Source organism: Aythya marila, assembly GCF_965140915.1.
Source record: "Aythya marila genome assembly, chromosome: 10".
NCBI classification, from domain to species: Eukaryota; Metazoa; Chordata; class Aves; order Anseriformes; family Anatidae; genus Aythya; species Aythya marila.
The window spans coordinates 15,871,139-17,024,571 of record NC_139051.1 but is presented as its reverse complement, the minus strand read 5'-3'; the positions used below and the strand labels follow the sequence as shown (position 1 = coordinate 17,024,571).

The 1,153,433-nt window shown below is 38.3% G+C and overlaps 12 protein-coding genes across 26 annotated transcripts; 2 read left to right on the top strand and 10 right to left on the bottom strand.

The window, feature by feature from the left end:
• Window positions 1-58,746: 58,746 nt before the first annotated feature.
• SLC6A1 (solute carrier family 6 member 1) lies at window positions 58,747-75,251 on the bottom strand (the record flags this gene model as incomplete). The annotated part of the gene is made up of 14 exons (XM_082768498.1): window positions 58,747-58,950; window positions 61,173-61,340; window positions 63,443-63,543; window positions 64,941-65,043; window positions 65,613-65,744; window positions 67,266-67,378; window positions 69,135-69,259; window positions 69,580-69,683; window positions 69,800-69,934; window positions 71,338-71,470; window positions 71,591-71,700; window positions 72,770-72,870; window positions 74,161-74,292; window positions 75,017-75,251. 14 exons carry the CDS (start codon window positions 75,249-75,251, stop codon window positions 58,846-58,848), a joined length of 1,797 nt encoding a protein of 598 aa, XP_082624624.1. The 3' UTR covers window positions 58,747-58,845.
• Window positions 75,252-214,076: 138,825 nt separating this feature from the next.
• SLC6A11 (solute carrier family 6 member 11) lies at window positions 214,077-308,584 on the bottom strand (the record flags this gene model as incomplete). The annotated part of the gene is made up of 15 exons (XM_082768504.1): window positions 308,492-308,584; window positions 307,788-308,018; window positions 304,301-304,435; window positions 304,006-304,146; window positions 302,401-302,491; window positions 286,492-286,624; window positions 266,638-266,772; window positions 236,051-236,154; window positions 230,147-230,271; window positions 227,816-227,928; window positions 226,296-226,433; window positions 218,548-218,650; window positions 217,610-217,710; window positions 216,115-216,285; window positions 214,077-214,229 (listed from the first exon to the last, which is right to left on the bottom strand). The coding sequence occupies exons 2-15, from the start codon at window positions 308,005-308,007 to the stop codon at window positions 214,077-214,079; spliced, it is 1,863 nt and encodes a 620-aa protein (XP_082624630.1). The 5' UTR covers window positions 308,008-308,018; window positions 308,492-308,584.
• Window positions 308,585-375,027: 66,443 nt separating this feature from the next.
• ATP2B2 (ATPase plasma membrane Ca2+ transporting 2) lies at window positions 375,028-790,548 on the bottom strand. 12 transcript variants are annotated; one of them, XM_082768049.1, is made up of 27 exons: window positions 790,418-790,548; window positions 687,767-687,818; window positions 650,834-650,938; window positions 553,894-554,376; window positions 499,639-499,836; window positions 476,333-476,590; window positions 475,122-475,247; window positions 467,430-467,555; window positions 465,623-465,655; window positions 464,026-464,121; window positions 457,546-457,587; window positions 455,612-455,776; window positions 453,138-453,352; window positions 451,195-451,437; window positions 426,605-426,846; window positions 425,786-426,020; window positions 420,317-420,496; window positions 419,335-419,422; window positions 412,108-412,214; window positions 411,303-411,494; window positions 403,131-403,344; window positions 400,287-400,498; window positions 398,790-398,897; window positions 394,414-394,596; window positions 387,573-387,744; window positions 382,936-382,991; window positions 378,365-378,389 (listed from the first exon to the last, which is right to left on the bottom strand). In XM_082768049.1, the coding sequence occupies exons 4-26, from the start codon at window positions 554,090-554,092 to the stop codon at window positions 382,984-382,986; spliced, it is 3,642 nt and encodes a 1,213-aa protein (XP_082624175.1). In that variant the 5' UTR covers window positions 554,093-554,376; window positions 650,834-650,938; window positions 687,767-687,818; window positions 790,418-790,548; the 3' UTR covers window positions 378,365-378,389; window positions 382,936-382,983. The 12 variants fall into 12 exon arrangements, with proteins under 12 accessions (XP_082624173.1, XP_082624178.1, XP_082624180.1 ...); XM_082768047.1 differs by lacking the exon at window positions 382,936-382,991 and having other exon boundaries at window positions 375,028-378,389; window positions 387,658-387,744; XM_082768052.1 differs by lacking the exon at window positions 382,936-382,991 and having other exon boundaries at window positions 375,028-378,389; window positions 387,658-387,744; window positions 464,026-464,118.
• Window positions 790,549-811,077: 20,529 nt separating this feature from the next.
• On the bottom strand, window positions 811,078-912,995 carry IARS1 (isoleucyl-tRNA synthetase 1). 2 transcript variants are annotated; one of them, XM_082768360.1, is made up of 35 exons: window positions 912,937-912,995; window positions 910,889-910,978; window positions 908,938-909,057; window positions 908,287-908,443; window positions 907,702-907,821; window positions 904,436-904,518; window positions 894,144-894,261; window positions 891,282-891,429; window positions 890,562-890,649; window positions 886,567-886,627; window positions 884,946-885,041; window positions 880,375-880,497; window positions 879,181-879,272; window positions 874,104-874,202; window positions 864,334-864,460; window positions 859,855-859,928; window positions 859,300-859,494; window positions 856,051-856,137; window positions 855,398-855,481; window positions 851,187-851,334; window positions 848,146-848,266; window positions 843,602-843,693; window positions 843,114-843,191; window positions 842,544-842,665; window positions 839,424-839,526; window positions 839,140-839,223; window positions 831,384-831,558; window positions 830,489-830,601; window positions 830,112-830,207; window positions 828,248-828,424; window positions 824,631-824,742; window positions 823,673-823,798; window positions 818,475-818,618; window positions 817,330-817,482; window positions 811,078-811,701 (listed from the first exon to the last, which is right to left on the bottom strand). In XM_082768360.1, the coding sequence occupies exons 3-35, from the start codon at window positions 909,054-909,056 to the stop codon at window positions 811,619-811,621; spliced, it is 3,798 nt and encodes a 1,265-aa protein (XP_082624486.1). In that variant the 5' UTR covers window position 909,057; window positions 910,889-910,978; window positions 912,937-912,995; the 3' UTR covers window positions 811,078-811,618. The 2 variants fall into 2 exon arrangements, with proteins under 2 accessions (XP_082624486.1, XP_082624487.1); XM_082768361.1 differs by lacking the exon at window positions 912,937-912,995 and adding an exon at window positions 911,333-911,701.
• LOC309881897 (PHD finger protein 7-like) lies at window positions 898,447-899,449 on the top strand (the record flags this gene model as incomplete). Its single annotated transcript, XM_082768449.1, has 3 exons — window positions 898,447-898,790; window positions 899,036-899,149; window positions 899,302-899,449. The coding sequence occupies 3 exons, from the start codon at window positions 898,447-898,449 to the stop codon at window positions 899,447-899,449; spliced, it is 606 nt and encodes a 201-aa protein (XP_082624575.1).
• A 49,522-nt stretch (window positions 912,996-962,517) lies between the features above and the next one.
• Window positions 962,518-978,253, bottom strand: NOL8 (nucleolar protein 8). Of its 2 annotated transcripts, XM_082768030.1 has the most exons (18): window positions 978,124-978,253; window positions 977,083-977,267; window positions 976,877-976,939; window positions 975,857-975,935; window positions 975,432-975,556; window positions 975,024-975,085; window positions 974,434-974,502; window positions 972,220-974,115; window positions 971,825-971,941; window positions 970,824-970,940; window positions 970,396-970,480; window positions 969,274-969,418; window positions 967,746-967,829; window positions 966,715-966,992; window positions 964,673-964,799; window positions 964,173-964,243; window positions 963,431-963,513; window positions 962,518-963,112 (listed from the first exon to the last, which is right to left on the bottom strand). In XM_082768030.1, the coding sequence occupies exons 2-18, from the start codon at window positions 977,219-977,221 to the stop codon at window positions 963,059-963,061; spliced, it is 3,594 nt and encodes a 1,197-aa protein (XP_082624156.1). In that variant the 5' UTR covers window positions 977,222-977,267; window positions 978,124-978,253; the 3' UTR covers window positions 962,518-963,058. The 2 variants fall into 2 exon arrangements, with proteins under 2 accessions (XP_082624156.1, XP_082624157.1); XM_082768031.1 differs by lacking the exon at window positions 975,024-975,085 and having other exon boundaries at window positions 975,409-975,556.
• Window positions 978,254-978,581: 328 nt separating this feature from the next.
• On the top strand, window positions 978,582-1,118,555 carry CENPP (centromere protein P). Of its 2 annotated transcripts, XM_082767941.1 has the most exons (9): window positions 978,582-978,703; window positions 980,457-980,611; window positions 981,408-981,562; window positions 981,907-981,995; window positions 985,149-985,237; window positions 992,880-992,976; window positions 1,116,149-1,116,228; window positions 1,117,980-1,118,071; window positions 1,118,378-1,118,555. In XM_082767941.1, exons 2-9 carry the CDS (start codon window positions 980,475-980,477, stop codon window positions 1,118,548-1,118,550), a joined length of 912 nt encoding a protein of 303 aa, XP_082624067.1. In that variant the 5' UTR covers window positions 978,582-978,703; window positions 980,457-980,474; the 3' UTR covers window positions 1,118,551-1,118,555. The 2 variants fall into 2 exon arrangements, with proteins under 2 accessions (XP_082624067.1, XP_082624068.1); XM_082767942.1 differs by lacking the exon at window positions 980,457-980,611 and having other exon boundaries at window positions 978,620-978,703.
• On the bottom strand, window positions 995,900-1,007,932 carry OGN (osteoglycin). The gene is made up of 7 exons (XM_082767943.1): window positions 1,007,751-1,007,932; window positions 1,006,842-1,007,094; window positions 1,002,478-1,002,562; window positions 1,000,388-1,000,546; window positions 999,631-999,833; window positions 998,990-999,085; window positions 995,900-998,402 (listed from the first exon to the last, which is right to left on the bottom strand). Exons 2-7 carry the CDS (start codon window positions 1,007,007-1,007,009, stop codon window positions 998,232-998,234), a joined length of 882 nt encoding a protein of 293 aa, XP_082624069.1. The 5' UTR covers window positions 1,007,010-1,007,094; window positions 1,007,751-1,007,932; the 3' UTR covers window positions 995,900-998,231.
• On the bottom strand, window positions 1,019,584-1,021,763 carry OMD (osteomodulin; the record flags this gene model as incomplete). The annotated part of the gene is made up of 2 exons (XM_082767939.1): window positions 1,019,584-1,019,961; window positions 1,020,830-1,021,763. 2 exons carry the CDS (start codon window positions 1,021,761-1,021,763, stop codon window positions 1,019,642-1,019,644), a joined length of 1,254 nt encoding a protein of 417 aa, XP_082624065.1. The 3' UTR covers window positions 1,019,584-1,019,641.
• Window positions 1,040,100-1,059,550, bottom strand: ASPN (asporin). The gene is made up of 8 exons (XM_082767940.1): window positions 1,059,325-1,059,550; window positions 1,052,661-1,052,931; window positions 1,050,896-1,051,008; window positions 1,048,477-1,048,690; window positions 1,047,982-1,048,092; window positions 1,045,574-1,045,667; window positions 1,042,340-1,042,478; window positions 1,040,100-1,041,242 (listed from the first exon to the last, which is right to left on the bottom strand). The coding sequence occupies exons 2-8, from the start codon at window positions 1,052,905-1,052,907 to the stop codon at window positions 1,041,045-1,041,047; spliced, it is 1,116 nt and encodes a 371-aa protein (XP_082624066.1). The 5' UTR covers window positions 1,052,908-1,052,931; window positions 1,059,325-1,059,550; the 3' UTR covers window positions 1,040,100-1,041,044.
• Window positions 1,072,355-1,092,222, bottom strand: ECM2 (extracellular matrix protein 2). The gene is made up of 11 exons (XM_082767937.1): window positions 1,092,204-1,092,222; window positions 1,091,404-1,091,483; window positions 1,087,668-1,087,987; window positions 1,083,326-1,083,514; window positions 1,081,478-1,082,047; window positions 1,081,049-1,081,164; window positions 1,080,533-1,080,668; window positions 1,079,140-1,079,297; window positions 1,077,569-1,077,708; window positions 1,075,692-1,076,018; window positions 1,072,355-1,074,937 (listed from the first exon to the last, which is right to left on the bottom strand). Exons 3-11 carry the CDS (start codon window positions 1,087,960-1,087,962, stop codon window positions 1,074,736-1,074,738), a joined length of 2,133 nt encoding a protein of 710 aa, XP_082624063.1. The 5' UTR covers window positions 1,087,963-1,087,987; window positions 1,091,404-1,091,483; window positions 1,092,204-1,092,222; the 3' UTR covers window positions 1,072,355-1,074,735.
• An 11-nt stretch (window positions 1,118,556-1,118,566) lies between the features above and the next one.
• IPPK (inositol-pentakisphosphate 2-kinase) lies at window positions 1,118,567-1,149,070 on the bottom strand. Its single transcript, XM_082767938.1, has 13 exons — window positions 1,148,907-1,149,070; window positions 1,137,682-1,137,729; window positions 1,133,152-1,133,247; window positions 1,132,293-1,132,359; window positions 1,130,312-1,130,433; window positions 1,129,783-1,129,872; window positions 1,128,025-1,128,083; window positions 1,127,512-1,127,584; window positions 1,126,257-1,126,536; window positions 1,125,001-1,125,151; window positions 1,123,576-1,123,678; window positions 1,122,987-1,123,066; window positions 1,118,567-1,121,944 (listed from the first exon to the last, which is right to left on the bottom strand). Exons 1-13 carry the CDS (start codon window positions 1,148,985-1,148,987, stop codon window positions 1,121,719-1,121,721), a joined length of 1,476 nt encoding a protein of 491 aa, XP_082624064.1. The 5' UTR covers window positions 1,148,988-1,149,070; the 3' UTR covers window positions 1,118,567-1,121,718.
• Between the last annotated feature and the right edge of the window lie 4,363 nt (window positions 1,149,071-1,153,433).

Genomic DNA, 1,153,433 nt, shown 5'->3' with positions numbered 1-1,153,433 from the left:
CTCTTCATATTTATGTAAGATAGTGAAGTTTAAATTTGTTTGACTGAAGGGCAAGGCTCTTGCATATCTTAAGGGGATTTTGCTTCCCTCTGCTTTTATTTTCACTTGCAGTGAAACCACTAAAATTCTACCTCGTGGGAGAGGAAACTTGGGGCTGCAAGTTGGTATGACTGGCAGAATGGTGTGGCTCTGGATTTCAAACAATGGCAGCATTGATGTCAAGAGCAGTAGTGAGCTCATTTCCTTCCTTCATCTCATATTGAATGGAGACTTTCCTGTCTTTCAGCTGGCAGCGTAGTCATATTTCTAGGCCCAGTCAAAAAGGCAATATCCTGGGAGTTGTGCAGCATTGATTAAAATCTCTGGTGGCTGACTGATACGACAAATAATGAGATGAAGAACGGTATATGCTAAAAGGTGCCTTTGTGTGATGACACGTTCTGTGCAACACAAACTGCCTATTGAATGAGCTTCAGGAGCATCCATTTTGGTGAAAAAGAGAGGTGTCAGTGTTTCTTAAGTAACCACGTTGTGTCTGATTGACCCAAACTATCGTTTTGTGCAATTCTGCGTGTGGCAGCAAAGCTTGCATCCGCGGGTTGTTGCTTTGACTGCTGTCCCTCCATGCTGGGCGCTGTGCTGTTGACATTAGTTTGTAAGGCTGTGTAACTGGGAGTACAATTGCCATTAAAAAACAAATGAGGCTGAGTTATCTAACTAGGTTTTTTATTATTATTTATTTTGGGGCATCTCTATTGCTATTATTATTGTTATTAATAATAATTTAACTTTTTTCTTTTTTTAGGAAGAGGATCTGGATCTGCTCATTATGATTATCTGGCTAATCATTTCTCCAGTTAAATGTATATTTGAAGTATTGAATCATATGTGGGTGGGTGTCTCAGGCTGGAGAGGTAAGTCTCATATCTTTCCTACTAGATTCCTGAGATTTTATTTGGTTGCAGAGAATGTGACAGGAAGATATGAAGATGAGAAAGAAATGGGAATTTCTTACACTGACATCAATGTGACATGTATTGTTGAGTCATATTACCTCCAATGTCTCTTCTGAAAGTTAATACTGGTAACTGAGAATAAAATGTGACCTTCTTTTATCCTGTCTTTATCCCAGAAGTTGAAAGCAAGTTTTAAGGGAAAGTTTCAGCAGCTAAATTTTACCCTTGTTATCCATAATGTGTGCATTAGTGTAAATGCACCTCAGCTGGGCCACCTTGTGGGAGGGAGAAGCCCTAATACCCTCCTGACCATACTCAGGTGTTTTCATAGTAACCCACCTCTCACCAACCCTTGTGTCTTTCCTGCAAAATATTATGTCATCCTCCTCCTTCACCAAGACATATGACTGCAAGGTCTTGCTAGCACAGTCCTCACCCACAAGAACTGGCATGTGACATTCAGGCTCCTTTCTAGTGACCCCAGTTTCACCCCCCCTCCCCTTCATACCAAGTTTAAAGCTCTGTCAATGAACCCTGCCAACTCCCATCCTAAAACCCTCTTCTGCCGGTGGAATAAGCTATTCCTGTCTGTTGTCAGCAGGCCTGGTTTCATGTAAATCGAGCCAAGGTCAAAAAAAACAAACCCCTCCTAGTGACACCAGGCTCGGAGCCAAATATGAATCCGCCTGCTCATCATAGAATCATAGAATCATAGAATCATAGAATATCCTGAGTTGGAAGGGACCCTTAAGGATCATCAAGTCCAACTCTTGACACCGCACAGGTCTACCCAAAAGTTCAGACCATGTGCCTAAGTTCACAGTCCAATCTTTTCTTAAATTCAGACAGGCTCGGTGCAGTGACCACTTCCCTGGGGAGCCTGTTCCAGTGTGCAACCACCCTCTCTGTGAAGAACCCCCTCCTGACGTCCAGCCTAAATTTCCCCTGCCTCAGCTTAACCCCGTTCCCGCGGGTCCTGTCACTGGCGTTAATGGAGAAAAGGTCTCCTGCCTCTCGACACCCCCTTACGAGGAAGTTGTAGACTGTGATGAGGTCCCCCCTCAGCCTCCTCTTCTCCAGGCTGAACAGGCCCAGTGACCTCAGCCGTTCCTCGTACGTCTTCCCCTCCAGGCCTTTCACCATCTTCGTAGCCCTCCTCTGGACACTCTCCAACAGTTTCATGTCCTTTTTATACTGTGGTGCCCAGAACTGCACACAGTACTCGAGGTGAGGCCGTACCAGCGCAGAGTAGAGCGGGACAATCACCTCCCTTGACCTACTAGCGATGCCGTTCTTGATGCACCCCAGGATACGATTGGCCCTCCTGGCTGCCAGGGCGCACTGCTGGCTCATATTCAACTTGCTGTCTATCACGACTCCCAGATCCCTCTCTTCTAGGCTGCTCTCCAGCGTCTCATCGCCCAGTCTGTACATGCAGCCAGGGTTTCCCCGTCCCAGGTGCAGGACCCGGCACTTGCTCTTATTGAACTTCATGCGGTTGGTGATCGCCCAGCTCTCCAACCTGTCCAGATCCCTCTGCAAGGCCTTTACACCCTCATTTGAGTCCACAACTCCTCCAAGTTTGGTGTCATCAGCAAACTTGCTCAAAATACCCTCTATTCATGTCCAGTCCCTCATTATTTCCTATAACTGGAGGGATAAAGGAGAACACAACTTGTGCTCCCAAACCCTTGACCAGTCGCCCCAAGGCTCTGAAGTCCTTCTTCGTAGTTCTTAGGAAAGTTCTTCCTATTTCATCACTGCCTACCTGAAACAACAGATGATAATAATGTGAGGGCTGTACTAGCAAACAAAGCTTCTTAATTACATCTTTAACCCAGGCCCCCAAGAGGCAGCAAACATTCCTGTTTAGTGGGTCTGCATAGCAGGTTCCACTCCCTTCAGCAGTGAATTACCAATGACAATGACCTGTCTTTTATTCTTTACTGAGAAGATTTTAATGCAGTGGGTAGTCTGATTAGACTTTGGTGACACCTCCAAGTACGAGGAACCCTCACCCTCACCACTGTCCAGTTGCCCTTGCAGAGCAGTGTACCTGTTCTGCAGGGGCAGCTGGGGGGGTAGGGGAATCACTGGGCAGGTGCACCTGCTGTGCTTGCAATGCCAAGCAGGGACCTTTTGCCATTGCCCTGTCCCCCAACTCATCACCATTGTTGTTAGGGGGAGCAGAGGAGAGGGGGTTCACTGTAGCAGGAATTGTCTGCATGCTGGTCCCCTCCTATTACCTGCTCGCAAGGCAGTAAGGGGTGATGTGCTGTTTGTGGAGCTTTTGCTGGCTGTCTAAACCTCAGGGCTGGCTCCACCAATCTACCTTCTTCTCACACTCCCTAATGCTTGTCAGCCTCTCCACCTCCTCCTTCAGGTCAGCCATTAGGCTGAGTAAATAATTCACCTGCTCACATCTGACACAGGTGTTACGTCTGTCACCCCGTGCTGCAAGGGACAGGCTCTGGCACTCACTGCAGCCAGAGACCTGTGCATTTGCATGTTAGTGTGGGGCCTCTGCCTGGGTCTCCACATGTTTCTTGACAACTGCCTCCCTTGTATGTTAGTGTGGGGCCTCTGTCTGGGTCTCCACACTCTTCTTGGCAATTGCCTTCCACCAGGGTGCAGCCAGGGTAGACGAGCAGGCTCTCTAGTACTCTATACCGTAGTTTTCTCGCTAAAATTATAATCTGTAAGAGGCAGACTTCCTAGAGAAGAGGGAAAGAGAGATGTAAGAAGGCAGAGAAGATCCTCCCTGACCCACACGAAATGCCTGCGCAAACTTCCAAGCCAGCCCTGCGTGCGCGCCCAGCTGGCTGCGCTCCGAGGGGCGGCTGCGGAGCCAGCGGCTGCGAAACGCCGGCGGCCATCCGCTACAACGGGCCGCGCTGCTGGCTCCGCCCGCACAGCCTCAGCCCGACTCGCGAGAGGTACCGGGTTCGGCTGCTCCTCCCCCGATCGCACAACGCGAATGGCATGGAGCCGACCAGATCGGTGGTATTGCGATACTCCCTCCAGAATGGGGCTTTGGCCTCTAAACAGACGTTTTGGGCCCTACACTTGATGTCTTACCTCACAACGTGAGGATTTGGAACCTAAAAAAGGAGGCGCTTTCCTCTTAAATAAGGCTTTGCATGCAAAAATGCAGCTCTGCACCTTACAGTGAAAGTGGGAGCCCCAAAAATAAGGCATTGTGCCCCGAAGACGACAGCCTGGGCCCCAAAACTGAGGGTGTAAGCAATGAAAAGGCAGCCTTGGCTCCAGAGAGCAGGCTCGGGGCGCTGAACAAAAGGGCTTGGTCCCTAAAATGGAGGCCTCGGGCCTGCAAACAGAGGTTTTAGGTGATCAGAAGAAGACTTGGGATGCCAAGAGGAGGTTCTAGAGACTTAAAAGAAGGTTTTGGAGCCTACAATGGAAATGCGGGGTCCTACTAATGAGGCTTTGAACCTTTAAAACGGGGAGGGATTTGAAAGGTTGTGCGGCTTGGTCCTCAAGGTGAGGCTGAGGCTGAAGCTTTTGGACACAGACCCTTGGCCATTGGAGACTCTGGCTCTCGGCCTGAACCTTAAAATGACGCTTTGTTCCCTCCAGATGGGGCTTTGGCCTGTAAAAGGAGGCTTTGGGCCCTACAGTTGAAGCCTTGCCTCCTAGCGCATGATTTGAACCTAAAAAATGCAGGTGCTTTCCTCTCAAATACGGCTTTGCACACAAAAATCAAAAACAAACAAACAAAAAAAAGCAGCTCTTCACCTTACAGTGAAAGTGGAAGCCCTAAAAACAAGGCATTGTCCCTTTAACATGACAGCCTGGGCCCCAAAACTGAGGGTGTAAGCAGTAAAAAGGCAGCCTTGGCTCCAGAGAGCAGACGCAGGGCCCTAACAAAAGAGCTTGGTCCCTAAAATGGAGGCCTTGGGCCTGCAAAATGAGCATTTAGGTGATCAGAAGAAGACTTGGGATGCCAAGAGGAGGTTCTAGATATTTAAAAGAAGTCTTTGGAGCCTATAAGGGACACACGGGGTCCTACTAATGAGGCTTTGAGCCTTTGAAATTGGGAGCAAGTGGGAGGGTTGTGGGGCCTGGTCCTCAAAGCGAGGCTGAGCATTTGGGCCTAGACCCTGGGCTATTGCAGACTCTGAGTCACGGCCTGAATCATAAAATGATGCTTTGTTCCCACAAATGGGGCTTTGGCCCCTGACAGGAGGCTTTGGGCCCTGCAATTGAGTCCTTGCCTACTAGCATAAGGATTTTGAACCTAAAAAAGTAGGTGCTTTGCTCTCAAATACGGCTTTGCTCGTAAAAAAGCAGCACTGCAACTCACAGTGAAAGTGGGAGCCCTAAAAATATGGCATAGTGCCGTGAAGCTGACAGACTGGGCCCCAAAACTGGGGTTGTAGCAATAAAATGGCAGCTTTGGCTCCAGAGAGCAGACTCAGGGCCCTGAACAAAAGGGCTTGGTCCCTAAAATGGAGGATCCGGGCCTGCAAACCGAGCGTTTAAGCGATCAGAAGAAGACTCTGGATGCCAAGACGAGGTTCTAGAGCCTTAAAAGAAGGCTTTGGGCCTACAAAGGAAACACAGGGGCCTGCTAATGAGGCTTTGAGCCTTTAAAATTGGGAGTGACTGGGAGGATTTTCGGGCCTTGTCCTCAAGATGAGGCTGATGCTTTGAGCTTGGACCCTGCCCTTGGAGACTGTGGCTCTCGGCCTGAACCCTAAAATAACGCTTTGGTCCCTCCAAATGGGGCTTTGGCTCCTAAAAGGAGGCTTTGGGCCCTACAGTTGAGGCCTTGCCACCTAACATGAGAATTTGGAACCTAAAAAAAGCAGGCACTTTCCTCTCAAATAAGGCTTTGCACACACACACACAAGAAAAAAAAAAAAAAAAAATGCAGATCTTCACCTAAACGTGAAAGTGGGAGCCCTAAAAATAAGGCATTGTGCCGTGAAGCTGACAGCCTGGGCCCCAAAACTGGGGATGTAGGAATAAAATGGCAGCTTTGGCTCCAGAGAGCAGACTCAGGGCCCTGAACAAAAGGGCTTGGTCCCTTAAATGGAGTCCCCAGGGCTACTAATCGTGAGGATTTGAAACCTAAAAATGCAAGCGTTTTCCTCTCAAATAGGGCTTTGCACGTAAAAAATTGCAGCTCTTCAGCTTACGGTGTAACTGGGAGCCCTATAAATAAGACTTCGTGCTGTGGAGATGACAGCCTGGGCCCCAAAACTGGGGATGTAAGCAATAAAATGGCAGCTTTGGCTCCAGAGAGCAGACTCGGGGCCCTGAACAAAAGGGCTTGGCCCTAAAATGGAGGCCTCAGGCCTGCAAACTGTGTATTTAGGCGATCAGAAGAAGACGTGGGATGCAGGGAGGAAGTTGTAGATCTTTAAAATAAGTCTTTGGAGCCTACAAAGGAAACATGGGGTCCTACTAATGAAGTTTTGAACCTTTAAAATGGGGAGGGATTTGAAAGGTTATGGGACCTGGTCCTCAATTGAAGGCTGAGGCTGAAGTTTTGGACCCGGACCCTTGGCCATTGGAGACTCTGGCTCTCGGCCTGAACCCTAAAATGATGCTTTGTTCCCTCCAAATTGGGCTTTGGCCCGTAAAAGAAGGCTTTGGGCCCTACAGTTGAAGCCTTGCCTCTTAGCACATGATTTGAACCTAAAAAATGCAGGTGCTTTCCTCTCAAATACGGCTTTGCAGGAAAAAAAAAAAAAAAAAAAAAAAAAAAAAGCAGCTCTTCACCTTACAGTGAAAGTGGGAGCCCTAAAAATAAGGCATTGTGCCGTGAAGATGACCAAAACTGAGGGTGTAAGCAGTAAAAAGGCAGCCTTGGCTCCAGAGAGCAGACGCAGGGCCCTGAACAAAAGAGCTTGGTCCCTAAAATGGAGGCCTTGGGCCTGCAAAATGAGCATTTAGGCGATCAGAAGAAGACTTGGGATGCCAAGAGGAGGTTCTAGATACTTAAAAGAAGTCTTTGGAGCCTATAAGGGACACACGGGGTCCTACTAATGAGGCTTTGAACCTTTACAATTGGGAGCAAGTGGGAGGGTTGTGGGGCCTGGTCCTCAAAGCGAGGCTGAGCATTTGGGCCTAGACCCTGGGCTATTGCAGACTCTGAGTCACGGCCTGAATCATAAAATGATGCTATGTTCCCACAAATGGGGCTTTGGCCCCTGACAGGAGTCTTTGGGCCCTACAATTGAGGCCTTGCTTTCTACTGTAAGGATTTTGAACCTTAAAAATCAGGCGCTTTCCTCTCAAATACAGCTTTGCATGCCAAAAAAAAAAAAAAAAAAAAAAAAGAAATGCAGCTCTGTACGTTACAGTGAAAGTGGGAGACCTAGAAACAAGGCATTGTGCCGTGAAGCTGACAGACTGGGCCCCAAAACTGGGGTTGTAGCAATAAAATGGCAGCTTTGGCTCCAGAGAGCAGACTCAGGGCCCTGAACAAAAGGGCTTGGTCCCTAAAATGGAGGATCCGGGCCTGCAAACCGAGCGTTTAAGCGATCAGAAGAAGACTCTGGATGCCAAGACGAGGTTCTAGAGCCTTAAAAGAAGGCTTTGGGCCTACAAAGGAAACACAGGGGCCTGCTAATGAGGCTTTGAGCCTTTAAAATTGGGAGTGACTGGGAGGATTTTCGGGCCTTGTCCTCAAGATGAGGCTGATGCTTTGAGCTTGGACCCTGCCCTTGGAGACTGTGGCTCTCGGCCTGAACCTTAAAATAACGCTTTGGTCTCTCCAAATGGGGCTTTGGCTCCTAAAAGGAGGCTTTGGGCCCTACAGTTGAGGCCTTGCCACCTAACATGAGAATTTGGAACCTAAAAAAAGCAGGCACTTTCCTCTCAAATAAGGCTTTGCACACACACACACACAAGAAAAAAAAAAAAAAAATGCAGATCTTCACCTAAACGTGAAAATGGGAGCCCTAAAAATAAGGCATTGTCCCTTTAACATGACAGCCTGGGCCCCAAAACTGAGGGTGTAAGCAGTAAAAAGGCAGCCTTGGCTCCAGAGAGCAGACGCAGGGCCCTAACAAAAGAGCTTGGTCCCTAAAATGGAGGCCTCAGGCCTGCAAAATGAGCATTTAGGTGATCAGAAGAAGACTTTGGATGCCAAGAGGAGGTTCTAGATACTTAAAAGAAGTCTTTGGAGCATACAAAGGAAACATGGGGGCCTACTGATGAAGCTTTGAACCTTTTAAAATTGGGAGCAAGTGGGAGGGTTGTGGGGCCTTGTCCTCAAGGACTGGTTGAAGCTTTGGACTTGGACCCTGAGCCTTTGGAGACTCTGGCTTTGGTCCCTCCAAGTGGGGGTTTGGCCCCTAAACAGACGTTTTGGGTCCTACAGTTGATGTCGTACCTCGTAGCGTGAGGATTTGGAACCTAAAAAAGGAGGCGCTTTCCTCTCAAATAAGGCTTTGCATGCTAAAAATGCAGCTCTGCACCTTACAGTGAAAGTGGAAGCCCTAAAAACAAGGCATTGTCCCTTTAACATGACAGCCTGGGCCCCAAAACTGAGGGTGTAAGCAGTAAAAAGGCAGCCTTGGCTCCAGAGAGCAGACTCAGGGCCCTGAACAAAAGGGCTTGGTCCCTAAAGTGGAGGCCCCGGGCCTGCAAACAGTGCATTGAGGCGATCAGAAGAAGACTTGGGATGCCAAGAGCAGGTTCTAGGTACTTAAAATAAGTCTTTGGAGCCTACAAAGGAAGCATGGGGTCCTACTAATGAGGCTTTGAGCCTTTGAAATTGGGAGCAAGTGGGAGGGTTGTGGGGCCTGGTCCTCAAAGCGAGGCTGAGCATTTGGGCCTGGACCCTGGGCCTTTGGAGGCTCTGGCTGTCCGCCTGAACCCTAAAATTATTCATTGGTCTCCACAAGTGGGGTTTTGTGCCCTAAAGGGAGGCTTTGTGCCCTAAAATTTAAACCTTTAAGTCTCTGGAATGACCTTGTTTTTACCTTTAAGTTCTTGAAGTGTCCTTTTAAAAAAGTTTGAGAGTAACTCTTTGCTCCATCAGATATTTTCAGGTAATGACATTTAAACTAATGGAGATGAAATTTATATTAGAGGTTATGGAGAAATTCTTTTCTCAGAGTGTTGTGAGGCACTGGAACAGGCTGTCTGGAGAGCCTGTGGATGCTCCATCCTTGGAGATGTTGTGGAGCTAGTAAGATAAGGGAGGCTTTGAGCAACCTGGTCTAGTGGGTGGCATCCCTGCCTATGGCAGGGGGGTTGGAACTAAGGGATCTTTGAGGTAACTTCCAACCCAAGCCATCACAGATTCTGTGATGCTCAAGAATCAATATGTGCCTATGACTAAAGAAACATACTCTTACTGAATAGAAAAGAATTTGTAATAGTTCTAAGAAAGTTAATACGGAGAAGAAATGGCCTAATCTAGAGACTTTGTATGTGATATATTCGAAAGATTAGCAATATAGTTTCAGGTGACAGGTGATAGGGTGTATGTAAACGGTCTCAAGTTGTGCCAGGGGTGGTTTTGGTTTAGTATCAGGAATACTGGATATTTTTCATGGAGGGGGTGGTCAAAGATTGGAACAGGCTGCCTGGGGCAGTGCTGGTGTTCCCATTCCCAGAGGTGCTTAACAGATATGAGGGCATGGCACTAAGGGATACGGTTTAATAATGGCACTTTGTAGGTCAGGTTGGTGGTTGAACTTGGTGATCTTAAAGGTCTTTTCCAACATAGATAATTTGATGATAATTATTATCCTATTATGACCTTATCATATGCATGTAGTCCCAATGGTCTGACTGTACTGTTTTGTACGGTACCATTCCCTTCCTTGTTTAAATGCTTTTATTTTAGTTAATTGCATTCTCAGTGGGGTCATCAGTTGCTATACCATGTGTGTATGTAAGACGTAACCAATAATCCAATGTGAGTATCTAAAAAAAAAGCTTGCTTCATTTCATGCATAAATATATCATAATTTACTATATTTGAATAAATATATTTTCCTTGGAAATTAACGTGTGTCTTCAAGGACTTGATACTAATCTGACTGCAGGTTATGCTTGTTTCCAGCTCTCTAATGTACCCCAATCAATTTAAAGGTAAAGAGTATTTTGGTCCTTTGCCTTAAAACACTCTCCAGCAATACAGGAATCTCTTGGTCTGCCTTCTCCTTAGGGTTAATACATTTGCTACTAGGCCATGCAGTACAATCTCTCTGAGGTGCTTAACAAGAGCTCTTTTATTCATTATAGGAATCACAGAATCACAGAATTTCTAGGTTGGAAGAGACCTCAAGATCATCGAGTCCAACCTCTGACCTAACGCTAGCAGTCCCCACTAAACCATATCCCTAAGCTCTGCATCTAAACGTCTTTTAAAGACTTCCAGGGATGGTGACTCCACCACTTCCCTGGGCAGCCTGTTCCAGTGTCTAACAACCCTTTCGGTAAAGAAGTTCTTCCTAACATCTAACCTAAAACTCCCGTGGTGCAACTTTATCCCATTCCCCCTCATCCTGTCACCAGGCACGTGGGAGAACAGGCCAACCCCCACCTCACTACAGCCTCCTTTGAGGTACCTGTAGGAAAGATGGAAAGACCTTGTTGTTCCTGGATTGTTTTGAAGCAGCAAGAGGCATTCTGTGGGCAGTACTGCAGAAAGTGCCAAGCATCCATCTTACTTTCCAATGAAGTGCCTTAACCAACATTATTCTCTTGTGCTAATGATATTCCACTTCGTCAGAACTACCTAACTATTAGTCACAAAGAGCCTTGTGGCTAAGAAGCTCTTTTGGGAGGCTACAGCTTCATTTGAGATCAGTTTTATTCACCTTGGTGCCTTTGCAGAGCTGCAGAGGGGCAGATAGTACCATTTCATTGTCCTCTTCCTTCCTCATGCCCAACTTCATGAATCCATGCCAGTAAGTGGAGTCCCGACTTCGGTCAGGCAAAGGTGAGTACTGAATTTGACTAGATTATTATAGAGCCCACCAGCAGTAAGTAACTTGATTGAATGCTATGAATGAGATGAATGCTTTTTGAATGAGGTGAATGCTTTATATAGCACATTTGATGATCTGTACTTGATAATCAAGTCCATTGGTGAACAGTAGTTGGCTGTGGAAGCTACATGCTGCCTGGTTGGGTAAGCATTGCATTTACAGTCTTGAGGGGATTAGAACTGAAAGTAGCAATTAAATAATAATTATGAAATGTTACCTTTTGGGATGATGTCTGCTTGGCTTACTTCCAGAAAAACTGTAAGTGTATTTCTCTGTGTACACTGTCATCCTTTCGGGGACAGTTGATGGAAATAAAACTGGGGCATGCAAACAAGAAACAGTCAAAAGTGTGAATGCTAATCCAATAATAATTTTGATACATGCTCCAAGTCCTTGTACGTGTAGGATCATGTGCAAGCATTTGGGGTCTGATTTGACAGTAGTACCTAAAATTTATGGGTATTTGATATCTCTCCTAAAGCATCAGCCAGCTGATGTATAGTGGCAGAACAAAAAGTCCCTGCTCCATAGCGGTTGAACAGCAAGTTAAAAGAGAATCTTATTTTCCAGAGGCATCAGCTCCCACTCAGATACCTGACTGAATGGTCAGTGCTTGGTACCTAGTAGTGTCTTGTTTTGGTACCCAGGATGCAGTCCTCTCTTGGGTTGACCTGCTCTGACCTTTTTTCTAGTCTCCACCATTGCCACCATCGTTATTGATCACCACTGTTTCCAGCTGCAGATCCAAAGTGCCTCATAGTAAGTGACGGCAGAATCTGGGCTTGATTAGTTAGCCTCCCCAATGCATCTGCACTTTCATTCTTGCTAGGATGAATCCTTCCTCAAAAACAAAAAAAACACCAAGCACCCCTGAACATCAGCACATTATCTGCACTGGAGAACGTTCTGGGAGAACTTCTCTGCATTTTTCACTTTGCACTTTTGTCTTTCCATTTGTGAAGACACATACTACATTACTGTACACCTTTTATCCATAAAAAAAAAAAAGGTTTCAAAGTGTAATGTTTTTCCAGTCCATTTGTTTCTCTTAAACTGCACCAAAGTGGGTTACATTACATGACAGGTGCCCGAGTATGTTATTTACAAGTCTGTGGTTCCATTCTGGTTTTCATATTGCTTGATCCCCAAAACTGTGAGGAGCAATAGTTGCAAGCTGTTAGTGATGAAGCTCAGTTTCTGAGCACTTTCCTAGACCAAGAGGACAAGGAAACCTGTAACACATGCCTAGCAATGATTGCAACAGCCTTGGGGATTGACTGTAGAGTATGTAGATTTTTTTTTACTAGAGCAGATGCACAAATGGTATTCAGTGGCTCTGCTGAGTGGCCAGTTCCCTACCTGTCAGGGTCACTTCCTTGAGCACAAAATGGTTCCTCCCCTAGACTCACTTCGTCTGACACACATCTGTTTAGCTTTCCACTGAGAAACTGCACATGCTCTTTCTGGAGACTTTTTAATGGGAGGTTTTTTAAATAGGTTGAAATCATCAGCTCTTTCACAAAGTCAGGCAAAGAATTGCTGCTTGGCCTTTTTCCAGGTAAGTACTTCAGCCCCTCAGGGCTGAGATAGAGACTGCTTTTGATCACAGGGCACTTAGGTCTACATTCGGAATAGTAGCATAAAAACAAACTCCTGTATCCAAATGGGAGTTACACTTTCAAGGGTGCATAGTGCCTTTTGATCTTCTGTAAGTCAAAAATAGCATTTTAATATTGAATATCCTCCCCAGAAATGGTGCTTCTGGGGAAGAGTTGCTGTAGAGGAGGGGAAAATATGAATCAGAAAATGACAGCATCTGGAAAAATTCTTTCCTGGAAAGGATTAATCTTGTAACTCACTTTGTCTTTCAGATGCATTTTTTTTTTTTTTCATCTCCAATTAATAGTTAGGAATAAAGGCATAGTTCTCATTCTTGCATTACCGTATTAAGGCTTCATCTAGATAATGTTTTGTTTTAGATCTAATGGAGATTCATGGGCCCGAAATGTCATACAGAAATCACTGTTGCATTCTCTGGTGGAGTATTACCGTTGTCAGACACTAGGAAAGTAGGCGTCAGCACATCCATGCCATATGTTGTAATTATTTGAATGTGCTGTGGTGTCTTGCATACTAATTTACGAGTTATCCAGAAGGGGATGTTGGTAGTAGTTGGGAATTTCATAAAACAGTCTAGGATTTGCCAGTTTTGAAACATGTTTGACTTCTCTGTATGATCTCAGTGCCTGACAAGCTACTGCAGTTTTTAGAGCTGATGGGCTCTGTTTAGACACTACTAACCTCAGTAATTAGCACAGATATTTACACATACGTATTTGCACAGATGCATTGCACAAATAAGGACATGAATTTTTGCCATGGGCCTTAGACTTAATGTGGAATGAGGGAGAAAACCACAAAGTAAATGATGAAGACTTCGGTCTTTTTAATTGCTGGAGCACTATGGATGCTACTCTAAAGGAAAAAGAAAGTTCCTCACTATTTTTGGTTTGCTTAGGGGCCAGAACTAATGTAAATATCATCCCCATACCAGTACTCCCAGAAGGAGAGATCCTAAAGATACAATTTTTAGACGTGTATATCAGACTTGTAGTTCTTGGAAGACTTTTTGCTTTAGGCAGAGCTTTTGGGGATGACTCATCAAATCAAGGCATTTTTGGGAAATGTAAATGCAGGTGCAGCTGAAGGGCAAAGTCACATTTGCCTGTGCTTAGGGACCTCCTATTACAAATATGCTCTGGGGTTGTGTGCATTCACCCTCACCTTTAAAAAAAAAAAAAAAAAAAAGCCCAGCCCCAACACTTGCCATCACAATTTGACAATTTGCACACATTAGAGTTTATAATAATTTAGAGAGCTGAAAATGTTGGTAGGATCAGTTTTGATTTAGTTATGGCACAAAAGCGCAGTGATGGGTGGCTTAAGGAGCCCCTAGAAAATGACTTGTCCATTGTTGTTAATGTGAGCCATCCTCTTGATGTACCCTCAATCTCTGACAGAATGGTGGATTTGAAACTCATCTATGTTGCCCCTGCAGCTGTGTCCTGATTCAATGCCTTTTTGGTACATCTCTCATCTGTGCAGATACTAAGTGTACAAAACCAGAGCTTTGCAACATGACATATTACATTAGTATGAGTTATGTATGCAAAGAGAAGAGCAGAGTTGGTGAAATGATGAAAATAAATTGGGAAGGTACAGGACAATGATGGCTGTACCACTCTAGGGAAATGTTTTAACTTGAATGTTGCAACAGATACACTGTAAAGAATTGATGGCTTTGGTACTACCTTGATCTGAAGAGATAGAAGTTAGGGAATTGCTGAAGTGTGGAAATACTGTGTTCAGGTCTGTGCCCCTCACTACAAGAAAGATACTGAGTTGCTAGAGTGTGTGCGGCAAAGAGCAACGGAGCTGGTGAAGGGATTAGGAAAACAATTGTTATGAGGAGCGGCTGAGGTGGAACTGGGGTTGCTTGGTCTGCAGAAGAGGAAGCTGTGGGGAGACCTCTACAACTACCTGAAAGGAGGTTGCAGTGAGGAGGGGGTTGCTCTCCTTTCCATGGTGACAAGTGTTAGAACATAAAGAAACAGTCTCAAGTTGCACTAGGGGAGGTTTAGATTATTAGGAAGAGTTTCTTCATAGAAGGGGTGGTTAGGCATTGGAACTGGCTGCGTGTGGGGGAAGTGGTGTAGCCCCCATCCCTTGAGGTATTTAAGAGTCATGCAGACGTGGCACTAAGGGATGTGGTTTGGTGGTGAAGTTCGTAGTGTTAGGTTGATGGTTGGACTAGATGATGCGAAGGGCCTTTTCCAACCCAAATGATTCAAGGATTTTAGTAGAACATGCAGGAACAAGCAAGAAAGGCACCAGCACAACAGTGATCACTGCAAAGCTGGTAATGTTCTAGGCATCCCCTTCAACCACTTGATTTTGCTTGTTGAGTGTGAAAATCCTAGGATGGCATGAGGGCTCCATATTCCACCAAGAATAAATAAGTTAAATAAGATTGTCTGAAATGGCAAATTCAGAAAATACTGGAAAAAAAAAACAACTGAGGTCTCTGCTTGACCTCCATTGACACAAGCAGTCTGTTTAGACGTTGTGGAAAAGCTTAAATCTGAGAACTTCCTGGGTTGCTACACAGAACAGAATCACCTTTAACTGTGATCTACCCAAATGGTTGCCTTTTTGGATGGAATGAAATAGTGTCTTGCTTTTGAACCAGTTTACTTCATAGGGTAGAGGCCATCTCAGTGATTTTACTCCGATCTGTGTATTCTACTCCATGTAACTCCTTTATTGTCAGGTAAGGCCATTTTTAAATGGGCTTGTGATTCCTGAGTAGGGCAGGAGGTACCTGATGATCTAAATATTGGCATGAGAATTCAATTCACAAGGTCTGAGCAGGAAGTTTTGGTTCTAAAGTCTACCATACTTACCCAATATTTTGAGCAGGAAAATGCAGGTGTACCAGCCTGATGCCAGAAGGCACAGCCAATAGCTCAGAAATACTTTCCTGTATTTGATAGTACAGGGAAAAATAAATCCAAACTTAAGAGCTGCGCTGAAGAGAACAAAGGGAACAAGACAGCTTATCAGTAACCGTCAAGAGTACTGATAAGAGAGAGGTTCATTTCCTCCACTGAATTCCTGATGAAGCTGAGGCTGCTGTTCCTGTTCAAGGTCAGACTGAGATGAAAATGTTCTACCTTCTGATTATGACAGACAGGAGACAAGTTAGCATGGAAAACATCACTGGCAGGAATCATCAGCGTGATGCCAAAAACCTGGTGTTAAAAAGCAGTATCTGTAGTATGCAGTTATTTGCAATGTAGAATGTGCAAAGCCTTTGGAATTCCTCACATTCCATCCTTTGCATCCAATCTCTTTGCTACAATGTCTGCCTCACATCTCCTTTCTTATGACAAACATGGAAGCTTTGGGGCAAATGGAAAGAGCACCTTGCAGAGAGGCTGTTTAAAGGTTTTCTTCTTTCTTAAAAAGCACCGGCAAAGTACTTGCTTTACAAAGCTGAGGAACTTCATTATATAAGGTAACATCTTCCTCAGTGTACCTGTAGGCTTAGTTGATGGTAGGTTAGTGTACTAGTGGCACGGGGTGTGCAAACTGATAATATTAGTTTAATTTGTGTGCGTGCTTGTGAGTTTTTCATTGCTAGCTCAGTTGCTCTATGTCCTGTTAACATAGATATGTCCGTGTGAGGACTCTGAAGAGCTGTAACAGCAGCACTCTGTGTTCTGAGTCCTAGGAAGCATTTTGCTCACAGAGCTATCCTCCCTTTAAACTGCTGGAGCTGTTTAAAAAGAGCTCAGAAAGCTGTGATGTCATTTTCAAAGCGCAGCACTTCCCACTGCAAAGTTGAGCTTTGCACTATTGCAGGCAAAAAAGGCATCTCACAGAGAACACTGGTGAGACGCTGGAACAGGTTGCCCAGAGAAGCAGTGGATGCCCCATCCCTTAAAATGTTCAGGTTGGATGGGGCTTTGAGCAACCTAATTGAGTGGAAACAGTTCTAGCAACCCTTTTCTAGTGGAAGATGTCCTTGCCCACAGCAGGGAGGTTGAAACTAGCTGATCCCTTCCAACCTAAACCACAAAAAGCATTCAGTAACTGTAAGAATACCTCTTTCCTGTCCTCTTTGCCCAGATTTCTGACTGCTACAGAAGAACAAGCCATGATTTTTGTAGTTTTAAATATCGGAAGCGTTCTTTTTATTTGTCCCCTAGGTGAAGGAAAGATGGGCAGCATTCCTTTCTTCTGGTAAATGTCATGAGAGCTACAACAGTGTAAAAAGCAGGAAGTCAAACATGCAATGTGGAAATAGTTAGAACTCTCAATTATTTAAACTATAAATTGAAATCAAGTGGCTGCAAGCTGCTAGTTGGTTATTTTTAGATCGCTTTGATGATTTGATGATTTTAAGTCCCATCACTGCCTCCAGTATTTATCACAGCAATCTATTTTAAATTTGATCAGAGGCTGTAGAATCCTCCAGAGTTTGTTCTCATGTTATTTAGAAATTGACTGGCAAGGCAGGAGGCTGTCCATATTTTCAGTCTTGCAGGAGCAATGTGTGTAATGCCAATAGTAATTTTGGAGAAATCCCTCAATAATACCTATTTCAGTATGTGAAGGGTATTTATGATAGCAGAGAAGCTTCCATTCTTAGTGATGTGATGGTAAAAACAGTACAGATGCATTGACTACATGCAGAATCCAAGGCTGCAACAAGTAGGTTGTAGGTACAGGAAGGAGGTTACAGAGATGAATTAATATGGCAGAGCTAACGAAGAGAAAGCAATAAAGAATCAGACATTAAGCAAGCAGCTCAGGTAGGCAGTAGAGTCAGAAAGGAGGACATGTCATCGGTTGGAAGCCAGGCCCAAGAATTATGCTGCCAGCAGACTTCATTTTCCTGAGGTTTATGAAGAGCCAAAACTGTATAAGGTAATTGTCTGAAGCTTTGGTAGAAAATCATAAGGTCTTTTTTTTTTGAAACATGCTTTTAAGGGCACATTCACATTTCCTTTCTGTAATGCCTCAAGCAGGACAACAATAATATATAGATCTTTATATGAATAGCAAGTAAATAATAGCTTAATGATTTTCAGCTCCAAGTGTCAGCGATGTGACTTGAGAATCAACCCTGAGTCTTATTAAAATGAATAGAATTTGTTTTTAAATTCATGCCTTGATGTCTTTAGTTTCTGTGTTTAAGAAATCAAATTTTCAAGCTTGCTTCCACATCACTGGGCTGAAACCAAAACTTGATGCAAGTTGGATTTATTTTATGTTAATATCCTGACTTTAGAAGCCTGAAGTTTACAAAAAGCACCAGATACTGCTAGCCTCCATAAAACTGTTGTTGGCAGCACTCTTTTTCCTTTTGTGTACAGTCTAGTCACCTGTTATAGGCTTCCATTACTTGAAAACATGATTCAGATTTTTTTGGTGGAAAATCCCCTGTGTTAGATCAAGATTTCAGAAAGTCATGCTCATGCATGAAGTTAGGATTTTGAAAAAAATGGGGTGGTTTACAAGGTCTTCCACTGAAACAGTCATTAATTTATCTAACCCTTTTTTTCCTAAAAGCTTCAGAATAAATTGGTCAACAGGAACATTTACAATAGATTAAAATAAAACATACCAATTAGAGACATATTATGCTAATAACATACATGTATGCCTCATAGAGCTTACATTCTAAATGTACATCTGCGAGAGAAGTTAGCCATACTGCTGAAGATGGTCATATGCTATCGTGATGACTTCAGTGGCATACTTGAAATCTCACTTCTGCACATGAAGCCACTGCGTAGCACTCAGATTGCAGGTTATTCAGGAATGGCATTCAGTTACTTCTGACAAGAAATGCAGCAGTAATGTGGTATTTTCTTCAGATGTGAAGCTGAAGTATTTTTTTCAGATGTGTGGTTCTTCTGAAGGATAAAAGGCATATGAGGTTCTTTAGTCCTGACTGGACACCCTGCTGCAAATCAAAGCACGCACTCATTGCAGCCTACTGCGTGTAGTTTCAGAATCACTGTGTCTGTTTTTCTCATGTTCTGTACTTTTTTCATGCAGTCTAAACTGAAATCATTGTTGTGAGTGACAGAGACCAGGGGGAGACTGAGATCTGATAAACATAATTTAAGATTGAAATAGCACGGCGTGAAAGAGAAGACAAACACATCTTGTACAGACACTTGGGTTCTTGTTTGAGCCCTCCAAAGAAAGAAGGGGCAGGCTGCAGTTAATGTTTTTTCCTGTTAATCAGTGCACAGAACTTGTTATGTGAAATTGTGTTTTCAACTGTACAGGATTTGTACAGAATTAAGTGCTCCTATACATGCATAAAAATAATGACTGGGATGTAGTAATTGTCCTGGTCATCAGCAGCTTTGCTTTTCTTTCTTTCTTTCTCTCTCCTTCTTTTTCCAAGTCTTCTATTGTGTTTATTGCTCATAACTCAATTATCATCAGATAGCTTATCTATTTTTTATTATTACTATTATTCTTTTGTAGAGACTTACTTTTACAAAATGCTTTGTTATAAATCAAGCACATTGCCTTCAGCATGCTCTTCACACTTGATGTAAACCAGTGTGTATCATCACTTTTTGTGCAGCCAGACTTTAACAGGTGGGCTTTTAGGATTCAAGAAATGCTTCTGCAGTTTGTCTTGGGAAGGTGCATCCTGGAGAAATGGATGAAGGGTTTGCTCTCCTTTCACATGTAGAGGAAGAGTAGGAATGGGTGAACCATTGGTATGGATTCTGTCTGTATGTCTGACCAGAGGACCATCATGTACGCAGATCAGCAACAACCTCTAGATTAGAGGATAGGGAAAGAGATGCTTTTATTTATTTTTTTCTTATATCAGTTTGATAGACACTTAGGAATGGATTTCCTCTCTAATACAGGGTGTAATTTGTCTCTGAGCCCACTTGAATATGTTTCCTCAAATCAGTTTCTTACCACTGCAGGGTCTTGGGCACTAATGGAGTTTTGGCCTGTGTCACCCTCTGCTGTGGCACATGATTGTTGATTTTCTTGAGGACTAACATGCTTTGATCTAACCAGAATTCTGGCATTTAACGTAAGTTATTTTGGTGTCAGTGGCATGTGACATTTTAAAGGATGTACTAGTGAACTTTGATGTGTCTTTATGGCAGTAGGCTCCATGAAAATCCAGTAAAACTATTATTAATTCTACTGGAAATAGCCAACAAGTTGCTATTTTTCCTGTCACGTATAGCTGCTTACTTCCTAAGCTGCCATCTAGAGGCTACCCTTTTACATGTGGCACACTCAGGCTAACGCTACCCAAAGCGACCATTTTGTCATTACCATCTGCTGAGATCTGTGTTCCAGCTAGGGAGCAGGTGCTCCAACTTTTCATTTTTGGACATTATGGCACCTAAATAGTTGACGTGTTTGGAGAAGAATTCTTATTTTGCTGCTTTCACATAAATAAATTTTGTGTAATGGAAGACATGCTGGGTCCATGTTAAGGTTTGGAAAATAAATATTTAAAGAAGCATTTACCAAATGACTTTACTGGATTCTGCATAGGCTTGAAAACTAGATAAATATCCAAGACCAAAAGGGATCATTTAGTTTCCACACCTACGGCCAGGTGTATGCTAATGTCTGAGTAAGCATTAGGACTTGTAAAAAGAAGGATGGAAGATCACGGCTTTGGCTGTACGTTTTAGGCTGCAGATGACTAGAATGAAGCTTAGGATTAGTTTGGGCCAATGGCTTTAGCTTAGTTTTTAAGTGTTCAGGAAACCAGGAACTTTTTTGTGTGTTGAAGTATGGGTAGGCTGGTAGGAAAAAGACACATTTTCAGATTTTTGGTATACATTTCTGAAGAATACAGAGAAGAAAGCTTTGGCTTAGAAAACCCAGGGGTTGAGACCAATTCATATTCCTGACTGTTGTTAACTGACTGTTGTGTTAAGACCTGTTCAGCCACATCCTGTAGCTGCCTTAGCTTAGGGACAAGAATGCTTGTTTAGTGGGTTCCTTCAGCAGAATTTTTTTACTTCTTTATTGAGTGTTTTCCACACTTTGAAGGTCTGGAATAAAGGATGAAATGTGATCCTCCCTTTTTTTTTTTCACACCAAATAGGAACTTGACATTAAATCAAATGTTATTTTCAGTTAAAATGAAAAAGGACAAAATGCAAGTGTGTTCTGATCTTAAAATAATCAATTTTTGCTGTTCAGTAGAAAGCTCTCAGTTTTAATTCTATCATATGAAAATTACAGAAATCTTCATTTAACTCAGGCTGTATTTCCATGGGAAATCTGTTTTCTTTTGTAATTTATAACATGGTACAGCAAAACCTTTTTAATTAATTGCAGATTAATTTTGAAAACAGCTGATAGTAATCTTAAAAACCTTCAGTCTTACACACGGATCAAGCTTTTTTAAATGGGACTTCTTTAAGGCTGCAATTCCTAAGTGGAGGAAATAGGCTGAGCACCACAGACGTTGAGATAAATTTCTGCATTAGTTATGCAGAATTTTCCCACTTGTTTTATATAATGCTGGAATGAATTCAAAATCAACAGTATAATGTTACCTGTTGGAATAGCTTCTCTTTGATTCTTAAATAGACCAACTCAATGAAGATGAAATGCATATTTTATATAATAGAAGAATAGTAGAATATAGGATATGATTTAAAAAATACATTTGTTTTTGGTCTTACTAAGAAACAAAACTGTTGTTTGAGTATTGGTTTTTAATGAAGGAAAATTTGCTATGAAATTCTTTTGAAAAAAAATAAAATTGCACCCTGTTAAGGGTAGAGTTAAAGGTTAAAATGCTAGAATATGAGAAACGAATGTTGTGTGAGAAATAGAAAACAGTGGACTCAATGCATAAGGAGGTAAACAGTTTGTAGTCTACCTTGCCCAAGTTAGCTTCTCAATAGAATTCTAATATCTGCCATGCAAATCTGATTGAGTCACGGCCTAATTATTACACTCCAGCTGCCGTTTCTTTCTTTGAGGTCAGAATTTATTAATTTAAGAAGATTATTCCTTTAATTACCATATGTATTCTTAGAGCTTATTAGGAAGCTCTTTGCCCATAAGTGGCATTACAGCATTTACTATGCATGTTCGAGCTCGCATAAAATGGTTATTTTTTTTTTGTTTGTTTTCTGCCATATCAGATGATCTGTTTGAAGATATCTGTGTGAGCGGTGTTGACTCTGCTGCTAAGGTCATGATGTGTGTGACATCAGTGCAGTGTTGCTAAGCAGCAGTTAGTGACTTACATCTCACATTTGGTTCCTTTGATTTTGCAGTTCATATGGAGCTGACACCCTCGTGTTTGCAGCCTGGGAGCGCTGCCTTGGCACTGCGTGCTTCTCACATGAGGTCAGTAGGAACAGCCCAGTCTGTCTGGTGCACTGAGTCCTCTGCAATGGGGTGGACATGAGCAAGGGTATTCGAGCTGCTGAGATGCATATACCAGTGCAGGCTGGGGGAAAAGAAAATAAGGTGGTAGAAGAGTAGAGAGGACCACTGTATTATCTTTTTGGTAATGCGCCAGTTAGTCTCATACACACCTATTTTTGAAACTCATTTACTTAAAGCTGCATGGTCTCTGTACCCTTCTACATAAATGGCAGACAAAAAATGTACTGTTAAAGTTTCTATGCATAAGCGGAAAATGAGATTCATGTCTATATGCCCTACATGTTACATTCAGCTTTGTTTTGAATTGTTGAATTCTCCTCAACATTAGCTCGTTCTCTGTTTAATTCCGTATGATTACAAGGCAGCAGTTTACAAATATTAATTAAATTTTACTGTTCATCAGTGGCTAAGAATGATTCTTCTGTGACAGACAGGGGGAAAAAAATACAAACAGATTAGTGTGGCCTGTGTAGGTGGTAGATCAGTGAACATAATGCAGTTGTCCTGACGTTTTCTGGTTTTGAACTGCCACTGGCAAGTCCAGGAGTATGTGGAGATGTGCTGCCCATAGTGGCTACAGTCTGTGTGATAGCATCAAGTAATGTTAACCCCTGCAGAACAACACCTTCTAACCTGCTCCAGTGAGATCAATCTCCCTTTCACAGCCAAAGCCAAAGATTATGAATGAATCTGCTCTCCACTGATATGTTAATTCCAAGCTCATACAGTGGTGGATGTCTATCACTGCTAAGCAAGACAGGCAACAATTTCTTCTCCACAGATATCCAATCTAATAAAGAAATAGTGTACTATTAGCTCTGTAGGGGTGGACTGTGGCAAGGTACATCAGAGCCAGCCAGTCTATTTGTTATGTCTGCAATACCTCAGGATCAGCATGAAGTCATCACTGACCAAATCTCATCCAGCTTCTTTAGCTAAGCCATACGAGCCTTGAGCCGCCTCTTGTTACGCACCACAGGAACAATGTCAGTTGAATTCTCAAATGTAAATACTGCAAAGTGCAGTTTGTGAGAGGTATCCATCCCGAAATCCTACTGCTTTGGCTGCTTCCTTTTCCAGTAACGCTGTAGACCTGCCAGGCAGTAGATGGTTCACCAATAAGGTAGGTGAACTTTCTCATTTTGCAAGGGGCACTCAGCATGCATTTTCAGTAGTGATAGAGTGCATGACAAGGGTTCCTTTTAGATGTGAATTTCCTTTTTGTTCCTATTTGGTGCCAAGCAGTATACATTTATGTGCACTACTAGTATGCTCAAAGGGGTTTCCTTCCCTGGTACCCAAGAGTGGGCACTGAATCAGTACTACTGCATCTCTCCATAGCTCATTGAGCTAGGGAAAAATAATAATGTGTCAATTGATAAATTTATTAATGTAATATCTATGTATTTGTCAAAACAGATGCTGTAGTGACACATACGTTCCATATCAAAACAAAACAATTTTTGGTTTTATTGAAATTATTTTTATTGAAATGCTTCAATAATATCTCTTCTTAAAATATATATAGATGATAGCATGCTTTTGCTTTAAGGTGAGAGTAGATTAGGTTTCTTATTGCTGTAGGTATATATAAGTGTACTTTTGCTATTGTAACTGTGATAAGGGTTTGTACAGACATGGATGTGTAGAAGCTGATGGAGCAGAGAGAGCTATCAGCTGTAGGTCTCATAGGAGGAAGTCTGTGGCAGAAATAAGAACAGACATCAGGTTTCGTGAACTCTGCTTTTTTAATCAAGAAACCAGATTGCTCTTCTACTTTCTTAGCCTGTTTTCATGAACTTTTTGGTCAGAGATGATGACCAGCAAAGACCTGCATAACTTCTGGAGCGAAAGCTTATGATGAGAAAAAAAAAAAAAAAAAAAAAAAAAAAAAGTCATTCCTGAGTTAAATTTCTCTTAATTTGGAAATAGTATATAAAAAATGGGCTATAAGCAAACCTACTTCTGGAATAAGTATTCGTATAGGAAAGTAAGTTGATGCATTCCCAGGTGAAAACAAATGATAAATGAATATGGTTTGGGGAAGGGGAATTAAATGCAGTGAGGTATGTGCCATAAAGTGATCATCATATGACGATCATTTAGTCTGACAAGTTGTTAACTGCTGTTTAATTCTTTGGGTAATTGAAAGTAGTATAATAAATTTCTTGCTTTTGTGTTCAACTGGATAGTTATGACTGGATTTTGTGGTCTCCTGCCTTTTTTTTTTTTTTTTGTCAAAAAAGAAATTCTGTATGCCATGAAAAATGGCAAAATGTGGTAGCAGATGATATAGAAGCCTTTGGTTGGGGGAGAGAGAAGGTAGGGGGGAGAAAACGGTCAATAAGGTGAAGCTAAGGGAAAAAACAGACTAGAGTTTAGTCCGGAATGTCTGTAGACCTTTTACTGTTTTTTTTTGTTTGTTTTTTTTTTTTTCCGTTTGAGAAGTATATTCAAAACATTTTTGAATGGCAAAGGGGTCTTGTTATGAACTTTGTAGACATTAAGAAGTTTTAACAAAAGCTGCTGTAATTAATTCTGGGATATTTTTGATATCTTTAGGAATGCTGACAAGGGTCAGCTTTCACAGATAAAGCACACATTCAGTCTGTATTTATGTTAACATAGACACTGGTGTGAAACACCAACTGCACTCTCTCACCTCTCCTGTCTTGTAATTGATGCTGACTTCATCAGATGAAGAGCATGGGTATATCCAATCCATGCTTTGCATGCTGCAGCTGAGGATTGCTAGGAGGCAGGTTTTTAGGACAAGCTAGCTCTTTCTGTCACAGCTTACAAAACACATGTGCAGTGAGCAACACTATTAGCACTTGAAAAATGACAAAAGGTATAATAACTTGCAGGGGGAAAAAACTCTTCAGAGCTCTCAATTCTCCATGGTAGCAGTACTTTACAAGGTAAAGCAACACTTGGGGATAGCCAATTGACGTATCTTGGCAGAAGCAGAAACTCAAAAGTAAAGTATACAATTGGCAAGACATTGCAGTGACCAAATAGGCCCTGGTTATTGAAAATCTACAATTGAAAGGCAAGCTCCACTTTGCTGTTTCCTGACAGTGGCTCACATGTATTTCTACCTTAAAAAGCTAAGAATTTACCAAAGATACAGGCAGACATCTGAAGACATTTGGAAGTAAATGCTTCAGGAAAATTTCCAGTATTACAGGAATTAATATATTATATTTGCCAAGACTTGTCAGAGTCCAAAGCTATACAGCAAAAAGATAAATAGAGTCAGAGACATGATGTGGAAATTGGAAGAGCACGTGAAAGTAGTAGATTGAAAGAATCCCTCCACTGAATAGCACAAGGAAAAGAAAAAGTTGTTGAACTTGTACAGCATGCCTAGGACTGAACAGCAAAAAGAGAGACATGTTGTAGAACACTTCAGCCCTTTAGGCTTTCTGCACTAGTTCTCAGAGAATTCATTTAAATGAGATATTTATTTTTTTTTCCCCCACTGGGTTTAGAAACATGGTAGAGGAAAGACTCTTTGTTGATTCATGGGAAGTTGATTGTCTTTTGTTCGGAGACCTAGCAGAGACCAGCAAATAAAACTAACCCTAATTTATTAGCATCTTACCTTCCTTCTTGCAGGAAAACAAGTTGTTTTATAATAACAGTAATAACTTTAATATGAAGAGAGTTAATTGTTTTGGCTGTTGGAAGGTTCAAGAAACATTCTCAATTTGCATTTAGCTTTGAAGACTGCTTCTTCAATTCTAGTCTTAAAGAAGGCTTACAGTGTACAAAATGAGCCTTTTACATAGAATCATAGAATGGTTTGGGCTGGAAGGGTTTGGATTGGGGCATCCACAGCTTCTCTGGGCAACCTATTCCAGTGCCTCATCCCCCCGCAGATAAATAATTACTTCCTTATATCTACTCTAAATCCACTCTCTTTTAGTTTAAAACCTTCTTTTCACTGCCTGCGTAAAAAGTTGCTCTCCATCTTTTTATAAGCCCCATTTAAGTACTGAAAGGCTGCAATGAGGTCTCCCCAGAGCCTTCTCTTCTCCAAGCTGACCAGCCCCAGCTCTTTCAGCCTTTCTTCGTAGCAGAGGTGCTCCGGCCCTCTGATTGTCTTCCTAGCCCTCCTCTGGATCTGCTCTAAGAGGTCTAACAGGTCTTTTTCTTTATCCCAACCTTATTGGACTATAATAATAATAATAATAATAATAATAATAATAATAATAATAATTAATGAAAATATCAATGTGTCTGCATTTCCTCTCTCTAAAATCCTTGCTTTGCTTAAATCCTTAAATCATCATGGTTTTAACAACTTTATCATATCATCATTACGGGCTCTCTGCAGCCCATAGTGTCACATATTATCAATCAGATTTTGAGTAAGCACTGTGTATAAAACAGTCCAAATCTTTATGTAGTTACAGGTGAACTTTGTACTTTGGTTTTCCAGCATCTAGAAAAACTTATGGGATGTGCATCTGAGAACGATTTTGTGTGTTTGTTTGTTTGTTTCAATTTATTTATTACTATTATTTTTACCTAAGCTGTGGCACCAGCTAATAATTCAAGGTTGCTCTAAATTACTTGCTTTGCACTCTATGGATTTGTATTTGTAAGCTAGCAGCCAGCTAAGTGGTTATTTCTCACAGTTGATTGCTGAGCAATTTTTTGTCTTTTTTGCTGTGTCAGTTCAATCCCCTAAAACTTCAGAGTGGATGTTGCAACCTGTGTCTACAGGAAAGCATTCCTCATTCCTCAGTTTTATGCATGTGCTTCTTTGTGTGGAGAGAAAGAGAAGGAGAGGGAGAATATGAGAGGGAGAGAAGCTAGTCCAAATACAGTTTGGCATATTTGTTTGCCTAGTAACCCAGAAAAAAATGAGCGCAATTTTTGTCCGATTATGGCCTGGTGTTTTCACAGCTTAATTAGAAGTTCTCTTCCCTGTGGTTTGACAGTGGCTTCCCCTCTTGCCAGTATTCATACCAAGTGCTGATAACATGGTGGCAAACAAGATGCTGTCTGCCTGTGCTAGAAAGAGGGGTCAATTGAGTAAGTAAAGCATGGTCTGCCAAAAATATAATTCAGGCATTAGGGGAAGATTAGGTTAATGAAACCATTAGTGTCTTCATTGTTCAGAGTAAATTTGCTGGAAGAACATCTAGGATGCTGCAGTTATCTTCTGCAGTTTGTAAAGTGTCCAGTGCTCCTGAGCATAACTGACGGCTAGCACAGCCAGCGGGCTGAAGGAGCCTGGTGTAAAAAGACAGAGGCCTGACAGAAAGCTGGTGTTATGCCAATGCACAGGGGGGTGGCACCAGAGATGGCTGCAATAGCCCCTCCGGAAGGACGAGGGAGGAGTGGCTGTGTGGTGGGTTGGCACTCTGTAAATCAGGAGTAACTCTTGAAAGGACAGCGCCTGTTTTCCCAGTTGTGCTACCAGGAAAAATCCTACTGCAAGTAGCTGCTTATACCAGCTCCCAAACATTTTGATATCACAGGAGCAAGACAAATCAAACAAAGCTGTTCAGAATAAGAGTTTGGCCTGTGAGGGCAAATATCCCTAAGACATTAGAGGAAAATACCATTTTGCACTCAGAAAACAAGTCTTTGAGCCAGGAGCCTGATCAGCATGGATAACACTGAGCAATGAGTTGTATTCATGATGAAATTGTTATATGCATGAAATGTGTTCCATTATTAAAGTGTCTCTCTTGAGATCAAGAAAATCCAGTCTTGCCACACTGGATTTATTACAGAGCCGCTGCTTGAACTTGAAGGTTTCCAGCTGAGAGAGATCCTGCTGGCTGTGAAGGGAACTGTTGTGGTGCTGTAAGGAGACTCAAAGTTCATTTCTGAGAAAATCTGCAAAGGGAGCTGAGGGAAGAGTCATTTGGAAAGCTGTACTTTCTGGAGATTCCTGTTCATGGAACTCTTTTGATGCTTCGTTTTTAGCCCATTTAAAATAGTTTTTTTCAGCATCTGACCTGAAAATCTCCCCTTGAAATCTTAGAGCTTGCTGAATTGCCAGCAGGGAACTACTTTGTATGCTTTGCATACCAGTGGCATGTTTCCTTCTCCCCCTCTGCCCGGTTTAGCAAAGTATAGAAGACAGTGGCTAACTTAGTGCTTCTTCAAATCAGACTGTGTTTCTGCTTTCAGTACATACTCATGGACTGCTGAATTGGAGAGGGAGTTGGCTGACAAAACTTGCATCAGGAGGACTTACCCCTGCTCTCCACAGCCTTAGGATCAGTGTATGAAAGAGTCAGTTGTCCTGTTTGAGTACTATCATGCATTCCTGCCAGGTTGAACTTGTCCCACTAGATTTGTGAAGCGACATCTCAGAGGAATAAAGTAAAGCCTAAACCATCAGGTCAATGCTGCCTGGCATACTACTTCTGTAATTTTTGGGAGCTAGCATTGGTAGAAATTTATGACCACTGTGACTTTTATTCAAGGTTCAGAAACAAATCCACTGGTAAAATCACTTGATCTCTTTTTGAGAGGAACTGCCCACCTAGCAGCATTCGACAGTACCCACTTTGAAGTGGCTGCTTCATGGCTCATCCCCAATGCACACAGAGCAGCGACATGTAGCTCTGGGTTGTTTTTTAGGGTCATGGAAGGAGAACATTTGAAAAAAAAAAGAATTTAACACTCACAGTTTCTCTGAAAGGATTAAAATATCCTTTAGAAGAGTCATGCTGGAATGTTAATGTTAAAGTATCAATAAATATAATGCTGTGAACATGTAAAGACTATTTTGCATAGAAGTTTCGGGAAGTGAAATGATTTATGAAGAATAAAGTTTGCATTAGCAGTTTGATGTTATAACTCAAGCAATCCATCAGAGTTTACTTTGGTCCATTTATTTTGTACTTCCCTTGCCCAAGGCCTTGTTTCTCATTGCAGTAAAAGGTCAGCTTCCAGCACTGAGCTAAGCAAGAGTGGTACAGAAGGGAGTTCAAACACAAGGTGACACACAAACCAGAAGAATCCTGATGAGGCTTGATATTTAAAATAAGTATATTTTAAATGTAAATGGATGTAAAACCAACATATGAACAAATTTCTCCTAGCTTTTAAAATCATCTCACTACAGCTTGCATCTGGCATGTCATTTTGGGGACATCAGCAGGTTTGAATGTAAGGTATATATCAGCGTCCAACTTTCTCAGGTGTCAGAGATTTTCCTAAAACCTGAGAAGTTGTTAAAATCCTTTGTAAGCCCTCACTTCACAAATCATTTCTTAAACATAAGCAGAGGACAGTGCTAGTGGCAGCCTTTCGCAGTGTACGACACACATAGGGCATGCAACAATCAAGTCTTTGCAGCTGAGCACTGCTTGAAATGGAATAATTGAGACTGTAAAGAGCATAGAGGTTGTGTTGTATGGGAAGATCACGCAGCAACTACGGATTTCGTAGTGAAGATACTGATCGGGATTATTTGTATTACTGGGTAAAGGCTGAGCCTGAATAGAAGAAAAATACGAGTAAGTCCTAAGGGGAAGCTAGTGTTGCGTAGCAATGGAAAATGTGTTTTTATTTTTTCACTGATACTGTATTAGAGTAGTGTGTGGCAAACAAACCAGCTGTGGCTGAATTTTCTGGACATGGCCAAACACAGGGGAAAATGCTTGTGTCACATTTGCTTGATTTGCAAGTGATTTTCTGCCAAATTGAATTAGAGCTTTAATGCAGCAAATAGAGCTCATTTTCACCTGTTACTGCAGCTGCCATCGTACCAACATGATGTCTTTTTGGAATGGAAAAGGCAGTTTGCTTGCGTTTTTTTCCCTTTTTGTGTGCCTGGATAAGTGTTGTTGACAGAGGAGGGCAGAACAAAAAGGTCAAAAGAAATGAAGTGCTGTCAAGCGTCCCCGTCCTGAAGCTGCCATGCTGCTGCTCAGTATTTGCTGAATTCCCAGCCCTCCTTCTCAGTCTCCCTTCAGAGTGGCACATGCCACTTTCTTCATGTCTAGTTGAGCTGGTGTAGAACTGCAGAGCCCTTCTCTTGCTGTCCTGAAAGGTTCAAACTGGGACATGGTCAAAAAAATTTCTGCCTATGATTTTCAGTTTCCTAGAGAACGCCTACGCTCAGCACACTGCTTGTACTTTGTAATGCCACTGTGTATAAAGAAGCAATCCTTTTATATGGTTTGCTTCTTCAACTCTAAACATTTTAGCTCCTTGATGAACTTGACAATGTATACAACAGTCCTAAATAGTTTGCTTAATGTTTGCTTGTTATCCCCTTGTTTTAGTTCCCTAATATGTAGTTATCCTCGTTGATTTCTGGAAGGGTTCAGCAGCGAGAAAAAAGGAAATCATTTGCTTTTGGCAGAGCTGAGTGAGGACTGCCCTGTTTCTCATGCGGGGTGGAGGGGATAATTTTCCTGGGTGTTGCTCTCAAGACCACTGTTAACAGTGGTGTCTTGACCCTGTACTTAACTCTGAAAAGTCGGAGATGGTGTAAGCCAGTCCCAGTCCATCACTGACCCTGAAGAAGGAAAGCTAACACTATTACATTCATTTCTGCTTCCTACCTGACGTGTTTAGGTATCTGCTCTGAGGACTAGGTCAAAAGAGGAAAGCAAAGGCTTTATTAATGCCCTGAGGAAATAGCTATGGCTAGCTGTGATAGCTGAACAGTTTTGCCATAAATTATGGTGAGTGTCAGCAGACCTGCAGTACCAATAAATTTACCAGCAGAAATGCATGAAGGGAAATGCAAATCAGTGCATACCTACACTCGAGCATTTTATTTTGCTTTAGCAAGCTCTTGGCTTTCTTGTTGCTCTCTAAGTATGCATATACATATGTATACATAAAACCTTACAGACTTTATTATTTCATGCATTGTAGGTACAAAATCATAATTTCTCAACAGAACCTCATCAGAGAGATTCAGAGCAAGAAACTGAAATCACTAGTTGATGAATGAGGATGAGCTGAGAAAAAAACTACTGTAGAGCTCAAAAAAGAATATGGAAGGCATCAGAAGAAGTATTTGTGGTATTTTTTGACAAATTAATCAATATAGAAACAAATCAATCAATTAAAATATAAAAACTTATAAAAATACGTGCATGTATGGCAAGGTTGAGTTCAATTTCTCTTCTACAGTTCTCTGATCTGTGTATTGAGACGTGCTTGGTACTCATGATTGGTTATGTTTGTTTAAACTTAGTATGAATAATAGTCCTAAAAAGGTACTTCTGAATATTTGCAGTTGCTGTTTGGAAAGCAGCATTCCACCGAGAGAACAAGACTAACACAGTGGTATTTTAAATGACAAGCTGAACAACTCATAGGAAAAGAGGCGACAAAATAAACACGCAGACCACAAACTTAAGGCTAGGAATTAGTCATCTGGATGATTTTCAGATCAGTCAAACAAACAGAAATCGACAATACTTTATGTAAGAAGAGACTGCTACAACAAGCAGTCTTAAGGAGCAGTTTCCGTGACCTTGATACATACATAGATCATCTGGACCTACTCTGGAAATAAGAGATACAAATGTTTATTTTCTAAAAAAGCGATTAAAGGAAGAAGAAAAGGCTGTAAAAATCATCTGCTTTGTGACTGCCTTGTGGCTGGGTGCTCCTGCTGCCTCCATTTAGCTGCAGGTTTCAGACCTGCAAGGCTGAGCACCTCAACCTGCCCCCAGCCAGCACCTGGCAGAGTGGGGCTGCACTCGGTGTGAGCTGTCTAGAAGTAGCAGGATTTTAGTGTTGCTTAAGGGTTCAGCCTGCCCTCGTATGTACAAGTTGCAGTGAAGGAGCTGACCTTTCTGTGACACCCTTGATAGAAAATGCCATCATCTATTAACAGATGTTATTACCCAAAGTGTCATCAGTGGATGAAAGGGCAGCCCTTGCCTGTTCAGTACAACACCACTGTTGCCGAGCCTTGGCTGGGCTGTGACATGTCTTGTTGGGACGTGAAAATCTCCACCTTAGAATGCCTTCTTCAGAGGGGAGCAGATTAGTGCTTGGAGCTGGTGTTGTTTTTTACCAAATTAGTTCCAAAGTTGTTGTTGTTGTTGTTTATTTATTGTCTTTGTGCCTGAGTCAGGATGCCGGGTTACAGGCCAAGGGAGATGTGCACGTGCTGAGAAGCTGCTTAGCAGCTCTCCATACTTTTTTCCTTTCCTTACAGTAAAATGAGAGTATGAGAAAGGAAAGAAGGGTGGGTGCTAATGCTGCCTGTGATGGAATCTCACAGTATGGTGGAACCATGATGATTCTTCATTGTCCTGCTCGTCCAGCAGCAGAGCCTGCTGTCTCAGACACACAGCCAGCCCAAATTACAACAGGGTCTTAGAAACTGCAGGCTCCTATCTCAGCAGCCTGTGAGCATTTTGGCTGCTAATTGCCTTGGCCAGCCTTACAAGCCTTAATTATTTTTAGAGCGTTTTCACCCGCCCTTTTATTCCTCAGATACCTGAGCATTCATTTGCTAGTGAAATTTATGGTGAAATTTTTGCTTTGTCTGCATTCATTACAAAACAGCTTGTCAGGCCATAGGAGACCACGTGTTTTGTGCACACACACACAGATGGGTATTCTGTTCCTGTGTAATGCAGTAGATCCATTAACGGGCGCATCATTATAATGGAATAAGATAAAGATTATGCGGAGCCTCCCCAAAGTTAATGTTCTCACAGTTTTGTTCAAGTCAATGGGATAAATCTACAGAATGCAGAGACTGACAGATGATTTTCCTGATTATGTGAAGTAAATAAGGTTATAGACATGCATTTAAGGACCGTTAGCCTTTAGTTTCTCAGCAATGTAAAGAGAATTCAAATATATCACTACTGCAGCTGCAGTAAAATGAGAATATAATTAACTTAGCTTATTAAAGGCTTAAACTTACAGATCCTGGCAGTCCTAGTCTTACCTATCAATGCACTTAGGGAACGAGCATGGCCCAGCTCTGCATCACAGGTGCCCTGGCTGTGTCTCTACACAGTCACTGGCAAGAAAGCTTTTTTTTTTTTTTTTAAGATACTTTTTACATTTTTTCCTCCACAGTCTTCTGGTATGGCTTGCAAGTGCCATTATCAACAGAAACATTTGTTCCTGAGAGGGACAGCTGCTGCTGCACACCTCCTCGTGTCCCTGCATGTGGGTTTTTCCTGCTCCATGCCGAAGACTTTCTGCTGTGTCCTCTGCTGCTGTTTGCAGAAGTGAAAATGCAGGCGTGGTGCTTCTCTTCTATTTGGCTTACAGGCTTGTACCCAGGTACTTTTGATTGTTAGGACAGGTGGCTCAGATCAAATATTGCAGATTTCCCAATCCCTAATATTCCGTGATTCTGTGAGTTTGAACACATTAGATGCTTTGCTAATCAAGATATGGTTAGAAAGGTCTTTACCATAGAAATAAGTAGAGAGAATGTGATTTCCTGCGAAAGTACAGGTGCCTTCCTTCAATGTTGTTATGGTGTGGAAAGTGAGATAGAAGACAGACACCTTCTGGGTTGACATCTTTGGTCCATGAAATTACTGTCTTAAGATGTCAGTAGACCTGCCTGTCTCCACTTGGATAATTTATTTCTGATGTGGTTTCTACAGAAGATGTACCTTTATAGAAAATCTTGCAGAGGCCAGCAGTAGGCAGTTTTCCCTTCTAAGTTGTTTTCATTGCTACCGAGATGTCTGTATGGGAAACAGTTTCTTGAATTTATATAGAGTAGTTCAGAAAGATATCTCTCTATATTTATTGTGCTCATACGGGGGATAACTGTAAGATACACTTTCACACTCTCAAAATCTTCTTCTTGAACTTCAGTTCTTTCAGACTAAACCTATTAATCCTCTAATCACCTTAAACTAGCTCTAAAGGTCTTGTTTCTACCCTGAGTTCTTTCAGCACTTTTAAAGAGCATCCTATCAGGAGTACACAATGGATTGCACTGTTATTTTGAAAGACTGGCTGTGAAAGTGCTTTTTTTTTCTTCTTCTTTTTTTTTTTTTTTTCCCTGCAAACACATCAATTTCAACCACTACGCTGTCAGAACTGAATGCTTATTTCTGTCCTCTCAGGCACGATTTGTGTTATGCTGTCATTGACTGTGCAGGTGAAGCAGAATAGTGCTGTGTTGAAGAACAATGACTGCTATACAGCCAAACGTTTCTCTGGCCTGCAAGCTGAGACTGCCATCCAGAACTGGAAATAACATATATTATTTCTATGTCTGTGGGCAAAGCATCCTAAATCTTTCTCTATTCCTGCTTTCCTCATTGTTTGTATTGTATAGGAAATCAAGTATCTGTTATGATTCAGTCACCCTTGTGCATTTTTTTAATCCTGTGAATCGATACAAGGTGTTAATTACTCTGTTTTGATATGAGGATGCCACCATGTGACAGGATATAGAGCTGTCCTGTCGTGGGGGAGTGATTGTGAATAAACTTACTGAAGTCACCTGGAGCAAGCTAATAGACATGCAAGCTAATAAAACTTGGAACTGTAAGTCTGTTTAAGATTTGCATGGCAGCTAGTGCACGTCCAGAGTGGGGTTAGATGCTTGGACTTGGGCCTGATTTTTGAGGAACTTGACACCAAAGAAGAACCTGTGAGGCAAAGTAAATAGGTGCAGGCACTCACATGTCTGCTGTTTTTTTTCCATTTTATGGAGAAGGTGTGTGTTGATGTCCACTGGACAGAGATCCTATCCCTTCTTCTTCTTCTTTTTATTTTTTTTTTTCTTGTCTTGCATTGCTTCCAGGAATGGAGAGATTTTCCAGTGAGTTGTAGGAATAGGCAAAGGTGATGGAAAATATAACATGGTCACCCCAGTGTAGGACACATCTGTTGTTTTGAATTCTGAAATAGTAATTGTGTCCAGTCGTTGGACCATCACACACAGCCAGACCATGATACCATGGGGTATTGGTGTATTGACTGTCACTGCTGTGCTGTGTCCTCTTCTAGTCTTTCAATCAATATCTCATTCGAACATGAATGACTCAGCCCTGAATCCTCAGAAGATTAGAAAATCTTTCAGTTCAATTAGAAAATTACAATTTCAATTAGCTAAATTTGTCTTTGCTTCATTTCAGAAGTATGTTCAGGTGGCTTCAGTCAGAGGTGAAATGCTTTGACTCTTGAATCTTGTATTTGATTTGGCAGAAACTTACACTAAGTTTGATTGTTTTATAGATAGTTCAGATGGCAAATATGTATAATTTGCTGAAAATGTAGCTGTTGCAATAGCAAAAGTCATTCTCTGCGCTGAATACTGTGTAGTTTAAATAGGGAAAGTAGTGAAGCAAAGTACCCTGTCTATTTTACTGATGGCCAGCTGAAGCTCAGGAACAGACTCGTGCCAATCTATTTCCAAACATGGATCCTTTTATCACTGTTGGGCTGAGAGGCCATGAAAAGTGGTCTGGATGCAGCACTCCTGTAAACCAAGGCAGGTACTGAAGTACAGTACTATCTCACACTTAATGGTATATTAATGAAAGCTTGACACCATGGTAGTTCGCAGGGAAATGCTGAGCACTGAAAATAAGCTACAGACCAAAAAGGCTGGGAATGAGTATTAATAAAGGAAAGCAGAGCATGCAGTTGATCTTATACAGGTATATGTTTTTTTTTTTACTCTATACAAATATATCTCCACATGTAAAGTAAGCTTATTTTTTTTCAAAATTCAGTTCTGTGAGATTCCGCTCAAAAAATTGGATTGCATAGGAATGGAGTAGCATGTAAAAATGTTAACTTTTCAAATGAGCTGAATAGCTTAAATGAATTTTATTTTTATTATTTCCTTAAAATGTTCATAGCCTGTTTGGGTGGATAACAGGAGAGAAAAAGGAGTTCAGGCAGCATTAAGACCTTCCATTAGAAGTAAATGACAGTGTGGAGGAGTAAAGCTTTATGCTCAAACTGTAAAGCCTTTAATAATAAGAAGAAAAGTACAGAAGAGGGACTTTACATTGGTGCAGAATACATAATATTCTGTGTCTGTAACCTGTCCTAGATTACTGTGGCACATGCAGAATTTCATCATTCATACCAGCAATTATCCTTTGGAAGTCATTATTTATGCAGAGGAAATCTCAATACTTTTCAGCATTAAATAGGGTTCATGACCTGACCTCCTTCCTTCTGCTCCCCCCCCATCCTCCTGATTTTATTTAAGTATGTGCTCTGGGTGGCCAAAGGTTGTGCTGCTTGCCTTAGTGCACAACGGTGAGATGAGATTTAATGCAGTGTGAAAGACATTGAGCACGGGAGAAAAAGGAGAGAGGAGAGGAAAAGTTTATGCTCCCTACTTGTCAGCATAATTTTGCCCCTGCAGTATTATTTTTTCCTTTTTTTTTTTTTTTTTCTTTTTTTGCTGTGGACTAGGATTTAGAGCAGTGAGACAGCATGTTGCTTAGCAACTGGAGGTGAGCAACCTGTGAAGAGAAAAAAGAGCAGGGGATGAGGAGGGAACAGGAATATATACGGCCTGTATTTCAGCTGCTCATTTTCAAAATGAGACAGGAAATCTTTTGCTGAGGTTCACTTCTTCTCCTATATTTCTTTCCCCAGCCAAGTAGCACCTTCTCTGCCTTCCTTACGGAGTGGGGTGCACCTGGCTGATGTACTGTTGTGGTAAAGGGGTTTGGTGGAAACCGTCACAAACTCTAGGATCCCCAGAGTGACTACAATGCAAAAATGCACTGGAGTAAATGTTGGTTACTTTGAAAAAAGCTGTGTTGTTTGAGCTGAACTCTGCAAAGTCTGGGATGAATTGGGGTAATAAGGGAAGGAGACTCCTCCCATGAAAATACGGAATGATGTAGCTTGGAACAAGCTCTTTTAATTGCTGCAGGTGTTAGACGAGACAGAACCTGTTGACAAAGTCCCTTATTACAATTCTGGTCTCAGGAAATTTTCTCCATCTATCTGCTCTGTCCTGTGTTAAGAGCCATGCAGAAGGGTGATGTGTCACTGCCAGGTTCCCTGGGCAGAGGGAAAACTTCAGCTCACCTCTTACAAATTAGTTAGGGAGAAGAGCCACGGAAGGTATCTATTCCAGGCTCTTCATCATCAGATAACTTCAACTGTAGAGTCACATCTGCGACCATCCAAAACAGACTTAAAACAACACGTGTTATCTACTTACTGCTTTTTCTGTAGGTGGAAGCTGAATAACTAAGTGCAAACTGGCCTCTGATTTCCTAGAAGGCCACTAGCTTTATAAAACCCCTGAAGAAATAGCTGTTTGGAATTCATGTCTGTGTTTAAATGCATATGCTGAAATATTGCTCTTCTACCTTGCTACATATAAATAGGAGATGGAAAAAGAGGCTGCAAATAGTATTTGTATGCAAAACACTTCGTGCAGTCAGGTCTTGCAACAGAGTGCTGAGCAGATTAACAATTAGCTCTGGAAGTGTGTATCAGGGAATGCAAGAAGACCTAATGCTGAGATCAAAATACTTAACCAGCTCACAGAATTACCCCCATTACTTTCTTGCCTTCTGGAAAATGTCTTGGTTTTTACTTCTGAAAAACACATTTTATTTTTTTTCCCAAGCAAGCCTGGAAAATGTAATGAGGTGTGGGCTGTTGAGGTACATGCTCCTGAGCTGAGTTACTCCAACATTCACTCCCCAGAGTTTCTGCTGAGCTCCTGTTTGGGTGGGAACTGAGGAGGGGATGGTTCCTAAGGTAGATTGTCTTGGTGCCTTTGTAGATCAAATCTGCTATGAACTCACACCAAACATTGTTTCTCACGCTGAGCAAAGCTGAGACTTACTAGTGCCATGTACTTTAAACACAGATCATTGCAAAGTAAGCAGCCAGATGAGTTTCGCTACCACTGGACTGCTAAGATTTAGATCCACTAAGGTAAGTAGGTTCCTAATTACTGTTGATTCCAGGAGAGGTTGAGCACCTGTGAAATTCTGGTGATCTGAGCCAAAGAACCTCCTGCTGGCAGCTCTGCAAAGGGCATGAGGAAACCTTACCTTTGTTACTGGAAACTTGGGAAATATTGTGGCTTGAATGACCCAATTTTCAACTGCTTTTTGTGCTGTTGTTCATAGAGAGGTGTTCTGGTGGGCTAGGCCTCCAGTTCTTTCTAATGGTCCAGAATGCTAAAGTTCCCATAGGTATACAAATCCTTCGAGGTGATTCTCCTTTCAAAACCTGTGTGAATAGCTGCAAAAGTGAATACTCCCTGGGCACATCAGGCCATGAACCATCAGTAGCTGTAGAGCCAACTACTGTCTGCTACCACACGTGTAACCCATGTCTCTCTGGAACGTGCACAAAGAGCTTTTACCTTCTGCCAGAATATGGTTCATTTATACAGTCTGTTTAAAAACTTTTCCCCACTACAAAGCATATTACCATTGCACTTAGTGGAAGCCAGACTGTAGCATGGATTTCATAGAAAATAACCTTACAAAACATCATCTAGCACCCACAAAGCAGATCCCAGGGCTTCAGTTTGAAAGGAGACTTCCCTTCCTGTCCTGTCCTGTCCCATCCAACAGAATCACAAAATGGTTGAAGTTGGAAGGGACCCATGAACATCATCTGGTCCTACCACCCTGCTCGAGCAGGGCCTTCTAGAGCAGGTTGCCCAGGACCATGTCCAGACAGACAACTTTTCAATATCTTCATGGACAGAGACTCACAGCCTCTCTGGGAACCTGTTCCAGTGGCCGGACACCCATGCAGCCTTACTTCCCTTCCCAGTCTTGCTTGAAACACAGTGAAATGTCTGTATGTCTGTGTCTGCGTCATATCATTGCTCTTCATGTGGACAGCTTGTCCAAGCAATGTGGAAAAAAAAAAAAAAAAAGAAAAAAAGAAAAAGAAAAAGAAAAAAAAAAAAGTGCTTTAAATTATATATACAAGGAGTTTCTCTGCAAATATGCATGCGGTGCCCTGAGTAGCCCTTCTCTTGTGATAGCCCTGGAACTACGGCAATTAAACAGTCTGTGTTTGCTTATGCTTGTATCCAGGACAGCAAAAGTGCGTGTTGTAAAAATTTCAGTCTCTGTTCAGTTTGCAGCTCTTGCCAGCTTTGCTAGATTCAGAGACAAGAACTCTTTCTCACTGTCATTTGCCATTTGTCGTGCTCATGAAGAGAGGTAACTCCACAAAGTTCATCACAAATTAAGGTTTTAAAATTATCAAAACTTGTCTGGGTGTTGCAAGGAAAATAATTTGGTCATTTGTTAGAAGCAAAGCAGAAACAATACCATGGAGTCAAGTATTAATAAGTACAGGCTTCATCTAAACTAAAATGTAATTTCCTAGAGAGCTTAAGGACAAGAAGGATACTGCCCATGTAACTGATTTGTAAAGGATGATAAATTCCACGTGATCAAAGACCTTCATTTGGATATTGTAAAATTTACTGACTTACGGCTTATTTTCATGCCTTTGATTTTAAAGCAAATTATTATAATTTTCCTGACAACCCTTTTGTTTTAGGTAGAAACCTTAATATGACAACGTGACATGTATTTAAATAAATGACAGATTTAATTAATCCAAGATAGGTTTATGAACAGAACAGATCACACGTTTTATTTCTAATTATTTGATCAGTCAACTTAATCTGAAATAAGAACACTGGCAATGTCTTACTGCATCCTTTTTTTATTATTTTTTAAATCACAAGTCTTTTGTGTTTTATAGCCTCTTCTGCTTAGCAAATTATAAATACATTGGAAAGTAATTTCAAAACCTTCCTTACCAATCTTTTCTCCCACTCTTCCCATTTTGCCACTGATATCTTTCTTCCTCTTTAAAAAAAGAATTCAACAAAATCTGAAACCCAGGAATGGCAATCTTTGTTTATCCCAAATAAACATTTTTCAGAAAGTCTTTCAGAGTAAAATAGAGTAAGTTTTCTTCACCTTATAAGCCTTCTGGCATGGAGCTGACAGCGTACGTACAGGAGGTTCTTTGCTGAGCCTAGCCTCTAAGCAATTCGACAACATTGTCTGGAAAGCTTGAGGACGTACCAAGGTCAAAAAAAGAATACTACCAACGAGGCTCTCCCTGTAAAAAGATGTAACTGCAGTGAAACACTTCTAAAACCTGCACAAAACCAGCATGCCTCTGAGAAAAAAATTCTATGCTTATCTTAAATGATAACAATTGTATTATTTCAAATGAGAAAGCCATTTTACATGAAGTACAGCATGACCTCATCCATCTAAATCTTTAAACAATATCAGCATCAATTTTAACAAAGCTGTCTTTCTAGATAGAGCATAGAGGATATTAGCTAATATACTGAAATTGTTTATGAAAGCACGCTGGTTGAATTTAAATCTATATTGGTTATATGTAAAACTGGAAAAATATCTTAACAACAAACATTAGCAACATTAATTGCTCGTGACATCTGATATCACATCACAGCTTTTTGAGAGCCCAGAGTTAACCACTGCGTGCCCTTACACACAGGCTGCTTGTTGATCATATGCTGAGAGAGGGACTTAAACAAAACAGCCTCACAACTGACAAAGCAACGTATTCAGACAAAGTTCTCTAGGAATGATACAAATGCAAATAGCAAATAACACATAGAAATACAAACAGGTACAAACAGCTTTCTTCCACTCAATACTTAAACTCCTCACAGCTTTTCAAAGCTCTAACCTAGCCTCAGCTCTGAGCCCCAAAGCAGACGAATCAAACATCCAAACAAATGGCTGGCAATCACATCTCCTGTTCCACCTCTTGCATTTCTGCCATTCCTCACGTGCAAATGTACAAATGCAATAGTCTCCCTTTGAAGTCCTTAAACTGTACCATAATGCCAGTGGAGAATTAAATACGACTATTTTTGTATTTCCTTTGTAGTGATTTGTAAATCCAGTGGTTCCAGCCAGGGTAAACTGGGTTCTCACCTGCTGTCAAATGGGTGTCACAAAGCAGTCTGTAGGAAAAAACCTGAGTGACAGAGAAGGAAAAACAGCTTGTTACTGACATCTGCCTGGCACACTGCACTGGTGCTCTGACACAGCTCTCACACAAAACACAGGAAAGTCTTGAAAGTGGAAGGAACTTGTCTCATCCCACCATTTCCCCATCCTGTCTGCCAGCACCAAGGCAGAGGTGGGGCTGCCTCAGTAAAAGCTAAATGTAGTGCTCAGAACAATGCCATCCTACCCGTCCTTTCCTGGTAGCTGCAGTGGCTTCCTCAATACATCCTTGCATCAGGTCATTATAAGCCAAGTGTCTAACATAAAAGTGAACTACAGCTGTGTGAAAAAGCATGAGTGAAATCAGGGATGTCACAGTTCGACTTGCTTGCTCCATGTTTTGTTAGGAGTTCAACATTTTCAGATGTTAATAGGGTTCATGAACTTTTCACATTAATCTATGCTTTCTTGCATGTGAATTTTAACTTCAAAGCTGACTTTTATTCCAAATAGAGTGAAATTAATGGAGTTTTATCGGTTCAGCATAACAAATAACATCAAGTAGATATTTTTAATTTTTCATTGTCAAACCCAGCATGTAAAAATCTCTAGAGAGGAATGAAAAGAATTTCTGAAGAGAAGCAGGATCCCAAGTCATTGTGACCCTGCTTTGATGGGAAGAGGGATGTGCTTTAAAGAAGCAGTAAAGTAAACACTTCTGAAAGCAGATTAAATTAGTATTGCTTAGCTGTCTTGAAGGCCTTATTTCATATTTGCTCCTAAAAATGCATGCAACCTGTTTGTGCAGGTAGAAGTCTTACTTATACATCTATATTAAAAGTTGATCCTTAAGTACCCCATTAGTCTTGACCTTTCTCAGACATGTTTCTGTTTCATATTTGTATAGCACATTCATCTGATATAAATATGAAATGTAATGAAACACAGCAAAGTACTGTTACTGATCTGAATAACTGCAGCTCCACTAGGAAAAAAAAACTAACCAATTTAGATGAAAACAAGTCACAGCTTTTGGGAGAGAGAAAGATAGAGCCAAGATAGTAAGTGGCTGCAGATTGATGTATTAGAGCTACCACAGCATCATTTGAGCACTGGGCCAGCTTCTGTTGTAGCAATCTGTAAAGCAGATATCATCGATTTACGTAAATCAGTTGCTAATACAAAACTTCTGTTGGATAGAAACAAAGAAAAAAATGCTTAATGTGTCTACAACAGCACTCCTGCTCTGCTCCCTAAATGGATTATGATTTTATCTTGTCCATCTGAGAAAGATGCAGCAAATTGTTTGTGTGGAGAATTCCTCCACATTTCTCAGATTCTGAAGCCCAGATGCACTACTGGCACTGATCATAGTGCCTTAGCAGGTATTTTAACTCCTGCCTCTTGTCTTTGATCCAAGGCAGAAAGGACTGAGGGAAAATATACAAGAATTCCAGAATATATTTGATTTTCAAAGCAGAATTCTCCATTCCCCTCAAGATTGTGGGATGAATGCAACTGCATATAGTAACCATCTGTAACAGGCTGGGAGAAATTATGAGAAATGGAAATTCTTCAGCCTTTGGACTTTTTTTTAAACACAAGACAAAACTGACGACATGTACTCCAAGGAACCTTTTATAGTGTTTGGTTTTCGACTCCAGCTGGTTCCCAAGACCTCAATTTTGTCCCAGCTGCAAAACTCATATGACATGATTATTAGCTTGATTGGTAGGCAAAACAAGATGACTCTAAGACAGATTAATGAAGAAAATTATGATGTTGCAGAGGCTAGTTTAACTTATTTTGTGCAAAATGGATTTGCTTGGCATCTGGAGAGGACTCTGAAGTGAAAAGATCTATCCTCTCCTTACATTCCTACCCCTCTATCCCCAGACTGCTCCTGAACTTTGGTCCTGTATGGACCCATGATGAATTTTGAAATAATGTAATCCAGGCACCCTCGCTTTTCATTAGGAAGAAGGAGCATGGAAAGGAATATCTTGGTCCTTTGCGTGCTCACTGCCGTTTGAATTTTTCATCTGTGTCCTTGGGGAGATGGCATGTCATGGTGACCACGCTTTAGTGTGACTTGAGAAGGGAGTTGCTGAGCACAGCCTGTGATCCTCAGGGAAGATGAAGCTTGTCACGTACTGGCCCTGGCTTGCAAGCTCGCAATGGGGAGAGGGAGCTGGTGTAACTGTTGCACTGTAAATCTTGTTTATGATGGGCAAATGGGAAACACGCCTTGTAAACAAAGTCAAGAATGTCGTCTTAGTGTAATTAAAATCTTAATGGTCCATTTCATGATTCATTAGTAGTCTAGATGGTATGGATCTTGACAATTTCTTCTTCAGTCTAGAATTCACTAGTGGTAGGTCTTTATATGTCTGCTGACATGCTTTTACCTTTCTGATCTCCATTTCTTCACGTGTCTGCCCATTACATCTGAATTACTATATGTAGCACTTTCTCTGTAAGTTAAATTGCATTTTGTTATTCTTTTTGTTTGACCGCCTCCAGGTCTGCATTTCTTGTGGGTCTCCTGTGCCCCACATCTTGCCATCTCATGTCCATATTCCTTCATGACGTGTCCTGGGTCTCCAGTTCTGAAGGGCCCTGCTGTTGTACCAGTCTTCTCTTGCTCTACATTTCACCATTGCATTAGTCCTTAAATATTCTGATCTGTGGAGAATTGCTGCTTTTTACTGCTGCCTCTGTAAAACTGTGGTTATAGAGCACCAAGATAACAAAAGGCAGATTATCCATAGATAAGCATTCACTTAGAGAAAGTGCTGCCACAGTGAAACCAAGTAAATCAAAGATGCGGGCACCTCAGGAGAAGTTCAGACAGAGCATCCCTGCCAGGCCTCACCTCCGAGGCCTCGCAAACCCTGTACAAAACCTAGGGCCTGTTACCAGCAGTGGCAATACCTTAGCACAGGGCTGCCCACTTACAGAACAAGTAATGTTGTCTTATTGCCAGTGCCACAGCAGCAGTAAAAAGACACAAGTGAAAGCAAAGCACAATTTTCTTATGTGCATCAGAAAGAGACAACTCACAAGAACACAGTCCGTGACCTGAAGGGTTTGTTTTGTAAGTATCAAATCAGATGAAGAAGAGATGAAGAAGCCTTTGGCACAGAAAGACAAAATTTTTTGCTCAAACATCCAGGCCAAAGTTTTCTTGAGGTCTCCAGGCAGTTTCCTTGTTGGACTCGGCATGTTCCTGCTCTGCTCATTGATGGTGAGACCACACACGGAGTGTTCAGCCTGGTGGCACATCCCTGGCTGAACTGAGTCCTGAAAGGACGTGGCTGGCAAGGATCCATCGGGTCAAGGATCTTCTGCTATTCAAAAAAGTGGAAAAGAGCACCAGTATGTACTGCCAGGAGGAGGGCAGGAGAGTGTAGCTTTTCTGTGGGGAAAGACTAAGATATTTCTTACGATTTTAAGTCCAGGTATCTTTAGGAGTATCATATTAGAGAAACTAAGGACTTTGATGCATTTTTTTTCAAGAGTGAATAACCCTAAAGGATTTGTACCATTGCAATGTGTATGTATGAGGAATGTGTGCACGCAAACTGCATCTGTAAAAAAGCCTCTTCAAGACCTGGCTTACAAGGAAATTGTGAAGATACATTGGTAGTTTTGCCAGTGCAAATTGTGGTCACCTTCACCATCAGGAAGAGGGCTGAAGATTTTTTTTTTTTTTTTTTCAGGTAGCTAGCTGGGCAGTTAGTTGCAGTGGCATTTGGAGTGTTGTGTGCATGTGCAGTGAGCTTAACACTGCTAACTGTGAGAGTATTTTTTATCTCTACTGGACTGTGGATGTGTGTTGGGGACAAAAATGGTCTGGTAGCCATCAGATGTGGGAGATGGGATTCGCCTCTTCATTTCTAAATGAGGAGCATTATGAAATTGTTAATTAAAAAGTGCATTCTCAATTTCTAGCACTGTCTAATAGAACACTGGGTTCCTGTGGGGATACAAAGTAGCTTAGTGGCGTTCAAAGAAATGAGGCTAAAGGAAAAATGCAGTGATTAGAAAGAGGCAGTGTTCAGTTTAGAAGTTTGCAGCAACTTTTCTTTTGACAAAGCTGAAACCTGAAAATTACCACCTGTACCAAACAGAGCTTCTGAGGGTAGAACAAGGAAAAGCAGTTCAAATGGGGCTTCAACCAAAAATTCAAGGTCAGAATTTTTCCTCTGCTAAATGAAAAAGATGTGCAAAGCAGCAGCAGTCCATTTTGTGGGCAGGTGATGACAGTTATATGCAAAAACAGTGGTGCATCATCTCTAAAAAAAAAACTACTTGGAAAACAAGAAAGCAGTGGACTAGGAGGAACATCTGTTCAAGGATCCTCCTGTCTAGCAGTAACACTGAGGAAATGTTTCTGATTCATATAAACAGTAGAGACCTGGAGACCATACAAAAACAATACTGTTTTGTGTTTCTTCACGTCAAATTGTTTCTAATTAAAGAAGACTGGTCTGATTCTTTTCCTTGATCCACCTTTCCTCTGAATTTTGGAAGAGTTTTTTGGAAGAATTTTTTGTCTCCTTGGGGTCTCAGTTGGCAGCGGAGTCGGGTTGACTGACTTGCCTGAAGTCCCTTCCTCCTCTGGATGTGTGACAGGACAGTGTGCAGTGCCATGCAGAGATACCTGTGGCAGCTCAGGCTTCCTCACTGCAGCCTTAGTGCACTGCTCCGTTGTCTTGCTTAATTTTTCTGAAATGGGGAGCTCTGCTGCTGATCCTCTTGCTGCCCTTTTGTGCTTGCACTGGTCATGGTGTGTATCTGTTGTCTTGCCATTGTCAATGATAATACACTAGTGAATGTATGTGCCAGTCCACATAGCTGACTATCTTATCTATGACACCCAAAAATAGGCCACCTCGTTGTGTTTGTAAGCATTTACAGAAGGCACTGAGACAAAAAAAGGGGGAAGATAGGAAGGAAAAAAGCAAGCAAAATTTAATTTAATTGTTTTTAGCTGTAAATCAAGCCCATTGTGTCAATGTGTTCATTCTTTTTAACTAGTACAAATTTGAATGGAAACTGGTGAATCTTTCAGAATTCATGTAGATTTTGATAGCACTGTGATTAAATATCAATGATAATGATTTATTTGATCAAAAGAATAATCATTCAATTAGAGCAAAGAAAATCCAACCAGCCATACTCTCTGTGCAATAATTCAACAGCAGAGAGAATGTTATTACTCTCCTCTTTTGTCTCACAAGTTTCTTTGTTTATGATCTGTGAGGCACACGAATATTGGTCTTGTATTTTGTGTTTTTTTTTTTTGTTTGTTTGTTTGTTTGTTTTTGTTTGTTTTTTTTTTTTGTTTTGTTTTGTTTTGTTTTTTTTTTTTTTTGTTTTGTTTTTGTTTTTTTTTTGTTTTTTTTTTGTTTTTTCCCAGCTAAACATGGGTATCTTCTATATTTCTTCTAAGTGTGAATATATTCTTTGGTTGTGAATTGGAGAAATTCCTTGCTTTTGTGCTTTGTTAATCGGCGCTTCGTGTGGCCTGTGCATGCCCAGAAAGCACAGCAGGAAGCTATTTCAGAGTGGTGATGACTAGCTGAGCTTGATGGTGGCAGAGGTGTTGGTGGGAGAATCGGAGAATGAGACAAAAGCAGGGGAAGTGGAGAGAGGCAACAGGTTGGCTGGGAGAGAAGGTTTCATAGCCCGTGTTTGATATTTCTGCAGAGCCAGCACAATGGCTGTGAGCTGTTCAGGTGCTATTAACGTCTTGTGACATCAACTCTGCACATCTGAAATACCAGAGCCACTATTTGGCAGCATAAATTAGTCTTTGTTTCTTGTGGCTTCACTCTCAGCTTCCTATGAAAGTTTATACCAGCTAATGTTGTTCCCCCACGCTTGTTGATTAAAAACATGGCCAAGCACTCCTATTAAAAAAAATAAAAAATGTGGTAATAGCTGTAACAGCAAGCCTGGCACAGACAGAGAAAAGCACGGGAGGATCTCCAACTCCCAAACCATGTATTTTGCTACAGAGAAGAATTGCAGCTCTCCAGAAAAGGCACTGCTGGTAAGAAGTAAGACAGTAAGAAATGTGCCAGTGCATTAAAGGGAAAACACCTCTGATAGCATGTAGACATGCTTTTAGTGTTCGTGACAGAGCTGAGCTTTAGCTTTATGCTTTTCATTTAGGGGCTGTCTCACAGCCCCGAAGCAGCTTAATCCTAAAACAGCCTCAAATGGAGTGGGTAACTCCTTGTGCACAGTGGTGTTTCTTGTGGCTACAGCCCCCGGGGTTTCCACTGTGAGCACTGCCAACCACCAGTGACGGCTCTGTGCTGGGAGGCACCCGGGAACTTACTGCCCTGAGAGTCTCATGCCCAAGAAAAAATACTCAGGTGCCTTCTAACTTGCAGTTATGTTGGTTTTGGTGTAAATCAGTGTGTTCTTGTCTCGTCAGCCTGGGGGCTATGGACAGAAGCAGCTGAAACAGGCTGTCTGCCCTGGGTGCGGGCAGAGCAGAGCTCAGGGCTGTGCTGGCTGCTGACTGGGGCTCCGGCTGTTGAAGTGTAAATACAGTATGTCCAGACTGAATTTCTTATTTTCTTTATATATATATATATATATATGTACGTATATATATATATTCATAGAACATTATTTTGTATCAACTTTGCTTATAAAAATACCAAGTATAATCTGAATGTGTTATTTCTAACACATTCTTATTATTAAGTAGAATTCTGCTTAAAAAAAAAAATGAAAATCATAGTCTCTAAAAACGGAGCCTGAGTTGATGTCTTTCAACGCAGAAAGGCTTTCTTTAGCCTGTTAACTTTTAAAATAACTTCATAGTATTTATTTGAACATAATCTCTCTCATGTCCCAAGGCAATTGTGCTTAACATTCAGCAGCAAATTAAATTTATCATGTTAAAATCATGGCCTAATCAGGTGTAGCTGGTGTGTGACAGATGGAAGATAGTGTAAAGAATACTAAAAGTCATAGTGATGTTTTTAGCATGTGTTAATATTAGTGAATATGGTTTCTTCTTTGATATGAGAACAGCATGCTTCTAGTTTATTTATTACAGTCTTTTTGACAATTTCTGGTATGGATGCTTTCTATGCTTCTGTTTCTCAGTTTCCCCATAAAGAACTCTTTATCTATCTCAAAATTTAGATATTGTCTAGTCTTACCAAATCTCCTCATGGTGTATTTTTCAGAGAGTGAATGATAGAGTGGTTACACTAGGTGTTGGTGTTGATAGAAGTATTTTAGCTGTTGTCAAATCAGTAAGTCCAGCTATAAATCATCTTTGCTGGAGGAGACTAACATTATTCAAACAGACATGATGCACTTGCTATCTTCTTTAGCAGAATTCCTATTGTTTTCCCAAAGCCTTTTTTCTCTTTTTTCCTCTCTCTTTTTTTTTTTTTTTTCTTTTTTCTCCACATTTTGTGTATAATAATCAAGCTGTTAATAACCACTGGTAATGTGAGCAGATTGCTGAAATTTCCGCTGTGCTGTGCAAGGGCCATAGGCAGAGCCATGGAGCAGCGGGGTCTCATCTTTCTGCAGTACAGCACCAGGCCCAGGTCCATTGAGTGACGCTGGTGTTGCAGGGAACGCTCCAGGCTCCTCCAGCCTGGAGCCTGGTGTGAGGTGCTGTAGGTTACTTCTGGGTAACTGGGTGTTACCCAGTATGGGTGACTAACTGAGCTCTGGTACAATCCCAAGTGTTGCAGTTTTTTCTCCTTTATAATTTGTGTGAATGCCAGCCAGGCCCATTAGGGCAGCGCCTTCCAGCTGGGCCTGCATGAAGGCAGCTTAACACCGGGGTCAGCTGGCCTGAGACGCGAGCCACAGGCTGTGGGCCACCCAGCTCTCCAGCACGTGCCTTTGGCAGGGATTTTAAGGGAACTGATTTTCCCTCCACTTTGGTCTTCCCTTACTCACATCAGTCACTAAAAAAATGTACACAGCTCGTTTGAAGGCTTAGCCAGTCTTGGCATTTGTACTCACGCTGACAAAACGCTGGTCCGTGCAGAGCATTGGAGGAACATTGTTCTGACAGCCCGTGGAGGTCTGTGTTCCCAAACGCTCCCGGTTAACGCAGCACGGGCTGTGCTCTGCCCCCAGCTCCCCGTGCTGCTGCCAGGCCTGTGGCGCTCCCCTTGGCCTGCATGCCCCCAGCGCCTCGCTGCCCCTGCGCCGCTTCGCCAGCAGGAGCCGCATGCAGGGGGAGAAGTGTAGAATCATAGAATGGCCTGGGTTGAAAAGGACCTTAGATACCATCTGGGTTCAAGTCCCCTGCTGTGGGCAGGGTTGCCAACCACCACAGCAGGCTGCCCAGAGCCGCATCCAGCCTGGCCTTGAAGGCCTTCAGGGATGGGGCATCCACAGTCTCTCTGGGCAACCTGTTCCAGTGCCTCACCACCCTCTGAGTGAAAACATTCCTCCTAATTTCTAACCTAAATCTCCCCGTCTCAGTTTAAAACCATTTCCTCTTGTCCTGTCACTATCAACACATATAAACAGGCGTTCCCCCTCCTGTTTATATGCTCCCTTCAAGTACTAGAAGGCCACAATGAGGTCTCCCCAGAGCCTTCTCTTTTCCAAGCTAAACAAGCCCAGTTCCCTCAACCTTTCTGCATAGGAGACGTGTTCCAGCCCTCTGATCATCTTAGTGGCCCTCCTCTGGACCCATTCCAAGAGCTCCACATCTGTCTTGTGCTGGGGGCCCCAGGCCTGCACGCAGTGTTTCAGGTGGGGTCTCACAAGAGCAGAGGGGGACAATCACCTCCCTCTCCCTGCTGCCCACCCCTTTTTTAATGCAGCCCAGAACACAGTTGGCTGCAAGCTTGCACTGCTGGCTCGTGTCCCAGCAGGACCCCCAAGTCCTTCTCTGCAGAACTATTTTCAAGTTCTTCTTCTCCCAGTCTGTATAAATACCTGGGATCGCACCAGCCCAAGTGCAGCACCTTGCACTTGGCCCTATTGAACCTCATTAGGTTCTCATGGGCCCACTTCTCCAGCCTGTCCAGGTCCCTCTGGATGGCATCCCTTCCCTCGTATCGACTGCACCACTCAGCTTGGTGTCATAAGAAGTGACTTTTGCAGGAATTATGCTAGCAACCGGTGCTAAAAGGGGGAAATAAAAATCCCTCTGAGGCAGGCCACGCGCACGTGCACTCTTGACACAAAAGGAGGGGTCTTCGTGAAGACACTTTGAGAGTGGCACAGTGCTGTGATAGCGCTCTTGATTTTTGTTACATTAATGTCAGCTGCTAATGAGGCTATTCCTATAGCAATCATTTATCTTGGGGAAAAAAAAAAAAAAAAAAAAAAAGAGATATTTCCTGAAAAGCCAGCAGTAAATAAAAACGAACCTCATCCACTAGTCCTAGTTTCATCGTCCTGGGGAATTTAGTTTCTTAAGATAAAGAAAATCAAAGCAGAATGTGGAAATACAAAATAAGCATGCCAGAAATCCCTGGAGAAGATAATGTGAGTTACAAAGGAAAATTATGAGCAGAAACTAAACCATCTCATAAAATATTGAGTGTTAAGTAATACGTAGTATGTAAAGAACTAAGAAAAACACTTTGAGCATATTTGTGGATGTTTTCTGTTTATAAAGAAAGTGAAAGACTTAAAAGCAGTACCCACAATGCCTCATGCTGACAGTTGAATAATTTTGAATGATTTTTATTAATTATATTTAATTTTCCAACAGCAAAAGGAGGTCGATTGATACCTTAGTATTCTCTAGACTTGCTTTGTTATACTACTTGCTTTTTTTTTTTTCTTTTTGTTATACTGTTTTGCTTATATTATACTAGTTAATTGCAGACCCTTGAATTTGTGCCTTTGTCTTTCACCAAAAAACCCCATACCGTATCATTAAAATAGTGATTTTGGGCCCATATCCCTGTCACAGTGCACTCTAGCTTTCTTTGTCTTATCTTGCTCAGTCCAAAAAAACAACCAAACAAACTACAATAGATTGATATAGATAGTACAGATTTGTAATGAATCTTTGTTAACTCACTTATTAGCTAACTGATAGCTTTCTCCCTTTACTTTTGCCTTTTAAAAGAAATGTTTTCTGTCATTTCTGTTGTTGCTTGAGACTGGCGGTACCATGTTCACTCTTTTCCTTGATGAGTTGCCGAGTTGAACTATCTTTTCTAACCCATCATTCTTATAACAGAGAACTTATATGGGGCTGAATATAGCCCATTTGATCAGACAAAGCATCAAATGAACACTGTTTTCTCCCATGCTTTTTACTGCAAGAAGAGTGGCTGCATGTTTCAGGTTGGTTGTGGGGTGCCAGTGTATTTACAGGTGCTGCAGAAACTCTGGTATTCATGCCACTGTCCTCAGGTCCACATGGCAAACGTGGGCTCGGCTAACTTGGGGCATGGAAGAAGTAAAACACAGTGCATGCCATTGTCAGATCCTAATTACTGGCAATCTTAGCCTCCTGTGCCCATTGTGCAATTAACACTCCCTGCTAAAACGTTACTCTGTAGGCCAGTAACAGCAATGAAACGACCTAGCATGGATGATGGAGCAGTTCTCTGGTGAGCACAAATCCAGGTGGCTCTCTGTGAGTACAGGTGGCCCTGCAGTGACCAGCTGCAGCCCTCGCCCACAAGTAAGTGTGACAGTGAAGAGTCAGCTAAACAAAAACCCGTCTTTTTTCTCATGCTAGTTCCCAGCCTGGACTTTCTTATTTCAGCTGGGATGTTGGGCCCTATCAACCACTGGGGTCAGCTGCAGGCAGAACAATGCAGAAAGTGGAAAAGGAGGAGCGATATATTTCATCTGCCTAGCGTGGGAGGGCTGAATAGAGTGTTTTTTTAGCCAAAGCCCAAGTCCAAGGGAGAAATCTTGGAGCAGCTCCTGGCAGGCAAGTGCTGTCCCAATACAGCCTGCTAACAGCAGGAGCACCCCAGCTGGGAAAGGTCACCCCTATCGCCCCCAGACCAGGAGTGAACCTGTGGAAAGATCAGCAGTAAAGGTCATGTGTTGCTGATGTATGACAACTGGTAAAGAGCAGGTTAAAAATGCTGAGCTCTATCACTTCTAGGGCACAGTGAGCTGCCTACGGTGTGAGTTGGTGTGGCTCTCTTGGGTTTTGATTAATTATTTTGGTCATTCATTCAGTGAAATATTTGCAGTGCAGTGCAGTGAACTGAAATGACCTAGAAATAATTCCCTAACAGAACCTGACACTCTGGCTTATATCCAGAGAGAGCTTTACTGTTCTAGTCTTAGCAAGTTATTGTTCACTGTATCTTTTATTGGTTTGCACTTATCCTTTTACTCATTACTTCATGCTCATGCTTCAATCCCAGGTTGCTTTATATACATGAGCAAATATGTAGTGACTCCTTCTTTGGATGTTGTGTGTGTTGCGACAGACATTGCACTTGCAGAGCTCTGGAGGACAGAGGCACAGCCACGGCAGCAGGAATCGCAGCTGCTCTTCAGCAGTCAGCGCTGGCAGCGGCAGGGCCTCAGGCACGAATGTGTGCTGCTGCATCCCCCTGATGCCAAACACCCAGGTACTGCTCCGAGGGGATTGCTGCCTGGGGTTGCTGACTGGTTAAAGAAGAAACAGACCCCTTCATGTAGCCAAAATGACCCTGCCTGGGAGCCCACTCTTCTGCCTTTCCTGGCATTTTGGCCCCAGGACACGTGGTGTCTGCCTGGTTTGCCCCCCGAGATCCTCAGACATTCACCAGGAACAAGTAGTCATGGACACGGCAAAATGTTTGTGGCGTAGTAATTTGTTTTTAAATTGTCAGTTTTGGCCATTTTCTGCTCAGTGGTCCTTTATAATGTTTATAAACACTTCTTAGTTATTTGTCTATGAAGTCAAGTAAGGCAGATATCCCAATATGACTAAAGCACCATTGCTGGCAAAACACATTAATTGTTGTCCTTGTGACATTGCCTCATGCACCGTGTCCTCCTCTTGGGCAGTGCTGGACACATTTAGCACCATCATGTACTTATGACTCACAAATAACTCACCAGATTACTTCAGCCTCTTTGACATTTAAGATAGTAACTGAATATTTGCCATAATCTTAATGTGAGACCATTTACACACCCAGGAAAAAACAAAACAAAACAAAACAAACAAATGTTAGATTGAAAAATAATGTAAGTAAGTTCTCCCCCATTAACTCATAAACTTTAAAATAGGGGGGCAATTTTTGAATGAATGCAGTTGCAATGTGTGCGCTCGCGTGGGGTTGGTAGTGAGCATTGCTGGTTCCCTCTGCTGTAACCTGGCTGATGGATGGTGGTGTTTTAAGGAGCGCTCGTGGGCTGTGGAGCTGCTAGAGCTAGTGACCTAAGTGTCTGATCAGGAAACAGAATGAAAATGCAGCAATCGAGATATGCGGCCCCCCAAAAATGAATTGGATTTCGTTCTGTGAAAATAGGAAAAAAATAATCTCGATGTCCATAAAATGTCAGCAAAAAAGACTGGCAGGATTACTGCCTGGCCTCAACTTGTTTGCATATAGAGGAAGTTGTAAGATGTGGCAATAGTTGCATCAGCATCAGAAGAAGAGTAATCTCTGTAGAGTGACTCAAGTTATTTTTCACTTTACCCTTTCTAATTTCTCTTTGTTTTCTGATCCTTCTGGTCTCTCTCTCTCATTCATTTTTATTTTTAATTCACAACAAGAGAAGAAGTAAGGCTGACATAGACTAGGAAAAAAAAAAGGAAAAGTTGCATGTGGGTAGAAATGTGACATTCTTATCTGCTTTATTTCAAACGGCTTTCTACTCAGTTGGTGCCACTTGTCATGAAAATAATCTTGTCTGCTGCTCTTTTCATCCTTGTCATCACTTTTTTATTGATTCCTGTACTGAAGGGCTGCTTTGTCTTCCTGGAGGAGATGTGAATTACACCTGCCCCACCACAGCCACTGTGCAGTCACTGTGGCTGGCTGGGAGAAGACCCGAAGGAGCAGCGAAGCGATGGGTGATGATCAGAAGGTGCTGCAGAAATTACTGCTGCCCATCTCTTCCACGGCAGCAGAGGGCTAAGTGGCCATGCGTAGTGTACGTACGTGCTTTTTTTTTTTTTTTTCCTTCCCATGATTTATGGCCCTGAGTAGTATGAGAAGTTGGGGAAAAAAAAATGAAAAAAGTAGAAAGAACTCAGACTATTACAAGCCTGGAGCCTTCCTTCTTGTTCTGATGAGTGACCAGTGAGACTGGTTGAGCTGTGGTATCTTGGGTGACTTACAAGCTCCTAGGTAGCAGCTACAGCTTCAGTTAATGCTTGGCTTTGAGCTGAGCAGCCCAGGTTCCTGGGCAATAAGCCTTTCATGCTGAGCTCCTCACCAAGTCCGTCTGTTTGTAGGTAGGCATCCACCGGGCTTCTTTACTGTGCCCCTTCCCTGGAGTGGCTGGGTCGAGCTGTGGCTGTCCGGCAGGCTGAGTGCCACCTGCTGCTGTGCCTGGCTGGCTTCAGTGGTGGCTGTCAAAGGCAGGTGAAGGTGCTTGGAGCTGCTGCTGCATGCTTGCGGCCAGCCTAAGGTGAGACTGTGCACACCTGGACACGGCCATGCCTCTGGGCTGTAGCTCCCATCCCAGCTCCTCCTCCCTGGAGAACCAGCCAACGGTGGGAGCTGCGTAATTGTAATAGTTAATTGTAATAATGCTATTGTGTCCAGGGCAGAACAGAGCAGAAATAAGCAGGCTTAAAACAAACAAAAAAAAAACCCCAAGAGCGACATAGTGTTATTTTAGAATAAAAGCACATGTAGCTGAACTAATACTCCTGACGAACAAGGACATGGCTTTCTCTCAGGGCATCCTGCAGTCCTGTAGGGAAGAAGTGACCTTATTTGCATTTTTCTTGTTGAATTGCTGTCGGGATTTTTGCAGCACGGCAAGAGAAAATTCCTCCAGGAGAACACGGAAATATCACAGCACTAACGCAATATCTTTCAACCAGGTTCCTTTTCCTCAGCCATTCTTTGCCCCTTGCATTGCCATCTGGACAACCACCCAGCTCTGAACAGTGCGTCTCCTTCTCTCCAATGCAACTCCTTTTTTCTTACAACATAGTCTGAAAGCCATCGATACAACACATAAATAAACCTTAAATCTTAATGCCCATGAAATAAACCTTAAGGATGATTTAAATTTTTATCTCTATTTCAAAACCGTTGAGGTTGCTCCTTCACCCTTTTCCAGAAATAATAAACTATAATAAACTGTGGTCTTCCCTACATGCTTCTGCCCTCCCCAGTCCTTTTTTTTTTTTTGAAAGCAGGGCAAGGAACTTCCCTCCCCTTCTACTTGCACATTTGAGTGCTCCTTTTTCAGGGCAGCATTTTGAATTTGAAGCTTATGATTTTGGACGCTTCTATCAGGAACATTTTCAGCTCTAATCATGTTCTCTAAATTGCTCTGACTCTTTCCCAGCATGATGTCCAATTTTCTAGTTAGATAATTAAATTCAGTGCATAGGAGCATTCAGCTCTTTAGCAAAGGTATTGCGTTAGACCCAGATGTAAGACAAACTGCTGTGGAACTCGCATGACATAGTCTCTGATGATGTCAACTGATAGAGATAAAAAATTACTTTTGTCGCAGTATCTCCATCTCTGTTTAGCATAATGCCACTGTTTCCCCAGCCCATTGGCTTCATCTTGGTGTCAGCAGAGGCTTAGAAATCAGTGAGTTCAGGTGCTGCAGTTCACACCCCCGTGTACCAGCAGAAAGGTCCAGCAGACATGGGCATGGCTGTAAATACCCAAAGGTCCCTCTCTCCATAGGGACAGCAGTGTTATGAGCAGAAGCAGGTGCCCAGCAAGCCCCCCATCCCTGCCTGCCACCAGTACAGGGTCAGAGTGCTGCAGAGGGATCCACTCACAGATCACATCACTCTAAAACGTTTGGCATTTAACCACTTTTATGCTTCTCTGTCTAACAGTGCCTCCAGTGTGGAGGTGTGTCTACGCCAGCTGCCCTGCTTCCTCTCCTGCCTGCCTGTTGGAGTAATATATGTGATATAGATGCCAGGTCTCAATTCATCAGGTGGTTAAACACCAGCTGGAATTCCTGCCAACCACAGGGAATTTAACAAAATTAAACCTATACTCAGACTTTTCAGACTACGAGGCAAAACTGATTAAGTTTCAGAAATTAAATTCTTTTTTTTAATGTGATTTCTTTTAGCTGCTGTTTGAGTTGGTAAAATAATATATATATATATTATTTTTTTTTTTAATTTTTTAAATTGTAGAGTAAGAACTTACTGACCATCTCTCTTCAGTTAGAACCAACAGTGAGTATGGGAGAGGCAGAGATGCAACTCTGAAATCAACATGATGTAGCTTGCTCTTCTGCTGGAGACCATGCATCAAGAACAGTCACCTTATACAGTAAGTTTATGATTTGTGCACATACCTACTAAGTTATAGTAATAGCATTATAGATTAATTGTACACATCACAAATATAATACAGCTCTTGATATTTAAAAATGATACCCAAAACATTTAGAACTTGCTTCACAGAAAGTAATTTAACACACGTGGGTTTTTTCCAATGAAAGACTGCATAATTCTGAATTTAATGTATAATATAACCTTTATTCTTTTTCCTCTAAACTCTTGGAAACTTACATAACAATCGTGCTTTAATTATGACACCATTTATAGACATTTAAAATGCATCTTAATTTATAAATATTTTACATTTGGTCCATAGAACAGGTTGCAATTTACTAAATAATACTGTACTCTTTTAAACAGGCTCTGTATATATTTTTGAATATGTATATATTACATATATATTTTTATATAGAGATAGATTTGCTTGGTGTTCAGATAATTCCTTATTGCAAAAAGCATATATGATCATACAATAATCTTTTCTTTCAGGGCAAGTACTACAAAAAAGATACAGCTATTCACAGTTTACACACAGTAGTTCTACAACACTATTTTGTGCTATATGATAAGTTTGTACAGCTTTTTGCTAAAGAGCAGGTCTGTCAAACATCTGTCATAATTGTTTACAATCAAACATTAAATACTGCATTTTTCTTAGAACAACATGGGACTTGATTACATTAAACGATAAAGTTGGAATTTTTATCCTTAGTCTAATGAAATTCACAATTATAATGTGCATGTATCATGTATAATGGGTGTGTAGGATGTACGTTTTTTCTCTAAATCCCAAAGACTTACAGGACTTCTGCATTTCATCTATAGACACTTAGGATGCAGCTTAGATCTCATAGTATTTTACAATTGATCTATGTATGAAACAGTTTAGAATCTACCAAACATACTCTGAGATTTTATGATGTAGTTTGAAATACAAGTGTATTATATATATTATTTCTACAATAATGTGCTTGACATTCTGAGAATAATACCTTATTGCAAGAACATGTTTGTCACCTTCAGACAAAAACAACGAAAAACCCAACATTCACAGTTAACATGTTTTTCACGTAGTAGTTCTACATAAATTGTGCTATCTAACATTGTACGTTGCACAAAAATTTGCTGAAAAGCATGTTTCATTGCACAGTTCTGTCACAGTCATTTACAATCAAACATCAAATACTGCATTTTCCGTAGTCCTTTGTGTCTGTCATATAGCTGCCAAACAAGAAATGCCATACGGGACTAACTGCATTTTCCACACAGGGCAAAACTTCCATTAGCTGAACGGGGTTTCTAGCTATGTGGCAAATGCAGATGGAGCCCAGAGTAGAAATTTTTATATTATTGAAATAGCTTTCCCTCCTGCCTTCATCACCACAAATAATATGTAAATAAAAATAAGACTGTTTTCAAAGTGCTAATGATCCATATTTTATAATTTGCTTATTTCAAACTGTTCAAGTCCTGTAATAGATTAAAAAGGACAGTTGTGAAATTAAACCCTAAATTAGAATTACAAGTATGAGCTTCAATCTTTAAGCCATTGTTTTGGCTTCTATTTTGGTGGCAATGCAATAATAGTGTAATAATAACAGCATAATAAAAGCTCAAGTACTCTGAGCTTGAATTGCAAATACTTTGCCTTTTTATTTATTTATTTTTTATTTTTTTCTGGGAATATTCAAAGAGCTCTTAAAAACTGGATATTACTTCTCATTTTGCTAAAAAAGTTAGAAGTCACATTTTTGGCCTCTAACATCTGCAATTCATATAGTATTGATTCACAGAGATAGGTTCTTTTTATAAGACACAGTATATATTTTCAAAAGAAATTCACAATCTTATGTGAAAGTTATCCTGAAAGGCTAAGCACAGGTAGTGTTTACAGCCATTCTATGCTGTATTACTACAAATTGCCATAAAACTTGATTTGTAGTAGGAATGTTTGTAAAGGCTGCATCTACTGTGGCTAAGTTAATTGAAAGAAGTCTCTTCCCCCTCACATGGCCTTGACCAGAACAAATTTTAAGGGCAGACTTTTTCATTGGAAATCACTTGGTTACAAAATACTTCGTTCTTTTGTACAAAACAATTCCAAACTTAATTTTACTCCTGCAAAGTCAGAAATAACAGTCTTGGGATTCAGCGGTAAGAAATATTGATAAACTACTAAAAATCAGTAGCACAAAACCTCAAATAGTCGTGCTAAAAGGTAGATTAAAAAGGTCTTGCACATCAATTTACAAATTCCAAGATATGCAACTATTATTGTGAAAGGATAAAAACATTAACAGTCTGTGGATTGCCAGAGAACACAAAATACTGTCAACATCTGAGCTTGCGCAATGGTTGGATCATACCCATGGCGATTCCCTTATAGTGGAGATGACCTTTTTTCTTTTTTTTCTTTTTTTTTTTTCTTCCTTTTTTTTTTTTTTTTTTTTTTTTGCCACTAGAGGTAGGTAATTATATTCTCAGACATAAATTTGTGGTCATATTCAACCTTTTTTTTTTTTTCTTTTTTTTTTTTTTCTTTTTCTCCCGGAGTAGTATGGTTACTTTTGCAATATAGACGTTTAGATGTAGGCTTCTTTGTTTGCAGAGTTGCTCTGTTGTGCCTGGTCCGGCCCATTTTCAGGATGACTGATGTCTTCACTTGGCTGAATCATAACTTGGATGCGCTGTTTAAAGAACAAAAGATGTGAAGCAGTCAAAAAAAAAATGTTCCTAAGCTTTGTTTTAATTTTAAGGCCACTCTAAACACTTCTCTCTAGGTATCACAGCTAAAATGAACAACTAAGTCCATCTCCCAATGGCCTAGAAAAGAAGTAAGTCTCATATACTAAAGATGTTATCAAAAAACACTACTGATATTGAGCAAAGTCACAGAACAGCCCACTCCACTCAAATAAGAAAATTTACTGATGATAGGAATGGCTGTTGATAAACAGCACGGCACATCCTGAGACTTGAACACACAAGCTAAGGCTCTCACTTAAAGCCCTTTGTTACATGGCGTTACTGGAATGGGAGCAAAAATGCACAGAAACAATTTGTCTCAGTCTCGTTCCTATGCAGAAAGCAGAGGCACAAGTATTGGATTATTTTGATTTTTTGCTAGTTTATGACAGTCAAGCAGGCATAAATGGATGACAGTGTTTAATGCAATGCCTAGTGGAAAAAAATTTGGAGAGACTACAGAATGGAGTAGGAGACTAGAGACTCTGTTGCAAGCCCACAAGTCAAATGCAGAGGCTAAAAGCTTGCAGTGGGCAGCACAGACCCAGCTGGGTCTCAGAAGTGGTGGTGACCCACCCTGCGGGTCAGAAAGGATGCAAGAGAACTAGCTGCAGCTTCTGGGAGCTACTACCTCCAGGAACACAACAGGTAAGGTAAACTTTATTTAGGATCTTTTTATTTGTGTTTGGTCTCTCCTCATCCTTTGGGGGTCTCCATTCATGAAGCTTATCTGCCTAGCTCACATTTGTACCAAGAAAGAGAGTCCAGTTTTGAATGTTAAAGCTTTTGAGTGCTGTAAGCTTCTCCTCTAATCTAATAATCATTTGCCGATACTGACAAAAATGGGACCTTAAACCACAGGAAGACTGAGACAAACTTTTGCTGTGTGGTTTTCCATAACCCTGGTCAGGGCAACAATTTTCCCTTTGCACAAAAATGTTTCCATAAGACCAAGGTAAAGATACTCAAGAAGTAGGAGCCAAGAACAAGAATGTATCGGTAAGCAGGCATGTTTTGCAGGCTTCTTTGAAGCATGGCTGAATCTTTTCAACTTTGCTGAAGACAAATATTTGGATACAGGTCTGAGCAATTCACGAGGCATTACTCGTCAATTCTGCTTAAGATCATCTGTCTCTTTCAAAGATGACTCTGTCAGCTGATTTTAGAACATTCCAGAAGTTCTCACAAAGTTATTTTGACACACAGTCATGGAGGAGAGAGATATGTGTTTCAACTGCTGAAGATGTGTCTCATGCACAGAATGAGATTATTGCCTGGGGAGGGAAAACTGAGGGTGCACACAGATTTTAAAAAATTATGGAGGGCAATTGGACATAACTGTCCAGTGTTCTGGTCAATAACTTCATTAGCATTTCACACTCTTTTAGCGGCATTTCCCTGAGGATCTTAAAATGAATTTAAAATGGATTTAAGCTGTAAGATGCCTCTCTCACATGGAAGAAAGGTGCCTCTCTCATACCTCCTTTTTAACAGATGGAAAAAGGAATCAGGGAGAGAGTAAGAGCAAAATTCAATGAGAAAATGGCTTCTTCTAATGTTCTTCACTGAGTAACTATTCATAGAAATCCCTTAATTGAAGACCAAAGGAAAGTGCAGTATAATCATAAGATACACACCCAAGATTTGATGTTCACTTTTTCTCAGCTGCAATACACGGCAGCCTCTGCAACTTTGAACAGGTAAAATGTAGAATGACAGCTCAGATATTTGGTCACATTGCAGGAAGATGCTGAGCAGGGTCACTGCATAGACTCATGGAACCCAAGAGCTACCTTAGTTCACTCCCAAGAGTTTGGCTCCAGTTCCTTAGAGCATCACCTGCCTTGATATATGACAGTATGTCTTGTGTTATTATAAACTGCTACCTTGTTTTCTAGGTGTAAGGAGCTGGGATGCAGTGTCTGGAACTGTCAAAACCTGGAAAAAAGACTACATTTACTGTGGGGATTGTGTTGAACTATAGACAAAGTCTTCTTGTTTCTCTGGTACGTGTTTTTGTGTTTTTCATCTTGATGCAAAATAACTGGCTAAGGTGGTGAGGCCACAGAACAGATATAACTAGAAATAACTGCCCAGCCATATTTTGTCAGTGTGCCCAGGTTGTACAAGATCCAATGATGTAGACAGGAAAAGAAATACTTACCTGTTTTAAGGAGCCTTTCAGGGTAAGAAACATATATGCCATATAGCCTGGTATCAGCACCATAGAAGACAAAGCCATGAACCAGCCAACCCCTTGGCCCCATTTGGGGAAAACATAGCTTCCCATTGTGAGAGGAGTCATTTGGACAGCGCTGAAGATAAACACTCCCTGCAAAATACAGTAGGGGGAAAAAAAGGTTTGGATGAGATTTCCAGAGTGTTCTATGTTCAAATATTTTTCTGGATTGACTTGAACCTCAGGCCTCCTTCGACATCCAAACACAGAGAAAAGGGTTCCTTTGCTCCCTGGGGATAAGCCACCAGGCACTAGCTTGGAGACTGGGGACTGCAGGTCAGTCTTCCAGATGGAGGTTGCAGAAAACAGGCAAATGTCAGCACACTGCACTGACTGATTCCCTGCTTCCTTATTCTCTAGTGTGCAAATCTGTAAATACCTGAATTGTAATTCTGCAGTTGTGAAGTTGCTTGCTGGTTTACACCAAGTTTCTGTTTCAGTACAGCTCTACCGAACTGGTTAGCAACAGACTCCTGTATGAAAACTTATTATTTATTTATTTTTAAAGCCTGGCTCTCCAGTATCTGACCTCTCTAGTATTTTGAGTGTTTGGCCCAAAGGCTTTAGGTTGTTTGGGCACTCCAAGCAAATGGAAATGAGGTCAGACAGAAGGGAACTTATGGTTCAGTGAGTGGCAACAGATTTGGTCTGAAAGAACTTGGCTTATGAAATTCCAAAACCACTGAGTTTTTCCAAAACAAGAGATTGGGAGATAGTTTACCTGGCAGCTTCTTACCAAAATTAATGTCTCAAGTAAACACTATTTTCATATATATACATCTGTATGTCAGATTATTCAGATATGCTGGTGTTGGGAATTCACTGGTATTAGCAGAGTCCTCAGAAAAGCTGCACAAAATTAGAGGGAAGAGGGATATTGGGAAAGACAGGGGTTCTGGGTACTACTTCCCCAATAATACCTGCATACACGTGTGTATTGTACCACTGAACTGCAGCACTTGTTGGATGCTTTTTTTGTGGTTTGCAAACAGATGACCTGCCAACATGGTATTCTTTAACTCTAAGTTCCCAAGGCAAACTTCTGTCTTTCATGTCCTGTGGTAATTTGGGAAAATATGCTAAATTGAATCAGTAAAGAAAGAAGCTTATTCTGATCCCAGTTTCAGGCCCTGTGCAGAATGTTTTCCCAGACAGAAGAGAGTAGAGTGGCAGATTTTATTAACACATCATCACCACCCGTGACCTTTTATTGGACAACAAATTCTGTTCAAGACTTTAAAAGAAAGGAGAAATTTGATAGGTTTTATGTAAAGTATTGCTATTCTCTTTATATCCCACTGAAATAAACAAGATGTATTTTTCATGCTTTCCTGAACATTTGTTTTCAGAAAAATGAAAGCCTTCATTTGAATAGAGATAAATCAAGGAACCTTCCCTTTAGTACCTCTCTTTAGTGTTTGTTTTTCTATGGCCTTTGTCTACCTGTATGGGAATATCAGAGAAATATCAGTAAGTGAAAGGTATTGTGTGATGTACAATTGTACCTACTTGAAAACATTTTTTATATTGCATTTGGGTTTACTACAGTCTGTGTATTAAATTTATATTTCTTTGCTTATAGTTTCCAAAATGTACTGATGGGCTTAAATGGATAAAGCCTAGAATCAGTAAAAGATGGTACTGTGGTTTCCAGGGCACAAAATTCTTGCAAGGTTTGCCAGAAAAAGCAGTAGCAATGTCATATAAACTGGATATTATATTCCGCAGAACTCCATGAAGGATCTTCAGTTTATAATCCCAATCTGTTACCAGAATAGCACATCTGAAGGAATTCAGTTTGTGAGATATGGCCATTTCTTGTGTATATGGAGAGTTTAGACTTTAGAAAGAATTGTAATTTTTATGTAAGAATACAGAAAGTGGTTAAAATTGTGTTTCTTACAGTTTTCTGTCTGTGCCAATGAACTGAGTTTTTGACTAGTTACCATTTCCAGAGGACTAATACAAACCTTGAAATTGTGCAAGACCTCTTTTCTTTGGGCACAGGCTTCCTCTAATGACACTGGGTTTTACCTATTGCCTTTAATGATGTTGCTCACATACTAACTAAATAAGGAACAAGGTCAGGTTTAGTATGAATTTGTGGGGATGGAAATGACAATACTGTAGTACATAGTGTACCTCATTTCGTCATTTATCTCTCTTAAATCATATTATAAAAGTTTGTTTCTTACTGCCACAATGATAGGAGTAAAAAATGACCAGCAGAGTTTCCACCAGATGCAGGGTCTGTATCCCACCATCTCTTGAATGTTGTCATAAAATCTATTAACACCTACATATAAAAATAAGAAACAGTAATAGAAACATATCAGACGATTGATTCAGTTGAAAGGCTAATACTTTTGAGAGAGACTATCATAAATGATGAGGCATATTTGGAAGCTCTGTACAGACAACATAACTTTTAACCTACTTGAACAGGAAATAAATGTGCAAACAAACTCCAAAAACAATTTGCTCTCATTTTTCTATATCATAATTAATTAAATCATCAACCAGCAAACTTATTCCCTTGCAAAGGCTGAGGAAGTCTACACATCTGAAGGTCAGATGCAATAAATCACCACTGGTATATTTCACTCTAAATCTTACTAAAATGAAAGATTTAGAATGACATTTTGCAAAGTAGACTAAAATAAATAAATAAACCCATACCAGCCTTAGCCAACAGCACAGGCTTCACTCTGTGTGGGCATATACACACACCATATACATGCAGTACTGCAAAGAGCAGTCCTTCTGCTACTGCTGCCTGCCAACATTCCATCATCTTCCAAAAGGTACAGCTACTGCATTACTTATAGCTTCAAATTAGATTTCTTCATTACTTAGCTGGTGCATTTTTCCTTTCACTTTTGCTGGATTCATATACAGTACCTCTCCCTTTTATTAAAGCTGTTTCTTTCTCTTGAGTCCATTTAAAGACAGCAGAAAGACTCCAGTTATCTATCTCTGAATCGGTTTTGCAATATAAATGAAAGTTCCTTAGTAATCACAGGTGAAGGTCAATGGAAGGGCTAGCACAGAATTAAGGTCAAATATACAAATACTATGGCAAGAATAGGATCTATATTCATTTATCTTTATACCCAGACCTTGTCAGCTTCTGGACATTTTAGGGCAATTATGCAAGACAATTGACCTCTTTCTGCAAGATCCTAGTGTGACAGAGTCGTTTTTGGAAATGAAGCATTGTGAAGTCCAAGAGACTTAAGTCATTATGTCAAGAACAGCAGTACTTCAATACCTCTGAAGATCCAGCCTTTGAAGGAGGGGGGGGGAATGGGGACTGGGAGGAAGAGGCTGATGTCACCTATTTAGTGTTCCCACAACAATTTGAATCTCCTCAGTTCCAGGCTAATAGAATCATAGAATCATAGAATATCCTGAGTTGGAAGGGACCCTTAAGGATCATCAAGTCCAACTCTTGACACCGCACAGGTCTACCCAAAAGTTCAGACCATGTGACTAAGTAATACATAGGGTGTTTTAAAGAGGCAGGAGTACCTTCCACACACCACCTCTGAGTTCTCAGTAGAGCTATATATATATAAACCAAGGCTGGTTTCAATTCCACCCTCAGATTTGCACACACAAAAGAAAAAAAAATAGCAGATGAAGTATCATTATGATAAGCAAAACTTATCAAGGAAAAAAAAAAAAGTTTACCATAGCACCAGGATATGGAGATGCACTCAAAGAACACAAGGAACAAAAGACTCATTCCACTGGCAGAATAGTAGTCAAAAAGCTTAAACACATAGATTCCACCCTAAAATATATAAGAAGGAAGTGTTAAAATAAGTAGTAAGGACTTCAATTTCAAGACAGTTAAAATGCAAGCAACAAAGTAACCATGGTGGATAGGTTAGGAAAATATTAATGTAAGTTAATTAAATGTTAACAGCTTAAAGTCTTATAACGCTTGAGGTCAATACTGACAAAAAATAATTACTGCTAGAATGAAATTAACTGTTTGGATTTCACTTTACTCCTTTTTGTTCAATAATTCAGTCATTTCCCTGAAATAGTTTCCAACATACCAGATCACAGGAAGCAATGCAGAACCGCTAGTTACTGCGTTGTGGACTGTAAAAGGGATTGTAGAGCTGTGTATTTTCTTGTCACCTGAACCATTTAGCTGCCCTCACTGCATCCACAGACTACAGAGATTATACACCTGGTAAGCTAATGTGTGCTGCCTGAAGTCTTTAGATAGTGTCAGTGACAGATTCCAGCCACTTCAGGGGTTTGCAACAATTCTGGCTGGTGTGGTGAGAGGGGGAAATAAAGCAGGTGTGGTACAACAGACGTAAGATCACATTCTTCTGCAGAACATACCTGAGTAATATTGGACAGCCCTATCAGATAAGAAACAATGCACACAACAGCAATGAAGATTTCCCTTCGATTGCGCAGTAACTTCGGAAATTCATCCACCAAAGCTGTTATGAATCCTTCTACAGTGCAGAACTGAAAGTAAAGTTACAAATAAAATACAATGCAATGCACTGCAACAACAGGATTACATTTAGGGGAGGAATTTTCAATAGCAATCATCATTGGCCTAAGGCTGCATCCATTAAATGATAAAGGAAAATTCACTTGACTTTAGTGGTAGCAGTGCTTCTGAATATCCTTATTTCTGTCTAAAAAGATCTGTGCAAAAAGATTTCCAGCTAGAAAAACATTCAGCATTCAGAAGTATGACCTATAGCATGTGCTTAATAAGATAAAGTGCTCTTTCTTGTGATGGAAGCCTGCAGATGAAGGCTTTGACCCCAAGATCTTCCAAAAATTTACACTTCTCCTGTGATTTATTTACATATATGAAAGCCAATAGACTCAGAAAGTCTGATCAGATTAATGCTTCAGAGTGAAGACTAAAGACACAAGATTGATTCTCAAATATTATATATCGAATACTTTTTGTAGCTCCAGAAAAGTCAGTGCAATAGTAAGATTTTTGCTGAGGATGTGGTTTTCCAAGAGGAAAGCAAGACAACACTTCCTCCCCTCCCCATATGTGTATGTTCAAATTAGATGTTTTCATTATGATGGGTTAAATAATGAATAAAATTCTGCATACATTCTGACTTTAATTTCCAACGGTGCAATTGGAATGTGACCAACAGTTACAGTTCTTATAAATTGTAGGGCACAAAATGCTTACTGATGGACAGAAAATGAAAAAGCCATGACAGCATGTAGATGTATATATTCTTGTTCATAATATTAAGCTACTCTCCTCAGCTTTTACTTGCCTAGAGACAAGTTCTTTTAAAAATATTTTTGACCCAATTAATTTCATAGTAGTTTCCCCCCAGATTAAGCAATAGGTTTTAATGTCAAGCTTGAAGGTTACTGAAAAACAAAGAAATAGAAAACAAATGTGCAGCTTCTTTTCATGTTTTAGGATAACTTTTTTTTTTTTTTTTTTTTTTTTTAATATTTTGGTTCACAGGATGAAGTCAGCTTTACAGAAAATGATGGATTTTCTCTGCTAAAAGAGACTGGTACAGTACTAAGCTAGGAATTCTCATATTCCTGTATGTGTTAGGAAGACTAGCACAGCCTGTGCTTACAGGCTGCATGTACAAAACCACAAAACTGTAAGGCACTGGTTTGACAACTATAACTGACGGCAAGAAGATTCACACATCTGTAAAACATATCCTGGTGTTTCTCATGTTCGTGAACACCTCAAAGGTAATTTTAATGTTGTGAATGAATGGTTAACATTCCAAACAAAGTTTCTTTTAACTGCAGAATAATTTTTCCTGCATATTTGGCATATGATTCCAACAATTCATGAAAAAATGAAAGTGTCTTAGCAAAGTTTCTGACTATCACAGGCTCCTCAAACTCTTTCCTTCCTTAGTATCTCCTATTCTTTATCTGATTATATCAAAAATCATGCAACACTAACACCTGACATTGCAGTTGCAGACAACTTGCCTTTATAATTGGTACTAATTTTTACACCAATGTTACCTGACTGTCAATTCCAAGCATAAGCAACATGGAGAAGAACAGTATTGCCCACAAGGGAGAAATTGGTAACTGTGTCACTGCTTCTGGATAAGCTAGAAATGCCAGTCCAGGACCTGGGAGGAGAAAAAGAAGAGAAAATATCAATGTGATTGATGGGATATTATTTACTCCAGTTGATTTTACATTTATCTGAATGACTCAGCCATGGATGCAGTATCTGACCAGGGATTTCAGCTTAATCAGTGTTCCCTGACCAAGAAGTCAGGGCACTTGTCTTGCTTTAAAACCCAACCAACCAAAACTAAAACTAAAACAAAACAAAAAACAAACCAACCAACCAAGGAGAATACTAGATACAGTTCAGAAGTTGCTCCTGAGAGACACCTCTGTATAGCAGAGTGTTATCCTTGGCTAAGAAAGTGTCTTCGGGCATGGTCAGCTTTCTCCCCTTCTAAAGTAGCTTTTGCTGGCTGTAATCTTCTGATTCTCACCAAGTAGTTCAGAAGAGAATTAAAGACAGCTCAGAAATGGAGAAGGCACTTTGCAGAATTTACGGTATTCCCATCTGCTACTTTATATCATGAATTTTCTTATAAAACATATTTTAAATTAGCTACGTAATTGTAAAAAGGAAAACATTTTAATTTGTGTTCCTACTAACTGCTGAGGGGGCAAAGTTGTGGAAGGAGAATATAAATTCTTATTATGAAAGAAGGAGCTTTTTTTTTTTTTTTTTTTTTTGACACAGCGTAACTGGAAAACAACTGATGTCAGATTAAGGATGAAATTTGTAGAAACTAAATAATTACAGAAATACAAATAAAACTAGCGTGCTTCACATAAGGTGGGTATCTGATTTTTCAGTTTTAATTAGAAGTTAGTCTGTCTGTGTTAACTGGTTGGACATATCTAGCTTTAAAACCAGAGAAGCAAGAATCAGCATTAGACACCTGAATTCTTTTTTCTGTATCTATATTTTGTTGAAGGTTATTTTTGGTGACTAAATTCTGTTTTTCTAACTAGAAGAATATTTCATCAATGGGATATGTTTGCTAGTATAATAAGACATATTTTGTCCACCAGTGTCTTCCAACCAAGCTTTCAGTTATCAGAATCCTCCCTGTGGCCAGAACTGCTAAATGAGTATCTGGTACACCAGCTGGGTTAAGGCAACCATCTGCTCTGCTCCTTTAAGCTTTTTCATCTGGAAGAAAGGCAAAGAACTGCAAAATACAGCAGAATCCATCTACGGACATCTTTCTGCTCTATATAAAATGACTTCCTTAATAAGGGGTCCCATAAAATTGGCTCAGAGCTATAAGTATGAACAGGTGAGAAATGGATCTGACTCAAAGGGTTTAACCTCAAGAAATAGCAAAGGGAATTTAAACACCTAACAGAATTTGCGAATATATGCTTCTGAAACATAATGACAATCAGTCCTCCTTTTCAGGTTGCTTTTAAGAATTTCAGTTGCAAGAGGCTCTTAATCTGATGTCACAGATAAGGACTCTAACAGCTCGCTATCCTGCCACCTCTTGTAAATGCAGTCCCTGTAAGCGGCATTCATTGCTATTCATTGCATCAACCCAGTACGTGTTTCTGGCTGACCACTCTCCACACTGAAGGTTTGTGAGCACTGGGCATGCAGACAGCCTGCTAAATCCGAAATGATGTTGCTGGTGATGCCTCAAGAGATTTGGAACAATGCTCTCTCTCTTGCAATCAGTAAGTGCATGGAAATCACAGGGGTCTAAAGAAAGTTTTGAGGGAGGGATTTTCAATGGTTACATGAGGCAGTTGGATACGACACACAAACAAAAGATAACTGATGTCACTGAGTAACTTAGAGAAAAACAGATTGTATACCTGATGCTGCAACATCTGCAATAGGCCTCTTTGTGACATTAGCCATGAATCCAACAATGGAGAAGATGACAAAGCCAGCAAACATGCTTGTGCATGAATTTATACAGCACACTATGATGGAGTCCCTGGAATAAAGATAAGGTGCTTTAAGAAGTAGGTAAGGTAGTGATACTGGCTCATCATTGTATTGGCATTTTTCTCCAGTGGAAGCATTTGTGGATGAATTTCATGATTTTGGATTTCATAGTGTGGGCTCTTTTTCACACTGGACAAGTCATGTTGTCCGTCCCACTAGCGTAAACCTTTCACTCCCACTTAGATATTACATTGAATATTCAGATCAGAGACTACATTTTATTTCAGCAATACAGGACCCAGAAAGACAGAATCCAGCTCCAGCTGAGAGAGGAAAGTGCCATTGTAATTTGTACAGTCATCTGCTTACCTGTAAACATTATTGTGGAAAGGGTTGTAACTTCCAAGGGCAATCAGTGAACCAAGACCCAAACCATAGGAGAAGAAAATCTGTGTGGCAGCATCCAGCCAAACCTGATTGCAGGAAATAATTTTTTAAAAATCTGTTTCTGCACTTGAGGAGATGGTCATAAGTCTGAAAGGTGAACAGTTAGTAGTGAAACTTTTGATAACGAAGACTGGATATTTACCTCTGAGTCTGAAAGCTTACTGAAGTTGGGAGTTATATAGAATAAAATGCCTTCCTTTGCTCCAGGCAGTGTTACACCACGGAAGAACAAGATAAGCAGCATAACATAGGGATAAGTAGCAGAGAAATATACCACCTGATGTGAAGAAACAAGACATTGTAAGTGTGGAAGAAAGAATGATCTGTGCTCGTTAACACTTCAGTAAACACTTGCTCCATAAAAAATACCATAACGGCAACTAAACCGACTTGTAAAACTGAAGCATTTATCAATGAAAAAGCTTAGTGTGGAAAGGGTAGTGCCTACTGCTGAATTTCCTAAACACCCTGACTACAATGCAGGTTGCTGTTGCTGACTTTCCTGAAGGTGGAATAAGGTGGATTAGGATGCTTCTGCACCAGGGGCTCATGCTTCTTTTTTGTATTCAACGAGGGGAGGTCCCAAATCACAAGGTTCATGGTTCCAGTATTCCTACTCTGCTTGTAGAACATCAGATTATTTCTCATACTCTCACACAGCTGCTCTTATATTTTTTACATCCTATCCTCGTCAACATGATGGTATAATTGCCATACAGGGTCCCACTCTTTTGTCTTCCCAAAGCCCTATGAGAAGTCACGACAAAGTCAGCCTCCAAAGATGCAGCCAGCTGCCTTCTTTTTGCCACCTTCTGTGCAGATAGGAGACATGAAATGTTTTGGGCTGAGCTCAGCTGAGCCAAGTTTAACACAAAGCTTGAAGTGGGTCACTGCTGCAGCTATCTTGTCAAAAGTTAACAAGTTGTTCTTTCTGCGTGAAAAATCCTCGTCTCCACACCAAGCCTGAGCCCTTGTAACCCCAGCCAGTAACAGCTCCAGCTGGCAGCAGGCTTTATGGCTGTGGTAATTCGCTACCCCAAGATTTCTTCCTGCCATTTAGGGGAGAGGTTTATGTGGGTGTCAAATGCTGTCACCCTTTCATTCCTGGAGAAGGGTCTCTCACAGCAGTATTACTTTTGTTAATTCACTTGTGCATTTTATTTTGCACTTGGAAACCAGCCAGACTCGAGGAAGTACAGCATGCAAGCATGCCTGTGGCAACAACCACATCTGGCTCTCAGTGCAAGGAAAGAAAGGAGAAGCTCCTGTATACCACAGGGCTTCACCACTTATCTAAGTCCAACAAGAGTTCTGTAATAAAGAAATACTTGCCACTGAAGCCAAAATGTTGCATCCTCACTCTATTGCTACCCAAGTGAGCTACAATATCCACCTCAGGAACAAGCAGACACATTTTTAGTTTTTTTTTTTTATATATGGCAAAGCCAGGAAGTGTATAAATAAACATACCATCCAAGACTGTGGCCAGAGCCAGCTATGGAGGAGCCAACCCTTTCAAAAACACAGTGCTGTGTCAATTCAAGTGGGACAGAGATGCAATAATTAACAGAAATCCCAGAAAAAAAATGTTCCCTGTGCATCTTACCTCATGAATTTTCAAAATATGAGTAAAATTGTCATTTTTAATCAAATTGTATTTACAGTATTTTTTAATCTTACCTTTCCAGTCCAGCCTACCCCCTTCCAGATACAAAAATACACCAGAATCCAGGCAATTGCCAGAGTAATTGCTAATGGCCATCGGATTTGCCCTGGTTTTTCCAATCCATCAGTCATTTGGTGCATGTTGCGTCTAGAATAAGTAAGCAGAATGGTGTATTCAACAACTGACTCAGAAAACAATATGAATGATAACAAGTTAATAATCCTTGCATATGCACAGTAATGATATACAGAAAAATTCTCAACTTACTCCCAGAATTCAACTACAGCGCTTGTCATGTTGGTTGTGTTTGCTAAGGTGTAATTGGAGAAGCAGCGGTCAGTATTCCATGGGTTCTCACAGTGCTTCCAAGGAAGAGTCTGTTTACAAAATAGAGAGAGAAAAACTTAAGCAGTCAAAATTACTATTATTATTATTATTTATTTATTTTTAAGTAAGCATTATCTCAGGTATCTCTCAAGTGGAGAAAGAACATACTTTGAGTTCTGCAGCCTACTGATCTCCCCGGGGTTCGTGTTTGCCACTTAAGTTATTTAACTTCATATCCATTACGTTAATACACGTGAAAACATTTTATCCTTTTTTTTTTTTTTTTTACCACATCAAGTCAAATGCTTTAGAGTCTGCTACATCTTTCAGCATGTGAGAGTACCTTGAGCATGCTTCAAGAAACAAGGGCAGCAGAAAGGACCTCCTGGAGGTCCTGTTACCTCTTGTTGCACTGGAGGTCATAAAAACATGATGGCTATTGGTCAGAGTTCAATTTTTTCCTTTAGTTAGGGATTTACTGTAATGCATAGCATTTGTATCTATTTTAGATACAACGGAGATATACTTTTGATGGCCAACCTTGGAAATGCTTCTCGTATGAAACAAAGAAAACCAAACAAACCAACCCAAAAATAACCCAGCCCTCCAAAAAAAACAAACAGGTACTAACTAGAATTTTTCTCAGGGAAATGACTGGCTGCCTGCTGACTCAAAGGCAAGGGGATACCGGTGCACTGCCGGGACTAGCAGTCCCAAGCATTGAGCACTGAGTCTTTGCAGCTGTCTGTCAGAGAAGCAAGCAGGCATGCTCATGATTGCAGACAGGTAATAAGTGAGACTAAATGGGCACAGATGAAAGATCTGTAGCTCTGAGGACTAAGATAGGAAAATTTAAATGAATCAGTAAGGAAGGGAAGCCTGTGGTTCCAAAACATGCTTTTATCACATTTCTCCACTGACATTCAGTTTTCTATTCTATATTTCTCATGAAGGAGAAAAATTATTATTATTTTATTTTTTATTAATTTGCTTTGGATAAAAAATGGCTTAACCTATTGACTTATATTCATTATGTGTTTATCGCTTGCCTTTACATTGAGATACATTTATAAGCTATTGATATCACAAACAATCCCTCTGTCCCAACCCCATACTTACAGTAGTAAAGGAATTATACAGGTAATAAATTGCCCATGAAATAATCACAATGTAGTAAATATTTAGCCAAAAGGAAAGGACTGCAGCAGCTAGTCCCACACCTGGAAATAAAAGAAAAAGGAACAAAATAAGGTAACTTTTAGTAACGTTTGTACAGGTGTCAGTATAAGTGCTGCAGCTCAGTAGGGCAAATGCTAAGTATTGTGCAGAAACAATTTACTAAATCCTCTAAAAGTGAAGTTCAAATTTTAGAGGTACAATTATAAAAAGATCACTAATTCGTGCAAGACTTCAGTCATCCATAGATTTAGTTGTAGTGACCAGTGCTTTGTGTGTTGTAGTGAGCAGTCACATCTGCTACTGCTGAGATTTTACAGGAGGTGTTTCTAAGGAAAAGAGCTAAATCAGTTAATTCTCTGAAACAAGAGTACCACAAACTTCTGGCAGATGCAGTCAAATTATGTAAGAGCTGTAAGACCAGCTAGCTCTTAGTGCACTAGTCAAAGTTCTTGATTTTTAGCATAATGTTATCATATCATGAAAGCATGGAGCTGCAAGCGGGGAGGGTCAGGCTGGTTGTCAGGCAAAGATTCTTTGCCAAGAGCATGCTCAGGCACTGACGCGGGCTCCCTAGGGCAGCGGTCATGGCCCTGACCCTGCTGGAGTTCAAGGAGCATTTGGACAACGCTCTCAGACACACGGTCTGATTTTTGGGTGGTCCTATGTGCAGCCAGGAGTCGGCCCCAATGATCCGTGTAGATCATTGTGGGATTACTGTCAGCTAAGAAGATTTGTAGTGCCACAGGATTTAGGAATAGAGGATGGAAAGCACAGTTTGTGTGTTTTTTGGGTCTGTGCAGAATCTAGACTAAAATCTTAAGGTTCTAGCAGTGAGAAATCCAAACTAGCTGGAAATCTAAGCATGGAGTGAGCTTATTTTAAGCAACTCTGCATGTGTCTGGCCTCTGCATTTCAATACAGAACAATAGGATACAAACCTCTGTGACCTGGAATAGAAACAGCATTTACCAAACACTATGAACTGAGGAACCAAGTTCCTTACCTGCTCAGACAAATATTGCTATATTTATAATGCTATTTTGAACAGTCTTTATATGTTCTTATAAATTTATGTTTATAAGTAATGTGAAAGATTTTAAGCTTTAAAAATAAGTTTGTTGAGATTTTGATGCCTAACTCTTGCTATTTTTAAAGGCAAATGAATAATATCCAAGATTGGTTCAATGTTGCTAGCTACCTCTCAAAGTCGGGAGTTTCTGTAGGATATTACAGTTTAAGTAAAATACATAAAAAATGAAGGTGTAAAGAAATGTCCTTGCCGTGTCACTTTGTGTAACTTCTGTAACTTGGAAAAAAATAGAAAGAAGTACCTTTGAACATTGGAGCAAGCTTCCACACTCCAAGGCCTCCTATAGATGTATACTGACCAAGGGAACACTCCAGAAGAAATAGCGGCACTCCAGCAAAAATCAGAGTTAGGAAATAGGGAATCAGGAATGCACCTAAAAAGAAGTAATGAAAAGGTCTATTACAGTGGGGAAACAAATAAACAAAACCCACTACTGTTTCCAGTATTTCCATTGCTATTATATCTGAAAAGATATACACATTTTCCTCCGAAGTGTAGCTTTCCATAAAAGCTAGAGAGAAGCACGCGTACATTTCTGAACCAGTTTCTCAAGATATGATGATAAGAGGAAAAATATGTCTCTTCATCATATAAATATTTTCTGTTTAAATAAAAAGCTAAAATACAAAGGACTGTGTATTTTGTTGCCTCCGTTTATCACAGAAGCATGCAGATATCATAAAGGCTTTAACCAGAACTGGCTGCTTTCCAGCTGAAGTCAGCCTTTGATGGTAAGCTCAGAGTCAGTGTTACAAGCCTTATGCAATCCTCTCAAAAACTCAATCCAAAAGAGGGCTCTGCAGGGTTAGAGGGGAACGTGCTTCAATTCTGCTCTAATGCCTTAAGGTCTTTTAGAAGCACCTGCCAACTGGATGTTGGAATAAACTCGAGGGCATAGCAGACTTCAAAGCAGCCGGGATGGTTCCAACCCTCCTGAACTAGATAAAAGCTATCAAATAAGAACATGTATACAGATGAAAAAAAAAAAAAAAAAAAAAAAAGCTATTAAAACCAAGTAGTGTTTTCCTAATAGTTTCTATGGTGAGTTCTAATATCCAGGTGTAGCAGATGGGGTAAGAATGAAACAGCAAGCATACCTCCACCATTCTTGCCACAAAGATATGGAAATCGCCACACATTCCCTAGGCCAATGGCATAACCTACACAGGACATAAGAAAGTCAAATTTTCCTTTCCAGGTGTCTCGGTCTGGAAGATCCGTCTTCTTCTTCTGCACTTTTACTACCAAAGTTTTAGGCTTGTCATTGGTGATTGAAGCATCGACTTCTGTGGAGATTTGTCCATCTGCAACTTTCGTTCCGTTTGTTGCCATGTCTCTGGGTTTGGCGGGGGAGGCTCTGGCAGCAGCCGGACGGGAGATTTCGGCAGTGGTCCACGTGGACAGCAGCTTTGCGGCTCACCCTCACCCGGCCGGGCGGCAGCCAAAGCCAGCAACGCCCACCCCAGGTGCCGGCGGGCTCCGAGTTGCTCGGTGCTCCCGTACAGTTTCCAGGTCAGTCTGCAAAACACGAGGCCACACAGCTCAGAGATGCTTCAACACTACCCTGGGCAACTGAAAAGCTTAAGTGGCCCTTGCTGCCGAAGGAGCTTTGCAATGAGGTGGCTGGCCTAAAAGCTTGGCTCTGCCCTCGGCATTTTTTCTTGCTGACTCTGTAGGAAGAGAAGCAGAACTGTCATAGCCCTCCAAAACAAATGCCAAGCCACAGTTACTCATTTTTTCTTTCCTTATAGATCTACCATGACTCTAGAGAAACTAATCCTAAAATGTAGGATTGTGTTGGACACGGCATACATTTACTACATGTTATGCTTAAAACACATAATGGACAAGCAGCAGTTATAATGAAAGCTGGAAAAACAAAGTTTTACATGTACGTAAATGAGGACCACTATGCTTAATCCTAATTCTTTGATGCCAAGAACCTTTGGAGCACTTCTGCTGTCAAGACTAGAGTAATTTAACTCATTTTTACAAAGATTCATCAACTACATGGGCTCAAGTACATATCCCTGATTCTTGAAAAAACAAGTCAGTAATAAGATTTCTCTTTAACAGTCTAGAACTTGGACCAATGCAACTATTCTGTGTAATCACTCTGCATTCAACAAACTAAAGGGTAATTCCCACAAGTGCAGAGTTTCTGTATTTACGGGAAGGTGACGCTATTATTATGGTTATCAAGAAATAGTACTTGCCACCAAAAATCTAAAACATCTTCATCTAAAATACTCCCAAAGGAATTCAAAAGAAAACAGATTAAGCAGCAGGACTTAATGCTGGGTAATGATGTTAGGTTTCCTATGTAGTTATAATTAGTTGTTAATACAGTACAGATGTTTCACTAAGCTTAGATTGTAAGTGCTTTAGGACAACAGACTGCAATAATCACTACTCAGTTTGTTTCCTGATTCTTGCACTATTTCAATACCATCACTGGTTTTATACAAACTTTCAAAGTCTAAACAAAGGAAATAACAAGGAAGAGAACATGCATTATGAAAAACAACCTAGGATATTTCAGTCAACTCGGAAGCACGTGTTACTCCTGCAGACTTCCACAGCTCTATTTCAAGGGGGGAAAAAACACCATGAACTAGTCTGTTGCATGTCAGCTGTATGCCCATTCATGATAGATTTATTGGCTACTCCTCCTTTATTAGCTTCTTTTACCATTTTCCAGTCACTAATCAAACCAAACACTGGAAAAATGGAAATATTTTCCAGTGTGAAGCTACGCATTATAGTAAGGTAGTCAAGATTGGCCATGAACTCATGCAAAGATCAACAATAATTCTAGTTATAGATTTATGTAAAGATAGATCAAAACTTTCAGTCCTTTACTTCCAATAGTAAATTATGCCAAAAAGAATCATAAATCACTTAAAGACTCTTTTACAGAAAGTGCTTTTCTTCAACATAGACTTCATTTAAGTGAATGAACATAGAAAATTAAATGGACATAGAGTTCACAGAAATGAACACAGATCTCATTTCAGGTTGCTACATGATGAAAATGCTTTCTTTGTCCTCCACAAGCTCAGGGTCATATCAAGCAACTAAAAAGAAAAAAAAAAAAAAAAAAAAAAAAAAGACTTCTGTTGGAAGCTGAGGAATAGAAGAATCAGCTGTAGGATTTGGGGAAAAAGTACAGAAACAAGGATCATGCTTTTAAAACTCCTTTCTGTTCCGCTTCAAGACTGGACCCACAGACTGAAATTCAGTCTGTGTACTTTCATGTCCTCAAGTCCTCCTGAATGCATACATCTTCCCTTCATAAAACCATGGACTTAGCTTTCCGCATTCCAGTGCAAGCCCGTCCCATTTTGTATACCAATAAATGCCATTTCTGCTTATAATTTAGGTTCTGCTTAATAACTACTCCTCAGGAAATATGTACCTGTTTAGGACAAATCATGAGAACTCCTAAAAGTGAATTGAGATTCCATGTGATTTGAGAACAGGTTTCATCTTGATTTTTCCCCATCCTGTACAACGCTCACCTTGATGCTTCTACTGGGGGGACAGTGTCCTCTGACCTTTCATCTCCAGCTTTCTACATCAGTTAGATGAAAATATCTACTACTGTTTTGGGGCTTGGGAAAACTTCCTTCTTATGAGACATGGCTGGCACTGTGCCCCTATCATAGATAATGAAGTAGAAGAATAGAAGAAGCTTAGCACTGTCATCTTGGAGGAGGGGTGGGGGGTGCAGACAACACACAACACTAGCCACCCCTCTGCCCCTCATACACCCCAGTTCCCTCAGCCTGCCCAATGCTTTTAAAGAGGACGACATCACAACTCCATTAAAAAGTGCTGAAACGTTCAGAGCAGTAATTACAATCACTGTTGCACCCCCCTCAAAAAGCACAGCACAATGTAGTTCTCCAGTGTGTCATTAGCCAAATCCAGAACCGCAGCCTGCAGAAAACCATGCGAACAGGATTTGTGTTTGATTCCTGCTACCCACCAAACAAGAATAAATCTTTTGCTCCTTAGAAGTTTGAGTGTTTCAGGTAGTCATTCAGAAGCACACTAATGCTTGCCCAAGGTAACAGGGATCATCGTGTGGGCAAAACTGGGCTCCTCTTCTGAGGCTGGATTGAGACCCCGTTGAAACTTCGACCTCCTCGCCTGCACGTCTAAGTCCGAGGTGTAGACAGCTGCAGGACAGCAGTAACACATGTGCAGTTTGCCAGCACCACCTACCGATGAAGATACAGAACTGAGAGCATTGCTTTTGGCCAAGGGGGGCTGTGCAAGGCAAAGATTATCAGGGCGTTCTAGCGCTTCCACCAGATCCCGTACTAGAGGAGATATTTTTATTATTATTTATTTTGGCATTTACATTTGGGTCGAGCATCTGCCAGAGATTTCAAGTAATGAAAAAGGCTGTGCATTGATGATGGGTAGAAAAAGCCATCCAAAACAAAAACCAACAAATAAACCAATATTATATGTATACAGGTGATAATAAGGGAGAAACTCATCCTCAGAACCAGCACTCCAGGAACAGCCTTGTGCTAAGTCTCTGAAATGGACAGCTGATCGCTCCTTCGTACCCACAAACTGGCTCTGCGGGTGAGCGCTGGGCTGCCCTTGCTCTTCCAGCCACATCAGGCTCCTGGGGGCTCTGGGTATGCATTAAAACCTCTGCTGAATAAAGGGAGTAACTTGGTCCAGGGTCAGAGTCCGTGACAAAGACAATTGAGAGGGTTAGTTAGAAAATCTTCAGGAGTAAAGCAAAGAAACTGTTGGTTTGAGAGTCCTCCTGGAAGAAGGTGCCCACGTCCATTTCAATGCTACTGTAATGCTGAATGTGGGGCTGAAACTTCACCAGACAGCCAAGAAAGCGTGCACGTATGTGTAGAGGGTGAGGGGGCTTTGGCAGACAGCCTGGTGTTTTAATATTAAAAGAGATTGCAGGCTTTGGTTAAAACAATCACTTCCTCATAGAGCACAGCTTTAGGCAAGCTCCACACTACAAGCATTCAGCAGCGGAGGCTCATTTTCCGGGGGTGGAGGTGGAGACTGGCCAATTCGCCTCTGTCCTGCCCTACCACTGCTGATGCCATTATCCCATTTGGAGATCACACTGGAAACTTTAATGCCTGTGGTATCAGGGCACAGACTTTTTTTTTTTTTTTTTTTTTTATATGGCGATACAACAAACCAGCATCAGACAATGGAAATCTGATTTCATTCCATAGGCTTGAAAGTATGATTTTCCCCATGTTATGAAAAACATTTTTTCCCCAAGCTTAATAAATTGTAATGACAAACAATGACAGTAGGAGTAGCCCCTAGCCTCCAACCAACCCCCTTTGTACACTGTATTACTTGACAAATCAGGACTTACATAAAACAACCCAGAACACGAGTAAGCACTATGGCAGTAAGGATACTTGGTACACACCCTCTCATCTGATTAGACAATATTTCACATCACTGGGATTTAAATTCAAAATTAGTTCAACACAGAATAGGACAGATATTTGCGTAAGCTCTGTGGGTTGGCTTGGGCAAAAGGAAGACAAATTATAGTTGGCAGCCAGCAGAGCAGGTAAGACATTTGCAATGCAATGTTTCGCCTGGCGGGAAGAAGATGGAGAGGTCCTTTAAATCAGTCTTTGCTCCCGCAGTTGCTTCATGCCAACGCTGAGTGCACTAGGAAGGGCAGGGTAGCTTCCCACTGCATTCCCCAGTGCACAATAGAGCTTCCTTGACTTCAGTTACTAGGGTTGCTCAGCCAAGAGGAGAAAGCCCTCTGAAACAGGGTGGGTTTTGGATACCATCTGGTTGTCCTGCATCACCACCACGTTAGAGAAGAATGACTTGAGAGAGCCAAGCACACATAGCAGCCAAGGTAATAAGCACAGCCAGGGAAACCGGGACAAAGAGAGTGCCACAATTAACAAAAGCATTTCTCTCTCTCCTGGCTTGCATAAAATTGGATTTGAAAAGTTTAGAACCGGTTGCATAAAATAAAAGTGCACAGCAATATTACTATCATCTTTCACCAGTGATATCAAAAGGCTACGAAGATCAGTGCAGAATCACACACTGCCAGCTGGAAACCCTGGCCCCCTGAACTGATGAACCTCTGTTGTGTTCAGAGCTCAGCGCCCCTCTGCTCCAATCCATCGTGTGCCTCCTTCCCTGGAGGGCAGCAGCTTTGTGGGCTCCACACAAGGCAAGCCTGGGGCAGCTCCAATCAATAAATTCTGAAGAAATGCTGTTACATAAAATGCCACATTGTCTTCATGAAACACCAAAGGTATTATTGCTCTAACCTCAGCAGGACTCCTACTGAGCCCAATGCAGCCAGGAGTTATTGGCACTCACATTTCTGCTTGTATTTAGCAATCAAGTCAACAGAACACCATATATATGCCAAGTCTCATCGCAAAACATATATCCCATGTCAGCAACGTCCTGGAGCACGTAAAATTAGAATGAAATATAGGAAGTATAAAGAAGAGTACTGAGCTCACTGGACATCTGTTCTGAGATGTCTACAAGGAGAGCTTTGTTCTACTATTTTTTCACAGGAGGGACACTGTTTGGAACCACACAGTGCACACCAGGCGATACACCACACGTGCTGTTATACCACATACAGCAAAAACTGTGATGAAAAACACTCCCACTAACTTCTACTGCTACTACTGATATCTCTTAAAAATCTGTCCATTTGAACTGGAACCTCTACAACATGTAGGAAGTGTGAGCTGTATGTAGATAAGAAAGAGTAGGGAGATGCATATGTTAACTATTTATATAGCATATATTTGCTTTGTTGAGGTATTTCAGAAAGCTATGCACATTTAAAAATGCGATGGAGATCCTTGAAAGCTGCCACATCTGCAGGTGGTGTAAACTGTTGTATCACCGTCCAGCTGAGAGAAGGCAAGCTGTGTCCTGGAGAATCTTCAGAAGGTATACAGAAGCATAAAAGATGCACAAAAAATGACTTACTGCACCAAAAACACTTTATGAACAATAAGGTTTAGTTGGGGAAAAAAGCGTATGAGGATTTGGTTAAATAGAAAATCATGAAATGAGCTGAGTAAGAAGTACTTATTGTACATTTAGGAGGCATACAAGCACATCCTGTGCATCAGACTCTCTCTTCCACCCCGCACCAGTCACCTCTGCTTCAAGAAAGTTACCCACAAGTGCTGCTTGGGCTGGAGGTTTGCCTGGCTTTTAAACCCAGTAACACAACTTAAACAAATATTGTCACATCACCTACCTGATGTACCAAGCATAGTCATCCCAGCAACAAGAGCCAAGGCTGGCTAAAAAAAAACTTTTGAAGACAGAAATGTACCTCTGAACAAATTGATAGTAATGAAGCTAAAGCAATGTGTTTGAAGAAAGTAGCTCTGAACTCTTTTAAACTGCTAAAGATTGGTCCAGCTTGCAACTTGCAGCGGGATTTAACATGGGGAGAGGAAAAATGGAAGCAGCAATAGATTCTTTCCCTTGCCCATTTGTCAACACAGGTACTTAGAGACAAAGATTTTGCCCCTACTGGAAAAATGCAGACATCTAATCCCTCCAGCTCTAAGACATGATGTGGAGACTCATCTACTTGCTCCCAGTTCTAGCTACCCTTAACAGAATAACTTTCCTGTCTTTCTGGATACCCGGCAAAGCCTACAAGTGAAGGAGACCAATGAAAGTTTCCTAGTTATGTTTTCTTGCCTGTTCTCCAGGTGTTCCGGCACTTATCTGTCTCTCACGGGACACACACGTCCACACAAGAATGCAAAGCAACGATAAGGGATGGGGCATATATCCGTGACTTGAAGACGGCCACACCACCACGAAGAAGTAAAACCAGCAAGTTTTCAATTTCCTGTTCTTCCCATGCAAGAATAGCTCAGACCTTCAAAAGGAAAGATGAAAAACAAAAGCTAAACAACATCACTAGCACTTCTCGTGTTTCTATGGAATACAGAGCACCCTGCTGAGATGATCTGTGTAATTTTGAGCCCAAACCATGAGCATTTATTCTCGTAGTCTAACTTCAGTTCAGCACTGAGCCTTACTTCATCTTCAGAGTGCACAGAGCTCTCCTGGTGTGAAATTCTCCCTTGATGTAACACATACTGAGCTCGCAGCCTGTCTGCCATTTTGCTACCAGGACATATCATGGTCAGATCCTTAAATAAGCACATGGCCCTTAACCCTCCACAAATGTGCTTCATATTTCTCGCTAGTTCCTCCCTTCAGAAAGAAATGCAGAATCATGAGAAGCAATGGCCTTGTAGCCCAAAGCAAGGGTCTTTTTGCTGGGGGACAAGTGGGGATTTTTGTTGTTATCATCAGAGTAAAGATAAAGGAAAACATTCTTACACTACAAGTGCAAAACTATCCTGACCCCCCTTGGGAGCCTGCTTAACAAATGGCAGAGTTTCCTTACAAGCCTGTAGCAATCCTGCAGGTATCTTCCCACCGAGACCCTGCGCAGATTTACTTTAAAACAGACAATTGATCCTGGAGGGAGGTGCAAGGAGACATAAGCTTTTCTCATCATTGTGGAATGATACCAAAACTAAGCAACTGCTGATCAGTCTTTTACATAGCTCTTGTGCTGACTAACACTACTTTCCCATCAAGCCCACTGTTTTAGCAAGGCTATGGGCAGTTAAATATTTGGGCATGCTATTGCTCAGCTCACAGTAGCGCTATCTGCCCCTGCTTCTCAGTAGTAACCCAAAGGCCAGGGTCTGAACAGATTTTTAGCATTTACAATCAGAACCAAGTGGCCCTCACAGTCTGGGGTAAGTACTTGGCTTAGATATTTTCTGTGATCCCTACCTTACTGAAGGTGGCATTTTCTCTGTTTCCTTTGTCGTGTTTCTTTGGAATAATGTCATTATCATGGTCTCTTACCTTCTTCAAACTGACTACCGTAACAAAGTACAACCACCATCTACCACAGCCACACCTCCACTTCCAGCTTCTCCACAGTTCCACCTTCAACAAGATCTGATCTTTTGTAGAGCAGGGTAATAATCTTACTGCTGTATAACAGTGGTTTTGTGCATTATCTTCACATCAGTATCATTTTTTGCCCTAATTAATATTTAGGAAGGTCCAGCAGTGCAGTAGGTTTACTATCCTGCTCTGAACCTCAGAGATCAAACACAAACACACAGCAACCACCCATCGCAGGACCAGCACCCTCTGCACCCCTCTTTTTTGTGCCCACCGTTTGGGCTGGGCAGAGCTGAGCCTGCCTGGGAGCCCCGAGCCTGGGGCTGTGCAGGGACCTGGGCACGCAGCAGCGCAGGCTGCCAAGACAGGGAACAGCAGCAGCAAGCACACCAGGAAGGTAAAGTCACTTGCCCGTGCAATAAGCTGGAGCAGAATTTAGAGCAGCCTTTCTCCGAGTGCCAGCACAACCCCCTAGCCTTTAATAACAGCATCGTTGCACTTTTCTAACAGCCTCTTCTTTTTTTCCAGCATACACAAAGGATTGTGTGTGAAAGGATTGTGTGACTGCCTGCCTTGGAAAGGCAAATAGAAACATACAAAGGCTCCAGAAAAGCATTGCAGCTTGCCGCTATGAAAATAAATAAATAAATAAATCTCCGTGTAATTAACTGGAGGTAGCATTTTTATTTCATTTTTACCAACCTGGTAAATCACAGCTTGTTCTTCCCAAAGAAGAGAATACCCTAATCTGCCATAGCCCCACCTGCTGGCGGGTAGCCTTCCACTTCCAAACCTCCTTCACCACTCGAGATGTAAACGAAGGGTTTCATTCACACAGCCGACCAGAGCTGCAAAGGCCACCACCATGTTACCTTCAGCTCAGAAGCAGTTGCTACAGGCGTGCAGAAGCTACACCCCACAGGCAGGAAGGCATCGCAGGCGGCAGCCAGGCCTTGGTGCCGTCTCCCCGTGCTGCCATGAAGGGAGCAGCAGCCTGGAGCCCCCCGAGCAGCCACCCCAGGGGAGCAGGATGAGGTCTGGGTGCTGCCAGGGAGGTGGATGGGGGGAATACGGGTGGATGCAGCAGTCGTGCAGGGCTGCTGGAAGGGCAGCACCACACAAGTTGGAGCAGAGCAGGGCAGCAGCCCCTTGGTGAGGCCAGCAGCTGTTCAGGGGGCTCCTTTGGAGGTGGCTGGGCACCTGCCGTTTGCCCAGGCTGGGGGACCTGGGTGAGAAGAGGTAACTGCATGAGGCTAGTCTGCTGTGACAGTGCCTAGGGGCTCAGGCCAAGCCTGCCCCAGGTGGTCCTTGGGTTACAAACATTGTTAGAAGGCTACAAAAACTAGCATGCTGCCTATTTCTCTGGCACCTGCTACATGCCCAAAGACATACATATCTCTTTTAATTAAAGCAATACTAAACATTTTGCCTTCCTTCTGTATGTGCTGAACAAGGCTCTTGGGATGGAGATTTGTTTGAGGTCTGCAAACACATCCCATCTGTCACTACGTTACTTTTTTTCTTCAAAGCATTATTATTTTGGGCAAGAATAGTCACAAACATGTTAATCTACATGCCAGAGCACATCATAAAGAGCATCATTCAAGCCTGAAGCTTCCCATACGTAATACGTGCACAGACTATTGATCACCGCCATGAAATTGATCACTCAAGCCCACTGCTGAAGGGGGAAGTTGCAGCAAAGGTGATGGGATTGCAAGTTGCATGCCCTGACTGAGCTTGCAAAACCAAAATGGACAAAATCTGGTACAAACATCCTGAATTTGACCAAGTGCACACTGTCCCTAAGCCTATAAAGTTTTCCATGTAATTTCCCTTGCCAAATCAGAACAAAATTAGAGAGATACCATCTTTAACTGGACATCTACTCCAAAGAGGCTATTGTTAATGAGTGGAAAGATTTCTTCACAAATAAACAGTGTTTGTTCTTATTTGTCTATGATTCTTTTTATTAGCCTAAAAAAAAATAAAAAAAAATAAATTGGTTCACTATGAAGCCAAAAGGACTAGAAAAAAACAAAGATAATCCACAAAATTTCAAAAGCTGTTGCTTTATAAAGTGTCAGACTTTGTGTAAGAAAAAAAAAATAAAATTGCATTTTTGTCCTAGATGCTTCCCTTGGTTTGTTTTCTTCTTCTGCCACCTCCAGTTTCTAAATGTTGGGACATTTGGGTTTGTTTTAAATCTGAAAATAGTGCCTAAAAGCTTCATGCCCAAGTTCTTCATAGGATGACACCTTGGCACATCTAAGATCAGATTTTCTCCGTGTGACTGGGCAAGTCACTTTGGATGCATCCAGAGCAGTACGTTGTCTAAAACTTAGAGAGAGTCACCCAGAAGACAGGACCCACAGAGCTCCATCCATCAGGTTCAGGGTAGAAATACATTTTGACAAACAAAGGTAACAGTCTGCATTTTTAAATCTGTAGATGCCATCCTTGTGCAAGCCAAGCTTCCTGTAATTTGCATCACTTCATTGCAATTCCTATTTTTTCTCCCCACAACACCCACAAAAACCCTTATCCAATTTTAGCAGCCACACTCAACATAGGACTGAACTTCCCCAAGCCTGGTGGAGAGGAGGCAGCTATGGCAGATGCTCTTATTTCCTAGTTTACGAGCCTATTGACTGACAAAAGCAGCTGCCAGCACTGCTAATTCAAAGTGATTCTAATTTTGGTGCAGCCTCTAGATTTTAGATCATGGCTTATTTTAAATAGCCCTATTTTCATCCTAAAAATTAAAAAAATAATAAATAAAATACATTTGATTATTACATGTAGTTGTACTGCAAACCATGCAAAAAAAAGGTTGCAGGAACATGCACATGTTAATGCAGTTTAGCCTCTTTTGGAAAAAAATGCAAAAAGCAAACAAAAAAAAAACCTAGAGGAAACATCCTTTTTGGAGGATAGGAGGTGGGAAGTGATAGAATGAAAAGAAAAGCCCTAAATCTGAGGCTAGTCTTTTCAAATGCAGCTCCAAGCTGAAGCCACACTTCCTTTCTGTTCTTTTTTTTCTTTGATCTCCAAACTTCAATTCAAACCTTTAATTTTAAATGGGATTTCTTTCTGAACTCAAAGCTATTTAAATGGAAACAAGAAATTCTCCACTCTCCCCTCCTGCCAAATCATGAATTTGAGGCTGCAATACTAAGGTGCCTGGTAAATCCATAAAACTTTCTGGCTTGAAGCGATAAGGACAATCAGGAAGCTCACTGAAGGTAGGAGATAAATGGAACAATTTGCTTTCATTTCACTTAAGCATTTTTTTTTTTTTTTTTTATGATAAACTTGAGAATCTGCAAGCAAAAACCTGTTGTTGCTGACTGATGACTCAATGGAGTTATAACAGCAACACGACAAGGTTTCACTCCCGCCCAAAGTGATTTTAAGCTTACTCTGTAAGCCAGTGAGTCGGACTCTAAAAAACTGGCTGAACAAAACACAAACACATTTTGTGTTTTTGTGTCTACACACCTAAGTCCTAGTTCCCCTAATAACAGTAGGACAGCAACTCAGGCTCAACTTTCTGTAGCTAAATATCCCGTAAGACAAAAAAAACTTCTCTTTTACTCTCCATACGCTCACGGTAGCGGGTCTTCTATGCAAGATACTGGAGGATCATATTTGGACTTGGCCAGGTACCACTGTTCTGACTACAGTGATAATCCTAGCCAGCTTTTAACACAGAATTATTTTGGAAAATGTTTCCAGTAGGGACTACATGTACACTATAACCCAGTCGCTGTAACTTAGCTTTTACCTGTTTCTAGGTTTCTAACTGTTAAGAAGCTTCGGAGCTTTGCTGTTTTGGTCAGCAGAAACAAATTTAGCAATCTTCTTGTGCATCCCCTGCACACTCATCTCTCTCCTTGTTTTCTAGCGAAGAGCTGGGACTAAGAACAACTAGTTGTCACACAGCCGGTCAGCCAAAGTAGGAGACCAAATACCCATTTTACTTACTGCAGAACATAGACTGTGTTCTACCACATGAAAGAATTGATTATTAAATAACAAATTAAAAAAAAAAAAAAGATTTATTTACAAAATTTTTAAACTTAGCAGGATATATGCACATAACACCACTGACATTACTTGGAACTGAGAAGGTCGGGAAGCCAGGTAACAACAGATGTTGCCTTCTTCCATGAAAGAAAGGCTGCTGTTATTTATTATCAGACAGGACACTATCTGGTGAACATCCACTTACCAAGGAGAACACAGGACAGGCTGGAACTAAACTGTTGTTCTTGATGACCCTTGTGGGTCCCTTCCAACTCGGGATTCTATGATTCTATAAAGACTAATGATGCAAGGCAAAAGCTACAGCCAGTATCTGGGACAGTTTTCCCCTCAGTTGTTGTGTCCCGGAACTAGTACCTGTCGGTTTGGCTTGAAAGAACTGTTTATGCCATGCTTGCCCAGTAATTAACTGGGGTAATTAGGATGATCAGGAGTCCAGACCCATGAGCAGGCCAAGTAGAAAGCCTGAATGTCCCATACAAAATAAGCCATCTGTGTAGGTTAAGTGACAGGTTCCTTCTTCACAAGGGCTAGGCAAATAGGCTTTTCTGAGACACTAGAGGTGCTTGAGAAGCCTTTATAGTAAAATGTCAGGCCTTGTCAAAAATAAAATGTTAAATTTTCAGTTTCAATCCACCGCCTGTTTATGTTCTAAGAGGAGAGCTGTTCATTCAAAGGCAGTAATTTAATTCTTGACTATCAGTCAGTGCAAAACAATTTTCCTTGATATCTAGGGGTACGAAGATATCTTTCAGTATGAATTCCAAGCTAGAGTCTTGGAAGGCAAAAACCTTTCTTGAGGAGGGAAAGGAGGGGGGGTTATTGGTTTTATTTTCTTTGAATAAGCCATCTGAGCAAATACAATACAGGTGGGAGAGATGATTTACTGTTTTTTCCTCCAAACTTGTTTTTGCTCTCCACAGGGACTTTGACATGCTTGAGAGGTGGACCCGTGCAAACCTCATGAAATTCAACAAGGCCAAGTGTAAGGTCTTGCAACTGGGGCTGGCAATCCCAAGCACAAATACAGGCTGGGCAGAGAATGAATAGAGAGAAACCCTGAGGAGAAGGCGTTGGGAGTGTTAGTTGATGAAGAGCTCACCATCAGCCAGCAATGTGCACTTGCAGCCCAGAAACCCACCCGTACCCTGTGCTGCACCAACAGCAGCATGGCCAGCAGGGCGAAGGAGGGGATTGTCCCCCTCTGCTCTGCTCTTGTGAGACTTCACCTGGAGACTGCTTTCAGCTCTGGGGCCCCAAGAAGGCACAAGGACACAGAAGTATTATGATGAGTCCAGAGGAAGCCATGAGGATGATCAAGGGGCTGGAGCACCTCTCCTGTGGTGACAGGCTGAGGGAGTTGGGGTTGTTCAGCCTGAAGAGAAAGCTCTGGGGAGACATTACAGTGGCCTGCCAGTGCCTAAAGGGGGCTGTAGGAAAGCTGGGGTGGGACTCTGTGTCAGGGGGTGTGGTGATAGGACAAAAGGTAATGGGTTTAAACAAAAAAAAAAAAAAAAAATTTCTTCCTTAGCTGTAAGGAAGAAATTCTTCCCTCAGAGGGCGGTGAGGCCCTGGCCCAGGCTGCCCAGAGGAGCTGTGGCTGCCCCATCCCTGGCAGTGCCCAAGGCCAGGCTGGATGGGGCTGGGGGCAGCCTGGGCTGGGGGCAGGGGGCCCTGCCTGTGGCAGGGGTTGGGACTGGGGCCTCTTCCAACCCAAACCATTCTGTAATTCTATGATTTTTGCCTGCAGATTAGGTGAAGCTAGATCTTTTCTGAAGTTACGCACTAAATCAGGTTAAAAAAGAAAAAAAAAAGTGTTTTCATATCAGGTAAGTGCACACGCGGCTTACCTTGTTCACAGAAAGGATGAGCCTGCACCAGTCAGCAAGATTGTCAGCTTTATTTCTGTCTACCTGACCTGAACAGCAGCACATGAAGAAATACTTTTTTCAACCCCACACTTTGGGATTTGAACATTCATACCAACTCCACTTTAATCCCATCTGACTGTCTAGAGGAAAAAAAGTTATATGCATTTAATTATACCAGTCAAAAGCTTATTTGCTGCAGCAAATAATTCAGTGCGTCTTTTTTTCCTTTAGGAAACTGCTTCCTGCTCACCCCCTCCCTCAGCCACTTACATCCTTACAGTTGCAAGTTTTGTAGCACTTGCCAAGGGTGAAGGAATCTAATTTGCTAATTCAATCATCATTTGCAAACTAATGACTGTAAGCATGTATAGAAACTACATTAAAATATCTGGAACACAAGCTACGTTGATGAATGCATTCTCAGAGTAAATAAAGTCACCTTTCCACTGAAGCAAATAAAACCTGTGCATATTATAGGTTCAAGAATTTAGTCCCTTTCTGAACAATAGGCCTATTATAAATAAAATTAACAGTAACAAACATGGCTCAAACCTCCTCCCTAGATGGACTGCTCCAAGAACTCTAGCTACAGCCAAAATTTTGGTTTGAGCCAATGATCAACCACCCCATCCCATGTGCTTACAAAAGGCCGACCTACTTTCTTCTCAATCAGTGGAGTCTACTTCAGATTCTCCCAAGAATCAATATTTTTCTCAGTTTCTCTAAAATTACTCAAGCCCCACAAATGCTAATACAGCTAAAAGAGCATATATGGATGGGATCCAGGCAGAGACAGGGGGAACCCCCAAAACAAACAAACAAGCAACTGACACCACAAACCAAATCCAAAAGACACCCCAATGTGAACCATCACCCACAATCCTGTACTACTCACTTCTAATGCCACCTTGAGTCAGGTCCATAACTGGTATTTAAGCACACAATGATCCTAAAAACAGCAGGAATTCATTTCAGGTGTGATCTTAAGAACATCCAGAAATTAATCCAGTCTTAACCCTACCTGTAAAATATGCTTGTCCCCAAGCTCTGCTCTGAGCTGGCAGAGAGGACTTTCACTGGAAGAAGTCATGCACAGATGTGCTACAAAGCACATTTCTGGTATTCATGCACTAACAAATGACCCCTAATTTCAGTGCGTCCAAATTGGATTATCATGCCAGGATTTCTCAAGTGAAGATTTGAGAAAGGTGTCCTCAGGCAATCACAGATGCAATAGCACTCTCTTAATTTGAGAAAACAGCCTGAAAATTGGGACACTTATTTTCTTGCCAATCTAGTATTCTCAGCTGCTTATGGATAAGAGATGAGGAATGCTATTGATCAGCACGTTTCCAGTCTCCTGAAGTTATTTAGGTTGGATTACAGAATCACAGAATGGCAGAGGTTGGAAGGGACCTCCAAAGATCATCTAGTCCAACCTCCTGCCAAACAGGGTCACCCCGAGCACGTTGCGCAGGATGGCAGCCAGGTGGGTTTTGAAGATCTCCAGAGAAGGAGACTCCACAGCCTCTCTGGGCACCTTGTTCTGGTGCTCTGTCACCCTCCCAGAAAAGAAATGACCTCCCATATTCAGCTGGAACCTCCTGTGCTTCAGTTTGTGCCTGTTGCATCTCGCCCTGTTGCTGGGCACAACTGAAAAGAGACTGGCTCCAGCCTCCTGACACTCTCCCCTCAGATATTGATACACACGGATGAGGTCTCCCCTCAGTCTCCTCTTTTCCAGGCTAAACAGTCCCAGCTCTCTCAGCCTGTCCTCGTACGACACCTGCTCCAGTCCTCTCATCATCTTCGTAGCCCTCCTCTGGCCTCGCTCCAGCAGCTCCATGCCCCTCTTGACTTGGGGAGCCCAGAACTGCACACCGTGTTCCAGGTGGGGCCTCACCAGGGCTGAGCAGAGGGGGAGAATCACTTTCCTTGACCTGCTGGCAACACTTCCTAAGGCACCCCAGGATCCCGTAGGCCTTCTTGGCCACAAGGGCACATTGCTGGCTCCTGGTCAGTCTGCTGCCCACCAGGACTCCCAGGCCTCTCCCTGCAGAGCTGCTCTCCTGTACTTGTGCTTGGGCTTATTCCTCCCTAGGTGCAGGACCCTGCACTTGCCCTTGTTGAACTTCACGAGGTTCCTCTTAGCCCAACCCTGCAGCCTGTCGAGGTCCCTCTGAATGGCACCACAACCCCCTGGGGTATCAGCCACTCCTCCCAGCTTTGTGTCATCAGCAAACTTGCTGAGGGCATGCTCAGGATTAGCACCTATCCCCCTGCTCCCATGTCCTAGTACACATTCTAGTCCACACTTTTCTTCAAATATTCCACTTACTCCTTCCATAGAGGCTCCTCAGAATCGCTGCATCCCACATCACTTCACGTCTTAGTTCTGTCCAGTAAACCTTTCAAAGCAGATGCAGATTTCTAGGTAAAATGTGGAACAGATCTTAGAAAAACACGTTTTCCCCACTGGATCAAATTATGGAAATAATGGTTTCTGTACAATGCCTATGAGTTCTCTTACCAGCAATAATCCCTTGTTTGAATATTATACACAACGGCTTTTAGTCATTCAAAAGCCATAAATGATTGTCTGTCTACTTTACAGCAATATAAACAGACTCAGGAAGATAAGATGACCACAACCATCTAAAAGAACCATGGAAGGGCTGATGTTGAAAGATATCTGGATGTCACCTGGTCTGACCCCCTGCTCAAGCAGGGACACCTGGAGCCATTTGCCCAGGACCAACAGGAACCACTCAACCTGGAACTGGAACCTTCACAGAGGCTGTCTCTTGCTCTACACCATAAAGACTTCCACACAAGTCAAAATACATTTTCTAGAACTTGATGATAGCTGGTTCAGTGGCTGTAAGCACAACAAAGTGCAACCACTTTGCACACAGAGGTCAATCAGTCTATGAGAGATAACATTCAAGTTTTCAAAGGTCAGTAATTTTGTTGACTGTGAACTTCAAAAGAATAAACTTATAAAACACATCTCTTTCCTCTCACAAAAAGCAAGTGCAATTTGTAGAATCCAAAAGACTTGACTCACCAAGTTCCATTTACTTGAATGACCACTTTAATAGCAATTGGGCATCCAGACTCTTGGGCAGCTTTTAGCGTCTGGCGTCTCTGTGGTGAGCTAACCTCCCCAGGTGGCTGGGTGCCCACCTCACAAACCCAAGGCACTCAGCCGCACAGGACTTCCCTCTTCACCTATGGAGCTTGATCACAGGAGGGGCAGGAGAGGAGTAATCCCAAAACTTAAACAAGTAGAAGCTTTACCCAGAATGGACCTGGAAGGATCCTGAATGACAAAACCAGCTAATCACAGCTCTGGGCACAGGCTTTAAACGCAAAGCAGAAAGACTCTGCTTTTGTTTTAACTATTGCAATCATCATTTCTGCTTTTCTAGCATAGAATTCTGCATTTATTTTATGTAGCTATTTAAAATTAGTTCAGAGCGGACTAAAGTCCAGATGGCACCATTGCAGATTCTTCACTCTGGCACGGATGAGGCCAACTCAGGGTGCTAGTGGTAATAGTCCTATGAATCCAACATACCACATAACTCAGCAGAAGCCACAGAAAGTGACTACACTAATATATGTGGTCCAGCATCAAGACAGTTAAAATAGCTCTGTAAAACAAAACCAAACCCTATCTCAGCCACCGGATGCAGCCCAGTTAAATAAGCTCATCAGCTAACGCACTGTAGCATGTCTAGTACCCAGGCTCATTTGCTGAGTTGGCTTGATTTGCTTGACTATGTTGGCACTGGCAATTTCCATGTTATTTGCATCACTGCAGTACACAGCTTGTGTTGCCCTCCGTTAGTATCTGGCAGTTTCTCATCACAGCGTTACAGTTTAGCATACTTTAGCAGCATAATTGAGTGGCACGCTGCTGAAGAATACTGCACACTGTGCAAATACATTGGGACAAAGGAAAAGAAAAGCTTCCTAACCTGTGGTCACCATGTAGGTATAGACGAACCACTGACGTTTCCTCGGTGCCGTTGATGCTGTTCCTTAGGACACTGTTGTGCCCACTCACCGCCTCGTTTTTGCATTTCCATTTTCACTAGCTCCTGCCCTACAGAGAAATGATTGCCACAGTAACAAGGTAGAAAGGTGAAAGGAAAGTTGAAAACTCCTCTAGCTGCTGATGTTATGATTAAAAAAAAAACAAAACGGTATAATCTAAGACACCTTATGTCCATCTTGTGTTCTTTCTCCTGCCTCAAGTATCTAAAGTTTCTCTGAATTATGTTTTCTTTGAGGTACTCAGCCTTTCCAAGCATACTTCAAGGGCATATGTGTATATTTTTCTTCTCCTTTTTGTCCCTTATGCCACATAACAATCACACATCATTCAATACCAGAGTATGTCATTACTGAACCAACTCCTATGGGACAAAAGACTTACAATAATTACCACAGAATATCTTGATATCAACTAGCAAGTCAAAAGTCTGTGGGATACAAGAAAAGAAAACAAAACAAAAACCAATCCCATCCTTAATCTGTAAGCAGACCTGCATGTTATTTGTTACAGAAATGAGTTCCTGGTTTGGTTTTGTCTGCAGCACATAAGCCTGAAAAAATACCCCACAGATTTTCTCCCACTTCAGCTAATAGCTCTTATGGTTCTTTAGGCCAGTATCTGCAAAATCTCTCCCATTAAGACCATCCTTTGTAGCGAGTTTGATCCATTTGATTGAAAAGACTTGCCAGAGCCTGTAAGCAGGAACCCTCTTGGTGTCTGATGAGATAGATAGCCATGGCTAAGAACCTTAGTTCCCCTATTGCGTTATAGAACTAAACAAGCAATGCTGAAAAGCGGAGTAAGACTTCTGCTAAGAACGGGCTTTGTGTTTAACCAATAATTATATTAACTCTATGTCATAAAGTCAGATGTACTACTGTAATTATACACATACAAAACACTACTTAGAAGTCTGTAATGAATGTATTCCCTTTTCTTCCTCACTGCCTCACCGCTTTAGATTATTTCCCTTTAAAAGCAACAACAAATATTATGTTCAGACCAAGGAAAACACTGAAGAAGGCAAAATCTCTCCAAGCTCCAAATATCCTGAATATCCCTCATAAAACAGCACTTTCAGGTCCTACCAAGCTGAGAGCAACCTAACTGCCTGCAATTGCAATTCCAGCCACTGCAAGCCATATACAGTTCTCCCATGGAAGCATTAAAAGCTAAGACTTAATTAGCATCCCTGATTAAATAGCAATTCATACATCCATTACATCTTCCAGCTAGGGTGTGCAGTTCTTTGAAGCAGCAACAAAGGGGAGGCAGGGAACAACAAGAATAACACCATCAACCCCCAGAAGACCCACAAGAATTATAAAAAACAAAACAAAACACAACAAAACACCACATTCACACACACACAGAAAACCCACCACACCCTCCCCAAAGCCATCACCACTCACTTTCTTCAAACCTTATCATGGCAAACATTCATGATTTATGCTGGAAAAGCTACGGCCAGGCGCACTCTAAGCATTCCTGTTTGTGGTTTCCATTTGCAGGCCTGACCCAAGAGGTCCCAGAGGCCAGGAGAAGCCACGGCAGTTGCAGTGACATGAAGCAGCTCAAAGCGGGCAGCACCAATACTAAGCATGAGCTGACTTCCACAAGCAGCTGTGGTTCAACAGCTGGCAGTACTGGGGGTGGGAGCGACGCAAAGAAATACATGTAGGTACATAGTTGATAAGAATTCAAACAACAAGTACTTTTGAAACTTGGCTCAGCTCAAACACATCACAGAAGATTGAATCCTCCTTGGGACAGCCGGGTTTGCAATTTTTCAACCCTGCTGTTCTTTGGGAATCCTGAACTGATAGAAAAAATGTGAGCAGGAGCAATACTAAGAGGCAGAGTATACATCCATACAGTCAGCCTCTGTGTGCTTGAATGGGACAACCATGGCAGCAGCCAGAGTTGTCTATATGCTGTAGTAAGAAAGAGATTGTTTTGTGGCATAGGAAGTCCCATAGCTTCTGAATTTCCAGCACCTCCACATCCTTATTCAGCTCCGGGTTCTGTTCAAAATGCTGCTAGCTTGTCCCTGCTTCTCGCTGGATTTGTGCAGATCCCAGATGAAGAGGAGCAATGTCTGAATGCAGTAGGTAACACTGAAGAAAAAACTACCTATGCCCAGACCACTCACAAACTGGCCGTCCTCTCCCCAGGTTGCAGGGATCACCTCAGCCCCCCGTGAAGTTCAAGAATATGCTCACTTTATGTTGCCATGCCAAGTGGGATGAGGCTACAAGAAGCAGTGAGGAGACACCACTACCAAGAGCAGATTATGGAAAGGGAACAACAATTATTTAGGAGTTCATATGCAGCGATCATGGAAGAAAGATGTTAGCAGTATCAGAAGCATACATATACCAGAGGTATCAAGATGCTTTCTCTATGGGAACCCAGGGTGCAAGTTCTCAAATCCTGCAGACAAGTTGATTTTGGCTTTTAAAGATAGGGCACAGTGTCAAGAGAGAATCTATTAATGGATCCCAGGCTACTACCCTAACTATGCTAGGGGACCACACTGACATTTTTGGAAGCATTTCAGATAGCTGAGAGCAACACTGCAGCATTATTCCTTCACTCATTCAAAATGGAAACCTTAGATAGGTGAAATAAGTCTGCAAAGAGGACAAACACCATCATATGGCAACACCCCCAAAGTTACTCAGCCAGCCAGAGAAAAGGCAGGCCGGATACAAGAGGAGAGTGAGCGAGTGTGTTTAGCATCTGAAAGGCCATTTGAATAGGTTTCACTACTAGCGTGTCCTCTAGGGTTTGACAAGTCCTTTTGCGTTGGCCTTCAGAAAGTCAGAGGTCAAAATAACATATGAAAATCTGAATGAGTATTCAGATCCAAGTATTCCTTACTCTGTAGTAAAAAGAACCTTCCAGAAAGTGCATTAAAGGGTAAGAGATTTGTCCTTTGAAGCACAGCCTAACAACTCATCCCTTTCGTACAATACTCAGTCCTGTATTTCTTCAAGCACTTCTAATTTCTGCCTCTTAGCCCATTTTAGCCTCTTTTCATTACAGAGGCCATGGAAAAGATTCCTCTAGAACTGAAAATAATAAATAATAAAACCAAGATTCAAAGTATTTCTTGTTTCATGATGCTCAAAAGCTTCACAAGTGGGATTTGTTTGTGTCACAATTTCTCTAGCTTAGGCAATGCCTCCTGTTTTATCTGAGAAGGTGAATAAACAAGACTTTTGGAAGAAACTCTTCACAGTCCCAAGGAACTCAAAGCTATCAGTGGGGTACCATTGGGCATGTGAGTTAACGTACAGATGAATCCAAAACAGTTTCAGCTATATGCATTGCGATACACAGATGCTCAGTTGAAGAAAGAAGCTTAGAACAACATACAGTACTAATTCCCTCTGTCATTCCATAACCAACACTGTTCCTGTTCAGACACAATTCATCCAAATTGCTTGGCAGCTCAGCTGTCTCTCTCCTCTTGAGGAATACCACCACAAGTGCACTACTTCATGCAAAACCAATCTATAAGCCAGGCAAATTATTTCTGTGACTGTATTCTTCTCAGTATGCTTACAGTTGCGTCCCATCCAGAAGGGGAGTGCTGTGATCTGTGACTGTTAAAGATGCAGTTTGAGAAATATAACCAGAGTCATGGCATAATTTCAATTTTGGTAATTGCATTCTGTACATTTGTAGTTGTTTTCTAACAGCTGATGAATTTTACCCCAGATGTGACTGGTGTCATATCCCAGGTTCCAGAAAGCTGTTAAATCAAAGGACTAGCTTAATAATAAGTACTTACAAGCTTTACTTCTCCTGTCTTTGCTCTGCAGGTTTTTTATGCTCTCTGCAAGCTCCTAAAATCCCATCCCAACAATAGCTGGACTCAGTAGAAATCACAGGAATAAGTCTCTGAGGACATTTTCCTCTTTGAAGTACTGGTCAGGAACCCAGAGAGAATACCTAGGGTACATTAAAGCTCATTTCCCTTAGTCTGCATCAGCTGCAGTGTTTAGTTATCTCCCATTTAAAAGTTTCTGAAAAGTAGTTTAAAAAAAAAAAAAAAAAAAAAAAAAAGTCCCCACAGCCACCGAGGTAATAGTGTCAAACTCTGTCTTCTGTCAAACAAATTTAAATGGAATCAGAAGTCTTATCTATTTTGGAATAATGAATTATGCATTGTTTCCTTTTGCAGGGTTTTCATAAGGTATAATTTCCTACTTTAGAGCAGAAGTTAAAAAAAAAAAAAAAAAAAAAAAAAAAAGGTTTGAAGATGCAAGTAACACAACAGCCCTGTCTAGGAAAAGCACAAGGGCACCAAATGGACTGACACACATGGACAGCGTTACAAAAAGCCCCCCAATGAAATAAATGGCTTTCTATCCTTGGGTTGTGATTCAGTGTCCATTAACTTCAAAAAACTTGGAACTGAGTACAAAATATTATGAAAAGCACTTCTTAAAAAGAAAGAGAAAACCTGCATCATTACGAGGTGCTGTCTTCATTGTATGCCAACGGAATGTCCTTGCTCTGCTTATGGATTTCCAAAAAAAACCCAAACGTGGCTTTTGTAGCGTTAATTCTGCAAGCTCGCCTGAGATCTGGAAGCAAATAGGTGTCCTGAACAGCTCAGGTCTTGCTCAAACCCCCAGGCTGAGCACTTGTCAGTGTCATGTATTGCCAGGCATTTGGAAATTTCCTGCAAAGTAGAGTGCTAGATGTTTAATAACCACCCTGAATTATTTTTTCTTAATTTCTGAAAACAGTTTCCTAGGCAAGGTAGTTGGGAAGGTGACCTTCCAAAAGTGAAGCAAGCAACGGCTGCCTCCTCAAGCTCCAGGAGAACACAGCTTCCTGCAGCAGAGCATCACTTCTCCTCCTATTGGGATGGCACTGGCAAGATACAGGACTTTTAAGTTACATTATAAAATGTATAAGGTTTGCTTTAAACCAGTGAGATTATTGTGATATGCATGTGATTGCATATCAAGGTAACACCTTAAGGTAACACCTAAGAAGTTTAGCATAACTGAATCAAACACGGCAAAGTCACTTTGGCCAGTAGGCTGGAGTTCAGGAGATGTGGACAGGATTAGCATCTCTGCTCCATCTGCTACCAGCGTTTATAGATGTCAGCAGCCCTCAGCCGCATTTCCTTTTTGTTGTTAGCCATCTGAACACAGCAAACACAAAGCCAGGAATTTGAGCAAGACCCACAGGAAAAAAATAAAAGCAAGCACTGTCCATCACCACCCCCACAGTTTTTCTTTTCCACAGCTGTACCACACAAGCACAATAACTGAAAATAATATCAACTGGGGGCTGCTCTGTATTGTCTGTTGGTGTTGCGATGGGAACAGTTAAAAGGCGGGGAAGGAGGGCTGGCAGTCAAAAATAGCTTCCTATTTCTGGGCACTCACTGAGTCCACATGATTGTCGTGCTTTATAGTAGAGGAAGAGGAAAAATTGTGGAACAAGTAGTTTTGAAATACCCACAGTGAGTCCATCATTACACATGAAACATTTGCAGTGAGGGTGGAAGAAAAGTTTTAGCCCCTTTAATTCTATAAGAGGGAAAAAAAATAAATGCAAAGAAAGATTTGGATGACTGGTTCAAGGCTTAACAGCAACTAGGGGAGAAAATCCTAACAAGAAGTGGTCTTTTTTTGTGACTAGGCAAACCCTAACAGAGATATTCAAGAGACTATCATACTTCAATGATTAAAACAAACAAAACACAAAAAAAAAAAAACAACCCCAAGATAACATTCAGTACCAGTATTTTTAGGAAAAAATAAAAGGAAAAGTGCGTACTCATACAGGCAAACGCTGAACCTAATGCAAGACCTCTGGCCAACAACACAGAGCTCATTGCAGAGCTCCTAGATGGTAACTGCAGCCATAGGGAGCACACCAGGGAAATCCCTTCCACTCTCTCCACTGTCCCTTGTAGGAAAATTTTGGAAGAACCCACAGCAGGCAGAATATCTCCTTACTCACCACAGAGAGCCCCAGTCTCCATTCACAAGAGGCTGTTATAAAACTTGGTGACCAAACCACCCCAATACCCTACGGGGAATGAGTTTGTAGAACTTGGTATTTTACAGTCATGGTTTTTTAAATTACTTTTCTGTTCACTAATTTATAGGTGGTGACTACACAGACAATTTTCCACTGATTCTTAATTCATCTACCGAGACAGAAGCAAACCCACCACAATACCAGTTGGCTTTAGAAAGGATCCACAGCCACTCTAATGCTGGATTTCAAGCTGGGAACACATTGCACTGTGCTCCTACAGAGTCTCAGTACTCCTGAAGGAGCTGAAGTTGTCCCTCAGGCTTCATTCCAGCAAGCACATCCATCCACCCACCCCAGGAGCCCAACCTCTCCCACCAAGAGCTTGACTGAAACTCTGAGATGTTTGCAGTAGCTTTCCTATTATACAGGCCTCAAAAGTCTCAGCTGAAGGAAGACAACATTGGTCCCACAATCCTCCCAGTCTCAGGGAGGGGACGCTGAAGAAATACAGAATCCTTTGGGGAACGCAGAGTTAACCTCAGAAGGGCAAGCATTCAAGAGAACGAGAGCTGTCCCAAAACAAATACTGACCTATATAATATAATAGGTTTTATTTACTGAGGCATGAGCAGATACCACTTCACTGATTTAAGTGAATAGGCTCCGTGCCAAAGCTATCAATGGAATTATATCTGCTTATGCTGCTGGGAAGTTCTGCTCTTTGCACAGCATTCACTGAGGTGTAAAATGAGGACTTAATGTTACTTGCTTGGACTCATTTCAAGAGCAATTGCTGCACCTGTTCATACCAACACACGCACACTCATTTCCTTTATTTTTCCCCAGAATCCAATACAATAAAACCTGGTTTTAAATAATAAAGCAGTGATTTACATTCCTATTTATTTTTTCGTTCCACTAACCACTTCCTTTCTAAAAGGCATCACTTGCCTAAAGACAAAAAGAGAAAAAAGAAAGATCTGTTTCTGCCTATTAGACAATAGCCAATTCCTTGCATCTTCCCTCCACAAGAAAAGAAATCTGTGCCGCATAGCAGTGAAGCCAAGCCACACTCCTAGACTCCTCTGGAGCAGCAGCTCCCAGTGTTAGTTAGGGAGTAGGGATCCCTAAGAATAATGTACAGCAGTTATTACCCTCAAGTGGTCCCCAACAGGTACAGAATTCAAACAGAAAGTGGCAGGACAAGAACGAACATTTATGAAGAAGCCTGGCTTACCTACACAGCACAGCTATAGTGGAGTGTTCTCTCCTCTAATTTAGCTCTAAGTTAACCCAAATCAGTGGTAATGGACTTGCTCCAAATACACTTTCAAACTGTAGAAGTTGTGCAAACTGAGGGCTTGGCCGTGTTACACGGTGAATATCCTCAGCACCCACTGGGAGCCCACATTACGTGCAAGGCACAGAGCACTTGGCTGTGTTGAGCAAGTTCTAGCAAGCTTAAAGTGCTGTGAGGTTGTTACGGCAAGGAGAGGAATGGTCATCTCTCTACAGCTACTTCCAATGCTTTGCTTGGAAAATTGGCTTTCAATGACCAAATCGGACAAAGCAGAGAAAGTGAGCAACCTATGTGACATGCACAGAATCTCCCAATTTGTTCAATTTTTTTTTTTTTTTTTTTTTTTTTTATAAGCCTTTCAAGGGTAGACAAATAAAACCAGCACTTTCGGTGCACTCGCACAGACGAGATTGCTTCCAGGGGTCCTTCCCAATCTAAGTTTTATTTGATTGTGTACCAAGAGATCCCATGTTCCCCGCCACATCTCTGGAGGTGGCATGATGCTCAGAGATCCTGGGGAATGAGGGAAATATTGCAAGGCCCAAGGACTGCAGCTTCTCTTGCTAACCCCTCAGGTGCCCTTGCCCAGTAGCACAGAGGTTACAAGAATACGTCCCCAGATCAAGGTTCCTTTCATTTCTATCCTCAAGCCTTATGGCCTCCTACACAACTACCTCTTAAAAGAGAGGCAACAGCATCCATACCGAACTGGGGTAACCACCCCGAGGGAGGACTGTGTTCTGGGTAAGGGTGGTACAATGCTTAACAAGGCAAACATCTGTACTTGCTTGCCACAATTTAGAAGGACCAATGCTACCTCATACATTTTTTTACAGTCCTGTGTGTGCATTTAGAAAAAAGAAAGTAGTAGGCAATGGCCAGCAGCAAGCCTTCATTTGCCTCAGTGAAACATAAGGAGAAACTCAAGAAAGCTGCTTTCTCATGCTTAGGAAGCAATTGCAGGTATTGACCAGTGCAATTAAAGAGAAAAAAGCATTTATTTCTTACAATTAATGTAATAGCGAAAAAAAAACAAAAACAAACAGAAACCATAAAACTATGGCAGCATTCTTTTTAAAACAATACATGACCTCTCCCATCCATTCATTATTTTTGTAAAGGGAATATCAAAGATGTATGTGTTATTAAGGGTATTTATAAAAGATCACCACTGGATTATGATAAACAATTGGACTGAATTTTTCAAAAGAGCCAAAAATAGAAACATGCACATTCCAGTGGGATTAAGGTGTCTATCTTTCTTACACTTCGAGGAAAAATAAAGTACCCTAAATGATTTATGTCTCCTTTGGTTCTGAAAGACTAGATTTAATTATGTTATGGTCTAATGGCTGGCACAGACTAGGAATGGAAAGATGTAGATGAGAGTGGGAAAGGGATTACTTCTGCCAATCACATCCACAAATAGCGCTACAATTTTTAAGATCCATTGGACCAAATCTTGAAGCCTTTTATTAGCAGCCAAATTCCCCTTTACTGAGAAAGCTGCACCCAAGACAGCACTCCATACCTCACCTCACTCAGCTGCTGAATGCAAACTATCATTTCTGACTCTTGCAGCGCTCAGTTTTTATTATGCATAACACACTCCAGTGCATACAACAGCTCTTTTTAGGGCTTATCACTGCAAGATGACAAAGTGTCAGCTGTAAGCTACCCTTGAAGATTCCCCCTCCCTCTAAAGATGCCAATCTCAGATTCTACAAGCAAAGGCATGTTCCTGTTCTATCACATGTCAGCAGCTATAAACAACAGCCTGAAGGGTGCTTCCCCCCCTCCTGTAAACAAAGGAAGTCTTTATTCCTCTAGTAGTAGATCTTTCACAAAAACTGTGAATCCCGACTGTTACATGGCAGTGATAACTCATGCTCCTGCTAAATAAAGCTCCCTAGAAATAAACCGTGATGTTGAAGACATTTGTTTGCAAGACAGTTTAGACATCCTCAAACACAAATCATTCAATGGAGTATTAGGAATTTCAGATTCCTCTGCACATTCAACCAGAGAGAGTGTTTCACCTCTGCTTTTATGGAAGCTGTCATCATCATTCAAATGAAATATAGAGCCTTGCTCTAAAGTGAATGCAGATTCTTTTGGTTTGCTGTTCCAGAAGGGGAAATAATTTGTGGCAGCAACACTGACACTAGGTAGCAGGGAATGAATCAGTCCTCCCCAACCCCCCCCCTAATTCCCTGCCCACCCCCCAAAAAAATAAAATGGGAGCAGCATCCTTTCATGATAGCCATATTCATCCAGACAGAACACTGATCGATTCAACATTCCTAGTGAAAATATGGACCCAGAGCAGCATGGCAGCACAGCTGTGTTCCAGCCAATATTTTATGCTCCCTGTAACCACATCTAAAGACATAGAACTGCACTGGCCACTGCTCTAAGTGTATTGAGGTCAGTGGAGTTAGAGCTTTCTGCAGAAATCCCTGGGCTTTCTCATTGACACTTCCAGCCTCCCAGCTGGAGCTTCTTGCTGGAAGAGCAGCACTTGTTTCTACCAGCCATGAATAAATCCTCCATCCCGAAGGCAGAAACATCATGAAGAAACACCAACAGACACCTAACATGTTGTTAAACACTTCAGGAAAAGCAGTGCTTCCCACAAACCTACCAACTGCCTTTCTGCTCCCGTCCCAAGCAGAAGAATGTTAATTATTCACTCCAGCCCCATAGAAAAGGCACGTGAGCATAATGAACCTCCGGAAAGACTCATGTGGTGTTTCACAGAAACCACCTCAGTGTAGTAACTGATAGCATGAGTACAGCAGAACATACGGCACCCATGTAAATGTTACAGCAGCCATTATCTTCTCTGTTGAAGTGCACGAATGCAGCATTGATGAAAAGCTATCTTGAGACAGCAATACATTTTGCTCTCACACAAGATAGCATCTGGCATGTGCCAGCCGAAGTGTAGCAATCACTTGTGCGCCACATTTTGACCCAATGTTAGCTCTCAAGTAACAACTTGGCTTTTTTTTTTTTTTTTTTTTTTTTTTTATTAAAGGCCACAGCATTTCTGAACCCATTTTTTCTTTTTGCTGCTCAGAATCCAAAAGCAAGCAAGAAATAGTGGCAAGCCCAATGTACTGCCATTTGGGTTGTTACTTGTTGCCTGCTGCTATTCAAAGCTCTTCTGCTGCCAGCTCTTCACTCAGAACTAACCTCTTCAAGACAAGCAGCAACAAATCCCTCACCTCCTGGGAAAGGCTAAATTACTTACAGCAGTCTGTCCTTTTACCATGAAGTCAAAAAGTAGGAGACCAAGTGGAATAAAACAGTGAACGAAATGTGAAGAATGCCTGCAGTTGTTTCTTGGCTATTCTTTCAACCCAACAGGTCCAAAGAGGAGCAATCGCTCTTGCAACGCCAAGCAGCGATCATTCCAGCACTGGTTTGCATCGCTTCTTCCAGCATTACCAAAAGCTTCCCATGGGCAGCAAGACAAGCAGGTGTCCTTTAAAACACTGGAGAAAGCTACCAAGGCCTGCTATAGAATAACAGTACACTTCTCATTGTGGCCGCTCCTGTGTAGTGTTAATTATTTACATGTCTTTTTACCCCCAAGGGACGCACAACTGATACATCTTTGTGAATTGCAAGTTCAAACGCTTGGAGAATAGAAAGCTATTTGTGAGCAGCCTAACTGTGCTTAACCTGCACACCTCTATCCCCCACGATGGAGATGGAGAAAAGTGCTCGTAAGTCCCCTGCACACTTCTGTTTGCTTTACTGCATGTTTTCCCATGTTACCCATCACCTGTGTGATTTGTAGCCTGTTTGCATGGAACGAACAAGCAGCTAATCTTGACTGGAATATACGAATGTGATTAATCCCCACAATATGTTGTAGCAAAAATAAGCTGCACTAGCTTCTGAAGGTGCCTGAATATAAGGCACTTCAGGGCAACACCTACATAACCTGTAAAGGAAGGTTATTCGCCCACCTCCCATCTCACCCCTGATATAGTGGGAGCATCAGTGCGGCTATAATGAAGAGAATAAATCTGTAGCCATGATACACATGGCTTTTAACTAGCAGGTACATGGGCATTCACATAGTTAGGTGTCACATCTTCAGCACCTCTGAGAACTTTTCTTTAACTGCTTGAAGCAAATCACCACATCCACAGCTCTGCTCTTGCGATGCATTTCTGTTGCAATTTTCTACAGCTTCCAAAATAGCTGCAAAAGGAAGACATAATGCTTTCATGCAATGAAACCAGTATCGCAGAGGATTTGCTCAGACAGCATGTATTCGTCAGTAATAAAAAAGCTTTTGTGTTACTCAGAAGACAAGGCAGCAAGTCCTTATATAAAGGACAAAAGAAAAACTGAATAGGGTTGCCTTTCTAATACTGCCAGTGCTAGCAAGACATGATCTGCAAATAATAGTGGTTTATAAAAAAGCAAACAGAAAACCACCCCACACACGGCAGTTTAATTATCTTTTTGAAGTTCCACCTAAGGCAGTACCTAAGGTACACCTAAGCTTTCCCCAAGCCCATTATTGTCCATTATAAACTTGGCTAAGATGTACACACTCGATTAAAAGAAAACCCATTCTTCGGTAATTTCCATTTAACATCCCTAACTCCTCCCATGAGTTTAGCTTCATAAACTACCCATTTATTTTTAAGCAATCTGCTTTACCATGAAGACACACTGAAATGGAACATAATGCTGAAGCTCATTTAATTATAAAAAAGGTATAAAGTTATAATAAATAAATTCCACCAGTCCCAGTTCAATTCCCTTTTGTGGGGAGACAAGCTGAAGTGTTCTACGGGCTAATTTGCTTTTTGGCATTGTCCTTGAACACCTCCAATTCTATATTATTTATAATCAAACCAGATTCCCACTGAAACTATACAGAGGTATGTCACCGGTCTGTAAATCTGTCAGGTCCCCTGGAGACCCTTAGCAACTGTTTGTATAAACCTAGCACCTTCTTGGAAACTCTTCTTGCATAAAATCAAGGTAATCCTTACACTCAGTGGAAATGGATATCCTTGGAGTAACTGAATGCAAACATGGCAAAATGATCTTCCTTAAGCAGTCCTCCGAGTGTCACTGCAAAGCAGGACTATCAATCTTATACAGCCAGCCATGAAGATAAGTTCTGCCAAGCATATATATGCCCTGTCAGTATTACTGCTTCCTCTTGAAGGCTTAATGGCATCAGCACTTGGAGATGGAGCTCTGGATGATACAAGCCAAAGTAGTCTCCGCTTGGTTGTACGGGTATAAACGGCAAAAACCCTTCCTCTGTTTCTAGATGCTATGGGTCAGATTCACAGCTAATGAAAACTACTGATGGTCCATTGTCCCTGACCTTTCCAAGGCAAGGGTTTGGCTCACTTCCCTGCTCTTCTCTTCAGAAAATTCATACTTATTCCCTTCTCAATTGCACATGCCTTTTATTGGGACATTAGCATATTCAATCCACCAGCCATCTCACACACCAGAGTTTTTGGTAATTTTTGGTGGTATAGGGGAGGGCAGATGCATTTCTTAGTGGATCTGCACCCCTAAAATCTGCTCACCTTCAGGGTGTTAGTCATTCCTTTAGCATCACTCAATTTGTACAGCTTTAGGAAACAAGGTAGAGTTACAGATGTTGTACACAAAGTGCTACACAGAACCAGCCACTGCCAGAATCAGCACACTTCCACCAAGTCACCTAACATCACACTGATGTTACAGTAATGGGAAACTTTATACATCGGGCAATCAAGGCGACAGCAGGAGGTTCCCTTTCTTTCATGTGTGTTTGTAATCCAGCCTCTCAAGTACTCCTTTACTCAGGGAAAAAAAGGAAAGCATCATACTACAAACTCAGTCCCTGCCTTTATCAAAAGCAGCAATGTTTTGGCACGGAGAATTCCTGGGACCAATACAATAGACTTACAGCCATCAGCACCATAAAGCACTGCAAAGAAGAGCAAATATATTCACCTGTGTTCCTCACAGGCACTTCCAGCCAGGCTGCTGTGTTCATTTCTAGACACATATACACTCATAGTTAAAATCTGAGTATTTCTTTAAAAAAAAGATGCATTTTGTTTCATCCAAGGACAAACAAGTGACAATCAATAATTTGCCACTGCTACACATTCACCCAGAGCCATATCACCACCTCATTACTGTGACACTCCGTTTCCAGCTGGGTGCACAGCAGAGGTCAAAACAGAAGCTACAAGTGACACTTAATTTCAGTCTGTTCACATCTGTCTCAACTGAAACACTGTTTAATCCACACAATCATCTTAAACATCAGCAAATGATGGCAGGAAAGTAACTAACAGGAGGAAAAGATCAGTATTGTAGAGTATATGCACGTAGAGCGTGCGTACATATGTACGTATACACAAGTGGCTAATTCCTGTTCACATGACAGGTCTGAAGCTGTGTTTCTGCAAGAGCTGCCTGCGAAGGGCTTGTGGGGCAGGAGAAGCCCCAGGTGTTGTGTGTGGCTGTAGTGCTTCCCAAACTGGTGGGTGACTGATGCTGCCAGAGGCAGGTTTCACTCAGGCAGGAGGCTTACAGGCATCTAAGGCAATGCCAAACGTCCAGGTTCACCTGTTAGGTCATTTGCTAAATTGAACATATATTTTGTTTTCAAAAAGACTGAAGACTTCAACTGTGAACTATTACATAATCCTAGAAAACGTTAAAGCATTACAGGAGAGATGACAAACTGGCCGTGAGGAATTCTGGAAGAGCTGATCCTGTACAAACAGGTCTGTGAACTGACGCAGCAGGGACATGGTGGCAGGACCCAAAACCAAGAATAGTGAGCAGCAAAGGAAAAAAAAAAAAAAAAAAAAAAAAAAACCTGAAAGGATGTTTGAAGCGCTACATTTGAGTTGACCTGTACTGATCAAACCCACACTACCCTGCAATCCATGCCCCCAGGGCACAGCAGCCTGGTGTTTCTAAATGTGCCCAAGTTTCTGACAAATATCATCTCACACATACTGTGAGTTACCTGCCTCTCCTTCAGGATAAATACCTTTAGCACAGACCCAGAAAACCTCACCAACTCAGTTCCTGAAGTTCTCATGCATTCAAGTTAGACACAGACAACAGCTGGAGATTCAAATAGCGTGAAGCAGGCATGAAGCAGCATACATCATCTCAAAAGACCCCATCGGATCAGTAATTACACAGCTGAGGAATGAATGCAGCACAGATCTCATATGAGAAAAGGAAGAAGGATCCCAAAGCAGAATATGAGCATTCATTGAGATCACATGCAAGAGTTTATCTGCAGTGATGCTGCACTTCACTAATGAGACCACTGACAGACCTTCGCTAATTTATGCCAGCAAGGGGCTGACCTATTTGGTTAATTATTACAGGTTTGGTGTTGTTATTCCAGGAGCCAGAAAACCTAGGCTGAAGAATGACATCAAATCCTGTCCTGATTCATTCATTTATATAGACCACTGCAGACAATTCTAGCAGCCCACCAGAATTATGCCAACCTTGTAGATAGTGCTACCTCAAGAAGTGTGATTTTCAGATATTTATAGAGGATGACGACCCTACTTCATCCAAAACCATAACCAAGGGTGATCATGCTCACTCAGAATTCCTCCAAATTAAAACACCTGGTTTATCTTTCCCCAATGGCTAATACTGCCTTCATCCTCCTGACAGTGACTGACCCAGATGTTTTGCACAGCTACACCACTACTGAGACTCCTCCTCAATAAGCCGAAACAGAGGACTTTTTCAGCTGCTTACCAACAAGAGCAATCGAGACATAACATACTGTGCAGGCGTCCCGGGGAAAAGCCACTCTGTGAAACACTGTACAGGGAAGAGCTCAGCTCCAGTGCTGTGAGATCATAGGACAGAGTGGCCTCCCAGAGCTGCTTCTTTGGGGATGCAGTCTTCAGGCTGCTGATAATGGCACTGCTGTCATCCCCAGGAAGCCTAGGCCAAAGCTGGATCTATCAGAGCTGGTAAACAGAATGGCACGGTGTCATCCTTATTTTCCACACAAACCACGTACCAATCTGCAGACTGGAAGCTCAGTCACAGGCAGGGACGTGGGTGACACACTGCACAAGGGGCACATGGGGTCTCAGGGCCTTCTGTTGGCACCCCTAACTCCTGGCACCCACCCACAGCACCTCAGCTCCACTGCTCCAGTAATCCCATTTAACACAACACTTAGGTCGCAGTCAGCTCCACAAGGACAGGCTGCAAACCGAGCAATCATCTCAAGCATTTGGGACCCTCTCCTCTCCCCTCACATAAAAAAAGCCAACCTTCTCCAAATCAGCAAAAACCACTCTGGATTTAGTCCAGCTGCTAAGCTCCTCTCACTTGCTGGGCGGAACAGAGAGTGCAAAGCCCCACATTTATAAGGAATTGAAGAAATCTTGCAATCAATATGCAGCACGGATCTCTGCACTACAGCAGTTACATTATCTTGTGTGGCACATGCACCGTTCCCATGGCAACCAGCATCCTTCATCCAGCTCCCTTATTATGGCTATTGGAGCCTTTCAGAATCTCTGGTGTCCAAGCCACGGCTCAGAGCTACTTTGTGTTAATAAGCCTCAAGAATAGATACAAGAAAAGCAGAAAATACAGCTAACTCTGCTTTGCTAATCTATAAGCAACATGGAAAGCAAGGAGTGGCATGGGAGATGCAATTCAATCAGCTAAGGGGAAGCAACGCTTACATAACTGTCTTCATTAGGGCAGATGAACGTAGCGCCAATGCGCTCGAGCCTTTTAATTCCTGACAAAATAACAGTCAGCTCATGAAGTTTGCTGCTGAGGAATGGTTCTGTAATGGGCAATCTTCTATCTGAGTAATGTTGCAATAGATGGATAGCAAGATCTGTCTTTATTGTTGGAAAGGATTGCATTTATCACTACCTGCAGAGTTCAAGAAAATAATTTCACTTCTAATTTGTGTCCAGTATTAAAGTTCTAAAGTACTACTATCAAAATTTATAGTCTTTATACTGCAGTCTCTATTTACTTCATATAAAATTCTCCCTAGATATTTTAAAGCTGCTTTCTCTATCAGTAACCCCACTCTTTTTTGGGGGTGGGGAAGGTGGGAGGTATCCAGTATTTAAGCATTTCTACAAAGCATTACAGCAGCATCGTTATGCTCTGCACAGCTCAGTGCAAAGTTTCTCTTAGTCACCAACTGGGGAATGTCAGGCAGAAAACAAATAACCCAGTTTGTTAAAGTGACCCCTGACAAATTATCCCTAAGTTGCTAGCTAGTGGTTTCATCACCCTGAAATACCCATGGGTCAGTACAAACAGAAAGGCTTCGAGGTTGGAGCATTTCAGGGCTCTTAAAAAGAAGCGTTAAAGACACTACACTAGGAAGTGCCCTTCTGACTGACAAAGGAGGCTGACAGGCTGTTGAACACAGTCCAGCTCAGCTATGCTTCAGCTTAATTGTGCTCAGCACCTTTTCAGAAAGGGCAGTAAGCTTTAAGCACCTTGGACACAGTCTTTTCCAGCTGCCTCGGCCCCAGTCAGTAGCAGGTGTCCCTCTTGCAGTTGAAGGCACACAAGGTCAGGCTTTTGAACAGACATGTCAGTGAGATTAATGAAACCAGCCAATACTGGGTGGAGGGTTGTAAGAGCATTTAGAAAGCATTCAAGCATCAAGATCAGCAAAGCCCAGTCTCACGTGGCCTCTGTGAACAGAGGGAAGAGCAGGTCTCGCACACGCTGGAGACTCCAACCACATCTCCACCACATCTCCACCTGGAGCCTGGAGGGCCCCAGCAGGGCCTGCTCTTTTGGGCTGGTGAGTAGTTCAGGGAGAGCAACCGATGTTACTCTTGAAGAAGGATTTTAAAGCAGAAGCGGTATACATTCTACAGAAAATAGAAGAAAAACTTCCACTGTTTGCCACCTGAAAGCCTCCTGACCTGCACCACAGCTCGTGCTCTCACCTCCCTGTTTCCCAGCTGGCAGGTGCATGCCACCATTTAATCAACTGCACGCCTGATACAGGCAAGCTCCTTTCTGAAAAGTGAAGGCAACACAATCACCATCCAAGGATGTAACGTAAGGTTTAACTGCCTTTATGTTTTAGGCTGAAGACACGCTGCTATTTAGCTCTGGACAGATTTTGAATTGTTTACTTATGTTTGACAGTTAGTGAAATCAATGGAACTTGTATCGTTTAAACCCACAAAGAAGCTGAATATTTTAACCATGTGGTTTGCTGTTATTATGTAGTTTGCAAGAGCAAAGGGGGGGGGGGGGGTGGAGTTTTCCTGCTATGTCTTCCCTTCAGAACACGCATAACAAGTTTACACAGCCCCGGTTCTCTTGCTCGTGAGATTGGGAAGCTTTTAGTCCTTAAAAGGAAAAGAAGAGGTGCTCCAAGAATGCTTAAAATGCTCCTCTTGTCTTGTGCTTCGGCCCAGAGATGGCTGCTTGCTCCCAGTTCAAATGCAGGCTCTGTGCCACACTCGCACACATGACCGGCAGTGGACTCTAAGCTGGGACTGCTGGGTGAAGCAAGCCAGGTGCAATTGAGGAAGAAGATGACGTTGTGTTACCTTGAGACACATCTGGTAAGCTAGACATGATCTATCACACTAAAGGCAAGATTCCTGCAGAACGATAATCTTTCTGAATGTAAAAGCACATTTCAGATTATCCCAGATAGTTTTATTTTCAGAGGTTAACTGGTCCTAAGAATTTTATCTAATTGCACATTCCTCAGAATAGACTCCTCTGGCTGTTCTGTAATCAAATCATAATTAAAGCATCTGTGTCACTTTATCTTTCCCTTCCTGCTATGTGTAGCATTTACAGAAGGCAAAGATGCAGCACGCAAAACCTCCAGCATCACGGCTCATCATCAGTGCAATAATAAGGATTTGTGCTCGTGTGGTTTTGTGAACATCTCCTTAGGCTTTCATTAGCCTTTAAAAACAAAAGAGGTAGAGAAAAGAATACTAAACAGTGCCCCCTTGTTGTAACCACAACTGGAGGCCATGTTTTATTCGTGTGACACTTGTTTTAAAACAGCTGCCTCATTTCATCTCAGCTTCACTGAGAAAATAGTCGTGCAGTGGGGAAACAGTTGGCAGAGCCTGAAATTAAGATGTGTTAAATAGCAATATCACCTAGACAGAGAAAAATATTTTCTTTAAGCAGCGTATCGGTTGTCAGGCTCAAAACAAACAAATAAATAACCCAAACCACCACGAGAAACAAGCCCCTTCCCCTAAACTCCACCACTGAACCCCAAACTAACCAATTCCAGGACTCAGGTTGATGAAGAGATGCTGGTGTGGGTCCTTCACTTTCAAGGGCAAATTGAATGAGAAAGGTGATATAAGGAGAAAAGCGACCGCACAAACTTTCTCCCTCCCCTCCAAAAACTACTCAGAAGTGATGAATATGCTGAGCGAACTTCCTTGAGAAAATAGCTTGTATCTTGAGCTTAGCTGTATCTATCCTACTTAGGGGGGAGTAATTCCTTGCACAAGCAGAATTCAAGGGAATTATCTGTCTATATTAAGAAATTGTAGTTCCTGTTGAAAGAAATACACTGATCAGTAACTGAAAAGGTATATTTTTACATGAAAATGTTGTGTATTTATTCACAGCTGCCATGATTTTTCCTTCCCATCTCCTGCCCTAGATTTTGGTCTCATTACACAGTTTTGCAAAGTTCCAGAATGAACCTCAGTTTGTGTAGGCATTGCTTGGAAGGCATATGAAAACACTTGGTATCAGAAGGGCTGATTTTTCACTGTGTGCTTTCCATTACAGAACCATGGAATGATTTGTGTTGGAAGGGATTTAAATACCATCTAATTCCAACGCCCTTGCCCTGGGCAGGGATAATTATAACATCGCTAATTAAACATTAAAATAATTAAGCATACTTTAAGTTTCTGTACAAAGTAAAGATTTAATTTATGCAAAGACAATTTTAAGATGGCACTTCAGACTAAAATCAGCATTAAGTTTGCTAACAACATCTCTCTTAAAATATAGAAATGTGAATAAAGATATAAATCAGGATTTTTCTAGCTTAAAAAAAAATAATAAATCTCTCTTGATCATCCTTAAGTAATACTTCTATTTCTAGACAATGAATTTTCAGAAGCGATTTCATGATGTGAAGTGATTTTTGGAACAATTGATGCCTCAGCAAGCCTAACTTAAACCTTGTCATATTTAATATGGAGGTTTAGCTACAGCATATAAGGCTGACATCTGGATTTGATTTTATTTCTTTTAGATTTCTGCAGATAACAGTGGCACATCAGAATTCCTACAGAGTAAGACAAACACAGGACTTCTGAGACACCGAAGTGATTACTCAAAGCAGATCAGCAATTACAGCTGAAGTCAAAGGACTCGCACCTGCTATGCCTCGTGGGTTCCCTGTAGCATCTTTTGTAGTGAAAAGCTGTAATTAACCCAGCACAAAGCAGAATTATTGTCGAGGAAGTGGTATTTTCTGCACATTTAAGTCTGATTAGAGTAGTACCATGGAAATACCAGAATTTAAATATGAATGGGATGGGTCTCTTTCTGGGGTAAAGCCAGAGCATGACCACTCACACCAATGTTGCTCCAGCTCCACCAGTGCAACTGAGGGCAGCCTTTAGCACTTGGCCTGCAGGGGACGTGGACATCATCTTCTGCATTCTCTACCTGGACTGTCGGACAGATTTTGAGCAGTTGAGACTACTTCAAAATACACTTGGGGGAAAGCCAAAGGGTTTCTTCTTGGAAGCAGTTTGTTCTTCATGCTACACCATTGGATTTTCTTTCTTCAAATTCCCTCATAACTGAAAGGAGAGTACAGGTACAAAGATAATTTTTTCTTGTTTGTTTGCTCTTATGTCAGGGACCAAATCCTGCCTGCGTTGTTGAAACAGCACTCTATACAGCTAGCAGAGATTTTTCAATGGTAAAGGAGTCCCAGGTGTGGATGGATTTGCTTTTCACAATCTCTTTCAATTTGACTGAGCAAATTGCATTTCAAATATGTAACTTCTGGCATTTCTTTTATAAAACACTCACAAGTGACCTGTGAAAGTCTCAGATATGTGCACGTTATTTTCCCCTTTAAAATACAAGTAAAAAAGGTCAATAATCCACTTGGTACTTCAGTCCATTCAGACACAAAGCATACTACAAAAGACGAAGCTGAGGCATGAGCTATCCTTACACCGACAGCCAAAGGACATACCTCTGGAAGCAAAGGAACAACACATCTCAGGCGCTAGAATTTCACTAATATCAAATGAACTGTTGTTTCCTAAAGCCAGATACCAGATAATTCACCTGCGATTTGAACACAGCTTAACCTTAGAGCTGATAGCACAAGTCTGAAGTCTGCATTTCTTATTGCTATTTGTACAACAAAAGACTTCGTCGCCTTGTCCATTGCTTTACCGAACCACTGCAACAATTGACCTTGTCTTTTAAGGCAAGATCTGTCATGGCAGTGGAAGTGCTCACCATCTCTCTGCTTGGCCACGTCTGTGCTGTCATCGCCTGTTCAAAGAGGTCAGGACTGCAGCATCAACCTTGCATTACAAACGTTCGCAAAGGCTTTGAGGTGAACCTCTTCCTGCATTTTATGTAACCAAATGTGTCACCGTATTAAAAGCACAACCATGCAAATGTCACAGATGACCATCTAACATGCAGTTGAAAGGCACAGATATGTCCCCAAGTCCAAATTCATTTTTCACTTCCAACATTCAATGCAAGCCTGAGTTAGAAGTAGTCATGGTAAGTAGAAAATCCTAAGATAACATGAAAAGAAATTGTCACCAAGGATTCTCTTCAGGGATAGTATTTTTTTCCAAATCACTTGTTCATACTTGAGTCATCTCAGAAAGCATCTAAAGCTTGTGGAAATTTGTCACTGCAGATAGGACGATGACTGCAGAATTCTTACAGATTATTTAGAAATTTCCTTTTGGCATCTGTAGCTCAGATTGCCCTTACACAATGAATAGATTCAAATATAGTCAAAAACCACTTCCCCCACCACCTCCCTACTTCACTTGTTCACAGTCCTCATGTTCAATTACTACTGTGCTATACTTAATAGTGCCATCAGCGCTGCGGTACTTTAGCAATAATAGAAGCATCACATCAGCAGCCAGAACCTTAAGCAAATACGTTAACCACTGATTTGCTTGCTATGAAATTGGTGCTTACTTTCGCAATGCATTTGTAGTGACCCACAATATTCAGGAATCAAACAAGATCAGAGCATGCAGCCCCCAAATGCCAGAGGCAGACTCAGCATTTAACTTCACCAAACAAAACTACTTATTGAACAAGGCAGACATGAGAATTGCTTTGTTTTTCCCCCATTTCCACGTTCCTGTGAAATAGGAAGATTTACACCCATAAAACCTGCACAGCCCTATCTGGAATATTGCAGACTCTTTGGGTATGAATAAGTCAATTATCACAACACAGCTATTTATCATGAACACAAGCGCCTAGTAATTATGCAGACCCCAGCTCATATGAACAAACACACAATAAAGATAAGCTGTAAAAACACCTGATCATCACCAAATGACATCGTTCATACCTTTAGCCTCTGAAGAAACACAGAACATCAGGTTGTTACGCATTCCACATACTCCAGAAATTTAGAACTCTACAAGGAGTTTCTTACGATGGCAATGATCATATCAAAATGCCCCAAGCTTACCAATGCTTAAACAATGTTAGCTTAAAAAAAAAAAAAAAAAAAAAAAAAAAAAAAAATCCTAACAGTATAGCAACATGGCAATTTCTGACTGATTTCACCTACTTACCCTTATGACTAAATTTATTTTAGCAACTGAAGATATCAGCTTATGTTTTCCCTGTCCCCCTGCCCCATCTAAAACATTCAGATTCACACACATTAAGTGACTTGGTCCTGAGAAGTGCTGAAGCTCCACATACCCAATTAAAGCCAATTGGAACAAGCTGAGCGTCTTTGAAATTCAAGTCCCCTTAGCACCTGCATGTCAATTTAAAAACTCCAAGTTTTATATTGCTGTCCTTCATTTCTAGATTTCCACACGGAAAATATTAGCTGCCAAGTTCCTCGGGTTTGGAGGCGACCAGGATCAGCCACTGTCCCTTTAATGTTCCACCCAGTCTCCAGAGCAATGTCTTTTTACTAGAGCTCACTGCGATTCATTGGAATTTGCCAGGCAGGTCAGGAAATCCCCTGAAGCAGAGGAAGAATATTAAGGAGATGGGACATGTATATCAAATCTCATTACTGTTCTCTTATGAGAATCAATCAAGTGAAAGGACGTGGTGATGTCATTATGACATCATTTACTTTGGGATTAGAAATTCATAGCTACTTAGCAACCAAAGCTGTCCAATACAGAAGTACAAGGTCCAATAGAAGATGTTATCATCTGACCCACTTACTGGGCGAGAAATATTTGTCAGTTCTTGGTTGCAGACTTCACAAGACAGACGATAACTTAAGAACTCCATTGTGTCCAGCCCAGAACACTGAAAATAAAACATACCCCTTAACCTTTTTCAATTTTCAATTAATATCCAAGCTCATCATTTCTCCCCAGCATGCTCCCTCACAGTCACAGTCTTTTCTACAAATCTAAACCCTAAAACTGTGAAGAGAAAAAGCTTGCGCTAAACAGAGTTTACTATTTTAAGACCAACCACAACCCCTACCAGAACCTCAAGCCCCTTGGAGTCAAGGACGACTAATACAATTGCGTAAGGACACAGGCTTAGAAACCATGTTTGTTGCAGAAAACTAAGCTGAAACCATCCGGCTGAGGGGCTGCAGGGGCTGTCAGAAACGCCAGCGAGACACGAAACGAGCCGTGCGCGGGGAGCAGGAACCGCGCTGCGCCCCAGCCCGTGTCTGGGACCCGAGGAGGGTTTGATGCCCGGGATCTTCGCCTGACCCCGTTTTCTTTTAAGTTCACCCTCCTCTGTTGAAAAAGCCTTTTAGACAAGTTCCAAAGGAGCTGTGCAAACGTAATACGTGAGCTGAAATTGTAACTCAACCTTTAAATACGCTCTCAACAAGCTGGAAACGCGGACCGGCGCTTGGCGTTTGCAAACCCAGGCTCCGTTCGGGGCTAGGAGCACACCGGCACAATTAGGGCTAAACGAAAGAAAAGAAAACACTCCCCGCCCTGGAAACAACTTTTATTGGGACGAGGCGAAGCCCTCCGCTGGAACGAGGGCGCGGAGCCGCGGGGAGCGCCCCGCAGCCCCCAGCCCCCGGCCCCGCCTTTCTCCTCCCGTCCGCGGGCAGGGGCGCACCCGCAGCTGGGGGAGCTCCGAGGGCTCAAAGCTGTCGGGCAGCGGCGAGAAACGAAGCTCCCCGACCGCCACCGGCAACAGGCGGCCGCCCGCCGCCGCCGCCACCCGGCTCCCTCCCCGCGCCCCCCGCCTCGCCTCGCCTCGGGGAGCCGCCGCGGCGGGGAAGGCTGCGAGGCTGGAAGGTGGCACGCCAGACGCGCACAGCCTACCTGCCGCCGTGGCGGAGGAAGGTGAGGGTGAGGACGAGGTGCCGCCGCTAACGCCGCCAACCGGGCCGAGCCGCCGGCGCTGCCCTCGCCGAGCGCCGGTAATGTTCATTTGAAGCTCGGCGCCCGCCGCTCCCTCCCCGCGCAGCAGCGGCCGCGCAGCAGCGGGGCCGGGCCCGCGCCGCCCCTGCCCGCCCTCACTCCGCCCCTGAGGAGAGGGGGCGCTGGGGGGGCAGCGGCCGCCGACGGCCCCCCTCAGCCCCCTCATCCCCTGGGTGGAGGTGGCCCCGCTCATCCATTCGCCCCTGCCCCTTCACCAGCCCCAGGTGAGGCGGGCGGGGCGCCTCAGGCAGAGCCGCCGCGGAGCTCCGCTCCCGCACGGCTCGGGGTTGCCGGATTGCCCCCGGCTGAGTTTCCGAAAGTTGGACAGAGAAGTCAAGAAGCGCGACTCTGGGGTCTGCTTGGCGCGCTGACCGCTCTCCGACCGAGTTTTTCAGTGTTTCTACGTGGAAAGTTGTATCAAACAGGAGAGCTTAGAACCGTCTTTTAGAAATGCTGAGACAGCCACGTTTCCAAACTTCTCCCCAAACCCCGAAGTGTAAGAAAAGAAATGGTTAGGCAGGATCACCCCCTTCCTAGGAGGAAGGGGAGAAAGAAAACCTCAGTTTCAGTGAAGCTGAAAGCATCCCTTTCAGCATGACACCTTGTCACTGGAGGATTTCCAGTCACAAGTCCCCAGCCAGCTCATCCCTGAGGGCATCTTCACCGGCGGGGACGCAAGCTGGCAAGGTCCCCGTGGTGGGTACGCGCTGGATCGATGCTGCCTTGTCCCACAGCTGGCAGAGCAGACGCTCTCCTGTGTCCCACCAAGGACAGCCACAGTCCAGATAGCCTCTAAGTGTTAACAGCTAGAAGAAAAGACATTGGACTTCCCCAGGTAGCTGTCTGAAGTGAGTGAGTAGTGGTGGTGACCAATGCTCAGAGGAGTGAACCCAAAAAAACATTCTCTAGAGAGTTTTTCAAGACAAACTGGTTTCTCTGGCTGCAGGATTAAAGTACTCATCTTTGTTTTAGAGGAGTCAATCCCATATCCTGCCCTGTACAGTTTCTGCACTAAAACACAGCTTCTGTGAGTACCTGCTAACATGTTTGTTACACAGAACTGCTGGCATCCAAAGATGGTAACAGAAACAGCAGTGTGCACTGTAGTGTTGTGCATTTAGCAAGTCAGGAAGACCTGGCCCTCTTTTCCTCCCAAGCAGGCCCTGGAGGGTCGTTATTTATTTTATTTATCGTTTACAATTTATGTGGATTATGAACCCACACGTTTTTTTTCTGTTTTCTTAATTTCTACATCGCTCTTGTGAAGTTAAGTATTATGCGTGAAATAACGTTTAACACGTGCTCATCACATAGCAATACACACAAACACTTATGTTTACTACTAGAAAGTGCAGGTAGAGAGGATACATCTCACAAAACAGCTAATTGCCATTTTGAAACCCAACTAGATATGGATAGGTTGCCAGATTGCTCAGGATTGTGAATGATTTTCTTGTGAATTTTAATGTAGAAAATATGTTAGCAGAGTTTAACACTCATTAATTACAGGGAATACTTATGCTATGGCTATACATTTCTTTTTTGCATGAAAGTTCCAACTTTGCAGAATAACTCAGCATTAGGGAAATAAATTCCGCAGCAAATTCCATTAACAGCCAATTCTGCACAGAGCGACCTTGCACAGTTGTTTCCAAATTGTTGTTCGTGAGCTGGTCACTGCATGTGATCTGCATTTCAGTGCAAGTTATTAGAATGGGAGATCTCAAGATCACCTTGATTCAGTTTGCTCAAGTTATGATCCCTGAGACTTTTGGAAAGTTACAAGTACCCTACTAAACAAATGTGCTTATGTACTGTAGTATCACAGAGCCAAAATGCTAGCCCATACTGCCTTCGCTTCTGACCCATCCTTCCAATCTACTGCTTTCCTGACTGAATTCCTTGAAAGGAATGTAATTTGTTTTGGAGGCAGTCATAATCTCTAACTATTTAAGATTTAGTTGCTAGGAAAGCTGTGACAGAGTCAGGTGGAAAGTTCTGCTCAATACTGTATGTCATGCTACACAGTTCATTGACTTGAAAAAGATCTGCTACTGCTCTGTCATCATAACCCAGAAATTTGGGGGGCTGCAGTTATACTGACTCACAAGGCACACAGACTTGTCCAATTTAACATTGAAGTATCAAGTCTAGCCTAACCAGCCAGTATACACCATGGATTTCAGTTCAGACTGCACAAGCTTGTGGTGCTATTGACACTTGGTAGCTATCCTGCCCTTGGTACCTACACATAAAAACGTCCATCTCTCCACTGAACTTACTATCTGATTTGTAATTCTGTTGTATCCTGCAGAATGCCTTATAAACATCTAAGAAAAGGGAGCTTCTGTTTAAAGATCTTGTGGGGGAGGAAAACTGTGAGGTTTTCCCTGAGTTTCCTACAGATTATTTATAAATGTGCTAGGCTTCACCTGCTTTGTTGGCAAGCTGGCGATTCAGAAGCAAATAGCTAGAGGAATCCATTGAATGCCTGGTTTCTGGATGCACAGACCTGTCCCCACAGGGGTGTGACTGACCACTGACACCCCTGAAGTATGCATTGGGTGGGCATGGGAAAACATGTTCTAACATAGGCATTTCTGGGAGGAGGAAGGGTTAAATTGATCAGCATCACCACAACTGTTAAAGTGACAGTAAAGCATACAGCAACCTGATGTAGTGAAGGAAAGGACTGAACTGCTTTTTAAATCTGGAGTGTCCTGGTGCCTACTCAATTCAGAAAACAGGCCAGAGTTTTACATGCGGGACAAGTATTCCAGTGGGACTGAACTGCCACTTCCTGGAATTTGGCATAACCTGGATGATCTGGAGGGTCTAAGTGTGCATTTGGCAAGAAATGTTATGAGGCAGTGTCTTAGCAATCTAATAAAGCCAGTATTAGGGGGACAGGGGGTTGAAGGCTGAAACCTCGAACATATGATAGTTCAATTGAGGAAAATGAGTTTAAACTGGAAGCTGCTATCTGCAGTCCTGAAGGAAGAAGACAGTTGCATTGGTAAGTACAAAGCAAGTCAGTACTTGTTTTGGCAGGTTTAAGAGCTATTGCTGTCACTGTGCTCGCACCAGTTTTAATACTGCTAAACCTTACAAGCTACAGTGTTATATTTTTAATGCTGTTCTAGAAGACACAAAGAACAGACCGTTGCTCTGATCATTCTATTTGTCAACTGCTTAAACAATTCCAGAGTGTAATCTTTCAAAAATGTAACATTTATACTTTTTTTTTTTCCCTCCCCAAAAAAATACATCCCTGTTGTCAGCATTTTCCTTTCCTTTCCTTGTTATTTTTTATATTAGAGCTTTTGACAGCTAGATATCAGATAGCAACTAACTTATAGCAAATAGAGAGAAGGCTTCCAGTCATTACATTTTTGGCTATAAGTCACCAGTTCTCAAAAGCTTGAAAAAGGTTATGTCTAGCCAGGACTAGGATAAAAAATGTAATTACACAGGTGTTGCGCAGTGTGACCTTACTTACTGAACAGAAAGGTGTGCGGAACGTTGGTACCAGATCAGCTGAATTCAGGTTCTGGCTAGATTTTTTAATGCAAGATCCCATAGCATCCTATCTGTACTAGCTAACCTAAGTCTAACTCGTATTTTCCTCACCCACTCATCTAAGTAGTAATTTTCAAGTACTCACCAGTGTTCCAGTTGACTTTTTCAGAGAATCTTCTTGCTGTTTCTCATTGCATGGAACAACGCGTTCTGATGAACAGGTGCTGTGCTCCCTCTTGAAAGTGGTCACATTGCAGAGGTTAAAGGAGGGCCACCCTCATTGAAATTCAATTGCTTGAGTGTAATTTTGCGCAGCACTCAGCCAATGTTTTATCGAGAGGTCTTGGAGTCTTTGGGATAAAACATGCTATTATGATCATAATTTGCTATTAATCATCTGTTGATTAAAACAAGCAGGAACGTGTGTGACTACTGAAACTACCCCTATCCACCTTTTCATGGGGTCAAAGTGCAGAGAAAACTTTATAGCATTTCAACAAAATTGGTTTTGATTTGGAAATACTTAGATGTTACAATTTAACTTGTGCTCCTTATGTCTTATTCAAGAATGAAGTGGAGAAGCTGTGAAAACAGGAAGGTCTTGCTGCCACTGTTCAGTAAGCTGCTGTCCAAGCTGCAGTGCATTTCTGGCCTGCAAATCAATAGTCTGAAAGATCCTCTCGTGCAAACCACAAAACTGATCAGCATCACCACAACTGTTAAGGTGACAGTAAGGCATACAGCAACCTGATGTAGTGAAGGAAAGGACTGAACTGCTTTCTAAATCTGGTTGGTCAAACTTCCCTAGGTAGTACTATGGAGATTGCTGCCTTGAAGTATCTCTACCACCAGCAACCTCAGCGCCGTGAGTGTTGGCTTTGAAGGAGCAGACGGCTTCTGCAGGCTTAGACAGTTTAGGGCCTCATCCAAAGTACCCTGAACTCAGTGGGAAAAAACTTTCTCATTGACTTTGATGATGGTCTTTGGAGCAGGTCCCTGATAATAATTACATTGGAGCCTAGCCATAGTGATTGCTATTAGAGCTAGGATTTGGCCTTGACAGATGATGATAAATAATCTAATGATTATTATAGCACTTATTTTTGTATTTCTATAGCATTAAAAGGCATTCATAACGTTTCATTATATTTTTACATCACAAAGAAAGAAAGTTGGCTTGAACTGTGTTTTAAAAAATAGCCTACATCTGTCTTGGCTCTCAAGACCAGTTGTTGGACTTTGATAACATCTGGAAGAGAAAGAAAACTATTGAATACAAGGACAGATACTAAGTATAGCAGGGACAAAAAGATTTGAGTCTCTCATCACAGCATTCAAATAAAGGAGAAAAGAGACTATAGAAGCCTTGTATGGCTGAGGAAGTACCAAAAGCCAGTTTCATCAGGGACAATAGAAGTGAAGATGGTGGCAGTGCCAACATCTCCTGTCATCCAAAAAAGTTTTAAAATCTCTTTCTTCAACACACTGTGCTTCAAACCATCAGGGATCCTACCATTAATACCAATCTTTAGAGTTCATTGATAACAGCTAAAGAGAGATCATTTTAAAATTGCAATTAACATCGTTTTCATACTGCAAACCATGTTAAATTCATCTGAGAGGAGCCACGATTTTTTTTTTTTCCCCCATTCCAGAGCAATGTACTGGATGCTTTTCTGGAAAGAACAGTACCTTGCTGTCTAAGAAAACCTCTCTTCACACAGAAACACATTATCTTACACAACATGGTGATATTTCATCTATGGTGATATTATCTAACACATGGTGATATTTCATAAGGCTCCTGTGCCACTTTGCTGCAACAGCACAAATCCCAGGACGAGATAGGAGTTCACAGACGGTATGGGTGCAGTACAGTGGGAACTCACTCCCCTACTCTATGGGAAGAAAAAAGCAGTTCCTTAGGGCTTTTTCACATCTAAACTGCTACTTAAGTTATCAGTGAAGAGCACAAAGGAACAAGTGAGACCTTACACCTTACTTCTCAGTAGAGGCATGCAAAACACATTGCTTGAAATATGTGGATTGCTGATTGCCGGACACTTGTGCAAGGACTTTGGCATGTGCATAATGTTCTAGTCTATTCCAAATATTGTTTGTCCTTTACCAAATATCTTTCAGAATTGATTGGATTTTGAGGATTTGAGATATCCAGAGGATTTTGTACTCAATTCATTGATCACTGCACTCTTGAGGGTTTCTGGATTTTTTTTTTTTTTTTTTTTGTGGGAAATGTGCTTAGAAATGCACTAGGTCAATTGAATGAGTTCTTTTATACTGCTTAATTGAATCTCATTAGCATGTTTCTCCTGTTTGTGCAACTGACATCTTGCTGTGTTGAAGCAGTGTGAGTTGTTGAGCAGAATCTTAAGCTCTGTGTGCATACTGCTTGGTTTGAAAGAGGTTTGTTTTCTTATTAATACAGAGGGGAATCAAGCTCTGTAAAGATGACTGTATAAGCATAAGGTCCATCCTTCACACACCCTTGAACAGGCTTAGAAAGGTCCAATAGCAAAGTAGCACCATTTTAGTTTTCCTCTGTCAATATTTTCTTCCCTGTGAGGAGAACTTCTTACATTTCATATACTTCTACATAGCCCAGCCTTCATTTATTCATAGTGTTCCTTAAAGACAAAGGTAGTCTTTGTCCAATACATCAGTATTACTTGACTGGTCTGCCTTCAGATTTTATACCTCAAGAAGTTAGACATCAATACAGAAAAGAAAAAGAAAGTCACCTGAAGAATCTGGATTCCCAACAGCCACTTGTTTCAGTGGTGCTGTGCTTTGCAGTTTGAAAGCATGTCCCTTTAAACTACCTAGAAGATTTTGCTGTCACTTCTAAATCAATTTGGCTCTTTCCTCAGTCTTTATACCTAATGTAATGAACATCAAAAGGCAACTAGTTCCTTCGGAGCAGCACCAGCCCATGGCTACTACAGTGCTGGAACTATGCCATGGGATGTGCTGTGGCTCAGATAAAGCAAAAATAGAGTCTGGCTGTTGTGGTACAAGTATCCTTGTTGTTCCTTTCACAAGAATAAGAAGGACCGTTAAGCCCCAGTGTTCTGGCCATATTCCAGCCTGCGTAATTACATTTTGCCTGCCCTATATTTCCCCTGCAGCTGTAATTGTTCTTCATTTCCTACCCAAATTGTTGTGTGGTATTGCTCTATGCTATTGAAAATTGCCTCATTTCACTCTCCAGGGTGGGCAGCCTTAGTGTAGAGGTTAAGATAATCCAACTCTACAGTGTCTCGGAGTTGTCGAACCATGCTGGGCTCTTGCAAGATGAGGAATGGTAGAGACATACGTATAGATGTAAGTAAATAACCAGGGCATGGGTGCTTTGCTCTGAGGAAAGCCTTATGAGTAAGGCATGAGAGGAAAGATTGGTAAGCTCCATTGATCCCAGTTTGTAGGGTGGAAATGCCACAGCAAAAGTCACAATTCTAAATAAGTGAGAACCACTTTCCACTGGCACTTACAAAGTTTCTGCTTGATTCATAGAAAATACTAGCTATGGGTTTGGTTTTTTTCCTCCCTTGTGTGATCTCTGTAAGGAAGTCCCATAAAGTAGGGCTATAGAAAGCACAACAAAGATAACAGCAGATACTTGCCACTTCACGTAGCTTAAGAGAACAGCTGTCCAGTTAACATGACTTTGAATTTGAGATTTGATTTATGTGAGACAGATCCACAAGGGAGGAAGAGACTTCAGCAGCTGGAAAAGTATTTTGATTGCATTCTGATTAATTTCCTGGGGAGAGGGTAATACACTATCATTTTGGAAAAATGTACTCCAGATTTTTTTGTCCTCTTCTGAAGTTTTCAAAGCTGTATCTTTGAAAATACATAAAAGTCCTCCATAATGAATTTTCAGTTGCAATTTATTTTATCACCTAACTCTAACTCCAAATTTGATATTTGTAGCCCACTAACAAAACATTTTTATAAATAGCTTAACTGTGATGATGTTCTTTTCAATTGGCCAAGGGTGCCTGACAAATAGGAGACCCCTTGCAAAAGCATTTCTAAGTCAGTCTTAGCTGGCAGAACTGTAGGGAGAAGGAAGAAATCAATTAAGCAGATAAAAAAAAAGTTTTTCTCTAGGAAAACAAGTAGACATTATTTATTCCTGTTTTGACTTGGGTTCTACTGATGATGATGATTGCATGCTCCTATTAGCACAGTGTTTCACTTATATCTATATAAATTTATCCAAAAGACATTTCATGTGTCAAAAGAAGAGAAACCAAACTAAAAACCGTATGTGTGCACACAGACACATACACTTCCCAGTAAATGTTAGTGTTGAAAGCACATTGGAAGACAGCACTGCTTTTCTTATGTGTGAGAAAATCAAATTTTAAAAGTCTGTTTATAATTTCCTCATGGTCACACACTCCTATCTTCTAGCAGTGGCTGGTAAAGCAGCAGTAAAGGACATCTCTCTTCCCCCTGCTGCTTTGTCAGCCCAACTTGGGAACAAGCTAGTGGTATAAGAAGAATGTCCAGTACAGAAATGTGACTAATTTTTCTAAAGTGGCACCAGTATCTTATTTGAGGGTAAGAGTATTTTAACCAAGTTTTGTAAAAAGAAATGTGTGGGTCTGTGCCTGCGTAGACTTTTGGAATACGGCCCATCTGTTTGACAGCTGTCTGACTGGCTTACACATGCACAGTAATTTTGCCTGGTGCTTCTGGAAAGCACTAGTTCTTGTGCATAGGTATGTGGCAGCAGTGCAGGGCATTCCGGACACACATTTCTAGTGCTAGGAAACAGCCAATGCCTGCATGGATATCTGTGTATCCTTCTAACGTGTGAGGAGTTCAGGATGAAGACAACTTGTATCTCCTTCCACCAATAACCCTTGAAATCCCATTCAAAAAGTGTCCTCAAATCCCAGGCAAGGCAGCTTGTCTGAGCAGAACCCATAAAATACCCTGGGAGCTGTAAGGTTGTTTTGGTACAATGCTCTTTGCTAAACTTGGTAGACTTTTCCAGTCTGTTAGGAAAATGACGCAGTAGATCTTAATGTGCTTTCTCTTACTCTTTCTTCAACGAGTAAAGTACCTTTCAGCACTCACCAGTCTTTGTCTCCTGTAGACAGCCTAGAGGAGAGGGGTAGTCTCACGATCCCAGAAAGCCCTGCTTTCTCACAACCAGACAGTGGCTTCTCTTAGTCCTTCACAGAGACATGAACACAAACTCTTTAATTTTCTTGCCCTTTGCAGGGTAGCCAGTACCATACAGCAGTGGCACAGCTGTAGCATCCTCTCAATCCACCACACTTCTATGAATGAATAAAGCTGTAAAGTCAACCTCGTTGAAGCAGTCTTAAAATCCTTCCAAGTTCATCCATAAACATTTTAAATATGTCCTCTGACCTCCCTCGTTTGCCCATGATACAACCACATCATCCTCACCCACAACAGCCAAGCCACTTGTGTTACAGATTTTCAACACTGTGCTACTAATACTACAGATTCCTAGAAATTATGGTGTGCATTTTTATCAAAGTGATGCTGGTTGACATTCCTCTCTCTTGTTATTAACAATCATATGTTCACTTGCCACTCTCTAAACTATGCTTTTACAATACCAATGAAAATGCCTGAATATTTATTAATTTCCACACTGCAGGCTGGCCAGATTTCTTGATCTTGTGAGCTATGACAGCACAGTTTTTACATGGCCATCAACCACATATAACTTCTTAGATATCTCAAGGTCCATGTGGAAGGAGACTTCAAGAGAAGGTCACAAGTGAGATGTGACATTGCTTTCCAGCAGTCTCAGCTATCCATGGCTGCAAATCAGAAAATAATTTCTTTCTAGGAAATACTGAGCAGCTGTGCTCTGAAAACCAATTTAGTCTTTTAAGTTGGAGACCCAAGATCACTATGTTCTTTTGAAAAACTTTCCTGTGTTGTTTTTAGAAAGAGCAACAAAGAGTTGTAGTCAGTGTGACAAGTGACAAGTGTAGAGTATCCATTTACCTCTCTCTTGCAGGACATATTTGATGACTTCCACAAATTCAGATTTAATGTAGCTGTTAGAAATTATTTGAAGAATTCAGAGTGCAACTTACTAAAATTCATTTATAGTAGGAAAATAGAAGTGTTGTCACCATACTAAAGAGACTGCCAATGTGAAGATCATTTCTGTTTTGCTCTGATAAGAACTGTTAAAATAAAGGTGAGTACGAGATAAGCTAAAACCTAAGTTGATAATATAAATTAGCTATTCATGTAAACAAAAATAATCATAACAAGAACATAGAAATATGCTTGAGATTCCAGACTGTTCTCAGGTGTTGATGGGATGGCTTAAAATTCTCATATGAGATCAATTTGTTTGAAGATTGATAACCGAGGTAGAACAATGAGGTTCTGTTTTTGAAAGTCAAATAATTTAAGATTGATCCTATCCTCAGATGTTTAACATGGTACATCTTAACTGTAATTGTGTGTACCCTTTATAGCGGGTAGGGAAATACAATAGTCTTGTGACTCCAAAAGATCTTGTAACTGCAATTACATCCTTAGAAGGATGAGTGAAGGGAGAGAAGATAGCAAAGGTGTTTATGCTAACACATGCTTGCTTCATGTGGCAGCACAGAACAGATTCAACTGAACGTAAATTATATTATATATAACATATCTGGCTTCCACTATCCAGTGATGGTTGGAGTTCAGAAGCATTTTAGCTTTTTTAAAATTGTTTTGGTTTGATGTGATCTTGATTTTCTAGTGACTTTCCTCCATTCTCCTGTTTGCTTTCCTCTTCATCAGTCATAAAAGCAAGACTTGGCAATTGCAAATGCTCTCTGATAAGATTAAGTAATGTTAAGCACCTGCTCCTCTTGGTTACTGTCTGGAGAAGTTTATTAACACTTTCTAAAAAGACTGTTCAGTGTGTTTCTGGTGGGTGATGTCAAATTCCAGCTGTCAAGATGTCTAATCCCATAACATAATAATGATGAATCCTATTCAGCCTCCTCCAAAATCAAACAAGTGAGTCAGTCTCCCCTTTTCCAGTGGCTAACCTGGCAACTTTACTTTTAGTTTCTGCTGAGATCAACAGGCTAAAGAAGTATTGTACTTTTCTTTTATGCTTTGGACAATGATATTTCACAGAGCACAAGTATTAACTAAGTTTCTACTGTAGTGTTCATAAGACTTTTGGCACTGACTTCAGAGTGGCAGCATTAGACAAAGAACATCACTGAGATTGCATTAGCAGCCACAGTACTCAGAGAGTCATAGAATCATTAAGGTTGGAAAAGACCTGCAAGATCATGTAGTCCAATCATCCCCCTACCACCAATATTACCCACTAAACCATGTCCCTAAGAACCACATCTAACCTTCTGCCCGGAGCCACAATTCACAGTCCTGACATAGGTTAATCATTCTGAACTGTTGCTAGCAGCTGTTTAATTTTACTTCCAGGCTCAGAAGAAGCCATCACATAAAACAGCACATGAGCTTTTTTTGCTCAGAAGGGCACACTTTTCTATGTGAGCATTATTGTGTGGCAAATAATGTCTGTCAAGACATAGATGATGGCAGTTTCTTAAAAAAAAAAAAAAAAAAACGTAGCAAGATTCATAATCTCATTTGTAAGAGGTGTCAGTGAAGGAGCTTTTATTCAATTCTTAGTGCTTCTTATATTTTTAACTTGAGCTCTGGACCTGGAGGTGAGAGATGTAAGTACCCTGGAAACATTTGCAAATATCAGCAATTAGTGACAGGCAGCTAATATTTCTACTTGTGATTTGAGCTCTCTCTTGTGTACTAGACTATTTGAAGTGTCAAATGGAATTCATGATAGGAAAAATCAAAGGAGAATTTTCATATCTATTTTTTTGCTGGAAAATATCCTCAGTTCACCTCAGATTAAAGAATCATTTGGGCATTGACGAAACCTTAACTATTTGATGAAAGAAACCAGAGGCTTTTAGATAGAGTTGCTGAATGCAGCTAGGTCCATCCAACAGCACCATCTGTGGTAAGGAATGGCAGTCTCCACTGAGTGAGTTAGTGAAATCACATTTTAAATAAGGTTTCCACAAATATCCTGCCGTTCCTATTGATGTTAAGCAGCAGTTGCAGTTTTAATACTCTGCTTTAGCTTCCTTTATTTTGCCATCATATGAATTAACTGGCTTTAGATAAGAAATTTGGAACTGGACCTACTTAATTCTATTTCCCCTTCTCTGACCTCAGTAGTTGCATGCATAAACGCACTCATACAGGAATTGTGATGGGAAAATAAATATAGTAAGGTGGTAGTTTCAAAAAAACATCATTGAGGTTGATAGTGTTTTTACTGGATGTCAGAAGCTTGTGAATTCCTCTCCAGGTGCTGACAGGTAAGAAATGTTTTAAGCAAAGTACGTGGCTGGAACAGTAGACTGCAAGAACAGTACCAGAGGGGGAAAAATGTAGCCTCAATGTGACCCATCTGAGGGTTGTAAGCAAAAGCTTAAAATACTTAGAATTACCAGAGTAAGAAAATATCATGTGGAGGAGGACATCTAGAATCACAAGACATAATAATAAAGAGCTATTATGTAGTACTGACAGTCACTGTCATTTGAAACAATAGCAATCATAAACTTATAACTAAAGATGTTTTACCAATGCAAAGGTCACATCTGTATTTGTTGTACATTCTGTATTATACCTCTAGAGATGCCTTGGAAGCTGTCCTGACAATTGCAGTCGGACAATATTCCTGAAGCAAAAGAGAAATGCCCAAGAGCATGGAAGTACTTACCCGTTCAGGATGATGATGTCCTGATTACACAGAGTATTAGAAATGATGCTCCTTATTCAGATGCTTCAGCATTACATGGCTTCTCTTGAGGGATCATTCCCTAGTTAGCATCTCCTGGAAGAAACGTAGAGCTATGCAATTAGATAATGCAAACAGGTTAGAGAATTACAGTTTCTAAGTGTCTCTTGCAGAACTGGTGAAGGCATTCTGATTCAGGTTTGGTGAGATATGCGAGACACTTTTCCACTAAGTAAGTTCCAAATGCTGAAATCAAAATTGGATTTTTTCAAAGGTGTCTAGGAAGACCAGTTGGCCACCTACTGTTCACATTAATGTTAATGGATTTTTTTATTATTATTATTCTTTTATTTTTAAAGCAGATTGCATAATTTTCTACCTTGAAAGTTTTGACTGGAGTACATCACATAAATAAGAAAGCTAGTGGTGCTTCACCTGTCTCTTTAAATGTAGGATCAAATGCCTAATAGTGATTTGTCATTTGAAATCCATTACAAAATCCAATTTTATATCTAAATACCAAGTTAGCGCTCAATTATATGGTCTGAAAATCTTTCAGAAAGGAGAGAGCTCTGGCTTTATTTCAAGCAAGGCAAGTTTGGGGATATTTTGTCTAAAAAAGGAAACATTCCTTAAGCTCAATATTTTTGAGCTGCCAGTCTAAATGACCTTGTTTCTCTCCATTACCAAGAGACCCATACAAGTAAAATGCAAATTGTGTACATGCCAGCAAGGTATCAATACCACATGGAGTCCTCAACACCCAGTGCATAGGGCCAGTCTCAGCAGCCCTTCGGACCCCAAAATGCTCATTATGGGCACTGAGAGTACTGAACGTGAATCTGTGTGGAACTTAGGCTCTAAGATAACCTCTAAGATAGGTGATGAGTAACAATGGGTAGTAAAATGCATAATTAGTGGAAATCTTACCTGTTCCAATGGGATGTTTACAGCAGTCAATGCTGCTTTAATGTTGTTCTTGTGAATTGCTTCTTTAGGAGTTGTTGCTCCCCTGACCTCACAAATTAGCTCTCCAGGAAAACGTACTGCCATGTTATTAGAAGTTTAGAGACATATATTCAGGTACTCAGATTCTTTAGCTGTTGGGACACAGAAGTATTGGAGAGACTTGAAGATATGAAAGCATGTTAATTGAAAATAAGCAGTGGGTTGTGCTTTGTGCTTTCTTCTTTTCCTAATTGTTTAGGAAAAAGGAGTAAATCTAGCAGCATGTGTAGCAGACTCAAGAATACTATCAAGGCAGAAGCAATCAAGGTATGCTTGGGGCATCTAGGAAGCTGTCAGCATGAGTGCCAGAAACCATGTCTTATCTTTCCTGCCACTGCCATCCATGCTTGCTAGATTAGGCTGAATGAGGTTCATGCCAACAAGGGCTTATGCCTTTGTTTGCTGTGCAAGCATACGATCAATACACTAAAGATGCAGGGCCTCACCATACCCAACAGAAGAAAGGGAAGGATGCTTGAGAAAATGAGAAAGATTATAAAATTATTAGTCATATCCATCTCTGAAATACCAAATGTTACACCAGGCACAAACCATATCAGATGAAGCTGCCTATTACATTAGAGATACCAGACATCACCACTGAAATAAAGATACCTGATTTTAATTGCACCATTCAAGTAGAGAGGCGCAATTTATGCACAGGAGGACCTTGAGACACTGATGAGACAGCTCATGAACTGCTCATTTGTTTGTTCTTCCTTGCTCCTTCTACACTGGGCAGTTCTGCAGGCCAATATGGAAAGTAGAAAGGGGTAATGTGGGTATTTACCTTGCTTGACTTTTTTTTTTTTTTAAATGTAATCTAATTTTTATTTTTAATACCTCTGCAATTTTGGGCTGGCTGAGAGTTCCTCAGCTAGCTGAAGAGACAGTGAAAGCTAGGATGGTGACTGGCATATTAAAAGATGTGTTATGATAGGTTTTCCCCCACTTTTTCATCACAAGCGGTATTTCAGGTCTTTTAAAGGGCTCCTAGAATCAGTAACATACATGTAAGCTCTGGGGGTTATAACCATGCTTAAAGCAAGTTAGAAAACAAAATTCTGCTGTATTTGCTGTTGAACATTCATCTAAATATCCCCTTGTATGTAGGAGACTAAGAAGAAGATTTTTTTCCTGCTTTAAATGGAAAGTAGAATATTTATAGAATAAAAACCTTAAAATCTAATCACAATGTCATTAATGTAAATTTTGATAACTGAAGAAATGTGTTTTAAAACACACCATGTATCGCGTAGAAGTTTGCTTTCATGATCATCTCTATAGAAGAAAAAGTTAGACTGTACCTTTCAATAACTGTACTCAAAGAAGTGCAAGTGTTATTTCTCCAATGACAAATATTTTATATTGGTTAATTGCATTTAAAAAATAGCTTGTGTGGCAGTGCTTTTATGGCAAGTGATGATCTTCAAAGATATGCCCTTGCTGGAGGGAAGGTGAAAGTGTGGTCTAATTAAATTTGTAGTCTTATTTTAAGAGATCTGCATTCAAATTTACCTAAGTTAGTTTTTAAAGTCTGCTTCCTTCATCAAATTGTTTACATTATAAGTACAGCATATAATAATGGTACAGTTGGAAAGCCCAGGTACTGGTCAGCTGTGGGGCATATTAGTTAAGATCAGGATGACCTAGGTAGGTAGTTCTGACATTGTAGCACGCTGAGTTATCAGCTAAAATTCATGAAATTTCACACTTTGTGTAAAGTCTAATTTGCTTTTACATACACTTGAGACAGGGAAAAAGAAGTTAAAAAAAAAAAAAAAAAAAAAAAGGATTGTTCTGGGAGTTATTGAAAACCTCGGAAAGAAAGGTGGTCATTGGTCTCAGACAACACAGGTTCATGAGAGGAAGGTACTGCTTAACTACCTAAATTTCCTTTTATGCCACCCATCTAGTTGACCAAGGGAAGCCAGTTGTAGCCTTTTGCATTTCAGCAAGTTTTCAATACTGTTTCTCACAGTATCATTCTGGATGAAATGTCCAGCGTACAGCTAGACAAATACACAATACGATGGGTGAACAATTAGCTGATGGGTCAGGTTCAAAGGGTTGTAGTAAATGGGGTTACATCAGGCTGGTGGACAGTCATTGGTGGGGCTCCCCAGGGCTCCCTTTGAGGGCCAGTTCTCTTCAGTGTTTTCATAGATTACTGGAATGAAGAACTTGAAGCTATACTAAGTAAATTTGCACACAACACTCAACTGGGATAAGTGGTTGATTCCAGCGGGGGCAGAGAGACCTTGCAGAGAGATCTGGACAAATCAGTGGGCTGGGGAATCACCAAGCATATGAAGTTCACCAAGAGCAAGTGTTGGATTCTGTACCTGGGAAGGGGCAACCCAAGCTATGCATACAGACAGGGGGATGACAGGCTGGACAGCAGCCCTGAAGAAAGGGATCCAAGACTTTTGGTCAATGGCAAGCTGAATATGAGTCAGCAGCAAAAGAGGCCGACTGTACCCTGGGGTGCATCAGGCACTGCACTGCTAGCCAGTCAAGGGAGAGGACAGTCCTGCTCTGCTCTGGTGTGGCCTCACCTCAAGCACTATGTGTAGTTTTGGGTGCCACAGTGTAAGAAAGACAGGAATTTCTTTAATCAGACAAGAAATATTTTTTTTCCCCCTGATATGCCAATATCAAAGCAGCCAAGCACAATTCTAGAAGGTACAATTTTACTATGAAATGCTTTGGGGTGCAGATGTGGTTTTAATATCTACGATTTGAAGAAAAACACCTAGTCCTAATTTTCTGCTGACTAGCATGAGAGAAAATGACCTAAATAGTACATTGTTTGGAAGTGTTTTTCAATAGAATCAATCAATAAGCTCTCTCCCAAATGTATTTTCTTTTCCAGGTCTAGCTTCATGCTGTCAGTATTGTCCTATTGTTCATCAGGAAGATGTAAACTTATGCTTTTATATGAAAAAAATCTTACAATTTCCATATACTATCTATATTGACAAATGATGAACAACTTATATAAGGTTAAAAATAAGGTTAGTTTTGGAATTAGACTGAACTAGAGTAACTGATCTGTCAATTTTGCCTCTGATAATGTTTCTGGTATACCTAAGGTACCATAACTGGGGCTGGTCACTATGGGGAAAAACTATAGGAAAAGGCCTATGAATACAAACTTCAGTGAAGAGCACAGGCTTGGCTACAAGGGCCATCCTATCAGCAGCCGAAACTTCATTGCATTTAATATTTCCACACAATCTCTGGCTTTCTGTTTGGGAAAGTAACAGAGTTGCTATCAGCTCTGGCTCTCTTTCCATCTCATGTTGAATGGAGAGTTGAGAATATAATAGCAAGAAGACATTTACATCATATTTTAACTGGGAGTCTCTTCTGCCTCTTCTGGGGAGGTGTACCTCTCACAACAGGCCCTAGCTACTAGGATGAGTAAGTGTAGCAGCTGTATGGAGTTTGGCCACAGGGACATGCATTTCCATTAAAATTTAACAGAATATTTAGCTTTGATCCAGTACTGCAACCTCTCACTCAGGAGACTCAACCTCACCGAAGAGGTTTGTCTCTTTGGCTCAGATGGAAAGCAGCAGTGTGGAAGGGTTTGATGTCTGAAGATGAGATGTGACTGCTGCTAGTGGGGGAACAAAAAAACAAAGCCAGGAAGAACAAGCAGACATTAACAGAGATTCCCTGCTAAATCTATGTAGAAGCCCAGGAAAAATGAATGTAGACCTTTCTAAATTTTATAGAGCTCCATCAGAAACTGGGAAATGCCATTAGATATTTATAAATACATGTATAAATGTTTAGTCACAAAATCTTAAATACTACGAGAACTGCCCAAAAGCATGCCCTTCACCTTTGTGAGCATGTGAATGACAGAAGAGGAAAGGAAATGCTTATGTACATATGCATTGCAGTTCATAGCAACATACCTCAGTAAAAAGGCCCCATGCTAAAAGTACTCATTCACTCATACTCGATATTGCTCAAGAGAGAGGAAAAGATTTCCCTGTGATATACCGCAGCACTAACATTCTCTGATCACAGCTGGTGATTTGATTGTTCTCAAAGATACAAAGCTCTTTAATTCAGCAGTAGGTGGTTCTATTGTTGACAAATTAAAAATTGCCACTCGACTCTTACAATATCATGTCTTAGCTATGTCCTGAGGCTGTGACTGCCATAGGATCTCAGACTACGCAATGCCTTTGCTGTATCTGTTTTTATTCTCCTTAGATCCATTTCTAGCTTGTTTAAGCTTCTTCCAAATGAAAGCTATCATCACATTTTACCAATGTTTATGCATTATTTTGGAACACTGATAATTTTTGCTAAATTGAATTGTTATACAGAATATGAAAGACTGTGCCTGCTGAAAAAGATAGTTTGACAAAATCAACCCACTTTTCTTGAATGATGTTTTGATGAAAGTACTAACTCTGTGGAAATGTCATTTTTGTACAGAAATATCCTTTTATTACTGTTTGTTGTAGCAGAAGAGGCCTAAACACATGAATAAGGCAAGGCATGCTGGGAGACAATATCTTTTATTAGACCAGATGATGCATCTGGAAAGGAGTCAAAGAATGTTGCTGTTTCAGACCTGAAGCAGAAGCTGCATGCCCCCAAACCTGACTTGTTTACCAATAATAGCAGCTGGTATAATAAAATTTACTGCTTTTTCTTCCAAACCTTGCTTAGATTTTTATTTTGCAATTTGCAATGACTTGCTGCTTTGAGTTCTTACTATTTTTTCCAGGGAAGGTAGAAGATAATGGGCATTTATAAAATGTCAGATTCAAAATGTGATTTTCAAAATGTAAGGATTTTGTTCTATTTAGAAATATAGCCAAAATTTGAAATCTCATTATCCTTCAGAACATAAATTGTAATTCCTTTTCCTTTCACATCATTACCTGATGTCTTAGTGAGATAATTTCTAAGACCATCTTTGATGCATAAATATGCATCACTAGAACTAGAACTGAACATACTGGAACTAGGTCCAGTAAAGGATGCTAAGAGTCTAGTCTGTAGATAGCAGTATTAGCTCTGTTAAAAGAGCTGAGTCCAACAGCAGGGAGATGGAGTGACCTTCACGCACCTAGAAGTAATGTTCTTACTTGGGGCAATCAGATTGGTCCTGGAGGAATGGTAGGAAAAGCAAAGCGGACAGTTAGGCCACACAGTCTGTTAATCCCAAGGTACCAGGTAAGACCTTTGAATGCAGTGACCCAAGTTGGTCCATAAAGTTATTCCCCTAACAGCAGTATTACACAAAATCAGCTTGACCCTTTGAAGCAGAACATGAAAATGGAAGAAAGTTGGAGGAGCTTTAAAGAGAAAGAATATGTAGTAGGCCTGTTTAGTTCAGCAACACTTTTTTAAATTTAGCACTTAATGAGAAAGTTATCTGATGTTCCCGTTGTGTAACGGAGTTGTAATGCAGTAGTGGGATGTTGCCTTTGAAATAATGAGATGCTGCATGGCGATGAAAGGATACTTTTGCCATAGTAGGGGACTGTTTATGCAATAGGAGGATGAGAGGGACCCTATTTGCTTAACGGTAGGGTGCTGCTTGTGTAGTGATATGACTGTTTTGATAGTGGAGGAGACTGAAAAGTGCTGGTAAGATTTAAGAAACCCCAGCTGCTAAGTGACTTTGTTTTTGTTCTCATTCTTTTTACTGAGACATGGAGTGAGAAGGTCTAACCTTTTGTTCCAGTTGCATTTTTTACATTTTATGTTGTTTTGTATTATGTTTAACAAACTGCTGGCATCTGGAGTCACAGCAGTCCTTGGCCCTGAAGCACTGTTTCCATTACTGCTTAGACCCCCTCTTTGCCTTTTTATTTGCACAATAACACAACACCCTAATTCTGTATCCCTCCGTGCAATAGCTTAATCTCATGAAATCAATATCAGTATGTCTTACGCAGTCTTCTGGTCCTTTAATTTTTTTTTGCCATAAGCATAATCGATTGACACGACATTTATGATGTCTTACTATTATCAGCAGGTTTCTCCCTCTTCAAGGACTTAATTCAGAAGTTACTTTGATATATATAGAATCACAGAATGGTTTGAGTTGGAAGGAACCTTTAAAGATCCTCTACTTCCAAACTCCCAGCCACAGGCAGGGATACCTTCCACTTGATCAGGCTGCCAGAGGGATAGATGAAACCCTCATAATAGATTTATATTTTGCCTATTTTGGTATGTCATCCTATTCAGATCCCATTCCTTAGGCTCAATCCAGCTAAATTTTATAACCCTGTGTTGTACAGACTGGGAAAAGGAGGCAACAAGGAATTAAAAAGACATGGCAAAATCTACAGCAGAGTCCCTGGCTTAATTCTTACTCAGATTCTTATGACCACGTCTCTTTCCCAGCTACGTGACGACATGCTTGAGTTCTGTCTGGATAGAAATGACAGAATCTCCACGTTCTTACATGAGTTCTCCAGCAAATGTAACATCAACCTTTTCTTGTTAATTATGGTTTAAAAAAAAACTTTCACTTACCCTTTTAAAATAACCTCTTCACCTTAGATCTGTCCTTGGATTTTTAAGTAGCATAAAAGTTCAGTTTAAGCAGCCAACAAGCTATGAATTTGCACAGGGTAAAGAAATTAAGTCATTGCAAACGTAAAGACCAGGATCCTGGAAAAGAACATGAGGAGGAGGAGTTGGAATTTAAGCATCTGTATGGGGGAGAAGCTGTGTTCTGGGCACAGCTGGGAAGGCAGGAGAATCATAGAATCATCCAGGGTGGAAAAGACCTTCAAGATCACTAAGTTCAACCAGCAACCTGCTCTACAGAATCCCATCACTAAACCATGACCCTTAGTGACACACTCACACGTCTCCAACACCTCAAGGAATGGGGACAAACACCACTTCTCTGGGCAGCCTGTTCCAATGCTTCACCATGTTCTCTGTGAAGAAATTCTTCCACTCTAAACCTCTTCTGGTGCAACTTGAGATCATTTCTTTGAGTTTTATCCCTAGTCACCTGAGAAAAGACACTGACAGCTTCCCTGCTGCAATCTCCTTTCAGGTAGTTGTAGAGAGTGATTGCAGTCTCCCTTTAGCTTCCTCTTCTCCAGACTAAACGACCCCAATTCCCTCAGCCAGTCCTCATAAGCCTTGTTTTCTACTCCCTTCACCAGCTTTGCTGCTCTTCTCTGCATGCATTCAATTAACTCAATGTCCTTGTAGTAAGGCCCCAAACTGAACACCGTATTCAAGGTGTGTTATCACCAGTGCCACATACGAGGGGGACAATCTCCACCATGTCCTGCTTGCCACACACTTGCTGACACAAGCCAGGATGCCAAATCATCTGTCCCTAATCATACAGCCCTGCTAGATGGCATATTATATACGGGGTCAGCTCTACATGAAGCTATGGTGTCTCTGCCAAATTGTGAGGGAAATTACAACAGCCAGGGGCTTCCAGGGTGCGGTTATAGTGCAGGGATCCCTGTGCCCATGCACCAGAGAGTTCCTCACACAGAGGGCAAGATCCCCTGGTTGTATGTGTGCTCAGTTCTAAGCCTTAGACACACGCATATCTGCAGATCTGAGATCCCAAGGTCCTGAAGGGACTGCTTTCCATGCATGGATCAGAACTCTTCCTCTATTTCCTCCTGAACCCTCAGAGCACCAGATTAGATGATTCAAAGAGGAAAATGAGTAAAACAATTCTGTTAGTTGGAATAACGTGTAATTCAGACTACTTGGGTTGTTTTCCTCTTCCCTGAAATGCTGTATACCCAGAAGGACGTGGTCATTAGCATGAAGTGACTGAATTACTTCTACCTATTAGTTCTTTTGGAAGCAGTAAGTTTCTGCACCCTTCACATTGCCATAAACTGATGCATGAAATCTTTATCCATTGGAGACAGAGCTAGAGTCAGATTTTAATAATAAAGCCATCATTTTGATTTCCTTCCATTCTACCAGCAAGAGCAATTTTCAGATTTTGTTTGTTGCATTGGTAAATCCATGCAGGTTTTACAGCTCAAGGTAAATCCTATCTGTTCTAAACACAGGTCAGAAATGCCGAAGTTAGACAATATAATTCTCCCAGATTGGAAACAGAGACATGGGCAGGCAAAGTAAGCTAGAGCAAATGAGAGCAAAGATCAAATAGATCTCAAAGTAATCCACTCAGCATTGCTAGCTAGTAACACTGAAGGTACAGGTCTCTTCAAAGGATAATCCATTGCTTGTGTTTCTCTAAAGCAACAACAACAACAACAAAAACTCTTGCTGTTTCTTTCATTTTATGCTTCCCCAGCTGCTTTTTGGAATAGTTCTGAATTCATTTTAGGCATTTGCAATACGTTTCCCCAGGTGCACCTGCAGTTCCAGAAACTCTCACAGCTTTCTAGAGACAACATTGTCTTACGATGAATTCATCATCTCCTCTACTACTATCATATGTTACTCCTGAGAGCTTTGATATTTACTTTCTGTGAACAAGCACACATCACTGAAAAAAAGAAATTATGCCGAAGCATTTTCACACATTGTGTCAGGAAGAACAAGTGATACCATGCAGCTGCAACACTGATGCTGGCAGTTTGACCATGACATATCTGAAAAGAGAATTTTTTTAATCTAGCAGACCATGAAATAATAAGAAGCAGCTCATGAAATCCAAAACTGGATGGGAGATTATCACAATACTCCCTCTGGTCCAATAAATGTAATAGAATTTACAGCGTAATAGAATCAATGACAAGAACATAACTCAATGCAGCGGGATTCTCACATTTGATTTGTGGAAAGAAAAATGTAAAAAAGTGTACTGACACCTAAATCTGAGAAATGGGGTTCTTCAATGTCTATTTCACTCATAAACAGGGAGACTAAAATGATGCTTATTTTGTTTAATTAGATTTTTGAAAGCAGCATTAATTTTTGAGGTTTACACATTTCATTTTTGTTAGTAGAGGAATGTCTGTAAATAAAAACTGAATTATTTTTCATGCTATTTCTTTTATATTGTTATTGGGCTTTTGCCATTTTTTTTTTTCTATAGGGAAAAGTCACCGTCTTTCGCCTCCAAAATGAAATTAATATGAGCAAAGATCAGCTCATTGTCTTTTGGTACATAAATCACTGCCCTTTTTCAGATCTGCTAGGGATTTATGTACAGAATTTTATTCTTAGAATGGTAGTGACAGAAATTAAACCATAAATTCAGCTGTAAAAGCTCTGCCATTAAAGACTGTAATCTGAGTCCATTTTTTTGTCTATTGGTTCTGATCCATTCCACCAAACAAATTTGTTAGACACATACCTTTTCTCACACCTGATCAGCTGTGTATGCAGAAACAAAAAACAACCCAACAAAAGAAAAGAAAACCAAAGCTGGAACAGCAGTCATGACTTTACAAACAAAAAACAACTGCCAAGCAAATTTTCCCCTAATCGTGTCATTATCATTTGCAAGTACTATGAAATTGCATCTTAGAGCAATCATGTTTGGTTTCAGGTAGTTTGTTTTTTTTTTTTTTTTGTGTGTGTGTGTGTGTGAGTGTGTGCTGGTGAATTACAAGCATTTTTGCTGCAATAATGACAGATGGCAAACAAATGAGGGATAAACTAACCTGCTAAATAATATGACATGAAATTTAGCATTTAAATTCCCATCTGGAAAGCTTCTACACTCAAATAGTCTTCTGGGGTTTGGGTGTGGATTTACTTGAAGTACTGCACATTTCTGGGTCTATAATGTAATTTTAAGTCCCTGGCAATAGGCTGAAGCACACATGACTGCTCAACTGATATCAAAACCTCAGGGACCACAGAAGGTAGCAATTACATACCCTCACAGGGTGCTCATTGCCTGGGGGTTTTAGACAGTGTTATTGCAGAAAGCTGCACAGCACACTGCTTAATAGCCATTTCCTGAAAGCTATCAGCACTGATACCATTATCATATTCTGATTTCAACTCTCCTTGAAATTTCATGACTTACTATTCCCTTTTCCTTTACTGTAAGCAATTTAGATATGCTTGAAAATAACACAAATCCTGGTTATTCTTCCCCTAAAACCATTATGTTCTGTGCTAATCTAATCAACATGTATATTGACATACGCACTCTACTCCTAATGGCTCCATGGAAATCATAAATAGTCAACATATCACCTGCTGAGTTATTCTGGGATATACCAACAATAATGTACAAAAACAATAGAGCTGACTTCTTTGAAGGAAATGCAAGTTATTTGTAAATATAGTGATACAATGTATTATCTCACAGCCTCCAATTATCATTGCTAATATCCACGGCTCTGTATCCGTAATTTTCAAACTTAAACTATTTTATATATCAAGATTATATTTCATGACATGAAAGTCATGTGCATGACTCCTTTTAATAATGGAATATGTTCAGACTTATTCCTCCTAAGTTTTTCTTAGCTATTTGGAAAATAAAAACACCAACCAATACGTTATTTAACACACACAAACATGCATGAACATACACATCGAGACCATTTCAGTAATGCTTTGCTTAACCACATTTTCTCTCCTGTCCCTCCCCCCCCCCCTTTTTTTATTGAAACTAACAAAGAAAAACAAAACAGTGAGCACAGTGGACCAAAATCCATTTACCATTATCCTCTAGCAAAAATCCCATATCCACTAGCACTCAACTTAGAAAAAATGTTTTAATACCTGATGTGTTTTAATTAGGTTAGACTTGGCATTGTATTTACATTTTGAATTTAATGTCAGACACTTGTACAGTGTTTGAGGGGTTGCTTTTTATGTTGTCATGTTTTGTACAAAAGAATAAAAATTATTTGCTATCATTTCTCTTTTAGGAACAATATATCTACATTAACTTACAAACCCACAAAGTTTGTCAAGGTCAATTTTTTCTTTAGTTTTTGAAATTACATATTTAATAGGATTAATATCAAAGATTTTACCGTGAATATCACATTATCACTCAGTATTACATAGATATACAAATGTAAAAACACATTCGATATGGCAGAACCTACATGGAGGTATTTTAATATGTATTTTCATCATAGTTGGAAATTCTTGAAGGTGTGTAACTGCCAGTCTCTCCTTAGTGTTTCTGCAACATTACCGATGAGAACATTTCCCCTGTAGTCAATGATATGCAAAGGAAAGATCTGAGAGCCTGAGTCCAGGCTTCTAGTCTCATACACAGTGAAGAGAGACAATCATTTACAATCATACACGATCACTTACTAGATCACCAGGATTAACAAAGGATGTCAGGCTCCCAGCTCCTGGTTCTGATGCCTGGTTTTTACCAGTTTAAGGTTGTCTCAAATTATTCTGTTTATATTTTTTTTCTTATTTTACCTTTCATTCTCCCCCAGCTCCCCTCCCTCAGATGCAATTTCCCACAGAGCAGCTGGAGAAGGACACAGCTGTATTGTCTTTATGACGACACAGAATTCCCTAGGGCCAAATCTTTCCCACATTGACTATTAAGACAAAGATTTGTCTTTAGGTTTCCTAGTATATGTCTAATTTGTAGATACCCAAACAAATAGAATATGCGTTTTCTCTCTGCAGAAGGATGTTTTGGTAAAATAAATAAAATTAGGATGGTAGAGATGGTATAGTTGGGGACTAATTGAAGATCACATTATAGAGCCCAAACCCCTGAGGACTATAACTATAAAGTATATACCCACAAAGTATTAATTCCTGTAAGCGGGGATTAGTATGATTATCACTTTCTAGAGTCAGCTCCACTAACACTAAAAGATTATTATGGTGCAAAACCACAGGCTAAAATGGCCTGCTCCACTTAGCTATGAGACAAACCTCTTCCATAAGTTTTTCCAGGGCTCCTGTGAAAAATGACTCTGAGTCAGTTCATTGCTAGGTTCAACACTGTATTTGAAACCACTCTAACACACTGCATAGTGCCTGCTGAGTTTTGAGAGCCCTGGTTTATTCTCATAAGGGACAATTGGGGTTTTTATATACATTTCCAGAACTTAGCCCTGTTTTGATACTCATAAATTAACTAATATGATTTAGATTCTCTCCTAGTTAAATCCATTGACATCAAGGAAATTATGTCAAGTTACAGCAGATGAGAGTTCTGCCCTGTTTAATCAGAAACTTTGATAAATTGCTCTTTAAAGGTCAACATCTCTGTATGCAGGGAGACAGTAAAAAGCCTATATACAACTTAGAATCTGGATGTCCAGGCACTGAATTCTCTTCTTCCTAGATCTGAATGACTTGTCTATCTCTCTCTCTTTGAAGAGAAAGACTTTTTTCCTCCTAAAAGTGATCCAAATGGTGTAAGCAGAACACTGACTTGTTAAATAACTCAGTGACAAGTACCCTCATCTACCTGCTTTGTTTCCCTTCCATTATTATAAGAGGAGATGAAATGAAACTCAATTACTTAATCCACAGAGAATTTCTAGAGACTTTTGACTAGACAGCTACTTAACACACATTCTGTACTGAAATCTAAATAACATTAACCATTTCTGTACTACACAGAGTAGATGCAACACTAACTGTTTATGTATCATCATGTTCAGCTCTTTCAGTGGATATTGGGACTTTTAAAAGTTAAATAAATCACATTTGCATTTTAAAAAAATCACAAATTCACCCAATAAGCCCACCATAGGAATAAAACTTATGAATTTAAAATCAGAGACTTGATAAATGCAACTGAAGCTTTCTTTACTGTGTAAGTGGTAAGACTGCAAGCATATGTGACCTCCAAAATATATAAATGAAAATGGGAAGTTAACACTCTTACAGAATAATAGTGTTTTCATCCAGTGATTCATGGTACAATGCTTTTTTAACCCCCAGACAGCACTGCCTGAAACGGGGTGGGAGACAAAGCGACCAGAAGAGGTTTGGCAGTTAGCTTGGTAGGACCAAGACGCTGCTACCTAGCCTGAGCTGCTAAGCCAGACGAGGGAAACAATGCTTCCTGTGGGACATGGTGGCTCCAGGTTGTGCATTCACAGCCTGGCTATAAGCACTCTCTAAGAATGTCCTCCTGTTTCAGAGCCACCTTTTTAATTATTACTACTAACTTGCACTAGCAAGGAATTTCAAAGTCTAATTATGCACTGTAACAAAGGTGCTTTTCACTAGCTTTTAAGTTTGCCTCCTGCTATTCTCCTTGGTTGCTCTCTGTTTACATTAAGGAACTGCATGTTTGTTCTCTCTGTTTATTTCCATACTGCTAAAGATTTTATTGGTTAATCATACTTCCTCTCCTCTGTCCCTTTCCCTCCCCTTCACTCCCCAAGAATTTCCAAGCCCTTGTCTGTATGGCGTGCTCCTGCATGGAAGCCAAACCACATTTTTCACCATCCTTGTCCCTCTTATTTTTGGTGGTTATGGTTGGCTCTGTTAAATGGCATGAGTTTAACCATGACTTTCATGGATAAAGTACCTTCATTTGAAGCCAATCCTTTGCTCAATCTAGAGATACATGTGGCAAGAACTAGATGAAACCAAAGTACTTGCTACCTTGTGCAGGGCAAGAGTGTAAGAATTTGCTAAGTGTCCCACATATTTCCATTAGAAGCCAGACAAAACTGATCTTCAGTTTTGAGTAAATTGAGCTTCACTGCCTGAAGAAGCAGTCTCATATGATGCATCATTGGTCCGTTTGTGCTGCTGCTAACAAAGAGCTCAGGGCAACTCCACCGTGCACTTCCACAGGCTGTTCCACAGTCATTACTGGACCAAAGTGGCTCTTTGTACCGTCTCAGTCTTGACTGCAAACATGACAACATATATTATGGCAAAAAGAACAACATCCTACACTAAAGACCTTTCATGTCCCCTTTTTTTTCTCAACATCATTTTGAATCAATCACTTCACAATAAGCCATATTGGTGTCTCAGCTCATTATCTGCTTATGGACTGAAATTAATTCAGCCTGGAAATTAAAAGTCTCAAGACAATAGGATTTATGATTTAACCACCTTGCAAGCAAGATAGGTTTTTATGCCTGGGTCAGCATGTCTCGCAGCCCCTATGCCATCCAAAGCCAAACCTTTCCTCTATCCCAACAGCTGCTAGTTGCTCAACTCCTGCTAATCCAGTCTTCAGCAAATCTCTTCTGGGCAGAAGTTCTTATGCCTCTCCCTTGCTCTCACTTACCAGAAATCTGGTTACACCCTAACAATCTTCCTTCCAGAAAACCTGCTTACTTGCAGCCCAAATTCTTGTGTGTGTACATGTACATCATTTCTTGCTGACGCAGCAGCCAGTGGACACAAGTTAGTTCCATTAATCTATATCCCTTTGTTACAGGAGAATTATTAGAAATGGATATTAACAAGCAGAGTAAGATCACAACCTACATGTAGACACTGATTTTTGGAAAGCATTGGACTAAGGTGTCAAGGCTGGATGCCTTGAGCAATATTAGTACTAATTTCTGCTTTCCTGCTTTCAGTACTGCAGCACAATAAGGCTTCTCTTCCTATCTTTTCCACATGGGGTGGAAATGATAGACCATGTAGCCTTCCCTAAAGCTCCACTACTGTGAGGTTTCAGTCCCGTTGAGACAGCATTTAATACATTGAAGAAAGATGTAGCCATTTCTTTAAAGAACAATGGTGTCTGAGGCATGTAAAGGATGTATGATGTTGAAGAGTTCGTGATCATAATTATTTTAGAAGTTGTTTGCAGATTTACTGCATAGCTAGCATGCATTTAGCCCATGGAGCATCAGTACTAACTGATGAAACCCAGGCTGCTTTGTGTCAATGACTACAAGAAGCATGCTGTGTCTGAAGTATGTATGGCACCCAAATTAGATGATATGGCACAAAATAAAAGTACTTTTTTTCCATCCCTTCATACATTTCTCACTGAAGCCTTGAGACTCACTGTTCCATTTTCCTTTATTTTTCTCATATACACAACTAAGACCAACAGCAGCACACTGAAAATCTTCCCTGCACACATTTTTAAAAGCACCGATTTAAGTAATAGTTTACGAAGAGATAATTGCCCAGGACTGTAAAAGCTAGTAAAACAGCTGTATCTGCTCCTCAGGCACTTCTGACTACCTGCCCAATAGAAAGCCCCAAAAGCCACATAAATGCTCGTACTGGCATGGGGGTAAATGTGTGTCACTGCCTGGCATGAGCTGCAAAAACAGCTAAGATGCAGATAAAAGGCAAAAAGCCTTCTGTGAACATTTGAGCACAGCAGAGAGCTATCTTAAAGCTGCTCCAGCGTGGCAAATGGCTTATTGCTGCCCTGCTCCATGACTGCACCACTGCTCGCTGCTCATAGGAGCCACACAGCTTTGAGCTCTGTGACTCTCCAAAGAGATGCAGCCTCCTTGATCCCTATAAGTTTATTTGGACTGTTTCAGTCCCTTTTTGTGCAGTGACATTCCCCCCCACGTGGCTCAACCAGGGGTCACAATTAACAAACCACCTTACATACTGAACCAGCCCAAGATAGGGGAATAAGCCAGCATAGCCACACTTCATACTAAGTCACTTTTAGTTGGGATCTGAGTTAAGGACTTTAGGAAGAAAGACTTCTGTAGTTTTCCACCCCCCCCCCCCCCCCCCCCCCAATAAAATGAGTTCTTCATCAGGGTTAAACATTTCTCTCTCTCTCTCTTTTTTTTTTTTTTTCTCTCCCTGCCCCCAGATTGGCTCATCCATCACTAGAATCAATATGAATGCAAAGATTTTGGTGGATTTGTTGTCATGGAAACCACTTCTGCTCTCTGATATCCCTTACAGGCTTTCCAGACCTTTTCTTGCCTTTTAAATTACTATTCTGTCCTACATTCTGAACACACTGTATCTTAATTCCACATTGTGAACTTGATTTGAAAGCAAACTGTGCACAATCACAGTAAAACCAACAGCCAAAAGATAAAACAGTCCCTGCTGAAGACAGAAGTAGCTGTCGGAGTGTTTACCAACTGCAGTCCCAAAATGGCTGCTTAGGAAAGCAAGGCTAAAAGCCCTCTCCCTCAGAGGGCTCAGTAAGCAAGCTATGACTTCTGTGAGATAGGCTTTATGTTTCTCTTTTCTCTCTTTATGTCTCTCTTTTCTCTCTGGAGCTGCTTTGTTACCCAGAGAAAGGCTTATTTTGTGATTAAGGCAGTAAGGCATGAAATTAGGATCCAGACCAGTTAGAGTTACTCACATAAATAAAGTCTGCAGGATTTCGCCTTTGGAGTCCCTTATCCTGTTTCCAGGTTTCACAAGCTGCTAGTCAAGTCGCTTAGTTTTGGCTAGCTTGGCTGTACAGAAAGTGGAGATGATAATCCTTATAGCATCCCATCAGATATGCTGAGGGGCTGAGGTGCTGCAGAAGGCACTAAGATCAGATACAACTCCTTAAAATGAATATTATAAATGAATATACCTGACATTACTTGCAGTGCATTTATAACCAACTGTTCATATTCAAGTTCCAAGCTAACCATACATTTCATTAAGAGATGATACAAAGCTCTTCCATTTCTGTGCCAGTTCAGAAGCTATGTGGTAGGAAATACCTTTCCTAGAATGCCCACGAAGTTCAGGGACCTGGTTCCTACTTAGTGCAAATTCAACCTGTGCTTTTACCTTCCTGTATGCTTACAAAAACATCTAAATGAGGAGCCATGCAAAAGCAAGAAGGAAACAGAACACAAACAGTCCAGGTTACAGTAGTGGGGAGAGTTGTTTGCAAGGAGACTGTGACAGGACTTGGGGAAGGAGTTTGATGTTCTATTTTTCCCTTGTTTTGGGGGGCTTTTTGTCCCTCTCCCCCACCATGCTAGACAGTTGCTTTCACTTAGTGGAAATTGCTGTTTGTTGCTATTCATTTTCATCAATGCTTTTAATAAACAGAAGTTAGTGTCTTCTAAAATGGTGCTATATAAAGCACTATGAATATGGAGAGATCTTCCCTGCTTACAGACTCTGTAATCACAAATCACTTCAGAGCCACATACCTACACTGTTCAGCAAAGGATGCTTGTTTGGGGTCAAACTAGTTTTATTTGACCTGGGCAGGTCATTTTCTTTCCCTTTTAAACACCCTTTAAGAATCCAATTAAAGCTTCTAATTGAAGCCTTTGAAAAGAAAAGGCCAAAAGTGAACATTATGACTTGTCCACAATTTACTTCCTCCAAGCCTAGGGTTGGACAAAATATCAGAGGTCTCTTCCAACCTAGATGATTCTGTGATTACCAAATTTTATGTCAAATCTGCAAGTAGCTTTAGAATGAGCAAAATGCCAACAAGCAGATCAGCTACTTAACATGTGCTCCCTCTCAACAGCTCTTTTACTCTGCCAGATGTGGTACGGCCACAGGTAGAGCAGAACCACTCCTAGGGATGACAAGGAACTCAGACAGAGGCTATCTATCTGTTCCAGACAACAGCAACTGCTGAGAAGCTGGATCTGTAATAGCTAGTCTTGTGGGAGAGCTCAGCAGTTCCCCACACTGTTCTGCTAGCAGCTACCTTGAGTACTGACCTGAACTTGGTCCCTTTTGCAACAGTCACATTATGATACTGTGCCAGATTTACTTTATACTTTAGCCTGTAAAGAGAGTTGTCTTCCTTATTCAAAAAAAAAATAAAAATAAAAATCATAATTACAAATTAAATGATGCTGTCTGCGCTCTGCAAAGAGTTGAGACCAAAGGAGCTTTGAGTTCTTGTTCATAGAACCCTGAAGTAGTCACAATTCCCCTGCAAATAATAATAATAAAATAATAAAAAAGCTACACTAGGGCCTGTGAAGGTTTACTAACAATGTGACTTTGGAGGATGCTCTGACACTAGATCATCATCTTATACAGTTGAAATCAGAAGTCTAACTATCCTCTTAATTCTCTGAATTAATACTTTGAGAAAAAGAAACAATCTGCAATTAGCAACTTGGCAAGCTGCATACATTCCTCTTTATAAAAAACATGGGTTTAAGTCATTTAAAGTCAATAATTCCTTTTTTTTTTTTTTTTTTAATTGATGAGATATTAATTTAAAATGCCTTTTCTGCTGGAAGCATTACATTTTTCATGGCCTTCTGTTCAGTACTTGTTGACCTGTGGTCAATGCTTCCAAACTTTGTTGTTGGGCTAGTTTATTTGGTACCAGAAAAAAAGCAGGTGTGGTTCTTCCACTCTATAATGAATATCAAGATGAAAAAATAGTCACTCTGCTTGCCCTTCTCAGAAAGAGAGCAGTTTTGTCTACATGTACCTATTGATTGATCTGTGACAGCATGGAACATTCTGAAGTACTGGTAAGAAAAATTTAAAAGTGAAAATCCTAGGAAGGGGGGAAAAAAAAAAAAAAAAAAGGATGGCAGCAAATGCGAAAGGATAATTCTCCAAATAGAAGACAAAGTCTGTTCCAGTTATTTTTGTAAAGGGTTGATTGCAATTTGCATCCTGCTCAACCAGCATCTGCCATCAGCAGTGCTCAGTAGTCCTTTTATTTACTTTGTATTTTGCTTGTGAATGTTTCTTGATGACATTTCCTTCCCAAATCCTTCCTCAGTGATCGTTCACCCTTCTCCTTAATCCTGAACACACCTTGCTAAAACCTACAGGTGATTTGCAGGTTTCATTCCAACCACCACACAGTTACAAGCTCAGGTCACTTTAGCAGAGTTGTCATATTGACCTCTCAGAGTGTGTTTGTAAAGAATCCTACTGGCAAATTGTACTCTACTGGGAATACGTTTGAGATATGGGGGTTCTGGGATGCAGTACGGCGTCCTGCATTGTCCTCTGTACCATAAGAACAGCAGATGGAAAGTAAGAGAGAAAACCCTTTGAATTGCACTATTTCCTTCTCCTCATTACATACGAAGTTTACAGAGACATGTCTGGAGTTATCAGAGAACAAAGCACTTTTGTAAGACAACCTGACAAAAATACCCTTAAATCCTACATGACGAAGGGGATGTTATTAAATGGAAACTGCAGTAAGTCACCTATAAAAACAAACAAAAATACAGATTCTGGTGGAAAACAGTGTTTGCATTTTCCATTCACTGTTGACAAGCAATAGCATTCCCACAGTGACTGAAATTACCAGGAAACTTTCTCCATGCTGGGCAAACAGGGACAGAAAAGCAGCATTCTGCCAATAGCTCTGCTGCTGTTCCTGTGCAGTGTTTTTTTAAACCCTTCTTGCTTCCATGCAGTAATTAGATACAGATGTTGTTTGTGTTCATCCTTTTACATTTTAGTCTTGCTCAAAGTATTTTGATAACTGACAAAGGGAAGTTCATATTTTATCAGCCTTTTACCATCAATTTCAAAGTGAGCCTGCGATTTATTTTCCCACAACCCCCAACATGAGGTGCGATGTACAGAGAGCTTCCTTGTCCACTCCTACTATCTCAAAGGCCAAGGAATTCTAGCTGGAGAACAGCATCTGAGAACCTCCACAGGTTTAGCTTGAGAATCACTTCCCTAGAAATTTATACTGCCTTGAAATTGCTGTCAAGAACAGAAAACCACAGGACAATGGTAGGTGCTAGATCAGTCCTTAATAGGTAAAATAGTAAGGTATCCTCTTGAGCCACTTCCAACACTGGCTGCAAATTAGAGAGCTGGGGTTGAATTTAGGTAAATAGTGCTCACAAGTGGCCATCCAAAGAGCCTCACTGTGGAAAGACTGCTGTGCTCCATTAGAAGGCAGCGAGGAAGGGTACTGATAGCCGAAACACAGTCCAGAACTAATTGCAATCATTTACAGTCAGGTAATAATTTAGCTGTTTATATTTATTTTAAAAGGTAGCTGAAAATGTGAACAATCCTGATATCTTACCCATATAAATGAGTTCTGCTGGTGGGCAAACATGGCTTTTTTCAAAAGGAAGGATATAGGACATAAAACCAAGAGGGGTGGGGAGGGAATAAGAAGGGGAGAATATGCAGTATTAGAAAGAATAACTGACATTATGACAGCAGGGATTTTGCTAATGTAAGCAGCATATTGTGTCAAAAGAAGATAGCAGAAATCTGTGTGCAAGCCTGCAGTTCAGCTGACTACAAGCATATGTAGTTGTAAACTCAATTTAACTATAGCTGAAAAGCCACTAAGCTTCAGGAAGCTGGGTTTAGGAATGCTAAGTGTTTATGGCCAGAAAGATTCAAAGGACAAATTGCACCTTGATGGGAGAAGACATCACGGTGTAAGTTTTCCATTAGCTTTAATGGGACTCACATGACTAATTCTGCACACACCGATACTGTACAGTTGAAGAAATATTACTTGTGACTGGGTTTTCCTAATAGCGATAAAAAATGTTGAAGCAAAATAAAAAGAAAAAGGGAAAAAAAAAAAAAAAAAAAAGGAATATTTTTAAGCTTCCCACATGACACGGAAACCATATTTATCAAAAGAGTCACAAGACAAAGGTAATGGACTCTGGGTTTAAATAAAGAGAATTAACTATCCTGAACAGTCACGTCTATGGAAAGTCAAGTATGGAAAATGAATATAGTTTGTATTCTGAGAGAGGTATTCTAAAAGAGCTTATTTTAAACTGCATTTCAGCTCAATTAAGTACCAGAAGTATATACCTCTTGTCAACTTAAACTCAGCTGCAAACAGGAATGGTAGAGAAATAGGTGCAGAAAAACTGGCATTCTGAATAAGTCTTCCAGGTTTCTAGATCAAACCCTAATTGAGATATGCTTGGCTTTTTTCTTTTTCCTCTTTCTTTTTTCTTGATCTCCTGGGAATTACATGCCCATCTAGAGTCAAACTGGTGTTACTATTCATAGAATACCTGATATTGCTCTGCTTTGCAGAAATGAAAGCCTGAACTTTTGTTTCAAGGCATTCCTGAGCAGCCTCTCCGAGCTAGCCTATGCACCCCTCCACGCTCCAGTAGATGGTTCAGGCACATGTATTTAAGGAATGAATAAGGGGTGAATGTACCAGTTGGTTGTTCCCTTTAGTGTCAGTCATTATTATATGTGACTTTAACTAGTGCTAGCAGCTTAATATGGTTTAGGTTAATGAGCCATTCAGTGAGTTCCAGCATTCCAGTTTGTTGGGTTGATGAATTAATCTCCACTACTTACAGCTCCTTGTTTGCACTGGAAAGCTGCCTGCTCCCAGGACAGGAGCAAGTGAGCTGTTCTGCAATGAGCATTGTGGCTTCAGACTGCATCCCCAGAATAGTGTGTACACTCAATAAACAGGTACTACTGAAACACGCCAGCTCTCATCTATTAAACACAACAAAGTTATTCTTGCTCAAAACATATTTCTTTCAAGAAAACTTCTGAAACAGCACAATTTCAAATTCAGTACAGTATTCTTTACAGTGGATCTCTAACTTCTTGTCCCCTGCTTCTCTCTCCTTTATTAATTCCATCCCTTTCTTGTTTTATTTCTTTTCTACTGGGGAAAACAAAACAAAACAACAACAACAAAAAAAACACACACAAGCAAACCAGGACACAACATCACCAGGAACAACAAAAAAACCCTCAAATACTTCAAACAGATCTGGTTTTGGTCTCCTTTTGTATAAGTTCAGAGAAATTGAATACTGAAAAACTGTTACAGATATCACAACACAAAAACACCATGGAGGTTCAAATGAGCCATGTATGCTAAAGGGAAGGAAAGTAGAAAACTATCATAGGTGATCAGCCTTTTGGCTTGTTCACAATAAGCTGAAAGATCTGAGAAGTTCTCAAGCTGTACAGAGAAATCTGAGGAGTTAGTAACAGACTTCCAATCAAAATCGTTCCCAGCAGGCTTCCTCTTCTTCAACCTTTCACTTTTGTTCTACTTGCCAAGAACATCCTTCATAATAGCTGATGACAAGTGTCCAGGAAGCAAAACAGACCTAGGTGGAACCATTCAGGTGGAACCATTCAGCATATATGCACTAAATAGACCCATTTTGAATGCATTGGTTAACAGTTTTGGTATACTAAGGATGCCAGCAAGCATCTTGCAAATCCCTGTACTGAAAAAAGGCCAAAGAGCTGCCTCAAGCAGAGCTGTTGCTCTCCTTCAAGCACAGGGAACTCATGCTCAAGAAGCACAGAGGCACGATAAGCTTTAACTGGATAAATACATCCACTACAGTCATCGTTTTCACTGAGAAACACTTTTTTTTTTTTTTTTTTTTTTTTTTTAAATTTTAAACCTCATAGTAAGTTCACGTGTTTATATGTGATCAAACCTATTCTGCTACTGAGATTCCCTTTTTAGGCCTAGCCTACAGCAGAGGCCATGTTCACCAGAAGCTTATACTCCAGAAGTTGGGAGCCAGCCTGGATACATTATAGGCATCTGCAAAGGCAACATTACCCAGAAGAATTGCTAGAGTTTCTGGTTTATTCTATTGCGGAACATAGAAAAATCTCTAAAAGACAGAACAAAAAAGAAGCAGTTTTTGTTGTTTTCGATTATATATACACTAAACTGAAACTATCTAACCTTCACATAGTTTCACTAGGAAAAAAGTTTTATTAAAACTTCTATTAGAAAGCTTTCCTTATAGCTCTTACCTGTCTCCTTCTGTTGTTACAAAGATAAAACAGACGACATCCAAAACAACAGGTCACAGCAAGGTTCAGCTGGTCAGATAGTCAGAAGCCCAGCCTCACAGTACCCAGGGAAGGCAGCCAGGCTCAACCAGGAGAACAGATCACCAGGTAAGTTTGTGGTGACAAGACAGGTCTGAGATCAAGCTGCAAAGTGAGCCTACAAGTAAAGATCAACATATCCATACCCTGGTATGAGCATAGGACTGAACTATTAGAGACTAGCACTCTAACAAGCTACAGGTGCTACCACTAAGTTGAGCTTAAATAGGGCTCCTGGGCCCGTGGGCAAAGGATACAGGTGGAGGTTCCAAGTAAGGCTGGCTAGGGCCATTAAGGCTTAAAGGGCCTCAGCACAGGGAGGAGTCTCTCTTCTTTCTCTGTGTGGCTTAGGAAGAATTTATTGTAAATACACTACTTAAATGAAAATCAAAATGTTACTTTAAATGAAAGCATAATATAATTCCAAAATGAAACTTTCTAATTTGGGGACATTGTACTTAGGAATAGTAAAAAATGATATTTTGTGTGTAAAATGAAGGAAAATACAGGAAAATGTGCAACAACAATTCAGAACATCAGCTAAACAAAAAAGAATATTTGAAAAATTTGTGTCTGAAACTGGTGTTCAAATAGTAGTGTCCCTTAAGGACTATAAACTGTGAAAGGATGGGAGCCTTTTTTCAATTTATTTTGTAATATATTGTTCAAGTTGCCACAAGATGAACTTTAATTGAACTGCTAGTGAGTCTGGAGTATTTTAAGAGATATTGTAATATAGGCTGAACTTTGGATGGGGTCAGAGATAATAGAATGAATGCTGCCTGGGGCAAGGCTCTTTCTCATGGCATGAAACAATCATTCTCATGGTTCCTCTTTTTGAGTACAATTTTCTGTTCTTCTATAAAAAGGTTCTCATGAGCACAGTCAGGCTCCGAGTAAAGTCGTGAAATGGAGTCACAGAGGGCAGGATTTTGGATTAAGTTAGTGACCTTTGTTCTGTGGGAGCAGGCTGTACATTTCCTGGAAGCTGTCATGGCAATTGCATAGGCAGGTTTCATCAGCCAAAATACTAAAGGCAGCAGGTTATTACTCATGCATCTGTAGATCAATTGTGCTTTAGTGCTGCCTGCTAGTTGTTTGTTTCTATCTTCATATCATCTGGGGATCATAGAAATCACAAAGAAATAATTGACTTTGGGAAAAACAATGTATCAGTCATGGCAGCTCAGTTTTGACTTCATCCACACCAAAGGTATTTCTCATTCATAAATGAAGCAAATGGAATATAAGATGCTACTTTATCTTTCATGACTATTGAGACAAATGATGGGATTGGTCTTTTTAACTGTTGGTATCTCCACATGAACGAATTACCCAGGATCCCTTTACAGTCAGTGGAAGCTTAGTCTAAGTAGTCAATAAAGTCCAGGAGGCAAATTATAACACATTGATTCATGTCTGAAATAGGTTCTGGGAAAACCTGTCCTGAAAAAGACCTTGCAAAGATAACTTGGTTCACTATCTCATGTAGAAACATCCATATCGTAAAATTGAGACACATATTACTTAAACAGTCTGGTTGAGAGAATCTATAAAAGAATTTATTCCAGTAAAATATTGCCATAACCAACTGCAAAAGGTGCTGCACCTAAACTCTCAAAACTTTTCTATATAGTGCTAAGATATAAGAGATTTTGGTTTGCTTAAGTATACTATTAAAAAAAAAAAAAAAAGAAAAAGAAAGAAAGAAAAGAAAAGCTCTAGGACTATTACACCATCTACACATCTATTTAATAAACATTTTAAAATACTGACACTGTGGGAGACAATGCATGTCTCCACTTACAGCATAGAGACAATTTTCTCCCCAGAATTCAGAAGGTATTCTGACTTTGGATAGTAAGTAGGGAAAACTGTTCAAAAAAAATTCTTCAGGACTAGAACAGCCTACTTGGGCATTTCATGTTTTCCAGCTGAATAACAACCTTGTGGAGTATAAAGTACATGTTTGTAGTGAATGAGAAAAAAAATATATAATATATATATATATCAAAGTTATAGCTTTCTTTGGAGAATACATTTTGAATGAGATTAACACATGGAAACAGTTGGAAGCATAAAAACATTCTAAACTGCAGCCTTCACATTCTATCATTATTTATTAGACTTTATTCTCCAATATGTCCTTCCTATCTTCAAATCAGCGTAAGAATTTGGTAAGCAGAGGAATTGTAACTAGAACTGACCATCATAAGATTATTTCATTGCAGTGAACATATTTGATTCTAGAAAAACTGTATTTTTACTGATCTTTACCAGGAAAAGACAGTTTGCTGTCTTTTTGTCTGCAATTCAAAGAGATGCTTGAAATTAATGTACAACATCAAGATGTCATTAGAGTGACCAGGTTTACACTGCAATAGCAGTATAATGCCCACCCCTACATGGCATTAACTGTGAACAAAATAAATGAAGATGGTTACACATAAAACTAAAGAACAGGACATTAAATCAAGCGAAATACATGTTCATAAAACCTTCTCTACACATGGCAATATTTTTCCTTTGGCATTGCTAAGTATCAGTACCCTGAGAAGTCAACGTATAAAAATGATCCCCTCTGGAAGACTCTCCAGCTGCCCACAGAAATCTTAACTCATTCTTAAAAGAATACTCCAAATACCACTTGAAGGATACCATTGCATGCCAAAATAATGAATCTAGAACATATACATGGGAAAATGTTCTAACTTGGATGAGTGCTGTCAAACTGGAATACACAGATGAATAAGCTGCCAAATGCAGCAAATGGTTCTGGCTGGAGTCCAATATTAAGCAGGTGAAGTGGCATCTGAGAGCTACTCAAATTGTTCTTTTCACACCAGAATAACAAAGATTCCTGCCTGCTCTGTTGCTGATATTTGCAAGCTCCACAAAATGTTTGTGAAATTAAAAATAAATAAATAAATACATGCATGCACACACCACCTCTGTTTTATGCAGGTGCGCAGATGCTGTTTCATACATACACACACGAGGTCCAGCCAGGAGCTGCTCGTTCTGCTACTATTGCTGTGGCTAGAAGGTCTGAATTAGCATTGAGCTGGAGTGGGGCCTAACTGCTTCTGGCAGCAAGAATGAGACAGATCTTGAAAGCTCAAGGCACAGCCACCACTCTTGTTTGATACAATGTATGTCAGTGCAAAAATCACTGCAATTTATTGGAGAAATAGATTCTTCCTGCTTATTATTTTCTCAGGATTCCTTGCATTTGACACACCAGTTTGCAGTGTGTAATGATAGGAAGATATGATTCTTGCTTGTTTTTCTCCCTCCTTTTCATTTGCTAAGCTAAGGTGTAACAGAGGCAGGACTCAGGACATCATCCTAAGGGTGCTCTCCGAATAAAGACTAGACCTTTGGCATGCCCTGCTGAAATGCATGTCCAGGTGAGGCGCTCTCTGTTACTCAGAGTTGCTTCTGGTCTCTGACCCACTTTGGACTGCGTGTGCACCCTTTTGTTTCCTTGAGGAACCACTGTCATATGAGGTACTCCACACTTCTGGGACCTGTGCTTACTCTTGTGAGATTTCAAATAGAGAAAAAAATGGTTATCCCATTTCCTTTAGTTCAAATATTTGAGTAAGTCAACATGATTCTGAAGTGGATATAGTCCAAAAATCCTCACCCTATCTAGGACCCACTTCTTTAGAGGGTTCTGTGTGAATAAATCCCTGTATCTTTACATAGGGATGGATGCAACCTGATTGTGAGTGTAAGGGTATAGTGTCCTTGGCTATTTAACTCAATCTGAGGAGGGATATCAGTCCATTTCTGCCCTTTACCCTCTATCTTCTACTTTCCTTTGCAGTGCTGAAACCACTTTAAATCCCACTGCAGCACCACAGCTTTTCTAACATGTCAAAGAGAAATGAAAACAGTACAATCTCCTCTTAGAGAAGGGAATGGGCTGCAGCAGAAACTTAAGCATCTTAAGTGTACCTCGTATGAGGTACAGATTACCTGAGCAACCTAACAGCCACAATATGGGGTAGCTCAAAGCTACTCACACAAAGAATGACATAGAAGTGACTTACTCTATTCACATCTCAAATTAAATCAGAGTTTATTTTAGTTATTTAGAACATAATTGGAATGTGGTTTTGTTAAGTTTTCTTTAAAGGACTGAGAGCTTTTAATATTTTCCCCATGGCTGAGAGACAAACTACTTAAAAAGCAAGATTATCCAGTCAGAAAACATGCGTGTATAGAAATGCAGCTACACACAAGCCTGCGCACATTTGTGTGTATTTATACATACATACGCATACACATTCATGGAAACATTTGTTAGAAGCATGAAAAACGGATTTGATTATGGAAAATTCTCAACATCTGCTGAAATTATTGAATGTCTGTAACTTCCGTTGCCTTCAAGAGGGAAATAAAGATATTCAGCAGCTGCATGTAGGATGCAGCCCACTGCCACTACTGCATAAAGCTCTAAGAAATGTGCCGATATACAGATCTCACAGCTCCTGCTCAAAGTGGTGAGAAAATCAATTCTAGACCAAAATGGCTAGAGGCAAGAGGATAAGATGAAATGTGACTGACAGAGAGACAGCATCCAGTAATGCTCAGTCAAGTGAAAAGGCAAAAGAACACAGGAATAGTAAAACCTATCCATTTTTGTTTTAATTGGGAGGGGACACAGCAGGCAGTTTTGGTGCTCTAGGCAGTCCCTGCTACACAAAGCCTATAAATGTTAACTCTGTTCTATTCTGAAGTGAAACATGCAAAACATAGATAGGGCTCTTTATAACTAACACTGTGCTGTAGACAAATTGGACTGTGATTTCCAGTGACATTAGGGTGAAATGAGGTTGCCAAATCACGTCAGAATGAAGCAGTAATGATATATTCTTCTTTCATGGTGCTGAAATCATTTTAGTCAGTGTCCAGTGCCTCTGCTTCTCATTGCATTTTGCCCCCCGTTTCCCCATTGTTTGTAGTCTTAAGTATTGCAAATATAAACTATGTCTAAAAGTGTGAAAGGCAAGGCTTTTTCCCTCTATCTACTTCATGCTCTGTGAAGGATTGAAAGTCACAGAAAGGAGCAGGAACCTAGGATACTGGCATTATAATCTCAGCTGTACAGCTTGCTTTCTTTTTCCCCTGCTTCAGTTTACCCATCCATGAAACACATTGTCTGTGGCATCCCCTAAGGGCCCATAAGAGATTGGAGGATTTAATGCAGACTAATGTGTTTGGCTGAAATAACTCCATAATTATAAACTATTGTTATTGCAAGAATCAAAGTTGAAGCATTTGAAAACCATGTGAGACAGAATTGGAGATTTTTATTTTTTTTGGTAGCTTTTTTCATTCTTCAGTACTTTCAGCAGTCAGAAGTGACCAAGGAAAAGGGACAACTGACAAGGACTTAATCAGTATATGAAAATGTCAAGCTGAAGAAGGAAATATTTGACCCATCCTTCATCGCAGAAAATCTTGTCTTCTTGGGGTGCAGTATGACAGAAGTCCCACACACCCTTATGTCTGACAGTTTACAGTCAAAATATGTTGTTGCTTCAGTTTTTTTCTGTTCTTTTGACTTTTTAATTGCACTTGCTTTTGGTGATGTCAGAAGTAATGAGGGGAAGGAAACCTCTGACTCCTGCCTGACAGCTATAAGGTTAGCTCCTTAGTAAAACCTGCTCTTTTAAGGGATTGCCTGCTCTTTATGATTCCTGAGCCTTTGGGGCAGCTTCCCTCCCATGCAGATGAGTACTGCCAGGAAGGCCAGAATATCAGAGGAAAGAATTAGGGAAGCTTAAGCATTAAAGATGCAAGATGGAGAGAGCTGGAAGCAAAACCAGAACAGCTTAGAAGGCAGGCAGCAGCAGTGAAAGCTTTGAAAGTAAGACACGTTAAATTTACAGTAGGAACAGTTTCCTTTACATAGGAGTTAGTAAAGGAAATATTTCCTAGGGGTTGATTCTACAGAAACCTTCCGGTGTGTAGGTTAATTAAGTGTTCTGAGAATTAGGGCTTCACAACCACACATCTTTTAAAAACTTAACACCTAATAGGCAGTGAGTGACTTAAGAATAGGAAACTCAAAAACAAAATAGAAAGATTTAAAATTTTTCCACGAGATCCAATTTCCATGTAACCTTTTGCTTATAGCTGACAACACCAGTCATTATCTGAGAATCGCAGAATAATTAAGGTTGGAAAAGCCCTCCAAGATCATCTGGTCCAACCATCCCCCTACTACCAATGTCACCCACTAAACCATGTCCCTAAGCACCAGGTCCCACCTTTCCTTATACGCCCCCAGGGACGGTGACTCTACCACTTCCCTGGGCAACCCATTCCAATGCCTGACTACTCTTTCTAAGAAATGTCTCCTAAATTCTAACCTAAACTTTCCCTGATGCAACCTGAGGCCATTCCCTCTAGTCCTATCACTAGTTACCTGTGAGAAGAGGCCGACCCCCAACTCCCCACCACTTCCTTTCAGGTCGTTGCAGAGAGTAGTAAGGTCTCCCCTGAACCTCCTCTTCTCCAGACTAAACACCCCCAGTGCCCTCAGCTGCTCCCCATAGGGCTTGTGTTCCAGGCCCCTCACCAGCTTTGTAGCCCTTCTCTGGACATGCTCCAGGGCCTCGATGTCCTTCTTGTAGTGAGGGGCCCAAAGCTGAACACAGCACTTGAGGTGTGGCCTCACCAGAGCAAAGTACAGGGGCATGATCACCTCCTTGCTCCTGCTGGCCACACTACTCATGATACAAGCCAGGATGCCATTGGCCTTCTTGGCCACCTGGGCACACTGCTGGCTCATGTTCAGGTGAGCATCAACCAGCACCCCAGATTCTTTTCCTCTGCACCTGCCACCCTGTCCTAGGCCTGTAGAGCTGGGGTTGTTGTGGACAAAGTGCAGGACCCAGCACTTAGCCGTGTTGAACCTCATCCCATTGGCCTCTGCCCATCGATCCATCCTGTCCAGGTCCCTCTGCGGGGTCTTCCTACCCTCTAGCAGATCAACACTTCCCCCTAGCTTGGTGTTGTCTGCAAAGTTACTGAGGGTGCACTCAATTCCCTCATTCAAATAATCAATAAAGATATTAAAGAGGATGGGCCCCAACACCAACCCCTGGGGAACACAACTAGTGACTGGTCACCAGAGGGATTTCGCTCTGTTCACCATCACTCTCAGGGCCCAGCCATGCAGCCAGTTCTTAACCCAGCACAGAGTGTACCTGTCCAAGCCACGGGCTGCCAGCTTCTCCAGAACAATACGGGAGGGGGGAGACTGTGCCAAAGGCCTTGCTGAAGTCTAGGCAGACTACACCAACAGCCTTTCCCTCATCCACCGAGTAGGTCATCTGGTCGCAGAAGGAGATGAGGTTGTTCAGGCAGGTCTTGCCTTTCATGAACCCATGCTGACAGGGCTTGATCCCCCAGTTGTCCCACATTTACTGTGTGATTGCATTCAGATGACCAGTTTCATCAACTTTCCTGGCACCGAGGCCAGGCTGACAAGCCTGTAGTTCCCTGGGTCCTCCTTACGACCCTTCTGATAGATGGGTGTCACATTAGCAAGTCTCCAGTCATCCAGGATCTCTCTAGATGAGCATGACTTATGATAGATGATGGAAAGTGGCCCAGTAATCACATCCGCCAGCTCCCTCAGCACCCTCAGGTGGATCCCATCCAGCCCCATAGACTTCTGACAGTCTGGGTGGAGCAGCAGGTCTCCCTGTTTCCACCTGATCTGTGGGGGGGGTGTCTGCTACCTATCCCAGACTTATAGCTTAGGAGGCTGAGTACCCAGATAATAAGTGGTCTGGCTAGTAAGGACAGAAGTATAGAAGGTGTTAAGAACCTCAGTTTTTTCCATATCCTCAGTAGTCACATTCCCCACTGTGTCCAGTAAAGAATGGAGATTCTCTTTGGCCCTCCTTTTGCTGTTAATATATTTATAAAAACATATTTTTTTTTTATCCTTAACTGTAGTGCCCAGGTTGAACTCATATTGTGCTTTGGCCTTTCAGTTTTTTTCTCTGCATATGCTGGCAGCTTCCTTGTACATGTACTCTGTCCAAGTTGCCTGCCCCTTCTTCCACTGATCATAAACTCTCTTCTTCTCCCAGATACTCAACAAAAGTTCCCTGTTCAGCCCGCTGGTCTTCCCCACTGGTTCATTTTACGGTACATGGGGGCAGCCTGCTCCTGCTCCTATAAGACTTCTTGAGAAGCATCCAGTCTTCCTGGACCCCTCTGCCCTTTAGGATTAGATCTGCCCTTTAGGATTAGGATTTACAGTTTAGTGATATGGTTTAGTGGAGGGCTTGTTAGTGTTAGGTTGGACTAGGTGATCTTGGAGGTCTCTTCCAACCTAGATGATTCTGTGATTCTGTGACTGACTCCCAAGGGACTTTCCCTACCAGTGTCCTGAACAATTCACTCTGCCCTCCAGAAGTCCAAGCCATCTACCAGGATGGCCTTGAACAGTTTTATAATTTGCTTTGCTTCTGCGGTTACTCTGCTAAGAACAGTTTGGTCTGCTGTAACGAGGGGGAAGAGCTAGAGGTAGCTAAGTAAGCACCCAAAGGTGTTTAGGTATTTGTCTTCTTATCCAGAAAGGAAGACAAATACTTCCTCAAACCCCAGTTAAACCCATGGCCCCTGCTGGGCACTGGAATCTGTGGTATTCCCAGACAGTAGCTATTGCCAGCTCAGAGCTCACCCAGCTACGGCACCTCTGTACATGGGCAGTGCAGGAGCAGCAAAGGCAGGTGTTTGTGAGAGAAGGGGAAGAAGCAGCAGTACCTCGGCTTCAGGTGGGCTGCTTGCTGACAAGCTAGAGGCATTTACTCCTCAGTATGTATTGTGCCTCCCAAAGATAGAGTTTCGTTTAGGAAAGCTGGAAAAATAATCCGAGAAGTTTCTATGCTGCCTTGAGCTCTGGGAAGCAGTTACTCCTGTCTCCAGATTAGACAGAAGAAAGCTCCTTCAATACCATCCTGTTTGGGCATCTCATACTAGGACATGTTCTGTCTTAATAAATAAATAAATAAATGCTATCACATAGTAATGGAAATACAGAAATACAGTAATTTATGGAAAACACCAAAGCCAGCATTGTGTGCACAGCTTGACATATGATTTTTTTTTTTCTGTCTGTAGCAAGACAGAATTGTAGAGCATGCTTGTCCTTACAGGGCTCCAGTGGTCCTCGCTTTTGTTGCCACAGGCTAGTACTGCTGTGTTCCCTGACTGACACTTTTCCCCAGACTTGTTTGCATAGCAGTAGTAGAAGCCTGTGAGAAGCTCGCAGGGCCAGAGTGAGCATTTGCTGTTTTTTAATGGTCTGAAACATTAGGGCATTTAGAGGAAATCCAGTAAACATTTTTAAAATCAATAGCTAAGGGTAAGTGAAGTTGAAATGGGGAAGGAAATGAATTAATATTGGTGTAGTACGGCCCTTAAAAACATAGTGGCATTATTTCCAGTAGAGTAATTACTGGCATCAGGCTCTGAGCCAGCCTTAGACCACCCCTGAGTCTTGAATCATGCCCACCAAATTTTCTCCTGCCACCTCAGCTGGATGAGGTAGATGCTACAGTTTGCTCTGAACAGTTTTTATCTAAGATGTCTGCATGAGTGGCACTATGCAAATATTAGTTATTGTTCTCCAAACGTTTGTACTTAGAGTGGTAAGGAGAAAGCCCCTGTTGGGGTGCAGCCTAATGAGATGTTAATAGAGCAGTGGGTGAAATGGAAGTATAAGTGCAGCGGGGGTTGTGCTAAGGAGCTCAGTTGACAAAAGAACTGTAAAAATGTGGAGTTCTCTGCACTGAACCAAAATCTGAAATAATTTATTTTTTTTTTTGTTCAGTGAGGGAGGGCTCATTAAATAGCCATGTTTTCAAATATGTGCTTGCTGTTGAGAATAGGGTCCTGCTCTCTGTTCTGCAGTTACAGGATTTCATAGTCACAGAGAAAAAGGATGAGGTGAACAAATCCATGGTGTGACTATGAAGGACAGACTGGGGAAGGAGAATAAATTAGAATATTATGTGACTTTTTAAAGCAGCAGCCTGTCACTTCATTTAATGCAGAATGAACTGAAATGCACAGTAATGTGAAAGAAAGAAGAGTTACCCTAATAAAAGAACGTTAAAAAAAAAAAAAAAAAAAAAAAAAAAAGACAGGACCTGACTGACAAGCTTGCTTCTATACAACTGCTGTGCTGTTTGGACATCAAACTTTACAAGCTCCATCAAAACATGAGTAAATTGGGTGACTGTGTATACACACCATCATTTGGACACAGATCCCCTACCACTTTCATACCCCTACCTCCGTGCTGGAAGTTGCAACAGGGAGCACAGACTAGGTGCATAAGGGAGAGCATAGCTTTATCTTTGACAGCTGTTAGGCTCATATGGGGGACTTATAATAAAAAGGGAACTGCTCTAACCATTTCTCCAGGGTGACAGTATCAGCTTTTATCAAGTTGTATAACTATCTCAGAGACAGCTTACAATTTGGACCAAATAACACCTGTATTCTTCAACACTTTTCCTGTAAAGGGGTATCAAATGCTACAGTATTACAGTCACAATGTCTGCCTCACCATCTGATTCCATGAGCCACCAAATAAATTTCCAGAGTGGACTCACCTAATGGGAGTGCAATGGAGATGTTAGCATTTAATTGTGCTTCCTGCAGAGCAAAGCTTACTGAGCTCTCGGTGAAGGTGACAGACAGCAAGAGGCAGGGAAGGGCACAGGTCAGCTACCTTCCTGGGTAGCTGACTTCTTTTTCTCCTGAGGAAACATCTGCAGTGGTGGGTCTGCATGGGGCATGCACAGCTGTAGTCTCAGCAAGGACAAATGTCTGGAAGAGAAAACAAACAGAGAATAAAACTGGATAAAAATGCAACTGACACCACATGAAGATAATCAACCTCTGCAGCTGTTGTAGCTTGGAAGGCAACCAAATATAAAGCTTTTCGGATATTTTGCTTTTGGCTTGTTCCTCCTCTAACACCAACCTGCTTCTGAAAGGAAGTCCCTACTTTTTGCCAATCACAAGGAAAAAAATAGGTCCATGTGTGTATGTGCAAAGAAGGTATCTAATTTACACGCAAATTTGATGTAATTGCAAATGCAAATTGAATTCTTGCTTCTGAAGGTAGCTGAATTTAATCATATATATACACATATAAATATGTGTCATTTTGGAAAAATCTATGCAGTGCCAGTGCCTACTCTGACCTTTTGAATATATCAAGAGCCCTCTTGTCCTGACTATCCCTTTCCCATGTCAATGGCAACTCATGGCACACCTACATACGTACGAATACCTACACTAAATATCCTTATGTGCTTTGCTACCCAGAATTGGACCAAAGATTCCTTTTAAGCCTTTGTATATTTAGGACAGACACCTAAAATCAGTTTGGTGGATACTGAACTGAAGGGTGCCTGAAAGCAGTTCATTCCACAGGCACTCAGCAACTTTTCCCTATGAATTTGTCAAGTCCGTTTGTGAACTCAAAAGGAGACGTGCCCAACTGCTCAGAACTCCACAGCAGCAAACGCCACTGCAGAGCTCTGTGTTGTAGGGAACGGGTCTTTGGATTTTCTAAGGAGAGCACCTATCTTACATCTCAGTTGACATTTCCCAGTCTTCTGTGTTACTCGGCAACATCATGCAATCTGTAAAGCCATTTTAGCAATTCCAGCCTAATCTAATTTACCACTGACTCTTCTATGAACACTTCAGTTTAAGATTACTCCCTAGACAAGGAATTTTCCTACAAACCTTGCAAAGGAAGACTTTAGTCTGGGAACCTCTGAAAGCACCTCTGTAGTGAACAACAGTGAACAGGGGCCTTTAGTTTTTTGGTAATATTCCATTCCTTTATAATTAACCATTAGCCATAGTATGAATTACTTGCTACTGACAACCAAATAAATACAAGAAGACTCATGCTCCATCAGACAGATAAATCAATTCCCATAATTTCCATCAGTCAGTGGGATGAGTTTGGGAAAAAGCTGCTTACTCCCAAGGATCCACGTAGACTTCTTTTTCAACTTCCATACTAGGCAATGCTTATTCTGTTTCTGAAATAGCTCCTGAAACACATTGTGCAAAGTGTAAGTATAGAGAACCTTAAAACTTCACAGTGACCTTCAGGTTCTGCATGATAAATCTCCTGAGAGAGTAGGGTTCCTGTCAAGAGATCCAACCACAAAATAGCAATGCACAGTGAAGGTGCCTTTAGACAGGGTCACAACAAAGAGTGTAAATTTATGTTTTTAACTCTTCTGTTTTTTGTCTTTTCTCTTTAAAGTGGATGTACAGAAAAATTATTAGGCAATGCAAGAAAGACCAGGGTTTTTCCTCCATCACAGTACAGCACATTATCTTCACCACCAAGGTCCTTTGCAGTGCCATTCTTCCTCCCCTCACTCCTCCAAGGCCTCTTGATATACAGCCCAAGGATTGAGGATTGCCTGTGGTGGCAAAGTGACAGCCTGGCGTGTGCTGGACTCTGCAAGGGACCAACGTGTACACTCCTGTGGTTTGTGAAGCATTCCTGACTCAGTCCCTGCTGATGCCCATTCCAGGTGTGGCACACCTCTCCATCTGGCACTGATCCACCTGGAGCAACCAGGCAAAGATGGTCCTTGAACACATGATGGCAAAGAGGAAAAGAAAAGGTAGCCAGTACATTCTTCACTAAGGAATGCACCAATTCCCAAGCAGCACTGTAGCACTCATCTGAACCTTCCTAGATATTTTCCTAGTCGTCCAAAGGAGATGCTTCCCCTTTCTGCCTCCTCCCTCCCCAAATTTTAGGAAAAAAAATGATGTAATTAAGAGCAACTATTTGTGAAATGATAGTTGTAAAACTACAGATCCCTTATGAAACACAAGGAAAAACACCCATTACCTTATGGACTTGGGTCTGGAGTTGTTTTGTTCCTGGAGGCTGAGGATGGAGTAGAATTCAGAACAGAATCTGTACAAAATAGCTGATTTTGCCTCGTGTTTGCACCTATCTAATTTGAAGAGTTCCTTAGGAACTAGAAATCATACACCAAGGACATGTTAGAAAATCATCTTGTCATGCTCATCCCAGTATTCTAGCTAGAATTATTGCTGCTCTGCAAAAATATTTACTCCAGTAAAAAAAATTTATATAAAATCTTCATGTGCTGGGCTCTCACATTGCTCAGTAGATTTTACTGAGCAGATGAGACCAGCTCATGTAGGCTGTAACACTGCAGCTCATCATCAGAGGCAGTGTAAATGAATGTGTATGAATGAAGGTGCATGAACACTTCTGAAAAATAAGAACAGGTCCCTGCAGAAACATCTTCATGTAACTTAAAATAGGAGAATACAATCAGTTAGCCTCTTGTGTTTTATGAACACTAGTTCTTAAATTGTAGAGCTGTTTGTTCTAACTCTAGGCTTTGCTAATGAGCCCATCTGTGATGGCATGACACATGCAGTTTTGCCCTAGTGTTTCCATTTTACTGTGGAGTTTCATAAGCATGTAGCAGAAAGCCATAGAGAGGCCATGCAAAAACTTTCTTCTGTTTGCAGACACATCACTGTGGAACACAATTCTGTGTGTGGCTCAGTGTAAGACTAGACACATGGGTGAACTACTTAATTTTCAGAGTTGAGGCTGTGAGTTTTGGCTGAGACAGTTGCACAGTGGGAGATTAACAGGAGTAAGACTGCAAGAGTTAGTAAGTGAACGTGCAGTCAGCTCTGGCCAGCAATGCCCTGCAAACCCCCCTGGGGCTGTGGAAGATGCAGCCAGCAGGCTGCACTGGCTGGTTAGCAGGATACTACTGAGCAGTATCCATTAGTACTCCTCACCATCTATTCATAGCCTCCATGGAGGAGAGATGGGACTTCAGGTTCTTGGATTTCCAGCTGAGCACTCCAGTCACTTTTTAACATACAAAAATGAGGAAAAGAGTCTATTTACTACAAAGACAAGAAAGAGAGTCTATTTGCTACCAATAGTGTTTATTGATTGACAACTATATAAAATGCAAATCAAAATTTAATTCACAAAGTGCACACTTTTAATGCAAGAATAATACTAATATAAATCAAACTTAAATTTGAACCATGCTATTACTTAAAATAACTGTCCAACATCTATTTGATCTACAGTCAAGAAGCAGAAAAAAAAAAAAAAAAGCACGCCTCTGAGAAATAAGGTCATTTCTAATTATTTTCTTGTAAAAGTATATTTCATCACTGTGCAAGCAGCTTGTTTGATAAAGCAAAGAAATGCAACAACTCAGAGCTCATTTATTTTGGACTCCAGTAATATTTTGCTAAAATTATGGTAGCTCTCATTTTTCAGGCTACCTGCATAGTCTCTTGAGTTAAACACTTATTAGTGTGAAAAACTGTCCAGAAAACATTAAACAATGCTTCTGAATACAAAGTATTTCATGAATATGTAAATCATGCCTGAATGTGACATTTGGGTTGTCTGTGAAACACTGATAGACACAAAACATTAAACTCAATCAAAGATGAGGACAATTTAATTTAGTATTTTCCTAGTGTTGAAGATGAAGCTCTGGGTGTTAATGGCTGCGTATTATGCTTCAATTCATAGTTAAAACAAAATATCCGTAACTCACCATAAGCATGAATATAGGCAAAGTGTTGAAAAAAATAATTTGAGATCAAGGCAAAGAGCAGATCTGCAGGAGCTTGGCACGTTCATCTCCAACAGTAACCAAATAAATCAGCTTTGCCTTTTGTGTCTTAGGCTACTCTGCCATCATCGTTGGTGCTGAAATCTGCCCAGCAGCTGCCAAGGCCTCCAGAACATGCAGCGATTCTGCATGAGACTGACCAAGTCAAAGCCCTTTTCTCCCAAACTGCTTCTCCTTGCCTAGTCAGAAACTCCTCTCCTGGTGCACCTATCCTGCCTTCTGTGAGGAGGGAGTCCAACGCGCCACTTCTGCGTAGAGCCACAGGATGCCAGAAATAACTTACACCTAAAAGCGGTGCAATTGCATTAGCACAGTACACGGCTGGAGCTAATAAGCCTGGCACTTGGCAAGTCTAATGAGCTTGGCTTGATGCCATGCTAACAGCAGCAGCTCAGACTCCAGTTACATCAGAGTGTTTGCGTCTGCCTCCAAGCGTGCCTAGATGTGCCTGTGTTGGCAAGCTCTGCCTTAGGTGGTTCAGGAAAGACAGACTCTTGTAGCTGCTTTGGGCTCCAAAATACACTCAATGCCAGAGCTTGTAGGAGTTTGTAATCAGCACTGTATCCACTGCTGCTGTCTTCCCATCATTCCCACCATTGCCATTCTGGCAATTATAATAAAGCAATTTGCAAAGTACAGGGTAGCAGTAAGGTGGTCATCACACAGTACTATAATGCTGCAATCTGAAAGAGGAAAACTATCACCTCTGGCAGGGGGCAACCAGCCCTCCAGATTAGGACTATCAGTTTGCTCTGTTGGTTTGGAGATGAGGAAAAGGGTTTGTTTTCCTGAAGCTGGACATCAGCTGCTTCAGAGAGCTGGACAAATGTATTCTCCCAGGATGAACTCTTAGGAACGCAGATGTAGTCAGTGGTTAGACTGATGGATTATGGCCTGACTGTGAGGCAAACTGACCTCAGAAAAAAAGCCACGCGTTTGAACTGCATTTTTGTTTTTCAAAAATGAATGGACCAGAACTAAGTGTAGCGTCCAGATCTCCCTCAAGCTCAGCATCTCAGCATCTCTTATATGTGCTTTATTGTCCAATATAGTCCTGGAGGAACTAATTTTCAGGGCTTTCACATGCACAGAATCACTTTGAAAGTATCAAAAACGACATTTTCCTAGTCAAGTCTCATTAAACTCTAAGACAGACTCTTAACTTAGTTTATTTCTGTGCCCAAAGGCATTTTTATTTCAATTTGCCACTAGCAATGTAATTCTCTGATTCTCCTCATCTTGGGAATCACTACCAAGACAGAGCAAGTTACAGATACATTTGCTGGAATTGACAGGAAGGAAGGAAGGCCAGATGAGCAAACAAATGTCCACCCAAGCTGAAACTTGCTCTGTGTAGAACATTCACTCAGAAGGTATATATTTAAACCAGATTATACTCCTTCCTAAAACAAATTAAAGCAAATTCAGAAAACTGTTACCCTCAAGTGTGTCCACAGATGACCCTAGCCTTGTGTCATCACGATGGAGCTAAAATGCAGCAGCAGATACACTGAACTACATTAAGAAACCAGGTTTGTTTTTCTCATCTGTGGCTACTGTGAAGTTAAAGACCATGATCGCCACACTTAGCTTCACATTCTGTCACTGGGGTTTGGTACAGATGCATTTGTAAGTGAGAACTGATGACTAAATGACTTTGTTTTTTATTTCTTGGCATTTTCTGCAGCTATTTGTCTCTGAAAAAAACACTGGCATCACATTATCATCATAACTTGTGCATGCAGAAGGCATAGCACAACAATGAAGCAGTCCCAATAAGGTACATACAGCTGCTGTTGGGCTGATATACAAGTTACAAGCAAACATTCTTTCCAAAGACCTGAAGCATGATAGTGGCTGCTAATGGGAAAGTGTGGTAGACAGTTTTTCCCATCATTAGTTTTCCACATTGGCAGATAGAAAATGAAAAGTTAATATACCAATCAAATCTTTCTGCTGAACATGTCAATTTAAGCTAGAGTAACACTTTCTGGGAATGAAATCAGAGCCCAGTGCCTTTTTACACTCAATATTTTGAGCTTGAATTTCAGACCAAGTCAGCACTCTTATCCCTCATGCTATGAGGGTGCTTTGGTGTTAAACTGGAGGCACATGCATGTTCAGATTTCTGTCACATCTTTGGTTTGGTTGTTATTACAAATTCTTTTATGTTTCTAGTACATTATCTGTTTTACAAAGGACAAACTTCAGATACTCTAAGCAAAAGACATGAAAGGTAACAGTGCTGGTTCCCTTCTCTAAAACACACCACTTGTACTTCAGAGAGAACTAGAACTTCAGCAGCAAACAGCCAGAACTTGAAAGTTAGATTAACAGTAAGGTATTCTTATTCAAACATGATCAAATAACTCCCTGTGCAATCAGAACATATAAATTGCACACCATATTTATTTAGATAGAAGTGAATCCCAATATTTAGGGGGTGAAATAAAGTCAGTGTAATATTTGGGCCAAAGGATTTCTAAAAACAAATGCGCACAGTCTTCTGACACCTTCCACAAGGGACTGCTTTCTTACCTCTTGCTCTACTACCTAATGGAACTTGAGAGGTAATGAAGCCCAGTGCAGTATGGTAATTTCCTGGATATAACAGGTCAAAGCTAGGACAAGTAAGTATAAGCCAATGTGTAATACACAACAAGATGTCTGATAAGAAGTTACTATGTATACATGATATGAGAGCACGGGAATATATTTCCTCTTTAGCCTCAGTACCTGAATACTTTCTTCACAAAAACTCCACAATGTCCTTTAACACTGTCACATCCCATTATGCATCTCATTAATTCTTTGAGATAACAGTGGCATTTTTCTTTTCTTTTTTTCTTATATTTTCCTTTGTTTTGTTTAAAAGCTCAGCAGAGACAGGACATTGGAAATTAATACAGAAGAAAATGCTTTTCTCAGCAGGTCTCAGCTGTGTGGCAGTTCTATAAAAAATATAATACAAGAGCCTTAAAAGCAAAATGAAAATGGATATTTTTCTAGTTGCTAGGTTAGAGTTTTCTTTTTGCATTCATTTAAATGTAAGTAGGAAAAGACTTCATATGCATTGTTCAGTCTAGATGACTGGAAAACTTACACAGAAAAAAAGCTTATTGCTTTAAAATTGCATTGCAGGTATAGCTGATTAGTGTGTTTTATTCAGTACACTTTCTGTTGATTTAGTCAAGCTGTTCTGCATCCTGTTTTTGATCCTGGAAGTGTTGCAGAATAGCTCAAGCTGTCTTCCAAATAAAAAACACTTCGATTATGTTTGTGAACAAACCCTTCCCTCAAGCAGCAGTATAGAGATGAACCAAGAGCAGAACAAAAATCTAGAAGGAGAGTTGCTGAAGCATAATGATAGCCAAAAGAAAGCTCCCTATCTGTGCTGAACCTCATGCATTGTAGAAATAGTCAACTCAAGAGATTTTGTTCTGTTATCTACAACAGACTGTCAACAAGCAAAATACATGCTAAATCTGCTATCTGGCAGAAGAAGAGTAACCCTGATTTTTTTGGAAAAGACTGAGACACCAAGTGTAAAAATCTCTTAAGATTTTGAAGCAGCCAAGATGTTCATGCAGCCATACAATTTTCTTTTGATCTAGTACCAAAGACCAAATATATTTAAGTACTAAATTCCAGAGAAGTAGCTTTGCCCATTGCTAGATCATTCACACTTCAAATAGTATCACACTGATGGCCAAGGGATTTGAGCACTAGCTGAGTGTGGGTATCAAGAAGGTAGTACATGAATGAACCTGGGGACATTTTGGTGCTCAAATTCACACCAGATTTGACAGAAGCACTTTGCCCTGCGTATCTCTTAAGACTACACTTGCAGATTTTGTCTGCTTTTTCCTCACTAAAATAATCTTTGGAATGGTGGTTCAGCTGGATAAGGCTCTGATCTCATAATGGCAATGTAAGCCTAATGCTTTTCATCGAAGCATAACGCCATAGAATCATTTAGGTTGGAAAAGAACTCCCAGATCATCAAGCCCAACCGTTAAACAGTTTCCATTCACTTTGTAACAGATCTTTTGCTTTACACTAGCACAACATTAAAGCAACGCTACAGCATGAGGTATCCAATGTTGTACTATTCTACAAGAGAGCATTACAGGTACTTGTGTAGTTCAAAACCTATTCAAGATGTTGGTATGACATTCTGAAGTAAACTGGTAGGTAATTTAAAGAAAGAAGTCTGGCAGCTGAAATCATGCACCAGGACTAAATTTTCTAAAAAAAATAACAGAATTTAATCAAAAGCTATGTGAGAAGTTTGTCTGAACTGGGATACATGCTTCTCATTTTTCCATGCCTAAGGCAGTGCACTAAGGTAAAAAGGAAAAGCCTGTTACTTAGAGTATCTACTGGTGTGTTTTTATAATAGACTATTCTGCTCCAACACATGTTCCAGAAATTTCTCACATGTAGTTCCCCTATAACTGTATAGAAACTATTGAAACATGGGAGAGAGTGATAGCTCTGAGGGTTCTTTGTGTGTGTGTATTTTCTTGTTAATCACACTGTCATTTGTTGAAGGATGAATTCCAAATAATAAAGAATGATTTCAAATCAATACAGGTGATGGAGGAAAAAAAAGAATGGAATGCAGAAACCACTTTGCAAACACAACCTGAGCAAATAGTCCAAAACCCCTGTAATGGTAGTTTTTGTGGTACCCTTTCCACTCTGTTGGAAATATGTGGTTTGGTTATACTTGAGGGAAGATAAGAGAAGGACAGGGTACATACAGTTTTTCATTTTAAAACCTTCAAAAAATTACAAATGGGTTATCTGTATCATCTGAATAATGCTTAGGAAAAAAAATGACTTTTTCAAATCTTAAGTTTAATAGTTAAATAAAATAGTTCATAAAGGTAACCAAAGATGATAGCTTAATAATTTCCTAGGATATTTCTACAATGTAATAGTGAGACATTTTACAGAAACAAACTCTCAAGAAGAGTTTAATTTCATTTGCAATCATGTTGAGTTGCTATCTCAGGAGAGACAATGCCTTGTATGTTTAGGTTAGGTCATCTCCTAATAAAAGTGAAAATTAGAACCAGAAGCCCACCACAGCAGAAAGGTTTTAATATCATTATTAGATACAAATGCAAGTGAATTAATTTCTTTTTATAGGGTTGTTTCAGAATTATATAAAAAGAAGATGGCCTTATAAAAATTTTCAATTAAGTCAAAGCATGACAAAGAATGGAAAGATGGAAAGCAGATTTTGCTGAGTTCTGCGAAAAGAAGGGGCAGGAGGTACATACCCTCAACAAAGCTATAAAAGCAAAGAGGAATTGCTATTATGCTGCAGTCTAGGTTGAAGTTACAAGGCATAAAGCCACGAAAGAGTATGGGTCACACACAGACATGAGAAATAGTGTTTTAAGTGATTACCCTAGACAGCTGCTATACAACTACAACCCTTTAAAGTCTCTGGAAGATTGGAATACACCACTCACTGTCATGATAAGAAACAGCTAAATGCTAAATTATCTCCAGAAGATAACATATCAAAAAACAGCAAATGAATATAAAATAGGCTATGCTGGGTCTGAATATGATACCGCAAAGCCCAGTGTCCACAACTTTTCTGATTATACCATGGAAAATTTGTCCTGAAAATGCCTCTGGCTGCAGAAAATTCATCAGAGTTTCTCCTTCAAAAACAGAGGTTCAGTCCCTACATACATACAAAGGGAAGAAGCGAGAGAAAATAACTTACATTAATGTTTAAAGACTTAGAAAAATAAGCAAAAAAAAAGTTTAAGTACTCAGTGAATGGGCTTAGAATCATAGAGTCATCTAGGTTGGAAAAGACCTTCAAGCTCACCAAGTTCCATCACTAAACCACGTTCCTTAGTGACATGCTCACAGATCTCTTAAACATCACAGAGGATGGGGACTACACCACTTCCCCCATAGGCAGCCTGTTCCAATACATAACTACCCTTTCCACGAATAAACTCTTCCTAACATTTAATCCAAACCTCCCCTGGTGCAACTTGAGACTGTTTCCTCACATTCTATTCTCCAGAAGAGAGAGCAAACCCCTCCTCACTGCAGCCTCCTTTCAGGTAGTCAGGTAGTTATAGAGTGATGAGGTCTCTCCACAGCTTCCTCTTCTGCAGACCAAGCAACGCCAGTTCCAATTATTTTTCTAGTCCCTTCACCAGCTACATTTCTCTTTTCCACACACACTCAGGCAACTCAGTATCTTTCTTGTAGTGAAGGGCACAAACCTGTTGAGTACAGAGGGATAATCACTTCCCTAGCCCTGCTGGCCACGCTATTGCTGATGCAGGCTGGGATGCCATTGGCTTTCTTGGCCACCTAGGCAGGCTGATGGCTCACATTCAGCCGGCTGTCAACCCGCACTCCCAGGTCCTGTTCTGCTGGGCAGATTTCCAGCCACCCTTCCCCATGCCTATACCACTTAAGGGGGTTGTTATGACTCAAGTGCAGCACCCAGCATTTACCCTTGCTGAATGCCTTACAATTGGACATGGCCCATCAATCCAGCCTTTCCAGATTCTTCTACAAAGTGTCCTACCCTCAACCAGATCAACAGTCCTGCCTAACTTGGTATTGTCTGCTCCTTACTGAGGGTGCACTCAACCCCCTCATCAAGATCATTGATAAAAATGTTAAGGCAAATGGGCCCCAGTAGTGACCCCTAGGGAATGCCACTGGTAAACAGCCCCAACTGGACTGAACTCTGTTCGTTATATCTTCATCCAGTGAACTGCACACCTGTCTAAGCCTTGAGAAGCCATTTTCTCCAGGAGAATTCCATGGGAGATGATGTCAAATGCTTTACTGAAATCCAGGCAAACACCACCCACAGCCTCTCTCGCTAAGAAGGTCACCTTGTCATAAAAGGAAATAAGGTTAATCAGGAAAGACTGGTCTTTAATAAACCTGTACTGACTGCATCTGATCACTGGATTTTCCTGTATGTGCCATGTGATGACATTCAAAATGATCTGCTCCATGACCTTCTCTGGTACCAAGGTCAAGCTGACAGTCCTCTCATTCCCTGGATTCTCCTTTCTGCCCTTCTTGTAGATTGGAGTCATGTTCACCAACCTCCTATCAACTGGGACCTCCCTGGTTAGCCAGAACCACTGCTAAATTATTGAAAGTGGTTTAGTGAGCACTTTCACCAGCTCCTTCAGTGCCTTTGGATGAATACCATCTGGCCACATAGACTTCTGAATGCTTAAATGATGTAGTAGGTCACTTCCAGTTTCCCACTGCACTGGAACTTAATCTTTCTCCCTATCAGTCTTCCAACTCAGGGGGCTGGGTACCCTGAGAACAGCTGACCTTCCTAATAAAGATTGAGGCAAAGGCATTAAGTACCTCAACCTTATCCTCATCTTTTGCCACTGTTTCCTCCCACATCCAATGAAGGATGGAGAATCTCCTTAATCTTCCTTCTGATTTTACTGGTGCTTCTCTTGCATTCAAGGAAACAAATCAGGAACTATTTTTCTTTCAATTACCCATTAGCTGCTCCATACTGCTCTGGAGTGGCTCCTCCACTCTGAAATACATTCCTTTTCTAATAAGCCTGAGAGTATACCCACATCTCTCTGCCAATCCATTAATGTCCACTTCAGATGTTGAATTGCCAGTGGTACTGTATCTAGTCTTACTAGCATCATGTAGATAATTAACATCCAGGCTTGGAAAGGACCTACATTTTTCCCCAACACAGGCTCTTCTGAGCACAATTTAAGAGAACGTGCATTTAAACCTGCTGTATATTAACTCCTAAGCATCCCACAATCCATTTCATGAATTCAGTGCATCTTCTAGGGGAGGATATATCCATTTTGAATACAAAGTAATATCTTTCAGTTACCAAGGATGAAAAGATTTTGAAATGATGATTAATTAGCACATTGAACATACGTCTGGGAATGATCAAGTAAGCTACAGAACTTGCATAAAGAATTTTCTCAGTGCAAGCTTTACAATAATCTCCCACCAATGGATTCCATAGGAATTCAATTAGGGCCTTCCATTCTACTGATCGATAACTCTTGATAATGGTATATCCCTTTTAAGCTTGTTGATATAAACAAAGAACAGACCACATTAGCACTCTGCTAGCATTTTCTGTCAGAGAAGCATCTCTTTTGATGATACCTTGCCTAGAATAATTCAAACTCAAAAAATTACTTGACTTCTACTGAAATGTCAATGTAAAAATTGTTAGAAAATCAATTAAATTAAAAAGTTACTTGCATCTAGTAACTGGTCATAAGTTCAGGAAGCTCATTCAGAGACCTCTTTCAGACAAAAGGTTATGGCAGGATGGAGAAAAGTTCCTCTTTTAGACTCAACAGAAGAGAAGCACATACACAAGCAGACTGAGAAGCACAACACAATCCTCTATCCTTCAGACAGGCACGGTCAAAGAAAACTTAGGCTCTAGAAACAGCAGTTAAAAGTTAAGAGCATCACTTAGCAACCTTTTTGTTGTGCAGGAGGGTTTTTCATTTTATTTCAGTCACAATAGTCTCTTTCTTATGCATATATATATATATATATATATATTTTTTTTTTTTTTGCATGTTTGCATTTATTTGCTCCATGTACTGTAATTCTTAATTTCAAGTCAGCTTGCTGAAAACAATACAAATGATACATGTATAAGTTAGGTGTTTGAAGGTTGAAGGTAAATTTTTCTTTTGACCCCTGGTCTTTCCCATAGTTTCCATCCTAAAATCCTAGTTTTAGTTCTGTGGAATCAGAAAATAGTTTCATAAACTTAAAATAAGGATAAAACTTGATTCAGAAAATGTTTACATTTTGTATTTAATATTTTAGCAAGCTTAGACTGTCTATACAATGGAGCGAGGATGCTTTAAATTAATTTTTGTATTTTCCTATTTGTGAGTTATATTGCATGATATTTTTAACTATAGCAGTATTCAAAACAAGAAATACGCCTACTTTCAGAGTTTACTTAATATTCCTCTGACACGTGGAGAAATTACATACCAGACGTGACCAAGAGCACAACTTCCCTGTATTGATTCAATTCCAGAGATTACTCTGTTGATGACTAGGTGACACCATGGAGGACAAGAGCAACATGTAGACCTATAAAAGTCTGTCCCTTTGCTCCAATGCATAAACTGTACTATAAAGCACAGCCACTTGTAATTAACCGAAACAATATCAAGTAGAGTTTCTGTGGTTACTTTCATCTGTGATATTTTGGAAAGCCTTACGGAATATTACCTTCTCAAATAAAATGTGTATCACAGACATTGATGTTTAGTATGTATGTAGTACATACAATATATTCTTTTTACTGCTCTAGCAATCTGAGTTAGAAAATATTCAAATAAGCACTGTAAGTAGATGAAAAGTCAAATCAGTGGAATTCACAGAGCAGATATTCAAAAACACTTGAATTCACTAGCACAGTAGTTACCCACAGCAGTTATTCATCTCAATTTAATCTCTGTGTAGGAATAACAGCAAAGAAGACAATAATTCTAGCTTTGAGTATGGACATGTAAAATTGTTACATTACTAGAGAATGGTATGTTAATACATAAGGCATTTGGGGATAGTTTATGTGGTGAAATGAACATAAGGTCCATTGTCCTTTCTTTCTGCCTTTCGCATATTCTTTTGAATTATTTCTGATATTTTGCTGCATGCTTCAAAATCCTTTGAAAGGAAGAACATTGTTAGTATATGCCAGATAATAATAGAATCACAAGCAACAGTTAGTGAAGGGGATGCGGGTGGGCAGGAATAAAAAAATCCCATTGTCTAGTTATTAAATCTGTTCGCTAGACTTGGGAAGATGTCAGAATACTTAAACAACCTTCATCCTAACAGCAGTGCTATAATTAGGAAGCTGCTATAAGTATTGGAGAAAGACGATAAAATGAGAATCACAGATGTTAGTGGTAGAGAGGCCCATTTATGCTACCAAAATCCTTTTTCCTACTGCTCCCCAGCAGGGCTTCACAACTGCCTAGACAGGAGCAGTTGCATAATGGACAGAAAGAATTCAGATACAGACCTCAAAAGGACATATTGCAGTGAACTTAGATGGAGCTCAACCTCATTCAAAGAGAAAGTCAGGAGGGAGCCGAGCATTTCATTAGGTTTCACATAAGTAGAAATAATTCTTCAGGCAGCAATGAAGTTTCTTCTGCCCTGCCACTGAGGTGAGCTTCTCCCAGCAAAGAGATAAACAAAGATAAGATTAAGCACTAGAAACGGATTTATCAGTGATCTCGATCTATCAGCGATCTGACTAATTCCCAAGCCTTACTAGACTTCATGGTATATCATGAATTTTGCATTTATGGTATAATTCCTAAAGCTCTGCTACTGAAGCTAAGTGATTACATGGGAATATCAGCTTTCATTAAATACTTGAAATGAATTTCTAACCACAGTAATTGCAATTAAAGAAGTCTGAAAGCGTGGTCTTTAGAAGTTGAACCCCTAACAAGTCAAATAATATTTTGAAAATTATTAGAATCTAACTTCCAAGATGTGCATGTTGGAGTTCAGGATTTTGAAATTCAAGTACTGGTGTTCTTTCATATTATAACCCAGAGACCTATTTTTGCTTTATGGTTAAATTCCAATTTAATTTACAGAATTACAATTACTTAATTTATTCTCATTTTGAAAACAAATTTGTGCTTATAAGCCTATTCATGGTATTCCAAAAAAAAAAAAACAAAACAAAACAAAAACAAAAAACTAAGCATAAATCAAAGAAACTTTTCAAAGTTATAGATTATTGTGATGTTCCATGCAGTGTTTCAGAGTAGCTGAACATCATGAATTAGAATATTTTTTCACTTACACAATGTGCCTGCTACAAAAAAGAAAAGTATCCTAATGCAAACACATGACCATTGGAGGACATAAGACTAAATTTTGGCTCCCACATCTGCCAGATTACTAGTGTAGCAATGGACAAGCTGCTTCTCTTTCCTCAGTTTGAAAGTGGAGATCACCATCTCTTTCTTACTGTTTACCTTCAATGATGAAAGTTTTACACTTTTCAAGGAAAAGGATTTTCTTCTGTTCACGTACAACAGCTAACAGCATTTAGTCCTCTGAGCTGCCACACAAAAATAAGAGACATACTTACAGAGATTTGTACACTTATGTTTTTCAATACAGAAACAGAATTAGAATTCAGATTCACACATAATTTTGGTAAAAAGAAAAAGAATCCAGGGGGAGAGTTAATAGTGCCTCGAGAGGACATTCCTTGAATATTAACCATGATTTTGAATAATGTTCTTACAGTCTTCCAGAACTTTGTTTGCTATTCCTTAGAGCAAATATTTACAGAAATAATAGTAAAATCTGTTGGGAACAGAACAAAATACTCTCAGCACGATATTGCAAGAGCAGTAGGAACTTCCTCAAAGCATCTTTGTATGTACCTCCAGCTATACAGATTGTTTACTCTGGAAACAGCCTCATTTAGGATTTCAAAGAAAATTCATCATCACAAGGCAATGTACAAACTTGAGCGTCCAACACACAAGCAAATGTCTATCTGTGTGTTTACCAGAGAATCGTATGCTGCATCATTCAGAAAGACAGCAGTCAGTTCATAACTGAAGCATTTTTATGGCACACTGGGCTCCAAGCTAGCAATATATATATATATAGCAATGTATGTTAAAAAAAAAATAGAATTTCCACTTTCTTGATACCAACAGAACCAGTATCCATACAACTAGAGCTTCCAGGGATGATAACAAAGGTCAGAAAGAGAAATAGCAAGAGTTCTCTGCAGTTCTAAACAGTGGTCTGACGGCCCTGGGAAAACTTTCAGTGCAGCTTTGCTGGTGAAATATTTTATTCTGAGACTACAATGTTTGGGATTCTTGCTGAGGTTCCAGTGCCTCTTCCAGAGTTTGGGAGAAATCATTACCATTTCTGAACTGCAATTTGGTCACATTTCACATGACCTCTGTGGTTCTCGTGAGGTGCAGGAAAGCTGACTGGTAACATGTGGGGACAGCTCTTAAAGTATACCAAAGTTAAAAAATGGTCCAAGATCTAAGCTCCAAATAGGACTCTCACAGTTTTGGGGACACTTTTGCTTTAATACTATCAACTTCAATACATTGATACTATCAACCCTTTGATACTATCAACATCATACTACTTTAAAAGCCATAATGCAAATACATACAGCTTTCCAAGTTTTATAATATTTTTCAGTCTACCTGTTTTCATTCCCACCTCACCTGTTAGTTATTCCAGTTAAAGAAACTGTTCCTTTGTCTCCTTTCATGTGTGCCCTAAATTAGTTAGATCCTCATGGTGTTTGAAGTAATTAGGCTGAAAGTATTGCATTATTTCCTGGAAGTCTCTAAGGGTGAGAGTTGTTGAAACTATCTAGCACAGTGCATGTGGCAGAACACGTGGTCCAGTTCTTTATGCATGGTATTTTAGCGCAGAGGCTTCAGACAGCAAACACAATTGTACAGTTGTTAAATATAAGCCCTTTGACACAACAACCAGAGGATAAGTGAATTCCTATGCATCTCCCCAAAAGTGGCAAAGAAGGTAGGGCCCATTGTGCACTGAATATAATTTATCAGCCTGATTTTTTAAAGACAATGATTACCATCAGGTTGACAGTTTCTAACTTCATTAGAAGTCACAGCTGCTGCTATCATTATTCTGATTAGTTACCTTGAATTGCTTTGCAAAAGACAATTATCATTACTGCTTCTCTATCACAAGGAGGAAGCGGTTCCTCGTTGCAGAGCTGAATTAGAAAACAAAGTAGAGCATGAAATAAGCGGAAGAGCCTGAGTGTGTCAGACAGCAGAGAAGAACTGATCACACCTTCCTGAACTCAAGTATTATCACCCTGAAAGGAAGAAAACAGTAGAACAGTTGATGCAAGTAACCACTAATAGATGCTAATGCTAGTCAAGTCAAATGATGTTGTAGCTGATAAGAATGTCTTATTTCTGATAAGTTACCCTGGTTTTGATCTTCCACATGAACTGGTAGGTGCTTGTAGAGCTGCAGTACCACATGCTTGTGGTACATGGGACCCCTGCATATTCTGCTCCGATAGGAGTTTGGTTATTGACAACCCTTAGTTGATGCTTTTTCAGTTGGGCCTTCATGAATGAAACAGGAGGTTCATGGCAAGAGGACATGCAACGGGCAGTCATCCTAGATCGTGATTTTACTGAACACTTAAAACATTCTTCTAATTTCAGACATCAGCAGTGGTTTAAATCAAGGTTGGAGGAGAGTAGATTTTAGGAACTGGGGAGGTAAACACGTAGGAGCTATGACACTGGAAAACACCCAGGGCACTTTAAAGGAAATAATTGGCTGGTATATAGAGAAGGTATGGAAGATGGAGAAAACTCATACAAGCCACGAATATATGAAGAGAGGCAAAGAGGCAATGACAACAATAACCTTCCTTTCCAGTGAAGTTTAGTAGACTGACAGAATTGGGAAATGTAAGTTGGGACAGGAATAACAGGAGTTTAGGAAGTTTCTTCTATAGGCTAGAAACTTATGACATATTCAGTAGTGATGCATTTGTTTTAACAATTACTTATGTTATGGTTAATATAAAGTATGTATTCAAAATAAGTTTTACACATGGATCGTGCTGCCACACTGGTCATTACACACACCCATCAAAAAAATTCCACAGCACATCATTAAACGCTGTGAACTGCCAACATCACAGGCTATCCCTTCACATCCAAGAGAAATCAGGGGGAGAAGCAGAGCTCCACTCTCTATTTTGGTCAGTGTACTTTGTCTGATCTTCCATCCTTAGAATGAGAGAGATGAAAACATAAACAATGACTTGTCTTTTCCAGTTGTAAGCTCCTGTTCCAGAAGCATTCAGCAAACACTAGAAAAAACTGTTGGTGAAAAAACATCCTAGTAACTGCCAGGATGGTGTTAACAACCAATGATATATATCCAAAAGCCAAGTCCCTTCAACTTCTCTTTTCTCTTATTTTTCTTACTATTTCTGCAACTTGAAATTTCTTTCTGAAAAGGCCCAGTTGCCACACAGTTACCATTCTGATCTTAAACATGATTTTGTTACGATGTTCCAAGGCACCAAACACACTTCATGAAACAGTCCTTGTCCTCAGTGGCTCACAATTAAAATTGAATGAAGAGCAACCGTGAAAAGTAACACAGAAGACCAGATCATGAATTAGAATACAACTGACCTAGGTAGCCTTTTGACTGATGCTATTTTCTCTCTGCCTTTTCCTGTCTCTCTACCCAGACTCTGGCCTCCTCAGACCCCACTTTCCTCTAACTGTAGACTCTCGACACCTCCTGATGCTGCCTCCTCCTCTCCTTCAGGCCCCTCTGTTGGCTCTTCAGAGTTCTTGTCCTGACAAAAAGCTCATGCTAATAGAGAAAACTCAGTAGCTTTTGCTTCCCCTCCGTTACTTCCCTCTGCTATTGTAATAGTGTATGTGCCTTATTAATGAAGAATACATCAACTGTGACCGCTGACTATTCTTTATCTCTGTTTTCTGTGGATATTATGAATTTTTTAAAAATGACATTATAACAAATGGTATTCAGGTTGCAAAGTCAAGCACTAAACAAAGAGGAAGTACTGGAATTAAACTTGTCTGCAAAACCTTAATTTGGTCCTTTTATGCATAAGTATTAGGATATAGACTTTAATTACATGAACAGACTATTTTTTCCACATCTAAATGCATAGATGTGCAAATTCTCAAGCAGTTGACTTGATTACAAGTATGCATAATATAAAAGTTCAATAGCCTATTGATATTTAGTCAGATTGCAGAAATTCCACATATTCATTGCAGCAGCTGACTATATTAGGATAGTATGCCAAAAGCTGAACAAATGAACTCAGATTACTGCAAATGACATGGAACAAATAGCCAGAAAAAAAAAATAGTATGGTCACAAAAAAAAAAATAAAATACAAACAGGATGGTGAATACTAGACAACTGCATTTGGTTCAGCTGAAACAGAGCAAGAATTCTACCACAAATAATGTTTAATCTTTCCTATAGTTCCAGTAATACAGTCTAATCAGCACAGTGGCCACTTTATATTGGATAAATCCAAAGACTAAACCACAAAATGGGGTCAAAGTATATGTTTGAAATACACACAAAAAATTAGAGGTGACATCTTGGCCTGTAGGTGGTCTTCTGGCTAAAGAAAAAAATAGAAAAAGGTTAATTTCAAGGTTAGAACTAACCTTGGTCTATTTTTTTTTTTCCAGACCCTAAAGCAGAGCTTATGGCCAACATGTCACTTCTAATATTCTTTGCTCTCTCAACTCTGAGCTTTATATTAACCTTTTCTCTTAAATTTTGCAGTCAGAATGCTAATGCGCTGCGGATTTTATTGCAGTGTGAAGAAGCTTGGCCTGATCATCTTTTAGTCTCTGGTCAACCAAGCATAGAGGCTTGCAAATGTAGATGGCAATGTTACCAATCTTCTGCACTCCACAGGGAAGGGAAGGGAAGGGAAGGGAAGGGAAGGGAAGGGAAGGGAAGGGAAGGGAAGGGAAGGGAAGGGAAGGGAAGGGAAGGGAAGGGAAGGGAAGGGAAGGGAAGGGAAGGGAAGGGAAGGGAAGGGAAGGGAAGGGAAGGGAAGGGAAGGGAAGGGAAGGGAAGGGAAGGGAAGGGAAGGGAAGGGAAGGGAAGGGAAGGGAAGGGAAGGGAAGGGAAAAAAGAAATCAGGGCAGAGCTGCCACAAGCCACCCCTAAACACTAACGAAAACAAGGAAAGAATTGACTATTCATTTACATCTGTGTTTTATTTTTACCTACCAGGAAATATTTCTTTGGGGGAAACTCTGACGTGATTGGTCACAGTGTTGCATATACTTTGTTGTGGAGGACATATGGGTCTCAGATACTTGCAGAGAAGGGGAAGGGGCTCTGTTCTGTAGTTCTACAGTTGAAATATTTTGCAGTAAGTTCTACCTGGATATTAGTGTAGGACATGGGTGAAGGTGCTGAACAAAGTTTACATGATTTAGATAGCAAAAAATTAAAAATACTGTAGAGGAATGAGAAGAGCATTGACAGTTAAAACCATCCATGTGGTGCATTAATACAGCTTAAAAATGAACTCTAGCCCGTTAAACTCATCTGCCCCTGGTCACACATTGAGACAAATTCTTTTTCTTTGATTTTCACTCTGGTTATATCATAAAACTTGCCCTGAAAATGAGATGCAGTGTCAGTTATTCTGCTGCTGCCCCAGAATAGTTTCAAACACCAGGGAAAGAAGAACGCATGTATTTTATCTGTGTGTTTTTTTTTTTTTTTTTTTTTTTTTTTAAGTTTAGGTGCTATATGTATGGTCTCAACAAAAACCTTCCCCTAACCAATCTTCATGTAACCTGGGGATGACAGTACTTCTCTGTATATGCCATTATCCCATATTTGGCTGTGCTGGAGGTAAGGGATGTCTCTGTACAGCCCAGAAGAGTTGATTTCAGCAGCTCCAGCTGTCTCACATTATCCTAATGCTGGAGATGCCTGAGTACAGGGCCATTCCTGGTCCCATCAGCTTCATTAAGCTGGGATGCTCAAAGAACTGCTTCCAACTTAAAAGTTACAAGTTGCTCTGACCAACAGGCTTACTTGTATGAAAATCTATCAGGGGGTTTGAGAATAGATCTGGTGTGTCTTGCTTAAGGTTTCTTCCACACTGGTATCTTCATGAAGAGAAGAAGCAGAAGTCTGTTTTCATTTTATACACAAATTCCCCATATTCCACCTCATTTGTAGAGCATAGTGTCACAAAACCTTCTCTTTGACAAGACTGTTGCTATCACTTACAATGCCATCTTACAGCACATCATGCTGGCCTGCAGGATAGCTTGAGCCTATACCATTTATAGGTCACAGTAGTAAGCTGTGCTGTGTATAAAAATACAACATACAGTGCAGCATGCATACCTGAACCAGACAGTTTGTTACTTAAGTCTCTTCCTGCCTGACTTTTTTTTTTTTTTATTTTTTACAATATGGCATGCGATATGCAGTATTCATTTCAAATTACTGAAATGAGTCTTTTGCTAATTTCTCCTGTTACATGAGAAAGTCAAGGAGAATTTCATGTTGGAAATACTTCTCATGGCTCACAGACTAGAGTGTACAAATATAGTCCGCAGAAAAGATCCTACAGGGCAAAGCTGTCAAAAGCAGTGTCGTTCCCCTGTTAACAGCAGAGACATGTATGGGGAATGCCAAGAGCATAGCTGGGTCTTCATGTGCTACTGGGAGGATTTTATCTGGTGCAATTAAAGCCAGGAAGAAAAGTGATGAAAGTCAGGAATAGAACATTAAATCTTGCTACCTAACAATGTTCCTATTTGGTAAAGAAATATTTCATGGCTGTCCTTACAAAGCCTTACAGCTATGCTCTATTTTGAAATGTGATGTGTCAGGAAGAGTAGCATAAATCTGCTAACACTAATCTACCGACAAATTGATTTTTATATTTTTATATTGATCTTTAAAGGTGGCAAAGCACGGGCAGTTCTGGGGAAAAATCACAGAAATTTAGGTGTGTAAGAGAACAATCGAGTCCATGACATTTGTACAGAGCTACATCAAAACAATTAGCTAACATTTTTTTTTTAATGGTTTGAACTACAATTTATGACCCTTGGAAGGATTATATATTTAAAAAAAAAAAAAAAAAATGCAATGAAAGCTTTCCTAAGATCACAGAGGATGGGGTGACTGCAGGATTTTGTGACAAGCTTAAAAATTCAAATGAAATGTTTACAACAAAAAGATCTTCAGCATTCAACAGACAGGTCGGCTTCAGTCAGGAGCAAAACTTTGTTCACATGTAAGGATCATTGCCACTATGCCATTTGCTGCAGTCTCATTAAAGACCCCCCCAGGAGCAAGGGGGTGCAGGCCCATATCACAAACTCTTGTCAGTGCAGTTCTAAAGACTTACCAGCCCTAATTCCAAAGCACGATCCATAATGCAAAAATATAGATACTCCTTAAATTATACTTTTCTTAAAAAGTAAAAAAAAAAAAAAAAACAAAGGTCAGAAATAGCTTCCCCTTGGGTCTTAGGTTGTGACGTTTATTGTCCTGTTCTATTTGAGAGGGAGTATCTGATACTACACCTGCCTCCTGTGGACATTTTTGATTCATGAATCTCCAGATGGGGAACAAGTTCATTGTTCCAGCAACAGAAGAAGCCAATGCAGAAGGCACTGTATCGTCTAGAGGAAGGCAGTGTGCAAGTAGCTTTGGACTGCTCACCAAAGCAATGATTTTCAGCTTCACATACAAAATCCCATCTGTTTTCTGATAAAAGGGCATCTGTCTGTATGGCAAATAATGTCAAATATAAAGACTTAGGGCTAAAAGGGTGAATAAGAGAATAATAAAAGCCAGTGTTTAAGTATTCCCATATAATGTTACTTGTCACTTAAGACTGGAACCTTATATTATCTATAGATCCAAGATTTCATCAAACACATCCAAAGGCTGACATATTACTTTTTCTATACTTTGCTGCAGAAAACCTATTATACTAAAGTTTCAAGACAACATATCACATATTTTTTAACCAGCTGAGAATTACTTTTTTTTTATTTTTTTATTAACGGGAATAGCAGTTGCAATAAATTACACCCCCAGCTCTAAAACTCAGTTAAAAGCACACCATAAATGAGATGTGACAAGAGAAAATATACTGTAATAAAAATATAAAGAAAAAGAACTATTAATTGACTTAGCTTCAACTTCACCCTTCCAGTTTCATTAAATGTTGAAAGCAGCATGTCACTCTTGTGTAAATGGAAAGTAGGCTGCAGTCATTACATTGCCTACAGTATAGGCTTCATGGGACTCAAACAGGCTGCTACGTTCCAAAGCTAAATCACAGTTTTGCTGTCACCTAGCAATGACTGTTTGGAATAACCTCCTCCAAGAAGAATGCATCTATCTACAAGCACACAGTATCTACTGTTTCTATTTGTGCATCAGTCTGTATTGGGAAGGATGAATGCCGTGGCTAATAGTTTTTCTCCATGGAAATACCTTTTGAAGCATTTATTTTTGAAAGGAAAGTGGTCGTGTTTTCAATACCATTCAGACAAGGACATGTCAAGGGCTACACACCAGTCAGCTCCTCTGTAAAATGATGCCTAGCTGAACACTCACAAAGTTTGCAAGCCTTGTATTTAGCTGCAGTACATATCAGATCAGTCTCCTTACCACACTTCCACAAAAACCAACAAACATGCTCAATATTATTTTTTCTAAAGAAAGCAGCAACTCTGATTTCTACCCTGATCCTATCACAGTGCAAGTGCCTTAAAGCTAACATGCCGGGTTGCCTAGCAACAGCACTAAGCCTGCTCTCATCATCCTGCTCCTGATTTTTGTGGTGATATTTTAACTCCTAAGGATGCTTTGTAATAAGAAAAGAGTGGTAATATGGTTTCTTTCCTTATCTCAGAACTTAATGCTTTTACTGGTGTGAAAGTTAATTCTTTCCAAAATGTCTAACTATTTTGTCAGCTCTTAGGACATTTGGAACAAAGCATCGCAACGGTCTTGTCAAAAGAACCACAAGTTTTTAAACAAACAGCACCTGGAGATATTATTGATCTTAAATAAGCATTATGTCCGAGGTTGGACTCGATGATCTTGAGGTCTCTTCCAACCTAGAAATTCTGTGATTCTGTGTGATTAAATCTCCACAAATGACACTGCGTGCAAAGAAACTATTGCTGAGTGTGGATTCTGAGTTCACACAACAAGAATAATTACATTCAGTCACTGATGGTGATTTTCAGAACAACCATCAGAAAAGTATTCCTGTTCTTCATTTACTAGGAAAATAAAAAAGCATTAAAGAAAGAATCATCACAACTTACAGTGTCCAGAATCAAACAAACAAGAAGATCAACTAATTGAACAAAAAAAATAATTAGAGGAGGAGGGACTACACACTGGTGAGCACTTCAGGTTTAGCCATTTGCTTCCAAGGAGTGTTAAACTCAATCATAATTTTTAAAAAATATTTATTGATACTGCTACAGTTACAACAGCCTTATGATGATAAGGCCCAGAAACTGCACATTGACATAGACAAGGATTTATCTTAAATCTAGTCTGAAAGCAAAGACAACTGATTTTTTTCTTTGAGAAAGTGGAATAGCATTCTTGGGGTAAGAAACTGCAAATTCATGTCCCATCCTGTCCCAGCCAGAATGCAGTGCCATCTAAAACTTACCAGGATCCTACTGAAAAACCATCATTGAAATGAGAAGTGACCAGCACAATGAGAATCAATGGGACTGAGGCAAAGACAGATAAATTACAGATCTGTAAACAAGCAGCAAGTAGACTTTAGAAGTGTCTTTCTGCTTGAGCAAAAGTTTAGGACATCCATACTCTTGCATCCTTTAGTGACTGGTCATGTAAAATGCAGCCTCATTTCAGAAGTCATGAAGTTCCCTCCCACACACACCCAAAAGTTAAAAGCTGCCAATGTGCATCTTTTTCATCAACTGGGAATTTTAAGCCCTGACAGCAGGTGTTTGAATATGTGCATCAACAGGGCCTGAGAGCTAGACAGGGTGTCTTAGAAACGATGTACTTACAAGCCTCTCTATAGTGCAATGGGCCAAAAGTAAAGTTTGGTCCACATTACTTTATGCTACCCTGTCCAGTCCTGGGTGGCTGCCGTGTTCCTGACCCAAGATTACGGGTAGGGATAAAAAGCTGACAACATGCCCCTTTACAAGCCGGTGTCAGACTGTATCATTTAAAAGGCATTCCAAACCAAAAAGCCCCAAGGATCCAGCCCAGTCTGACTTCACAGTGGAAATAACAAAAGTACTCTTTGATGGGAAGTAGAATGGGACTACCCACTAGTCCGACATGAGAACCAACTAGTTCCTATGGAAATGGCTGTCATCCGTGCCCCTAAACCTGAGCTACAGACAGTGAAGTCATAGACTTCACAGCTCTCAATACACCTCTCAGGCTTCCTCTCCTGAATTCTTGAGAACTGTGGCAAGTTTTCCTTTGATATCCACACGTGGCTGGTAGGCACACTGCTATGGATCATCACATCTAGCTGTAAGGCAGGCAGGCATCACCCAGGTTGCAACCTGCAGTCCAAAGGAATTAATTGGCACTGTTCCCTCTATTTTCATAACACAAGCAGCTCTCTCTAACAAGTCAGTTCTAAACAGAACAAGCTGTTTGACAATTATCATTTTGAACAAATATTTCCAGCCACGCGCAAAACACCGTGGCAAAAAAAGGCGAAAACTTTCAATAAACAGAAAATAGATGATTGTTCCAAAATGACAGCTTTCATGCTGTTTATCCCAAAGGATCCTTACAGCTTATGTAGTATGAAATAAATTTGCCACTGGTTAAAAATGTAAATTCTTTAAATACACAAAACCCTAATGAAAAGGCTTCTAACATTTCCCTTTTCCTGATTCCCACTCTTCTCTTTTTATCTTCCTAGAAGAAGACGTTGATTATAATTATAGTGGAGACCAAAATGTATGCTTGGTTTTGTGTTAAAAAATTATTCAGAAAGTAAAATGGGCTTTTAGTGTATGTGTGTGTGGTTGGGCATGTATGTGTACTTCTACACTCACGTATGTGATATTTGCTTGCTGGCTTTTAAAGAATTTCCTTTTAATACACCAAGTACATTTGATATTCATATGCACATAATTTGTAGAAAGCACACAAAAAAGAGGCTGACTACGGAGATGAGAGAGAAATGCTGCTTTGAGATTCCATCACTTCTTTAATGCTTTCAAGATGTGCAGTAATGCAAAACACAGGACCTGACTCTGCCCTCCTGATAAAGCAATGAGGACCGCAGGATCAGTGCCACAGCCTGCCACTTTCTGCTCCTGGTTAGCAGGAACTTGTGATTGCCACTGCAGGGTCAGCTGCTGTCAGGTCAGAGTATGCTACAACTAATGCTCAGTCTGCACTGCCCTTGAGGCACAGTATGCAAGCTCTGCTCTGAAGGAATGCATTGTACCGCAAAGATGGGACTTGCAGTGGCAGCGAGTGTTTGCTAGCTAAGCAGGCTGATTTCAGATGCTTTTTTTTTTTTTTTTTTTTAGTAGAATTTCCAATTTTGTGAATTGCTCATGGAAGTATGGAACTAATAGTGCTGATGTAGACAGCAGTTTACCTGGGTGGGAGCTAGGTGATAGGTTGCAGTTTGGGCCCCTTACAAATCCAGACACAAACAACTCCCCACTTTAATTCACAGAGCATCTCCTCCTGCACAAAGTGAACACACAGCTTACTGGTACCAGATTACATTTAAGCTTACACACTGGCTGCCTGACTCCCTTGATACAAAGACAAGTGTGCAACACAAGCAGCAAGCCCAACAGGGCTCTCTCAGAAGCAGTAGCACGCACAAGGTACTGGACTTACCACACACACCCCACTAAGTCATTATTCATAGATAAGTCCAGCAGAGCCAAAATGCAGCCAACTACACTGTGTTTAGGAAGAAGTCCAGCACAATCAGCCTCACTTACATATCAGATCTGTGATCCTGCCTGCCGTGGTAAAACCTATGTTCTAGTTACACGATGGACTTGATAGGTATCATAACATCATATCTGCATCTACTTCAACACAAAGATCTTTACACGTTCAGCTACAAGATTTCCATTGCATAGACTTTTGGATTGGAAAGGAAGAGAGATGATCTGGGCCCTGGTCCCATCACTCCCATTCACTTGCTATACTGCTGTACAAATACTGTTTCACATCTCATGTTTTCTTGGGAAAACAAAAACATCCTTCTTGCATTCCAAGCTTTCCTTCTCACGATTGCTCAGGTCACATTCTCTTGGAATGAATCTCAAAGTAACTAAAATGCCTAGTAGTCTTTTGATTTCCCTTTTCAGTTCACAGTGACTGAAATAATGGTGACTTCTGTACTTCTGCCTAGTGGAATGCTGTTTGTCAGACTAGTACTTTGGGTATGCTTCCTGACATAGGTGCCACACTGTGGTCTGAAGACTTTGTGGCATTGGACTCAGATGAAGCACTCCAAGCAGCGTGAACTGTGTGCAAACTACTGGAGTAGTTTCTGTGGAAAAAAAAAAAAAAAAAAAAACAACAAATTCTCCAATGGCATTTCTCTGTAAGAAAATAGATTAAATTCTGTAAATACATTTTTTTTTTTTTTTTTAATAGCTTGGCTCTTCCCTACTTGGCTACATATTTTCAGGAGCCTTATAGTAAATTTAAGGTCTTTAGTCCTTTATTCCTCTATCAAATCTGTTTGAACTTTACTGAGTACAAAGACTACTGCAAGCGTGAAGAGAACAAGTACCAAATGCTAAGAGTTCTTGTCTTGAGGAACCTGAAATGAAAGTAAGTTTTCCAGCGTTTTTAGATAATTGCCTGGCTAGGGAGCTTTGTAGGATACAACTTTGCAGGCTTGGCTCCCACCTCAGCTAGGAGCCATTGGTGCACTGTTTGTCACGCTTTCTCCTCTTCCCAGGTCTTATTGTTTCTGTGCCAGAATAAAAGAACCAGAAATCTATTTTTATAGTAGGTTGTTCTAGGTAATCTCTTCAGATGAGAGATATAATGTGGGTGAACCTTCTCTTTTCATTCTAAAGCAGGCTGTATTATGCAAATTGTTTATAATTCAGTTGGGCAGAGACCAGCAAACTTTCTACTCTGCATTCATCAGCATGCTACTGCCAAATGCACACAAGATATTTAAGAGGTTTTAAGTTGCCTTACTTATCTCTGTTTTCTAGTATGGACTCACAGAAATGATAGAGGGAATTTTTCAGCCTGCTGCTGCTTAGAAGTCACTGTATAATAGATTTGTCCAAGTTATTTTTGTTAAAAACATCTCTAAATAGCTTGCATAACAACTTGAGTGTGTTAAGGAGTTATTGGGAATATTGCCTCATTAGAAAAAATAAGCAGCAGCTCTGAAAAAGGAGCTCAGGATTTTACACAGTAACAAAGAACAGTACTTGAAGGGCTCTGGACCTGTTCATGTGCTTAAAATTAGGAATATATTCAAGTGTTTTGCTCAGCTGGAAACACTCTGAAATAATGTCAGTCCTCATTTCCCCAGTAAAAGAATGGCTACAAAATATTTCATCTCAGCATGTTAGATCAGAACTCTGTTTCTATCAAATAATTTACGTACTGCTTTCTCACAACAGGCTTGTTTATTCAGTTGTGTTTGGTTTTCCTTCCTTTCCATACACAAGATCTGGAAACAATTTCTCAGTGGTTGTACAGAGATAAAAAGACAAGACAGTTGTATACTACAGAATGAACTACAACAGCCTTGAAGCAAGAAATGCATCAAATTCTAGCTTACTGGTTTTGTGCACTTCCATGCCTAACATTTAGTGGTGGATACAGGGTGGCATATAGCTCTGTAGGGATGGCTGCTCCTGCTTAGCCATCAGATAAAAGATGCAACTAAACCCCACTTGGTACAGGTTTCTGAAGGACCAGGAGATAACAGGGGGGAGTATCCCTCTTGTAAAAGTTATGTATAGATTCTCTGCAACTGATGCAAGCCTGAGTGAATGGCAGCTGCATTGGAACTTGTTTTCATGTTCTGGTCAAGCTTTCAGGAATGCTGGAGTGCTCTGTTTCATCTGGAACACGATGGCTGGGGACAACACACCAGAGCTGTGCACATCCAGAGCATACCCTGCAGAAAAATCATTTCCCTCCCATGCCAGAAAATGAAACAAAGTGGTTGCTTAGTTTCAACCTCAACAACACAATATTTTATATCTTAAATGACATTTGTATGTGTTGCTTTTGTATATACAAAACATTGCTTTCAAAGCAGCAGGCTTTTGTTTTCCTCAAAAACAGTTTTTTGTTAAACTCTGTATAAGTGCTGCCCAAGGATGCCGTAGAGAAGTCAGCAGTTTCCTTCAGCTAGACAATCAGGCTGCTTCCAGCCACTTGAAAAGTGAACATCTGTTACTTAGCAACTCGGGTGGCAATTTGGGAGCATGTACCACACTTGCCACTCTTCTAGCAAGACTGTCACAGACCCAGCTACTCCATGCAAATAATCCTTTCCACAAAGGCAGAAAGCTAATGTGAGAAGATTATACATTTCCAGAAATAAACTTTACTTCAGCTGTTCTTCAAACTGTAGTTAGAAGATGTTTAGCATATTATTTCCTCCACAACCATTGGACACTTAATTCAACAACCCACCAGTCAAGCTCTGTTTCTAGGTCAGAGACATGGCTTGTGCAAAACATTTAACTACAAGTAAATTTATTTCTTAGTTAAGAGTAAACCTGCTTGCTCTTACAGCAAGCCCACTGAAGTTTTTGTTCTGTTTGAGAAACTGCCAATAATCTCAGAAGCTTTAAGTAACTCAAACACAGAATATGCAAGATCTCCGTGTTAGAGACTAGTTTAGTTTAAGGATTGACTAACTGCATCATTCCCACCAGATAAAAGAAGTTGTGATTATCTTGTGTTACTTGCTGTTTACTTTTGGTGCTCAGTCGCTAGTTTCCATAAGCCTTGTTGTTATGTATTTCAAATTGTATCTCACTCCTCAACTCATCATTCCTAGCAGTGACTTGAGTAGCAATTGAAGATCCTATCAGCAAAATCATGACCTTGAGTAATTGATTTGGTTGCCTCGCAAAAAGAGCATGTCATATTTACTTTGCTTTCTGCAATTTTGGCTATTTTTCCATGGAAAGAGACACTAAGTCATTCAGATGGTCTTTTGATTATTACATCAGCTATAACTTTTTCCTTATGCTCTCTTTTATTCTGGTTTTCATGACAATCATTGTGCAAAAGCAAAATCTTAGCACATTTTTAGAAGACATTTTTGAAGCTTTCTGAGAATACGGGTAAAGAGAATATTTATATACAGAGGGAAGAGATTTAAAGTAGTTGAATGTGTTACAAAATTATATTTTAAAATAACTTTGTCTGGTAACAAAATGTTTTGTCATCAGTAAATACCCAGAAGCTCTAGGATTCCTTGTACTAACAGCTGCCTCCTGCATGCACGTTCAGACTTTTACTTTTGATTTGATATGCAGGACAATTCACAAATTTTATTTTCCAAGTAGGACAGCCAGGTTTATATACTCTCTCTCCTTTCCCCCTCTACCATCTACTTGTACAGAAAGGTATATCAGCTCACTTTCTACGGAGAGAAACGTATAATGAAATAAGCAATGAAAGCAGGAAAAATAAAAACACAGAGCATCTGTTCAACTATTTAATGAGCAGACATTTAGTAATACATCTTAATTCCACACAAGACTAATATGGGCAGACAAGTCTACTAAATATTTATGTACAGCCTTGAGATATGTGTGCATTATAACAGTATATCAAAACAGGAGAGCAACCAATTACACAGAAGAAACAATGGCTACATAGGTTATTGTCTTGTAAAAAGAACTGGAGAAATGTGGAGCCAATCCCAGTGGCTAATATGTTCTTACTATTCTATTTTTATTGCTATGAAACTATTCTAAAACATGAGTTAAGTGACCCTTGTGCTCTTTTGTTTGAAATGAGCAAGTAATAATCAATGCAAAATGATTTGCTGTTTAAATGATGCGTGTAGGTGACCATATTTACCACTGGCACCTGAAGATTAATGCTGCTACACACCTTCCCATCAGTTTTCCAGTATTTGTGGTCACTCTGTCTGGTATAAATACCTGTCTTCAGATGTGTTTCCTGTCATAGGCTCCCAGCTCCAGCCAGGAACTATATTCCTAGTTTGTACTTAATCTAAATAGATGTTGGGCCCAGAAGCTTAAGTATTTGAGACTTCCTCAGCAGTCTGTTGTAGAAGACTGTCACTGAGAACAGTCTGTTTGCAATTCTACTTTCACATGTGAATTCAATATTTGTACTTGACATATTGGGGCAGGAAAGATGGATAAAAGAGGTGTCTGTGGTCTACCCTAAGCATACAGATTCATCTACCCCACTGCAGGGGAGTGCTTTTATGCTCCACATGTGCAGTCCAGGCTCAGTTATCCAACTCCATACTCCAGATGATTGCGTGTCCCTTCAGCTCTCTCTCAAAGACCTCTGCAGTTGAGAAAGGAGCATGATTTAACCGACATTTTACAGACTGAGATGAATTAGGAGGACTATATCAATATTTTTCTACTTTCTGCATAGCCTAAAGAGGTAATTTTCTTTTTAAAAGGCTTGCTTTGTTACTTCAGTCTTTGGAAAGGAATTGCTGGAATTTTAGAAAAGCAATCTTTCCAGCTACACAGCTAGTGGTAACAACTAAGGTGAAATGAGAGGAAGTAAAGGATTAGGAAATTATTTCCTTATTTTTTTCTGCTGTCACCTTGAATCTTCTTGCATAAATCCTTAAAGCTTGTCTAGCATGTAAATGAATTGGGTAGATGATAGCTCACCATCAGCAATGCTTTAAGTCTTCTAAACATATTATTAACAGTTAATGATTTCTAATTATGTTTTCTGTAGCAATTAAATTATTGGCTCCTTCTCAAGTATTAAATCAGGACTTTTGCTTCTCCCTGCAACTGACACATGTTGGCATATTGGTAGGTAGCAGCAGTGTCATTTATACATAGAGAATGGCACCTGTAACTGCTTTGATGTACTGATCATAGAATGGCTTGGGTTGGAAGGCACCTCAAAGATCACCTCGTTTCAACCCCCTGCAATAGACAGGGACAGCACCCACTAGCTCAGGTTGCCCAGGGCCTCATGTAACCTGGTCTTGAACACCTCCAGGGATGGGGCATCCACAGCTTCTGGGCAAGCAGTTCCAGTGTCTCACCACCCTCTGAGTGAAGAATTTTCTCCTAACCTCTAATCTAAATCTCCCCTCTTCTAGTTTAAAACCATTTCCCCTTGTCCTGTCAATGTCTGACTGAAAAAACAGTTGCTCTCCATCTTTTTTATACTTCCCCTTCAAGTACTGAAAGGCTGTAACAAGGTCCCCCCAGAGCCTTCTCTTCTCCAGGCTGAACAGCCCCAGCTCTCTCAGCCTTTGTACCTAGGAGAGGTGCTCCAGCCTCTTGGCCGTCTTTGTGGTCCTCCTCTGGACCTGCTCTAATAGCCCCACATCCTTCTTGTGCTGAGGACCCCATACCTGGATGAAGTACTCCAATTGGGGCCTCACAAAGGTAGAGCAGAGGGGGACAATCACCTCCCTCCACCTGCTGGCCACTCCTCTTTTAATACAGCCCAGGGTACAGTTGGCCTGCTGGGTTGCAATCACAAACTGCTGGCTCATGTCAAGCTTGTTGTCTACCAGAACCCCCTGTCCTTCTTTGCAGGGCTGCTCTCACTGAGTTCTTCTTCCAGTCTGTCCTCATGTCCAGGGTTGCCCTGGCCCAGGTTCAGCACCTTGCACTTGGCATTTTTGAACCTCATTAGGTTCACCTGGGCCCACTTCTGATGAAATGAAAATCACAGAATCACAGAATGGAAGGAACCTCAAAAGATCATCGGGTCCAATGCCCCTGCCAAAGCTGGTTCCTTAGATCAGGCTGCCCAGGTAGGCATCCAGATGGGAAAATATTTATTGCTTGAAAGTTATCAGCATTGTATTTCTGTAAATCCTGCCACAAATCAATTTATTTAATCTAAAGTCCACTGCAATTTGAAATCTGAATGATTTGAGATAAAAAAGATCAATACTTCAAACAGCAAAGAAATCTTATTTGAAAATAACTTTAAAGAGCTATGAATGCTCTTTTCTATAATTAAATTGTGATATGTTGCCACAACGACACTTTACATTCTAAAATTATAACAGACTAATTAACTGTTAGAATAGCTCAGCAAGGGAAGTAATAAACATTATCATTTGGGACCTTTAAATCCGCCTCACCATCTTTCAAAGTCATACATTGCCAGTTAATAGACTTACTTCAGCAACCACTGTGTGAAATGTCTAGTTTGTGGTAGGTAAAGGCCAAACAATGACTGTAACAGTCTTTTTATGGGAAGCTGTTGGAAGACTTTCTATAAGAATGAAAGAAACCCCCCGTGTTTCCATTGAAGACTGCATAGGTAATGGTTTGCATGGCAAAGCAGTCCTGACACAACCCCAGTCTGTTTTCTGCTGTAAGTTAAGCACCAGTGTGAACAAGGTCTTAGGGAACTGATGGCACTACCTACCTGTTGTGTAGACAACATCCTGTCAGAGACCAAATGAAACTCTAAACTACTTGGGTCATTATACAAGTGACCTTTCATTAAACAAGTATCCTTTTACCTAAGCAAAGTTTCTGTCTTGTATATCATACATAGGAGACTGGCCAAGTATCTTTTGAAATCACTTCATTTTCAACAGCTGCCTCTTGTGTCAAGATAGAGACATCAGAACAGGTCAACATGATGAGCTTAGATGTTCAATTCTCATCTCAGGAAGACTGAGTACCCTGAAGGAATCACTGCCTTCAGCAATAGAATTAAGGCTCACATATTGATATAAATCCTGGGTTTCAGACATTAAACAGAAGCAACCTAAGGATCTAGATTTGCCTACTATGCACAGTAAATAAAGTTTCTTCTAGGTTTTTCTAAAATTGTTTTAGGAGAAATGACAACAATCTGCTCCCTTTTATTGGGAGTAGCGCTAGTATGAAGTGCTACAATACAATACAAGCAGTACAACACAAATTGCTTTACCAAAAACAATATTTGTGCTCTGGAAAGAGCACAGTGTGTTATTGTGGATTGCCAGCCTCTCAGCGATAAGAGCAGCATGAGCTCTTTATCCAAACCACAAATAACTAGAAACATAATAATAAAAAGGCTAGATGCTTATCTCTGAACAGATATTACCCATTCAGACCTACGTTTGCATACGTTTTAGTTTAGACTTCATGCTGCATAACCTCGTATTTAGCATGCCATAGCTCAGCACATTTCCCATTTCATCATATCAGACTGACATCTAAAGATAAAAAGAAACCAGCTGAAACCTTCCCCTTATGTTAAAGCTTCTAGTAATATTCAGAAAGATTGTAAAAGGACAGTGTATTATTCTAGATTCCTGGTGCCAAGTAGTATAATCCTGCAAACCTAGCTCTCCACAGAAAATTTTTGTATTTTGTTTTAGTCTATGGCTGTGACTGGACTCCACACCACAGTCCACATGAACCTGCACTAAAGCACACAGAATAAATTACTAACCTTTTAACTTCACCACACTGAAGCCAGAGTTTACAGCTTCACCTCTATTCAGGTGAGCCCTCACTTGCGAACATTTCACAGTGCACTGCGGGCACAAAATTAAGCTTAGCCCAGAAGCATGATCTCACCACTTGGCTTTAGAAATACTGCTAGATTATTAAGCAGGATGATTTTTATGAAATCTCTTAAGAAGATTTTCATGAAACCATAGGAATATATTCCAGAAACTTCTCACAGGAGGCATTCAATTTTTTTTTTTTTTCTTAAGGAAATTCATTCATTAGGATTTATGAGAATTATGAAAATATATATATATGCATGAGGACAGGCATTGCTAGCATAGCGTGAATATACTTTGCTTAAAGCAGAAAGTAGCCTCAGCTTGATAGGAACCTTGGCTTCTACCAGGCTGCATTTGGAATTGCAGCTCAGGATGTTTATACATACTAAGAACCAGTTTAGATGGAGATGAGGTGGCCCAGGGTTATCACAGGCCCAAGACTCAGGTATGACTGTAAAGATGAAAAAATAAGAGCAGCTAGATAAAAATCTTGTCTAGTACCAGGCACACCCCAGAATTCACAACTCCGCCACCTTTCTTAAAAGACCAGTGATGATCCCTGCCCAGTTGCATCAGGCTCTTTGAATAGAGCCATCTGGAGTGAACATGACCTGGAGACATTGTACTGGGTCTGGCTGGGATGTTAACTTTCCCTGCAGCAGCCCATACAGTGCTGTGGTCTGCACTTGTAGCTAGAACAGCAGTGGTATCACACCAGCATTGTCTGCTGCTGAGCAGTGCTGGCACAATATCAGGACTCTCTCTAACCTTCCTGAGGTGTGGGTAAAAAAGTGAGAAAAGAAACATCACCAGGGCAGCTGACATAAACCAACCAAAGGGATATTCCATACCATGTGGTGTCACACTCAGCAATAAAAGGTGGAAACAGGAAGAAGAGGAGAGGGGTGGGCTCTCATTGTAAAAATGTTGGTCCTCCTCCCAAACACCAGCTACGTGTATTGAGGTCCTGCTTCAAGGACATGGTCGAGCATCGCTCATTTGGGGGAAGCAGAGAGTAATTTCTTTCCTCTGCACTTCCACATAGCCTTTATTTGTTTTTCTCCCCTTTCCTTTTTTTTCCCCCTTTAGTTAAGTTGTTTAATTAATAATAATCTTTCCTTGATAATAATTATTTTTTCCCCTTCAATTAAATTATCCTTATCTCAACCTGTGAGTTGTTCTTTACCTCTTCCCCTCCTCATCTAAGGAGGGGGAGTGAGAGAGCGGTTGTGGTGCTTAGCTGCCTAGCACAGTAAAACCACCACAGACATCAATAATAAAATCTTGTGAACTAGCAAAAACTGGTTTAAGCAGTAAGTCAAGCTGGACATCAGCATAAACTTGCTTTATTCTTCTGTAAAACCAACATTTGAATTTATACTGGAGATGGGGCAGTTTTCTAGCCTAATGGAGGCAGCAGACTGTGTCACATGCAGACTAGACCCGAGGAAAGGGCAGTATGTTTCTCTTGGATCGTTAAAGACTTCCGCTGGAGCTGCATCCCACAAAGAACAACCTAGACCCTTAAAAATTTTGTAAGGCAAGAATGAATGACAGTGTAAATGGCTGTCCCTTTCTCCAAAGGAACTGTTAGTGAGGACTTCCATTGCTTCTTCAGCCAAGTAACTTGGTAATGGCATTTGTGACCATTAATTTGAGCCACCTGTTGTTTGTAGCACTTGAAGTTAAATTCAGGAAACAATTAGCTAATATAATCAAGCTTCTAATGAAAAAAGTAACTAATGTACATTGAAATAGACCACAACTACCTGTCAGAAATTAGTTTATTTCTGTTTTTCTTCATTCCACCGTAATTTAAATGAAGTGTAAAACATTTTTAAAGTGTTGTAGAGGAAGTCACCAAAGCAAGGCAAGATATTCCTAATTCATTTAGGACTAAATGAGACCAACATTTACTGAATAAAGCAGGACACTTCTATGATGTTGAGATGATTAAAGATCCACTGGAAAAAAAAAAAAAAGCATTAAGTCTGTATTTTGCATTTTTATTAATGAGGTTTTAGAAACTGGGAAATTAAGAGTATTTTTCTGCCCATTTAAATGAATGAACAAGAGCCATGGGAGGATGGGATGGGGGGGGGGGCATGTCTTTCTTTACACTTTTTAAAAGGGTTGAGCTATTTATGTGTCATCAGGGAAGCATTCATTGATTTCACATAGATGAGCTGTGTAATGGGATTCAGAGCTTTGCAATTGTAGCCACTAGGTTAACTGCGGGTCATTAAAGGCCAAAAAAATCATCCACTGGAACATCTTCAGCAGTATGTGAAGCTAGCTTGCATCAGCAGTGCAAACATCAGAATGACCTTTTTTTTTTTTTTTTTTTTTAAAATCACCTCTTCCGAAAGAGTCCCAAACTGCAGTTTCTAGGATGGTCCCTCTGAGCTTTCTACCAGGATCAAAAGTCACAGGGAACAACCACCCAAATAAAGCTATACCAGTTTGCTACATGCCAAAACCATCTATGGTAGCACTCAAGTTAAAGAATTTGTATGACTCAGAAAACTAATTATGTAATTAAAATTTTGCACAGTGCCTTGACATTCTGTTCTATTGTATGACACATGAAAATTACCCAGCTTGGTATAGCTCATATTTCATTAGTACTTGCTGGATTTTCTAGCTATCTCTATTTGCTATTGCACATGTTTTAGGATAAATTACTAAGTCTATTTAAATTTTAAGCAATGGCTGCAGCCCATTCAAGACCTCTTTCATACCAGGAATAAAGGGATGGTGGAAGATGCTACCTCACCCCTGCTAGGGTAAATGAAACAGGAAGAACTAGTCTAATCCATATGAACATGAGCATAGTCAGTGCTTTATGCAGGTTAAGAGAATGTAAAGGTTGGCAGACTAGTAACAAATAAAGTCAAAAGAGATGAAGAACACTCTGCCCCAAGGAGCAGCTGTTCCTGAATCATTTCAAGCAAATTGATCTAAGTAATTCTTGAATTCTTTCAGCAATAGATATTCTCTACTGGTATACTTTAATGCTTCCCTATCCTCTACAGCATCTTGGAAGGATACTTATCTGCCCATGGTATGAGGAACCAACCTCAGTTCGTAGCTTTTGATTTGTGACTCAGGTTCTCCATGCAGTACTTTAACCCCATTACTTCTTGTTCTGTCAAGAAACGAGTCCCTTCTCTACCAAGACATTTTAATTATGAAGCTCATCACTGCAGCATTCTTGCTCCCATAGCTATATTATCCTTTGGCAGATTACTGCCCTACAAATTATTGCTACTTTTTGAAAAATAGGAAGTTAAGGATAAAGTTAAATTCTGCAGACTTTTAATTGGACTTGAACATTCAGCTTCCATACTCTGCTGAAGTCCTGAAACATATGTAGACATGAGGCAAAAAATAAGCCTGAGTTATTGCTTTCCTTGTTTCTTTACCCAAAATAATCCATGCAATAAATATAGGTTCTAGAAAATAATCCTGAAGAGTTCTAGATGATGGATACAATGTTGATTTGTCACTCCCAATATTTTACTGAAAGAAAATGAACATAAATGTCTTTTGGTGGATATAATACTAGAGTTGTCAATAGCTTCTTGCTGGGACAGATAACAGTGCAACTTCTATATTATTTTGCTCTCCTTTTGCTAAGAAATCTCGAGTTTTACACGCTGTACGTGGTATTTTATATTGCCTGTGTAAAGATTTGTACTTCCAAAACACTTTGAACTTCGTGAGAGCGACACCCAGTGGTACAATGTTTTCCTGCTTGTAGCAACATATGCCAGATAAATCCGCTTGCGTGCTTCCAAATTTAAAGTCATATTCATTTCCATGATCCTGTAAGCAACATAAATATTAAAAAGAAATGCATTACCTGAAGTCTTCAGACTGGAATTCCTGGAGTAGAATATTTAAATTATTTTTAACTTAGCTGGATAAATGACCTGTCAGCACTGAGAAAAGCAAAACACTTCACTGAGAAGGAATTTGTGGATGCCAAAGACTCTGAAGAACACAGATTTAGCACCCAGTTATGGAAAGTCCCAGCTTTTTGGTTTCCAATAATATTTTAGGGCAAGCATCTCACACAATTCTTGAGTGAAAGTATTCATGAAATGACTAGATGCTCTGCTGGGAGTTGCATGGACTCAAAACAGAAATCTTCAGTGAGGCACATTATTTCAGGCCCCCTATTAAGTACTATTTACTTTGACACATGCCCTCTTCCTGCCTTTCCAAGACTCAATCTTGAGTGAATACCTGCTTCCCATTTTCTGACAAATCAGATCACAGGAGAAAGAAATGTCTTTTTTGTTTGTTTTTAAATGAGGACTGATGGATGGTGGTAGTATGGACTGCAGCTATAAACATACACACACTCATTCATGTTACTGTTGTATTACCCAGAACAAGTTTTTCCAATAATCGTAAATTAAATCAAGACACCAAATAACAGTCCCTACTGCTTTCCAGCAGTAGGATACTGCATCATCCCCTGGCACAACGCAGTTGACAGCTAAACCCAAAAAGCCAGCAGCTTGCACAAGTCATGCCACCCATTCAACAGCCCAAAGCCAAAAGGGTTACTCCTTGCGGGGTTCAGTTTCTTTAAGAAATACATTGTCAGGTAGCTCCAATATGCAGATTTACTGCTTTACTTTCCCTCATTACCATGTTTACCCAAGTTGTTGTGACAAACATTAAACAAACAAAAAAAATAGATCCCTGTCGAGATTTTTTTCCTCAGGTCCTGCAACACGGAACCTAACAGGACAAGTCGGGGGCAGGCTAGAAGGAGTGCTCAGCATCAATGAAAAGATGCTGGTGACTGCATGCCATGCTATGACTGATCTGAGGCTTTAATATTTTTAAAAACTTCATATATGAAAAGTGAGGCATTTGGACTAACATGGAAATATTTTGCCATTCCAATAAGTTATAACCTGTAAAACTGCCTGCCACTTATGTTTGCTTTATACTGAAGCTTTATTCATCATTTTATTTGTGTAAGTAGAATAAATGAATAGACATGCCCAATCTCTTGGCCAATTTCAACATTAGATCATAGTTTAAACATTCTTCTCTACAGAAGGATGGCAGAAATGTGTCCTGTCTAGCCCTTATTTTTTAATAAACATTTTACATTTGTATGGAGAGTATGATCCCATCTGAGTCTAGACTATGGAAACTGGGGGTCCACATAACAGCTTAAGATGACACCAAGTCAGGGTCTGGCTCAGCAGGCCAGACTGGCAGAAGTGATTCATATTTCGTGTTTCATTTTTTTCTGATCTTGGTAACTTATCCCATTGAGGACATATTCAATTACAGGGAAAACTACATCATCCCTGAACTTATGGGAGGACATTTTCCTCTGGCTTGGCCTCCAATTGTTTGGACATACAATTTTTTGCAAGACAACTAGAGAAACCAAAATGAGTCCTGAACTTAGAGCAAGAGTCCGGTTTTAAGGTCATGGTAGAAAGTGAGATGAAACAAACCCAATTGCACCTTGGCAGCAGCTGGAGACTCAGTCTACCATACTAGAGGACAGACATCTTCTGATCTGTGTGGTGCTGCTGAGGTCACTGAGGATCTAATTCTAAATCTAACTTCTTTTGTGAGGAGGAGAAAAGTGTTCATATGTGGTGAGCCCGAGGCAGAACAGGGCTGTGTCGGGCAGGAGGGGAGAAGCCGCATGCATTGAGCAGCAACCTAAGAAAGCACTGGAGTAGAGACAGAGCTTGTATCACAGGCATGGTCTTACCAGTTTTAAAAAGCAATAGCAAAACACACTAAGGTATTTCTCCCTCCCCCCTTGCACACACCTGAGGAAGGTGTTTAGTTGTTCCTGTATTTTGTTTTACATACACCAAACCTAGATATATTAGGGCCATCTCTCACATGACTACATGAAAATAAATTGCTCTTCCATTCTCCACATACACTTGTAAATAATTGGAGTGGTTGTGTGCATACAAGTGACAGCAGAGCTTATTTTCTGCTTCCATCAGTCTACATTAATGTTGTGCTGTATAAGCAGAAGTGAATAATGTCTGGTAAAACAGGTATGGGATAGTGTCACACAGATCATGCTTTACGCACTCTTGCCTCCTGCTTTTCTTCCCTAAGTCAGTATAATAGTGCTAGAGATCTGAATTTACAACATAAACATAGTTCAACATACGTGAAAAACATTTGCTTTAAAAGACAAAATTGCTGGAGCAATTTTAAATATTTTCAAAAAGCTAAAGCTGCTCAGACAGACAAATCTTGTTTTGACATGCGCCCCAAAAATAACCATGGCAGACTCAGAATTTACATCTACATAAAGAAGGTTAATGAACCAGGCAAATTGTGCTGCACAGGAAGCAAATGCCAAATATTGCTCTTAGCTCTTTCTTGTGAGTCAGTGGCTGCTGCAGGAGCAGGGGTACTAAAATAAATAGGGCTGCATACTCAGTGCAGTTGGAACACTCCAAAATGTCATGAAGCTGTCAGTCTGCATGTCAGAATTGATGTGCAAGACTGTCAGTAGAAAGGCAGGATGAATTTGGAGCTTTAAATAGTCACCATCTTTTACAGTTGTTTATTAGCAGTAAAGGAGGCCTACCTTCCCTCCACATCACTGCAAATGATGCTCTTTATTCAGAACTACATTGTAATTGCCTTTTCATGTGGAAGTTGTAAGTAATACATAGATACTTGTCTGAAAAAAAAATCTTAGAGGTGACAAAAGAGTACAGGTTATTTGAATATGCTCAGGTCTCCCACACAAGATTAAATTTAGAAGCAGTAACTTTTTTGGGGGAGGAGTAGGGACACAATGATAAAGGAATAGTTTTAACTGATACTGGATATTGACAGAAATTGAAGATATGCAATACAGCTACCTCCACCAATCCATAAGTTTTCTACAAGACTTCCTATAGATCTTCTATAGCTCCAACTTAAATTACTCCATTTAAGAATAAAACAAATTTAAGCTGACAAATTTAAGAGGGTACGTTTAGGTTAGATACAAGGAAAATTCTATACTCAGGAAATGGTGACCCCAGGCTGCCCAGAGGAGCTGTGGGTGCCCCATCTCCAGCAGTGCCCAAGGCCATGTTGGATGGGGCTGGGGACAGCCTGGGCTGGTGGGAGGGGGTCGGGGCTGAGTGTGCTTTAGGTCCCTTCCAACCCAAAGCATTCTACGATTTGGTGATCCTAACTTGAAGAAAATTCAAGTTAAATGAGTGGCCACATCAAAAAAAAAATATTTCTAGCTGACTTTGAACAGTGCTGGATGCAGGACAAAATAATTCCCTTCTACCTCAGTTGATACAGTCTAAAACTCTTTTCATCTACTAAGCAGAAAGTTATGGTGCTGCATCTGAACATTTCTGTAGGTACCAACATCCATGAACATCTACATAAATACAGGCAATCCTGATCCCAGAAATTGCTTTGGGGTAAAATTACATACAAAGAGTAAGTTCCCATACATGCAGGAGACAATATATTGAATGCAAAATAGATGGAATTCAAATATGAGAATTTTAGGACTACAAATATCAATGATAACTCTACACATACTGATTTTGACTATTCAAAGGTTTTGGGAATGTGGGGAAAGAAAACTTATTTAAAGTACCAAACAGCTCATCACTTTCACAGCGTAACTGCAATCTTCTTCCACAGACTACTGTGAAGTGTGCATTACCACAAATATTTACAAACACCTTCTTACTGGGGTTTCAGAAGATAAATTTATTCTGAGAATGACTCAAAAACTCAAATGCGAGTTGGCTGCATTGTGAGCTAGACCATCTCAGACAGACAGGGCAGAATCTCTGCAAAAGTGATCACGCTGGCAATGTTTCCTCATTGCTGCCTTTCCCTACCTATTTTCTGGTAAATTAGTCCCTTGTTTAAAATGTGTCTGTTCAATGGAGAGTATGACACCTTTGTTTTCTTTGTCTCCTCTATTTGGTCTTGAGATTACAATTTAATTATGCTCCAGAGAAAATGGCATGAAATAATTTTCTGGAGAGGACTACAACTATCTGTTAAGACAGAAATTTGGACATGAGACTTCTTTCAATCACTGAGAAATTCAATACTGTGCACATCCACCTCCTCTTTTCCACAGGAGATGTTATCAGTTGTTAGTTTGCCTTCTAACACACAATTGTCCTTTATTTATTTATTTAAAAAAAAAAAAAAAAAGGAACCATCCATCGTTGTCACATTGAAATAACCAATACAACAGCGGCAGCTTCAGCCTGAAACTTCGGGGGAGATTTAAGAACAAACATAGTCACATGCCTTCTCTGTAAAGAATATAGACATGACTTCGACATGCCATTTAGGTTGTAAGGACAGCTCTCTTTACCCCATGTCCCCGGTTTAGTTTCCAAGCTATGGGGACACAGATTTTGCTGGCATGTGCTGCCACCTAATGGTACGGAAACCATCTGTCTAGACGGAAAGGCAGAAATGTACCAAAACAGGGTGAAACTGCAGGCAGGCTTTGCAAACCAATCCTATGAAGTACGCAGTTTTTCTCGGGGACAGTAAGTGACATGTCAATTATAAGTAAAGAACTAGAAAAAGTCAGTGATAGGTTTCACCTCTAATTGCCTCCTGCAAACCGTGGGTAGAGAAATATTTTTTATGTTCATATACATCATCTCACATATCACCTGATGACACTATATAGATACACCCACATTTTATATGTACATATATCATACTTTCATCTCATAGGGTCATTACGTTCTAACCTGATTCTAACCAGACTGATTCTAGCCAAAAGGTGTCCCCACAACACCACAGAAATACCATTAGGAGGTATCCTTGCTGAGCACCTAACAGCTAGGAAGGCTGCTTATTACCCATATCTCAACTTTCTATCCCCTCACTGAGGAAATAAACCAAAAGATCTAAGTAGAAATAACTGAGATCAAATCCACATATTCTGTTTGTCAAAATCCTGCAACAGCTTTTCAGATGATTAGCACACAAAAGCCTCCAATATCATCCAGAAATACTAAAAGAAAACCTACAGCCCAAACCAAGAAGTTACAAAGCCCAAAAAGTAATTGAGAGGAAACCTTGTCACCCAACCCACGTTTCACAACCCCTACCTGTTGTGTCCTCAAGGAAGATAGAAGAAACCCCAATCTGTACACTCATGAAATCAGCTCCACAAAGAAGAAAAGTAATAAATAAATAAATATATACAATGACCAGCAGCTGCCCTTAATAACATTTCAGTAATATTTCTTTTTCTTACCAAAAGGGGATACTTTCCTGCCTCCTCTTATATCACATTCCTCTCCATCCCCATAATGACTATCATGTGCTGTCAATTACCTTCAATCAATTCAAGCTGGTGGTAGCCTCCAACACCATCACTTTCTTCTCCTTCTACTTCAGAAGCAGAGATTATGGATTGAATGAATTGATTGAATGATTGAATGATGAATCCTGAACTGAAGAAGTAGCACAAATGTGTAGAAGGGGAAGGAGAACAGCAATAGCCACACAAGCTTTAGGCACAAAAACTTGGAGAGGAGGAGAAGTCTGTACTAAAAGAACCCACAAAGCTTTTCATTAAGTCTAAGGCAAAAGCTTGTCAAACAAGCAGGGACTTTTAAACATATCATGGGCTGGTTTTCTGGAAAGAATAAAATAAACAAATTAAAACTGAATTAAATATAATTTGTAAAACAGTGTGCTTTTCTCACCAGAGACAACTGGAAGGGTTTGTTTGGGTCCAAAGCCTTTTGCTTGTTTTGATACCCTGTTCTTCTTTTGATTTCCACTTACTGACCTGATGATACATTGTGTGACTTTTGTCACACAATTCTGCAATTTTTGCCAGTGTTTCAACAGACAACAAAATCAGTTTCTTTGGAAAATGGAAGAAAACCAAACCAAACTCTACAACTTGATAAAGCCCGAAATAATCCCTGGGTATACTGGCTATATTTCTGTTGAAGTTCATGCATTTGTTCTTGTGAGTTTATTTGAGGGGCAAGCAAAGAGTGGGGCTTGCTTAGAAAGACCCACAGTGTTTTGGCAGGTCTAAAACAGAGCTTGACACAGTGTGGTGCTCTGCAGCAGCCTCTGATCCACTCATCTTCCCGCTGAGCTTGTTCCTGCCAACAGGCCCCACTGTGTTGGTTCAAAGATGGAAGGAATAAACCCATAAACAACCCTGATGTCTCCTGCCACATACAAAAAAAAAAAAAAAAAAAAAAAAAAAAAAAGACATAATGCCTTTTCCAAATTCATAAGGCTTGTGAAAGTACAAGTGGTACAATGTCTTGGCTGTGTCCCTTTAAATGGTTTGTGTTGTCTTAATCAACTCTACCTCTCGCTTGTGCGAGGGATGTCAGGGCTTCCTGACAGCAGCCCTGATCCGAGCACCACAAAGTTCCATGTCACTGGCTGCAGCCAAACTTAGGACCGGCCCTGGAGGTGTCTGCCTGTGTAGCTGCAATTTCCTCATTTGAGCATGGCATGGCTGAATTGCAGAGAGTATGGGGCCCTTTGGGAAGATGAGAGGAATGAGTCATCTGTGTATAGTATGATAACTACATGACTGTTCTCATTTAAATAAAAAGAAATCAGGCAGAGTTCTCAGAGTTTCTTATAAGGTGTTGTACAATAAGGTTTAGGGAAGGCTGCTGTTTCTCCTAGTGCTGTAGTAAGTACTGGGACCAGACAGGAGCTGGCTGACTGACTATATTCATTGCAAGCTGACAGAAAGAGAAAGCACAGCCCAATGTATTGTCACTAATCATTTATAGCAAGGAACTCTTGGCTGTCTTTATGCTTCTTTTATTGTTTAACTGGAATGCCACAGTAGCAAAGGCCCTCTTATTCTAAAAACTACAGGCCCCATCATGTTGCAGCATCCCCTCCATCAGCTGACAGGAACATCTCATGAGAAAAAAGCAGGGGCCTGCTTCTAGCATTAACCCTAGAAACAATTAGTGGTAACACATTTCTCAGAACATTCAAAAATTTTTGTTCTTTCCCCTTTCAATAATGTGCAACACTTGGGCTTCTGCATTGCCAGTAACAGAGCTCAAGGTGATGCTTTTTTAGGGTAGCCAGACACAGGTGATAGTCAAGGCCAATGAGGGTCACAGAGGCACAAAAAGAGCCTGAAAGCCCAAGAAGAGCATTGTCCAATCACTGTGAACACGGCTAGCCAACAGAAGCATAGATATGACTGGAATTTGGGATGATTTGAGGGAGTGAAGGATATGGCCGGCATTGGTTGCAGTTCTCAGAGTGCAAAATTTAAAAAAGGGACCCGATCCTTTAAAATTAAAATATGTAAGATAAGGGGTGTGCAACTATTCCCTCAAATTTTCAGCTTCGATCAGCACTCAGACCTTGGCTGTAATGCATATTAATGAATAGTTTATATTTTAAGGGTAGCTTTAGAAAGGACTGCAGGAAACTTCCCTACACCAGCTCCTACCTGTTGGTGGTCGCACAGGCCTGGGAAGCCTGAGTAGTTCAGCATTAGGATGCAATCTGTGCACCATGAATTCAAGTCTTCTCTAAAACTTTTTAAAGAGAATCCCTGACAATTTTCTCCCTTATTATGTCTTTCTGAGTGCAAACTGTCACATCTCCTTGCAGCCAAATGTGTAAGTATGTAATCCACCAGGACATTTTTGAGCTGTTCAGAAGCTGTCATTTTTTAGAAGTCTTCACTGGACTTGCTGCCACGCTGTGGATGACCACGTTTGGATGTGTCTGAATGGGGAAATCATCGACACTTGAAGCCAAATTTCCCAGTATGCTCAGATTTACTCAATATTTAGTGGTCAGGAAGGGCCAAGAACCTAACATTCTAGTCATGCAGACTGACTGGATCCTTGGTCTGCCGCTGCAGCTGCAAGGACATCACCCCTGGGAAAGGGCCACATGCTGCTCCTGTGGTGTATTCGCTGTTGGGTAGAGTAGTTGGTACAGTCAGAGAGGAGTTGTATTGTTTTGTCAAAATCCACAAATCTTTTTGCTTATTATAACCATGCTTCATTAGTCAAAACGATACACAGTCTTTAAGAAAAGGTCCTCATTTCCTGTATGGCAGGCTACTGCGTAACAGGGTGCCTCAGGGGAGAATATCAGCATTTTTCATCAGTATGTCATGTACTAAATCAAGCGTGTTTCCCTGTACGTGGGCCAGAGACATAAGAAAGAATATAAAGTCATAAAATTGTAGTACAAAAGATGATCAAATGGACAGAGCATTGGCCTGTGACTGAGGTCAACGTTACAAGGTTAAATTCATCCAGCATAACATGTACAGCAGCTGGAAAATGTAATTTATCTTGCTGCAGTACCTCACTTCAGCACTAGTATTAGTATGACCAGGTAATAAACTGAAGTGATGGAGAACTAACCGCATGTGTTTGCTGGGTGAGGTGTCAGCAAGATTGGCTCCTGAGCTGTCTCTTTCCATGGCTCTCCTGACACTGCTGGTGACACAAACAGGGCACAGCAAAATACAGGCAAAAGTGAGCAGGAGGCAGGGAAAAGTAGTGGCCAGTCTGCACTTTTCCATGGCAGCATGAATTTAAGATAAAAGACAGGGATATGAAGTTGTGCGATTGGGATACTTCATTTTAGTTTGTTTCAGACACAGACTGAGTGGATGATATCAAGTTACTTAATTTCCTCATTTCTAGATTCCTAATTTAAAATCAAGGGACATATATATGCTTGAACAGGGTAGTTGTGCTTATTTAATTTGTTAGGTGAGGGTCATATAAAACACATTAATATAAACTAAAATACACAGAATAAGTTTTGCCCATTTTCTTTAATTTTTAAAAACAAGTAAGCAGATGAAATCTTGTGCCCTTGAACACCAGAGTCTTTCTTTGTGCAAAACATTACATACATTGTTGTTTTTTATTGTATTATTTTAAATAATACTGCAGATACTTCAGAAAAGGGCAATACTGTTTCTACCACATAAAAAAATGATCATGATATAGTTGTTTTCTGCATTTTCCTCCTCCATATTGTTTAAAAAAAAAAAAAAAAAAAAAAAAAAAGAAAAGAAAGAAAGAAAGAAAAAAGAAAAAAAGGAAAGAAAAAAAAAAGAAATCACAAATACTATTAGGAATTTCACCCTCCCACATCCCTCCCCACAAAAAAAAAGAAATATATTTTAAAAAATCAGTAGTGTTAAACAAGTCAGATATTAAATGCACACATTTACAAGCACAGAACATTAACAATACTGTGTAATGCTTTAGACCATGCCAAACCATATGTATGTGTATAAAGCTACAGGTAAAATGGTTCATAGCAGCAGAATAGGAAGCATATTTCACACAAGTACATAGTTCCTGTGGAGATATTCAGATGTAGACAACAGTTCAAAGTACTTTGACAAGCTATAATGCACAAGTCAGTTTTTCGTTTTTTTTTTTTTTTTTCTTTTTTTCTGCTACAGCATCAAATGTTCTGATTTAAAGGGAAATCCTGACTTGTCTGGGATTTTCATTTTGTGTCTAATGGGTGGCCAGCTGAAGGCTGTGTGTTCCACCTATTGGCACATTTTGCTATTTTGCTGTAAACATTCCTGAGGTGTCCTGATTCCAAAAGTTAACTTCACTGAAATCAAGACTAAAACATAACCTTATAAGGCATCTACATATGCACATCCTTCACTGATAAAAAACAAAAAAAAAAGGTTGATATTTCCTTGCAGAGAGAACATAACCCATCGCAAGATTCAGCTGTAGTTTTGGGGCTTTAGATTCTGGTGGGTGCGGAGAAAAAGGGACATTGGGTTGGAAATATTTATCACTTACCACTTACTTGGACTTCCAAAGTTTTTTATTTCTAGGTTTTGAAATGGGCATGTTTTCAACGTCAATATACACCTTGCAGTTGCTTTTTTTTTTTTTTTTGTAGCTATGTAACAGCCTGGAGTTTCAATTCTGGGAGCATTTCTTTTCCCAAAGTGGCAATGGGGCTGTGATTTTCTTTAGTCAACTCCAGTTCTGGATGTCCACCTGAAGACTCCCTCTGAGGGGGCCCAACATTCACAGCATGGTGGCTTTGCACCTTTATAAAGGCAAGCTCCTTCAAAACATCCTCTCCTAAGCACCTAGCGATAGAGACATGCAAAGTCAAGCAGGACTTGGAATATTTGAAACGGAATTATGACAGAAGGTTTTAGACACCAAAATACAAACAAAGTGAAGTAAAATGAAATAGGTCAATTGATGATGTGATTTGAGACAAAGTTATTCTATGAAAGATGCTTTTTTATGAGGTCTGATAAAATAAGATCACAATGAAATGCTGACCACATGTACAGCTCGATGTAATATTAGGAGGTACTTAGTGATTTCTTGTGATCTGTTTTCCCCCTTGGAAGGCCAGCAGCCACTTCTTTTTCTAATAACTCCATTTGCCTGTATTTGGTGATTTGGTGATTTTGAATTACAGAGAGGACAGCAGATTTTATGACATCTCTTCTAAGCTCTCTTAGGCTGTTTGTCTCTCCCCATAAAATACTGTGCACTATAGTACAGCATTCCTCCACAGGTTTATCATACAACCATTAAATGAAAAACAGGACAGGAAAAAAAAATAATCTTCCAGAATAAACAATAGTTTGGGATATTGGCAGAAGAAAAAAGACCAAGAGACAGTCTAGAGATTTTGATATTTGGAACTAACATTTGCATACTTCATGGTAATAATTTCCATCAGTTGGATGTACATCACAAAATCTCTTCTCATTCAGAGGGAGTCGGTTCATACCCAATGGAATAGAAAGGCCTGATATCAAAAACCTATCCTGATCCTTTTGTGAAACAGAGAAGTCACAACATCCTTGTCTTAATTCCTTCATTTGCACAATACATAAATTACCTCTTGGAACTCTGCTAGAGGTTAAGGACCAATTACCCTAGTGTTCCACCAAAAAATTCCTATTCTGACTTCAGTGCAAACCTCAATACCATTCAGGGTAAAATCAGTGCCAAACCTGAGAATATTTAGAAAGTACTTTGAAGATAAGAAAAGCCATATAATGCTACACAATGACATTACAGGATCCTTAATTTCTCTTAAGAGGAATGAATATATGTAGAGACAGACAGATTGGCAAACAGTTAAAGAGACAAAGACCAAATGTATGCAGAGCTCTAAACTTGTACTTTTTTTCCTCACAATATCTCCATATATATAGAGTGACCTTGATCTCCTCCTGTTATACAAACATAGACAAACACATTTAACTCCAGGGGATGGGAAATGTCTACAAAAATGAAGCACTGGCTATCCAGACACTAATGAAAATGAAAAAAAGCTGTAGAGGTCTCCTGAAGCAGTACAAGTCATCTTAAGAGACTACTAACTTACAAGAAAAGCACAATGTATAGCTCTTAAAAATATATATTCTTAATTCAATCTCCAGAAAAACAGTGACTCAGAAATGGGGCTGTTCCACCACTTTTTCAGGCCCATTGCAAGCAGACGGAGGGTGAAGGAAGGGCAAGAAGAGTGGTGCTTCCTGTTGGCTTCACAAAACGTGCCCTGAAAGGAGAGCTCTGTTAGGTGCAAAATGCAGTTGTGCATCTGATCTGGCCCAGAGGAAAGGGCAAATCACAGACTGGTACAAAAGCCACTGTCCCCAGCTGGAAAGGCTCCCGCTGATTTTGGTGCACTTTGGATACAGCCCACATTTAGACACTAATAATGCAACAGCAGTTACACGTCCTCTGCCCACCCTCTCACAGTTTCTCCCAATATAAACAAAAGGACATTCTGGTCCCCTTTATATACATACATTAAAAGCTGAAATGGTCTGAAATGCTTAGAGATTAGAAGGCATATATCTATACAACATCACATCTGCTGGAAATCTAAGTAGAAAAGCTTTACACACATTTTACAGGTCCCTCTAAATTCTAAAAAACATTTACTGAAATTACCATATTAAAAGAAGTCATCACTAACATACCATATAATACTATTTCTTTTTCTTTTACATAGTCATTGCTTATATAGTAATTTTTTAAAAATCACTTTTAAACAAGTATACAATTTTCACTTTAAAATTAACTGGTTAATAAAATTTTGTGCAAAACAAGCCAGCCTCTATAATTAAGTGAATTTATTTATTTTTATACAAAAAAATAGTTCTTTCAGAAATGTGTCTCCTTTTCTGTAATGGCTGAAATGGTGCCATCTCCTTTCAGTTTGGCGTCGCAGTCATTTATTGCAGCAATGTAGGATCTTCCTCCAAGTTTCCCTCTCATTTTCAGATCCGAGCTAGGTGTAATCAACTTCCTGAATTTCTGCAAAATTCAAGAAAATGGAAATCATTATCTTTTTCTTGCAGACATGCATTTCCTAAATAGATTGACTACAAAACTCCTTTCTTCTGCATGTTGGCTTCTTCTCATTTCCCTGTTAGATCCATCCATAAAACTGTATGCCATACAGTTCTCTTCCCATCACACCAGACTAAAGAATAGAGAATGAAGGTGAAAACAAAGTCAAAGTAAATTTTCATGCTGATTTAGAGTAACAGTTCCTTCCATGAATAAACTCAGCAAAATGCTCCAGGTGAGGCCTGCTATATGTGTACATTTTGTTTCTCATGGTAGTCAAAGCATATACACTGAAAAAAAATAAGATAATGCCAAGGCAGTATTGTGTTAGGCTACAATAAAGAAAAAAAAATATATACATGCGTTCAACTGAGAACTTCCTATTTTCTAGAAATAACATCAGTAGCAATGTTGCTGTTTACAGCTTGGGGAGCAGAGATGTTGCAGGAAGCTGGCTTCCTGAGAAACTCCCATCTGTAATTGAAACAACAACACAACAACAGCTGCAACAAATACCTTGTAATATTCATGTACGGAAAAGAGCATGAAACGTCTGCAGTCCTGAAATGTCTTCAGATGATAAGGCTATGCAAAACAAAAATCTATAGACAAAGCCTATCTACTTGCAGAGATGGAGTGAGGCACTGAGGCATTAACATTAAGGAAGTATTTAATGTTAAGATTTATACAAGCTTCCTTTAAGAACACACTAAGAAAACTTTACTATGTGCAATGTATTTAATGTTTATATACTCACAGTAAAGATTTCTTAGGCCATATTTAATCAGCTCAGTGGATTCATTTCAATATGGACTGCAATCAGCCAGCACAATAAATAACATCTTTCACCTTCTCCACTCAAGAAAACAATGACTATTACGTGGAGATATAGTCAGATATATTCAGATGTCATACCCGTTGGTTCTGAATGGAGAATGATCTAGCAAGTGTGGGTATATGTTGTGAGAAAGATCGTTCAAAGGTGCCAGATAAACCCCAAACACTTAAAAAGAAATTCTTATCATCTTGTTCTGTATTTTGGGAGTATCCTATAGAATATTGAAAAGACTTAGGAAGCATGGAAGAGACTTCCATACTGAAACAGAAGGAGGTAGTGGTGGGATACCTACTTTCATTGCCCAGTATTCCAAGGAACTCCATGTAAGAGAACCATGTAAGAGATTGCTTTTCTGGAATATGAGAAATCCCAAACAGCCAAAAAAGAGTTATATTCTTGTTTCTTTGGTTATAGCCATCTTCTCTGTCTTTTGAGAAAGTATCTTATAATTAATAATCTTAATCTTAGCCTAGACCTGAAATAACCTGATACTAAATTTTAGTAAATTATACCGAATATTTCTTTTTGACTCCATTTCTCATGTAGAGAACTGTAATCAAGAAAACTGTCCAGAAAACATATGCAAGTGTTTGCTACCCAGCTCCTGGTGAAAAATTTTGTTGGCACAAACATCAGTTACCAAAACCACAGAAAGAAAGCTGACTCAACTGAAAGGCTGGTACAGATCTTCTTGAGGGATTTAGCTAATGTCAAAGACTTTTAAGCTACAAATGGAGCAGGAAAAGGAAAAAAGCACCTTAAAGTTAGAGTATTGGTTAGCTACCACAGGCCAATGAAGACAGAAAAAAAAATTAGGAAATTCAGAAGAAAACAGAAAGAATACAGATGCCTCTGTTCACAAGTGATGACACCAAGCTACCACTGGAACAGGTATGTGGATCTTACCTTAGATAAAGGCATTGACTTTGCGATTAAACTGTGCTTAGTCTCAAGCAAATGAGAATTCCCTCCCAACTTCTTTTTTCAGTATTGCTAATCTGAAAATCTCACCTCTATGAAAGTGCCTTCTGCCTTCCACAGCTTAATGCAGATCCACAAAGGGATGCAGATCATGGAAGAGAGAGCCATCATCCACCCTATGCCATAGCCCCAGTCAGGGTATGTATATACATTGTTATATTTCAGAGGCTTGTATTTCACCAGGAAGAAAATGAAGATTCCCTGAAATAAACAGAGAAACATATTAGTAGTATTTTAAACAACACTGTGAATTTAACAAGAAAATGACTGTTTTGTCAAGGACAGTCTACCTAAAGCTGGGAAGCAGAGGTAAGCTTTACAGAGAAAAAATACACAGTAATGTATTCTTTTATGTACAGCTGAGCTAACATGTCTCAGCTCATTCTGCTGAAATGAACAACCTTTCAAGTTTAAATCCTATTTACCTCTCAATGACAATAAAACCTGCACTTTGATGGCAAACAGTACATGGTCAGGAAAGATTAAGTTTTGCTACCATGAACCAGCTGTAATTAGCTGCGTTCTCTCCAACCAGTCATGATGAATGAGGAAAGCCAAAATCGTCAAAGTTGCTTTAATCCACTGTCTGTATCTGCAGTTCTGCACACCAAATCTTTCATCCTCTCAAAAGCTCTAATATATCTGTTTAAATTCAACAGGTATATAATTAAGAAGTTTGGACCGTTTAAGTTTATGTAATACAGAAAAGTTACCATATACTATTCTCCAAAGTCTTGACAAGAATGCACAGGAGCAAATGATATTAATTTATTTTCAGAGTTGGAGAAAATTAGTCAGCAATTTCCCCAGCTTTGCAAACAGAGTAAGTGACGGAGCTCAAGTGAACCTGGATCTCCAGCTGTCCCAATGCACCTTGCTATCCGTGGGACAACTGGAAGGTTTTACTATCTAATACTCAAGCATTTGTGGATCAAATTTATGGGCAATTTGGTTATGCTCCTTTTGCAATTTTGTCTTCGTTATGTAGCCACAGCAGAGCGCCACAATGGGCACCAGTACTCCTAGCTTCTTCCTTCACCTTCTTCACACATATGAGATATTCCTTGGCCTCTTCTACTACTTAAGCTTGAAGGAAAAATATGTCTTTGAAAAATGTCTAGTCATCCACAGAGGGAAGGAAACAGGAGGCTGGAGTGGCAAGTAAAATGTGTAAGTTTGGAGGATCTTGAGTTATACCTAGTAGACACAAGGTATATTACCAAAGCAGTGAGGAAAAACCTCTCTTGTATCGGCAAATGTTCACGTAGGCTTCTGAGGTTTTTATTTTTTTATTTTTTTTTCCCCTATTATCATATATGCAAATATTTCTCACAATTCACAGAACACATAAATTTAATGTTTTTATACACATCCTGCAGAGTATTTTTGAATTAAAACATATGTTGTAAATCAATAGGCATTTTACTCTACTGTTGTGAACTATTAGCAGCAACAAGTTTCTAAAATTATGCACAGAAAACCTTCGTTATGTCTAAAACAAGTTACTGAGATATTCTGTACTTACTGCACAAATACCTGGAGTTAAGACCATCCAGCACCATTTAATCAATGTTAGTGGTTTGTACCCAATCATATCCTCAATGTTGTCATAAAAGCGATTGCTGCCTGCCCCAAAAAGCAAATCAAAAGAAGATGTAAAATGTACATGCAAGAGATTATACAGGTCAGCATTTAAAACAGAACAGACAAAAATGTGGGTTCTGGCAGAGTTTCAGAGATCAAAGAAGCCATCTCTTTCTCTCACATACATCTCTCTGTCTTTTGCTCCATACTTCTGGCAGAGGTTGCTGCCTATATGTGTCTGAGTAGGAGTGGGCAGTCAGAAACTGCTTCTGGTCAGTAACAGTTTGAGCAGGCCCAGTTGAATATTATATATGCTACAAGCCCATATGTGAATCCTTAAATAGCCAGGGTCATGTGTGATCTGAAGTTCATACATTGCTTTACATAGTAAAATTGTTAGTCTTTTGTATGCAAATAAAGGTTTGATGATGCACCTTGAACATACCCAGAACTTTGGTGGCTTTCCCCTGACTTTGCTGACAGAAGCAGCAGATCTAGGAACGTTACTATGCCCCTTTTGTGTTAATGAGAAATGAACTCCAAGTCCCCTGGATTTATTTGTGCATGTCAGAAGTAGAAGGGAACATGTCCTGCAGAGACACTTCGTGAGAGAAGAAAGACTTATTGCCACCCCTAATTTCTAAGGCAGCTGAGGATTTCTGTGGTGGAGGAATGTGAAGGTCAGTCCTGGAAGGAGCAAGAAAAATGTCCATTGCACTCTCCTCATTAGAGTGGAAGAAAAACATATTCCTGGCTTGTAGCAGAACACAGGAGTGTGGAGGGCCCTACTGCATAAGAGTACAAGGCCTTCACATTGTTTTTGTGCAAACAGAAAGCTTTCATAAAAACTGAAAATGACAACAATTTTTAGCAACTCACCATAAACCCAGCCTATGCAGACACATTCAAATATGGCAACAAAAAGAAGGCACATGCCACTAGCTGCATACGAGTCAAATAACTGAAAGACGTACATCCCACCCTGAAAGACAGAAACAGAAAAAGGACAAAAAAATAAAACTGAAATGTCATGTTGGCAATGGTACAAATATTTCACAGCAAATGTGTCTTTAATTACACAGTCAATCTGTTGTTTCCTCTGGCAATGTTCCTACTACAGTTGGCTCCTTCTTGAACACAGAATATTCATTTTTCAGTGGATGAATGTGAAGGATCTTTCCTTCCATAACACTTAAGATGATTCCCTATGCCAGCTGAATATTTGCTTTAAAGTAGTAATTACTGGAATGCACAGGCCTACATTTCACTTGTTCCAAAACACTCTCTCACCTCCTTACATTTTTATTTTTAACTTCATTTGTTATCATATTAAACTGTAGATAATGGTGGGTGATTTTGATCTCCAGAAGACTGCACATAAAGATGCAGGGCTTTTGCTTATTTGTTTTAATATCTGTGCTACCAATGTGTAAATGCATTAGTAGGTGCAAAATGCACTAGTAAGTGCAAATGTAGGGAAAGAAGGCAAAATCTATATCTACTAGGATCAATCTCCATTGGCATAGGGACTGTAAAATGAGTAAGCTCGAATGTAAAGTTTGAATATAACTCATGGACTTTCATCTGCATTACTTAAGTGAGTCAATGTTTTTTGACAAAACATGAAATAATAAACATCCTAATTCCAGGCAAGCTTCAAGCAGCTTTTTCTTTTAAAGTTTTCCTAACAAGCTAAATATTGTTCACCAAGTGACTTTAAGTAGCAACATGTGCAGTTCCAAAAAGGAGATCAACCAAAACTAATCAGCATCCAAAGCAAGCATGGAATCCATACACAATGCATAATATGCTATCAATGGTCCTGTAGTTTTCTGCCCTCAGTGGTGCCCTAGTACAAACCAATATGAAAAAGGTATATATGCTTATCCAAGACATCCTCCACTTCCTTACTGTTTGACTATGACTCATTTATTTCAGTTGTCAAATCTATCAGAGACAATTCTTTTCTTCTCTTTTTTCTTCCTTTTTTTTTTTTTTCCCCAAGATTAATCTCTTATCACATATGCTTTCAATATTGAAATAATAATGAGGAGTTTCACAGATCATTTCAATAGAAAGGAAACTTAAGACTTCCCTCTTTGCAGAAAGCTATATGAAGGAAATAGAGACTTGAGATCGTCTCTCCAGTTGAAATATAATGCTATTTGAGTAGTACACATGATCTATTACATTTCAGACAATTTTCTGAAAATGGAAGGGAACTCTAAAAACAGAGAAAACTAAATCAAAAAACAATATCTAGGATTTACTTGTTTGTTTGTTTCTTTTTGTTGTTGTTGTTTTGTTTTGTCTCAGCATTAACTAAGTGAAGGTACATTAAGGTGGACTCTTTAAATTTGACATACTATCTAAATCTTCTTGCACATACGAATGTTCTAAAGTAATTGTATATAAAATTGCATTGATGTCCAAGCAAGCATCTGGCAAAACCTCTGCTGCATAGGTAGGAAACGACCATATGTCTGAATGAAAAAGTTTTTCTTTAAGGAAAAACATATTTTATGAATAATCCAAAGCCTGAAGAAAAATCCAGGATTGTTTATTTAGAAAAACAAAAGAGGACAAGGGATACATATCCCTTGGAAATCTCCCTCATGCATAACGCTTTGATGCCTTGTTGAAGTAGCACAGAACGGAGTGTTCTCCTCTAGTGTGTCATTTCAGTATGGGATCATAGATATCTAGATTGCCTCACTGATGATGTACATACATGTAAGTCACTTCTCTCAATAACATATTATATCTCTCTAGTACTACAGAGAAAAAAAAAAAAAAAGTATATCTGTCCTTTAAGGTTCCCCTTGAATTTGGTCACCATTCAAACAAAAAGTTGTAGTAAAAGCACTGTGGAATATCAGTCTTCTATGGTGGTTTTACTCAGGTGGACAGCCAAGCTCCACCACAGTTGCTCTCTCACTCTGCCTCCTCAAACAGGAAAGGGGAGAACACAAAGGGTTCAAGGTTTGAGGTAAGGATGATTTAATTAACAGGAAAAGGAAGAGGGGAGGAAAAAAAAAAAAAAAAAGCAAAGGCCATGCGGAAGCACAGAGAGAGAAAAGCCATTACTCTCTACTTCCTATCAGCGAGAGATATTTGGTCACGTTCTTGGATGCAGGGCCTCAACATGCGTAGCGGTTGTTTGGGAGGACAGATGCTTCAACTAAGAGAGCCCCCGCCCCCAACTCTCCTTCCCCTTTCCCACATTTTATTGCTTTTATTTCATTCCATATGGCATGGAATAGCCCTTTGGTCAGTTAAGGTCAGCTGCCCTGGTGACGTCCCCTCCCCAACACTTGCCCACCCCCAGCCTGTTGGCTCTAGGGGGCTGGAGGGAGTACTGATGTGGTGCCAGCACTGCTCAGCAGCAGACATAACACTGGAGTGATACCAGTGCTGTTCTAGCTACACGCGCAGAGCACAGCACTGTGCTGCTACAGTGAAAGTCAACTCCATCCCAGCCAGACACAGCACACCTTCTCAGGCCAGAATAAAAATATTGAAGTCAATTTTTTTTATTACATGTGATTTTTTTTTCCTTGCTCCTAACGTGGATGCTTTTTTGATTATTAGCTGCATTTGCTTTTAGTTTGTAGTGCTGCCTCTGCCAGCTGGCTACGTTCCAAAATCTAGCAAGTCGTAATCTTTACTGCAAAAAGCTCACTGTGAGGTTCAGCAAATATCTGAGCAGACTGGAAGCTTAGAGATTAACCAAAGCAATACATTGTAAGAAAAACACTTCTGCAAAATTCCTGGAACAATAGTCCTGCCATTTTGCATACCTTACTTTCTCTTAATTCTTCATGCTCATATTTCTGAACCTGTACATCTTGATAATGCATCTCTCACTGCTCTGCTTAACATGCAGACTGTGGGAGGAATTATTCCAAAATTTTCTTATTTTACATAGCAAAGATGATTTATCTTACTGAAAGCAAGAATAATTACAAGCAAATTGGTCTCTGTTCTGCTCCGATGCCCAGATTACAGGGACACACATCTGGAAGAAATTCTTAATCAACTTTTGTCAAGTCCTTTGTTCTCAACGGGAAAAATCACATAATACCTTTCACAAACTGACTGGCAATCTGAATTCCAGTACAAAGCCAGTTATAACTGTTGTTCTTGGAAAAACTCCCAGAACCTCACTGTTCTGGTGGATAGAAATCCTTTCCTAATTTTCAGCCTGTAATTATTCATGGCTGGCTCATACACCCTGGCTTGGGGATGAGAGAGAAGGAGCCATTCTATTTGCAGAATGATTCATGTTTATACTTGCTGCTACCTTTATGACATGCTTACAGAAAGCATATGTGTACCCTTCATTTCCAGCATTTCTCTAGTCACAGGTACAATCAGCGCTGCACTCCCAGGATTATGGCTCCCTGCTCTTGTTTTGCACGTTGTCCCAGTCTGAACCAGAATCATACAGAATATTTCAGTGGGACTATTACCTTGTTCACTCATGGGTGTATTCCCATCTCTCATCTGCAAATACCTCTCTGGAAACATCTAAGAAACATAGTTTGTACCAAGGACAACAGATTAACATGTCTACAATTGCCTAATGTCTTTTTCAGATGAAATTTGTTCTTTTTTTTTGGTACCAAAGCAAGGTCTAAGGACTGTCTATAGAGCAAGTGTAAGTGACCCCAGATGAGCTGATGAAACCCTGGGAATCTGCTTCACTGGGAAACCCTGCCAAGATTGCTGTACAACAGAGACACATTGTGGCCCTTCACAGTTAAGACAGTAAGGCTTCCTCAGACACACATTCCTCTGGCATTTAATTCCACAGCTCATCAGACATGCAGCTCTTTTCTTTGCCTCTCTCCCTGGTGCAGGGAGGTTCTAATGGCACAGCAAGCAGAGGAGAGTGTGGACTCTGCCTGTCTGATGGTTGTTTTAAGAGGATAAATTGAAGGAGCAGAAGACTGTTTATACAAGTCACTCTGTAAAGCAAGCACCGAGCAGCAAGACTAAACTCACACCAAGTAGTAAAGGATCCCACAGTCCGTCCCCTACCTGGGCTCCAAACACAGTAATTGCAGACACGTATCCTGTATTAATGGGATGGACTAACACCTTCAGACATTTTGGCTTACAACACCCCAAAGCAAACACCCTTGTTTGTTTGAAAAAAATATATATATAGAATCATAGAATATCCTGAGTTGGAAGGGACCCTTAAGGATCATCAAGTCCAACTCTTGACACTGCACAGGTCTACCCAAAAGTTCAGACCATGTGCCTAAGTTCACAGTCCAATCTCTTCTTAAATTCAGACAGGCTCGGTGCAGTGACCACTTCCCTGGGGAGCCTGTTCCAGTGTGCAACCACCCTCTCTGTGAAGAACCCCCTCCTGACGTCCAGCCTAAATTTCCCCTGCCTCAGCTTAACCCCGTTCCCGCGGGTCCTGTCACTGGCGTTAATGGAGAAAAGGTCTCCTGCCTCTTGACACCCCCTTACGAGGAAGTTGTAGACTGCGATGAGGTCCCCCCTCAGCCTCCTCTTCTCCAGGCTGAACAGGCCCAGTGACCTCAGCCGTTCCTCGTACGTCTTCCCCTCCAGGCCTTTCACCATCTTCGTAGCCCTCCTCTGGACACTTTCCAACAGTTTCATGTCCTTTTTATACTGTGGTGCCCAGAACTGCACACAGTACTCGAGGTGAGGCCGCACCAGCGCAGAGTAGAGCGGGACAATCACCTCCCTTGACCTACTAGCGATGCCGTGCTTGATGCACCCCAGGATACGATTGGCCCTCCTGGCTGCCAGGGCACACTGCTGGCTCATATTCAACTTGCTGTCTACCACGACCCCCAGATCCCTCTCTTCTAGGCTGCTCTCCAGCGTCTCATCGCCCAGTCTGTACGTGCAGCCAGGGTTTCCCCGTCCCAGGTGCAGGACCCGGCACTTGCTCTTATTGAACTTCATGCGGTTGGTGATCGCCCAGCTCTCCAACCTGTCCAGATCCCTCTGCAAGGCCTTTACGCCCTCATTTGAGTCCACAACTCCTCCAAGTTTGGTGTCATCAGCAAACTTGCTCAAAATACCCTCTATTCCTACATCCAGATCGTTTATAAAAATATTGAAAAGTACCGGCCCTAAAATGGAGCCTTGAGGGACCCCACTGGTGACCGCCCGCCAGCCTGATGCAGCCCAATTTACCATAACCCTTTGGGCCCTGCCCGTTAGCCAATTGCTCACCCATCGTATGATGTTTTTATTTAGCTGTATGGTGGACATTTTGTCCAGTAGGATCCTATGGGAAACCGTGTCAAAAGCCCTGCTGAAGTCCAAAAAAATCACATCAGCTGGTTTCCCTTGGTCCACCATACGGGTGATCTTATCATAAAAGGAAATCAGGTTAGTTAGGCAGGACCTACCCTTCACAAACCCATGCTGGCTGGGACCAATGACTGCTTTGTCCCCCAGGTGCGCCTCAATAAGTCCGAGAACCAACTTCTCCATGATTTTACCAGGCACTGACGTGAGACTGACAGGCCTGTAATTGCTAGGGTCTTCTTTCTGACCCTTCTTGAAAATTGGCACAACATTTGCCAGCTTCCAGTCTACCGGGACCTCTCCAAATTCCCAGGATCGTTGAAAAATAATTGATAGAGGTTCCGCGATGACATCCGCCAGCTCTTTCAGCACCCGGGGATGAATCCCATCCGGACCCATGGACTTGTAGGGATCCAGGTGGAGTAGCAAATCCCGCACACGTTCAGGGTCAGTTGGGAGTTTGTCATCCCCACCGTCCTGGTCCTCCAGCTCAGGGCACCCTGGGTCCCGAAGCCCATCATCGGCATTGAAGACAGAGGCAAAGGCGGCGTTAAGCGTCTCTGCTTTGCCTACGTCATCATCTGTGAGGAGACCTTCCCTATCAAGGAGCGGCCCTATGTATTCTTTAGTTCTCCTTTTTCCATTTACATATCTAAAAAAACCCTTTTTATTTTCTCTCACAGACACAGCCAGCTTCAACTCTAGCTGTGCTTTGGCCACTCGAACTTTCTCCCTACAAACACGAACAGCATCCCTGTATTCTTTCCATGACGCCTGGCCCTCCTTCCAGTAGCGAAACACTCTCTGTTTCCGCCTAATCTCCATTAGAACATTCCTGGTCAGCCACGCCGGCCTCCAGCCCCGCCTGCCTGACTTGCGATATTTTGGAATTGCCTTATCTTGTGCTTCTAGGAGGCATCGCTTAAAGAGTGACCAGCACTGGTGGACATCGAGGCCTTCAAGAGCAGTTTCCCAGGGGACCTTACTGACTAGTTCCCTGAGCAGCCTGAAGTCCGCTTTCCCCATATCTAGGGATGAGGTTTTGGTGGCACTTTTCCTTCTGTCACCATAAATTTTGAACTCAACCACTTCATGGTCGCTATGACCGAGGCGGCCACCAATCACCACATCTCCCACCAGACCCTCTCTGTTTTCTAGCAGCAGGTCTAGGAGGGCACCTTTCCTAGTTGGCTCCGTTAGCACCTGTACCAAGAAGTTATCATCTAGGTGCTTCATGAACCTCCTGGACTTGCTCGTGTCAGCCGTGTGGCACTCCCAGTTAACGTCCGGCAAGTTGAAGTCCCCCATAAGGACAAGGGGAGTTAATCTCGAGGCCTCTCTTAGTTCTGTAAAGAATAATTTATTGGCGCTATCATCCTGGCCAGGCGGTCTGTAATAGACTCCCACAACGACATCCCCTTTATTCGTTCGTCCCTTGATCCTTACCCAGAGGCTCTCAACTTTGCCATCGCCGACCTGAAGTTCCACACAGTCCAGCCCCTGCTTCACATACATCGCCACCCCACCACCTCGCCTACCCTGCCTGTCCCTCCTGAAGAGCCTGTAACCATCTATCGCAACACCCCAGTCACAGGACTCATCCCACCAGGTTTCGCTTATGCCGATGATGTCGTAGTTGCGGGACTGGGCCAGGACTTCTAGCTCATCTATTTTATTCCTCATACTGCGTGCGTTTGTGTAAAAGCACTTCAGGTGCGTCTCCTTACACTTAGCACCTTGTGGATCTGACCAAAGGACCCCACTGGCACACAGCCCCTCTGATTCTAGCGTACCATCCCTTAGGTCTTCACCGGCGCGCCTGGTTTTAGCCCCTTCCCCCTTCGACTCTAGTTTAAAGCCCATAATATATATATTTTTTTCCTGTTACCATCATACCAAAGCAATTTATGCTCAGAAATGGACTGTATTGATTTACCTGGAGATATTAAAATCAAAGATATTTTATCTTTCTTTTTTCACTTCATCACGTTCACCGATTTATTCATCTAAGACATTTTCAGACTGGTCTGCCCAGAATAAGTCAGCTGAAACCATGACCAAGATACCTGTTTGGCTGGTGTAAAGCAGATGGAATATCCTTTGCTATATAACTTCAAATAAGATACTTCCTAAGCTCAGCAGAAAAATTGAGGATACATTTCAAATATCATGAAGCAGGTGAGAACAGTTTCTCAAGAATTCTGTAGTCATATTCCTGACAGCACAATTTGTCTATGGCAAATATTCATGTGTTTTATTTGTCATGCTTATAAGCAGACACACATTTGTTTTTGTCTGCAGGAATTCAACAAAGCACATCTTACCTCAGTCAACATTATCAGACCAATGAAATACGACACAATGGAAAGTCCAAGAATCAACAGTTCTCTTCTGTAACCCCTTCGGAAAATCTTTGGGTACATATCTACAACAGCTGTCACGAGACTTTCAACACACACGAACTAGAACAAATGACAAAAAAGTACAAATAAAATATGTCTCATCTGCTCTTGGGATTCGGATTTGCTACAAAACACTTCAAATATCCTTTTATGTTCTCATCAGAGAGAAAGACTGAATGATCCCTGAGGATACTGTAAGCTCAAACTGAGAGGAACATCATTTCAGAATTAAAAAGCCCACAGCTACGGATTTCCAGTCCACAACCAAATTCAAATAGTTGAAGCCACTTCTATTATATCAGAATTGTTTTGCCCTGTAGCAGATGGATTACATAAAATTCATATCTTTCAAATATTGCTTGAATGGGACTTATATGATGTATGACTTTTGCATGACTGCAGCAGAATTTCATTCAAAGCATCCTGCACTTTCATTTCTCAGAGGAACGATGTGCAGTTCTATGCACTTTCAAGCAATGCTAAATGAGCTGTGGCAGGGTTTTTGTTATTGGTTGGTTGTTTGGAGAAGTTCTTTCCATTTTACAGAAGAGAGAAGTTCCATAAAGTTATTAGGTGCCTGAGCCAAATACATCTAATGAAGGAGGGGATGAACATTCTTGCTAACTTTAAAAATCACCAGAAAGCTGGAGACCTGAGCACCTGGCTCAGGGCTCTGTTGCAAAGTTTCTAAAATAGCCACCAAAATGAATGCCCCCAAGTAAACAATACAAAGACTGTCATTGAAACATTCAAGAGTAGGATTCAGAAATTGCTCATTTTCAGACTTTTGATAAAATTTGTTATGTTGGAAAAAAGAAAAGTTATTAAAACCTGTATTTTAATGATTGGAAATGTCATGCAAAATAAACACTGGTGATATTTATTTTACAGGATATAGTCATACAGTTTGTGAAACAAATCACACAGAGAGCTGAGCTGCGTACTAAAAATGTCAACCACTTCATATTTTTCATCAAATAATATTCACAAATTTTATGGTCACATAGGAAGGATTTCTATGCTGTCACTTTACTGCCACATTTCTTGCTGTGGCATCTTGAAGTATGAACACACCATGTGAAATTATGTTAACATTGTCTGATACTTGGTTTCAAAATTCTTTGCAAAGTGCTTTAAAAACTGGAAAGGATTACACACTGACATTCTACTGAATTGTGAACTTCAATCACCCATATTAAAGTTCAAACTGATTTCCATGTTAACAGTGGAAACTGTAGTCAGGCTGAATCAATGATCTCAATAAGATAAAGGAATCTCTACTATCATATAAATAAGATTTAAATAAGGAACTTGAGTCAATGGTTTTAAGCAACAAAGTAAGTTATGGTTCATTATTTCATCAGGTTAAATGCTATTTAAGGTTGGTGATACACACATGCTAGGGAATCTGACCAAATATTTGAATAGTGTTTGTTTCATACCTGACTATCTAATCCAAGGAATATGAGCATCATGAAGAACAGAGTTGCCCACAGGGGAGAAAGAGGCATCATCGTAACAGCTTTAGGGTAAGCAATGAATGCAAGTCCTGGTCCTGAAAAGGAAGAAAACAAAGTAAACAGTTTATACTTGTGTACTGGGTCTGGCTGGGACAGTGTCTTCCCAGCAGTCTATATAGTTCTGCATTTCAGATTGTGGCTAGAACAACTTTGCTAACACCAATGTTTTGGCTACTACTGAGCAGTGCATGTACAGCATCAAGTCTTTCTTGTTTTCCCACTCTGCCTGCCCCTAGCAAGTGTGCTTGGCAAGAGGCTGGGAGGAGACACAGCTGAACAGCCAACTCAAATTGGCTAAAGAAACATTCCATACCATGTAATGTCATGATCAGCAAGAAAACCTGGGGTAGAAGAAGAAGAATGTGGGAGCTGTCTTCCAAGGTGGCCTTTGCTCAGAGAATGGCTGAGCATCAGTCTGCTCATGGGAGGGGGTAATTGTTTTTGCATCAGTTGTTTTTTACTCATCTTTCCTTCAGTTATTAAGCTGTCTTTATCTTGACCTACAAACAATTTTTCTCACTTTTTCTCTTCCTATTTTCCCCCACATCACACTTGGGTGGGCAAAGAAGTGATTGTCAGTGTGGGTGCTTAGCTGCTGGCCACGATCAACTAGGGACAAATATTCATTTAAATATTTGGTGAAAAGGCTACTCAGAAATAAAGACTTGCTTGGCACATCAGCTCTGCCTACATCCTGTCCAAATGATGAAATGTCCGAATGATGTCCAAATGAAGGTCAAGACTTCTGCTAAGACATCACTGTGCCTTACGTTCTGTTTCTTTGTGTGGATGTACAAGACTCCTATGCCTGAATAAATAACAGTGTGTTGTCTAACTCATTAACACATTCTGAAATCTGTTTTTTTTTTTTTTTTTTCTTCCTAAGGCAGCACTGTGTCCAACATTTTGTTCAAGAACACAGTCAGTGGAAGCTGCATCTTGGAAGCCATACATGATACGAGCCAATTGCCTACTTGATTGTTCCTAATCTTCTCTCAATTTCTGAGTGCTGCTGTGGGTACATAACATTCATTTATAAGCTGTATATTTACATAAATCTTTAAAATTGGATATTTTTGCAGCATCATTTGTAACCTCTCAAATATACTAAACTGCCATCTCTCCTAGCTCATACTTTTCCCATTCATTTACCTTTGCTCACTTTTCAGATGCTGCAAATTCTTATGCTATAGAAGCTTTTCTTGAAGTTAGTCAGCTTTTGAAACAGGAATATAAAGGTAGATTCAGAAGGCTGATAGAAGTGCTCCTGCTTCAATAACTTCAGTGAAGACCTGTCAATATATTACTGCTTTTTCATTTAATTCGGTGTTTACAAGTTCCCATAATTTCCGGGGTTGATGTAGTCTTCTAACCTTTTTCTATACAGTTTCAGTAATAGTATAAAGCAAGCACTTTAGAGAAAGAGAAATATTTTCCATGACAGTATCATGAAAGCTTTAGTTGCTTTGTAGTTTTCCTGCTAACCTTGACTAAATTCCTGAGAACCATTTCTCCTTCTCAACAGTTAACCATTATGCTGCTTTTCTTTCTGGGCTTTTCTTTTTGTTCTCTTGGGTTTTAAGTGATGTTTAAAGGTGTCGTGCCCACAAAGATAATACAGATCAATTAACTTTCATTAGGTGCTTAACTTCAGGTGATGGTATGTGAAGTTGGATGGTTAATTTCATGTAGAGCTGGGAGAAAAACTTACTGACATTAGGAGATGGCATTAGCAGTCTAGAGATATGTAGCTGGATGTTATGTGTTAAGCAAGACTTGAGAGGACTTCCAAAGATTTATCCTAAAGATCTCGTTTGTCATTACTTTAAAAGCTTCGTCTTATTTGTTTCTCAGAATTACATACATTTTCATGGATTCAGGTCTGTCTCACTTAAAGGAAAATAAATACTTCTTTCATGAGGATATAACACTCAAGGGGCATAAATGAGTAATATAAACTGCTGGATGTTCAGCTGGACTAAGTTTGTGTTACAATAGCTCATTAACCTAATGAGTTCGGTGCTCTGCACAACAATATTAACGTTACTCACACATAAATGTATCACTAAAAATAGTTAATAACTCTTCACATAGAATTATTCTAATGAATTAAGTAACCGATATTTAAGAGGAATTTTGTCAAAATTTCTGCAAAACAGTTAACTTATCCATGAGATACTGCACAGACTAACTATTCTGACAGCAGCCTTTGGACATTTTTTGTTCATTCAGAAAACCGCTTTTGGAACTTACCTGATTCTGCCACTTCTGCAATGGGCACACCTTGTTCATAAGCCATAAATCCAAGAACTGAAAAGATAGCAAAACCAGCAACAAAGCTTGTGCCACTGTTCAAGCAGCAGAGCATGATGCAGTCTCTGAAAATATAAATAAGAAATACTGCAGTTGATCTCCAGAGCCTGGGTTTCTTTCATGTACTGAGCCATACAATTAATAGAACCCCAAGCTGCAGGAATGGACATTAAGCTCTGAAAAAGCTGCCAAATGATAGTATGCCTGAAAGAAATCAGGCAGGCATAAGCATCTGCAGGAAGATACCTTTATAATACTTCTGCTTGTATTTTAACTGGCTGAATTGCAAACCTGTTTCTACGCACTCACTGCTTTTCAACAGAATCTTTAAAAAAGCACAGTCAAATAGAATGTAAAAATTGGATTAATAACAATTTTTCTTCAGTAGTTGTAATAACATACTACAGAGGACATAAATAAATTTATAAGCTACATAAAATTATTAGTAATTTGTTCCCTGGAAAAAAATCCTATGATTAGATCTTAGCTAATACTACCCCAAGTACAGTACAATGGCAATATGTATCTATACAAAAATACAATCCTGGTTTGCTTTAAAAACTCTTTTTTTTTTTTTTTTAGAAGTCATAGTAATAAAAAACAGCATACAAATTCTAAGAACTTTGTATGTTCCTAAGTGTCTCGGAAGTAAGCAAAGAGAATGGGCAGAGACGCTGTCTCCCAGACATGTATCCTACACATGACAATTACAATCCTACAATGGTAATTACGAGGCCAAAGTGAAGAAATAATTCTTTATCTAGATTTGAAATTTCACAATAGTAAGTCATGTTAAAATAAGGGGAAAGTATTGTTGGAGAAAGGTATGATCATTACCCAGAGCTCTGTGAAATATCATTGTTTATCCTGCTTTCAAACAGCACTTCAGGCTTGTCAGATGAGGATATGGGGATGATTTATTATGACAGTTTAAGACAGTTTGCTACAAGAGACAGCTGTGTACTTGGGAAAGTAATGATCTAACCTAGATGTCTGAAAATGAATTTGGAATCTAAAACACTGAAACACAAGCCAAGCCTCTAGTTCTGTAAAGCCTACTCCTTAGCCTGGTTTATTCCCTTCCTACTACAGCTCTGAAGAAAGTTTTCATGCAAGCTGTCTATGAGAAGAAATAACCCTGAAAAATCTAACAGGTTCTGAATCCGTGTCTTAAATAACAATTATCATATTTCTCATAGAGTTGCAGTGACTTCTTGAGAATCAAAGACATAATTCATATCTTTCAAGTCCTGTTGTATACTCTGACCAAACCTATTTGGCAATCTTTCTGCATTATTGCTTGTTTAGTTTGGTATTTTTATACTGTAAATTTATCTCATCTGTTCCTTAAGTCAGAAGTGGGCAACCAGTTCCAGCATCTAATTCCTTCACTAACGGGCCCCAAATTGCCTCCCACATCTGTTCAAAGCTCCTCCTTTACTGACTTGGACTCACCTTAGCATCAGGCACATACACTCTAAATGGCAGGAAGCAGGTATACATTTCAGTACTGCAAAGTGAGTGCTGAACTAGGGCTCTTGGGCCGTGGGAGGCTTTGGCTCTCTCTCTTCACACCTTACCTACAATTAATTTTGATGATTATTTTAAGAATGTTTTTATGCTTTCATATCCATTTCATAGAAAACCTTTTCTGTATGGCATACCATCTACTAATTGCCCAAACCGGTACAGAAATGAGAAAGAGTTTGTAGATTAAGATGTGGATGCAGAGAAGTCCAGTGATCTTCACACTCCTTTCATGCATGGGCCCTCTCCTTCACTGTTCAGTTATTAACAGAGTTAAATAGGTCTTTTAAAATACCTTCTTAAAAATTCAGAAAGCAGAGTTCTAACTTTTAAAAGTTGATTTTCATATGAAATTTCTTCCTGTAGTTGTGGACAGACAGGCTAGTCATGCATTGTAAATGTTTTAAAGCAAAACTACAATCTAAAAGAAAAAATGGGGAGCACTGTGTCCTTTGCACTTTGCAGAGAAATCAAACAAGGAAAAGACTCACCTTCCTAACCATTCTTCTCCATGTATTTCAGCACTGAATAAATAAACCTAGAGAGATTATCACCCCAATCTATCTCACCTAAGAAATCAGTCAGTTCAATGCTGAGAAATTAAGACTAAACGTAATGAAATATTCTCAATAAAAGACATCAAAAAGATGTTATCTTTGTCAATTAAAAAAAAAAAAAAAAAAGATGCTATTTTAAAGGGGTCGATCTAACTGCTCAACATTTGTGCAATGCTTCCATTTGGAACAGCCAGTTTTCTGCAAATAAGATTTTACATAAATCCCAGGCTTTAAATGCAGTCCAACCACCACAATATTTTTTCTGGTGAGTGGTGTGGTACAGGACTTCTGAGAGCTGCTGGTTCCTGCCTATGAGAAAAAAGGCTGAGTTGGAGACATGTTGCTCCCTGCAAATCTTTAGAGCACCTGGTGGGTGCTGCTGCATCCTTGTGGGGGAAGCAAGGCCCAGGTGGTTTAAGCTGGACAGTCATGGGTAACTAGATCATCTCAGAAAGTAACAAGAGGACCACAGCCATTTCTGCACTCACAGGGAAGATACATGACCCACGTTTCCATGAGGTTGGTTTGGAACAAAATAGTTACAGGTAGGCACACGTTTCTCAAGGGAAATGGGCAAAAGTGAACCTAATGGGATTTTTACCATCTCCAGTTAGTGAGGTATCTATTAACAAAACACAGTCACAGCTCCACTATTTTGTTCCCCAGTTGGACAGTAATAGGCCAAAGACTTCAGTCTCTGGGAATGTAATAGTGTTTCCCATCCTAATAAAAATATAGCCTCCAGTTTGAATTGGATTCATTGATTCAGAAACCAATGAATTTTTGGAAGCAAGTGCTCAGGAAACATTGGAAGGAAAACACAAAGTATAACTGCTTTTCCATCAATTTTTTATAAGTATCCTTGATAGGAAGACATCAGAGCCTGACTGAAGCCCAAGTGCATTTCAAATGAATGGAAATCGTCAAATTTTTATGAAAACTTCACATTCTTCCAAATGAATGTCTTGACGATCACCTGAATAATTCAAGGCATAATTCAATTTATCCTCTCCCTGCCTGACAGCCTGGATAATGCTGGAAATTCATTCTGCCTTCCTTTGCATGCTTCCAGTCACTTCCTTGCCTTTATGGATTCCCTGATGGCCAATTCCCATTCCTCTTTTCCTCTTAGACTGGAAGCTTGATCAAGGCCATATATATATATATATATATAATTTTTTTCCCAAAATTTTGTCCATTCGTTGACAGTATGTGAAATTATTCATTTGTCTTCTGCAATGCAGCAGAAGTGAGGCAGATGCCCCATGAATTGTACAAGAGCTCGTATGTAAAAACTGTCTTCCTCAGGTGCAAGGAGTGGTGTTGTGAAATCAGTGTTTTCCCTGATGGGGAACTGACCACTGTCCGGCAGGGAGCTAGATTAGTTCTGCAAATACAGAAAACATGAAGCAGGAACAAGAATAGTTTCCTCTTCTGTCTGTTGAGGGAGTGGGAAGTTACAGAATCCTTCCCTTAAGGTTTAAATGGGTTAGGATTTCTTAGCTTGCTAAAAATTAGAGGAAACATAAGTACACCTCTTTTTTTTTTTTTTTTTTTTTTTTAATATATGGAGAACATTGCCAGTGGACTTTACTGACTGTTTTCATCTTTTCTTAAGAGGCACTATTGATATAAACTGTTGTAAACCCAGAGAGGATTTGGCCTCGTAATTTTCTCACTGTCTTAAAGCATTACAAAGAAAGATTAGTAAAAACAATAAAACTTAATTTCTTATTTAAAGATGTGCAGTGACTTGTTTGCAATTAACTTATAATATTAATGACCTAGATCGGGTTGCTAATGAAAACACCCCTTTTTCCCACTAAAATACATCATGTCATTATTTTCTTCTGAAACTTACCCTTAGGAAAAAAAAAAATCTCAGAGTGCAAAAAGAGTGGAAGCGCATGTTACAACCAGACAATTACACTGCAGGTATTTCTGAAGACAAATCCATGGCCTGGTTTTCCTTTTTTTTTTTTTTTTTTTTTTTTAAGTGTTAGTTAGAATATAAGTTTAATTCCACTTTCCACTGTAAAGAAAAGGCTGCATAGCTGTTTTGTACAGCTTGCTCTGTTAACACCCCTGTTTAAATCAGCTGCTTTCTGCAGTTAGCTTCTGTCTCACTTGTTTCTTCAGTTTTATGAAGAATCTTACTTTGTGACACCATAAAATCTGTTCTATTTTTTTGTGAAAACACTTTGTTAAAGGAATTGTGAAGACCGCATTCAGAAAAATAAATAAATATTTGGTTGCAGCATCTTGTCCATGAGCTTTAAAAGTGAGCTGCTGATCTATTTTACAGAGATGCCAAGCTATACTGTCAGGGTCAGAGGAGAAGAAGAAAAATTGTCTAAGTTCTCCCAGTCACACATCAAAACTCCTGCTTTTTGTAAAAAGTTTCAAAACCATTGCAAAAAGACTACTGCCATCCTTGAGGAAGTGACAGAGTAGTTTTTTAGACATGATACAACTGGAGAGAAATAAAAATAAGATAAAATAACAACAACAACAAAAAAAGAGTAGCCTTAAGTAGATCAGCATCGTTTACACTAATTAGGGAAAACTCCCATTGCCCACCGTTCCTTAGGGGCATTCACTACCCTCTGTTGGAGCTTTATCATTATTCTGAAAATAACGTCAATCAGTATTGTTGGAATACTCTATGCGATTTCCACTACTTAATGCAGCAAGACATTTGGAATTTTGGCACTCGTAGCCATGTAAAACAATAACTTGTGCCGCTGCTGAGTTACTTTGCATGATTAGATAGCAGAGTACCCTTAATTGTTCCTGGATAGTTTTGCAGCCATTCAGCTGGTGGATACATTTGTGCCTGTGGTTTCTAGTCTCCCAGCTCTCTCTTTCTCTGCAGGATCCTACTGTTTGCTGTTTCTCTGGCAGAAGAGCAAATTGTTGCTAAGATAGTGAACACATTTTCTAAAACTGGCTCCTAAACTCTCCAGGTAAAATTATAACTAAGAATTTAAATTCCAACCCCATTTATTTATTTTGCTTTGGCTTTGGGGCTATATTATTATTTCCTTTAGAGAAAAATGAAAATTTAATTCTCTGTCTATCATAATGGAGTCAGTACATTCAAACTATCATGTACTGTCTTGTACATGTATTAGAGGCTGTTAACAGTAAGAAAGCTAATTCAATAACTACAAATGCCAGAGGAAAAACATAGTGTTCATTTTCCTGCCTGTGCCAGTAAAATCAAATGGGAACTTTGTGTTAGAGTCATATCTTTTTGACTGATTCAGAAAAGATTAAAACCTGCTGAAGTCATTAGCAATTTCCTTACTGATTTCTATAAAGACTAGAAATGACATGCTATCATTTTCTACTGTGGCCTATCTAGGAGCTAGTAAACTATGGAAAAAATAACATTCAGAACACAGTCCAAACTAGGGTGAGTTTTGATAACAATTTTTCATATAACTTTTTTTTTTTTTTTTTTAAACTGATATACATTATACAATCAAATACAGCATACATACAATGTGTGGAATTCAGTATACTATACACATATGTGTGTGTACTGAGTGACATGGCTGCGCAAGGGTCAGATGTGATCAAAGGGGTAAAACCACCAAAATTTAGAAAAGAGTACTGAAAAAAATATAAAGAAAGTATTACAGGTCTCTGTTCAATGAAAATATGTGCCTGTGCTTATGATTCCTCATGCAAGTGGCTGAAGGAAAAGGGAAATACTTCAGAGTGAAGCTATAAAGTAATGTGTAGAAGATATTACCTGTAGCAGTTGTTATTATAGTTGTTGTAACTTCCCAGAGCTGTCAAGCACCCCAAGCAGATTGCATAAGAGAAAAATATCTGTGTACCAGCATCAACCCAAACCTGAGGAAAAGAAATGGAGTAGTTAAAAGAGCTCAATAAGGAATCATAGTTACTTGTATACTGACCACAAATTTGCAGAGGCCGCTATACAGGGCAATAGTACCTTGTAACCCTTTTGTAAATCGCAACCTGAAAAGCAATATATACTGTGAGTTAAATTCCCCTCTCCTTCCTAAAGGTATAAACAAGAAACATCTCAGATTGTCTTTACGTAGTCAAACTAACCTAAGGCAGAAAGAGACAGACTTTCAGAGAAGAACATCATCAAGTAAAAGTCTCCAATGGTTCTATTACCACTATAAGGTGTTCACTATAAGGTGTTAGTAATTGTCTGCTAAACAGAGTCAGCTGCATTTATCTCATTCTCACTCAATCGTTTTTTTTTTTTTTTTATTCAGATATAAAAATTTACCATGAAGGAACACTTTAAAATATGCCATTTATAGATAATATACAAATTAAGATGAGCTGGGGAAAGAGAAACCAATTTATCCAGGGAAAGGTGGTTGTTGTTGTTTGTTTGGGTGTTTTTGTTTTGTTTTGTTTTCAATAATTAATGGCCACAGTTAAGCAGCAGGACATAGTTGTTCCAGTCATTGTACAGTTAAAGAATATAAGTTCTGTAGAGCTCATCAAGTAAATAAATTTATAATTACCAGTATAGCAACATTTATATCCCAAACTGATGAAAACACTAAATCACAAATAAGAAAAAAGAGAAGGAAAAAAAAGCACAAACTGACACAACACAATTATTATCTTCACAGCAACCACAAAAAATTAATATAATTTTTTTTAGTTTCAAAAACACCTCAGTGAAACAGTTTATTTCATCAAGCGTTCCACTAAAATCTGGGTGTGTTACTACTGGAGGTGAATATCTTTTAACTCCTGATTTCATCATGAGAGTGATGTGAAGAAGCCACAGCTACACAGCTGCGCTATTTCCAATACAATAAATTCCACCTCCTGGTTTCCTGCGATGATTGAGCTCTGTAAGTTGCTTTTTAAAGCAGAGCAACCAAAGTGCTTTTCAGAGAACTAACAAAGCATTGTCTGACTGATAACCAGAGGCAATAGCTATGTAGCCAATTGCTACTCTGACTCTGAGACAGCAAGAAAATAAAATTCCACTCAGGTAATGATTTCATGACTGTACTAATGGTAATACAATACTCATAAACGTATGAAGGGGATGTGTTTGTTTTACATGTGATCAAGTGAGTCTTTGGTTTCTGGAACAATTGAGGGTGTTTCTGTTTAGGAATAACATTAACATCAGATTTGATTTGCATCAGTGTCTTAAATGGTTTCATTGCTGTCATACTGAATAAGATACAGCTGATTACATCTCAAAGTTTCACCACTTGGTAAGGGAAAAACTGCACAGAGAAAAAGCCTTTTGACAGACAGGCTTTTTAACAAGATTGGAAGCTCCCAAAAAGCTGTAAGTAGCATAGGTCAACTGAAAATGCACGGTCTTCTTAAGCACAAACAAAAGCTAGGAAACTGGATCAGCAGACGTAGAATCTGCTGTTTCCTTCCGTTTCAGTTTTTACACACCGTATTGTTGTGGTGCATTGTATGGCACTTAGATGAGCATTAGCCTTTCCTGTTGGCACAGGCCAGCTCCACAAAGTCTGATTATTCCTGGGACAGTAAGTACTAGTGGAAATGGGGGCAAAGTGGAATTGTATTCCGAAGTGAGAAACTCTAGAGCTGCTTGAGAAGAACAGCAGAGAGCACATCCTTCTGGAGGTCCTGCACACCTAATTAGAAAACAAAAAGACAAAAATCTGGCCTTAAGTGGTATCATTTCCTTCAGAGAAAACAATCTCCACTAAGAACAATGACATCTGACTGAGAATCAACATAAAAACAGCAGCAGATACTTTAAACAAAAACATGTTCTGTAAGCAAGGGTTCATATATATATAAAAGTTGAATCAGATTGAAAAGCCCTTTGGTTTTGTTGCACTGTGTGACAGTAAACTAGAATTTTCACCAGAACTTATGGCTAATGCTTAAAATACAAGAAGAAAGCAATTTTATTTACTGTATGGAACAACAGAATCTGTGTAGCTTTGTTTGGGTTATAGACTTGAAGTACCAGTGACAGAATTTGTGATGACCATTAATATTTCAATTTTGGGATTCCAAAGTGGCAAAAATATCTACAATTGATCAAAGAAGTGAATCAGGAAATTACTTTAGAAATCACAGGTAGGTTTTTGACAGTTGGAAAAGTATGAGATGGACCAACTCTTCTATTTTGTCACAAGCCTGAACATGTCAAAGTTTGGAAAGCAAGCAGCTGATAGTACAGATCACTTCTTTACTTTTTTTTGCCCTAACAGCTCATGACCATTTGACAAATTTTGTATTAGACTTCAGCTCTCATTAGGGGTTGGAGATTTTGTTGACTTACACAAATTGTTTGTTAGTAGTCTTAGTCACACCCAGTCTTAGTCATTCTTAAACTGTCCCTTGGGGAAATTTATTCTCATGAAAACTTTTACTGGGCCTTTGTAGATATGGCTTACAAATCCAGGCACCATCCACCTGGCTTATGGCAACAAAAACATTATAAAATATTTCTGAGAGTGGCCAATCGTTGTACTGCATTAGCTGGGTAATTTTGCAATATCTGGCTTAGACTAAAAGTTGCAACATTTTCCAAGTACATGGAATGAATGGAGCAGGATTCTGCAGAACAATGAAATTCTGAAGGACAGAGACAAAGAAAACACTGCCAGTAAACTGCAAAGCAAGGATTCTGGAGCCAGCAGCTGGTGAAAGGCTGGGACAAAAGGAGTACGTTTTTTCTGAAATGTGACTGGGCTTGATGTGTTTCTGGCATGGGTAAATTCCAGAGGAAAGAACCTGTACCAGGGAACATCCTGTTCATGCTTTATATACTCAGTACCTTGAAAATCCTTTGGTTAGTGATATTTAAGTCAATTCAATACTATGCATTCATAAATTTGGGGGCTGAAAACGCTTTATAGTCTTCCACTAACTCCTACTTTGAAGACTGATTTTTTTCCTTACTTTTCTTTACCTCATATATTAAAAAATTCCATTCCAAAACAGTACTAAAATTAAAGCACAAAACCTTCGTTTGTTATAACTTAATATTTTTTAAAAAATCTAAGGGCAGAACCTTTATACTTTCTGTGCTCACAATCTGCCTCAAGGGTACAGCTGATCCCCAAACATGCTAAGCACAGCACCACTTTAACATTAGTATCGGCAAAACAGAAGAACGCAAACACCAGTTCAGAATACAGCAGCACAGCTACTGCTGACTCTTGTGCAGAAATAATTCTTGCTGCCTGCTGGTTGGAAAGAAGAGGTCGTTCAATGAACCCATGTGACGAAACTTTTATCCCAGAGGGAGAAGGTGACATAAAGAAGCCTCAACTCTATGGCACGACCTGCATGATGGTGAGAAGAGGCAAGTCTCTTCACTTTCTATTTTCTAACCAGGAAGGGGAACAGCAGAGCTGTCTGTGCCCTGCTCCCCATTTTGAGGCTTTCTCCGACTTTATTCCACAGCTTTCCTGATTCACAGCACAAGCAGTGGTCTCAGATGTGTCCTGCTGATGACTAACTTACATAGGAACAAACACAATTCCACTAAACAGAGTAAATTTTTTAAACTAAAAATGGAAAATGCTATTTTGCAAAGTCCAGCTCTCAAAAGCCAGCAATACCCAGAAATTAATATGCCTATGTAACCTTAATTTGGCCTTCTTGTGTGTAAGTCTAGGACTCAATCTTCACATACACGACTGCAATACTACTCTGTATTCTGTCCAAGATGATGAATCAAGCTAGTCAAATAGAGGATCCTTTTGTCTAGACAATCTCTTGCCTCTTTTATTGCCATAATTATAGGACATGTAATGAATGAAGAAGGACAAAGAAGGAAAAAGATGTGCTGTGGTGAAGACAACAGAATACTGCTCCAGAGAATTAGATTCTCATGTTGCTTCTATAAAGTTTCCAGGTGATACTATGTCCATAAATCACTTAAATAAATCCTTTCACAAATGTTCTGATGTTGCCTATTCTGGGAAACTTCAGAGATCAGGATTCATGGGGATTCCTGCAGCAGCCACAAGATTGCTCTCAGGAGGGAGCCCTTGCAGCCTAGTCCATACCATGTCCATGTATCAAATCACTGGGAGAATACCATTCACCTCTTCAGACCACACTTCATTCCTGAAGTGCCTTCTTGCTCTGAGAGCAAAGCAAACAGCACTGCAAAGCTGTTACGGAATCCTCCTGTGACTGCACGAAACAAGCTCCCAGGATAAAATGGCTTTAACCAGCACTTCCACAAAGTGTTATGACAAACAGATGAATGTAATTGAAATGGTGGAAAATTGTTTCATGTCTGGGGAATACAGAAAAATCAAGTAATTATTTTCAGTATGGTCCTCCTAAAAGATAGCCTTTTTTTTTTTTTTTTTTTTTTTTTTTTTTTTTTTAAAAAGCATGTGTTCACCTGAAAAGTTTCATTTTACACCTCAGCTAGGTAGATACCCATGATTTTTCACTATTCTGTCTTTTTGTGCATGGCTAATATTTGCATATTAGTTTACAGCAAAAACGTAAGACACCTAAAAGGCATGCTGAGGATATATTAAGCAGTGGGAGGGGTTTGTTAAAAATGTGATACTTGGAAATTATGTTCATGGCAGGTTAAGCACACAAATCCACAGCTCAGCATCTCACTCCTCAGTGCCTGTGTCCTGGAGGAAGGCAGGACCCGGTCAGCCTTGTCTCTGCTTGCCTCTGTCTGCAGGCTGGGCTGACAAGCTCTTGGGATACACTACTTTATGGTTTAATTTTTCATTCTGTGGCTCAAATAATAGTAAAAATGGGAAAAGCAACCAAAAGAATATGATTGTTTAGAAACAGCCCAGCACAGCATTAAATCACCTGAAACATTCCCATTCTTATTCAGATGCATATCTCTGCTCTGTCCATTGTAGTCAGTTATGTATGTCTGTACACACAAGCAGCCTGCATATGGTAACAGCACCCTTTTAGTAGTTTACTCTCATATCTGCTGTGATTTTTTTCTCTACTTCTTTAAGTTAGCCAATAAGTATAGCACTGTGTAACGCTAGTGCAATTGTCACTGTGACATTAAATATGAAAGACTTTACATAGGCTTAAAAGATATGATGAAATTCACACACACAAAACCAGAGAAGCTCGAAAGATCAGGTAGTATCTAGATGATGGTGTATGCAAGTAATTACTCACAAAGCACTGCAGCAGGAATGAATGAAGGCATTAGACCGTAAGGCTCCCAGCTCTATATCAAACAGAAAAATATTGCCAATGTCATTACAAGTGGCTCTGACTGAAGAGCTGCATCTGTCCTGCCACAGGAGAGATGTCACGATGATTTCCTCCTGGCGTTACTATTCTGCACTCACAGAATCAACAAAGACACTCAGGGAGTAGCTATGGGTTCTTGGTGCTACTCTGGGCTTATGCATAGGCTGTAGGTGCCTGTGTATAACAGTTTCAGAGATTTATACCTAAGGAAAGACACGTCATGCTTCCTCTCTTTGCAACATTTTAAGCTAAGTTTCACAGATGTCCTAATGGTACCATATCACCATGATACTTCCAGTTTCAGAAGACAGCTTGGATAGATTTAAAAGTAATGGGGGTTCTGAAAGAACTGCAACATCCACGTGATCTATTTCTCCATACATAAAAGGAACAATGACCAAGCACTATAAGGATCCTTCCATTAAGCAAAATCTGTACCTTGTTTATCTGTCTTTCCACGATCTCTCCCATAGTCGACAGTTAACAGATCCGATAGAAATTATAAACGTGTAAGGGCTACTATTATTTGTCCACACACTTCAGTTTGCTTCCCAATTTCCATCAAAATCAAGGGAATTAATTTCACATTGGAATTTGAGTACTGGTTGAAACACGTATCCCAGTAGTGTAGTTTCATAAACATGTATTTAAAAAAAAAATAAATTCTTAACAGTAAGATTGATTACTCACTTCAGCTGCAAAACTCAAAGCATGTTTAGCTGCAGAGTGGTTACTGATGATTCCATAAGCAAGCACTCCATCTGAGAATATGGGAGATCCTACAGGCCAATTAAATGCTGCACTCACTCTCTTAAAACATGATGTTCCAAATGTTAATAGTCATTTATTTCCCATTTTGCTATCAGAGAATGAGCAATCACTTCATAGTTCTCTTTAAATTTCAATTATTCATCACTTTTGATGAATCTCAGCAGTATTTGTATTTTAAAGAGCTTTGGTTTCAAATAAGGATTTTACAAAAAAAAAAAACAAACCAAAACAAACCAAAACAAAACAAAACAAGCCTATGCTGTCAGGATATAATAAATAAAAGTTTAAGGTAAAAGCATTGAACAGTTGCAGATTTTTTTAACACTGAGAATGCCTGAATAAAACAACTTGTTGCAATACAAACTGAAACAGGAGCATTGCCAGAGTTTATGTCCCACACACCTTGAAAGGTTTAATGTTTGTGTGTCAGTGCCTCACACAATGTGTGGAGAGTATGTGGAAAATGTCAAAAATCACATCACCTACAGAACATCTCTACCTGTACCAAGCCTCAAGGCTTAGCATCTTCAGGTTGGCTTTTACTCCATGTGTTCCATGAGCCTGAGGTGAGTGGTTTACATCTGAGCTGCCCGAGTCAGTGAAACCAGCCTGGTGTTTGGTGTGCTATAGATGTAGAGATGACAGGCCTTAATCTCAAAGTAGCGCCTACATTTAAAGAGTAGGTCTCTCAGAGCTGAAGGCATTAATTACATGTCTAACACAAAAACATTTACAAGACTATTTTTTCCAGACTTATATACTATGTCCCTTTAAAAATGACATTATTATCACTTAGATGGATTTTTAAAACACGAGGAATCTAACAAGTATGCTACTACAGAAGTGTGTCTGCTCTGTGTATGCTAGCGTGCAACTATAACAATCATTCCCAGAGTGTTTCCAAAACAACTATTTATTACATTCCTCTGCTATATGCTACACACATACACACACACACGCATATATATATCTTCTCAGAAAAATAATAAAAGAGGCAGTAGTTGAGGACTGAGCATTTTTCCTTTGATCTTAGTCCAATTAAAGCAAGTTTTTGCATCTTTCTCATTAGGAAGAACATTCAACTACATCATAAACTGCTATGCTGGGCATGGTGTAGCATAGTTGGCAATAGCAGCAGAGAGCAGCAGGATGATAAGCAGACTGCTCTGTGAAGACTGGATAGGTATACACTGGAAGGAAAGTAACAGGTATATGGGTGGTTTTCCTTTTTGATTTTTTTTTTTCCAAAGACAATTCCTATGTTCCTCATATGCTAATCAATATGAAGAACATCATACATTCACGACACCTCACAAAAAATAAGGCCGATCTATTTTGCATGTTTTCAGTTTCAATGCAGAACACTTTGTCAAATGGACAGAGAACAAATGAGGCCAAAACACCTGTATCCGTCCTGATGGCCAGACTGAGCAAGAACATACAGTGGACTTAAAATTCCCTTGAAGAATGCAAAAGGTTATTCTTTGGATAATTTCATTGCCATCAGCTGAAATCTCTTTTAAAAGCATAAGAAAGAAAATTTACCAATTTGCATTTATTCTCCAAGTCATTCTTTCATAATCAGCTGGGATTTTTTTCTTCAATAGCAGCTAACACACAAAAATCATTTGAAAGTCTGTGCCATGCAAATGTGCAAAATGAATACATATTTCAGTTCAAAGTACTGTTATACTCAAAGAAACAACCCAAACACTTAGGAGACATTCAAAGTGAATAAATCCATTCCTTGTATGTATTCTGCTCTTTTCTCACTAACAGTATGCTGATAATGTACCTTATTCCTGTGAAACCTACAGAGAAAATCAAAGAACAAACTTTATCATTTTTACTTTACTGCAGAATCAAGACAGTTAATTGTAACTGCATAATTTATCCTGCCTGAATATAAAAAGGCTAATTTTCTGATCTTAGTATGTACTTAGTTAAAAAAACGTTTGTTTGTTTGTTTGTTTGTTTGTTTTTGTTTGTCGTTGTTGTTGTTGTTTTCCAACAGTTAATTTGAAAAAACACACTGAAATAGAAATTAAGCAAAAGGCTATTTCATAAAGTTAAACTTCTTAAACCCAAGGGTCACTAAGTAAAGAAAAAAACCCTGTGGGATCCAAGCATGCTGGCACTAGCTATTACCCAAGTAAGCTAGCTCTTTAGCCCCTGCCCCCTATCCCCAAATGCCTTCTTGAGGGAGAAAAAAAGAAAAAGGAAAAAAAAATTATCCTGTTACTCTTTCAACTAAATGGGAAATGTCATTAAATGGGAAACTAAACCAAAACAAAATATGAACAGTGTATTGTGGAGAAGCAGGAAAAAAATGTTGAGTTTTGGATACTGGACTTAGTTTGTTTCTGAAGTTTACTACCCAGAGCTTTTTAAACAAGGCAGTTTCTGAAAGCGCTGCCTTCATTAGTGCAGGAAAACACAACTTAAACGGCCAGGCAGAAAATGGCTGAATTAAGCTCTTTTTTTCCTCTTTTTAATGGTAGTGATTCTCAAAAGATTAAAAGTAGGTTAGGCGAATAATAGAACAGCTATGTTTCTAGTGTCTACCTGACAACAGCTTTTGTAGAAGTGAATAATTACATGAAAATCACTTCCTTTCTACCTCTTTTTGGGATTTCTGTGGGTTGCTAGGCAGTCTCTCTCCTACCTTCTGCTAATGTTACTTACAGAGGGGATGAATACAGCATATTCATTATGAGAATGGTGAGTTGAGGGGGAGAAGGACCTAAATACTTGAAGTTTTGTTTATTCACTGCTGCCTTTGGAGACCAACACTATAGCTCAGATTACTTTACACATTTAAATGCTAATTTACCCAGGCATGACTTAGCCAAGTACCACCCTGATAAAATGGAACAGGACCTTCCTCAATACAGGAGCCACACTAGTAGTATGTTTCTGTGTTGCCAGCCAATGTTGAAAGTCAGGTGCTAGATGGAGCAAGGCACAGTGAGGCTCCTTCTGAGACTTGCAGGAAGAACGCTTTCACTCTCTGACTGCTTTTCCTGACTGAAAGAAAATGTTTGTTATAAGACTGGTTTACTTTCCTGAACTCCTTAACCCCAAATTTAGGAGATATCTTAATTGCTTTGGCATGATTCCAAAACTAGCAACCACCTGTACTGGTGTACTGCCCTGCTTCTATAATTGTGAGTGCACTCATATAGATTAGGGTGTATGTCCCTTAAAATAGAAATTAACATTAGTCCAAATCTCCCTTCTCTGCGAAGTGCTACCTGAGATAATGACGGGTTTGAATGCTCCTTTGAGATAACAGCTATGTGTGCCTGGTTTAGGGAAAGGCAGTGAACCAAGTCCATATGCTGGCATCAGACACAGGCTTTGTGGGCTTTTAGAAAGTGTCTGATTTCCAAACCCTGATTTAAAGTCTTCTAAACCTGCAATTCACTTGGATTATGGACTTTCTTTTGACATCCTCACAATTACCTTGTACACCATGATGCAACAGGAGACGAGAAAGAGGACAGAAGCTTTGTACTCTCTTCCCAGACTCAACACATTCTGAGGATAAGATTCAAATACACAAACCAGCACCTCAATTAAGAGAAATCCCAACCTGGAAAGAACTGAACTGCTAAAAGGACTGCAAATGTTTTATATATTTTTTTACTTGTTTCTTACCAAATGTCTCCTTAACTTGGTTAATCACAGAGAACACACCCCATGTGCCCCATGCATCCATGCAACTTTGCCCCCAAATTTAACATCATTACAGAAAAACCACAAAGTAACAATATCCAGCTGCAAATCTCTTAATTCTTTCAATTGCAGTTGAGTGTACTGATTTCTTAAGAGCATTCTCCTCCTGCTCCTTCAATTTATTCTTTTAAATAAACACAAGAAATGCTGATAACATTTTTAAAATGAGAGTGCTGATTAGTGTTCCTCTTTACTGACTGCAGCACCATCACCAAATGATCTCAGAATGAAATATTTGACCGTTGCCACATACAATCCAGTGCCTATGGACAGTCCAAAGTATTTCAGTATATTTATACTCAGTTGAATTGAGTGATTGATGGCAGAAATCATCCTAATTTCTGTATTATGAATTCCAACCAAAATGTTTTTAAGGCCTTTTTTTTTTTTAAAATATATTCAATTTTTATAACTTTTGCCAGAAAGCAGAGTTCTGGGGATTGTTTATTATTTAGGTTGTGGGGGGGAAACGAAGCAGAGGAATTAGCAAATGTAGTAGGATTGCCTGTTTTTAGCAGTGACTGCTGCAAGATACCTAATTTCTATTACAGAGTTGCTGTAATATCTCAAAGCAGACCATTCTCTGATAGTATTTTTTTATTTACTCCTGATACTCTCTTAAGATTCTTATCTGGCATCCTTGAAGCTGGAGGAACACAGGAAATATTAAAAACAATATTGTTTTTGTTATATTTATTGTAACAGTAAATATACTGCACATGAATCATGATTCAAAGTATTCATCTAACTTGGAAAATTAGAGAAAACTATTTTAAATGGTTACTTAACCTAGCCTCTATAAAAAAAAAAAAGGATAATTCCCAAGTTTTTTTTAAGTTTTCTTAAGAATATTTATTTTAGAAACTGCACTTTTAACACCATAAAGAGCAGATTTTGAATCAAAAGTAAATACATTATAGAAATATAGGGATGATTTAAATTCTTACTCTTATTTGAAAACAGCCTAAACCTCATACTAAACTAAGTATTCCACAAAGAAATTCCCATCAATTTTTTTTCCAATATACACACTGTCCATTGTCCAATGATGGTACATAATGGTCTGAAGTAAAATCTGACCTGGGAGGAAAATGTTTTACATTGTATAGGTGATAGTACTTAAACACTTATTGCAGTTCAGTGCTGAACCAAAGATTTCAGATATATTAATCAATTAATATTCATGCCCTGCACCAACTAGAACACATATGAAATATAACTTAAAATATTTGAAATAATCACATTTAATTGCATAGGAACTATTCTTAAAATAGAGCATAAATACATTGAAAAAAGCATTTCCTTACAACAACTGTCAATCAACATGAACAATTGTCCTTAATACAACTGACAAAAAGACCTTTTGCTTTTTGTAGACCTGCAACTCAAACACAGACTTTAAAATTACACCTTAAAGATTATTTTCAAGTAAAAATATTTTCATTTAGACAGAAGTGGAACTCCCATGGTATGAGAACAAGGCTGTAGCACGCTTGGGACCTATTTTATTTTTAGTACTTATACACTAGACTGTTCCACAGCAAAGTTATGCAACATGGTTGCGTGATACAGCCATGTATATGTACAGCCATGTACAGCTCAGTGTGTAAGCGTGGGTTAGTTTGTTAAGCAGCCTCAGAATAGAGTAAAATTTTTGAATTGGTATGGCCATATGCAAGCTATAACTATTCTGTCCACCCAAGGGGGATGCTGTACTACAAGGTAGATTCCAGATGTGTTGTGGAGGCTGTGCCTCCACATACCTGAATTGGAGTGAAAAACAAATGCTGCCATTAGAATTAAGTAAAAAGCTGTCTAATATGATGCCAGAAAAATAACTGCCAGAGTGGACTCAGTTTACTTCAGAAAAAAGAGAGCTCCTGCCTGTAGACAAACTATTTGCACCATCAAAGAGAAATTGTCACATCAAAAAGAGAATTTTTCCAGGAAAGCTATCACCATATTGGAAGCTTTTGTAGGATTCTTGTGTCATTTGAGTCCTGCTCTTTCCAAATGGTGACTATAATACAGCCATTATGCCAAAGTCTGTCTGCCACCTAGGTTAGACACTATAAGGGTTGTTTAAACTAAGAATGAACCCTCCTGAGCTTTCCTATAGCCAATGGAGAGATTGGATCCTTTTGAAACGTTATGCAGCCCTTACATGGGTATCATACAGCACCCTCTAGGGGAACACACTTCTCTCTGCTGTTTACACAAGGAGTTGGAAGCACTTCATTAAGGTTCATCAGAAGGATACCTAACATCAAAGAGCATGAACTCCGCTTTTCAGCAGTCCCTGGTGATTTTCAGTGAGACCTGTGGGAACTGAAGATGCCTAGACACCTGAAGTCTTGGATGTTCTTACTCTAGTTGCATATTTCACTTCTAACACCTAATTTTCCCTTTCACTTCTAACTTCTAATGTCTGTAAGGTGATCTTTTCTATGGCTCCGGGTTTTATGCATACAATCTATTTTTCAGTGACTGCAGTCAGCAAGTAATTGTAAGAAAATGGTCCACCTCTACTGATTTTTCATGGAAAGCAGAGCGCAGCAGTCATAAGACCATAGCTTTCTAAACCACAGCATTGCCTTTCTCAAGCCACTGCCAAAAAACAAAAACCCGAAGGCAAATTAAGCAAAAAATCTGTAGTATTGACTTGCCCAGAGGTAAAGAACATATTTCCCCTTCTCAACTACACTGGCATAGTGCCATGGATGGGCACTTCACTACTGGATTCTGGCCCAGCTGCTGGAATTGTGCCACTGGCAGCTGCATTTCAAAAATTAAGAAACTAATCAAGTTTCTATAGCATTACCAGTTCAAAATTCTTCTGTCTCTGTTTCCACAGCCTGTTCTTTCTATTCCCTACGTTCCTTCTATATTTGGTGCTGGAAACATCAGAAGCTGCTGGTGAATCTTAGAAACTAAAAATAAAATAATAATAATAAAAAAATGAACCCCCACTTTTTTTTTGGAAGTGGTCAGCAAACATATGAACTAAGGTGGTGTAAGCCTATTTTGATTTTCAAAAGGATTTTAGAAATGTCTGTCACCAAAAGTTGTTTAGAAAACTAAGCATCTTTGGTTTAAGAAAGGAAAAAAAATGATAATAAAAGATAATAAAGATAATAAAAGATAATAAAGACAGGAAACACCTGGTAAAGTAGTGTTTTTTGTTTTTGTTTTTGTTTTTTTTTTTTCTTCAGTAAACTGGGGCTACCAGTGGAATACTACAATGACCTTTGCCTCTACTAATCAATTTCTTCACAACCGTGACATTAGGTTAGTCCGATCTGGCTGGCAAAGATGGTAGTTAAAAAAAGATGTGACACTAAGTTACCCTGACTAACAAGAATGATAGCTAATTGCAACAATGCATTTTATGAAAATTAAATGATGGACAACATTTAATTACATTCAAAGTAATATACATGAGAAAAAGCAATTCTGTTTTGACATAATGGTTCTTAACTGATAATTTTGATTTGGAAGCAATATGTTAAAAGTGTAATAATAATAAAAAATAATAAAGATGTTGTGTTAGACAGTTACAACATAGCAGTGGTCAACAAAGCAAATTAAGTGATAGGCACTGTTAAGGAAGTAATACAAGGAACACTAAGGTCAAGAATAGAATTATACAACTGAATAAATCCATCATTTGCCCACCTCTTGAATACTCCATCCAATTCTCACTATAGTCTACTCACAAAGTTCCAAAATAATTGGAAAGGGTTAAGAAGATGAAACACAATGAAAAATAGCATTTTATTTTGTGGTATGTATAACTCACACATTCAGACAGGCTAGCTGACAACAGTCTGGAAGGTCACGGCGCACAAGTTCACCACAATTCAGCTATGTGACCAACATAGTCCAACAGCACCCTGGGCTAAGTACTGGGAAGAGCCTTACCAATAGATTAAGGGAGATGGGTGATCTTTTTCTCTGCCAAGTACCATTGGGACATACAGATTGCTGTGTCCAGTGCTGGACTCCCAGTACAGAGACGCACAAACTTACTGAGTGAGTCCAGTGAAAGGTCACAAAGATGATTAAGGGTGGGTCTATGGCATAAAACATACAAGGAGAGGCCAAGACAGCTGGGACTGTTCAGCCTGGATATGAGAAGACCTGGGTGATTGTATCCGTGTGTATAAACACCTGATGAGGGAGGAAGTAAAGAAGAGGAAAGCAGGCTCTTCCCAGTGGTGCCCAAGGAAAGGTCAAAGAGGCAATGAGCAAAAACTGAAACATGAGGCATTCCTTTTAAACATAAGAAAAAACATTTTATTGCAAGGGTGGTCAAACACTGTAAGAAATCAGCCTGAGATTGTGGACTCTCCATCCTTGGAGATGTTCAAAACCCAACCTGACATGGCTCTGAACAACCTTTTGAAGTTGCTTTGGGCAGGGAGGCTGGACAAGATGATCTCTTGAAGTACTTTCCAGCCTCAACTATTCTGACATTCCAATTGAGTTGGGTAAGGCATTTTCTGGAAAAGAAGTGACTGAGTTGGGATGTCAGAACAGTTCAACAAGTCATGAATGATGAGGAAAGAATAAGTAGGGATCTTATGTTAACTGTTACTATCAACGCAAGAAATTTTGCATAATCAGAGGAAATCTGTAGGAATAGGAAGGATGGAAGGAAGAAGGAGAGGAGGTTGCTCTTACTGATAGAATGAGCAGACCTGTGGAACTGGTTGCCAAGAGAGGGTGCGGATGCTAAATTTTCATGGGCTGTAGGGAAGATTGGAAAACTACATGGAAGGGAAATCCATTGAGAATTTCTGAGCATAAAAAGCCACATGGAGCTCAGAAAATCACCTGAGTTGATAATATTTGCATGTCCAAAGAGTTCAAGGGACAAATATTGTATATTCCATTTGGAATCTTCTTATGTCTATTGCTAGGGACTGCGTACTGGGCTACAAGTTCTTTGCATATTATCTTAAATACTTTCAAGTAAATAATATATTGCCTTTCTCCCCTGCTGTCCACCAGGCTTAGAAGAAGCTCTCAGTAAAGATCTGCAAGGCAGCTTTGTATGCTTCCTTTAATACCCTCTGTACTGCAGAAGAAATTATTTGCTCTCCATTTTACTAACTAACATTATCTAGCTGTTTCCTCACATGAAGAGAACCTTTCTCTGGTTCTTTTCATCTCTCACCTGATACTGCAGGTACCCAAACAAGGACTGTTATGTTTCTATATCTGCACAACTTCCAGCACAATTTCTCCCACCAATCCATGAAAGGGATTGTGAAAATTACAAACAATTACTCTGAAAATATTAAAGATACAAATTAATCATGAATCTGTAGCAGTCAGCCACTGATATGTGTTTTTCTGTTCACATAAACATATTCTGACTAGCTGGCATAAACTTCCTGCATAGGCACAGGAAACTGCACCTGCAGGATGGACACCCCAGCACGGGGAACTTGCCAACATTGTTGGACAGAAATTATCCAGCAGAAACATGCTCAAACTGCAGGTTATATGTGGGCTCTTGTGTTCAGCAGTTCACAATTGACCTACCCAATGAATTGAATGAATTTATAATTTTGGCCTAAACATCCTCTGGTAGTGAGTTCCACCACTTAATTATCCATTCTGTGTTTTTCTAAACCCACTGCAACTCCATTTTGACAGCCTTTCACCAAGTCCAAGGCAGGGTTCCAGTATGACCTCCTGAGTTACTGGCTGACTGCCCCACAAAACGGGGAATGGTGCCCTGGTGCAGAACTAGGAAGGCTACATACTAATTTCAGGTCTATTAATGCGTAAAGCTTCCCCCTGCCCAAAAGAAAAAAATAAAAACGGGGGAGGAGAGGGGAGGAGAAGGGGGGTGGACGACAGCCACTGTTTCCTATATACTGCCCTGTAGAGTTATCACTGTTGTTTAATGAGCAGACCAGTGTTCTAAGGAGCATCATGCATGAGATAATTATCTGAAAAGCCACTGTAACCATTTAATTGTCTACAATACCCACCAAGACTGTGGTCCAGCTTGCAGCTGATATCTGAATACCTCTACTATAGTCAATTTGTTTGGAAAACTACTTATTGACTAAAGACCAAATGGAAAGGTGAATGGAAATGCTTTTAAAAAACTGAAACCAAACAGGAATGTTTCTAGAATGTCAACTAAAAAAATGTATTTAATAAACCAATTAAAGTTGCCAAGTGACAAATATCATTGTTACACAAATAAATGCTTAACTGGAAATAGCACTGATTTCACACTGCCCGCATAATAATCTAAACATTGCCCTTCACTAGCATAATAAAACTTGAATGTTGAGGCAGAAAAAATAAGAAAGAAACAATTTAAAATTGATTGCCTTTTTAAAATAGCAGATTTTTTTTAGAGTTTCTCAAAACACAGAGAACTGAAATCTCGTGCAACACGCTCCTTAAATATTGGCACTGATAATATAGGTCAACAACTCAAAATAACCAAGTGTATAATTCTATTACAACTTAATCATGTTTTAGTCACTCAGCCTTCAACAAAGCTACAAATGCAGAAAATTTCATTCTAGCTTGATAAATATTGCCCCAGAAAACTAAGAAAAGCCATACAGTTAATCTGAAATGTTTTAAATCCTGTTTTCATTGAGAACTGTCATTTTCTGTTTAATATGACTTAAGACAATAAAACTCAAAGGATTCAAATGACTATCAAGACAGCCCAACAAAAATATTCTTCGCTTAACTTCAGCTACTTATGCACTTATTATAAATATGGACATAAATACATGTTTGGATATACATATGTAAAAAATATATTCAATCAGTGCAAGCATAGCCCAGGGTCCTCTTCTAATTGCTGCCAAACCCAGGTAGTCAGGAAAGGATACAGCAAACATATACCAATTTTAGTCCAGTTAGTTAAGCTGTATCAAAACGTTTTATAACTTTGTGTGTGTTAATGACTTGAGTATAACACCATGGAAATGCTCTCCTAAGGTGACTTTCTTTTTCCAGGATCAGTGCAGGAAGCCCAGGAGTCCCATCACCTCTCTCACCCCTGCCATGTACCTTCTGGCCAGTGCTGCTGCCAGTGCTTGCTCAGCCTTTTGGCTGCATGTCACCAGTAACCCACAGGCTTTAAACTGCATTGCTCTGATGTTTGGTGGCCTGTTTTCTGTCACTTGTACAATCACATTCAAACAATTGGATAAAAATATTCGTAATGTAAATGTAGAAGACAAGTAACAGGAGCCAGCCAAGAATCCACAGAACTGTCTGCATGACAGCCCAACAAAGCACATAGAAACGAAAAGCCAATAAATGTCTTCAAGCAACAATTAAGGTTAAATGGATTCATGACCACTGTCTACAGCAAACTGAGTTAAAATGAAAGGCTATATATTACTTATCTCTCTCAGTCAAAATAGAAAAGCAAAAACATCTTCGATGTTGCACTTGTCCCTCAGAATAACCTGTATGCTTCTCTTCCTTCTGAAAAGTAACAGAAGTATCAAAACTTCTACAGTGCTCAATACATTGTGATGGAAAGAAGACAAAAAAAGGACCATGTTTTTGTTAATTTCTACCTCTTTCCCACTTGTTGCTAGTCTTTTGTTCCTTGACCCTATATTTTGACAATCCACACCACTTCTACTTGCACACGCATGGCTCTGAAGCTAAAGCCAAAATCTAAGACACTATATAATAATTAAAAAAAATAAAAAGGAAGGAAGGAAGGAAGGAAGGAAGGAAGGAAGGAAGGAAGGAAGGAAGGAAGGAAAATCCCTCAGACTAAAATAGAGAAATATTAATATTTACTATTTGGAGTTGTGCTTGGCAGCATCATTTCTTTAACAAGTTACTTATTTAATGTCTATTCCTTTTGCCTTAATCTTTTTGTGACAAAAACTACTGAAAATCTGCCATGCAGTTATATAAGTACAAAAGTACAGGTGTCAGTGACACACCAGTACTGAAAATCATTGCCTAGTCAGGCTGAAAACGAGTCTGATTCAGGCAGATGGTGACTGAGTTATACCTTCAAGACACCTTCCTCTCTCCAATGATGAAAGAGGCAACTATTTGCAAAGCAGGAACCTTACTTACACATTAGTTTTATACCTGCGGTTAAATATGGTGTCTCTGGACCACCTTAACTAGTTTGTTGTGGCTGCCACGATACAGAACAAATCATTTTAGTTTGCGATCCCTAATCATGCTTCACATTTCTTGCATTCCTCGATAGGATAGTAACTCACTGTAGGCTAGTGTCCCAGCTATACCTTTTTCAGGCAACGGCAGTGAGTTAACTGCTGCAATCGTTTACCACTGATGTTCTGCTCACCTTCACGGATGGATAAACTGCATCTAGACCTCCAGGCTGGGAAAGTGCCCGCTCTCACTACACCATTTCATGCACATCCCTCAGAGTCACCATGTTGTTTTATTATTTTACACAGATGGATTTAGAGTGTTTTAAAAGCATGAGTTGTGTGTAGAGTGACAGCAGGAACTGTATACCCAACTGCAGTATTTTAGTAAACAAGCCACTCAACATTCATCAAAATCTCTCTTTTTTTTTTTTTTTTTTTTTAAGAGAACTGGGCAATGAAAAATCTTTTGCTTACAACACAGAACTGGCAGAAATTTTTTTATTAAAACAAAGTTCAATAAAAAAAAAAAAAAAAAGTAAAGCACTAGAATAAAAAAATGCAGTTGAGAATTTGTATTCAGGATCCATGCTTCTTAAAGCTCACATTCAGGGAGCTGTTGAAGGTGTTGATCTTTTTTGATCAAATATTAAATTCTGCAGGAGAATGAAGATTTAATTCATATTATTTGTACATTATGTCAAATATTAAAAGAATCTGGTCAAAGTTTGAAAGTTTATTTTGAGAATTCAAATATTATTTCTCTATTTTAAATAAAGAATATGATTTTTAATTCCTAAACAAGATTTTATTTCAAAATGTAATGAGAGCAAAAAGACTTAATGAAAATACTTCTTTAAAGTAAAAACTCTCCTTAAAGTTCTGGTCTGTGTGAAATATTTTGTGATTTACTCTGCCAAGTTACCAATATGTGAACACAGGCTGAAGTACAAAATCACCAGGAACCAGATTCTGTCTCTCATTCCAGATAAACTCAGCTGTGCTTTTTTGATTCAAATGTTCTCTGAAAGGTTCACATGGGTTGAAAATAAACAAACAAATGAAAGATTGGTGAACTTTTATCCCAAACTGCATCAACATCTGATGATTTCCTGCCAAGTTTGTAACAAATTTACACAATGCATTTATTGCCTCTGTGATAAGCAAATGCTTTCTTTCCTGTCCTTATTTACAGTCCTAAACTGTAGTAGTAGTGTTTGGTTGGCACTCGAGTAATAAAACACATCATTGCCTCTGTTTTTCTGAAGGAATACAATATATTTGCAGCCAGCATTTTAGTGCAAATGGCCACAGAATTCACAGTTTATCTGAGCCTCCCTGTTTAAAGCAGATGACTAAAAACACCCATATGGGAAAATATGGTAACATACAGCAAGATACACACACACAGTTAACGAAGATCTGTTTAAAAATATTAGTGAGCTTTGCAGGACTTCCTATACTATAAAATGTTCTGTCATTTAACACGGGAATAAATGTATGTCTTAAGAGACTTACTTCATAGAAAATAATTTGAAGAGTGTCTCCAAGTTATGAAATGCGTCACAACAGTCTGAAGTCATACTAACTTCAAGAAGACATGCTGACCATCCCATCCTGTCATTTATCTTCATGGGAAATTTATATGATATATTTTATTTTATATTTTATTATATAAAAAACAGCATTTTATTTATATACATATATAAACACTTTAAAATGCATAGGGAAGAAGCAATTATGCAATACTTAGTCATATACTACTTTATAGTTGACAACAAACACTGCTTCAATGGCCTACATGAAAACAATACTAATACAAAGAGGAATTGCTTTATCTGTAAGGAAAGAATAATCAGAAATTTTGCATAGATATTTGGAGTAGAGACCATCAGAAAGCCACAGCTGCAAACGTACACATCTCCTCATTTTTCCAATTTGCTCTCCTAGATCTGGACCCTTGCTGTGAGCTGCCTGGCAGCTGGTGACAATCACAATTGGAGAAGCAGCTCATTTTCCCACATGCACTCAGGCAACGTGCCAGCAGCTGGCATCGGCTGTCTCTCACCTTCCCTCTCTTTGCCTTTTCTCTGCCACTTCTTTTCATCTTTCCTGCAATGCCCTTGCAAATAAACTGCACATGTAAGCACAAGTGTCATGCAAACTACGTGCTCATGGAAAAGCACGGTAGGAAGAGGGAAGAGCAGCAGCAAAACATATCTAGTTGTAGGATGCACATGTAGCCATGGCCATACAGAGCACCACAGCTCAGCGCGGTCCCCAACCATTAGGTACTAACCTGGGGAAAGGTATCTTTTCTGTTCTTTCCTTTCTGCCTTCCACCCCACTTTGTATTTCTATTAATTCAGAGAATACCTGCAGAGGTGAACCACAGTACCAATCTCAGCTAGGACACTGCTGAGGAAAAATGCATGTGAAACCCAGCTCCTTATAGTGTAAACCTTAGTTACAGACCTTTCCAGGGTCATGGTCAACCCTTAGAGCATGGTGCCTCTGCAGTGACAGTTTGTGGGTGCACGCAATACATGTCAGCCATTACTATTTCTCAGGCCTGCAGGACCTTGCCCAGCCTTTTCTTTGTTGGATTGTGCTGAGAGTTCAACTTTTTTTCCTGTTCTAGGATGGAGATAAAAAAGAATCTCAGAAATGTATAGGGGATGAGAAAGTACACATTGTACTTGTCTTGAAAGAATAATGTTTAAGGGCACTTTTTTTTTTTTTTTTTTTTTTTTTAAAATCAGTAAATGACATTTTTTCTGCAAGTTGAAAGTCATTCCACTGATACAGTGGTCTTTTTCTCCTTTTCCACTCATTCTTCTGGAATGTGTCTTCAAGGATTAACCAAAAATCCTGTTGCAATTTTTTGAATAGTTGAATATTTCTAGTGCCTCTCTTTATATGGCATCATATACCCAGAGATGGTGCAAAAATCTTTATTTGCTTCCCTTACAGATTATCATCACTGTGCACAAGGTCCCTTGTTACAATTCCCTTATTACCATCCATACCTCATTCCATATTTTTGTACCAATTTTTAAGTTCTCCTGTAACAAATTAAATTTTACCAATAGCTTTTCTCTTGCTGTGGGACTTGACTTCCAGAGCAGCTGCCAGGCTGCACTCATTGATAGCATTAGCAGTTCTTTCAGTGTTCCTGAGAATGTACATTAACTTAAGTGCAAAATAGCTCTTTGGGTTTATCTAGTTTTTTTTTTTTGGGTGCCATCATCATAAACTGAAAATTTCTGTTACGATAACACACTGAGCGAGCTAACGTGTGGATCCTGTCTCCCTCCAGTGGCGTATCCCACTAGCCATGAGGTCTAATATAAAAGTGCAGTTTGAGCTTCCCTGAAAGACGGATGATGTCTCCCCTGCCAAGGTTGGTAAGGGGCTGCAGGGATAGCTGGGAGAGGTTCCAGGTGGCCTAGAGGCCCTAGGGAAATTACAAAATGACCCCATTCTTTCAACAAGTCTCTCCAAACTGCCAAAACCTGCTGTTGCCTGCTCAGCTTGCTGTTGCTTCTGGAGCAACAGCAAGAAACACAAGGAAGAACTGTGGGGGGGAAGGAGACAAACTGGTTGCTCAGAGCTTGAAATAACTCTGCAAAGCCATAGCTGGACTTCTGAAACCCCATTTGTTACACACAAAATTATAGTCACAATATTACGCTGTTGAAAAAACAGAGCTGTATATTGAGGCATGAAGCTAGATCCCAGTCACTTATTTACACCAACAGTTAGCAATGATTTATCCAAGTTAGATTTTGCCTTTCCCACCACATACTTCGATATATCTACCATCTTTGCACAATGTAGTGACTTGTGTGTGAATAACAAGCTGTTCCATATGCCCTGCAGAGGGCAATTATTTTGTCAAAGGAGAAGACCCTGAGTGTATTCTCCCTGTGCATTTTGAAATGTATGTGCCCAATTGCTGCAGTGCAGATGGACTGCAAGACATGTCTTTCGTCAGGGGAAATGAAACGTGCTCCCAGGCTTGCCTTTAGCGCTTCTTTGGAGCAACTGGGAATAGACTCCCAGGAGTGATTTATGGCTTAGCTAAACATCTCTGTTCTTTCAGCAAGAATGCTGCATTATAGCGATTTGTTAGTCTTGCTATTCTTTAAAACCACATAAATGATTTGTAGGCAAAGGCCAAAGAACATAGTAAAATGAAATAGTTTTTCATTACACAGATTATAAACTGCATTGTAGGACAAAATGTTTCTGAACATCATACCAGCTTATGTCCTCTGCTTATGTTACATTTTAAAATCTATTTGTAATTAAATTTATAATGTGCAAACAGCAGACTTTGGTTGAGAAGAATCAATTCTTCTTAAAGTTTCAATTTAAAAACTTGGGGCAGGTGTTTATTACTTAACAGGAACATGAAAGCCTCACAACTGCAGCAATATCTTTTTATTTTTTCCTTTCATAAAAAGATAGGTTTGAAATTTAAATTTCATATCAAATAAACAAAGGTTGTTTGCTCAAAAACACACATCAGGGTTGGAGTTGTATACATAGTAAATTTATCTAAGGATTTTCATACCTATAGGCTTGCACAAACTTCCGGAATTTCATTCCTCTTTTTTACATTTACTACAGCTCACAGCTGTGCGTATCATAACTACCACGTTCAGAAAGTGAATGCCTAATGAAGCAAACCAGAGGATGGGAAGAAAGTGGCAGGAAAATAAAGTAAATCCCATAGTTGTTAAGAGAATGTCATGACTGTGATAGGAACTGGACATCCTCCTCTTCTCCTTACTACCATTTCTTCCCAGCTATCTCTCTGAGGAGAGAGGAAAAAAAAAAAAAAAATAAAGCTGCACAAGCCCCCTGTAACAATGAAAAACACAGCAAATGGCTGAAGCTATTACTAGACTTAGTGGTTTAAAAGGCTGGGAACATTTAGGACAGGTGATCTGTCTGTGAACCTTTTTTTCTAAGTACCATTCTTAAAACTAGGCTGACCACACTCTACTGAACGTATTGTGTCAAGCATATTTTTTACTAGATTGCAGGTTTCTCACTTTCACTTGTCACACTTCAAACAGATAAAAGCATCAAGAACTTACCCATTAGTTAGACATAATTTCAGTGCCAACAAATGGAAATTTTTTGTTTCAGTTCTAAATATTAGTATGCTTACACAGCTACAATGCAGTTCTGAAATCCACTGCTCAGCAATCCATACAGGTTCCTTGGTTTTCAGAGCATGAAAGTACACGAAAATGAAATCACTATTTCTTCTACAGTTTTGTTTAAAAACAAACATTAAAAAAAAAAAAAAAAAAAAAAAAAAAAAAAAAAAGCAGCCTTAGACCTCTGTTTAGGTGAAACAGTTGCCCCCGCTTTTAAGGCTGAGTTGTTTTAATTCTGCCTTTGAAAACATAGGCTTCATTTGGCCTCAAGATGGCGATGCGATTGTTAGAGTTGCAAGGCTGCACGAATTAGCGGGGAATTAATCGGGGTTATTTTTATTTCTGCTAAAGAGAGGTCGTGGTAAAGAATCAGACTGGCATTACTGCTGCAGCTCTAACTGCTTCAAATTCTGCATTTTTAAACAATGGAAATCAAAAGTTATGGAAAGGTAAGTTCTTAAGTATTTTTCCAGGCTGAATAGAACAGAAATTAATGAAATATTACCTATACACCTAGATAGTATTCTCAGAGCTCTCTCACTCGCATTTTGTGTGTAGTCTAATTAGATTAATTAAATATAGGAGTTGTTAACATTTTTGGTGATTTGCATATTTAAAAAAAAACTATGGTTGCAATTATACGCTCAAAAATTAATAGCTAGGAAAAGAAACCTATGCAAACTGCAATTTGGGGGGCAAAAATAATATTTTATTTATTCTAAGTGCATTCCTACTGAAAAAATGCATTTTCTCTACAACTTATATCGAATATACTAAAACATTATTTTTTCTCTATAAACACAGAGCATGAAAATGGCCACATAGGAAAATACAGGTTAACAAAGAAGTTTATGAGACAGAGGGCAATGTAAGAAAGAGTTGTCTTTGTGCTATGAGCCTTATCTAGTTTAAAGGTGTTTGTTTATTTATTTATTTTTTCTGGTTCATTGCTATAATAGAATCATAGAACAGCTTGGGTTGGAAGGAACCTTAAAGCACACCCAGTCCCAACCCACTGCCAAGGGCAGGGACCCCTGCCCCCAGCCCAGGCTGCCCCCAGCCCCATCCAGCCTGGCCTTGGGCGCTGCCAGGGATGGGGCAGCCACAGCTCCTCTGGGCAGCCTGGGCCAGGGCCTCACCGCCCTCTGAGGAAGAATTTCTTATATCTGATCTAAATCCAGCCTCTCTTAGTTTCAAACTGTTACCCCTTGTCCTGTCCCTACAGCCCCTGCCAAGGAGTCCCTCCCCAACTTTCCTGCAGCCCTCTTTCGGTACCAGAAGGCCGCTGTAAGGGCTTGCCAGAGTCTTCTCCATGCTGAACAACCCCAACTCCCTCAGCCTGGCTTCGCATGAGAGGTGCTCCAGCTTTGTGGTTTCATCTGGACTTGCTCCTACAGGTCCAAGAGGTCCTATGCATTCATGTTGTGGTACACTAGAATATTTTAGACCATTTTGCATGCTTATGAACATATAACATATGCATATAACAGCTGTAGCTATTTGCTCTAATATCAGCTAGAGATATTTGCCTAAAAAATAAAATACCAGCATGACTACGGTGTTTATTCTAGAGTGAGAAAGTGGACATACAAGGTCCATAGAACTCAACAAGATGCATCCGAAAGTACAAAGGGCATCATCGCAAGGATGCTTTCTCTTATCTTTGAAAGGTCATAACAATTGGAGGAAGTTCTTGATGCCTGGAAAAATACAAGCTTTTTACTCACTTTCAAGAGGGCAGGAAAGAAGATCCAGTGAAGTACAATCCAGTCAACCAAACCTCAGTGCCAAGGAAAGTTATGGAAAAAGTCCTCTTGGAAGTCTTTTTCAAATTGATTGGATAACTGGCTGGACTGCCAGATCAAAGAATCATGATGCAAAGTGCAACTGGTTGGCTGTTATTAGTGATGCCAGTGAGTGACCAGTGCAGGAGATAATGCTATTTAACATTTTGTCTTGTTAACAGTGTGGGTGACAGGATAGAGTGCTCTTTCAGCAGATTGGTGGATGATGTTAAACTGGGGAGAGTGATCTATGGCCTGGCAGGGAAGGCTGGATTCAGAGAGATATCAAAAATCTGGAAAAATAGGTGAGATCAGCCTTATGAAATACAAAAAAGCAAATGCAAAGTCCTTCACCTGGGACAAAATCACCCCATGCAGCCACATAGACTGGGCACAAACTGGCTCAAAAACTGGGCTCCTGAAGAAGAACAGGTCAGACATGAGTCAGCAGGGTGCCTTCATCCAACAAATTCAATTGCATCCTGTCCTGTATTAGCAAAAGTCTATACAACAGGCTGAGGGAAGTGATGCATCCCCTCTATTTGGCACTCGTGACAATGTGGAGTACTGTAACAACTTCCTAGTAGAAGAACAAGTTCAGTGGATGGCCAGCAACATAGTTAAGGGAATTGGAGAACATTACAGATGACAAAAACTGGATTTGCCCAGACTCAGAAAGATAAAACTAAGAAATCTGGTTGCTCTGTTCCCTTGCTGCATGGAAGAAAACCAGACAAGAGTCAAACTCTTGAGAAACCGAGTAAGAGCACAGACGCAGGACAACAGGCACTAGGCATTAAATTGAAACATGGAAAATTATGTTTAAAAGAAAATTCTGATTAAAAGAAAAAAAGTCACCAAGAAGGTGGTCAAACACTGGAATAAGTTGTGAAATTTCTGTCCACTGAGTTCAAAACTCACCCAGACCATACCCTGAGTAACCTTATCAGATTTTCCCTGCTTTGGGCACAGCACTGGCCTAGGCAGCCTCGGGAGGTCTCATCCAAGCCTTGTTATTCTGTCATTACACACTTGATAACAATTTATTTCTTGGGGTTTATGAGGTGGAAAGTAATGTGGAATTGTTCATTAGATGTATAAGACCATTGGGGGGGGGAGGGAAAACTTATTTTAGACTACTTAGATTTATTTAAAGATAAATAATTTCAAAAATTATTTCAAAAAAGAATATATCAATTAAAAATTTAAAGATAAAATCATGCTGAATGTTAGACTTTTTTTTTTTTTTTTTTTTTTTTAAGTCAGTGTTTTTATTGCAGGCAAACTTGTCAAACTATTTCTTTTATTCTAACATGTCACTGTCCTCTTCCTTTCTTTCTAATCCTAATTCCCCATACAATATCATTTTTCCCCATAACTTGGTCTCCTGTCATGACGAAATTAAGTGTAACTGGAACAAGGACACAACCAAAGTACTAGAGGTCCTCTCTGAAGACAACTTTTTTTTTAAAAAAATCACCTATTTTTATCTTTTGTCTCTGTCTTTCAGAGAAGACGCAGACATCAGAAAGTAGAGGGGCATGCAAGAATACAGTCACAGCTACCTAACAGCTGAACTCACACAGCTACTAGAGGCGCATTGTGGAAATACTTCTGCCATCAGAAATTTTACTGCAACATTCACACTTTTCTACTGCAAATAAAAGATCAGAGAAATTTAAAATCAATCCTAACCATGATGGCTCAGATCTTCCTGTGCCTTTTATGTAATTTGCTCTGTCATTCATTTATCATGCTTATCATGTGAGCTTATATCAGAGATAAAGTACAACTGGCATTCCTTCCACATGGAAATGCATTCTGGTGTGCAATCCAGTCCCAAAAGCCAGGGCAATTAGATTTGTTCAAGATTTTGGTAAGCACTGACTATTCAGAGAAGACCGCAACCCTAAATATGTTGGCATGCTCATACCTACAAAAGATATAAAGAATATTTCAATTAAAACAATATCTGCTGTTTTGTTTGTTTTAAATATAAAGCAGTAACTCAGCCAGTTATTAGCATACAAGCACAAAATAAACAAGAAGGCTTTATTTTTATTCCCTTCCTCATTTTAAGAATCCACTGCTGCAGGAGGGATTAAATTTACAATATAGTTATATCCTGATCCATCAAACTTATGTCTGCTACTCCCTAACAAAGAGTTTTAAATCTCTTCCGTGCATAAGTGTTAGGAAAATCCCATTATTGGGAATCAAATCTTTTCTCAAAAAAAAAAAAAAAAAAAAAAAGTAATCACTCAGCAGTAAATACCACACACATAAGCACTATTACATATTAAGTGACTTGAATCTGTTGAGAGAGACAACCAGAACGATATTCTGAGTCAGACTTGCACACAAAATGCATAACAATCCTGTTAACTTTGCAAAACACTTCTTTTGTGTGAGTTGTAGCTCAGGAAAGACCCCATATTTAAGCTATGAACAGCAACTATATCTTCCAGATCAGAGGTAGAGGGACATATTTCAAGCCAGTTTGAACATGGAGCTACAGAGACCTCACTGCTGGTGAAACAAAGCATTACTGAAGCTAGAATATAGTACTCCACAATTATAATGAAAAGTGTTTGGTATGAGCCCTACAGACACGTAGGACAAAAGATGGCATTTTCAGACCAAGAGGATCTAGTCTACTGAAAAGACAGAATATAAAAATGAAATAGAGCTTTCAAGTGCTGTGTTCTAAAAGGAACTGAAAAGACAGATGAATAGCTGCTTAGAAAGCTAAAATGAACCATGGAATGCAAATTACACAAAGACAAAAGATTCAAGAACTTCAAACTAAAGTGAGCCTTGAAGAGAAATTTAATTTATTTAATCCACAGTAAACATATTTGGCACCGTGGATCAAATACTGCTATCTTAATACAGACACACAGAGTCTTCTTGGAACGTTATTTAAACAGACCTCCAACTAAAGAGGAAAACAACTTCTGGTAGTACACATGCATTATTGCTTTGATATTGTGGAGCAAATCCAAACAAACAAGAGTGGAGATGAAAACTGGAAGCACAAATATCAAGGTTATTTCAGATGACTTCTACTTGCTCCTTTGCAAAAACCTTTAGAACAAATTCAGAAGAGGTTTGTGGAATGGTTTTGATACAAAAATTCATGGTTTTGAACTTTAGCACGTTCTACTTTTCCATAAAATGGAAATGTGTGTGTATAGTTACATTATCACTATTTTACTATTAAAGGTTGCAATAAAGCTGAAGCAATTCCATTTTGACTTTTTTTTTTTTTTTAATAAATTGATTTGTGCCTTTTTTTTTTTTTCGGTTTTATTTTAAAGATTGAGAAGTGAAACTTTCCCTATTTGTTGCAAAGTGACTATAGGTCCTACATATAGGTCAGAAATCTTTCTTCAAATATTCTGCCAGAATTGATTAGTCTCAACAAAACATTTCAACTTCAGTGAAAGTTTTTTTTTTTTTCAACATAAAAATAATGCTCTAAAAACATTTCACCACCCATACTACAAATAAGCAATCTCTATTATTATCTATTATTGTTCATAACCCCTATTGTGGCCCATTCTATTTCAGCTTCTTTTCCACAAAAATGAGCTGAATCTTTAAAATACTGAATGCTGTAAGTATGGAAATGCATTGGGCAAAGACACATTGAGATGGAGGAAAAGAGTTGGCTTGTTAAAGCAAAATATTAAGCCTTCCCAAAAGATGTTCTGGTATCAGCTGAGCTGTATGTGTGGGACCAACAGATATACCCACACGTGTCTTAAGAGCTTTGTACTTCACAGCCTCCTTTGAAATAATACTACATGCTTTGGAAATTGTCATGGCAACAATGTATTTCTTTACAAATGGAAATAGTATAGTAAATAGGCATATAAAAACCCCTTACAACCCGACAATAACGTAGCTTAAGCTTGCATGCCCTCCTTCATTGAAGAACAGAAGTAAGGGTGACAGTAGCATGTGAAAAATCCACATACATAGCAAAATCCTGTTTAAAGGCCTCACACACAACAGTGGACAAATGAAGGAAGTGACATTTAAGCAGCAGGACCACCTCCTGCTCTCATTAAGTTGACGGACTTCAGAGGTGGGCGAACCATCTTGGTGCAGTACAAGAAAAGAGTACTCAGCACTTCAGCACCTTGACACTGCAGAGTGAAGCCCTAGTTAAAATCGAACATAAAGTATGCCATCCATGCTCTCAGGTGCATGTATGACAGTCACATTTCTTGTCTCTGCTGAGTTAAAACATATTGGGTTCATCTGAAATTGCTTTGTTGAATCTGAAACCTGCCTTGCTGAATTTACTAGAGCCTGAGCCTATTTTATGTTGCAAAAAATAAATGGGAGCATGTCAGAGAATCCTACCGTGTTTTTTTCCTGTTACTGTGCTAATTTCACAGGTGCACTGTAGACACCTCTAAGCAAGATTAAGGCTATTAATCTGTTGCAAAGCCATGGCACATAACTGGGGATCTAACTCCATTTCCACAGCCCTTTTTACCTCTCATCTATGCTGGCATAAAATGGTGGAAACACCATGGAGCCCAAAAGTGCCAACACGATAAAATTTGCACCTGAAATTTTCTGTATTCTAAATACATCTTTTCTTTCTAATCCTTTTTTTCATTTGTTTTTAGAAATATTAATTGTTAAAGGTGACCTTTACATGAAACAATTGTTTTAGAAGCTTCAGAGAAATAACCTGAAGGGTCTCCTGTATCGTCATCTGCAAAAAAGCACTTCTGCTAACACATTTTCAGTAACCAAAATTGCGTACTTAAAAAAAAAATAATAATTTTGACAAATATTCCCACACTTTCTCTTTTACCTCCATCTCAGGATCCATTTAATATTATAACAGGGTTAGGAATAACACTGTCTAATGTCTTTTACATTGTCAAACTAGATAAACAAAATGCTATTTGCAACTTCACAAGCTCTTATAGAGAGCTCTTACAGAGTTTGTGTCATTTTCCCTCTTTAATATCAGATGAATGATATATAATAACTATTTTATTGTACTAATCTGTCACTGAAAAAAAATCAACCCAGTATTTCCATGTTCAACTCTACTCTGAAAGTAACTAAAAAAATGAAGACTTCCACTTCAAAGGCTATGATCACCTGAATGACTAATTTCTATACTACTCTTCATTAAAATTTTGATTTGTAATGAGGACAGAAAGGTACAACTCTAAAATGCATAAGGCTTCGTTAAAATTGTTCTCTTTGAAACCAGTAGCAATGCTCTTGCCCCAAAGTGGCAGAAGAAGCACTGCAACAGAGCACTTCTGAAAATTCTGATTTATCAGCCAGGGTATTTCTCTACTAAAAGAATAATATGTTCCAACAACTGTAACTAGTGATGGTTTTAAAGCCCTATCCACAATTCCAGATCTCTAACAATAAACAACTATCCAGCAATCATCGACGTTCAGAATTTAAAATCAAGAAACTCTTGCAGTTTTTCACAGTCAGGGAGGAAAATAAACACATGGACCATGATCCTACCTGTGGGTCAGAGAGTCGAGAAAGGTCAGGGTACAAGTAGAATTTTATCCCCTCAGAAGCACCCGGCAATGTTACTCCTCGAATCAGAAGAATCATCAGCATGATATAGGGAAACGTGGCTGTTACATATACAACCTAGCAAGAAGAAGTAATCATTAGAAAAATATTTTCTTACAAGTGCAATAAAGAGCATCCTTTATTTTGCTATAACATTAAAACAAACAAACAAAAAACAACAACAATAACAACAAAAAACAGCACAATTAAATCATTTTCTGGAGGGAAAGGGGCTTTTGACGCCCTTGTTTTCATACAGGTCAATTTTGTCCTCCAGCCATATTACCTTCTTGTAAGGAAAGGTCAACACTTTTTTATAGAGAGACTGCGAAGTTCTCTAAGTATATTATTTACTCTTGGTTTGTGACAGGCAACTAGCCACTATACTACATGTATATAGTGTACATATGTACTATACCATGTACTATTCCAAACACTGATACAAGAAAACTGATTATCATAACAGATAATTCATTGCATAATCTTATACGTATTGCATAGCAGTATCTGCAGTGCACTCTCAGTCACCTAGTAATTACTAAGCTGGCATCTCATAAAACTACTTTGTCTGCATGTGCATGCTTGAGTAAAAAGTATTTAATCAAGCCTAAAGGTTAAATACTATGTATATCCCCTGGCAATTTGCTATATTACCTTTATCATACAAAGCACCTTAAGGCAGGATTTCTTAAGTGCTCAAACCCAGCAATTTCTATTTTCACGAATGAGATTATTTCAAAAATTATTATACTTTGTACATGGAGAGCAACTGAATGTTTCTGGAAACCTGCAAGTTCTATTTTCTAAAGAAAAAAAAATAGCAGAATTTCTCCTATTGTCACATACCTGAGAGCCATATATAACTATTCAAAATTGAAAATGGTTTAGCTAATAGGTTCCATGTCACTACAAATATTCCCTTTTAATAGTATTGTACCTTAAACTTAATTTTCCATTAGCCTTTGTAACTACTTCTACCTGTGCAAACTAGATAGAAAACATCCTAAAATGAGTGATGCTCTTACATATCTCTGCCTTGCACAAGTCAAAATTATGTAAGAATGTGGGGGAAAACACGGTAAAAAAATATAACTTGCATAGCTCTCAAATACAGGCATTTTAAACTAAAGAAGTTCATTAACTGGCTCATGCCTATTTAAATGAAAAATATACATCAGAGAACATACCCATAATAAGAAAAACACATTTTCATTGACAAATTAACTGAAATTTGATTTTCAGACAGTGCTGTGCACATAATTCCAAATACAAAATAAAAAAGGGGAAGTTAAAATCACACAGCAGAGCTTCGAATGTGTCTAGCTGCCCAAGTTATAATTCAACACCTTATTCTTCCTGACCTGAATAGGAACTAAGTACCTACATACCTTTCAGGTACCTTAAGCATTTTGAAAATACAAATCATTATTTTCCCAGGAAATTGAGCCAACCAATATAATCCTATTGGTTGCAAAATCCTGAATTGATTAATTCATAGGTCAATACAGTGCAAAATAGACAGTTTTATCCCAGTGTTTCCATCTATTATCACTGACTGTTAGTGGAAAAGCAAACCTAACTGAGAACAAATAGAACTTGTCTCAAAGAGAGGTTGTATCTCTACAGTGAGGTTCCAAATAAAAACAGATCATGAGTTACTAAGAAGTAAAAAAGAAATACAGAATGGACATGATTCCGATCTGAGTCTTGTATTGGGTGGAGAGGACAGCATAGCTAGAAATGAATTTTCATGTTTTTATATTTAATTCTTTGACAGCTATTTTTCTTCCTCATTTAAATCAATAGTTGTTTATAATGGGAATAGTCAGTAGAGATATCCATTCAATGACACAGAAGGTATTGCACCTGAATGCCTATTAGTTTAAAAAGTAACATTTCATTGCATCATGCTTCATTAACTATACTAGTTTGCAGCCTACTATCTCTTGAGCATCCTGCCACTGCCTTGAAACATTTTACATTAGTAAACAGATTGCAGTTTTGTAAAAACAGATTTCTTCCCAAGTGCCTTTGGATGTATTTTCTCACTCACATCAATGAAGAAGAGCTAAAACTGCTTATCTCTATGAAACATCAGGTAAAGCTACCCTTGAACAGTCCACAATCCCACAGCAACCATCCAGGCTTGCAGAGCTACACTTCAGTTTCCTGCTTTCTTTTCAGAATGCCTTCCATACCTATTAACATTATTGCAAGTACTAGAAACACAACATCTAACACCTTTTATTATAAGAATAGGTGTCCGTCAGCTTCAGAAGAATGAAGACTCTCCTTCCTTTCTGGTTACCATCTAGGAAGATGATAGGGAGCAAGACTGCCTCAGTATTTCTGGCAATAAATGCTAATACAGATATCCGAAACAATGAAAGAGATAAAAAAAAAAAAAAAAAAAAAAAAAGAGATACCAAAAAAAAGCACAAAAAAATACACCGTTACTGAGCCAACAGACATTGTTGGTGTTAATGCTCATAGAGCTCACAAGGGTATTAGTTTCTCTGGGACTGCAGCGGGCATACATATTGTGCTCAGAAAGGGGAGAGAAGGCCATCACTTGTAGGTGGTGTTTGAGTCTCCCTGTGTGTTAAGCCATTTAATTCCATTGTGTCCAGCGTATCAGTTGTCACTGCACTAATTTTATCATGCTTCTCAAGAGCTCATAAGGTGAGGGAGGATGAGGCATTTTAGAAATCATATGCCATTATTATCATCATCACATCTGTAGGCATTAAAAGTTTCTGAAATTATTTTCTTTTCTTTCAGCACATCAAACCTCTCTGAATATAAAATGTGAACACAACTGTTTCTAATTACACTGCATCCTGTTTTAATTGACTTTAATTGCTTGGTATGTTAATTTGCATTCCAATGCTCAAAATGCTTTTTTTAAACTCATCAGAGCAATGCCAGCATTAAAGCAGTTGGAAACAAAATAAAAATTTCTGGGATGGTGGTTTTTCTACCAAGTTCTGTTAGAATATAATGGAAGGGCAAATCCACAAACATACTTAGATATATAGCTATGTAGAGAGGCACCTGCTAGGACATCTAACAGCTCATAAACAGACTTAGGTGCTTAGCTAAAAGTGCATTAGGACCAAGGAACCTGAAAGTAAACATTCAAAAGCATTGTGGTACTCCTGACTGCCATGAACTTGCACTACCAAAGTACCAGCACTTCAAGTAGTAAAACCTGAAGAGACTGACATGCAATTTAAGTTTAGTTATAACGATAGGTATGTATCTATGCAATGGTTTCATGAATAAGGCACCATGAGGGTATTGAGAAATGAACTAGCTATCAGTTTGCATCTTTTCATACCTAAACATCTTTAGAAGCATAAACCAGACGCGTGGATACAAATTTGGCTACTGGGACTGTTGAACTTCTTGTCCTCAATGAAAAGGTGCTTTTCTGAATGAATAAGGAAGATGCCCTGCATACAATTTACTGAGCCCCACAACTCTAGAAGCCTAAGAACAGGTTTCTCAGGCTACAGCTACTACAGAACATGTCTGCCAGGTATTCACACACTACATCACAGCAGCTTCTTAGCATAAGTGAAAAACATGAGGCGGTGGACTTTAATCCTTTGTTTGGCTCGTAGTAAAACCATAACTGAACTAGAATTCCAAGAACAAAATATAACTTTTGGACGTTAAGGAAGTTTCATCACTGTCCTGACAACATAAGAAAATAACAGCACATCTGTGAGATACCAATGAAACTCAACATTCAAATGGTTACAAGTCTTACACAGCCTTGGCCACAGCAATAGGCTAGCTGGAAAAATAAACAAAGCAATATCGGGTATTAATGTCAGCATTAAACAGTGATACATGGAGCTCATTCATTTCTGGTTTGGACATGAGCGCTTTTATCTGATTTTCACACAAACACGGGAATCTATTTGTTTTCATAGAATCATAGAAAATCTTGGGTTGGGAGGGACCTCAAAGCCCAACTAGTTCCAACCCCCTGTCATGGGCAAGGACCCCCACCACCACCAGCCCAGGCTGCCCCCAGCCCCATCTAGCCTGGCCTTTGGCGCTGCCAGGGATGGGACAGCCACAGCTCCTCTGGGCAGCCTGGGCCAGGGCCTCACCACCCTTCTAGTGAAGAATTTCTCCCTTTTATCTAATGTAAATCTACCTTTTTTTTTTTTTTTTTCTTCGGTTAAAACTCTTACCTCTTGTACTATCACTGCATTCCCTAATAAAGAATCTCTCAGTGACAGGATGTTAAATAAATATCCTGGTATTGATCAGACCTCATCATAAATTCATTTTATAAATGGAATAGAAGTGTTTAATTTTACTTGATGCTTCAGAAACTTACTGTCTTGCTAATCCTCTTCCTTTGAATTCCCCTATTTTTCCATTAGAAGATAAACACGACATAAGAATTGCTGGCAATTTGCCTAAACTCAGAATATATTGAAAATAAGACCTGACACCATGCCCTGCCCATCCTTTACTTTTGTCTAGAGTTTTTGACCTATTGGATAGTTGTTTAGCTTATTTATTGAACACTGAGAACTAGACTGACACCGCCAACTTTGTCAAGAGAAGACTGCTGAGCAGTCTTCAGATATCAGTGACATACAAAGATTGTCTAAAAAGGAAAAATAGAAGACAAAATTATACCCACACTACAGAGTATACCCATGTGAAGAGAAACAATTTGAGAACCAAAATTTCACTGCCTGAGTAATGACAGAAAGAAGAAAAATTTTAATCCTGCTTCACAATGATGATGCAGAATGACATATCAGTAAAAATATAGAAAAATAATTATCACTGTCTGGCAATTCTAGCACCTTTGTGAAAAGGCCCAAGTCTACCTACGTGGGCATGAATTTCATCAACATTAAAAAAAATGCCTATATGCCACAGTTAACCCAGCCATCCTGCTCCACTAGTAATTTTTCAGTTTTGCAAATATTAACTTCTTAGATATTAAAAGCAAATGATAACACCACAAGATTTTCTTTTTACAATCACCATAGTATACTCTGAATTTTCCCATACCACATTTGAAAAAAAGCCTTTTGCTGATATGACAGTATAGCATCTATGGATACACAAATCACAACTGAAAAGAGGTATTTTCAACATTAATTGGATTTACAAGAAAAGTGGTATAAAAGAATGACAGCTGATTCACAAGTTTTTGTAACAGTATGTCAAAAGGGAGAAAATATATTTTGTAGATCTGCCTACGTTTTTAAGCTAAAATTTCATATGCAGAAAAGAAACTAAACCAAAAACCCAACAAAATGTCATATGCGTGGATTTGTAAGGTGTATGATTGGCGATGGGGAAGGAGATAGAAGCAGCAAAACAGCTGATTTCTCTTTTCTCTATGTGTTTTGTAGATTTATTCAGCATCATCTGCTGTGTCTTGTTTGTTGATCCACAGAGGGAAATTTGCTCAAGAATAATCTTGTGAACCATCCTTGTTTGCTTTGCAAGATGTTTGCTTACAAAATGCAGAATTTCTTCTAAGCTACCAATGAATCATGTGTGAGTGGAGACAGTTTCACTAAGAGTAAAAAGAAGTTCAAAAAAACAACACATAAGAAAATTTAACTGGATTTGAGAACTGAGAAAAGTTTCAAAGAGGAAAAACTCAATAGGTACCCATGGTGCACTAGAAAACAGGGTGCAAGAAGGGATGCTTCATAAAGGTACCAAAGAACTTTGATAAATGCACAGTGATTACAGGAAGCATAAGATTCATCATGACACAGTAACACCAGCAAGGGATATATACTTCTGATGCCACATCACAGTAAGTTTAATGGCTGGGACACTAAAAAAATCCCTATCCAGCAAAGCTGTGCAAGTCCTTGTTTATAGACAGGTGGTGCTGAAGGCAATGAATATATAAATGTTTCAGAGTCAAGCTGAAACAGTTTTCTTTACAATTAAATGAGAACTCCAAATATTGAGACAAAAAAAAAAATAATAATCTATACCATTCTGCTTTGCATTTTGTTTTACTATCCTTTTTACTGAATAGGTAAAAGATCCCTCTTGATTGAAAAAAAAAAGCACTTAACAAGCCAAAGTTATTATTCTTAAGCATCATTTGAAAGTCAAAAAAAGGTGATTTTTTTTTCCTATTTCTTTTCAGCATAAATTACTCTTTAAATTGGGTCTGACTTTATGAACGTTCCAGCACTTCCCAAATTCCATTTCAACAATATATTCTGTGCCCCCCAAAAAATAAATAATCCTACTCAGAAATTCCAAAAGGGCAATAGGGTGCTGAAAGTTTTGACTAAGTGCGACCCTCGTGCTCTGTGAGCCTCTACCAGGCCAATCCAGGATTTCAGCGAACACTGGAAAACAATGAAAAAGTACCAAAGACAGAAAATAACAATGGACTGCAGCAGCTCACATTCCCACTGAAGTGAACAATTCACTTAGATGATGAGCTGTTTCTCTCCATAAATATTCCTTAAGCAGCACCAAGTTTTCTAAATATGTTACTTCAAATTATTTCCCAATTAATGAACACAGCTGTTTTTCTTTTTCTCTTTTTCTTCTTCTCCAGATTGCCAGGATCTATGAAATCAAGATAGGTCTTATTTCTTCTGAAATTGCTCTTTAAGCTTGTCAGTCACTTTGAGGGGGCATACAGACCTTATATTTATTTCTATTTTTAATATTGTCTAGTGCAAATATTTTTTTTTATTTATTTTTTACTTTGTTTTTTATTTTAACAGATATTGCTACCCCAAAGCATTCATTTGTTAGACTGGTTAGAAACCAAACAAATTGTCACAGATATGGTCTCATAGATGTCAGTGCAAGTATCCTGTCTTTTATCTTATTTTATTTAAGGAGTATTTTATCTCAGTCACAAATGGGAGATCATAAAACTTGAATAGCAAATGAAGTACCAGTTTACTGTGACTGTGAACATGTAGAAGAATATTTGTATATTAGTTTTGCTAACAATCTAGTGCACAAAATGGAAGACCTGCTTGACAGTGGTGTGCAGGGAGAGGAAGACTGCTATTGAGAAAGCAAACTTGAAGTATCTTCACTAAACTCATTACTGCAAGCAAAAGTGTTTATGTACAGCTCCCATCAAGTAGGGAATTTGCAGAGCCACAAATATCTCAAAATCAAAGACTGCTATTTAATCAAGTAAAAGTCAACTTTAAAAATCAATCAGGAAGAATTTTAAATATAAATTAGGACTAATTAATCAACTGAGGGTTGTTTTTATTTTTCATTTTGTAAAGGTCTTCAAAAAGTTCAAGCTTTTATAAATCAAAGCTGTTCCTTTTCAGAACCTTCCAGGATTTTCAGACTTCTGAATGTCATCCAGTCTGCCCTTATACACCAGCCCTATTAATTATTGTATATTAGTTACAAATACAGAAACCTGAATTTTGCTTAAATAGCTTTTAATATGAGCTTGGTTTCTGACAATACCTGATATAAGGCAATTCCATTCCTATTAAAAGAATTTACAGGGGGTCAGAGTTATCCCTTACTTGCATCTGAATTACCAGTTTTGTTACCAAGTTTAGACAGACAGAAATGAGGGACTCATAATGCACTAGGTGGATTTGATTTCTCAGCTATTTTAGACATGCCTGTCCAGTTCTCACTGAAGTCTCTAGTCAGTAAGTTCTGACACGTTCTGAAAATGTTTAACCTGTGAAGCAGATAAAGTTGCAAAGGTCAGAACAGGACAGGAGATGATTTTCTTGTCCCACAAAAATTTGTAACAGCTTGCACTGGGGAAAAATAAATAAAATACAAAGAACTACTAAGGAAAAAAGAAGACTGCATACAATCTGACAAGTGGATATAATGCCATCCAGGGCTACAAAAAGGATTAATAGGTGAGGTTTCCTCTCTAGAACTTGTCCTGCTTCAGCTTGACATAAAAAGTAGACGATGCCAGTAAAGACAAAATTTTAGTAAAGACAAATATTTTAATCTGAGCATACTACCTGCACAAAGGTCTCAACTTGGAAGTAGCTAAGAGAATCAGGCACTGTAGCCATCATCTGAGGAGCCATCAAATAAATGTATGACTACCTTAAAAATCTGTAAATAATTGCAAATATTAGAAATTTGAAATTATACTATTGGAATTTGAAAATTCTCTGAAACGTTGCACCAAAGCTAGTCACACGAGCCTTTTTTTTTTTTTTTTTATAATCTAGTCAATCCTTCAAACACTCAAGTAGTTTTGCTAGTGGCCATCTCTAAATGATTTATCAGTCAATTCTGCACAGTGCTTTCTGAAAGTACTACTGCATTATGCATTTACTGTGCAGTAAATACTGGTAAAAGTGAGAAGAAAAAAAAAAGCAGGCAAAAATACATAGCATTCATCTCTCTTATTTCTTTTCATAATTTTTGTAATTACAAAATAGTTTTGTATTGGGAAGTTCAGGATAATACTGTGTTCATCGTGTGTTTGTCTAGCCACAGGATAACAGACAATTTCATATCATCCACTGAGGAATACTGGTCCTTATCACCATGGTGACTGCTGAGAAACGTATTCACCCTAAAATATTTGCAATCCTATGTGTGTATTAAGTATAACTGTAACAGCTATATAATAAATAGCTTTGCCACTTAAACAAGTATTCTTATCCTCCAGAACTGCAATTCTCCACGTTTCCACTCCCTAGGACTACTACTTTTATTACAATGCTGTTAGTCACATTTATAATATTGTACCTCGAGGCTTACTACACCGTAACTTCCCTACTACTGCAGACTCTAAATCTAGCCCTTAAATCACCTCGAGGCCCACTTGTGGAGCACTGGTCTGACGCAGTATGCTGCATTTTAATTCTGCTGAGCTTCACATTCTAATAGCTGATCTGACACACAGGAAAATGAGAGGAGTCACACAATGAAGACATTGGCTTAGACTTAAGATTATGTTTCTGCTACCAATTTATTTTTCTATCTTAGGCAAATGGTTTGATCTCTCTGTTCTCCCTTTATGCCTTCAGTTCAGCAGAGACCTCTGACTGACCGTTAGGTGAGGTAAATGCAAGGTCTCCAGGGAACAGAGGCATTTCACAGTGCTCATCTGAAACGTGGCACAATGTGGTTCCAACCTCAATAAGGCACTCCAGGAACAAACAGCATACAGACCGAGTTGCAAAAAAAAATAAAAAAACTGAACTGCTATCAGCTATCAGATAGCACCAAACACATTTTCTAACTGCAGGAAATAAGTCAAAAAAATTTACTAGTTAATTCTTTATGTCAGACTGCTATAGCAGTGCCGTATGCTTTCGACATATGACACAATCAAGTAGAATGATATGTGGTTTTTTTTTTTTCCTCTTTTTTTTTTTTGTAAAAAAAAAAAAAAAAAGATTAAAATGAATAGCAGGTGCATTTCAGCCAACTCATTTCTCTGGGATGTGTTTCAGTAGCAACCAGCAGCTGCCTGAAGCTGCCTTTGTTGCTCGTGTAGCATTTTATTTCATCAAGCTTTCCCATTCTTAAGAAGGAGTTTGGATTCAATCCATGTTAGTTGAGACTGAGGTGGTATACAGAATTCAAGTTGTAAATCTCTCAAGAGCTGCCTTGTAAACAAGACTTCTACTACAAAGACATCTTTACATTGTAGATAAAGCTGAAAATCTGACCTGTACTAGCTACAGAAACTAGAGACTGCCTTCCTGCTGACAGGAATTTTATATAATACTAACCTTTACATGTAGTGCCATGGAGATGGGTATCTACAAACTGCTTTGTAATTTACTAGGAATAGGACAATCTTAAAGCTATACAGACCACTGCTAGCTGAGGACAAAACATCTGCATGAGAATAGGGCATCATATCTATTCTACTTCAGCTGAAGAAATACAAAACTGATGCATCACTAAGACAGACGGTGCTATAAGTGTACACCAGCTCTCATGCTTCCCTATTTTGTTGCAAGACCAAGGAGTTATTCTTGAATGTTCTTGTGAAGAAAAGATGCAAGTAATATTTCAAATATGGAAGTCAAGATTCAACAAAAGGGATTCCAGCATCGGGATTTCTGTATGCACATAAGGACGTTAGGGCAGAGTTGACCGTACAGCTACCTTTGTAAAACAGTTTCATAAAATGAACAGTTCAAAAGCACAGATATAAGCAGTGTCATGCATCTGAAAGAACTAAGTTTTAGCCCTTACGGTCATATCAACAGTGACTGAAGTACACAGAACAACTTATAGTTTAGCTCCTGTTTGACTTATGTATGTATTGTTTGCTGATTTCTTTTGGTAAGGGATAAGAGAACTTATGTGGGGCAGGTTTCCTCTGTAAATAGAGAAATACAAAGAAGTCATGTAAGGAACAGTCAAACAATGGACAAATGACCAAACTACAGTATTTCTAAAGTCTTTCTCTCTTTTTTTTTTTTTTTTTTAAATTGACTCAATCTATGTATTTTTGATTATGAGCTAAAAGTGCCTGGTAACTTCATGGAGAGAGCAGATCCATGTGTTACCTTTAGCCAATCAATTTCTCCTATAGAGATGCCTCAGCATTAATCTGTGCCTTTTGGTTTCACCTTAACTTTTTCATCAAATTTCACTGCATCACCACTGAAAATATCAAGGCTGTCCTCTCCCTCTCCCCACCACTTTTCTCCATATGTTAGCTTCACAAATCAGGTGATTTCTCTACCCCAAAGTTCTCACATGTGCATGTGCCCTGAGTTGTCCTTCAGTGCCCTGAAACACACTTTTGACTTGCTTGGGCTGTGGACCAGGGCTCAGGACCAGACAAATTAAAGATTCCTATAAAAATGGACCTCCACCATTGAGGTGCAACTGGGTAAGGGATGAAATGACAGATGCAATTCTTACTTAGGTTTACTATTTGATACTTTTCCCAGTTGCCAGACAGAAGTTTGCAAAAACCATTTTCAGAGAAGCACAAAAATCTTCTTTACTAACAAAACTGAGGTGTCCTTAAATGCTCAGTGCACAGGAGAGTGAAAAAAAAATCTCAGTAGCTGTTCTAAAACCTTACACAGAGGAGGCGGATAGCAGGAACTCTGCATGCATCTCATGAATGTTCTACTTTCCCTCTTTGAATACAGAGATCAGTCTTGGACAGAGTGTTAAAGCCTCGCCGTGAAGGGCTATTCTTTGCTATTACTTCAGGCTAAAACAAAAGACACTTCAGGAGATACAATCATTGCTGCCTAGTTCCTTTTCCTGGGCTCCTACAATGGGCCCCAGTTCTTTTTTTTTTTTTTTTTCTTTTCCTTCCATACATCTTTCTCCTTCTGTCCTTTTACTCTTTCTTTCTGCCTCATTGAATCTATTAAGGTCTTTATATAGCCTGCTATTGAGAAATAAATTTTCTTAGGGGACTACTGACTGAGTCTTAACTGCTGGCACGCAAGGCTTAACTCCTGATGGGAGGGCAGGAAAAAATGATGGGTAAAAGGTATGAAAAATCCATGTCTGAATTTTGGGTCTTAGAGCACACCAGATTCCTTAGAGTGTCTTGCTGGTAATCAGCTCACAGGAAAGGAACATCCTAATTCTAGAACAATTCATAGAACAATTCACAGAACAATTCATAGCAGCTTCACAGAATAGCTTGGGTTGGAAGAGACCTTAAAACCCATCCAGTTCCAACCCCCTGACATGGGCTGGGACATCTCCCACCATACCAGGTTGCCCAAAGCACCATCCAGGCTGGCCCCAGCCTTAGGCACTTCCAAGGATGCGGCACCCACAGTTTCTATAGGCAGCCTGTTTCAGTGCCTTACCTGGGTAAAGAATTTCTTCCTAATGTCTAACCTAAATCTACTCTCAGTTTAAACCCATTGCCCCTTGTCCTATTGCTTGCACTGCCTGATAAAGAGTCCCTCTCCAGCTTACTTGTAATCCCCCCTTCAGTTTCGTTTCTCTTTCATGCATTAGGCTTGACAGAGTTGTGTCTCTGCCCACGTCTCCTACAGAAAAATGTACACTTTTCAATTATTTTACTTAAGTTCCATACACCAGTTCTTTCTGCGTAACCATAACTTAGAAGGCACTCTGTCATCAACGAAGTTGCATTGCTATGAAACAGATGTAAGATTGGGTCCTCTCTTAACTGAGGATCACCCAGAGACAAAAATAAGAGCACTATTCCAGCTTGCCAATTCTGTGATAAACTATTTCAGACAACAAAGCTAGACACAAACTCAGTGCACTGCAGTTTACTACAGATCCAGAATAGACCTGCGTGCAAGCCAAAAAACTTCTCCCTCTGGGATGATAAACTAGCTTGCACAATATGAGATAAGCAAAGGAGCCAAGAAGAAGCCTGAAGCCTGTCTGAGCATGGAGAAAGATCAATCCAAGAACCCAAATCCAAGGCGCTTTCTAGCATAAAAGGAGAGGGAAAAAAAAAAAAAAAAAAAGTAAAAAAGTCTTTACTGCAAATGCAGGAGGAGGAGGGAGCAAAACTATAAAAAGGAAGTAAGGCAGAAAAGTTTGGCATTGAGCAGTGAGAGATGACACTATGCTCAGCCAGACAGCTTACGGTTTCTGCTTTGAACTGCTCACACAACTTTCCCCCCCCTTCAACAAGAAAAAAAAAAAAGTAACCAATGTTTAAGTACAGTTGAAGTTTTTTTTTTTCCACATTTTCTAGCAATGCATAATGAGGAGCTTGATTTTTTAGACTGAATTCTCAAAAGCCCAGGTGTCTACTTTGTATGGAACTATTCAGGCATATCTGAACTGCAGCCTGTGACAGGTGGTCTTCAAAAGCACTACAGAGTGAAAAGGCAGGTCTCTCCATCTTTAGTTAAACCTTACTGAAATGTAGATGTTAATTATATTTTAGCACAATTCATTAGCCATCTTATGCACTCATTATAAATGATCTTACAGTTTTCAGTGATTCCTTCCTGCCCATCACTTTTCACAGATTAACAATAACATCAAAACTACATACAAAAGCATTTTCCTGTTTTTGTTAATAGGTCTATGTCAAGACAGTCCAGGCAAACTGACCACACATTACTGTTTTCTCCTGTCTCTGGTCTTTTAACGTATAAAATAGACTTTCATATAATTCCTTGACAATTTACCATGAAACGGTCCTTCACTGTGTCCAACTCCGTAAATCAGACTAATCAGTTGAAATAATTAAGGAATAAGGAACAGCACAGCATTGTGAAGGACAAGTGCCATGCAGTTACAAAACGAATTTCACGAAGTCCAGCTTAAGACCCTCATACACTTTATATGTAAAGCTTAGGTAAAACACTCAACCCAGGAAATATCTGAGGGTTTATATGGAATCCAATCAAGTTTGCTTAACGTGTTGTTTAGAATAAGACAAGCTTCCACCAGAACTATTAGGCAGAAAAAAGAAAAAAAAAAAAAAACACAACTATGGAGAACTTCACAGGTTAATAGGCAATGCACTTACACAGGAAACAGAAAGAAAACAATAGCCTAAGAGTAAAAAAAAAAAAATATGCCATCGCTTACATGCATTCAACCCAATATACCTACCAAAGGTAAGCAGTAAAACAGTACTGCTATTCCCTTAGGAAAAGAATGTTTTTGGCTTTGCCAAGTGTTTATAACTTTTCCAAGGATATCATGGTAGATGATGAAATACTTGAATGAATAATGGAAATCACAATTAAGAAAATGCAGAATGCCTCCTACTTTTATGTTAATATGTGATAACTTCATCACCAAAAAAAAGCTTCCAAAGCAGTGTAATCATTTGTAATGATGAATTGCAGCTGATTTTATTAACCAAACAGTATCCTTTTTAGAGATGTAATGCATAATACGAGGCTATCCAATGATAAATTAAGACAAAAGACATAAATATTTCATGAGGAGATGCTGTGTAATCATTATTCTATTATTTCAGGTTTTGACTTGCAGTACTATTTAATCAAGCATCTTAGACAACTCATGTTTAGAGAGGGCATCTATATCAGTGCTTATTCTTACATAGCACTTAGATGTGTGAGCACAGCCATACTCTTCAGCCGTGCTGTCTGTGCTATGGTTAATGGAGTACCTGAAGAGTGAAAGATATAAACAGAACCATAAAAATATCTTCTAACATGTTTTCAAGTCAAAGCTTGATGAGATGGTGTACAAGACATTAAAAGTTGATTATGATAAAAACAAACAAACAAACAAAAAAAAAAAACAACAATGAGCAAATCTGTTTTAGAACAACCACAGCTTTTTCCAGGACACTCAGCCTTGTAGCTCCATGTCTACTCCTCTAGATTGTTTTGCAGACACTTGATACCTATGAAAGCTATGAAAGACTTGATCCTTTCTGCAGGTCCTTGTGCTAACTCAGGACAACATCCCTGGCCTTAACTTTCTGCATCAGCTTCTATTTCCATTAGCCTCCCCTTATGTTGTAATTTTAAAGTATAATAAGAGGAGAAACAGCATAAAGCCTACATATTCTAAAATCAGGATGATCTTGAACTTCAGGGAACTCAACACAAAGGATAGGAAGGGATTAAAAAATCCGGAAGTTAGAATCAGAGAAAAAGAGAAAATAATATTCAGTGATTATCCTCTGTGATACATGAATTAGTTTTGGGAAAACAAACAAACAAACAAAAAAAAACAAAACACAGTCTTTTATGAGATTTATCTTTCTTCCAGATGATCCTGGAGGTCTATGAGAAAGCTTTCTTAACACTTACAAACTAAGAATTGAAGTGAAGTACAAAATTATACAGAAGAATTTTCTTTTGCGGTTTGAGTCTAGCAAAAGAACAAAAGTAGGTTCCTTATAATAATCATAATAATGAGAATTCATTCAGGAAGACTAAAATACACAAGTCTTGATCTCAGTGGTCATACAAGTACTATGACTAATACTAAATAACTCCAAACTCATGAAGCTATGCAACAATATTTTCATTCTAACCCCTCCTATCAGAAAATGCTGACTGCAAGTTGACTGAGATAAAACAATAAAACCTGACCTAAAGTAGACTATTTTATTTTTTAAATAAAATGTTTTAGATGATGTATCCCAGACCATAAGCAATTTTCCTTCAGCTATCCACTTTTTTTTTTAGTCGGTATTGCCCACACAAATTACATTAGCCATATGCTATCGGAAGCAATCACACTTATTGGTGTGATTTATGGAGGATTTCAGTGCACAAACCGGAGTGAATTGTAAATCTGAATATAGCTTATTATTTCGTAAGTAACATAGGCTTTTCAGTTGTTTGCTTTTTGTAATCAAACCATAATTTGATTATAATAATAATAATGCATTTTATTGCTGTTTTCATTGTGTAGGCCCTATATAAAAATAACCAGTATCAAGTCAAAAGCAAAGAAAAAAATGGCAGGGTAAAAATTCTTATTACAATCTTACTTGTAACATTACATATATTTTGCAAAACAAAACTGTCTTTTTGGCAATGTTTATCTGTGATATTATCCTTTGGCAGACCCATCAAAGTATTCAGAAGATTTTTCACTGTTCGTTCATTAAATACAACTTTTTGCTGTAAGACTGAAAGAGTCTTGACATGATTTTCCCAGAAACATAAACATAGTTGAATATGAACAAGGGCAGCTTATCACCTTTATTACACACTGAATACTCACTGTCTAAGCCAGCCTTTGGATCAAAATCTATTACTCACTAGTTTGGCTGTTTCCTTTTTACTCTGAGTTTAGCTTTTCTTTTTGTGGTTTGCTTTCAAACATTAGATAACATACTTAAAAATGCGAAGTGGCAGGTGTAGTAAAATGTTCTAATACTTGAAAATGACAGTAAGACTGAAGGTTGCATTTTAACCCTTCTGATTTGACCTTTCATCATCAGTGGGCAGAAGTAGCACTCTTTTATATAGCACAGAGAACAGAAGCATATCATTCAACGATATAAAGACATGAGCAAGGTTGATCAGTTGTCCCATGGCTGTGTGACATACTGTATGCTGATTAGCTGCCACTCCCATTCATGAATAGGCTAGTAATGCTGACTAGGAAAGAAAGACTCATGAAAACAAGATAGGTTTTTGGATAGTGTAGAAATCTTTTCAAGTTATTCTCTATGCAAGAAAAACTGCTATCACTCAAGTCCATTAGTAACACAAATGATAAAAAATGTATTTTAAATCAGGAAGGGATGATAGAAATATAACAAGCTAAGCAAAGAAATATATAATTCAGTAACAAGGATTGGAATGAACACTGCATGTAGGAAAGCAGTACTTAATACATGATTCATATCATAAGGACAATTAAATATTGAAACAGGTTGCCCTGATATGTGAAATATCTGGCCTTGGAGATGTTTAAGATGCAGCTAGACAAAGCACTAAGGAAACTAGTCTGAATTCAGTTTTGACCCTGCTTTGACCAAGAGGTTGGACAAAAGGCTTTCCAAGGTCCTTTCCAATCTGTACAATATTGTAATACTATAAATCTGTGTATCCGAAGGGGTTCCAAAACAGTGTCAGCTCCAAACAGGGATAGGCTGATGCATTCAAAAAGTAAGCAAAATTCTTGAACAGAAAATGAATAGGCAAATAAGAGAGTACCTTTATATGACTTAGTCTACCAGCCTCCTGACTTCAAAAGAAATTGTGCAGAGCTTGCTACAAATTAGAAGTCACTATGAGCTCAAAGGAATGATCACCATCTGATAAAATTATTGTTCTTCCATTAAAAAAAAAATTAAAAAATTAAAAAATTAGGATTACTTCCCTCAGCGAGGATTACAGAAAGAATAGATTAGGAATTTCTGATGTCCCTTTCTCAAAGTTTAAAGCACAATAACATTTAGTTAAATTAACAAATGGATAGTCAAGATCCAAAAAAGAACTGGTTTCCTCTTCATTGCTACATGAAGATTTCCTGAAAGTTTTATGAAGATCAAAAATTAGGAAGACTTAGTTTTTATATACGTATATACATTATGCAAAAGGGATGAGTTTGAAGAACTGTAAAGGTAAAAGGCTGAAACACCTCATCAACAGTGTTACAAGCACTTCATTTGAAGTTAAGCTTTATGTTGGATTTAATACTTTTAGTATATAAATATAATATATAAAATACATTTTAGTATATCTTAAAATGTTAAATATTCATAATCTGAGGAGATGAATTCTATGTTAGTGCTAGTTGGACAATTATGGTTTTATTTAATGACAGCTTTTAATGCTTGGATTTTATGTCCCCACCATGCATTAGGATGCAGAGTAAAAAGGGGAAGGAGTAAACAAACCTCTTGAATATTTCACAGAACACAGTTAGATGAAGACAGTACATCTCTATCTTTCTCTCTCTCCTCTTCCATTTTCTGTTTCTTTTTCCCCTATCCTCTTTCTCTCTAGCTATTTTGTTTCTCTGAAAACATTTCCAAAAGTAATAAAACTAAGTCAAAAAATATATATTTTTTAAGTTTTATTTCATTCAAATTATTCAATCAAACTCAAGTCTATAGCAAATTTAGCAGCCTAGCCTAAAAAAAAAAAACCCAACTTTTAATATTATAACAAAAATCTAGAAGCAAACCTTAAATGTTTCCTAAAAATAAGCACATAATAAATTCAAACTAGTGTGAAAGACTATGTTTAGATGAGCTTAAATATGAATTTTTAAAACACCATTATATCAGAAATAGAAACTCTAGCCCAGAAGACTGCTTTGCCACCTCTCTTTCTGAGCATTTTAATCTTTTGTAGCATCCACATTTGACTGCTATCTCTGTGCTTAGATGGTCTCAAGAGGCAATGAGATGGCACAGTTTCCAGTGACATTGGCTGTAATAAGAGGCAAGAACATTAAAATTCTGAAACAAATCTGAAAAAGGAATCTAAGTCAGGAAAAAAAATAAAAATAATAAAAAGTATCACTGCAATTAGTTGCAATATCACACATTAATCTGGTAAAAGGCTCTCATAACTAATTACAGGAGCAGGAATGGAAAAAGAAAGGAATAACATGGGCTACAAAAGAACCTTACTACACGTTCCTCAGGAAGCAACAGATCCTCTGCATAGGCAGATTGCTGAAGAGCACAATGTGGTCTTCGTTAGTGTGAGGAACACAGGAATCTACCAATAAGTTGACTTACTTATGATTTTGGAGACAGAAATGCTGCTCATGGTAAACCAATCTAAGTAGTATAAATATGTGATAAGCCTACTTCTTACAGGACCCCCTGAGACCAATGCAGCTGAGCACTGAGCACTGATTTCATTTTCTTTGCATTTCTTTTGGAAGACTGCTAGTTATTTCTGTGTATCTGAACAGCTTATCATCCCATTCAAAGTGGGCAAGATACATGTACTTCTCTACCTCAGCATGCTTTGCCTAAACTCATCAGAAAGGCAATTATCAAAATGAAACTGGAATAAAATAAATATGTTCTAGTAAGCTGTGAATTTAGTTAAGCTATCAGGAAAACGTCAGATACACTTTAAGCACTTTCAAATGAGAGACCTGTTTCTGAGGAAGTGGTATAAACTGAAGAAATCTCATTAACATGCATACGGAGAATTATAAAAATCTGAATGTAAATCACAGAAACATAAAATATGTCCCCACTGAGATCAATAGAGACTCTTCCTTAGCAAATTATTTCTGCCAATGCTGTTTTTCTTAAGTATTCTATGCAGTTTTGCACAAACTTGCATTCATGCACATGTGCATTCGCAATACATGTTTTTCCTCCACCCTTGGAACAAGATTATTCGATGGTAGAATAGATCTCCAGCTTCAGACATTCGTTCCGATTGAAAAAAATAATTTGCTCAGCTTCATTTCTTTGCCATCAGTTGTAGCTCTACACCACTTTTGTACCTCCCTTGAGTGCATACTTCAAAGACATACAGACATTTATCTTGTCATTCCCTTATCTCACCTTTGCTTCTCTATATTTTTGTCTTCAGTTTTTTCATTTTTTTCCTCTTTGATCTAAACTATTTGTTCTTGTACGTATCTCTAGACAGACTCTCTCAGCATCTTTCAAGCAGTGACTTGATAAAAATAGGGCTGCATAAATCCATGTGTGTAAATACTTAGATGAAAAATGCACTACCAGATTGACTGACAGAGCTGGTAAATACAGACAGAAGTCCCATAAATTCCTTAGGCTGTGAAGTAGCATCATTCTGTTAGGTATCCAGTATTCATTCACTCAACAACTTACAAGAATACTGGATTTTTATTTATTATTTTTTCCTAATATGGCTATCTTCATATGTGTGTTTTGTTTTTGTTATTTTCTCTTATTTCTGCTTTTGGTGATTCATTTGAATTTGTTTACATCTGCATTATTGTAGCTTCCTTATGTTTCTGAATGCTCTCTGTGTAATTTGCTTGCATCACTGAGAGTTTCAGCTCCTTTGAGTTTAGGGCCAAATTCAAAATTTTATACTTTGTGCACAGAAATCAACACAACACATTCTTGATTCCATAATTCAAGGAATGACCTCTAGAGCAGTCTGCTAAGTTAATAACAATACAACTACTAAAACATCATCATCATCATCAACAACAAACAGACTCATGTAACAAACTTAGTGAAAATGAAAACCATTAAAACCAAGAGGAACAAAACAGTAAAAAGTAGGACTGATTCTTAGGTACTTAGTATTGCACTCTATATACTCCCAAGTACAGATACTTACAGCAATGCAATATGCATTTAAAAATCCTACAATTATGATTTAAAAACATGTAAATGACAACACAGGTTTAGAGCAGTAGTCATAATTCTGCTAATGTACAGAATTTTAACCCTACCTTTCCAGTTGACTTTGTTCCTTTCCAAATGCAAAAATAGCAGATAGTCCAGGCAGCGAGGAGGCACAGGGCAAGTTCCCAACGAAGATTCCCAATATGTTCAATCCCATCAGATATAGCTAGCACTCTGCGTCTACCAAAGGGGGAAAAAAAGAAAGGATAATAATGGAGCAAAATAGTACTACATATAAAACACTGAGCTAAAAGCAAGTCTTCAATGAAGGAGACTTCTGGTTACCGACTACTGAGTATGCATCATGCTAAGAGAAAAGACACAGAAGCATTGGAATATTTTCAGTGGGTTTTACATCAGGTTAAAAATAAACAACTGGTGGATTTTCCCAGGTCAGTGACAAAAATCAACAAGATTTAAAGATAGATTCAGCATGGAAAGCTTTTGTACAAAGCGAAAGTCAGAGACAAAAATAAAAAAATAAAACTAAGTGCTCTGAATCAACAACAGTTATACATAAACCCAAAACAAAACACTTCAAGAGTAAATGTTTTTTTCAGTTTTACTGGTTTTCCAGTAATAAATATTTGAGTAATAAATATTTTAAATATACCTTTACTTTTACCTTGCAACATTTATTTTTATGAATTAAACTAACACCATAATCCACAACCAGTTCTCGATGTAATCCATTCCAGCAGCTGGTCACTTGAACCATTATGCTGTTCTTCTCTAATGGCTTAATAACATTTATTTATTAAGTTGTTGTTAACATCTATCTATCTCATGGCTACAATGTTTCACACACTCACACACTAAAAAGCAAGTATGTATTACAAACACAATTCTCAGCAAAGACTTGAGAAATTTTAAAGCAACCGTTTTCTGGAAGCTGTCTACAGAAAGTAAATGCTGTTTTTTCTGAATTCTCTGTGAGAAGTCTCAAATAGCAGAGACACCTACCATACCCATCCAAAAACCTTGGCTGGATTCTTTTGAAAAGAGCGGCATAGAAAGTAAATGGCAAATTAATGACCTCTAAACAATTAGACCTGCTGCTCCCATTTAAGAAAGACACATGGTGCCAATCAACCTGAACTGTTAGCACTGTAATGAGTATTTAAATATACAAAAGTACTTTAAATCACTTTGTCTTTTCTCTGTTCATGCAGAACAAAGGTTTAATGTTTCTCTTAGAAAGAAAGCAGCAACAAGTCCAGAACATACAATTAAACTATAAGATATAATGCAGCCAAAGAATACAATCAATGAAGAGAAAAAGTCTTGCTCAGAGGGTAGCAGTGATTTCCTCAGCAGGCACAACACAGCTCTCCTTAGTGCCAGGGCCTTAGCTGTCCTGCTGACACTGGCAGAAACAGCAGCAGCAGCAGATTTTGAAAGCAGGAGGCATTCAGAACTTGAAATTCTTCTCACAAAACTGAGTTCAGCCTGACTATGGACACCCTTATAACTGCCCTTATTCTTTTATTACTCAACATAAATTAATCAAAAAACAAATTAATCAAAAAATCAAAAACAAAAAATTAAAAACACATGATTCTCCCCTGAATTCAAGAAGTGAGGCTGATATATTCAGTGGTCAAAGATGACAGAGTTGATCACAGCTTCTTGTTCCTCAGCAGCCCAGCTTCTATCTAAATACTGCTACAACCTTGAATAAATCACCCAAACAGGAGTAAACAAAATAGCACAGTTGTCTTCCTCATTTCTAAACATTACAAGAGCCCTGCACTACCTTATTCTCCTCAGATCTTAACGTAGATAAAGAACTGTAAAATGACATTAAAAGTGATACCCATGCAGTTTAGAAGTACAGGCATTAAAAGATAAGTAAATAAATAAGGAGTTCTATAATAAGATGTCCAGGAACAGCCACATCTGTGAAGGCCTGCACCAGCATTTCATCACTTGTGACAGTACGTGATAAAGCAGAGCAGAAAGAAGGGGTAATTTATGTGCACAGTAAAAATTAACCAGATTGTGATGGGAAGAGGTTGCAAGTACCTCACGGTCATTATAAGTGAAACTAGTTTTATTAGAGGGCCTCAGCATCATCCTAAGAAAACCCTTACATAAACTATGTGGTCTTGTAAAAGGAGATAGTGGGATCCCCAGACAAATGGCAAACTCCTAGGGATTTTATATTCTGAATTATCAAGTGATATTAAAAGTCAACATGAAAAATTACTAATTTTTATGAGCCAAAAGTGCCCCACTTGGGTAACTATATAAGCTTGACAGTTACAGGGAAGCCATGGGAGATAACTAAGCTGAATTACATAACTAAATTATTGAGAATCAGAAACCTGAATTAAGGGATGACTTCCAAACATTTCTTTATGATAAAACTTTTTAGTTGTCAAATTTGGCATATACTCCAGGAGATATTAGGATCTCATTGGCCATGTCATTTAGCAGAGGTGCATGCCAGACATACTATAAAAAAGCATATATACAAATGTATATATGTATAACATATATACAATACATTATAAAACTTACTATTAAAAAACAAAACATATCCAGTAAATGCCTATGTAATTTTGCTTTTCAAATTCTGCATGCTTTCCAGTAGAAAACATGCATGTCTGTCCTTAACATCACTTCAAAAAGTGCTGTTAAATTCAAAAACCTGAACTCTTCAGATAGAGTCTGAAGACTTATTTTCACTTGAAGAAAAAAAAAAAATAGCCCAAGAACCTAGAGAACCACTGTAGCTGCAAGGTACAAACAATGATGTAGCTGGGGGTAACCATTTGAATTACTACAGAATTTAAGATCACTGCATATTATACACCATTTTAACCATAGTAACTTTGAGCATACTGTGTGAGTTTACTGCCAACAACTTAAGACTGGGTGAAATTTTGCTATAAAAATTATTTGGCTTGCACAGAGATCTGAGATACAGATCATCAAGTATTGTTGTATGTCAAAAATACGTTAAAACAGAAAACAATTAGAGTTTGAAAAGACTTCTTGTGGGTCTTGAGTTTGTTTTTGTTTTTCTGTTTCTTATACACAGCAGTTCAATTTAACGAACTGCCAGTAGCCTGGGAAAGAAGCCAGGAGACTGTTGGCATTTCAGCATCTTGAACACAACGTTGAGGAAATAAACTTCATCTGCATTAGGGTTAACTTGGAACTTGAAGGTGAAATCAAACCAAAGTAAGAGTTTTAAATCAGTGGTAGCAAAACAAAATCTACACAGGATATAGTGTCTGTAAATGGAAAATTAAAAAAAAAAAAAAAAAAAAAAAAAGAGAGAGACCTTAATTTAAACCACGGTGGATTCATAATGTGTATCACACTCAAAGACACGTTACATGTTTGAAGGCTTCACTGTGTCTTTCTACACATAGATAACTTGAGTAACTGTTATTGAAGGAAGAGTTTTACTTTCCTTTCCACACATAACACAAAGAAAAAGAAATGACAGACATTGATAGACTTGAATAAATAAAAGATAAATGTAATTGCATGTAAATATATTTATTACTATGAATATTATAATTTATAAATTATTATTATTATAAATTATATTATATTAATATTATATAATTATTGAACATATATAATACAAATGTAAATAATATGACTTAACTGAAGTTCAGAATTCTTTGTATTTCTTGTTACATGCCAGAAAAGCTGATGCTTGGTCATAACAGCATTTAAAACTGACAATCAAATCTTGGCTACATGGCTAATTATGACTACAGAGTGGTTTCATTGTGGTTACAGCTTATAGTACCAAATACTATAATCCAAATGCATGCAGTTCATGTTGAATCAAAATAGAATTGTGGATAAAACAAGGACAGAGCGGGGAAGAAAGAACAAAGCCATAGAAAAATTTCAGCAGACATAAAATAACGTCCTCAGTAAGTAACAAGACAGTATTCTATGACCTTTTGCTACCTAAATTCCAGGAACCTACTATTGCTAATGGTAACCTCTCTTCTTTTCAGCTGACATCATTGTACATATATGTACTAGCAAAATTTGGAAAAATAAAGATCAGTAAGTATTACTTACTTATTGAAAGTGCTTTTGCTTGTGAATTTACTAAAACAGTTTTTGATTTAGCAGCTCAGTAATCCTAAAGAAAGAAGGAACCTTCTTTTGCTAGAATTGCTTCAGACAGGCATATTATGAGGTAACTGTTACTTCTGACTACTCATAGTAGAAAAATAACCTTTGCATCTACAATTGAGAAGTAAGAGTTTGAAAGCTTTAGCTTCTACAAGTGCACTCTTTCGGGACACGGCAACAACAGCACTACACTTCCCATGGGCTGGGAGAGCACTTTTCCTGGGAAAGGGCATCTTTAATAAAGTGTTCCAATGTGCAGGGCTGCAGCAAACTCTTGAAAATAAAAAGGATTAACTGCTACCATGCATAGTTGAAAGGAATGTACCAAGGTAATCATTGCATTATTTCATGATTTGGAAAGCTGAAGAACAGATTCAATGTATTTGAAGAAAGCTCCTTCATGTTCCCTCCTCAATTTGAAACAGTGTCCAAGACGTTTTTCTTTTACAAAATAAATAAATAAGTCAGAGAAAGCAGCCTCCCAAGGCCACTTCTCCTTCTGTATCTGTTCAGCCAGGAGCAGGCAATGCTATCTACATACTCTGCACCAGACTCTGTCCTCAGCACATTTTGTGGAAAATGAAAGAAAAAAGAAGCCACTAAGCAGCAGTGGTACTGCTGCTGAGCAGCCTTTCTGGCTGCTGGTATGCTCCATGTTTTGGTATGCTTCTTTCATACCTGCAGATTTTTCAGACCCGGTTTATATTTACCTTGTGAACCTTTTCACTCAGCTCTTTGTGAAGTGAAAAAAAAAGAAAAGAAAAAAGCTAGCAGCAGTAGCATACAGCTTTTTCCACCAGTTCAGAAGTATCATCATCTCTCAGACATTCTCTATTCTTATGCTAAAGTAAGTCTTCCATCCAAAGATGTTTTCTAAAATCTCATATTTCTTTGTCTTTCATTACACTGTCTACAGTTAATATTCTTTAACTTCTGTGAAAATTTATTGTTTTGAGTATTTCATACCCAAATGCATTTGAATATTGTGCGCAAATATACAGTTGCTGACATGCAGACTTGAGCAGATACTAACTTGATTCTGAAACTGGTGGCATTCAAATTCCATGTACCAGGATCCTTTGTGGATACCTGAACCACAAGGCCAGATAGCTATCAGCATCCAAGGCTCTGGCAAGCATTTGCTTGAAGACAATCCCTCAGTGGACTGTTGCACTGCCAGATGCTTATTCAGGTAGTTAACCACCACAAAGTCAGCCTCCTTTGGAAGAACCATAGTGACTGCAGTAATTCCAGACACACTGGAAGGCTGAGATGTTTTCCTTGGACACAGCAGCATTCTTTTTGTCACAGAGATCAGGGGAATCTGCTTATCTAACAAAGAGTACTTGTAACACATTGTTTATTGATAAGAGTGTGGCCAATGCTCATCAATAAATAGGAATAACTATACTACATAACTGTAGGAATAACTTTGAAACAACTATTTTGAGTTGTTTGCCCACCAGCAATATCCATTCTCCATTGTCTGAGTCACTTAACTTTTCCCACTATCTTACATAAAGAGTCTTAAAAAACTGCAGCTCACTTGACCCTGTGACCTTCCTAGGCAGCAGCGCTGTGTGTTCTTCTCAAGTCTGTGCTTCATCAGCCTCTTTCCTCATCTCTTACAATTGGAATGAGCTTTAAGGGATCTCTGAGTGACTGAAATTGCTCTTTCAGTTCTATTAAAACACTAAACTCTACTGAACAGCACAGAAGCTTTTCTGTCCAGCAATATCTTTCGGAGATTTGCAGCATTTTGTTATGGTTGTCTTATCTGTGCTAATATCTGTCTTATCTGTGCTTATCTGTCTAATTTGGAAGAGAGGCTGATCCATCAATCTGGATCGCATTACTCAAAGGTGGAAAAAGGAACAGTCTAGGAAGAACAAAAACTTTTGAAAGACGCTGGTATGTAAGTGAGCAGGAATTAAACAAAAAATGCTTATTTCTAATAACAACATATAAATGTACAACCAGCGGTATTTCAGAAAAGACTCCATGCTTTTTTGAGTAGTTCCTGTTTACCAACTGGACACAATAAAACTCTCGAGGTAAGGGATAATGGCTAATAGAATGCAAATTAACCAAAATTACACACTTCCACCTTTCTATGAACATAGAATGGTTTTCTCTCGTAATGAAAGCAAAACAGAATAAATGGGAAATATGAGATACTAAAGATTTAATACAGTATTCTCCACTGCCTTAGATACTACCATGATAGACTTTTTACAAAATATACTGAATGTTAAAAGATATAAAAACCCTATGAAAACCAAAAGGGTAGCAGTTTAGTTGGTAAAATTCATGCAACATTACTTAAAAATATGTATTATAAAACACCACAGAGAGACTCACACAGAAAACACATGGAAATATCACACACATTTAAGAACTTGACTAGGTTACTGTACACACTCTGCCCTATATATTGGCACAGCTTTTAGAAGATAATAAAAACCCACTATAAAATTCTGTTAAACTAAGAAATCTCTTATGAAAAAACATTTAACTTTATGTTTGGCTTTCTGAAAGCAGCAGACAGGTAATTCCCAGTGGTCACATCAGTGAGCATTCCACAGCTAGAGCATTATGCACAGCTCTAAAATATTTATCTCTTATAGTATATTTTCTGTGACCTACACATATCAGAATGAATTATTCCTAGTTGAGACACATTTGCTGCTACTCGGCCTAGTTCTTTCCTCTTGAAGTCCTAAGAGGGTTGTATATTGTATATTTGTTATCCACTTTTCACATTTCTTATCAGTTAAAAAGATTAAATTCTACTCAGCAGACCTCTCTAAAATTTCTAGTTTCTGATTGCAAATAAGTATTTCTTATGTTAACCAATGTCACATTGAAGTCAGTACTTATCTGAATACAATGTGACATCAATTAACAACTACTGTGTGTATCAATAAAAAAAAAAAATCTGCATGGTATGTATGTGTGTGTACTTATAGCTAGAGAAAGACTGAGATATACAAACCCTGAACACCCCACTTACCCTTTAGCTATTCCTGACCTATTTTCCTTCAACCTGTTTCATTGAAGTCACGGCAAGTGACTTCTTAGCCAAGTCTGAGAGTTTAATCCTATCAAATGGCTTCTTTTGTATCACTCCACTCACCTCTGCTCTACAGTTTCTTGGTACTCTCTCAAGATACCCAATAACTCTTTCAGTCTTTGTGCACTTTTTCCGCTACTCCACCTACTCCTCTCTGAAGAAGTCATGCAGTGATAAAAAAAAATAAAAAAAAATTCCTTTTTATTCACCTTCAGAGTGATGTAAATTAGTTCAGCATTCAGGCTGCAGCAGCTGTGAAACGAAAGTACCTAGAAGAAATGTAAGCCAGCCTGGTTGTTCTCAAAAAATTCTGTTGAGCCTCTTAGGCAGTCTGTAGACATGTACTCAGCTGTTCACTTTTAAGTATTCATATAATGAGAGCAACAGACCACAGAAAAAAATTTAGAAACATTCCATGGTTTTGTAAAATCGTCCTTCATAAGTTCTTGGCTACAAACTCATGCAATAAATGAGTGATAGTAAACTCTCGTATCTTCCCCCTGGAATATATAAGTATAAAACTATTCCCTGAAAGGCCAAAAGAAATCATTGTCTCAGCATGTTTCTCACATGCACTGGCCCTACACTAATTCCTAGTTGAAAAACAAACAAAAAAAAAAAAAAAAAACAAAAAAACAAGGGACACAAGGCAGCAAAAAACTGTACCTTGTACATCAAAAGAGAAAAATAATATTGTGAATGTTCAGGAGCAATTTGGGGAGGTCCTGAGTTCACATTTACAACTAATGACTCCTCATAAAGTACCACCATCCTCTTGCAACTTACAATTCTTAATTAAATTTAAATGAAAATTCTACTGGTTCAATTTTATTTATTAACTAAAAACAATAGATTTTTGTGATTTCAATTCTGCTGACTATCTGTGGAAGGGACTTCAGGAGAGTATCAGTTATCTCTATTTCTGAACTGCAGGACAACTTTGCCTACATGATTGTTTAAAGGCCTGCACTGACTGATATTCTGTAATCTATAGGCAATCCCAAGCAATGTCTAATGAGTCTTCCTCAGGCAATCCTCCTGACATGGAAACTCAATTTCCTTACTGCCACATTAGAATATAATGGGAAAGAGTGAAAGGCCTACCAACTTCTTTTCCTGCCTGTTAGCTACATTTTTGTTTTCCTCCCACATCAAGAGCATCCCTCCTTTAAGAATTCAAATTGACTGAAAAGCTAAGCAAGTATGACTTGTACATGAGAAAGGTAGGACTGGATGTAAACCTGGGGAAGGATACTAAACTGGACAGTTGTGGTACAGATTCCAGGAAGGCACTGGCTACAGAAAAAGGAAAAACAAATCAGCTGAGGAGTTAAGGTAAGCACTGAAATAGCTCACCAATGTCCCAGAAGCATGCTAACGTTTAGGTTCCATCTGAAATGATTTGTCAGCATCCACACTTAAGATTAGAAAACTGAGAGAGAAAGGATTTCCCTCTACTCAGTACTGGTGAGGCCACACCTGAACTACGGCATCCAGTTCTGGGCTCTTCAGTATAAGACATACAAGAAGGTACTGTAGAGAGTCCAACAAAAAGCATCACAGATAATTAAGTGACTGGAGCACCTCTACTATTAGGAAAGGCTGTAGAGAGCTGGTGCCGTTCAGCTTGGAGAAGAGAAGGCTCAGGGGGATCTTATCAATGTATATAGATACCTGAAGGAAGTGTGCAAAGAGGTCAAAAACACTCTTCAGTGGTGTTTCAGTCCATTGTCTCTTGTCACAGGAGGTTCCATCTGAACATCAAAAAACTCTTTTTGACCGTGAGGGTGACCAAACATTAGAACAGGCTGCCCAGGGAGGTTGTGGAGTTTCCCTCCTTAGGAACATTCAAAAAATACCTGGACATGGTCCTGAGCAGCCAGCTCTAGGTGGCCCTGCTTGAGCAGTGGTTGGACAAGATGACTTCCAGATGTCTCTTCTGACCTCATTTATTGCTATTTGCATACGCAGGTAGAACATGCTAGGACAGAAAACTAAAATCATTGAGTTCGTCTATCTTCCTGGAAACCCTGGAAGGCTTCAGAGTCCTACATTCATATTCATAGCCCTGTTCTACCCTAAAGCATAAGGTCTTCTACCAAGAAAACTCCCTATCAAGCTTCCCACTATCCAGCAGTACATGACTTCAGAACAGCTCCCACACTTTCCTGTTAATACTGTGCATAAATAATTAAATTCTTATTAGTATAAGGACTGGAACTGGATGGTCTAGCTATTAACTTGTAAAGTAACAGAACAGCCTCTGTAAATCCTTACTGTCTTCAAGTACCCTTTTCAATCTAAACCACCTAAATAAGAACTGAAGCAGCAGGAGAATGATCCTCTAAACTTATGGCTGAAGCACTCACCTTAGAAATTGTTAGGATTCGCATCTACGCCTCATGAATGTTTATATTTTATAACAATTAGAGCAGGTTCAATGTGAAATCCCCATCCCATACAGATCATGTTCAAAGAAGTGGAACACATGTATTTAATTTCTTGAAACAAAATACTGCAAAGAACATTCTAAATATTGAGTCAGAGTGGAGACAAAGGACTTTCTGCATTTTGAATAATTCCCCTAAAATTTCATGTAAGAGCAAAATAATGTTTTGATTAAAGCCAAAGAGCAATTACTTGTTTCAAAAGCTGTAGTAAGTTTATTCGTTTAAGTAATTTTTTAAAGCCTTTATCTTTGGAGAATGCAGAAACATGCATTTCTTTGTTTCTTAACTGAAATAAATCAGCACAACTTAACACTAAAGAATATGAAAAAAATAATCGGGCCTCTTACACTTAGCACTTTTACTCTCTGTAGCTCAGATCCCCTTCTGTAAAGTGGGAATAATTTGATGTTACATGGATTTTGTGAAGGTAAATGAACATGGAAGTAATCAAGATCTATGATTGCAAAGTCATTGACGCCATAAGCACTCTAGTGCTCGTCTTGATTAAATTAATATTTTTGTATGGAAAGGAGAAACATAATAATAATGAGAATACAAAACGTTGGAAAAGGAACATAGAGAAGAACAACAAAATGTTCAGTGCCAGCACGGTGTTTGCTCCCTATCCATCCTCTAGCCGGAACAAAGCAGTTCTACTGAAAAAAAAAAAAAAAAAAAAGGTGCCGTTCCTTCAACTACAGATGATCATATTCACTAAAGACATCAACTTAAACTCACACAACCTCACTTCTAACATTTCCTAATACTCGAGTGCATGACTTTGTAACTTTTGATGTCATTTTTTTCTGCATAGTAGAAAAGGTATGTAAAATATTCAAGATAAAAATCAAAACTGGGGGGAAATTTCATCTGCCTGATTTAGGCTAATGTTTACCCTTGGCTTCGCATTTTGAGACATATCCCATTTCCTTCTTTGAACTGAAACCAGGCAAAAATCTGTGGTTCTGAGGTAAAACCAGATGAAGAGCTCATGTAAATCCAAACAAAGCACTGTTTTCACACGGCCTCTTGTGAACTGAACTGAAACAAGCAAGTCTGGCACAGCTCAATGTTCTTCTACAAGACATGCACAAAGGGCCTAGTTCTGAGATGTGCTGAAGGTCTCTGGGTACTGAGCACTGCAGAATCAGGCCCAACTTGCTAATGACTTTTCATAGGATAGTGGGGATTAACCACAATGCGACTCTTGCAGTCATTTGCAGTCTGAATGAAACAGGAAAAACTCTTTGACTTTGCAAGGAAAGGGTTTGTGCCTTTTCCTTTTCGCTGAGAACAGCCCCTTTTCTTTTCCCTAAACAAAAAAAAAAAAAAAAAAAATAAATGTTTTTTCTCACTAGGCTTTACTTGGAAATGGTAAGGATATGTCACTGCCTTCAGAGGATGACAGGCCAACAACTAGACCTTCTTTAGCAGAGGACTAAGTTGTTGTTATACAGCCAATAACAAACTATTGAGGTGGAATCAACCACAAAACCATGGGTCCTCTGTCTATCCAGCTCCCTTCCCAGGCACAAGAAACCTCAAATTCCTGTCCATGGTGACAGACCAGAGTAACAGCCAGAAGAGCACACAGATAGAGTTGCTATCCCCTACATGTATACCTGCTAGTTTCCACACTTAGCAAAGCACACATCACAATGTAGATTTTCTCTTCTCTGTTTTCCGGGCTATAAAGATAGCCGCATCCATGGCTACAGCTCTCTTTCATGGGACTGCTTTAACATATCCAAAATGATCAACATCTCTATTATTACTGCAGCTACTTTAAAGTTTGAACAATAAAAAATGAATGTGACATACTGTGAAATGAGTTAAAAAAAAAAAAAAAAAAAGCTTTATCAGGCTAACCCTTTAGGATAAGAACAACAAAATGAGAAAATGAGCAGTAATTAACTGGACAGTCTGGACAGTCTCTGAATGCTGGGCACCACTATGAAATGAAAAGTGAAGTTTTCAGACTCTTGCCTATCTTTCTCTGTAACACAACATTAACTTGTAGCATAAAAAGTGAATTTTGATCGATTCAGCTGTTTACCTTTGAAAAACGTATATGCAGATGGAATGTGAAACTTATCAATACTATGACTTTTTAAGGAAGGTTAGAAATCCTCTTTAAGTTCCTGATTTTTTCCAGAGTTGTCAACATTGACATCTGTGGTCAGTGACAAGTCATATAACTCAAATGAAATCTTAAAACAATCATTAACAGGAAAAGACATTTTAACTAAGCAGGAAAACAAGTAAAATGGGACCAACCCCCTCAACTTTGCCTGCTGTTCCTTCAGCAGGCTCAGGCCATTTTGGATGTGTAGCTACATATAAGTAGTTATCAATTACAAGCTCACAAAAATATTTTAATTTTTGCAATCTTTGGATTCATAATTAGAGGCTTTTGAATGTACCAAGGGGAAAATAGCACCTAGAACCTACTTATCTCTAGAGTCTGTTTTTGTTTTAATAAACAAACAAAAAATCCATCCAAGACGATAAACAGGCTTTCATCTTCTGTGTGACCCAGCCACCAAAGCTGGTAGAAAATGTCGAATTCTAAGAGGAAGTGAGCCTATACCTATTAGACTAGCAAGGAAACAACGTAGTCTATACAGACCTGAGGAAGGCCAATTATTAGTCAGCATGCTATAAAAGCTTCATAGTACTGCAGAGTATTTTCTTAGTCTTCACTGCACTTGGGCAAACTACTGTTTGACTCCAGCAATAGTTTTAGGAATAGCCCAAGCCACAGAAGCAATAAAAGCAAGAAATATATCAGCAGAGAGGCTGAAGTATTTATCTGCAATCCACAAACCACCTAAGGATTTGGATTTGCTTCCAGTCACAAATAAAAAGGCCTGAGCCTTCTAGTCTAGATGAAAGATATATAATAATACCAGTTAAAGGAAGGAGAGGAAAAAAAAAAAAAAAAAAAAAAAGAAGAGAGAAAAAAGATGACTCCTTTTCTAAGCCAGAAGTAAAGACATTCATCTGGGGACTTGTGTATTCATTTATGCACACACAAATCCAACTTGTGCCACTGTTAGTAACCTCTGATGGCATTTACAGAATGCCAGTCTAGTCTGCTTTGTAATACATAGCAACCTGTATATCCTTCACCATTATTAACTCAGATTCAGAGCACTTGCATTTCTGTAAATAGTGAGTGCTCTCCAACTGTAAAGGGTTTTTATTGTTTGGGTTTGAGTTTTTTTGCCTTGTGTTTGTTTTTAAATTATAATTACATACATACATACATACATATATATATATATATATGAAGATATTATGAATACCCTAGAAGACTTTGGTAAGGTGATATGATCAAAGGAAAAAAATTAAGATCAGCCTGACAGGTAACAAATGAACTATTCAGCTCTACAAAAAATTGGATAACATACAGTAAACAAATTGTATCACTACTTACAGCAATCACCACTCTAGTTCATAGATAATCTCAAACGTAGATGCTAATAGACCACAAAACTTTTTAACCCAGCTGGCCCTTTCCACAAAGAATTAGATATACTGCGGCCATGACTTAGAAGAGTTTCAGTTGCCGACTTTATCATACAGACAGCAAAACATAAAGAAGGTTTTGAATGGTGGTGTTGTTCAGAAGAAAATTAGTACTTCTACCTTCTCTTCACAGGCATCAATTTAATTAATTGTAAGGAACCTGGTCATTATGCAAATTAATTCAGTGCTCTGATTGGTTATTCCAGCAGTGAAGATTCTCACACACTATCTACACAACTTCTGAAAATAGTAGCTAACAGCAGCTTTGTCCAGTTTAGCCCATCAACTTTCCTTTCACTATTTCTTTCAGAGTCTCTTAATAAAGTTATGATTCCTAACACTAGCATTTATGAAGTGGTAAAGCAACACCAAGCGAACAAGACTTCAGGCTAAGTGAAATAACATTTCTGGCAACATTTATCTACAGATCAAAAGACGACTTGCTGTAAAAATTAAGTAGTCTGGTAATATATTTACTATGTATTAACTACTTTCAGATCTGCACTGTACATTTGTACAGAGCTCTACCATGCATGTCTGATATGTATAAAATATATAACTATAATCTTCTGTTCATTCGGAGTAGTCATTTTAATTCAAAACTAGGACTAGTGTTCGACAAAGTTTGTTCTTCCACTTCTAAACTAGTTGGTTGTGTCTATTCTAAATTTCGAAGCCATGCAAAAGCGTACAAAAATGTTAGCAAGGCAAAAATCATTCTCAGCAACACAAGATGTTCATTTTTCAAGGCTGAAAATTCATGCAACAGTTTTGCTTGGACACAGAAAGTGGAGAAGTTTAATATCTCAAACAGGTTTGGCCAGTGAACTGTTAGTATTATAAAAACCTTGTCCACAGATTAAAAAAATAAATATAATAACAAAAGGTGGTGTTTTTTTTGTTGTTGTTTTGGGGCTTTTTGATGACTTTAAAGATTTTGGAGTGTGTATTTATATGTATACATAAGACCACAAAAGAAATCACAAAAAAAATATCTGATTACCATTTCTAGTTTCATAATTCATTCCTAACTCAGCTTAAATCAAATAGTCAAGGTAGTCAAGTACAACCACAATTTGAAGGATTCAAAACTCACTATAACTATAATCCAGTTTTAGCTATAGAATCTTTTTTAGTTTCATTTTTAGAGAATTTTGAGAGAGGACATGCTTAGAATTTGTATGTATGTGGGTCAAAATAACATTGTCATGGTAAATTAGACAATCCACCCCCCCCCCAAAGAACTAAAACCACACACACAAACACACAAAACAATGACAAAATAAACCTTCAACAAACCAGAAATATAAAACTTTACTTTTACTCTCCATATAAATTAACTGAGTATTGCCTGTTTCCCTAGACAGCTGGAGTTACATTCAGTTACTAAGTTCTGAATATTGTTGAATAAGTAAATAAACACAGTGAGTAAATAAGGCTAGTACTGGAGAAAATACTTTGTTCATTTACTCTAACTATATATTTAAAAAAAAATAATCGTAGTTTTAGTTATCCCAAAGACATAATATGTTTGTGTTAAAATGATGGATCTGTAGTAATAGGAGATGCAGCCTAAAATTCTTTGTTCTGAAACGTTATCTGGGAAGTGAGTAGAGTAGGTATGTTTTGATTTAACAAACTAGGTGTTCAGATTATTGGAATTTTATCAGAGAAAAAAATACAATTACCTAGAATTATTTCTTATTATTAATGTATAATCAAAACTGTATAAAGCATTATAACTGCCTTATATGTGTATTTATATAATATATATGTATGTATATATATAATAGCACTATTTACTGAACCAATAACTACTACCCACAAAGACTAAGAAAGCTGAGGTAGCAAGACTAAGAGACTTCAGAAGTAAAGACAGTAGCATATGCTAACATTCAAAAAATGACATCAATGTAGAGTTCTCTTTGTAGGATAGTCTTAATTTATAGCCCTTTCAAAGTGTAGCTATTGCAGTTCTGGAAAGAAAAATTAAAAAAACCTGAGCACATAGCCTCAGAATATGTTTCTACCTCGTTAATAGAATTGGTAAGTTACAATGGCCCTCAAGAATATTTAGTAACCTAGAATTTTGTAACAAGTTCCTTTGAATTGTGAGGTGACTTCATATTAAAAGTAGCATTCCATTTCTGTGACTGTCTTAACAAACACTGAGCCTTGCAAGGAACAAGTATGCAACTACACATGCACTAATTAAATATTTATAGTAAGAAAAAATGTGTCATCACAATAGCAGTCCATATTTTGTCAAGAGATAATTATCTTCTATTACTCTAACTAGAAACCATAATCAAAGAGACAAGAGAGTTAAGGTCTCCTGTTATTATTACAGCTAGATAACTAACACTTACACAGTTCATTCAAAAATAAAGACATAATATTTGTTAGCTCAAACAAGGATGAAGACGCAACCGTTAAAAGAGAGGAAACATCCCCAAGAAAAAAATAAATTAAAATCATCCTCTTTCTTTCACCTCTGCCTCATTAGTATGTGTTTGAGGCTCTTTCCTCCAGCAGCAGGAGCCAAGCTCCCAAGCAAGTGGCACACTTTGTTCTATGTTCTTTCAGAATATGGAATTCCTTTCCTTGTATCTTCTAAAAAGAGTTAAACCTCTCATCCTGACTCTCTTAGACTGTATGAGACAATTTCCAGCTGAACTCATACCACTAAGTGCTATAAGCTTATAAGGTATCTTAAGGTACCTGTAAACAACCAAAATATTGGAAGATAATGAACAGTCAGATCAAGCATAAAGTTTATGTGCACTTACTCCCAAAATTCCATCACCGGAGAAGTGGCATTTTGTAAAGAAACTTGACTGCAGTTGCTCATATTAAGTTTTTGAAATTCCACACAGTTTTCTGTAAAAGAACAACAAAAATGCGTTTGCTATATTGACGTGTAAATGTACATGTACATTTTTTCTTGTACATCTTGTAAAGCCACCATTCTATAACAGATTTGCACCATGTGGTTAAAAGGATTTCTAGGTGCTCTAAAATGTGTCAGCTACTACTTCTGCAACAGCATATTTTGATCACAAGATCATAGATCTGTGCTAGAAAAATATCCACACAGTATGTTACATTCTCCTGTAATGCTCTCCAAATGCATGGTTGCAATGGCAAAGACCAATAAAACAAAACATCTGAGGCAAGAGAAAGAAGCTTTGAGAAACTGAAGTAACTGATTGAGAAGCACACCACACTTCTACTCCAACCAATGGTTCAATAGCCAATGACAATGATTGGCTTATGAAACTGCCAGCAACAAGCTTCCACTTTGCCTTAACATGACAAGTGCAAAGTCACTCTTTGACTTATTATCTCTAATACAGAAAAAGAAGATCAGAACAGCTCAGCATTATTGAAATGACACTTGTTGTTTGATCAATGCTGGCTAAGCTCCTTTGCAGGGATGCCAAAAATTATACTGAAACCTTCCACACCTATTGGGTGATGAGCTAGTTCCTTAACATAACCTAAAATGCAACAGATTTCGGACACTTTTGGGTTTGCTCAAACACAATAATGTCCAATTAATAAAAACTATGAATGTATAATTGATATATGATTTGAAATCAGACTAATATAAAAGTAAAAGTAAAAACGTTAGGAGCCTATAAATAACAGCATTAGTATGCATTCTCACCCATAAACATTTGTTATGCACTAAAAAAGGTAGAGCATTATCAGTAACATGAAATTATCAGTGAAAGGACAGATGTAGACCCTATACTGAAAAGCCTTATGAATACACACCTCATCTTTGATGCAAGAGGTTACTTTGCATGCATTAAGGATTATTTGACTAAGTTATCAGAGGCAGCTTTAGGCACATTATTCCTTAACATTTGGTATTAAAAAGAGCAAATCCACAGCTCTTTGTTTAATACTTTCTTCTCCATTTAAACTCCTGATTTCACAGAGTTAAAGAGCAAGATTGTAACCTGTCATCAACTCTGCAGTTGAATTCACTCACTGTATTCAGGGAGAATAGATATGATTGCAAATGAGAATCCTGGGATCTAGCCAGAATATTTTACAGAATTAACAAAAAACAAAGCCTTCTTTTCCTATCTGACATTATATTACACAGGAAAAAATGCTTATACAATGCCGTATATTATACATATTATACTTATATATATACACACACACATATATAAACACACACACACTTAATATACAATGTTTATACAATAAATCACTAAGCTTTCACTCCAGGATTCATTTATCATGATGTAAGTAGTGTGATGTGACTGATCCATTTGCAGAGAGTTTTCTACCACAATAGTTCTGTTCCCAACATTTTAATTTATCAATTAGTTGGAAATAATTGATTTGTTCAGTAATGATCTCTACTGAGGTCTTACCTGTATTCCATTCATGCCCACACGTAGCCCAAGGAAGCTCTGTAGTAAAGCAGTTAAACAGATAGAATATAGCCCATGCTAAAATGATGATGTAGTATACATTTAGATGCGCCTCTATAACTTGGGTAGCATATCCAATTCCTGGAGGGGAGGGAGAGAGAATAGAAACCTTTTACTTTTTGGATAATTTAAAAGCAAACAGTTTAAGTATATCCTAAATTCAATACTGATTAAAAAACAAACAAACAAAAACTTAATGCGTTCTTTTGAAGTAGAACACAGAAAAGTTTGTTACCTTCAAACAAAGGGCAAACTTTCCTCCAGCAGGTAATGCCTCCTTCACTAGTAAACTGTCCCAAGGCTGTCTCCAAAAAAAAAACTGGTATTCCACAGCAAATAAAGAAAACCACATATGGGATGAGGAAAGCACCTACAAGCAAACATTGAGGTGGTATTGGTTATAATGAACATACTTTCTTGACAGTTTAGTAAGAAATTTGTTTACTTAATAAAGGAAGAATCATCTGTTAACCAATTGTCAGGTGTTGTGCTAGAAGTGCAGAAAGTGTTTATTCATAGCACCAGATACCAAAAGTTAGGCCACTATCATGGAGGAAAAAAAAAAAAAAAGGCAGACCATACACACAAAAACTCACCCCCATCCCCCCCCCCCCCCCTTTCTCTCCCCCTAAAAACCATAACAAAATTTCTCAGTATAGGCTATATTCTGCTAATCTTTCTCTCAAGCACAGGAAAGACCAAATTCTTGCTCAACCACACCATCCCACACTGATCATCATCAATCAGTCTACCCTATCTTCTCTTCTCTTTCTTGCTCTTCTCAGGAAAGCAGGGAAGAAGGAGCATTATGAAAGTGAAATCCAAGAAGTACTGTGCAGGTTATTTAGATAAACCTGATGGTGAAAATTTTAAGAAGGGAATTTTGAAATAAACCTCACACACAGGAAGAAAGCTGGACTTGGCTTTATCAGCTAGAAATTGACCATCAACTTTTTCATTACATGTTGACAGTAAAGTTCAGCAAGGATAATGAGCAGTACAATTCAGTGCTGAAGAGCTATATATAACAAAACACCATTCTCTTATTAACACATAGCAGGAGCATTAGAAGTACTGTATTGTTTCATGATTAATCATGTTATTAGGTATGGCAGTTAAAGAACATGACTGAAGTATGCAGAAGAAGTGACAGAAGATCCATGTTAGGCATAATGTCACTTTCTAATAATGTGGATTTTACATATTCCATTTAGAACTGAACCTAAATAATAAGAAATGAAATTTAGTCTTTCCAATGCGTAGAGAATCCATTAACATAAGGCCAAAATATTTTTTTTCCTCATTCCCCAGCTACTTAGATTTTTTCCTGAGTCAAAGGATGATGTGGAAAGCAAGCTACTATCTGCCTAAGACTGAAACAAGGAAAGGAGAAAACACATATTAAGAAGAAATCATAAAATAACTGTTTCTGATATTTTTACTTACACTGATAAACAAAGACTTACTGGTTTAACCAGTAAAGCAGCACAGTGAAGTACTGCACAGAAGTTTTTTCTAGCAAGATGTATTTTACATTGCTGCATACACTGACCAGTTCTTCAGAGTACTAGCAATAGCGAGTACTCTTCCAATGAGAGTCTGAAAGACTGTTTTGATCATTAGTGAATAACACCTTACTAGCTACTTCTGTGATACTAAACCTCTCAGAAACTGAACTATGAACAAAATGTTTCTGAATATACTTCAGGAAAATTTCTACAGCTGCAATACAAATAGGTATCCTGCTCATGAACATTAAAAAAAATGACAAAACAACAACAAAAGACACCCACAACCTGTAACAATAGTAGTACTTTAGTCACTTCAATGACAAAGTTAACACAACTAAATACACCAGCTTTGTCTTGCAGTTACTTTCTTCAGACCCAGCACATCAATAGAGATATCTTCATGAGTAATCTCTTAGCTCAGCCAGACAGTTTGTGTATACTTGAATCTCAGTTGTATCTCAAACAATACATGTAGACTACAAAGAATGTTATCTGTGCACCTAAAAACAGTTTCTCTATGTGATTCACTGTACAAGTGGTTTTAAAAAAAAATCCTTACAAGACATAATTTGAGAACTGCTGTCCAGTACAAAATCCGGCTTGGCCCACTCATGCTCAAACCTAGTGAACTTCACAGGGAAACTTGTTGAAATTTAACGCATTGACTTTCATTCTCTTTCTCCAACTCCTTTACAATAGATAAATAACATCAGGAAAAATCAAAGGGCATCAAGTTTCACTGCTTGCAAACAGATAAGATTTTAATATCTAATGCAAAACATTAAAATGAATTAGTTTTCCTAATTAGAATAATTTGTTATTATGGACACTTGATAAAGTTATAGAAGCTCACGCCTATACTGCCTGTTATGGTTTAGAGCACATGCCAGAGAAAGCTCAGACCTCAAAGTTGCCTATTACTGCTTCCGGATTTGTTCTGTACCTAGCAAGTTATTTCATAACTAGCTCACGTATCTGACCGTTGTTTTCATATATTATATACTAAGTAGTTTTCAGTATTGTTGAAACAATTGTGCATCAAACAAAACCAGTTCTGGTCTAATTCCAGTATGGCATTTTAAAGAGTTACAAAAAAAATACAGGTGATAGCCAAAGATCAAAGACCAAGGCAACACTAAAGAAAACTGAAGTCAATGGCAAATTTCCCATGGTGTCAGGACACGACCAATCAAACCACACATGCTAATTCTATTCTTGAAGAATGCAGTAGCAATGAAGTAAGATACTTAAGCAACAACTTTTTCACTAAGCCAAAACACAATTATAACGTGTTATGCCTAAGGGACGAGGAAAGGAAATTTGGCACAGCTCTGTTAGCAAACCTGTTAAAGATACCTTTGCATAAATCAGCCACTGAACATATTACCTTTCTTCCAGGATATATGCTTACGCTAGCACTGATTCAGACCTTAAGTGGGAGACTGTTGAATCCAGTTCACAGAACTCTAAGTTTAATTTTTGTTTTTCTTTCCTCATTTCTACTCAAGTCATTGATATGACTATTAATTGTTACAGTTAGGTATCAGCTACATAAGGTACATAACTAATACGCTCTACATATTATACCTTTCTTATTTGAAAAAGAAAAGAACAGACTTTACTGTCTTATTTTAAATTGTATAGAGCCTGCTCTCCTCATTGAGAGATAGCTTTATATCTTCCCTTAACCTACGGTACTGATTTGGGAAGTAATGGCTAGAAGAAATATGGTTGACTTAAAGGAGTTTTCTCACGACCAATATAAATAAATAAATAAATTCTTGTAGTAGAATCCTCTGAAATAATGTTCATCCTCTCCAAACTATGCCGCTTTGAAAAATAAACTGCTACTTTCTTTTCTACGTCATACTTAGGTAAGCATGCTTGAGTCTAAATCCACATGCAGAAGAAAACACAACGTTCTATTTTAACTGGTTACTTCTGCATTAAAAAAAAAAAAAAAAAATACAGGAAAACATGCAAGTTTTCTACTAAAAAAAAATAAAAATACAATATTTGGGGAGAAGGGAAACCACATTTTTTTCTTGGTACTCATATGCTTAATAGTTCCCTACCCACACATACACTAAATCCTCTTAGTCTCCTCCACATCTCTCTTACTAGTGCAAGGAATCACCCTAAAACATCCTTAAGAGTTTATTCCCTAGGTGTTTATGGTGAGCTGTAAATCAATATATGATGCCATCTTACCTCCTCCATTCTTGTAGCAAAGATATGGGAATCTCCATACATTTCCCAACCCAATAATCTCCCCTGCCACAGAAAGCACAAATTCAACCTTATTGTTCCAGTGGCCTCTTTCATGAACTTTCTTATCATTGCTGTGGACAAGGCTGGTACTTGAGGCTTCTGGGTCTAAAACATCTTCTGGCTTGCCATTAATTATAGGAATAGTCTTTTCAGCTGTCATGACTGTTCAGCCTATGGGAGAAGAAAGAAAAATATGCAGATATTTTAAGTCACTTGTTAACAACAACATTAAATGACTAAGAAGACCCTTAGCTTCACTAGCTTCAAAATACTTATTCCCTACATAGATTTACAGGTGAAGGTGAAAGAAGAAATTCTGTAAAGCTAGGAAAATTGTAAAAGTGGGAAAATGAAAAAGAAAGCAAGGGAGAGAGAGAAAGCTTATACATGAGGAAAAGGGAACAATGTTTCTGAGTTGACACAGACAGCTAGGAGTAGGACACTGTTTTAAGGGCTGGGCAGTGAAACCTTTTGAAAATCCCTCCCCAAGCAGGGATCCCTGCTTGAATAATCTCGCAGAGGACAAGAATCTACTGCACCTTCCAAGCACACGAATAAGAGCAGAGGAAGAAAGGGATGTGGAGAAGGGGGCCTGAACGGCTCTGGCCTGCCTGGAGAAGTAGGGGAACTCCCGGTTTACTCACCCAGGGCTCTGCTTATGCCTGCACGGCTGGGAGAGGGACAGGCTCTCTAGCCGAGTGCTCTGCTCCCAGCGGACCTCCGCGGGCTGCCGCTCTCCGCTCGGTCTCACGGGAGGCACGGGGCACGGCGGCCGCCAGCACCTAGCGGCAGAGGCGGGCAGGGGGAGGCGGGGATAACGCGGGCAGCGTTCGGCGAGCGAGGGACCGGGAAGCCTCGTCCTGCGCTGCGGCTGCCGCCCGGCCGGCGGCGAGAGGATGCTCCCCGGCTGCCCGCGCTCCGCAGCCGGAATTTGCAAATGCTCAGCCTTCCCCGGAGCTATGGTATAACACCCGCCTCCCCCCTCCGCCCACCTCAGGCTGTCCCACCAGCTCCCCCCTTCTCCTTCTCTTCTCCCTCCTCCTCCTCTCAGCATCACCGCCCGAGCATCCCCAGCCCCTCCCCGGGCGGCCCCGGCCCGCAGCGGCGGCTCCCTGCGCACCTGCTGCCCCCCGGGGGGGCTTCGCCTTCGCTTCTTTTTCTGGTTGGGGCTCAGTTGCGGCAAGTGAAAAGGGGACCCGCCGACCCCTAACCCCCAGCTGATCGCTGCAGCTGGGGAGGAGGGAGAGGTGGGACAAAAACGGGATAAAAAAAATGTGGGGGGAACGTTTGGAAAGTGTGGAAACAATGTGGGTGCTTTCGAGTTACACTGGGAAAACGCAGAAACAGCCTACGTGGGCATTTCTAACCAGTGCTTTGCTTAAAATTAGAGTTGAATAAATGTTAAATAGAAGCATCTATAAGAAAAAGCAAACTGCTTTGTGTCAGGTTGAATTAAATATTTCAAATAGATACCTTTTTTCCCCCATGTTATCCCCCCCCCACACACATACACTTTTTAAAAATACCTTTTCCATTACCCATCTCCACAGCTTCTCCTTAGCAAATGGCAAGACTCAACTCATGTTTTAGCTTCAAACCTGCCCCCCCGTCCATACTCTCTATTGCAGCTATGATCACCAGTATTTTGCTCTGCAGCACCAGGAGACACACTTGGGAGCAGTATCTCCCACATCCCAGGTTACACTGAAGCACTTTGGAGGATGCTATCCCAGAGACAGCATGCTCTGCCATGCAAATTCTCCTCCTGTTGCTTTTCAATTCCACAGGTTTCTCACCCTGTGAGGAGAGTGGTCATCCAATGCTTGCTGAAGACCCATGGATAGATTTTATATTAATGTCGTCTGACTTTGGAAGTTAGAGCTTGATCATACCCCATTTACATATCTCCACATTGAAACTCCTACCGTGGTTAAAATTTTTAGAGTTAGTCTTAAATTATACATGCCTGAAGATTGGTTGTTGGGGCCTCACTCTACATTCTGTCAACTGCACATCATAACATACTCTGTTCTTTTGTTGATATTCATTTGGAGAGTAGTAGTAAAACCTGTATCATGTAATGAAAAACTACTAATGGTAGAACTATGGTAAAACATGGGCTAAAAGTGCAGAATTATTATTTTTTTTTTGTTAGCAACTTGTTTGTTTGATTGATTTTGAATAAGAACTATCCTGCAGAGATATCATTACCTGAGCTGGATTTGTTTATTATTATTTTTCCGGGGGGGGGGGGGGGGGGGAGGGAGAGGGGGGAGGAGCCTGTGTGTGTTTTTTTGTTTGTTTGTTTGTTTATTATTATTTATTATTTTTATTTTTTTCTTAATGCAGCTGGTACCCATTAACTAAGGATGGAATAGGAATATATCCATTTTTTCCCCAACCTGGCTTTGTACAAATCAAACTCAATTCTTACCCTTCTTCCCTTCTTCATCTATTTTCCAGCAGGGACCAAAACAGGCATCGTTTTATTATTATTTTTTTTTCCTCCTGTATTCCAGCCAGGCTGAGCAGGCTCAACAGGACACACAAACATCAAAGGTGAAACTGAGTTCTCATCTCATTACTAAGAGTAATTCTAAAAATGGATAGAAGCTAAGGGACAGTAAACACTTGGCTAATGACATAATGCAAGTGAGGGCCCAGTCTTCTACTTGCACCTAGAATAAATTCTGCATCGTCAGGTCAATGGAGAAGTTTGTACTAGTGTATTACATGCCTAGCATAATGTCTATTCTAAATGTGTCAGAACAGTGTCACGCTGTTGATGCTGGAAAGAATTCCAGGTAGAATTAGTCACAATATGAATAGTTTTCTGATGCAAACAGACAAATAACACCAAATTGAAGGGGCCTGCTCCAAAGAATAGTCTATATGATGACTGGCAGATACAAAAGGTATTTGATCACTGCTGATTTGTTTAGTATTTGAAATGATAAATATGTGGTGACAAGTATTTTATTCACTACTGTATTCTTGCAGTGATTCCCATTCAGTCTCCTACCAATTGAAAGGCTTATGGAAATAATTGCTAGTCTTGTGAATGCTTTTCTGAAATGAAGCAGTGTTTGCAACATAAAACTTCCCAAATTTTAAAACAATTAATTTTAACAATTAATTTTAACAATTTTAACAATTAATTAACACCCCTCCCCCTTTTTTATGTTTTTAAATCTGGTAGAGCCTCCTCTATTCCAATGAAAACGAAATAATTCCCTGGATTACATCTCAGTTCACGCACTAACCTAGTATCATGAATTCACGCCTGCTTCTGTCAGTCTGTTGGGAAATCTGCACGACATGCAATCAGAGCTGAATGCAGTGATTGGGATGACAGCAAGACCTGCAACATGCTGTACTGTAAGACAAGAGACTGATAGTTACCAACCTCAGCAGGCTGTTCCTACTAAAACCAATATCCAATACTAAAACATTAACTGATTAACTAGTAGAAGGCCTAGCTGCACCACACATCTCAAGTAATCCAGTTATGTCCAACTAGATTTTTTCTGCATTGTCTGCTCCATTCCTGATCTACAGAAGCATTTTAAGTTGTTGTTACTTCCAACCCACTCACCAGAAGTAAATTTCCTGGCCATTCCTCTTGAGTCCCACATTAAAATGATGTGACCTAACAAAGTAATTCAAGTTCTGCTTTATTTGGATTTGATCTCCACACTTCCAAGGAAACCATTAAAGCTCTATACAGAAAGTAAACAGTGGAAGCAAAAGCCAGATGTTTCTGCTAGCCAAAGAAAGGTGCTGTGAAGTCCCAAACATTCTATGATTAATTATATTTAGATGTATAAACTAAAATTAATGAAGACAATAAATTAATATATTGAGACAAGGCAGAGAAAAGAAACAAAGAAAAAGCCATGTTGCCATAGGATTCTGTCAGGGTTCTGAAACACATGGCAGCATACAGATGCAACAAGGAGTACATACCAAGCATCTTTGTTTAAACCCAGAACTCATATTCAGTCTGTTTTTCCATTTATATTGTCTGGGACTTCTCCTTGGTCTATATTTTCAAGACACAAACCCACAGAGTTAAGACATACCAACACGTGGATGTTTATCTCCTGCTTTATTCCCACCTCTGTGCCCACCCCCTATAAAATTCAGAAGACACATTGAAGAAAACTGCATGAGACAATTACACGTTTTGCTTCCCTTATACTTTGGACTTTTCTGGGATATCAGGATGCCTTGTTCATCCCGCACTTTTTGGCTTTAGTTCCTGTAGCAACAGATTTGAACGAGAGTGAAGTCTCTGCTATGCTACAAAAATCTTTTGTAGCATAAGTGCCCTTACATTTTTGCATTTTTCAGAATAAAACAAGTACATGAGAAAATAACTAACTATAAAAAAATCTTATTAAAGCTACTATAAATGTAGTTGAGTTTTTAATAGCGAGATCAATGGAATTTTGATGCAAGTATTTAATGTGATCAAATGCCATGTTATATAGCTTTTCAAATGAAAAGGCTTGTCTCCATTTCTGCTTCTTACTAAACCACTGTAGTTCTGTTAGTTTCTGTGTTGTTCCAGTAACATAGAACCCTGTGCCAATGTAACTGAAACTGTGAAGAGTGGGGGTAAACAATTCTATCCAGGTTTAAGTTTCAGTTTAGATTTGATGTAAGCAAAAATCTGCACAAGCCTTATGTAGAGATTTCACAAGGTTAGGCTCTTCATGGGTAAACAGGTGCACAAAAGAGAAGAAATGGAATAAGAATTACATTAGTGATACAGATCTGGCAATATTTTGGATCAAAAGCTTAAGCTCATGAAACAATTTGTGAACTAAGACACTTTTAGCTAGGCTATTACAGTCTGGACTTAAGTCAAACAGCAATAGGCTGTCTGGTTTGTACCTAATCCGTTTTCTGCAAAGAGGAAAAAAAAAAAAAAAAAAAAAGATTTATTTGTTGTAGATTACAACTTCAAGTCAAGCAACAACTGACTGTTGGGCTTCTATTTATAAAGGCTTAACAGCCATCATTGTAGGCCTTTCTCTCATATTTATTTCCCATGCCTCACAACGGTTCCGATGCTGAACTTGTTCAACAGAACTGTGAAATCCACTATTCCATCTATTGACATTGCCCTTTAGGGCCTTCTCTTGTCCTTGCTGTCAGTCTGAGAGCCATCTTTTCTTTTTGTTACATGCATTTTATCTTTCAGGCCATCATATCTTCCACACAGGATTGGGTGATTATTTCCACAATAGGGTTTTTCCGTTACAGATGCACTAACTTGTGTCTTCATCTTTGGACCATCTCTGAGGCATTTTGCTGTGAGAGCTAGCTCCAGCTCCCCTGCAGCACCAGTGTAAACTGTCAGACTGCCAGACAACCTTTTATGAGGGTTAATCAGCTCCTGCTTTTATTTTAACTATACGACTAAAGCGATCTAATGTCTTACTAAAAAGGCGGCAGACACTGTGGGTGCCCCATGTTGCCTCACAGAGGTAAGCACTCTTCCTAGTGCATTTTATGTAAACCTCCTTTTGCTGACGTGGTTTGCATTATCTTGAGCTTCCTAAATATGAGCTTTACTGGCAGACAGCACTTGGAGGGAACCTTCAATAGTGAGGCTCATACACAACTTCCAAGAGTTAGCATTCATCTATTCAAACTGAGCAGAGACACTTTCTATGTTGTGTCAGCCATTTCTAATGACTTACCTAACAAAAGCATGTTTTTATTTCTGCTGCTACTTCAGACACAGTAAGAACAGTAAGCAAATAAGTTACTTTTGTGAAAAGAATATCCTCATGTCTCTGGCTATAAACCTTGAGGCACTGTGCTTCTGATTAAGTCAAAGTGAAGTATATTTCTACACATTGACAAAGTGACCACCCTCCAGTAGTTCAGCTGGTGTTTGCAGCCAAAGATATCCACAAGACAGAGATAAGAATAAAAGGTACTGGTTTGTGTGCAGAGAAGAAAATAACTATCCATATAAATGACAGCACTGAAAGAGAAGATCTCTATGGAATGTTATTTTAATGTGACCAAGTGATACCAAATAAAAGCAATGCCAAAAAGCAACCTTAGAAGAATTAGATATTTTAAAACATAACACCACTAGTGCCTTACCAAGGGCAGGAACTATCCACTCATTCTTCCAGATTAGAAACTGAACTTGTAGTCTTCGTACAGCTATGCCAAACTCATGCTTCCTGAGGGATGATACAACTTAGAAAAGGAATGAACTTTGAGGAAAGATGGTGCTCAGAATCTCTGAATATATCTTCAACTAAATTAAGCTTTCAGAATTTGTATTAGAACGGGTACTCAATGAGTATTAAAATAAAGGCAGAACTGAATCCAGATCATACATATTCTCTGTAATCATAAAAAATCCTTTATCCCAGACATTTTTAATTGCTGTAGAAAAAAAAAAAATAAATAGAGTAAGGAGTTGCTTTGTGCACAGTATGTTGCATATTTATGTGGACAGACTGTTACGATTTCCCACGGTCAGGGAACTTGACAATTCTACACTTTAGGTGTCCACTCTGAGTCCAATAGGAAACAGCATCTCCCAACACCTGGGTAGTGGTCCCATTGTATTACTTTTGCATGAACAGTCCATTTGGGCAGGCTTTGCGTTAATCCTTGAATTTCACAAAGTTTAACTTGGCTTTCAGGCCTTAGACTGGGTCTAAGGAAGAGTAATTCAAAAAATATTTTCCAGCTTACAGATGAAAATTATCAACAGTTAAAGTGAATAAAAAGAGAAGTATAAATATTTTGCAGTCATATATAACTGCATATTTATATTTAAATTTACATGTCTTGCAACAGAAATATTTCTTGATAAAAGTGAAATTCCCCTCTTTTAATTCAACAGCTTAATATGCTCATCAATATAACTTTCTTACCCAGAAGAAAAGGACCAACATTTAATCCCGAAACTGAACTTTTGATTGTTCAGTAAAGCACCTGAAGCATCCCTCACAAAAGCAGTAATCTATGCAATACTAATGCGGAGTGAAAGCTGGCAGCAGCACTTAGCACAACGTGCCAGCTGTAGTTTTAAAATAAATCAGAATGGACAACTGCAAGTTAACATAAGAAATGCAGTCATAAAATGTGAATGAGGGAATTGTTTGGTTCGGTTTCAGATCTGAAATAGGAAAAAGTCTCCAGAAGACAAGTCAACTTTTAATGAAGTTTGTTTACTGTTCTCCGTTATGCAAAATATTGAGAAATATGTATGACAAGTTACCTCAAAAATTCTATTCAACTCAATCACATTTTTTCTATCTTTAAAAAGTGTAACATCAATAAATGTCTTACAAATTTTAAAAAGAGGTCCCTTTTTTTCAAAATGTTCCCTTTATCAAATGAAACGTCTTTATGGTTAAAGTCGCATGTTAGAAAAACAAAGCAGTTGAGTGAAAAATTTTGATCAGGTCTTATGAAATATATCCAATAATACTCACTGTTTATTTACATATTAGCACTAAGTGTTCAAATATCTAGAGTTTTAGAGAAATTATTGTATGCTAAGTTCTTCTCGCAGGCCTAACATATTCATATAGATACAGTTGCTTTAACTGCTCTATCACAAATTACGTGCAACAACTCTGACTAACTCAGCAAACGATCCTTTCTTCAGCTGTCTGCTGGCACGTAACTAATTAACAATTAATTATCTTCAACGAGATTCCTGCAGAGCAGGTGATGTGATACTGCAGATGCTTCAACTAAATTTCATTTCTATGCACAACTACTGAAAAGTACCTAGACACCTTGCTGCTTTGCTTTTTATCATTTTATTTTTAATCAGAAAATAATTTTAAGTATTGTTACATTAAAAAAAAAAAAGGTAAAGTACTGATGAAACTCCTCTTACTAAAATACTTTCCTTACAGCTGTGAAGAATCAGCTGTTATTGACATCAGACCAACACCTGTAGATTTATATTCTGTGACTCAGTCAAAATGGAACTTGTCTCAAACACCAGAAAAAAACAAGTTGTTGTAAAATCTCACCCCATTACGCTCAAACCCAACAACATCTTGGTGTTTTAAAAGACCATAAATAATATTCAAGTTCTGTGATAGCTACTTACTAAAAAGCACAGTTATGTGACAGATGTGGTGTGTGGACGTTGTCTTCCACAGCTAAAAGAGGGAGACTGCCTGGAAAAGTAAATGAAGATACAAAGACATAATAAGACATTGCCACGAGTATCAGATTATACATGATTTTGTATCTGTCGGACAACAAAGAAAATCAATGATGAAAGAACTTCACAGCAAAAAAGCATATATCACATTTACCCAAACAAATCTATGAGTATCTGAAGGAATGAGTAACAGCAGGTACAGATTCCTAATTTGCTGGCACAGATTTCAGATGCCTGATAATGATGGGTATGGTGGGAGGACAAGAGATGTGTACAAATTTTTATTGCACCTTTTTAGAAATGGATAGCATCTATTTGGGCTTTATGATTCAGGCAAAGAAAGCCAAATGGGCATATTCTCACAAGTGGGAAAAAGCTTCCCAGAAAATTAAGAAAGTCATAAGTGTTATTTTAACATGAGATTTAAAGCAGAGACATGAAAAATATTATTCAGATGGTTCAGAATATTTCTAGAATAGTTCCTGCTCCATCTCATACTCTATTCCTATCCCATCCACAAGAAAGCTGAAACTGATCTTAGACTGCTTGACTACATTGAAAAGAGAATCTTAAAACACCTGTCACAAATTCTTTCCCAGATGTCTGACTGTGTAGCATCATACTACTGGAAGTATTGAGCCACGGAAAAATAAATATATGAGAGAAGAAGAAATTTTGCACAGTCATTTTGAGTGTAACTTGTACCAAAGGCTTATGTTGGAACTTCTTAACATCCTAGTGTTTACAGGGCAAGTTATAGGCAACACATCATGTCATCACATCATCAATGAGAAGGATCCATCTGATATTCTGAGACACAATTCTCTTGGTTTCAGGACAGGAGGAAGAATGAGAAATATTTGGCTCATTTCTCTTTATAACTGTAATAGTCATGGCCTTTTCTAGGTCAGGGTAGCAAGGTAAATGTTAGAATTAAATATGGAAAAATTTATATATATGATAATTTATTAAATGCAGGAAATCTTTGCAGATGAGGAAGTTGGGGAATGGTAGACCTTTGGTATAAGAAATATATATATATTAAAAAAAGGTTAAAAGTTTGAAATTTCTCCTGACACAAAGGACTAATGCCTTGCTAGTTTGCAACTCATCCTGGATTATAAATTTTCAGTGAAAATATGCCCTGAATTAATTAGTTACAATATCTGTAAAACAAGAAAAGGAAGAAAAATGATTTTTCATTTTATTCAGGAAGAATTCCTTAAGAGGAATGCTAGACATCAATTTAGAAAAGTTAAGTTCAACTTTTTCTGAATATTGTTTTAATCATCATTTTCTGATGACTAGAAGGGTCTAGTTAAACTGCTTTATCAGGGTTCTTCCTGGTTTTGATTAACATCTCCTTACTAGTCATATGCTGTACTTGTCCCACTGAGAAAAGGAAGTCTTTACTGATGGAATCAAGGCAGATAGAATAATGTGTACCAGAGGGTAAGAGCGTGCATTGTATTCATGAACAATAGGTCTTCATTAACCCTGGAATTTACAAGTATACTGTTTTTGAGAGAATCATTCTGCATTTTGTTATCAGCTTCTTCACCTGTTATTAAGAATAAGTTAAGAGGAGAAAATTGCATAATGAGGAGCACAACAATTTGATCTGCAGAGGTGTCCATGATCACAACCTTTGAACTGTTTACTAGATACAGAATATGCTTCAGATAAATACTTGGATTTTTTTTTTTTTTTTTTTTTTTTGACCACTGCATCACTCAAAAACCTGTCCATACCTTGAACTTGCCTGAAATGAATTTTCTAATGGTTAATTTTTAGGTAGGCCTGTGAGTTCTATGTAGAGCCAGGAGCTGGATTCTATGATCATTGTAGGTCCCTTCCAGTTCAGGATGTTCTAATATTCTTAATAAACTTAATTTGAATGAAATCTTAATCCAAATGGCTGTTGGGATAAAAAAAAAAATATATATATATATATATAATATTTATATATATTATATATTATATATATATTATATATATATATAATATTTAGTTATATATTATATATATATAAAAATATATATATAAAATATATATAAAAATCAGGAGCTAAATTTTAAAGGTAGTCTTTTCTCTTCTGATGATGAGTGTCAGAGTATGGAACTTGATTATCTGTTTGCAGTTTGAAATGGTTTTAGGCACCGTAAACAATGACTGATAGAAAGATGCATAATCTATAGTAATCCATAGTAAAATTCTATTTGACCTCCATATTAACTGTTCCTACTTGTGCCAAAAGCCTGATTGACTTCATTCAGGCCACAATTCCACCCAAATATCATAAAATAAATGTATATATTTTTTCAGAACTACAAGTGCTTTCACTCAACACAATGACAGAGCAGTAAAATCTACAGTTTGACATGTTTGTTATGCTCTGCTACATAGTCATACAAGACACCAGATGCTCAGCCAGGCACAGGATAAACATTTCCCTTCTTACTTGTAGTGAGATGTAGATGAGGCCCACATTGATACAATATACTCCTGAGCAGCTATCTGGAACTTTTCTTTTGCTCAGAAACAGTTATTTCCAAAGCTTTATTATTTGTAAGAAAACAATGGAGAACACTGATGCTTGCGAATTGCTAATTTATTACTAGATGTTAAGGGCTCTTTTTTGGCTGGAAGGGAAATTTACAGTTGCTTTTTAAGTCAGTTGAAGTTTTTGTCAAGCTTAACTCCAAGGTTAGACAGAAATAGCAGTTTTGGATGCAGCTATAATTATAGTTCATATTGCTAACTCAGGCTAACCTGGAAGCAATAAAAAACATTATATTACTTGGATGAGACTCAGCTGAGATTAATTTAATGCTTAGTCAAATGGGTAGAAGCAGGTCACAGAAAAATCTCAGAACACTCTAATATCAAAAAAAGTTAGCAAAATTGAAGACAAAAGAAACAATAATAATGACCACTGCAGTTATAGTAGCAGAGGCTAAGATGATATAGCTCTGTATCACAAGACTTTGAGGCTAGAGGTTTTGTGACTCTACTGCATTTGTCTTTCCCAAAAATGTAGTAACATTTGCCATTCTTTGCTAACACTACAGTGTTTCAGAATGAGGTTGCTCCAGGGATCTGTCTTCTTTGAAGAGAGAATTTTCTTATTTTTCAAATCCAGAAGGCAGTCATTGGAAATACTGCCCTAAGCCATACTGAAAATCTGCAGAAAGATCTCCTTTGAGGACTGCATGATGAAGAGGCCATGTGGTGACCTTGACAGATACAGGTGTTGCCACTATGCAGTAACTAGATCCTTTCATGGATCAAAATCCCAAAGTATTTGTCAAGAACTTGTCTCTTTCCTTCCCCACCAAAATAACTTCGCAGCATACTGTCAAAAAAAAAAAAAAAAAAAAAAAGCCAAACAGATCTAGTCATATCAACTTCAAGTCTATATTGAATGTAAGTGGTAGTGCAATGGAAAATTAGATAAGAGTCTGTTCGGATAATACTGGAGTGTGTCCCTAGCTTAGAAATGCATGCAGTTAGTGTTTTTTAATATAAGAAGCAGTTGGTAAAATCGATGCTATGAAAGTAAATTATTTGTCTCATGTTGCCTTTACCAAGAATTCAGGTACATTGGCAGTAGTGCAAAGTTAAATTGAAGAAAAAAGATATTTGAAAACCAGGGAAATCTAAAGTTTTTAGTTTAAAATCTAAGTTTTCAGTGGGAGTAGAACAAGCTATGTACACATTGCACATCTTGTGTTAATAATGTATGAGAGTAACATATGAGAGTTTCTTTCTTCATAAAGAAAGCAGGAATGAAAATGTTATGTATATGATTTATAGATATGTTAATTTCTATTACTGGGGAAAAAAAATACTTCGTTATAGTTAAGACTCCTTTTAGTAAAGTTAAGTATCTGAAAAGTACACAGGTTCTTTGACTGTATTAAGTGCTCAGTTCCTGCACTTCCATATTATATATACTCACAACTTAGTCATTTACAACAGATGTTGCATGTTTTGCTGCCTTTGCCTTCAGCTTGAAGATATCCCAGATGTTGCTTTTGTTCCAACAGAAAGTAAAAACTCTTAAATAGGATGTTTACAAAATATTCCATCTTGTCCAAAGCCGAAGACCTTTCATTATTACCCCTAATATGTATGGACATAATAGAAAGAAGGGTTTTAATTCAGCAAGACATTTCTTTTGAGGTTTGTCTTTAAAATAAGCACTAAGATAATTAGAGCATTTGGCTGTTAGTGCTAGTAATTTCAGGTCCTTGTTTAGCAGTGATAAGAATCTATTAAATTTCAGATGCCTGTGTTAAATGGATTTTCAAATTTAAAAGTTAAATCGTATGTTAAGCCTTTTTCAGCTTATTGAGTTTACCAGTTCAGTCCTGGATATGGCAAGAGCCTTGAACAAGGAACAGAGCATTGTTTCCCTTTCCTACAGCTGAGCTGGTCAACCCGTTGAGATTGAGTGATGATTCTACCTACTTTCAATAAAGAGAAAATTTCTGAGAATTCAGATTTTCATACAGGCAGAGATAGTTTGCAAAGCTGGCTCCCTTCTCCTGTGTGACTACATAGCTCAGAGTAATAATGTATGCTTATTTGCTGAATGGTCAATAAATACACATTACAGTCTGAAGCTAAAAAGCAGGGATTTTGTGAATTGTAACACAGATCACTGTATACCAAGAGCTTCTATAGGCCAAGAATCACACTGGGCTTTTTGCATTTACCTTGCAACACTGTGATTGTGTCACAGCATATTAACCAGTGAAAAGGCTGTGACATCCTCCAGCTAGACATTCTTATTTAATTTTGTGTTGATTGTTACATGAGAGTGTCTGTACTGCTCTGATGTATACGTTTGTTTTTTAATTTTTGTTTGTTTGTTTGTTTTTAAAGACAGTGGCTCCACCTGATTTCTCAAATTATTTGTTTCAGTGCTACTTTGCTAACAGCATCCTGGAGTTCTAAGTCCCCTTTTATGTTTGCAAATCAGAATCCTGGCCAGACAGAAAACAACCCATCTATGAGTCCGTTTGATTAAAACAAAATTTGGCGGCTGCCTAATGGCTTGCTCAGGAAGCATTTGGGTTGCATTAAAATGAAGAGGCCAAAGAAAGTTTCTGAGCTGCATTCAAAATCTGATGTGAAAGGTCAAAATGCCATAGTGAATGGCACCTAATCTGTATAATGCCAGAGCAAAAGCTTTCAGGAACTCTTTTTACCATCTTCAAAATTTACCATCTTACTTTATACCTGCTTCAGCTAGGAATAAATTAGTTTCGTATTAGCACAAATTAGCATTCAAGAAAAATTCTTTGAAGAAGTGTAGGTAGCTAAATGAAATCAAAACAAAAAATGTAACACACGCTTTAGTTCTGTGGTTCATATTATTTTTCTATAGATGTCTTCCTCAATCAAAATTATTGTTTTGTGAGACTTTAACATGTTATCATCAATTTTTATTGTGGAGGTTAAAATATCTGAATATCTAAATCTGCTATTTCCATTGGACAAAACATTTTTGTATTCTAATTCTTGACAGAAAGTTAATTCTCACTCTGATTTTACAACTACAAATGAATTAAAATAATTAATGGCAGTGCTAGACTTCTCAAATTTTGTGAAGAATGAAAAATATTTAAATCCCCTTGTGATTCAAGTTCTGACTAAATTTGGAAGTGTGGATTTTTAGAAGCAGATGTTTTTAATACATCTTACAAGTATGTTAATATTAAATCTTCCCCCATCCCACCCTCCCCCCCCCCCCAAAAAAAAATAAAGGGGGAGGGGGGGTCTCAGAGTGTATTCTACTTTTGCTTAGTTTCTCTGCATTGCCTCTTACATTTTCAGTCCCTGTAATATTGTCAAGATGCCCTTTTTCAAAGGATTCCTCAGGTCATCACATCCACCCCTCCCAAAAGCTATATGGTGAATGCAAAGGACCTCCATGCACCTGTAGTGCAGGGAGAATATAATGCAGGTTGTTTTACTTAAGGATTTGGGTAGTTTTGTTTCTTTTTGTATTAAGAAAATGACCAACCTATGGGAGAGAAAATGCTTATATGTCCAGAATCACACTACAGAAGTCAGATATTGATGCAATCTAAATTACTTTTTTCAGAATATCTCCAGAGCATCTCCTGATCAAATTTCCCTTCAAGAAAAATAGTAGTCCATCCTTTCGCACTGATGCACCCCATTGCTTTTTTTTATGGAAAAACTAGTACCTGCAAATTCCATCTCAGTTCTGAATTCACAATACTGAAAATTAAATAGCAATAAGACATAAAGGCCATCTAAAAATAAGCCCAGAACAACAGTGAACTGCAGACTCTACTGACATAAAAAGTCAACTAATAAGTTTCCCAAGTGATTGTTTTGTGGGGTTTTAATTATTATTAAACATCAATAATTTTTATTTTTAACAGCGATAAATTTTAAAAGTTACACAACTAGAACTCATGTGATAGTTTGCCTTTCATTCACTTTGAATACTTTATTCATTTTTCACCTAGTTAGTTTGCAGCATCAGAATTTTCTTTCAAGTAATATCTTTTATGATTACTCAATTCACTATTTTGAACAAAAACTTTAAATATTATGAAGTTACATATATTTTAACATCTTTTAAAGCTCATTTTAAGTGGGGACAAAGACTTCCAGAAGAATCATGGTATTTAGATCTTCTTTAAAATGACTGAATTCCAAAAGCTACATGAAATCACCTCTCAAAAATACAGTCCTTTAAAGAGGTATCAATCTGAGTACACAAGACTCATGTTTGGCCTAGTGATATGGCCAGTCAGTTATCAACCCAAACAAGACAGCCAATGCAGAGGAGATTTATTCATTCCATCTCCAGAAAAAGAGAAAATAAACAAAAAACACACCAGTAATTTTCCAAAATTAACATTTTTGATTAATTTTATATAAAAATGTTAATTTTATATAAAAAAATGTTAAGAGTGGGATCAGGTTAAATCAACTGTAAAAATATTATTTTAAAACGTGTCTAATGTAACATGAGTAACATGTAAATTACTATTATTATTAAGTTCATAGGTTCTGCTATAAAAACTGTCACTGTAAACAGTAGAAATGATAAGTAGCAATCACTAGGTCAGCTGTCTCATGCTGGACATCATCAGTATGGACCTCAGTATTTTGCCTTGATTTCAGCTCATGCCAAGTAGGAGCAGAATTTTCTTTTTATTTATTTTATGAAGTTATTCATGTTTTTCATGAGTTATTTACTCATTATTGACTCTATCATCATAATTATATTAACTGAATTCATTGCTGAAGTTAATTTCAAGATTAAGTGCAAGAACCTGTTTGTATACTACTTTTCATATTGGTGTCAAGGCAGTATCATTCCTGTTCAGTGATTTGTATGCATCAGGTTACTAAGGTTAGAAAATAGTTGAAGTCTGCTTTAATACTTTTAGCTTTCATTCTGCCAGATCAAGTTCCAACTGCAGATAGGCTAAAGCCAATTCCTGGAGAAATTAAATGAAAGGTTGGGTTTGAAATTCACAATTAGTTAATCCACTTGAGGTTAGCTCATAATTTATTCACAAATACGAAGAATTTCTACTTTTTATGGGACTAGGGAAGGATGTTGCATAAAAAGCCTGCGTCTAGACCTGATGAATTCTGTGGCTGGTGGCTTAAAACGCAACAGTTACTAAATGCTATATGTAAGTATTTGCTTATGAAGTATTTCTACAGTTTTCTATACTATTCTACACTATTTCTACAGGTGCTTTCTACAGAACAGGCTTCCTGCTATAGTATATTTACAAGCATCATCAACAAAAATTTACTATTTCCATTATGCCATAAGCTTGGGAGCACTATGCCTAATTGCTGTAAGGAATGATTCACAGAGCTGAGAAGTATTTTGGCAGTTAAAAAAGAAACCAAGCCAAACTTGCCTGTTTTCATTACTAACTATGAACTCTGTCCAGATGTGCTGTGATCTAATAAACCTTTCAAGGGAATCTGTACAGACAGTAAATTCTGTCTAAAACAGGCATGCCTCAGTGGCTGAACTTGAGTTTTTATATTGGTCTTTGAATGTTATCAGATACCAAAGTGAAATTCAGATTTAAAAATTAAAAAAAAAAAAAATAAATAAAACCTCACCTAGATAGAATTCTGAGTTCATCAAGGACAAACAGCATGTAACAGTAGATGGAGGAGAGAGGCAGCAGCAAGGATGCTCAGGAGAAAGAACTTCCCCACCCACAAACACTCTTTACTTGGGTGAACCAGAAAAAACTCAACACAACTCCCCCATTACCTTTTCCAGAGTCTGGTTAAACCTCCCACTAACTACAGGAGCTTAGAAAATTTATTCTCTGAGTGTTCTTTCAAAGAAGGGTTGAGATCTCTGAATTATAACGAAATTTTTATGTAGTTTGTTAAGTCCTTTTGTCAAATTGTGTGTTGGCAGAATGGAAAGGTAGACTTGCTTTTAATGTGTGGTTTGCAGCAGTTAAAAGGTATCAGCTATAAAAACAGGTCATACCACTCCTATTTCCTTGAAAACAGCTTGCTGCAATACTAACAGATATTGCAGAGTATCTGGTAATACAGCAGAAGTTACTTGCCACATGCTGCTATTTAACACTGCTCCAGCAATAGACCTTCCTAAGCAGTAGCCTTCCCCCATCTCCCTTCTACACTTGTGCGGTTGCTATTATCTAGAAAATGGGTTTCTCAGCAGGAGGGACATGACAACAAAACAGTCCCTTGGCTCAGCAACCCAATGTTGTCAGAGCTGAATATCTGTCTGGAACAGGACTTGATATTCCTTAAAACAAGTTCATTGACTGTTTGACCTTCTCTACTTCCTAGGAAGATAAAAGTACCAATGCAAACCAAACAATGTTGGACCACCTAGGATGTTGCTACATCCGTTTAGGAACAGAAGTGTGCGTAGAAGCAGAAACCCGCCTACCCTTGCACACTGACCAGGGAGTATATCCCATGCAATGAAACCAACTAAAAGTCATTAACATTCTCAAACACTTTTCTGGTAGGTACACTGCTTCTGAAATGCACTTTGTCTGCTGAGTTACAGTACAGACAGTCCCTTTGCCCAAACATCCCCACCTCCTGCTGAATTCCCAAGCTGACAAGTTGCTTCCATGTTTATCACTTTTACAAGAAAACAGTAATTATTCTGTTTGTGTTTCAGTACAACAAATGTTGTTGATGCTGTTAATAACAGTTTAAACTGAGCCACTACATATGCACAGTTTCCAGTAACTAGAAAGCAATAATACCAGATTTTCCACTGCTTTATGTTCATAACATCATACTTCAATGTATTTTCAGATTCAGTTATATAATTGATACATGATGAAAAATGTAAAAGAGAAGTTACTCTCACCCTGGCTGCTTTCTTTCATTATTTTTAAGGGCTTTTCATGAAGGACAATCCTGAATTTATCAAATGCTCCAAAAAAATAAATTAAGTAAGGGCCTTTTTCTGCATAAACCTCATGTTTTCTTGGTGTTTGCTAACTTCTTTCCCCAAGGTATCACTATGTGCAGCCTCAGTCCTCCAAGGCTAGAATACATAGCTTCAAACATTTAAGAAATCCAAAACCAAAAACTAAAAGCAACTAAGAAAATCTTATCTTATTACCATAGATAAGACCTATTCTGAATACCCAGACAGCTATTCCTGCTGTAGTCTCTGAAACTGCTGTGCTAGAAAAATAGAAAATGAGTTTTTACTGATAACTAATTCATCCTATTTTTCTCTCTTCTGTTCTCACTCAACAATGAAGAGAAAATACTATTTGCTTCATTCTGCACCAGATATGAATGATTGAATATTTATGCAACACCAAAAAAAACCCCACACAATTATTTAAAATACATCTTCTGGCATAACCAAAACAAAGTTTTTATACACATTAGTTCAAATGAGGGCACTTGGGTCAGTTTGCACACTTATATTAAAGTCATACCACACATTAACTCTTCAGACTTCTTCAGTCTATAGTCTTTGGTCTATGTATGACAAGTAGTTGTTGTGCAAATACTATTGAGAAAAAAAAAAAAAAAAAAGAAAATATTTTTCATTTTACAATAGTTTCACTATTAATAATTAATTAGTCAACAAGGGAGATATTGATCAAATGACAAGGCATGACTGACCAATGTTATCTACCCGGACTGCTGTAAGGCCTTTGACACAGTCCCACACAACATCCTGAACTCCAAATTGGAGAGATGCACATTTGAAGAGTGGACCATTCAGTGGATAGGGAATTGGCCGGATGGCTGCGCCCAGAGGGTGGTGGTCAATGGCTCTATGTCCAAGTGGAGGCTGGTGATGAGTGGTGTACCTCAGGATCCATCTTGGGACCACTGCTCTTTAATGTCTTTATTGACTAAGACAGTGTGATCAAGTGCACCCTCAGCAAGATTGCAGATGACACCAAGCCGATTGGTACAGCTGATTCAACAGAAGGAAGGGATGCCATCCAAAGGAACTTGGAAAAGCTTGGGAAGTGGGCCCATGCAAATCTAATGAGGTCCAACAAGACCAAATGCAAGGTGCTGCACCTGTGTCAGGGTGTCGTGGTTTAACCCGGCTGGCAGCTAAACACCACGCAGCCGTTCGCTCACCCTCCCCCCTCCCTCTCTGGGACGGGGGAGAGAAATGGAAAGTGAAGCTCGTGAGTTGAGATAAAGACAGTTTAATAAGACAGGAAAATAATAATAACAAAATAATAATAACAATAATAATAATAATGTTACAATGGTGATAATAGGAAAATAATAATAATATGTACAAACAAGTGATGCACAATGCAATTGCTCACCACCCGCTGACCGATGCCCAGCTTAACCCCGAGCAGTCCGGTCCCCTCCCCCCGGCTAACCACCCCTATATATTGTTTAGCATGACGTCAGATGGTATGGAATACCCCTTTGGCTAGTTTGGGTCACCTGTCCTGGGTCTGTCCCCTCCCAGCTCTTACTGCACCCCCAGCCTGCCTGTTGGCAGGACAGAGCAAAAAGCTGAGATGTCCTTGGCTTGGTATAAGCACTGCTCTGCAACAATTAAAACATCGGGGTGTTATCAGCACTCTTCTCATCCTAAGCCAAAACACAGCATTCCACCAGCTACTAGGAAGAAAATTAATTCTGTTCTAACTGAAACCAGGACACAGGGCAATCCCATATATGACAACAGAGCAGGAGAAAAACTCATCAAGAGCAGCCCTGTGGAAAAGTAGCTTGGGGGGTTCTGATGGACAAAAAGCTTGACATGAGTAAGCAGTGCACACTTGAATCCCAGAAAGCCAACTGCATCCTGGGCTGCATCAGCAGAGGAGCAGCCAATAGGACAAGGGAGGGGACTGTGCCCCTGTGCTCTGCCCATGTGAGGCCCCACCTGGAGTTCTGCATCCAGGTTTGGGGCCCCCAGCACAAAAAGGATTTGTATCTGTTAGAAAAGATCCAGATGAGGGCTGTGAAGATGATCAGAGGGCTGGAGCACCTCACAAGGGCAGAGTAGATGGGGACAATCATCTCCCTTGACCTGCTGGCCACTCCTCTTTTAATGCAGCCCAGGATGCAGCTGGCCTTCTAGGCTGCAAGTGTGCACTCCTGACTCATGTTAAGCTTTTCATCCACCAGAACCTCCCAATCCTTCTCTGCAGGGCTGCTCTCAATGAGTTCTTCTAGCTTGTACTCATGTCTGTGATTCCCCCAACCCAGGTACAGCATCCTGTACTCAGACTTGTTGAACCTCATTAGGTTCACATGGGCCCACTTCTCAAGTTTGTCCAGGTCCCTTTTTATGGCGTCCCTTCTTTCTGGTGTATCAACTGCACCACTCAGCTTTGTTTCATCTGTAAATCTGCTGAGAGTGCACTTGATCACAATGTCTATGTCGTTGATGAAGATATTAAACAGTACCAGTTCGAGGACAGACCACAAAGGTACACCACTCATCACTGGCCTCAACTTGGACATAGAGCCATTGATCACCACTCTCTGGGGGTGACCTTCAAGCCAACTCCTTATCCACTGAATGGTCTACCCATCAAATCCATCTCTCCAATTTTGAGACCAGGATCTCACGTGGGACCGTGTCAAAGGCCTTGCAGAAATCCAGGTAAATTATATTAATTCCTTCATTCTTCCTTCATCAACTGATGCAATCACTCCACCGTAGAAAGACACCAGCTTGGTCTTGCACAATTTACCCTTGGTGAAGCCATGCTGGCTGTCTTGAATCATCTTTGTCTTGCATGTTCCTCGACATTGCTTCCAGAAAGATCTTTTTAATGATCTTGTCACGTACAGAAGTGAGGCTCACTGGTCTGTAGTACCCTGGGTCCTCCATTCTATCCTTTTTAAAAATGGGAGTGATATTTCCCTTTTTCCAGTCACTGGGGACTTCATCTGACTGCCAGGACTTTTCAAATATGATGGAGAGAGGTTTGGCAAATCCCAAATGTTATCCTGCTAGATAATTTTGATAAATTTTGTTCTTTAATATTTTAATTAATCACAAAATATGTGTTTTTTATAAGCATGTTTAACCTCACTTAATGACATTCTGGTTTATGAGTAAAGACAATGCAGTTCTTTATACCAGAACAGAAAATAGCCAGAATAAACTTCTCAACCATAAAATTGCTAGATAAAAAATGTCAAACGACCAACAATCAAAATTTTTTATATATATACATGTATATATATATATATTCTGAGCATTGTTCATAAATATCTTCTTATTGCAGAATTAGGATTTATAGTGTACTAATCTTTCCTGCTTTACTTTCAGCTGAAGTGTCTTATTTTCATTTGGTTTTCCAAAGAAAGCAAGCTTGTAATTGTTAGACAGCAAATATGGTAACCCCCTTTAATACTGGCTAGGTCAAGTGACTACTTTTACTACTACTTTTGTGAAACCCCCACATCAAGCTTTCCAGCCTCTTTCTGACTGAAATGTTACCTAATCTATTGTGAAACAGAAAAACAGGAAGCCAAATGGCAAAAAGTGTACAGGCTATAAATTGAGAACAATAAATAGCACAGACTAAAAGATGTGCAAAAAAAAAAAAAAAAAAAAAAAAAAGGGATGGGAATGAGAGGTTGGCTGATGTCATTAAAAAGTAGAGCACTGATAAAGTCAGGATCTATGGTGACCGTGACATGTTGGCAGACATACAGGATGAAGATTTGGGAGAAGAAGATTCAGTCTGTCAGCATGAGACATTAATGCCAGAGGGGATTTCTAAAGGACTAAATAAACTGGCAAGACCAGTGTTAGAGTCTGCAGCAGAACAAGGATGTCAGCTAGCAGGCATAAGCCTCATGTCCTGTTCTACCAACTGACAGCAGTAGTCTCCAAGGTAATAAACAGCTATCCGCACTGTGCAAAGGCCTGATGGAAACAAGTAAGGTTCAGAGAAACCTCAGGGACAGCACACAACAGACTATGTGAGCAGTCAAATTTTTGAGACCAACAAGAAGAGCTCTGAAATGCATGGTCTGAAAAGGGACATTCCTGATTCAACTACAGTGGGTTTGCATATGCAGTGAAGATGCAAGACCAGCAGTAACTATTAAAGTAATCATCATTGAAGATGATTAGTATATGACCAAGTCATTTCATTTGATGCTTCAGAAACTGCTAGCTTCCTCCCGACAAAATACAAAACAGGAAAAAATTTTGTTTCCTGCACTCTTCTAGGACATTTACAATGCTAATTTTGCTGATGCTGAGCAAGATTTGATGTATATTTTCTTTCTAGATCAAAACATTGGTGGTGCTACTCTCAAGCTCACGTATATTTGAGTAGCTTGACAAGTTGTTACAATACTTAGTTATTGGCTAAATACTAACCAATAACTTTTGGGCTATTATTCTCTAGCCCAAAAGAGCGTCAAGCTAATTTCTCCACAGGAGAGTAAGTGACCATTTTTTGTACAATAAAAGTATTTAATCTGTAATTTAATTCCATGGCTACACTTATCTACAAAGTTTAGATGATTTGTGCTTACAGCTGAGTACTATTGTGATTTGTGTTTACTTCTGGTAATATTCTTCTGAGTTACCAAAACTCAATTTTACAGCACAACTTGAAGAACTGGTTGGTGACCTGCTACGGCACTTAGATGTACACAAGTTGATGGGGCCGGATGGGATCCACCCAAGGGTACTGAGAGAATTGGCAGAGGAGCTGGCCAAGCCACTGTCCATCATTTATCAGCAGTCCTGGCTATCGGGGGAGGTCCCAGTTGACTGGCGGCTAGCAAACGTGACGCCCATCTACAAGAAGGGCCGGAGGGCAGACCCGGGAAATTACAGGCCTGTCAGTTTGACCTCAGTGCCAGGGAAGCTCATGGAGCAGATCCTCCTGAGAGCCATCACGCAGCACTTGCAGGGCAAGCAGGCAATCAGGCCCAGTCAGCATGGGTTTATGAAAGGCAGATCCTGCTTGACGAACCTGATCTCCTTCTATGACAAAGTGACACGCTGGGTGGACGAGGGAAAGGCTGTGGATGTGGTCTACCTTGACTTCAGCAAGGCTTTTGACACCGTCTCCCACAGCATTCTCCTCAAGAAACTGGCTGCTCTTGGCTTGGACTGGCGCACGCTTCGTTGGGTTAGAAACTGGCTGGATAGCTGGGCCCAAAGAGTCGTGGTGAATGGAGCCAAGTCCAGTTGGAGGCCAGTCACTAGTGGCGTCCCCCAGGGCTCGGTGCTGGGGCCGGTCCTCTTTAATATCTTCATCGATGATCTGGACGAGGGCATCGAGTGCACCCTCAGTAAGTTCGCAGATGACACCAAGTTAGGTGCGTGTGTCGATCTGCTTGAGGGCAGGAAAGCTCTGCAGGAGGATCTGGATAGGCTGGACCAATGGGCTGAGGTCAACTGCATGAAGTTCAACAAGGCCAAGTGCCGGGTCCTGCACCTGGGGCGCAATAACCCCAAGCAGAGCTACAGGCTGGGAGAGGAATGGTTGGAGAGCTGCCAGGCAGAGAAGGACCTGGGAGTGATGGTGGATAGTCAGCTGAATATGAGCCAGCAGTGTACTCAGGTGGCCAAGAAGGCCAACGGCATCCTGGCTTGTATCAGAAACAGTGTGACCAGCAGGGCTAGGGAGGTGATCGTCCCCCTGTACTCGGCTCTGGTGAGGCCGCACCTCGAGTACTGTGTTCAGTTTTGGGCCCCTCGCTACAAGAAGGACATCGAGGTGCTTGAGCGGGTGCAGAGAAGGGCGACAAAGCTGGTGAGGGGCCTGGAGAACAAGTCCTACGAGGAGCGGCTGAGGGAGCTGGGCTTGTTCAGCCTGGAGAAGAGGAGGCTCAGGGGCGGCCTTATTGCTCTCTATAGGTACCTCAAGGGAGGCTGTAGCGAGGTGGGGGTTGGTCTGTTCTCCCACGTGCCTGGTGACAGGACGAGGGGGAATGGGCTTAAGTTGAGCCAGGGGAGTTTTAGGTTAGATGTTAGGAAGAACTTCTTCACTGAAAGGGTTGTGAGGCATTGGAACAGGCTGCCCAGGGAAGTGGTGGAGTCACCATCCCTGGAAGTCTTTAAAAGACGTTTAGATGTAGAGCTTAGGGATATGGTTTAGTGGGGACTGCTAGCGTTAGGTCAGAGGTTGGACTCGATGATCTTGAGGTCTCTTCCAACCTAGAAATTCTGTGATTCTGTGAACTTCAGATGCACACCAATTCTCATTAATACGCACAGATATTTAAATTATATAATACATTCATACATATATATTATTTACACTTATAGGCAGATATAGCATATCTATCTAGCATAGCTCATATTATTATTAAAGCATAGTAACATGTGGAGAAATTGTTCTTTGCTTGAAGAAATGAAATTTGTTCACGCCCTCCCCCCCAACATGGTTGAATGTAACATCTGCTCAGTGAGATTTCACTATGTATTGGGGCTATTAGTACACAGATTTTCAAAGTACCTAGTTGAGAAGATATATCAAAACAAATTGCTTGGACAAATTTAGCTGAGGTGTATTGAACTAGTTGAGCTGTATAGCTTGGATGATGGTTACTTCATGAAATATAGTGATCCTTGGCTGTCTATAATAGAATACAGTCTAGATCTGTGACATCTGTTAAACTGCAGGAGAGACTTTTAATAATTAATTTGTAATTTCACATCACCACAGAAATATGTCTAAATTTGGTTACTGGCAACAAAGAAAATTTAATAACCCTCATCATAATGTTCTTTTCAAGTTTTAATTTTCTCTGCAACCAATAACTAGTGGTTGCAATTAGTAGTAGGTCATTGGAAGACAAAAGTGTCCTGTTCTTTTTTCTTCTTCTTCTTTTAAGCAGTATTTAGACACTGATTTGAACAAGTTAAGAAAGTGTAACTTCCTACGGACATTACCCTATTAACATTTTGGGGACAAAGGAAAACATATATGAGATTTTGTTCAGCTTCAGACAAACAATATATCCACTGAATGCTATCATCAGTTTTAACAAAGGAAATCAGGCCACCAGTGATTGCTCTGGAAACCCATGATACTCCATTGTAGTAACATCAGACCATCTATAACAAGAAATAGCAGCCACCACAGAAGTATGGAGGAAAACCACTAGATATTATAAACCAAAACCTACTTAAAATGCTTGCTCAATAGAGGGAACTGGCGGTCTCATTTCATACATACTCTTTTGACCATGAATATATTGTTCTAAAATATTCAGCATGTTATTTTACCTGAAGCTTCTGCTGTGAATCCCAAATAATCCTGACCTCAACCTGGGCTTGACTGAGCAGCTTTCTTGTCTGGTATTTTAATTACCTTACAAAATAATAATAAAATGAAAATTAAAAATAATTTAAAACTTCGTATGTTTCCTGACTTTCATTTCTTTTTTTTTTTTTTTTTTTTTTTTTTTTTTTTCCTGAAACTCATAGGTCTCCTTTAAAAATTTTCACTGTCATAACAACTTTTCAAGGAGTTCAAATTAGGGCTGGTGATGCCCAGAGCAGCCTAATGAGTATTTTGTACACAGGGGACTGAGTAAAGAATACACAATCCCCTGAGTACTACCCAGACTTACACAGATCAATTTATTTACCTGCAACATTTTGCAAATTTCATTAATAGATTCTTTGTCTGAGTGTGAGCATTTTGCTTAATTATTTTGCAAGTCTACCCTCCTTTTCATGCAGATTTCCCCCAGTTCCTAAGGAAGAATTTTGTTGAAGGAAATACACCACAATTATAATAAGTATGCCCTTGAGAGATACATAAATGTTAAAATTTCTTTTCTAGTTTTCTTCTACATACATATTTGAAAAAAGCACATGACACTTTGTAGATGTCCAGATACTTCAAGGTATTTCCATCATATCTTTAATGATAAGCACTGGTATCCCAAACTACACAATGAATTTTTAGAGGCAAAAACAAGAGATGAAGAACATTGTGCAACTAGAAATTGGACTGCATTAAAATACAGACCAGGTACAGGAATGCTTTCTTTCACACAGTCCTCTGGAACACAAAGAAGTATGCAGCAGTCTTTGAGAAACAATTTCAAGTATAAATATTTAAAGTATACCACTGAGCAGAAGATTTGAAATTAATAAAAGAAGTTATCTATATTAAGAAAATAAATACACCTGGCAGCCTCACTGAGAAGATACACGCATTTGGCACAAAAGAAATTTCCTGCAGTATTCTTTGTAGAATAATCTGACCTTTGGAAGGCTTGGAAATCAAAAGTCACTTTTTTTTTTTTTTTTTTAAATGAATCTTAGAAACCTTAGGACTTTGAGCAACCTGTCCTAGTGGAAAGTGTCCATGCCCATCTATTGCAGAGAGAACTAGATGGTCTTTAAGGTCCTTTCCAACCCAGCCCATTCTGTGATTCTATGAAATCAGGATTCACTGAGACGGGAATTGACAACAGTTGGTGAGGGTGCAATCACTAAGACAGGAATTTCTTTGCCTTGGTTTGAATAACCAGACTCATAACCAACTGAATAACCAACCTCAGTGTTTTAAAACCAGCATTAAGCCTTGATACTTTTCCAGTAATTAGAGAATGTGACTGTGGAAGCTTCATGTTCAGTGGCAAGCTTCTGTTACCCCAGTTACTATAAATATCCAAAGATACTGTCTAGAACAAATAAAAAAATTAAATGACTAGATACAATTAAAAAAAAATCAATGCTCAAAATAGACAATGCTAATAAGCTTCATAACTTCCACACTTTTATTCCCAGACTGGTCAATTGTTTGTTTTACAGAAGTGACAGGTAGGAGGTAATCTATGCTTATATTAACTGTGCACTTTTCATTATAAATTGAGCCACACAGTTCACAGACACCTGTTATAAGGCTAAATCCCTTGAAGGAAAGGGTCTGAAGCTAAAGTGATAAACTTTCTTTTTCACAAAGTTACAGCTACATTAATCTTTATCCATTTTTCTTCCCTGCATCTCTTCTTCTGTAGAAAGAAGAAATGGTGTAGCTTTACAGAGACTCAGTACATCATTTTGCTACATTTTAGAGTTAGGTCTTGAAAAGGAAAATAAAAAAAGCTAGCTACCTGATGTGTAGTTATTTTTAGAAGCTGAACATATCACCAGAAAAGTCTGTTCTGCATTCCCTGAGCCAAGACGATATGTCACTCTCAGACTGGATGCATTTCTGAAGCCTGCGGGCAAGAATCCACTAGTGACGGTGCATATCAGCACTGAAACTGAACAGGAGGGCTGTAGCAGAAACTACAAAATGCCTACAGGGAGCCAGAAAACACACTGAAGAAAGAAAAATAAATGTTGAAATGGACTTCTTTATAATTGTTCCTCTCCTTGCCAAGAAAAGCAGGATAGGAATAAGCTACTATCCAGATCACTGGGATAAAAGCAGAGAAGATTAACTTGGCTTATTACAGAAACAGAAGCCTAAACACAGTTTGCCCTCTTAGCAGGAAGACAAGTAATCATCCAGAGGATAGGTGGTCAGTATCATTGAAAACATATTAAATAAAAAGAAAGTGAACTCTCAGCTGCTGGAGGACCTTGCATTCACATTATAAGTCAGGCACTCAGAAAGGTGTCCAGTGTGCAATTTAAATCTTGGTTCCACAAGGAGAAAAACTACTTCAAGGACAGCAACAATGCATTCGAATACTCCCAACAAGACACCAAGTAGAGTCTCTGCCTAAATTTGCACCTCATGCCCCACCACACCCCCACTGTGTTCAAACACAATGAATTGCTGATGTAGATGCACCCAGCTTTTTGAAGGTCCCAGAGGAGGTTTACGTCCCTCCCTCATCCTCACAACTTTGCTTTGGACCTCATTCCTGTAAGGAACAAAACTTTTCCTTCTGTTGAAACCTCCCAGACTCTTAGGATTTGCTGCACAGCCCCAGCACTCCAGATGGGGTACATAGTTTTGGAGAATCATCTTCCTCTCACAACTGAAGCTCAGCTTGATACAGAGTGTAGTGGATGAGGCTACGTGAATATTCATTCTATGCTGCTGCCTCTAAACAGCAAACTGGGAAAAAACACATTAAAGTTGTATCATTTGTTGTGAGATGAAAAGAATGAACCTTATTTAGCATAAAATATTGATACTGAGCAAAATTAACCACCACACAGATAGAGCTGAAGATAAATTGTTCAACTGGCTGTTCCACCCATAATATGGTTACTGGATGGAGTGGGTGTGCAGGTAGTGTTCTCCTCTATCCATTCAGTGGTGGGGAGGGATACTGAGCAGACCTGGAAGGCCCAGCTGATCAATAGATGGCTGAGAGGTTGGTGCCATAGCAGGAATTTTGTTTGTTTGTTTGTTTGTTTATCATGAGGAAGCTTACTCAGCACCTGGCCTGGTGGTTGCTGATGGATTCCACCTGTCTCAAAGGGTAAAAAGGGGGAAACGGCCCTTGTGTGCTCTAAGATGAACTGGTGAGGAAGAATGGTGTGGTTGAACAGGGAACTTTTACTGTTTGTCCAGGAGAAGAGAATTTATGACCAGTGGAAGAAGGGGCAGGTAAGTCAGGCAGAGTACAAGGAAGTTGCCAGCATATGCAGAGGAAAAAAATCAGGCAGGCCAAAGCTCAACCTGGCCACTAAAGTTAAGGATAAGAAAAAATGTTTTTATAAATATATTAACAGCAAGAGGAGGGCCAAAGAGAATCTTCATTCTTTGCTGGATGCAGGGGGGAATGTGACTACTAAGAATAAGGAAAAGGCTGAGGTTCTTAATGCCTTGTTTGCATCTGCCTTTACTAGCCAGACCGCTTATCCTCAGGGTACTCAGCCTCCTGAGCTGGAAGTCTGGGACAGGCAGCAGAAGAACTCCCCCACAGTTCAGGTGGAAACAGAGACCTGATGCTCCACCTGGGCTGTCACAAGTCCATAGGGCCAGATGGGATCCACCCAAGGGTGCTGAGGGAGCTGGTGAATGCGATTGCTGGGCCACTTTCCATCAGCTATCATCAGTCATGCTCATCTGGAGAGATCCTGGATGACTGGAGACTTGCTAATGTGACACCCATCTATCAGAAGGACAGTAAGGAGGATCCAGGGAACTACAGGCCTGTCAGCCTGGCCTCAGTGCCAGGAAAACTGTTGGAAAAGGTCATCTGAATGCAATCACACAGTATATGTGGGACAGCTGGGGGATCAGGCCCAGTCACCATATGTTCATGAAAGGCAAGACCTGCCTGACCAACCTCATCTCCTACTGTGACCAGATGACCTGCTTGGTGGATGAGGGAAAGGCTGTTGGTGTAGTCTGCCTAGACTTCAGCAAGGCCTTAGACATGGTCTCCCCCAACATTCTCCCGGAGAAGCTGGCAGCCCATGGCTTGGACAGGTACACTCGGTGCTGGGTTAAAAACTGGCTGCATAGCTGGGCCCTGAGAGTGATGGTGAACAGAGCGAAAGCCTACTGGCGACCAGTCACCAGTGGTGTTCCCCAGGGGTTGGTGTTGGGGCCCATCCTCTTTAATATCTTTATTGATGATTTGGATGAGGGAATTGAGTGCACCCTCAGTAACTTTGCAGACAACACCAAATTGGTGGGAAGTGTCTATCTGCCAGAGGGTGGGAAGGCCCCGCAGAGGGACCTGGGCAGGTTGGATCGATGGGCAGAGGCCAACGGGATGAGGTTCAACATAGCCAAGTGCTGGGTCCTGCACTTTAGCCACAACAACCCCATGCAGTGCTACAGGCTTGGGGCAGGGTGGCTGGAAAGCTGTGCAGAGGAAAAGGCTCTGGGGTGCTGGTTGATGCTCACTTGAACATGAGCCAGCAGTGTGCCCAGGTAGCCAAGAAGGCCAATGGCATCCTGGCTTGTATCACAAATAGCATGGTCAGCAGGAGCAAGGAGGTGATCGTCCCCTTGTACTCTACTCTGGTGAGGCTGCACCTTGAGTGCTGTGTTCAGCTTTGGGCCCCTCAATATAAGAAAGACATTGAGGCCCTGGAGCGTGTCTAGAGAAGAGCTATGAAGCTGGTGAGGGGTCTGGAACACAAGCCCTGTGAGGAGCAGCTGAGGGCACTGGGGGTGTTTAGTCTAGAGAAGAGGAGGCTCAGGGGAGACCTTACTGCTCTCTGCAACGACCTGAAAGGAAGTAGTGGGGAGCTGGAGGTCAGTCTCTTTCCACAGAGAACTAGTGATAGGACTAGAGGGAATGGCATCAAGATGTGCCAGAGGAGGTTCAGTTTAGAATTTAGGAGACATTTCTTCTCAGAAAGAGTAGTCAGGCATTGGAACAGATTGCCCAGGGGAGTGGTGGCATCCTGTGGTTGTCTTGTCCACCCCCACTCCACTAAGCTAAAAGAGAGCCACCTACAGCTGGCTTCCCAGGTCTGTGCCCAGACAGCTTTGAAATATCTCCAAGAAACATTACACTAAATTGCCATTGAGTGGCATTCCAACTCAAAAACAACCATTCCTTTTTTTCAGGCCTTGTATTTAAAGCATCTTCAGTATCAATGAAGCACAAGATGGGAGGCTAGCTACCACCTCCTCCATGCCATAAAACCACATGAAATAAAAATAAAATTGCCAAATACATGCAAGTAAGAACTGAAGTTTTGTTATCATATTGAAATTCAGCTTCAGCAATACATTTTGAATTGTTCATTCCACCTGTGCTAAATTACCCATTTTGTTTCTAAAGAGTACAATAGATTTTCTAAACACAGAAAGCATTAACATGGACTGAAGCTAAATTGTACTTATAATATATTGATGTATTATAAATCTGTTATTAGAAATACATACATAAACTGATAAATATAATGACATATGAGTATGTCACAGTATTAGTATTATTATCGAATGATAAAGAACCAACCTCACCAAAAAAACTAACTGCTGTCAGAGAGTATAAGTGATTGAGACTTGATATGATTTCTTATATAGAAACAGTTAAAAATCCCAAAGATTAACTTGCCTGATTCTTTTAAAAAGGGAAGTGTATGTGAATTAAATAGAATCAAACCAGCAAGGAAAGAAAACCTAATTAGAAAAATATGAGCAAATACAGGATTTGAATGCATTTCATCACACTTCCAGTGCAGTGGCAGGAAGGACACAACCAAAATAAATACATAAAATAAAGCCACCATGAAAAATTCTCTCCACATCAACTGAAATTTAGGATGCTGTCAACACAACTCCTTGATCAAGGAATTTTCAAGTCAGTGTGTCCAGTAAACTTAACCCAGGAGTCTTAAAGGAGCTAACAAACGCACTTTCCAAACTTTTCATGCAGATTTTCAGTAACTCCAAAGGACACTAAAGTTCTAGGTGGAGAAAAAAAATATATATATATTCATGTTTTTTTGAAGGAGAAATGGAGAGCAGCTCTAGAAACAGTAGCCAGGAATCATTCCCAGTCAAAATAAGCAAGCAGCTCCTACTAGAACCCAATGTAATAGAATTACAGAATGCAAAACCAAAGAAAATGGAAACCACAAAACAAACGTTATCTTTTTTATCTTACAAGTTTTGTTGACTTTAGAAATACCTTAATGCAGTGTATTAGTGAGGTAAAAACTCTGCAGACTTTATACTGGGTCACACTTAAAACTATAAACACAGATGGGGATCCTTATGTCCTATTACTTTACTCCCATAAATAGAAACAATACCCACATCACTCCTGACTGAAGCAGACCCATCAGATTTCTTTATTTCTGCCCCCAACCAAGCTTCTACTTCCTCATAAAATTCAGAGTCTGCATCAATGATTACAGCCCCTATAATTGGTTTCTCAGCTCTTGCCATTGCTATACAAATAACTTCAGCAGTTCTCATTTAATAAATACAGCCTAGATTTTATTTAAAATTTTGGTTTGATCACTGCAATCATCTATCTTATCTTGGCTGAGTCTGCCATGTTTCTAGTACTACATCTCTATATCCTCAATGCCTGAATTTGATTTCATTTTTCCATGTTTAAGTCTGAATTATTTAAGCTTTCCCAAATGTTGTCTTTATTTCTTTTCTTCAAGTTTATAGCACATGCTTAATTAATGAGTCTATTAATTAATATTAATTAATAGAATTAATAATAGAATTAATTAATAGAAATTAATTCTTAGAAATTTCTTTCTCTGATTGAGACTGTTTTAAGTGTAATTACTTCCTACAGTTTATACACTGATAGGTTTGTCTTGATACTGGCAGCCATTTACCTCACAGATTCAGATCTGTCTTTGAGTCATGTAAAGTTAGACACACACAGGTGTGTAGCTCTGTGTATTACATTCTATCCTTTGCTCTTTGATTTATTTTCACAAAACTTAGAAAAGCATAGCATTTTAGCTTTTTAGCTCAAGGTTAGATTTGCTTGAATTTAGTAAAGCTATTGACAAAATGGTTGACAGGCAGACACACACTTAACATGATGTTACAAACCTATTCTCCTTTGGAAACCAGACTGGAAAACAACCAAAATCATAATGTCTGTCAGCAGCAGTTGCTGAGTCACTGCTCTTCTGTCACTGCAACTATCTGTAGTATGCTGTCTGCAAGACAAGTATACCAAAGATCAGAAAAAAAAAATCTGACTGCCCTCCAAATTAGGATAGTTCACTTTGTGCACTGAGAAGAGTGCTTCACCTTGCTTAGCTCTCACTCCATGTTAGTTGCTTATGCACAGCACAGTTGCCAGCACACTGAAGAAACTGAAAATGAACAATCACACCACTATACTCCCAAACACCACTAGGTTTTGTCATGTGACTGAGATGTTTAGATTTCAATCAATGACTTACCATGCAGCCTTGCTGGAGAGGATCATCTCCCATTTTACACCTAACAAGAGAAGGCCAAACCACTTGTCAGAGACATTGCAATTTGTTAAGTGATCGGAGTCTCAATTTCTAAAAATATTATGAAGAACAGAAGATTTCTCTCACAAAGATTGAGGCAGTCCTTGCCACCACTTATGTCAGAAGTAGAATTCCAGTGAACATGCTTAGAAATCTACATATTGAATTTAGCAAGAAGTTCAAGTATTATTTAAAACTACTCTAAAAATGGAAGAATTTGTTAACCCTATTTATACATGCAGTGAAAACCTCAGTGGGTCTGACTAGAAGAGGCTGATTTTACATGAACTTCATAGTATGAAATGTCTAGAATTGCCCCTCAGTCCTTTCTTTGACATTCACAATGGGTTATCAGCCTAGGAGATTCAGCATTTTGAGTTTTAATGCTTGAGAAAGTGATGACCCATTATTTATCTAGTCAGCCTAGGATCTTTGTTTAGTTCTGATGAATTACATAATAACTATAATTAAATGTTGAGGATGTTTCATAGACAAGAAAACACAGGCAGAAGCTTTTGTGTAGCGATAAGTACTGATAATTCAGTATCATCCATTCTTCCCTTTATTTTGCAAAGCTGCACACAGAATACCAATCAAAATACCCAAATTAACCACCACAGGACCTAGTCCTCCTCTTTAGACCAGCTGCCCTAATTTGACTCCTCTCTTAGTGCAGCTTGACTAACAGAACCTAAATGAGGCCTTCAATTGCCTTTTTTAAGCTGATTTAAGTCAGAAGCTAATTTACCTAATTCATAAAAATTAGGTATGCTAATTAATACAAATGTACCTGAACAGCTGCTTGCCAAACATAGAAATGGGCAGAGTCTCAAAAGATCATACTTTCTCCACTCCCACTTGCATACTAACATGCGTTTCCCCCCCCAGCACTCGTCAAGTGAGCCAACCCGAGGTAAAATTCGAGCTTAGTCCTGCTATAAGGTGAGCTCAGCAGCTTGGCCACCACACACTGCCCAGATCAGCTACAGTGAACTAAATATTGAACAAACAAAAGCTCATATTTGCTATATTCTGAGGTGTAAAAGGCGCAGCTCCCCCAGCAGCAGCAGAGGCATTGCGCCACTCCATGGGCTGGGCAGCAGCTGCCCTCAGGTGGGGTCCGGAACCCGCTGCAAGAAGCCAAGGGCCACCACAGCAGGGCTCTGGGGGCTGCTGCTGGGAAACTGAGAAAGCTGGGGAAGAAGAGCAAATTTGGAGGAAAACACTGTTCAGGGATGGGTTGTGTAAAAAAAAAAAAAAAAAAAAAAAAAAAAAAAAAGACAAAAAGAAGTCAGGTTATACAAAAACCATATCGGGAAAAACAGTCGCCTGTGTTCTCTGGGTGCTGGAGGGAAGACTCCTCCTGTCACTGGCTGCAACACTTCACCTGGTAGCATCCTGAATGTAGGTTTGGGAAGCAGAACATTGCTCTGTGACTGGCATACGCTTTCCTTGTGGTATTGTTTCCCCTGTTAAATCCCTCTGTCCATTTTTTTTCCTTGGTGTCTTGTTATCTGTAAAGTCTCTCTCTTCCAGGATAGCTGGTGGGGTCTTTTTCCATGGTGGTCTGAGGCTAGGAAAAGAGAGATTGAAGGCAACAACTCTCCTTTTAACTTCTCATTGCTTTGGCTTTTAAGGACATGTGTTGTCAATTAAAGATAAGGAATTGGCCATGTGCTTCCACCAATGGTTCCCTCTGTGCACTATTATAAGGACTTTGATTATAATTATACCAGTTGACCTAAGGAGTGGTGGGGAAAGGGAGGAAGGGTTGGTGGTTTTTTGTTTAGTTTCTCCCAAAGCCCTGATGTGCAAAGTTCAGTAGTCTTTGACAGTTGAAGTTTTCTTCTATGTTCTTGAGATTTAACAAGTTTGCAGCATAGCAGTTGTGAACAGCCTTTGTGTATGAGAGGCAAACAGCGGGTTGTGGATGAAATATGTCCTTTAAAAAGGCTTCTGAGGTTAACGTGTTTCGCCATAGTTTTTATTATATATAGCCTATATTTACTTGTCCTTATAAGAAGGACAAATGACTGGATTCCTACCATTCTTCCCCCTTTCTCCAAGCAGGCTATTGCATATATAAGACAACCACATATTTTACTCCAGAAAAAAAAAAAAAAAAAGGCAGAAAAAAAAAGACTTCATAATTATGAATTCTATGCAGGTTTGGCCTGTTAGGAGTTCACATATTGAACTCCTGGGTCACATGTGGGTCATATAGTTAACCCATGCTAACAAGCACACTATGGACCATCCTTTGCTGAATTTGGTATATAGCTCCTGGTAGCTCCCCTGCTGGCACCCCTCTGTCAGCCTGCATGTGAAGGGGGCTAAAAGCCCCCTAAGGATTCCCACAGCCTGTGCCCTGGCTATATCAAGGCATTCTTTCCCTTTATCCAAAGGATGCTTAGAAAAAGTGTGTTATCAGGTTTCCCAAATCCTTTTGGCAGCGGTACTCCTTCCCAGCTGGTTTTCTATGCCACTTCCTAGCTGTTGGTTAGAGAGCAGACTGTGAGCAGACAAGCAGCAGTGTGGGAAAGGGTGGGCCTCCCGCACATGATGGCAGAGTGATGATCAGTGGAGGAACGCTGGCATATGGCTGATTCTTCTTGTTGGTATTTGGTTTACCAGCCTAGAAAGGTAAAATTCTAAATTAGGAATAGAAAAAGAAGAGCTATTGAATTATTTAGAAATAATAAAACTTAGATGCTGCTGAAGTTGTCACAGTTTGTAGCACAGCAATACACTTAGCAAGAGAAGCATACTTAACACATCTCAGTCTATCTGACGCCAAAGCAGTTTTTTGTTTTTTTGAGCCGAACACTTCTGAAACAGATCAGCAGTGCAGGCTCCCTCTGGTGGCTTCTTCCCGTAAATGATAGTTGTGGTGGTTTTTTTTTTGTTTGTTTATTTTTCCTTGAAAGATCAGTGTAGTCCAATGGATTGAAGTTAGCCTGATGAAGTACATCTTATGTTTAAGAGCACAATGAGGCACTGCAACTTTCCTGTAAAGCGTTGATCAACAAGTGCTTTTTCTATGAATAATTTAAAAGACTGAGGGAACTGGGGTTGTTTTGTCTGGAGAAGAGAAGGACTTATTGCTCTCTGCAACTACATGAAAAGAAGGTGGGGGAAGCTGGGGGTTGGCCTCTTCTCGCAGGTAATTAGTGATAGGACTAGAGGGAATGGAATCAAGTTGCACCAAGGGAGGTTTAGGTTGGAAATGAGGAGACATTTTTTCTCAGAAAGAGCAGTCAGGCATTGGAACGGGTTGCCCAAGGAGGTGGTAGAGTCACTGTCCCTGGGGGTATTTTAAGGAAGGGTTGGATGTTGGTGCTTGGGGACATTGTTTAGTGGGTAATGTTGGTGGTAGGGGGATGATTGGAACAGATGATCTTGGGGGTCTTTTCCAGCCTTAATGAATTTGATTCTGTGATTCTATGACTTGGTACAGGCCTTGTGTTATTATGTAAACTGGGGAAGAATGCACAGGAATGTTCTTTTTTAAAAAAAAAATATTTTTAAGTATATTAACTATAAAGTAATGTAATCTTGTTTCATAATGTTCAAAAGACATTATGCGGAATTTTAATTCTGGCCCTGATGTATTTAGAAAATTATCATCCTTGTAATTACTTCAAAATAAGCATGTACTTAAGGAGATGTAGGAATAAAATGAGGTCAGAATAGAACACTAATATAAGATTTAAAACAAATAAAAAGCATACATACCTGCAAAAGCTGTTCTTGGGCATGTATCCATGTTCATTATGTCTTATAGATCAACATCTTTGAATAATAAGAAAAAAAAAGGGGGGGGGGGGGGGAGGATAATCCAGATAATTGCATAACTAACATGATGACACAGCTTTCTGCTGTCAAGCTGTGCTATTCAGCTTCAATCCCACGTGGACATACCCCAAACCTACTAGATTGTGGTTAAGTAGTTAAAATTTCATAAGCAGCTAAATATAACCTCTTATTTAGGAAACTGTCAGTGTGAGAACCTTCTAGCAGGTCAGAGCAAGCATTTAGTTGAAACAGGTAATGTTACTACATCCGGTACAATTTACTTCAACCTGCAAGTAACACTGGTGAAGTCTAAATTGAACTGACAGCTCCTGGTGCCTATACAGACAGAAATGATGAAATGGTGTTTGTTAATGGCACCTAAATGTTGTGTTATTACTGGAACTCCCCAAGGAGTCAGCTCCAAAGCAACAAAGACTTTGATCAAACTCACTTTTGACTGCAAGTATTTTTTTTTTTAGAGCGGACCAAACTTTGTTTCTGCATGCATTTCAACTTTTTTTTTTTTTCTTCAAGCTTTCATCCCTACAAATACTATACTAAAGTGTTCAACCTAAGGTCTATGCAGGAAATGTTTCCTAGTTCTGAAGTAGCCTTTTGAGGAGCTTATGCCTTTATTCAACCAAATATTGCATAGCCTTACAAACTATTAAAAGATATTTCATTATTGTTTCTTGGCTTCTTTCTCCCTGTCTCTTAAGATGTGTTAGAATTGCCAGAATATTATTAAAGCAACTTGTGCCTTTAAGAAATGTTCTTCTGTCAGTTTGTTTTATATTTTAGGCCAGTCTCTCTAGAATCCTTACCTAACCTTTACAGTACTGGAGAAAGGGGGAAAATGGTTGCTAGGATACTTGCAAAAAGGCAAATTAGCTGCACTAGAAATAAAACAAAAGGATTAAAAATCTCTAACCTTTGAGTTAAACATCCGGTTTCAACAACTGCCAAAGTGTTGTGGTTCTTCTCTTTGAGAGAAAGAACTGCAAAATATTAATAGTACCCCCATTTCACAGATACACGGAATTTCAAAGCATTGCCATAGTGAGAGAAGTTTAAGATGTCAAACTATGGTAAGTTTCCCTTGCTGTTTTCAGAATATTTGATCATTATTTACGTGTCTTTTGATATTTTATATTTTTCCATCCGCATTTGGAAGCGTAGCTACAGGGTTCTATGCCTTACATAAAACTGAGTTCCCAACTGAACTAAGTGGAGACCTTAAAACCACGTGGAGTCTATGGCTTCAGTGAAAGAATTAATTCTAATTGTAATCTAATTAACTTACTTTTAGACAGTGATGCTTTATTCTCATTTTACATCAGTTTAATTCTTCTGAGTTTTTCTTTGTTAATAGCTTTGGCAGCAAAAATCAAAAAGAAGAAATAATGCTGATAATCTAGATGCTTTTTGTTTGCTAAAATATATGCCTTCTTGATTCAAATCCAGACAAGTCCTCAGATAATTCTGCATCTTTAATGTAGTAAAAATTCCCACTTACTTCTAGAAAATGTCCTTTTGAATATTCAAATTGATTGCAAAATAAAGAGTTCTGTAATTGTCACTGCTGTGCGTTAACTCTGGGGTAGAACAAGTACTCACAGAAAGCTATTAGGACTATTAAATGCATTATTTTTAGAGCTCCCTCTATTGTTTATCCATTCCAATGAGGCTTGCAGATTTTGATCAAATCAATGCAAGAAACAAAGCCATCTTGACTCTATACAGTGATATACCACCATCTGGTCCCTACAAATTTTCTTCATCATGCTTTGCAGAATAGCAAGTACATTTGCATTAATAGCCATTTCTTCTTTCCTTTCTACCCTGAGTAATGCCTAAGGTATAGCCCTTGCCTCTAGTATATACGTGGGACATCTTCTGGAACACAAGATGGCTTGGGTATTTTCTGTGTCTAGGACCAGAGAGGACTACACAGTACTGACTCTGAAGATGTTAATGGTCAGTTAGAGTAAACAGAAGACAGAGTACTATTAAGCCTCAGTAAGTTAATGTTCTTCATAAAAATGTAGTAGGAAATGCTCCCTGCTGTTAAGTCACAGATGGGAGGAATTGCTGACCTCAGTGCATGATTAAGGAGAGATGAATGCATGCCAGCTGTTTATACTGCAGATGTCATATAATAAAATGCATCTCTGAGTCTTCACCTTGCCAAAAATTGTCAGAGTTCATTTTTTTTTCTGAACAGCTAGGGATAACTTTACAGACTTAAAGGAAATAAGAATACTGCCGGTCTCATCATTCCTATGACTGTCCATTCTTGCATTCTGTTGTCTGATTCCTGTAAGAATCTGTTCTGCACCCCTTCTGATACCACCTAGATCATGGATAAAAGTATAGGAATTGCTTATTTACAGCAGGAATTGAAGATTATTTTGCTGCTCTGTCATGACTATTTTCTTTCTCCACCCAAGTCAATGCATGATATTTTACATAACAAAGATGTATACCAGGAGACTTCCCTGATGTAACTATTTTCTTGTTTGGCATTTTGACTCTTTTGCAACCACATCTTTTTCTTCCCCTTCTATTTTCTGCCATGAGTTGCAAGAATAAGTCCACAGTTCTGGTGTTGTTTTTTTTTTTTTTTTTTTTTTTTTTTTTTTTGTTGTTGTTGTTGTTGTTGTTTTGTTTTGTTTTAAATCACAAAAGGATAATCATTGCCTGCATAAATGAAACCGGGCTATTCACAATCTGAGATGGTAAATTGGTAAGAATCCAACTGCAGCTGCATAAAGATAGCAAAACGCAAATAGGAATGGAAACACATTTGGATAACTGCAAACATGCCAAATCAGGGAATGTAAAGCTATGTCAAAATAAATGTTACTGCGATGCATTTCTGCAGTATCTACTGAACTAAAAACACAGAGGATATCGTACTATGAGGCTCAAGATTTACAAATCTTGAAAGAGGGTAGCATGACTTAAGAAATTCTTCACTCAGAGGGTGGCGGGCACAGGCTGCCCAGAGAAGCTGTGGATGCCCCATCCCTGGAGATGTTCAAGACCAGGTTGGATGAAGTCCTGGGCAACCTGGTCTGGTGGGTGGTATTCCTGCCCATGGCAGGGAGTTGGAACAAGATGACCTCTGAGGTCCCTTCAAACCAGAGCCATTCTGTGATTCTGTGATCTAACAGGGAAGACATTTTACAAGCACTCCAGAAAACCATTGTCAGGACCCTGCAAAGGCAGGCTGCCTAAGGTATGGAGCAAAAACATGACCCACAGGGCAAGAGCCCTCACCACCAAGGGCCCTGTCCCTCAGTACCCAAACAAGGCAAGCAGGACAGACCCAGTGATGGTCATCAGGGTCAGCCAGAATCCCACATTATCAGACAAGGCCATGGTGAAGAAGTAGGCCCAGGGTTAAGCCAGGAGCACAGGTTCACAAGTCAGGGCCAGAACTTTATCTCATGATGGGAAACAGCACCAGACAAAAGCAGCAAATGCCAGGCAGAGTCAGAATGCAAATGCAGTGAGTCAGAAAGGTCACTGGGAAGTCAGAGCACAGGTTCAAATATGCAGTGTCCATGGCTATGCACCAGCTTGGACACATCTAGAGCAGAGCTGGAAACAAATCCACCTAGAGCTTAGCTCAGGGTAGGACTGAAGGTCAAGGACCAAGCTTAAATGCAGCTCCTGGGCGCACAGGCAGGGCAGTGAGCAAGGCCTCAGGTGAGGCTGGTCAGCGCACTTAAGGCCTACTGGAGCACTCAGACTGAACCTAAGAGTTCTGTGTCATTGAATGTTATTAAGTTGTTATATTGGAGGTATACATGAATGCTGAAGAAAAATAAGCATGCTTGAGAATGAGGCATACTACAGCCTCAATCATCCAAATGTTAGAGAAATATTAGGAATAAACTTTGGCTGACAGTAGAATTTCAGTACAGCAGATGTTGTGGACATGACCCTATTTTAACAACATGGAATTGCAGATAACAGAGGGTAGAAGAAGTCAAGTCTGTATGGGCTTACACACTCCCAGATGAGTGACGTTTTCATCAGAACTCAAATTCTACTAGCATATTTTTTAGCATTAGCAAATTCTCCTAGCAATATATATATATAATATATATATATATATGGAACACTGTTAAAATAAAAACTTAAGATATTTGATAAATCGTATGCTTAAAAAGTACATCAAGAACTCAACAATATCAGGAAAAATACCGAGGCTATTTAAAAAATATTATGATTAAAGCAAAATTTAGTTAATTTTTCTATTCTAAAACCCATGAAATGGATTTCTTACAAAGAATATATATAATAGTCTGTACAAGATGCTGATTCCACAAATATATATATATTTATTTTTCTGTAGTAATCCTCATTTCATTTTGTCTACAATTTAGAAAGCATTAAATAGAATACATATTCTTTACAGGCAAGTAGGTTTTTGATATGCCCTTTTTTTTTTTTTTTTTTTGTAATAATAATTCAAGTCATCATAGTAGTTGATTAAGCCTGTATGAATTTCAAATCATCTGTTAGGTAACAGTAGTGGTTCTTCAGAATATTTATTTCTGCATTATTATCATAAGATCCAAATGATTGGTGTCCTTCTTGTTTAGTTAAAAAGGCTGACACAAAGCAAAAAAATTAATTTAGCCTTTTCTTAAACACATGGGTCCTCTTCTGGGGAAAAGAGAAACCTTGAAAACCTATGTTATAGATCCTTTTGTTTCTTAAGATTTTTTTTTTCTTTTTCTGAAACTGGTGAACTATAGTATTCAAATGCATTCAGGCTATCACCTCAGTTACTGCTCTTGTCTGTCTTGTATATTCTGTTGGTTTTGACAAAGATGAAATCTGCACATTAAGAAGTCTGGCTCAGCCATTTTGTTGGTATACCTGTAAGTGCCAACTCCTGCCAAGACATGCTTCCCCTGTGCTCCTTGACCCTTTCCCAAAATTCCCTGTGAGGTACATGACAGGAAATATTTCTGTGCTCCTTGATGAAATATCATGCTTACGTTATGTTTCTTATCTCACTGCAACCACACAACTGCAGCCGGCTAAAAAGATTAATACCCTAACATTTCTCTTTTTAAGAGATGGAAGTACACCAGCAAAACAAACTATTTTTTCAGAGGTACAGGTAAGAGTCAGTGTGTGTAAGAATTGAAAGGATTCCCACAGAGCTCATTCTAGAGACTTTTGAAAAACATCCTTCTCTTAACAATGTATTTAACTTGTTCTTTCCCTTTGTGCTTGTTGAAGGTTTTGCATAAGGCAGCAACCACAAACTTTCTGTCTATCTGAATTAAGAAACACCAAAAACCCCACCAGTCAAGAATGGGGTTTCTGAATGAAACTGGAAGGACTAAGTGGCTGAATAATAAGTCCATTTAAAAAAAAAAAAAAAAAAAAAAAAAAAAAAGAAAGAAAAAGGATCTGGCCAGTTTCTTTGGAAAAACATCCATTCAGTTGCCAGAGAACCTGGGAGATGTTAAGACCACCCAGAAGGCAGGTAGCCTGCCAAACTGAAATCAAAAGTACATCATGAATTACGGACTGCAGTTTGGTTTGAGAACTCTTAGGGCTGTCCACAATCTTAGTTTTTATGGTTCAGTATTTACAGCTGAAATTTTATATTTATCATTGCTTAATCCTACCTGTATGAAAAGAGGAAACAGTAACAACAGAAGTGGTGTTGTATCAGTATCAGACTGGATGATTACAGCATCACTAGTGCCATTCAGTGAAAGTTTTCACCACTTCTAGACAAGGTCTACCCTGAATTGTGTTTGGGGATTTTTTGCACTTGTAATCCCTAAATTTCCAGCTACACCGTTAGTCAGTCTCTAATTCCCCTGCAATGGACATTTATTAAAAAAAAAAAAAAAAAAAAAAAAAGGTGTGTGTGTGGGGGGGGAGCAAATTCTCAATGTTTTCTGAAGTGTAGAAACATTTGCATCCAGGCTCTGAAAACTCCCAGGCTGGCTGTGCAGGTCAATAACCAGGGTCCTGGCATGAGCAGAAATGCAGTAAGTTAAAGGGCGGCAGCAGTAGTGATCATTCTCTTTCAGAATCATCTTCCATCAACTTCCTATTCTGCTCAAATTAACTTGTAAATCAATGTCTGTAAGAACATATCTCACGCTTGTACTTTAAGATGTGAGAAACTGGCACATTGTTCTGTTTTGTTTAATAAATGAATATTTGTTTTAAAAGTTTGATAGCTCGCAGGTAGCACTAAGGCAGTGGTTTCCATTGGTGTACTTGCCTCACTGAACCAGTTAGCAGAGGCTGGCTCTTCACAGGGCTGCTGACTGCCCTGCAGAACCCGCTTAGGTGCACAGTCCAGCCAAATGCCAGTGACCGTCTGTGCCACGAGCTTGAATCCTAATTTTTTCAATACCTATTGTAATAAGAGCAGTAAGTGACGAGGAGTATTCCTTGAGAAAATCAACTTTTATTTGTAGGGTGCTGGTAATAACTCAGACTTACAAAATATTTCATAATAATTAAAAATAGAAATGCATATTAACTTGAAACACAATAAGGTCATTTCAACAAAATACATTACTCTGATGAATGACTGTAGCCTTCACCATCTGCATGGTGCCTCAGTCAAGCATATTAGAAGCAAACCCAGAGAATCCCTAAGATAAAATTACAGTTCTTTCCAAAAATATATGTATTTTTTTCTAAGAATGAAAGCATTCCTCCCACAAGATTTTAGTTTTGTCTTTTTTCCACCTTTTTTATTTTTATTTTTTGGAGGGAAAGATTAAGTCTCTATGTGAAGTAGATGTGAGATAACTTAAAAAAAAATAATAATTAAAAAGCATGTTGGGGGAGAGGGACAATCTTTTTTTCAAGTACCTGTACAAATCTCATTCCATTCGTTTAGGATTTTTTCTTCACTAGTCCCGATTCCAAATCCTTACCTTTAGTCTAAGCACTCAGAAAAATAATTATCCAGTAAAATATAGAAGTGCTTTCAAATTCATCAGCTCTTTTTTGTAATGTATATAGAGGCATAGGCTTGAAGAGAAGATGAGGTAAAAAGAAATCCAGCTCAAGCAGAGCAGAGAAAACATTCATAAACAGAGGCAGAAGTATGCTTTTTCTAGAGGTGGTAATAAGTTTGATCACTGAATTTCATGCAGCATTGCTCTGCAGGATTTAAAGGTGAATGAGCAGCACAATAATTGAAAAAATGCTTATAGCAATCTGTTTATCATGGAGTGGGGAAGGAGTAGTGTTACAGAGAGGATCTCAGGTTACTACATCATAGAAGACCCTGAGCTTTTTGTTTGGGCATAATATTTTCAGAAAAGATAATTTGTTCATGAAAGAAATGTGCGCTATCTACTTCAGAGCATTAGGTTTTGAACTTGCTGATACAGACATTCTGGGGATATGTCTCTATGTTTGTCAGCCACTAATTTGATCTGTGTCATATTGACATTGATTCTGTCTCTTGTGCCTACTTTTTCATTCTCTTGACCAGAAAGGCTTGATATTTTCTAGTGACAGAAACACTCCTGCTCACATAAAATTACTTTCAGAATCATTCAAATTTAAAATTTCTGAATCATGTCCATACATCCTGAAATTAGTCAAATCCCAATGCATTTATGATCCCCACCCTTTTTGTTTTGCAAATGTTCCTTAGTAATAAGCAACAGAAACAAACATTTTAAATATGTACATTTGCTAGAGTTTTTCCCACAGTGGTGAGTCTGAGACAGAGATGGGTTCTACTCTTGGAAAATCATTTGGCTTTGGTGAAGCAGACTACTGTCCAAATACAGTGGCAGATCTGATGCTGGCAAAACTGAGTGCACTGAGACCTATAGTCAAGGAAAAGCAGTCATATTTGTCACCTTTTATTCATACCACCATGTTACCTCTACGGAACACCTTTTCTCTCCTCAGGATGATTTACAAAGAAAAGCATTGTTTTCATTCACTTTGAAAAGGCCATAATGCTGAGATACATATTGTGCTCAACTAGATGGATAAATAGCTCAGGAGGAAAAGCTAGCAAATCCAAATCCCTGAGAACCCCTAAAAACTCCAGGAGCAGATATTACTGGCTATCCTGTTTTACAGATACTAGCCAAACTAGAAAACCACATCAGAAATACAGGAAGGTTGTCTTCTTAGCACCAGTATGTTGGATCAGTTTAACAAAATAATAATAATAATAATACAAAAAATCTTGCAAAAACTAATAAAAGAATGGATTTGCAGAAAGCATGATTTTCATTTTAAAACAGCTTATATTTCCCATAGAAAAGCAAGCTAATTCCATTTTTATTTAGTGCAAACCTAAGTACTTTGAAGAAAACAAAAAAAAAAATTAGATTGTAAACCAGGTGCATGAAACCTTCATTTTAAAAGCCCAAAAGACTAATGTATTATTTGAAAACTGAACTTATTTGATTCTTCAATTGGATAAATTATCTTATGACAAGGCAAGACTGAAATTTGCTGCACGTTACCCAAAAGCTCATTGACAGAAGGCTATGACCATTCCATTAACCAAACTGCAGTGCTGTTTATTTTAGACAGACTGTTTAATTTTCCTTTGCTTTCATTTTGATGTATTGAAGATCACAACCCTCCAATATGTGCAATTTAAGTTTTTATTGCTGATGACAAGTTTACATAGAAAATAGTTTTGTAAAATTATGGGTGTCAGTACAGATAGAACAGAACAATGTAATTATCTAGAGCAAATCATTAAAACTACATATGAGATAAAAATCAGCTGCAAAAGCAGACATGCCTTTTGAGCTTTGCAGACACATGAATGGCTTACATATACAGCTTGAGCTGCTAGCATCACAAATTGTTAATTCATTATTAACACTGTTGTTATCAATCCTTTTGTATTTTGGGACTCTTGACTATAGCAATGGAGCTTTGCATAACTACTTGAGAAATGCAGAGCAGCAGTAAGACCATACTTAAAATCATAGCATCATTAAGGCTGGAAAAGACCTCCGAGGTCATCTGGTCCAACCATCCCCCTACTACCACAGTCAGCCACCAAACCTAAGAACCACATCCAACCTTTCCTTGAACACCCCCGGGGACGGTAATGCCACCACCTCCCTGGGCAACCCATTCCAATGCCTGACTGCTCTTTCTGAGAATAAATTTCTCCTAAATTCTAATTTGAGGACATTCCCTCTAGTCCTATCACTAGTTATCTGTGAGAAGAGGCCGACCCCCAGCTCCCCACACCTTTCTTTCAGGTACTTGTAGAGAGCAATGAGGTCTCCCCTGAGCCTCCTCTTCTCCAGACTAAAAAACCCCAGTGCCCTCAGCCGCTTCTCACAGGACTTGTGTTCCAGGCCCTTCACCAGCTTCGTAGCCCTCCTTTGGACATGCTCCAGGGCCTCGATATCCTTCTTGTAGTGAGGGGCCCAAAGCTGAACACAGCACTCAAGGCAGGGCCTCACCAGAGCAGATTACAAGGGGACGATCACCTCCTTGCTCCTGCTGGCCATGCAATTCCTGATTCGAGCCAAGATGCCCTTCTTTGTGATTAATTGATACAGGGTTGCATTAAGCTTCTCTACTCTATTTTTACTTTTAAGATATTTTTAGACACGGTTTAGATTGTGCAGGTCAGTATAGGGTATGCAGAGTGTCATGATGGCTCTTTTTTCTAGTATGCATTTAGCTGTTGTCAGGCTCTGTAGTATTACAGTTGTCTTTAGATTCCTGTATTTTCAAAATAATATCAAAAATGGCAGCACTGATTTTAATTTAGACATAGCTTATATCCCCCCCCTTCTATCTAATAACTGTCATGCCTGACTATAAAATGGAAAGAACTGCATGTGATGAAAGACAATATTTTTGATTAACTTTGTGTGGGTTGGTGAGTGCGACAAATCTAAAAACATTTTCTGACTTGCATTTTATTTGGATTTCTCTTATGCCTTGGCCCTGCAATGAGCAAGGCTGTCAGAGCAATATGGCTCATGAAACTGGGGACACAATGTCAGACAAAAGGAGGAGTTGTTACTTCTTTTAGCAGCTCATGGTACTCCCCTGTTTACAGTACAAACGCGATGTGCTCTAAAGAGTGGCAATGGCTATAGCTTGTACTACAAAATGGGGACCCCCATGAAGCAAGCACATAGCCATCTGATGAATTGCCACTACACTGCGCCTTGTAACCTTCTTCTAACTCCTCCCTTTGTGGTATTAGGCAATACTAAACTTCCCAGTTTTACTCCTTGTCAGCATTCAATAGCCTTTGAATATGAAAGCCCTCATGGTTAGGTTACTGGGGACAGGAAGAAAGGCACAAAGAGTTTTCCCTGATGTCTTTGTTTCTGCCATCTATCTATAAAACTGTGCACTTTGCATGCAGCTGGAAAGCACATGCTATTAAGCTCTAAAGAAGAGACAGACAACAAAAAGTTCCAGAGAGGGGGCAATTATTTTCCAAGTAAAACAAATCCTTTTCAGGACGTCCTTCTTAGTTTCTGTATTACGGTCCAAACATATGGGTATGGTGATGTTATTAAAAGAGCTAGGAAAGACTGTAATCTGATACCACCCCTTGTGAAGCTAGGACAACAGAAATTTAAATTCAATCCTTCAGTTATATACATATGCATATATTTATGTAAACATACATGTATATAGGGTCCTAATTTTGGCTATTTCTAAAGGGCCATCAGAAACATCTTCCTCAGTTTAACAAGGAAAAACAAGTGTGATTCAAGTGAACTCCAACAGAGGTCTTATTCTTTAGAGAAATCAGATTGGGTATGGACTTGAATAAATTCAGATTGAAACTCCATCCGCCTGTGGGAGTCTGTGAATGGCTCATCATGTATTCAAGACACACTCTTACATACAAATGCCAACCAACAGAGCTGCAGTACACAGATCAGAATCTTTTTTCCATCTTAAAGCAGCAATTTACTTGCTAAAAGCATATTAAAAGAAATCCTGCAAAGTCCGAGTACTTTATTTTGCATTTTTTTTTCCTCATGTAGTAGTATTCTTTTTTCCTTTCAGTTAAAGTCCTGTCAGAATACTAAGCCTATAAACAAGAAAAAAATAAATGGTTCACAAACAGAGTTGAAATGATGGAGAAAAATTCTGGCTAATCTGTTTTGACAGATAATAGCTTGCTGCTGTGATCTGTCATTTGGCTAATTTTCCCTTCTAAATGGGTGAAAATCACTTTGCTGAGATTTCTTTTGAAAGTCTACATGCAGGGAGGCTGAACTTTCCCACAGGAAAAGTGCATGTTGTTTTGTTCCATGTTAATCAAGATTTTAGCACTAGCGGTACACAACACTGCCAATCACCTGTATCGTGCTCTTACATATGAGGAAAATTAAGCAGCTCTCTCTGCTGTGGTTGACAGCAGGAAATCTGGGGTAGATTTCAGAACAAAAGAAGAAAAATTAGCCTGCTTTATTTATGCATTGAGCATGCTCCACTAGCACAGGACATCACGTGAGTCCTTGTTTCTAAGGAAACAGCTATGATACTGAGCACATACTTGTCTGTGATCAACCATGGGGTGGTTATTTTCCTTCAGAGAGTTTTCTAAGACATAAATCTGATATGATTTGCTGCACTTGATTGGCATTGGCTTCTATTTACTAACATATAATTGTTAATATACGATGCATATAGAAGGGCTTATTCATCTATGTTGAAATAAAATATATTAAAATATATTTAACAGTGACACAAACAATTTATTTATATTTGGAGTGGAATTGTCTCAGTTTATAAGGGAGCAAAGATGTTATACAACTACAGTCCCTAGATGATATTTTGATTTTCAATTCTTCATATTATTTATAGGATAATTTGCATTATATCGGAGTCATTATTTAAAAAAAAAAAAAAAAAAAAAAAGTATCTGAAAATGACTATTCAAATTCTTCCGCTTCTTGTCTGTTCAGCAAACATGTCTAGATCACCAAGATCTTGCAACTAGTGTAGCAATGTTGTAATACTGAAAAGGTACAAATAAACTGGATAGAAAGGTTGATGCCCATGAAGGAGATGTTAGTTTGATCTATCAGTTAGTGTGCATCACTACAATAAAGAGAAAAGCATTTACAGTATTTGGAGAAAACATCTCAGCATAATAGCAATTGAAGGGTATCCTTTTCCCATTTGCTAGTAAGCTAACAACTAAAGCAGCAGCTCTTGTGCCTGATTCCTTCAGCCCTGGAATCTAACTCAGGATGTGTTTTTTACAGTGTTAAAATTGTAGATTTTCAGTAATTAAGATGGGTAAATTGCCTGTTGAGTTAAATGAAAACTTTAGTACATCAGAAAAAAATAATGTAAGCTTTTTTTAAGCCTTGTATGAGCATCCCATCTGGTGTGCATTAAAAGGAGTATGGCCAGCAGGTCAAGGGAGGTGATCCTCCCCCTCTACTCTGCCCTGGCAGGCCTCACCCAGAGTACTGTGTCCGGTTCTGGGCTGCCTGGGACAAGAAAGACAGGGATTTCCCAGAAAGAGTCCAGCAGAGGGCCACAAAGATGATACAGGGCCTGGAGCATCTCACCTATGAGGAAAGGCTGAGAGACCTGGGTCTGTGCAGCCTGGAGAAAAGAAGACTGAGGGGGGATCATATCAATGTTTACAAACACCTGAAGTGTGGGAGACAGAGGGATTTGGCCAATCTCTTTTCAGTGGTTTCTGGGGACAGGACAAGGGACAATGGCCACAAGATGGAGCACAGGAAGTTCTGCACCAAGATGCCAAACAACTTCTTCACAGTGAGGGTGACGGAGCACTGGAACAGGCTGCCCAGGGAGGTTGTGGAGTCTCCTTTCCCGGAGATATTCAAGGCCCGTCTGGACGCCTACCTGGGCAGCCTGCTCTAGGGAACCTGCTTTGGCAGGGGGGTTGGACCCGATGATCTCGTAAGGTCCCTTCCAACCCCTACAATTCTGTGATTCTGTGATCCCTAGCACAATAAATGACATTGTTAAGTTCTCCACAGAGTATCAAAGTAAACAGTAATTAAAGTGAAGAAGCCCACACAAACAGAAATAAATTGAAACTGCAAATAAACTTTAATAAGCTTATATATCTGAAAAGAGGCAAATTTATAACTTCTGTTGTTAGGAGCATTTGTAGGAGGGCTCTGAGATATCCAGGCGCTCACCTGTTTTAACAAAGGGTGTGTTTACAGCCTAGAAACTGATATTCAGAAGATCACTGAAGCACCAATGTGAGAAGTAGAAGGTAACTTTCAGACTAAGAACTGGGATTTTTTTTTCTGTGCAGAGAAAGACAGAAACCAGAACACCTTCCTTCTCCATGTGAGTGTTGTCTTAAGGCAGTTTCCACCCAGACAGCTTTTGTGTTTTGCCCCCAAGGGAAAAGGAGGCTTGTGCCTGTATGTGTATTGTAGTATAAAGAAAGCTCACTTCTATGTTTAGCTGTAAAATCAGAAGTATGTCATAAGAAGATTCTCACCAGCATAAAATGATGATGATTAAAACATCTCCAATAGCCCATTACAATACTCTGACATGAATTGACTGGAACTCATGAGCCAGGTTAATGACATATTTACAGCTGTGAAGGTAATACTATATCTATTTAAAGATGGTTTAGCTTAAATAAGTTTTTACTTAAAAGGTTTTACTTAAGTCCTTGTTTAGTTTTCCTAGAAGACTTTTTTTTTTTTTTTTTTTAAATGACTCAGTTTTAGTTCCCCACACACACAGACCTTCTGCCTTTAGGAAAATGCTTCCTAATAATGTGTTTTTTTAGCAGCAGGGATTTCACCGGACTTAAGCTGTTTGGTTCTCACAATTAATGAGAAGGAACATCACTTCTTCATGTTAAAGTCAAGCAAAAACTGTGCAGCATTTAGGCAGCTTTCCTTTGTATTTTTCAATACTTGTAACATTTAGACTTAAATTTGGTGTGCTGTGTTTTGGTTTGTGTTTTTTTTTTTGTTTGTTTGTTTGTTTTGTTTTTTCCTCCTTACTCTGAGGAAGCTGAATACTGCACATGTGGCTATTAAAGAAGGTAATATCTGCCAAGTCTTAGACTGAATTTCCACTGTTACTGTATATCACATTACTGCAAATACTTCCTGGCTTATCTCCAATTTGAATGCTGATATTGTAGTCAATATTAAGTGGTCCTTATTAACTGGCAGTCAAGGAAGAAGAGAATTATATCTATGCTCTAGGACATTAAAGTCACAATACTTCAGCATGTAACCTACTTTAAACACACTTCATCTGTCATTCTCAGTAAAGATGTGTGCTTGAATCTGGATCCAAGTAGGCCATCTAATTAAGTATCCTTTTACTCTGAGAAAAGAGCTCCTCAACAAGTTCTTTGTCTAATTTAAAGCCTCTGTGATGAAGATTATAATGTATTTTATAGAGAAATTCCTGCTTTATTATGTTCTGTTCATAAGCAGAGAAAATGCATAAAAATTAGAACATTTTTTGTGAAGGTTTTAGACAGAAATATTAGTCTAACCTTTTTCATCTGGTTTTACTGGAAGTTGAATGTAAGAATAAAAATGGAAAATGGTTTTATGCAGTGCAATGGAAATCAGAAAACTCTTCAAAGCTTGAAATTTATGCAGCTTTTATTCTGCTTATAAACTCAAAATAGTTACTTGCGGGTTGATAATTCCACGGAGAACTAGAATGATGCTAACATCATTTTAACTGTATATTGTGCAAGATTAAAAAAAAATCCTTTAGAAAATCTTAAGCATGGATGTAATACAGTAAGGACTGAACTTGATTAAGTTTAAAAATCCCTTTCCTCTAAGGCATGTAATTTGCTTTGTCTTTCCCCTTCCTTCTGATATCCAATTAACTAGACAGTTCAAACTCAGAAAGTACAAAGTACCTTCCTAAGGATCTGTTATCACAGGTGAGACATACTAAGCATCAAACAAACAAAAAAACAAACAAACAAAAAAAGTTGCAGGAATAAACATTCCAAAACATGATTTTTGTACTTAGGAGCTTATCAATTTCATTAAATACTGAATATATCCTTTTCCAGTACTGACAACAATAGAATTAGTGAGCTTTACAATGACATTGCCAACAGTAAACTATCCCCATTTTTGTTTTGCAAAAACCCTCCATCAAAAAGATTATCCTTGAATGATCTCTAGACTACCCAATTCTGAAAGATATACTGAAAGTGGATTACTTCCAAACCACAGAAAGAGCATGGACAACATGGCAGGTAAACAGCACTACAAAGTAATCTTCCCTTTATAAGCATACAACGTTTGGACATATGTCTTGCCAGAAAACTGTTAATCCAGTTTTTGTTGTTTCCCCCTTTTTTCCCTTAAACTAAAAATACCATAACTCATCCTTGATCCTTCTTAAAGGAATTGTAACCACTACCACTCCCTCAACCATTTTTTAAGGTAGTTTCTGTTCTACTTGTACCTATCAAATAAACTGAATAAGTTATATCCTAATTATTCCGGATTTAATGCTTCCTTTCCTCTTGTACATTGGCTGTGATGGGATTCACAAGAGCTGCTTGTTAGTTGCCACCAGTAAACTGGGGACTTTGATAACTTTCCAGTCCCACTCAAACCAAATATACTGCAGACAGGAACTGCTGAGTTCTGCAAACACTAGTCCTGCTATGCTGTTTTGTAGATATGAACAGAAATGCTCAGATTGCCTTGTTTTCATTAAACATTAAAAGAAACACATACAGGATATCTTATTCTTCATTCTGTTTATGTCTGTAATGTTCATCCAGTATGTTTTAATCACAGTAGATAATTTCCAGGATTTCCTCCTATTACTCATGAACGTTGTTCAATCTCTTAGAAGGGTGCCTTATGTATAAATAAAAAAAGAGGGAAGGAGGATAACATTTTACTATTCATACAAAACGACAATTTGGGTAGGTCCAACTATTTAGGAAAAGTAATTTTAAGAGTCATTTTTAAAAAATGTACTCCAATAGTGATTTTTTTTTTGTTGTTGTTTGTTTGTTTTGTTTTTTTAATTATAATTATTATTTTTAACTAGATGAGCCTTTTTGCTGTGTATATTAATCACAGATCATGGCTGCTCAATCTGCTTGTCTGGGCAAGCTACAAAAGAACCAAAACAAATCAATCTACATACAAGAGGTTGAGTACTCCAGCAATTTAGGAAAGGACAACAGAAAATAAAATGGAATCAAAGGGAAAACTAACAAACTCCTTGCTTGTATTTTAGATACTGAAATGTAGGAAAACAAAAATAGATGTTTATTGTATATACTTAATTTGTCAGAATGAACAGTGACGGAAACTTAGACAGATTATTACTAAAGCTGGTTCATTTAATTTAACCTAAACACATCCTGAAATCTTTCTCTGTAAGCAATACAATCCTGCCAGATGTTGTGAGTGTGGGTCAAATTTATAGAAGATAACTGATTTCATGTTGTTTGAAGCTCAACTTCTGGTAATTGATTATATTTATTGCTTGCATATGACATTTCTATGACATCTCAGATCTTAATTTGTGTGGGATTTCTGAACTGCTTTCAGGACATGCATGCTTCTAGTTATTAGAAATCTACATGCTCAAGTTTCGCTCTTTCATGTTTTAAGAATGTTAATTAATTTTTAGGTGAAATCAATAGCTTGTTCTCTGCTGTACCTAAGCCATAAACTCTTAGACATGGAATCCACAATTATCCAATCCACAGTTATATTAATATATAATCCAGAATTATATAAAAATTATATTTTAATATAAAACATAAAACTTATGTAACTGCAGTTTATTTGCTTTGAGTATATAAGATTGGAAGAATGTAAGGATATACTGTGAAGGAAGGCTCTGCAGCCAGGAGGCAAAAATAAGGGTACAATTCCTGGGTACAAGCTAGTTCCTACAGAGATCCCTGAACCTCTCTCAGACTACCTTTTGGCTTTGCTCCCACTGTTCCCAGCAATTTCACTGTGGTTAGGATTTACTAAAAGACTTTGTCACTGTCATTTTCAGCAGCAGCCCAGCCCCTGAAAAAAAGGTTCTGGTGGGAAGGTCAGGGAGCAACCAAGAGCAGAGTAGAAGAGGAATGGAGGCAAGGAGAAGCTGTGAGTTCTGGGGTGAGCCATGGTACAAAGGATGGCTGCTTGGACAGGAGTGGAGAATAGAAGTGGAGGCAGATGACCAAAAAAATTGGGCGCATTGCCAGCAAGTAAAGGGAGATAAGAAACTCTTAATGATCATTTGCAGCTCTTCTGTTTTTCCACGCAAGTATGTTTTTCAAAGTTGAACTCCATGCACTCCAACAGAATTCAAGAATATCTTGTTTATGATTTAGTGCAGTTAACCACCATTCAATAGACTTTTGCCCTTGCCATCACAAACTCAGAACAAACGCTATTTTCTTTCACCATCAATGTCCCATCTGAGGGAACAGAGAATCCAATACCTCAAAACAAAGCAAAAAATGACAAATAAAAAACCAAGCCACATACCACACACTAAACAAAAAATACAACAAAACCAGCCTGCAAAATCCTCACATTCCTCTTCCAGCCACTTCCACAAGCTGCTCCCTAAGGAAGAAGATAAAGGACAAAGTAAATCTGAATTTTGCAGCAGGCTTTTGAACAATTAATTGAAGAACCTCTTGGACAGGCTAAAAATTATTGTTTCAGTTTTGTTTGCAGCACAGTTCAGCAGCTAAGTAGCTGTCTATTTTGCTGCCTTGTGGCATTGTCATCTTTTGCATTTTGTTAGGAGCAGTTATAAAAGAAATGGTAATATAAAAATGGTAGCACAATTACTTATTCATGACAACAGTAGTTCTATTGCTGAAAGAAGTCTAGCTATAATCTCTATTATTCTTTTTCAAAGGGAAACCAGCCAAAAAAAAAAAAAACAAAAACAAAACAAACAAAAAACACAGAATTTAGGTAACTTCATATTTCCATGACATCATTATTTCACTAACCTTTTCTAAAAAATAATAATAATAAAAATAAACAGCTTAACAGTTTTCATTAACTGTCCATCTGAATTGAGATGTTTTCACTCTTTCCTTTCGTATATGGACAATAATTAAGGAACATTAAGCAAGACCCTGAATTTTGAAGTGTACTTGGAAGTATTTTGATGTACAATATAATTGTACATCCATCATTACCCATACTCTGGAAGTCCTGAGTGAGATTTAACCTTAACTAATTTATTTTAATATAACATTGTATTTATTATTCGAACTTGTCCAAAATGCAAGCTGCAGCTTGGTGAAGTCTCTATTCACTTCTAAATTGTCACTTTGCTTTGTATTCTGATAGAGACTCACAGCGATGAAATGTTCACTGCAGTGTTAAATAGCAAGAGTTTAATAAATAGAATCGCTGTGTTAGACTTGAGGTATATGGGTCTGTGTGGGAAAAAGCTCCAGGCAAACCTCAGTTCTAGAATTCTAGAAAAAGAAAGAAAAACCTGACAGACTATAGTGATAGTTTAATCTTATTAATTTAGTAAACATAACATGTCACAGAGGAAATAGGGTCAAGAACACCACCTTAAATTACCTAGTGATTGCTGTTAACTGTGGCTATCAAGAATGCCTTAGGTGTTATTTATTATGGACTAGTTACCTTTAATATTAGTACTTATTGCTCATGGTAAATTTAGTTTTAAGTGGAATCTGTAATTATTTTTTTATTATATGTCTGCTGTGGAGATGGAGAATAGGCTTTGAATCTCAATTCATTCCACATCCAGATGTCCATAACCTTGTACTTGCAATTAGATTTTAAAGACCTTATGGTTTTAGAGGAAAGTTTCCTGATATTTTGCACTTACATCTTTTCTTTTGGATATCAAAGATACTTTATAATTTTGCTTTGTGTTTAAAAAAAAAAAAAAGAAAAAAAAAGTTTTGAAAATGATGATTCTTTCAATAATTTGTATTATCTAGATTTAAATATTTCATCTGAAATCAAAGCCATATGGGGCAAATGCAAACTCTGGAATACAAACCAATTTCTGTTCCATCCACCTTCAGAAAACAAAGATAAAAAGTGAAATAACAGATCTTGCTTTGCTTCATTTGAAGCATCCCTAGAGTTCCTGAGGGCAATAAATTTAAATACTTAGGCTTTTTCTGAAACATATGTTTGCTATCAAAATCAAAATTATATTTCAAAGACAAAAAAAAAAATGCTTTTTGTATGTCATTGCTAAAAATCTGAAACACTAGTGTTAGCATTTTCTCTCCAAATATGAAAATTACAGAGGACAAGATCTGAAGCAGAAAAGAACAACTAAAATACGTTTTGTTGGTGTTGATTGGCATAGAGTATGGAGACATCTCTCCCAGAATTTCAGAAACACCTGAAGACATCAAGATTCTGGCTAACGACATGTCACGCAGAATGAAATAGATCCCCCTGAGAAGCTTGTTAATTTATTAGGAAGTAGGAACATTTCTCTGGACTATTTCTAGTACAGCTTCTCAAAGCTAATGATTAGGCAGAATGCCTTTTATTAAACTTTTTGATGGTCTAGGGTGACACTATGTGGCTAATCTGAGCACTGAAAAATCAATTGCAAATTATCTCTTGGAATAACTTGGAATGAATTGATATCATCTCTGAATTCTCATGTGGAACAGGAGCACAGCACTTTTAAGACTGTGACGTATAAATCCATGAGCATGTCTGAGCTTTCTGTTTCTAACTGCAACCATCATAGCAAATCACTGGACATAAATACATGCAGCAATGAAAAATACGATCGCATTGCAAGTATCTATATTCTGCCCCATAAAGCAGAGGATAGTTGGCCTGGGGTCTAACACTCTTCTAAAAAGAGAGAAAGCATTTATAGAATTTGATACTGTCCTGTTTATCTGTCTTCAGCTGTGTTTTCCTGAGACTATTGGGGGTGGCGGGAGAGGATGGAAGGCAATATTCCTCATCCAACATCATGATCTCTTTCCTCTTAGCACTAAATTTGAAGCTCATGTTCTTTAATTAGTGCTCTGAGTTGTATGTGTTTTCCTCCTGAACCAAATGTGTCGTTTTTACCTTTGTTTCTCTTATTTTCACTGCTTCTGTCTCATCCACCCACAAGGAAACGTACACTCACTATCTAATTCTGCAAATAATACCAGACCCCTGTATTTGAATGCCACTTGCAAATCCACATGTTGCAGCAAGGCTTCACTGATTTTACCCCATAACAATTCAAAGCCATCAGTGAACTTATCCTGTGTCCAAGGAAAACTCCCTTTCTATGAGTTAATGCTGCAGTGGCAGCTAGAAGTATTTAATACTCTAAACATATCAGTTTATGTTTAAAGTTTTTCAGCGTGTGCCAGAACATCATCCGGGGAAAAAAGCTGAGTGCGATATATTGTGCACCACCCTCCAAGGGGCACAGCAACTTGACAGACAACCATGATATTACATTCCCCCAGGTATGGAAGGAGTCTTGCTATGGAAGCAGTTTCTTCTGTTGTCCTTTAGCTGCACCTCTGGTTGCTCCTATGCATTTGTAAAATTTACAGCAGAAAACCATTTGAGCATACTACAGCGTCCAGGTGTCATCAATTGCAGCCATGAGTAAGGGCCTTCATAATTAATTCAAGCAGTTTTGTATAATTGCTGCATAATTACATCCTGCTTTTATTTCCCTTCCTCTTCTTGATTTAACCTACAAGTAAGCGCTATTAAATTTGCCTCATACTTCTTTGATATGATTTCCCCAAAGGCTTGCCCAGGCCTCTTCCCAGTTTGCTGTAGTGTTTCTTCCAGAGCCAACTTCTGTCTGTTCTCAATTCACTGTCCTAAACCAGACGGTCTCCTCAGCTGCTGTCCTCGGCCCTTACTTAAACCAGCTTCCCAGTCCATTTTCTTTGGCATGCTTCTGACTGTACTTCTGTAACACATCCTGTGTATTTACTGGGGAAATATTGAATTCCCATCTCCAGAGTAGTATTTGTGATGTGCATTTTGCTTATCTATGCTACCAGAAGATACAGTGATCCTGCAAAATATTGTGGATCATTTGCAGGAATTGCTGGATATGGAAAAGGGTAATAGTTCAGTGGAAAAATAACTTGATGAACTTGGTTGTTTTTCTTATCCTCAAGTTAGATAACTTCATGAATTTTGTGGTAGAAAATATTCAAGTATTATTCCCAAAGACTTAAAACTAGATTACTCTGTCAAGTTTTTCTGCAACCACATCTAAGCCAAGAGAAAAATAACGAAAAAGCATTTTTTTTTAATTATTATTTAATCACCACATTTATTACCACCTGCACTGCTATTGGGCATGAAATTTTACAGGAGAAGAAGTTCTCCTGAATAAGTACTTAAGCTAATAGTCTAATTTATTTATTTATGATAATCCAGCTTCCATAAACAAAACACCAAAAACAAAATCCCACCCACAGCAGTTAAAAAAAAAAAAAGGGGGGGTTGGGAGGTGGGGGTGTAGAAGGAAAGGAAAAAAATAATCAGAAAAATCAAAGAAATTTACAATTCTTAGAAATAGTTCTTTCTTTTGATCAGAATAACTCAACATTCAAGGGATTACTTCAAAGCTCAACAGTTTTCTGGGAATTATTGAAGCCTAAAGACAGAATGTTTCATGTGAAACATGAAAACTGCTGTTTTTGCGGTGGTGGACTGCAAAAAATGATGTTAATGAGATTCATTTCTAATGCTGTAATGTCTTTTATAGTTGTATGTTAAGTTCTGTTGACGGCAGTCAGAATGGGAGAATGAAGACATTTTCTATTCTATACAAATCAATAAAATTAATTCTGAGGATGAGACTTAAAGAATTTGTAAATTACTTATTCTCCATATGAAAATGGTGGAAGTAAGTATTATGAGTAGGATGTGCATTAAACTCACAGAAGAATAGACAGAGAAATACTTGAACTTGGGTTCGGCACATGGTAGTGCCATGCAGCGTGGGCTGGAGAACCTGCAGAGAATTCATTTCCTATTGATTTTACACTCTTGCCTTCACTTGTTATTCAGAACACGTTCTTCAAATCTGAGTTGCTATCAGCTCTATTTTCAATTTAATTTGAAAGGGAGTATTTATTATAGCACGGACCATTAACACTGCGGAGAATGCCCTCTCCCCTCAATGGTGCCAATACCAGAGGATTGAATCTGCATCATAAAAGCTGAGTACGAGGAATCATTACAGTTATTATCATATATATCACTATAGTGCCTATATTCTGGAGCATTCCAGCTATGCTATACTGTACAATACTCAAAAGTAGTTCACAATTTTTAAAGTTACATCACCCAGGCGTTGCTCTTCCAATGCAGCACCATGGTTTTCTCCTGTGGCTCTCAGACATGAAGCTCAGCCTCTCTATAATGTTAAAAGCAAACACAATCCGATCTTGAGATAAAAAGTTTCTAAAAAATCCTGATCTAATTCTGATTCTCCCCAGTACCCTTTCTGTCACCCCCATGGCAGCTGCTTCTCTGCGGGGCTGAGTTACCGAGCTTAATGGAGACTGTCCAAAGCCGACAGGTTTACAAGACTGTACCAGGCTGCACACGCACAGCATCAATCAGGTTTTTCAGTCACAACCCTCTGGGGATCTGTCAGAGATTTTATGGACAGGAACAGGTCACCACAGTTCTTGGAAATGTAACACTTTTTTTTTTTTTTTTTTTTTTTTAATTCAGTTTTTCATGTCAAAGAGTGTATCTGTATATTCTGACTAGAAAGTAGCTTTTTTTTTTTTTTCAGTCCAAAAATCTGTTCCTAGTATTTTTTTGTGTCTGGAACAAAAACATATTAATCTCATGGCAACAACTCACTGCATTACCACAGTGTTACCTCAGCCTTTGTTGCCACAAGAAGCAACTCCCATAAAGCTAAAATAACACATTACTGTATTTTCTCTGCGTAAACAAATCTGCAAATGTTTAACACCGATACTAAATGCTAAATACAAGTACTGCTTGCACCTTCATTTGAGATGGGCAGCTTGCAATTAAGTACAAGAATGAGCAGTAAGAGAATCTGATGAAGCTCAGTTTTTAAATTTTAAAATGGATTAGAAGGATCCTTAAAAACCTAGTTGACTTCAAGAGTAGTTAACTCCCATTCTAAATTTTGCTTCTCTATTTAGACAGCAACCCATCTCAACGTTAATCTCTGCTTTACTTATAATAGAGCATTGTTATTAATCACACAAGAGGGCTTTTCGCATTGAGATACTCTGTGCTTCCAAGTCAGTGAAGACATCCTAAAAAACAAATAGCTACAAACTTAAAGCTTGAGTCCAGAAGTTTCCTGTACCCTTAGCTGCCCTTCTGTCTATGAAGCAACATACAAATAGCAAGAATAGCCCCTGAAGTCAAGGAGACTAAATATAGCACTAAAGGGAAAGCTTATGCTTGGTTAAACTCACAGTAGAGAAAAGATAGCTACTAAAATTAGTAAAAAAAGTATCTGCAGTCTATCAGCTGAAACATGAAATAAAGAGTAATAGTAATGGTGAGATACTTATAACTAGAGAATAATGGATTGAAGTGTGGGACATTGCCAGATAATTCTTCATTATTTATAGAAGTTACTTCAGTTACAGGTTTCTGGGTGTAATTCACAAAATACAGATTGGAACAGAAGTGAAAAGCAATAACAAATGAAATCCTAATCCAAAGAATTGAAATAGTTTTTGTGTATCTGGGCTAATAATTTTCAAATGCTGCTCACTGCCAAACATACTAAGTTTAAGATGAGAGAATAAAAGTACTATTTCCTCAGAGGAGTTCTGCTGCACTGTTCTGACCCATAGGAGCCCAGATCTCCCAGGAAGGTTCTGTAAGTCTGATGACAAGCAACAGAACAAGAGACAAACAAAAAGACCAAGCATATGGTAGACCGTAAATCAAAGCAGTAGGGGGTCTATCATTGCAGTAGAGAGGATTTACTGATTTCACCAGGAATGCTACATTAATGTCTTCCAAATTTGCTTAGTAACACACTGCAAGTCAAAATAATCTCAAAGGACATAATGGCTGAACAGAATTGAACTCCTCCAGTGAGGCTTTCTAAGAAATAAAATACTACACTCTCCTTTACCGTGTTCTACAAACATTAACATTACCTTCTCAATAAATCAGTGCATAGCTGCTCAGATCATATCTTCTCCCATTGTACCATCACACAGTAGATTATTTTTTTCCACCTTCTTGCTTCACAAAGAATTCTCTGGTAACATGCTTGTTTGCTGTTACATCAGTGCTTTATCTTAAGCAGCTCACACACCTGCAACTACTATTCAAGCCAACCTTCAGTTTTCGGTGGCTTTGATGGTTATTATGTCTGCAAACTAGATAACTATGATAGCTAATAGTGGACAGAAATACCAGAGCTCAAAGATTTGCTTTGGGTAATTGCTTAGAAATATATGACTGTTGCCAACATTATATTTTCTGGATAGCTAGTGCTTTTGCAGAATAAGACTTCAAAAGATTTCTTTCTTGCACCTGCTGCTTTTGTTGGTTTGCAATTGCCAACAGTTCTCATCACAAGATTGCAAACACTTGTACCTTTTGGCTTAGCCTGTAAATGAGCATCAACCACTTCAGTCTTGAAAAAGTTTCTAATAGATGTTAGCTTCTTTTTTTCTTTTCTTTTCTTTTCTTTTTTTTTTTTTTTTTTTTTTAAAGAAAAAAAAAGCTTTTTACCATTCTGAAATTCTTGGTCAGGGACTGAACCATGGTAGCTTTGATGTAACATAGGGCTTTTTAAACTAACCATTGTTTAAAACCTAGAAAAAATAATATTTTCAATTTTGCAAGCTTAATAAATGTATGTGTTACAAGCTATGACAAGTTCTACCAAGTAGTTTCATTTGTAGTTCGGTGGGAGTGCTTGCAAGCACTATTTTGAGGATTTTATAACCATTTACTAAAATTACCTTATTAGAAATTCTCTTAAAGTGTTCTTCATGTGTCATTTTCAAAGCTCATTTTCACAGGGCCATGGTAAGAGGCCCAAGTGGCCAAAGCTATACTGACTTTTCTGCTGTTCTGACACTATTGAGTTGCAGCCTCAGGAGCAACTGCAGTATTTTGTTAAAGCTGGCAAAAGCAGGACTTCTCCTCTCCTTTGTGATAATACCTGCAAAGTCTTAAAATCAGGTGTTTTCTGAGCCCAGGATGACTAGCTGCTATTTTCTAAAACTAGACCTTTTTTCTTTGATAAGATTTTTTTGAATGATGTTTTGTGAAACTAATTTAGAAGAGATCTCTCAGTACTACTTGTCTGAGTTCCCCACCAAGTCTCAGGTGATGAAAGAACCTAAAGAATGTCTCTTTTGATGTTTTTTTTTTTTTTTTTTTTTTTTTTTTAAATAAAGACATGATTTGTGCAATGTGGCATGTGCATTATGTAAGCTACTGTACAAAGGAATCTCAAATCATAACAGTTTAGTCCCATTTCAGGATACAATAATAGAACTGAACATTTAAGCATAGAGAGACTGCTGGGTGTCTCTTTTTTGAAAGAAAATGAATCTTAAGCAAAGATTTGACTGTAACTAGCCAACAAAGCAGTATTCTCTGACATTAGGCAATTCAAAGTGGTGTCAGGAGATTGCTATTATTTGTAGTGTCTGGTGTTTGGTAGAATGGCAGATTTCCATTCTGCTGTACTGGCCCACGATTAACACAAGAATGCTCTGCCAGTGGTACATCATAGATCAGCATGAACATTTTCAAGCACAAAATGTACTGGCACCATCAGATGGGCAGGAACACTGAGGAGACAAAATGCTCTGTCATTACTAGGTAGTGCTTTAGCCTTAAACATGAAAATGCAAAGAAAGGCAATTGAATAATCCTTAAAGCATACTTAAAAATGTAGTCTTTCTCTGTTTTCTCATATAGTGAAAGTACAATTCATATCCAAGAGTATTCATATCCATGGGGTATTGGAGGCTACTGGACACTAATGTAGGAAAACACAGGATATATGATGTAGGATGTAAAATGTAGGATATAGGAAAAAAGGCATAATTTAATAAAACCCTTTTTATCACTTCGGGCTTATAGAAAACAGCACAGAAAGTATAATAGAAAAATACTGAACATATCCAAATTCCTCACAGGAGGATAAAATAGGATAATAAAATCAACCATAAGTGATTTTAATTCTTGGCAATAGATTAAACTCTAGAAAAAATAAAGGTGTATATATAATCAGAAGTGGCCTCCCCAGATCCAGCCAATGTTGTACATCCTGCAGCTCTGTTAAGAGGTCAGTCCCCTCAGCCTCACTCAGATTTCTGGCAAGTATGTCAGTTCATGTGAAGTGTGATGGTATTTTATCAGATGCAAGCACCTGCCTGGCAGAAAATCAGCTTTATTTACACCAGCCACTGAGCAGAGGTTTGTGACTCTGCATTTTTGCTTCTGAAACCATAATTCACTATGATATGCTTGGTACCTAAGTGGTAAGACTGAAAGACAAATAAAAACTAGAGGCATCTGTTCAATTCAGCTTGGAAGAACGGTCATTTTAATCTGAAATAATTGTGTCTTTATTCTGTCCTCTCTCTATCACTCTGTTAATAGTGTTGCATCTCTGCCCTAGCTCTAGCCTTCACCAGCCCATATGGTGAGACCAGTCATGGAACTGCCTGAAAAGCAGCCGGAATTATCCAGCAGCCACAACAACTTATTTTCAGCAGGTAAACAGCCTGATCCATTTCACCATAAATTCAACTACATAAATACTAGTGCTAAAACTTTTTAGAGGTATGGCAAGTTTATCATGAGTTAAAGAAGATATGGAATATAGTTTTTAGCATGTTCCAGAGGAGGGCTACGAAGATGGTGAAAGGCCTTGAGGGGAAGACGTACGAGGAACGGCTGAGGTCACTGGGCCTGTTCAGCCTGGAGAAGAGGAGGCTGAGGGGAGACCTCATCACAGTCTACAACTTCCTCGTAAGGGGGTGTCGAGAGGCAGGAGACCTTTTCTCCATTAACACCAGTGACAGGACCCGCGGGAACGGGGTTAAGCTGAGGCAGGGGAAATTTAGGCTGGACGTCAGGAGGGGGTTCTTCACAGAGAGGGTGGTTGCACACTGGAACAGGCTCCCCAGGGAAGTGGTCACTGCACCGAGCCTGTCTGAATTTAAGAAGAGATTGGACTGTGCACTTAGTCACATGGTCTGAACTTTTGGGTAGACCTGTGCGGTGTCAAGAGTTGGACTTGATGATCCTTAAGGGTCCCTTCCAACTCAGGATATTCTATGATTCTATGATTCTATGTTTTTTTGTGACAGAAATAATGTGATATTTTTCAGTTACTTGCCAAAACTAATTCACCATTTATATATAAAATGACAAGTTCTATGACTCCTGTAATCTTTGTCTTTTATTCCAAACAGGTCAAATTAAGAATTATGATTAATTGTACCTATGCAAAGTAAGCATAAGAAAGCTTTCCTAGTTGACATGCTTTGATGAGAAAGTATTTGTAACTTATATAATTTGTCACCAAATAATGTTTATCTTCTTATCTTCTCTAATTTTTTAGAAAATTAATATAAATGCCTCTTACAAAAGTTGATTTTGAAATAACTCTCTGATGAAAGTACCAGAAGGCTTTAAAAATACTTCTTAAAGAGATGACATAAATATTCTATAGTTTGTTTGTTTGTTTGTTAAGAAAACTAAATAACTTGGTTTTTAATTTTTCATAATTATGGATGTTTTTATAAAGTAAATGTATTGGCTATGTATCTACTCTGCTTATACCAGCTCAACTTCTAATCATTCTTAAATCCACAGACACAAAGAGGAGAGGCAGGTGCTCTACGAGTTGCTTGAAAAGTGAACAGTTCCATCATAGCATAGACAAAATAAACAGAAAAACACATTCCCTTCCTTAGCACTTAATGCCTCACTTGGTACCAGGCAAAAATGCTCTTCCAGACTGGCAGCATAAAATCAATGTTTATTTGAACATATGGGAGAAAACGTTGTTGTAAATATTTCCTTTGATTTGTCTTTCAACAGTCTGTCTTGTTTAATAAATAAGTAGTTTGATGATAGTTTCAGTTTCCATCAATTTTACTATAGAACTAATATACCTGTTGAAATAGTATAGGTAGAAAGAAAAAAGAATCACTTTTCTCTGGCAGTTACTACCTCTTCTTGTGGAATGTGGATGAACAAATCTGAGCATTACCTATGCTGATAAAATTTGAAATATGGATCTCTAGTTTATAATCCAGAGCAATTTACTTGTTGGCCTAGTCCTGGTCTGAACCATGAATAACTCTTCTTTCATCCTTGCCAGTGTCTCACAGTGCTGCAGGAATACAAACATATATAGGAAATGTCTGTTGCTTACCTTTTTGTGGTTCCCCAAAAGCAACTACAGTAATACCATAATACCAAGAGAAAGCCTGAAGTGTTGAACCCTGATCCTCTCACAGCCTTTGTGAGAAAGGCTATTAATACTACTTTGAAGTTAACCAATACCACAAATTGTGACATTTATTCTGTGTCATAGAATAATAGAAAAACATAATTTGGAAGGCAATGCCAGATATCATCTTTCTTCCAGTCAATCTTCTCATGAGATGACAGGTTTGAGGTAACAGCTGAGCAACTTTTGTAAATCAGGATGCCTAACCTATACCTAAGCCTATTTATGAATTTTAACTTTAGTTGGAAAAGACAGAAGATACTACTTAAATATATGTGGTATTAGAACTCAGTGCCTAGATCAAATCATCAATAACCAATTAGAATTTTATTTCATTTTAGCATATAGTGAAGTATTAAATGCACCTACTTTTTTTTCCTCCTTCTCCTTACTGTTCTCCTTTCTCTTTTCCTTCACCCATTATTTCTGAACCATTTCCCCCATCCTGTGTCAGAACAGCATCTCATGACAAAGACATGCAGTGGCACTTGGTGTAGCATCAGCATGCACGATCAATACCTGATTTTTCTACCTGTGTGTGTGTAACTAACTTGCTGTCTTCTTAATGGTATATTTAGTATGGATAAAAGAAGAACAGCAAGAATAAAACCTGGCACCCTTATTTTGAATCAGGATGTGAATTACCCACAATAGACTAATAAGTATTACGTGCCTTTCTGAATCTTCGGTTTGATGCAAAGGATAGCAAGTTAGTATAGTGGGGAATTTCTTCCTTGGTAGTCTCCTAAATTTACATGCATGGCTCACTTCCATGCAGTGCTACAAAGATGTCAGAAACATCTTGAAGAGGTGCAATTGCTAAAATAGACCTCAGAAGCTGACAGAAGGTTAACATATATGTTACTTAAAACCCACTGAACAATCCCAGTCCTCTTTCTTCCAAACAGTTTATCATGTGCATACTTATTTCAGAGATGAAGAGCCCTGCCAAAAGCACCCAGACTGAGGCTGTAAATAGAGTTATGTGTGTAGAAAGGAGGGCAACTGGACCTGTAAATAAGTGACAGAATTAAAAGAAAAATAAGTCAGATTGTCACCTAGACTGAGCTCACAGTTTCAACTTCTCCAAGAAAGCCACTGTCCAACAGTATGCCCTAACAACAATTTTCTGCAGGGTTTTTGTTAATTTACTCTGTGGAATAAATTTTTATTTACTGGTAACTTTTCTCCCTTTTTAGTACTATTTTGTAGTAGTTCTGGCAGTGCTGCTATCAGATGCTTCTTGTCATACAGAATTTGTGTAAAAGCTTGAAATCTAAGAAGACAAGAAAGTCTGTGATTTGAACCATTTTACCTCTTAAAATGTGGTTATGACAGTTACCTCACACCTTATGTGAGAAGCTGGAATCTGTACACCTGTTTGGTTAATTTCTAAACCTTGCCATTGGTATAGCAGTAATTTTGCACGGTCACAGCCTGTATCTGTTCATGGAACAGGTGCATTAGTCCAGGCTGGGGGTGGGAAGGGCTAGGAACTTTTGGGGCTGAGTGTCTGAGCAGAAGAACGGGCAATCCCTCATTTGTCCCTTGCAGTGCATATGCAGAGATTTTAGGGTAGGTCTTAACTGGCAGGACATGCACCTCCTGGCCTTAACCCACAGTTCTAAAAGGTGTCAGACCTAATATTTCTAATAGTGGCAGAGAGTGAAAGAGATGCAAAAAGTAATCTTAATGGAGGGGTATGTAATATGGGCCCAAGTGATAGGGAAACAGACTTTGATGCTCAGCTTAGGACCAACATTAAACTATTTTTTGTCATACTCAAATTGACAGGGCCTTCATGCATCTTCCTTGTTCTTTACTTACTAATTTCAGCCAAGTTCTCTGCAGCATTCAGCTCAGCCATTCCCACCACCGTGCACCACCACAGCATGGACCAAGCTTTCTTTCTAGGGGTTCCGTTGTCGCGCAGCAGACAGGAATAGAAAGCACTCTGGGCTGACTCAGCACCTGGGCGTAAGGAAAGCCTGAGGTAGCCAGTGCTACCACTGGCTGGTCAGCAGGCTTCCTGCTGCCAATCCAGAGCATTGGCATACACGATTACATTAAAACATGCCAGTGGGAACCTAACGCTAGATTTAATGACTTCAAGTGAAAATAAAGAAAGCTGTTACGTTCAGACTGTTATTGTTCATGCTGCTTTGTGAATTTATTTCTTTAAATTTTCCACTTGTGCTCCTGCCAAGAGAGATCTATTAGACAGTAAGCAGCAAGAGTAAAACTTTATCATTTTGTTTCAAACTATAAAATAATTTACATCACATATTTTACTTACTTTTGTCTTTTTTTTTTTTTTTTTTTGAAACCACAAACATTCCAGCATCACACTGTAGGAATAAGAATAACAATAGAAAGCATAACCTTTTGCATAGTATTAAATGAACAGACAGAGTAAGTTCTTTATTTACAATTATTGTCTAGATAAAAAAATTCATAAAAACAGATGAATGAACATATATTAATAACCCCTAGTGGGATGGATTGCCAATGTACCACTGTATTGTTGTCCACAAATCTCATGCTGCTAAGTACAGTACGTCGAGAGCGAGCATTTATATATTGCAGGGAATTTTAACAAACTGATCATTTTGGTTTTTGATCCATTGTTCCCATCACAGAGAGGTCAAGCAATAAAAGAAAGGAATTGTGATGCACGACTTGTAGTTGAAAGGTCATAGCTATTCTGCTTTAAAAAAAAAAAAAAAATCTATCATTTATCATATACATAAAGCACAGTCTCTGCTCACAAAAGCCCAAGTTTTCTATGCATCTCAGTTTATATATGTTTTACTATATATACACAGAATGCAGTGTTCATTTTCTTAACAGTTTTCAAGTCTGCAAATGGTACCTTAAAGAGGGGTACTCCTACAGGAAAATTAAAAAAAAAAAAAAAAAAAAAAAGAAACCAAGAAAAAATATGAAGTGTTTGAAAATAAAAAGGCAGTCAGTGTTAAGATGCTGAAAATAAATTGTTCCAGTATTAATAGCTTTTGAAGATGTTCAAGTCCAAAGCTAGAGGCTTCCCTGTAAATAGATAACACTTTTTTTCTTCTGAATATGATATCCCAAATAGGCCATAGAAACCCAATACATGTTATACAAAGGTTAATCACCATATTTACAAAGCGAAGAACAATCCTGACTGAGTTTCAATCACTTTGTTGCTAAGAATTAGCTAAAATAATAATGCTTTCATGCTAGCTTTTTACTGTTAAGAAACGGGTACCACTATCTGTTGAAAACAGAGTTGTATACGCCTCCCAAGACCTGTTCTGTTGGTCAGTGAAAAGTTTGGATCAGCGAACTATGAGTTTGAGCCAAAAACATTCAAGCTTCTACACAAAAGTCCGGAAGCTGGCAATTCAAGCTGATTTGAGCTTTACCTGGCTGAATAGTCTTGATGCACCCTGAAAACACTTTAGTCAGTTCAGTCTGCAGTTTGGCCATGAGTCTAATCTTGTTTTGGAGAGTTCTGGCTTGGATTAGTTCTTGTGACTGCAGAGATGCACCATGGTATTAGCCAACTTTAAGACAACCAGTAATACCTTAACAAATCAATTTATCAAGCTAGTTTGAGAGTGTTTTTCAACACATCTGGCTTAATCAATGGTGTAATTCAAAATATCTTTTGCACTGTACAATTATGGAAAAGATCATATGCTGAAAAGTCTTCAAGCAAACTTTATATTAAATACAAAAATTATTTATGAAAAATCTGTGATCCACAAAGTGCTTAGCATTCAAGTGGTTGACATAGCAATTATATAAGCTCATAAATTTTAAGTTACCAGGGCTGTTACCATCTTGAAAAATATTTTTCACCCTCTTACTGCAGGTTTTCCAAATAGCCTTCTTTGTAGAAAGCTCTAAGTTAAACAATTGTTACAGTATACCTTGTGACTACAGGAAGACAAGCTTGGTTAAAAACAAAATCACACAAAGCATATCTCAATACACAATTAATATAGCTTCAGTCAGACCTAGTAGTGCAGAAATGATAGTTTTCTTTAAAAAAAAAAAAATCAAAGCAACAACCTACAGTAATTTTCATCCAAAATGCCAACAGCCCATACTTTGTAAGTAGTAAGGAAATAAATGCCTAAATTACTAAATGAAAAGGATTAACACAATATATCACAATATTTTAACATTAGTTTGATCTCCATATAGACAAACCAAATATAATGTATTTTTAATCTGTTATTTATAAACTCAACTCAGTTTCACATTCTTTCTTTCCAAAATTATTTTTGGAAGCCATTGCCATGTGTTTAAAGAATGAAATAGCCTCCATTATCATCTGTTGCACCAAAACAAATTCAAGCAGTTTATCAGAGGGAAAAAAAAATAACTTAAAAAAAAAAAAAAAAGAGAGAACCTGATCATTCCTATTTTTATTTGAAACAAAGGAAGCCTGGTTTACCTCCCTGTAAATAGGATCACAATGCTACATCCAATGTGTTATATTTTGGCTTCTTTTGTTATTTACTAGCAATATCTACATTACTTAACAAAAAAAAAAAAGAAAAAAAAAAAAGAAAAAATTCAGGCAGAAATCAAAACACAGTTGTAATAAAATATCTAGGGTGCAATATTACAGACGTTTTCAATGAGCTGAGCTGAGCCATTTTTATACTACTTCGGCAGGAAGTGCTTTCTTAACCCTACAAATAGTTAAGGATATTATCTACAGGCTTGTAAACAAATTACATTCTTTTTTTAGGACATAAATAAGTTAAAATAGTCAGAGCAATTTGAGCAGAAACAAGGCAACATGCCAACAAAGAAACTTTATATATATATAACTATATATATATAGATAGATATATACATATATATAATTAATTATGTATATACTTATATGTATATATCTCTATATATAGTCTCATAAATGTTTAAGTTCCTCTGTCCAACTGGTGCAAATCTACTGTGCAAGTTAAGCTTTGCAACTTCAAAAAAGTTATTTAAATTAATCTATACAATTGAGTCCATGCCACACAAGCATTTCAAAAAACTCACAGACCAGTGAATTGGATAAATAGCCTCAGAAAGAAGTCCTCTGCAGTTCCTGCTTAAGGAGGAAAAATAAAACAAAATGAAATAAAAATAAAGAGAAACAAAAAGAGAGAAAGAAGGGCCAGAAGTGTACAGTACATTCATGCAGGAGGGTATTTTTTTGTTTGTTTTGTTTTTCTGAAAGGGAACAAGAGGGGGTATGTAAATCAGCCATTCATTCTTTCCCCAAAACCATTGTGATCAACAATTCATTCACTTGTCTCAGAGTGAATAAGAGTTCAAACAGCTTTTCAGCCAGCAATGTTTTTAATATATATATTTATATATTTCGGTTGCTGTGGTTTTTATTTTATTTTACTATTTTTTTATTTTTTTATTTTTTTTGCAGTGACCTTTTCAGCTAAAGTGATGTCTCCAGGCTATGTATTGGGCTTCCTGGACTAGAAGAGGTAGCTGATTTACTTGTGTCAGTTGTAAGATTTATTCCACTGTCGATAGCACTGTTGTTCTTGTTCAGCGAAGACGGTGGACTCGAGTTTTTCTTGAGAGCAGAGTCTTCTTCTAGGTCTGTGTCATCAATGAGTGGGATGTGGGGCTGGGAATCTTCTATCCTAAATTCAGGATGAGTCATAAAGTTGTGAATAGAGGTTCTAGATTCTGGTTTTTCTAAACCTTCATAGAGAGAGCTACGGAATGCCTTCACGACGCGGATCTGGGGGGAGAAAAGGAAAGAGATGTCAGAGGCGCACCTTTAAAGGGCAACACTGTGTTAGAGAATACTTTGTGAAGAATGTAGCATATGGTTAGGGCAGTGCAGGCAGCTGAAGTCCATAGTCTCTGGATGTTATATGCATAAACGAGTGGCTCAGTTATGTGCATTTTGAATATCTGTATCAACTGCAATATTAAAATAAATCAAGTTTAAAGCCATCAAAGAACTGATGGGAAGTACTGGTTAAAGAAAGCGAACATCCACTCGTGTGGTACATCCCTAGTAAAAGACAAGCCATGTTAATTGTAATGCAAATGTAAAACCATGCATGTTGATAGTTTTGCAGTGAGTAAGTAGGAAGGCTTTTTTAATTAAAAAAGTCTCTTTTGTATTGTTAAATAAAAAAAACAAAAAACATTACACATAACATATCACACTTCACAAACAGAAAAGCATAGAACACAAACACAGTTTGATGGGTACATATGAGACACACAGGAGCCAAGGGTAAAAACTATCAGTAATATCAATGTTTTAAAGCAAAATCTAAATGAATGCAGCCAAGAGCACAAAAAGCCAAGCAGACAAAATACTAAGCATAATCATGCTACCACAGGGGGAAAAGAAAAAGAAAAAAAAAATCACAGTTACCACATGAACAGAGATAACTTGCACACAACAACTACACTTGGAAGCCTGGATAATGTGAACATCGTATTGTTGAACCAACTTTTATTTTTCCTTCATGCATATGTGAGGTAAACACTCGAGTATAGACCCACTGTTCTAGCCATTTAACTTTTTAATATATAGAAAACATAGTAAAATAATGTATTGATTGTTGGTTTGACTTGAATTACATTGTTAAACAGCAAGCTCTTTCATTTTCTGTGTCTCAGTTTTAATACTATTTGTAAGGTTAGACGCTGAAAGCGACAAAATTTATGCCATATATGCAGTCTTTAAACTAGGTCAGCAGACTTATGCCAGGATAAATTTAATGTTGTTAGCCACCTGACAATAAAAACACAGGTGAAAAGCTACAAGGCTCAGCCCATCAGACTGTCAGCCACAGTGCAAATTGCTTTCTCAGTAGGAAATGAAAGGAGCAGAGAGAGAGGAGCATGGCAGAGTGGGGACGCTAGTGCTCTGTGGGTGAGCAAAGGTAGGGATGCTGTCTGTATCCCAGTGACCTGCTGGTTCTGAAAAGACGTGAAGGAATGTGCTATGTGTTACTACTGAAAAAACATAACTTTTTGGAAGGGAGTGAGGGGCAAAGAGGAAAAAACAGAATGGCAAAAATGTGATCTGTTGGCAAATGCTTTATGACTAAATATGAGTTCTATCCTTCTACTTCCATGTAGTTCATGAGTGAATTTTCAGCATTTCTTAAAGGGGAGACCAAAACACAGGCAGAGGCAGAAAAAGGTGCAAGCAGGCATTGTGAAAGCTTTTCCACACGCATTTGAAATGGTCGGCGGTAGGTATGTGTATCTTTTTACATGTGAATATGCTGCACATTACTGATTGGTTTAATACAGCACTAATTTGTAAAGCTTTAATTCCTCCTTGAATCAGCAGACTGTATTTTATTAATGGCACGGGGTCACCGTGTTCCAGCTGTGGGATCTAGCTGATCCTGTGGCTGGAGCTGCCTAAGCTGTACAGAATTTCAGCAGATTTGAGAAAGAGGCTGTCTTGTATTTTGATCTCTCTGACCTTTGTCCTTGTTTGTGTTCTCTACATTTAAATATTTGTAATCTTTCAAAAATCCTGAAAGCAGAAGTCATGCCATCTTCAGATCCATGGCCCTCAGTCAGAGGCCAAATACCCTCCCTTCTCTTTAGAAATACATTTGGTAACACCAGGGCACAGTACAAAAAGCAGGTTCGTGTACTGCTTATGTTCCAAATAAGAGGACCAGAGTGGTGCAGAATGGTCTTGGCCAGATGTGGGGTACTGGAAGATATCAGGAGGTTGGCAGGCATGCAAGGCAAGAGGAGGATAAGAAGAGTAAAGATTACGTGCTACAATAGAGGTGCACCTCTATTTGACAGAGCACCTGGAATTATAAAGCAGGGCTTTATGCAGGCTGAATTGCTTTGAATTGTGTTTTGCTGTGTTATGGTTCTGTAGTGAACAGGCATATAAAAGATTCATTTGCATTACTAAAAATAGGATTTGAACTCATAGAGTAGAGCTGACATACTAATTCCCTCATTTTCTAGGCCTTTCTCTCTTGTATTTTAAAGTGCAAAGTAATTAGACTAAATAATTAAAAAAACAGCGTGTTAGCCAAAGCAATCTTTAAGACATGCTACCACATTGTGGTAAGTTAAATCAGGGAATTTCTCTGTAACATGCTTACTTTATAATATGGGCTGATACGGTGGTATTTTCTGCAAAGATCCCTATTATTTCTGCTAAATAAAAATAAATCATTTTACTCAATTGCAGCTGTTCACTATATCTTATCGACCAAGTAAATACTTTATTTTGAATACAGCTACTTTTTGTTGCATAGATTTAGGTTCTGTTTGCCAGCTAGACTTTTTTTTTTTTTTTTTTTAAATAAAGGTAAATTAGATTTTCGCTTAAATAGAAAAGACTTGCAATTTCATATTATGCTTGTATAGATTCTGTAGTACCCAGTGAAAGTAAAGCTTTTCTTCAGGCCACACAAACTGCATTTAAGCCTCTACAGGCTAGCAAGGGAGGAACTTAATTTCATTTTATGAGACTCCAAGTTCTGTAGTAGAAAAAAACACCACTAAAGTCACTGAAATTCTGCTTAAGCAAGATTTCAGAAGTAGTCTAAGAAAAGGATACTGTAGCGTAAGAACTGCTTCAAGTGTTTTAAAAACTGTGCGTTGATACTGCATTTAATACCAACATTTGGAGTAAAAGTTGCATTTAATGCCAAGCTTTTAGTCAACCATAGAGGTAGCTGATTTGCATGTTACACAGCTGGGGGAAACCAATAGAACTAGGTTGTATTTGAAAACAAGTTACGAAAACCTGCCTGCCATGACCTGAATTCAATACTCTGCTGGGACTGCTCAAACTGATGACCCACTGAAAGAAAACACTACACTAACATCTTTTGCTTGGACTAAATGTGTTTACAGAGCAATCTGAAGGTTTTTAATTGCAGAACATACAATCAGCCAGCAATCATTTCACTTTATGTAAAGATCTATGAAAAAGTTCTGGCATGGACCATTAAAGTCTTGCAGGAACATTTAAATGCTACTGGCATAGATTCTGTTTCTTCATAGTGACTTTTACTAAAAATAAAAAATAAAATACTAGCTTAAAAAGTAGTTTAGACCTGCTGATATGTAAAGTAGCTCATCTGCTGAATACAACAGTAAAATAAGGGCCAGATCTGGACAAATCCCTAAATCTGAGAGTACTTAGAGATAGCTTTCTAGTAAATTTCCTTCTCTAAGTATCTGTAGAAAACTATTTTTTTTAACATCTCCCTAAAGTTTCAGAGATTGATTTCCATCAATATCTCAATTAAAGAGAAACTCCCCATTTTAAATTGTATTGCTTGGTATGTAGAAGAAAACATTTACTTTTAGTGTCACACCTCATTCAGTGACAGAATTCCTTCATTACAATGTAATTCAAAATCTTATTAATCTTTCCCTTAATGTATCAAATTATTGCTTACAGGAACAAAATTTGGTTCTTTCAGTACTTTAATGGAAACATAGGTAGCTGAATACAAAGGTGGTATTTTAATTTATACATAATAACACTACCCTATTTAATCAAAGAAATTAAATATATTATTTACTGAGAGTTACATGGCCCAATAGCAACATTTTTTTTTTAATGCATGCTAAAGTAAGTTCAAGGTTATATGAAGTATATCTACTGTAAAAGTTTTAGGGGCTCTGCTGAAACAAAGTGTGATTACTTTTTGAAGATAAAGCCAATAAACTTCACAGAATGTACAGCATGTAAAAGCAGGGACATACCCATGATGGATAGAACCTAAAAGGTGTTGGTTTCTATGGACTATGTGGAGCTCATGTTGATGAGATTTCTTTATGATACTGACAATGCCAAGGGAAGACAAACAGTGTGATACAGCTCCCTTTTCTCACAGTAATGGAGACAACAGAAAAAAATGAACTGCTTTTAAACAAAAGACTGTGGGGACAACACTTCAGGACATTTTTGACATGGCTATAAGTTTCCACTTCTTTCTTCTCTGTAGCTGTAATAGAAAAAACTCTTGAGTTTCATCCCACCTTGAAAGTTAGATTTATTATACTGCATCAGGCAAGAAGAATAAAAGAATTAAAATTTTAGATACTACAAATTTGTCCATTCAGAATAAAAGATGAAGTTCAGAATCTCACTCCTAAATACAACAATCTAGGCAAATACACAAGGCCTGTTAATCATCAGCAGATGTCATATGGTTGGTAGTGTGTGGGCTTATACTCGAATGTTTACCTGGCTTCATATAAGCCAAGTATCTTGAGTTTGGTTCACATTCATTTCAGGCTCAAGGTTAAAGACTCACAACCTCTTTTTATTTCACTCTCTCCTGCTGAACCCTTTTGTCCAATGTTCTCTAGCCCTCTGGGAAAACAAACACATTTAATATTCAGACAGTAGAGAGTAGGGCACTGCAAAAGCAAATAAATTCAATACTGAAAGATCAGTAAGGTGATTAGTATAAAATTGTAAACAAGAGGTCAATTTTGCAAAGAGATGCCAACTCTTATGTGTAACTGACACTATTCTGTATCAAGACTATAGCTGCACAAATGTAAAAGTTTGGTCAAATACTATTGGATACGTAAAAGCTTTGAGATAGAAGGCATATCTTCAGTGTGTTTGGTTTTGTTTATTTTTGAATCCTCCCAGTTAATAAAATCAGATTAAGTATCCACAGGAGGAGATATTATATGCAAAGGAGTCACCTGTAAATATGACTACCATGTTCTGGATTGTATGATGAAGAAGGTGAGTAAATTCAAAAATAAATTAAAAAAAATAGAAAAATTATAATTTCTACGTTTCTGCATTAATGAGTGAAAGAGACGCATACTCTCCTTCTACATAAATATGCAATAAATCCAGGAAGTGCTACCAAAAACTCAAACCACATGTAGCAAGGGCAGAATAGAATAACTACGCAGTCTGGGATATCCTCAGGCCTGATTCTCATTTCACAAAAGTTTCACGTGACTATTATCCCACTGAATTTCAGGGCATGAGATCAGAACCATATGCAGGGCTTCCGCTTTCCATAGCATTTCTCCTTTATTATAGGACTCCTGCAAATTTATAGAACCTGACATTTTTGTATCAGATTTGACAAAGCTTAAATATATTAAACACCCTTTTAAAGAAATTATTTCTATGTAAGGACAATAAATCTTGCCACGACACATCTCCAGTTGAGGACATGACTAAGACTTTAAGTCTATTTATTTTCCCTAAAGGAAAGATATGCAGAAGTCAATTTTGATCTTGCATATCCCTGTAAGTTTGGTAAATCTTTGTAATAACAAGTGAGAACTTCTAAGCTTTACTATGGTATCTCTGTCTCTATCAGCTGATGTCCCTAAATGATGCAACTTTTATAAACATCATTCTAGATGCAGACTTCATTTCAAGTCACATTTTGCTTATTCCATTTCTGCATGTGACAGTTAAACTATGTTGCTACAGAAAGCAAGTGGCAATTTCAGTAAGGCTGGTTTGCCCACTTGACTTGATCGTCTGTGTTTTGAATTTATATAAGTATGAGACAGTAATTTTGCCTTACATTTAATAAATCAGATTGTTTTCTAAAAAAAATAAAAAAATAAAATCCTATTTTCAGCAAAAGCTGCTGAACAGTAAATATTTTTTCTCAATACAAGAGTATCTGATTTTCATGCAGGATAGATTACAAAAGCTAAGCCAAACTCTCTTAAATTGTTCATCAGTAAATGCATCACAATATGCACTAGAATCAAGATTGCTACTAGAATCAAGTTCTGTGCTACAGTTTCCGACATAATTTGCAGATGCTCATACCCTTGTGCCACTCTGAGGCAAGTGTTACAGATATAAGTATTGTACCTAAAATGATGGCTTCTTGGTGAGTCTGATAAATTTCAGCTATTTATGAGTTAAAGTGGCAATGAAAAAACTTCTTTTTACCTGAGAGTTAGCCCCACTTTTGAAGAAAATGTTAGACCCCAAAAAAAGTGAAACTGAACAAAAATACAGCCTTAATTAGGCTATGTTCTTCTTTTGCTGAAAAACACTTAAAAAAAATTAAAAAAAAAAAAACTTCAGAGATCTGTATGATGGAAATATACTGAGAATATTTTGTGATCATTTGGTATGACATTAATTTGCTGCTAGAAACGCTAGAGTCATCACCCTGCATTTTTTCCTGTGCCATCTTTAGAAGTGGCTTGTTTGAGGCCACTGCTGCTAGCATTAATAAAACAAAAATTTTGATTGAGTAAAATATTCACTTCCAAAAATCTCAGACCAAAATGACAGACCTCAAGAGAATAAAGAAGAAGGAACCTGCAAATTTAAAAACTGCAGCAGACTGACGATCTGGAAGATTATTTTTTGGTGGGGCTTCATAGAAATCACAGAATAGTTTGGGTTGGAAGGGACCCTAAAGCCCACCCAGTTCCAACCCCCTGCCAAGGGCAGGGACAGCTGCCCCAGCCCCATCCAGCCTGGCCTTGGGCAGCCACAGCTCCCCTGGGCAGCCTGGGCAAGGGCCTCACCAATTATTTTTCAATATTTTTTTTTAACTTTTAACTTTTTATGAAAGAAAGAATTTTTTTGTGGTGTTTTGTTTGTTTTTAAGAGACCTATGTTTTCTGACTGCTTCCACTTAAGAACGTTATTAACTATATACTCTGTGAGAATGGGGGAAGGAGGAACATCAAAGAATATTAAACGTGCATCTTTCTTGGAAAATTTTAAACTGCATTCTCTTGAAGGGGCTACCTACTGAAAATATAAACAACATTTGAGAACTAGATATAAACAGACTAGGATAAAGAACAACTTGTTTACTTTGTGTACAGTTAGATCCTCTACCTAACTATTATTACCAACTAATGCTGACTTCTAGAAATATGTAGTTTGTTGATGGCAAAACCACTATGACAGCTAAACAATTTCAGCATAACTAGGGAAACTTCAGTACTACAGTAAATATTTCCTTGTATAAATTACTTTTCATTAAGGTTTGCAACCCTCTTAATGATTTGAATGTGCCATTCTTATGAATACCTGAAAAATTCAGGTAACATTTTCCTAATCTGTTTCACCAACCATTGTAGATGAGACAGCATTTTACAGGCAGCTTTTCCATTAAGTAGTTACTGAACTTATGTGTGGCTGTTAATAATTAATAAAATTTAAAAATACTTTGATGTCTCTGAATCAAACATTAATCTGCTCCAAAATAATAGAAAAACTACAGGATTTTGTTTCCAAATAACGACGTGATAGCTACATATGCAATATTTTAAAAAATCCTGAAGAGAGGGAAAGGCTTAAAAACCAGAGATACAGTTATCCCATTATTTCTCCCACCCCACGGAAAAATGTAATAATTTAGGGTTTCATTCATTGTGAGCAGCCAAGAGAAAAGCAGTCAATCCTGTCCCACTACATATATTTTAAGCAAGGAGCCAAAAAGTAGAGCTAGGTGTTCATTTTGCAACTGAAATTTTCTCAGAAAATGCCAATTATTAAAACACACCCTATTTCTATGATATTTGGATTTGGAAAGGTTTTCCAGGTTCTAGAAGAGGAGTAATTTGGAGATAAACAACTTCTATTTTTTTTTTCCCCCGCTGTCATTCATTGGGTTTGTGTCATAATATTAATAAACCAAAACATAGTGGCTGCAGCTCAATGCCTTTCCTTCTCTTGATCATGATGCTGCCTTGAATTGTTGATGTTGTTGGAGTAAAAGTTAGCAAGCCAAATTTCCAATGAGACAAAGATAAAAATTTTCTCTGAGAGAAAACAGACAAAGTCAAAACCTTAATGGATCTTTGGCTTCTTAGCAAAAGTAAAGTTTCTCCTTTGACATTTAATTCCAACAAAAATTCTAATGTATGTCAGAAATTTCTTTATTCTTGATTTTCAAATACTGAACGGGTTGCACTTGAACTAAAGGGAAAGGTCAAGCTTCCTTTTTTCATCCAGCAGTTCTGGAATGTTATTTCCCTCTCTTGTCTGCCTTTTCCTTGTGTGCTTTCCTTCTCTAGCTGGCTTGTCTCACCAGCTTTTCACTAAAATTTGCATCAGGTAACTACTGCATGAGTCTGTAAAGTATGGGACAGACTTGTAAAAGTGACTTTATAAAGTTAAATATTCTTTTAATGCTAAGCAAGGTTAGAAATATGAGTTTTACTTGGCAAATGAAGACATTTTACTGTCAGTAAAACAGCCCTTTCAAAAATTTCATTCTCTTCATTAACTTCACTAGATGCTTCACTTATACCTATAATAAAGCTCTTTCAAGATTTCAGTGTTTAGAAACTTTTTCAAACATAAGTTTTTTGCCTTATTTATTTTGTTGCATCAACACTGTCCACTAACCAGTTTAGCTCCCTCCTTAATGTTTACCTCCAACTAGATTTAGAGATAACAGTTCTTTTCGTTCATCATTCATGTAAACAATACATAGCTTTGCATCATAAACTATATTCTCTATTTCTTTATTACTGCATCCGTCCCAATTAGAGTACATTTTCCTTGGCTGTGAGTGACCTGTATTATACAGTCTTCCAGAAAGAATGATCTTTTTCAAGCTGTTTTCTTTTCTTTTTTTTCTCTTACTACAAGATTTTCACAAAACTATTTAAAATACATATTTTGTAAGCAGAAGAAAAATATATACAATGACATCAGGAAAACATAACACAGAAACCTCAAATAGAGTCTCCATAACTGGATAAAAATGTCTACAAATTCCTGCTCTAACAATACCTAACATAACCTGCAATAAATGATGGAGAGCATCTACTGTACACAAAGTAATCCAGTTTTGTGTAGCTGGGTAATAAACTAATAAACATAACAGGACAAAGTGGGAAAGGGCAAAGTAGCTCAGTCTCAAATGACTGCTACATAAGTTGGCATCTCTGTAGGTCTGATGCATTAAGAATACACACTCACGCCCAGCCGCAGCAGCAGATGTGCTGGTAGGAGAGGAAAGAGCATTGGATAACGATACGTGACTAGGGCTAGAAATATTGGTTACATCCTGGGTCTGGCTTGTGACGGAGGACTGTCTCCTTAGGGCCCCCTGAAAGGAAGTGCCACTCTTGAAAGTATTGACTACTTCGATCTGCAATGGAGGAAAGAATGAGACAAGTTGCTTAAAGTATGGATACAGTTGCAAAACTGACAGGAATAATAATGAAAAACAATAAATCAACCGTGCACACAGTTTTACTTCAACTGAAATAAATACTTTTTTTTTTTTTAAGTGTTCTTTTTATAATATTTTTAGATATGAAATGGTCCAATTTTTCTGCCTGGATTAAATGAAACAGCTCCATAGCAGAGACAGTGGAGCTGCATCAGTTTAAACAACAAGAAGATTTGAAATAAAAATCTTAAAAATTTAAACCATTTTATTTATATGTAAATAAACTAAATACAACTGGAATACTTGAAATAGCTAACCTCCACTTTTTTCCTACTGAGAATAAAATTACTTTGCTATTACTCTTTACGTGTTCTTCCAGAGGGTGGAAAATTCATTTACTTAATAGGAACAACAACAAAAGCCTATAAAAATATTCAAAATAAGAATCCATTTTGTCTACAAAAAACAGGGTTGTCAGTATACTAGCTTGATAAAATAGAAAGTGTTCTGATATTTTATCTGACTTTTTCTTTAATGAAAGTTTTTTGTAAATTTTACAGTAATAATGAATGCTAGTCTATTACAATTATAGATTAAAATATTACTATTTTATCTTTATACAGTGCTTAAAATTACACAGAAAGTGATGTTGAACTGAATTGAATATTGCAGTTTTCTACTTTACTATTTTCTATTTCTTATTTCCATATGCATATTGCACTCAGTGTTACATGTATCTATGATGAATACCTTCCTGAGTACTTTTAGTCCTTAACTGAGAAGATGAGTTAAAAAAATGGGTTAAGTATTTCAAGACTGTCTGTGCCACCAGTATAACCTAATAAAAAGCAGACGCTATGTATCAAATGTATGTAAAATAAGAGACTGGCAGATAGGAGCAAAGAATAAATATATGCTAAAATCCATACACACCAAAACATCCTTTGTTCCATTAGTGCCACCACAACATAACAAAACAGTATGAGAACCCACTAGAAGAATTCACCCAACCACTTATTTGAAGAAGCCCACTGTTCCCAAATTTGTATCTTGCAACCCAGATTTCTGAAGAGACACAGCCTAGAAAGTAGTTGGGAAAAGGTTAAGTGGTATATTTATCAACTTCAACAGCACAAACCATGGTACAAGCCCTCATAAATTCTTCAAGTTGAAAGCATCATAATAACTTTGCTAACATTTTCTACTGCAATCAGTCCTAGGAATAAATAAATTAATATGGCTTCATCTCTAGTGGTATGGATGCATCCCCTCCCATTATCTTAGTCTTCAGAGTTCATTCTTTATTTTCCTGCAGGTTTTTTTTGAAAATTACCATATCAAGATCCCAGTAAAAGGGATTATAGGTTACTGCTGTATAATCATCTGACTGTAGGTTTACTAGACAAACATGAAACAGCTTTGTTCACTGACCCATTTTTTTCCAATGAGAGCCCGGAATACAACATGCATTTCATGTGCATACTGATAGCTACAGTATTAAGCAGTCATGACAACATTTTCCAACTTTGCTCTGTTCCTGCAGCAAACTTATTTTGACCTACATGTCCAACACAAATATCACAGTTAAAAAATACAATATGGGGTGGGTTAGCATCTGGTATGAGGGTACAAGTGAATCAGTGGCATCTAGATAACAACATATGGTTCAAACCATGGGTTATATATGAAGGCATGTTAAATACTCACCTGAAATGTTCACTGTACAAAAGTAGAATTAGATAAAGATCCTGGGTTTTCATGATCTGATTGAGGTGACAGAGCACTCTTCAAAAGAGAACATTCAAGAAAGATTTTAAAGACTCTCACTGAGAGCATGAAGTGCACTGTGGAAGACACAGATGATAAATCCTAAGCCAAAGGACATTTTTAGATGTATAAATGCCTTTCTAATTAACTGAAAGGAAAAGACCCTAGTACAAGCATGAATGAAAAGACAAGGGAAGATCTGTATTTAATAGTTTCTCCAGAGAACAAGAATTACAGGTGTGTAATTTACTCTTTCTCATGAAAAAAAATATAACTACAGATCTTCATTGAGTGAATCTACAGGGGAATGATGACAACGTTATCAGAATCTTAAAGGCTGAACATACAGGGCTGTGTTCTGCCTAAAGCCAAGGAAGAAGAAGAGGAGAACTTGTCCCAGGAGTTTATCTTCCAAAATCAGAAAACAAAGAAGAAAGAGTTCATCCAAATAAATAAGTAAACAATGCATTTTAAAATAGGATGCTTTTGTAATTACAGAAGACTGAATTTATTTAGAACAATTCAAGCTGCTAAAAATGAGAAGGTAAAGGCTAAGTCACACATCATAAAAAGTTAGAAAATTTTCTAACAAAACAAAGAATGTAATCATGTTTTGATTGCATGCCTTTAGGTAGAAGAAAAAAACGCTGTTCTATATTTTTCACCTCTCTTATCTTTCTTTATGTCCTATAATTTATAAGATCTATATTTTAAACAAATGTATATACATTTAATTGAAATATCAGTGATTAGCAGTTTAAAAAAAAGGGGGGTTGGGGCTGGATCTTAACAGAATAGTCCTGACAGGACAGATATGCCAAAACTTTTTTATGACTCTTGACATATAACAGAATTTCCACAAGCATTTCTGTTGTCATTAATGTCAACAGGATCCAGGTATCATTCACCTTATCTCCAACAAATATTTATTTTATTTTTTAAAGAACAAGAACAATTTTGCTTTGTTTAATCTCTGGCAGTTTGCTTTAGCAAACTCAACTTTAATCTGCATGAAATAACAGTTTCCATTCTACTTACTTTGCTCCCCTGAAATGTTTTCTGCATAATGCTAAACAGCAGAATGGGAGAAAAAAAACAAAAACAAACAAACAAACAAAAATAGAAAAGAGGTGCTATATTTTTTCTTTTTATCTAACTTTAAAAAAAAACAAAAACTTGCTGGGATTGACTTTCATTGCTATGGCATTTGCATTTGTTCAAGAACAAAGTTTTAATGCAGAAAGGAAGAGGAAGAAAATGCAATACAGCACCTCTGTATTTTTTGACTGTCTAAACAGGCATCTTCCTTTTTTCATTAGCAGTCCCTAGACATTTGAATTTCTGAAAATTTTAAATGCATTTCTGTAGCAATTAACATGGCACCTGTGTATTTTCATTTATGTATTGCTTTTATTCTAATACTTTTTCTAATATTTAGAGAATTTTTATTTATTTTTTCCTACCTCAAGCAGATAAAACAAACTTTGAATTACAGGATGATAGGGAGGGAGGAAAGAGCCAGACCCTGTGTTGTAAAAAGTAAGATATGTATCTTGAAAAGTTTTAGAACCTCCGCTCTTCGCAATTTTTCCATATTCAAATATAAGGTAACTACATAAACTTTTTGGTATTCAGTTTGAAAAGATGCAATGAATTTGTGGAACTTTTCAAAGATTATTAGATCTGCCCAGATGGTATGATCAGTCTTAACTCTCTCACTCCTTCAGAATAAGGAATTCTTGAGAACTGCAGCAAAGACTTGGAAAACAGTGCTGATAACTAGCAGAGATTGAAAAGCCCTGTCTTCTATGAAATTTAAGAGCTTTATATCCTTATGAAGCTTGCATAACTAGGATGAGTCAGTTGTGAAAGCTCTTCTGACAAAGTTGTCTATTAAGTAGCCACTCTTCCATCCAGAGAACAGTATGCATTCATGCAGAGACAGCACAAGGTATATTTATAAGACAACAAGACATGTAAATGATATCTAAATGAACAAAAGTAGACCAAAAAAAAAAAAAAAAAAAAGAAAGAAAATCAGAAATATATAGCCAATCTCTATAACTCAGTTATGTGTGTTTTTCATGCACCTTTCTTTAAAGTAAATTCTGCATGTAGAGTGTAAAATAGAAATGCCTGATGTTTCAGTATAAAGAGTCAACAATGGAAATTCTTTCTCTGGTTGCCTAGGTTTGAAACCTTTGTTTTGAGAGTAAAGAAACAAAGAAAGAAGAAAAAAGAAAAAGAAAAAAAGAGTCTTTACTACTGCAAAGTTTTTGCCAGTTTGGATGAGGTTTTACTGGAACAATACAAAGGAGATCTGTCAATTATCTGGACAGAGAGGAAAAAACAAAAAAGAAAAAAAAAAAAAACCTACTGTAGATTCTTTATAACTTTCCTAGGAGTTAAGGCTTTTGTTGAATGCTGTAGCTATCTGTCCAGTAATGACTGAATAGCAAATAACCAAAAATAAACATGATCTAATATACAGCACAAGTGTGTGATGGTAGAAACCAGTCTTGCTGAGATCAGAATGATCAATCAAGTCATCAGTCTATTGTTTATTCCTAATCTTAACTGACATCCTCTTACATATATAAAGTGAGGGGATGCTCTACCTTCTTCTTCCGCATCTCCAGGAGTGCATTAGGCATCAGAGGATTCTTGCAAATCCTCCAGCTCCCCAAGGATGCTACAGACATCCTCATCTTCTTCCATCAACTCTTCTTTAGATGGCTTCCTGAGAAATGTAGTACAAGTGTATGAATTCATTTGGATGGGCCACAACACATAGCACATCAAAATGCGCTCAAGGTCCATCCAACAATTGGTCTAATTTGACCTGCATATAAGTTCATCACTCTCCAGTGGATATCTTGTAGCTGCTTTTGGAACTCTTTTTGAGTGTGTTGGCCCATTTTCTTTTTTCCATTAGCATTCCACAGATGTGAAATGGATGTAAAAATCAACATCATTGAACAAAAAAAAAAAATGAGGAAAAAAAATCACAGAGCCTCTTGGCAGAAGGGGAAACAGTGCATCCTACCAAAGGTATTTCTACAACTAAGAGCAGAATGGAAACTGAGAAGATGGATGTTAGCAAAGAAATGTAATTAATTTCATTTTGTTTTAAATAGTGTAAAAGAATAATAATTTGTTTGTGAATTAAGTGGACAAAGATATGCAGAAGAGCTAAAAACTACCTCTCAGACTAGAAAAAGAATTGAAAGGATGTAATTTTTTTTTGTGTGTGTGCTTGTAGTTCTTTGCACTCACCACAACCAGAAAGACATCCTGACAGAAATGCCAACAGACAATACTCCTCCTACAGCCAATCAGGAAGAAAAGAATGCACATTTAGAGGTCATCTTTCCATAATGATTACCGTTACCTGGGCACCTGTTTGTCACCTTTTAAACTGAGAGGAACTGTGACAATTTGAAATTTCTCTACTGATGAGTGCTCCTGACTCAAGACAGGAGTCAAGACGTACAACCCTGAAGATCCATGTTTAATCACTTACCTCAGAAGCTTGGTAATTTACCCAAAGACTCTCTCTAACACCCTAATCTCTAATTTCACTCTCTTGCCTTTCTCACTTTCCTGTGATGCACCAAGTAGACCTAACTATCCTAGCTTCAGTTTACTGCTTTCCCCCATTTTTCTAAAATATATGACTGCAATTTTTTCTCCAGGGTGGGAAAAAAAAAAAAAAAAAAGAAAAAGTATCAATTTGTAGATGGAAAAAGAGAAAATACCATCTATCTCTAGTTAAGACAAAAATCTCAAACTCAAAATCTTCTGTAATAAAAGTTACTTAAAGGAAAGATTCTTTAAAGAAAAAATGTTTTCTTAATTATTCACCTCTTTTTCTTGTAAGCAAATGTAAAACATTGAGAATGTAAAACATTCACAGAACCACATTATATCATGGGGAGTATGTATCTTTCAAAGTTGGTCTCTTCTGCAAGCTAGCACAAATCTTAGAAAGACTAAAGCACTATCAAACAAGCTACTTGACTGCAATGAAAAAGCCATAACAGTTGAAATATTTTTTTTTTTTAGCACTGCAGGACAAATTTTACCAAATAGCCTAAACTGCACTAAATTTAGCACTGGGACTCTGTACAAGTATTTAGTATAATATTTATCTGAATCCCTTCATTTTGCTTTAAAAATGTCATGGATTTTTGTATTTAGGAAAAGTTATAAGGAAAAAAAAAAAATCTAAGAAATCATCCATAGTAGCCAACACATACATTTCAGCATCCAATAGACGCTTGAGCCCTTACTACTTAAAATAAATCGAGAATCAGATTTTTCATGACCTTGCAAGAAAGAAAATTAATTCCTTTTAACCATGATCTACATATACGATACTGTCAGAACAGAAAAGATTATTATTTTTTTTTCAAATCAACTGGTGCTTTACACTTTAGACCCAACAATAAGTTACTCTGTCATGGCATGAGCGAGAACAGCATATTTTTGACAAAATAAAACGGCATGTTATAGAAGGCCTTCATAACATTTTGCTAGTCATTGTGACAGCGATCATTTTCCAGGTAGCACTATTTTATCAGCTGTTATCACTGAAGTAGAAAAACTATGTCCGCAGTAGTCTCAAAAAAAAAAAAAGTATTCCTATTTTTGCATATTATCATTTTATAATCTCCTCACTTCCTCTATACACACACTTCTTAAAGTTTGCCTATTTTACTATTCCACAGGTTGCTCCTTTGAATTCAGTAAAGCAATTTCCAAGTACCATCATTCTGACACATAACCATCTCTGTAGTTTTCTATAACATTATATTGCCTTGATCACAGATTAAATATATTATTTCTAGACCATGGGGGCATTTACTTGTAACATACCTGGGTTTGGATTCTGTTGAGGCCTCTGAACCAGAGAATTTGTCCACGTCGAAGTTCTCTCTCTGCATGATCAATTTCTTCGACATCTTCATTGAGTTCTTCTTCAGGGACCTCCTCCTTCTCAGTAAGCCGCCCTGCCTCCTTTAAAAATTTTAGCCTACTTGTTGGGATGGTTGCAATGACCTAAAATTATAAAAAGATGCTGAAAACATAAACCTCATTCAATAACATTACAAGCTACTAATTACAAAAGAACATTGATACTTTAATGAGTTAATGAGTTCTCTAGTCTTTCAGAAAAGCTACTATAAGCATATTCATAATAGCACTTTGTATTTATCCAACTCCATTTTAGCCGCCCCAAACACCTTATTTACTGTTACAATCACCATTACTAGCATTGTTAAACCACATTGGCAATACATGGCTATGGAACAAGTTTAAAGCTAGAAAGAAGTGATGTCCTTCCTCAAAATAAATAAATAAATAAATAAAGGGGGATATAAGTATTTGAATGTTATTATATAAAAGAAATTTAACAAGACTGATACTTTTGCAATTAGTGTTTGGGGATTTCTAATGACTGAAAGTGGTCTAATGTCCATTAATGTGAGCTGAAAATGAGTTGCATTGCATGCTTATAAATCTCTGCACACTAAATTTGCTCATGTAATCAGCTTTCCTTTATTTATTTTGTCAAATCAAAATGGCTTTCTCAGCATTTAACAGGAACAAGTTTTCTAAAGGTATAGGTTTGAATATCTTCACACTGGACTTTTTGTAGAATTCTGTCTTATTCTATAGAATTCTGTCCTTATTCTGTTTAATTGTATATTTACATATATTAATTAAATATTCTGCTTAACTCAGCCCCTCTCCTTATTCAGTTTGGCCACTGAAGTGGTCGCTGGAATTAATAGAGGAGATGGCTAATAATCTTAAAAATTTGCAAATAGTGTAGTCAGACTGTGTTGAACACAATTATTTTGAATACATTTCTGTGTTGTTATCCTGAGCACTCTCTGTTCTGATTTCTTTTGTCAGCTTTAATAGGTATACAAGCAGATGGCTATTTAAACAAGATATTACCTGGAACATTCTGAATGTTTAAAAAATCTCGTACTAAAATAACTATTAGACCCATTTCCTAAAAAAGTGCAGCCATTTTATTTTTTTGTTTGTTTTTGTTTCAGCAAAGAGCAATCACATCTCTGAAGCCCAAATGCATGGGGAAAAAAAAAAAAAAAAAAAAAAAAAGAGTCAGATGGAACAGGAAAGAATTTTGCAGATGAGAAACTACAACTATGGGACATTTGATAGGTGAGTAAAAGCTGCTGTCTGGTGGATGAAAGTCTTATCCAGTTTGTGATACTGATTTTTGCAGCCCTCTGGCATGTGATATTGTCCAGAGCACATGAGGCATAGCACAGGCTAAGCTGTTATCCTGAAAATGAGAGCATCAAAGGCACTCCAGGAAGGCAGACAGACTGCCTGGACGATTTAAAATCGATTTAGAAAAAAAAGACAGAGAAATAATTTTGCCAATAGAGTGAAGACTTGGGTAAGAAAGAATGAGACAGTTGTAGAAAAGTTGGTGAAGATGCATCTTACAGTTTTGGAAGGCTGGAACATATATAGCAAACACATATGAAGAGGCACCGTATATTTTCAGGATGAAAATAAACTGTTGAATTTGCTAAGGTTCTCCTTGAATTTCACAAACCACAACTCCAATTTTATTATATTATTATTAAAGACAGAATTAAATGTCCAAAACTCAGTTTCTACACTACTGTGGAACATTTTTTTATATGTACTTTAGGGCTGAAAAACATGATGTGAGCTTGGAAAAGTAATGAATTAGTGTGACATGAGCAAAGACAGAACAGGAGGAAAAAAATAAAAGGTAAGTGCTAGTCATTGCAATACTTACTGAAACTGCTTCAGATTCCCAGCTTTCAAAAAAAAATTAACGCCAGTACTCTACAGAAGGAAGCTACTTGAGAATGTTTATATGAAATCTGATGAACCTCACGTGGATGAAGTGCTTACAAGACAGCATATATACAAACAACCATACTTGGTAGAGATTCTGTGTGATAGAACAGAGCTCTCCTTCAGGACCTCTCTCAGGCAGGCTGACAGATTCTGTGCTAATTCTTTTCTTAGCATGTTCATGTGTTTTTATGTTTGGTGATTTTTTTTCCATATTTGCAAACACCAACCCAATTCAAGTAATGCCAGACTCAGTAGACTGAATGTAGCTTAAGGAACTAAATATTATTCCCAGAAAAACTACTACAATTTTCAATAGCAATCAATCATTTTGAGAATGCAACTTGACATAATTTAAAAAGACCTTGTTTTCAGAAGTGGTGGGGGCCACCTTTTAGTAACCAGTGTTCCTCAAATCATTGCAGCTTTGCTGCCCAGAAATTCCTTACACCTTATATCACTTTTAAAGGTGCCAACTTTAACATCATTTGGTTATACTGAGTCACAAGAATGCCAGATTCAGGAGACTGTTCCAGAGCGAAGGCATATAAAAATTACGTGCTGCATAAACCTAGAATAGGAGCAAAAAGCCTGAAAAGAGGGGAAGCGCCTCTCCTGAAGGAAAAGAAGCATCTCTTACTGCAGAGCTCCTTATGGAAAGGACTCACCACAGACTGTGTATCATGTAAATAAAACATTTTTACCTTGTGTTTTCCTTTTATGGTCACTAAACGCTGACCACAAGGGAAACTTTTTGACTCTGTTTCCTCCACATAAAACTGTAGCCTTTTCAGTGATTAATTTGCTGAGGTGTTCCAATATGAGTTTTAATTAAATGTCCAGGTGTTCATAACAAGGCTTGCAATTATGTCCACCAATTTTTGAGTTGAAAACAGCTGCTGAAACTATTCGTAATTTTCAATGGTAATGCAATCACTACACAGAACAAAATTCAGAAGCTAGCTAGTACTCTGATCAAAGGCTGTGGGAAGTTCTTCACAGCTGAACAATCTAATAAAACTCATAGGCTTTCTCTGCTTTCCTTTCCCCCCTCCCAAAGATGGCATTTTCCAGTCTGTAGAAAACAAAACTTTACTTTCCAAGAATGATCAAACTGATTTTATGTTTTTCCCTTGTAACTTCATAACTCAAATCCAATCTTCAGGTAATAACTACATTAGTACAATGTAATAATGGTGATTTTTAGGACCATTAAAAGCTATTATGGCTGTGTAAATTCTTTCAAAAAAAAAAAAAAATCTGATGTCCAACTGTCCAAAAAGCTTGTGTAGTGATTTTTTTTTAAGAAAATATATAATCATTTTTGACAGCTAGCATCTACTCATTATAATTCCACTAAATCATTGCAGCATTCAATTGCAGCAGCAATTTCTTGGCTGTTTCTTCATAGCAGCATACTCGTTGATCTTTATATCTGAGAAGTGAAACATTACTTCATATTTTTCATGTTTCCAAATATGTCAGGTGACATCAACCCGAAGATATTTAAATGCATTCAAAGATGAAGAAATAGTAGTATTATTACCTTTGCAATACAGGTTAGTATATAAAGAGTAACGTAGTACTTTAACAACAGCGGTTGTATCTGTACTATTACTTCCAGACAGCTAATCACATAACTTATTTAATTATTTCATAGACAAAGATTTAATTATCACATGGACACTATCTCATAGATTTTTTTTCATCTATATTTTCATATCAGCTATGATGACACAAGTTTTAGCAGAATTTATAAATTATACATGAATTAATCTGCACTTGTCTGCAACTGTATTAGGAAAAAATCCTTTTTTTCTTTCATCCCCTCCTCCATCCTTCACATACAAAAGTAGATGGAGATCACTTCAGGTGTATATTGAATTAACTGGACACAGTGGATCCTGTGCAATTAACAAGGCTATCATGGATTGATAGAACAGCAGTTTTTGTCAGGAGTGGTTTAACACAGAACTGCAACCTCTTTCCACTCTCAAAAATTTGCCATGGCCAAACATGAACATGCTACATTGGGTACTCTATTGCTAGGAAGTTTATAGTGCATTTTTTGTGGCTAGAGGACTAGGTTATTAATCAAATGCCTTTCACACAAAACACTAACTGAAGACAACCTTTCTGACAGCACACCCTGCATATGGAGAGAAAAGATATAAAAATTAACACAAAATTGTATCTATTTTTGATGCAATTAGACAGCTTCCTACATTTCAATGTGTGCCAAATGTGACGTTTTGAGAGATTTAAAGAAACAACAGTATAGTAGGTTATAAACAGCATTTGTGTTTGATTTGGTGTGAAAATCAATCTTTGACTGGTTTATAAAAACAATAGAAGAAATCTGCATAATCCTGGATGCTCACCTGGCCCCATACAAGTTCTCCTAATCCAATAAATACACACCACATCCACTGGTCAAGCTGCAGGGGAGAACAGCTAAATGGTTTTCCTCCAAACTGGACAATTACTATCTACAAAGAAAAGCAGAGAAGAGGTTGGGTAAATACTTTCAAGAAGGGTAGATGGAGGGCCCTGTCATTAACATTTTACCTGAGATTTTATCCTTTACAGCTCTGCCTCTTTGATTCCAACATATTTCACCAGTAGAATAGTCAAATGTATTATTAACAATCTGTTGTGTACTGGACTGAATCTAAAGAGCATTCAAAATCAAAATGTTATCTTCTATTCCTAATATGTTATTTGACATTGTTACATGGTACCACACAAATACTTCAACCACTAGGAGGGCAGGGAGGGGTGAATAACATCAGCAGCTGAGTCAGAAATGTGGTTAGCAGCTAGATGATGCTTTTTCTTCAGCCAGATAATTGAATGCAGTAATGCCTAGAACTAGGAAAAAACATTATGAAGCATTTCCCATGACAAAATATTTAGAGATGATTGTGAATTTGTCAGGCCTCTCCTAGAAGCATCCTGGCTTAGGTTAGTAAACCCACCCTTTTGAACTAGCTGTCAAAGACCATTACTATCAAATTCTACCACCAAACGCTGGTGGCCTTTCTCTATTACTTGGTTTACTTAGTGGCTCCCCTTTCTGTTTTAAAACTACTGTGGTCCAGGTTCAAAGGACTCTCCTTACTCCTTTCCTGAAAAAGGTCCCAATACTGATGATTTCCAGGATGTCAATGCTGAACTGAGCAATAATGTCAACCCAGAAATAGTTCAATGCATCAATTGTGCGGTCTGAAAGATAATGTCAGAGGGTGTCAGGTACTGGATAGACGCTAGCAAGTGGAAGGAGACTGGAGCAGAATGAGGAATTAGAGTTTTTATGGAAGAAAAATTACAAATGTTTGGGAAAAGTCTGTCTTTCTTTAATTATGTTCACATATGATTGGGCCAACAAACCTACAAAATGGACATGAAGAATTACTACCAAGAAGAAATACTAACAAAAACATCAATTAACGTTTGGTTATTTGCTGGCATTTGTTTGGCATTTTACCTTAAAATAGTGGATTAATATTAGCTATTTACAGGACAATTTTTCTATTCATGTAGTAAATTAATGTAAAATACTTTGCTGCTACTGATTAGTACAATATTTAATAATTTCTTCAAAAAAAATCAATAAATTATGACAGCTATTATATATCTTCAGATCAGTATAAGATTTGACCTAGTGATAATTATCAAAATTTGTTGTATTAGTTTGACCACATTAACATCTTCCATTATTTACACACAGTTTTATTGTGATAGTATGTGAAAGCAGATGTTTTTTTATCTGTGCCTTCTACAGCTTTTAGATTAAACATACATAGAAAAAACAAACAACAACAACAAAAAAACATTTTATCTATTTCATAGTTACTAATTCTTGCCCAAATCATTACCTGAATAGCAAATGTACCCAGTACAATAGTGCAAAAAATAGGATTTCTGAAGATTCCATCAAAGACATTTCTCTCGCCATGGATTTTGCGTGCGTTGATTTCATTGAAAAGCTGCATCATGACAAAGGTGTTGAAGATAATGGTGTAGTGCTCTGAAGGAGGAGAGTGGAGTGGTGCATTTCTCCCACTGTCAATCTTAAACATTTTCTCACCTAGTTATAAGACAAAAGTAAAGATTTCCACTATAATACATCAAATTGGAATTTATATTTCCTTTGTTTGCTTTAGCTAGTTGTCTCCTTTGCTCTGCTTTTACCAGATGTCTTTCTGATCTTACTATCCATAGGCAGAATTCTGAAGTCTAGTAAGCAAAGACATCTGAAGTTTCTAAGCAGAACGCTTGCCAAGTGATAACTGTTCTCTACTAACTCAATATACCTGCTCAAATAGTTTTCAGTAGTGCTTTTCCTTAAACCAAACAGTAACTATTGTAAGTCAATTCTTTCTGAAGTACTAAATGCTTCAGACCCACCGAGATATGCTTGCAATTTTCTACAATAATTAAAAACAATCACTCTTCAACAGTTTTTAACCTATTTGCTAAACCAGTATGCTGTAACTCGTGACAAGCATTCATGGATACTAATGATAAAAACACAGGCATTTCTGATTTTAAACAGATTTGGCTATGATCATTCTGCTAAGTCTGCCTTGAAAGCTAATATCTGAAAAGACACCTACACCTGATGGGCCTCATTTGTTATTCACTACGTTTACAGATAACATAGTTATTGAAAAAGGTGTTTTCTTAAAGTAAGGGTGCTGCATTCATATAAAAGAGTAAATAATGAATGAAACAAAATGGGAGTAAGGGTTACCACAGTACTACTAATTTCATAACCAGAGTTCTGCTAATAAAAGCAAACCAAAACTTAAATGCTTTTCTGCTATCCCACTAGAACTATACTCAGAATTTCTGAAAAAAGAAGAAAGGTTTCCTGAGGTTTTCCCCTGACGTCATAATTCCATCAGCTAAGCTGCCAGTGAGTGTTTTGCCCTGGGATATTTGAGCAGTTCATGTTCAAGTCACTGGGAATAATGAGCGTGCTTCCAAAGCAAGAATTTGGCTTACAGTCTTTTGGCAGAAAGTAGATTATGATACGACAAATATACCACTAAACCAATATGAGGCAACAAAAGTTAGATTGTGAGAGAGCAGAGATTTTTAAGCAGATTATACATCTCCAAGGAGATAACTAAGTATTGGAAAACACTCCCCTTAATACATACAAACATAAAGGAAAAAAACTAATGAAAGCAAACGTCATTGTTTTACACACACAATCATTGCATCTATTTGCTTTCATTCAATAAACACACAAACACAAAAATATGAACAATACTTTCCTCAGTGTGAGTACCTATCCTTAAGCCTTTTGTTATTGCACTGCATCACTTAACAGGCATAGCAGAGCATGATGCTACAAAAGATGATGAATTAGTCGATCAAAACAGAAATAATAGTCATTAATTTGTAATTTATTTATTGAAATACTGAGTTTAGAACATCATCTCACTGCAAAACTGACCTTCTTAGAGACAAGAAAGAAAAAGACTCTATTTCCTAGGCTTTGAGAAAATTGGTTTGGCTCTGACCTTCAAAGTATTGCATGGGTTTTCCAGAGACACAGAAAAGTAATTAAGCTAGGGTCAGAAAATCCTGGTTTTCTTTTCATCACGGTTCAGTATAAAGTATTTTAAATCATAATACTCATCAAAAAGCCGTTAAAATTCCCAGAAAGTTCACAGAAATTTTTGTTCCGAGATTGATATCAAATGAATTACCAAGACCTTCTATGCCTGTTTTAGAGAATCTGAACATTAGAGTTTTCTTAGGCTTGCTAGATGTCCTCAAAATACACTGTAAGGTTATAATGTTATTTGTATATATGTATGTATACACAATATTAGGGACCATCTCTCTCCAAAACCTGGCAATTATTTTGTTTTAAATAGCTCCAGTGTAAACAGACCATCACCTCCTTTGAGCATTCCAAACAAACTGCCAGTTATTGGTGAGATGCAGCAAGGTTTTTAAAACAGAGCTCAAAAAACTTCTAAGATTTTCAGAACCATAGATTTACATTTACAGCTTATTTGAAAGTGTGTATATAATGACAAATAAAATATATATATCTGAAACACATGAAACACATGCAATTCAGCAGCAGTGACATATTGTCAAGAAAACAATACCCAACTGATAAAATTATCAGACCTTCGGGCAAATTCACTCATTATTTTGGAGCATTAGAAAACTATTATTAGCCTTGTACTTCCCTGCAACAAATAACATTTCTCCTCCTTCCCTTCTCTCTCAAAAACACAAAAATAAAAGCATCCATTGCTAGCAAGAGCTAAAAAAAAGTCCAGAAGTACCAGGATAGAAATAAGAAATTGGATTTTTTAGGATTTGGATTTTTTTGAGAGGACCAGACTAGATAGTCTGTTTAAAATGTAGTCTAATGTAGTCATTTATGTTTTAACATATCTTCAGTGGTATGTTTTAACACACTCTTTTGCCTAAGCCCAAATCTATATTTTGCTAGGAGACTAAAATCTCAAAGGCCCTTCCCAATGTGAAGAATGTATGAGAAGTGACTAAATCCCTCTATTGTGTCTCTTCTGTTACCATCAATGTTCTTGATTCCTTTAAGCAGTTTGCTCCTACTATTTCTTTAACTATGGATATGTGCATTAAGAAGATACATTGAAAGCATTCTGACATGCCAGCCTACGTTGTCTAGGTACTTCTAAACCAAGCAACAAGCCTAACTTTCTTACCAACAAAAAGAAGTGTAAATATTAGAGTGAGCTGATAAACAGCATGGCCCAGAATATTCTTCATCATGGTACGGGATATGAGAGGTTTGTTCCTGCCATATGGCTTTCTTAGCAATAGAGCCTCTGTTGGAGGTTCAGTGGCCAGAGCAAGTGAGGCAAAGGTGTCCATAATCAGATTGACCCACAACATCTGTACAGCTTTTAGAGGAGAGTCCTGTGGAGACAAATTAGAAAGTTACTTATTTGCTAGAAAAACAATTGTTGTCAGGTCATTTACTGCGGTTTCATTTCTCACAAGTGCTGGAGACAGGATACTGAAATACAGTGACTTTGGTCTGACCTACTACGACTGTTCTTATATTGCCTATACAAGATCAGAATCACAGGTAACAGTGATCCAAACAAAGATTTCTCTCGAGTCATTTCAATCAAGAACATTTATAATCAGACAATATTTCTAAAGTATAACTTTAACACTTTATAACACATTTCAAAATCCTGGCTGTTAGTATGTGCATAACACTTGAATTGGTAACTGAATTTAAGTAATTACACGTAACACAAGGTTTCTTTCCTGAAAGAAAAGTTGTACAAAGCAATTTTAAAAGCAATGATTCATTAATTATGTCTTACTTATCTGTTCTTGGAAACAGCTTGAAATTATTAAAAAATGATGAAACAATTATTAAGACGATTTAATGTTTTACTTAAGACCTTGTAAAAACAGTTGTGAAGAAAAAAATGCCCAATATTTGAATTTTAAAAATATTCAGAAACTCATTACAATACATCAGATTTGCAAAACTAAGCAAATCCTGACTCATTTGTTGGGTAAGATGATAGCATATCTGAACCTATGGAACTAGAAAGAAGAAGAAAAAAGTTACTGCTCGTCAGGATAATTTATTTTCTGAAACAGATCACCAACCACTAGAAGGAGCTGTTTCCTCACTTAATTCAAGAAAGAGTCTATGGTCGTTATTACAGAGAATTTTAGATTACGTTTAAAACATTTAAAAAAAAAAAAAAAAAAGTAAATAAATAAAACTAACACTGACCTTAGGAGAAAATGTAGACGGTTGTTACGGTTATTATACAAATTTGATTTTTAATTCATTGGGGCAGCTATAATGATAGACTGTTGCAATTGCTTCAAGGAGCCATAACAGGAAAAATGAAATAGGTTGGTTTTTTGTTTGTTTTGTAACTGAGAACTTCCTATGACTTTAAACTGAATATAAAATAGGCAGCATTTTTAAGATCTGCTTTCTCTTTCAAATAGACCTTATTATTAGGAAAATGGAATCTCAAAAGTAGTAAGATATCAGTATGACAAATTTTATAATGGGAGTCAATCTACAGGGTGAAAGTTTGAAGATCAGATCACCATTTTTATGTATTACTTTAGTATCAGGCAGTCTTGAATGAAATAAATTAATGGAACACCATACAAAATAAATCAAATCCTAGAAAACCTCTTTATGAACTCTGCCCTCTTCTTCAAGGGGTTAAATATTTATCTTAAACAAAGTATTGTCAAGTTATGAGGGCCAACATCCATTCAGTATCCCAAATAACACAATATTATATTTCAACTCTCCCTTGAGTTAAGGTATTACTTCCTCTTGAAAACATTTTTAACAGACTTATAATTACACACATTTTGATACATTTAAAAATAAAAAAAGAAAAAAGAAAAGAAACAAAACAAAACAGTTTTTAACTTACTAACATGGATGGAGAAAATTTAAGCAAACTACTGTTTAAGTCTTACAAGTTGGGTACACCAGGGAAGGGAGGAAGAATAGCATTAATAGATTCTTGACCATAGATTCTGGTCATGGGTTGCATTAACTGGGCTTATCTGGAGATTCAGTTCACTCATTTGATATGCAGCTGCAGAAAGAGGAAAAGCCTGTATCTTCAGAGGTGGAGAAAAAAACTAAAACTAGTCAGGACAAACTTTGCAACAAATATGAGACCTCATTTATTTTTATTAATACTTATGGCTAAAAAGCAAGGAGAGTACTTACAGTAAAAGAAGTTAGTTTATACTGCCTAGACAAAAAAAAAAAACAAAAAAAAAAACAAAAACAAACAAACAAACAAACAAACAAAAAAACCACAGGATAAACACATTTTCTACTGAAAAATTTCCCTTGTCATATTTTTTTTACCTCTCTAGGTAATGAGTTTTCTCAAGAAACATCCCCTACTTTGAGATGTTATAGAAGCTGAATTTGCTGTTTCATGTGCTGACTTATATGTCACTAAAAACTGAATTTCTGTTATGCTTAATAAAGAGTCAAATGTTCAAGTGTCTAATCAGAGCCTGACATATTCCCAGCACAACAGAAAGTTAGATTCCTTCAGTCTCTAAATCACACAACTGTAATTGGCAGTCATCAGTTTTGGCAACAACATGTTCTCACCATTTCACACTGCCAATCACCTTGGGTGGCTATGGTACCTCTAATAATTATCTATTATTGGCAGTACTACACTGTTCAGTCAAGTGTGAAAGCTCATTCTAAGCTGAAGCCAAAACATTAAATACACATTAGTCTGGGGAGGCAGTGGAATGAAATTTCCACTGCAACTCTATCTGATTTCTGATTAGTTCGTGGAAACTGAGGAAAATACATATCAGCTAAGGTAGCCTAGTCTTCCATTACAAAGTTTATTCAGGTAAGCTGCACAAGTTGCATGCAAAGTCAGTGTTCTTTTCACTGCATTTCAACTACTGACTGACTAGCAAAAAAAAAAAAACCTTCTTTTGCCTTCCAAAAACTTTGGTGATCGAAGATGTTCAAACTGCAAGCCACCCAAAATCACCACTTATTTGTCAAACTCTTTTCCACTTGACCTTGGAATACGTTAACATTGGCCTAGAGGTAAAAGGAAAACGTCCCTTGAATCAAGTGACGTTACACTTCATCTTGGAAATACTTAAATGTACAAATCACTGAAGGCTGGAAATAAACTGCAAATCTTTTATGACATGCGGAGCCCCACAAATTTTAGAGCTTGTTACTTTTGATTTAGATGACAAACTGTAGGGGAATAAAAAGGTATTTTCACCCTTACCTCTTTGCTTCTACTTGTCACAGCACACATGCATACAGTCATAAAAATAAGTATTTCTGGTAGTTTATATACATAAATGAATATATATATATATATTTATATATATTCAGCCTTCACATCTGCTGCTGCATCACACTGTCTGGTAATTGTATGGAAGTGACCTCTTCAGCAGTTCTCTTTCCATTCTTCTACGCCTTCCCAAAACAAAGCTAAATTGTAAATACTTTGATTTTGTGGTTTTTTTTTTTTCAAATTTTCCAATGCTATTATTTTAAGATTTGCCAAGTACAGTTCTGCACGAAAACATTATAAACATGTAAATTACTGCCTTATACATTTAAGTATACATCATCCACATTTTTTGAACAAGGTCTGTAAAAACAATAAGTGATTCATGCAGTGGTTCATTGCTACAGTGCTTTTTAATTAACATTTAATTTTCCAAACATAATGTCCTATAGAGTCACTGTTTTCAGTTCCTAATGTCTGTTAAAACATTAAGTCTTTCTCAAAGTACAAGAATAACAATTTGAATGTAAAATGTTAAAACATGTTCTTTGTCTTATCTTTCTTTAAGGCAACCTTTTTGAATAGTTACACTGCCTCAACAGTTGGAGACAGAGAAAAAAAATGGCACAGAGATGGAACTGTTAGCTTTACAGTTCCAGTTAAAGATGTTTCCATTTGGCCAACATCATTTTTAAATCTTATATTGTACATCCCTATATTTTACTTAACAGGTCCAAATATAAAAACATAATTATTTACTTGGTACTGTATATGTTGGGTACTGGAATCAGAATGAAATTTGTGGTCTTGCAAGGGACATATGAAACTCTATATGATGCTCAGAGATGTGCAACGACTCATTTAAAGTACAAATTCATAACTATAGGCAGAGCTCCAAAAAAGAACCCTCACTGAATGATCGTATCCAGAATGAAGTTGGAATACAAGAGTTTGCAGCTCATTAATCCAGTTGGGCGGGGGGAATAAAATTGCTAACTACAAAAGACAACTGTAAACAGGCTGGTCAACATGGCCACGCCCTGACCATTTTAAAAGCATGCATTGAACTGTACGCAGAGAAGGCAGAAAAAGGTAAATTAATTAGATTGACTGAAAGATGAAGTGAATTATCTTTTCATTATCTTATACGTGCCATGCAAACTGCAGACATGGGCCTAGCACAAACAACAGTGGTGAGCTCTTTGGTTGGGGATGTGTGTAGAGTCAGCACCTGTGCAGCCGCAGACTGAGTGACCCCAATTCAGCTTTTAATCAGAGTTCATAAAGTTGGGTTTTCTTGTATGGCCTAGATATCAAAGTGTTATAAAGTGTAATTATAGAGCCACAATGCAAAGTTTCATTATCAAAACTCTTGGCCTATAGGTTGAGTGGCTCTAAACTGAAGCAAGGTCCAATGTAAGCTAGATCCTTGTTAGGGGCTGCTTAGTTTTGGCAGCTGCCTCTCCAAGCTTGGCAATACATGACAATATATCTGTAATTCCTATGCAACTTAGAACATGATTTCTGTCACCTTTACATGACTTCATGTAATGCATAGGATAGCAAATGACTGCTTGCATTGGTCCCATTTAGTCTGCATAATAAAATCTGCAATATCCCACTTCTAATCCTTTATGATCCTGATGTAACATTGGAATGGCATTGAGGGTTGCATGCAGCATGTTAAACATGCACATTAAACAGTCGTAAATTTAACATCTATTGAAACAACAAGCCAGGACAAAATAGAAATATAGTAGATAACTCTCTGCCAGCAGCACTTTGCTGCAGCAGGTAGATAAATAAATAAATATGCATTTGTTTAGTATTAAAAGAATTAAGCTAATCTGTAGTTCCCTTAAGTGGAACTTGGCAAGGTCACTGATTTTATTTATGTATTTGAGGAAGAAAAGGAAGAAAAGAAAAAAAAAAAAGCTGCAGATTCTCACAACCACAAATGGTTACAGGCCCTACTTAAGATTTTTCTTAAACCTCTCCACGGCACTCCTAAGGTGCTGTGGACCAAAGAAATCAACTCGTACTTGGCAATGCATCCACTGTGTGCTCCTTGGAGGTCTAGTTTTGGTAATAAGCACTTACACAGTTGGACCCTTTCATTAAAACCAAGTTGCTGTAGTTTCACTAGTCCCTCCTGCAGTGATATGACCATATGCACATACACACCAATGCAACTGCAGGATGAAGACTGAACAAAATGAAGCACTTAGTTGCAAAATTCGAGCCAAGTGTTAGAAAAATCAGTCAAAGCAAAGATTTTATCTTTATGCTTCCTTTTAGCACAACCAGAAGAAACATCAAAGAGCCGCTAAAAGAAGCTTTATACTCAAGGTATCCCAATGTGCTGTTTCTGAACTGCAGAATAATTTTTTTGAGAGAAGTGACATTAGAAAGCATGAAATGAATACTACTACCTAAATAGAAATTTTATCATTCTAGATTTCATAAAATCACCAAAAGTGTAGGCTGTGTAATACTAATTAACCTGAATATTAGTCATGGACTAAAATTATAATCTCTGTGTCAAAGAAAGCCAAACCTACTACCTGAAAGCAAAGCAAAATTCAGTCCAATACAGACCTTCTTTACATTCATTTTGAGGGTCACAGAAAGCTGTGTTGCTTTTTGGAAAGGATGGATTTTAATTTTGTTAATTAAGAACATAAGTGATTCATTCAAAATAATAATTTAGACCTATGTGCAGTTTTGCAGACTTATTGCTGTGTGCACTTACCCTGTTGTACCCATGATTTTCAGTACGATCATGCATTTTGTACTAGAGCTATTTTCATAGCAACCAGAGGGTACAGTATGTTCCCAAGTGTAATTTTTAGTAGAGCTTATGAGCCAAACAAACATAATGCCCTTTCACTGCCTAGAATCTTTGAGTCAAAGCCTAACATAATAATGTTCATTCGTAAGGCAAGATCCTTGCTGAATGAGATAGAAATGAGAGCTGCTTGGAATTATCAGCAGTCAGGCAGTTCAGTGTAAACAGAACTACAATGGAAATAACTGTTGCCTTTTTGCTACAGTTTCAATTTTAGTTCCTTTCAGACCTTGTTCTTTGGATTTGCATTTTTACTGCCAAATTAAGGAATTGCATAAGAATCTGTTTGGGCAGAAATACAGAAATTCTAGGAGTTGTATGTTAAAACCTATAAACAGAGACAATAAACTTGACAGGCTCAGTGATGGTCTTACAGCCCATTGGGTTAATACAAACACACTGGGCCTGATCCAAATCCTTTTAGAAGGTAATGGAATGATTCAAAGGATGAGAAAAGCTCTGGAAATAGAAAGAACATGCTTCCACTGAATACGCTCTACACAAGAACTTAGTATTGATTTTAAAAAGTCCTTTTATTGACTCAGAAATGTTTACTTCTTCAAGAATAAAATAGAAAATACTTAGTTAACAGCTAGAACATATTTCCCTTAATGCTTTCACAAAGCAATTGAAAAACCGTGGATGCTAACCCCAAAAAAATCACCTTACATAAATGTGTTTAGGCAGTGATGGAATGTCTATAAAACACGGGCTCAAAAGGAAGCAGTCCTCTCAGTTCCAATTCTGGTATTCTGACTATGTTGCTTTTAGCACTTTATTGTATATTATTCTGTACCATTGATAAAATCCAGGAGGATTTACCTTCCACATTTTTAGTTCTTATTCATGTAATTTCCGTTAGCAGTAAAAACTACTTCATGGTTAAACATTTTCTCAATATGCTTGGAAATATTTCCCAAGGGAAAATGAAAAGTTTCCAACTTCTGCCTCGACGTCAATAATTTTGTCCCATAGCACAGGCTCAGCTGTGACAACAAGACATCATCAAGACTTGGAAGGCAGCATGGTAGGGAACAAGCACTTAGCAGCTCACAATTTTTTACCTCTCAGAAAACAAATTAATTGTTTCACAGCACAGATAAGGCCTCTAAATGTCAGTCAAGGCTTAGGAGAAGTTTGACCTCACGGTTTTGTAAAGGTACCTGAGTTTCTGGTTTCAAGTATCAATTCCATGATTGCAATGTAAGTTTACCCTGGAGCAGAGCTAATGACTTATTCATTGTTCTGCTCAGGTGTGCATGAGGTGGAATTTACCTGCTGGAACAAGCATGTGCATCTGTATGATGCACAATGCAGGGAGGCGTCAGCTCTCCCATAGTGCATCTCAACCAAAAGAGGCCTTTTGTAATAGCACCTGTCTGCAGCATTTGAAATACACATTAATTTGGGGTTGGGGGAGTAACAGCACTAACAAGCCTCCATTTTTTGCTATTTTCTAACGAAGAACAAGCCCTAGTACCCTAAATACAAACCACTAAATACATGCTGGTTTCTTGCTAGGTAAAATAAAATTTTATTCATCAAAAAGTAGTAATTTGAAGGAAAATACACAGTATGCTTTTGTAAAAGACCTAGACATGTTACACATACATCAGGATTACAATAAGGGATTAGTGTAGAGGGGGAAAAAGAAATCAAAGTTCAACTATATGTGTTATTTAATTGGCTTATTGTTTGCACTTAAAACTAAAAGGACTTGCCTGAAAGCAACAAAATATTTATCAGTCAAAAAACTCCTCTGCTGGGATTACTTCTATTCACTGCTAACTTGAAAATCATAATCTCATTCCATAATCCATCACTAAATACATACTTAAGAGTGAAATATTTTGAAAGAGAAAGGCAAAGTCACACAGACTCTTCCTTTTTCCAGTCTTTGACATTTTCTTCCCTGATGCCAGAGGCTCAATCATGGCAATAATAAGTAATCAAAAACAGGGAGCTGTACAGAAGCAGAACCAGTATTAGTTGTTCTTGAAAGTAATTTACTTTTAGGAGAAAGTGGATTTGTACACTTTCTTTTGTCAACAGCTATTTAACACTTACCAGTTTGATCCCCAATACTTTAATTTTCAGAAGAACTTCAGAAAGCATGCTTTCTGTTGTACAAAGTAAGAATTAAATGTAAAGCATCATCACTTAAGAGGCAATGAAGCATGGGTAGGATTTGAACCCATACTTTAAGCAATGCCGGAAGATAATCTTACCTGGGTAATGCACGCGCCAGTGAAAGCCACAATCACAGCCACAATGTTAACAGTGAGCTGGAACTGAAGGAATTTTGAGATACTATCATAGACGTTGCGTCCCCACATGACAGCCTTTACAATGCTACTGAAATTGTCATCTGTTAGGATGATATCTGAGGCTTCCTTTGCAACATCTGTTCCAGCAATACCCTGGAAAAATTAATTGAGAATAAAATTACTGGGAAGTACACTGACAGTTAGAACACAAATCCCTGCATACTCAAAGTCCATAGTTACAGTAAGATTCCCCAGCACCATCACAATGACTGCTGAGTATATTCTGCATTTTATATTTGCTAGGATGATGGCTAATTGGACCTGTTTTTGAAAGTGAGTAAGGAGGCAGAAAAGGGCATTGACAGAGAACAGTGGAATTCATGTGATGATACTTCTGGGTGCTTTAAATTATCAGCTTATTGTCTAACAATCTTTTGAGTTTTTTCCTTCTTTTTTTTTTTTTTTAGGATATTATATTAATATACATGAACAGAATTGATAACAATGAGAATTACATATCTTAATATATAATCTAGTATATTAAGATATCTTAAGAGTCAAAGTATGTTGGGAAGACATCTTCACATGTAGCAATAGTTTTTAGCAAAGTGAAATAGTATTCTGCTGTTGTGATGAACACTGAGTCTGTTCTACTGTATAGGCAATATATTGCTTCATTAAGCAATTTTCTCAACACTTCATGAATGGAAAACTTCTTACAGCAGATTTACAATGACATAAACATCAATAAATACGCAGATTATACCATTGCAAAGCCAACATCAGCCTTTTTAAGTGCTGGTCCATCATTGGTTCCATCACCAGTCACAGCTACAACCTGTCTCTGTTCCACCTGGGTGCTGTCAATAATACCTGCAAAAAATGTATATACGAGTGTGTATACAGTGTGTTTATATGTTAGCAAGACAAAACTTACCTCTAAAAATAGCTATGTGTGTAATACCAACTACGTATGGTGTAATATACCAACATGTTTTACGGAGATTGACAGAGTTGATTTCTAAGGAAAATAACAATGAAAGCCATGCCACCTCTATTATGTACTATTCAACATTGCTACTAGATTTTTTTATGGAAAGATCTGATCCTGCACCACCAAAACATCAATAACACTTGCATAGGCATCATAGAGAATGACATTGTCTCACTATGTTCTTCTGGAAGACTTCTACTATTAAAAATTACATGTCACAGTAAAACCATTTCAGACCAGCTCCCCAGTTAAAATTCAATGTTTTTTTTTTGTTTGTTTGTTTGTTTGTTTTGTTTTTTTTTTTTTGAAGATTTAAGTTCATGCTTAAAGGTTTCTTAAACTGGGTCTTAACTATAATATCTGTTCCACTGGTTTGCCTTCTGGCAATCAGTTTAACCTAAAGATAACAAATGCCATTGATGAATTTTATTTAGTTGGAGCCAAATTAGCATTTTAACAGAGAGACATTCAACTCTGCCAAACGATGGTTGAGAAGATATAAAATAATTATTTAAATTATGGAGCAAAACATTCAAATAGTCATAATAAAATAATTTCCACTTTAATTTGTCAAATGATCTCAAAATGAAAACACTACTTTAAATGGTGAATTGAGTTTCACCAAATTAGCACAAACAAAAGTATTTTCCACTTATGCAGATAGGGAAAGTAAAGAAAAGATTAAATACTTTTTCTAAGGTCATAGAAGCGGCTCTGTATTTTAATGGGATGGGCATTGTTCTCCACTCATGTTTTTATTTCCATGTCAGAGTCCCTTTGCCGACTTAGTAGGAATATAGGATTTCTATGTAGCATATAAGAACAACTCCCTATATTAGGTAACATGAGGGGAAAATAAGAAAATTCCTTTTTTAACACACTTTGCACAAAGTTGTATCCTCTAAAAACAATTATCAAAACCTGCCCAGTGTAAAAAGCTTTCAGCTACTCTGGAAAAAAAATAACTCCCATATCAGATAATCAGACAGAAATAGGAAATTGCAGACTACAGAGCAATAGCTGCCTCTTGGCAAAGTTTGGGCTTATCAGGCACCCAGAAGATTGCAATGCAAAAGGAAAGCAGTAACCATCCTCCTGTATTTTTCAGTCTCAAGAAAATCAGAAGAAAAAAAAAAAGCAAAAAACCAACATGCAATTCACTTTCCATTAGCACTATGAACTCAGATAAATAGCATATTATTCTGATATGATCTTATAACTAGAGCTTTCAGTTTGTTGGGGTGACTTGTCTTTGGTATTACTAAATAAACAGGAACATCAGCTGCCATTGCTTTTAAAAACATTTATCTTGTCTTCCCTTCTTGTTATCAATATACCCTTTGATGTTAAATTAATAATTTAAGCTTCTGAAGAAATTCATTAAAACTCCAACACCTCATGCTATTAACTGCTCCAACCAGGTAGAGAACATCCTCTCACAATTAGATTCCAGATGGGAGCATAGCCCAGATGAAGCTGAAGAGAGTTTAACAGATGACCTCCTAATGGCTATAAATAGTGGACAAATGTCAATGATTCACTACCTGACTGCCTATTTTTATCCATAAAAGCAAATTACACAGCCAGGATGAGACAACCACCCTCCAGAACACAGAACTGCATAATCAGCAATCATGGAAAGAAATAAAATGGTCTTGGTTACCATCAGCATCTCAGCCACACTCACCACTGCCAGCGTCATTAGAACTACATGAAGACGTGGGACAAAACTATATAGATGGAGGAACTTTACTTTGAACATCAGACTAATTTCTAAAATGAAGCAGTAGCAATTATTAGGGATTCAGATTATTTACTATAGCTATTCATAGTTATACCCATGCTCCTTGACTTCATAGTATTTTTAATATGTCCTTCCTCCCTTCCCCACATTTCTAAATCACTGTCTTCTTTCCAGCACTCTACTTCCTAACTCTGCTTGCTTTTCCCCTTTTTTTTTCCCTCTCTTTTGATATAATTTTGTTAATGGCTGTGGTAAGCATTCATGGTTTCACTTCAAGAGTTTTCTTCAGTATCAACTAATATGCCTGTATAGATTTCACAAAAGGTGTAAGGACACCAAAGAAGGGAGGGATGCCAAGGAAGGGCTCTCCCTCTACTATGGAGAACTACTGCTTTGGTGATCAATAAAAAACTTAAATAAGTGTATGATCTGACAGACTGGCAATCAGAGAATGCCCATTTCTACTCATTTACAATAGCTAAAAAGAAATTTCCATATTAATTTCTCATGTCTAACAGCCAGGAAAATTCTACAAAATAAACTGCTTTACTCCAGTCAAAGACTTGCATACATCATGTTAATCAAACAGTTTGCGAAGTACAGCAGGCAAATTCATAAAATGTGGCAAAGCTTCCTCCCAAAACAGCCTTTGCTGTTTCATTGATCTGTGCCCTCATCTCAAGCTGTTAGGCTACAACTTTTCTCTGTCAAAAGGGAACTTTGTTCAACAGTCACAGGAATGCATGCAGAACCCAACATTACAGTACGTTCCACACACAGATTCCATTGATGCTGTAGGAATTTGGGAAGGAATCATGTAGATTCTTTAAGATATATATGTGTCAGAGCAAGCAACTGTTTCTGATGAAGGAAAAGATTTTTTTTTTAAAACAACCATGTATAGCCATCAAGAGGAGCACTGTATGTGCACGCTTGCTATAAAAGATACCAGCATTACATACAAAAGTGAAAGTGAAATACATCGTATATCTCCTACCTTCCTCCCATCTAACATCATGCAAGCATTAAATCAAGCCCTTGCAGGATAATATTATAAAGAATATTAAGCAACATTGTGTCTTCCATTTCTTTTACAGGGAAAGTGTCTGTACCCATAGTCAGATCAAAAACATCAACTGCAGCCTCGGGTTTTCCCTTTACTGTGGAACAAATGCCACTTCATTTTAACAATTCTTATTTGCATTGTCACCCTTAGAGCCACATCAGTAAAAAAAAAAAAAAAAAAAAAAAAACTGGTTCTGGGAGAGAGAGAGAAAAAAAAAAAAAAGAGAGAAAAAAAAAAGCTGTTTTAGGTATCTTATTCTGTCTAAAATGGTTGACTCAAAACAGGCAGACAGGGAAAACTTAGCCACAGCAGAGCATACAAAGATGGACACAAGTTCAAGTGTTATTGATGTTATTGATGCTGGAAAGTTGATTATCCCATACACTTACACATTTATCTGTCTTTGACAAGCCAAGCATACACAGATGCAGTAATATATTTTTGTAGGCATATTGTGTTCACATTGTTTTTTAATATTTCCTAACTTTTTCAAGCTCCATGTTTATCTAACAAGAATTTAGAAAATCTGACTGAAAGAGAAAATTTAAATTCATTTAAGTTAAATGCTTGCCTACTTGCAGGAATAGATCTTTAAAGATTAATATAAAAGTGTTTTATAAAACATTACAGACAGCATTGGCAATAGTTAAGAGTGCTCTGCAAAGTTCGTGATATTAGAATGCCAGAGAAGACTATGGCATAAATACAAAGATTTCTGTTCTGAGCAGGCACCAGCAATGTGAAACATAAAAGGGGAACCTTGAAAGCATCAGGACCTTCACAAAGTTATTCCTAACACTGATGACAAAGATCTAGATAGTATTTAAAGTATAAAACTGTAGATTCACTTGTAGCATACCTCCTGCTTCCTTTAAACTATTCTTATATTCATCACTTTTGGGAAGTGTTGGTCAAAGCCAACTTTTTGCATTATGGAACATGTCAACTTTCTGAATATTTCTTTACATGAATTTGAATAAAAATAAATATTTAAATTTTATTTCAAATGGAAATCAAAACCAATTGCAACTTGCACAATACTGCTATTTAATTTCAGAATTTCAATATTTTTTTCTATTATTCTTATTATTTTACCTAATCTCATGGCATATCCACTACAATGATATCAGGAGTATAATACCATCCCACGCAATAATATTTGAAATATTTTAGAAATTAAGGGTAATTATTAGAAAATTTTTTTCTTTTTTAAAGTTCCCTTTCCCTTTCTGCTTTTTAATCAAGCGGCTTTCCAAGAACGTTCTTTTTAGTATCACACTAAAATAATTCCAGATGAATTTAAACATTGAAAACACAGCTTCTTTAGCTTGTTATTTTATACTCTCTATACCTTCTGATAAGATGAGAATGTTGTTTTCATGAGTAGTAAGCATTTGCTTCTTATTTTAAAATAACAATCTGACAATATTGAAATATTTCAGCAATAATATCATTATAGATGACATGCATTTTTATTCTTGTATTTTGAAATAGGGTAAAAAAAAAATGAAATCATACCAACAGACTTCATGAAGTCTTTAAGAAATTGTATTTCAGTTGGATTGAGATGTCTAAGTGAAATGTTTTGGTTTCACTGAAACACTTTGTGATGCTAAACCACTTTGACATTTTTTTCAATCTATTGAAAAATCTTCAAAGACATAAATATTTGAGAGAACACTGTCTACGCAGCCTGAAATGCTGAACCATGCCTTTCTCTAGTCCCCTAGCAGTAGTAAAAAGAAAAATGTAAAAGAAAAATGATCCTTTTGCTGGGTGGGACTGTGCTGTATTAAAGACACAAAAAAATGTTCCCTCCAGCAGCAGTATGTCATTAAAAATTAAATATATTTTTTAAAAAAGTTTATTTTGTGATGTGTGTTTTTACCCTAAAGCAGATAGAATACATCAAAGAATAGAAAATCCTCTTGATCCCTCAAGTGTCTGAGAAAAACGTAACATTTTAACAAGAATCCCAAAATTGGTGAACATTTAAATAGTTTCTTGTAACTTTTAATTGCCCTTGGAGTATACCATCCAAAAAAATCCATCCTGATTTCCACAGACTTGTTCTTGAACTTTGTTGGATATTTAATTGCTCTCTCTTGACCCTGCCGTATCTTTAAAATATTAATTGTACCAGTTATATAAGACATTCAGTAGTAGTAAATATTTTGTATTGTCAAAGTGCTTATGATAAAGAACATCATTAAATTGTTGCTTATTTTTCTTCAGCTATTATTGATTTTATTTTCTCTGGCAAAGGTTCCATTCTCCTCTTACGGGAAAGTCCTATGTGATTCAAATAAGTACTCCCAAGGGACTTATTTAATCAACTTAATGAAACAAATTGTTGTGTGCTTCTGAAACAAATAAAACCATATTAGGCTTTACAAGTCATGTCCTATAAGAGCTATAACACAGTGTGTTGTATGCACGAAGGAAGTGCGGATATTTCAGCTGACTTTTTGCTGTTTGAATTCTGAGAAGGAGAGCAAGTAATTATGTTGCCCAAATCAATGGTCCCCAAACATTTTGATTGTGCACAGCTAATAGTAAAAAATTTTGAGCACACACCCCAATATTATGCATAGTATTTACAAATTGTGCATATGTATACTTACGTGCCGAAGTATTTTATACATTAGAAAAAATACACAAAATAGAGTTTTAAAAGGATTGGATAAATAAAATAAATCTCATTCTTAAAATAACGTTTATTTATGAATGGTGCTAGAAATATTTTCTTCCTGCACCCCACTGGATTGTCTTGCATAACTCCTGGCATGTGTACACCCTACTTTGGAGACGACTGGTCTAAATACGGTCTCAAGAGGCTGAGTAACAGCAGTCTGTCTCCAGCTGCCTCATCTTCTGCACTATGACAGAGCTTACAGGTATATTAGTTCTCCTGAATGAACCATGCTTCTTGAGTTCTTCACATACACTGGTCCCAATCCCAAAGGGCCCAACAGATCCAATTTTCAAATTCTCAAGGGAGCTTTTGCTCTAAGGTCATTTAGGCATTTTAAAAAGATTATATCCAGATCAAAAGCTTTTATAGTCAGTCATCTACGAAGTCATATCAATAAAACCTTGGCATCCAAAAGGATAAAGCTAGAAATTGTTTTCTACCTAAATCTGAATTATTTAAGCAGTCAGACAGATGGAAACATCTTTTTGTGGCCAGAAATGATGCTATCCCAGATCAGAAATTTTCTGATTTAATAAGCTTTTAAGCGTGAGCTTCAAGGTCAATAGAATAAAATATCATGCCAGCAAGAAGTGTCAGATACAGATTTGAAGAAGGCTTCATAAAGAATGCTGTGAATATGAATCCATCTTTCATAGGAGCATTCTATCTGCAGATGGAATGGTGAGAGAATATGGTTTGTATGGCACAGTTTTTATAGGACAAAAACAGACTCTAAACATACAGCTGAAAATCTGAAGGAAGCCTGTTCATATCATACAATTACAAAGCCTATAGGAAAATGGAACTCTATGCCTACATTTTATATGACATATGAAAACTGCTATTGCCACACGGAAAGTTTTTAGTTTGGAATACTATCTAAATATAATTGTGGGACAACAGAAGCATAAAAACCTGAGTGATGATTGATTTACTCTAAATGAAATTGTTCTTGGTTGTTTTTTTCTGTTTGTTTTGTTGTTGTTGTTTTTTGTTTGGTTGGTTTGTTTTGTTTTGTTTTTTGTTTTTGTTTTTGTTTTCATAAAGAGGTATATTCAAGGAGATTAAAATCTACTCTGCCTCTTATTTATATGAAAAATTAGCCATTTCTCAATAATATTTTTCCGGCTAGCACACGCGCATTTTCTCTTCCCTGGCAGAGCCTCATTCCAGTCCAGTTAAAAAGTCCCAAGGCAAATAAGAGATTACTTCTACTTGCCACACAACTTACTAGTATTTCTGTTATTCCTGCCAACCAGTTTCTTGTTATTTTTCATTTGAAGGTTCAGACAGGATGCAAACACAAGAGATTTCGTTACCAAGAAAGCTTCCTTGTATTATGTATACAACAGAGATGTATAATTACAGATAACTCAGATACAGTGTTAACAGTAACATTTTTACAGTACAGAAGATGCGTCAACCATATTTCAATAACCTTGGCATTAATTTACATGATTTATTAATTTACGTGATGTATTACAATTTACTCACCTTTTACCAAAGTGTGTTTGTCTGTGGGAGATGACCGAGCAAGTACTCGAAGTTTTGGCCAGATTTTGTCAATTCGCTCTTGCTCAATCTGGAAAGCAACAAAACCAACAACATAATGATTAGTCTGTGATGAGCAAAATGCAAAATATATAGTTTCTCAAAGTATATAATGTATATATTCCATATACACATATGTAAAATATATAACTTCTCAAAGTATATAATAACAAATATGTAACTTCTCAAAGCCAATCAAACGTTTACAACTACAAATGTGTTCTTTTATTCTGCATTATAATACAAGTTCTTCACCTCATTTTGGCACTAATAATGGCAGAATTTTCTCTGTACACCAACAGCAACAAGGACATATCCATAGCATATCCTTATGCTCCCAGGATTCCATCAGTCAATTCAAGGAGTAAATGACTGTGTCCAGACAGAGTTTTGTTTTTTAAAGCTGGCTTCTACAGTCCGTGTGTTAGCTCCATCTTTTATATGTGGAATTAAAAATCTTCTGAGAATAGACTAAGTTACTGAAATCATTAGAATGAGTGAATATCGCAGTACATGGATTAGATAAAGTGGTACAAAATAAAGTGGGCATAACTGGTTCTTTGTACAGACTGAATTCATGAGACTTAAACCTGCAGACTGCTGTTGTGTTCCTTCTCTTTGCTAACAAACCTGTTTCTAATGTACTTAGTTTTGATTTCTTGTATACTAGTGCTATGGTTCTAAAAACTGCTAAATAAGGCTAGCACTAAATTTATAATGGCTCTGCATGATAAGAAGTAAAGACTGGATTTTCAATGGTATTTAAAAAAAAAAAAAAAAGAAAGATACTTCTAGAAAGAAATACCAATATCTCCAAGTAGTCTTTACTGAAATAAGGTACGCATTGGTGCAGGTGAAAGAACATTTCAGTGTTCTCACTACTTGTAAACCATATTAATATGTATGGATTTACTATATGAATTACCTCTCCCTTCTCATTTCGGATCCTTCTGTTAAACTCTTTTCCTTCAAGGCAAAGAAAGTCTTCTCCTGGATGAATGATTCCACATTTTATGGCAATGGCGCGTGCTGTGTTGATGTTGTCTCCAGTGACCATGCGGACCGTAATTCCAGCTCGCTGGCACTTTCTTATGGCTTCTGGGACCTTCAAAAGCAATATAAATAGGAAAGAAAATATGAGATAGATATGAAATATAAATACAAGTTGGATGTTTCCAGTTAGGATATTTTTAGGCTAAGAAATTCATGAAATAAAAAGGGAAATCATCCATATTATGGCATAGATTAAAAGCTATTTGACTTCTACAGAATTGAGGTTACACCAGAGGCAAGACAAATCTCGTAGCAAGAAGCATACAAACCATTTTTCTGATCACTTGCCTTAAGCTTCTCCTGATTTTGATACAAACAGGAGTACTCTGCATATTTTTTGACCTTTAGAAATTAAGGTACCTAACATATTCAATATACGTCAAAACGGAGATAATCAATATCCGTATATTAAAAAAAAATTAAAAAAATGAAAACTTTATATTCAATATACATGCACTGAGAACACAGTTATTTTGTCCAGAAAATTATCTAACATCTGATCCAAACTTTCAATAAGATTATCTAAAACATTTTAGAATTCAGCATTATTACCCTAATTTATGCATATCAACAGGTGGTATTCCCAAATATACATGAGCTTAATATTTAAAGAATAACGTATTCCAAAACTCTAAAAATGACAAATGATTAGTTACCCTCTTTCTGCATAAAACCAACTTTTCCTGTTGCACAGTATACGTACCAATGAGGGAGAATTCAGTGTTTGACAGGTCTGTGAGATCAATGCAGAAGCTATGTTGGCATTGTATATTTGGCATCAGCTTATTTAAAAATAAAAAATCATTTTGTAATGAAAATAACCAATAAGCAAAGGATGTGATTATGAAAAGAATTGTCATTTTTAATAATTATCAACAAATTTTAAAACAATCCCATTTGGTTTAAGAAAGGGCATGGAAAGGGATATTAGTGGCTGCAATAGCGAAGTTTTCTACTGCCAATTCAGTGCAATTTGCTGATTATGACCTCTATCAGATAAGTACACTGTAGAACTTAATGTCAATTAGAGTGGATTAATCTCATCCATTAATACAGAAAAATATCAAGAAAAGGAGACGCCATCCACAACATCACACTGCTACCTTTTTGTATTGCTAGATATTTTAACTTCCTCCATAGCTGTAGCGGGCACTGCTGGGGGCAGGATGCTGAACTGATTGACAGATTGACAGCCCCTGCTCTGATCCGGCATGGGAACTGCTGGGGTCCTAATGAGTTCATGGGGCCAGAAAGGCTGGGTATCTTGGACTGAACGTCACACTAAAAATAAATTATATGCCCTTAAACTGTATTGTAGATAATGATTATTCTAATGAGTTAGTACAATTTCACACCATGTTTCTGCATCTTTATTAAAATATTTTTTCCTGAGGAAATATTTTTTTCCTCGGGAAAAAATAGTGTTATTCATTTGTATAAGATTAGAAATGTCTCCAACAGTTATAAATCAACGTGGAACAAAGGGCATAATGGCTCTTCTGGTCAGCTGTGTTCTTCCCTTTTTAATAAACAAGAGGCAGTTATGAGGCATCTGCTTTCCACAGCACCTAACTAAACTAACACCTAGTTGACAAGCAGACTAGTACTTTTCTCATGACTATGAAGAAAACCGCTTCTTCCTCAAACCATACACACAGAATGCAGTTTGCAGAACGACTCTCTGGCAATAGAGATTACAGAAGCAAGAGAAAAAATAAACGTTTATCTACCTATTCCCTTCTCTCTACTAATTGAAAATGTTCTTCCCATGAGATGTATCCTGGAAGCATCATCTGGACTACCTGAGCCTTTTAACAGTACAAAGTTGACTTCTATGGGGCACCTACAACCAGATCAGATCTATTACTTAAGCAAATGACTACTGAGTTACCCATTTTCCACATTAATAATCTTGGCTACATCCCATTTGCCAGTTTGGAGTGCCCTTAGTATCCACTTAACTGTAGTGACCCTCGCGCATAGGGTATGACAAATTTACATGACTGTCTGTAAATCCAGCACAGCATATGAACCATGAAGGAGAAAAATAAATTACAGTACAAACAGAAAAAAAAATAAATAATAATAATAAAAAATCACACAAAGTGCCAGTCCTATTAAACAAGGTCATGGGAGGACAACCTAGTTTCAAATACACCTCAAACTAACTTATAACTAGTAAAATAATTCTACCTCCCTCTTCTCTCATTTTTGGACAGCTGGTGGGTGGTATCTGATTTACACTGTGTACAATAATTACAGTTAAAATATTGTTCATATTTTTTAATGCTGTAGGGAAGAAAGTGTTGGCAGACTGAGTGGGCAGTAGAAGCAGACATTTTCCATCAGTTTTGCAGAATTTAGATACACATTTCAATTTATTTTTTTCACTTTCTCTTTGTAAAAAAAAAAAAAAAAACTTTAGATGTGTGCATGTATAAATTATGCAATGCACAAGTAACTATCAAAATCAGATGACAAATAGGTGGAATGTAGAAATGATTTACATTCTTCCAGAAATAAAAAAAATGTAGGTGTACATTGGCAAATCAGTATAAGCCAGTATAGACTCATTAAAGCTGAAGTAGAAAAGCTGTCAAAAACAACAGACAAATCTCTATAGGCATGAGATAGCATTCTGTTTGTTCTCTTCTTGTATATTTATCAAAGGAAAAAAAATGTAAAAAAAGCTTAATGGCAAGCCAGTATCTCAGTGCTTGATAAAGCCAGCTACTAACAATGAATAAGCCAGAGTCTGAATTGCATCAACCTAAATAACCAAAGAAGTATGCAAAATTCATGGATGTCCAGTGGTTACACTCCAGTCAAAACTGGTCAGTTGCTGGATATCGTTGAATAATTCATCCAAATAGTATGCATGGAAGGAAAAGCAATAGCAAGAAAGTGCCCTGCAGTATAACCAGAACAGATGCAGCACTCCCATGTCTGAGACCATGCTAGCATGACACTGCTGATACAGCAGGTATGTCAAATATGTGACAACCTGAACACACCAAGGGTGTGTTCTGAGCAGCTCTGAGAAACTAGGGGAGCTATAAATTTGTATGCCATTAACTCCAAAGATCATCTTAAGGGAAAAATGCAGCCTTTTCCATTATAGACATTAACACAATATAAGGGAAAATACAGGTTGTCAGGATGGTGACACTGCATTGCTTCACTGAAATTAGCTAATCTGCCATTTCTGATAGAATAAAACCTGATGTCCATGAATACTGAGAATATTAATAAAACAGAAGTTGTAGTAATATTTCACATTTTTATGCTTTTCCCCTGCAGAAGACACTTTGAAAATTCATAAACTCCAATGGTGTGTCTATATTTAATTACTGGACTAATTCTTGCAAAATAAGAAGGTCATTTATAAGAGCACAACACCTTACTATTTGCAACAATTTAAGTGATACGTAATTCCCACTAAGTCAGATATTTCATACAGACACCATTTTCTGAAATTGCTTTTGTTATGGCTTGAAGGTTCTTTTGATCTTACCACAATGAAACAGTCAAAAGGGATATGGAGAAAAATCCCCTCAAAACAAATTTCCCCAAAACAACTGCAGATTTGTCCAACATTTGTTAGTATTCTGGTGTTAAAAGGTGTTATCTACAAGAAATTCAGTACATTATTTAGATAATTTTAGAAATAAAATGTTTTTCTTCCTTCATCTTCTTTGATCCTTTAAATAGATATCAGACTTGACCTCTTTGTTTGTAGCAACACTATTCATCTTTACCTCCAACTTCTATGAAATTATTCCCTATGAAATGAGAGTAGTTCTCTTATAAAACACGTGGAAGGATAGTTTGCAGCTATTTTAAATAATAACTGCAAACCCCATTGCTACCCATTCCCTCAGTCTGTCATACCATACTGTATTATAAAGCTATTTACGTATTATAAAGCTATTTTCAAAAAACACGTATCATTAATCAGTTTTGGAGGGAAAGAGCACTGATTCATAACTCTGTTGGTCACTGACAGTTAAAATCTGTCTGAGTTTAGATAGATAGATAGAAAGATACATAGATAAATGAGCTAGAGTATTAGGAGTGGGATCCATGCAGACAGGATATTTTAAGAATATTTTAAAATATTTTTAAAGACATGCAATGTCAGGTGTAGGGACAGATGGATTAGCAGCAAGAGACCAGCGTATGATAGATGTGAATGCTGTTCATCTGATGACTGCAGAAGTAAGCGTTTTATCATAGTTTTCACCTAACCAAGACTTACTTCATATTATATATTTCTCAATACTGAAAAAAAAAGGCAAGAAAACCCATTAACACTCAAAGTACAGCTATGAAATTGGTGCCTATAGTTGTAATTATATCATGCTGTTTTCCTTTATTTATTTTCTAGTTACAGCAGAAATATATAAAGGTCTACTTTAAAAGTGACTCAGGGAAATAGTTTTCCTTGCATGTCTAGCATTGCCACCAATTCTCAGTGGATCAAATACAAAGATTTAGATATGATTAAAAAAAAAGATCCAGCAGAAACAAAAGGAGACAGAAGACTAAAAAAGACCAAGATTGGTACCAAGCTACTTTATGCAGAATAAGAACCCGCTCTTTCTGTACAAGGGAAACTTGAGTTATCTTTCAATAACCTTACTCCAGAGCAAACAGCAGTCATTAATCACCTACTGAAATAACAGTACCATCGCAGAATGGATCTTGCTTCCATTGTGCATCACCAGTACTGATTTTCTCAAATTACTTGAATTAAAACTTCTGTCACATTTTTACAAGCCATTTAAGAATAGGATCCATGAAATCTGCAGCCTCTCCATGGTAAAGCTTTTTCTTGTCCAAATATAACATTAAAAAGTTTCCCTGAGTATATACCAGTTACGACCTCAAGATAATTAGCAAAGTGGCAACATCACAATTATAACCGTAGCAATTATTATCACTACACCCTTTTCTTCTGCTTTCAGAGTTGTGCCTCACTGCTTTGATTAAAGAAAAAAACTTTAATATCTGGGAGTATAATAAAACTTGTAATGATGAATTCTCCTATATACTCCTGCATGACAGAAGATTCAATCATTTTAATCCTGTAGTTCACAAAGCCCTATTTCGCAATATTTAAATACTAGTTGATTAATAGTTGATGTTTATCAAGTTAATTTGATTTTTTTTAACCAACTGAAGTTTATTTCTAAAGTTCACTTCCACCTTCGACATAACTAATTAAATAATAATAAAATTAAAAAAAAAAAAAAAAAAAGATAAAGACTGCAATAAATCTATAGTTCAATTTCTGTTCAGTTCTCCAAGAAATGTTTTATGACATAAGAATTTGATATACCTCTGGCCTTACTGGATCTTCAATGCCAACAACACAAATGCAAGTCAGATCAGATAAAATGTCATTTTCATTGTCCCAGTCTGGCTCAGGGCTGCTATTGAAGTCTCGGAAAGCAACACAGATAGTTCTCAGTCCATCACAGGCCATTGGTTCAATCACTTTTTTCACCATTTCATCCCGGTCACGTGGTCTGAAGACACGAGGTTCACCAGCTGCATTAAGGATCCTGGAACACCTTTTTTATTTAAGAAAAAAAAATTAATTGTATATTTGCATGACAGTTGAAAAGTAATTCCTTGTACCAGCTCTTTTCATTCAACATCTTCCTTTTTGACAGCAAGTTTTAAATTTCTATTGAAAATATCTAGATCAAAGAAGATTCACTACTGAAATGTCATCAGATAGAATTTGACTGTAACTTATGGAGACACCAAGACCCTGTCCTCCATTACTTCCCTAAAACCCATGTAATTAATAAGCTGAGAACTTACAAAGAAATTGAAAAACCCTTACGTTCCAAATATGTTTATTAAACTAAAGAATGCATTCATAAATTACCAAATGCAGATGAGAAATAAATTAGAAGACCCAATATTTCTGCTAGCCAATGACAAGGAAAATAAGTCAAAGATTTCATCAGGGAAGAGGGAGGGGACTGGACATGGACAGTAACACCTTTACTCTCCTCAAGTGCGTCCTTTTTCTACCCTAGGTAGCAAATCCCAAACACCAAAATTCCCAGGTATGTTTTATTACTGTCAGAATGTTTTGCATCATTAAGATTTTGAAAAAACACAGCAAGAAATCATTTGAACTTACTTCTTCAGAACAATTTCAGAAGCTCCTTTGCTGTACATTCGGAAACTGCCATCTGGCATTTTAATGACAGTGCTCATTGACTTTCTCACAGAGTTGAATGTGTAAACCTTATATAGTTTCTCCTCGGGGATGAGGTTCCGAACAGGCTCATAATCTTGTTTCAAATCCAGGACAAACCCTAAGAGGCCACATTCTGTCTTGTTGCCTACCTGTCGAGGCAGGCCACCTTCTTTTTCTGGTGGCTGTAGAGAAGATAAGATTAGATATGGATTTCTGTAATGATTAGCAGTATGCAATGCCTTCTACCCAATTAACAGAGTTACAGTGTACAGTTTAAGATCTAAAACTCTAATTATGGAGTCATGTCTCTTCCATTTTTTTTAAAAACTAGCAGAAATTTTAGTGTTATAACAGACTGGAAGCAGTTATGCTCACAACAAGGAAAATGTCTCCAGTCAGATGACTACATTTGGTCTTTTGCATTTCTTTTTTTTTAAATCAACCATGGGCAGTTGAACTTCTTATAGCTAGGCAAAACATCATTAAAAATGAAATAATTGTCTTTAGGCTCAATATAATTAATACTTACTCATCACAAATAGGATATTTTATATTCTTACTTGCTTAGAATTGAATTGTTTTGCTGACTTCTATGGGTTTAACGGCAAATTAAAAAAAAAAAAAAATGTCCTTTTTATCTACCAGGCAGTTTTGAATTAAAAAAAAAAAAAAAAAAAAAAATCAAAAAAATCAATCTGCATCTTAATCATAATAGTAAACCTACATGAAAATGGCATTTCCAACAATGTAAAAAATAATAATCCCGCTGATAAAAGCACCTGTTTCTAGGATCACCATATTTTAGTCAGCTGCTTGGATCACCATATTTTAGTCGGCTGCTTCAGACATTAAATGCTTTATATGTTAAGAAAAAAAAAAAAAGAAAAAAAAGAAAAAAAAAGGAGTAGTCTAATCATTTTGCAATTCTTTTTACTTCTAGGGACAAGGACAGCTCTATCTTCCCATTTGAAATACAAATAAAAACAAAAAACAGCCACATTTCACACACACACACACAAAATAGAAGTGTAACATACCCCAAATCAAAAATTCCTGTGTTGTCAAGATTCCAAATAGACTTAAGGGTCCCATGCATGAGCAATACTGTTAATAACTTACATTTTCTTGTACATATTAGAATTAGAGAATGTTTTTTTTTAAGCTATGGAAACCAAGAGAAGGAAAAATCCTTTCACAACTTTAATTTGCAAAGTATCATACCACCGAAAACATTTGCATTTGGCAAAAGACAAGGCTGTAAGTCATTGGTTTAAATGTCACAAACATTTTGCAGAATTAGGGCTGCAGGAATACATTCAGAATTATGTCCATGTTTTCACCATAGACTTCTAAATCTACCCTACTTGGGAAATACCTGAGGGATGAGGGGTAATGTAAGGTGATTAATTGAAATTACAAATCTCTAATCCCACTTAGGTTTGAATTCTTGCAATGAGTACTGCCATAAAAGAGGGAAAGGGGAATTTTACGTAAGTATTAGTAAGTATCCCAGAGAACTACCCTTTGCAGCTGGTTTAAAAATGAAGGACTGATAGAAGATATTAATAGACTTGTCTAGAACTGAAGTAAGCAAAATGAAAGGCAGAATTTCCATAAGAATCATTTTTCTATCACCAGAAAATTTTATACTCAGACAGATTAACAGGATTTCCTTTTCAGAGATAGATGCATCTATGGTGAGCAGTACACAATAATCTAAAAATATTATAAGAGAGTTATCCTTCCATAACTCATTGTAACATCTCTAGCTTCTATATAAACAATCATCTAACCCAGTTATATGGGTAAGATTTGTGTTGCTATGACATTTTAGCATTATTCCAGGCTCAAATTAAAACACTTGCACTTAGAAAGCATAGCAATATGATATATTAAATTTATTATATAATATAATAACTTGTCCTGCTGTAATCCCATTATAGTGTGATACAACTGCCTTCTGGATTCTTAAATTCACTTAAGGATCCCTGCCTTACAACCCAATAACTTGTAGTTATATGATCTCAAAGGACAGTTAAATTCAGTAGATATACAAATTTCAGGTAGGAGTCAATAAAATACCATTTTGTTTAAAATAATTGGTTAATTTTCATGACATTGCCGCACACAGTTCTTGAAATGTGCTAAGAACTTGTTTTTTTTTCAAAGCAGCAGATTAATCAACTTCACTGCCTGGGTAGCAATGCAGAAAAAGACTTATTTCATATCAAACTTCCTCTTTTAGCTCTAAATCCCTATTTATGTTGCCTCTCTCTGCCACTGAAGACAATGAATCTCAACATTGACTTAAACATGAATGTGATTAAGACACTAGCAAGTGCACACTGGAACCCAATGAAATAGATATAGATTTCTTTCCATCACAGACACAGAATATTAGATAACTGCTATTTCTTATGCATATGATTTCATCATGAGCAACTGTGAATATATACTGATAAAATAAAAATCTACCTACAGTTGACAGTGTTTAAACCTAAAGACCTTCTAAAATTCATTTTTTATTTAACCGTAAAGTAGATTACACTTTCCTTCTCTTACAATGGTCTAAAAATAGACTTCTTTTACTGACCATATTTTGAATGTAAATACGTAAGCAAGGGGAAAAAATACCAGTGAAAAAATGAACAGATATTTCAGAAAGGTTTCGAAATCTGCTAACAAGTGGCCACCTCCCTCTAGAGCAGCTGCTGTCTCCATACTCTTTGTACATTACATTAAAATAAAACATATGGTGGTGAGAGCTGGCAAGCACCACTTCCTTCCCTGTACTGTTTCAGCTCAAAATCTATATGCCAAAACTAGTTTCCTTGCAGATTGCTCTTGACAACCCTTCGCAGAAGCTGCTGGCTGTTAAAACTTTGTACTGTGCTGTATCTACATTTATTGTTTGCTGAAACCTGCAGTTTATGGCACCTGGAACACAATTAAAAGGATTGCACAAAGAGGCTACTTTTGAATAATTAACTATGAATTACTTAATTGACTTGGTGAATGAAAACGCTTTGACACTGTAGGAGAGAAAGCCTTTGAACTGTGATGTGCTAAAAGAAACTTTTGAATGCATTGTTTCTCAAGAGCTCAGTGAAAGGTCTTTTGCTAGTCACAAGATAATCTTCTACTGGGAAGGGACTGATCCAACATACTCCTCCAATAAATACTTCCCACTGATAATTGTATAATAATTTTAATTGTTTCTTTCAAGTCTTTACATTATTTACATGATAATAATATTTCAATTGTAAGTAAATACTTTCATGTAAAACAAGTGCGGGCAGATGTAAAATAAATAGTTGTTATAACTATCAAATCAAAATAGGTTTCTAGGTCAAAGTACAGCAGTATTATTCAGGTTTAAAAATACCAACCCCAAAAGCTAATATTGACTTAATACTGAATTTGGATTACAAAATAAATTTTCACAATGCTTTCAATGGAAATTAACTTGCTAGTAAAGACAGGTTAAGAGGAAAGCAGGATAAAACTGTGGGCATAGCTTACAGAGGTTCCTCAAGTTTTAAAAATACATTAGGAAATTATAAGGCTTCCATTTAACCGTAACACTCACTAAACTTCATTTTCCTTATTGCCATTTTTGATGTAAGAGGAGAGAAACTGGCAAAAAGATCCAAGTAGTCTTTACAAAACAAAGTGTTAGGGTTTCATACATTATATGAAGCTGTCATTTGTTTCATGTTATGTTTTTGTGTTCCAGAATGATGATAATTGTAAATGTATCAATTTTATTAAGATAATTAGCTTTGCTAGATTATATCCATATTGAATGCTCTGTTTCAAGTCCATTTACAAGAGGCAAACAGATGAAAATACATTTTTCAATTTAAATTGTGAAAAAAATCCACTTTATATTTTATTTACAGAGTCACATAATGGTTGAGGTTGGAAGGGGCCTCTGGAGGTCATTTTGTCCAACCGCCCTGCTCAAGCAGGGCCACCTTCAGCTGCAGACCCAGGGCCACGTCCAGGCAGCTTTTGAAGATCTCCACGGAGGAGACTCCACAACCTCTACGGGCAGCCTGTGCCAGAGCTCCATTACCTGCACAGCACAGAAGTGCTTCCTGACCTTTAGATGGAGCTTCCTGTGTTCCAGTTTGTGCCCATTGCCTCTTGTCTCGGCACCGGGCATGACTGACAAAATCCTGGCCCTATCCTCCTTGCCCTCTCCCTTCGTAGACATTGGAGAAATCCTCCCGAGCCTCCTCTTCCTCAGGCTGAACAGTCCCAGCTCTCTCAGCCTCCCCTCAGAGGAGAGGTGTTCCAGTATCTTAATCATCTTTGTGTACCTTTCTTGGACTCTCCCCAGTGGCAAAACCTCTCTTATACTGGGGTGGCCAGCACTGGACACAGCACCGCAGGTGTGGTCTCACCAGTGCCAAGGAGAGGGGAAGGATCACCTCCCTCAACCTGCTGGCAATACTGCAGCCCACAATACCTTTAGCTTTCTTTGGTGCAAGACTTCATACCAAGTATAATCCAGACTCTGGATGCCAAATAAAGCAAATTCATTTGCAGTATCTTCTCTTTCCTTCTATACTGCCTGTTCACAGAGTATTTATTGTTCTCTAGCTTCATCACTTCTGCATAACTACACAGAAACATAAAGATAAAGTTTGTCTTGAAAGAGGCTGGTTTTTATGTGCAAAGATTCTCTTACAGATTTTTTTTTCCACTTCTCTTTATTGTTTTGAAAGCTTATTTAATAATCTTATCTGACTTTTCTCTTCCCAGACAATACTGTGGAACTGGTTTTAATTGAACTTCTGCTTACATTATAGTTTCATCTCTATCTCAGTACCATAACATACTTCTGGCTTTCTAGGCAGACCACAGCTGACATATTAATTATCTACATGACTAAGATAATATTATTTTAACCAAGTGCAAACATTTTATTAGAATTCTTGAAAGATCCTTTTTATAGATTAAAGCAAACAGCATCTTGAAGATAAGTTTTACTACAAATAGCTGGCATCAGCTCTGCACTATCAAAATGTTATGAATTCACTTTTATAACATCTTTATTTAGGAATAAAAATAAGTCTGTATCTTGTGGAGATTCTGATCTTTGCTACTCTTGAGCACAAATCTAGAATAATATTCTTAACTTGAGTGATAAGGAAGATCACGATTTGTCCTTGGACTGTTTGTAATTTTAAGAATTTTTTCACATGAATGAGTAATAAATTGACTCTGCTTTACACAGAGCACAGAAAGCAACACGTTAAATTACAGACAATGCTTTCTGTTAATATATTTGCCATTTTACAACTTATAATCACCACTGCCAGGTACAATACTGTTGAAATTCAGTTAAAGTCAAGTCAGTTTGAATTGAGGTCAGCATAAGGGATTGAAAAAGAACTGTTAACTTCTTTGAGCTGGTTGCGTAATCGTTTTGGCTTCAGAAGAAACAGACTCAGTTAACCTTATGTACCATTCTGATCTCACTCACTGGATTTAAAGCCCGACATTTAAAAGTTTAAAGCTTTTCTTTTTTTTTTTTTTTCCTTATGAACACTGCTGAGTAGAATTACGGAATCACAGAACAGTTTAGGTTAGAGTAACAGAAGTGTTCTTGATCACTTATACGATCCCTTTCTTCATAAAATACACACTTATAACATCTCTGTAACAGACATCAGGACATGGAGATTTTGAATTAAAAATCAGTCGGAAGCACAGGATTAGGAGAGAAAAATGTGGTTATACAGATGTGTATTGGCAATCAAGCACTTCAGTGGTATTCTCTAGCATAAGATAAGACTAAAAGAGATCATAGCTCCATGCTGTTACCTCAGGTCCTGCTGCTGTCCCCAGAGAGCAGAGTTCAGCACCTGCCCCTCCGCTCCCCTCGTGAGGGAGCTGCAGGCCACCATGAGGCCTCTCCTCAGCCTGCCGTGCTCTGGGCTGAACAAACCAAGGGCATTCAGCCGCTCCTCCTGTCTTGACTTCTAGAGCCTTCACCATCTTTCCTGCCCTCCTTTGGACACTGAATTTTTATGAGTTTTATGTCCTTCTTACACGGTGGTGCCCAAAACTGTACACAGTGCTCAAGGTGAGGCTGCACCAGGTGGATCAGAGCAGGACAATCCCTTCCCTCGACCGGTTAGCAATGCCATGCCTGATGCACCTCAGGGTATGGTTGGCCCTCCTGACTGTCAGGGTACAGTGTTGACTCATATTCAACTTGCTGTTGACCAACGCCCCCAGATCCCTTTCTTCAGGACTGCTCTCCAGCTCCAGTTTGTACATACAGCCAGGGTTGCCCCTTCCCAGGTGCAGAGTCCAACCCTTGCTCTCTTTCATGCAGTTGGTGGTTGCATAGCCCTCCAGCCTGTCAAGGTATTTCTACAAAGCCTCTCCACCCTTGAGTGAGTCAATAATTCCTCCTCATCCAGTATCACCTGCAAACTTACTCAGTGTGCATTCAAGTTCTGTATCCAGATCATTTATAAAAACATCAAAGAGATCTGCCCCCAAAATGGAGCCCTGCAGAGCCCCACTAGCGACTGGCCTCCAGCCTGATGTAACCCCATTTACTATAACCCTTTGAAGCTGACCCATCAGCCAACTGTTCTCCCATCATATTGTGTATTTGTCTAGCTGTATGCTGGACATTTTGTCCAGAAGAATACTGTGAGAGACAGTATCAAAAGCTTTCCTGAAATCCAAAAAGATTATATCTACTGTCTTCCCTCAGTCAACTAGATGGGTAACCCTGTTGTAAAAGGAAATTAAGTTAGTTAAGCTAGGCTTTCCACTCATAAAACTGTATTGAGTATGACCAATGACTGTGTTGTCTTTCAAGTGTTTTTCAGTAACTCCCAAAATAATCTCCTCTATCATTTTACCAGACACTGAAGTGAGACTGATAGGCCTGTAATTACCAGGGTCTTCTTTCTTGCCCTTCTTGAAAACTGGGACAACATTTTCCATCTTCCAGTCAACTGGGACCTCTGCAGATTCCTAAGACTATTGAAAAATAGTTGAGAGAGGTCTTACGGTGACATCAGCCAGGTCCTTGTGTACCCTGGGATGAATCCCATTGGGCCCCATAGACTTATATGCATCCAAGTGAAGCAGCAGAGCCCACACAAGTTTGGGATTAGCTGGGAGTTCCTGCAGTGCAGTCCAGTCCTCCCAGCTCAGGGCTCTGGGGGTCCCAGGGCCCATCATCAGTGTTAAAGACAAAGACAAAGAAGGCATTATATGTCTCTGCTTTACTGACATCCCTATTTGTGAGGTGACCAACCTCATCAGTAACGAACCAATGTTATTGCTGGCCCTCCTTTTGCTGGTAAGAAAACAGAACAAAAACAACAGAAAAGCCCTTCTTGTTGTCCACCACAGTACTGGCTGGCTTCAACTCTAATTGAGCTTTGGCTGCATGAATTTTCTCCCTACAAAGGCAAATAAATACCATCTCTGTAGTCTTCCCATGTTGCCTGACCTCACTTCCAGTGTCCACCCACTTTCATTTTCAGCACAAGCTCTAGAAGATCCCCACTCTGCCAAGCAGGCCTTTTGCCCTGCCTGCCTGAATTCCAACACTTTGGAATTGTCTGCTCCTGTGCTCTTAAAAAGTGATCAGCACTGATGGACCCCAATACCTTCAAAGGCAGATTTCCAGGGGACCTTAGTAATTTGTCCCTGAGCAGCCTGAAGACATCTCTCCTCATATCCAGGGTTGAAGTTTTGGTGGCAGTCTTCCTCCTAACACCAAAGATTTTAAACTCAACTACTTAATTGTCACTGTGTTTGACAGCTGCCAATTGCCACCAGGAGTAGGAACAGAGAAAAGTAATAAGTGGATCACAAATAAATAAATAAATAATCTGAAAAATTCACCATCCCTGTCCTGTATTGATGTGTCCCAGATTTCTATTCTGAAATTATTGGAAAAGGAATAACAGAGGTAATTCAATATTTACTCCTTTCAACAGCTTATTCCTTTCACCTTCTATCAGCCACAAAACCCTAATATTCACAGCAGCTCTGTTTGTTGCGAAAATGGCCACCAAATAAGTCACCTCCAGTTGTCACTATTTACTTTAGGCACCAGCAGTCACCATCATAAGCCTATCAAAATCAAAGCAACATATTCCAAATCCTGACTGACAGGTGCTGATTTGGTAGCCAGTCTGACACATGCTCAAGATCTAGACAACCTAAAACAAAAGCACTTGAAACATGTTTCAGCATTCTCAAGAGAGATCAACTCTGAAGACTAAAATTAGAAATGTAAACAACAACATTGTTTAATAACAAAGTTGTGCATTTGTAAGTTGTTGTGTAATACTTGTGGGTAGTAAGGCTGCCTTTTCACTGAAGTAGCTTCCGTATGTCCTTTTAATTACTACGTGCTGAACACAGCCAGCAGTCTCACATCACTTAGACCTCTGTGCTACAGTAAAATCGTAGTTTCAAAGTATATCTATCTATATATTGCATTTCAAGCCTAAGTCAGGACACTAACTTACTGCCAGTTCAAATTCTTAAAGCCATAAGATAACCTTCACATCCCTCACAGTTAGAGATCAACCAGGACATCCTGCTGAGCTCAGTTACACTGTCTGAGCAAGAAACAAGTAGCAGAGAAGCAGATGAAAAGAGTCCCCTGTGACTGATCAGACATAGACTGCACCCTTTAGCTGACATGAAGCAGGCTGCTCAGACGAGTGACAGCAATGCTGCTTGACACTGCCGCCCAGCACGGACCCCACTCCTATTATTTAGCAACCATTAAACTAAAAGATCTGCTCAAAATTCCTAGCAAATTGGTTACAGGAATTTTTGACTCATTACTGTACAGGGAGTAAGAAACAATATGATTCTACAATAGCTTCCTGTACCAGATTAATATCATAAATATTCAACATCTTTGCCTATTCTCTGAAGACAGACCTGGAAATGATATAAAAATTTAATTATTGCAATACTCTGGTATTGTGTAATTTGCATTGCTAGCACTTGTGATGGATATAGGTTATTCAAAGAAAACATTATATAAATCCTGCATATTTTTAACATCTCTTGTAATCTCAAATAATAGCAACACAATCATCGTATAAAAAGGGGCCAGCTGTAATTATGCAATGTAGCAGCATGACATTTCCTATCAGCACGGCAAAGTTAGGGAGTGCAGCAGTGATGTGGCTCAGTGCATATGGACTCATGCTTGTTTCAGCTCACATAAAAGGAACAAGGAAAAAATGATCCTATCCATAAACTCCCCCAAGAGTGATTATGAAAGGTGAAATCATGCATGAAGAACAGACTGAAAGGCTGGTGTGACAGCCTCTTTACTCCCTCTCTGATTGACTGTTACCCATTTTAACATGCAAAGTGAGCTAATAGTTTGCCCTTAATTTTAATAGCAAATAATTAAATTGCCCTTTTAGTTTGAAGGACAAATTTATGTTTGATTCATTTGAATTAAAAAAAAAAAAAAAAGTATAAGTCCAAAAAATACTTCAGCAAGTATGAAATTTCTTTCCTCTTCTCACTAGTTAAATGTAGAAGACTGATAGGTCAGTCCTGTACACATTTTTCACAGAATTGCAAAATACTTGAGGCTGGAAGGCACCAGTCTCTCTTTTGGGAGACCATCTAGTCCAGTGCCGTTTCCAAAACTCACCCTGAAAGTCCATGTCTCTCCTGTACCAGGAGCCCAGCACTGGGCACAGCAACCCAGATGTCTCAGGACTGCTGAGCAGAGGGGAAGGATCAGCTCCCTTGCCACGCTGGCAGCACGCTGGCTGATGCAGCCCAGGAGGCCGTTGGCCTTCTTTGCTGCAGGGATTGTTTCCGTCTCCCAGTCAACTTTGTGTCCACCAGGAGCCTCTCAGCCCTGCAAGCGGCTTTTCCTCCTCCAGAACATAATTCTGCATTTCCCTTCGCTGTGCTTCCTGAGGTTCCTGCTGACTCAGTGCTCCAGCCCATCAAGGTCCCTCTGACAGGCAGCACATCCGTCTGGTGTCACCAGCCACTCCTCCCTCCTTTGTATCATCTGCAGACTTGTGGGGGGAGCACTTGGCCCCATTATCCAGATCACTGGTAATGCTAAACGTTATTGCCCCCACCTCATGGATCACTGGGATGCACCACTAGAAACCTGCTTCCAGCTGGACTTTGTGATCACAATTCCCTTAGACCAGCAGTTTGGCCAGGTTTAATTCCACTTTACTGTCCACTCTTCTATTCTGTATTTCCTCAGTCTGTTAATTCACTCTCAAGGACAGAGGATGGAAGTTAAAAATATAAACAGAACATTTATATTATCTCCACATAAATTTTGAGACATACAAAATGTTGACACATAAGCAATTTGCAGTGCTTATATGAATACATTACTCATAGGTGCAAAGATCTTGTTAGCATTAATTAGAACAAACTTGTTCTATTTCCTTCAGCTTCACAACCAGAGAAATACTAAGTGGGGTACCTACAGTAGAAGCAACATTCAAGGTAGTTAACAAAGCTAAATTTAACTACATTTATCTCTGTAATTAATTCAGCTGGGCCCAGAACAAGGCTTTTGTTTGTTTGTTTGTTTAAAATTATGTAAATATTAACTGATAACATTTTGAAAGTAATAATACCTTTTCACAGAGTCCTGCACATGTTACTGAATAATATTTATTCTGAGGAACTGACATTCATGTTATGCTTATATATCGCAGTTCATTAGTGACCCTGCAAGCAGATGTGCTGCATGAGTTATTCCTTTTCATCTCCTAATACATTTTAGTTCTCCAATTCAAACTTTTTCATTTTGTGATAGATATTGTATCTGTTTAAGGTGTCAAGAATTAAAATACAAAGTTGGATATAGTCTAATTTAAAAAATAATAATAATTTACAAAAAGCTCTGAATTCAAAACCACAGCAGTTCATGGCTGAATTTAAACAGAGGCACATTTATACACCACGTTACAGCACAAAGAATGAATTCTTAATAATCATGAGTGACACCACAGAATAATTCCAGCCTCAGTGTTTCCAGATTAAACTGAGTTTTATACACAGACATTTTTTCTTTGTGTTTTCCCCAAAACAGTTTTGATATATTTATAATACCGTAAGATCTTACTTGTCTGTACAAAGGGTCTTTCCTACTGTTATTGATCAAACCAGTATACATCTTCTATTATAACCTATTATCATCGCATTACAATTTGACACTCAAATTTTGAAAATAATACATTCCATTTCCAAATCTGAAACACTGAAAATCTCCACTCTTGTCCTTTTGCACAGTCCCATTCACAGGGAACTGGCAATTGTTAGATTTATACTAGTGCCATTCCAGCTTTGTTTAATTGCAACAAGAACTGTTGACAAGTAACCTATATAATCAAAATAATTAGACAAAACAATTGTTATTAACTTACTTTAATTAACAACCAATTTACTTTAAATATAGTCTAAGTACAAGGTTTCAATTAATGCTAGCTATAAAGATGCAAGAGTATGTTTCTCCCCTGTTAAGAATGTCTTCAGAACACAGACCTGAGTGACAAATGTGCCATTTCTAAGGCAAACTCACTATGATTAAGAACAGATTAACAGATTTCATAACTCTCTGATAATTTGTTCCATGCATTTGGGAAAAGTTTGTTATATTTTCATGAACCACAAATAAGTTGAACATTTTTCTTCAAGTGGAAAAGAGAAATTGCACTTAATTGCAGAATTGTAATTGGTACCTCCATAATGACAACCAAGCATCTGCTACCTTGTTTCAGATCTATAAAACTAAGGGTTTACTGCATGCTAATATTAGACTGGTTTCATGAATTGCATGAATGCTTGCAGACATGGAAAACAGAGACAGGAGACAAACTACATAATGCTGAGTTGATCAGATAGGGAAAATTTGGTTTCAAGAAAGCTTCTGCAGCTTAAACATTTTGTTTCCAAATTAGAAAAATGACTAGGGATTTGTATGTTTTTGCTAACATGATTAGAAATGATGCATCTGTTTTAAGGCTGAAACCTCATCTTTTATGTTTGAGGAAGGATCAATACACTCTCTTCAGTTGTTGCAATGAACTAACTAGCAACTGTCTATTTGGAAAACATCTTTTGAGTGATTCTGATAAATGCTACCAACAGTATGTTTCCTAGCATTACAAGACTCTCTCACCCAGGTTGCACATGAAAACTCAATGTTTCTGAATATGACATCAACAAAATTTCAGTTAGTCCTCCTCCCTTTAAATTAACTTATAAATTTCTTATCAAAATTAATCATACTTTTAATAAAAAACTCCTCTAATAATCTGAAGTGTATCTCATGTGTGTTTTCTACTATTCACTCTATGTGAATTTCAGCCACAAAATAATGAAATGCAACCATCCATTCCATCTTATCTAAATACACTTTTAAGTTTACATAATCTTCTCTATGCCTAACTAGAAGCAAGAAGAAAATCTTGTACTGTGTTGCAGATATTAAGTCATTGTTTTAGGCTAATGAATTGAGGGGGTGGGGGATGGGGGGTGGAACAGTGCCATGATGTGAAAAGTCGGTGTTAGAGGGCTGTGATGATGATCATACTGTACATGAATTTCATCATTACATCAAAGAACAGAAAATTCTTGACCTTTATATATGAACGTCAAAAGCTTGAATTTCAACAACATAAATAGCAGCATTTACACATAGCTGTTCTGTGCATTCAGTCTTCACCTGCACAAAACTTACCAGTACTTTGAATTTTCCACTTCTGCCTTTTAAATTTATCTCAGATAGGAAAACTGATTTTCAAAAGACCAAACTAAAGCAAAAAATCAGTGTTAATACTCACTGAGTTTCTTGTTGCAGCACTATTAAAACAATTTGTATAGTTTATGGAGCCAAATTTAGTAAGTGTAAAGCAAATCTAGGCACATGAAACATAAGAGGAGATTCTTTTTCACTTAAGCTACTGATTATAGCCCATCATAATTATAGATCTTCTCTGTCAATAGGACTCATTTCCAGAGTGCGCCAAAGAGTTCTTCAAGCATCCATTTCTAAATAAGTCTAAAAAGATTAGCAACAGCCACTTTGTTTATCATACAAAATGTACTTGTCCTCTTTAAATCTATACTAGCATGTATCCACTGAAATTATTTTTAAATTGGTTTTGGTTAGTTAGAGGTTGTTTCTCGTTAAGCAAATGCATGAATTCAAGTGAATGTAATAGAATATAATACATCATAGATGTAATAGAATATAATACATTATAGCAATGCTTATCTAATATTTTCAGTAGTGTCTGGTTTGTTTTTTTTTTGTTTGTTTTGCTTTTTGTGTGTGTGTGGTGTATTTTTTTTTTCCATGATTGATGTAGTAATGTTTCATATACTTTATAAATTCAGTCTCTCTCCTCTTCAGGACACCAGGAATGATGCTTTTGCTGGAATAGCAGACTGTGAGACTGCAGCCAATTTTCATCTGATAATTCATTCAAAAAAAAAAACCAAAACAGTAAGGAAATGATGGAGAGGTCAAACATCTTGTCTTTCTTTATAAGAAAACTGTCTAACAAAAGCTTTTTTCTCACCTTTTAGAAACAGAAGTGGATATACAACCTCTAGCAAACCAGCATTGAACACTGTCAGTCCTTCCCCTTTGTAGTGAAGGGAAGCTTAATTCTCTGCTCACTTCAATAAAAAGTAGAAACCACAGAAAAATAACAATGAATGGAACACTTTAACACACTCAATACTTTCATCCAGTATTATGAACACCAAGCTACATCTACTACCCAACACTCATTTGCGATTTCAGATAGAATTAATGTCCTGATGTGTCCATAAAGACTTGCCAGCAGTGCATTCTTTTGCTGTGCACATTTGCACTTACACATGAGACAGGTTAGCAGTAGTAAATACTAAAAACATCTTGAATTTTTACAAACTTCCTTTTAGAAGCTTATTTTTTCCATGCAAGATGTCTGCCAAGAGAGTTCTGTCATTCCTTCGGTGATGCTAGGGAACAATATAGTTCTGACTACATTAACATACCCCTGGCAACCTTTCCTTTGAAAACCTTCAGAGTTTCTTCTGCCAGACTCTGGCTGGGAAAATGACTGTATGTAACAAATGCCTTCTGTCCACCAATGTCACAGGCCTTTGAGAGTCAGTGCCCCACGCAGTTTGCTCACAATGTGTGGCTACAATTCTTCAGAATCCCGTCCATTCTTGAGATTTTTCAGGTTTATTTGGCACTTCTAACTAGCAGAAAGGCCATCATTTTTGGACACCTTCCCACACTCACTTGTAACTAATATAAAAATATGACTGACTGGAATGCAGGAGGGCCAAGACCTTCACACTCAAGAAGAGAAAACTGGAAGTTGAAAGAAAAATCAGGAATGGGGGCTATCTGTGAAAGAAAGCAGGAATGAGAATTTGAAGCATAGTTTTTTATTTACTGAGTATTTAATACCAGCTTTCTAGGACTCACTGTGACTCGAGTAAAAAGAAGAATAATGTTTTGCTGACGTGAACAGAAATAGAAAAAAAAATGTAAGCACAATTTAATTCCAGAAGAGCAATGCCAAGTCAATTTAAAGTCTTTTTCATGTGTACAAAGTAACTCCTGCACATCCATTGCTCTGAAACTAGCAAGTTATTTTATCACATACTGTATTTCTCATCTGTTGTTCTTCAGTCACTGCTTCAGTTTTTTGTTTGATTGTTTGTTTTTCCAAAGGAAAATACACCCCTTTGGAGTTTTATGAGAATAAAAATAAAACTTACTACAAACTGCATAGTATATATTATATAATTATATTACATATACACCAAAGAGAATTAATGCCATATTTCATTAAACGACATTATGAGGTGATTCATCCTCTGTGTTCTGTTTTTGTTTTTGTTTTTGTTTTTTTTTTTTTAATAAGTCTGAGTATTTTTGCTTGGTTATGAAACCAATACCATTTATATAGAGCTGGCATTAAATTATCATGTGAAATTATTGGCTTTCTATTCTTGATAAAGAGCATAAAGAACATCTAAATTAAAACAGATTACAGAATATTAAAGTAAGCTATTTCACAGAATCAAGATATGCCTCAAGTGTTTTATACCCACTTATGTAAAAACAAAAGCTCCCATCAAGAAAACATGCTCCTGATAATATCCCATACAAAGTGTTAACACTGAATTCTAACCAGCATATGAATCAGCTCCAAAGTGTGACAACTGTTTCCATAAGGTATCATAGGAATGAAAAGAAGTATGCATTAAAATCATTCACTGTGCCAATACATCTTATTACATAAAAATAAAAATAAAAAACTGGGGTCTAAAATTTATCAGACAACTATGAGTAGTATTTAGATGAAAACACCATGGAATACCATGCAGGGAAGGTGACTTCTAAAGCCTGCTTGCATCTACAGGTATGTTTGGAAATAACTGGCATTTATCCCTATAAGTGAATCATCCTGCACTGGTTCAGGGAGTGGAAAATAAGATCATGAAAGTAACATGAATAACGTAAAAGAAAATCCTATGCAAGAAAACAGGAAAAACATTGTATCACAACAAGTTATATATAAAAAAAAAAAAAAAAACACACCTAATTTACTCATTTTCATGCAAGCAAGCAGAAAAAAAATGCTAACATTCTGGTAACAAAAAGCTTCCAAGTGACTGTCAGTCCTGCTTATAATCTTGCTGTGATTAATTATTCTAACAGGAATAAACGGAATCTGCAGTTACCAAATTGTGAAGGCAAAGGCCAGTATGAGTAAGGTTTTATGTATCTGTTTTCTCTAGCATGAAGAAAGAAAATAAAAGAAAATAATTTGTCTTTTAGCTATTACGTCATACTACACAGTAGAGTGTAGGATTGTTTTATTCATCCATCTTCTCTTCACGTGTTATTAGGGAGGACAGTCACACCTTTCTTTGGCAGAAAAAGAGATATGGAACAAAGGAAAAGGCTGACCATACTGTGGGGAAACCTGTCTTGCCTCTGACAACCTGGCCACAAATGAAAATAAGCATCCTTCCAGAGAGTTTAACAATGTCAACAGCAGATTCACAGGATGACCCTGCTCTGATCTCTGCTTCCTAATCCTTCTTTGCTTAGGTAAATCCATCCCACAGACAAGTGCCAAGGAGCTTTCCAGGCAGCTGATGCCATTCTAACCCCTTATACACAACTCCCCAGAAATGAGGCTTTATTATAAAATGCTTTCAGCTAGCAAGACAAAGCGCTTGCATCCTGACAGCAGAAAGCGCATGATGGATATAACAACATGTCCTATGCTTTACACAGTCCAGTACTCTTTTCTAAACACAGTTATTTCAGTTATTAACTCAGTAGCTAATTTAGTGAGAAAAGTTATATTTGTACCTCTTATTATATAAAACTTCAATAGCCAGTGATGTGTGAATATCACTACTCTTTGCTAATTGCCATTCCTAGAAGCAGAGACAATTAAGTGCATGATTATTATCTTTAATAATTATTATTTACACAGTAAATGATATGCACGCTATAAATTATTTTTTTCTGCCTAAATTATTCTGAGAAAATGCTTATCAATCACTTTAAGAAAAAGTTTTAAAGACAATGTGGTTGGGGATTGTGTGTGTGTGTGTGTGATGGTTGTCTTGCTTATATAGAAAAAGATACTTTGCCTGCATTGTCTGGTCCCATCTATAATACATCTGCTTAATACTTAAAGGGGTCTTATAAAAAGGATGGACTCTTTACTCGAGTAGATAATGATAGGACAAAGGGGAATGGTCTTAAACTAAAAGAAAACAGATTTAGATTAGAGGTTAGGAGGAAATTCTTCACTCAGAGGGTGGTGAGGCACTGAACTGAGAAGCTGTGGATGCCCTATCCCTGGAGGTGTTCAAGACCAGGTTCGACTGGGCCCTGGACAACCTGGTCTGATGGATGGCATCACTCCCCGTGGCAGGGTGGTTGGAACTGGATGGTCTTTAACCAAGCCATTCTATGATTCTATCATTATTATAGCCATTTAACAGTTTGAAAAAAAAAAAAAATCTGAAATAAATAAATAAATTTACCTATAAGATAAAAATTGCACCTATGAAGAAATAAATCTTCAAAATCACTGTAGAAATCAATGCAATCAAATTTTAATCAAATCAAATCAATTTTAGAAAAGAATTCACAGTGCACTTCATTTGCAAAATAGACGGAATGGGAAAGTTTGGGTAGAGCTAGAAAAACGTTTTCATAGTCTAAGCAACTGGTCTGCAGTATGTAGAGAAAAAGCCCCCCAGAAAGCTATCTCAGAAGTGAATTGGGGAACACTACTTCTATTTTCCATGTCATTCGTCAAATTAGCATTAACCTTTTAATTTTAAATGGATCAAATGCACCATTTAGCTAGAGAGTCAGAAATGCTCAAGAGAATATTTTAATGCCATCACCTGTGCACTCAGAAGCATAAGAATTAACAATTTCCACAAATTTCTGTTACTAGGACAACATGCTGAAAGAAGCCAATGAATGTTTTACTGCACCACAGTCACATTGCTTACTGACTACTTAGGAATTACTGACCTAAATCCAGCCCTACTGAGATGGATTCTGCCACCCTGAAACATGCTAAAAAAAAAGTCATTTTGCCCAGATTTTCTGCAAAGCAGATTTATCTACATGCTTCTTATATCACAAGTTTAGCAAGTTTTTGTACACCTAAGACCGCAGAACGCAAAGGGTAAAACCTGGAGCAGGGCCCCAGGAGTTCATACAAACCTACTTGTTCTTTCTGAGACAGTGAATAGCTACAAGCTTTGAAGTCCCACAGCAGTTCAATTTGCCAGCTAAGGGTTCTCCCCTCAGCCTATTTTTCTATGCATTTTCTGGATAGCTTTTAAGCATAAATGAGGATTTTGTCATTCCCAATGTATTCCACAGGAACAGTGCAGGAAAAGGATTCATGCCTATTCCTCTTTCTTGCCTGCTGCAGAGCCAGATGACAGTAGCACCAAAGCAGTGCAGTGCCATGATATGGGCTATGTTGCAAAAATGCATTCCAAACGTTTCTCACAGTTTACTAATTTCTCTTTAGGTAAGGATAAAACCTTCCACAGATATAGAACAAAAAGGCTGCCAAAAACCTTCCACAGCTCTATCCTGATGCAAAATGGCTGCCCAAAATGGCGGCACTGCCTCTGCCCCCTCGCTCAATCTTAAACCAAGATACTGGAATCTTGACACATTATCTAAATGTGGAATTTATTTTTGAGCATTGCCAAAGGAAACAAACCTGAGACCAGAAAACCATTATGAAGGATGGCCTCAGCTCAGATAGACACCAAAATTAACTCAAATATCTCCATTCCAAAAATACACATGTAAACCTCCCTGTGGACAAACCTTACAATCATATGTGGAAAAAATGATGCAGTAAAACAGGGACGGCTGTACAGCCGCGGAAGGAACTGCTGTTTGTGTGTGATACGTGCAAGTGCCACTGCTGCCGTGCTCTTTGCATGGCCTAACCAACTCTCTTCCTTATCATCAGCTTTACCTTCCCCACCCGCAGTGTGCCCTCATTGTGACATTCTGGAGTTCTCGTTCCTTCTCCCACTGCCACTCCTTCCCCAGAGCTGAGCTGCTTTCATACAGGTAGCCCAGCCCTGACTGAGAACAGATGAATTACTGATCTTTTGCTCAGACTTATTCAAGTCAGCAGCTACAAATGCCAGTTTTGTTTGCTGCTTAACAGTAATGGTAGGTATCTAAAGAGGGAAGAAAATAGAATTTAGGCCAGGCCATTTACTCAACCTTTTTCTTTTTTCCTCTAACCACTTCTGTCCCCATTTCTTTTCTCTCTCTCTCTCACACTCTCTTTGTTGTTGTTATTTTTATTTTTAAAGTATTTTAATTTGGAACACTATTGGCATTTTAACTTCCTTGCTTAAAACAAGACCCAACCTGAACCTCCATGTCAATTAAAACCAAATGGTAATTTCATTTGTATTTTAACACAAGAAACAAGGACTTATGAAGAGGTTTTAGGAAGACCGTAAGTAAATGTATCTTTCCAATTTCAACTGCCAAATAATTTAAAAAGTTGTTTGAATGATAAAAACTATTTTCTCATGGTTCTCCTCTGAATAAAGAGAATTCTAGTGACATCCAACAGCAGTTTCATTTAGCGTGATTGCCCTTGGCAAACAGCTGCAATAAAATATTTATATATTTTTATATATATCTTTTGCTGTAGCCTCAGGAAATATAAATTCCAAGGATTTTCTGCTGATAGGTATAGCATAATCTGATTGGGGGTTTTGAGTCTGGTGTAAGAAATGAAACACAATTTTTAATTGTTAGGGTCCTCTATTCTATTTTGAAAACAAGAGTTCATATAAATACACAAAAGTATGTATATGCAGAGATAAAAGGTCTGTGTTCTGTGAGACAAGAATTAGAGAGCTGCAATCAAATTGAAAAGATATTTCCATCCTCTTTTCACTCACGGATAACTTTCTAAATTAATCTGGAGAAATGTATGGAAAAATCCATAAATTAACCTACCACTTATGAAGTTTTTTTATTAATTCAAACTTCCAAATTATCCACATTCCTGAACACAACTTTAAATCTTCTGGGAAGGTCTTACTATATTGAAAGTGACGGAATTATGAAAGGTAAAAGAAAATGACTGTGAATTTCTGTTGGCAAAATAGTACATGTATATAAATTATTCCTGAGAACATTTTTCCACTAATTAAAAAAAAAAAAAAAAAAAAGAGAGAGAGAGACAAGATGAAGTATTTGATAAATGAAATCCAAAGACTTTAAATTTGATGGTTTTATAAAACAATTCTATAAAAGAGAAGTAAATTTTGTACTTTATATACCCCTTTTAAGACTATTTCTGAGGGGAAACTAATGTCTCCCAACAACCTGGATAGCTGTACTACTTTTGGATGCAAATATATTCCTCACGAATAAAACGAACCATTCCTCTGGCTACTACATCCATGTTCTCAATACACATGATATATTTTCATTTATTCCTGCAAAGTACTATTGTGCTTTTAAAATCTTACTTTATTTGTGCACTTTAAAAACCTTATTTTCAGTTACTTTTACCATTTCACTTCTGTAGAATGCCATTTCTTTTTATGGTTCTCACATTATGGGTTACCTACTTGTTCTGCCAGCCTCCCTCCACCCCTCTTCTCCAAGAAGGTATAGTGCATTCATTCCACTATTTCTGCATCAGACAATCAGTTAAAAGAACTATTTATCTTTAACTAAAAAATTTTGTGCCAAAACTTCTTGAACTGCTTTCAGTATAATGACATTAGAAATTTAGTTACACTTTTTTAATACGATCTTTCATTATATATGCATGAAAAAGTAATTACAGAAAGCAATAAGATGAATTAACACCTTCCTTTTTTTCCCACTAAATCTTAATGGCTGAGTTTAATGCTTAAATGCAGCTCCATCCCACAGGTATGTTGCACATACCCCTACAGCTAGCCCACTCCCTCAGCGTCGCTCTCTCCCCCAGCCAAGTCCCCTTCTCAGAGCAGCTTGTGGGGAACTCCTGTTGCTCCCTGCTGGGAGTATTTGGGGCCCTCAAACTCATCGTCACAGTCCTGTGAGTAGAGGTCTGTCTGAGTGCACAGTGAAGAGCCTCATCTGGAGCTAGGGTAGGAATGTAACTGGAGCTTGGGTGCAGGCAACAATCTGGGTATCTTCACTATCTCCTTAGAGAGATGTTAATGTAACAAGCAGGTGGGTTTGTGGTATACCATAAACAGGAAACATACCATTTTCTCTGTTCTGACTGCAATAAATTTGTCTTTTTTTCTTTTTCTTTTATTTTTTTTCTTTTCTTTATTCACCCCTTTTGTTCTAATCAATAGATACCTTTTTGTCCAATAGGTTGTACCAGATCACATTCATTACTTGACTAACATCCATGTGTAAACTATCATATGTTTACTTAATTTCATAAGTTGGCAGAAGGTGTGGAAAACAGTGAATGTTTTGCACTTTTCAGTGACGTATACTTCTTTTTCCTTAAAGAGTCCCAGCTAAAGGGTATCAATACATTGTGCTAAATACTATGCAAATGCAGTAAATGATACTTCAGATCTTCAGAACTGAAAACAGCCTTCCTAATACTTATCCAGATATCCACCTAAGCACAAGTAGTTTTTTTGCTCCCTAGGCACTTCTTAAGTACCTAATGAAATGCCTGTGTTAGATCACAGTAACTGGTTCAGCTGAGTCTTTCCACTGGTACTGAAAATCACTCTATTTAATGCTAATTGTGATCTCTTTTAATAAGAACATACTATACCCATCTAGAGAGCATGTCATCTTTGCCCTCTGACAGCTTTCAGGAAATTAAAAGGATAAATACTCTTATAATTAAAATGGAATTTATGCAAGCAAGAGCTCGAAACAAGAGTCAAATCACTGGTTTTAGTATATGGACTCTATTTCATTACTGCTCCATGATATTTGAGATCAATGTACCTCTGCTCCAAGTGCAATCTAAGCATTCCCAAAATGCAAATTTTGTTTTCAGAGTAAAACATGCTTTACAAGCCTTATCACAGCTCATGTGCAAAAATGTATGAAGTGCTGTTTTTACTTCCATGGGGAGGGGGTGGGGAAGCTATATAAAACATTAATACTGGGTGAAAAAAAGACTTTCTGGAGAGCAGCTTCACATAAACAGCATAAACACAGCACTAAAGTTGCTCTGAGGCTAACAGAATGCAAAAGCAGCTCACACAATAACTTAATCCTTGGAAAGTGTTAAAAAGAACTATATATAATGATGCTATTGTTTAGTTAGAATAATCTGTGTTTGATCTCTCAGGGAAATTCACATCTTTTATTACAAGCAGTGATATTATTTTCTTTTTATATTTTTATCAACGGTTCAATTGCCCCTTAATCAAACAATAATGCAAGAGGGAACATTTCTCATTCAGCACAGTATCTTGACTAATTTTACGGCCCCATATGTGATTACTCTGAACAGAAGTTCATGCAATGTGCAATTTACAGTGTACACGTAACTATATAACTAATAATAGAATATGTAAAATTCAGTCTTTGTGACATAGCACTCATATGCCCTTTGGGTTTGAGCTGATATTCACAATTTGATTTAACATGCCCTAAGAATGAGTGCATAAGCATGCATTCAGTATTAGCAGTTAGAAAAATAATTCAGCACACTTCATCCTGGAAAAAAATATCCCTTATGTATTTTTTACTATAATTATGATTTTTAATGAATAAGGGCTTTGGAGAAACACAGTTTATCTTAAACTTTAGCTTAAGCTTGCTATAACAATAACTCCTCTGATATTGGAGTATTCTCATGGGGTCTATACTGCAAGGCTTGACCTTATGATGCTGTTATAAGAGCTAAAAAATCCCCAATAATTTTATACAGATGAGTTCAAGCAGTCATCTGATATGCAACCAAACAATGGTGATTTCCAGAGAATTTCACCCATTTTTCAATTTTTCAGAGGGTTGATCTCTGTGCAAAGCTGTAAAAGAACTGAAGTGGTGAAACACTGACTCCTTTTAATAGGCACATACCATTAACTTTAGTGATAAGCATTGAGTCTTAGCTATGGGGAAAGTAAAAAACAACACCACTATGTTGAGACCACAATGAAATTTTAAAACTACTATTGACAAGAAAATTTTCTGTCAAATGAAACTACTACCACAAGAGAAAGAGAGGACATTAAACATATGGCACAGATGCATCCCTTTGGAAAGTGGTCGAATACGTTACCACATCTTGCTCAGAAACTTGAACTTCTTCTGAGATTCAGAGAGCCTGAACTTGTAAGGAAGTTGAACAAAAACACCTCATTACTGTGTTTGATCTCAAGAATGCAAAACAAGCAGCAGCAAAACACAAAACAACTGAAATGCAGATGATGCTGAGTCTTACTCTCCCAGTTGTACCTGACTTACTACCAGCCAACCTGCCTGTTCTGTGTCACATCATCTCTCAGCAATGAGTAAAATTCTGCCAATGTTGGTAACATTTTACCAATGCACTCCCAACACTGAACTCCACAGTGACAGCTAGGACTGATGCTGGTGACTAGCATTACCACTGCAGCAATTATACAAACACAAATGCACACATCTGCCTATTCTCCTTCACTCCTATCTGTCGGTATTACCTTGTCTTAACTCCAGTCTGTGTACTGAGGCTGAGTTTGGTCCCATTTCACTTCCTACAGAGGGAAGTACCCAGAGGTACTGGGGCTATAATTATGTTAAAATATATGGGTATATTCCTCTCTCCAACAATCAAATTATGAAAACATGCATTTACTCTGCGGCAGAAAAATATTCTTACAAATTTTTAAATATGGAAATTAGATTTCAAAAAGCCACTGCCATAAAATATCCACCCAGCATTTACACAGAACCTCCCAAAATAGGAAGGCCCATCTTTCATTTCATCAACCCTGCTAACCTGGAGAGACCATAAGAAAAAGAAGAATGAGATTGAGGATTCAGCTGGGAACAGGCACTGTTAGTTGGATCCTCACAGCTGGAACATGTGTAGCTCCTGGGTATCTGAATTTGAAGTCAAAAGCAGTAGCTCAAACCTCATTTGACTACAACTACTTCTCCTTGCAGTGCAAGAAAAGAGGTGCTCTCACATTGCTGGATGAATTCAGTTGCAAGATGTCAACAAACATTATCTGTCTGAGCTGTTGGAGCCATCGTGTCCACTGTCAGTGTAAGAAGTAGGTCAAGCTATCTTAGGCCTGGTTCTCCTCACATTTCCCTTTCCAGAGAGCTTTCAGTGAGAACTGAAGAGGAGGCACATCATGGCACAGATGACTGAAGGGTGCTGAAGTTGTAGTCTCACTTCAGATACTAGCCCTAGTTAAACAGTTTGTCCTCAGGAGCATTCATTTCAAAGCACCTTTGCCACAAACACACTTCACACGTTTGCTTAAGTTTTCTCTAAAAATTCTTCTTCCAAATGTTGATTGTTACTAACATCCAGTTAGCATTACTAACTGCATTAACTTCAGTTAATTGCATTAACTTAACTGATTTAACCAATCCCGTTTGTTTTATCAAAGAATTAGTTGAAGATTCTTAGACAAAAATAATTTTACACACATGAAGTCTCAATGAAAACTAGTTTTGTAAAGTTACCTGTATACAGATTAGACCAACCCAACCTAAAAACAGCAGGAGTTTTTAAAATATAGCATGGTCTTGTATGTACAAGTATAATCCTAATCTGAAAAACAAAACAAAACAACCACAAAAACACATACACACACAAAAAAAACAACCACCCACACATAAGACAAATAATTTTTACAACCTGCTCTCATTTTGAGGACCTCAACAGTATTTAACAATTGATGATCAACAGGACGTTAAGAAATTAACAACGCTTAAAAAAATATAACTCCTGCCATGTTTCATTTTAGTGACGGAAAGCCCAGCTTACCAGAATTTTTGTAGTATAAGCACTGTTGATAGCGATAGCATTTACCAGCAATTCAAGGGTTTTGGCGGGTACAGAATCTGGGTCAGGGATCTCTTTGTAGTGGACATCACCGACATAGGCTTGGACGACTGTCATCCGGTTGGTTGTTAGTGTCCCTGTTTTGTCGGAGCAGATGGCCGTAGCATTACCCATAGTTTCACAAGCATCTAAGTGGCGGACCAGATTGTTGTCCTTCATCATTTTCTGAAAGAAAGCAAAATAAAATACATTCAAGATTTGCTTTGACAAATCTTAATCAGTTATGCAAAGGATAAAAACATATATTCAGTCTTGTTCATTAGCATGTAATGCTCAGCCAGAACTTTAATTGGTCCAGTAATAAAAGTCCTAGTTACAGACAACCAATGATTATCTTGAAATAATTTTGCTTATGATAAAAAGACATAGAATAAAATAAAATATATATATGTGAAAAAAGATGGAACTAAGATATAGGTAGAACAGAATAAATTAGCTAAAGTAACTGAAGATAACAGGATTTTTTTAAACAGAATCATTATAGTAAATATTATAAAATTATGCATTTTTTTATATTTCCTTTTGATTTTTTCTTTCAGCTGAACTCCTAAACATAAAGAATTAGTGTAATTAGAATTAAAACTAAACATCAAGAGTAATTAGTAGTGTAAATTAAGTTACCTATTAGAACAAAATTTGTAACTGCTGTAACTGCACAGAATATGAATTCTTTGTGAGATATTATCCTCCAGACACATTCTTATTTTAACCTTGAGTGTCTAGTCAAATATTTCATCCTTCTTTTCAATACCATGTCCAATGCCAGTACGTTATTGTGTAGTACATAGAGCAACTACACATCTTGAAAACCAACCAAACCAACCAAGCCAAACCACAGCAACAACAACCCCACCACCATTCCACAGTGCATATTTGTCACAAGACATACAGTCTTCCTGGAAGCAGATGTTATCCTTGTTTATATGTTTTCATTATTAAAGAATTCTGTGCCCAATCACCTGACCCTTACTTTCAGAACAGTGTCTTACACTTTCAGGGCACTGTATCACCAGTTGAAAGCAAATGCATATTACAATTTGATACTGCAAATATAGATACACATGGATGTGTTGTATTTACTGGGTGAAGGGCATAAGGAGAAGGGGAAATATTTTTAAAGCAGCTACATTCTCTTCTAGAAAAATCACATTCTTGAGTATTTTTGTTAATGATATTTGCCTAAAAAATAAATCAAGCTATTTCTTTGTGATGTTTATGTTATTTTTTTACATGCTAAATGGAAATAAACTACAGAATTTTCATTGGAGATTCCTAGAATTCCTAGAATAAGGCCAGTCTGAATAAATTGCTAAAGCAATCTGAGAAAACTCTTATACTGGAGTAATCTGTAAGTCCGGTATTTTAATCCTCTTTAATTTCCTAACCAAATCATTTACATTAACTACAAACATCCACAATCACATTTAAGAAAAAACCTTACTTTATTTGAAATAAAATAATAATAATAGTGAGAACTTAAAATCCTTGTTAAAACTTTTTACTATTGTAAAAGCCAGTTTGAAGACAAAGTTATTTTATATTAAAAGACTGGAGTATTCTCAAAGTAAACCCAGCTCAATAAATACCTGGTAGCTATGTAAACTAAGCGGATATTTCTACTGTTTGAAATTCCTGCATTGTGTAGTTTTAAAGATGCATATTGGCTTGTATACATATTTTCATTTTTGTCATAAACACTTTCAAAATAAAACAAAGTAGTACTGTAAAGAAATGTCACTCTCATTAACATTTTAATGGCATTAATTTACAGATCGACTTTAATCAAAGCTGATAAAAGCTGAAGAACAATGTACTAGCAAACTCAACAGAAAAGTATTATTTCCCCCATTTTTAATGTCTCTTACCTTTACTGAATAAGCCAGAGAAATAGTGACAGCAAGTGGAAGTCCCTCAGGAACTGCAACCACAAGTACAGTAACACCAATAATGAAGAATTTAACAAAATACTGAACGTAGACAGGAGTGCACTCAGGCAGCCACTGTTTCTTTTTGACCACAAAGGTGTCGATGGCAAAATAGAGTACCAAAATGATTACAGTGATGGCAGACATCACCAAACCTGAAAATAAAAATAATCAATTACTATGAAGAAGCAAACCCCATATAATCAAAAACATGCAATTAGAAATTTGTATTTGAGTTTCATATGGAAATATTTTCTTACTCTACATGAGATTTTACATTATCACTACTACCAATAATAGTAAATCATACAATGTAAAGGAAAACATTACTATAATATATTTACAACATAAACCATTATTGTAATACAATTACAATGGGCATACATTCCGATGAGTAAAGAGACTCAATTCAGAACAGCAGGATGCTGCTGCACCATTTCTAAGCACCATCTCAGTGCTGCCTTTAAAACTTCCCGGTAAGTCTCGAGTCCTGATGATTAAGCCAAGTTTTTCAAGTTTAGTACATTAGTTTGCTAGTCTAAATATTGAAACAACATGTCCTCGTCTTTCTTTTTAAATAAGTTTATCTTGAGAGGCTAGAGAAAAGGAGTATCTTTTAGTTTATTTTGTTATGTAGAATATTTTAGACTGAGGTATCCAGTCAAAAACAATAATATATAATTGTCCACAGTTATGTAATTGGTCTTCTGGAAAAAAATGACTAATAATAGTGTTTCCAAGGTTTCCCTTTTCAAAGGGACATATGAAAACAGTGCATATGTTTGTGAGGAGAGTCTCAAAACAGTACAAAACTGAAGGTATATCACATGAGAGACTAATAAATATTTCACAGAATTCTAAGAAGATCTGGGGATCTGTATGCTCTCTTGATGACACAGACTTTGCTAAGATAGTATTTCTCCTGCACAGTTATGTTCCTGGATTTAAGTGACAAATAAAAACTGGTTGCCATTAGGACATCTATTTTGCTTTGCTATGATTAGTGCTCTTTGGCTTTGAATAAGAAGCCAAGCCTGCATTTCAGAATATACTGATTTCTGTCTAATGAGATCATACAATAGAAGGAGGATTCTGTGAATTCCATGTCTTGACTGAAGTTAAAAATAAATAAATAAAAAGGTAAGCTAAAGGATGTTAAGGTTAACAGAAACAGATAACTCAGGGAGACCGCTAAATACCAGAGGATAAAGGAAAATCCATTAAAATATTTTACAGGTAAATCTTTATGGCAATAAAAGACATTTCCATAGATTGCCTAATGAAAAATAATGTTAAAAAAATGAGGCCATAATTAATTCAATTCATATTACTTGTCACAGTATGGTTAGAAAGACCTGTACTGTTACTTTAAAAATGACACCTATATGCATTCCAAAACACCAGAGAAAGTAATAAGCAGAAAGCAATGTAGAAAAATACTTAGTCTAGGAAGTTAATAATCATAAAAAATGAAATGTTTTTATATCAATGCATACTGTTGTACACCTATCAAGAAAACAGAAAAGCTTGTGGAATATGAAAGTGGGCAAAATATGAAATTGAATATTTAAAAGCTGATAAGCGGAAATTCTTAGTAATGCACTGTTCAGGCAAAGAGACAGACGTGGCATCATGGGGTTCTGTGATCAGCTAAGTGTAATCAAGTGAAAATAATTAGAAGGAACAGTAGGGGTAAAGATGAGATTGGTAAAGAAGTATAAAGGAGATTCAACAGAGGTGAGGAAGTTAGGATTCTGTTGTATGGCCACAGCCAGGGATCTGTAGAATTAGAGACCAAGATCTCTTTAGTACTACTAGAGAAAAAAAAAAAAAAAAAACAAAAACAAAAACAAAAAACACAACCTAATGAACATTAGGTCATTACAAAAGATCTTAACTTTCTACCTGCATGTTGGAGAAGAAGGGACATTGAACAGTAGGGACCAGATGGTACTGGATACAGTCAACAGATACGTCATATTTGGATAGAAGGCATGAACATGGATATTAAGAGAGAATAGAACGACTTCAGAATCCATAGAGGGAAATATTGTGAGTGACATTTTGAGATGATATTAGAGATTCTGAAACTGTGTACTTAGAAGTTCTATGGAAGGAGGAAATTAAATATCATGTAATTACTGAACTTGGGAGTATCAAGTAAGCTACATTTCATTTTGATTCAAATATTCATTACATTCCAAGTTGGCCAAAGCTTTCTGTTTCTTGATGATCAAAACTGAGCTTTTGAAGATACAAGATCTTCAGTACCATCTGCTGTCCTCAGAACAGTACTATGACAATCCAATTCTAATATTGCAGTAATAAAGTACTACTCTTTTAAGAATACCTTGCTTAGAAACCCTTTGTTGTTACTTTAACACACTGCTATTCAGACATTTATCCAGTCATACCTGCTTTGCCTATCTGCACTGCCAGCTTAGTCAGCTTTCCCTGAAGGACAGATTTTTCTTTCTTGTGCATGTTGGATTTCTTCTTGTCTTTGTCATCTCCTTCTCCCCCTTCTGCACTCTTCAGTGGCTGCATCTCCATGGCAGCAGCCCCGTCCTGCTGCTTGGCTAATAATGCAGAACAAAACTGTTACTCCAAAACTGTTCTCCATTCTTCTTTTAGTGTTGATACTTACTGAATACCCCCAGCAACACCCCTTTTTGGGGCTGATGATTGGAACTCTGCACAGAATTACCCTTTGCTCCCACAGCAGACAGATGCCCACATGAGGACCCAGCGGGGTTCCGCAGGGGCACAAATGTACAAGTGTACCCATGAGCACTTCACACACATGGGAATATGTGACGCACCATTTGTTGAGTACCAGGAAAACCATTACTTTTGGTTTTGTTTGTTTGTTTATAGCCAATGATATTCTGTGTTATACACATATATATCACTTAATGTGTTGCAAAACACTTGGCAAGTAACAGTACATCAGTACTGCAGGATTTCCTAGAATAGCAGATCTCAAACATTTTAGCAAGTTGACTATCTATAATTCACTAAATTTTGGTATGCCTCATAGATTACAATGCACTCTTGTAATCTTACTTTTAATGACAATGTTTTAAAAGCAGTGTGGTTCCATGGACTCTCCACAAACAGATCTGCTTGCCTGCACAGGCACCTCTGTAACCTGTGGACCACACTTTGCGAACCGCTATTCTAGAGTAATACCAGATTTAAAAGGTTTCCTTAGCATTCAGTGGTCAGGTAGTTTGACCATCAGGTCAGATAGCAAAACCATCATAATTATCCCATTTGAAAATAAAAAATAAAAAATTACAGGCTATAGCATACATTCCTGAAAGAATGCTAATGCTAAAGGAAACTTTTAGTATCAAAAAGCAAGAGTTTTATTAAATTAAAAAGAAAAGAAAAAAAACAAGACATTCCAATTTATATATGTGTATGTGTCAGTTTTGTATAGAAAGGAGACAAAAGTAAATTAAACAGAATGAGATGAAACAGATCTGCTCAGCTTTGACATTCCTGAACAGTTTTTACAAAATTAAGCTTATCTGACCTGGAAATCTAACTGTTTTGTTTAACTTTAAAATGTATTCATTTAGTATAATTTTATTTAATGGTTCTTTACCACTAACAACTGAGTTTATCTATTCTATTTCTGATCTACCACCTTTGCAAAGTTTAGAATTATCTGAAAAGAAGAGAAAATTATAGTTTAATTTACTTACTTGGCATAATCTAAAGAAATCATGATATCTGGTATCTCTTATTTAACAAAACATGGAAACATAACTTTTCTTCAGAGGAAGCAAAATATTTATTTCTATTTCTTCCTGAGATTGCACATTAATGAAGAAACATCTAATATTCTTAATCTTCCTTTTATTTTCATTATAGCACACTTTTACATTGCTAAATAACCTGAGGCATTAAAGTTTCCTTTTGTTTTTATTTTTTTTTTTAACCTTCTCCCTGCAATTAAAAATATGTTTATACAATGTCATTAAACACCACAGGTGACCAAACATATCAAAAAGAGGGCTGGAAATTCACTAATGATACATAGCATACATAACTTGCACAAGAAAAATGAATCCAAATGAGCTTCGTGACATGACAGCGTCTCTTAAAAACATCTTATTAGAAATAATGTTATTTTCCTATCCTAAATATCTGATACATCAAAATTCTATAAATTAAAACTCTACAATTTCTTGGGTAGGATCTTTTTTCAACATTGTTTGAATAGGGCCATTTTTACATATACGCACAAATCACAAACTCTTGTTTTATTTTTTAACAGAATCTACCTACATATGCTAAACATAAAATCCACAACCTGCTTAATAGGAAAGAAGATTACCTTTGTTCTGGCTGTTCTCCATATTCCCATCCTGCATTTTGCCTATATGATGAAAAATTTCAACAGACAACAGACAGTAAACAATCTTCACCCAAGACAGAACATGAAAATGGGAATTTAAATAAAAAAGGCAGACAAAAGTAATGAGCATGTTACAGATACTTATTGATGATCAGTAGCCCTTGTTATTATACACGTATGTTTATTAGAAGCATAGACAACTTAGCTGGACACATTCAAGCAACTTCAGTCAAGTTCAATGTTGTAACATAAAATACTAAATATCATTACATTTTTTGGAGCAAATTGCAGAAGTTAAGCTGATACTAATAAAGGGAATCTACTAAAAAGTAGGATTTTAATAATAAACATGAAGAGAACTTTCAGATATCTAGTATTTAATAAAACCACAGTTACAATCTGGCACACAGTAGTATAGAGCATGACCTCCTTAATGTATGCCCAAATTAAATAAATTATTTTCATAAATTAAAAAATATATATATACATAAATAAGCGTTAATAAATATAAATAAATAAAACTGTAAAATGGCATCTTCCGTACTAATATTATTTAGCAAGTTACTCCTGTAAATATGAGTGCCAGGTGGTCATCCTATATTCAGATTTATCCTAAAGAGAATGTCAAATGCATCTGTAATCTACGATTTAATATTTCAGCTACATTTTGTTTTACCATATCTAAATCATTATTTGTATTCTTTAAAGCTGACAATAAATTTGAAAGTGTATATTAAATTAAAATGGTAAAAATACCAGTTAGAGCATACAAAACTCTGGTATAACTAGTAAATGATGTCAAGTTTCAAAAAATGATATCAAAAAATGATATCAAAATTTCTTGATGGGATAACTTGTGAAAAAGTCACAGTGATAAATTAATCTCTTGGAACAGACTGTTTGAATTTTTTAAATATTATATTCCAAATGGATGACATCCTCTTCTTATAGTTTGCTATAATGGCCAATAGAAAAATAATACTAAGGAAAATTAATAGTTAAAATTTCTTCACAGGATTTTTGACACAAAGTATCATTAGAGTTTCAGTGATATAAAGTATCATTAGAGTTTCTTAACAAAAATCACAGCAGTTAAGTCCTGCTCTTCAAACTTCCTGTGCTAACAGAGAAGAAATTAACATGCATGGTAAAGCAGCAGATATTATGCTTCAATACATGCATTAATTTTTTCACTCTACACTGTGAATACATAGTAGCAAAAGTGAAGGGCTAAGATGCATTTCTCACACATTTGTATGTTCAGTAATTGGGGATCACTAAAGTCTTGATTCTCTTAAAAAGAGCAAAAATGGCCAAATAGGTTGTAAATGACATTGCACCCCAGGCTAATAGGCTACAGCCACCGAGAAATTCCAAAGTGTAGAATTACATTAAAGGAATAGATGTTGTGCTACATATAATGATCTCAGTACTCAGATGGATTACTAAGGTTTGCTGAAGTAAACTATATAGCATCAACTGCTTGTCTATTTTTAACTCTATTCCCACCTTGGTTATAATATGATTTGAAAAACAAGTGATAACTATCTTCCAAAGATCTATGTCTTCCCAGGAATCTATGACCCTGGGCAAAAACAAGTTTGTTTTCATTATGATATTTGCTCAAAAATTTTTGCTTCATCTAAAAATTGCAGGGGAAAAAAACCAACAACAACAAAACAAACAAACAAAAGAAACCAGCTGAACTTGATATCTGCCTTATCACTATTTTTTTTAGAATGCTTTTTAATACAGATAGAGGAAGACATAAAACATCACCAGAGATTCAGATTTCTAGCTAGTGGAAAAAGCCGTCCTTAAGAGCTGGGACACATTAATTTTGAGCAGACGTAGTCTGCTCTGTGTTCTGCTTTACAGTTTATTTTTTTTGAACACAGTTCAAAACCTTAAAGCAGTAGAATTAAAGATTCTTCAATTTTATTTTTTTTTAAAAAGCAAAACAAACAAAAACAAACAAACAAAAAAAAGAGCTTCAAACTGGCAAACACAAAATGCGCTACTGTTTTCCATGTAAACCAAAATATTTAACTTTATTATCTATATTTGCTTTTTAATAGGGGCATAATAATTTTTGTAATGAGTTAAATTAAGAATTCATCTACCCTCACTACCTACAAAATGGGCAATCATTAACAACAATGTAAACATATATATATATTTAAAATAAAATAGAATAAGTAATTATGATAAAGGAAAGAATACAGTAAAGGGGAGTAAATTATTTCCTATAATTTCTTGAATCTTGAGTTTCCACTTGAATACAAATTATGAAGAAAGAAATCAAGATGACAGAATCACTACTGCTGAGAAATCCTTCTTTCAGTTTGTGCTAGGACCAGAAATACTAACCCATCTCTCTGACCTTTGTGCATTGTTTAGAAAAACAAAAAGGATCAGTAAGTATTAATATTTTATATTAAATGCAATATAGAATTCCTCAGAAATATGTTTTTAATATAATTTTGTATTTTTTTTATTTTTGGAAATAAGTAAATAAAAGGGATGGTGTGCCCTGAAATCTGGTGGAATTAATCTGCGTTTATTTCTACCACTTTTCAGAGAAAGGCCAAAAAATCAGAAAGTTTAGAAAAGACTACAGAGCCTCTTAATAGGAGTTGAGTTCTGCAGCTGCTTTGAAAATTTTGGATTCAAATAAAGTTTTTTTTTTTTTTTTGCATGTTGCCTTTACCTGATGAAAATTCCCATCTCTTTACTTGGAACATACCCACGGCATCACTAATGCCGAAGTTCTTATGCCCAAAAGGTTACTTCAGCAAATAAACCTTCCACAGAAGATTTCCCTTTCCCTCCCATCAACTCTTTATGAAGAGTTAATGAAACAAAATAACAAAATCCTACTGCTGGCAATAGAAATTATTTTCTCATTGGAAGAACAACTTGAAATCACCTAAAGAAGCTGACCTAGTTATATTCTCATGTTCTGTGATAGAACAAAACAAGAAAATACCCTACTGATCTTCCAAAATGTCTCGTGTTGCAATAGAAATGAGTTGCAGCTCTCTTCGTGTCAAGTCAGTAATATTATGCAGCTAGTAAGAACAGACGCACATTGCAAATCTATATATAGGGGAAGAAGTGACGTATTTCAAGTGAATCATTAGGAATACTTCCATGCAGTATGATGTCAGAATCAATGCATTTGTAAAACACGGGTTAACTACAAAAGAATAATTCTGATGCCACTGATCAAATAGGAAGTTTTAGATAATTATTTTATGCATTCACTAAATAACTCTTCTTGCAATTCAGGGAATGCATTAAAATATATTAAAACTGCAAATTGCTTTGCAGAAAAAGAACAGAAGTATACATATGCTAGAACTAGAATTAGCAGTAGATGTGAAGTATATCAGCTGAGATTTTTCTCTGAGTCTGGTATGGTATTTCTATAATTTATAATCTTAATTATAATATCTTTTTATCTTATAATTTATAATTTTAATTTAAAAAATATATGAGTTGTGACACACACACACACAGACCCCCAAAAAATGAAATCCTGATTTAGGAATAAGGCTGGCCAATGAACACCATTGCTTTCTGCAAACCAAATCATATTTGGGATAAACAAGCTGTAAACAAACATCACTGCTTCTTCCCATATTTCCTTTATAACAATTTATATTTTCTAAATACTGTACTATTAAAACAGACGAAAATTCATGAATTATTACCTTTCTGTAAAATTTTCTGATCTTCTTATAACCTGAACTTGTAACCTTTTAAGAACTGAATATATATATTTTTGTTTGTTTGTTTTGCTTGTTTAACAAAAAGGACCATCAGAAAATTATGCATTTTCATTTCAACTACTAGAAATAACTACTGGTATGTGATAGTTCCTTATATAGCAGGTGGCAAACAACAGGATGCATCACAAGCCTACATGCCTTTATCACTATCACTGACCGAAAATAAAAAGCATTTTTTTGTGTCAACTGAATACTGGTAACTAAGACATAAATCAATTTATTTTAAATTGTAATGTTTTGACTTTCAACTAGCAAGCAACATAATTTCCTGTTCTAAGTATTTATTCAAGCATATATTTTTTTTGAAGGTATGTTCTACACAGAGATATTAGACATTAGGTAAAAATGCTTGTTTCCAGTTATATTTCAGGGAAAATTCTAAGGCATTATTGAAAAAAATAATTTAATCTAGGTTGGAAAAATAGCTACAAGAACTTCATCTCCTCACTTTAGAACTTCTTTCCTTCCTTTCTCTTCTCCAACCCCCCTGCAAAACATACCTACCTTTTAAGTATTCTCAACTCATCATCACTACTGACTAGAAAAATGCATAGTATAAACAGAAACCAGACTTTGGCAATTTCCCAGACAATTTCAAAGCACTAAAATTTAACTCTGCTCTCTGTCACGGTTCTCCTCTGAACACACCATCAAGAAAGTTGAATTATAGAAAGTTTCTTCTCTACATGTTGATCAAAGATGTGCAGAATTCATTTAACTGCCTCACTTCAGAAGAAGTGAAAGCAGAAAAATGTTCAGTTGCACAAACAATTCACTTCTATACCTTGTGCACTGAAAAGAACTGAGTATATAAACTACAGCTCTGAGATAAGCAGGGACAATAACTGCTGTTTCTCATGGGAGAGAAGATAGAAAGTCTGAAAGTCCCATATTTACTTGATTTTACACACTAATTTAATATCCTTTGGCACTCAATTTCCATAGGAAATTCAGGCATTTAGACCAAACAAAACAGATATTTACCAAGCAGCTAAATCATGCTAACAGAGAGACTGAGTTAGAATAACTCAGGACTCATTTCTGCCTCCTGCTGAGCAATGGTTTTCAACCAGCAAAGCACTTAAGCAGATGCTTGACTTAGTACTCAGCAAAATTTAATAATGCAATCTCCAGTGGGACAGGAGGAGGACATCTGGTAAGACTGTTGTATGCACAGACGTGTTTTACACACAAGGAAGTAGAACCATCAGGAATGGAAAATGAAACAGTCCTCATTCATTTCCTGGTTCTTGGTCTCTAAGGAATCTGAAATGAGGGTGTTGGAACCAGGATGGTCTAGAGATAACACAGAGATGGGACTTGTAGGAAGAATTAATATTTTTTTCTGAATTTGCCTATATTGTTGGAAAACAGTAAAGTTTTGCAGTTCTGCTTTAGATCCTTCAAACTTTTGTGACATTTTTGGGTGCAAGACTTCGTGTTCTCGAAAGCTCATCTGCCAAAGTTAAACAGACAAGATTTTGAGACTCAAAAAAAAGTTGCTACTCCTATTTTACTAAAAAAAAATCTGCCCTGCAGTGAGATGTCAGAATTGGAAATCCTAGTTTCCCAGCAAACCTAGAATATGCAGGGGGAAATTTTTAAGTCTGGTTACATGTTTCTTTTAAGTTATAATCAAATTATTTAGAATTAGGCTCAAAGGATTTACGATGCCATTGCTTTAAGAAGGTTCTCACAGTAGTAAACCTTAACACTTGTTTAGTACTTGGCAATGCTGTGTCAGAAACTAACGTTACATACATAATGCCCAAACCACTGACCCACATTAAAAAAAAAAAAATTGTCACCAACATGATGAAAAATAGAATGTCTGGGTAACTGGTGCTGTACAAGAAGGAAAGGTCTCCATGGCAAATATAAACTAATGTATTTGATTACCAGAAAAATATAGCTCTTCTAATGCCTAGACTAATCTTGACCCATTCTATTTAACACTGAAATTAGACTATTAGAAGAGACACTGAAATACCTCCATGCTACAAGTGGGGTCAAGAAGCTGTATTAAGAGATAGTCAGACTTGACCACAGTAATATAAATATACACACAGTCAGTGCAAACAGGCTCGTTAGATGATCACTGTCTAAGGGCATTCACAAAGCTTTGCTTTGCTGTCAGTCTCTATTCAAAAAGATGCTGAAAGCAGCAGAATTTTTTTGTGAAAGCACTGCAAGTAGAAATTGAGCCAGATTCCTGACCCCAGCACTATTTCTCAAAGCTACATGAAGACTATATCAATACTTATGAGAGTGCCACATCAGAAGAAGGTACAATCCATTTATCACGGTGTTCTTCAGATCTGTGCTGACAAATGTGTTTTACAATGAAACTTTATGTAAAGGCAACTCAAAAGTTTTGAAAACAGTCTTATTAGCTGTTCCTTTTAATTGCAATTTTAATTAATGGCAAAGAGATCATAATTCCTATTTGTTCTTCTCCCATGCTTAATTCTATGTAAATGAAGTAATTCAGTCATAACATCTTTGTGGCATCTCATAAGCTGCTGTAGAGTTTGTGGAAAAGGAGCTCTCAGAGGGTAATGACATGCACATAAAACATCTGTGCAGTTCATAAGAGAAAGAGGGAATCTGATATAGTAAGGAGAGAAATCTATCAAATAAAACAAGCTAGGTGTTCTTGACGTACCATTGACTAAGCTGGCATTTGCATTATCAGTGGCATTTGCACCTGCTGCACCATCTGTGGCTGAAGGAGGGTGGGAGGAGGGATGGGAAGAATCTACTGAGTAATAATGGGTAAAAAAAAAAAAAAAAACAAAAAAACAATAAATAATAAATAATAACAATATGAACAAATGCAAATGAAAAAAAGCAAAAACATTTATGAAATACTGTGGCTTTGTTTTCACCAAACTCAATGTTTTAAATTAATCAACACAACATAAATTTCAAAATCAAAATGTCATTACAAAGGCAAAAAAATCATACATGGAATAATTATAATAACAACTAAACAAACAAGAAAGATGTTTAACCAAGTTTGCAGTTAGTAAGAACTAATTGTACACACTATGTATGGTCCTCTATATATTTTTTTTTTTAACTTAAATTATGAGTTACGGAAATATTAAAATGATTGAAATATTTCTCTTAAGTAAATAAATTTGTGGAATGTATCAGTACTTTTAAAATATGTTGCATACAACATTGTATCTGCAACATTTCATACTTTGCATTTGATGCAATGCTATATATTACAATGTATTACTGCTGGCACAGCTCAGTCTAAGGTGCTGGCTCAATCTGTGTCCTGTACAAACCTAGTTGCACATTGATTTGAGGAGAAACATTAAACTTTTCCATATTGTATGTAGAAATGTAGAAGAAGCAATCTAGGAAAATATAGTCTTGTAATGAGTTGTTTCAAATCCAAATAATGGGCATTATGTAATTGCCTCTGTTTTGTGGTGAAATGAAAAAAAGTAACAGAAAATAAAATTCTCACTTTGTTTTCAGCAATTATTTGCATATCAGATAAATTGGTCAAGCAATCTTTCCTAACAGGTATATGAAAAACTTTGAGAACATTTTATTATTTCATTGTGGATTTTTATACTACTGTAGAGAAAATTAATCTCTGCAAATAATAGATAAAATAAGTTTTGCTTTGTTTCTGTTGGGTAATTGCTCACAACAGAGCACAAAGTCCTGCAGTGAATCCGGACTGAGACCCTTGAACTTCTTCAGTCCTTGACCCATAGTGACTGTTTCATATTGTACTGGTTTGTAATTCAAGAAATATCATCTTGTCTTATTTACAAATGGTAAATTGGAAAAAGAAAATAAACAGCATATAGGATTTAAAAACACACCACGTGTAAGTATATTCATGAAAATTTCAATTGCAAATTTGATTATTCTGATGATAACAACAGTGTTTTGGTTACTCATGCTTATTTTTTATTCCATTTGGATACTCATACTAACCAGCACAGCACGAAGTGCTAACAGCAAATCACGCATCTCAGTGTTTAATGTACTGTAATTTACTTCTGTAGATTAACTGAGTATTCAAGCTTAACATTCAGATTTGCAACACCAACAGTGCGTGCGCACTTAAATGTTTTCCATGAACAATCCTGTTGATTTGAAACTGTTCTTTAATTTAACTGGACTGATTCAAAGACAATTATTTTAATCATTAGTTCAACCCTGATTTGCACCAAAGCTTGCTGGCTAAAGGCCTCATCCTTTCATTTGATGTGGTAGAATTCTTACTCTACCTGGAAGCTGATGTCCATCGTCCTGTTTCACACCTGTATGATGATTTTTACAAAATGTTAATGAACAATAAAAGCAAACACCCACATAAGACTGAAGCAAACATCTATGATTGTTAGGACTTTAGAGAACTGCAGGTTTATATATGAGAGTACATCATCTGAGTTCAGGCCTAATCAGCCATCAGCTCTGCACAGGTACTCTTCTGCACTAGCACAAACCTGCTAGAGCCAGTACAAAACATGAAGGAATTTTCTTGGTATTGTAGCTATATCCAATTGGATTTAGCATCTGCAAAAAAAGATCTTATACATCCCTGTAAGTATCTGTGTCTCTCGGAAGTACATTATGAGCACAGTGCATTGCATTACTTTGCTACCTCAGATTTGTCTTTCACTGTCTTCCAGGCTATCCACAATCCAACATGAGAAAATCATCAGCGTCCTGAGCAAAATAATATACAGAGAAGGCCAACCCCATTAAACAAAGGACCTCAGGACAGACAGTTGTTACATTCAAGCAGAAACTGATGTTGCTCCCTCTCCTCTAGAATATTCTTATACACTGCCAAAACAGATGCTGCTGGATCCTGAAACATCTGTATGTAGGAGTCTTTTCCATCCTTTTAGTGACAGCAAGATTAGACTCCAGGAAATTGTTCAAAACTAGTCTGAAGTGAAAGAGTTTTACTTTGGGAAGTTGCGGTCTTTCTCCTTTTAAAGTTCTGCAAACTTATCATGCCTGATAAGTATTTTGCATTTCTAGGTTTCATAAGGACTTCCATTTGTTGCACATATTTCTGAACAGAAAATCTATGTTGTGAAAACCATTTTGAATTGGTTTTCCTATCTGCTGCTTCAAATTGAAAGGATGGAACAGAAATAATAAAGGTGAAATCATGCTTTCTAATAGGTAAAATGCTCTGTAAAACTATAACTACTCCTTTATTAACTGTAAAAAGCACTAAAAAGCGTGGGAGTGTCTAAAAAATCTTATTAATTGACCTTAAGCATGTCTGAAAGAAAAACATACTTAGAACAAACACGGAACAAAATTCTGAAAGTAGACTGGAATGATTTACAAAAAGACTGTATGAACAAAAACTGCAAAGGACATGTAAAATCATGTCTGCTTGGTGTGCAAACCACAGAGTAGCAGTTGCTCATGACTTCAAACTATAATAAGATGGAAAATCTTAACATTTCTTGATTTCATCAACTGATACGTGATGTCAAAGTTAAACTCTCTGTTAACATTTACTGCTACTTACTTTATTCCATTTTACTATTCTGAGAATGACCTCTACACCTTAGGTAATTAAAATGCCTCTAAAATCAGTCACTGACATTAAATAACTAAGTTAGTAAAAAATCTTTTCTTTATTTTATGTCTGAAGCTCAAAAAAAGATGTAATTTTCATGGCTGAGTTTTGAAAAAACAATATTGCATAGATGTAAGTGCACAAGTGCAAAACCTTTGCAAATTTTAGGTGAGTATGGATTTATGCAAAAAGACATAGCAATGGGAGTATGCCCATGTACTTCCTTGCATTTAATTATGTACTGAGAGTCTGCAATTTAACACTGGGAAAACATCTTGTTATCCAATGTATATTATTGGTTAACCACTTTTGCAGTTTTCCAGCGTAATGTGCAATGACAAAAATGGATTAAAAAAAAAGTTTTTTTAAATCCGTTTGTTTGTTTGTCAAGAGTTGAGGAGAGTTCTGGCTACAAAAGCAAAACAAAACAAAACCAAAACAAAACCAAGTGCCTTCTTGGGAGCATTCATGTGCGTTGTGAAATTTACCTTTTTTATCTTTCTTTTCTTCTTCTTCTCCTCCAGCACCTAACAGAGTAAAGATGATGCCTGTCTGAGAATTCACACCGACAGCAGTTACGAGCATTCGTCCAGAGCCTTCCATGACGTGAGTACCTGAAAATACACAATATAAGTGCTTGCTTATGCATACATACATATATATATAAACACATGTGTGTGTGTGTGTGTGTATATATATAAGTTAAAAAGAATAGCCATTAAATGTTTTACACAAGACTAGCACTGAGGGAGATCTGTAACTGAGAAAGTTACACTTTTAAAATCTTCATCAAGGTCAATATTATTACATATCAAAAATAAGCCCTATTGTTATATACTATTCTCAACCACAAATGGATGTTTAATAGCAAATATTAGGATGCATGTTCATTAGCCACATTACATTCAATTTTAAAAAGAAATGTTGTCACTAACACAAAGGTTACACAAGTTTGGAAGATAATTTAGCTTCATACTTTTAATTCTTGTAACTTAAGAAATATTTCTTAATATTCTGCAAATATTCCTCAGAGATTGTTGTCCAGATTACACTGACTATACATGGAATGCTATTACATAACCGAAGCAAAAGCATATGTGCAATTTCTCTCATCTTTCTCAGCTGTTGTTGATTTACAGGCATAGAAAAAATATTTTTGAAGATGATTTCTCATCTTCAAACTTGAAAATCAATACTGAAAAAAATCTTCAAGGGATGTTAAATTCAATTAAATCACGAGTTTCCCAAACAGCAAGAATCTGATACACTTGAAAACAAAATCAATGTGTACAAAGATTTCTATTAGTCTAAAACAAATTAAAATGCAGAGTATTTTTTTTTAAGATCATTTGTTTAACTAGGTAATTACACCATTATATTAACTAAATTCTTATTGAGAAAAAAAATGCATGCTTTATTGTATAGAAATTTTTAATTTACAACTCTTATTTAAGCAAATGTTGGGGGTATCTAAAATCACAGCCTCTTAGAAACCTTTTGCTATGAGTTGTGGAAACATAAACAAACCAGGAATTCCTAGAAGCAGTCATGGAGTATTTTGATCTAACATCTTGGAAAAAATTTGTAACACTTTATAACATTTTAATAGATCTGTCCTTAGTAGATAGTGAATATTAAAAGACATACACCACTGTATGTCAGTCATGTGACACAGTTATGTTCCTATGGTCTAGACAAAAAGCTAATACCTAATGATGAGAAACTACTCATATACGAAGCTATTAATTGAAATATGTTTTATATTTTATTCTTTACTGGTAGAAAATTATGTATGCCTATTAAGCTATAGCATTGCCTATTTAGTATAAGTCTTTGTGACACCCAGATGAAAAGCAATTATTTCTCTATGTGAAGTTGGCAGGGTAAACTGAGTTTGAAAGTAGCTGGAAGTTTACTGGGTTTGGGGTTTTTCAAATACTCTTTCCTGCATTTGAAGAAGGAGGAAATAATTTGGAAAGTACAAAAACAGACTATAACATACAAAGTAAAAGCTGTGAGAAGAAAATAGTTTATATATATTCATATAAAACAAACAAACAAACAAAAACCCCATATTTATAATCCAAGTGAAATATGGTTAACTTGGTTAACGATAACACATGGTTAACTAAATCTGCTCAAAGATTGGTTTCTTATTTAACAATTTGTTTTATCGTAGGTATTATAGTTTGAAATACATTATGTATTAGGACTAGTCATTGTCACAGACATGCATCTGTGGGATATAAGTAAAATCAGACCAGATGGAATCAGAATATAATCCAGTAACTAAAGTACCATTATAGAAAAAACAAAGGAAAAAAAAATAAAAAAAAAAGGAAAAAAAGAAAAACCTCCTATATTTAAGTAATTTATTTGTTTAAGACAAGAATTCAAGTCTTTAAGTCAAAGAAACAGTTTGACCATTGTGATCAAAAAAAGAAAAAGAAACAAATAAACAGTTCTTACTTTCTAATTGCTTATAATAACCACTTTAATGCCTTGTCACTGTGGTATTTGTGACAAACTACTTTTTTGGGTTTTATTCTATTGTTTCTTAGATCCTCACCTCTCTTCAAAACTAATGTTGTACTGCTCCACAGTTAAAGTTTGCCAGAAATGCAAGGTTCCCCATTTACTTTCATTAACATGAAACCACTGTTTCTTTCATTCTGTTGACAGCATGAGTAATGTAAATTCAGTAACTGACATCCTAAATACTTCTGTGGCTAATGGGGTAAAGATTCTGTTATGTTTATTCTCAACTATCTCACCCCTGTCACTTACCCAATGCCATCATTACTTATCACTCAATATTTAGAAACAAAAGTGAAGTTGTTCACTGATGCCTGTAGTTTTGAAACATATTGGAGGAAGGGATGTCTGAAGCCACAGTGAAATAGAGAAGAATCCTCAGTCTTATTGCAAACTACTGCAAAATGGATTTTAACCAACTGAATTATGAGTCTGTGGCATTGAACAAATAGGGGGTGTTTTTAATTTCTCATGGAGAATCTTATTGAGCTTTCACACCTACTAAATCTGAATGGACATGGAAAGATTCCTTCCCCCTCCTTTTCTTAAAAAAAAAGCATTTTAAGGGTGATGATTCTCATTTAAATGCTTTCTCTTTGTTTAGTTATCTCAAAAGTTGACAAAAGGAACCTTTGTCATACATAGATATATATTAATATATATAATCTCCTTATAACCTTTTTTTTTTTAACACATTTTCTTATTACTGCACATTCATTTGCTGTCCTCAAACAATGCCACTAAATATTTGTAATCAAAATCTTCTTATAAGTAATCAAAGTTTCATGTTCTTAAAAGGAAAAGAGAAACACAGGACAGCATATGTAGCAACACTAAGCCTAGTTTGAGACCATAGACATCTCATCACAACCTTGAGAAAAATTCAGCAGAAATAAGAAAAATGGGAACAAAAATACTCCACTAGTCAGATACGTTAACAAAAAAAAAAAAAAAAAAACACGACCTTAGTGTGTTGTGAACTGTTCCTATGGCTCCTGTGGCATTTCTGTGATACCATTTGATTCCTTAAAAAGTCATTTTCTCTCTTTCACATGACAGAGCAAAACATCATGAACATACAAAACAACTATCCAAACAACCAAAATCAAATCACATTCAAGTCAAAAAGAACAGTAAAGATCTTTAAGAATTAGAATAGGTTGTACTGGCTCAGGCAAAACAGAAAAAATGCCTGAAATTTAATGCATAACTTTTGAAATAACCTCTTTTAAGGCCACCATTTAAAACTATCTTTTCATTTATAACTTTCTTTTAGTATACATGTTTTATTTTGAAGGAATCTTCTTCTGTACTGGACTACAAAGGTGTGCATAAATATACACAAAATACGGCATGCATATGGGCAACTTTATTAAGAAAACAAATATCCACCAATTTTCAAGCTTACGTTTTGTGCACCTTGAAAAGGCAAAATGTCTTCAAATGCATGAAATGCCATGCTGAACCTTTTAAACCTTTTCTTAACATTAGTCTTGTAAAACATAATTCTGAAATGTTGAGTTGCATACAAATGTGTGCTTTGGAGCTGGTACTAAGTACTAATTTATCAGCAGACTACTCTTAGGATTACTGGAAGCTAATCACAAAAGCTGAACCTCCTTCCATCTAACTCTGGCAATTTCGTCATTTAAGTGGTGTTATAATTCATTTATATTAGCCTGAATGAAGAAATAGACTTTGTGAATTTGATCAACTATTGTTACATAAATGAAATGCTGGAATGAATGCATGCTTTTCACTTAATCTGTTCACTAAACATGTATTTCAACTTCATGTGGAACTACTACACTGAATTATTTCCCTCTTTAGACTATTTTTTCAATATTAGTAAAATATATATTTTTTTCACATGCCAAGTATTTTTTTTTAATAAACAGTGGATATTCCAAGATAGAAAATAAGGAGACTAGTTCAGTGGGAAAACAGATATTTGGATTACACAGATAAGGAAGCTACCCTGAAGCATGTACATTTTCAGACAAAAATGCAACTAAACATGTACTGCTCAGAAACCTCCAAATCTAACAATACTAGTGAAATAGGTTGGAAATATGGCTCAAAAAAAATACAGAAAGAAATGCAGAGAACTCTAAGTTTGAGTGTTTATCCTGTTTTGTTACTTCCAGCAAGCTTGAGTTGAGCAAAAATTCTCTATCTGCATGTCTAAATAACGGTTTAGTCACTGCAATTATTAAAAGGTAACCAAAGTTACTAAGAAAGCGAAACAACCATCAGAATATCCTCTTTAAACAAAAAAAGTTTTCCAGCAAAAACTCATCTACATGTAATTTCAGCATAACCAAATAATTTGGAACATTTTAAGTTAGATGCTCTGTTCTAAAAATTTCTGCTTTGCTAGAAGCTTAGCTTTGAATATTTTCTGGCAAGGAATTAAGACAGAATCAGAACTATTTTTCTCCAGGCAGTAACTGACCCGATTCCTTAATCAAGCTTCCTTCTAATTTCCAAAACCTAACAAAGCACCATGACCAAGACATTTCTTTCATTTATTTGTTCTTTAATAAGCTGACTCTTCATTGTTTCAAAGAATCAAACAAACAAACAAAAAGAAGTACACATGGATGAAACTTAGGTTAAGATAACCTTCTGTCAGTATCAGTTCAGTGAGAACTACACTGGGTCAGTTCCTCTCTGCAACTCTTTCATACTCATTTCATTAATCAAATTAATCTAAATAACTGGAAAAAAAGCTTTAAACAATAAACCTCCTAAGATATTTTTTTTACAATGTTAACTATTATCACCTTGTACCCCTAAATAATTACTGAGGCCAGACTCATGTACAAAACTTCTGTATATGGGTATCATGGATTTCTCTGAATTTCAAACTATGCAGAACTTGAAGGGCATATCAGTTTTCACAGAATCACAGAATTGTAGGGGTTGGAAGGGACCTTAAGAGATCATCGGGTCCAACCCCCCTGCCAAAGCAGGTTCCCTAGAGCAAGCTGCCCAGGTAGGCGTCCAGACAGGCCTTGAATATCTCCGGGAAAGGAGACTCCACAACCTCCCTGGGCAGCCTGTTCCAGTGCTCCATCACCCTCACCGTGAAGAAGTTCTTTCGCATCTTGGTGCAGAACATCCTGTGCTCCATTTTTTGGCCATTGTCCCTTGTCCTGTGCCCAGAAACCACTGAAAAGAGGTTGGCCATATCCCTTTGTCTCCCACACTTCAGGTATTTATACACATTGCTGAGATCCCCTCTCAGTCTTCTTTTCTCCAGGCTGAACAGACCCAGGTCTCTCAGCCTTTCCTCATAGGTGAGATGCTCCAGGCCCCGTATCATCTTTGTGGCTGGACTCTTTCCAGGAGATCCTTGTCATTTTTGTACCAGGGAGCCCAGAACTGGACACAGTACTCCAGGTGAGGCCTGACCAGGGCAGAGTAGAGGGGGAGGATCACCTCCCTTGACCTTCTGGACACGCTTCTTTTAATGCACGCCAGGATCCCATTGGCCTTCTTGGCCACCAGGGCACACTAGCTGGCTCATGGCCAACCTGTCATCCACCAGGAAAAGGTGGACAAGTATCAGACAGTTTCATTACCCAAGCTCTCTTCACCTTTTGGTCTATACATGCCCATGCTCATTGCAAAGAAATTTAATATAACCATGGGCTTGTTAATGCTGTTGATTTTTGATACAGTGCATTGTGCTACACCATGCATGCAAAACTTCATTAGTGACCTAAAAGAAGGGAAATGTTTTAGACAGAAGTACAATGGAATTATTGGTTGTTTTCATTTCAGGTATATCAGTTGAGTTTCATTTCAGTATATATTCCCATTTCTGCCTTCCTAGGTAGTACCAAATGTGCTATATACAGATGGAAATGAACCATCTGGTTTAGTCAGCACTTGTACTCTTAGAATTGCTTCTCAAGTATAGTAAATGACTATCTGGATGATTAAACAGGACATTAAGCACAGAAACTCATTTAGTTTAATTATGTCATTGAAACTAATCGAATATTAAAAATGTTTCAGGTGCCAACAGTGAAAATAAGACTTCCTGATTCATGGTGTTTTTCTTTCACCAAATTTAGACCCACAAAAACAAACCGTGGCTGCAATTCAAATGTTACCTTTCTTTAGCTTTCTTCTATCAAACCTGAACTGTCTTCTTTTCCAACAGACGATGGAGGAAGAACAGTGGCAAACATCAGCCTGACAATCTTTGTCTAAATTCCAAAACCTAATTGGAAATAATTTACTGATGTCTTCAGGTTCAAAGACAAGGAAAAATTAAGGTCTTTTTACAGCTTTTTTTTTTTTTCCCGCTTTAAAGAAGTTTTGTTAAAATATGGGTGCTATGCTAATATCCAACAGAAATTCTGTTTTTAAAACTACTGTGAAACAAACATGACATGGTGGGTTTCAACTTTTTTGATTTTTGAGCTACTAACAATTTCCAGCAGGCACATCAGGTCCAACATCATGGGTATTAAACTTTGCAGTATATCTCTGGAAAAAAAGGTAGCATTTGGCGAACTCATAAGCAAATAGAGTTCAAGGATTCGCTAACACAGAACGAGTATAAATTCATTAGTATAAATATGGAGCAAAAGTTTGTGTAGCATTTGTTAAAATATCCCATTAATTCTTCACCTTTTTGTAATTACTATAGAGATAACATACTAAAAGGGAAATATAAAGAGTGCAAACTTCACTGTAAAACCATAAAGACAAACCTCTCTTTCTAGCAAAGATGTTTAAGCTTTGGGAAGCAGGATAAAAATTTATTTTCACCTAACTCGACTATTTTCCTTTTCTCTTCCCATCATGCCTTTCAGGGCAGTGTCTTTATATTTTTTCCACAGTCACCATTGAAATCTATGGGTATTCAAAAGGATCTCAATTTAGGAATATGTGAGAGTACATGAACAAGACAACAAGAAGAATACTTTCTGTGAGTTGAGAGTTCAAATGTATTTGAAAGGACTCTATCAAGTTGCAATACATTGATGATTGTTATGAGACCGTTATGAGACAAAATACCAGGCAGCTTTTATGTCTTCACATCTTAGCTTAAATCTGTTAAGAACCAGGCTATTTAAAAATCTCATTTTTAGAATAATATATATATATTTAAATGATTTACTGTGTAGAATTATATTACAAAATACAAATAGTATGAATAACATGAACATGTAACAAAGATTATGAACATAAAAATTGACATAAAAGTCAATATTTTAGTGTATCCATCTTTCTTAGCACATTTGTTGTTTCTTTCTCTAATGTTTCTACTGTATGCATAAAAAAGAGGCTTTGAAAGACTTTAAAATTTAATGGTTAAATTAAAGCTGGTATACGATGAATTGAAATGATTGTTTTTTCCAGGAATTATATTTTCATTTCCCTCTAAAAATTTTCAGCATTTTCTCACTTTATTAAATAAATATCATGATCAGAAAGAATTACACACAATCAGAAAACATTAGTCTATCTCTCATATGAAAAACTGTCAAGGTCTGTGTCTGTATTCAAAAGACCTGCTATATCTAAGTTACCAAAACCTGATGCTGTAGAGAACCAAATCAAAACAAAACACGAACAAAGCTGTACATAAAAGATAAACTCAGAAAGAATTCAGACAAATTTACCTGACAGTAGCATTGGGTCTTTGTCAACAGATTTGCGGACTTGATCTGACTCTCCAGTTAAAGAACTTTCATCAATTTTAAGATCATTTCCTTGAATAAATATCCCATCGGCAGGTAGGAGATCACCTTTCAGTAAAAACATGGCAATGGAAAACCACAGTGATTTAGTAAGTGCTTTTATAATTACATGATTATTTCTATGATAAAATTACAACAATAATTACATTAAAATGTAAAATGAAAGCAAATATGAAAGCGCAACCATATCAGACCACATTAGCCACATTATTGTAATCCCATAGGGAATAACCTTTGCATTGCAAATATTTTTTGCTTAACGTTACACCAGAATCAGAATGCATCACACTTAACATACAATGAATAATCACCTAGACTAGGACAGGAGTGATATTTTTAACATGACATGAAGGTTGTTCTGTCAAACTTCCTAAGAAAAAACAGCAGTTAATAGACAGTTAAGCAGTCTCTCTCCTTTCTGCTCTCTGGATGCTCTCCTGCATCTAAACCTAGGAGAGACTTGACCCAGGAGAGACTGGACACCTGTTGGAACAGGCTGTAATTTTCAGGTTGAATTAGACACAGCTAACAGAGTTCCTGCAAAGATTTTCCAATTCACCAGAGCATGGGGAGAAAAATGGGGGGGGGGAGGAGGGGGGGAGGAGGGGAGGAGGGGGGGAGGGGGGGGTGTCCCTTATGGTATATAACTATATGGCATCCATCCACTAGTAACACCCAGTTTGTGGACACTTACAGAATCCATAGTTTTGGAGCAGCCTACCAACTAGGGTTAGCACAGGGGCATGATTCCCTTTCAGAAAGCATTTAAAATTGCTTCATATTCATACCTCATATTCATAACTGGACAGATTCCAAAAATTCCAAATATTGTAATCCTCCATGAAAGAGAATTACCATTGTAAGTACAGTTCTTGTCCTTGTCAGTGAAAGGAAGTGAAGCTTACAAAAATAAAATTAATTACCAAGTGTAATTTTACTGCATGTATTTTAGGTCAAGTTTTTCTTTTGCCCTCGCAGCATAATTATTACCATACCATGGATAGTAACGATACCAAATTATTCTGGTTTTGAATTAATTCCAGTGAAGTGAGTTCCAAATATCCTCTATTTGGTCAGGAAGGGAGAAGGGAAATAAAGTTCAGAAAAGTAGTTATCAATTTGACGAAACTTACCATATTTCACCTGTGCAATGTCACCAACTACTATCTCTGCCACTGGGATTTGGATAACCTGTCCACCTCGGACAACAGTAAATTTCTGTTCCTGCTCAATACGACTTTGAAGCCCACGGAACTGCTTCTCCTTGCTCCAGTCATTGAAGGCAGTGACGAGCACAACACAGATAACAGAGAGCAGGATGGCAGCACCTTCAATCCAGCCAGCTTCAGCCTCACCTTCATCTTCAGCTCCTCCTGTTGCAGTACCGCATCCTACGAAGACAATATTATGACTCATTCAGTCAAGCAAAGATCAGTTGTATTACATTTATCACAAGAAAATCTTGCTGTGAAATGGCAACAAAATGCAAACCAAACCAATGGGTAAAGGCGGCATCAATTCTGTTGTCTAATAGGACTCAGGCTTCACCTGAGCCATCTAACATTCCCAGAAATCAGGAGGACTTAAGAAAAGTGGCTCCTAATACTAAAACAACTAATACCATAAATCAGTTGAAAGTGATACAATTCAATTAAGAATAGAATTATATAAATTGAAGATTGGGAAAACAACAAAAAAAAATGCTTGAAAAGCTACACATCTGATGTAATTTATATACTCATGACTTAACTCTAAATTTTCATTTTAGAAATAGGAGACATGAGTAGTAACTGTAACAATGAAGTAATCAAATTTCTGAAGATTGCCTGAATTGATTAAGGGTAAACATTACAAATAGAGATACTGTTGTATCTAACCTACCATTTAATATTTATTGCTTGGTATTTGACCTAGTTTTATCAAGCATAAGAGAAAGATTGTATACCTTCCTAAAAAAAGATTAAAGAAATAATTTTCAATATAATTTCTAAGCAGTCTCAGCTAAATGCCCTCATAAAGAACACTTGCATAAAAAAAAAACCTACTCTGATCAACTAGCATATTAGTATTTAAACGTAATAATGAAGGGCATTAGGGAACATTCAGAAAAATAAAAACCTAATATAAATTCATCAGCAACCCAATTAATAACTAGTAATTGATATAACATAATCAGTATCTTTCTTACAGAGGAATATAGGGCATATTTGTAGAAAAATAAGTATATTATTTCTGATACAAGTATAATAGTGTTTAAAAAGTACATTCTAAGTATTACCTGAACTAATACTGAGATATTTTATTAACTACTGCTAATTATTTATTTCCAAGTAACACACAATTAAGATTTGAATACATTTCCTAGAAAAAATTTACAAAATAAAACTAATCTAGATGTCCTCTTTAATGAAACAAGCCCTAAAAAAATAGTTCATGATAGTGGATAGCAAAGCATGCTTACTGGAATCACAAAATTCAGAGATTTCACAACCTAAAGGGAAGAAAAAAAGAACCCAATCCAAGCAAAAGAGCCTTCTCTCCTGAGTGACAGAGAGAGAAAATGAACCTTTTAATTTCTCATGAAGAACTGAACAAGGTAGGTGTTTGACATCAGTTTTCCATATTCCTCAGGTACCAGGGAGTTTAGCAATTTCACAACTGTGCTGCTTCCATCTATGACTAAAGTTTAATTTTGGTATATTCATCACCTGACACTAGAGGAAATTAACAAGCAATTTAATTTCTATTTTTAAACTGGAGAGGTTTCCCTGTAACATAAGCATCATAATTCATTAACCAGCTGAGTAATTACTCTTGCGTGTGAACAGTAACAAAATTACCAAAAAAAGTCAAAGGAAGATGTATTGAAGACTAAGCCTCTACTAAGTGAACACAAGAAAATTAAAGTGAGTTTTTACCAGTGCTTGCTGCAGTTTAAACTCAGATTTAACCTAATTGTAAGGCAAAGCACACTCCCAGAAGAAAGGGCTTTCCTGGCAGGGATGCCCTCAGACAGATGACCTAAATGAATCTTTATATGCAGGACAAGAACGTTGCTGAAAATACCATTTTTATAGCACCCAGGAAATTAAGTATTTTTTTATTATTATTATTATTATTTATTTATTTTTAAGTTCAGTACCTTGAGTTGCTTAAAACCAGTCACAAATGCAACTTATAAACTCACAGGTGCAATGTCTTCCTTAAGCAGAACATTACTTGGGAAGGACTGATGGAATTTGTTTTGTTTAACCTTTAAATCATCTTAATTGGTCCATGTTACATTTTAGATTCCTTTTCCAAATCAGTAAATTCACTTTTGCCTTGAGTAGATTATGCTGTTTCCCGGCACACATAATTCTGTTTTAGCAAATGTAAGACAAAAATTCACTACTCATTTTTCATTAGATATGATTTAAAATGAAGAAACAATATCCTATTCTTTTTAACAGCATACATCCTCTCTTCTTCTCACAAAAAAAACATATGCTGCTCTAACACAAAGATTGATTTTGTTTTCTTTTTGGATTTTAAAGTCCTCACCACTTGAAACTTAGTCTATCTTGTGTAAAAGTGCAAATAAGGTGGGTGATCGCATGGCCCAGCTTAGCTGACAACAGTAACAGGCCAATCCCCCATAAGAGTGACAAAGGAGCAGCTCAACTCTGGGACAATTCTATGGGGTAATATTTACTTTAATCTATAGCATGCCCTCCGCTGTGCTTTCACTGAAAACTGTCTTTGATTTCTGCATAAAGATTATTTATAATTTATAACACGCTATTTTCTACTAGAACAAGAATTATATAATACTTGAATACTTAAATTTTTTAAAATCAGACATTTGAAAGCCGTACTTTGTCCTTCATTACAAGAAACCCATTCTGTCTCTGGACATACATAAGCTTATTCTATTATTGGAAGAGCAGAATACCCTGTCACTACAGCAGAAAGCTGCCAGTTTTTGCAAGTCTTTTACAAGTCCTTGCTATTTTTCCAAAGAACCAATAGGTCTTATTACTGCCTTTTAGATGTGTCAGAGAAACAAAACCCCTATTAGTCAGTGTACTCAAACCCTATATTAACACATTGTACCTTGAATAGCTTGGAGAATAATATTTCTGAGAAAACAAAAACAAAAAGCATTCTGATACACAGGCATAAAATAAAAAATATACGTTGACTTAAGTAATGAAATTTATCTTGTGTAGGTTTTATAAGAACTGATTTCTACATTAATATAAACAATATCATTCACAGTGTGTTCATATAACCAGGAAAAGTAGCCTAATGTAGAATGTAAATAACACAAGATGATATCATGAAGATGAAAGGAATTGTGTTTACCTGTCTCATAGATTATGCACAAGCAAAGAACATGTTTCTCTCTTTGTATTAAGGCTGAAAAAAATGTTTGTAAGAAAGAAAGTAAATGTGGAGAAAACACTGAACTTAAACCGAGTTCTTGGAAAGTATCCCTGAATTTGACAAGCTTTAGCACTGAATGATGATTCATGATTCTAGCTTTTAAAATGCTGAGAAAATTCTCCAAAACCTTTTGGAAATCTTTAAAGTTCAAAAATGGTTCATTTATTTTCTGTTCAGCCAGATGATAGTAAATTCAGATGGAGGAAAAGTCTGTGGAGGGAAGGAGGGAATTCTTGGAGTGAGACCCAGGCATAATTAAACCGACAAGCATGGTCAAAAATAAAAGTTAGTCTTTTAGATGGATGCAAGAGATTGTGAGGTGCTTTACAGAGTTCAGAACGCTCCTTGGTTGAGATGCAGTTTAACTTCTATAAATAAACTATAAAGAAGCATTGCTTCTTAGTGATCCATTGATCCTGGCACGCTAAGTGAATTCACCCATAGAGGTGACAAGGAGCAGACAGCTCACTCTGTTTTTATTCAGCATGACCCAATGTTATAATAGTGAGCCAAGGTATGAGAGACATGAATTGATTACTTTTTCCTCAGAGGATCAGGACTCTGGAACACAATTTTAAAGACCACAAAGAGGTTGATAATACACAAATGGGGATCTCACTCCTTGACCTGCTGATGCCCAGTCTGCAGGCTGGCTGACCATGCCCTCTTCTAAGCACCATGAACAACACATGAGTGTTCCTGTCTGCTCCACAAGTTCCCTCACCTTGTCTTCATGTTTTACAGTCCCACAAACGAAACAGGATGAAAGTGCTTGATAAATTAATGCCAAATGTGCACACCATTCTTTCTTACTGTAAGAATAAACTGTAGCCACTTCAAGTAAAGAAAGCACGCAATACTTACAGATAGGATTGCTGAAACAATTTTTTTAATAAAGATTTACAGACAAGCAGGATTTAAAAAATGCAACCTGTCCTTCAAGAGACGACCTGTCAGGAAACATTTTATTGACCTATGCTGTGTTCTTGCTTCAAAATCATTTTAGAAACGTTTCCTTTTAACAGAGAAGGGGAAAACAAACAAACAAACAAACAAAAAAAAAAAAACCTTGCATCTCTATTGGTATATATTTGTAGAATTCTTTCTCATATAATAAAGGGAAAAAAAAAAACTCTCTTTGGCTATTATATGATGGAAAAAAAAAAATCTAGAAATTCTAGAATGACTTTATACGGGGCTTATATGGCAAGGTGTTGGTAGCAGGGGGCTGCAGGAGTGGGAGCAGTTCCTGAAGAGCTGCTGCCTGTGGGCAGCCCACACAGGACAGCTCAGGAAAGACAGCATCCCGTGGGAGGGACCCCATGTGATGTGGGGACTCCACAAAAATGGAGTTTTGTTTCTCAGGGGCGGAGAGGGACTGAGAAGGAGCAGTGCAGACAAAGCATTAGGGACTGACCCCAGCACTGTTCCTGTGCTGCTGGAGGAGAAGCAGAAGAGAGTGGATGAGAGAAGGTTGTTTTAATTTGCTTTTGGTTCTCACTGCTCTTGTCTGTCAGCAACAGATAATAAATTACATTAATAACCCTCATGCTGAGGCTGTTTTGCCCACAACAGTAACTGGTGGAGCAGTCTCCCTGTCCTTATCTCAACCCATGTGATTGCTCTTCATCATACATTTCTCTCCCTGTTGTTCTGAGGATGGGGAGTGATTGAGCAGCGTGGCAGGACATGCACCAGCATGAAAATACCACAAATATATATGAACTTTTGGGAACAAACTGTCTGTATTCATAGGACAAAAAAGTCCTTATACTTTTTAACTATTCATTTATTACTATCCGTCCTTTCTGTAGTTTGCAGAGTAACAACTTTATAGATATAGGGAAAGTAAGGCATATAAATAAGACACACAAAAGAGGAAATGATAATATGCTTAAGTAGAATATACAAAATATAATTTCAAGCATCTAGTGTCAATTAGAAATGCTTATATAACCGTCAAAAAATTTGTTAAGGTCTAAGATTGCTATTATGTTTTCCCAGGATTGTTCTTGGCTCCTGATGTTACTGAAAAACATGCCTGCAGTTTCATTATTGAAAGGCACAGACTGAAAAGCCTCAAAAAAAGTATTAATGTGCGTATGTGTGATTTGTAGTAGGGTTTTAGTGCAACATGGTGAATTGTGAAGCATTCATTTAAAATTATGTTTAACATGGGTCATATCTGTCAGAAAGTTCAATTAAAAAAAAAAAAAAAAAGCAAAAAAGTTTTTAATATGAGGCTATTTTCTGCCATAACTATGAACATATGCCATGTGTGTATCATTCCCAAAAGACTCATCCTCATGAGATGGAAAATGCATACTCAGTTTGAAACTGTGATTACGCAGATTTGACTGCAAGTCAAGAATGTAAAGGGCTGTAACTCCCTTGGCATAGAAAAAGCAGATGAAGTCATAAAATGGATGAGTTTATTCCCCAGGCACACGAAGGTACAGGTGAGCTGAACCCCCTGTGGGACAGCAGGATGTTCTGAAGTACCAATGGGGAACGATATGCCTGCGCCCGTCATGAAGCTTCTCAAAGGAACATTATCAAAAACTTGTGGAAAAAGAAGAGAATTTTAAAAGCTTAAAATTTGAGCAGAAATAGGTCAGCAAAGACTGTTGAAAGAGGTTTCTATAGAAAGGAGATGAAGGGAAGACAGAATCCGAGGGTAAAAAGGATTCAGGAAAAAGGGTGGAAAGTAATTCAAACCAGAACATGTGGTCAGTTCGTCTGAAGTGACAGCAACCTGCGTTTCAGTCTCATCAGAGATTGCAAGCAACCTGAGCACAAAAGATATGGGCTAAAAAAATCCAAGAACCAGGAACACTGAGCACGCTGCCTGTGCTGTACCCTTTTAGGCACTTACATAAACTCCAGTAACTTCAAAATTAACCTGAGAAGCCTATTCTGCATTAGCAGTATTTTAATTAAGTATTTTAATTTGTTTTAGGAAGTAAAAACAGAGTAGCAAGGCACAGGATACACAGGATATTAAAAAAAAAAAAAAAAAAAAAAAAAAAAAAAAAGAAGGAAAAGGCCACACTTGTAGCCAGAGAGCATCATCTGACAATTTGACAATTTACTAGGCTTGTTTCCTGTTGGGATACCTTTAAGTTCAGAGACCCCATTTCAACACACATATTTTTCATAGTATCTCCACCAAATCACCAAATCAGAGCCAGTACAGAAAGAGGCGTGCAAGCACTGTGCACCTTAGAAAGAAGTCTCTAATTTCTAATTAGATTCCTAATAGTTATGAGGAGATTCTTAAAGCTAATTTGAATAGGACAACAATTATAATTACAAGCCAAATAGTGTTAGGCTGGAGCATGGTAATTTTTAAATCAGGAAAAGTATATTTTTAAATTTGTGAACATCTGTATTCCTAGCTAAATCCCAACCTACAGCACATACCTCTCAGCTACTCATTTCAACCTACACATTTCTATTTTTAAGCTGAGAATACCTTGTGGCATTTAAATTCCCTAGGAAAATCTCATACCACCCCCAGAGGTAATTTTTTTAGTCAGTCAAACTGGTTTTGCCATCAGAAAGACAACAGTTCCCATGATAAAAACTTCTTTATTTAATAGCTTCCTGTAAAAGTCATTTTTCCTTAGCTGAAAACTCCACCACTGATGTTATTAAAGCAACCTGAGCAGCTGTAAGTTACAGCTTTTTTTCATTAATAGCGTTGGGCTTGTTACTAACAGCGTAAGTGACATTTCTTATTTTATCAAACACAGGTGGGAAAAGGAACAATAACTGAAAATTATGCAGCAAATATCAAAACTTCCCTTCCTTAATGACATTTTTAAGCAGGAACAGACCCTGTAGTATTCACTTTTAGGATCTCCTTGTTGTGTTACACCACTTGTCATCACATTGGTCCAAAGAGTGGGCAGCCCCTCCATGAGGGAGCACGGCCAGGGCTCTGTCACTTCCAGCACAGGGCAGGATGGCCACAGGGCAGCACCACAGAGCCACAGCTCATAGCAGAGGTGCAGAAATTACTAGAGCTTCAAAAATGAAAGAAGTTCTCTCTCTTTCTCCCATACTCTCCAAGGACTTATTCAACCATGAAAAACATTTTCTGGTTACTTGTCAGGCTCTGTTCTGCAGAAACACATGCTCTTCTGTGACCAGCCAAGCAGAAGGGATGGAATAAGATCAGATTTATTTTTATAAATATCTGATACATGCATTTCAGGTTTAAGGTGCTTGTATATTCACTAAAAGTGATTTGGGGATGCTTATTTGAAAACAATATTAGAATTCTTCTCTTCGTGATACTTCAGTTAGTTATATAAGGATTTCAGCAAGGAAAAAAAAAAAAAAAAAAAAGTCCCTGTAGGTTAGTTATATAAGCATCAACTTTAGAGCTCAATATTAAATATTTACACATTTTCAACATATTCATGCAAGAAAAAAATGTCTGAAAGTCCCGAATGCATAGACATTCCTCAGCCTGATCACAAGCATTTGCAAGCAGAGAAACATTAATTTCAATCAACCCGACGTTATCCCTTAATCACTCAGCTTTAACAGGTGCTGTACGTCGAGAAAGATTCCCCTGACTAGCACAAAAGCGATCTATTTTGTAAATACCTGTCGAAGGGATGGTGTCCTAACTCCACCAAAGGCAGTGGAATGGAACAGGATCGCAAAACTATTTTTTAAATATTAATACATATTAATTTATATTAATTTCTTAAATATTTATATTTAGTTCTGTTTCCCCGTGTTGCCAATGCAGGAATTTGAATCACAAGTCCTGTTCTCAAGAGTTGCAGGGTAAAACCTTGACATCTGATTGCTAGTGTTTTACTGTACATTGCTCAGAGCCAAAAGCATCCGGAAAACGTAGTCACATATTCAATGGGTAAAACATAGTTTTCAAACACAAGACAGACCAAGAAAGTTGTTCTCTGTGATTATTAATACGAGTTCAAGTGCAGTTACTCAACAATGCTTATAAGGTCATATCCTAGTGGAGTTTTACTTATGGAATTAATTCTTTCAGAGAACTTCTCCCTGGAAAATATGTGAGAAGATTTCATATTTCATCCCAAAGTTCTAAATCTCATTACCTCATGTCCCCAGCTGAGAGTTGAGCAGTACTTGGCAACCTGCAAATCTATCTAACGAGCAATTTCTAAAAGCAACCCAGTTTTGTTGATGATCTACACATCTCTAATGAAGGGAAGGTATCTATGGGACTTAATTTTTTGCAGTCCAACACAGATTTGTAGAAACCAGATGTAGGTCACTTTACATTATGAAATAATTATTTAATTTGCAGGTCCCATGTGACACAAAGTGCACATTCTGCACTTTATAAGTTCATAATGTGTTGTTACTGAAGCCAGCCCAAGTCTAAAACTTGTGTCATTCATCAATATCACTGACATCCCATAACAAAGCTGCTGCCTAAGCATACTTTGTGAATAGGATTTTGATGCGGTTGAACAAAACCAGAATGAAAGCACTCCTTGGACAAATGTTTGGCTCCAGAAAACTGATGGACCACTTAATCCCATCTTTTTTCTTTTTTTTTTTTTTTTTAACTTTTATTTTCCTACTTTTTTTTTCTATTTTTTTTTTCTCCTCTGAATCCACGGTGCATGTAGTATTATTTCCATACTTCTTTTAGACTTACCAGTTCTTTGGCAGAGAGCAATACTTAAATTGGGCTTTCCTCGCTGACCCTGAAAATCTGGGTATGAACCTGTTTTCTTTCTAATTGCTTCTTACAGAGACACCATTTCCAGTATTTCTAGATCTCCACATTGCAATAAAATGTTAATTTACCAATTAAAAAAAGGGAGGGGGATGGGAACGGGGGGAGGGGAGAGGACATCACCAGACTAGTGGGTGAGCAGAACCTCACAAGTTCTATGTCATTAAAAAAAAAACACGGGTCCGAAGAAAGTAGAGGGAAGAGTCAGAAAGACTCTTTTTTTTTCTGACTGTATACCCAACCAGAAGCTGAGAATCAAGAAGTGTGTAATCAGAAAGCTTCAGAAAAGGCAAAACCTACTAAATAAAAATTTAATGTAACCTTGAATAATCTTGAAGTACACCACTTGTAAGCATTTTAGAATATGGTTTAAAAAAAAAAAAGCATATCACAAAACAACCAATTCAATATATTCTCATCTCAATACTTACAAAAGAGCAGTTATGTTCACCAATTATCTTTACAGTAAACATGTTTGTTGTGTGATCCAGTGCAAATTTGCAAAACAAGTGTTTTCACACCTCATCAAAAATACTCCTCCCACAATAATAAACAATCATAAACAGTTTCACAGGAATTGCTAAATATATGAGTAAAAACTTCTTAGAAGATGACAAAATAATGAAATTAAATAACCAGTCTTCTATTAAATTCTGAAAGTAATTAATTATTTAGATGTTAATGCAGAGAACTAAAGACCATCAGTCAGAGTCTAAGGTTCCCAGTAAGGATAACATATTCCATAGAGTTATGGAATTGGAATATGGCTTGTCTACCCTAGGAAGGCTGTACTGGGATAATGTAACAAGCATCTCTAGTAAAGATATAGCTTACAAAAATCTTAGTAGCTCACAAAAATCTGTTTTTTGTTTGTTTGTTTAAAAAAAAAAAAAAAAAAACTAGCAAAAATTTGTGAGCATAATCTATAAACATTCGATAAAGAAATACATACTTCTTATTATTTACCTGTGTCTACAGAGTAATTGAAAATATTTAATTCAAATGTAAAACAACAACAACAACAAACATTTATCACATGAAAATCTTTTGCTGTAACATTTCATTTCAGAACAAATATCAATGTCCTCAATTAAATTTCTGGGTAAGATAGAAAGTTAGATAGAAATTTTCTTTGCATTCATCCCGGGTATATAAAAATGCAGTTATGAAATTCTCCAAATTTTAGTCACTATTCCAAGAATGTGGTGTAGGCGTGCATGGTCTTAACCTTAAGCATGCTTGTTCATTCAATTTAGACTTTTTTTCTACAGAAAAGCACTGAGAAAAATGGAAGATGTTGGTTCAGTTGCAATGCAGAATAAAAATATATACCAATAATTTGCACTGAAGTTTTGTTTAGTGGCCAGAAAACATGAGAGTAAGGGTCTCTGGAGGCTTTCTCTCACCTGATTTGACTGTAACAGAAAAGTGCTTAAGTTTAGACGGCACCAACAACAGGGCAAAACAATTTATAGTAATAAAGAACATGGAGCACAATTAAGGGATTCCCCTGAGATGATGTTATTCAAGTGTAAGAACTATGAGAAAATGGAATGTAAAAGACAAACTCGATTTGAAAGATATATGTACTAAATTTGATTAATAATTTAGGAGACTGTGATCTCAGGGAACTGCATGGGTTTTGAATGACTTTACTGGAATGCTAACATGAACGTCACTGGAGAACTCAGAATAAAATTACGAGGGAAAGGAAGACCTTTTTTTCACAATCATATATCCTAAGACCAAACTTAGAAGAGGCTACCATGCCAATGCAAACAGCACATTATGAATAAAACTGATAGGAAGGAATTAGAAATTCTATTAGCTTGATACTAGCAGTGAAGTGGCTGTCCACATAGTGACATTTTTTCGCTCAGATACAGTTAAAGAAGTTGGATTTATAATTCTATCCTTGCATTCAAAAAAAAATAAAATCACTCACAGAAAACACTGCAACTACTGGGATAAAGTTATCTTAGCCTTATTAAACACAAATTGCCCGCTTAGGGCCTAAACACAATACTGAAGAAAAAAGATTTATAATCTCAAGAAAATATAGTATGTTTGGAGTTAGAGCTATCTAGGCTTTCTTTGTATAAACAGGTCAGAAAGATAAAGCTGTGGTCATTTAAGTTAGGTTCTAGAAACAGGAGGAATGCTCCCATTTGTCATGTAGCAATCCCTGAAGATCTCCAGTACTTCCTAAGTATAGTTGGTTGGAGAGGAGGATTTGAACACTTCCTCAGCTACTGCTCCCAGAACAGATCACTGGAAGCACATGAAAACACAAAAGCCCATGAAAATAAACAAATGCTTAATTGCAAAACCAGCTATCATCAAGGCTCTTGACTTTAAATCAACATTTCCCCAAGTATAAACCTGAGAAAAAGTTTAAAAATTAATACAAATAAAAATATATATATATTTCCAAATACATAACCAGATTAGAGCTTTCTTGCTTACACTTCTACTTAATCCTTATAAACAAAGTCTTTCTGTCTGAAGCAGAGCAATCAGAATAGCAAATCATTAAAGAAAGTTTTTAGGGTGGCTTCTGCCTGAGTAATGAATGTTTGTACTGTTCTATCATGCTCTGGTTGCACTTTAATACAGACAAAATGTACTACCAAAAATATTGCCTCCCCCCGCCCCCCCCCCCCCTCCCCCCCCCCCCCTTTTTTTTTTCTTTAAAATGAAATGTTCTAACCAAGACAATTTTAGAAAAAGACTGTAATTCACAGAAATGCTACCAAAAAGTTGCAAGACTGCTGTATTGAAAAGAGTTGACTTTCTCTGGAAAACCTGACAGACGTTTCATCAGGGCTTCTAAAAAAATCAAATGGGAGCACAACCTGAATATGCAATTGCTGACTGATGCGCTTCTTCATACATCTGGAACACTTAAAGAGTAATTGTCAACTCTTTATAACCTACAAGCCCTGCAGAGAGAGAGTAAGGTTACTAAGAATAGGTTACTGATTTTTATTAGACCCCTTCAAAGTAATTCATGGATTCTCTGAGGTGCGCAGACCACAGCTTGAAAGCCACTGATTAAGAAAATTTGCAACTGAGTAGGCTTAAGCAACCCAGCACAGCTAAGATACTGCAAAATCAGAAAATTAAATCAACACTCGTTTTTGTTAGGCTATGTCAATGTGCCTTAGATCCAGTTCTTGAAACACCTCAGCCTCTTCCAGTGCAGTGACTCCATCGCTCAATGGTCATATTCATAAGAACAAGAGAGCCGGGTTGAGAAAGATACTGGAGATTTATAGACCTCAGCCACAAAATCAGCTCATAAACTGAAGTGTTTATTACTTGTATTAAATCCCTCGTCTTCTTTACTTCATGCTATAAAGCTCTAAGTGGTGAAAATTCACGTTAGTAAAAGATTGAACTTTATATCATAATGTCTTGCACCATTAAAAAGTTCTATCAACACCAGTAAACAGTGTGCCCATGTAAAAGTAGATTTACAGTGCAAACCTAGGTGCTAAGGAAACGTGTTTCTGGACGACATTGTTTCTCCAGTTTAGTTTCATCTCAGATTGCACTTCCAGTCTGTGCACTCCCCAAAAGTACTCTGCAATGTGAATCAAAGCATGTTATCTGGAGACAAACAGGAGACGTGATTTCTAAAGTATGCTGGGGATCCAAACTAAAACGTTAAAGTAGACCAAGCCTTCATTCACTGCCTGTTCTTACCATGGCTCAGCTCGACCTGCTCTGTGCCTGAGAAAGATTTCCAAAAAGTCAGGTGCATCTATGTAGATTTGAAGTTGAGAGATTTTAAAATTATTTGCCCAAGATGGCAATTTAGTGCCTTAGTGCACGTGCACATACTTGGTGTTGATTTTAAAATATTTTGTCTGAAAGGCCTGCTTTGTTTTTACCAGATTCTCCGGAAAAACAGAAGCAGCAATGTGCTATATCAGTGTTTAAAAGATTATACCTGGTTTTGTTTTGTTTTGTTTTCCAATCATCTCTGGTAAACATTGTTTTCCATGCAGGCTTTGGTTTTTCACACAATTTGAATTCATGCAGACTAGTGGGCAAACAGCACCCTCCTTTGAAACTGTAGAAACAATCCTATCACCTGACCCAAAAATGCTTTCAATTAAAAAATGGGCACATAATAAATAGGTGTTTTGGGGAATTTGAAATGTATTTGAGATTCTAAAACTGCTGATTTAGATCTGATTTCTGAATTCACAATTGAATAAGAGACCAATCAGTATTGCTGTAGGTCATACTGTTTTATTTTATAAGCTACTAGTGTTAAGCTTTGGCAATGGAGATATTTTCTGAGCTTTTGGCTTGTTGTTTTAGGAAAGTTCTGTTTGTTTTGTTAATCACCAGATAAATTATTTTAAGAGAATTGTGGCTCCCTTTGTCAAGTTCAGTCTATTAACAGTATTCCTCTGTATTACTAATGTTTACATTTTATATTTCTACTGAAAAAACTGAGTAAGTTCGCATGAACACATTGGTATTTATAATAGTCTTCAAGTAGTTAAAATATGGCTGAAAATATGGTATGATAAACTGGTTTTCATACCCACATAAGATAAAACAAGAAGGCAATGTGTTTAAATTCTTACAAGAGACATCTAGGTTATTCACCAGGAGTAACTGTCTCACTGCACGGATGCTTAAATAAATTATCTTGGAAAGACACAGAATTTCCATTACTGGAAACTTGGAGAAATAAGTATGATAAATTTCTGTCAAGAATGGCTTAAGTATTGTTGATAGTGCTTTTGAGTACAGGGACAGACTAAATGACCTCAAAGATCCCTTCAAATAGGTTTTCTCATATTCTGCCTCTTCTTGTTTGTCTTTGGATGCTTTCATCAGGCTGTGGCTTAACCAGGGAACAGAGACTGGAGCACTCCCTGATTTATAATACCCAGCACTCTTCTCTGCACAGCACTCCTTATATAGGGAGTTCTGGGGAGAATAAAGTAAATACAGCTTTGCTGCTCTGCACAGGATGAAGACAGACCGACAACGCACGCCCTCTGTTTCAGTTGCAGCCCTCCTAGCTTGCTGGCTGTGGGGGATGGTGCTCAGTCCCCCTCGCATCCCTGTCCTCAGCACTTCTGCACGATCCCACAGGGACAGCCAAAACAGTGTGACCCCCCGGCACCCCCAGAGCCAGTTGGCACATGTTGGCAGGAACACCTCACTTCAGCCAGGCCTGTTCCTCTCCTGACACAAGGCAGTGGACACAGACACAGGATGCTGCCCTCCCCAGCTGGCACTTGTTGAGCTCAGGGAGTCCCAGTGGGCTAATTTTGCCTCCTGAGGGGCCTCACAGCTAAAGCTGAGCATCAACTGGAGCCAGGCTCTTCCCTACAAACAAGCCACCAAACCATCCTCGCATGATGCTCCCTTATTACCCAGGATTCTCAAATTCATATATTTTGGAGACCTGGAATCCTGAATCTGCCCCATCTTTTGAATACAGAAAACAGCCTAAAAGCACCAATTTTTCAGACATGAAATACTTTAATGACCTAATGACAACTTAAATGGGCATGACTTTTTCTTCAAAAAAGCCTTTTACAAGTAGTGGAAGACAGCAAGACGATTTGTGCACAAGAGCTTGGATACACGCATAATAGCTGGATGCTTCAACCTTCTCTGTTTTCTGTTCCCGGATATTTATTGCTTGTGTTGAATTAATATAAAAAAAAATATCTAATAACAATAATAATAAAAAAACAGGCTGGGCTAATGTCGTTAGAAGCCATATACTGTTTCACCTCTTCCTAGCTTTAGGAGGAAGAAGGTTAAATGGGGGGTGCTGGCAGAACAAGCTGTTTGTAAGGAGGGCAAATACCTCTGTGTCTTTGGTGTTTTCCAGGGTGCCAACTGCTTCATCACTTGTACTGTCAGATGAGTTGGACCTTTTTAAAAATCCTTCTGGAATCACCTGGTTTCTTTTTTATAAAGAGAATGAACGTATGTGAGTGTTTGCAACAACATTACTCAAAAGTTGTTTTGGTGCCTCTGACATTAATCTATACTTTGAATTTCATCTAATTTATATAAAAATGGTATTTCCTAATACCTGTGCTTCTACTGCCTCACCTCCTTTTCAGTTTTCTTCCTTGGACATCACAAATAAAACCTCCAATGCACTGACAGCTGGGGCAGTGTTACTTATTTAGTAGCAATGATGGCAAGGATTCCTATTAGGATATATCAGCTTTTAAGGCTGCACTGCCCTTATACCCCCATAATTCAACCTGTTTTTCCATCAATTTAGTATTCTACAGTGTCTGAAGGAGATTATGTAACACTTACAGAAAAATATACACACATTAGGTTTTTATAGCAAAAACAAAGTCATTTGAATGCTGAGACAAATAGGGGCAGGGGAGGGGTCCAAATCTGTTCTAATTAAGTACTACAGAGAAATTAATTTACAACTAAAACACTCTGAAGAACTATACCTGGTTTGGTACAAGGTTATGTTGTACTACACAAATGGTTGACAATCCTTAAAAATTAAAACAAGTGCTTACAGCCTGCAAATAGCACAGATAAAGGATACTGAAACGGCTGCCAGATTTCCCCGCTGTGCCAATGGGTGATTAGTTGACACTGACAGTGAGGATTAGAAGACAGTTCAGCTGTTCCCTTGACCTTTTGAGATATACAAGAGATTTGAAGATGTTTGCTAATTGTTGTTGCATTCAGCAGCTGCAACAAAATTCTGGAAATATTTAAATACTATACGTAATTATTTGGGGATGCTGGGTTTTTGTTTGTTTGTTTGCACTGACATAGTTCATGAAGTAGGGTTGCAAACCAAGATTCAAATTACTGCACAGTGCTAAAATGAACGAAATTTAGCTCATTTACTTTTAAAAGGCTTCAAATTTTCTACATCACCTCTTGCTTTATGGAAAGAAATTAAAGAGATAATGCATTTTCAGTGTACGAAAACACTGCTTGATGAATTTTTTCTTTTTTTTTTTTTTAAATACAAAGTGCACACTGGTTGTGGAATCAGCTAACATCTTACGTGTGCTTCATAGTTGGCAGGCTGGCAAAAGACTTAAAGTTGCTTATTGTTATATACTGCTATGATTTTGGGAAATTTGTAAAATAACATTAACATTAGCCTTACAAACTGGATTTTTATGCTGTCTGCATTTATGCATTTTAATGTACTTTATGGTATCACATGTAAAATTTTTTTTGTTTTTGTTTTTTCTTTAAAGCAATTTAAAGTTGCCATGAAGAATATATAATTAACTTTATTCAGCTGATTCATTCACTTATCAATCAAATATACTAAATTCATACTTTTGAAATCCAGGAAGACAGATTTTTAGAGACTGGAAGATATATGAAACATCTTCCTCTGGAAATCTGTATGTCCTTGGATCTTTCATTGGCCCTGAGCATTTCTCAGCATGTAAGTCTGGCAAAGGACTTAAAATAGAAAGATATATAGATAGAAAGATAACGCATGCTTCATTAGCTATGCAAGGCCTACTGAATTCAAAGGTTAAAGAAAATGTATGATGAATCCCTAAACACAGACTATATAGGTAAAGAAAAGTAAAAATTGATAAATGCTGCATTAAAACTTCAATTTATATTCAATTACACTCATTATGTCACACTAGGAAGTAAATGAACTGAACACCTCCTTAAAAGGATGACTCAGGATTTTCATGTGGTTATTTATCTGAGGTTACTTTTAATTAAGTTTAATTAAATTTGGTTAAAGTTTCCTCAATAATCACTGCTATTACTTTAACTTTCTTGAAACAACTGCTTGTCTCCTAGGATCATTTGAGCAAAGGGGAAACACAGGTATTTCTTGTTTAAATGACACGTTGAGCTATACATAGATTTTCTACTGCTCGTTTCTAATACTAAGGCAATGCAAATGATCAACATTAATAAAAACAATAAAACCAACATGTTCACATTTGGCAGGAACTGGTTGGATTCTACCGCAGAATTTGACAATATTGAGTACCATTCCCAACAGCAGATGAGCTGGTAGTGCTCCTGCAGAGCTAATCCTGCTATTTAGTTTATATCCAATGTTTGCTTCCTGCCCAAATGACACCTGTGTGTTTCTTCTGAGCCAGTATGTGTCTGCATACACAAAAGCATATTTCAAGGTTTCCCCAATGGGCATTTTGGATTTATACAAGTTAAGAATAAGTTGATTTCATCAGAAAAAATGTAAAATTTATAGAATCCCCAGAGAGAGAAAAAAAAAAAAAAAAAAAAAAAAAAAAAACCTACTAAGGCATTGCTTTGTAGAAAGGAAATAGGAACAGTTTGTGATCTGAGCAATAACTAATGAAGAAAACCATTTCTGTGAGAGCAGAAAAAAAAAAAAAAGAAAGAAAAAAAGGAAAAGAAAAAAGAATTGGATGCTAAAGGACAGACAGATCCCAAATATCAGCTATCAGTTACCTGAAAACACTAAAAAATTGCAGCCCTGTCACAGCTGTTGGCAAAAAAAAAAAAAAAAAAAAAAAAAAAAAAAAAAAAAAAAGGAAGGGAAGCAAATCTCATATTAAAAACCCACAAAAATAGAAGATTTTTTTGTCAAATCCACAGACAAGTGTGTCATCGTACATGGCAATACAGAAAGGGCCTTTTTCCTTGCTCTACCACATTGCCTGAATTACAGAGCCTGCCTGTTCATCTTCTAAGCCTCAGCATTCATCCTCATGAGGAGGTTGGAAAGTGATGCACTGCCTTCTTTCCAAACAGAAAGGAAACACACATCTCTTGCATGCCAATAAATTGAAGAAATTAACCTCTAAGAATTGTCCCCAGGGCAATACAGCTGTGAGCCATTATTTCTTGTGATAGGGCCAATTTTTTTTTTCTTTTCCTCCCTCTCCATTGTCCCATATTCTTAACATGCATCTGATATCTGCCAAATTTGGCATGGCAGGCTGGGATTTCTAGTTCCATCCCCCAGCACAGGGAGAATTTCTCTCTATGCAGAGAAATGCGCACAAGAGCAGAAGACAAACCCTGCACATACACCTGAAGATCGTATGAAATTGGTGTAGGACCTTAGTTGATTGACAAATACAGATAATGGAGGGGTAGACATCACCCTTGGGTTAAAAATAAACCAATAAATAAATAAATGAAAGAAAAATAATTTATGGAAACAGTTCAGTGCTGAATGGGAAACTTCAGTTGATTATACGTGCAACTACAGAATAATGAATAAAATTCTTAATAAAGACTTTAGAGTCTTTATAAAGTCTTAATAAAGACTTTAGAGTTGTATCAGAAAGGTAGTATTTCGTATTTTATCCTGGATGCAGGGAATGTCTACTGTACCAGAACAAAATTCCCTTTAGAAGGCTAGGTGTCACAGCAGAAGCATTAATACCACCAATTGATGTAAGGAAAAACAAGAGCTGGAACCATGAAAAGATAAAGGCTATAACAACAGCATTTTGAAATGTAGTAAAGGAATAAAGTCTTAATTATGTGATATTACTTGGTTTTGTTTGTTTGTTTTTTAAATATAAGAAATCTTATAACATTTACTGTAAGTGCTGGGGGATTGGGACATCTTTATAACATGACCCTGCAGTTGAGCCTTGCTGAAAGCCAGCAGAGTGCCTACTGCAGCTGTTCTGCTCCAGCAGAATTTGCACGTAGAGGAGGGAACTTGCAAAGAGGATTGGATTGACCCAAATCAGCTGAAGTCTTAAAATAAAAAAATAAATAAAGTGTACACCAGTATAGACTACAAATTGGATAGAAATTTGTGCCACCTGGTATTCAATTCAGCACTTTCACTCCTAAAAGAAGTTTCTTGCTAGCTGTTTTATATTCTCATATATATTTATATACTTGTAAATACGAAATGTTTACTTTTTTATATCTTTCTGCAGATACCTGCACTAATCACCGTTCCAAATCTCTCCCACTGTGACATATTTCTACAGAATTGCTCAATGTGATGAAATGCCAAGAGACATATTTTGACTCATGTCTTCACAGGCAGTAGCACAAGAGCAGATGAGAACAGCACAGCACAGTGTTTTGGATCTTAAGCAATAGATCTTCACAAGGTGGGGGTGAGTTGCTCAGGTTGGTTTTTTTCCCCTTTAAGACATATTTTCACAGATATTTAATCTGAATAATACCTTTGCTTCTACGGTAGAGGCATCTACAAGTAGATGCATTTACATCTCTTTGGCAAATACCCCACCAGTGGGCATGCTGGCACTTTCATTTCCATGTCTGACTGTGACTTGCTGTCCCATGCATATGTCCTTGTTCAAGGTCCACATATAAGGAGTATGTGGTGTGCTAGGGGCACGCAGAACAGTTGTACCATGAGGACCATCACAACTGGGCAGCTCAGCATGGAAAGAAGATGAACAACCACCCTCCCACTGCAGAACAGCTGTACCTTCTCATCCGTACAGGTGCCCTTTCTGATTTAAATCTCCTGTTGACCAAGCAATGGAATATGTTACAGGAATGATAGGGAAATGCCTGAATGGTGAACCAGCAGAAATATTACCTCCTGTAAGAAAACTAAGAGGTCAACAGGCATCCCACCTGCGGCCCCAAGCAGCGGCATATCAACACCACTGCAGGTTAATGCATCTGACTTGGGAGGTTCAGATTTCAGGGTACTGTGCCCTGCTTGTGCATTTGTTCCTGTTCATTAACTTGTTGCATGAATAACAGGAAGGCTAACCCAGCCAAACCTCTGCTGAGCAGTATTGTGCAACAAAAGCTTTGCTTTCAATACAGAGTTTTGCCTTGGGAATTTCAACCGAAACTACCTAAAATCAAAAAGATTACTCTTTTTTTCCTCCTCCACCTAAATTGCAAAGAACTGTACACTAGACAATAAATGTTATGCCTGTGGCTTCACACTGCCAGCTGGGACTTCAAAACATCTCACCTCAGGCTACTTTTTCCCTCAGTTGTAATTCACATAAGGAAACATAATTCAAGGAAGAAAACTTCAACAGCTTGTTGCAGTCATGTAAATAGTAAATGACTGTCAGGCGTTGATATCAGTGGATTGTGCAACAGGGTAATAGGAGCCACATGTGAAATAAGGCCTGAAGGATGGTAACAAGGGAGAGGATTCAAGGCTCAGAAGTTGCTAGTGAAGGTGTTAACAGAAGGCTGAAAATTTTTAACCAGTTCACACACAACACCAGTAGATATGGGGGAAAAATTGTTGATTCCTTCAGCTCCGTAACACTGCAATTTCTCGCTTCCTTGGGGGTTCTCACCCAGTCTGAGCTCCCTTGTTTCATTTCCACAAGCAATTTGATGGTTTGAGACCACAGTTTGGGTAGCTGATCTCAAGTACCCATTCTTTCTATTTATATACTGGCTTTAAAAACAGCATTGATACTTCTTTAAAAAAATGTATGCAAAAATTATTTCACCACACAGTGATACAGAAAGACAAACATTCAAATACGGTCCTGGACTAACTCTAATCTACACTGCAAAGACAAACAAACAAACCACCATGTAGCCAGGCTCCCATATATTCATTAAATCCCCTTCACATATCACAGACTCACTATTATGTTTGCTCAGAGTCTGTAATCTGTTAACCCAGGACACTGAAGGATTTTGTTCCAAGGCACAAAGTATTTTCAGCTTGCTTAAGTCACATCCCTGTGTAATCACCATTAGAGCAGTGACTACATCTGCACCAGCAATTTTCTCTCAAAATACATTTACTGAAACACAGCAGCAGTTTTGCACTTTTTTGAAAGAGTGGAAAAATGATTGTGTGGATCAGTAATGAGAGCAGTAATTGCCACAGGGCTGACAATAATTTATGCAGAAGTTCTCAATTGCTCCTAATGGCCTGTCAGATGGTAAAAGGGAATGCAAAGCAGATCATAAAAACAACTCTAGCGTAGCTTCAGAGAACAGAATTCTTGAAACTTTCACTCTTACTAAGAAAAGTGAAAAATACAGGAGCTGAAGTGGCTTCTGGAGAAGCAATAAAAACAAACTACACTATTATCTAGTAATTCGCATAGATAAGATTTTACGATAGCAGAAAATAAAAGAAAGAAAAAAAAAAAAGATTTTTTTCCAAGATTCATTCATATCTTAAATGCAGGAGAACAAAATCTTCAGGTACTACCAACAGGAGATTACTACCACTACTAGTTCCAAGGTTGATTGAGGAAGGTAGCTACTGGTTCTTCAAAATCACAGAAATATTCCTTATTTCCAATGGTGTAAAGTAAATGCAACTCAGAAAGTAATAACCTACTTACTTTTCTAAAGACAATACCAAACTGCACTAGAGCCATTTGGAAATGCAGTTCTACTAGTCAGAGGACTTCTGCTTTGGTAATGTATCAACATGTACATGTATAGTTTAAAATTGGAAAACAGTCAGTCCAACACACAGAAAAATGTTTAATCTCACAGCTGCCTAACACAAGAAAACACACAGACATATGCATACATTACACTGTACTGGTAGCAATTCCTGAAGCAATTGAGACACTCTAATGTGTTTTTGTGTTTTTGGTTTTGTTTTTTGATCTGTGGATTTTATCCTGTATTCCTCCTCCAAATACATCAGAAAAAAAAAATGCATCTTGCACTTAAGCTACAGAAACTAATTCCATTACAGCTTCAAAACTTAAAGTCGGTTTCAAAACAAATTGTATCTCTTCTAAAAAATTAAGGAAGACTTCAACTTATCATATTAACTAATAAAGTATCTTCCAGACAAACAGTTCCAAAAATGTGGGGAGACCGGAGACCACTGAATGAAATACTGTGCTGTGGGAAAACACAAACACATTTTCCCAGGCTGTACTGCTGAGCTTTTCAGACTGTCCCAGAATTTCAGATGTGTCATACATTCCCATGGGAAAAGAAACACTTTAAATACGATATCAAAATTACAATAATAATAATAATAATAAAAGTAATAATAAAAATCATGGTCTGATGACACAACTCTCCTCTTCCTAAAACCTTGTAACAATCCTATTTTAAAAATATTAAAAAAAAAAAAAAAAACTTCGCACAAAGTAAATTTATAAATAAGAGGGCACATTTGTACCTAAGGGGGGAAAAAAAAAAAAAAAAAAAAAAAAAGTTTGCAGAATTGAAATCTTAATTTTGTAAACCATTTTTCATGGTTTACAATGTCCCCAAGGTATCCTACTATGCCCAGGTATGAGGTAATGAAAATAAATATTTTCTTCGGTTAAAAAATAAATTACTTCTTTCCCTTCTCATGCCTACATCAGAGACCTGCTGAAATTGATAACAACATATTCAATGCTCAGTGAGAAAGCAACAAAAGATTCCTGATTACATAGAAAGGATTAAAGAATCATAAATATGCTACAAGAGCTACACATAGCTACATGCTCGTTCTGCTCGTGAATGGAAAAGGAAAAAGGAAGGGTCTTCAAGGAAAGTAGCCAAAGGAAACTGAAGCAAATGTAAAAAGCATTTCAAGGTTATATTTAGAGGAAGACATTCTTCATACGTTTGCCAAGCTATTCACGTCATTTCACACAGCATGTTTTATCCAGCTTTATAAGTCTATGAGAGAACAGGAAAGAAAAAATCTGGATCGGTTGCCAGAAATGGAAATCTTGCATTTATGCAGAGGAACGAATATTTTAAGCATGTGAATTCAAGAGTACTTTCAAAGGGGGGGCCTTAAAACCTTCCACAGATATTGCAGAAGGATCCTGCAGTTTATAGCTTAGAAGTAACATGACCTAGCTTCTATTACTCTCTGTCCAGCTAGGCCACTGGCCTTTAGCTATGTCACTAAAAATACTAAAATGAGTGAACTTCAGTAAATTCAAGTCTTCATCTGGTATAACCCAGCTGAAGACCTGTCCATGTTTATGTACACAGGCTACATCAGTTACATAAGCAACCACATATTTCTCCTCTATAACATGCTAAACAATAATCTAAGATTAATAAACACCAACCACAAGCTCAAACATGAAAACAAATTCTCAAGTTCTATAAGAATATTATGGTTTTAACTCAGCACACGTCACAAAGGTCAACTGTTTGCATAAAGAAATGTCAAGCATGCAAATAATACATCACTACTACTATGTAGTGGTAATAGGAACAACTGAAATGGAAATTTCCTGTTGGTGACCTTCTGGAGGGTAGGGATGGAATCAATTTGAGATATAGGACCATTTTCACTTAAATCTATGCAAACGACTTCAATAAAGAGTTTCTTTTTACCTTCATTGCCTTCTCCAGGTGGCTGGTAAAATGAGAGCCCCAAAGATATGATGGCTGCAATTTCCAAGATTATAAGAGTCACGTCCTGCAGCGCTTCCCAGACTAGCTGTAAGAATGTTTTTGGCTTCTTTGGGGGAATGAAGTTTTTTCCAAAAATAAGCTTTCTTTTTTCTAGATCTGCAGCAGTGCCAGCTAATCCTGTAAATTAAAAAATTAAAAATTAAAAATGCAGGGAAATAGAAAATAACCATTTATATCTGCTTTTCTATAAATTATTTCTTCAAGTACAACTACAAGCTGTACCAACCATAGCATATTAACAACAGGCAGATTTTCCATTTACATTTTGCTTTTGCAAGATGACTTGCCCTTACATTCTGAATGGAATCCTTAAGGACTTTGTTTAGTACTAATTCCTGCAACTTTTATTCCTAAACAAACTGAATTAGTAGACTTACTTTAATAAGATCTCTCTCTCTCTCTCTCTCTATATATATATATACACATATAAACATATATACACGTAAGCAATGACTTCTGAAAACATAATTTATTTGGACTTTATGATCTATTTGGGATGCAGCTGGAATAGTTGTCGGCAGCTTTTGGTAATATCAGAAGCAGCATATCTTTGTTCAGACCTCAGGTTGATGACCTCAAAGTAAAACTCAATAAAGCATGTCATGTTCTCCATCAAAGCAACTGCTCTTGCTGCATAGGTACTGTCACATAATTGCTGGAGTGAACTGTGTCAAATTTTGTCCCTAGGAAGACAACCACAGTGACAGGATATACGTGTAAAGAAAAAGCAAGCAAAGGTTCCTTAAATCTGTATAAAAGTGTATGTTTTCTTCATGACACTTCAAGTTAAGTGCATTTCAATGTAAGGATGCAATGTAAGAATGTGAATGAAGTTGTGCTGAAGAGTTCCAACCTTTCACTTAGGTGCTTTTTTTTCTCCCCTGTGTTTTAATTATTTCAAGTCTGTGCATATCGATCACCTTTTCTGTTAAAAAAAAAAAAAAAAAAAAAAGCTACAAAATACTTGCAAATGTTCAGGTAGAATAACTGTGCCTATATACTGCTCACAGCAGCATAAGGAACTGCAATAAAGTAGAGAGGTTACAGGTATCTGGGTATCTGTCAAATAATATGTCCATCTGTTGAAACATTTACAAAACTGTAGGTTTTGAACACAATCAGCAACACAAAATTATTCACACTAAGATGACAATTAAAATAGTTCCACTGAGGGTTGACCTCAGAGGACCACTAAAAAGGTGCTTGCAAGAGAGCAAGAGGAAACCATCCCACGCTAAAAGGCTTCCCATCACTCCTCTTCTTGCACTGATCAAGGTAACTCCTTCCCTTCCGCTAAGGTACATTGACACCTACAGGTACGTGAAGAATGGAAAGCCCTCTTACAAGCATCTCCAAGACATCACGCAGAAGAAACGAGGATCCTAACGTGCTAATGACACCTAGCTCTATATCCCAGCCATTGAGGACTGGCACTGCTGTTCCCAGCACCACGGTGCACACATGCCAGATGAAAGCACCAGTCCAGGCATAATTTCAAGACCAAAGTGATGCTTTGCTGAAAGTATCAATCCTGCCACAGTACAGCCACAGCCGACTCACCTTTCACTTCAAGTATATAATTACAACTGCTGTGTAGTTTCTGGCTCTTGGTTAACTCATCAAACTTTCATTTCACCTTCAGCTTCTATGAAACACTATCCTCCCTTCCCAGGTAAAGGCATGCTGTAGTTATTATTGCCTCGCTCAATTTAATTTTCAGTACCTACTGCTTAGTGAGACTACAACACAGGTTGCAGCTACTACAACGTGTGCCTATGCCCATCTCTGCAATTCAGACAATCACATCAGACTTCTCAGCTCCTCTGTGAGTTCTCAGTCAGCTTCCAATGCAGGCTAGAGGCCTTCCCCATGTGAAATGTGAATAGCAGATGATGAGCCATTTGGGTAGTTACCCTTCTGTGAACCAATGTAGATCAGAGAAGTTAAGGCAACAAAGGTGGGAGATCAGAGAAGTCACTCGCCACTGATGGGATCTGACATAGGGACAAGCCTTCAGGAGAAATGAAACAAGTCCAATTTGATCAGCTTCCAGAGGGCTGCAAAGCCCTTTAATACAAAGCAGGGTTTTCACTAAAAATAGCATGCACAATTTGTACTAGTTCCCCAAAACATAACCTGCCCCAGATACCGCAGTGACTTCATACATGAAGGGGAAAGTGCATCAACCCTGTTGACAGTGGCAGGAATTTCTGGCAGAAACATTCATATAATGTATCTACGAGCAGCAGAAAGACCTCAAATGCATATTGGAAAGCAGAAGAAAAATACGTCTTCAAAAGGAGTATTTCCCAACACAGAACATATGTGCACAGCAGCAGGCCAGCTCCAGCAGGTAAGCAGATGACTGGGTACTCAGCTGCGGGAAGCCACGGCTGAAACAGCACAGGAAAGAGCTGCCCTAGTTTTGAACAATCCTAATTACATTTACCTAGCCTTTAACGATGACTTTACCACTTTGCAAACTGCGTTATGTACTTTATTGTCAATAAGCCACAAACGGTATGCATGTCCTGTCCTATACTGCTGATCATAGCACATATGGTATTTCATACGTACATTCTAAGAAGCTTCCAAAGCAAAGGAAAGAGAGAGACTGGAACTCAAAGAGCTGCTGCTTCTCTAACACACATATTGTCCACTGACACTGGAATTTAGGAACCATAAGTTTGAGAACTAGACTGGGCATAAAAAATCTATGTCCACCATGGTTTTCCAGTCTATGTAACCTATGTTAGATTTTAGAAATAAATTTTATTTAACTGTGCTCTTTCCTCTTTAATTATGGCATTTATTTTCTTGTGAATTATTTAGAAATGCTGGAAAATGAAATTCAATGTTCATTTCAAACCAAAAGGTTTCTGTTCTCCCAAGTAGTGGCCCTCATTTTAAAAACCCTATTCAATTCTTTTTTTTTTTTTTTTTTTTTTTCCCCCTCCCTCTGAATATCAGGAGCTGACAAACTCCTGGATTTCCAGAGCAAGAAGAAAGGAGAGCATGAAGAAATACAAAGACTGATGATGAAGTCACATCTTAACAGCCCTAAGTGTTACTGCAGAGATAATAAGGTCAGAAAGGGACAATAAAATATGTAGAGAAGTCAAAGCTGTACACAGAGGTACTGCTAAGGGAAAGAGCACTAAGAATCAGAGGCAAAGATGCTTACTTTGCAAAAGTTTCCATCAATTCTCCATGGCATTGCCAGAAGAAAGTACACAGGGGCACCCCTTATCTTTTCAAATCTTTTTATTCAGAAATGCTACTTTACATAGTCCTAGAGGTGGTTTAAGCAAGCTGAACGTTGCGGCTTGAAGAGGATTAGAGGTCACTCACACTTTGTCACACTGGCAGATCTGCGGGATGCTGCTTCCCAGCGAGTGCGCACTGACAGGCAGTGCAGATGGTAAAAACGTCAATTAGCACAGCAGGATCTGCAAGTGGACATCTGTCCTCACCATTACTTTAACCAGGAGATGGCATTCCTGCTGCTAGACTTGCTTTTTTCCCTCCCCCTTATTACACATACTTACTTCACTACTGTTCTTGAATATTTTTTTTCCTCATTTGTCCCTTAGTCTATGTATTGACTGCTGTGACAATAATGATAGAATAGTGCAAATGAGAGCAATAAGAAAAATCATTTCTATATGAAGAGGAATTGAAGAAGGGAAAAAAAAAGTTAACAGAGATATAGAACAGAGAGTTCTATATGACCTCAGAATCCAAACGTTACTAGCAAAAGCAGAAGCATTTGATGATGTATTCTGTATGGCAATAAGTCACAGACAGGCTGGTTTTAAATTCATGTGTCCACACACACATATATGTATATATTTAAAATACTTCTGTATGTTAAGGCTATGCAACAATTCTTTGCTTGACCAAAGTGTTTTAGAATGGTTGTACAGATTTATATCAAATTTGTCTACAAATATTATGCATATGTTTAAGAAATACTGTGAAAACTGATTATTGATGCTTCTAGCACTTGAATAGTTTCTTAAGGTTTGTTTCCAAAACTTTTCCTCCAAAATTGTTTGCAATTTGTGAAGAACAAAAGATTAGCTAGAAAGCATTTTCTATGATACTGTGAAGTATATTAAATGGATTTCTTCTTTCATCCGGCTTGCCTTTTTAATATTTTTTTTTTTCCAATTGTTGCTTTTTGGAGGGAGAGAATGATTAAAAATCTGCAGAAACAACAATTAATGGTTTTTCCCCATTCCTTATCTACATCTGTCAGTTACTGCACACTGGATATAAACCCATCATTTCAATTAATGCTTCCTGGAAAATTGTTTTTCTCCTGACAATCATCTCCACTGCAACCAAATGGAGCATCACAAACAGGATGATTTTGATGCTGCAAAAACAGCAAAAGCACATCACTGCTACAGCAACTAGGAATAAATAAATAAAACTTAAGAGAAAGGTTCATGTTCACTTAAACTATGAGATGAAAAATGGAAAAAATATATTTGTACTAATTGTGCAAACAAACCATTAGTTACTTTTATAACCTCTTCCCCACATTTTCTGACTGTCTGGGGAAAAAAATAATAAAATAATTCAAATTAATTCAAATTAATTCAAATAATTCAAATACCAAAAACTGTAAACAGGGGAATTTAAAACTCACAATATCTATAAATTCAAATGCAAAAAAAATTGTTCAGCAAGGACAATAAAAGCTTTACAGTGATGCTGAACATTATTAAATTTCTATTGAAATTAATACTCAGAGGTTAAAAAAATGAACCCACAACTTTTTTTGGTAGTTAACTCTACTGACAGATGCAACATGCACGACATGCATAAATTGTTCTTATGACAACACAGACCTATGTTTCATGCAGTATGAGGAATAAAATAGATGAGCTAGAAGTCCTGGCCCAGTCCCGCAACTACGACATCATCGGCATAAGCGAAACCTGGTGGGATGAGTCCTGTGACTGGGGTGTTGCGATAGATGGTTACAGGCTCTTCAGGAGGGACAGGCAGGGTAGGCGAGGTGGTGGGGTGGCGATGTATGTGAAGCAGGGGCTGGACTGTGTGGAACTTCAGGTCGGCGATGGCAAAGTTGAGAGCCTCTGGGTAAGGATCAAGGGACGAACAAATAAAGGGGATGTAGTTGTGGGAGTCTATTACAGACCGCCTGGCCAGGATGATAGCGCCGATAAATTATTCTTTACAGAACTAAGAGAGGCCTCGAGATTAACTCCCCTTGTCCTTATGGGGGACTTCAACTTGCCGGACGTTAACTGGGAGTGCCACACGGCTGACACGAGCAAGTCCAGGAGGTTCATGAAGCACCTAGATGATAACTTCTTGGTACAGGTGCTAACGGAGCCAACTGGGAAAGGTGCCCTCCTAGACCTGTTGCTAGAAAACAGAGAGGGTCTGGTGGGAGATGTGGTGATTGGTGGCCGCCTCGGTCATAGCGACCATGAAGTGGTTGAGTTCAAAATTTATGGTGACAGAAGGAAAAGTGCCACCAAAACCTCATCCCTAGATATGGGGAAAGCGGACTTCAGGCTGCTCAGGGAACTTGTCAGTAAGGTCCCCTGGGAAACTGCTCTTGAAGGCCTCGATGTCCACCAGTGCTGGTCACTCTTTAAGCGATGCCTCCTAGAAGCACAAGATAAGGCAATTCCAAAATATCGCAAGTCAGGCAGGCGGGGCAGGAGGCCGGCGTGGCTGACCAGGAACGTTCTAATGGAGATTAGGCGGAAACAGAGAGTGTTTCGCTACTGGAAGGAGGGCCAGGCGTCATGGAAAGAATACAGGGATGCTGTTCGTGTTTGTAGGGAGAAAGTTCGAGTGGCCAAAGCACAGCTAGAGTTGAAGCTGGCTGTGTCTGTGAGAGAAAATAAAAAGGGTTTTTTTAGATATGTAAATGGAAAAAGGAGAACTAAAGAAAACATAGGGCCGCTCCTTGATAGGGAAGGTCTCCTCACAGACGATGACGTAGGCAAAGCAGAGACGCTTAACGCCTTCTTTGCCTCTGTCTTCAATGCCGATGATGGGCTTCAGGACCCAGGGTGCCCTGAGCTGGAGGACCGGGACGGTGGGGATGACAAACTCCCAACTGACCCTGAACGTGTGCGGGATTTGCTACTCCACCTGGATCCCTACAAGTCCATGGGTCCGGATGGGATTCATCCCCGGGTGCTGAAAGAGCTGGCGGATGTCATCGCGGAACCTCTATCAATTATTTTTCAACGATCCTGGGAATTTGGAGAGGTCCCTGTAGACTGGAAGCTGGCAAATGTTGTGCCAATTTTCAAGAAGGGTCAGAAAGAAGACCCTAGCAATTACAGGCCTGTCAGTCTCACGTCAGTGCCTGGTAAAATCATGGAGAAGTTGGTTCTCGGACTCATTGAGGCGCACCTGGGGGACAAAGCAGTCATTGGTCCCAGCCAGCATGGGTTTGTGAAGGGTAGGTCCTGCCTAACTAACCTGATTTCCTTTTATGATAAGATCACCCGTATGGTGGACCAAGGGAAACCAGCTGATGTGATTTTTTTGGACTTCAGCAAGGCTTTTGACACGGTTTCCCATAGGATCCTACTGGACAAAATGTCCACCATACAGCTAAATAAAAACATCATACGATGGGTGAGCAATTGGCTAACGGGCAGGGCCCAAAGGGTTATGGTAAATGGAGCTGCGTCAGGCTGGCGGGCGGTCACCAGTGGGGTCCCTCAAGGCTCCATTTTAGGACCGGTACTTTTCAATATTTTTATAAATGATCTGGATGTAGGAATAGAGGGTATTTTGAGCAAGTTTGCTGATGACACCAAACTTGGAGGAGTTGTGGACTCAAATGAGGGCGTAAAGGCCTTGCAGAGGGATCTGGACAGGTTGGAGAGCTGGGCGATCACCAACCGCATGAAGTTCAATAAGAGCAAGTGCCGGGTCCTGCACCTGGGACGGGGAAACCCTGGCTGCATGTACAGACTGGGCGATGAGACGCTGGAGAGCAGCCTAGAAGAGAGGGATCTGGGGGTCGTGATAGACAGCAAGTTGAATATGAGCCAGCAGTGTGCCCTGGCAGCCAGGAGGGCCAATCGTATCCTGGGGTGCATCAAGAACGGCATCGCTAGTAGGTCAAGGGAGGTGATTGTCCCGCTCTACTCTGCGCTGGTGCGGCCTCACCTCGAGTACTGTGTGCAGTTCTGGGCACCACAGTATAAAAAGGACATGAAACTGTTGGAAAGTGTCCAGAGGAGGGCTACGAAGATGGTGAAAGGCCTTGAGGGGAAGACGTACGAGGAATGGCTGAGGTCACTGGGCCTGTTCAGCCTGGAGAAGAGGAGGCTGAGGGGAGACCTCATCGCAGTCTACAACTTCCTCGTAAGGGGTTGTCAAGAGGCAGGAGACCTTTTCTCCATTAACACTAGTGACAGGACCCGCGGGAACGGGGTTAAGCTGAGGCAGGGGAAATTTAGGCTGGACGTCAGGAGGGGGTTCTTCACAGAGAGGGTGGTTGCACACTGGAACAGGCTCCCCAGGGAAGTGGTCACTGCACCGAGCCTGTCTGAATTTAAGAAGAGATTGGACTGTGAACTTAGGCACATGGTCTGAACTTTTGGGTAGACCCGTGCGGTGTCGAGAGTTGGACTTGATGATCCTTAAGGGTCCCTTCCAACTCAGGATATTCTATGATTCTATGATTCTATGTCAAGCTCCTACCACCCGAGTCTGAACCTGCACCCTCAAATGATCAGCGTTTCTAGCATGACATTACCAAGGTGTTCACTGAAACCTAAAACAAAGTATCACTTTGGTAATTATTTCATTTCTTTGCCTAGTTTCACAAGTTCCATTTATTTCACATTTAACTATGAAATGATCCCTGCCTTTACTACTATTACACAACCCTTTAATATAATTTACCCAGGTCCGCCAACCTCTATAGATTTTGTGTAAATTTTCTAAAATTCAGTGGGGATTAGAAACACTAGCCCAGTTATTCTGCTATTCTAACAGAAAATTCAAACCCACAATCTCATTTTACATTTTAAATAGGATTCCATTCTCAGGCTTTAGAAACAAATTTATGTGTACTACTCTTCTTTTCTCCCTTGACAAAGCTTCTCTTGACAGCAGGTCTTCATTTCTTCCACTTCAATCTAAGAAGTACTATCAGTCTTGTGAGGGAAAGAGCTGAAAAAGTAAATTTTTGTAATTCTAACAAATAGCTAGTAACTAGGAGATTTAGTTTGAGATCTGCGTTAGGTAGATCTAAGAAACTGGGTAAGGCAAGGAACCATTGGCAACAAAATGATTGTTGTTACGGTTTTGATCAAAGGCTCAGGAAGGTATATTTTTTCTCTTATAAGTGATACAATGATGTCAACAAGCACACTATGCTGTAATGTAACAACAGTAAAAAAAAAAAAAAAAAGTGTCCAGAGGAGGACTACGAAGATGGTGAAAGGCCTTGAGGGGAAGACGTACGAAGAACAGCTGAGGTCACTGGGCCTGTTCAGCCTGGAGAAGAGGAGGCTGAGACCTCATCACAGTCTACAACTTCCTCATAAGGGGGTGTCGAGAGGCAGGAGACCTTTTCTCCATTAACACCAGTAACAGGACCCGCGGGAACGGGGTTAAGCTGAGGCAGGGGAAATTTAGGCTGGACGTCAGGAGGGGGTTCTTCACAGAGAGGGTGGTTGCACACTGGAACAGGCTCCCCAGGGAAGTGGTCACTGCACCGAGCCTGTCTGAATTTAAGAAGAGATTGGACTGTGCACTTAGGCACATGGTCTGAACTTTTGGGTAGACCTGTGCGGTGTCAAGAGTTGGACTTGATGATCCTTAAGGGTCCCTTCCAACTCAGGATATTCTATGATTCTATGATTCTATGAACAGTAGTCTCACACAGCTTACTAGGTCGTGAAGTCTTTGTGACCCTCGTTTAAAGGGTGTCTAAGTAAAACAAACACCCGCTTTGGTACCAGCTTTGCCAAAGAATTCTATGTTGCACTAGACTACTTGTTTCACTAGCACAATTTGTTTATTTACTTTTTAATACTACGAAGGCATCAGACACGCATTCACACCTAGAATGGATGCCTCTGTGACCTCCTAGTTTTATCGTGTATCATTTTATTATATGCTTGAAAAAGTCTTTCATGCAGTCCGTTGAAATTCTGTTTAGACCATCTTAAATAAAATCAGTTAAGAGAAGCCAGTCTATCAGTAGGGAAGTAATGAGAGCATTTACTAGTTTCAGCAAGCTGAATTGGAATTTCACCAGTGAATGAACCTCAATGAATAATAATTTCCTTCTAATCTCAGAACAACAAAGCTGACTGTAAAGCATAATGAATCTCATTACCTGTTTTCATTAATATCACTTGCTTATGTTTGTTTACATAAATTGTAAGAAATCTGTATAAATTTTAAAAGCCTTTGGAATCACAAATCATCCAGCACGTGTCCTGGAAGCTTTACCCTGCTGACGCTACTATTTCTACTAGTCCCGCTGGCAGCGCTGCCAACCGACCTTTACAGGATTCAAAACCCCCCTGAGCCAAATGCTTCACGGCCAGAGCTGAATAGCCAGCATACAGAGGAGAGGTACACACAAAAGGCAGAACCAGGAAATGAATTAACTGCCCCTATGCTTCTCCATTAATCATCCACCCTCTTCACATCCGACAGCAACGACTGGCCAAGTCACCATGTCCTGTCCTCTTGCCTCCTGTCCTGGCTTCAGCTGCCACCCTGCAGTGTCTGTACAGCTTCAAGCTGACTACAAAAACCCTTACATAAGGCTTCACCATTTCAGTTGCATCCAGAACTATTACTCTGAAGCCACGCCAAGTATATTACATCTCCTAAGCTCTGTTTTGTTCTTTGTTTTTAAATAAAGTAACTGAAGAGCTTAACATCCTATTTTATATGCTGACACATCTAATGTGAATACTAGGAACAGATAAACAACAACAAATAGCATTTCTACAATGAGTTTCCCTCACTCTCCTTCTAGGTGTAGAAATTGATGAGCAAATTAGTCTCAGCCTTATGAGACAGAGAAAGACTGCAGTTCTTGCCCCAGTGGTGGCAGTTCAGGAGAGTGAATTCCCACCTCCTGGAACTCCTGATTTACACTCAGCTGCAAGGTACCATGCAGTATTTATTGCTGTCAAGAAGCAGTGCATGCTCGGAGACAGGTTTCATTCATTTCCTCCATCTAGCCATTTTGGTTTTATTTCTTCTGTCTTCTAGTTTATTCTAATTTCTTTTTCAAGTAAAATTACTTTGAAGAGAAATTATTAACCAGAAACAAATAATTTACCTAAGATAACTAATAGCAGCAACACAGAAATGGTTCCTGATACTGACTGTAATGTAGCCAAAAAAAGCCACACATCTGAAAGACATGCTCCAATTTCATAATAATGTAATGACTGAATAGTGTGCAGGGCATTACCATGAGTCTACATCAAGGCAACAGACAACATATCAAATATTAAAGGCAGGATCTGCATCCTAACAGATGACCAATATTCTTGCCTGAACAGACACTGAAAAGCTTTCTGCAAAGGCTGGTATCAATGTCTTCAATGAGAGCTGAAGGTCCAGTATGTAAGAAGAGGGATTAGGATTTCTCATTTACGTTTGTACTGCGGTCAGAAGTACAGCTGTTGAAAGGGGAGGCAGAAAATCACGCCACTAGAAATCATTTCTTCAGCTTTTACTCCACTCAGGTGTCATTACACCATTTACGTGTCTCATCCTGTGCATTACAGATGGTTTTCTTTTGTTCTGTTGGGGTAGTATGAGGTACAATAAAGTTGCTAGACTCTATGCCACAATACTACCAAGTACTAATGATCAAGCAGGTATACCTTCCAACCAGCACCTACCAGATAATAAACTCATGCAGAATTCCTTGTTGCATTACGTATTAAAAAATATCAGTGCAGATCTTCATCTAGCATTGAAAGTTAACCAAAACACTATGGAGGGGCTTTCCTGCAGATAAGCCATTCACAAGCCAGCGGGACGCCCCGCAGATGCTGAGCACTGTGAGGTTGGCTCAGTATAACGTACCCTCAGCAGCTTACCAGTTCTGGGGCTTTTTGTAAGAGAGGCAGAGGGACTACGGTAATGGAAATGGTTTTTATCCCTTTCTCCAGAAAAGAAAAAAAAAAAAAAAAAGAAAAAAAAGAAAAAAAAAAAAAGGCAGATAATTGAAAATGTAGTCAAAGCCTAGAGATGGTTTATTCAAATGTCTTTTTTGGTTATTTAAAAAAAAAAAAAAAAAGATAGTATTTTACTCTGACATTATGACTTATAGTGTATAAGTGCCCTCTGCACAGGCTTCTACATCTCCCAAAAAGGTCCAATTTCCTACTGAAGTGTAGAAGTGTAAGACGTGGCTATTTCAATTAAGTTGACAGAAAGTATGAGGGAAATACTATCAAAAACATGGTGTTAAAATGCTGTGTTATAATATGATTGTTCCAGATCATTTGAAAGCTTATTCTTGCTTTCAAATCAAATCAAGCAAGACTTACTACAGCTTATAAGAGCACTCACTGGCTATCCTGTAGGATCAGGGTGGAAAAGCCCTAACATATGAATCAGGTAATTGCAGGGAAAAGCAATCATGTGAATTTAACAGAGAAGATCCAAGGTCTCAGATAAGGAAAACACATTAAAAAAAAAAAAAAAAAAAAAAAAAAAAAAAGTTGAAAGCCTTCCATAATTAACACACTTTCATCATATTCATAACCGCTTACCATCACTCTCACCAGATCCTACACAGAAATTCTTCATTTCATGCGTGTTGCTAACAGCAATCATAGGGACAAAGGAAAGGGAAAACAGACCCTGAAATCAGTCTGTGATTCTCTGTTCCCAAACCATGGTCTGAGCAGTGCTGGTGACAAACAAGCAAGCCCCCCTGGTTGCTACAGAGGCAGCTTCTGCCTGGCCGTGCAGATACACTGCAGCCTGGGGGAATGCAAGTCCCCCAGCAGAAACACCACCATCAGTCACAGTCTTAAGGGAATTGTAGAGCTCAGGGAGGTGCTTGCATAAAGGCATCTCCTGCCAGCTGCGTGCTTTGCATGTGCAAGCGCTCCTCTGAGCCCTGGGGTGAGCGCAGCCAAACAGGTAACTACCTCTGGCCCCCATCAGGACCTGAGGTAGCCATGGGCAAGTGGTAGAGCAGGGAACAACATCAGGTCCATGCTCAGGATCCTGACCTAACAGTAGAGAGTGAGAAAAGAAAATAGAGCCACATTTCCACCTGCACATGTGCCCAGGCCTATACTTACTGCAAATAGCTAGTGAGGGTGACATCACTGACACTGAGCCCAGGGACTCCTGCTATTAAATAACACCACCACAAAGAAATCCAGAATTAAAAGATTAGCTGCTAGACCGCCTACTGTTCATAATGACAAAGAGCCTTCAGCTTTGATTTTTCACATTTCTTATCACAGACTTTTGAGTCAGTGCAGCATTAGGCCTGTACACACTGAAAATGCACTAGGCCTGTCTGCACTAGTCTGAAAGATCCACACGTCTCTTTCTTGGATCTTTACTCTTATTATTTGTCACTGCAATCACCATAACTCTATAGTATAAGCAGTTCCGAGGGTCTACCGTTCATATTTATTTGATGAAGTTCATAAGAAAGACTAAAAGTAACATAGCTAAATAGCATATGCTCTCATAACAACAAGAGATTGGAAGAGAGGTTTCTTGTGGATGAGGCCAAGAATTTGTAGGTTTAGGTAGCTCACTCCTCATATAGATATTTTTATATATGAATTTACACATATATATTAAAATAAATAACAAGAAAAATCTTATGTTCTGAAGACAGACATTTATTATTGTGATGTCCACTAGAGAGACAGACTAAAAATGCCAAAAAATCCCGCTTTACTAAGTCTGCTTCTATAGCATGATTCTCTCCCCTCCCACCCTTACTTAAAAAAATAAAAAATAAAAAAAATCAGTGAGCTGTGTTTTTCAGAGGTGTTACCTCCAAGTGCTGCTACTTGGCAGCTCTTAATTTCATTGCTATCTTTGTTATCTTTGTCAGTGTCATCTGCTTTTCCTGTGAGCAATGTCAGCTTGTCAGCTGCACAACAACTGTACCCTCTTCAAGCTGTGCCTATGCAAGAGGCAGAGCACTTGCTGTAGTGTATCTTAAGCTGCTGTGCATTCAGGAGAGTATTCAAGATATCTAAAAACAAAAACAAGTGAGAACACTGAAGAAAAAAAGAGTGCTATGATCATTATGCCATCTGCAAGCAACATTAAATGCCACTATGCTCCTGCATGTGACAATGATGTCACTTAAACCACAATGCACAATTTGTGAGGAGACAGTAAGAAAATAAGATGTATTTTGGGCATCCACTGGATCATATCCTGTTGCTCAGGAGCATTAAAATAGTTAGACCCTTTAAACCTCAAACATAGTCCACACACTGTGAGCCGTTACCTGCATAACACTCTGCATCGCATTCAGTGTTACCTGTCTCCATCCTCTTCAGAAACAAGTGAGACCCATCCTTTAACTCATCATCTGCCTTTCCTGTACCACATAGACTTGGAGGGACAATAAAAATGAAAGAAGTTGTAAAAACTCATCCAACAGTGCGGGAATTAATACTATTAAACTGAACACCTCATAACCAAACAGAGATATACAGTTTAGAGACACTGGGCACTGTTAATTTAGCAAGTCAAACAAGCTCCCAACTGCCCAATTTCCTGCATGAATTAAGAAAAGATTTGAAGAGAAGAAGGTCCCAAGACTTTCTAGTCTGCTAGTAATTAGTTAATTCAATTCCTGAAAACTGTCTGGGTGTAAAAGAGCAGTACAGCAAAGAGGATTTATCACCAGCAGCAGTGTTTTAGTTGGGCTGATGGAACCATTGGAACAGACCTCATGAGATGCCTTCTTTTGGCCATGAAGGCCAACGGCATCCTGGCCTGTATAAGAAGCAGTATGGTCAGCAGGGCTAGGGAGGTGATCGTCCCCCTGTACTCGGCTCTGGTGAGGCCGCACCTCGAGTACTGTGTTCAGTTTTGGGCCCCTCGCTACAAGAAGGAGATTCACGTGCTTGAGCGAGTCCAGAGAAGGGTGACGAGTCTGGAGAACGAGTCCTATGAGGAGCGGCTGAGGGAGCTGGGCTTGTTCAGCCTGGAGAAGAGGAGGCTCAGGGGCGACCTTATTGCTCTCTACAGGTACCTTAAAGGAGGCTGTAGCGAGGTGGGGGTTGGTCTGTTCTCCCATGCACCTGGTGACAGGACGAGGGGGAATGGGCTTAAGTTGAGCCAGGGGAGTTTTAGGTTAGATGTTAGGAAGAACTTCTTTACCGAAAGGGTTGTTAGACATTGGAACGGGCTGCCCAGGAAAGTGGTGGAGTCTCCATCCCTGAAGGGCTTTAAAAGACATTTAGATGTAGAGGTTAGGGATATGGTTTAGTGGAGGACTGTTAGTGTTAGGTCAGAGGTTGGACTCGATGATCTTGAGGTCTCTTCCAATCTAGAAATTCTGTGATTTTGTGATTCAAAGACTTCTCAGCCTTGTGTAAAGCATAATAACAGGGGTGTAATACCAAGAGATGCCTTTTCTAATGCTGTGAGAAGTGTCAAAGTTTTCTTGACTCTTATTTTTGAATGACTAGCAAGTATAAATGGCAACCAAAGCAATCCCGAGATGTAGTGCGGGATATAGCTTTATTTTATTCTTATCCTCACGTGCAATAGAATGTTATTAGGAACTCAACACCCACAGACTTTTCCTAATTTAGCACACTTAAAAAACATAAAGAATAGACTCTCACAATATGAAAAATATATTGTCAATCACCTTGATTATCTCTCAGCATAACTAATCTTATCTGAATGCAATAATCACTAATGAAGTTCTCCAGATTCTTTTCCAGTGCAAAGCAAATACTAAATTAAATTGTAAGTACCTCAAGGAAGGAGTTCCTTGCCACCAGCTACAATAAGAGTTCAAGTCAGAGCCAGTCAAGGACAACACACAACAAATTTATGCACAACAAACTGGTCCCACTTCAAAATCAAATCTTAATAGAAATATTGTAGAACATGTAAGACTTAACCAAGGTTTGTTCCTAAATTTTCTTCACAGATGAATTTCAACAGCAAAATAGATGAATCTCACCAACCTGTTTTCCACTGTTTATTGAGTACATAACTTCCACTGCATATTCTGTAGAAAACTGAGACTCTGACTGATCCACATCTCATCTCACATCTTACAGCTGAATTGGAAACCCTCTCACATGGGAGGGCATCCAATTAACTACAGCAACTGAACTGGATTAGCTCAGACCTCTGGGAATTCAAGGTAGCAGAGGCAACCATGAGACAGAAAGAATAAGGGTATGTAGCAAGCACATACCCTGGAAGATCCTGAAAGAAATGGACTTCATATCCAGACCCCATTTCTCATTGACAACAGAAGTAGGAAACATTTGAAGGATACAAAGGATTCTATATAGGTATCTGGCAATACAAAAAGACACTGAAAATTGCTCAATTATAAAGAAGATCTGTTCAAGGAGATATCAAAATGGAAAGCATTTGTATTCAAATCTCTCATTTACTTGGTCACAGGATCTATGCGTTCTTTATGTTAAGAATTACTCTTCCCTATTTTGTCTTCTATGGTTTAAGAAGTTGAAAACCTCGTACATCTTTTGGCAAGTGGACTTTCAAGAGAAGATAAGGTGATTCTGCTACAAAGCTCTGACAGAAGAATGTTCACATTACAAATACTTAGGACTTTGTTCTAGACACATTAGAGGAAATCAAAATATTATACTGTATAATAGTAGAAGCAACAAATTCATATTAACAAGCATCCCTGGACAGCTTCGGCAAGTAAACAAAAATCACATTTTCTTAATGTCCTCTAAATAACCCCTACAGTTATTAATTAACCTTCATTAAATATTTGGAAGCTTAAATTTGTATTTAAAATGAGATCTCAAATTAGAAGTTGCTTAACCAATTTATGGCTTAACTATTTTCATTGCACAGCAGTTACCTATATTTACATCGTGCTAGCTATTTCATTTTCGTTCCAGCCCATTAATTCATTGCTTTGCTTAATCCAGCTCAACTGGGAAGAGGCACTCTTAATCCAAAATAAGACCATCCATACAAAGAGTTAATCCATAATGGTTAATTGGGAAAAGATGTTCCAGAATAAATCCACATGCTAAAATAAGTAAATCTCTTAGACTGAGTTTGAGATTTAAACCACTTTCCCCTCAGCTTCAAAGCTGCTGCTAGAGACAAATACTTCCTCTTGCCACAGTGATGGCAATACAGTTATTTGGAGCTGAAGCCACACATCAGGCAGCAGAAGAACATAGTAATTTACTTTATCAAATTAGAAGTAAATTATTTCAAATAAGAGAAACAAGAATACTGAGACATGAAGAAGCAGAAAAAGAGATTAAAGAAAAGCAAGTAAAACCAACTTTATCATTATATCAAAATGGAGCAAAATTCACTCAAAGACATTTTGTCATGATGTAACAGAGGCATATATTTATATAACCACTGCTCAGAGACTCCATTAAATTCCCTGCTCAGTCAATGGAGGTTCTGCACACTCAAATATAGCATCAGCCTACAAGCAGAGCAACAGAAATATGACTTTCAACTTTTTGCCTATGTCCAACTGTCCTATCAATGGAGCAGCCCCCTCATAATTTAGAATTTATTCTTAGTCATGATAAACAACTATATTTTTATTCAATCTCAGGTTACCAAATTCACAGAACGGAAGTAATTGGAATAAATCTTAAAATATAAATATATATACACACACACACATATATATATATCCCTTTTCTAACCAAAATGCCAATTTCCCCTACCAATCTTTCAAAAAACCTGGATGATTCCAGAAACGCAAAATATGATTCAAAAGTATTTTGTCAACTGTGAAACCATTTTGTTTATAGCTGCAATGCAGCATTCTCTTCAGAACTCTTCATCTCACTTAAAGGATAAAATGACCCAACTGCCTAATCTGTTCCATCATTATTCATTAATGAAGAGACTGGGCCTAGAGGATTGTTGTTGCAGGACAATATAATATATATATATATATATATATATATATCATTAATACATTCCTTAAGCATGGCACACATTAACACTAAAGAAGAAAGACATGAAAATCAGAAACTTTTGATGTCTGTTTTATCAACATTTAGAGAACATTATCAGTTTAAATAGTACCGATAACATATTATTATTATTATTGTATGAAATAATTTTGATTAACATAGAAGGTGCTTGAAATGCTTTTCAATATGATGATCAGGGCTGAGGGTGAAGTTGTTCCTTTCAGGCAGACATCTTGAGCACGCATTTATTTTCTACAGGTTATGTAAGTGGTGAACAGAGATGAACCGAATTGGCATGCTGAAATATTCAGGACACTCTACGGCAGAATCTTTCCCCCTCTCTCTAGTGCCCTAATTCTGTTCTGCCTTCTGTTAAATTTGTTTATATTTTTCCCTTTCTCCCTATTTGCCTCCTACATGTATGTCTTTTGCTAATTCTGAAGCTAATCTTACCAGACCTTCCCTCTTCCCTTTGTATCCTTTTCCAGCCTACCACAGTTCCCTCTCCTTGAAACTTCTTACTCACTTTAGAGAAATTGCATATCCTCTGATGACACTATTGTTATTTAACTTTACACACCCGTATTTATTTATTTATTGATTATGAGAAGCATGAGCACAAAATACATAAAATTTCAGATGAACCGTGTGTAGCAAAGATGGCTATGGAATGCTACATACTTAGCAGGCTTATGAATGACATTCAATAAAAGCTCTTTCATGAAAACAAAATATTGTAGGACTTTGAAAATCTTAAGAAAATACACTTTGTTTTATTATAATAAAAAATAGCAGTGAACAAAGCTTCAAAAGGAAGACTTATGTGAGACTATTAATACCGAGTACCAACATTGCTTTCCATTTAGGTGGCCTAAAGATTTTAGAACTTACTGGATAAATAAACAATTCCTATTATTATGGAAACAGGAAGCAGGCTTGCATAAAATAAAAAGACAGCATTAATCTTTTAACTTCCTGAGCTTTGTTTGTATCACAGTCTTTATTTGCAATTAAGCTTAGTGCATCTGAAGTTCACTGTCTGCCAAGCCTCAGAGGACTGATACAGCCCAGGATGGGTAATTCAGGCTCCTTTTACACTGACCTACCAAACTCTGACCTATCAGACCTTCCTGGTAAAAGTGAGAAGGGATTACAGTTTCATTCAGATCTTGATACCTGAGCAATTCATTCAACAAGGGTACCAATTATGTTCGATCCCCTCACCTTTCCCCCTATATCTGGACTGGACTGATTTGCCATGGAGGGGTAATCCAGTGTCATGCAGAATTTAATCATAGTGAGCTAAGATGAAAGGTTCTGGGTCTTGAAATTGATCTTTAGTTCATCCAGTTTGTTCATTTGTTATAATTCTAATGCTATCAAAACATGGGGTTTAATCTATAAATAGGTATCTACTGCACGCTCACATGCAGTCAGGGTGATGTACACAAACACTAAGACTGTCATCTGCACCAATGAAAACAAGTGTGTGAGAACATTTCATAGAGCTTGCGTGTCGTTTTGGGCTCACCTGCACCAAAACACGGATCTATGTAATATGAAATACATACATTACATTCCCCTGCCAATGGTTGGAGATGGGTGATAAATTTAAATGATGCAAAATATCAGTTCAGTCCACCTAATATGCTTTTACCTTATCACTACAAAGTTATTTAAAAGCAATGTACAGGAACACATTCAATAATATCTAACCCAAACAAATACAGGCTATTTTTCTCCAAAATAAAATAAAAATGCTGCCCTGGGCATTCATCATTGTGTTCTCCATTTCCCTAGCCAGAAAGGACTGCTCTGCCTGCTTGCAGCATCTGGGCCTTTGACCCCACCACCCTCGCAGTCGCAGCCCTAAACTCCCCTAGCCCTGATCAGGTAACAAAAGCAAAGCCCCATCACAGCCTGGGCTTCAGCAATAGCCACACCCCCCCCCCCCCCCCCCCCCGCAGGACTCTGTATGCACCTGTGCAGGCCCTGACACCTGTGGTGTCCTCACTTGGTGGCTGACAGTCACAGGCACGATTTCCAGCTGCGGTGAAGATGCAGAATTTTTTAGGACTACTTCACTTTATAAAAACTTAATTTACAGCTTGATCCACTTCTGAGGTAAGCAGCAGTTTTGGAGCAGGGCTGTACAGGGGGCTTAGGACACAACAATGCTACCCAGCACTTGCTGCTGCCACAAGGAGCTCCCTGCCCACAGCTGGGCACCCAGAGACCCTCCTGCCTTCCCTTCCACTGCAGCACACCACACTTGCTAGGACAAATGCATCACAGCAAACAGAGGTAATTTTAAATCTCATGTAAAATTGTTAAAAATACGTTAAAAAAAATATTTACAAGTGACAGTGCCAGGCTGACGCTGTTACTAATTCTCAGCATCAGTCCCCACCTTGGAAATTATTTTTCCTTATAATATATCTTTAAGATGTTCTCTCCTCTGCTATGGTTTCATTGTACATTATTTTTTTATGCACTTCCCCCTCCCCCCCATTAATCTGGAGTGCATCTGCTATGCTTTATGTAATGCTGCTTCGTGCAATGTCATAGGACCCAAATACAAAACCTCAGCAGGAAACTGCATCCCAAGATTTTGCCTTAGTTGATTTTAGAAGCTGTGGCTTCACTACCAAGGCCTCAGCTTCATAAACTGGAATTCCTTGAGGCTGAAGACAGTTGAACCAGTCTCAAATCCCAGCTTTATCAAGCTGCTGCTGTCAACATCCTTGACTTGTCCTTGAAATGGCTTTCTACAGCCATGACTCACTCTGCTACAGCACTCATTTTACTGGCAGAAAATAGAACTGAGTGATACAGAGTTAACCATGGAGAGACGTTGTGCAAGGGACAGCAGGGAGATTCCTGGGGCATGAGGAAGGAGCACCAAGTAATCAGTGTTCTTGCTATTTAAAAAAAAATAATAATAATAAAAAATTACAATTTAATTTTCCTGGCTTCCAAAGCACTTCCTCGATTCCCAATTTCATTTGTGTGTAGGAGAATAGTACAGCCAAGCTTTCCCCTTACAACAGCCATTTGGGGGGGAGGGGGGGAAGCAGACAGCAGGAAGTATTTGAATCAAATGAACACAAGAGAAAATAACAAATAGCAAACAGGCAGCTAATTAAGCTGTTTGCAGGCTACTTTGCTCTTTGCTTACATCAGTAGGTTACTGATTGGATATATGCTTTTCAGAAAAAAAAATGCCTTTAAGAGTGTATTGTATTTACTGAAACTTTGGGGTATAATTTTCCCACTGATATGATAACGGAGGACCAAATGTTCATGTGCTTTGGTAGACCATAAGAATTTCTTCCAATAGGGAAATTGTGGCTGGAATTTGCCTTCCTATAGACGAAGCAATATGTCTGGAAGCTGCAGCTACAGGAATGATAACACAGGATGTTTTCTGGAACATATTTATTTACCTGAAAATCATGCACGATTGTCAGGCTGTTTGTTTCCCAATAAACATCAATAATCTGTGATCTGTGTGATATCAAAGCTTCTTGTGTTCTCTCCCTCTCCTTTGCCCACAAAATGCTTGTAAATGATGATTAGACATTAGTCCACTACCTGGCACAGCTGGGATTTGAATCATGATTGGAGACCAGCAAAACACAAACATATATTAAAAGAAAGCAATTTACATCTTGTTTTGGCATATCCAATGCTACATACAAGTCACAATGAGCATCTGTGAGTTCATTAATTTCCCCTAAAATTCATGTGCAATAGTGGTACAAAAGCCAAGTGTAAAATACCTCATTTCCCTTGCCTACCCTACGGTCAGCTCCTGAGCCACCCGGGCATGTCTCCAGACCTATTTGCTAGTGCAGTTACAGAAACAGCTGGGTTGAAGCTAAAAACCAGCCAGGAACTACAGAGGGTGGCAACAGACACAGCTTAAAGCATCTGATTGCATGCTTACAGGCACCTAGCTCACCTAGTATTGGTGCTATTCAAACGATGGAAATTAAAAATGCCAACCTGTAGCACTCTAGTGTCAACCACAGGTTTACCTCTTCATGGTCTGTACAAAATCCAGTGATGGTCAAAAGGTTTTGTTTATCCTCATAGCAAGGATTGTTTATCCTCACAGCAAATGCAGCTACATGCTCATTGCTTTTACAGTTCTGCTGTTTGCATAACATAATGCTCATGCTATTAACAGCAGGATAATTCTTGACCCTTACATGCCTATATCATTCAGATGTTTGAATTTCCACAAATCCCAGGACATTAGAGCTCTGCAAGAATAGAAGAAAGTAATCTACATGGATTACATCAAGTTTGTGCAATAAATGTCATAACATAGGTCAAAAGTGTTCTTGCTTAACTCATTTCTTTCATATAACTACACCTTTATGTAAACAGAAACAATATATACAAATGTAGAAAATGTCACGGATACCATTGTGATGATGTAATGGAAAGCGTAAATATAAAATGTGAACAGTGAATATAAATGTGAAACACAAAGCTGAGCTAAGGAGCTTTCTGGTTTAGACTCAAAATATGTGTATGTACTGTAAATGCCACCTAAACGCATTTTATTTATTTAAAAATATACTTATCCAAAAAGAGACTAGATCTTTACAGTAAAGAAACAGTCTCTGGTAGAAACATGTCTCCAGAAAATGCAACTGACCTACATGGATTATGCTGGAAAAAATCTTTTATTTTTTTTCCCAAGCATGCAGCTTTGTGGTTCATTATCAGCAAACTGGTTTAACACTGAAATCTAACAGAGTCAAATTTGAATTAGTGGGCAAGCAAGAGAAGGAAATGATTGCCTAATTTTTAAGGCTTACATTTCTAACATGCATCACAAAATTACCGATTAATAAAGACACTATTTTCATGGATATGTTGGATTCAGTTTGACACTTGTTGTTGAGAGCTCATTGGATAGAAAAGATGTAACTGCTTTTGAAACTTGCAGAAAATTAAATGTAATCTACCTTCCAGTTATTTCTAAAATTATATGCAGTTGAAAGACTGCATTAAAGATATTTATTTTTTTTACTTTGAATGTTGTCATGCTATAAAACTTCTGATCTGGAAAAAATGTGAGACCTCTACGAATGACAAGCACAAAAAGCATTATCTTTAAATAGTGTCAGAAAAAAAAATAAAAAATTGATTTCTGCAAGTGAAGCTGAGTAGCTTACACGTAGACAAGGATTTAACTCATGTAAACAGGGATTTAACTAACTGTGGAAGTATTTTAAATGTTGAGCTTTTCTTGTTTCCCTCCATCCCCCATCATTTCCTATCCCCAAGTAATTCTTATTTCAGTTGTAACGCAGACTCCAGCGATTGTCCTATTTCACAGATTGACTGAAGTGCTCTTGCTCGCAGTCCATGGTCACTTTTGAAACAGATAAAAATTCTGTATCAGGAAGTAAAACATTTGAAGAGCAAAGGGTAGTGTTTCTTCACTGTCCTTTTTCTTGAAATGCTATATAAATTTCAATGTATAAACATGTGACCTGGCTTTCCAGATTTTTTGATTATCAGCAAACTAACAAAATGTATGAATCCCAAGCATTCTTGGCAGTTTGCAACACACAAAAAAGCAGGAAGATAACACAGAGCTGACTATGTTTGGACTTAAATACTTTTGCTCAAAAGTCACAGGCTAGTCTGAACCCTAAGAAAGCAAACAGGCTTCTATTACTGTGTCCCACAAACAGTTGTTTCTCCAAGATTGTTTCCTAACTTATATCTTGTGATATTTATCTCATCTTTTCATTTACTGTTATATGCTGAAAAATGTATGCTTAATGTTATGCAAATTAGTTAAACTAGAACTTCGAGTGTAATCTGGCCTGTTGTGTATCTCTTCCCAGATAACTTTTCAGAGGAGTTTGAATAGAAAAATCTGTTAAAAATACAGTTTATGCCAAGATACACTGTCTCCTTGCTCACCTTGGAGACTGTGCTTGGACCTAAGAAAGGACCACAGATACTAAAATGATGCTAGCACTGGAGAAGTGTTGCCCCAGATTCCCACTGCCCATAAGTCTTCAGGCTTCTGCTTGTCAGAAAAGGGCTGAGTGCCAGCAAACCAAGCACATCCGCCTTAGTCATCTCATCCAAAAGCTTCATACAGATGTCAAACCTCCCAGAGAAATCATGAGAGCCTTTGCCGACTACATATATTTCCAAACCATTATGAATAATACCTAAAAACAGTGCAAACAACCACTAGGTCAGATTCTGGGCTCTTATAAAAGAGACTGAATTAATTCATCTACATAGTTACAGTTACAGAATGAGACTTATTTATTACTTTGATACTCCAGGTATGCTAAGCAAAAGGAACGTCATAAAGAAATATGTTTGCCTTGAAGTACAATGCCTCAAGGATATATCATTGCTATTTCAAGTATACCCTTACAGATCACAAAAAAGCAACCAAGGAAAAAAACAAGATGCATTTACAAGTTACCAGACTGTCCTGCATGACTAAGCTGATTTGTAAAATGCATAATTTCCTTTTGCAATAAATAGAGGTAATTACACAGTTCTCTATAAAAATAAACTCTGCAAAGGCAAAATTCTGCATCTGACACGGAAATTACTAGTCTATTCCATCCAATTGTGCTGCTCACAAAAACTGGCTCAAAAATTAAATTAAGCACATGGTTTATTAAAAAACTAAGAAACACTTTGATTTTTAAAGATCTGTAGCGTAAACCTTGCTTCAACTATTTCTTACTGAACATTTTGGTCCAAATACGTAGGAATATCTTTATAAGATATTTCAACTTCTATTGCATAGGTTTCAATAAGCTAGATGAATAAGATAAGTTTTGGGCTCAGGCAAAATTTCATTTCCTAGTATTTTACAAGCTGAATATAGCAGCAAGACCTGCTAGGTCCTAAAAATGAGAATGCAGAGCTCATCAGCAGTAGCTGCATAGCAAACCCCAACACACAACCACTGCAATCTGTGAGTAGATAAAAAAATTCAACTTGCATTTAGAACACAACAATTCCTTTCAATTCAAGTGGCATTTACTACACAACAAAGGCAAAATAGCAGTGAGAGCCGCCAAACCTTCTCCTTGGCTCATTTACCATTTCAGCCAATAAAAAGGATGGAAATATTTTTTTGCCAAAACTCAAACTGCTGTTGGCTTTTAGTTGGCTTCACTGCGCTACCTTCATACCTTGAAGGAAGAAAAGGCCACATACCGCAGCAGCTGAACACTCATAAGCCTCAGTGAAGACCCGAAAAAGGGGGGGGGGGCAAATTTCTAGGAACACATTATGCCACATGTTACTGCAAAAATAAATTGTAGAAATGCAAGATGAAGCAAAATATCAAAAAGCAAGCACTCCTGCATGTAATCAGTGTGCTTTGTAGGAGCAGATAGCTGTGGTGAAGACCACAAGGAAAAATAAAGGAAAAAGAAATGAAGACTTATGAAGACATTATTTACAGAGGAAAAAAACGCAAGCGCTCTGGGATTTGCTTGGCAAATCTGATGTTCTGTCAACCAATCATTTCATCTGCATTCATTATAATTAGCAATAAATGACTTGCAAATAACAAGACATAGCTTGTCAACAACACTTCTTTGCTCCTAGAACCTCCACGTGAAGTAAATCCTGGCAAACAGAGTGCACACACAGACAGTGACGTTTCCAATGACATTTACGTGAACTCTCTCTGCACATCTGAACATATCCCTGCAACCAGAAATTGGGAGGGGGACACATCAGGAGCATGTCTATCCTGTACAGCATTGAAAGGGCAGTATTTGCTCAATTTAAGCAGAGCCTGAGCTGGAGTGGGAAGCAGTGAAAAGGCTTCACCTGGTAGGCAGGCACCGGTTCCGCTCAGACATTCCCACATCCTTTTGAACGGGATGAAAAAGGACAGGGGCAACTTTAAGAGAACGTAATTCATCAACTGAACCTGATGCCTTGGTTTTCCACCCTACTGAGATAGCAGCCCACATCTATACCCAGCCTAGGAAGTTAAAGCAGGTCACTGTCAGAGGAGAATGGTACCAGCTCCTGCCTCTACACCTGCCTGCCTACCAAAGCCATTTCCAGATATCTCATGGAAACGAGTCTTTTACTGAAGAAAAAGTGGCAACAGCAGGTAAAAAAATCAGCAGTTCTGATGACGGGAGACAGAAGATAACTCCGTATTTGCTTCCAGTATCTCCAAAAGCTTGCAGTGGCCCCGCTGCCGTATAGCATTACAGCTGGCTGCAGGCCTGGTAACCAAAGACAGGACAGGAACCTGAGCTGTGTGGAAATTTGCAGTGGCTCCTGCAGCGTACAGGTTTTGCTAGGGAAGAAAATGTTGGCACACCCTTTTCTTGGGGGTACCACATCAGACAGCCTTAATGCATCTATTCAAATTCCATCAAAGTTTCAGGAAATTACTCGTAAGTATGTAAAGCTCCCAGTGGTTTGTCAACACAACAGTGACAATACAAAATTCCTGAAGGAAGAAGGGACAAAGCACATTGCTCTGCCAGCAAGCTCTCCAAGCAAATCTTCTGGTGCTGTTTGCAGCAGAGGTCCTGAGAAGAATTTGTGTAGTTTTAATTCCTTCCAGTGGAGGACAGTGGTTTACAACAGAAGGAATTTAATGGCTGCATTTCATCTGGCAAGTTATCTGTTTACTCATGTTGGCAGCACACAGCTATATGTTCGCCAGGCTTTATGTGAGCCGACCATAGCAAGCCCTGTCCTGGACCCTACCCGTGTTAGTTCACAACCCCAGTTTTAAGTTTGCTTAAAACTGACCTGGAGCTTTAGAATGATCACAGACTGGGGCTTCTGAGAGGTACGACATACCATCAATGACATTGCTAAGCAGGGACATTTTGACCCAATATATGGAATACCAAAAATAAGAACTTTTTGAACTATTCGTAGGATTAAAGATGCATCAATTTAAGTGCACAATACAGTGATTTTCTAACCAAGACCATACCACTTTAAAGGCTTGATTTTTATATGGCAAAATCTCTTATGTAATGTTTAATATTTGAAATAAAATGCTGAGAAGGCATGGGTCTTAATTATTTAGCTTCTGACACATACCCTGCCTTTAAAAATTCAGTGTCTGACTGCAGATCTGAAAGACCTCCCTATAAATAAGTTATCCTCTCTGAAGCTGTAACAAATTTCAAAAAGTATTCCAATGATTCTCAGCTGATCAGAGGAAGCACATCACTATGAAGATGTGAAAAGAATGTGGATTTGAATATTATTTTAAGACACCAAACCATCTGAGATTGCTGGGATTCTATTAAAAAGGCTCAGAGAGTACAGCTTTAACAACATGACACCACTTTCCCTTTCACAAGTATTTCCACTTTACCACAAGCAAAAGATTGTGGGAGTAGCTATAGTCTCCCTTATCTACAACAGACCTGTCTCTGCAGTATCTCCTAAATGGAAAGCATTCTAAATTAATTAAATAAACCTCAAGAGACAGTAAACTAATTATTCTGGGCATACATAAGATGCTGCTGAGTTAATCTCTATGAACACAAGCGAGTTAAGTTTATATTGACATATTGGGCCAAATTTATTGTTGGAGAAATTAACTTCAGTGGAGTTATGCCAGGAGTGAATTTTTCCTCATTAAGTAGAAATAGGTCTGTCAGCTGAAGTGTGAGAATGTATTGCCTCTTGGGAAAACTATATTACACTCTAGTTTATAAATGACTACTTTTGCATAGCCATATGCCTCAAAATGCACAGAAGTATTTTTTGTTTAACCACCTAGTAGTGGGATCTTTGCACGTGACCCCTTGCAGCTGCTGACTTCAGCATGGAGGATGCAAGGAGTACAGCTTAGCTATGTAACTAGCTTATTCCTGAAACTACCTCAAGTTTCCTTAGTGTTCAAAGTTCACGTACAAGCAGGAGACACCCTCCTCATGTCTAAATCTAATGTGACTACCATCAAATGTTTTCTATGTCTATATTTACCATGAAAGAATTACTTTGGAAAGAACATCTTAGACAAATTTCCAACTACTGCAATTGTTAGGGTTTCCACTATTATTTGTATTTCAAAAATCATTACTCACCTAAACTCTATAACCACTGTGTCATATTAATCTTTGAATTATTTTATACAGAGAAACAGAACTCAAAGAAGTAGCTGCTACCACCTCAGAAATAGATGTACCAAGAATGAAAATTAGCACAAAGCTAAGGGTTATATCCATGTCTCTATGTGAGCATGAGAAGTCCCACCAGCTCAGGAGACAATCTGTCTCCAAACTCCTTCACTTCTGAACATTCACCTGAACTCCCCCCAGAGTTGCTCACCATGCTAATAGGACCAGCACTCTCGTGTGTTCAGCATTTATTTTTTTTTTTAGGGGGGAGGGAGAAGGGTGTATTTTGAGTTTTCCAAAGCCAAACGCCAGGAACATTTCAGGAACATTCCACATTACCATGTTTGCTAAAGATGCATCAAGACACATACTAAAGCTGCATCTTGATAGCATCTTAAAGCTATGTCTTGATGTAGCTTTAGCATGCAGTGTTTAGCAGTTTGGGAGTTTGGGAGTTTTTTTTTTTTTTTAATTTATTGGCTTCTACTTTCCACCTACCTCTTGTTCACATAAGCATTTTAAACAGAAATCTATTTTCAGTATGGCCAGAAGAAGCTAGAGAGGAATCTAAGGGCAAACCAAAACAGGCTTTGAATCAGGCTGCAGCTATTTGGAGACAGAATTCCCAAGAACTGGCATAGCTCCTTTGAAACTAAGGAAACTCTCTTGACACAAAGCAAAGGCTTGATATTACTAACATTTTCTGAAGTGTTAATAATCTGAGTAACGTCACCCCTTCTTCTACTGGAAGTCATCCTTAATAAATCTATACTTCTCAGTACTATTTATGTTATTGCAACAACTTATTTTTCAAGAAGCCTTCCTATAATGTGAGTGTACAAAGTATATTAATCACGAGTCAGCCTGACCACAGGACGTAAGGATACACAGAAATTACCACCGCTGCAACTTACTTAACAAGTGAAAGAAAGGAGAGATGAGGCAGGGAGGTTAATCCCACCAGCATCTGGGGTCACAGCACAGCATCTACACCTAGTATGGCTCCTTACCAGCTAGTGTTCACTTTAAAACTTTCCACGTTTGCAGCTATTATCTCATTTAGGCTTATTCTCATCACTAGCTTAGCATTTGTAGCCTCTGAGTGTGGCTTTAAATATCTCTATGAAAAACGGCAAGTTAAATTACATTAGGGAAACATCCAAAATTACTAGTTTTAAAATCAAAATCCAATCCCCACTGCAGAGTATCATGGCGATCACTGAGAAAATTGCTATTAAAGCTAGAAGGCAATGCCAAGAGGATCTTCTCCGTTGTCCCACCACGATGCAGAGCAATCACAGAGATGTTTAGCTTTTTTTCTGAGGTTCATCACTGCTGTACAGCTGCTGTTTCAGCCATAGAAGAGTGTCAGCCTCCTGGAGAGTCTTAATTAAATAAAAGGCAATTTTAGAAGGTGGGGGGAGTATCATTACAACATGAAGCATTGCTATTTGGATGTCAATTTACATAATCAAAGAGCAATGTAGCTTTATGCTTATAAATTGCATTCAAATCAAAAGCCAGTTTATTGCTGAATGACTCTGCTTTACTTAGATATTGCCAGAATTTAGGCTGAGGTAGTCATTAACACGCTAATTTTCAGCACATGTTCTCAAAAGCAAAGCACATTCCAAATTTTGGAGTGCAAAAGCCTTTCCTTCTTAGACTGCTATCTGATGTCATCTCCTTCCCTAACACTGCTTGCAGAAGCATGGTGCACTTTAGAGATGACGTGGAAGGAGGAAACACAAGCTATTAGTTTTCATCAGAAGTGACTACGATTAAAGGGAAAGGTAACTCTCATTTGAGAAGCAGCACTTTCCCAATTGCATTTTATTAAGAGAAATGTTCCCTATTGCAAATTACTGCATGCTCCAATGCGGAAACCTTTCCTCCATCTCTAATATTAAAGTGTTGTCAATGCTCTGCGTGCCAGTTGACTACACAAAATGACAAGTATCCAGGCACATTCCTTGCAACAACTGGCATCTGCTTTGGAGTCATTTTAGTTGGTTTGAATGGCACTAATTAGAAGTAGTTACATATAAATGACATCCCAAAGACTTGACACAATAAACATTGCTATCTAGTGCCATTCATTTGCTCTTCCCATTCAAATATACACAGTATTTAGGATAATTTTCATGTTCACTGCCACCTTTATCCCACAAATAAGGTCACGAGACAGACAAACAACAAATACATGAAGCACCACATGGAAGTTGAATACATAATAAGTTATCAAATGCTCCTTAAAGCATCTAGGCCAGGGTTTTGATTGCTACTTAAAGTTGTGAATACACCTCTAAGAATGAGGTATTAGAAGGCTGTCTCCTTACTTAATCTTACAAAGGAGCTTCAAAGGGATCCTCACAACCACCTCTCAGTATTAACTGTCCAGGCAGCTTTATAAACACTATCAATTTTTCCTATTTATTCCTCAGTTGCACACACACAAAGTGGTGCTTGTTAAAAACAAAGATGTTTCTATCCTCATGTTGATGTAGAACGCTAGGGAAGACAGTTGAGATCTGAAGGTCCTTCATAGTGACTCTGGGTGTTAGGTGAATCTTACAACATTTCTTCCTGGGTGGGTTTTAAGTGCCAAAAGGACAGAACAAGCCAAAACACCCAGCAATGATCAAAGCAGCAGCTAACTGCATATCTACAGCCTAGCCTGGTGGAGAAGCCTGGGGCTGGCGATCAGAAGGTCTGCGACACAGACACAGCATTTTATACAGGCACAATTAAGATCGTTAATAGATGTAGCTACCAGAAGAAAAGGCAGCAACCACCTAGAGACCTTCTTTGACCTCCATAATCTTATATTTTTAGCACCCCATGGCCCTTTTTAGACTTACGGCTTTTTTTAATACCTATTCTAGTGCTACTTAACACCTCATACCAACTCTCTCACAGCTGTAGTGGCACAACATAATTTTCAAACACTTTCAGGTATTTCTGCTGATTAAGCAACTTGTCACAAATGTGATTTCCGGAATCTGGATTGCCTTCTAAGCTGCAACCTTCAACACCAATTGCAAATATAGATCAAAAAACATTAAGTCAAGCTGTCAAAATGAAATCAGTAGCTTTCAATGCAGTGTCAAATTTCTAACAAACAGCATATAATGAAGGAATAAGCTATTTGCTAAATGATTAGAGGCAGCTTAAAGTTTTTGGTTTTTTTCTTAATGATATTTTTCAGTATCACATTTTGAACAGGTTTGTAGAAGATGCAAGGTGAATAATCCTAACAGATGACATCCGAAACAGAATGCACAGAAAAAATTACCAGGTCCTCACAAAATTCTGCATCCCTTACAGCACCTTTTCAAAATTTGCATGTTACTTTGTTTTCATCTGTTTCAGATGAAATTATAAAGACTTCTTTTTTCTTAAACACTACCCTTCCTATCTATAAAAGTGCGTGTACTTCAAACAACTTAACAGGAGACCTTTGGAGTCTTCATTTTTTGAAATCACAGCATAATTACAGAACTCCCTGTGCACTAAGCAATGTCATCATGTAACAAAAGAGGGCGAATAGTCTTGATTTTTTTTTTTGCATGTCCCTGCTAATATCACAGAGCACACAAGGACTTAACGAAACAATGACAGACAAAACATTTCTCAGGCTCTAATTAATTCTTTTCCAGAACAGAGCCAGTTAACACTCGACCTTCTTTTTACTTAACAGCTTAGCTTTACATATGTGAAATTCAATTCCAAATTAAACTACTTGAGCATATGCTTAGATTTAAGCACACTCAGGGCATGTGCTTTAAATTAAGCAAACTATTTCTGAAGGTCACACGAGGCATGCCTAACACAAACCACTTACAGGATGTGATCTTGCAGATGCTGAACTTCCTAGATAGTCTTGCGTAGTGCCTAATGCAATCTGAGAGATATGAAAAATATTCATAATAGCAACCTCATAGTTTTGAAAAAATGTCATGGCGCTGTACTGTGAGTGCCCTTCCGCCTTTGGCGCAGCAACACTTGTTACTATTTGAGCTGACCACAGAGCCTTGGAGCAGGAAATGAGTATTGGAATGGGTGCGGTGAGGTGAAGGACACCCACATTCCTGCACCAGAACCCCCCTGGGGCTTTGCTTAGGGAGCTCTGCCAGCTCTGCCTACAACGTAGACATTTCTGTCTCTCCAGTGCCACTACCTAAAGCTGGGAAGGTAAATCAAGGGCTGAAAAAGAGGCAGTTAGATTTATACACTTTACTGCATGAAGAGATACATAAGCAGTAATCTGTAAGAGCACAAGTATGTTAGACTACCCAGTAAAACAATTTAAATCAAATTTCACTTTTCCTACCAGATATTTATAGTAGCTGCTCTTCTGCAACTCTATCAGAAGCAGACAAATCCTCACCAAAAATAAGTGTCCTTCTGCTTTTTAGCTTATATAACATGCATGCCAGAAGTGTGCTCTCTGCCTATGTTTTATTTATAAGTCAACTGTTCGTAAAGGACTTTTTGAATTCACTTTCACCAACAACTGTGTAACCTTCAGAGTGCAAAATTTATAATCTCAGGAGAGAAAGAGGACATCTGGTGTCAAGTTGTCCTATTAGGACAATGTAAGATGAAGCCTGAATGTCCTTCTTTTATCAATTCAGCATTGCAAATATCAATAGTCTGATACTTTCAAAACTACACAGCTACTTGGGCTACTGACTCAACACTGTTGCAATAACTTTAGAATAAGTAAGTTTTACCAAATCAGAAATCAAAGCATGCTAAGAATTGCACCAAATTTCTTTTTCATTAATTACATAGCAGGTTCTTGGTTTTGGCAAAACAGCACCATTGGCCAGGACTGGAATGGATCTCCACAATAATTAATATAATTATTAGATTTAAACAGTTGTTGGGATTATATCTAATATGTAGATTGCATCTTTTTAAAAGAAAATTAGAAAAAAAAATGTCTGAATAGTTTGCTGATTTAACCAACCAGCAAATGATTTATCACAAATACATGAATGTCATTTCCTAAATTAAATATGTGAGAATAATCATATCAGCAATGTTACTTTCTAGGAAATACTGGGTCAGGGGTCCTAAGTCATTTTGTTTTCATCAACCTGCCCTGAAGATGAAATTTGATTTAAGAGATTATGCATTACTTCGCTTTTAACATTTTAACTCTTCAGAATAATATTATGATAGATTAATTTCAAAATCCTTTGGCTTCACTTGAGATTACCAAATGGACAAGTGAATCAAGAAGTATGTTGCAGTATACATAAGGCTACAAATAAGGTTAAAGACATACTATGGAGTCTCTGAACAGAGTAGAAGGGTTATTAGTTTTTTATATTTATGAAACGCAGAGAAGTTCCATAGGAATCTGTTGACCTATGAAAAGGACTCACAAAGCTTACTAGTACAGCAATCTTCCAAAATACTTATGGATTATAACATAAAACCTGCCCCTTAATTACTCAGTGGTGTAAATAATCAGCATTTTATTCCATGGCAGATTTCAAATCAGTTAAGAGCAAGAGCATTCTGTTTCACATTGATTATTCATTAACATAAATAAGATAAATGCTAAAGGTTGCCCAAATGCAAATTTGGGTGAACACATCTCACTCTTTCATGAATTTTCAACGCACTTCCAATTGTGAAGCTGTTATTCTAAAAAGCAAATAAAAGTACCATGCTTGAAACAAAGTTGTAGGAGACAACTCATGTTCTTAAGAGCAGCTTCCATATGGTTGCATGCCATGTTGTATGCTTTTCAGAAAAGTTCATTTGCAATAGATATATACAGCTACAAGCCATCAAACAACACTACTATTTGCACAGAAACACTTCAGTTATCCTGATCATGCCATAACACCTATCCTTTTCTCATGCTCTGAAACAACCCAGTCCTAAGATAGAACACACTTGCACTGCAAGAAGTTAGAAACAGGAGCAAAGCAGCATGCCTGTGATCAGCTCCAACACTTCCAGGCACAAACATCCTTCTTAAACTGTTTACTAGCAGCACCTTTTTTTTTTTTTTTTTTTTTTTTTTTTAAACTTATTTCACAGCAGCCTCTCAGAAGCTTCTGTCAGAATAACTTTGACAATGTTTTCCCTAGGGACCCTGGAAATAACACTAACCTCTACATGCAGCATCTCTTCCCTATGCACTAAACCAGCTCGGTTTACACACCCTATCTCCCTTACCTGGCAATTAGGGGAACTGGGTTATCAAGCCTCCTGTGACCTATGGTAAAATGCACCAGTACTTCTGTTTTCTGGGCACCGAGCAACAGGGAATGAAGCATTGACCTTGCCACCGCACAGAATAAATTCTAAATATAGCATGATTTCTAGGTACTCCAATGTTCTTTCACCAGTTAACTGTTAACTCATGACACCAGGCAAGATTTTTCCTGAGGCACACATTTTTCCTCTTTTTGTTTTCTTATACCAGGCAAGATGATGACTAGTGAACAACCAAGATGACGTTCAGCTTGCTTGGCCAGGTAGCTGGTTAGTTCCTATAGGGGGTAAGCTAAAACACAGTCAGGAGAGTGATTGCAGTCAATGGTTTTAACCTTGCAAGTCAGGTTTTGTTTCTCATTATCTGTGCTTTTGTTTTGCCTTTTGCTGTTGGTTTGCCTTTTGTGGGGGGTGTTTTGTTTGTAAGCCTACTCACTGTACATATGCATTTTTAATTACAACTGTATCAATATTCAGGATGTTGCCTCCATGGAGCTAAATGGTATTAGAAAAGACCCATGAAATAGATTGTGTGCTGTGCCCTAAAAATCCTGCTGAAGAGCAGAAAGGAGAAGAGAAGAGTTCAGAAGTGTCCAGAAGAGATTTGCATATGTTAAATTAAATGTACTGACATGTTATTTACAGAGCATTGCAGTGTTACCAAACAATAACATCTGTTGCTAAAAGGGAGATAAATAATCATTACTTTTCTTTTTTTTTTTTTTTTTGGTCCCACTACTTCATTAGCTTTATAAAGAAACTCAGTCCCTACTTCAAGCATCTTCTATTTTTCCTCTGTTGGTAAGGTTTGGAGATAATAAAATAGCACTGTTCCCCTCTAATGCCCTATAGCTGTTGCAGAAAACACCTTGAATACTGCACATAGTCAGCTGAAACAGGCTCATTTAAAATGCTGGTCAACTTCATAGACAGCTGTTCTTTCCCACATAACTATAAAGGGAACTCTAAGAAAAAAGATATCCCCTTCACCATGTTCCAATACTGAATTCCCCTGAGCAAACAGCTCTTCTTTGAGGCCCAATTCTAACATGGTTTTTCTTTCATGAGTATCAATGGGACAGAGCCATGATGGAGTGCTTCCCTGTTAGGCACTCAGCCCTCTTCCTCTGCAGGCATCTCCCCACAGCTGCTTTTGAGACTTGAGCAGGACTTTTTTATGCTGATCTGGACTTCACTGCTTCCTTTTTGGGCCTCTGCATTTGTTTTGTTCATTGAACATCTGAAATTATTCTAAACTCTCTTACACTTACGCATCAATAAAAAGCTACTTGGAACGAAGATGACAGCAGCAGCACATAATTTCCTGCCTCCTTCACAAAGATACTCAGTGCCTATTCCACTTGTCTAAAGCTTTAGAGCACATTGATATTTACTGCAGTCACAGGAGTGCTCTAGTACCACGCACCTTCAGCTAGCTCAGGTGTTTTTAGCAGCATGGCATGGCAATAGAATCAGAGGTTAACTGCTCAAGTACTTCTGCTGCTTTGATGAGTTTTGTAGCATGCAGCCATACGTCTTGTGCCAGATTAAGTGCAATGCCTCATGCTACTCTGAATACTTTGTTATGAAGATCAGATCTCAGCTGTATGGAGCTTGGTCTTAAACTCTCACTGCTTGTACTGAAAGTTGTCCTTCCATGTAAGCACTTGAATGAAAGTGCTGAAAGGAAACAGACATAATACCGCCCTAGATTATAAAAACCTGAAAAAAATAATCCCCTGAACAAAAGATTTTGTGCTACATATTCAGTAATAAGTTCTCACATTTTCCATCTTCTATGATTCAGGTTTACAAATAAAATTTTCTAGGATTTGAATCAGCATTTCAGCACTTAACAGATCAGAGGCAGATCATAGATTACTTAATAATAGGAATTTAAGAATGGCTATAAATCAAAAGGTACAGTAAAGGAAATTAAGATCAATCCCCACACACACACAAAGCTTTCAGCAGGAATTTCACACATAATTTGAAATTGAGGGTAGAGGGTTTTTTGGCTTGTTTTTGTTTTCAAACTAGAATAATTGTAAGTATATGTTGCCCTTGGAAATGAATTAAAGAAATAATGTGCTTTTTTAAAAATCAAAGCATATAAAACATAAGCATCCATATAGTGCACTAGAATCTTTAACCATATTCTTTTGTTCCATGCCACTGGCATATCTCTTTATCTATAAACAGAATTTGGGGAATATACTACAAAACGAAGCAGAATACTGCTATGGAATTCATCAGAATTACGTCTTACACACACATGTTCAGAATTAAAACTTCTGGAGCAAAATCTACGGCAAGAACAGACATGGTACTTCCATCTGATTCTGGCAATAATATCCTATTAGGTTGCTGGTAAATACAACAGTGGGTTATAAAATTTCCTGCACATACCATATCTTACTTTCATTCTCAATCATCTAAAAAGACTAACAGTAATATCTACTTTGGAAATCAAGAATTCCAAGCATTTCTTAAACACTAGGATAAAGCATCTCATCAGAAAGACTTGTTACTTAAATATTTTTCAATATTTTTATTTAAAAGTAAAAACTATGCTCACTTCATTGTGTTCCCCAAATGTCCCACTAAATTTTTCAATGCTGGATACAGCATAAAATATCAATAGTTGCTTTTAATTCTTCAGATATCAATACTAATGTGCCCATTCCAATATGCCAGTGATAAAAGTGCTTTTAATTTCAAAATACCTTGGATAGCCACAGCCTACACTTTCAAAGTAATGTTAGATTCATCCTTCTGTAAAACTACTCTGAATTGTAAAAAGTTCTGTTTCTTCCAAAAGTGCTACTTGTACAGCTATTGACTTTATAATAATATACAAGGGCTTTATTCCCTACTTGTTTCCAATGTTGGTAAGAAGGTTACTTAAAAATACTTCCATATTTTGTAGTAAAATTAAAACTACAGTTTTTTGCTTATTACTGAACAACTTGCAAATTTGTGTGAAAGAACATAATATTTGTTTCCTATATCTAACAGAAAAATGGCTTTGTTTAACGAAGACCACATTTCTACATTTTTAGTGACATTGCACTGTTTAAACCATGAAAAATATATACACTTATGCATGAATTACTTCAAATTCTGATCTTCCCAAATTAAATATTGTTTGAAAAGTATAACTCAGTCACTACTTGACTAACAAAACATGCCCAAGCATGCCCCACCTATAGACAATCTTGAGCTGTAATAAAAATATTTCACCGTCCAATCTTGAAACATCTGATTCAACAGCAATCCCTGTTGTAACAGACACCTTATACAATCTCTCTTCAGTTTCAAGGAGCAATAAGCTGCAATAGATGGATATTCTGAAAAGAATACACAAAAGAACAATTTCCATCTTCTTCCAGAAGATTGCTGTAGTTTCCTCAAGCATATTCAAGTTAAAATTGTCATAGATGTACTCTGGCTTAAAGCAGTAATATTGACAGTATGCAGGTCAAGGACCTCTCATGCCAAATCCAGACTTTCAAATTATTAAAAGCCCAACTGCCTTCAGGCATCTTTTCATACTCTTGCATCAGAGAATTCTGGTACCAGTCCCCACAGCCCTCTCAGGTGCACTTACCAGTAACGCACCATTCACAATTTCAGCTGACTGAATGTTTGCAGCACAAATAACAGCTTGCCATCATCTTCAACAATGCCCAGAAGTGGAAGGTGCCACATAATTCAGATGTGCAATTTGGACCAGAAGCTTGAAAAGGAGTACATTTAAGCACACAGTTCCTGACACTCAGGGGGAGTTCCCTTCACAAATCCGTAATCCAGAAAGCACAGCAATTAAACAGGTAATTGGAAAACAGGAGGAAGTAAAGCCATTTTCAGTTTAGAAACAGATTAAAGACATCATTTCCAACATGGTCTGGATAAAAAAAAAAAAAAAAAAAAAAAAAAAAAAAAAAAAAAAAAAAAAAAAAAGTAGTCAAAATAAAAGGAGGTTCTAGAAAGTCTCTTGAGAGGAGATCCTAATTGCCACATTGCTGAGTTTGTCTGCTGTAACAAGTAGCAAATATGAAAGCCTAAAGTTTTCCAGCACTTCTCTTGTTCTCTGCAGAACCCCAAGGTAAAAACAAAATTTTGGTAACTGAGGCCACACAGCCAAACAGATATCTAATTTGACTATTTTTCCTTTGAAGTCTTTCCATATACAATCCAAGTCACACCAGGCAGTCAAATGCAAAATATTTCCAAAGGCCTACCCTTGAAGTGAAATTTCACAGATGTTACCTGTACAACTGTTCTTGTTGATGCCATTTGATAATAAACCTTGTCTGCAAGTAGCAGACAGTGCCATTTTCTGTCTATCACGGGAAGAAACATCGATGCCTATACTTGGGCTTGTTTCCACCCAGCTAGGCCAAAGGCTACCTGGTTGTATTCATACCACTTTGAGAACTTGAATTATTTCAAAGATGCATGTTGCTCTGAAATTTAGCTTAGCTTAATTGCATGTGGACTGCTCTGGATTTTGTAAATGAGTTTAACTTGCATTTTACAGGTCAATAGATGTGCATGAGAAAATAAAGCAGCCTCAGACAACCAGCATTAAGGTATTCAGTAATGCAGAACAGCTCCCACCCATTAAGCATTCAAACACTACCGTTCCTCAAGCTTTCCTGAAACCCCGTGTCTCAGAATTAATGCCACAGTGATCTACACTAGCCGGAGCTTGGAAATTCAGATACAGAAAACCATGGATCAGAAGGTTGAGTGTCCAAATTCAAATGTGATCTGATTTATAGTTCACATTCAGATTTCTTCTTTACATTGAAAGTGATGTTTTGATCTAGTGGCAGATGCAGGGTTATTTATTTATTTATTAAGAAAGATCCAATAGCTGTGGACAGATTACAAATTGTATTGCTTCTATTAGAAACAAGCCACATTTCACATCTCTGTGTGAATGTTACCCACTGCTCTTACATGGTAATATATGGAATAGATATGTCAGCGCAACAGGCAAGGGTGACATACTCCCAAACACCTACCCTTGCTTTGCAGGTATACTGTATAAACCATAACCCTCGTACCAGTCTCTGGCCTGCTGTCCAGAAGTCTTCACTCAGTCTCTGGTGTACCCCTTGCAGGAAGCAAGGGGCTGTTCACTCAGACACCATACAACCATTTTGCATGGCCTGAATGAGGCACACCTCTGACTCTAGCTCATACTAGCAGCATACAAAGCTAGATCTGTGGTCTCTGTGTTATGCTTCAATGCACATTGTCCATTTCATTTTAGTTTTCTAAGGCTCAGTTGTTAAGTTTGGTGGTAAATGTCACTGACCACCATAGCTCCACATTTTTGTCCCAACACTTTAGAGTCAACTGTTTGAATGATATTTTTGACTGCAAGTCGTTCAAGGTTCTACAAGTTCTTCCTAGGTTTCTAGATGCTAGCTTAACTCCCTTACAGTCCACAGCTGTTGTAAGTTTTGTTTTATTGTTGGTTATAAAATCTCTAACTCTTGTTCTGATTCCCTTCAGCCACTTTTTGGATCGCAGGAACATATCCAGTATTTCCATGACTGCAAACCTCAGTCAACCCCTTGTTCAAGGAACCTGCATAGTGCCAGAGGGAAAAATCAGTTTTAAAGAAAAAAAAAAAAAAAAAAAGCTTTCTGTATATTTCTGTATATCTCTGTTAAGAGGACAGAACTTATGAAGCCCAGGTACTAAGATTAGCAGCAAGTGCTACCTTATAAAATCAGGCTAACATTTCCACTAGTTGAAATGCACACAGCTATCTGCATTTAGGCATACGAATTGCTACCATGCTCAAAAATAAATCCCTTCCTAGTACTACGCATGGTAAGATTTTAAATTAAATCCACTTCTGTCTTTGTTTGTATACCTGTATTTTTGTAGACAACTTCTTCAAACATGAATTCCTCAAATCTGGCTATCTTTGTTAATATGGTTTTCTAAATATCTCGTGTCCTTTAGAGGAGCTGTAGTTCACGTTTCACATTGAAGAAAACAGCACACAAAACTAAGGAAATGTGACATAGGAAAATCCATTTTACCCTTGTCAGATATACGCTTTAATACAATTAACCCATATCTAAAAATTTTCCACTGTCTGCTAGCCCAGCACTCTCAGTTCTTTATTTAGGCAACTTGGTCATTTAGGACTCCTCTGTTAGAGGAGCTGAAAATGAAGTTGTCAGCTTTTTGGGTGATGTCAAGGTAGCATTTATCAGTTGCTGATGCAGGTCTATAGAAAGGTCAAACTGTTGAGTAAGTGTTTATCTGGACTCAAACTTCTGTATTTTCCCTCCTCCCAGAAGGATTAGAGTGAAACACTGAGCACACTGCCCAGAAGGATGAGTATCAAACAGCAGAGTCGAGCAGTAAATTGCAGTAGATTCCCAGATGAAAACTAGATCCAAGCAAGCAAACTTTCACATAATAACTTCAAGCAACATACTGTCTTCTGATAATAAACACAGTTGTGTGTAAAGGTCTAAGCATATTTCATCCTCTTGCTCATTAGACAAACCCTTCTGGAAGAGCAAACTCTTTTGCTCCTTCCTAGCGAGCCAGTGGCACCTTGGACCTAGCCCTTCTGTATTGTCTGAATAAATTCTGGGCAGCACTGTTCACTGTTCAGAAAGCATTTATTAATATTGGATCATGTTTTGTTCCAGAAAGTCCTAAAGACTATTAAGGACCTTGCTAGCTTTTCACTGCTAAGTGCTGATGGCAATCACAAACCCACAGGTAGCTCCATATGTTTAATATTCTGTATCTGGGAATTTACTTTTGTCTTCAGTGATAAGCCAACAACAAAACAGTTAGTCCTATATTAATTAAACCTACTGCAGGGATCATGCTAACAGAAGACTTTTCCATGTACCGGGCTCCTTTTGCTCACTGTAAAACAACAGCCAGATAAAAACAAAAAACTGGTGCAGTGTAAGATTTCTCATTACTTTTCCTGTTGAACACCTCCCAGCTCAGCGTGAGCTATATAATAAGTCTATAGCTTTTGAGAAACTGAATGGATGTATTAATTAATGTTGCCTGCCAGCTCACCTTACTTACATGTACTGACTCAATACTAGAGCATCAAGTGTTCACCTCTGAAAAGGTGCTTATTAATTAGCTTTGCTTGCCAACTCCCTTTAATGAGTTATTGGATTATCAAATAAACAATGGTGTTTGGCTTTTGAGAAGAATCGTAAGGTTACTTTGTACAGAGCCTAACATTTTGCTGCTAGGCCATCATCTAGTCTTTACTACTGCCAACACATGCTATACATGCCCCTGCAGTTCATGCCAAAGAGAAACGTGTTTGAATCTTGAAGCCACTGACATTCTAGAGGGTGCTGCCATGCACTCACTTCCTAACACTTCCTTCTCTAGTTTCCTGGTCTCTTTTCATGATAAAGTTTCCACCCTGCTAGAGACTGGTGTATTTTTACACATATTTGGCCACTTAAAACCTAAAACTTGGATTTTATGCTTACAAATTTTTAAGATTTCGTATTAGTCTTTTATGATATTGGACACCGGATGGGAAAGTTGGAGCACTGATGTTTGGGCAGAAGCAAAGCTCTCACTACTAACTTTGCTTTGTAAAGAACTCTTATTTAAACTGTGTCCCTGTTAACTACCAAAACCCTGTTTGGATTACTGTGCTTTATGCATTGAACTCAGTTCAATTAAGCTTCTATGAATTGCTATTCCAGAGTTCCTCCTAGCGCTAGAAACCAAAACTATCTAGAGCACTTTTCATTAAGTATAATGAAGCTTTAAGTAGGAAATAGTTGACTATACACAAAGATACTTTAAATTAAAAAGTGAATATCTGCCATATCATTACACCTTATCCACCTCAATCTTTTCCTATCAAAACAGCAGCAACCATGATGCTTTTGTCAATCCTTTCTTCTTTTAAAATAATTACATCCTCATTTCTTAGAGTAGATAGATTCTATGGTCTTCTGTAAATGTTAGGCAGCAGCTTCCAGTTGAAAACATTTTAAGACTAACATGGTGATTTACACATCATTTTAATTTATAACCCTTCTCATTTCTGAATCTTTGTTGGGAAGAAGAAAAAATTATGCCTTATTCCTGGAAGGGTTTTCAAGAAAAATAAAGCCATAATATAATAAGTTATGGCTTGAATTATCTCATGCAGTGAAAACTGACAGAAGTTTTCAGCATCCATTTTTTGCAAAAAATATTTTTATCTCTGCACACCCTCTTTGCTCCCTAGGAGGCATATAGGCCCCTTCCCACCAAGATCTGGCCCTCACCTAAAACCTTTTCCCCCGGCAGGTAAGATGTACCAGGTAAAGACCACTTCACCTGGATCATGACACCTATGCTATGGACTATGTTCACCTTGCAACAACAGGTAGAAACACTTGTATTCCATTCAGCCACCACTTGTTATTCCTACAAGGCTCCCATAACTTCCTTTGGCAGCCCCAGGCAGGTAAGATGCACTATTTTTAATTGGAGAGTGAACTTTCTCAAAATGTTTTGAAGTAAGAACAGGTTTAGGTGTGTTCCTCTCATTCTACATCTCAAATTAAAAGGAAGGAAGCTTGCAAAAATACGTCTTAAAGGTATCAAGGCAACTTCATCCATCTCAACACTGCAAGGCATCTAAGAGGATGCAGGAAGTCACTCAACTAAAATTCAGGACTTTGAAGCAACAATGATGGCAGAATGCAGGTTAAACTGCCCAAAGCAAAAGGAAGAGGTAAGAGAGAAGGAAGGTCTCACAAAGTCGTGGCATGATGGTAACGCAATTGGACAAGAAATGGAGAGGCTTCCAAACTGGGTACCAGATTTAGGACAAATTTTAAACACTCTTTTAAACTCTTAAAATTCACTGTGCTGTCACTACATGAACATGACTAGATAGAAAAGATGACAGGCTTGCAAAAGCACTCATTTGATTCTCCAGGGAAGGATGCCAGCAGACACCCTCGCACAGTAAACAGTGGCTTGCGAGTGACTCGTAGGAGCATGGCTGGCATCAGCCCTGGAGGGACATTTCACTCCTTATAGCAAGGTGAGGTGTCCCTTGTAGCAGCTGCTGAGCGCAGGGAGATTTATAAGAGGAAAGAGCAGAACAGGAGAGACATGAAGGCTTTTACGTACAGGAAATGCAATTGATTGCCACTGCACAGCAAGAGGCAGCATATTTTCTCCATAATTTTAAGCTGCTAGCTGCAGCAGCGTTAATGTCGTCGTCAATACCTCTGGAAAAGTGGGACAGCAGAAAGCACTGCCAGCATCTCATGGCAAAATATGCCATGCTGATATCCCTGTTAAACAGGATTAAAATCAGAAATTAAAAATAGCATCTAGGTTTGTGAGAAAAAAAATATTTCACCTTAAGAGCCTTTGTATATTATTAATGCTGAAACAGTTACTGGTGTTGCAGGAGATATTTTTAAGCATTTTCCAAGTGTCCTGACCTTTTACCATGCACACTCTTCAAGGCAAAAAACTCAGATTTTTCCAAGACATTTAACATTCAACTCAAACATTAATACAGGCTTATTCGTAGCCTCTATAGCTTGTATACAGTGTTTTAGGGCAATAGTGCACATACAGTAAAGAACTGGGTATTTTCTTTGTCCTCCAAGAGGTCACTTTAAAACAGTCAATAAGACTTAGTTCAATGACTTCTGCCATTTCATAATGCACATGTAAGTGACTTCAGCTATGCTGTAACATTAAACAAAACCAAAACAGCTGGACAACAGCTCACTGAAGAAAAGAGAACTGATCTTTGTACAACCAATACACTTATTCAGCTAAAGCTGTATTTATTCCTCTGTTAATACATGTTATATCCATCTTCTGATCCAGCATGCATGATGGATTTCACTTCTGTAGTTTTGGGTTTTTACTTTGTGTGTTGCAGCAGATCAGTTTTCACATTTGTAAGCAGGTGAAGTAGCAGAAGTTCTAATTTAATCTCCTTCCTTGTGAACAAAACCAACAAGATATTTATACCTATTTTCCTTAGCTACCTTTTTAAGTTTAAAGTTTTTAAGTTTTAAGTTTTTAAATTTTTTATGTGTATTTGTAGACTCCTTCAGCACCTACAGTTTTGGTGCATCAGTGACTTATTAGACCAGCACCAGAAACAAAATAATTTTCCTTTCTAGGGTCAACTACAGCAGTCATGTAACACGCTTGATGCACTAATGATACTGATAATCACCAACAATTTACTTTGCTGCTTTCCTTCGGCATATTTTTTAAGTCTGAAAAGTATTTGTTCTGAACTCTTACCTAAGCACCTTCATTTAATTTCACATCTACTCACTGACACAAGAGATGGGGTCAGCTCTGTCAAACTGCCCTTGCACCTGCTGGGCTCGCTGCACAAACTCACTGATTTGAGAAAACAATAGAACAAAGGACAAGTCCAAGGACCAAGTACTCCACTGTCATCACAGGAGACGTGTACAAAGTCAGGAGGGTGAGCACACCTTAATACTTGAATAGTTTTTCAACTTTACACCATGCTTTTGGAGAAAGCAGGAAAGCAGTGATTTAAAAGTTTTTTGTTTGTTTTTTTTTTTTTTAAACAAAAACTAGACATTTTGCACAGAGAAAATGATAGGTTCTAATTTCAGTCAGACTTCACAGCTGTTTTACCCTTTTAATCAATTGTCACTAATAGGAAAGATTTTTACCAAGGGAGTCATCTATATATGCTCCAAGTTTTTCATGGGCTAAAAGTCAATTGCAGGACTACAGTTGGAGGAGAAGTGCATATTGTGGCTGCACTACTGCAAGACTACAAACATCAAGGTGGCTGAGGGACCTTACAAAACCATGCGACAGTCATGATACTCCTGAATGTACGTGATGTAATGTAACAACTTTCTAATAAAGCTTTTTCTTTTTTTTAAAAAAAGGGAAAAAAAACCCTGTAATAATACAACTGAAAAAATAAAACAGTGGCCCAAAAAAGGCCCTGTCATACCTTTAAAATTCAGACCCTATTCTAGAGAGAAGGGTATGCAACAGCTGAAGTGAGGCAAGCACAGGGAAACCCACGATGCCCCAATTTCCCATCCAAACTGAGGTAATCATTCAAAACTGGGAAGCAAATTGAAAAATAAATATTTTTTATTTTTTATTTTTTTTTTTTTTAAAAAGGAGTACATTTGCTGTATTGTGTTTAAGAAAAGAATCAACTGAGTGCCTAGAATAATGCTTATCCTAAGTGGTAAGAATATAATTTAATAGCTACACTTTAATTTTTACAACTTTAGAACATTTCCAGCCACTTGTATTACTGCATTAATGCTGAAAAGATCCTGGACATAGAGCATTCAGCCTGTAGCATCTGAAGAGCTATGCCCTCACATAAGAGGTGGAAGTCTGCTGCTGTTCACCGCTCACTTATTCAACACATTAAGAAAATTCTCCTCTAATTCTCTTGTAACTACTTCAAAGACAAGCTCTCCTTTCCAAGCACACCTGTAAAGAAATGGGCCATTCCCTATTCTCCCTAATCTCCAATGCTAATTAGAAAGAAAGAAACAACAACAACAAAAACTATGATATGAATTTCGAACTGCTCTAATAATTTGGTCTGTTCTCTTTTGTATTAATTTTTTCAGTCTTTCTGTAACTTACCAGACTATACCCAAGCTGCCCTCATACCAAAAAATACAGTGCTTCTGTAGAAAGTGGTGGGGAGGAGAGATTTACACAAAATGCAAAAGGAATAATCGAAAGAGTAGCACAGGCTACGGAAGCTCAGGTTATCGAGTCTTATGCAAGTTACCACAGTGACTCAGCTCACAATCCACATGGGAAAAGAGCATTTGCAGTCCCTAAAGAATTTCATATGAAAGCAGAGAGGAAACAAGGGCTAGTTAAAGCTATTGTTACAGAAATAGCAGCTACATACACCCAGCTATTTCCATTACACAACAGAAATACACTGCATTTAATATGGCTAAACTGCCAAGTTCTGGACCACGAGACTATAGTGTGTTGTTTTACTATCCCGAAGGCAAGGACAAGGAATGGGATTCCTAATAGCATTCAGAAAGATAATTCTTTCTTTAAAAGTTTGAAAGAAAGTTACTAAACTGTGTTGCAGGCTATGTCAGACTGTCATCCACTGTCAGTGAAAATAGGTTCTATGTTGGAGCTGATGATCAATTTTTCAAGATGTGTGGGAAGCCTCCTTTGTCCTTACTGCTTTCTGGATCTGCAACTGCAAGCATATTTTCTAGAACACCTACACAGATGTGGGAAAAATGACTGAGGAAGGGTAGAAATAATTTCTAGAGATGCTTTGAAAACAAAAAGGCAGGTCAGAAACAGTGAATGCATCACATTCAAGAAACCAGGAATGAGGAAATACAGATCTATTTGTCTCGGAAGCACATCGAGCTGGCTGCTAAACAGACATCTGTGGCTTTATTTTCCCCTCACCTTTATAAATAACTGGCATGTCAAACACCATCAACCTTTTCTTCTGAAAGACTTCTTGGAAAACAGATGGGAACAATAAAATTGATCAGTCTAGATTTGAAGGCTAAGTATCAACTGCAAAAGGGGAAGGGAGGCAGGAAATCATTACTGCATCTGACACACTGTTCTTATCCCAAGACTGTTCATACTAGTTAACGTCAAAAGAAAAATAACCAGTCATCCAGTCATGCTGGTTGCACTGACAAGGCTACTGAACTTGGACTGGCTTATTGAAAGCCACTGCCCCAGTGATAAGACAAATTACTTATCCCAACCCCTTTTTCTTTTTGGGCATATAACAGAATATTTTTTCATGACAAGATATAAATGCAATGCTGAGTTAAGAACAATAATCAAAATTTCAAGGATTGCGAGGAACAGCATGGTTGTCATCTCTCCAAGCTACACATGATCTTCACAAAGACTTGAGCAGCAAAGTTTTCCAATTCCCTTGGCTCAGCTGGAAGCAACTTTACTGCTAACAATGACGCTTCATGGAAAGTTGGGGAATACCTAAGGAAGACGCTGGTAATTGTTTTATCTTTAAACGTTAAAGGCAGCACTTTTTGCACCCTATTAAGCATCAGTTGAAACAACTGCTTAAGGGCTGTGCTTGTCTTTCCTCTAGCATGGCCAACCACAAAAGGAAAAAAACACTGAGCACCAACCATTTGCTTTCATAGGACACTGAGGAAACAAGGCAAAAAAAATCCTTTCAGTCTCTCTGATATACTGCAAAGACAAAGCTTAATTTCATCAAGGGCAAACTGGCTACATCGATTGGATTATTCATTTGGTATAATGGACTTTGCTTTCTTCCTGCAGCTTTCTCAAAGCAAGAACAAAATGAAGATAAATCAGCTCTCTCTCAAGGCTGACACTCTCCATATATTTATAGATTTCAAAGCCCTGCAATACAATAGAAGTGAGGTATTCTTTACACGATTTTTTCCTTTGCAATACTGTTACTCTTACGTAGACTCCGCAGAAAACATGCGTGCTTTGCAAAGGAAAGGCTGCAGCACAGATCAGCAGCAGCTCCATGCTTCTCTAAGGACTTTTTTCACCATTACCAATTAAAAAGCCCAGCTTTTCCTTTACCAGCACAGAAGCCACTTTGATACATGTGCATGCAAGCATACTTAACAGAATACCCTTTTGATCCACCAAGCAAAGGACTAATTGCCTTTTTCTGAGGAAGCACCACTTACGTAATCCTGCTCTGCAATCTCGACAACTGACGTAAGTGCCAGAGTTTATGAAATCTAAAAATTATTTCTCCTATCATTACAGACTCTGTTGCTATAAAGTTAAAGATCTGACCTCATTTTTTTCACGTAATAAATGAACTAGTTATTGCAAACCACTTTCTCTTAGAATGAGACTACAGGTTTATCAACTGCACCGTATCATGGCAACTTTCCATCACTTACTACTTTACAAAAAGGAATGACATACTGTATTGCATCATCGTATTTAGACCAAGGAGAATCCTGTGGCACAACACAGCAAGGCAAATATTACCCTACAATTAACTCTTCAGAAAGAAGGAAGGAATTGCTTTTTGGGGTCAGACTTGCCTTTGAATTAGAGCATATTGCAATTGTCACTGAGCTAATTACAGTGAAGAAACCTTTAGACCTGAGAAAAATATTGCACCTATTTATTATTCAGTTCACCTAGATCTGAGATGCAACAGCAAAATGTCTATCTGTAGTCAGTAAACACTGCCTGCATATGTTTAAGGTACTGTCTTAAAGGGTAGGGGAATTCAGCTAGCATGAGAATAGCCTTTTTCTTACAGAGTAACACCTGCCGAAGTATGACCATCATTGAAAGGAAAACGATCTCCTGGGTAATCACACAAGCAAATCAGCACTGGTTTCAGAAAATCTCTGATGATGGCTACTATAACAGGCAGAAGACATTCACTTGCTTTCTTCCTTTCCTAAATTTACTTTAAGGCAATGCAGTTTCACACAGAGAAGCTTTTGCAAAGTATTTAGGAATCTCAAAGGAGCAGGTGATCTAGCTTATATTTATTTTACAAGCTTCATGGGGAAAATGCATCATGCAATATTTCCCTAGTTTTCTACAAGTAAATGAACAAAGCCAAAGTAAATCAGCAAGTGGCACAGCATGCCAAAAAACAGAAACAAAAAGAGCAATGAAATTGTACTTATCACTTAGAGAAATCTAAGCCTTTCATTTGAGATGCTTGTGTTTGGGTAACCTTTGGAAGAATGTTTGCTGTTCCATTACACAAACAATGGAAATATGAGATAAGGAAAATAACTGCAGTTGCCAAGAATGCTCCATGCACTGAAGTCATTAAACATTTAGATATTATTTTATAGACATATAAGATGCTTACAGCAGGAGTCTCAAATGTACAGAACACGTCCATCCTGGGTTTCTGTGGATCCCCGGAACGCAGGGCAGAAATCCCAAAGCTGCACTCATGTCCGTTTGCATAGCACCATGCTGGTACACCCACCCATCGAAGTACAGATGTGTAAGAGCCAACTTCAAGCTTGCTAAGGCCAAGTATTACAACTTTAACAGGCAAGTTATATAGGACTTTGAGACAGTACTGTGAGCCAAAGCAAAACTCCTACTTTACATGTGTTATTAACACAACCATCTTGCCTAGATCTTTTCCATCTGTTCACAATCTTGAAAGACCTACCAGGACAATGGCATTTAATGTGAGCTTGGGTCAGACCCAGCATTTATGCACAGAACAGACATGCAAAGAGCCAGATAAATAATAACTGTTCTACAGCAAACGAGCAGGGACAGGAGTCATCCCTGGGTGCAGAGGGGAGGCCCCATGTTCCTTCCTGTGCTTTCTGCCCATCCTGAGGGGCAGGCACCAACTGGGCCTCTCCAGTGATGACCCCCAAAGATACAGGCAGAACACAGAATCCTAGAAGGGCCTGAGTTGGAATGGACCTCAGCTGGTTCCAAGCCCCCTGCCAAGGACAGGGATGCCACCCGCAGGATCAGGGTGGTTTCTTCCCAGGCAAAATCTCACCGCTAAGCCCCATGAACACCCTGGGTGCCTACAGGAGCATTACAAGCTGTTTGTGGGGACCTGAATGGGCCAGCACAGCTGACAAGGATTTATTAAAGTGAGTAGGGAAAAACGTCAGCATATCACAGGCCTTACCAGCTCAACCAGGTTTCATACTGCATGAATAACTAGGTGAAATATGAGCTTAAAGTTTGCTAGTTTTTTTTTTGTTTGTTTGTTTGTTTGGTCGGGTTTTTTTGCAAGGTAGGAAAAAGAAAAAGAGTGTTCCAAGAGGGGGAACCCTTACAGGCATGAGCTGTGACAATAAGGAAGGCTTTTTGTTGCGGGGAAAGACTGTTTCATTGTTTAAACCAAGCCTTCCATAGGGAGAGAACATGTACAAATAAGGACTAGATGTGTACTTCGAGTTTGGCTGCTGGCCTGACCATGCTGGCAAACTGGCCTGAACTGCAAGTTATGTTGTGATACCACAAATAAGGACAAGGATTTAGGCATGGCAATCTGGAGAGAGGATGAGGAGTTCTGGTTTAGGGTGCTTTGAAGAGGCTGCTCTGAAGATTTTGAAAGTACTTCAGCTCAGCTCCACATCCAAATTCTTAAAATCTACTTTGGGAGAGCTGGAACATAGCTTTTAAAGAACAAAAAACATTGTATGAGTAGAATAACATTCTGACCTTGAATTCTGACCATTTCCTGACAAAAAATCTGACCTTGAATTTAAATGTTTGAGAAAATCTTTAATTTATACTTAAACATTATAAAACATCAAATATTGTGCGTATTGTGCTAACAACAGCTAAAACGATGCTACTATTAATTTCTTAACTTTCATAATATTTTTTACAGGGTGGTGTTATACATTTCAATCTCTGGCAATCCACTATTTTATATTTCTATTTTACACTCACAATTATATTTGGCTCAATCAAGTACTTTCTGTTCCTATCTCATTTTTCTAAGTTCTGTACATACCTGTAGCTAATATAACATATAACAATTGAGTGGTGTACCTAAATGAAATTCAGTATGTACTTGGCAAGATTCGCTTCAAAAAACAGAATATTAAGTTTTTAACAGCATTTATTTATTTATTTATTTATTTATTTATTTTTACAAAAACAAGCTTGAGGAACTAAAACTAGCTGCTAATAAAAGCAACTGGTTCACGTGGTTGTAGCCAGTCTTGCTTCATTTTTTACCTCAGTTATATTTGTAAAATACTTTTCAGATTGTATTAATTAAAAGGAAATACTCCTACAGTTGGCTTCATTGGTACTCAGTCTGTATGTCTTATATGGTGAATGAGAAAGACAGAGATCTTGCATCTTAACTAAGGACACTGACGGGGATAAAAAGTCAACTTCCTTGCTAGAAATATTTTCATTTAACTGCTAATTGATACTTTCTCTTGCCATGAAATCTTGATACAGTATCCTAAGAGAACTAAAGCTTGCCAAACAAACTTTCATTTTTCGTATTACAAATAGGTTCCAATGGTTCACATAATAACGTTCTCACAGTACACCAGATCATCTCTAAAATCTTTTACCTAGAAACTTTAGTTACCTGCAATCTATCAGGTAGCTACTCAACACAAACAGAACTTCTATAGTGCTGTAACATTAACACCTATAATATATAACATCTTTTGGAGCTGCTGTTTCAGGCCTGAAACACAAATACAGCTGATACTCCTCATAGCACAAATATTACATAGGTAATGTAATATAGGTAAAATAGCCTTTTCTTTACACTAGAAAAAAAAAGAAAAAAAAAAAGCATAATTGTTCACAGCTTCACATTTCCTGTATATTGGCAATTACAGCATACAAGTATTTCAAGTAAGAAATCATGTAAGTTAATTCACTAACATATTCTTAGAAGGAATAAACATTTTTGTAATATGAAGGGAATGTAGTTGAGTAACTTAGGGTTAATTGGTACATACTACATGAAACTGTGAACAAAAAACAGTTAACATTCTTTTCAGGAAAGAGTGCATTCCAGCCTTATTTGGTATTCATCCAACTAACTCATCACATTTTACCAGCCATCCTTTATAAGGTATCACTAATGCTCGAGTGGGCCTCAAAGACTCAGATTGCACATAAAATTATACAACTGTCATCCTGGCTTGGCCCAATGGTGCATTCAACGCCATTTTGCAAAATGGCAGATAGCTAGATCCTGCTTATTTTCCATATTACTAGAATAATGAAAGTGAAACTAATCAATATTAAAAAAAAAAAAAAATCAAGGAGATATGCGTTTGTATTTCTTCATACAACATATTTCCCCAGGTTTGGGGCAAAACAAAGTCACATCCAGTGACTTCCAAAAAGGCACATCCAGTATAAGTGATTGATTCCACCAGTCTATAGGAGGTACATCAAATATTAACATAAGAAATGAATTGCTGAATAAACCGAGCTAATTGCTACTTCTTATATTTTCTAAATATCAAATCAGTAAATTCAGATTAGATCACATTTTGGAATATGCCTGCTTTAATATCCTTCCTCTGTTTGAGTAGCTGCTAAAGTTATGCTTCAAAAATGACAAAAAAATTATTTTATGAAAACAATTTCTGAAAGAGCTAAACCCAGGAAAACCAAATTCAACAGTCAAGTCCTTTTTGCTGTTTCATTCATATTCACCCAAGACTCTTGCTCAGCAAGACTTTGGGTTTATTGAAACCCTGCAGTAATGTTTCTTCTCTTATTCTTCATAAAACTGTATAAAATCTGCAGCACTCTAAAAAAAAAAAAAAGAAAAAGCTCTATGGGAGGATCCATTATGTACATCAATAATAATTCATCTGTAGCTCATGTCTGCCTGATGTCAAACAAAATCCCCCTTCCATAAAAGAACCTATTTTGTTTCCTTCCTCTCAGAAAAGTTACATCTTCAGGAATATCCTCCTCACCATATTGTGACATTCTTTGCCATGCTTAGACACAAGAAAAAGCAATAGCTAGGGATTTATGCCTAAACATATGTTTGGCAGAAGCCTCTACAGTTTTTCTTCTGAATTGTTATGGATATTTGCTCTCAGACAAAAATTTCTGAGTTCAACATGACATTTCAGAGACTTTTCCTCCTGAAACTATTTTTCCAAACAAAACAAATAAAAATAAGATCAAAGCTTAATGTGATTAGGAACATCTATTACACGATCTAATTTAAAATTAAAAACCAAGCAGAGTCCTCATGATTCCAAGGCTATGCTGATTGCCATTCGAAGCTGGAAATGTTTCTCCCTAATGCAGAAATGATGAAGTGTATGTAAGGCTCAGAGGAAAGTTACCTTATCTGAAGTATCAGATATAGATTACTGATGGAGTCAGCATGCCACACTAGTTGGAGCCATACGCTCTGTTCCGATATGAGGAATTAAGTTTCCCTGATGTCACAAATTGAACAGAATGCAATTAACATTTCCTTTGAAGTTCACATTGACCAGATAACCACTAGAATAAGTTGGCAAAGCTTCAGTGAAGTGCTCTTGGCTCACACAAACTGAGACTTCACCTTCAGCATTTTATAACCCACTGAGGGATATTGGAGGTGCTGAATCCCAAATGGGATATTTTAAAATCTGTGTTTATTCCACCATGTAAATGTACGGATCCTGCACTTGTGTCTGGAATTCCCCAGATGCATCATGGATGTGTCAGAATCATTGCATATTCCCTGAGGAATTGATTACCTGGTGGGCAACAGCTGTTAGGCTGCTCTCTGCAAGGCTGATGGACATCTGGAAATCCCAGACAGGGGGCACAGACCCTTTTTCCTGCCTCACTCCTCCCACAGAGAGCGATCTCTGGGCAGGACAAGGTATTTGACCAAGACTAGAAAATGGATGTTGAATTATAAAAGGTTCCACTTGCCACTAATTAGAATACAAGATGATGCATGAATGCTAAGTCACTATTGGAGCTTTGCTGCTCATCTCAATACAAAATTAGTTTAATAATCCTTTGCTGAAAAGGTACTGCTCACAGTGTCATAGTTTCTAACCTCTAAGAATTCTGACGTTGTATAAGAACAAGGACAGGGCCATAAAGAAACTTTTAATCTTTATATGAAGATTAGGTATTGGTAGCTGCTCCTTGGGATTCTTCAACTGGTGTAACTTATAATATCACATTATGTGACCCTACAATGGATTTACAGTGGATAGATGTTTATGGTTACACCAACAAATCAAGACTCTATAGCATTTAAACAGAAAAGGTAACTAAATGATTGATTTTTAAAAAGGAGAGGATGAAACAAAGCTAACATTTCTATTTTCTGGAAAAAAAATATTTTAAAATTAACATCTTGACTACTTTACAAAACAAGATAAATATTATAGATTTAAAGATTGTATAACTTCCAAGAACACTAATAATCTTTGGAGGTGAAAATACAACGATTTTAAAAAACTAGACCAATGATTGCTGACCAGGTAAAGAACACCAGAGGCACTTAGAAGAATAGATACTGAGAAATTATGAATGGTATTATTAAACACAACTAAGGAGCATAATTATAAACATAAGAAGCCCAACTAATTAAAACATTGACATAGTAATATGTTCGTAATGATCAAAATCATCTATGGTGATAGAGCAAGTCAAGATTAGTAACCACAAAATATACACTACATATTGATCTAAAAAGTAATACAACATGTATCTCAATCATTCATTTCATATTCTCAAGAGGTTTAAATACCCAGAAACTTTTGAAGCACTTAGTATGCATCTGTTTACTCCCAAAATGTAGAAGTTAGAGTGTCATTTTAACGCTATGAAAAAGGTGCTGATGTTTGTCTGCATTTTAAAGAAATAATATATTTACCTGTTTGAATAAACAGGTCCTTTTATTCTCATGCTAGCTATAGCTGTAGCTAGACAAATGGGTGACTGCTTTCTTCTTTCCCTGAAGATTTTTTGTTTGTTTCTTGTTGGGAAATAATGGCAGCACCATGAGAACTGTGATAAGGCTTTAAATGAAGCCTTTCTTTAACTCTCTGGAGAGCATTTATGCAAAGCCCCCAGATTTAACTGAAGGAAAATATGCTTACCTTCTGTTGGTGATGTCTTCAGATGTCTGCAGAGCCCCTCTGTTTCCCCATATGTCTCTTTAATTTTTACTACTGCTTCTGTTCCTCGAAGTTCCATGAGGGAGCGCAGTTCTTGCAGTGTGCACCCAAATTCTCCTGCATGGTTGGCCTCATTTCTTTGGTTCTTGGAATAAAAATCGCTATTTGTCATGTCACCCATTGTTGCTGATTATATTGCTCCACTCGTTATAGTTGATACAAGCTTAAAATTGTTTAAAAATTGAAGGAAAGGAATCTCGTATCCCAACCTAAGCAATTAGAAAGAATCCAGCGTGTCCAGTGAGTTGTGTGGAGAATGCCTCTGGTGTGCAAAGTGTCCCTGGCTGACTGGTGGTCCACAGACTGGCTGCTTTCAAGGCTGCAGACCAGCTCCACTCCATTCACCACTTCCCATTATGCAGCACCCAGGCTGTAGCATCTACATGGTCATTTCTTCCTCTGGACCTTTGGGAACAAACAGAAGGCGCTCATTAGAAGAGTGAGCACTGCTGCTTTACAAGGGTGATTTCAAATTCATTCTATCATTGCAATTTGACTTGTCATTTAAGAACAGCTATGGAGAAACACTGTACAGGTCTTCTGTAAAATGCTGCAGGTGGTCAAAGCGAGCATCGACAAGGATACCACTAGCTCTCACCAGATAAAGCTCTCTACACCTGAAGCACCAATGGCAGTGTTGCTTACTTTAATCAAGTCCCAAGAGCACCTGCTAAATGAGATGGTTCATAAATATTAATAAGAAAGTGATTAGTCCCACATGCTGGATGCACCTTGAGTGTGTACTCTGGTTCGTATGGCCACTGCAATCCTTCATCCCACAAGAACACAGACTCTCTTAAAGGCTACAGAGTAACAAAAAACAGTTAAACCATTAGCTTTAATAACGGGTTACAGCAAAAGTGTTTTCCCGCACAAGGACAGAAAAACTGGTGGAAAAACTAGAGCCGCCTGTTATGAAGTCAGAATACATTTGCATACATTATATCTTGCAGCATTGCCTTCTGCGGGTGTAAACGCAGCCCAGGAAAAAAAAAAAAAAAAAAAAAACTCAATCATCTTGGCCTGAAGGGCCAGAGCTGGGGCGATCCAGGGGCTGCTCCCACCGACACACACCTGCCAGCACAACTCAGGGCGGGCCTATGCCTGAGAAGTCATATTCAGACCATCTGGGAGACAGCTGATTACTTGCTAAAACCAGCCTTTAAAACACATCTCCTCTTCCCATATTCTAATGAAGTTGGTTTAAATACTGCTGAAAGCAGCTATTACACTTGGCACAGAGTTTTCACAGCAATTAAAGGTTTCTTTTTTGCCTCAAGTGGGTTAGTGCCTGCACACTGTCTAATCTATAGGCCTCAGCCTAGTTTGCTTGTGATTAAAAAGGTCTTTAAAAGAGCATACCACCAGCCCACTGGCAGATGAACCTGCCACATTTTGAACTTTCTAGGTACTGCAGTACACATCATGTGCACATACAGAGGATCCCAAAGTGTTTCAAGCCCCACATTTGTGCAGTAATTGAGATCTCCTGCCCGCATACCGTAACACACAGGCTTAGTATTTCCACTGCACTAACTCCCTTGCCATCACTCTGCATGGGAGAATGATCAAACCCACTGCATTCACTAAGGCCTCGTTGCCTACAAATACATTATCTGCTTTAGAGACGACTAGTTCACCTTCTCCAGGGAGACATACTGAACCTCTCCCCTCCTCCCATTTACAGATAGCAACACAACATTCCTAAGATTTCAGGGGGGAAGAAAGGCCAATGTTTCATTACAATATTATGGAATGCAGTTGAAATAGCAGTCAACTGCTACATGCTTCTTCCACCCATCCTATTTATTGGCAGATATTCTAGTGGTACGAACTACTGCCAACTTTCATTTCACTTATTGCTTTTCAAGTTCACAAGAAGAGAAGAATTTCAGCACAAAGCATGTCTTACTGTGAGCAATAAAGAAAAACTGGAAGTGGTAATAAAAAGCGGCCTTTATTTGCCAAGGAAGAGCAAGGAGGAGATATCCTGCCCTACCAACAGCACTCAGCTTTCCATGCTTGCATGCCAGACAACGTTCACTGTAACAGTTAATTTCAGGGTAACTTCTTACGTACACCATGCAGAAAGAATAACTTAGAGCAAACAGATTTTTTCATAACAAAGAAAGCCCAGGAAAATATTGTGACAAAAGATGGCATCAATAATAACTAATGTGACAGACTGCTATGTATTTCCAGTGGGGAGGAAAAATAAATAAAGATAAATAAAAGACAATCCATTCCAAAGACAAGTACACTTAAAGACCTTGAACACTGTCTAAAACAACCACAACACTCAAAGAAAGCAGCAACAAAAAACAATACACCGTTCGCCTAACTGACAACTCATAGGGCTTTATTGGTGCTATATTATTTTTTCCAAATCCTCCTCTACGAAAAGAAAATGAACAACACAGCAAAAAGACAATGATTACCTTTTTCTGACAAGAACCCCCTGGTGATTTCATCAGTGATGTAAAAAGTACTGAACTTGGCATCAAAGATGTTTTCTGCACTGTTTTTCTGTAGGATGAGTCCACCACTCTCAAGCAAAGCATCTTCTTTAACTCACTGTGCCATCACTATATCTTAATTTTTTTTTGCTTCTATTCCTAGAAATTCCATTTGTTATTTGCTAGCCACAGCAAGACGTTGATGTTGCTTTTTAGCATGTGCTTGAGTCATTTGCCTGCTTAATTGTTTATATTGCTTTCAATTAAATATTAATCAATAAACAACAAATATGAAGGTTGTTCTTCCTTCAGTGCTTTAATAACAAATCCCTTAGAGTTTCTGCTCTTCATGATTCACCTAATGCTATGGCACTAGGGAAAAACCATCTCACATTTTTGAATGGCAGATGGCAATATATAGAAAGCACAAAGCATGACTAACGTTATTCACTGATAATGCACTTCTCTAATCCTGTGGAACAAGATATGCCAGCTTCATTCGATCCTTGAATCTCTCTTATGAAAAGTCCTTTGGAATCTTGCCAGATTGCATACCAGGTTAACATAACTGACACAACCACATGGCCACCGAGTGGTTAATATTCTTATAACAAAAGCTGAGAAATAGAAAATTGAGACTGGTATATGGTGATACTCCCCCATCAGTTGGGCTACAGGATTTATGTCATCTGAATAGATTAAAAAAACTACAAGTGAGTGAAATTTACAATCTCTTCTACAAGAAATCCAACTACTGCACCAGGTTTAGACAGAGTCTTCTGTTTGCTGTTTGGCAGGGAGGACATGAGGGAATTATTTTACAATGCACTCCCAAAACCTTGATATTTTCACAATGTGAATGAAGTACAGGTGAACTACCAACACTGATTTAAAACAATCAGGTGATACCTGTACATTTTCAATCAAAATGAACAACTCACGTTATTCAGGAATAGTATCACAGAAAAACCCTCACTGATTCAACTCAGATTAAATAACAGACAGCTGTTATTTTGCCTCAGAGGAGGTACGGATCCAGACGCACTGCAAAGAGAAACAGGCACTTCTAAACTGAGTCTGATCTCTTTCTAACACAGATGTCTAAATTAGGTGAATTGAATTTCATGCCAGGGGTGCCTACTTGCACTGGTTATACGGCACATCTGCATAAGTAGTTCACAAAAAGACATCCAATGCCACTTGAAAGTAATCCACCCCACTATGGTCTAAGCTGCGTGGGGAATGAAATGGGAATGACATCTACATCGTCGGATGGCAGTAAGTTCAAGCAAGCTGCATGTTTCAGCAGCAGAAAGTGCACTGGAGGTGGGAAGTAACCAGGCAGTGCATGTGCGTCTTCTTTCTTGCTCAGAGGAGACCTATGTTCCCTCAGAGCCTCCACAAGAAAACTTGTCAACCTCTAGCCCAAGGCCTACTCAATCTCTTCAAACCCAAAGACCGTCATGTACAGTTTTCTACAGTGCCATCTTCAATAGCACTAATTTATAAGCAATTGCATCCCAGGCCACATAGAGCCACCTCCCAGAAGTCAGGGAGCACAGCTTTGGACATCATTCTAGCACACAGTCATTTCCTCCCCAGTTGTATGTATTTGGTCTCACCATTCCCAGTGGCAACAGTCTGTAGAGAACTTCTCTACAGAGGATTGGTTTCAACAAGAGAGAAATAAAAATCTCCAGTCATTGAAAAACTAATTTCACAGACATTGTGATGTTTCCAGTCATGTGGTTCTTTCTTTTTTCTTACCAATGCTTCTGAAACAAGCTTTAGGAACAAGAAATTTAGCTAAAATTTTCCTAAAGCATAGTTTGGCAACAACTGTGAAAAAAGGAAATAAAGATGAAAGTTTCCCACTTAGATGCATTTCAGGTACCAAAAGACTTCACATTCTTGAAAGCCTGAGTAAAATACTACGCTTATTTTTCCTCATTAAGTGGTCAGAATACAAGTCGTCACCTTTCAAGATGTTGTGGATTTTTGTTGTACAAGTGCACTACAAACTACAGTCTCTCTTCTCCCAGGTGCCTGTATCTTGGGAAACAGGCTTCCATTCCTGTAGAGCCCAAGTCAAATATTTTTCATCTTCTAGCTGCTTAAAGGAAATGCATGCCAATTAAAACAGAAGCAATTTGGAAGAACTAACTGCAAGCCTGCTGGGAAAACTATACTTTGATTTCTCTGATCAGGAAAAGTCTCATCTTGGAAGCCTGTAAATATTTTTACAGTATTAGAATGATTTCTAAGCAGATATCACCACCATGTATTCTGATATCTGATTTCATTTGGATGTTTATTAGCAGAAAAAAATAGTAGTAAAGTAACAAACCAGCTCCTTAGTTTCATGAGATTAGAATCACAAAACCTGCATTTCACAGTCCTTGAAGGTCTGGGCAAAACACCTTGACATCATGACAACTCCAAAAATTCAGGCTACATTCATAATTGGTCTGTTTTCTCTAAATTATTAATCTAAGGATATACTGACTGATCTAAGAAAAATGACGATGAAGGAATTACCTGCACTTACAAGAGGAAGGATGAAGAAGTAATCGCTTCTTCATGGGTTGGCAGAGGAACAGCCAGAGCAGAGAGATCAGGAAACCACGGTGCCATTCACTCATTGTGCAGTTGGGAAGAAGGCATACTGATCTGGTTCCCCCCAAATGATACTGAGAGGGGTTAGTAGTTCCCAACCTGTAATTTGTGGCATTACTGTCACTCTAGGATTATTATTTGGCTAAAGATACAATGCTAGTTGCTCCCTTGGGACATGCAGAGACCTCCCAAAGCAAGAAGAAAAAAAAATGCTGGATATGTCACATTTTACTGAGTGCTAGGTATTTAGTCAGATTTCTCAATATCCGTTCTATTAGAGATATCATTCCTTGATAAAATAGAACTGGAAGCAGAATTAAGGGAATTTTCCCTGGAATCTAAGCAAAATGGGCTGAGTTTTTTCAAAACCTCAGACCTCAATGTACAGCATGTGCTGGATAAAACCAGCAACAGGCAGACACCGTGCTGGGGAAGATGCAAGACTCAATGGCAACCTTCTGCAAGCTGGAAAGAGCTGAGAAAGAAAACCCTACCCTGCTCCACACAAGTCTCCAGGTGAGTGAAGTAAATCCAGCTGTGGCCCAGTTGCATCACCTCTTACAATTTATTGCTCTTCTCATAATGTCAAAGACAAAATGCTCATCTATTTGTGAAAATAATCTTCACAGACAAGAATGAGAAATGGCTTGTTTATCCAAGCAGCCAGTGAAACTATTCAAATGCATCAAACATGCTCAAACCCATACTCTCTTAAAAAGTGATTTTGAAATTTAATTATCAGGAACGTACAAGATGCAGCAGAACCTAAGGAAAACTATTATTTGAATAAAAGCAGGCTGGCACCTTCAGAAGAGTGAATTTTTTATTTAATATCTGCAAGCAAGGAGAAGATGAAGAAAGGAATTGAACTTTGCAGCTACGTGCTGTCTGAAAATATCCTAACTTAATCGCTAAAGAATTTCATGTTGCCTTAAGTTAAGAAAAGAGGTAAATAACTCATTCGCAATGAACATCCAGGACTGAGAGACATTTGTATGTTCCAACTACAAAACATTGGAATCTCTTCTACAATGTTTCATTTAGAATTCCCCTGCTAATATGACATAATGACAACAAAGTTAAATAAAAAATAAGAGCCTTTTTAAATCCCAGACAACTATCTAACAAATATCATTACAGCCCCTAAATTATTTCAGTCCTTTCAGTATGAATCCATGCCTCCAGTAAGCTTGTACAAATGTTGCAATCAGGTAGGATAAAGAAAAATGATTTCCTGTCTACTGTATGATACTGCTGATTATTTGAAGGCAAAAGAGACACGGTCACAAAATAAATCTTTATTTAAAGGAGCACAAAAGGTCATTAGTTTCAGTTAAACAATAAGTCTATTTACTTAGGACCTCTACCAAGCAGAATCAAATGCTTACAAAAATTTGCTGTTTTTTTTTTTTGTTTTTTGTTTTTTCTGTGCTGTACCAATATGCTGAGGGAAAAGTTAAAACAATTGTGAAATAAAACTACCTCTAGTGCCCTGTTATAGCATGCAGTTATTCAGTCTACAATTTGACACAAAGTCTGTTTTCTGCCATTACTCATGTAAATGGTTGCAGCAAAGCCAAATGAACTACTGACAGGAAGAAAAATACTATTAAAGGAATCAATTCAGTCCCATTAAAGTCAATGAAATTACTCTATCAACGACTTCTGGGGGATTGGATCAGACCCTGCAGATGAAATCCTTCCTTCACTGACGCCAGAATTCCACTGTTTATGAATGCTGTTAGCAGACTGACTGCAAGAAGGAACCATGTTTATTATCCCTCATCACTGAGCACTAGGCTGAGTGGCAAAATACTCCTGGCATGGCTATGCAAAACCACCAACACCTGCTGACCACAGGCACTGCTGCATGGGACCAGAGGACTCACCAACAGCCAGTGCTCCCACTGGTGTAGAGCCCTACACATCATTAGTGATGCTTAATGGGGGGAAATAATTTCCTATGCAAAGAAGTTTTCTAGAAAAGTCTGTACTGGCCACAAGTTTAAGCACCCTGTTTCTTGCTGATACTAGTGGGGATTTATTTTATTTGCTTTCAGTGATAAAATTAAAGGTTATTTTTCATTAGCTATTTATTCTCCCCCAAGGCTCTAATTCCGCATTGCAAAGTGGTTATTGGGTTCCCTTTATTCACTGTCTTCCCGTGCAATGCACATTCATACTCTTTGTTCAGTGCCAGAAGTACAACTCCAAAGACCCATTCTACACCTCCGTAAGCTTTAGAAAATGCATGTTTTCATCTATAGCTGCATTGATTTGTACAGAAACTAACACAGCATAGTTTCTCCAAAGAAGGCCAGCTTCCAAACTATATTATCAATTTAATCTAAAACACAGCTGGACAAAAAGCTAAGCATATTCAGACTACCATTAAATAAAAGAGATCTGGAAAAAATATCAAAATCAAATGCACTGAAAACAATAGCTGATTAAATGGCCTCCCTATCTAATCTTCATACCTTAAGACTAGGTCAAGTACTATGGTAAAAACCTCTGCTGTTCTCAGTAACATCTGAACCTCATTTTACATTCCTTTCTCAAACTTTTGAGCAATGTTTTACAGAGACTTTTTAATCTTAAAAATTGAAAATAATATAGCAAATCTTGCACGTGACCGAATCATCCTTCAGTCTTTTAATCTTAGTATTATACAATTCCTACAGGCTGTCCTTCAGCCTGTAGGCTCCAGAGGACGGAGTCCAACAGCTATCCTGCTGCCAGCACATGGCGACCCTCTGGACACCCACCTCAGGACTGCACCAACCTACAACTTGTTTGGAGAGTTTTTAAGAGGGGACAGAAATATTTCCAGTATTGGTCAGCATTTTGTCACAACTGTAGTCTCAAATGCAGAAATATATTTTATTTTTAAATAAGCTGGAGATAAATTAAGGCCTCTTCCTGCTTTAGTTGGAAGCAAGAAAACACATTCACACATCCCAGGAAGCAGCACTCATTAGTGTCATGTATGATATAATTTTGATTGATTACTGTTACTAAAAAGCAATCAGTTTTCATAAGGGATGGACCCACAGGATAACAGAAACTAAAAACTGAGGAAAACGTGATCAGCCAGCTGCAGCAAAAGGTGTTTTGTCATTCCTGTTCTGGACTCAGGAGGTTCTAGGGCCCAAATCAAATCTTGCTTGGTCAATTGGCATTTCTTTACATCAGCTCAAATTGCAATGACAAAACCAGAATAAAACCTGAACAGACGTCAGCAGAAAGGTCATGATATACAGGTCAATGGTTTTCTGTACCTGATGAAAAGTTAGTGCTTAGTAAAGGAAAGACAGGAGTTACATCCAGCATGTGAAAGTCCCAGAGACAGCTATTTTACATCTGTTTAAATAGCAGCTTTCCCGGTATGGGTGATTGCTTATTAATTAAAAGAGTTTCTTCTAAAACCTCCTGGAAATAGTTTGCAACACATACAATCCACGTACAAGGTTAAATCCAAACACTTACTTTATGCAAAAGACCTTTCAGATTTTACCATTTAATTCCAAACTACTATACCATGGTCAGATGTGACACTCAATCCTAAGAAAAACGTTTTCAATTCCACATAGCAACCCAAAGGAAAAAAAAAAAAATTGCTATGCTGTTTTTTTCTTCTTCTTCTGTCAGCATACATCACATAAATTAGCAGCAAAAAGGATTGGTTGACTAGTTGACTACACTTGGCCACATCACTCTTGAAAAGTAAAGAGAATCCAAGTATATTAACAAACCATAGCCAAAAGACGGGAGAGCTACAGCGTGACCTTGCCAAAACAGAATCAGATTGCTGTATTTAGCCAGTCACACTTTATTTCAGCCTTATATAAAAAATATTTTACCTGAGTGACTTCAAAACCAATAGCAATGGAGAAAAACATTTTTTTGTGTGTTAACACTTTTTGGGGGGTGTTAACACTTTTCAAGTGTTACTCAAGAAAAAAGAAAAAATCCTCTTGCTAGCAGCAGGGCCAGCCAGTGTGGAGTACAAGAAATCATAGTGGCAGCTGAAGTCAGACATCATTACTGTCAGTCAGAAGTTGGCAGATGACTTTACAGCAAATGAAATGCTAGAGTATGATTCAGACCTCTGTGGGAAACAGCTGGCCCAGGAAAAAATAAACAAACTAAAACCCATCAAACTTATCCTGCAGCCTGCATCTGCAGCCCTATCTTCTCCCCCCTTGGTTACCTATCAGAGGTATCTTATAACACTAACAAGTATCTTATAACACAATCGAGTAAAGATATAAAGCCATAAAAGCCATTTATAAAACCAAAGGTTTTAGTGTGGCACCTTTGATCATGAATGAAATTCACAAAAACCAGCTTCCATGCAAACAAACTACAAGCAGAATAATGAAGAACAGAAAAAAAAAAAAATCAACTGTTTTTTAAAAAACAGTTGTTATAAATACACTGTTATTTAAAGAGTGAACGTATACATATATATATATGTGTGTGTGTGTGTGACGAGAACTGGAACACACATTTTTTCATATGCCCTCTTCTTACAGTGGCTAGAAGAGAAAAATGCACACTATAATCCATTTTTCTGAACAAATATATATATATTACTTTTGTTTAGAGTAAAAACAATTTAGTACCTTTGTCTTTTAAAAAGACAATATATATATATTTTTTATATAATATCTGTCTATTTTATCCTTGACTTTGGATACAGTTCTCTAAAATGAGAGCAGAGAGACCAAATTATAATTACTAGCTGTGTTTGGTGCTATAAGGGCCACTGGAGGCAGACTTTTTTTTTGTTCCCTGCATATTTGAAGGCATGAGACCATTTCAACTTCTTTGGCTAGAACCTTGGAAGTGTTACATGCAGTAGAAGAACATCAGCCATCGTAAGTATCTTCCTTTTGGTAGGTGGGCTTTTTATGTAAATAGCTTATTTTAGACATCACATATCATTGAACAGGACTCAGATATCCCATAGATGCCAGTCACAGAATGACCAACTGCTCTACTCCAACCACATACCACTCAAACATGATGCCACTACTTCCCAGCAGTAGACTACCGACGAGTAAAAACTGCACACACACACACACACAGAAAGTTATAAAAACTTTCCTTAAATTTCAGATTGCTCTTAAATTCATCCTCAGAATTCAAGGGCAGCTTGTGAAAGGATAACAAATTTAAGATCTAACTTTAAAAGGTTCTGAATTACTAGAAAATGAGGCTACCAGGATTTTATCAGTCCTAGTACATGTATTAGAATTAGGTCCCCAATAAACTTAAAATCTGTTTAAATCTTGTTTCTGCCACTGAACTCTCAATGCATAATTATACAAATATGAGAAAAATAATCCTTTAGCTATGCTACATCTTATAGAAAACAAGTTTGATGGCAAAAAGCAAAAGCTTTCTTTCTTCAATAAGATGTTTCTATTGTACTCAAAAAAAAAAAAAAATCCACAGAAATAGTTTTTACAGTCACATAACATTTTTCTTTAAAGAGCGGAAGTTACCTATGGTTGCTCCTGAATACAGATCCAAGCCTTCAAATTCCCAGATTCAAATGCAAATGTCCTCAACCTTGAGCACACACAGATTTTGCAGGTAAAATAAAATTAGAAAAATAAACTACACCTAAAAGCAAGATTTGGCTAGATTCCTTTCCTAGTTCTTTAGGAGCACAGACAATAGAGCTGAAAAAGACTGAGTAAGCCCCCAGTCCATCCTCCTGTCTGCAAATAAGGTCAAGAGCCCCTGCTTTTTCCTCCCCTGCATAGCCAGTCATTTGTGTGCTTATTTCTATCACCTGACAAGAAAACGGATGTGATTATTTGGCTCTTTAATCAGGGGAGAAGAAAGGGAAGTGTTGACATAAAGACAGAATCTAACATCTTCAAAGAAATTTGTAATCAATAAGAAAATCAAATATAAACATTTGTTCTCCACAGCAATTTGTAACTATGAACATCTTAACCACAACAAAATAGAAGCAGAGCTACTGGAGAGAGAAGTCAGCACCACATAAAGCCATGTGAAAGGACAAGAGGAAAAAAAAAATCCCCGCAAGGACTCGGTTGCACAATAGGAACCGTCAGCCAAGGTCACTCTTAAGAAAGAGAGCAAAAGAGAGCATCCAAAAAGGAGGTTTTAAATCTCAGTGGGCATTAGCTGAAAGACACACAGTGATGTTCTGCAGTGATTTTAAATAGGGCATTCACTAAGGATTAAAAGTATATCAGTCAACTCCATCATAATGCGAATTTTTTGCTAAATGGTCTCTGCACAGATTATTCTTACACAGGGAATCAAAATGCCGTTTTGAAAAATAAATGACAAATTAGTTTTACACAAATAATATATATGTACAGCCACAAAAATGGCATTGGTCCTTTCTCCTGAGAACAGCTGAGAAAAAAATGAGAAACATTTAACACCAGTAGAAGAAAAATAATGGAAGAAACGAAAACCACTGCATTGGGGCTGACAGATTGAGGAGAAGGCTGCAGAGGGCAATCATTGCCACCTGACTGCGGCTCCTCCGAACCGGCAGAAACCACACCTGGCCCAGGGGAAGGCACTTTCCAGACACACATGTGTGTATGGAAGCTGACACACAACAGGGTCATTAATCCTAAAAATTGATCAGAGAAAATAAATAGAGTTGGGAGCAAAAATTCAGAAGCAAAGTCTTCCTTACATTCAGCTTCAAGGAAAGCATTAATTTTAGCAAGCGGTTTTGAAAGGAAAAGAAAAAAAAAAAAAAAAAAAAAACATTCTTCCCTCAAAACTGTATACGGTACAGACACTACTCTTTTTCTGCTTCACAGCAGCAACATTTGGAAAACTACTTAACCTTTCTATTTTTATCTGGGTGCATTCAAATTACCAATAATGTACAACATGCTGTAACAAAACCACTGATGTAGGGTATAATTTTCCCTGAAGCACATTATCCTAGCTGGTGGCTCAGAAAAATAAGCTGATAAAACAGCAGCAGACATCAATTGATGGATAAAAAGTGATCACAGCCATGTAGAACACTGCTGCCCAACCTTAAAATCATACAATTAGCTAAAAAATATAAGTAGTAGGACAGGACATACGAACAACCGTACATTATCTATGGGGTCATACTAAAAATCCTCCTACAAATCCTCCTCCTCCTGCACGTTTTTAAATAGACCATCAGATTATCACCTCACAATTTAGCTATTAACACACAGATTTATTTTAAAGCCATCATCATGCCTGGTACTTTTATTAAATATCTTCTTCCTTGTCAAGTTCAATCGGGATCTCATCCTAACCATGATGAGCTTTTAATTTTCTGTTCTATTAATAGCAACTTAAAAATAAAATGTTCTCTTTTGAAACTATAATGCTGTAACTTCTTCAGGGGCTGCAAGGAGGAAGAGAGAGATTAATCTTCCCACTCTGCATCTCTTAAACTGCATTAGCTATCTGCATATATGGGAAAAATCAAGGGAATGAGCAAGAAATGTGAATTTTCTCTCAATACCTGAAGTATAATTCTATATAAGCATTTTGCTGGGGCTACAGAGCAGTAACAGGGAGTTATCAAAATACAGCAGATAAATAGTTTAAGAGTTTCCATGTAGGTTATGAATACTCTCAACAACTGTCTTGCAGGTCATCGCTGGATAATAGATTAATTAATGACATAATTAGCTAAAGGATACGCAGACTCCTATCCAGCAAAGCCCTTCAGCAGATACTCAAATTGCAGCTCAGGTGGGGTCCTCATTACCTCCCTGGCTGATGAGGAAAGCCAGAAAAGTCAGAGATGAGTATCATGGCACACTGTGGCCATCTGACATGTGGACCAGGCTGCTCCAGCTGCTTTTTTTCTTTGTCCTCCTTCAAGGGCAGGAGAACAAGGTAAAGACAAAGCCGTTTACAAGGAGGAGTAACACCTCTCTCAGGCCTGCTGGAGTACCATCAATACAAGGTACACGTGCTGCAGCATTCCCTTTTACCATTATACTGCAGTGCTGCTTTCACTTGTGAGGAATTAAATCAGTCATGTCAAGTCCTGTGCTATCACCAGAATGGTGCAGAGGAGGAAGGGTTGGTGACTGCTCTTTGGTGTCCACTTCCACCAGTGGAAAACAGGCAACAGACCCTTGTACATAAACAGTGCAGAAATCGCCAGCATCTGGGCTTTTCCACAGATCTCTCTGACCTGCCTAGCTTAACAGTGTGCAAACTGATACGCAGACAAGGCACTGGCCTGCTTTGAGATTTATTTTCTGTAACTGTCTAAATAAAATGATTGTGACCTTTCTTTTAGGATATGGGCCTTGCCACAGCTATTCAAGCCTATCTTTATCTAAAGATTGGAACACTGAAATGTGTTTTAATGAGGGATAAACTGAGACCATCTGGATGTCTCAGCTGCTACAGAGCATGATTGTTTGCTGATTTTAACCGTGTCTCTTGCAGAGAACATAGACCTGTGTTACACAAAGTGCACTAGCGCAGCTTGATTTCTCCTTGTAATCAAATGTGTTGATCCAAAATCTATTTCCAGCAAATTACTTGTCTGTTTTGGGAACAACTCCCTCCTCATCTCTTAACCACCATGATGGGGACAAGGAGAGACAATTGAGTTGAGAAGGTGTATTTGTAAGCGGCTGACAGAGAGCATTCTCAGAGAAATCTCCTACTTTGGAATCTGACCACTATGTTTTTTACAACCATAAAGTAGCTGCCAACTTTATGGATAGTGTGTTAAGACCTGGACTTAACAATGAAAAATTATAATAAAAAATAAATTTAAAAGATGATGTAAAAATGGTAATTAATTTGTCACTTTTATATGCTGTTGGCATTAGGTCAATTTGTATTTATGTAATTTTTTCAAATAAAATAAAACAAGCAGGGGGCTGAACACAACCCCCTATTTTTCTGCATCAGAAGACTGCAGGCACTACCATTTTATGAAAGATTCTAATTTCTAAATATCCTATGTAAACTTCACAAATACTTTTGACCAAACGCCGTCCTTTCAGGTTGGGGATGCAACTTACGTGTAATAATTTCTACCAAATACTCAGCCAACATGCACCATTAATGATTTGAGATTTAAACATTTTGTTTAAATTCGAGTGTTGTTAATTATACATTCATCAAAAATGATACCTTAAACTTCCGATTCCAACCAGATCTGAAAATTAAAAAAATAAAACCAACAACTGTTCTTGTAAATAGAATTACTCTAGGGATACTGAGATCTTAATAAATTTAGCACATTTTTAGCATATTTTTTCTTTACCTTTTTTCATCTAAAAAAAGTTTCTGCAAAGAAATGTGTAGTCTGTTGGTTATACGTCTACAAAAGTGAGTCAACGTAGACTGTTCTGGCTTTTGACTAGAAAGTGATTATTTGAGAATGAAATCAAGTCTTGCCTTCATTTCCTACCAGATTATCAATAAATGCCTAAAATGGAATTTTTGTAAAAAGTGTCTTGAGACATTTGGAAGAAATATCCCCATAAAATGCTAAGACAGATTGATTACTCCCAGTTTTTAAGCTTCATCTAGTACCAGGGTACACAGCTTTATTGATTTGTTGGGCTCCTACTTCTTCTAGGAATAAAAGTTACTACAGGAAAATCAGTTACTACAATACTTCCAATTCCCAATTCTAAACCAAAATGGTACTGATAAATCTCTGAATCCTCCCTGTCAGCTAAACTTTTGAAACTCCCTATCGCTAGTGATCATTACAGATTTACTAGAAAGTGAAGTCTCTTAGTATGACACCAAATCCACAAATATTTGACAAGTAAAGGATTTCCAAAAGAAATGCATACATCATCATAGATGTGGATACATTTTACAAATGGACTAATAAAATTAAATCTCTCCTTCTATGGGTAGAAATGGTAACAAGGAATTACCCCTCTTTTCTCATAGGTTCTGCAAATATAAATGCTAGTGTTGAACATGCCTGTAATGCAGCTAAACTCAGTAAAATGATTAATCCCATCTACAATTTATTGTGTATGAGGTGTAACAATTTAACACAATCGAGTCTTAAATAATGGGATTTCCATGACAGACCTTAGAACACTGTTGAACTCAAACTCCCTGCACTGATTTAATACCTGATATCCACAAATAAACAAAAAAGATATTCCAGTCATTTCCAAATTTTTTATTCTAATCAAGTCCCACATACATTCAAGAGAAGCAAATTCACACCACCTGACAAAAGCTTTGTTTTTCTTGATGTTTAATGGACCCATCAGAAGTAATTCACACATCAGAGAATTAAAATTACCATACTTTTAATAATTTTAAGCAGTCTCTCAATTTTGTTTTCAAATCAGAAATATAGGAGGGGTAGTACTCTCAGCACAATCTCTAGAACAACAAAAGGAAATTTTTGTCAGTGCACCAACAAGCTTTGTGTGTTTAAATGGTATTCACCTCTAAAAATAAAAATATAAGGTTATCTCAGAAAATTAACAAGACTAATCAAAAGATTACCTAGGTCTCTGATTTGCATACACCTAACCCACATGCTATCACAAAATAAGTATCTAGTCAGCCCTTGATTTCAGTGAGCAACTCAGCCAAGATGGGGATTAAACAAGACACCAACTCATTCTACAGGTATTTAAATCTGGTAAATCAATGTAAAGCTTTTATAAGTGAGTATTTAAAATAAGCATAGCTTTATTCACATATGTTTGCATGTCTTGTTTTGCCTTCTTTAGAAGTGAACAAAAAATACTTTCTCAGATGTATTCCTCAATAACCTGATATTTATCTTGTTTTTCATAATTTCTTGTAGGAACAAAACTTACCAAGTTCTAGCATAACCATTTTCAAAAACAAACAAACAAACAAAAAAAAAACCATATGTTCTCATTTTCAAAAATTATTTTTAGCACTTGGGAGTCTACATTTGTAGATATACACAGAATATACAAGATATTTCCATTTCTTTAACAGCAACTCAAGTGACCTGCAAGGAATTACAGAAGTAGAAATAAACAGAAGTAGTAATAATATAAATCTAGGATTGAAACGTCACTATTTTTCAAACCTGCAATTCCCTACTGTCTTCCTATGTCTGCCAAAAGCATGTACACCTCATTTTAACAGACTGAAAAACATTCCTGTAGCACTCTGTGTACTCATGCTCCTCATTTACATCACAGTCAAAGGCACTGACACAAGAAAATCTGTGTGTATGCTCCTGTTTATCTGTTTCTCTGGTTGACCTGATCTGCCACTTGCAAGCACACAAGAACGACAGCTTATTTGCTGAATCTGTTTACCCCGCTGTCATTCAGATGTAGTACGATGCTTAAATAGGCAACAGTCAGATTAATATAATTGAGGATGCAGTTCAGAGAGACAGGAAGTCATGCCGGAATTGCCAAGCGCTTATTCTCTTATGATTAAAACATCCCTGGGGTTATATCAGTATAAAGAAGAACCCAAATCAGAGATGCACAGAAGACAGAGGACCAAAAGACATGAGCTTTTGCTTTTCAGAACAGCTCACTGCTTCGAAAGGAACAAACATGAATCACGCAAAGTTGCCATTTTAATTGCATAAGCAAGGCTGGTGAATTTGTCATTGCTTTTGACAGATTTTTTTCCCAGAGTCGCATTATAACCAGAGCTAGGCTTCTATTGCATAAGATAACTCCTGCACCAGACTGAAAGCCCAGCAAACAGATAGAGAAAACTCCTTAAACAGCCTTTTTTCTTTGACTCCAGTGATATACAACTTCTGCATGTCTGCTATTCCTGAACAGATTAGAAACACTCTGTCCAAACACAGGAAAAGCAAATAATGAACAAATCAGTGACTGAATAGGATTTAAAGTCCTCAGCACCACAGGACTGGCTAGCAAAACCACATTCTTTGGAGCAGCATTGCTATTCATGATACAGGAAAAAAAACAGATATGCATATGACAGAGAGCATCCTCTAGAGATCGGAACACCATTATCACAGATGGCACGCAAAGAAGTAGAGTAATATTGTTGATGTATCAATTTGTTTGAAGTCTTTCGGTCCACTTTCAATTAAGCTATTTCATATCTCAGTGTTACAAATTGGAAGGTATTTCCTTTTGAACAATTTGACCTCACCCACAAGTTGCCAAAAAGGTCTGAAGAACAACACAAGGAGTGCAATGTTGCTGGAGGAAAAGGGTTTATAAAATGTGCCACTACCTGTAACATTTTGTAGGTATATGCAAAATGCACAGAGGTAGAAGTGCTGTGCTGCAGCTAGAGCTGCACTATAGCTGCATCCTGCCAGCTGACAAGCAGTGGCTTGGGGTTAAAATTTACTACAATGATTTAAGTGACATTTGCCCTACAGTTGAGCCATGCTACTCCTACTAAAGCACACAGGTATCATCAGTGGAATTACACTCAAACTATTTCTGTATTTTTGCAAAGTTGATCTTCACCTTTTCTCTATCCTAGATTTTGATTTCCCATAAGTGATCATGGCTGGCCCAATTCTACTCTCATTTACATCAGCTGGAGCCTTACCATCCACTTCAAAGGCAATGGATTTAGCCCAGTATAGTTCATTCTGATAAATTCATTTAACAAATGGATTTTGAGCAACACTGCAGTTTTGAAACAACTTCTACAAGTTGTGTGTGTGTGTTTTGTTTTTGTTTGTTTTTTGTTTTTGTTTTCAGCTTGCAGAGCAGGTTTGGTGCTCATGAACTAAACTCGTTTTTGAAGAAACAAAGTGGAAGTCCCGCTCCAGGTTCACACCAAAAACACTCAACACACACAGATCTGAAACAATTACAGGTCTTTGGAAAGCTTCTAGTCACATGTGGGGAGCGCTTTCTGTCCAGAGGCTCAGGCTGAATCTAGTCCGAAGTGAAACCCCAAGCTTGCATACCTACAGGGGCCTCAGCATTGATTGCTTCAAGCTATTGATCTGTTTCTAATGCACCATGTGACTTGCTGATGTAGACATGTTTCAAACTCTCATTCTACGTCTTACCTCTACAGTATTTTTATTTCTTATGCCATCCTAAATAATGCACTCAGCATTACTGGTGATCATGACCCTCTGTGTCTTATCCACAGATTCCTGTTGGAACCTCACAGATTACGTTCTTGAATTATAGCCTCAGAGCAATGCTTACAGGAACTGAATCTTACTGTTTAAAATTTTCTCTCAGAATTAACCTTCCACTTTTTTTTTTTTTTTTTTTTTTTTTTTTTTTTACAAAATGCTTTTAGGCGAGAGGTGATTTGTTTAGTAGTGCTTTGCATCAAGAGAACTTCCATTTGAAAACAAGTGTTCTGTAACATCTTAGCTTATGCTTTAGGCTTAAGAATGACAGTCAACATTCATACCTAGGAATCCAGTATCAGAACAAAATCTTGTAAGGGAAAACTACAGAAATAGTCCTTTAAATAAAGGTCAACATTTCAAAATCAAATTACATATATAACAACAGTGTTGCAGTGTTTTATACTCTTCAACTTTTACAGAAGGAAGTGCCATTACATAAGGTACATCTGCAAATGCTACAACTGTTATGAAAGGAGCTGTACTGAAAGACGGAAAGCATAACCCCAATGTAGGGAATCACAGATCCTTAACAGGAAGGTAACTGCTGCTAATGCATAGTGCAAATATTTCAGGCTTTAGCCAGATGAAATTCCCTTAAACAATTATATCCTGAAAGTCTTGGAAACCTCCTGGCTGAAGGAGCATCTCAGTCTGCCAGTGAGATAGACCCCTGGCAGTAGGATGGAGGTCTCTTGACTCTCAGACCAGCAGCTCCAGAACCAACCTCACTCTGCTCCCACCCTGACCTAGTCTGGGCTGGCTGATTTCCACCTGCAAGTTGATCCTATCCACTAAGGCCTCTGAAGAGCCAAATGAGACATCTGTAAGGCCACAGAATTATAATTGAGACTTACTCTAACGATTTTCCTTTAACAAGGGAGGGAGAAGAAGTTACCTCCCACTGTTTATCCCTGTAGCCTTAACAGCCTGCCTTGTGTTTTAGAAGTACCAAGTTTATATTAATTGAGAATACATTTTATCATAGCTCATTTTCATCTTTTTCTGCAGTTCACCCTCAGATACAGGGCTTTATCAATATTTTTACCACATATATTGTTTACTATTTTATTGTGCATCCCTCATTAATCCCACTGCAGCACAATTCACCTAATGCAACGCTTCCAGGAAGGTTGCTTTAACAACATAGACATTAATTAAGAAGCTCTTTAATAACACTGCAGAAATAAGTGTCAAATTTATTGTATAGCAAGAAGTACACAGACTTAAGCAGTCAAGATTCAGTCAACATTTTTTCCTTATTACCTTAACTTCAAGATAATATAATATAAAATGCATCTAGAAATTTGGGACAGGTCACTTGTGACTTTTGTAAGCAGCTCCACGCTTATCTCTAAAATGGAGGAGTTTGGGCACTGCACCTCTAACGTATTTGGAATTCTCTAGAAAAGACAAGAGCATACTGCTTTCCTTCCTCTTCTCTTACTTCTGCACATTCCTCTCTTACCTATATGAATTCCGCTTGCTGGAAGCAATTGAAGAGAAAAAGAGCAAATCACGAACCTGTCATGTAAAGTTATAAAAAAACATCAAAAAGGATGGCAAGTCTGTCAAACTGAAAAATTGCCTCCCATAACTGTTAAGCATGAACTGCTGTTGTGAATCTCTGTTCCAAGAGAGCCGGAGGACCCACTGACACCACAGCACAGCCCTCACAGAGGTCCCATCCAATTAAAAGTTGTATGTGACTCAGGAAAATGCCAGCACAGACTTCCATGCACTTCTAGTTTGAAACTTAATTTCCAGTTAAACACTTCTTTTTCTTTTTTTTTTCTTTCTCTTTTTTTTTTTCCTTCATCACAAAGGCATGGGATAGGCTGAGTTGGAAGGGACCTCTGGAGGTCAGCTAGTCCACTTCCCTGCTCAAAGCAGGGCCAACTCTGAACACAAGACTCCCCCTTGGACCCGTTCCCATGTTGGACCACCCTGTGGTGAGAAAGTTCTTAGCCAGAATTTAACCAGAATTTCTTCAACTTGTATTCATTGTCTCACATCCTCTTAAGAGATCCTTAAACTCTCTCTTCTCCAGCCTGAACTGCAGCTCACCCAGCTGCTTGCTTGCTCCCTACCTTGGTGGCCCTCCACTGGACAGCCCCTGGGCTTGTTGGGCGTCTGTTCTGTCCTGGGGAGGCAGAGCCTCGACACAGCACTCCAGCTGCACCTTCATAAATAAACGAGGAAGGTAGCGTGCGAGCATGCTGATGGTTATTACGGGGTTCAATGCCCAGATTTGGGCTCAAGCATCATGGAGATTGCATTCGTGTCACCTGACAGAGCAAAGTGCTTTCGTTGCTTATACAGTGCTGCTGTTAATAAAATGCCACCGACAGTAAATGAAGAGGATGGACAGAACTTGCCAAAAGTCACTGGTAACCAAACTAAATTTTCATAACTGGATAACTGGCAAAAAAATAAAAAAATAAAAAAATAAAAAAATAAAAAAAAAGCAAGCTGCTTATAATGAAGCACATTCGTTTGATCCAAAAAAAATAAACCTAGAGTGTATTTTCACAAACACACTTGAAACTCAAGGTCAGACATTGCAAATGGAGATTAAGAACCTATCTTACATATAGGATTAGGCACATAAGAGAGATTCTTTTGCCACAAGATATTGTAATTAAGGGATTTAACTCCCATCAAGGAAGGATTCTGACATGTTTAGAAATTTCCACTCATAATGCTGACCAGACAACCTTGCTAAAAATAATTATTTTTGAATGCCAGAGGGAAAAAAAAAATAATCTATTTGATTTCTTTAGCAGGTCACAATATTCCCCAGAATACTGAAAGCAATACTGATTTCTGCTATAATGCAGGTTTTATAGCATACAAGAGAATGAAATAACTAAAACTGAACAAAAAGGTTTACTGTCAATGTAAGACACTATCAGATTTTTACTCATCTATGCTTTTGTTTCATAGAAACACTATGAAAAATGGTAAAGGCATATACAGACAAACACAAATTGGATCAGTATTCAGAGATTGTTAACTCAACCAAATTTGCAAAGACTGAAATTGATCCAGGACGGCAATGCTGGGGCAAAGATCTGAATATGTACGATGAGGTGGATGAGAATCACCTAAAGTGGAGGGGGGAAAAAAAAGTGCCAAATCAACAGCACTTCAGTGGAGCTACAGTATTAACAGAGAGAACTTCTGCATGAAGTCAGTCTCTGTGATGTTTTATCAAAATAATATAGGCCCACATCCAGAAAAAACAACACGGAGGCAGGTGGCGGCACACATATCAAGTGGTGGCATCTCTCTGCATGAGAAAGGATGTTAATTTAGTTCTTAAATGTCTACAGGATTATCTCATACTCAGCAGTTGGGTAGTGGGAGTGATGCAACTCTGTCGCATCCCAGAGATGCAGTTTGTGGAAAAGACAAACCAAGGACTCTGAGAGGCACTGCTATCATATCATGAGGCAAGGCAGACAAGACAAGAGGGAAGCCAGAGAATGAAGAAGGCATCAAAGTGTTTAAAGAGAGTAGGAGAAACTCTTAAACCTTTTCCAAATAATTGTGACACAGTGAAAAAAAAATAAGGAAAGACTGGTAATGATACAGGCCTTCACCGTGGCAGTCAGATGAAAGAAAACCTGTTGGATGAAATTTCTGTTGGAAAGAAAACCTTTGTTGCATGGCTTTCCCCTGCTGTCTTAGGTTGCAAAAACATCCTCACCTCTGCTCCTCAGATGCCTATATGTTGTCAAAACTTGCCAGGCACAAGTGTTGTCGTCCAAATACAAACATCATTATAGCTTGCCTAGACAGTTTCAGGAAGCAGAACCAGTAAACAACAAAAATACCTTTGTTACAAAGGATGCAGATGTTCATGTGTACAATGATTTGGGAACACTTACAGCATTTTAAAGTTTACAATACATGTTAACCAAAAATGTATATTATGATGAAGTAATAGGGCAGTGCAGTAGTCTTTGAAATTGACTGAATCTGAACAATTTATAGCCACCAAGAAGAAGGTTCAGAAGCAATGACTGAACAGCTTTCTAAGGCACTCTGAAACAAATTTTCTGTTATGATGCATATGGATTTTACAACACTTACAAATGCCATTAGCAGCAGTAAGAAGTGTAGGACTTAATTCACGATGTGTTATCATCAAAATGTTCTCTATTTAATTAATAAAGAAAAAAAAAAAAAAAGCACACTCTTTTCAGTTGATTTTTACATTTAATATCTTACAAATTGTTTCACAGATGCTTTTACCATAGCACACAGGCTCCAACGCGTAAGCAAAATCATTCCTCCACCTCAGCTGAAATCTCAGCCCTTAATTATCAGTACCTGTTAAGAACTGACATTTCTCCCTCCATAATAGTGGTATACCTCCCCCACAAAAGACTATCATAATTCTTTGGGGGGTTCCACATCTTCACTTAAGAAACTAAGCAATTACAGCTTGTTCATGTTCTATTTTGTGGTTCCAGCAGTTTTCTTAACCTTGAGAAAATTTTGTATCGTTATTCTAATTACAAGAAGTGGGAGTATAAGAAATGTTTCTAACAAAGACAAGAAACTGAGATGGCAGATACATGAAATTTTATGCAGCAAAATGTCACAAGGTGAAGTAATGAAATACGACCACTGTCACTTAGCCATGTATGTGTCAGCTGCTGTAAATAAAAAGCTACCTTCTTTTAATCCCATTCTGATGCTGATAAATTGATTCCAGGTATTTCTATTGTTACAAATTAGAGCTATGGAAACTGTAATCGTTTATTTTTTTAAATCACTCTTGCCATAAAACAAAGATAAACAGAATGTATGTATTTTTGATGAATTTTAAACACCAGCAAAGGAGTTTTTCGATGCATCCTGACAGAGACATACATGAAATGCATAGAGTTTCCTCTATTTGGTTCATGCATTAGCTTACAAAGGCATGTCTCAGCACCTTACTATGCTTATCACAAGAGAACCTAGTATGTGGGCTGCCTAAGTAGCCAGCTGTGGAGCTCAGCATGCAGAAATCCTCAATGCTGTAACACTTCACCAGTTTTCTCTTAAAATCCTCAAATATATTGAGCTGTCTACACTAGAGAAAGAGGCAAGTTTTTATTCAAATAATGTAATGACACAGGATTCTCCCAAGTATAGGAAACATAGTGAAATCCATTATGGACCTTACACGCATACATGCTTTTCATGGGCAGAAGTGAGACAACACAGTGATCGCTTCCATAGAAGCCTTCAGATACATGTGCAACTAGAGGCGTTTTAGCACACATTTAAAATCCAGCATGAACTCAAGTTTCAATCTTTCCTTTCCTGCAAAAGCAAAGATTTCTCTGTGTTGTACTTTGGTAACCCCTTATACAATCTCAGGAGTTCTTTACTTTAAAATACATTTAAAATATTCTGAGTTTGAGTACATAGATAACAGAGCAATCAAACAAATCTGAACGCTTCTTAAATCCACTTTTCTCTTTGGACAACTGTCTGGTCCTTCAAATTGAGCTGCAGCCTCTGTGAAATTCCTTCCCCCATAGCAGCACATGCAGCCTGGTCTTTCTATTCAAGTGGAAGGGGAGAACAAACCTGATTTAGCTGACCCATTCTTGTGGGTCTAATTCTTAGCTTCAGAGCTACATAGAAGTTAGCAAAAGGAATAACTGAATGAGCTTCCAAACAGAGAGCACACGATCGATGCCACTTACATCTAGGACTAGAAAGATTTCCACCTGCACTAGTGCTCATCCCCAGAAATGGGATAGCCATCCGCTGCAGCACCTACATTTCACACTGTTTCCTGATAAGCTCAGAGGCATCCAGTACTGGTACTACCCCAGACAGCTGCGATGCCCTTAGAGTCCACGTGAGGCTCCAGAGTTGCTCATGTATCTGGTTGACATGGGATTTTTCTGAAATTAGAACATTGCCCCATTTTCAATAAAGCCTCCAAGATTCCAAGATTGTCCCTGTTAGCAAGGACACTCCTTGAAAATTAGGACATCTCATAACCTGAAAGAAGGAGGGTAATTAGTCACATCCCTGCAACCTTCTCTCCTAAAGAAACAGTGATAAAAGTAATAAAAGTAAAGTTACATTAGAATATCTTAAAATGCATTATTATGCAATGCTAGTTACATAACCATGCCTTATCAACTTTAGGTATTTTCAGGCAGAATGCCGTTTCAAAGAGTTGCCCACATACAAGCATTTTAAAAAGTATGGATTGTCTCTCTCAAAAAGCTTTGGTCTTGGATACATTTCCAGCTAAATTCCTAAATGGCAGATTGCCTGCCTATATTTCAGACGTAAATTGAATCCTTAAAAAAAAAAAAAAAAAAAAAAAAAAAAAAAGAAGTATTTTTGAGACTCTCTTTTCAGCTAATTCCTTTCAGAGAAGTTATAAAATTCATATAGGCATTTGCAAATCCAAATATATCAGCCTATCCAGACATTCTGTACCATTTGCATTTCAACTAAAACTGCATTGTGAATCTATTCAAAATTCAAATACAAGCAAACTTTGATGACATAAAACATGACAACTTGCAAAATGTTGCTGTATTTTATCAAAAATAATTATGTTATCTTCTAGCTTCTATCTCTAGATCCAATGAGGAGCAGGAATAGTGGTGCATTCCATGTTCTCTTAAAACATTTAGTCCAAATTTATTCATTTAATGGGTTTAGTTAATTTAGGAAGAAATATCATAACCTCCAAAATAAATATCTGAATATTGTGCTTAAAGGTATCTAAGCTGAAGTTAAAGACAAAATTCACAGCTACTGAATGGGTCTGAAAGTAAGAAGAAAAATGAAACTAGTGCATGTGAAATTCTGACAAGGCAAAATCTAGTCCCGAATGCATTTTTAAAAGATTATGCTTAAATAGAAATGAGGTAAATTTTCTATGCATAATCTGTGCAAAGTACAATCACTAGTTGATAACAGTCATTAGTTAACTCCTTTTATTCCTTTCCAAATATTTTCTATCAATTTAATGTAATATTGAACATTTACTATCAGTCATTCAATTAAAGGGGAAAAAAAAAAAAACACATTTGTAATAAGCTAAAATGTATGCTATGCGACAATTGTTAATGATAAGATAAGCAGATGCAGATGTTTCATATTTCAGGTAAAACACCACTAGGCAATAAATCCTGCAAAAAAATATTTATAGCTTAGTTTTTTCTTTTACATATAGGGTTCTATTATAATGAACCTTTTATCATACTTTCTAAAATTAAGACATAGGCGACATTTTCAAAGCAATTATCGTTTGCCTTCTGGCTGTGCAAACTAATTCTCTCTCTTACAAGCCCACATCTCTGCCTTATGACTTCACAGTAACTCAAGTTACCCACTCACTATACACACTGCTTGTGTACCTTCCCCCAGAACACTAAATATCGTTTATACAGCATAAAATTATCCTGATGGATAGCAAAGAACAGTAAGAAAGTTACCAGCAAAAGCATTAGTCTCCATACCTGCAATTCTCCGACCACTGGGATTGTATTACTGAACCAAGAGATAAATTATGCAGGTGAGACGGAGCTACCCATTACAGCAAGAAGGCACAAATGACCATTATATGATGTACTTACCTAAGACCAACTGCAGAGTGGTCTGAACATGTGTCAGACAAGACACACCTTTGCTGTAAGGGGAGCACTTTCTCTCCACCCCCTATAGATCCCTCTCCCCTCCCCAGCTGCAGGCTGGCTTGAGAAGAAGAGGCAAGTGAAGCCCAGCACTCCTGAGCGCAGCACACGCAGCACAAGGATAATTGCTTGCTTTTATCAACAAATCCTGGCAAGTAAAGTGACCTGTCTACAGTTTTCCATACTACAGTATTTAACGGTCTCACAGAATTCCCTAGTTTTGCAGCAGAAGGCAACAAAGAAAGTGGCCACAGGATTCATATGCCCCTGTAGTTCCCATTCCCCTCTTTTTTTAAGGCACGGTGCCTGCTTACCACAGTAATGCCTGGGCTTCGTGCTCAGGCTGGGGAGCCGGAGAGAAGACAGCTCTTTAATCACAGAACAAGGCTGAGTATGTGCAAAATTAAGAAAAACACTCAACATCCACTGAAGTTAAAAGCACTTAAGCCAGAAATAATTACTTTTAAAAGCCACTATTAGGATATGCTGAATCCTGAACAGACAGGCAGCTACTAGAGTTCCAGCCCCTGCTTTGTATTTATTTTCAAGTATTTTCTATGAAATGGAAGACTAGTAGCAAAGACCATCTTCCCACCAATCCCACGATACCTTGCAAGTTATCCGTTATGGAAATATTTTGGAAAACCAGTGGCAGTGGGTTAACCAGAAGATGGATCCAGCAGAAGATGAAACCGAACCCCAGCCTCCCTCTCTCTGAATCCCTTTGACACCATACATGGGTCTAGCTCTCCACTTCTGTTAAACCTGCCTAAAACCGAACCATAACAGTTTCTTTTCCGTGATGAATACCAGTATGTTGAACTCAACTACTCTCAACTTGAAGCTTGGAGGAAAGGAAATAAAAGAGAAGAGGGGAAGAGGAAGTGTATGACTACATCTAATCATGCACACATGCGGAGTCCATACTGGCTACGTCTGTTCTGAATATCCTTTGTTTTCTCTTTGGTTTGCCTCGTGTCCGAGTGCCCCAAACAACAAACCGCTGGGCATGGGGGCATCTGCACCAGCCCCAAAGAGGTTCAGTTGGAAACAAGAAGCACCTAATACTGTTTTAGCAGTAAAACACTAAGCTTTCAAATACCATTACTTTCTCACAGATAAACATTCTATCCCATCTTTAAAAGACTGAATAGTGATTAGAAAAAAAGGATTACAAAATGTCCAAAGGAAAGAAGGCTTTTAATGCAGCTTTTTTTAATTATCCTCAAATTATCTCAGTAAAATTTATTGTATTTTACTGGATGCAAGCTATATTTATCAGTCACACTACAATGAAGTGATGAAATGAATTGCTGATACCCTTAAGTAACAATTTTTTTGTATCTGTACAGCTGAACATATTCTCCTTATGGCTAATAAAAATTCTGCAATGCAGTCTAGAAGACTGATACTGCCATATACAACAATAAGCATTGTTGGACTGCTACCTTAGAAGATCAAATTCTATGAGTTAATGGTGTCTTGACTGATCAGAATTTAAATTAGCATTTCACAGGTTAACAGCATGGTTATGTTGCAAAACAGTCCATGATTCTTTTTTGGGGGAGTGGTTAAAAAAAATAAAGAAAGAATCCAAAAACTACAAAATAGCTTTACTCAACTATTACAATAAATTTTTGAATCTGCAAAATAAAAACGCTTAAAAATGTTACAGGCACAAAATATGGCACTATACAACCTGTTACATTTGAGACATGCAAATAATCCAAAATAAAATTATACCTTAAAAAGAAAGCCATACATACAACATCCATAAAATATTTTTAAGGACTGAGAAGAAATTACTGTTCATAAGATGACTTATTTCTTAAGTCAAAATGCTAAATATAATAAAGATTTATTTGTTAGGACTTAGCCTAAGTATCTATTTAAAAACTATGTATTTTTATTCATATTTCATGCCGATAAAAGTACTTGAGCAAGAAAGCCCTGCAACTGTAATAAATTGCTGCTTTTCACATCCTTATATATCCAAAATGTTATAGCAAGTCTCCCTTTTGAATAATAGAACTAAAATATGAATTTTAAGCATATCTTTCACTGGTGTCCTGCAAGTATTCTATGCTGATTTGACTAAGCATTAAAAACACAGGTATATCCTGAAATATATTTACAAATCTGTCCCACAGCCTTACATTTCAACTCAGTTGAAATGAAACTTACATTTCAACTCAGTTTCTAAAATTACAGTGTATGCTGTTAATCAAGCAGTTTGCTCTGCAGTGCATTGCTATGCACCTATAGGAAGCTCCATTCATTCCAGTGATGCACAGGCAAACTCTCACAGTTCATTTCTTACTGTTTTTGCTGAAAAGTGACTCTTTCTTTATTAAGGACTTGCACATATTGTACAGCATGCTATAGAGCTTATTTAGAGCAGACAAACAATTATTCAGTGGCACCATGACCTGCAAAGGTACATAGCGAACTAAGCACAGGCAGCCAAAATGCGACTGCGTCTCATGCAGGTGAACAATGGGTACCTGGAGGGAGAGGGGAGCCGGGGGGAGCCGTGCAGCAGCTGCTCCCACGGGGCAAGGTAAACGCCACTGCCACACACACACTGCTGGCACTCCAACAGGCACCCAGCTCAAGGCGTTTCCATGTAAGGTCCATTTACAAGAACATAAATATTTGCTAGCAGCCATTCTGAACCTCAGCAGAGGAGTCCGAATTTAAGACTTAAATTAACTTACTAACAATAAAGGCTATTCACCTTTGATACTTTCCATCCTAAATAACTCGGAAATTGGTTTATCTACAGTTAAGGAGACAAGTATGTCAATGGGGCAGAGGGCTAAAAATTAAAGGAACAAAATGACAGAAGTTTGGCTCACAGGGTACAAAATGGGCTTTCAAGAACAATACAAGATATTATTTTAGGAAAGTCCTTTTTTTTGCCACTACTCTACTCTTTGCATAAAGTTTGGAGTAAGTGAACATTACGTTTGCCCTATATTATAATGATCATCTTTGTTAGCCAGATATATGCAGATTTTCCTTGCAGGAAAACATGCAGGGGAAATAAGAACCAAATGAATCACACACAACAGAACTGGGAAGCAATAATCTTGGCAAAAGGTAACCAAAAACTGAGGTCATCTTTACTTGTATTTCCTTAAATTTACCTGCATTTCCTTAAGTTTTGCAATGTGGTTACAAATTTAAGAATAAAACTGCTCATTTTAAAAAGACCTTAAAAGAAATTAGGATTTTTAGAGAAAAAGACTCTACCAAAAGCCTGAAATAAAAAAGCAGCTTTGATGAAATCAATACGACTGCATTGGTTACAGTTTCAGAGGTGACCTCTACATCAGATCTTCCTTTTCTCTTCCTCTGTACAATTTTCCTTATATTAGTTCTCTTCGAGCAAGGAGCTGAGAAAGCAATAAGAACTACAGATTATGAAAAAAGCTACTAGCTTGGCAGCACATTAGCCAGTGGCCTTCTGAAAATCTCCTCCAAGCTCTGCGTTTAAGAACCAGCCGTCTGGTGTAGCCCAGGATTTTGCAGACATTGGTCCTTAACGATGCAATACAAAATCTGCACGTGTAAAGAAAATTCAACCTCAGCTATGGAAAGGTAAAAACAAACTCATCTCCACAGATTTTTTGTGCTACTGCAGCAGTATTTAAGAGGTAGCACTGCAGCACATCCTTTAGCCATATAGATAGCAAGTGAGCAGTAATATTTTATGAAGGTGTCAAGTTCCTGCCCCCAAAGGTAACTGATAAGCACAAGATAGCCCTTCTGTCTCCAGACTTTAACAACAAGTGCAAAAACCTGCAATACTCTGTTGACTATCATTATAGCAAACTAATGTACAAGCACAAATGTTAATAGCCCTACATCTTTCTGCAGGTCGAATGAATCTTGTATCACGAGCAATGGAACAAAATTTCAGTGGCATGAGGGGGTATTCCCTAACTGGTCTCCTTCAGCAACAGCAACATTTTACCACAGTTTGAAAACATGGAGAGAGCCCAGGCAGCAATATTGTCCCCTTCTCTATGCCATTCAGGTCATGAACAAATGGATTTTAAAGGAAAATAGGGCATGGGAAGGTGGTTTTTTTGTTTGTTTGTTTGTTTTTGTTGTTTTGTTGTGTTTTTTTTTGTTTGTTTGTTTTTTGTTTTTTTGGTGGTGGTGGTGGTATTTTGTCTATAAACCTAGGTCCATAAGCAAGACAAACTTGTCTTGTCCATTGATTTCTAGAGATAAGCCAATTTGAGCCCATTAAGGATCAAGACCCCAGACTTGATCCAACAATTATCTTCATTATGTTTTATTAATCACTTGCTATTAGCAATTTTCAAACACAAATAACATAAAGGAATATAATGCAAAGAAACTGAATCCATTTCACAGTCTTTGTAACCTACACACTATTTTTTAAGCCATCAGACTGTCCAATGTCCACAATACAGTTCAGCTGGCATTAAACCAAATCATAGAATCATTAAGATTGGATAGTCTAAATTAATCCAAATGTGTCCACCACAACAAAATTTTCTGTAGTATAAGAATAGATACGTTTGCTACTTCTTAAGGCTTCATAAATGAGATTTTTTTTCAGAAGAACCACACTGCTGTCTTAAGTAATTTATCCACTTTTTAGGCAGGTAGAACAATGGAAGCCTAAATTGCAAAAACCCTTTCAAAGTCAGCAAAAATGTCATTTAATTATATACTGTGGTAGATCTCCTAAACCAAGGAATTTAAATGGAAAACCAATGGAATTTAAATATTATTTTTATATACTTTTGTGCTTGGACTGTTCTCACAGTCCAAACTCACCACTATACTCATTCCTTAGCTGTGACAAAAATATACAAACTGCAACAAGAATGTCCCAAATGTTTCAGCAAAATGAACACAGTTTGCAAAACGTGCTCCTCTGGATTAAGAATGACTACTAAGCCTAGACAAAAAAATTTCCTCAAAAAGAGTTATGAAGAAGTTCCCATAACTTGCACATAAAAGTTGTTATACTCTAATCCCAAGCACAGACTCTGCACGATATGTACATGCACACAGAGTACACTTGCACACCAGGAAGTTCAGAGGGAGACTATTTTCATCATCTGAACACAGACAGGGCACCCCCAGGCTGAATTTGTAGGGACATGAGTTGGGTGAGGAGCCTGACTGCATCCAGAACGAGCTGCCCCGCTGAAGCCCACAGAGCAGCACACAAGGGCAGCTCATCCAGAGCAGATTTCCAGGAATTTCTGAAGCTGTGCAAGCCATCACGAGTTTTCAGATTCCTCTCAAAGCTTTTAGCTGCAGCAGAAGTTGTTCAGCTTCCAAAGCTGATAAGCGCTATAGTGCTGACTTGCAAGTGAGTATCTCCTAAGAAACTCAAACAGTAGCTACTCACTGAACAATTATGCACTTTGTTCACTTAAATGAGCACAGAAAAGTCTGTGTTTATTGACATCTGCTTTGGTTTTGTTGCAAAGTGCCAGTTGCATTGTAAGAAAAAATAAATAAATCTGGCCCCTTTAATGGGGGAGGAGGTAAAATAAAAAAAGAATAGAAGACTAAGGCAAAGTTTTAGCAAAAGAGACTTTATGACTTGTTACAGGACCAGTAATTACACATCTCAACATAGTAACTTCTGGAGAAGCTCATTTGGTAGTGAATTGACTGGTGCACCTGCTCTGTTTAAAATACTTATATTTAATTGATCAGGGAGTCTTATAACTCTTCACCCTTTAGCAAGGGCAGTGCGACTGCTTCTTCGAATGCACTGCTTGAGCTTTCACTGGTCTTTGCACAAAGTTCCGGGACTTACATTGCCAGGTTGGCAATTACGTTGCCAGGTTGGATATAACCACAGCTGGCAGCATCTCTGCTATGGTCCCTTATGTTCTACAGATTCAGAGTGATTTCTGTTTAATAAATTATTGTATTTCTCTGAAATTCAGGCATATTATTGAAGTCATTAAATGTAAGTCACCAAAACAGAAAGTTTGTTCTTTCTGTCTCAGAGCCCCAAAGGCCAGGGAGACCACAACGACTAAGCTGTTTTTTGCAGGCTGCTTATCTGAACTCATCTACAAGTCATCCTGGAAGCACAAGAACTACGAAGAGCTTGCATGACTGCTAAAAGCATTTTCTAATGCTAAATGTGAGCTTCTGAACTCCCCTTTCAGAATATTAATACACACAAAGATTTTTCAGAAAGATGAAGCGGGAAAATGAAGAAACAGCTCCTTTACCCTTACCCAAATGACAAAATCTCTCAACTTAAATATATATATATATACACACACAGTGATATCAGCATTGCTTAATAAAATTCTGATTTTTTTCCACACCAGAAAAATCATTCAAGCCTTAATTTATCATGGCAACACTAATTCCCAAATATCAAAAGCCCAGAATGTTTTCCCCAGAGTCACTTTTCAAACCATTTCCTGCTCTCGGGAAGTGACCTGAGAAATGGATCACGGGCTGGGGAAAAACTTCCTGCCTCAGTGACACATCAGTGAAAATAGGAGCAGGAGAGCTTTATTTTTATTTGATAGCTTTATTCGTTTTCATTCATTTTTCATTTTTATTTTTCATTTTTGAGAGCTTTATTTTTCATTGCTTGCTAGAAAATCATTTTCTTCAGTGGAAAACGAAGCCCTTCAGCACCCTGAAAGTTAGAATACTATTGGTCCAGCAGAACTTAAATGATATATATTTAATGAGGAATTATAAATTATATTTGTTAAATATGAAACACTACAAAGAGAAATCTTTCTTCAAATTTAAGACTGATTCTAGGAAAATGTACATACATGAAGCTAAGAACCATCATACATCTGCAAAATCCCACCAACATCTCCTCACATGTGCTGCTGTTTAAGGACAAGCAGTGTGTGGGACAAGGTTTCAGTAAGTGCCCTCAGAACACGCGTGTTTGTTTTCACTTCACCAGGTGAAGTTCAAAAATGCACAAGACAATTTCTTGCTGAGACTTGAGATCAATGACTCCAACCATTCCACACAAATGGCTAAAAATTGGGCAAGTTAATAAGAGTTTATTTTGCTCCTAGTTTTCTCTCCCAGCTTAAATTAAATCCATATTTCTATTAGTTGTGAGCATCTTAGTAAAATTTATATATAGAAAGGAAAATGCTGATCAATATTACTTAAAAATATGGCTGAAAAATCTCCAAAATCAGTCTCCAGTAGAAAGAGAAAATCTTAAGATTACTTACAAATTATAAAAACACAAGCTAGCATTTCTTAAAGAAAGCTTCAATCACATTTTGTACAACATTTCATATTTTGTAGGTGTGGAAATGATTTGTAGAATAATTTATACATCATAAGACTGAAATGATACATTTAGCTTGTACCATGTACAATGGAAAGTAATACTGCAAAGGAGAAGCTTTATTGTTACCAAGAATACTTAAGCATAAAACATTTATAATGTGTTTAAATTTATTGATAAATAATGAATGTCTTTGATATGGAAAGTTTTTGCAAGCATCGATGTATTAATGGATTTTTGTACTTAATTTTATGCACGAAAAGGACAAAAATAAGAAAAGATAGTGTAGAACAGGGAAATCTACTTCTAAAGATATTATCTTTGAGCAACAAACTCAGCACAACCAGCCGCTGGAGACAGTTTGCACAGGCCCACAGCAGTGGCAAACAGACATAAATGCTTTTACAATGCTTTTTTCAGACATAAATGCCTGAAGGTATTCCCCTCACACTTCTCATGTAGGCTGTGGTGGATTTTTCTTCATTGGAAGAGCATTTTAGCACAGAGGAAGCATATCTTTTCAGCAAATTTTTCATCTTTATTTTTACTCTGTGAAAGAAAATTGTTATTTCACAAGCTATTGAGCTTGCACACGTAAAAATCACCTTTACAAATACATATATATATATATATATATATATATATATATTATTTTACCTGAAAATTAGTTACTTTGCTAATTTTGGGGACAAATTTTTAGTTCTGGTCATTGGATCACATTTTTTTTCCTACTTAGACCAATGTCCAGTAATTTGATTTGAATTTAGAAAGGAGGGGGGAAAAAAAAAAAAAGGAAAAAAAAAAAAAAAGAGAGAGAAGAAAAAAAAAAACAACAACACTGTGGGAGCCTCAGCAAATTCAGAACACCTTCATACAGTAAATTTACACATTGAGACTGAAATGCAGAACTACAGCACCAATGTATGCCAATTTAACTGTTTGTTTTTTTTTTCAGCACTGAACTTGTGCCTACATTGCTAAAAAAACAGACAGCAAAAATTGTCATAGCTAGCCTTTCTTGTTCTTTACTACCAGGAAGACAATAAACAGCAAACGTGAAACTGTCACTTTCCACCTTAATATGAAAAATTACATCTTGACCATTGGAAAGTTCTCTCTGAAAAAAATATTAGGTGCTCTTTGGATATCACATTATATTGTACCTGTGTTTTTCAGGAAGATAAAAATAATCTTAAAAAAATAATTAGTGTGACAAAGTATCAAAAGACAGATTAAATATCAAAGTCATAATATTTGTACCTCTTTAACATACAAAAATAAACACACTCAGCTTGGAAATTTTGGTAACAATTTGGGTAATGATTTTCTGCTATTTGTTACTTTTTATTATGCTATATATATTACTGTAAGAAACATGGCCTTCACAGGCAGAATTATCTGCCATAGCATTCTCCTCTGTAAATTACGGAAAATCCTAAACCTCACAAATTATTTCTGTGGCAGATCTAAAACCAGAAAAGATGCTTACTGGAATCATTAGCAAGAGCACTGCAGAGAGGTGTGCTGACGAGATGGACTTAAAGCTCCTTTGCTCCAGTGTTCAAAGTGGTCTCAGCAAACATTGGGAGTTTGAAACCACAGCGAAACTCATGAAGCTCTACCATAACTTCAGAGCCCCTCCTGAACACCTGCATGCAATACAAGGGAAAACAAGCAGAGGAAGGGCAGGCTCCTATTCTTGCTTGCAGAAGATTAAGGTAGAGCACTCCATCAAACAGGAACAAATGGTCCTATGTGGCCCCCTACCTCCCACAGATCATTTGTTTCACACCTCCTGGAGCAGAGTAAGCAGCACAGTACAAAGCTTCCCATGTTCCTGTGCTTAGTGGGCAGTGCTCTGCATGCATGGCTTATTAATAGAGCACAGCTCATCACGTGAGGAAAACTCCAAAATAAAGGATGCTATGTACAGATTAATTTACTGCAAGAACAGATGATGGACACAAAACTTGAAATTATTCTATTTCTACTTAATTACTCCTGTTATGCAAACTCCCCCACTACCTTAGTCACCCTGAAAAGTTGTCCTGCAACAAAGGAGCAGATTCGTTCTTCCAGATGACCTTAAGTACTAGATTGAGGTGGAGAAGTTTGGTTTGGTTGTTTTTGCAGAACTGTAACAAGATTCTCCTTGAACGATGAAACGTTTGTAGAAGTATTTCCAGTGGTCTGTTTAAAATTTGACATTTTAAGTGTCAGCTTCTCCAAAACTACTCACAGTAGTAAAAATGTTACCATTGACTTCATTATACGATGTCTTATGTGTAGCATGAATGGGTCACAGCATTCTAACCATATGGCTACTTCATTATACAAAATGACATACCAATTCTGATTTTAAAACCCATTTATTCCTTGACACCTTATGAGAAAAGATCACATTTATTTGATGAACATTTAGCCCAGGAAGTGGCAGTTTCTTGTAACACTCCAGCACTTCCCTGTTTGTTACGTCCACCTGCTACCTCTGCTCCTCACCTTGGGAACACTGGCCTTCAAAACTTCCTCTTCTCACCACACCGGAAGTGTAAGTTTGGGACTTACTATTCCCAAAGTACTCTTCCTGACTAATAGCAATGCTTCAGATTTGTTTCAGAATACACATGCCTACTTCATGTTTAGCTCAAAGGTATTTGAGAATAACTGTTTTCATTTATGTTTATTTTCTATATTAATTTGAAAGATTTTACATTTATCTTATTGGGATTTAATCTTTTTCATGATACTCCTCTCTTCTGGTTATGTCCACTTTGTTAATGAAAATCTGCAGGCATGTCAGACACTGTGACTTCAATGCAGAAATTTCAAGATCTTTTATGTCTCTAGAAGTATTACAAGAAGGATAATTTTTTGGTCTCTTTAAACATCATAGATACCAGTCCAGTCTTGCTTGTCTATTTACAAGCAGCCAGTGGGCTTTTCTCGAACAAAAAGGATGCAATCTACCACATTCTCACTGCAGAAGTTAAAAATATTTTGGTTGTTCTAGAAGGAAACAGTGCAAATACATAAAGAAGAAAGTTGTACTTGCAACTGAGAAAAGAAATAATAGCATTACATAAAAGCGTTGACATAACAGGCCACTGAAATGGCACTAGGACTGCGTAGCGTGGTCACCTGCTTTTCACACTGAGCAGAACAGATCTCACCAGCCTCTTCTGCTGCGTCATCTTGCCTGCTAACCAGGTCCACGTCTTCACACACACAGCCTGGGCCATGAGGGAGCAGGAGGCTTCTAACAGATGGTGATGGTGTTATCTGTACTTTTCCTTCAGCTAGTAGCACTTCAAGCAAGTCATGATGAGCTGACAGAATGTCAAGAGGCTGAGTGGCACCTGGAGACACATCCCTTGGGGTTTGAGGGAACCACCTCTCTGGTACTGGCATTGACCCCAGGGCTGACCTCAGGGTGTAGGGAGCAGGAGGTGTTGGGAATCAGCTATTGAAAACTCATTCCAATATCAATGTCAAGCTCAAAGGAACTGCCAAATCCACTTAATCCTTCGTGCTGAAAACATAACTTCCAAACTGAAAGCATATTTATCTCAATCTTATTTAAGCAAAGCTGACTTGTTTTCCTCTCCTAAGAGAAATCTCTGGAGTTCTTGCACAGTTAACTTCAGAACTGTTCAACACTGCACAGCAACTCGTCGTTTCACCCTATTTATATACTACTCAGTGGTTGCTTTACTTCCCACATCAGAATAAATTACTGATAAACATTGCTGTAATCCGTTTACCACATCCTGTTCATCCAGTTCATACTGTGCAAAACATCCACAACAGCTCAGACATTCTTTATGTAAAAGGGCTGGGAAAGCAAGACTTACCATGCATGAGTACACACAAAGTCTAAAATGGCATTCCACAATTTGCAACTCACATCATATTTAAGCTTCATTTATATTTTGCATTAAATAAGTGATGCTTCAGTTCTTATATATAGCAGATACATTCCACGTGGTTTCCATTGAGAACATAATTCTTATAGGAAGAAATGTAATATAGCTTTTACTTCTACTTTTGCAACTTTAACATTGTATTGAGTTTCCATTTTTCTTTGGAACAGCCTTACTAATATGAAAATGAGTGCAAAGTAATATATTTCATTTCTGGCCGGAGAAGTCATTCAGTCACCACTGTTTATCATTCCAAGGAAATCATAACCGTACACATGGCAACTTCAGGAAAGTGTTGCCAGTACTCAAAAAGGTAGATATACAGAAAGAATAAGCAAATAGATTTAATACACTTCTCTACCACACAATATTTTAATAATTTACAGTGTCCACACAGGGTATACTAGTCAGCACAGTAGGAAAAAACATCACAATGCCTTTATTGACATGCACATGTGGTGCAGAATGCATCCACTTCTTAAATTAAAACTTTTTTTTTAAGTGAGTAACACTTCTGTCCTTCCCATAAGCACAATATCCTATATATCCTATATGATCTCTGTGATGAGATTTTCATACTGCTCAGGAAAAAAAACAAACAAACAACAAGAAACAAAAAAGCCAAATAAAAAAAAAATATGAATTTTGGAAAAAAAAAAATCCAATTGTGAAGTCACTGATAAAACAGAACTATTACACTCAAAACCCAAAAGAAACAAAATGCAGTGCTACACCACCTAATCAAATGCGTCGTAATACATCAATAGGTACAGAACAGTAATTAGAGCAAAAGTTATACTGGCTACTCCTCTGTCAGGAATTCCTCACCTCAGGAATCTTTAGAAATCATTCAAGAAGAGAACAGAAATCACTCAGGAAAAGAGATTTGTGAAGACTGAAACCATTATAAACCCTCATCAATGATGCCAGTCTTTGGGAAGAAAAATAAAAACTCCTCCAATAAGCTTGCAAAACCAATGCTAGCAGATAGTCTTTATTAGGGAAAGGTCAGTAACTCCAAACCTAATTGTACTCATCTGCGGATCAGTTCTATTTCTGAATACTTTATATATATATATATATATATATATATATATATATACTGTAAACTGCAGCAACTCAAGTGCTTGTAAAGCCAGGTGACCAGTTTACTTCCTTTCACTATCTTCCTTCCTGCTTTGTTGACTTCTGTCTGTCAATCAAAAAAGTACAGAATTTAAACTCAGCCCAATTGCCTCTCAATATAATCTGACCTCCTCCACTCAGTCCCTTACTTTACATGAAGGTTGCATGGAGTTCACTCTCTTAAAGCTCTTTAATAGAACATCAGACAAAAGTTCCTTAAAGACAATAACTGAAATTCTGTTATTATTAATTCTGCTACCACCAGAAGATCTAGGCTGAAATTTGGGAGCAGTAATCTTTGACCCACAGGTGAAACCCAGAAAAGAAGCTAGGAAAAGAAGCTAGACAAAAAAGTCATACATAGTCTTGTCAGGACCTGAAATCTTTCAAACAAGCACTGCAAAATGGAATCATGGGAAAAAGAAAGAAAAAAGGGAAAAAAAAGAAAAAAGAAAAAGAAAAAAAAAGCACAAGTATTTCTGAAGAAACCAATAACCAGAAGTAAGGCATCCATCATTCACCCTACACTGGTTTTAGCACAACTATTGCACAAACAAAACCTCAGAAGGAGCACATTTCCCTTCAGCAGGTTTCTGCCCAAGCCCAGGAAGGTATGCAGATCCCTTCCCACTCCTCCCCCCTCAGCTGCACTAAGGGGGATATTTGGTTAACAGGACAGTAGGGACTACAAATTCATCCAGACCAAAAGCAAACCTCAGGAGTCTGCAAATACAGGTCTGCACATGGGGATGGTTATTTTTCTTAGGACAGGGTCTCTCAAGAGAAAACCCTGGTACATCCCAAAAAAAAAAGTATGATATTTTTTATGCCTATAGCACATCTGCAGTGAGTGCCAGGAACCAAGGAATGATGGGCAGATAGGGGTATGTAGGGGGCATTTGTCTCTGCAGCTTTGATCTATTCAGGAATGGCTTTACTCTACACGTCTGTAAAAATATTGAGGTCCTTCAAGCCTGTCCATCTACCATGCTTCCTAAATTGCTGTCAAATGCCCATTTCTGCTTTGAATTTCCTCCTCATCTGTTTTGCAGAAGTCCAGAACACATTTTCTGACAGGCTGCAGTAGTCTAGATGACACAGGGTTTTGTCTCCCTCACAGTGTCACTCACACTGTTTATTTTCTCTACATAATTGCTGTATCTGTGGGTGTAATGTGGTTGATTTAGCAAGTTTCAGGGAAGAGGAAGATGCTAGCATGCTGACGTTTCCTTTCTGCTATCTAGCAGTTAAATAAATTTGGAGCCTTTCATTTGCAGATTCAAGAGCAACGGCAAGAATGCAGAACATGAGAGATTTCATTCCAAGCCAAGCTGCCCAGGTCTGACCTTATTCTGTAAGACACAGGAACTGAAATCATCCATGAACCAGCACAACAGTACCAGGCTGGTTTGAAAGTAGGATATTCAATGCAAGCTTTCCCATGAAAAATTTAATGAATCAGCCCACTGAAACCAACATGCAGTTACAGGCCTGCCCCTGAAGTTTTTTTGTTTGTTTGTTTGTTTGTTTTTGGGGGTGCTATATTGTTCATTTATTCAGTGAATATATTTTAAAAGAAAAATACTGCAAACTAGAAAGTTGTTTACAGAAAGTTGCTTGATGGCACTGCACATCATTCAGCCCTTATGACAGTTCCCCAAAACTGGTGTTATCAAAAAGCTTATTTACCAACTCCACTCTTAAGGCTTTTCTTTCCATTGTCAGATGGCATACTTTTCACCATGTGCCTTAAAATGAACACCCAGACGGGTACCTTTGCCTCCAAATAATTATAATTTACCATTTCAGATCTGACAAAAAAAAAAAAAAAAAAAAAAAATCTGACAGCCCTCTAGGCAGAGGATGACCAAAAAAGATTACTGCATCTCACTCATAGTTTACTGCTGACTTATTTGCTATTTTAAACAGGTAAAATTGAAATAAGTAGTTTTTCCTGAATTAGTTCTGCAGTGAACTTTCCACAGGTTCATTGGAAAAGTGTTCCAGTGACTAACAAGACTGAATTTAAAGGCTTTGGTACAGGAACTGTCCTGATTTCAGAGGTAAACTTCCACTGACAGAGAGTACGCTACCAGAAAAAAAAAAAAAGAAAAGAAAAGAAAAAAAAAAAAAAAAGTGGTATATAAGGCAAGGGTTTTATTAAATATTAAGTAATGCTCTCATTTAAGCAGGCAAATTTCTCATTTTTCATACTATGATTTTACAAGATGACTTTATTCGATGAACAGGACCATGTAAACACAGGTCTAAGTAGAACTGTAGTCTGCTCAAAAATAGCATTATTTTTTTTTTAGCAATCCCCATATCTTTTTCTAAACCCAGTTTATTCATTTAAGCAACTTCCAGTTAGGTCTCACCGGTATATTAATAAACACACACAGAGTAAATTCATTACAAAATATTAGGTAAAGGCAAATCTTACATAGTCAGTTATTGCTCTGAAAGCTCAAGGTTAATGACATCAAGGAGACATTTACAGAAATCATATCATTCAGGGGCTTGAAGAACTCATTACTCAATTGTAATCCATTTTCATAATCCAATGATCAGCACTGAGAAATAAAACATTTTGGTCATCTGCTGCAATTTTTTTTTCATAAATGATTATTTTGTTCACTGATACTACAATAACAGAAGTAATCATGCAATTAAATCATCTTTGGCCTAATATAATTAGTACAATTTGGAATATTTCCTATTTTTTAACAGGTGAATTATAAAACACGTGGTATGTATATGCCTCTGTAAGCATTAAACACTTCTGCATTTAACATACTAGAATAAAGTGTATACATTAATGCAAGTAGATCTGAAAGACAGTTTTACTGCTGTTTTATTGTAGAAGATGCTTGGTTTTGCTGTAATTTTATTATTTCCACAATGATAAAATTAGAGGTTATGTTCACAAAACAAGTTTCCTTCTCCCTAATTATATCAAAACTTCTGCTCGCTGTTAAGCCTGCTTTCCCCAGGAACTGAGGCTTCTGCACTGCTGTCTAGCCCTGACTCCCAACTCCTGAATTCAGTCATCAGCTGCAACCAATTTGGTGCAGGAGAGAGAACTCACATGTAGTTAGGTCCTACCACTTTCCTGAGTACTTGAATATCAATCTGGGTCTGACTAGAAGGAGCAACCCTCATTAGCACAGATAGTGATGGAGAAGCTGTAACAGCCATTCTTGGCTTACAGATGGGCAGTCCTTGCACACCAACAGCAGGGGCAGCCGCTGGTCTGGCAGCAGGGGAAGGTGGCACTGTGCAGGAAGGGAAAGGAGAAGGGGAAGGATATAGCACAGGTACCAACAGGAAGGCAGGGATATCATGGATACCATGAGGGTGGCTTAGAGACAGGGAGGGGGATCAAATGCAAAAGAGTACAGGGAAGCCACAACAACATCTGCAATGGGCTAAGGTCATTGTGGCATAAGAACTTGGAAAAGCTGCACAAGAGTTGTAGGTAACCTCAGCTTGGTAATTGCTTTGCTTGTAAAACAACTTGTTTAGCCAGGCATTTATAGGAAGTAACAGTTCTCTTATGTCAGCTACAATCTCACACATTGGGAACAAACCACAGATAAAGATACAAAATAAACAGAATTTCTACTAAAACGCTTTTAGTGCTTCTTACATGAGTTGAAAGGTGACAATATGATTGGCAATAGGTAAAATCCGGGCAGAGCTTCAGAAAGTTAAGTGGAACAACACCCTGAGATTTCCGAAGTGTTTGATTTCAATTCAGAAGACTTCTGTTCAGCTTCAATTCCTGGCACTTCAAATTTTCCAAACAGGTTTGCCCACAGACATATTTGTCTAATTAGCCCTTAGCCCCTTCACTGAGCATACTGATGACCCTAGTCTTGAAAAAACTGTACAATCCAATCAGAGCCCTGACAAAAGAAAAAGATGCTGCATTACCTGTCTCTTCCCCCACCAGCTTTAATGATATTCATGAGCACCAACTGCTTGCAGCTCAAGCCCAACAGGAATCAAAAAAAAAATAAAAAAAAATCTGCTCATCAAGACTAAGAAGAGGAAGAAAAACGCTGAGCAGCAGCTGTCACAGAGTGGGAGGACAAAGACTGAAATGAGAGAAGAAGCTGCCAATACCTTTTAAAGTCTCCTTGTCTAAGAAAATGAAATTCAAAATGAATCTCTTCTCTCAAAGAATTTTTTTTCAGGCTTTTAAATCATTTCAATTAAGTGCATGATTAATCATTATTAGATTTTAGTGTATATGTTCTTCGCTAGAAAACCCATCAGAAGGTTTGCATGAAAAGTCTCCACCTATGTAGACAGAGCAGTCCAATGGCTAATTTGAAGAACACTCCTGTACAAATACAGATTTGTATATGAATATATTTGCAAACATAAGCTGTGGATTTAGAACACTATACACATACCTGAAGTACTATTTCACAGTCCTAAAAATATGTTCAGATGACAGCACTGAAGTCAATATAGGAGAAATGATCCTGTATATAACCTCATCCCTTTCTCTCTCAAAACCAAACAATGATGGTACTTGATGACTTAAACCACTTTGCCATTGTTGCTAAGTTGTTACTTAATACTTCATTATGTTTTATTTAACTAATGTTAAGTTAATCCCTACTAAACCATTCAGACTTCCTCAGGTAATGTAGCAAGCATTCCCTTAAAGGAAATTAATTTTTATACAAATATTTATATGAATACATATATATGCAAAATATACATATATGTTATATGTGCATGTATATATATAAATACAAATACATAACATAAATACACACAGAGAAAAAAATAAAAATGGGAGTCTTAAGAGTGCAATAGAATACTCACAAGATAAAAAATTCCACTAGGGCACAGCAGGGCTCCTACTGCACCTTTCAGAGGGCTGGGTCCAATGCACATCCTGTGGTCTGGCAGGGTTTAGAACAGCACATCTCTTTCTGCCACTCACTGGCAGACAAAAACCTCAACAACTGTAAGGTTGGCTGGCCCAAGACGTTCACTTTCAAAAACTAAGTTCTAATCCTCATCGTATGCAACAGCTGAATCAAAATCTATGTTACTGGAATAATTAAAGAGGATCTATGATCCTGTGACCTTTCAAAAAAGGAAAATTGTGGCTTCAGCAACACATACTAAGATATATAAGATGATACCAAAGCACAATTATTTGATATCTTGTGCTCAAACCATCATAAGCTCTTTCCTGCATTTGTCCAGGCTTTCTTCAGCACATTTTCAAAAGTAGCCTGCTTACACAAATGCATACTAAAAATAATAACAGTAATTTTGCTTTGTAGACTACTTGATTCTGCCTCCAACACACACTCTAGGTTTTCCCTTTCTCTCTGTTTACTGGCCATGCAAAACAAAACAACAACAAAGAATCTTTAACTTTGGTTTTGACGGTTGTTCCTTTTTTTTTTTTTTTTACAATTACATTTCCAGTTTCTGTTCTTCGCAAACATGAGGAGGGTGAAATTGGAAAAAAAAAAAAAAAGAGAGAGAGAGAGAGGAAAAGTAAAAGCACTTGCTTTTAAATGTATTATATTAGAAGAATACATATTACTGCATTACTTGAACTCATGACAAGATTTTTCTGATTAGCTGAAGAAGCCCAGATTTTTTCCACAGAAAAAATAAAATCAAGGTCAAAGAGAAATATATATATATAATATATATATATTATAATATATAATATAATATATAATTATTATATTATTATATATATAATATTTTATATATATATTATAATATAATTATAATATATAAATTATATATAATATATATATATATTTCTCTTTGACCTTGATTTTATTTTATATATATATATATATGTATATATATATGTGTATATATATATATATATATATATTCATCTGTTACCACTGTAACAAACCATTCTTAGCAATGAAAGCAATAGGGAAAGAAGAACTAACCATAAATTGCAGATAATTTCTATGTTTTGGGGACCAAATGATAAGGACAAGCAAGAATGGTCTTCTGAAGGCATTCGCATACCCAGGCAGGCATCACTGCTGAACAGTCAAAGGAAGGGAAAGAAAAGCGACACCATTTCAGGGTATTAAAACACCCACATAAAGCTTTCAGATTATCTTAACATTGTTTGCACACTAAAAAATGAACCCCACCATAAGTGAACTGTGGCCACATAATTTATAGAGACTACAGTCCTAAATTTGCATGACATGAAATGTGTCATCTGGAGAATGACTGGACTGGTTGTCCATTACAATTTGCTACTGGCTTGCTTTCCACGTTTTCTTCTATTACAGAGATGCATGTCGTAGTTACAAACTGTTTTCTTCAGAAAACATTTAAAAGAAATAAAAGTAAAAAAGATAGCTGATAGCCGATTTACATATGATTTAAGCATATATTAGAGAATTTTCTATTTCATAGTGAAATTTTACATTTGACCAAGTATTCAGGAAAAGGAAAGAGCCGAAGATACAGAGCCAAGATTCATAAAAAGGTATACATTCATTTGAACAGCTAAGAGGAGCTTTGGAATCTCTTCAGATGCAGAAAATTATACGTGAATGTTTAAGTTACTTATCACGGGTCTAGTTCTACAAAAAGAAAGTTCCAATCAACTGTTTTAAAAGGAAAAGGGAGGCCAAGTCTTTCAGTACCTGGAAAAACTATGATAAAACAGACGCATTGAATGATGCGAAATGAATGGCAAGTGGAGGTCCCGTTACTTCCATGGGCAGCAATCACTTTGCCTGCCATTCCCTCCCTGTGCTTTACCGGGCCTCCCAGCCTCTACCTCCAGGGCATGGGCTTCGGTCTTGGCTTACATGAGCCTGCTTTCTTATATGTCTTGATACATATTTACATGCCATGTTTATTCCTTAATCGATAGAGTATAAATTACAGCATGGCACACATGGAAATTACACTTCTCAAACACAGCATAGGGTGGTTTGTAACATTATTCAAATGTGCACAGCACCCTCCGTTCAAAAGCCAAAATGGAGTAATTATGAGAACTCTGCAATAGCGGGCCTGTTGAATCTATTAACTGAGAAAGACATTAAAACAAACAAAATTTTCTAGGAAGCATGTGAAACGAAACACAATCCAGCTGTGTCAACCAACAAATTTATTTCTCTTCAGTCTCAAGATATGCTAAAATGTAGACAGACTTATTTCCATGTCTTCTTCTTCAACATGGATTCTTTATGGATGAGCTGCAGATTCTTCACTCTGTTATTTTGGTTATTTTAGCTATTATGCACTCACTTCATCTATATGGGCTGCCTCATCTAGTGTAGCTCCACTAGAAAGAAATGATTTAGGTTAAAACCCTTTAAAACAGACGTGACTGAAAAAAAATCATGCCATCAAAACCAGTTAGTAAATAACACAGTTGGATTTACAAGAAGATAAAGGCTGAAATGCTTTAAAAAGACCTATTTTATATATACATATATATATGTATATATATAAATGAGCAGTTCTAATTAACTCAGGTATTTCCTCTTTTCTTTAACCTCTGAATATTTTACTGATCATGATCCTAATTACTATGTAGGACACTGCCAACTGATGATAATGGTATCTATTCATATGCACCATATATTACTTTTAAAATTCTAATATACAGTACCTCAGAACCAGAGCATGTTTTTGGAAGGCCATGGGGTTAATGGGATCTTTTAAGAAAAAATAAGTGATAGATACTGACTCAGCTTATATTTAGGACTTCCACTTTTACACAGCTTTAGTTACATTTTCTCCAGAAAGCAAGCAGGGCAAATTACATAGCCTCTTGAGGACCACTACTGTATGTGTCTCTCCAGAGAAATCTACCAATGACAATTCTTAGTCATAACTTCAGAAGCTACAGGCATTCAGTTAAATGCACTCTTACTTAGCACAACCCATACCTGATGTTAATTCTAAAATCCAGCTCTGGTTCTCTCTGCATGAGCGCCCCAGCAAAGGGCACCAGGCGATCTCCCTGCAAACAATGCTTGCCCGTTCCTCAGCAGAGAATGGTATACAGCAGGAACTGCTGTGCTTGATCTTCTCCAGCTCCTTTTTGTTAGGTTTGCTGCGGAAACCCCACTAACTCCCGACAACACACAGTTAAAAATATTCTTTGCACATTAGCAAACAATTCTGCAGCATCATACCAGACTACTTGCCCTTGATTAGAAACATTTGCTGGAACTGAGGTTATTTTGTTTGAGTTGCAACCAAGTACATTACCTTGTGTTACTCCCTGTGAATGATTCATACATGCAGATTTTAATAAAAAATTCAATATCTTGTGTATAGTAAGAGAATATTTAATGTTTCTGAACAAATGAGCTTTTAGCCTGAATGCTAAGTAATGCCATGCATTTCATGCCTTGATTGTTCAAATATCAAATCTTCGCTGAACCATCCAAAAAGCTCTTTTTTGAGAAGTATCAGTTTTTAACCTATTAATACTCTTGTTATATATAATGGTGGCTAAAACTCTAAAGTTCAGATACTTCATTTATTGAAAAAAATATTTTAAATAGTCTTTTTAATGTTAAGTAATATGTTTAGAAGTTAAAATATAAATACATTAAAATCAGTTGTAATAATTAACAGATAGTTGAGATGAATCTCAATAATAAATTAAACATTTATGTTTCTTCTTGCAGATGGATGTAGTAGCAAAACCACCAAAGCTCTTATGCCAAATATTTTTTATTTTATTTTTTTGCATTGCAGCAATTGTCAAAATCTAGTAAGTACTATTTACAGGAAATTCTGGTAGGTTTTGTTTATTTTTTTTTTTAATATATGCGGTTGTACCTGACCTCTTGCATTGCTCCCACCCTGAAGAGCATATGCCTATCAACAACATATCCTCCAAGGCCAAGTACTTGCATGTTAGTGGTATTTCTATAATGCACAATTATGAAAACATTTCATTTGCAAAACATCTTCATCTAGCTCTTGCCTCTTGCTTTCTACTAATGAAATTAACTCTTCTATTAACTCATAATCACTGCAAAGGTATTCAAAGACATCCTGGAAATGTAGAGAAACACTAAAGCAGCAGCATTCACACCATTATCACAAATCTTCCTAACACCAAACAAACAAATATGCTGGCTACACATTCAGTTGGAAAACTAGCAATTTTCCTTCATTTCAGATGAATCTGTACGCATTCAGAAACCAACGGGATCATATTTTTTGCCTGCAATGTGATCAATTTCCTAGACGGGAGACTTGTCCAGAACTCCCCTTTGTGAAGGAAGGGGAAGCAAACAAAACCAGCCTCTATGGCTTCTAGCTGCTAACAGCTGGTTTGTATTTCAGGGGACAAAGAAATTCAGTGATTTAAGTTCTTACACTCTGTACACTCTGGGCTTTAAAGATGACCAGTGTCACTAGCCTGCAATATGGCATCTCTTCTACCACTGGGGCCTTCACCTACCTTCAGCAATACTTGCAAAAAACAGATTGTTAACAGCTTTACTGCCAGAAAGACCTTCACTGTAGATGCAATTTGCATGAGTCAAAGTGTCCTTGTGCTGCTCTTGCTTATGCCATTTGGCATAGCAGTTTGAATATACAGCAAAAAAGTCCTGGGCCCCTGCTGGCTGCATCTCTAGTGGGGGTCTCTGCCATCAGGGCTGCTACAGAGGTTAGTCCTAAATAGATATCTAGAACAAAGATATCTAATTAGCAAAACAAAACAAAACAAAACAAAAAACTTCAGTGTGCATCAAGCGTTTCTTAACTGTGTTTTTCTCCTATCTGGATGAAACGACACTCACTAATCCACAGTACTTCCAACTCACTGAAGAGAATTAGCAAGTTTTATTTTATTGGTACTACATGGGGAAAACAATTCAAACAATGGGAAAAGTTAACATTTAGCTATTGCCTTAAAACTCTAAGTGTGGCAATAAAATTATAATTTTACTAAAATGACTGATATCTGTGATTTAATATGAAAAGAGATTTGTAAGAAGCTGGGGTTTTTTACTACTTTTGGAGAGGAATTATGGTATTCCAACAAAAATAAATGTTAAATAAAAATATCTAATAATAAATATATTTTTTTAAACCAAAATTATTTGTTCAAGACTTTCTCTGCTTACGTTTTGCTTGGTCTTTGCAGACCAAAAAGTTCTTGGAAACCTTAAAGCTGAGTTACCTGGAAATTAAGTATTTTTGAAAATCATTGTCAACTACTTTCAGCCACTGAAGTCACTGGACAGGTGCATGCTGCAGCCTATACGTAGCAATTTAACAAACATGTCAGAAAGAACTGCATTTAAGTCTTTTACTGGAATATGGGTTTTGATCACGTTTTACACTGAACATCAGATGGATTGAAAAAAGTCTTGAACTTTATTGCTTGGTATTACACATTTTTTACATCCTGTGAAAGATTCTTTCTAAGAATTCTTTCTTGTCTAAGAAGAAGATATTTTTTAAAGTCCATTTCCAATCACAAGGAAAATATTAGGGGTATTTAAATGCTCCCAATTCTAACAACATTTGCAGGAAAAGCTTATCTTGCATTGATGAGCAAGGATTTGTTCAAAATGCAGGCCATCTGTGTAATATTTGCACCACCAGAACTGCTGCATGAATTGTCCCTGGAGAAATGTATATATTTCTTCTATTGCTTCCTGATGAACTATACATAAGGGAATTTTCAGATATGCCATCAGTCAGACTGCTTTAGAGAGAAATACTAGGTTCTCAGAAACATTTTTTACACTACTGCTTGGACACTCACAAAAGCAATCACTTTCACTTGCCAACTCTCAGCTTATTATGTAATGCACCCAAGCTTTTACATTTATTCAGCATACACAAGCGTTGTTCAATTTGGCACGTTTTTAGTTTTTAAATATGAATAAGAATGTTTCAAAGAATGATACTGAGTTGGGAAATATTTCCATGAGAAGCTGAGTATGGATTAAAAGTATTTGGCTTCAAAAGTAAAATTAGATGATATTTAATTTAGTTTATTTATGAAGTTGTATTTGTTCCATTCAAATATGTAATCTCCTCTGAGACAGTTGAACTTTGCAAAATGATAATCTGTTGCTATATTTCTATTAGTTGTGATTTATTCTGATTCATTCCTTTGTTGAAAAATGCTAATGAAAGCAGTTGATGCCGAAGAAGATCAACAAGCAGCAACAACAGATACAACCATCGGTCTGAATAAAGGGGAAAGACTGCGTGACACAGTCAAGCAAGAAAATCTGAGCCAAAGACTTCTAGGGAGATGTTGGCTATGGAGAAAACCAAGCTCAGGCACTCAGCTGCCAGGCTGAACTAGCATGACCTCAATTCTTGACAACTCATCTCAAAAAGTCTCACAAAGCCACACAGCAAATGACATTTCTCCTATGGGTATATATTTAAGAGAGATGAAGAGCTAAAATCAACCTTGCTGGGCTTTGATGTTGAGGCTCAAGGGAGGCAAATAATTGCTGAAGACTTTGAGGACATATACAGATTGTATGGATATATGAAGGACAGACTGATAGCTGTTGTGCTCCATATACCTTGTAGGAATGAGTATAAGAGATTTTAAAATCAGTCATACAAGCTTTTCAGTTACTTTACTAGTCACTTATGTATTTACTGTACTCTGTGGATAAGACAAATTGTCCTCTCTTGTGAACGACTCTTCACAAATACTCTTATGCCTGTACAACCAGACCAGACAGCTGTACCACAAAAGACTTCTTCCAAGGCAGGCATCACAGCATCTTGTCATAAATGGCTGGGAAGCTTCCTAGGGACAAGAATTCAGTTTGCAAGAAGACAGACAGAGTTTGCCACAATTAACAGAGACCCTCTGAAATACCATAATTACATCAATAATTTTTTCCATTCTCTAGGCAGTTCAAAAGACCTCTGAATCATTTTCATTGTATTCACATGTACATATTTTTTCTTATGAGACCATTCCTCATGAGCAGGCCCATAATATCACCCTCTACCTTTCCAATGGAGCTGATCAATCTTTACTTTTAGCCATGAAATAACAGGTTCAGGGAGAGTCTGTATAAAAATAATAATAATAATAATAATAATAATAATAATAATAATAATAATAATAATAATAATAATAATAATAATAATAATAAGTAACATAGGCTCCTTCCTTCTTTCCTAAAATGAATTAAAAATGGTTTCATAAAGCCTCTGTGGGCATTACCATAGAAGTTTTGTGCCATGTGACTTAATGGAGCAAGTGCTTTTTTTCCATGGTCTCTCTGATCTTTCACAGGGATGAATTTCATAGGTCCCAACACATTTTTTTCTCAAGCAATTACAAGTTTTCCCCTTTTTGTCTTCTTATTACTGTAGTGACACATCACTGCTATAATAAAGGTAGACTATGAGAGAGAAAGTCAAATCCATATAAAATTTTGAATTGATCAAGACCTCAATCTTGGAGGCTCTTTGTTCACTGTAGGGCAAATGTCAAAAGCAGACCAACACAGTAATGTCTTGCTGGCCTCCTGAGTAACTCCTAAACAGAATATCTGGCAGCTGGTAGGAAAGTTTCTAGAGAACTTGTAAGGTCAAACAAGAATTACTGAGGAAGGGAGTGGATCTTATGTGTGGGAGGGAGCACAAAATTGTTATTGTTTTCAAGTGAACCACTGAAATAATTACTTTGAATGGAACTGAACTATACAGTAAACCAAACAACAAAAAGGACTTTATAGCAACTGCTCCCTATTCAGGGTGCTTTTGTGGTTTTTATTTATATATGTGTATATATATTACGTTTTATATATATTTATTTTTTTATTTTCTATTCTATTTTGAAGGATTTATCCCTTTCCTAATCCAGCAATAGTCAGAACTCTTCTCAAGAAAGCATCAAAATCAAAATGAAAACTGTCCTAATCAGCACAAAATCTCCTGTGGAGTTTCCAGTTTCCGTGTTACCCACCTCAGCACTGAGTGTACTGCTTCAATTCTTATGCCAGTGTCGCAACCCCTGGGTCACGCCTCTGCCTAAGGAGAACAGGTTTGGGTGTTATATTTTACTTAATGTAACAAATCTGGCATGCAGACTCTAGACAGAATCATAGACTTTAAACTTCTTTGATTCCTATTGATCACAGACAAGAGGATCTCAGGGATGAGCTATCAGCAGTATTGTCTCCCGAACGAAATAAAGTGTCTTGATACAAAGGAATAATATATGCATAGTTCTAATTACTTGATTAGTTAATCTCTCACAGTGTTCTTACTCAAATTTATTTTAAATGTATATGTGCTCCTCTTGGGATCTGGTAATTAAGGCTGCAAAAATACTATTTACCTTATTCATAATAAAACCTTTAGAAATGACATATGTCCTGTATCTGCAGCTTCCATCTGCTCCAGATCAGATAAAGGAGAACAATATTTCCTTAATAGGAAATCGGACCTGATTAAGAAATGATATTAGAGGTGTTTTTTTCTCCAAAATTAAAAAAAAAAAAAATCCTTCTCCCAAAATATTTTTGTAGTGTTAGTTTCAAAGATACCCTCTTAATCCAAAAAAGATATGTAAATGAGACTTGTGTATGAAGACCTCATGCACTCAATTTCAATGCTTCAAAAGGTTCAAGAAAAAACACTTCAGATGTCTTCCATTTTCTCTTTCATTTCTTTCCAACCTCAGTTCTAGTAACAGAATTATGCTTTCCGATTAAAACTTCTAAGTATATTTCTAAACTAGAAAAAGGAGGACAAGGGCAGGGAAGAGGACACTTAATTTATTATCTTCTCACATTAGAATTACAGGGAACCTTAATGATATACCAAGATATAAATCCTGTAGTTTGTACTATATTAATCATCTGTCTACATGAGAAGTCAGATAAATATATAATCCTATTTCTGCATTGCAGATTTTATATGTCCCTTCCCTTCTGCAGGTTTTGGGCTTTTTAAACATTGCTTCTGGGTTGGTGGGAAATCTGTAATAAGCTTGGGAATGGCATAGCAACTAGAGTTTGTTAAAATGAAGTTACACAAAGCTTAATATGAAGATAAAAGAAATAGCAACTCAGCCGTTGTAGCAGCGAGTACCTTTTGTCACAGTAAGCAAAATTTGCCTCTGTGGTCTCACCATCCCTACACCAAGGTCAGCTCTGCCCCCATCCACAGGCAGCTGCTGGCTCCCCCAAGCCTTCCCCCCCTAGCCTGGGCACCAGCCACATCCCACCTGCATATTGAAAGACCTTCATTTGATACAGACTCCAGCAGTCCGTACCTACATCTCATAGTCCTGGAAAAGCTGTATTTCCCTCTTTCATCTCCCCTTTTCAGCCCACACAAGTAAATAAATTTCATATTTCTGCCTCCTTTGCCTATTTACAATATTTAAGCACTACACAGAGCAAACAGAAATGCTCAATACTATTTTGGACAAAACCAAACCAAAATTTAAAAATCAACCTAATGAAAGACTCCATATACAGTGGTGCATACATGTAAATTGGGTGCCCTGTGGACTACCAGCTCCCCACATATGCTTTGCAATAAAATATCAGCTCCTAACCCTTATGTCCTGAAGGGGAAGGCTTGGCACAGCACAAGGTACATCATGGTAGTCCTTTCCTCTTCCTCTTGGTAAATGCAAGACAAAAGCAGACCCCTCAGAGACAAGGAGGTCTGGCCTGCCCCGTGCAAACCAGTGCCATGAGGGGATGGGAGAGGCATCAAGCCCTGAGCAGGAGCCAAATACCCTGCGGAACAAAGAGTTTGCTGCCAAGCCTATATGGAAAGAAGGAGGTATACTGCATGGAAATCAGGCATATCATTGCTTCTGATGGGTTGCTTTCATGGCATGTTCAGCCATCTTATTCAATAATGCTGATTTAGCATTTCACCTTATCCTGCAGCAGTCTGCATAACAATTTCCCACTAAAGCATTGCAGAGGTAACTAGTCCTGTTACAACGCAAATGCCCTCCTTGGCTAATGTGACAATCTATAGTGCATCTAAAACTGCACAGAATTCTTCTACAAATTTCCCAGGTTAACTCAATGAGTCATTATTAGGGATCCCTTTAAGTACGGTGTAGGGAGAAGCAATCACATTTCTTTGTGAAAAAGAACACAAAAATCATTATTTCATTGCAATTGCATTTCACTGGTCCCTAAATATCAAATATCAATTGATATATTTTTAGAACAACATGCAAAATCTTCATTATAATGCAAGCAGAGGAGAGGAACGCAGTAAGCATGCAGCATAAAATGAAATGGTCCTCCTCGGCCAGGACAAGCTTCTTCCTAAACCAGCCTACAAAGGACGCAAATCAATGCTGTCTCCTGACATTCAGGATCACACATTCCCCAGGCAGGCTGGAACAGGTTATTGGGAACACTGCTGTCTTCTAATTACCTGTGTGACACAAAGGGTACTGTTCTGAAAGACAACCCATAATGGTAGCAGCACATTTTTATGGTGCTTCATCAGCATCAGATTTTTTCAAGGTTAGTTATATGCTGAGGACAACTATTACAATATATTCATCGATCCTGCAAGACAAACAGCATATATCGCACATGCCAAAATAGGCCATACTGCTCTAAGTGTAACTCTTCTCAAGACCCACGAGTCCACAGAAACCTGCTGCAACAAAGACTGGGGATGGTTATGTCTGCTCTCAGAAGGCAATGGCCCAAGGAGAAAAAGGAAAAGACAACAGGAATGAAGATCCTCACCAGCCCTAGCTGAGAAGTGTGCTACACTTGTAGGTGAAAAACAGCTTAAACTGAATAACATAATGCAGCAGATATTGAATCTACTGGGGAGGGGGGGTACTTATGTCCAAAACTGAACTTCAGACTTTCAAGCACAAGCGTGCCTTTTGCTCGCTGGAGCTAGTATGAGCTGGTTGCAAATTTTGATAATGCCTGAATCCAGTAAGAGTGGCAAATCCAATTATTGAAGAGACGTGAGAGCACCACCAGTAGAGACAGACTGCATGCACAGACCAGAGGGATTGTGAAAACCAGGGATCTCAAGTTGCAGAAGGAGGAGGAGGCTCAGCAGAAGGGTTCCCCAGAGAAGTGGTCTGCAAGAAGAAGGGTGTCTGAGAAAAAAAAAAAAAAAAAAAAAGAAATAAAAGGAAGAGTTGACGAAAACCCTGGAGGTGTGGGCAGGTCCTGGAGATCAGAGAGATGAGTGAAGACAAATGCCAGGGGATGCCCAGTTCAGCCTGTGTGAGATCAAGCAGTGTAAAACTCTCCTCTTCTTGCACCTCGAGTACGTGCCAATACCCAGATCCCTGTGGGCTGCCATTTCCCATGTCACCCATGGCAACTGGCTGCCAGCACTCCAAGGTGCAGGACTACCCTCATGCTTCTTCATCTGCTGGATCAGCTTCAGTTAGCCTGCTGGCTTACAGAAAAAGTTTGAGGCATTTCTATTTTCACATTTACCAAGAGACTTAGGACTGATTCTGTCTGACCTCACGTTTAGAGGCCAGTAGAAAATTCCCATTCCATTATAAATCAACAGTGGTACACAGAGGGACTGAGCTTCACCTAAAATGCCTGGTAAACCAACCAGTGGTCAGTTTCAGCTGTGATGGCTGACTTGTGTCCAGCAAGGTGGGTATTTTGTTATCATCAGACTTTGGCTAGGGCGTGCAGAAGGAGGTAACCCTGATGGCGTTTAAACACCAGCTCATCACAAGGTGAAGTGCAAAGTTTGCACTGAACTGGACTATGAAGCACAACTCAAATAAGAGCATGGAAGATAACTTATCATACCAAAGACAGCTCTTGGCTAAGAAAATCTCCTTAGAAGAGATGTATGTATGAGGAAAGCCATTTGCTTCAAACACGTAGCTATTTCCACAGGTCAGGAGCTGGGAAGGCCAGAGAACTGGGAAGAGAACTACCGAAGCTCCTCTTTGCCCAGCGTGTAACAGTTAAGCACCTCCTCATTTTGTGCAGTAGATTTCTCAGCAAGATTGAAAGCATATTGGACTGAAACTCATTTTATTTTTAATTCAATTCATATGGTTTTATTTTTAACTCACTTTAATTAAAATGCACTGAATGAAATTATCAATTGAAATTATTTCATCAGCTGTGAGTGTTCATTCTTTAGTGTATATATATATTTTTTATTTTAGTACATTTTTTTTGTCCTCAAAAAAAGTTTATATACATACCATAGTGCATCTAGGCTGTAGATGCAAGGTATTGGACCTTAATATCACATCTTTCACACTCTTAATTGTAAGTATATTCAGGGTATTTACCATAATTTGGATTTTTTTTTTTTTTTTTTTTTGGAAATGCTTCAGTTCTGGGCTAACTCCTAAAATTGCAGTTCCATTTTAATCAAGGAACACGTGTGTGAAGGCATTTTGTCCTAAGCAAAATTTCTCTCCTTATGGTTTTACCTTTGTTACTTCAGAAATTTGCTTCTTAACATACCAGTGTGCATTAGCAATCAAGAAAGAATACGGAACTGTATCACAAGAAGGGTCATCTAGTGAAAAAAGAACACACCTAGGAGGTCTATTATCTACTGTCCAGTGACTGCTTGCAATGCAATAGTCAGGCATCTTCATCAATACCTGGATGATATGATGTCCCCCACAAGTCTGCAGATGATACAAAGGAGGGAGGAGTGGTTGGTGACACCAGACGGATGTGCTGCCTGTCAGAGGGACCTTGATGGGCTGGAGCACTGAGCCAGCAGGAAGCCCAGCAGAGGGAAGTGCAGAATTCTGTTCTGGGGGAGGAAAAGACTATTGCAGGGCTGAGAGGCTCCTGGTGAACACAAAGTTGACTGGGAGATGGAAACACATCCCTGCAGCAAAGAAGGCCAACAGCCTCCTGGGCTGCATCAGCCAGTGTGCTGCCAGCGTGGCAAGGGAGCTGATCCTTCCTCTCTGCTCAGCAGTGCTGAGACACATCTGGGTTGCTGTGCCCAGTGCTGGGCTCCTGGTACAGGAGAGACATGGACTTCCCAGGGTGAGTCCAGTGAAGGGACACAGAGATGATGAAGAGACTTGAGCATTTTCAGTCTTGGCCAGTCGGAGACTGAGAGGCAGCTGGGGCTGGCCAGCCTGGAGGAGAGAAGGCTCAGGGGGAACCAGATCAATGTGTTTAATTCCCTATGGGAAGGAGTAAAGAAAATGCTGCCAGACTCTTCTCAGTGGTGCCCAGTGAATGTCTGGTTGTTGTTTTTTTTTTTTTTGGTTTGTTTTTTAAAAAAGGCAATGAGAGCTAACCGAGACACAGGAAATTCCGACTGAATGTGAGAAAATCATGAGGGTGGTCAAACTGGAACTGGTTGTGGTGTCTCCATCCCTGCAGACATTTAAAACCAGACCAGGCTCAGCCCCGAGCAACCTGTTCTCATTGAACCTGCTTTGGGCAGGGTGGTTGGACACGATCATCTCCAGAGGAGATCATCTCCTCCCAACCTCAGCTGCTCTGATTCCCTGACTCTGTAAAATCGGTTAACTCCTCCACCTCTTTCACCTTCCACATCTGTGGGAGGAAGACAAGAGGTAGAAATTGCACAAACTTACAAATAAATCACAATTATTTCTGCTGGGCCTCCTCTAGGACTTCTCTGATAGCCTGGTGCACAACCCTCATATGCTCTAACCATGCAATGGCTACTTTTAAACCATGAACCAATGCCAACAGGATGAACTTGTTCACATACCTGGTAGTACAAGGGAAAAACTTTGTAACTTGGTCACCATTTCTCAACTATGCAAAGTCTGATATTCAAGTGGACATCCCACAGGACTTTTTAGTCTTCATATTTAATTGACTTACAGTATTAGAAAGGAGTATGTCCTGTACTTTGCAGTAATGCCAGCATCCTAGGACTACTTTTGTGTTACTGGGCTATTTTTAAATATGCTTAATTCCTAAACTTTTTGTTTCAAATTGCTTTTTTTTCCTCTTATGTGAATCTCTATTTTTAATGCACAAAATAAGAGTTTATATTAAGAAAAATAACATAGCATGTTTTTTTTCTCCCTAGACACAAATAAAAACTGTAAAACTTCAATCACAAACCCCACAGTTCTTAAAATCAAACAATATGTTTGTGCTTTGTATGGAAGGACATCATACTTTAAAATAAAAATTACTATAAAATGCTATTGATCATTTTCATTGTCTTTTACATGAAATTAAGGGTTAAAGGATTTTATGAAGTACATATATACTTGCATATAAAAAAAGTACAGCATACAAAACATAGGCTATGTAGGAAGAAATACTGTTCCATTATGCAACCGTTCCACTAAGGATATGGTATCATTGAATGCAATGTATATATAGGCGATATATAGGGATAAATTCTGTACGGTCTCACAGTATTGAGCATCCCTGCTGTGCACAATAAAGCCCTGGCAAGTTGAATCCAAGCTGAGATTTCCTAATCTCAAACACAACGCCTGGACTGCAGGTGCTGCAGAGGCAGCAGAACTATCCCGGTCACACAGATTTCTGTTGCTTGATTTGCAACTGAGCCATACTGCCAGGGAGCCTCCATTCAGAAGGGATTCATTGCTACCTTCCTGGCTCAGCAAGAAAAGAATCTTAATGAAAGCATGAGAGAGACTGTCTTAAGCTTTAGCAACACATTTTGGTATATGAATTAAGCAAAAAAAAACTCTCTAGAGCAGATGATTTAATCATAATCACCCTTAGCCTTTTTTAAAAAACCCTGTTTCAATTGGCTTATTTAAATCATACATAAATATGTAATTTTAATCATGATTTTTCTTCAGTTGATCAGATAATGTATAAGATAAGGTTAATGAATTTTTGTTCACTTTCAGCAATCAGCCAGAAAGGCATAGCAATACTTGCTGAATTCCAGTGAACTGTAATATCCTTCTTTGTCTCCCCTTGAAAATGTAATGAAAAATCTGGCAGAAGCTAAGCTTATTCTCTACAAGGTTCCACATTATGGTGAATCAAATAAACTGCTTTCTTCTCTTCAGAGCATTATTTTAAGTCCGACCTGTGAAAGTATTTACATTTACAAAAAGGAGGTGGGTTCAATTTACAGAACTACCAGCTGCTGTAGTCCTACTGCAGTATAGTGAGGTTTTAGTGAATGTTAGAGATAGGTACAAGGTCATGACTTCTGTATTTATTTCAAAATGTAAGAAGGAATTATTACATACACAACTGACATTTGAAAATATGAACTGCAGAATGAAAAAAAAATAAGGTGAAAATACTAGTAACATTCTTATATATAAGCAAAATGTAAGTTCACATTTTCAGTATTCAGACCGGATTTTTTTTTTAATCATTAGAGAAATTTTTGCATCCCAAATTCTAGAGCATTAGAAAAGATAAGCTGTACATTTTACTAAGGGGGGAGAAGGAAAGAGGAAAAATAATCCTTTAAAACTGTTTCCTAGTTACATTATATGAAATTTAAAAGAAAAATGCACTCACAAAAGTCACTTCATGGAAGCTCTTAAAAGAACTGTATGATACCTAGTTCAGCATTACCATGTCTTCTGTAACCTGTAATCCTACTGACAAGCATGAAACTCTCCTAAACTGTGTCAATATACATGCATGAAGCCTTTTTATATATGCAGAAAGCATGAGAAATATCATTCAGCTTCCATTGTCAACAGAAAAAAAATAAATAAAATAAAAGACCTTTTCTGTGATAATGCAAGCATATTTACCATTGATGTGCTGGGCCAAAAATCGATTCTCCACAGAAATGTAAAAAGAAAAATGAACAGGATGAGAATGGGGGCTTAAAAAAAAAAAAAAAAAAAAAAAAAAAAAGCAAAAAGCAGATATTCATGCTGCATTACTATACACAACTTATCTACCAGCCCTAATTTACTGCCTTATTCACAAACTTATTCATTTTACCAGCACTACAAGGAAAATATGAAACACTTCTTCACAGGTAGCAATTTTCATTAAAATGAGAGGAACATGAACAAAGTAAAAGCTGTATGTGATCAAAGACCTGCTGGATACCTGAGTCAAACAGTTATTTCAGAGCAAGGTACAAGAGCTAGTCATGCATATGGATGACCTCTCACAAATTAAATGCTAATCGAGAATGCATCTCGACATAAAAAAATGTGGACTGTGAAGTAGATCTGTAATCTCCTTTTACTAAGCAAAGACTAACAAAAAGCCTTCATCATCAATTTCATACTGCATATATCTAATATTAACCACCAACCCCAGAAATAAAAGAACAGTTTTTCCATTTTAAGCATGCCAGCTATCATTCAAACATCCTCATTTGTATAACATCTCTGCAATCCTTTAACAGATTCCCTAACAGAACGTACTAAAGAGGTCAAATGACCAGAAGTCCTAGTAAGTATGCAGCACTTTGGATGTGTGTGGATCGTAAAATGAACAGTTTTACCCTGAAAGAATATGCATTGCATTCCCTTTTAGCAACTTCAATACTTACCTTCCAGAAGGTATGGAAAGCACAGGGCTAAGCATCTGCTCCTGGCTGCTGAAGTGCTCCAGGACTGCCTATGGCCATCATCTCATTAGTCCATGGAAACGACGTGCGATGCCCAAGCAGCTGCCCCAGCTTGTACAGGACAACTCCAAGTCAGTAAAGGGGAGGCTGGGGAAGAGCTCGACCTCTGCCCAGGACCGCTGGGCAGATGAGCTGCCAGCGCCGCAGGCAGGGATCAAACGCACAGAAGCTCCCTTTACATAATAGGAAATGACTCCTGTAATCTTATGTTTTCTGTTAAAGCACTGTATGGTTCATGAGCAGCCAAAAGCTTTTCCATGCAGCATGCAGGGATTTGGGGCTGATTTTTTTTTTTTTCCCAAGTATGTATGTATCTGTAAGAATTACCGGTTATTGTACCAACACACCATAGAAAGCCTTTCCCCACCTTGCCACAGGAAACACTATGCATGCTTAAAAGAAATTACATAAAATTCCCTGTTCCTGTTACAGCATTTTCTAATCCATTTCAATAGAAAGGTACTGCACTACTTTTTGTTGTTGTTTGTTAATCGGTGTGCCCTTTACTTTCAAGCATACACCTCAAAAAAACTATAAGCAGCTCTAAAAATAAACCCAGTTGAGGATTACATATCTTCTTAATAAGAAATGTCTTTACCTCTCATAAGATCACATTAAAGTTAAAAACAAAGTCAAACTGCACTGCTCACATTTTAGTCTTTTCTGGACCTTAGAAAGAAGAAAGAAAAAAAAAAACAAAAAACACATCCAATTCTTACCAGCAATGCAATTCTTACCAGCAATGATAAAAGCAAAACCTCATCCACGTGTTCTCTTCACCACTAAATAACAGATTTAATCTAAATCAAGCCCATTTGTTTAAAAAAGACAATATCATACTGAATTTTTAGCCCACAAAAGCTTAGTGAATTATTTCTGATGCAAGAGTGCCTTTTAGCAATGCAGTTTCTGTTTGACCTTACAGAATAATCTACAGAAGTTGCAGCATTACCTTTCCAGAGATTCACAGGGCATGAACCAAAATCTAATGCATCACTCAGACCCAGTCTCCACACCATTTTCTCATCAGCTTGTGCCTTCATGAGAAGCAAATTGCCAAATAAACAAGCTCAGAACAGAAAGGGGAACAATTTTTTTTTCTTTTTTTTTTTTTTTTATTCTCATGCTGTGGATGTCGCTACTTACTTGGCTAAGATATCATCACAAATCCAAAATGATTTCAATTACACAGCGGAGTAATCACCGTTCGGCATCTGTAAGGGATTGATAAGCGGAGCTACATTACCGGAGTCCCTCTGCAGACCGTACCACCCCGGCTGGCAGGTGGGGAGGCAGCCGAGCTTCCTGCCAGAGCATCTCGCTGCCAGGGCGCAGGAGGATGGTTGCTGCCTGCAGTTTCACATTGCTAAAGGAGGGAAGCAAGCAGCAGGCAGGGTAAGGGAGGAAAAGGTTTCTCTGAAAGAAAAAATGGACTGAACCACCATGTTGTTGTTTGTGATTTTAATACTTCCCTTGGGATAATGACAAAAACGGAAGATGGCAAGCTACCAGGAATATGCCACTTACTCAGAAACGGGAGAAACCTTCAAGGACAAGGACTGTCAAGTCCTATCACTCTCATTTGAGGAGGAAGGGAAGGTGGAGGGGAGGCTGTGTATGAAGGGGGCAAGGGGAGTGAGGGAAACAGCAAATCCAGTGCCCCCCTGCAGCAGACAGCAGGCTGCATCGGCTGGCTTGCCGAGCGTTGGAGTACCAAATGTTTCCTTAGCTTTGTTAACTAATTATAAATTAGGCAGCAAATGCAACAAACATGTCTCTCTCAGATTATTTCATAAGCACCTTTTTCAAAGACACAGCTCTCTTCCTCTCTTGTTCTCTTTCCGCTTATATAAGAACCAAGGTTAATTATAATGAAAACGTCAAAAAATTATTTCCAGGCTGTGATGTTTTTGTTGCACTTGTGTTTCTGTCATGCCTTCCAGAAATCTAAAACCCACACAGAAGAAGCATGCAAAAATGCCCTCATCTTTAATCTGATCTGGTCACATTAGCATACACTGTAAAACCATACACATGTCACAGTAGCTTTGCCCCCCTACACACACACACCTTTTTTTTTTTTTTTTTTCTTTTTTTTTTTTCTTTTTAAACATTAAAAACATAGCACTCTAATTCATGATAATGAGTCTTAGACTTTCTGAGAAACCAAGGCATTTTATTTTATTCCAAGCTGCTTACTATCTGTTCTGTGTTATTTCTTCATAAATAAATAAATAAATAAATAAATAAATAAATAAATCTACCTGATATTTTGAATTATTACATGAGTAGGATTCTAAAATGCCAAGGGCTGTATATTTCAATGGAACACCCTTTCATGCTGTGCAAAAATAAATAAATAAATAAATAAATAAAATCCAAGCACTAAAAATAAAAGGGACATCAGTCCTTTTAAAAAATAAATCTATGTAATAGGGGTTATTTTTTTTAAAGTCAATTTAAAGTAAATCATGGTCAGCACATGCACTGTGTTCCCAAACAGTGACTTCAAATTCTGTACCTCAAACCATTCCATCCTGATAGTGACTGAACACAGAAAAGTATACTGTTTTTCTTCAACTAGGTTTAAAACAACATATAGAAAAGTTGTAAGCTTTTCCGTAGTATCCTAGGACAGCAGTGGTTCGTGACTTCACTCTGTCTTGGACAGAATGGGCAACTGCAAGTAAGCGTACCTCCCTGAGCACTAATAGGAGTAGCTGTGCTGATGCTCTGTCATCCTGCCTTACTCGCTGCTCAGAATATCAATTCAGCCAGTTAAACCAAAAGTCTGTACTGCACTGCACCAAAATGGAAGCTATTAAAAAAAAAAAAAAAAAAAAAAAAAAAAAAAAAAAAAAAAAAAAAAGCACCACAGCTAGGATCATTGATCAGGGAGTTTCATCTATGCTGATTTTTTTTTTAATGAAGTAAAATTTAAATTCCTACCAGGATCAATACAGATTTTTCTCCCGTGAAACTGCCTTTATCATTAGAAAGCTCCAGGCAATTATATGCATGTCAGGGCACTAGATGCAGTGACTTTGTGTTATATTAAGCACAGAGATGTGTCCCCTTTTTCTTAGCAAGTCTTTGGTACAAACTGCAGCTTTAAGGAGCACGGAGTGCAGATTTAAAACTGAATTCAGGCACTGAAAAAAAAAATAACAGGACAAAAAAAGTGCTATACTTGAGATGTGTTGTGCTTAGGTCCAGACCCACAAATGCTGGTGACCTCTCCTGCTCTGTTAAGAAAGCAGGAAGATACCAATGTAATCTGTAATTATTAAGCTGCGAAATGTATTTTTCTGTACATGTTTTAAAGATGATTTGAAAAGGTCTAAAAGGTTGATTGACAGAGTAACAAAATAGATTAAAGAAGATTTTTTTGAACTGTCCTTCCTAGATGAAGAGAGGAATAGCTTAAAGAAATTGAACACAGAATGGAACAAGTTTTTCTACATCTGGCTCTTGCCAGTCTGACTGCAGCTCACGGTCATGTGTGTCATAGTACAGAAACTTCAGCCTGGGTACAGAATCACCATGCCTAGATTGGTCTTGGTCAGGAAATACCCTAATCCTTGGTTGTGACTAATAGAGTAAAGGCAAGGGAATGAGAATGCAAAGAAAATAACAAAAATAAGTTCAAAAAGAAAGAAAAATCTTAGTTTGAATATATTATTATGGACCCAACCCAAAGGAACAAGTTTTCACATGAATAGTCCCGGTGCATATTTAATGTAGGGCCTCAAAAGTCTCACACCACGTAACGAGATGATCAAGCTATTTAAACTTTTTGCTAGGCTCACCGGTTTGGAGCCCATCTCCAGTGCTGTAGGCATTTTATTGCTAGTGTTGGTGCTACCTTCATCACAGCACTGCTACTCATCCCACTGCCACCTGTGCTACAGGAAGCTGGCCACCACGGCTGAGCACAACCTCAGAAGATGTGTTCAAGGCCAGGTTGGATGGGACTTTGAGCAACCTGGTCTACTGGGAGGTGTCCCTGCCCATGGCATGGGGGTTGGAACTGGATGGTCTTTAAGGTCCCTTCCAACCCAACCTATTCTCCGGTTCTGTGGTAAGATGCACTTTCAGGAGTAAGAATTGACCTCCTGTGTCACGGCACCATGCACAACACTGGGAACTTGCCTTGTTTTTAAATAGAGAATGCAAAGTCATGTTATATTTGTCCTTACCTAGAGCAACTCTGTGCACACCCTGCAGAGGTGCTACACATCCTTTCTTCTAAGGCAATGTCAGGGCTCAGTGTGTGCTCACTACCCTTCAAGTTACAGAACAGGGAACACCTGCTAGGCATCACTAGTACCTTACAACCAAAGCTAAAACCAGCAATTCCACCCCACAAAATAAGCTATTAAGTAGCACCAATATTAAAAGGTTGTTTTTATTTATATTTTTTTAACACACAACTGTGAAATAAAGTAACATTTTCCAATTTGCTTGGCTTTCAGCATTTCCAACTCAAAATGGCTACAATGTTAGCAGGCACTTTTTCTCGATCTCATTATAAAATTTAATAGCAAAGCATTGCAAAACAACAAAACATCTGAACAGTGCCTCTCCTGAAATGAAGATTTGTCAGCATGTCCTCATGCCTATTAAAGCGTCCAGTGGCATATTATTTAGCTCTGACAGTAGAACAATTTAACACCTTAACTTGGGGGCAAGTAGTGGAAATGGAGCAGAAAAAGAGCAGAAAATCTGAAAGAAAAATAGAAAGATGTTTCTCAGGACTAACCTTAAAAAACACCACCGCAATGCTTATGGGATGTGAAAGGAAGGAGACTTTAGCTATTGAGCTTGAATATGACCTGAGAAATTATTTCTCCAGTAAAACCTCAACTGGCAATTCAGAAAATAGCCAGAGACAAAAGAAAGATTCTACCTAATTTCTTTAGAGAAAATGTCAGTCCAGATGTGCTGGAGACAGACGTCATGAGCACCTTTCAAGGTCTTTATGAGATAATTAATGACAGGAAATGCAGGAACATAATTTTAATTCCTCTTTCAGGATCTTGGGGACCAAGACCTCCTTTTAAGTGAGGCTGTCCAATCAAAGGAATAGCACTGGAAATCAGCAGCAGATTTCTAATATTTTTCTAATCACAACCCAGATACTTAAACTAGAACAGCAGACTGGCAGCCTTTCATATTTTTAAACCTCATTTGCTACATTTTAAAAACAGGAATTAAATCTGTTTTCAGACTCGGTATTTCTCCAGTTTTGTAACATTCTGCAGTAATATTTCTGCAAAGAAACAGCTTGCATTTCCAAACTGCGCAAACATGTTGTTATCCCAGGAAGCAACATGACCTAATAAAAGAAGTAGAGGAGAGGGACCTCAGAACACCCAAATTCAAGGACTTGCCCTGCAGTTTCTTGACTATGGGATGTTAGTAGGTCACTTAATCCCACTGTGCTTCAATTTCTCTAACTATAAAATAAGTATATGCACTACTAACAAATTACTGCAGTTATAGGTTGCTTGACTTGTTAACCCTTTCCTGTCTTTGAGAGTAGGGTATTTGACATACCTAAGTGTACTCTCTGAGGCAACGAAGGTTAGGAGGTAAGCAGCACACATTCAAAACATTGCTTTTATTGTACCAATTACTTTTATGACTGATAAACTACTGTGTTCCACAGCAGCTCACTTTCCATATCAGAATCCCAGTTTTCTCATACCCAAAAGCAGACCTACCAGAACACCACCACTGTGGCTACCTTCTCTTTCCTCCAACATCTGCCATCTGATATCCATCAATAAAAACATTTCTTCTTCCTTTCCCTACCATCCATGCCCACAAAGAACAGATGTGCTACAAGGTTGGGCTGGCATCACCATCCCCTTCCCTGCTACAGTGTTGGTGCTCTGATAACTAAACCAGGGTGACCCGAATGAGAAGAGCCCTTTCAAAAAAGAATCAGGCCCTTTCAAAAAGAATAAAACTTAAGGAAAGCAGTCTACTTGAAGTAGCATTAATGAGTCTGAGCTTCCTAATAAAGTTCAAGTAAACCTGGCTCACTGCCTAACCACAGCAATGACAGAGTTCCCAACAGAGCAGCATCTTTAGTTTCTCCTCCAAAGTGATATGTATTTGCCAGAGTAAGAATCTGCAACTGCTACATCTGATACAGCTACAGCTAAATCCACAGCTGAAATCAGCTCCTTTGTGATCTGAACAGTCTAAGATGTCCCCCAAAAATATGAAAACGGTATTACACAAGTATTGCACCTCTTTCTTAGTTTAAGACAGAATCTTCTTTATCACATGCATATGAGAAAAACTATTTTTTAAATGCTCAGAACAAATCATAACCAATAAAGTAGCCTAACAGCAGCACTAAAGAACAACCCAAGAGTGACACGGGTTTTAGGAACTGAAGAATGAGATATTCAATATGCTTAGGAATCACCCCTTCAATTTAGTCTGTATTTCAACCCTGTAAGTGTACTGGTGGGCACACTTTGAAACAGGAGTTGTGCCAAATCTCTTCTGTCTTTTGTTTTGTTTTGTTTGTTTGGTTGGTTGGTTGGTTGTTGTTTTTTTTTGTCTCAGTGGAGATTACATGCACTCACAGGCACTGGGGTACTGACAGTTTAATTTCAAATGATAGGATCCTACAATTTAAATTAAAAAAAAAAAAAAAAAAAAAAAAGTACATTAGTTTGTATGAGCCTACAGATTTCAAGCAGTCTACCCTTCAGAGATGTTCAGAAAGAGGATTGAAATTTTGTACATACGGATAGCTTACATGGATCCACATCTCTGTTTCACCAAATCTCGTCTTCCACAGAGCACAGATAAGTTTAGAACAAGAATGTTGGTTCAGTACCTTCTCCTGATATCACTGGTACAAACTACTACAACAACTTTCCAAAGGTTTTCTTTCTTACTGGCTAATGCTTTGTACAGGAAACCATTCACCTTCAATTGGAAAAGCATATTCAAAGTCAGAATGCGTTTGAAAGAGCATCCTTTACAGTGAAACTGCCTATGCCTATGACATGGATATCAATCTCAAGTACCACCTTTATATAGCTAGGTCTCACTATAACCTTGGATTGCTCCAATAAAAAGGAAACTGACATATTTAAATTAATTGTTACACAGTCATATTTCAGACAGCTTGGACACTAATAAATAATAGCAGAGAATTAAAGTATAAATATGACCTGTTAATAATATTAATTAAAAAAAATGCATGTTTCTCAAGACATTCTCTAAGCCTACATTCTTCAATATATGCATTTTTCATACATACCTTGATATCCTTACTGTAAATCTCAGACTGACACAGTAACTACTGTCGTAGTGCTTTCCAAAACTATATCAACAACCGAAGCCTGTACTAGCATTATTTAACGTAGTACTCTAGTAAAAGCAAATGATTAACATAAATTGAAATAACAGTGGGACAAGGTTCAATCATTCTCAACAATTAGAAAGAGATAAAATTTTAGCAAACTATTAAATGAGGGCTTTCGATAGCTCAGCAAATAACAGAACTAGTATACATTTTTTCTAGAAATAAATCACCTTGAAGGAATGATTTCTGTTCTGTTTGTTGTGGCATTGTTTTGTTTCATTTTCCCCAATATAACAAGATAAAAGTCTATGTATAGCTTATTGGGTAAGGCAACCTGACCTGTTAAGCTTTGTTAAGCCGCACTTATCTGCCCTGTTCTGCAAGTGCCGGTAATCATCCTGCGTGGCGACGTGCGCACCCACACAGCCTTCAGGGCAAGCACGAGCCCCGTGCCAGGTACCATGCAGCCACCCAGCCTCCTGACATGGTTGTCCCCACGTCCTCTGCACTGTCAGTCTCTCCTTTCCATGGCCACAGACGTCAATTTAAAGATATGTGAATCTTGATGTTCCTCAGCATGGGAAGAGGGAACTGGAGCCTGCCTGCTGCATAAATCACTCCCAGCCTCCGACGTCCATCCCCATATCACAGCCTTCTGCCTTGGGCAAACAGCTCAGTGTGTGGCAGCCGGCATCCGTGGGGCTCCCTGGATAGCAAGGGCAGCCTCCGCCTCACTTTCTGTGCTCACTCACAGACTGGCTCCTATGGCTTGAAGAGCTTTGCTGCTATGGGCTGGAACTTGCCAGAACATTTTCAACTGGTCCCATCCTTCATGACATGGGGTTTGACAGAAGGGCTACCATGCAGCCAAAACAGAAAAAGTGTATTAACACCAACACATTGGTCATTCTGCTGCCACTAGAGCACCTGGAAATGTCTTCCATAAAACCCATGCCAGAAATTCAAACTACTAAAGAGTAATGCCCCAGACTGAAATTATCTTGACAGCTGTTTGTAATTTTGTATATTAAAACACTACTATGAGGTTTTATTCATAGTTATATAGGGATTTGAAATAAGTGTTTGAATTCTTTAGCAAAAGGATTTATTTTCTTAGCCTTACAAAAAGGAAGATTAAAGAATTATTGGAATGCATATAATAATACATATTTATTCATAAACATAATTTATATAAATATATTTGTTCATATTATTAAATATATATTAACCAAATATCAGATCAAAATCTTATTGTATATGAAATAAAAATATATTGTTAATGAAGATACTTATCTTGGCTTCTAGACTGAACAGTGTTGTAAAGAACCATTAGCTGTTTCTTAATCCCAGACACAGGGACATGAAATAATAGCTGTCATAATTTTGCCAGAATTTCAGCACTTTCTGACATACAGCACATGCAGCAACAATGCCTAGGGGCTTGCCAAGGCATAAATGTTATTCTAGAATAAAGTGGACTATCTAGTGCAGGCAAACTCTACATGTGAAGAAAAATGTTATTGTAGGAAAAAAATGCACGATATCTAGTCTAGAGTAACCCCACATCCAAACACAATTCATGCATTTCTTCTTCCTTTTTCTTCAGTTTCGTTCCAGAGACGGAGAATAAATGTGTCCTCACACTAATCTACTCCCAAGTATCTGCATGTATAGGCAAGCCATATGCATGGTTTCTTGTTTTTGCTGACCTGACAAACGCTTACATTGTACAAATGTCATCTTCAACATTTTCTAAAAGACCTTATTCACCAGATAGCAACAGGAAGCAGAACTGAACAGGGACTTCAGTGAGAAGTTAAATGGCATGTGGCAAACCGGCAATGTGACTACATACAGAAATATTTTCTAGTATTTCCTTAAATGAAATAATCCTTCAAAGTATGCACTATTATAATAATCTTCCACCAGAAACATTCATGTGCTGCAGATAACTACATTCCTAGTTAACCGAAAAGTTCTGAAAGACAAAAAAATATATATCCTTCTGCTTGGTCATAAATGGGTCAAGAAAAGATTTACAGGCAAACAAAGCAAGCTAGGATCTCCTCTGCCCCCCAGAGATGCACTAAAGCAGCCAGGCTTGAACCAAAAGACCAAGAAAGGATGAACCAAGAAGCACTTTTATTGCTTATAAGCTATGGTGGAGCCCATCCATGTTTAGCCAACCAGTGAGCACAGGCTACAAGGTTTGAATGTTTTGTGTACTAGATTTTAACTACCTTTTCTCAGATGCAGATTTGTTGCTCTGTCCTTCACTCAATACATAAATAAATAAACATTTACAAACTATGAATATGTTTGTAGTGAAGGAAGAAAACAACTCATTCTGAGCACAAAAAACAGGTAATGTTATTTTGCACAGGAAAAAGAGGCTAATGATATATTTCACTGTGGGTCATTTGACAGCTCATGTCACAGTCTCAGAGAGGACTACAGAGACCACACGTGTCCCAGGACAGCATGTGAATTCAGGAACCCAGAACTCAAGGCCTTGTCCAGAACATGGCCACCAGGATGACTAACACATCACTGTAACCCCTTTCCAGAGCTAATACACAGACACAATCTCTTAGTAAGGTTTTTGCTGCAAATAAATCTGTTGGATGTCTTAGAGTCCAGCAATAAAACTGCAGACCATAGCAATGAAATCCCTGCAGCCTCTGCCTATTCCAGGCTTGCATAAGCTACCATTATTCTTGTTCTCTGGCATATGCCCTTGCCCAGTGGATATATGAAGTCCATGCTAACATCTGAACCTCTATAAACGTACAAAGAATGGATGGATATCAAAAAACAAATGATTAATAAATAAATACTAATGCCTCAATGGAAGGTTAAGAGAAGAAATAGACAAAGTGCATTTAAGTCATGTCTCCAGAAAAGGGAACAAGAGGAAAAAAAGTCTCAAGCACTTGTAAACCAGTCAAAGCAAGCAAAAGCCTCATTCTTTCCCCCTTCTTAAACCTTCAGAAGGTATTTTATGCATGGGCTGTTAAGGGTCTGATAAATTTAAGACCGTTAAGCATTCATCTGCCATTTCAACTTAGTAATTTAGGAAGTGTCCTGTACTGTCAGATAAGCAGCTGCTACTCAAATTCTACTTTAAATAGCATTGCTTCTTATAAATTCATATATTTAGAAGGACTCATTAATAATCTCTTTAGACAAATAGTTATTCTTTTAATACAGCATTGTCCTGCAAAGATAAACTGCATTCTATTTTGTACTTTTTGTTGACTTGTTGTCTAAAGCAGACATTCCAGTCTCTAAAATTAAACATCTTATAGAGTTACTTACAAAAGATCAAGAAAAAAAGATAATAAATAATGCATACACTTATATAAATTTTCAAACACTGAAACTACATGTAAGGTTAGGATTAAGACCTGTATTTCCTGAATGTAGATCAGTGGCCAAAGTGATGTCAAAGATGTTAGCTGACCTTGAGGATAAAGAAAATTTTGCAGTCCTCCATCATGTACTTAACTTAGTTCACTAAAGACATCTAAATGTTCTGTGCTTACATACCATAAAATGGTTAAACACAGATATTCCATATTAATTATATTTAATACTCCTAACTTCGATTTGTGGAGAGGAAAATTAGGTTTCCTGAGAGCTGCTGTAGCTTCCAAACATCATCTTATTCACAAGCAACAAAAATGCTTACAGCGTTATGTTTAGATAAAGTAGTGATGAGAACTCTCGGCATCTTATTTGTAAAATGAAATCCCATGGAGGTTTGTTTTTTTCCTCTTGGCATTTCATCAATCCTATCTCAGGAACAACAACAAGGGAAGATCATAGCACAGTTAAGAAAAAATAATTATATATATAATAAAATACAGTTCAGAATTCTACGTTCCCCATATCTGAAATGCTGGAAATTGTGTGAATATAACTTTGGTGAATGGGGAGAGAAGACTCAAATACAAGCGTCTCGAAACCACCAAGATGACATATAGTGGCCACAGCTTCCAAATAATTAATTCTCTAAAGAAACATCTAAATGCTAAGCTCAAATATCCTCTAAAAAAGGCAACGATTTCTCAAACACATCTTATGTAAGCTGAGTGTTAGCCTTTGATTTTCTCTTTTTTTATGAAAATCCTGGGGTCCCCCTTAATTAATGATCACACACAACACTTTGTGTACTCAATACTGGCAGCAGTCCATGCTGCCACCTGAAGTGTTTGCTTTCATTTGCTAGGGCATTTAGTTGTCGTGTTTTAGCTGACTACACTGAACCAGCCTTCAAGAGCTCTAAATTGTTTTAGAGCTGCCCAAGAGGTCGCTCTCCAGCAACCCAATCCGTCTTCCATTTAGTGTACTCAGCAAAGCAAGTAACAACACCTTCAGTTCCCAAAAGCAATTTAATTTGCTATAAAGAAGAAAACAGACTGTACGCTTAACTGGAAAAAAAAAAAAAAAGTCATAGCACCTTTACATGATACTCTACAGGAACACAGTTCAATCTGGTTACCTGTTATTCAAGCTAATAATATACAGCATTCTAGATCCTAAATCTACAAAGTCTGCAGTGTCCTAAGGAATTTTTCTGAAAAGCAAGTGGTATCCCTTGGTTGTCAGCAACATCACTTTATAGCTAGGTGTCCTATGCATGTGAAAGCCAGAAATATCCTTACCATATCAGATTTGCAGCCACTCTCTACAATGGTACCTGAAGTCCTTTCACTGATGCTAGTAGAAAGCAAAGCACTCCATATAATCCAGTATAGTTTCCAAGAAAATGTACTGATATGAAAATGTTTGTTTGTTATTAAGAGCAACCATTTACTGTGTCTATCCTCTGAAATAGTTGGGAAAACCTATCTGTGACATCTTTCCCTTCTCTACTTCCTCCCAGCAAAATTAAAAAAAAAATAAAAAAAATCTGACATATGAAAAAAGAATTTCATTTTACATCACTTACTTTCTCCCAATCTAAACTAGAAATAAATAGAATTACACAGAAGTAAACTAAGTCTACAGTCAAGATAGACTAGTAAGTCTATTATTAAGAAGCAGAATAAGTTGATTTCCTTTCAAATATAATATTTCAAATAGTTTGAAGTTAGGCATTTGTAAGCTAATGGAAGAAACCCAGTGCACTGGCAGGAAGAATATTGGCTTGCAGTTCTAATTAGTGCTACAGAACTGACTGATAAAACTAGAGACCACTGTTAAACCATGTGGCCAAGGAACCTTTCCATTTTACAATGTATTCTAAAAGTTTAAAATGCATTACATTGCTAAAAAAAAATAATAAATAAATAAAAATAAAGAAGCTACAGATCTGTTGTAAACAGGCTTTTCTGTTCCATCAGTAATATCCACATCTATCTTTTATTCCTAGATAGCTAGGTACAAAGGCACAAAAATGATTGTTACTGACTTTTCCTACTGTTTATACACAAAGTACTGATGATTCTACTCTGCCCGGAGGGAACGGATAGTTTCCAAGTTGAAGCTGTGGGCCTCTTACAGGAAAAGATGCATAAAAAGATAAAACCACAGTTTATGGAGAACACTGTTGGAATCTACCTGAAATCTTTCAATATGGTATTTAAGGAATCTGGGGAAAAACATGAATCATACAAATTAGAGACATAACAGCAATAAAATAATGATCTACACCACAATATTCACTTTGTACAGTTTTTGGGTGCTATGCTTTCAGGAAGGTAAAAATAATAATTACCACAAACAAAAAGGCAGACATCCTGAAATCACAGCCTATAAAGAGCAAAATTACCTCACTTGTAACAAAATCTGGTTTCTTTTCTCCTGTTTTATAAGGAAGCATAAGCATCTGATTTACTCAGGCAACATGAATACTAAAAGTGATTGCAATGGAGTTACATTAGTAAAATGTGCTACGTGCGTTTGCAGTATCAGCATGAGAAAGTAAGCTAGTGATTTCAATCTTAATGAAAGAACTGCGTAACTAGAACAAGGAAACAAAAGTCTGGCACTGAAGTTTGTCTATCCCCAGGAGCACCAATCCAGGGAATAATACTAAAACACAACAAGTGACTTGCGCAATAATTGTCCTCTTGGCACTCAGCAAGAAGAACACAAAAATTTGCCAATGGACATACAAAACACTGTCAAGTTGAATTACAATATATTTACAAATATTTAGTGATAACTTTCATAGTTGTTCAGATTTATTTTTAAAGACTTGAGACCTCAAGATAGTAAGAAGATAAAGCATCAACCTTTATGACTAATCTCACTCTGGATTTTCAAACCAATCACCAACCTTTTGTAAATAGGGTCCTGAATGAAATCAGGAATCACTTGAAGTTCATACAGAGCCAGCGGCTTGATATTCAGCACTTCTCTGTAGACAAGAAAACAGTAAGACTCAGATCCCTTGCTCCCTTCCCCTCTCACTCTACACTTCATCTGTAAATAACCATTTCTACATTTATACGCTCTAATATGATCCCTATGGAGATCTCTCCCAGATCTCCTACACACACCTTACATAAAATGTTGCCTCTCTCTTCATCACCACACAATCATCTCAAGCTCAAGACTACAGAGATGTATATTTAGCTGTAAAAGAATGAAAGTTAGCACAGCTTATGTTCAGTTATATCATCCTGAAAAATACTTGAGTGAAGTACTGAGCAATTAGTTTGTGCTGAACTTCATGCTGTCTCAATTACATTGTTCAAGCCAGATACTTAAAACTATGTTTGACAGTTCTACCTGAAAGCAACATAGACATGTCTCTTCAGAAAAGATCTTAATCCATCCAATGTCCCCCCCTCTATTTGCACCTTCAGTCCCAGCTGCCTACCACCAAGATCTATGACCAGGAAACTTCCAATTTTGAGCTCAGTCCTACTCCTCACATTGAAACTACTTCCAAGATACCAGTCTAAATACTACCTCAAGCAAAGCACTTCCTCTCCTTCCAGCTAAAACATTAACTGAGGCTCTCTTGAGCTCCAAAGCTCACACATGCACATGGACTCCAAATTCTGCATCGCATCTAAAGAAGCAGGGGCTCATACTTCTCAGTCATTTGGGATGGAGGTAGAGGCTCTTTGTTTAATAGCTTTTCAAGGAAAACTTCCCAACTTGCGTATCACAGACACTGCAGTAAGCTTAGCCAAAACCACAAAACATGCAGATAAGTATCCCAGATTCATAATCCACTAAAGAAAGGAAGTCACAATATTTCCTACAGTTAACATTTCTTTACAGTTCCTATGATGAAAGAAGAGATTTCTAGATAGAAGGGTGACCACGCTCTAACAGCATTAGCTCAGGGCTAGGAGGATCTAGATTTAATTTCAACATTCATCACAAACTCTCCCTGTAACCTTCACCAAGTGATTTAGTTTCACCGTGTCTTTTCCTCTCTCTAAATATGTTAAATTATCTCCCAAATGACAAACAGAAGGTTGCTAAATACTCAGCCTTTCAATAATTAAGGTCTGTCATAGACAGATGCAATCTACAGCAGAAATATAAAATAAATATTAAGTAACCAAACCACTAAATAATTTTATTATACTCTATTTCATTGAACATATTATATTGTTCAGAGGTATAAACTCTACTTCCATGCTTTCCCAAACATAACTTCTTACAGGTGAGGAGGACTAAAGACCTTTTTCAGGGGATATTAAAAATCACATCACCAAACTACTTTCTCTTATTTTCATAGAAGAGAAAAGCCTCAAAACTGTTCAGGGGGCATTACCCCATTGTTTAACCTACACACACACTGGTCATCCCTCAGGACATAAGCTTACCAGGCATGAAAGTCAATCCAAGACTGAGGTCTGACACAACTGCAGCCCCAGCTAGCCCAGCTCTTCTGTCATTTCCTAATCTCTTCAGATATAGAACTGAACAGTAACTCATTACTTAGATTTCAAGTAGCATCACTGCAAAAAGAAAACCTCTCTAGAGTGCACACAATTCATGGGTTAAGTGAAAATTGTCACACCTAGAGCATCTCCTCAAAACCTTACGCAGGCGCAACACTTCTGGAACTCTGTAAAAGCCTCCAGCATCAGAGGTGTTTGGTTTTTTTTTTGTTTGTTTGTTTTGTGTGTGTGCATGTGTTGTCTTCTAGCACCACCTTTTTAAATTTCTAGTTCTGTCTTCAGCTATGTGTTCTTGCTTGCAAACATCGATCTGAGGAGTTTATTTTACTTATATGCCCACTATTTAAACACGAAAACCATCACTAAGAGCCCTACCTTCAGTTAGCTCATGCACTAACAGTGGTAGTAAGAGCTCACCGTCTGCACCTCCAGAAGAGGTTCTCGTCTTGCTCCACAAGACTCCCAACACGATGCTGCATTGCTGCCCACAGCCAACAAGGCATGGGGGGCTTTGCACCAGTAGGGTCCTGTGCAGGACGATAGCGGGGAACAGCAATCAGGTTGCAGAGAGAGCAGCTCCCTTGCAACAGCAGAAAATGAGGGCAAACCACCCGGCAGAGGAACAGCCTGCATGAAGGCATTGAATTTGCGCAGACGGAACTGGGAGCTGCCATTTCTGCACACTACTTTGAAGTGTACCACTAGTGACGTTAGTATCACGGTTTAGAAACCTCTGCTCCATAAACATAAAACTCCTCCAGAAAAGATGAGTAACAGACCTATTAAACATTTTGAACTGAAAATTACATAGAATACACTGAACTGCCAGTGCCCAGACTGTTGCTGTCATTGCATTTTTCTACAGAACTAAGAACTTGCAGCCTAAGGTACGTGGCCTTTTATTTGTTAAGACAACTACCCAGATAGGAAACCTTTTGCTTCTGGCTGCGGGAGTCTGCTTAAAGGCAGCAAAAGATAGAAGCAAGGAATTTTAATCTCAGTCACTTGTTTCAAAGGAATGCTAAATAGGAAGCAGAAGAAAATGTAAAAGCTTTGAGAAATCTTTCAGCACAGATTTCAGCAGAAATATCCAGATTGTGTGCTTAGCAAGCACAACTGGAAATCCTCAGTAATTAGAGATGGGACGTGGGGGGAATGCTGTCCCCTACCACAAACATCCCAATCTTTCCAGTGTGGCAACATTACCTATTTCCTAGCAGCTTGTTCTATTTTCTCTCTTTCACCTTTGTAAATAACATTTAGATCACAGCAGGTAAATAGGATACTCTCAAAAAAAAAAAAAAAAAAAAAAAAAAAAAAGCAGACATTGCTAGATACAACAGTGGGTTACTTGGGATGTATTTATTATCTTTTTCCTTTCTGATACCATTTCTCCATCTTGTACTGGGTTTCCTCACTGGATGCACAGGTAGCATCCAAGTGAATGTGACATTAACCATGAAAAACTTCTGTTCCCCCTTTTCCTTTCAGTTAACCTCTGCACTGTTGTTTCTTTTCGTCAGTCCTGCCTGGTAAGATGACAAATTCATGCCCGTATAACAGAGGTATGAGTGGTTGTTGCCAGGTGACCAGCAAATAACTGATAAGAGTTCAATTAGCCAAATCTTCTCACAGGTATAGGAATATTACGGAAGTTACCAAGAAAAAAAGAAAAAAAAAAAAAAAAGGAAAAAAAAATGCATTCTGGTTCAAGGTCCTCTTTTTATTTGGATTTAATTCCATTGTTACTTTGATTGCAGTTTTCCTTCCTTTCCCTACTACACAGAAAGTGAATACCCGTGTTTTCTTCTCCAGTGGCTGGTTTGCAACCCCCGTTTCCTTACTTAGCCACTCTGCAGCGTGCAGCTTTGACAGGCTCACAGCCCCATTCCGCTCGGAGCTACCATGCTAAACCTGCTGACGTCAGGTGAAATTAGGTCAGCACGAAAGTGCTAGTGAAGGGGAATAAAATCCTGGATCTCATTTCTCTCCTTGAAACAGCAACCACACATCAGGGGCATTATTTTCCATTTTCCATCCTGTATGGTTGCGGTAATTTGGATTCTCTTCTACTTAGCTGAGCAAGAGTGGAGGAGGAGAAGGAGGAGGTGGAGGAGGAAAAGGTACTAATCTCTTTAGAAAGCAGCACTTGACACCAAGTGTGTAGGTGATAATGACTACTTCTAGGGAACTGACATAATACCAAGCATTTACAGTATAGTGAAACTTTGCTCTAAGAGGAGCGAAGGTCCACTGAAGCAATTAATTCATGATTTTTATTCCATCACACCACAAGAGAGCTACAATATAATTAACTCTAAAGTGACTCCACAGTTGTTTATACATCCACAGTGAGAAATAGCAGCAATACAGCATCCCAGTTGCTTGTCCAGAAAGCACAAAGAAGGTGCAGTTCACCTTTCTTCTACTCTCCAAGACTGAAAATTTCAGCTATTATACTGAAAATAGAATGAGTGAATGCACGCTCTTCCATGCAGAAAGAAAAACAAATAAATGAATAAACACTAAATTACATGGGGCAAGTAGCAAACACGTAAGAAGCAAATTTTAAATGAATCACAATAACATGAATGTTCCCCAGCTCCCCACAAATCTCCTTTTCATAATTAAGCTAAAACTGCCCTAACAGAGGGAAAGAAAGCTGCAATAGCTTAATTTACATATAAACAGTTAAGCAACTGTAAACATAAGTCATGCATGTGAGGTAATGGAGAAACCATCAACACAGTTATTAACTATACTTTAGATCTCCATTTCAAGTGTCAATTACAGTCTCTTCCACCTTCTTACATATTATTCTCTACGAGGACTACCTTGTGCCATCCCTACTTCAAATACACTAAAGAGTGTCCCAGTCTTTTTTTTGTTGTTGTTGTTGCCGTTTTAAACCCTGAGCAAAGGCATATTTGTACAACGTGTGCTTAAGCTATAGTACAAAACTAAAAATTAACTAGGAACACACAACTTTGTATAGCCTACCATAAAATGCCACTCATGGTGCAGCAATACTAATTGAACCATGTCCTCTTTTGAAACCTACAAATGTTTGCTGGAGAATTGTACGTTTCACCACAGCTGATCTCAGCCTAAGGTTTGCCAAGTAAAAATACTAATGCAAGGCTCTTTGCTAAAGCCTGACTTGTTTTGAGGTAGAATTTTCCTCTAATCCTGCTTATTTTACTGTTCAAATATTGCTTTTGCCCAAGATATTGGCCTCTATTCTTTACTCCCAACTTGGATGTCTACGTTCTTATTGTACTATTGTGTTATTTGGCACATGAAGAATGAGGTTAAGTGGTAAATGATTACCTTATCTTTGCAAGATGAATTAGGCCTAGGCACAAAGGTGCCAAAAGTAATTATCGTATTAGATGTGGCAACATAAGAATCACAAAGTTAACCTCTGCGCAGCTACTGCACATTGAGCTGTGCATTTGCTTGTGTTCATCAAGTTTCTGCGCACTCAGATTTCTCATTCATACATGACAAATAAACCTTGTCATCCACATTAATGTCTCTGTGAAGGTCACATAGCTCACTTATCCATGAGAAGTCTTGTGTTGCAAAATCTGTGGGGGATTTGTTTAAACTGATTTTTCTCCTTACATACAAGTTCTACAGGTTTCTTATGATGCTGTTTTACAACACAAATCATAAAGTTCTGAAGTTAAACAGCATTTTACTTGGCAAACATACAGGAGAGCAGAGCAAATCCAAGCAGATCTAAGAGCTGACTGCTGCCGGAGTGAGCTGTGCCACATCTTCCTTCTCAGATGCAGGCTCTCCCTGTTTCCCGTGCATGGCCACTGGGGCTTGTTTCGACCTCCAGAAGACATGTTTCAGAGAGCAATGTATATGAAAAATTTATTTCAGTCCTCCCTACACACCATTAAAAAAAGTTTCTGCTCTCTTTTTCTTCCCTAGTGAGCTCGCAACTGTGTTAAATGCAAGAAGAAGGAAAAAGTCAGGGAGAAGGAAATGGGGTACTTTTGTCACCAAATGTCCCTTCAAAGATCTTAATTTCAACTCCAGGTCATTACCACTGCCCAACTGAAAGCAGTCAGCTACAGGGAGTAAGAAATCCTGACTGGAAGCTAACTGACGTGGTATCTTGAACTCAAATTTAAGATCATAAAGACAGAAGTATTGATTTTGCTTTCCTGTGATACTGACTTATTAAAACAAGCAAAAAGTCACATAGCCCTTTTACTTTTGTACATTTTGAATGTTGTATTGTTTCACTTGTTTGTTTGTTTTTCTGAAGTTATGTTTGTAGCACAAAACTTTCTGCTTAACAGAAATAGAGAGCTATATGGTAACAACAGGAATTACGAAGGTTTGAAAATTTTCCATTTAGCTCAAAATGAAGTTGAAAGTGCATTAAGTACAGGACATCCATAAGGTGTTGTTGTGGTTTAACCCAGCTGTCAGCTAAACACCACACAGCCATTCGCTCACCCTCCCCCCTCTTTCTCTGGGATGGGGAAGAGAAATGGAAAGTGAAGCCTGTGAATTGAGACAAAGACAGTTTATTAAGACAGGAAAATAACAATAACAATAATAATAATAATAACAATAATAATGATAATAGTACTACTAATAACAATCTGTACAAAACAAATTATGCACAGTGCAATTGCTCACCACCCTGTGACTGATGCCCAGCCTAACCCCAAGCAGTCTGGCCCTCCTCCCCCCAGCTAGCCACCCCTATATATTGTTTAGCATGACGTCAGATGGTATGGAATACCCCTTTGGCCAGTTTGCGTCAGCTGTTCTGGGTCTGTCCCCTCCCAGCTCTTGCTGCACCCCCAGCCTGCCCGTTGGCAGGACAGAGTGAGAAGCTGAAATGTCCTTGGCTTGGTGTAAGCACTGCTCTGCAGCAATTAAAACATCTGCGTGTTATCAGCACTCTTCTTATCCTAAGCCAAAACATAGCATTCTACCAGCTACTAGGAAGAAAATTAACTCTGTTCTAACTGAAACCAGGACATATATCCACCCCTTATTCCATACGATTTATGTCATGCTCAGGTTACACTCTTTCCCATATATTCTAATTAATCACCATTTTCATTTAGGGTATATAGTAATCATAGTAGTGATGACATACACTATTATATAATAATTAACATGATACAATTCAACTCATGGGCTATTCTCACCCAGTATTAAATCCCCTTGAGGTACACACTGGACCTCTCCATTCTTTTGCATTACCCACCAAGTGCACCCAGGTCCCTGAGCAAAAGCAATTCCACAAATGGGTTTGCCTTTTCCTGAGGCAGGAGTAGCCCAGACTGTTTTACCCAGTATATTTCTTACGTGAACTATGAGAACTTTATCCCCTTCTACAGTACGTAACAGGTTTGATTGTGCAGGTCCAGCTCGGTTGGCAGATCCCCTAGTATTGACTAACCAGGTGGCCTTTGCCAAATGTGTGTCCCTATTTTTGAATGTCCCAGCACTCATTGCTTCCAGTGTAGTCTTTAACAGTCCATTGTATCGTTCAACTTTCCCAGAGGCTGGTGCATGATAGGGGATGTGATACACCCACTCAATACCATGCTCTTTGGCCCAAGTGTCTATAAGGTTGTTTTGGAAATGAGACCCATTGTCTGAGTCTATTTCTGGGGTGCCATGTCACCATAGGACTTGCTTTTCAAGGCCCAGGATAGTGTTTCGGGTGGTGGCATGGAGCACAGGATATGTTTCCAGCCATCCAGTGGTTATTTCCACCATTGTAAGTACGTGGCGCTTGCCATTGCGGGTTTGAGGGAGTGTGATGTAATCAACCTGCCAGGCCTCTCCATTTTTATATTTCAGCCATCGTCCTCCATACCAAACAGGTTTTGACTGTTTGGCTTGCTTGATTGCAGCACGTTTCACAGTCATGAATAACCTGTGCTACAGCATCCATGGTCAGGTCCACCCCTCGATCACGAGCCCATCTGTATGTTGCATCTCTACCTTGATGTCATGGGCCCATCAGGCTATAAATAATTCACCTTTATGTTGCCAGTCCAGGTCCACCTGAGTCACTTCAATCTTAGCAGTCTGATCCACCTGCTGGTTGTTTTGATGTTCTTCAGTAGCCCAATTCTTGGCACAGGAGCATCTACGTGGCGTAGATTTACAACCAGGTTCTCCACCCGAGCAGCAATATCTTGCCACAATCACAGAATCACAGAATTTTCTAGGTTGGAAGAGACCTCAAGGTCATCGAGTCCAACCTCTGACCTAACGCTAACAGTCCCCACTAAACCATTTCCCTAAGCTCTACATCTAAACGTCTTTTAAAGACTTCCAGGGATGGTGACTCCACCACTTCCCTGGGCAGCCTGTTCCAGTGCCTCACAACCCTTTCAGTGAAGAAGTTCTTCCTAACATCTAACCTAAAACTCCCCTGGCTCAACTTAAGCCCATTCCCCCTCGTCCTGTCACCAGGCACGTGGGAGAACAGGCCAACCCCCACCTCGCTACAGCTTCCCTTGAGGTACCTATAGAGAGCGATAAGGTCGCCCCTGAGCCTCCTCTTCTCCAGGCTGAACAAGCCCAGCTCCCTCAGCTGCTCCTCGTAGGACTTGTTCTCCAGGCCCCTCACCAGCTTCGTCGCCCTTCTCTGCACCCGCTCAAGCACCTCCATGTCCTTCTTGTAGCGAGGGGCCCAAAACTGAACACAGTACTCAAGGTGCGGCCTCACCAGAGCTGAGTACAGGGGGACGATCACCTCCCTAGCCCTGCTGGTCACACCGTTCCTGATACAAGCCAGGATGCCGTTGGCCTTCTTGGCCACCTGAGCACACTGCTGGCTCATATTCAGCTGACTATCCACCATCACTCCCAGGTCCTTCTCTGCCTGGCAGCTCTCCAACCATTCCTCTCCCAGCCTGTAGCTCTGCTTGGGGTTATTGCGCCCCAGGTGCAGGACCCGGCACTTGGCCTTGTTGAACCTCATGCAGTTGACCTCAGTCCATCGGTGCAGCCTATCCAGATCCTCCTGCAGAGCTTTCCTACCCTCAAGCAGATCGACACACGCACCTAACTTGGTGTCATCTGCGAACTTACTGAGGGTGCACTCGATGCCCTCGTCCAGATCATCGATGAAGATATTAAAGAGGACCGGCCCCAGCACCGAGCCCTGGGGGACGCCACTAGTGACTGGCCTCCAACTGGACTCAGCTCCATTCACCAATGCAGCAGCCCAGATGGGTTTGCCCCTGCGCTGCCAGTTGTTTTGATTCCACTGCTGTAACCACTCCCACAGGCCATTTGCTATCATCCATGAATCAGTGTAGAGATAGAGAACTGGCCAGTTTTCTCGTTTAGCAATATCTAAAGCCAGCTGGATGGCTTTCACTTCGATTCACCTTCTCCCTCAGCAGCTTCTGCAACTCGTCGTGTAGGACTCCATACAGCAGCCTTCCATCTCCGATGCTTTCCCACAACACGACAGGACCCATCAGTGAACAGGGCATATTTCTTCTCATTTTCTGGTAGCTTGTTGTACAGTGGGGCTTCTTCAGCATCGACCACCTCCTCCTCTGATGATATCCCAAAGTATTTGCCTTCTGGCCAGTCCATAATCACTTCCAAGATTCCTGGGTGACTAGGGTTTCCTATTCAAGCCCACTGAGTACAGATCCTCTGTATCCCCAACTCCAAAACCCCAGGGGTCGACCTTGAGTTTCCCCAGGTTCTTTCTGCCAGAGGCTCCAGGTGGGGCAATTCTCCCTGGCTGCTGTGTAGAGCACATTCTTTACATCTGGTCCTGTTCGGACTGACCCAAGGGCTACTGCATGAACTATTTCATGCTTAATTTGTTCAAAGGCTTGTTGTTGCTCAGGGTCCCATTCAAAATCATTCTTCTTATGGGTTACTTGGTAGAACAGGTTTACAATCAGACTGTAATTTGGAATGTTCATTCTCCAAAACCCCACAACACCTAGGAAAGTCTGTGTTTCTTTTTTGCTAGTTGGTGGAGACATAGCTGTTATTTTGTTGATCACATCCATTGGGATTTGATGGCATCCATCTTGCCATTTTATTCCTAAAAACTGGATCTCTCCTGCAGGTCCTTTGACTTTATTTTGTTTTATGGTAAAACCAGCCTTCAGAAGGATTTGAACTATTTTCTTCCCTTTCTCGAAAACTTCCTCTGCTGTGTCACCCCACACAATAATGTCATCGATGTACTGCAGGTGTTCAGGAACTTTCCCCTCCTCCAGCACAGACTGGATCAGCCCATGGCAAATGGTAGGGCTGTGTTTCCACCCCTGGGGCAGCTGATTCCAAGTATATTGGACTCCTCTCCAAGTGAAAGCAAACTCTGGCCTGTACTCTGCTGCTAGAGGGATGGAGAAAAATGCGTTAGCAATATCAATTGTGGCATACCACTTGGCTGCCTTCAATTCCAGTTTGTACTGAAGTTGCAGCATGTCCGGCACTGCAGCACTCAGTGGTGGTGTTCAGGCCACAATAGTCCACTGTTAGTCTCCACTCACAATTAGACTTTTGCACTGGCCATATTAAAAGGTGAATGAGTCTTGCTGGTCACTCCTTGGCTCTCCGACTGACAAATTAGCTTATGGATGGGAATCAGGGAGTCTCAGTGCGATATCGCCGCTGGTGCCCAGTTGTGGTAGCAATTGGCACTTGCTGTTCTTCGACCCTAAGCAACCCCACAACAGAAGGATCCTCTGAGAAACTGGGCAAGGTAGGCAATGGTTTAATGCCCTCTGTCTGTAAGGCAGCTATGCCAAAAGCCCACCAGAACCCTTTTGGGTCCTTGAAATGTTCTCTTCTAAGAGGATATTTCATTCTACCAGCTACTAGGAAGAAAATTAACTCTGACCTAACTGAAACCTGGACAGGTGTTAAACTGCATGGTTAAATTACATGCAATCTTATGGCATGCTTGCTGTCTCTGGAAAGAAGGGAGCCAATCTACCATAGCAGTAGTTCTTTTAACAAAGTGACCAGTAATCCTATTTTCTAAAGGTTGGATAGGCAGCTGTAGAGGATTGGAACTGCAGCAGCCCTCTTATCTCGTCACTTTCCTTCCAACCTCAGTCAGCTCCACGTGGTTCACTGCTTCTTCCACCCCACAGACTGGCTTCATGCAGCCTAAGCCAGTCATACTATGTGTAAAGTTCATGTGCCACCCAGAAAGGACTGATATCAGCTCAAAGATGAGTGCAAGAACCAGTGCAAGGCTGGACTGGGACCGTGACCATGACAGGAGGTGAAAGCAGAAAGGCCAATATCCAGCTGTTGCACCAGCCAGGGCTGTGACAGAACAGCAGCCTGATGGACGTGCTCCCATCCACGTCAACTCCACCAGTAAATGATTGCCTTCCACCAGATGAAATTATTCTGTTGCTAATGATTCCTCACTGACCACAGACTTTCTCTAAATTCAAGCTATGAAACTGAATTGCAGTGCCCCAGTGGAGAACATCTACGTGTAGTGCTTATTTGCTGTGTAAAATCAAACATAAATCACTTCTGCCCAGGAAACTATGAGCTTTGCACAGGTGACAAAAAAAGTTTTCTGTGTCTCTCAGAAATTATAGCCCCTTTTTCTGGTCAGTTATCACAGCTTTTTACTGTTTTTTGTCATGTGGCAAGTAGTTGAGACTATAATATTTTAATAATATATATATTTATTTTTTGAGACTATAATACATTTTGTTTGTACTATTAGTGAAGTTACGTGCTCCCAGTTGTTAATATCTTCCACTGCACCATGTGTTTAGAAGCACTGTTAGATCAGTTAAAAAAAAAAAAAAAAAAAAAAAAAAAAGTCAGTTGCAAAATCTGCAGCCTTTTCCACTAGGGCTGCAAAACTGTTTAAAAGATTCCCTAACTCCCATTTTAGAAGTCCCATTTTAAAATTGCTACAATACTATCAGTGACAGGAAAATGGTTTCCCAAAAGTCAAAGAAATGGCCCACCCATGCCACCCATGTTTGCAGATCTAAGCAGTTAAATTGCAGTTAGGAAGCTTGGGGGAGAGAAGTCAGGTGCGAGGTGGCTGCTTTCAGCAGAGCACTGCCAAGTTTCTATCAGGCCCCTGCACATCCCATAAGCCTGCACTGGGGCTCTTCACACTGGGCAGCTCCTCCTGGCAGGTAAAAGCAAGAGACGAGAGGCAAAGTTTGCTTGGATTTCTCAAAGTTTCCTCTGAACACAGGAGCAGGGAGCAGGAAAAAGATGGATGAGCTTGCAAAGCTTCCCCTGCATCTGAATTTTGGTTGTTCAAAGTTAAACTGCTTTAAATTGAATTAAAGAATATCATGTATTATAGCGTGTTTTGTAAAACATGATGCTGAGTAGCAGCCTGCACAAATTCCTAATCACTAGAATTAATCTGTCACCTTGCAAGGTCACAATCAAGAGAAAGTACCTCTGGAAAAATAATAGGTGATGGAAAGACAGAATGAGCAAATAAATCAGTGGCTAAATATTGCTTTCTAGGAAATTATGCTGTTGTTCAGAGGAGTCTCTGCTATTTCAAATACCTTTTCAGAATTTTTCAGGGAACAAGGTCATGAATAACTTTGCATCAAACAAACAGTAGCAAATAAAATGCAGAGATTCAGCATAGCAGATTGAAAGAACTTGGGTAATTTTTTTCCACATTGCACACACACAATAAATAATAATAATAATAATAATTAAAAAAAAAATATATATATAAGGATTCTCACGCCATATTCCCGAGTATGTATCTTTTCCAATATGCATCTTACATTCTAAAAATATTTTCCATTTGTCCATCAACTCAAATTAATATATTCTAATCCTTTCTAGGTACAAAATTAAAATCAAAAGAGAAATGTGACTTCCACAAAGTCCCAGCAGCCCTTTTGAAATGCTCTGTGCTGACATGCAGATTTCAAAAACATATTAGAAGATTTTTAACCTCCTGCTCTTTCAAACCAGTTGCAGTAAAAAATATGTCTTTTTGTAACAGGAGTTTTCACTGTAAAACACTTTGCATATGTTAAGAATTTGTTCCAGGAAGAACCTTATTTTATTTTTGAATATGAATTAAAGGACTACTTTAAAAATATTCAAAAATATCACAAAAATGAAATTTTGAAGATGTATTGGAACGAGATGTTAAATCCTGAAATTCAGAGTTACTCCAAGTTTGCCAGTAATATTACGGTCAGTTCTGTCTCATCTATCAAAATTCACAGGACCAAACAATCTACAGTCTAGTTTACAGCAGGACCTTATAAGTTTATTTATAAATTAGAGGCAGAAAAATAGCAGAATATTTCCAGTAACTATTCTTAAGACACAAAAAGAATCATTGGGATCTCCTGCCAGAAAGCCTTTTTCTCCAAATTAACTTGCTTTTAGTAGCTATCCTCAGTTGAATGAGGAATTAAGGTATGGAGGTATGGATGTTTAATGAAATTACATAAATATTGTGAACTACAACAGTGAATTAGAACACCATGTGGCTGGCATTATAAAATTACTGGTAATACTTCCTTCATTTCAATAAAGCATTATTATAAGGAAAATCTATCTTACAGCAAAATATTGCCTATCTAAGGGCAGGTGATAAACACAAACTGGAGACTGGCACAACAACAAAGCTGATCATTTTTGAGACCAGTTCCTTTTGAAACTTGAATACGTGCCCAACTTAAATCGTAACTGAAAGACCAGCCTTTGCAAATTAGGCTGCTCTCTCCCACCATTCACCATGGTGTCTCCAATGCTACCTGCAATGCAGCTTCCTTTCACATACCGTCACAAGTAAACAGAGGATTTAAGTTTCTTAAGATTGTCTATTGGGCTTTTTTTTTAATGGCAGTTTAAATCAAGATATAAATATATACCAACATTATAACAGCAAATAGTGCAGGAAAGATAAGGAAACTTATTTTTTTTATAAATCCAAATTTTCATCCATTTATGCTCTTTATACATATCATCATTCAAAACACAGGAGCACAAGTATACCAATCACTTTCACACTATGAAGAAACAGACTCATTCCTTTCTCTGAGCTCCCTCTCTCTTTGTTCACCTTTAAATATTTTGTCAGAACACATATTTCCAACAGCAAACATGTCCTGAATGGAAGGAGAGCTGTGAAAAGAATTAGAACAGAAAGAGTACTAAAGGAAATACTTATGACAATATTTCTGCACAGACTTGGAAATACCATCTGCTCACAACAAAAAATAAATAGACGTGACTGGCTGGTCAAACTGTGCAAATGCATATACTTCATTTATTTCACCAGGACTTTTGCCTGATTTGTATCTACAGCCCACAACCAAACAAAAAAAACAGGGTTGTAGAGAGATTACACTGAACCCTTAAAACTATATTCCTTCATAGTTTGAGTGAAATTTAAAAAAAAAAAACAGACTATTGAAATAATATTTTTCATACATCACTTCTTTCTGCATTGAGAAATTTGGATTACTTCTCAGCAAACAATGAGGAACAAAATCCACTGTAATAAAATTTAATTAAATTCAACCACTGTTCATTCAAAGCTATTGCAAACTTTTTTCAATATACTGCTTTATTTTAATTATACACAAGGATAAATGTTTTTGTTTTATTTAGTCCTAGTTTTAGGACTAATCTTAGAAATACCTGTCACATTATCATTATTGTGCTTTCTTTTCCTTGTGATATTGAATTTTTACACAATGCATAACAGATTAGTAGCAAACTCAAGCCAGTACCCACATTAATAAAAAGGACTATAAGCCAATGCAAGATGTAGATTTTCTTAAAAAGTCACACTTTATAAGAAGTTGAACTTTTCTGGTTGTCTTTAACCAGAAATCTCACCCCCATATAGCTCTACTCCATCATGAGTACTCATGAAGAATCTGTCCTCTCCCTTTCATCTCTCTTTCCAAAAAAGTAAAAAAAAAAAAAAAAAGAAAAAGAAAAAAAAAAAAAAAAAGAAGTGTGAGAAGTGTGAGAACATATGTTGATCTTATCTTTTGCCTTGCTGCATTTTTTTTAATTCTATTTTAGCTGGTTTGGATTATTTTGTCTTCAGGCACAGCAAACATCTGGGGCTTAAAGCCAAGGGTGAGTTTTGAGACTGCCCATGGAATTTCCTTCATTTTGCAGTTAGCTGATCACCATTCACAGCTCCTGAGCTCTCTCCTTGTTTTTCCCTACTGTATTTTTTATATTATACATCCAAATGACAGTCCCCTGTTCAAGTTTTATGCATTTTCATTTAAATAGATAGGTGGAGGAGGTATATAAACTAGCATTTCCCCATCCGTTTTATGTAAAATTGTATATAAGATGATGCGTGCACCACTAAAATAGCAGTTTAAAATGAATCATTCATACCAGTTTCCAACTTCTTGTAAAAGATGAGGATTGAACTGCCAGTGCAAAAACTTTGAAAATGCCTTATAACAAGAGACAGCATTTGTAAATATAACACAGTGTAGGAATGCAAAGATTAAAAGTAATCTAGATTATGTTGGGGTTTTTATTTATTTATGTTTTTTTTTTTTTTTTTTTTAATTGTAGTATGAACATTACCTATTTTACTCAAATTTGACTACAGAATTAAGAAAAGCCTTGTGTCATACAAAGTTTATGAAAAGATTAAAATGAGACTCCAAATGGAAAACAACCGGAGCTTTTCTTAAGCAAGTTTTAAGCCTTACTAGACCTCGGCTGGTGATGAACTAAAATAGTATATATACAAACAGGCACACAAACTCGCATGTGTATTCACACGTATAAAAGCATTAAAAGGGGGGTGGGGGGAGCTTAACATTTGTTTTTACATTCTCAATATTTTAAATGATTATGATTATTTCAGAGGATTTTCTATTTTTGCCATTCTTCTTTCACATACAGATTGCAATAAAATGATTTTTCAGTCTTGCAGGACTTTCTTCTCTAACCTCCTTTCTCCTTTTCCTTAACTTTTCTTTGTACTAGTGCATGTTTTCTCAAAATCAATTCAAATTCCACAAAACCATAATAGAAAATTCTCTGATCCTTAATAATCTCATGTCTTAACAATTGCAATCTCTTTCACTTCAGCCTTTGTAAATCCCAATTTGCCATCCCTTAATTCTCTTCTAAAATACCCACTAAAACAAGCGTGATGGTTCTTAAGGAAAAAAAAAAAAAAAAAAAAAAAAAAAAAAAAAAGGATGACGCAATCAATTTTTTTCTTTTTTCTTTTTTTTTTTTTTTTTTTTTTTTTACCCCTTTTTCTTCCACAGCTGTATCAAGCAACAACTCACCGTGAGGGTCTCCCCAACCCATTAACCTGGACATGGTGTAGATGCCTTTGTCTGGCAGATGCTCTGTGTCTGGCTTAACCGCTCATTTACCAGGATTTTCAGGAGTCACTAGCTATTCTTATCTATTCTCAAAAGGCAATCCCACTAACCTGCAAAATCCATCAACCAAGCTCTATCAAGTCTCTCTTCAACACCCAGTGCTTCTCTGATGAATGCAGACGACTCGCTCAAGACTATTAGGAAATCTGCTTCAGATGCAACTTCTGACCCAGAGAGTCTCTCACAAAGTGGTTACAGAAACAAGAAGTTCCCTTGTTACTAAAACTCCTTCCACAAAGAAAGGATCTGCTATTGACCCTTGGCAGAAACTGTGTATAACTACTTGCTTATTTTCAGGAATGCCACCTCATGGGATTTAGAGAAAAGCTTATGAGAAAAACAAAAACAGTTCAGCACCACCTTAATCTTGACACCTTGCAAAGCATATGTTTGTTTTTTTTTTTCATTTCATCTCATCCATAAAGCACACTGGCATGTAGAAAAGCACACACTCTTAAAGAAACAAGGAAGGAAAAAGAAGAAAGAGTTTAGTTGTTGAAAGTTATGTCTATGCCCGCTGGGCACAGATTTCATTTCCATTTCAGTGCAGTTTCTCAAGTAAGACTGACAGAGACATTTACAGTGGTGAATCATACTACTCCAGCAAGGCTGTGTGCTATTTCTCTGGGGACCTGGAGGATGATGGAGAGAGGAAGAATTCCTTGGCATCGAGGCATGGCACCAAAAACATAAGTAGAGGAGTGGGGGCAGGAGGAACTCATTAAGGTCATTCTTACAACCTTTTCAGTGGGCTATTACATGAATACCTAATAGTTTATAAAGACTTATATGGACTTATCTACCTTAAGTTGCAATTTATAGCCTAGAGGCTAGGTTTGGTTAGAAAAAGTAAGGATAAAAATATCAATAAAGAATAAATAGAAAGTTATTCTTTGCCTTTTTTTTTTTTTTTTAAACAGGCACACACTCCAGAGAGCAGCAGCTTTACCTGTGAGTACCAGTTCACCTCCAGTACAAAGCTCGCACCAGCTGCTCCAGCAGAATTCAGCACAGAGTCAAAACCATTTTTTTTCTTTCCTCCTACAGCATTGAAGCTATAGATCTGCTATTGCCAAGTCCCTCTTTTGATGCTAGAAATCCAGTACAATTTACAAGTGCCTCTCATATACACATATGTTTTTTTTTAATCACTCCCTCTAATATTTCCCTGGCATTAATCCTTGTTCTAGATGACAGTGATAGAGAGGAAGAACTACCTGATATAGATGAGGTGGTTGGACAGCTGTTCTTGTGATAAAAAGTTGTTGGTTTGTTTTTTCTTTCTTTTTTTTTTTTTTAATTAGGGATGGAAAGGTATATTTAATTGGCAAGACATATTTGCATTTATAAATCCAATAGCAGGTATAATTCATGGTCCTCTTCTGATCTGGGCAGGAGAATTTGCAGTGGTAAACCTCTGCTTACATCCTCTCCCCTCACTCCCCTCCCACAAAAGAAAAAATACACATATATATATAAGGTTCTAAAATGCAGAAGTTCTGCAAACATTAAGAAAACATTTATCAAACTCAGATAAAAGCTGTGATCTCTTCTGAATTCCACCTCCATTCAGTTAAATCGTTTTGAACTGGGCCTCAGCATTTTCAGCACTCTTTCATTTCAAAGAAAAAAAAATACAAAAAATGAAAAAGAGTTTTCCTCCACATTCTCTTTGCTGAACTTCATATACCAGATCAGTACTGGTACCAGGAACAGACACCAAGTGATTTTGGGCCAAAGTAAAATCAACCAGAGGCAGCAATTTTCCCAGCTATCAGATGATTAAGCTTTGCAGGACAAGCAAATGATATGTAGAAATTCCATAGCAGCTAATCAAAAATAAAACTTCAGAAAGCAGCAAAAAGCTCATAATGAAGAAATATATTCCACCACAGGTGGCAGGAAATTGTAGCTACTGATAACAAGTGTTATGGGGCTCAAGCAAAGAAAGAAAATTAGCATAAGCATGAAGGAAAAGTAGTGATAGCACCAAAAAAACCCTCCTTGGAGCACTCTCCAGAAATCTATCATAAGAATCAAGTGAAAAGCAATAAGTAATAAATTTGCATTTTCTGTAAGACCTTGCATTCAAACATATTCTTAAATATTTTGTGAGCTTAAGTAGCTGGTTGCAGACCATGTGTTGCTTGCATACATAAAAAGCGAAGCATCACTTCACTCGGTGTTGAAGCACCGACATCTGCAGGGAGAGATTACTGAGAAATCTAACACAAGGCCTAGGAATAAGTCACTCAGACCATCCAAAGAGGGGATGACAAGGATTGCGCTTGAGAAGCCAGTACAAAACCTGCATTTCAAGACACTGAAGAGACACACAAGGTGCAAAGAAATGAGGAGTCCAAAGAGAAGCCCAAGGCCAGGCCCTGCACAGGCCAACAGCACAGTCAGGATGAGCAGGGGAGGGTGACCAGCAAAGAGGAATTGAGGGTCAGACACAAACTCCCCTCCCATGTCCCCTGCTTTCCTAAATGACTCACCAGCCTCAGGAAAGATGTAGGAATTGCAATGGATTACACAACCCTGCAAAACTGGCAAGTGCCAAACCATTCAAGAAAGGTATTAATATTACTGGCTTAGATGAACTCTCCAGGGGAAAAATGGATAGGGATTCAATAGACGATGATTAGATCATCAAACTGAAAGCAAATGGAGAATTTTTCTACTTTGCTCTTGTAAGAGTGCACAATTCAGTAAAGTGAATGGAACTCTAAAGGCCATGCAGGCAAAATGCAGACTTAAAATTTAAAGTAGATAAACAAGATGCACCAGCAAAATCTATGCTAAAAAAAAAAAAAAAAAAAATGTTTTGTTTACTGATGTTTTGGAACTGTTTTGGAACTGTTGTTTTGTTTAAAGAGCCTGATCTCAACTAGGAGCTAAACTTACAGGGCAAGCTGAAAGAGAGGGAAGAGCACCACAGCCACTGAGGTGACTTCTTCAGCAGGGGCAGGAGAAAAAAAAAAAAATCAGAAAGTCCTGTCTCTGCTGGATGTATTCACATTGTAGTTTCTTCCTGAAAAAGGGAAATTTAACACAGGAATCAGTAAGAAGTGGAGTAATCAGCAAAGCAGGCACAGGTGGGGTCATAAAAGAAAACCTTTGCTCCTCCATAGGATCAAAAGAATTAAGGAAGGATGAAGGTTTTTTACCTTTAAAAAGGCATTTACCCTCTGAATTAAGGGGTAAATGTAGTATGCTGTATTTGTCAAGCAAGGTTTGGCACATAGCCTCTGAAATACGGTGAATGAAGACAAACGTGAACACACCTCCTTTGTGAGATTTAGTTTCTATATATTAGCATGTGAATTGTACTCAACCCTCTGTGGTGTCATATTAAAGAATTACACATCTGAATGTTCTGTATTTGAGGGGAAACCAGTAAAAAGGCATTAACCTAGGCTTTGTGAGCTAGGAACAAATATAAGTCAGTACAAAGCCAGTAACAGACCTACAAAATCTGCAGCATGAAAAGCCTACCAAGAAAAAAAAAAAGTAAAGCAACAAATGATTTGAACAGCACATACAACATGCAGAATTCCAAGCACTGTACTGATGCAAGAAATGCAGCAGAAACACATCAAAATTTTTGTTTCAACTAAAAGTTTTCTTTAAGTTTATTACATTAAAATATCATTACTTTAGGGAGCTGTTTGTATTGCTCTAGAGAAATATTTTACTGTGATGTTCAGTAACACAGTCAGCACAGAAGAGATAGAAAGATCATAGTGCAAATGTGCCACGTAACCTCTCAGGGTCACCATTTCCATTACCTACAAAACAGATGCGACATAACCAGTACCACTTCAGGACTGACTGGTGAGAAGCCCTAAGCAAAAGCTAGGTAATGTCTACTGTTATCCTCTCACTGAATATAGTTATGTTTTAATATTACCTCTACAGACCTCTCAAAATGACAAATTTAAAATAAGTACAAGTTGTATGATTATAAAATGTCATTGACTTTACATAGTAGGAAAAGGTTATTTAATTAGGGGAGGTCAGATTTTCAAAGGAGGGAGAGTTCACAGACATGCATGGATATTTTTATTTTTCATTTAGTTGTACAAAAAAAAAAAAAAAAAAAAAAAAAAAAAAAAAAGAGGTAACTGCACAGGTACTGGTAGGCACAGGAGCACTCTACTTCTGCATAACTTTACTGAATGAATAATGCCATACCAGCCTCTAAGAAGTGAAAGCAAACAGAACAGACCCCTCTTCCCCTTGAAAACACAGGACATGGTCCCACAAAAAGTAATACAGAAACCAGACAGGACTATCTGACATGAAACCTGTGATACCAATTTTGTTGACATAGATATGATCATTAGGGATGAGTTGGCATACAATTTGCGCCCATCTTAGTGGTGCTGAAGAAATATAATGAAGTGAGACTACTAGTCTCACTCTTCGCTCTTACAGCTCTTTTCCTCCAACAAAGAATAAGTTACAAAAGCAAAAGGTCACAATTACTTGAAAAGCCTAGAGTTTCAGTGGCTTCACTAGTGCCTGCGTGCACAGACCCGACAGCAAAATGCAGGCATCTGGTGCTGAAGATGAAGCCATTTCTTCAGCTTCATCATTCTCAATTATGATGGGCATTCAATTTCTACTAAGAATAGAAATAACATTGAAGCCTAAAGTATTTCCCTTAATGACTTAGACAGACGACAAGAACCACCAAACAAACACATGCATGATTTCATAAAGGAATACCTTTGGGAGAGGACAACAGTTGCAATTACCTCTGTGACTTTTGTAAGGAAGAAATAATCCTTGTGAACTTGTGGCCTCACCAGACACCCACAAAAATCAGCATTGCATCCTTTTTAGTGTTATCTGAAGCTTGTATTAACACCTAACACAACCAGAACAGTACCGTGTACATGTTCATCAATGGAAAAAAACATCTTATGTAAATGCAACCTCAGTTCCAGTTCTGAGGCAGGTTAAACAACAGTGAAATCTGGGTAGAGTTAGACCATAAGCCCATTGCATCTCTCAAAAAGGGTATTTCAGAAGCTAATAACAAAGCATTTCTAGGAGTTTTTGTTTTTGTTGTTGTTGTTGTTTTGTTTGTTTGTTTGTTTCATTTTACAGGCACACTAAATTGTGTGATTATGTATGGCAGCTTGCCTTCCACAATATAAATGAAGACTAATGCATAAAACACTAAGGAAGGGGCAAAATGATGGTATTTTGATGATCTTAATCTTGATCTTATCTTGATGATCTCTTGGGGGAGGGGATGGAGGGGTGTAATCAACAGGAAAAACCTCTGTGTGGGAATTTATTTATTTACTTTTAAATATCTGAATGGCTAAGAACACTCCCAGCCTAGTCCGTCTTAGCTTTTTGTCTCTTACAGATGTTTAAACATCCGACAGACAAGTGTTACAGATGATTTAGGAGAGTTTTTGAAAAACATGTAGCTTCGATCTCTAGGATTTTGAAAGACAAGCATGCTATTTGGTCTGCATAGCTTACAGCACCCACTAAAATCCTTCATTAAAGCAATAGCGACAAACTACTGCAGTCAAAAAGGAATGTCAGTAAAAAGTACTAATGTTAGTGCAGTGTTTTCAGCATTAATGTTACAGTTGTCACCGTCATTATGACCATATTTTCATTCTGATTTAGTTTTAGTTAAAGAACCTATCAATTAATATTTACATGTGAGAACAACACATATTCTATTGCTCCAGTGGAAAGTCATTTGGAAATTATTAGAGACAAAAGCATAAATCCTTGAATAATTTCTATCCATACAAACATTACATCCTGTTTTGAACACATTAAAGTTGTGCAAGAGCCTTTCTGTATAACATAGTGCTTTTTATAAACTTTACCATACAAGCTAGTTCATTTTTTTTTAATATACAATGTAAAAGTAAATAAGTAATCTATCTAAAGCTAACTCTTACAGTCTTCTTTGTAGCACCTATACAGAATGTAAGCTATATAATATGGAAAGCTTCCTTAATTACTTACAGAAAACGTACAAAGACAATCCCCTTGTAATCATCAGAATTAGAAGTAATCCTATACTTCACTGCATAAAATTCTATTTCAGAGTAAATACTATTAATTTTTCTGTACTGATTCTAATATTTCATAAGACTAAACTTAATTTAGTAGATAGTAAGTGCTATTTCCCCTTTTGCTATAATAGTTTGAATATTATACCTTATTTTCCCTTCTTGGTTAATGAGTCTTTAGTAACAAGAGAGGTATTAAATGGAACAACAGATTATACATTTACTGTATCACCACTTACAGTACATTTGAACCACTTACTATTCAACAGAAAAAGAAAAAAAAAAGAATAAATACCAGTTTTTTCATTCCACTCAGAAAATAACAGAATTTTCATACATTCAGAGCAAACTGGGCAACTTCAATTTAACATGTTTATAAAGCTCATCCAATCCAAGGTGCCTGAGTTCTCGTGTGGTCATAACTAAAGTAATGCTTGAAATAACTTGGTGCTTCTCTGTACCTGATAGAGTGGCTTGGATTCCTGCTAGTCGTAGTGAAGCATCATGTAAATGTAGTGTTTCCAAAATTTAAGAAAGAAAATTAATTACAGAAATGAAAAGTCACTGTTAAGGCATAACAGTTTCATGGAACTGGAAAAGAAAAAGGTAGGGTTCATACCACATGTAATATGATGACGTGCACAAGACCAAAGGATTTATTTGGAGTTAATTAACGAATACACATACAAACACACACATATTTACCATACCTGTATTTAATATTCCTTTACTCTTATTAAGTTTTTGTGTATGCAATAGAGTTCATAAGTCAAAAAAGTGTTAAGGCATGTAATGTTACTCCTGGAACTTTCATGTATACTTTCCAATGCTTGAGGTTAAGACTATAAGGCTAATACTTCATCTGTGCAATTTTCTTTTGCAATTAAAAATTAAGGAGCATTTTTATAAAGAACAGATTTTTAATGGTGGGAAAATAAATTAAGTAGAGAGGAAGCATTATTTAGTCCAAAATCTTGGAGTTCTGGGAGAGAAACAATGAGGAAACAATAGCTCCGCTGGAGCTACCTTGGTGTAGATGTCATCAAGTGACACTGCAATCTCTCTCTGCATTTGCTTTATGTTTCCTGCACGGTGGTTCAGTATTGGCCATTACATAATCTGTTTTCAATGCAGTCAAGTGCTCAAACACATTTGTCACAGTCACTAATCCCATACTTTATGCAATGCAATGTAAAGAGAAAGCAGACTGATCTTTCAAAATATGGAAAGCTCTCCTTAGACAATGTGAAATCATAAGTGTCATTGTTATGTGGAAGAAACCTAGGATTAGTAATATGGTAAAGCAAATAAAGCACTTGTATTTCTAATCTGGTGTCACTAAACTGAATATCAAGATCTTATTTATCAATATGAGTTGAATTCCTCAGGAATTTTGCATTTCTATTGTCTATGATTTCTATTACATTACAACAGCTGAATTTGAATTTTGGGAGAAAGAAAAACAACATACAGTACTGTCGTCTTGTAAAAATGAACGAGTGCTTCACAAACAGGGTTCCAAGTCACATAACCAGCTGGGTCTTTTTGAGTTGGTTAATCAATCTTGATTTCAAAACTGGAAGAAAGAAAAGAGATAATTAGACTTGACAAACCCCAGAGAATTAAACAAATTAATAGAACAAACAAGAGGATTGATCTAAAGGATACCCCATAAAACTGAGAGCAAACAGCCTGTGTCATAAATAGTTACAGACATAATGCAGTAAAATAATGTGATTAAAAAGTTCTGCGACCAACAATCTACATTAACAGCTTGGAATGATGAGCCTCAGCTCCCAAAGCTTTTCACCCTTATCCATTTATCAGTGCTGTAGCCTTGGTAAAACTCTGGCCTCTTGCATATATATATAAATAAACAGTACTTTTAGTGCAGACAAGCGACTCTCATCTGGTTGTAATTTCCATTATCTTTAAAAATAGCTTGCACACTGAAGATGACAAGTCTAAACCTTCAGCACTTCAAGTTGTGTAGCTGCTCTGGAATACCTGCTCAACATTATTAATATTCACCATTTATGGGACAAATGCAGAACATTAACCAGGAGGGTGAGGATGAAGGGCTGAAAGTGGGAAGGGGAAACTGAAGGCCAAGAGACAGATGAGAATGAAAAGGCTGACAGCAAAAAAAAAAAAAACAGTGCTTGTCAAGTAGCTTTACTATCTGCTGCTCTGCCTCATATCAGAGAGGGGCAGGAAGAGTCAAAAACACAGAGCAATGTTTTATTTGTGCTGTATGGGTTCATACAGTAGAGGGGCTGCAGAAGATGGCAGGCAGTCTGCATGCTGAGAGCTGAGGGGCCCCAGTGGCAGCAGGCTGTGTGTGGCTGCCAGCGAGAGGGCTGGTGGACAAGAGATTCTCCTTGCTGTCTGTGGGACAGGAGAACCTGGAAGTGAGTATCTGAGAGGTCTTAGAGTTTGCACATTGAAGTCGACAAGAATAAATAACATTCTGCCTTTTTCCACAATAGGCCCCCAAGAAGGTGCAGTAAAACCACAGGCAGCATTTGGACGAGGAAGAGAGGTCCTGCTGGACACAAGTGTTCTCTATGCGAATGTAACACTATGCCATAAAGGCAGGCCTACAGAGTTTCAGTTTGCAAACACTGGATAGTTATTGCCCTTTGAACTCTACATGAAACACCTTTTATTATCTATGAGGGTCTCCCAACACAGACACCAGTACACCCACATCTGCTTCATCTTGGATTGGCATCACGGAGCTAGCTTCCCCAGTCCTCTTGGCACTAGGTTTGAAAGACACCGGGTCCTGTGAATCATTCAAATGCATTCAGTTCCCTCTTTATATCTAAATGACAGCTTAAACCATTCAAAAATATTCAACTTTCATACTGTTTCAATTTGTGGTGCTTATTTCAGGGTTAACACCACCCTTTGAGTATTCTAGGTAAATTCAGCTTAACATAATTTTATGAGGGAATTTCAGGACTTGGACACTATCTTTTTTCAAACCATATCTAGTTTTATTTTGAGGATTAAGGTTCATAATGTGCTAGGACTAAGCGTTCTAGAACCACACAGTATTACTACATTTTCTCTTCCTTCATTTCTGTGGAAATCAGAGTGGGAAAGAAAATGGATTTAATGCAAAGGCATGCACAGACCTTAGGCTGCACCTAACATGTGACACTGACACAAGGAGGGAAGCAATTGTATTCCAAATTTCAACCAATTTGGAATCTAATTGTACTCTCGAGGTAAATATGTGTGTGTTTGTATGTGTATTTGTTAATTAACTCCAAATAAATCCTTTGGTCTTGTGCACAATGAAGACTTCCAGTCACTTTCTAGCAATTTTACAGAAACCACTTTGCCATCACAGTGACAAAGACAGAAAGAGCTTAGTGGAAGAACACAATGAATTTGCAAGCTAAAACCCAAGAACTTAATTATAATCCAGTCTCAAATTCTGCTCTTAAAATCTTACCTACCAAGGTAAATATCACTCAGCACAGGTTTTTAGCCAGGCTTTTATTGCCAAAGTATACCACCAGGTGGCAAGATTGCAAAATAAAGATTAAAAAAATCATTCCTATAATGCATTCAGTCAGGGCTGCTTCAAGGACCCCTTGCTGGGAAATGACAAGTGTTTTGTGAGGACTTGGGTAAGTGCTTAAATCCTCCCTGCATGGTTCTGTAAAATAAAGTATTTTAACATTTCTTCATCACACCTCACGTAGCCAATTTACTTACAATTACATTAAACTCAACACAAAACTCCCATTACGTTAAATGGGGAAACTGTGACCACCAAATGTACTTCTCTAAAAAACATGGTGTTACCACCACTTTCCGTCTCCTTCTTTCTCTGACATCAATTTTACCCTTTTTGAAATGCCCTAAAATCTTACGTGACAGCAGGGATCTCACATTTACATGAGAATACAACTCAGCAAAGATGGCTAACAAAATTATGTTTGGAAAAGAGAAGAAGAGAAGACCTTACATGAAGTACACTTAAAATCAAACAAATCATTTTTCCCTCCCATGATACGTTAATTTCTCACAAATTATTATATAATTCTTTATTCTCTATATTATTATCAATTATCTATAAACCAAGATAAGACAGCTGCTTTTGAGATCAGCCATAACAGCAGCATGCATTATAGATATATGAGCTTGGTTAAATGGCCTTAATTTCATAGAGAATACATTACTTTACATTGTTATTTTAATCCAAATTTTAGGAAAAATGTAAGTTCTGAGTAACTACTCAGAAATGTGTTATTATAATGTTTCACCCCAGACCTCAAAGGACACAACATAAGCGCACAGCCCAGCGTTATATGTTTTATACACATACATACACACACACACACACATATAAGTAACTAAAAATATTAGTAAGACTAAGACTTGCCTTCCTTACAACAAAACAAATAACCAAGTTGCACAGCTAAAGAAGCTGATGAACAGCCACAGTTGACCTTAAGATACACAACACAAGAAAACGATTCCAGAAATATTTTAGGCTTTTTTTTCCTTCCATTCGTAGTGTGGCACCTGCTTAATAATATACAGCTACACTTCACAACTGCTTAAAATATTGTCATTATCCCTTGAGCTATAAGAAATTACGTAGGTGTAAAATAATCAGAATGTCAAGTACATTAAATGTCAAGCATAAATAAGAACCAAAATTGGAATCTCTCAAAGATGCTAGCACTCCCACAGTTGGGCAAAAAGTGTTAACTTCAATAACTACCACCATTTGGGACTTGTATTATTTTACAAAACAAAATTCTTTGCCTTAATGGCATGTAATAACTTGAAAGCTGATTTGGTATTAGAAAGTAAACATTAACTAAGTCAACAAGAAAACTTCCTGTGCTGAAGTAGATTTTTATTTGGGACTCTTCAATTCAGACACTTCAGGGTATTGTACTGTTATAAAAACAGAACAAAACAAACAAACACAACACCACACTTTGGAGAAGAAAAAAAGGGAGGGATGAGTAATACATGAGCTTGTATTATTACATGGGAGGGCACCAAGGACATGAACTGTAAAATAAACAGCCAAATCATAAAATTTCTTCACTCATTTAAAAAAAAAAAAAATATATATATATATATATAAAATAAAAAATATGTCCAAATCCATTTTAAATTCCAGAGTTCAACAACCATCAAAATGAAAATCAAGCACCCTTTCCCCAGTGTCTATATACTAATAAAATATTTCAAAGTGGAGCTATCTAAAATCTAAACTAGATTGGAATCTCTTTCAAGAAGGTATTTGTTTCAACTCAGTTCATGCTATACACTAGCACAGCAGAATCTCAACCACACTCTCATCTTGTGGATCTCAATGAAAGCATTTCAAAACATATGAAAACACAACACACATTATCCTATCTTTAGGGGACAACACCTCCTACCAGCTGTTCAAGGAAAATCAAGCAAACATATTCTTGTCTATAATGAACTGCTGCCCTAATGTTCACATTTTCTTCCACATTAACTATTTAATTTTCTATAAGTAGCCTTGCAGTACATTAAGTAGTTCAGATGGCTCTACTTAGAAGGCTTCAACCAAGAACTTCCCCAAACTGTCTGTGGTGTTGGACAAGCCAGGACACCATCACAGAGAGGTTTACACAGCAAGAACGTTTCAAAAAACAATAAGCTACTTAGGCACTCGTGTTGAAGAGATTCATGGTCTTGTAGAGAGGCAGCATGGAAACTTTTCTAAGTTTCTCATTCCTACTCTATTCATCCCCCTTTCTTTCAAGTATGGGGCTCTCTTCTGGGAAGAGCAATGACAGAGTCAATTTATTGACAAACGGATCAACAGGAACTGGACTGAGATCACCAAATCACTTTGCCTCAGCCATATGAAGCTGTCAGCCAGCGGTAATAATGAAATTGACTCTGATTTCATTTGGATTGAAGTTCTCAAGCATCAAGGTTAAAACACTTCCATGTAACTGTGCCCTGGCTGCACACTCAGTCGGAGAAAGATAAAACATGCAATAGAATTGAAATGAGTTTTCCTCTAATGTTACAGAAAATATCTAACATTTCATACCTCTGTCAGCATGTATTATTCGTGTTTCAAGAATTCTGTGTTATAAGAGGAAACTCTCAAGCTCACAAACTTCTGCAATTCTACAGTCAGTTTATAGAACCAAGGCAACAGGCATTTACCACCCTGAATTAAGAAGGAAAGGCTCTATCAATTGTTCAGCAGTTGCTAACATGCCCTTTCCTTCCATTCAATAGTACTATGATTACCACGTCAACTTAAAGCTATGCTTCTATCACAAAACTAAGAAGAAACTACTAAGTATAAGGGTACTAATAACTGGAGTGACCTTAAAGGATTTGTTGATTTTCTTCTTTGTCTCCAGAAACAGTATGTAAATATACAATAAGAATTATGTATGTAAAATTAGCCAGTGCCATACAGCTGAGCAGCCACTCTTGAGGTCTTCAGAAAAATAACATATTTTCCTTCCCAGAGAGTACTGTGAATGAGTCCCAGGCTCAGACAATTTAGGTACGCGTTCAATATAAAAAACATAAATAAAATCCTCTTCAATGTTCAAGAACTCTCTCTAAAGCACTTACAATATAAAAGGAAATCTTACTAAGAGGTTGCATACACCTGATTTATTTCAGGAAACCAAACAAAAATAACAAGAGTGCCACCTATCCTTCATCACGAATAATAGAATTTCCCATGAAATGACCTTGCTGTTAAAAATGCAGCACAATAAAACCTGACAGTTCAGAACATATAAAGCTCTCCATCTGGACAGAAACCAGGTTAAAAAAATAAAACAGAAAGCAAAGTGTTGCATGTAAAAGCAGGAAGAAAAAGAAATTGAGGAGAAGGATTTGAAAATAAATAAATAAATCTGTCAGACATCAAGAAGATAAAATCCAAAAGATCAAAACACAGCAAAATTAAGGATATTTTAAAGCTTCCAGATGTGCATTTTGGACTTCAGCAAGAATTTTTTTAAAATAGGTTTGCATGTAACGTACAACCAGCCATATTTGCCTAAAACAAGCTGTAGTACACAAGCAGCAGCTGCCAATTAATAGGAAAAAAAAAAAAAAAAAGATTCTTCCTATGCAGGTAAATGGGGGCCACAAGCCAGGCGGGCAGGTGTTTGTTTCCATGTGTTTTAGGTTAGAGTGGATGTGTGAGTCACACAGGCAGGTAATCCCATCACCCTCATCAGGAAAATGAATAGAAGTCATTAAAAGGAATGAAATAAACTTATAAACACCTATCCTTGTGAAAGAAGCCAGTTTTTCTTTCCTGTAATGGGCATTCATGCTTCCCATTCGCCTGGAGAAAAAGAATGTGAATGAGGGAGCTTCAGCTGGATCTGTGCATTTGGATATATTAATTTCCAAAAGATATCTGTAGGCTCTTGAAAATATCTTCCTCAAAAAGAGTCCTAAGAAAACGAAGCCACTAGGAGAAAGAGGAAAGGTCTCTGCTCTCAGGACTGACTTGGTTCAAAGTGCCCCGCTGCAGCTGGTGACATGTGGAGCCCTTCCAGCAGCTGCCCCCTGTGGGCTCGCACGGTAGCTGGAAAAGGACATGGGCAGCAACATGGCAAAGCCACACCAAGACACAAGGTTCATGGTACCACGATGAGAGCTAACCACAAAGAGCTGCAAAAAGATCCTTCAGGCCTCTGTGACTGAGCATTAACATGAAACTCAACACAGGTGTCCATTGCACAATGCACTTAGGAAAGCCAATCCTGATGTAATACTCAAATTGGTGATGGCTAAGCTCATCATTTCCACACAGAAGCAAGGTCCTGACATGATGGTGGGCACCCTGTCCCTTCTGTTCTCATGCCCATAACCTTCGGGCACAAACACAGGAAATAGTCACACAATACACAATTGATATCTCAAGTACATTGCACGCAAAGTCACACAGGCGCACCAAGATAGACAAAAACCAAAACTGCCTGCCAAGGGTATCCCTACACAGCAATCACCATTGCCAGTTGGTTGTGTGGAAATCTCTCGACAGCAAAGCAATGCTTTTTAGCAGGTGGGCAGCCGGTGCTAACACCTGGACACTTGTCCATGCAACGCTTCTAAGTGCAAGGAGTGAGACACCAAGCATGAGTGAGCATTGCTCACCAAGCGGATCTTCTACAGAAAAAAGATTTCCAGGATAAGCAAAATGCAATGTCACGTGTGAAGGAAATGGAGATTGCTTCAACCCTGTGAGAATTCGCAATTTTAACACCACAACCCCTCAAAGTACAACCCTTTTAAGAGGTTTACTATGTTAAAAAGGGAGGAAGTGATCCAAACAAGTATTGCAACCTCTCCAAAGAACAAGATGAGAAACAAACAAACAAAAAAAATCAAGTACCATGTTCATCAGAAGCAGCTCCACAGTCCCTATGGATTGACTTACATGGAAAATAGAGAATGATCATTTATCCATGGCTGGAGTTTTGCTCTAGTGGTGCATATAACATCAGCAAACTCCTTAAGTATAATTACAGCTATATACTCAATCCAGGACTACATAGTATTTCATGCTCATTCAACTTGGTCTGGAATCACATCCAAGACATTCTAAATTGTGCTCCAGCTACTGAATTTAAAAAACAAAAACAAAATAAACAAACTTGCATATTCTCTCAGAAGTTTCAGAAGGATGCTCTTAAGAAGTATTGGAACAAATAAAAAAGGAAGAAAAGCAGAAATGTGACAAATATTTCCAATTACCATGTGCAATGGTTTCACTCAAAACAAGTTTTCTTGAAAAAAACTGTTTATATAATACCATTAACATGTTATATTACCAAGCCAACTGTAAGTTTATGATGCAGCCATTTCAACTTGGGTCCTGTAAAAATTTAAGCTGGAAGGAATGAAATTCAAATCCACGTGGAAGTAATGGGGGTAAAATCCTGAAAGAACAAATCCCTTCATGTATTCACAAGAGGGAGAAAAAAAAAAAAAAAAAAAAAAAAAAAAAAAAAAACGCTATTAGCTGTAAGAATCAGAACTTGAGCAGTTAACAAGGTGGATGAAGGTTACTCACTCCACAGCACAGGTCCCTCCTGGGACTGCTGATAGCCAGAACCTTCTCCTCAGGAGCACCTGCCTGATGGCAGCAAGATAAGCTATGCCCAGCTCACGCATATATTCAAATTACAAAATTGGATAAAGAATTTAAGTGACCTAACGATGCCCCATAAGGCTGCACATGTCCAAAAGGCACCGTGGATCAGCTGTGTTAGTGTAAACATTACCAAAGCACTATTTGAGTAGAGAGCTGCAACAGTATTTATTTTTGAGCCATTTTTTAACCCAACTTCATGCTTGGATGAAATAAACAACCTGAATAGAGAATTCTGTTGTAAGTGGCAATCTTTTTTCTTGGCATTTATTTGGTTTTGGAACTTGGATTAGCGTTCGTGCTTGGTGTGACTGAAGCGGAACTGATACGTGATAGTGCCATGAATACTGCAGCTTTTGTGTAAGAATGTTAATAGATACATACACAAAACTGGACCAAACATGGGAAAGTTAACATTACAAGGACAGAGAGAAAAAGGGTGTCAAATCGCACTTGGCATGCCCAGACAGCAGGGCTGTAAGCACCTGAACTAGTGAGAGCTGGGAGCTGCCTGCCAGGGCCATGAGGGCTTCCCTCGATAGCCGTGACACAAGCCCAGCCCTGTGTCGCCTGCACACGTGGCAGCAGCTCCCAACTCCTGCCAAGCCCCCAGCTTCCCTGAAGTGCCACTCCAAAGCCAGAGCTCATGGGATTTAAAAGACAGCTCCTCGCACTGACAGGCAAACTGTGCTGCCGCCAAATGACCTGCCTCATGGTGCTCCTGCTACCTCGTGTCATGATGGTGGAGTTTTATAGGAATCAAGGAAAGAACGAGTGGGAAAATAAGAGGAGGGCTCAATAGACAAGGGTGCTCTTGAAGCTGGGAATCAGAGGCACAATGACACACCTACGCTCTTCAGCTTAGAGTGACACCAGTCTTTTGTCATGAGGATCCTGCATATTTTAAGAACGATAAAAGATAAAACACCTGAGAAGGAAAAGCAGATGCACAAACCTTCAGAGCAAGCGTTCAGTGGTGGAAGAAAGACAAGTATGTTCAGCACTGTCTTCTGTCACAAGTAAATATGATCACAAGGATATTTATCCTCATTTTCAGAGATCCAAAGTAAAAATATGAAATTAAGAATTAAAAACTTGGCACATTGGGCAGCAGATAGGCCAAGTTATTCCAAAGCTCTGATGGTTGCAAAGACCACCTGCCTATGGAGCAGCACTGCCTTGCAGAGGGGCAGCAGTAGTTTGCAGCACCACCATCACCACAGGCTTCCAGGTTAATCATCAGCTGCTAACTGCAGTCCTTATAGTAAGAGAACAATTTATATTTTCTTTTTAGTATTAATACCTAACATTAAGCATTCACTGTTTGCTTTCTGATTTGAAAATAATGAATGCACTTTACACTACCTAACCGCCACACAAGGAACAGCACTGGGGCAGCTAAAGATACATGCTGCTCTGCCCTGCACTTGTCAGAAAACAGGTGCCAAGTTCGAAACTGTTGGTCTTCCTCCAGCTGGATACTGGATACCACACCTGAAATGGTCTTTGAATAAATGTGATGCAAAAGAATTTTAAAAGGTACTCTGCAAAGGTTCGTTCTGACCAGGACAGCTTTCTTAGTTTCCTGCTTCTTTGCAGCCATTACCATCTGCTCTGCAACAGATTTCTTTGCAAACTTTTTTCCTGACTACCCAAAGACTCCAATAAAACAAAACCTTCCCGGTAAGCTGCTGCAGATTGCTAAATGACTGCCTTACAAAGGCCAAGGCAAGCTGATGAGCTTTGTGTAATCGCCAATAATAATTTAGATAACACACGCGAAACGTCATCCTATTCCCCACTCAGAACTATCAATCTTTCAAATAGCATTCCTAAGCCAAAACGAATCAGTCAGAAATGCCCAGTTCATTTCTTTACAATCAATTTAACCTGGCTCACAAGAAGACAGACAAATTGTGTTTGCCTCAAGCTCGAAGATTCTGCTCTAGATTTATAGTTGGAAGAGTACTCTATGCAAGTAATCATATACTTCCAAATGACTGTTCCTTTAAAATTAGCACCTAAAATTATATTTAAAAATATAATAATAAAATAAAATAAAAGCAGCTTCCTTATGCTGCATGATTTCCTTATCTGTTTAATTCCTCAAGGGTTTGCTATAAATGGGGCAAAGAAAGCTACTACTAGAGCAAATGAAAAAATAACCTTCTTGACCTTGTTCCAAGAGGAAACAAGTAAAAAATGAAACATCCAACCACTGCCTATACTATGAAAAACTTGGTTTGGTAGCTGCTCTACTCTGTGGCCCACAGCTCCAATGCCCCTGTGCACCCAGTGGGTGCAGTGGCAGGCAAGGTGCCCCTCCCGGGTCAACAGAGGCAGTGTGAAAGGCTGTCCTGTTGGCAAGCACCTTCCCAAGCCTGGCAAGCCCCAAGACAGCTCCGCCAGGCACCAGCCCCACACACTATGGCAGCAGAAGCCTCGGAAGAGGTGCTCGGCTCCCTCATGCAACACGCAGCAAGTGCTGGACAGTGCACAGCTGGCGTTTGCAAGCACTAGACATGGAGATCCAGATGTGGAGATCTACAGAACTACTGGATGAAGGTTTTTTCAAGCTGGTACATGAGATATCCACCTACTATATCAGTATCAGTCACAAACTGTTGTTTGTTTGTTTTTCCTTTTCTAGTTTCTTGGGAAGCTACAGCCACTTCGCCAGCTTTCTGGCCATTGCCAGTGCTGCACTTGTCACCTCAGTGATAAATAATCTCAGCCGAAGCACAAGGTGAGTCTGACATGCCAGCTGAAGACAGAACAAACTGGGACTACCTGCTTTCTTTAAGGTTTGCATTGCTCTGACACAGCAGGTGTATATCAAGTCTCTCACAAGCAGCTCCAAAAGCAGTTCAAGGTCTTGATCTTAATTCTTTACGTAACCCCATTTCTGCACAGTGCAAGCTTAGACTGTGCATTGTCAGACCTACATTTCCCTAGGAAGGATACAGATTTGGGAAAAAAGAACCATAGGAAGGACTTGAATGAAGTCTTCTTTAGTGAAGGGATGCAGACACAAAGCAGCTATTTGGATACCAGACAGAACCGAAATGAAGCCATCTCTAGGAAGTTCCCATTCTCAGCAAGAGCATCTCAATGCCAGAAGCGGAACTGGAAACAGAAATTCTTTGTTCACCAGCAACCTCCTCCCCTGGTCTTTTATTGCCCCTAATTCCATACTGATATCAAAAGTTTTAACCCAGAAAAGATGGATTTCATATAGGAGTGAAAGCTAGCACCAGAAATAAAATAGCTTTTTGTAAGTGATAAGCATTGCACTCTAAAAGTCTCTTTTTGGAAGTAACAGACAGCTACAATCCAAGGCATTAAGTCCACTATGTGAACAACATCAAAGTGTAGGTAAAAAACAGGACAAATACCTAAAAGGAAGGTTGGACAAATGCATGCTGCCCCTAGGTTTTCAACAAAATGATTATTTCTAAGCTAGAGACGTGAACGATACTATGTATAACTCAAAGGTCATGCAAATGAAAACAGGTCTATTAAGAATACTTGGTTCTTCACTCCCATAGAGCAATTAGGCCAGCTCATACTTGTGGCACTGCTGTCCACAAGCAACCAAGGAGGTTTGTTTCTGTTCTGTTGGCAGAGCTGTATGGAAAAGCCTACAGGCTTCATTGTTTATGTTCTGATTAGCAAAATGCATTGCTAATAGCCTTGTATCGTCAATTCTGACCATCTATAATCATGCGTCATCCTCTGTCCTAATCCTAATATTCACTAAAATAACATCTTAAAACATTCAAAAATTTAATCAGCAATGTCTTAAAATCATTAAACTAATCTAATGCAAGGATTTGTTTTTAATTTGCTCCTAATTTTTCACCATCAAAGTCTTAGAGCAGATTTCAAACAACCCTATAAATATAAATGTAGCTTATTTAAAAACAGAACAAAACTGACATTCCCATCTAATTACACAAGACAGAAATAACCATTATTAAAGAAAAAAAAAATACTTTCATTATCAGAAAATTCACCAATTTACCAAACATCTGAAAATGCGAAAATATGTTGGCAATGATTTGAAAAAACAGATCCTAATTGAAAAATAACAGCTCATCTAAATTTTATTTTCTTTGCTTTTTTTATTTATTTTTTTTATTTTTTTTAAGAAAATTTAGACAGCTCTGCACTCGTATTGAATCTAAATATAATTGCAATACATCACACAAGATAACTCTCACAGGAGAAGATGACATATCAGTAGCAACCAGACCCTGATGTGGATTAGGATAACGGGGAAGACAGAGGAGGAAGAACACAGAGCTCCCTTCTGCATAACATTTTTCCTGCACACTGTACATCAACACAATCAAACAACACAGTCACCTTGTTGAATAATGAATAACAAAATGAAAAGAAAATTAAGGAGCAGTAAGCAAGGGAGAAAAGATTCAAGCTGACATTTCAAATGAGAGGAAGTCACTGAGAGGTTCACAGCGACTGCTCCAGATGGCAGGAGCTATTTTGGCCAGACTACCTGGCTAGGACGGGAGCTGCAGTTAGGTAAGCAGAAGGGGGCAGGAAGAAGGAAAGGAACAAAGGAAAAAAAAAAAAAACAATGACTGAAAATGGAATTTTTACCCTGCAGCCCTCCTCATTCGGAGCTGTGCAAGTTACAGAACAGAACAGCAACTCCCTATGAATGTTTAAGGAAAAGGAAACCAATTACTACTGATGGTTATGGATATAAAAGTTCCTTTTGGCCAGGGTATGGATTAATTATCTCTCCCATGCCTGGCTTCCTATAAACATAATTAAATTGACAACTTTTTATAAGTAAATCGTATGTGTGCTTTGGGCAACATAAAGCATCTTGCCACCTAATTGCATTCTTTATCTGTACTTTCCCCATCAGCCTCCCTTATTTCACTGGGAAGAAAAGCTCTTTTATAGATATATATATATTCTTTTTTGTTTGTTTCTTTGCCTTAAGGCTCAATGCATATTCTAGCTGTCAGAAGTGATTTCCCTGCTCACTGAGCAAATATTCTCAACACTGATTTTTTCTTCTTTTATTTACTACTGTTAGACAATGATACAGTCCCAGATAATGGAAATCTAGGCAGGTCAGAGTGCATCAAAGACTTATCTCTAGGCAGGAATTCCAGGCTCATTAAATATAGCAATGCACTTTATATAAGTGCAACTCGGGGTTGCTGTGAGTTGGTTTGGGAACACAGGTGACAAAGTTGCAACTATATTATGAGAATCATAATAAAGGACAATAAGAATTCTGTGTGACTGCAAAACTGTATGGTATGTGTATGCCACTCCAAAAAGGGGACTGTTTTAAATAATTTTTCAGGAACTAGAATATTAAGGAACTAGAATTGGATTATTTCTTATTTCCTCATGCCTCCAAAAGCAATTTGTACTCTATTGCAGAGAACTTACCGTGAGAAATAGAACGCAAAGGAAGGAAACGTAAAACAAGCCCAGGAATTATCTAACACACTTTTATGTATACAGTTATTATCAGAAAGGCACATGAGAGCAAAATGCCATTATGAAAAGACACCCATGGCTAAGTCAATGATCAGAAGCAGGTATGCTGTTCCCCAGTTTTCAGTTCTGGTTTAGGGTCTCAAACAGCACACCCCTTCAACCTTGCTTTCTGTAAGCCAGACATAGAGTGGCACAGACATTCACTAAAGAAAGGGTGAAGCCCTGATTAGTGTCAAAACAGCTGGCCTAGCGCTAAAAAGGTCTTCTGGTTAGTAGATGGATGGTGGTGTAGAAATTTGTGTATGTCATGGACAGTATGAAATCAGAAATGAAAGAGAGTACAGCAGTTTTAAATTACCTAACCAGGCACCAAGGCAATGATTGCTGCAGAGTCAAAATGGACCCAGAGGCTGACAACACGCTTTGAAAAGCACCAAGTGAAGGAGAGGCACCTTCTTACTGCGGAATTTAAACACCACTGGCTCTCAGCAGGACTTGGGCTCCTAATCGCTGGATACCCAAAGGTATTTAGGCCCAGGCAAGCACTGATGAAAACTTCAAAAACTACTTCACTTTCTTAATCTAACCACCAGGTATCAGCAACGTGGTTTAACATCTCAGCTCAACTACATCGTTCTACTTGTCATACTGCAGGGTCTGACTGCACAAAACCTTGATCCATGGTACAAATGCCTAAGCGCACATGGAAGTTAACCAAGGGAGGTGCTTATAAAACGTCCAAAGCATCTTTGAAATTACCCCAATATCTTAGCAGTTGATAAAGGTGAGCTGCTAAAAATAATTAAAATTCAAGCAAGCTCAGATTTCAAATGGAACTATATTCCCTAAGAAGGCTGAACAGAAACCTCAGCAGTATTTTAGATGACCCTTTACATGTTCAGTGACGACCAGGATGGAACAATAAACTGGAATATGGAAAAGGAAGTATCAGGCAAGTTCCATCTTCGCTTCCTTAAACTGTGTGAAAGAAACATCAGCTAGTTAAGAAAAAGACAGAGTACAGGAAGAGTACACATTTGAATGCAGTAACTAACTTGAAAAAATTTATTACATTATACAATTTAGAAAATGTATGGGATGTCAGAAGTTGTCAACGTGTAGAAAATCAAGATTTTGTAAAAGACGTAAAAGAAGTGTAGGTAAACACCACTCTGTCACTAGTAAAATAAGAGAATATAAACCAAGAAAAAGAAGAGTACAGAAGAGCACCACTAAGTATATAGGAACTAATTGAACATTGGAAAATACAAAGCTATTAGCAATATATCAAGAATATTGAAAAAAAAAAAAAAAAAAAAAAAAAAAAAAAAAGCTCTGTTTCTCTGTTTCTTTAAGTAAATTTAAGGAAAAAAAAAAAAAAGAATCCATAAATAAAACCCTATGCTCTGTTGTTTTTGTTTTTTTCATTAAGCCACATAATGGAGTTACACAACTTGAAATACAAAAAGAGAAAATACATCTGTTTTGTTAAAAGACTTAACGAATACCTGCGTTAAGGAAATGAAAACAATAGAGCTTCACATTTTATCATTTTGTAACAATTACCAAATATATTTATTCTTTCCACTATTATTGAAAAGCATAATTATATACTACAAAATTAGGAAAAGTTGCTGCCTGATAGCCATAAATAACATTAGGTTTATTAAAAAAATCAAAATCTGAATGCAGAACAAGCTTCTGCAATTGAAGGCCAGCATATGCTCCAGCGTATACGTACAGAAAAGCAGATAAATCTGGAATAAGAAGAGAAATGCAGATTACAAAAAAAGAGCCAAGCTTCCAACGCAAAACTAAATACAAATTCAATTCTATATACTATCAAATAATGGTTAGGGAAGCCACAGACTTTTCATGGCTCTAGCTCTTCAGGATATAGAGTACTCCACACTACTGCAACAGCAACAATACTTCGAATAAATTAAATAAGTCAAAATAAGTTAAAAGTTCAGCCAGAGAAGAATGCCACTAATGACAAGCAATGGAGATTAAACTTTTCCTATGGAAATATAAATTATGAATGTAGAGTGGTTATACAACTAAGAGCAGGGAGAAACTAAGCAAAAACCTTTGTGACTAGCAGAGCTAATGAAGCCTTACTGGCTTCTCCATTGTCTAATAACATGCAAGCTTACAATGGAGCTTTCTTCACAAATTAGTGACTTTTCCTAAGGTCTTATTCCCAAGCAGGTTTTTGGTATTCAACAGGGAACAGCACTCTTTGTCTTAGGGCTTTTTTTTTTTTTTTTTTTTTAAACTTCTTCAACCCAGTCATCTGTTTTCACTGCTGGCAGGAACTCAATGTTTTTGTGTCTCTACCTGCCTGCCAAATAAACTAAAACTGGCCCAAGAAGTCAAGAATTATTGAAGTGTGGGGAAAAAGAGGCTGAATGCAAAGACACACTAACTGACTTGATCTGACTGTTTCCAAGGGTAACAACTGCAAAATCATTGCAGCTCCTCTTTAGTTATTTCATCTTCTCCCTTTGCATTTTCCCTTCTCCTACCCCCCCCGTACAAGCACAGACTAAGTCAGGAAAGCAATCTAGGTTTCAGGAATGAATCACGTCTCAACATTTCTTTTTGTGAGATTCTGTTCTCTTTAGAAACTCAGCAAGAAATCATACATATGCAATAGAAATCTCAACAAACTGGATTTCTTATAAGCCCCCAAAACTCAATTAAAACAATCTATTCTTTTTATCTAGACAAGTTTCTTGCATGAATTAAAAATAAGCCTTTTTTATTTATTTATTTTTTATTAACAACGAGGACAAAGAAGGCAAATGGTCACAATGAACTTGACAAGCCTTCACAGCACCTCGTCATGAGGGAAGCTACCCTACTTTCCAAAGCAGTTTTCTTCAGACTCATCACTTTCTGGTAACAGATGGGAGGCTGAAGATAGAAAGAAGGATAGTTTATGCCTAGCACCAAGGGGAGAGAGGGGGGAAAAAAAAGCCTCAGCAGTAAGATCCTACAAATCCCTGCAGGGATCTTTTTTTAAATAATAATAATAATAATCAGCAGCTGTCTTTCTCGTCAGAAAATTTGATTTATTTTTTTTTTAAAGTATTAAAGAAAAGGATCAGAGAGTTTTCCTTATGCTGCCAATGTTCTAGATGCCTGAGCTGAGCTCTCCTTGCCTATTTTGTCCTGTGCTGTACCTACTTCTACTTACTCATTTTCCTAATTACCTATCAGTTCAGTACAAAAGTAGCAATGAGAAAGAAGGTTGTTCTTCAGAAGTCTGCTAACAGAGTTCTGTCATGAAAAAAAGCTGCTTCAGTTCTAAAATTAAAAAAAAATATGTTTCTGTGTAACACCAAAAACATTTAGACTAATCCTTAATCCTAAATTCCTATCTGGATTAGTTGCTTTACCAAGTGGTCAGGATTTCACTTGTTCAGAGGCACTGATAGCAAAATAGTATATAATTATGCAGCAGCAAATGTATACTAAGTGTGCATACTAAGTAGGTTCTCGGATGCACTAACAGTTTATATTTTGCCATTGAGAGCCATAATTTTCATGAAGTTGTGATGATACAGTAAAAATATCACTAGCTTTAAATTATAGAACAACCTTTTCCTTCAACAAAACAAATCATGAGTGCTATTGGCACATGGCTATATTTATCAGCAGTGGCACTAACAAAAATAAGTTTACAAACCAAGTTGAACTAAACATCTTTTCACTGTAATACTAGGAAAATTCAAGGAAAAAAATAGTTGAAAACTCTTATCATCATTTTCTAGATGACAAAGCACGTGCCATTCACATTCCCGTGTATTCATATGCGCCCTCTATTATGTGGTTACATATAATTATGTGTACATATATAAATATGTATGTAGACCAAGTTTGGAAATACTCTCACTAAAACACTGGAACGATTCACACCATCTCGTTTACATCCAACTTTTAAATCAGATTGAAATGGAAAGAAATTTGGGACCGATGCGTTGGTTTCACTGTCAGTGCTTTATCAAGTAAACCAAGTAAGTGGGAGTGAGCTGCTTTCCTCCCTGTGCTAACATTCATCTACTGGTTAACGCCGCAAGTCCTGTGGAAATTGTTAGCACCCCACATAAAATGTAATGATCTAGCACAGTACTGGTTTTAGGATTAGATTGACCACTTCCACTGACCCTGCAGCAGATTCCCAGCACTTACAACTGAAATAGATCATCTTTGTTTGTTCAGTAAAAACTGTCTTGAGATCCTTGGTATTAGTAGATGCATATTTTTGGTATGGTCACATGATTATTACCTTCCCAGTTATAACCACAGTAGAAAGATTACACCAAAGAGAAAAAAAACAGACATGTTTTAATATGAATATCAAACGCCGGTGCTTAATCAAGAATGTGACATTACTGCTGTTTGAGACCTGTTAGTTATGGATGTTCAAACTTGTACAACAGAGAATACATCACAGTTTTATAGCAACAGATGGAACAGGATGGAATCATTTATTTCCCTTTAGTATAAACTCCAGGAGACAGCTGAGATAATGCAGGGATTCAAAAATAATTGTATTTATACACCCTTAAGTAAAAAGCCTCCATTTCTCTTCTCCCTAAAAGAAAAGAGGTCATCACCAACAGAGTAGGATGGGAATCAGGGTGAGAACATTCCTAAGGAGGCTTGGGTAGGCACGCAATTGCAAGACTGGTTCTTATACAGAAGTGTGAAGATAATCAAGCTCTTCAGTCTAAGAATTCTCAAGATTGACATGTGTTTGTATGTATATATACACACACTAATATATAGAAGCCAGAAACAATCAAAGAAAGGCTTAATGAAAGTACTATTGCTTCTATATATTATTTCTGAACTATTATTAGGTGCTCAACAGAAAAATAGAATACAAATACCCCTACCCATATATACCCAGAGTAATGTAAACAAAAAACAGAAGTATGCCACTAAATGTACATTATAGACATCAGAATATCACCAGATAATAGTGTGTATCCTTCCTTACAGAAAGCTAACTCCAGTCCCCATAGACTTGAGAATTCTACACAAATCTGGATGAAATACGGGAACAAGAGCAGGAGCTCTCGGTGATTGGAGGAGAGCATCTGATTCTTTTTTTGCTCCCCAACACGAACATAAAAACTGCACTACAGCCAGATCTCTGTCACAGGCAGCAAACACCAAATTCAAAAGCTCTCTCTTGGAACCATTGGATTAGACCTTCAGTTGAGACAAGCACTGAACAAATCAAAAATAGAGATTTGTCTATGAAAAGGGAAACACATTAAGTCCCCAATAATTACAGATATTAAGCAAAGACCAGTATACAATCTGGTTTTGTGATCATCTGTTTTGTTGAGAGATAAATTGGTACCATCCTTTTGAACCATTCCGCAATATGATCATAAAGAAAAATTAAACCAGTTTAATCTCACACCCCTAAATTTGTTAGAATAACCTTGATGTATAAAGTATGCAGTTGAGTAATGACTACATCAATTCAGAAACAGCATAGTATCATCAACACGTTTTTGAAATACAAAATGTAAAGAACCCCCAGGTCTTTAAAAATCTGTCCTAAATCATTCTGAAATGAATTTTCCATGAGGGCCCACTTCTTGTCTAAAGTTTAAAACAAAGCAATACAAAAAAAAAAAAAAAAAAAAAAAAAAATCACACTATGAAATAGATCATGGAAGCCTTTAATTCAGAGGATTCTCAGTCAGAACCTACTACATGTGGCAGCATGATGAAAACGGTCCAAAATTTATGGACTAGTCTTGAGCAAAAGATGAGATCCTCACAGTGAAGGCTGTCCTCTCATCACAGACTCCCTTCAGTTCCTGCAAAAGCCTCTGATTTCTAATTGCAACTATCACACAAGTTGATCACAATGATTTTGAGAATGGCTGGAATTTTTCCAAATATCTTTGGAATCTTTCCCAATACAGCCGAGTGCACTTGGTTCAATGGGCAGATTATAAGAGAGACTATTAACGGAGACCCGAATTGAGTCCTTGTCTGAATTATGAGGAGGAATTGCTGCAAACACAAAAAACTACTTCACCTCCCTGTGTCTCTCACCTTCCATGCCCAGGCCAGTGGTAGGCACTGGCAGAGGTCACTGGAGAGCACGATAAGCTGATAGATTAGCTACATAGTTTGGACCTTCATTATGAAGGCTGAGCAAATTTGGAATTTTCCCTTTTACTTAATTTTGTTTTGTTTTTGATTTTGTATTTTTTGTATTTTTTTTTTTAATAAATTCACTCATCATTGGTAATTAAATCCTAAAACTGAACATATTCTATGCTCAGTTATTAAACAGGGAAATGGGCACACATACATATTTTTCCTCCTTCAAAAATACCTCCTTTTCATGATAGCTTTGAACTTCGGAGTGCAGTACTGTGATAGCTACAGATGATGAAGTTTAGCAGCAACATGATAAAGTTCACATAAATATTTCATATCAAGAAATAAGAAAAGCCTGAAGTAGTTTCATTTGATCCAAAAAGGATGCTTGATATGCAGATTTTGCTTCGTTTATGAATAAATGAAAACTGAATACCATTAACAACTCAAGGTGGGAGTTGGAAGTTAAAGTTAACCTGAGTTACCAGTACAGCATAACACCAACACAAGATGACTTCGCATAAAGCTTGAGGGAGTTCTATCCAAAAATATGGAAAGGAAAACTTAAATCATGAAAACTAAAAAGTTCTTATTAAAGTAGTCTGCTATCCCCAATGTCACAGGGCTTATTTTAAATGTTATCAAAATAGAGGTAATTAGGTTGGCATTAAATTACAGCACATAAAAGTTTCTGAAATTTTCATTTGCATGCTTGTTTAACCACCATCTTCTCTGCAGATGATCTCCACACTTTGAAAGTGAATACATAAAATCTGCAATTTATTATGTAACATATAGAAAACACAACAGAAAACACAGGAAAAAAAAAAAAAAAAAAAAAAAGCGGTTTTACTTGATATTTCATACATAACAAATTTTATTTGACAACCATGCTGGAAGAAAAGTAATAAAATTCATCAACCTAAAATTGCATTTAAAAAAAATCCTTGAATATGCAAAAATCTAAGTTTCCATGGAATATTTGACTAACAGAAAATAAAATAATCCTGTGCTACAGACTTCACTGCTGTTAGTAGATGAGAACAAAACAGCAATATCCTTTTTATTAAGTAACTGAAATAGGAAATAAATTTTGTAGTTATCTGAAATACAGTAAAATTCACCACAATATCCAAATGCACTCAGGTACATAAGATACATGACACAAAGGATATCCACAATCATATTAGCAAGACATTTCAATTTATATTCACAGAAATAAAAACTTTTTTCATGCACTTACACTTTAACAGAAGCTAAATACCTGGTACTACATTTGTCTTATGCAGCTCAGTACAAGCTATTCCCGATAGTAGGAAAAAATAGAGTAAAAGAGGATATTAGGAAGTAATGCTTAGAATTCTCATAAGAAGCATTTTCATCTTTAATTATAGTGATCCTTCAGCATCAGATCAGAAGGCAGATAAATATTTATATTGACTTTAAGTAAATGAGAATAATCAATACTGTAGTATAACAACATCAACACTGTAGTATAACAGCACTTATTCCATTATTGACATTTTATGTTCAGCTATGGACATTATAGAAAACCATAAAAATACCATAACTTTTCTAGACTTTCAAGTTTACTCTTTTGACAAGAACGTGGATAAGTATTTCACCTGGCAATGTCATTAAAAAGAAATCGCAGCAAGCTTCCATGTTAATATTTCTGCAGCAGTATTGTCTACACTTGTATCTTCTTGAGTCATGGCCTGTCATAGAAAACGTGATGTTAATTAAGATATGACGTCAACAGCCATTTTTCGTCCATTCCCAGCCATCACTACATTAGATAAATATCAACACTTAAATACACATCCGTCTACTGACTTATAGTTACTTCAACTGAATTACTGCCAAGTGATAGATCTGGATTTAACTTATTTTAATTATCAACTTCAAAACCAAGCTATAATACAATAGCTGTTTATCCTATGGTAGCCTAAATATAACAGTAATTAAATTTCATGTTTTCAGCCAGTAAATCTTTTTTTTTTTTTTTTTTTATATAGCCAGCTGATGATTTTACCAGAAGACTCCAGCAGCTTTCACAATTCAGAATTCCTTTCTATCAGCTGCAGCACGTAAACCAAGGAGATAATTTCCAGGCTCTGGAGAAAGCTGTATAGAAGGCAGCATGATTTCTTTAAAATGGAGAGCAGGTTTTATATTGGGCAATAACTTGTTAGACTGTAATGTGCTTACACTTAATGTTATACATTTATATTCATGTTACATATTGTTAAGACCAAAGCTCTTCTGTAATGCAATATGAAGAGAATAAAAACCTAGTTCCAAACCATCACTTCTTTCAGCACTATTTTGCATTTGTATTTTTGTGATTGTCTAGTCAAAGCATGAAAACTCCCAAAATAGTTAATAAAAGATGCAAAATCAGCATATTACACTTGAGGCACAGGAATCAATATTTGAGTGAAAGCCTTGCTAAGCATCATTTATATATTTATTTTTTTAACCTCAAACATTCTAAATTCAAGTCTTCATGTACTTAACAGTAAATTACGTTGCAAAGCAGGTAAAGACGAGTGTAATTATATGTTACATTTAGAATAGAGTTGGTAAGGCAAATTGAGGATGGCTTACAAGCAAAAGAAAACTTTCTTGAGTCAGGAGGCAGCTGTGTCATTCTACCACCATTATATCAAGTCACCTCCTAGTTGAACCAGGCTACCCAATTTCAAAAATAAGAGTGGACAAGTCACAATTTCAAAGCTATTATAAACTAAGCAGCACTTGACAGTTGAGAATTTATGGATCCTAATTTTAGAAGCATCATTTGGATAGGATCCAAGACAGAGGTAGTGAAACCTGCAATGAGATGCAAAGGGGAAGAGCTGAAATTCTCAGCTTTGTTCTAAGGAAAGTGAAGCCCCTTACTCTGTGGAATAAAAGAGCTGAAAACATTTCTTTTTTTCTTCTTCTTTTCTCTCTTAGCTTTGTAAACACCAGAATCACAAACAAGGCAAAAAGAAAAATGAAACAAAAAGAAAGCCATAATCACAATTTTAAAACCCTCATTTTAAAGCTAATTTAATGATATTTGCAATCACTTACAATGTGTTTTCCACGTTAGAGCTACCAGCTTTTGAATCTTAAATATATTACTGGCACACGCAGGCACCTGCAAAAAACTACTTTCAAATACCTGTATTCCTGGTTCTGTCTGTTGTTCCAGGCTGTGGAACTGATGTCAGGAGAGCTCTGCCACAGCACAGCAGATCCACCAGAAAGGTGGCTCCATGGTAATGCCAGTAATGAGAACTGGTGGGTGCCATGAACCAGTTCTGTCAAATAGTCTCATTCGCCAACCTCCCTTCAGGAAGGCTAAAACTCCAGATGGAAATGACAATATGCAACAGTCTCTTACACTCTAAGAGTGGTGGCCAATACACAGGCCAGCATCCTTCCAGTTTTGATTGTTGAGGATTATTCTTTCCCATTTTCTATCTGTAATTACTATTGGCAGTAGAAAACCATCTCTCTTATCCACTGCATTTGGATAACCAATTCTCTTTTTTTTTTTTTTTTTTTTTTTTTGAAAACATTCAGATCGTAAAACAGACATCCAAGTATCCTGCTTGCCATTTTACATTCATTTTTCATACGCATGGATATATCCCAGAACAAAATACTGACTTTTTGTTGTCTATGGCTGAGTCATAAGGCATTTAAAAAGGGAAGCTTTAAAGGAACTCCTTTGTCCTCAGACCATCTTTTCCATCAAGTATTTCTCCCAAAACAACATTGTTATGATGTTAGTATAAAAGGAAGAAATCTAATGTGGGAATTAATATACTAATTAGTTACTAACAATAACCACACAGTTACTGTTATAATTATGTTTAAAAAAAAAAAATCAGCAGCACCCTTTGTTGGGCATACATTTACAGGAGCATTTTTGGTCAGATACTTTCTTGAGTTTAAATACATGATACATAAAGCATCAAGACAATACCAACACCATAAACATCACTATCGACTTAGAAAGAGGGTTTATCAGTGGTCCCTTGACTACTGTATCCTGCTTGAACAGTGGCAGTTCCAAATGCTTTGGAGAAAAAATGCTGCAAATAGAAGTCTGATAAGTCTGCCATCTGGTAGCCCATCTACACAGAAGGGTTTTGTGAACTGATCTCTAGCTCTTCCTACAGAATATAAGGAAAGCTTTAATTGCAGTAAGCCTTAAAAAAAAAAAAAAAAAAAAAAAAAAAAAAAAAAAAAAAAGGAAAAGCTTTTTGCTTTGGATTAATGTAATTTTATTTAATTGCTTCTAATTAAAATTATTTTACAAGTGGAAAACAAAAGTGTCTATTAATTCTCTGCATACACTAAATTTAGATATTAACTGAGTAGCTTATTCACAGTATTTACTATAATTACTGCAACACTTTTCTAACTTTGATGATTTAAAAGTTTTGGGACTTGATACCAAATAATAGTTTCTGCTGCATAAAGCAAAATAATCTTTCAAACTCCCAGTGCCTTTGTACTCGGAACGTGACTCACTAAATTTACATTTTGTGAAAGTACATGTAGGAGTAAAAGCACTTATGTATTATCAAGAAATATGACATTATAATCCCATGAAGTTACTACTTATAGAGAAAAAATAAAACTGTTCCCATTCTCTTCCATACCTAAGTGTAAAGTGAATACTTTCCATTAACTTTACCTTCTATTAACTTCATAAAGAAAAAGTACGCTTAATATTTTTGCATATATTTTTAACTTCACTTTTAACACAAAGTTTAAAGTCAGCCATGAAATATTGAAATTGGAGATATTTTTCAATAAGCATTAACTCATTTAAAAATCATTTTTGTATTTAAAACCATTCCTTGTTTTGTATCAAAAAAAAGAAAAGATGTGGACAAAATCAGGGGAAATTAAAAAAAATGTGGATCATTGTGCAAAAATCTTTATTTTATAAATAGAACAAAGTTAGGCCAATAAAAGTCAATTTCTGTAACTTCTCTTTGTTTCTATTCCTTGCTCTCTCTCCCCTTTTTAACCACCCGGGTTCCCACGTAGTTCTTCAAACACCAACAGAACAACAAAGCAAATTAAGTGTGCTGTTTTTTGCTGAAATTCGCTAACTGAAAAATCAAAGGTATTATTAAAGTCTCCTTCTAAGACATTTTCTACATGCAGACAGGCCAATTTATTTTACAAATTCTTTAATACTCAAAGCCACAGTCTGTCACAAGAGACCTATGCTTGATTTATTTCACAGGGATATTGCACTAACATATGGTGCAGCCACCCTATGTAGTTCACCCCACTAACACTTGAGCGTATACCTCTATCAATAAACAAACAGAGAGAAGCAGGGGAAAAAGGCAGAAACATCAACTGCAGGTGGGTGTAAACTTAACTGTGAATCCCTCAAGCACCAGTGTTCACAGCTGAACCGTGCAGGAACGGTCACAGCAGTAAAGAGGTGACTTTCAGGGTTTTTTTTATTTTTTTTTTCTCACCTGCTTATGAAGAATGAAGAATGACTACAGCACTGCCCTGGAGGACTGATGAAAATCAGGAAAACAACTGTAATAAGAATGGGGTTGTACAACCTAAAATGGATTAGAAAAATGGCTTTAAAATAACCAATGCACAAAAGGTGACATGGCAAAGCTTGGAAGCCTTCTGAAAAGCTCTTATCATGGAGCTTCTTCTGGAAATCATGGGACAGACCAAGAAACAACTGAGCACAGCTCAGTAGAGACTAGAATACAATTTTATTTTTAATTTTTAAGCTTTTTTTGGGGAGGAGGGGGGGAGGGGGAATTACATTCCCATTTGTTAACAGTTTTGATGGCATATTACCGCTGATTTCTTTAAAGAAACCAGTTCAGCCAGCCTCCCAAAAAAAAAACACCAACTACCACATTCAGGCATAGACATACTAAAGAAGCATCTGTGCAGTGCACCATCAAAAGTGTCTTTTTATTATTTTCTCAAGATGGAAACTCTGTCAGTGAAATAGCATTTGCATTTACATTTGCCTCATGCAACTCCAACTATCAAATTACTCTCAAAATCAGAATTACTATCAAAAAAACAGAATGAGATAATTTATGCCATGGCCATGAAGTAATCAAAATAAAGAAATAAATAAACAAAAGAAAAATAAACAAAATTTAAAAATCAGGATAAAGCAGAACATTGCCTTTTTCTTTCTTTTTTTTTTTTTACTCAAAACTCACTAAGGTTAAAAAACAGGGAGTCAATTCAGAAAAAGGAAAGCAAAATGCACTGTAATAAGCAAATGGGCTACACGAAACCAAAATGCAGAGAAGAAAATAGAAAATTGAGCAAGATTGAAAGCAGGAATTTAATGAGTTAAATTAGGAAAACAATTATTAAAGTGTCTGTTTCAAACATCTGAAAACTAGAACTTTGAAAATGTACTGTTACGTGGAAAATTCTGTAGTGTCAAGAGAATATTCCAAATGAAAAGGTTTTTCCTAGCTCTAGCAATTCACTAACAAATCATCATTAAAGGTTTGATCCCCTGGGCACCTTAACAGCATTTCTGCAGCATTAATAATAGGCCATCTAATTCCCCCAGTTGATTTCTAACTTCTAATTAGGTTTTAATTCATGATATAACTTAACCTTCTATTCTGATAGCCTCTATTCTTAAGGAAATAGGAATTTATCTTTCTAAACTAAAAAGTTTTTACAGTCAAGACTGATGGATTATATTGTTCTTTCTGCTCATTTACCATCTTCCTCAAACTCTTCTGAAATAAAGCATTTTTATTATTCTCACTGAAACATTCTGAGTCTCCCATATCTGCTCGCTCTTCCCAGCTGGCAATGAACGGCTTGATTTTGGAAATGTTTCATATCTAAAAGGCAGGAGTTGGTAACGTTCTGTAAATTACTATCTCAAGCAACACCAGAAGACCAGGAACCTTATTTAAAACTGTCTCTAAGAGTTTTGACTTGGAACAACATTGAAGAAACTCCCCATTCCACCGAATAGCACTGAAGAGGCAAGGCATTGGTTAACGGGGCCCATTTTAACGTGGTCTCTATTTGAATTCTCCTCGTTGGGGATTGCTGCAGTACTAGGCTCTCTTCTACAGGCTTGCATGCAACAATTTCTTCTATCAAAGTAGAATTATTTTTTATTTTATTTTATTTTATTTTTAATCTGCTGCTTTTTCATTATGGTTCTTATCCAATTTTCTCCTGCATGAGGTAGGTTAGCCTAATATACCTCTGAGAGCTCTTGTGATCTTGAGCAGAGTAGAGTAACGGGGAGCAGAACAAGATTTGGGAGTAGAACAGAATTGGGGTAGAATGGAACTGGAGCATTACCAAACGAGGAGTAGAACTGATTATGGGAAGAACTAGGGTGGAATTAGCAGTAGAACAAAACTGCAACAAGAACTAGAAGGGAATTCCTTGCCAATGCACCTCCACCTGCAATGCAGCACGCTGCTAGCTCTCCCCTGGGATGCTGGCAGCAGCAGCGCCCTGCCGAGGAGCGATGAGCTACGTCTGGGGAAGCTTCCTCCTGCACCAAGCCACTGCACCGCTGGAGGAACGCTTCGGGGATCCACTTGCCTAAGCCGCAGAGAAGAGTTAGACATTGTGAAATGTTATTCTTGTGGTTCTTCATCAAATGGAAATCCGAGCCTATGACTTGTGCCCAGTAAATTTTCCTGACATGTTTCAGTTTAATTTGTTTTGTTCTAAATGTCAGCAAAAGATATAGTCAAGCAAGAAAGAATTATGAGATTTCTTTCCGCTGTGACATATAGCACTGCCTGGATGGGATTGACAGGTGATATAATACTCAAATATTCATTCTGAACCACAGAGGTTAAAAAGCATTGCCTCATTGCAGTGTTAGCATTTTCACAGTTGCACCAAACCTTCATATCTATGCAAGGAAAAAATCCATTGCCATTATTTGAGTTCATATTTTTAAAAGCACTATACATCATTCATGCCTGCAAATAAAAATCATGCTGTTTTTCTTTAACTTACTGATATCATTATAAACAAATATGACAGCAGTCTAATTTTCTCTTCTATAAAACAAACAGCATGTCCCACGTCTAGCCCAACACTTTTCTGGTTACAATTTGAGGTTAAACTTGCACAGCGTGATCATTGCTACAAATGATCCTCAAGAAACACAGAAGAAGGAAAGAAACTCCCCCTTGCAATTTACCATTAGAAAACCCCAAAGAAACAAAGTCATTTCAGATTTTCCTTTAATTTGCTTTCAAGGATTTTGAAAGGCTCTGGCATTTCTTTTTTGGAAGCAATACTCAAAAGTATTCCTTCCAAATAAACTAAAGATTTTACACAAACCAAAGAATGCTTCCAGACGTTTTTCTCTCAAGTATACTTTAATAAATCTCTCTAAATAAAGAAAACTTTAAGGTAGATAAATAGCTTCTTCAAGGATAAAGAATTAGGGAAGGGCTCTAAGCATTAGAAAATTATACTCATATTTCATTTCAATTGATTTTGTCTAGCTAATAATTAAAACCAAAAATCTTACTCTTCTTGTTCAAGGGAAGAGAAAAAGTATTATTTTAAAATATGATGGAACAATTACAGTTGAATAATACATATGTAAATACTAAATGTGCAGATAATGGGATTGGTATGAAAAAATTCAAAAGCATTGCTCTATCACTAAATTCAATATAATCAGCATATTCTGCTGAATATTCAACTAAAAACAATATTCACATTTTTTTTACTTGGTTTTAAATATTTATTTAGTTTGCACACACAGCAACATAAATCTGCAAACAGAAAAATCATTCTGGAAGAGAAAGCTCACCTACAAGAACCCCAATAGCAACAGAGAAAACAACAGTAAAGCCTCAACACTTTGATGCTTCTTCAAAAATCAAGACTATATGGTACAACGTGCTCTAACAAGCATGGTTGGACCAACTTAGGTGATTAAAAAAATATATATATATGATAACCAAGAGGCATAATGAAAACAGCTATTTGGTTATTAAAAATTGTAGCATGCTGTTTAAAAATAGTTAAATTTAATGCCATATGGGAAGGGTCTATCAGGCCACAATACTGGTGAGAATTTCCTAATCAAGCTTAACAGATAGCCAACAGACTGACAGATAGACAGAAATTGCATATGCCTCATTTCCTTTACAAAACAGACTAAAAATAAGACTTTACTAATAATTATCATTACATCTATGACAGCGCCTATTATAGCACCAACAAACTTCAGCCTGATGTGTGTTTGACAGGAAAACGATGAATCCAGAGAGCGTATCACCCTAGTGGGCAAGGGAGAAACCAAGGGAGATGAATGGAAGAAAAGCATCCACCCCACTTGGTGTTCTACGGCTGTCCTGGTAGAGACAGCAAAGGAAACTCACCCGTAAAAAGACAACAAAGGAACAAGGGACAAGGACAGCAGCTGCACAGCCAATAATGAGGACAGGCCTTTAAAGCCTAAGCAACAGTTTCGGCCTTCCCAAGCCGAAAGGCATGGACAACAAGCTGACAAGCACTTCCACAGCCTAAGGGTGCCCTGAGCAGAAACAGGCTGAAGTTTAAAATTTTCCTCTCCTCTCCCGTAAGTTCCTCTTCATTATTTACATATTTTCTCCTTGGTGTATAGGAATAGCGTAATAGCAAGTTTGAACTAAATTTCTCCATGACTATAAAAATATTTTTGATTAAACAGATGTCAGCAAAATTTTATGGAGTGAAAATTGAGTAACAGATGGTGAGGCCTGTGGAGTTCAAAGAGGCTGTATTTTATTAAAAAGGAAATTTGAGGAAAAGAAGTATTTTGCTGGAAATATTGATGCAGTGTTTAAGCAAATGTAGAAATATTCTTACTTGATAGAAAACAGTAAGTTGTGGTTTTTTTTGTTTTTTTTTTTTTGTTTTGTTTTGTTTTTAAAAAAAAAAAAAAAAAAAGAGGTATTCATGCCATAAGCCTCAGACCATTAAATAAAGGATTTAACTCTGATTTCTTTTTACTGAATGGAGCTTTCCACCCATGACATCAAGGTTCTTAAATATAACGTACTCCACAGAGGAAGAAAAAACACCCAGCTACCAACACCAAAAATAACAATGACCTTGATTAAGGTCCTGGACAAAATGTCTCCTGTATGTGACACACACAGCTGTGGCATCAGTTATTGTGAAAGCAAGTTTATGAATACTTAGCCATGGAGTAATAAATACTTTTAATATTAAGTTTGGGATAGATATTCACCAAAGCCCCAAATAATGGCAAGTAGTCTACAGAAAATGAGACTGAGAAAGATTATAACTTCTGACTACTGTTACTGTATCACCTCTTTTCCAGCTTTACCACTTAAAATGGTGGTTTAAAAAAAAAAAAAAAAAAAAAAAAAAAGCCATCAGTGGAATATAGGCAGAGAGCTCACGAAATCAAAAGAATGGAAAAAAATAGTCATTATTGTAGTATAATATGATTTCTCTCCCTATTCCTATGGCTCTCAAGTCTTTTTTTCAAGGTGCTATTTTTAACATACTGTATTACATTACTGGGAAACAATTAAAAAGGCAAGTAGCAATTTCAAATTAGTGACCAGAGCCATTGTGCAGCAGAGTACCCCTAAGGAATAGCAGTCAGTGAGCTACTTTCGGTGCCCATAGAGAAAGTCTTGGAGATATGTGATAGTTTCAGAGCACCAAACCATAAGAAAAAGAACTACCTGTTCTCCAAGTCAGCCTTGTGAACACGGGCCCAAGCAGGGCTAAGGGGCAGCATCTGACACAACCCACAATATCGCTGCTCTCCCTGGTGGCGCAGAGCAGGGCAGGGGCACCACCAGGGTGGGAGCTGCCAGAGCTACACACCCGCACATCACCACAACACAGCTTGGTCCAGCATCGGCCACTTTTTATCTCTCTTAGCACAAGGCAGCAGGGAGGAGAGTCTGACTCTGATCTGCTCCTGCTGCAGCACAGCTCAGAGTTTTGGTAATGGCTTCGACTGTGCTTAAGTGCACACTGACGTACCAGTGGTAAAAGGATCACACACACGCTGCTGGATGGATATTTTTGATCTTGCATTTTAATTCCTCAATGACAGCTTCTACCAGATACTTGAGCTATGTTGTCTGGGTTCCTGATGTAGATATCTCATGGAGACATGGGAGCTGCTGTGTTTGCACACTTCCAAAATACTGCTCATTTGTCAGAGAGCAACCCCCACGAGTATCTGTCTATCTAGAACCAGAGTGTCCATTAATCAGTAGTAATATTTGTGGTTTATGAAGATTGCAACCTCTTAGTGGCTTGAGGCCCTGACACCACCACCACAAGAAATACACATCTTGCTATAAACAAGATGTATTATATCCATGAAATAGACTATAGTATACACATTCTGCTTATGTTTGGCACAGTGATAAAAAAAAAAAAAAAAAAAAAAAAAATCAGCTAATGCAAACCTGTACAAAGCAAAATACCCTCCTCAATATCTCTACTGTAGCTTTTGAACAGGTAACAGTTATTGAGATGAAATGTTTAGCTTCACAAGTCATCCATCATTCCTTCCCCTGTATTGAGTCATTTATCACTCACATCCAGGTATCTTACACTCGGTTCAGAGAGATCAAGCAAAGACACGAACAAGTTTTTATATTCACACTGCTACCAAAATAACTTCAGTCATATTTAGTACAGCCCTCCAACCTTCCCAAGGAAAAGAAGCATTTGGATAACTGATCAGATTCAAACGTCTTGAAAGCACGTGCATGTTGAAAATATGGTCACAGTGCTTTTAGACCTAACACCACAAATCTGTAAGAAACAGGAGGGTAGGGATTAATGTTCCTATTTACAGGTTCTTTCCAGCAGTCTTCTGTATCAGTTAGAACTGAAGGTTTCTTATTTTCAGTGAGTTTAAAAAAAAAAAAAAAAAATCAAGGCAAGTGTCTGAAATTCATCAGATAAATGAGAATTTATCTGATATATACCTTGATATAAATATAGAAGAAAATGCAGCTTTGGCATTTCAGGCATCATCCTTCAGAGCTGTTTGTCTTCTGAAAGCAAACACCTCTATCAAACTACAAAAATCTTGAAATAATTATCCAAATACCTCCCTCTCTATCTTATGCTTTTTATAGCTTTCAAAGAACACTTAAGCACATGACATTTGGAGTTTTAAGTATTCAGTGTTAGTGGCATGAAAATATCATTTCAAATTTTGGAGGGGGGATTTTAAAATTCTGACCCAAAATGATAACTTTGGTTAACATTTTCATTCCTGGACAGTTAAGGTAAAAGCACTGCATAATTGTGAAACAGAGAAACCAATTTCACAGAGGGAAGGAGGGTATTTTAAGATATGCAGGTAAAATCCTCTAATGTAAGTGCCCCTAATCAATGCATATAGGTATACATTGTGTGCTTTTCAAAAAGAATGACCCAGAGCATATCAGTTAACTAGAATGTTAGAGTTGAGTTGATGGAACAGGGAACAATCATCAGTTCAAATTTACAGAAAACATCTGTATTTAAGCTCCCAAGAGACATTTCAGTATTTAGATATAGGTAACAAAATCCCAAGGAGCGTCTCATTCCCATCGGTGCTGAGGCTGAAGGAAGCATCCATAATTCTTCCTTGCATTCAAGTCTGCCAGCCGTGCTTCTATATTAGCCTATTCATCCCTATGTTTTGGGTATCAACTGCCAAGAAAACACTTCAGCTAGTGCAACTAACAGTTCTCTGGCACTGCACAGGGGACTGGAGCAGACTGGAGCACTTCAGTGAGTGGCGCTGGGTAAGTATGCAAGGGCAGAAATTCATATTCAGAAGAGTGGTAATTAGCTTTTATCCCATGGGGAGAAAGCTGTTATATCATAGAAGGAACAATGAAAATCACCTTAAAGAATGGTGTATCATAGCAATCACATAATTTTGAAAGTAGAAAACATATTGCTGAATTTGGATACTGAGCCTTTCTGTTTGGAACACAGACTGGTAGCTCATCGGTCCTTTTTTCTGACAAGGTTTAGGATACATTGCAAGTGTAAATTAAAAAAAAATAAAAAAAAAAATGATTTGTCCTCTTGAAGAGAAGGAAAAGGTAATGGCAAAGGTCATGTCAGGAGAGAGATCTCCTTTATTCAGTGGCAATGATATGGGGCTTTGGACCAGTTTGGCAGGGCCAAACCTGACAAATACCAGTGCTGTTTATTAGGAAATGACACAAGGAAAAAAATACACTTCACACTTTTTTTTTCCCTGCAGTGAAAGACAGAAGAATTCTATCTAAAAATACAAGATCATTGGTTTGTGTGAACAAATTAAGAAGAAAATCCATAACAGCATATTTAACACTTTCACTTGCCTCCTTTCACTTGGTTAAGTACAGATACAGATTAACAGGTGAGTAAAATTAGGTGCATTTCCTCAATATCTAAGAAATATTTTGTCCACAAAAGTTTCATTATACGAAAGAAGCATTCAGCTTAAAACAGTCAAGACTAGCAATAATCCTTAATTGATCTTCCCCTTCTTCCAGGTGGATTTCTTTACCAGTTTCCTGGTACCAATACTTGCATATTGCATGTTTTCATACAGGATTGAAGTAAGGCAGCCTTCTACACACAATGATGGAAGGGTAGCTTAAAGCTCCTGTATACCTCTGTGTGCTTTGCCCACACATAGCGAACAGCAGGTCCACAGCTCATTTGCACAAGAGTCAGAAGTACTAATTTGCACGAAGTCGCACTATATACACACACATAAAACCCAGGAGCTTGGCCAGGGGCACATGGTGCACTCTGCATAAACCCAGAGCAGTCCTTTACTCCTTACTGAGAAGAGTAGAGGAGGAGGGGGTTTCAGCTGTTTTTGGTCTGCATGGATTTAAGCAGCGATCTAGCCTGTATTTAAGCAACACAAAATGAAATACCGTATACCACCACCAGCTTGGCTCTGCAACCCAGCATCTAGCACACTGTTGGCCGGATTTTTATAGGCTGACAAGCAACTGCTATTTAAGAATCAGTTGTAGCTAATGGTACATTTTTACTTCGAGGCAGCACAGCTAACTGCCCAATTAAGGACTGCTATTAACAGCTTCAGACAAATAAACTTACTTAAAAGCAAAATGAACTTGTTAACAGCATCATTTTCAGGACACCTCAACGGCTGTTACCATACTGTAATCAGAAGTTTCTGAAGAGTTGCCTTTTAAACACTTTCACTGACAAGTTATCGTTTGGATAAAATACTGCGCTCACCCTACACTGTATTCATGCTGCAGAGAGCACTCCACTGAAGAGAGATTATTTCAGTCCAAAATAATATGATCTGGGGGAACTGAATTAGTCAATTGGTAGAGTTTAGCATGGAGAAAACTTTTTGATGATGAAAACCAAAACACACTTTTTTCTGCCTCATATCAATACTGTACTTCATACCAAGTGAATTGTACTGTCTTTGCTGAGAACTTGGGCTATTTGGAACTACCGGTGTAACAGCACTGGTGCTAATGGCAGGGAGCTCCCACCCTACTTGCCAGGACTGCAGTATGTGGATACAAAAACTGAAGGTAGATCTCAGGTATTTTTCCCATACAGTTTTGGGCTTTTGTTTGCGTTTTTTTTTTTTTAAAGCAGATACAGGTCATGGCATAGCAACACGCTGCCCTGTGCATTGGGAAAGTCAGAAGGTTTCTGAAAGGTGTATGATGATTGTGGAGAGCTCACTACCACTGCTGACACTCTCCTTGTCATGTGCATGTCTGGGAGACTGTACCGCCAAACCCAGCTTCACATTTAATGTCTTCTTTAAGAAAAAAAAAAAAAAAAAAAAAGAAAAGAAAAAAGAAAAAAAAATGAAACTTTAGAAAACTCAAATCAAGTTAAGGTCTGTCTGATTAATTGCTCTACTTAGCTAATTTGATAAGCTCTAAGTCAGTTTTCTGTGCACCCTCCATTGGCTTGATCTATTTTGTAAACGAATCTAATTATGAACAGCTGCAATCAAAAGATCCCAACCCTGCAGAAGTTATATGACTCTTATTTGTAGATAGTATTTGTAAACAGATAAACTATAGAAAAGCATCTTGCCACAAGAAGCGTTTCGGGGATACAAGGCAGGCATACAACAAAGGCCACATTCACTGAGTACAGGAGCCACTCCTACACTGCCCAGTGTTTCAGTCCTGCTCATTCAATGATGTAAACTGCATTCTTCAAGCGAGTTCTAATAAAAGTTGCATTACAGCAGATAAAAGAAGACAAATTGTTCAAAATAATTGCAATCCCCAAACAACATTAATCAGATAAACCATATATCAGAAGCTGAATAATAGTGCTAGAATCAATTGAAAATACTATGGGTATCTGAAAATTAACTATGGGCCTTCAGAAAGAAAGCTCAGTATGAGGAGCACATAAACTGATGAAACTACTGTAAAAGAAAAAGGTTCAGCAGCACCTTTAGGGGGCATGTTTTAGATAATATACAGAATAACTGTATATATACTGGTCTAGATATACAACTACCCCTGATTCAAAAGTGACAAGTACTATATTTTAATAGGTGTGATTTATTGTTGTTTTAAACACCCTCAAAAACCATTTCAAAACCATTAGAGAAGCATCAGCAGCATACGATTAATTTTCCCATCAAAACCAGAGAGGCTATAGCTTAGTTTATCTAAATTTTTATGCTAGTCTTGATGCATTTAAAAAAAATAGTAATTAACTTGACAATAATACTGTCAGACTTGCCTAATCAATAAAAACAGTTTGCATTGGTAAAATCCAACTACCGGGCATTTGAGTTTACAATGATTTCTTGTACTTGTTGTAAAAATATTTTAGCTAAGCAATGCCAGGCTGAGCCTTATTCCGTAATTGTGTAAATTAAAATTATGAACCCCATACTTTAGAGAACATCTACAAATCTTGAAAAGAATTACTCCTAGATGGTCTCTAAAATTGAAAGACACTTTTATTGTACTTTAGAGAAGAAAACACTGCTCCACTATTTTAAAACCAAGACTATAAGAAAGCGAAATTATTAATGGAGCCATTACCATCTTTCTGGTGCTCCCAGACTAATTAATTTGCAGTCAGTGCTAAGATCCTCACACACTTTCCAAACTTTTAGCAAGCACTGAGACCAGTAGAACTGCTCCATACTACCACTGTGTTGTACAGGAGACTACAGAAAAAGACCTTCAGTTTGCAGAATGAGGAAAAAAAAAAAAAAAAGAAAAAAAAAAGTCTGGAGACAGAAGAATGATAGCATTAAAACACCTGACAAATGTTAAGCTTTTGTTCTTGCATTAATTGCTATTCAAGAGGGATGAGTAGTTAAATGTAATATGCAATTGAGCAAGGGCTTGTCCTTGGTCATGATCTGCAAATGCACACATAAACCTTCTGGCTGTTCAAGACCCTGCAAGACAAACTATTGCCATCAGTAAGTGTGCTTATTAAGAAGCCAGTGAATACGCTAGGATTACATTTTTATTCAGGAAGAAGCAGTACATCTATGGATGTGATTGGACTGTTAGAAACACCAAGAAAAAGCTAAATGTCTCCAGTGCTTACCTTGACAGTTCAATGAAGCAGATTTTAAATTTGCTGACTTGAATGTAAGTGAATTAGGGAAGAAGATTTAAAGACCATGTCCCTTAAAGCCTGGGCCACAACTCTGGCACTTTAATCCCATCAGCTAGGGAAAACTGTTTACTAACTTCTAGTCTTAGAGGCAGAGGTCACTGATTAGCATAGACCCTTTAGCAGGTAAGAGAACTGATGGGGGTAGGGGTGGAGATGGTACCACATAAGGATTCAAGTTGCTTCCAGTAAAAAGGAAGGGGAAAGTCATAAATTTAAAAACCTACATCAGGAAACCCAGAAATACAGAAGGTATTTTCTATTTAGCAGGTCAGAAAAGAACAGGACATAGTTGGAAACCATTTGATAAAGTGGGGCTTAATTCCAGGAGATGGTTTATTTTCATGTCATATCCATAATAAAAATGGTAATTTGCTAATATTTGGAGGAGAAAGGGAACAGAAGAAATGTATGCCACTTTGGAGGAGCACAGGGGCTTTTTTTGCCTACACAAAATGAGTTTATGAAATATTTTTAACTTAATTATTTTAAGAAGCACTAAAGAGTTGGCAGCCATGGAGAATTGCTTAGCATAGATAAGGCATCTTCAGGCATGGAGCCTGGACAAAACAGGAATTGATGCATCCTAGCCTGGGCCTTTTGTGTTACTCTTCTTGTCATTTGGAGACCAGTCATGAATTGGGGTGCCACTGCAGTATTTTATCTACAAAAATGTCCCTGTGCTGCACTGTCTGAGAGTTCATTTTTGAACAAAACAGTTGAAAATTGCAGGCCCTCATCAGATTCATCGTAGATTTTTAAAACTAATTTTGCACCAGATATTGTGCAAAACTGGAAGTTTGAGACTAAATCTGTACAGCAGATACAGAATAAAGTTGCATTAGTGTGTTTATGATAATCTCAACTGGCAGACTGACAAAATAATGTTTTATCCCCTGGAATTACACTGTGTATAACTTAAAAAGATTAAATAAGGCTTACCATGAACATAGCGCACAGCGTGATGCAGTCTTTGTGCCACAGCATGCAAGCCCTAATAGAAATAAAGAAGAAACAGTTTCAATTTTTGGAAATATAAATTGTGACTGGATGTAATGTCCAGTACATGTAGATGTAATAATAATAATAATAATAATAATAATACAGTCCAACCATTTAAAAGCATCTGGTTTTATTTAAGTTCAAGTGTTTTTATTGAACGAGTAATAAAATTAACCTCATGTCTTCTCTATTACTCCCCTAATGCATTAACTTGAAAGCTTAAAAAAAAAAAACGCAACTCTAACAGATTCTAATAAGTGAAGAGTTAATGTGCCTACTTTAAAAAAAAAAAGCAAAAAAATCTTAAATGATATAAGTAAAAGCTATTACATTTGTTACCATTTATAATTATTCAATAGTAGCATTGAGTTCTCTAAGTCTTTAATAGAATGTATAAGCTATGTATTCCTTAGAATTAATTATTTGAAAGGGAAAAAGGTCTAGTAAATAAATATATGTATGAATCAGAGTAAATCAAAGTTTAATCTAGTTACTTTTGGAGGAGATGAAACCGAATATCTCCAAGAATACATCAAGACAAGCATGTAGATATCTGTTTGATTCACAAATTTAACAAGAGGATTTCTATGTTTTCAAGAATCTATTTAAAACCACCTGGACATGATTTGTTAAGTAAACAGAAACATAATAGTACATGTGTTTATATTTGTTAAGACATGACTTGGTAAGCATACCTTTTTACCCCTAGTCAGATACTTATTTCATTAAGCTGTGAGGCTTGTTGAGAGGTGAAAGCAACAACAGCCTTATAAGAGTTTCAAAATACATTCAGTATCTATTTCTTTTCTGAATTTTTAAAGCACTATCCGAACAATACAAAATGATACACGAACTGAATATATATCATGCTATTAACAGCCAAAAGGTGATTACTTGACTGTATTAGTTCCACTGCACATTTGTTCAGGCTGGAAATTAGAAGGAAAATAAAACTTGTTTGAGAGTCAAGGCTAGGTTAGGTAGTTAGGTTTCAACATTAATGGAATTGAAATCTAGCCAACAAAAAGGCTAAAGCACCTGATAGAAGTGCTGTGGAATGCAATCACTATGAGTTATCAAAATATCTTTCTTGCATCTTATACAAAAGGTTGCAATAGCTTCAAGTCAAACAACTTGCTCCACTACCTGGGATACCAGCATCTCTTTGCTGCACTTATTCCAGAGATTTCCCATTATGGAAACACATGAAAATGGCTGAATACGAGAGCTGTATCATTCTGAATTGTGTGCACAATACCAGAGCTAAGCAAAAGCAATCTGTCTTCCCCATAAACCAGCAATGCAGCCCAAACATCAGATACCATTACAGGCAATTTGCAGATAGCTCCATGAATCAAGCTAACTGCAAAGGAGGGAGACATATTAGGGAAAATATTTAAATGTAATAACTTCAAAGTATAGCAAGTCTAAACAACTTTAGCAGCAGAGATGATAATGACGTAAATTAAATGAGTAAGAAGAGAGAATCCCAGCTCAGGACTCAAAGCAACACAGATGCGGTCACTATAGTGATAGGAATACTTAGCTCTGTTTTGCCTACCCTACACAGTTCTCAGTGCTTACAATTTGAGGCTCAGGTCAAAAAAAAAAAAAAAATGTATTTCTGCCTACAGTACAGGTGTGTCATTAATCCTCCTGCCTCCATTTGACTCACCGGTAAAGTACTTCCACTTCTGTGAGACTGGCTTTGAGGATAAATTCAGAAGATAAAAGAACAGTGCTCAAACACTAGAGGGATAAATTCAAACGTCTAATCAGTGTTCTCAACATGATTTCTCTGACTTTGTCAAAACAGCATTCTCAGATTGGAAAATATGACAAAACCATAGTCCATGCTATAAATCCCAGAGTAATCAATTTTAGTTTTAAAATGCATTGTTACTTTCATCAGGTATTACTTAAGGTGCCACCTGATGAATATTCCCTTACGCTTTTATGTGTCATTCCCAAAGTTTTGAAAAACTGTAGTTGTTAAAGGTCATGCAGATTGCTGTAAAATTCCTCATAAAGGAGTTTGCTCTAAGAAAGCCAGTCTCTCAAGAAAAAAAAAAAGTTTCTAGAAAATTTATTGTTAAATAAAATCCTTTGTGCTTCATTTGTTTCCCTAAATTGCTTAAACCAGTGCTGAAGCAGCATTTTTGAATGCTTGCAATCATTCTTTTTCTACACTTGGCTGAAAAAAATAATAACCATACAGAAACTGATAATCAAATATCTCGATATAGTAAGAAAATTTTATTGATTTTAAGAACACTTTTGATGAGAGAAAGGTTTTATCTTCCCTAGTCAAACTGAAGAGTGAACTATAAAGAAATTGATGTGACTTCCAATTTATTCACCATCCTAAAAATTTGGAGGAGCCACAAAACATAAAGCTGAGGTGACAATGGCTTCATCAGCAAACCTGTTTCTTATGAGAAAGAGAACAGATTCTGCTTGTATAATGACACAAGTGGGAAAAAAAAAAGTATGTATAAGAGTATGTATTAAATCATTCTTCTAAAAGGGAAAAGATTTTGTCCCTACTTCATTCTGCTGTGGGAAGCTCACTCATTGCCGGATGCCTTGAAGAGATGTAAATTTCTATTTATTTTTATAGTCCCTTCCCTCTCTATTTTGGGCAGTTTGGCAGTTGTACAGCCTAAGTCATAGGTGATCCGATTAGCCTGTTAAGATGACTTTCTGCTAAGGAACATCAACTTGGGCCAAATTGACCCAATACTGCTCTTCGCAAATGATGCAAAAGCAGAATTACAGTGGCTTCAAATTTAACAAACTACTCTGAGGAAGAGTAGAGATAGTAGAGATTGGTTGTCAGGCTCAGAGACGTTTCAGTTTCCATTTATTGACGCCAAGTGAAACCTGTAAAATACGTCCAGGTGCCTTTGTAGGAGATGCAGCCCAGCTGCTGCACTTCCTCGTTCATTCCCTGTACCGCACCCAGCCTGACCCTCATCTCTCATCACTACTCATCTCATCACTATTCTACTATGCTGCCTTTTTTTTTTTTTTGACTAAAGACTTTTTCTTTGACGTATGACTTTTTTATTAGTATTTTTTAAACATTGATGAATGCTCAGACACACAGCCTGCAACTATTTTTTTCTCTTAAGCTCCTTTATAATGCTGCAGTTAAACACATTCTTGAACTCAATCTTGGAGATCATTTTGTGCAGCTTAGATTGCACGCATTTAGTCAGTATCCTATGGCAATTTATGAACAACACTCCATAGGTTTATTTTTAGTAAGTGTACCTCATTCACACATTTTGTAGTGCTGCATGGGGATCACTGATCTTTATGCATGACTGCAGTGATAAGATCTGGCAACATTCTTTAATAACTGTTTAAACTGCTCTCGTCGTGTGCTTCAAGCAACATACAATTATTCCAACACCTAAAAAGAGCTCTTTCCACTTGCAGTATTTTCCGCTATTCAATATGTGCACTCTTGCCACCTGATAGCTAAGATTTTCCATTATTTCCTTTATTTGATTGACTCCTTTACAGCCAGTGGACAAAGTACACACATATAGTTCATGTGAGATAGCTTAAATGGTAATCACAGAGTCTACACAATGAGAAATTCTTATTTTAAATCCATGAAGACGAGGCTAAAATATACACATATGTAGTCCATCACTAAATATTTACCTAAATGTAGAGAATAATAATGGTAAAGATAAAAATTGTAACAAAATTAGATAAATTACATCAGTATTTGGCACGATACTGTACACAGCCAAAATTTATACTGTAGCTTGGGTCAGAGTTGCCTTGTATTTTCAATTTACAAGTTCCAGTAAGTTACATTCACTGCAGCATCACTGAATTTCTTTCCACTTTTCTCTGAATTGTCTAGATGTTGCTGCTACAGAGTAAGTAAAAGCATCTCTTAAGATAAACAAAGGACGTTGAAATTATTGAAGTTATCATGAATGCAAATTTTGTACCAACAAAAATAATTCAATTTCATTAATTTAAAAGAATGCTGAGCTTTCGGTGGAGCAGGGATAACTAAACCAGTTGGCTATGTTAGGACTGCCTCTGGGAGGGAAGACCTGCAGTGCTTTTGTCCCATGAGGTGGAACAGACCACAAGCGCACTCTGCTTGGCACTCCTCTCCTAAGTCAGAGTTTATTAATATCTGGACATTAAATTTATGAAGCTCTAGACCAGGTGAATGATAAAACCTTTCTAAAGTGGATGCTCTAACATCTAAAGGCCAAGGGCTAGGGCACTAGTAAGAATTTCAACACCATGTATCTGCAATTCAAGCTGGTAGAGAAATGAAATCACATCTGGAAGGCTGAGAAGGCAACAGGAAAGGCAATCCCCACTGATACTGTGAAAGGAGATTATCATGGGGAGAGGGTAGATTGCCTTTTTTTTTTTTTTTTTCCTAATGAAACGGTTTTCGCCCCTGCCCACCCACCCAGTGGCACAGGCCTCTACTACATTTTCAGTTTTTTTCCATCTCCCATAAATGTAGTATTACTCCAAGTTTAGCTTACAATGTGAAATGCATCTCATCTTTCTCCAGGATTTGAGTATAAGTAATTATAGCATTGCAAAACAAAACTGACAGCCTATGTGTTAGCTCAATATGTCAAAAAGACAGGCAGCGAAGCCTCTCCATGGCTGCGGTACATCTACTGTCATCTCTCATCAGGTGACACACTGAAAAAGCAGCAAGTGCCGGGTTTCCAGGTTGAATTATATGAATCAAGGAGATTGTTCTAAAGAGGTTGCTCGTCTCAGAAAAGATCTAGCAAGAAGTGGGAGCTTGAAACATTGCCCCAAAGCAGTAAAACACTTTCAAACACTTTCAGACTCCCAAACCTGGTGCTTTCCATGGAGAAGGTGGCGGACACTAAAATCAAAGTGAAATTCTAAGCACTTTGAGTCACTCTTGAAGCTAAGAAGAGGGTTTTAGGCACCAAAGAGATAACACTGATGCTCCAACGGGTTGTGAAAGTTATAGATGCATTACTTAAAATAATCCAAATCATTTTACCTGGAGAGCTGAGGTCACCGATGCCCTCACAGTTGCTTTAATTTCATTAGTGGCCTAAAACTGTTGGGAATGAGATGACAGCAGAACTGATCATAAAAGTTTTACTGTATGCCAAAACCACATCTGGAATTGATTATGCCTCAAGCAAAACAGAAGAGTTAATCTATATTATCTATTTTGTTCAGAGGCCATCTATTATAGATTTAAAACAGGGAAAAAAAAACTGTAAGAGTTTTATTTGTGTGTTGTTTTGTTACCCTGAAGTATTCAGATTATAAATTATTTTTAAAAATCTTAAATACATGTGCTAGAATTACAAGTGCTAGAATCAAAGCTAGAATCAAAGGATTTGTAGCAGAACTGAAACTCAAAAACTCAATGAAAATAAAACAACTATGATAAATTCTGTGCAAGCTCCTTCGCTGTTCATATTTACCTCATATGTTGGAGTTATTACTAATTCCTTTAATAAATGTGGCTGATTCTAGAATATTACCTGGACTATAAGAGTCAGCAGATAAGAACAACAGCTATGTGAGATTATAGAGCTTTACAGCTGTGTTAAGCATAGACACTGGATTTCTTTCTCTCAGATCAGTCTGGTGATCCAAGAAAGTTTCTAGACACTTTGAGGTCTTACAAAAAAAAAAAAAAAAAAAAAGTAAAAACTTGCTAAAAAAAAAAAAAAAAAAAGATTGTCACCTCCTCCTATGGAAAAAAAAAAATGTAATTTGGGTTTGAAAAAATATTTTTATTAGAAAAATCACATTTTCTTCTTTCTGAAAGCCCTAGTCAAGAACAGACCAAAACACTGCTTTTCAGGCACCCAAGCTACAAGTGGCACAATTCCTAAGCACGTGAGACTTCTGTGCCACACGTTGGGCTGGCGCTTGGCCCACGAGCAGCGCCACTGGCAGTTGCCACCCAGCTTCCTGTGTGTACCAAAGGGATCCAGATCCAAAGGGACCAGGGGAAGGATCCCCACACCGCTAGCTGCTGCCATCTACCTCTGCTGTCAGGCAGCATTACAATCTGACAGCACGGCCAGTCTCGCACCCCATGGCTCTTCATGCTAAATGAAGCCTGCCATCAGCTACATGCCAAAAGGAGGGGATAAAATGTAAGTATTTGGGGGGAAGAAACTACCTGACCACAGTCTCCTCTAGTCATGAGTAAGACACACATACGTACTTGCAGCAGACAAAAAAATCCACACAAAGCACAGGCACATCCACCTGTTGTGCTCAGCAGCCACGCCGTGCAGCAGCACTGCCTCTGAGCTCCCTGCACAATTGCAGAAGCTGTCAGCAGGGGATAAGCAAAAACAAAGCAAGCAACCTGATTTAGCAGAGGACAAGTTGTTCACTTGTCTACAAATAACAGCTTTAATGAACACAGTTGCTCAGGTATTTTCTTTTAGGGAGGATTTTGAAAAATAAAATCAGCTGTGGGAGAGAGGAGCAGCTATGAGCAGCTCCATTATCCCCACCGCTAGAGATAGGCTTCTTGTTTCACCTCTTTCATAACTTCTTTTTAACACCTTTCTACAGAACAGAAGCATCATGATGAAGTCCAAACAGGCTTTCAACTGTAGCCATAATTATAGAGTATCCTCCATCTTCACTGTTCGTACAACTTGCCATCAATACTTTTGAGCTTTACTTCCCGATGTAACGAACTGCTCTCCTTACATGTAACTACTTCCTTTTCTTTCCACTTTCTTAAGATAGGTCAGTGTACAACAAGAAGATTTAAAGCCATCTAACAAAGCTGGATAGAAAGCTCTGCAGCAGCTCTGGGAACCTCGAATTCTCTTGTCATTTTCTTAAAAGAAAAAGGAAATCCACAGAAGTGGTCTAGGAGTCATTGAAATTTCTATTGGGTGGGTATATATACATTTTAATTTATTCATAAATAAATACATATTTTAAAAAAATCTGCTCGGCTATAGTGGATTTAACAGCGTTATTACATAACTACTTCAACAGCTTCCCCCATCGTGTACTTTTCTCATCATGTAAATTTTTTGAAGTTATTTCTAAGGCAATAACTCGATATCAAAAGTTTAATTTCAGAGTGTGACAGATGACAAATCTTCTTCCTATTTAAATGCTCCCCCCATAGTGCTATTCTAGTCTGTGCAGAATATAAATGACCAACTGGGAAAAAAGAAAAAAAAAAAAAAGCGAATTATGAAGTATTTTCATAGTCATCTAGTGAAAAACATTTTTCAAGGTTTTTCATTAAAATTTTGTCCAGATCCCACATTTAAGATAGAATTAACACAAGGGGAAAAGGAGTTCCCTGCTCCAAATGCTGCTGACAAAAGGACACTGCCTCCAGAGCTCTGAAGATTTGCTTAGCAGTGTGGCACACTCTTGTCCCCTCCTAAGGGGAAGAGTAGCTAGTTAGAATATGTACTAACTACATTTATGCAAACACATTTCTGATACTGCAACAAAGGAATGCTGCCAGTCTGCTACCCTGAAAGCAAGGAGTCAGTTCTGCAGCTCTGTTAGTACCAAGGACTGCAATAAGTTAACACAGCAGTTCAGTGTGTGCTGCAGCACTGAACTTGGGCACATTACAAAGGCCCACAGTACCGCAAAGCCTCCATGTAAAAGAGATGAATTAACTTTAATATAAAACCCACCAAACCATCTGGGAAGACAGTTAACCTTTTTAGCAATGCAAGGAAGAGAGGTTTCAGCTACTGCTCTGCTTGCTGTTGGAACAGATGCTCACAAGGACATCTGGGATCCTGCCTGCATCATAGGAAGACAGGCTATGCTATTAGTGAATGTTCAGCATGCTGCTACTGTTTTAAATTTTAAAGGAAAAACAAGATATTTGTTTTCTTGTGCTTCCTTCCTTCTGCTGTCTCCCTACGCCCCCTCCCCAAATATCACTAGGGAAGACGTTCAGCTGAGGTGCAAAATAGCTCAAGCTGTGCATACACTTTAGGTCAGCCCTCTACAGTAAAAGGACGGTGATTCTGTTTTCATTTAACTTGCTGCCTGGTGGAGAATCCATCCTGAAGTACAGAGGTCTGACATCCATAGTCAAGGCCTGCCAAGGTATAACCTGCAGCTTAACTAACATCTCGCAGGGAAGAGCTATCTAACGCTGATACCGCAGCAGTTTGCTAGAAAGGCAGATCCTGACGAGAGGCACCTTGCCCTTAATTTAGAAAGCTAGAAGCACCGCCACCAGCTGACACGATGCTTTAAGCACCTGCTTTGTATGTTACTGCCATGCGTGAGGGCTGGGTGCCAGCACCCTCCGCAGGGCACAGTGCAGCACTAGGGCAAGGCCCTGTACTCACGTGCTGCTGCTTCAGAGCAATTCAGACTCAGTAACAAAATCGTATAATTTCTTGTCCAGGACATAGCTCAGCTACCTCTACTTTGCACCCCACCCGCGCTGTAGGCATAGTGGGGGATTTTCATGGCACAATCATTCATCAAATTCGGATGCCTGCCCAGACCGCAAGCTCAGGATCGCTGGGGGACTGATTGAAGTCCCACAAAGCAAGGTGAACCTCCATTAGGTGTATGCAAAAATTCTGTGTTAAAGAAGGGATTTATTTCTCCCTATTCACCCAACTCCAGTTATACTGCTTTTCTAACCACCTTTTACGTGCAAAGTAATTTGTTATTTTCCCCATAAGGGTCTTTCAAAGCAACAGAAAAATACAGTTCCAATATTTCCAAGATGTTCATGCAAAGACACCTTTCAGCATTTTTCCTGAACTAAGTTCAAAGTACTTGTCACAACTGTTTTCTTCCATCACTAGTAGTAAGCATATGCGTAATTACTCATTACAAGTTAATGTTAACTACATGCACTACAAGTTGCAGAAGTATATTAAAAAGAGATTAAAAAATGAAAAAGGCTGCCAGAGGAGTTGCACCAACTCCATTTTTGTCCAGGTGTCGTGAAGCACTGAACATAATAGACAGCTGATGTATTAAAACTCTTTCAAAATTTGAAGGATGGAGAAAAAACCTACAGACATATCCCAGTTCCACCACAGTGCCCTGCACGTTATGCATTCTGCTGGCTGAATGTACACCATCTTCCTATTCCGTGTTACAAAGCTAAGCTAACAATCATCATACACAAACACAGCTACAGCATACCTCTCCATCATGTCTTGGTTGACTTTGAACCCTCTAAGGTAAGGAGAAAAAAACATCTCCCCCTCTGCAAAGGGCATAAGCATTGCTCCTACAGCACACTCAGTCGAATTCTGGTGGGAAGTTTGACAAGTAGATACACATTTATAGAGAAAGCAAACAAGTATTTTGGGCAAAGCCTATAAAGAAGAGAAAAAGAACTGTCGAGCTGCCTTTAACAATCCCAATCAGACCATCCCTGGAGGTATTACAATTTAACCACCTCCCGTAACACAGCATGTTTAGTGTTGGTTTTCTATTATTAAAAAAAAAAAAAAAAGACTTCCAGAGTTTTCTTGACACAGACCAGAAAAACACTGCAGATGAAAGGAAATAAGCTGGATGAATCATCTCTATCCTCAACCAGAAGCAAAGTACTTAGATGTCATAATCTTTTCCTTTCCTTCTTTTTTCTGCTTTGATGTCACCAGCAAAAAAATATATCGGTCAGGGCAGACTGAAAACTGCCTAATGAAGGTCCAAAGCAGCATCAGGGGGATTATTCTCAAGTTAATTCTGGTCAAATTTAAGGCAGCAATTCTTACAAAGCACAGGACTGTAATCCTGATGAGGTATTATTTTCTGCCGCAGGAAGCCCCAAAAATTTGGGGATTGGATATTTCTGATTACTTCCTCTGACCTTGTAACTTGTGAAGCTTCTTCACAGATACAGTTCTCTCAATAACAATAACAAACAAGGTGATCTGGAAGTATGCAAACTAATGATGGGACCATAATGACATTCTGCAAATGTTGTACGTCCTTATACTGAAACGTTATGCATGGTAAGAAGCGTCTGACACAGATTCCCCTGTAGACATAAGAAAATCTGATAGTTAGGGGTGGGCAGGGTGGGAGGTGTTTTTGTTGTTTGTTTTTAATGCAATACATTGTGTACCTTGCCTGTTTATTAATGCCCATAACTCAATAGCAGAAATCAATTAAAATTGTCTCTGATTCCCTAAAATAAAGAAATTACTTTCATAGCACATCTAGAAGTGGTTCGAGATGAATTCTTTTGATTTGAGAGCAGACAACAGGCCATTCTATCACTTAAAACGTATCACTGAGACACCAGTGAGCATTTCGCTTGTGGTTGCTCATCCACTTGATTTCCTTAACTATTCTCTTTGCAGCCTGTAGCTTCCAAGAGCTGCTCAGAGGAACACTGTTTTGGTGTCAGTATGTTAAGGTGCTCAGGACTACTCCTTGCAAGCTCTTCATAGAAGAACTCACTGGAGCACAACACCAAATGCTCTTTTTGAAAACCAAGCAATTATGACTTCTCTCCTAGTCAAGGCAAAACAGCAGTCTTTCAGCAAAGCAGGAAAGAAAAGCGGTAACTATTTTAAAACATTTCTTAGCTCTTCAAGATCTCTCCTGCATTGCTCCCCCACACGCTACTGTCACAAAACAGCACCACCACCAGCTATTCAGCCTCCTGCAGGAAGCCACCCCCATGCAGAACCTGAATATTTCTGCCTTCACAAGCTGGCTTCCCTGGCCAGGCCCCACCGCACCACCACGCCTTGCCCTACAGCACCACTGCACTGCCAGGATCTCTCCCTGGGGACTCAGCAGCCACGACACTAAGCACATCACAGACAACCACACTGCTTCCAGTCCTCATCTGTAGGATCCAGGAGCAATGCAGGCTTTCGTAAAGCCTCCTGTTCCACCTCCTGTCTGCCCTGCCCTCAAATCACATCAGGGTTGCAGCAGGCATGCTCCCTGCAGGCTCAGAGGCACCAAAACCAGGCTGGCTGCACTGCTGCCCCGCAGCTGCAGCAACATTTCTTGGCAGGATTCAGGAAGAATATGCAAATAGAAAACGGTCTGCTACAAGTTCCTCCCTTGTAAGGACAGCCAAACAGAGGCAAAACCAAGTGCATTCCCCTGGGCAGCAGCATAAAGGATGGTGAGGCTCCTTTCTCAGCAATCACCTCCATGAAGATACCCACTAGTCAGCACCATTTTCACAACTATTAGAATAAATTTCAGCTGCAATTTTCTGTGACAAGGAGTTTTGCTAACATCCATAACATCCATTCTAGGTTTAGAAAAGATCCTTCATCACAGATTACAGATTTTTGTTTTTACTGTGTCTCAGTGCAAAGAAACACCAGAACATCTGGTTTCAATGAATTGATTGTTCAAGGTCATTTCTAAATATGTGAGCAAATATAGAAAATACTCAGACTGTTTTAATAGTTATAACATTGCACTATATTGATTACCCATTTTTGTCATGGTGTACACTCTGATAAGATAAAATGCAATGCAGATCCACAAGAAAACAAATTGCTGCCATCATCTAAAGGAGGCATAACATGGTTTCAGTTGTACAGGAGCTTAGACACATTAAATGCAAATACATGCAAAAATAATATTCATAAAATGTTTTGGAGCCATTAAACAATTTTTGTAAAAATGCATCATTTACAGAGTAAATGGAAGTGATGTATTAAATTGTTGTGAGATTTTGACCCTTAGGAGGTGATCAACATCCCTGGTGGTTTCAGCATGCACAGCTGAGGCCAATCGCATAAGAATCTTAAAAAGTCCTGTACAGAATTCTAGGATGTTTACCACCAATCAGTGGTGATTAGATCATGAAAATGCATCAAGATTATGTAAATTCCAAGTGATGCCAAATATTTAACTTTACACGAGCACCCACACACCAAACTAATGAAGCTGGAAGGCAATCTAAATGATGATTACTATTACTTTCAAGAAGGAGAAGTGAGCCAACAAACAGAAGTTGGCAAAACATTAGTGTTATTTTCAGGAATTGTTTGCAAAGGTATACATGTACTGGGCTTTTAGCAAGTCAAAAACTGTAATTCCAACACAGTTGTCTACAAAACAGGCCAGAACCAAGCAATACCGTTCAGATGGTGGTATTACCCACTACTTATAGGTACCAGCCTAATTAGCCCAGTTTTTCCCAAATGGATCCATTCAAACCGACCAAAGCTTTTGCCCATCACTGTCACCATTTACTTGGTTAATGAGCCCCAAAAAAGCAGCTCTGCTCTTTCTCTCTCTCTTATTCTAGGTACTTCTCGTATAAATAGGTAAGCAAGGTGAGCAATGGGATTTGCAATCCAGTTTTATTTACTGCCTGAACTAACAGATTCTTCAGACATCTATAAACAGCATCACAAAAGCCACTTCCCCAGCTTTTAACAGAATTATTTAAAACTAAAAAGCTGTTTTTCCAGCAACAAATAGCTTTAATATCACTGGAAACTACAACTGAAAAACATTATAAAGCTTTGTTTTACTCCCACTGAAAGACAACACCTCTTACTTTGTAAATATTTGGAAAAAAATATTTGATCCACAGCGTGTGCAAACGAACACCTCTTCCCAGACTACCAAAGAACCAGAAACAACACCATATGTTTCATGGGATAATATGCTCCTTTGGCATCTGTAAATGTTTTCGATGAATACAATTTAATATGAACTAAAAGAAATTGAATTATATTGTCTGAAATAAGCTGGTATGATTAACCCAGACTGTATCACAATGACGGGCCGGGACATTCACTGAATTGTACCTCATATAGGAAGATAATTCATTCATCTTTAGTGAGAGAAATAAACAAGCTCCTTTTACACAGTTCACTATCGAGAATAACCCCCGCTTCTCCTTTGCCCTAAAGGTTCCACTTTCTAGTGTTCCTTTGACTTTTCTACAACTCTATTGCAAGTTACACCTGCTAACTGGAAACCCCACATTCACACACTTGGCTACAACCAGTTCTGCAGCATGATGTTGATGAATTTTACTTCCATAGACAGACTAAACAAAATAATATTCACAAGCCGTGATTTTCCCTCAGCCACAAGAAAAAATATAAATTTTTAAAAGGGTGGGGGAAATTTAAGGTTTGGCAGTTGGATCACACAACGTGTGCTCTTCCTATTGTCCTTCAGCAGCTGAGGCAGGGCAGCAGCTTTTGCCTGTGTTTCTTTTTATTTTTCACACCTCTCTCCTGTTACTGTCCATTTTTCTTAGGAACAAAAAAGACTTCAACAACAGCTGGTCTTCAGCACAAGTTTTTAATCTTAAAAAATAAAAAGCATTTTCAAACAAAAGGGAAAAAATTACTTAACAGCTTGATTTATCTGTGTTTGTTTCTGAGGTTTATAGATCTATTTTAAACAGAAACAAAGCACAAAATTACTCAAGTTGTTTAAAGGAAAACCAAACATACAAATCATCCTGGCAAACATATCACATTTTAAATCTTAGCAGACTTTTATAATTACATTTTCTCTCCACAATAAACATTTACATCCAAACAGTATCCCCTGTATTCTGCTAAGTGCCAAAGACTCAGAGAAACACATTCCCCCAGATATTTCTTACATTATGTTTACTATTCAATATGTTTGCAGTGTTACCTGTGGCACAAAAAAATACATACTTTTAGAAAAATGACAACTTTATTTCCAGCATTTAAGTCATAAAGCTTTCCCTCCGCAGTGGGCTGACCGAATCCATTTGGCCATTATACTCAAAAGATTAATATAAGGTAGAGTTAGATTGCTTTGCTACTGAGCTCAGGTATCCAGGAACACCTTCAGCACAAGTTCATGAAGTCAAGGTGTTAACAAGGGCCCAGGCATTCTGACATAAGAACACACATGGTCCTTCCACAGGCCAGAACAGCAAACAGTTTCCCAGAGTCCTATGTAACTTGACAACTGAGGATAAGAAAAGGCTGAGGTTCTTAATGCCTTGTTTGCATCTGCCTTTACTAGCCAGACCGCTTATCCTCAGGGTACTCAGCCTCCTGAGCTGGAAGTCTGGGACAGGCAGCAGAAGAACTCCCCCACAGTTCAGGTGGAAACAGGGACCTGATGCTCCACCTGGGCTGTCACAAGTCCATAGGGCCAGATGGGATCCACCCAAGGGTGCTGATGGATGTGAATGCTGGGCCACTTTCTATCATCTATCAGCAGTCATGCTCATCTGGAGAGATCCTGGATGACTGGAGACTTGCTAATGTGACACCCATCTATCAGAAGGGCAGTAAGGAGGACCCGGGGAACTACAGGCCTGTCAGCCTGGCCTCAGTGCCAGGAAAGCTGATGGAACTGGTCATCTGAATGCAATCACACAGTATATGTGGGACAACCAGGGGATCAGGCCCAGTCACCATATGTTCATGAAAGGCAAGACCTGCCTGACCAACCTCATCTCCTACTGTGACCAGATGACCCGCTTGGTGGATGAGGGAAAGACTCTTGACATAGTCTACCTATACTTCAGCAAGGCCTTAGACATGGTCTCCCCCAACATTCTCCCGGAGAAGCTGGCAGCCCATGGCTTCGACAGGTACACTCGGTGCTGGTTTAAAAACCGGCTGCATAGCTGGGCCCAGAGAGTGATGGTGAACAGAGTGAAATCCAGCTGGTTACCAGTCACCAGTGGTGTTCCCCAGGGGTTGGTGTTGGGGCCCATCCTCTTTAATATCTTTATTGATGACTTGGATGAGGGAATTGAGTGCACCCTCAGTAACTTTGCAGACAACACCAAACTGGGGGGAAGTGTCTATCTGCCAGAGGGTGGGAAGGCCCCGCAGAGGGACCTGGGCAGGATGGGTCAATGGGCAGAGGCCAACGGGATGAGGTTCAACACAGCCAAGTGCTGGGTCCTGTATTTTGGCCACAACAACCCCATGCGGTGCTACAGGCTTGGGGCAGGGTGGCTGGAAAGCTGTGCAGAGAAAAAGGCTCTGGGGTGCTGGTTGATGCCCACTTGAACATGAGCCAGCAGTGTGCCCAGGTGGCCAAGAAGGCCAATGGCATCCTGGCTTGTATCACAAATAGCGTGGCCAGCAGGAGCAAGGAGGTGATCATGCCCCTGTATTTTGCTCTGGTGAGGCCACACCTCAAGTGCTGTATTCAGCTTTGGGCCCCTCACTACAAGAAGGACATCGAGGCCCTGGAGCATGTCCAGAGAAGGGCTACGAAGCTGGTGAGAGACCTGGAACACAAGTCCTGTGAGGAGCAGCTGAGGGAACTGGGGGTGTTTAGTCTGGAGAAGAAGAGGCTCAGGGGAGACCTTACTGCTCTCTGCAACTACCTGAAAGAAAGCCATGGGAAGCTGGGGGTCAGCCTCTTCTCACAGTAACTAGCAGTAGGACTAGAGGGAATGGCCTGCAGTAGCACTAGAGGAGGTTCAGGTTGGAAATTAGGAGACATTTCTTCTCAGAAAGAATAGTCAGGCACTGGGACAGGTTGCCCAGGGCAGTGGTGGAGTCACCTGGGGGATGTTTAAGGAGAGATTGGACGTGGTGCTTTGGGACACGGTTTAGTGGGTGACAGTGGTAGTAGGGGGATGATTGGACCAGATGATCTTGGAGGTCTTTTCCAAACTTAATGAGTCTATGATCTCTCATGTCTTAAAGCCCTTACTTCGCATTATATATCCAATTTAGAAACTACTTAAATTTTTCTATACTCTCATTTCATCTACTTACATATGTGTCTAAATAGTAGGTATTTTCTCCTATTACAAAGTATTTGTAATTTTTTTTTTTTTCTTCTTAAAAGGCCAAATCACTCCTTCAGATTCCAGGTGTCCACTTCAGTCAGCTCAAAACAGACAATTTTTGGAGGAGCAGTAGAAAAGAGAGTTGTTTTGTATTCTAAGTCTATTTTCACTTACATCACTGACTATCTTAAAATAGTAACCAGCTTTAAAGTAGCCTTTGGTCTCCACCATTTCATTTACTTGCCTTTATTCCCTATAAACTAAAAAATTGAAAAGCTTTCAGGGATTTTCAGAAGGAGCCATACACATTGGCACCAATTGGAAGAATATACATTTTATTGTAATATCCTATAATCAGGAGAATCAGGAGTAATGTGTGAAACAGACATTCCTTTATAGGACAAAAAAAAAAAATCCTGCTCACCATCTTTTTTTTCTTTACACAAAATCAATCCATTGTATCTATGCATTTACACCTAATTTGTGCAACATATAGGTTCAGAGACTTCTCTGTAGTACGTGAAGATGCATTTCCTCTTTCATTACTATCTGTTACATTTTTTTAAATAAATATAAAGGTAGCAACACCATGTAATTTTTTATTTTTTTTACCCCAACGTGAACAGTGTGTGCGATTCTCTCTGCTGCACAGCAGGACATTACAACTGCAAGAAGCATTTTCCTCAACACCCAGTATTTATCACCAGTACTGCTCTGGTAACAGAGTATAAAATTGAATGGTCTGACTTCCTTAGACATATAGCTTTGTGAAAAGAAACTAACAGAAATGGTAGCATTTATCACGTTAAGGCATCAAAACTTTAGCACTACAAGAAGACAAGAGCAGGTGATTCACAGAGCAGCAAAGTGCTCTCTGCCAATAGTCTGTTAGTCTACAGGATTATTCTACAGGACTTAGCTCAATACTCGTCAGCTTTATGACCTGTTTCACACAAGTTAGCATTCCCAATGCATTTCATTTCACAGTAAAGAGGTTTAAACCAACATCACAGAACAAAGACGGGCTGATGTCTCAAGTGGGGCAGTCCAAACCATAGCAAGCCACCTCCTGTGAGCCAGATTCTCAGAAGTGCTCAGCACCACAGTGAAGCCATACAGTTTTCAAGTCCCATTGCCAGTACCAGGAGCTGCCATAAGAATCAGAACATTTACAAATCTTGCCACTAAGTGCAACCCCTATGTAAGAGCAGTTCATGAGGCAGTAGAGGAGAGGGATGATGAAGTAAAGACACCATTGGGAGTCTCAGATCCATGTCTAATAGTAGAAATCCTACTGGGATACTAACATTTTTGTGTATCACTGGACAGCTTAAAACAAAACACCAAAACTACCTTATTGGTTCCCTAATTCCTAAGGTGCTTCTTGCCCCTGTGCACCGCTGAGAAAAACACAAAAGGTCTATGTTGTTTCCACACATCCAACAGAATAAGTAGTGGTGCAAGTTAATGGGAAAATTTACTAAACAGTGAAAAGGAAATCGTAGAAATGTACACTATTTTAAATAACATGAACTGAATACTTTAAAATCTTTTTTCAGCTTACAATCATTTGCAAGCTTTTGCTCATTTCAATGGCAGCTTGCAAATCTTGTTGAAGCTCAGTAAAAATGGTAGTGTTTCATGAACATAACCTATTAAAAAAGCTGTCGTTTATTACCACAATGAAGTCAAGAAATAGCACCCCTAAATATGCTCCAATATGTTCCATCTGTGTAAATGGTAATCACCCCGTGCAAAACTCATTGCAGGGGCAGAACCCAATTATTTTCTTTCAAATCATTAATTGCAAGCAGAAAGTTCATGTTCCTACAGCAGAAATAAGCGATATGAGCTGCCATTCCTGAGATTTTATTATGCTGAACCACACTTTTGAATCAGATAGTTCTCAGGTTTTGAAACCTTCCAATGTTCTCTTTAAGTTGATTTCTTACAACCACCATTTGAACTGGAATTTATTTGTACAGAGTGACATTTGTTTTTCAGAGTCCTGCTAATCTATTTGTTGGGCGGCTCCCAAGACTTTTGGCTCAGTCTCTGCAGTGTTGTATTTGTGGCAGTCAGGGTTTGTGTAGATTTTCAACTCTAAGTATACAGGTTTTGTAGAGCATTTCATCTTCTTTCTTCATAAAGCATTTTTAAAGCTAAACTTTATCTTTAGCCATTAGCCCCAAATGCTAGCTGGAAAGCTGGGCTCCTTCAAAACACACCCATCCACTCGCACAAAACAAATGAAAAACCAGCCCGCAGCAGCCTGCCTCCAGCAGCAGCAGTCCTTTTACTGGAGGTATAAGCTCATAAGGCTAATAAAACCATTTTTGCTACCTTTGTCAGAAGGTAAACATTGATTATCATTGATCATTGCTACTATCTTTTGACTATGGAAAACCTCAGCACATAAAATTTTTAAATCTTGCATACCTTCAAAATAGCAAAAATACCAAAATAATAATAAAACATTCCTAGACAAAACCTTACTAAGAAATAAGTGTGTGAAATGACAAGGAAAAACGTTAATAGCTGCAAGACAAGGTTTGAATCAGTAGGTCAAAGGTGTTCTCACATTATTCTCTTGTACAATAGAAAAGAAGAATCAAGTCTTAGGCAGGGATTAGAGCTTAGAAGTCATCAATGCAGCAATTCTGCACCTTTCTCAAGTAAAACCTTCAAGCTGCAGCAAATAACTCAAGAGTGAAACCTCTTAGTAAGTCTGAGTTGTGCTTGCGTGGGACTGCCCACAGTAAGCTCCAATAATGGGACTGAGTCTCGGAAAGGTTTTTGAAACTAGAATTTTTAAGTTATGGAGATCTGATTGTTCAAAGGGATACCATTAAAATCAAAGGGATCAGGGGGGAAAGAAAAGTATTCAAATTACCCTCATTTTAGAAGAATGGGATCAAAGCCTGAACCACGGCCTAATGTTAAAAAAAAAAAAAAAAAAAGGTTCCATAAGCAGTCTGTATTCCAAGATCTCTCTGTGACTCCCAATCATCTCTACTAAAAGAAAATACTTGTTTCAGGATATTTATATGTATTAGCTTTGGTAAACTATTGCGGACGGTAACTAGCTTCAGATGCTTATCTTAACACACTTGGCAGAGATCGAAAGCACCGAACACAAATAAAAAAAGAAAAGAGCATAAGGAAACAGTGAACAGTGCACAAGGTCTTCCATTAAAAGAAACACCCTTCACTTATTCTCCACTACTACTTGACTATAAACTGGTTGAAATTAGTCTATTAGAAACAGGCTTACAGAGCCTGAAAGCAAACAAAAAGAGTTATTTGTTTTCCTTTGCAACCCAGCAAGACTGGCATCTAGAGTAGAGCTAAGTTTTGGCTCACGTTTCTTTGATCTTGGAAAACCAGGTTCAGCCAAAGTGTGCAAACAGCCCTGCAAGCTTAATGCCAAGAAGCACATGAAGCTCAGACACAGACACCCAAGTGACTGCCCAATTTCTCTGTTAGCTGAGAAGCAGACCTGCCACAGGTACTCTCATGTGCTGCACCTCCTGCAATGCAACCACAAGGTACAGACTTTACATCAACATCTGATCAATTAATTAATGAGCATTTAATATTCAAAAAGTGAGGCCAGCTAATTCCCTCACTGAGATGAAGAGAATTTTTATCATTAGTGGCAGCTCCAGGTACATTTGTAGTCCTACAACTCAAACATAATATTTTAAGCCCATAGGTAGGGACAGATCCACTAACGCTGTTAACAGAAGGATGATTTCTCTTTTCATACTCACTTCCCACAAATTTTGTTACTGACATACCAGTAATTACTGTTTCTAAATGCCCTCACTTCTTTCTTCATTTTTAATTATACTGTGTCAGCACGTAAAAATGTACAAACCATGCAGAAGACAAAGAAGATACATTTCCTACAAAGGCTACGGAGTTTTCAAAAGAAGAAATACAAAAGCAAGGCCTGTTAGGAAGAAGACACCAGCTTACCTTTGCATAGCTTTACACAGGGAGTTCCAGCTAACGACAAAATAAACATGAGTTTTTGGAGAGCTACTATAGGGATCCGCAGGGCAAAAGGGAATTACAAAAGCCAACAGAAGAAGAGGGAAGTTTTGCCTGACTCGTACTCTTGCCATTCTCCCCAGCCTCATTTCTCCCTTAAAAACAAAAACAAAGCTTGCTCATCACTCCCAAGTAATACAAAAAAGTAAGATTTTCAATCTATTTTTAAAAGCTTTTTCCTTCCCTTCCCTTGAAGCCTTTCACCTTCATCTGTATTACCACCTCCTATGCAAATATGTGACCCATTTCAGTACCTCGAAGTACTGAGCCCAATATCCCATACTAATAGGTATCAAACCATCTACAATACTGGCAACACTTCCTTGCAGACCACTTTCTGCAGAACCAGCCCAGTGCCTTCAAGAGCACCTTCAACAGCTTTTCTACACCTTCAACAGCTTTTTTTGAGTTGCTAACCAGAGTAGGTTAGGTGTGTGCAAGTTCATGTTCTCTGCAACTATTTATAAATAAGCAGTGCAAAATATCTACTTCTGAAAAATTCCTTATTAGAAGAAGAAAGTAAAATAATGCCTCAGAAGCATTCTGATGGGTCAAAAATGATCGGTCTTAAGAAGTAAAGGTGAGAGAACTAGAGTCACAAGTAAAATGAACTACCATGGTTCAGCTTTCAGCTTTGTTCAGCTTTCTCTTCACATCTCCAGAAAACAGTTTTACAAGCCAAAGGACTCCATGGCAGCACTCTGCCTGTTAAACAAGGTTGCCTTGCAACTCTTGGTATTAAGAATTCATTCCTCTTCTCATGTGAGAGGGAATTACCTAATCCATCATCACAGTTCATCCTTACCCTCATAATAGCACCTACAGTTAGGGAATGTATCTGTAATATTTTGTCAGAAAGTTAATTTTTCTCCTTCTAACCCTCAAAGCCTTCATCCATCCAACTGTAAAGCCACTAAGAAATGAAAGAGCTGGAGGCTGGATCGAAAAAGGAACTAGAGGCCCACTGTGCGAAGCATGCTGCCCAAGCAATGGTATGGCTCAGTTGTAGCTCTATGGCCCTACAGCAATGGCCAAATTCTGTTTGTTTGTTTTAGAGAGACAGACTGCATACAGGCACAAATTGGGATGCACCTTGAAACAGGGATCACCAAGGAAACACATCAGTGTGAACCTCAAGAGTCTTTTCAGGTCTTTGGAACTTCCTACTAGGAAGCACTTCCTTTTTCTGGGGATTTGTAAAACCTTCCACACTGGAGGAAAACGCTCTTGCCATTAATTTAACATATAAATGGAGAAAGGCATCATTGCTGCTTCCTCCCCCTCATACTGTAGCCACCATACCTTTGTATATTGTCAGTCTGAAAGATAAATATTATTCCAATCAAAACTAGACTATTATATAGAAGACAATGTAGGGAACTATTGCAATGACATTTACCATCCACCTGATGGAGAGCAAAATCCAGGGTGCCTATATTTTACAAATAGAAAGCATAACTGTGTTTCTTCTGTTTTCAGCCATTTCATTCTTTCATGTGTCATTAAAATAACCTTTCCGCTAAAGAGATCTCTGGAGGACAGTAAAAATCACAGCAAAACTTGCATTCTCTTCTCTCAGTATTTTACTCTTTCAGTGGCAAGTCGAGAAACAACGTTTTATAGGAAAAGTGAAACTTACTGCTTACTCCATCACTGACACACCCTTAGTATGTACTAGAAATCATCTATTTAATAGAAATCATCTATTTTATAAGATGTTCCAGAGGAAAGAGGAGTTAATATTTTGATCTAATTGTAAAATAGCCATAGGGTATTATTTTATTATTATTTTTTTAATTCTGCTAGCATTGCTATTGCTTCACTATGTGACTTACAATAATAATAGAAAGACATGTGAACTACTCAGGGGAATGGACCAAAAACATCCTTGGGTGGGAGACACTTATTGAGATGTAATAAAGTATTGTTATTTAACACCTTTAACAAAAAGTGTCTCCAGACATATTTTATAAATATAGAACAATTTTCAGTCCCATCAGGAGTATAATATCCAATGACTACGTAAAACCTAACAACGAGTTTCCCACCTTAAGTCTTTCAAATTACAAGGGAAGTTGAAGTACTTCTACATACCTTCAGACAATTCAGGAAGTGCTAGAGACCAGAGAGAATCATTTAATGAAGAATTTTAGCAGCTAGCATTTTTCTAAATATGTCATCAACTGAACTTAATCATAAGCAGCACCTAGTTCCATTTGTCTGGCTTCACAAAGTGCCAAAACAAGCTGTAGAAATAAAGCTTTCACTAGCACATAAAAGTGCATTTTTCCTGCAAGGTCTCAATACTGACATAGATGGAAATCAAAGGCTTTTGCTAGAGAATTCTGCTGCACAGCACACCAAAGCAAACTTGCAGGACCTCATTCTAATCTTACAGTGCAAATACATCTTCATTAACATTCAACAGGACTGAGAATGAAAAAGGAGAACCTAGCATTTAACTTCCACAATAAGTACTGATATGTGTGCTTTTAAATACATTTAACTTATGAAGATGACCAAAAATTCTAACTTCATTATAATCATTGGCTTAGTATCATAGTTGAGTTTATTTCAATGTAGTTTATTTCCAGTGTAAATGGGGAGGAGCCTTGTGGAAAGGGGATTGGAGCCGCTCATCTTGATAACCGCTTCCAGCCTTGTGCATGAGGCTTGGTGCTGTAGAGCACGTATATGCTGTATAGGTATAGCTTGTTGGGCAGGCAGCAAGCTGTAGAGCTGATTTCACCTCTCCTTTTTCCTTGCATAACTAATATTCTATACTTGGTTTGTTTAGTTTAAGAACATAGAGTTTTCCTTTTTTTTTTTTTTTTTTTTTTTTAAAAAAAACTACAACAAAAGTGCAAGAAGACTGAACTCAAGTATCATGCTGTTGGCATTTTTTGACATAACTACAGCTCCAGTAAGACTGCAGACACACCCTGTTGCTGTGCTGACAAACTCTGTGCTACCATGAAGCAATAGTCAGTGGGATTTTCTCTCCTTCCTACTCTTTTCCCAGTGATGAAGACCGAAATGAAACTTCTGAAAATTACCCTTCTGTTACTCCAGCGCCATCTCTCTTGAACTGCATGGTACTATTACTGCCAAAACCTTTTCTCTTCCAAGCTTTACAGGATCTTCGTTTCTGTGGGCAACATACATCTAACTACAGCAACTATCACACAGCTGCATAATAGCTGATGTTTGATCAGCTACAATCAGCCAAAATGATTTAACAGCAGGAAGAAAAATACTTGTTGGCTGAAGATACACTGTGCTGAACATTGCAACAGTCTTACAGGTTTTTCTACATAGTTAGGGGTGGTCTCTGTGGAAGAACACCTTCTCATCCGTGACTATAATGCAGTAACCTATTTTTTTCCAAAGAGTGCCTCCCACTGAGAAACCAAGTAAAGTGCTGTACACACACACATCCCAGTTTACATAGAAACTATAGGGGGGAAAAAAAAAATACACCTTCCAGTAAGTCTGAATTCTTGATTATACATGTCACAGGAGTACCTTGGATACCATGTTACACAACTGCTAGGAAAGTGAAACGGAAATGTTATCGCATTACTAATACAGAACAACCAAACCCCACTATTTGAGGAAAAATACTAAGCACAGTTCTAGGCTATATACAAATTGAAATGTTTTGAGGAAATAATGTGCTGAAGTAACAGCAGGAGTGAACAAGCACACTGCAATGTTTTGGGGGTGTTTTGTGTTCTTTTTGTTTTGTTTTGTGTGTTTCACTCTGTGGTTGAGATTTGCCTATGTATCAATTACACTTCCCTATCAGATTCCAGCCAGAGACAGATCTCATTTCTAAGGAAACCATTTGCATTAAACTACTTTTATTCTATTCTAATAGTGGTAGGGCAGGCTTACTGAAGTTAAGTATTTGTTACATCCTTCCCCCACCCCATTACCTATTTTCTGTATGTTTACAAAGCATCAAGGAATCAGTAACCAAAATTGCTCTACTGCCTACTTGCAAGGAAGCAGATTGACTTCACTAACACAGAGAAAGCCAAGCAAACCTCTGACACTGCTGAAATAATAGTGTTTTAGTTACTTTTTTAATTGGTCTTTCATTTGCTGTTAGCATTGAATTTATCTGACCCAGAAATAAAAGGGAACAGGCATTGTTAACAATACTTTATCCTATTAGTGTGATTTTAATCATTTCCCTGTTTAGACCTACCTGACAGCACCCATCAACTTACCTGGCTAGACTTCATCTGAGTAGCCTTACTAAAGATGATGCTTCAAAAAGGAAGCCACATGTCTCAAGAGGATGATAGTGCATTAAACTTTTCCTATCCAGGTAACTAGTTGAAACACATTCTAAATAAATAATACGATTCCCACCAGGATACTTGTTGAGCTATGTGAAGCAAATCAGTCTGAGCTCAGTTCCAGGAAAAGTAACATGCATTTTGGCTCTAATTTACACTTCTGCAGCTAGCTACAAGAAGATATGTCACATGGACTCCAAGAACAGAATGCCTGCTCTCAGGGAAACCTGCCCCATGCTTCAGACCGAGTTAAGGTGTTCGGGTCCAAGTTATGAAGAAATGTCTGTAGCCACTGACAAGAGACAATGCAGAGACTGAAAACACAAAAATGTATCACTGCTGTTTCAGAAAGAAACTGCTACAGGGCAAAAGACGCTGTGTTTCTCTATTATAACTATTCTGATGTCATTTCTTACCTTTAAAATAATTGGAGCCACATGGGTTCACAACAGCTTACCTTGGCTATTCCCAGGGACTATCATGACAGAGCCTGGGAGAGAGAACATCAGGCAATAAATGGCCGTAGCAGAATTTTTTTGAGCAGGAGGATCACAGGGAGGGACCAGGGGGAAAGCAAACTTGCAGTTTTTCAAGTTTCAGTATTATTCCTGATACCTGGGAAAAGCAGCTGCCTTCCTCTCTGGCATGAATTTTTAGTTCATTACATCCTCTGTGCAAAACAAAACTTACATTTCCTGACTTCCCCAAGCCCATGAAGCCTTAGGTTTACATGAGCTCATGGCTTCTTTTCTGCAGAGAAGCCACTTTTACTAGTGCTCCCCAAAGCTATGTAGCGATTTACATAATTGACTTAAAAAGTAGAATGAAACAGCATAGCAATGTGAGGTAAATCTCACAGCAGTCAAAATCTCGGCTGCTGAACTGCTGTCAACTTACAGTGATAACCATCTCAGCTACTCACAGACACCAAGCAATTAGCCTGTCTGAAAAGATTTCAGAATTTGGCCATGGCGACTCATGTATTGAACAGCAGATGTGAGATATGTCCTCCTTGTATCACTAACGTTTTAGTTCCAATGGGGCAAGTTGGCTTGGATGAGCATACACTTCACTGGATAAAAAACTGTCAGGGTGGCTGGGCCCAGGCTCTGTTGTGGTGAGTGGAGTAACATCCAGCGGGGGGCTGGTACAAGCAGTGTCCCCCTGGGCTCAGTACTGGGGCCAGTTCTCTTTAGTATTTTTATCAATGACCTGAAGTCTTACAAGGAGCAGCTGATACAGGGCTTATATAGCCTAGAGTAAAGGAGGCTCGGGGGAGATCTCACTTCTCTCTCCAGCTACCTCAAAGGAGGTTACAGGAAGGCTGAGGGTCAGTCTCTTCTCCGAAGCACCAAGTGATAGGAGAAGAGGAAGCGGCCTTGAGTTGCGCTGGGGAGGTTTAGATTGGATATCAGGAGAAGTTTCTTCACTGAAAGGGGTGTGAAGCATTGGAACAGGCTGCCCAGTAAAGTGGTTGAGTCACCATCCCTAGAGGTATTCAAAAGATGTGTAGATGTGGTGCACAGGGACGTGGTTTTTGTGGTAGACTTGGCAGTGGCAGGTTAACAGTGGGACTTGATCTGAGAGGTCTTTTCCAATCTCAGTGATTTTGTGAATCAGAGTTACACTGTGGTTTGGTTTTGTTCCTTCTTTCTAATGAGCTCCTACCTGTTTTGGAAATGACAGCAGAAGCAAGAACTGGGACTGGTGCTCCAGCTGGCAGAGGAGGTGGGAAAGCCGGCAGAGGAGACGGACCTGGAAGCTACTGCACAGCCTGGAAATTTCCTCAGTGGGACAAACCCACTGGTTGTCTCTAATCCACATACAGAGTACCTCTTGGCACAAGCAATTGTTTAGCAATGCACAGAAAAAGTGGTATAGCACAACACAAAAAGTGCCGTGGAAGCAAATTTTGACTTCTACCTTTCATCTATAAAGGAGTGACAGAAGTTGGATTCAGGAGAATAGAGCTGCACCCAACCTCCACTGCTTCAATACCAAATGCCTGCTTGGGCTTCTGCCAAAGGTATTTTGCTATAAAAAGAGCTGGCTTTGCCTCTTTTTTTGTGTGTGTGTGTGTTGTTTTGTTTTTTTTTTCCTCCCCCTATACTCTGTGCAGGAGTATACATGCTATGCAAACAGTAAAGCCTAAAGTTAAGCAATTCTAAAGGAAAAGGGAGGCTTTTTTACACCATTAAAAACATGCCAACAGTATTCCAAACTTCCACATAGCCTCAAGGTTCCCTGAGATTTACTTAAAATAATGGGGCATGAGGGCTGAAGTTGACTTTGCAGATCACATACACCCTGAAGGATTATTAAACCCTAAAGAGCTTGCTGAAAAAAAGCCATTTTCCTAAATAAACACAACAGTTCCAGTGATGTAAAGTATCAGATCATGAAGACAGCATAGTAAAATTCAAAGGAAAAATCTCTTTATGTTCCCACTTATTATGTAATTATTGCTTTTCTTATAAAACATTTGGAAACTACACATATCTGTGAAATTACAGATCTACCTCCCAAGTATAGAGACACTATGCCATAGGGGAAAAGGCAGTTAAGAGAGGTACTTCTAGGAATCTTCCATACATTGTCTCTTTAACGAGCTTTTTGAGCTCTTCAGGTTACCTTCTTTAGGTTTTTTACTTATTTAAAAACTTTATATAACACATGTAGTATGGATGTGTAACAGTTTAATCTTACAGAAGAAAAATGGAAACTAAAATTGCTAGATGAACAAAATATATCCAGAGTCTCTTTCCTTCACAATTCATAGGTCTGATATTTTAGCATTTCTATAATCATTAGAGTTTACCAGTTTCTCCAAAATTAGCCAAAATAAAATAAAAAACTCACTCTAGTAAACAACTGGAAGAGAACAGTCACAAACGCAATTGTATCTTCAGAAACATAATATGTAGAAAAGTAACAGACTGACAATACAATATAGTAAAAAACAAAACAAACAAAAAAAGGCAACAGTGATAGATTAAATATTAAACTCAGTCCTACATGCCTCAGGATGCTTGCCATTTTCTATTAAAATCAATAAGTACACTCAGATCTCACTACTCCTGGACTCTGCAGTGAGGCATATGTGTTTTGTTTCTGTACTGCTGTGTTTCTGCACGTGTTTCTGTACACACAAGCTTGAATGTAACAAAATTACATAATATTGTTCATGGAATTGAAGCTACGTAACATGTAAAATAAAGTACTATTTTCTTCACAGCCTAAAAAAACTTTTAATGCATGAAATACCGAAACATTTAGAAACTTAAAGATGTTCATACAGCCATGTAAGTTTTAGAAAAGCTTATTTTTGTCACCTGTTTGCATTAGTCAAAGCACGCCACTTTCAACCTTGTCTGTCTTGTGAATAAAAAAAGAGTTCAAATGAAAACCAATAAATAAGCAGTTTCCAGCTGGGACTATTCCAGTGGCAACATCACATACTCAGAGCAGCAAAGCTTACTTTGCTACACTGAGCCTGATGCAAGATAATATTAAAACAGCAGAAGGTGCTGAGCACCCTTCTCAGGTGAGTGCTTGGATAACTCACATGCACCAAAACACATATATGAAAAATTGTAGAAACTTGTAAGTCTACAAAAAAAAAAGGGCATCTCTGAATACACACAAATGGTTTTACCATCTCTGAATGAAGTTTATTTATGGTAAAGTCTTGTTTACAAGGCACATAACTATAGTCCATGAGGTTGTACTATAGCTACAGCTCTACAACTTGTTTATAAAGTTACACCACTTGCAAGGCTTTTCAGATAAATAGTATTTTCAATTTAAAAAATTGACTAAACACCAGCAGAAGTGACAACCACACATGTAGCTGTCTCTTTTCTCATTATGATAAACTACATGCATCTTTTACAACCAGGAAATAAAAAAAAAATCCAAGTGCTTAGTTCTTCAGGACGTGTCTTTCTACACAATGAACATCAGATGTGGTATCAGAACAATTCTGTATAATGACTTTTTCCTCTGTTTGCATGTGAAAAACAGGAATAACATAAAAGAAGATCAAATCTATAAAATAATTAATTTAGGATAACTGGGATTAATCTTACTTCTACACACTTAAAACCACACAAACCACCAATATTACAGAATGTCATCATGGCTTAGGAGCAGAGCTGCCGCCTGCCCTCCAGCACTGCCCCATTTAACCCGCAGGCACTTCACTTCACATCACTTCGCAGAGCAGTGCCCTGCACAGGCAGCAGGGCTCTTACTTCCCATCCACCCACCCAAAACACGGCTGCACATGGGGCTGGATAACAGGCTATTTTAACCTTTTTGCTCTATTTGAAGCCCAGCTAGTTCAGCTCAGAGAGCTGTACAGCACCTGTGGATTCTTTGTCTCATTTATTAGAGAATTTGTGGAAGTAGAAATTGAGAATTTTCTCCAGCATGTAATTCTGGAAAATAGAAAAGAGACATTGCAAAGCTTCCCACAGAAGAAAAAATACGACAACTGTGGCATGATTTCTAAGTCAGCAGCAGCTCTGGGTGCTTCTGGACACCTGCCTTTCTGCAAGCACTGAGCATGCCAGGGAGAAAGCAGAGCAGCCATGAGCCCAGACTTGGTGAGGTGTTATTGGGAAGCAGGGAGCCCTGGCCCTGTTCTAAATTCTAAAATTGAAGGACCACAGGCCTCCCCAGTCTGTGGATCACAGCAGTTGTTGCAGAAGCTCTGTCTAAAAGTGCCAAGCCAAAGCTGAGCTAGCAGGAAACAAGCGGTTTCCAATGGTCTGCTTCATTAGAATTTCAAAAGGACACATTTACACCAACACTTTGGGTTACAATGAATTTGAGCTTTTCAGCCAAAAATGGTTTTGTCACAAGTCTCCACCATCCCTTCCACCAAACGATGAAAAGAATGAATTTATTATGCCCTTTGGGCTGGCCAAGTTCTTTCTCTGCAGCTATTGCAGGACTCTTGCGTGACTCAGAGCCAACAAAATTTTTCACTCAGGCTCACTGACCATGTGCTCTACTTTCTGCATCCAACCCCCACAGCTATAGCTGCAAGTTAATGGGTGCTGGAGCCCAGAACAGATGAAGTACAGTTGGTACAGAAGTTTTAAGAGGACTGACACTATTGCACGTTAATGCTCTTGATGAGGTGACACTATTCAGTATCGAGTCACAAAAACATTAGAATCTTTTTAGCTACCTCCTGATGATGAGATTAAAAGAGATGTACTATTGCTAACCTACTGACATCTCAGCCCAGCAGCACTCCAATTCTCCCTTCATGTTGCACAGTGCCCACCCCACACAGCCACTTCAGAGTGCACTAGCTTTAACATAAAAATTTCCTGCTCGGATTTCCCTGCCCCAGATTCTGCTAGAGAAAGTGTTATTGCAGTGAAATGGCTTCTAATAATTATCCCTTGCTGCTGCAAGAAAAAATTATTTCAGAAACAAAGTCATTACCTTCATTAATACTATTTATGACATTTCTGTTGTAGCAATCAACTCATGTCACCATCAAGCTGTCAGTAGTGACCGACTGCTAAGGAGACTTGCAATTGTGGAAACAGCTCAGAAACTGATTCACTCCCCAAAGACTGATTATTTGATAAGCTTACGGTAGCTTAGTGTTGCCACATTGCATTTTACGTAAACCAAGCTTCATGGAATGACTGCTAAGCACAGAACAAAGGTGTTCTCACTGCTCCAACACACCTCCCAACACGGAGCATCGAGAAAAGATAAGAATGAAAAATTATTTGAAGAAAAACATAACCCAGTTTATCCTGAACTATTTTCTATCACTAGTGAGGGGATGCCAAGTGGAAAATAAACCATTAGGACATACAAGTAGTTTGGTGGAATGAGAATTTGGAAAGGTTAGCATGATTCTGGCCAGCAGGCAGTTAATGTCAGTGTAATTGCTAACCTCAACTGGAAGTGACTGTTGATAAAAAAAAAAAAAAAAAAAAAAAAAAAAGTGTAACAGATCTTCAAACAAATACACTTAACCTGGCTGTAAGGACTAAATGGCTCTCCCATTCAAGCAAATATAGTTTATTAAAGCACAATTTATACTAGCCTTTACAGTTTAATCTTATAGGTAATACCAATACCCCAATAATACAACTTGCATGGATAACAAAAAATAGAAATACCACAGATCTTAGTTTTTGTACTAACAGAGATGAAAACTGTTTGCTGTCCCTGAAACTCTGTGGGGTGATTTGTTAGCATATTACAATAATTTAAGGTTCCAGGAATGCTTCCTTTCAGGACCATCTTCCCCTACAGAAAATTGGACTTTTATACAGACTGCCTGATATTTGGCATAAATTTCCTCTAATTTATATACAACTATGATGGTGGAACAATAGAGAATGAACTTACATACAACAGCAATAACTTGCAACACATCAACACCATGCCTCTAGGGTCCAAACCTGCCTGGGGATACTGAAATCAAGATGTGATTCCTCCCCACACACAGCCTAGCATGTGTCGATGTAAATGCAGCTCTTGTCATGCAGCTAGGACTTGAAGACCACAACAACCAGTTGTGGCTTGTGCTAAGGAGTTTATTATCTGCTGCAAAACCCATTTTAGAGTCTATTTACAACCCAGAAGCTCCTCCCTGAAACAGTCACAGCAATTTTGCAACAAAGTGGATCTCATCCTAAAAAATCTCAGCTTTTCCATATCCCCAAATGAAGGTGGTCCTTCAGACCAAAGAAAACTGTTACTAAAGCAGAATCTTCTAGCAGAAAAGTATATTTAAGGAAACTGAGAAAGCAATAGGTCACAGGCAGGAACCCACACTTCCTGCAACAAAACCTTCATTAGAGACTGGTTTGCCATTCGAGCAATAGTTGCAAACAGTGAAGATGTGATTGTTTAATTCCACACTGCAGGATCTGGGGGGAAACTCGTAGTACTACAATGAACCAGCTCTTGACACGGATTCTGCTGTGTATCTAAGAGCTCATTCCCCACCAAACTGGGCTCCCTGTATTCTTCCTCCCTTGCCCCTGCTTTCTCAAAAGCTACCAGTGCCCAGTAAAGGCAGAAGCATTAAGGGTAGTGGCACTCAAACAATTGCAATGTTTTTCTATGAAAGGAGTTACATTGGAACTATTTCTACTTTCAGTCATTTAATAAAATTTCAAAAATTGTTCCAAACTCATCTAAAAAGTCACTCAAGGTTGTTTTTTGTCAGACATTCTTTTTCTGCTCACTTCATGGCAGTTGTAAAAGTGGAGATTCTCACACAGAATTTTGAGCAACAGAATAACTGTTTTTTTTGTTTGTTTGTTTGTTTTAATGTGATAGAAAAAAAAAATAGCTTCTGGGTTAAGACAGATTAGAAACAGAACAGCTGCCTTCATGATCATATAATGCATAGTATGTATTGTTACATATATCCTCAATGCTGCCCTCATCCTGGCCAGCAACCCCCAGTCAGCACACAGTGACAGTCTATCCTGCTCCACAAGACCTACCATAGATCACAAGCAGTTTCTCAAGTTACTGCATGACTCATTTTCTCATTACAGACAGGAGCAATTCCTCTACTTCTCTGAGCTATTGAGACAACGTGTCATAATATTATGGTAGTACTATCATAAACAGTAGTGGAAGTACCATCAAATACAACAAAGTGATAACACTCAGTTACACTCTAATATCTCCCCAAAGCATTCATCTCTCGTTAGAGAATTCCCTAAGGACTGGGATGAGTTTCATCTCTTTGCAGAGCCCTACTGCATGAAGTTGTACGTGAATTACTGAAATACCTAGTCCACCTCAGGAGAAGGGAATCAACTGGAGATACAGCCATGTCCCTGCATGGGACAGGCCTAACTTAAATGAAATCTAAGTCTTCTGGTAAGTCAGAGTCCAGCCACATTACCGTTGCTTTAAAAACAAAAATTGGGCCCTCGTAAAATGCATTCTATCCATTTCATATTGACAGAAGTAATTGCATCCGAGTGTTTCCTGCCAGCAGGACTGCCTTGAAGCCATTACTCTTAGGAGTGGTATTAAAACCAAAACCTCTTTCTCTACAGAGCCACTGAATGATTTACCACTATTTTGGAAGCTTTTTAAAATTTTGAAAGGCATTGGTTTTAAAATAGTCTTTTGCTTAAATGAAGCAGGCATCAGAAGAAGTTAAAGCAGGCTTATGTGCACACCAATTTTATTTATGTACACTGTTGGCATGAACTGCCCCAAATACTTCTACAATTTAATGGTGCTGCAAAAAGTCATATTACTTCATACATTTTGCACATTTCAGATTGATTCCTAAGATAATTCTGAAGAGTAGTTTCATATTATGTAATGGTCTTATTCCTAGACATTTTAAGCTTTTATCTACAAAACAGGTAAAGAAAAAAGTTTATCTCACGTTGCCTTTTTAATGCCCTTGGCTTTACAAACTTATGCTGAAAGTACAGTGAGGAATAAAGCTTACTGAACGTGTAGCCTCCCCTCGCTCAGGAATGTACAGGATTAGAACAAGCAACACTAAATCACGCTTGCCAATATGTTTCCAGGGGATACAACTCTGAACAAACTTGAGTCAACCTTCAGTGGTTCTGGTGTAAGACAAGGTACTCCAAAGACAAAGGAAAAGCTTTAAAAATCCTTGGATTTGTCACCTCTAAAAATGGCAACTCAGCATTCATTAGTGACCTTCATAAAAAGAATCTCATAAATCCTTTTTACCACCTTCATGCCATAAACACTTCGCATCCAACACCTAAGGTGCATCTGTCAAAGAAGAAATAGGAGAAGTTTTATCAAGTACAGTGTTTTAAGTAATTCCCTGAGTATCTTGAAAAGCTTCAGAACAGTGAGTAACCACCCTTATTTTATTGATTGCAAACCCAACGTATAATCTCTGAATTTGAGTGTTTTATGGTCACTGACTATATAAGAGGATTATAAACAATTAGAAACCCCAAAATCTATTAAACTGAGTAGTATTGGTTTAGCTTGAGAAAGGCAGCAGTACACCACATGCAAAGCCAAATTTGCAGGGAGGGGAAATTCCTCTTAACAGAAAAATGTATATACTTTGAAATATAGAAAAGCATTGGGGCACAAGTGTTTTTCTTTTTAGCCATGCAATTATAACAGCTGTGCTTTTTTCTTGAAAGGAAAAGCAAGCAATACTTTTCCAGCTAAATCAAAGGAAGGTTTGTAATACATCGTAAATTAGTGTTTAACCTCCTTGATAGAAGAAGAAAAAAAGAAAAAGTTCTAGAAAACGAAAGTTCAGAGTTCAAATCAATCGTGTTTTGTGAATTTTAATCAGAGCACTCAGAGTACTTGTAGCTCAGCACACCCACCACAAAGGGTTAGTAAAGACTCTGAAGTGACAGAGGATCACTACACCATCCAGTGTTGTTTTTTTTTTTTTTAATCCAACAGTGTCATAATCAAATTATAAAATATTTATTGCACACAATAAACAGCAGTTTCTAAAGTTGCTGCACCCAAGGACTTGCTCAATAGAACAGGAAATAAACTGTTTTGGTTAACAGGCTAAGGTTTCATAGTTACTCTAATCTAATATCCATGGGAGAAGCATTAGCTGGCGAAAAACATAAAAAACGGAGGCTAAAAACAAAACCCAGCATATGCTGATTAATCTTGCAGCATGACGACATAGTGCTAAAATCAGACTACCAAGACACAAGTGTAGGCAGAAAAATAATTTGTCTTCTGCTCAGATGCTTTTTTCCTTGGGGGAGGGAGAACGGAGAAGAGGAGATGCAAGGGCCCAAATAGAAATAAAAATCTTCCCATGCCCTTTCATACAAGGTTGGAAGTATCCCACAAACAATCTTCAAAATAAGTAGAATCTGCTAGTATGAGCTAAATTTAGTTGCATATGTTTTCCACAACATATGCAAGTACAACTTCCCTTCTACTTCCTGAGGCCATACGCTTCACTAACTTATCTAGCACTCAATCTATATTCTCTGTAAAAATTCTGAGGAATATTCTATGATATGGAGACAGAATCCTTTTGTGACTGAAAGTTTTCTAAAAACAAGAAAGTAAGCTCATTCCTCTCTACTAATTTCTTTCTCCAAAACTTGCCTGCTGTGTTGAAACACAGTATCTATCAGATAGAACATGCCTGCTCTCTTAGCTGTGGCTGAGAAAAAAGCACAAGTGCACACAAAATATCTTTGGAGAATAAATTCTGCTGCAATTCAGAACTGAATTATGTGGGATAACAAGTTTTCTATCAGTACAGAGGGATTTAGTATTTATTTTCTTTCTTCCAAGAATACTAAAGAGTTTCCCCTTAATTAATCATTTCCACTGCACACCCTCTTTTCATGACACTGTCTTAATCTTTTCTTTTCTTTTTTTAATATTAAACCTAAATTCTATCTAAGAAATATTTCAACTGCACTAACTAACATTACTCATTACTAGAATAAAATGAATGCCACCTCCTTCCTTCTTTGGCTTTTACACATCCTTACCTCTACAAAAGATGGAATATCCTATAGTCCTGTCTTACTGAATTAAAGCAACAGTTTCACCTTCTAGAAACACTTCATTGCTGTTTCTTAGCACAGCTACAACAATCCCACTAGTTTGGCACAGCTACAACAATCCCACTAGTTCGGTGCAGCAAAATATTACCTTCTAGTGGAAATGCTGACACAACTACATGCAGTGAAGTACAAGTCCTCCTTTCACCCAATAAAAGAAAAAGCCTCTTGGAATTGACAATACAGTTAAACTTTGCTAAGATACTAACTCATAATAATGAGTAACAAATCATTTTAAAACACAAGCAACTTTAAGAACTTCTCAAAACACATAAGAAATTATTTCAGATTAAAGAAACATTCTCAGCACACAGACACAGTTTGTTGTTTGTTTGTTTTTGTCTTTGTCAAATCATGGTTTTACTAGATAATAGAGAAAAGAAGAAGAAGAAGAAAAAAAAAAAAAAGAATTAGCAGCTACTTCTTACACTTCCAAGTCCTGCTGGCTAGTTTTGAAGAATTCTATAGGAAACAGAAAATAGAACATATATTTGATGAAAATTAATTTTAAGCAATTTTCTGGTTTCTAGACTCAATGGGATTTCTCAGCCCATCAAGCAAAGCCAATACAATCCCATATTTTATCTATAAGCCTGGTTTTCCTTTCCCTCATCCCCATTTCCTTTCAAACATTCCCTAGAAATGAAAATACTTCAGTAATAACTTCTGAACAGGGGTACTTCAAAAAAATTCACAGTCAGGCCACTTTCTTCTTGCCTCACCTAACTGCTTTGTGTAGTTACAGAATTATTTCAGTTGGACCAGACCATCTCTAACTTCTTCCTCCACCCTAGTTCAAAACATACCAAGTCTGGAATTACCAGAACAAGTAATTATAACAAGCAAAACATGACAGAGACTGGGGACAACAGATAACACAGAAGCAGCATGGAGGCTTTCTGCTTCATCTATCACTCATAAAGGACAATTGAAGCAGAACAAAATAACAATGCATTACTACCAGTCTTCTACTCGAACTCTATGAGATGGCAGTAGGCAGTCTCATTCTCAAGTTGTACAATTTACGGCAAACAACCACAATCAAATCTGGTTGCTGAGTCTTAGAGATGCAAGCCCACGTAAGTTAACTGAAGTTTTAAGCAGGTCCATTAAACAGCAGGCCCCGTTCCGAGTAGTAAAGCTAATTAAAAACTGGGCCTGAGCCAAGAGGATCCTCAAACAGAAAGCATAGTTACAAAAACACATTTCCACAAAAAAATGCTCATAACTCAGCAAGCAGGATTACTAAATTTTTGTCCTTTTTGCTCTAGTAAGGAAAACAAAGAAGTCCAAGGAGAAAACTGCAGTGAAACAACAACAACAACACTTAAGTCTTGAGGAGATGTCAACCTTACTTCAGACTAAGTTGCAGGTTTTTTTCTTTGTTTTAATTCAGGTAATTGCAACATCTTTATTTTGAATGTATTCATGAAGTGCACTCTCTCCTAAACCTATTGCTTATAATGTGGAAGTTGAGATTAATTTGTACTTAATTCACAAATATATTGCAAAGTCACTAAGAAAGAACAATTAGAATAGCCCTATTAGAAAAGTTTACTTTCAACTTTATTTCATTTGTAGATAGAACATTATTCACATTTAAGAAGCTTCCTTTATTGTAACATTTTTAGGTCCCTGAGGTTCAAAAATATTTTTAGGTCTCATGGTGAGACCTGAACCCCATTTTCAGGTCTCAGTAATAGAATTATGAGCAATTTTTTGAGGGTAATAATGGATACTTCAAAAAAACAATTTTTGGAACAGTGTTGTGAAAAAGAGGAGCCACTCAAAAAAAAAAAAAAAGTATTTTGCTGTGAACAAATAATATATTTACACATGTGCACATGCATGTACATAAACACAAAATGTGTTTATAATACATGTGCCGATGCACCCACACATGCATACACCACAAGCAAAAACTTTACAAAAGTGTACAACTGAACAGAATATCAGAGTGGGTACTACACCAATCCATCTGGTCCTAAGTGGAAAATCATCACCGTGTTATTTGAAGGAAGATCACCTGAGCATGCTCAAAGAGCTGTGGTTAAGCAAAGCTAGAGAGAATGCTCTGCTGCTGGGTGACAGGTGATGGAAGTAGCTGAGTAAAGAAGTTGAACTGCAGGATCCGTGTAGTGTGCAACTGTCAGTAAGTCGCAAAATAATGTGACAGATATATATATATCTGTTTGGGGAAAATAAAAGAGTAGCGTGTACCTAGGTGTCTCTTTTAATTCTGCCGTTTAATAAGCTACTTCTGTCTTGCAGCATGAATGCTGATAAATGGAAGTTTAAATTTATGATTTGTATCCACCTCACTGCTGAAAGCACACAAAGAGGAAACTATATCATAAGGATTCAAAAACCACAACTTATTGAATTATGTCTAGAAGAAATAGCAGTTTGCTACAGGACTATACTAAAAGCAAGCACAGAAACTTACTGAATAAATTATTCATAAGAATAACAGAAGCCAAACTTCAGATGTTTGAGGATTGCTGCTTCAGAATTCTAAAGGAAAATAAGAATCCACAAACAGAAACATAGAATATTTATATTTGTAATTATTTCAAAGAAAAAGTAGTGTATTTTATTTCTAGAGGCTGAACTTGTAACTCTCCCCATTGAACCATCTCAAAAAATTAACTAGCTGAAATTCAGCCCTCCACATTTCAAGCATTTGTCTTCTCACGCCTCAATTTTCTGCATAAGTTAAGGTCAAGCAAACAACCTGAGAAACCATTGTCTGCCAGGATTTGCTACAAGAGTCTTTTGTGAACTACTTCAGGTATTACAAAAGTGTCAAGAGCAAAAGGTCAGTAGACAGTTCTCACATTGCTGTGTCAGTTCTCAACAATTGTCAGGAATGCAAAGATAGTGACAGAACTATAATAAATCTCAGATTAAGTACCTGTCAACATTAAGTGTACATTTCCAAAAAATTACTATATTTTCTTCAGATTTGTAATAAGAATTGGCTATTTACTAACATTTTACTGATCACTGCCTTCATCAACCACTGTAAACTGAAATCCTTAAGAATAACTCAAAATATTGGTGACGTTATCTTTCTGATTCTTCTTTGCTACTTCTTTCTGAGCTCCTGTGCTTTAGATTAACACAAGAACAGGATTAAGTTTAATTAAACAAGATATCCAAAAACAGATTTTTATCTTTATCCTAGCATAACATACAAAGGCAAAAGGCCAACTCACAATCACAAGATATTTAAATGAGTAAGTACTAAACACAAGGGTAACTTGAAATAGATAATTTACTTTGTGTCATTAGGCCATCTAATTAATTGTTTCACATTATTAGTATATTGCAGTAAACAGTGATTTAAGCAGCTGCTTAAACACAGATCATACAAATATATGAGCATAGGCTAATGGAAAGAATGGCATATTTATTTAGATTAAACATTCCTGAATAAATTAAGTAAAAAATGCTCAGATCAGAAGCGGAACTGCTTTCTGAAATAAGCAACTGAAAAAACCCTCACTCTACTAGTTTGTATGAGGAAGAGCACCATATGAAATCTGTTGAGTACAACAAAGATTTTCAAGTTGTTAGCTGTTAGCAGACCTCATTTGAAAAGAATGGACTTACATTAAAAATAAATCCTCAGCTTACTTTTCCTCAAAAAAAAAAAAAAAAAAAACTGTATAAGTACTTTTCATTATTCAGGCTAATTTTCATAACTGAAATGCAATGCAGTTTCCTTTGATGCTGTGTAATGTTTCTGAGTTCTGTTAAGTGGTACATAATTATCCTCTTCCCCTTCCCCCAACAGCCACCATAAATTGTTCATCTTTTGACAACTTCAAACAATCAGGCTCCAAAAATATGTAGTTATAAGGCACATAGTTTAAAAGTTATATGGAGTCATTGAGCTTGTAGATGACAGAAGGGGTCAGAGTGTTATTTAATGCTTCAGTTCCAAGCTCTGAAGATCTGATCTTTCCACATTTGATCATTCTAATATCTGGAAACAACCCATTTAGATTTAAGACTGTATCAGTACTCACTCCTCTGACCTTTCAATGCATGTGTAGGAACCACAGTTCTCTACTCAGCATTATGAACCTACTCAAAAATCTTCAAGCCAATATGCTGTCTCATTACGTTAGCTCATTTTGAGTTCCAAGAATAAAGCATTAGGAGTATTATGGGATGCAGCAGCATTTCAAAAAGCTACTGCAGATGAATACACTGAAGTCTATGGGGCCCAATGGAATTTATCTCTAGGTGCTCAAAGAGCTGGCCAGTGCCATCACAAGACCCCTCTCAATGATTTTTCAACAGTCTTAGCATACTGGAGAGGTCCCAGTTGACTGGAAGTTCGCAAATGTTGTCCCAGTCTTCAAGAAGGGTGAGAAAGAAGACCCTGGTAATTATGGGCCTATCAGTCTCACTCCAGTGCCTGGTAAAATGACAGAGAAGATAGAGCATGTCCAAAGGAGGGCTACAAAGATGGTGAAACAAAGACGGTCAAGGCTCTAGGGACAAGATGTATAAGGAGCGGCTGAGGGCCCTTGGTTTGTTCAGCCCAGAACAGAGCAGGCCGAGGAGAGGCCTGATGGTGGCCTGTGGCTCCCTCACAAGGGGAGGGACAGGCGCTGAGCTCTGCTCTCTGGGGACAGCAACAAAACCAGGGGGAACGGCATGGAGCTGGGACAGGGGAGGGTCAGGCTGGGTGACAGGGAAAGGTTCTGCACCCAGAGGGTGGTCAGGCACTGGGACAGTCTGCCCGGGGGACATGGTCATGGCACCAGGCCACTGAAGTTCAAGGAATATTTGGACAATGCTCTCAGATATAGAGTCTGATTTTGGGGTGGTTCTGTGCATAGCCAGGAGTTGGACCCAATGCTGCTCGTGGGTCCCTACCAACTCAGGATATTCTGACTTAGATCCCTCTACTAAGACCACATGAGTTTGTAGGGTACAGAAAACACGAAGTGAGATTCACCTATACCTGAAAAAGACAACAGGCTAGAAGAAACCTCAGTGTCCTTTCCCACAGCTCGAGCAGAATATAGCAGACTTTAAAAGCATGCCTGATGACTCCAGTCCCAGTTAGAATCTTTCACAGAGCCTTGACAGGCCGCCTACTCCAGTGCTTCAATTCTTCAAGTGTTGTTCAACTCTTCCCCCACCACTACCCCACTTAAATATTTGGAAACATATCCAATGATGACTTTCTGTGCTATGCTTACTGGATTGCAAGGAACAACTGATCATCATCCTCTTTTCACAACCCTTATATTTAAAGAATCACATTGCCAGCTGATAGTTTTCATTTCAAATTCCTTCTACTTTTTCCACAGATCACCTTTCCAAAATGCTTTATTCTTCTTCTGTGCACTGTACTCTCTACAGTTGTCCTTTGCTTTTCTCTCTCTTCCATGTTTTCATGGGGTAGTGACCAAAATTAGAAGTTAGCTACGTGGGCCTTCATGAGCTCCATGGGTGAGCTCAGAGCTGATGCATCTGACAAAGGGCAACTCCAAATATCCTAGGTTAAAAGTTTTACAGGAGCACTGTGCTGTTGTTTACAGTCCATTATAATCCTACATCCTATCCTAACCCTAATTCCTCCCTCTGTCTACTAAGCCTACTAACCAAATTACTCCTAAATTTAGTTTAATACTTTTAATTTTATTTTAGTAGTAATTCATACATTTCCTTTTTTGATTTGTTTTTCAATGATTTTGATTAATATCACCTACTTGTAATCAATTTTAAATCTGGTATTGTCCTGCAAAATACTTGCATCCCCATCCATCCCGGAAGCATTGTAAGTTCAGTGGTTTTTTTTGTTCCAGCATCAAGCTATTTATAAAAATACTAAAAACAGTAGAATCAGGCCTAGGACATATTCTTGTAAGATCCACCCCAATTAAACATCAAATTTCTGCTAACTCTAGATATTCTTCAAAAACTGGCTGTTCCCCCAGATAATAACTAGTTGTTTAGTAGTAGTTTCACCTACAGCACATTTTTCTTACAAAAATGTTTTATTGGATGATGTTAAATGCCTTAGCAAAGCAACATATTTCTGTTTCCCTTTTTCTGGTATTCCAGCTAGCCTTTCAAAGCAGCATAGCAGCTGGGTTCTCACTAATACCTGTCAGATATTTAATTAAACCCATCATCTACAAACTTTCAAACTGATTTTTTGAAAAACCTTCTTCTGGCACCTTTGCAAATATCCAGTTAAGCCCCTTAGCTTCCTCCAAAGAAAAGCAATATTGATTCCCACATACACCCCACACAATTCTCTGGGAAGTTTCCCTTCTAACAAATTCTCTATGTCAAGTGGTAGTAAATCATATATTACTTCAATGAATTCCTTAAATAGCAAAAACAGCATTTTTATTGGGACTAGCCAAGTTAAACTCATTTAAATTACCTAAATATTTTCTAGCGTGTTCTTTTCTTCTTCAGGTGTGCATTACAATTTTGAAATTCTATAAGGCATCTGATTACAGGTAATCTTTCTGGATAGGCCAACAAAACAAAACAAAAAGATTACATGCTTCGGCTTTCTCTAAATCACCTGTTAATTTCTCTCACTCTCTAGGCAAAAGAGACGACACCATCTTTATAAGCCTACAGATAGAAATCATTCTGCTTTGACCACACAGTGGTCTCAATTACCATCTCCACTCATTTTCATGAGAGAACAGTTTTCTCAAGTTGATTAATATCTTGTAGAGAACCAAAACTATGGAACCTGGTTTCAAAGCACATCACAATTTAATGTCAAACAATTATCAGCTAAGTGTCCCTAATATGTCAACTTTGCCTCTTGGGATACATTACAAAGCTTGCACCTATTTACATGACTTTGTCTGGAAGAGACTAAAATTTCTTCTTTCAGCAGACTGACACACACAGACACAAACACAATTTCATTTGTTGAAAACATTAGCCTGCAAGAATTCCCCACAAGGCCATACCGCAAAAGGTCCCTAGCACACAATTAGATTTTTCTATAAGTATCAAGAAGCTATAAAACAAAGACATAAATTTTGTGATTAACACAAGCTATCACTGACCAAAAGCAACAGAGAATTTATTTTTTTCTGGCCCACTCAAAAACAGAAAAAAACAAGGGCTCAGGTTCTCCAATTAATCAAATTAGGGCTGTCAAAATTCAAGATTCAAGAAGGCTTGTAATTCCTTAGATTGACAGGTCATAACAATTCAATCTTTCTTCACCTGCTCATTACTACTGTCTATTAACAGAAATATATATATATATAATAACACAGATAGTATTTACAGACAGTTCAAGACCATCTCATTGTTGACACATATAAACTGCCAAATAGACAGAAATTTCAGGGAAAAGAACCGTTCCGGTGCAGTTAATTTATATATAAAAGCATCTTGACAATGGTATCAGTTCAATAGCTAAACCTTCCCAGCAATGAGACACAGCTGTAGGTATTTAAGCAATGTTTGGCACTTCAATTTTTGTCAGAGGTAAAACATCAGAGGTCTGCTTCCTCCCCCTACCCTGCACATATGCTTCTGACTTTTGAATTTACAGCCTAGAGCCCTCTTTATCATTCATACATTAGTTACAAGTCATTTAGCAAGTACAATAGTATATTTTTAATTATGATAGATTTATTAACTCACTCAGATTAGATGCCCTTCAACATCAGAAGACTAGTGTCACTCTAAGGAAGGAAAAAAAAAAAGACAGCACAACTATTACTATGAATGAAGCTGGAATCTCAGCTGTTTCCAGAATGAGAAAAAAAAGTTCAAGCCATTATTTTTAAATTATCAGTTACCCTTAAGGCAAATTTTTCTATCAATGGTAGTGCAATGTCATCTACTCAATTCATATTAAATACAAACTCACTAAATTCACATTAGGAACCTCAGTCAGCAATCTCCATTTAAAAATCTATTTAGTTGAAGTGGCTCGGAACTTAGTTCCAGTGTTCAAGTTGATCTTCCACACTTCAGCCCCCGTGGAACGCAGTTAAAATAGGAGGCTCCCCTAAAGTTTTGAAATTTATTAAAACACAGCATTTGTGATTTATGTCAAGTTTTGGACCCTAATTACCTTAAGAAGTGTTGAATATCCACTAAGCTTTTTTTTTTTTTTTCTGGTTCCTTTGATAAGGAAATTAAAATTAGCTATGACGTAACTATTTCCAGTTTGTACCTACCGAATGTGACATGTTACCACAAATTAAGTACTTCCTACCACATGCAATTTGCTCTCTATAGGTAACCTTAAAGGAGGTTGTAGCGAGGTGAGGGTTGGTCTGTTCTCCCACATGCCTGGCAACAGAACAAGGGGGAATGGGGAGTTGTGCCAGGGGACGTCTAGGTTGGATATTAGGAAAAACTTCTTTACCAAAAGGGTTGTTAGACATTGGAACGGGCTGCCCAGGGAAGTGGTGGAGTCATCATCCCTGGAAGTCTTTAAAAGACGTTTAGATGTAGAGCTTAATGATATGGTTTAGTGGAGGACTGGTTAGTGTTAGGTCAGAGGTTGGACTAGGTGATTGTGGAGGTCTCTTCCAACCTAGACGATTCTGTGGTTCTGTAATTTAAAATAATAATTTAAAAAAAATAAAATAAAATATGCCATGATAGCGTTTCATTTAAAAGATACATCTGCTAGAATACATTCAAGCTTATGTACAATAATCATGTATACATTGCACATTCGAAAGTGTTGGCCAACTTCAGCAGACTTTTTAAGATGATAAACAGCAAATTGAGAATTATAGCATCATTCAGCATTTAATAAGAGAAGAAAATCTCTTTCAAAAGTATTTTTATATAATGTGTTAGAGCATTGTAGTCTGTGCAGTTGGATTTCTATGCTGAAGGAAAGTCATTATCAACAACAACAATCATTTTATAATAGAAATAATTAGAATTGAACTCCTCCTGATGTAAAAAGATCTGGAATATAAAGTATCTGTGGATTAATTCATGGTTTATGTGACTGTGGCAACTACTAAACAAACTGCAGAAAGACAAAGCTTTTCTGGTTCCTTCCAGGTGGATACAGGAGCTGGTTTTAAGACATTACCTGGCAGAAGTCAGGAGCTTTCAAGTAAAACAGTTCGCTAAAACTTTATATTTTGGAATGTACCTAGTTTAAAGTGTAATACACTGGTATGTAGATCCTGATAGGGAGCATAAGCATGGAGCAAGAGATGTTGGTTTCTAAGTCAGGAAGGGATTTATACATCACAGTCATAACCATAAATTACATACAGATGTCCTGGCAGCTGGTGTGAGCACAGGTGCCACACATGCCTGCAGCCCATTCTGCACAGCAGGTGAGAAAGCAATGTTCTGCACTAGTAACGGGCTCTGGCCAGGGACATGAATGAAAATTAAGCGGAAAAAGGGAAGGCTCTGTTTTGCAACACTACAAATACTGTAAACCAAAACCTAAGCAATGGTCACCACATGCAAATCTAGTAGTAGGGATTAATCTAGTAAACCTGAAGATCAAAGAGCAAGTGTGTACTGGATAAGCTGGGAACTCAACATAAGGAACAACTAAATTGTGCTTCCCACATCTTCACTCCTTTCCATCAATTGTTATTTTCAACTCTATGAAATTAATAAAATTTCCTGAAGTACACAGAATATTTTAGGACTTTCTCCTTCTAGAATCTTAGAAACACAGGAAAAGAAAGAAAGTTCTAACAAGGTTTTCACATAAAAAGCACCTAGTACCTGACTGAATACAAACTATTACGTTTGATAATCTTTTCCCATAGCTTCACAGCAGGAATTGTGACAATAGTGTCATCACTCTGATGTTCAACATCACAGGCATTAGAACTTTGCAGCAGATATAGCCAGAAGGGTATGGAATACCGATCTAGGATGTATCATAGTTACCACTGTACATCTCCAGATCTGAGGGCAGGAGCTTTCACATCTTTGTGCTCACGAACTTATCTGGAACTCATGTTTTTAGTAGTTATCTGATGTGTCAACAGTAGTCCTCTCAGTGGTTGCTTATCCTTTTTGAGCACCTATGTCATTTGATTGGTGTATTTTTAACCATTTTAATTTGGAAAATTTTTCTCATCTTTTAGTAAAGTTAAATGGTAATTGTAGAATTTTCTGAAATTGAATTTTCACTTTTTCTACTGTTCATTCAGTGTATTTATTGGTAAGTGGGATCAGAATATTACTCGGGAACAAAGCCTGGCAGATGACAGGAATATTTTATTCTGGCTTTGAAATGTGACATTCCCCTGCTGTTTGCAGTGGTTCCATTTTGGATAGTCATTGTGCACACACACTGTTTTGTATACAGTTCATGAGAATACATAGGTTAAAATTTGTGTCCTGAATCATGAAAAAGACTGATGTAAAGTCTATGCAAACTGGCAAAAAGCGACATATAGCAAACAGGCAGCGTGTCTTACAGGTACAACAGGAACTTCAACAAATAGGTGTTATTTTTAACGAAGTCTACTAGAAATAAGGAAACATACGAGAAAAACTTTTTCAGTGTAAGGAAACAAGGGAGAAAAATTCTGCTGACATCAAAACAACTGAGTCTGACAGAAATCTCATGGTCTTCAGTGAGGACTGTGGCTCTACTGATACTATTCATTGCAAGAGATTAAAACAAAAACTGAAAATACAGAGGCAGGGAAGTGGGAGGGAAAAATCTAGTGAGAGATCCTAGACTCTTCCCTTTAAGTACTTTCTATACAGCCATATCAGTTGGACTCAGGACCAGGGAAAACACACTATCAAGCTTAACTTAACATGAATATAACCCTAACATGCTTTAAAATTTCAAAAATTTAGTAGAGTGGTAATGAAGTAAGGAGAGGCACAGAAAACAGAGTGTACAGTCTAAAGGTTAAAGCAAAAAGGGAAAAAGCCACATGTCAGATTGCATACACAGAATCAGGTACAAATTACACACAAAGCCTGCCACTACAATCAAATACGACAAATATTTGACACTTCAAAATGACAAAATATGAAACTAAAAACATCACCTTTAAGCTAATTGTAACAAGGTACCTCTAATTCAATTTATAATGAGGGAAAGAAAAGCACAATTTAAATACATTTAAGAAAAAAAAAAATAATTGTCAAAATTTAAATCCTATAACTCAGTTGTGAGGATTGTCAGTCTTGTCCAAAGACCAGAAAAATCTCTATGTTCATGATTTGCCTAGCAAAACATTGTTGACCTTTCACCCTGAAATATTTAAATTCAAATACTTTCAAATTCCAAAAATTTTCCTCAAAGCCAGTCTGTATTTCTCAGTATGCCCTAGATGTCACCTGAGCTTGTGAAGGGAAATAGGTTCCAGTAAAAGCAAGAGGGGAAAGATGAATCTGACAAGGCTGTCAGGAAAAGACAGGAAAGTTTTCCTCTCTTTACAACCCTAGAAAGAAGCCATACAAACACATTCCTCTACACAGGTTTGGAGCCAGCAGGCTTAGACACAGAGAAGGAATAAGCCTACAGCTAAATTATTTCTAGCTAGGGAAGGACTGGGAGGTGCTTTGTGCATACCACAAAAGGACAAATCTCTTTTAAGCACGCAAGAACAGTGCTGTGGCATCCAGAAGGAAAGTAAACACAATGCCTGCATTTAAAAAAAAAAAAGTTTGACATGACAAATTACTTAATTGACTGCAGTCATAACAGTAATGTCTAAATCACCTTAGGAAATGAATACATTAAGTAACACAGAAGAAAACCACAAAACACGTTATAAAATTTCAAGTAGGAAAGTGTTTAGTGGATCAAGCACTGGTTTCCTAAAACATATGAAAGATGAGCAAAGTTCTAACTTCCCAGAATAATCTAGTTTTAAATACATATCAGCCTTACAAAAAGGAAACAACAACAACAACAAGGAAAATAAGTAATAAGAATATCCAGACAAGTCTTTCAACTATTAAGAAGACTTGTCATACAAATAACAGACTGCATTAATATCCAGCATTAACTTTGCTGAAGCTCTACCAAGCAATAAGGAATGACAAAGATGCATAAAACTTCTTTAATTTTATGATAAATCTGTAAATTAAAGTTTTAACAGTTGTAGTAATAACACACACTTGAAAATACATTATTTTAGCTTCAATTTTCCTGGTGAGCCTCTCTTGCTGGCCTCTACAGTATTTGTCTAGGAAGAAAAAGATCCTGGAATAACAGCAGAATATTATCAAGTGGCTAATCTAGTAGATGAGGCAATGCCTTAAAACAACAAAGGCATACAATCTCACATAAAACAAGAATTTATAGACATTTCATACACAGGATAGGTACAGCCACAACCTGTTACGCTTCATAGATACCATGCCTCTATTGGGATCTGCAGATAACCTAAGTTTTACAACCTGTACAAAACGGTTTATTAGCATGGTCCCCATGCCAAGATAGGGACAAAAATGTAACCTGTGAGGCAAAACACACAGAACTTAGTGAACATTAACTCAGTTTTTCACTAGCGCTGATAAATCTGTGATTGCATCTGACAGCTGCTGATTTAAGCCAAAGTAGATCACTACAGCTAGTCGGTACAGCACGAGAGCACGTATTTAAGTGAAGCTGTTATCCCATAATCCTGTTATGGTTTTATTGAAACATCAAATATATTCAACTATTAAGCATTGTAAATAGAGTCATGATTCCAGTTAGCCTCCAAGTTAGCGATCTTTGAAATAAACCTTTTTTGGATAATCCTATCCAAATTAATGGTTTTATTTTTTCTTCCTCAAAGATGCACAAGATGACTTTAAAGGAATACATTATATGAACCCAAGTACTGAAGCCAGTGAATTTCAACATACAGAAGTTTTCCATTACATCTTGTTAGTCTCACCCAAACAATCTGTAACATTCACCAGTTGCTGAGCTTACGTTGTATAACTCCAAATGGTATAATTACTATACACACACATATATATATATATATACACGTATTTGGAAAATGCAAGGAAGACTTGAAGCACTTTTTTTCCCATTTTCTAACAGGAATTGATAGTGAACAAGATGAAAATATAGTACTAAAGGGATCTTACAAAAATAGAATGGTATTCAACTAAATGGAAATTCAAATAACGGTTTTTCATAAGTCCAAGAAATGAAATCCCACAAAACAGGTGATTTTAATGAATCACATTTAAAAAAAATCTCAGCATGATATTTTCACCGCCATTTCGAGCACTAAAATGGTGGCAAATCTTTTCTGTCCCAAGACAAGCTTTTTAGAACTACTGAGCTAAGCACACATTAAACAAATTAATTCCTAGATCATACTCTAGTTGAAAATATTCTTTTTCTTCAGTGTAACTGGAAATACAAGCAAAGAGATAAATTATGTTCCTGTCAGAGCGCCTCTAGTCAGATGAATCAATTCCTTTATTGTTCACAGAAGAACAGTCACCACCACCTCTAACCCTGTCACTGCTCATTCTGTCAAAATCCAAGATGTTGGGTAATACTGCCCCAGTATCAACATCAAGCTTTTTCCAACTCATGGACAGTAGCAGCAACTCAGCCTTCACTGATATCCAGACAAAAAAAAAAAAAAAAAAAAAAAAACTTTGAAGAGGTAACAGAAGTGGCAAAAACCTTCACATCAGCATCTGTATATGTGCATACTATGTAACATTCATCACCACTGTAGCTAAATGCCTGTCACAGTCACCTCAAATTCTAACTTCCAATTAACACTTCTTATCTAAGTAAAGCCAGTATGCAAAATACATTTTTGGGGGGAAAGGGGAAAGCGTTCTTTCATTCTGACAGATAGCAGGTTTCTGCAGTCTCTATATCAAAAATAATTCTAAATTTTAACAGAAAAAGTTCAATATTCTATAGACAAGAATTTAAGCCTTTTTTATTATTATTTATTTATGTATTTATTTATCTATTTAATGTTGCCAGATCTTTAAAAATATCTCCTAATGTATCAGGGGGTGGGAGCTTTGGAGAGAAAAATCACTAAGGAAGGGGAATTATTTTTATTTTTTATTATTATTATTTATTTATAACAAACATTTTTTAAATGTGAAAAGAAGAAAAGAATACCTGACCTAGTATGTTTGAGTGATTTGTTTTAGATGTTCTTAATTAACATGGGATAAGCTATGCGATTAGGTATTCAGCAGCCAAGGAACTCTCATCGGGGCAATTTCTGCAGGCTGAGGGTGGTTTCCATGCACAGAGGAGAAGTGCAGAGAAAATCACATTATTCACAGCAGTGACGTTCCTCTATACTGTTTTAACATCATTTGTGTTTCATTGAATCTGAAGCAATCTCAGGCAGAAGTTACAGCTAAGAAAGTCAAAACAAAGCAATCCATCAGATTTTATATTCTCAGTTTCAAAACAATAATACCTATGATAAGAAAAGTTGTATCTGATTAGAACAAAGAATAAATACCAGAGGGATATAGAAAAATATTCTCTATCTACATATGAATGCTTAAAATTAAAGAATCAAACTGTACTTTAAAAAGACTTTCAGATTCCAAATACCTACTTAAAATGTTTCACTAACAATAGCCTCCAAATACATCTAGCACAATAAATTCTAAAAATAAATACTATCAGAAAGAGCACTACAGATATTGTTGTAAAGCAACCGCAGGTTTCTTTATGATTTCTGTATTTAACTAACAAAGCACACGCTCCCAAGCACGTCTGTACAGTCTGGAGAGCATTGAGAACAACTATTTATCAAATAGCTTTTCTAAAGCATGTGGTAAGCTTTAAGGAAACTATTTGAAAACACAAAGATACCTAACTGAAGAGGAGAGATTACTACACAATTGAATGGTTAAACTCCTTTCTGGCATATGGCAGTAGTACACATGGGCAAACAAATGCAATCTGTTTGAATCAGTTGCTCTCAAAAGCTTTCCCATTTGCTTGATGACAATAAGCAGTCATTGTTTCACATACTAAGCAACCTGGAACCTGCTTTCATCATTGCAGCACTTCTCTCCAAAACAACAGTACATACCCTGCAAGAACAGACGGACAGAACTGGAAGGCAGGAGAAGCAGCAAGCTTAGTTACTGGTGGCTAACGGCTTAGCCAGATACCTCAGGAAGACCCTTGCCACACACTCACAATTTATGTTCGTATCCATTTACAGGACTTGTTGCTAGCATTAGAACTCCAACATGGCAAAAGACTGAGGTTACCTGCTAAATGTTACTACCGTGGGCCATTATTTTGCTGAGGCAGTCCCAGAAGTTCTCCGTTCTCTAGCATCACACATCTTACCTGGTCTGTTTTTTCACACGGGCTCAGATTTAGCATGTCTCAGAGCTCAAGTCTTGTAAGCGGGTGCCAGAAAAGGAGTGAAGAGAGAATTTTCACATCTTGTATGCTTTGATCTTTCTTTTTGGAGGAACTAATTCAAGGATATATGTTCTAATTAACTTAGGAGACCTAATCACTCTAAATACCCATTCTCACTAGGGAACATTACACACTGGGCACCCTCTCAGCTGCCATTACATCCATTCACCCTTCAGTTCATTGCTGTCATCTTAACATCGCCTACCCTACCTTCGCCTCTGGCCACATCAAGCATTTCTGGACAGCTGCACAACATAGCATGTGTTTTGACTAAGTTCTTCTCCCACGGTCTGGTTTCCCTAATATTGAAGTACCCAAGCATCTATGTGATGTCCTAGAATTCATTTCTATGTTATTTGCACATCATTACATTGGTATCCAATAGTTTTATGTCTCCTCTCAGTATGAGAAAGGCTGCTCAGAACTTCTCCCAGATAAACTTCAGTTTGTTTCACTACTGAATTCAGCTATATCGAGACAGCTGAATAGAATTAACCCGAACTGCAGTAATATACCTCTTTCCTCTGTGGTGGTTTTGTGGTGTTTTGTTTGTTTGTATTCTGGAGCTTGATTGTTTTTTTTTTGGTGCATTTTCACTTAGTTTTTGTTTTTAATAAGTACCTCTTCTGGAGGGGCATTCCTTCCAGATTTAGTATTTTGCTACCAGACTGGTTTCTAGTTGACTAAAGGCACAAGTTCTTACTCTTTCTGGAATCTGCTTTTTAACTCTCTGCCCTCAGTAGGCTCCCAACAGTTTCACTTGGTTTCTATGTCCTATCTCTCTCCCTTTAAAATGGAAACCAGCTCTCAATTTTAGTTGTTCTTCTGACAGAGGCAGGACCGCCTCAACACGCAAAAGAAAAGGTACTAGTGAACAAAAGACAATATCTTTTCACACACAGATACATCCTTTTACTCTTGTTTTATGCCCTTTATGATCTGATCAATATTTTAAAAGAAGAGAATGATATTTTTATGATAGTGTCCTTATCCATTCAACAACCTCCAGCAGCAGTTTCTGATCTCCATTTCCATGGTTCCCTGAGCACATCCATTTGTAACTCATGGGCCTCACAGTCTGGAACTAGAGCTCACTCTGACCTCTGCCACCTCACTTGAAAATCTTCAGCTGCCTTTGTGCTGAATGGCTCTCAGCAAGCTTGGCTCACTGAATTGCCTCTGGAAAGTTCTTAATAAACAAAAGTTATCCTACTTTCCCTCACCAAGTTTGAGGATTGATTAAGGCATTCCCCTTTATCATTCACTCAGTCACTGCCAGGTCTGAGTTAAACTGAAGTCTTCAGCCCTTCTATCCTCAAGGCCACTGCAAGCTGGACAAGATCAATCTTTAAAATGGTTCCATGAGGGCTGCATACCAGAAACAGTAACTGGAAAAGTATTCAAAAAATGGTGCACTTCAAGTCTCCAGAGAACACGTCCTGAGGATCAGGAGACTGTTTCGCTTAAATTATATCGAAGTTCAGATTTACAATTATCATAGGTATAGTAAATGGCTGTCTTCTTGCCAGATAGTTCCTCTTAACTATTATAAATCTACCATCATTTTCATTTCATGCTTCACAGAGAAGAAGCTGAGGCCTGTCACACCCAGCTCTGTATCTGAGCTCAAACAGGTGTTTCTGCCAGTTCGCCAGTTCCCACTCCCCATCCCCTGCAGGAGAGATAACAACTTTTAACAGTTAACTGAAGTCTAAATCCCTTCACATTCCAGGAGGTCAAATTAAAGTCAGACATTTACACAAGTCATACAGAAAGCTGAGAGAATCGGCTGAATTTCAATTAAAATGAATGGCTGTGTAGGCAGGATGAGCTGAGCCATTCCTCATCACCTGTTTTTCTGAACACAGAAGGCAGTACAGTATGTGCCATCCATTTAGACGAGAGAAAGAGAAGCAGAAACATTCAAAATATCCCCTCAATACAGACAGAAATAAGAAAAACTATACTTTTTTTTTTTATTATTATTATTATCAACCTTCAGAAAATACCACACTGCACCACGTTCAAGTTCCCACTTGGTTCTGGTCAACTGCAAGCCCTCTCTTCACTGAATACCTGAAAAATAATGCATGTTACTTACACACATGCCTCCCTTAGCATCTACTTCTACAGGAAGTTACCAGAATAATACAGAACCACAGCACTACATCATACCACCTCTGCAAACTTCCTATACTCTGAGGTTGAAAATCTTAATTCCAATACAGATTTCTCTGCCCCAGGAACAACCAGAGCCTTGAGTAATTTTTGACCTTCTTTTGAGTGGCAAAGTAGGGGAATTGCTATGTAACAGCAGTTTTAGAAAGAATGATGTAAAATTAATGCAAATTATGCAATCTACACAACGAGAAAAAACATCCCCCACACCCTAGCAGCTGTTGCCAAGTTGACGTGGTCCAGTTTCTCACGTATTTTAGAAACATCGTCCTCTTCCTAAAACTCAATGCTGAAAAGTCAGCCAAAAATGCTGCAGGGCACCATCTAGAGCCAAGATCCTGTTCTACATGTTGTTTTGCTCAAACAGTAATTTTTTAGTAGCTTTGTTGCAAGCTCCAGGGATGGGCAGGAACACATCCCGACAGATGAGATGGGAAGTGGCAACTTTACGAACAGTCACTAGCCTGGCTTCTGGGAGCAGCACGCTGCCATTTGGGATTTACCTTTCTCTGTATTTTGTGGGGGACTACCAGCTGCTGCTCTCACATCTCTAACTCATTGTGTTTCGTGTGCAAACAATATTTTGGCTTAATGTGGTACACTGAAACATAAGATTAGTTTGCTTTATTCTGTTATGATTTATATCTGTTGGGGTGGGGGGGGGGGGGGGGGAAATCAGATTTTTTTTTCCTACTGAACAGAATTTACATCTATATGAATCGCTCTATATATAATATATATAATATGGTGCATACCTCTGCAACCTCCTTCATTTAGACTGCAGTGTTGGCAGCAGACTAAAGGTTCTCAGCACAAGTAGCAAATTCTTTTGCTGCAAAGCTTGCTTTGATTGTGATCATGAAAAAGTTTGATAGTGCAGTGGTCAATAAAAGGTCAACATTACCATATTACAGCAATGATAGTCGCATTTGTCCTTCTTGACAGAAAGACAAAACACTCAAAACTTGCTTCACTAGTGAATTTTTCAGCCATTTAGCTATAGCAAGTCACATGCAATGCATTTTCTATTTTCTACCACCAAATGCAAAGGCATATCAGGAAACCTGACCATATCAAAACTTAATAGCAAACAAACAGATTTTCCTAGGGAAAATATTCCAATACATCTATAAAAATATAAAGAAAATGGGTCTCAGCTCTTTCACATTGAAAACAATAAAACAAAGTAACCAACCTCATTTCTTTCTACATAATACTTCATCACTGTACCTTGATAAATAACTCCCATTTCAGAAAACAGAATAGAAAAATAAAAACAAGAAAGATTGCCTCACTTTTCTTTCAAAACACTGACATAGCAGTGCCAAATTCACTCAGCTACCTAACCATGTGGGGTCAGTACTGGGACAGGGGTCAGTACTGGGTTGACTGTTGTTTAACTTATTCATCAACAACCTGGCTGATAAAACAGAGTGCACCCTCCTCAAGTTTGCTGATGGCACAAAGCTGGAAGGAGTGGCTGATACCCCAGGGGGCTGTGCTGCCATTCAGAGGGACCTCGACAGGCTGCAGGGTTGGGCTGAGAGGAACCTCATGAGGTTCCACAAGGGCAAGTGCAGGGTCCTGCACCTGGGGAGGAATAAGCCTGAGCACCAGTCCAGCAGGTCAGCCTGTAGAGCAGTTCTGCAGGGAGGGACCTGGGAGTCCTGGTGGGCAGCCCGCTGACCAGGAGCCAGCAATGTGCCCTTGTGGCCAAGAAGGCCTACGGGATCCTGGGGTGCCTTAGGAAGTGTTGCCAGCAGGTCAAGGAAAGTGATTCTCCCCCTCTGCTCAGCCCTGGTGAGGCCCCACCTGGAACACGGTGTGCAGTTCTGGGCTCCCCAAGTCAAGAGGGGCATGGAGCTGCTGGAGCGAGGCCAGAAGAAGGCTACAAAGATGACTAGAAGACTGGAGCACCTCTCGTATGAGGACAGGCTGAGAGAGCTGGGCCTGTTTAGCCTGGAAAAGACGAGACTGAGGGGAGACCTCATCCGTGTGTATCAATATCTGAGGGGAGGGTGTCAGGAGGCTGGAGCCAGTCACTTTTCAGTTGTGCCCAGCGAGATTCAACGGGCACAAACTGAAGCCCAGGAGGTTCCTGCTGAATATGGGAGGCCACTTCTTTACTGGGAGGGTGACAGAGCACCGGAACAAGCTGCCCAGAGAGGCTGTGGAGTCTCCTTCTCTGGAGATACTCAAAACCCACCTGGATGCCATCCTATGCAATGTGCTCAGGGTGACCCTGCCCAGCACGGGGGCTGGACTTGATGGTCTTCAGAGGTCCCTTCCAACCTCAACTATTCTGTGGTGCAGTGTGGTAGCACAATCACAGTCCATGGTAAGAAAATAATGAAATCTACTCAATAGCGTGAGATATATTTTGATGAATGTTTATAAAGGAGCTAACATGAAGGAGGTCAGTCAGGAATAAATGGAACATGAAGTAAATAACCTCTTAAAATAATATGACGGATACATTTATTAAAAATAAATTTCAAAAATAGATTGCTTTTCTGACTACAACACTTGCTTTCACTGGCAAAGGCAATAGGAAAAATTAATGAAATTGGCTGCTTCTCTCCAGGGATGAAGATAATCGATCTGTTGGGAAGGGCCTTTATCTAGCTCAGAGATAGCACACGTACAGCAGATGGAAGGGGGAAAAAAAAATTAAAAATCAGAGATCATTTGGCTGGCAGATCTCCAGAGTTGCTTATCAGCTCCCACCACTCTAACTCAAATGTAGGTATTTGAAACACTGGAGAGGTTGCCAATGGTAATATTCTTTTATGAACTAGAGTGAAGAAGGTTGAGGGAGCACAGGGAGGGGGAAGGAGGGGTCCCCTATTGTTTTTGCAATAAACAAGACCTCAGGAACAAGTAGTCCATTTATTTCTCCTGAACTGATTCTTTCTGGAAAGCAAAGCTCTTTAAAATAGATAAACAAACAAAAAAAAAGTCCTTGCTTTATAGTTACAGTAACTACAGTCATTGGCCTGGCAACAGGCAAACTGCAGGTTTATCAAATGGACAGTGGTGGTGGTGTTTAAAAAAAAAAAAAAAAAAAAAAAAAAACAGTTTCTCAGTTCATTATCTACTCCACAGTAGAATAGCTCTTGAAGCATAAAGTCTCTTTTCAGCATAAGAGACAAGTAAATTCATTACCGCAGACAGCTTGTAGGGTGATTAAAACCTTTAACTTTTCCACATCTTTCCTAGTCCAAAATCTATACAAACCCCGCTATGAATGGGCATCCCGGAGACCTAATTGTACAGGTTAGTGGTTCCTACATTCAATTAACAACATTTTCATTTCTCTATAACAAACCAACAGCGACTATTCCTCCCTGCCCCCAGTGCTTCATCGCTTAGTGTTTCAGACTCCCAATTTGCACGCCTGACTCTGGGGCGGGAAGATGAAGACAGAAGGAGGTATTATCTAAGAATACTGTATAAAATCATCTTGTTGAATAGCATGCCAGTGGAGAACCTTTAAGAACGCAGAAACTTGCACATTTCCCAAAATCATTTCAAAAAAAAAAAGAAAATGCCTTGAAAGGAATCAGTTTCTCTAGCAGACTAGAGCCCTCCTTCCTTGGAGGAAGGACATAATTCAGCTTATCGAAGTCAGAGAAAAAATGGCTTGGAACCCAGTCAGAAGGGTAGCAATTAACTTAATACACCAAAAAATAAGAGGCCTAAATTACTGCAGGAAGTTAATCAGTGTTTATCTCTTTTCCAATTTACCAGAAAATGTGTCTATAAAAGAGATGGGGGGGAGGAGGGAGGAAAGATCAATTTCATCACCAAAAAAAGTAATCTGTGTCACAATTGTCAAGCACATAGCATTGATAAGCTCATTATTTCAAATTAGCATAAACAACAAAAAGCTCCTAAAAAAAAAAAAAATCTAGTCCTACTGGTTTGTCAGAAGTACAGTGCCTTAATATTAATGTAGAAAAGAAAACATATACATGACCTAAACAGCATATGCAAGTGTTTACTTAGGGATGGCCATGTCTTCCATTTACAAGTTTGAGAAGCGGGAATGGCTGAAAGTATAAAAACATTGAAAGAAAACGTAATGGGGAGGTAGAATGTTCCTTAGCAGTTAGACCATGTGACAGACTAAATTATGGGGGGGGAAAAATCATAAGTCACCAGCAATAGCTCACTGCTCATCCCAGACTTACAAAAGAAACCCTTTTAATTTATCTTATCCTCTCTGACCATTTTTTATATACAGCATAATATATTAGATTATTTTTGGTGAATGCCTTTTGTTTCTCAGCCTCACTTCACAACCATGTGAGAAAATGCCTTAATTTTCCAAAAATGTAGTTAATAGCTTTATTAAAACTATTGTTTCCAATGTCTTTCTGCAGCAAATTATTCACCATCACACAGCTAAAAATCAAAGTTCCGTCTAATGTTTATTCCTGTACTACATCATAATTACACATCCAAATCTTACTGTTCTTCTGATAAGTGTTTCAGCCAATTCAATTACAAATTACAACTACTTTTTCTCTTTAGAAATAATTAGGATAGGGAAAAATATCCTAACTAAAATATAGTTTTAAGTCTAGATCTTGACACTACTAAATTAGTTAATTTGGGCCAGGGAAAAAAATTAATTCTGTCTTATAAAAGCATGAGTTCTGAAAAGGAATTTCAATCCATCCTCACATAACTCCTCCTTTGAGCAGCATGATTAGATCAGGCAATGTGCAGTATCGATACAGGTTTGATGCCCGACTCCATCCTCTTGATACACATACATGAAAGGTTTTACCTCACCTCTGTGGTCCTTCCCTCCCCTTCCTGCATACAGTTCTCTCACAATACGGGCATCAGTGCATGATTTACATCACGGCACCACCACAGCAGTGCCACAGCTGCAACACACTCCCATTTCACACAGAGTTACGGGCAACAAAATTGGCTGGACTCGTATACATGTTAAACACATCAGGCATCTGCTCTCTGCACCCAAAGGAATTGCCAAGTGCACATCAACAGTGCAAGTAATATATTAGTTAGTTGCTATTTCGAGAACAATTCTGAATCTGAACACAGAATAAAAATGAAGATGTATTAACTGTGATCTTAAAATCTGAAAAAGGATATAGTGCATGTGCCACGCTTGCACATTCATCAACATTATACCTTCTCGGGTGAAAGCAGTCTAAATAAAGTCATTGAAAAACACAACCTTTTACTACTTAAATCATCTTGATTTAATAGCCGTATCAGTAACCATTAAGTGCTTTATGAAACTTTGAAACACACCCTAGGGACAAAGTTCAGTTCAAATAATCATTCATCTCTTAATAAGCTGAGTAAATACTCAGTAAATACTCAAACAACTACATTAAAATCCCAGTTACTATATGCACCAAGAACCAGGATATCAACTAACTATAAGGTACAGTTTTTAGGTTCCCTTCTACTTCTCCATAGCAGTTATGCCCCCAGGAAGCCTCCCCGCACACAAGGAGGAAGAGGAGAGCGAACGAAGAGCTCCAGGCCCTGGCAGGCCTCTCACACGTGGCACAAAGAGCCCGGCCTCCCACAGGAGAGGCAACAGATCGATGGAGGTGAAACTTTGTCCAAGTAAAAATTCCAAATCCAACTAGTATTTTGGATTTTACTAGCTTAAGTGCTGAATTTAGGAAAATCAGTGGCAAAACTGACAGCCATTTTCACAGCACCTTTAATTTTTATTTTCCCTGTCCCACCTACTACCTCAGGCTCTTCAACAGACATTATATAGCACACCTCAAACAATATAATTCAACTGCCATTCAGTTTTGTGAAATATGAAACTATTCATTGTTAAATATTGAAAAGATGCTATTATATTTGCATTGATTACTACATCTGGAAATAACTGTACAAGGCCTTGGGCCAATCTCCAGCAGATATTCCAGTACCATCAAAACCCTTTTCTGAATCTCCATCGCTTTTAGTCTGCCTAATGTCTCATCTTGATCTTACAACAAATTTGTATGTTTTAGAGAGAAACTACAGCAAATAAAGAAATATATAGAAATAAAATAAAGAAATAAAGAGAACCCACCTCCATCTGTTGTCTCTCATTTTCTTTCATTAAAGCGCAATTGTTGGTTTGGATCACTTTAAAGTAATTACCATAAGAAGCTTGAAAATGATCTTTTAACAGATGCTTTTTTTCTTGAATAAGTTTCCAATATTTTTAGTATATAAAGTCAGACTATTTTGTGGGCTTTAGCCATTTGTAAATGAACATCAGCCTTGTCCAACATGAAGAAACCAATTTCAGCTACAGTTATTAATACTTTTCCCTTACAATATAGTTGGAGATTAGAAATTGAAATTGAACGTAACAGATATTAACAGCACAAATACTTAACTGGCTTTTACTACGACATCATAAACTACTTGTCCAGTTTTCCAGAAGTCTACTATAATCTTCCGGAGGGAAAAAAAATACAAATAAGTACAAAATACTCAGATATCATGTGCCATGCAAAAGGTCAGTTCTATACCTTACTGAACAGTCTGGCTATAATCCAACAAAATGTTTAGTTATACGAGACAAGCGTATGTTAAGCACATCAGCTGCTTTTTCAGGCTACAGTTAACATGCTGAATCATGCTGGGGGCTTTGATAGAAAGTCAGTGCTGAAAGAAAAATATTCTGAATTTCCAAGACCAAAAGTACATAAAAAAATAATCCGTAATTTGATACTATTATTGTTGTTATTATTATTCCCTTCAAACACAGTTTCAGGAACTGCAAGAAATGCAAAGCTGAGTGCTCCAACAGCAGGTTGCATTTGTGCACTAGGCTGTTTGCTTTGGTTTTCTTTCCTTGTTTTCTTTGTGTGTTTTTTTTCTCCCCCACAAAATAATCCCTAGTTATATACAGTCTGTGAGAGGCAGTCTTTCAACTCCGATATAAGAAGCTAAATCAATCTCAATACAATTTTATTCAAGCTGTCAGTGGCTAAAAGTACTTCTTACTATGCAAGCTCTCAGAGTGCATTAAATTTCATGGAAAAATTAGCATATTAAACCAATGTGCGTGTGTGTGTGTGTGTATCTTCCCATCGCCCATCAGAATTAAAGACATCTTTCACATTAGGTTGGAGAAGCATGTCTTATGAGCATGCTTTGTTTCCTTGTTCATGCAAATACTCCAGACATTTTTAATTAATATTTCTAATTATCATATTACCCATTATTCTGAGGGCTATCTAAAAGACTGTAGGACACACACACCACATCACACAAAGGCTGTCTGTTAGTACCGCACTGTCACTTCTACTCCTTTTGCCATATAGACAATATTACATTATTTCTGATTCAGCTTTGCAGAAGGTTTCACCAATCATTGTTAAAGCACTGTTTAAGTAACAATTCTGTGTCACTGAATAAAGCAAGGGTATCATGACTTTAAATGAGACTACTATACGAAAGAAAAATCTTGGGATTTCTACGAAAAATCCAAGTAAAACAAGATTATTTTTTTTAATGTACATAAAAATTCACATTCACGTTTAAATTTCACTCTGTTCCTCTTCTAAACCTGACAGTCATACTCTGTAGGAGACCTAGCAGTGACACACTAGAGTCCATCAACACACACAGAATATACTGCAAACCTGATAACATTCCAGCTAGTTGAAATCAATTCTGTTGGTGCTTAGTCCCTGATCTATTCTGGCTTTTTTTCCCCCCTTTCACAGAGAATGTTTCAGACACCATCTTGCTTCATAATGAAGACTTGAATTGCAGACAAAGTGAAAGCAGTAAAGCAGAACAAACAGCTTTGATTATCTTTTTCAAATATTGTTATGTTGGCATGAAAGCATTTGGCTCTCACAATGCTTTTTTTTTTATTATTATTATTTGAAACATGAATAGGTTCAGAGGGACGGAGGCACAATGAGGACAATTCAGTACATCTTTCATACAGACACAAATCCATTACCAGAGCAAACATTGCTTTCTGCATTCACCAACAGAAAGGTCTAATAGGAACTGCTTACTATAGAGCATATCCGCATCCCACAGCAAAAGCTAGATTTATTTTACCATTAAGAAATCATCTCAAAAAAAAGTCTTCATGATATGATTGTGTACATCTACGTAATTTTACTACATATATATGTATGCATATAGAAATATCTAGAGAGAGAAATATATATATAATTGCCTACTTAATATTTGTTTTGTCAGCATATACAGTTTCAAGAACCAATTCCAGTCGATAAAGGAAAAGCAGTAAAAATACCCCAATAAGCAATTAAAACCATACACTACTGATATAATTTAACTTGTTTACTAAAAGTCTCTGAAGGATTAATGGGGAGATAAAAACCAGGCCAAAATTCACACACAAATTATAAATATTTCAATTCTATTTCACATTCTTCTTCCACTAGTTTACTCAAGGATGCATGACCTTCTGAGAAAAAAACAAAATAATAATATTTGAAACCACGTGTACTATATCTAAAATATATATATATATATATATATATATATATATATTCTTAGGCTTTTTAAATGGACTTTATTTATTTTCACTCTTGTATGACAAGCTTTTCTCTATCTCTATGTGTTAACTTAATTTCTACCAGTTTGCTTCATTAGCTTTCTAAAATTATTTTCCTCCTTCCTCAGTAACAGCTTTATGAGTATCACACATTCTTCTCATTACCACCAAAACAATGCTTTACTATTCCATATAAGGAGAAAAATCTAGACTAAAGATCCAATATCCAGGCATAAACCATATATCAAAAGAAATTTGGATTTTTCACCACTAATCCAAGGAAACAGAAAAAAAAAAAATCAAGGAAGTGTCTCAGTCCTGTAAATATGAGTTTTCAAGACAAAATCTCTTGTCATCTGGATTCTTCAGGTCAATGAAAGAAATTCAACATTTTTAAAAAATATTTACTATGTTAACATTCAAACCTTCACAATGTTACCATTTTCTTCTGTGGGTGATTTCATTAGAGCACCATACTGTAGAGTTTGATATTTTCAGAAAAGGACAGCTAGATCATACATGGAGGCTTTAACTGCTTAGTATACATTGAAATAGCGAAACCAGAGAAGCAGGAGCACATGAAATACAATAGTTCACTTAACCTGTCGCTTACAGTGCCTCTCTCACAGACAGGATCCTCGCTAAAGCATACGTGAATGTGAAATGTGCTTCTTCATGTCTGTTAAGTATTAATCCATACATATTTAGAACAAATAAGTGAGCGTCCACGTAGCAACAATTTTGTTAAGGTTCAATTGCCATCTTGAAGAAGTACTACTACTAAAATTCTGAAATTACACTGGCAATACAACAAGCGCTCTTCTCTGAGAAGATACCAAGTTAATTCTCTCAAGTGTTGCTACACAGCAAGTGTCTTCCCCCCCCCCCCAGGTGAAGATAGGAAAAAAATATTTTTAAAAGATATTTCTTTAGGTTAATTAAAATTTTTGTATTTACTTCTGTGAACACAACTCTGCCCCCTCTCACTCATGACTGAAATTAATACAGTCTGATGAAAATGCCATATTATTCACATCTGATAAAGTATTCTTCACCCACATTCATTTTTGAACTTCTACTATCCTTTATTAAAAAGACTAAGAAGATTTCAACAAGGGATGAGATGATATATCTATTGATGTATCTCACATATATGTTCACTCCTCTTCAGCCTACTCCATTCATAAATTGTCTTTTCTATTCTCAACATTCTTGCAAATTAGCCTTATGAAGAAAGATTTTTAACCATTGTCTTGCCATATTTGCTACATTCTAAGCATACTTTCTGGAAGCTTCTTAGGTATGTTTTCTGGAAGTCTCTGTGTGTGATACTTTCCTTGGGAGATTTTGAAGAAATATTCTATGTGAAACATTAAGAGCTGTCATAAAATCTAAGACATAGGGTCATAACAAAAATACTGAGCTATGCAATACAGTAACGATTACTGTGGGTCAGTCATAAACTAACATATCTTTACCTTAGAAATAATCACCTGGGAAGATATCTGAAGACTCTTGAATAGTAGGAAGACAACAGCAGAGGGCAAGACTGGACTAGAATGCTGGAATCAGAAGGAAAGAGCATGTCAAACGAGGAAAACTAAGAGGATGTAAACAAACAAACCTTTTTCCTGACCCCAAATATTTGGGAGATTATAGGTCCAGCTAGCCTTAATTTTCTCCTAAAGTGAGTTAACAAGATACAAACAACTCTCATAGATAAAACAAGAGAATTCAGTTAACCTAACCTGAGGGTAACATCACTTGTTGTGTAGATAGATGTTCTCTATCAAATTCAAAGCAAATATTTCAATATAGATACATCTATTTAGAGCAAGTCTTACACTTGCATGTGGCATTACATTCAGATGAATATGATATTAATATTTAGCTGCATAAGCAAGAGTTTCTGTTGAGTGGTATCTTAAAAGCATGACTAGAACCAAATTCAGTTCAAAATTTAGTTTTGTCCTTAACAGACTTAAGCCAGCATCAAAATCAATGAAGCAATAAGGAAAGCTACAACGATGCTAAAACTAGCAAAACTCTAAAAGAGAAAGATGATCCAACTTCTCCAGTGACAACACACTTGGTGTAAACCAAATGGAAATTTACTGGCTTGCCGTTTGGAATTCTAGGTGTTCAACCAAAGCTGACCTTTGCATTTTTCTTTCCATTGACAATGGTATGGCTAAGTGCTTCCTGTACACAAAATTACACATACTAGCTTTACCCTACCAGAAGAATCTATGTTAAAATAACTTTTCAAAAAACACCCTAAATATGAAAAATCTAGCAGCAGAACATAATAAAGAAGATGAAGATTCTTATTGAATATGCTTGATTTTTGGCCACTTGAATATTCTGCAACAGAAACATAAGTAATAAAGCTATAAAGTGGACATAAGGCAAAATACACACAAAACTTCAGCTATTTGCAAAAAAAAAAAAAGTATTAACATGTTGATCAATTATGTTTTGTTAAATGTTACACATTTTCTTCCATCTGATTCTAACTCCACTCCAATTAAAAGTTTTACCAGTATTTCAACAAAATATCTGAAAGTATACATTGCTGTAAGTATTCCTTTCTTTCATCGTTCTCAAAAAATCATGATGATATGCCCATGATGATATGCCCTCTCTGAAACAAGACCACATGCTCTCTAAGCAATTTCCTTGAATATTGTTGTCTCTAACTGCCTACCTCACAAATACCAATACAAGAATTGTCCACAGAAGATTATCCCAGAGTTGGTAGCAGTCTTACACAGAACTTACTAGTCTTAAAAATTCTTCTTTAAGAAAAAAAAAAAAAAAAAAAGAAGAAGAAAAAAAGAATAAAATATTTACAAAGGTATCTTTTCACCACTGTGAATTTTTAATTACTGTATAATAATGCAGGTCTCAAAGTATCTTGTGATAAATGATCACTGCCCACAACAGCTTCTCAAGTATCACATCTGTTAAAATTTCATGGAGCCAGAGGTTTTAATGATGTCTGAACATTATATAAATAGAAAAAGGAAAAAACATAATGAAACTATTTGGAAAAAGGTTGATTCTGAAAAACGGTGGGCAAAAATCAAGAGCCTCAATAAAAAATTAACATTATAAAAGAACTGGCAACTAACAAATGTCTGTGTTTGTCACAAGAACCAGTACCACATTTACTATAATGCAGCAAAGAAAACTACACATGCATGGAGTACTGGTGTTGGTTCTTGTTGGAGATATGTCAGAAGGACTACTTGTCCACAAGGACAAGCTTTGCTGAAAGAAATTTATCTTTATCAATCACTATTGGCACTAAAAATGAAATAAAGGACTTTGTGATGCTGAGAAGAACGCCCACACTTGAAGAGCAGCAGCAGATGAAGAAAGTGTAATGCATGTCATTGAGTACTTTACCTAGTAAAACCTGCAGCTTTCAGAGAAAGGCATTTTATCATCCCTGATCATGTGTCCACACATCAACATAATTAAATAGTCATAAGAGAAAATGAGTCTCTTCATTCCCTTCACCAGAGCAGGATGGTTTCTCCCATTAAAGCCAAGGAGATTCACCTCAGACTCCCAGCTTTTAATATCATGTTATAGATACCATACTTTACAAGGAAGAGATACAGCAAAATTTTTAATATTCCTCTTGCTCCAAATTGACTACTTCCATTGCTTTATAACCTTTCAATAAAACAACAGCCTAAGCAAATGACTCTTCATCCCACTATAACAATATTAATTCCCTAGCCTAAGGCAAAGGAAAAGAAATTACATTAAAAAACAAGTCTCAAAAAAACAAGCTAAAGCTGAAGTCAACTTATGTTATGTTTTAATCATCACTGTTCTTTCCAAATGTACATATATGTCATAGATTAAACTGATCATGGAAATCAGAAAAAAGTGGGCAAATATGTAAAATTTTTACTAATAGAAAAATCTCTTGAAAACAAATAAAATTGCTATACAACACTGCCTACATAAGATGCATAAGATCCTACCTAGTAATATTTAAGCTGTGTGTTTTCTTGAGAAAAGATGTATTATACTCTGAATTATTTCTTCTACAGAAGAGCTAATGAACATAACAAAATCAGCTACATAAACGGAAAAGCAGTGACACAGGATTGAAACAAAACGTTTCTATTAACTCGAGTTATTTGTTATTACCTTTATTGTAAATTGTTATCACAGAAAATACTATTGAAATAACGAAGCGAATCAAAACCAAAAACTAGTGAGATGTCCATCAGGTACCTGTGACCTACTATGAATTAAAAAAATAATAATAATAAAACAAGAGCCAAAAAGCTGGAACTCAACCAAATCTCAGAATAATGAAGCAGAATAATTGTTACAGAAATAAATCTATAAATCCTCTTAGCAAAAATTAAAAGACACAAACAATATTTTGTATCCTTTTAGCCAAACAGTAAAATGTTCCTTTGGAAATCTTATGCATTCTAAGTCCACGGATCCTGAGGATTATTTTTTATATTATTACTTTGTGCTTACATCTGAGGTTGTGTAAAGCTTGGCAGGAATTACTTCCCTTTAGAATCTATATGGCCACAGCACCTCAAACCTTCTGACTTTGAAATACAAACATTTACATTTAAATATAGAAAATGTTATTTGAATGCGCACCAGAAGACCTGTCTAGTCCAATGACAGAAGTGTAGATAATTATAATGTTCTCATTTCTCCTTTTGAGTTTTTCTACATACAGCAATCTCAGCGCATATCTCTGTTCCAACGTTAACAACTCAAACTTTTCATTCTGCCCTGTTTTAAATCCCCTGGCTTACTCTGAGTTTGCCTTTTTTTTTTTTTTTTTTTTTTCCCCTCCCGTGCCTCTTTCCTTATTTCCTTTTTAACCAGAAAACCCGTAACATCTCTTATGGTTCCTGGTGCATTACTGTGTTCAGTTTCACCACCTCAGAAGCACTGCCAGAGGATTTTTGCCACTGAAACCTCTCCCTTCACAAGGGGCTTCCCTTCCAAGCTCTCATTTTCAGCCTTAGAGTTTCAGTGGCATAAGGAAAACAACAGTTTCTATGGATCCATGCACTGGTGATACACTACCTTTGCCAACAGGTTTTTACAACTTTACAACTAAATGTGTCCATAAACGGCGAGGTATTTGATCATTAGATTCAGTATCAGGGCAGCTCTAGCTTTAAGTCCAAGAACAAGAATGTAAGCAGAAAACAGGCATATTTATAGGACCTTGGTTGGGGACGGAGGGGGGTAGGAGCAGCTTTCACATACTATGGGATTAATTCCAGAAGATAGGAAAAATCAGTTTAATATAGAAAAATATACATATTCCTACAAATATGGAGTTGAAATAGATTTCTACCGATCACCTAGCAAAAATAAAAATCTATTGATTTATTTTCTACCAGTACAAAGAGAAGCAAGTTCCAAAAGAACTCCCTCCTTCCAATTTTAACAAGAAAAGAAAAAAAAAAAAAAAAAAGCCAAACAGCAGATTGTTACTTGCTCACAGATTCCTACCTCTGAGACCTGACTGACTGCACCTGCCATGGAAAGAGTGACACATTATGTAAGCTGAAAGCAATTAGTACGATCAAACACAAACTAAGCAGATTACAGGCTAGGAAACCAACAAGAAAAATGCTTTGCTAGCAACCATTACAAACCCCAAACATCTCATTAGTGCGTGACAGTGATGTCCAAATTGTGGTCTGTAGAGGACTTTTGGTTCTCACACTGAAACTTTTCTTACCAAATTTTGAAATGTGATCAAACGCCCTTGCAGGCTGCGTGCCTGCCTCTCAGTTAGTTCTGGTATTTTTTGCCACCCCAGGAATAGGCCCTGGAAGCTACAGAGCATCTCCAGCAGCTCTCCCCGCCCCGCTGGCATCTCAGCTCTGGCTGCTCAGGTTGCATCCCAATCCCACACTGCAGGGAGCTGAGGGAGGGGAGGAAATCCTTCAGCTCTTCCCCTTCATAGCTACTTGGGCATTAACATGATTGCATGGCGGGGGGAGAAGGTGAAAGCTGCTTTGCTGGTTCATGTGTCACTGGAGACTAAACAAGCACAGGCACTGTTGTTGTTTGCTCAAGACCAGCCCGTTTCCCATCTCCAGGGCTTACTGTTGTGAACGTGCAATTCCCAACCATCTATTTGTTCCCTCACAGCATCTTCTTGAAGACGTTAAGCAGCAGCAGCTGAGGATGTAGTTACATTAATTACATTCCTTCCACACACCAAACTTTCACAAAGATGTATCTGCGAGGGGAACCAGCAGCAGCTTCAAAATCCATTTCTCGAGCAGAGAAATTAAATGCAAATAGAGTGCCTTCCTCGAGTAATAGCTGTGATGTACTGACCTTGCTAGCATATAATGCTTAGCCTTCATGCTGAAGGAATTATATCAGAGGCACCAAGCAGAAGGCATCACCAGAAGCCGCAATCAATCTAGGGAGCCATCTTCTTCCTTGCAGGAGGACATGCTGAGAACGGATTGCCCTGGCCTTGCTGATCACCCACGCTGGGCTGCCCCGCGAGCCTGGGGTCAGGAAGCTTTTGTTTTCCAGGTGCATTGGCTCCAAATGGCCAGCTTTGGTAGCAGGGGCTACCAAAGGCATGCTCTGTGTGAGGAGCTCAGGGCTGCTGGTTCCACCCACGGTGGGTTCTTGGTGGTTCCAGATTGTCCAAGAGCAATCCACAGCCAGAGGTGACTGCGGTCTGACCAACTTGGGGGCTTGCAGTGCCTCTGCGAAAACAGAGCCAGGAAATGGCAGGCAACAATGCGAGGAAGCACGATGACAGCCCTGGAGACTGACACCTTGGGCAACGAGGGGAGGGGAAGGGTGTCTGTAAGTGAAGCCGAGCCTGGGGAAGGGGAGGAACAGTGACTTAAGTGGCCCAATGCTTGCCATTTCTGTCACCCAGTACCCAAATCTGAAGTCAAATCTTTCAAATTGTTCAAGTTGAGTCCATTTTACACTAACAGTAACTGGTGGGGGATCTCCCTGCCTTTATTCCAAGCCATGAGCTTTCTAGCTCCTGTTCTTCCTGTTTTCTCCCCCATCCTGCTGTGGTGAAGGAGCACTCAAGGATCTGGGGGGGCGTGCTTTGCTGCTTGCTGGAGCCACCCCACCACAGGAGGGCAGAAGGTCCAGGACCATGTGGTCACTTCACCTGCCATAGAACATAACAGGGGGCACAATCTCCGTCCTCAGTGGAGCAGAACTGTGCTTGCAGCTGGGACACAAACCCGCAGTTGACAATATTCTATAACACTGCGTTACCTTTTTTTATTGAGGAATCGGTATATTCAAAGTACAAGATCTTTTTCATTCTCCCAAAAGCCAGGAGGGACAGAAAGGCATCTCATACAGATCTATCTTGAGGTTTATAGCTACAGACTAACAGATCATAAGCATAAATCATTTCTGAGCAAGTCCAGGAAGCTCTTTTTTTTCCCCAAACATCTTGCTGGAAATAAGAACCTAATCTTTTAACTGAAAATACATCAAATATAAATGACATAAAGCATATATTTTACCTGTTTAACCTCATCCAAATATAACCGTGTCCAACTTTGCAGTTTTTCCAGACAAAAATACACGGGCCACGGTTCACCTTCTTTGCTTTCTGAGAAATAGGAATTGGGAAACTACAGACAGCATGGATCCAATCTCGTATTTTGAATGGAAAATGCAAAATGCTTGCATGTCTTCACTTATGACTTTGCAAGTTCTTAACCTTCATCTTATTTATCATTACTTCGTCCATCCAGAATAAAATCAAAATTCTGTGCTGTGTCATCTCAACCCCAGCTAGAGGGCTAAGATTTAGTTACAGGCCAATGAATGAGTGAAAACAGAAGGAAAAAAAAGCTGGCTGAATTAATTTTTTTTATTTTAATTTTAAGAAGGCATCCATGAAAACTACTCAAAGTATTAAAAGAATCAGCCTGCAGAAATAATAATCTCGTTTTATTTATAGTCAAGGGTCATGGGAAATCTGTCCTGATATATAAAAAAAATACAGCTTCCCAGATTAGTTTTGGTAACAGAATTCCAAGAATGAACAGCTATGGGAAAGTTTAAATTCTCATCAAATACACCTGAATGTCCTTGTCCAAAAGGTTTATACTTTCTGTCACCCAAGCACTGATCTGTTTGTGATGATTGTTAATTATGGCATGATTAGAACATTATTTGAATAATTAAACTAGATTAAAAAAAATAAAATTACTCCCTTTATTATATGAACTAATAAATGCAATCATAACCTTTTAGTGAATGCCATACATATAGAGAAGTCTGCTGTACAAGCTATTGAAATAGTTGTACCCAGAAGCATTTCTGATTCCTTAGGAAAAGAAAAAAAAAGTTGACAGCAAGAGGATGCTTTTCTTGTGTAATTACTGCTTTGTTATGTGCTTGCATAACAAAATTCATTTTCTGTCACTTCTACTTCAGTTTAAAACGCTGCATATTTGGACTACTGAATCACTGAAGTACAACATCACAAAAGTAGTATGGAACCGAGCTTGCACCCCAAGATACTCATTGACCTTGAAGAAATTATTCTGTCTCAAATCTGTATTCTTACATGCCTAGTCACTCACCCTGCTGCTACACTTGTTTAAGTGAAGTCGTTCCATCCCCTATGGAATAATAACTGAAAAGCTACGATCTTGGTTATTAACATGCTTCTATCTGGAAAGCCACAGTAGTTCCCAACTACAGACAATCTTCAAAGGAAGCAGTGCGACCAGATTAGAGTCATTCGTGTCTCAGAGCATTTGATTACCTTCACAGAAATAGCACCTTTCTGAAGCATTATATTTACTCTTAATTCTCCCTTAATAGAGGTATGCTTTTGTTTTTATCCTTTCAGGAAGATGAATCAAAGAAACTGCACCTTGACAGTAAATATATCCAGCAGCATATTCTCTAAGGCATTCAAGCCACAGGCTTACCATTTCACTGAGGCAGCCTTCCGCTAACCTCTGCACAATCTGGCAGACTGACCAGAGCCTTGAATCGAGATACTCCTTTAAAATAACAACGACATGAGCACGTTCTAGCAAGCCCTCTTGTCCTAGACCACAAGCAAGAGGAAAAGGATACATGTGTAGTTCTGTAAAGCATAATTGCTGTATTCTCTGCAGCACAGTCAATAATCCACTCTGTGCTTGCTGCTCCCTGCAGGAAGTGTATAGACCTGAGGTGACAACACCACACTGTACAAGATGTGTTCTGTGTCACTGGAAAACAGAACCATGGTGCCACCCTGCATGGAGGTGCCTCAGGAAGGAGTCCCTTTGTGCTGACAGCCATAAGACTTTTCTCCTCTTCAGAAATGCTGCAATTATCTTTGTCAACGCTGTAGGTAAGCTAAATATTGGTGTCAGGTGCCTGCCAGCTGGAATGCAGCCTGGAATGCAGCAGCCAGGGTCCCAGCTGTTCTGTGTCTCTTCCATCACGTTCTCAGAGACATGGGCTGACCATTGAGAAAGTCACTAGCATTTTATTTTTTATTTAAGTACATTCGTTAACTATTCAGAGAAGCTGAAGTAGCACTCAGGCAGCAAGCACGTGGTCTTATAGCACCACAGAAACCTGTGCATCAAGATGTATTCTCTCTCACACATATACACAAATACCCATGCACATCACATTTCCCCTATCAAGTTTTTCATCTACTCATTTTTACCCTATTTCTGTTCCTATTCCCCATCTTCTTACCTTAATCAAGAACACAGCTTTAAATTAATACCTTAATTTGACTGAATGTGAGTTTCTACACAATTATATATATTATTTACCTGTATATTCTCAAATACAAATATATTACGCATATACTTAATTCAACAATGGTGAATTGCACCTGTAAGGAAATGCTATCCAGTATTTCCCTCCATTGGAAAAGAGTTAGCACAATGACACCATTTCTATTTCTATTTGGCACTATCTATAAGCACTATAGTTCATTTTGCCTGGAGTTACCTTGCAAACAAAAATCCAGGAGTATGGCTATCAGTTCTTTTTTCTCACACCAGCAGAACCATCCTCATCAGTCAGTTGTGTATTTTCTAAGCACGCAGAACAGAAGGGCTCACACACCGTTTGCTTAGATGGCCAGGCTGACAGCTACCATAGATCACCTCAGTTCCTGACACTATATCAGTTTCACAAGAGACTGGCACCAACCCTAAACATCATCATTAATCAGTTGTTCTTCGCAGCGTTGGGAAGACTGCTTCTCTCCAACAACACCTAATTGGTCTTATGGGCAAGGGAGCCAGAGCAGCAGATGTTGTGATCCAAGTGTTAATTCACTTGCTCTTCATCACTCCTACCTGACTTCCTGATGTCTATTACCACTTTTCCCACCTACCATAATTATTTCTGTACTTAACGCTGCCTGACTGGTAAAGCTACATAAAGCAAGGGACTCCTCTAGCTCTTGCAGTAGAGCAGTGGTTGCACAAATAAATAGTTTCGAGTGTTCTGCCTGGAGCACCTTTCTCTTCCTCTAATTCCCACAAGAACCTCATCTGCACTCTGGAATTTCCTTTGCCAATCGATTTCATTACTGGCACTAACACACAACTGAGACAAAAGCAGCAACAGGAAAGTTCACTGAGCAAACTTCTGCTCTTCTGCTTCTCACACTACAGGAGATCAAGTATTTTCTATTGGCAGCAAAGTCCCTCCTGCTGATACATAGAAAACTTCCTCAACTGCTGTAATTGACCATAAATTAACTACCAAAGTAGCTACATTACAAAGCAAAACAAACAAACAAAATTAAGATGAATGCGAGGCCCCACCTCACCGAGCCAACCTTTTAGGCAAGCATAAACTCAGTGAATCGTCTACAGCTGCTTACCACCAGTCCAACAGTCCCTCATCAGCAAAACAAGACAGGGCATTTAGGCTCCCATGTCAGTACAGAGGAGCAGGAGCCTGCAGTTGCTTTGTCTAGAGCCAGCACTTCGCCCTGCAAGAGACTGCAAAATCAGGACTGAGAGAAACTGCCCCCAGCTGCCAGAGGCAGGCATCCTTTTCACCTGGACCTGCTCAGCAGCATGCATTCCCAGTCTTATCTACCAGGACCCACACACCTACTTCAGCTGCACAGATCTGTAACTTCATTGCATGCTTTTAATACTGGAGGCTAAAATACTGTAGAGTGTCAGTGACTTTCCCTCTGTTGCCTCATAGAAGCACTGTCATTCTCTCACCTATACACATGCCTCAGTGTAACAGTTTGTGTATTACTGCCTTCTCAGAAGCTGGTACAACAGGCACACTTCTTTGACAAAATCCTTAGGAAGGGTATCTAGTGGTGCACTGCAGCAAAGCAACGGCACCTTGTTATGCACAGCTAGGTTAAATTTAAGATAAAAACAAGGCTTTTAAAGCATAACATTTTGTGAAAGGTGGACCATGTAGGAAGTCCACATTGAGGTTTCTGAATGAGATGAGCTGGGAAAACATATGTCTCACAATACAGCCATGTCCAGCCTCACCTTCCTTTCTACAATATTGTTCTGTTCTTTGCTTGTGTAGAAAGCCTTTAGAAGAACACGCTTCCTTTTATTAAAGTATTCTAAAAATATTACTTCCTAATAAGAACCTCATTTGCATGACAAATTCTCTGTGCAGTGTCAGAAGCATCTTTAAATGAAGATGTCACGCTTAGAGGAATTATTCTGCAGGCAGATGAGTTCACACCAAACTTTGCTGGTGACAAGTTCATTTCATTTTCATCATCGTGTGCTTTGACAGTACAATAAGAGAATCATGGCCTTTCCCCAGGGAGAATTCTTTGCTCGTATATTAATTCCAACAAAGGAATGCCAGCCAGTTAAGTTCATCCCTATGATGCAGGCCAAGTACTCAAAAGCAATCATTTACAAAGCTAAAAGGTACTATGTACATCACCCACATTTTCCATTGCAATTCTTGCAGGAGTAAATGCAGCTATTAAGATTTTTTTTTTTTTTAATTTTAAAATCAACACTGTTTTTCCTCTCCTACAGATTTAAATTTAAGAGTCTGTAAAAACATGAAATCTTTCAAATTGGAGAAAAATATCACGAACCTCTTGCTTTTTAACTTGCAATATCTGCTTTGCAACCATTGAAGACAATATTCCGTGTGTGTCTATGCAACAGAGAAACCCAGGTACCTCCACTGGGAGAGGAAGACCTGTGTACAGTATCCTATCTTGAGAAAAAAACTTTGGAGTTACTTCCTCCTTTGAGAGGCCCAGGAAGCATGACATTTGCTAGGAAAGCCTCGGCCCAGCCACAGAAAGTGAAGGCAGCATGTTTGCCATCACTCACAGGCTGAAAAACTTTCACTTTGCAACCACAGCTTTAAAGACTTCTACTTCACGGCATGCACGACACTTGTCTGGAAGCATTAATTGCCATGGGAGAAGCCACTCTTCTTCAGGTATTCAAATATATAAACACTTTCCATCCAGACCTGTTCAGCAGCGTGCGTTACCTGCATTACCTTCTGGGAGCCATGCACCCATCTCACTACGTGCCTCAGACAGTCTAAAGGCCAGGCAGGTGGATGGTGACACGGAGGGCAGGGAGCTTTCAGTCACGCATCCCAGGAAAGGAATTTCACTGGATCTTCACATGACATGACACAAGCATCGTGGTGGAAATAAAAGACATCTCTTACTGCAGCTGAAGTCTGAGAATGAGAGGAGAGCTGCACATCAGGCAGCTCAGAGCCTGGATGCTTGTTCTCTCTCCTCAGCCTGAAAACTTTGGGAGCTAATGAACAAGTCATAAAAGAAACCTTAAATAGACCGTTTCTACCATTGCTGGACTTATTTTCCTAGATTTTATCTGCTGTAGTTTCCCCCTTGAATCTCACAATAGATATTTCTTTATCATTCTCCACCACCAAGCTTTTTCATTTTCCTATATAACACCAAATACATGTTCTGTAACCCAAGAGGATTCCTGCCTCTTCGGTAGCTCACCTTTTGAGGGGCGGCTTCTCATCTTATTTTTACTGATATGGACTTCAGTGAAACCATGAGCTGTACTGGTGCAGGCAAAAGACAACTGGGCCTAAACTTAAACAAACAGCTACATTTATGCTACATGAAAAATCCTAAATAGTAAGAAATTTCATTTAATGATTACGCATATGGGGTTGACAATAACGAGGAAAATATTAACATATGAATACAAGTATCAACAAAACTATTGTCAGATAACGAGTGAGCAACTTCAGTGTGCTGAGAAGACACATCACAGCTAAATTGGAAGCAGCCAGATTCTTCTGCAACAGGCCAGGCTACGTGGCTGTGCTTTGGATGCCCAGGTTCAGATGCTTCCAAGAGCCAGTGATGCTAACAGCCTCCTCTGCAAAGTGCTCCAAAGCAAACTCCAAAACTCACATGATTCTTTTTAACGTTGGACTACAATAACTGCCCAAAAATTAAAAGCTGCTGCTTCAGCTCATCCTACAACTAACCCCAAATATAGACACATATGTGATTTCCACCTTGCTCTGTCCACCTACGCGTTTGCGCAGGGTAAACTCACTAAGGGAATTTTAACACTGGATATGACAGGGAGATACCGAGGTTACAGAAGGGGTTTCTGCTTATCCGTGTGCAGGCGGGTGTCCAGCACCGGACGCTGTAAGCCGGTAAAAGCGATGTAGCAGAGCCTGGCGTTTCCAGGCTGAAGAGCAGCAGTGGTGCTTAAGCGAGCTGAGGGCTAGGACACGGTAATCTCCCTCAGCACAAGAAACACTTCCCTCTTTTACCCTCAGCAGGACGTTCAGCTTCACCGTTGTAATTTTCTGAAGAATAAGGGAGTTGTTTCAGATTTCATACATTAAAACATCAGTCGTGGGGGTTCCTCCGGAGCCCGGCACCGGCGACGCGCAGCGGAGCCGCCTCGCTCCTGCAGCGCGCTGCCGCCGGGGGCGCGCAGCCGGGGCCGCGGGCACGCGCCTGGGCCCGGCCGCGTCCCAGCGCCCCCCCCGCCGGCACGGCGCGTCCGAGGGGGCCGGAGCACACGAGATAAATGACGCCTGGAAAGCTGCACAGTTCAGTGGCAGAAGAGCGGGGTGAGCCGGGTACCCCAGCAGAGAGCAGGGTGCAGGCCAAGCACTGCTGCCAGCCCTGCCAAGCACTGCGGGCAGCGGGAAGGAAGACAGCTGAATACACGGTGCACCTAGCCAAGAGATGCATGGCCAGGGCACCTGGCAGTCCTGAGCACAAAACCAAGTTTAGTGACACAGCTCTGTGCACGTGTGTAAAATAATTCTTGGATATAGCCGCTACATCAAGGTGTTCACTGACATCTCGCTCTCTGGGTACAACTACCCTCAAGGAGCGGCTCACACAGGGAATTGCACAGAGACCAACCTCCCGCATCGCTTAAACGGGAACCAGAAGAGCTGGGAACCGAGCTCAGTGCACATCAGTAGTGCTGGAGGGCCAGAGATCAAGGCAAACATCTCTCAGCTCTTTGCACACATCTTGTTTGGTACCCACTGACAGACATGTGGTGATGCCCAGCAAAAGTACTAACATGCAAATATAGCAATGGTGTCTAGGTGTAAACATGTTTGTTCGCTCTTCTCCTGCTCACCCTGTACCTCCTGTGGGTGCCATACAAACATGCTGGAAGAGCAGCATGTTCGGTGTCCCCATTGACGATAGCCTTAGCATTTGAATTTCCTGTGCTGCCAAGAACACTAGGAAAAAAGTCTCTAGTAACACAGCAAATCTGCAGAACTGGTATCTCATCACTAGCCAGCAAAATTCATTACCTTTAAAAAACAAAATCTGAGTAGCCATGCGTATAAGTCTAGTACCAAATAAAATGGAAGCTCCTAAAAAAAAAAATCCTTTCCAACAGCCACTTCAGCATCTAGCTGGCACTTTCTAGCTTTTGTCTCGTATTCCGTTGGATGAAAAACTGCAATATAATTAGATTTGAGTGGTTTTGTGTTTTGTTTTGCCAAAATATATATATAAGTTTAAAAAGACAGATTATACTTAAATGTTAAAAACAACAAGAAGCATTTAAAGAGATTTCAAAACCATGCAAATAACTTTGAATTTTCCTTATTCTACCCTACAAATTTTAAGCGTTTCCCTGTCTACACTCCCTTGAGAGTTAAGCATTCTCTGCATTTTTTGTTTTTTGTTTTTTTTAAGGCCAACCGTATGCTCTGTTTAGTTCTGCCTTCCCACTCACACACTTTAAAATATACAAGTTACAGTGATACCAACCACTTCAATAAATTTTATTCTCTCTTCCAACAAATCTTGCTTCTTTTTAGTCTTCAACCACCACAGTTAGCAAAAAGATATTACTATGGGGCTTCACATGCACATTAAGTTCCACCACGGTGAATAGAAAAGTTTATTTAAAGCATATAATCAGCAAAACAAAAAGCAGGAGGTGATGTAACACACACACCCCAAAGGAAAGTATTGCCCATGGACACGTCTAGTCTCAGATCCATGAAACACATTTCAAGACAGATGTTATGAAACCATCGTCCTTTGTCACTGGAAATGTCCTAGAAAAAAGCTATTGCAACTAGCACACAGATGTTTAGGCAGAAAATGAAGCATGCTTTTGACAATTTTTTAAGAGAATTGTACATTAAGCTGAAGAGTTAAAATAATACATTGGTGAGGATCACTTTACTTTGCAGTATAAAAGCAATTCCACACCTGGCTTTTCTGATACCGGGATTATCTCCCACAGCGAGATCAGCTGTTCTCAAAGGGCTGGAGGGCAGCTCACACACCACGCAAGCTGAAGTCCCATGTCCCAGACACTGCAGTGAGGGAAGTGGAAAAAGTGTATACAAGAGCAGGGGGAAGGAAGCAAGAAGGAAAAGGCTTTTGTTTGCATTTCTGTGTTCTTGCTCCTTGCAAACAAGACTCATGGATTATTAATTCTGCTTTCCTGAAGTGACAGCAAGGGGCAATTTTGAGTTATCATGGCAAAATGTGGGCTAAATTTAAGAGGGGTAGCATTAACTTGAGTAAATTGATACCTGTTTACACCAGAAATTAAATGTTTTAGGGTTTTCAAGCACGTAGTTGGTTAAACTGATTTTAAACAATGCACTAAAAGCTCCTGTAAAATAACAACATGTCACCTTTGTGTTTTTTTTTGTCACCTGCAGAACCCATTTAAATAGCCTTTACTTCAATCAAAGTGTAATAGAATACCTGCAAGGATTGTGGATTAGAGGCCTTTGAGAAAGTCACAACCATCCAAAAATCAAAAGTATTTACTACTTTTTTTTTTTTTTTTTTTTCTTAAAGCAGAAGCTTCTGCATTATCAATGCCCAGTATAAATACCTCAAACCAATTGAAATCCTCTATCTGGAAACAGAAAAATACTAAGCACTTGAGAGGGAAAAAAAAAATAAAATAAAATTTACAGCATACCACCCTCAGCCCAGAGAGTCTAAACCTCATTTTACACAATAATTCTCAAGTATTAATCATATCCACTAGCATGCTATAAGAGCAACTAATCTCTTTAGCTGAAAACCACTGACTGAAAACATATTGAATATACTGTGAGAGCAGCTTGGAATTACAACACGAGCTAGCAGAGAAAGACAATGAAAACCCCATAAAACATACTGTAAGCAGACGGGGGAGGGGGGGAAAGAGCCAGAATCAAAGAGCAGAGCCTAGACCGAAGCAGCAACAAAGCACCAAGAGCTGGGCTGTGCAGCAGTGCCTGCCTACCTCCTGCTGCCACCCTGCCCACCGCCTCGCAAGAGACCGCAGCATCTCCGACACACATCCATAGCCTTCAATCTTAGACTGGAAGATTCAAACTTCTTGAGGTTCTTTTGCAAGCTCTTTTTGAACACCAGCTATCACCTGCAAGTTTTACTTTCTTCCCCTTGCAAGCAGTTTTGTGGGCAGCTCGGTTCACAGCTCCTGCAGCTTCAGTGCTGAGGTTTGGAACAGAGCAGGTTGGGTCCTTGCTGGCTCTCAGTACCTACCTGGGTTTGCTGACAGCCTCAGGAAAACACAGAGAAGCAAGACAACAAAGGGGAGAAGCAAAAGCGATCAGAGTAAAATTCTGACAAAAATTCAAGTCAGCTGTGATTGATTTAAATTTCTAACAAGCAAAAAACAACAATCCTTGCTACCTGTTGTAGACCACTGGGGGGAGGGGAATTAAAAACACCACCTCTTCTTTTAACCATTTTGCTTTGAATAATTTTGCACTGTTTTGTCTTTTAATAACACTTCCTTGCCTCAGAAACCAGCTATGAACAGCTGGTAATAACTGCTTGACCACGTATTAGTGAAGTGAGTGCTGTGCCATTATACCTGTCCTGACAAAAGCTACCTCCATGTTCTGAAACTGTTTGTTCACATCCAATCCCATCCTATTTTCTTTCCAGAAGGATGTTCTGGAGAGCATCCCATGCTTCCAGGCCGCTGTGGGAGCAATGTCAGAGATGAACACGCAGCTTCACTGTGCACCTCCGCCTGGAGCTTTCTTCCAATCTTCATATTGCTGGCCATGCTTCACCGCAATTTGCTGTGCCACTTAGAAAACCTGCTATTTTATAACATCCTCATTACAGTTCCATTTCTTATCATTCTTCATTTTCAAGCAATAGGGGTGTCCCAGAGGGTCTCCTCCTGCAGGAGACGACACGTATGCAGTCCACAGCATTGCTGCCACTGCCCTGTGCACCACCCATTGGCAGTATTGGAAGACTGCTGAGAAAGAGCTGGTCTCCAGAGCTGGAAAGATTGGAGAACTCATGCTCAAAATTTGAGGCTACTTCTTCACTTAAAAATTAATTAATTAATTAATTAAAATTGGCATTTTGACTGGAGCTTCTGGCTGTTACTCTTAAAGATTAGAGCTCCACTTGTCCCTGCTAGAAAGGGTAAGAAAAGCTTCAATATTTGTAAGGTATGAGAATGTTTCATATCAGTCATGTGAAATCCATCTAAATAAATATTACTAAACTCAAAGCTGATGGCACTGAGCCTGAGGTCTGTACTATGGGATCAATGCAAATAAACCTTTCCTGCCTTTGGAAGTCAGTCATGTCTACTCAAAGAGAAAAATGTTCATGGCAGAGTCACCAAGTGATTTATAGCTGGTGGCAATACTTCATTTAAATAAAACATTAATTTAACAATGCAACAGTGATTTCCTTGAAGCTGACTTTTCTGTAAGAATTATTAACCATAGAAACCACATTTCCTCCCTTCAAGCATACTGCCTTCATCTACTTTGTATTCAATTTTGTATTGGTGGTTAGTTCCTATTGAAAAATAAAAACAAAAGTAACTCTCTTAAAAAGTAGGTTTGACAAAAACTTACACCAGTGAAGCAAAAGCTATCAGGTAATGTAGTGTCCACTCCTTACACTGCATTCAAAATCACCCATAAGCGAGCTTGAAGCTGAGAAGAGCAGACCATTGCCTAACATTGCCTCTGGTATAGGAAACCTGCTCGCTGTGTTTCTGAGGACATGACTTTCCATCTACTGCGGGCCAGCTGTTTTTACCTTAGCATCAAAGATAAAGGCAAGGCAAGAGAAATTATGAAGAACAACTAGAAAACTGCAAGAAACTGTAGGGAGGAGCTTCGCGGAGTTTAGGAGAACATGGTATGACACAGTACCAAAAAAAAAAAAAATCACATTCCCATCAGAATAGTATTTCCTTCAGGTTAATGAGTGTGGATATAAAGTATCCATGCTGAATCCTTGGTAGTTCAAATGAAAATTGTATCTGAGTGCAGGAGAAGGCACAAAGGGAGCATTTGTATTAATGTGGACTTGTGTCCAACTTCAAGTGGCCCAAAAGCCCCACACAACCTGACAGGCAAAGGACAGGAGCCCTTAGGGCTCATCCCCTGCCACTTGTCAGCGATGACAGTGTAAGTGTCCTGGGAAGTGGCTGCAAACATGGGGCTGGTGCTACCCTTTTCCTCTTCAGGCTATTACATTCATTTGGTCTATATGACATTTAGGAAGGTTTACATTTTTATTGGGTTGTCTGGAAGAATGCTTTTGTATCTCTTAATTCTGTTCAACTACATTTTAATTTAAAAAGACAAGCACGTCAACCTATAAACATCCTTTTCTTAATGACAGTGTCAGTGTGGAAATTTAAAATTTCAAGTGCTCCTTATTTCCCTTTCCCACTAGTCCCACATTTTTCCTGTGTCTATGAATTCAATCTGAGACACGTGTTGACCAGAATGCTGCTCTCTGGCCACTTGCACCAGCACCCCAAAAAGAGCAAAATATGCCTACAGCTCTCTAAATTACAGAGGTGAGCTACGGAAGAAGAGATGAGAGCACACTGCAGAATATGCTTATGAACACTACATCTGAACAATCTCTAAGTCCTGCGACCAATTCACGTAAAAGGATCTTCTCAGAAGGGAGCTGCAGAGGAGGATGAGTCACAGCACACAGCCCCTACGTGTCTGGTGTAGGTGGCCAGGTTGAGCTGGAAGAGTTCCAAGTGCAAAAAAGTGCTGAGAGAACAAAATGCTTGCTCTGACACCTGTAACACTGACCCCATATTTTATCTGCTCTCTGAGGCCACACGTAGCACAAGTGCCCTCAAGAACTGCCACAAACTCAGCTGAAAGGCGGTGGAGGCAGCACTGGCAGAATTTCCTCCTAAAGGAAGTCTTTTGCAGGGGGATTTGACACTTCAGTTCCCTCAGACATCTCCCATTTTCTAGTCCCATTCCAACACAGCTGGCAAGCTCTGTCCTTGTGCTGAGGAGTTTGGAGATGCAGCGTTCCCCCAGGAAACAGAGCGTTAACTTCGTGTGCTGCCTTGGAATAAGCTGAAGCACTAAAGTTCATTTCAGACTACCCCCAGGTTTTTAAAAACACCAAGAAAACCAGCAAGTAATGTACTAATGCAAACCACTCCTGCAGCCCAAATGCGAGCAGCACTGATTGTGAGAATGCAGCACTTGAGAGGAACAGAGCCCTGGGAAGCAGGCGGTGTCCTTTGCGTTTCTGGGCAAGCAGGATGAGCACAAAGCACTCTGCAGCTACTGATGGCCATTAGGACTCCAGCCTTCAATGCACACTATGGGTACGGACAAAGATTCAAAGAGGTCCACAAGAAAATGAAGGAAGGGACTGTGCAGCTCTTGCACACAAACACACACATCTCATTCTAGTCAACAGCCCCCCGACCTCCCTTTTTTCATTGCATCTTCACTCGGCATTCACTTACAACTACTTGTGATAGCAGGGGCACATACTGCACCTGGTGTTACAGCCCTCAGGTCAACACCAGCCCCTAACTAAAAAACAAAAACCTCACTGTTTAAAGAAAACACACATGCAGCTCTATTAGAAGAGTATTTGCCATATTCCCGTTTCATCTCCCTTGCAATAATTGTATTTCATGTACTGCAAAAAGCTAGGGAAACTGAGCTCCTTATCTATAAAAACTACTGTACTTCTTTTCTCAAAGATTTGTCTCCAACAACAACCAAACGTCACATGAGTGAAAGTCTGAATGATATTGCACTCATGTGATTCTGTTTCTATGCAGGCTAAACCTCTCTTTTCTGTTTTGCATGACTCCACAAGCTTTTTTGAGATTTAAAAACTAATCCTATTTCACCAAAACATTTTTAGTTTGCCTCAGATCCAGTTACCCCCTTTGCCTTTATTGGCAGTGAAAGTTTGGATTCCTTTCAGCCAGCAGGCAGAGAAATCTGGAGGAATATATTTACATCTTTTAAAACTTGTAAAGAATAAGTAAAGGACATCGGTTATACCTCTTATGGGATTTTCAAGTCTTTAAATCTGTCTCGTAGGTGTTCTGCTTTGGAAAGATGACTTACTTCTAAACATTTGGCACATTAGAGAGTTATTCCAAATGCTTATAAAACTAAAAGTGCATTAGCATTTACTAGCTAATGCGATGGTGCAGTTCCAGCAGACACTACCCACCACACAGTTGTGTCAATATTTTTTTCTGACAACTCTCATTTTCACTGTTTGACTATGAGGTTTGTGAAAATTACAGAATCCTTGTGACAGTGCCATTCTGGCAATGCAGCTGCCCCATTCTCATGGTTTGTCGTTGCCTCCTCTCACAGAGGTAACCATACAGGTGCTTTATCAAAACATCTTGTGGATTATCTGATAGGAAAAGAAGATGTTCGCTCCTCCTCTCCGTTAGGCTTGGAAGTAGATAGAAAAAAAAAATACTGGAGAAAATTCGAATGCAATCTTCTAGGTAAGTGAAGTATGCCTTGCTGCTCTCCTAGTGAGAGCTGGAACTTGCAAAATATCCAAGAGTGTGAAAAAAATTCCTTTTCTTTTTGACATTGGTACAACATACCAGCACGGTCTGAACACACCAGCAAAGCTCCAGGCTTTGCCTCCCAGTGAAACAAGAAAAAGAAGTTAATTGGATAGCTGGATAAAATAATAATAATAATAAAAACATGATAGACGATATTGATCATCTAAAACAGTTAGTGGACTTCAAGTTAGAGAAAGCTTTGCTGTGAATTCCACTATGTAATTCAAACTATTTCTCCTTTCTTTCATACTTGTAGACCTTGAGCAGACCCAAGGATGAATCACTGTTAGAGTTCCAGCTCCATTACAGGACTGGGGCAATCAGCGATGCCATTTCAGTGATTTACACAGGCGATTCTTCTCCAGAAGAAACGGAGAAGGGAAAAGTACTGCAATGAGCTCGTTGCTCGGCAGAAGATTTTAATGGAGGGAATGGAAAGAAAAGCCAAGCCTGAGCTAGGAGTAAGCCCAAATGAATATGCAAATACAAAAATTGCGGGCATTTTTCTCTGGATTTTTTGACACCCATTATTTGGCCCACGAAAAGCTTGCCTAGCAGCTGCATTAGGCAGGGCTACAGGAGCACCAGGAGATCAAAGCAAAGAGACTTTGCATTTAAAACCAGGAACAATGATTAGCAGATACACACGAGTCTTCAGAGCAGATGACAGAAAATGCCACTGAGCAACACAGTCGCTGATGTACATGACCCATCACTAACAGCTTCAAATTGCACCTTTTCTCATCCTTTGCACTGGTATATCCTGGCCTGAAATTTAATTTTAGCAATTCTTCATTTAATAATTTTTCCAAAATTAAATAATTTTAATCCAAGCCTGCAATAACAGCATTTCTCTTCTCACTAATACACTGAAACGAATGAAAAGCTTTTGGATTACTTATCAGATAAAAACACATATGTTGCTTTTACTCCACACTCCATATAGTAGCATGTATAGCTCTTGTAACAATCAGATGGTGGGGAATGCACTGCGTGAAGAAATAACTACATTTATTTCAGATAAAAGCTACTGGCATAGAGCACGGTCCTACTCTGTTCTGAATTATGCATGTGTGCATTTCTCGATGAGCCTAAAAATAATACATGCTTTAGATTTTAATCCATCTTGAGAATTAGAATACGAACAAAAGAATACAGAGAAGTTAGATGTTCCTACTTGCAGTACTTCTGGTGGGGGTTGCCCACATCACTTATCATGCACTCCTTCTGGAAGTAAATGGACTGAGTTTTCTTCAGCAGTCAGTCAAACTGCAGTCGATTGAAAACCTCAGTAAAGGGCATGTCATTGCTCCAAATGACATTCAGTCAGCAGAGGAACATTTTGCAGAAGTCAATGGGAATGGTAATAATACATCCAGCAAGCTACAGAAAAAAATCGAGTGTGTCTTGGGGATAGGTAGGGAATTTATGAGTAGGGGAAAGAGGTCAGGAATAAAACCAATTATTAGTTGAAGTCAGAGTTGACCAAGAGGCTAAACTGGAAAAAAGGTCATAGCAAATGTTTCAGAATATAAAACACCATATTTTGAAATCAAAGTGAAATATTTCTTTTTGGACAATTTCATGTCTCATGTTAAAATATTTTTATAATGTTTTCATTTTCTTGAAATTAGGTGAATCTTGAAATCTGGGAAACAGCTTTAATTGAGCTGGCAAATATTTTAGTCTGAAAAGCAAAGCATTATACATTGTTTTGCCAACAATTCTATAATTGCTGTTTCAATTCAATCTGGTTTTGTTTCTTGCAAAATATTTGGTGCAGCCACTATGAAAATGAAAGCAAACTAAATTTACTAACCTTGGCCCAGTAATAATTCACGGTGATTTTAATTCAGTGGGGAATGTGAGTGTGCTCCCCAGAGCTGGGTAAAGTCGCCAGATTCTGCCAAGGTAAGCGCCCATACAATTAACACCAGAATGCTTGGCTTGCCATCGCTTGGTACCTGTGGGCATGCCTAGGGAATGTCTTTCAGGACTCAGGTGTGCTCCCCTTCCCTAAACCAAAATCAAAGTCCAAAGTTCAGGGAGAACTTTCATTTTTAAGCACTGCTGTTCCTAAAAAGGCTGATGGTACTGAAAGGGCGAGACAGCAAGACTTCACAGCTTCCTTTGGGAAAATGCAAGCAATTGATTCCCTGCCTTTGATGCCATCAACAGGAAACTGTCTCTAAGCTCTTGCCAAGGTCTAGAGAAAAAGCATGGGCCAAGGAAATAGTTAATAAAGAAACAGAAAAATAACCAAAATTGCAGTAAGTGGGTTTTGTACAACGACTTCTTTTGAGGTCTTCTCTTACAGCATCCTCTCTTCCTCAACAATCAGCATTTGTATTTCAACCCCTTTGTGCTTAGTTTGGAATGCTGAAAATAATTAATATTTCAGCGAGGATAAAAGGTTATGCAGCTTGAAGTCTATTACTTACTTGCAGAAGAGGCACAGCTCAGAGGGCAGTTGTTACACAAACAAGCTTCCAACCCAGGAGTGGAAGGACCACTTCCAAGGATGAGAAAGCAGCTCAGTTATTATTCATTTTTATTACAGTGGTACCCAGGCACTGCATAAATAGTATTTCTGTCTCAGTAATCTCTTGCTGAGCCAACCAACAGGATGCCAATTAGTGATCACTTTTTAATTTTATTTTTAGTTTTCTGCTTTAAACAACTGTCTACTGGTAAACTGACTGAGGTCTCTTAACTCACTTGAATAGTCCAAACAACATTCAGCTGAAGCTGAATCAGCAGCCTGACTGCGAGCAGATAGATAGATACAAATAAAATAATGACACCCTGTTAGTAAGCCGTTGAGCTATCAGCTTGTTTTTCTCTCCCTCCTGGGGTGCTGATATCAAAGACAGCAAAACATTCAGGTCTGAGGTCAGTTACAACTTCCCTGATAGAATATTTTAGCAAATGTGTTCAAGGCTCATTTTGCACAACCAGTTATAAAGACATATTGTCCAATTAAGATTATGTTATATAATAATAAAGATAAGTAAGTTAAACCATTTACAAAAATAACACCTTAGGAATTGGAAAACAGACCTGCTATAAATTTCTTTTATGAATTATTGTGAAATTCAGCCTTTGTACCACTTTAATTTGTACTAATTCTTTTAGAATTGGGTTAAATACAAAAATACATCTAAACAACAGAAATAGCACCAAAAAAGACATCGGGGAAAAAATAATTTGATAAATCTAAATAAAATTTATTAAAGTTAAATTTAATTAAAGCTAATAAAAATTGAAATTATTCTGTGCAACCAAGGTGCTCACTAATTTCAACTCTTAAGAGCTAGTTGATTTTTATTTCTACTGTGCATATTTTTTTTTTTTTTTTACAAAGTATGAGAACCCACAACAAATAACAAATATGGAAATCTGGGTATACATATATGAATATATTTGCCCACTTGCAAAGAATAAATACTGACCATATTTCCTCTAATTATTTATGACTAAAAGCATCTCATATCACAGTTTTAATGTTCATGCTGTATATGTAGATATCAAACACGTTGGCAAGATGTAAGGAAGACATACAAAACAATCTCATACAACGCAAAATATTTAAATGTCAAGAAGGTGTAATGTTCTTCTATTTTTTTTTCTGACATTTCTGCTATGTTTCTGTATTCTATTCAGTTGTCAGATACGAAATGACATCTTTCAGATAAATGCTAGCCTACTGTCCCTAAACCAAAACTGCCCAAAACAAAAAACAAACCAACAAAAAACATTCCTTCTGTGCCCCAGGATACAGAAAACAGAAAGACTGTTTGCTCTGGGAGGTAATTAAATGATACTGAGGACAATGTGTGTGTGTTTATGTACACGCACATGTTCACCATTTACTCAGAGCTGTAATTAAACGATAACACGTACGCAGGCACACACGCTTCTCTTTGCCAAATCAAAGAGGATGGAAGAATCAGCTGAGTCAGACATGCATCATTTTCATCATTTTTTGGGTTTTCCCAAATGTTTCACATATGAAATGTTAGCAATCAATATGTGCTAAGTCTTCTAACAGCACAGTCCTGTCTTGGCAATCATAATTCATAAGGCTTTTGATTTATTCAAATGCACTCCTAAAGGTTTATCTTCTCTGTTCATATAAATAATTATTCCTCAATTCACACTGCTTACTTTAGAACTTGCCATTTCTATATTCTGCCATGACACTGTGAAGCATTTGGAATCACTGACGTGGAATTAGCAACGTGACAAGAACAGTACTCAACAAAATTACTGTTACAATTTTTGCTAAAAGTCATTGCCAGATTTATAATGATCACCGTGCAGCTATGCTAAGTCTGTATCGGTTGCACTTCTGAGCCTGTTACAATTACTCAGCAGAAAGTGAATTTTATAGTTAATGCACACAATCAAGTGACTCTGTGGAGAATTGTTCTGTCTGTGTTCAAAAGCATTTATTTATACACCAATGAAATGTCTCTGTAATAGCAATTTATAAATGTTTATCGCTTATCTTTCAAAAGAGCTAAAGAGGAATTTAACTGAAAATTAAAGGTATTTAATGTATACTGAAAAGCAGAAATTGAAAGGAACGTTGTAAGACATGTTAGGAAAGGCTACAGATCGCTATCTGAGATGTGTGGTTCTCTTCTGTCTCCCAGCTGAGTAATCCTGAGCAAAGCAAGCAGATTGTATTCTTCACTCATACTCTGAACTCAGAGATTATCATTAGAACAACGATGTATTGATTTTTTTTTTTTTTTTTTTTTTTTTTAATATTCAATACCTTGGAAATGCATTCAGCTTTAACTGCTGTGTGTCTACCCCGCAACTCCTGGACTGTTCTTTCTCTGCGTTTACATAGGAACTACAAAAGATCACATCAGTGGGGAAGGCAAAAGAAGAATAACATATTGATGTTTCCTAAAGGACAACTGAAATTAAAATGTGGTTTTGATACATGCTATTAATGTCTCTGCTTAACAGTATTATTGCCCTTGGTAACAGTGCTTATTTTCAGATGAGTATTTTGCCTATTTTATGCACTAATTATCTTCAGATGATAACATTCATATTAATTTTAATTTCTCTAATGTAAAAACATAATAGAATTTAAATTCTCTAATGCAGAAAATCCACATGGCAGTAGATTTTTAATTTATCCTGCATATTGTACTTCTGTTGGTCCACTGATGGCTGTGTGAGAAAGTTCATAAACTATCAGATTAGCAAAACACTTCTACTGAAATAAGCCCCTGAATTCTCAGGAAAGAAGTACAAAAGGAGATAAACAATGAGAAAATGTCCCAAGAGCAAGCAGTCCCACCTGATTCAATTACAAATTTGCCTACAGAACAAACTCAACAGAAATGGAAAACCCTACCTGAAGTCCAGCAATGCCGACAGGATAATGAGTACAGCACAGGGATGTCGGGGCTATTTGCCCTTTTCCCACAGAGGAGTCCGACACAGTGGTGGCTCCTCTTAGTTCCCCAGGGAAAGAAAGCACAACTGCAGATAAACCACTACCGCTCTCCTCTGCTTCTTTGTGGGTTTTCTGTGGAGGTTTAGGAATGATGGCGTGAGGACCAGGTTTTGCCTCATCAGATGCCACTTCCTCTTTTCCCCCCTCAGAATTTTCTCCCATTAGTAATGCATTAATATAAACATGTCAAAAGTTTTTCAAGGTCCTTGTCAATTCAGTACTTGAAGTAATTGGGGTAACTCCTGTCTGGAAAAAATAAAAATAAAAAGATCTCAACCATTTTATTCCATAAAGTTCATCATAGCCAATGTATTTGTTCTGCTTGCCATGGTTCAGTTACCTTAGGTCACAAAACTCAGCTCCTGTAGTCTATTCAATCCCAACTTTCCAAATGCTAATTTTCTTCCAGTCTTTAATATCGCTAGACAGGGGAAGTAAAACTTGGTTATGAGAAATGCAGCCACTAAACACAGTTTCCCATTCAAGAGTCTAACTCATACTCTTGTGGAAGAGCCCTGGAAACATAATTCATTTCTCATCCTTTCATCCACTTCACACAGTCATTACACCTGAAATTTTTCATAGTAAAAACCAGCACAACACACAACTCTGCTGTCTGCAAAGAAACACATCGTATTTAGTAGTACATAGGTACACAGGTCAGCCATACTGCGCTAAATACTGATTTCAGATGGCACATCCCCTTCGCTCCTGAGACTGCACAGAGTGGAGAGGTTACAGAATATCCTAACCTGTGCCTGCCCCACGTTATAACCTCACTGGTCCTTCAATCTTTTTGCATATAGCATTTTTATTTTATTTTTTTTTTCAAAATTCTTCTTCTTAAGTCTACAATTTGAATTACTATTTGGAGGATTTATTCTAACACCAGTTTTCGCTCACCATAACTACAATGGAATTCGATATACTATAGCTGACTAATATATGCCTTATCGTGGAGCTTTGATACCAAGTTTGAGCTTATCTAATACAACTTGCATTAATTCCCAAAGGAAAGAGCTCAGGAAAAAAAAAAAAAAAAAAAAAAAAAAGATCGCTACTACCTTATCTCTGTAATCTTTCAGTAAAAAGGCACCACAGAACGTATCAAGGCTTAAACTTAATATATACTTCCTTTATTTTCAGCCAGTTTCCTAAACTTCGTTAAATGATTTTGTGTCTGTGGATTTCAACCTGCTGGCAACTGCGTAGGCCACTTTATACACACTTCTGCCCCAGTGAGTTTAAATGTTATTTTACACTCTCAATTGAACACTGAAAGGGCAATGTTACACACTGTATTAGTGTTGAGCGCTGTTGCAGGGGACTGTCTTCCAAAGCAGCCCCAGAATTATCTTCTAGACATTATTACCAAGAAACTGAAAAAAAAAAAAAAATCAGTTCACTCCCTCCAAAAATGATGAAGTAGGCATAGGAAAAACTGTGGGGTTGGTTCTTTTTTAAAAGCAACATTTGGGGCTTTATTTTTCCCTGCACAATTGTGAAGGACTTTTCGTTTTTGGAGAGCTAAAAAAGAAACTTAAGGTTGTTTTGTTATCCAATTCCAGGAACCGCAACTTGTAAGGAAACTATCACATGTCGTGAAGATGATGCATAGAAAAACCTGTGCCAGAGAACAGAAAATTCAATTAATTAATTTAGTATTGTGGATGTATCATCACAGCCGAGTCCTCATTTACAAAGAGCATACCCCTTTGGTCCCCAGTTGCTACAGCCTTCTAGCACCCTCCTCACTGAAACTGGGATCTTCTCAGATCAAATCTTCAGCCTGTAGCCTTCCTCTCTATTTACAGCTGGGCAGGGCTTCACAAATATTTATAGATAGGGAGCACTTCACAGAAGATACTGGTTCCTTTTAACTCCTGGATCCACATACATGAGAAGCTGTTTGTCCCTCGGAGAGACGAGATAATAAGCACGATAAGAAGCATCTTCTGAAGTATATTTCTTAATGCACACTGTATTTAAATACAAGCCTTTACCTTATGATGATCTCGAGCAGCTATTTATAAAAATAAATTTGCTGAATACAGCAAGCTTACACAGATGGACTAATCTAAGAAGAACTTCAGTTCCTCACCAGCTCTTCCAGAGCTAAAAGGTTTCTTAGAGAGCACACTGTAAAAGAGAAAACTAAACCAAAACAAACGCTTTAAAATACACTCAGAATTTCTCAGGACAATGTATTTTGTCCTGCTGTACCTTTGAATGCCTACAATCTTGCTGCGTAAGAATTGTAAAAGTGCATATGAAAAGATAATATCAATACCACCCTGTTAAAGCACGAGACAGACGCACAATAGCTGACACGTGAATGTAGCTGAGGAAAACCTGCCTTCCACCTTCAGGAAGAATTTGGAATTAAAAAAAAAATGAATATTTCTGAATTGACAGATATATTTTTTCCTCCCTTATTACATCCTTACTTTCATATTCACTTGCCATTCATCTCAAACAGAACGGAAGTACCTAGGAAAATGCCACAAGACAGGATTAGGTTTAAAAAAGAAAAGAAAAAAAAAAACCTTGCAACCAAGCTCCAGGTCATCACTGCCTCTGCAAGTTGATTACTCAACTCACTACTAATCTGCTGCACAATGCAATTTGATTTCAATTTCCCAAGGAGGTGGAGGAAGGGAGGGGAGAATGTATCCAGCTGACAAAGCCCTGCCTAGGTTAAATTCTGTTGAAAGCTCTCTGCAGAGAAACTCACAGCAAGAATGGCAAAGGAAGTAATGATTGTTCATATTTCTCCACCACTTTTTCCTTTATTTAGTCAACAAAAATGTTTAATAATCATGACCATTTTGTCCTTTTTCACTCACAATATTCTCTAACATATAGCTAAACCCTGTCACAGTAGAGAAATGGAATTGTTTCCAAATAGGGATAGATAGCTATTCAGTTTAGTGCAATTTTTGTTTTAAATAAAAAACTACAAGATTTTTGGTTAATTAAATTTAGCATTGATGCTCAACATACAGCTTTCAAATACTATTCCTTCTCATGGAACCAAGATTTAAATACCTATGGCACTGCCATCAGAGTAAATAATTTAAGAATTTATTTGCCATGATACCTTAACAAAACAGCTCCTGAACATTTCACTAAAAATGCTATGTTTATTTCCAGTGTTTTGAAAAGGAAGATTGATAGGGACTTGCAAAACAGCTTGCTTCAGTGCACGTACATTTCAGCATTGGATCACCAAAATCCGTCAGTTTACTTCCAGTCTAATCTGTCATTTCCACTGCAACAGCCCACTGGAAGTTATTCCATCTGCACATTTCATGACAAGCAGCTCATTAGTTTCTTATCTACCAACCTACTTAATTACATCACGTAGTATAACTTCATTAATTTTAAAAGCAGGGATATGCCATTCTACACATCGATTTCCGTATTTCGATCCTGTCTCCAATGGATGTTTTGATCCCTGCTGCAGAATCTGCTGCTCAAGCAGTTTGAAATTCAAAACAGTGAGAGCTGGGTTTGTGTAACTCAGAGTGCCAAATGCAGCACATGAAGTAAAAGAACATTTTGACATTAACCACGATTCGTAACAGTTGACCTTTTGAATCAGATCAAAATGGCACTTCTTCAAAGCTGCATCCGCTCTAATCAAATATAACGTAAAGCAACAAGGGACTTTCACTCAAATATTTGCAGGGCTCTTTAATTGTTCAGCTGAAATATTTCCACTTTATTACACTGGGGAGATTTACATGAGCTTATTGTAACTTTATAGATTTGATGTGGTTTAAATTATGAAACTGCTTTATAACTTCCTATGTAAAGATCCAGATTAGAATTTCCTTAATCAGCTCAAACATATAATATTTGAATTAACCATTCTTACAGTGTGCTTTTCCTGATAGGGATTTATCACACGCAAGACATGGGTATACAGATTTACTCAACGGAAAAAAGGTGAAGTAATCAAAGCAATGGAAGTGTGCCTTGGCGCTCCGATAGGCAATTAGCACCAGCTACAACGTGGGCTCTGCAGGCTGCTTTTTAAAAAGCCCCAGTAGTTCAAAGAACATTTTTGGAAGTGGTCTTCTAGACCCACTTGCCACAATATATCCTCCAAATCACCACGGTAATTCTGTGTAACTACAACATCAGGGCAGAAATGTTTGGACTTTACTGACTTACCTACTTACCAAAGATTTCAATGAGAAAGAAAAAAAAAAAAGTGGACTGTCATAACTAATATACTGAAGTGCATTTGGGGAATCCTGGGTCTGATTAACTTTGAGTGATCCGAAATCTCAATGTTATGCTGTCGATCAAAGCGGGACAAGGCGCCAGCTTGCTCAAAAGCTGAGTCTGTATCCCCGAATCTCAGACGAGGGGGTGACAAAGGGAGTTTTCCATCCCATTGGAAATAAAAGTTTTACAACCTGCATGCTCACACAGATGAAAACACCGTCTGGTTACCCATACATATCTGTGTTATAAACAATCGGGATGAGTTGTATTTTCATTGCTTTAACCCAATCGAGACGGGGTTCTTAAATATCATTTTCTGATCGATGCAGCCAGCCATCACAGCCACTGTGTTAACATTATGTGAAACCTCTTCAGAGACAAGATGACTAAAAATAGCTGCCGGTACTTACAATCCCTGCAGAAGAGTTTCAAAAGTGACTAATACCTTGAAAATGTGAAATTCTTTAATAGATTGTATTTTGAGAAAACAGAAGCTAAATAGTTTCTGAGAAAATAAGTCTCTGTACAAAATGGTCTTTACCTGTATTTGCAAACTCCTTGACAAGAGGGCTAATTGAGGCACCTGGATCAAGCAGCTCACATTTTGAATTCCCGAGTACAGACTGCTCCACTGATGTCACAGGGAAAATCATTATTGCATTTGTTTTTCTAAGAAATTGAAAATTCACTTCAATAGCTAATACAGGTCCTACTGTTAGAAAGGCAGCTGCTATCATTACGTCTGACCAATTTGCCAATAACAAAAGGGACAATTTGGGGAATATCAGAGCACAATGACTCTCTAATACTTTAATGTCCAGTCATTCTCCAAGTTAATTGGTCAGTGCACCATGCCAGAAATTTCATAGAAAATGTTACGCTACAGCATTCCATTTTCCCGTGCAGAAAACCATCCTTCTCTGCAGGCCTGTCGGCACAGATACAGCCCCTAATTCAACAGAGCACTTAAGCCTGATATTTAATGCTTTATTTCAGCAGAATTCAAATGCACATGTAAGTGCTTTGCTGAACAAGGAAGGATTTAGGCATATGCTTAAGTACTTTGCTGAACTGGGACCACACTACTATTTATAGAAAGCTTTTTGTTCCGGTTTTATTGTTCAACACTTATAGTCATCCTATGGCTTTTCCTTCTGTATACTTTCCCCTAGCAGAGCAAAGTATTTAGGGACACAATTTTCTTCCAGAAGTCAGAGGTTTAAAATCAGGGTGGATATCATAAGCTTCACTGATCTCATCTTTCTTTGGCTGTATTTACAGAAGAATATGAAAAAAAAAAAAATGGACTGAATTGTAGGGAGGTTATGAAGCCAGAAGTCACACGCAACAACAGGTTGGAAAGGCCTTCCCCCCACTCAGGAAGGACTTTTCCTGAGAACTAAACACTAATGTGTGCACCTGTAAGGGTTCACTTCAACTTGTCCAGGCATCCTTCAGTGTGCAGCACTCTGTTCCACAGGCACAGAGATTCAGGCAGGATCATGTCCAAAGTAGAGTCTTATTCAGCTTGAAAAGACATCAGCGTTGTGCATCCATGGCCGCTGCAGAGGCAGGGTGCTAAGCAATAAGCAGGGAGTGAGAAGACAAAGAACACTTCCCAGTGACTTCCAGTTCAACACCAGTGGCTGTGGGGATTCATGCAGAAAGTTGTCCCTCTCCATGGCAGAGGGATCTGGACACATCAGCTCCCCTTTCAGGGTTAACAAACATTCTCACAAATGTTTGCTTTATGAACCATTCTCTGCTCACAGCTTTTGATGTGCTAACAAAAATTCCACATCTCACTAAAAATCTCTAAATATCAGGTTTGCTTTGCTAAAAATGCCAGTGATCCACTGTTGTTCTTTTACAGATTTTGTCTCCCCACAAAAATATACATGGGGCTTCAGTTTTTTGTATTTATACTCAGACTACCCAAAGACAGTACTGTGTTTCTGGGATGATTGAAAAGCCAGTTGGATAAAACTGGTAGGTTTAATTGACAGTCCTCCTTTAAAATGGATGTAAAAGGCATGTACCCATCCAAAGCAATAGCACATAGAAGACCACATTGTTTTAGGGGGAAAGGTTTGTCTAGATATCTTTTGAGAATGGGAAGAGATAAAACAAAAGAGGAGAAGCAGACAGTAAAGGAAAGAGAATGAAGGAGAAAACAGCCAGCTCCTCACTGGTGCGTAACCACTAAGGCTGCGGCACCGGGCGCGTCTGCGCGCTGCCGGAGGAGGCTGGGAGGGCAGGCAGGGCACCGCTGCTGCTCCTTGTGATGCAGAGCCCGTGCTGCACAGCAGCAACAGCCCCTGCTTCACCCACCTCCTGCTCCCTTCCCCTGCAAATCCACCTCTGAGCTTCTGCTGGGGGAAGCTGGCAGAGAAATGCCTTGTGCCTGATTCTCCCTGCGCTCCACGGAGCGGGATCTCATACATCCCGCTGCTCCTAGGCAGGCTGCATCAAAGGCAACCCCACCAACAGCTTCTCCTGTAACTTATAACTTTCAATCTTGGCTGCCTATATGTATCAAAGGGGGCAAAATCGTCCCCCCAAACACACTGTTTCACCAGAGCGCCCCAGCAACATAACCCACAGACACTGAATCAATGGCAGAAAGTCTTCACCTTTTTCAGGAGGTACTGAAGCAGACTCCAGTAATCTTCAGCTGAATTATTAATCGTGACTTATAAGCCTTTTATACCATTATAATGGGAAGTTCTCTATTAGCCACCAATTTAGAGTGCAATTTTCAAAAACATCCAAGTGATGTAGATGCACAAACCCCACTGACAAGCCAAATGCCATTTGGCTTCCATTCCTCCCCTTTTTAGAAATCTTGCCCTTAACACATTAAATATTTCTACTGTGTTATCTGCAACTTATTAGACAATCAGGCCTTAAATGCAGCTTGGAAATGGTCTCTTGACAGGAGCGCTTGACTTAGAGCTAAGTTCACAGGTGGGATATTCCTCCTTCAAGCAAATTTTAACTGGAAAGTTTTTCTGTTCTAGGCAGGTTCTACCTGAGATGCACTGGTTCTCAGCACAGCACCTGCAAGAGGAACACCAAGAGAACTGGGATTTTCACACTGGGAAGAGGCTGGGTTGTTTCTGTATGCATACAAAAAGCCATGCTTCACTCCTCTGTAAGTGGCTTTAATACTCCTTGTGAGTAACATCACAAACACCTTGCATTGCTTTCCACTTACAGTAGCACTTTCCCTCCGAAATTCTCAGTAGCTTTACAAATAGTAATGAATTAACCCTTGAGACATGCGGGTTAAGTACATACTGCGGCGGTTTAATTATTAATCCCAAACAGTAGCCCAGCAAAGGCAAGCGGCTTGCATGAAGTCAGAAAGCATCGCCTAACAAAGCAAGTAATAACACACAGTCTTAGTTGCTCCATGCCATGCCCTGGCCATCACACAGAGGCATTTTTTTTTTTCATCTTTTCAGGCTGCTGCCTTGAGGAGGAGCCATGTTATATTACCAAGGTGGAGCTGGGCAAACAAGATAAAGGTACAACTGTGGAATATGTTACTAAAGCTGCAGCTGCATTTTATTCTGATTAATAGGAAAGTACTGACTGAGACCTTACTGGAAGCAATACATTTCAGGTGAGCATTATCAGAAGCTGAGAGAATTCACTATTGTACTAAATGGAAGATGTGAAAGAAGCACAAAAAAAAAAAAAAAAAAAAAAAAGTGGAATTCAGGGCAGCAACTTCAACAAACTCAGTCAAATGATTGGTAATGCCTCCTGAAGAGATGATCTTAGAGTCTAGGAGTTCAGGAAACCTGACAGTTTATTAACAAAGCCTGTATAAAATAGTGCAACAGATTATCTCAATGCAGAGGAAATGGAAGGAGCATTGGGAGAGACAATTACTGTTACATCCAGAGTCTTCTAAAGGCTTTGACTATCAGAAGAGATTGTACAAAAGGTGAAACAAGAACACTAAACAAAGAACAGGTAGAAAAGAATGGCAGAAATGTCTCGGCTATGATCCAGATGAGCCAACACACAAAAGGATCAACAACTAATGAGGGACATAAAAAGGCAACCAAAAAAGGATCTATAAATACAGCAGCAGTAAATGGGAGACAAAGATAAGCAACAGTTCTAGGATTTAATGGGAAAGGAGAGAAAATAACAGATGGCTAAGAAAAAGCTGAAGTGTTCAGTACCTCCTGCATATTCTTTTAATGTCTAAAGGATAATGGAGAATGAAAAAAAAATAAATCAAAAGTGATTTTACCAAGAATACAAGACTACAGGCCAGAAGAATAAAGAACAGACTAAAAAATGTCAAGAGAAGCCAGATGTACTCAGTTTGATAGGGCCTGTTGAAATTCACTGCAGAGGAGTTGAGGAATTACCTAAAGCCATCCCCAAACATTAGCTATTATATTCAATAATGCACAAAGAAAGGGTAAAGTTCCCAAAGGACCATGAAGAGGCAAAACCAGTATGCAACTTCAAAAGAAGCGAGTCTGCGATGAGAAACTGCAAACCAATCCACCTCTCTGTTATGCCCAGGAAAATGTGGAAGCAAGCTAAATCATCACATCAGCACCTGAAGGATTAGGTGCCGGAAAATAATCAAAATGTCAAATCAAAGAAATTCCCTTTTGATATGGTAACCGGCCTTATAAAGAATGGAAGAACAGTAATTGACAATGTACACTGGCTACAATAAGGCACTCAGTAAATGCCCAATGTGATATTTTCACAGGACAATAAGGATTGATACGAAATTGAAGCTTAAGGGGCACTCAGGTCCTTGTATTCCATCCCTGGGATGGAATTCCACATAGCAAACTGAAATAATATATTTGACAGCCAGACAAATGTTAGTAGAGAAAAATGTTTGTGAAGTAGGCGAGTAAGGTTTGTATCATCTTCAATCCACTAGTGGACACAAGCAAGCTGCAAAAGAAAACTTAATATATTGAAGAAATTGCTCAACGGTAAACTTGCTCAACAGTAAACTGGAAGCAAAGGAAGTCCAAATCTACAAATCAAGCAAAAATATAAAACAGAGCAAGGTTGAGTTCTGCTGGAAGGCACTGCAGACTATCAGTAACAAATAATATAATGGTATTTTTAAATAAATCCTATGTCACACCAGGATATGTAACAGGAATGCTGTAAATAAAGTAGCCTTTCCATTTTCTCCACTCTCAAGAAACTTGCAAAACAAGAGAGGAAAAAAAAAAAAAAAAAAAAGGAAACACAAAACAAAACGAAACTCACAAGGAAATTCACAGTAAATGCAACCCCATCTTGTCAGCTTATTTAGCTAGGGAGCAATAAACGGTAGCAGTGCCAACAAAAAAATATATAGTGAACACTGTTGGGCCAAACAAAAAGCACCAGAACACTGAATCTTTTGAAGGAAACAAACCTCACAGATTGTAAGGGCATTTTCTTCCTCACATTTCTCTCAAATCCTCCAGCACTTGACAAAACCAGAAAGGCTACAACGTATACCACATGAATTTTTCAGAGTAATTAATCTTTCAGGAAGACTCAGTCTACCTTTTTCAGAATGATTATTGTGGGTTTTGCACATTTAAAAATGAATGGGCTTACTTTTTGACAGGTCTTTTGGACAGCCAGTGATTACTATCATTAAGAAGAATCCAATAACACGGCATGGATCTTTTCCATATATATATATTATTTATTTCTTTTTACCATTTTTTCTTTATGTAATTACCTTCTACCATACGTAGGCCAAAATTCATGCCAGTCTTCTACTTTTAAAACATAAAAAATGAGTTAAAGCTAATAAAATATTCTATGTGCTAAGAAAATGTTTGTGAATGATTTGTAGATTTTGTAGATAAAATAATGCATTAAAAATGCATTTTAAATTCAGACTACAACTTTAATGTAGCAAAACAGTCGCATATATACCTAATATTGCCATTAATTAGTTTTCTAGTGTAACTTTATTCTCAAAGGTAGCATTTTGCTTTTATAGAAACTGTAGTCCAGCACCACCTAAAAATGCACAGAACAATTTCCTCAGGTGACAAAGAACAAAAATCTTCAGTGTTCTGGGGAATAAGGTGAATTTACCTTAAGCTTCAGCAATTGCTACCAACAAAATTGCTAAGTAATCTGATATTAGCAAAGGCCTTTTTCTTTTTCTCTTGATTATCTACGATCTTCATTATCCCACCTAAAAACATTTTAAGACACCTATGCAAATGCTTTTCAGGAACCCATCAACCCATTGGCAATTTCAGTTTTGGTTACAAAACCCCCACACAAGCTGCATATTATTTCAAGCTTCTTACATCATTAGCCTGTTTCAAAAATATCGGTATTACTGAAAGGTTTAAAACATCAAGACAAAACTTGCAATACAGAAACTGAAACACTGGATAGTGTAATATAGGGGCCCCTTCTGTACATTCTGAATGCAATCACATCTCCCACGATGGCAGATTTCCCGTTAGCAGGAATAGCTTCCACTGATGAAGAACGGCTATTCAATAAGCAGGACACAATATATATGTTCAGCAAATCTATATTCAAGGTGACACTGACTTCCACACAGTACAGCAATGCAGAGGCTTGAAAAGCGTCTCCTGCTTGCAGGGAGATATCAAAAGGAATAATCTAGTGCTATTTCCACTATTAACCACCAAAAGAAAGCCTCAACACTCATCAGAAGACTCCCGAATCCTAAAGCGTGCATGTAACATGGAGTGGACAGCAGCAATTGTGGTATCTTTAAACACTCTTCAGCCCTGCTGGCTGATTCTACGTTAGACATACCCCTGGTGCAGCTGAATGAAAAATGTTGTAATGTGTTAACAGGTAAGTTAGGCTATAGGTAATTCCACAAACACTACAGAATTTATGATTTATTAAGCTTAGAAATATAAATACTGTATATAGAGAGCTGCAGTCTTGTGGGCTTCATGCTGCACAAAATTGCTCAGAGCATGAGCTGTACATCCGAGGCCAAGCTTGGCAGGTGGGAGAGGGAAACTCACTTCAGTCTCACAGCTCTGAACCCTGCCCCAGCTTCAATGATTAAGACTAATCCCTCCCTGATGAATTTGCAAACCTATTTGATGGTTTCCATATACACATACACTGCACACACAGAGTGCTCCATGCAGGCAAGACAGGGCACCTCCCTCACAGGAAGCATCAGTGAAAGAAACCCGTTGGGGTTCCGAAAACCCCAGCGCTGTTACTTTTAAAGGCATTCCACCACACAATGAAGAAATTCACTGTGGAAACAAAGACCCTTGTATTGACGCTGTACTACCTAGCACACGATATCACTGTTGTTGCTCTCTCACGCTCAGAACCACACCACAATGTGGCCTTCACATGCACTCGGCACTCAATGTGACAGCGTCAGGGAGCTGAGCAGTTTGGGGGTGCATGGCCCAGAAACAGGAGCCATGGGAAGCCTGTAAGAGCTGCCAGCAAAGCCAGTCCTTAAGACCAAAGGAGAGAAATAGCTGCGTGCAGATAAAGAAGTCTGCACAAGAGAACAGCGACTGAGGCTGCAAGGGTGCTGACCTGAGCATCTGGACTGAAGAAACTCAGGCTCCTTCAGAATTGCTGTTATTTTTCTGCAGGACTCAAGGTATGCAATGAACCCTCCAAAATACACTTGCTATTGTATGTGTTAAATATGTAACAACTTCTGCTTCTAAGAAACATTTAAAGCCTTTTTAGTTTACATTCCAGTGTGTGGAGGGCGTCCCTGCAGCACAGCAGCTCTTTTATTTATATGCTGCAAAATATTCAAGAATTCGGAATGTAAGGTGCAGAATCCGTGAAGATGAGACCTTTTACCCTTTTACACCAAAGACCCAGAAAAATGCCAGTTAACATATCAGTTAGAATACAGATCATTATTATATAATATAGATTACATTGTGATATATTTGAAGCACTAAGTATAAAAGAGTTGGCTACACCTATAAAATAGAAGTCTGAAATATTTCAGTGCTAAATAACTCTGTTTATGGAAGAGGAAACCTTATTCAGAGTAAGCTTCAAAAAAAAATTTGATCTAACTAATAATTTTGTAGAACAAATATAAAGACCAACGTGTATCTCTGCCACTCTTCCATGCATTACTGTCATGTCTGTTATCCTGCTACATGTAAATATTGTTTATCCATGTTCAATTTTCCTTTCTCAAAGATTTTAGATTTTCCTTTTCAGACAGTCAAAACTATTTTACCTTTTGCACTTGTCACGTATGTTCACAAAAGAAATAGTTTGCATTTATACTAATCTTTGTTGTTGTTTTTTTATATACTTAGCTTTGTTTTGAAGCAGAATTCTTAAGTTTATCTGACACACATTCCGATGGTAAGCTTTATCAGAAGTTTGAACTTCATTCAGATGTTTATTTTAAAAGATTTCAGCAGCCACACAGCTTTGTTTAGATGTGAACTTTCTTCCCATTCCAGATTCTCTCTCTTGCTATCATCTTCCATCAGACTATCACCAAGAATCTTTTTGCAGACATTTTTCCACAACTACATTCATCATCCTGCACCTATTCTGAAGTCGCAGTGCGTGTTATGGGGAATTTTTGAGTACAAGCAAGTTTAAGCTCACTTTCTAGATTTTAAACTATTTTAAGTTATGAACAAGTAACCACAAAATGCAGCTGTTGTTAATATAGATAAACTCTAAGCTAACACCTAGAGGATTAGCTGTCTTCAGGCAAATACTCCCACTTTCTAGTCCCATCACCAAAGTTGCTGTGGTAGTTGATCTCCAGTGCTTTATTCTTAGCTAACAAAGGATGTGGAACCAAAGAGATGCACCAGGTCTGACTCAGCTACCTACAAGCAGGTAACTAATGCTGCCCACGGTGCCACGTTGTGTCTGATAGGCGACATGGGATGTAGCTGAAACTCCCACCCCTCTGAAGTGGGGGTGAAAAGCCAAGTGGGGCACCCCAGGGCATCAAGGGACACCAGGAGGCTTCGTTGAGGAAAATCAAACCACTGGGTATTCCCACGGTCCGTTTGCTCTCCCCACTGCTTTCCTCCAAACTGAATCCCATCGAGGTGACAGCACCACAAACAACGTGCAATTTTATTAACTGCCATCTCCCTATAGAACTTGTCAAAAAACAAAAAAAGTGTTCTTCAGATAATCAGCAAACAGGCAATTGAATGGTTATAAGATATGGTTTGGTTAGGGAAACATGCCAGAAATTTGGATCCAATATCACTTGGAAAATTAAGAGGTTGTGGTACTGAGTTTATAGCATGTGAACAAAACACAACACTGGTAATGATATCAAGCGCAAATTAAAGGTAAAGTAATACTTTGCATTGTGAAATTAAAATATTCATTTAATTCAATGTTGAAGTGTTAATCTTGACGCTGAACTAAGCAGTTGATACAAATTCTTTTGTGTTGGGAAGAACTTCCAGCAATGCTCACCGTCGAAATGGAGGTCAACATTAGATCATAAAGTCATTTTCAAGAATACTGAGCTAGTTTAATAGCAAGACGCACAGACGTACACAAGCCACCACTCCTTCACATAAACATCCTGAAAATGTTGGATTCCACTTCAGTGGCCACATTAAAGCACGTTACATGAAGGTGAGTGGACAGGATCAGAAACAAAGAGCTGCTTGCAAACCTGACCGTACACGGTCCCACTCATCTTCAAAGACCTCCCCACGCATCCAGGGCTGGCAGTATCTGCCAGCAAGGTATCTGTAGCCTGGAAAAGGTCCCTTTTCACTGCGTGGGGGTTGAGTTACAGCCCTGTCAACTTTCACGCTGTTTATAAACTTACATTGTAGTTTATTTCAGCAGCAGTGGAGCCCTACTCTATGCCTTTGCTTTTAGCTGCCCTGTCTTCACATCACCTTCTCTTGGTATCGGTGCTCCTCAAATGTCACTTGACAACAAAATACGTGGCAGATGAAAAGGAAATAAAGAAAGCGTTAGCACAGAATTAGGTTGTGATGGTGTAACGTGATAAAACAGCACAATAAGGTAGGGAAAAAAAAGAAAAAGAAAAAGAAAAAGAAAAAGAAAAAGAAAAAGAAAAAGAAAAAGAAAAAGAAAAAGAAAAAGAAAAAGAAAAAGAAAAAGAAACAGTGAAAATGATCGGCTAGAAACACAGAAGCAGCAGTCAACTTTTTGACAGTTCAATGGGGTACAGGAGCGGGCAGAGGTCGGGGGAGGGCTCGGCTCCTTCGGCTCGGCGCTGCTCCGCCGGAGCGCTGCGAGGCTCCGCGAGCAGCCGTGGGAGCGGGGACCCAGCCCGGCCCCGCAGCTCGGCGGTGCGGGAGCGGGGCGAGATCCCCGCCCCTGGAAGCGGCTGCTCCTTCCCTCGGCTCCCCGCAGCGGGGGAGCAGAAGCCTCCTCCCGGCTCCTTCCCCCGGCTCGGGGAGCTGCCCCCCGCCGGGTGCGGGACGGGGAGGGTTCCCTTCAGCCCTTCGCTCGCCCCGAGCCCGGGGGCAGCGCGGCCACCTTTGCCCGCCCGTCCCCGCCGCCTCTCGCAGCGGAGCCCCGAGGGCTGTGCGAGCGGTCAGCGCCTCTGCCCCGCGGGGCGACCCCGGGCAGAAGCCGCCCGCATCCAGCGCCCCGAGGGAACATCCCTCGGCCGCATCCCGCCGCTCAAGGTCACCTCAGCGCAGGGCTGCCCCCCCCGGGGGTCGCCGCTCCCCGCAGCCCCCAAGCAGCACCGGTAGATCCGGGCCGCGCCGGACTCCTGCTCCTACCTGAGCCGGCGAGCGGAGCCGAGCCGAGCCGAGCCGAGCGGAGCCGCCGGGAGCGCGGAGGCGGCCGCTGTCCCCTCAGCAGCGGCGGCGGCGCCCGGGGAGTGGGGACGCGCACGGCGCCTCCCTCCTGCGCCGGGCCGCTGCGCTGCGGTGGGCGGCGGCGGCGGCGCTCCGTCAGACTTAGCGGGGCCGCGGCGAGCGGGGAAGCCCCGAGGGTGGGGGGGGGGGGGGGGGGGCGGGCAGCGCCTCTCCCCTCCCCGCCGAGGTGCCGGCCCCAGCGGAGCGGAGCGGAGCCTCCCCCGGCAGGGCTGGGGCTCCCCTCAGCGGGGAGAGGCCGGCGCCGCGCCCGGCTCCGCCGCGGCTGCAGGGGGCGCGCAGCTGCGCCCCCCGCTCAGCGGGCTCGGCCCCGGGCTCCCGGGTGGGCGCCCCTCAGGCCCCGCGGAGGGAGGGGAGCCCTGGGGGATGCGGGGGTCGCTCAGCCTTCACCGCTCGTCATGGCGCTAATGTTCGCCTCTCGCAGCCCCGCGTGCTCCCAAAAATGTCAGGGGACCGGTGAGGGTGGCTCTGAGCTCAGCGAGAGGGGCTTGAATCGTATCTGTCAACAGCAAAAGGTCCCCACCTCGCGTCTTCTGTTCCCTCAGCGCTCACAGATTTCTGTCAGAATCCTCCACAAGACGCGAGAGGGCCTCACCCTGACCGAGAGAAGGGGGCTCTGGCCCTGGGGCACAGCACCTGTCAAAGATGCCTAGGTTCGTTCCCACTTCATGAAGGAGGCTTGACGTACAGATTGCCTACATGAAGTAAACTGAGGAACTAGCACTCCAGTATGAGGAAATTAGTCCCCTCCCAAGGAAAAAAAAAATGTGGATTTAAGATGCTTCTTTTCTTCACAGCATTGCAGAATGGCATCTTTGAAACATTTCTAGAGCGATTAAAGTGGGTTATTTAACCAAACCTTCCTGATTTTATACATAGACTCAGATTAGATTTCCTAAAAATTCTGCTATGTCAAAGAGTCTTGCCACCACAAGAGTTAAAACTACCCACCAACCATCTCCAAAGCTGAACTGAAATAGAGAGAATTTGGAAGAGGAGACCAAAAAAAAAAAAAAAAATGCTTGGTTGGTGCTGTGGACTTCTGTTTGGTGTAAAAGATTCATACCCATTGCATAACACCTACAGACTGCTACCGCAGACAACACTAGCATTTTATGTGGAAAAGTAGAACTCTTCCACCTCTTTTTACTGGTAAATAGCAGTGCTGGCCAGCCTTGGTTGTTTGAGAGATGATACGATGTTAATTATATTCTGATTCTTATCTTGGCTTCTTCCTCAACGCCATTTAAATTCCAGTCTTAACCTTATCTCAGCAAGGACTTAGGAAAAAGTAGGACAGCCAACAGAACAAAAGTACAAGTCCCTCCACATCTTTTCAAACTACTTCTAGCTTATTTGATACTAGGAGAAGCTGTAACCATATCTTTGTAGTAATTTCACGCAAATTAATAAAACACAAACTTGTAGTTCTCACAAAGTCCAGTCATTACCTTTGGAAAACTTCAGAAACCTGTAAGTATTCTGTGAATATCTAGATTAGTTCTCTCATTTGATCTTAAACCACATGCTTACTGTCAGCTGCACATCAACATTTCTGGTGCTTTCCCTGATACATCACTCAGTGTCATCGTGAAGATCAAACAAACTGAGAAAACCTAACCAAAAATAGCAACATTTCTGTTTTGACAATGCTTGGAAAGGTGGCTGAGAAGGCCTGAATGAAGTGTTTACAAAAATAATCGTGCAAACATTAGGTAAATCTGGAGCTATTTTCTGCTTGTGCTTATTAATCATTTAAAGCAGATGATTGGAGTACCGTTTGAAAGCGTTCGGTGTGCATTCTTACTCAGTGCAGGCAAATACATTTGACTAATAATTCTGCACTGCATAAAACCATCATGTCCTACAGACTATTTTCACAGAAATGTAAAATTCCCCACACAACCTTACACTGTTAAACATAAAGGACCACAAAGCAGAGTTCTGGGTTCGAATATTATTCAGGTCAGCCTCTGAGCGTATGACTTGTCTCATCAGAACATCCACAGCTGGTCAGCTACTGCAGCTGGGACTAATAACCACAGAGCAGAACAAACAATATCTTAAGATATTCAGCCCCTATGACTGATTTTTAAGTGATGGTGAAATAGCAAAATTGCATGGCTCTTTATCGTTTGTAATAAACAACAAAAGACAGAGAAACATTTTTTGTTTTATTATCTTTTGCCTATGAAAATCTTTTCCTATGAAAACATATGTATGTTATATGTAATTTCTGACAGCTTTAGAAGCTACCCTACGCTCATTTTTATAGAGAATACATGGCATTTTTTAGGGTCTCTCTTTTTCTTTGGAGATCTTTTTCTTGTACTATAGTATTTCTAGGAACTTAACCTATTACATAGAGATTTTAGTAAAACTACAAGATAAAGCATGCAGTTAACAGCTTCAACTAATCTCCTATAATTCAACACTTCAGACAATTCCCATCGTGGTTTTCCCTAAATTCCTTAAATTACACATTCTCTCAGGTTTAGGTATTCCTTTAAATTCTTCCTCATTTTCCTTTTTAATCGGGGAACATATGCATAGTGGAGGTTATCTACTTGGTTTAAAAAATGTGAAGGTGCACCTTTACCTGCAATCACCAAACTCGTTGGCACTATGCACGGCTTAAGTCTGAATGATCTAATAATGAATTATACTTGTCAGACAGTTCTTCTCAGGTTTCAGCTTCATGTTATTTTCACAACCTACAGCTTAATCACCACACGACCAAAACAGAGGAGGAATTTCAAGGACATTTCAGAAAGGAGGGGATAATGGATGCCAATTCAATAGCTTATAGTTTGGCTGTAATTATATAAGAATGAAATAGCTATTCTTTTATTTCAGTGTACTTTATGAAATTTCTAAAAATAATGTATGTATATAAAGCATAACAATGATGAAATTTTCTAAAAATAATGTATATAAAGCATCACAATAATGTTTTCATATCATATATCCATAACACCTTCCACTCCAAGGAATCCATATGCACTTAGAGAGTTTACCTTTGAAGTGTTGCTGGTGCCAAATGGCAACGCTAAGAATGGAAGTGAAGAATACTTGATCTGCCAAAAATGTAGTAGTACATACATTAAGAGAGCAAAGTACGATCGTAAAACCTGTCATCATTCTTCACAAAGCAGGCAAAAATGTTTTATGAGGAGTCATTACACAACAATACAGGGCTTTTTGAAATATGAGGACTCAGAAGGATATTTACAGGACCAGTATTTGACTTACAGCCTTGAAGTGCTACTCTCATAACAGAGTTAGACGTTTGATTACAAGAACGTTCAGACACGGTCTTAGTTGCTCTTAAGAAAAAACTCTCATGGTATCATATGCCACCAAGCTATGGCATAAGTCCAGTATCTGATACAGTAGAAAGCATATCCCCGTGAATCACCAGTGTGATCTCCTGCGGTAATTTCACACCCTCACATCACAGTCTCCCACTCAAAAAACAACCAGTCCTGCATCTCTATTGTTCTTAAGAGCCAGAGTAATGACAGACAAAGGCTATGACAGTAACACGTTTTCTGGCAGTAACACATTCTCTGGCATTGCCATGAAGTTGTATAGCAGTCAGCCTGTCACAGTTCTGCATGAAGTTGCTTTTCGCATTTAACATCTGAATGTCAGACACTGCGGGAAAAGACTAGAAGATAACAAAATTCTGATCATCACATTGTTTGGAAAAAAAAAAAAAAAAGTTATTACCAGAGGATTGTTAGATGTATTGGGTTATTCTGCAGCTATTATTTCACAGTTCTAATTCAGCATCAAAGCAAAAAGAGCTGGAATCTAGTGCAAAATGCATATTATATGTATACCTACATGAAATGTCCTTGCTTCAGCTGTGCTAAACATAAGGGGACTTTAACCTCCATGTGAATTGAGTAGCAACTGCATAGGACAGACACAGGGTCTGAATGAAGCTCCTGTTTGCTGACCCTGTTAACATTTGTGACTCTAGAAAATAAATCTGATGCTTCCCTGGCAAAAGGTATTCTGTAACTAAGTAATTTGTTAAACCTGATAAAGTGTTGATAATTTTGCACCCAAAAGCACTTAGTCAGAAAAAAAAAAAATATAGATTTCTATGACCTTGATAACCTGGTGGTAGTGTATATATCATCTCTGTTATAAACAAACAGGCAAGCCCACAAGAAAGGAAAAAAAAATAAAAATCACAACAGCAACAAAGAGTTGGAAGAATATGGCCAATGGAGAGAACATAATACAATGATTATATCTTTTCTGAAAGGACCACAAGTGAGTTTGCCAGATGTATAATCTGACTTTTCTCAGATTTGAATGTTAAATTACAGCAACAGTAATTTTACAGTTCAGGACAAAGATAAGTTTTAGCTAGTTTTAACTAGTTAAAATGCCCATCTCCTTTATCACAGCTCTTTTCTTTTAAATTTTCTACCTTATTTCTGAAACTAAGTAATTTGAAACTATTTTCTACCTTGACGTTGTGTTCCAAGAAAAATATTGATAGGGTGAAGTAGGCAATGGTTTGCATAATCGTTAGCACTAGCAAAGATTTTGAATAGGAAAGATAATTAAATCATTAGACATGGGATGTGGGTAAAGAAGCAGGAGTAAAATTCAAAAAAAGCAGTGAAGACATAAAGCAACATCTAAAGGTCAGTGCTGGAAAACAAGCTGGCTACTGGCAAACTTGTCTCAACATTCCCATAAATTAAAAGTCAGTCCTCACTTTCTACAGCAGCTTCCCAAGGGGAAATAGAATCATTGATTTAAATACGAGTTGTCCTCTGTGGTTTCAGTGGAAATTTCCAGGATAAATATTACACAAAATCCCTAAAAGAAAATATTTATCAATAACAGAATTCTTGTTGCAAATAAAGATGGATTTAGAAAAGCAAACATAGAATCTACAAATGGTCCCAATGGTCATTGTATAAATACCATGTTTAGCTTGCTGATGTTTGGGTAAAAATGATTCATTTGCTTTGAGAATAATAACATCTTAGAATATCTTCTAAAGACTGAAGAATGTCAGTTACATACATACCATTTTGTTGGAAGCCCCTTACCTTTTGTATTTAAACTCTTAATGAAAAACAGCACAAGGGCAAGGCAAATCTACATACATATATTTTAAGCAAGTGGTTGCTTTAAGACATAGACGCCAGAAAAATACTATCAGGAAGCCCTTGGATCGACTCAGGAGAGCCCATGTCACTGCAAAAGGAAGTTAACAATGCTGTTAGACCTCTCAGCAATTTATCTACACGAAGTCTGCTTTTTCACTTTTCCAGTTTCTGGCCAGTACTTCTGCTAATGAATATAGTACTTATGTCTCCAAAGCTCTCTATAAATAGTAACTGTGAATCTCTTAGCAATTACTACAAATGAGCTCTGAGGTGAGAAGAACGTAAGCATTCCTGTCAGACATGGACAGACTCAGGTACCTCCCAGCCTGCTTGCAAATTAATCCCAGAGTTATCTGCATGCCTGATATGATGGGCTGTCTCAGTAGTCCCGTGGTTAACTGCATATGGAAATGGCAGCAGCAAGATAGTTCATATTCTTAGCATGCACAGCCATAACATTCGTGTGATCTCACCCCCAGGTTTTAATTCCTAAAAGGGTTAGTTCTTACCAGGGTCTAACCTGCATGTTTAATATTTCATCATGATTACGCAGGCTTATATTCACTATGCTTAGGCATAATGCTGAGCTTTGGAGCGTTCCTCCTGGACTCCAGTGTGTATACACATATACGCATACAGAAAATCAAAAGAGAAATAAGTGCATCCAGATGGCTATTCAGGCCTCCTAAGACCTCTTCAGTATCACTATTTGCATCTTCCCATTATCTGGAGAGGAGTTTAAGGTGACTACACACCTCCATTAGTCACCTTAATAGGATTAATCTCTTGTACTGTCTTCTAATTAGGTCCATATAACTATCTGATGATCTTGGGCATATATTCTAGCTATGAGTGCAAGCAGATGAAAGGAAAAATGCAGACATGGAATACATTATGGATGGAAAAAGGGCATGCCTTTTTTCTCATTCTTCATTCGGCTTTTTGTTTTCTAGTAGCATTTCAGCAACATATCACTCTGTATTGATTTGGAACTTCTAGGAAAAAATTACTCCTGGTTTAAAACTACTTTTAATTATTCTCAGACAATAAATTCTGATTTTATTTGCATCATTTGTAGTGTTGGCTGACTATCCCAGATTAAAGAGAAAAGATATCCAGAAAGGTTCTGTATTAATAAAGTCTGAGTGGCATTATGGCGAGAAAGACAGAGAGCTTCCTGGGCCACATTAGGCAGAGCACTACCAGCAGGTGAAGGGAGATGATCCATCCCCCACTCAGAAGTGGTGAGATGCTCCCGGAGCACAGGGTCCAGTGCTCATGGCCTCCCAGTACAAGAGTGGCCGGGACTTACAGGAGTGTTTGGCAAAGGGCCACGGGGACAATTAAGGAACTGGAACATCCATCCTGTGAGGAGAGGTGAAGAGCACTGGGTCTGTTCAGCTTGGGGAAGAGAAGGCTCAGGGGGATTTTATAAATGAGACTCAATGCCCAGTGGGAAGAAACAAAGATGGATCCAGGCTCTTCTCCGTGGTGCCCAGCAACAGGACAAGAGGCAATGGGCACAAACAGAAATAAAGGAAATTCCATGGAAACATTAAAAATTATTATTATTTTTTAAACCATACCTTTTCTATCTTTGAGGATGATCAAACACTTGCACAGACTGCACAGAGAGGTTGTGGAGGCTCCATCCTTAGAGATACTCAGAACCTAGCTAGGCACAGTCCTGGGCAACCAGCTGAATGTGCTTTGAGCAGAGAAGTTGGAGGTGCCAGCCAGCCTCAACCCACACAGATCTGTATCCCACACAGATGAATGAAATTAGCCTCCACACCACAGCCTTGATTAAAGAGTCAGACTTGTTGAATTCCCATCAAAGCTGTCATACAACGTTTTAAACCTGGTCTTTATCAGCAACAATTTGTTGACAAGGAGTGGCCAAACCCTATCTCTCAATCTGACTTCCTATATAGCTTTTAACTAATCATCTTGGATGGGTCAATATAAGGATGGATTTTATTTTCAAATGCTTTTCTTGAGCAACCTCAGTTTACCCAGATTTACTGGTGTTGGAAATACTGTGTTATTGCTAGTGTTTTCTGGTGATAATTGAATGAGAACACTATCAGGAATAGTGTTTGACATACAATGCCAAATGCCAATCTATCACTCAAAAATATCCCCACCCAACCCCACAAAAATAAATAAATAAGTAAGCTTTAATGACCTCTTAGAGTGGTTTATGCTTTTTCTTATAAGTATGTGATATCCTACCATCCTACCACAAGCAAGTAATTGGGGGAAGTCAAATATTATCCTCTTAAGATGGAATTTGAATGATTTATGTTTGTAAATGATATTTTGCTGCTAGGCTGCTATTGCTTCTGGGCTGATGCATATTCTATCCTCATTCACAAACAATATCTAAATGAGGTAAATATTACTTTTATGTATTATATTGCAATGTATATATCTTACCAAAATAAACAGAATTTTCTGACTGAATAGCAGAGGAAAAAAGCCTAATGTGCTGTATTTCCTGAGTGTGGCAACTAAAAAGGTTACTACACATGGCTATCTGTCCGAATTATGCTTAGAAAGCTTGGATCTCAGCAGCAGGGATGAATTGGGCTATGTCAGAAAAAAAAAGCTACAATGGTGTTTGAACAGATTGTGGTGGGCGCTCTGCCTGTCCCCCCGGGATGGCTTGGTCAAACAATGCTGGGATGACTGGTGAGGCTAAAAAGCCCCCGAGTCTCTGAGAAGTCCCCATTTGCAATGTGATGGCTTGTTTTCTCCAGGAATGAACAGTACCAAGACTTTCTTTCCCAGCACAGTACTTCTGGTTATTCCAAGCTGTTTCCTTACCGTCTGTGTTGGTGGAGAGGAACGAGGCATATGCCTGGACTGGAGGCACCGAAGACGGACTGTCCACTTCAGAGCAGATTGAGGCAGGCAGGGCTAGGTCTCATAAACGAAGTTACTGCTGTTTCCTCTGTGTTTTCTACCATCTCTGGTTTATTTCTTGGGCATACCAATGTTCATAGTTCAAATACATATTTGATTCAATCTTTTGTGAGCTTCAATAAGGAAAATCCGGAAGTTTCTGCCCTGAGGCAAACGTAAAAGGTTGAGTTAAGGCAGTGAATCAACTCTTGCTGCGGAAAGCAGTATCCTCCCAGATACTGTGACCATCCTGCAGGCTGCAAATAAGTACAGAGAGCAGTCTTGAGTGTGTGTTCAGTTATGTAAGAGCAAGGAAAGCAAGCCTAGATAAGAATATGCATTTGAAGAAAGGTTGTTTTATTACACAGGACATCGGTAAGTCCATAAAGGAAAATCATCTGTCTTTCATGGCACAGCAAAAAGGTACAAGCAAATCTTCAGCCATTCCTTAAAACTTTAAACAGACTGTGTATGCATGTTACTTACTTCTAATGAAGTGCAATGGCGTGTATTCATCAGAAAGTCTATTCTAAAGCAGTAATTATTGCAAAGTTCTGCAATTATAAGGGGGTGTTCAAGTAGTTGTACTTAGTACAGATTAATAGTCTTTTAATTATATAACTTACTGGAATCTGAATAAAAATGAACCTAGACAGCGACATACTCTTTAAGTTGGCAGTTGTAGTGGTTTCTCAGTGGTAGCATACATGCGAAAGCTTCACCAATCTCTCATCTTTTTCCCCCTCACCATTTATCATATGGTTACAGTGAAAAACAGCAGGGAAATGAATTATGCATATTTTTTAGCACACTGAAAAGTTAATGAAAAGTTAAATACAACTTACGTGTGTGATTGCACAAAGCACTTATTTGACCTTGCTAAGCTTTAAAAGGCATTCTAAGATTAGCCTGGCATGTATTTCAAGTGTATGAAAAATACAAAATTGGTTCTTAAAATGCTAGTACAGACTGTTTCATGCCTAAATCCTCATTATGTTCAGGATATTTATAGGAAGTGACTCAACTTTAAAGTGGGTAAAGACAAGTAAACCCTCCTTTTTTGTGGAAAAGTGGTGCTCATTTTCAGATGCTACATCGCCAAGCTACAACCTTCAATAAATCATGTTTTCCATAGGAAAGAAAAAAGACTATGTAAATGTTTCCATGAACCAATTTTTGTCAAAGTGAATTGTACAGCATGGCAGCAATGCTGAGTTTACAGTTCAGCATATATTTGGGGTGGGAAAGTGAGAGTGGGAACAGACACAAAGAGGTGAAAGCGAGAGGAGCACTCTGCCCTTCCACCCCTTTCAGTTTTAGGATTTGCAAGCAAGCCTGAGAGCCCCAGAAACCCATGAAAACACTTTCATCCTCCAGATGACTTTTGCTTTTCCATCATTTGTCACATCTCATTTTCATGTTGTGCCTTTATTCTCTTATTTAACCACAGGGGAAAGCAAATTAGACGAAAGTGAATAGATACACTAAGGGCAGAACAAACTCCCATATTTCCAGTAATACATAAGCAAAACAAAAATAGAATGTTTTATTCTGTGCTTTATTTCCTGTTGTTGTCTAGCAATGCAGAACATAACACTTCAACATCTGACATATCCTGCTCCACCAACTCACTACCCCTGCAAAGAGGACGGTGGTAAGAGTTGCTTGTGTTTATCCATTTTTGAAAGAGACAATACTTTAAGGAGATAAAGAATTCACATTTAGCTTGATAATTCTAAGAAGTTTAAAGGTCAGCAGGATTGATATTGTACTTGAAATGTAAAAAAAAAAAAAAAAAAAAAAAAAAAAAAGTCATTTTGTTAATTCAGCTCTCCTGTGCTGACAACTCCGGCACTACATTTCAGCCTCAGCTGTTAGAAGTGTATCAGGTCTACGTGTCCTTTACTAACAAGCTTTATCCAAAGAACAGGAGGATGAAGTGTGCTACACTGTTGTGTCTCAAAATGGTAAATACAGATGAGCTGCAGAATTTTGATACTGTTCTACTGGGAAAAATAGACTATCCTACACGAAAACCGTAAATGGCTTCCAGGCAGTTACACACATATCAGAACCCACAGATCTTCTCTCAAATCTTTGCTGACTTGCTATTGACCTTGAAGTCATAAGAACTTCACTAGTTAAATTTTTAAATATTTTCATTTCACTGTAGCAATTCACCTCTCTCAATTACATCTATATCTCTACCTGTACAGCCTTTTTGTTTGTAGTCGTTGTGGTTTGGTATCACTTTATTATGCAATTCCTGATTTCCAAAGTGTAAATTCTTTGTCAAGTTACCTATGCCTGACCACCAGGTACAAAGATTTATTCTCCCAGACATACCTTTGATAGCACATCTCTACTTTTGCCACTGAATTAATACAAAACACTACAGCTTTTCTGTGGCTTTTGTATTAGCCACTTTATCATGAGATGAAATCTATCTGAAAGCTGGATTTAATGCAAAGTTCAACAGCCTGCTGATTAAGCAGAACATCTTACTGAAAGCAGACAGTCCTTCCAGGTGTACCTGGGCTTTCTACAAAACTCAAAACCACAAAGCACTACTTTTCAACTGTCTTTGGACAACCAATAACAGACCAAGATTTGTCTGCCTCAGAAACTATCTCTTCTTCCTCAGGATAATACCCTGGGTTTGTGATCACTCCCTAGTGTCCAGGCAGGACATCCTGTAAAAGACTTTTCTACAAAACATTCCTTGACCTCCATAATATGAAGCAGTTGTCCAACTTAACTGTTTTTCAGCGAAAATTGGTACAGCTTTATTTTTGAAAGGCAGGAACTAGGATTTTTGTTTCAGAAGCAAAAAATGGTACAGTTCTAGCTGGAAATGATCTCTTACGTTCTATAATGGGAGACTTTGTCTCCTATGAACTAGACAGCATTATGGATCATACCTTTAATGGTCAGCAGGGAAGTCGGAGTCTTGGTTGCAAGTTTTTAGGATGCTGAAATCAAAATGAAATAACGCTCATATAACTAAATTATTGACAACCCTAACTGGTATCACCATTGTGGTTTCATTGTGTCCTAAATTCTGGCACTGGGGAGTGATTTTTTTCTGAAACAACCGGTGTCATAGTGTCATTGCTGACATACATGCTAAACATCTCCATTTTTATGAATGAAATGACAATGTTTATGTGAACAGAGTGAAGGTATTGCTCTGAAAAACTCTTTCTAGGTTAGGGGATATACTCAAAAAGGCTGGAAAAACTTCTGAACCAGTTCTGAGATATTGTAATCAGAAGTGTGGAAAATTCTGTTAACCATACAGCTCTGTACTTTGTTTAGAGCCCAGGACTGGAATTCATTTGCTTTCTTTTGTTAAAATCCCATCATAGTTATCCAGCGTTTCACTTTAGTGGATTTTTGTTCTTGTTTTTCATTCACTGTAAATTTCATATTACCAACCTTCACCCAAACAAACAAAAATCCTTGAACTGTCTTCTATTGATTAAATCCAGTGTAACACAGGAAAACGTTGGGACCTTCTTAAACAGAACTGCAAGCTACAACTCTGAAATATTTAATAATTCTTTTGAAGGTTTTTTTTTTTTTTTTTTAAAGTGATCCCTACTGCATGTAAAAATAGCTTTATATAAGCAGTATTTTAGGCATAGTGTTAACAAAAGGATATTAAAAAATCTTAAATATTTTATTATTGCCATTTGTAAATTACTTTGGCCTCTTGCTACTCTTAACACCCTAAAACCATTTGCTTATCTTGCAATATAGACTACATGGACTATATATACTCTGTACTTCCTTTCCCTCATCTTCTTTCTCTTCATTATGTATTGTCCTGGTTTCAGTTAGCACAGAATTAATTTTCTTCCTAGTAGCTGGTGGAATGCTGTGTTTTGGCTTAGAATGAGAAGAGTGCTGATAACACCCCGATGCTTTAATTGTTGCAGAGCAGTGCTTATACTAAGCCAAGGACATCTCAGCCTTTGCTCTGTCCTGCCAACGGGCAGGCTGGGGGGTGCAGTAAGAGCTGGGAGGGGACAGACCCAGGACAGGTGACCCAAACTAGCCAAAGGGGTATTCCATACCATCTGACGTCATGCTAAACAATATATAGGGGTGGCTAGCCGGGGGGAGGGGGCCGGACTGCTCGGGGTTAGGCTGGGCATCGGTCAGCGGGTGGTGAGCAATTGCATTGTGCATCACTTGTTTGTACATACTATTATTACTTTCGTATTATCACCATTGTATCATCATTATTATTATTATTATTATTATTTTCCTGTCTTATTAAACTGTCTTTATCTCAACTCACGGGCTTCACTTTCCATTTCTCTCCCCCGTCCCAGAGAGGGAGGGGGGAGGGTGAGCGAACGGCTGCGTGGTGTTTAGCTGCCAGCCGGGTTAAACCACGACATGTATATACATTTGGATGAAAATCTTTCACTTTGTTATGGCTTCATTCCTTTTTTCTTCCCATTATGATGAGAACTATTTAAGAATTGAAGTGCTGCTAGTGAATCCTTGGGCAGTTTCTCTTTTTTTTTTTTTTGGGGGGGGGGGGCTGTTTGGTTTTGTTTCGTTTTTACATCATATAACAGAGATTACTTTGGATTCACGCTGTGAATAGCAGCTTTGGGAGGAATATAGCAGAGCTGATGCTTTGCCACTGAGCTAAGCAGAAAGCAGGACAAGACTCACAGGCTGCAAGTTAATATATTAATGTCTAAAAATACAAACTTACAAAACAATCAGCCTATTTCTTGGCCTTGAAAGAAATCATGTTCTTCCTTCCCACCAATGATTCCACTGTTTGTGTCACATATGCATGATGTAATTAACAGGTAAAGCCAGAGATTCATTTTGCAACTCATGTACATCACAATAATAATTCAACTGGACAGACAGCACCAAGGCTTCAAAGAGACCTTTAATATTTAAAAATATAAATATACATTATTGAACTGTCAGATGCAAAACAGCAACGTAACATCACTATTCCATTCATTATTCTTAAGAACTTCAGAGTGTGTCAGTGATGAGGAAAAAATGAAGATATCAAGACTGGACCCCCCGTCAGCAGTCACCATGTTTGTACCCTTCAGGTTCAGCTCAGAGCCAAGGTCTTTTTATGAAACGTGGCTTTGAATCCAATAGCACCTTGAGTCCGTACACAAGAAACTACAATACAAGCACAAGAAAAAATACGTCTGTGCAGTAAGTCATCAAAACAAGTTCACAGTCCAAGAACAATGTTTCAGTGTGCAACATACCATCACAAGGGAGTACATAAAAGGGAAACAGGGAAGCAATGCTTTCAGATCATTAGTGTTTTGCTGTGCAACTTCAGGTTAGTGCCTCCCCTAATACATCTACCTTGATTATAGGCTTGTGCATCCACTAGAAAATATTACTTATAGCAGAAAATATTACTTATCTAAATAATAGAGGTCAGGGCTAAGTATTAGACATTTTTGTCAAACTCAGAGTTGGCAAGGTTGCTGTCATTCTTCAGAATACTCTGTTTGTGTTTGTATTTTGTACTTGATGATACCACCATAAAAATGCCACTTGGACAGACCATTAAGTCTACATTTGCAGTGCCTTTTTGTAGATTTTTTGTAACATGGAAGATTAATGTTACTGGTTCTCTGCTGTCTTCCTTCCTCCAAGGAAAGCAGAGATTCACAGGCAGTGGTTGTATGCAGCAACAGAGTGAAAGAGATTAAAGGCTTTCTGTAAAAACTGAGATCCAGAACTACATATTATAAAAGGAAGAAAGTTTAGCACTGGATATAGGGTAGGAAAAAAAATACTAATCCTGCAATGTTGACCATCAATACGCTTGAAAGGTCACACATACAGGTGTTCTGATACCATTCCATCATGAGGAATTACATCCTCACATTGATAGTAAGAGACATTACATACATGGCTGCTTTATAACTTTTTTCTTCAAAGATGCTTATTTTTTATTATTTTTATTTTAGGATGGGAAAGCAAAAACTCCTGTGTCTGTTTACCACGTAATCTGCTCTGCTAGTTCTGAACCATAAGTTTATGCCACTGAAAGGACAGTAAAGCAGCTGAGAAAGACATTTAAAAGGACCATAAAAAAGGTGAACCCAAAACACTATTTTTTGTGTGAATTCACTTGGGTAGTTAAGATCAGGAGTAAGCTCTTCCGAAGCCTACAAAACTAATGGTATCATCCAGTGATTTGCAGAGTAAGCTAAGTGTTCCAATTCATTTGAGTTTTCCCTCTTAGTTGTCCTTTGGAGTAAACAGCCATCGTGCACATACAAAAATATTATTATTATTATTATTTAAACCTCTTTCTGCACCTTTAATACAGTCACTTTCATTCTCTTGGCAGAGCTGATAGTTTAAGATCGATGCCAGTCATTTAACACCAGGTGAATGACAGATTCTTGAAGGTACTCAAACATTGCTATCAAAATCTGCTAGTGCATCTGGTTTGTACCTGTAGCAGCTGATAAACCACATACAGAGCAGCCTGCTGGGTATATTCAAGTGCAGGTCTGACTCACCTAACTGGCATTTGTGCTGCCATACTTATTTCAGATGACAATAGATTATAGCATAGCGTAAGATCAAAGAGTGAAAGCAGTAAAAACATTCAAGGTGCAATAGAAGTGTTCAGATCAGAATGATGGATGCATTTTTATAGACATTTAAACAGAATACATGCCTTAGAACTAATAAACAAGTTTGTTTTATTACTTCCACAATCATTTTTATAGACAAGTTAATGACAGACTGGAATTTGTAAAGAATTTTCCGAAAACTTGTCTTTTCCCTAGGTGACAAAATAGATGTTAAAAAAAAAAAAAAAAGTCAGAAAAGCCTTTGAGAGGTTTTCCAGTCTACCTCCAGCTCCAGGAAGAACTGTATCCAAGCCATTCCTAGGAGCCCCACTCATAACCTCTTCTTAAAACCAACCTTGATCCTAAATCCTCCTAGGCCACCCATTCTAGGGGCAGATTATTATAATCATAAGGCTTTTCCTGATGTGTGGTCAAAATTCCCATCCAATTTAACTTCAGACTTCTTGAAGATGAGTTCATTGCTATTGTCCAGTGGGAATGCTATCAGTACTCAACTGGAAGGATCACTCTATTATCTTACAGATAAGTCTTATCTGTAAGATAAGCCTTGTTTATACATTCCAGTGCTAGCTTTTTTTGTTTTGTTTGGCAAGAGTAGGAAATTATTGGGTTTCATTTAATTACTAATCCATCGTAACTATCTTTACATTAAAGCTATTTAAAGAACATAAGCCTATTTTTTGGCCTGTTCAGTTGACCCAGTAGTCAACTTTTCATCTTAGAAACATTCACTAATCTTCAGAAACATTCAGGATCCTTCATCCTTGTCTAGACAGTATCGTGTCCATAAGCAGGATTTGCAGTATAAGATCTAAATGAAATTTGCAGCAGTGTTCCTCACAGTTCTCCCATCCTCCCAGTTGCAATGCCAATGATGTCCATAAGCAATTTAAGTCCCAAAGATCCTATGATACTGCTTGTGCTATTAATTACACAATACATGCTCTAGTTCAAGAAACTGATTGCCTTCACATTTGGAAAATTAATTACTTGAAAAGTAAAGAAAATTTCTCCTTCAGGTATACTGCAAGTGATACTCCACGGAACTACCTTCTGCACAGTTGTCTAGCTGTCATACTTAACCCAATATAACGAATATTAAGTGCCAGGGTGCATTTTTGCCTATTGAGGATGTTTCAACAGCACTGTTTTGAACACTGAACAGAGCTGGGAACAAACTGCAAAATTAGGGTAATGTATACAGAATTCCCTTATCTGTGACCCAAGAACATCTTTAAAAGCTTTAAATATATTTAGGGGCAATTTTATCCTAATTGCATCTGCAAGGAATTTTAGAAGTCTTCTGAGGAGCTTTGTGACCCCTCATTAGAGCTCTGTACAGACAAGAGACTGGAAATTAACTGAAATACCCAGACATACTGAAATAGGAACCTCTTTTTTTTTTTTTTTTCCCCCAATTACATAAAAGCTATAATTATATTGGTTACATAAACATTTTAATTGGGGAAAACATTAGATAATTGAAGACACCCTCCCCCAACCCCAGTTAACCACCACTCATAGCACAGCAAGAGTAAAATTAACTCATGCTGTAAAGCTGCTTCCGTGTGAGGATGATACTGCTCTCTTCTTTCATTCCATCTTTGAAAGAAAGGAAACATTTTAGTCTACTTTGAAGTACACACTCTGTTATGTAGTTGCATACATTATTTTTTCCTATTTCTTTAATCAGTGTCAAGTCTACCCCATAAGAAATCTGATTTAAAAAAAAAAAGACACACTGAATAATGCTTTATGCTTAATCAGTAATGACAAGGATAACTAGACTCCATCTCTGCTGAAGAGCAGAAATAGAGATATTCTGAGTAGCAAAAGGGCTGTACGGCTGATCAGCTACTATTCAACTTAAAACATGATGAGAAACCTTTTTTTTTTTTTTTTCTCCTTACAAAGAGTCTTCTCTCTGGAAGGATGTTACTTGCAAAAAGATCCCAATACTCACTACATTTTTGCTGTAAGAAAGCAAAACATAAATGCAAGTTTTTGTCTGTTACACAATCACCTGAAAAAAGGGAATAAAACTACTGTGATGTTTGGCTAGTCTGACCCACCATTACAGTTTGATTTGCTGTGGGGAAAGCTGGCAGCTGAACTGACAGGGAACAAACAGCCCTGTTACTGTCCACGTCGCCTTGCTGGTGTATCTCAGCTAAGCCTAATAAGGATGTAATCTTGTTGCCAGTCTTGGCTGATGTCACGACCTTTTGCTAAATTTGCTGTCAGGGGTGCTCCTAGGGTCAGCCAGGGAATTCCCATCTGGTAGGAATGGGACAGGTACAAAAGTACTTTGAGCCCAAACCAGCCAGCATAGATCCAAGGGTGATGATTTTCAACAGGGCAGGGTGAAGGAGGGAAGAGCCATGTGTGAGAAAAGGATGTCTCAATTCTTCTTTTTTAAACCACAGCTGGATACAATAACAGTTCTATTTTGTGTCAGTGCCTACAGCTCCCCGACAGCGAAAAGCTGGTTCAGCAGAGTGCAGCTGTTGCAGCTCATTGGGCACTGCGTACATCTCAATGAGTGAGAACCAGAGATCGCTGCACTGCTACCAGGTGAGAGGCAACACCAGAAGGTTAGGAGTCTGCATCAGGATGCAAGGATACAAACTTCTACAGAGTATAATGAATAGCGTAACACAGTTCTGTGAGTGCCTAGGCAGTGCTTTTCTCTATATGAGGAGAGGCAATAGTGGTCCAAGACTTAGTTTATATAACAAGTTATTAAAGGGAGAAGTTAATTGAAGTACATAAATACTGAAGAGTATCACATCAAGCCCAACGTAGATGAAGTTATAGAAGTGCATTAAAAAAAGTCATTAAAAAATTAGTAGAAAACTTCAAGATCCCATGAGACAAATTCTGTCAAGAAATTATTAGATATTATCTAATATTAAAAATACCAAAAATGAAGAAGGCAGAAAAAGCACAAGTTCACCCAAATGGGTCACAACTTTTTCCAAAAACTGTCAGTTTGTTTTAGAAAAGAGACCATAGCCAACAGAGCAGCAGCTGAAAGTAAAATTAAACTATAATTCTGCAACTTTTTTTTTTTAATTACATACTACTTAATGTAAAAGTTTGATGTAAAGCATTTTCAGATGCGTTTTTAACAGTGTCCTCTGATAATCTCCGGTCTCATTCTTCCATTACCTGTCCTAAGCAAATAGCTTTTTCCCCTCTGCCAGCCTTTACTGAGTCTATAGGCAGAAATAGCATTTGTGGGCATTTCCATCCTTGTGATATGATCAGACTGGAGAATGCAAGGGCACATCTCTGTTTCTGTTCCAATCGTTTGCAACACATGAGAAGTATGTGGATATGGACTGAAAACCATGGCTGATAAACTAAAAGCAACAAGGTATGGGATGGGATGGGATGGGATGGGATGGGATGGGATGGGATGGGATGGGATGGGATGGGATGGGATGGGATGGGATGAAGAAAAACAAAGTGAAGAATGGAGTGTGTGCAGTAAAGAAAGGAGGCTGAAGTGAAGCAGGGCAAGGGAAACACCACACCCACCTGTCACACTGAGAGCAAGTGGAAATGCTTTATTACACTGGTATTCCTGGTCAAGCACCAATAATATATACCTGCACTTTACTAAGATGAAAGAAACACAGCTAGATCACATTCAGACAAATTTAGAGATGTCTGTAACTATTCAAACGTGAGGTGCCAGGTATGCAGCATCCCCCTGTTAAGGCAGTGTCTAAACAGAAGTGCTACATTATAGGTACAGTCTATGCCTCTATACCACAAACTCTGTAAAAGCAGTTCTTGTTCTGTTATCTTTTTGGTCATATTTTGTCTCAGGTTTTGGTAAGAACACAAGAAACAGAAAAACATTCTTCCAGATTTCTGTTTGCACCTGAAGTTACAGTGAAATGGGATGAGAAAACACTATGCTTCACATTAATTTGTGGTCTGGCATCCCCTTTTCTTGAAACTATGGCTTGTGCCTCCCTCTGCTTTTTAAGGTTGCTCTTAGAACATGGTATAAACTGTATTATTCTGTAGCCACGCTATGGTAGCGGGTAGGAAGCTTTCCTCAAACCTTATCATGCTGATACACCAAGCTCCATGCAGCCTCGTGCACGCACCAACTGGGCTAACTTCAGATCTACAGAAGCACAGCGCTGCCTTTGCTGACTCAGTCTCAAGACATTGCTGTGATGATTATTTCAAATGTATGCCCTTTGCATAGCTTTTGAACTAAGGGACACGTACAGAATTATCAGCAATTTCTCCTTCATCCCTTTCCTGTGAATAAATAATTTAAATCCTTTACTTCTGACAGCAAGTTTCATCAGCATGCCACAGTATTTTAACAAGCAGCGCTATTCTGCAGAACATCTTCATAGAGAGAGCTCATGCACGAAGTCAAGGGAAAGGCCAATTTTCATTTTCAGCATAAAGCAGTCATTTACATACAGAAAACCCAGGAAAACCAGTTCAGGTGAAGTATGAGATTATTGGACTACAGTAAGAGAAAGCATTGCTTCTCTTCAGGGTAAATTATTTTTGACATTAAGCAGCTATAAATATATTTGAGGAAGAAAAAGGATTCTGTTGAGGATATTATCTGTTTGTAATTCAGGGGGAATTCATAAATCTTACCCAGGCTTCTCATTCACTGGAAAGCATACATATAATCCAGTCTAGTCATTATACAGAAATTGGGCAGCCAACATCTTTAAGAAAAAAGTTACAAAAACCTAAGTCCCAAATACATTCTTTAAAAAGGTGAGTAATGATGTCACCTTAGATGATCTCATTTAGGATGAGGTTGTAGACTGTAGTCACTTGCCACCTTCATTTATTCTCCATGAGCAGTAAAACAAAGTCATTCAGCTTACTATCAGCAATCTTACTTTCACAGAAGACAAACTGGACTTTTTTTAATGTGAAAAAAGTCAATACAAATCAGAGTCCTATTTGATTTTCATGTCACTAAGTCAATAAAAAGATAAACAAGCTGTCTTAAAGGGAAAGGTAGAAGGCAATGTCCAATATTCATTAAACTGAATGGGTCAGTGATTCAGTAGGTTCAGGCACTGACATTTTTAATACTGATAGCGGTAATTTTATGTATACTGAATGCCAGAGACTTGATTTACTTCAAATGAGTACTTACAGACTTTGGTATGGTCCAGTAAAGCACAGTAGTTGCACAGAACATTTATTTATAGCTATTCCTACTAATATAGTGTGATAAAAAAAAGCTTTGGTTTATATTCATAGTTAGTGTAAAGATGAAAAACAGCAATGGAAAAACATGCTAAGCAAGACTCGGTTATTCTTATAAAACGTTTTTCTCTGTCAATACACTTGTTCACAGTTTATGTAACCTTGTTCTGAGGAAGCTAATAAAAGCCCAGTGAATACAGCTGTATGCAGGTAAACCTTCTCACAAATTCAGCGTTCTGTACAGTAGCAAGTTTCAACACTGATTAACAAAACTACTGGAATGCAGTGCAACTTAAACATGGCTTCAGTCATCTAAAACTAGCCAAGAGCATCCTCAGCCGTAAAAGGGTTGCCTGTTGTTTCGCTCACTGATAGACATAGAGGTTAACACTAAAACATCTGGCAAAATAGGACTGAGCTTTATAAAAACTGAAAACTCAACACTAATTTCTTCTAAAACCTGCTTTTAAATCTGAAACTGAAGCAAATGCACACACCACCACCACCCCAAAATAAATAAAACCACCATAGCCCAATGGTATCACAACCCAGTCATTAGCACTCGGTATGGACATTTTCAGGTTTCAAGTTTCTTGAGGTTTCACCTGATCCGTACGGAACGCTGTGCTGTAGGAAGTAGGGAATTGTAGGGAAGTAAAGTACTCTGAACTCAGGGAAGCGAGTTTGGAGATGAAGCAAATTTATTTTTCCAACAATTGAAGGTAAGGAGCATTTTAAATCAACAACCACACACTTCATGAAAATCCAGTGAGTATGAAGGAACACATTTGGGTAACCATTCAAGTTAAGTAAGTTTCAAAGCTATTGTAATATGGTGTACATATCGTAGAGCCTTGTAGGTAACCCATGGTTTAGAAAATCAAAGATGCCCCCTGCATAAAGGACAGGCAGAGAACAGCATCACTGAGGTACTAGTCCCATTTCTTTCAGGCAAATTACTGCATAGATATCTAGGGTTAAGGAGTTTGGACATTTTTTTTGAACAGCTTTTACAGTATTGTAAGGTAACATAATGAAAATACATTGTATTTGAAACCAAAGAGCAGCATATTAGACATGCACTGGTAGAAAACATCCTGTGTACAATCTGAGATGTTAGAAGTACCATACACAACTTGGATGTTAATCGAAAAGCATACTAATCCAATTTAAATTCATTTTTGTGGAAAAAAGTCTACATGGTCTTATTCATAAAAATGGAATCCTCAACATTCAGCTGTGGTGGGTATAACACGAACATACACAGTCTTCATATTCAGGTTCTTCATGGAGACGTCCTTTGTGATCTCTAAACCAAAAAAAAAAAAGGGGGGGAGGGGGGGAGACAGTTAGTGTTCTTTCCAACAAGTGAAACTATCAATGCATTTTAATGCATTTTTTCTTTACTCGACAGTTCTATTCATTCAGTTGAAATGAGACTTGGACAGAAACTGCTCAGCTCAAATTCCCTCCTGTTAAAGCACAGTGCATCAAAGAACTGCCACAAGCCACATGTTAGGCTCACTGTTGCACGAGTTCAAGGCACTGTTCTAGGTTACAAAGTAGATTTTTTTTTTTGAAAGCGTATGTCAGCCCACAGCTCCCAGCTTCCTATCCACAGAGAACATCATCTAGTCAGAAAATTGCTTTATAATGCAATAATGTGTAGTCAACAACACAGCACAATGCACTGAAAACCATAGTCCCTTATAAACCTTATGTAAGAATAGGACAGAGCAGAGATCTACCTCCTCTTGTATCCCATCACTTACAGCAGTTGGAACAAGATGCTTGTGAAGGAGTACAAGACGATGCATACAACTTGAGTTGAATACGTAAAGCAAAGACTGTAGTAGCAACATTAGTTTTTAGCAGATGCTATCTTGTAAAATATGCCTAAAGAAATTTATACTGCACCAGATTGATTTAAGTCTTTTCATAGCTCTCTGCATATACCTTGGAACAATAATAGGATAAAGACTCACCAACGGCCCTTTTATGGATGTAGCGTATTTCTAACAGGCTGATCCACAGTTTATAATTATTTATGAAACATGCACCCAGTAATCCTGCCTCACAGCTAAAGAAACAATGCCTTACAATTACAAAGAAGGGGAGAACTGGAAACCTCTATTACTATTCTTACCACTGTACAGAGAGCATTTTTTCCAAAAAGCAAGATGCTTGCTAGCTCAGTATTTCCCAACACCCACCAGCTGTAGCAAACTACACCAATAACAGAGCAGAATACTTTTCTTCCAGTGCTGTACCTCCCAGTATTCAAAACAATCTGAATAATATATATACCAGAGGTCTCTTTACTAAGAAACTTCAAAGTGGTAGGAAACTTCAAAGTGGTAACTACAAATACATACACTGAAACCAAAGCAAAAGAAATTTGGGGGTTACTGTGGAACTGCACACTAGAGTCCCTACAGACAACATAAGCAAATAAAAGATAATTTTAAATTTTGGCACTGGTGTTAGCACAAGTGACAGATTAATAACATTCAGATATTTGGGTATTTTTTCTGTGGAAACAATTTTCTAGTGTACTGCACTGTATCACCGTACTGATGTCTGATATTCATCCTGCTCTAACTCGGGCTCGTGTCCAGCTGACAAAGACCAAGGCACAGCGCATGTGGTGGGGGGAGGCAAGTCTGTGAAGCACAGCCATGGAGATAAGGTAAAAGCAGTTTAATTTGCAGTAACATGATGTCCAAGTGGAAACTGCTTCTAGAAAAGGCAGCAACAAGTTTTGTTCCCATGTACGAATACCAATACGTACTTCCCTTCTAACATTAAGGCACCCATCTTTCCTTGAAAAGTGTTTCATATTTAGACTGAGTAGATACAGTCTGCATCAAACTTCAAATGCCATCAATTAAATAATTGAAAAGTCCTTATGGATCCTGATGGTTCCATTTTTAAGGAGTTCTCCTCCAGTGCAGTGCTCTGCTTCAAGCAGCTGAATACCCATCCACAGAGCTAAGAGGTATAATCCAATTCAGCAATTAGGGCTTTATTCCCTCATTAACCTTCCTCTCCTTTCCATGAAAATATTACAGCAGTCTGTAAAGAAGTTACTCTGGTTTGCAGAAGCAGACAAACTATGAACTTGGTCTCAAAGCTATGTGTGTTTTGTTGTTTTTTTTTGGTTCATTTATTCATTTATTTTACTCCACAATTGCCAAGTCGCATGGTAAAAAAAAAAAAAAAAAAAAAAAAAAAAAAAGGAAAACAACAAATCTCCCAAAATCTCCAATCCCTGCACACTGAGACATTACATGAAGCTACTTCTTTCAACAGTATTTAAGAGAAAAATTACTATTAGAAATTGGAAACTTGACTCAGCAACAAAACGTGACGACATGCTCTTTTGTGGTAGTCCCTCTGAAGGAAGGCTCTGCAGTTGGCATGCCAAAAGTATTGCCCAGGCCCCAAATATCTCCTAACCAGCTACCTGTGACTCGTGTTTCAGTCTTAGGAACAAGCAATGCTCACCACTTTAACATTTGGTTGCCCTTGATCTGTGTAGTTCCCTTCCAGCTGAACTATTCCAATTTCTAATTTAAATAAATGTCCTTCCAGTCTTCCAAAAGGAAGGTGGAACAGATTTGTTTCTGAAAAGTTGGCAAGCTTTCGGGCAATAGAGACCAGATGCCCAGCTTCCTGTGGCTGACAAAATTTATAAAGGTAATATTTTAAAAACGGTAACTCATTTTCTGTCATGTGGTTATTATTTTTTCCCTTTTAAGAAGACATCAGCCTTTCTATTCATTGCTCGTTATCACTGAATGTTACAAATGGTTAATAGAAACTTTTATTATTATTATTACCAGCTTTTATTTTTAGAGTAAGCCATCAAAAAAAGACTCAAATTTTTGTTTTGAAACTAAGATCCTGGAATATATTGATAAAATGCTAAACAAGGGATTACAAAACAGCAACTACACACAGTCATTAATTGAACTAATATCTGCCAGGGGCATCAAAATATGGTTTATTCTGTATGCAGCATTTATCAATTAAAAAGATGTGAAGATGAAGTATGGCCACTTCAGTATTTATACCATAAAGAAAACTATGAAAAACAGCTTCATGGTGAGGTAAATCTAAGATAACAGAAACATAACTCTATTGCATAAGCATGTGTTAGCTACAAAAATAAATCTCCAGGACCAAGTCCTCTATCTTCTGAGCCTCAATATGACCAAACGAGGTATTTTGGCCTTTGAAGACTTAAAAAAACAATATTTCAGATCGTCATGAATTATCAGTTTTACACTATTTAAAGCTTAAATAGTTCTGGAGAATTCATACTACAAATATGCTACAGTGATTCTGTTGATTTCCCTTTTAGGTAAAGGCATTTTAAAAATCCTTACTTCAACTGATACTTAATGGCTATATATTGTTCTGTTTTGTCAGTTACTGCACACTTTAAAGGCTAGAAACTTTTATACAACAGTTATTTCAGCAGCTTAACTAAACCATACGCTGCCGTGAACCTGTTTGCCCTCTAACAGTGATAGAAACTAAAAATCAAGCAGTAAGTATACCATCAATAACTCCTGAATGGCTACATTCCTAGTCAGCAAAGTTGTACAAATAAATACCTTTTTTGTTTATGCAACCGAAGTGTGGTTGACATACTTAGCTCTTACACCTTGTGCTGTTTCTGAACACTGCTCTACGCTTCTGTTCGTTAACCTCATTCAGCACGTTCTTCTGAGCGTTAGTTCAAACTATCACTAGAAAGTGTCATCAACGTTTGAGATTCACTTTACTTACAAAATGGCTTTTGAATAAGCAGAGTTCACGTCACATGAAATAAAAGAAATAAAACAACCCTCCAATAAAAACAACAAAATATACCCTACTAATGCTAATTTTAATCTCTGCCACCCATCTGAGGATAAACCCTAGTTTTAAGGCAGCTACACTCCTACAGCAGCTGACTGGTACCTCAGGAAGAAGCTCAACCCATCCTAAAGATTTGAAAACTAGTTTAAACAGGATGGTTAACTTCTGGGCAGGTACCCTGATGTCATTAGGTTGCGTGTGATGTATCCCTCCGTACTGGGTTTCCATGGCAAGGTTTTGGTAGCAGGGGTGGCCTCTGTGAGACGAATCCAGCAGCTGCCCCATGGCAGACAAGGGCCAGTTTCAGCTGGCTCCAAAGGGACCTGCCACTGGCCAGAGCTGAGCCAGCAAGCAAGGTCATTTGTGCCTCTGTGAGAGCAGATTTAAGAAAAGGAAAACAAACTTGCTGCATAACGGCAGCTGGGAGAGCAAGGAGTGAGAAGCAGCCCCGCAGCCCCCCAGGTGAGTGCAGCAGGAGGGCAGGAGGTGCTCCAGGCAGGCAGCAGCAGTTCCCCTGGTGGAGCAGGCTGTCCCCCTGCACCCATGGGTCCCACATGGAGCAGATCTCCACGCTGCAGCCCCCCCATGGGTGGAGGAGCCCCCGGTGGAGCAGGTGGATGTGGCCTGGAGGAGGCTGCGGCCCATGGAGAGCCCCCACAGGAGCAGGCCCCGGGCCGGAGCTGCAGCCCGTGGAGAGGAGCCCACGCAGGAGCAGGGGGTCTGGGGGAAGCTGCCGCCCATGGGGGACCCGTGCTGGAGCAGTTTGCTCCTGGGGGATGGACCCCATGGGACAGAGCCGTGTGGGAGCAGTGCTTGAAGAGCTGCTGCCTGTGGGCAGCCCCCACAGGCTCAGTTCAGAAAGGACGGCATCCTTGGGAGGGACCCCACGGGGAGCAGGGGCAGAGAGGGAAATAGTACATGCAAACAAAGCCTTAGGGACTGACTGCAGCCCCTATTCCCTGCTCCTCTGTGCCACTCAGGGGGAGGACGTAGAAGCAGGTGGAAGGGCAGAAGGTGTTTTTAGTTTGAGTTTCTCACTGCTCTACCTTGTTAGTAATAGGTAATAAATTACATTAATCTCCCTATGCTGGATCTGTTTTACCCATGGTAATTGAGTGATCTCCCTGTCCTTATCTCAACCCTCGAGGACTTTTCATCATATTTTCTCCCCCTTCCCCTTTGAGGAGGGAGAGCGAGAGAGCAGTTGCAGTGGAAATAGCTGCTCTGCTGAATAAAACCACCACACCCTCCAAGCAGCTTGTAAATCATGCCAGTAAGATAAAAAGGGAGACAGAATCCTTTGCACAATTTCATTCAAAGTTGCGTTTTCCTGAGTATATGAGAAATACCTGGTTCTGTTTATTTGCTTTTACTATGTAGTTTCCAATCCATTCTTCCTGTCAAATATAGTTGCATATCCTTCTCATGTCCACCTTTTTAGCACTACAGGTCATGCATTAGAAATTTCTAAGTCTCCCCCTCTGTGTTTTTCAAAGATTCTTTAGCACTTGAGGTATGTGATTGTCATTAAAGCTTTCTACTTCCCAAGTACTCCAAATAAAATGTTGCTGCCATAGTCAACCAAGTCTGACCTACTCAAACTACTCTGAAATAGATCTGATATACTCTCCTGACCTTTTCTGCAGAAGGAAGAAAAAATCTGCAACTTGAGTATTACAGGAAGAATTTAAAAGGTTCTTAAAATATTCACACTTCAGATTCACTCACTTCTAGAAAAGAGATTCACTCTGAGTCACAGCAGCATGTAACCACCAGTTCCATTTCTGACTGACTTTTCTATTTCAAAAAGAAGAAACTTGCAAAAAAACTTGGTGTTGGACATTTCATAAGGTAAATACATTAAAACTTCGAACTTGCTAATATATTTACGTGCTCAAAGAATTTTTTTGAATAGATTATTGAATTACTTGGCAAAATTAGAAGCCAATGTGTAAACAGAATGCATTTAGTAATTAAACTGGGCCTCAGTTACAGGGTTATATTGGCTGCTCCTCAACAAAAAACTTCCAAGTATCCTTGAACAAGCAAGTGAAACGTTTGTGCTTACCCTGAGTTTGTGCTTCATCCAGGAACAATTTTAGCCTTCTGCTTCTGAGCCCAAAAACTTTTGCTGTTTCATGTAGAAGACCTTGGTATGTTAATCCGTTCTGACCAACGGGGTTTTCCATTAGAAGAGTTCCCATTGTTCCTTTCTGACATTCTAAACAAGATAAAGAGTTACATAACTACTGATGAAGAATGATACTACTTTATCTACCTCGGTAAATCAAAATTTAGGATTTGTTCTTATAGTTCACCACCATTTCTTTATAGTGCTTCAGAATTAGCCGTTCCAGCTTACCTACAAATAACCACTAAATATGTTTATAAACTATAAACTCATAAGTGTAAGTGATTAACAGCTTGACAAGCAAAAGAAAATCTTGTAGAATTCTTTACCATTGTCAAATGGAGGACCTGGAAACTGGAAAACATGAAGTATTTCAGCAGGACACAGAAACCACTAACAACTACGGAAACTCCCAGAACAGATTCTCATAATCAAAACCCCAATTAAAAACACATTTTTTGCCCCAGGTAGGTTCTCAGTAATGTCTATAGGAATCCACATGGACAGGCAGTCCAGAAAGGACTCAGAGCAGAGCTGAGATGAAGAGCAAGTTACCAAGAACACAACTTTTCCCATCAAAGGTTTCAAAGCAGAAGCAGCCCAGCAGATTAGCAGCTGGAAAACAATTAAATGCACTTATCTATACTCCAGACCAGACTAATAATACAATTCCTTTGCCTTTTAAATAGCACTAAGAAATGTTTTACAGACTGTTTACAATGCCTTGGTAAAGAGCAGGCTTATCTTTCATCTTCCTATTCATTTCTGGTCAGTTTTAGATTCAACATTTTAAAATAAGCTGCACAGGTGAGCAAACTGTCAGAAACAGGGAAACAATGCTGAAGGGATCATGTTTAAATGCCATTTGTTATCTCAAACTAGCTCTTCACTTTTATGAAAAGGCAAAGAAAAACTAAACAATCACTGTGTTTATTATAAAGTACACACTAGAAGAAAAATAAATGAAATCACCATCTGCAAATTGAAACAGACATACGTATCTTCATCATCAAGAGATAGTGTCTGAAACAGATCAGAAAAAACTCAGCCTGTAAGCAAGGAGAAATCAGTATCCAACATACCTTGTGGTTTTGCATTTACTAACTGCAAGTTGATATACTGGCAGAGAAGAGCATCAGGAGAGTTGGTCAGAGCAGGTGCTGACCCTGTTGTCACATGTAGAGTCTTTCCACTGAGAGTAAGCAAGTCAGTTTTATTTATCAGTTCTGAAAAAGAAAATGAGACCAGTCAGGCCATTACAGGGAAGCCAAGGTCCAGCTCCTGCTCAGTTAGCTGACAGAGTCCTGCTAACTGATTCTGCTGTGGAAGCATTTGCAATTGCTTGCTCAAGAAAGGGTATTTCTCCAGTTTGACAAGTGGAATTTATGCGGGGGGAGGGGAAGTATTTCTTAATATTGCAGAGAACCTAATCTGCTATGGAAATCGGTTCCTACATCTCACTTCTTATGCACATAAATACATACATGATTACTTATAAATAACTTAAGCAAGAAGTTGCTCACTTAAGCCGTTTCTTTCTCATTACATTAAAACCTATGATCTTTGCCTCTACCCTGACTTCAGTAGCTGAAGCAGGGCTGGATTTGTGTTACCACGCAATGCTGAGACACTTCCCACATTAAACTTCAGGTAACAGTAAGTGTACAACCAGTAGTAGCTGGTTAGATCCCAAATAACATCCTTTGCATTGATATTTGCATTTAATGTCAACAACAGCTGATGATTCAACAGATAACTCCAGTCATGCATATTTAGAAATTGGTGGACATCAGACACAAAACAGGACTTGCACCTCATTTTTTTCTTAGAAGGATTTGAGATGCAATACCGGCACCTTGGAAGCACTCAGATGAGAAACAAATGAGGTACGTGAGCCTTCATTGTACGCACTACCTACCGGAGCAGCTAGCTGCCTGCCTACCAGAGAGATAAACCACCACCACCCTGCTGCGAGGCACAACACTGAAGAGAAAGAACATCCCTCTTTATTGCAGCTACAGAAGAACTCCAAAGACCAAATCTAGGAAGAATTAACGAATTTACTATCTTGCAAAAATTGCACACTGTATACAGAGCAGGCACGTGTCATCTCCTCCAACAGGTTTTCTTTCCCTATCAGTACTGTTTGCATGTCACAGAGCCTACGGTTTACAAAGCTTTTTTTCCATCAGTTCCTCTAAATGATTTTGAAAGATGGAGAAATTGCCTTTTTCTTTTTTTTTTTAAGGAAAAAAAAAGGAAGTTTATAAGTTTAAAAGCAAAAAAAAGAGGTGAAGCATTCTCACAGGCTATATGCTCTCAAAATTATGCCAGCTGCCAGAGAACAAAGCGCAATGCAATGTGGAAGGTTTATGAGACTGCCCTAGAGAAGGAAAAAAAGAGTATTTACCATTTCCACCCTTAGACTGCATCTAAGAAAGAATTTTGACTTAAGAAATCTCAGGTTTTGCAGCGTCTACACGTTAAGAAATATATTACGAAGAAATCTCAGCGTTCTGTTTTAATGGCACAAAATCCCTAGCCTTTAAAAATCATCTTTTTAAAAAATATATATATAAAAAGCTTTAAAGAAAAAGTAAAAACTTCATTGCTGCATCTAAAATTGAATTTTCATGAATGAGGTAATGGATGTATTGTAAGATAGCGGTCATCTGCCAGCTAACTGAACACTTTCCTGGTTTGTCTGAAGAGCAGGCCCAGGAGGAGCTTTGCTTGTAAGTAAAACCAAAATGGTTTTATTTAAAAGAAAGCAAGAGAAAACAACTAACAAGTGAAGGGTAAGTAACAAGAAAAGGAGTCAGCAGAGTTTCTTCCTAGCATAACTCTGAAGTGGCACTGCTTGCCATTTACTTGCCATTACCAGGCAATAGCTGTGAGACCACACCAGGGAGCAAGGAGCTTCATGGAGCAAGACCCCCAGCCCAAGTAACTCACAGCTCAGCGCCGTTACACAGGGGCCACAATCTGTGCAGGTCGATGCACATCAACAGGGCACAAACAGCAGTCAGTGCAATTTGCACGTTTAACACATCGAGCACTTTGCATTACAGGATCACTGCCATTTTCACAAGGAAGATCCCATGGACAGTGCTATCAATACACTCAGTTCACATGACTCGAATAACTAATAAATGAGACAAGTGGGTCATTTCTTCATATATTATGATACTCTTGAAAGGAAGCATATGTTGAAAAGTGCTCATCAATATTAAAATTACTTTTAAAGGCAGTTCTCCCTGCAGCTGAGATTTAAGTGGTAATGCTCTCTGCTAAGGTACCTTAGAGCCTTCATGGCCTTTTAAAAATTCAAAATAATAATAAAAAAAATCTTATTGAACTCCTGTTCAAAAACAATGATAAGAAACAAAAAATAGTTAGCCATCTGAAAATCATAAAGACAGAATAAGACATGGACTAAAAGATTTTCTAGGGAAATTCTCAGTTCCACCCTCTTCCTTCTCCCCTCCCTGCCTTCTTTTAAATCCTAAATGATTTATGGACTCATATAGTCTAAGAAAAATAGATTTGTTTTAAAAAGGTCTTTTTCAATATGGGCTACTTCCTTGAAAGCTGAGTGCAACTCAGAAGCTGTGCACAGTAAGAAGTGTGTAAAGTTTTCAGCTATCTAGAGCAAAAAGAAACTCACAGACAACTATTCTTATGATCCAATTTGAGCCCACCCTCTTTCCTTTAAATAACTTAAACAGAAAAAAAAATTAAGAAAAAACTAAAATGAGAAATTCTGTTCTTGTTTCTGAAGACCATTAGAAATCCCAGAACCTTGCTCAGTGTTTGTGCAGTTACTCAAAATACATCAATTCACTGCTGGGGAGGAAATGTTTATCCCATTATTTCAATGTTCTACTGAGAAAGAGGGCCTTGACATATTTTAGCCTGCCTTAATACAAGAACAGCCTGATTTTATATCATTATGCAACCTTAAGTAAATCTTCATTACAATTAGAAAACAAGATAATAAACTACTGCAAGTAAAGTGGAGGGGCCTAGAAACCACAGGAAGGAAAACAAGCAGCCAGAAATATGGTTTTACTGGGTCACAATTTTATTAACACATGTGGGACCAATTCAGCAACAATTCGTCCAGAGTGCACGACCTTTCCTTTGCAACTCCTCTCAGAGTGGCTGATACCAGCTCCTTGCCTTACCTAAGGAGCCCCCGGGCCTGTGGCGAGGCCTCACCTAACATCACCCAAGCAAAGGCTGGGTGGATAAAGCCAAAGGATTGCATCTGAATTGAACCAGACACCAAGAGTTGCAGCTCTGTTCTCTAACATCCCTAAGAGCTATTTTCTTTTTACATGCTTGCATTCAGCCCTGGCTCCACTGGGAGCATCATCTTCTGCTCATCAATACTTGTCCAAATTCTCTGCCAAAGTAAATTTGATAATCTAATCTTTCCAAGGGAATTTCCATGTCATTAACAAGTCAGCAGGGAAAACACCCTCTTTGCCTTGACCACTTACAAAGAGTAAAAGATCAAAATCAGCATGCCCAGCTGGAAAGCTCAAATGCAAACAAAAAAAGTGGCACGGAAAGGGAAGAAATGAAGCCTTCACCACTACAGCAGAAAAAAGCATTTGAAAGAGGGGTAAACTAAATAAGGATCCAAACAGCTTATCATCTCAATAAGATGAAAATTTCCCAACTCTTCTTGGCCTTTGCAGGTCATGTCTTAATATCCACGATGGTTCATGAACCATACTTGTACACATCCATCCCTGTAGGGATGTACTGCTATGAAGTGTATCACTGTTGTTCAGAAAATGATTTAAAGGAATACCATTTCCTCCTTTAAAATATAAACTCGGTAAAGATGCTGAGGGACTCAAAGGTTCCTGTATATCATCCATAACTGAAAGCCAAGAATGATCATTTCATATGAGAAACTATGCAGTTCAAGTGAGCACAACTTGGAAAGAGCTTTTACATTAAGCTAAGTGGATTACATCAGAGAAAGTTAAGATATGAAAAGGCCCAAAACATTCTTGCCAACATGCATTCAGGAAATTACAAGTCACAAAACTAGAGCTGTTCTTACTGACATTATAGACTCAGGTAAGTCTACTCCCCTACTGGTATCATTGGCACACAAACTGGTGATCCACAGCAGTCCTGTGTGAAACCCAAAACAGCCTTTTGCAAAAGCCAATTAAAATATCTCCTCTTACATGTTGCTTCACTAGTACCTCTGTGAAAACACGCTAGCAAAGGTTTCTACAGCTGTCAAACTTCAATTTTTGTGGTATTTTATCATTTCTTTGTCACTCATCTCAGACTTTATGTTGTTAATGGTGTGGAAACAAACAAATGAAGTTTCAACTCCAAGATGTGCCTGTAAATAACCCTAAGAACATAAAAAGGATTTACTGCTACTGTCAAAACCTATCTGAAGTTGTATCACTTCAAGTACTCTGCATTCTGTATCCATTCACTAAAACATTTGGTTAATATTATTTTGTTCTCGGTGTGCTGATTTTTAAGATGTCACTTTTGCTGATGTACTGGAATATTACATGTAATGTAATAATAAAACAGCATCTTCATCTCAGAGAAGAGAGCGCCAGCTTGCTGGTAGGATCTCAGAGTCACTAATTGCAACATCTTTCATAATGTTTCTCTGTCTCAGTTATTTTATCTTTGTAATGAACTGAACTATGATATAACCTGCAACTCTATATATAATCCATAGAAAGTGCTTTTTGTTCTCATGCCTTAACAGAGGTAAAGTTCAAGCTGCAAAAATATTCAATAGATTTTCCTAAAAAGAAAAAAAATGCAGAGATCCTCAGCTTTCTCTAGGGTGAAAAATAGAATGATTTTTTTCTCTATACATAGGTACACTTTGCATTCAGTTTAAGTTCTCACCCTGCCCACTGAGGCATTGGGGAAAAAAAATGAAATCATGCAAAAGCTGATGACAGCTTGCCATCAACATATAGCATAGCCTGGACCTGATAGAGACATTTTCTGAAATAAATCAGAGTTTGTCCTGATGAAAGCTGCTATGGAAATAGGTTAACAGAAGAGATGAGCATCATTTTAACAGCAGATTTTGGAAACATTCTAATGTGACTATAAACAAAGTCTCATAAGTTAAGTATTATAAAGCAGAATATTTCCTTGTGCATTTTCCTGTCAATTTTGTGTGTGTGTGTATATACATATGTATAAATTGTACAGTAAGTAATTCCTGGCTGCTGCTAGGAAGACTCAATTTTCCTTGTCATACTCCATTTACCTGTTTTTCCATTAAAAACTGTCAGTTTTGAATTTTTAAGACCAAAAATGCAGGAGACAGCATCTACAAGCCCAGTGAAGTTCAAGGTATTATCTCCTTTTGGATTTTCCAGCAGCAACACACCATCTAAAACAGAAATTATGAAATTAACATACAGTTTGCAAGAAACATGAATTTCAATGATTTTCTAATGAGGTTTTCTAATGACTTCCAGCAAATTACTAAGCTAATTTAAAACTGACAACACTACATACTTCCAGAACTTTTTGTAGAAAGAGGGAAAGAGAGAAGAAAACAGGAAAACTGACTCGAATGTATTGCAGATTTAGTTATATTTGTTTTTATTAACAAAGTTACTGTTGCTGAATTATAATCCAGTATTACATTGATTAAGAAGTGGCAGACTGTACGCCAAGATGTTCACCAGGTTAGTTATCTTCATTAATACAAACATGATACAAAGCATAATTGCACTGACAAAAAATTTTAAACAAATTTAAGAAAAAGATACAGAGTACATTTAGTTTGTTCTCATTTTAATATAAAACTCAGCCTGGTAATACTTTTAATAATATCACTATACTGACTTATGTAATGTACTTTTGACTATCCAAAACAGTTTATTCTCTAGTTTAAGTATTCTTTTCAGTTCTATCTTTTTTTTTTTTTTTCCAGAAATAGTATCTGGTCCACAGAAAGGCATCTCCTACATATTACTACATAAAGAATTTAAAATTCTCAAGGGACATACTCTGAGCCTGGGTGAATATACGCACACAAGTTTGTATACGCACACAAAAAATATGACTATTTTTTACTTTTAATAAACTCATTTTGGAGAGCTATTGAAAGCTGCTTTGAAAGAGAGCATCTTCTTGGCATCAACATTCCTCACTCCGTTTTCTGAACAGTCTTTTAACACACCACCACAGACAAATCAAAACGGGTACATTCCTACCTTGCTCTGTCCCATTAGCACAGACTTTGAGGTTGACGTAGGCACAGGCTGGACCAACACGCTGGCACACACCACCTCTGACAAGTGTAATTTCTAGCTCTGATCCCTTCAGCTAAAAAAAAAATAAATAAATACATATATTGCTTACATATTGTTTTGCTGATTTTTTCTTCAAACTTCATGAATATTTTTGTCTTTTTTATACTAAACATCACTCATTTTATTAAAACAGCAGATTTTGCCACTTCTTCCTTCAGAAACAGTGCTCCAAATATGAATTGATCTTTAACTTAAAGATGAATCAGCATTTAACATGTGAAAAGAATAGAATAAAGCGCCTCAGTGTGACTGCAGTCTCTCAAAATCTAACCCCAAAATGAATATACTTAAATGATGAAGACTCTTCCAGAGGTAATTCAGAGTATCTGAACACAGGATGCTGTTCTCAAGTTGTCTTCTGAAACCTTCATCTGCCTGCACTGGCTACAGACAACAGCCAGGGCTACAAGTTGTCCTCATATTAAGTCTACTGCAGAAACAAATGTATTTTTTTACAGGCCTTAAACCATAGCTTTGTTAAGACCATGTTTTCTCAAGCCCAATTCTCTTCCTGAGCTAAATACAGGTTGATATTCCTCCTGAACTTATACCAATTTTCATGAGAACAGCACTCTAAGTGATCACCTAAGTTTAAATCCATAATGAAACAGGTGTCATTCAGAAATCACGTACAGAAACAACTGGTAGTATATTGCTATTTAAAACCTTTTTCTTAAATAAATATAGAGCACAAACATGGAAATGCTGCTCAGCGCTGAGCTCCTACTGCAACCTAGAGAAAGACTGATGGAGCAGCACATCTTGTTTTGTGCTTACCTACTTTCACCAGCAACTAAACATTCATTACACATGGAGCTGCTTTTCCCTCCCAATATTTTCTGAAAAAACAGCTGAAGTTTCCAGCTGTCTTTCAGAACAAGCCTCTGAGAAGGATTCATAATTAATGTTCTTTATGTAACATTGATCCAGGATACTTTCACAGAAACACTAACCCTGAATGTAATCAAAATACTTCCAGAACAAATAGACTGCTTTTCATTTTTGTCCCAGTCTTTACACATATTCAGCATCACACGGATTTCCAATCGTCTTTTTAATAACTTCCAGAGGTTTACTGCAGTGACCCTGCCAGAACTGCTTAACTTAGGAACCCACGTGCAGCATTACACACTTGGGTTTTTCACCTTGCACCTGCTTTTGTACCTGAAAGCGCACAATGGTCCTTGTAAAACATTTTCCACTTCAGTGCTGCTTACCCACCCCCATCAACAGAAGACAGTCAACGCATAATTCAGTTTCGATGAAAAGCCTTTATGCCTGAAAGTGCTAGTACAAAATGTGTGCGCAGGTATGACCAAGAAAACCCACCAAGCACAGTTGGGTTTGATGCGCTGACCTGCAAATCCACTGCACATCACTGCAGCTATTTTAACTCTCCACAAAGGGCCAAACTGCTACCCTGAAAGGACTTCTTCAGAAAAGCTTTTTCATTTCAGATATTTTTATTCACTGCTGGTGCTGTGACAAGCTAGTCGCAGCAGAACACAGAACAGAGTGCAAAACATCTGCCCTGAACAATCCATCTCTACAGTCCCGGAAAGTGAGACTTCCGAGGAAGAATTTACAGTTGCACTAAAACCCCAGTCATCTGTTTCTGTCTGCAACCTCTCTTTTAAATACTAAATATCTGACTAATAAGTCAGAAGCCCATCAAGTCTGTAAACACAGCCATTTAAAGGTGCAGAAAGCTCCCCACCTGGCAAAGCCCACAGCTGAACTCTGCAGGGAGGTACTTTGTGGTAATTGAGGCTCCTTAACCTATGCTAAAAACAAATGGAAATTTACTTGCAAAGTTTGTCTTTGCTTCAGATACAGCGCTTAACTTTGGTATGCAGAACTTGCAGTGAGTCACAGCTCATGTTCTTGTTTGGGGGAAAAACAAGAAAGCAAAAAACCAAGCCCAAGACTTTAAGCTAGCAGGCAGGAACTCACAGCCCTATGGCCGCCGCAAGATGACCATCGCCTGTCCATAAACCTACTCACCAACTGCAACAGCCACACAGAACTGTCATGCGTAGTGTTACTTCAGGTACAATTCTGTAGGTTTTCCCTACTCAGCAATCCAGTATTTGTGCAAATGTGTATTCTGATCCACAGACCTCTCTCTGGTTTACATACTGCTCACCATTCCAAAATCCAAACGATGTCCGATTTTGCTGACATCCAGACAACAGCTTGTTTACATTTCCTATTACATCCCTAATAACCAGCACCTTCTGTCAGGGCAAGATTTCTTCATTACATAAAGAGTGTTATTTGAAACTAACAGACTTGTTTAGCTACCCACAATGTTCTTCTGCACCAGAATATGCTAAATTAAGATTTCAAAAGCAGACAAATAATGGGGAGGTGAGTGGAGAGGACATACTTGCACAGGCATGGAAGCCTTCACAGAAAGATGCAGTGACCAACAACAAAGCGAACAAACCACACAATTTCAGATGTAGGCTACCAGAAAAGTGTTTCCCAGCACTACACGTTTCTGATGCTACTTTTACTTTCTGAATTGTATTTGATGTTGATTTAAGCTGTCCGTCGACAGCATCACAATCAGGTAAGAAATAGCAAAATTTTCCAGACACCATATTCTCTACTTTTACAATGTTTTTCTTCGTCTGTGTTTGTCTCTAGATGAAACTACTGATTTTGAAAAAGGCCAAACACACCTTTGTTTCAAATCCATACAACTTCAAAAATTTAATTAATATAAAATGTTTCCCTTACACATGCTGCCAGTAGGACAGACAAAATGTGCCTCCTTCTCAGCTATTCTCATAGCCCTACCCATTTTGTAAAACAAATTGGAAGAACTAATATATCATAAATTCTTGTCTTCCTTGGTTAGCATGACATTTAGATTAAAGAACCTGTTTCACCCATAATTCTGATAGGCATGAGTGAATACAGTCAGTTTGCATAAAACCAAAAGAGTGTTCTTAAAACTTGTCAGAAGAAACAGTCAAAGAAAACAAAGGAAAGTTCAGATTTGGTGATGAAAGAATAAGCCAATCTGCAAAACTGCATTGTTACAAAAGGCTGAACTTCAGGAAGAAGAAAAACACAAAACATCCTCAAACATTATTAACTGAAACTGGCCTTAAGTCAAGATGCAAAATTTAGCTTCAAAGGAGAAAATTTCTAAGTACAAAAGCGTATTAACTTAAAGAAATCAGAACAACAATACTTTTGCTTTCTAAACAATGCACTAATCCAAATATAAATAACTATCTGAAGTACTTTAAGCTCACACAACTTGCAATTAACATATTTACTTCAGTACCCAAGTGGCTTCGTTTCCAAACTTAAGAGACAAGCAACAGAGCCCACCTATTTTATTTTTTAAACCAAAAAGAAAAACATGGACATTCATAAACATGAAATAACATCCCCTTTATCCCACAAATACTGACATACAAATTATCTGCAATCAAAACAATTCTTTCGGTTAAAAGCTTATAGGAAAATGAACTATGCAGTCAATGCTTTTTCCTTCTTACTTGGGTGGTCTCCTGGATGAGAACTTCTTTTGACGTAGGCACCGGGTAAGGTTTTAGGGCAGCCTTTATTGTTGCAAGAATGAAATCTGTATGTTCCTTAATAACAGTATCCAAGTAGTCACCTTCTGGATATGATCTGTAGTACACTGTAATCTCATCTGTAGGAACCAGATTTCGCTGTAGGACATACCAAATAGACCATTAATTGACAGCAAGCCTAAAAGTTGAAGAAAAAACGTATTAGATATTTACCAGACATTTGTTAGAAATTTCCCCAAAAATACTTGAATAAAGCAACTATTTTGTCAGAAGGGAAAGGAAGAGGCATGAAACATGGCGGCACTTTCTTCTAAAGACAATGACCAACTAAAAAGCACACTTTCCTCAAAATATCTCATTTACAAATTCATTTACTAACTCTCCCCCTTAATGAAATGAAAACTGATACTGAACTCTAACAAAATTCTGTTTCAGTAAGAAAAAAAACTTGCATCCTAATGCCATTCCAGCAGTACTTATTGTAGATCCAGAATTGCATTAGTCGTTTACTTTGATAACAGGAGTGGGAATCAAATAACGACAGTAAATGCATATTAGCATCATGCTAAGTGATAAGCAACACCAAGGATTTTGATATTCATTTAAATAAGTTACAAACTTATGTCATTACAGAAATAAATATGAATCATCCAGTAACTTAAGGCTTTTCATGGCCACATTTCTTCCTAATTTTACGAAGATATATATACACACACACACACACACAATTAAATGTGAAAGGGGAAGGTGACAATTTTAGTATACGTTTGTCATTTTTCATGCATGCTCTTAGTGAAGATTAATACAGTCTCTAGCCCATCGCCACCAAGTTTGCTGAGTAGGAAAACCCCAAATGTAAGGGTTTATTTTAAAAAACTTGCAAGTTCAGAAACTTTTTAATTTTTTTGTCAAGAGTTACATATTAATGTAATGTCCTCTCCACATAAATACTTTTTAGACCTGTAATCATCTCCCTGGTGACCCAGCTTTCTGAGCACAAAATGGAGGCACTGAGCACAGCTCTTTTTGGATTATTATCGTAGATAGAGAGAAGTTACATTGGTTCAAAGTGCTTTAACATAAAGGTCAGACAGCATCACTTATATGTATGATGAGAACAATTAAGAGTGGAATCATTTATGTCAATTGGTGCCAGAAATGCCTCCTGCAATTTGCTAAGACGTGAGTCTGTTTCTTTTAGCAGTCCTAAGCTCAGAAGTCTTGGCTCTCACCAGTCCAGCTGATGTAACACACCAGGACTGAGACTGAACAGATCACAGCACTTGGCAGGAGGGAGGCAGGCCCAAGAGATAGTTAACTGGGACTGAACCACTGCTACGTGGCCAAAGGGAGAAAAACTACAGGGACTCAAAAAAAAAAAAAAAAAAAAAAAAAAAAAAAAAAAAAAAAGTGTATCCACTACTAATGACATAGTAACCTTAGGCATTGGTACGGGTTGCCCAGGGATGTGGTGGAGTCACTATCCCTGGGGGCGTTTAAGGAAAAGGATAGACGTGGTGCTTAGGGACGTGGTTTAGTAGGTGATAGTGGTGGTAGGGGAATGGTTGGACCAGATGATCTTGGAGGTCTTTTCCAACCTTAATGGTTCTGTGATTGCATAGTAAGCTCAAGATTCAACTCTAGTTCCTTTAAATACGGAAATTCAAAACAAAAGAATGATTTCAAGCCATTTAAGCCAGAACAAAGTTTGAGATCAGGGGTAAATGATACAGGTCTTCACATTTTAATTAACAACCTCAGTTTCTGCTACATATCGCCCAGGAAGAGCTTAAAAGTAAATTGTCTTATTCCATTGCTTCCTAACCTTTTTGCGAAGCTTCTGAATGCGGTTAATCACTTCCCGGGCAACTCCTTCATCCACCATGGACTGGTCTGGGGTAACATCTAGCAGAACTAAAACCTAAGGATTCACAGAAGAGTTGAACAGGTGACAAACTTGAAACAAGCTAGTATTAACTCACAGTTACATTCTTCCTGTGCTCCTCACAAAAATACCAGGTTTAAGAGAGCACTTTAACATCTCCAAAACTGAGAAGATAGCCTACCACATACCGAGAGCCTAACTGGTAAGAAAAACCACCCCAGCTTCTCACCTCAACAATTCTGTTCCACTTTTAGAGGAATGCTTCCCTTAAAGCAAAGAATAAGAAAAAAAAAAAAAAAAAAAAAACAATAAGATACCTGAGCATCGGAATGTGCCTCAAACTGGGCAGATCCTCCCGCAGTCTGATCAAAGGTATACATGAGACGAAGATCTTCCTCATGAAGTTCATGTCCTTCTACAACAATGGTGCCTGCAGAATAGGCAGATGAAGAATGTTTCTTACAATCAGAATAAAAAAATAAATCAATAAAAAGCTTAAAACAAATTCCAGACTTAAAATAAATGAAATTTATTACAATTGTCATACAGTTAAACCACAATGAAATGCTAGTAGAACACGCTGAGCATTCAGATTCTCATTCAGATTTTTCATACTAACACTTCTGCAGGCAGAACTCAGCTCACACACAGACCTTCTGTATACCCTTTGAATGAAACAGAACTTAAAAATAACCTGCATATTCAAGTAAACGAAAAATTCACATTCAAGCAGTTAACTGAACAGATATAGCTGGAAAATTCACACCCGCTTGTAAATCTGCAGTTGAAGCCATGATTCCAGAATAAAATCTGTCACACAAATACTCAGTTCAAATTTGACTCAGTCTTATGGAAAATATCATTCTTTACTCCATTTTGGACATCCAGTAGAACTTAAACAGGTGAACAGTGTAAGATTAGTATACACAACCACCTCAATTCTACAGTCAAGAAAATTGATTAAAAAAATAATAAAAAACCTCATACACCCTCTTCTCATTAACAAACTCTAATATGGATGATACCTGGGAGGTAAGCTTTATGTTTCCATAAGTCTAGAAAAAGATACTTTTGCATTTGTTTGATTAATATATATAAACCAAGTGCAATTACTTGGATTTTTCTGATAAATCCCAAATCTTTTGTGTTGCTTTTTTTTTTTTTTTTTTTTGACAATTTTGCTATGGTTTAGCGGTTTGTACCACCACGTACCTGTCTCCTGGAATTCCTCCAGCTGCTCGCTCTTCAGCTCTTTGATTGCAGCCATGACAAGTTTAAATGCACCTTTCAGGCGCTTCCCAAGCACCATGTGATCTGGTTCCGCTCTCAGCCGGACTCCGTATTTATCTTTGTTAGTAGATAATGTCACTTGACGGACATTAAGCTCCTGCATAAACACACCAAGAGGAAAAAGGAAGCTAAAGAACAGCCATCTCTGACAACTCTTCAGAAGTCTAGAAAAGCAGGGGCCATGGGACTAGGAAAGTGGTAAGTCCCAAGCTGCAAATTTTTTGAATGGTTGCTTCTGTGAACCAAGTAATCTGCCAACACAGCAACAGCAAATAAACCCAACCAATCCTAAAACTGTTCTTCAACAGAAGATCCTATTCTCATCTTCAGCCTTTAGGAAGACATTTCACCAATATCAACAGACACCAGTCAGCTCTCAACTCAGATCAGATCCATTTTCAACAAGCTTTTTTATTTTACTGTTACAACTGCCTGGAAAGTTAAAACTATTACTTCTGTGTGCAATGGCACTAGAAAATGGTCTGCAAAAATTCAACAAGGAAGATTTTACTAAAATATGCTTTTCAAAATGCAGTTAGCCATAGAACTATAATGAAAATCTTTGCTTTAAGTCAAACAACAGTTACTGCTCCATCTTGTCTCTTTCCTTTTGTTTATTCTAGGTCCTTACTGTACAGAAAACCACCTTGCTCAGAAAAACCACTGTCAAGCACAAAGCGTTGTAGCACATGAATACCAAAGATCAGTGAGCAGGGGCAGCCAAAAAAGCTTATATGCATATGTCATCTTCAGAAGGAATCCAAGGACATTATTTTGCCACTACAAAGAACCATGGGCGGGCCCATATTTTGAGTAATGTGCAGTTTTTGTCCCCATGTTTGAATGGGGACATAGTGGTGCTACAGAGAGGGTTTTATGGAATAAAAACTGATTAAGAGGACAGTGTTGCTTCTATATGAGGAGAGACCAAAATGTCTGGAGCTCTTTGGAGAAAAGGATACTTAAGGGGAATAAGATTGAGGTTTAGAAAGTTAAGAAGGAGGTGGAGAAGGAAGGTAAGAACGATCACAGAATCACAGAATTTCTAGGTTGGAAGAGACCTCAAGATCATCGAGTCCAACCTCTGACCTAACGCTAGCAGTCCCCACTAAACCATATCCCTAACCTCTACATCTAAATGTCTTTTAAAGCCCTTCAGGGATGGAGACTCCACCACTTCCCTGGGCAGGCTGTTCCAGTGTCTAACAACCCTTTCGGTAAAGAAGTTCTTCCTAACATCCAACCTAAACCTCCCCTGGCGCAACTTTAGCCCATTCCCCCTCGTCCTGTCATTCCAAATCTCCAACTGATCCCTCGAGTGCAGTGAAAACAGTCAGAGATGGGTGTAAAACAGATCCACAGCAAGGAGTTAACCCTTGGAACCTAATGCCACGGGAGGAGGAAATCAGGAGTGTACCAGCAAATTCAGCAAGCAATTACACTCACAACAGGCAGGCAAGAAGATATTAAAAGGAATAAGCAGGGATCTGTCCTTAAACATCTTTAATACAACAACTCCAAATGGCCAACTCCTGGATGTGTTCCCTGAAAGAAGTAACCAGACACCTGTGCTCTGTAAACAGCCCTCACTACTGCAGGACACACCATACACTGCTAGACGAGCTGTTATTCTAAGCCATTGAGTCACTTCTTACGTTCTTAACTACAACTATTTTCCTCATCATATAAACATACTAAAATCACCATTAAAAATATAATTGCACACCCAGACCATCATACAATATCAAATTCAAAAATACACAGGGAACTCTACACTTCATTCTATCCAAGAAACAAATGCTTCACACACATAACTAATTACACCATGAACTACTGCCTTGGTATACCTCCTGTAAGTGGAAGAACCACCCTGTATCCCAATGTTATTTTGGATCTTCAAGATAGCTTTACAAGGAGGGGAAAAAATAAACAGGCTAAGAATGAAACAAAGGCAGGACTTGACACCAAAATTCCCTGTTTCATGTGGTCTCACTGTAAAATACCAGGGACAGAACTTGGATAGTCTGACTTGCCAACATGCAGCTCTTCTACAGGTACAAAACTGTGCATATCTGGAGCACATTACACTGCAATTCTGTAGGTTGCCTGTCAGATTGCCCAATACTCGAAGCATTGAATACTTGGAGTTGTGTTTAAATCTCCACCAGAAGGTTGTTAGAGTTCACATTGACATGACACAGAATCAGCAAGTGCATCTGGCAAGCAAGCTGCTCCAAGTCTTGTAGGAAGCAGAAGTAAACAGTAGCAGAAAGGACTAGCAAATAGCCAGACATTTAGACTGAGAAGTAACTCTTAAATACAACCTCTGAGCTAAAAGTCTAATTCCCCAGGAAGTCCTACTGGCATGAGGAGCCACGAATACAACTGAATCTAATTTTATTTAATACATCTTTTAGGAAATCTAATGAAAATTACGTATTTCAGAAATTCAGTTTTAATCGAAATGAGCCCACAATTGGTAAATGACAACCGGGGGGTGCGGGGAGTAGCAATCTAAAAAATAGCACAAGTTTAAATATGATTTTGGGCCTCATTAGATAAATTACACACAAGCATCTCCATCAAGACAAATATCCTATGCTAATTTGATTAAGAAACCATTCTTATTTATACATTATTTGTTACAAAACTAAAACAGTTCTTAAAAAAAAAAAAAAAAGCAAATCTGTATCTTGGATTTCTTTATAATTGTCTCATTATACTGCTTTGATTTAAAATAGTGCTTATTATTACCTTCTCAGTAAAGCAAAATCATCTATACATGTACCTGCTAACACTCATATACACAAACTGAAGTAACTGATTCTTCCTCCCAGTTGGAAGAGCTGCATATTCACATGTTCTCAGTGCTGTACAAGGGCCTTCAGTATGAGCCAATACTTCATGTGCCATACATGATCAGACTGACCTGCAACCCACCTACCAACACTGTCCAATTCTCAGAATAGAGAAGAAATGCCAGTGCTGTGCTTCAGGCTGGGCCGGGCCTTTTACTTACATGGAAAATAAATATTAGTTATGCAACACTGTGAGAAACCAAATACTGAAGGACCACACACACTGCCACAGTTTACTTGTCAGTTAGCTCAACCCATTCACTGATTCAATCTACTGTTATTTCATTTTGTGAGCTTGGTTCTTTTTGCATGACAACTCCATGCTCTGGACAGTTCTAATATTAAGTTCCATTTATTTAAATTATTTTGTATGTTTTGATGATGAGAGTAAAACTACAGATCAAAGAATACAGTTATTATTTTTAAAAAGTGATCAGCATTTTTCAGAGAACTGACAACTGTATTTTTCAATGTCTTTAGTTGGCAACTGCATGAGATGAAATGGTGCAAATTTTCTTAGATATTACCTCTGGCACTAGAAACACACCTCTGGCAGTAACCAAAGGTTCTGAAGTTGTGAATATGGAAGGAGGTTGATGAATAAAACTGTGAATAATACTGCAAAGTAATCACACAGAATCACAGAATTTCTAGGTTGGAAGAGACCTCAAGATCATCGAGTCCAACCTCTGACCTAACGCTAACAGTCCCCACTAAACCATATCCCTAAGCTCTACATCTAAATGTCTTTTAAAGACTTCCAGGGATGGTGACTCCACCACTTCCCTGGGCAGCCTGTTCCAACGTCTAACAAAATACTACCCACTTGCCCATATTCATTGATCTCTACAGCTGTGAGCTGTCCTGGTAAACAACTAAATTGATTGCAATACAGTACAAAAAACACACATGCTTTTGCAACAGCCTGATGAATTTTAAGATAGAAAATACTTTGTGCTATTTTTTATTATGCATTCGTACTTCCATAAAGGTATTTACGTTTGTTGAAATTCATCTCCCTAAAACATATATGTTAACTTTGTTTGAAATAGCAAATTAAGTGAAACCTACTTTTGCATATTCATCCAGTTCTGCAATAATTTATCAAGTTGTGAGGTTCTTGTCACCTTTTACCAGCTGTACAAGTCGACAGCAAATTTTTCCACCCACCTTTTTGAAGTACTTTGAGTAAGCAAACTTCATCTCCTTTAAAACTGGATTCTGTACAACAATTAATTCCAGTTTTCTGATGAAGAAAATGTGGTAGACACTAACATAAACTTCAAAAACTGTGTTATTGGTACTGAAATAGTTAAGAATAATAGTAATTCTGAAGTGGCATCACTAAGGCCAAGTCTAAGAGAAACAGTCAATACGCTAAAATGACAGAAAAACATGACCAATCCTACTTGCAAATCAATTAAGTTTATTTTTTTCATCAAAGTTCCTTCAGTGCACAATTCTTAAGAATTTAAGTCCCATGGAAATTAAAAATGTACCAGTATATAACATGGATCTGAAAAATATCTTGTACAACAAGCCATGACTCCCTTAGCCAGTGCTCTTAAGTTACCCCCAAATAATTTTTGGAAGCCTGGTGTAGATGCATACTTAGGCTGATACATGACTGGAAGTTTAGAAGGTCTTTTCCCCTGCTTCAGTCATCTATTGAATTCTCTGTCATCAGCTGGCACAGCTGCTGTCACCAAGACAAGCACGATGACTTTATCTTGCTCATGTTGATGCACGTTTTTGTTTTCCTTGTTACAAAGTACTTCATCTTGACAATGACAATTCAAACCAAAAAAAGTTGCATCAGACTGGGATGCAGCATGGGACAATTTTCTGTTACAAAGCTCTCTGTAGACAGCCACATTAAAAGGAAGAACCCTTGACCTACCAAGGACAGGGATACAATAGAGATCATGCATTTTCTGGATGAGGAAAGAAATCCTTGTAATACACTACTGCCAGACTTACTACACTCAAAAAAGAACTTTTAACTCACATCTTCCAAGACCTGTTTCCCTACTTATGTTACATAACCCTATAGAAAGAAAAAAACATCATTAAGTGTTAAACATCATAACTTTATGCTTCACATGCTACCAGCATGCATTAGTACAGCCACTGGAATTGACTCTGTCACGATCACATTCCGATTGATCTGGAAAGTGACAGATTTAGACAAATTTAAAATGACAAGAAGGTCAAAGACCAATAAGCCATTACAGTAAAAAAAAAACAAAAAAAAAAAAAAACAAAGACAGACTGCCAAACCTGCCACTCCTATATTTTACCAGCAGTTCTGAGACTTTAAGTTGATACACCATGGAAGGAATTTCCTGAAGACAGAAATACGACAGTAAGTTCCTCAACAGAGTCAAATTCAAAGCTTCAGTATTGTGGATGGAGATGAAGGGAAGGAACCAGTCTGAACTGTAAAGTATTTCCCACCCAGTTACTGCCCATTCACCCATCCAAAGGAGTCACACACTAATCTGACAGCAGCTGGGAAGTATACTGGAGATAAAACAGAACAAAGAATTCAGTTGCAACAGTAATCTGTTTTCAGTATATCTGCCACAAGCACTTAAAACTGAGGAAAAGAACAAACTGAGGAGGATAATGAAAAATACACCCCGTGGCTTACCTATCCACATATGAAGCTATCGAGAGGAAAGAGAAGAAGTCACATAAGCTGTGCAGATGTACAACTAAACTACTGTTCAAAATTGTTTTCTTTTCTTTTTTCCTCGTGTAAGTAGAGATTATTTCAAACAATTAAGATTTGAGAAGGCAGGACCTAAGAAGGCTAAAGCTTACAGTTCACAGGTATTCAGAAATGGTATTAGAACTTCTATGTGAAATCTCTTTTAATAGTTAAACATGTCAATAAAAGATGGTAGTGGGGAGATGTTAGTTTTGGTGTTACATTATACTTGGTCTCTTTAACGACACTCTTGTAATTACGCTACTATCCCTCCCTCAAAAAAGGCTGTTAAAGGAGGTGTTAAATAGGGAAGATCGTCTGAAGCGGTTTCATCAAGGTGGTTTGGTTTCCAAGGCCCCTGGACAAAGCTGGCATGCATTCTATGTACATTCACTTAATTAAGGAACAAACAAATACAATGGGACTGTGTAAGGAAATGAATCAAGTGAAAAATCCAAAAAGATTTTCAGTACAGAAATTAGCCATGAAACAACCCCAAGGTTATTCTCTAGTGCAAAGCATGTTTTCTGCCCAATATCAACACCCAGTAAGCACTATTAGAATTCTGCTTTATTAGCCAAGAGCTGCTATTTGAAATGCAATTCCTTCCTCCCAACGACACATCCAGTTACAACAAAGTAGTCATGACATATGTCCCCAGGCAACACAGTCAAAGATTTGGGTGACAAGCAATCATCTATCCCAATGAAAGATTACTACAGAAAGAGGAAATTAAGACTGCTCATTTGGAACAGTATTGCTTAACAAGTCTTTCTTCTTCCCTCACTGCCTTCCAGACTGGTTCTGGAAGGCCTCCAGTCTTACACTGGAGAAACTTACCTATTTTACTCTTGCTCAGTGAAGCAATTAGAAATCCCTTAGGCTGCTAGATCTGAAAAACTGCACATAGCATAGCTCATGATATCAAATGCATTATCATGATAAATTTAATTATTAAGAAACGAGGGTTTGCAAGTTGTTTACAAGACACCAACAACTAGAAAAACATTTCAATGTATACTTGGCATAGTAGCTTTTTTTTTTTTTTAATAAATAAAAGCACCATGGTTCATCTAAATTCATTATCACAGCTGAGAAGCTGTTTCTTATCACTATTCCCTCTTACTGTTTGATTACTTTTGTACATCACTGATGTGAAAGTGCATATAAAGTCTATGTGTAATGAAATTTAATTGAACATAAAGCTTAAAAAAGCATATTCTACAAACAATCTGGTAAGCAATCAAAATGTAATAGGCTTTGTGCCTTCAAAACAACTACTGAAATGCAGCATTGAAGTTTAAAAGATTTATTTATAGCATTAACATATAAATAAATGAAGTTTATTTATAAAAAAACTTTTTCATTTCACTTCTTAAAATACTATGAATTTTTACATGACTGACTAAAAGCAGAAAGTCCAGCCAACTTCAGAAAGTTAAGCTCAAAAAACCAAGAAGGTTTATTTTATTTTTGAATGACAAGGCTTTTATCCAAATAAAGATTTAGAAGTAGGGCAGAGTCTGCATTGCTCTAATGGAAACATATTAGAAGAGTATTTCATTGGCATACAGGGGTAGATAAGTGTATGAAATTGTATGGACTAAGACCTTATTTATTTGACCTTTTATTTGTTAAGCAACATCTTAACTGGGCTCTTATTCTCTCTTACATGGAACTCCTCTCTGTCAAACCCTCCACTTATCATCAAACTGTTTTTAATGCCTTTTAATTGAAAGTGAACACAAAATTTCTAACTCAACTCTTTGACAACATGTAGTTGAATCTTACCTTATTCTTAATCAGAAAATGTTTTTCCCTTCACTGAAGGAGGAAAAACAGGACTTCCTTAAAGAGGCCATTGGAAATACTATGTGGTGGTCATTCTGAGAGGAAGCATTTTTTAGTACTACAACTGCCTGCTTAAGGATCACCCATTCACCTTCATTTCTGCACATATCATATTTCCTTTCATTACAACTCTTTTAAGTGAATTTTACCTAGTGAGTTATTACCATAGAAAACAGGGGTGGTTAGGATTTTTATTTTTTTTGAGGTAACTGAGTAACATACACAGTCCACTTAAGTGTCACACTCACGTTCTTACCTCAAGAATGTATTTCTCCAGAGAGCTGATGTTTTCCAGTGCCTCTGGATCCCGATGGATAACAACTACTTCTTTCAGAGGATACTAGGGAGAAGAAAACAAACTTTTGTCTTTCCAAGTAAAAATAAAGAATGTCCAAAATTATGTAGTTATTTGAACTGTTTCACTACTGATTTCTAATTGCTATTCCAAACTTTATTATGCCATTTTCCACAGCTTATCCTGAAGTTGCAAAGCTAGTGCATATTCACAAGGTATTAATAAGAGTTAGTAAGACTTCTAACCTTTACTGGAATGGCTTTTCTGTCTCTGATTACTCGTCCAAGCTCAATAACAGACTGCAAACAAGAAACTGCACTTTCAATTTTTTTGTCGATCAGATCCTCCCTAGGTCAAAAAAAAATAGGAAACATTAAATTGATTCATCATTTCTGTATTGGTTTAGAAGATTTAAAACATTTGACCCATTTCTCTGAAATTTCCTAGAAGAGACTCAATTATGCCCTGTTTGGGGCAATTTCAAAAATGAACAAACATGTTTTTCTTCTCTCTTTGTGGAGAAGACGACGGAAAAATCTTACTGTAAGACAAAAACAGCTATTTTAAAATAATCTTTTATTAGCAGCTCTCACAAGATGGCGATGATGGATTGAGTCATACTACCTGTTTTATTAATATCCAGTAAAAAGCAAAATTTACATTCCTAATATCACAAGATGATGCAAAAAAGTTTTATAAATAGAATACTTACAATGACAATGCAATACCTATAATGAAACCAACTTGCTGGATCTCAATGCATCTTTTCAGGAATTCTACATACTATAGCTTGATGTTTTAGACAGTCCTGTCATCTCTTCTGGCTTCATCATTTTTCCTGGCTTCATCATTTTAACACCCTTCCATTTTGAGGCAGCTCCCCCCCCTCCTGTGTTTTTTTCCTTCAGTAAGCTGACATTCACTTCTTGTTTCAAACATACTAACATCCAAAAGTTCTGAGAACGTGTTTTTCTTGATTTCTTGAGAAGCTGCATAACTTGAGCAGCTCTTTTAAAACTGCACTAACGTCATATCAAGATCAGAGGTACTGGCTCAAAACACAATTTTAAATAAAGCAACGTTGGTAGCTATAATGTAAGTAGTAAAAGTATTGGGATTAAAACCATGCATTTGGTAAGAACCAAAAAAAAAAAAAAAAAAAAAAAAGAAAAAAAACTGGTAAAGCAAGAACATGTGTCCACAACTATTGCACCAGGGCTTCAATTAAAACATTACTTCATATTTTAAAGCTTCTGTTCTTCCAAAAGCTAGTAGCCATGATGGTCCTCAAAAAATATCTTGGAAATACATAAGTTGCACGATGTAATGTAATGTTTTTGAATCCAGAAAGGTTCAAATATTAGAATGTAGAAATATTTCACCATTGCTTGCTGTTACCTAACAACACTGTGGAGCCATAAAACAAGAATGGATTTCATGGATTGCATGTACATCCACAAAATCTAATACAAACAATCTGTTCAGACACCAAGCAACCAAACAATACCTCAGGTATTCATTCAAGTTCAGCTGTGAAAGTGGCCAAGTCCACAGCCATCATATCGTCAGAGATTAAAGTAGTATTTTCTAAGACTGCACCAAAAAAGTTTTCATGTCTCTCTTTTTTGGCTGACAGTATTTTCCTTATGCAGTCATCAGAAAAGTATTCCAAGAAAAAACACAATGACATCCTTAGCAACTCAAGGTGAAACTCTAAAACCTCAACAATAATTTAGTTTTGAAAACATCTTCTTATCTGACAAAGAGAATAATTGATACATAGGAGATCCAGTAAATTAGACAAACTTCTTGCAGACAAAAACCCAAACAAATACAAGAAAAAGGGAAACTGTGCAGCCACTGAAATACATCATGTTTGCACAATGCAGCATGAAGTCAGTCAGCACTAACAGGAACAAAAGTAGTGACTAAGCCACTTTTAAACAGCCATGCTAAGTGCGTGCCTGAACTGAGCTCCTACAAATAAAATCCATTAGTCCATACTCCAGGAACATAAAAACATTTGTGGTAACTCTGAGGTCTCACATTCTTTGATTACCTATTCTTTGCAGCACTTTCCCAGAGAACAGAAAACCAGCACCATCATCATTAGCTGAATCTGAAACTCCTTTTTGCAACAGCTCACTACTAAAGCAAGCAGAAAGAACAAACCCCTTCCTCAAAGGATATAGTATCCATGAAAGAAACGACATTACCACAAGGTTTGAATTCTTCAACTACCATGTAAAATACCAAGGTCAGCTCCTTTGTCCTTAGGGGTTTTTAAACCGAGCCGCAATACAACAGGAAATAGAGAAGTGTGCTCCTCTCATATTCAGTGACTAACAGCAGACTGAAATGCAGGCACTAACTTAATCCACAAACAAAACACCAAGGCAACAATAAGTAACTGATTATTATATTGCTGCCTCCCTTGGCAGGACCAAGAAAACAAAACAAAACAAAAACAAACAAAAAACAACAACAAGCAAACTTCAGTTGTCAAATTCTAGCTGGGTCAAGTTGATAACCCAGGACTTAATTTGATATAACCATCAGCAAGCTAAACCTTTTTCTAGCACTTCCAAAAAAACCTCACCCATCTGCATTCAAACAAAAAGGATCCATCTGAAAAGCCCTCTCGTGTTATGTATCCTCTTACAAGAAAGTGGCAATCTCTGGACAATGGTCCAAATTCCTGATCTGTAGCCAAAAGAACTCACTCTGCTGGCTCCATATGTGGTCCACACAAAACAATAATTTTAATCCACGTGGGATTTGGCATCAACATTTGCCAAGAGATGAGGGGATTCTTGCATTCTTATGACTGTAGGGCCTGCAAGGAGGTTTTGAAATCCTCTGGGGCTCTTTATAGGTAAACATTACAGCTTTTAGCCAGTATGGTTTGCAGAGTGAAAAGGATATTCCTCAACTGCCATAAGCAGGAATACACATTTCCAGCACAGTGTTTCCTCCTAATTGTTTTCCTTCCTATCACTACAATCCTTTAACCTAGAAGTCTGCTGCCTAAACATGGAGGGAAAATTTCCAGCTTTGACAGACGAGTGCAAAGTGTATTGCTAGTGAAATGTCCTCCTACAGTGAAGAAGCTAGCAATCAGTTTAATTAAACTTGAACATTTTGCACTTACAGAAAAAAAAATGTGTTAACCAACATCCTAAAAACTCTTCTTGGTTACTTTGTGTCATTCATATTATTAAAGCAGCTCCTTTTCCTGTTACTCAAAGCAGTTTACAACACACATAACAGAAGGAGCATTTCTCTGTGACAAGCAAATTAAAAACAAACAAACAAAAAACAAACAGAAACATCCACCATTTTGCCACAGAACAGCTGTCTCTTACCTCACTTGGGGAAGCATGAGGTAGTGGATGCTTTCAGTATTCTTTTCCTGTACTGAGGCTGGATCAATAAGTGTCTTCAGGTTCTGGTACATCAGTTCAGTGATGAATGGAGTATATGGTGCCTGTAATGTTGCATTCATTCTTTCACCATCTTTTCTTTATTGTTTGTACACTATGAATCAGTAATACTTATGAATGGAATAAGGACGGTTCAGCAAAAACGTGATGCTTACACAGTGTCTTCAATGCAGAACTATGAAGTTAATCAAAATGCTGCCTGAACTAAATGATGAAACTGGTACTACTTATTGACCTGCTTTCTGAGCTTCACGTTTGGGTATCAGAAGGGAAATCTGAATGTCTCTTTAAGCCAGGTGATATTTGCAGAAAAACAAACAAAAGGGGGAGGTGGAAAATGAACTGTGCTGCTTAAGTCAGTAGAAATATACTTTTTCTCCAACTATGTTCAGTCTCTGTACCCCCAGTTTCTACAGTCAACTTAGAAACCAAGATGCATGCTTTTAGATAAACTATGTTAATAAAAGTCAGTTAGTTATGTAATTCCCTTACCATAAGTCTGCACATGGAGTACAAAACACTGAACAAGGTTTCCAGGGCCCTAATGCAGTCTTCGGTCCCATTCTCACCCTATTCAAAGCATTAACCAAGATTAGAAACAATGAAGGAGAAACAAACCAGTACCATTTTAGCATCACTGAACTGATTTCAGTAAATCCTAAATGAGTTTCTGTAAATTCTCAAGATTTCCTACGTTAATGCAATAAATGGGTTTTCCAAACTGCATTCATTTTGCTCAAAATCTGATCCAGCAAGTGAAACTGAGTTACAGTGCATTCTGTTGGTTAATTGGCTTTCCTCATAAATCAAGAAGGAAAAAAAACATTTTAATTTCTCATCTTCCACTTTCAGGTACAAACTTGATCATATTCGGAAGACAGCAGATAGATTGCTGCTTAATACCATGAAGCTGCTATGTATTAAGTTAATGCAGACTTGGATTTAATTTATGTTACAAGACCACAGAGGTAGATACATACCTTTAGTCTTCTGCGATTCATTCTAACATACCAGTTGGTCAGAATATCTACAAACTTCACTAATCGAGGGACTACGGTATACAGCCTGTAAGCTAGAAAGAAAACATTTACTGTAAGTAACATTTGCCCTCTACATCTATCTTCTATCTTAAAGAAACATATTAGTAGCAGCTCTGGTGTTGAGCATAAAATTTTAGCAGAAGGTTAAAAAGGTTAGAATTTTAGCAAAGTTAAAAAGTTGATTAGACATACGGTTATGTTAAATGTTAAAACCACATTAAGGAAATACACGTCATCAAGTTTCATGCTACAAGACAAACATCTACCGCCAAATTACTCTTCTCATCCTACACAAACATGCATGACAGAAGCCTTATGTTTTTATCTGACTTGTAAAGAGGACAGTGGATAAAAGACTATTAATCATGAAGGATTTGGCAAATCCTGTATTTGTACATGCTATAAATACAGCCAAGTTACAAGAAGTTCACCGGAAATTATTGCAGAATCATACAATAGAATTTTATTATAAATTATTGCCAAGATATTTTTTTTTGTCAGATTTAAAATGAGACACCCATTTTAATTAATTTTCCCTGAATTATTTGCTTTTTTTCAGCAGACAGAAAGCACAGTAACAGCAAGCCTGACGAGGTATGAAGTTGTATTTTCCAAGTTCAGCATAGCTTAAAAGCATGGAGAACTGCCAGAACAAAAAACAAGGTCATCATGAACATCATGATGCAACAGGGAAAATTTTCAAAAAATATCGTGAACAACTGAAAGCTTAACTATGACTTAGCTTCCTAAAGTAAAACTCATGTACAGCTTTTTTTTTTTTTTTTAATTAAGGAACTTTTTCATGTCAATTTTGAATCAGTTCCATTAATCAAGCAACTGCTGAATAAAATTTATCTTTACTTTACAAGCTTCATTATGCTTTTCATTGCATTTTCTAAAATAGAAATGGCTTTAAAGGCAGAGTACTTGTATTTAAACCTAAAAAGGAAACCCTCAGAAGATTCATGCCATGGGGGGGGTGGGGGGGGCATTTCTGTGGGAATTTGTGTTCCTGAGAAATACCCAGTTCTTGAACAGCTATGAATCATCTAGTTAGAAGACTGGTTCATAAACAAAATAAAGCACACACACACTAAAAAAACATTAAGGAATAGTATACATTTAACACAACGTTCAAGTTAGCTTGGAAGCATGCATTTCTCCCCTCTTTATAACTGTAATCCTATGAACCAAGTTGTGAAATGTCACTTTTTCAGGAAGGATGCACGCAGGTGCAGGGAAGCACATGCAGGCACGCACACGTTCCTTTCCATTTCAATCACCAGGAGCTTCTTGCTGTTCTGTGCAAGAAGCGCCCGACCCAGGAAACGATTAAATAGTGCAAGAAGTATGATAAGGCTTAATGTTCAGAAATACAGATTTTTGCCCCCAAAAAACACGAAGGGCTGCTTGCTCTATTACTTTCCATATCATCTTTCCATTACATGTATGTTACCACTTGCCCTACTTAAAAGCTCAAGCATCCAAACCACCAAGGTTTCCATAATAAAGCTGGGGTTCAGGGGAGAAAATAGACAGCACAACTACTCGATAGCATGTATTTCATTTGGCTAAGCTAGTTCTCATCACCCTGATGCTAGCCAGCTACCCTGTCTGCTGCTGAGGAGTTGACTGGTGCACACTGACTTCCAGCAATCCTAAAGAGAGGTGTTTCCACACCTCCATTTTGAGCACCGATTAGAAGGGGTGACAAGCAATGGCCAAAAAGCTCCTCACATACAGGCACGTGTTGAGGCGTGTGGCCTAAACACAGCTCAGTTTTGACAACTTTTCACAACTAGCAGGTGCCAGAAAGCAGCATCATGTCAGCTGGCTCACTGTCCTTAAATGCATATGTTAGGGGAGTTTTTAAGCTCTCCTCGAACCACAGCTATGGAGGTTTTATTATATACACCTTCCTGAAGTCTTTCTAGGGTCTCTACACTACACCGAAGCTGGAGGGTGCTGAGGTACGCTGATGTTCAGGCTACTAGTAGAAATCGGGGCAGAATTAATTAAGTTCCACTTCATGGAAACATCTTTGTAGGGGCATGAGAGTGGTGTAAAATATAGCTCCGCTATAAATTACACTTTAATGAGTAGCAGAAGCCAAGCTTAATTGCAAAGTTTTCCCCCCCCATGATGTCTCCCTGCCATTTAGAGGCTCAAGCATGCACGCTCATATACATGGTCATACAGAGAGGTGCACAAACAGCATGTTATGGCACAACCTGGGCCACTTCCCTGAACTATAGCACCCGAAGAGCACCTCAGCACCACTGCTTCTGCTGCATTTTAGATGTGGCATTTAAGTTACTACACACATCTCGGAGGTTACAGAGCTGCACAGCATTAGCTGGCAAATGCCACCATTGACTTCTGCTGCCATCGTGTCATGTCTACAACAGCTTCTGCACTCATATGTTCATTATTTTTGGAATCAGCTTCTAAAATGAAGCTTGTGTAGTGTATTTATCGCCTTTACTCAGGGTTTGCGGTTATCAGCCACAATTATGACCTTTCCTTGCCTCTTTCTGAAAACAACATTTTTCCTGATTCAAGTCATTTGAAGTAGCAAATCTTAAAAAAAAAAAAAAATCAAAACGTGATTTATTTTAAATATTAGTACAACAGAGCACCATGTCACAGTACACTCATTTACTGCACATCATTAATATCCATCTGACTGAATTCAGAGTTTATGCAGAAAAATAAATTGAAAAACCATGTTTATTACTCATTTCCAAATGGGATATATCAATCATGTCATTGTCATTGATGTCATCATGTCATTGATGAATGCATCATACTATCTTCTTCTAACACAAAAGTCAATAGCATTTAATATCAATATTACAATCTTGGAATTCTTTACATTGCCATTTTCCAACAGGAAGTTTCTCTGAATGATCTTCTTGCTTTGTAAAGATGGCAGCTGACACATCCCTTTTCGTTAGCTTCCTCTTCCTATTAGAAACCCAGAGCACAATTGAAGTTCTGCCCCACTATCACCTTCCCACAAACATTATTTCTGTTCAAACTCCATACTAATCCAAGAACCCATGTACACATTTACAAATCAATTTTCCACTTTCACAGAATCACAAAATGGTTGAGGTTGGAAGGGGACCTCTGAAGATCATTTAGTCCCTCAAAATATTTTCCTCTTAACACAGAGCATGTAAACTGGGATAGACCCTACGTATTTCTCTAGTAGTAGATGAAATTCAACAAATACCATCAAACATCAAGGACAAAACTCCTGGGAAAAAGACACGTTTTTGACAACAGAGTGCTTTTATCATAACTCTGTCTTAGGTAGCTTGAGGATTCCTTTCTTCCTTTAATGAGATGTTTCAGATGACCTCGCCTGAACTTCATTACCGAAATAACATGCTTTACCTACTGTAGCAAAATAAACACATCTTACTTGTCCTGCTGAGAATGAACATACCAGTCTGAGGGCGGGGGGGGGGGGGGGGGGGGGGGGAAGCACAAGAGATGAGTGATGCAGAAAAGGACTGTCCTATATCCCTGTGAACTCCACCTTGGCATTATCTGTTATTCCAGTAATACCTCTTTTCCCCAAGCCAAAGCACACCTGTTGGAAGGTTTCTGAAACTTCTTCCAATGGCAACTTAAGATCACTGGCATGGGGGGCTGTTTGTTGATTCATAAGCAGGGACTACAATAGCAAAAGCCATCTTCTTTCCAGTATTGAGGTGACTGGTGCCCTTAAAGGCACTAAAATCTCTTCAGATCCCCATCATGACTTCATCCGCAGGTTTGTACGCTTGCTGGATCATGCTAACTAGTTCAAGGGCTTCTACATCTTCTCATTGCAATTTACGTTGTCTTAATATAATATGAAATGATTACGAGGTACAGGATGATGAAAAAGACAACATATACGTGGAGAAAAACAGTAACAGCTTCTTTATAAAGCTACATAGTAAATTGGCAGTATTCTGTCCTTTTGTGCGTATTCCCAGTATGATTACAAAGAAACCCTCTCCATGGAATAAAGTAAGGAAAAGCTTGTCCCCATGTCCCTGTATCACTCCAAAATTTTGTATTTAGCTGGTTTGATCACTGCCCATTGTATTTAAAATTTATTTATTTATAGCTTCCCTAAATTCTGTTTGGAATCCTTTTCACTGTCATCTTTCAGCTACTGTAACAGTATTATTCATTACTCCAAGCACTGCAGAAGATGGTACGGCAGGAAGCCACATCACCAAACTGATAGGATTAGCTATGGTAAAAAAACGTCATCGCTTTTCAACATCTCACAAGCAACTACAGCAAAATCTGCATTCATACCTATAAAGACACTATTCTATGCATTAATGTAACTGGTTAAAGATTTCCTTCCTTTTATCTGAACTGTAAGTCTCAAGTGAACTGTGGAAGTCTATGGACGAAATGGTTAGTTCTCTAATCAAAAATTGAACATACGTACACCCCCCCCAACATGTGCATACCTGCCATTTCAGCTTTGAAGAACTGTATGAGTGATTGGGTGAAAGAAAGAATCCATTTATCCATGATGTTATTGCTCTCCTTAACTGTGTTCTCATTGTAAAGGAATTCTCTTCCCTCCTCCTATCATCAACATAAAAACACAAAACATATTTTCAAGTCATAAGGGTATATATTCCAATCTCTATATCGAGACACCTTTCAGACAAAAGTATTTTGTCACTTTCACTCTGTGTTCCGCCGGTTTCCTAAGAGGGAACACAAATTCCAGAAACAGATGCAAGAGAAATGGCCAAAGGAAAACCCAGCTTCCACTGCTCCTGATTTCATCACAACACTTTCAACTGCAAAGGAGGCCTGTTATGTTCATAAAGGGCCAGAAAGCAGTACTGCACACACTGGTATGCAGTAGTCCCTTCCCCACTTGCCCTGTAAATCATAGCTTCCAGATACAGGGTAGGAGTCTTGAATTTACAGAACTCTTTCATCCAGGAGGATCCAAAGCATTTACAAGAAACGTAACGACTAAGAAGGTAAGTTGTATTCAGGGAAATGGCATTTCAAGCATAGAGTTTTAAAATCATGTGGCAATTTCAGCAGGTTAAACAAATACGAGAGCAAAAGCCCCCACTGAAAAACAAACAAAAACCAGGAAGACTTTTAGGCATCTAAATGTAAATAGCATGTTCTGATGCTAGACAGAATAGTGATGTTTGCACCCATCTGAGAAATTTCATAACACTTGACTGATTCTGCAGGGCATTGTAAGCAATATCACAAGAAAGCACAATCGTCTGTGCTGTGCCAACAGTCTGACTCGTCTGCACATGGATGTTCTTAAAACTAGCAGAAAATGGGGTGGGGGAGGATTTTTTTTTTTTTAATATATATATATTACACACGCACATATATATATATTTATTTTTATTATTATTTTATTTAGATTTACCATCAGTATTTAATATCTGTTTTTTTCAAGTTTCTGGACTTTGCCCTCCCTTGAAATCCAGAGGAAAAGATCTGTTTAGATTATTTGACCCAATAGCTATCCTTCATACTGTGTAAATGGATGCTTACATTTTTTAGGATTAAAAAAAAAAAAAAAAAAAAAAAAAGGCATCTGCACACCCAAAAGTGCAGCAATTAGTGTGAGGTCAGCAGTCATCAAACCAACTATAATTACTCGGTAACTGCAGTAAGCATCAAATTATAAGACTGAAATTATAATTTCTCTTGCAGTAGGCAGAACATAATGAAAAAGTTTTTAAAGCCTGAGCATGAAAGCTAATTTAAGCAGTAGCACCTCCAATAGCCCACTGTTTTGCCTAATATGGTACACAGTGACGGATTTAATATTTATAAAGGAAAAATACATCTCCTGAATCACCAAAACTATCTGCTTAAGCACCTGGATTTTCCACTGGGGTCTTCCACCCTCCATTTGGCTGATCTTGCAAGATTTAACAGGATCGCAGCAAAAAGCTGCAAAGCACACAAGATAACTCACAGGTTAAAGAGAAAAACTGAAATATATTTTTGGGCAACACACGTTTGTCTGAGGAATGATGTCTAGGGATCCTGAGAAGAGATTCATTAAGTATTAGGCTCTGAAGTTACTAGACTTTCTTCCCAAAAGGGGCTGTTAAAAAGATAAAACCATTTAAGTCAGCTATTTACTGTATTATTTACTGAAGTCAGCTGCCTTTATTGCTTCAAATGGCAGTTCTCCGAAGTGATTAAACTTCTACTGTAATTTCATGTGTAATACAAGGTTTGAACTTTTTTTTTGCTTAGTTTCCACTCCCATAGAAGTCTGCACTGGCAAGTGGTAGGTAGCTTTCCATCATTAATCTTCGCTGAAAGATTATAATTAGTTTCAACAGAACCTATACAGCATACATGCAAAATCTTCAATTCAAATGACGTATTGCTGCAGGAAACTTTAATCTTGCTTTCATTCTGCAAGTGTAGAAATTTGTGTCACTCATATAGCTTTTTTTTTTTTTTTTAGCACACTTCAAATGTAATCTGCAAGTCTAAAGCATTATTGCAAATGATTTACCTTTCTTTCCATTTCTTCATTTTTTTCTAAGTAACATTTAAATTTAATTTTTAAAAATAATTAACTGTCACGTTACACAAGACAATCTTACTGCTGTGGCTAATGCATTCCACATCAAGTATTCACAAGTTTAATTATGAATCTGCATAAAAATATTTAAGTTACAGTACATGAAGAGATGCATTTTCAGCAGTGGCTGCTGTGACAATTTCTTGAACTAAATCAGTATTTGTCTGCAGTTCTGTTTTAAATCTGTGTGTTATTAGGGTAATGTTCTCAGCACAGAGAAACTTGCAGCACTCCTTCCTCACATGTAGCCATACCTGACTACACAATTTGGGATAACAGCAAAGAAAATGCATCAGCACTTAAAGCAGCATTAGTGACACTTAGTTCCTTCAAGCTACTAGAAGAAACCCTGATAAGACAGTCCCTAGAAAACCATCAAGGCTTGATACGGACTTTTCAGAAGAATTCCCTCAAGCACTTGTGGTACTTCGCTTTTTACTGGCGTTCCCAGAAACATGACTAGCAGAGCTATTTACTTAGAAACCCATGAACTGGAAAGCCCCTATCTTATTCTCCAATTTCAGGAGTGTAAATGCAACAGCATCACATTTACCTAAAATAGAGTATTTACCTAAAAAAGAGCATGAGTTTCTCCTCTGAGAAATGTTAGCTTTTATGCCTTGATGGTACCCTACATTTCAGTCCTGCTTTCTATGTAATAAGCTTGGTCAAGAAGAGAAAGATGCACAAGTGATTAGCTTAATAAAATAGGATACCAACAGCAAATACAGAAATTTACAGCAACCTGACCCACCTTTGAAGTCAGCCTTACTTTGAACAAGAAGGTCAAGATCAGGTGACCTCCCGAGGTCCCTGCCAACCTAAATCTCTCTCTGATACTAATTCTCAGTAATGGTGGACAAAGCACAAAAATTTTTCCCCTTGGCATTTCCAGACTCAAGAGATCTGTACCTTATGTTCCAGGATCTGAACATTCTGAACAAGAAAACGGTATGCGTTGTACCAGGGCAGGAAGACATCCTTCAGTATATCCCTTACTCCTTCCTCCTTAAATCGCAAATTTTCTGCCCTTACCACAGGAGAATTGATAAGGTATAACCTGAAAAATAAGAACACAATACTTAAAAGCTTAAAACTGAATATAGTAATAGAAATGCACTTAAGCACACAGTGAATTCTGAGAGCTGCATAGCAATGGAAAAATACCCGAAGGAACAGTCTCACACTAAGAACCCTAAAAAGGACAGCATTGTAAGCATGTTACATATTGAGCATATGATAATTCACTTCCTAGTGTCATGGGATTACTTCTATCACACCACATACTGAATTTGATTCAGAATTTAAATTTTCTTTTTTAATCTAAAAGTTAATTGAAGTCACAACAGGTACTCAGATGCTATCACAATATAAAAACTAGCACTGAATTCACAGAATTAATGTTCATCTTTATAATGGCACCCATATATTTTTAACTTCTTAACAGTGACACTGCACTTTCTACTCAATCTACTTATTCCCACCAATTAGAAAAAGGTTCAGGCTCATCACAAGGGCTTGAACAAGGCAAAAAAGGGAAATCAGTTAAAAAAAAAAAAAAAAAAAAAAGAAAAGCTGAAATTGATGTTGTCAGAAAGTCAGCCCAAGAACAGGAGAAAGGACATACCTCCTACAAATACAAATATGCCTCAGCTCTAGAAGTAGCTTGGAAAGAGCGAAGCCGAGGATTCAGATCACACTATAAGAAGCAGCTCCTTCCAGAACCATGGCCATCTGCAGCCAAGGATGTTCATCTACACCTGAAATCCACCCTGTCCAGTAAGACCCTTCTCAAGACAGTCTTGGTTAAGCTAACAGCTCCTCACATCAGAGACAAGACATTCCCCTGGCTTCCTTGATCATTTTGCAAAAGAAATTATCCATATGCATTTTATTCCCTACACAAATTCTGCATTTACAAATTGTTATCTATCTCGTTACCTCAAAAGGAAGCCAGGTCTTTCTCAGGTAACACAAAACTTCCATAAGAACTTAATTTAAATATGCTTCATTTAACTTTCCAAGTATGAAAAACAAATGAAACAACTCTTGGAGACTTTGGCATTTCCCAATAAAAATGAATTTATTAACTCATTTCCTCATGCTTCATCAACTTTAAAAATCATGATTCTAATCTAATATATCTTTACAAACACTTCCTTTAGGAGGCTTTAAAATCTTAATGTGGTCTGACACAGCAAACTCAAGAATAGCAGATCATAAATTCTTTAGGAGAGGATTTCCTGCATAAAAATCAAGATGGTAATGCATGAATATCAGCAGCACAGAAACTGGCTTTTACAGAACTGTATTAAAAAAACACAAATGAGAAAAAAACAAAACCAAGCATTTTTAAACATGATAGCTGAATTCAGATTATGGATTTACAAAAACACAGAATAATTAGGCATGACAACGAACTAGTAAGCACTTAAATGAAACCAGAATTTACAAATATATCTGTTTAAATCAAACCACCTATCACAATTATTTGCATACGTGCACTGTACTTGTTTATTTCAGAAGTAAAAAATAACTTAAGCCAAATACGAGAGTTAGTCTGGCACAAGGCTGTCCATAGCCCAGGTCTTTTAGCAGTTAGGGACTTACCTAAAATAATGACCACCACAAATTACCCCCACTGTTTTCTTCCTCAAGAGGCTATGATGCAAATTAATCAAAACTACAAAGCATCCATTAAATTGCACCTTTGCAACCACCTCAGCAGCACTCTCTGCAGAATCTGACTGTCACAAGTCCCAGGATAGCTTTTACAACAAGAAACTAAAGAAAATAGAGCTCTCCAAGGTCACAGCTGGTTTTAGCTTTTTGTTTGTTTTAATACAGCAGACCTACACTGCCTTACAACACATGAATGTTTAAAGAATATTAAATTATTCTAATATAAGGATATGCCAATTATCACATGGAAAGAGAAATGAAACACCTGATGAAGGAGGATTTCTAACAACTCAGTTACACCTAGTGGCCAGGAAGTGACCAGTGACCAGAAAGTTTAGTTACATCCACTGGCCAGAAAAGAAAACCTTCCTCAGATCATGCCAGATTTATCAGGCTGTTGTAATAATGTATGAGAAATAATAGAGTAACTTCCTTTTCATCTCTCTAAAGCAGTAGTCTGTTGCATTATGTTACCTGTTCTGCATTTTAAGAACAGACAGAAAGGGCAGAGTAACGTAAAAGCAATGCTTATCTTGGAATACAAGAAAGCAAAGGGCCTATAAGCAGTATGACAAGCAACTTTTTTCTTTCCTGACATAATTCAACTTTAACACCTATCCACTCTGAGTCACAGCTCTCACGAATACCAAAATAACTGGTTTTGGCAATTCTTACAGATTTCACACAGGATTCAAGCTTCAGGAAATCTGAAATTGGGTTGTTAAATTTACTGTGCAATCAACCTATTTCTTGTTTGCCCTTACCATTCAATTCCATACTCATTTAAACAGCTTACATGAATATTTTCTGCTAATTTCTTTATCACGTTACTGCTGAGAATACTTCAACGCTGTACCTAAAGCATATATGTATTCTTTATATGTATATATATACACATACACATGGGTATATACAGACATGTATATAATACATACACACACACACCTTCTGCAAAAGCTAAAGTAACTCTGCAGGGAAGCAGTGCCAAGGAAAAAACTCAATTGTAGCTTTTTCTATAAACAGAACACATCAAGCACTTCAGTGAATAGGCACAGACAACTGAATCACGGAGCTCCTTCCATAAATGAGCCCAGTCTGTAATGCTTTTTACTCTCTGTGTGGGTGTATGTATAAATAAATGTGACATTAAAGAAAGAGTATACAGGCAGAAAAATGAATTAGCTTTTTAGAAATCAAAAAACATGAATAATGGAAGTGTAACTTCTGGAGTTTAAGATTTTTTAAAAAGCAAATTTTTTTTCAACTGAAACATCACTCATGATTTAAAATCTCTGGCAAGAACAACTCCAAGCCTTTTCACTCATTGTTTCAGCTACAGATTCACTGACATTCTGCTAAATATACCTTGACTTTTTACAAAGAACAATTTTGATAAAATTTAAGAAATCCATCCAGCCCTCCACTGTAAGCATATATACAAAGATAATTTACTTGGTCTTTAAATTGCTAAAGCTTGAGAAAAATAAAGAAATTCATACCTGCTTTTTTTTTTTTTTTTTTTTTAAATCATCTGGATTACAGCAGTAACTATCTTTCTCAAAGAAAAAATCCCAGCACACTAAGCTTTTTTTCAGACCAATCATTACCACATATGGTTGTAGAATATAATGAAGCATGTGCAGCAGTGTAAGGTTTTCTTATATACAGAAAGAATTACACAGCTCTTGAGAAATGTATAAGTAGTGTACTCAGTTATTAACATGTCTTTATTATGCCTTTAACTCAAGGTACCACTTTATGTTCTAGCTGGTGCATCCAGCCAAGTACCAGGTGACTGCATAATTATGTTTATATGTTTGTATGATTTTAATGAAACACTTGAACTGTGTGTTTAATCACTGACCTGGACAGTTTATATATATACACACAGTAGGTTGTTCCAGTTCTGTTTTTCTTGTTTCACTACTGCAAGTATATACTGTGTACTTTTATCATTAAAAAAGGAACTCTCTCTTTAGAAAATTAATAATATAAGCAGCAAACAAATTTATGTGTATTATACAGTAATTGTTCCCTAACTATTTAGCAAAAAACTGACAGTACTGATTCAAAGATTTTATTCATTTTTCACTGGATCAACTCAACGATTAGCAAAAATTGCAGACGTGCCAGCCTGAGTGGAATCTTATACAATCCAGATACATTTTCAGACAAGAGGCCTCCATTCAGCTCATCAACTTTGGTCTCTACCAGCCTTGAGGGAGATAAGCCAATAGTATTAGTGTCCAGGCACTTTAACTACTGCCAGTTCTTTGGGTCATCCACTCAGCTACTGGCAGCCATACAGGTCTGGAGTTTTCCAAAATTAACTTTATTGCTACTGATAATTGTCAAAAACCCATATGCAGCCCTCCTGGTACATGTCTACTATGAACAGACAACTAACATCAGATTCTACAAGAATTTTTAAGAAAACCTACCTTAGTGCATCAGCTCCATAACTATTTACAATAGCCATTGGATCAGGATAATTCTTCTTCCTTTTGCTCATTTTTTGGCCATCACTAGAAAATATCAGAATGCAGGAGTAAATTCCCAAAATTCTTGTAATAAATGGGCAAAAATCCAGCTTAATTTATTCTGCCCTATTACATTCACGGTAGTAAAGACAATAATAAACTAGCATATCATTTCAGTCTGACTGCTGAACCAATGACAGCATCTGAAAAAACAAGCAAGCAAGAGGCTCACAAGTTACAAATGCAAGCAGTAAATCCATCTTCCCTAGAGAAACTGGGTGAAACACTTGGTTTGAATCAATCCCTCCCACCCACTAGCAAACTTGCATGTTAAGTACAGGGCATGAAATATAATTATTTAAAATTACATCTACATTTGTGATTTCCTTTACCCTGCACAAATCATGCATAGTATTTCCAATTCTGACTTGTTACCCATTTGCTCTCTCTAAGAAGGACTAATCCTGCTGGCAAGAAGCAAGTGCAACACAGCTGGGGTGTATAAACCTCACGAAGTCCATTCATGATTTAATTTCTGAATTAACTTCACAGGGACTTTAGTGAAATATTCTTTAAATAAAAATTGGTTCAAGAAATTACTGATACACACCAACCTGGCAAGAACTAGGCCATTTACAATTACATTCTTGAAAGGAGGCCTTCCAAAAAGAGCAGTGGACAGCACCAGCAAAGTGTAGAACCTGGAACGACACAATGTAAATGTGACCTTCTAATGCTGCTAAGCTGAAATCTGCACACACTTCATTACTACTAAAATTCTAATTACACTGTTTTATTCTAGCAAACTTCAAGTATGTGAAACATTCATACGACAAAGACTCAGAAGAGGATCTTATTTTAAGTAGACTCTTTTCCTCTGTGGCATATCATACTGTTTGTTCAGGTGTGATCTACCAGTCTAAGAGGACAGAAAAATTGTAATACTAACCAATAGCAGGGCTGTGAAAATAATGGTAGCATTTCATGAAAATAACCGGAGGATGGGCCACAGCTTTCTCAGTTAAAAATGACTACTGCACTGACAACTGCTTAGCAACCTTAAAACAGCACACGATTACATGAAAGCTAATTGATTCAGAACAAGGCACAGACTGCTATACCTCCCAACTATGTATTTGCAACAAGATTTAGTGGAAAGAAGGTTTGCCTGCATTTTCCAAAGGAGTTTTCATCAAAAGCTACATATAACTAGGAATGCACTGCTGACAATTGTGGGTCCCCAACTCTGTACAGGCCGCTGTGTGCGGTACTGCAGATATTCAGTGGCCTGCATGACATCCCTGGTGCTTATGCCTCAGAGGGGCTTTTAACTCACAAAAAAAAAAAAAAAAATCTATCTAAATTCGCATGGCAAGATAGAAATTCTCTTTGTTAAACTGCACTGTAATTCCATGAATTTTAAGAAACACTCTACCTGCACACAAACACATGCACTTGGAAGCACCCTCGTCCTTCATTTCTAGCCTTCTTTAATAAAACCTTAAACATAAATACCTGAGCACTTCTTCAGATGACCGATACCCCAAGCCTGTATGACTGACAGGTCATTACTACCATTGCAATACTTTAGTATCTAAAAATACCTTACTGGCAAATTCCCATCAGTTTCTGATAAGTCATAAATTTGCATATAGTTACAACAGGTGTGTTTTCAACTAAAAAGAATAGCATTGAACCAACTAGAAGAGAATTCAATTGTTTGCATTATGAAATTTAGACAGATGTGCTGTTGGTGCTGAGAGAGCATATCACCGAGAACTTCTGACAAATTTTATGTTATTCACATTGTCAAACCAGATGACCCCCAGCAATGAGGTAACCTAGTCAACAATTCCAAGAGTGTCCTGTGAGCCACACAAAATGAGAAGAGTGGCACGTAATCTTCGCAGATTATCCTTCAGAAAACTCACCTCGTTATGAACATTTTAAGGAGTGTCTCTTCACACATCTTATGTTTGAAATAACTTTGTCACAGACACACTTGATTCTGACAGCTCCCTAGACCTCTCTGCTGCTTCATTCATATCTCAGGCTGCTTATGTCCTTGCAGATATACAGCCATCAGCCAAAACAATATTATAAAAAACAAACAGCACAAAGATAGAGATTCACTTCTTTGCTTTTCCTTTCCCTTTCTTGTCTCCCCACAGAAAGGAGAAAGCATTCCCTCTGTTTTCTCCTTTCTTGAACACCGCGGTTAAATTCATAATGCTGTAAAGCACGCCAATAACCTCCAGTTGTGAATTCCCTGTAGGCCATCACATTCTCACTATAACTACAAATCTTGTGGTATCCACCTACAAAAAATAAATAAATCAGAGAGCTTTTCCTCTCAGTTGGTCAAGACTAGAGCCTTGTTAACTAACTACTCTCAGATTTTTTCCTCTGGCCTTAAATATAATTTAGCTCCTTCTCATATCCACACAGTTATGAAAAATATCACTCTTAGCTCATCACCTTGGTCACATTCATTTTACCCTTGTCTCTATTCATGTTACCTTCTCTGTTGCACCAAACAGAAGCCACCAGACCTCCCATCACCCGTGCTCTTCACTGTGTGTCAGTTCTCACTTCACCATTCTCACTTGCCGTCTCTGATCTGACACAACCCAATCTTCGTTCTCAATTTTATCCCTTCATATAGAAGGTTTCAAATAAGAATTTATCTTTTTCTTTCACAAAAGAGAAGTGCTCTTCTGCAAATCACCAAAATGCTTGCTATTATCAAAGCACTGGCTTATTAGCATATACAAACACTGTATGGAAGATATGAGCATCAACGTATGTGTTCACATATTTTGATATTCCAAAGAACGAGATGAGATGGGCTTAGGTATGATGAGGATTTATAGTAATTCTTATTCTTATGTCAAATCCAAAAAGCTATCTACTCCAGATTATAATATGTATGTCTTCATCTGCACATTGCCCACAGTACACAAGCCAAGTGTGAGGGCTCAAACTGAGGCACAGTGGGTTATGTGCTTCATAAACATAATCGTACAGTCCCAAATGGCATTATCATCTGTTTGAACTTTTCAGCTAAATTGGTATGGTGATTTGGTTAAACCTTTCCTCTTTTTGGAAAGGAAAAAAATGCTGCTGCTTCCAACAGCAACTTGCAGACAGGTCAACATCAGTGAACTGAAATCCAGTTACGTTTACTATTTAGAAGAGAGATCTATCTAAACTGGGATAGTGACAGTTTAGTACATCTGGATGTTGCAATGGCCTCAACTTTACCTTAGTATTATACTATAAAAATGCCAACTTCTGTAAAAATTACAAATGCATTCTTTAATGGTTTCCATCCACCATCTCTCCTCCATGTGCTTAAAGACAGCACAAAAAGCAACACTGCAGTAAGTATGTGACGTACTAATGCACTGTTACATCCCAATCTCAAACAGCTACAGAATAAATCCTGAACCCCAAACTACTTGAATATTGCTACTGTATTTACTGAAATCATAGCTACCTTTAACAGATCTTTTATCCACATAAAAATCCCAAACCATGTTTAGTTCTGTTGAACTTTCACAATTCAGTAGCTCCCTTGTGTATTTTAAGGATGTTTATATGTTGTAGATTTTTAATTGTTTTTGTTTTGGTTTGTTTTTTTTTGTGTGCATGCCTAAATTGCAAACAATGTCCTTTTATCTTTATAAAGCATAGCAAGGAAAAAAACTGTTTCTGACTTTCTCGTTTGCACACTGTTACTTTTATCTTCTTTTATGCCTCTTTTCTAATCAAAACATAGCCATACAACATTCAAGGATCATTCAGACACAATAATTTGCCAGATGCTGAGCAATAACATTACAAGTATGACACAAAATTACCATCCTCGTGTTTGGTCAATGCCTTCAGCAATGAAGTCAGCGGGGAAAGAGTCCTCAAGTTCTTTTTTGTTTTCAAACGGATAATGCACTTGTGCATAAGGCATACTTCCGCTCTCAAACCAGCAATCAAAAACTTCAGGGACCCGGTGCAATACGCCCTTTCCACAGCGTGAAGGGATTGTCAGATGATCAATACTATGGGAAAGAAAAAGATTGACGACATCTAAACTAAAACAAGAATTAGCACAAAGAAGTTTACATTATGTTCGCGCATAGGTACGATAGGAGTTTTGGTTTAAGTTTTAATGAGTTTTCCAAACGTAACCTTTCCTTTGACAACTTTTACAACTTAAAGCTACTTTAGAGAATTTGTATTAACAGTGTTGAGGAAGACAGAAGAAAGGAAAATGTACACATGTTAATTCTCAGTCTTAAATCCTCTTACTACTTTTGTATTTTCCCTATATCAATTTCCCAGGGTTTGGGTAAAGAATGAACATTTCTTATACCAGATCAACTATTTTTAACAACCAATGAACAGTCTCCATGACTGACCTTTCTCGATGGAGATCACTGACTTTCACTCCTGACAGCTCTTCCAATTCTGCCATTGAACCAATACAAACCACCTGTAAGAGATACAAGAAACGTAGTCCGTAATCTGTGCACTTTTTTTTCCCCCCTCTGCAACATTAGACAGAATATTTGTAGGTCAGTATCTTCCTAGTAGCTGATCTAGCCGAAAACCCTAAAAAAAAATTGTGCAAAGTCCCCCTGTTCAAACTGACAAAGCAGCAAACAACGTTTGAGATTAGAAATCACTGCCCGGGTTTGATACAATTCATGTTACAACAAATGGAGACTTGGAAGATCAAATGTGCTGGCAGATAGCAAAAAAGGAGGGGGCTTATTTGTTGTTTTTCAAACTATAAAAACATCACCTCTGAAAAATCCACAATCTTGCCTTCTACATAGACAGTAGTTTCAGATCCCACCTTTGTCATCTGAAGCTAAGGTAAGCAGCTAAATAGTTGAGTGTAAATTTTGTATCTCAGGTACAGTGAATTGCTCACCTTAACAGCATCTTATTCAAAGGGGAAAAAGAGCCACTGGTAACAAAGGAGTTAATTAGAAAATCTACAGGCTTCACTTAGTTTTATTACATTAATCTAAGGAAACACAAGCTGCAATCCTGGTCTGTATTTTGGAAGTCTGATCTCACATGCTATCAGTCCAATTCAGATGAGCCAAAGAAAAGACAAACAGATCTGACAGGGAGGAGTTAGATGTACCAACGTAAAGAAGCTAAAAGGCTGGAGATTTTTCACATAATGTAACTTCCAAAGCTATTCTTGGACAGAAGTAGACAGGGTACTGCTCAATTCCTACAGCTAGTCTTAAGTATATACATATGTACACACACAGAAATTGTGACTGACCAAAAGGGTTTGCTGTGTTTAATCCTACAAACTGTCATGAATTCCAGAGATGAAAAAAAAAAGTCTAATTTGTTTTTCCAACCCTGATTTTCAATCTAATTCAACTACTGGTCTGCATTACTCATCAGTCTTTTATTGTTACTTTTGAAACGTAATTTTGCCATCGCTTGTTTTATTTCTGTATGGGAAGTGAAGCATTACGATTGCACCGGTCAAATCTGCAGTTTGCATAGCAACCCGCACTGGGGAATTGATTCCAATTAAAAATATACCTTTATGAACATACCGTTTTTAATCGTGATTAGTTCCACATTCACCATGTGGCCCCATAAACAATTGTATGGGAGCAAGTGAGTGGGCAGCAGGTGCTTAGTTCAGCACTGCTGGCAGAAAAGGGGTTGTTTTGTTTTTTTTTTCTGAGCATCTGGTGCAACCACAGACTTCTACTGAGCAAGGATATTTTTGTAGAATAAGCACAAGTCCACATCTAAAAAGCCAACAGCTATCAGAGGAACACAGATAAGACCGTACTGAGGAAGGCTGCCTCTGTCCAAGGCAGAAGGATAGAGCCAGCATCCCAAGCATAGCTCACTGCGTACCTGAAGGCAAGAAAATTACACAAGTAGTAGATAGGAATCAAGTCCAGTTCTTCATTAGGTTACACCCACTTGTTTTTGCAGATTGGTTTATGCTATGGCTTCAGATAATTTTCTTCAAATGTTCAAATGCTTTAGCAGCCAGATCCCTTTCCCAATGAGCCACTTTTTCCTCCTGTTTTATTTTTCAGCCAGATCAACTACAAAAACAGCTTTATCAACATTTAATAGAGGACAGCAAAGACTGAAACAAGTAGGCAGGGACTGGAGGCTGTTCGACCCTGTTTCAGCATTACTAATGTGAAATCAGAGGTCAAGGTTAAATACTTCTAATGAAACATTCATCAGCATTATATCTATGTAAATTAGGATTATCCGCGTAAATAGGAAGACTACGGGCATCCTGCAACACTCATGGACCTCAATGTTCCTGTGCTCTGCAGTCCCTATTAAAGGAAAGTGTTAATCTTTGTGGGTTTCTCATTTCAGAGCTGTGAAGTACCTATAATCAAAGAATGAGGAACACTCAAAGAAAGAAGCCCACGCAGTGCAGCAGTACACCAGCAAGACATTCTGGGATTTTTAAAAAGAACCTTCTGAATAGTGATCAGTTAAAATACATGACTGATAAGGTCAGCTCCAAGTGGTGTTCCCAAAGCAGCCTGCAAGCAGACTGAAGCAGACCAGTTCCCTCCTACTTCAGCGGAGCACAGCCAGAGTCCTCTCGCTCCACATCTACAACGCACCAAAACTAGTCAAGGGTTTGTAGTAACAAGCAATGAAACCATCCAAGAGAACTTCTGTAACACCACTAAGTATTTAACACAATGATTTGTATGCAAGTTCTATAAAACTAACTGATGTCCACTTTATAAGCTCATTGCATTGTTGAAAAATTTTATTATCTACTCTAAATGAGATGTGTTCCTACACTTAGAAAATCATTAAGATTTGAGGGCTTAAAACAATAAAACTGTCTTCAAAAACGTGGTAATAGACAAGCTTCAAAAACTAAATTCCATTACGTATCTCTACCCAATAATTATGCTAAAATAAAAATAAGATAAAAACACAAAATAAAACTGTGGGAAACCAGATATTGATTTGTGATAAAATTCACTTTAATAGCAATTAATTCACCTTACTGTATATTAAATAAGGAACTGTTATTACTTCTCCAAGATTTAATATGCACAGCATAATTGCATGCGACAAAGTGTTCTTCTGAGAGCAATACATGAAGAGGTGGCTCAGCAATCTCACATGGCACTAGGCTGCATTAAAACTCAAGTGAGGAAATTTTGAGTGAATATTATTTCTGCATGAGAGCAGAAGTCACTTAGATCTTGATTTTTACATCAGCCCTGATAGCATTTAGTTTCAAAGCTATACCCTCACACATCTAAGAAGAATGAATATAAAGAAAAAACAAAACTTGAAATTTAGCATGGTCCAGAAGCCATTCTTAACTATTGAACAATGGTATGCAGTCTTTCGAGTAGACAGAAATGTATGCAAGATCTGCAGATAAAAATACTGGATACGTTGGTGTTTCTATCATTATTCAAGAACATGAAGCCCTGAGTAATATTTGCCATTAATTTCATGTTAAAGTTTCATCTTCCAACCTAGATGTTATATTGTTATTAAAAACAAACTTACCAAGGCCAAAAAAATCTGCACACACAGGAAAGAGGACAGCAAATGTAGTATTATTAGAGGTAGGGAGTGGAAGCGTGGGGGTATGTAGCTTTTACACAATCTTTTTCAGCTGTAAAATAAACTCCTGAAATACTTTAGCACAAAGCCAAAAGCCTTTCTTCTATCTTAAAACAAACAAACAAACCCTGTTATACTGAGTAAAGTATTTCAATTGTAACATTTATTTAAAACCTCTAGGCACTAACTGTCAGTCTTTAAACTTTAACCATTATATGGAACAAAGAAGTACTTGGTTTGCCAGCAATTTACAAACACACTCATAGCATAAATGCAATTCAAATGCCAAGGCTTTCTTAGATATTTAAATCTTAAGTGCTAGGAGTAAATTCTTCCCTTCCCCACCATCTACCTGCCTACCAGCAACATTTCCAGTCAGGTGGAAATACAAAATGCTTTATGGTACACATCTAAGTAATAGTGCAGTTTAAGACAATACTCTTCTGGAATATGCTTTTCTGTTGGCAAGCTTCCATGTCTCAAATGAAAGATAAAGCTTGTTCAAATCAAGGGAGATAAAGATTCGGGATGAAGCCATCAGTATTTACCTTCCATGAACATCCTGAAATGGATCACCATTTCATCTTTCCAGCATGAGGAAGACTCGTCACATTGGTCTAACCCACGTAGGAATAAAAAATCCCCACATTTTATGCTGAGAAATAGTTTTAAAGCTTGGTATTTTGACACTAAGAAAATGGTCATCACCAGAACTGTTACAGATTACTCACTTGCTCGGTGAATATTCATTTCTAGCATTAGCCTTATATACTCGCATCATTCTACTAGATTCACATTTTTACATTCTACCACATTCACATTTTTAGCACTACCAATGTGTATTTTCACTGTTCTGCTATGGTGGACTTGTTTTTATGCCTTCAACAATTCATTTGGATTGAAGCAACCAAGTATCAGAACTTCAAAAAACACATTGCAATGACCGAGCAAAGATCTCTTCCTTTGCATTTTCTGACTGCATTTCTTACACCATCAGCTTTCTGAACACTGAAAATACTTCCCAGAAAGAAAAGATGAATTCTATTGTTAAAAAAAAGCAAGAAAAATTGCTTAGTTTTCAATCAAAATCAATGAAAATGTGTGTGTGTGTGGAAATGCATGAACACGTGCATATTTTTATCACCTACTATAGATACTCGCATACCATTAAGATATAATAAGACTTACGACTGCAGCAGCCAAAAATGTAACAGTCCATCAATATAAGCATACATATAATACAGAGATTTTTCTGTCAACCAAAACTTTCAGTTTCTTACCTCTTCAAAATCATCACTGACCCACAATGGGATGGGCGTTCCCCAGTACCGGTTTCTAGATATAGCCCAATCTCGTGCATCTTTAAGCCAGTTCCCAAAACGCTTCTCCCTCACAAAATCTGGAACCCTGTTCCAAAAATAAGAAAAGTATTCTTTTATCACTGCATTCAATCTAACAGGAAACTAATAAGAATGTTTCTGTTTGATCTCATCCACAAAACAAGTTAATTGTAAATAGAAGGGCCCTTTCCCAACTCATGAGATGCATTCGGAGACCCAGAGATTAGTCTAAAGAAGGGAGCAGCCACATTACAGAAAATATATGGTCTCTTCCACCTTTTTCTGTTTGAAGCACTTGGCTCTCTAGCAAATAATTTGTTGAAGAATATATATTTTTTTTTCTTCCACAGATCATCCCCAAGAGTAACAACCAAAGATGAAATAATCCTTTGTTGGAAAAATTAAAGAATGGATTCACATGCTCACACTAAGGCAGGAGTTTGCCCAGCAGCAGCAGATTTATGAAACAAGTGTGAGCATCCCTCAGCAAGAGCTACAGATGGAAATGAATGCTACCATCTCTTAAGTTTCACCCATGATGTTACCATGTGAAGGTCCAAAGACCTCTTGATGTCAACATTGTCTAAGGTGAATAAAAACTACTTTGATAAGACTCAATTAAATACCATTCTGAAGTTCTGTAACTTCACTAGTTATTTCTAGATTTATTTCCGACTGCAGAGTTACCTTCTCTTATCTTCTCCGAAAGAAAAATGTGATACAAAAAGTTTTTAAACAAACTCAGAGGCTAACATTTCACAACATCCATATACCTGCTCAGAAATTCAGAAGCGTACACAGGCTCTCCATTTGTTTTAGGGTAGCACTCATTACCAGTAACTTTTTTGTGCTGACCTTAAGGGACCCTCTCTCCAAACACCAGTGGAAACTAACTGTACGAAGATCATTAGCATTTGCCTAACATTCCACTAATGTGGAAAACTTCTCTTCACATCACTCCTAAACTAGTTTCCATGTTTCAGAAGTTGTTAGACACTGATTAGCTGAAATTATTAGTCCCATTTAACATAGCTAGAGGCTGAAACAATCCCCCAATGACATTAAAATGCTAAAAGTTTCAACTCTGCCTCCTCAAAACACGCATGAAAAATTAATTTTATCCCCAAAGTGGACGTTAATCAAAAAAATGTACGTGGTGTGACCTCTTACTCTCTCTGAGCTAAGAAAACACGTAATTTACCTCTTTAGGTAAAATTGTCTGCCCCTGCTGCCAGTTTTTAGTGGAACATAAGACACAAACCACTTCATCTACTACAAATCATGTTTGTGACCGTGGTTTGTTGCCACTTTAGAGATACAGTACAGACAACCATTAAATAAAACGTAAAGAACCTGTGTCTCAAGCATATTTGGAGCTTGTCCCTCAAAAAATGCCTTACTTAAAACAACTTGTTCTGCCCATCACACAGATGCTTCACTCCCATGCTGTATCTGAATAAACTTGGCCTCACACAGAGACTACTCTGTACTGCCATTAATTTGTCAGCACACGGTCTTCCTTACAGTCCCCAGTTAATTATTCCATCTGAATTCCCAAGTACACTGTGAACAGAGTTGTGACTTTGATGAGACCGTGATAAAACCGTTATCACAGAATTATTACTGATGCTGGCCCTTAGCTTGCAAGAAATTTTGGACTGTGTTAAATCACATACATGTACCTAAGCCCAGAAGATAAAACAGTCCCCTGAAAGTAACCAGCTGCACAATTCGCTCAAGTACAAACACAGACCTCTGTGCATCCAAGCTGTCCTCGCAGCACAGATATTTAGATGCTTTAAGAATTACAAAAAGAAAAACAAAAGGCCACCCACATAAATAGTCCTACTTTCCAACACAGAGACATAAAGAAGCTCCTTGCCATATATCGATACACTTCTTCCATATTTAACCAGGTATCTGTCACAAGCCCCCTTCAGTTCAAAGGCGTAAATTTCAGTTTTAAGCTGGTGACTCCACTTGAATGTGGCTTGGTATGACAAGCAAGGTGACAAGTGCTACAGTCCATGCAGAGCAACCCACTGCTAATGGCACTGAACACATTCAGACCTCAAAACAAGTCAAGCTCCAGCATCAAACATTTCTACAAGTCTGCAACAGAAATCAAAGCAGTGATTTCGCTTCTAAAGGATTCCCACTACAGCCCCTGTGCTGTTAGAAACTTTTAGAAACTTTTTTTTTTTTTTTTATTTCCCAACTGGCCCACAATTTGTGTTGGTTTTGACCTTCCAATTTCTCTGCAAAATGACACTGATAAGATTTCCTACTTCCTTCTCAAACATTTAGCAAGGTTAAGGAGACTGCTGCCTCAGCAGGTTGTGAAGCTCTCAATTTATGCCTTCAGAATAGTGTGGGATAATAGCTATTTCTACTTCCTTGGCATCCAGGATAGTGCACTAAATAAACTTCAAGAAGCAGACACTGCAGCAGTTGAAAAGTTCATAGAACTGATCTTCACAACACCAAGAGATAAATATTGATTTGTCAAATTATAAATCAAATCTTGAATGAAAGTAACCAGTTTCAACTTGCTTCGATTTCTCTTGTTACTCCAACAACAAAACTCTGGCTGAACAAATTAGACACGATGGCAATTACGAATCTGCTTGAGATTTGGACATACATTTATTTTTGCTTGTTTGCTCTCATTTTTGAAGCGGATCTGAGGTTTTGCTAAATTCATGCATCACTATGAGTGAACAATGAACTCCCCTAACCTTTCTAGGCAGCTACTCATTTTCTTAGTGTCAAATCAAGATTCTATGTAACAAACAAAAAAAAGACTACAAAGACCAAAGAAAATCCAGTCCTTTAACAAAATGTATTAGCCTACCACAACAGAAACCATTCTCCTTGCCTGCAAAGTCTATGCGCTACAGACCATCCATGTCACAAAGCAAGTCAGCACAGATCTGAAAACTGCAGATTAGGGCGTATCTCTTCGATCCCAGAGCATGAATGTTTGTGGCTAACAGCAAGGTACCGCAGCTGCTGGTCCAGTGACTGCTCATCACCAATTAATACCAGAGGAATGGCATGAATTAAGATTTCTCTATTTACTTTTTGATTCTTCTTGCCAAGAGAAACAGGCAGGATGTAAGAAATCTAAATTATTACATAATCCAGAAGGAAAGTTATTAAAAGGTATGAGACATCTGTTCCTTTTCTGGGCGTGTATTTTGAAGTCTCTTCGTAACAATTCAGAATAGAGAAGAGTAATTCTTACCCATTTCAAAGATCAGATGTGCTCTGCATGATGCTTTGAGTTGGCTCACCTTGCACTAGTCATAGGATTCAGGAACATGATCACAAAGTAATATTACTGAAATAAACAGCTGTTAAATATTACCACGGCAGAAGTGTTATATGCTTTACCATTAAAAGCTCTTTGAGAGATACTAATTTTTTCCTCACTCTCCATTGCTCCTCTCATCAGCTAATTTAACTCATGGCATTCTTCAAAAAAAAAAAAAAAAAAAAAAAAAAAAAAAAAAAAACACAACTTTACATACTGGGTAAGATTTACTTCATAATTAATAATTAGAGGAAGCTCGCAGCTCATAAATTATTTGAAAAAAAAAAAAAAATGACCCATAAAGTCAGACTGATAAACAAAAAATAGCAAGAATTAGGAAATCTAGTAACAGGCTAGCAGCCAGCATTTGCTGTATTTTGTTCTGAGAACGTGGTCCCAAAATTATCCTCTCATTTGGCAACTTGGTAACTTTAAGCAACTCAGGAAATCAAGAACCAGTTACATGTTTGGAAAGGAGGAGTTCAATCTTCCAGTAGATAACTGAGTTAAACCAGCAAAAACAAGTCTGATTAAGTAATTATCCTAGGTTATTTAACCAAATATGTATAGATTTCTTTAAAACCATAACACACAATACCTGTTTTTGCTTTTCTTTATACACGTTAACTGCTCTTTACAAGACCAAAACTCTTAGATTCCATTATGTTAATTTGCTCTAATAATAAGTCTCCTTCAACATGACCTCAAATTGATTTTTAATGGTTTTTACTTTGAGGAGACAAAACAGACAGCTATTCGTGCCCTTTTGACACTTTAATTAGTGCCAATACTGTATCATGGACCTAATTAAAACTCCCCTGGATAGGGGAGGAGAAAAGGAGGAAAGGGGAGGAGAGAGAAAAGGTCAGCTGCTTGCAAAGCACACAGTTTCCACTGCAGCAAACACTCTCTCCTGCCCAGGTCAGGATAGCTCATCATAATGTGCACAACCACATACCCCACACAAGTTAGGGTTGCTTCCATCAGCCTAAAAGATTTTTCTGCTTATATGCTACTTATATTTGCTAAATTAATAGCACTTTCAATCATTTTGCTATAGCAATGTTTTTCTTCGCTCTTTTATCCTGGTTCCCATAGCAACAAACACTTTAGCGTGAGACTGCAATGCTGCTGCAGACTGCATCATAAGCACGCTGTCAGCAGCATACAGCTGCCTGACAAGCCAGGATTAACTCAAGTCATAACCTCCACTTGCATGATACATTTACATCTTAAAAAATCCCGATACATTTCATTAGTATGACCCAGACTTTTAATTGCTATTAAAATTCTTCCTCTCACCTCCGAAGGCAGCCCCTTGCATTGTGAAGCCAGTGAGGAACGAAGCTTTTGCTGTGGTTCTTCTTGCTGCTGTTTCCCTTGGAACATGCTCATGGTCATGGTTACCAAGTATTTTATATGGCATTACCGGCTTGTAAACACAAATCTACCTGCATTTAACATGGCACGTGCAGGTGGATTTTCCAGTTGCTGAAGAGCAACTGCAGAGTGAACTGATGTTTGGAGTCTTGGACTCCAGCAATAACTTCATCAACAACGAGCTTTTGATGACCATTCATTGGGACTGAAAAGAGGCTGTATTCATGACAAAAACTCTCTCTGCTTATGAGGCTTGGAGTGGAAGCAGCAAAATTAGGGCACAGCAGAACACAAGCTATCAACATCACTTGGAACAAGCCTTAAAATTCACTCACAATCCTCAACTATGTCTGATAACAGCCACTAATAAAACCTTCTGACTTATGCTGTTCTAAATTAGACAAACATGAGATGAGGCTAACCCTGCAGCAATTTTTTTTCCTACATCTGTCTGTAGGCAGTGATGTTTGCTTGTGTTTTAGCTCGGGATACGCTGCCACCTAGTGACCACACATTGCTATACACTTTGCTCTCACTACTACAAAAGACTTCATTTGGATTCACATTTTCTTAAGTGCAGTTGATGATTCAAAATGAACAGTGACAATGAAATGATGATATTAAGGAAAAAATACAAGAAAACCTTTACACATAAGATGCGTTTAAAACAGTTGAAATGCAAATCATTTATTTACATTAGAATAGGAAAGAAAATACCCTAATAAACATCTTAAAAAAAAGAAAAAAATGGAGAAAACAAGGGACTAACTCATTTTCCTAAATTATCCTGCAATTCCATTATAATTTAAATTCTGTTGCTCCTGCTACAGAGCCAGATTTGTCATCTGCATGAAAATAAACAAGATTAGTAGAAGAAACATTAACTTTCCACTGCTGAACTGGCCCTACACCCACCTTCTGCACTGCCTACCAGACAGGGTTTAGGATACAAGATAGGCATAATTTGTGAATAACTCATGCCTTTTAAAAGGCTGGAGACAGTCTTCTGTTCAGCAAATAAGAATGGCCAAAGACCAGAAAGGTCGTATCAAAAGCCTCGAAAGAGAATGTACTTGGCTGAAGCATGTGAAGACACTGGTTCCTGGGTGCTCATACAGGAACAGCAGGAAGCCTGCAGAAGTCACACTTCTAAAACAAAATATTAACTTCCAGCTAAAAGGTCTGCTTGCATGTGTATACTATAAAGAATAGTATTTTCATTAATCACTTAAATTGTTCTTAAAAATCAAAAAATAATATCTCTAAGAACCAATATATCACACTCCATTACAATGTTTGGATTTTTCAGTGCCAAGATGATGCAGGAACAAAAGGCTTGGCTTCTTTGAAGTCTGTCACATCTGCTTTCCGTCCACTGATGCTCATTTTTCCACTATATTAAGTGCTGTAAATCTTGCATAAACAATGTCAGAACTGCGCAATAGTCACTAATGCTAAAAACTAGTCAACAGTTAGAAGTAATTATTTCCAAAGTTACTGAAGCAGAACTCCTAACTTTGAGGGAGTTATTTTTTTAAAAAGAGTTCAAGGCTGAAATTCCAATACAAAGTACAAAATATTTAGAACCTCTTCTGTCAACCTGTAAGCGTATGAGGACAGTGCACTGCCCGAAGTGTGAGCTACTATGTTTCTAACTTATGTTTCTAAATTAAGTTACTCTTTACTCTAATTTATGAATCTGCAACTTATACCAGCTTTGAACTCGGATCACAGCAATTCATCCTATGACAGAATCTACGGTGGCATGCTTTAGTTGCTTGTCAGCGGTTATGTAGGAAATTACAACAAATCATAATTCTTTCAACAAATCTTTACCACATTTCTAACAAACAACTAAGGCTAAATGCAAAGTACTTACACCAGGGACCCTGCCTTGGTGCTGCACCTAACTCTTCTTATTGACGTACCAGAAAACCAAGGCCTGACAGCTCCGAATGGTACCACAGACAGATTCTCTCTTCCTTAGCTCAAGTACCACAGTAGTAGGCTATCTGAATACAAGATCGCTTTTTAAAATTATTATTGTTACTATTTTACCAATTCTGTAATAAAGAGAAAATTCAATAAGGGATCTTCAGATAAAGACTGAAACACCATCCCTACTTAGTGCTTCTGTGCCATGTTTTCAGCAATTTCCAGTCCATACCTTCTCACACTGACCACAGTAAGGCTGGGAGAACTGAAAGGGTTTTTAGTTACTTTCTGATCTGAAAAAATGCTGTCACGTTACTCCCATAATCATTCGTGTAAGCTACAGTTAAGCTAGAAAAGTGAAGATACAATTGCAGGCTTTCATAAATTTTGAGTGACTACAGCTTAATTAGTAGGCTATTTCATTAAAAAACTAATTAGAAATGCAATCAGGTTGCAAAGTTTGTCCAACTATGTTTAATCTATTTCCATCAAAAAGGATACCTATAAAGAGTGCAGCTATTCTTAAGGGACAATAAACTTCTCAGTCATTAATAGTAATAAAAAAAGCAATGCAGTCAAACTCATTTTGCAAAGGTTAATATAGTCTGAAAAGCATTTATCCCAATTTTCTCATTTTCAGGACATGTTGAAGCCCCAGAGAATCCAAAAATATATATTTTTTGAGAAGCTAGGTATTATTCTTGTGACACTTTAAGAGCTCAGGTCTCTTCAAAAGCATAAAAGTAGGTTTGGGGAAGGATGGAGTCCCCAGCATTTTAACAAACCAATAGTGAATAACACAAGCAGTGTCAATGCTGACTTAAGAAGTTACACCCCAAACCAAATGGACATTAGTGAAGGACACAGGAAGTAATCCTTAAAAGTAACGTCCTTTTTTCTTCAAAAGCTGGATTTTAAAAGCCATCTTTATGGAGTGAAAGCCATTGAGAACTCAAACTAGTTACAATGAAAACACATGCTGAAAATATGCATTAATATGATTTTAAAAATAACTTAGTCATACTAAGGTCACTACTCATGGCCATATTCCCCTACAAAAAGATTCTCACAGTCTCTGAGACCATACTGTTTCAACAGAAACTCTGAGGAATCTGTTTCATACACAATTATGGAATTATGCTGAGACTCAACAAGTGCCTAGAAGACCAAGTGATACTTTAATTCCAAGCACACTGAATACTGCCAATTCAGACAATCACTGGTGTTCCCAACCAACAGCACCTCTCACTTGTATCCCCACCACCCAACATGTCCATAAGACAATACTTAGAGCACAAATACATACACGAAGTAGGGTTCAAACATTGTACTAGCTCTTATGTCTCCTGGATGTGTAGAGGTGATCAGTTTCTTCGTGAAGTTTTGCTTCTTCAGAAACAAAACTATCTCAGCTAAATACTTCCTTTTCATAATAAAATCATTACATTTTTCCTATGTTCATGTGAAAATTAAGCATGCAGGTCTACTGTCAGTCATCAAAACAGTAAAAGCATCTTGAGAAAGCTAATTAAAGCTAAGAACAAACACTTTCACCCCCTCTCCAGTTTATTTTTCCCCAAAAGAAGGATCACAGTATGTTCTGTTATGGAAAACAGAAAGCAACACTTACTAATCCACAAAATCATCTTACATACCAAGACTGGGCATGTGCTTATTAGCAAGCCAACACTGCAGCATTTTTGGGCTGTCTCTATCATGGATCACTAACCTCATATTTCAACATTTACACTGCTTGTACCACGTAAGCAGTTATGCAAAAGCTGCTCATGGAGAATTTAATTGCTAACTACTGTCCATGAAGAAACGCAGCCTAAGCTGTAATTGTTCTGTTTCACCTGAAAGTTGAGTCACCTTTAACACCAATTTCATATGCTAAGCAAAGGCACTCTGGTAGAACCCCACTTTTTCCTGAAGTCCTCTTCTGCAAAGACTGAACAACCAAAATGGAACACAGTACAGCTGAATGAGGTTTTAGCTTCCACATTTTCCCCATCTGGTCTCAGCTTTCCAAGCAGTGGTTAGTTATAAGAGGGGATGAAAACTGAATGTTATGGAGGTAGAGAGGATAGGATACTTTTACACACCAGAAGTCTATAACAGACTCAAAATGGCTACCGTCTCTAATAGCTCCCTCTTACTGCTAATTTGGTAATGTATTTAGGTTATTATTTAAAGCTTACCTTTTTTTTTTTTTTTGCCTATATTTTTTCACATTCCCTCTAAAGAGAGATTTAATTTTTGGCATTCTCAGGCCATTTTTATTTAAACCTCTGAAACACTGGATTTACTTGCGGTTACTTCACAAAATGGGGCATTTGTGTGTGTTGTTTTTTTTTGTTTGTTTGTTTGTTTTTTTGCACTTTTTGTTATTATTGTTGACTTGGTTTCCCCTTCAAAAGCACCTGTGACAAACTATCCGTTTTCCCTGTAATAACTAGATGAGAAGAAAAATACTTTACCTATGAATTAATTTACTTTGCAACAATAAATACCCAGAAATTAGCTGTCTAAATTCTTCTCTAATGGATCTTGTCTGGGAGGCTTAGCTATATAGTTTCATGCTTCCTCAGGTTGAAGATTTCCTTTGCAATTTCTCTCATGCTGAATTTCTTAGCATTGTATCACACAATTTGAGGATACTTTTAACAATCCCATAACATAATTCACTGTAAACTTTACGAATCTAACTTCACTGTTAGATTGCGCTCAACCTTAACTGCACCCTGAAATGTATTTCTCATGGAACTCTACGCAAGCAAAGAATGCCTTCTCAGACACAAGAAAGGAAGAAGGTGCAAACATGTTCATGCACAAGGTTGACGTGCAATTAAGTACGTTATCTGTTCATGCCAGGAACACTGTCCCATTGCTCTACCAGTTGGAGGACTGTTTGTGAAACCTAAGATAAAACACTATGGTTACCAGTGCCATTCCAGTAGCACTGCCTCAAAGACAGAATGGAAATATGATGTGAAGTTAGCACAGCAATAGCAAGAAATTGCTTTGTAGAGATCCCTCCTTGTAAAGGAAAAAAAAAAAAACATGCAGGAGACATTACCAGTAACATTGTGCGTTATTCTCCAGTAGCTTCTCCACCATGTGCTCTACTCTTACAAACCAGCTCGGCACAGCTTTGTATATTAATGGAGTATCTGACCTGCAGAGGGAAGGTGATGGAAGAAGGGAAAACACGTTAAAAAAAAAAAAAAAAAAACACATTTTTTTAATAAAGTACACCTTAAAATGCAGTTTTATGCAATTCTATACGGAACCGTTTTCTCTGCACAGACAGAATTCATTGTACTTCCTGATATATTATCACAGTACCAGAGGTTGTTTTGTTGTGGGTGGGGTGGGTTTTTTTTTGCTTGGGAGGGGGACTTTTTGTTCTGTTTAAATACAAACTGTTACACAGGCTACTATTTTAAAATAAACTGCTAAAAACTAAATAAATCCCTCACCCAGCAATTTAAGGAATTTTCATAGCAAGAGAATCGTAATAACAAACTATACTTGAATTTTCAATGTGTGTTCCTTTGCAGGACAAAAATATGAACTTTGCTTAATTTTAAAGTGAGTCATTTAAGGCTTCCAGGTGAGCTCATTCTATATTTTTTTACATCAGTATCTCCAACCTAAAAAGCCAGAAATTATTTTATCATCTTCTTTCAATTTGTATTTAATAAAATAGTAAAGTCAAAGATGGACCAGCAGTACCCAGGGTTAACTAGATGAACGTCCCATTCCAGGAGGAGAAAGAAATATCCAGATAAACATATAAAAGCTTTAAGTCAAAGACATCTTAATATATTCCTTACTTCAGCATTTAAGACAATTCATACAAAACCAGCATGGAGTGGGAGCAGATTGAAAACTTGGGATTATTTGGAAACAGGAATGCTGTGCTCAAGAGCAAACATTCTAAGCCACAAAGTTTCACTTCTTAACTTAAGAGTCCTAAAACCTAAAAAAGAGAATAGGTAACTCCTCCTACAGCAGCAAGCCCATAGTGAAAATAAAGCACACTGAAAGCTACAAGGTACTCCAAAAGTATTTCAGTTCTGAGCATCTTGTTTCAGATGTGCTGAAAAATGAATTGCCATCAAATACCAGATTTTGAACTACTGGAAACAAGAGCAAGACCTGAGAACAGTTTCTGAGTCTTAAAGTGTAAAGAGACTGCTGGGACAATAACTGGTACCCAATCAGTATCAGAGGCAAGCAGATGAAAATGTAAACATTGCCCAGGCTTTCAACCTAACATTGAGTTTCTAATACTTGATAACCGTTCCAAAGCACCTGGAGAGAACTGCTACCGCCTACATGAAAGGTAGTGAGAAAAGGGCAGGTGGCAGTTTCCCTAAATATGTTCATTCTTGTAGCTGTACAGCCAAGCAGTGCCTCGACAGGGAGATAAGTGTATATTTATATATATACACATACACACTGAAAAACTGCCCAACCAGTAATATTTTATACAGGTCTGCCCCACGTGACTGGTGACAGTTGAGGAAAACGGACTGAATTCTTTACAGCAAAAGTGGCTGAGAAATCCCCATTACTGGGCTGTTTTCCATCAATACAAGACAAGGGAAAAAAAGACCCAGCCAGACCTTCAAGCAGAGATGGGTGCCGAAAAAATTCCTTTCTGCCTAAACATTCTTCAGTCTGAACTTACGGTTATTTTCTTTCCCCATTCTTAAATAAGCTAGGTCAGCTTAAGGAAGACAAATAGGTCCTCCTGAAGGCCAGAACTGATTCCCCTACATCGTATGATAGTTGAACTACATCTGCTACACCTTCTCAGTCCTAATTAAAATTACTTACGTATATATGCATATAGATGTATATTCATGTATCAAAGAATGAGCAAACTGAGTAAAAAAAAAAAACGAAGAAGAAAAGGGCAAAGCACAAATGTGACCACCCTGCTCAGGAGTCAGTTATGCTGGTGAAGCTGGCTCAGGGAATACGTTATCTGGAAATGGTTGGCAGCCAAGGCAGTATTGTGCAGAACACTTGCTTGTTTTCATATTCCCTCCTACACATTCACTTCTGGACAATGTCATGCGGTCTATGGAGATGCATGGCTGTTTGGTCTGATTTAGTACAACCACTCCTAGTGCTTCCATAACACTGTCCTTTGGCTCCAACTTCAGATCTGTAATTTTTCAGTACCTCACAAAGGACCAAGATTGATGTAGTCAATTTACTGACAGTACAAGCTCAAAATAGAAGGCAAAAATGCCACAATTGCAGTGAAGAAAATCAATTTAAAACATAAAATCCCCTTTTCCACGTTACCTTCCACCCCCTGCCTCTCAACATAATAGTGCTACTCACAAAATTCAGAGAGAATCCCACAAATAAAACTTTGTACTGTAGCTAACGTTTGCACGTAATCATAGAATGGCTTGGGTTGGAAAATCCAAGATCATCTAGATCCAATCCCCCTGCCACAGGCAGGGACACCACTCACTTCTGGAGGTAGCTGCACCTAACATTTCCTGTAGTCTTCAAAGAATACTTACATCAATGGATCTATGTATCTTATGTATCTTATGGTAAAATTGAGCTGATGTTGAACAAGTAAATATTTAAATGGAGACAGTAGGTTCAGGCAAAATGCTGGGATGATTAAACAGTGGAAAGCACCACACCAAGGACACGAGTTGAGAGCAGATAAAACATAACAAGAACACCTTATTTTGGCAACATAAGAATATTCAGTCTCTTGCTATGACAAGGAACTTCACAGTACACGCCAAAGCGTGACAGAGTCACCTACCCAGTCTCACAGCATCACCCCATCACATGCAGAGATGAGTTCTGATACCCAGGACCAGCACATCCTTCAGGGAATGCCAGTGGTAGTGTGCTTGCATAGGAGTGTGTCCTTTAGAATTTTATCAGAGGTGGCATGGTATCTGAGCAAGATGCCTGTTCCTTAGCAGTGGCACAAAATTAGCTCTCTGAAATCTTTGTAGATGAAAAGATCTGAGAGCATTTTTTTTTGTGTGCACTATACACGCCCAGTAATTTCTCATACCTGTTTTGGACTATATTTTTTTGCAATTTAGGAAGCAAATCACACATAACTGACCGTGTGCCATTAAAGAATGCTTCTTGGCTTTGCTTTGTCTGGCTTAAAAAGATAAAGCTCTGTATCTGCCTGTGACAGAGCTTCCCAATATTGCCTCCTAACAGGCTGGCACACAGCAGTTACAATGGACAGATGCTTCAGCTTGTTACTTTTGCTACCTTCCCGAGTTGCTAAACTGCTATCTAGACCAGATAAGCATTCAGGCTGTCAAGATCTCACATGTCCACAAAGCAGATTTTGCCAGTGATTTCCATTTGCAGCAATTCCAGTAAGAGGAATTCTAGCTGAATGTTGTCTACTGTGTATTTACCAGTGTCATGGTTTTCCTCTAAAGTTTCAATGTTAGTTGACAGAAGATTACTACATATCTTACAACAAAACAATAAGGAGAAGGACCCTAATTTGATGTGTAAAAAGAGGAAATAACATTCAGTACTCAACAACTGCCTGGTTCCAGGGAAAAGCAGGAGCAATAAATAGTACATTAAGTAGAAGGGCCCAATTTCAAAGTTCTTTTACTTTAATCAAAATAACTTGTAACTATGTTCGAAGTCAAAAACTACTCTTCTACTTTTAGCATATTCCAATTATGGGTTGATTTCTGATGGCAGTGAAATGAGTTTTTCAAGTAGATTCCATTATTCTGCTCTTCCCACCAGATAATTTGCTGCTAGGTGCTGCCTGCAACTTATCATCAATCAACAAAAATGTCAACAGTGTGGCAAGCCTAAGTATGTTCTACAGAATCAGCACTTCTGCACTACTAGCTTGTCTCCAAAGGGCATGACTATATATTTGAGTTACTACATAAAGAAAATAAAAGTGCTGCTTGTTTTTGGCTGCCATTTATCAAAAACTGTCCCTATTCACAAAGGACATACCACAGAGTAATTCCCCTTCCTCCCTCAGCTAGCTCCTAGTCAGGAACAAGGCAGTCATGCTATTCAATGGCAAGTAAAGGTTATTCTTGCTGTAGTTGAAAGATAAATGCACGCTGCTAAAACACCTCACCTAGTAGCGTTAGAGCAAGACACAGAGAAAAGCTTTGATTCACAACCATTTCAGTACTGGTGCTGTACACATCAGATATGACTAAAGATGTTCCAAGTGGCTTCAAATCTGAAATCAGATTTTATTTATTATTTTTTTAAAGTGTGTCTCACCTTTTAAAAAAATAGTTTAATAAAATATTCCTAATAAAAGACTTTGGAGGTGTCTTTTTTTTTTTTTTTTTTTTTTTTAAATAATTGACACTATTGAGTCTTTTTTTGTATATCTCAATTTTGACAACAATTACAAGAGCAATTTTCAGGACACTGAACAATGTCAAGCAACTACTCCTTAGCAAATCATTATTAATATCTAGTGGGGCAAACTGGGAAAAGCTATTTTGTAAGGAAAAACCACCCGCATAAAAGTCAAATCAGCAATCACCAGATAGACATTTTTGTCTCAATAGAAGATGAAAGCAATAAGAAGTACTAACAATGATAGTTATTCTTCTTCAAACACGCAGTTAAAGCCAGAGTGGATACTAATAAAAACATGCTTCATTTCTAGATTAAATTTGCCTAGCCTTCATTTCTCTCCTCTGAATATTTTTGTTTGTTTATTATTCTGAGTGCCCATGGAGACTTGCACACAGTTCCCCTTCAACATCTGCAAAGAATTCCCAATCTGACAAGGACAGCTGGTGACAAGCCACTATGCTGAACCAACTAGCAACATGCAACTCTGAAGAACAAGTTCAAACTCAAATTTAAAAAAAAAAAAAAAAAAAAAAGTAAAATCTTAGCTGAAAACAATTTTCAGCACTAAAATTCCTGAGACTTATGGAAAAGAAATCCCATTTAATTGACTATGAAAGCAAAACTGCAGCCCCTCTGATTCAGTACTCTTGATTCCTTTTACTTTTAATCATGTTGAAAAAAATATTTCAGCAGGTTAAGGGAGGATGGGAAAGGAAGCAAACCTGAAGAAACTATTCAGTCACAGCCCGCAATCTTAAAGCCATGCACACTTCTCTCCTTACCTCCAGCAGAAAGGATAGCTGTGTTTATAAGTACTGCTGTGAACCAGTCTGCCTTTCTCCTTCAGTAATTTAATGATGTTCTTATCTGCATCCTAGAAAGACAGAACAAAGTTTTCCTTGGGTAACAAATTTCACTATTTCAGTAAGCTACCATAGAATTCAATTCCAAACAAAAAAGACCCCTACAAATAATCCAGTATCTACACATACAAAAGTGGAAAAAAAAAAAAAAAAAAAACCTTGCACAGAATCCATGTATTTATTGAAGAGGCACTGTGAAACACTAAATTCAAAAAGTTATTTGCTCCCCAAATCCTGGTAGATAGCACCAGTCCCGTATTACCCTTAACCTTGTTTCCACATACACTAAATGGTACAAAATTCATTTTTATTCTGTAACACTGACACACACCAGAACTCACACTATAAAATATTTTAAGTTGTCTGATTGTGCAGCAGAACACAGTGCCTCTTACCTAATATTTAGACTTCATTCCTCAATGTGACCGTTACAGAAGTTGAAGCATCTTCTGTTACACCTAACTAGGCAGGATTTACATTCTAAACTGGGACTGAAAGATGTTAGAGTTAAAGACAATCTACTGGACAAATGCTGTCAAACTGAGATTAAGAAAGGAAAAAAATGTATACAAAAGGTTTTGGATATTGCAGTATTCACAAGTTAAAAAGGGATTCAGGACCCTAATATTTTCCAAGAGCCTTAAGTTCAGATTCCTATCATCAGCAAGAAGGCAATAAGAATGTAGTCTCCAGTGTTCCCTTATGTGACTCAATATACAGCAGGAAGCAACGACAGCTGTTTGAGTTCAAATACAATACAAGATTTTAAGCCTTTTACCTGTAAATTGTGTTCATAGGAACAAGCTATCAAATTGTAGCAGTGGGAAACCCTGAGTGAAAAACAGATTGTTTACTGAGTACATAGAAATTAAGAGGCACTTATTTTAAGATTTGTCTGGAACAATCTGGAGTTACTTTGGAGCTACTTTCACATGGATTCTCTTGCATTTATTGGCAAGTAAATTCATGTTGTAATGTGTCCTCCAAGTGGGGAAAATGATCAGATTTCTCTCCCAGTTCTCTTCTCAGCTAATCAGCAACAGAAAAGAACACTTCTACATATAAATTTTATCTTAAATAAAGTAGCAATTTTCTTTCTCCAATACCACTGACCTTCACATACTGTCCAGCAAAGTCAGTCACTTCAGCTGTGAAGCATCCTGATGCATCAACAGGACAAACTGGCACTGAATCTTTCTGAATTATATTAAAATCCACACACACTCTGTAATCATCCTATAAAAGATACAAGTGCAGTAGATACAAGTTACAGAAGTCTAAAATATCCATTATAATATCCACTCCTGAAAAAATAAATACAAAATAAGAAATATGATGACTGGACAAGAACAGAATATTCAAGCTTTACTACACCAAAATATACCTAAGAGAGTATGTTATTTTACAAAGTTGTACTTTTATTTATCATAGAAATTATTTTTTCTGTCAAGTACATGCATTTCTCTACTTCACCTATTAAAGGCATACGTGCACATGCTTCTGTGCACATACACGAATGTTTGCATGTACACATACATACATACAAATATTCAATGGCTTCAGGTTATTATTGCATAGAAAACAATCTGAAAAATAGTCATGCTCTTGTACCAGCCAACAGAGACTTGTTACTGTTAACACACAAGCCTGTATGGCATTTTTAGACAGCAAGTTGTTTTAATCAGTTTAATTCTGGAAGTACAGATGAGAAATCCCAACTTCGAATGTCTTAATCTAAAGCTTTTAAATCGGTAGTTCCCAATTTTTGTTGGTTGTAGGCAATGATACTGAACAAGAATTACATATGGACAACACCACATTTTATTTTTCTGGCCAGCCTCTGTTTAATTCTTTAATTTACAGTAGCAGTAAGGAAAAAAAAAATAAGGACAAGAGGGTCAATTCAAAGTGGGTCAATTCAAAGTTTTCATGCATGCTAAAAAAACGTGGTATGCTCTAAAAGCAAAGAGCAAACCAAAATTACTAGGGGAACAGGACAGTTCAGATTTTGCTTTCAATTTTGAAGCCAAAGTAAAGGCATGTCTTAACCAATCATTATTCCAGATTACCTGATTTTTTGCCCTGAAGGTAAAAATCACATTATTGGGGGGTTGTAAAGGAAGGGAGATGGGGACAGTTGCAGATCAATCTCTCAACACACTTGCAGAACCACTTTACTTCCCCCAAAGAGCAAGGTCCTGTCTAAGCCTGCATCCAGGCAGGTTGCTTTTGTGCCTTACAGGTTCCTGTATTACTGCTCTGACGAAACAGGGAGAAAAACACTAATTTAAGGGCAAAAAATTGTAGGTTTTATTGTGGCATGAAATGGAACCTGCAGTGATCCTGTCTGTCTAAACCAGCTGTAGCTGAACTGTTAGCCTCCTCTTTGCTTAGAGCTCATTTACCTTTGGGGAAACAAGCACACAGCAACTCTCAAAAGAGTTGCACTCTAAAGCAATTAGTCCACCTTGAGCAAGGAGATGATATCTGAAGCAAGTGTTCAGCTGAGCATTAGCCATAAGTGTTTCACAGCCAGCTGCACTACCCTTCCCTAGATGTAACCCATACCAGTGAGCTGGCCTTTGGAGTGACAAAGCAGGATTTCCAGCCTCCAGAGAGGAACTTTCTCCTACATCTTCTACGCTACCCACTAGCTCCTACCAGCTCCCTCAAGCCAGGTCTGTTGACCCAGACAATATTTTAAAGGGCACACTGAAACTCGTCGATAGCAATTGTGAAGCTGGCTTCAAGTGCCAATGCCTTACATGCAGGAACAAAAACCCACTTCAGTTACAGCACTCAGTTGCTCCATATACCACAGCCTCTCCTTCTCAGCTGCTGTGGACAGCCACCACAGTTATTCAGCCTCTCTTTGGTCTACCAGCTACTTTGGTCAATAGATTAACCGAGACAAGCCCGTTCTTAGTTGACCTTTCATCAGCTGTTCTTTCTGAGATACAGCAAGCAGACCGCAGTGTTAATATGTAGGCCAGATGACAGAACTAACGTCAACCACAATTTGGCAATGAACTGTAAAAGGCTTTGAAGCAGCAGCCAGCACTGAGTACATCAAAGCCTGGCACACTGACAACCTAGCTAAAACGTACTAACAAACCTTCCACTTCGCAGGACCTATAGGTCAAGATGTGGTTCAGTTTGGTTTACATCACTGAAGCAGCCAGTGATATATCAAGGGTTTCCTTTCTTTTGAAAAACTTGAACTTGAATACAAAAGCCCTACAGACTGACCTGCCATTCATTCAATTTAATGGAGACTTGCTTCAGTGACCACAATCCAGGAATATATTCAGGCACATGTAGAAATCCACAAGTGCTAAACCCCACTGGAAAACTAAAACAAATTTCAATTCTTTCCAGGACTGAGGTCATAGTGCTGTTTTTTTTCCTTAAATGCCTGCCATGACTAGATCTCTTCAAAGATTACAAACGAAAGTCAAAATGAACAAAACAGAAGCTATTAAAAACTCATTGGTAAGAATAACTCAAAGCTTTTCTACCTGGAACTTGAAAAAAGCTAACAAAAAACTGAAGTCAAAAGGTTTACCTGTAGCACCACTTACACAAAAAACAAGTGTACTTTTGTAATGCATTGAAAAGAATATGCAACAGCAATGTATCTATGAAACATCTATGATTCATGCCAAGCAGGTGCTGGAATTACAGGGTTTGCAAGCAAGCTAAACTGCACCTAAAACTTTTAAGTTGATGAAATAATGAAACGTCTGAACAGCTCAATTTTAATGTCACGTTAATCTGGAGGTACAATGGATTTAAAAAGTTTTTATGCAGGTTTGTCTTGCTGCATGAGCTTTCATTTTGATTTCTTTTGAACCAAAGTAAGTGCTTTCTCATACTGCATCACAGCTTGTATTTGGCAAAAACATCAGACAAAACAATAAAACTACATATCCTGGAACTAAAGGTGAATTTTTAATTTAAAATGTTGTTGGAGAAGGATATATTTCTAAGCTATTATCAGATTGTCTACTAGTAAGAAGAATAAAAAGGCCTTACTTTCAACCACTATTTATCAGAAAAACTTACTTATCACTTAGGAAAGGAACAGAAGAACCAAGACAACACTTCTAAACAAATGTGCTCTTTTCCTTCCAATGGTAGCATATCCAGTTAACCCAGGTCCATATCATTCATTATAAAGTCTAGGTGCTCCACAGCTACCGCATGCAAAGTTTTGTTTGTGATCTTAGTGTACTTTTTCCTCCCACAAATACTCTATGCATTCTTTCCTTCGTAATGCATTTAACATACTGTCATGTTTTCAAAAACTCTGGTTTTAAAAAGGCAATTGCTGACTTCCCAGGAGAGACAGAAAAAAATTTTCCCCCTTCTGTGTTTACACAAGTCTTTGTGTGCTTATAACAGAATCAAACAGAAGATGGCAGATAATCCTTGCTCTAACTGGCTGGGCAGCCTTTCCAACAAGCTGTTTCCAGCAACTAGAAAATACACAACAGGACATTCCAGCAGTCAATGGAAAGCTTCTTCCAGAGTTCCTTCTCTGTTAGTAGCCTTTACTCTTCCCTTATTCCATGTCCTACAGCAAGAGTTCCTGATTCAAAGCCAGGACTGGTCCTTTATCCCTCAGTTAACTCCCTGCAATGCTCAGCGATAGGGGAATATCTGAGGTTTAGAAAATGTCATACGCTTTAAACTCCTTAAGACACCCTATCAGTCACCATGAATTTCTTCATTAACGAGTAAAATACTACACACTTTTTTTTTTTTTTTAAAAAAAGATGTCACAGCTGTCTTAAGCCAGGACATCTTTTCACATCAATGTTCATCTTTACAAGACAAACAGAACACCACAACAGACGCAGCAAAAAAAGACGAGAAAAGATGGGATATTTCACAGGAATACAAAGAGGTCTGTTATTAATGCCAATGGTTTCTGGAAACGATGATAGAGATTGCAGTTCAGGGACTGCTAATTGCTAGACATTGGCAGCTCTACTATTACAAGTTTTTTGAGGGCATCTTTGGATAATGGCTGAAGACAGGACACTATACAAAAAGGACAATGAGTCTGAACTAGTGCAGTTAATTCATGTGTCTAAAAATTGAACTGATGAAATTCATGAAAAATTATCCCTCTTAAGCTTTGCAAGGAATGACTGAAACAAAGAAGAATAATGTTTCTTATTAGACAAAAAAATAGAGTGCAACAAAATCCCTTCACGCTAAGGGATAAAGCCTCAGAACAAAAGCACTGGAAGCATTTTTTCAGGCCCTCCAAATGCACAAGTAACAAAATGGAAACACTGAAGAAAGGCAGCATGTTGAGCAGAACTGCAGCTACCATCCCAAATGTATCACTTACCAGTGCACCAGATCATTTGTTCTTGAGGCTGTAAATTTAGACTTTTGGAAAAGCTAAGATCAACAACACTTGGAAGATAAGGTGGCAAATTCACTTCACATACCTCAACAATAACCATTAGACATCTAAAATCCCCAATCTAGCAAACAAGTGTGACTAGTGTATGCAAGAATTCACTAGATATGATGCTTCTTATATTTGTGAGTAGCAAAAGGGATGACTGTTTAATTTCATAGTCACCCTGACAGTCAACAGTAGCTGGAAAGCCAAGCAATGTGTGTTGGAACAAAGTGGACATAAAAGATCCATAAATTATACTTACAGCACCAAAATAGGGGGCCTGATGGACAACACCTGTGCCTTCCTCCTCCTTCACATAACTGTCTACTAACACAGTAAAGGCACCTTTATCTTTGCACTGTAAAACAAAAATATGCTTTTCATATATACAGAAAAACAGAATTATTAAGAACATGGAAGAGCTACTGGTTATACTCTAGAATCAACCACCGCATCAGAAATAAATGACGCACTTTAAAATATGACATTCCTGACATTATGTATCCATTTCCCATACCTAAAACATCTAGACACTTCATTTAAACAGTATCAACTGTGATTAAATCTAAGACCTCTCAAGAAGAACCTAACAGTCAATTAATCTTCAAGCCACAGATCTTCACACTGGTCTGTGCTTAACAGAATACAAATCAGTACACTCTTGTAAGTGAGGATACAATCAAGACAGCTACAGGCATTAATTATACAGGAGTTTCCTTCCATTTTTATATGTCCACTCTACCTTCTAAATATTTAAAAAAAACTTTGTTTTTATAGTAATACATTCTATTTCCTCCAGCAATTCAAGAGAACTCAAGAAAAATTAGTGATCAGTGTGTAAATAACAAAAAATACAGATCTATTTCCTATTCCTTAATGTAAAAGTGGTTAAAAACAGTACTGCAGATAGTTACAGCTGAATTAGATGTGTTACAAAATATTATATTTGGCATGTTCTGAAGGGGGATATTTTAAGATAAGACATTCATTCTAAGAAAAATTGGTGTATGCCAATCTGCTCCTTAAGAAGTACAGCAGGACTCAAAATAATTTATCCATTCTAACCTTTACTCCCGTCGTAGTTTATCAGATTCCACTAGGTGTTTGTCCTTCCTCTAGAAATAACAGGTCCTGCTACCTACAGACATTTCCTCAGCTTTGTGCTGACTTCAGCACATGCTTCAAAAACAGATGGTAGTCAGAAATGACTGAATCCCTTGCCCAAATTAACAGCTGCTTGTCCAGCAGTACTGTAATCCATTTCAACTCTTTGAAAAATTTAACCAATTTTTAATAAGAAATATGGTTGGGTTTTCTCTTCTTTTTTAAACACATCAGTTCTCCACCCTATTTCTTATTACTATATATTCTACTACAGTCCACAGTATTGTTAACTACAGTAGACTTACAGAGCACGTAAAAGGTGCACAAATGGACACCCACAAAGGCCACATATAGTAATAGTTATCTTACCAAAGGTTTTTAATTGTTCAGCAGAAATCATTATATCTGCAACTGTTATCTACAATCATTTTCTTAGGAATACAAAATCTGTGGAATTTAAAGGCAGACAAACTCTCCAGTTGAAAAGTTGAGAGCAATAACAACTACATAGAGTTTTGCTGCAATCTGAAGCCATACCACTATTTACCAGTGAATTCTTACTCTGGTTATATTTAAAACTTTAGGAGAAAATATAGAAAACAGCCTTCTCTTTTTCAACCTTTCACTAAGATTTTAAACTACTTTAATAAAATGCAGCTTTTCTTATTAGAAGACAAGATTTTATCAAATATAAAATATAATATAAACAAGGAATATAAACATTTTGACTTTTGTCTTTGCGTACTATGTCAAATACTGAACTTGTTCATCCTACTTACCTGAATGAAATATTCAAAGAGTGGTTTATATTTTTTGCCTTTAAGTGTAATGCCAGGAAACCTGAGGAGAAAGACTTAAATGAACACAGATTTAACAACTTGAAAATTACTCAGCTAGCACCAGTGCTGTTTTTCCTATCTCCTTTTCTCCCAGTCCCTATCAGATTTCGACACCATAAAGTAAGGAAAGTTTCTTCTAAATAGTTTGCTTCCCATTTCTAGATCTCTTTGACAACTTGAGCTTACACAAAAAACACATCTTAATGCATCTCAGCTAACAGAGAACAGGTACACTCCTTCCCGATGCTCTTCCAATCGGGCAACCATTGTAAATTAACATAGAAATTAAACATTAATAACAACTTATTTCTGATAAACCTATGGGCAAGGAGCTTCTGGATAAAACAAATTTTATGTTGATAACAACAAAGAACTATAGCTCAGTGTGTTCAAACAGAACTAAATAAGCACTGATCCAAAACGTCTACAAGTTTCATGTGCAGAAGATTACGATCCTGAACATTACAGGGTTTATAGCTCAGATGCTTTATTCCTTATTCTAAAATTAGGCATCTAAGCTCCCCAGAGGCATCTCAAAAGATCCAATACAGACAGGACTGACTGGGGAACCAAGCCAGACAGGAAATGCAAGACAGAGATACAGCCTGTGGATCTGGCCCTCTTCAGGCTTCTGGCTACAGATGGCAAAAATGGTAATTGGATTGCGATTCGCCGACCACAACTCTCCTGAAAGGGCTTTACATCTTCCATTTCAGGAAAAAGTCGAGTTAAAACACAACTTCATCTAATAGATGGGTTACCTCTCCAGATGTGTCACAGCTGTGATCTTTCCCTATACTCTTCCTAATTTACATCCACATCTTCCAAACAATGGTCAAACTATGCAAGCTTTGACTAATTGAAAGTGGGAAACAGCTTGAAAGCTGTTCCATGGTACAAAAAAGAAACTCAATCAATATTTAATGCCAAGTTAAAGAGCATGACTCCTCAGCTTGGCATATGCAATATCCACTAGGAAAAGGGGAGATTTCTATTTTAAGCCACGGCTTCACGGATGGTTTCAGCATTTTATATTACAAACAGCCTTAGGAATGTTTGAGGTGCTTAATCAGGATCAGATGAGAGAATAGCATCCCAGCACTCAGCCACGAAGATGTGAGAATGCTCAAACAGAACATCAAGCTCTGGATCTGCTTAAAAAAAAAGTGAAATTCCCACTTAAAATTTATTTACTTAAGTAAATTAAAGCAAAGGGTTGTGGATCACATTCCTTATTTTCCCTTTTGATTTCTAAAATATTTTATCGAAGTCCTGAACTTCAAGCTGAAAATTTGTACCTGCCTTCTTGTAACCTAAGTTATACTGGCATAACAGAGGCTAGATTAAAACCACCACAGTAATCTTTCTCTCTCAACGGATCAGAAATCTATAATGAAAAAGGAGACAATGCTGAGGTGCTGTAAAATAGTATAAAGAAATGAAGAATTTAATATGCAAATAGGCTGAAAAGGGAGGAAAGTGTTCATCAACCATTTCGCATTCACCACTGCTACATAAAAGGAGACATAAGGAGACTACTTGCTACATAAGGAGATTTACTCCAATTTTCTCTCAGAAGAAACACTAACTGCATCTGAGAGGAAAAAGGGAAGAAAAGCAGCCAAGTCGGGTTTGAAAGAAAAGCTGGGGATATTCTGATCTAGAAAGTTCAGATACAGAAAATTTTCAGTATAAGATTATTCCACGACCTCAGCCTGCCACCTGGTATGGAGCAAGTGTCATGAATCTCTCTCTCCCTTGAGGACCTAACTGCTTGAAAATTTAAAAGGGAACTAGAAGAAAAAAAAAAAAAAAGTGAGGAAAAAAAAGTAGAAAAAGGAAAAGCTCGTTTCCATGAATTTACATACTTTTTAGATCTAAATCTTCAGAAGATCCATTCAACTACCAGCTACCTCTTGTCTCTCATCTCATGTTTGAGACAAATGATTTATTACATAACGTAAAAAATTGTAGTATGACAAAAAAAAACGTCAGTTGGAGAAGACTGTAGCACTAATAAGGAAAGCGGAAAAAACTGCATTCTGCAAAGAGAATAAAAGTTGCCAGCAGCCTTATGTTTAGGTACATACATGTAAAAATCAAAAGATTATGAAAAAAAAGTTAGGAATACAAGTAGTCAGGGATAAAAGCATAAAAAAAAAAAAAAAAATAAAAAACTTCTGTATGACTGTCCTACAGCAGGTACAGCCCTATTATTCCACAATTCTGATGAAGAGAAAAACACAACAAGGAAGGCTAACACATTTAATGCATACGCAGATGCAGGAAATGAATGATGGCAGCACTACTGAAATTTAATTTGTAGAATTCCACAAAAAGAACAATCCAGGAGCAAAGCATAATAGACCTACAAATGGAATGCATCTACCTTGCTTATTTTCAAGTCTAAGAAATGCATTCCAAAATAGAAAACAGGGTATTTTTGGTAGAAACATTTTTTTCCTAAACACTAAGGAAATTTCCAAGAACTGGAAAGAAGCACGGTACCTAGACTTCAAGAGGAAAATGGGGCACTGATGGACCTAAAAAAAAGTCAGACCAAAGTAACAACTTGATTCAAGTTTAAGTGATCAAACAGTTTAAATAGAGGGAGTGCTAAACACACAACATGAATTTGTCAAGAATAAGTCACGGTAAACCAAATTACTTCCTTTGTCAGGCAAGCAAGCTAGCTTAAACAGCAATCAAGCAGATAGATCCAAGTCTTAGTGTTGGCTTTTGATACTTTCCCACGTCATTCTGGCAAACACAAAATACAAAAGCATCGTAACCAGGTGACTGTATGTTTACATTTCCAGCGGTATCCTAACACTGACACTATTTGGTGTTTTTTTATTGATGAATGAAGGGAGAAAGAAAAACAGAGGAAGCAAATCTGGAGATCAGGCGTTCTGTCCACAGTGAAGAAAAGAAGCACTGAAAGACCATCTTTTTAACTGAGTACCACCTCAAATGACTACAGCACATGTGACAGATGATGGCAATTAACCCTGGGGACGGTGCAGGAAAAGAAGGAAAAAAAAACAAATAGGAATTACTCAATTGTCATAGTATGAGCATAAGAGTAGAAAACAAGCAGGTGCTCTAGCTCTATATCACTACAATTCCATTACTACATATAATTTCTTAGCCTCTTTTCACATGTGTGCACATGACACAATTTTTATTTGAAAAATGCTGATGTAAAACTTTCAACTGCTTGGCGTAAAAACACAAAAATAACTACTGCCAATGAAGAAGGGCTGTCATTCACAACCTTCTAGCTTTTTTCTTTAAAACCACTGCACAGGATTGAATAAAGACAAATATTTATTATTACCCTTTTATCAGATTGATTTTTTATACAAAAGATTTAAAAGAAGCAAAGCCACATATTCTAAGAGGGCTACATAATTTAATACCTGCGTTCCCTATCCAATTTATTAAATAGTTCATATTTTTCAATCCAACCAAGATGAATAAGCAGTTTTCAGAAAGCATAACTGCCACTAACTACTTACTTGGGGTAGAGAATTTTGCAGAAGCAGTATTTGTTTTTTCTTGTCTGTTTCACTTTAAGTACTTAGACCATTTTTTAAACTTGTTCCACGTTTGCACAATTTCCAATTTTAGAGACTTTTAAATTAACAATGTTTTTCATAAAAACAATAGAAAAACAAACAAAATTGAAGGAAAATGGACTAAGGATTTGGTTTTTGCTGCAATACAACAATCCAACGAAACTTTTATTCTATTTGGAGCTTTATATTCAGGACTTCCATTCTTTTATAGTTTTGCAAGATATACACACAAAGTATCAACACAAAGGGAAAGTCATCTTTAGGCAACAGCAAAATTCAACTTTTTGAAACACTTAACTTCTGAACTATAAAAATACCGGACATTACCAAGTATGTAATAATTCATGTACTTGCCTCTCCAGTATCTCATATTCCGTGTCAGATTTGTATAGGGCTATAAGCCTGGATTCCATCAAGATGTAAATCTTTCCTGTGGCATTATCTAGAACATAAAACAAAACAAAAAAAGTTACATAAATCTCACTTTAATACCCTCATTTGCACCATTACAAAACCTTTCAGTTTATGCAAGACGGTATGTTAGCTATAAAACTGCCCAAAATAGTCTTGCTGATCGACTACTATTTTCCACCTCTTTCTTCTCCATAACATGACTACCATTAGCCATCTAACATGTTACAGGTTAAGAGAACAAAGATGTTCAGTTACTGCAGTTTAGCTGTCACATACCAGTAACTTACTCATGAGCCTGACCCCCTAGTACAGGAGGGAAAAGAAAAAGCTAGGGACAGCCAGCCACACCTTTCTGCCTTTCACATATAACGTGATTTTAAGAGGTCAAATAAAGCATTTGTTCTTGTTCATTACTTCAGCTATCAATATTTATTAGGGAACAGCCCTCAGAATGTATGCAACAGAAAATAAAAAGAGCACAGCAGCTAGAAACCATCAGCCACATGGGAAACATATCTCATTCTTTACAATAACACTGATCCAGTCCCAACAAAGCACTAAGTTTAACATAAAACAGTCTATCATACAAAATAAACGCATGTATTCAAAGGCACTGAAGAAAAATGGGTTCATTATATATGATCTTAATTTGACACTTGCCTCTCAATTTTACGTACTGCAATTCTGGGTTAACGCAAAGGGCTAGATTACTAGGTAAGGTCCAAGGAGTAGTGGTCCAAGCAACAAGAGAGACGCTTGCATCTTCATCCAGCGGGAAGCTCACAATCACTGAAGGGTCTTGAACATCCTTCACAGGCAAGATAAAGTCAAAAGGAAAGCAAGAAAACACATTTAATGCAAGTCATAGTGAAAAAATGCAAGTCAAAGTGGTTACTATTGCTGACATCTGCCCAAATCTCTCTCGCAGTTTGCCTAGTTCATCTCTGCAGTGACAGAAGTTGAAGTGGCAGCATAAGAAAGTTTGAAAAAGATGACAATCCCAACATTCTCCCATTATATCAGTGGAAACTATCAGCCTGACAAGGCCGCAGAGTTAAGGGTTAGCATTAGCACCGAGATTTTGGGAATTATCTGCCAAAGCACCAGAGAGCCGAGTGCCAGTTCCCTCGGGTACCTCTTCTAATCCCTTTTAAGAAGTCTATAATTAATCTCAACTGTCAAAACTAGCAGCAGTTTCTCAACTACTGCTACACAAAGGCTTTTTCCATCTTTTCCTCTAGAGTCAGGGAGTAGGAGGAATAGCCATCACTGCAGATGAAATATCTTACTAAGAAACCATTGTTAGGAACAAAAAATAGAAGCTTTGAGTGCTTAAAAACACAACTACATCAATACTTATAAGAGTTAAAACATCAGGGAAGAAGACCTTTAGCAGCTGCTCTATGAAATTTTGTCTTCAAATGGTTCAAAAGAATCCCCTGAAAACAATTTTTTCTTTCAGACAAAAACAACCCTAGTTGGTCACTCTGTATTTCACATATTAGAGAAAACAGACTGAAAAGCAAGTCTAATCTTGCACATGTGAAATTTTTATTATTAAGTGCCAAATAGAAAATGAATGTCATATGCACAGGCCCTAAACATACAAACAGGTCCTATCCCTCATCATTTCTGGTGCAGGGCACTCTGGTTTCTGTCCAGCACCACAGAACAGTTAATTGCATCACGGGACAGGCAGCTATTTATGTCTGAGCTAAGGGCTGTTCCAGAGGGAATTTTCTGTGAACATCTGGTGCAGTCAACAGTAAAACATAAATATTACATAACTCTTGTACTGCGCTTGATGTGAGCAAAGGCTGAGCTATCATTACCATTCTGTCTCTAACAACTGAGAAACAGCACTGTAGGATCATTCACCTTTTCTGAAGCACTAAGTTGATCTGGCAGATAATTACATCTGGAAAGCAATAAAAAAACACCCAAGATTCCAAAAAAGGACATTGTTCAATACTTTTATTTACAAAATTGTACCTGCTTTAAGTTGAAGACAACACCTCTTCACTTGCACATAATACAAGATACTGACAAAGTTTACTCAAGTCTACATCAGACACCAAAGTCAATTTCTAAACGTGTTTCCTGTGTCCTATTTCTCATCGGATCAATCAACAGAAGCCAAAGCCTGCTTTTCACATCAAGAAAGATAACAGCTGCCTTACACCCAGAAATGACAGGTCTTGCCAAGAATAAATCATACCAGCTCACAGACTCGTAATGATCCAATCTCCAAAATACCACCTCAAACAGATAAAAAGATCTCTTTCACATGAAGTGGCACAGCAGCATATGTAAGCCCACACTCTACTCGTTCTAGAGTAAGAAATAGCATCTAAGTATTTTATTAAGATACGAGAAAAAAAGAGAGCGTTGTTCTATGGAAGAAGGGCACACAAAAATAGTCTTTGTTACAAAGAAAGCTCATTAATCTGAGCCTATATGAAATGTAGATTACTTTGTTTGATGACTGAAATAGTTAATAAATATAAGCAATCACAAAACAACAAGGTATCTTTGTAGGTGACACTTCCAAATCACAAAAATCTTTGTTCTTCAATATGGTCAATTGCTCCTCTGAAATATAGAGAGCACTAGTATCTGTGGACAGCATTATAAAAGTTCATTTAAACATTTTTTTTCAGAAACACTATTTCTGGCCAGCAAATTGGCCTTTGTTAGGCAAGATGTAAAGAAGACCAGATGTACAATTTGTGCCAGCTTTCTGCTGTAACAACGTAAGTAAAGATTTATGATACACGGACATTGAGGCCTGGGTGGGGATAGTAAAGAATACAATACTCCTGTCCACAAAAAATTTGTGAAAATTGGAAAACCGTGACAGAATTTCTGCTTTTGTGCATGTGGTAACATGTTTGCTGCTAATAAAAGCTGCATCTAGTCATTCATTTTGAGGTTCTTAAATGCATGTCGATTCTTAAAAATGCATGGTATACTTTGTTTTGTATTAAGAAAAACATTATGTGGAGTTTACCAATCTGAGTTAACAATACTTACAAGACCTATAATAGCACTGAGCTACAACCAAACATGATCTTTGATAATTCTTACTAATCTTACTAATTCTTACTAATCCTCCCACGAGAGATTTTAACTTTGCAAAGACCCTTCCTCTTTTCAGATCTGCACAGCCAGGAAATGCTACAACTTTCCTGCAAGTACTTAAAATAAAAACCCAGCACAAGTGCAATATTCATCTTGAAAGCCAAAAGAGGAAATGAGAGTAATTTGGCAGAATAAAACAAAGTATATGCCTCAAATACCTGTAAGTAGTAACCAAGAAGAAGGAAGAATGAAAAGATCACATAATCCAAACAAACACAGCTAAGCTCAATAAAACAGCCTTTTTTTTTTTTTTTTTTTTTTGGCTATCAGCTCGGAGTATAACATGCTTATGTACCAAGCAAAAAAATACTAAAGCCTTACAAATCCAAGTTGAGGATACTAGAGACTAGACTGCAATGCACCATGTACACATATACTGACCTTGTAATTCTGATGGGACTCGAAGTTGGACAGTGGAGTGTTACATGCAGTTGAGAAAGGCATGACCTTAACACCCCTATATACTAGTCCTTTGTCATACAGCTGCTTGAAAACCCACCTGGAAGTAAACAAGAAACATGAAATAACACTTGGAGTTTCAAATTTAATAGAGCAACTGCAAAGCGTGGTTCTGCTCTAGCTGGAGTGCTGTACTGAAAGACACATATTTAACCAATCATCAACTAAAGGCAGTATTTCTAAGTTAAAAAGAAATTCACTGTGACTGTATTATCGGTGAATACTTAGTTTTACCTGATTCCAACAGCTTGGTTTTCTGTGTGCTGACTTCACAGAACAGAGAAATATTCAGATGGAACACAAATCAGTATTGCTGAATAATCTCTCTCAAATTTCCTGAATATAACAACAATCTGAAATTTCTTTAACAAGGCTGAAGTCAGACATAATTTTCAGAGATGTGTTGTGACATAGCTGCTCACTCGTCACATCATTTGGAGCACCTACTATGTCAGCCAGTGCTAAAAAACAGATCAGACATGAGCTACAGATGACCGCTTCCCCCTCTGAGTAAATCCTGACAATCCCAAGAGCATTTTCCACAAGAGAACACAGCTCAGCATGCAAAGCGTTGAACACAGTTTTACGGTGCCACAAGTTACATTAATGTTCTCCTTTGGTAGCTCATCTCTCTCTCTGTTCCAGTCCAAGATCATTCTCACGCCAATCTTTAACTCCTTTATGCCATCTTCAATATGGCCTGTGGTGTACATGAATCCTTGTGTCTTCTCAAATTAATGAAGAAACTACTTAATATTGTAACATTGAGTCAATGCTCAAGATGAACTGTAGCTGGAAGAGTAAGGTACTTTACATTGCAACTCATCACATGCCCACGTGATGGACAAAACCCTATGTTTCTTTGTATCTGAACAACACAGGGTTTGCTAAACGATCACCCACATAAATCAGCTCATCAGTTCTCACTGACCTACACGTCCAGTGGTGTTGTCTGCAGGTTGGTTACCTTACAAATAAGGCAGGAGAGGGCAAGTCTATCATGCCAAATTCAACTACAGATCCAAGTTTCTGCAGAATCCGTTCATTTCAGATGCCACATGCAAATTGTTAGAGTGCTGACTTTAAAAGCTCTTTTTACTTGAATATTTTCAAACCATCCTAATCACTTTTCTGTGTCCCTTTCCAGATAAATAGCCCATTGCTAAGCAACCAATCCCATCTTGGCAAGCAATTTTTTTTCCTGAAGGCTGTTTCACTTTGTGCTTGAGAACCTGGGCCTGTATTTAAGGCAGTGTTTTGTCTTCGATGTTTGAATGCATAATCTTTGACGCAAAACAAAGGGAGACTACTGCACTGATTTCCATCTAGAGCCTGAAAGAAGAATATCAAAAGATATGGATCAGCCTGTTATCATATCAAGAAGATGTGCAATGCAACCAGATTTATCCCTGGGCCTCCAGTAAAAGAAAAATATTTCTTATGAGTGGTCACTAACATGAGGAAAGTTACAGAACCCAAACTCTAAGATTAATAAAAGTCTAAGAAACCCTCAGCAGCATCAAGTTCTACCATGAAAGAGTCAAAAACAGAAGTCTTTCAGAGCTGTGCACTCCAACAGAGGTGGCTTACCTTCCACACACAACTCGGTAGTGACCTTATTAAAGCAGAAAATGTCACCAATGGTCAAGTTGTAGCTGGACCCTAACTCAAATCCAAAGCACAGCAGTGAGTGCATGTGTTTTACAACTGAGACTGCTTCAACTTAAATCTAAGTGTCTCAAAAATATAGAGATTTCTTAATGTAGTTTCATCAACTTTCTGCATATACATTTCAGCTGGCTAACTGTAGAAGTTTTTATGCAAGTTAAAATTTAAATGTATGCTTACCAGCTCAGAGCCTAATTAATGCAGAGTGTGACAAGCGACAGCATTTATACTGAAGGTGTTCTACTTGCCTTTCAAAAACAGTTAACTAAAATATCTACAGGAAAAAAAAAAGCTTCACTTTAGCTTCACTTTCTAAAGAACACTGCCTACCACCACCATAGAAGAAAACTCCTTAGTGAAACACTGAATATTTAATTCAGCTGTAAATATAACCGTAAGCTTCAGACAAGGTGAACGCTAGATGGAGCTGCAAAGTTACAAATCCAAGCCAGCATCTCCCTCTTGCGGCCATTCTGACTCGCTGCAAACCAAGAGCACCCCGGTTTTTCCGCAGCCAGACGAGATGGTGAGCATTCAAACCACCAAATTCAAATCACACGTTTACAGCTGACCAGAACTGCTCCTTCCAGAAAACTATTCCAACAAAGCAGCGAGAATTATGAAGGTGAGACTGCTGCTTGATACAGTAGCCCTCGTTATCACCACAAAAACAGCTGTTATCTTGAAAACCACATAATTGGTTTCCTCAATAAAAAGCCCTTGAGATCAGTTCCTGTGTGATCATGAGAAGTGCACAGATGACAACTGTCAAAGACCTTTCTGCTAGCAGCACTGCCCTCTTAAAACAAAGCAACTGCTGGAGACTACCCTACATCTAACAGCAGGAGTCACTTACTGTTACAGACAGCTCGTTTTGCTTAACAATTCAACACAAGACTTCAGACAGTAACTTACCAAAATCTCTTTAAATCCCTTTGATAGCAAAACACTGGCAATTTGCAAGAAAGGGACTCTAGAATGATACACCAAAACTGAAAGTGACATCCCTCTAAAAAGAAAAAAAAATTACAAAACCACAGAGCTCCTTTCTGCTGACAAGCAGAAAAGGTTTACCCCAAAAAGATCAGAGATCAAGGAACGTTCCCTTAATTCGGGCACAATTCTCCTCAAACGCAATGCCAATTTAGTTGTATCCTCTCAGATATGCAACACTTACTCTACTTCACGGAAGAAAAATAAGGTTTGGAAAAAAGGAACTCCAGGTGCATATCTCAGTCTTTGTTAACACAGATCCTGCTCCCTGAAGGTGAAAGATTGCCAACTTCTAAACCGAATGACACAAACTGGAAACAAATATTTGTTGTCCCTTAGGTGCCATGAGGGGATGACAACTGCTCTGACCCAGTGAGTACCCAAGACCACAAGTTACACTCACCAGGTGTAACATCCTAGAAACTGGAGCGTACTACAATATTCATTGATCACAGTCATATACACAACGTGTGAACATCACAAAGGGAACTTTGGCTTCCAAAAGCTAATGAATTAGTCAACGCAATATTCAAACACTCAAATACTGGCAGCCAGGTGGGCCTACCATACCCTGGGCTGCACCAAGCATATAGTCGAGAGAGGTGATTGTCCCGCTCTGCTCTGCGGCCCCACCTTGAGTGCTGTGTGCAGTTCTGGGCACCACAGTGGACATGAAGGACGTGAAACTGTTGGAGAGTGTCCAGAGAAGGGCTACAAAAATGGTGAAGGGCCTAAAGGGGGAGACGTATGAGGAGTGGCTGAGGGCACTGGGCCTGTTCAGCCTGGAGAAGAGGAGGCTGAGGGGGGACATCATGGCAGCCTACTCACGAGGGGAGTGGAGGGGCAGGCACCAATCTCTTCCCTTTAGTGACCAGTGATAGGACCTGAGGGAGCGGGGTCAAGCTGCAACTGGAGAGGTTCAGCTGGATATCAGGAAGAGGTTCTTCACCGAGAGGGTTTTCACGCACTCAAACAGGCTCCCCAGGGACATAGTCATGGCATCGAGCCTGTCGGAGTTTAAGAAGTGATTGGACTGTGCTCTTTGCCATATGGTCTGAATTTTCGGGTAGACCCCTGTGGAGCCAGGAGTTGGACTTGATGGTCCTTATGGGTCCCTTCCAACTCGGGCTATTCTATGACTCTATGAATTCTGGAGAGGTGATTGGGGCTGCTGAGAGCAGGGCTGTTCACCTTGAGGTGCAGCAGCCACAGGCTCCGTGCCCTGTGTGTCACCCTGCATTGTATGAGGGCTGCCTGAGTCCCCAGGCTGCCTGCCTGCACCCAACCATCGTCTGAGCACAGCCTGCTCCCCCCCAGGGGTTCCTGCAGCTCTGGGGGCACTTCCTGGGGTCCCTGACATGAGAGAGTTGCACGCTAACGGGGTCTGCTGGAGAGACTCTTTCGGGTTGACTCTTTGAGGGCTGCTTCGGGTGCAGGAGACACAACACGGGGCCCATCCAGAAGGTGGCTTCCTAATGTCTCTTGCTATGCCTGGGGGAGAAAATGAGCCCACCCTGCTCACAAGAAACTGTGTAGGAGAAGGACGCGAGGAGGGAGCAAGCTGATGCTTCCCAGCAGCCTGGCAGAGCCAGAGGCAGCGCCAGAGCCTGGACGGGCCTGGGGCTCCTTCACGTTCCTCTGCCCTCCTCGCCACAACCGCGGCGGGCCCAGCACTTCTCACCTTGCCCTTCCCTTCCCTCTCCCCCCCAGGTCCTTCTGCTCAGAGCACCGCCCACAGCAGGCAGTGCAGGCAGCTCCAGAGCAGGGCAACACCTGCATCATCTGCATGGACCCTGTGGGGGACAGCACGTCCTACCACACCATGGTGTGCCCAGCCTGCAATCATGCCTGGTTCCACCGGCGCTGCATCCAGGTAGGAGCCCTCCCCTCACCATGCAGGCACAGCAGGTGCTCAGCAGCACCAGGGCCCACTCACCGCATGTGTTTCTGCTGCAGGAAATGGCCATACACACAGACAATCACTTCATCAAGTGCCCCATCTGCAGAAACAGGATGCAGTTTTGTGCAGAGGTGTCCAGTATGGGGATCCGAGTCCCATTCAGTTTGGTATCCCTCTGCCCTGCTCTCGAGACACGAGGGCACAAGCGCTGTGCATGGCCAGGGACTGGACAATTTTGTCACTTCTCTTGCAGAGGACCAATCTGGGAGAACAACAACTCCTCTGCATTGCTGCGAGAGAGGCACCAGCACTGTGATGCCAGCGAATGCCTTTACCCACGAGGCAGGGAGCGGGCGGAAGTACACGGGTGAGTTGCCTCAGCAGCCATCTGGGGCTCTGCATGGGACCTCAGCATCACTGCAGGCTGGGGGAGGCAGGACAGAGCAGAAGGGATGTGCCAGCCACTCCCTGCCTCAGACGCTTTGTCCTCACACCCACAACCCTTTGCTTCTTCCCCAGGCCCTGGCAGCTGCTCCTGTGCCGCTCCTGTGCTGCCGAAGGCACCCACCGGCGCTGCTCCAACTTGACCGACAGCGCACGTGCCTGGGAACAGGACAGCGGTGCTGGCGTGGGCACGAGCAGCCAGGCAGCACTGTGGCCATTATAAGGTATCCTGGTGACTGACAGAACGTGGCACAGATTGTGAAGGACGACCCGCCGACATGTAGTGTGGGCACCAGACACCTTTAACCAGCCCTGAGGACACCACGACACCATGAGACCAGTGCTGAGAGAAGCACTCACAGCCCTAATTGCGAAGCAGCACCACGTACCTTCAGGCACTCCATGGTGCCCGAAGACAGATACCCCACCAGCCAGCGGGGGCGAGCCCGGACAAGAAGCCGCTCCCCATTACGTCAGGCCACAAATACCCATAGCTGGCCCCGCAGACAGCGTGGGAGCAGACGTGCTGCATCCCCCTGTTCTCAGAGCAGCAGCAGCAGCAGCAGCAGCTCTGATAGCGAAACGGCATCGGGGTCCTCCAGCGATTCCTCGGTGCCTGAACGCAGCAGCCACTCCAGCCACGCCGGGCCAGTCCGGACGCGAAGCCGCTCCCGGTTACAACGTCGGGCCCCAAATCCCTACAGCCGGCCTGAACAACGCCGCAGGAGCAGCCGTGCTCCAGCCCGACGTCGTGGCCCCAGTCCCCAGCCACCATCACAATAAAGCTTGCTGCCAATCCCATCTGTGCAGAGGGATCACACGCACATGTCAGCTTCAGCCTCACTTGCACTCCCATTAGATGGATTAGAAAAATAACAGAATTCCAGTAAGCACGTTTGGCTTAATCACATCGTCCAGAAGGGGTTACGATCTACACAGCCAGGAATATTGTTGGGCTGCACATGTCCCAGTTATCAGCCAACCGTCACCCTGTAGACTATGGCACGTAAAATTGGAGCCGTGAAATTATCGTGTCTTTGGGGAATTGTGGTATGAACGTTCCCTGTGAGATTCCCAAGTTTCACTCCATTCCAACACCCCTCTGTTTCTAATGGCACATTCATTAGCGCAGGCCCATGAGGTGTTCAGGTCAGAATCAATACGATACAAGCTGGCATCTGCCACATCCAAGTGAAAACCATGCTTAGGTGGGATTGTTGCACAACGGCACAATGCATGCAGTTACAACTCCTTGCCCAAGGAGCAGAGATTCTGTGGAAAAGGCTCTCCCATGAATCATGAGCAATGCTTGAAAGACAAGATGCAATCAAATAAAAAGGAAGCAATGATCAAAGAAAGACACGTGGGGATGAAAAAAAAAAAAAAAAAAAAAAACAGGGAAAAAAAGCAAAACCAAAAGGAGTACTGAAACAATACTGGACATGAATCAAGAAAGCATAACTATAAGAGGATCGCTCAGTCCAATACCAAACACAGAAAGCCTATCTTTAGAATAATATCTTTATAAGACACCTTCATAAGACAGACAGAAGAAGCATTTATTCTGGGGCCTACAAATTTTTAAGTACAGTATCATCAAGTCTTATGTCCAACTAGGAGGGAAAGCTTTAAAATCCCAGCATACAGAGCTCATTTTGCTCCAGCTCTACTCTCCAGGCTCTCAACTAGCATAAATAAGGACATTTCCTGCTGTAATCTTCGTATCAGTGCACCGAATGATTCTGGATTATGTCAGAAGTGAAAAATGCACTTATAACAGAAAATAAAAATATGCAAAACTGATGCTAGACTTACCCCAAAGATCATCTAACTAAGCAGGAGCTCAGACCGTTCCTCCTTTAAAATAAAAGGAGATGAAATAAGGATTGTCATGGTAAGATCACCACCACCATGGAATTAGAGAACTAAATGCATGGAAGAAATTGAAGTGTGAAAAGAACTCAGCTACTAGAAAAATGTACAAAGCAGACTTCTTCCTTGTGAACACTATCCCTGTAGCAAATCACTGAAATGTCATGGAATACACAAAATACAGCAGTGGTTCCTATGAGGACCCATAGATTTGTTTTGAAGTCATTCTGTTTTAGTGCTGGATGAGTTCCCCACGCAGAAAAAAATAAAGTCAGAAAACAACTTGTATGATTTACACAAGAGGGGCGAAAAAAACGGGGTCATGACATTCCAGTTACATGCATCCTTACACCAAGAGGAGCTGGACAATGACATTTAGTAACACGGCTCAACAATATGGAAAAACCTCAGGCCAAAAGGAAAGCAAAGCTACACGTAGTGAGCAGTGGTACAACAGCCAGGCAACCTAAGGCAAAGGTTCCAGTTTTGAGAGCTACCTAGAACCTCTTCGGCTGTAGCCTAGGGGCAAGACAGGGGCACCCTGAGCCTGACACTTACAGAACATCGAAGGGCAGTGAGGCCAAAGGCCACTTCTGTCAAGGAAGAAATCTGAGGTCCTCTCTAAATAACAACCCTAAAGGGGAAACAAACTGCAGCAATTGAGATGGTTCAGGTGGAGACAAAAAGCCCCACCACTGACAGGAGCCCCATGCTGCGTGTTCACAGTATACAGCATAACCATTATCTTAATCCCATCAAGTACTCACTTTCTGTTGTAACTAGGAATGATTTTTTCTTTTTTCCTCTCACCCACTTGCTCGTAATATTGCAAAAGGGTTAAAGAACTTCTTAGAGCACAAAAGCAGATAGCAAATGTTTCTGTCACCAGTGTGGCACGAGCACTGTGTGGTTTTGCACTGTACAAGCAAGTCTTTCAGAAACACACACGAAGCTTTCAACTGTTTTTAAAACTGATTTATGTTCAAACTGCAAAGGGTAATTTTAGCCACTAGATGGAAATAGAAAGCTGATTAACAAAACCTACGTGCACAAAGGTCAAAAAAAAACATTGCAAATCATCAGATCCGAAACATGCCTCAGTTCTGACCACTGAGCTCTCCCCTCCTCTCCTTGACACTTCTGACTTTTTCCTCTTCAATGGCCAGAGAGAACTGTTCTCGAGATGCAAACTATCTACAAGCCTGAAAACCATGTAACGAGCCAGTGGCAAAAAAAAAAAAAAAAAAAGTTTAGAAGTTCCTGTTCTTTCTTCAAAGCTCATACACTTCTCAGACCAATCTGAGGTCAGTAAAAAATTTAAGGTCATATCAAGTTGCTCTCAATTCCACTGCATCTGTCTAATGAGCTGTACAAATACTACACAAACCCATTACAATTCACAGAACAACAGAAATTCTACTTGAGCCCACCCTGGAACAGCCAGCCTCAGGAAGAGTTAGAACCAAAAAATTAACTCAACCATATAGGTTTAACTGATGGAAAGCCTGAAGACAAAATCCTTACCACATTTTAACCACAAAAAATCCATGGTTGCCATTCTTACTGCTGTTATATCAGTGGGTTTTTTTTGTGTGTCTAAGAGCAATATTCTAGTTCCACAGGCAGAACATAGCAAGAAAAACACTGGATGGGTCAATACGGTCACCAGATTTCAGTCAGTGCAGAAATTAATCTGCAGCTTCTGTTCCATACTTATCCAGGCACTAAAATATTACAAATTACAAATTTTTTAAATTTGTTTAAATAAAAAAATCATTAAAACAGATCAGTTTTAAGAAGTACACTTGAATCTACCATTCAAATGAATAATCCTAATAGACAAAATGCATCTTGAATGACACAGATTTTCAGTTTGCTGATTGTGTTGGTAACCACCTGACTTCCTTTAGAAAAATTTACATGATGTTGTCAAAAGCACTACTGTAACTAGAGTGCTCTCCAAGCCTTATCTCCGTTAGCCTTGGGGCAGGCTTCCTGCATTCCTTTTTCATTTCCCCCCTCCATCCACTCTGTGTAAACACCAGTGGTTCCACCTCCTGTTCTGTGCGAGCAGGTTGGCAGTGGTACTGTATGTCCCTTCAAGACCTAGACTTTGTAGACAATCCTATTTTTTAAAACAGCCTTTTAAAAGCATATTTTGCAACATGATTATGCAGAAAAAAAGTAGCACCAGGAAGCAGAAAGCACAGAATTAGAAGGCTGTCTGCATACATGCTTCCCGAAATCTCTCATATCACAGAGATTTCAGATGCAAAGTCTAGATCCAAATAATCTTACAAGAGGTAGGTTTCTTGCCAGCCTTGGCTTTCTTGTCAGTCTTAGCTTTATCATTAAGCAGGGTTTCTTCAGCTAAACTAGTTATACATCTACTTCCTTCCTATTATCCTTTCAATGCTCATCAAAAATTCACTGGTACTTCAGTCCTCTGTAATTGTTCCAGAGCCATCTGGAGGTTTTATCAATCCTTTATCATACCTATACGAACCATTTAATTACATATGAAACCAACTACACAGCTCTATAAAGAAAGGTTATTAATAAAACTAAAGAACAGCAATAATACTTTATTATACATATAATTTACTTTTCAATAGCTTTTTCTCAGCATACACTCAGCCAAACCTTTCCCCATAATTCACCTTGTAACTCTAGCACCTGAAGTACTCATTGTTGCCAGTTTTCCACTGTATCAGCTCAGTTTGTTTTTCCTCAACCTCAAAGGTCATCTTGTCTTTTAGAATTCCACCAGTCATTCTGAAAATGTTGCCAAAATTCCTGAAGTTAGCTCTGCAACAGGAGTCCCAGACAGCTGTCAAATTATACTGCCAAGAACATCTAACAGCAGATTCCGAGCCTCTAAGTTCAAGCTTAAAGAAGGGGGTTTACTGAACAGAGTTTAAAGTTAACACTGTGAAGAAAATCAAGAAGTTAGAGAGAACTTCCTAAATGGAGCAAGGAATAAATTCATCCATATGTCACCAGAACTGCTTTGAGATTGACATGGAGTAGTACGACTTCAGGAGTAAAAGTAGTCTTGTTCATACCTTTTTGAAATACTTATTTTATTTTGCCCATACTTTAGTTTGAAAATCCCTACTATCCTCAAAGAAAAAGCAGTTCAATTAATTCCCTCAAACAGGCATCAAGAGATTTCACACCCCCTTCGCCTTCTGTATTTTTCCCACTCTTTATCTGAACTTGGCACACTTCAAAACAGTTCTAGTGACATATGGATCAATACCGGTTACAGTAACTGAAGCCTTCTTAACATTTTACATTCGTAGAGCATATATGCAAGGTATGCGAGTTAACTTACCACACAGACTCCATGAACTCAGGATAAAGAGTTTTATAGTCATTTTCAAAATCAATCCAACGTCCTAATCTGGTTACATTGAACTGTTAAGAAATCAGATTAAGAGACATCTTAACATTAAAGATCACAGTGCATTTCCACTATTTATTCTGTAAAAAGCTTTATTTTAGGAGTGCAGCATTTGTCCCATATCAGCAAAACACTTAACAGTTCTATGAAATGTTTAAGCCTGACATAGCTCAAAACAATGTATTTAAACAAAGACAACCAAAGAATGGAACCATAATTGTTTAGATTCAAGACCACAGAATAGTCAAGTATGTTTGACACTACCAAATAGAAATAGTGGTGGAACAGAAATGCATTTTCAAGGTTCAGCTGTGGTTCAAACACCTGAGAATTGCTACTGACTCCAGGGGTCTTGTTTTCCCTTTTTAAAGCTACTGGTTCCAGCGACAGTGAAACCTGGAACACCATCTGTCAGCTTTCAGTTTTACCAAAACACGATGTGTGTAGAAGACAAGGAAATTATGAAAGAAATTGGTATGTCACAAGAAGTTACCAAAAATGTTTTCAGGGCCAACTGCCTTCCTTGACTTCCCAAAGGTATGGAAGGGCTGCCAGAGATCACGACACTGACAGGCACTAGCCCCTGTCTCAGGACAGATGTGTTCAGGCCCACTGGCATAGGATATGAAAACTAACGAGTAGTAAGCTAGCTATGGAGTCCACCTGGGACAGGGTACTTTCCTAATTTGCAATTTTTGAACTGTTAGCTGTATGAATAACTGAGCCCAGAAACATCTATCCTGATACTGTTACATGCAGGTCACGCTGAATGGCAAACTGGTAGAGTGATGAGAGCCAATGATTTCTCTCACTTCTATAGTTTCACAGCATACCTGAGTTCCTAAAATATGAAGGTTTTTTCTTTTAAGCCACTCTGACATTCCACTATTAAGATCCAAAGCCTACAGCTGATCACTACAAGGATCCAAGAAGCTGGAGTATTATATTTGGTCTCAAAGATCTCATGCATCCAAGGAACTTTTTCACAATGTTTTAAATTTTAGCTGCTCCGGACAGAAAATAAACGCTATTTCCTGGAGCAATTTTGGGAATTCCTCTCCTAACACTGTCACAAAATATTTTAACTTATTACCAGCCAATCACAAAAACAATTAAACCATTTACTATCATCTGAAATACATGTAAGTGTGCATATCAACGCACATGTTCAACTGTACACACAGAACAAAATATAAAATCCGTTTACTGTTAAGAAGACTACCGTTAATTCAGACTAAACAGCACTGTAAAATACCATTTGCTGAATGTAGAGTTAATAGTGACATAAGGAAAATAACATCAACTAGAACAACACCCATTTTTATTTTTAAAAGCAACCAAGAATCATTAATATCATTGAAATATGAAATTTAAGTATGGATGAATGACTGTTTATTTGGAAGAACAAACCCTGTTCTTTTAACCCAGTCACTTGCTCAATTTTAGGTTGCAGCTATTTGAGCAATGATAGTAGTTTCTTTGGACACTAGCCATAGCTTCAAAATGCTCTCAAGGGCATGAGACAAACGATACTCAAACAATAAATGTATATTTCGATCAAAAGGAATAGAACAGGACTAGAGAGCACACAGCATAATGAGGTAGACCAGCCTCTGGATCATGGAAAGGAAAAAAAAAAAAGGATTATTATGCCTGGTAAAAGAAACAAGTAACGGTGAAGATAAAGGTTTACTGTAAGCCTCAATTTTATAGAGGAATTACAGTTCTTCAAACTAGAAAGGCCCTGTGCTCGCTGCAAGCTGAACAAGTCTGATCCCTTCTTCCCCTCATCTGTGGGCACTTGCTATTGCCTGCTGTCACTGTGGCACAGCCAGGAAAAGCACCTGGGCTGTGCCTTAGCTCCAGAAAGCCACAAAGAAAAAGGTGATCACTTCACATCCGTACCAGACTAGTAGCAAATACAAATGGGTTAAACATACTTTATTCTGGCCCACTATAACTGTTTTCATGCATACCTCCTCCTTCCCATTCATAACTATTGTAAACATACATACAGAAAGAAAAACATACTAAGGACAAGAAGAAGTACCAGGTCCTATGTACAGAACAAATACTATCAAGAGCTACAAATAAAACCATGCAACCAAGAAAATATCAAACCCAACTACTTAGAACAGCTCTCTAACATAAAGGGAGTCTACAGAGACCAATGCTCTCTCCTTCACTATTTTCATGGATTGCAAAGTTTACACCAAGACTCTCTTGGAAGAGTGAGGGTCTACCCACACCAATTCTGACACAAAAATGAGATGCTAGAACTTCTGCTGTTCCAGAAATAGAAACTATTCCTACACTCTGACAGTAACACTGTCAGTAACAAAGTGGGGACCAGAAAAGCCAAGAGATGTTAGTGTGCATTGCTTTCATTTGCTCCACTTGAAAACCAATTCAAGTCAGACTTCACTTTCAATTTTCTATACAGAAGACACAAAGGAAGAGACAATTTGTTCAGGGTATCTATTTAGTTAGACACTTTGAGCTGCTCCAGGTTATGTTCAGATAACCTCCTGACATTACAGCAGTCCTCCTGTTCTGAAACACAATGCTTTCCTTATGTTCCCCTTTCAGGATCACCAGTAAAGAACAGTGTAATTAAGGACATGGGATTTATGAATGTAACCAAACAGAAGGATAAAGTTCACCCCAGCAAAACAATTTATACAGATGAAGCCAAACGAGTTTTCTGAATAAACCAATCACAATACCACACTGGAAATCCAGACAAGTTAGTATCGTTTCTCTTTGTAATGTTCAATTCTTTAAGAAGAAGTTGGCTCCCACCATCACATCTGTAGAGCAAAGAACAGTTGCTTCTTTCCATCCACCTCTGAAGAGGAAGTCATTGCAAACGGTCTCTTATACCAAGGGACCACTACGTGGTTCTCATATGCCATCCACATTCTGAGGACCTACCCCTTTCAAAACCTTAAGCCAGAAATCCTCCTCACTGATGCTGCCTCCCCTCTTTGGTCTGCAAAACGTTGCAAGGTTACACTCTCAACTTCACATCACAACCCAATCCACCTAGCATACAAACCACCTGCTCTTTAAGTCAGTGCTCCCTCTGTTGTGCTTTCCCACACCATAAGACACAATAAAGAGAGGTCCGGTAAATACCAGACTTCTACATCCTGTAAAGGAACATACAGCAGAATGCACACTGAGACTTCACTTACCTCCCATTCCTTTGAGTACCTCATCACAATCCCTCTGCACTGGTTGTTGTATTCTGCAATGCCCATCTTTGCCACATCTTCTGGCCCTTTGATACCTAAGGTCTTGTCAATCTCATATTCCTGGGAGCAGTGAGAAAAAAACAGGAAAAATCACCCTGCTGTCAAAATCTTTCACAAAATTTCTCTAGTTAATGTTCTATGCATTATATGGGCTGAAGGGTCTCTATCCTTCTGAATCTTCATTGAGTACTACACCTGAAATAAGCAGACATTTTAAAGGATAGCCTCAGTGTGAATATGTCTTTACCATCTTAAGAAAAGGAAAAAAAAAGGTTTCTGAAATAGATACCAAATAAATACATGATTACCGTAAGTAACAGAGTGCCTGGAGAAGGGCGTATGATCAGCAGAAAGCACCAGAAGCTAGAACACAAAGGCCAGAGCAATACACTGGACAAAGAACTTCCATTTCTCTTTTAGCAACCATGCCAGGCGTAAGAGCAACATAAACATGACTGATGAGCAGGAAACACCATGGAAAAAGGAACCAACAGACATATCTGTAGGAAGATTTATTACACATACCACAGGTAAGCCATGGCAATCCCAGCCAAACCTTCTGTCAACATGAAACCCACTCTGATGAGCGAATCTGGTTACTATGTCTTTAATGGTTCCTGCAAGAATATGGCCATAGTGTGGTAGCCCAGTAGCAAAGGGAGGGCCATCATAGAAGTTAAACCTGGAACACAAAACAACATTCTTAACTAAATTGAACTTCAGCATCAAGTCTTCAAACAGGGTAACTGTATCTGTGCGCTTACGCTTCCTATGTCTTACCAGGGCAACATCAATTTCTCGCTCTGCTGTTAGCAGCCAACACAAGCATTATGTTGGCAGAGGAAATAAAGGCATTATCTCAACTCCTTCAGGTCCTGATTGCCAGTTATACCACAGTTACTACTGAAAATGTCAGCAGGCTGCTCCACAGATGGCAGACATGGGAGTTGTCCTTTCTTACCTAGTGATTTATTTTATAAACTTACTGAGCAGGAAGCTACTGTTTTATTACTACTACTAGTATACTGTTGATTCTTCATACACTGAAATATAAATGGTAACTGACATGAGAACATTGGCCAAGATTGCTATCTCCAAAGAGAATTGGGGCCAAAAAAAGTAATTACAGCCAAGCCAACCTTGCATTGCAACAAACAGCTTTTAGTTGATTCTTACCTAGGTCTATTCTTCGACTGCTTTAGGCATTCCTGGAAACAATTCAGTTTTTTCCAGAGCTCCAGTATCTTCTCTTCCTCATTTGGGAAAGAGATGTTTTCTGGAACTTGTTGAACCATTCTTTCCCAGCAAGGACCAAGCAAAGAAAACACACATTTAACAGAAGTGAAAGGAAAAAATGACCTCAAATGCAACTATTTTGCAAATCTAAATCAACATGCCACATCTTTGTTTTTCCAAAGAGACTGACTCAGCATCAACATGAAAGCAAGCTCTATATTCTAAGTAATAATAAACAATAATAATAATTTTGATAGATTAACACCACAGTTTTGTAACAGGAAAAGCATTCTCCACTCACTAAACTAGTCATTTCTGTAATATGCTTTTCTTTTTGCTTCCATAGAAAACAGTCACAGGGAGAATTATTTTTGGCTGCAGTTTTTTTTTTGTTGGGTTTGGTTGTTTTTTTTTTCCCCCCTTTTTTTTGTTGTTCAAAATTTTTCATTTTCATGTCCAAACTGGCCTTTCGCATCAATTTTTGAACTAGTACAGGAACTAAATAAATCAGTTAAAAGGAAGCTACTTTTCACTGTACATCTATTCCTAGCATTTATGTTTTCAAAGACTTATACCGTCCTTTTTCTCCTTAGTCCATCATTCTCAGGAACACCTAAAATGAGCTTAGACTTCACATGGCATCACTGAAACACGTGACAACAGAAGATGAACACGGGGAGAAGAATTTGAACAAACAGCTAAGGACAAGGCTCGAGAACCTCTGCTGTGCATCCTCTAAAAGTTTTAACTTCCAGAGGATCTGCAGATTTTACTTGCATCAAGCTCCACCAGTAAAGTTGAGTGATAACCATACAGGTTTTGAGAACTGGCCCAGCTGTCAACACCCCATAATCTAGTAAATTAAATACATATTAAAGGTTCGGTCTGTAACTGTGACCGGGCTATGGAAGCTGCTCACATATCACAGACTCCATGCGTAAGTCACAGTATCACTTTTGGCCCCTTTCTACCAACTGGCGCACTGCACACACAAACCAGTGTCCAGCAACCACAGGCCACAAACTTATATACGCACCTCCCAACAGTACAACTGAAGTTTATTAAGTCAAAATTAGGGGGAAAAAAAATACTGATGATAGTTAATATGCAAGTTAGTCACTACCACACATTTTTTTCCTAGTTACAGGACACAATTTTAGACAGATTGACTTAAAAGACAAACCCAATTTAAAACTCATGTACGTCTCAGCTGAGCAACAAGTTAAATTAAGACTTCAGTGTTCAGGAAAAACATCAGTTCACACACTGATGCATGAATAATTCAGCATATCCAAAGCATGAAGGGACCCCAAAGCCCACCCCGTCCCAACCCTTGCCATGGGCAGGGCCCCCTGCCCCCAGCCCAGGCTGCCCCCAGCCCCATCCAGCCTGGCCTTGGGCACTGCCAGGGATGGGGCAGCCACAGCTCCTCTGGGCAGCCTGGGCCAGGGCCTTACCACCCTCTGAGTGAAGAATTTCTTCCTTATATCTCATCTAAATCTACCCTCTCTCAGTTCAAAGCTGTTAGCCCTTGTCCTATCAGTACACCCCCTGACAGAATCCCTCCCCAGCCATCTCATAGGCCCCCTTTAGGTATTGGAAAGTTGTTATAAGGTCTCCCCCTGAGCCTTCTCTCCTCCACGCTGAACAATCCCAGCTCCCTCAGCCTGTCTTCATACGGGAGGTGCTCAATGACACACCACTTTCAAGCAAGACGCCAAATTTACATACAGATTAGTAAGCACAAGGGTTGGTTGTTGTTTTCTCGGTTTTTGTTTGTTTGTTGGTGGTGGGCATTTTTTTTGTATTCTTGTTTCTTTGTTCATTTTCTGCTGAGAAAAAAAACTCAGGGTTCAGGCAATGCACCACTGAGGAATTAAAGGACACTCACTTTTCTACAAGATAGTAACATTCAATAGGAAAGGCATCAAATTTCAAAGATTGTACTACAGCAGTCTCAAACTTCTGCCGAGCTTCTTATCTAGAAGGAAAAGAAGAAAAAAAATATTAAAACCATAAAAGCAAGTTAGAATATGGTTTTGGGGGTATTAAAATCAATAGCAAATATTTAATTACTCAAGAAAGAATCAGTAAAAATCCTACTACGCGTGAACCAAGATTTCAGACATGAACTTGACAACATACAACAGGTATGGACTGATAATCAGCACAAAGTTTATTTCAAAACATTACTGATTTCGTTGCTTGGAAAACTAAGAACTCACGAACAAAAAGCACACGTCAGATACTGTGACAGGCAGTTAAATGAAATGAACACACAGCATCCTATATAAGCAGTCCCCCAACATTCTGAGGCTTATGATCCGTCTCTTACCTCTGTTCCAACCACCTTCTTCCACAAACTATTGTGTAGACTTGTGCATGACCTTCCTTCCCTCCACAGACTAGAGGCCTCCTTTCTCCATCTACAAATGCCCGCCCCAAACTTAAAGAACGCGTTACTTTACATTCACACGGAATTAGACCCTCTCGTTTCCTGTCTTTTTAAGTTGTGATATTCAAAGCAAGGCAATTTCTGGGATAACAAACTTGTGAACTGATCATCTGTTAATCAGTATAACCATTCTCTCCATCCTTTCCAGAAATGGAAGTTTAAAATGAAAAGCTGGCTGCCTAGGAGCAGAATGCTGAGCTACAGACCGAATGTTGCTGCTGACAATCCTTTGCCAGCAAGTTGTTATGCCTTACATACAGAACAAAACTGCAACACTAACCAACGACCTAAGAACAGATGGAGAAAAAAATAAATCCCGTTCAACTACCTTTAAAACTGAGTAATAGTGTTCTATTCCAACTAGCACTTCACATAAACCCCTGCACAGCTGGAAATACAAGAACACGCTCCTATTTGGAGCAACTTTTTTTTTCTGCCTCAAAAGGACATCAAGTTACCACCCTATTGGCCACTCTCCTTAATCTCTGCTGCAATTAGCTGGCGAAATTACATCAGAAAGGAATGAAAAGCACAGTTTCCATCACACGAGTTCTGTGCTTGATGGTAACAGAAAACTGATGTTTTCACCTTCTTCAGGACATGCTGATAACAACCTGGTTCAACTCAGCTATCTGATGGGTAATGAAACTGATGAATTACACTTTTCTTGCTGAGAAAATACCTCCTAAAGGGATCAGATCAGAAAATTAAATCTGGGAAACTGAGAAGCGCCAATTTCTAATTCCTTCAAAGTTAAATGAAGCCTACGCGAGCTGAGCCCGACACCTGAGGACGGATTAGGCAAATTGAATGAAGTGAACTCATGTGAGCCTGTCACTCAGGCTGAAACACCGGCCAAGATGGGCTACAGCTCATCCAGTCCTGCTTCTCTTCATGCTGAAGAGCCGATTAGAAGAGCACTGACAGGGCGACCTGATCCATACACTAACGCTCTGTTTAGACAGAAGCCCGTCTGTGAAGCACCCCAGAGAGAGCCCCCATTGCTGCACCCACGCTCTCTTCAGCAATGTTTGGTGCCTCCACACTACCTCCACTAAAAGCCTAGAAGCCTTCGCTGCGCAAACAAAACCTGCATTATTTGGGAATGGCTCCGAACGACCCATTTCATCGATCAGAAGCTACCGGCAGCTGAATTCGCGAACGCTGCAGCCACACAGAGCCAAACCCCGGGTTACCCCGCAGGCTGCGCCGACCCAGCAGGGCCGGGCGGGCCGAGCCCACCCGCAGGGCTCAGCTCCAGCCGGGGCTGCGCTCCCACAGCGTCACCCGGGGGGCGCCTGAGCTGCAGCCGGCTCAGGAGCCGCCGCCCACCCGCAGCGAGGCACCACAGGGGCACCACAGGGGCACCACAGGGGCACCACAGGGGCACCACAGCCCTGCCACAGGCGCCCCGAGCCCCGCCGCGCCCCCCCCCCCCAGCCCCGGCAGCGCCCCCAGGCCCCGGGCCGGGCCCCGCCGCTCACCTCGGGCCGCATGGCAGGAAGCGGCGCCGGGCGCACGCGGCGCACGCAGCCAATGGGCGCGCCGCCCAACAAGGCCGCCTGCCGTTGGTGCCGCCCGGCCCCGCCCCGCCCCGGCACGGCGCGGCAGGGAGGGGCGGTACCGGGGGGAGGCGGAGAGGGGCGGAGGGGTTCCCGTGTTGCTGAGGGGGATTCAGGGCGTTGTTTAAAAATGCGGCCTTGAAATATAGAAAGATGTTGGCAGCGTCGGTTCTGCTGTTGCCACGTCCAGGTTCTTATCGTTTTCCCCCTATTTTGTGCTTCTCTGTCCTTCACAAGTGTAACAATAAACCGAACGTACACCAGCCTGCTGGCCTTACCCGTGTGGTGCCTGTAACTGAAAGCATTCGGGTCACAGCAAGCTCCTTCACGAGCAATTTTATCCCAAAGATGGGCAGAAAAGGGAAGACGGTGGTACTTAGTAGTGCGGGAGCTGCACTGTGGGTCAAAAAATAAGGGAAAAAGGGGGAAATTGAAAGCCCGGGGAGATTTGTAGCAGAGGGATCGGGGCTCTGCGTACCCGGGCCCATCCCCAGACCGAAAGAGCGTGCCCGTTCCTCACAAAGCAGTAAGGTCGGCTTGGAGGGAAGAAGCGAACCCCCCGAGAACCCTCACAGGCGCTGCCCCGCGGCCAGGGGCAGCCCCAGCTCCCCCCCGGGGGCGCGCTGAGGGAAGGCCGGGCCTGGGTCTCAGCCAGGCCTGGGCGCTCCCGGCCCACGCCTCCAGGGGCAAAGGCGGCGGCACCGCGCGCCCCCTGCTGAGGGGCGAGGCGGAGCCCTGGGCCCCACGGGCCCGTCACGGCGCCCGGGGAAGGCGAAGTCGGCCCCCGCTGGGGCGCGGGCACCATTTTGGATCGGCGGCCCCCGTCAGGAGCTCAAGGGGCGGGGGGCAGCCGAGGGCACGGCCGCCGAGCTCCGCGGCTTCCAGCGGCCCCTCACGGGCCCGGCCGCCCCTTCCCCCGCCGCAGCCATTTCGCCTGCCCGCACCTCACGGGCGGCTTAGGCACTTTACGTAAGACCACTGCAACGGAGGAGAAGGCAAGGGCGCTTGCGCAAAGAACTGAACGCAAAAGGTGTTTGTGAATAGGAGAGGAGCAAAACAACGCTCCCTGAGAGTTGGGCCAAACCAACAGGCGCCCCGCGGGGGTGGGCTGGAGGGGAGGTCCCGGGACTAACCCTGCAGGCACCAGTGCGGAGCCCGGCGGAGCCGATCCCGGTGCAGAGCTCTCAGTTTTTGCCGGGCCCACAGCTGGAGATTTGCAGAGGACAGGCTGGTTGAGGAGCAGCCGAGTGCCTCCCCCAGCACTCCCCCCCCGCGGCTCGGCAGCAGTTGGACCGCGCCAGAGAGTATAAATAGGGGGTGTGTGCGTCCCCGCTGTTAGTCGGCGTGGGGCGGCGGGCGGCGACGGTGGCGTGCAGCGCCTGCGGCTCAGCGCCCTCCCCGCAGCCGTCCCTCGTCGCTCCCCTCCCGGCCCCGGCCCGCCGGCCCCTGGCGGAGCGCTGACAGCCCGGTAGCGGCCGGCTGGGGGTGTGGGCGAGGCCATCTCACCGCGGCGGCGGCTTGGAGCCGGTCAAGCTGCCCCGCAGCCCGCAGCCGCTCAGCCAGGCTATGCGCTGCAGACGGGCTCCGCTCAAGAAAAAAACGGAGCGGATCGTCAAGAGGTAGAGGCGCCCGCGGAGGCCCCCGCCGGCGGGGACGCGGCAGCAGCAGCAGCAGCAGCAGCGGCAGCAGCGACAGCAGCAGCGGGGCGCTCGGCCACCGGCGGCACAGCCCGGGGAGAAGCGGCAGGAGAAGCGGCGGCGGCGCCGGGCGCGCTCGGCGGGGCGAGGAGCATGTGAGGGGCCGGGGCGGCCATGGTGCGAGGCGCGCAGCCGGCGGTGAGCGGCGGCAGAGCCCGGCGCCCCCCCTGGGGGGGGCCCGCCCGCGGCTCGGCGCTGCCGCCCGGCTCCTGCCCCGCGCCGCCCAAGGGCTGCGAGCCGCGGCGGGGCGGCAGCCGCTCGCGGTGGCCCCGCGGGGCGAGGAAGCTGCTGGGCGGGCGCCCGCACGGCCCCTGCCAGCACTGGCAGCAGCAGCAGCACTGCCGCCCCTTTCGGCGCTGCCACCGGCCCGGCCGGCCGCGGGTGCTGCTCTCCCTGCGGCCCGTCAACGTGCTGGGCAGGAGGGCGCCCGGCATGCGGGCCCCCCGCAACACCAACCAGTTCCTGATGCGGGAGAAGTATCAGCTCATGCACCTGCGCTCCGACTCGGTGGGCACCGAGAGCGGCGGGTCGGACTGCGAGATGGACCCGCTGGACATGGACTCCTACCTGGGGGTGCTGGAGAACGCCCGCGGGGCGCTGATGGACGCCGTGGAGGACACCCGCACCTGCGGCCCGGCTGCGAGGTCGCCTCCGGCTCCGGGCTGGGGTCCCCCGCAGGAGGAGAGCCAGCAGTACTTCCCCTCCGAGGACGATGTGATCGAGAGCGAGCTCTTCATGGAGAGGGACTTCGATGAGTTCTGCAGCCGGATCGCCTGAGCCCCCCGCGGGCGGCTTTCCCCGCGCTGTGTGGGTCGCGTATTCCTCGGTCACCCCCTTGCGTTTTTGCCAGGGGGGTCGGCCGCTTTTATAAATGAGCGAGTGTGTATGAGCGGGGGCAGCCCCCATGTAAATAAAAGGAACTTTTCTGGAGGCAAGCAGGCTGCCAGCAATGCTTCATGCGCCGGGGGCTCCCGGGGTGGGCAGTGGGGAGGGCAGGGGAGAGGCAGGCAGAGGTTGGGGGGTGTGGAGGGGGGAAGGCCAGGGGCGGGGAGCAGCAGAACCAGGAAACCAAACAATCCCAGCGCCAGAGGGGACTTTCCTCACCTCGCCGAAGTTGCTCCAATCCCTGGGAGCCCAGTGGGCAGGCAAGATAGCTCAATACGTGCACAGCAGTGAAGGTAAACACAAACCATCGATTCTACAGCTATTTACAATTCCTCTCCTTCTAAGGAAGGCAATCAAGGCAGAGAGGCACTTTGGACACAAGCTACTGATTGCACCACTGTGCCATTTTTCTACTGTAATTGCAGCGTTTTCATGCCTGCTTTACATTTATGACAGCGGGGTTTTATTCCTATTTTACCAACCACAGCAGAAGGAGAAGTGTCTAGAAATATACTTAAAGGGCCTCTGAACACCTAAAAACATAGATGCCAAGCACCCAAAAGGTGGATGCTTACCACCTGGCCAAAGCTCTCCAGGATTAAGTTTTTTTAATTTTTTATTTTTTTTTAAGGTTAGGATTAATTTTTTTCATACATACTGTGAAGGTAGGGGCTAAGGTAAACACAAATCTTGTGAAATCCCTGAGGAGGAGAATGTTCTTGGGAAGGGGTCATGAATTCAAACTAATAAGAGACTGGCTTGAAATAGTTACAGTACGTTACACAACAGGTAACACATTCCTGAAACTTGTTAGCACAGGGGCAAATTGTATCTGCTGGTCTGGAACAAGTTTAGCTGAATTATCTGTACATTCACAAACAGGGGACAGAACCCACCCCCAGGTGCTGAAGGAGTAGGAACAGAGCAGACTGGGGCAGTGGCTGCTTGCTCTCACCCTCCCTAGGCAGTCTTGCCTGTGCCCACCAGAACGTGAGGCGAGGTGAGCCCTGGGTCCCATCGAGCAGGGGCTGTTCTTTTAAATTTAACCCACTTCCAGCACAGCTATAGGACCCTGGGAGCAGCAACCATGTCTGTCTCCGAATCATTTTTTCAGTGCGTCTCCTTTTCACTTCATCTCCCTGAGGCCTGTAACAGGTCTCGTTTTTTTTCCACCACATAAAGATGTGATGTATGCAGGGCATAGAGCTGGGAAAATGAGCTATCCCCCCTATCCCCCTCCTCTCATGCATGCCTGTGAAATCAGAGCTCGTATGTCAAAACAAACCTAAGCCAGAATGTCGGTGCATTTGCAGATACTGCCCTTTGCAATTAAAGACACAGACAAAAATTAATCCTTATCTTTACAATCAAAACTCTATTTTCAGGCAAAATGTTTGAGATTTCAAAATCTTCAGTTATGATCCTGTGAAATACAGTGTCCAAAGACACCATTTTCTTCATCCTCCTTAGCAAAGGAAGCTGTTCAACACATTACATGAATGATAATGCTTATTTTATCTGGAAATAACCATATAGTTTATGGCTATTTTTCACAGGACTGTACATATAAACTTCAGTCGATACAATTCCTTATGTGCAAAACATAACTCTTACTGGCAACAATAGGCTTATATGCAAATCACACCTATCTTTGGAATTTTACTCAATGGTAAGTCATTCTAGGGAAGAGGTGTAAGACAACCTCTCAGGTAAATGAAACCATAGTTCACAGCCAAAGAAACTACAAAGATTTGGTCTCCAGGAAGCTTGTATTTTATTAATGAATCTAGATCTGGAGTAACACGCTAATTTAATGGCTTGAATATGTTTCGTTGCTCCTCCTCCCCAAAAAACCTTGCTATTTGAACGAGTATGACAAGAACTCACTTTGGAATCCTTACCTGAAACTTGGCCTGCATTCTGTAGTGCTGCTGGTATATTATAGAGGTGCCTTGTATTTTGAAAGCAAGCCCTATGTTCTCCCCACCAGACAGAGCAATTTGCCATGAACGATTCCTTCGTGTTCAAGCCCCAAAAATGCATCAGGGCACCTCACCTTCCTCCTCCTCCCAGTGTCCTTCTCCATTGCCTTCTTGCACTGCCTGCCACCAACACAGGCTGCAGTGCCCTACTCAGCATGAGAGCAGACGCCACTGCAGTCTGTTTGTCAGCAGTCATGGTAGTATAGCGTGGTGGAAGGAGACAAAGAGAGAAAAGTTCTCCCTTTCTCTTTTGCAGAGCCACAGCATCCATGTATTTAACCACGTACCAAGCAAAACCAATGCCGACGTGTTCAGTGGGGAGTCCGCGTGTATTGCCCTTCATCTCCACACTCACATGTTCACTTCCTTACTGCACTTTACCCAGTTTCCCTCATCTTTCTAGCAAGCCCCATGTTCTCTTAATTTCTAGACCTTTTGCCATTGTGTTACTTATATTACTTAGATCTGGTTTGTTCGTACATTTTCTCATTTTCTTCCTTTATCATTTGAATTATGAAATTTTTATTATTTGAATTTATGTGTTTGGGAAGTGCCTGCCTTGTAATGGATGCAACCACAAATAACACCTTACTACTAAGTGTGAAAGCACTTTACAAAGCTGAAATTCACAACAAAGGTAGTCGACATCAAAGCTGGGAAAAGAAACCAAAAGCTCTTACTTCAGAAGATGAATTATCAAACCACTGGCCAACAAACTCACTCATCTTCCCAAACTTCACAACTGCAAGTTTTACATGTGCTCATCTGCTTCTAAGTATTTCTTGTGCCACTGTCTCAAATCTGACTCATATACACAGGTGCCGAAGCAGATCACAAAAATACAGGGATGGTTTTCAAACTGATCAACATCATCTTTGAGCTGAATTCACCTTGTATTTTGAATCCTCATATTTGAATTGTCATAGCCTACTTGAGGTACATTTTGCTTTGATAAGACTGACTTGATTGGCACTGTCATCTATCAGATTGTATGACAATGACATACTGAACACAAACATTTGGAGAAAGAAAGGTAATGGGAAGTATTGTCAGGTGGAAAATACATGCTTGTGCTGAAAATTACACCATAAATGTTTTACCACATCCATAAAACACTAAGTATAATATTGTAAAAACACCAACATTTTTATAAACATTTCCACCTAATTTTCATTTTTAAATAGCTTTACCAGATTTCTTTATAGTCACACTCCTCATACAGGTGAGCTTTACAAATCTAAAGAAATTTTATTATAAACAGAACGATAATGTGTTCACCGTGTATATCAAGTCAGTTAATCATTGGATTTTTGTTGAGTACAGTTGGAATTCTCTTAAAATATGTATGAACTACTTGGAAGTCCAAGGCAAATGGGAGGAAAGACTAAATGCACAGAGGCTATGCTGACACAACACAAAGGGTTCTGTTGCAACTCGTTTAATTTATTTCTATCAATTAACACACAGGACAAGATTTGGTGAAACTTACCTAGAGAAAAAAGAGCTTAATAATATTATGAAGGAGACAGAATTTCTTTTTTATTACACAGTATTAAAATTTCAGCACGTCTTGTTGAGCATATAGATCAGCAGTTTGTACAGCTGTATATCTGTTTGAAATCTCTAGCATGACAAAAGTGCTACTTTTTGTTGAGGAACAGGTGATACTGCACAATATCTGTGAGGCTTTCAATCTCATTCACTAGAAAAATAATTAACCATGATTGGAAGAAAATGGTCATCAGTCACTCCCCTCATCTCCAGCAACACATTTGTAACAGATCTGAGGATGTTCAATTCAAAGTGGGGTGATAAAATGGAATTGATTTTGAACTGTTACAAGTGCCTGCTTTGCTGTCACGTTTTAATAACATTCAAATGTCTCTAGTTATAATTTCTTAGCTTTTGTGTTCTTTTCAAGACAAAACTGATGCTAACAAAATTCACATTTGACCTAATTTTCCTTTTGCTGTATCAGAAGATTCTTTTTCAACATGCAGATATATATATATATTTAAAAAAAAAAAATCAGGAAAACATATGCGCAATTTTGTAAAGACTCTGCATTTTCACATCACTCTACAGGTGAGATTTTCAAAGAATCAGAGACAATTTTCTTTTAATACCCAATATAGTATCTTGGTTATTTACTGAGATACTCCTGTGAATTTCCTATCTTTGTTTCCACACACATACCAAAATAAATACAAACTAGAGCGGCATTAGTTTACAAGCCAAATGGTTATATATACAGTACTACTTTGCCAGATTTACTGATTCCTACCCTTCTTTAAATCCCCTTCTTCTTTCCCCTTATAGTTCCCTATCACTTTCCCTGTGCATATAGTTATGCTAGTGTGCATGAGATGATTATATGGTATTCTACCTTTCTATAGAGCCTCTGAAAACATGTTTTCTTACTTTGGCTCCATATCTACAGTAGAAATTAAATATACTGACGTTTTAGTATAAAAAACAAACAAACGAACAAGCAAAAACTAAGTGGATAATCATGAACAAAAGAAAAAAAAAAAAGAAAAAAAAAAGCAAAGAATTGCAAACCACACCTTAGACTCAACAGTCATCCAAACTTAAAGAAAGCCACCTCAAGGAAATCTTTTTAGTCCTACAAAGGCAATAAGAACAGGATTAAACAGAATAATGTTCTCAACTCAGTTAAGAACATAATGTTTAACAAACTAAGATACACACACCTTCAGGAAAGTGGGAAAGAAGTCCAGCACCTAGACACAAGTTCTTCTATGATTTAGGGAATTATAAATATTTCACATTCTGGAGAAGAATAAAGTACTACAAAGTGTGGTGCTACTTTGGTGATAAAATTCATGATGTATTTCACCGTAAGTACATTCTAAGAAATTCTAGCTCTTGAAAGAAGCAAAGACATGGCAGTACCCATCCTGTCACACACTGTAGACTTTGATGCTTTACTTATTTTGTACAGGCAGTCATAAGCTGTTATAAGACTTTTGTGGCTTGCAGAAAATTAAATACAAAGGGTACGTTTTGGGGAATCATCCTTGACAGTTTCTCTTACAGAAGAATCTGTGGTTTCAAAGGATTGCACATAATTCAGATAGTTCCATGTCAACCTGCATACAGCCTTGCATCCTGAGAAGCAAACTGAGAGCTCGATGCAAAGGCCTTTACAAAACTGATGTTATACTTAATCCATCGTGTACAAATAATTTGTTAAATGTGAACCCAGATTTTTATTATTTACAGTCTGATTTACTACAGCCTTTGCTATGCAAATACATGCAATACAACCATTCTGTTCATTTATAATTGTGGAATGAAGCCATGCCTCATCATCTGTAGAAAGTAAAAGAACAGATAAGAATAACATCTCTTGGACATGGTAAGATTGAAGCTACCTTAATTGTCTACTTCTTCACTTGTGGTCATACTGCTGCTACATCATATCCAGCTACAAGACACTACTTTTTCCTGTGAAACAAGAAAAGTAAAATATCACACAAAGAGAAACTTTCTTCTAAAGTGTAACACATACTTTTGCGTTTCTTATTATCTTTAATATTAACAAACCCCTTATAATGAAATTTTGTAGAGAAAAAATATTAAATGTTTTAGGCAATTCAGAACACCACCACTGTGTTGGAATAAAAACTTCTTCTATGATATTATTCCATTTTCACCTGTTGTCCTAGTGTTACTTCAGGAAAAGAAACCCACTAACTAGAAGCAACAGATTTAAACTGAAATAAATCAATAAACAAGCTGTGCAACAGCGTTACTCCCAGCCAGTTGCATGTCTTTTCCACTAGATAAATACTTTAATAGCAACAATTTAACCAAAAGTTGATTCAAAAATAATTAAAATTCCAAGCTCCAGAACTGTCCTTCTACACATAAGGCAGTGACTTCTGCCAAGATAGGAGAGGAAAAAAAATTCAAAAGCCTCCTCCTGGCATTACTGAGCATCTCTCAGTCAGGTTAAGAAGCACGGTGCGTTTCAATCAGCAAAGTACTACAGAAGTGCTGTCCTTCCAGGATCCCCGTGCAATCCGCTTGAGAGCTCAGTCCAGCTGGAAATTGAATCAATGAGCCTCATTTCAGTAAGAGTAGCAGGCCCCAAGATATCATAGTAATATGCTGATTTTGCTATTTCGGTGGGTTTTGCAAGATTCAAGTCAGTGGTAAACATCTGAATTGCCATTCGTCTGTACCAAGTCAGTGCAGCAGTGCTATCTGCTGCCAAGTGAAAGGCACAAAGTCGAGTTTTTCTCTTTGTTACTATCACTGAGACCTGCCTAGACCAGCATTTCCTACTTATCTTGCTCAATCCCTTTTCTCTCCGCAAATAAACTGTCATTTCATTCCTGGCCCTTACTAGCCCAAAAAGCAGTACCATACTGACAAAGCTGTGCTACTTCCAAAGCTAGAGCTGCTTCCATGCCCTTCCTGAATACCTCTTGTGCCACTGCTACAGTAACATGGGAAATGTTGGAGAGAAGATTCTTCAGCTCCTGTGTTTATGTCATTTGTTTCCACGGGGTACCCAATACAGACATGGACAGAGCAGGGGAGAGGTCATGTCTACAAAGAATGCAAACTTTCCCGTGTGCTAATGGAACAGTATCTGTGTAATACAGGAACTACAGAAAAGTTTTTGGGAAATACACAACACTCTCTCTAAATGCTCTTCCAAATGGCAGCTATTTTCATTTTGGGGAACCTTCCAAGTCTGATGTGGTTCCCTGCATTTAGCAGTCCTCAGTGTATTCCACATACCTCATCATTCTCTCACACATGTAGACCTTTAATATCCTTCCGGAAATAACCTTCACAGATCTACAATGTATTGCAACAAGTGCATGCGCTGCTTTCTATTATGCAACATCTCCAAACTTCTTTTGCACGAAAAGGTGCCGAACAGCTAGCATTTATCGGTCTCCCTAATGACTTTGTAACCTCTGGCACAAGCTAAGTTGTCTCTTCCTGGACCAAATAATTTTAGCCTGATCATCTACTTCTCACACTAGTCAATCCTGGGAATTGCACAGAATTACTGCAAGGGTTGCACCTCCTCTCACAGACTTTCTAATCAATTCTTCTACATGACTCACTGATATTATCTAAAAATTTACTATCTAAAAACTTAGTCTCTGCATTTTGTCTTGTAAAATTACAAGTGACTTCCACTTGAAATGTCTTGCACCTTCTTTTGGTTACAATGGAGTAATCTAAGTTGTATAAGAGGGTATTTGATTTGTAAATTAATTTTAACACATCGATTGCAATGAGTTAAATGTCTCACCTTGTTAATGTAATGACTGCTAACCACACGTCTCTACAGAAAAAGCAAATGTAATTTCAAAAGAAAGACAACTTGGGTTCAACATCAGGAAGGAAGGAAGGAATATCTAAAATGTTGCAATGTTTGCAAAGTGAAAAATTTCCTGTGGTTAACTGAATGCGTCAAGTTAGATTTACCAGTTTTTATGTGAAAATGTAAAAGTAGTCATCAAATTGTAAACAAACAGCAAGCACTTGCTTCCAGATGTGAGAAAGTAAGATAAAAAATAAAATTACTACTATGTTCTAGTATTAATATACAATATAGACCAAAAAAAACATCATATAATGATTTGACAAGCCTCAAAGAGGGTGACATTTCCTACTGTATTACAGTCGTAATACTACAGTGTCATCCTGGGGAAGAAACGCAGTACATGTCATTGTTCCAGCTAAAATTTATTACTTTAAAGAGCAAGATGAGTGAAGCTTCTTTTCTACTAGGTTTACACCTGGCAGTTGACTGAATTATTTTCAGTATTTTTATCACAATTTTGTATCATGGGTTTATTCCTTACTGATGACAGAAAAGGGACAGAAGAGAAACAGAGAATTAAATCTGGTGTTTTATAATGGATGAACTCCTACTGAGGTCTCCATGGAACAAACAGACTGGGGAGGAAGGGATATGGGGGGGGGAGGGGGGATGTCTTCTGTGAACTCTGAAAGGTTGAGATCACATTGCTTTCTTTAATACAGCATCAGTCTTTCTGATTTTCCCTTTTCAGAACATGATTGCTATGTCCTACCTTTGAGATCTCTTCTTCTCTCCTGGCTTTTATAACACAAGACAGATAACAAGACACATGCAGCAACAACATGATCCTTAACAGAAGACTAGAAAAGAAAAAGATGTATAAATATATATCCTTCTAAACATTTGAACAAATGATATTATTCTATATTTTGTATTAAAGTGTAGCGTTAAACTTTACAAGCACAGATAAAAAATTGCTATCTTTTTTTTTTTTTTTTTGGCCTACAAGGAGTCCATAGCTTTCAAGGGAAAATTGTCAGGCTTCTACGTATCATATTCTAGGCATACAAATCCAGTCTTAAAAACCATGAGCAAACCTTTTCACTAGTGATCAGAAAAGATTCCTTTTATCTCTGTTTCCTGAAGATGAATTCTTATGTGCCTATTACTCCATTTGCTTTCAAATCAACCTTCTCCAGCTTTCCACTACCATCCCATTCCCCCTTTCTTTCACTTGTTTCTTCCCTTTCCTCCACATCTTCCTTTATCTTGTCCTTTCAGTTCCTACACACCAAAACTTGGTCTCAGTACAACCCTAAGAGATGGTGGTCATCATAACAAAAGCTTGCTTCACTTCCACATTTTATGGAGGTTATTATCAACTTGCTGACTTCAGCAGTAACAGGAACGTGCCATTTTCAACATACACACAAAAATCTGAAGATAGTTATGATTACAAATATTAGGAATACATTATTGGTCCATCCAGCTCAATACTTGACCTTCAAGAGCAACAATAGGAGAAGTTGTCCAGAGGAAAGCACACATGTGGCTGCTTTCTGTTTACTTCCTATTATTCCCTAAACATTTACTATTGTCATGCTGTTGCTGTTAATGTGGGGATCTGTCATGAATTGTCTAATCCCTTTTTGTACCAGCTGATACAATCTGCCCTAACACTCTCCTCCTGGGGCAAGGAAAGTAATCGGTTGTGTAAAGTGCTTTCTTTTAAGTCGTTCACCTCCTAGTTTCAATTTATATCCACCTTGTTCTACTATTTTGTGATTTCTTTACCATCCTTCAGATACTTCATACAGGAAGCATTAAAAACAAGCAATATTTTTTTAAAAATATGGAACTAGTCTAAGGCCACTATTAACAATTACTCAATTTTACACAGCTACTTAGGACAGAAAAGTTTTAGCACTGTCTCATAGCCTAACTATATGCAAGGCAGGTCTACACTAGTGCTACCACAGCCACACAATAACATTTTGGACCTAATTCAGCTTTGACATGAACGCAGCTCTAGCAGAGCTAGTAGGAGCTGTGTCTGCACTTGTTAGGACTGAGTTTGCCCCTTCACATTGAGAGCTCTCCATCTTCTACATTTATTCCTCCAAACTTCTCCTGATATTTGACATGGATCAGGAAAAATGTGTTAACTGGGAGAGAATTTGCACAGCATTTTTCTGCCTTACCATTGGGTCTGTCAGTCACTACCTGTAAACTCTTGAAGACTGTAGAAACAAACAGGAGTGCAGAGTCATGTTTTCCCAAAGAATATTAACTTCTGACATTTATTTTTTTTCTTTTTATAATAAAGCTGTATTTACATTACATTTCCAACCCATCAGTCACTACTTCTTATTTTTCATCGTGTAATGTTATTGCTCCCATATTCAGGAAATACAAAACCAGACAAAAGTAACAGGTTTATTATGAAGTAGCGTTACATGAAAGGAAAACAGAGTTAGATTTCTGTGTGTGACTACTTTCAGTAAACCTGCTCAGCCAATACTATGCTCCTCTCAGAAGTGTCTCTAACCCAAAATCCTGTCATAAAACAGATTCTTTAGTTATAACAACATCTATTAGATTAACAAGCTTGTATTCATATTAGTTTACAATGGCCAACCTACTAGACGGTGATACTAGCCACAATTACAGAAGAAATCTCCACAAATCAATTTTGCAAATACAGATACATCATCTCTAACCCTATCAATCTTTAAACTACCGCTCTCTCCACTTTGCTTTTGTAAAGTGGCCAAAACCAAGATAAGTAAAAGGTTTTACACATTAACATATGAGCTCTCCAAATCATACCGTAAATGCGTAACAGTTTCCATTATCTGTGGAAGAACAGAATTTGGAACAAAAACTGCTGTAAACACTTCTCAAATGGTAGGTCCGTGCGCTACCCACTGCTGCGGGCAGACAAATAAGCTTTAGGCAGCTAATGGCAATACTTGCATGGCACAGATTTTGTTCACCTGTAAACACCTCACAAAGCAAATACTTGTCCCAGAGTTGCCTGCGTGTATCATAGCTCAAGTTCAGGTCAGAAACAATCCTCTCTTAGGGAAGCTACACCTTGCAACACGAACACAAGGCTTCTACAGCCTCTCCTTTTAGAAAACTGCTTAGAAGCTGATTCTAGGAGGTGACCTGATTTTCATGGATTGTAGGAGTGTTTCCTAGCCTGTTGGGTGTTATTTTGAGGAGCCTGGGGTTCTAACTCGCGCTGCCTGAGAGGAGGGAAGGCGGCGGCAGCGCGGCACTAGGACCCGGCCGCCGGCTCCCCGCGGGCCGCCAGCTCTGGCCACAGGCCCACTGACACCCTCAGGCCTTCAGCACAGGCAGAAAGAGGGGAAAAGGGGAACAAGTATCGCCTCTGGTAAAAGGCAACTTCAACCTTACATAGTTAAAATGACAGCAAGAAACAATGCAGTTCGCATAGGGAAGACAGGAGGAAAAAAAGAAAAAGAAAAAAAAAAAAAAGCTGCCTTCTAATCAGAGCGGGGGGAGGGGGGGGGCTTGGCTTTCAGCTATTTTTGAATTCAAACTTAATAAAAGCCATAGCGTAAGCTTCCTATCCTAGCCTGGCTGCCTCGGAGATCCCACCCCCAGGCCAGCTCCCAGCACCCTCTCTCTAACAGCTTTTTTTAACCCTTTCTTTTACCTTTTTTTTTTTTTTTTTCAACCCTTTCTTTTTATGGCCAGGGTGGAAACAACGAGCCGCAATGAGCCAGTGCCACTCCAGCTACCTCAGGCAGAGTTAGATTAAGTCGTTCCAGCTTTGATTACTAATTTGGCTTGTGTACATCGTAAATTAATTGTCTGTGCTGTAAAAAGGTGGATAAGGGAGACAGATTCTGCCCAGCAGCCCTGATCTTACTAAAAGCACGCTCCCAAATGTCACTCAGCGAGCTACGCAGAGCTGGCACTCCCTGAGTCCCTTCAGCACAACGGGTGCTTGAGAAGCAGGGAGTCAGCATTCAGCCACTGCAGGCATGAACACACCGAACAAAGCTCAGTTACAGGAGTAGGGCACTGAGCCTAACACGGGGAGGAACTGCACCAGGGTCTAGAAACTGTTGCTCTTGCTGGTACACGTGTTACAGTGAGGATTCGTACCAATATCTACTGTTTTACTTACAAAATGTAAGAAGAGCTAAGTGCTATCCACCAGTTAACACCTCTGCCTTCACATGAATGACTGGATTTGTTAATGTTTGGTAGGTTTTTGAAAACACCCCCTCTCACTGCTGACCGGACCGACTGCCCTTTGGAAGGCCTTCCTTCATGGAGCTTGGCTGCTGCTGAAGCACATGACTCGCTGCTTCTCTTCCTGAAGCAACCTGCACATTTTCCACTTGCTCATCTTCACTTTTCCGCTTTGGACTTTTCAGCCATCAGCCTGTCCAAGGAGTGTTGGGTTTCTGTAGTTTTGTGTGTGTGTGACTCTGTGACAAAATGATAGCTCATGCAGTAGAGTTTTACCGTACAACAGACTCAACAGATGCGATCTCATTTTTCTTCTGTGATGTAATGGTGAAAAAGGGAAGGCAGGACACAGACCCAGGAGGAGTAGAGGAAGGAGGTTCAGCTGCTCAGACACAACAGAGAGTTTTACCTATTCAGTTATGCTTCACCTGAGCTGTTTAACTTCCCCAAAGCATTAGGAAGTCAATGTTCTCAGTTGCTCTTCTGCTTTAACTTTCTATCAACTGTTTATTTCTGAATCAGACTCCTAACATATCCTGGATTATTTCCACTTCCCCATTATTCAAAATCCACAGTTTCTGTCCTTGTAGTAGCCTGGATTACTTGCTTTGAAAAGCACTTCTGGATATCAGAAAAACTTGCCTAGAGAATGTATTAAAACTTAGGCCAGGCTAATGTTTGAAGAACAAGAAGTATTTTATTTCTGGTGAGAGAGTAAACAAACTAAAACCCATTTTCTGCTTGCTGCTCTGGATAGGCTTAAGGTTAATTTCCTGTTTTCTCCAGCTCTCTAAGCTTCCAACAGCCCTGAAGAGCTCTGCAGTACAATCCATAAACACTAGAAATACCCAGTGTTTCCATACAAATGAGAAGCGAAGTCTGTGCTCAGCATATGCTGGCTGTGAAGAGATCTTTCATGCCAGTAAAACTTGCCAATCCTGAAAGTACTGGCCTTAGTCAGGCTTGCGCTGCACAATGCATTCACGTGTTTTGATCATGAACATCACAGGGAGAAGCAACACTTGTCTAACTGCATGGTGTTTGCACAGGAACTGGTATTTTTGACATGCAGCAGAGCTTTTGTGCATCTGTCACAGTTGCTGTGTCTCTCATGTAAGCATTCAATGCTCCCAGACATATTGAATGCAAATGCTGCACGTGTTAAAACTATTGCTCGGGGATGTTCATGACAGCCAACTCCGTGCGGAAGCACCAGTCTCGCTGCTCATTCACTGCACAACTCTTTTGTACACCCTCCCTCCTACAAATGCTGTACAAGACTACAAAAGGACTGTGCTTAGAAAGCATCAACATAAAGATTTTGCCATTAACACTACAATCAGTTAGCTAATAAATTGCAACAAATTTGACATGCATGACCATGTACCACAGGTCAGAATCCCATGTTTTCAGGTATGCTGGTCCGGACAGTAAAGTCTGGGGTATCACCTCTAATGCAGACCATGTTTAAAGACCCATAATTGGACAACTCTCTCTTATCTATACCTTGCTTTCATACCTACTATCTATAGGAAAAATTGCAAAAATCTCATTTGGATGTCAATCTCTTTTCAGCACAGAAGCTATGTGTATGCCTGAATATGGCCCCAGGAACCCAGAACTGAATGGTGCATATTTTATAGACACATTTTTAAAAATGCATATAAATAAGAGGCTGACCTGACTGGTATTTATCCACAGCTGCTACTGTAATAGGAAACAAAGTTAATTAAAAACATCAGTAACTACAGCTAATAGGGGAAGTAGAGTAGATAACTATAAAATGCACATAACACTCATTGAAAACTTTCACTAATAAAGAGAGGCATTTGGCTTCCAGAATTGTGGATTAATTTAGCACTCACTGAAAATAAAGTGTATTCACTACATCATGCACTACTTAGCTGTGAGTTCAGTTTGATCATCAAATCAAACAAAATCCTGTTAACAGTTCCAGAAGGCACTGTACCTCACCAGTAGAGGAACAAAGGCTATTATTTCAATACTGTCAGAAACTGGAATTGTGTGAGACAATTTCTGTTACTAGCACTGCTACAGGTGATATTTGTGATCCTTAAACAGCTTCCTCAACCTCTCCAGGCCTCAGAAACTTCCTTTGAAAAGAGATAGGACTCATCTCTTTCCCAGGCTGGAAGCTCTGAATCATCATCTGCAAAATGCTTTGTTTCTACTGTTAGTTTTTCATGGAAGATATCCCACTGTACATATTAGCCATATACACTATTTTAATGCACCTATGAAACAAGCTTGAGAAACGCACTCTGTATTGTACAGTATCGTAGAGAGAAATATAACACCGTTATTTGTAAAAGGGCTAAAAAAGATGTCAAATCAGAGGAAAATAATAATAATAGAAAAGAAATCATCTTATCTGTTACAGTGACCAGGCTGTGCATGACTCTCTATAGACTGAAGACTTGATTTACCCACCCTCAGCTTACTGCTGAGAACTATGTCTAAAGTACTTGCCCTCACTGACCAAATGACAGATGTGCAACCAGAGAGGCTTGTGTTGAACAGCCACTATAAAAGCAACATGATCTTAATTCTATTGTAGAAGAATGTCCCAGTCCTACACCCCAAAATATGTTGGTCAAGAAAGTGGATACTGGTAAGGCTGTGAACAGTGATAGGATTAGGTATCAAAGTATCACATACATTCTTTTCTAAGTTGTTTGTCTCTCACAGATTCTACTCCCTTCCCCCTCAAAAAAAAAAAAAAAGAAAAAATCTGAGTACTTTCTTAGGTACGTGTATTGATGTCTTTTCACAATGCAGCTAAAAAAAGTTACCTAGCTATTCTACAGTTTTCATACAAAAGCAGGTTTATATCCCACTACACAATTTTGTAATTGGAACAAGATATCAGAATGATTTTTCTTTTATTCCTCTGACAAACATTCCAATAGAAGGTCTAGGCAATATGCTCAGTAACCTCTCTGTTCTTCGAACCAGTAAGCTGCTGACTTCAAGCAAAAATGTTTGAAATAAGCTTTGTCTCATTTTTTATTTGGTTATCTGCTTGGTATAAAGGACAACCTGTTTCTGATACATAAAGCCACACATCTGTAACAAGTGCCAAACTGAAATGTTCTTTCATACCTACTTCACCCTAAGTGGCTCATTCAATCAAGAATGGCTTTTAAGCAGATAGTGGAGTTGCAGCCATGACTAGGTGACAGTGACGAGACTAGGCAGCTTAAAACCTTGATATTGTTTCTGCTTCATACCCAAGCTGACGCCCCACTGAGATCCTTCCACATTTACCTCCTTTATGGTACTGCAAAAGGCACAGCTCATCGCAAATAACATTAATGAAATTTCTATTGGGATTGCAATACGCTTTTTCTATTGGGACCATTTGGGCACTACTATTTTCCTAATTATTCCTCTCCTAATTAATTCTACTGGCAGTTGCAGATCTTCAGTTACATAAACTCTCCTGTGTTTGCTCAATTAAGTGGAAAGATTCCTGTAACCTAATATGTTAGCAGTGGGATAAAAACAGCTGCATAACCTCTACCCAGTACAGAAAATATCGGAGCTCTCTAAAGAAAAGGCATACAAAAGCCCCTCAGACTTCTTTTTCCCTAATCTAAGTAGTTGCTTGTAATTTTCAAAGGTATATTGCGAATTTCTTTCCCATCTTTCAGAGCTGGTACAAGGTATCAGATAATGTGTCTATAGAAAAGTCTACAGAAAAATGGATTTCTCCCAGCACTTACAGAAATTCCACCCTAAAAAGGTGAAACTCACTACAACTTACTTGAAGCACGCTGCGTGGACAACTACTCTGACTAGTCAAGCTTCAGTACTGACAAGACCATTTATCGTCCCAAGCATTCCACCCCAGAATGCTCACACCACGTAATGTATTAGGCTCAGCGCATGCTTCACGTTCACTTTTGGGAAACATACGAACAATATAAATGAATGTCTTAACTAGCTGCGTGTCAATAGTTCCCATGTTTTCCAAAAAGCATGCACAATAATCCTGTTAGGTTTGACCCATTCTACAGCTGGCAATGCCAGTTTGCAGAATGCTTAAAATATACCATAAGAGAAGACTATTTTTTGTTCCAAAGACTGCAGTAATTTACATTAAAATTTGCCTTTCAATTCTGTAGATATATGCCAGCAGGTACACACTTCAGTACTATACACAGAATTGCTTTTATGAAAGGACTATCTAAAATTTGTGGACATATTTAGAACTGGTCACTCCATTAAACTCCATCCTGAGTTACAGTCAGTCTTGAGATGTCTAGCTGTGACTATCTTTCAGTTACATCATGGATTTGAGAATTCAAAATATTCTTATTAAGAAGGAGCCATCACTGTGAAGTAAAACCAGAGCAAATGTTTTCACAAGTCCTTTGCATCTCATGTAGTTCTCAAGAATGCTGTACTTTTAAACCAAACACCTTATGACATGCGTAGACTGCTCACAATCTCTCTATTGACTTTCCCTTATCACAAAGTTATTTAAATTTCCATTTGGAAGCCATCAGCTTTGAAAGAGCTGTTTGAATATTTTAATAAGGTGCTGGCTTAGAGCTCCAATTTTAATACTCAAAAGAAAAACAGTTCATAACTACCAGCCTCAACGGCTATATGACACGTATTACTTATGAAGAACACAAACATGGTTATTTAATGTTACAAAACTGAATTAGACTTTTCGTTCTGTGGGACCATAAAATTATTTCAATATGTATGAGCTCAATGTTTTCTGAACATTATCAGCATTAGTTTCATTCAATGCAAAAACTTCTAGCTGTGCCAGTTAAGACTGCAACAAATACCAAATTGCACCAATCAAACAAAAAGCCTCACAAGACAAAGGTTGTACTAAGTTATTTCTAAAGGACACAACCCAGTTAACACAAGACTCGCGTTTAATTGTCCAGCAATGAAACACGTTCTCTTACTTAGCATTCCTGCTTGTTTGGAATTGTACAAGCAGAGCTACTCCTTAGTAGGTTAGGCATGGATTTTACTTTTTTCATCACAACCTAAATAGCACATCTTATATCCCAATTAAAGATGTGGAAGATTATACACACATAATGTACAGAGACGTTTCTTTCCTGCAAATCTAATTTAATACTTGGTATTGAGGACACCAATAAAACTTATTTGCAGAGTTCTTTTCCACCCCATTAACTTGTACAACCACATTTTTTCTTTCAGTTCCCCATATGCTGTATTCTACACGCATATATTTGATTTAAGTCTACTTGATTTGATATTGAGTTCCAAAGAATGCAGAGAACAGGCCTATTGCACTGCTTACACACCATCTTTGGCCCCTCTCCCGGAATACCTATGCCCTCCTCAATCTCTGTACTTCACACAGACCAGCACATACTCCTCCATTTTGGCAGGAATAACAAAACCCAAACTCAGCAATAACCTTTAAAATAGATTAAACAGATTATTGAAACCTGTAAAGACTTTATTAATTCCTTAAAATTCCTGTATGCTATATTAAAAGATTTTTTTTTCCTTTTCCCTCTCTCTGAAACAGCTATTCCACAGCCTATATTTTTCTCTGACCACCTTAGAGGCAATCATCTTATCATGTGTTGTTGTTGTTTGTTTTTTTTTGTCCATCCTGAATCTTGAGATGGTCTGCCTGGTATACATCTAATTAAACTCTGCACTCACCTTGGGTTTGATTTCAATTCTTATTTGAATTTCAAGTCAACTGCTTTTATTTAAGATGAAGGGTTCAAGGGAATAGAGGTTTATGGGTGGGAAAACACTAGTATAGTTTTCTAATTTTATCAGCTGATCAAGCAGAAAAAAGATACAACCTCTACCTAAAAAATGTTATGTAAATCATACAAGCAATCAGTGACTACATATGTACCTGAACGTGCTTCATTCCTTTCTGAGGCAGAAGGAGCAAGGATTTCTCTTGTACTGTAGAACCTCAAATTACAAACTGCAGTTCAGGTACAGTTATCTCCCAGTTCTCCTTCCTTAAAGGGAAAATAGAAAACAGAAAAAAAAACGATGATGACCAGGACAGACACTAAAAACTTGTGGTAAGCTAACGTCAGATTAAACATCCAGACTTCAAAGATTCTCCTGAGTTGTACATCTTACTGTCCCAGTCATCAAGACAAAAACCTTTATCTTCCCAGAAATTTGATTATTCACAAAATCTGAAAGTAAGTCCTGCTGTATCCCATTACCTCCAATGAACAGAGACTGATCTGTTCAAACAGGAGACGGACTCTGTCAGGGACTGTAGTGATAAGACAAGGAGTAATGGCTTTAAACTAAAAAAGCATGGATTTAGATTACGTATTAGGAATAAATTGTTTACTCAGAGGGTGGTGAGGCACTGGAACAGGCTACCCAGAAAAGCTGTGGATGCCCCATCCCTGTAAATGTTTAAGGCCAGGCTGGACGGGGTTTTGGTCAACCTGGTCTGGTGGAAGGTGTCCCTAGCTATGGCTGGGGTTGGAATTAGATGGGCTTTAAGGTCCCTTTTAACCCAAACTATTCTAAGTGATGGTTAGAACAAGCACTGGTAAGAACATACTCTGGGTTAGACGTCTACAATACACAGAATCATAGAATGGCTTGCGTGGGAAGGAACCTCAAAGATCACCTCGTTTCAACCCCCGGCCACAGGCAGGGACACCACCCACTAGATCAGGTTGCTCAGGGCCTCAACTAACCTGGTCTTGAACACCTCCAGGGACAGGGCATCCACAACCTCTCTGGGCAGCCTGTTACAGTGTCTCACCACCCTCTGAGTGAAGAATTTTCTCCTAACCTCTAATCTCAATCTCCCCTCTCTTAGCTTTAAAACCATTCCCCCTTGTCCTGTCAATGTCTGATTGAGAAAAGAGTTGCTCTCCATCTTCTCCATCTTCTCCATCTTCTTCTCCATCCCCTTCAAGTACTGAAAGGCTGCAATAGGTCCCCCCAGAGCCTTCTCTTCTCCAGGCTGAACAGCCCCAGCTCTCTCAGCCTTTCTACCTAGGAGAGGTGCTCCAGCCCCTTGATCATCTTTGTGGCCCTCCTCTGGACCTGCTCTAACAGCCCCACATCCTTCTTGTGCTGGGGGCCTCAGACTTGGATGCAGGACTCCAAGTGGGGCCTCCTGAGGGCTGAGCAGAGGGGGGAAATCACCTCCCTCCACCTGCTGGCCACTACTCTTTTGATGCAGCCCAGGATGCAGTTGCCCTTCTGGGCTGCAAGCACCAACTGCTGCCTCATGTTGAGTTTTTCATCCGCCAGAACCCCCAAGTCCTTCTCTGCAGGGCTGCTCCCAATGAGTTCTTCTCCCAGCCTGTACTCATGTCCAGGACTGTCCCAGCCCAGGTGCAGCACCTTGCACTTAGACTTGTTGAACCTCATTAGGTTCACGTAGGCCACTTCTCCAGCCTGCGCAGGTCCCTTTGGATGGCATCCCTTCCTTCTGGTGTATTGACTGCACCACTCAGCTTGGTGTCATCTGCAAACATGCTGAGAGTGCACTTCCTCCCCATGTCTACGTCACTGATAAAGATATTAAACAGTATCAGTTCGAGGACCCACCCCTGAGGTACACCACTCATCACTGGCCTCCACTTGGACACAGAGCCATTGACCACTACTCTCTGGGTGCCACCTTCAATCCAACTCCTCATCCACTGTATGGTCTACCCATCAAATCCATCTCTCTCCAATTCAGAAACCAGGATGTCATGTGGGATCATGTCAAAGGCCTTGCAGAAGTCCAGGTGGATGACAATAAATGCTTTAGCTGCATAAAAAAAAAGACTGGTATTAAAAATACTGTAAAACAAGATGCAATAGCCCTCATAATAAAAACTCTAAAGCAAGTGGATTTCTTTTTTTTTTTTTTTTTTAAACTAACTTACAATGAGCTTGAAGATGACTAACCACCTGAACTTGCCATCTGCTCCTCTGCCAGGAAATTACCACCTCCACTGCAGAGTCAGCAGACTACTTCACGTGAGCATTATCTTATCACTCAGGTGAAAATTCAGACAAGGTAGCTTGGATCACCAACTTAAACTACTAAGCTTATCCAGCTCATTTTGCCTGGAGCACCTTCTGGGTACCTTGCAGAAGACAACAGCTACCAACAGTGAGAGGATGAGGAGAATCTGCAAGTCAGGAGGAAGCAAACATCTCCTGACAACTGCAAGTATCTAAGGAACATTTAATTTTAATAAAACCACTGTTGCTCGACCATTCAACCATCCCAATTTTGAGGATTAAAAATAACTGAATTAAAAAAGAAGCATAAAATATTAATTTAAGCCTGTAACAAAAAATACTTCAGCAGCCTGTTTAAAAAAATAATCTGATGGGCCATAAGTGACAATGAACTATGGTAGATTAAAATGCTGTAAGTTTTGTGCATTTCATTGTAAATACTTATTCTGTTTTGTAGGTAGGAGATAAAGATGGAATTCTTTAACTAAAGGTAACAACAGGAACATGAAAGCAACAGTGAATTGCCTCAGAGAAATCAATGAACTTTGCAAGCATCTACTCCTCCTCATTTTTCAGGGTTTATTGTTAAGCAGGAATTAATCCACTCCCATCAAAAAGTGCTCCCAACAGAAGCCTTTGGGTACACCTCAACTCCCTTGGGGAGCCTTTACGCAACCCCACACACAACAGGACTCTGCGCCTTCCCTCTTTCCAAACAACCCTGACCATAACACTAAGCCAAACCCTAATTAGGACCCTAAAAAACATGTATGGTGCCACTTTCTCCCATCACAAAGTGCTCCCAATGGAAGCCTTTGAGTACACCTGAACACTTGTGGGTGGCTTGTGCTCAGGAACACTATATGCCACAGCTGAGAGATCCAAGCTGCTCCAGACAGGATCCAGCTCAAACGTCACTTCAGTGTCCTCTTGCACCTGAAGGCAGTCAGTACATACGCAACAAACTGCCACAGAACAGAATCAGCTCGAGAGCTGATTTAGCTTGACCTTAGGGCTGGTGCTGCTGCAGGTTATCCAGCACCTACAAACCCACCTGGGTGTGCCCATGCCATGCAGCTCGGTGTTCCTCACTCCAGTAAGGTTTACTGGCTCGGAATTCATCTGGTGCAAACACACAGCAGCTGGTATGTTAGGCCCATTGCTAAGGATTGCATCACACAGTACACGTAGTGCCCAGATCCTTCCTCAGGCTGGAATTTCAGCCTCACAATTACCCCTAGTCATGGTCAACTAACACGATATAAATCATGAAGCAGCCTACGCTCTCTCCTAAGAGCAACACGCAGTTAGTAACATTGGAGGTAAAACTTCCAAAAACACAGTACTTCAATTGATTTCTATTTATATAAGCTCCCTTCTGAATAAAGAGCACTGACTTTGCACACCAGAGTACTTCCTAAATTTCGTGGGGTGGAGGTGGGTGTGTTTGTTTCTTGCCATTTGCTCCCCAGCTAATAAAAAAATACACTTTTTTTTTTTTTTTTTAAGTTATTTGACAACTAAAAGCATTTTCTCTTACAAGCTTTAACATGTAAAACAAATTGCCATCATAACAGACTTCAGTAATCACCACAGAGACATACTATTTTATACACACACGCAACTTTTAGGCACTGCAATATCATAGAATTTACTGGCAACCCAAATATTACCAAAATTGTATTTCTTTGAATTACAAAGATGAGATGAGAGCAAAATAAACTGCAAAGATCTAAACCCATACAAGAACAATTAAATGAAGGCGGGTAATCAAAATTAACTTACTATCATACCTTGGAAAGCTTAACATTACTTGTAAGCTTCCTAATACAAATTATTCAACGTAGATTTCCAAATACTTGAAAGAAAAATTGAGATGTACCACAAAGATAGCATGACAAAGTGAATAAAAAAATTCATGGAATATATCCCAGTGTAGACAGATGTGTGACGTATAAGACGAAATCAAAGCTGATATCCTGGTTCTTTTAGCAATAACACACTGTGCATCTCCACAAGAAGTTGCCTCTGACTAAGTACAACCGCTGCCTTCTTACCCTGCTTGGAACAACACAAAGCAAACTGCTCTCGTACACTGGCAGGGGGCCTTAAGGAAGGAAGCAGGGAAGATGCCAGAAGAACACTCAGATTTGCACAGCTATTTCTATTTGCACAGTATACACAGAGTAGAACACATAAAAAAAAAAAAAAAAAACACTTGCAAATATCTGGAAGCTATCTATTAACTAAAACCACTTTTGCTGCTGGATTAGGAGATTGAGACTAGCTTGCTGATCATGGAGACGGATGAGCTCCATGCCTAGCACAAGCAGCATAAAAAGAGCACAGAACATACTCCTTTTTATCAACAGCAAGTCCCCAGCTTAGTTCATTTCTGTTGTTTATTTGCAACCAAAAGAAAAAGTACAAAGGCGCACAGTGCAGAGGAGGATACAACTGAAGATTTACCTCGTAACCCAGTTCAGCTGAAATGAGACATTTCTAGCATGTCATATATTTAATTTTCATTTTATATTTTATGAGCAAAAAAGCCAACATAACAACAAATACTGTATTTTACTGTCTGTATTTTACTGTCTAGGGCTTTAGATACCATTTCAGAGGGACAATGGTTGTTTGGTCTGTTCAGAGAGCCAGATCTAGAACAACTGTTATTCCAAAGAATCCTTAAAATCATCTGAAATAGGTGTCTAATGAACATTTCAGCTGAAGGCTTTACTGGACATTTTAAAGCTTTTGCATACTGCAGAAGAGAGCTGGGACTCTGAAACGTATTATGACAGTATTTGTATAAATCTGTGTAGGAGTAATTATCCTCTTTAAATATTTTTGACCCTTTCTAAATGCCAATGCCTCTTAAATGCCATTTAAACTCTGATCAGGTCCAGCTGGGCAGAAATTAGTCCATTTATTTATGAAACAATAAAAAACCTTTCTTGTTTTAGATTACTACTTCAATGAGAAAGTATAACAGAAAAGCTTGCTCATAACAACAACAACAAAAAAATCTTATAATTTTCATTTCTCTCCCAATTTGTTTTCAGTCACGGAGGCTATTAGCAGTGGCTTGCCATCCTGACTTCGGATAGAGGACAGCCAGTAAGTTGCCTTTGAGTCTTGTCTCATATCAAGCCAAACTTAAGTGACAAGAAGAATGAAACAGTTTACTTGTACCTGCAATAACTGAATGAAATGGTGAACTTCACATTGTCTTTTAAGGGGTGAAGGCTGGTGCCTTCCCTGCTTCTAGAAGAAATGTTTCACTTTCTGCTCTGGTATTAAGAAAAGCTGCAGCATTAGACATATATCATGGACCTAAGACGGCAGAGTATGGACGAGATAACCCTAATAATTCTTGTCTAGAACTAAACCATATGAAATGATACTAATACAAAACATGCCATTTTTTGCTTAACAGCAAAGACTACAAACAAGAGGAAAAATGGAAGAGTAAAAAAAAAAAATCAGGAAGTGCAGCTAAGTACAAAGTCCCCTAACAGCCTGCAGGACACCTACTTTCCATTTGTATCCTGAAAAATTACCCCTGCTGCCAAAGCTGCAACACTGATTTGTAGCCACTATTTACAGGCACTAGAAGCTAGAGAGCAATGCAGGGACATCACTGCAAGATGTAGCATGCAGGGTAAAGGCACTGCCTTATTATTGGCACTTCTATGCTTTAATCCTCAAAACAAAAAAAAACAATAAAAAAAAAATTAATACCAAAAAACTGAATAAACACAAAGCACAACAGGCACGACCAGCTGAAGTCCCCAGAGGAGACAGGTGTGAACTAGCCTCACCCTCATATTTAGTGTAGACCTGAAGCACCTTTTAGTCCAACATGCACATCTGACAGTTCTTCCCTTGAAATTTTTAAAGCAGAAATAATAAAAAAATCAGAAGCATCAAACAAGTGCCTGGTGCAGTTACTGAACCTAAAAATAGCCCTATAACAGTTGTTTAATTTACTTCCCCCTGTCATGCACTAAGACTTTCATTTCAGCTCAGAACAAAAGAATTTCAGGCTCATGCCTGTTAGGTACAGAGTGCTTTTGAAATGACATAAGAACTGTAACTATTAATAACTAAGAATTGCATGTTGGAAAGCTATTTATGAAGAGTAAGAAGTTCAAGGGTGTTGGGAGGGGTAGGGAGGGAATCAAATTGCTTTATAAGGATACTTTATTTTTATTTTTATTTTTATTTTTTGCCATTTTATTTCTCTCTCAAGACCAAAGGTGAAGATCTTGTTTTGCTAATATTATCACTACAGAATTATCTTTTATATCTGTAAGATAAATTAAAATGCTGTCGTTCTCCAAAGTGAACCACAAAATCTAGAAGAAAAGGAAAAAGAAAACCCACAAAGTATCTGTCACTTTAACTGCAAGATGTATCGAATGCTACCTGACAGTACCAATTCAGTTGTTCCTCAGATTGCAAAGGTTTATAAATAAGAATGGCATGCTTGAAAGTTTCCTTTAATGGATTCACCACGGTTGCAAAGATAGCAGGACAGGAGAAAATACAGAGATCATAATTTCAGGAATCAAAAAAAGTAACTGACTCCTTAAAAGCAGTTGCAGTTTCAGTTAACTATTTACTAGAACAAGAACATAAAATAGATCCTTAAAGCAGCCTATCAAAACAACACTGGAGTTTCCAGGAATCAATTATCCTGCCTACTATACGGACTGGAATTTAACGGAAGATCCCACCCACCCTTAGAGCCTATTAGCATTGCACTACAAACACCAAAATGACAATGTTGGTGCCACCCGGTCAGGAAGGTGAGCTGCTGTTTCCACCACTGCTGCACAGCAGATCATACATTGCATCTCTTCCAGACTGAGGTTGGGGAAGTTGGAAATAATCATATTTATAAAGCTTTTGTTGTTAAGTTACACTTGTGATTAATTTAGGAGCTTTAGATATTGTTTCATCACAATCTATCTTTATTACATCTCCTCTTCTACAAAATAAAAACTTTCATCTTTAAAATTAAGTTTAAAGCACTACTCCAATGTAGAAGAAACATTTTTAAGTAGTTTATCCCCCAGAGCTCAACAAATACGGTTATATAAGCAGGCATGTTTTTTAGCCTTACAGAAACTAGTAATCCTTCTCTTTTTTTTTTTTTTTTTTTTTTTTTTAATATCCTGACACATTTAGTAGGTACTCACATGTTGAGTAACCTCACAGTTCAACTCTCTTTTCAATACATACCATTAATTCTGTGGTATCAACACGACCTTGGTCAAACATGAATAAGGCTATTCCATTAAACACTTCCACACTGCAACCAGCAGCTATAATCTGATAAAAACAATAAAAAAAAATAGATTAAGGTTAATTGCCAAACCCATAAATTTCATTTAAAATGAAAAAGTGTCTGCACCATATGATCTTGTTTCTTATGCACTATTTTCCCTTGTTTTGACAGTACAGAACACACCATGTGTACTTTGATCCTGGCGCATTCCCAGTTATATTAGGGAATATGGCAGCATCCAAGCATCCACCATCTTCTACATCGAGAATTAAATGGATCATAATTTATCAGTCGGTTTGCTTACGTAGGTATTACAAATCAAACATGAGAGGAGTGTGTGCAGAAGATGCGTAAACAAGAAAAGCTGCATGAATCTACAACAGAAAACAGATACACTGTTAACCTAGAGAAATCCAAACCCACAGCTGCCTTCAAGAAACTATGGCATGTCAAATTCAGCTTTGCTTATACTTAGAGAAAAATCTTTCTTGAAAGGGCTACAGCTTTTTTTTTTTTTCCTTCCAATTTAATTTTTTTCTACTTGTTCTAAAAGTGGGCTAGATGAGAACTAGGTCTGCACACATACATCATTGACTAGTATTTCAGAGAGAAAACAACTTCATCTGAGAGCCTCATGAGGAAGATATTCAAATCAGTGGCTTCTCTGCCACCTCTGGTCTTTCTCCCACTATGACTGCAGCTTGTTACGTGCATTAATAGCAGGGATGAAAGCTAACGTAAAATAAGGAATTTCAAAAAGCTGTAGCATTTTATATCCCATTGCTGTCAGAGTTGCATGAAAAATCAAGCTATTATAAATAGCCCTCAGCTGCATGCAGGGGAAGATCTTGCATAATGGATGTCTAGTACGAGTGATCATATTTTTTAAGAACTACTGTAAAGCAGGCACTGCATCACCAGTGGCAAATACTCCTTCAAAGGGAGAATCCTGCAAGAAGAAAACACTGTAAACTCATACTGGATTTGGAGGTTTGTCCGCTATGTGGACACCTGAACCAAGAGAACAGCCCACACAGGAAAGTACAAGAAGTGCCGCCCACCTCCCTCAACCCCCCAAAAAAATCTTATAGGTGACAGAAACAAGGACAGAGATCATTTTGCTCCGGACACATGGGTACCTAAATTTTCTTGCTTTGATAAAATGCTTTTATCAGTCAGGTAACACCTAAAGCTGTATAGCTATTTCTGTTGTCTGTTTATGTTTCTAGAATGGAACAAAAACAGCAGGTCTCTAAATCTTTAAGTGCCACTAGGTACTGGTTGCTCAGGACTCCCTCAGCTATTTTGTGAAGCTTGTCATTGCAATTGTGAAGGGACTAAGTGGTGAACAGAACCTGACTCTGAATTAGTTTCTCTGCAGCTGTCTCCACTGTGCTGCCAGGAAAGAGCAAAACACAGTGACACCCTACACTTGACTGACTGTTAGCTAAACAGCTCTAACCATGAAACCAGAAACCACAAGTTTAAGCATATGCAAAAGGCTTGCATAATAAAGAAAAGATAATTTTAAGCAATATTCCATTTCTCTTCTTAACAGGTAGGCTAGAGTGCCCAGAAACAAGTGCTTAGATGCACATACTTGAGGAAAATCTAAGTGTGCAAATATGTGGTTTGATTTGCTGAAGAACTGAGCACTCAGCAGTTTGCACTGGGGGTGAATGTCCTCAGTGTGTACTCAGACGTCAAAGTAAAATTTGGCCTTTTAGATTTATTTATTTGAAGTGTACAGGCAAAGTCTTGTGGCAAGCACTTTACCAAAGTAACTGATTGTCTTATCACTATTAGGAACAACAACAAAAAATGTTATTGTCCATTCAAGACGTGGCATTCTCTCTAGAGACCCAGGTTTTGAAATCTGGATTTCAGAGGAATCTCCAGCTTTCAGCTAAAATAAGAAAAGCAACATTTTCTATCTTCTGGTTTCAGAAAAACTGAACACCACCCTCAAAGTGAAAAAAAAAAAAATAAAAATGGTTTGAGCTTTATAGGTCTGCAAACCCACTGCATTAAAGTTTGATTAGTGGTTTCCTACTACTCAGGTTTTTCAGTATAGATGGGAAATAGAAGTTATCTTCATGAAAGGCAAGATATCTTTTGAAGAGAATAATTATAATGTGAATTAATGAACCTCCTATAATATAAAATCATGGAAATGTAGGACAACAAAATCATGATGCAAAACAGACTAGATTGAATGGCATCCTAATTTTTGTCTGACAAAAAAATGGCATTAAGCAATAATATGCACCCTTTCTAAGGCTTACACTGAAACACAGATAAGACGTTTTCAGATGGCTAACAAACCTCCACTTACCTAACTGCTGCAGCTTGTTGAAACTTGGCTCTGTGGTGGTAAATTCACATCATTTAATTGAGGTGAACAACTGAGCACTGAAAATTCATTACAGCGATTCAAACACAGATTAGAGGCAGGAATGAAATAAATAAAAAGCATCTGCTAAACTGTAAAGTATGGAAAAGAAAGAGAGGTTAATGGAAACAAATGCATCAAAAACATCATCTTCCAAAGCTTATGGGAAGCTTACTGTGTACACTGGTTTGATTTACCAGCTTCCACTTTCTTGCTATTATCCTATACAGTAAGAGCAATCAAGCTTAACACATTTCATGTCCTGTGGGCCATCTACAAAACAACACCTTCATCTTCAGAATTTTCTTTTGGTTATTTGCAAAATAGTTACTTGCTTTTAATCTCATTTTCCACTCCTGGCTGTTGTCCTCCCCATATTCTTAAGAAGAACAAGTGAATAAATAAATGAAGAGATTTAACACTGACCATTAAAACAGAAAATAAACATTCTACTTCTATTCTGATAGCACTAGAAACACCTTCACTGGGACTACTCTTTGGAAAGGGAACTTCTGGTTTCCAAGATGTTGTGTTGTGTGATCACAGATCAATGCCCTCAACTATCTCTGAGCTTGAAAGCTGAGCAGCAGGCTACTGCTTCTTTGTCTGTGGGTAAGACAGCATTTTAAAAACAAATGCTAACAAGACTGTGAGATATGAAATATCATAAGGCTGAATTCAGGGACTTGTCAAAAACAGCAGGTCATGTTACTCAGCAGCACACAGGGTCTCTGTGTGTAACAACAGGAGGTGCCATGTGTATCTTCCTTGAAGCCCAGCTGCTGTTATTACAGGTTGGACTTTGTTACCAAAGTAAAGACACTGCTTGCTACCAAGATTATCTGACTTCATCAAGCTATTCTGATGATTGGGCCAGAGACGGAAGGAGAGGCAAACAATTACGAGCTTGCCCAGCAGATGAAAACTCCATTTATTTAAGTAAAAGACCATTTTTCCTCTGTTCCAAAACAGAGCGGTAGACTGAGGAGGTTCAAAAATCCTCTTCTTCTCTATTATCCAGTGCATTCAGCTGTCTTAAACACCTGGAAGGCAGGAAGAGAGTTCAATTCCTCAGCATTAGATTTTTTAACTTGCATTAATTCTTAACCTCTCTCATTTCCTTACAGCACAAGGCTACTTGCCAGTATCATCAGCATTAGCTATCCAACCCCCTCCAAGTCATTAAAGGAAACTCACTAATACCAAAGTTAACCGTTTCTGAGTCAGCAGCCTGTGACACAGTACGAGTTACGTTCTGCTGTACGAAGCAGCTTCCAGTGCTCTCTTTACTGTAGTCTTGTTAATCGAAACAGATATTGGGACACTGCAATAGATGCTAATAAGATTTGTTCGCTGTCTCTTAAGTCCTCTTGAAAAACGTGTACACAAACTCAGACATTTTACTCAGCTAAACCGCACAGCTGGCACTGCGAAGTACTTTACAGAGAGGCAAACAAAACACAGAACCTTTTCACGGCAGGCATGGGCAAAACAAAATGATTACAGAAAAAAGGCTTGGTATAACTTGCAATTGTTTCTAATAACCAAGTTATATCGTACAAAACAGAGTGAGAACTTCAGGTCGCCACCTTACGCCTGCAGTGGAGGAGGGGGATCAGGAAAGAACGTCTTAAAAATAAAAGCAGAGGAAGTGCTACGAATGCTTCCACTTTATCTACCATCTCTGGCGATTGGCTGCCGGAGCTGTTGCTACACAAACTCTGCCTGCTCCTACCATACATAATGAGCCCTACTCTGTTACAGCAAACCGCTGCAGACGTTACCTCTGCTAACACAGCAGTATGGCAAGCTTTACTGAATTAGAATACCCAATGACTGTCTCTCCTTGAGCTAACAGGAAAAGCAAGAAGTTTGCCCAAGAATGTACAACTCCCTGAAATGAAGCTCACTATATGGGCAGAAAACCACTGTCTATAGGTGTTTCATGTGACACTGTGAAAACTTCTGTTAATTGTTTCCAAAGCAACAGAGCAATGTGGTTCCAATCCCTGCTGCTGTATTTTCCAATAAAAGTCTTTAAGAACTGTGTGACTGCTGTAGGAAGCAAAGTAGGGAGACCAAAGTGAGGTTTTCTATTTCAAAAGGTACTGAACTGAGATCTGGAAGCAAATTAAGACTCCCTCCTAAATTAAAAACAAAACAAACAAAATAAAGCCACAATACCACATGGGTTTACAATTAAAATACCCTTATAGGTTTTTGTTGGTTTTTGTTTTAAAAAATGTTTTCACCTTTTATGTGACCTGTATATTAAAATAAGTGCTGACAAAAATGAGGGTCTAAAAATCTCACCTCTTCCAGCACCCCCCCTTTTTAATGGAAATCAAGGGTGTGCCTTAGCTCAGGGAAAAGTGATACAAAATACCTGCTGCTGAAGATAAGAAATGGAAAAGCTAACATACTACCTCCTTTGCTCCTATTCTAACGCAAATCAGTGTTGAATTTGGAACAAAACAAAACCAAACCAGAAACATTTATTAAAATTAACAACTTCAATGTTCTGAGAACTGATATGCTTGAGCCAGCCCTGAGCAGGCCATGGGATTCAGTATGCTTTGATTAAGAGTTACATTACAGTGAATAATCCTAAGTAATGGGACAAACTACTGAGAAAATCCTCCAGGCATAATTACAGTAAATTAATAAGGATGTTTGAGTAATTCACATTCATCAATAATATAATTGTTGAAACTTCAGGTGTCATCTTGAAGAAGAGCAGTAACGAGCAAGGCCTTGCACGCAGGTTTCAGCAGTAAGTGGGACTTAAGTCCCCAACACTAAAACCAGTTTCTTTTGTGGCAAATGGGAAAACAAACCCTCCTCCAACAACCAAAAGCAATTGACCGGAAACATTATAAGCCCTTTGTCACTAGAGTGAATTTCATATGAAATAAACATAAGATATATACTTTTTGGCTTTTGCAACAAACCACATTAGAGTCACAAGATAAATTATGGCATGTGCAAACACAATACTACTTGTAGGCTAAGTTTTGCTGTTCTGTGTAGTGCAAATCATCCACCAGAATTTCATCTCCTTGGGAGTTATGTTTGTACATGAAGCGTGATTCAAACTCCACCGAAGCTTAAAAAAAATAAATAAATAAAAGAAATCAGGGGGTGGTGACATGCACAAACAGCAAATCAGCGAGGTGGTTGGATGTAACCGGTCTGTTTCCATACTGCAACCACAGGACAGGCAAGAGAAAGGAATGCTAGCACATGCCTCAGCTGCTTCGGTGCAGTCAGGTGGCCATTACTGCAGCAAGCTCCCGTCGGAAACCATGCACTTCTGAAGACAGAATGCAGTTACAAACATGGAACTGAAGAACGGAGGCCAACAATACGTTATTTCAACAATAATATAAAAAGTAATTTGTCTACTACCTAAAATTCATGCTCTGATGATTGCATTAGTGTTTTACTTAAACATGTTACTATTTCCTCCAATTATTTCTGTTTTGGACAAGAATTTTGTACAGAAGTTGTTGTTTCTGACAGATGTATGAACCAGTATTTTTCCCACTGTTTTGTACAAGTAGCACTACCTTCATTTCTTTGCACTATGGCTTGTAATAACTTAGCCCAGGATCTGCTTGTGGAAGCACTATGAATGAAGCTGCAATTCTTCTCATGTCAGTGTGATAAGTTAAACAGTGCAGCCACACCCTCTCATTTAGGTTGTGATAAAAGCCCTGTGGTTGGGGGCAGGACAAAATGTGAAAAGGAAGGGCCATTTCCTCCAAGGAATAGGAGTTCATTATAAAAATTAACCCCCAGTTGCCTTCAAACAGACAAACAAACAAAGCCAACAAGAAGCAGCAAACAAAAACCAATACCACCACACAAGAAAATCATCTCCAAGTCAACAAGAGCTTGTTTCCTTCTGAAAAAGTACTCACAGCCTATTGCCTGCTTCTTCCCAAAGAGGTGTATGTTGGTGCAGGATACATCCAGCCCTTTATATACCCTACCTGGAAGTTAGCACAACATTTAGCCTCATCAGAACTTTCTGCAGAATTATCTCCATGCAGCTCTTTCTGATTTCTAATGCAAAGATTGCCTTAGTCTGTAGTTCCTTATAAATAACACCGTGAAAGGCCTGGTTTACAATCTGCATTTATGTTGCTTGCAGTTTGTACTAACAATTAAACACTAGCTTTAAGGAAGTCTCGTGTGTTCTGAACTGCCCTATCAGCTGTGAAGTACTTCAGCTTAAAGTAATACCCTACCACCTGCAATACCATCTGCACTGAAAATGCAGATTTTTAACATAATTCGAAGTACTTACTGCAACTTCCACTCCAGCTTCACCTCTGAAAAGCTTATATATATATATAATTTATATTTATTATAATATTTATTTATATTTATATATATATAAGCTTATATATATATATAAAGCTTATATATATATAAGCTTTTCAGAGGTGAAATATATATATATATATATATAAGCTTTATATATATATATATACACATACACACACACTTCTAAGGGGAAAAATATTTTTAATTTATATATAAGCAGAACTAAAAAAAAAAAAAAGAGCATGAGAAACTTTTTTTTTTTTTTCCAAGTTACATGGTATTACTGTCAAGGTTAAAAAGCTAGATTTGATCAGACAAACTGAAGCTCCAGACATGTATTCAGAGTCCCCTTTCCATATTCTCAACCAATTCATGCATGTCATCTTAACATGTTTGGTTTTTTGAAACATAAGAACCCTTTCAAGCCTGTAACATCTTTCTTTGTTCTCTCTTCTTTAAAGAGAACCACCCAAAACATTGTTTTTTTAATTGATGATATGTTTCAAGAACTTTTTTTTTTTTTTTTTTTTTTAAGAGACTGGTCCCTCTTTTTCCTTTTATAAACTAGATAAAAGACTAGATAAACTAGATAAAGATGAACTCTGTAGGATATCATTGCAGAAAGCAGCTGTTTCATTCAGTTAACAACATGGCATTTATACATAACATAGCAAAGCTTAAAATGAAAACAGAAAACAAGAGTCAGACTGGATTTTCTTCAATATTCTGGAATTTAAATACAATATGTTTGAGGCAGAAAGATAAAGATAGTAGGGGTATGTGCCTGTTTTATTAAAGAATATAATTTGACAAAACTCAAGTAACATCCAAATATGCACAACTGAAACGACCACTCAGGAGTGGGAAAGCATAAATACCCTAACCACACACGCTCTAATTAAGCTGATGGTGAAAAAAGTTACAATTCTCAGTACAGATGTTTCAAACACTGTAAATATTGCTTTTAAAAACTTGGGAAAATTAAGCTACAATGGGAAAGACAAAGGAATATTGAAAAACTTAAAATATGAATTCCTTATTTTACAGGGATGGAAGTTGTATGCGAAAGGTTTATTATCTCCTGCTGTAGCTGCATTGGATCATAACCGCTAACAGAAAATGCGAGCTGCAAATATATATAGAAGAGGAGAATGCACGTGGTATGTTTGGGAAGTTACAGAACTTTCCATGCCAGGGAACACAGACTCCTCTGAAGGTATGGTGGGTTGGTAGAAAATCCTTTGGCTTCTTTCCTCAGATGTAAATCATTTGGTGCCATCTACCCGCCAGCAAGTTGTGCTTTCAGTTGTGCCAGCCCGCTTAACCTTGGCACGACTGCACTCAAACCCGACATCCCCAGCTAAATCCCCCGGCCAATCTTGCTGTTCCTCCTTCCAGGCAGCAGGGTGAGGAGGGACGAGCTGCTTAAACCCTGGGGTGTCCCACAGAGGGGGCACGGCCCCACTGCTAGCCCCGGGGGCACAGCTGGGAGACGCCTGCACTGGCCCCGTGCCCAGCTCCCAGCAGGGCCCCTGGTCAAGGCAGCCAGGGCAAGAGGAAGGAAACTCCGGGAAACAAACACGAGCTCTAAGCAGCAGTCCACGCAGTCCCACTTTTGGCTGCTTGTTTCTTTCTTTTTTGGACACCACAAAATGATAAATCATTGTTTCTCTCGGAGCCCATTTTGTGCTTAGTGTCTTGGTGCTATTACAGGCAAATTGGATGAAGAACAAAGAAAAATCAGGGAGCTGGATCTTCTCTCTCCACGACTAGTAGATAGCAAACAGGTTTTAAAACCTCCGAAAAACCAATCAAGGGCATACCTGCATCTTGTGAAGCATACCTGCACCTTGTGAAACTGCCATCCAGGACCTCAGAGAGCTGATCTCTCACTCCAAAACTGCGGTAAGCTTGTAGCACACTACAAAGTGCACAGAGTTCCTGAAGTCTTGTCCAGTTTAGATTTTAGGTTGTGCTTTCATACTTTCTCCTTGATAATATTTTTAAGACAAACAAATACTGTAAAACAAATTAACTAACACATCAAAAGTTTCTGGACATAATCACCGAATTGTAGGGGTTGGAAGGGACCTTAAGAGATCATCGGGTCCAACCCCCCTGCCAAAGCAGGTTCCCCAGAGCAGGTAGGCATCCAGACGGGCCTTCTCCAGAAGGAGGCTCCACAACCTCCCTGGGCAGCCTGTCCCAGTGCTCCGTCACCCTCACCGTGAAGAAGTTCTTTCACATATTGGTGCGGAACGTCCTGTGCTCCATCTTGTGGCCATTACCCCTTGTCCTGTCCCCACAAACCACTGAAAAAGAGGTTGGCCAAATCCCTCTGTCTCCCACACTTAAGATATTTATAAACATTGATAAGATCCCCTCTCAGTCTTCTTTTCTCTAGGCTGAACAGACCCAGGTCTCTCAGCCTTTCCTCACAGGGAAGATGCTCCAGGCCCCGTCTCATCTTTGTGGCCCTCCGCCGGACTCCTTCCAGCAGATCCCTGTCTTTTTTTGTACCAGGGAGCCCAGAACTGGACACAGTACTCCAGGTGAGGCCTGACCAGGGCAGAGTAGAGAGGGAGGATCACCTCCCTTGACCTGCTGGCCATACTCCTTTTAATGCACACCAGGATCCCATTAGACCTCTTGGCCACCAGGGCATACTGCTGGTTCATGGTCAACCTGTCGTCCACCAGGACCCCCAGGTCCTTTTCCTCAGAGCTCCTCTCCAGCAGGTCACCCCCCAGCCTGTACTGATATGAACAGTTGTTCCTTCCCAGGTGCAGGACTACACTTTTTCTTATTAAACCGCATTTAAATGAGTAAACAGTTTTAATATATTAACCTTGCTGTAGCAATCCCCTAGTAGGGTACACCATTTCCACAATCAGGTGTTTTAATCAAGAACTTTCTACCTACAATTATCTACACTGAGACGTCAGACATCTTTGTATGCAGAACGCACTTGGTTTCTAGTAAAAGTAAAGTCAAAACCTCCTTGCAGGAATATTTTGGAATTTGTATCAGACTGCTACATTTGAGTCTAAGATTGTCTTCCTCCAGGGCAAATATATTAATGTACAAGCAAATCAAACAATAATTCTTCGTTTTGTTAAGCAATATCTCACAAGTAAGACATGAAGGCAATGCTTCTAAAACAATCGCTGCAACACCAACACCTATTCAGAGAGCAGGCTAAACTGCCCTCAAAAAAATGCCCGTTTTCTTTGTGTGCATGTATGCTTTTATTTATTTATTTATTTATTAAAGGCATTGGTCCGTTAAAGAATTTCAACGCTTACCTGACTTGGATAGAAACAAAAGAAAACAAGTTACACAGAATTACTGCTTCTCAGATGTCCCATGGAAATTGATGGTGCATCTTAAACTGAATTGCCTTAACCCGCTTTCACGGTTAAGGTTTACCCCATTATTTGCACTGGACACAGGATAACAACATGCAAATACTCATTACCTTATCTCTTTTGACAAATATCTGTTCCTTTAAATATGTCATCAGAACAGAAGCAGTTGGATAAGAGTTCTGTCTTTTCAAGGTTGGACACAGAACACCACCACTACAATTAAAGCCCAGCTACCTAACAGCTACTCTGTACTAACCAGCAGCATGCAAACCATTAGTCAGCAGCAAGCAAACCATTAGTCAGCAGCAAGCTCTAAGAACAATTTTTCATTTGAATCTTACACCAATGCATTTTACCTTTCTGTTACCAAGGAAATAAAGCTACTTGTTTCATTCAGCTATTGTGCTGACTACATGAACATACAAGAATTTAAATAGCTCAGTAGCATGACCAAGCCCTCAAGAATTTATGTCCTCATGGTTTGAATGGTAGTCTCACCATGTAGTCACACCGTAAAATTATACTGTGCTACATTGCAGTGAAGTGACTATGGCAGCCAGGCTACTGCCAGATTTCAGTGCTTCAAGTTTTAGAAGCCTGTTGAGAACCCAGGACACTTGTTCAGCCAGCTAACCCACAGTGAACTCTGTGATACTATTTGAGTACTACTGTACCCAGTCCAGCTGGATTACAGCTAACTAGCCTTACAAACATAGCACCACCATGTTCTTAGACTCCTCAGACCTTTAGGAAAAATGTCACTCTTGAACTAACCAAGCTATTTTTGTGTTATGCAAAATGGAAGATAATAAACCTGCACAAGTGAAACGACGGCTTAAAACATCGCCTGCCTCCAGCAAAGAGACGCTTAGTGATAGCTTCCACAGCTGTTCCTAAAATGCTGTACTGCTCAAATCATTTTTCAAACATGCTTCATACATAAGGCTGTCTAGGGATGAGGAGAGAGCATGCACATGGAAGAGTGACATTAGGTGGGGGAGGAGAAGAAAAACAGCCAATGATTACATAACAGCTGTTTTTTTGTCTTCAGGAAGCAATTGGTCTCTCATTTTTCCTCCTAGTTTTAATCGCAGTATTCTGTCCCCTCCCCCTACATCACAAGGACTGCAAGCAGACAGAACATGCTATCAGTTTAACAGCTGGAACAAGCAAAGAGCAGGGAAGGAGGCAGGGGCATCTTCTAGGCTATGATATATTGTCGTGGTTTAACCCGGCTGGCAGCTAAACACCACGCAGCCGTTCGCTCACCCTCCCCCCTCCCTCTCTGGGACGGGGGAGAGAAATGGAAAGTGAAGCCCGTGAGTTGAGATAAAGACAGTTTAATAAGACAGGAAAATAATAATAATAATAATAATAATGATGATACAATGGTGATAATACGAAAGTAATAATAGTATGTACAAACAAGTGATGCACAATGCAATTGCTCACCACCCGCTGACCGATGCCCAGCCTAACCCCGAGCAGTCCGGCCCCCCTCCCCCCGGCTAGCCACCCCTATATATTGTTTAGCATGACGTCAGATGGTATGGAATACCCCTTTGGCTAGTTTGGGTCACCTGTCCTGGGTCTGTCCCCTCCCAGCTCTTACTGCACCCCCCAGCCTGCCCGTTGGCAGGACAGAGCAAAGGCTGAGATGTCCTTGGATTAGTATAAGCACTGCTCTGCAACAATTAAAGCATCGGGGTGTTATCAGCACTCTTCTCATTCTAAGCCAAAACACAGCATTCCACCAGCTACTAGGAAGAAAATTAATTCTGTGCTAACTGAAACCAGGACATCTATCCACCCCTTATTCCATACCATTTATGTCATGCTCAGGTTACACTCTTTTCCATACATTCTAATTAGTCACCTATAGTAATCATGGTAGTGATAATATACAGTATAATATACTATTTAACATGGTGCAATTCAGTTCATGGGCTATTCTCACCCAGTATTAAATCTCCTTGAGGTACACACCGGACCTCTCCGTTCTTTTGCATTACCCACCAAGTATATCCAGGTCCCTGAGCGAAAACAATTCCACGAATAGGTTTGCCTTTTCCTGAGGCAGGAGTAGCCCAGACTGTTTTACCCAGCATATTTTTTACATGCACTACAGGAACTTTATCCCCATCTACAGTACGTAACAGGTTTGATTGGGCAGGTCCAGCTCGGTTGGTAGATCCCCTAGTATTGACTAACCAGGTGGCCTTTGCCAAATGCGTATCCCAGTTTTTGAACGTCCCAGCGCCCATTGCTTTCAAGGTAGTCTTTAACAGGCCATTGTATCGTTCAACTTTCCCGGAGGCTGGTGCATGATAGGGGATGTGATACACCCATTCAATACCATGTTCTTTGGCCCAAGTGTCTATAAGGTTGTTTCGGAAGTGAGTCCCATTGTCTGATTCTATTCTTTCTGGGGTGCCATGTCGCCATAGGACTTGCTTTTCAAGGCCCAGGATGGTGTTCCGGGCGGTAGCATGAGGCACAGGATATGTTTCCAGCCATCCGGTGGTTGCTTCCACCATTGTAAGTACGTGGCGCTTGCCATTGCGAGTTTGAGGGAGTGTGATGTAATCAATCTGCCAGGCCTCTCCATATTTATATTTCAGCCATCGTCCTCCATACCAAAGAGGCTTTGACCGTTTGGCTTGCTTGATTGCAGCACATGTTTCACAGTCATGAATAACCTGTGCTATAGCGTCCATGGTCAAGTCCACCCCTCGATCACGAGCCCATCTGTATGTTGCATCTCTACCTTGATGGCCTGAGGTGTCATGGGCCCATCGGGCTATAAATAATTCACCTTTATGCTGCCAATCCAGGTCCACCTGAGCTACTTCAATCTTAGCAGCCTGATCCACCTGCTGGTTGTTTTGATGTTCTTCAGTAGCCCGATTCTTGGGCACATGAGCATCTACGTGGCGTACTTTCACAGCCAGGTTCTCTACCCGAGCAGCAATATCTTGCCACAATGCAGCAGCCCAGATAGGTTTGCCCCTACGCTGCCAGTTGTTTTGCTTCCATTGCTGTAACCATCCCCACAGGGCATTTGCTACCATCCATGAATCGGTGTAGAGATAGAGAACTGGCCATTTTTCTCGTTCAGCAATGTCTAAAGCCAGCTGAATGGCTTTCACTTCTGCAAACTGACTCGATTCACCTTCTCCCTCAGCAGCTTCTGCAACTCGTCGCGTAGGACTCCATACAGCAGCCTTCCATCTCCGATGCTTCCCCACAATACGACAGGACCCATCAGTGAACAGGGCATATTTCTTTTCATTCTCTGGCAACTGGTTGTACAGTGGGGCTTCTTCAGCACGACCCACCTCCTCCTCGGATGATATCCCAAAGTATTTGCCTTCTGGCCAGTCCATGATCACTTCCAATATTCCTGGGCGACTGGGGTTTCCTATTCGAGCCCGCTGAGTAATCAGTGCAACCCACTTGCTCCATGTAGCATCAGTTGCATGATGCGTAGAGGGGACCCTTCCCTTGAACATCCAGCCTAGTACCGGTAATCGGGGTGCTAGGAGGAGCTGCGCTTCAGTACCGACCACCTCCGAAGCAGATCGAACTCCTTCATATGCTGCCAATATCTCCTTTTCAGTTGGAGTATAGCGGGCCTCAGATCCTCTGTATCCCCGACTCCAAAACCCCAGAGGCCGACCTCGAGTTTCCCCAGGTTCTTTCTGCCAGAGGCTCCAGGTGGGGCCGTTCTCCCCGGCTGCAGTGTAGAGCACATTCTTTACATCTGGTCCTGTTCGAACTGGCCCAAGGGCTACTGCATGGACTATTTCCTGCTTGATTTGTTCAAAGGCTTGTCGTTGTTCAGGGCCCCATTCAAACTCATTCTTCTTACGAGTTACTTGGTAGAGTGGGTTTACAATCAGACTGTAATTTGGGATGTGCATTCTCCAAAACCCCACAACACCTAGGAAAGTCTGTGTTTCTTTTTTGTTAGTTGGTGGAGACATAGCTGTTATTTTGTTGATCACATCCATTGGGATTTGACGACGTCCATCTTGCCATTTTATTCCTAAAAACTGGATCTCCCGTGCAGGTCCTTTGACTTTATTTTGTTTTATGGCAAAACCGGCTTTCAGAAGGATTTGGACTATTTTCTTCCCTTTCTCGAAAACTTCCTCTGCTGTGTCACCCCACACAATAATGTCATCGATGTACTGCAGGTGTTCAGGAGCTTCCCCCTGCTCTAGTGCAGACTGGATCAGCCCATGGCAAATGGTAGGGCTGTGTTTCCACCCCTGGGGCAGCCTATTCCAAGTATATTGGACTCCCCTCCAAGTGAAGGCAAATTGTGGCCTGCACTCTGCTGCTAGAGGGATGGAGAAAAATGCATTAGCGATATCAATTGTGGCGTACCACTTGGCTGCCTTCGATTCAAGTTCATACTGAAGTTCCAGCATGTCCGGCACTGCAGCACTCAGTGGTGGCGTGACTTCGTTCAGGCCGCGATAGTCCACTGTTAGTCTCCACTCGCCATTAGACTTTCGCACTGGCCATATGGGACTATTGAAAGGTGAATGAGTCTTGCTGATCACTCCTTGGCTCTCCAATTGACGAATTAGCTTATGGATGGGAATCAGGGAGTCTCGGTTGGTGCGATATTGCCGCCGGTGCACAGTTGTGGTAGCAATTGGCACTTGCTGTTCTTCGACCCTCAGCAACCCCACAACAGAGGGGTCCTCTGAGAGACCAGGCAAGGTAGATAATTGTTTAATGCCCTCTGTCTCTAAGGCAGCAATACCAAAAGCCCACCGGAACCCTTTTGGGTCCTTGCAGTATCCTCTTCTAAGATAGTCTATGCCAAGGATACATGGAGCATCCGGACCAGTCACAATGCGGTGCTTTTCCCACTCATTCCCAGTCAGACTCACTTCAGCCTCCAATACAGTCAACTGCTGAGATCCCCCTGTCACTCCACAAATATAGATGGGCTCTGGTCCTTTATAGCTCGATGGCATTATAGTACATTGTGCACCGGTGTCTACTAAAGCCTTATACTTCTGTGCGCGTGATGTGCCAGGCCATCGAATCCACACAGTCCAATAAACTCGATTGTCCCTTTCCTCCCCCTGGCTGGAGGCAGGGCCCCCCTAATCCTGGTCAGAATCTTCCTCGTTTCTGTGTTTGAAGGACTGTCTGCTGGAAGTTGGAGCAGCAAACTTTTCGGAGAATCCCTTTTTCCTGATTGTTTTCTTTTGCAACTCACGTACCCGTGCCTCTAGGGTCGCGGTAGATTTTCCATCCCACTTTCTCATGTCCTCTCCATGGTCTCGTAAGTAAAACCACAGGGTGGCACGGGGTGAGTACCCACCATATCGTCTTCCTTGTGTGGGTGAACGCCTACCCCTGACAGCTGAGACACTGCTTTGTACGGGTGCGAAGGAGAATAATCTCTCTTCAAGTTGGTGAACCTTTTCAGAAAGTTTCTCCCAAGTGTTCTCCTTTGGTCGGTGGGCACTGGTTGGTTCAGGTGGGGAGGACAATAGATTCTCTTCAAGTTGGTGAACCTTTTCAGAAAGTTTCTCCACAGCTGAGACGCAGGCCTGTAAGGAAGAGGAGAGACTTTCTTCGTACTGCCGGAGTTGTTTAGCCGCTTCACCCACTGTGGGTTCCTCATCCTCTTTCCAGGCCATTATTGCCAATGAGCTGGCATATGATGATGGTGCACTCCGTACAAACTTCCGCCACATGGGTCGTGTACACTTGACTTCATCTGGATCTGTGGATGTTTGTTTGAGGTCTGGATCCTCATAAATCACTTCCCGTACGGCTAATTCCCTCAGGTACTGGATTCCCTTCTCCATAGTGGTCCACTTGCCTGGTAGACATAAAATATCTTCCTTGAAGGGATACCTTTCCCTCACAGCTGAGAGGAGACGCCTCCAGAGGCTGGTGGGTCGTGCTCCATCTGCAATTGCTTTGTCAATGCCGGCGTCTCGAGCAAGGGATCCCAGCCGCTTGGCTTCCCTGCCGTCTAATTCCACACAATTGGCTCCAGAGTCCCAGCACCGGAGCAGCCAGGTGACAAGCTGCTCACCTATACAGCGACCAAAATCTTTTCGCACATCTCGTAGCTCGCGCTCGTTTAGGCTTCGGGTAGTTACTGTTGCTCTTTCGGCATCCTCATCTTCCTCCTCCTGAATCCTTGACGGCCCAGCGTCGTCATCATCTTCGTCATCTCTATACTTAGTTTTGGCAGAAGCCTTACCTGGATTGGCAGAAGACTCTCTGCGTTCTAAACGACTTGAATTTCTATACCATATTTTCACCTTCTCTACAGGGGCAGCTTGCACTGCTACTGCTCGTTTCTCTGACACGGCCACAGGAGCTGGAGCGGCTACAGGAGCTGGAGCAGTTGCAGGAACCGGAGCTGTAGCGGCTACAGGAGCTGGAGTTGGAGCTGGAGCAGTTGCAGGAGCTGGGACTGGAGCAGCAGTAGGAGCTGGAGCTGGAGCGGCTTCAGGAGCTGGAGCTGGAGCGGCTTCAGGAGCTGGAGCTGGAGCAGTTGCAGGAACTGGGACTGGAGTAGCGGCCGGAGCTGGAACTGGAGCGACTGCAGGAACTGGGACTGGGGCGGCTTCAGGAGCTGGGACTGGGGCGGCTTCAGGAACTGGGACTGGAGCGGCTGCAGGAGCTGGGACTGGAGCGGCTGCAGGAGCTGGGACTGGAGCGGCTGCAGGAACTGGGACTGGAGCGGCTGCAGGAGCTGGGACTGGAGTGGCTGCAGGAGCTGGGACTGGAGCATCTGCAGAAGCTGGGACTGGAGCATCTGCAGAAGCTGGGACTGGAGCGGCTGCAGAGTCCACCGTAGGGGTCACAGTGGCCGTTGGATCTGTCACAGGACTTGGAGTGGCCGCAGGGTCTGTCACTAAGTTGATAGCAGTATCCATGGCAGCTCGATAGGCGTAAGCCAGGCCCCAGCATGTTACAATGATTTGTGTTACTTTGGAACTTCCCGAATCGCGACACCTTTTATTCAAGCATTCTGCCAGTTTTTGAGGATTTTGCACTTGTTCAGGGGTGAATTTCCAAAACACTGGGGGTGCCAACTGGTCTAGATGCCTGCCCATATCCTCCCATACTCCCTGCCACCCACAACTATACTGCCTCCGGGCAGATCTCCGGATGAGCTTCCTAAGTAGTTGTTTAACTTTAAGCAGAACCTGAAGTGCATTCAGGAGGCAGAACAACAGGACTATGCTGGTCTGAGTATCCCAAGGATATTCAATATCTTGGAGAGCTATTGTAATAAACTCGGAGGATAAGAGGGTGGTGAAGGAGGAAGGGAGAGTGATCAAGGAGGGTACAGGGGTGGTGAAGGAGAAAGGGAGAGTGATCAAGTAAGAAAAATTATCTTCCCCTTTCCCCTCCACAGATTGACTCCCTAATGAAAAAAGGCAACAGATACAATTGCTAATAGTTTCCAAAATACAGTTTCCAAAGTATAGAATCGAAGATGTTACTGAGTACAAATACCAGGTTAGAGTCATGGCCAGATATTTCATCATCTCATAAGCCACTGATACAACACACAGTACCATAATGGTCTGAAACCAGGGCCCGGAGAGGATAAACAACATGACAGAGAGCACATACGGAAAATAACGTGCTATAATACTCAATTTGGAAAACAGGCGCAGCACAGTTGAGATTAAAGCAATCAGCATTATGACAAGTGACTATTAAGCAGGTCTAATACTTATACCAATTTTAGTTTAACACACTCTGGTCAGATCTGCCGTTATCTCAACCTTTCGTGCCCCACGTTGGGCGCCAAAAAGACTGTCGTGGTTTAACCCGGCTGGCAGCTAAACACCACGCAGCCGTTCGCTCACCCTCCCCCCTCCCTCTCTGGGACGGGGGAGAGAAATGGAAAGTGAAGCCCGTGAGTTGAGATAAAGACAGTTTAATAAGACAGGAAAATAATAATAATAATAATAATAATGATGATACAATGGTGATAATACGAAAGTAATAATAGTATGTACAAACAAGTGATGCACAATGCAATTGCTCACCACCCGCTGACCGATGCCCAGCCTAACCCCGAGCAGTCCGGCCCCCCTCCCCCCGGCTAGCCACCCCTATATATTGTTTAGCATGACGTCAGATGGTATGGAATACCCCTTTGGCTAGTTTGGGTCACCTGTCCTGGGTCTGTCCCCTCCCAGCTCTTACTGCACCCCCCAGCCTGCCCGTTGGCAGGACAGAGCAAAGGCTGAGATGTCCTTGGATTAGTATAAGCACTGCTCTGCAACAATTAAAGCATCGGGGTGTTATCAGCACTCTTCTCATTCTAAGCCAAAACACAGCATTCCACCAGCTACTAGGAAGAAAATTAATTCTGTGCTAACTGAAACCAGGACATATATTTAGTATTGGACAGCCGATACATATTAACTCAAGTCCAGAAAAATAAAATTGTCAATCTAAACACGTTAGTTCCTCAGCTTGTACGTGGTGCAGAGCTTGTTACGTACAGTTTGCTAAAGGACAGACATGCTGCTTTACCTACAAAATGGTGTGAGCAGACTGCAACTGTGTAGAATTGACTACCCCGAAATACATGCAGCAGAACCCACAGACGATGACATTTCCATGTTTCAGAGTAGCCAATGCAGGGCTAAGCAGATGCTAAAAGATCAATAAAGGTAGCTCTGGCAAAAAAGAAAAATGCACGACAAAGGAAGACCAAACGGGCTGATGCCTAACGTTGTGTCGTTTCCTTCATTTTCCCCACCCACCTCGTTCCCGGGACTGTGCACCAGTCTGCTCGCTACTGCTTTGCCATCTGGTTTCTGTCTGTAACACTACAGTTGCAATGCAAAAACTTGTACAACTGATGCCACCGTCTGGAAAAACACAGTATTCTATCTAGCACACAGCGTAAATGCGTTGGAAATTTACAGTATGCAGTATTGAGGTGTTGCTACTGTTGACAGGTTTTTCCATTGAAATGTTTCATATTTTCAGGATATCAAGCCAGTAGCATAACTAAGTGACAATATTCCAAACAGGTGACTTTTAAACACCACGGGTGAAACCCCAGAACTGCCAGGAAAGGGAAGACGTCAGAAGACAAAAGGGATGAAATGGAAGACTGAACAAAGCTACTGAACATCCACATCTGAAATACCCTCAAGTAAGACAGACAACTGAGACAAATTACTAAGAAAAAAATACTATATTTTAAGATGTTAAAATGTGTTACCTTTATCTTGTAAATATGTAAAAATTCTTTACAAAAAGCTTCATTAAATTGGCCAAAGAAATGCCTTAAAGATTGGTCCTGCAATCTTTGTTCTTAAACCACTCCAACGACCTGAGCAATGCGAGTAAGCAGATTCCAGGAAAGCAATGATTGCTAGAAAGGCAAGTCAGCCATTTTGTGTAAACATCAGCACTGATCCACACAGAAGCAGAAGTTAACTAGGAAAAGGATTTTCTACTAAGCTACCGCATAACGTATTCTCTCCTGGCAAACTAGTACAAACAGAAAGGAGTGCTCCTTGCTATGGCAAAGGTCAAAGGGAACTTGGTGCTCCTTCACCTTCTCCAGCGGTCCTACGTGACAACACAAGCAGGTTTAAACTTGTAGCTGTACAAATCGTACCAAGCCAGAAGGACTGATGGCAAGTGCCCAGCACTTTTATTCCTTTGTTCACCTTGGGCTTCGATATACTTATTTCTTTATGCCTGTCAAAGTGGCCCCAAAAGATTAGTCTTAATTGAAACCTTACAAGGCTGTAAATAGGATGCCATTAGGTCTTCTCATACTAAGGTGCTCTCTGCCTAGTAGTTAACACCTGTGAAGCCCTGGATCACAGTTAGGAAAGCAGTGCACTAGAACTGGTGAATCTCACTCAGGAGAAAACAGCGTTGTACAGAGGTAGTAAGGCAGCGTTCTGCAAAATGTGGCATTTATTACAACTCAGAAGACCTCCAAGCCTCAGGAAAAAAAAGGATCATGTGCCACACAAAATAGTTCAACTGAATAACTTTGTTCACAAAGCAGCATGACAGACCGTGGTACTTTAAAAAAAAAAAAAAAGTTTACAGAAAACAGGCTTCATCCTTGACAGCCATGAGATGAAACTCCATTTATGTTTGCAAAAGAATGTGAAAGTAAAGAAATTTCTTTAGAAGACTAAAAATAAACAGATGTATGCAATGTAAAAGTGAATTTTAAGGACAGACAGAAAGAAACCAAATCAGACAAGCTTCAGAAGGCATAGGGAGGTATATTACAAAACAAAACAAGAAAACAAACAAAAACACATGCTGAACACAAGACTTTGAAAAAATACATTTTTCCTCCATCTACTCAGTACTCTGGGATTTGCTTTTTGATCTTCTGTTCTCTAACTTGTCTTTCAAGATGAGACTGCTTTCAGCTTTCTTATCTTAGTAGTGTGTTTCCTAGTCACTGACTTGCTATTTAAACCCAGAGGTAGCCAGCTATTCTCATTTTCTAATGTGAGGCCTTGCAAACAGCAATCTTATTATTCCTCAGACCAGGAAGAGCCCAAGGATAAAAAGCCACCTTGTTTTAAGTGCTGAATTCTGACAGGTTGAAGGTTAAGTATTGTAACAGTCAGTTTTACAAGAAGTTGCACCAATCTTTCATTACAAGGAGGTCAAGTCCTTCAAACCCCATACTGGAAATGACTTAGTCAAGTACAATATCCTATCGAACCACAATCATGAAAGCATTTCTATTATTACCTAAAACTTATTGCTAGTAGACTGTTTTCAACCAGGGATACAAGACAAGGTGATGTATGCAACAACTTGTACCCTATATGAACAAGTATTCTGGCATCATGCTCTGCAGCAGTGCACAGCTATTTTATAAAAATCAAGCAAGAAAATGAGCTAGAGACAGTGGGAACCACTACAAAAGGTACGTAATGCAGTTATAGACTCCCTTTCACAGATCATTTGATCACAAATTGCTCAGTCTCTACTTGAGAAATGCGCTTAAAGCAACTTCCTTGTGATGATCAGGTCTCTGGCACTACCGTTTATTGATACTGCTTCCCACCTTCTGAGGGATGGCTTCTAAGAGCACTAGCAAAGGAGCATGTTTATATCCATTAGATTTTACAGTAAACTGAACAGAAACAAAATGTTCACTTGAACTGTTTGCTACCAAAACAGTGTAAATGTCAACAAAACCAACTTTTTTTTTTTTTTTTTTTGCTAGTAAGTAGAAACAGTTTGGCTGTCTTTCAAGAAGACTTCGTACTTCTTTGTGCATACATATTTGTCATGAGAGCCAAAAGGACTACAGGAAAGCAAAATGGAATAGTTCATTATTTTACAAATAAATGCTAGTCATGGAACTTCGCTTGAGCCTTATCTGTAGACCACCATTCTCAGTTACTTCTTTCACATATCCTTGAAAACAAATCACAAAATATTTTATCCCATAACACTTTCAGTGCACAGTGTTTCCTCGGCTGGAAATTACTCTTTTTCTGTCACAGCTCTTAGATACTACTTTGTTCTGACTTACTTTTGTAAGTAAGGATGTTTCTGCTCAGGCATCCTAAGGCACAACTGAGAATGCTTTTTGAGTACCTTAACTGGCTATAATTCTTTGCCTCTAGTCTCCAACAAAGAATAAACTGATTGGGATCTTCATTTAACCCTGACACTGCTATTGTTCACCATTCTAAGGGGGATTGACCCTTCTTACATTCTACAGAGGACTGATCAATCTCCCATCATTGATCCTTACCGTCTGCCAGTCCACGAACAGCACTTTAAACCAAGTGACTTTCTCCAGGCAGATCACATACATGCTGCAACATGCTGTAGCCTCTAAGTTAATTAGCCAAGAGCCAATACTTCCATAACACTCTGTATTCTGATGTTGCCATGACCCTCTGCCGCAAATATGCTAAATGGATGGAAGAATACATCCTTATCTGTAAAATATTCAACAAGCATACAACACCAGCAACATTTGTCCTTAAGATTTATTTATGTATACATGTATATACTCAATTAAAAAGTATAAAAAACAGCTCTGTGAAGAAATACAAATCTACCCATTTTGTAAGTCTTCCCACTTATATACATATTTTAATAAGCTTCTGGTAAATTTTTACTCTGAAAATGGGGCATTCCAAGAATTTGTAAAAGGAATCTTAAACAGGATCTCTGTTACATTCAGCTGAATACAGGTTGTATAGTCTTAAAGGTGTGGTACTACCTGTTCTTCATCAACAGCATACAGCAAGGGGGCATGAGAACACAAAAAATAATCCACCGTTTTCTTTGTTCAATGATCAAATTCCCAAAAAATATGCAAAGAAGCGAGTCTCCTTTAAACCGTATAGACAAAAACACACCCAACTTGTTACAATTACTGACATAATAAATATGTAGCTGTTTAGAAACAAAGTTTAACAGTCTTTTCCAGTATTGTTTCCTGTTACATCTTTGAAACATTAGAATTTTGAAGAAGTTGAAGAAAAATGTCTCTTTCAAAGAAGAAACATGAAACAAAGACTTATTGTTTTGTTTTCACTTTCCTTCTTGCATCCTTATGTTTCTTCCGGCATTCCTGAAAATATTTAAATTTTAACACAGTATTATGAGAAGTTTCTCAATTCACCTCTTAGTCTCAAACATGTTTTTTTCCATGCACTAATGTAGCTGGTGCTGTGCAATACAGACATTCATTGATTTACCAGACCAGACACCACAACATGAAGTTACACACACTGCTATGTTAAAAATCTGTAGTTCCCTTGTAAAGTTTCAAGCCCTTCTGAAATTCCCAAATTTATTTTTAATGCAAATTAAACAGATAAGCAGCCCCATTCCCTCCTTACACTGAGCTTTCAGCTAGTTATCAAGTAACAGATGTTAAAATACTCACCTCAAGCAATAATCTACGTCTGTCTTCCCAACTATCTTTTTCTTCGCTGAGGTCAACTGATCTACAGAATAACTTGGGGCCCTCTGCACAGAACAAAGAACAAATTAATGTAGTTAATGACATCTGAAGGACATCTTAATGTCATGTAGTTAATGACATATGAAGGACATCTGAATACGATGTCCTTCATAAATTTCACATGCAAAATAGTAATAAAGTCAGAAGGCCTGTTGTTTTCCACATACTCTACCCTTACCCCCACAACACAGTTGATTGAAACAAAATGTGTTATACATTACAGCCTGGCATACTAGAGAAAAATTAAAGGCAGCAGCAGTTTTCTTTATTATGCTGTAATTACAGTCAATCAGTATCTGTTTCATTAAAGGCTCATCAGCATGATTCCATGCCTATCAAAAAAAAATTTATGCCTGTTACAGATTCAGAGCTTGATTTTAACAAGCACTGTAAATCAGATTCTCAAGCTGGAAGATAACAGTACAATAACTATATTAGCTACATAACAACTTTTACATACACTTTTTTTTTTAAACAATCAATATATTAACTTGTCTCAGGAAATTAACATAATTTAAAGTTGTCCTGACAATTGCATAAAATACCAGAAGCAACTATATTTTTTTGTACTATGAAATTCATTATATTCACATTCACACAAAAGAAACACCACAAAACACGTTATGTAGGATCAATAACCATATGGGTATAAACCCCATTATACCTTTTAAGCGTTCATCATCTTTGGAGAAGAAGAATAACCTAGCACTTACTGCCTGAGGTAAAGAGGAAAACCTAGAAAAATACAAAGAAATTTCAGTGTCATAAAAGTTAGTCTCAAATTCCATTAACACAAATTAAAGCTGCAATGCTTCACAGAAATAGCATGCACTGAAATGTAGCATTACTCCACAACAACCAAATACAGCCTTCTGTAAAGAAATGTGCAAGAACACTTGGCATGTATTTGACTTTTGGCCAAAACCACTACCCAATTAAGTTCTCATGCACCAACCCAGAAACTCAATTTTTACATTCAACTTCAAAACTGACAGCAGAATTTTTGAATATTATGTTCTGTGCACTAAGGAATGGTTTCCCTAAAAAAATTTTTAAAAATATGCACAATGAAGATACTAGCTTTCCATGACTGGATGGATTGATGCTATTAAAATTCTCATAGCATCATCTACTACCAAGATAACAAAAAAGAACAGAACTTGCATTTCTTTGTCCCTTTCACTTTCTGTTGCCTCTGGTTCATCATCATCCTCAGAGCTGCTGTCTTGGAAACGTGGATCTTCTTGCCAGCTGACTTTTACAGGTTTTATTGTTTCAATTACGTAGGGCTCTGCAGTAGTAGCACAACAGAAGTCAGTTAACTCACCTCCTTGCCAGTAAAAAATTCTACTTAAGAGTGAAATAGTTACATTGGAAACAACAGATTTGTGCAGGACAAAAACCTCCCTTCACAGATTCTTCTATGGTTCTTTGGACAGGTATGAACGTAGTTTGCTCTCTCTAATATTAGTAATTCATCCCCTAAACACACAAGTAGTATTAACACAGCATAGGGAAAAAGTGCACCAACTCCTTTTGAAGCTCACTGTTAGGGCCCATGGTTCTGATCAAGTCACTCTAACCAAACAATTCTTATTAACTCATTTGGGAGTAATTGTGACTGTTCATATTTTAACTTGTAGAAGATGGAATATAAGCTTCCTTTCACTTTCTTACAAAGTTCCTTTATTAAGAGGCTCACAATGCCTTAGCTTATTCTTTCTGTGTATTCAATCACACTGTTATATTCACATACATGTTCCTGCCTATTAACAGACAGGGAGTTGCCAGAAGTTCAGTTTAGACATGGTAACTTCCATATGCATCTGAGCTATTACAGCCTCCCTCGGCCAAAAGGACTGAGGTTAGGGGTACTCTCTTCTTTTAGTGTATAAGCACAGTATCTGTGCAGGACTCATCAGGCCAGAGTAGAAAGACAGCTCTTCCTTATACTGCCTCTCTCTGGCAATATAAAGCCAATTCCAAACCCAGAAGTCACTAGACAATGGTGGGGGGGAGGCGGAAGAGGGGGGACAAAAACAAAGAAATACCACCACAAAAATCTTACTCCAGTGAAAGAACAGAAATTTCTAATCTGGAAAAAGGACGCATTTGCTGAGGAAGAAAGCAAGTTCAAATTATCCACATCACACAATTTGCACTACAAAAGCCAGACTATTGATTTTCTTCTTTCATAGCTTCCACATGACACGCATGATCTTTCTGAAGTCAGGTTAAACAAAAATCACAAAAATTATTGTAGCAACCAAGGTATGTGCAATAGGGTCACACCTATCTTTTTGCTTTGTGTCAACTCAGCAGCAAGCACAGTGGTCCTGCAACCCGTGAATAGGATTTTTATACAATATAAGCCAATAGTTATTCGTAACAAATAATGTAAGACACAGTGTTCGAGTATGGTTCTCAATGCTAAGAAGTTTGTGAAATACAGACTACATCTCCTCACAGGTATTTTCCACATTGTTCTAGTGAGCTCACACGTTGCTATACTGACCTGTATCACTGAATTTACCATTTTTGAAGTCAGCATTACTGATTGTTCTGTTTTTTATGTCAGTTAACTTCAGTCTCTTTTCCTACAGTATTTCTTATGAAGGTATTCAATATCATTTTTTTCTAATCTTCATCACACATTCAATTTCCTTACATTGAGTTGCTTTTTTGTTTTTACCTCAATAATACCCCAATAATCACATCATTCAGTTTCAAGTTTCTATGGTTACAATACAGTTAAGTACATGGAACCGTTCATGGATCTTGGGGTCAACTCTAAGATCTTCTCTGCTCATAATACTCCCTAAATTAAGGGATATTTTATTTATACTATCTTGTTTTATATGAATCCTGATTTGACTTGTGTACCATATTTTTTTCCTCGTATATTTGAGAAATTCAGTGGATGACAACTTTTTCCATCACTGTTCAAAAAATAATTAAATAGTATTTCCTTTTCAAAACATTATCTCTTGACGCTATCCCTTAAAAAATGGGATGCAAGCATGAATAATTGGGATTAAACTACAAAGATCTTGGCAAGTATAAAAGACCACCATAATGATTTTGCATTACTGACTTTAGCCTTTGAAAACCCTCTAGTTTCCAAACCTATAACATGCTATGTAATTCCTGTGTCTGACATAATCAACTCGTTCAAAAATCTATTATTACGTATATTCTGCTATTACCTTCTTTTACGTGTGACTGATCCACATCATCAAAGAAAGAAAACTTGAAACCACCACATTTCTGAGCTGTGTTACTCCCATCATCAGGTCCCAGGTTGTCGTGTGGGGTGGATTCCTCTGCTTTATCTTTGTCCCAGGGTATTTCTTCTCTTTTTTCTGGTTTGCTCTTTGAAGATCCAAACAACTCTTTTAAATCAACAGCAATATCATAATAGATTTCTTTAGACACTTCAGGCAGTTTCTCACTCTCCTCCCTCTTCTTCTTTCTCTTAGCTTTACTGAAATCAGATTGTTAAAAGATAATGAAACAACATGCGTGTTTTTAAAGGAAAGGTTCCCCAAGAATTTCAGAAATAATAGCAATTATAATAGCAATAGCAATTAATAGCGAGGCTGCTTATCCGAACACATCAATAAGTAGATCACTTAACTACATTTTTTTTTCCTTCTCTTTCTTAGCAGTTCCAAGTTCTGGCAACAGGATATTCCAAGGTTTATACGCCAGCATGACTGTCCTTTGTGTTCAGACTTTTAACCTCTTTCTTTCCACCTTATACAATTTGCCCACCTTTTGAGGGTGAGCAGCGGGGAGGTGCCTCAGGTTTGAATGCATGAAAAGGCAGCAACACTTCTACTTCATAATGAACTAAATTCTGACTCATCATTTAATACATAATAGTATCTGATCTCAATACTATGATATTTGGGACAGATTTCTTTTCTGGCAAATTAGAATTTTACAGACAATGCTTTCTCCTCACAGATTTGCAAGTCTCAAAGTCCATGACTTGAAGCAGAGGAAAGCCTGAAGGTGAGAAAGGAGAACAGAAAATAGCACATGGGGAGTAGGGGAAGTATTATGTTACTTGGTATTGGTATAGGCCACAATCCTTATTTCAGCAATAACAGGGAGAACTAAGGAAAAAACAGCAGTATGTGTAGGTTCAAAGTCTTTTTTTTTTGCCGTTTTTGAAAGCCAGCCTTCCAGGGAAAGAAACATTACAATGATAGGTACCAAGCTGTACTATTACCTCTCTTTTTCTGTAGTATCGGGTTTCCTTTCAAAAACCGCATGGTCCTGCCTTGTGGGATCATAGCGGAGGGCATTAATATCCCTATAATAATAGAATGGGGAAAAAAAAAAAAGCAAGAAATCACCCATGAGACACTACAAATGGTCAATTGAAAGCTACCCTAAACCTTTACAGTTAGATTCAGATCTAGAACTACTTCTTTATCAAAAAAAAGCTCCAAACCAATCCAAAATCTAACTGACCAGAAGATACTTTTTAAATGCCTGTGCCTGTCTGGTTCAGGAAAAGTTATAAACGGAATCAACTTTAATCTAATTGTATAATATTTAATATAAAACACACTTCAAGTTGAGCGTTATGCAGTAGAAGCTTATATCTCCTCAAAAGATATACAGGTGGAGGCATATCAATAGATATCTATTCATAGATAAATATACCAATGTTGCTGTGTATTCCAGTACCAAACATTCCACAAAGTCAAATAATTCAAGGAAACAGAGTAGCATGTTCACCTTCCAGTATGTAAACGTTTTGGGGAACTTCCAGATAGAGCAGTCTAATGTTTAGACTGACCCTTATGCAGCCTTACCACAATGCAGGAAGACAGCCATGTACTTCCCCTCCTCTCCCTCAATTAATGCTTACAACTTAGTTAACTGCTTTTAAATAGGTATGCACTATATCATTAACTGGGTATTAGAGAACACCAATGCAATAAATATTTCCTAAAATTATCTCTGCGGCTGTAGAGATCATTTCCCCCTCTGCTAGTCTTTAGAAAATGCAGGAAAATTTACAAAGCAGCCATAGATCTAAATATGATTGTGCAGTAGTCACAATATTTTGCAGCCAGAAGTCAATTCATGCCATTCCAGTAACAACTGTCTGTAAAAGCTGACTGACTGCACATTACTCCATTACACTTAACTCTTAATTTCCACCATTTCAATCCACAGCCAGACGTAACAAATTACCGATCTAATGAAGACATTTCTCAAAAGCAGAAATACAGATAAGCATAAAAAGAAAAAGTCTCCACTGCAAAAGAAGAGTCATGTTGTCCCTTGAAAGAAGGATAACTCATTTTTCATGTGTAGGCCAGAGAGAACAATTACCTTCTTAACTCCTATGGAAGTTATGATCTAACCTACTGACCTACTGCCTAACTCACATGTTCTTTGTCTATCTTATTTAAGTTTGTCTTCACAAAGAACAGAACTATCTCACACAGGCAAGGACTTACTAAAATATTAATTCCCAGACACAGTAAATTTTCTACAGTTGGATTGTTGCAAAAACCATAAGCAGTCATCCTATCACTTCTTTTTTACCACAATGACAATTACCAGTTACATAATCTACCAGGACACTCAAGTTGGAAACTGAATTAAAAGCTAACTTCAGATGCACACAACATCTGAAGGCTGAAGGTCCTTCAGTAAACTAAGAAACTTTAGTTGGGTAATATTGACAAAAATTAAGCCTCCCCAAAATCCCTTCTTCTCTGATAAAAGATGGCCCATACTTGAATTTCTTCACATTTGTAGCCATTTTAGTTGGTTTGGCGTGTTCCAAGTCGACATTCAAGAGGCTTCCCAGTATTTGCAGGTTTCTCTTTTTCTCTGCAGCAAATTCATCCTCCTCATCTGCCTTCAATGTATTTGTTTCTGCTAATAAGTTAAATGAATAAATAAGTACATTTTCCCCACTGTGACTGAAGTAAGTCTGTAAGTCTGTGAAATTCAATGTATAACGTTATTACAACAGTAGGAGAGCTCATGCAAATTGACAGGGCACTTCCCTTATCTTAAAGCTACTTAGAGGCTTTCTTCCTTGCTGTGCAACTAGTCTTTGAGTAGCAGTATTAAGGACACTTATTTCATGTGAAAATCAGACCAGTTATTTACCCTGTTCCCTTTTTTGTACAACCGTGCAACAACTCCGGCAGTGAGAGAGGCTGTACAGAAAATCATTTAAGCAAAGGCAGTAGCAGAACTTGGCAAAAGATTAAATTTCAGAAATAAATTCTGAGCCATGAGCAGCAGGTTAACAATTTGTTAGGGAAAAAAAATCTTTAGAAGGCTTTTTTTTTTTTTTTTTTAAATAGCAGAAAAGATGAAAAGGACCAAAAAAAATCTTTCTGACTGCTCAATGGAGAGCACAATGACTACAAAACCAACAGCTGAAATTGATGTAAAGGTCAAAAAGTTTATTTTAGTTATGTCACCTTAAGTTATTTTCCTTAAGAAAAACATGGGCAAAACATTCTGGCATCAGCCTGTATTAAAAAGATAATTTCAAATGTTGACTTTTTAACAAAATTAATATTTAATTTAGCTATTACAAATGCTTTTGCAGTATATATATTTGAGAAAACACAACTACCAGAATACCATACGTATAGCCACAGCAGTTTGGCTGTTTACTTTGAAGAATCACCAGAGAAACAAGAGGTTAAGGAGCTTCTACAAGCATCCAAAATTAAGGCTCCATTATATACCTCTAGTATTACTGTTAACCAGGAACAAAGTACAAAGTACTTAGGGATATGGTTTAGTGGGGACTGTTAGTGTTAGGTCAGAGGTTGGACTCGATGATCTTGAGGTCTCTTCCAACCTAGAAATTCTGTGATTCTGTACAAGCTTACCTTCTTCTTCACTGTCACTTTCAAGGAATCGAGCATCCATACGAAATCTTTCATCTGTGCCAAACCGGGATTGCAAATTCAAGAGCTAAATAAAACGAAAACCTATTAAGTGTTGGAAAACAAACCATCAACATATAGTAACCTTTCCCCCCCAGTGCTATAAACACAACATAGTAACAACCTTTAAATGTTGATGCCTTTTCCAGAAATTCCTCCATAGTCAAAAACAACGACAAGATCAGAGAACTGTCCTCACTTCCCAACACCCATTTTCCCCATAGCTACTGTTCCCTCTTTTTAAGAGAATTCCATTTTAAGTTTGTCAAAATCCTATTCAGCAAGAATGCAAACCTATGTATTACATACTTCCAAAGTGGCGTTATGGAGTCTTACCAAAAAAAATAAATCGCATTAATAGATTCACTCACTTTTTCACCAGCTTTGCCTTCAAACTGGGGTTTAATTTTGAATCTCTCATCATCTGTATCATCTTGCTCATCTTCACTGCTTTCAAAGAGTCTTCCAGAAGTTTTAGGAGCAGACTCCTATGTTAAACAAAAAGAATACAGAAAAGGAGACGTTTTCACAACTATCGGAAAATAATTCAGTAATAACTTTGTTCTTGTGCTTTCCAATTTATCTGAAAAAATGCATTGCTAGAACAACCAGCTAACTTACTGGCCCACGCATTTCAAATCTTACATTGTTTAGGCATTTCACCATTTTGTTTTAGTTTTCCATCAGAAGGGTCTCTTAAAGAAAGATACCGTACAGGGATTCCAAATACAAATGAAGATACATATAACTTAAAAAAAAAAAAAAAAAAAAAAAAGCCTTAAGTATGAGGAAAAATTAGAGAAGAAGATTTTATTTCAATAGCAAAGATGGCTTTAACCTTGCCTTTTTTTTTTTTTCAGGGGGTGGGGAAAATACAGTCTGAGGAGTCTGCTAAATAAGGTGTTGATTAAATAAGCTTTAAAGATGAAGCCCCACGCAATTTCTTTGGACTCAAATATCATTTTAAAAACAAGACACTTCATTAATCCAGATTTTTTGTCCAGTGTTGGAAAGAACAGTAAGTCTTTCTACAGTACTACCTTCCTTTGACCGAAAGCAGTGAAATTCAAAACTACTTATGCTCTATAACCTAAATATTCTTTTTCTTTTAATCAAAGTTAAAACACCTTGCATACAGATCTCCATCTCCTTATAAGGTTTCAAACATCTCCAACTTTGTCAGATGCACAGTCAATTCTTTGTAACCTGTTTCATGTTGGCTAAAAAAGAATTATTCCTATTAGTTCAAAACTTCTTCATTTACTTTTTTCTATCACCACACTATGAAAAATAGTCTTCAAAACAAATGGCACAGTCATATCCATATGAAACTTCTTCACACAATACTGGACTTTTTCTTAATAAAACTTACTTTTTCATGCACATTTCCCAAACTCTCATCTTCCTTCAAGATCTCATCCACTTCAGCTTCACTTTCCACATCCGAATCAAATGTGATGTGTTTACGCTTGCTTTCTGGCTGGCTATCCTACGTAAGAATAAAACTGTCAAGTTAAACGTTAAATACTCGCTACAGTCACACAGAAGTAACTCGGATATTTCTATGACATTACAGGAGGAATCTACGGTTCCTTTTGCACCTCTAGAGACAGCCCAGGAATTAGATAGGCAACATTCTGTACGAACTCTGAAAACCGGCAATATTTAAAAATTTAATAGGGGCATTCTTGATCATACTTTAAAATAATTTATTTTCCCTTTGATTTTACTGTATACTATTCAGATAAAAGTTGTGAGTGTAATTACCAGATTTGAAAGAGCTCCTTGAATGACTTTCTTCTGTAATTCTCTCTCTTTCTGTCTCTCTTCTAGAGCTGCCAGCCTCCTCTGGTTATCCTGCAATTGTTTCTTTTTCGTATTAGACTCCTTTGAAGCAGTACCATGAAGTTCCTTATTTTCCAGGAGACTCATCTTCTTACTTTCACATTTCTTAACTTCACATTCTGAACTTGTGTTGCTTACAACCTTCTTCATTTTGTTTGAAAGCAGTTTTGGGCTTTTCAGTTGTTGTTTCATGCGTTTCTGCAACACTGCAGTGTTACCATCCACGTCACTGCTCTCACCTTCACTGTCACTGGTGCTAGGAGCAGCATCTCCATACTCTAAGTTTTGGTCTTCCTGCAAATAATTTGTCCTTTTCCTCTTTCCTTGTAAACGTGGCTTGCAAACAGGCTGATCATTCTCATCTACTAAGGAGACAGCATCTGATAACTTGTGCTGTTGACAAGGCTCACTTTGTTCATTTTCCTTGCTGATATCAAGGGAATAAAAACGATGGTTCTTCGATTGCCCTTCAGAGGGCTTCTGCCCACAATAAGGAATTGAAGCTTCAACACCTAAACTTTCTACAGGCTTCTTTAAACCAGCGCTGTCCTCTTTTTCACAAAGGGACCGCATTCCTCTGAAGGGCTGGTATTTCAAACACGAACCGTTTTGTCTCTTGGAGCTTTCCTCATCAACATTCTTCTCCCCTTCTAAAATGGCAGCAACTATATCTTCAGGACTGATGCACTTCTTTTTAACTGCAGGGGGGGTCCTAGAAAGTTTTGTTTTACATGTGACGTTGCCCTTAGCATTTTCTTTCACGCTGCACTGACTAGAGCTCTGTGCGTTATCCAATTCTTCGACTGATGTCCCAGAGTTCTCCGTAGCTAATGCTTTTAGGTCATCTAATGTGAGGTCTAGACGGTAACAGTTTTGCATCATGGATTCATAATCAGAACTGATTTCAGACTCCCCTTTCTCAGACTCTGAATAAGAGCTTTCACTATCGCTTGTCTTTGTTGTACTTGGCAAGGCAGAAATTTTAGGTTTTCTTACTTTCCCTTCTCTTACAGTTCTGTGGGTTTTCGGTGAGGAGTCATTTGCCAAATCACATTTTTTATTAGTTAGTATTTCTTTTGTTTCCACCACTGCCAGTTTAGAGTCTTCTAAAAATGCAGTTTTCATGCTACTTGGATCTGAACCTTTACTCTCAGCAATAATCTCATCTGTATCTGCTGAATCATAACCATTATCACATTCCACAGTCTCTTTCTCTTTATTATTTCCTTTGACAACTTTCTTTGTAGCATCTAGATTGCCTAAGGACCAGTGAGTATTGTACTTTAACTCAAAATTAACTCCAACAATTTCCAAGTGGTCACCCTCAGTCTCAATGTCTGCTTGCTGTCTTTCCATCCCTTTCTTTACCATCGTTCTAATTTCCTCCTCAGAATCAATGTCACCATCAGAAACATGCATTGTATTATTCTGAGAAGAAATCCTAGAATTATTGGTTTTAGCTGATAACGAGCCTCGCCCTGGTGTTCTCCTATAAAGACTGCTTGATGGAAGCAATTCAGACCCCTCACTGGATTTGGTTTTTGATCTTTGATCTAGCTGTGAAGAGCTTGTGCTTTTTGAATGCGGCCAGCACCCAGAAGGGGGCGCTGCTGATCCATTCACACCCTCACTGTCCAGTTGTCTCAGCTTTTTAGGTTGTTTCTTAGTTACAGGGAATTCTCCTTGCCTCTTCTTGCTTATGCTGTCATCTTTCTCTTCCAAATACCAAGTAAGCTTGGATACAGGAACTACATGCGTCAAGTCTTGCTCCAGCTTTCTAAGGTTGTGGCAGTATTTTGATGGGTCATATTTCACAACGTTAGTCTTAGTTAAGGAATAAGAACAATACAATTCTTCCAGCAGAGACTTCCAATCTCTCGGAACAAGCTAAATTCTAAGTGAAAGGACAATGAGTTCTTTTAACGGTATGACAGTATGCCTTTAAACAAAGGACTTGCAATCTAAAAAAAGTTATTCAAATCACACAGATTTATTGTAAGATTTACTTAAGGGACTCAGTAAATCAAAACTAGTAGTCAATGTGAAGACCCTCAAGCAGATAAGCAGAAACAGTTACCCATACAACAAAAGAAAGAAGAGCATGGTGTCTATGCCCAACCAGAACAAAAAGGATATTTTATTTTTTTGTTGATTCCTAAGGCGAAGGATGGGTAGGACTCTACCAAACTTACCCACAACCCAATTCTGAAAGGAAACAGAAATAAATTCAGTATAAAACAAAACAAAAAAAGGAAATGAAATAAACCTGGAGTAAAACAACGTGTATATTCTTTGGTAAGAAAGAACCATCTGTGATCTATTTATTTTTTGTTTCCCTTAGTAAGATATTTTCAGTGTGCAACTTAACCAGATTCCTTCTTAAAAAAAAAAAAAAATCACAACAAAAAACATACAATAAGACCAATAATTATCTACGACCTGCAAATAATGACAAAATACAACCAAATTTCTTTACAAGTAAGATTCTTAATATAAAGCTTCTGGCTTATGAATTAACAATGGTAACTATATGGACGGTATCACTACTCCTTCGCCTCCTAATCACTACTATGGACGGTATCACTACTACTTCCCCTCCCAAGTAACAAATTCAAAATCCCCCACACTTTCCAAAAATCAAAGTGTAGAGTAAATAAATTTAAAATTTTGTGGTAAATGTTTTTGTTGCCTAAGTTTGCATGCTCAACAATTTTGTTCAGTCTTACTTTTAAATGTATTGAAGCACAGAGAACAGCCTGACAGCCCAGCCATCCAAAATGTATATGCTCTATAAAAATAAATACATATGCTCTTTCTATGCTCTTAAGACTGACATGAAGACATTCAGGCATTAAAGGGTCACGAAGCATTTATTAATTTAACTTGACAGAGGACTGCATGATCAAGATTATTTCTAGTCATGACAAAGAACGATAAAAATATCCTGCTTGTCTACATGTAAGGCATTTCTTTTGACTACTTCACAAAGCTGGATTGTCATACTTACACAAGTTTCTTTACAGACAACATAAAGATTTGACAGGAATTTAGATGTAATAAACTTGTGCCCAATTCTGTTTTTTAATTCTCTACAGATCTACCCCACCATACCTTATGGTCTGGCACCTCTGTACCTGGTACTGCTTTCATGTGGAAGTCTACAACTCCAGCCTTTTTCAGAGATTCCAGCAAAGACGTTTTGTCGTTTCTCTGTGTTTTTTCTTTCTGAAGCCTCGCTTCCTCTCTCTCCATAGCAAGCCTGTACCAAAAAGTACATCACACCTGTAAAAAGATCTGCCTGTGTTCTAAATTGTAACTGGCAGTGACCATCTCCCATAGAACAGTAAGCATTCACTACTTAAAGAAATAACATATTTCTGATTATAGTTGATCTTTAAGGGAAAATAAGTGCTAATATGCATCAACAGTCCACCAACATCAATAAAAATTAGAAAGAATAAAGAGTGTAGCAGATGCATAAAGCATTGCCGTAATATTGGTAGTTAAACATAAAAAGGGTAACTTCAGTAAAAACATACGTTTGTTTCTTGATTTTTACCTATGCAAAAAGCTTTCTTTGGCCAACTCGACTTGCAGCGTCCCTCCTTTCCATTTGGCTTTATTTAAAACTGATACACCTGTGAAACAAGGAGACTAGAAATTAGTATCTTCTACATTAAAAAATTCACTTTGAACTTAACTATGCCACCTTCTACAATAGCTTGAGGTTTCTTTAGTATCATCTTATACCACATTAGACATTTGATTTAAGTTTGCATATGAAAAGTGTAATATCCTATTCTTAAACAAGGACATCCACATCCAAAACTAAAGTTCTGAGATGAGAAGTGTTATTCAAGTCTGTACAGTTCAGTTCAAACACTGATGTGAAGATTCAAATACATGTACGACGAAGTTTCTATGCTAATGTCAGATAAACTCTTCTGTACTTAACTTCTTACTTATTTTTGTAAGATACAGTTAATGAGCACAAAAAACAGTTAGGAAAACTGTTCTACTTGGAACTTAAAGAACTGCTGGGTTAGCTTTTAGTTGATCTCTTCATAATGGCTGTATTCTCTAAATACAGGGGCACGTTACCGTTCCCTCTCTTTAGATAAAGGTACCTTCATCTGGTGTTTTACTGCTACATATATGTATTACACAGGTAATTTTATAACTTCACAAATAATTTTGTAATCCACCTATTTTGGAATTTGTAAGACTGCTGTAACAGAAGCACGTTTATGGAAACTCATTCTGGACTACCTTTCATGTCGAGTTTCTTCTACTGTTTTATGGACTCCGCAAGTGTTTGAAACACATTTCCTATACTTTTTGATAAAAGGGCTAGAACAAACAAATAAAATCACCTCTTCAATCTGCTAGTATCTGCTCACTGAGAACTCTAGCAAAAACAGCCTCCATATACTGCAACTTAAAGCAAGTGAATCAAGTATGACAACAGAATGAAACAAGCTCTGCCTTGACTATGTTCTGACTTGACATCAGATGAACCATCAGTTATGTCATTTGGTTCAGGAACATAATATAAATAAAATGAAAAGAATATACTTACATTTTTTAAGATCTGTTTCAGAAATGTTGGCAGTGATGTAAGCAAAAGTTTTCGTAGGATTTCCTGCTCAACGATAAACATTAATTCAATTTCTATGTAACTTTAACATTTATTTCCTGAAAATAAATATTTCTGAAACAAGAACAGTATTTCACACTGTGAGTTGAAGCATAACCCACTTTTAAAGAATGATATAAAACTGTTACCCTGGTCATCTTTTCTGGTAATAATCTCTACATCCAAAACACGTCCAAACTTGCTAAATCTTTCTTGTAGTTCAGCTTTAGAAACTGTATGGTCAAGACCTCCAACATATAGACGTTTTGAAGCTTGTTCCTTCTCCATATTCAAGAAGTCAAGCTGTCACATCTGTAACACGCACTCTGTTTTTCTGTAAAAAGATAGCAATAGTTCCAATTATGAAACAAATCATTCCATCGAAATTCCTCCACAAAGAACCTTTGAGAAGAGTGCACCTTTGCTTTGGACTAGGTAACGTGCTCTGCTCCAGTCCTGTATCAGTAAATACTGCATTGTTATATGCCAGGGCTTAGCTTATCTTTTACCTTAAAGTGCATAACTTGCTGCACTACAGTATGCGTGAACAGCTCAGCATACCTTTCACTTCTCCCCCTGGTATCACAGCTTAAAGCCTGCAAGTTATCAAGCTTTTACCTGTAACTTTTAAGGTAATAACATTAGAACTGATGTTTAGGAATACAACCTCTGTGGATTGGTGCAGATGAAGCTCAAGCCCTCCTACACTTCAGAATTTCTTTACAGAAATCAAGAAGCTGAGCAGTACAAACACTGAATTGAGAAACTGCTCTTTAGTATTTCTGCCACGATACCACACACTCCTGCGCACCTGACCACTTGGTGCAAGGGGCCAGTCCCTCCTCACTGCGCGTCTCGTTCCAGCACAAGCGACAACAAAAGCACAGCACAGACGGGGAAAGGCCGAGCTCATCCCACTTATTTTCCAGCGTACACACACCAACCTCTCCGGCCCCAAATTACAAAAGGAAAGAAGAAACCCACGACCAAAGCAGCCCCTGGGTGAGGCGGCCCCGCTGGCCGCGGGGCGTTCTGTAGCAGTACGGAACGCTCGTACGCGCGTACACTTTGTACACATTGTCCACGAGGCCTGGATACGTGCAGGGTATTTGCGTACGTTTCTGCTATTTTCGGGAGGACGCGAACACAATTTAAGCCCTCCGCCCCCCTCAGTCCCGGCCGCCGCTCACCGCCTCCATGTGCGCTCCTCGCGGAGCCGCTGCCGGTGCCTTCCCCCTCGCGGCCCTTCCCGGCGCTGTCTCCCCGCAGGAGGGTTCCGCCTCCCGCCGCTCCGCCCGCGCTGCCGCCGGGCTCCTGTTCGCGGCCGGTCAGCTTTGGGGGGAACACACGGCTGGGGGCACGGGACGCAACCAACTCGGAAGAGAGGTAGAGGGGGTTTCCCTCAAGATAGAAGCGAGAAAATTAAAGGAAGTAGCCACATCAACAATCCCGTTACTACTCATCTCAGATAGAAACCTGAGCATCTGCCCTTTAAGACTCTTCGCTATTCCTCAAGGGCGCAACGAAAGCCCGATGCTGCGGCTGGCTCCCCCCTCTCCGACATCAGCAGTGGTAGCGCCCGATGCCGCGGCGGGGCGGGCTGGGCGCGCAGTTCGAAGGCGCGGCGCGCGCGCGGCGGTTGGGCGGGGGGCCCCTCGCGCGGCGGCCGTTGGAGCTGCGCGCGGGCGGGTGGGCGAAAGCCTGACGGGGGTCGACCCTGAGGCGCTGACACGCTCGGGACGAGGAGAAAAAACTGCTGTGCCGGCACAGGTACGTCTCGCTCGGGTAAGAGGAAGCGCTGCTGTCTGCCGGAGGCGATGCTCTTTGAACTCCTGAGGGTCCCCGGGCTCTGCGGCACCGCCCGAAGCTTTAACCCCGCTGCCAGCCCCGCGGCGGCTTCGTTGGTGGTGTTCCAACGGCCGCGCCCGTGTGGTGAAAAGGAGTTCGCTGGCACGGGAAGCTTCGGTTATAGCGACCTCCCGATTGTTCTCCCAAGGCGCTCTCTGTTAAAGCCATGGTGTTTGTCAACGCGTTCTATTTAAAACAAGCAAAGCCACAAAAACGGCAACGTCAACAACAACAAAACAAACAAATAACTCGAAGACGTGTTAAAATAGGGAGAACTTCTGTCTCTTGTCCCTCCTGATCTTGTTTGTTGTCATAGGTTTGTTTTAAAACTTCAGAGGAAGCCACGACTAGGCACTCCCTGGGACTCTAACTTCGTGTATTTTTGTTTTTTGTTTTTTTTTGTTCCTTAAATAAGCTTTTAATAAAGTAATTAAATAAGCTTTTAATAAAATAAGCTTTTAATGCACATCTTGTTTTGAATGTTTTCATATATATGTTATTTCAGATGCTGTTTCTTGTGAAGTAAAGCAACAAAATCCCATTTTCCCCTTATGCCTTTTTATTGAGCCACATTAGTGTGGTTGCGTTAAAGTATATCAGTGGTTATGTGCAAATGCACAAAATAAAACTAGATTTTTTTTTTTCCCTATTGAAAGCTCTAATGCATCAGTTGCGTAACGTTCTCTGCAGTCCTTTAAATGTGTTGTGTCTAAACTAGTGTGCCAATCTCAAGGTGTTTTTTTCTCTTAATGGTATTTACTTGTTTTGACTTACTTAAGAAAGATGTTTGTTTCTTTGCATCCTTTTAGAGCTGTTCCCATGAGAGGCAGATTATGCTCTTGCCCTGCATAAGAGTAGCTGGGCTTTGTTTAACCAGCTGGCAAGCACAGCTGTGCTCACTGTGAGAAACTAAGGTGCGTTTCATCACAGGATCAGGTGGCTCATTAAGTGAATCAGTCACAACTGGTATCTGTTTCCACACCTGACTGGGACTGCTTTTTATCTGTAGAACAGGTTGATGTTCTGTAATGGCAAGTTGGAAATATCCAGGAAATCTACTGGATGAAATCATGATTAGTTAAAGATTCTAAAAGAAAACATTTGACTGCACTGGATTCCTTATTTAATTTCTGTACCTATAGGCTATGCAGAGATTTGTGTGTTGATATTGGTCTAAAAATTATCTTTGGACTTAATGAATTAAGCTTTTGAGGAATTAATACAACAAAATCACCGTGTATGCTTGTAGACTGCTATCTTTCTAATGGGGCTTCATTGGGGTTACACTGATGGCAAAGTACTGTAGTATCAAGAGCACGTATTGTTGCTTGCCTTCAAGCCTAATTCTGTTTTCAGGTTGATGATAGAAGGCTTATATGTCAGTTTAATCTTCTGTAGCAAACAGGATTGTTTAATTCTATAGGATTCTTTACTGTGGTGTACATTATTGTATTTGTCAAATCTATCCAGGATATTTTAAAAAACATATGCATCAATTCTTTAGTTTTCAGAAGACATAGGATGTAATTGAATTCTCATTTTGTGGTGGGAGAATTAATTGCCTGATGTTATATTTTCATGTGTAAATTAATTCTTTGGAAAAAAATAACTGATTTTGAATATTGATCAATTCTGTGGGGAGGCCTAAGAGATACACTTATTTTGTTTTACCTAGTCACTTTGATTCTGAGAAATGGAAAACAATGTTTATAAAGTTTATGAAGATGAAATTCAGCTGCTAGAAGAAGAGATTAAACTGTTGGCTGAGAAGTATGACGACCTAAAACAGGAATCCACCTTTTATTCTGATGAAGAGATACTAACATCAATGTACGTTGTTTTCACATGTTGGAATAATAACATTTTTTTGTCAAAAGTCTTGGGTAAAGCTTTTGCCTGTATGTTATGATACTAGGACTTCCCTTACGTTATTTTTACAGTGCTATTATAAAGTAGATCTCATTTAGGACATGGGTCACATTAAAAATAAAACATTAAAAATAATAAGTAAATATTTTATCATTTTTTTTATTTCCATCTGATTTTTATTTATTTTGTAAAAGGCAATCATTGTGGGTCAGAGCATAGTAATGAATATGCTGTGGTGTGGGCCCCACAAAGCTGTTGACCACAAAGGCCATGTGTTTCATTATAAAGAACAAAACAGCTCAGTTGCATGTTGATATTAAAAATAAATAAATAAAAAAAAGTAACAGTGGCGTGTACAGATGGGACTAGCTATATGCCAAATAGCAGGGCATATTTGCTATAGAATATCAGTTAAATACTGTACATGTATACTCCATAGATAAACTATGCCATTTAGGTTACTAAAGGCATCACAACTCACTCTGATTGTATGTCCCTCCAAGTAGATGATATATCACAGTTTATAAGAAAGACTGTGTTTACTTGGCAGTGAATGTGAGGTCTGTAGGTTAGAATTGCTTATTGTTACTGTAATATGATCTAACTGAAATTTGACTCGCTGCTAGCTGATCTTGGTCTGAAAATCATCAGAACAAATTACAAATGTCTTTTATTTAACAGTATTGCTGTACTGATTTAATAAAACATGTTCTTAACTCTGGATCTTTTACTCTTTTATTTTTTTCTTTAATTCTAGAAAATTATTCCAAAAAGAATTTCAGGGAGAATCTAAGGGAGAATGTCCATCAGACCTGAAAGCTCAGCTTGAAAGCCTAGAGAGAGAGATGTCATTTTTAATGAAGTTTACTGGTATTCACTTCACAAGTCATTCCAAGAAAACACTGGAAAAAAGTAAGCATTTTTGTGCCTGTTACTAGTGCTATACTGAGCATGCTGTTTAAGATCATGCATCCACAGATATTTTAATTCCACTTTAAATGGTAGCAGAAGAAAATTAATGTATTTCAAAACAATCACCTTAATTGATATAAAAGTTTCTGAGCAAATACTGTATTTTGCATAGTGGGAAAGTGAAATACTACTATGAAATTAGTTTTGTTTTCTTAACATATTTAACTTGATTTCATAATCTGTATGATTGACAGTAACAGTTGGTACTTTAAGTATGACTAATGGAAGAAATGCAATAGTTGTATGGGATTATGGTATCTTGTTAACTTTCTTTTTTATAACAGATGAAAACAGAACAGTGCAGAAGCACAGATTGTCAGGGAATTGCCACTCTTTGCCTTTTCAATTGGAATTTCAGCTTCTTGAAACACAGGTAATGACCAATGTATGTTTAAAAAAAAAAAAAGCCAACAAACAAAACTTCAGATGGATAAACGTCTATAGCTACTTTTTCACCTGAAAGCTTCAACTGGTATTTTGTCATTATGATTGCCTGCGCCTCCTTAATTTAAGCCTCAGTGAATAGTTTTCACTCTATAACAGGTGGACCCAACTTTTGGATTCCATGTGCATGCAGGCAAAATAGTTTTGAAGGCCAGGTTCTGCATTCAGTCATGAAACTCTTATCAAACTCTGTGTAGTCTTTTATCTTGAACTGGAGCATGGAAAATTCAAAACCCCCCCCCTCTCTTAAGGGAACTGAGGAAAAGCTAAAACAATATAAATCTGAACAAATAATTTTTTACTCTGGTTATGTTCTTACTCTCTTTGCTAGTGTGAATAGTTATTACATCACAGGGATTGAATGGAAATTACACTAATGATTACTGATTTTCTGCAAGGAAGCTGTAGTCAGAACCTTTTAGCACAGAATTCAAAATGATAAATGATAGAAATCAGTTTCTACTCCAATTTGTAATAATCAGGAGATTTCCTTCTCAAGAAAACTTGATTTATGGCTCAACTTTAAAGATACCTGTTAAATAGAATGCTTAGACCAGATAGTGTTAACAATTGCTTTGCTATGTAAATTGTCCTTCCTAAATTTAAGAAAAGCCCTTGTGAATTTAGGAAATGAGTATTTAGATACTCACATGTGGGTTGTGTAATTTGGAACTGCAAGAGGTCAGTTGAATGAAGTTATTCTGCTACCTCTTAAGTCCACACATCACATGGATCTTGCGTGCCCGTTGAAAAAATGTTACCATTTGTTTGTGTAAAACTGCATTTAGCTTTGAGCATGGAGAGAGTCTGCATCAATTGTGGGACTTCATTAGATTTCTGTTTGTTTCTCACCTGTATGCTACTTCTTTAATTTTTTCCAAAATTTATGTTAACTGAGTGCAGATGAACAGATACCTGGTCGATTTAGGAGTGCATTCACAGTGCTTAAATCTGTTGTACCACTAGATGGCAATACTTACCTATCTAACGCCTAAATCTTGTAACCCCAGCACTCAAGTAAGCAGTTTGTTTCTTTGAGAGCAGGTGATATGTAGAAAACTGTGTGTGTGCGTATTAAAAATCAAACCTTCCTTTGAAAAAAAAAATACATAATTGTGTTTTGTTTTTTTTTGCATGGCCTGATTTCTTTAATAAAAATACATAGCACCTGCAGCTTACAGTTTAAAATACAATACAATGTGTCTTCAGACAAGACTAATAAGGCCTGGAAACTTTTTTTTTTTTTTGGTGCCTCAGGTTTCTTGCATATTAAAACAGAAGTATGCATGTCTATTCTAATATACCGCATTTACAGTTGCATTTAAAGTAACCTGTACTGAGATCAGCATGGGCAAGATAATGTAAAGTTGCAGCTAGTTTTACCCATTCTGAGAAATAAAAGAAAACAGCTTTTTGGGAAATGCTCAGTAGACAACAAATATGTTGGTATGCAACAAAAAAAACATTTTTATTCACCCTAATCAGCTTGATCTGTTTAATCTAGTAAAGTTGCCATAGTTAGCTCCATAGCATCTTAAATTAAGCCAATTGGTATACAGTAACAAATTAGAGGTAATTATCTCTAATTTTATTTATAGATAGCTTTTAGTATGAATGATACTTAACACTTTATTCCAGGCTACAGTTTTACAGAGGAACAGACAGATCTGAGTTGAGTTCACTGTGGCTAGCTTTCAGTGATTGAAGTTGATCATTAATGGAGTATTGGTCACTCACCGCCTGACATATTCTGCATCTTATCTGTTACTTTGGTTTTGGTGCAGCGTCAGACCAGCACATAGCTTATATCTCAAAGCTGGCTAGTGTTTTGCCAGCTTGAAGTGCAGGCTTATTTGTACAGTCTTATGCAGAAATAGATGCTTATGAAGGTCAGAATGTGGATGAAGAAAGCAGTTTAATGTAAAAGCATTTATTATTTCCACTCCAACTGCTGTTGGGTATTACAGGACATGTACAATTAGCTTGAAAATCTGCTCAAACAAGTCTAAAATTATTGAGAAAGGAATCATTCAAGAGTTGCATTCTTCTCAAGAACTTTACAATTAAATCTTTTTATTTGACCCCTAGATGGCATCTTGGCATATGTTAATAACCCATTTCCTGGAAAACCAGTCCTCTTACAGGGTAACACATTAGCTTACAGCTGCTACCAGCTTCTCTACAGCTCCATGCATACGTTGAACCTTTTGCTCTAAATTTTTTTTTTTTTCCTGAAGTTACTTGCTCAAAACATTAAACTTTGTAGTGTCTTGGCTTGCTTTTTCCATCTTTACTGATGGCAGTGTTAGCAGTACTTCTGTCCAACCTGCACTAGGGATTGCTGTGGTATGTTTGCGTTTGCCTTCAGCTTGTCCATTTAGTTTCCTCTGTTGCCATTCCTTTGTAATGACTGGGAATAAGAAAAAATGCAGTCTCCAGGATTAAGTGAAATATTTGCTATGGTCTTCAAGCCATTATTTTAAGCCTTTCCATTCGCTGTTATCTAACATTTACCTCCGTGTTTAAGAATGTGGAGGAAAAAAATAATTATTTTGGCTTCATTACTATATGATCTTCTTTTCTGAATGTTTTTTATATGCTGTTAGGTATTTTAATTTGGAAACATTTTAATTTTATTATAATGTATTTATCCCTAAGTTTTGTTTGTTTGTTTTATTAATTTAGGATAGCATTAATATGTTTCCTAGATGAAACATTATACTTGAGTTTTCTGGTTTATGTGACAGCTAGGAAGGTGTTGTGCTGGAAAATATGAAGAACCTTAAAGAAATGGAAATGACATGGAAGGAAGTAGATAAACCTCTTATAAATAAGTCTTCTTTTATACATGTATGTTCTCTGTGTTGAGTAGTTGAGTTATTCTAAAAGCCTTGCTGTCTGCATGGTACTGATATTGTTGAAATAAAAAAATCACAGAAATGGGATGTATTTTAAAAAAGGTTGTTTTGACTATTTTTGTGTTTAGAAGCATTTGCATATCTTTTTGTATATTTTATATATAAATACATTTTTTTTCTTGGTAGAGAAAATTCTAAAATATCTCATTCTTTCTCCAATCCAGAACAAAGAAAATGTGTCTGCTGTTATTACTGATTTCAACATTAGAATGGAATCTGAAGAGTATTCAGACTTAAGCAAGTTTGTGTCCAGGTAAGGTGGACTTTTTTCTTTAAGGAGACTTACTGTATGGGATATCTGATACTAAAGGCAATACCAAATCTTCATGAAAATTGCTTGCAGTCAGTTTCTTTGCTTGGTAATGTACTGTTAGCCCAACCTGAACACTTCTAAGCCCTACTCTGTATCCTTCTGGAGAGAAGATGAAATGAACATCATTTTTAAGGTCTGAAAGGGCTGATAGGAATTCATGTTAAACGGAAGCAGGTTCTGGGTTGTAATATGTTTTAGCTGTTTGTAATTGTTTGGTTCAGATAAAGATGCAACAAGCTAATCTCAGAGCATTTTCATTAACGTAATCATGAAGTTATCTGTTACTCAGATGTGTATATGTGTTGCAGATGTGCAATGACAGCTAAACTTGGATGAGGAATGGCTAAAGTGTAATACAGAGCCCCTCTCCAGTACTTGCATGCTACTAATTCTCTGCTCAATATCCCATTTCTCGTCTTTATATCCGGATTTTTTCATTGATATTATGTAAGAAAATAAAAAGGTAGAAAATAGTTTAAAAATCTGGAGTAGCGTATTTGCACAATGGCTTAAAAAAACAAATGCTAAAACTCAAGCGCATTACTGCATGCTACTCTTGACTATTTTCTGGAGGATGTCAGCTTTTGGTATGCAGGATGAATAATGATCAAATGATTTGTCTCTAGTATTCCACTGTGAAATTTGCTGGCAAACTATGCTGGGAACAAATCTATTATTTCATAGAATCGTTATAGAATGGTTTGAGTTGGAAGAGAACTTTAAAATCATCCAAATCCACCACCACCCCCCCACACCCCCCGCCATGGGCAGGGACACCTCCCCCCAGCCCAGGTCGCCCCCAGCCCCATCCAGCCTGGCCTTGGGCACTGCCAGGGATGGGGCAGCCACAGCTTCCTGGGGCAGCCTGGGCCAGGGCCTCACCACTCTCAGAGTGAAGAATTTCTTCCAAATATCTAATCTAAATCTACCCTCTTTTAGTTACCCCTTGTCCTATCACTGAGCTCCTTGACAGAGTCTCTCCCAAGCTTTCTTGTAGGCACCCCTTAGGAACTGGCAGGTGTAAGGTGTCTGTACAGCCTTCTCTTTTCCAGGCTGAACAACCCCAGGTCTCTAGCCTGTCTTCATAGGAGAGGTGTTCCAGCCCTCTGGTCATCCTCACAGTCCTTCTCTGGACTTGCTCCAACAGGCCCCTGGCTGCCTTATGTTGGGGACCTCTGAGCTGAACACAGTACTGCAGGTGGGGTCTCACAAGGGCAGAGCAGAGGGGGAGAATCACCCCCTTCAACTTGCTGATCACACTTCCTTTGCAGTCCAGGGTATGGTTGGCTTTCTGGACTGCAAGCGCTCATTGCTAGGTCACATCAAACTTTTCATCTACCAGTATTCCTAAGTCCTTCTCTGTGTGGTTGCTATCCATCCATTTGTCAGCCAGTCTTTCCTGGTGTTTGGAATTGCCCTGACCCAGGTACAAAACTTTCACTTGACCTTGTTGAACTTTGTGAGGTTGGCAAAGACCCACCTCTCGAACCTGTGAGGGTCCCTGTGAATGGCAGCCCTTCCCTGTCTCTGAAGAGACAGCTGCACCACTCAGCTTGGTGTCAGCTGCAAACTTGATGTGTTCTTTAAGTGACTACTTCTGTTTTATGTTATTTTTCAGACTTGAGAAGGGAAAGGGAAGGCAAATGGATAGGGAAGAAAAAATGTTTGTTACCTTAGGCTTCATTAGTCTGTACTGACAGCTGAGTTTTTGTTAAGAAGCTCTGGAATTTACTTGCAGGTCTACTAAAGCTAGTGTTATGACTAAGAATATTAGCTGACTGCTCTCAAGTAGCAGGATTTAGAAAAGGAAATTACTCTGTTTTTTATGCATATTTTTTGACAGTAGAGTTGTCTTGGGACTTGACAGTTACACTGAAAATTAATGTGTTGAAACAGTGGCAGACTTTATTTCATCCTAGCTTGAGCACTCATGTTTTGTCCCTCTCTCTTCACTACCCTGGTCTTTTTCCATGTCATGCTGGTATTCATAATTAAACATATGTTTTCATGAATGCTATAGAATGAATTAAGACTTGACCATCAGTAAAGAAAGCAGTTCTGCTTTCTCTTTAGCTTTGATTTGTATGTACTGTTATTCTCATGCCAGTGTGTAAATTCATGAAGCCATAAGGCAAGTAAGACTGATGCAGTAGTCATTTGGTTGAAAAAAGTAATTCATAATAATGTATAAATGTAACGTACAGTAACTGTATTTATTACTGATCTAAGGCAGAAAATATGTGGCCAAAGTGTGGTTGATGTTGGCAATGTCTGTTTTGACAGCAGTGCACCATTAGACTGACTTATTCTGATTATGCGATCTCCCTTTATTGTTTTTTCAATCTCTTCTTTAGCTAGTTCTGATTTCTTACCCTAATTCCCAATCCCCTCTTTTTCACGTCCAGTTTCAGGCTTTTCCGAACTAGTCCTTTATTCTTCACTCTCCTAGTTGCTCTTAGAATCTGGATTCCCACACTTTCCCTCCCTCTTCTTCCATTTCTTGACCAGCTGAATCTGGTATTGTTCTTTTTCAGTGTCCCCACCACTTTGTTTCCTTCTTTTACTGTCTTTAAATCTTCAGTATTCTTTTTTTTTTTTTTGGTTACATTTTTCATAATGTATCATTGAAAAGGGTCTTTAGTAGCACTGGAGTTAAAAACTTGGCAGTCAATTGTAATTCCCAAGCTCATGCTGCTTTTTAAATGCTTTGGAAGAAAACAGGAATACTAAAGCACTTGAGAAACATGTTTTTAGAACAAGCAAAATACAACAGTTTAATTTCAAACAGCTACTGCTGGAATATGTAATACTTTTTTTTAAAAGGTGTGCCATTTCTTAAATATACTGTGACAGTAAAAGGTATATGCAGATGGAATCACAACACTGTTTTTGAATTTTGCTCCAGTTATCACCTATGTTAAGCTTTTATTAGTGCTGAGGACCACAACATCTATGAAAAATGCTGTTCCCAGGTTTTTTTCCTATTCTTTTTGACGGAACTAGCTCAACAAGTAATGGGAGATCAGCTAATGCATAGATTACTTAAATAGGAGGAGTTTATACAGACAATTTAAAAGCTACTGTTTTATTAATTAGAATTTATCAGTCAGAGTGAAGGATTTGTGAAATGTCTGCATTACATTAAACACTGCATGGGCTAGGTCTCTTGGAAGGGAGGTGAAGCATGAATTCTTCCCACAGCTGTAAGAGTCATTCCTTGGTTTCATATCCTAATGCAAGATGTCTTGTATGCTGCTCCGAGTTAAAATAGGTTTCCTGTCTTAAAATAACTTATGGAGCTTTGAATAGTGTCATAAGATTTAAGCTTCTTGTATACTTTTGTGTTTTGTTGATGTTATTTAGTAAAAGGGAAATGGTGTTCAGATGAAGGGCATGTGATTTTAACCTGATTCATAGCTAAATCTCAGCCTGAAAATGCTATTTGCTGTTTTTGGATAACTTTTCTGTTACATGGATGTTGGCTTTGGACATCAGTGTTTTCTGCTTCTAGTGGATTATTATTTTTTAAATCTGGTGACATTTTGTATTGCTTAATTCTTTCCAAAAAGAGACTTTAACATGCACTCTCATAATACCTTGTTATATATTATTTTGAAAGTGTTCTTGGTATTATAGAATATGTGGTAGTTGGCTTCAGCATTAGGAATTAAGGCTAATTTAGGAATTTACTTGTTCTAGACACAGGTTTGTTTATTTGCTTATGAGTAGTTTAAAAGCTATCAGACAGCTAATTGAAACGGTGCCCATATGCAGACTCCTGGCTCCCTTAACAATGTAAAAAAAAGCATTTATGTTACTTGTATCTGTTCATGCCAGCACAGATCCCCCCTCCTCCCCGCAAGTACCAACTCCAGATTTCTATTGTACAGATACAGGGCTGCTTAAATTTACCCAAGAAGAGTATATACTTAGGAATAACTGGTTCTATACATACATCATGTCCCACGTTTAAAAAATAAAAAAATAAAATAAACTGCCTATTTTGAAACAGTGCATAACTAATTTACTACTTAGTTCTCCTTCATCTCAGATATATGGTCTGTTTGATCCAAGAATCTTTTGTGCATGATCATTTTCTCATACCATTCAACATTGTGATTGCACGACAAAGGTGGGCGTGTTATATTATGTTTTTCATTCTTAAATTGGAGATTAACAGTACTGGTAGAAAATTGTTTATCAGAAGATGATAAATGGAGAGGGCCTTTTGTTGCCTAATGACTTTCAAACTCAGGAGCTGAGAAGCAGAAGTCCTTGCTTCTTTCAAAACTGTAATTTCTTCTTGTTACCTTAACCATTTTGTTTGCCTCTTTAAATGTTTAATGCTTCTATGTACGTCCTATGTATATATGTAGTTGTGCTTTGTTCTGCATCAATTTGTATGCTAGTGACAGCTTTAATATGTGCTGTAGTCCATCCCTCTCAGGAACATACCTATATGTTTTGTAGGCTGTTTTTCACATTTGAAACTGTCTGTTTGAACTTGTTAGCCCAAACCATCTTTCTTTGCTAGAAGACCTAGCCTTGAAAATGTTCATCTATATTGCTGAAAGATGAATTTGAGAGGAAAAATAAAAACAAAGAACACCATGTTAAAATAATGTCACAAGGTTTGTGACCTCCTTTAAAGTACACAGAAGTGGATATTCCATCAGAATTGTCTTCTTAAAAACACATTGAGTACGTAGCTGGTTACAACCTTCTATTTCACCTCTTTCCATGTACACGGTCTTAAAAGGCATATTGCTTTATGTGTAGCATCATCTTCACTAGACAGCGAGATGTGGGCAGTCATTACTAAGTCTAGATTTTTACTATACTGTGTACAGATTTTTATATGTATAATTATGAGTTGTGGTTTTTAAAAAAAGACAGCCCTGTCCAGAACACATAGCTAGTCGGCTATTGTAAATCAGTATGTGTCTACTTCCTTCCAGGGACTCAATTTTGCCTGTACTGCCAGCATTTTTTTGTCTTGGCCTAGTTTTGCTGGCAGTTGTGACTACTTTAGTAACTTCCTTTTAATGATGATGTTCTTTCCAGGCTAGGATAAAACTTGTTTGGCTTTTCTTTTACGTTTTCAATGTCTGAATGAACATCACATTTTTTCCAGTGTGTTTGTGTAGCACGTTGCTGTTCCTGTATATTAAGTAAAGCTGGATCTGAGGTGAAGCTCTCCCCTGAATTGCTGAAATGATTCAGTTTGCAACCATTTTGCTAAGGGCTTCAGGTTTCTGCTCTCAGCTATTCCAAAAATCAAAAAGAATAGCTTACCTCAAACAAGAAAGGTATTAGAAGACAGTCTTACACATAAGTTATCTGTTACCTGCATTTAGTTCTCTGTAACTTTCTGAAATACTCTCAAGTGTCTGTCAGGTATTTCTAAATTTTTCCCACGCAAGATTTGTAAAATCCTATACTGGTAACTGAAATAAACCTTTATTTTCAAGGCAGCACTTGACAAGTATGTCTTGACAATGACTAATATTCTATTTTGTCTACCATGGCTTCACATGAATGATGATGGGAAGCTTTTCATCCTTACAATTACAGAATCTTCTTGCTTCAGGTGTTCAGACACTCGGCTTTTGTTAGCTTTGGGGGAATATTGCATTCTTGCCAGGATTCTTTAGTCAAAACTGCACGTTCTTTGAGTGTTCCCTCCTCCTTCCCACCACCCTGACCATGCAGGATGGATAGTTGGTGATTCAGCAATTTCTGTCTTCCTATATTCCTTCCTTTTCCTTCCTTTTCCTTACGTTACTAGAAATTTGAAGAGTAATGATTTTTATCCCGAGACAAACACCTCCACCTCACCTTCTCCCCAAACCAGCTCTCCACCTATTTTCGCTGGTTTGTCTTTAGTACAATTATTCCCTGTAAAGTGGATGCATTATTATATTTTCTGTTTTGATTAAAGCATGTGTACAGCTTTTCAACTCTAATGGTCACCTTCACTTTGTTAACAATAAAGAGGGTAAGAAGGTCTGTTCAGGTTCCTTATAAGCAGAAACTCTCTACTTGTGTGATGGCACCTACCATAAGTGTTCACAACTCCAGTCGGTTCTAATTCTGATTGTTCTGAGGCAAGTTTTTGCGCATTACTGATTTCTTTTCACCGTCTTTCTGGGCTGTTACAGAAGGAATGTGTAATGGTGTCCTACCAAAAACGTTTTGCTTATATGCAAAAAATGCAGTAAAGGTATAACAAAAGGAAATAACTTCAGTGCTAGTCATTGAAGTAGAAAAGCTGCTTCTGTTTGGTAGCTATGGTCAGCAGAAATGGAAAAAACTCTTACTAAGCATGGAATCATTGTATGTGAACATTTGCACTTGATGCTGTTGAAATTACTCTGAAAATGGCAACGCCAAAGCAATAAGGTCTTTTCTTTAATTCTCATATGCTTTGTATCCTGTATTGAAAATTCCTCAGACTTGCCAGAAAGTAAAATGACTATTGCTGATCTCCCTCTTTCCAGAGGCTTTATGGGTGAAAAACTAATTATTTGCAATGGCATGCTGCCATTGAAATATTACCTTGCCAAAGCAGCATTTGTTAGTCTTATAATATAGACTGTAAGCACTGCTGAACCCATTCTGGCTATTTGAACATCTAGCAAAGGTGTCTTTGCACTGTTCTTTGTAGATCATCAGGCTCCAAGAGAATTTAGTGCAAGCATGGGATCATTTGAGTGAATAAAGCCACATTGTATCCATGTATATCCATGCTCATTAGATGAACTGTTAAACCATGCAAGAGTCCAAAACTGCAGAAATGCCGAGGGGAGTTCTGCCAGAATCAGCTTGCTCCATCCAGATTAATTAGTCTCTGCTTAGAAAGTGCCTGGCACCAATATCTCTGCAGTCCATTTCTCAGTCATGGATTTATCTGCATCAATTTTCTTCATCCTGCCCTACTGCACTGATTATTGAAAATCACTATTTTCCTTAATGGGAGATGACTCAAGATTTAACTGTATATCAACACTTATTTCTAAATCAAATTTGCCATGCATCATCTAATGAGCACACTTTCTTGCTTTCCATATTTCAAGGTTAATTTTGAAAAGCTGAATATCATGCAGGCAGAGGCCAATAATAAATATCATGTAAAGATGTAGTTGATTAGAACAAATATCACAAGATCATTCAGTACCTAATAATGTAATTTGGTTAATCTTACCATTTTTTCAGGTTACTGTTTATCTATACGATACCTTGGAATTTATTCAGAAAATAGAGTATTAGATGAACAAGCATAAAGTTAAACTAAGATTTTTATAGGAGGACTACTTTACTGAGTTATCACGTATTACATACATGACTAATTTTGTATCTTTTGAGGATTTTAAAGCATGTAGGTTTTTTTTTTTTTTTTTTTTTTTTTTTTCAGTAAGTACGTATACTGCCCGTCTTTTTTTTTTTTTTTTTTGGTGAATTCTGAAAAAATCAAACAATACTAGTCACAAATTCTTAAAGGTAAAATTGCAAATTTTAGGCTATAGAATTGATACTTCTGACTAGTACTGTTTAGGATAAATAATATATTTTTCTTTTACAGCACTGAAAAACACGGAAATCTTCTGCTGTTTTTTAGAAGCCTTTCATCTTATGCTGAGTGGTATGAACATCGTAGATGCACATTCTTACATTTCAAGGTACTGTTTATTGAACTTTTCTATATAAATTCTCCATTTGGTTCTTAAGTTGTTCATCAAGATGGAGCAATGAAGAAGAAATTAGCTCTTCAGCAGAGTCTGTGAATCTTACTTTTGTGTGTTCAGCAGAGAATATTAGGTGAGGATGTTTGTGTTGTATTCAAGGGACAGTGCCTATGCTTGGTATTTTTGTTGTTTTTTTACCATGCTAATGCTCCTGTCCTCATATGTAGAAGGAAATAAGAATATCAGTGTCTTCTTTCTGGAGGAGTAAAATGGTTGTTTATTGCCATTGCATTTCATTTTGGGTGTGGAAAAAAAAGGGGAGGGGGGTAAGAAACCAGAAGAAAATAACATTTGTGGTCTTTGGCATTTAAGCATTCTTAAAGACTGGATCTGTCTCTTTTGAAAGTGTGACGACATGTGTTTGGGTGACAGCACTTCCAGTTCTGCAATATTTCACTTGAAGAGCAAATAAACTGCTCCTCCCTTTTAAGTGGAAAATACTATCTCAATTTAGTTTTAAATTAATGTTACTTGGCTTGTTAGCTTTGTACTGGTTTTAAGGTAAGTAACTCTTTTTCAAAGTGAAAATACAGCAGTCTTGCAAACACAGAACATCTTTTGTGATTGAGTGGTTAGTGTTACAGGTCAATGTTTAACTACTTAATTGTTTTTATTTATTCTTTTAGCTCAGTTTTATTTAGCTCAAGCATTTACTGTCCTTCAACTCAGCACCCTCATTGCTTTTTAGCTGTATTATGAAGTGTGGCCTGCTTTGATTCCTATATTTAGAATCTTCTAGGTTCTTCAGAGTACTGTGCTGGATTAACATTTTTCATTCTCTTTAATCTGTTTGGTCAGTTCTGATGATGTTTTAAAAAAAATCCTATCCTCAGCTGAGTGTAAACTGATGTTGTCTAATCCTGCTGGTTGTTTTATAAAGACTAATCATTCAATAGTGAAATAGAGACTGACAAGGTAGAGAGAGCACAGAGGGCTTCATGGTTTTATGGTGTGCTTTTTTGTTTGTTTGTTTGTTTTCTTGTTTTTTTTCGCCAGCTTCACTAATTCTTAGATCAGCCTCGTGACAGTAGTCACTGTGGTTTCTGGGACAATGTAAATATTCCTCATTGTAAAATTCAGTACAAACATTTAAAAAATAGAAGATAGTATTTTAAATTGTCACATGTGTCTTAAGGAAGCAGTTCTAAAAATGGTTTGGTCAGTCTCTGAATGTAAAGGATAGTGGTATTTCATATAGAATGTATCTATGTCTTAAGTGAATGCATCTCCATACATATATTGTATACTACTGGTTTACATCAATGTTACAAATACTGTTCCTAAAGTTACTTTTTTAATTGACAAGGATAGTGATGAGAAAAGCAGACAAACTTGTGAGAATATGATTGAATATGGTCCTATGAAGGTATTCTTAGGCTGCCTTATTTATGTCAGCATTAGTAATAATTTCATTTAGAAGTAGAAGGCTTTCTGAGATGAGAGAATTAACAAAGGCATGGTGGATCAAATCTGACAGTTCCAAGTGTTCAAAGCTAGATGCTAAGGGTAATATATGCATTTGTAACAATATCCTGTGTTTAATTCAGTGAAAGTGGCTAGGAGTGGCTTTTAACATCTGCATAAAATAAATGAATAATCTTATCCTGTAAATATTTGCACTTCAATAACAATATTAAACTTTGGATTTTTTTCTTACTACCAGCTTGATAGACTTCAAGTATATATCCAGCTAACTGGAAACAGTACTGGAGAGAAGGCTGTTTTTTGGGGGGGTTTTATATGCATTATGAATTATTTATTGAAAAGAAAATTACCCAGGCTATTAGGTAGAAATAGGCAGTGCTTCTAATAGTTTTGTCATAGCATAGCGTATTAAAAGCAGGAAAGGTGGATTTCTTCCCCCCTTTCTATTAGCTCTGGTACTTGGGAAGGAAGCAATAAAGTAGAAGTGAATGGATAATTCAGTAGTAATGGAGATGTGAGATGAATGACTATTGCAATTTGCAAATGAAGTTGATCATCAAAAATAGCAGTTTTGTAGTGTGTTTTTGCAGTTAAAGGGAATAATTGTGGTACAAATAACTTGGATTAAGCAAAAAAGCTGCTTGTCATATATATTTGACAATAAGTAGGCTATTCTAGAGAGCAGGGGCAGCTTTAAGTAAGTTTGGATAGAACGATGTTCAGTTGTAAACAAATTGTGCTCTACATTATATATTCCCTGCCTTTGAGCCTAAGCAGTTGTGAATTTTTACTGTAACAGGTTAGTCTGCAATATGCATGCTTCTCACACACCAAAAAAAAGAGTTCAGTATACCTTTACTACCTTCTGCTGCTACTCCTGTCTTCTACTGCAGGAAAAAAATCTACAAGGTAGTGCTTTAAATAAATTTTGAAGAGGTGATTGAAGTGTCCCAGTCCTAGCTTAGTGTGTTTTGTTTCCCCCCCCTCCCCCTCCCCCCGATAGTCATATAATATTACTTGTATGGCAGGTCTTGCTGCATTGCCACAATAAATATGTTTAGAAAATGGATTTACAGCTACAAATAATTTTCTGATCTAGGCACACCCATAGTCTGCTATGAGACTGCATAACTCAAGTATGTAGGCATTGTTGGAAGAGCAGATTATTCAAGCTGATAAACAAGAAAAAAATTCAAGTTTTATTGGAAATACAGACTAGAAATAAGTAATGGGGAAAATACAGTGTACATTCAGCTTGATATTAATACAGGTCACAAAAACAGAAGGCAAAAAATCTTGCATAGTATAGCCCTTCTAACTTAAAAATTTTGATGTTTTCTCATGCTGTGAATGGGGAAAAGTAAGTTAAAATGTATCAGAAAATTTATTGTCTGTGTGGGGCTTTCAGAAAATACCAGTTGTCTACTTGTGGTTTGCTCACAAAATATTAAGAGCGTTAAATTAGAATTCTTGTTGATGTCTAGTACCTTTTCAAAAATCTATACAACAACCTAATGTAAAATTAATGGTGTGGTGGTAGTAAGATCTTAGCGTTTGTGTGTGCATGTACTACATAAATGTGCATACACCTGTTTATGCATGTGTATGCACATGCTTGTTTTCACAGGGAAATAATAGGAATAATTTTGATATGTATTGACTCCATTAATATTAGGAAGAGCTTTATTTAGTAGTAATGACTTGTAACGAGAATAAGATCAGAGGCACTACTTATAACTTGTGTTTACTTCATCTTATCAAATGGGGATGAGAGAATTGCTGGCTTTTATTTTTTTCCTGGTCTAAATTTGGATTGAAGTTGGAATGTATTTTGATATGCTTTGGGGCTGTTTATCTTTTTGCTGAACACCTGGAAATATCAAAATTTTATGATTTAGATGGGAAAAATGAAAATCAAATGTTTTTCTTGCTGTAGGACTTCTTGTTCTCAGATGCAGTAAGACAATGGAATTTCTTTTTAAAATAATCTAAACTGGAAAATTGGGGATTGCTATGCCTTTTTTGAGTAATGGGTTCAGGGCAAAAATATACTTGTCTTGCTTTTCATATTCGTATACTTTTTCCAGAATGATGAACCCACAGCTGATTCTTGACATAGTCACTTAACCTTAAAAAGTGACTTACAGTTTCATAGATCTCAACACTCTTAGTGACAGAGCATCAGTATGTTCAAAATTAAGTTTGAATTTATTAATATTTCCCCAGAGCACAAGCGCTAACAAATCAAGGCTTAGCTAAATAAGATAGACATAATTAATACAAAATACCTTAAAAATCAGTATTCTAGGTGGTATTAATACATCATGCATTTGGTGCTTAACTAGTTCTACGAATTAGATATCTACACTAGCTTCAAAGTTAGTATGAAGTTGATCCGGTAATAGTACTAGCACTTGTTTGGCATTTGTTTATTTGAAGAGTTTAAGCCTGTGGTAGGTATTTGAGGGGAGAAACCATGTTAGAAGAAATGTATTTTTGTGTAATTAGAAACCCTGTGTTCTGAAAGACATTATGTCCAGTTTTAGCGAATGGATTGAGGTCTGCACACATAGCTTTCTCTTTTCAATAGATTGTTTTAAAGTACTTGAGTGAAATGATGCTAGTTTCATTTGCTCAGGGTTAGCACTACTTTTAGATCAGTGATAGAATCAGCTTTTTTTTTAAAGATTTAATGTAATTTTTGTGTAATGAGTGAACGTGTTTCTGTACAAAGGTATTTCTGTTTCTTTGTACTGACAGCTAGTTGAAATCTTGCTCGTTTACAGGTAAAAGCATTAATTCAGCTTTGCTGTTAATTATATTGTCACATTTCCTGTCAAGAAAAAGCAGTGAACAAGGCTCAGTTTATATCATGCCTTAATAACAAAGGTACTCTGTCATACCATGCTGTATGCTGAGCATTGTATTTAAATGGGAAGATAAAGTTGACTCATATGAGCACAGCTGAACAAGGTGTGTGTATATATATTATATTTCCATCAAAAATGTGTAAAAATATTTATATGTAGTATATACAATTGAATGCGTATATATGTATACATTCAATTGTAATATATATCTATAACTGTATTTAGATTATTTTTGAAAGAAAAATACTAAAGGAACATTTGACACATTTGAATGTTCCGCTTGCTTTGTTGCTAGGTATACTAAGCCTAGATAAGAATTTTTCTCATTTTCCACTAATCAAGTTTTCAAGGAAGCTTTAATAAAGTTAAACATTGCTAAGTTCTGTGTCTAAACATAACTTTCTTTCATATGCAACTTCATTCCATGCACTTTCGAAGGTCAGCTGAAAACGCTTCATTTCAGATCAAAGCGAGTATGATTGGAATTAAAATTTATTTTTCCTCTGTAGCTTGCTCAAAGAATGTTTGTGTTTATCAGAAAGCAAAATGTGGTGGTTGTCCTGGAAATTGATAAAGAATGTGAAAAAGCAGTTTCATGATTTTCCCTACATGTTAAGAATAAATAGTGAATTAGAAGTTGAAACCATATGCATGTGTACACACATTTTTATGCTTTCATCAACAAAATCTGAAAGCATGGGTGGCATTGTAACTCCTAAATTAAGTGGATGTTTTGAAATAGTTATTTTAGAGGAGAACTCAATTTCAACACAGGAAAAAGTTCAGGGTATGCAGGGAAAACTGCATTAGCAAAAGAGAGGATATAAACAGGAATAAGAATGATCTTCTGTTACCATGCTTGAATTTTGGCATGTATAATTATGTAAGTAGTGACTAGTAGTATGTCCCTACAGGCAATGTTCTCAAGCAGGAAAAAGCATTAACGTGCTTTGCCAGGAGGATTGGATTGCCTTCCATCCGTATCTCATCCATACGCGTGCGGATGTAACGTGTGTTGTTCGACTTGCAGAATGTGTCATCAGTGATTGTAGTAATGTTGTTGTACTGCAAAACAAAACAAGTTTTCATTTTTAAGTAAATACACATGCACACACGCATACACAGACGTAAGTTAGAGAATTGCCAAACTGTAATATTATTATTATCCCCACTCATTTTATTGTCACTGGGATTGATTGTGTTAAAGATAGGTAGGAATCAAGTCTCTTCAAACCAATCAATGAACTGATAAACAATTTGAGGTTTGGAATGTATGGTTGACAAAAGATTATTGCTTTTTTTTTTTTTTTTTTTTTTTTTTACCATTTCTTATTAGCTTTTGTACACCAAGTATAAGAAATTTTTGCATGATAGTTAGCTAAGAGCGTCTGACAGTAAGGGTACTTAAATTTTGCTTTATCCTAGAGAATTATTTCAAGTCTTAACTACTTTTTCCTCCTGTGTATTAATGAGGATGTGCATGTTGAACACTGGTTGTGGCCAAACAAATGAGAGCTAAATTGTTTTATGTGGAGGAGCACTAGACATCTGTAGCACAACTGCAGTTTAAACTGTTTTAGAAGGAAATGGGGATTGGTTTGTGCAGCTAGGTCTTTTTATAATATAAAGTTAAGGAAATAGTTCAGAAATACCTGAAGGTGAAGAATACGCAGACTCTCTGGTAAGTTCAGGGGAACAGACTCCAGTGCATTATGTCCCAAGTAGAGGTAGGCCAAATTTGTCAGCTTCTATTGGAAAGAAAGAGAGAATCATTGCTGATATTGCTTACTCTTGTTTCTGTTGTAAGCCATGTATATTTTTCTGATTGCAGAGAAAGCCAATAAAGTGATCTAACAGGAAATATTTTGCTGTGAGTGTTGAATCCTATTGTACCAAGAAAGTCACAGGCCTTCTATGTGCTGGAAATTTCAGCGTTGGCATACTGGTCATAAAAACTTGACACCACTATAAATATATATCCTTGTTTAATAGCATTTATGTCATCCACAGACTTGTATTTGAGCCATTAGTTTTGAATCCACTATTTCTTTGTGTGTGAGAGAGAAAGGAAGTAGGTAGGATTATATCTTAAAGACAAGAATTTTTAGATGAACTACTACATGAGTGCGCCACTGTCCGTAGGAGTATTATTCCAGAGTGCCTTAAAAACAAAAAACCTGAAAAGCTGCTTTCTCCTAGTTTGTTTCTTTGATCACAAAAACACAAGAAAATCCCAGTGATGGCATACTCCTTTTATTTACCTTGGTTGCCTAGATTGTCATCTTTTACTTACTTTGAAAGCATTTGCTTTGATTCCTCTGCTCTTGATTCTGTTTTGGTTTGCATTAAACGTTGTTAGTTTGGGAGGTAGAACAGGAAGTTTTACAAGCCGATTTTCAGCAAGAGAAAGTTCTTCCAATAACAGAAGCTTTGAAAAGGCTCCATCTTCAATTTCTTCTATCCTATTTCCACTAAAATCAATTCTTCTCAAAGTAGCTATACACAAAAGAAATAGAAATCTAAGTATCAAATTTATAGTTGCGTAGCATACTAAACATGCGTGGTTTTGTTAGATGTTACAATGACAATGGCTGCACTATCCTGTTAGTATTTACATTTGTAGATCACAAAATGTGAATGAAATCCACGCTTGGTTTTCCTCATTATTGAGACTATATATATATATATCCACATGTATGTGATCCTTCCTGTTTGCGTAGAGAAAACATGATTGTAGATCCTGGTAGAATTTGCAGTGTCATAGAGTGAAGTAGGTGGGAGAGATCTCTGGAGCACTGGAAAGAAACGTACACGGTCGTTTAAGACTGGCCAGGAGACAGTCAAATTTGACTTTTAGCACCCTGTTGCTTGATTAAAATGGATATGTGGGCCAAAGCGGGTTATCCATATTGTCTTCACAGTTCCTCTTCTAGCACAAGCACTGAATTAAGTAATACACATTGCATAACCTAGCAAAATATAAAGTATATCTTGTTTTGGCGTAATATTAAAGGACAACAACAAATTCATTATTGTTACAAATTACTTACTAATGTCAGCAAAATCTGAGACTGCTATCCTTTTTATTTTATTAAATCGTGCGTATAGGTACGCTGTTTCCTTTGGCAGTGGGGGTACAGCTTCGATATCTATTTCCTCGCAGTACACTGATCCACTTAAACACACACAGAGCAGACAAGTAGGTAAATCTGAAAGCAAATTATTTTGAGTAGACAGTTAAAAGTTATTCAACTAATATTCAAACAATTTTTTTCTGGTATCTTTACTTCTGGTATCTTCTATAGAGATTTCCCCTCTATTAAATTTTTAGTTGTTCTACCAGCAGCAAGTTCCACACAGATTTAATACCCTGATTTTTTTGTCTGTTTTTGTATTCTTTCATGCGTAATTTCCCTGTGTTATATTCTCTGTTCTTAACTGAGCTTGTCTTGGAATGCTATTAATCCATATTATTTCATTTTTTAAGTGTAGAACATTGTGAATTTGATGACTGCAACGCTTTGGCCATGTTAAATGTAATCTTTAGAACCATTGCTTTCAAAAGAGAAAGTCATGCAGGAGAAATATCTGGAAGTGCCCACGTTTGATATTACAATTGCACTGGAGCATTTCTGGTGGGGTCATGTATACTCTGTGTTACTCCTAGCTACTATTTTGTCTAATCCTCTTTATAAAAACTCTAGTAGTGGTGATTATATAATTGCTTTAGGCAATCTGTTACTGAGTTTTTGTATAGCTATAATTTTGAATAATGACAGAAACTCTATCTCCTTTAATACAGTTTAAGTCTATTATGGCTTGTCCTATCCGTCATAAATGTTAATAAACTATTATTTATTTCTTATTTGTGCTAATTCTTTATGACAGGAATATTCGGATACATATAACAAATACGGCTTTGAATCCAGTTTTGTTACCATTGTTACCTATATACTGCAAAATTTTGGTTGGCTTCCAATTTGGTCTGTAGTAAAGAGTAGTTTTGTGCTGGTAGGTAGTCTGTTAAAACTGCATAGCACAGAAGGATCTTCCCCAATCTGAAGAGTTACACTGGTTTGGCTCAGTATTTACTATTTCAGTATGTACTAGAGCACTTTTTTTTCTCCTTCTCACAAAGGAACTGCAGAAAATGGGATTGACATTTGGAGCTTTAACTTGAGTTCCACCCAGTTTGCTTTTTTTTGATTTGGTTTGTCATCTTCTGTTTGGGGGGGAGATTGTGGGAAAAAAAATGGTATCACTATCTAAAATGCAGCAGTTTCTATGCTTGTCTGAAACTCTGTAGAAACTCTGGGGTTTTCCCAGATTTGTTCCTGTTTTGATGCAGGCTTGTTGACAGATGTTATTTGGCAATAGCTAATCCCTATGATTAAAACTTCAGTGCAGATTGACACTGCAGTGGTCTTGCTGAATCATCTGTGATATCACAGATAGACCCAAAATGTTTCTCTCTTTTCTGTGCTGTGTTTGTCAGAAAACAGCTTTTTCTTTTTACATGTAAAAATCATCATGGCTCATTAGGAGACAATACACCTCAAAGCTAGTAGGAAGAATGTTCCTGACATATTTTAACTGTTTTTGTCCTAGGAATCATATTATGCCCAAATTCATTTACATTTCAATTCAATTTCAAAATTTTTTGGATGTTTTACATGTTAACAGAATCAAAAAATCAAGAATGTATAAAATGTTGACTTCCACAGTCATCAGATGCGCATTGTGAGAACAGAAGTTTCAAGTTAAGCTATTTAACTTAAATATATTTCATTGCAAGCTGGGGAAACTGCGGACTATATTGAAGTATATATTTTCCTTTTCTTGCTTGTACTGCCTAGCTTATTTAATGTGGGTACATCTCTACAGCAAATACAAATGGGTAAGTCTAGAGAGATTCTTATAGGCTGTGTTGTGTATTCAGTGTTTACGTGAAGATACTTTGATTTATTAACCTGTTCTGTCAGAGGCAAAAGTTTAGAAGACTTTCCATAGGAGATATGAAAGATGTTCATAGATCAAAATGTTATTTGTATATCCCTTGTCGTCCTTTGTATATTCAATTTTTATATTCAGAGCCTTTTGTAGAGTTTGCATGTTACAGTATCCATATCCATTAACTTACTTGTATCCTTTGTTGGTTTTACACTGCGTTCGCTGTCATCCCCTTGCAGTCTTAGGGCAGTGTCAAGAGAAACGTTTGTTGCATCCTTTGTGTGAGAGCAAATGATATTTTAAAAAACAATAAGCACAGTATTACAAGGGTCTTAAATAGTACATCTTTTCAAATGAGCTTCCTACATCTTCTTGTGACATTTAATTTTTATATTCATCTTACACACTGGATGACTAAGATGATATATTATCCCTTTTGTATGTGAGCTCTGCGGTTTGAAAGGCAAAAAGGGAAGATGTTGCTGCTACTGTTCTTTGGATAAGACCACTAACCATAAGGGGGCATGGGAGGGTAGAAAATATCAACTGTTATGGGGAAGGAATACGTAAGCAATGAGTGTCTACAAAAACCTGCACTTTTGAAGACACAGTATTTTGCAGAAGGCATAATGCAAAATTTGAAAGGATTCTTATGACTATAATTTAAATTATTTATGTTCAAAAAAAAACCCAAAAAGAATCCCAATGTTTCCTTGCATTTGGAATTATCTGAAATACCCCATAGAGATATTTATTAAACTTTTCAGTTGCACGGAAACTTGTTTTATAAACATGTTCATTTCAGGTGTTGGCTGAAGTTTTGCAGTACGTATTCATTAAATGTACTTAAATCTCTGTTGAACCTGAACTCCTAACAGATAGTCTTTAGTGATGCAGGAAATTATAGGTTTTCATTGAATATGATTGGGATTATAATTACATGCTATTTCCCTTTACAGCAAGTCATACTATGGCTTGCACATATTAAACTTTGGAGGGCCTGTTAGGTTGACCGTAGCAGTTGTGTTTAGCTAGCATCATTTGTTGTCTTTTTTGATGGGTCATACTTGCAGGACAGAGTAAGACAATGTGCTTCTCACTCTACTTGGCTACCAGCAACACATGGGGAGAACTACATCAACAGGTGTGTAGAACATTTTTCTTTAAACATGCTTAATGATCAGGATCTTGGCCTGAGTACAGTAACTGAAGAGAGCTTCTCTGGTTGCTCACAAGAGAAACATTTTTTTTTATTTCCTCATTCAGGCATGTAGCATACTCTTCATCTACTTACAGCAATGTGAAAGTAACACTGTCGGTTTACTTCTGGTACCAACTTTGCTTTATTTATTAGTGGGAATATTTGTATTTAGCAATATAAAACCATTGAGCTTTAGAAACAAGTATCTTGGCCAGCCTCTGTCATTTTGACCCTTTTTTAGCCTGTGAATCATCCATCACTTGGCTTGCCTCTGTGTCTGTCTATCCAGGCTATGGCCTTTTTTTTTTTTTTTTTTTTACAGTTTTGTGGGGTTTTTTGTAATGTTTGGGAGAGGTTGGTTTGTTATAGCAGAACATTTCTCCACAGGTTAGAATGCTGATGACAGTTCAGCAGCTTCTGTGTAGGGTAAAAGATCTGCAGTATTTGGTATAGAGAAGTTGGAGTGTAAGCTGAAAAGTTAGAAGATTCAAACAGCAAATCTTTAAAAATGTTTAGTTTGCACAGTTCTGTCGATTAGGCATGTAAAAACATGATACTGACAGAAGTATTGATGCCCGTAGAAACTTCGGTATAGATGTAGAACAATTGCACTTTTATTGTAGTGTGCTTGGCTCACAAGGGATGCTTTTAATATGCTTTAATATGCTTATGTGAAAAGTGTTTGCTGACATAGCATATGTACCAGCTGTAGGTTTCTAATACAGTATCCTGCTTGAGGTGTGATCCGAGAACAAGTATGCATGCAAGTTCTTTACAGGATACAGCACACAACTAGTTTCTGAAAGCAGGAAATGTCAACAAAAGAATAAAACTGATTATTTACACAATACTGTTAAATACACAAACAATATATTCCCAGGCCCCCAAATAAAAGTAGAAATAACCAGTATATTGGCAGTATTTCCTGGTCAGCTATAGAAATTCCTAGCCATGGAATACTGGTGCAAAAGATTGGTTGGATTATAACTGCAGAAATTTTGTTACTTCCATATATAGGGTATACATTGAAGAAACATTGACCTGCTTACATACTTAAATTCCACCTGCCTCTTGCACTTGACTCTGCAAACATGAGTTCCTCATACAAAACCAGATTACAATTTGATATCTGAACACTTTAAATATCTTTAAAACTTTGGCAAAGTAAATGAATGATTCATCCTGATAACACACAAGGGTGTTCTATGAAGCTGAATGTTTATATTCAATGGAATAATTGAGTACAGACTCATGAAGGTGTCTAACTGAATAGTTCTTCCTGTTGTAGAAATCAAGATTTCATGATTTTAAATTTCTAGTATTTTAAATTTCTAGACAGGAGAGGCTGTTGTTTCAAACAGTAGATGTTATAATGGATATGGCTTGGATTACCTTCTGCTGAATATTACACTGGAGTTCACTTCATTTTTTTGATTACAAACACAAATGTAGATGGTACTTCTGTTTTTTGGAAAAATTCCAGTTCCTTTTTTTTTTTTTTTTTGATTGAGAACACAGTAAGGAGTTAACTGTGTCATGCTTTTCTGACTGGGCATGTTTGAAGAAACTATTGGCACGTATTTCAGTTACAGTTAATGCTTGAAATATTCTGGAAGCTACGATTTCTATTGTAAGTGAATAGAAGACTTGCTTGCATATCCAGTGATTTTAAATTGGGAACCTTGGAACTTGTATAGATGTATTTGTTGCACATAAGGAACTAATTTATTATTTTGCAATGAAAATACGTCACTGGAGGACCGACCCGATGGAAATAATGACCGATTGCATTCCTGGAATTACCCTAAGCAGAACTGTTGGCCTTCAGTAGACCTCCAGTGTATATTGCTGCCAGCACAGACGTTGATTGGTTTGTGGCATATCTGCTGGCACTATTTCCTTATAGGTATACAGTATATTCCTTAGTCGTCTTTTTTGCTAAAATAGTAGTGTATTCCTATTAAAATGATTTTAGAAGCAAATGTCATTTGATGCTGTGCCTAGCTTGTTAAAATTGATGTGGAGCTTTTTAAAATTTGCTTATTGAGTAGATAGTCACCTATTTGTTGAGTTATTTAAAATGGTCTCTTTATCAGAGGTTTATGAAACATGTTACTGTGTCACTGTTGCTGATGTCAGATTCAGAAGTGAATTAGGAATTTTTACTATAAATATTGAGCTGCCATTTTTAGTTTAATACTAGAAAGCTATAATTAAATGGAATTTGAAAAATAGTAAAAATATATGCAGAAATGATTTCTCTATAGATGTACTGGAATTTATTACTTATAACAATTACCTTCTGTTCTCCCCTTTTATTTGTTTATCATGTTATTGTAACAAGTACAGTTAATATTGATAAAAACTACCTTGAGGCTATTAATATCCAGATCTGGTAGTTACCACTTTGTTTAGAAATGTCATTTTCCTTGGCAGCTAGTTTTAGGACAATCATTGTTAGCTTTTTTCCTACCCGTCTGATGAAGTGTTGTATCTTGTTCTGTGCATTTCTTAGGTCCTGTCAGAGCCACTCTGAACAGAAGGATGAGGGTTTTCACTGTGCCTTTCTGCTGAGGCTGTTGCACTTCATTTAACTCATCTCTATTTTTGTGTCTTGTGTTTAAATTAACAAGCATGTATGTGGAGCACATAGCAAAACAGTTCAGAATTGACCGTTTGGGGGTGCTGATGAGTGCCCTAACACATTTTTATTGCAGCGTTTAAGAGTCTGAAAGTGTTAACACTATATGCAACTACAACAGGACTGGACATTCTGTAGTAGCTTAGGACTGCTAAACTGTCAAGTAGCAAAAATACCAGGGGAAAAAAAGGGAAAAAAAAAAAAAAAAAAACAAAAACAAACCAACCACCAGGTAATAGTTTGAATCAAAGGAAAACTGATTTATGATGACAGGTTACATACAATAAAAGCACTGTTTCAAGTTTTTTTTTTTTTTTTTAATAAAAAATAACAACAACCACACAACTAAATAAAATCACCCTCCTTGCTTTTAATTTAAACTTATTTTGTTAATACATTACTCAAACTGTTTAGCTAGTGTGCTAGTACATACTCTTCATGAAACTTGAAAATAGTAGGTACATAACTACAGCAGAGTTTAAAATGCTACATTCTTACTTGCAAAAGCAAGTCTTATGAGGGTTTCTCAAATTGTAGCAAGGGTAGTATTTTTGTGGTTTTAATTGGAGTGCATTTCCCTTATATCTGAAACTATTGTTATGTTTTGCCATTATTGTGAGACTTCTCCACAAAACTTGCATACATGCATGTTACACCTTATTCATTCATATAATGCTTAGCAATTAAAATATTAAACTGATAAGATAAATACCTTTTTTATCTCCTTGGACTGTATTTCATAATCTTGGTGGATCAGGCTTCCCATGGTAACATCTGTATCATAGTCATAAAACTTGAATGGTTCTTGCTGTATAGGTGGTGCTGACTTCACCAAAGGTACAAACACAAACAGAAAAAAAGCAGGCTGCAAAGTCTTCATTTTCTCACAGAACAGTGTATCTGGCTTGCACAGAGCTGATGAAGATCTGCTAGTGTGTTGACTATGGAGAATACTTTCTTTGTGACTGGAAATGAAAATGCAATCCGTCAAAACAATATTTAAAGCCTAGAGAACTAGTTGGCAGGGGTTTCTAACGCATAAGGAACATGGAACAACTTTTAACTCTTGGTATTCTTTAATTAGGCTCCAGTATTATAAAAACTGTTCTTAACGTGAAGACAAACTAGGAAATAACAAACAGCCTTTTCCAACTGGTAAGGGAAAATATTATCTTAATTCCATTTGCTTGTTTTCCAGAGTAGTGCTTTTGGTAACGTCAGGAGGATTTTGTAAAGCAGTTTACAAAACACTTGGTATATACAAACCTGAATCAATTAAACCAAGAGAGGTTTTTCCCTGCTGTCAAGATATCGATATTTGTTATAAGGCATTTAGGTTTGAAAATCATTCTCTCATTGCTCTTGCCTTTACATTTGAAAGTAAATTGCACAACATAACTTTACACACACACCACAGAGTATTTTGCAGGTTGTACACAACTGGGGTTCGTTTGGAGGCTACAAACTTAATTTAAAAGCATTTTAAATACATACGCAATACTTCTTAAAAATAAATATTTGCACAGCATATTTTCCTGCTTGTTGTAATTGAGTGCTTTTCTTAAGCTTTAGGTTAGTATACTTTAAGTTAATATTCTTTTAGGAAAAAATGTCCACCTACCGTTTTAGTAGATTCCAAGTTCTGTGATTGTGTCCTAAAACCAGATATTCTTATGTATATGTTAACCCAAAGTAGACTGATAAAAAGAGTAAAGTTATGAAATACATATGCTGCAATGAATACTTCTTCCAGGATTGACAGTCTTAAAAGTGCTTTCCATGGGGTAAAAAATGCTTTGCCAGCATTCTGTCCCTAGGGTAAGAGGTAATATCCTGGAGCAGGGGGTTGTACTTTGAATAACATTTGTAAATGTTAAATCTGTCTAGTTCATCCCACTTGCTAAAGTGTTGGTTTTCTGCTATGGGGTGATTTACTCTTTATAATTGTTAAGGCTTTTTCTCCAAATCAAATATTAATTGTGCAAACTAGAGGTCTCTAACAAGGCATGTGTTACCCATTTTGTTTAATGGTTTAGCTAAGAGACAAAGCAGCTGCTTTCTGACTGAGACAGAGGTACAGCCAAAACATATGTATAATGTATTAGTCACATTTTTATGACTGATAAAATGTTTCAGTACAACTTGTATATGTTTAGAGAAGTTTCACCTAGGTAAGAAGTGGAAACTGTTCTGTGTGAAGGGTTCTGGAAACAAAAAATACTATTTAGAGTTTGGGGGCAGGGTGGGGGATGTGTTGAGATTTTCAGACGAGTCATCCATGTCTACATTCTTAACTGAAAGACTTACTACAGAATTTATTTAGAAATTGTTTCATAATAAATACTTGTTTCAAGTGAAGTTCTGTTTCAGTTCTATAGATAGCTTAGTAAATACCATCCAGGTGTAGAATTTTTCTATGAAGTAGAAGCAGTGGTATTCTAGATTTCTAATGCATTTCTTCCTCCCCCTATCCTTTTCCTTATTATGTATTTTTGGCAGTCTGTATAAATGGGAGCCAGATGACCAACTTGTAAGTTTACGAAGTAGCTTTTCTAAGTGTTTAAAAAATGTGTAGCAATAAAACCTATCAGGGAGATATTCAGATTAATATTTTAATGACTTCATTTAAATATATGTATATATATATATATATAAGATAGCACTATCACCTAGATAATGTTGGAGATAAACAGTAGACCTATTTGGATAGATTTTCGTGGAAGTTCTGTCTTGTTTAAAACCAGATGTTGTTAGTAAATATGGAAATTGGAGATTGGCAATAGCCATTTGCTGTCTAAACTTTTTTCCAGTTTATAATCACTTGCAATTTTCTGAACTTATTAGGCTTTTATTAAAAAAAAAAAGTTTTTGTTTTAGTTCATATGCAGTTTAAACAATGTTGTAGTTAGGACTTGCAGCTTGCTCTAGAATAATGATTTTGTTGTAAGCATATAACTAAAAATATAAAGGGAACAATGTCAGTAATAATGGAAATTGGACTCTGAATCATTCTGATTGCTGTTCAGGTAGAACAGTAAGAAAACCAAAAGTTTTGAAGTTTTGTGGCTAGGATAATAATATGTTTTCCACTGCATTATGTAGGAACTTAGTTTAAAGGACTGCTACCTACCAGAAAAAGTAGATTCGCTGGGGAAAAGGCAGAAAAGTTGCAACATATCAATTCCACCTTATCATCTCCCATGGTCTCATGCATGTTTCAGGAGTAATAATAGCACCTCTTCTTTGCAGCTGATCTCTTTCCAACCAGCTGTTTCCCCTCCCCACCCCACTGAATATCCAGCCAGCATCTGGCTCTGGAAATCCTTTTTTTTTTTTTTCCCCCCAGTGTTTGCATGTAATCAAAGGGTAAATATTCTAAGGTGAAAATACTGAGTATTGAAACTGACAGCATGACATAACATTGGAATTGTATTTGTTTTATAAGTACGGAAGTCCTGTGAAGCCTTCACAGTATGTATATGTGTACGTATGTAATGTATATGGAATAGCCTATTTTTCCCCACATACTATTAAAAATAAGGGATGCTTACTAGATAACCAAAGCATTGAAAATGTGTTAATGAAAGAAAGCTCTTACTTGCTTGGATCTACAAGAGAAGAGGATGTATAATGTTTGAAGACTTTTGTAATAGCTTCTGCAGAAGAAATTTTCAAGTCTGTTAATCAGTATCAAAAGATTTCACAGGTACACTTACCACAAAAAGTTGTGTAGTGTGCATACTCACTGTTCTGAGTATGTCAGGTAATTAGTTCATCTTGATGTCATCAAGGCTTACCTTAGGGTAGATTTTTCTATCACTTTAAACTGGTAGTGGCAAATAAGGTAGTAGTCCTGTCCTGTAATTCATCTGCTTGTCATCCAACGTGCCAGGAAAAATAAGGTATTAACACCTAATTTCAGATAAAACCAAGTGTTTGTTTTCTTTTTTGTTGCTATTATCTTTATTTATGTAACAAATACTCAACATAAGGAAGTGGATGGCACAAGTGGCTGATAATAAGGAAGGATGGTAGTGCTGCTTTCAGCATCAGGGCTGCTTTGTTTTTGCTCAGAATGACTTGAAATGCTCCTAGAACTCAAATCATCTGAAATGAAAAATGTGGTCTGTGCATTAGCAATAGAGAAGCTACCAGGAAGTACTCACCCTGGCAAGCAGAGAATGCTTTTCAGATGTTTTCAGCATGTAGAAGTTTTACATATAGGTATCTATTTGGATCCTAGTTATAAGGATCTATACACTTAGAAGGTAATTTCTTCTCTGAAATGCTAAATGAGCTCTGTTATTGAATTGAGCTCCAGTTTTCCAAGATGTCCTTGAGAGATTATTTAACGTATTGTTTCTGGTTAGTCAGGTGTGCCTTACTTATTTTTTTAACCTGTGCTATCTCATTTTCACAAACTGATTTACCCACAAAATACCTTCACTTCAAATGTCATGCACATAAAATGACTGCTTTTCTAATTGTAAAATGGAAACCTGGATGAAATTTGAATGGTAATAATGTCCCTACAGTTCTGTAAGGACATGAAATGTAGCTGGAAGTGTAAATGAAATATCACACATTTTTATTTATAGTGGAGGAGTGACAAGTCAGCCTAACAAGGAACACTCAATCTCTGGATTCTGCTTTTAGAAAAACTTAACTTTCTGGAAGAAGGGTTGCATACAGAGTAAGTGTAAAATTTGTTCCCCGGTGTTGCCCTGTATCAAAGAGAGAATGAAGATTAAAAGGCTTTTAGGACAGAAAAAGTGAGAAGCTGGGTAAGTATGGATGGCAGGAGGAAAGCAAACAAAGTGAAGGTAGCTTTTCCAAACTGCAGGAGACATTGCTGATTGCATCTTCTCTGGCATCTTGGAAGGAATCTAGTATTTAGGAGTGTTTAATCTCAAACAAAGGTAAAGTAAAAAATAAAATAAAATAAAAAAAAAAAAATAAAGCTGAAAATATCCCAGAGGAACAGAAGAAAGATTTTTGTTTTGCAGGCAGACAAAAGCAGGTTTTGCATGTCATTTGAACTGGCTGATTTTCAGTTCAGTCTATTTATCTTGTACTTGGAGTGGCCTCATATCTTATGACCTGCTCAGAGCTTCAGGCTGACTACTTTTTCTGCTCTTGCTTTTCCCCAAGGCAGATAAAAAAGAAACCGAAGTTTCCGTTAAAATCTAATCATTCAAGGTCATATGGTAAAAGCTGTCACGAACAGTTCTTACCCAGTGTATGTTGCCAGAGAAAATGACACCAAAGGGAGGGCAGTTCTCTTCATTTTTGGTAGCTTTCAGCAAAACGCAGTTCTCATACATGTTGGCATGTTAAGTACCTTACTTTGCCATGATGATGTTTAGTAATTCTTTAATACTCAGTAGTTTAGTTAAAAAAAAAAAAAAAAAAAAAAAAGTGTTGGAAGAAAGCTTTTCTGTACTCTTTCCTGTTTAAAATGGAACCAGGGGCTGGTTGCTGCTAATTCTCTGTGAGACACTTGTCTTGCTCCTGGTAAACCTCCGCAAGGTGCTGGAGAACTGAGCGCGCTGAAGAGCTGCATTCCAAAGGGGGAAGTCTTTGCCTTCTGTATGGCTGCTGGTTGAAAATGGCTTCGCCAGGGTGCCTGTAGTAGGGACCAGAACTGTCTGTGTAATGACTCCAGACTGTGTGATAGGAGGCGGGATACCAGGAAGAAGGAAAAATTAATAAATGGAAAACAAAAAAAGGGCCTTATTGCTCAGGTACATGGGTTAAGAGAGAGGGCTCTGAGGCAGCAGCAGTAGGGAGAGTGCCATTGGGTTGCTGTCAAGATACTCCTTATGAAATAAACCAAAGCTGAATTTACTTTTAAACACTCAGGTTTGTTCTATATTTAGGCAAAGATGTATTTTTACAGCTGCTTAAAGACCTTGGCTTTCATGATCTATCATAGTCTCTAAAGGACAATATTGGCAAGTTGTATAGTTTCCCATTTTTTATTGTTTTTAAGTGTTCTTGGAAGAACAAATTATGGATTATTGCTTAGATTCCTTATGACTAATGAACAATAGAAATCACATTGTTTAAAAAAAAAATCTGTCTCTTCTGTTGGATAGAAAGACACAGGAACAATCTAAGAAAGCTTCTAAAGACATCTCAGGGTTTATAGACCTAGATGCAATGCTAGATTTTCTTCTGGAAGTGATTTTTTTTTTTTTTTTAACGTCCTACATGGAGCAAAAGCACTGATATTTCTTTGTATGTCTTTCATATGAAATGTGATAAGCCATATGCTCTGGGTTGGAATAATTATAAGAGTCTCCAACAGAACAACTATGTGCCTTGACTGCTGTGTGTATGTGTGCTATGGAACTGCCCTGTGACTCCTGTGTCCCTCTCTGCTCTTTGTTGAGGTCCTGACACACGAGTGTAAAATTAGTTGTAAAGCAGTTTGTGCTCATGCTGGGGTTGCATTCATTCTGGGAACAAAGTGCTGGAGTATCCAGAAGGGAAGAAGCAGCCTCCTGGCTTCTTCTCAAGAAATGCACAGAAATTGGTTGAAGGTGTTACTATGGAAGAGATTGTGTAATATTTAGAAAGTATATTCCACTTCAGCATCCTGGGGGGATGGGGGAGGTTCTAGAGATGGTATTAAATCTGCAGTAAATGGTTATCATGTCTTAAAAAGAGAACTTGGAGTACTCTTAGAGATTCAGAATGACCAAAGCAGTATCAGAGATAAGAATTTATGCATAAACACATCGAGTGCTTTTATGAAAAGTTACAACGGTTTCCAAGGCTCAGTGAATTGGATTAGGTTAAGGTCACTGTCAGAGCAACCAGCTGCAACAGAGAAACAGTTGAAAAATGACCTAGTGATTGTATGAGCATCCTTCCATATGTTTCTTATTTATAATCAGAATTTTTTAAAGCTGAAGACACTACCTTTATTCCTTGCATTTCCATTTTTGGAAGAGAAACAGACTCCTTGTGTCAGTTACTGTGTCTTACATTAATAAAGCACATCTTAAAAATCGTGCACGATGGTAATCAGAAATCAAACTATTGTTAACAAATACAAATGATATCAAGAGTAACAGTACTGTCTGCTATTCACCCAGATCCATGGGTGAATATATTGAAGTTATTATGTCTTGAACTTTGCCTGTTTATCATCAGTTACATCCTGAATGAAAACCAATCTACTTTGATTTATTGAAATTGCTTAGAATTCCTTCCAGAATCGATGTGGCTTACTTATAACAATATCATTTAGTTAGAGCTATTGCTACATCTACAGGGACACTAGAGATGAGGCTCCAAGACTCAGTGCCCTGACACCTCTTTTTAGTTTTATGTTCCTGTCGTGTGTTCCTTACCTTATTCATAGTACCTACTTTACTCTTTGTATTTATGGTTAGTCTTCATGTTTATCTATTTTTGCTTTCTCATGTGCATTATAATAGGGGAAGGCTAGTTAATTTATTTTTTATTTGTGGATGCTGAATTTATGCAAAGAATTGGGATAGCACTGGAAAATTATTGAAATCCTGAAATTCTCTTTTGGTGAATAATTTTTTAAAATAAAAAATGTATGTTTGCTTTTTTTTTTCAAGTAGGAAATGCCTATGTTTATTGCTTGCAATGATCAAGTTCAGAAACTAAGAAGGAAATTGATTCATATTGAAAGACTGGAATGTGAATATGTTCAAAGAAGTCAGAAAGCTTGAAATGCAAACCATCTGTTGGCTATAAAGGAGTTTTTGTCCATGTAATTTATCAGAATACTGAAGTAAATATCTGAAAAATTAAGGTTTACGAGCATGAAAATTCAAGAGCCAGAAAAAGATAAAACAAGTTCCTATTATTTTGAGACTAAAGGAAGAAATATAAATGGTTGGGTTAGACTATTGTTCTTTCTTTTTTATTTTGATTTTTCATAATAACTACATCTTGTGGCATATAGATGTAGTGAAGAAGTCTGTCAGTTGTATTGTAGTTTTGAGAACTTGAATTCTGTGAACTAAAGCTTAGTCATAACTGTTTTCCAGAAATCCATGAGTTTTTCCCTGTAGAGTTGTGTGGGTATCAAAACATTCTGCAAGGTTCTACTACTGCCTTGCTTATTCTTATGCACTATAGATACTGCTCATAATACTTAGCTTAAATTTCAAGAAGGTTCCATCTTTGTTTACAGAGATATGACTTGGAAGACACAGCTCTGAACAGTTTGTCCATGTTTATCAGTTATTGTTTTTCTGGCTATGTTTCTGCTGTTATTTTAATTAAATAACGCATTTTTTGAAGTGAATCTTCTGATAAACCCTACTTGCTGTAGGCTTGCTGTCATTTCCCAGAGGACTTTGAATTATGTGAACTTGATTCTTTCTAGACGTAACAAACCTGAACATGTGTATACTCAGGGATGCACCTGATGTGCTGCAGCTTTTAATGAATTTTAATCAGTGGCTAGTCTGAAGTAGACTGTGCTGTATGGTTCCAGTCCTTAGTTGCTAATGCAGAGACCGTGCTATAAGCCAGCTCAGGCTTTGTTTCCATATTTACTGACTCTGCTGTAAATAAACTAATCAGACTGTTTGACATTTATTAGGTTCAACTGTCACTGATAAAATAATGTTTTAATGCATGTTTAGTTCTTAGTTTAAGGATTTATTCCATACTGAAAAAAAGACCATATAATATTCTGAAAATAAACACCAGAGCAAGAAACAAGCAAATACATTTTGACACCAAAATGTGTATGTTTCTCTAGTGGGATAATTTGGCTTATACAGAGCTCCACACTCCTGTGGCTAGGCTCCTTTGTGTACCTGAATCAGGATCGGTAACTGCTACAGAGCACTGCAACATGCAGCATTGCAGACATGCTGTTCCCCAATTTAATGAACTTGTGTATGCCTTGGTATATAAACACAGTGCTTAAAGTGAATTAAAATTCAAATATCACAGAATTTCTAGGTTGGAAGAGACCTCAAGATCATCAAGTCCAACCTCTGACCTAACGCTAGCAGTCCCCACTAAACCATATCCCTAAGCTCTACATCTAAACGTCTTTTAAAGACTTCCAGGGATGGTGACTCCACCACTTCCCTGGGCAGCCTGTTCCAATGTCTAACAACCCTTTCGGTAAAGAAGTTCTTCCTAAGATCCAACCTAAAACTCCCCTGGCGCAACTTAAGCCCATTCCCCCTCGTCCTGTCACCAGGCACGTGGGAGAACAGGCCAACCCCCACCTCGCTACAGCCTCCTTTAAGGTACCTGTAGAGAGCAATAAGGTCGCCCCTGAGCCTCCTCTTCTCCAGGCTGAACAAGCCCAGCTCCCTCAGCCGCTCCTCGTAGGACTTGTTCTCCAGGCCCCTCACCAGCTTCGTCTCCCTTCTCTGCACCCGCTCAAGCACCTCGATGTCCTTCTTGTAGCAAGGGGTCCAAAACTGAACACAGTACTCGAGGTGCGGCCTCGAGTACAGAGCTGAGTACAGGGGGACAATCACTTCCCTAGCCCTGCTGGCCACACTGTTTCTTATGCAAGCCAGGATGCCGTTGGCCTTCTTGGCCACCTGAGCACACTGCTGGCTCATATTCAGCCGACTATCCACCATCACTCCCAGGTCCTTCTCTGCCTGGCAGCTCTCCAACCACTCCTCTCCCAGCCTGTAGCTCTGCTTGGGGTTGTTGCGCCCCACGTGCAGGACCCGGCACTTGGCCTTGTTGAACTTCGTGCAGTTGACCTCAGCCCATCGGTGCAGCCTATCCAGATCAAAGGAGGATCAAATCAAATATATTTTATATTGAGGATCAAAATCAAATATATTAAAAATGCAAATATATTAAGGCATTAAGCGTATAGCAGTAGTGAGGAGCAATGGAAGCATGCTAGCCATAGTCAAAGACAGTGAGAATGTAGTGGGTATGTAGTTTGGACATGGAGTTCCAAACAAATTAGTGTACAGTGTCCTGTCTCCAAAAATAGCTGGAAGCAGGTACCTTGGGAAGACTGAGAATAAAACAAGCATATATCATTCTTCTCTACTCCCATTTACAAATATTCTTCCATTTGCCAACTATTTTCTGCTCAGCACTTCCGCATCTACTGTGCTTTCTGCCCAACAACCTGCAGTGAATCTTTTCCAAGAAATACAGTTACTTATCCAGTCTTCCCTTAAAACCACATGTGAAAGGGTTGCTGTGTTCACTGTGTTCTTAGGCACGCAGTTTAACGAGCTGACTACACATTGCCTGCAAACTTCTTTTTCTCTGCTTGGCTTATACCTGACCCATGCCAGCTTTCTTTAATACCTCCTTGCTCCTGCACTGGAGCAGTTGATCCTGGGACCCATGGTGTGTGTGGAACTCATAATCTTGTAAACATCTCTTTTATTTCCCCTTAGCCATCTCTTTTCTTAGCTGGCGAGTCCCAGCCAACTTAATATTGTTTATATAGAAACCATTCCTTACCTTTGGTGCCCTTACAATCTCTCTCTAATCCTCTGCTGATTATGCCATATGTAAAGATTACGGGTAGCTCAAGGGGTCAGAAGTCTCCAGCATGTTAAATGTCTGGGTCAGTGGCATAATGATGTCTGGTGCTAGAGTCAGTGCTTTCGTGGTACCATCTATTGTTACTTCCAAGTTTTGCTCCTGAGTGATGGTACTCAAGTCATTATTTGTTAGGTTTTAGGTGAAGCTAATATTATCTTTTCACAAAACCATTACTTTACATTTAATGATGCTGAATTTCATTTACTATTTTAGCATCCTGGTAGCGTGTCATTCTTCTTCATCTCTTAGCAATCTTTGTTGTCATCTCTCAGATCACCCCAATTTGCTGGGCACCAGCCCTTTGCAAAACTCCTGCAAATGGACTTCCTCCACAACAAGACCTGACTGCTTAACTTTAATGCTTTTAATCTTTCCTATATTTCATTTGGTTTTGTCTGTGCTGTCACCTCTCAGTCTGTGGCAGCTTGATTTCCTCAAAAATTCTTCAGAAATTAATGGTAGGCAATTTGAACCAGGATCTCTCTTGTACACACCTCTCGTGATTCCCGCAACAAACTCGACGAGATTTGCAAGGTAGAACATGCTTTCACAGATGCCATATCCACTCATACCAATGTCAACTGTAGTTATCTAGGTGTCAGTTGATTCTGAACTTCATGATAACTTCTCTCTCTAATATAGACATAGGGCTAGCAGGTCTTTAGTTCCCTGACCATCTTGAAATCTTTTCTAAAAAATAGCATTGTATTTGCCACACAGGATATAATATTAATAGAATGAAATATGAATTATGATGGTTCTGCTTATAATACAATTTTCATGTTCTATGTGAATGAATTTAATGTAATAATTACTGAAAACTTTAGAACTATATTATCAGTTTGATTTATGTTTAAACTACAAGAAACATATGTAACTGGTTACTAAAAGTCTGTCTTTAAAGCTACTTTAAAAATAAAGCTAAGCAGAAAGTTTGTGATAAAAGATTTATAGTACTATTATATTTGAATAGTGTTTTTTAAGGTTGAGCAAGACTTTCAAAAAAGTCTGTTAATTTAGATTTGCATTTTGTGCACCGTTCTTTTACACTTACAATCTGAAAGAGATGAAAAGTTATAACAATTCCCTAAGGATAATATAGTATAAGTTTATATTAATAAAACCATACATACATATATATTTAAAATTGTGTATATAATGTACATACGTTTTTTGAGAGCATTTAAATACTATAATGAATACATTTATATATTATTCTTTAAGGAAGCCAGAGGTTCTTGAAGCTGATAAATGTTAATAAACTATTTTTTTAATAAAGGAAGATAAATTCTGTTGAGTTCTAGCTACACATTTACAGATTTGTGTAGCTACCATAAAAATACTTTGCCATAAATATATTTGTTCATAAAATGCAAGAGAAAAAGGGGTAGAGAGGAGAGAAGATTTCTTAAGTGAGACAACATAAGACTCCAAGTCGATAATGACATAATAAATTTTGTATGTATAAATTTTTATAAGCAGTTGTTCTTAAAGACTGGGGTATATTCATGGGCTTATGAGGAATTTCTCTCCATTTAAAGGTACAGATGCATGACTGATTTTTTTCATTTGTTAGTATATTAATTCTTGTATCAGAATCCAAAATATACCAAGAAGGGCTTCAAAACAAAACCGATCTTATAAGAAAGAAAACTGACCAACTTTTTAGAAATTCTAATACAAATTTGCTTGTAATTTTATATGGCGTTTTTAGTTTTCCTAGACTTAAAGTATAATATAACATTGGGAGTATGATATATAGTTTATCGCACTCATTAGTTTTTCTTGTGGAAATGATGATTCTTCCTCACTATTAACAAAGGTTTATCAGGAGATGAAATGCTGATTTTTTTTATTTTTTATTTTTTAAAAGGGGGGGGTAATTAATAATAATAAAAAAAATAAAGCTGAAGTGCCCTCTAATAGTATCCTATACCGTAGTGATTTGCAACTCTTTCTAGGCATATAACATAACAATAAACTTTCCATAGTTCAAACAGTATATATTACTTTTCTGTGGGTTACTTTAAGCAATTTTTTTCTACTTTGAAGCAGAATATATCTTACTGGTATTATCTATGCAGAGGGATGGTCTTAATAAAGTCTGGAATGCCACTATTTGTGCCTGTTCTAGCTGATGAGCAATTCTAATCAAAAAGTGTTACATTTTCAATGCCTTCTAAAGTATAGGTAAAACTTAAATACTGATACTTAAATACTGATGGTTGAGAGTTATATTAATGCACATCCTAAGATCACTGAAGAGAGGTTGTTCATTGTCTATATAAACAACTAAAATCTGCTTTTTGAAAGACTTGTTACAGTCAAGGTACAAGCGGAGGAATAAGTATTATAATATATCTTGGCAAAACACTGGAAACAGATATTAAAAAGATTTGGAACTCCATGTTCGTGAGTTTCCTGTCCATCTAGATATTGAAAGAAGCAACATCTGTATTTCTGGAAGATGTGCAGGAACCTTCTGAAAGTGTTTTTGTAACATATGTAACACATGTTTTTCTCTAATATATCTTTTTTACTGCTGTCAGAATAGTAGAATAATAGTAGAATGTCCATCTAGCTGGATGGATTTTTGCCGTTATCCACATGTTCCCGTTGAGCATGATGTTGATCTGATATAAACGTTTTGCAAGATGAATCACTTTAGAACATACAAACCTTTTTCAGGTCACTTTTCTTCTGCTTAGACTGCCAGCTCTCAGATGAGTTCATCATTACCTCAGGTTATATATCAGACTGCTACTAAATGCTGACATGAGTGTACTTTGCTACCAGTATTATGGCTTTTACTACACCAGTAATGTCACATTTATGTACACTGAAATCCTATATCTCCACTTTATATAAACGTATCTTAAATACCCCAAACTATCCAGCTGTTCTGAAATGGACACAAGTACCCCACAAGTAAGCAAAAGTTTCCATGTATACTCATTAACAGAGATGTTATCACTGAAAGTAAGGATAAAAGTAGTTGTTTTCTTCTTCATGATCTTCTTCAGTTTCTTGATCATGTGTTTCATGATCATCTTCTGCTTCATCGTATTCTTCTGGTGTTAATAATCGGCGAAACACTGGTGTTCTTAGTTGAGTTGACTTGTTGACGTTACTGTTTTGTTCACCATAATAAATGGTTCTAATGTGAGGGAAGCAGAAGAAGGCATACGTGCTCATTGGAGTTGTTAGTTTATTTTGGTCCACCCGTATATACGTTAATTGTTTGGTGTTCATTGGATCAATAGATGGACACATCAAAGTAACATTTATCACTGTAAGAGAGAAAAATGTTCATTAAAATACAGAAAACAGTTATATTTAAGAACAATTACAAAATTGAAATTTTGGAGTTTAAAACGGAAAATATTTTGTTTTGCACATTATCAAAGTTGTCCTTTGTTTTTAATCAGTTTTTTAAATTACAGTGATAACACTTTTGGAATTTACAAAATATAAGGTTGTGGGGTAAACAAATATATGTATATGAATATATAAAATCTGTAATTACTAGTTTATATTAATGGAATATTTTTGTGGTTCCTTTTCCCTGTATGTGATTTTTATTAATTGTCTTATCAGAAGCAAGTTTCAAAGTGAACTTAGCTAATTATATGAAAAAAAAATAATACAGAATATTTGCAAAATATCTGCATTGAAATTATAGTTAAGATGGAAAAATGAAATTCCCTCTAGTTTACCGTTGGTAGGTCCCAGCTAACCAAGGATGTGTTTACATTCCAGCTTGAAGAAGATAGGTTGATATTCTTTCTACACTGTAAGCTAAAAGCTGCATGGAACCACTTACTCCTGAGAGATACATTGCATATGAATTTTGGGTCAAGGCCACGAGAACTCATTAGTTCAGAACACTAATGGCTCAAGCTCATCAGTCTGCAAAGAGGAGAATCACAGTACCTCTTGAGAAACATGTAAATTTAGCTGACTACTGTGCTTGGTTTATAAGTGACCTGAGAGCTGTAAAGTGGCAGGTCCTCAAAACCAAGGACACAACAAAAGTGATGGGTTTTATCTAGGCTAAAAGTGCTGAATTCTGGTTGTTAAAGTATGCTGATCCCACTCTTCACAACCAACCCCAAAATCCACTACGTTTTTTGTTTTTCAAGAATTACATCAACATACTTTCAATGTCATTGTCTTCAATATACAAATGCTGCAGACTTCTTGGAATGTAGAATAATTGTTTCAATTTGTTATGTCCAAGATTAAGTTCTAAAAGGTTAGGTAGATTAAAGGTGTTGTATGGAATGTTCTGCAGGTTGTTGTGGGACATTCTTAGAGCAATGATTTTTGGAAGTCTGCTGAAATAGTTTTCTGGAATATAAGAAATCGAATTGTTTTCAAGAGAGAGATACATAAGTGATGATGGTAGATCAGGAGGCATAGTCTCTAATTTGTTGTTGCATAAGTTGATTTGCATTAAATTTTTCATGACTGAAAAGCGTTTTCCTTTGAGTACGGAGTCATCAAGAAAGTTATTGCAAAGGTCAAGCATGGTTATGTTTGGTAATCCTTCCAATGCATTTCCGGATAACTGAGAAATTTTATTGAAACCAAGGAGCAGTCGCTCCAGAGAGCTTGGGAGTGGGAATGGAAATTCTTCTAACTCATTATGCTGTAGATGAAGCTGCACTAAATGTGACAGTTTGGCAAAAACTCCATGGTCAATCATATGAAATTTAATTTTGTTGTGGCTGAGATTAATTTCTCTTAAAATGGTAACATTAGTGAATGGTCCTGCAGGTACAGCTTCAATATCATTGTTTTGCAGATAGAGTTGTTGGACGTGAGCGGGGATATTTGGTATCATCTTAAGTTTACGGTGATCACAGTACATTGATAGTGGAAAAGCTGGTGGACAAAAGCATTCTCTGGCACACTCGACTGGAACAGGAAAGCGGGGAACTTCAGCTTGTGGACTTGGATTAAAATAATAGGAATGCTGATGATCTGGCTCATCATCATATTCATCCCCAAAATCATAGTCTTCGTATTGACAAAAGACCATAGCAGTCCAGAGGAGGTAAATGATTGATAGCTGGCTCAGAATCCCCATATTTAAAATTGTTTGTTGTACTCTGTTGATGAGAAGGAAAAAATAAGTTTACCAGATAGTCATAAGCTAAATGACATACAACCTTATCAGTTTTAAGAAGCAATAGTATTAAACTAATGTAAATAAGCATAATAATGTATTTTCTTGGGAGCACTGTCAGTGGCACTAGTAGCTGTACTGGGTCTGACTGGGATGGAGTTGCCTCTCCCTGCAGGCCCATATGGTGCTGTAGTCTGCACCTGCAGCTCAAACAGTTGACTCACCAAAGGGATATGTCATATCATACGAGGTCACACTCAGCAATGAAAGGTGGGAAAGGGGAAGAAGTGGGGGCAGGTCTCTCATTATGAAGACATCCATCTTCCCAAATGACCACTACAGGTATTGAGGCCCTGCTTCCTAGGATGTGGCCAAACATCACTTGTTGATGGGCAGTAGAGAGTAACATTTGTCTCTGTGCTTGTGCACAGCCTTTGCTTGCTTTTTTCTCTTTTCCATTTCCCTTTAATTAAATTATCCTTATCACAACCTGTGAGCTTTTTTCTTTTTCCTTTCCAGCATACTTTCTTCTCCCCCTCTTCTTCTAAGGAGAGGAAGTGAGAGTGGTTGTGGTGGAGTTCAGCTGCCCAGCAGGGTAAAACCACCACAGCAGCAAAAGCAATTTTTCATTCGGATCTTCCAAGAAACTGCCATAAACAACTATAATAGCCTTGAAGTAAATATAAGTTTTCTTTCAGTTTGGATAAGGAAGAACTTTCTACTTGTGCTGTGTCTTTTACTGAGGGATACCATAACATCTCTGAGAAGTAGCAGGAAAAATGATCCCAGTCTTCCTTCTTCTCTGCCATACATCAAAATGGGATAAGTTGCAAAAAAAAAACACACGTGAAATGGCACAGACCGGTGTTTGTATTAGACAGCTTAGATGCTGCATTCTTTCCAGTTTAATGGGTTAAACATCAGCCTTACAGATCAGCTTTAAAGGGGTGCAGATGAAATTCCCATGGAATGTTTATTTCTCAGACCTTTGAAAACACCTGTGTAACCTTATTAAACTATTTGAAGATGAAAACAACTGATACTTAAAATGCGAGTTCTCTCACTAGGAACTTGAACAGCACAAAAGTAGTGTGGCCAATATCATAGAAATGTTGTTTGGAAGGGGTGTTGGGAGATAGTGTAGTCCAGCATGCTGCTCAAAGTGTGTCCATCTCCAACAGTGGATTACATCAGCCTAGACTTTAGGTGAGCCTTGAAAAACTTGGAGTGGAATTCTAACATCTCTCTGAACAACCCAAGTTAGTGCTATCCTGCCCTCCTTGTGAGCAAGTTTGCTAGTCTGATCGAACCTCCAAGCCATGCTTGCGTCTGTCGCTCTTGCGATGAGCAGACAGCTATTACTGTTAAAGATAAACCACACATTCTCACCTAGGGTGAAGTAACTGCAGAAAAAAGTGTAGCATTGTTTCTATAAATACAATAATAAGATGTATTTTGAAATGTTGTATTTTATATTTAAAAAAATAAAATGAAAATGAGTATGGTATTGGTGGTTGTATGTTCCGTGGCATTTTACGTTGTTTTTCTACTTTCTGCAAAGCATGGGTGGTTTAGTAAAATGCATTAATTTATTTTCCCTGTTCCCATCATTGTATTTGATTTCAACGATTGTGTATCGCACATGATGTAAAATCTTCATTGATAAGCTGTTTTATTTGTAGAATTCCTATGCTTCTGTAATTGTATGTTCTTTATATGCATAAACTGCATTCACAACACTCTTCAGAGATGAAGTACTGATATTGTGAAAGACAATTATTGGCAAATAATTTTGCATGTCAAAGTTCAGATGCTCAAAGCCAGAGTAACATTTTAGAGCACTTTATGCAGTCAAAAGAATCCTATTATTTGGTCAATTTGGAGTTGTGAATCGGGTCAAGCTGTACAATTTAGACAGTGGGTGAGTCAGAATGTAACATTGCTGGTCAAAGAACACAAATCATTGAAAAGACATCACTCAGTATAGCGTGGGAACCCCAAGACAGAGAGAAGCAAATAATCTCAGTTTTCTTATAATGACATTCATATTTCTTAATCATGAGACTCTCTTTTTTTAAATATCCCTAGTATTCATTTCTTTTACCAAGCACGGTCAAACAGTAAGAAAAGAGACGAGATTCACAAATGCTCATTTTCTGTTTCATAGTGCTGACTGATTCCCAAAGCATGATGTGTTCAATGAATTGAAAGAGAGAGGGAGTCTTTCAAAAGTTGTAACAGAGCTCTGAAGTTGCATACAAGACAGTGCGCAACGATGGGTGGTTGTTATCAATTGTGGTATTATTGTCTAACTCAAATTTTGGACTTTGCATCAGTTGTATTGTAATGCTCCTTTAATGAAGTATCAATAATTCATTAAATTTAAAAACAGGGTTGGGTAAAGCTAGTTGTTGAGAACCACACTGTATGTAGGTCCTTGGCAAAGCCAGGGTCTCCATATCCCCATAGCATTGTCAGGTATATCTGAGCTAATAAAAGTAGCAGGAATGTCTACGCAAGACCCAGCCCACCCCAACATGCATGATATAAATGCACAGTGCTGACAAACCATGCAGACACTTGCTGGGTCAGGGAAGCAATACTGTGCTTCAAGAGGAATTAATAGCTTTTGAGATCTAAGGCAGTATATATTGGAAGAATACCTTTATGCCATCTTTCTAACTCCCTGTCAGAGCTGCTGGTATCTACCTATATAAATTCTATTGTGACCTGATTTTTTTCTTGAATGGATGCGATTTGTTCTTCTGGCCTGTTTCATGTTCTTGGTTGTGTTGTGATTCCTATTATTCCCTTACTCCTGGTTTTCCTGTCTGGAAACTTAGCTTCATCTTCTGGTTCTAGCCTCTCAGCACTTCTGCATGGTGTCACAGTTTGTGATTCTTGTGGCCCCAAGAATAGAAATTATTAGTCCTTAGAAACCAGGAGGAATAACTGTGCAAAGTCTTCCACTGTTTGCAGAAAAAGTATACTTAGGCATTCACCCAATTCACTTGTGTGATTATAGTTCTTCCCTTTATATTGTCTACCTGACATGTCCAATGAGAAGTAATAAGTATAAAAGTCTCTTGCAGGTGTTACAGAGGGAAAGGAGCTTGTATTTTGTAGGGTTTTTATACCTTTGCTGTAGCTGAGTGTGTATTTGGTAGAATGTTAATCCCTTTACAAGCTTGCAGTTCAAGTCTCATAGCACTGAGATAATAATCCTTCTTCATTACTTATTTCTAAGAACCTAAGAACCCACTATCTTGAAAACAAAGAATGATGTCAGCTGGGACTTGGTAATTGGGGAAGCAAGTCAGATGCACACAACATGACAAACTGCGTACTTACAAAGCTGAAAGAAAATAGAAAATCATAAAAGCATGATTGTCTGCTATCTGTAAAAAAATCACAGAATTGAAATCAAAGCTTAGTAACTGTATTTACAAGCAGTTTACTAGCTGAAATCTAAAACTTATATAACATGCATGACTCACTCCTAACTGCAAAAATAACACAATTGGTTCTTTTGTTCCTGCTTACCAAGAAAACTTACTCTTTGGAAGTCTGGGAAGCTCAAGTTGTAGAGGGGAGCAACTTAGTGTGCTGATGAAATCATCTGAGCAATAACCTAACACAGCTGGAGGAACAAAAGATGTCTCTAAGCCATATTTTGTGGTGAGGAGCCTTGTGGGAAGGCAAAGCAAAATAATAGCCTTAGCCCCTCTTCTGATTTGCCAGTAAAAAAAAAAAAATTGTGCCACATCATCAGCTATTGTTGATGCTGTGTCACAAGTCTGGGAAGAGATTTATCCTTTTGTTAGAATCCCTTCAAAAGTATTTACAAGACTTTTTCAGTGTTATCAGTTCACTTAAAAAAAGAAAAAAAAAAGAGTAAGACTTCAAAAAATTTCAGAGGTTGTTAGTTCATTTTGTGGTTTCGGCTATGCTCATTTGTTATCCAAAGGATTTGTCCTCTGGAGGATAAAGTTAAGAAACATTAAAAAAAAAAAAAAAAAAGTAACAAGTAACCTTATTAAAATTGAGGGAAAGTATGTGCTCTAGAGAAGGTCCTGATAAGTATCTTCAATTTTACACTTTTTGTTTCCTCCATAATCTCTTTGCTATTTGCTTCCTGCAAAATACTTGTGCTACGCAGTGGCTTTAACATGCAGTGTTTTGAAATTACAGTTCATGATTCACAGTAAGTTTTCAACATGTTTTTAGTGAACAGAGAGTATAAATTTTTGTATGAGACAGATAAGTATTACATGAGATATAAGCTGTTGTTACTGAACGGATGACTATTTCTCAGAGCTTTTAAAGTGGATAAAAAAGGTATCATTATCTACTTTTGCTGCTATATGGTACTTGGAGAACAACTGTGATATATGCAAAAAAAAAAAAAAAACAAGGTGCAAGTTTTTTGTTGTCAAAGTTGAGATACTGTTCTGGATTAATTGAATGATTTATCAGAAAACTCTAAGGAAGCATTTAATTATGCTTTTGCATTGGTAAAACAATTACATTGTTTCTAAATCTATTCACAAAGAAATATCTGGTTCTTAAGCCTTAGTGCATTGGAATTATTATATTCAAGAAAATACTGCAACTGTAAATTTTATTTCTTTTCTGGCTTCGAGCTTCCCAAAGGCAATGATCTTTTTGACTTTTTCAAGTTTTTCTCCGTAGCATTGTGGACTAGAACATTGTTAAAGCAGAAAGTCATGCATGATTTTAACATTTGGAATATAAAGAAAAGCACCAGAGGTCATGAGCAAAATAATTTTGTAGTAGTTGGCAACAGCGGAACTAAAATGAAATCCATGTATTTATATAGAGAATATAGAACTGCAAAGGAAGGGTTGAAAAAATAAAATAAAAATTACATGGTCCTCTATATACTTTACAGTAAATAATTAAATATCTACATAGTACCATTAAACCTAAGTAATACTAAACAACAGAAGTAATTATTTGTTCAGTAATTGCAATATATTTGTAGTGATGAATCAGAAAAATACATTGAGTTTTAATGCCAGCTAGTTAAGTGTTATTTGATGGTACAAAGTTTGTTGTTGTTTTTTGTTGTTGTTTTGAAATGCAAGACAAAGAATGTAGTGCAGTTTTGGAAGCTCTGTTATATTAACAGTTCCAAATAAAGCACATGCAAAAATTAAAACAATTTTCTCTAAAGATAAAAGTTGGATCAAATTAAAATTTTCATTTCATACCTGATGTTTTTCTATAGTTTTCAACTACTGATTGGGTCCTGAATCCTCTTAAGCTATCAGAAGACTAAAAATCTTGTTACGCGTTTAGAAATCCATGGTGGCAAAGGAAAAGAGTCTGTCCTTTTGAAAACTGTAGCAAAACTCTTGCTTTAAAGCATATATAGTTGGAGAAGATGAGGTCTAGCCATGGGATATATAAAGACTCAGTTACTTTTTTGTTGCATGAGCTGTCTTGGCTGTAAACAAGTCTCTACTTTGTGATCGTGGTCAAATCTGTGTGGTTTGGTCATCTCCTAGTTTTTGGTTTAAATTGTGGTAGGAATTTCCTAACAGGGAGGATAATGAGAGGATTAAATTTAACATCCCACACGTAAGACTTCTTGTTTCAAAGGCTGTGACAAATCTTTAAAGTAACTTTGCTGGGATGGATCGTTTTTGAAAAATTAAAATGTTTGAAGTTTTACCATTTTCAGTAATTGCATTCAGTTAACAAGAATAGTTAGCATTTTCAACTTTGGTTCTGAACTGAAGCTTAAGAAAGAAGACTGTTCTAATAGGCAGTAGTTTTAGGTTTGCTTAACTAATTGTATAAATGTGAATTTAAAAACTGTTCATTTTAAATTTCAAAATTCTAGGCAAAAATTTTCCAGAATAAATAGAGAAGATAATGACTGGCACTGAGGTGGCATAATTCACAAATGGGATTAGCCCTGACATAAGATGGAAAAAAATATTGCATAGCTTTTTCCCTATCAGTAGTTTGCTTTAGAAGGGTTTGGGGGGGCTTTTTTTCCCTCTCCTCCAAAAAGTGTGGTTCTCCATATGAAGTATAGAAAAAGTAAAAAATAATCTGCATGTTGTTCATTGAGGCTCAAAGGAAGTCAAATGATGCTAAGATGTGTACAACAGTGCTACTGAGAACTCCTTGGAAGCTAGAGCTAGAATAACTTGCTAGAACTAGAAAGGTCTTCAGCCAAGGGCTGGCCCTGGCATCAGACTTCTGTAGAAAAGCCTCATGCTCAAAATTCTAAAATCTTCACTTGGCAATTTGAAAGAAAGAAATCTATGTTTTAGGTAAGAATTGGTAATGGTTTGTTACCCTAGTTGTTTGCATGGTAGAAAAGAAAATGCACGATCAAATATGAGGAAATTTGAATGTAGTAATTTGCTTCTCTATAAAGCCTGTGGGTTTTTGAAGAAAGAAGCAACCTCAGGCATGTATCATCTATGCTGGGCTGCACTTCAAAGTCAGATTGTAGGCACAGAAAGAAAATACAGATATAAAACTCTGCATCCTAATTTCTAGTTCTTCTCTGGCAATCCACAGATGCTGTCAGCAGACCACTAGTAGTCTGTAAGACTCTCATATGTGATCTGCAAAGGCACATCTCTACTTGTTTTTGCTGTCAGTAATAGTAACCAACTATCATGATGGCAGTGGCTGAAGGGTTTATTTATCCTGTGCCATGGCGAGTCGGAAAATTCAGGTACTGAAGCACGGAGCTCTCAGCAAACCAATATGCTGAACTATTTGTTCTGGCAAGGCCTTCAGCACAGCCTGAGCCAAGAGTACCAGGTAACAACTGTCCCTGTGCAAATATGCATTTTTAAAGGTGGTGGAAAAGTGGGCATTAAATCCTATAAACAGTCCTGCAGAGCTGAGATGAGACCTCCGCCTCCAAAACAAAAAAGCTAAAGGAGGACAGAGCTGTACCATGTGTGGGGCCCTACGGTCGCCTCTGACCTGAGCCTTGCTGTGTGGTCTCGACTTTTTCCCATTTTGTAGGTGGCATTACGTGATGAAAACTCTGGCAGCCCTTGTCTTACACGTCTGTTTTACATGTGTTGGTTTGTTTACTAGGAGCTACTATGAAGAGCATGTTGAGCAACTGAGAACAGTTGAGTTAAAAAAAAAAAAAAAAAAAAGGAAAAAAAAAAAAGCTGCTGAAAAACAACTCCTAAGATTTACTAGACTGTAGGTTTTGAATATATTGACTCTTCGAATCTGTCAAGGGAGGAGAGGTTATTTTTCTTTGATAGATGGATTTTCTTTTCTGTAGCGGGGTCATTTAAATTTCTGCTACAATAACAAGTAATCAAACAATCAATGCCGACAAACAAAAACAGTTAAAAACAGTTTTAAAACAATAAACACTGTAAATAAACTGAAGGAACATTCAGTGTTTTGTAATAGGGGAAAGTGAGGCACTTGATACATAGGTGAATGAAACATGCAGAGATCCGTGTGCGGTGTCAATCCAAGTTGGTAAGTCCAAACAGAGTGGTACCTTTTGTATGTGTCCTTATTGCTTCTGGAAGAATATTCAATAGTAGTTATCTGAGATAGCATAGTATGCCACTTCTTTTATAATACTACTAACTATATATATATTAGTATATCTTTCAGATATTTAACAGCTTAGGCACAACCTTCATGTCTTTAAATAAAACACCAGCAAATCTGCAAACTATCACCTTAAAGTGTGAAGTTGACTAGAAACTTGCAGCTCACTGGGAGAGTGTTCTTGGTGGCCACTTTAACCAGCTAACTAACCAGCTAACTTTGTTCCTCGAGTCTATTCCAAAGCAGGTACTTCTACTCTTTTTTTTTTTTTTTTTTTTTTTTTTTTAAACAGGACTGCTAACTTTGATGTCCTAAGCTGATGGATACTTAAAAGAGACAATGCAACTTCTACCCTATCTTAATAATTTATATTATTTTTTTCATTAGCTTATTTTGTTCATTCATAGCTATAAATTTAGTGCATTTTTGTAATGTACTTGAAATGTACCTGCAACTTGAGATTGTTCGTATGGTTGTATTCAGTTTGCAAATCATGTTTATAGCCACCCCATTATTAGCTTTTTTCTTCAGGTACTTTCTGGCAAGGATAAAAAGTACTTTTCAAAGTTATTTGCCAAAGAATTCCTGAATGATCATGCATAAAAAACTTTTTGCATTAACAGAAATTTCCTGCTTTTGTATGATGGAAATTGCTTCCCGTTTACTGTTATTTTGAGTTTGTGCAAGAATGAATGTCCTTATTTGTTTTTACAATAGCTGTTGAATGTGTTTGTTTTCATCATACATGGATTTGTTCAAACATTTCCAGAGCTGCCTGTCCTGCCTTTTGGGGCAAAGGATTTTGCCAGGCAGCCTTTCAGCTCTCTACAGTAGTCTGGAAACTGGAGACCATCCTTAAACTAGATCCTATCTTTTATTAACCCTCTTTTTTTTTTTTCTATAGAATAAATTCTCTTGTTTAGCACAAGGCCTTGTAATGCTACTATATGAGTATGCCATCACAGAACAGAATCCTGCACCAGGTAGTACTAAAGATGTGTACCTAGTCCTGCATCCAGTTTTTAATAGCATCTGATAGAGCTGCAGGAAAGATTATAAGAACATGACAAGCGAAGAGTTATATTTCTGCAGTACTTTTTCTCTGCAGCCAGAGACTGTGACTTGGAAACTTCCATAGAAACACTGAGTATTACAACATGTCATTCATCTGTACATGTCCCTGGCATCATCTTATAAGGAAAAATATGATCTCTGTGCTCTTTCTTTCATCCAGTTACCCACCATTTCTCTCTCTCTCTCTCTCTCTCTCTCTTTTTTTTTTTTTTTTGTGGATTTTCTTTAAGTAATATAAACTCTTTTTTAGGAAAGATACTCCTCCATACACCTACATTCTGGCAGACATACCAAATAAGATTGTCCTTTGATCTATGGCAAGTAATCAAATTAAGTATTTCTTACTATTTGTATGAATAATTTGTGAATCACAGCTGCTTCTTGACAGAGCTAAGACAGTGTCTCACAGTTATTTTATCCAATCACTCTGTGGTAGGAAGTCTTATGTTGCTTCTATCATTAGCCATTTTGAGATTCTTGAAAGGGTTTATGGCTGCTTCTGGTGAGGACTTGAATGTAGTTCACATATTTTTAGGGTTGGCCATTTGAGAAGAAACAACTTGTTTCTTTGTCTGTCCTAAACCAACAGTCATGGTAGCAAGCATTTCAGGTGCTCTAGGCACTAGTTACAGGTCTCTCATGGTAATCCAGCAAGTGTCCTTGATACTGAGTGTTACATTGACTGTTGCCTTGCTCTATCACTTCTCAAGAGTGGAGGTAATACATGCATGTATTTATAGCCCAAATATAAACAATCACAATGCTTTCAGTCTTTAAAAAAGAAATAAACACATATATATATTTGAGCTTTAGCCTGGGTGTGTCATGAAGTCAGTGTTTTGAGGGACTGAGTGAATAGACTGAACTTCATCAGAGCTGAGCCTATACCAGTAACAGTCTTAAAAAATCTTAATATTCTATATGACTGCAAGACAGCTGTCCAAAACTCCCTTCACATCTTTGCCAAGCACTGGACTTACTGCTGAAACTTACTCATAAGTGTGGACGTTATGACAGCAGCCACAGAGACATGGCTGTCTAATTGTTTAGAACTGCCAGTGGGTGAACTAGATACAGGATTTACCCACAATGGAATGTGTAAGTGGAAAGGTACTCTTTGGAAAGACAGAAGAGTTGCTTTCTGAAGCAATTGCACTTCTAACAGATGTGTTTTCCATACTCACATATTCTCCTCTTCTCAGGTTCCTATGCACTCTGCCTTTGGGAGGGAACAGTTTAAGTGGGAAACATGCGTTACCCTGGCTGTTCTCAGCGCAAAGCACAAGAAGCAGCAGTGCACATCTGTAAAATACAGGTACAGCTAAGGCAAAACATTCCTGATAACAGGAGTAATGAAATATTGCTTTACATATGTATGCTCCGGTGGAACGTGCACATGGAAAACATCTCAAAGATTTTTAGTTAGTATGGTAAGAACCCTTTTTTTTTTTTTTTTTTTTTTTGTAACGTGCAGTGTTTTAATTGCTTTATCATAAATACTGATATAAGGTTTTAATAAAGAACAACTATTTTTTTCTTCCATCTTTTAGATGGAAGCAGCAAGAAGAATGCTAAAGATAGTTTTTAGATCAGACTTAGTTTCTATCTTTCTAAAATGTTGTGGTTTTGACTTTCAGAAATTCAATCTGAACATGCTTGATTTAGCTTTGAACAGCTAGATTGATTGTTCCAGGAAGACCATATCAACAATATATATATATATATTTTTTCAGTAGAACCAAAATACACAGGAATTATAGTACCAAGGCATTATTTTGTACAGATTTCATCTTGAAAGTGGTTTCAAGGAGAAGAGTTAATAGTGGCCTATTAACTACCTACTAGTTTAATCTGTTTTGTATTCTGAAAAGTGTATTGCTCTAAAGTATACATAAATGCTAGTTGTTAACCCTGAGGGTTACAGGACAAATAACGAATCTCTTGCCATGTTGCTTAAGAAGTACTTTATGGGCTCTGGCTATAGTAGTGGTCAATAGAGATTTGAAGTATGTTTTTTTCTGCACAGCATCACAACAGACTTTATCTTCATTTCAAATAATGTGCTAATCTTACAGGCCCTTGTATAGAAGCATAGTTTGTCAGCTGGCCCATAAAGCCATCAACTCTGCCATGCAATTTAGGTAGATGTCTGCATGGAACATAGCTCCTATAAGTGTTCTCATTCTTTCATCCCAAAATTTATGCTATTACGAGGAGATTCTGTTGGTGGTTGTTCTAGGAGAGTATTATGTATTTAGTGAATATGGGGGCAAAGTTTTACACTGCCATACTGGCATTTACTTAATACTTATGTATTTCTGCAAGTTATTTAACTTTATTTTTCTGTCTTAGTCATGTTATAAATGGAAACAAGTTCTTTGCGAAATTCAATTTAGTATTTGAGGTAATAGAAATTATTAGCATAATTTACAGGAGCATAACATCTAAATGGCAATTTTATGTATTAATTTAAAATATCAGTGAAAACAGGTACTTGGAAAAGCAAAGTAAGCTTTTGTGAAATTACTGATTTCTGGCTATGAAACTAACTTTTTCTTGGGCAAGTGATAATGCTGCCTCACAGTATTGCTGCTGGACAAATGAGTAGACAATTGCATGTATTATTCTTGCAGAATAGTTGATTTTTCTACCCTTCTTGAATCTGAGCATCTATTGTTCAGAATAATATTGTGATTTCTCCCCTTTCTTCATGCCCCGTGACTCATTTTGCCTGTTCCTTGTTTAATCTTGTAGAATAGAAAGAAGATAGGGCTTGAAAGAAAAATGCTGGTATGATGTCTGGATGTTCTTGTTGGCCCTAAGCAGGATATAAATTGAGGTAAAATATTGTCTTTTAGAACGAGAATGGTAGGCCACGTTTCTTTTCCACGAGGAAGAAAGAAAGGAGTTAAGGTATTCTGTGAAGAGTGTTTCTGGAAGGAAAAATGTTGTCATTCGTCTTTATATCTAAAAAGCACTTGGAACTTGGAAATAACACAGGCTGAGCAGTTAAGAGGCAAGTGCATGCTAGTGCTGATGACTTGCTCCCTCTCTGTCTCTCAGGAAATTTTATATCCTTTGGCAACTACTCGACTCGAGATTTTTTCCATGCTTCACTGTCTTCTGTAAATAAGGAGAGAAAGTAACTATTTAACGGTTACTCCAGAGGGATTGTGAAGACTGCATGTTAATTTCACTATTGCTCCAATTGGTTCTGATAGAGAACTTTGTAAAGGTGATGATGGGTAGTACATGTATAATGAATCTGGCATGAGAGACATGTTGCACAAGGTCTGTATATATGCAGTTAGCCTCGTGCATCCAGACTTTTTAGATTTACTGCTCATGCCCAGGGACTTTGTAGCAAGACTTCGCTGTGTGAAAATGTATGGGATTCTCATCAAAACTGCATCCATAGTGCAGCTGTTCCAAAAATCTCATAGTCTTCAGTTTTTTCCTGGACATGAATTTGAGACAGAAAAAGGGTGTATGGATAGGAAAACCTGGCTGTATGGTTTTCCCACCTCAGTCGTAGAAGCAGAATGGTTAAATCCAGAACTGCATTGTTGAGTAGAACTCAACTTCATATTTTATGTGAAAAACTGCAAGAAGCCTGTCTGCTGGCAGCCTATTCTGTTGAGCTAGTTTTCTATTGGCTAACATGAGCTTTGAGAAACATCTGAACTCCTGGTTTCAAAATATTGATTACTTTTGGAAATCTCTTAAATAGCAAAGAAGACTTTCTGTTTATTTTGTGCTTCACACTGTCTTTCATCTCAGGTGCTTCACTGAGTATGCACGGTAAATCTTTTGTGTATCTCAGCAGATAAATTCAAACACTGGTATGTAATACGTGGCATTTGGAGTTCGAGTCAGATTTTCATTTACTCTAGGGCTTTTCCGTATGTTTCCAATTAGAAGCTTTGTTCTCAAACCTCTAGTCTCCCCAGAAGGGAGGAAAAAAACAAGAAACAATCTTCGATTCTCAGCATAGAAAAGGAGAAAAAAAAAATAGAGGCTTAAGATCATTATTTCATTACTTTGACCTTATCATTCTGCTTGTGTAAAATTCTGATTAAAATAAAATGGCAATATTAATGTTTTTTCTATCTGATGTGTTGGATGTTAGTTTTTTCTGGATCAGTAGTGCAATATTTTAACCAGGAATCTGCTCTTAAGACTATGAAGTAATAAGCAGTGATGATTGACAATATTCTTAATATTTTATGAATTTTCTTCTTTTCCTTGAACTTCATTGAAAATGAATGTCATGTTACTAATTTTCTGATTTTGCTAATCTGTCATTTAGGAAAACACTTTTTTTAATCAAGGCAGTAATCAGGAAAATATCCAGAAACTTTGAAGAATGGAGAGAACAACTGGCATAGGTCAAGCTTGTAAAGTTGAAACTTCTTGGTTTTGTTCAGCTTTACCGGGCAGTCTTTTCTGAGACATTTGAAGTTGCATCAGTTGATTCCACTCAGCCAATACAACACTTGTAGCATTATTAGTAGTAAATATCAAAATATTAGCTGGAAACTTAGTCTCTAAAAAAATTAGCTAGCTAGATTTAGCTTAAACTTGAAAAGAAATGTCATAAATATTAGTAAATGGACAACTGTGGTCGAACAGGTATGGTAAATAGTTTGATGCTGGTAACTATTGTCTTTGAGAGGCAGCAGAAGTTGCTTCTTAGGACATAGATAAATTTAATTAATTATGGTGACAGTAGCTGAACTTTCTTGATTTTCTGTGGAAAGGACGATTTATCTCTGGTGTTTGTCAATTATTTCAGCCAATATATTTGGTGTCATAGCCAATTATAACCAAATTTGACATAGGATAGAGGAAAACAGACATGTAGTTCTAAAACTTGTGGAAACAGTGGCTGGGTAGAAGAAAGTGCTCCAAGTAGGTACTTCAGCTGAGAAAAAGACAGTTCTTGTTCTTGGAGTAAGCAGCCAGATGGCAAGACGAACCAGACGTGTTGACTAAGCCCTTGGCATACTTTTAGCTCTGGCATACTTTTAGCTCTGTCACTTGGCAGCCAAACGGATGGCAGCTGTGGAATGGAGCTGCAGGAGAACACGCTGAGGTATTAGAGTGAGGTGGAAACAAGCTGGAAGAACCTGTGGGTTGTAAGACTCAAGCCCATAGGAATCCAGGCTTCCCTGGCTTCCTTGTTCAAGGAGGAACTTGGTGACAGCAACACTGGGAATAAAGAAGCTGTCCTTATTCTGCCAGTGCAAGCACACTGCTGGCATGTCATGTTTAACTTGGCATCCACCAGGACCCTTTTCTGCAAAGCTGCTTTCCAGCCAGTCCAGCATTTACCAGTGCCTGGGGTTGTTCCTCCCCAGTGCAGGACTTTGAACTTCTGCTTGTTGAATTTCAGGAGGTTCCTGGCCTGTAACTCCATTCTCCAGCCTGTCTGCGTCCCACTGGATGGCAGCACAACCCTCTGGGGTTGTCACTCACTGGCTGGGGTTATCAGCCACTCCTGCCAGTTTGTGTCATCAGGAAACTTGCTGAGAGTACAGTGCCCCATCATCCAGACCATTAATGAAGATGTTGAACAGGATTGGACCCAGCACTGTCCCCTATCCATCGCTGGTTAATGGCCTCCAAGTAGAATTCATTCCAGTAGTAACTACTCTGTTTCCCACTGTTAAGTTGTTTTAAAATACACCTCCCTGTCTGCACATCCAGCTCATATTTGATGAAACTTTCATGCTTTTAAAGTTTTTTTCCTAAGGCCATGCAGGGGCTGTGCTCTTTCTCTGTCCATTTGTCTTTTTCTCTCCCCAGATACTTCAGAGAATAGTGGTCATTTTCAGCCAAGTGCCAGATACACTGAATTCCTGCAGGCTTCATGTAAAGTGGCAGCTGGGCAGAGGAGGAAGACTATTGATACTGGTCTTGCTGAAAAAGAAAGAAAAATCAACACATCTCTATAGTAATTTAGCACTTAAATAGGCTATTTTGCTTAGTCAATATTTGTGAAGTTTACTCATTTGTTACCGTGCAGTAATAGTCTTTGTTAGTTATTCTTTAGAATTTTCCTTCAATTGGTAATAACAGGCTGCCATCATCTGGCGAAATTTGTAAACTGTCTTTTTGTAAGGGCACATTTTCAGAAGAGAGAAATGCATTAAAATTTGGAAAGCTTAGATGTGATATTGTTTTTATTAGAGGAATGTAGCAGGAATATGTATTAGAGGAAGAATCTTAGAAAGATTTATATCAAATCTGTATTTCTCCCTTTTTACCCTTTCCATAACATCTGCAGAAAATGTAGATGTAGAGGTGATTCCTTGGCAGTTTTCTCCTTGTCTGTTGATACTCGAGTGCATCCTTCTGTGGCCAGGCCTTTGAACACCAGTGTATGGTCAGCAGTTGGCCATTACTCTGTTCAGGTGACTGCTGAAACTGTGTAAGGTGCATTTTATGTTGTAACATTTACTTGTCGTTATGACATCCAGCTGGTTTTATGTTAAAGTATGTCAAAGACAAATAGATAAGGTGCGTGATGTATTCATTATTACCCACAAATGCTAGCTGAAAAATGATCTCTGAAAAGAGGAAGGACACTGAACTTAACTATTTCTCATAAGCAATGGTCAGAAATCCTAAGAACTGATGTAACATGATATAAGAAGTTTTTGCCCTTTTTATTTTTTTTGAAAATAAATTATGGGAGACAAGTAAAGCAAACCATTTTATACTTATCACTTTAATGCAGAATTGTTAATGTAAATTAAGTTGCAGAGAAAATTATTTAACATATAATGCTAGTTGAATTTGCCCTTAAGACGGCGAAAAGATGAGCAACTGATAAAACCCTTTAGAAGCTATTTACTGTGTGTGAGCATGGGGGACAGTATCTAGAAATTGCGATGCAGTTTGTTCTGTGAATGTTATGTGTATCCATGCGTGCTGACTGTGCATGGCAAAGAGGAAAAAGCACTGTGCATGGGAAAGAGGAAAGAGAAGGAAGCAAGACAAATTTTAGGGCTTTGAAATTGGGAGTAAGTAGTCCTCTACCTCTTAGGACTTTGCTACGTTTTTACATTTCATATTATATTGACTTCAAGAGGAGATCTAAAATTTGGTGAAGCCCTTAGGGGTGTATGTATAAGGAATTGTTAGGTTTAGATAGCACAAGGCATGCTACTTCCTAGAGCCTTGGACTACTCTACGGAAACCATGCCCCAGGGAAGGTTTCAGATGAGGTCCAAGAAGGGGGGACACTTTCTGGAGGCTGCATTAGGATTGTTAACTAGCCTCAGCCACAACTTGTTGCCTCAGGAGACCTAAAAAGTCCTGTGGGTTTTTTTTATTATTTTTCTTAAATGTGCCTAGTGGAGGCACACAGTTCATTTGGACAAAAGTTAGAGGGATTTTATTTTTGCACACGTATGTGATCTTTGGAAACATTATGCAAAATGCAATTACTAAGACTTATGGAGAATATAGGTAAATGCTTCCAAGGGCTCCTTGCTGCTACGTAGGCTTATTGGCACTGGGTTGAATTGGACTGCTTTGGGGTGGAGAAGTGTAGGCTAACAAAAAGAAACAGAAGTTGTCCTACAGTGTTCAGACCTTAGTCAATCTTCTTAAATGTCTTAGTCTTGGCAGGTGCAGTGCTCCTGTTGTCCAGTGCATAAGCTTGAATTAGATAAGGAATTGGTCACTTTTTCTGTTATATTTCAAAGAATCATAGAATTTGGGTTGGAAGGGACCTTAAACGCCATCCAGTTCCAGCTCCCCTGCCACAGGCAGGGACACCTTCCACTAAACCAGGTTGCCCAAAGCCCCATCAAGCTTGGTCTTTTAATTGTTACCAATGAATCAGTGTAGAATAACATATTGCATTACACAATCTTCAGGATTGAACTCCTTTTTACTATTATGTTTCTACTTGAACTCTTTTCTCTACTGCAAGTCCCTCAAGTTGTCGTTTTGCCCAGTTATCCTCCAGTCATCTACAAATTTTCCTGCCTCATCCTTTATTTGCCTGTCCTTTTGGTAGTAAACATTATAAACAGTGAACCTGTTGTGGAACATAAAGGACTTCAGCTTTCTAGCTGTTAAGAGATAAGAACAACCATTTATTTCAAATCTTCAGTTTCTTCTTGGACAGTCAGTTGTTGACAATGCCTTGTCCCTCTGGTATGGGATTATGATCTACTTATGGAAGTGTAAGGCAAGGTACCCTGTCAGAGACAGCTGCTATTTCCCTAAGGGTCTGAATGTGCACTTGGGCTGTAATCACGAAGTAGTAAGTACTCCTGCTGGAGAATTAATTTACAGATTCTGCTTGATAACAACTGACTGTAAGATAAATGACTGATCTGTTTGGTGTGTTATTCTTTATGCTGCTATGCTGTTTCTTTGTCACTTATTTCAGCCCTTGTTCTTTTTAGCATTCTTTTGTTCTCCACGTAAATCTCGTAAAGGTGGCTTAGAGGGTTAGCTCACTCTCCTATGGCTTGGTCTGGATGTTACTGCTGGATTTATTTACAGTGCAGTGTACCAAGGGGCTCAAACTGCCTTCACTGGGAATGCAGAGCTTTCCCAGTATGTATTCCCTGTATGAATGGTACATAATAGTTCTGTGTTTCTTCCAAGTGTAGTAACTAATTCTCTAGTGCAAACTTTTTTTTCTATATATCCATGAGGTTTGTCTTCTAATGTACGTCTGTGTTTAGAAATCATAGCTCCTCACATTCATGATAATACAGCTATAACTAAAGAAACCCATGTTATAAACTACACCGAATGATAGAGAATATAATATTCATTAACTAATATTTTCTGTACCAATCAGTGTTTTCCCCATGCTATTTGCTAGGAAGAGCGCCTCTTAGAAACCTCTTTAGAAACCAAGAACAGATGCGTGGTGATCTGCAGGCTCAGGATTTTGTTTTGTTTCTGTTTTTAGTGTTTTGGTTTGTTTTTATTCTGCCTGGAAGTGTTTTACAAAATTTGTGTTTGCAAAAAACTCACCCTTTGGGAAGAGCCTCCACTGGCTCACAAAAATGTGGTTTGGGGTCCTCACAGGTTTTTAAGCGTGCTGAGTGAAGAAGTTATAAAAGATTTCAATAATTAGGGTACTTGATCCTACAGGCTTTTATCATCATAGCTATGTTGTCATTGACATGAAGACATATGATTTGGAAACAGCATAGTGGTGCTAACAAAAGAATGAACGCAAAGACTTGAAGATTTAAGAAAAAAATTTTAGACAACATTTAGTGCTTGGTGTACTTATGTACTTAGGGAGGTGGGAAAGCCAGAGAGGTTCAGAATTGCTTGATTTCTATGCAGTTCTTCTACTACTAGTAGTCTGTGTCATTTCCTGTAGCAGTTTCAAGTAAATTGTTGAATTTTTAGCTTTGTTGAAGACTGGCATTATTAAATGATCTGCAAGGTATGTGTATTTGGGAAAAGGAAGAATAGAGAAAATGTCTAGAGGAGAGTCAAAAAGGTGTTTGGATGTAACCTCTGGATGTTTTGACATGATCTATCATAGAATGAAATATACAAATGCAAGTATTCTTTAAATTTATTTAATTTATTTTGAATCCCAATAGCAAATATACACTAAATAGATATATAAAATATCCATTTTATACAGTACTGTCAGTATTGAGAATTCTATGTGCTGACCTACATAATAAGTCAGGGCAGTTGAGTTCCAGCTATGTGCTTGCGTTCAGCAATTTTAGGATAGTTACTAACGTTAACGAGGGAGTCTTAACCCGTGTGAGGTCAAAATATAAAGGAAGAAAAAAAATAAATGAAAATCATGATTACAATTATTATAGATACAAGAAAATATTTGTGCTGGCCTAAAGAGAGTTTAATAAACATTCCTATTAAGCTTAAAGCATATGATAAGACTTGAATCCTACTTTTTAACGTTCAGAGTGTATCAAATTATACTGATAGCAAAACATTGGACATTTCCCTATTAAAGTTGTAGGAATAAATACCAAAAACTTTTAAGTGTCCTCATGTGGTAGTTCTGGATATGAAAACCACTTTTATCTCACAAATTAAAATATGTTCTAGTTTAGAAACAAAGGACCTCACAATACTGTACCTTCTTATTGCATATTTGCCTGTTTACTGATTATCAGAAATGGCAAAAGAAGTTGTCTTTGACAGATTTCTTGCAGCTTTTCTTTCAATACTTTCTAGCAGAGGAAAAGGTCCTTACTGGGGAAAAAGTTGTTTCCACTTGATTTTTAGAATTTATTTTAAAGAAAGAATATGTCAACAGTATGTTACTAAAGTAAAGTATTTAACATCAGTTACAGGAAACACCAAATACAGTTTCCAGTTCCACTTCCAAGAGTCCTTCCATGAGATATAAAATTTTTTGCTTAAATTACTCAAATTAGCTTGAACATTGTCAAAGAAGACAATGGATCCTACTAAAATATTGTTTCTAATTAATTCTCTCTGAAATAGTAAATACTTTGTAAACCGATTAAATACTGTAAAATTGACATTTTTCAGCAAATTTCAAGTAATGTAGAACTGATTTTGACAGGTTACTTTTTGAAATGCCCAACTTTAGTATCACTTCAGAAAATTTCCAAGTTGCACACTGTTTCTGCCTAAAATGCAACGGAAAGTTGAAGGCTGAACCTCCCAGTACTTTACAGGATTGTTGAAAAGGCTTATGCCACTATATAATGCTTTCTTCTTTCTTCTTCCTGTTGGACAGAAATCATTCACTCCCAGTTTAGCAATGTGATTAGAATGAAGGAAGACAACCTGCAACGATAATAAACAGTAGAATACAATAGTTCAGTATGTAAATAAGGAAAATGTCTAATCATTCATTATTACATAGATAACTAAGGTTTGTTGTAAGAACAGTTGGATATAAACTCTTAATAATATCCAGAATTAAAATTTCATGTTAAGTCTTTAGAAAATGTTTCCCACCTGTCACAATCTCTCCTATTACACACCAAAAAAAAGTTTCATGGTATTTTATCAGGGTGTTGCCAGAATAATTCAACTCTGTTCATATGGAATATTATCCTAAAATGCAATTCTATGTTCTCTTGTAGTAATAATTACAATACTATAGTATTATATTCTCCTATAATGCAAATTTTCAGTGATTTCATACATTTCATAAAAATAGTTTCTAGAAAAACTGATATTAGGAAAGGCTTTTCGGAATGTTTTTTACAAATAGATTGGTCTAATGCTGATGTTGCTTAAATTAGTTAAAAAATAAAGAAAAAAATGGCAGTAGAATTTTGAATTTAAGTAAAGTACATTGGTGAAAATTCTTTTGCTGTACATAATATAACTACATTTACATTACAAGTTGATGTTTTATGCATATGTTTATATATGTATATACATACATACATATATAAAAAGATTTTCCTTTAACTAGAGGTGAAATGAGACATGGAAAGAAGTAATATTCAGAGGTAAAAGGTTTTACCAAATAGATATGTTCTAAATAAAGATTTTAAAATCTTATATTGTCATTTCAGCCTTATAAAGAATTTTATTTGGATTTAAGATTTTTCAGTGTAGGAAAGGAAAAATTTCCATTCCAGCTTGCATTAGCATATTTCATATTAATGAAAACTATAACAAATCTATAACAACTTTTTTGCAAATATATCTTCTCTGTGTAATGTGTTTTTTTTTTCTCCTACTTCTTGATGTTTCAGCTGATTTCTTTAAGGACATATATGCTTTCATCTTTTCCTAATGTGAGGGGCTTGTCAAATATCTAAGTAACAGTTAATTATGATTTTTAATTATTTTCCCAATCAATATAGCTCTGTGAAAATCAAACAATTCGTGACTCCCAAAGCCTTCTATTAAGTTTAGTATATGACCTGCAGATACTTCAAGTCGGGTAATCCAGGAGGAACTTTCTTGAGCTTATTTCTTTCAAGGTGGATTTCACGGACACTTGGTATGTTGGCAAAACTTCCATTTTCCACATCTTTGATTTTATTATTCCCAAGGCCTAGCCTAGAAATAGTACAAAGAATGTTTAATTAAAGATTGAGATTTACAACAGCATTCAAGAGCATGCTTTTTTTAAAGATTGAAATTCACAGGAGTACACATGGGAAAAAAGAACTGGCGAAGGATAATGAAATCTTACCTCTGATGGAAAGAAAACCACCATTGACATAATAAATATTTTTTTCATAGTTTAATCTCCCTTTAAAGGACAGCAGCTAGCCAGATGTGAGCAATCGTCCCATAGACGATTTTGTCTGCAGGCTTTTTTCTCTTAGTGCAAGAGTTAATGATAAACATCAACAAATCTGCTTGTAATATAAGCTATGCCCTTTTATCAGGTAGTGTAGGTAGAAAATAGACTCATTCAGTAACAAAATGTGTTGTTCTAATAAATAGCCAAAGAAGAGCAAGTCTTGTAAAGAAACAGTAATATTTGTAGCTGTCCTGGTTTCAGTTAGAACAGAATTAATTTTCTTCCTAGTAGCTGGTGGAATGCTGGAACTTCAGTACGAACTTGAATCGAAGGCAGCCAAGTGGTACGCCACAATTGATATCACTAATGCATTTTTCTCCATCCCTCTAGCAGCAGAGTGCAGGCCACAATTTGCCTTCACTTGGAGGGGAGTCCAATATACTTGGAATCGGCTGCCCCAGGGGTGGAAACACAGCCCTACTATTTGCCATGGGCTGATCCAGTCTGCACTAGAGCAGGGGGAAGCTCCTGAACACCTGCAGTACATCGATGACATTATTGTGTGGGGTGACACAGCAGAGGAAGTTTTTGAGAAAGGGAAGAAAATAGTCCAAATCCTTCTGAAAGCAATGGGCGCTGGGACATTCAAAAATTGGGATACGCATTTGGCAAAGGCCACCTGGTTAGTCAATACTAGGGGATCTGCCAACCGAGCTGGACCTGCCCAATCAAACCTGTTACGTACTGTAGATGGGGATAAAGTTCCTGTAGTGCATGTAAGAAATATGCTGGTTAAAACAGTCTGGGCTACTCCCGCCTCAGGAAAAGTCCTATTCGTGGAATTGTTTTCGCTCAGGGACCTGGATACACTTGGTGGGTGATGCAAAAGAACGGAGAGGTCCGGTGTGTACCTCAAGGAGATTTAATACTGGGTGAGAATAGCCCATGAACTGAATTGTACCATGTTAATTACTATATAATACTGTATGTTATCACTACTATGACTACTGTAGGTGACTAATTAGAATGTCTGGAAAAGAGTGTAACCTGAGCATGACATAAATGGTATGGAATAAGGGGTGGATATATGTCCTGGTTTCAGTTAGAACAGAATTAATTTTCTTCCTAGTAGCTGGTGGAATGCTGTGTTTTGGCTTAGGATGAGAAGAGTGCTGATAACACCCCAATGTTTTAATTGTTGCAGAGCAGTGCTTACACCAAGCCAAGGACATCTCAGCCTTTCGCTCTGTCCTGCCAACAGGCAGGCTGGGGGTGCAGTAAGAGCTGGGAGGGGACAGACCCAGGACAGGTGACCCGAACTAGCCAAAGGGGTATTCCATACCATCCGACGTCATGCTAAACAATATATAGGGGTGGCTAGCCGGGGGGAGGGGGCCGGACTGCTCAGGGTTAGGCTGGGCATCGGTCAGCGGGTGGTGAGCAATTGCATTGTGCATCACTTGTTTGTACATATTATTATTACTTTCCTATTATCACCATTGTATCATTATTATTATTATTGTTATTATTATTTTGTTATTATTATTTTCCTGTCTTATTAAACTGTCTTTATCTCAACTCACGGGCTTCACTTTCCATTTCTCTCCCCCATCCCAGAGAGGGAGGGGGGAGGGTAAGCGAACGGCTGCGTGGTGTTTAGCTGCCGGCCGGGTTAAACCACTACAGTAGCCTAGTCAAAACCATTATATTTTAAAAATAAGCAGGACTATCCTCTCTCCTACTTCCATGTTTTTCTTAATCAGGCTTTAATTAGATTTTTTGGTGTAAGCCTTCAGCCTGTGTTGCTAGGAAGGTGATTCAGAAGGTGGAGACTTAGGGCAGATGGAGCTGCTGTCACTACTCATCCTGCAGTCCCCTTTTCTCCTTTCTGTCTTAATTTCTTTAGAAACTGAAGGTGATATTCAAAAGCCATTTGGTAGTTCTTTGGTATTTCTTTCTATTACCAAATCAAAAATTCAGTGCTGCGCAGCCCTATTTTCAGAGTACTTAACTGAGCTTTAGAGATAGAACTTCCTTCTTTTGTCCTACATTCACGATTCATTCCACAGAAACAATTATTTTCATTCAACCCCATCACATGTGGAAACAGCTATCAAGTTGTTTCCTTTACCAACTCCTTTGTTTCTCTAAAGCTAATTTTCAGGAACTGAATTTATTTCTTATATAATTTGCAAGTTTTCCCAGGTATTTGTATACACAAGACTCAAATTTCACTTTTCATGCCATCCTTTTGTATTTTTCTTTGGGATATGTGAGGAGTGTCTCTTTCCAATTCCCTTAGGCCTTCTCTTGGGTTAAAAAGCTATTAGGGCTCTTAAATCCTATAAGGTTAGTGTCAAGAAAGGCATTCTGTTCCTAAAAGGGAAGTCAGTTGGTGTTGCTGTATGCCACTTTTTGTGGGGGGTTGTGAGATGAGTGAAAAAGAAGTTAAAAGGCCTGGGCCTGGTAGGGAACAGGCTAGGGAAAATACTAAATACTGTTGATAAATATTGTGACCACAAAGGCTCATGTACACTGAGTATGCATGCAGTACATAGATGTGGCATATTACTACCAGCACATTATGAGATACTATATAAAGAACATGATATGTTGCTCCAGACACCACGAGGCAAGAATTTGCTGATGACGTTTTAGAATCAGATGCTGTTCCTAACATACACTTCTACTCAGAATTCCAAGTAAGGTGTAATAAAGTGGCCGATGTTTCTTTATGTATAGTTTGTATATGTGCATTTAAGGTTTGGTCTTATTTATGGCAGTTCATATTAAAACATACACATTTGAATTCTCTTTTCTCCTATTTACAAGAGAAGTACTGAATAAGATGTCCTGCCAGCTTGGACCTTTTATCAAATAAAAGCATTCTGCAGGAGGATTTTACCTTTGAAGGTCTTTATACCGGTTAAAGTCTTCAACTTCAACTGCTGTGATCTTATTGTCATCTAAATGCAGTTCTAGTAGGCTTGAAGGTAATCCTATTGGGGAAAAATGCTCAGCATGAGAAAAATCAAACAACTTATTTATCAGTTTGTTGTGATTTTTGTTTTTTGTTTTTTCTTTTGAATATTTATTACATGCACAATATTCCTTTCATTTGTGTGGAGTTGGGTGAAGATTCTTGGGAGGATTGTCTCAACCAAAGGTATTGGGTACAGGCATGCTACTTTAAAAAAAAAAAAAAAGTCCATATCGCTTTGTTTAAAATAGAAACTTTTCAAAAAGAAAAAAAAAAAGTGCCTATGCTAATATTAAGATTTTCAAACTTGTCAGTTGGCTGTTACGTGCAATTATTTAACAATTGGTAGTCAAATTCCTACTCCTGTGGAACCTGTGATTTCTCATTTTTTTGTAGGGACGTATTTTCTTCCAAGGGAGGTAGCAATTGCTCCATTATAGCTCTTAACAGCTGATCTGTGAGGAAAGCTTTTGGGCTTGTCTGAGCACAGTGAGGTATCTGCTATATTCTGTTCCATGCTGGTATGCAAACTGTTTTCTCACGTGGAGCCAAGCAGTCCCAGTTCAGAACTGCTGGTTGTGTGCTCTGTGAATGGGCCAGAAGACAGGAAGTCTTCTATGCAAAATCTTGTTAGTGAGGGCAAAGGAAGGCAGTGACGTTTCCATTTGCTGATCTTACCTGCAGTTTGACTAGCATTTGTCTTGATGGCTCCCTGGCACCAAGGAAGAAAAACTCTCTTTCTGATCCTAGTATGGCTGAGGAGAGCACTGCTCCCACTGCTGCTTGTTGCAGCCCTGGCTGAGACAGGAATACTGAAGAAAAGGGCTGTGTTTTACAGCCTGTCTTTATGCTGGTTGACATGCTTTCATGTTTTCCCCCCCCCCCAGTTTACATTCCCATTTACAGTTCCACAGGGTTGCTACTTGTGCCTGAGGTAGTATCAAGAGGCCAGATTCCCCACGTGTACTTTCTTTTCCATTTGTGTAAAATGTCCTTGTCATGAATTCCTGCTGGTTTAAGATGCTACTGTTTGAGCCCACATGTTGGAACTCATACTGTATTTCTTTAGAGGATATTTCTCCTTAACAAAACGAAAATTTGTATTGTTTTATGTATATGTTTCCTTCCGATAAGTGACAAGAGATGCTATTATGACAATAATGGAGGAATTTATTTTTTCCTTTCTTTTTTTTGTTTTTGTTTTGTTTGGGAGTGTTACCATAAGCAGCCAAGTAGTTTTTGATCCTAAAACTACCTCATCTTAAGAATTGGCGTGAGGTTTTTGTTTATTCATTTGTTTTAGCATTCTTCTATACTGATGTGTTTTAGATCTGATCTTTCTTGAAGAAGAGACTGAATTTAATAAGAAACAAGTTCTTTCTTTATCTGAATGATCCGGAAATAAATATCTTAGGGGCTAGCATTTACTTTCCCTGTAAGTAGAAGGATGATGTAATATAACGTATTATGCTTATTTTCCTCCCTTTTTCTGCTACCTAGCTGTTTTTAGCAGGGCAAAATCATGAGAATTTGGTTGCATGCTGCGTTGACCTACAGAAAAGGCATGTAAAGTGTTGTACTGACTTTCATGCAGCATTTTAGTTTTGTTAAAAAAAAAAGACACCTACTTTTCTTATGCAAAGGTAAATGGTTTCTAAAATTAGTGCTTTAATTTATTATTACTTCAAATCAAGAAATGAATTGTTCTACATGGAAGAGTGATTTAATTTTGTAGTATGTTACGCTGGATTTAATTAAAAAGTTAATAATAAATTTCACTTAGAAAAACACACCAAAAGACTTACAAAATGCTGTGGTCTTACTTCTGGTTTTTGCATGAAGTTGATGTTGGGCTGGCTATATTGCAGAGCTAAAAAGTCACTTCAAACATTCAAAAGTGAAGGTTTTGGTTTTGATTAAAGGCATAAAGGAAGTGAGACTTCGGTATCCTTTATTACCCAAGCCAAGTGTCAGGTTTTATCCTTTCTCTGTAAAGAGTTTTGAGAAGTTGGTGTGAAAGACCAGAAGTGGGTGCTGCCTATCATTTTTTTTCACATTTTTCTTATGAGAAAAGCCTCTGGATGATGGACCAGGCTGCCTGCCAGAAGGAGGAGGCAAGAGAGGGGCCAGCAGAGCATCTCCATGTGTGTGTGCCACAGGGTGCAGAATTGAGTGCCATGTACAGAAAGCAAAAATGAGGACAAGAGGTGGTTTGGAGGGGATGCACAATAGAAAACAATGTATGAAATTTTTAACAATCCTATAGATGTGACAGCATTTTATGCAAGACTAAACTAGCATAGGTAAAATAGAAAAGATAAAACAAAGCATACCTTTAGGAATTGAAGTTAATTTAGCTTCTGCAATTCTTATGTGGTAGATATTTACTCCTTCAAAAGCCCCTGGCTCTATTCCGTCGTTGTTAAGAGGATTTGCACTCATTTCTGTCAAAGGGGGAGAAAAAATAACATACTTATGGCATAGGAATTTTGTGTATGTTAAACTAGGTCATAAATAACTGATTGCATTTTATTTACTAACACTAGTGTTTTAAAAATGTATTGATGTTTATTTAACTTTGATTACCTGTTCTGGAGGATGGTAGTGACAGCTTTCAGTGAATAAAGGCTGTCTAACCAGACTTGTAGGGTTCCCAGAAACTTTACCTACCTAACACCTTCAAGTGGAATTTAAATGGTGAATTATAGTTTCTATAGCATAGATATCTCTTAAAGAGGAAATTCCACATTGGGGAAATGATTGAATGAAAATTGTATATAACATCTTAATTTCTTGATAAGGAAGTTTTCTTTTCTAATAAGGCTTACCCAAAACATGTAAAGACTTCATTCCTTTAAATGCATCCTTGTGGATTTTCTTAACCTTATTAGCATGAATCCTGAGCTCTGCTAAAGTTGTTGGTAGATTTGTTGGGATCTCAGTTAGCTGGTTATGAGATAAATACAGTCGTCGCAACTTCTTTGTTGGTAGAAAGGCTTTTGGATGGATCTTGGATATTTTATTGTTGTTCAAAGCTAGTGCCTATGATATGTGGAAAGAGCAATACAAAAAAAAAATAATTCTCTATACAAGTATGTTATCATGATGCAAACTTGAATTTAATACGTAATTTATCAATTAAATATTTTTCTAAAATACCAAACTCTGGCACTGAAACTTGTTTACTAAATATACACCCCCCCGCCCACCTCCTTTTTGCTTGGTAAAACAAAACTGTTTATTTTTTGGCATTTCACATCATTGTGAAGAACAAAAAAAACCACTGAAGCTGGAACATCAGCTGGAAGGTAGAGATCAAATACTCAGACCTGACAAGGTATCCTGCCAGTGGTAATGGGAAGGATTAGTAAAACAAGATGTTTGTATCTTTTGTGATGTTGGACTAGGGTTATATTCTTTTGTTGTTGTATTTTAATGCAGACAAATTCTCAAAACTCAGAACTTGATTTTTATTTTCAACATAATATGCTGTCATAAAAGTTGTTTTTTATCTGATTTTCTTAAAAGTTAATGTCTGTATACAACTGATAGACATCCATTTGCCGTAATTTTTCAGCTCATGTGAATTTGAGCATCTCTCTTGACTATATAGTACACCGGTTCTTTTTTGGACTTTTTTATTCTTTGTTCCTACGTGCTTTTACATAAACTGCTAGTGAGTGATAATATCATTATCAGAGATCATGTAATGAGTAAACACATCCAAAAATCTTGACTTATATCAAATTATTTTGCATGTCAGATCACATCTCTGTATTTTCATAGAGACTAATAGACAGTATCAACTACTAATTTCCATTCCTTTTTTGCGTCTTTGAGCTGGTGGCAATCATCTATCTTCTCAATGGAGTTGGAAAAAAAATAGAGCAAAACAGAAGTAATCTTCTTCCCAGTAAAAATGAAGATAGCTTATGGAAATAAACCGGAAATGCATCCTTCCTTATCCATACTGCCATCTGTGGCTTTGCTAAGGATACTAGTGCTCAGACAAGGAGTACAAAGAGAACTTAGTTTTTGTAAAAAGTCTGTTGGGTCTTGCCATGTAATCACAAGGTAACTGAGGAGAAAAATCAAAGCAGCTCAGAGATTTCAGTTATCACGTAATTAAGTGGTGACTCTAATATATAATGTGGTGATTCCTGATGTATTCCAGTGACTTGCTCAGTCCTTGGAGGTTTACTGTCTACTAGAGCTTTCATACTGAAAATAAACCCCGTTGAGTTGTTTACCCTCATGTACCCAAACGTGAGAAACCTAAGGGAAACTGGAAACATTTTGTTGCAAATGATGAATTTATATGATTCCTGCTTTTTATATCCTAGTTTAACCCATAATAATTAAAAAGCTAATGCATAAATGTTTAGATCCAGTAAATTTTCTGTTCTTGCTCAGAAACCAAATAGAGTTCAAAGTTTTACATTGGTTTAACATGTATTTCATGTTTTTCTAACGTGGAATAGAATTATTTAATTTTCTATAATTTGTGGTACAAATTTTTCATTTTTACAATGAAAATTTTGAAATTTGTCAGTATTTGTTGGTTCTGAAGCTAGAGTGACATCTTGTGGAAATTGTGTTCCAAAACAGATTTAACCTCCCTTTCTGGGCCTCTGAGTCTCTTTTTTTCTCTTTCTAAAAAGGAACGATTGTGTATTGCAACTCCAGATTTATCAGTCACCATTGCTACTTATTTTCAAGTCTATCTGCACATCTCTGCTTAAGCATGTTAAAAAACTGTAGTAAAGCACATGACATTTTCAGTAATTCATTGCTGTTACATTTTCTGTTCAGGTCAATTGGATTTTTAACCCTGGTTTCAGTGGTCTATCTATTCATTGTATACTGTGTGCTTTTGAAAATACCCTAAGAAAACACAGTTCTGTTTTTCCCCTGTTCCTTCTAGTATTTTACAGCTAAGCAGATTAAAAGAAGCACTTGCCTTATGGCCTATAAAATGTAAGGAGTGTTCTTGTGCATGCTTAGGATTGAATAAATCTGGAGGATCTTTTTGATAAGATACGCTTGGTACATTTTCTGGATTTTTAACATAATTCTTACAGATCAAAGTAATCTACTTCTTACTATGTGTGAGCAGCCAAATATGCAGACATCAGACTGTGTTTTATGGGTACTGTTGGGGAAGAAAAATACCATTTATATTTTAAAAGTATCAAGATATTTCAAATTGCTAAATAAGATTTCAAAATTGGAAAATAGCAAGCTTACGTAAAGTGATACAAGCCCTTGGAGATCATTTTCCTTGACCTCTTTAATTTTGTTGTTCTGAAGGTCGATCATACGCGTATCCGGTGGAATGTTGCGAGGTATCGATGTCAAACCTAGTTAAGTATGTGAGAGAAACAGAAACAGTTCAGGACTAGGTAGATGTTCAAAGAAATTAACTACTAAATGGAAAAACGCAGTAAGATTGTTGATAGCTAGGATGGGAAAGAAAATGCAGCCATAAAGCACAAGATGAAAGGGAATGCTTTGATACTGAGAGGAACTAATTATGCAGGAACAGATGACAACAATGCGTGGATAATTTCTTCTACTCCTAGCCATTAAAAGGTTCCATGGGGTGCTCATTACATGCTCCTTGCATCTGGGAAATAAGCAGCTTCAGAGCACAGCTTGTTCTGCACAGAAACTGGTGAAGTCCCTGGAGAAAGCAGTCCTCTGATAAGCTGTAGTTGCTGGCTCCTTGGAAACAGTGCTGTTGCTGTAGCTTTAAGCGATCTCTGCTCTGCCTTTGGATGCTCCCCTCTGCCTTCAGCATCTGTTGTACTGGCACAGTTGCTTAAATAGCCACACAGTTAACATCAGGGCTGAGAAATGTGTTCTTGGTAGAAGAGGCCAAACTATAGGCTTCCAGCTTCCAGTACTCAATTACCAGTTGTACAAATTCCCCAGTCACATTTACTGTTCAGTTACAAAACCACTCCATTCATGCCATCTGAGGTCCTGACTCAGCAGAGGAGACTACCAAGGGATAGTAACTTGATATTTTGATTCATTAATAATGGCATATTTTTTAAAAAAAAATTAAAAAATCATGTATTGACTTAATGTTTCTAAGATATGAGGGATCTAGAATTAATTTTAGGATGGTGGAAGAGCTGTAACAAGAATAAATGTCATTGCAACTGTGCTAGTGGCAGGAGCATGGTCCTTTGACTACCCTGAATCGTTGAAAAATTTCAGTGAAAACTAACTATAATTAGAGCAATAAATAATGAATTCATACTTAGGGATTTTGAACATTTAGGAATGAGTTAACAGTAGCAGGTTTGCCTTTGTTTAAAATGTTGTTACCAGTGATGTGCAGTTGTAATGGAAGTTAAGCTAAGCAAATAGTTTGTATCCCATTTGTGTATTTGCTTTATAACTTAATAGTGGTTTATTTATGGCCTATTTTTCCTTTGCTGTCCTGTCTTGTTTTTTACCTGTTGCTTTGTAATTGTGAGTAAAGTACTGTAGCAATAGTCTTTTCTGAGAGAGGGGACTAATTAAGAGCTTGTCTAATGCAAACAGAAGATGCAGGAAATTTTTGTACTCCTCTGGACGTAACATCATGGAAGCAAAAGAAGCAGCAGACAGTACAATAAAAATGTTAATATATTAGCATCTTCACATTCTGAGATTACTCTTTTAGTGGATAAAAAGCTAAATTTTCTAAATACCTTTCCATTTTATGTTGTTATCAATAGAAGTCATTGTTATTGGAAGGTGGCTGTAGCAGTTTATTAATTTCCTGAACTGATACACATTAAGTCTGGGAAACATTTATTCTGTAAAAAAAGTGCTTGGCATAGCTGATGTTGTTTGCATGCCTGATTGGAAAAATAGTGTAAGCTTTTTTTGGAAATGACTAGTGTAGGAACATGTGAAGGTGTGCCATAGAATTGGAGCTGTAGAACTCATCCTTCAAAAGGAAAAACTTCTCCAAAGGAGAACCCAGTGGACAGCAGGCACGCTAATTAATTCTTACCTAGATCAGAGCAGTGGACAACTCTCACGTAGCACTGGCATCCAAAGGGGCATGTTGGGAATAGATCAAAAGGAATCAGTGGTATAATTGGTTCAGTGGTTGGAAACAGAGAATTGTCATCATCGTCATCTTCTTCCTCTTCTTCCATGTCTTGAAGCATCATATTCTTTAGTGTAAAATATGAAGGACCAGTGAGAGATTTAGCAGAGCACAGTGCCAAGAAGAGAAGAAGTGTGTACTCTTTCATGTCTTCTTGATCAGGATAGTCAACCTTGATGGGAAAGTAAACAAACAAATGGAAACCCTAAATACAAGAATCAGTGCACGTGAAAAAGCAAACAGAAGTATTGTTTTCACAAGAATATCTTCACTTAGCTGAAAAATGGTCTGCTATGAATATTAGAGTTTAATTAGTATATGAAGGTTAAAGAATATTTATAAGACAGAAGTATAAAAATATTGAAATTATTATTGTAAAATTATATATTACAAGAAAATATCAAAATTAAGTGAAATCCATTAGAAATTAGTGTTATGTTGAGGCTCTTTTAGTTGAGTTTAAAAAATAATTTCATCATTTACTAGGCCTCTGAAGCAAAATACTGTTTAATCAAGGATTTTAAAAGAATGGAGTGTAGTTTTGTAGCAGATTTTACCAGAATTTTGAATTGGATTTCTTTTATTAATTCTTAATTAAAATATGTTTAATGGAATATGTTGGCAAATGTGCATTGCTTTTAACTAGCTTTTTTATCTATTCAGTTTGGAAGACACAAAGATGTTGGATCACTTAGGGCATGTTCAAAGCAGAAAAACCCATGTCAGGTAGCTACAGGTATCTTTTTCTGATATTCTTGAGAGGAATACGCAGTCTGCCAATGGTTTCAAAAGTAGATTTGTCTTTAAAAAATATGGCAAACTCTGTCCTATTCCAACTGTTAATTCAATTTCATTCAGATTCTTTGAAACGTACTTTTACCAGGTTACTTTTAGCCCCCTCTGACTGGGAAAACCAGGACACTAAATTGTCTCGTCCTTAACTACAGTACACGGCGTTACCTGAGTGATGATGATCCATAGTTCAAAGCCTTTGGATATTTTATACGTGTTCTGTTTTTATTCTAAAAGTTATTTTATTGACCAAATTTTCCTGTAAAACTAGACTGCAAGGAAAAAAGAGGCAATGCGAATCGCCACTGAATGCTTTGCAGCTCTCTAAGAGAAGGCTGTAATTATTGAATTCATATAGGTTCTAAAAGCAAGTACCTGAAATGTTATGGCCGGGATATCCAATGCTACAAGGAGATAAAGAACCAGGTATGAGCAATTAGCTTCTCTCCACTTTTGAAGAAACATACCAACACTGAAGCTAATACAGATTAAATTCTGTCTTGGTACTGCAAATCCTAATGGCGTGGGTTGGAGTTTGAGGCTTCCACTCCCCTTTTCCACTGTTTTTAAACTCTGTGTATAAATGTTGCTGAGAAGGTGGTTGGCAGTATGGTCTCATGAACTAGACTGTGTGCCTCAGAGACATCTGTGCATTGTCATCTTGAAGTTACAAAAAGTAATTTTAAGTTTTATTATGTATACATATATCACATTTTGGTTAGAAATTGCTTTCAAGCATGTAAGAAACGCTGTGAGCAAGGTAGGTATCAGAAATGAGGGATCTCATCAAGTCACAGGAATTCTGCCAGATGGTACCGGTGAGGAATATCTCGTCAAAAAGGCCTCTCTCTTGTTGGAGATACTGGCTGCTGCTCTTTAATTGGTGATTTTAAAGTCGTGTTTATAAAGGAAGTAATTAGTGTCAACCTGAAATGGTTCATTAGCTGTGTTTGCCTGAATCACAGAATCACAGAACTGTAGGGGTTGGAAGGGACCTCGAAAGATCATTGGGTCCAACCCCCCTGCCAAAGCAGGATCCTCAGAGCAGGCTGCTCAGGTAGGCGTCCAGACAGGCCTTGAATATCTCCAGAGAAGGAGACTCCACAACCTCCCTGGGCAGCCTGTTCCAGTGCTCTGTCACCCTCACCGTGAAGTTCTTTTGCATGTCAGTGCGGAACTTCCTATGTTCTAACTTGCAGCCATTGCCCCTTGTCCTATCCCCACAAACCACTGAGAAGAGGTTGGCTACATCCTTCTGTCCCCCACCCCTCAGATATTTATCTACACTGAGGAGGTCCCCTCTCAGTCTTCTCTTCTCCAGGCTGAACAGCCCCAGGTCTCTCAGCCTTTCCTCATAAGGAAGATGTTCCAGGCCCCGTATCATCTTTGTGGCCTCCGCTGGACTCTTTCCAGGAGATCCTTGTCTTTCTTGTGCCGGAGAGCCCAGAACTGGACACAGTACTCCGGGTGAGGTCTGACCAGGGCAGAATAGAGGGGGAGGATCACCTCCCTTGACCTGCTGGCCATACTCCTTTTAATGCACACCAGGATCCCATTAGCCCTCTTGGCCACAAGGGCACAGTGCTGGCTCATGGCCAACCTGTCGTCCACCAGGACCCCCAGAGCTGTTTTCAGTCTCTTTCATATGGGGATTCACTTAAGATGAGAGTTAGTCAACTGTTAGCAAGTAGAAACTGATGAATTAATCACACCTCTAAGAGTTCTCTTGGAGTATTTTCAGAGATTATCATAAAGGGTGAGTAAAGTGCTTTTTTTCACAAGCCAACTATCATTAAAAGAAAAAAAAAAAAAAAAAGACGTGTAAATTCAGCTCTCAACTCTACATTTTTCTCTTCCAAAGCCCAATTCAGGAAGCAGTTCAGATATTACAGTAAGCTGTGCAAACCAAGAGAGGCTATTGTAAATTTTATTATACATATCCTGTTTATAAATCTGTTTAGACTATCATAAATCTCTTTAGGGAAATACTAAACGGATGTCAATTCTTGTTTGATCACCTAATTATACACTTGTTGATCTGTTTATAGCTGGAAAATATCTTTATGTAGACCTTTTGTCATTGGTTCTCAATCACAGGAAAAGGAGTACACTGGTTTGTACAAGCGTGGTGACTTGGCTTAATACAGAGTTTGGGGGATTTTATTGTGTTATTTTTTTCCAAGATGATTTTGATGTTTCTTATATCGGGTTCTAACTACATTAAAATGCTGTCTGTTGTATACATTCTACTAGTGTGATTGTGTACGTTTCAGGGTGTATAAAATGATAAAACCTAACAGTATTTAGCTTACATAAAATTTGCCATTTCAAAGAGAAGTAACCTCTTTACCTCAAATACATGTCTGAAAGCAGAAGCACAGTACACATTGTATCTTTCAGGTATGCAATGCATGACTCTGAATTTAATATCTATTGTAATCTTCCAGTTGAGTGCTCATTTGAGCACAGTTTCTTTTACTGATTTAGCAGCCTCTTAGATGAACATTCACATCTATTTTCCCATGTATTCTTCTATGTGTTCAAAGTACTGTTCTGTTCCAATGCTCCTAGAAAGAATTCTATAGTTGTACTTGCAATCCTATGCAATGTGTTTTCTTGGAAGTGTCAACAAAAATAAATGGTGTGGAGATCAAGATGTGGAACCTACATTTGTTTGTTTGGAGAGAACCGCAGCCTTGTTTGGCTGTACACCTTTTGACTCTCTGTTCCTATCAATCTTGTCTTTCAGCCTCAGCAAAACCGTCAAAATTTCCAACACTTTTGTCATATAAAATGCTGAAGAGATAAGGAGTTTGAAGCCTTTCAGATTTCTGAGTTCTTCTTGTTCTTGGACAAGTGCTTTAGCAGCTGGGTTTTCCAGTATGTTAAGCTGGTCTTGCCCTGGCTGGTTAGCTCCGAATTGACTGACCTGTATTCAGTGTTGTACAGTTTGTGTATGTAAGATATCAAGCTTCAGAGTGTATATCTTGTCATGGGACATTTAGTTGCTAAGTCCCTGCTGACTTCTAATTGTGTAGTTTTATAGTACCTAAACAATAATCTTTCACGTATATTCCTGGAATGCTTGTCCGGCAATGGTGCCTAGGAAGTTGCCTTGTGAAGCCATTGACATGGTTTCTGTCGCATCTGTTTCCATGCTTGCACCCGTAGCAAATGGATTGCATCTTTCCTTTCAGATGTTCAATAAACTTATCATGATTTCAAACTATGTAAAGGTTGAGGCTGCAACTGGAAAAGTGGCCAATACCAGCTTTTAAAAAATAGCTGTTGTTCATAAACACCTCTGCAAAAGTAGTGTTGCAATATGCCATTGATGAAATTTATTATCCATGTAAGTTAGATTTTGGAAAAACAATTCTCTGTGTAGAACAAAGCCTGAGTTATGATACATTTTTTTAGGAAAGAGAAAAATCCTTTGCTTCGTCTTCCCTTTTTGTCATTAGGAGATCCTTATTACTTATTGACTTCATAGCTAGCAGCAGCAACCAAGTTTGACTCCAGCATTGCATTGGCCAAAGAACTACATGTGGCTTTATGGAGGTTTTATGTTTTTTTTTTTCCTGGCTGAGTTTTTGAATTTCCCAGTAAATAGCTGTTGATAGGTCTCTGTAGAAATGCTCTGACTGTAGCTCATCTCAAAGCACTTGTACAAAAATTCTGCATGCTTAAACTTCAAGAATAAGTGAAGTTAAAAAATGAAAGTCTAAAATTCAAGTTTGTAAAGACTTTTCTTTAAATACTTTAATTATTTTACCATGATAAATTAATTAAATGTTTTACCAGTTGTTTCAGAAAACATAGCTCATGAATACAACAGTACTAATGGCTCACTACTGCCACTTCAGGCTGGTTCAGCTCCAAGACAAATATTTTACTCTCTCAGACCAGCTCTTCCATTCCGGCTGCTCACTGAGCTGATTGAACTCACTAAACCAGCAGAAAACTGATGTGAGCAAGGAAAAAAACACACATTCTTTCCAGGTGAACAAACTAAATCACTCTGGTATCAGAGCCAGTGCAAAGGAATGGGTGGGAACAGCCTAGCTTAGGGGGAAGGAATGCTAAATAGGAAGACAGAAGGATAAGAGATTGTCACAGTCATTTTTGACGTAGGCAACCTGCTAGACAGACTCAGGTGTTTTACTGAATAATAATCTGAAAGGGTGACTCTTGTTTAGACAAATGCATTCAGGGAGAGCTCATGAGATTGCATTTTTGTAGCAATCCTCCTTTCCTTTGGTACAAAAAACTTCTGAATAACAAACACCTTTTCACTGGAACTCAAGGCACCTCAAAGTGAGGTAACTGAATCTGGAGAGTGCACTTTACACGTAGAGATGCTGTTGACTTTGAATCCTAAAAATGCTGTGATTATTGCTTGGGACGTATTTATCTTCACCAATGTGATTATCTTTACCAAAACACAGAATGCCAAATAGCATGTAGAAGATACAAACTTTCTGCTGTTAATTTAGGATAATATTTATCATTTCGAACTGACGAATGCAGGTGATTTCATAGTATGTGAATACGATTAAAACTATTTACAGACTGTGTGGGAAATTCCCACATAAATGGGCAACAGTTCGGTGACATGAAACTTCTAAACATGAATTATGGAAGGGCAAGCACTCTTTATGGGGACAGAAGTTATGTTGCTAGTATGGGATGTCTACATGAAAAAAAAGGCTGGATTCCTTGGCATTCCTGCAGCATGTTGCATTTGTTGTCTTACCAGTTGCAACACTGAAGGAGTTAATAGGTAAGAATCTAAGACTTAAAAAGTCTAAGAATTATATTTAGAAATTACTTCTGGTTGTGTAGGGAGGCAAATTTCTGTGGCATTGTTTCTGAAAAGGAAATGTTTAAGTGATACACTGGTGGTCTTTTCAGAGGCAGAGAAAAATCCCTGTGTTCATTAATAACACAAATCATTGCACTGTGCACAGATTTTGTCCAAAGAAAGGCAAGACCATAGCTGTTTTGAAAGCTATATTTAAAAATAGTTCTGGTTCTATTAGTCATTGTCCCATTCCAGAAATAAATGTGTTTCTGTTTAACTCTTTGTCTACTCTCTACTGATTTTTAAGTTGCTTAATTAAAACCAGGAGATAATATTTTGGTTAGTTAGATTACTGAATAATTATTGTTTCTTGAGAAATAGTCCAATATTGAAACTATGTTGTATAATAATGAATAGCTTGTTTATAAACTAAGATATTTTTAGAAAATATTTTCTTTTCATAGGAAATGTTGCTTGACTTGTGTTACTGAACATGACCTGAGAGCATTTTTAGGTTATTTTTATTTCAAGAAGCTTATCACTTTCATATGCCATTTTCAATTACTTTGCTGTTATCTAATTTAAAAAGCCCTCCTTGCATACCTAATTACAATAGTTAACACTATGTTGTAAATATAGCAACTATTATAAATATAACATAAATTTTCATAAATAGTAAGAATTGAGGAAAAATGTTTCTTGATAGTTGTTAAGAAGATATGACAAGTATTTCTTAAAGAGTTAATCAGTTCACTGTAGCCTTTTTTTTTTTTTTTTTTTTTGCTTTGCAGCCAGATGTAGTAATCAGAATTATTCCAGCTGCAAAGCAGATTTTCAAATGTTTCATTAAAAAGTGGTAGCTCTAACTCTAGATTAACTGATGTTACTTATCTGCACAAAGTGACTGACAACCTCTTCCTTAATTCTTTATTGCTATTTAAATATAATAGGTATTCAATCTGGACATACCTTGTAAGTTTGATAGTTCTTCCAGAAGCACTGTGATAATCCACCTGAAATCTTTTTGTCCAGTTATTTCATTTTTTAAAAAGAGAGAGAAAGGAAGTTAGGCTGAATGCTGTGAAGTGGAAAGTAGGTATAAAGAAAAATTCCACTTCCAAACTTCTTGATCCTCCTGGCACCCTGGGTGACACCCGAGTAAACTGCTGCTTCAGATTAGCCCATCTTAGTACTGAAGAACGATATTAAGACGACTTGTTACCACTCATATGTTTTTCATCACTGCCTGTATGACAGCCAAAACTTCTGGCTTAACTCTAGACGTCTAGTGGAAGACTTTGTAAAACCTGTAGTTTAATAATAGTTGACATCAGGCCACTGGAAGTACAGTGAGGTCCATTTCAGGTCATTCCTTCTATGGAATCACACTTCTTATTTATGATTTCGTTAGTTGTTATTCTTCAAAAAGTATGCCACTAATAAAAGTATAAAACTATAGCCAGTGGCAGGGTAAACCAATAGCCTGTAGTGAGTGATCTGCCTGTAACCAAACCTTTCTAAAGTTACAAATTTAGTACTTTGTTGTGTAGTGCTGTATAAATGCTGCCCTTGCTTTCAGTAGACTATTGTCTGGCTAGGGGAGATGGTTCAAGCACATAAAATACAGATCAGGTTTTATTAGTCAATGCAGTTAACTTCTACTGTATATGAGAAATTAAGCATATCTTTGTTTTAAAACAGAGGCAGTATTTGCAATATTCTGTGATAAGGAGTTGTGGACTTAAAATAAACTCCCTGAGAATTTGCAATGACTTATTGTTTTATATGCCCAGCACAATGCATAGAAACTGGTTTATTTGGTGTTTACCTTGAGTAGGCTGCCTACTTCTGCCTGATTCAGAACTGTATGACTGAGTTTACCTAAAGCAGAAGTATCAGAGTTTGTGTCTTTAAATTTACAATACATTATATCTACCTGATTTTGTGCACATCTGACACATCTATTTCTTTAATTAGTTCCTGTCAGGGTTAAAACTCTGATCTTGCTGCAGGAAAATACAGATTGAAATTTTATTTTAACCTATGTGTAAAGTGGTGGTGTTTGCAAAATGACAGTTGAAGTCACGTGTTAGTTAATTCGTCTACCATTATTTTCTTAAGGAAGAAAAAGATACTGTGCCCAAAATTAAAACTTTGGTGCTGTCATACCAAACAAGATAAGGCTTGTGTTACCTCCTGCATTGTTTTTGCATGTGCTTCAGTTCCAGTAGATGAATGATGAGAACCATTCTCCCTATCACAGTTCCCAAAGAATGAAATTACAGTTTTAAGAGCAATCATATTCCCACATAAAAATCTGAGAGATAATCTTAAACTCTTTTGAAATCTCAAATTGCATATATCTGCACTCTCTTGCCTGTATTTAGAAACCAAAGCTTCCTAAGCAAACACCCCTGTGTTTTGAATAGGTTGGTTTGGATGCATTTACTTGAGCAAATTTGTATTAAATTGCTATCTAAAAAAAACTCCAACATTTTCTTGGCTCTTTAATAGAAGAGAGGAGAGTCTGAGGGTTCTGATATGAATGTATTGGTTTCTTCTTTTTCACTTATTTCAATATGAAGGTGTTGAATCAACGGTTTTGGTTGATCCTTGTTTGCAACAATGCTCCATGTTCCTGGTGTTTAGCAACATCCCAGTTTTGGCTAGATATTTTTAAAACTTTTCTCTTTTTGGTTGATTTTCATGATAGAAACACATTCTGTTGTCTATAAAGTCAGTCATAGCCATACTTATGAAGCTGACACAAACAGTAGTAGCATCTGGAAGAAATGTCACCATGCTATATTATAATGAATTATTCATTCATTTTGTACCATTTATCATATCAATATGATAGAAACAATTATTGCTTCCATTGACATACTGTTCTTGTAATAAACCTGTTTAGTACTTCAAAATACAGGTTTCATATTTTCATTATGAATATGATTGCATGCTAAAACAAAATACCCCAAAGTCACCTTTTTAGGTCACTTGACTACCAAATTCTGACCTTTAGACGCTGGCTGTTAATAGCAGTACTAAAAATTAAAATAGGCCAGTGGTTTTCAATCTAATTTATGAGCCAGTTCTTTTAAACATTTGCAGCATATTTCCAATTTACAAAAACTAACTACTCTTGCAGAATTCCTCTCCAGGATCCCTGTTTCCAATATACTTTAATTTTTGGACCCAATGGCACTACATGAGCCAACACAGCAGGAGAATTGTAGAGTTCTGAATGAAAGCTGGAGTGTGCAAATGAGTGACTTGATGCTAGGTACTTGGTTCAATTCTCCTCTCACTTTTTTTGGGTAAGACTACAGTGTACTTCTGTGGAATGTATAGTGGCTAGTCAAAGGATGTAGCTGCAGCTTTTTGAGGGAATAATGCTGTCTTGGATTTGTTACATAGCAATTGATTGGAGATGATACTGTTGGAGATGCTGTTATTGCTCCTGCTGTTGCATGAACAGTGAGATTTGGTTTTTAAATAGCCTGACAGAAAAATATGTCTGTCATAGTCATTTAATCCATGGTGTTGCGGCTTTATTTTGAGAGAGTCTTTTATTTTGAGAGAGGCAAGCAACTGTGTGTATACTCTCCTGTATATTGTATGTTTAAATAAGTAAAAGTTTATTGGGGGTTAATCTTTGGATCCTTTCAGTGGTTTTTATTTCCAGCAGTGAAAGAATTGGTAGAATATTAGTTCTATCTTGCCTTGAAATGCTTGACTTACATATACAAATAGTGGAGAATAATTTCTGAGTCAAAGGACAGAAATATATCCAAGAAACCATGGTTCCGAATACTGCCTTTCACCATGGTGAAATATGCAAATGAAAAAAGTTTGGATGGTGTTTTATATTTAACTTTGTCACAGCATTGAAATAAAATGCTATCTTCATTTTCTTCATCAAAAGTAACTATGTTTCTAGTACTTGATATGTTTGAGTAGTCAAGCATATGCTGCCATATGTGGGTTATGTTTACATTGCAGTCTTTTTTTAAGCGGATCTTGTATATATTTGTTATTGTAAGGCAAAACAAATACTTTTTCATTGACTAGCACTGTTTATAAATGTGGTTTACATAAAGTGATGAATCTAACATCAACTGCAAAAATCTGTCTTGGAGACTGCCCATCACATTTTAATAAGATGACATATTCCTTTCATGCTCACAAGCAGCCCATGTGGAGCACAGTCCCACAGTTTGGGTTTAGCTGTGTTTTGGCTGCAGTTGAACTACACCATTCAAACTAGCTGAGTTCAGAAAAACTGTCCTCTGCTGCTTCTGTGCTTCATCCTGACTCCTCAGTATTTATATGTAAATATATTAAATAATCATATTTATTTATTAGCTTGTATGAATTAACTGTCACTTGTTAATTGGCGTGTACTTTTTCACATATTTTTGGCAGGTGATTTAGAAACTGCAACAAAGTGCTCTGTTTCATTTTACAGTCTGGCCTTTATTAGCAACATGTCAATCCTGAAAGTCAAGTCATAGCTTGCGGTGTTAGAGGAGCTATAAAGTCCGGTGTGCATGTACATGCTCCCACATGATTGTTAGACTTATCAGATGCTGCTGACATTGACTGATAATAAGATTTCTTCCTATATTTGTAGTGTTTTATGCATGCAGTACTGTGGCAGACATGACTGACCGGAGAGGCAGAGTAGTAACCTGAAGAGACAGGTTTTATTTTTCATCTTTGCAGTTGGTTTGCCTTGCCTTAGGAGAGTAAGTTAGCTTTGTTCTACCTTAGGCTATAGATGAATACAAATTTCTTGGTGTGGGTGGGAATGCTAGTTTAAGAAATCCCCAGCTTAAGAAATCCCCGGCCAGCTTCTCCCCATCTTGATGCTGATCTCCTTGATCCTGTACAAAGTTTGTGCATTTAACTGGATCAGCAGTCTGCTCAGCCTGAAAAATAACCTGCTTGATGGATGAAGGTCTTGAAATAGTTTTGGTTTCGGTACATGTCAATTGTTAGTCTTGCTGTTGGTGCTACTTACAAGTTTGGATAGTGTTAGATGACATTTTTATGGAATACGGATACTTATCTTTCTTACAGACTTTGGAAACACCAGACATTCTTTCATGGAAAATCAAACAGTAGTTAAAATGAAAAGTTCTGCAATCAGTGCCAAACTACTGAATCACTCAGATAATAAGGAGAATTTTTTGTTTCTGAACACAAACTTGACTGAGCACAACATTTCCTCATAGAATATCAAGTATTTACTGTTAAAATTTAATAACTTAATAAAACCTGGTCACCTGCAAAGAAAGGATATGCTGATTTTTTCCATTTTTCCTGTTGTTTTAACAGTATGAATAATATAGAAGTGTAAATGATAGTTTTCTAATATGCAACCTTTTGACAGATTCATATTGTTCAGAACCTAAAAACAGCATTTAAAGCAATATCTGTCATCAACTTCCATTTAATTGGTAATTGTGGTAGTTGTAAGAAAAAAAAAATATGTCCATCTAGTCTTTTGTATTACAGAAGGGGGAAAAAAAAGAAAAAAAAAAGTATTCAGAGTATGCCAGACTGCAAAGATAATTTAATTTGGTGTCATACTTTCTTCTAGCATTGCTTATCAGCAAAAGTAATGTGTATTACTGTAGAAATTCAAGGATCCAATAGAAGATGACTTTCACTCAGTTTACGATAGAAACTATTAAAAATGAAAGCAGTAAATATGACATCTATAGCATAGTAACTGTCAACAGTTTGCACTTTTAGGTCTAATGAAGAACATGGGTCTGCAAATTGGTTGCATGCACTTTGAGCATATACTGTTTTGTAGCTGGAAAAAGTAACAGTATTTCTAGGAAGATTTCCAAACTCCGTTTGCAAGTTTTGAAACAAGCAGTTTGTTATTGTGGAATAGTTGAAGTGAAAGCTTTCAGAAACATTACTAATAGAAAAAAGGCTATTAGCTCACTAAAGGAGTGCATGCCCTACCATATTACTTAATCTAGCCTGTGTTCTCAGATGCATGTTTTGCTCCTGGGAATTCTGTAGGAGTGTCTCGTTTGTTTGCCATTGGCACAGTAGCAGTATCCGTCCTTCTAGGTTGGGTCTAACACTAAAGAGGCTGGGACACCTCTGAAAGAGTGTGCTTCATTTTTAGTTAACCACAGCTCTTATAGTTTTAATACTATTTTATCATGTAATTATGGAATCATGAAATCATGGGTACTAGGTAATATGTAGGGGTTTTTTCCAAGTTGGCATTTAAAAAAAAAAAAAAAAGAAAAAAAAAAATAATTAACGTTACTTTAACTGCTCATATAATGCTGATTTTTAGCATGTGCTCTTTTCCTGTTTCACCTGTGGGGGAAACCACAAGTAAAGGTAAGAAGAAAAGGTACAAATACAGAAACTAAATGTGTAAATGAAGAAAACCTTGCAATATATGATGTACTGTAACAGATCTAATAACTAGATCTATATTTTCTATGAAAATGAGATAACATGATAATTAAATAACTAGATCTAATATTTTCTATGAAAATATTTTTAGGTTTTGCAGCTTTTCATACTAGTTGCACTTACATATTTTAAAAAAATAAAGCTTGCATGTATTAAGTAACAGGCACATTCTTGCCAATATTCCCCGTGTGGGTATGTGATACTCAAAAAGATGAATTCTTCTCTAGCCTTTCCTAAAAGTGGCTACTTTGACTTAAAAAAACATCAAAGGCCTTGCCAAAGTCTGCGGCTGTTGGAACCTGTGTTGGCTCAGTCTTGCTTGCCACTACACATGGAGAGCTGTGGTGTGGTAGGTGTTACAGCAGAGTTACCAAGAAAATCAAAGAAAACCTAAGAGTAAAAAAACTTGTCAGTTAAGCTAAAATACCACATAGAAACTAGCAGAGAAGTTGGAGAGTTGGAGTTGTTGGACAGATATCTTGATGTTCTATTTTTCAAGTTATTTGGTTGAAAATACAGGAATGCATTAGTTAAGATGTTTGGTTGCCTGGATGGTTTTACACTGCTTTTTATTGTAGATAGAAATTCACTAATGATAGAAGTTACTTTTACCACTCAGTGGAAATGCTTATGTAAATTGAAAGAAAAACATATATCATAATTCCATATTAACTTGTGGTATGGAAAATGAGATCTTTTCTTTGTAGAACAATTTGTAAAGCAGAGGCTATGATTTTTTTCTTGAACACTTGTATTACACAAAATGGTAATTTCCATTCGGTTTGCTGTCGGCAGTGCTAAATAGCTTTGACTTTGGAAAGTACATTCCTTACCAATGTGTAACATTTGTTTGTTTGTTGGTTTTCAAACAGGCAAACTACATCTTTGGTAATTTGTCTGCATATGATTCAGGCTGCAACTATACTAGTGTTTTTTTTCTTTTTATTACAATTTCTGTATAAGATGTTTTACAACTAAGGTAAAAGATGCATGTAGTCTCACTTAAACCACGGGCTGTTCTTTGCTTAGAAGATTTACCTCAAAAATTTATCTCAGCTAAAACACAGTTAATTGATGTTTCTTTCACTTGTGGCATTACCAAATAGCCTTCAAAATAAGGACACCATGTATGTAACACAGGTCTGTTTGAATCCATGCATCACCAAAAAACGAAGAATAATAGTTTTGTGTTTTCCAATGCAAAAAAAAAAAAAGAAAAAAAAAAAAAGAAAGAAAGAAAGAGGTAACAAATGAAACGAGTGGGTGACAGTCTCAAAATTAAAGGACATACGGAATGAAACATGTACAGTACAGCTGTGGAAATATGCAAGAAAGCGTCGTAGGTTTTAATGATTTATGTAGACTATAATTGGTCTAATTGAAAGAGGAAAAGTCTTGCTTCCTGAGTTTCTCTGTTATGAGAGCCAAACTTTCCTGATAAAAATGGAAGAAGAGTTCTCCCTGGTAATGAATCAACTTTTACTGAAGTTCAGAACCATCTTCCATTAGAAGAAAGCAAGACATATATATATGTATGTATGTATGTATGTATTTTTAAACAAATAATATTAATTTTAAAAAGGTTATGAACCATGAAATATTCAGAAGGGCCTTCTCTGAATATGAAGGAACGAAAAGCATGAGACTGGAGGATAAGATGTAATGGAATAGCCAACTTTCAGGAGTTTGGAGAAATCACTGTGGAAAAAAAAATGAAGTCAAATTTAATCCTTTTTCCTAATTTTAATCCTTTAAACGTATAATTGCATAATTCACTTAGAAGATTCTTGTCTTGTTTGATAGTGTTGTTGAATATCTAGTATTTCCACAGCTGTGTTCAGTATTATTCCTTTGAGAAAAATATCTGTCTTGTGGAAAAAAATAGGTCAGCTTTTATATATTTTCCCTAGGAATGGCTATCATATGAAAAGTTCCCACAGAGAAAGATGGATTTATTTTACAAATACTGCATGCAAAGGATACGTTTTTTTCTGTGTAAATACTCATAATACTACACTCTTGAAATGAAAATTATTTTTTTTCTGAATTAACAGAACTGTTTCAGAGTACTTTGTAGAAGATGGTACATTAGCTGGTCTTGATAACTCTGCTTATCAACACTACATATATACAAATAACCTAAATCAGAAGGTACAAATAATAAAAATTGTTATAGTTAGTAACTGTGTGGATATCTGTATCTTGTACGAAGAATTAAACAAAATTGAAATTAAAATTCTGTGAAACCACAGTAATCATTTACTCAGTGGCACTAAGAAATTCCTTACATAACAGCCTATTAAAGAAGACATCGTGTAGTAAATGTTTTTGAAGATGAACATTTTAAAAGAAGCAAGCATTAATGCTTTTGTTTACTTTAATTCATAAATCCGTGGAAAAAAAAATCCATTTAATGAATGGAATGGCTCGGGAAGACTGGAAGAATTTGCTTCGGGGAATTCACTCAACTCTTCAGTGTTTGTTCACTTGTTGTGGAGAGTGTAGAGAAAGTGTAGCTGTTATAGGTGGCAGACTCATTGGACTGGATCTGAAGCACATGGCAAGAATGTCATTGCCTTTTAGTATTCATGGGAAACAAGAATAGCTAATCCTGTTTATGTCCCAGACACCAGGCAGATTTTTGAGCCTAGTACAATAGTCATTGGACCTTAAGAAAAACAAGCACTGTTCAGGCATTTCCACCCAAAGCCTTGCTCCTTATTATATCCAGCATAGTTTTGTGTACTTTTACCCTTCCATAGAAATGAAATTGAAATTTATAAGAGGAAGCTGCAATCTGGGGAGGAAAGAATATTTTTCATTTTTCTTGAGATTAATATGGTGCTCTGCTTGGTAGTGCTGCACATCAGCATTTCCCCAGACTGAAAAAAAAATTCAGTTTCTGAATATACAGCTTTGAAATTAATGCCCTAAATAAACCTCATTACCCATAAAACTAAAACTCCCAGCTGATAAAACTGATAGCTGATAGAACTCCCAGTGTGAAAATAAGTAAAAATGGCTTTTTTTCTAGTCACAAGGACAGAGCTTGAGGGCTATAGCCTTCTGTAGTGACACATATGGATATCAAAGACAGACCTGTATGGGATATAGGTCCAATTTCGCTTCTAGGTTTAGCGTGTGAATGTTGTAAAGTGATTCATATAATCTGTGTGAACTTGAATATGACCAGCACACAGCTCCTGGACAGTGATGGGAAGTGAAGTTGTCACCAGCTCTGTAGCCCACTTCCCTGTTCAAATGAGATTCCCCTTCATTTATATCATGCAGTATCCTGGGAAAGTTAATTCCGTGCTGGGAATTTTTAATACAGTCCTGTATTTTATTATAGTCCTGTAGTATTGCAAGAAACTTCACTGCAGTGCCCAGATTGTGTATTGGGAAATTTTATAATCTGTGTTCACAGCAACAATTAGACAGGGCTATGCATAAAGTACATAAGAGCATAAGAACAGCTGTACTGGATTAAATCAGAGCTCATCTAGTCCAGTCTCTTGTCTTTGACAATAACCAAATATAGTTCCATGGAGAAAGGGTTCTGGAGTTTATTACGTTCCTTTGCTTTTAGTTTCCCTGAAGCAAATGAAAGCTGCAATTTTTAAGACAGCTGTTCTGTTTAGTTTTGAGATTCACCCCGAGATAATTTGATTTTTTTTATGCTGTTCCCTTAAGACTGATTATTTTTTGTGTGAAAAATTTGACACCATAATGTCTGTTGGCTTAGTTTTGCTTTACTAGCTGAAGTATTTCAGTATCATAAAGCGGATCATAACTTACCCTGAATTGTTTTACAGTATGATCCAAAGTGTTTTATGCAGTACTTGACTATGTAAGTTCTTTCAGATAATGCAAAATGCTATATAATGTTTTCCCAAAGGTAATTTAGTCAAGTGGTATCTGTTACAACTTTTTCATCCTGCAACATCTGTAATGAAAGAAGTTTTTGAAATGTTATGTTCAATATTCTCTATTCACTTCTTTAAGTGAAAAGAAGAAGAAAAAGAAAAAAGAAAAAACAAAAAAAAAAAACAGCACTAAATATTTATGGGTTTATCCCAACAGGGGGCAGGGTGTCAGTTAGCAAGGAACATGACATATGTAATGATACTTCGTAGTTTGTACATTGGTATCATCAGAAGAATGTATTTCCATTGAATGACCCTAGCAGTTGGAGCAAAATCATTGAAATTACTCTTGATAACATTTAGGTGTAGCGGCTTAATGCCTGAATCAGTATAAAACTTTTAAGTATTGTGTTAATTTATATTAGGAGTATATATTTTAGGGAAGAAAAAGCACATTGGTGAGACGATCACTTCTTTGTCTGAAAGGGAGATCTGTTTAATACATCTTAGGAGTTTTGTAATTGACGTCTTCCCTACTTTTAGATGGAAAATGAGTTCCAACATTTTTCCACAATATTTTGGGCCTCGCAACTGTACAGAAGTTGTTGACATCATTAAACAAGAGCTCTTATTTCATGTCTGCTGTTTTTCCCCCCATTTAAAGTATTTTTCAGATGCCAAAAGAAATAAAATTAAAGCCTTTTCCCTTGAAATAGAGAATTTGGGATTCAATGGTGACTATCTATAATAGAAGGGTAATGTTACTAAATAAAGAATACCAGCAGGGCACTCTCTTTTGTTCATTAGAAAACAGAAATGTTTGTCTTTTGAATGAGTCAAGCATATTATTATGAACTAGTCTTTTTGGATTGCCATTTATACTTCTATCTCTTTTCAAGAAGACAGTAAGGCTATTGTGCAGGGTTTCCTCCAAATGAGGTTAGGGTGCACAGTTGACTGCCATTTCTGGTCCACTGAATCTTTATGTGTCTCCTGCATGGATAAAAAGCTTTAAAAGTAGGTGTCTAATTTAAACACATGCGTTCTTTCCAAAGAACTTCACCTCTGTGGTTAGGACATTCCACAAGATGGTCGTAGTGTTATTCTGACCCTCCTCTAAGCACTGATTTGGCCTGAATTTTGGTCTTCCATAATCTTGATAAATATTTTTAGCAATAAATAGTTGTATAAAAGTTATAATGTATGTTGATACTGCATGCTCATTTTGCTTTTCTACACTTAAACAGAAAGAGTGACCCTTTGCATGTTGTTTCAGGCTGTAAATCCAAGGAGGCAATTCCTTGCAGTGACACTGTTAAGTGCCACCACCTCCAAACAAGTAGAGGTTTTCATGGGTTACTTTAAGGAGCCTCCAACTTCCAGAGCACCAGATATTGTCTAGCTCTGTAAATTTACAATCTACAGACTTGCTTGTTGAAAATTGCTTTGTATCGATGTCATCATGATAATTGTGTAAAATTATTTTGGTAGCATCTTCTCATATTTCTAATATTTTGCTGGCTGTAATCTTGTATTCTCTGAAAAGTACGTGTGTTAGAACATAGTATTTCACATAGTATTTCAAATTAGAAAATATTTTTCATGAGAGTTTCAACTAGTTAACATTTGTGTTACTGTAAAACAGAAATGACCAACTGTTTATTTTGTTGCCATGATATAGTTTTTTAAAAAAGGTTGCCCCTTGAGAAATATTAAAAGTTTCTTTTTGTAAAATAGCAACCAAGTTGTTGGTAGAGAAATGATGAAATCATATTTTTCAGCTCTGATCTTTTTTTTTTTCTTATTGAACACCAAGGTATTTTTGCAGTATGTGAAAGCATGATGTGTGTTTCAGAATCAAAATTCAGAAATGGTGTCAGCAACTCTCTATAGTGTTATGTAAAACAGAATTAATTGGGTGAAATTCACTTTGTTGTCTTGGGCCATTAGGAAGCTACTAGTCATGCCTGAAACTTCTTTTTGGGGCAAAGCTGAGTGATTTCTAGCTTTGACAGCAGGGGATCTCTTTATTCTTCATTAAACTGAAACAGAAAATGGAGAACAGTATGCACTTACTATGGGCTCTACATTTTGGGGAATGTAAAGGTTCTAACAGCCTCAACACATGGAAGAAATAATAGCAATTTCACTTAGATTCAACTGAAATTACTATTAATTTCTGTATTATTATTATTATTATTTCTTGCCTTTTTTCAAAAGGAAGTGCTTATACATTATCTTAGAGGAAACATTCACTCTAATTATTGCTTCAAACTCAGAAAGCTATCCAAGCTTTCATGGTAACAACCTTATTTGTTGGACACCTTTGCAGTTTTCATCTTACCAGATGTGTATGTCCCTGTGCACAAAACAGCAACTCAGGCAGATTCTCAAAGTTCTCTTATGATTTAACCAGTGGAAAGATCCTACTCAATGTCAATGCCAACTTATTTTCTATTAATAAGGTGGTAATCACAAGATATGTTCTGTTATGGTGAAGCATTAGCATCATGTTTGAGCTTATAATGGGACTTGCCTGAAGGATTTAGCAGCCCTTGTCCAAGTAAGAACTTGTATGTATGTATGATGCACACGTGAACAGTACAAATAATGACTTAGAAATATAACAGAATATAAAGCCCCAAATTTCCTCTTGTGCCTAAAAGCATTGTGGTTTTGGAGTTACTAATGCTGTTGAATCCTAACCTTTGCAGTTCTTGGCCTCTTACCGCCTTTATATTACCCTTTCATAGTTTCAACATACACATTACACCTATGTATTCAGATATATGTACCTTACATTTGTCTATGGCTGGATTACTAACAGTATTTTATTCAGATTTTTGCCCTACTCCAAGCAGTTTGCTCTCTTAAATGGTTTTAAAAAAATGGTTAATTTGTTAATGAGACATCTCTTTGCAGTCTTAGCAATCTGCAGCTTGTTCTTTCTTGATTCTCTCCAGGAATATGAACTGCAGCTACTTCTGCATGTGGAGAACAGGAGAAATGAGAGCACTTCTGTGCATCCACCCAAACCTGATTTTGGTTCAATATTGTTACTTGATAAAAGATCAGCTTAACAATTTGCTTCCTCAGCCACATTCTCAGCAAGTATTTGCATGTTTGCACGCACTGAACTCCTGTTGGCAGTCATTATGCCACCTGACTAGGAGTAATGGGAAGTCTCTCCAAGCAACTCAGCTGAGCTTCTTGTTGATCAGGTGGTGTCAACTTCTATAAGACTTAACAGATTTTCGAGAGATTGGTGCCACTGGGGCTCACACAAATTATTTCAATTCCAGGAGAATATTACAAGAAGGTTATTACAGGGTGTGTTTCATAGTATTTCTATAAGAGCCTTCTGAGACAAATAATACTTTAACAGAACTATATTCTATTCTTAAATGCCTATTCAAGTATATTAAATTACAATGCAAGCCTGCAAAGATTATTTACTCAAACATATTTTAGAGAATAAACAGTAGCTGTAGGGGTTTTTATTACTACTATTTTCTTGTTTGTTGAGCTGTCTTTGCATATTTTTACCCTTCTGGTGGCCAGAAGATTCTGACTTTGTTCCCATATTTTTCTTGACCAAGAATGGTCAGGTCACTTCTCTGTCTTACTGTCACAAGCTGTAAAATGGTTATAATCCTGTTTATAAAATTATTTGAGACTCACTCTTAAAATGTAGAGGGATTTATTTATTTTATTATAAACCCCTTTTCACTTCCAATTTAGCGGCTGATTTTGAAGAGTGAGCAGACTTAAACTGCTTACATTTGGCATATGGAAATGTTATCAAGTTTAATTGTCCGTGTATTTCTTAAGTGAGCAACCATCCATTTGTTACATAACATCCATCCCTTGACTTCTTTCTTCTTGGTCTTTTGCCTGTGCTACTGTTCTGTGCTGTCTCCAGAAGGTGTTTCCTTCAGTCTCTGTTTCACTGCTATGGCATTGTATTTGTACCATAACTTTACTTTGTCATGTTATGTTATCAAGTGCTTCTTGTATGAACAACTCATCATAGCGTAGCTTCAAATAAGCGTGGTACTCATTGTATTAAGTGACCGGAGGAAAGATCTAAGACAAATGACTTGCTTAAAATTCACTTTTATGGTATCTTAAAAGTGAAAAAGCACATACTGGAGAAAGAAATCATTACCATATGACTAGTGACCAACAAAATATCCAAAGCAATCTTTTTACAAAATCCACATATCTTAAAATTTTTTCGTACAAGAGATACATTGTATTTTAACTGCACATGAGGTACCAATGTGCCTTGCAGGTAATAGTTTATATGAATAAGAGAGAACAAGGTAATTTTGCTTTCATCATGATTGTATAGCTTCAGAGAAAACAGAAGTCAGGTGTTTGTATAGACTGTCTATAGTACGTTAAAATGGGGGAGGGGAGGAACCTTCACCATTAAGTGGTCATGAGTGATGTATTTATGCTAATTATATAGCACATTTGCTGGCAGTAGATTGGGATGTTTGGGAAATGCATCATGCAACCCTCAATTCCAGAGTGAAGGGAAGAAAATTACAATTCAGTAGTTGAAATGTATCCCTAGAAGGTTTTTATGGTGTGCAGTTGCTTACAGCTTTTATATGCCTTTTGAAATGTCAGTCCCTATATTAAGCTATTTCATCCTTTGTTCCCACCCATTCTGAAGATTAAGCAGCATGCCTATAGTACTGGAGAAAAGAGTAATTTTTTTTTCATTCCTTACAGAATAGCCCAAGAGCAAGTGGAAAGTAATTGTGTGAAAAATGATTTGTCAGTTATCTCTGATCATTTCCTATCACAAGCCTACTCTTTCAAAAAAGTACTGTAGAATTTAATAAATATGAAAGATGTTAGAGTTACTTTGAATTTTAATGGAATTTATTCTTTAAAAGAAAAATATTAGGTATTTTCTATTAAAAAAAAAAAAATAGAACACTTTAGAAAAAGAATGTAATATTAAAACCGGAGCAGAATATTAAAAAGGCTTCTTTCCTTTGAATTCTCCAAGAGATTGAACTCCTTTCTAGGGATACAGATCTATTCATAAATACTTACTTTGTGTACCTAAGCAAACATTAATATCAAATCACCTGAAACTGCTGTATCAATATTGTCTCTACAAGTGTGATCTTTTGACTATCTAGAAGTTTTCAAATAACTACTAACTGGATGTTTGAAAGTTTCAAGGAGGTCTAATTAGTCATATAAATAGGCAACATGATCCTGTTCCTGTACAGTATAAAAATCTGATTAAACTAAGGATTGTGCAAGTGAATGGGACCTACCATCCTTGTTTAAAAATAATAATAATAAAAGATAATAATTTATAGACTGTTTAAAAAATCCAGACAGAAATTAGTTCCTCTAACTCATCAAATTCTGCACTTGAATACTTGGGTCATCTCTCTAAAACAAAGAGTTTAGTATTTTTTCCTTGAAATGTCAGGTGGAAGAGAAAAAAATCTGTGTAGGAAATTTCTCCAGTACCAGGTATGTTTTAAGAAATTTGATCCTTGCACTACTTGAATGTTCATAGTTTAGGGATTTTCATTTGTATCATTTTTAAAGCTAATGCCATCATTTAAAATGACTTAAATTCAATTAGTCAGTTTAAATTGGAACAAGTTGAGTGTTTAGCTATATTATTATCTTTTGAAAGTGCTCTCAGGCATATGGTGAGGACCCAGGTGTGGACTCTGTGATCCTTGTGGGTCCCTTCCCACTCAGCATATCCTATGATTCTTCTGAAATTTGATGTGAGGGTGTCTGAGCTCACAATATCATCTGTTGAAGTAGAAGTTTCGTCAGTAGAAATGGAAATAGAAATTTATGACAGTCTTGAGCTTCTATTTTTACATTTAACCTTTCGTATAATGAAACAATATAAAGAAATGCACCAATACCTTACTACAGTAAATAATGTCTTCTGTATAATTTATCGCAGTAAAAGGGTTTAGATCAGAAATAGACAGACCTTTTGGTAGCAGAGAATAAATAAACCTGTTTGTCTAGAGAGAGGTTTTGCAATGCAAAAGTTAGGTATTTATTTACTCTTCTGTGGTTTAAGAACAACACTGCAATAGGATCTTATGCACGAAAATGCATGCGGTGATAGCTGTCTCGTGTTGATGTAGTTGTTTTCAAGATGAACGTGTTCTAGACGTGAATCTTCATTCTCGTCCTCTTCACTGTTGTCATTGACATCGTCGGGATGAGTCCTGCAGATGCGTTCTGGAGGGACCGTCCTGTGATATTGTGGGAGGGATTATATTTTAATTAGTACAGATACTTCATAACTTCATAATTTATTTCAGAGATATGATTTATTAAGATTTGAAAATGTTGTTCAGTAAATTAAATTTTCTAAGATATTTATTTAAGAGCTTTGGAGATCATTCTTTCTTAAATTCTCTCCTTGCATTTTCTCATTTATACCATGTTATTCCTTTTCCTGAGAAAAGTATTGCCAAGTTGTATGACAGTATGAAACTTACTGTATAACATACATAAGATCCTTCATCTATCATTCCTCTGTTTTGGAAACAGTGGAAATGAAACAGAAAAAATGTCTGACTTCACAGCTGCAGCTGACTGAAAAGTACTGATAAGACACTTTCAGTGGTCATAAACAGCTGAAAACTCTTTCCATTTTTTTTTTATAACCGGTTTGGTCTCTGACCCAAGAGCAGAAAAAGCTGGTGCTTTGCTGTGCCTTATCCAACTGGAGCTGCCCTAGTGGGTCCCAGCAGTATTACAGAGAGGTTTCCTGGAGAGAATTGGTGCTCGGCATCTCTGTGAGCGTTTTTTAGAGCTAGGAGGGAGGGTGAAACCACATTATTCTCCTATTACGTGCAGAAGTAATGCTGCAGTGGAAGACCTGGGATTTAGCTCCTCCTCCAAATTTTAAAAAAGAAAGGATTTACTAAAAGTCCTTAAAAGAAAACATGTCATATAACTTTTATTTTAATGCCAATAGTGTAACAAAAAGCTTCCTATTACCTTATTTTATTATTGTTCAGTCTTAGAAAACGTAATTTTCTCATTTCTTCAATTCCAAAAGGTACAGACTTCAATTCATTGTGATCCAAAAACAACTCTCTCAGAGAGTGATATGCTCCAAAAAATGATACTGGATCTACTCCATCATCAGTGAGTTTGTTGAAGGACAGGTAGAGATACTCCAGCCCTGGCTTCATATGACCAAAGACATATCCTGGAATCCTTTCAATCTGATTTCCTATAAGTACCAGGTGTAGTAAGGATTTTGGCAGATAGGAAGGAACATGATACAACTTATTATAGGAGAGATCAATTGATTCCAAGTTCCTGCATCAAAGGAGAAAGAAAATGGGATGGAAACATTATAGCGTACTGTGTTGTAAATGCTACAGTCTCTACAAAACAATGCTTTTAACATGGTAACACAGAAATTCACAAAAAATCTCTTTTAAAAGAGAAATTTGTTTCTGTTAATGGAACAGAATGCATTTGATGGAACGTTGTCTATGTAATTACTCTGGGAACAGAAGGAATTGAAGTCATTAATTATCAGTCAAGCATAATGATTTCTGTTGACAGGAAGAAATCTACAGTAATGAGTAGAGATGGGGTTGAACAGAGGAAACTTGGGCTTAGTTTGTGATTGATAAGCATTGCAGAATTGTAATAATAAGTGACCCTAGAATGTACATATTAAGCTTGGGAATTTGCCATTCATACCATTGACATGGATTTTTAAATGTTATTCTAAAGCCCATCTGAAACTGAATTGTTTTGTGAATGGCTGCTTTAGAAGCATTCCAGATTGCTTCCCTCACAGAGCTGAAAGCAGCTATTAGTAACAGTGTGTTCTTTTCAGATTAAGCGGTTTACAAATCTACAAATCAACTGCTAGGACTGCAGCTGATAAGTTAAGGCAAGATACACTGTGTAGCTCAACACATCCTTTCCACAGAAACTACTTGAGTATTCCATGTGCTTTAAGTAGTGAGATTTTAAGTAGCATTAACTTTTGTGAAACAGAAGAGTGGTTTGGACAGTAGTCTTATTTTAGTCAGAACAGTCCCATTGTCTCTGCAACATGACCCACTTCTTAAATTTTGAAGATTTGGATGGTTGATGACACATGGATGCTCAGCTAATATCCTTATGCCTTCCAAAACCCATCTTGGTATATATTGTGATATGTGCTAAGTACTCAACAGAGCTGGTATCATTGGAGCTATTTTTAAAGCTTCAGAATGATAACTAGCAAATGAGGAGAGCAGACAATGCGTGTTTGCCAGGTCTGCTCTAGTTGAATATTTTAGTTTACGTGTGTGTTTGCCAGAAGAAACAAAAGTGGTGCAGTCTTTTGCTTCTTTCATTCTTACTGCCAGCTCTGCTTATATTCTGCTCTCACATTGTATTCTACTCTTATGTAATGGGGCTGCACAGTCCTCCCTTATTTACTTATTTACTTACTTATTTACTTCTGTGTTTTTTAATCTAATGGGAAATAATACTAGCACAATATTCAGTTATCTTAAAATTACCTCTGAGATAACGTATTAATACAAAATTATCATATAATTGTATGGAGTACTATTGATAATATTAATTATTTGTTTGGATGGTCAGAAAAAATATCTACACTTCTATGTTAATATGGTACAGGTTTGAGGTATAAGATCACTTTTGTTTTAAAGCTGACTGGTTATTTCCTAGATTATACAATTTAAGCAAAGGAAAATTAAGAAAAAATAGCTAAGAGAAACTGTCAAATCAAAAGATAAACAGAATTCCAAGTTAAAATAATAAAGTCTAAATATTTATTTAATTATCTGACTTATGGATAACAGAAAAAAATAAAACTAGTTTAAATGATTCTTACTTACTCTTGGTTTATCCAAGCCAAAGGTGCTATTCTGTGTTCTTCTAATTTATTATGCTTTAGCACAATGACATTTATGTTTCTTGTATGGTTAAAGCAAATTTCTGATACTTCTTCAATTTGATTGTTTTCAAGGTATAACTCCTATAAGAGCATTTGGAAAGGAAATTTGTGTAAGCAAAATACAATGTCAGTGTTTTACAAAACTTAATGCTGTGAGTCTGCAATGTATCAAAACTGTGGTTTACAAAAGCAAAGATTAACTTCCTGATAATGGCTTGTAGCATCGGATAAACGTGACATGAAGAAAAAAAAAAAAAAGGAGCAGTGACTAAAGTTTATGAAGGATCTGAAATAGAATTTAAGGGCTGCAGAGGAGGGCCTTGGGAAAAGAGAAAAGTGACTTCTTAGCCTGAAATTCATTGTCTGTATGCTTATTAAGTGTTGGTTTAAAATTAGATGTTGCCAAAGCATATGAGCAAGTAGAAAAACTTGTCAGGTGTTTGCTGTAGGGACCAAGTCAGTCAAAAAAAGAAACCTGTAACATGTGAGTGAATGGGAAGTGGAGAACATTAGGCCAAAGAAAAGTTGCAGGCAGTAGCTGCAGCAGAAGATATTGCTATAGAAAGATATTGCTGGTGTAGCTAGAGCTAGCTTTCTGTATTTTCCTTTCACATTTCAGGTTATGGATGATTCCAGGAATAAAAAGAAATAAATACAAGGACACTGAAATCAGGAAGAAGAAAGGGAAAGACAGAATTGAGAGAGATCATGAAAATAATAGGTAGCAAGAATGATCTTTGAAGAGACGACTGAGGTATGTTACAAATGAAACTATACTGAGAATGAAGAGGGGGAAAATATCTTTCACACTTGTCCTTAAATAAAACAGATAAATCAAAACAAACAAACAAAATCCAAAACAAATGTAAGTTCAAATTCTAGGCAGAGGAAGGAGATAGAGGAGAGTACCAAAAGAAGAAATTATTTGATTAAAAATCAAGAGAGGATGAAATTGCTCAGGGAAGAAACCTGTTCAGCCCCTCATCCCCAAATGAGGAAGAACTTAGCAAAGATTTGGAAAAACTGGAAAAATGAGACGTAAATCTTTCAAAAAAGGAAAAGGATGGTTAGCTATAGGCATGAAAGGAGCTTTTTTGGTTTTCTCTCCCTTCCAGACCTAGACAATCTTGGTTCCTTCAGTCTTTCATTATGAAACAGGTTTTCTGTTTCTCTGATTATTATTGTTGCTATCTTGTGAACAATGTTTTTGCACTAGAACATTATGCTGTGTGACTGAACAAACAGGACTGATAGTTTTCTTAAATTTTCTTGCAGGCTACGCTATTTTGTGAGAGTATACTAGAGAAATTCAGACTTGAGAGACACTGTTTGGGATAAAGTTGGTGTTAAGTAAATTTCTGTAAAGAAAAATTTAGCAATAAGAATTAGTATAACTAGAAACAAATATTTAAAATTAAAATTAATCTTCATCTGATGATAGTAAAGCAGTAAAAAGGATAAGTATGGCTGGAAAATAAAGCTTGCTTTTTTTTGGTTTGGTTTGGTTTTTACCTCAAGAGTAGTGGGAAGACCTTGTGGGATAATTCTAAATTTATTTCTTCCCAGTCGCAAATAAGAGAGACTTTTCAAAGGATAGAAGGCCAAAGGACTGACATTTGCTTCACTAAGTTTATTTCCCTCTAATTCCAAGGTGACCAGGTTCTTTAAATCTGGAGGGAAAAAAAAAAGTAGGAATTCCTGTTAGTGAATGCCATCTCATATCTAGTTAATTCATATTAAAGCATCTTAAACATTAATATAATCAGTTCACAGTAATGAAAAAATGTAGCCTTTTCCTAAAAGGTTCATTATCTCATAGTCATAGAATTAGTTTTGATTAGTTTGTAGAATTTTAGAGATTTAATAGAGGCTTCTTATTTATAGTTTTCTCTCCTACTCAGAACGGAAAAGGCAGCTGCAAGAACTGGGGCTAGTTCTTACAGGTCCTTTATGCCTTACTGGCTCTATGCATGCTATGTGTCTGTGCTGGCGCTGACCTTTGTGCAGTTGCCCAATGATCCCCACGGGTCTCCCGTCACTTACGTGACAGTGGATGTTACCCTTTCTTAGTCATTCCTTCCCTTCCCTGTCTGACTCCTTTCAACCACTTACTGTACCGAGTGTTGAGAACCCTTCACAGATTACACTGTTCCACCTTCCAAAGGAAACGATCGCGTAGATCTCAGCCATCCAAATGTAGGTCTCAGAAGAAAGCAGTGTTGCTCATTACACGTAAGCAAGAAATACTACTTCATAATGCTTAGTTCCTCATTCACATATAAACCACATAACTGTGGGGGTTTTTTTGATAGCTTCTTTGTTTTTTACAGAAGCTTTATATTGTTCCTCCTAATAGTACAATCCAATCATTACAAAAACTGAAAGTTTCTTGTTACTCCTTTGGCCTACATTTCCTTTGTCTCAGCTCAAGCATTTTTATTGCTCCATAGAGAGCTGTATCACTAAACTAATCCTGTTTCCATGGGGACCCTTTTGGCAGCAGAGGAAAGGGAGCAAAAAGTAGTCAAATTATGACATGGATCATGTATCAGCCTACATTTAGTTTGACTTAAAATAATCATGGGTTGCTCTGATTGTGTTATTTGACACAGAGCAATCAGGTTATGGGTCAGGAGAGTACGTATCTTCAGCATACTTCAACTTTTACTTAGAAACTTTAAATATAACTTTATTGAGAAAGTGACAATTGTATAAGAAGGAAAAATGCAATTTTAAAAAACTCGGTCATGCAAATCTTTCAGCTTTTGATGCCTTTTGAAAACATGAAGCTTAAAGTTAGTAATTATTTCTCTGGTTATATCCAGTCAGATGCATTTGGTTGAATAGTCTGCTTTTCAGATGTATTGTAATCTTTTCATATGATCAATATTATTTTTCTGAATACCTTGTAAGGCATCTTCTTCAATGGCATGGAGCTGGTTGTCATTTATTTTTATTTCTTCCAAAGTTGATGGCAATCTAGAGGGAATATGTACCAGCATATTTCCATCCAAATACAAGCGTTTGAGCTTTTTCAGGATCTTAATTATAAGGATGAAGAAGAGAATGCAGATTATCAAGGTCTAAAATACATGGTTAAACATACAGCATGATCACAGTTACCATTTCATTAACCACAAGGATTTTGAAGATTTTTTCAGTAGCAGTGCAGTACCTGCCGGTGTTTCTTACTTATGATTATTTAACATTTAATGCTTGGTTAATGTCATTCAAAAATCTCTGGCTGTTCTTGATTGCAAGAGTAATTTCTTGAAATAACCACGTTTAATTGTATTGTAATTATACTGTGGTTATATGTATTAGGTGTAAACTGTTTTAGATCCAGGAACTTAAAACTGGAAAACTTTCCTTCAGGTAATAATATTCAGTCATTGGATAATAGAAAAGTTAGATTTCTTACTTTGAACGCATGTGAACCTATGCCAGAAGAGGTAATATTATTTTTACTCAAATCAATCCATTCCAAATTAGGTATCCCATTGAATGCTTCATCTGAGATAGTAGTAATAATGTTTCCTGGGACAGAATTCAAGAAAACAGTTTGAGTTACAGTATGTATTGAGTTGTGTAGTACTGTACATGTAAAAATATATAACAGAAATAGTTGTATTATATAAAATATTTATAGATAGATATGTTTATATTACTATTTAACCTCTAGTATATAAAAAAAACTTGAATTTTTAATTTATTGTGTTAGACTCAGCTGTAAAATTATTAATGCATTTCTATGATAAGAAATTGTTATATATTAATGCTACTGCTGAGTGGATTTGAGAATGGTTAATGTTAATTAGAGAGAAAAATAATAAGCAGACCCACTAATTACCTGTAAGGTCTAGACTTGTGAGATCTGGATCTGTGATGGGTGGTATTTGTGTAAGTTTGGCATTAATACAGCTTACTGTGGATTCTGAGGTGGAACATCCAGATGGCAAAGGAGGAGCTTCTATAGGTGGAATAGGAATGGGGAAACGAGATGGCATTCCAAAAGTACCATCATCTTCATCACTTTCATACTGTTCTTCCTCTGTATCTCTCTCTCTTGTTCTTATTTCTTCCCTTTTCTTTATTTCTTCTTTTTGAAGTTGTAGGTCTTCCTCTTCAAATGATAGCCTTCTTTCTTCATCCTTTCTTGTGACAGGCCTCTTTTCTTTCTGATACACTTTATACTTATGTCGATTCTTTTTGCCTTTCCTTCTTCCTTTCTTTTCATCCTTCCTATGAACATCTTTGTCTTTAAACTCTACCACTTCTGTTCTGAGCAGTTCATCTTTTTCAGTTTTAGTATGTGCTGATGGCAGAACATTGGGGTTGTCAAGGTCATTGGGAGCTGGAGAATCACCAGACAACTCAGTTATGTCATCCAGTGAAATAATATTTGAATCCAATGAAGAAGCTGACCAGGTAATGAGAATAATAATAAAACAGACAAACAAACAAAAAAGTCTGATGAGAAGGTATGAAACTAAAGGTTTAGTAAACAATGTTCCCTTCACATAAAGATAAAAATAAACAGTAACTGTAGAAGAGTAGTATTTCCCTTAGAATATGATTTGAAATAATGATAATATGGTGTTATATTGCTACTTGACAGAAGAGTCAGACTTTGATGAATGATTAAGCCAACCAAGAAAAACATTTTGTGGGTGGGTATGACCCTCTGCAACTCTAGGAAAAAAAAAAAAAAAAAAAGCGGAAAGAATTGAACATAACCTTTGTTGCCTTCTTTTTTGCATTAGCATAATTATTATTTTTTGGCTTTGATGCAGAGGTCTAGAGAAGTGAAAAAGTATGTCTGGGAGTAGGAGGAAGGTAATTTGAATAAAATTCACAAAGGCTATTGCATGTTCTCCTGTGTAAGGGACTGCCAAGTGTAGAGATGGCTCTAGGTGTAGAGGTAACCAGGGAAATGTTTTAACCCAATTGCCAAAGTGAAGCTTTTACTAGCATAACACAGCAAGTTTAATAAATGGAGTTGAAATGTTTCAAGCAACATCATTTCTAGTTCTACAGTTAATTTCTGTCCTGCCTCAGTACATTTCTCTGTGTGTGTGTTAGACATACACACACAAAAAAAAAGCTGAATAATAACTTGACAACAAGAGGAGGTTAGGTTTAGTACTTTGCAAATGGAGAGTATTGGGAACAAGTGGAAGGAAATCACATTCTATCTTTATCTCCTCAGTTTCTTTTATTTTTAAAAATAACACTTCTGTATAATTTGTTTGAAGCACAAGCATGATTGTCATCCTTTTGTTCCGCTTAACTTTCTCCTCTTGATTTATATCTAATAGCTGCATGTGTTTTTACACTTTTAACAAATACTTTCTAGACTTGATACTATATTAATAATAGTGGCTAGTATCCTGGCTAGAGTCTTTTGTGAATGGAAGTGGGATATAAAATGGAACCAGATGTTCTTTCTTGGTATATTTAGTAAATTTTTATAAATGTAGGAGAAAAGATGAAAAAAAAAAATATATATATATAATTATCTTTCTAAATATCAACTCATACTCATCTAGACCTGCTCTTTCCACATAATTCAGGGCTTGTTTTCTCTGTAACTGTATAATGGGTAGCTAGTAATACTTGATAATATTAAGTGTAACTTTTATGTAAGGTTTTGCTTGAGTTAGGTTAGAAACAGTAAAAATATTATGATGTACTTTACCAGTATCAGAACAAACTGGGCAGCATTCTCCTGCAGGTATAATAGTTTTTGGACACTTCAAAGGGTGGCACATAGCTGTATCACAGATTACTTCTCCTTTTGAACAGAGACAAGTCACACAGGGCTTGGGAGACCAGACAGCTTTATCAAACATAATCATCCCATTAGCTGTGCACTGCCCCTTTTTTCCTAAGAAAAAGAAATAGAAAGCTTAAACAGAAATAAAAACAAGAGTTTACATCAAAACTTTGAAAATAAGCACTACTATTTCGTTCTCATTTTGAAAACACAAAATATACTCCATTCTAAGTATCATATCCTTATTCCTTACTTTTCTTGATAGCATTGTCTTCAGTTAATGAGTATTCTCTAATCTCTGTTTGTCTGCTCCCACTGTTTCAGGCAGTTGTTGTAATAGTTATGCCAATTGATGAGGACCCCTACCAGCTTCATCTTTTAGAAAAACTCCCAAATTATTCAAATTCAGAGAGTTTCTTAACATGGGAAAACTAAATCTGGATGGTGAGTTTCTGGGGGACTTGTGCATGACATCTCCTCTTTCCTCTCCATCCTTAGAAATGAAGGTCAATGAAAGTCATGCATAGGTACGGTTGAAAAAGAAGAAGAAAATTTCTTCATTACTATGACATTAAAATGAATCACACAGAACTTGAGAATTATTTTTCCAGGTCCCCTTCTGCCTCTCTCATGTGAAGGGGACATCTTTACTAATGTCTTGCACACTAAATGAGAAATTTTTGTTAAGGCTCTGAGGAACTGGGCAGGTGTCAATATTCACTTCGTAGTGAGTGTTCATAGACAATGCAAGTAAAGTCTGCACTGTAATGCCTAGTAAGATGCTATTTGCAAGCATACCTCTGAACCTGGTGAACAACTTTACTCTATACATCTTCCTTTTTTTCTGCCTGACTGCTGTAAGAATGCATTGCTGAAGGATTCATTTCAAGCTGACAAACCACTTCTACATTATGTGCTGGAAAGGGCAAATTAAAGAAAAATTTTTCTCTTTTCCTAAGGATGGTTTGACTTTCTCCTTCAGCCAGTATAAAGATTGTCTAATACAGTGGAAAAATCTTATCTCAATGGAATTTACGTGCAAGAGGCTTTCATTTGAGACAGGCATTGTCACTAGAAGGATTGTGTGCAGAGGTAGTTTTAACACCACCTTCCCTGCTTCCTGCTTGGTTGCTCAGTTGTAAAGGGAGAATGGGTAGGAGAGTCTCTAAATATCCTAACAAGACTTGTACAGATTTGCTTCAAATAAAAGCTTGAACTACATGTATCTCTGATATTAATATTTAACTCAAAATCTAGCATTTTGCAAAAGTCCTTCAAGGCAGTTCTAGTCTTAATTTCATAACAAAAGTATTCCCATTGGACATGAACTTGTTTTCTAAAATAAATACTAATTATCAGCATCATCCTAAGATTGGATGATAGAAAGGGGAAAAAGGAAGCTTTTCAACAGTTATGTCCTGTGTTTTTCAAAGGTCCAGTAAGTCCAGGTTATATATATATAGTTTCTGCAGCATAAGGTTGTGCTCTGATCAACTAAAGCCGTATTAACTGAGGGAGGAGATGAGTTAGCCCACACCAAATGTTAGTTGGCTGTAAGTCTTTGCCACTCTACCCAGGTATCTATAATCCTACTGTTTGCTGGATCCAGACTTCTGGTTTTTATGTACTTGCCAGTAAGCCACCGTGTTTCTTTTAAATGATCTCCAAAGGAAACAAAAGGACGCTACACTTTCTCATGTTAAACAATAAAATGTCAGCTGTTTCTGGGGAACATATCTGGCTTGAGGTGGAAATTCTTCTGTACTTCCTTCAATTCTTTATTTTGTTTGGGCTACTAGACTGTATCTGAAATTGGTGCAAATCTTGTCTGAATTAGCATAAAGATATGGGATGGTAGGACTTGGCCTCTGCCTACTTCTCTAACAAATTATTCTGTTTTCTGTGTGCATGAGAGTTACTTAAAAGACAAAACAAGCATGTGTGCTCACAGGCAAAGAAGGTACCCCTTTATTGCTTTGCAGAACTGCTATCAGTCCTTCCTTTGGAATTCTTATACAAGACGGAGTAAAGACTGGGTTGAGATGCCCCTTAAACTTCTTATTCATTGAGTAGGGAGAAGTGACATTTAAAACATATTAGAAATAGTGCAACAACAGCATACTTCGAATTCTGCTCTGCTTAAAATGCAAACTTTATTTAGTCTGTAAAGGACAAACAACTGTAAATTTCCTTATGCTGTGGTGAACTCTTTGATTTAATTTAAGTGAGTTCACATGAACTTTATGTGGAGGAAAGAGATATCTTTGGTTGCCATTAAAATTCTCTTTAAGCTCTTAATTTGCATCCTGCAAATGGTATGTGTAGATTGTTTATTTAGGCTACTCACAGCAGAATAAGTAGCTAGAAGAATGATAATTCAGTTCTGGGTTTTGGATTGCATTTTTTTCTGTTTTGAAGCATGATTAATAATAGTGTTCTATTATTTAATAGGTTCTGTTTTTTCCAAATCTGACATTAACTTGCAAAAATTTTGAACTTTAAAAGCTAGACTAAAAAATACCTTGTGGTTGAAGTGTTTGGCATATAAGCACAGGACTTTTAACCTTTGGAAATATGGTGTAAATCCAGCATGAGGTTCCAAATAAAATGAGTTCAGTGGTTTTAGCTCAGCTTTTGGATGCAAGTCCAGATAGAAAGAAAAAAATGGGGAGTGGCTGGGGGGGGACTATGCATTATTTCAGCATGACTGATGGTCTCTGTCAGAGAAACTGGAATATCTTACATAAAGTGTATGCAATTTATGTGGCATTTTCCTCTGTTTAATATATATATATATTTTAAATTAAAGTTTGACATTATGTATTAGAAGAGCAATACTGTAGTATACACTAGACATGATATAGTTAAGAGTTTTTCTAGTTTCCCTTACTTTAAACTATTCAGTTTGAAATGGTTCATCCTTTTTGAAAGTAAGGACTTGCAACACACAGTAATCGTTAGGAAAATATGACTAAAATATGTTTTGCCGTAAAGTTGAGACCTATTAATATAGCGGTTGTGCCTCCTGTGTGTGATACACTTAAAAAAGCCTAAATTTTGCTTATGAAATTAGATTATTATCATTTTATGTAGAGAAAAGGTAGTCAGGGCTTTCTTATTCATAAAATTGCATATGGTGTTTTTATTCAGTGTGTGATCCTTTAGTGCTGCAATGGAAGCCTTTGTATTCCTGAGCTATAGAGCAGACATGACCCTATACTGGTCTTTCACAACATCCCAGTGTCTGTTCTTCAACCTTTAAACTTCTTTCTATGAAAAGAAATGAAGCATTATAATACCTCAATGATTTTTCAGTTGGTTAGTAACTAGGTTTTCAACATTAAAAATATTTATAGTAGTATTCAGAATTTTTTATCTTTACAACAGATGTCTGGTTTTTAGACTCTTGCTGAGCCTTAATTTCCTGTTTTGTGAGTCCAAATTTGCCATCTGTAATGTTGAAAATGTCTGCAAACGAAAGTTGTAGAGCAAGAGTGTTCTGTCCCTTTTCTGTGCTAAGGACCATAAAGATACTTACATATATAAATTTTCAATTTCTTTCTTGTCTTGTATTCCTTGAGGAGACTGTAGAGAGTCATGTTAAAATTACTAAGGTAGGCTTTAGTAAAGACCAATGAAATTATGGTGGTTTTTTTTGTTTGTTTCTCAAAACATAAAATTTGTTTGTAATGTAACCTTCATATTGCAACTATTACTATGTTATTGATTTATTTACAAAATAAATAATTAATCCCAATCTACTGCATGTAGACATAGTTTGAATGTTGCTTTTTAAACATGAGAAAAATTCAAGACCTTAATTCATTTTAAATAACACTTGTGTTATTGGTGTTAGGGCCTCAGTTGACTTTGGAGATATTGAGCAAGACATTCTCCAAAAGGGCCTTCAAACTTGCTATACATTTGAAGCTATGAAAATACTATCCCAGCAAAATTTGAATTAGATATAATGAAGGGAGAATGCAGACAATTTGCAGAGAATTTACTTTTACATGGCAAAGCAGGATTATCTGTAATGCTTAAGCATAGATAATTAAAAAGCATCATATGCTAGACATGGAGTTATTATAAAAGGCAACAGAGTTACTTTAGCAAAAGGTAATCGAATTTTGTTTCACTCTGTGTTGCAAATAGAGATAACATAAAGCTTTCAGGATTTTACATGTTTCATTTGAAATCAAGAGAAAAAATTAGTCTGCAAGGTATTTGTCTACTCTAAGTAGTAGAGGGGTTTAATTCTTACCTGGTAAGACACTATAACTAGATTCATGTCCACCCAAACCTATGAGAGAGTCAAATACTCCCATAACACCGTCATCGATATTAATGAGAGGTATGCTGGGTGCTACAGCAACCGGAGCTGGAAGCTTCATCCTTGGCTGTCTCAGAGACCTGCGCTGGGCAGTGGAGCCCTTCCCTGCTCCTCCATTGCGCATTCTTCTCCTTTGCTTCCTAGGAACTTCACTAGGTTCATTTTGAGAAAAATCAATACACAGAGAGACAAGCAGCAAACAGTAGACAAATGATGAAGCCTGCATGCTTTTGTGTGTCTCGGAAAATGTCCTAGAATGGGAAAGAAGAAAATTAGATATCTAGAGAGCTTTTAGTGTTGTGTCAGACAAACATTGCACTTTTTAAAGCAAGTGGACCAATGCATGGTAGGTCAACGTAAGCAAGTTTCCTCTTGGAAATCAATTGCCCTATGAGAGCTCATTTAAGCAACTTTACTTCTGTGGTTCTCTGACCATTCAAATGTACCACTGGATAGAAGGATATTTTATCAGCTGACTGCTGAATGAGTCAAACTGAGTATGAAACTGTATCTTTTTCAATCAGTCCTGCAGCTAAAGAGGTACTACCTTTGCATTTAGGAGTTGAATCTGTACATTCGCAGTGCCAGGAGGCGTTTGTAGTTTAGCAATTGTTATTGCTTCCAGAAAGGGTGCTCCTGAGAGCTGTGAAGTGTTTCTGCATTTTTTTGATTCCTAATATTTCTTCCAGGTTGTTGTAACTTCTGAACTTGGGAATGGCAAAGTAACAGAAAAATGCATAGTTCTTTTTTGATATTCTGCTCCAAATGCTCCCTAGGTTTATCATTTCTATGCAAGGTAGTTGTCACCGTAGATGAAAAGAGATGTACTTTTGCTTCCACTTCTAGCCATCCTCTTGTTTAATGGAATCTTAGTTCTGCGTAGGTCGTCTAAAAATGGCAGTCTGTAATGGGTTGTGTTCTGCATTTACTTTCCAAGAAACGGAGTATGTCTATATATTTTGAACCTTCCTACATACATTGTAGTGCTTACATTACACTTACTGTCACCAATAGGTGGCATTCCAGAACAGAGCAGTCAGGATCCAGCAGTATGCATGGAAACCATATCAAGCAATGGCTATCCCAGTGGGGTAACTACTGCATGCATACCCAAAGTTATTAATGCTTTTTCATAGCTCTCTTGGCATTACTATTTCCGAAAGGAAACTCTGTCCTGGGACCTATTTAACTGAGACTAAAGATACTGTTGTTCTTGTGATGTTGAGAATTAGTGACTGCTGATATAACTTGAAACTTATAGCATTTATTCTTTGTGTCCAAGATAAAGCTTAGAGTATGTCCATTAGTTTTCTCTAAGGAAGTCAAAAGGGGATTCAAAATTGCTTTTTCTTGATGTTTGTCAGCCAGGCTTTATATTTAGCCTTTCTCTTTGGAGTTAGTCTTACAGTTACTTATGTTGTGTTAATACTTACCTTGTATTACTTTAAGAACCTGAACTTTCTGCCTGAAAGACTTTTTTTTTAGAAGTTTATACATCTTGGTATTTTCTGATTAAGGGAAACGGTCAAGTTTTTCATTACAAGTTGCCTAACTTTTCTTTAACATAAGGCATGTGATTGCATATTTTTTGAAGCTTTCTACAGCATAATTCTTGTATTCTGTTTTTAAATGGGAAGTTGGCAGTAAATAAGCTTAAAAACAATATGGTTTGATGTTTTCCTAATATTTTGGTTTCTGTGTTCAACTATTTTAAATTTAAAATATTATAGCATATATATATTTATTTACAGAATTTTGTTAAGGTAAGCTAATATTTGTATCCCCACTATTAAGGGAACTTGAAATCCAGGTGTCTCATACAAATTCCCATGTAATGAAAACAATCCAGACTTGAGTTTATTCACATCACCTTCTACCCATGAGAAAACAATTATTCCAAAAATGCTGTATGGACTGTACACTGACTTTTTACGTAAAGAAATTATTGTTAGTTAACATATGAAATAGATGGAGAAGCCTGTACTCTGCATTGGTGATGTCTGTTCTTTTTCAGGAAGTGCCTGCTTCTTGGTACTTCATGTTGCAGGACAGATGACCTAATATTTTTGGTTTCTAACTTTCTTGTATGGTAATGACTGACTATAAAATTACACAGTAAACTTCTGTTCCATGTGTTTGAATGAAAAGCATAAAGAGCCCTTAGGGAAAACTGAGCATACAAAGAAAAGTCTTGAACATCTGTATTCATTCTGTTGAGTTAGTGACATCTCAATTATGGTCACATTTTTATAGTACACTTTGTAATAACACCATAGCTACATAGTAGCAATATTGGTACATTACATTTAGTTCATTTTAACATTTAACCATTCCTTCCTGCGACGAGTCTTATAGTGACATTACTGAAATGCTTTTCGATTCTCAATATAGGTATTTTTAAGTCAGAAAAAATACAATGTGAATTACATTACATTTATTGTACAAACTGTCTCAATATTTTCCTGTTTTGCAGTATTTGCAATATAAATAATAAAACTATATTTAAGATCCAATTATTATAGAGTGAAAATTGCCTTCATAAAATATTATGACAACAAATTTTAAAACAAAAACAAAAAGCACCCTCCCCAAGGGAATGTCTTTTAGGCTAACCCTCCTGTTCATATCATATATTTTCACCCTAAGTCAGCTTTTCAGTAGTGAAAACTTAATACTACTACTTAAAACCAAATGGTGTTCCTTGTATGCAAAATACTGAGCTACATTTCTACATTTATTTCATTGGCTTATTTAATAAGTGGTGTCTCACATTTTAAGACCAAAATTGTGAATATCATACAAGAAAAGGGCCTTAAATGCATTGGGCCTTTTATAACCGTGTCCAGAATCCTCAGATTATTATCAGGAAGTTGTATTTAGTATAGTGCCAGCCAACTTTTAACTTGACAATTCAACCTGTTCAATTTATAAGACTTTTGTAAAAAAAAGATTAGGTTTCAAAATAAGATTATAGACAGCTAATAAATTCAAATTGCTATATTTTCATGTTGCCAGACACACTCAACATGACTGCATTGCTATACCTTTTTGATTTTACCCATAAAAGTTTAGATCATGCATGATATGCATAAGCATCTTTAAAACCTTTACTTTTATCACGTACATTCAGTAGTTTGCATCTTTTAAAATGTTTATCTTCAATAAGTTCAGTAACTGTTATTTTGTTGTTATGGTAATAGAAATAGTTAATTTTTAAACCAGTGATCCTTTAGAATACCAGAATATCAGAATTTATTAAATAATCTGTCTTTATCTAAAGACAGTCTTGAACTGAGACCCGGTCTAAATTCAAGCATCTTTCTAAAATGTCATAGTTATTTCTCAAGATACACAGGGGTTAAAGTGATTTACCAAGATTTTTCACATACCCTCCTTTAAATTGATTGCACAGAAATGAGTTACATTTAGCCATACCAGCAAAGCTAATTGCATTTTCAGTTAGTTTAAGCTTGAAGTGTGTGGCAAACATTCACACCAAACACAAAGCAAATCAACTGGTATTGCATACTTAAGCTAGAAAAGCATTTATGTTCAGTATTACTAAAAATAGCTAATATTATTTCATACATATTTGCAAAGTTAACATGTAGTTTAAGCCATTCAACACCACGCTTTAAGCAGTAATTTAAAATGTAAAACATTTTACCTTGTAATCTAACCTAACAGGAGATTCTGCTTGGTGTCATTTAGTCTCCAGTTGCAAATGAAACAAAATCACACTGATATCTTTAAAACAAACAGAGAAACAGTAGGGGTTGTTGAAACATGTTAGATGATTCCTTAGTTAAGTCTGAAATAGCTTCTTTCCCTGGGGACAACGCGCTGTTCTGTTCTGTCTGCAGAGAATCAGCTAATACTGTTACTCGGAGAACTAAAAACCCCAGTTAAGCAAAATGAAAAGCAGCACAATACGTTCGGTCCGTAGGCTGACAAGGCACAGCTGGAAATTTCTCTTTCAGTACTTACAGTTGCATAAGGAACGAGAAAATGGAGTGTTTTTAAAAGACCTGAAAAATGTGCGTTCAGTTCTGGTTTATGTATTTAGAAGTGTTGTTTCCAGGTGGCATGAACTTAATGTAGATTTTTTATTGTACAAAGATATTTTGGATAGAGTACCCTTAGTATAAAAATATTTATTAAAATGAGAATGTTTCTTAAATTTGTATTTTCTTAATCCTCTTCTGTCAGCCTGTAATCTATATGAACCAAACCTTTTTATTGAAGGTTTTTTTCATGGAAACATTTTCTTTTGTCCTATTACAGCAATGATTTCACCATAAGTTCTATCTTATGCATGGAAAATAAAAAGACTGAAGCATTTTCCCTTCATTTTTTGTAAGGGTAATTACATCCTGAAACCTGATACTGAAGCACAGCAATCCAGAAGTTAGTAATCCAAATATGAGAACTGAGTTTGGGGGGAAGGGAGGAAAAATGGTACGTTACCACAAGTCCTTTGTGTGCCAGCAGAGCCTTTTCCTTCATCCTCAGACAGAGCTGCTGCAGTGTGTCAGAGTCTGAGGAGACGATGAGTCTGCTTAGCTTCAGAAATGACAAATTTACCTGGTAGATGGAGTTGTCTGAGTTGTTCGGACGTTACAAATTTGTTGTTTGCTTGAATTCACACTCTGAGGAACGTTGAGACATAGTCAGGGAATGGTATAACCATTGAGTTAACCATAATTGTTAGCCTGCCTGTGGCAGAAAGACATTGGGAAAATTGATTGTCTCTTAAAATAGTTATTCGGTGTCTAGTGTGCTTTGCTTTGCAAAGTCAAAAGAGGAAATAAAAAACTTGTGTGTTTTATCTGGAACTGCTTAAAAAGAATGGAGGTGGTTATGCTGAAATGGAGCTAGCATCTGAAATGAGATAGCACACCCGGTTCCTGTGTTCAAAACGTTGCTCTGTATAGAAGGCAAGTCACACAGTAGGACAACAGTTGTTCTCGCACAAGTAAAGGATTAAAAAAAAAAAAAAAAAAAAGTTGTGTGTGTCAGGTAAAAGTCTTTATGTATTTAAATACTGGTGTACTCACTCGAGTGAGCAGCATTCACTGCATTATGTATTTGAATGCTGCTTCTTATGCTTCTGGTCATTGTTTCATGGCTATCTGCTGATAGTGTACCAGGCCCCCATCTCCTGAAAGCCTGCCCAGCTGGACACAAGGTCGCCTGCTAGTGGCCAGTGTGGTGGATCTGGCCAGCCTTCGCTCATGCAAAGCTCTGGTTTAATGCATCTGCTTTGGATGTGGCATCTCTGATGGCTGAATTCTAGGAAGTCCTCAAAGCTGGCTGTTTAAGTTATGTCATCACTGTATTTTTGACTAGGATGGTCTTGTAAAAGATCTCAGATGTGTGCAGTTCAGGTAATGCTCTTTTATTAGAAACAAAAAATGAGCAAAACCTGTAGTATTTATATATATAGTGAACCATTCTTTATGTGAATGGTTCACTCTGAGTACAGCAGGTTGCCAGGATCTGGTTCGTCTGTACGTATGGCCCTGCCTGTCCACCCCAAATGCACGGCTAGTCGTGCCATGAGTGAGCTGTGCAGTATGTACATTGTTGTCCATTAAGATGCCTTAATGTGGAATTGTCTCCTTTGAGAAGTGAAGAGACAACGATTAAACAGCAGTGAATAAAATAATTTTTAACTCCATCTTATTGCAAACTGCTAGCACTGTTACTTAGTGATTTAAGCAAGAGCCATAAGAGGTGTGAAATGAACATAAAATCAGCCTCTGGCATGAATTCTTTATAAAATCTCTGCTGACCTCTTCTTCTTAGAGCTTGTAATTTGTAGTGGGACAAGGCTTTCCCTCTCCTTTTTCTGAAACTACCCAGTGGAAATTATTCAAGGAAATCTTCAGTGAAAAAGGGGGGTTAGAATTTAGGTTGGCATCAGGCTTGTTTATAATGTTTCCAACAGATTTTTGTAACGTCCCTATTACCTATTAGGTGACAACAATATTGGATATAGGCTTTTAAGAAATTTTATGGTTGAAAAAAAATATTGATAATTACTGATGTCTTGAAAGGCATCAAGGGCACAGTTTATGCAACTTCTCTTGGCTACCAGTTGCAATGCTTGATTGTCTCCATTGCAAAACATTTCATCGTTGTCTCTCATCCTTCCAATGTACACCTCCCTAAAGAGCTGTGCTTTGTATTCTCTTAGATATTGCAAGGGTTTCCCTGAGCCTTCTTTTCTCCAGGCTGAACCAGCATCTTCTTTCTATTAATAGTCAGCAAACCCAAGGAATTTGGAAGCGGTTCAGAAGGGTATATAGCATGCTTGTTTATGAAATGCGATCGCAGATGACATTAAAATGAGCTTCTCAAAAAATAAATCAATGCTGCTTCAAATGGTTATACTTTCCTGATGTATATAATATTTGATTCTCTTATTCCTTGTATTCTAAACAAGATTAAAGAAAAGGCAGTGTGTTTTCATGCCAACTGTGTTGGCTGAGTGCTGTCGGCTTGGAGGTTGCTCGAAGTAGGTCTTCGTTAGGGTTGCTCACAGGGCTGAGTCCCAGCTAGCAATGAGTTGCCAAGCTACGATTATTCAGACAACGTATACAGCAGCCATGCACTGCAAGTTTTGGAGAGCATTTTTATGTTTCTAGGGTCAGAGCAAAAACAGAGAAAATGCTGACTAAAAAGATAGAAATTGTGTAAGTTGACAGCATTGGAACTTTATTACTTTTGAAGTGAATTGCTACAGGCTATTTCTGTAATTTGTACAAAAAAAGCCCCCAACAATAGGCCTGTGTTGTTAAGGGTTATGAGCATTTGAGCTTTTGTGGGACTTGCATATGGAGTACCTCCCCTCCCCCATAAAAATAAATAAATCTGGAAGTCTGCCCAAAAGAACTGTAAAAAGACTGTTATTTCCAACATGTCTATATTTATATTTTATTTTAAAGTTATTTCAGAATTCTATGAGAGTATTTTGTATGCATCTGTATTTATGTAATGATTTATCTTTTACTTACATGTAGGTAATGATGTATCTTATGCTACATATTGATGTTTTGTTGAACTGGAGTAAAGGATGACATGACATTCCTTGCAGAACATCAAGCTGGGGAATTTTCTGCTTTCTGCAATTATTTTGAGAAATACCACATACAAATTTTGTAAAGTCCATGTCTTCTGCATGACTGTTCTTTTCCAGTACCAAAGAGAAGGGTTTTTTTGTTTGTTTGGTTTGTTGTTGTTGTTGTTTTTACAACAGAGCAAGACCTATTCTTCCTTGCTTAGTATGTCATGTTATAGGGAGTGCATCTGTCACAATTTCAGTTATTCTTAATCTCCTTAATTTGTTAGGACACTTTGCTGCTTCATGTTTCTTTTCGCATACATGCTTTTTTCTTATTTTCTAGACTTCAGTTCCTTTACAGAAGGCATCCATTAGTCAGTCACCTATTATTCATACACTAAGCTGCTAAGCATTTTTCTTCAAGTCGTGATGAATGTGCCAGTGGTGTCCTTCCTCTCACTCTCTAAGCTTCACGTGAAGCACCTCCCCGGTTGTTATGACTGCCTTGGTATTATTGTTTTCCACCCTGTTCTTTAAACTGGGCTTGCAAATGAAAGCATCAGCTCAGTGCTCAATGGATTTCTCACATATTGTCACTAATACGTGCTTCATTATGCCTCCCAGTTTACTGTGTTAACAGAAGGGTTCTGTTGTAGTTGGATCCATTATCAAATTTATTCTCAAAACACTGATGAAAAATATTATTTCGGTGAGTCAAATAACACATCCACATTCAGGAATTTAGAGTTGTTTTTGTTTAGTTTAGGAATTTGAAAGAAAGGAGACAGTACCAAAAGCTATAGCAGCATTTTTAAAAACTTTCAATAAAAGAACGCAATGATTTTTTTTAAATTGCTTTGCTCTTGGTTTTCTTGATGAATCTTTGCAGTTGGGGGCTGGTTTTGATCAGAGACAAAGATGGAATACTAATCTTTGGACTTACTGATGTGTTGGTTTTTTTTTTTTAATAAAACACAAGTTTATAGCTGGAAAAAATAGCAATGGGAAAAAAATAAATTTGTAACTGCTAGAGTCAGCACAGAACATGAGAAGGGGAATTTGGGATTGGCAGTACACTGCATTTCTAAAACCTATAGCAGTTACTGCATTCTTTTTTGTAATCAGTGGTCACCAATATGCTTAAGGAAAAAAACATAGGAGAAGGAAAAAATGTTGTTGGGAAACCTTTAAGGGACATTAAAAACAGATTTTTCTCACATTTAAAAATGTTGACTCTACATTACAAAATGCATTGAGGACTTCATGGTAGGAATAAACCTAAATATGCAATATGAGATAAATGTAGCCAAGATATTTTTACATAAAAAAAAAAACAGGTTGCTTTTCAACTGCAACTGCACCGCAATTCCAATTCTCCACTAAAGTGAATGGAATGTGTATGATATTAATTCATTAGTACTGACCCCCTCAATCTGTTATCTTTACATTCAATACCACAGCACCATTTTTAGTTTGAGGTATGCTTTTTCACTTTATAAATGAGGTGCCAATGAACAGAGATATGGAAGTAACCTGTAAACCTTTCTTGTATCTGGCAAAGGCATTTTTACTGCTGTTAAGGAGAACACACAGTACCTCACCTTGTGCTTTGTGTTTTTTCCTAAATGCAGATCATATTGTAACTGGCTGGTTTTGTCCATTCCTATTTGCTGTTCCTTACAGAGTACATGTATATTGTAGATCTGGTCAGTTTTACTAATTGCACTCATCCAACTTGAGTTGCCTGCTTCCTAATGAGTATTTTTAGTAATGTAAGAAGATGCATTTAGGTACCAACAGCACATAAGAGAAGCAGCCAATTGGAATTTGAAGCCAGTGTGTTTTATCTACTGCCTGTAACTATGTGCATCAGTGAAGAAATTGTGATTACTTCATTGCCCAAAGCCTATTCTCTGTGGTGTCCCAATGGACATTGTGCACCTAGTTTTAATAATATGTCCTTAAAACGAATATGTCTTGTAGCAAATGTAAAAGATTTCAACTGTACTTCTCTCTTTTGTTTCAACTAGTATCCCATTATTTTTCAGGTTCAGATGTTGACATATCCTTTTGTACTGGAAAATTATATTTTAGCTATTTGAGGATTTGTAGATTTCCAAAACATTCAGCTTAGCATTGAGCATGTCTTCTGTGCATTTGAAATATGCACAGAAGCAAATAAGCACAAGGAGCTTGGATTTGGATTTGGGTTTTTTCAAGTGCCAGTATTGACTATTGTTACTCATCAATGTAATTGCAAGGTTTCTCATTTTTTAATAAGTTCATCTTTTCTGTTTGTGCTTCAAAATATGATTAAGTAAATTATTTTTTGTCCTTGCCATAGTTCACATATTATTATTTCTGATCTCTGTTGTATTCAAACTTTGTATGAACAGAAGAATATGTATACAAATGTTTTTGTATTCCTATAAATCCTTAGTCTTGAATCTTGGTTTTGGCAAGTGCCCATTTGGTTATGGGAATGTAAATCTAAATCAAAGACATTGCCCTAAAATTTTCAGACATTGTAAGCTTTTTTGTTCTGGGGGAAAGCCCATCATATTACCAGTATCGTTCTGATACGTTTGAAGTTCTCCTTTCAGTTCTTATTGCTCAGAAATACCTCCTATTTAAGAGATTCTTTTTCTGTTTATTTCTTTCGTTAAGATTGTTGGCCTCCTTTTCTGCTGGAAGTGCTGAATGAAGAATTCAGAATGGTTCAAAATAGAATCTCGAAGGTCATAGCAACAAAAACAGTTGCTAATTTTCTGGCAGGCAGACATAAGCCTATGGGGTTTTCATTCATATCCTGCCATTGCTTCTTATATACATTTCCTTTTGCTTCAGTAGCTATCCATATCATACCCAGAACAGAAGCGACATTTCTCCTAAGCTGTTGAAATAATCATTAAACTAAAACGAAAATATAGGAGTCTGTTTATCTCTGTGTAAATATTGAAAATAAATTGTTTAGAAATCATTCAAATATTATTATATAATTATTGTAATGTCCTTTCCCTATTTGTTTTTTCAAAGCCACCATTTTCTTTCCATTTACTTGGTCAACCTTGGTTACATCTTCCCCTTATAGGCAAAATGGCAGAGAAAGCATTGGTATAGAACACGGGATACTTCTCTAAAAAGTGAGCGTGTTTTTTTTTAATAAACTTATTTTGTATACTATTGCCATGCTAAATTGTATCAGAAGTGAGATTTAAAAGAAATATATGTTCTTACAAATAAAAATGGTTCAAGCTTTCACCTGGTAGGCAGATTGTTAGGTTCCTTCGTTTATGTTTTTAATGGTAACTAGAAAGTAGTAACAGGATGCCTCTCCACTGCGCCACTGGCTCAGGAAGGAGATGTAAACTGGTGAGACAAATATTTTGAAGCTTTTTAGTTAAAAAGAAGGATTTGTTGGCAGCTGGTACAAAAAGACGCTGAGGAAAATAAAGAAGTTTGCTTGCGGTTTCCTTTTAAATCTAAAAAGTATTTGTCATTGCCTGTTGATTCATGTTTTCCCCATTACAAATAGTAGAACCGAATGATTTGTTTGGGTTAACTAGCAGAAAATGGCAAAAATTACTTGTACAGCAATTCTGTGGTGAGCTACCATTGAGAGATTAAAGAGGGGAAAGTGGAAGGCATAGATGTATGTGCATATCTAACTTTTTTTTTTTAATATAATTTTAATACCCCATTGGTATTTGTAATGATTTCAGCATTTCTGGGGATCTGTAATTCCACACTGAACAAAATTCAGGATTGTCTGTAAGCTGAAAACACCTTGTGAAGTACTTATTTATGTTTGCTTTATGATCTGGCAAGCAGTCATGGCCCCACCGGTGCAAAACGGGAGCTGCCTACTTCCTGACACTCCAGCACGTTTTCCCTCATGTCCTCTTGAAGAAAAGTTTGATCAGGGAAGTGCTAGAAACAAAATCGACAGTTTCAACAGGATATGTTGTTCTGGATGGATGTGTTTGTGTTATGTAGAAATATGTCTTGTTGAAGCAGAACACTAGTGTTGGGTTTTCTCAAAGCTCAGAAAGACTCTGGGACTTTTTGAGATTCAGTAAGGCTCAGTTGACCTTTTTTACTGTAATTTCTGTCCGTTCTTTGCAGTAAATTCTTTGCATTCCTTTTCCTTGGTTATCTGGAACACTCATCAAATGACTGAAGAAGTAGAGTTATTTCTGAGATACGTTCTGAATCTATTTCTGAAATTTCTTTTAATGACCTAAGGTAATAATTATAACTGCTGTGACAACACATCCTATCTGCTGAGGCTACAAACCTTGCTTAGGTCTTACAAGTGTCTTGTGCATGATTGCTTGCACAGTTAGGGGCTTTTTGTTTCAAAAAAAAAAAAAAAAGGCAAATTCTTTTCAATTCAACCAGTTCAGAATTGAAATGTCTAATTGCAGTAGAAGGAACATCAAAGGTTTTCTGTTAATGTCTTGTCCAAACACTTGCAATGTCTCCATGGCAATTTAGATGAGCCTACATTTCAGAGAGGCAGCAGGCGCTTTTGTTTTACTCAGAGCTCCTTCCATCGTAAAGGTGTTCTGCCTTCTGGTACCCCTGGTTAGGGAGCCATTTGATACGGATACTGGGCAGAGCTTTGGCCTAATAGTATTTGCTGCTAGCCGGTTTCAATGCATCAGTGTTTTAAGAAGCACTCAAACTCCTCTTTCTTCCTGCTTGCTCACTTCCCAGCAGCTGTTCGCTTGAAATAGTCAGTGTCAGGAGATGAAATCTTCAGTGGCAACATTATTCATTCCTGCTTGAGTGCTCCGTTGCACTGTCTCCAGATTGTTTTGCTGCTACTAGTTTTGAGGCTGGGCCATTAGTCAGAATGAGAGAACAAATTATTTTTTTTCATTCATTTTGCTTTTGGGTTGATATGCAGCAGCCGCCTTAGCAGTTCTGCTGGCTGAGCTGGGGGCAGTAGCTAGCTGCTGGAGAGAAAATGGAGGAAGGCAGGGAGGACAGGCAGAGCTTAACCTATCCCTGGATACTTGTTCTGTGAAGCTATATTTTAAAACAGAAACAGAAAATCAGAAATAACCCGAGAGAGAACTATCTGGTCCACCAGAAACAAGCTGAAACAAGCTGCTTCTGTTGACCCTAAACAAGGAGTAAGACACCTTCTCCCAGGAAAACTGAATGAAGTGTGGTTTGAATCATCCTATATGCTCTTAAGTACCTTTTAATGACTTGGCAGTCTTATTTTATAGTATTATTTTTAAGACCAGCATGCTATGCCCTCTGTACAGACCTACACCACTGGTTTGACTTCCTCTCAGACCTGGAAGCCCGGGTGACCTGCACCAGTGTGTGCTGGGGCAGCCCTTGAAGGTGCTGCATGACACGGGGCCACTTGGTCCTGAAGGTGCGTGCTGAGCTGTGACTTGCTCAGGAGCTTCTCAGGGTTTTCTTACACACAGTCAGCCCAGCCACTACTGTCTTATCAGTTCCAATCTATGTGGTTGTTATGTGATACGGTTTTTGCTTTTTCAAAAATTGGTGAATTTTGTAAATGTTGTGGAGGCTGGCTTACACAAAGTTTTGCTTCAAGTCAAATACCAATCAATATAATTTTTTTCATGTGTGAGCTGTTTCATGTAACTGATATTTTCCTCAGCTTCTGCTGAGACTTTTGAAAACCAAACTGAGACTTTTTTTTGAAACCAAAGGGACATTATCCCACCTTGTTATTTTATTACTTGTAGTTGCAATATGGCACAATTATCCATGTGTCATGAATATGGGAGCAAGAGAGTTTGTGCAAATTGTCTCCAAGAATAATGATTGCCCACATCTGGAACAAAGATCATAGAATCATAGAATATCCCAAGTTGGAAGGGACCCATAAGGATCATCAAGTCCAACTCCTGGCACCGCACAGGTCTACTCATAAGTTTAGACCATGTGACGAAGTGCACAGTCCCTTAGTCACAAAGATACATTACTAACCTTGTTTACTGGTCTGGGAAAAAAAAGGATGAAGTAAGATTTTACTCCATTACCTAAAGGTTTAAATTATAAGTAATTCTGTTTATATTAATGTAATTATTGCAAAGTAAAATTAATGAGTGTGGAAGGACGCAGTTGATGGATATTCTGTATGTGAAGAACCCTTTATTTCAGCTCAAGTGTCAAAATAGCTACTATAACCACATGGAGTAATGCTCGGAAATTTTATTTAACGTTTTCAGTGAAATTAATGATCTTTCTGGACCCTTTTCTTTATATGTGTTTTAATCTGGCAGATTTCGTTTCAGTTTGGGGAGTTTAGTTTGTTTTTAATAGACATAAATGTAGACTGCATATAGCATTCTTACCTTTCAGCAGCACTTTGGCATATTTGAATGAAAGAAAAAAAAAAGTATAGTTTCTTATGAAAATATTTCTGTTGTGATAATTTACTTAAATGAAACCAGATTGAGTTTATAGCACTGTGGCAAAACATAACTTGCAGAATGTGTTGATGTGCTCATGCTAGCTTTAACTGCCTGGCTCCAATAGCAACAATGGCAGCACAGGCAGTTTCAGCACAGGTTAAAAGCACATAGGTTGCCAGGTAACTCGTGTTGTTTTAACTGCCTAGGTCTGAAATGCTTTGCCCTTTTTTCTTTGATGAGAGAATTTTTAAAAGATTGAGATCGCTAAAGATAACTCAAAGCTGTTGCATTAAATAAACCAGTAACTTGCAGTAGTGTTAATGTTATTTTTTAATTAGCAAGTATTAAACAGCTTTGTTTAAAGCAAACCTTATTTTAACCCAGGATTAATCAGCCTAGCAGGTCTTTGAACAGTCCCATAATTTAAAATTGTATTTTTTGTTTGTTTGTTTTAACCATATGCTCAGAGTATTTGGGAGTTTTGAGGAGTGCAGTATGTTTGATTTGGATTTACTTTTTTTCCATGACACTGTGAAGTTCTCATTGAAAATTTCTTCAGCCATCAAGTCCTAAGAAGTCCCATTAGTGCCTTAGCATTGTATATTTTTTAATAATTCTAAACAAATTAAAATCTTGAGAAGTTTTCTTTATTTTTTACTCATATTTCAGTGAGGAGAAGACTGAGCAGAGCTACCTCTGTTTAGTGGTTAGAGAAGCAGCTCTCACTCAGCCAAGGCAAAACCTATATTTCTCATGAAATCAAAATAAGTAAAACGTTTTTTTCTGTCTCTTTACCTTCCAGTCTGTAAAGTGAAATGATTATAATTAACATTTATACTTTGATCTTACGGGATGAAAAACAGTTCATAAATGGAGTAAGTGTTCACCTGCATCAGACAACTCGTACTTTTAGTACTAAGTTCATTCTTCCACATACTGTAATGCCCCAGTAAGTCCTATATGATAATGCACTGTAATACTGTTCCCAGCAGGATAGCTCTACAAAGCTTCAGAACAAGGGTAATGTTTGTTTTGTTCTGCAAGCATGCATGAACTTAAATTTTCAATAAAATTGAAACAAATGGGAATAGCAACTAACATCCTCAAAGTATAGCTATCTAACAAATGAATATATAATTGTATCCAGTGCTGAATGTAATTAAAATCAGCGTGGCTAATAGTAGCAGTGAAAATGAATCAAAAGGTAGAGTATTCTAACAGCTGTGCAACTGACTCACTGGAAAAGGCGTTTTTCTCTACATATTACGTAGGTGTTAAAGCAGCTTAGAAGACAGTTAAAAGGACTGTCTGTTTGGGATTTTTATACTACATTTAGGAAAAAATGTTAATGTCTAATTCTTTATTCGCTAGCTTTTCTGTATTTCTCTACTTGTATTACACCATGTGTATTGTACAAGGTAGAATAAACTGATTTTGTCAGAAGTCTTTGCTGGTTATGATTGAGAGTTGCAAGATTGTACATGGTACATTCATAGTGAGTAGTTTGTTTACAGAGTGCCACAATATCTTTGTCTCAGACATTAGCAGGAAAAATCCTGTGAATTAATAAGGTTAGAATTTTAGAGATACAGTAATTCAAAATTCATAAGGCAACAGGACATGAGGACAATGAGAAATAAAATTCTGGAGTTTTAAGAGCTGTACAGCTATCACCTGAATTATTTCTAAGAGGAATAAATACGTACATATACTAGAATGTGCTACTTCTGCTCTGGCAGGGACAGCTGCAAGTAAATGTTAATGCAATAGCTGATTCCAAAACAGAGAGGGGAAAAAAAAAAAAAAAAGCCAAAGAAAGATGAAGAGTATGTTGGAGGCCTCAAATGTTAGTTCTCAGTGTGTTGTGGAAGAGTCATCCAAAGGTCTTTCTTACAGGGGAAAAATGAATAAAGAAGTAATCCAAAACTACTTTTAAAAATAACATTGTAGTGCTACCATTCTTCTCAATTTTTTCCTAACAATCAGATTAGCTGTGTATACCTTACAGTTCCTGGTGTGAGATTCTGTTTGGTTTTGGAAATAGCCTGTTATATCCTGATCTTTTTATACAAGCTGGGAATAACTCTGTGTTTAAATTCTGGGAATGCAAAATCTTCCTTTTGGTCATTGCTTTAATTTCCTTTATCTTGAACTTTTTTTACACACCTGTCAATCACTTCCTGACTTCTTAATATTTTCCTTTGCTCACTTGTAACTTACTCTTTTTTCCCCTCTTTTTTTTTTTTTAACCCCTTCTCCTTTTATTTTCTCTTGCTTATTGTTGCATCTCCTACTTTTTCTTCATCTCCATCTACATAAAATAATATGAAACACTGAATTTTGGTGCTTCTCGTATGACTTTATACTGTTTGTCCTGTTAATATTCCTCAAATAATCTTAGAGTCATTAATTGTTACTTAAATTAGAATAATGGTAATGTCTGCACTGTTGCTTATATTGAAATGGTATGACAAAATATTATTTTCTTAAATATTGCTCTCACTTTGTGTGGAAACTTCAAATTTTGAGTACCATTAGTATATGGTATTTATTAACATAACTAATAATCATTCATATTTATTTTTCTATGCTTATGCAATTACCAGTTTTGTGTATGCCATCAGGTCAAAGGCATGCCCCTTTCAATCATTTGTTAATTAATATCTACTAAAGCAAAAAGATAAATAAATATCCCTGACATGGAACCACAGATTCAGGAAGGTTAGAAAAGACCTTCACGATCATCTGGTCCAACTGGTCCGATGATCACCTTCTGATCATCTGGTCCCCTACTACCACTGTCACCCACTAAACCATGTCCCCAAGCACCACGTCCAACCTCTCCTCAAACACCCCCACCACCTCCCTGGGCAACCTGGCCCAATGCCTGACCACTCTTCCTGAGAAGAAATGTCTCCTAACTTCCAACCTCAACCTCCCCTGGTGCATCTTGAGGCCATTCTTCAGCTGGAATCAGTTGCACCTTCCTAAACTGACTTCATTATTAACCCAAATGATTATTAAATTGCCAAACATGAATTAACTGAATTAAAGCCATGCCTTGCTATATGCTGGGCATTAATAGCATAACTCTTCTGCAACGCCCGCTGAATGCCAGCAGTCCTGAGGTCACTGAAATCCAGGCTCGGGATCATTCTGGCTGAAGTCTCAGAGGGCCACTGGCCAGGCGGTGGCACTTTGCCACTGCTCCGTCTGCAAGGCAGCCGGTGGCGGCGGGGAAAGTTTGTGGAGGAATTTGGGATGAGTGCAGATGAGGAGTAGAGGGCGTGAAGGCTGCTTGTGCTTCCTCAGGTACCTCTGTGTAAAATCCCAGTCTGGCTGAGATTGGTGCTCCTGTACCCACACTGACAACATGCATTATTCCACAGCTTTATGGTGTTGAGTTAGGACAAATCCTGTTAGTAATCATGAGAACTGAATTATACATCTGAGAAAAAGAAGCTTTAAACATACACTAGGTTTATATGCATGAATGTTGGTGTTACTTTACTTCTGTAGAGATACAAAACCAGAACAAAACTAGAAAAAAGTGAAAGTTAAGCTGTAAGGCTAGCCAATTTTCTTTTAACTTGATTTCTACAAGAACAAAATTTATTGTTACCAGTGGTTGTTTGAGATGTTTCTGCAATGCCAGGCATTTCTGTTTGAACAAAAAATGCCTCAGAGTTGCACTGAATGTGAATGAATTACACTGGCAGCTAGTGTTAGCATTCCTATTACTTCTTCATATCGTAGCAGCACCTAGCAATAAAACAAATATTTACACACTCATCAAAGGGCACTCTTGGTGACTGCAGCTTTGGCATTTAAAAACCAAATAAGGTGGAGCATAATACATTTGCCTGGCAACTGCACGTGATTTCTCATAGTGGGTATACTAAGGAATTATCATCACTGCCCTAAACATGCTTTTGTACTTGACAATAGACAAATATTAGAGTCCGAACCATCCTTGTTCTGAGAGGTTTAGTCTAAGGTATACTATGAAGTTGCAGAGTAAATGGTGTTAGAGAGTTTCAGTGTAATCATAGTTCCTTCTTCTTATAATGATGTTATTCTGGTTTTTGCTGCTTTCTCTTTGAAGTGTTCAGCAGATCAAAGTTGGAGGATAGTTGACCATTTTTAACTAGTCTGTTATTTATCAGTGGATTTGCTGCATTATACCCTTATGCATACAACAATTACAAAAATACTAAATGTTTTTTTGAGTACCATAAATCTCTTCTTGTAGCCACTTGTGTCTTCTCAAGAATATTTCCCATTTCGCTCTTGTTTATGCTAAGAATATGTTGATAAACTGAAATGTGATGCTTTGGACAGCTGTATTTAAAAAACTATGTTTGGAATTTATGAGAAAGGAATTCAGAGTATATAAAGTTTTCGAGGTCTTTTCAAGTGAAGTGGCTCCTGCTATTGTTGATAGCAACAGGCACATTAGCATTTCCTATTACTATTTAATTTCACATACACAGAACAGTTAAGGCAACCAAGAGTCATTAATAACAAGACAAATAAAAGCTACCAGGTGGCAAAATTTTGTTGAGACTTCCATAAACGTAATGCTTTATAGAGCAATTAAGGGAGAATGCTTTGTGGCAAAGATTTGAGCATAAGTTTTTATGGAAAGCTTCACTTTTCACCTAATGCAGATGTTAAACCCTTTTGTGATGTCCAGGAATAATAGTAATATAACACAATGGTATTGAGTTGTATTGAATGAAAATAAACACTGACTGATATGAGAACAGATTTTACCTACATATCTGCATGTGTTTAAGCGTTAATCTGGTCCTTATGCTGGCTAGATTAATGAGAGGTATTGTAATATATGCAGTTGGGAATTATGCTGTGGATGCTGATGTAAGTCTGTGTAGAACTTATTTTTATTTAAGTGCAGCTTGTGCAAGAATTATTTGCTTCTGTAGAAACACAGATCACACCTTTATCACTGGTGTCCAGTAAAGATTACAGTTGTATCAGGTCTACGTAAAACCAATACAACAGTACAGCTACTACTTCGGATATCTTAAGACATGAAGGTGATAATACTAGCAGATTTGATGGCTCCTAATTGACCCAAGTCCTCTCTGCTGTTGGAAGGTTTGCTCAAAGTGACAAGAGATTGACCTCTTAAACAGTTTATAGCCTTCATTGAGAAATTAAAAATGGTTCCAAGTAGATCTGTTGGCATAAACATCTTTACTAGGTAAGACAAGTGTTTGCCCACAAAAGTAAATAACTCTTCAGACTCTTTCTGAAAGGCCCTTCTCTAAGCTTTGTTTGAACAAAACACCAGATAACTTTCCTATATTTGGTCTATACACTGGCAGTCAGTATTAAGAACTAATACTGACTCAAGTTTATTAGACTACTTTATTCTGTTCTGTTCTTTTAGCCATCCTTCTTTCTTTTAGTTGGTGCTGCACAGCAATTGGTCATACATATTTTGAGTATGTTATATTTATGATAATTACCAGGTAGTTACATGAACTGATTCAATGGCTGATGAAGTCAAGGAAACAATTCTCTCATCTCAGAAGCATGTACATTATCTTAACAGGGATAACGTATCTCAAAGAACTCCAGTTACTGTTCCAATGTGCAGCTCTTCTTCTAATAGTAAAAAATAATGGAGTTTTATTGATTAACAGTAGTTGAAAACTGCCTCTTTTCCTTAACCATGTACTTCCATCCTCTACCTGACCCACAGTCAAGCTGAAATAACTGCAATAGTAAATAATGAACATAAGCTGAATACCTTGTCTGAAAACTTTCTTTAGTCATATTTTGAAGAAAATAAATGCCTAATGCTGAGCTTACTTGCTTACTTAGAGGAACTAGATGGTTTGGGTTGTGTCCTATGACTGTTTTTTAAAATGCACCGTGGTACTTGGAAAATAAAAAAAAATAAATAAAAAACTCACACAGTTTTAAAGCCAAGATGTTAACTAAATTCAGATGTTTTTATTTATATTACGCTTTAAATGTGCTGCCTGGACGAGTCTGATAATGTAAACTGCACAAAAGCGAGTTGGGTCACACTTTAGATAAGCAACATTTCTGTGGTATGTTGAATCTAAGTTGCTTTGTGCAATCCTTGACCCTTTTATTAAGCCATCAAAAAGGCTTAGAGAGGATCTTTCAGCATCTTCCATAAAGGAAAATATTTAAGGATCTGTAAAGTAACTTGCTTCTGTTGTAAGGGAAGAAAACATAAACTTAGCTTAATTTCTCTCCTAAAAATGCCTTTCTTTCTGACTCACGATTATTTCTTCCCAGTTACACTGTTTTGTAACACGGCATTATTTTTTCTTTGTCATAATCTTTTTGTTCTCCATACCGTCTTTGACTTCTTAGTATCTCTTACTAAATTAGATATATCTGCTGGTTTTCATACAGTGCTTTTTATATTACATTTACCATCAAGATGTGTTGAATAATACTTAATCACAGAGGTGTAGGGCAGGAGTTTCAAAATAGAAGATAGAAAAAACAGTACATCTGTAAATTTGTGGAGGAAGAACAGAACTGCTGAGCTCCATTGGCTGATGGTAGAATGCCACTGAAAAAAAATAAAATGTCCAGGTGCACGGTTAATGCTCTGCTGCAATAGACGCATCAATTCCTGTGTCCTGGATTCAGCTGTGCAGATGAGTACCCAGAAAATGGCTCTACAGACAGCTTAGTATTCAGATAGTGTATTTTTAAAGTTAAATAAAATAACAAATAAGCCCTAAAGCTTTTAATTCAGAGGGGAAAAAAAAAAAAAAAAAAAAAAAGTATTATTTTTCTTCGGTTTAAGTGGACAGTCAGTAATGGCTGATACAAGAATAAACAACGGGGAACATTCTGTCCCCAAGAGGCAGATGGCAAGCCTGTTCTCTGTATATGCTTGCACCAATTGGCAGGTCTGGCAGACTGCTTTCCGGGAGTAGTACAGGCTTTTGTGAGATATGCAACATCTGGGCAGTTCCAGAGGACACATCTGGCTGGATTGCACTGCAGGTTACCCAGTAACAGCAGGAGCATTCATGGTTTCCAGACTTTTTGTATTCTCTTGCCTATGGCCCACTGCATTGAGTGTTCCCAGCAGGTGTCCAGGAGAGCAGCATCAAGAGGTGATGCTCAGTTGGAGCCTAGCGGTCGTGCTGGCTGGCTGCTGTGGGAATGCAAAGGCTCTGAAGGCAGAGCAAGCAAGCCTGCAAGTCTTGTCTGTTCTAGAGAAGTGTGCTCTCATTTCCAGTTTGCCCATTTACTATAGAAAAAAAAAGATAAGGAATAAGGGAATAAAGTGCCACTGCCTTGGTGCTGTTACTTTTGAAACGTTTTGTAAGTGTGCACTCATCATTGCTCAGGAGTATAATTTTTCATAAACTAGAGGAAATCCCTTGCCCCAATAATTGTAAAGGGAAATAATGCACATAAGGTTCATCGCTTCCCCACCAAGAAAAAAAAAGAAAAAAAAAAGAAAAAAACATTTGCAACTTCTGTGTTCACTGTTTATTGTGTACCTCTTCCTGTTCTTTTAGAGGTTTCATTTTCATTTGTTTTTCCTCACATTAAAAAAAATAAGTAAATAGACCTCTAGTATGTAATTTATTCCTAGTCTCCTGCAATTAGGTTGCAAATAACCATGTGGTTACCAAATGACAAAGTGTTATTGAAAGGAAATGTTTTGTAAGATGCACAGCAGTATGTATGTGTGGGTGTAGGTAATGCAGGTTTAGTTCTTCTGTAGGCATGCAGCCTAGGTACAGTTATGAAAATGCAAACAGTATGTTAAAATTAATACAGTTATATCAAGAAATGTATGCATGCTATATTGAGGCACATGGGATGCTAAAAGAAAGGTCTTTCGCTGCCTCCATTTTCTCAAGAGGGGGTAGATGAGTAGCTGACAGGTGCTTCTTGGTATATACACCACAGCAGCTTGTTTTACCAAGCAGAAAGTACTGCATTACTTTCACCTTCAATCAGGTGGCACATTGTGGTTATTAGACTGTCAGCGCACCTTTGTAAGGTATGTATATACATACAAGTATTAGCAGTAAGTGTGTGCTATACGTGTACCAGCCGCTGTAGTCTCTATTCAGGCAATGAGAAGAAGAATTTGGCTGACTTCAGCCCCTCAGACTTCTCTACTGGCTAAAAACAGTACAGAAAAATGAGTAAAATTATGAAGGAACAGTACAGTTTTTGGAAGGGAATCTGCTTTTCATTTTGAGGGGAACAGTGACAAACTGAGCCATATACTGCAGAAATCATGGTTGAATAAAGTGTGAAAAATAACGTTATGGAAATGTGCAAAAGGAAAATAAAGGGCAATGGAAATAGAGTGCTGGTTGAAAAAGGTGAAGCTGTAATCAACTGAAGAATAAATAAATAATAATAAAGAAACTTCTTTGTCAGTTTGCTGCTGCTACAGAGGCTTTAGGCTGCTGATGAGAAAAGACTTCCTCCCAGGTGTACCAGGAATTGGGTACTATTTTAAGGCATTGACCTGACCTCAAGGTGTTGAGGAATGCTGTATGAGTCAACCTTAACTAAGTGATCTGCAACTAACTCCAGTCCGCTGGAAAAAACTGATCTGCAATTAGGTGGATACGGAGCAATTTCCATTCAGAGCAACCAGCTGTACATATCTATGCTACTGGAGGAAACCAGGCTTATCCTGAGCTTGTAAGGAAATCTTGGTAAACTTTTTCTGCAAAGATTTTCCCTGTCAAGTGTGGCATTCATAATGAATCACCTGTATCACTTGTGGTTTTAGCTTTACGTGAAGCAAACTGATTGCTGTGCAAGATGTTATATGATGGTTACATAGACAAAACTACTTTTTCCTTGTCTGTGTCTTTTTTGAAGAGTTGGTTGTTGGTTCTGAACACACTTAGGGTTTGTGTAATTTACAGATTGCCAGCAGGACTGTTCTAGTCAAGGAAAATGTTTACTTAGATAGGAGCTGTGTTTATTCTGAGACATAATTGTGAGTGGTACAGTTTCATAAATTCCTTTTTCAAACAGTGTTTTTACGCTGTGTAATTTAGGTGAAGGGGAAGAGTGCATTGTCTTTTCTTGGTTTCAGTTCCCTTAATTGCACAAAATGAGACCCTGTCATGACTTTTGAGGTCCTTTATGCTTTAAACTTTCAACGTACCATTCATTAAATAGTCGAAGATATCATAATTCTAGCCCTTGCAAAGCAATTCAGGCAGTCTTCAGAGTAGAAATTACATCTTTATTATATATCTATATATATCTTTATATCCATATAGATACAGCATGCAAAAACACATGATACATGTTGGGTTATTTTTCTAAGAACTGGGTCTAGAAGCAGCTAGAAAGTAGTAAAAACTTTTCTAATAGCTGTTTAAAAATTTAATAACACTTCTTCATAAACTGATTTTGCCTTTAATCAGAGTTTTAACGAAATACTATCTCCATGCCTACACTGCTATCCCTAACACTTTGATTGATCATGAGGCTTTTAACAAATGCAATTTGACCTTTGTTGAAGTGCATTGAACACACATTTTTATTTTGAGGACCCCAGGTTACACAGGTCAGTAGCTTGTGGTACAGATCTCGGTGCTTCCCAGCTTTAGGTCTCCTTACCTTGTTCAACTCAGTTACGTTGGTTGTGTTTGTAGGAGCCCAAGCTTCTTGAGGCTTTTTTGTACCTAAGGCTTTGACTCTGTCCTTTTCCTTTTATAATTCTATCATCCATATTTTATTGTTTAAAAAACAGCTTTGTCAGGTATTCTCATGCAGCAGTACAACTAATTTTCATAGCTATAATTTGTTACGTATCCCAGTTGCTACAAATTGATATTTATGCTTATCCAAAAATAAAAGCATGCTGCCATGTTCCTAAATATGCAATGATGATTTAATGAAAGTTGATGTGCTCTGATGTGCTAGTAGTGTTTGTAGATATATGCTTTAACTGAGATTTTCTTAAATACATTGTTTACTTCCTGAAAAGATTGCCATATTTCCTCTAATTTAAATAATTGATCTTAGTTTAGAACATTGTCATTTCAGGAACAAAACAAACTGTCTTTGTTTGTCTCCACCACATGAAGCGGTGATGCAGAAGCTAACAGTATGCCCCTCTCTAGCAGCCTGTTATTAGAACATCCTATTTTGACCACAATTTTTTCCAATCCTTTGGGTAGTGCTGAGGCCTCAGCAGTCCTGTTTTCCTTGTGTTTCTGTGACTGTTATTCAAGTCTGACAGTTCTGGAATCTCATTTTGACCAAGAGACCAATAGGAAAATATAATTTAAGCATGCACAGCCCTCCCTGTACCATCAATGTTATTAATCCAATAGATAAAGAAGGATGAAAATGAATAGAATTTATTGTGTTATTAGTTTTTAAAAGGTCTTTTAAAATTTTAAGCATGATCTTGGCATAAGAAGAGGCTGTAAATGGAGTCTTACCTCTCGTGGAATTACCGTATAATTAGACATGACTGCAGAAGGGGGAGCTGAACCATTGGGTTTGGGCAGTGTTAGAGGCCACTTGAGAAAAGCAGCATCTGACCTGCTGGTAACTGTATTCAGCAAGGTTGTACAGGGTAGCACATTCCTGCGTGTTCTGCATATGAACACACACAAAAATTACTGGAGAAACTTTGCTTTTTAGGCCATCTTTCAGTCCTCAAAAAGCTTCAAGGAAACTATATTTAGGTAGAGTTGATTTTCATTTCAAAAGAAGTCTCAAAAAAATGCAAGGATAAATCTTTGTTCTATATTCATGTTGGTGACAGCTGTCTCACAGAGTAACATCTTTCAGTTAATTGAAATGCATTAATAAATGTATTATCCAATATCTAAAAATGAAACTACTCCAAGTGACTAAAATTACATTTCTAGAAAGAAAATCTATTGAAATGGTGTATGCAATTTTCAGTTTATAACAATTACCATAGTTGGTGACTTGAGAATAAGAATTTATCTCAGGCAGCATGTCTGTGCTGGGCAGGTGCCGCAGCCCTGGCACGGGCTGCCCCAAGGTGCTGAGGGCTCCTCCTTGGAGGGGCCGCCTGGGCATGGGGCTGGGCTCCCTGTGCTGGAGCACAGGGTTGGAGAAGGCGACCTCCAGGGGTCCTGTCAGCCTCAGCCATTCTGGGATTTTGAGTTAGTAATTACTTTGCATTACTTGAGTTAGACTACTGTAATTCAGTAATGAGGCTGAGTTAAAACCAGAGAATGAGGCTGTTGGAGAACCAGAGATACTCTTAGGTCAGACCATCTCCTCAGGAGCATGTGGAGTCAGTACACTGGGATGTCCTACCCCAGGATGTCCTATACTTGGTGGCTGCTTATTGGCGAGGGCTGTTAAGGGATTGACCTGAATTTTTGCGGTGGTTAGCAGACTGGTTACTGTGGGCTTGAATGTTTAATGCTTCTGAAATGTAATCATGTTGTTATTGGTATTCTACAGTAGTTAGAATTTTCATCATTTTTTTGCAAATAACTTGTGTTTGAATTCCTGAACTTATACTGATATTAGTACAGGCTTTGATGCTACCAGGATGACTTCAGCAGATGATGTGCAGTTGAACAAAACAAACATAAACTGCCCTGCATCAGAGCCAAAGTGTAGCACTTTCGATAAAGTTGGAAGTAGCTTACGATTACGGATGGATTCCTGGTAGCACGACTTACCTAGCAGTCTTTATGTACGGTACTTCTTACGGAACTCAAAATTAGTAGCAGCGTGAACTGGTGTTCCATCTAAGAGCAGAGCAGCGTGTGTTCTGGTGAATGGGCTAGAAGGAATTTGCCAGCTTTTAGATGGCAAGCTGAATATTTTCAAATATCTTTCTTAGAAAAACTCTAGTATGCAGAAAGTTGCAAAGCAGATTTAAATCGTTGAAGAATAATGTGTTTTGATTAAAAACACATCCTAGAAGTTTATTGACTCAGATTGCTCTGTGTGTGCGTGTCTGTGTAAAATCTGCCATGGGAGCAAGGGAAGATTGTGTATTCAATCATGATGAGTCTCTTCATGAGTCCCCTCGTGATTTGAGACTATTTCTGTTATTTTTGTCTTCTGACAAAAAGTTCCCATAGGATTCCCTCCTTGGACTCCTGAAGGATCTGGAAAAACTATTTCTGTCCAAAATAATAATAGCATGGGCTTTTGGGTTTGATCATGAACTGACATTTAAAAGTCATCTGAGGAAAGATACTTTGTGATTGAAGTCAGTTTTTGTTTAATGCAGTGGTAGCTGATCTTTCCCATCTGGTATCACAGTAGTTGACGTGACATCTTCAGTTGTCCTCTGTCCAGCTTGTGAGATTCCCTAGGAGGTACTTCCCAAGAGACCCACAAGTGGATCAGGTCGTTCTGTTGCTCCAGTTATTGCTTGGCTTTCTTTATCCCCAGAGGAAAACCTAGAAAACTGGCAGCTACACAAAAGAGAATGTGAGGGGAAAACCCAGTACCTACAGAGTGCACTTGGAAGTGTGGTCATGTAAGGACTGGGGCAGCTTTTGCCTACTCTCTGCCTGACTCTTCCATACTTGTGCCAGATGCACGTTTCACCTGAGCTATAGTCATTACATTTTACACACAGTGAAGGAAAGGTAGAGGGTGCTACTGTTTACTGGCTCTCAAATGGCCAGCATTTAACACTGCTCGCTTCCCCTCGGGTGCTGTAGCTTGACTTGCTGCTTCTGCCACACCCTCACGCTGAGGAGTCGGCCAAGGAGAGGAGCACAACCTTGTCTAGCTCTGGGTGAGGCACTGCCTCGTGCTGCTCCAAACCCTTCAGTTTTAGAACGTAATGTGTCTGAAAAGAGATGTGGGTATTTCTGTTTTGGCTTTTTTGGGTGTTTGATGGATTGCTAAGATAGGATCTTTCCTGCTAAGAAGCTGGATTTTATCCCAAACCCTGTGAATGACACACAGGATCAGATTCTCACAGCCTTCAGACTGATTGCCAAAACTCTTGCATTCAGTAAGGCACAGAACAACTGCTTCCTGTGTGCAAAACTCACCAAAGCAGTCGCTCCCATGTACAAGGGAGGGCAGTTGTGTATTTTGTGATGTCCTTGAGATACCTCTGTTTTCTGTACAAAAAATACCACCCACTAGTTGGAGGAAAAAGCACCGATCATGGCAGCTGCACGGGAGCTCACTTCCAAACAAGTAATGGGTGCATTTTGAAAATGGGAACTCTTACCTAGTTTCTCTATTTTCTGTTGTGATTCCCAAAGGTCTCAGTATGGGCGGATGAAGATAAAGCATGACTCAGTGCTCAGCTATGCTGCACTTGAGATCTCCTGTCAATGAGGAACTTAAGAGTTGAGTTCAGCAGATTCAAGTAGTCATAATTTTTAGGGTTTGCAACCTGGAACTAAAGAGACTCCTAGATTCTGAGATACCAGACAAACAAAGGCACATAGCCCATCTCTCTGATATTTGTTATTGAGAAGGAAAGCCTGGAAAACTTTTGGCATCAGAGGAGCATAATTCCACAGGGAATGAAGCTGAAAAAAATCATTGTGTTATTAGGCCAGTGTCGTTTTTGTGCTGTAACTACTATGCACTTTGTTGCCTTTTATACATCTTTGTTCTCTGGGTGCATTGTGGTCTTTATCCCCATAATAATATAATATATACTATAGATACTCTAAAAACTTAAATTGGCAAATTCCATGTGTTTTATGTCATTTGGCATTCTGCACAACCCCCCCTCAGTTTGTCATAAATTCCTACAACAGAGCAAGTTCACATCTGGTAGCAATTTCAGTATGCCAGATGAGGTGTAATCCTATAAAACCTAACTCATTTTCTCCAGCGCCTTTCAAAGATGAGCTCTCCTGCTCCTTTTCCATCAGACATACCACTTGCCCTCTGAGCTCTGCAGAATGACTTAGGCTGACAGTCTTTTCACACTTCATATAAAGTGCGGTTTTTGGAACAGGGGTTAGCATCAAGTACATAAGGCAGTACAAGCAAGTAGAGTGTTAAAGTCCTCAACATAACAAGCTTTTTCTTTTTTTTTTTTTTAATATCATGTCCCTGCAGGATACAGTAATTGTTTTTTTTTCTCAGTATTTTGATGCATATGGAGCTCCTCTTGTTCTTCGAGTAAATTGTCATCTTACATATTGCATAATATCTGAAAGATGCACACATAGCTACTATTTGGGTTGGGTTTTTTTTACATGCTTTCAAATAGTTTTAGCAAAAGTTATGTGTTTGGGGTAATTCAAGATACACATATTGAAGACTGTAAAGTATTAAATGCAGTAACAAAACAGTAATGGGATGACTGCTCAATGAGCCATCTTAGCACACTGCAGTAATTGTAAATAGCTCAAATTCCCAGTAAAGTGGCTGTTTAACAGCAGTCAATCGTTTTATATGTTCTGTAGTTTTCTGCTGTCCCATTAGATTTTGAGAAGTGGTTATTTTGGTATCTCATTGCCTTTATTGCTTTATGCTTTCAAAGCTTGCCGATCCTGTTTCTCGAAAGGAATAGAGAGTAAGGGTAACTAAATCACAGAGGTTTGGTTTGTGGATTTTTTGTGAAATGGTGATGTATTATAATGTGTTATTAAACCAAATTAACAGAACTTAATTTAAAATGTTATTTCACACTTTCCTATGTCTTGCACTAGGACTTCTCAGATCTGTTTGTTCCTGCACAATCCTGTTTTTTATTGTGATGTTATCAAATTAAATGTCTGTTGATACCATATGAATGATACTTTAAAAAAATACAAACATCAGAATTTTTTACAATTACTATTGTTACTTCTAACTATAATACACTGCCACTATTAACTTATGTATTTAAAAGTCCCTTGCAATGGGACATTACTAGCTAGAAGCCACCTTGTCTATTATGATTTCTGTGACCTAATTTATACTCTTTTGAATCTGTTTATTGACAGGCCAAATATCCTGATGTTGTAGCCCTTCCAGAAGGACAGCTGGGAGATTACATGATTCTAAGGAATCCTAAACTTCCAGGGTAAGGCAATACATGAATGGGATTTTGCTTGTATTGTTTTTAAGAAAAAGGGACAAATTTTACTTACAACTGTGGAGTGATTTTTGTAGATAAAGGATCATAAAATGCACAGTGATAATCTCTCATAGTTCTCCTTGAAAATTAAGTTATTCTTTGCTTTGTAGAACTTCTTAAACACAGAGATTAGGTGATGCCTGTTACATTTTAGGGTTATAATGACACATTGAAAACAATGAGAGAGGAAAAAAAAGAAGTAGTACATGTACAGGCTGTTTCCACATTGCCTTCTTAGAGAAGTCAAATTGTATTGCTACCTTGTGTGCCCACTGTTACATTTTAAGAAAAAAAACAGTAATAATAATAATTAATAATAATAATATATTGGATTTGGAAGCTCAAATTACAATGAAGAATTGGAATTCAAAGTTCAGGAAGGCAGGACGCATCCTTCCTCTCCTGCATCAGAAAACACATCAGGTTCAACTGCATTTGCTCCATCTTGGTTTTCTTTCTGAATTACGTTATCAGAGCAATGGGCAGAGGACAGAGGCTGAGCAGCCCTCTTAATATGGCCGGGTGGGCCGCTGGCAAATTGCTTCTGTCAGATAAAGCAGCAGTTTCTGCCCCTTGGCCTGAACAAAAGAGCTCATCCCTGCTAGCGCAAAGGCCCGCGCAGCCTGTCACACCCAGTGCTTACAGCTCTTACTTTTTTCTGTGGGAGGAGGTGCAATGATCACAAATCACTGAAGCTAAGCATAGTTCCTTGTTCTTCTTTCCCTTAAAGAAAGTAAAGAAAATCACTTACCATTTTGCTGAAAGCAGCTACAGTTATATTCTTCCATTGTTTTATAAGGAAATCAGTTAGATTGAGGTGACTGTTCAATGTCATTTATTAGTATTACTTTGCTAGGTTTATTTGGGCTCCCTGCTTGACATATTCTGTCAGGTTTGCATTTTTAAATAATTTTAAAGGAAAAAATCCTTGAAGCTTCACGTAGCAAATGCAGTAATGCAGATGGGTTGTTTTAAAGCAGCAAAGGTACCACTAATGTTTTAGACTGATCTCTGTGTACTCCACTAGGAAAACTCTTACCCTGCCAACTGTCTAACTGTTCACTTTTACTACAGTACAGTGATCTTGTCCCACCGCCAAAGCTGGAAATAAGGCAGAACACCAGAAACACTCTTGGAATAATGGGAGGGTCTAGGGATACAGGGATCTAGGCCTTGGCTGTAGTTATCTCTGTGTATTATTCTAAAAGAGCCATAAACTTTGCAGGGGTGGGTCTTATTGCAAGCCCAGAATCTCACTCTGTTTATGCAGACATTTCTTCTGAAATGAGTTTGTTTTCATGCTCTATCTAGCAGAGTATCAGACCACAGGTTGCAGAGAAATCTTCTCTTTCTTGCATATCATATTGTTTTTACCACTGTGCTCTGTAAACTTAAAATTTGTAAGAGACAAAACCAAGAACTAGGGGAAAAAAATCCTCTTGAAGTTTAAAAAGTTGAATGTACCTGGAAATGAAGTAATAACCTTCCCTTGTCAACAAATTACCAATTTTCCTTGGTTCAAAAATCTAAGAATTTCTGATTCCTAAATACAAAGATCTCTGAGTTGCATTACCGGACATGAATTTTGTTTAAGAGCACAATGAGCATGAACCTCCTGAATCCCATAGTTTTTCTGATTTTAAGAAACTAAGACAGTTGCCTAGTTAACAACTAACTTTTCTCTGGATATGATACAGGTTTGAATTAATGATTGTCTGGAAGATACATATAGATGAAGAAGGGAGAACCACACCTGTTCTGGACCTTCTGACTAAAGTACCAGAGCAAGGTAACGTCATTCTCTGCAGAGACAGACCATTTCTGAGCTTTTAAGGAGAATGCCTATCCCTTTTATTTGCCCAGCATCCCTTTAGATAAAATATATCTTGCAGAGCCCAGCCAGGCCAACAAATCCAAATCTAGCAAGCAGATAAGCTTCACCTCCTGCGTATTTATTTTAAAGAGGCTTGCAAAAAAAGTGTCTTCTTTTAGACAGCAGATAACCTGCCTTACCCTAAAATGCAAGCCTAACAGCTACTTTCAGTCACAGCATACCTGTTTGAAAATCGTGTTCGCTTTTACATTATTCTTGTAGTCTTGGAGCGGAAAATGGCACCTTTTGAAAATGCACCTACCTGCTTCCGAAGCATGCTGCTGCTGTTTGGAATTGAGACAGCAATCGAGAATCTGATCAAAGTGGCTGGCTTGGAAAAATCAATTCCAGCATTACTTACAAGAGGTAGCAATTTCAAAAGTACTTTTAATTAAGATATTGTGTTATGCAGTCTATAATTTTATTGAATATAAACATTAAGTTATTTTCCATTTAGAAACCATACTCATAAAACATGCTATCTGTACAATTATGGCACGTTATATATAAATTGTCATGACATGAAAATAAATACAGCCATTTAAATACAAAAATGCCAAATAAAATAGTTACATGTACAGAGTGATTTCATTATAAATTTATCTTTCTGTATCATTAATGTACCAGAGTGGTTTATCTTTTTAACATTTTCTAGATAGCTGGAAAGTGTTAAAAGATCATGCACTGTCAAAATCAAGTCCATAAAAAGTGGAAATTTCATTCACAGCTCTGTAAAAGTACAGTGATTTTAAAATGACTAGAGAACAGTAAGAGACTCCTAGAACAAAGAGTTAAATAGCTTTCTTATTAAATTAGGCTGGAAGCAGGCAAATAATTTGAAGATTTTCAAGAAATATTATGCTAAAAAAATGTAATTGTCTGAAGTAACTTTTTTCCATAGCATAAGTTTTGGGTAGAAACAGCATTAAACTAAACAAGAATGGACCATTATACTGTCATAACAAGAAGTGGGTGAGTTCAGTACTGCTTGCTGTGAACGTTAGTTAATTTTTTGTTTGTTTTACTTATGGGAAAAATTCTAGTAGATAATACACTATGAAAGCACCACATTTCATACCTTTGTCCCTGAAGAAGCAAAACAGAACAGACATCTTGTAATCTTCCTTCACTTCCATCAGAGGTACCATTAGCTGATTTGTGAACTGGCAGCGTTTTTCAAGAGTTAATGCCCTGCTCTATCACAACCAAATGGCATTGTCCAAACCAAACCTATACAATCTGAAATCGCATACTTCTTACAGAGTGTAACAGTTATTCCTAGAATCAAGGATCAAAGAACTATGTGGAATCTTGAGTAATTTTAAAAGACTTCCTTTTCAAGTCCATAGCTGCAATAATCATGCAAAAGCAGTGCTACTGCCTGATCTATATGTTACTTATGACAAAGTATGCAGCAGTCATGAAATAGGTGTAGAAATCAAGAATTAAACCTACTAATTTCAAAGCCATAGTATGTTTATAACACCATAGTTTTAATAAGCCACTATGTGATCATTGAAATAGTCTCCTACTGTTCTGGAAGGTTAGGAAAAACTGACAGAACAGATAGGTTTGTGTTAGAATCTACAGTGGAACAATGCCAGAGATTAAGTTTTGATGAACAGCAGCTCTGTAAAATATATCATTAGATATAAGGCAGACTAATTTCAAGTTTGGAATGCAGCAGACAGGCAAAATTCATTGCTACTTTACCCACTGACATATTACTGGTTTAGCTAGCTTTGTGCAACCTTTATTTCATCTTTATCTCTTTCTTGCATGAAAATGAAACTGTTTATCAGCAAACACACTTCTGTTTGCATAAGAAATGCGTTTAAAGTTACAGCATAAAAAAAAAAAAAAAAAACCTTTTCAGCTGCAGATAATCTTTCCCAAACTTCTCTAACAATTGGAGGGTTTCTGATATTAAAAAAATGGACCTCTTTTCCCCTGGTTTTCTTTGAAAAGGAGGGGTTATTACCATTGTTAACTACAAGCTTATTACACTGTTGTAGTATCACATTTAAGTAATGACCTTATTCCAGAAAGGCATACTATCACCTGGAAGTGGACTATAAGCCTGCTAATACAATTCACTTCCCACTACGAAGCCCTACTGCTATATGATTGGTGTTATTCTGCATTTCATATTTCTTCCTTGATTTGAGCCAATCTACAGCATTTTACAGTTTTGCTTTTTAAATTTCAGGTAAAATGGAGTAACTCAAACATCACATTGAGATCCTAATATAAATACGTTTTTTAAAATGTTAACCTACATTATTTTGAAAAAATATTACCAGTAATACTGTATACAGCTAACAGTAACTGTATACAGATAACAACATAGCAGTTCACTGTAGCTTGAATAGCATCTCTCTGCACATTTTAGGGAGTGTAATTCCCAAGCATGTGGGAAAGGTGGCTATAGATTTTATCACACTACCCACAGTTTTGAGTGTATCCTCAGTTTCCAACTCAGGATCTTCTTTGCCAATGGCTTACTGCAACATCTCACAGGCTTTCAGCTGTACATATCGATGTTTACAAGGTAAAGTCATCGTTAAGTTGCTGAAGTAGTGATAAAAACTTAGTTCCAGTACTCATCATGAGAAAGTGACCCTCCAGCTTCTGATACTGTCACATTTTTTTCTGTCACTTAAAAAGAACAAGCCTGAAAGCGGATGGCCATGCTACGCAATAGGTGGGATGTCAGTGAAATAATGCCACACAAATGCAAAAAGCAATTGAAACGGTCTGAAAGACCTAAAGTAATCTGGAAAATTCAGAATATATCATTCCTATCGCTCAATTTCTATTAGGTAAGAGCGAGCTGTGGTTTCACCTTAAATAGCAGCATGTAACATATAGAAAATAAAAGACCAATATGTCAGACAAGTTAAGCTCAGCTGTCACATAAAATTCAAAACTTACCTTTAACCCTTTTCACTTAGTTTCAGAAGCTTTAGGTAGATACAAAGTGATCACAAAACTTCTGGAGGCAGTCTGGTTGTTCTTAACCTCATGCATTAGTACTTAAGTGTTCTGCAATAACATGGTAGTTCCATAGATCAGTAACACTTGAATAGCCACTTCAGTTGTATTTTCAGTGGACTTAATGCTAAAGTTTAATATTAGGTTTTGTCAGAGCATTTCTTCTTCCTAGCAGGTATGAGCACAAACGCCAAGGCAATTCGCTTGTTAGTAATTAGGTTTTCTATGTTAGTGCAACACCTCAGGAAACCTGTAATTCTGTGCTCTTCCAATTCTAAGGAAGTGGACATTTAGTATTATTTTGATCTGTCCTCTAGCTTCAAGGTATGGCACATTATCTGTTCTGTCACATTAAATACATTCATTTAGGTTACATAGCAAATGCATGTTTTAGTGCTATTCCATGTCTTTGAAAAGGCCTACCAATTAGAAACCATTTCTTAAAGCAAAAAACATTCACAGCTGAAAAATGCACCGAACACAATAGAAAAAAAAAAATCACCATAATTGTATTCCATTAATCTCTCACTTTGCAGTGTGCTCAAATGAAAATAACCTTAAGGAAACAGTTACACTTTGTGGAGAACTAATGTGCAGTCTTCGTTCTCCTTGAAGAGACTGGACATAACTGGGTCATCTTTGGCCTGTACATTCTTCAAATAATAGTTTACTATCTTGCCATCGAGTTTGTACTGATGAGGAATGCTTTCATAGGGTTTAAGGTCAAGGTCCAGGACAGAAACAGAAAAAGTGAATCTTGATTTGGATGCTAGTACCACAGGTCTTTGCTCAGAGCTGGAAAACAAAACCGTATTACACATCTGAGTCACCGAGGTTAGGATTTTTCATTCACACGTCCCAGGTCCCCTTACAGAAGTGACTCTCGTATTTATTTTACAACTTTCACGAAAGCCTAAGAAAATAAATGTCAATGTAGCACTCAGGAAATTACAGCTCCAGCTTAAGTAGTCTTTAAGTAAATTTGCTGAATCTTCTTCCAGTCATTTTCCTTTCAGCTTCCACAGAGTTTAAGTCAAAATGCTACTCACAATTAGTCTGTCTCTGTATTTAGTGAATACACTAAATATCACTATTTCTAGGTGAGATTGAATACAAATCAAGAGCCTTATTAACTAGCAGAAGAAATTACTGCAACTCTCACTTGGTTCAAGGTAATACAATTTAGTATCAGAACTACTGTCCAAGCATATTGAAGGATGGAGAATTTAGTAACAGATCAACTTTTGCAAGAGCCATCTCCCACATGAACCTTTTACTCAAGAACCGCAGGGCAAACGCAGAAGACCATATGCTCTAAAGTAAAATCCCCCATATAAGAGCAAGACTTATTGCTGACACAAGTCAAAACAGGTAACACTTTGGCAAAGCCTCTTGCCTTACAGTAGATGTCACCTCCTGATATTGCCTTGTTTCTATTGATATGCTTAATACAGACTTCTGTTTTCTAATTAAAGTTAAAAGCAACTCATCTAGAAAAAAATCTCTCCGATGAGGACAGCAAGGCAGAAAAATTTTACCTAGCTAAATACCATGTATATCTACCATGAACAATCAACTCAAACTTCACGACGGGAGTAAATATAAAAGCTTGACCTTTTATCAACTTAAAACCCTTCAAGAAAAACCAGATGTCTACCCTGTCTTAAATCAGAACCCTACCTCACCAATATGCCCACAGAGAAATATTTGGACACACACACACACACAGGAAAACAAAAAAAAAAAGCTTCAACAGTTATATGGATTTACTGAACTGTGTAAATGAATCTTCAGATTCCTAATGAATATTAGTCACTCAAAAGCAGATAACTCTTACCATTCGTCTTGTAGACAAGGTGAAAGGGAAATCATGATGGAGCAGTCTTTAGCAGTCATTGCTATTCTGTACTGTTGCACCTACACAACATAGAAATGACAAGAATTTTCCATTATTATTTGTATTTACCTTTATATAAAGCATATACCATTCTTTATGTTCTTTCAAAAGGCACTGGTACACTTAGTATATTACTATGTTGGTAGTTAAAAGAGCTGGAAATTATCTCTATAGCAGATGTTTAGCAAGAACAAGTGCTTTTACAGCATCCTGTGTAAAAACTTATTTCTACAGAAATGTCTTTTCCTGAAGGTCAGAGAAGCACCTGGTCATGTAAATGCCTCCTCAGCCTAGACAGGAAATAGCCAGCTTTTTTTTTTTCCATGAACAGGTGCTAAATAGTTTGGTTTTAAGTGTTTCTGCTACATACCATACAGCTTGGCACCCTGTCAAAACTAAGCACTTTTACCTGTACAAAATTCTAACGAGACAGTGGTGATGCTAACAGGCTATCCATCGATTTCAGTTAGATAAGTGTTTATTAAAAACTGTCAGACAAAAGTTTCAACAATATATACAGGAAAAGTACCTTTGTTAATGCAAATGCTATTGTCCCATCATCTTCAGTTGAAAGATCTAGCAGCTTCTCATAAAATGCTTCATTGTAAGGCCCATCTATCTGTAATGTACTTCTAAATAAATTTTAAAAGAAGATTTACAGACAGCCAAGATGATTTACTGATAGCCAGTGAGATCTTTCTTAAGCAGCCCGGATATTCAGATTAGAACATACCAACACCAACACCAGTAAAGATGGCAACAGGTTAATTAACACCCTGACCAATCCCTATGAGCCTCATTTTGCTTAAGATCTGCTACTGTTTAGGTTTGGGTGTTTGTTTTGGTTTGTTTGTTAGTTTGTTTTTAAGATTAATCACTCTTAATTCACCCTCACCTCTGTATCACAAAAGCAGCATTTTTTTTAGTGAAAATCGGAAAGTTTCAAAGTTTGTAACTGTGGAAGTTCCCAGAAAGCTTGGCTTTCTGGGCAAATAGTGGGGCATGAACTTTCTTACAAGACCCTGCTCCCCACCCCCCCACTTCATAATGCGTGCAGGTACTTGATGTGCTAGCAATGGAATGGCTTACTTGGTCTCCTTCCTTCCTATGTTAAATACCTGGACTCCTGAAAATATGAACCCATAAAAATGGAGTTTTAGAGCATACAGACACCACATAGATAAAAGAATACATTTTCAAGTGACTTGCTTCACGTACAAATATCCAGGTAAGCCCCACTGCAAATGGTTTAAGCAGAACTTAAGGCCACTGCATTGCCTGCCAGAATATAACCCTTCAAATTGCAACAAAGGAACCCAAAGCTGCACCACCTTGTAAGTGAAGCCACAGTGCCCTCTTGTGATCAGTGGCAGAATTACAGGCAAGTTACCCCTCAAGAATGCAAAAAAGTGTCAAAGTTACGGCTTTTTATAGTGATTATTTCAACTAATAAGCCGTATTTTAGAACAAATGTAGCAGCTTGCAATATTCAATATTTGTTCACCAGGCACGATATATAGCAAGATAAAGATTCATGTGCCTCAAGTATGATTTGATTGCTTGTGATCTGGCATTTTAAGCTACTCTTACTCTTAACAAGGTCAGGCTGAACAAGAGCAGATATTAATTAGTCCATTATCCCTTCAATTGTTCTGTTACATCCTGCAAGTTCAGTTTGGATTGTTGCTGAATATCAAAGTAAGGGTTTTAAAGGGCAGGTAGTAGGTAGACCAATACGACTTGAGAATGACTGTAAGAACACCATTATTACTGCATTTAATGCCATTATCATCTTCCACTTATCTGGCATTTCAAGTTAGAGATTCAGAACATACAATACCATTAACGATGGTGACACACAGCATACCAAAAGATAACAAATAGTTGCATGTGTACAGACTCAGTCTTGCCTGCAAAGCTATTTAATCAGAACTGAAAAGACATCAAATCTTACCTCTCTTCAGGAAACTCCTCTAAGTACTGTTCAACTCTAGTGTACAATGGATAGAGTCCTTCAATATCCAGCATGTCAAGCATCTGAGCCTGAAGGGTTTTATAAAGCAGACAACCCTTTGGTAAGCCAGAGCTTTCCAATTTATGTTTACCTAGAAGAAAATATATTTTCAAAAAAAAGGCAAATATGATGTCTTTGTTTTGCTTCATTTTGCTATCACAGGTACTTGTTCACAAAGCAAATCCAAATGTGCTTCAGACCAGTCAAAGAAAAAAAGCCAAAACACTTCCATTTCCAAGCACTAATATAACAGGTGCCTCTACTTAATTGCACATTTAAATAACACGTATTTGGCTGTAAAATACCATACTTGATATACAACTCTACAAATTATTCAGATGAAAACGAACACTTCCATTGCAATCTACTTGTTCACATCTACAAGAATTTTTTTGCAAGTTTGAAGCCACCACAAATTTGATTTCAACAGTACAAACTGCTGGTAGAGAGTAATTTGGCAAATCAGAGTCTCTCTCAGATAGTATAAATTGAATCATATTTGATATTTGTGTAAGACAGACAGCTCTTTCTCCACAAAATACAGCAAAAAGCAACCAGCAGTAAAACAGATCTTCCTTAAAGCAGATCAAGAAGCACACTATTTGTATAATTGGAGTAATTAGCAGCTTCGTGAACAATTCAAACTTTACGGGGAATTAACATGATTTACAGCCTTCCAGCTCTCATTTCCCATTTTTCCCCCCAGTATTCATACCTTCTCTTTACCAGGAGTGGTGTAGAAGAAAATAAAGTGAGCTACACCCTAGAAGGCTAGTCTGACAGAAGGAGCAAGGAAAGGCAAGGAACAGGTGCTATGTATCAGACCAACAAAAGCAGCCAGATTTCATCACATAGAACATAAAAATTCCCCAGTCATTTAAAATAACCTATTACTGTTACCAGCTCAAATGGGTATTTTCTTTTATTTATCCTCTGCTACCTTCTGAATTCATTTTTACCCCAGTCAGCAGGTACAATGCTAGAAGTTCTCACTGCAAGGTCACCCTACAAACAATTATTTAGCAGCTATGTGGCTCAGAACTTTTTTTTTTTTTTTAAAAAAAAAAAAAAGAAATCACTAAATTCCCACTGTTTCAGTTCTCACACCACTATTAAAGACCAACTGAGAGGCAAGCATCCAAATCATTATGTGATAGCATTTAGTTATTGATATTGTTCAAGTAATTATTTCTTACCATTTCTTACTAGCTCCTTATTAAAAGCACTTGCTTCACAGTAGCTTCTTCCTTGTGAAATGGGAACTGTCTTCATATCACCTGCCCTGCAGGCATCAGTACTACTTAGTAGCGTCATAGTTATAACATGGATTAGTTCTTTAACAATTGTCCTTGTACAGTGTGGTCCACTGACCAATCCATTTGAAGGGAAAAAGAAAGGTTTTAAGTGACGAGCAAGTTCGTTCCAGTCAGATACACATTCCTGATCATCTTTACAGCCATAAATTAGTTCCCCGTTCTACAAATGAAAAAGGGAGATTGAGACACTTCATGAAATACAGTTACTCATACTTAGTTAATCAAAGTATTACATTTAATGTTTTTAAATGACACATGAAAGCGTTAGTATAACAGTATACATACAAATACACCCATTCCCAATCTCTTACTCAGATACCCCAGGTAACAACCTTTGAATTAGGACCACAAATAAAACAAACCATTTAAGTCACATGCTACTTACTCAACTACTGTAAGTAATAAGAACAATAGAAGTGAAATGATACTTAGCTTGTTTTCCTATTTCTTCTTTTTGAATAATGTCAATAGTGAAAAAGTGCAATGTTAAACAACCTTTTTTTAAAAGCCAAATAGGAAAAGGAAAGCTATAATCGAAAGAGACAGAAAAATCATGATATTTACCTGCAGTCTAATAAATAAACAGGACAGTTCATACAATTTTAAGTAATTCAAGTAGTTGGCTTAATACTTGAATAAATTGAAAATAATTTTATTTCTTAGAATTAATCTAAGATCCGCATAATCCATCACTTACTGCTTTATATTTTCCCTACATTACTTCCACATAAAAGGTGACTTTTTACTTCTTCAGTGAGGCATGCTGTGCGTTTGACTTGCACAAATGTTGTAATTGTAATTTCCAAAAATACTTGTAGCAACATGCGAAGTTCTCTACCTTCTTCGTCCTGAGGCATACCAAGTTTTAAAATGGTCACCTTTGAAAGTCTTTTTCTATTAGTTGTTCCTTTGTGATTCACTTCAACTAATTAGTTCTGGAAAACTCCTATTTACCTGTCCTAACTTGAAATCTAACAACGGATTTTTCCATTTTTCCATTCTCTTCTACTTCATGGTCCATTAGTGATGGTGCCAATTAAGCAGTATCTTGACTGTTCAGGTGCTGAAGTCAAGTTGTTTAACCAAGGAAATTAAAAAAAAAAAAAGCAAGACAGAGACGGATTTGATTGCTTACCTTAAATATTTTCAAGTTGTTCTGTGCCTCCTGTAATAAGCTCTTCAAAGCAAAGTGCATTCTTTGTTTATTTCTAGGGGGAAAAAAAAGCATATAAACATCCAAGAAATCCAAGAATGTTTTATCACCACCATTAGGTATTTACACCTATGCCTGGAGGACTCTGTCGAGTCAAAACTGGGCACCTGAAGTGAACACACCCATTAAGCATTGTTACTCATGCTAAAGTCACTGCAAAGACTAACTACTGGAAATTAGAATATTAAATCTGGGCAAATTAAAACATTTCTGAGGTTTCATGTTATGTAGCAGAAGGTACTGTTGCATTAATTAAAGAACTCTGATTCCTGAAATAGGTGTTAAGAGGCATATAGCACCAGAAACATTCACTGTAAAAGTCAGACAAGCAGGCATTAATCATTTTTAATGCTTCTGGGAAACTCAAAGTAATCTGAGAAAGAAATCTACAATGGATTTTTTTGCCGCAAAAACACAGGTCACACAACTCCTTACCCTGAGAAGAGATCCAATGGGCAATATTTACTTGGTCGCTTCCATTTTCCATTTGCTACCTGTTGAAAAGCAGAACTACTCTTGTTAATCACTTTCTGTAATAGCTGTTCTCGGTTATTTTAAGGCAGGTGTGTGGCACTAATATCCTCTCTTCAGAAGTCCCATGATACTTAAACTCCTTGGACTTCCAGCTCATGACTACTAAGTGTCTTCCATGTCATATTTGCCTCAAAACACTCAAACTGTATTCACAAATGGAAAGTAGGACAAAAGGTCACATTAAATTCCAGTAAGCCAGTTATATGATTTCAGATACAAAATGGACATTGCTCATATACATCCCACATGTTACTGTAGTGGGTTTACGTGGCATGGTTTTGGTAGCAGGGGGCTATAGGGGTGGCTTCTGTGAGAAGGATCTAGAAGCTGCCCCATGTTTGGTAAGGGCCCCACCGCTGACCAGAGCCAAGCCAATAAGCCGTGTTGTTTTGTGCCTCTTTGAGAGCATATTTAAGTCAGGGAAAAAAAAAAAAAAAAAAAAAAAAAAAACACTGCGCCAGACAGCAGCTGGGAGAGTGAGAGGAGTGAGGAATGGCCTTGCAGGTGCCAAGGTCAGTGCAGAAGGAGGGGGAGAGGTGCTCCAGGCGCCGGAGCAGAAGTCCCCTGCGGCCTGTGGTGAGGACCATGGTGAAGCAGGATGTCCCCCTGCAGCCCATGGAGTACCACGGTGGAGCAGGGTTCCACGCTGCAGCCCGTGGAGGAGACCACGGTGGAGCAGGTGGCCCTGCACCGACGGAGGCTGCCGCCTGTGGAAGACCCCTGCCGGAGCAGATTCCGGGCCGGACCTGTAGCCCGTGGAGAGGAGCCCACGCAGGAGCAGGTGACCTGGCAGGAGCTGCTGCCCGTAGGGGAGCCAGGTTGGAGCAGTTTTCTCCTGAGGGATGGACCCTGTGGTACGGACCCATATCTGGAGCAGCTCTGGAAGAGCTGCTGCCTGTGGGAAGCCCACGCCAGATCAGTTCATCAAGGACTGCATCCCGTGGGTGGGACCCCACAGCACAGGGAACAAGAGTGACCGAGAAGGAGCAGCAAAGAAGCACTGGAGACTGACCATAATCCCCATTCCCCCGTTCCCTTGCGCCACTCGGTGGGAGGAGGTGGAAGAGGGTGGATGGGGGGGGGAAGGTGCTTTTGGTTTCTTTCCTTTGTTTCTTGCTTCTCTAGGTTGTTAGTAATAGGCAATAGATGTTACTATCTCCCTATGCTGAGTCTGTTTTGCCCATCACAATAATTACTGCATGATCTCCCTGGCCTTATCTAAACCCTTGAGCCCTTTTCATCATATTTTCTCCCCATTCCTCTTTGAGGAGGGGGAGTGAGAGAGCAGTTGTGGAGTTCAGCCGCCCACCGGATTAAAACCACCACAGTTACCTGCTGCTTTACGGTATGGGATGTCACCATGCATTCGCTGAGCTGTATTTAAGAGGAAATTTGATTTAAGAGTTTACCTTACCAACAGGTTCAATAGTCCCTAAGGACAAATATTGTATTTGTTTGCTTCCAACTTCCCACAGAAATTTTTCCACCTCTCACTAAATAGATTCACACCCAGCAACTCAGATCCATATCCACCTACCATTGTTAGTCATATCAGAGGTTTAAGCAACAACACGCAAGTTTCAACATGAAATAAGCTTATAACTGTGAATAAAACACAGTACTGTCAAAAGAAAGCAGGACGAAGACCAAAAAAATTACCTTTAGATGCTGATGCATACAGTAACGACACACCTTGTGTTTTATCTCCTGTGAAACATGGCTGGAAAAAGGAATGAAGCCACACTTGGGCTAAAACAAACAAACAGAAATGATTACAAATAGAAATGCATTTCTTTCTACAAAGGGCCCACAATATGCAAATCTTTCAAGTATTTACACAGAAAAAAATATATAAATCAACGCCTAATACTTAAAGGTTTTATATACGTCACTGTACATTATTCCCAATTATTTTAGAGTACTCAGTGAAGAAATAAGGACACACAAAATTGCTGTGGCCTACAGAAGAAACCTACTAATATCTGGGAATTTAACAAGTTTCAAAAGATCAGAAATTTGGTGAGGGAGCAGGGATGGTATTTTATCCTATGGGTCACAGCAAAAGCAGTGAGCTATGCCATATCCTACTGCTGAATTTCTTCAAATTGCTCTGGTCAGTACACGCTTAAAAACTGTAAAACAACAAAACCACAAAAAAAAAACAGAAGGATTTTCTCCTATTCAATACCTTAATCTCTATGCAGAGGATTGGCCGATGTTCCACAAAACGATAGGTCTGCAGCCTGGTAAGATTAGGAAGGCACATTGCATAACCACTAAGTGTGTCCATATCCTTATCACAGCGAGACTCTAGAGAGAAAAAAAAACACCACCAAGAAAATTAAGTGTGTGGATTTTTCTTTTACACTGTAGTTGTGTTGTTCAGCAGTTGGGGGAAAAAAGAAATGAAACAAAACACACATACACACAAAAAAAACACAACACAAAGGCAGGACACAGTTTAGCAGGATTTAGCCAATTATGCACTTGCATAAATCTGGCCTTCCCATTAGCAACACCCATTTTCTCCTTCCTCAAAAGTGTCATAAAGAGTGCTTCAAGAGCTGCTTTTAATGGCCTGTTTCCAGCTCATCCTAGGAAACTTAGCAATGAGAGGCCTGAAACAGCAAAGGAGTGGCCAAGGTAGAGATTTATAACTGTATTCAAAGACACGATCTCATGTGTGCTTACTAAAATTGCTGCCATCCCTGGGCCTGTGGAAATGGACAGGCGTATCAATAGCGACAGGCAGAAGTTGAGGAGAAAGTGTAAATCTAAACAGAATCCACAAGTGGCTTAGCTCGATTCCTCAGTTTGCATGTAGTGCTTCTGCAAGGTTTCAAACATTTGTCCCAGGCTTGAAATCAAGATACAATGTACTGAAAAATATTGATAGGAAGCAACTAACTGAAGAACCACCTCTCCCTAACATTCCAGTATTTACAACAAAATAATAAATAGGACAAAAGCAACATAAAAGAAACAAAAGTTAGGCTCCTCTTCCTTAAAGGAGGATTCCTGATTCTATGATAGTTTATTGCAAGAATTTTTAAAACCACCCAAAAATAGTATTTCTGAATATAGTCCAGATAAACAGTCTTGAGGGAAAAAAAAAAAAAAAAAAAAAAACACAAGCAAGCAAAAAGGTTTCGGACTAAGGTTACAAGGAATTGCATAGATTAAAGCCTTGAAATAACCTCCCTCCACGCACCTTCGGGGAAAGGTAACAGGACAGAGAAAGGTCTGTGAGATTTTAATTCAAATTTAATGAGAACATACAGTCCTAGTTTTTCAAATATCTCTGTTGCTAAAAAGACAGGGAATACATGTGTTCAGTTAACAGCATCTGTTCTTTAAAAAAAAAATTAAAAAAAAAAAAAAAAAAAAAGCCCATTCTTAAAAATATATCACAATAGAAAACAAAACAAATAAAAAAATCACAGAAAAGGAAGCCTCCTTAGGCACCACCCTGCAAACACATGCAGTACTTCACTAGGATGAGCAAGAGGAAACCTCTGTTTAAGATCATTTTGTTGAAAAAAAGTAACTAAATTCTATCATTAACTTCTACCAAAGCATCATTGGTTTTGTAACTTCTGTTTTTCACTTTAGCAACTTTTATTAGGCACAGTATTTACTTACCTTCCTGGTTTCTGGTACTCTGAAACTTTCTCAGGTGACAAGTCAATACAGAGTGCCTTTTCCATAGGTAAATTAAGTCACTTTTTCCAAGGGATCAAAGGCTTCAAGGAACTGGCTACACTTACCAAAGGATTTAATATCACATCTTTCTTCTATGAAATCTCCTAAAACAGATGTTTCTGAGCCTTCTAAAGAAGGCTTGAGAAAACAGTATTTTAATGTGTATCTTCCACCACCCTCCTTTATCTTTCTAAAGGACTTCAAGAGCAAGGTAAAAAGCTTGTTCAGGAATTATCAAACACAGGCTTAATGTGGATCCCTTTCTCCAATTTGATGAAACCACTAGCAGATGCAGTTTTAAAGCCTGGAACACACCCATTTTTCCACAACAAATTTTCAGCTTTTCATTGTTTTAGTACTGAAAGAAGTTCCCTCATGTTCTGGGTTATGATACTTTTTTTAACTTTATTTTAAAGCACAATGTTTTTATAGCTTGAGCAATGACCCCCTTTTAATGGGGCACTTACCTGGCCTCTCTGGCTGAATCTTTAAACAGAGCTGTCTTACAAAGTCTAAAGGCAGTTGAATAATTTCCTATTTAAAAAAAAAAAAAAAAAAAAAGTAAATATATGTATTTCAACACAAAGATTAACACCCAGAGTTTGGGAGTCTTAAAATGGAATACCAAAGCTCAACGGACATTAACAGCAGTATACTAAGCTATACGATCAGCAGCTTCTCTCTCAGGTTAACCACCTATATGAAGACCTGCACCTGAGTTCACATACAACACTTTGAAAACAAAATGGAATTTTAACAAATGCATGAAAAAAGTCATTTTTCAGGATGAGTTTAACGTTCATGAAGAAACTTGCATCATTTCCCAAATGAAACAGTCCCACTTCTGGCCGGTGTCTCACTCCCCACCCCTCCAAGGCAGAGTTGTGCCCATCAGGTTCCAACCCCAACTTCCCCACTCAGGTACCTGATGGTCAGTTAACGAGATCTCGCCACCTTGAAGTGCATGGCAAGGAAAGTTACCTCTGAGTGCACACAGATCTAGACAGTTTGTGTGAACCAGATTCCTCCCCTTGTTTTGCAAAGGTAGTCTCAAAACCTATCTTTCTCACCTCTCACCTTATACAGGGCCAAGGAATGACCGCTTTTTTCAGCAGTAGCTTGAAACAGTGCAAGCCACAGAGTACAATCCAATCACCTCAGCAGCACAAAGCAGGATCTTTGTTCTTAACCAAATGCTTCTTGTGTGTAGTTTGCTCAAGAATATCTCTAAACCCTATTAATTGCTTTCAGTGGCATTCAGTGTTCCCGAAAAGACTGTATAGTTTACCATGCATAAGCCATTTATTTTAAGAATAAAACATTTACCCCATGGTGAACATAATTCTCCCCAAAGAACTGCTTCATGACATGTTTTCCAAAGTCTACGATGTTTTGCAGATGGTGTAGTATTTCCTCTGAAGTCTGGAAGAAAGAAACGTAGTAATTAAATTATGAAATAATGATAAACACTACTCAAGGATACATACGCGTACTACTCATAGACTTAGCACACCAATTAAGTCAGTACATATTGAAATTAAATGGACACACACAACTTAGGCTACATTTGTTTCCCTGCTGCTCTTTAAGAGGCTGGGATGGCCACAAAAAACAGAGAAGATGATTATTCAACTTGAGTTTCAGAGGAAAAAAGGACAGAGAAAATTAAGAAAGTGGAAGTTGGAGAGATCACTCAAGATCTATTATTAGTACTCAACAGCTCAAAGATCTCTAAGTAAAAGCAGAGACGCAGCAAGCCTCCTCACCAAGAGGTTGAGTTCAGGAGAGCCTCTGAGTGCTACAAAATACTTCACCTGGAGGTTCAGAAGAGAATGGCCCAAAAGACTGAGCCAAATCCCAAACCTTTGCACAAACAAAATTTGTTACCTGTCCCAAATGCTGCCCTAGACAATGAAAACTCTTAGTATAGCACCATCATTAATTTTACACTGTGCGTCTATAAGGAAACACCGAAGTTCTTCCACAAGATAAAAACGCCAAGCTAGACAGGAACGAAGCTGTCTGAGTGCCAGCAGCGGGATGGCCACCTCGGCGTGGTCTCACTTGGGCACGCTTCTGCACCTCAGAGAGGCAGCAGAGGGCCCGTGCACGAGAAGCCTTTCAGTATGATCACATCCCCAGTACCTGAGCATACTCTGGTTCTCTGCACACTGTTCTATTGGTACTACAACCTCCAAGCTCCCTTCCTGGATCTTTTTCTGGAAACACTCCTGTCGTGGTTTAACCCGACCGGCAGCTAAACACCACGCAGCCGTTCGCTCACCCTCCCCCCTCCCTCTCTGGGACGGGGGAGAGAAATGGAAAGTGAAGCCCGTGAGTTGAGATAAAGACAGTTTAATAAGACAGGGAAAAAAATAACAAAAATAATAATAACAATAATAATAATGATGATACAATGGTGATAATACGAAAGTAATAATAGTATGTACAAACAAGTGATGCACAATGCAATTGCTCACCACCCGCTGACCGATGCCCAGCCTAACCCCGAGCAGTCCGGCCCCCTCCCCCCGGCTAGCCACCCCTATATATTGTTTAGCATGACGTCAGATGGTATGGAATACCCCTTTGGCTAGTTTGGGTCACCTGTCCTGGGTCTGTCCCCTCCCAGCTCTTACTGCACCCCCCAGCCTGCCCGTTGGCAGGACAGAGCAAAGGCTGAGATGTCCTTGGCTTAGTATAAGCACTGCTCTGCAACAATTAAAGCATCGGGGTGTTATCAGCACTCTTCTCATTCTAAGCCAAAACACAGCATTCCACCAGCTACTAGGAAGAAAATTAATTCTGTGCTAACTGAAACCAGGACAACTCCTTTGCCTACACTACAGAGCACTGAACCACACAGATGTGCTCCTGGGATTAAGTTACAGTAGAAGAAGAGGAAGTGTAACACTGATGTCCCAGTTAGAAAATCACAGAGGGAAAAAAAAACATCAACAGGAGAAAAAAAAAAGTTCTGTACTCTGCACTACAGAGCAGAAGAAGAGAAAATAAAATGCTAGGAGGGCTTCACTCAGGTAATGACAAAGACTTGATGGAGAACCAGGGAAAGACAACATCCAGCAGGAATTAAATGTGTAAGGAGGATAAAGCAGACCATCACTAACCAGGCAATTTTATTACCTTTATTCTATAATGCCATTACAATAGGTAGATTTTTTTCCACCAGGAGGGGTTACCTAACAAATTTACACCAATTGCATAACTCGGATTATTTTGTTACCAGAATTCAGGCCTGCTGAGACTGCACACCAAGTTTAATACTCTTCCCTTAGCAGAATTAATTTTCCAGACTGAAACAGCAATTCACAGCACTGCAATACACCGAGAGGCTGCTACTGGATGTTGCTGCGGTACTCCAGCCTCTCACTTCAGTAGCACTCAGTACTACGCCCTGCTACTTTATTATGGAGCGTGCTACAAAAAAAAAACAAATAAAAAATCCTTTGCAGCAAGTAGAAGTCCAATTTTCTCCGAGCACTTGCATTTCTATCATTCTGTAAAGGCCAGGACAGCACTAATTCTTTAACATGCCTGGCATACTGTATGTGGAGCTATTTCTCAGAACAGCTCTCCCTGAATCCTTTTAAGAGAGCCAAAATAAGCTTGGAGCCTCCTCAGAACAGGCAATCTTCCACTGCTTGAGTTTTACAACAAAACACACACCGATGGTGCCTGAGTAACTTTCTCAGCTGCCGTCATCTGGTCTAAAGAAGTGCCTCTAAAAGAAAATAATGAATAGGCAACAAGATAAGTGAGCAGACCACCCACATGGGTACAAAAAAGCCTATTTTTAAAGCAGCATTGCTCAGCCTGCGTTCTGCAGGAAGGCCAGCACCCATCACGAGTGCTGAGCACACCTACATCCACGAGAGGTGGCTGCCAGCAGCCCAAGCTCCTTTGCTGCTCCCCACACAAGGCAGGGAGCAGCGCTGGGTACGTCCCTGTTCCTCTGCCCTCACCCTGCTTTGACACCTGCCCGCACCCCTTTAACAGCAAGTGTATTGGGAACACTGCAAACAAGAAATAAAAAACAACTAACAAACTACTGGAGCACCACCCTTTAACATTAAAAAAGGCAAAGATGAAAAACTTTGAAGGAGCCACCATTCCAGCCAGTTCATCTAGCCAAAAATGCCAACTCTCAGAGGTTCCACATAACAGAAAGGCAAACATCCACTCGTGCAAAACACCCGTGTACACTAAAATTAGCAACATGCCATTGGAGTCATTCCACGAGTCCTGATACTTGGCATTCTACTAAAGAAATGTAATCCCCAGTTATATTATTCACTATCGGTACTTTTTATTCAAACACTTAATTGTAACAATAAAATTATAATTTGTGATACTGTCGCCTTGTTTAACTGCTGAGTTATGTAGTCCCAAATTCATTCCCAAGCAGTATAAATGCAAAACAGCATTTGGACTTTTTTTTTTTTTTTTTTTTTTTATAAAACCTTTTCCAAAGGAGCTAAACAGCAGAGACTGAGATGCACATCTGAATTTCAGTATGCCTCTTACTAGAAAGTATTTTGCTTCAGCTGGTTCTTTCAGAATTGTTTACACTGGATGAGCTACAACATCACATGCAGAAATTTATCACCCTGGATCCTAACTGATCTTGCACCAGACAGGAATATAAGTTACACCTAAAAAACATTTCTTCTCTATTGCTGTCACATTGCTCTGTCCAAGTTTGTCCCAAAACTCTGCTTCTGCAGGGCCACACTCATTGCTAGATCAGATACAACCCGCAGGAACACCTACTGAGACATATCTCTATGCTTGGTGGCATTCTGAGCAATTTTATTCACCTGATTATGCAGGAGAAAAAAAATTTAAAAAATCAAGAATCTGAGCATTGCTTAAGAAGTAAAAGAACAGCATGCCCAGGCCATTTTCCCTTGTGTTTCACTATTCCAATCCAGAAACCTACGTGCATACCAAAGAAGTTCACAGAAGTATCATCAACTTCAACTCTGAGATACGTAAAGGTGAAGTTACTTCCTAGCTTCCACTGCCATTTCTTCCTGACCTGTCAGTTTTTAAAAACCAATTAGTATGCAAGACTATCTTCAGACTAAATAAATAAATAAATGCTGGTACCTCACGTGTTTTGTTCTTTATTTAAAGAGCCATAGACCACTTTGTATTTAAGCCATTCCCCGCACCTCTCAAGTAACGTGCCAAAAAGACTACTCACCAGGTTAGAGACATGGCAGAATTTGAACCTCCTGCCTCTTTTGCTCTTTTATTTTTTCCCTGGGAGCACTGTGCTGACACTTCATTTTTACCCATCACCTTTGATTCCTGATAGTTTTTTATGCCTTTTAAAGTAAATCTAAGGTAACCCCCTTCAGTTCCTTTCTCAAGCAGAAAAATCTTGTGCCACAGCCCATGAAAACAGAGGCCGTGTCCCACTCTGCTTTCTGCAGCAGCCAGGGCAGTGAAGTCGCTCAGTGACAATGGCCGTTCTTGCAGTATTTCCTGCAGCACCACCGCTCTCCCACAGGTCGATAAGCAACATTAACACTGCCCCCATTGCCACAGACATCCTTACAAAAAGCCATCCCTTCTACACAGTCACTGCCATCTTAAAATTTGATCCCCCCAGAGGTCATGGTCTCAGCAGTCACATAACCTTAGTTACGTAAGAAGATCTCACATTTCTGTTCTGTTGCCAAAACTCCTGAAACACAAGCACATTTCAAAACGTCCCCTTTTTCTTACTCCTGTCGGTTGCCGTTCTTTTGCAGGTTTCCTCTCTCTCCTCAGACAGGTTTTTTTTAACTTACCTGGGGGCTTTTATCACCAGGACGTGTTGAATCTTACCTTATTCTGGTTTGGGGGAGACTTCAAAAACCGCAGCACCACACAGCGCTAAAGAAAGATAGGAAAGAATATTGATTTCATTAGTATTTAAGCACATCAAAGTAAATTGCATCTGAACACCGCAAGGGTCTGATTCCCCAATCTAGCTCATCTAAAACACTGGGGAAAAAAAAAAAAAAAAAAAAAAAAAGCTTTTTAAAGGCTTGATTCACTCAACTTGAAATCAAGTACATCAACTTCTGCTCCCAGATTTGCCACGACCTCCTCTATTGACCTTACCAAGGCAGCCACTCTTTCCTGTCACCAGCTGTAAAAGGGAGAACACTCCCGTAGCTTCTATCTCTGAAAGTCTGCTGTGTCAATTGTGACTGCCCCTAAAACACAGCATCAAACAAAAATACAGAAAAACACCCTATCGTTTTTGCCCAAAAAGTCTTTGGAAAAAACTGTGAGACCCAATAAAATATCTGGTTATAACATTTTGTGACACTGAGCTGATTTTAAGCAGATAGCTTTAAGTTAGCAGCAATAGCTACACAGCTCTGCTGATACCGCTGATACTGGTACTGAGAATTATTACCAGTGAAAATATCAGGGGTGTATTTTTCATGCTAGTGCATTATTGATTCATTCAACTGATTCTTTACTTGCAAATCCTGGGTGCAGTTGTTGCCATGAGGTTTTTTGTCTGTTATCTTAAATGCTTTACGGATTGAACATCAAAGATACAACATGCCAAATGAAGGGCCAAATCCAGAAGAAAACAGATTTCTTAGGAAGCTGGTGCTACTCTTCACACTTGGAGGATCAGATCAACTAGATCCTAGTGTTCCCCAAACTTCATTCCCTATACGTACCCCCCCAAGCCCTTAGACTGCTTACCAGTACTTTCATCAATGCACTATTTACCACCAAAGCATTAAGTTAATTGAATAGCAGTCCGTACAGACAAAAAGATGAAAACAACAGCAACAAAAAACAAAATGAAAGAAACCAAACAAACAAAAAAACAGGCTACAAAATCAAGGAGAGAAAAAAAAAAAGCAATACATTAAAGTAGGAAAAAGTAACACATGACACATCAAGAGGCTTCAGATCTTTTGAAGAATGAAGACAAGCTAGAAAAAAATACTGAATTCAAAGGAAAAACTGCAATTTTTTCTTTTATTAAAAACCAATCCTGCAGTCCTTTCTCTGTAAGCATGTTCAGCATTCAGTTCACAACAAAAGGCATCAGAATATCAAATAGGACTGCCCTTATTATTCAAATAAAGAATTTAAGCAAAATTATTGCATGAAATTTGGTAAATGGTAACAAATATTCCCACCAGAGCCCATTACCACACTGGAGCTACAGCAAAATGTGGCCAGCTGTTAGAGGCAGCTCAGTGTGAGTGGGAGCAGCAGGGATACAGAAAGCTGCTCACAGAGCACATCGGGCTTTTAACAATAGCTCCATGCTCTAGAAGGGCACTGCATCAAGGCCCAGCAACGTGAGACTCCAGCCTTATACTTACACATCTGCTTAAAGGCAAATACTTCCTTGGCACCCTACCGTGAAACAATTGTTTGTTTGTCTTTTAAATCATAACTAAAAGTTGATGCTTGCCAATAAAGAGAGAAGCTGTAAGAGGGGCTGCAAAAATGTGCTGAAAGAAGTCACTGGAGAAGACAAACGCGTGCGTGCATGTACACACAACTTTTGTCTTAATGTATCTTGGGAAAAAATGAGTTGCTGGTCTTGGTCCCCGGGAAGTCAAATGATCATCTGCAGTAATTTTTCTTCTCTAAAACAGTTACTCTAGCTATTATTTCAATTTTACTTAAAGAAATCCAAACACTGCTTGCAGTTAAGCCAAAATAACAAAACATGACTGGCATCAATCTAGGCACTTTGGATTCGGCATCATGAAGCCAGGATTAAAAATATATATATATACATTTATTCTTTCACAGACTGATATTTGATATTGGACTAAAATTGTTTGGAAATATCTTTAAAACTTCTTTCTCTTAAGACCAAGCTACTCTGCAGGCCTCCTGAATGGGGGAGTTTTCACAAGTTAAACACAACTGGGACAACTCTATAATCCTGACACTTCATGCTTTGGGAAAAACTAAAACTAAAACTAAAACTAACCAGAAGTAGTTAGCATCACTGAGGGGTTTTTGACTTTCAGTCTCTTGCTACATTGTTAACAAAATCTGTTTAAGAGATGGTGCCCATGCAAGAAACGGGAAAATTTGCCTAGAACAACATCGACAACAACACCATGTATTTACGTATTTTACTTCTACTCTACCACCTCAGCTCACACAGCTTTCAAGTAAGCTTCTGTACAAGAACATGAAGAATTGGCCTTTCCAAACATAAAGCCTGGGAAATGCCACCTCAGCTTCTGCCTTTCCAAGTCAGCAGGCTCACATCATTTGTTATTACATTGCTGTTGTTCTAACCAGAACAAGCAAAGTGCTTTTCTATAGAGGCAAAACATTTCTCTGATACCTGGTTCTGCAACTGCCCGGTGTAACAGGAAAAGATTCTGATCTAGTTGGTCACCAACTGGTGTTCACATCTGCAAGGTCTTCTGGTAGGAACCAAACCCCTTGGGGTAACAACTAAGTCCCAAGAGGAACCCCACCCTCCTGCCCCCTCCCTCCACAGCATCCCCTAAGCTGCAGTGCCCGGAACCTCACCGGTGTTTCCGTGAGCACCGTGTGCAATTTTACAACACAAAGGTGTTAACCTCTCTGCTGTCAACATACCGCTGTGATGAAGGCATGTGCTGGACAAGCAGAACAATAAACCCCAGAAGAGCTTTAAAGCTGTCTGTATAAATGTCATGAGCTCCCAGTTGTGAATTACCGCGGAAAACACTCTCAAAGACTGGTAACAAATCTTTCCTACACTTAATGCCAAATAACTCCTTGCAATCAATTAGACACACCACCACCACCACCTGCTACTACTTAAGGAGATGAAGGGATGAAGCTGCTCCTCCTACTTTTAGGAAACAATACCTGAAAGCATTGCAGAATTTCTTTATACAATAAAAACTGACTGTTTAATTTAGGGCCTTTAGTGTCAGGCACAAACTGAAGCACAGGAGGTTCCAGCTGAATATGGGAGGTGACAGAGCACCAGGACAGGCTGCCCAGAGAGGCTGTGGAGTCTCCTTCTCTGGAGATATTCAAACCCCGCCTGGCTGCCATCCTGCGCAACGTGCTCTAGGTGATCCTGCCCAGCAGGGGGTTGGACTAGATGATCTTCGGAGGTCCCTTCCAAACCTCAACCATCCTGTGATTCTTTTCCTCAACCCAAAAAGTTATCAAGAACTTACCCAAAATAGCTCTACAAATGTCAAACTTGCTTCTACCACTGTGGCTATGTAGTGCAACTTAGTCGTAGCAGATTTACACCAGCGTTCAGCCGTTACACCTACAAGAAGTGCATTCTACCTAAAGTTCAGTCAAAGGGAGAGGTAGGGGTTAAGTGAAGTTAAACAGCACTGCTACACAAGCCCAACTTGAAGTTACTGATCTGCAAATACTAATAAATGACATTTTCACTGGTACCACAGATGAACTATGGACCTATTCTGCTGATATTTCTGCAGTAGAACAGTTGAACTGCATGCAGTTCATATGCTAGCTAAATTATCCTGACATTTTCTATTGCAAACTCATATTCCACAACCCCTTCGATTCTAACTTTAGGTTGAGGGATTTAAACAGAAAACAATGGTTTTCTGTGCAAAGAATCCACCACGGGAGGGAAGCAGATGGCCAAAGAGGTGTCACTGTCACATCTCAGAGCAGACAGCTGCACAGAGGAGCGCTCCTTCCTCTGAGAACTAATAAAACCCAGTAAAAATGTGTCCTCCGCACTGCCTAGGAATTCCAGTCAAAGCTTATCTTTATGATACTCAACAGATGACATCTTAAAGGTCTCCTCATCCAGGGATGTGGGACATGAGAGATGAACACAAACTAAAAACTGGAAAACTCCATAGCTTTTGAGGGCAGCACACACGGTAATATTGTATAGAAGCGCAGGTTTCCAACTCGGTTTTGTTCTGTATAAGAATGCGGATAAGATCACACAGAACAAAGTGAGGAAAGCTACGTTTCCTGCCACTATGGAGGAAGTTTAGCAATCGCTCACACAAAGCGCAAGGAAGCATTCAAAAATTGGAACAATGTTCTTCTATTTGGCGCAGGAGCCCCCTAAGAACAATTTCATCTCTTCGCATGAATAAAGATTTTCTGCCACAGCACTTGGCTTGACACCATTCAGCATTTTAAGCCATTACTTGGGAGCAAACACCACCCCAGGACTCGCTCCGTGCAGCAGAGCAAGCAGCACCGATCACCTCTTGGTGGCCACCCTCGGGCACGCTGCAGCTGGGTAACGCTGTACACGGCCTGACACCCTAACTGTTAGGAAAAAATAGTCCTTAACGTCTAACAGGGCATCAAATACCTCATGGCTCTGTCCAACAGGTGAGTTCTACAAACAGGAACATGAAAACGTGTGCTGAGCTTCCTTCCTCCACACTGCTCCAAACCTGCAGTCAGCACCAGCGGGTACAGCCAGGCGCCTGGCAGCTTCGGTGAGCAGGGGGAGCAAGGAGTTTCAGGAGAACATTTACAGGGAGGGGGAAGCAATTAAAAGTCAAAACAGTTAAAATAAAAGGAAAAAGGGACATTGCTGCTACAACCGGTGTCTCATGCCACACACACAAGACGTTTTCGCATCTGCATCTACAGAACCGTCTGAGGCACTAATGTTGTAAGACGAGTTCTGAAGGGTATTTCTGCTTTTCTGTTCTTTCTGCTCTCTTCATTCACTTCCCCTGCCTCGTGTCACCTTCCCCTTCACCTTAGGAAATACACTGCTAAACTGCACTGCACTCAGAGCATCTCCTTGGTGCAGAAACCTGGTAAGGACAAAGTAAATTTAGTAGTCTGGTACAATATGAAATCAAAATTCTGTAACAGACATTGACTCAAGCAGCTGGTTTGGGTCAAAAAAAAAAAAAAAAAAAAAAAAAAAAAGCTTTGCAGCTAATCCACTGCTCATTTGTGAATTTAAAGTCTTTCCAACTTCTGATTCTTTTATAATAAAAAGCTCTGTAGACTGCACTCAGGCAGAGTTGGTCCAGCCAGTGATGGTATCAACAGCCACAGTTACACCCACTTAGCCAAAGGATCAGAAGCAAATACAAAACCGTCTTCCTTTTGTGCAGTGATTATAGACGCATATCTAAGTACTAGTTAAACAAGGTTAACACAAGGAACGTACAGTTTCACAGGTTCAAGTGCCACTCAACTCAAACTAGTAATTGCCTCCTATTCCTAAAAACTTAATTGTTGTTTACAGCATGGCACACATCTCTTCTTTTCTTCTCCACTGATGACACACCTCGATCACATACTTGGCTTTTCAGCTGGATTCTGTAGCTGCTTGCTTCGGTAAACTTGGGCAGAAGCTCCTTTGCTCACTCACAGTAAATAAATACATAAATCGTTTTTCAAGTAATTACAACTAGGAAAGAAGGAACAAAGGAATGCATTACATTTAGTCATAAATCTGTTTTCTTGTCCTTTTTCTTAATAGGCAAAAGGAATGCACTTGGGGGTGGGGGGGTTGCTAGACAGTCTATGCTTAGATACACGTACCCCCGAAAGAACACGATGCCAGAGAAACAAGGCCAAAGAAATGCCCTGTAACAGGGGACACAACACAACAGAAGAGGTTTTACTGGTCCTTAACTCCCATTAAAGTTTATGCTGGAATCTTGGTCCAACTTCATCACATGAAAGCTTTTCTTTCTTCAGAAAATTCTACAGAAACAGATGCAAAACTCCTCCCTATGTTATATTGTGTAGCTTTGGTGATTTTTTTTGACCCCTCCAGAGCATGAAATCAATCAGAAATAAGAACGACCATTGGTTTGGAATTTCAGAAGAATCTCCTCAAGGATGCAGAAGTTTTTAAGCTCAAGTCTTAACAAAACTGTGTCTCTCCGAATAGTCAAAATAAAATTCAATGAATGGAAGTTGAGTCTTGCTTCTGATAACTTCTTAGCATGAAAAGGCAAAGCCAGAGTAACTCGGCCATTCTTTAATCAGTGAGAGAGGCAGAGAAGGCCACCACTGATAAGGCCAGCGAAAGGCAGGGGAGTATTTCTAATATTTATACCTGCAAGGAACAGCAAAAAGAACCAGAGCAGAAGAGCCAGCAGTCTGCTCTTCAGTGCCTTGAAATGGAGACGCTCACAGGTATTAATTCACTATTCCACAGACATTAAGACAAAACCACAACAAAACAGAACACAACAAAACCCACTCCTAGTCAGGGAACTGGAATTTCTCAGGAATGTCTTGGAATTGTGGGGGCAATACTTTACTTACACTACTTTCAAGACAACAAAACAGATTCAGCCAACTCCACATAGAAAAGCAATGGGATGAAAGGGAAGAACAAAACAGGGCACTCGGGCTCTTGAACGTACACAAAATGCGACCATCTGAAGAAGTGCCTCAAGACGATCCTCTCAACAAGACAGCAACTGATGGTCGGCATCACTCCCTTTTTGCCAAATAAGACCAAGCTGCATCTAGCTCATAATGCTGCCCATAAACTTTTCCCTCTCTTAGCAAAAACTCCTGTGTCTAAACATAAAATCTCCTTAATGGCCCTCTCTCAAAGTAAGCTCATTACAACAAAATTTTCCATTACGATTCAGGTTTTAACTACTCTAACCCAAACAAGCAAAACAACCAGGCAGACTGTTTCATACTTCCAAAGCAGTACTAGGAACAATTACCTAGCCCGATGTGATGCAAAGCACCCCTGCAGACAGAGAATACATTTTATTTCATAGGAAACAAAACCAGATCAGTGTCCCATACGCAGAAAGGGCCCTTCTGCACATCCTTCACAACCACCGTAAGGCAGCGGCAGTCGCAGTGAAATCAGAACTGAACATCCAGATGCGACAGCCCTCTACTCCCGGCAGCCCCCACAAACCCAGCACAGGGACTGGGAAGGGTATCTGTGAAGGAAGCACTGATGACACTGTGATATCCTTCACCCTTACCCATATAACTTGAAGATTTAAAAAATATTTCAGAGAAGAGCCAGGTATTATTAGCCTACTACAAGCACCAGCTGTAGGAACCTTACGCAAGTTGGATCAGCTGCCTTGACTCCCTCCCTCAGCCTCCTCAGCTCTGCTTCATTTACCTTCTCCATCTGTCATCTCCTTTTTCTATTTAGTAAGCTCCCATATGCTCTGGGGATGGTTTACATATTTACTAACAAACTAAGTCCCTTACCAAACCCCAAAGATATCTGTCAGAGCTGCTAGCACTCCGAGACGAAAAACAGATTATTACTAACAATAAAGGCACCTGCAGACACACACCGCAACCTTCTGCAAACACACATCAAGGTTCCTTTGGACTATCTTACTGAATGCAAAACTTACTGGGAAAAAGCCTCCCCTTCTATTGTTTTATTTTATCACCTCCAAGTAGTCATCCTGAAATGTAAGCTTAATGTTCAGACGTATTTTAAAAGGAAGCATTAGATTGCCATCATATCCCAGCATTAAAAAAAAAGTCAACTGCAGCGAAGCACAGGAGGAACATAGATACATGAAGCAAAAACTTCAAATGTTTCAAGCAGCGTTTCAACATTCAAAGGAAATACAAGTCCTTATTTCTAGCGTCACTTACGCTACTTTATAAGAACAACAATTTCCTGAAGCCTTTATGAAAAGAAGCTTTAGTGTCTCTGTAAGAGGAAACAACTGATTAAAAGGCAGAACTACAAATGAGGATTTCCAGCTTACTTCTGAAAAACCAGCTACCTCTACCTCAGCAGAAGGCAGCAGCTTACTAGGAGGTAACTGTCCTACCACAGTTCCTCAGAACCCTCCCTGCTGCTTGAGAGCAGAGCAAAGGAGGTAAAGAACGGTCAAGCTCCGTCTTTACATCGGAAGCCAAATTTGATGCAGAAGGAGCAACATTCCAATAAAATGCAGAGAATACAAAGCATCTTTTATAAACTGCCTAGCGGTCTGTGATTGTGTTCAGCTGCTTTTCTATTTTTTTTTTTTTTTTTTATTTAAAACTGTATCTGTACCACAGCACTTCAGGCATCTCTGAGAACACAGCTACAACAAGTAACCAGAGGATTCACCGGATGGTGAATTGTGGCAAGGAAGTTATTGGTAAGGATGGTAAATTGTGGCAAGCAAAGGCTACTAGGATTGAATCAAATACTCAACATTGCCACGTACGGACAAGGACTACGCAATTATTGATTCAATGAACTTGCAGTTTTTGTGTACTTGGGAGAGATCAGTCTGAATGGATCAAGCACCGGCCTCAGGAAGCAAAGGGAAGTGCCAGTTTTATTTCTCACTGGCACCAATGGTACAGAAGGCCTACCCTTGTTCGTTTCCTGGTAGCAGCATTTTGGCAGGTTGCAAGACAGACAAAGGCTTTTTGACCATCATTCAGTTTCAGTTTGGGTTAAGTTAATCACAGCTGTATTAAAAGACACCAGGAAAAGCTTTGCCACCAGAGAAATTTGTCCCACGATACCGTATATCTGCCAAAATTTTAGATTCATCAGAACTACAAAAAGCCAGGAGAACAGAAGCTGGAATATACATTAAGCAAGCAAGCAGCTTCAGTGGTGACGGCGTAACTGGAAACTCTTTGCAGGCGTTCCATCATTAAATGCTGGAGAACTAATTAAAGTAATTCTGTGAAACTATCACTGTGAGAAGAGATGCGCTGACGAGGCCAGGCCCCACCCAAGATCCTCTTTTTCCTCGCGGGGTGAATAGGAACAGAGATGCACTTGCAGTGATTTCAGACTCTCTGCCCCTGTACTGACCGCTCGGGGGGCCGTGTCACTGCGGCATCCTCGATGTCAGCAGCTGGTACGGGGACCAGCCCCCCAGGCAGTGCTTCACAGCACATCACATCACACAGCACGGCGTGTTCCACGGGACACGGGTCTGTGTCAGACCAACCTCTGCCTACAGGCCACCACCCAAAGGCACCGGAAAAAACGTCTGCTTGTTGGCTGCATCCAGGGCTTATCAGCTCATCACTAGCAGAGCTGCTTGTTGGGCATGTGACTTTCCTGTGACCACGTTTTCAATTTTGGTGCTGTACTAACTTTGGATTAACGGGGCGTTACATTCACGTCTTAAATACGCAGGGAATGGGAGAAGCCAAAAAATAAACATAGCCTTAAAAAGACCCTGCGCCACGAACTGAGGCGTGCCTTGTTCTTCTTAGTCTTTGCCCACAAGCCAGCTCTGCTCCACACAATCAGTAACAAGTGTGTGCCCAGCCTGCCTGCTCACCCCAGCCTGAACCCCAGGGACCTGATAACATGAGCTTGCACAGAACCAGTTATCAGTGCTTCAGAGAGTGGATCAGAGGGCAGGAGCTGAAGCTAAACTCCCTGGGTCTTAGTTCACAAAGGGCAGACCAGCTTCTGCTCTCCTCTCCAGAAGGACAGGGGACTTGCGTGGTTTTTGGTTGCTGTTGGTGTTGTTTTATTTTTAAACCACTCAGATCCTCCTGAAGAAGCAAGGATGAGAGGTTCAGACCCATGCAGGTAGGGACCAGCTTCCTTCCCTCATTCCGAGGCACCACTACACACGAGAAGGGAGAACAAGGCGACACCAAGCACACGAACGCTTCCGCCCTGGCCTCTCGCAATCCCAGCACTTCTGTCTCAGCCCCCATTCACATCCCCTTTGCCACAACCAAATCACCATCCCTCCCCCTGACCTTTACACACAGTAAACACGAACCGAAGAGATACAGAATGAAGGCAGGACAGTTAAAATAAAATTCAGTATCTTAATGATGCTGCTGTTTCATTCACACAAACCTGAGAATGACTGACAACGGATCACAAGCAGGATGATTAATCATGCAAGCACGTCCTGTTTGCAAGGGGCACAGCGCAACAATCAGCATCTAAACACTATTTTAGATACTCCCGTTTTCCAAGAGTTCACCAGCTATCTATACAGGAAAAAAATACATCTGCTTTACTTTCACTGTATCCTAAAGTTTTTGCCTCTTGTTGAAAGGAGAATTGACACACTCAGCAAGCACTCCGAGTTTCTGGCAGACTTCCTCATCTTCCACGTCTTCAAAGATATCACAATTGCATCACTGCTGACCCATTACGCCTTCTGATTCCTATTGTTCAGTGACTGCATATTTTTTTTGAGCTGCCTTTTTCAGAGCTTAAATTTAGACAGGAAACAAAATCATGTGCTTTTTTCTTGTAGTCAGAGTATCTTTTAAAAGTACCTCATATAAAGAGAAAGGAGAGCCACAGAAACGTCCCTCCTGAGTTTGAGGAGGCCGTGATACTTCCAGCATTTTCCTCAGGCTGACGTTTGTTAACGTCTTTTACATTCAATGTGTGTTTAAAACCCAGAAAAGATATATCAAACAAACACAGTATTTTTGATCGTTCTTTCATACGTATAGAAAAATAAACGGTTTTCAGGATTCAGCTCATACAGCTTGTAGTTTTTTCTACATAAATACCACCCTTTAGCCTTTTAGCTCTAAAACCTTTAGATCCATGCAACACCAAGGGCATTTTGGGGCACAGCGGTGGCAGCACTCAGACCCAGTCACAGAACCCCGAAGCCCCGAAGCGGCCCCGAGCGCAGGTCAGGCACGGCCCCAGCTCCTCCGAGGGCCGCTCGGGGCCGAGCCCGGCGCTGTGAGGTGACAGCAGCGCCGTGGGCAGCCTCCGCTTCGCCTCACGATGCTGCCGGCAAACGGGCCCGGCTCCGTTTGTTTCTTTACGGAGAAAAACGGAGAAGAAAAACAAAAAAAAAGGTGCGCGGAGGCACGGGGCCGGCGGGACCCGTTCCCCTTCCCCCCCCCCCCCGAGGGCGCTAGACCCCGCGGACGCCCAGGGGAGCGCGGTCCCTGCCGGGGCTGCCTTCTGTCGCGCCCATATCGCGACACGACAGGCGGGTAACTGCCAGCGCGTCCCCCCAGCCGTCTCCAGGCTGCCACCGCTGCCCCGGTTAAGGAAAGGCCCGGCCCGGCCGCGCACCTGGGGAGGCCCCGGCCCGCCCCCCCCCTTCCCTCCCCTCACGCGGGGCCCGGCGGCGGGGGAGGGGCGCTCGGGCCCCGCCGCGCAAGGGCCGCACCTGGCAGTGCGAGACGACGAGGCTCTGGTTGCCCTCCCCGTGGTACTTCCATTCATTCTCGTCCATCTTCTCCACTTCCATGCCCGGCCCGGGCCGCCCCGCCGCGCCCCGCGGGGACGGTGCCTGCCGCCGGCCCGCTGCCCTCACGCCGCCACCATGGCGGCTGCGCGCCGCCCGCCGCGCGGGAAGGGCCGCCCGCCACCGCCCCGCCCCGCCGCCATCTTCGGGCCGGCCGCCTCAGCGCCCCCGAGCCCGCCCACAGCCTCCGTTGCCCCCTCAGTGTTGTCCCCCCCCCGGGTTTGACTACAAAGAACAAAACTTCAATTGCCATTTAAAATTTACCTCTAACAGCTTACAGTTTTTCCCTTTTCTTTCTTCCTGAGGAAGGTACTCCATAACAGTAACCTTGCAAGCAGGTGTTACCTTCTGATGCCCTCGTATAACAAACACGCTATTTGAGTAGCGCCCAACTACGATTTACACAGTCTTTAAGAAGTTAAAGCAAAGAAGATTATGCTTTTCTTTTTTATATTAAAAAAAAAAAAAAAAAGGAAAAGATGAACAGAAGGCTGAAAATAAAACCTTCAAAAATCTGCCAAAAGTCCGTGATTCTTTGTGTTGTGCTGTCACTTAAATAATTTATAATTTATTTCAACTAGATTCTTGAAAAATAAATGGAGTCTAAAGAATACATGTTTCTTTTTTGCCAAAAATGTGGATTCATATGCACTTGTCCTTTTATTTAACAATATGCTGTAGATTTGTATGAAAAAAGAAATGTGAATACCTGATTCTTTTGGCCATTTAATAAAGACCAAAATAACGTCACAGGAGGAATGTTTAAAGTATGTTTGTCACCTTGCATGTTTGCTAAATTCCATTATGTTGTGTAATAACAAACAGATACATAAAAAAAAAGAGAAAAAAAAGTGTTATCCCATCTTATCCAAACGTGGTAGAAGAATTTCATTCAAGGTTACATACAAAACTTTCAGTGGAAGCATTATTCCACAATTAATGTACATCAGAGACATAGGATATGAACACTTAATAGGTTTACATGAATAAAGACAAATATGTTGACTTGTAGTGGCAGAAGTAATTTGTCTTAATAGAATCAACTTGTAATACTAGAATTTCTTTAAAGTTTTCATACCTCTAAAAAGTACACGGCTACACAGAAAAATAAAGTAGAAGTTGAGTGCAAGGGTGAAAAAAACAAACAAACAAAAAAAAAAAACAGTAAAACAAAACAAAAAACAGAAAACACGTAAGCTTTAATGCAATCACTGTCTCCAGCAAGTGACTTCACCTCTTCCTCCCACATCTCATGGCACACAATTACCACTTTGCTACATTGCAGGGGGGTTCTGAAAATTCATTGGTGAAACTTTGAAATTAGAGGGACAAAAATTTAATAACATATTTCTCTCTACGTTATCAGCTTTTAAGTGTTACTTATTTTAGATACTATCTACAACACACACAAACTTAAGTATCTTAGGCTTCTGTGCTGTTAATGATGTTAAAGTGTTACTTAACTGGAATTCCTCCAGCATAGTCTTGCAGTATAAGTACAGCTTGTGTAGACATACCTGGATTAGTCTTAATTAGCTACCTTGGGGACTAGCACAGAGCTCAGTGAGCTTCAAAATCCATCTGAGGATCTCAGTAGATAATCAGGTGCTTGTGGTATTTTAGTATGTAAATAAGCTATGTTAAAACTGCATCAGGATTGTGTAGGGTAATCATACCTCCAGTTCTGCAGCTTCCCTTAATCCCCTCACCTTTTTCTTTTTGATGGTGTTTGAAAGCACCAGGAGAACACCACAGGCTTAAGAATACATTTCCATTTTCCGGATTCTACAACTGTACCAGGTGGCTCTCTTGAGCTGTGTGTCACAGTTCTTCCTTCCTAGGTCTCTACACTGTCAGGGATACAAAAAACACTAACCTTAAATACAGCCTTTAAATCAGTGACCTCAGTATACTCAGTATACTGAGGTCACTGTGCAAATAGTCAAACGTGCAAATAGTCTCAATGCAAGATAAATAAAAGACTTTCCTACAAAATAAAATACAAGAACACTGATCATACGACATTCTTATAAGCTAATAAAATACTATCATGTAAAGCTAGTCAAACATTTGCAGCTAGGAGAAGACAGCCTTCCTGCCTCTTTATGTAAAGGCAAACAATACGTTAGCTAATGTAAATTTTCTTCCCAGTTTATTGTCTATCATCCCATGCTTGTAGTAGTATGTTTTTGTTTAAGTTTGGTTTAAACTATGGAACTAACCACCAACTTCACATCTTTAGTTTATTGATCTCAGCTCTCCTGGATTATCCCCGGTACACAGATCTTTCTCAGCCCACCACAACATGACTTCTCTCCCACCAGCAGACTTCAGCTCTCAGCTTTTGTCACGTCCTTTCCCCAGTCATGCCACAGAATTACCAGCGTGGGACTCGCACACATGCAGTCTTTTATATACCTTGTCAATTTACCAAGGAATAAGAATTAAATAGTTAAAAATGGTCTTATTTAGTCTGAGGCTAAAACAAAAGCAGGCAAGTGTTTTGCATTAATATTCTGATGGCTAAGCAAAGTTCATTAAATCCAGGTATCAAGGAAAACAGCATTACTGAGACTCATAATAAAGTCAGATGCCAATAACATAAATGTCTTGTAAGCTTATGAGAAGGATTTTTGTTGTAAGTTGCATCTTGGTTCTGCAGGTCACCAAAAAGAAAGAATTCTGTAAAAAGATTATTCTGTTATTTTTGAAAAAGGATAAACATGACACAGAAGATCCTATCCTGCGACCAAGAAACATCTGCCTGAAGAAATTATTTAAAAATCAAAAATTCCAGACAAAGTCCAAGGAAGTTGAATAAATGTAACACTAAAATTCTTTTTCTTAAATTAAAATTAATTCAAAAGATGCAATTATGTTTAATGAAGGTTACCTGACAGTTTTATATTACACTCAAGCCATCCATAATGGCGCATACTGATGGAACTTACACCTCATTACAGTTCTAAAGCTTTACCTTTCTTATCTGGATTATGCTGCTGCATAATCTCCATGCCTTATTTATCTCTTGAATCCATGATTGATCTACGTAATTTCATGCATACACCAGAAATCCAGAAAACCTCATGCTTCAGTTGTCATTTCACCATCTCACAATCTGAGCGGCATTGACCCAAAGCAGGGGGGAATAAAGGTGACTAACGTGTAGTTTGATGGGTGGGAGGTGTTTGGTGTTGTGTTTTTATATTTATTTATTTAGAAATCATACCTGGTACTTCCAACCATAAGAAATATTTTATTTTACTCGCTAAGGAAGTTGATGGCTTTGGGAATAAGTATGTAGCAAGAAAAGGCGACAAGGTCAACAACATAGACATTGTTAACCACCAAGAGCTTGCACACACTTACCCAGCCAGCAGTATCTGCAGCTGTGAGTCAACAGGCATAACTACTGCGAGGTTACATTGCTAGGGGCTGGTGAAGGAGGAAATGAAGTTAAAGACCCAGAGCACAGATTCATTTCTTCTCTATATAGTATATAAAATGCAGATGAGTTGTCAGAACAGTTGAGATTTTTATATACAGGCAAGATCCCTAACACTGTTTTCCATGGATAAGAGTCCTGTGTGTTCACTGAGAGGGGGAAAAAAATTAAAAGAAGACATCAATAAAACATTACAAATGAGCCAGGATAGGGGAATGGATATACATCATGGTGAATTTTTTGGATGAGTAAGAGAAAATAAACGGAGAAGGAGATTAACTAGAAACTGCAGGAGGCCTTTAAGCAGAACATTATGGTGAAACCCTAGTAGCTTTGATAAGGTATTAAATCAGAGTGGAACACGACCAATCCCATCTAAGCACCTCCTTACAGTCTGCTCTTACAGCATTTAATCCTGAGGGCAAGGAAGGAAAGATGAAGGGATAAAGAGCTTTTAGGGCTCGCCTGGTATGAAGTGACATACCTGCAACTGGAAAACAAAACGTTCCTTACAGGAAGAGGTAAAAGCCAACTACCAGAGCTGTGCGTAAGTATGAGTTTTTGATGCTTTTGCGACAGAGCAACACTTCTTAGGGCAGGTGCTGTGTGTCAAACTATCAGCACCCATCAGACATCCTTGTGCAACATGCGACTGCCCCTGGGCAGCACCCCATGGGCTGACATCACCTGCACAACCTCTTGTGCTTAGCCCTTGGGCCTGGCAGTGGTTAGGAAAGGACATCTTAATTTTTTTTTTTTTTTTTTTTTTTTGGTGCAAGTCCTGTATGACCATCTTTAAATAGGCAAGGGAATACACTGACTTACCTAGTTTTTAGCTCCAGCGCTACTGTGCAGCTATGCCCTTTTGTGAAAAACCTCAAAACCTCCCCAGGTTGAACTCCTGGTTCACGAAGTACAAGGTCTCCAGAAGATTAACTACACGTTGACATAAACTGGTCCCACCTTACATTTCAGCTTGTACCCCACAATGCCAAGCTGTGTGA

Excerpts from the sequence above, each read along its gene's own strand:
- ATP2B2 (XM_082768047.1), bottom strand. The coding sequence starts at position 554,092 with ATGGGTGACATGACAAATAGCGATTTTTATTCCAAGAACCAAAGAAAT. Across the intron at positions 499,837-553,893 it reads GAAGACATCACCAACAGAAG|GATTAGCTGGCACTGCTGCA; the intron begins GTAAGCATATTT and ends TTTAATTTACAG. Across the intron at positions 476,591-499,638 it reads ACCTGGAGAAGGCAATGAAG|GATGCGGTACTGCAACAGGA; the intron begins GTAAAAAGAAAC and ends TTGTCTTCGTAG.
- IARS1 (XM_082768360.1), bottom strand. The coding sequence starts at position 909,056 with ATGGTTCAACAAGTTCCAGAAAACATCTCTTTCCCAAATGAGGAAGAG. Across the intron at positions 851,335-855,397 it reads TATGGAGCTGATGCACTAAG|GTTATACCTTATCAATTCTC; the intron begins GTAGGTTTTCTT and ends CTTATTTTTCAG. Across the intron at positions 828,425-830,111 it reads TTCAGAAGCTTCGCAAAAAG|CGAAATCTGGTTCCTACAGA; the intron begins GTTAGGAAGCAA and ends TATGTCCTACAG.
- NOL8 (XM_082768030.1), bottom strand. The coding sequence starts at position 977,221 with ATGGAGAAGGAACAAGCTTCAAAACGTCTATATGTTGGAGGTCTTGAC. Across the intron at positions 967,830-969,273 it reads ACAAATGTGAAGAAATTCAA|GGATATTAATGCCCTCCGCT; the intron begins GTATGGGCCATC and ends CTATTATTATAG. Across the intron at positions 964,244-964,672 it reads AGTGAAAGGGACAAAGAAAT|GTTTTCCTCTTTACCTCAGG; the intron begins GCAAGTTCTGTT and ends GTATTTTTCTAG.
- CENPP (XM_082767941.1), top strand. The coding sequence starts at position 980,475 with ATGGAAAACAATGTTTATAAAGTTTATGAAGATGAAATTCAGCTGCTA. Across the intron at positions 981,563-981,906 it reads CAAGAAAACACTGGAAAAAA|ATGAAAACAGAACAGTGCAG; the intron begins GTAAGCATTTTT and ends TTTTTATAACAG. Across the intron at positions 981,996-985,148 it reads TTCAGCTTCTTGAAACACAG|AACAAAGAAAATGTGTCTGC; the intron begins GTAATGACCAAT and ends TCTCCAATCCAG.
- OGN (XM_082767943.1), bottom strand. The coding sequence starts at position 1,007,009 with ATGAAGACTTTGCAGCCTGCTTTTTTTCTGTTTGTGTTTGTACCTTTG. Across the intron at positions 1,002,563-1,006,841 it reads AGTCCAAGGAGATAAAAAAG|GATGCAACAAACGTTTCTCT; the intron begins GTATTTATCTTA and ends TCTCACACAAAG. Across the intron at positions 999,086-999,630 it reads TCAAAGCAAATGCTTTCAAA|AAGCTGACAAATTTGGCCTA; the intron begins GTAAGTAAAAGA and ends TCTTTCCAATAG.
- ASPN (XM_082767940.1), bottom strand. The coding sequence starts at position 1,052,907 with ATGAAAGAGTACACACTTCTTCTCTTCTTGGCACTGTGCTCTGCTAAA. Across the intron at positions 1,051,009-1,052,660 it reads TGTCCACTGCTCTGATCTAG|GTTTGACATCGATACCTCGC; the intron begins GTAAGAATTAAT and ends ATACTTAACTAG. Across the intron at positions 1,048,691-1,050,895 it reads AAGGGCTTGTATCACTTTAC|GCACTAGCTTTGAACAACAA; the intron begins GTAAGCTTGCTA and ends CACATATCATAG.
- ECM2 (XM_082767937.1), bottom strand. The coding sequence starts at position 1,087,962 with ATGCAGGCTTCATCATTTGTCTACTGTTTGCTGCTTGTCTCTCTGTGT. Across the intron at positions 1,083,515-1,087,667 it reads TAGTTATAGTGTCTTACCAG|GAAAAAAGGGGCAGTGCACA; the intron begins GTAAGAATTAAA and ends TCTTTTTCTTAG. Across the intron at positions 1,082,048-1,083,325 it reads CCCAGTTTGTTCTGATACTG|CTTCTTCATTGGATTCAAAT; the intron begins GTAAAGTACATC and ends TTACCTGGTCAG.
- IPPK (XM_082767938.1), bottom strand. The coding sequence starts at position 1,148,987 with ATGGAAGTGGAGAAGATGGACGAGAATGAATGGAAGTACCACGGGGAG. Across the intron at positions 1,129,873-1,130,311 it reads TCCTCTGCATAGAGATTAAG|CCCAAGTGTGGCTTCATTCC; the intron begins GTATTGAATAGG and ends TGTTTGTTTTAG. Across the intron at positions 1,123,679-1,125,000 it reads GAGGAGTTTCCTGAAGAGAG|AAGTACATTACAGATAGATG; the intron begins GTAAGATTTGAT and ends AAATTTATTTAG.